General features: G+C 37.9%; 7 protein-coding genes and 1 pseudogene across 36 annotated transcripts; 5 read left to right on the top strand and 3 right to left on the bottom strand.

Moving 5' to 3' along the window:
* The first annotated feature begins 56716 nt into the window (after nucleotides 1-56716).
* FZD6 (frizzled class receptor 6) lies at nucleotides 56717-84581 on the top strand. 2 transcript variants are annotated; one of them, XM_049854031.1, is made up of 7 exons: nucleotides 56717-57287; nucleotides 57986-58288; nucleotides 71219-71415; nucleotides 76221-77238; nucleotides 79815-79963; nucleotides 81612-82043; nucleotides 83195-84581. In XM_049854031.1, exons 2-7 carry the CDS (start codon nucleotides 58115-58117, stop codon nucleotides 83361-83363), a joined length of 2139 nt encoding a protein of 712 aa, XP_049709988.1. In that variant the 5' UTR covers nucleotides 56717-57287; nucleotides 57986-58114; the 3' UTR covers nucleotides 83364-84581. The 2 variants fall into 2 exon arrangements, with proteins under 2 accessions (XP_049709988.1, XP_049709987.1); XM_049854030.1 differs by having other exon boundaries at nucleotides 57961-58288.
* A 24938-nt stretch (nucleotides 84582-109519) lies between these two features.
* CTHRC1 (collagen triple helix repeat containing 1) lies at nucleotides 109520-121529 on the top strand. Its single transcript, XM_049854262.1, has 4 exons — nucleotides 109520-109865; nucleotides 115152-115373; nucleotides 117465-117681; nucleotides 121140-121529. Exons 1-4 carry the CDS (start codon nucleotides 109713-109715, stop codon nucleotides 121280-121282), a joined length of 735 nt encoding a protein of 244 aa, XP_049710219.1. The 5' UTR covers nucleotides 109520-109712; the 3' UTR covers nucleotides 121283-121529.
* A 15371-nt stretch (nucleotides 121530-136900) lies between these two features.
* Nucleotides 136901-161651, bottom strand: SLC25A32 (solute carrier family 25 member 32). The gene is made up of 7 exons (XM_049853838.1): nucleotides 161163-161651; nucleotides 143743-143893; nucleotides 143170-143255; nucleotides 141722-141882; nucleotides 140054-140167; nucleotides 139599-139744; nucleotides 136901-138594 (listed from the first exon to the last, which is right to left on the bottom strand). Exons 1-7 carry the CDS (start codon nucleotides 161314-161316, stop codon nucleotides 138456-138458), a joined length of 951 nt encoding a protein of 316 aa, XP_049709795.1. The 5' UTR covers nucleotides 161317-161651; the 3' UTR covers nucleotides 136901-138455.
* Nucleotides 161652-161696: 45 nt separating this feature from the next.
* On the top strand, nucleotides 161697-191693 carry DCAF13 (DDB1 and CUL4 associated factor 13). Its single transcript, XM_049853837.1, has 11 exons — nucleotides 161697-161915; nucleotides 168786-168985; nucleotides 169568-169675; nucleotides 172419-172508; nucleotides 174253-174408; nucleotides 178527-178604; nucleotides 181090-181172; nucleotides 184982-185146; nucleotides 188667-188802; nucleotides 190032-190195; nucleotides 191290-191693. The coding sequence occupies exons 1-11, from the start codon at nucleotides 161846-161848 to the stop codon at nucleotides 191375-191377; spliced, it is 1338 nt and encodes a 445-aa protein (XP_049709794.1). The 5' UTR covers nucleotides 161697-161845; the 3' UTR covers nucleotides 191378-191693.
* Nucleotides 191694-254616: 62923 nt separating this feature from the next.
* RIMS2 (regulating synaptic membrane exocytosis 2) lies at nucleotides 254617-902106 on the top strand. Of its 29 annotated transcripts, none has more exons than XM_049853932.1 (31): nucleotides 254617-254792; nucleotides 377759-377791; nucleotides 378192-378278; nucleotides 393535-393745; nucleotides 461753-462063; nucleotides 554150-555081; nucleotides 601344-601552; nucleotides 603037-603156; nucleotides 605392-605491; nucleotides 606672-606795; nucleotides 608540-608586; nucleotides 610475-610587; nucleotides 614552-614599; nucleotides 618097-618227; nucleotides 622368-622539; nucleotides 629131-629284; nucleotides 666922-666990; nucleotides 679007-679163; nucleotides 682351-682467; nucleotides 691419-691484; nucleotides 706288-706467; nucleotides 707365-707474; nucleotides 732247-732276; nucleotides 764594-764694; nucleotides 785740-785912; nucleotides 833614-833855; nucleotides 893380-893521; nucleotides 897628-897740; nucleotides 898264-898365; nucleotides 899619-899758; nucleotides 900666-902106. In XM_049853932.1, exons 1-31 carry the CDS (start codon nucleotides 254617-254619, stop codon nucleotides 900882-900884), a joined length of 4929 nt encoding a protein of 1642 aa, XP_049709889.1. In that variant the 3' UTR covers nucleotides 900885-902106. The 29 variants fall into 29 exon arrangements, with proteins under 29 accessions (XP_049709889.1, XP_049709888.1, XP_049709896.1 ...); XM_049853931.1 differs by lacking the exon at nucleotides 732247-732276 and adding an exon at nucleotides 708271-708303; XM_049853939.1 differs by lacking the exon at nucleotides 601344-601552 and adding an exon at nucleotides 601159-601226.
* LOC126058801 (zinc finger CCCH domain-containing protein 15-like) lies at nucleotides 260091-265846 on the bottom strand (annotated as a pseudogene).
* Nucleotides 902107-966603: 64497 nt separating the features above from the next.
* Nucleotides 966604-976640, top strand: DCSTAMP (dendrocyte expressed seven transmembrane protein). The gene is made up of 3 exons (XM_049853894.1): nucleotides 966604-967647; nucleotides 974647-974946; nucleotides 976581-976640. The coding sequence occupies exons 1-3, from the start codon at nucleotides 966604-966606 to the stop codon at nucleotides 976638-976640; spliced, it is 1404 nt and encodes a 467-aa protein (XP_049709851.1).
* Nucleotides 976641-998612: 21972 nt separating this feature from the next.
* DPYS (dihydropyrimidinase) lies at nucleotides 998613-1105887 on the bottom strand. The gene is made up of 10 exons (XM_049853930.1): nucleotides 1105624-1105887; nucleotides 1085437-1085595; nucleotides 1077106-1077285; nucleotides 1075012-1075201; nucleotides 1059524-1059680; nucleotides 1058329-1058470; nucleotides 1054966-1055108; nucleotides 1010935-1011142; nucleotides 1000120-1000251; nucleotides 998613-998799 (listed from the first exon to the last, which is right to left on the bottom strand). The coding sequence occupies exons 1-9, from the start codon at nucleotides 1105885-1105887 to the stop codon at nucleotides 1000135-1000137; spliced, it is 1560 nt and encodes a 519-aa protein (XP_049709887.1). The 3' UTR covers nucleotides 998613-998799; nucleotides 1000120-1000134.
* Between the last annotated feature and the right edge of the window lie 440 nt (nucleotides 1105888-1106327).

Genomic DNA, 1106327 nt, shown 5'->3' with positions numbered 1-1106327 from the left:
CTTCTCAGAGAATCCAGGTCTAATCAAGGAATCCCTGTAAGCCCAAGGTAGGTCTTTGCATTGACTGCCCAACATTATACAGTAATTGCTTTTGTTGTAGGTACTAGCCCTGGTGGTGCAACAGTTAAGCGCTCAGCCGATAATCAACAGGTTGGTGGTTCAAACCAAACTGTCTTAGTTATCTAGTGCTGCTATAACAGAAATACCACAAAGGGATGGCTTTAACAGACAGAAACACTGTCTCACAGTTTGGAAGTCTGAATTCAGAGCGCTGGCTCTAGGGGAAGGCTTTCTCTCTCTGTTGGCTCTGGAGGAAATTCCTTGTGTGCTTCCTGGTTCCTTGGAGATCTCCATGCATCCTGGCATCTATCTTACCCCATCTCTGCTTCCTAGTTTGTTTTATCTCCTTTATATCTCAAAAGAGATTAACTTAAAGACACACCCTACACTAATCCTGTCTCATTAACACAACAAAGACAACCCATTCCCAAATGGGATTATAACCACAGTCATGGAGATTAGGATTTAAAACACATATTTAGAAGGGACATAATTCAACCCATAAAACCCACCCAGCAGCTCCAGGTGAAAAACCTGGCAATCTGCTTCCATAAAGATTACAACCTAGGAAACCCTATGGGGCAGTTCTACCCTGACACATGGAGTTGCTCCACCCACTGCCATCGAGTCGAGGTTGCTACGAGTTGAAAATCGACTCAACGGCACCAAACAACAAATTACTCCAACCATTGCTTAATGTGTGTGTGTTTTGGGAGGGAATGTAGATTGCTTGTCTTTCTAGTCCAGAGGTCATTGGACCCCAAAAGATAAATCTCAGCCTAAAGGTTAGAACAGCACCACACCCAGGGCACCTGTGAGAGCATGTGTGTGAGGGTGTGTGTGCGTGCGTGTGTGTGTGTGCCTATGTGTATGCATGTGTGTCTGGGGATGTGCATGTGTGTATGGTGGTGGGTTTATTAGTGTGAGATTGTAATTTCATTATAGGTGGTGGATTAATTATCACAAGGTTCGTTGAGTTCCTTCATACAGAATGTGAACAAGTTCAATTTTTGGTGAACACATTCTATAATTTAAGAAATCCATACAATTTCCCATAGTAACTGTATTCTATAAATTTAGTGAATAAATGCAGATTTTTGTACCAAAAGTGTTTAAAAAGTTAATGGTCCTCTCAAGTCTGCTGGGTCAAGATTACATTCCTGTTAAACTAAACAAAGCTTTTGGTTCACAGCAGTAGACCATCTTACAAAGCCTTGGTAAATCTTAAAAAGAGAAGTTGTTATTCATGATAACAGGAAACAGAGCATGTGTCAACGTAAATTAAACCTTTGGCCTGCCTGGCTAATCTTCTAACAGTGCTTTTTGATCATTGCACTCCTGTGGTCAGCAGAATATAAATAGTTTCTAACCTTCTTTTTTCTTATCTTCCAAAGGAGGTTAATAACTAGCACCATACTTGGATTCTTTCTTTCCAAGAAAGATTATTCTTAGATATTTCTTTTTCAAAGATTATATCTTTCCAAGACTTCTTACTAAATACTATTGTGGTCTATAGTATTCTTTTATTTTGACCATGGAGGAATTAAATTTTAGGCTTGTAATTTTATTTCTGTTTAGGTTTCCATGAATTTTAAACAAGGTAATACGTGCAAAGTGCTTAGCACAGTGCCCGGCACAATGACTGTTCATTATTATTTTCCCTTCAAACTTGTTTCTATTTCTATATTCATGAACTTGGCATGACTTTCAACCCAGACATAGAATCTAGAAATCATGGAATTATTCCAATTTCATTCCCCTAACCCCAACATATCTAACCCACAGTTCTCCGTCAGCCCCACCTCTGAAATACCTTTCTCGAGATTGCCTTGTCACTGCTCAAGTTCAGGTTTCATTGTCCTCACTTGGATTGTTGTCATAACTGTTAGCACCCCCCCCACCCCACTTCCAGGCCCTCCCCTCCCAATCCATCTATTCTTCTGCAGCTAGAAAAATAAATCTAGTGAAACTAGAATCACTTCTCTCTTCTACTTAAAAACCTTGAGGGCTCTCCTATCACCTGTGGCCATAGCTATCAAGTGTGACTGTGTGCTTAGAATCATGACAATTTTAGTCATATATGATGGAAGTCCAACACAAATCGGCCTAGGCAAAAAGGAGATTTACCAGCTCATGCACTTGCAAGTCAGAGGGTGTCACTGCCTCAAGCACGGACAGGTCAAAGGATTCAGACAACCTCCATCATTACGGCTCTGGCATTCTTCCGCTCTACTCTCTGGGTCTCTGCTCACCTTCATTTTGACCACAGGCTTTCTCTAACATAGCCACCACCATGGCCCCCAGCTCAAAATCTTCTAGTCTAGATAGCCCAGTAGAAAAGAGGGACTTTTCCCTATTAGTATCAGAAGAAAAGTCCTAAGGAATAGGCCTATGGATAGCACCTCTATTCTTGGTTCAGGAAATATGAAGATGAATAAGAAACTATCAGTGGACCTGCAATCTAAGAGGCAGGCAGGACCAGAATGCAGATCCATTTATTAAATGCTCACCAAACATTTATTGAGCTCTGGCTATTTGTCAGACTGCAGTAGGTATTGTGGACACCACAAAGGGTAGAAACTTGCCCCCTCATTCTCAAGGAGTTCCATCTGCTTGGGTTGGTGTTCTAAGTGGAGGAGACAGCGTGACAAAATGCAAGCCACCTGCCAAGATCAGGCTCTATTTGGGGACCTGTAAGTTTTTTTTTTTAAGTTGTCAGGTTTGGTCAATGCACTGACTGTGCAGGGGGAACTAGGACATCTGCTAGAAAGGTAGAAGTCATGTCATGGGACACCTAAAAACCAGCATTAACAGGAATTTCTACTTAATGCTCTTGGGAATATGGAACTATTAAAGACTTTTGACATGATGCATGGATCACTCAAGTTTTTTTTTAACCCAGCAGGGAGTCAAGCTGAGGCACTTACTGACCAAGTGAGATTTGCAATTTTAATTTCTTAGATATGTGTTCTCCAGGCAGAAGTCTTTCCCATTTAAGGGGAAAGGGGTAAATAATATTGCCCTTTGTGATCCAAATAGCCCTTTTCACAATGTTGCCATATACCATGAGATAACTGACAACTTGTTTGCCTTTTAAATTTTATTTCATTATCCAGAAAATATCCCCTTCTTTTTTAACAGATAAATGAGTTGTAGGGTGGCCTGTGAGACAATAAGTGGCATGCAGACAGCACAGAGGAACAGAGGAACACGGGCTTCAGATGGGTGAGAAGTCAATTGCCATCGTGTCGATTCTGACTCATGGCAACCTCGCGTATGTCAGAGTAACAGTGAGCTCCACAGGGCTGTGATCTTTCAGAAGTAGATTGCCAGGGCTTTCATTAGAGGCACCTCGAGTGGATTCAAACCGCCAGCCTTTCAACTAGTAGCTGAGCATATTAAGTATTTGCAGCACCCAGGGACCCTTCAGATGCAGGAAACTAGGGCCCAAATCTTAACCCAGCATCTTACCTCTGTGTGCCCTGGGGCAAATCATGTAGCTTCTCCGAGGCTCACTTCCCTTAAGTGGAAATAATAGCATCTTTTTGAGCATGTGTTGTGAGGATTAAATGAGATAACAAATGAAGAGCAGGTGAATATGGTGTCTCCCATATGATAATAATTATAATCATGTGCCGGGTTGCCAGGCACCATACGAGGTACTTCGCACACACTATCCCTAATCAACACAGCAGTACTACCAGGTGGGCATTATCACCCTGCTTTACAGATGAGGAAACTGAGACTTAAATGCTGACAGCCACAGGGCTACTAAATGGCAGAGCTGGGATTTGAACCCATGCTCTGTCCATTGCACCACGAGTAAGTGCTCAATAAATGTTCATTTCCTTCCTGTCACAATGGATGGCAAGTAACTTCACGGCCCTTTTTACAACATCAGTAGGCTAATGACAAGATCAAATATAGTACCCTAGATGCACATCTGTGAAATTCCACCTTTGTTTCTTTCAACTTTTTTTCCTTAACACCAAAAAAGGCAGTAGCAGTCTTTTGAGTTGTGCCACAATATTAAAATTCCTTTTAAGGTAGTTCTTATCAATTTGAGGAGCCTTTCTAAAACATGTAACAAACTTAAGCATTATGAATCTACCATACCCACTGCTATCGAATTGATTCTGACTCCCAGAGACCCTATAGGACAGAGTAGAACTGCCCCCATAAGGTTTCCAAGGCTGTAATCTTTTGGGAGCAGACTGCCACATCTTTCTCCCTTGAATCTACCATAGTAACCACTTTTTTTTCTTTGCTCGAGAATGAGAAAATCAAGGCTTAAGCTAGCTGGGTCCCCAAGGAGCAAGAACATGCCAGAATACAGAGGTAGCATTGTGCCTTGTACTCAGTGACCACTCAATACATGCTTGTGGAAAAAGTTGTTTTCTATTTTTAAAAAATTAACAGGTGAAAGAATTGTGATTGCTTGGCACAACAGTTCACGATGTGGTTGCACAATGAAATCACCTGAGAATGTTAAGAAAATATTGGTGTCTGAGTCTCACCCGCAGAGATTCTGATTTGGTCTGGGGTGCAGCCTGGACACCAGGATTTCTTACCACTTCAGAGTGCTCTGATGTGCAGCCAGGGTTGAAAGCCACTGTCGCAACAGATCACAGACAGACCTAGTGTCTCAGTCTCCAGGAAGGCGTTCTTAAATCAGACTCCCTGTATATGAATCCTAGCTTCACCACTTAATAGCTTTGTGACCTTGGGCAAGTCATTTAACCCCTTCCAGCTTCTGTTTGCCTATTTATGAAATGAGACTGTCTCATAGTAACACGAGGATTTGGTAAGGACACATGTGCAAAGCCCTTACTTACACAGTCCCTAGCACATGAAGATAAACACACAGTTGTTTATTAGTGTTGAACTGTGATCCAGCCCTAAGATTTCCAGGGCAAGGACAAGGGCTGACATAAAATTCAGCTCTTGTGGGTAAACACACAAGTCCCTAAGTCAAGCACTTTGTTTCTTCTCATGCACCACAAAATGTACTTTTTTACATTTGAGCACTTTTTATCCACTACAAAATGTACTTTGGGCATCTCTGGGATGAAGAAAATAAACAGCTTCAAGAAGTCCTCATAAGGTTCGTGCACTCAGCACTGACTCAGGATAATGCAGAGGAAGAAAACACTTGGTCAGTTAGTTTTGGGCAGTAAAGGCATTGTGTTGTCGTTTTCAACTTGACACAACTTTTTTTTGCAGGCTCTCTGGAGGGTTGTTGTTGTTAGTTGCGGAGTCGATTCTGACTCGTGGTAACTACAGGTGTGCAGCGCAGAACTGCTCCACAGGGCTTTCAAGGTTGTAGTTTTTCCCAAGCTGGTTACTGACAAGGGAGACACGATTTTGGGTATAAAGGAGTTCCATCTGAGGAGCTATATGGCAATGGATTTGGACTTTTTCTTTTGTACTGATAAGTTGTCCAGTACCTGGGATCAAATATGCAAAGTTGTTCTCTGTTGTTGTATGCTGTTGAGTCAATTCTGACTCATAGCAATCCTACAGGACACAGTAGTTTCCCAGGCTGTATCTTTACAGAAGCAGACTGCCACATCTTTCTCCCTCAGAGCGGCTAGTAGGTTTGAACAGTTGACCTTTCCATTAGCAGCTGAGCGCTTAACAAATGCACCACCAGGGCTCCTCTGCTGGTTCCTTTACTGTTCTCTAAACAAACAAACCATTGCTATGGAGTCAATTTCAACTCATACTGACCCTGCAGGACAGAGTAGAACTGTCCCATAGGGTTTCCAAGGAGTAGCTGGTGGATTTGAACAGCCAACCTTTTGGTTAGCAGCTGAGCTCTTAACCACTGTGCCACCAGGGCTCCTCTGCTGTTCTCTAAGAAGGGAAAACACTTGTCCTGATATGTGTGACAAGGCGGTTGACACCCATGCAGACCCAGGGCAGGCGCCTCTTTGTCCTGTCTAAGACATCTGATTTTCTCCCTGGCCCTCAGAACAAGGAAAGAACCAAGTAAATATGTATATTTAAATATATCACTTGGAGTGGGCACAGAAAATTAAAGCCCAGAAGGGAAACCTGGTGGCACAGTGGATTAAGAGGTCAGCTGCTAACCTTAAAGGTTGGCAGCTCAAACCCACCAGCCGTTCCACAGGAGAAAGACATGGCAGTCTGCTCCCGTAAAGATTACAGCTTTGAAAACCCTAGGGGGCAGTTCTACTCTGTCCTGTAGAGTCACTATGAGTTGGAATTGACCCTATGGCAATGGGTTTGGTTTGGTTAAAGAAGAAAGCCTTCTAAAATAGCTTTTCTCAAGATCCCTGAAAGAGGAAGAATTGTGACAATTTACCTACTAATTCTTGAGCAAAAATCAAGGCTTATTTTTGAGACACAGGAAGTTTTTAGACAAAGAAGAAAGAACAGATGGGACTCCAGTAACCCTATACTTCCTATCGATGCACCGATCACACTTTCCAGCCTCAGGCCAAGGGTCTGAGATTTGGACAGACCCAGGTTCAGCTCCAATCCGGGCTACTTGTTATGTGTAAGCAGCATATTTGGGCAGCACAGCTCGTAAGACGTACTCATAATATGACTTTATTTTTGTCTCAAACTGTCCTTTTAAGCTGTTTTCTACAAGGGAAGGGTTTTCCTGCTGCCTCCCAAAACCCCAGGACATTCATATTTAAAAAAAAAAAACAAACCGTTGCCGTCGAGTCAATTCATAGATAACAGAAAGTCCTACAGTTATTTAAAGTCACAAATATGGCCTCAATTTAGAAATTAGAATGGCCAAGTCCAAGATATTAATCAACACCTCAGTCTTCACTGAAGATAAGATTTCCCCTCTCACCCCTTGTTAGGGCCTGGAGCCTGCCCTAGGGAAGGGGTTGTGATCAGCTCCTAGGCCTTCTTTGCTTACCTCCTCTCTCTTTCTCCCATTCTAGAGTTTGCTGAATGATGAGGAAAAAGGAAGTAAAGAGTTCAAAGCTTGCTTCCAGTTCTCGGGCTCCTCTGATAGTTCAACTTTTTATTTGGTTGGTTGGCTTTGGCCTGGGTATTTTTCTGTGTCCTCATAAACTCACTTGCGGGGTCTTCAAGTGTGATGTGGGTGATGTGGCTGCTACTGTCCTCTCAGACCCTCGTTTCCAGTGGTCCACTCCATCCAGACTCCCTCTGTCGGAACTAGGGACAGATTACTCAGTAAGCAAGGTAACACGTAGGCTTTTATGTTTACTTATTAATCTGTAGTACACAATTTCACCTGGTTTTCACCACACCTTGCTGACCTTGCTTGCTGTAAACTAGTGTGTACCATGCTTACTGGTTAATCCGCCCGTGTTTGGAGCCCATTACCCTCTCAAGCTGTCCTCCTGGCTCCAGGCCAGGGGGAACAATCAAGTACTGGGCAGACCCATCCCAGAGCAACTGTTTCTCTTTTGCTCTCCCCATCTGTGAGTTTCTTTGCCTATTACATTTCTCAGGCCCTAGCGCACTATCTTCCTCCCCACCACCATGCTAAGGGAATGCATCTCAAGTTCTCCAGATGGGCCTATGGAAGCCCCTCTCACTAGACTTGAGAGGAAGTGTCTCATTCCACAACTTCCTCACCCCATCTGTTCCCCTAAGGATGGAGGTAGGACTTAACAGAAGGGCTCTTTCCTCTCTCAGTCTCTACTTGCTCAATATTTTTGCACCCTCACTGTGGTTTTAGAGTTGTCTAACTGGTTTTTGTTTGCCAATTTTGTGGAACTGTCAGTGATAAAACCATGAAAATCCCAGGAAAACTAGAATGAGTCAGTCACCCTATACCGAGACCAATCATTTTCTCCCATTTTCTTCTTTGGTGACAGCAGCTGAGACAGGAGTGATTGCAGCCAGTGACTTTGTTTATTCTTGTCTCCAGAGGAAGATTGTTTTCATTCTATCCAAATTTTTTCTCTCCATGTCAGTGAAACCTTAAGTGCATTTTGAAGGAGATTTAGCCTTTCCCAAGAGGAAATTACAGAGTGGTAATTACCACGTTTTTCTGTTCCTCCTGGAATAATCAGAGCAGGAAAGGAAATCTTCCAAGCGGCACCATGTGCTTAACCCTTGAGACAATGTTGAAATTTAAACTGGAAGGAGAAGGGCAAGAAGAATGAAGTGCCCCAGAGTTCAGCATTTCCCCCAACTCAGCTACTCCTCCTGACCAGCTACTCCTCTTGACTCTTCTATTTATATTGCTGTTCCATCCCTTCTCTTCCATCCTTTTGCCTGCATCTATCCCTCTCTAAGAATCAACTCAACGGCACTGGGTTTGATCCCTCTCTAATACTACTCCAACTTCCTAGCTCATAAATTTGTCCTGATCAATGTGCCTTGCATCTGACAATGAATGGCTGCACCCTTCAACAAAACGCTCATAACAGAAACCTGGAGACACCCTTGACTCTTGACTGCTGTCTCTCCCTCTGTTATTGAATCTTGTCTTGTATACTGTCTAAATGTGTCTCACAGCTCCCTTTTCCTCTCCTTTCTCACAACCACTATCTTAGCCGAGGCCACTTAAATCTCCTGGATTTCTCTAGTAGCTTTCCTGACACACGGTCTCTCTGCCTCCTGCTTTGCCCTGTAATCCAGGCTCCACACTGCTGACAAGATTATCCTTCTAAGTGTCACTTGCTGCCCTTAAGATTTAGACTCTAAAAAGATTGACTTACTAAGTGATTCAAAATCTGGCTCCTGCCATCTCATTTCTGTTGTTGTTGTTGTTGGGTGCCGTGGAGTCAATTCTGGTTCATAACTACCCCAGTAACAGAGCAGAACTGTTGAGTAGGGTTTTCTTGGCTATAATCTTTACAGAAGCAGATGGCCAGGTCTTTCTCCGGAGGAGCTGCTGGGTGGGTTCGAACAGGCAACCTTTAGGTTAGTAGCAGAGCACTTAACCATTAGTCGCTTCTTTTTGGATCTTCTCACTGGGAAAATGAAAGATCACCTTATGTTTGGGATTGCTGTATTTCTGGCAATGATTAGTGAATGAAGTAAAGGAAATATCCCTCATTTCCTTCCAGCTGGCATTGCCAACTTCAGTCTCTTCCCGTCTTATGCAGCCTACCATGCTTCATAATGAACCTTCCCAAGGAGCGGCTGCAGTGTGGTAGGAAGAGTATTGATCTTAGAGTCAAGACCCTTTGGTAGAATTTCAGCTCTGCCATTTTCAATCCCTGTGATCTTGGTCAAGTCATTTAACCTGCTGGAGTCTCATTTGCCTAATCTGTAAAATGGAGGTGCTCAGTAAACATTAATTAAACCTGAACCTTCCTTGCTATAAAATTCAGTGTCTCTCATTGCTTAGCTTAAGCATCAGTTTCTCAGTTTGGCTGGTATCCAAAGCCCTCCCTGTCTCGATAGTGCTACCCAACTTGCTCATATTTTATGCTACAAACTAGGTTACTTGCAGCCCTCTGGACACCCGCCACACTTTCTGCCTTTGACTCCAGTCTCTGCTGGAGCATTCCTCTCTTCCCTGCTGTTAGAATCTTATTCATCTCCTACGGTTCAGTTCCACTGCTACCTCATTCCTCAATGAAGCTTTTCTTAATTCTCTGAAACAAGTGGAATCTCTCCCTGCACTGAAAGACCCAGCTCTGTGTTTATAGCTTATGGCACCAAACTGCCCATGTTAAAGATGTTCCGGTACTTGTCTATTAAGTGATTAGGGTACTTACTTTATTATAAGGATCTTAGACCCACAGTATACACTATGTTGAATATAGTATGTGCTCAACGAATCTTTATTCAGTCGAAAGTAATCATGGGACATAAGGCATTATCAGGGTTCATGATCTAAGCACTTGTTGTTGTGTGACATCAAGTAGATTCTGACTCATATTGACCCTATATGTCAGAGTAGAACTACCCTGTAGGGTTTCCTAAGCTGTGATCTTTACAGGAGCAGATTGCCAGGCCTTTTCTCCTGTGGAGCTGCTAGATGAGTTTGAATCGCCGACCTTCGATTAGCAGCTGAGTGCTTAACCACTGAACCACCAGGGCTCCTGAATACTTAATTAGGAATCCATTAATTCATTTGTTCATCTATCAAGCATTTACTAAATACGTTTTAGGTCCTAGGGAAAAATAATTTTAGACAGAGTTCCAATCCTGAATAATTGCATAGCATAATCAGACAGTTAAAATATAATGTGATAAATACCCAGTCCCAGTGCTGTCGAGTCAATTCCGACTCATAGCGACCCTATAAGACAGAGTAGAACCGCCTCATAGAGTTTCCACAGGTAAATGAACAGGAGCACAAATACTTTGATTACTGACTACAGTGATTCCATTAAAAGTGATTCCATTACAGTGATTGCCTTAAAAGATTCCATTTCAGTTTAGTCCTTGTAAAATCCCATAATTTAGATATATAAGCCCACTCATATTCTTTTGGGAAAAAGGAACCATATGGGACAGTTCCACTCTATCCCATAAGCCAACATGAGTCAGAATCAACTCGGCGGCAACGGGTTTGGTTATTGCTTATTAGATGGCAAGCAATGTACACACGTTACTTCCTTATCACAACTATTGTGGGATATTCTTATCCCCATTTTATAGATGCAGAAATAGGTTAAGAGTAGCTGCATAACTTGTGTAAGGTCCTACAATTAGACGTTCTGAGCCAGTTTTTAAACCCAGGACTCTCTAACATCAACTGGCCTGTGATATAACTTGCCAGTCAACAATCAGGCGGCCACCTGAGGGCCTGTGCATGGCCTGTCCCTGGTGCAGATGTCTGTTCTAGGAACTTGAGTTATTGATCTCGAGGGATAGAAACTGGCTCCTCTGCTGGAAGACTTAGATATTAAACAAACTAGAGATACTTGGCTTGGAGAATCCAAGACTTAGAAAAATCACTCAGCCAGGAAATGTGGTAAGATAATTCAAATGACACCTTTCACCAAAAGAAATTTAAATAACTCTGGAAAGAATGGCCTTTTTGAAGCATGAACTCAAAGTGTCCTCCCTAAAGTCCTGTCTTTAGAAGCTCCGCCTCTTTTGAGGTACCACCCAGGGGCCTGAGAAAGGAATCAAGGGCTGTTCCTGGTCCAAGTTTCTAACCACTAACCTCAGCTTCCACCCAGGTATTTCATTGGCACAGTGGAATGCAGGGAAACTCTAAGCAAAAGCTGATGAAGTCTGGAATACTGTCAAGAGAACACTATGCAGTATTTGTTAAAGAATTTAGAAAGATAAAAAGAAGCTTGGAGTTTTCAAGATGTTGTGGAAAGATTATGAAGATAGCTTTTTTTGGAAAGAAAATGTAATAATTCATAAAACAGATTTTTTTTTTTAACCATAAAATAGAAACAAACTATATGATGTGAAAATGCTTTCAAATTTTTGTACAAGAAAGTTAGGTGGTAAAGAGCAGGCTTTGTATTTTTCTATCTTTACCCAAAGACATTTAAACTCCATTGAAAGTATGTTTTCCATTGGGTGGAAGGATAGAGCAGGGACAGGGCTTATTCTGAGATCTCATAGGAAAATGGTGAGGACTGTGTTTGTTATTGCAGCTGGTACTACCATCAATCCACAACTCAGGCATTTGAGAAATGTAGGTTTTTTTTTTTTTTTTTTTTAGTTCTATAATTTAGTTTCTACTATAGTCTTCATTCTTGTAGGTAAAAGAAACATAATCTCAGTGTATTCAGGGCTCCCACCCTTCCTAAGAGTTATTATCTGCATATCAGGAATGCCAAACGCTGGGGATAGGTGTGTGTGTGAGTGACAGAACATTTGGACATCTGCCATTGCCTGTTCATGTTGACAATGACTGAGGTGTTCATCACGTTGTCAGCAAGGTCCCTTCCTGACCAATGGTGCTTTTGCACTTTCTTGTGTGCACAGGAAACATTTTGTGGCTTCCAATCCATGCTGGGCACAGGAAAGCAACTCTGTGCTGGTAAGACTCAGTCTATGCCTGCACCGTTTGGGGACCCACGTGGTTACTCCGCTGCTCTGTACTGTGCTGCAGTTGGCTCTGTGAGGCTGCCAAAGGCCCTTCAGCCTGGACAGACCACACTGCCGCTTCTCACTGTCTTCCTTCCCTTCCGAGTGCTCACTTGGAAAAGAATCTCTAGTCCCCTAACCTGTTCACCCCAATCGTACAAATCTATGATGGGTTTCTCTTAACCCCTGGGAATGCACCTTTAAAATTCCACAGCCAACAAGACACTACCTGACTCAAAGAAAGGAAGAGGTCAAGAGGCAGCAGAAAATACTGGAAAAAAAGACCAATAAATCTTTCAAAAATATTACCCCACTACATTGGCTTTATTAAATATTTTGTGCATAGAAAAGCTGTCAGTGCTTTCACGTTTTTACATGATTTTTTAATATATAAAATATTTTTTAGAATTTATTAAAGTAATAGACATAACCAGAAAAGCAAAATGAGCTAAACGGTATAAGAAAAGTAGTTATCTCTTGTCTTACCCTTTTTCAGTCCTAGTCCTATTCCCCAGAGTCAACCAATTTGACTTCTTTTAGTTGTTTCTTCTGATAATTAGGAGCCTTGGTGGCGCAGTGGTAAAGTGCTCAGCTGCGAAATGAAAGGTTGGCAGTTTGAACCCACCACCCAATCTGCAAGAGAAAGATGTGGCAGTCTGCTTCAACGAAGATTACAGCCTTGGAAACCCTGCGGGGCAGTTCTGCTCTGTCTTATAGGGTTGCTTGAGTCGGAATTACCTGACTGCAATGGGCTTTTTTTGTTTGTTTGTTTGTTTTCCGGTTTTGATAATTACTTCTGTATTTCTAAATAATATGCTTAAACTGCCATTTCTTGATTTATCAGCTTTATACATGATCTATTAACTCCATGTTTTAGCAGATAGGATTTAGCTCTCTTACACAACCACCACGCTGACTACCATTCTACCTATCCTCCTAATATATTTATAATTAAAAAAATTAATAATCAGTGTTTACATTATTACAACTATATATTATTCACTACAGAGTCACGTGGTCTACCATGATTACATATCCTTCTTCTGTACAACTTTTTGGTTTTCTTGGAGTTAATACTTGCCTCTTTTTTCCATCTCCTTAGATTTCTGTACATCTAGCCTTATTTTTGTTTTTTTGGCATCAGGTTTATCAACTATTGCTTCAACGTTTTGAATAATCTGATGATCACTTCATTACTTTCCTGTGCTGAATCCTCTGTTTCTAGAGTCCATTGTATTTCACTTTGTTGGTTCTTTTGTAGAACTTGTTACCTCTTTCTTCTATCTTGCTAAATTTTATTTAAAAGCTGGGCATACTTTAGCTTCTATGAAGTCTTTCAGAAATACGAGTGTTGAAACGAAGTGCTGAAAATATTTTCTACTTTTCATTGGGAGGAGCCCTGGTGGCACAGTGGTTAAGAGCTATGGTGAGCTATGGCTGCTAACCGAAAGGTTAGCAGTTCAAATCCACCAGCCACTCCTTGGAAATCCTATGGGACAGTTCTACTCTGTCCTATAGGGTTGCTATGAGTCAGAATTGCCTCACCAGAAACATATTTGGGGTTTTTTGTTGTCATTGTTTCCTTGGGGAGCAATTTCTGACTTGCCTCAGTTTTAAGATGCATTAGGTGGTGGTGCTTTGGAATTAAGCTGCTATACCACACTCCGCTCTGGTCAGAAGAAGCAGCAGGGCTCCAGGGGTCACACAAAAGGCTGAAAATTCTCTTAGTTGCCTGCCAAGTTCTCCACTTATTAAGGAGGCAACCTGGAGACAATAGTTCAAGTCTTTTTGCTCGGTTTCCTATTCTGGATTCAAATAGGAGAAAATAATGCTGATTATATTTCTAGCACCAGGAATTGAAATTGCAAGCAAAGCTCTTTTGTTACAATAAGTGTCAAGATAATTTATTATCATAATTAATGTGGTGGACATTCGTTAGTCATGCATAAATATTTAATCTATAATAATTTGTTCATTCTTCAACCTTGACTTTTTTTATTGTACTTTAGATGAAGGTTTACAGAACAAACTAGCTTCTCATTAAACAATCAGTACCCATATTATTTTGTGACATTGCTTACCAACACCAAGACATGTCAACAGTCTCCCTTCTCAACCTAAGGTTCCCTGTTACTACTTTTCCTTTTCCCTCCTGTCTTCTCATCCTTGACCCTGGGCTGGTGTGCCCCTTTAGTCTTGTTTTGTTTTATGATCCTATCTAATCTTTGGATAAAAGATGAATCTCAGGAGTGACTTCATTACTGAGCTAAAAGGGTGTTCAGGGGCCATACTCTCGGGGTTTCTCCAGTCTCTGTCCGACCAGTAAGTCTGGTCTTTTTTTTTTTTTTTTTTTTTGAGTTAGAATTTTATTCTACGTTTTTCTCCAGCTCTGTCCGAGACCCTCTATTGTGATCCCTGTCAGAGCAGTCTGTGGTCGTAGCCAGGCACCCTCTAGTTATACTGGACTCAGTCTGGTGGAAGCTGTGGTAGTTGTGGTCCATTAGTCCTTTGGACTAATCTTTACCTTGTGTCTTTGGTTTTCTTCGTTCTGCCTTGCTCCCAATGGGGTGAGACCAGTGGGGTATCTTAGGTAGCCATTCTCAAGCTTTTAAGACCCCAGACACTACTCACCAAAGTAGAATGTAGAACATTTTTTTGTTTGTGCTTCAAGTGAAAGTTTATAAATCAAGTCAATCTCTCATACAAAAACTTATATACACCTTGCTACGTACTCATAGTTGCTTTCCCCCTAATGAGACAGCACACTCCTAGCCTCCACCCTGTATTCCCCGTGTCCATTCAGCCAGCTCCTGTCCCCCTCTGCCTTCTCAGCTCATCTCTAACAGGGGTTGCCCACATAGTCTCATGTGTCTACTTGAGCCAATAAGCTCACTCCTCACCAGCATCATTTTCTGTCCTATAGTCCAATCGAATCCCTGTCTGAAGAGTTGGCTTTGGAAATGGTTCCAGTCTTGGACTAACAGAAGGATGTACAACATTTTCTTTATTAACTATGTTATTCCAATTGAGGTAAATGCTTCCCGAGACCATGGTCCCTAAAGCTGTCAGCCCAGTAATTCGGTACCTCAGGGAGTTTGGATGTTTCTATACAGCTTACATGACCTTCCCTTGGACAAGTTGTGCTGACTTCCCCAGTATTGTGTACTATCTGATCCTTCACCAAAGTTACCACTAATCTACTGTCTATTTAGTGTTTTTTCCTCCCCACCCCTCCCCTCCCTCGTAAACATCAAAGATTATTTCTTTTTGTGTGTAAACCTTTTTGTGAATTTTTATAGTACTGGTCTTATATAATACTTGTCCTTCTGTGATTGATTTATTTCACTTATCATAATGCCTTCCAGATTCATCCATTTTGTGAGATGTTTTGCAGATTCATCATAGTTCTTCATCATTGCATAGTACTCCACCGTGTGTGTATATACCATAGTTTGTTTATCCATTCATCTGTTGGTGGGCATCTAGTTGTTTCCATCTTTTTGCTATTGTGAACAATGCTGCAATGAACATGGGGGTGCATATGCCTATTCGTGTTATAGCTCTCATTTGTCCAGGATATATTCCTAGGAGTGGGATTATTGAATCATACGGTATTTCTATTTCTAGCTTTCTAAGGAAGTGCCATATCGTTTTCCAAAATGGTTGTACCACTGCATTCCCAACAGCAGTGCATTAGAGTTCCAATCTCCCTGCAGCCTCTCCAACATTTGTTATTTTCTGTTTTTTGTGCCAGTAATGCCAAGGTGAGATGGTATCTCATTGTGGTTTTGATTTGCATTTCTCTAATGGCTAGTGATCGTGAGCATTTCCTCATGTGTCTGTTAGCCACTCGGCTGTCTTCTTTGGTGAAGCATCTGTTCATTTCCTTTGCCCATTTTTTAATTGAATTATTTGTCTTTTTGTTGTAGAGGTGTTGGATTTTCCTGTAGATTTTAGAGTTTAGACCTTTGTCGGATTAGTAATAGCCAAAAATTTTTTCCAAGTCTGTAGGTTCTCTTTTTATTCTTTTTGTGAAGTCTTTTGATGAGCATAAGTGTTTAACTTTTAGAAGATCCCAGTTATCTAGCTTATTTCTGGAGTTTGTGTGTTGTTCGCTGTAGTTTACATCCGGTTAATGCCATGTTTTAGGGCCTCTAGAGTTGATCATATTTTTTCTTCTATGATCTTTATTGTTTTTGGCTTTATATTTAAGTCTTTGATCCATTTTGAATTAGTTTTTGTGTATGGTGTGAGGTATGGGTCCTATTTCATTTTTTTGCAGATGGCTATCCAGTTTTGCCAGCACTATTTTTTTTAAAAAAACAGTCTTTTCCTCATTTGATGGACTTTGAGCCCTTGTGAAAGATCAGGTGACCATAGGTGGATGGATTTATATCTGGGTTCTCAACTATGTTCCATTGGTTAATGTATCTGTCATTGTACCAGTACCAGGCTGTTTTGACTACTGTAGCTGTATAGTAGGTTCTGAGGTCAGGTAGTACAAGTCCTCCTACTTTATTCTTCTTTTTCGATACGGCTTTACTTATCTGGGGCCTCTTCCCTTTCCATTGAAAGTTAATGATTAGTTTTTCCATCTCTTTAAAGAATGCTGTCCAACCTTGACATTTAATGTTAAACTTAGTATAGAGCAGAGATTTTCAACTCTGGCTGCACATTATAATAATCTGGAGAACTTTAAGAAAAATACTTAAACAAGGCCCAATCTCAGAGGTTTTGACTTAACTAGCTTGGGATGGAGACCAAAGTGATTGTAATCAGAAATCTGGACTGAGAGTCACTGTATGGAGAAGGAAGAACACAGGCTTTGAAAGTGGACAGACTCCTGTTCAAATCCTGACTTACTGACTGTATGGCTTTGGATGAATTACTTAGATTATTTTAAGTCTCAACTTTCTCCTTTGTCATCAAAAGGAAGATGGGCTTTTATTTTATGGGTTGGTATTAAAGATTAAATGAGGTAACTAACACACTTAAAATATCAAATTGCCTGGCACAGAATACCAGTAAAAACCAGCTGCCGTTGAATTGACTCCAACTCGTAGCGACTGATGTGTGTCAGAGTAGAACTGTGCTACATAGGGTTTTCAGTGGCTGATTTTTCAGAAGTTGATCACAAGGCCTTTTTTCCAAGGCACCTCTGGGTGGACTCAAACCACCAACTTTTCAGTTAGCAGCTGAGCACATTAACTGTCTATACCACCCACAGAATAGATATGCTATAAATATTAGTGCTCTCCCTCCTTCTTACATTTGATAGTTTATAACAGACTCAAATGATAATCCTTTAGAGAAAATGGGCAAACCCTATAGACCTTCTGTTTAGATTGGAAATGAAGGCAGATTTCTTGATCAGGGTAAATTGTAAGGAGGATGAGGTCAAATCACAATTTGCTCTGAGATGGATAATCATATAAGGGTTGCAAATCTCTGCTCCATAATCACAACTCTCAGAACATCCTGACATAGTATTTTTTTTTTTAAATCAAACCCTGTGACACCATCCTATAAAATCTATATTTTAAATTAAATATCTAACAACCTTTTTCTGACGTGTTTTTAGATGTCATAAATTAATTGGACATTCTGCTTCATGTCCTTTTTTATTTGCTTGTTCACAAGTGGTGGCTATCTGTGGGAAATTTACAACTTTAAAGAACAAAACAGGATATGAGAATAACCAACTTGGCCAGTAGAACGAAGTAAGAACTTTAGTTCTTTCATTTTGGCAAAAGATAATTTATCTAAGATACACCACCTAAACCTCCTAAACTCCTGTTTTGTACACCTAGCTAGAAATAGATTGGGATTTACTTTGGTGAGTGGTATCCGGGGTCTTAAAAGCCAGTGAGTGGCCATCTAAGATACATCAATTGGTCCTAACCTACCTGGAGCAAAGGAGAATAAAGAACATCAAAGACACAAGGAAAATATTAGCCCAAGAGACAAAAGGGCCACATAAACCAGGGGTTCCATCAGCCTGAGACCAGAAGAACTTGATGATGCCCAGCTACCACCAATGACCGCCCTAACAGGGAATACAACAGAGAGTCCCTGATAGAGCAGGAGAAAAGTGGGGTGTGGAACTCAAACTCACGTAAAAAGACCAGACTTAATGGTCTGACGTGAGACTAGAGGAACCCTTGAAGACACGGTGTCCCGATTGTCTGTTAACCCGGAACTAAAACCATTCCTGAAGCCAACTCTTCAGACAAAGATTAGACTGGGCTATAAAACATAAAATAGTACTCATGAAGAGTACGCTTCTTAATTCAAGTACACAAGACTAAGTGGGCAGCTCCTGTCTGGAGGAAGGATAAGAAGGCTGAAAGGGACAGGAGCTGGTTGAATGGACCTGGGAAACCCGGGGTGGAAAGGGGAAGTGTCCTGTCACATTATAGGAATTGCAACTAGTGTTACATAACAATACGAGTATAAATTTTTGTATGAGAAATTAACTTGAGCTGTAAACTTTCACCTAAAGCAAAATAAAAAAAAGAAAGAAAGAAAAAGCATAGCCTGGGATTGCTCTGTAAATGTCTTGAAATGAAAACTGTGAAGGAAGATGATACCTCCCAAAGCATCTCTCCTTCTCATTGCGGTCGGGCCGATTCTGACTCATAGCGACCCTACGTGACAGGGTAGAACTGCCCCAGAGAGTTTCCAAGGAGCACCTGGTGGATTCGAACTGCTGAACTTTCGGTCAGCAGCCATAGCTCTTAACTACTATGCCACCAGGGTTTCCTCCCAGGGCATCAGTAAACAACAGAAGCCCAAGCACAAGAACACAATCCATGTTCCGTGTTACATCTTTGAGGGCTAAATGTAACTTTCTCGGGTTACAAGCTCTAGATGACAGGAAAATTCTGAACAGGCTGAGGGCAGTAGGAACATGGAGTTCGAAGGGCAAAGGAGTGAGGAAGAGTGGGTCAGGAGAAGTGGAAAGAGAGAAAGCGTTCAAATGCTTAGGATACAGCAGGTCGTGTGGAACATGGCTCAGCCCATTGCTTTTGTAATAATCTTGCTGAAACTTTGTTGGAATCTGCTGAGCCAAGCCAAGCAGTTGGGTGATTCTGGGTCAGATCTTTTTCCTCTTGCACTAGAGAGTGGGGAGCTGGCCTAGCACAGCTGGCCTAGACTGACTCATAGTTGTATTGCTTTCCATCCTCTCTTTTTAAGGATATAGAGATTAGGTACTGCAATGAAAAAAAACAAAAACACGTGGGGAACTTGGATCATTTAGTCCAGCCTTTATGTCTTGGCAGAAAAAAACAAAAACCAAACCCGTTGCCATGGAGTTGATTCTGACTCATAGCAACCCTGTAGGACAGAGTAGAACTGCCCCCTAGGGTTTCCAAGGAGCACCTAGTGGATCTGAACTGCCAACCTTTTGATTAGTAGCAGTATCTCTTAACCAGTACACCACCAGGATTTCCAAGAGCAATGATAAATTTATAAGAAATAAATCTTCAATTCTTTTTTTAATGAGTTAAATATTCTTATAAAAGATATATATCTGTAAGTATATATTTTACGACATACGACTCATATTGACCCTACAGAACAAAGTAGAACCACCCCATACAGTTTCCAAGGAGCACCTAGTGGATTTGAACTGCCAACCTTTTGGTTAGCAACCAAACCTTAATCACTACACCACCAGGGTTTTTGTTGTTGTTGTTTGGTTGTTGCCTTAGTCATCTAGTGCAGCTATAACAAAAATACCAAAAGTGGATGGCTTTAACAAAGAGAAATTTATTTTCTCAAAGTCTAGTACGTTACAAGTCCAAATTCAGGGTGTCATCTCCAAAGGATGGTTTTCTCCTTCTCTTGGCTCTGGGGGAAGATTCCTTGTCATCAATCTTCCCCTGGTCAAGGAGCTTCTCAGGCGCAGGGACCCCATGTCCAAAGGATGCTCTCTGCTCCAGGTGCTGCTTTCTTGGTGGTGTGAGGTCCTCCACTCTCTGCTTGCTTCCCTTTCCTTTTATCTCTTGTAAGATAAAAGGTGGTGCAGGCCACAGCCCAGGGAAATTCCCTTTACATTGGATCAGTGATGTGACCTTAGTAAGGGTGTTACAATCCTACCCTAATCCTCTTTAACATAAAATTACAATCACAAAGTAGAGGACAACGACACAATACTGGAAATCATGGCCCAGCCAAAATGATACACACATTTTTGGGGGGACATAATTCAGTCCATGACGGTGGTATATGTGACCAGTAGGTGCCATAGACAAGATGGGGACCCGAATCTGCCCAACATCAACACACATGACCTTAACCACTAATGCGATTGCATTGCCCTCTCATCATTGTATTTCCATCAGTTTACCATGGCTCAGGTGCCTGGGTGGCACAAGTGGTTTGCTCTCAGCTACTAACCTAAAGGCTGGTGGTTCAAACCCACCCAGTGGTGCCACAGAAGAAAGGTCTGGCAATCTGCTGCTGTAGAGATTAGAGCTAGGAAAACCCTGTGGAGCAGTTCTACTCTGTAATACGTGGGGTTGCCATGAGACGAAATCCACTTGACGGCATCAGCTTTGTTTGTTTGTTTTTACCATGGCTCATTCTTCACAAACTATGTGTCACAGAACTCGAGATTGTTAATAGGTAAGCCTCAGAAGAAAAGCTTCTGTGATAAAATAAACTCTAGAAACACTGCACTGTGTGTCCCCTTTTTGGGCAGCCACAATGCACACCAACACATCAAAGTTTCCAAGAAATCCCATAGCAGCAGAACCTACTTGACTTTGATTAACTCAGCATGTTCCAAACTTACTTGAGCATGGAACACGTTTTCTTTTAAATGACCCTCCTATTGATACCCTTGAGAACATCACTCCCTAGTATACCAATTTTAGGAGTCACCACTGAATTTCAGTTGTTTTATTTCCTCGACTTTGGTATAAAGTAAAGGAAAAGGGAGTCAGAGTTAACTCTAAATATTAGTGAAGATTTTATCCACTATGGAACTCAGGGTCCCCTATTAAGTTTCAAATGATACATTTCTCTTAAAATTTTGCCAGAACAAAATATGTACCTCCTTAGTTTTTTTTTTAGGAAGTTGTCTGCTTCCTTTTTTTTTTTTTCATAATAATGAGAATTATGTGACTTACTGGACCTTTCCTTCTGATTTGGCATTGAGGAAGCTCAGAGACAAATGGAAAACAATTGTTGGCCCTGGTTCCCGGGCTTTACATAGCTATGTTTTCTTTTACCTGGTCTTGATTTTCCTCTTTATTGTCCATGGTCCTGGTTCTGGATTTGAGTTGTATTTTGTGTTATTGTGTGTGTTTTTGTGAGTGATGCTACATTCTTTGTGGAATGTGGTGAACTATAAACAAATTAATTAAACGAAAATTAAGACTGTCCTCCTTGTCAACATGGTCAAGTGCCCGACCAAAAAATCAACTTCGTTTTTTAAAGTTGATAATATAAAACTAGAAATTATGGCTTTTGAATATATAATGAAAGGAGAGGAGTAGGTTTTTAAAGGGGTGAACTGTATGCTTGCAGATAAAACCCCTTTATCAAACTTTTATTGGAATTGATTCTACTTCTGTAGATTGCCAAATGAAATCAGTGTTTATACCACCAAATCAGGTAATGAAATTAATCCCAATCTTGCAGAAAAATAAAATTAAGGGGGAAATAAAGACATTCCTGTGATAATATACCTATTTCAGGAAATTCAATTTAGTTAATCATGGTTAAGTAACTCTTACTTTCTTAAGAAAGAATAGAATTTGCTATAGTTGTAAGCAAAGAGGAGCAATAATGAGTCATGAAGTTGGTGCCTTGTGCCATTCATTGAAGGAGCAACCTGACGAGCCCCAGAGCAATAAGCAAGTGTTAATTAAGGAGATTCAATAGGAGATGTTAAAAAATATAAGATACAGATGCTGGCTCCTGTAACTGTTGAGGGGAAAACGCTCATGTGTCAAATAGGAGCTGGAAGAGGCAGTTCAGAATGCATTATCTACAACTTATGTTTTAAAACAAACTCCTCTAGAGCTGCCTTCGGACATCATTGAATTTATCTATAACTTTTCGTTTCTCTGTATGGCTTCTCTTAGATATTTAAAGACCTAAATTCCAGGTATAACCCGAGGCATGGTGACTGCTTGGATAAATATTGTGTGTGAGGATATAAGATTTTGAAATATAACATTTGCTTCTTTCTCTCTGTCCTCTCAGGCAGCAAGATGTCCTCCTCATGGCTTTCAGTAAAGGGTTGTAACAATATAAATGCAAAAAAAAGAAAGGAGTTAGATTTTGGTTTTTGAGTTTCAAACTCATGACAGAGAAAATAGCTTGACAGAAAATGGTTTTCTAGAACAAAAGCCAAAGACCTTGTTCTAGTTAATTAAGCTGAATGTAACTAACACAAAGCTGAAAATAAAAAAAGGCTTGAACAATATAGAAATTTATTTCTCTTTCTTGTAAAAGAAGTATAGTAGATAGTCTAGAGCTGTTATGGTCATCAGAGGCCCAGGCTCCCCATCTATATTTCAGTTCCCTCCTAGTACTGGCTTGTATCCTCATGGTACAAAATGGTTGTTAGAGCTCCAACCATTGAATCCACAGCTGAGGCAATAGGAGCCAGGGAAAGACAAAGAGTATCCCTTCCCACTAACTCAGGTCACTTACACATCCATGTCACAACACTTCTGTTTAGTTCTCGTTTACTGGGCTTTAGTTACATGGCTATGCCTAGTTGCAAGGTTAGCCTGAAAAATATAATCTTTTAATACAGCGCACTGCTGACCTAAATACAACTAGCACTCTGTTACTAAAGTAGAAAAGGAGAATTAATACAGGGTTGTAAAATGGCAGCCTCTGCCACATCCCTGAAGCACCCAAGGCATAAAGTTTATACTATAAATGTAATTGAGACTAATTTGTGATTACGCAAGAGCAAGTTTTCTCACCCCAGATGAAATAAGCATCCTTTGGACTGAGGGGTGAGGGGAAGAACAGAAAAAAAGTTAGGAGCAAATAGGTGTTATAGGTTCCTGAGCAGGTCCTTGTGCCCTAAGATTCATCACTGGACCCTCATGAGGGCTATGAGAAACTTCAGATAGATTTGGGGATCCAAAAGTAGAGACGTTCTGTACTTGTCCATTGATTGAGATTTAAGAGGTAACAAGCACCATGGCATTTCCGGGACCTGCGTGGTGTGATATCCATAATAGAAATGGCAGCCTGGCATGTCTGAGACTCCCTATGATCCTATGGTAGTGTGTGGGTGACCACCCAAAATGTATGTCCCCAAGCCCTCCCTACTCCATTAAGAGGGGCTTGGAAGTAGCTGAGTGTTTTTATTACCTCTTCGCCCCATTGAAAAGGGAAGGATTCCTGTCCTGGGGTTACGGGGATGACCAAACACGCAACACCTGACACTGGACGGATGAGTCAACAGTAGCTTATTAGTCACATACACTCACAGCCTGGGGGAGGACACTGCACACCATGCAGGGGCACATGGACACCACACTCTTGAAAAGAATGAACAACTAAGGGCTGTGCAAGGCAGGCTTTGTAGTATTAAGAGGGTGGGGTGCCCCCAGTTCCCTCATAAGGATCAAATTGGCTTGTTTGAAAAATTCCATGGAGTGCCAAGGAATTGAAACCCACTACTCAGGGATAAGCAGGAACTACATTTTATTCACTTGAAAAGGAGATTGTTTGGCTAGGGGACCTTATCTGCACAGCAGAGTGGGGAGGAGGACTTGGGGTTACGCCATTCGAAGCCCTCCTGTTTCAGATGTCAAGGCAGCACATAATATTCATTTTAGGCCTTAAACCACGCTGAGAGAAGCCAGCAACCTGAATAAGCTTTGAGATTGAGATGAGAGGGATATAGGGTGGCCTTCCTGGACCAACCACCAGAGACCAGGCGGAGAATCCAGGCATCCTAGAAATTTCCTATGGGGAAGATGTACATCTCCATAGATGTCAGCAGGGACAGACACCTCCTCCTCCAACAATGTGGCTCTGTGAAAGCTCCCCAGAATTTAGACATAATCCAGGGAATTAAGGGTGGTGAAAACCTGAATTGGCTGAAAAAAAATTCTGATTTGGTGAGAAAACTCTGATTTGACAGGTTTCTTTAAAATGGGTTAGATTAAGTTAAGCTTGGGCAGAATGGGGGTTTATGACTAAAATTAAGTTTAGTTCTAGAAAAGAACATTTTTGCACAACCGAGTGTATGACTTATGAAACTTCATCTGTAACACATGTGTTGTCAGTTTGTCATATCCCACCTTTTAAAGTCATTCAGCTCATAGCATTTGGGCACCTCCTTCTTCAATGTGGTATAAAAAATTGCAACAAATGAGCATTTTGCTGTTACAGCTAAAGTTATCTGAAGTGAGCATAGCTTCATGACCACAGTGCTTCAGTGATATTGTGCTTCATACTTATGATCACAAACATCATCACTCTCCCTCCCCACTGTCAACAAGTGCCTACACAGGTGGCCTAAGACTGTATTTTCCAACTCAACTGCATCTAAGGTGACCAATTTGCCCTGGCTTACCTGAGACATTCCAGGTTTAAGCTATAAACGTCCGGTGTCCTAGGAAGCCTTTCAGTCCGGGCAAACCAGATAGTTGGTCACACACACTGCATCAGAATCACATAGAGGACTTGTTAAAACACAGAATCCTGGGCCCCACCCCCAGATCTTCTAATTCAATAGGTCTAGGGTGGGGGCCCAAGGTTTTGCATTTATAACAAGCTGAGGGGATGCCATGATGCTAATCTATGGACCACATTTCACTGCCTAGAGACAGGTCACCATTTTATCCCAACATCAACGTAATAAAGCAATTCTGTTGAGCCATGTATTTAGTCAATAACGAATTTGTGGCAATAACTTTGACAAAGATCTTAATTTTTTGTCTTTCTTTTATAGCAGTTCCCTGGACAGGGGCTGTGCTAGAGGTTATCCTAGCACTTATCTTAGGCTAGAACCTGCCCCTCCAGCACTTCCAAAATTTTTATAAGTCCCTAACTTTCATATTAAATCCCTTTCTGCTAAAACCAGCAAAAGACTGTTCTGTTGTCTGCAACTGAATCCTGACCGATACATAACGGGACACTGGGCTACAGGTTTGAGAAACAGTAGAGGAAAGGGGATGGGAGTTTGTGCACATTTCAGTTGCTAAAGCAGAAGGAAAAGCAGAGATTTCCTACGAGCTCAAAGGCCTGTCTAGGCAAAGATGCCTCTTCACACCTCTGCCGTTTATAAGGGAAATGCTTATAACCCCAACTGTAGAAAATTATACCAATACATTCCTTAACAGTTACTAGACTCAGCAGAGAAATGACATCATCCCTCCTCCCAATCAGAACAGTAAGGCTGGTTCTAACTCTGTAAACAACAAAATCAGTATTCATTTCTCTAACATGTGGAAAGGAACAGGCTTAGAAGCTGAAGGTGGTCCTTCTGTGGTCTAACAAACCCATTGCTGTCGAGTCAATTCTGACTCATAGCAATGAGTAGTCTAACTAACCTCCCCCAATCCAAATTATCTTATCCTAGAAAATTACAAATGTGAATGCAACTAGATACAGTAAGACCACCTAAGCCAAGTAAAAGACTGCTAAAAGGAAAAACCAAGGTCCCAGCTTACTTAAAGAGTTTAAAGTACAGTCTAAAAAAAGGAGTCCCCAGATGCTCACACGTCTCCAAAGAAATCAGCTTCAAAGTCATTTCTCTTGAATGTTTAAAACAAACACACCATGTAAGGTAGAGAGGAAAAAGAGATGGTAGACACGCTCTCAACTAAACCCTAAAATCAAACCCATTCCTGTCGAGCCCATTCCAACTCGTAGCAATCCTACAGCAACCCTCTAGGGCAGAGTAGAACTGCCCAATAGGGTTTCCAGGGAGCAGTTGGTAGACCTGAATTGCCTACCTTTTGGTTAGCAGCTGAGCTCTTAACAACTACACTACCGGGGCTCCTGCTCTCAGTGACAAGTTTGCTAATTTGCTAAATAAAGCATGGAGAGGGAAAATATGAAACACGAAATCTCCATGAAGACAGTCCTTGATATTATCTCGAACATGCCAATTAAATTCTCGAAATTGGATTGTGTATGCTTGAGAAAACCAATGTTGGTTATTAAAGTTAACATTTCTCCGAGGAAGGAGTCCTTCTGCTAGGACTTGGCGAAGTGGTTAGTACACACCAACAGCAGTGATATCATTACACTCAGGGAAGTTGGGCCTCTTGCCTTAGCCTGATTCCCTTATGCCATTGTAGACGTCTTACACCACCCCCAACTCATTTTAAGAAATTATTTTCTAACTTACAAATTATTGCAGCCAAGTTTCTCAGTATAAAATTCATTCCTATTCTGCGAGGTTCCATTCTCACAGAGCCAAGGAATCCACATAATTGTTATTTTTTTTTAACTTGACTTCTTATCCCAAAAGAAACTTATCACCCAGATGACTATATCGTAAAAAACCAAACTCATTGTCATTGAGTCAATTCTGACTCTTGGTAACCCCATGTGTTACAGAGTAGAACTGCCCCACAGGGTTTTCTTGGCTGTAATCTTTATGGAAGCAGATTGCCAGGCCTTTCTTTCATGGTGCCACTGGGTGGGTAGAACTACAGACAGTCCCTGGATTCCTAACGATTCCTAAGTCTGCCTTTAAATTGAAGTTTTATGCAAATTATGCAAATTAGGTGCCTTTCCTATCTAACGTCAATTAGTCAAATGTTTGTCTTAGTATATGGTATATAGAGTACCTTTCTATGCATAAAAAAAATTTAAAGAAACACTTCCAGGTATACTAAAACATCTCTAACATAATAATACAGTAATAGTAATAATAACGTTTTGATGTGCATCGAAAGGTAGCTTCCGTTTGTTATTATGAACCATCATATGTACCTCAAATTTTTTATATAATAGGCTTTACGGGGTTGGTTCGTAACTACAGGTTGTACCTATAGGTCGGACTTTTGTAACCCTGGGACTGCCTATACCAACTTTTCAGATAGTAGCTGAGCACAAACTGTTTGCACCACCCAGAACCTTATATGACTCTATGTTGTTGTTGGGTGCTGAGTTGATTTCGACTCAGAGAGGCCCCTGTGACAGGGTACAACTGCCCCACAAGGTTTTCTAGGCTGTAATCTGTACAGGAACAGATCGCCAGGTCTTTTCTCCTGAAGAGTTTCTGGGTGGGTTGGAACCACCAACCTCTTGGTTAACAGTCAGGCACTTAATCATTGCACCACTGGGGCTTCTTTTTTTTAAATAATTTTTATTGTGCTTTAAGTGAAAGTTTACAAATCAAGTCAGTCTCTTACACAAAAACCCATATACACCTTGCTACACATTCCCAGTTACTCTCTCCCTAATGAGGCAGCCCGCTCTCTCCCTCCACTCTCTTTTCATGTCCATTTCACCAGCTTCTAACCCCCTCTATCCCTTCATCTCCCCTCCAGGCAGGAGATGCCAACATAGTCTCAAGTGTCCACCTGATCCAAGAAGCTCACTCCTCACCAGCATCCCTCTCCAACCCATTGTCCGGTCCAATCCATGTCTGAAGAGTTGGCTTCGGGAATGGTTCCTGTCCTGGGCCAAAAGAAGGTCTGGGGGCCATGACCACCAGGGTCCTTCCAGTCTCAGTCAGACCATTTAGTCTGGTCTTATGAGAATTTGGGGTCTTCATCCTACTGCTCTCCTGCTCCTTCAGGGGTTCTCTGTTGTGTTCCCTGTCAGGGCAGTCATCAGTTGTAGCCGGGCACCACCACCAGGACTTCTTATATGACTATATTCCACTGCGGAAACCCACTGCCATCAAGTCGATTCTGACTCATAGTGACCCTGTGGGAAAGAATAGAGCTGCCTCATAGGGTTTCCAAGGCTGTAAATCTTTATGGAAGCAGATTGCCACATCTTCCTCTGGTGGAGCAACTGGTGGGTTCAAGCCACCAACCTTTCAGTTAGCAGCTGAGCCCTTTAACTACTGCACCACCAGGGCTCCTCATCTGATAAACAAGGTAAAAAGTCATATTATGTTGCAGTTTCCACATTTTTACTTCTGTTTTTATCTCCTGCTGCATGTGCAATGAACTTACTGTGATAATTTCACCCATTTATTGTAAGGCACTTTATATACAAAAACCCTGCAAGTTAGGACAATAAGGGCAAAAGGACAGTTGAGAATATAATGAGTTGTTTCTAGTCTTGCGTATCTCCAATCTTTCCTCAACGTAACAGCAGGCTCTTTGTAAGACTGAAAACTGGTTTTATCTCTCCCTGCTTATAATTCCCCAATAGTTTCCCCTTGCACCCAGAATAAAGCAAGCAAACAAAAAACTCCTTAGTGTGACCTACAATAACAGCCTCTTATCTAGAGTTTTATGTGAGTTAATAAATGTAAAACTCTTAGAACTGTGCCTGGCAGATAGCAAGTTCTCAATAACTTTCAGCTCTCCTTTCCCTTGCCCCCACCAGCTTCCTCCTTCTCATTTTTATATGACAAGGCTTTACATGATTTGAAAGGCCCCTGGGTGGCACAAACATTTTGTACTCAACTACTAACCTAAAGGTTGGTGGTAAGAACCCACCTAGTGGCATACAGAAGAAAGGACCAGTGACCTGCTTCCATAAAGATTACAGCCAAGAAAACCCTGTGGAGCAGTTTTGCTCTGTAGCCCGTGGGGTCTCCATGGGTTGGAACTGACTCAAGGGTAATGGGTTTTGGTTACATGATCTGGCCTTTGCCTGGCCTTTGCTTCGCTCTTTGCCTTCAGCCGCTTCTCCCTCCTTCATGCTGAAACCACACTGGTCATACCTCAGCTACTTGAGCACATCTAGCTTGTCTTACTTTCTTAGTGCTGCTATAACAAAAATGCAACTGGATGACTTCAATGAACAGAATCCCCCCCCCCCCCACAACACACACACAGGAGGAAACTCTGGCGAAAGATCCTTGTCTCAGCTTCTCCAGCCTTCTCAGTGCTCCTTGGAGATGTCCACATGGCATCTATCTGTCCCCCATTCCTGCTCGCTTTCTTCTGTGCCTATATCTCAAAAGCGATTGGCTTAGGACACATCTACATGGATATGGCCTTATTAACATAACGAAGAAAACTTTATTCCCAGACGGGATTACATTCACAGGCATAGGGGTTAGGATTCCAACACATATCTTGGGGGAGCCCCATTCAATCCATAACACAGCTCTTCCTCGTTTCAAAATCTCCCACCAAGCTATTCCTCTTTCAGTGTTCTGATTACAGTTTGTAATTGATACTTACCAGTTACCAGTGCCCATGGAGTGGTTCGTGGTTGCCAGGGGCTTGAGGAGAACGATGAATGGGCAGTGACAGTTAATGGGCATGAGGTATCTTTTTGAGACGATGAAAATATTCTGGAATTAGACAGTGGTGATGGTTGCACAACTCTGTAAATATACTAAAATCCTCTGAATTGTACACTTTTAAAAGGGTGAATTTTATGGTATGTGAATTAAATCTCAATTAATAAAAATTATATAGGATTAAACAAACAAAAAACCCAAACCCGTGTTGTTAGTCGATTCTGACCCATAGTGACCCTATACGACAGAGTAGAACTGCCCCACAGGGTTTCCAAGGAGCACCTGGTGGATTCAAACTGCCAACACTTCGGTTAACAACAGAACTCTTTTTTTGTTAAGCAGCAGAACTCTTAACCACTACAGGCCACTAGGGCCTGTTAGAAATTATGTGCCTTAACTCATAATTTTATTTTTACTGAAGAAGTATCTAGAAATGCACTGTATATTCTCCAAGCTGCCTGAAGTCCCGCCATTACCAATTCATTCCTTATATTAGATGTCGCCCTGTCCCTGAGTCATCTTCTAAAGGATATATCAATGGCTTTAAGGGTAGTTGGCACATGCTGTCTCCAACTCCTTCACATGAGTGAATTTTCAGTCCCCAGAGAATGGTAAAGAATGACAGAATGACCAAATTTCTTGGCTCATGATTCTGTTTAGTTGAGAGGGAAGGAAAAAGAGAGATATTTCTGTCTGGGGTCTTATTTTCAGATAACTTTGTGCCCTTAAAAATGAGTTTTAAACTCTCTGAGTATTTCCTTGTAATTTGCTAAGTGAAACTAATGTTAATTACCATTCATGCTTCACTGGGGTTTTGATTTATGACATATTAAGCCTGAGTCAACCAAGCTGGGGAGAGCAGTGACGGGCCAGGAGGAGGGACGAGGAATGAGAACGAAGGAGAGTAGGGGAACCATGTTCTTTTCATCCACAAGATAATACTTGTCTGGCCCATGTTACAGGATTGTTGTGAGGATCAAAGGGTGCTGTGTTAGTGCATCACACAAATGAGAGAAATCTTTACTGTTTGAAAGGCAGAACAGCCCCTCACTAAATTATTAGCGCTCTGAGTTCCTGTTCAGTTCTCACGTGTAGGATCATGATCAAATTTTGCATAGAGAAATTTAGTCTTGGAAAGACTGGTGTATTTCAAATATAAAATAATAGCACTATCATTAACTGACGTAGAGTATCCTGTTACTGTGACTAAAGGACGTGCCAACAAAAATCTAAAGTAGGTAATAAACTTTCTTGATGTGCAGACATTTGAGATTTCTCACCAACCAAGTGAGACAAGGATATGAGAGCACCTTGTTAACTGGAAAATACCACCTAAATGCCAGGTATTGTTATTAACTGAACCAAGTACGTTTCATTAATTAAAAAAAAAAAAAAAGTTTAATGTTCATGTAGAAAAATAGTAAATTATTTCTAATTCAGTCCCTCCCATGACAGTATTTATTGGTGCCATCTGCTGGAAGTTCCTGAAAAATTAATGAGGTGAAGCTGAACAGAACGATAAATAGCACAGCACATTGTAATTTAAGTGCATGTATCCCTCACATATGAAAATATTCTAGGTAAAGTTCTTGGCTTGCATTTCTCCTGTGAAAAGTTGCTATGTGAAACATTTTGATACTAAGTGAATGTGTCCCAGGAATTTTAGTGTTCATTCATTCAACCAACATGTTTTCACCTCTTGCTATTCACCAGGCCCTGTGCTTGGAACCAATGGTACAAGGAAGTATAAGTCACTGCCCCTGCTCACAAGGGGTTCTCCATTTACTGAGTGTCTTAGTTATTTAGTGCTGCTATAACAGAAATACCACCAATGGATGGCTTTAACAAACAGAAATTTATTCTCTCACAGTTTAGGAGGCTAGAAGTCTGAATTCAGGGCCTCAGCTCTAGGCGAAGTCTTTCTCTCTCTGATAGCTCTGGGGGGAAGATCGTTACCTACTTTCAACATCTGTGGGCTCGCCATTCCTTGGAGAGCTCCATGTGTCTTGATATCAATCTTCCCTCTCAGTCTAGGAAGCTCTTAGCGCAGGGACCATGGTGATAGTGAGGGCCCTCCTCTCTCTGCTTGCTTCTCTCTCATTTTATCTCTTGTAAGAGAAAAGGTATGACTCAAGCCAGTGTGGCTTGAGTAAGGATGTGACATGAGTCATACTCTTTTCTAAGGCTGTGACTCAAGATATACCCTACACTGATCCTGCTTCATTCCATAGAGAGGTTAGGATTTACAGCACATTGTAAAATGGAGGATAATTATACCAAATCAGAAAATGGAGGACAATGATACATTACTGGGAATTATGGCCTCACCAAGTTGACACGTATTTTTGGCAAACACAGTTCAATCCATGACAGTGGGGGAGATAAACAGATCCACAAACAAGTAAATGTATTGCATTGGTGTAAGCAAAGACTCCATGTGGAATTCAAGGAGGGACCTCCCAAAACCAGGAGATGGTAGTCTTTTCCATAAAATATTGCAATCTGCCATCTTTGTAGAACTGGGGAAGACAGGGGAGCTATGTTGCTGTTGTTGTGTTGTTGTCAAGTCAATTCCGATTCACAGTGACCTTATGTGTTACATAGTAGAACTGCTCCATACGGTTTTTTTGGGCTGTAATCCTTACTGAAGCATATCACTAGGCCTTTCTTTCATGGTGCCACTGGGTGGGCATGAACTGCCAACCTTTCAGGTAGTTGTTGTTAGGTGCCGTTGAGTCAGTTCCAACTCATAGCAACCCTACATACAACAGAAAGAAACACCGCCCAGTCCTGCACCATCCTCACAATTGTTGTTATGCTCGAGCCTGTTGTTGCAGCCATTATGTCAATCCATCTCGTTGAGGGTCTTCCTCTTTTTCTCTGACCCTCTGCTTTACCAAACATGATGTCATTCTCCAGGAACTTGTCCTTCCTGATAAAGTGCCCAAAGTATGTGAGATCAAGTCTCGCCATCCTCGCTTCTAAGGAGCATTCTGGCTATACTTCTTCCAAGACAGATTTGTTCATTCTTCTGACAGTCTATGGTATATTCAGTATTCTTTGCCAACACCATAATTCAAAGGTGTCATTTCTTCTTCAGTCTTCCTTATTCATTGTCCAGTTCTCACATGCACATGAGGCAATTGAAAACAACGATGTCTTGGGTCAGGAGAACCTTAGTCCTTAAAATGACATCTTTGCTTTTTAACACTTTAAAAAGATCTTTTGCAGTAGATTTGCCCAATGCAATACACCATTTGATTTCTCGACTGCTGCTTCCACGGGCATTGATTGTGGATCCAAGTAAAATGAAATTCTTCACAACTTCAATCTTTTCTCCGTTTATCATGATGTTACTCATTGGTACAGTTATGAGGATTTTTCTTTTCTTTATGTTGAGGTGCAATCCATACCGAAGGCTGTAGTCTTTGATCTTCATCAGTAAGTGCTTCAAGTCCTCTTCGCTTTAAACAAGCAAGGTTGTGTCACCTGCGTATTGCAGATTAATTAGTCTTCCTCATACGATGCGGTATTTGTCTTCATATTGTCCCGTTTATTGAATTATTTGCTCAGCATACAGATTGAATCAGTATGGTGAAAGAATACAACCCAACACACACCTTTCCTCTTGGTCTATGCACAGGTTCTGCACAATTAAGTGTTCTGAAATTCCCATTCTTCGCAAAGTTATCCGTAATTTGTTATGATCCACACATAGTTGAATGCCTTTGCATAGTTAATAAAATACAGGTAAACATCTTTCTGATGTTCTCTGCTTTCAGGGATGATCCATCTGACATGAGCAATGCTATCCCTGGTTCCACGTCCCTTTCTGAATCTGGCTTGACTTTCCAGCAGTTCCCTAACAATGTACTGGTGCAACTGTTTTTGAATTACGTTCAGCAAAATTTTACTGGCATGTGATATTAATGATATTGTTCGATAATTTCTGCATTCTGTTGGATCACCTTTCTTTGGAATGGGCACAAGTACGGATCTCTTCCAATCAATTGGTCAGGTAGCTGTCTTCCAAATTTCTTGGCATAGATGAGTGAGCACCTTCAGCACTGCATCCATTTCTTGAAACATCTCAACTGGTATTCCTTTGATTCCTGGAGCCTTATCTTTTGCTAATGCCTTCAGTTCATCTTGGATTTCTTCTTTCAGTACCATCGGTTCTTGATCATATGCTACCTCCTGAAATGGTTGAATGTCCACCAATTCATTTTAGTACAGTGACTCTGGTGAGTCGGGTCAGACAATAGGCTGCCGGCCCATGCATGAGGCTGTGGAAGCCATCGAATCTCAGAATTGGCAGGTCAGACAGTAGGCCTCTGACTCAAGTTCCAAGAACCGGAGCTCAATTGACCAAGAACTGGACATGGGATCCAGGTGCAGAGAAAGAGAGCCCCACCGGGTCATCTACACATACATCTTAGATGCAGACTACACCCCAGGGAAGAACGTAACTTGAGTAAGATGGGACTTGAGCCATGCCCTCCTACGAGGCTGTGACCCAAGACACATCTTACACCAATCCTGCCTCATCAACATGTAGAGGTCAGGATACACAGCACATAAAATGGAGGACAACCATGCAATACTGGGAATCATGGCTTAACCAAGTTGAACCCCAACTATCACAATTTCCATATACCTTATTTGCATAGTCCCATTTAATCGTTGTGTGTGAGTCACAAAGACCATGGCCAGAAGGGCCATATTAACTAAATCCTTACATCACATGTACAAATAGTATCCTATCAGTGACAGCGTTGTACTTCAGGATATATCTTGAAGTGTTCTTTTTGATGATGAATGCAATTCCATTCCTCTTCAGTTTGTCATTCCTGGCATACTCTGATAAAAAATGTCCAATATCAGTCCATTTCAGCTCATTAATGCCTAGGATATCAATATTTATGCGTTCGATTTCATTTTTGACTACTTCCAATTTTCCTAGATTCACACTTTGTACATTCCATGTTCCGATTACTTTTGGATGTTTGCAGCTGTTTCTTCTCATTTTGAGTCATGCCACTGCTAGTTTTAGTTAAATTCTAACTCTATTCATTTTCTTTCCAGCACAGTTGACTAGTTAAGAACTTGGGTTCAGAGTCATAGTCTAGTCAGAAGCCCAGTAAGTACTTCAAACAGGGGATTAAAATAGAGGGAACTGTTACAAAAGTCCTGGAAGGGCTAAAGTATTATAAAGGGGACATTGAGATAACTAAGAGATTAGTAGTACAGGAATCTGCCACCATTTTCTAGGGCTAGAGGAAAAAAGGGCTGGGGGTGGGGGTGAAAGGGAGAAAGTGATGTTACCGGGTCCATCAGGCATTCATCACAGTCACTGTTGAAGTTTTCTGCTACTGCCAGAACCACTGACATCACTGGGGCCTGCAGATGCTACAGCTGCTACCCACTGCCCGCCAGCAGCTGTGGCCCACTGCCACTGCTGCTGAAACTGCCAAAGGACACAGGAGTCTGTAGCCATCAGAGGTTGTTAGAAGAACAACAATGACTTCACCCCTCTGCGTACTTCCCATCAGGGCCTCCCACTGGCACTGGAAGTTCAGTGAAAGGAAATATAATGTGTAGGGTCTAGAATTCAGCACTGTCCAGTGGAACTTCCTGCAATGATAGAAATGTTCTATAATCTGTGCTGTCCAATATGATAGCCACTAACCACATGGAGGCTACTGAGCACATGACATGTGGCTAGTGTGACTGAGGAACTGAAGTTTTAATTTTATTTATAATGAATAGCCCACGTGGCTAGTGATTGCCATACTGGACAATGTAGATTTCACACCCTGCAATACAAAGCAGGTCATGGAAGGGCTAGATTGGAGCTAAAAGCAAACAGGCAAATGACCAGTAGAGAATCTATGTCAGACAGACTTGGATTTCCACCTCAGTCTGTCACTCACTAACTGTGCCATCTTGGACAAGTTACTCAATCTTTGGAAGCCATCTGCAAAATGGCAGTGCTAATAATAATACCTACCTCTTTTTTTTTTAGGATTATAGGGCTGTTGGGAGAACTAAACAAGATGATGCAAGCATTCAGCAAATGCCTGACTGATGGTAAGTGTCTAATAAATGTTCATTATAATTATCATCTGAAATAAATGTTTACAAAGCTTTTGATGATGGTGGCGGGGGGTGCATTCAGTGCAGGAAGTCTGTGGAGAGAAGGTCATCCCATCTGTCTCCCAATGTCTGTTTTAGCTAAAACTCTGTGAATATATTTGCTGAACATTGTCTTTCTCCCTCCTTTCTACATTACTCTTTGTCACTTTGTCTAGCAAATGATATCAATGTCTCTTTATTCTTCTTATGGTAAAGATGGTTTTTTTAGTTTGAATTACTCACCATACTATTATGGCCATATTATTATGGAAGATTTACTAAATTATCACATGTGATGGCAATTCACGAGTATGTCAAAATAATGTCTCCTGGACCTGACACGGTGATACAAATTTTCTTGGTATTTACTATTTTGTTCCCAAAAGTGGTTTTGCTAACACCACTGTGACACACTAAGAGGCTTTAGCCATAACACATTTCACTGTATGTTTATGTTTGACTTTTGCTTGTCATATTCTTGAAGATAAGAAAGACTTACAGAGGTTTACAAATGTTGTATAATAATTTTGATATACTGCAGAGACAACTTATTGTAAAACATGTTTTGTGTCCAAATCTCTTCTGCTCTTTGGGTAGTTTAGAAGAACAGATTAGCATCTTAAGAATAATTGTTACACAAAAGATACCGAAACAGAATATATATTGTCAGCTACTTAGACAACAACATTCCAATTGAAAATGACAGGAATTTCACGCAACATAACCATCCTTGCAGCTGTGTTGGAGGAGCAGCTTATCTTGGTTCAAGTCAGAAACAGGGCTAATGAGATGCACCGGGAGCAAAATGATCCCTTCATGGGGTAAAAAAAAACAAAAACAAAATATTTTCATTGCTCAACTACGTTGATTGACCGGCACATTTCTTCCTTTTTTTTTTTTTAATTGTACTTCAGATGAAGGTTTACAGAGCAAACTAGCTTCTCCTTAAACAATTAATACACATATTGTTTTGTGACTTGGTTGCTACTCTCCCCTTCTCGACCTTGGGTTCGCTATTAGCAGCTTTCCTGTCCCCTCCTGCCTTCTCGTCCTTGCCCCGGGGCTGGTGTGCCCATTTAGTCTCATTTTGTTTTATAGGCCTGTCTAATCTTTGCCTGAAGGATAAACCTCAGGAATGACTTCACTACTGAGTTAAATGGGTGTCCGGGGGCCATACTCTTAGTGTTTCTCCAGTCTCTGTCAGACCAGTAGGTTTGGTCTTTTTTTGTGAGGTAGAATTTTGTTCTACATTTTTCTCCAGCCCTGTCTGGGACTCCCTGTTGTGATCCCTGTCAGAGCAGTCGGTGGTGCTAGCTGGACACCATCTAGTTGTGCTGGATGCACCCTGGTGGAGGCTGTGGTAGTTGTGGTCGATTAGTCCTTTGGACCAATCTTTCCCTTGTGTCTTTGATTGTCTTCATTCTCCCTTGTTCCCGAAAGGGTGAGACCGGTGATATATCTTAGATGGCCACTTACAAGCTTTTAAGACGCTACTCGCCAAAGTAGGATGTAGAATATTTTCTTTGTAAACTATGTTATGCCAAGTGAGCTAGATGTCCCCCAAAACATGGTCCCCAGCTCTCAGCCCAGTAATTCGGTACTTCAGGAAGTTTGGAGGTGTCTGTGAAGATTCCATGACCTTGCCTTGGTCAAATTGGACGTGGCACGTTTCTTAGATAACTTACAAGGAAGCCTTTTGAGGGAAGAATGAATATAAAGGAATGTTGTGTCCTAAATAGAACCTAATCCAACAATAACAAGATTGGTTGTGGGTGCCTACAGTGGGCTGCTATTAGTAATACGTGATGACATGTCTACGGGCATATTAGGCCTTTCACCAAAGCCAGGCAAGGTTGAGTACTGCTCTGGATTTTTCCTCTGGATACACTATTAACATCAGCGAGAGCTCTTAACCAAAAAAACAAAGAAAAAACAAACTCATTGCTGTGGAGTCAATCCTGACTCACAGCGACTATAATCCAATGGAATTTCCCCATAGGGTTTCCAAGGCTGTAATCTTTACGGAAGCAGGCTACCACATCTTTCTCCCAAGGAGTGGCCAGTGGGTTCCAACCACCAACCTGTTGGTTGGCAGCCGAGCGCTTTAACCACTGTACCACCAGGGCTCCTCGTGAAAGCTCTTACACAAAGTGAAACAAATCACAAGACCCACAGTTGTCCTGCAATCCTCTCATTCTTATATTAAATCTAGTCCTCATGACTAGGAGATTATCTTTAAGGAAATCATTTGGCAAAACTTCGATCAATTTTTTTTTTTTTTTGGTAAAGCATTCCAAGACACTAGAACGTGGAAGCTCTTTTCTACCTGTGAACGATATTTTTAAAAGTCAACGGAAATTAACACCTGGTCATTAGTTAGTGCTGTCTTTCAACTTTAAGCTATTTATTTTAATATGTAAGGGAGGGTAACTTTAAGAAGATCACAAGAAAGCACGTTAAAAAGATCCAGATGAAGAGGTAGTCAACCAGTTATTTTCCCACACTTCAGAGGACATTGAAAGGGAAATGTAAAAAAAAGCAATAAAGCTTGTTAAGCGTTTGCTTGTAACACTTGGCAGTGTTATCACTGCTTTCCAAAACAGACTGTATCTAGTTGCCTCTCCTTTCAGTTACAGCTGCTATGAAGCTCCATAGTCTATTTAACACCACATGAAACCTCTGGCAGGATGCCTGAACAAAGAGGACAACTTTCCTCTAACATTGGCTTTCTGGAGCATCATATTTGATCACCAAGGAGAGGGTGGCCTGGCACACTCTTAGAGACTTGAGACTCTCATGGGATTATTTGGTCTTGGAAACGCTTTGGAATTTCCATTTTCTTTCACTCTTTACAGTCACCACAATACTCTGCATAATTCTATTCCTGGTAAAAGGAGTAGAAGAACAATTAGGAGAAAGCAAACCACGGGCTATTGGAGCTATATGCTACCCTGATGATCGGAGAGTCCATCCCCTTCCTTACAGACTGAAGTTAAGACTCTGAGAGCTGGAGCAACTTGACCAAGTGTTTGTTGCCATTATAGGATAGAGTAGGCACTAAAACCCAAGTTTTCTTCTAGTTCTTTCCGTGACGCCATGCTATACACAATGAAAATGCATTGAATAAAATTCACAGATTCCATTTTGTGGGGAGTGGCAATGAAGGGACTCACCAAGTGTCAGATCATGTTAAGAGTTTTGAGTGCATTCTCTCATATAATCCTCACATTTTGCAGATTTATAAACTAAGACTTGGAGAATTTAAATCATGGAGTAGTAAATGGCTGAGTCATAATTCAAACCCAGGCATGTCTGACTAGAAAGGCCATGCATTCAAACCACTCCACTACACTATATTGTCTATGTAGAATATTACTTATCCTAAGAAAGAAGGGACAGTATGACCTTACTCATAGAAAGGACACCGGAGATCATATGATAGAATTTTGCAAGATCAATGACTCATTCATTGCAAATACCTTTTTCAAAAACATAAATGACAAATATACACGTGGACCTCACCACATGGAATACACAGAAGCCAAATTGACTACATTTGTGGAAAGAGACAATGGAGAAGCTCAATACACACAGTCAGAAGAAGACCGAGGGCTGACTGCGGAACAAACCATCAATCTCTCAAGTGCAAATTCAAACTGAAGCTGAATAAAATTAAAACAATTCCCTGAAAGCCAAAGTACCATCTTGAGTACTGTAAGTCTACAGCGATAACATGTGCTTTCTGTTTGTCTGCCAACTGCACCATCCCCCCTCCAGGTATTTTCATAAGTGCAGCTATGCCAATTTTTTTATATGTTGCTGTAAAAAAATTAGCATAGCACACTTATGAAAATACCCCATGGTGGAGAGGGCACTGTTGGCAAACAAACAGAAGATACACTTATTTGTGTAAAAATGCAGTACATCCCACCTGAATTTAGAGACCATCTCAAGAATAGATTTGACACATTTAAAACTAATGATTGAATACCAGAGGGCTGTGGGAAGACATCAGGGACATCAGATGTGAAGAAAGCAAAAGGACATTAAAAAGACAGGAAAGAAAGAAAAGACCAAAATAGATATCAGAAGAGGCTCTGAAACTTGTTCTTGAACGTCGAGTAGCTAAAGCGAATGGAAGAAATGTAAAGTAAAAGAGCTGAACAGAAGATTCCAAAGTGCAGCTGGAAAAGACAAGGTATTATAATAAAATGTGCAAAGACCTGGAGTTAGAAAACCAAAAGGGAAGAATACGCTCAGCAACTCTCAAGCTGAAAGAACTGAAGAAAAACTTCAAGACTCAAGTTGCAATACTTAGGGATTCTACGGGCAAAATATTGAACAACGCAGGAAGCATCAAAAGAAGATTGAAGGAATATAGAAAGTCAGTGTATCAGAGAGAAATGGTTGAAGTTCAACCATTTCAGGAGGTAACATATGATCAAGAACTAATGACACTGAAGGAAGAAGTCCAAGCTGCACTGAAGGCATCGGCAAAAAACAAGGCACCAGAAATTGATGGAATACCAATGGATGCAACACTGGAAGCACTCACTCGTCTATGCCAAGACATTTGGAAGACAGTTACCTGGCCAGTCGACTGGAAGAGGTCCATATTCGTGCCCATTCCAAAGAAGGGCAATCCAACAGAATGTGGAAATTATTCAGCAATATCATTAATACTACCCACAAGATAATTCAAAAAATGGCTGCAGCAGTACATCAGCAGGGAACTGCCAGAAATTCAAGCCAGATTCAGAAGAGGGCATGGAATAAGGGATATCATTACTGATGTCAGATGGATCTTGGCTAAAAGCAGAGAATATCAGGAAGATGTTTACCTGTGTTTTATTGACTGTGCAAAGGCATTCAACTGTGTGTGGATCATAACAAATTATGGATAATATTGTGAAGAATGAGAATTCTAGAACACATAATTGTGCTCATGAGGAACCTATGCATAGACCAAGAGGCAGTTGTTCAAACAAAACAAGGAGATACTGTGTGGTTTAAAATCAGAAAGGCTATGCACTAGGGTTGTATCTTTTTGCCATACTTATTCAATCTGTATGCTGAGCAGATAATCTGAGAAGCTGGACTATATGAAGAGGAAAGAGACATCAGGATTGGAGGAAGACTCGTTAACAACTTGCAATATGCAGATGACACTTCCTTGCTTGCTGAAAGTGAAGAAGGCTTGAAGCACTTACTGATGAAGATCAAAGACTACAGCTCTCAGTATGGATCACACCTCAATATAAAGAAAACAAAAATTCTCACAACTGTACCAATAAGCAATATCATGATAAATGGAGAAAGTACTGGCGTGTCAAAGATTTCCGCTTACTTGGATCCACAATCAAAACCCATGGAAGCAGCAGTCAAGAAATCAAACAATGTATTGCATTGGGCAAATTTGCTGCAAAAGATCTTTTTAAGGTATTAAAAAGCAAAGATGTCACTTTGAGACTAGGGTGTACCATGGTATTTTTAATTGCCTCATATGCATGTGAAAGCTGGACAATGAATAAGGAAGACCAAAGAAGTGACACCTTTGAATTATGGTGTTGGCAAAGAGTATTGAGTATACCATAGACTTCCAGAGAATGAACAAATCTGTCTTGGAAGAAGTACAGCCAGAATGTTCCTTAGAAGCAAGGACGGCGAGACTTCATCTCATGTACTTTTGGCATGTTATCAGGAGGTGTCAGTTCCTGGAGAAGGACAACATGCTTGGTAAAGTAGAGGGTCAGCAAAAAAGAGGAAAATCCTCAACGAGATGGATTGGCATGGTGGCTGTAACAATGGGCTCAAGCATAACAACCATTGTGAGGATGGTACTAGACCAGGCAGTGTTTTGTTTTGTCATATGTAGGGTTGCTATGAGTCAGAGCTGACTGGACAGCACTTAACAACAACAACACAGAAGAAAGTGCTGCCAAGACATTGACAGTAATTTCAGACCCCAGGAAATAGTGAGATCACAGGAAATATATCCTGGTGAGGAATCATCTCTTAATAATATTAATAAACATGCTAATAATGATGATGATAAACAAACAAACAAAAAAAACAAGCCCATTACCATCAAGTCGGTTCCAACTCATAACCACTCTTTAGGATAGAGTAGAACTGCCCCATAGGGTTTCCAAGGATCAGCTGGTGGATTCAAACTGCTGACCTTTTGGTTAACACCTGAATGCTTAACCATTGCACCACCAGGGAGCCACCATGATAGTTACGATTAACTGCCTATATAGGCACTGTAATTATCGTAATCACCCTATGAAGTAGGTATAATTATACATATTTTCAGATAAGGAAATTGAAAATGAGAGAAGTTAAATAACTTTCCTAGTAATACAGTCAATAAGTGGTAAAATGAGAGATTTGGAGTCAAGTTTAAGTGATTTGAAACTCCATGCTGTCTCTCATCTTAGCATCCAGTGCCTGGCCTGCAGAAATTGCTTAAGAGATATTTGTTGAATGCATGAATAAAGGAACAAGTGAATGGATGCTGGAATGGAGTATGTACCTGTTACGTCATGTCCAAATAGGCCGGGATTAGATGCTTCTAAAAACAATGAGTAATAAATACATAATGCTTTGTTTTGCTCCAAAAGGTACAACTGGGACAAATCAATGGAAATTGCAAACTTCCTGTGGCTTCCTATACATGAAAGTAACTTCAAAAAGCTCATTGCCTGGACCACCTTCAGTTCTATAACTCAAAGTTTCTGTGAGAGTCTGTTTCTATGGATGAATAAAAGAAAAGAACACTCCACAGTGAAAACTGCCTGGTAAAACAGTGAGCTGCCCACCTTTGAAGGTGTTCTGGGTACAAAACCACCTGCTGGAAATGCTCAAGAAGAAATTATTAAATTGGGTAGTGTGGAAGACTGTTTACAAAAGTGGCTGCAGTTATTCCCTTCCCTTTATCCATTCTACTTTGCAAGATGACTTTGCGTTGTCTCCGATTGAGAGGTGGCATCTATTTCCCCAGTATTTGAATCTGGGCTGGCCTTATAATGTGTTTTGCTTCCACAAAATTAGGAAAAGCAATAGTATGCCAGTTCTGAGTCTACTTTTCAAGAGACCCTGCATAGTTTCACTCTCCTAGAAACCTGAGACTATTGTGTGCACGAACTCTAGCTAAGTTGATGGAGGACGAGAGACTATGTGGAGAATGGAAGTGCCAGCCAATACCCAGGCAACCTCCAGAAGGAGAGCCACCTAGCTGACTGTGCTGACCACAGGTGCATAAGCGCCACTGAGACAAGAAGAACCACCCAGTTGATGGGTAAATTCATGGCAATAATAAAAGGTTGTGTGATTCTCAAAGGCACCTCTTGGGATGAAGGGAAGAGGTAGAGAATGCCTGATGTCCCTCCCAATCGGAAGAGTTTGTGCCACCATCATCTGCCTGTTTTCCAGAAGGTCTCCAGGGACTTTTCTCAATGGACTTAATAATAGCCCACAGTAATTGAACACCTTACTCCTTGCCAGGCAATGGTCTTAATGCTTTACATGCATTAATTCCTTAAATCTTGTAACAACCAGTAGAAAATGCATTCTTATTTTGGATCAATTTCATTAACTAAGGTATGGCAGGTACAGCACGCACCCTGGGCGCCATTTGAGGAGAGGCACTAATGAGCAGTTTCTATTGGCCATCGCAGTTTCCATCACCAGCTGTGAGAGATATTACAGCAATTTAAAACTAATTGCCATAGGCACTATTTTCCATAGGCAGACCCCTGCCAATTTTACAAACATGGAAACTATGCAGAGACAGCTTAAGGAACTTACCCGAGGTACATAGTAAATGTCCAGCCCTGGATTTAAACTCAGGAAGTCTAAAGCTACAGCCCTTGCCTCTTGCTACTTGACCTAAAGGGAAGGAGAATCTGCAGAGGCTATATATATATTCACAAAACTTGGGAGTTATAAGTATTCCTCCGATGCTGTTCACTAAGCTGTCTTTACAGAACCTAAAGTATTACCAAATACCTCATTCACATTTTTCAGACTTCTCCCACCTCAAAGTCGTTTTTCGTACTGCCTGTTTCTGAGGAATCTCACTATTGGAGCTTAGAACTTATGATTAGGAGAAATGTTTTAAAAGATTATTATCAACAGCCTGACAGCAAGTAGAACAAACACTCTTTTTCCAGAAGAGAATCAATTCCTCAGTGGGGAAGTTGTCATCCTACCCAGAATTGGAAATGTGTATATATTAGGCTTAGAAAAAAGTATGAGGTGGGCTTATGCAAAAGGCTTAAGCAGGGAACCAAATACTAAATAACATTCTAAAAGCTGACGTAATAATCATGCCTTATGTCCAAGATGTATATTTTTTCCTCCCTGATATAGTTCCCATATAGCTCAAAAAATAGCTCAAGATAGTCTCAAATCACTGTTTTTCTTGTTAAATACAATGGGCTGCCAACACTTCAGCCATAGTTAAGCCAGCCCAGCTGGAAAAAAGCCAAGGAATATGTCGATCCCAACATTTTCTGCACAGTCTGGTAGCCTTTTTTATGAGAGCTCTTAAATAAAAACTTCCTTTGCCAAACCAGATGAAATGTGATAAAGGCATAACCCATTTTTCTGAAAACTTCCTGTCTTGTCTAATTTCTCCATTAGAGTAGGCAGTACCACTAATTTCCCTACCATTGTGGGGTTTTCTTTCCCCTTTTTGCCATTTGTTCTTGTATATATACTACACTGTGAGATTTTCCAATTTTCCTTCAGTGTATGCTCAATATGGGGGGGAAGAAAAGTAAGAATCCTCTTTGTACCTCAGCCTCTGCCTTATACTCATCTGATTGCAGTCAACCACAGGGGACCCAATGTAAACAGTTTCTTATACTTCCTTGGAATGTCTAGTTTATCTCTCACCTCCATATCTACCCTTCTCACCATATTCTGGTCCCACTCAAGACTAAACCTGCCAATTGCATTTTTGGTTTGAACCAATCAAAATTTATTTAGGAAAACATCCCATTATTGAAATATTCCATTGATTTTTTGTTTTTAATTTTATTGTGCTTTAGGTGGAAGTCTATGACACAAATTAGTTTCTCATCCAAAAATATATACACAAATTGTTTTGCGACATTTGTTGCAATCCTCACAATGTGTAGGCACTCTTCACCTTTCCCTTTACACCCTGGGTTCCTTGTGTCTGTTCATCCAGTTTTCCTGTCACTTCCTGTCTCCTCCTCTTTGCTTTTGGGCAGGTGTTGCCCATTTGGTCTGGTATACTTAAATGAACTAAGAAGCACGTTCCTAACGTGTTATTGTTTGTTTCATAGGCTTGTCTAATTTTTGGCTGAATGGTAGACTTTGGGGGTAGCTTCAATTCTGAGTTAGCAGGGTTTTCGGGGCCATAGCCTTGGGAGTCTCCAGTCTCTGTCAGACCAGTAAGTCTGGTCTTTTTTGTGTGTGTTTGAATTTTGTTCTACATTTTTCTCCCGTTCTGTCTGGGAGCCTCTACTGTGATCCCTGTCAGAGTGGTCAGTGGCGCCAGCCAGGCAATATATAGTTCTTCCGGGCTCAGGATGGTGAAAGCTGTGGTTCATGTGGTCCGTTAGTCCTTTGGACTAATATTTTTCTTGTGTCTTTGGTTTTCTTCATAATCCTTTGCTTCGGACAAGATGGGACCAATAGATCTACTTTAGATGGCTTCTCGAAAGCTTTTAAAACCCCAGACGCTACTCACCAAAGTAGAATATAGAACATTTTCATTATGGACTATGTTACGCCACTTGACCTAGATGTCCCCCAAGACTATGGTCCCCAGCCCTCAGCCCTAGTACCTTGGTCCCTAAAGGTGTTTCCATGTATCTAGGAAGCTTCTATGACTTTGCCTTGGTCAAGTTGTGCTGACTTCCTCTATATTACATGCTGTATTTCCCTTCACTGAAGTTACTGCTTGTCTACTATCTAATTAGTGATTTCCCCTCTTCACTCCTCCCCTCCTTCAAAACCATCAAAGATTTTTTTTTTCTGTGTGTATACCTTTTCTTGGGTTTTTATAATAGTGGTCTCATACAATATTTGTCCTTTCATAATTGACTTATTTCACTCAGCATAATGCCCTCCAGACTCATCCATGATGTGATATTCATCGTTATCGTTCTGTAATATTTCATCGTGTGTATGCACCATAATTTGCTTATCCGTTCATCTGTTGATGGGCACTTAGGTTGTTTCCATGTTTTTGCTATTGTGAATAATCCTGCAATGAACATGGGTGTGCATAAGTCTATTTGTGTGATGGCTTTTATTTCTCTAGGATATACTCCTAGGAGTGGAATTGCTGGATCATATGGTATTTCTAGCTTTTTATGGAGGCACCATATTGTTTTCCATAATGGTTATATCATTTTACATTCCCACCAGCAGTGCATAAGAGTTCTAATCTCCCCACAGCCTCTCCAACTTTTGTTATTTTCTGGGGTTTTTTTGATTCGTGCTAGTAATGTTGGGGTGAGATGGTCTCTCATTTTACTTTTGATTTACATTTCTCTAATGGCTAATGATCGCAAGCTTTTCCTCATATGTCTTTTAGCTGCCTGAATGTCTTCTTTGGTGAAGTGTCTGTCCATAGCCTTTGCCCATTTTTTAATTGGATTGTTTATCTTTTTGTTGTGGTGGTGTTGAAGTATTCCATAGATTTTAGAGACTAGACCCTTGTCAGATATGTCATAACCAATTTTTTTTTCCCAGTCCTCTTTCACTCTTTTGGTGAAGTATTTTGATGAGCATAAGTGTTTAATTTTTAGGAGCTCCCGTTACCTAGTTTAACTTCTGGTGTTTGTGCGTTGTTAGAGCTTGTATTGAATTTATGCCATGTATTAGGGCCCCTAGCATTGTCCCTATTTTTTCTTTCATGATCTTTATCATTTTAAGTTTTATATTTAAGTCTTTGATCCATTTTGAATTAGTTTTTGTGTATGGTGTGAGGTGTGGGTCCTCTTTCACTTTCTTACAGATGGACATCCAGTTTTGCCAGCACCATTTGTTAAAAAGACTGTCTTCCCCATTTAATAGACTTTGGTCCCTTGTCAAAAATCAGTTGGCCTTAGGCGGATGGATTTACGTCTGAGTTCTCAATTCTGTCCTTTTGGTCTATGAGTCTATCATTGTACCAGTACCAGGTTGCTTTGACTATCATGGCCTTATAGTAGTTTCTGAGATTAGATAGTATAAGGCCTCCTACTTTGTTCTTTTGCTTCAATAATGCTTTGTTTACCTAAGGCCTCTTTCCTTTCCATATAAAGTTGCTGATTAGTTTTTTAATCTCTTTAAAAAATGCCATTGGTATTCAGATTGGGATTGCTTAATATCTGTAGATCACTCTGGGTAGAATTTTCATTTTCACAATGTTGAGTCTTCCTATCCATGAGCATGGTATGTTTTTCCATTTATGTAGGTCTCTTTTGATTTCTTGAAATAGTATTTTGTAATTTTCTTTGTATAGGTCTTTTACATCCTGGTTAGATTTATTCCTAAGTATTCCATCTACTGGTTTCCTGATTTCTTTTTCAATGTTCACTTTGTTGGTTTATAGGAATTCAAAAGATTTTTTTTGTGTATTGCTCTTGTATCTTGCTATTCTGATGAATCTATTAGTTTCCAGTAGTTTTCTTGTAGAATCTTTGGGGTTCTGTATTTATAGAATCATATCATCTGCGAATAGGGACGCTTTTATATTTGTTCATTACTATAGAATACATACAAAATGGCTTTTACAATCTCAGATGTCTCTAGTTGTTGAATTGCCCATGTAATTTTATTACTGTTGTTTATGCTATAATGGATTCAGTAATCAAATTAAAATATAAGATTTATTCTGTCTGGAGTTTATACTAAAATGGAAATAATTTATTTATGAGATTCTTTTTTAAATCATCTCTGTCCCTTTTTTTGTAAAATACCATCCTTAAGATTATAATTTATTCAATCTGAACAAATGTATAGTCCTGTAAGTAAGAGCCATTTTTTAAATTAAAAATGAAAGTTTTTAAAATTAAAATGAAATCCAAAATTACATTTAAAGAGAAACAAAATAATTGATTTGTTATGGTTTTGGTTGTTCCTTAGTAGATTTATTTGAAGATTGAATCTACCTTGAGTAATCCAGCCCATGGAAAAGAAAATGAAGAAATTCTTCATCTTTAATGGAGAGGGTAATAGGTTAGACCAAGCCCCTAATAAGTGGTGATCTCCCAGGGATCCATTAGTACTTTCTGGGTGGGGTTGGAGACGAATTCCCTCTTCCCATGAACCGTCCCATGGCAGCAAGTGTATCTAGATTGAAGGAAGAGATGGAGGGACATAGACTAGTAGGGTTTACCATGGTTTGAAGATCACCACAACAAAGAACTTGTATGTCCCTGTTACTACCAGGGGCTCCATTTCCAAGGCAGGGAGGGAGGGAGGAAGGAAGTTAGTGTTATGGATTGACCTGTGTCTACCCCAAATATGTGTTGTAAATTCTAACCTCCATGACTATGGCTATAATCCCATTTGGGGGTGGGTTGTCTTTGTTATGTCAATGAGTTAGGATTAGTGTTAGGTGTGTTTTGAATCAACCTCTTTTGAGATATCAAAGAGATTAAACAAGCAAGATAGGAGGAGAGATGGGGTAAGATAGATGCCAAGATACACAGAGATCTCCAAGGAACCAGGAAACAGAAACTGAAGAGAGAAGGACCTTCCTCCAGAGCCGATACAGAATGCCTGCCCTTAGAGCTGGCACCCCGAATTCAGACTTCCAGCCTCCTAAACTGTGAAACAGTGCATTTCTGTTTGTAAAAGCCATCCACTTGTGGTATTTTTGTCATAGCATCACTAGGTAACTAAGACAGTTAGTTTGAAGTTTTGTGAAAGTTATATGTACAAGAGATAGCTAGTTCTACAAGGTTTATAAATAAAAACAGTGGTCAGCAGCCTCCTGCTCAGCCATTTCCCTTTTCCTACAGAAAATCAATTCAACTCTTAAATGTTACTCAGTGACTGAAAGCCCATCTGAGTTACCCTATTTCCCTGGCCTCCACGATTTTATTTTCCTTCTTTCAAGAGGATTAAATTTTGTTTATGAGGGTCTGGATGTTTACACAATTTAGTGGACCTTTTTTAAGAAAAAAAAAGGTAACATTTCAAATATAAAATTAGATAGAGACTTGGAAAAGGCCTTGAAGCTTTAGCTTTTAGCTTCATGGTGAATCTGGCTCTGTCCTTTAAGAGAAAATCCACAAGATCCATTGTATTAAATTACCCCATCGCCACCTATGGACTGTTTCCAAATCCACATACCGTGTCTGGAACACCAAGATCTCTCAATTTTTTTTTTTCAAGTACCTCCCAAGATCCCACCTCTTCTATAATTTTTTTCCTTTAGACTGCAAAAACAGTAATATTTCTCTAGTTGCACTTTCTCTAAAAATTTAATTCTGTGTTTTCCTTCATTTATCACTATAATACATACTTATCCCATTTGTTTTTAAGGCAATTAAAAAAAAAATCACATGTAGTCATTAGAAGCCCGTGAAGCACATGGTGGGGATGAAGCTGGTTTTTTCATGTTAAAGGAAATTAATTATTGGCTAAATCACTAAATTTGAAGGAAGAAGGCATTTTCTAGATGCTAAAAGCTTCAGGGAAAAATACCACTTCTAATATTTGACTTAATATGCCTCCTTTGCTAGAAAACAGAATGACAAGATATGAAATATTAAAGATGACCAGATGGTTGACGTTAAAGCCACTGAAAACAAAACCAAGTAGGATAAACTCACAGACACAAAATGTAACTCAAAGTGATGGTAGAGCTAAAGCTGTTTTTATTTAGCATTCTGAATCTATTTGCAAATGACAATACCAGAGCTCCAAAAAGGCAATCTTATACATCAAACTGTCATCTAAAAATGTGACTCTTTCCTGCAGTGTCATGTTACTACTGCACTGAAATTTTCATTTTCCTAGTAATACTGGAGGTGGTAACTACAGGATGTATCATTTCTAGCCAGCCATAATGGATATAACCATAGCATATTAAAAGGTTAATTGCTGTGCTACAAACACTGCAGCAATTAGCTTTTAGAGCAAGGAGTAATGTACTTCAAGTGAGAGTTAGTTTTTAAATGAAGGCTATCCTTTGTACTATGTTCATAAAAAAAAGGCTACCCTAAATTAAGTCATTGCATGATGAACTTCATGAATGTCACTTCGAGGGACTGGAGTCCTGGGTAGGGCTTCCAAGGGCTAGGTGAAGAATTTAAGAAAGGAGTTCAGGAGGAAGAAGGCCCATGCAGCTGTTGTAACTGCTTTCCTCACAAGTTGCTCCTTTTCATCTGTTCTCTTCTATGCCTCAGCTTAGCCTAGCCTCCTCTAGCTGGGGCCACCCTACTGCTCTTTGCTCCTCAAATCCCTGATGCCTTACCATCAGGCCAGCTGTTACAAGCAGGCCTGCCCTCAGTATGTGTGCAAGACCCAGGCAAGAGCAAAAATGAAAGGACTATTGTTGTTGTTGTTGTTGATGTGTGCCACTGAGTTGATTTTGACTCATAGTGACCCTATAGGACAGAGTAGAACTGTCCCATAGGGCTTTCTAGACTATAATCTTTACAAGAGCAGATCACCAGGTCTTTTCTCCTGAGAAGCCGCTGGTGGGTTTGAATCATCAACCTTTTGATTAGCAGCTGAGCGCTTAACCACTGTGTCCCCAGGGCTCCTTGGAAAGCACTATATGTCTAAATAGCTAAAAGTCCTAAATTAAGCTAACAAACTGTTAAATAAAATATGTTCTCTTTTCCCATCTTGAAAGCCAGACTTATTTTTTATTGAACTTTAAATGAAGGTTTACAGAACAAACCAGTTTCTCATCAAACAACTAGCACACACATTGTTGTATGACATTGGTTAACAACCCCACGACATGTCAACACTCTCCCTTCTCAACCTTGGGTTCCCTATTACCAGCTTTCCTGTTCTCTCCTACTTTCCAGTCCCTGCTCCAGGGCTGGTGTGCCCCTTTAGTCTTGTTTTGTTCCATTGGCCTGTTCAATCTTTGGCTGAAGGGTGAACCTCAGGAGTGGCCTCATTACTGAGCTGAAAGGGTATCCAGGAGCCATACTCTCAGGGTTTCTTCTGTCTCTGACAGGCCAGCAAGTCTGGTCTTTCTTTTTGAGTTAGAATTTTGTTCTACATTTTTCTCCAGTTCTGTCTGGTACCCTCTATTGTGATCTCTGTCAGAGCAGTCTTGTTGCACTGGACTCAATCTGGTGGAGGCCATGGTAGATGTGGTCCATTAGTCCTTTGAACTAATCCTTCCACTGTGTCTTTAGTTTTCTTCATTCTTCCTTGCTCCCGAAGGGGTGAGACCAGTGGGGTGCCCTAGATGGCCGCTCACGGGCTCTTAAGACCCCAGACACTACTCAAGAAAGTAGAATGTAGAACATTTGCTTTATAAACTCTGTTATGCCAATTGAGCTAGATGTTCCCTGAGACCATGGTCCCCACAGCCCTCAGCCCAGCAATTCGGTCCCTCAGGGAGTTTGGGTGTGTCTATGGAGCTATCATGGTACTGCCTTGTACAGCCTGTGCTGAAAGCCAGACTTTTATAAAGACAAAAAAAAAAAAAAAAGTTTTTAATGTATAAAGCTATATTTTAATGAGAGTAGGCAAAATTTCAAAGATGAATAAATTTACTTACTATTACACGTCTGCAGAGTCTGATGATGGGCTGGAGATGTTTGTCTAAGTAATAAAATAAAAATTTAAAGATTCACAAATAATACATTTATTCAAAATATATTTTTCTTCCCTTCATCTCAGCTAAATCAATTATGTTATTATAATTAAGATTTTAATATAATCAATGTTCTATTAGCAATAGCACCAAATTACATAACTCAACAAACTACAAATAGAAGGGAACTTCTTTAGTCTGATAAAAAGTATATATGAAAAGCCCACAGCTAAAATCATACGTAATGGTGAAAGACTGAAAGCCTTTAGCCTAAGATAGAACAAGACAAGGATGCTGCCTCTTGTCACTTCTTTTCAACATTGTATTGGAAGTTCCAGTCAGGTAAATAAAGCAAGGAAATGAAATAAAATTAATCTAGATGAAAAAAGACAAAGTAAAATGATCTCTATTTACAAATGACAAGATCTTGTATATAGAAAGTCTCACACACACACACACACACACACACACACAACTGTTAGAGCTAATAAGCAAGTTTAGCAAGGTTACAGGAAAGAAGATCAATACATAAAAACTGGTTATAGTTCTACACACCAGCAAAAAACAAGCCAAAAGTTAAATTAAGAAAACAATTCCATTTATAATACCATCAAAAATAAATAAATAAATAAAGTGCTTAGAAACAAGTTTAACAAAAATAGTCCAGGAAAACTGCAAACATTGTTGAAAGAAATTAAGAAGAACTAAGCAAATGGGAAGACATCTGTGTTTGTGGTTTGGGATACTTAATAAGGTGAAGATGGCAACACTCTTCCAATTATTCTGAGGATCCCTGGTGGCTCAGTGGTTAAGAGCTTGATTGTTAACCAAGAGGTCGGCAGTTTTAATCCATCAGCTGCTCCTTGGAGACCCCATGAGGCAGTTCTATTCTGTCCTATAGGGTCTCTGTGAGTTGGAATCACCTCCACCACAATGGGTTCGTTTGTTCATTTTTTTGGTTTAATACTGTGAAGATGGCAATACTCCCCCCAATTATTCTACATATTCAACACAATCCCTATTAAAACTCCAACTCTCTTTTCTCAGAAACTGACAATGCAATTCTAAAATTCACATGGGAATTCAAGGGACCCAGAAGAGCCAAAACAATTAGGGGGGAAAAAAAGTTACACTTCCAAAACTTACTACAAAGCTACAGTAATCAAGAGAGTGTGGCACTGGCATAAGGACGTACATATAGATCAGTAGAATACAATTGAAAGTCCAGAAATAAACCCATACATTAATGGTCAATTGATTTTGACAAGGGTGCCTTTAAACAAATGGTGCTAAAACATCTGCTTATCCATTTGCAAAAGAAGAAAGTTGGCCCCCTATACATACCACATACAAAAAATCAACTCAAAATGGATGAAATTCCTAAATATGAGGACTAAAACTATATACTCCTTAGAAGAAAACATAGGTGTAAATCTTCATGACCTTGGATTACACAATGGTTTCTTAGATATACGCAAGCAACCTATATATGTAATTTTTTATACACACACACACATATATATACACATATATGTATATGAGGAGCCCTGGTGAAGCAGTGGCTAAGAGCTCAGCTGCTAACCAGGAGGTCAGCAGCTTAAATCTACCAAGCCACTCCTTGGAAACGCTATTGGGGCAGTTCTGCTGTGTCCTATAGAGTCACTATGAGTTGGAATTGGCTCAATGGCAACTTATTTTTTAATATATGGAACTTCATCAGAATTAAAAACTTTGGGTGTAAAGAAGAAATAACACTAGTCCTTCCAGAAATCAGAAGAGGGAGGAACACTCCCCAGGTTAGTTTATGAGGTCAGCATTACCTTGATATCGAAACCAGAGAAAGACAGTATAAAAGAAAAAACAACCCTACAGGTCAATATCCCCCATGAACATAGACCCAATCCTCAACAAGATATTAGCAAATCAAATCCAGCAAAATATTGAAAGAGTAATACATCATGACTAAATGTCCTTTAGTGAGTGAATGGGTTGATGAAAGTCTTTTATATTTTCATTGTAGTGGTGGTTGCAAAAATCTTTACGTGTATTATAATTCACAGAACTGTACACATACAAACACACATCGATGTTAATTAAAAAAAATAAAGTTTAAGAAAAGAAAAAAACATAATGCAATAGATTGAATGCAGAAAGTTATGAGAACTCAGATGTCTGCTATTAAGCCAGACCTTAAAGCTGTTTGCGAAAATATCTAACAGTGCATGCTTCTCATTATTAATTTTTGTTTGTTTTGAAAATATAGTTGTTTTACATAAAAATATGATATCTATATTTCAAAAAATTGAATGTCAAAAAGCTCTATCAAAAGGTATAAAGGCAACCCACAGAATGAGAGAAAATTCAGCATATATAAAGAACTCTTACAACTGTATAATGAAAAGATAACCCAATTTAAAAATGAACAAGGGATTTGAATAAATACTACTCCAAGGATGATAGACAAATGGCCATTAAGACATGAAAGTGTGTCTTTAATCATTAGAGAAATGTTAATCAAAACCACAATGAGATACTCCTTCATACCCACTAGGATGGCTCTGATTAAAAAAAGAAAACAAAAACAGAAACTAACAAGTGTTGGTGAGAATGCGGAGAAGCTGGAACTCTCATACAATGCTGGTGGAAGTGTAAAATGGTGCAGTCACACTGGAAAAGTTTGGCAGTTCCTCAAAAAGTTAAATATAAAGTCACCATGTGACCTAGCAATTCCACCTCTACATATATACTCAGTGGAGCCCTGGTGGCACAATGGTTAAGAGCTAAGCTAAGGCTGCTAACCAGAAGGTCGGTAGTGGGAATCCACCAGCTGCTATTAGAAGCCCTATAGGGCAGTTCTACTGTGGGTCGCTATGAATTGGAAACAACTTGACAGCAATAGTTACAGGTTTTTCTTATATATGTTACTGTCGTTGTTAGGTGCCTTCGAGTTGGTTCCAACTCATAGCAACCCCATGCACAACAAATCAAAACACCACCCAGCCCTGTACCATCCTCACAATCATTGTTATGCTCGAGCCCATTGTTGCAGCCATGTGTCAATCCATCTCCTTGAGGGTCTTCCTCTTTTTCACTGACCCTCTACTTTACCAACCATGATGTCCTTCTCCATGGACCGATCCCTCCTGACAACAAGTTCAAAGTATGTGAGACATAGTCTCACCATTCTTGCTTCTAAGGAGCATTCAGGTTGTATTTCTTCCAAGACAGATTTGCTTGTTCTTTTGGCAGTCAATGGTATGTACATTCAATATCTTTGCCAACACCATAATTCAAAGGTGTCAATTCTTCTTTGGTCTTTCTTATTAATTGTTCAGCTTTTGCATGCATATGAGGGGATTGAAAACACGGCTTGGGTCACGTGCACCTTAGTCTTCAAGGTGACATCTTTGCTTTTCAACACTTTAAAGAGGTCATTTGCAGCAGATTTGCCCAAAGTGTGTATAGTCACCATTTATGTTGTTAAAAAAAAGGTATTTGCAATGAAGAAGTCGTTGGTCTTGCAAAATTCTAGCATGCAATCTCCGGCATTGTTTCTATCACCAAGGCCATATTTTCCAACTTTTGTTCCTTCTTCTTTGTTTCTAACTTTCACATTCCAATCACCAGTAATTATCAATGCATCTTGATTGCATTGATTCAAAATGGCCAATACCAGTCCATTTCAGCTCACTAATGCCTAGGATATTGATGTTTGTGCATTCTATGTCATTTTTGATGACTTCCATTTTTCGTAGGCTGATGCTTTCCACATTCCAATTATTAATGAATTTTCAACTGTTTCTTCTCATTTTGAGTTGTGCTACATCAGCAAACGAAGGTCTCAAAAGCTTTACTCCATCCATGTCATTAAGGTTGACTCTACTTTGAAGAGGCAGCACTTTCCCAGTCATATTTTCAGTCCTTCCAACCTGAGGGGTTCATCTTCCCGCACTATATCAGACAATGTTCCGCTGCTATTCATAAGGTTTTCACTGGCCAATTTTTTCAGAGGTAGACTGCCAGGTCCTTTTTCCTAGTCTGTCTTTAGTCTGGAAGCTCTGCTGAATCCTGTCCACCAACGGTGGCCCTGCTGGTATTTGAAATACTGGTGGCAAAGCTTCCAGTATCACAGCAACACACAAGCCACCACAATACCACAAACTGACAGACACGTGGTGGTTTATATATACTCAAGAGAATTGGAAAGTTACGTTCCACAAAAACTTGTACATGACTATTCACAGCAGCATTGTCCATAATAGTCAAAAAGTGGAAACAATCCAAATGTTCAACAACTGATGACTGGAAAAACAAATAGCCATGTGACAGAATATGATTCAGGCATAAAAAGGAATGCTGTGATGTGGATGAACCTTGAAAGCGTGCTAAATGAAAGAAGTCTGACACGAAAGGTTAGATAGTGTATGATTCCATTTAAACATGCTTTATTGCAGGAGTCTTCCAAGCATGAGCTCACTGCATCTACTATCCTTTCTCTTTAACTGTCCTCTTTTCTCCCTCTCCTTCCCCTGGCATCTCCCTCACTTGTAATCTCTTAGTATTCAAGTCAAGTATTGCCTCTTCTTGGTAAGCCCTATGTTGAATCTTCCCCCGGGGCCCCGACACACCCCCATCCAGCAACAAACTAAATTATATGCCACATCCCTGCCTCCCCACCCTCACCCGCGTTTTCACAGCATTTTCGGAAAGGTTGCCGGTTGGAACCCACCAGCCGCTCTGCGGGAGAATGATGTGGCACTCTGCTTCCGTAGATTCCAAAAACCCAAAACAAACCCACTGCCATGGAGCGAATTCCGACTCCTAATGACCCTATAGGGCAGAGTAGAACTCCCCATGGGGTTTCCAAGGCTGTAATCCTCACAGAAGCAGACTGGCACATCTTTCTCCCGCTGACCGGCTTGTGGGTTCGAACCACCCACCTTTCGGTTAGCAGCCGAGCGCTTAAGCATTGTGACACGAGGGCTGCTGTAAGTTAGTGATCAGATCCCCCAAGTTAATAAAAGGGCTTTTGAGGACAGTTATCCAGGAAGATAAGCCTACCTCCACTTTCCAACTCAGATTACTTGGGCAAGTGGACTAAATAGAGCAAATCTGCCCTGTTTAAGAACTCCCAGCTCCTGAAAACCGAAATGAAGTGGGCTCTTTTATAGGAGGCTTTATTATTATTATTATTTTTTTTTTTTTGAGGCTCACCAAGAACTTATAAAATTCTTACTAGGCTAAACCCCTCCGGACTCAAAGGGCGAGACAGGATACAACCCTGTGCTTCAAGAGCCGTAACAAACGGCAAGGTGGAGGGGACATCCCGGTCCCACAGTCTGAGCCCGGCACCCCCGACACCATCCACCCTGCTCCCGCGGCGCAGCGGAGGCGGGGCCTGGGTGCAGGGTAAGTCCCGCCGCCGCCGCGAGCCAGGACCTGCCCGGCCGTGCTGGCGGCGCAGTCTCGCGGGATCGCTCAGCTCTCCCGCCCCGTGTGGCTCCGGCGGCGGCTTGGGTCCCGGACACTCCCCGGAGCCGTCTGAGGCCGCCGGGGGACGGTGGGCTGGACGGGGACGGGGACGGGGAGGGAGAACGGCCTTCGACCGCCGCCCGAAGTGAGGCTCCTCCGGCCCCTACCGGACGGGCGGCGGCAGCCGGGCGGGCCTGGGGCGGCCCGGGCCCCTAGTGGTGCGGGGTGAGCTGGGGCCGCGACCAGGGTAGGGAGGGCGGCCCGAGCCGGTGGGCTGCGAGCCGGTGGGGGCCGCGTCAGAGCTGGGGTGGCCGCGCGCTAGGAGCCGCAGGTGCCAGAGAGGCGGCGGCGGGACAGTCGGCACTCGCCGAAGTTTCCTTCGAAGTTGGAGCCAGCTCCTGAAAGGCGATGCTGGATCCCTGACTGCGGCGGGGACGCAGCTTTGGGCCCCGGGCAGGTGCCCAGGTGTGGGGCGGCCTACCCTCCCCAAGGCTGGAAGACTGGGACCAGGTGCGTGCGTGCGTGTGTGTCCGTGCGTTGCGGGGAGAGGGGGCGTATTCGTAATTCGGGCCCACACCGCAGAGGACCCCCGTCACCCTCCCGGGACAGATTGGCTCGTTTTCCCTTTCGGCGGGATCACTACACTGGAGCTCATGAAAACTACCATGTCGCTCCTCTGCAGAAGGAATCCTGAAAGTCTCCCTCTAATTGTCCTTTTGAAAAACAGGAAAAGTATATCCCCAGAAGACTGCCACCAAAACTGGCTTTTTAGAGCCTTTAAGAAGCTAAGAATTACTCAGGGCTTCAGGCATTTCCCTGGGCCTCAATTTTCTCGTGCTTAATATGATTTCCAGTAGAGGCCCCTAGATTTTATGATTCTTTTCATCCTTTTTCACTTAGTCCTAATCCCCAGTATTCCTTTTTCTTCCTTTCACTCATCTGATGCCCCCTTTTTACACTGTCCTCCCCACGGCAGAGAACAAACCTCCCTAGAGACAGGACTTCCTCAGCAAATGCCGCATTCTTTGCCAAAGCAGGTGGAAAAGTAGCTAGGTAGGATGGAATTTTCCATCGTTTTTCCAGTGCTAGTTACCTAGGGTGAAAATCTTAACTCAGCTCTTTGATGTCCATATTTGAGTTTTTGACAGATGTTACTGATATACCCTCTTGGTTGTTTTTACAGTAATTGACCCAGAACTAATTTTCAGGAAAACAGCTTCTTTCAAAATGGTAAAATAATGAGATGAGGAATCTGAACATTTCGTATTTGGATGGCAATCTTCTGAGAATGAGAAGATTAATACAAGCCATGTGGTAAAATCAGGAATTTGAAGAAAATGGAGATGTTTACATTTTTGCTATGTATTTTTCTACCCCTCATAAGAGGGCATAGTCTCTTCACCTGTGAACCAATTACTGTTCCCAGGTGTGTGAAAATGGCCTACAATATGACATTTTTCCCTAATCTGATGGGTCATTATGACCAGGGTACTGCTGCTAAGGTAATGGAGGTGAGTAGTTCTTCAGACCTTCATACAAAAATAGTTTATGTTCTGTTCTGGAAAAACTATAGATATGGCTTTTTTTAACATAATAAACTTCTTTAAGTTGTGTATAAGTCATATTTTGAATAAACCCTTTTGAAAATGAAATTCTCTACTAACTTACATTTTGTGTACAATTGGGACCCCATTTAGTTAAGGTTCATTTTATAAAGAAGTGTAATTACGAATGATTTTTAAAATATCTTGCTCCCGGCAAATATTTTTGTTTTCTGGAATCTATTATGGTTGTTCCTCCAAAAGTGCAATTCTGATATTTGCCTAATTGACTGAACATATAATTTATGTTGCTTTGATTAAAAGTGAAAAAATTTACATATTTTTCTCATAAGTGATTGTAATGTTCACTTGGCTTTTCTGAAGCAAATTACTGGGAGATTTTGGGGCTGTACAGAGTCTCTTATGGGGCTTTGAACCGGTTCATTCCAGTTCAAACCCTGCTGAGAATTTGCATTTCCTTCCCAGATATACTGAATCAGAATCTACATTTAGCAAGATCCCTGGTGATTCTTATGTAAAATAAATTTTGAGAACCACAGCTCTACTAGTGGTTCTCAGAACGGGTTCCTAACCAGCAGCATTAGCATCACCTGGGGACTTGTTAATGTAAAGTTGCAGCAGAGGTTCGAACCAGAATTCAAAGCCCTGTCTCTTGCTAAAAGTGACTGTTTTTTAAGCATACAACTTAAGTATTCTTTGTCAGATACTTGTTAAACTATGTGTCAGGGGAGGAGCAAGCAACACGAAAGATTGCCTTAGGTGCCTCAGTTACCTGCTCTGGTTTAGAGATATGCAGATGTTAGGGAAGTGTGGGAAGAAAGAGCTACGTGTACAGACAGGATCCTGCCCTCCCATACAGGTCTGTAAGGCTGAGAAGTCCAGTGAAAGGAAGGAGATAAACGTGTTGTTTTGTAGTTTTCTTCAGAAAAACTGTCCAAGGGTGGTAAAGGCTTTTTCCTCAGGTGGTTTATAATAGATGAAATGCCTAAAATTTTAATAAAAATATTACTTTAAAACCTGACTAGATTTGGTTTTGTAGCTTTCAAAGTCTTTCATTGTTGTTCATTTGAATAGTTGTCTGACTACTACTTTGTGGGCTAATGTCTAGAATAGGAGGGCTTTTAAAGACTAGGGCTTTTAAAGGATATTAGAAATTAATGTCATTGTAATCTTTTGGTGTAAGGAACCCTGATGGTGCAGTGGTTAAGTACTTGGCTGCTAATCAAAATGTCGGGGTTCGAACCCATCAGCGAGCTCCCGTAAAGATTACAGCCTAGGAAACCCTATAGGGTAGTTCTGCTCTGTCCTATAGGGTCATTTGACGTCAGAGTCGACAGCACACAACAACAGATCTTTTGGTGACTTTTCAAACTAGTGCAGGATGTCATTTTGAACAGTGCACATACATGGTGAGACTTTATTGATTAGTCCGAACCATGTTGATGTTTGAGTCTGATTAAAGTATTTAGTGGGAATACCTTCAAGGAATAACTGTCCATTCACATTTTGTCATGTGAATATGTGAGTACTAGTTCTATAATTCATGTCTTATAGTATTCTTTAAAATGTGTTTTTTTTTAAATCTGGTTTTCTTTTTGTGTGGTAGCCACATACGGTTTCAATTTGAACGTTAACACTGACCTTATAAATTGAAATCATTTAGACTGAGTTCCTTATCATAGAGTACCATTATAAAGGTAGGAGAGAGAGGCATCTCTGCTGTTAAATGCCTATAATTGTAGGATGGTTAGAACTAGTTTTTGTTTCATACATCTTTTAACACCAATTGTTTCTGACTAAAAAAAAAAAAATGCTATATATATGTACATGTGTATGTATATGTATGTATGTTTAAGATACACATACCAAAAAACCCAGAAAACCCACTGCCATCGATTCCAACTCATAGTACCCTATAGGACAGAGTAGAACTGCCCCTACAGGGTTTCCAAGGAGCGGCTAGTAGATTTGAACTGGCGACCTTTTGGTTAGCAGCTGAGCTTTTAACCACTGTGCCACCAGGGCTCCAGATACACACACATATATATTTATATATTTTTAAGATACATACACACACACTTAAGTCACTTAGCTTCTTTCCCAGGTGGTTTTATGTCTGGAAATTATCAAGAAGCATTTTTGTTCTTACCTCCTTTATTTGACTGCTAACATTACCATTCTCTCTGTATAAGCTTCCTCGTATACTAAGCATTCTTTTAGCCCTTACTACTTAAAAAGTTTTTTCCATAAATCATACTTCAGTAGGGTTAGGGATGCAAAAGTAGAGAGCCATCAAGCAATTGTTTAATACCAGCATTAACCTAACTATACAAAAGGAGGAAAATGGAAAGGCAAAATAATACCAACTTGGGCCAGATTTTAATCCCTATATATATATGATTTTTTGGACTTCAAGTATTGTACTCTCCCTGTTGCTACATCTCTGTTTGTCGTTAGCCAGAGACTTTTTTTTCTTTTTTTTTTAGGGCCTGTATTGAATGTCTAAAATCCTGTAATTCGAAATCGAAGTAACCCTAAAGATCATGCAGGGCTTCTTAACCTCTTTTGTGCCATTGACTTGTTCTCAAAATAATGTTTTTTAAATTTAATGTTTAAAATTAAATAAATAAAATGCATGGAATTACAAAGGATTTATGTAGGATTATATAAAAAAGCATAAGATTATAATTGGTTGATTATATTGAAAATACTTCTGTTTATGGCTCAGATTAAGAACCCCTGAATGTCTCACTTATATAGATGAAGAAACTGAGTCCCAGGGAAGTTATGATTTGCCCAAGGTCTGAGCGCTATAATCTGAACACGGTCTTCTCTCCCTACGTGTACCATAAGATTATCTTTAACTTTTTTTTTTTGACCCTTGACTCTATTGGATAAGCAGGGAAATGTTTCCTAAGACTCAGAATGTGTTCATTTCAGTCTTTACTACTTCTATGCAAACTTCATTTAGATAAAAATTGAAGTGGGTGACTTTCCCCCCTCTATTAAGCTCTTGTACTTTTTTCCACTCTAATCTGCCTTGAATACAAAGTCTGGTCAGAATTTCTAGACTGAAAATAAAATCTTTACCAGTATCCATATCTTTAGTCTCGCCCTCAACTGGTGCCAAAATGATTTTATTATAATGTAAACCTTCACAGTCTACTTTGGGGTTAGAATTCTTCACCAGTTTCCTAAAGCTTAAAATATAAAGACTGTAGCGCAGCACCCAGGGTTCTTCTTGTGGAATCTTGCCTGCCCATCCAGCCTTCCGTGTTGCCCCTTCCTACATCGCATACTCTGCTTCAACCGTACTGATCTGCTTACCGAATACAAATCCATATTACTCTCTATCACCTCCATACCTTTGTGCAATTAATTATACCCTCTACCTGGTGTGCCTTCTAACTACCCTTCTTCATTTGGTCAGTTCCTTCAGTTCTCAGATAAAGCAGTCTTGGTGCTTCATGAAGCTTCTTTCACCTTTCTCTCAAGCATATTTAATCAACTCACTCCTGTGTACTCTTATATATACATTTCTGTTAAGTAAATTCTGACCATGGTGACCCCATGTGTTACAGAGTAGAACTGCCCCCTAGGGTTTTCTTGGCAGTAATCTTTACAGAAGCAGATTGCCAGACCTTTCTCTTGCACTGCCACTGGGTGGATTCAAACTGCCAACCTTTTGGTTAATAGTCACATTTTGTGCCACCCAGGGACCCGTATACTTTTATAGTACTTAGTATATATGACTGTTCTTATACTTATCAGGCTGTATTGCAGTTATTTACATGTCTCACTAGTTTGTGAACTTGGTAAAGGCAGGAATGGTGTTCAGTTGTCTCTAACTCTAATGCCTAGTATAGTTTGAGGACAGTAGATGTTCAATAAAGACTGAATAAAGAAAAAAGGTGGTAGTTCCTGTCCTAACAAATCAGCAAAGAAAATTTGCCCCCCAAATCTTCACCTTCTGTCTGTATCTTCTCTGGTGTCCATGTGAAAGTCATATATTCTAATATTTTTAGGTAGTTTATATATATTCAATCTGGTCAGGGTGCTTCTAATGAGAGAGATTGACATCCTTTATCCTCGTTCCCATATTAGCTCTATGCATGTGTGTCAGAATTTATTTAAAGAATTGGTTTTTAAGCATTTATATTTAAATGGAATTATTATATGGAAATTTGGACCATATGGGATAATAAACTATATACGTCAGATTTTTTTTTCAAACGTTGTACTTTAGTACTTATAGTCCATATAATTTGACTTTTACTAAAAATGTGTTTTGTAGCTTCTCTAAAGAACAGATTGGGCTTTATACTTCCAAACCAACTGCATTTGGATCCTGCTGGACCCAAATTGAATTTCCACTGTTCACTGTGAATTGGTATTAGGATGAGGGGCTGAAGAATTACCTAACAATAACAGCAACCAGTTGTCCTTTTAGGAATTCAGTATAAGTCAAGAGATCTGTCTTACTCCTCTTTTATGCCTCAGTGTTCATTTTGTGTGAAGGCTAGTCTGTTCTGTAGAATTTAGGCATTTGTGGTCACTGTTTATCTGTGATTATATGAAATGGTTTAGAGCAGTGGTTCTCAGTTTAGTTCATAGACCAGCAGCTAATAAGCTTATTAGAAGTGCAAGTTCATGGACCCTACCCCAACCCACTACAGCTCCTTTCTGGAGAGAAGACCCAGGAAACTATGGTTTTATAAGCTATCCAGCTGTTCCTTATGGACATTACAGTTGGCGACCCACTGGTTTAGAGCAGGGGTTGGCAGACTTTTTTTGTAAAGGACCAAGCATTAAATATTTTCTGCTTTGCAGGCCGTTGAGTCCCTGTCACAGCTATTCAGCCCTACAGTTGCAGCAGGAAAGTAGCCATAGACAATATGGAAATAAACGAACATAGTTGTATTTCAGTACAACTTTATGTACAAAAACAGGCACTAGGCCGGATTTATCCCATGGACTGTAGTTTGCCAACCATTGCTTTGAAGTCTTTGAAAGTATTCTTAAGAATAATATAGCATCTAATAAATAATAAACATTATTGTGTATTCTCATTAATATGTTACCTAAGTTATACGTCATTTATTTTCCACATAATTTTTTTTTATTGTACCTTAGATGGTTTACAGAACAAACCAGCTTCTCGTTAAACAGTACCCATATTGTTTTGTGACGATTGCTTACCAACCCCAAGACATGTCAGCACTCTCCCTTCTCCACCTTAGGTTCCCTATTACCAGCTTTCCTGTCCCTTCCTATCTCCTGGTTCTTGCCCCTGGGCTGGTGTGTCCCTTTAGTCTCATTTTGTTTTAGAGGCCTATCTCATCTTTGGTTGAAGGGTGAACCTCAGGAGTGACTTCATTACTGAGCTAAAAGGGTGTCCAGGGACCATACTCTAAGGGTTTCTCCAGTTTCTGTCAGGCCAGTAGGTCTGGTCTTTTTTTGTGAATTAGAATTTTGTTCTACATTTTTCTCCAGCTCTGTCTGGGACACTCTATTGTGATCGCTGTCAGAGCAGTCGGTGGTGGTAGCTGGGCACCATCTAGCTGTGCTGGACTCAGTCTGGTGGAGACTGGGGTTGTGGTCCATTAGTCCTTTGGACTAACCTTCCCCCTGTGTCTTTGGTTTTCTTTACCCTCCCTTGCTTTCAATGGCGTGAGACTAGTGGAGTATCTTAGATGGCCACTACAAGCTTTTAATCCACATAAAATTTTTTTAAGTCAGGTTTCTTTATCACAAACCAAAAGATCTGGCTGATATATCCTGGTTCTTTAGTTGAACTGAAATTTCGTTGCAGGCATTGCTTGAAATATGGAACTGCGGTTTTTTGCCTTGTATTTTTGAAGAAGTTATTTGTATTACAAAGAGTTAATTTACGATTCTGAATAGCAACTTGGCTTTGTAATGAAAAGGATATTGTACAGTCTAACTCTCCCAAGTGGAAAAACAAATGGCTGCTGGTTTCCATTGTGTTCCTTTTTGTTCCATATCTAGAGCATTGTTTCTCAAATTGTGAGGTTGACCTCCCTTGAGAGTCTGATCTAGGGAAAAAGGAAACAGGAATATTGTATTTTTCTTTTTGAATTGTCTTCATTGAGGCCTAGGCAAAAGCAAAGTCATGTATTGTTAGGAACGGCATGTGGTCTTCTACTTTTAAACAGACTAAAGGGAAGGGAGCCAAAAAAAACCCTTTCCATTCCACCTGTTAGTATGGACTACTAAAATGGCTCTGGTCATTTAAAAATAAAGGGATGAAGAAAAACTGGATAAACAAACTTTTAAGAGAAAATCTGTTTTCCCTTGGGCAGTGAGTATTTTTTAAAACTGTCATTTTTCAGCTTTTAGAAGAGTCCAGTGGACCCCTTCCTACTACCACCTTTCCTCCTTTCTAGATAAGGAAAGAAAATGTTTAGTGTGATTAACCTCTTTTCTTTCAGGGAAGAATATCAGAAATAGCTGTAGCTATTCTTGAAGGAAGCTATTGAGTCGCAAAATGAAATAGATAATGAAAGATGTTCCAAGTTAGGTATGGTAGCTACTGTTGTGTTTTAAATATAGAAACCACATGCTTGCCTGCCTTGCCATGTTTTTTTGAAGTGGCAGGGAAAGCATCTTTGATTACTTCTGGTCTGCACAATAAGGGTAGTCAGCAGAGAGGACAATATTTCTCCTGGAAGACTGCCGGTAGGTGCTTGGTTCCTACCAGCCCATTCTTTGGTATTACATGGTCTGAAGAATTTCACTTACGCCCTTGGGAGATTCTGTCTACAAAGGGACATGGCTCTTTCAGAGCATGGGAATACTGATGTGCTGTGGTTATTTCCTTTCCTTGAGACTGTAGTGTGCAGATAGTGAAGTTTCATTACTCTAGTTTATACATTTGTCGTATCTTCAGTGATGTTGCTTGAATGTGTACCGAATGTGTAGCTTTCCTGGAGTTATAGTTTTTTAAGTTTACATGTTTTAAATTAAGAATTGATACTTCGCTAGACAGAATCTTTTGTAGCAGCAACCAGATAATACGTATATTTGTCTAATTCCCAAAGGAAAGCTCTATTAGAGAAATAATTAAAAATTCCTAATGTGCTCTGCCAAGAAATATTTCAACAGCCACAAGTTTCCCATAAGGGAAATGTACAGATTCCTGCTTTTTCTTCTTTGCTTGTGTTCCAGCTTCTGCTTTGCTTTTTTAAAGAAACTGACTTACCTGAGATTGGTCATGCTTATGAAAATAAGTGGCAAAGTTTGCACCTTTTTCTTATACAGTAGTCCACTGACATTCTCAAAGGATTTACTCAAGACCCTTTGTAACCACTTCGACAGTATTTGCTCTGGCAAGTGTAATTGAAAACATTAAAAATCCCTTTAGATTCTTAATGAGTCAGCTGTCTAGCTAAGGTCAGTCATTTTTTTGTCCCATCACTCTTTAGACTTCTTCACTGTCTCTAAATTTTCCTCACTATCACTAGAATTTGGCTTTCTTTTTGGTGTCATTTTAAAACAAGAAATAAAGCTTTTATTACTCCATCACTCTGTGCGTTGCCATGAGTAGAAAGCAGAAATCCTGAGCAGAGAATCCGATGCTTTGCAGTCACTTGGACTTGTTCACTGCTTCCATATACCGGTGGGATTCTGATGTATGCTTCAGACACATGACAAATGTTTATATGTCTCAATCTATAATGAGAGTTTGATCCCAGCATGTCCAAGCAGGGTCAAGTCAAAATCAAATCTGGAAAAAAGGCTTATACGCTAGTTATAAACTGTTAATTTATATTGACTGCTGAGGGTGCTTGATTAAGGAGGAAAGAACACAGTTTTAGATGGAGCTAAGATATACTGATGTGGGTATATTTTTTAGAGGTTATAGATCCAAACTTGTAGCTTCAGAAAGTGAGAGTATGGGCTTTTGACAAACTCCACTCACTGTAATTTCCTGAGCTCATGAATGTATACTTCAGATAGCTGTGTTTAGCAATAGCACAATTCACACCACCATTTATGGTTTCCTGGATAAATGCTATTATGGTAAACTGGTTGCCACTGAGGCAGTACCAGCTCATGGCGACCCATGTGTACAGAGTAGGACTGCTGTTTAGGGTTTTCTTGGCTGTAGTCTTTATGGAAGCAGATCACCAGGCTTTTGTTTTGCAGTGCCACTGGGTAGGTTCTGAGGACCAGCCTTTAGGTTAGCAGTCGAGCACAAACCATCGGCACTACCCAAACAAAACAAAAAAACAAACCCAATGCCGTCGAGTCAATTCCGACTCAGCGACTCTATAGGACAGAGTAGAACTGCCCCATAGAGTTTCCAAGGAGTGCCTGGTGGATTCGAACTGCCAACCCTTTGGTTAGCAGCTGTAGCACTTAACCACTGTGCTACCAGGCACTACCCAGGGATGTTATAATTCCTATAGTTGTTTTGAAATTTATCTCCAGCTCAGCTACTCAAGTCTTTATTACCCTCTTCATAAACTTTAAAGCTAGAAACGTCCTTAGAGATCATCCAGCAGTTCATTGTTCTTGTTTTACTGATGGATACTTGGAGACTCAAAGATGGAAAATTATCTCCCAAAGGTGGTGCAGGTGGTTAATGGCAGAGCTAGGACCAGAATTAAAATGCTGGCATTATTTCCAGCACAGGATTATATAAAATACTCCAGGTATTTTCTTCTCATTATCCATTTTTTTTTTATACTGTTTGGCTCTGACTAATTTTCAGAATGGAGGTATGAATTGCCTTCTTAATTGTCATCTTCTTTCTCATCCCTGCCAGTACTATTAGTAACTACCACTGAATTACTGCCAGGGACTGACCATTTCCTTAAGGAAGCTCACCTTTTATTTCTCTGAGCACTAAAACTGTAATCAAAGTAGAACTATTTTAGTTACTGTTGAATGGTAGAATTTCAAAAGCATTACTGACACTTTATGTTGTGGTTAGTTACTGCATGAGTTTCTGAGCCATCTCTGGGAAAGAAAGTTGAAAAGGGGAAATTCATGAGCAAGATCATGAAGGCACTGGGTTACTGAGAAAACTGGAGATCTGTCACTAAGGAAGAAGGAAGGGAACAGACTGAAGAGACCAGGGAGTTTGAATCTTTGCTTAATTCACAGTTTATGTAGCACTTACCATGCTAAATACTAGTTTAATGATATGAAATTCAGAGTATAAAATTAGGAGCATAAGAAATGTCACAATGATTGGAATAATGAGTTCAATAATTGCCTGACTACCCACTATTTAAAGTATTATTATTTGGTCTAAAATTATTTGTTCCAAAACTACCTGCTTCAAGAGGTACCTACATCATCTGGAATGTGATAAGCATAGCTTGAGTGATCTTATAGCCATTGGTTGTCATGTGCCTTGTGAACACTTAGTATTTCGGACTGGAGGATTTCTTCCATGTAGAAGATTCCCAGTCCTTTTTTGCTCTTTCCTTCCCATGTCTGTGTTAGCATTTTTGCCTGTGATGGTGCTTTGGGGAAGGGTAGTTTTTAGGGAGAGTTGGTGGCAGCATAGTGTAGGGTTAAAGAGGGCACACCCTGGAGTGATACAGACCCAGGTTCATGTTCTGATTCCACCACTTACTATGTGACTCTGCACAAAAAGTTTCATCTCTCAGATCATCAGTTTCCTTGTCTGCAAGGTAGAGATAAGAGCATCTATGTCACAGGGTTGTTGTAAAGATACATGAAAAGGCAATGTGCCTAAAACTTATATAAAAAATGGCTAAATAAAGCAGAACTCTGATTTATTGTTAGTAGCTATAGTTTTTTTTTTTTTTTTAGCTATAGTGCTGGTAAAAGTAGCATTGACTCAGGAATGAGGACATCAGGATTCTAATTCAGGCTAGATTTCTGAATTTCAGTAAGAAATTTAATGTCTGAACTTTGGCTTTCTCACTTGTAATCTGAGGGTTTGGTGGGTGATTTTCACACTGTGACCTGTGGCAGCACTCTGAGGTCAGGATAGGAGAGAGGAGGAGTGAGAGGTGCTCCACCGGGAGGGCTTCCTGTTTAACCAGAGCACCTGGGCTTTTATTTATTTCACGTGTTGGGCTTCTCTGTAACCTGTTACTTAAAGAAAATGTTCATTGGCAAAATTCACACACAGGCTTTGAAAATAATTGACTTAAAAGCTCTCTCAGATCCCTTCCAAATCTAAAATTCTTTAAGTCTATTGATAGACTCTGCAACAGAACTTGAAAATTGGTGACCTGAACACGTGTTTGTCCTGTGCATACAGTATTTTAAATATTTACATTAAACGGACAAAATTTAAAAATTGGGAGATTGTGATCACGTAAAAGTCCAGATTGTTTTCTTTTGAAAAATTGAAATACCTGACAATTCTGTGCCCGCATTCCCAAATGACTGTCTGTTGGATTTGAGTTGCAACTGCTACCAAACTACCCCCTATTTTCTTACACCTTTTTAAATTTACCTGTGTGGCCTGTGAAGGCATTTGACTTATATTCTGCAAATTGCATGAATGTCAACAATATTGGATTAGCCAATGTTGGTATCTTAGAAGAATTAAAGAAAGGAAGTGACTTGCCATGTTTACCCTTTAAAAGCATTTTTTCACTATAGCAAAGGTACGTGTGTTATTTTTATTTTGCCTGCCATTGAATGGGACAGTAATAGTTCTTAAGTGCTGTCATGGCTATTACAGAGTGGCTTCTGAGTTAGAAGAAGCCACAGTCTGTTTTAATTTTCTCCACCACATAGTCTAATTACCACTCAAAAAAATTAGAAACTGGGCTTATTTGGGACAGTAAGCAAAAAAGTTGTTCTTGTGTCCGTTGAGTCAATTCGGTCTTATACTGACCCTATGTGACAGAGTAGAACTGCCCCTTAGAGTTTCTTAGGCTGTAATCTTCACGGGAGCAGATCGCAGGTCTTTTCTCCCGTGAAACCACCGGTAGGTAGGTTTGAACCACCGACCTTTATGTTAGCAGTGGAGTCCTTAACCATCGCGCCACTGCCCATGCTTCCCTTTTCCCACATCAGGCCCAGAGGAGGCCACCTTCCCTGTGGGAGACAGGAAATGAGGAAAAGTGCTGTGCTGTTTGCTTTCTGACAAGTTCCTGTGAGGGGGCAGAGGGTCAGGTCTCAGAGCATCATTCGTGTGAGAGATACAGCGCACCAACTGCGCAGCCCTGTCTCTCCTCAGTCACCTTGTCTTCCCATCAGGACAGGGTGGACGCTCCACTGGCCCAGTATCCTCCAAAGTGCAGTCCTCTAATAGTTGGGTGTGGGGTTCTGTATGTGCCCTTCAAATCAGATTTGCTAATTATAGCGTTCTAATCAAATCTCCTGTTTACTTACTAATTTTTTGTCTGCTTTTAACCTCTAATTTACTAAGAAGATATGTCGAAACTTCTCATTAGGATCATGTAATTGCCCATTTCTCCTTGTCATTTTTTGCATTAAAGCTATTTTATTAGGTGTATACAGTACTCAGCACTGCATTTTAAAGTATATTTGTTATAATTTATGAAGAATCTGAATGTTTTGTGGCAGGAGACCATTTTTTAATATTGAGTTACCACATTGCTAAAAACAGAAATCCTCATCCCTTCTTTTTATCTTTCAGAAATTTCTCAGTTTATAGTTCATCAATGATACCTTCCTCCCTACCCTTTTTTTTTTTTTTGGTGTGTGCGTATGTATAGCTATGGATTTCATTTTTTATTTTTAAACCTTTTCGTTTGTTTCAATGGCATTTAGAAAGGAAAGATGTTAATATGTAGGTTCAGTGCATTCCCCTTGAATCAGAATCTCATTTTCTCTTATTCTACATGTTCTCCTTAGGTAATTCCATTCAGTTATTTCAGTTACCGTTTTTATACTGGTGACTTCCCAATCCATATCCTTAGCCTAATGTAGTCTCTCCTGTTCACTTTATCCTGATGGATTAATACCTTGTTTTTTTTTCTTTATTATCAAAGCAAGGGGAGGGGAAGGAGATAAACATATGTGGTCAATCTACCATGTTTACCTAGAATTTATCAGAACTCTCTGAGGTACAATCATCACAATAACTAACATTTATCTAGAGCTTACTATATGCCAGACATGGTTCTAAGTGCTTTACATTTATTAACTCAGTCTTCACAATAATCTTATGAGGCAGATACTGTTATTATTCCCATTTTACAGATGAAGAAGCTAAGGCACAGAGAAGTTAAATAACTAGACCCAAAGTTACACAGCTAGTGTGAGCCAGGATACAAACTCAAGTTGTCAGACTCTGAAGTCACTTCCTGCTTAAAGCTGTCTCCAATAGTATCCCATTCCTTTACAATAAAGTACAAGTGATTTAGCATATCATCTGTACTCTTTATGATCATGTCCACCTCACCTTTCCAGTCTCATCTCTGCATTCTGTCCGTAACTCCATCTCTTTGACCTCTGAGATTCTTGCCCTGAATGTACCATATTCTCACAGTCCTTGTGCCTTTTTCATGCTATTTACTCTGTCTCACACACTCCTTTGTCTTCCAGAATACTAATACAGTGTTAAGGTATTGCAGCATATACTTGTAAATTGAATATTTGAATAATGTATTTCACCTAGCAAGAAAATCATGCTTTTGATTTGTTTTGATTTAGCATGCATTCTTGAAAACTGTATAATCGATAAAATAATAGTACTCCATTATGTATGATGGGTTCATAAGTCTAACAGACTAAACAAAATTATCTCCTTAAAATTTGGTTGTATGGAGAGGGAAATGTAAAGATTCTTTTGGAAATATATCAGGAAAGTATACATTAAACAGTAAATGTATTAATTTCATCCCTTCATTAGTAAAATGTTTTCTAACCTTATCTTGCCGTTTTACTTTATAGCATTTTCTTCCTCTCGCAAATCTGGAATGTTCACCAAATGTTGAAACTTTCCTTTGTAAAGCGTTTGTACCAAGCTGCACAGAACAAATTCATGTGGTTCCACCTTGCCGTAAATTTTGTGAGAAAGTATATTCTGATTGCAAAAAAATAATAGACACTTTTGACATCCAATGGCCTGAGGAACTTGAATGTGACAGGTAAATTTTGTTTTTGACTAAAAGCTATTGATGGTACTTTAATATTGGTTAGATCTCCAAAATGCTAGTGACAGGCTTACTTCAACAGATGTTTATTGTATACCTGATACATGCCAGATACCCTGGTGATAAATGTTGGGGACATATTGGTAAGCCAAAACAGACATGATTCTTTCTCTCAGGGAATTTACAGTGTGGTGAGAGAGACAGATGATAAATAAATAATTATACAAATAAATGCGGAATTACAACTGTGGTAGATACAACATGATTCTATGAGAACATGTAATGGTACGTTTGACCTCAACTGGGAGAAAGGGAAGGTTTCCTTGAAGAGATGACTATTGAGCTACAGTGAGAAGGTAAGACAGAAGTAACTAGGCAGTGAGAGGAGAAAAGAACATTTTAGGCAGAGGGAGTAGCTTGTTCAGAGTCCCTATGGCAGACGAGAGCTTGGCATATTCAGGGAATTAAAAGACTAGCGTGACTGGAGTGATGTGGGTAAGACTGTGAACAAGATAAAGAAGGAGAGAGAGGCAGCAGTCAGGCCACTCAGGGCCTCTATAGTGTATGCTTTCATGCTAAAGGCTTGAAAAGCTCTTGAAGTATTTGAAGATAGAGATTGGGGGACAGGCTGGAGATGATCGTGCTGGCTTCTGTGTGTAGAGCATGGGTTTCATGTCACAGCCTGGTGAGGGCTGGGCAAGCTCTCTTTGGCAGTTCACCTTAGGAATCTAGGCTGCTTCCATCTTGCACCTCTGGCAGCCATGTGGACAGGAGAACAAGAATGTAGAGAACTGGCACCTTTTCCTAAATGCATCACATCTCTCCCCTTTGCATTCCTGTTGGCAAGATGTCAGTCTCACGATTACAACTGAACTACTAGGGAGAATGGGAAATATGTGTCCAGAAGGGAAAAAGATATTCAAAACAGAGATAGTGTCAAGTACTGCTGGTTAGTAAGAACATTGTTGTTAGGTGCCACAGAGTCCATTCCGACTCATAGCGACCCTCTATGACAGAGCAGAACTTCCCCATAGGGTTTCCTAGGCTGAAATTTTTACAGGAGCAGATCACCAGGTCGTTTCTTCAGTGGAGCCACTGCTGCCGACCTTTTGGAAAGCAGCCAAGTGCTTAACCATTGTACCACCAGAGTCCGACTCATAGCAACCTTATAGGACAGAGTAGAAGAAGTAGGAACATTAAAAAAAATAAAATTGCTTGTACTATTTCACTAGTGTGGTGAGGGCAGAGGGCAAATTGCAATGGGTGAAGGGTTAAGTGGGAAGTGAAACAAGATATACAGATAATTGGCAGAAAATTTGACAAAAAGAGAGAGGAAGAGAGGTGTGGTAACCAGAAGGAGGAAGTCTGGGAGTTTTTTTGTTTTTTTTTTAATGGGGAAGAGCTGACTACTTTTACCAACTACTAGGAGATTACAAGGAAGAGGCAGATGAAGGATTGCCCATGGATTGCCTTCATTGTAGCAGGAGGGAACGAGGATAGGATGGTTACAGATGTAGGTCAGGCTTATATATTTGGTAAGAATTGCTGTGAGAATTCCTATCTGATGGTTTCCATTTTCATTGTGAAGCAGTAAGGGTCTGGGGAGAAAGAAGGCAAGTTTGAAGGCAGTGGAGAGAATGGGAGAGTAAGTAGACCAGAGAGACTTGGTAACATTTTAGGTAAATCAGGTGATCCTGAATTTCTAATGGATCTCATTTGACCTGTTGAGACCCTGTCCAGCAGTGCTAGGATTCTTGGGGGCAAGTACAGAGAAAGCAGATAGTTGGTTCATCTCTGGTTGGGGTTTTCCCAGTTGGATTCAGTGAAAAGTCAAAGGAGTGGTGAGAAAGTTAAGGACAACCGAGAAGGGTGTTACTAAAATGATAGACATTGAACATGTAAGTGGATGAGGAGTGAAAGGCAGGAAGGAAAGGACTGATGTTTTGAGACAAGGTAGTGGAGATCCCAATGACGTTAAAAAAAAAAGTCATAGTGGGAGTTTTTTAATAAACCAGCTGCAAGGATAGGAACTTGTGGTCAAAAGGCAGGATTCTTGAGTTAACGATTTTAGGAGGTAGTGTGCAGTTACAGGTTGTGGCAGGGTTCATTGTCTGACCATGATTTATAGGTGGCCAGAGTGGGATAGGGATGGTCGTTGAAGATGAGGAGGTTAAGAAGCTGAGAAGCCAGAACGTTGAAAGGTTGTCCATGTGGATGGTCAAGTCACCAAGGATGGTGACGGCAAAAGGAAAGGAGAGAAAACTGGTGATTCTGTCAACAAATATTTATCGTGCTTTTACTATGTTTCAGGACTGTTCTGGGCCCTAAGGATACAGCAGATGAAAATTCCTGCCCTTGTGGAGCTTACATTCTAGTGGAGGGAGGGAGAAGGTGAAATAAATAAATTATATTGGAAGGTGATAAGGCATGTGGAGAAAAAGAATACATAACCATTGTTTAGTTTGTTTTTTTTTTAATTGTGCTTTAAGTGAAAGTTTACAATTCAGGTCAGTGTCTCATTCAAAAACTTACACATGCATTACTATATGACCCTAGTTGCTCTCCCTACAATGTGACAGCACACTCCTTCTCTCCACATTGTATTTCCTATATCCATTCAACCCACTCCTGTCCCTTTCTGCCTTCTCATCTCACCTTCAGACAGGAGCTGCCCACATAGTCTCATGTGTCTACTTGGGTTAAGACGCACACTCCTCACCAGTATCATTTTATGTCTTACAGTCCAGTCTAATCTTTGAAGAGTTGGCTTCAGGAATGGTTTTAGTTTTGGGCTAATAAAGAGTCTGGAGGCCGTGACCTCTGGGGTCACTCCAGTCTCAGTCAGACCATTCAGTCTGGTCTTTTTACTAGAATTTGAGGTCTGCATCCCACTTTTCTCCTGCACCATCAGGGACTCTCTGTTGTGTTCCCTGTCAGGGCAGTGATTGGTGGTAGCCTGGCACCATCTAGTTCTTCTAGTCTCAGGCTGATAGAGTCTCTGGTTTATGTGGCCCTTTATCTTGGGCTCATATTTTCCTTGTGTCTTTGGTGTTCTTCATTCTCCTTTGCTCCAGGTGAGTTGAGACCAATTGATGCGTCTTAGATGGCTGTCTGCTACCTTTTAAGACCCCAGACGCCACTCTCCAAAGCGGGATGCAGAATGTTTTCTTAATACACTTTGTTATGCCAGTTGACCTAGATGTCCGCTGAAACCATGGTCCCCAAACTCCCGCCCCTGCTACTCTGCCCGTCGAAGTGTTTGGTTATATTCAGGAAACTTCTTAGCTTTTGGATTAGTCTAGTTGTGCTGATTTCCCCTGTATTGTGTGTTGTCCTTCCCTTTTGTTTAGTTATTTTTGTGAGTCCAAATCTTGTTATTGTTTCACAATGTTTATTTTATCCTAAATGACACTTCAATTTACCGAATACTTATTCTTTCTTTATAGGATTGCCTACTCAGTTTTAAAGCAGGGGAGGTTGTAAAACTTGCAGAACTTTGCTCTGGCACTTAATTTGTAATTCCCCACCCTTTTGGAGTTTTGATCTTTGTAGTTTGATCTTTTGAGAAATGGATACCTTTTTCTTATAAGTAAGCCAAATCAAATTTATTTCACGTTTGAGAATGTTTGATACATTAAATCAGCATGTTCTTGCTGCTGTTAGGTGCTGTCGAGCCGGTTCCGACTTGGAGTAACCCCATGTACTACAGGATGAAACACTGCCTAGCTCTGCGCCATCCTCACAATCGTTATGTTTGAGCCCATTGTTGGAGCCACTGTGTCAATCCATCTAGTAGAGGGTCTTGCTCTTTTTCGTTGACCCTCTACTTTACCAAGTATGATGTCTTTCGCCAGGGACTGGTCTCTCTTATAATTGGGATGTTGAGTCCATTTTTTAAAATTATATGTGTATTCAAACTGTATCCCACTAATGTTAAGTAAAAATCACAAGCACCCCTTTAGTAAAATGTTAAGTGGGTCAATTACATATAAGAATAATTCTGGTATTATTATACCAGAGAAGTTTTATTTTCTTCATTTCTATAAATAAGACTTCTAGGCCTTTACAGTATCTTCTTTATTTTGGAAAAACAAAAAAAGAAAGAAGCTTCTGATTGAAACTCTTAATTTTGAGCTATTTAAAGGTTTTAGCATAATAAAATGTTTAACATATTTAGCTATATAGTAAGAACGTATAAGCATTCTTATTATTTGAGAAACCATTTCTGAGGTTATGGCATACATGGAGCTCTTGGCTACCCACAAGAATGCCTTTGCATTCCACTGCCTTTGCCTGGGAAGTAAGGTAAAAGGTTCATGAATTCTTAGAGGCCTCAAGGATCCTCAGCTTGTCAGAGCACCCTTTTGTACGTGAGGAGTTTTGTGGCAAACGGGCTTTCTTCTTGCTATGGGTCAAGCTGTCCTCTGATAGCTTGTCAAGAGATTAATCCCTCTCATTGTGACCTATTGCCCTTCTCTTTTCTCACCCTTTTCCTGCAGCAATGCATTGAAGGGCTATGGAATCTTACCAGTTTCTGTTATTCTGTTTTCTTTCACTTTTTTTTTTTTCTGTCTTTACTATGATAGTCAAACTTTTCCTTCAAAAGATCTATCTGCCTTGCCTTCATGAAAATGTACTCTTCTGAGCCAACTCTAACCTGTAATCTGCCTAGGTTTCTCTGTCTTCCCATCAATTATGAACGTACAAGGTAGTACTTTACAGTTGAAGAGCATAGCATTAAAATAGTCAATCAATAAAAAATGTTGATATCATGTATTTAATTTTTATAATCTTTACAGATTACAATACTGTGATGAGACAGTTCCTACAACTTCTGATCCACCCACAAAATTTCTTGACCCTCAGAAGAAAACAGAAGAAGTCCAAAGAGACATTGGATTTTGGTGTCCAAGACATCTCAAGACCTCTGGAGGACAAGGCTATAAGTTTCTGGGCCTTGACCAGTGTGCGCCTCCTTGTCCCAACATGTATTTTAAAAGTGATGAGCTAGAGTTTGCAAAAAGTTTTATCGGAATAGTTTCCATATTCTGTCTTTGTGCAACTTTGTTCACATTTCTGACTTTTTTAATTGATGTTAAAAGATTTAGATACCCAGAGAGACCAATTATATATTACTCTGTCTGTTACAGCATTGTATCGCTTATGTACTTTATTGGCTTTTTGCTCGGCAATAGTACAGCCTGTAATAAGGCAGATGAAAAGCTAGAGCTTGGTGACACAGTTATTCTAGGCTCTCAGAATAAGGCTTGCACTGTTTTATTTATGTTTTTGTATTTTTTCACAATGGCTGGCACTGTGTGGTGGGTGATTCTTACCATTACTTGGTTCTTAGCTGCAGGAAGAAAATGGAGTTGTGAAGCCATTGAACAAAAAGCAGTGTGGTTCCATGCCGTCGCGTGGGGAATACCAGGTTTTCTAACTGTTATGCTTCTTGCTATGAACAAAGTTGAAGGAGATAATATCAGTGGAGTTTGCTTTGTTGGCCTTTATGACCTGGATGCTTCTCGTTACTTTGTACTCTTGCCACTGTGCCTTTGTGTGTTTGTTGGCCTTTCTCTTCTTTTAGCTGGAATTATTTCTTTAAATCATGTTCGACAAGTTATACAACATGATGGTCGAAACCAAGAGAAACTAAAAAAATTTATGATTCGGATTGGAGTTTTCAGTGGCCTGTATCTTGTACCATTAGTGACACTTCTTGGATGTTATGTCTATGAGCAAGTGAATAGAATTACCTGGGAGATAACTTGGGTCTCTGATCATTGTCGTCAGTACCATATCCCATGCCCTTATCAGGTAAAGGCTGTCATTTGGATTATTTTACCATTTAATTTTAACTTAGAAAATGTTCCCTGGAAATATACCTTTATTAGTCATGAACATAAAATTAGATTTCGGGTAAGAAATCCAACAGACATAGTCTGTGCATCCGCTGAAGCTAAGAAAAATGTCTCAAGTACTCTCTCCCCAAGATTTAGCTTCAGTTAAAATTGTAGAATGCCTCATTTAGCTATTCTTTTAAAAATTGAGTTGCAGAGACAGATTCATGGTAGTAATGAAGAACAGAGTCACAGGACATGTTATAAGGACTGTCAGGGAAAAAGAGAAGCTATTTCTGCTGAATTGGGGATTTTTTTATTTAAGTCTTGTGTGATTCTTGTTTTTATTTCTTTAAAATAAGAAAAAATCTTATTTGGATATATTTATTATCTTATTTTTCTATAGCTTATGCATTGTTTATTGCATTGTTATAAAAACAGAACTTGATTTTTGCCTAAACCTATCGTTTCTTAACTAAACAAAAAAAAAAAAACTGAAGCAAAATATTTCATGTTGATGTTTATCATTAGTACTAAAGTAGTGTTTTTAAGATTGAAATAAAGTCCATTCCTAAAAATATGAAAATTCTTAAAAGCATTTTAATTGTGGTTTTATCTATAGAAAGTTTGTTTTTTTAATAACTTCATCATTTTCTTAAATATGTATGATATTCATTATACTAATGAGTAATTCTATCATCACAGTTTATCAAATCAAGCAATGTGTGAGCTAAATTGTTTTACGTAAATTTGTGTTCTAGAAAGTGGAACCTATTTTTTATACTGATTTGGGGATAATAGTTTTACTTGCCTTACAGGCTATCCACAGTCTGTTTTTACTGTATACTTAATAAGGGAACCATGTCCTAAGGTAATCCCGCTATATTAAAATGTCTCCCAGACAAACTGGAAGAATAAATGAACACATACTGTTAAAACCTTTAAGATCTACAGTTTGTAAAAATTATATTTTATTGAAAAAACTATAAAGTATTAGGATAAAATGAGAAAATAATTTTATAAACGTAAAATGGAGGACTTTATAAGTATGATATAAAATTCAGAAACTATAAAATGAAAGCTTGCTAAACTTGACTAAGTAAAAAACTAAACATTTAAAAAACACCATAATAAAAAAAAATCAGCTAGGGAAATTTATTTGCAATTCACTTTATAGTTGAAGGGCTAATGTCTTTAATTTATAAAAGTTCACACAGATCAATAAGAAGAAAAGCAACAATCTGATATAAAAACAGAAAAAAAATTTGAGGAGGGTTCACAAAAAGAGCAAATCAAAAGACGTTTCTTAAACGTGAAAAAATGTTGTAATAAAAGAAATTAAAATTATAATAAAATTAAATTTTGTGAGATGAAAAATAAAGGTTTCATAACCATTGTGTTGGTGAAAGTGTGGCAAAATAGGCCTTTTCAGACTTGGCTATTGAGAGTTTCAATTAGTACAGCTTTCTATGGAGAACAATTTGACAATATGTTAGATTTAAAATGCACATACCCTTTATTCTGCCACTTTGGAAATTTATCAACAGATCTACTCATAAATGTGTGAGGAATGACATATGTGCAAAGATAGTCTCTCCAATATTATTTGCAATGGCAATAGATTTGAAGTAACTTAAATATATTAATAACCAACCAACTCATTGCCATTGAGTTGATTCCAACTTATAGCAGAACTGTTCCATAGGGTTTCCAAGGAGCGGCTGATGGATTTGAACTGCTGACTTTTTTGTTAGCCAACGAGCTCTTAACCACTCCTCCACCAGGACTCTGTAAATATTAATAGAGATAGTTAGGTAAATTATTAATAGGGATAGTTAGATAAACTATGGTTCATCTGTACAATGAAATACTAGGCAGCCTTTAAAAAGAATGAAGAGTGCTATTTGTTCTGATATAGAATGGCCTCCAAGAAATATTAAGTGCCAAAAGCAAGATACAGTATATAATACATAGTATTTTGACATTTGTGCAACATTTAAAAAATAATATATGAAAGTTTATACTTGGATAAAAAGTATAATTTAATTTTTATGAAATTTACACATTCTAATCTTTTGGGAGCACTGGCATTTATTTTATTCTAGCCAGCTAAAGTTTTTTTGTTGTTTTTTTTTAACATAAAGTGTTGTTATAATGAGTCTAAATGTACTTATTTTTTGTTATTATTTTTTGTGGTAGGTTATTGTGAAGGAAAACTGATAAAAATCTAGAGGCAGATATTTTAGCAATTTGAAGGTACAGATTTACCTATAGGAGGAAAATGCCAGGAAATCAGTATTTCAGTATCTTTCCCTTTCTAGCTCTGTATTTTGATATACAGATAAGGTTCTTTGCCAGTTGTTCAGAACTTCAGTAAAGAATGTATTGCACTAAAAGCACTATTTATTATGTTATTTCAAACCTCATACAATAAAATAGACTTTGAAGATTTGTACTTTCTGTTTGACTTTCACATTCACTATATAGGCTTTTCTACTTTAAATCTGCCACTGAAATTTTTATTATTCATGTTTTGTTTTGGTTTTTTTGCAGGCAAAAACAACAGCTCGACCAGAATTAGCTTTATTTATGATAAAATATCTGATGACATTAATTGTTGGCATCTCTGCTGTCTTCTGGGTCGGAAGCAAAAAGACGTGCACAGAATGGGCTGGTTTTTTTAAACGAAATCGCAAGAGAGAGTAAGAACCTATTAAATTTTCTGATATTATTTTAAAATACACAGATCAAATACCAAGGAACTATTCAAATCATCGTTGTACTGGAATTTCATTGCATCAACTATTGCTTGAATTTGATGAGCTTCCTAATGTTTGCAAATCTTTTTCATGGGAGATATGCTTTATTTTGGCATTTGTTGTAACAGTGTTTGACATATACTGTCCTATTTATTATTATTCTCATTTATTCTTTTGAGTGTGACATTTTTAATAGTTTTCTCATTTTATCAATAATATGAGGATTAAAGAAATGAAATATATAAGCATATATAAAGTACAATTCACTGTAAGTGATGTGTTATGATCATTGTTTACTACTACCTTAAATTCTGATACTTGTTGTTCTCATTATACTCATCCTTACTCATTATTTGCCTTGTTAAAGTGGTAAAAACTCAAATTCACAGAATATTCTGAAACAATATACTAGATGTACATTTAGGAGTAAAGAATTCATTTTAGGTTTTTTTATATACATGGTGTACAATATACTATCAAAAAATTACTGTAGACTTTGAAAAACTGTTCCACATTGGTCTGATTAATGAACTTTTTTGTGGTATGAATTTCAGAACTGTAGACCTTTTCACAATTTTTGAGGTCAGAAAAAGCGTGCTTTAATTTATTTTGCACATTCTATTATTACATGTCTAGCGCATATTGATATGCCCACACTAACTTCAGTGTCGGTTTTTTACTTTAATGTTAGAAAGCAGTTACATTTAAATAAAGATAATTATATTCTATGGAAACCCCGGTGGCGTAGTGGTTAAGAGCTATGGCTGCTAACCAAAAGGTCAGCAGTTCACATCTACCAGGTGCTCCTTGGAAACTGAATGGGCCAGTTCTACTCTGTCCTATAGGGCTGCTATGAGTTGAAATCAACGCGATGGCAACAGGCTTGGTTTTTGGGGTTTTCTCTTCTGTTTGCCTTTCCGAGGAGTCTGATTGCCATTAATTTACTTTTATGTTTTAGCAACCCTATAGGACAGAGTAGAACTGCCCCACAGGGTTTCCAAGGAGCGCCTGGTGGATTCGAACTGCTGACCTATTGATTAGCAGCCATAGCTCTTAACCACTATGCCACCAGGGTTTCCTACATACAGATGAGTCCCCCCTCTTTATGCTGCTTTGTGTTTACTTGCCCTCGTCATTTGATTTTGCTTATTAATTTCTCATTGGTCTAACACTTGTCTTGACAAAAGCCAAAAATAGTGCATGTACAAAATATTTCACTTTAAGGCAGTCTACTTATATCTCATAGTATTTATAATCTCAGGTTTTATAAATAATATAAACTATATAGAATTTCTAACTTCTATGCATAATGATTTTTGGCCAGAGATATGTGCTTTGTGGAGTGTCTGGTGGTACAAATGGTTAAGTGCACAACTACTAACTGAATGGTTGGCAGTTCAAACCCACCCAGAGGCACCTCAGAAGAAAAGCCTGGCAATCTACTTTACCTACTCCATTCTACTTTGCCTGTATGGGGTCACCAGGGGTTGGAATCCACTCCATGGCAACTTGTTTAGTTTTTGTTTTTTATGGCTTCTACTATAACACTTAGTATTTATCAAGTAAATCTTTCCCTCGGATTTTCTTACAGTCCAATCAGTGAAAGTCGAAGAGTACTACAGGAGTCATGTGAGTTTTTCTTAAAGCACAATTCTAAAGTGAAACACAAAAAGAAGCACTACAAACCAAGTTCACATAAGCTGAAAGTCATTTCCAAATCCATGGGAACCAGCACAGGAGCTACAGCAAATCATGGCACTTCTGCTGTAGCAATCACTAACCATGATTATTTAGGACAAGAAACTCTTACAGAAATCCAGACCTCACCAGAAACGTCAATGAGAGACATGGGAGCGGATGGGGCAAGCACTCCCAAATTAAGAGAACAGGACTGTGGTGACCCTTCCTCCCCAGCAGCATCCAGTTCCAAACTCTCTGGGGAGCAGGCCAACAGAAAAGGAAGGAAGGCAGCGAATGTGAACGATAAGAGCAGCGTGTCTGAAAGTGTGTGGAGTGAAGGAAGGTAAGATTTAATTTTCTTATCTAAAACCATCACTATTTGGAATATTGCATTGTACATTTTTTATGAAAGCATAACACATCTGGGAAGAAAGCATTTTATGAGCAGAAGATGTCATTTCTATACATTTACTCCAAATTTTCTACGAAGTTTGGGTCCTACCTATAAATGTGCTTTGTAGTAGTTTAATTCTTAGCTTTGAGAAGAGCCTTAATGGACATTGTTTAAGTAGGGAAGTAATATTCATTTCTATGGTAATTAAGAGTTGTTTGCACATTTAGGTAAACGTTTAAGATTCATCTGAAATACAAGCCATTAAGTTTTCATTTTCTCGTTGCCTTCAAGTTGATTCCGACTGCTAGTGACCTTATAGGACATAGAACTGGGCCATAAGGTTTCCAAGGAGCACCTGGTGGATTTGAACTGCTGACCTTTTGGTTAGCAGCCAAGCTCTTAACCACTGTGCCATCAGGGCTCCAAGTTTTCATTAGTACTACATTATTACACTGTCTAAAAGATACTTGCATTTTATACAAAGATAATTATAAAATATTTTTATTTTCTAAACCTCAAAGGATATTGACATAATCTTTAATGAGTTTGCACAAATGGTCATAAGGTGATCAGAGCAGAGGCAAACACCTAACAGAATGCTGATAGCTGACAACTTTAAGGTCTCAGGGTTAAAGGATATGGCACCTACCCCTCCCAAACTAGGCTAAATGCACTGTCTCTATGTCCCCATGACACCTTCCACATAACTGGATTGTAACTACATACAGGCTTTCTTCTCTACTTGATTTGTGCACTCTTCAAACGTATAGTTGTAGTCTTATCTTTGAATGGGTGTCTGACCCATGGTGGGAAATCCATAAAACATTTGCTAAACTGAGGGCAGGAATCCTGTTTTACTAATGGTATTCCTCACGAGACACCATGCTTATTAGCCCATGCTTGGTGGTGCTTGATAAAGTTTCTGAAGTCAGTAAAAATTGTATTTGATAATAAGTTATTTGCATTTTGAAGTTTTTGACTGTACATAAAGAGTTTTCATTAATGATCCTTTGATAAAGGTGGATAGCAGTTATAAAGACATCTGGCATCATAGGTATGCTTGTGTATGTATATATGTCAACTTTCTTTCTTTTATCTAGGGTAAATCCAAAAAATGATTTTACTGAAACTGTCCCAGTGCAGAGCAACAACTTGCAGATGCCCAGTTCGTCACAGCCTAGCAGCCTCAAAGGTTCCACGTCACTGCTTGTTCACTCGGTTTCGGGAGTTAGAAAAGAGCAGGATGCGGGCAGTCACTCAGATGCTTGAAACACGGTTTATCCCCCTACTTAGAAGGGATTCATGTTACACTGGAAGTGACCAAAGCACTGTCTTATAAACTGTTACATTCTTATTTTGCACTTAAAGCTACTTACTACATTCCTACTGTTACACTGGAAACAAAAAAAAGATTTCAAGGATAACATGATTCATTTCACAAAAAAGTTCATGACGGCAGTGCACCTGAAAAATAGAAATGTGCAGGTTAATAATATTTTTTAACTCATGCAGGAGGAGAGAGTTAGAAGGAATCTTTTTCTATTTATGAAGATTCTCCTCTTGTTAAAAGTATTTTAAGATGTACTATGCTATTTCACTTTAATGATAAAAAATCGAGATTTTTCTTTTCTGAAATATTTACAACTTGGTCTTTGTTTTTTTATATATCTGGAAATAAGTTTATATGTATTTGAACCTTTTTTTGGAAATACTGGCAAATATTATGTTATCATTCTCATATCTTATTTTAGCACTACTTTGGTAGCTTTTACACTGAATTTCCAAGAAAATTGAAAAATATCACTCTTTTGTAGTATAAAAAATAGTTGACACACCAGAAGGTGTTATAATGGGAATTCAACTTAAAAAAAAACCACTTATTCTACCTTTAAGTCTTAAATGTGGGAATTTTATGTTTCATCATTTTAGAAATCTCAAACTTCTATCATTATGCAGCTGAAATAAGGTGCTTACTTGAGTGTCCAATGTTGATTATATCATGCTGCTCACTGACCCTTCTACTTTTTTTCATATAATGCCCTGAAGGATTAGTAGTTGAAATGTTAGTCTTTCATAAATTAAAGCTTAGTGCAGTTGATTTCTTCTTTTTTCATGGTTCATGGGCACCCAAGATTGTATTATGACCATGGACACTTCGCATATACTTTTGTTTTAACTTCTGTTTTTAACATTAAGACTCGTATAAATACTTTGTATTTGTACAGCATCTTTCCCAGACATTATATGGAATTCATTTCTCCAGCGAAGTAGGATTTTGATGACCATTTAAAACTATGATAGTAATATTAATGTGCCAGTCAAATAGGGCAAAGAATGTAGTCCTGATAAAATAAAAGTATTTTATACAACATAGTAAAATTTTTAAATAATTTTCTTACCCAGTAAATATTATTCTGTGAATTTCATTCCTTGAGTATTACTTTCCAATGCTTTTGGTTTTCTCTTTCTTTACCATTCTATTAAAGCATAAAAAAGTATCATGTACTGTATGGAAAATGTTGTAAATACTAACTTTTCCACATTTTTAAACAGATAAGTTTGTATACAAAAACTTTGTTTTGTGTGATCTTTTCAGTAATAAAATGTTCTTTGTACAAGAGATTGTGAAATATTATTCTCAGGTTAGGTGTAGTGGTCCTGGCCCAAGACATGCTATAATTTCTCAGATCAGTGACTCCATTGCTAAGCAGCCGGAAGCTGCTTTTGAACAGGTAAGTATAGATAGTCAAGACTCTTTTTTGTTTGTCACAACTGCTTTCCAAAAATATAAATTATACAGCCATATCATAATTTTCTTTAAATTTTTAATATGGTAAAATAGATACAACCATAAGTTTGCCATTTTAACCACTTTTAAATGTAGAATTTGGTGAGATGAATTATTTTCATCATTTTACCATCACCACTATTTCCAAAAGTTTATATCACTCCAAATGGAAACTCAGTACCAACTTGGCAATAATTCCTATTCTTTCCTCCCCACAGACCCTGGTAATAAGCATTTGTCTCTGCATTTGCCTGTTCTAGATTTCATATTACTGTGATCATAAAACATTTGTCCTTTTTTATCTGACTTCCTTCACTCAGCACGACATTTGGGAGGTTCGTCCATGTCATAGCATGTGTCAGAATTTCCTTGCTCTGTATGGCAGAATATTCCATTGTACATATGTACCACATTTTATCTGTTCATATGATGGACACTTGAGTTTTTCCACCTTTTGGCTTTTGTAAATAATGCTGCAGTGAACATGGCTGTACACATATCTGTTTGAGTCCTGGCTTTCAGTTCATTCGGGTATATACCTAGGAGTGAAATTCCTGGATCATATGGTAATTCTATGTTTAATTTTTTGAAGAACCACCAAAATGTTCTCCATAGGGGCTGCACCATTTTCAATTCTCACCAGCAATGCATGGGGATTCCAATTTCTCCATATCCTCACTAACACTTCATATTTATCATAATTTTTTTACACCAATGAGAGAACTAGGGGGTTGGGAAGCAAAGGAAACCCAGGACCTTGCTTTAGCTTCTGATAATGGATTAGGTAATTTTTATAAACCTCCCCCCAAAGTCTAAAAAATACAGATGAAATAAAACAATATATTACCCAAAGCATTAAACAATGAATAAGATAGTGAGGAACCGCCAGGCTAAGACCTGAGTGAAGGCAGAAATTCACAGAAATAAACCCAGTGTCTGGAGCTAATTTTGCCCAGGGAACATTTGCTGATTTGTAAAAGGTGGCTGAGAGGTAAAAAAAAAAAAAAGAGGTAGAGCGGTATTATTAACAGCCTCAAAGGGCTGGAGGACAAGAGGAAGGACACTTAGAATTGTGACCTCAAAGGGATGTATCCTAGGAGTAAGTGTGAACTGTAAGTAAAACAACTCCACTTCAAGTTCCCTGCGTGGATTAGAAAAATCTCAAACCCTGAAATTACATTCTGGATTGTCCCTGGGTGGCACAAGCGGTTTGAAATCAACTACTAACCTAAAGGTTGGCAGTTTAAACTCTTCTGAAGAAAGGCCTGCAGATCCTCTGTTAAGATTGTTGTTGTGAGTTACTGTTGAGTCAATTCCAACTCATGGCGACCTTGTGTGCAGAAAGGAACTGTTCCATAAGGTTTTCAAACAGACTGAGCTTATCTTCTAAGGCACCTCTGGGTGGATTTGAACCACCAACCTTTTGGCTAGTAGTTGAGTGCTTAACCATTTGCAACATCCAGGGACTACCAGTTAAGATTACAGCCAAGAAAAGTCATTGGAGCAGTTCCACTCTAGTACATGGGGTCGCCATGACATGGGAAGCAACAGTCATGGGTTTAATTCTGGATTAGTAGTGCAATGAAAACGAAATGATTGGTAGTGCAAATGAAAACCCTTTCTGGAGGAAGAAAATATTTCACAAATACTTTTTCAAATACAGTATTCAGCATACAATCAAACATAATTAAGCAGGCAAAAAGACAATATAACATCAACAAGAATCGATACAAACATCAAACAAGAACAAGATTCACAAGTACTCCCAGAATTACCAGCATAGATTTTTTAAACTCATGTAACTTAAAAATAACCAACAAGGAAAACAGTGAGATATTACGGCATACCTATTAAATGGCTATAAGGTTGCTATGAGTTGGAATCAACTTGACGGCAATGGGGTTTTTTTTTGGGGGGGGTGGTTATTAAGCTGGCTAAAGTCCAAAAAACCTGGCAATACCAATTTTTGCTAAGAATGCGGAGCAACAGGAAGTCTCATTCATTGCTGGTGGGAATGTAAAATAGTACGGCCACTTTGGAATACAATTTAGCAGTTATTATATATATAATACAGCAATCATATTCTTAGATATGTACCCAACTGATTTGAAAACTTGTGCCTACATAAAAGCCTGCATTCAAATGTTTATAGCAGCTATATTAAACTGAAAACAACCAAGATGTCCTTCAGTAGGTGAATAGATAAATTGTAGTACATCTATAAAATGGAATATTATTCAGCAATAAAAAGAAATGTGCTATAATGCCACAAAAAGGCACGGATGAATCTTAAATGCATACGGCTAAGTGAAAGAAGCCAATATGAAAAGGATACATACTGTATGATTCCAATTATATGACATTCTGGAAGAATCACAACTATAGTGATTTTGCCAAGGGCTTGAGGGAAGGAGTGAGAGCAGTGAATAAGTGAAGTATGTGAGTTTTAGGGCAGTGAAACTAGTATGTATGATACTGTGTGGATACGTTGCGTTATGCATTTGTCAAAACTCATTGAACTTTACAGCACAAAGAGTGAACCTTAATGAATGCAAATTAAAAAAAAAAAAACATTTAGTAGGTGGGGGAATCCAAGGATGGAATATAGAATGTGACCAATCTAACTGCATTACAAATGTGTGAGATAACCTCATGAAGGGAATTATGGAAAAGGTTGCTGACCTTTGTTCACCTGGAGCAACAGAGGAAGAAGGAGAGTCAGGAATAGGAGGAGGATATGGAATGTTTGGCTAATTGCCTCCATGAATTACTGCCTCCTTTGCCATGAGACCAGAAGAACTGGATGGTGTCTGGCTACCGTTACTGAACATTTTGTCAAGGATTCCATAGAAGAATCCTGATCAAAAGGGGGAAAATGTAGAACAGAATTTCAAATTCTCATGAACTCTAGGCTTTCTGGAGCCATGGAGGCTAGATGAACCCCTGAAACTATTGCCCTGAGATAATCTTTAAGCCTTAAACCAAAAGTATCCCCTGAAGTCATCTTAAAACAGAACAATAGTTTAGCTTAACTAGTAATAAATGTTTGCCTTAAGCATTATGCTCTTTTAAAAGCTATCTGAATGGAATCAAATTGACAACAGCAACTCGGAAGATTAGATAAACAGTGGGTTTATGTTAATGGGGGAATAACTCAGAAATGGAGGTTGAGAACAGTTGCACAACTCAAAGAATGTAATCAGTGTCGCTAAATTGTACATGCAGAAACAGTTGATTTCATGTGTATTCTGAACAACGAAATAAATAAATAAAATTTGAAAGAAAAATTTGCTGACCTAAGTAACTTGGAAATGAGTGGAGTCTGTAAAACTAAAGGCAAAAAGAACTATATATAAGCATTATACTCTAGTTGATAAAGTTGTATCCCATGGAAGTATAGGTTACCAATTCTGATACTGTTCTACATGTATATTGGAATTGAACAAGTAAATGGATGGTAGATGTTGGAACCAAGTTTCCCACTGTTAGTGTGGGAATTTATAGATAAGCAAGGGAAGGAGAATAGAATGATCCATGTGGTAATGAATTAGAATTGGAGACATTAAAATAAATTCATGTTTCATTTAACATAGGTCCAAATGATTAGGTATCAAAATATTTAACTAATAACATATATACACAGGTTAGTAAACACATATACACTTCCTTGCTCTGTCGGCTGAAAGGTCCTAGAAGCAACAACATCTCAGTAGCAACAAGCACACATAGCACCCAGATCTTGGTTTCTAAACCATTCTCCAATAAAAGGAACCAGGGCTCCTTGGAGAAATGACTGACTAGGACTGGGGCAGAAAATATACAAGATGAGCCCAAAGCATTTTGCAGTGCCAGAAAGTAAGGAAGTGCTCAAACAAAAACTATTTTGATGGGGGTAGTGTGTTAAAGAGACACAGGAGCCAAGTGAAAGAGTTCCCAATGGCCAAAGCTAGAGCAATTTGAGCAACTAAATAAAGCAGTATTGGATTATAACCCAAAGTATAAAATAAATTACCAAGAGCCCGTTTTGATATAAATAAATGATTAAATAAACACAAATGAAGGAGAAGAGACAAATCTCCTGTGCAGAATTCTAAATAATTTTTGTAGATACTCTGGTCCTCAAAGTGGAGCATTACCCCACAATCCTCAAGTGTTGGCAGTGCCTAGTGGCTTCCTTCCAAAAAGTACGCTGTGTGTGTGGGGGGTGGGGGTCGGGGGGATAACTTCACAGTGGAAAACCTGACAAACATCACTTCAGCTAGCTGATCAAGGTCAACATCAACAGCAGTCACAAATCCATACCCAACTGAAGGGAGGCTGAGAAATGTAGTCTAGGTGTGTGTCTAGGAGGGAGAAGAATAGGTTTAGCGAGCAATTGGCCAGCAATGTTTCAGTCTACTAATATGATATATTAAATAGATTTCCTAATATAATGCCATACTTGATCATGATATATTATTTAATATACTGCTATATTTGATTTGTTATTTTTTGAGGGGGATAAACATTTGTATCTATTTCCAACTATATTCTAAATGATTTATCAACCATGGGCATGAGTATTTGTAATCAGTAAACTTGAATTTTAAAAAAAAGTATTCATTTTTAACAGCAAGCCCCCAAAACTAGGTAATTCAAAAGCAAACAGTAGTTTTTGTTGTTATGGGACCAGACACTGATGCAACAAAAGCTTACTATTTTAGAAAGTGTGACTTAAACTTTTATAAGAATTCCATAGCATATTTTAATCAAGGAGGTTGACTTAAACTATATATTTACATTTACAGTAACACGACTTTGAAGCTAAACCTATAGCGGTATGGATGCGATAGATCAGCATTCCACTTGAAAGGCTGCTACAGACCCTCAGCAGAACTTTACGGAATGCCATCTTTCAAAAAGACCCAGTACCTCCGTTGGAATACATCACTGCTAAACTATTCATGGCTCTCAAGGAATCTTTAGACTTTCCCAGAAAATCGAGGCCAAAAACAGCTTGTAACTGCCACCCATCATCAAAATCATACTTTTAATGCTTCCTCGCTCTCACCTCTCAGAAATGTCCTACTAGCGGGTGTTTCCAGCTATTACTATTGGAAAGTTTTAACATTGCCAAGACAGGCACTTGTACTCTCAAGAAATGAAAGATATAATTTTAATAACCACAAAAAATTCTGCCATTGCTTTTCTGCATGGAAAACATAATCTTTAATACCTTACTGCCCACGACACAAGTCAAAGACTTAAATTCCAGGTGCTAAAGGTTTTAGCAGTGGCCACTGTGATCTGTCATGTGCAGAAGAGTCAAACTTCCATTAACTCACAATGGCAATGTGTCAACAAAGACAGCAGGAAAGCAAAATGATCAAAAGACATTGGGACCCAATGCTAGAATGTAATGAAAAGTGGCATAGTAAAGTTTGTAAACATCACTGGAGAAGGCGAACCAAAAGGGAGTAATACGAAAAGAAGTGTGATAAAAGGAAAAGAAGGAAAGAATGCAAGTGGTTAATACTAACCAGAGATTAAAATGATTGCTAATATGAATAAATTTTAGCAGCCAAATCTGAAGCACAGGGTTTTTTGTTTGTTATTTTCCATACCTAGACAGCAAAGGGTTTGTTTTTTTCATACCTAGAAGGAATGAACGCAATCCTTGGATGACACAAACGGTTAAGGTTGGCAGTTCAAACCCACCCAGAGAGACCTTGGAAGTAAGGCCTGGCAATCGGTTTCCAAAAGGTCACACAGCCTTGAAAACCCTATGGAGCAGTTCTACTCTGCACACATGGGATCGAAATGAGTTGGATCAATTCAACTTTATGGCAACTAACAACAGTAACACAGAGAAAGAAGGGAAAACCAGGAAAGATTTTGAAGAATAAGTTTTCTAATTTTCCCCCACAGAAGGAGGAGGTGAGGAAAGGCGAATCTATGTAAGTCTTCATAGAAACATCTTAGAGAAAGTATTTTCAGTAAATTATTTTCCAAGTACATGCTATAGTTAATCTTCACTTACACTGAACACCCTTTAAATATTTCCTATTTACTTGGTTTCAGTTCTACTCAGTTTTAACATGGCTAGTGCAAAGTCTATCAAACCTTACGTAGTTAACTATGTTCAGAAATATACTATCACATTTACAATATCTCGAGAAGCACAGTCAATAGAAATTAAGAGAAAGTTCTTCCTAAAACCAAAAGAAAATAAAGTTATCTCAGTAAATTCATCTTAATTTCCAAAGTGCTAGTTAAAATGAAACTGTCTAGTGTGTGGGTTTATTGCCTTTGGGACCTATACCAGGATATAATTAGCTTCACCAAATGTACCAATCTGAATATACAGACTCCAGACTTTAACTAGAAAAATTCACCAGCAAAATGACAGTTCTTCTAGTGATTTTAGGTCCTTCCTAACAGTCAGTTCAGTGACACCTAAGAAAACTTTCATGAAACAGAAACCTCTAGAGCCTGGAAACAAAGTTGACCACTGGTAAACCCTTGCTGGCATTTCCAGCCTCTTAACTGCCACGTCCATTAGCACGGGCTCCAGGTGAGGAAGAATGGCATGCTATGTTTCTAAAGCTGGCCTTGTTGGCAGGCTGCAAGCACTGAAAAGTCCGGTAAAACAAAACAAGAGGACTGTGTTTCCTCAACTGACAGTCATCACTGCCTCTTTGTCACTGGTCCTGAGTCCAGGCTTACCCTGCAAACACTGAGAGTTCTAACTGCTTTCTATATGAAACCAAAGACCGTGACGGTGGCATATAATACATCCAAAGCTGGGAAGAAAGTGCCTCAGAGGCTTTGGAGGCAGGGCAGAGTCTGGCTACACCCCACACTCTGAAGAGACCAAAACTAATATAAAAATATGTTCTCCCCCATTCAAAAAGTGTACAGAGTGATGAAAGTGACTGAATCCACTTGTGCAAGAAATAGGACCATCTAGAGAATTAGCAGTTAAAAGGAATGAAATCTAAATGCATCCCCATGGAAGCCTTCTGAAACATTACCTGTGGAAAAGGAAGTTGCAAAATTATACATATAGAAAGATACCATGTGTGTAAACAACCCCCATACCACAGAACAACACTACGTGTTTACTATGTTACATTAAAAAAAAAAAATTGCCATCAAGTCAATTCCAACTCATGGTGACCCCATGTGTTACAGAGTAGAACTGCTCCATAAGGTTGTCTTGGCTGTAATCTTTATGGAGTAGATCACCAGGAAGCAGATTGCCGGGCCATTCTTCTGTGGCACCACTGGGTGGGTTAGAACTGCCAACCTTTAGGTTAGCAGTCAAGTGCAAACTATTTGTGCTACATAAAGATGTACGTAAATGTACAGAAGACTTGGGAAAATGTGGCAACATTGGTTATCTTTGTGGAGGTGATCAGCGTTGTAGGTGTTAATCAAAGCAGACTTTTGTAATGTTTAAATTTTTATAAGGAGAATGTATTAATATATCACAAGACATAATTAAAAATTAATTTAAAAAAAGAGAAAATGGGGGGGACCCCATACCACCAAGAAAGCAGCATCGGGAGCAGAGTGCGTCCTTTGGACCTGAGGTTCCAGTGCTGAGATGCTCCCAGACCAAGGGAAGATGGATGACAAGGACCTTCCTACAGAGCCAACAGAGAGAAAAAGCATTCCTCTGGAGCCGATGCCCTGAATTTGGACTTGTAACCTACCAGACTGTGAGAGAATAAATTTCTCTTTGTTAAAGCCATCCACTTGTGGTATTTCTGTTATAGCAGCACTAGATGACTAAGACAGAATTTGGCACCGAGAGAGTGGGGTACTGCTCTAACAGATACCTAAAACTTGGAAGTGGTTTTGAAACTGTGAATGGATAGAAGGCTCAGAAGGAAGTGAGGAGAACTGTTAATACCAGAGAAGGCGCAGATGGTGAGAAATAGCAGCAGAGGACCGGCAGCAGCAGAACCAAGAGACCAGTGCTCTGACCCATGGAGCGAGAGAGCTGAGTGCCCGTGCACAGGAGGCTTCCTCTGGGCACTTATTGGTGAAGCTAGGTTTGCCGACCCACAGAGCGAGAGTGCCTTCCAGCCAAAGTTTATTGGTGTAGTGGGGTGCCTCCAGGCACTTATTGGTGGAGCTACACAGCTTTGGAAAACTTGCCCCAGCAGGACAGATGCAGGTGTGAGGCCCAAGGAGCCTAGAGGCCAAGAAAACGGGAAGCAGAGGCTGAGGAGACAAGAAAAACAGGAAGTTTAGCTGCCCTAGTCTCAAAAGGTATGGCCTCGAATTCTGGGGTTTCAAAGAGTGGAGCCAAAGCTTCTGGTGTTTCTAAGTGTAGCCGCCATTCAGATGGACTAGGAGAATGGTGTGCCTAAAGCCAAGGGAGCAGAGTTGCTGTCCCACTGGGGATGGAAGGTGGAGCTGAAGCCCAGGGTGGAAGTTTCTACACTCAGAATCCGGAGAGTGTGGCCAATACCTAGAGTCTGAAGGGCAGGGCTATTGTGTAAATGCTCTCAGAGAACAAAGGATTATTTTCAAGCCTTGAGGGCTAATATAATGTGTTCTGCTGACTTGCTTGGTGCCTGTTATCTCTTCTTTCCCTCCAATTTCTCTCCTTTGTAATGGAATTATCTAGCTCGTGCCTGTTCTGCCATGGTACTTTGGAAGCAGATAACCTATATGCTAGATTTCACAAATGAAGAGGAATTTTTGGATTTTGGACTTGGAATTGAAGTAAGACTTTTCCTATGATATGATGGGGTGAATATGTATTACATGTGGCAAGTACACGAATTTTGGGGGGCCAAAGGGTAGAACATCATGGATTGAATTGTGTCCCCCAAAATATGTGTCAACTTGGTTAGGCCACGTGTGGTTGTCCTCTATTTTGTGATTATCCTATGTGTTATAAATCATAATCTCTGCCCGTAGTTAAAAAGGATTAGGCTAGGATGTAACACCCTTGCTCAGGTCACATCCCTGATCCAGCCAGTGTAAAGGGAATTTCCCTGGAGTGTGGCCAGTACCATCTTTTATCTCACAAGAGATAGAAGGAAAGGGGAGCAAGTAGACAGTTGGGGACCTCACACCACCAAGAACGCAGCGCTGGGAGCAGAGCAAGTCCTTTGGACCTGAGGTTCCTGCACTAAGGCGCTCCCAGACCAAAAGAAGACTGATGACAAGGACCTTCTTCCAGAGCTGACTGAGAAAGACTTCCTCTGGAGCTGACGCCCTGAATTTGGGTTTGTAACCTACTAGACTGAGAGAATAAATTTCTCTTTGTTAAAGCAAAAAACAAAAAGAGAAAATGTACTAACCATATATCTAGCTGATGGTGACACAGGGGGTCCAACCACATTGGCCTGAGAGGGTACTGGCCTGGATGCAGGAATTGCTCAACTGGATGCCAGGAAGGGACAGTCCACACCATTGAAAATGGAAAAACCTCGTTCATCCAGTTCAAACTCCCTTGAGTTCCTTGCTTCTTTGCTTCTCTTCTTTCTCTAAAACTATATTCTCTTTTTTTGGCAATATCACCACGTTTACTGAGCACCTTTGTGCCCACTTCTTTCTCTTCAACCCTTTCCCCAGATACCACTCCCCTCCCCACAAATAAAGCCTAGAACAGCTGACCGAATTTCAGCCCTGGGAAATCAGAAGAGATCAGAGGGCCAGCCTCCCAGGGTGTGATATGGGGGGGAACGGAGGGAAGGAAGGGAGGCAGCAGTTGGCTGAATTCAGCAGAGCACCTGTGGTGGTAAAGGCTCTCTATCCATTAACCACCCTTCCACACACAAACACAACCACTATCACCACCTCAGATACCCCCCCAAAAAACCAGTTGCTGTTGAGTCATTTCCAATTCATAGCGACCCCATGTGTGTCAAAAGCAGAACTGCACTCCTTAAAGTGATCACGGCTGTGATTTTTTGGAAGCGCATCAACAGGCCTTCCTTCTGAGGAGCTTCTGGGTGGATTTGAACAGCCAACCTTTCGGTTAGTAGCTAAGCGCTTAACCACTTGCATTACCCAGGGACTCCAAGTGCCCCCTGGAACCAAAAACCAACCCACTCCCGTCAAATCAATTCCAACTCATAGCGACCCTGTAGGACAGCATAGAACTGCCCCATAGGGTTTCCAAGGAGCATCTAGTGGATTTGAACTGCTGACCTTTTTTTTGCAGCCGTAGCTCTTAACCACTACTCCACCAGAGTTTCCAAGTACCCGCAGTAGCGAGTAATTCATCACTACAATTTACTTCTCTATTCCTCAACCTTAGGTTTAAAAACTGGCCAAAAATGTAAGAGTCTGGGCTCTAAAGGTCAGGGAGGGTCTAAGGCATTAACGAGCTTCTACAGAAGGCAGACCTCCATGCTTCTTTAGAAGCTCTACCAATGTACTCAACCACACTCCTTAGAGCCAGGGATGTTGGCCGAGGCCCTTGAGGTCTGTACAGAAGCATAGAAGCCCACTGAGCTGAGAAGAAAGCTGGCTGTTTACACTTGGCTCTGTCCTAGTAGCCACGTCTGGGTGTTCTTGGGGCTGACCAGTTTTGGTGAACAGTTCCCAGCTTCTTGGGTGGTTCCAAATTTAGGCTGAACTGTGAAGGGAATACGCTTCTTGTCAGTGCTTGCCTACTGCTTCAGCTACTAAGAGATTAGCTCTTGATTTTAGAGTCTGACCTATTCCTTTCCCTCTAAGGCCAGGTAAGTCAATTTTTCCTCTTTACATGTTTGTCAAAAGCAAAAATAACATTCCTAGCCACCTGACACTTAAAACAAAGATTCATTCTTTTTAACCAAGGAGACAAAATGTTACAATAGGAATAATAGCCACCCCCCCACCCCCCCCATATATCAGACAACGGTAAGGTCCAGCTGTGGCCTAGTTAGACCATCAGAGTCCCCTGGAGCAATTCTCTCACTTCTGGCTTTGCCACTCAATTTCCAGAATATAACCAAGAAAGAAAATCCATATGATATCTTTTGGTAAGATATCATACAAACTATGAATACTATGAACTCAGTGAATCCTAATAACTATTCCGTTTGCTTGTTTGAGGTCAGTTTTATGGTTTCTGTAAAACTAAAAGCTGATGTCCAAATTGTACTCTCTTCCTCCTCACAGCCAAGGTAGGTGCTGCAGCCCTTCCCCCTCATTTTCTGGGGTAGGTGAGAGGGGTTGAAGGAGGAGATAAAATCTGCTATTATCTGTACTTCAGGCTGGGGGATGAAACTTGAGGTATACCAAGGAGTTGAAATACTATGTATCACACAAAGAACAGGGAGTCCATAGGAACCCTTATTTTTTTCATATAACCTTATTTTAAAGATATTTTTTATACTAAAATTTTTTTTTTTATTTTACTAAGATGCCTATTCCATATCACTTTGCTTTGGAAACAGTACTCCGTGATGATAAAGGCCTATTTACTAAGGCAACCTGAAGGCTGTACTTGCCTTTCTAGGTTTTTAAATTGATAAATAGCAAGCCTGTGTATGTGTAGGCGCTCTGGTGGCGTGGTGGTTAAGCATGCGGCTACTAAGTGAAAGGTTGGTATTTGGAATCCACCAACCGCTCTGTGGGTGAAAGATATGGCAGTCTGCTTCTGTAAGCATCACAGCTTTGGAAACCCTGTGCAGCAGTTCTACTCTGTCCTATAGCATCACTATGAGTCAGAAGCGACTCATCGGCAGCGGGTTTTTGTGTATGTGTGTATGGGGGGTGCAGAGGGCAAAGAACGTAAGCTTTTGAAACAACACTTAGGAACTACAAAGAACACCCCACATCAAGTCTCCATCACACACCTCAGGTCAATGAGCCTGTTCTGCAGCCCTTGGGATGTTCGGTTTGGTGGGATGTTCTAAGGCCTAAACTCAGGAGGGTTAGGGAGCAGCGAGCATAAACAAACCCGTTTGGCTCTCACAATAAGCCATATTCTCCAGTAGCAGTTTCAACATTAACAAAAGTAAGATTTTTATCTTCATCTGACTTCTATGTCAACCTCTCAATTGTTTCCAAATATGGGTGTCGTTAGGGACCCTCAAACACAAACATTTAGCCTGCAGTCTCAAAAATCATGGGCCATGTAGCTAAATGAGGAATCACTCAGACAAGTCAGAGGGATCAATCTATTGGTAAACCAAACAGAAAAGAGAGGTACTATTTTTTTGCTTGGAGCCCTGGTGGTGCAGTGGTTAAGAGCTCAGCTACTAACAAAAAGGTTGGCAGTTAAATCCACTAGCTGCTCCTTGGAAACCCTATGGGGCAGATCTACTCTGTCCCATAGGGTCACTATGAGTCCCCTGACTCCACGGCAAAGTTGCTTTTTTTTTTTTTTTTAACTCAGCCTTGTGTTGGTAATCATACGCAGTATTTCGGGTGCCAAGGATACAATCCGGAGTAAGAGACAAGGTCCCTGTTTTCATGGAATTTGTATTCCAGGGAGTGTCAGACAATAAATAACTAAATAAACAAGCAAGATAAATTCAGATAGGGATTAGCATCATACAAGAATATTACTCAATGCTATTAACTGAAGCATCATTTATAATAGAAACCTGAGTGTCTCCAGATACGGGACTGGTTGTATAATTTATTCCACTGAATGGAATACTGTGGAAACATTGTAAAGGACAAGGAGTTTATAGAGAAAGATATTCAGGATGTATTGTTAGGGAAAAAATGAGAAGCACGTTATAACATAATACGTATAGGGTGATTTTCTTTAGTTTATATTCAAGTAGTGTTGTGTGTGTGTGTAATAACTAGAAACATATATATCAAACTGTTATGAACTGAATTGTGTCCCCCCAAAATTATGTGTTGTAAGTCCTCACCCTTATACTCGTGCCTGTAATCCCATTTGGGAGAAGGGTTTCTTGTTATGTTATGAGGGCACGTCACTGTAGGTTATGTCTTAAACCCATCACCTTTTGAGATATAAAAGGACAGATCGGGCACAGAAGAAAGCAGGCACAGATGGAGGAAGATAGATGGGACGCCACGTGAACATCACCAAGGAACTGAGGACAGAAGCTGAAAGAGGCAAGGACCTTCCCCCAGAGCCGACAGAGAGAGAAATCCTTCCTCTACAGCTGGTACCCGGAATTTGGACAGCAAGCCTCCTACACTGTGAGAAATAAATTTCTGTTCATTAAAGCCACCCACTTGTGGTATTTCTCTTATAACAGCACTAGATAACTAAGACACAAACTATGGACAACCGTTATTTCAGAAGAGTGATATTATGTTGTTGTTCGGTGCCGTCGAGTAGATTTTTGACTCATAGGAGAAAACTCCCACTCTCTGCTTTATACACTGAGTTTTTCAAATTGAGCATACGCTATTCCCCACCCCAGCCCAAAATGGGGGAGTGGGGAACATAGAGCCTCAAAATGGTAAGAAAGAACAGCACGTTTTGCAACTTGTTTAATTAATTTGACATTTCAGGTAAATGAACACATATTGCAGTTCAAGATATATACATCAATACGAAAATAAGCAGCTTTATGAATTTAATTATCTTCTATATATTCTGGAATTTTCTAATTATTGCCTACCAGATAAACATTTCCTTTTTTCAATTATGTAAAAGACACAATATATATGCTCCTGGAACATGACATATAAAATTTTATTAATTATATACATATATATATAAACGTCAAAACACATAGCTTGTTTTACCTCCTACTGTAACTTTGTCTAGAACTTAACTTTGATGAGTTCTCTGTGTCTCTGGAGAGGGATCTTAGAAATACATCACATTTTTAGTCTATACTGAATTCTAAGTTAAATATTCCAAGGCGGCTTTGGTCAGCCAAGCCCGACGGCTGGTATGCAGACATGAACGAATCACTAAAAATAACAATTAAAACCCTTACTCTGGATAGGCAGCTTGGAAGCCAGCGTATCTGCTGAACATATTAACAATGAGTCATAACCACATGAGTTAAACATACTGAGAAATTAAATGTTTAGCTCATGACTCTGGATATGCTGAGGTCTGGGATTATTGTAATTCAAACAGAAAATTGGGATTGAATTAGACATTTTGGACTGGTTGCCTTCTGCCTTCTCTTTTCCAGAACTCTGTCAGGCAAGAGGGAAAAGTATCTTCACAGGAGGCAGTGGTGTGACTTTGCTGATACAGAATCCAAGTGTCTCAGAACAAAAGGAGAACTTAGTGACAAAATTAATTCAATTTGTTTCGGACTCTGATTTACCCAGTGGAAGCAGCGGGGGAGGAGGGGAGTATGGTGGGTTGCTCACTGGCACACTATCCTCTTTTCTCAGAACATTTCCGGCCTTCTGGGTCATCCTTCTGTAGTGGGAGCACTTGATAGCTCTTGTCCCCTCTGGCTTTCTCTGCTCTCTTCCTACCAAAGCCAGCTCTCTGGAAAGGAACTGATATACTCACTCTCCCTAGACTTTAAATGGCTGATGGCCTGTAATCCTGTCAGGTGAATGGATAAGCAAGCTAAAAGACAACCGTATGTCTTCATCTCCCAGGGCTGCCATAACAAAGTACCACAAAGTGGGTGGCTTTCAAGAACAGAAATTTATTTTCTCACAGTTCTGGAGGCTAAAGAAGTCCAAATCAGGGTCTCAGCCATAGATTCTTTCTGGAGTCTTTGCGACAGGAGCTCTTCCATGCCTCTCTCCTAGCTTCTGGTGGCTGCTGACAATCCTTGCATTCCTTTGCTTGGTATAGATGCATCTCCCTCTGCTGTCACATGGCATCTGTCTTCCCCTTGTGTGTGTCTCCCTTTCTATAAAAAATCACTCAGAAAAGATTAGGACCCGCCCTGCTCCAGTATGATGTTGTTAACTGATAACATCTGCAAAGAAAAACCCTGTTTCCCCAAACAAGGTCACAATCACTGTTGCAGGGGTTAGGACTTCAACACATCTTTCTGGGGGACACAGTTCAATCTGTGACACCATAAAATGCATATCGCTGAGTAACAAAAAGAAAGAAAGAAAAAAACTACTGATACACGGAATAATAGATGAATCTCAAAAACAGTATACTGAACAAAGGAAGCCAGACACAAACAAGTACACAAAGAGTACATAGTCTGGAGGTGAGTGATGAGGCTAGACCTGCTAAGGGGTGAAAGCAATGTATGTCTAGCTTCTCTCTGTAGAATGTGCAGGTACACATCACCTAGTTTGGCTTTATCAAAGTTTTAAGAGGGAATAGGAGCAGTCATCTTTAACATCCTGTTATGCATATGTTGTCTCAACTAGACTCTGTTGGTTACCAATTCAACATTCATTCTCATCCTTCTTCATTGTCATTGTTGCTAGGTGCTGTCGAGTCGGTTCCAACTCATAGTGACCCTATGCACAACAGAACGAAACACTGTCCAGTCCTGCACCATCCTTAAAATCATTGTTATGCTTGAGTTCATTGTTGCAGCCACTGTGTCAGTCCACATCGTTGAGGGTCTTCTTTTCCACTGACCCTGTACTTTGTCAAGTATGATGTCCTTCTCCAGGGACTGATCCCTCCTGACAACATGTCCAAAGCAGTCTCACCATTCTTGCTTCTAAGGAGCATTCTGGTTGTACTTCTTCCAAGACAGATTTGTTCGTTCTTTTGGCAGTCCATAGTATATTCAATATTCTTCGCCAACACCACAATTCAAAGGCATATCAATTATTCTTCGGTCTTCCTTATTCATTGTCCAGCTTTCACATGCATATGATGTGATTGAAAATACCATGGCTTGGGTCAGGCACACCTTAGTCTTCAAGGTGACATCTTTCATTACAGAACCCCAATTTACTCAAGGGGCAACCTTTCTTCTACATGAGGAAACTAGCTCCAAGAGTTTCTTCTTGATTTGTCTAAGTCAGTTGTGGTTATCTCATTACTCTGGCTAGGGCTTATTTTAAGGTTGGGCATGTGGCCCCACTTTGGCCAATGAGATGAGAAGAGGGTGTGGGGGGCTTCTGGGAAAGATTGTGTTCCTCTTATAAAGAAGACACTACTAGAGATGATCCTCATCTTCCCCTAGACATTACTACATCCAGCAGAGACACCTGAATCCACTGTGTCCCCAGGGGAGATGACGGCTGGGACAAAGCCAAACCCCTGAGAGTGGCAGAGCATAAAAATGGAAACCAGCCAGACAGAATCCTTGATTAAGTGATGAGTCACTGAAGTAACTAACACTGGAGCAGCCCTCCCTCTGAACTTCTTGTTAAGAAAGAAAATACATTTCCTTATTATTTAAGCCACATTGAGTTGGATTTTAAGTTATTTGCTGCTGAAAGCATCTTAACTGATATGACAGCTCCTTGGGGGGTGATACATATCCTGTAATGCAGTGTCTATCATGTAAAAGGCACTCAATAAATGCTTATTGCAATATTATAAGAATGCATATATCAGGCCCCCTCGTGACCTCAGCTAGAGGTGGATCATTCCACCCAAATAAGCCCAAATTTGATCTCATTTATATTGCAAAATGAGTAGTAAAATAAGAGGACATGGTAGGACTCATATGGAGTGAGTACATCTGGGAATCACTGATGGTCAAGAGTCAGCAACAGTTAACAATCTGTCTGGAGAAATGTGATTTATGCCTGTAGGAACTTCAACCCTCATTGTGAAATCCCTCTGTAAATATGGGAGAACGATGGTGGAACAGGATAAGAAAACTTTTCCCAATCTGAGGTCTGCTGAAAACTAATCAGATAGATACTGAGCCTCTACAACAAAAGCTCTGAAGCTAAAGTTTGGTTGTACCTTGAGTTCCTGTACTCTTTTGTACTTAAGAGAAAGGACACGCCTGATGGATCTGGTTTATACATTGTCACAGCCAGTGATTTCTGCGATGGAAGCAATGGCAATTCCAGGAAGACTTTGCTCAAAGATGAGCCAGAGCCAGGATTTTGTGAAGTCTTTAGTTAACACTATAGGGTCGCTTTGAGTCAAAATCGACTCGACGGCAGTGGGTTTGGTTTTTGGTTGGTTTTAGTCAACACTGCACCATTCCACCCATTCATACTGCATTTTGGTAACAGATTTCAAAAGAGATTGACCCTCTTTCCAACCTGATTCTATCTACCTGTTCTAGATGCTCTGAAACTTACATGACAATAAGGCTAGCATTTCAGTTCCATGCAATACCTATTATTTAACATCTGTTAGGTGCCCAGCACATCGTTTTTAACACATCTAACAATAGAACGTGTATATTTTATGTGATAGTGTTTCCTTCTTTCTTAAAAGCTCATAAGACCATTAAAAAAAATTTTTTTTTTTTAATTTTATGGGTCTTAAAAATCCTATAATCAACAATTTCTTATTAAAAGGCTCAACAGTTTTAATAGTTTATTCTTTTTTTTTTAACTTAGAGCATAATGAATATACTTATTTACCTACATCAAAAAAAACCCAGTGCCATCAAGTCGATTCCGACTCACAGCATACCTGGGAGTTAAACACCCTTATCTGAACCAAAGCACTTCTACCATGCTGTGGCACCATTTGATAATCACAAGATTAAAAAAAACACCAAAAACCAAAAATAAGTCTGTAGTATATTAAAATTGCACACTTAAATATATAACATGGTGGAAAGCATCTTACTGTTTTGAAAATGTAAATTTCACCCTTGGTGTCTCCTCCTCTGGATGAGCTTAATGAGTGAATCATGTTTAATAAAAACAGGATGAAACCAAACAACTGATGACCCTTTGGTGCCTATGTCAATCATTACGTGGCTAATTTACACCTCCCGTTACAGCTACCACCACCACTATCACCCCCACTAATCTCTCCGCTCTGATCTTTTTTTTTATTTCTGGAAACTGCTGCTAAGCAGATCCTTCCCCCCAAGCTATGGTGCAGGCACTTGAGTGTTGTATCAGCTCTCTTCCAGCTTTGGGTCATCTAGAAATAGAAAACCATGATTTCTACAGAATTCACAGATAAATCAGGGGTAGAGAGTGTCATAAAAATAGGAATAACTAATTTAGCAAAGAGTTAGAATGAAAAAGTGGTAAGAGGACATTTCTGATAATACTGATAATTCTGATAATAACATCAAATTACCTGATAATATTGCCAAAGGGTTATTTTTAAATCATGGCAAGGGAGTTTGCCTGGACTTATCCATAATTTTATACACAGTGATGAGCAAGTCTTACAGTAGGTAACTTCTATGCATGATTCCAAAAATAGCAATGAAATATTTGGTTAATGCTTATTCTACCCCCCGCCCCCCACACCTTTGGATAGTTATCCATTTCTTGTTTTGTATCTATCCAAACCTCTTAATCTCTTTCTCCTTCCTATCTCCAGTCAATTCCCTTGTCATCACTTTTTATCATTCTTTATTGGAGATTCTGGGGAGAGATGAAACCGAATTCAGCTTGCTTTGTCATTTGCCAAAAGCACTGGTCAAAAAAAAAAAAAAAAAAAGAACAAAAAATCATAGCAACCCTATAGGACAGAGTAGAACTGTCCCATAGCGTTTCCAAGGAGCGCCTGGTGGATTTGAACTGCCGAACCTTTAGGTTAGCAGCTGCAGCACTTAACCAGTATGCCACCAGCGTTTCTAAAAGCACTAGTAGGTGAGGGAAAAGATTAATATTACTCCCTAGTCTTGATTTCCATTGCAATAACCTGATTTTATATCAACAAACAAATCATGTGTGTAGGAGTCAGGAGGAGTTGGGGAGAGAATAACAAGAAACCAGGTTTAGCTGATGGGGCTGGAGATTTCTGGAAGGAGACTGGGGAACTGGATGTATTTAGTAAACCTAAATGTTTTAACATGTAATTCAAAAATCCTGCTTACTTTGGCTTCCTTTTTTCACAAAACAGACTGTTCTTTGTGCCTTAAAGGAGACACATAGGCTGTGGAGAGTCATCTGGACTGCCTAGAAATATCTTTAAATCTTGACCATTTTCAAACAGATTTCCATGGTGAACAATTTTCTGAGAAATTCTTATAATGCAGAGTCTGTTCAGAGGATGCTGATTTAAAAACCTGTGTACACAGAACATAATGAAGGGGGGAAGAAAATGAACAGCTTCCTGTAACTTAATAAAAAGGAAGAAAATTGAACAGGAAATGAAAGACTACCCAGGCTGAAAGCATGTAGCATGCTATGATTCAGAATAAGTGAAATGTAACTCTTCCAGGTCTAATGCAGACCAATGCAAACACTGTAAAAGATGTCAGCTTCCAATAAAAGAGGATGCATGTAGTACATACTTACCACAATCACAGGCAACAGACTTTCGTATCTTTTTCCTACCATTTAGGTTCTACAATTTTCCAACAACTTTTATTCTCTTACTCATTGCTATCGAGCTGATTCTGACTCATAGTGACCCTATATGACAGAGTAGTACTGCCCCATAGAGTTTCCAAGGAGTGGTTGGTGGATTCGAACTGCTGACCTTTTTGTTAGCAGCCAAGCTCTTAACCACTGTGCCACCAGGGCTCTTAGACTATAAAAATTCCTATTACTCATGAGCTGTTTGTGCTCATGAGAAATCTGTACACAGATCAAGAGGCAGTCATTCAGACAGAACAAGGGTACTGGGTGGTTTAAAGTCAGGAAAAGTGTGTGTCAGGGTTGTACCCTTTCACCATACCTATTCAATCTGTATGCTGAGCAAATAATCTGAGAGGCTGGACTATATGAAGAACAGGATATCAGGACTGGAGGAAGACTCATTAACAATCTGGGTTATGCAGATGACACAACCTTGCTTGCTGAAAGTGAAGAGGACTTGAAGCACTGAGGAAGATCAAAGACCACAGCCTTCAGTATGGATTACACCTCAACGTAAAGAAAACAAAAATCCTCACAAATGCACCAATAAGCAACATCATGATAAACGGAGAAAAGATTGAAGTTGTCGAGGATTTTATTTTAATTGGATCCACAATCAACAGCCATGGAAGCAGCAGTCCAGAAATCAAAAGACACATTGCATTGGTCAAATCTGCAAAAGACCTCTTTAAAGTGTTGAAAAACAAAGATGTCACCTTGAAGTCTACGGTGTGCCTCCCTAAGCCATGGTGTTTTCAATTGCCTCATACCCATGCAAAAGCTGGACGATGAATAAGGAAGACTGAAGAAGAACTGATGCCTTTGAATTGCAGTGTTGGCGAAGAATATTGAATATACCACAGACTGCCAAAAGAACGAACAAATCTGTCTTGGAAGAAGGACAGCCAGAATGCTCCTTAGAAGCAAAGATGGCAAGACTACATCTTACATACTTCGGAAGTGTTATCAGGAGGGATTAGTCCCTGCAGAAGGACAATATGCTTGGTAAAGAAGAAGGCCATAGAAAAGAAGACGACCTTCAAGGAGATGGACTGACACAGTGGCTGCCACAATGGGCTCAGGCATAACCATAATTGTAAGAATGGCACATAGGGTTCTGTCGTACATAGGGTCACTGTGAGTCAGAGCTGACTTGACAGCACCTAACAACAACAACAACATGAGCTGGTAAGTGTGGTATATAGTTAATGTCTATCAATACTAACAGAGGAGCCCTGGTTGCTCAGTGGTTAAGCACTCAACTGCTAACGGAAAATTTGGTGATTTGAACTCACTGGCTGTTCCTCGGGAGTAAGATGTGGCAGTTTGCTTTCATAAAGATTACAGACTTGGAAACTCTATGGGGCAATTCTACCCTGTCCTATAGGGTTGCTGTGAGTCAAATCGGCTTGGCGGCAACTTCATTGTCTCTATGTTTACTTCTTACCTCCATGGGTTTGCAAGTCACCTATCCTACTACCTCTGGAATTTTAATTAACGTGGTCCAGCAGAGTTTTTTTTGGCCTAAAACTTAGTCCCGTTCTACCATTATAGATGTTAGTTCCAGTTAGGGATTACAAATAGTTTCTGGTTGTTGTTGTTGTTAGCTGCTGTTGAGTCAGCCCCCGACTGATGGTGACCCCGTGTGTTACAGAGTAGAGCTGCTTCATAGGGTTTTCTTGGTTGTAAGCTTTACAGAAGCAGTTCACCAGGCCTTTCTTCCGTGGAGACACTGGGTAGGTTCAAATCACCAATCTTTAAGTTAGCAACTGATCAAAAACGACTCGTGCCACCTAAGCTCCTAGTTTATGGTACTGGGCACTATTTCCAGAATGATCCAACCCAAGCCATAGATACACAAACTGAGCCTATCTTAAGGAATTCCAACACATGCCTTTCAGATGGGAATTAGTATTGTAACCCAACACAACAATGTCTCCTGAACATATTTTAGGATGTATTCTTACCTTCCCCACCCCCCCTTTTTATGAACTGCTTTTACAATCTTTAATCATCAGATTAGAGTTGGTTAGCTTGCCAATAAACTCATGCTTTGGGTTCATATATGCAGTGTAATGGTTTGGAAATCAGCATGGAGGAGAACAAACAGTATGCTATTTAAAGTAAAATGGCCCAAGTGTGAGGTTCAGAACTGCTGCTCACTAACAGTGTGACCTTGTGAAAGTCACTTTACCTCTCTGAGCTAACGGTTTAGTTATCTGCTAGCTAGTGCCAATATCACAGATAGAAGCTGATCCAGATTTGGGGGTCCTCTTTATGAAAAAGAATACGAAATTATGTATAAAAGAGACTATTTCAAATTAGGAAAGAAATCACAAGTTATATATATATTTTAAAAGCTGACAAACCATAAACATTACAAAATCCAGAAAAATGTCATGATATTTTTAATTAACCACCTAACCCACCTCTATAATACTTTTGTTCCTATATTTTTTGGCTGCTTAACCTCTGATTGACTTTGATATGATAATGATTTTATAAGGTCAGGTCATCTTCTATAGCGAGACTAGAAAGACAATTCAGTCTTTCCTGTAAAATAGTTGATGGAAACTTTTTCATTATTAATGGTTGGGATGGAAAAAACATGTGACTTTACACACTGATAAGCTCACTATTGGTTGTACTATTACAGATTTGTGTCCTAAAAGCACAGAAATTCTGACTGTATTTTGTGTGATTCCCAAGAAAAAAGATAAGATATATATGGTGCTTATTATTGTATTCACTGCATTACTGAGTATATTCCTTATAGGACAGGACTTCCATTTTGACTAGATGTTGATGAGAATTCTCTGCTTATATACCTAATGACTGGAAAATTTTTCCACAGACTAGCTTTTGGCTCCACCTATGAGAAACCTTGTTTCTCCTCTGCTACCCACATACTTCTGAGCCAGGCACCTTAGGATACGATCGTATCATAACGCAACTTCTAGCCTTGCACCTTCATGTTAAAAAAGACAGGTGAATTGGCCCAGTAGACAGTAGCAACACTCCTAGAAGCCGTCCCTACACCTGGACAACTAGCAGTAACAAATCTGGAATGTTTGCAGCAATTCCAGTGCCACCTGAGAGGCGGTGAAATAGAGAAGTGGAAAGAGAGAGCAGTCTTAACAAATTGTGGCTACAATTTTTACTTTTGCAAATTTTATAAAGCAACTGGTAAGCACATGGTAGGACCTCCTTCCAGGGCCTTGGAAAGATACCGAGGAAGTAAGGGGACCTGAAGGTTAAGCTGCATCCAAAAACAAACAAAAAAAATCTGCTATTGAGTCAATTCCGATTTATGGTGACCCCATATGAGTCAATTTCAACACATGGTGGCCCTGTGTGTAGAACTGCATGCCATAACATTTTCAAGGCTGTGACCTTTTGGAAGCAGATCCCCAGGCCTCTCTTCTGCGGTGCCTCTGGGTGGGTTCAAATGGCTAAGCCTTACTGTTAGTAGCTGAGCACTTAACCGTTTGCACCACCCAGAGACTCAGCCCCCAGTAAATCTGCCTCAGTGTGCCAGGCTAGCTGAGGGAGACAGGGTATGTGAAAGTCCCCTGCATACTGTAAAGTACTTATATTTCATTATATGTTATCTTTGAGATGTAGCTGATATTTGTTATCTTACAATGTAATTTGATTCATTACGTGAATCTGCAGTTTTAAAATGCTTGGATGTTAAGGTAGGATTAGCTCCTTGCTGAAACCCCTTCTGGACCCCAGATTTACCGAGGAAGTGACCACCGAAGTCACTGGATGACTGTAGCAGCAGCCACAGCAGCAGGAATTGGGTCAAGGCCAGATTCCTGGGTGGTGGTGCCCTCCTCTCCAGCCTGTGAGACTGCTGCCACCACAGTGGTTTGGCTGCAGAAAGGTACCAGCTGGGAAATCTTCATGGGTGTGCAACCTGTGCAGTCACACAGGGCTCCACACTTAGAAGGGTCCCAAGCTTGATTTAATGCTCTGGTTTGGTTTAATTATTAAATTCTTTATAATTTTGGGCAAGGGCCTTGGAATTTTCATTTTGCACTAGGCCCTGTAAATTATAGAACTCATTTGGGTTTGTGCTTCTCACACTCTCAGCAGACTCTGACCTAGAGAAAGGCATGCAACATATGCAGACTTTTTAAAAGACGTAATGGTTTTTGAAATTTACCTGCAGTTAGGTGCTGGCCCAGGAGTGAACATTCCTAGAACTGACCTGTCTTTGATATCCATCGACTGGATCTCACTATAATTTCCGGGAACCTGGCTGGGTCTCCAAAGAGAGCCTGCTGAGTCGAGTTTGACCTCGGCAGCATTGCCCTTCTGTCAGCAGCCTCAGTGTTGTTACAGGTGTGGCAAGACTTCTATTCCACCTGGCTCCACACAATGATGTATAAAGGAGCTGGGGACTCCTCTTGACCCTTCGGTTGGGTGGCCTGGCTGCTGGAAGACACTTTCTTCCAGAATGAACGAAGTAAAAGAGGTGACTTCCCTGTCTGAAAGGGAGCAGGTTCCAGTGTTGACATAACAGGAAAGCCTCTTACACCAGATTGTGACAGAGTCTCTTAGTTCTCTCCAGTTTTGTTAGTCCAAGGAAAAGAGACTGCCCGTTCAACTCTCAAGAGGTACTTCTCACCGCAGGCACTGTCCCATGTCTTTGTATTTAAAACTTCCATAGCAAGCGGAAGACAAGCTTAGAAAAAGAAGATATCCGTTACAGGTCAAGACTGAGTACTCAAAAGTAGACTTCTACTACTGAATGTTGATTAACCTCCATGAGTCTCAGTTTCCTCATGCGTTAGTGGGGCTGCAAAGGAGCTATCTACCCCTATGGGATCGCTGTGAGGACAGGGTACACGTAAAAGGCTGCATGGTTCCCCGAGCTTAGTGTGTGTTAGCACTTATTATTAAGAATGCTGTTCTTAACCATTTGGGCCAGTGGCCCTGTGGAGGACATGATGATATCTATGTCCCAACCCCCAAAACGTCCGCCTCCCCGCCCCTGCCCAAAAGGCTTGCCCACAGTTCCAGGGATTGAGGACCCCAGAAGCCGGTTCCTGGGCACAGGTTAAGACACGTGTCTCTAAAAGATTCATTTAGGCGGTGCCCGCTCCACTTTAGTCGCGCCTCCACATGTGGCTCCCCGACGACGGCCACGCGGCTCGGCCCCTCGGGCAGGTCCTCCGCCCAGTCCGCACGGTCCCCGGAGGGTCCTGGAGGGCCGCGCGGCAGCAGCCGCAGGGGCGGGCCCAGCTTTCGGCCCGCCCCGCGCCGGGCTTGGGGTGGGGGCTCCGGCCTATGATAGCACGGAAACTCCGGTGTCCAGGAGAGAGGGAGAGAGGGAGGGAGAGCGGGAAGCGCGGGTGAAAGGCGTATTGATGCAGCGGGCGGCGGGCTCGGAGGTTGGCGGGACCAGACGCTGACCACGTCCCGGCTCCCTCGACCTTCTCCTCCGCCTCCTCCTCCCGGTTCTCCTGCTCCCGCTCCGCGCCCCGCGCCCGCCGGCCCAGCTCTGCGCTTCCCGGGCGCCGCGCGCCATGCGCTCCCAGCGCCCCGCCGCCACCTCCCCGGAGCGGCTCCTCGGCCTCCTGCTGCTCCTGCTGCTGCAGCTGCCGGCGCCGTCGAGCGGCTCCGAGCCCCCCAAGGGGAAGCAAAAGGCGCTGCTCCGGCAGAGGGAGGTGGTGGACCTGGTGAGTGCGGGGAGGACGCCACGCTGCGCTGGTGGAGGCTACAGAGCGGCGGACGACGCGGGGTGGGCGTCTGTCTGTACGCTGGAGGGATATCTGTAGGGTTGTGTGTGTGTGTGTATCGTGCGTGCGCCTGGGTGTCCTGCTTTTTCTGTGTGTACGTGTAAGAAAGGACCCTGGCAATACGTGTAGTGGAGTCCGGAACTCGGACGGGAAACCAAAATGACAGGGCCCTTGGGAGCAGAGATGGGATATGGATCCGGTGGGACGCCCCAAATTACAGAGTCGCTTAATAGCTTCTGGTCTCAGAGGAACCTCCTTGGAGGGCAGAGAGAGTTAGGGCGAGAATGAGAGTAGGCTAGGGGAGCTTCGGTAGGTTAGAACCTAGGCCTGGGAGTTGCTTGGGAGACCCTCGACTCCTTTGATCCTCTGAGCCAAGGCCATGCTACGTGTCCTTTGTCGGGGGCGGTGGCTACATCTGACTGCAGAGCCCTCACAAAGCGTCTGTCCAACTCTGTAACTTGAAGACTATGAGTCACGTTGGGTCATCTTCCTAGGGAGCATGGGCTGCAATTTACTTAGCTGGACGACCACAGCTGGGGCCAGGAGTGGTTCAGAGGGTTTAAGACCGGAAGGGGAAATGAAGGGTCGGTCCCACTCTAAGTCTCCCAGGACCCGTTTCATTTTTCTATTTAGTCCAGATAGTTGGTCCTTCCAAACAGTGACCTGTGGCCACAAGGAAGGAACATCAAAGCCGAGTTAAGGGAGAAGACAGCTTCCAGAAGAAGGGATAGCCCAAGTGCCTTCTGAGGGGCAAATCTATGAGGTCTGTTTGCTTAAAGCTCTTACCTTCTCAAAGTCAACAAAACCAATGGAGGGCAGAGAGCCAGGAAGAACTCCTTTCACAACTACGTATTCCTAGGCACAAAATAAATCTCAATCCTTAGACCAATCTTACCTGCAAATAAATACGGTTTACAGGCATTGCAACAATAAGAAGGAGCGGCATTTTTGATTAAAAAAAAATTGAATTTGTTCAGCTGCCATTATAAACTGAGCTAGTTAGTTCTATGCTGGATTCAAAAATACTGGAAAGAATTTCTGCCGTTTCACTCAGCATTTTTTGGTGATGTGCTGTGTAATTTTGTTCTGCAAAAGTAGACTGTGTTTTCAGGGCTGCAGTTCTATTTTAAGTGTCTAAACTGTTTTAAAAAACCATACTAAATGAGTGTGGTTCATGTGCAGTTTGCATTTTATGAATTTGTAGTTATGGTACACAAAATATCCCTTTTCCCCATAAAGCTAGCATTTTTTTTTCTTTTCCTCCAAGGATTTCCAATACCGTAGTTTCCCACAGCTCTAGCCCCACTTGGAAAAGCTTAGTGTGCAGGCAGACTCAGGTACATCCTGTAGATTGGATTTGGTTTTGCTGAAAGAAAAAGTCCACGTAGACATTACTAAGCTTTCAACAGATCCTCTCAAGCTTCTTTGTACAGGATCTTTCAAAGCGTTCCTTTTACGCTTTCAGCAAGCTCTGCCCCCTGGTGGCCAGGGAAAAGAACAGTTCTGCAGGGGTATAGAAGAATCTGGGCTTCCTTTTTTTTGTTGTTGTTTTTGGTTCCACAGATATTGATTGAATCCCACTGGGTACTAGGCATGTTCTGGGTTAGCATTTTAGCGTGAAAGAAGACAGATGGAACACCTGTGGAACCGGATCCAATAAAGTTACATAGTGTTTGGAATACACCATTTGGGTGAAAAAAAAAAAAACAAACCCAAACCCGTTGCCTTTGAGTCGATTCCCATTCACAGTGGCCCTATAGGACAGAGTAGGACTGCCCCATAGTGTTTTCAAGGGGCGCTCGGTGGATTCGAACTGCCGACCTTTTGGTTAGAAGATGTAGCTTTTAACCACTACACTACTAGGGTTTCCTTTAGATGAAAAGCTGAATAAAAATTTCAGTTTCTAAACCTTAGCATTATCGATGTTTGGGGCCAGATAATTCTTTGTTGTGGAGGCCCATCCTGTGTGTGTAGGATGCTTATCACTATCCCTGGCTTCTGCCTACTAGATGCCAACAGCAGTCCTGCCTGTCCCCTCCCAGTTGTGACAATCAAAATGTCTCTAGACATTGCCGAATGTCCCCTCTGGGGCAAAATTGCCTCTGGTTGAAAACCACTGTTAAATAGGAAAATAAAACATAGTCTGTATAGTGTCTTACTCCAGGGGAATAATAATGGAAAAAAAAAATCAAAAAATGCCAGAAGAAACCTTTTTTCTTCTCCCTTTCCACTTTATATGTCCATACATTTCCTGTCTCTAGTGAAAGTGCTTGAAAATACTAACATGAAAATTAAGTCTAAAATAAAACTAATCTGTTTTTAAACATTTTTTTCCTTTGGCATGTCCTCATATACTTTTGCAAATATTGAATACTTTTATTATTTATCTTCATATTATTTACAGTAAATAAATAGTGTCTTTTTCCCTTACAATCAGAAAAAATGGCAATGGTCAAAGTCATAAAAATTATTTATCAAAACAAAGATCAAACTAGTAATGTTAGAAGCCAATTGGCTGGCAAGCATTAGTCTAGATACATAAAGATCCTTTCTGGGCAGCGTCATTATTGGATTTTATAACCTGACTATTTTCAAACTCGAAACTGAAGTTAAAAGATAAGCTTGAAGATTATTTTAATATATAAGGAACGTTGCTTTGTTCTCACTGAATATTATATTTATACAGAATGATGGTATTGAACAATTTACACAAACCGGAAAATGGTTAAATAAAAAAATTAAGTGGATTGTGTTGGGGTTTAAAGGGTCTAATAACTGGCATGCCTGTTCCCACCTGAACTTATTTGGGGGTGGACACGGGAATTGGACAGATGGAGATTAAAATACCACCTTTATCACTGATACAACTATGTTGATGTGTGTGGCTTATGTGTGCAGGTAACAGGCCTTGCTCTCTTTCCCAGGTCTTGTTGCATGCCGTCAATTCCAACTTACAGTGACCCTATATGACAGGGTAGAACTGGCCCATAGGGTTTTTGAGGCTGTAATCTTTATGGGAGCAGATGTTTTCTCCCACAGAACCACTGGGTGGGTTTGAACTACTGATTTTTCTGTTAGCAGCCCAGAGCTTAAGGTCTAGACCCTGGGAAAGCTCACTCAAGGGAGTGGACATACTTACCCAGGATTACTGCCTCCCACTGGTCCTGAAGGAGTAAGAATAATAATGGTTGCCATATGCTGTGTTTACTGTGTGTCAGGCACTGTTCTATGCACATTTTATTTATTACCACATTAAAATCACATAATAAGCCTAAAGGTGAGAATCTTTATTATTATTCCCATTTTACAGATAAGGAAACTGAGGCACTGAAAGGCGAGTAACTTGCCTTATCTCAGATAGCTAATAAATGTCAGAGCCAGGATTTAAATCCAGAGAATCTAGCTCCAGAATCCATGAACACCACCCAAAAAAACAAAACAAAAAACAATCGTAGTTAGTACCTAAGTCTTTTTTTTGCACTTACAGACTTTGATAAATTATTGCCACCTTACTGAGGACCAGTGGTCACCCACAACCAGATCACTTACCTCCTCAGGGAGGAGAGGTGGAGTTGGCAATCGGGAGTGCTACCTTAGTGACATGTCCTCCATATAAAAATAGGGAGGGTAAACGGGATACGCGTATCCACAAGAGCCCTGCTGGTGCAGCTGAAAGGCTGGTGGTTTGAACCCAACCAGTGACTCTGAGGGAGACTGACCTGGTGATCTTCCTCTGTAAAGATTACAGTCTAGGACACCCTATGGGACAGTTCTACTCTGTCACATGCAGTCACTGAGTTAAAATCAACTCAATGGCACTTAACAACAACAACTGTATATCCAGCTTACATATATTGCCAGCGTAAGATAATTATTGACTGTTAAAATTTTATAATTATATTCCTAGAAATTTATCTTAGAAAAATAATTCAAAAAAAGAAGAAAAAAGCTATATGCATAAAGATTTTATTACAATAACATTAATGATAGAAAAACAGGAAATAACCTAAGTATCTGTCTTAGGCTGGGTTCTCTAGAGAAGCAAAATTAGTGAACATGTATATACATATATACAGAGAGAGATTTATATCAAGGAAATGGCTCTTGCAGTTGTAGAAACTGGGAAGTCCCAAGTCTGTGGGTCAGGCTGGAGTTTTCTCCCGACTCATATAGCTGCAGGGGCTAGCAAACCCAAGATCCAGACTGCAGATGCTGATGCATCCCAAGACTCACAGGCAAGCTGCTAGCTCAAGTCCCAAGAACCAGAGGTCAGATGAACAGGGGCCAGCTGCAGGATCCAGAGCCAGCCAAAGCCCATGAGCCCTGCCAGAAAGTTCACCTATATTGGATGCAGGCCACACCCTCAAGGAAGCTCCCTTTGAACTGATTAGCTACTCTCAGCAGATCCCATTGTAGAGGTGATCACATTATATCAGATCTCATTCTGGAGATGATTACATTATTACAGGACTTCCAAACTAGAAAGAATCGTGGCCCAGCCAAGTTGACACACAACCTTAACGATCACAGTGTCCAAAAATAGTTCAATGTTTGCATAAAACTATAAAAGTGTAATTATGAAATCCAAGTCCTTTTATAAGATATAGGGTTAGATGTAAAAAGCAGAACATCAAATTATATCCACCTTAGGAATATAACAACAAAAACAATAACAGGAATATAGCTATTTAAAAATTACATATGCTTGCAATAGAAAGGAGCAAGGCAAATGAAAACATTTTGTCCCCGTGATTGTGTGTGTGTAGGAGCCCTGGTGGTGCAGTGGTTAAAGTGCTCAGCTTCTAACAGAAAGATCGGTGGTTCAAACCCACCAGCTGCTCCGTGGGAGAAAGATGTGGCAATCTGCTTCCGTAAAGATTACAGCCTTGGAAATCCTATGGGAGAGTTCTACTCTGTCCTATAGGATTGTTATGAGCTGGAATCAACTGATGGCAATAGGTTTGGTTTGGTTTTTGTTGTGTGTGTGTATTCTGCAATTAAAAAAAAATGTAGCAAAGAAATCTCAATGTTTTAGTAATCATTTAAAAATGAATTATCTAAAGAAAAAATGAATTATCTATAATAAATCATGTAGAATACCATGGACAAGTGAGATGAAGGGATGCTTGGCTCCAAGGGCTCAAAATAATGCAATTCTAATCAGATTGAGTCTTTGGATCTTACATAAGCGGTGAGAGTTTATCCCCCTTTCCTTTCTCCCTGTAGTATAATGGAATGTGCTTACAAGGGCCTGCAGGGGTGCCTGGTCGAGATGGGAGCCCTGGGGCCAATGGCATTCCTGGCACGCCTGGGATCCCAGGTCGGGACGGATTCAAAGGAGAAAAGGGGGAATGCCTGAGGGAAAGCTTTGAAGAGTCCTGGACACCTAACTACAAGCAGTGTTCATGGAGTTCACTCAATTATGGCATAGATCTTGGAAAAATTGCAGTAAGTAAAGCCTGGTTTTTTTTTTTAAGTTGAATCAAAACTTGGGTTTTCATATTTGACTGTTAACTTTTAGGTGGGATTTCATTGTTTTTTACTGAAAGACTTAAAAAAATAAAATATAGGCTAGGTACAATGTGACTATTAACTTAAAAGTAATTTTAAAAATTGATAACATCTCAGAGTTTCATAAGGGTATTTCTAAGACACATAAATCACCATATCATTTTAACCATGATGCCTATAATAACTTACTCTTTTTTTAAAAACATACAAACAAAAAAGAGAGCATAGGTGTCTGTGTTGAACGGTAAACAACTTTCCTATCTTGTCCTAAAGTGAATGTAAATTTTAATTAGTCTAAGAAACTTGAATTGTGGTCCCAGACGTAAAGATGGGAATAAATTTCCACATGATTGGGATTGTCTGGAAGTGGGAAGCCAATTGGTATTTGCTCTTACTTTAGGTAGCCAAGCTAAAAACAAACCCATTGCATAGGGTTTGTTTTGCAAATCCATAGGCTTCCAACGAGCAGCTGGTGGATTCGAACTGCCGACCTTTTGGTTAGCAACGGAGCTCTTAACCACTTCACCACTAGGGGTCTGTTTAGGTAGCAGGCCTAGCCTAAAAATGCTGAGTTCGAGAGAAATGAAATGGACCAGATGGGATGCATTACAATGGCCATTCTAGATTATTCTCAACATTCAGGGGAAAAAATTACTTAGCTTGCCTGGCAGTGCATTTTGATTAATGATTCAATCACTTTGACCTTAGCGTTTGCTTCAAATGTAACTGGCAAGTCCACTGGGAAAGGATAGAGTTGAGGTTGGTGGTATTTTTAAGCCTCTTTCTTTTTCTGTGGACTTTACATGCTTCCATATCTACCACATGTTACTTCACTGTTTCAGCTGCCATGATCCCCAGGCAAAATAGAAGAGATTTTACTTTTATAAAATTTGAAGGTTTGAGATACGGTTTGTGGATTATATCTATTCTTCTCAGCTCCTTAAAGCATTTAGGCCTCTGCTCTATACTCTCTATAAAAGAGCTTGAAACTTTCTTGATTTGATTTTTGTACGATAGAATTTCCACAGTTTTGGGAACTGTGACCTTTTTTATGTTCATGTGTGATTTCTAAGAAAGCATCTTATTAAAATGTTGCCTAGCTATTTAAACAGCTGACGTTGATAGACTGGTAACTTATTTATAGTCTGTCAAAAGTTCCTGAGTTCTTTGTAAAAACTATCCTTATATAGACTCTAAATTGTTCATGTGTTTTCAAGTTCATTTTAGCAGTGGTCAGAATGGGTATGGTAGCCTTCAGCAAGTAAAAGATAAGTAGGACTGTGAGCTAATAGGCAGGGAAATTTTGCAAGGACCAGTTAGAGAAAAAAACCTGGGCCTTATGATTGTGTCATGTACGTAAAGACTAAGAACCAGGTGGGTTAAGAACTCCTGACCCCCACCTATACTTTACCTCCTGATAGTGCTCACTGTTGCTGAAAAAGAAACGCCAACCTATTGTGTCAAGTCAATTTCAACTCATGGCGACCCCATGTGTGTCAGAGCAGAGCTGTGCTCCATAGGGTTTTCAGTGGCTGATTTTATTAGGAAGTAGATGGCCAAGCTTTTCTTTAGAGGCGACTGTGGGTAAACTTGAACCTTTTGGTTTAGCAGCCAAATGCAATGAATCATTTGTACCACTCAGGAACGCCTCAGAAAGAAACAGGTCAAAAGTAAACCTGCATCTGCAGTGTCTAGTACATAGTTGGGGCTCAGTAAATATTTTCTGAATGAAAAAAATGTATAGATTGGTTGGTCTAAGATACTGAAGACTAATTGTTTTGGTAAAACTGAAAGATGCATTCAATGGGTCAAATAATTCTAAGAAAGCTGTAATCTGATTTTCTTAGAGTTCCCATATGAAATTCTGTTACCTATCTTGCACAGAACCTCTCTCTGTAAAAGTTAAGCTTTTTAAATGTGGAGTGGAGAAAAGGATAGTAAATAAAATTCACAATACAATTTGAAAGCATATTTTAATCAAATAAAATGGAAAATGCTAATTAAAACCTATTTCTGTGTTTGTGATAGGAGTGTACATTTACAAAGATGCGTTCCAACAGTGCTCTAAGAGTTTTGTTTAGTGGCTCACTTCGGCTAAAATGCAGAAGTGCATGCTGCCAGCGCTGGTATTTCACCTTCAATGGAGCTGAATGTTCAGGACCTCTTCCCATTGAAGCTATCATTTATTTGGACCAAGGAAGCCCTGAGATGAATTCAACAATTAATATTCACCGCACTTCTTCTGGTATGTAGCAAAATGACACTGCCTCAGATTTTCGGAGACTCAGGATTAGTTTTTAATTCCACTATCATATTTGCTCACTAGCCTGCTCCAAGGGGAGGTTATTGCAAGTTTTCAGTACATGATTCTCCACCATGGTTTCACTTTAGAATTACTTGTGGATTCTTTAAAAAATATACCATATTTTTACACAATTCCAACTCATGGCAACCCCATCTGTGTCAGACAGTCCAGAACTGTGCTCCATAGGGTTTTCAGTGGCTGATTTTTTTAGGAAGTAGAGGACCAAGCCTTTCTTTCCAGACAACACTGGGTAGACTTGAACCTTTCAGTTAGCTGCCAGATGTGTTAGTCGTTTGCACCAACCAGGGATGCCTCAAAAAGAAACAGGTTAAAAGTAAATATGTATGAGCACCACTGGTCTAGAATGTAAGTTCTAGACCACATTATTAGGCATGTTACGTGTTTTTTTTTTTTTTTTCCGCCAACCTCACAACACTCTCCTTACTTTTGCGTTACATGTGAGGGTGCATTATTTGTGAAAAAATACAGTATATGTATGCCTGGGTCTCATCCCTGACCAACTGAATCAGAATCTCTGGGGTCAAGACCCCGACATCTGTATTTTTTTAAATATTCCCTAGTGATTCTGAGGTGTCCTCAGGGTTGAAAAATCACTGAGTTAGATGAGATGGCAAAATAGTCAATAACGCCGCAGAGCAGTGGTTCTCAGTCTTGGCTGCACATTGGGCTCACCTGAGGAACTTTAAAAATTACTGATGCCTGGTACCACCCCGCAAGGAGCCTGATGCCATTGGTCTGGGTACAAACTAGGCAAGGGGACTTTCGTAATATCTCCAGATTATTCTAATGTTCAGCCAAGGTTGAAAACCACTAGCTTAGACTGGTAAAGTGATGGATTTCTCTGCCTTTTCCTTAAAAGGGTGGAAACGTTCTGCTGAATTTATAAAAGACAAAATTCCTGTATCATTCCTGCATTGTATTTTTTTCCTACCCAGTATAAGAGAAAAGACATTCAATTAAACCACCTATTTTAAGATTCATTAAAGAAAGTTTAGAAAATACCAAAAAGTAGAAGGGAAAAAAATTCACCCTATAAGAAAGTATGTCTAATGTATGTATTTATATCTATAGCACATTTATCCCTAGGAAATCAAAGGGCATCCCTTTCACATTTTTTCTGAAATCCTCACAACATCCTAGAGAATATAGGGAAAATATTTTAACTCTGTTTACACATAGAGATAATAGAGCCCAGGGAAATTAAGGGTCTTACCCAGGAGAGAAGGTGCCCTGGTGGTACAGTGGTTAAAGCGCTCAGCTGCTAACCAAAAGGTAGGTGGTTCCAACCCACCAGCCGCCCTGCTGGAGAAAGACGTGGCAGTCTGCTTCCATAAAGATTTACAGCCTAGGAAACTGAATGGGGCAGTTCTACTCTGTCACATGGGGCCACTAGAAGTCAGAATCCATGGAACAGCACACAACAACAACAGCAGGAGAGTAGAATCAGTGTTCAAGAAAGCAGAACCCTACTCTTTTGTCTCCCAAGTCCTCTTTTAATCAGATTTAGAAGCCTTTTCACTACCTCCTTAGGTATATGTACTGAAAAGGAAGACATGCTTTCCATCTGAGAAACAGTCTCTGAAATAAAGGAAGCCTAGATATAAAATATAACATTTGATTAGGAAGTGATACATGTTTAAATAGTAGTTGATATAAGCAACCTATTTTCTGTTATATGATCTTTAAGGTGTATGTTAGTATCTTGCTGTAACGTAAGCCCTTAGGGCCAGGAACTGCATCCCGTACATACATATACTTAATAAATTATTCAACGTAGCATTTTTAAGCCATGGTGTGGAAATTCATTTGATGTGATCAGTTGGGTGGAGTGTATGTAATTTCTTAATAGCAGTTTTTGTATTAAGGTGGATTACAGGTTACCCCTATAATACAATCAGTTTCTCTTGCACACTAATACTCTTTTTTGAGGGAAAGAAAAGGGGGTGTATTTATAGTTAGCACATCAGAGGTTGACTTAAAACCTTGGATATGCCCGTGGGAGTTTGATGAATATTTGAATGCCATCTGTTACACAGGTCTAGGAGGAAAGCAGGTTGGGAACCCCTAAGCCAACATATCTTAGGTGCTTGATAAGATGCAGTACTACATTGTCCGAGTAAATACTACGTTATGTAATGCAATACATTATTCATTCAACAAACATAATTTCATTTGTCAAAGACCATGAAGTGACCATTCATCTCTCCCATGTAAACCTGATGCTAGACCCAAGCTTGTCTGACTTCTTGAGTCAAAAGGCTGTAGGGTGATGAAGCAGGTTTCTGGGTCACAGATGTTAAGACTTTGGGGACACATGTTTATTTCTGGGCACTGTCATTTGACATGGTATGAGAATGCCAGATTAAATGGGATAATGGGCCCACTGTTTAGCTATCCAAACTTTGGAAAGGGCTTGAACCACAGCCAGGTTGCTGGAATCTGAGGGACCGCCCTACAGCCACTGATGTAATATGATAGCTGATGGAAGCAGATTGCTTCAGCCCTACATCCCTGGGGTTCAACTGGAATGCAGTAACCTCTACCACACAAGAAATCTCACCAGTCACATGAGGTCATCCAGTGTACTCCTCATATGTCAGGATTCATTTTCTTAAAGAGTCTACCAATCTGCACAGTTCCTTTCCTCCTTACAAAGGCGTCAAAGGTGCCATATCTTTTTGCCTGTTAAAATGACCACTGGGGAAAATTTGTTTTTTAACATAGGAGAATCACCTTGGTAACGTGGAATGCAAGTTGTATGTTACTATGTTAAAGTCCAGAAGACATGTGAAGAAGGCATGTACTTATAAAGCATAGAACACAGAAGGGCAGTCTGTGTTTCATTTTGTTTTATTGTGAGGAAATTCTGTGTAAAATTTGATTCCCAGATTGAAGGTCTGGTAAAATGATTATGCTAGAACTTCTTTGATTGTTAAAAAAGCCTTTTCTTTTAGGAAAGCATCAAGTGTACAAGTGAGTGCTGGAAAGGGCTTTATTTAAAAAGACTTGCATATCAAACCAAAGTCTTGTCTTTTAAAAGAACAACCATCCTTTGGTTTGGTTTAGTCAAATGATTTTTTTTTTTTTAATTTTAGGCTCTCTCTGTAATTCAATAAATTCTGTTTTTATGACTGAAACCTGTAAGCAAACTGCTTAAGTTTATATCATAGAATGGAGAATATATACATATTATATTCATTTAAAATATTTATGTACCAACTAAGAAAAAGAGAATTTACCTTTATTAAACCCTTATAAGCTATTATAATTTTTAATTAGTTATACATTAAACAGATTTATAATCTAGCTTGCTAAAGTACTACAAGTTTTTGCTTTCTCTTCTAAAGAAAGATGTAACTTTGATCTTTGTTTTGCAGTGGAAGGACTTTGTGAAGGAATTGGTGCGGGATTAGTGGATATTGCTATTTGGGTTGGTACTTGTTCAGATTACCCAAAAGGAGATGCCTCTACTGGATGGAATTCAGTGTCTCGCATCATTATTGAAGAACTTCCAAAATAAATTCTTGAAGTTTCACTCCCTACCTCTTTTTTATTATACTATTGAATGGTTTTTCTTAAAAATGACATTCTATATCATGTTTATGTATGTATCTGAATGAAAATCGAAGCTAAATGTGTTTACAGACAAAAGTGTGATTTCATACTGTTTTTAAATCTAGTATTATTCATTTCACTTCAATCAAAAATAGGTTCAGGATTTTGTAGTTGATTAGAATACTTTCTTCATGTTCTCATTCCTTGGACCTATAATTTGAATTGTCATTGTGGCCTTGAGTTTTACCTATTCTTTTAGTATAGCATTTTAAAAATATTGAAGCTACCAGTCTTTGTACAAGTTGTAAATGTTTAAAATTGTTTTATATCTGTTAAATAAAATGTATTTCAAACAACTTAAACTAATTGGCATTAAAATTAGAATTTATACTACTTTATATCCAAAAAGCTTAATATAAACCTAATTTTCTATTTCTTCATTTAGCCAACATATATTAATTTTTAGTACATGTATAGTACTGTTCCATATTTTGGAAGATACAAAAAGAAAGGGTGCTTACATGTCAGGAAATATATTGGCACTTTAGGAATTTTATCTTTATTTAACAAAGAGTAAAAATACACAAAGTCTGCCCTCAGATTGCTTACCATTTAGTAAGAATATCACATATATAAAAAAGTCAGTAAATCAGAGATTAGTGTGTTGATAGGAGCCTGGGTGGTACCAGCAGTTTGCAATCAGCTGCTAACCTAAAGGTTGGTGGTTCAAACCCACCCAGTGGCACCATGGAAGAAAAGCCTGGTGAACTGCTTCCATAAAGATTACCATCAAGAAAACCCTACTGAGCAGTTCTACTGTGTAACACATGGGGTTGCCATGAATTGGGGGCTGACCCAACGGCAACTAACAACAGCGACGTGCCGATTGCCATAAAATTGTTGAGGGAGTGGTTTAGTTCAGAGGAAAGGAGAGATCAATACTTCTGGCTGAGGTGGTCAAAAATAATTCAGGAAGGAAGTACAAGTGTAAGACTGATGAAGTCGAATAAATCAGTGTAGTCCTGGACTTGAATTAGAAGTATCAGTATGAGCTCATATTTTATTTTAAACAACTGCAAGACAACAACAACAAAATTTCCTAACTTTGTTTAGTGAAAAGGTCTAGAAACAATGACCAATTCAGTAAAGCCCAAATTATGATCTTTATGTATCATTTCTCACTGAAAGGAATTAGGGCTCTTTGGACAAATGGATGATTTCACCTCTGGGGCAGGAAATGTACAGTATGAGCCTGGAACATCTTGTTATACTGGAAAACAAGGCAACTGAAAAACAACTCAAAAGAATTCAACAGCCAACTTGAACAAGTTCCCATTGGCAAAAATGACACACAATGATTTGAAGCCCATGAAATATGTTTAAATGCATACTGAAAAAATTGGTAAATAGAAAAACAATCATTTATTCAGCTTTCCGTATATGAACTACATGAACTGAATCTCTAGGTAAACAAATCATTAAGGAAGGGAAATTTCTCTTCATAGAGGGAAATGTAATAGCAGAGTAATAGAGTATTATGTTTTTATAGTAATTGGCATATTGATATAGGTAACAAATAGAACGACAGAATTAAAGTATCACCCTTTTGCAACCCCTAATGAATTAAAAAGGAGCCCTGGTAGAACAGTAGTTAAGCACTTAGCTGCTAACTGAAAGGTCAACAGTTTGAACCCATCAACTGCTCCACTTGACAAAGATGTGGCAGTCAGCGTCTATAAAAATTACAGCATTGGAAATCCTATGGGGCAGTTCTACTCTGTCCTATAGGATCTCTGTAAGTCAAAATCCACTCAATGGCAATTTTTTTTTTTTTTTTAATGGGAATGAATGAAAGGATCTGGCAATGATCATCACCAACTGGTAACATTCCAAACAGACCAGAGAACGTGCCTCCTGGTGAAAGTATAGCCAAGAAACAATCAAACTTGGATAGCATTAAGCTTCCAGCTCTATTAATTATTAGGAAATACAGGTGATAAAGGAACATGGATGTCACAAAGATATGATCAGCAAAATCCAGACTGGGGAAATTCTAAAGACAACTTGGTGTTTTCAACAGATAAATTGCAAGAAAAGAGAGGGAAAAAAAAAAAAAAAAGCTTATGAATTGAAAGAGACTTAAGATCATAACAAATTGCAATGTTTAGACTTTATTTGGATGCCAATGTAAGCAAATTAAACACAAAACAAAAACAAAATCTCTTTGAGATAGTTGAGGACATTGGAACACTGAATGCATAATGATACTAAAGAATTATTTTTTAGGTGTGATAATAGTATTGTGGCTTTTTAAGATAGTTCTTATCTTTAGAGATACTGAAATGTTTAAGATAAAATAATATCATGTCTGGAATTTGCTTCAAAATAACCTGGAAAGGGGAAGGGAGTCTAGATGAAATAATAATGGCTGTGGGTAGAAGTTAATCAAAATTGATCAAAGTTTTTGCCAGGTACCTTAAAGATGGCCCCTGCACCATTATTGCAAGTACATACCTGTGGTATGCAGAACGACAGCCCACCAAAGATGTCTATAACCCAATCCCTGAAACCTTGTGAACATGTTAAGTTATATGATAAAGGAGAATTTAAGCTTCAGATGGAATTAAGGTTGCTAATCAGTAGACCTTAAAATAGGGAGATAATCTTGGATTATCCAGGTGAGACAATGTAATCATAAAGTTCCTTAAATGTGGAAGCAGGATTCTGTTTGACAGGACGTAGTATATGCTTTGAATCAGAGACAATGAAATAGCATTGTTCTTCCCACAGCCAGAATACAAGGAATGGAATTGAGAGTGGCTTCTGTCATTATTACACCTAATTACCCACTTGTAGAATTTTTACTTCCTCTATCCTGGCAACTTTGAGGTGTGCTGGTTTGGAGATCTTGGTTCCCAAGAGAGGAATGCGTCCACCAGAGGACACAGAAGTGGTTTCACTGAACTGGAAGGTGAAATTGTGTATTAGTTTTCTATTGCTGCCTAACAAATTATGACAAATTTAGTGGCTTAAAACAAAACAAATTTTTTTTCACAGTTCCTGTGAGTCAGGAGTCTAGGCACAGGTTAGCTGAGTTCTCTGCTCAGAGTCTTAGCAGGTTGAAATCAAAGCGTCGACCAGAGCTGTGATCTCATCTGAGACTAGGGATCCCCTTCCCAGCTCACATGGTTGTTGGCAGAATTTAGTTCCTTGCAGTTGGTGTGATTGAGGGCCTGTTTCCTTGCTAGCTGTCAGCTGGGGATAGCTCTCAGTTTTTACAGGTTGCCCTCAGGTCCTTGCACTACCATGGCCCCTCCTCTCAAAATATGGCTGTTTTCCTTCCAGACCAGCGGGAGAACCCTTCTGCTTTTAAAAGACTCACCTGATTAGGTCAGACCTACCCAGGATAATCTTCCTTTGATTAATTTACAGTCAGCTGATTAAGGATCTTAACTGAATCTACAAAAGTCCTTTTGCCATATAATGTAACATAATTATGTGGGTGATAGCAAATTATATTCACAGGTCCCAACTACACTCAAAGGGAAGAACTTATATAGGATGTATACACCAGGGGGCAGGAATCTTGGGGTTCATCTTAGAATTCTGCCTACCACAGACTGCCAGCCGGCCATTTGGCATTGCTTATACCACTGAACCAACAGGTTAGGAAAAGGGGGATAATCTACCAGCTGCAGTAACTGACCCTAATTACCAAGGGAAATTGGGTTGCTGCTACACAGTGGAAACAGGGAGGACTATGTCTGGAACCCAGGAGATTTTCTGAGGTGCCTCTTAGTACCTCCATGTCCAGCATAAAGGTTAATGGAAAACTATACCAACTATAAAAAGGCAGGACCCTTCAAGAATGAAGGTTTGTATCATTCTACCTGTTAAAGAACCCAGAGATTCTGGCTGTGGGCAAGGGAAATACGGAATGGATAGCTGAAGATGAAAGCCGTAGATATCAATTATGACCTCATGGCCCGTTACAGAAACAAGATTGGTAGTAGCACTTCATATGTTATTTTTTGCTTGTTTGTGTTTACATATCTAACCATTTTCTTCTTTCCCCTCCCTCCCCTTTTTATTTTATCTACAGTTGTTGGTTGTTAACTTTACAATTTAGTTTTTAGTTAACAGAATATTCGGTGGAACCATGACTGAATTTGAGGAGTAATTAACCTAGCCAGCAATGAATTCAATGACTGTTGGGACTTCGTGTGTCTTCTCATTTTAAGGAAGAGTGAGAACTTTACTGATAAGAACGTATGAGTTGCTTGTTGTTGTACAGCAGTTCACATGTGTGTAGAAGGATGCACCTGGAAACTAAGTAGCCAAAGGCGTGGATAGAGGCAGTTATCAGTTTATTTCTTCTCAGCTCCAAATTTATCCTTCAGTCCTTGCCTGGAGATAGTGGACTGGACTCTTCAAGCATTTCTCCTTTAGGGTAAGCATGATGTTAAGCTTTGTCAGTAAAGGATGCTGGAGGGACATTGCTGAGGAAGGAAGCTTCTCTTGCTAGTTTAAGTGTGGTGAATTTCGTCTTTTCTTGTCCCTGCTCCGTGATCTGTCAGTGGTATGTGTGGACATCTGGTAATGCTCTTCCCAGTCTCACACCCAGAACAAACAGTCCCTTGACTACCTCGCAGCCCTGGCCCAGGCCTGGTGACCACCTTGTTGCAGCCCTCTTGACACGTACACCACGTGTTCCTGGCCTTGTGCTTGTAGCACTGCCCTATCTTCCTCTGTATACCCAACCAGCAGTCTTGGCTTGCCTGCCTCCTGGAAAGTTGTTCCCAACGCCAGGGGTCCTCTCAACGTGGAGAAAGCCTGCTCTAGGTTTTGTATTTGCAGGAAGGCCTTATTTCCCTCTGCACATCTGCCCACCAGCCTTGGATTGACTGTGCCCCAGAGGATTGCTTCCTGTTTCTGACAAGATTGTTAACCAGCTCTGGCCTGGGCAACCCAGCCAATTTCACCATCTAGTGGTTAGTGGTCTGCAGCCACATCTTCTCCAGTGAAGTCTGGACACCGGGCATAAGGAGGGGGACTCTCTTCCAAGTTTGTCCTCCCTGGATACTTTCCCTCAGCCTAGGGTACCATTTAGAGTTCTCTTAACATATTTACTTTTTTATGTAGAGTGGCACAGAGGTTAAGTGTTTGGTTGCTAACCAAAAGGTTGGCAATTCAAATCCACCAGCCACTCCTTGGAAACCCTGTGGGGCAGTTCTACTCTGTTCTATAGTCGCTATGCGTCAAAATTGACTCAACAGCAACAGCATTTTTTACCTCCTGATAATACTCTCCTTAACAATTCTTTAAACTTCTGTTTAAATTAATATGTGGTTTCTGTCTCCTGATCGGACCCAGACTGATACAGCGTGATTACTTGATTGATGAATTTAGGGTAAGCAAGCAGGAGTAACATTTTCTCTTCCCCTCCTCTCTATTGGAAACAACTTGTTCACAGAGAATACACATTCTGCCCTATTCCTCCTTGCCATAAATTTTTATAGGAGCAGGCTGTTAAATAGTCTTGGTCCAATGTTGTCTGTTTATGGACAGGTATGTCTGTATGATTCTGGGGCTTGGCATTAGGGAGCCCACTTTTATACAGATACAAGCCACATTCTCCAATTTCAGCTGTATCAGTAACGAAGGAAATATCTCAGGCTTCATTTACCTCTTGTCTATTTCTGAATTAGTTTCAACCTGGGTGGGCAAGAGGTTAATGTGAATCACTTCACAAGAAAAGTCTGTTGCTGTTCCCTTTGACATGCTGAGTGTGAATTGGTTTTATCTTTTTCTAGCTTTGAACAGAACAAGCATAATGTCACAATTAATACATACTGAAATTTAATACTAGACAAAGTTCTGTAATATTTGATCTCAGAAAATACACTAGGGAGAACTTTCAAATCATCCAACTTTTACTGGGCCTTCTATTATAAGCAGATTTTTGGTTTGTTGTTCTAAGTCCTCCTGAAAATCTTCTTCCTTTTTGTTTTTCATCTTCAGTTGAATAATCACTTTAATTTTTATAGATATTAAATAACTCATTTTCTGTACTACTAAAGACATTTTGAAGAAACTATGTGACCACAGCATACACAAGGGTTCTGAAGTGCTTTTCACAAAAGTGACATCAATTTCCATAGAAACATCATGGCAGCTGATGGGAAAGTGACATGCAGACTTGAGGATCTGTATCATAGATTCTCTGTCACTTAAGAAGCTTTCCATTGTAGCAAGCAGTAGAAAAGCCACACTAAGACTTGCTTTAAAAATAAAGAAAATTTATTAGTTCACGTTCATGTGATTAAAAATTCTAGAGGTAGATGTTGCTGCTGCTGAGGACTGATCCAGAATCTCATATAATGTGACTTAGGACCCAGTTTCTTTGCTTCAATTTTTGTCACTTGTTTCGTGTTGACTCCATTTTGGACAAACTCCTTCAAGACCCTAAATTGGTTTCAAGTAGCTCTGAGAATTATATGAATCCTCATTCATGAAACAGCTCAAGAGAGAATCTGTGTCAGTATTCTCAGAAAATTGTCTTTAAGAGTCACTCTGATTGGATGAGCTTACATAATTTTGTCCGTTCTAAACCATTCACTAAGAACATGGATGGCATATGCAGACTGGCTCTGCAATGCAGGGCCCATCCCTTATACCGGTGAGTTTCGTTCTATCTAAACTGAAAATCTGAGAATAGAAGGAGGGGCAGTAGGTTCCTAGAAGAAATTCAAGCTACTATTCCAAGAAGCCACCATGTATCACTCAGCTTGTTGTACTTTGATGGCTTGCATGTTGCTGTGATACTGGAAGCTATGCCACTAATATTTCAAATAACAGCAGGGTCACCCATGGTGGACAGGTTTCAGTGGAGCTTCCAGACTAAGCAGACTAGGAAGGCAGTCTACTTCTGAAAAAATTGCTAGTGAAAACCTTATGAATAGCAGTGGAATACTGCCTGATATACTGCCAGAAGATGAGCCCCTCAGGTTGGAAGGCACTCAAAAGACAACTAGGGAAGAGCTGCCTCATTGTAAAGCCTTAATGATGTGGATGGAGTCAAGCTCTCAGGACCTTCCTTTGCTGATGTGGCACAACTCAAAATGAGAACAAACAGCTACAAATATCCATTAATTATTTGAACATGGAAGGTACAAAGTATGAACCTAGGAAAATTGGAAGTAGTCAAGAATGAAATGGAATGCATAAAGGCTGATATCCTAAGCATTAGTGAGCTGAAATGGAATGGTATTGGTCATTCTGAATCAGACAATCATATGGTCTACTATGCCTGGAATGACAAGTTGAAGGGAAATGGCGTCACATTCATTGTCAAAAAGAACATCTCAAGATCTATTCTGAAATACATGCTGTCAGTGACAGGATAATATCCATATGCCTAGAAGGAAGACTATTATTCAAATTTATGCACCAACCACTAATGCCAAAGATGAGGAAATTGAAGATTTCCACCAACTTCCGCAGTCTGAAATTGATCAAACATGCAATCAAAATGCATTGATAATTACTGGTCATTGGAAAACAAAAGCAAGAAACAAAGAAGAAGGATCAGTGGTAGGAAAATATGACCTTGGTGATAGAAGTGATGCCAGACATCAAGTGACAGAATTTTGCAAGACCAACGATTTATTCATTGCAAATACTGTTCTTCAACAACATAATGGTGACTATACACATGGGCTTCACCAGGAGAAAACACAGGAATCAAGTTGAGTGCATTCATGGAAACAGACAATGGAAAAGCTCAATATTATCAGTCAGAACAAGGCCAGGGGCCGACTGTGAAACAGACCATCAACTGCTCGCATGCAAGTTCAAGTTGAAGAAAATTAAAACAAATCCATGAGGACCAAAATACCTCCTTGAGTATATCACACATGAATTTAGAGACCATCTCAAGAATAGATTTGACACATTGAACACTAATGACTGAAGACCAGATGTTTTGTGGGATATCAAGGACATCATATATGAAGAAACCAAAAGGTCATTAAAAAGACAGGAAAGAGGTGCCCAAGATGGTGGGATAGCCAAGTGCTTCTGGCAATCCCTCTTATAACAAAGGCCCCAAAAAACAAGTGAAACGATTATATTTATGACAAGCTAGGAGCCCTGATCATCAAAGGCAAAGTTATAAAACGGACTGAGTGGCAGGGGGACAGAGAAACAGTTCAGAAGCGGAGAGGAGCTGCCAGACCTGAATCACTGGGGTCCTTCGGGCACCATACCTGGGAGTGACTGCAGCAGGATGGTAGTAGCATTCGGCCGCAGTTTCCTCAGGGAGAAGCAGCCAGCCGCATAGCCTACTCACACCTCTGGAATCAGAGAATAGCAGAGCTCCCAGCAAAAGCTAAGTACTTGCATATATTTACTACGCCCCCTGAACCCAAGATGGCTTCAGTGGCTGTTGAATTCCCTGGGCCTGAGATACGTCCTCTTGAGTGCCTTGAGCCATTCTCCCGGCCTTGGAGAAGGATTAAATTCACAACTGGGGGAAAAGATAATTTGCCAGCTCCACTAACCTGGGGAGCTCAGGACAGAAGCAGCTCCTGTCCAGGCATAAACAGTCTGTGGACTTTCAATACTTTCCCCCCGTGCATGGACCTGTGTCGGCCCATTTCAGGAGAACAGGCCCTTGCTGGCAAACTGCAACTGTTTCAGCTGTGTGGTGGAGATGTGGGTCTTTATGATTTGACACTGCTTTGCCTATTAAACAGGGTCCTTACCTACCCACATCAGGGACCTAAGGACTGGTGGCTCCACTTAGGTCACCCAGCCACCTGTGACAGGGGTCCAAAGATAACTGGTACCTCCCAGTCCTTACAACCAAAAGCATTGGGTGCCCATGGTCCATCTGCATGACCCACCCACCTGTACGCTCCAGGGAACAGGGATGTGCTTTCCTCAGAGACACTTGGGAGATGGTTCTCAGCCCCCTTCCTTGTTCAGAGGGTGGCCCCCTGCTGCAACCAGATACCAGTACCTACACCAATCACCCCTGCCCCTCTAAGACTGTAGGACAGAGCCTGTACCACACACTTGATGACCAAATACCTGGGCACCTCAGCTGAATCCATACAAGAAAAGTGAATGGACCCCTATACTGATATACCTGATAACAGCTCTAGCTATCTGGTGACAGGATGTCAGAGCTCCAAAGGAAAAAATAATCAAGCTAGCTAACTCAAGCTCACCCATCTGGGCATATCAAAACAAAACAAAAAGCAAGAAGCTATGATGCAGTAAGCAAAAATAAAATAAACTAATACAATAACTTATAGATGGCTCAGAGACAACACTCAATATCAAATCACATAAAAAAACAGACCATGATCACTTCAACAAGATCTCAAAACACAACATCAAGGGATCTTCTGGATGAAGGTGTCTTTCTGGAATTACCAGATGCAGAATACAAAAGATTACTATACAGAACCCTTCAAGACATCATGAATGAGATTAGGAGAAAAGGCAATATGCAGAACAAGCCACTGAACACACAGATAAAGCAGCTTAGGAAATTAAAAAGGTTGTACTCAAGAACATAATGAAAAAATAAGCTGCAAAAATCCATACAGAGACAGCAATTAGAAATTCAGAAGGCTGACAATAAAATTACAGAATCAGACAACTCAATAGAAAGTCAGAGGAGCAGAGCTGAGCAAGCAGAAGGCAGTACTGGTGAGCTTGAAGATAAAGCACTTGGCACCAATATATTTGAAGAAAAATCAGATAAAAAAATTTAACAAAGAAACCTTAAGAATCATGTGGGACTCTACCAAGAGAAATAACCTTCGAGTGATTGCAATGCCAGAACAGGGAGGGATAACAGAAAATACAGAGAGAATTGTTGAAGATTTGTTGGCAGAAAACTTCCCTGATATCGTGAAAGATGAGAAGATATCTATCCAAGATGCTCATCAAACTCCACATAAGGTAGATTTTAAAAGAAAGTCACCAAGATATATTATAATCAAACTTGCCAAAACCAAAGATAAAGAGAATTTTAAGAGCAGCCAGGGACAGATGAAAAGTCAAAGGAGAGTCAATAAGAATAAGCTCGGACTACTCGGCAGAAACCATGCAGGAAAGAAGGCAATGGGAAGACTTATATAAAGCATTGAAGGAAGAAAAATTTCCAGCCAAGAATCATATATCCAGCAAAACTGTGTCTCAAATATGAAGGTGAAATTAGGACATTTCCAGAAAAACAGGAGTTTAGGGAATTCATAAAAACCAGACCAAAATGACAAGAAATACTAAAGGGAATTCTTTGGTTAGAAAATCAATAATATCAGGTATCGACCCGAGACTAGAACACTGGACAGAGCAATCAGATGTCAACCCAGACAGGGAAATCACAAAAATAAATCAAGATTAAAAAAAAAAAGCTCAAAACAGGGAGACAGTGATGTTACTATGTAAAAAGACAACATTAAAACAATAAAGATGGACTAAGAAATGGAGAGGAAGATAAAGCGATATAAAGAAATGAAAACTAGGTTTAAACTTAGAAAAATAGGGGTAAAAATCTATTAAGGTAACCACAAAGGAAACTAACTATCCTACTTATCGAAATAAAAGAAAATAAAGAGACTAAGCAGAAACAAAATCAACAATGAAGAAGAGGAAAAGACAATACATAAAGATAAACAAATCAACAGAAAAAATTAAGTGGGAAAAAGAAACTACCAACAACACACAAAAAAAGACACTGAACTCATACCTATCCATAATTACACTAAATGTAAATGGACTAAATGCACCAATAAAGAGACAAAGAGTGGCAGAATGGATTAAAAAAAAAAAAAAAGATCCGTCTATATGCTGCCTACAAGAGACATACCTTAGACTTAGAGACACAGATAAACTAAAACTCAAAGGATGGAAATAATATATCAAGAAAACAACAATCACAAAAGAGCAGGAGTGGCAATATTAATTTCTGACAAAATAGACTTTAAAGTTAAATCCATCATAAATGATAAGAAGGACAGTATCTAATGATTAAAGGGACAATATACCAGGAGGATATAGCCATATTAAATATTTATGCACCCAATGACAGAGCTGCAAGATACATAAAACAAACTCTAACAGCATTGAAAAGTGAGATAGACAGCTCCAAAATTATAGTAGGAGACTTCAACACACCACTTTCGGTGAAGGACAGAGCATTCAGAGAGAAGCTCAATAAAGGCATGGAAGTTCTAAATGCCATAATCAACTAACAAGACCTCATAGACATATACAGAACACTCCGCCCAACAGCAGCCAAGTATACTTTCTTTTCCAATGCACATGGAACGTTCTCTAGAATAGCCCACATATTAGGTCATAAAGTAAGACTTACCAGAATCCAAAACACTGGAATATTACAAAGCATCTTCTCTGACCCTAAGGCCGTAACAGTGGAAATCAATAACAGAAAAAGCAGGGAAAAGAAATCAAACACTTGGAAACTGAATAATATCCTGCTCAAAAAAGACTGGGTTATAGAGGACACTAAGGATGGAATAAATTCATAGAATTCAATGTGAATGGGAACACTTCCTATCAGAACCTTTGGGACACAGCAAAAGCAGTGCTCAGAGGTCAATTTATATCAATAAATGCACACAAACAAAAGGATGAAAGGGCCAAAATCAAAGAATTATCCCTACAACTTGAACAAATAGGAAGATAGCAACAAAAGAAATCCTTAAGCACCAGAAGAAAGCAAGTAATAAAAATTAGAGCAGAATTAAATGAAATAGAAAACAGAAAAACAGTTGGAAGAATTAACAAGGCCAAAAGCTGATTTTTTGAAAAAATCAACAAAATTGATAAACCATTGGCAAAACTGACAAAAGAAAAACAGGAGAGGAAGCAAATAACCCAAATAAGAAATGAGATGGGTGATATTACAACAGACCCAACTGAAATTAAAAGTATCATATCAGATTACTATGAAAAATTGTACTCTTAACAAATGTGAAAACCTAGAAGAAATGGATGAATTCCTAGAAACACACTACCTAAACTGACACAAACAGAGGTAGAACAACTAAATAGACCCATAAAAAAAAAAGGAGATTGAAAAGGTAATCAAAACACTCCCAACAACAACAAAAAAAGCCCTGGCCCAGACGGCTTCACTACAGAGTTCTAAGAAACTTTCACAGAAGAGTTAACACCACCACTACTAAAGGTATTTCAGAGAATAGAAAAGGACAGAATACTTCCAAACTCATTCCATGAAGCCGGCATATCCCTGATACCAAAACCAGGTAAAGACACCACAAAAAAAGAAAATTACAGACCAATATTCCTCATGCAAAAATCCTCAACAAAATTCTAGCCAACAGAATTCAACAACATGTCAAAAAAATCATTCACTATGACCAAGTGGAATTCATTTTTTTTTTTTTATGCAGAGATGGTTCAACATTAGAAAAACAATTAAGGTAATCCATCACATAAATAAAACAAAAGGATCACATGATTTTATCAATTGATGCAGAAAAGGCATTTGACAAAGTTCAACACCCATTCATGATAAAAACTCTCAGCAAAATAGAAAGAGAAGGAAAATTCCTCAACATAAGAAAGGGCATTTATAAAGTCAACAGCCAACATCATCCTAAATGGAGAGTCTAAAAGCATTCCCCTTGAGATCGGGAACCAGACAAGGGATGCCCTTTATCACGACTCTTATTCAACATTGTGCTGGAGTTCCTAACCAGAGCAATTAGGCTAGATAAAGAAATAAAAGGCATCCAGATTGTTAACGAAGAAGTAAAAGTATCTCCATTTGCAGATGACATGATCTTATACACAGAAAATCCTAAAAGAATCCTCAAGAAAACTACTGAAACTAATAGAAGAGTTCAGCAGAGTCTCAGGATACAAGGTAAACATACAAAAATCAGTTGGATTCCTCTACACTAACAAAAAGAACATCAAAGAGGAAATCACCAAATCAATACGATTTACAGTAGCCCCCAGGAAGATAAAATACATAGGAATAAATCTTACTGGAGGTGTAAAAGACCTACACAAAGAAAACTATACAACACTACTGCAAGAAACCAGAGGAGACCTATATAAGTGAAAAAAACATACCTTGCTCATAGAAAGGAAGACTTAACATTGTAAAAATGTCTACTCTACCAAAAGCCATCTATAGATAAACAATGCAATTCCTATCCAAATTCCAATATTTTATACTCAGATGGAGAAATAAATCACCAACTTCATATGGAGGAGAAAGAGGCCCCAGATAAGTAAACCATTACTGAAAAAGAAGAACAAAGTGGGAGGCCCCACTCTACCTGATTTTAGGACCTCTTATACTGCCACGGTAGTCAAAACAGCCTGGTATTGGTACAAGAACAGATATATAGACCAATGGAACAGAATTGAGAACCCAGACATAAATCCATCCACATATGAGCAGCTAATATTTGACAAAGGCCCAAAGTCAGTTAAATGGGGAAAAGATAGTCTTTTTAACAAATGGTGCTGGCATAAACTGGATATCCATCTGCAAAAAAATAAACCAAGACCCATACCTCACACCATGCACAAAAACTAACTCAAAATGGATCAAAGGCCTAAATATAAAATCGAAAACAATAAAGATCATGGAAGAAAAAATAAGGACAATGCTAGGACCCATAATACATGGCATAAACAGTATACAAAACATTACTAACAATGCAGAAGAAAAACTAGATAACTGGGAGCTCCTAAAAATCAAACACCTATGCTCATCCAAAGACTTCACCAGGAGAGTAAAAAGATTACCTACAGACTGGGAAAAATTTTTAGCTATGACATTTCCGATCAGCGCCTGATCTCTAAAATCTACATGATATTGCAAAAACACAACTGCAAAAAGACAACCCAATTAAAAAATGGGCAAAAGATATGAACAGGCACGCCACTGAAGAAGACATTCAGGTAGCTAACAGATACATGAGGAAATGCTCACAATCATTAGCCATTAGAGAAATGCAAATCAAAACTACAATGAGATTCTATCTCACTCCAACAAGGCTGGCATTAATCCAAAAAACACAAAATAATAAATGTTGGAGAGGTTGTGGAGAGACTGGAACACTTATACACTGCTGGTGGGAATGTAAAATGGTACACCACTTTGGAAATCGATTTGGCGCTTCCTTAAAAAGCCAGAAATAGAACTACCACAGAAATAGCAATCTAACTCCTTGGAATACATCCTAGAGAAACAAGAGCTTTTACACGAACTGATATATGCACACCCATGTTCACTGCAACATTGTTTACAATAGCAACCAAGGTGCCCATCAACAGATGAATGGATAATAAATTATGGTATAGTCACACAATGGAATACCACACATTAAAAAAGAACACTGATGAACCCGTGAAACATTTCATGACATGGAGGAATCTGGGAGGCATTATGCTGAGTGAAATTAGTCAGTTGCAAAAGGAGCAATATTGTATATGACCACTATTATAAAAACTCTAGAAATAGATTGAACAGAGAAGAAAATATTCTTTGATGGTTACGAGAGAGGGGAGGGAGGGAGAGACAGAAGGGGGTTTCACTAATTAGTAGATAAGAACTACTTTAGGTGATGGGAAAGACAACACATAACACAGGAGAGGTCAGCACAACTGGAGAAAAGCAAAAGCAGTTTCCTGAATAAAGCAAACGTTTTAAGGGCCAGCATAGCAGGGGCAGGGGTTTGGGGACCATGGTTTCAGGGGACATCTAGGTGAATTGGCATAATAAAATCTATTATGAAAACATTCTGCATCCCACTTTGGAGGGTTGGCGTCTGGGGTCTTAAACGTTAGCACGCAGCCATCTAAGATGCATCAATTGGTCTTAACCCACCTGGAACAAAGGAGAATGAAGAATACCAAAGACACAAGGTAATAATGAGGCCAAGAGACAGAAAGGGCCACATAAACCAGAGACTACATTAGCCTGAGACCAGAAGAACTAGATGGTGCCCGGCTACAACCTATGACTGCCCTGACAGGGAACACAGCAGGAAACCCCTGAGGGAACAGGAAAGCAGTGGGATGCAGACCCAAAATTCTCGTAAAAAGACCAGACTTAATGGTCTGACTAAGACTGGAAGCACCCCGGTAGTCATGGTCCTCAGGCCTTCTGTTAGTCCAAGACAGGAACCATTCCCAAAGCCAACTCTTCACACAGGGATTGGACTGGACAATGGGATGGAAAATGATACTGGTGATGAATGAGTTTCTTGCATCAAGTAGACACATGAAACTGTTGGCGCCTCCTGTCTGGAGAGGAGATGAGAGGGCGGGGGCAGGGTCAGAAGCTGGGCGAATAGATACGAAAAGACAGAGTGGAGAGAAGGAGTGTGCTGTCTCATTAGGGGAAGAGCAATTAGGAGTAGATACCAAGGTGTATATAAATTTTTGTATGAGAGACTGGCTTGATTTGTTAAGTTTCACTTAAAGCACAATAAAAAAAAAGGACAGGAAAGAAAAAAAAAAGGATGTCAAGAGAGGCTCTGAAAGTTGCTCTTGAAAGCAGAGTAGCTAAAGTAAACGAAAGAAAAGATGAAGTGAAAGAGTTGAACAGGGCATTTCAAAGGGCAGCTTGAGAAGGCAAAGTAAAGTATTATAATGAAATGTGCAAAGACTTGGAGTTAGAAAACCAAAAGGGAATAACATGCTTGACATTTCTCCAGCCGAAAGAAGCAAAGAAAAAATTCAAGCTTTCAGTTGAAGGATTCTATGGGCAAAATATTGAATGATGCAGGAATCATCAAAAGAAGATAGAACGAATACACAGAGTCACTGTACCAAAAAGAGTTGGTGGACGTTCACGCATTTCAGGCGGTAGCATATGCCCCTATGCATAAGAGATTTTAGAAAAAACAGCTAGGTATTTATCATTTCATCTTTATTTTAAAAACAGTATCATTTTCAAAATATAAAAAATAGACCTATTTTCAAAGAACCATTGAAATATGGCTTTGAAAGCCACAATATTTTATTTACAACAAATAGTAGTGCAACAACATTCACGTTTATGATAAATAAAAATATAATTATTTTTCTGGCATTCTGGCAGGCCTTTATATTTTAGATATCTACAAAGACTCATAGAAGTTAAATCAATAATGGCCATTAATATAATCTGTATCTAAACCTGAATTTGAGTAACCAACACAGATTTACCATTTATTTGGGATCAGGACCCATATATCTTAAAGAGAGTATTTTTAAAAAGGAATATAGCCTCATTTCCATAGTTTGTCAACAAACATATCCCAAACATTCCGGCAGCTGTATAACAGGATCTATTAGCAACTCCAATCAGTGATTTATAGCCATACATGCTAAGGAAGGGCCAATAAAGCTGGATCCAAGGAGTTCAGATCTTAGATACTTAAAATACACTAAGTGCCTATGTCAAAACACATGAACTAGACCCAGGAATACATTTCAAATTATGCGAGACCCTCTGAAAACAAAAAAATTAGCGATGGAATGACAACAGATGTCAGATATTTTTTAAATTAAGAAATACTATAATTTGCCACATTTCGCTAGTTAGTACACTCAAATGAAATTAAAGCTAAAGCCCATTTCTTACCAAAATTTCCTGATTGTAAAAATGTCTGGATTTGGGCAACAACTTTCCCCCTAATTGTTAAAGCTTAATTTACCCTTGACACAGTTATCTTCTTACTATTGCACAGAGGTCAATTTTAAAGCCAATTCAGGCAAATGAGTTTAGAAAAAGAGGCAAATTCATCTAACCCATTTACTAAATGTTGCAAATCAACTTCTACTTGAACAATGAAATGGACGAATTTATGAAACTCTACGCCTGATGTCAGTTTTAACGTTGTGTTGATGGCACCAATTTTAGGAGGAGGTAGCCAAGCCCCATACACGCAGGAAGACAAAAAGCAGAAGACACTGTGAAAACTTAGCAGTTCTTCGACTTCTTCTACCAATTACAGACAACTTTCAATTTTGAACCATGTTGCTGTGCAGTATTCTTCTGAATTTTACATCTCAAACACAAAGGAAGATGTTACTGCCTTGGGCAGATATACTGGAATTATCCTCTTTTAGCTTACTTTGTTTTCTTTGAGGTCAAGTAAAAAATGTAAGACATTTTCATATACCACAAAGGTAATACAGCAGGCTGGAGTCACTCTAATCAAATTGGGGGCAATTCCCTTGTAAAATCCACCAATGCCTTCTTTCCTTTAGAGGGAAAAAGAGATAGATACATGCTTAGTTTCCTACATGGTTAGCCTGAAAATACAAATGTTTAACTGACACAGGGCATGGAGCAGTCAAACCTCACTATGATTTAAGACCATGTTTTCAAGATTGTGAAATAATGTAGTTTATGACCATTTGGAAGGGCTTACATTCTTTTTGTGCACTGATTGAGAAAGAGAAAGGACACCTCAAATCTGAACTTAGAAGTGCTTTAATGATAACTGTCATTCAAATGCCTTTAACACATTAAAAATCTCATACTAATGCATTAAAAATCCCATTACTATGAGATTTTTAATGCATGTAAATGCTCAACAACACTAAGTACAGCACACACAAAAAAAATACAATCTTATTTTTCCTTAATGCCTAGAATAAAGGATATGGCCTAAGAACCTGTCATTTGGGTTCTCAATAAATATTTTCTGAATTGAACTAAATTTAAACATTTTAAATACTCTGCTCTAGGCTTTTTACAATGAAAGGGAAATACGGGGATGTTTACTTCTAACATTAGAAACCCTGGTAGCGTAGTAGTTAAGTGCTATGGCTGCTAATCAAAAGGCTGGCAGTTTGAATCCACGAGGTGCTCCTTGGAAACTCTATGGGGCAGTTCTACCCTGTCCTATAGGGTCGCTGTGAGTCAGAATCAATTGAACGGCAATGATTTTTTTTTTCCTTTTTACTTATAACGGTCTAACTATCCCCATGTTAGATGCTGAAGAACAAACATCTCTTCCACACATGGAAACAAGTGTTCGCAAAAGTTATGATACCAGTAGCAAGTGTGGGCTCTTCTGAAATTTCTTAAACTGGTTTTTTTTTTTTTTAATTTTAAGGTCTAGTAAATGGGAAACCAGGGACCACCAATCATCTTTTCATCATAGCCCACCGGTCTTTGCTATAAAACAAGTACCAACTAGACAGTGTACAACATGTGAAGTCCCTTCTAAGACCAATCTGGATATACCCCATGCTCTCACCTCCACGTCCTTGTGATTACATCTAATACACCCTTGTAAAAAACGTGTTGATCCTGAAGACGAGCTCTCACGACTTGATATGGGTATGTTGCTGCTACGGCAAATATCTTGGACAATGCTGCAACAGATATATATTCTACTGTGCTCTAAAACGACAACACATGACGTTTCTGTTTTTCTTTAGAAATATAAAAGTCAAAATTATATAGGAAAACATTTAAGTGGATCTTTAAGTGAAAAATACTGTTCCCCTCCCCTTAACAATTAAGGGGTTCTATTTTTTATTTTTAACATTTGTGTATCATTAACCTGTAATATATTAAATTGTAAATTCAATTAGTAGCAGAGTCAGTACTTATAATCATAGCAATACTACCAAAATCATGCATGACAAAATCCCTACCTATAAAATGCCCATAAAAGTTAATGATACCGTTTTTCAAGAATCATCTTACCAACTGGGCTTCTGGTAGTCTATTGATATGCTGATTATACTTCAACTTCAATAATTCATATGCCATAAACTGAAGGGCACCATGTGATGTTCCAAATAGTCCAGGAACAAATCCCTAGAAGGGAACCATTTTTTAAAAAAACAAAAGCTAAACCATGTACTTCCAAAGAAATATTTTCTCTCCCTTCTTAGTGTAATACTTTAAGCAAATTCATTTATTGTTTAACTTTTGCATAAATCATTTCTGTATATGGAATTTTAAAAATGTATTCTTTTCTACTTTAAGGCTTGAATTTTCATGTCTTAGCCTTTCTTTAAACAGAATACATTAAAAAAAAAAAAAAAAAAACCCACACTAAAAGGTCAGGGAGCCCTGGTGGTACAGTGCTCAAAACCAAAAGGTCAGCAGTTCGAATCCACCAGCTGCTCCTTGGAAACCCTATGCAGCAGTTCTACTCTGTCCTATAGGGTTCTCTATGAGTCAAAATTGACTCAACGGCAACAAGTAAAAGTTCAGAAAAACTGAAATTTCTAACCTGAACCAGCTCTGGAATAGAAACCATGACTGAGTGTTTTAGATCTGTATTTGCTAACACTATAACAACTTTGAAAAAATTTTCAAGTATCTTCCATCTTTGGTTCCATTATCTAAAAAGTCAAAATGTTGGATTGGATGACCCATTCTAGGAAACCCACCTAGTATACTGAAAAGAAATGAGAACTCTGACTCAAGTGGTTCTCTTGTGCTCATTAATGTTTAAAACATCTTTCTACACTATCAAGAACTGGCACGTAGGTAGGAGATTAACTTCTGGAAAGTCAAGAAAGTAAAGGTAATGGTAATTCAATGGACCAATTATCAGTATTCTAAAAGAATGAGGCAAAAAATGATGAATGATATACTGAATGATGTGTTTCCAAAAGTTCTGCTCATAGGTCAGTAATCCCTAACACTAATCTTATAACACTAATGATTTCAAAAGCTATTACAAAATTTTTGAAAAACAAACTAAAATTTAATGTAACTAATTTTTATTTTAAACTACGTATGGGGGTAAACAGGAGGTAGGGATAGGAGTTGGAGAAGGGGGAAACAGGGAAAGAAAAAGAGTTATCAAATCAGAAAACAGATCTTACTGCTACTAGGAAGAAATTTCAAAAACACTCTGATAAGCAAGGGGATATTTTTGCTGTTTTTCTTTAATTCATGTAAGACCTGGTCAAAGGTATTCCATTCAGACAGATTAGAATTGTTAATTATACATTTGGTACACTGACCATGCGGTCAATAAAATCTCCTACGTTCCTGTTAGACCCACTCATCTCCTCTCCCCATTAAGTTATCCTAAGTTCCCAAGAGACCACAGCTTCCAGGGAGTCTCGAGAGTAGAGACTGAATGACCTGGTTGTGTGACCTAGTGAAAACGTCCTGAACATAGTTTTTCTCACACCCACCATTGTCATGATCATATACATATCTTATAGTAACGAGGATAACAACTTAAAGTACAATGTCAACATTGTAAACTAGATTTCAGTTTTTATTGTTTCTTACTTAGAATTTGACTTCTTTTTAGGACTGATTATAGGTCATTCATATCTCAGACAATAAAACCAATGGAAGTTACATTTTTCAGTCATTCAAAATATATCGATAATAAGTTATTACCTTATACAATCCACGCACACCTTCATACTTATGTATTTTCACAAGTGTATCAAACAATCCTTTATACTGTCGCTGTGGAGCGTTAGCCTCACTCTCATACTGTAACATAAGGCGAGTTTTTGCTACCCATAATGGGTTTGTAATGCAGAGGGTCATGGCTCCTAAAACCAGATTTAAATAAGATTACTCAGTGTACAGGCTCTTTCTCATTTCTGATCATCCAAATTAAGAAGAGTCCATTTATATAAAGAATGGGGTCACACAGGGGCTGTACCTGGAACACTGAGATATGGTCTCCAAGCCACGGTCTTAGATTTGCTGCTGCTATGGTTAGTTGCTGTTGAGGCAATTCCGATTTGTGGCGACCCCACAGGTGCAGAGTAGAACTGCTCCACAGGTTTCCAAAACTATGACTTTTTGGAAGCAGTTCGCCAGGCCTGTCTCCCAAGGCACCTCTGAGCAGATTTGAAATTACCAACCCTTCAGTTAGTAGTTCAGTGCTTAACTGTTTGTACTGCCCAGAGACTCCTCAGTCTTAAGGTAGACATAGTTTTTTTGTGATTGTAACAAGTTTCTCAAGTGATTGGTGGGAGGCAAATTAAGAGAGAGATGGAAATGTGGAATACTTTCCCTTTGAGGTGTGAGGATAGGTGTGTGTCCTAAACAATGTTAAACTGTTCTGAGAAGCAGGCTCTAAGGAGTCTTAGGAGTAGGAGATGCGTATAAACCAAAGGGATTTAAGATTTCGAGAAGACCAGGAATTCAGCATCTGCATACATACATTCATCACAATCTTCTTTAAATCCGTTCAAAGTAGCTATTACTCCTCAAAAATAAAGTAACTGTGTAATGTAATAAATAAGATTTTATATTCTCTATTATTTTTTTTATTATAGAAAGTTACAATTTTTTTTTAAATTGGCTAAATTTCTTGTTTTCTGAGTGTCCTAGAGGTGTAGTCATTTATTCAACAAATATTGATTGAGTCCTGTTGTGGACTCTGCAAGCAGTTTGGTATTCAAAAGGGAGTATAAAACCCAGGGAAGCAAGGTATCAAATTAGGAGTTCTAAAGACTTACGTGTCTTTGTGCTTTTCCCTCTGGATATTATACATGCATGAGGCAATCAAACAGGATACTAACTCATATAATTTTAAAACTGAAATTACACTTTAATTAAACACTCTTTTCAAATCATCTTAAACTATTAATGAGTTCATAACTTTGCTCAATTTTACCACCTTTTGTGATAAGTAAAACTCTTGAAATCTATCCAGAGTAATAAAGGGAAATATCTGCTTTCTAGGGAATTTCACATGGTAACTGAGTAGTACAGTTAGATGAGCATATTTAAACTCTGGTGTTCAAAGGAAAAAGGGAAAATAAAACCAAAGATGAAATAAAAATCAAGTCAAAAATTGACATTTTTTATTTCATACTTTGCCTTACCAGCTTCAGCAGCTGAAACAAGGTATTCTGTTGCCTCTAAGCGTTCAGCTTTTCCTTCTGTCTTGTATGATTTGATGGCATTATAACTAAAAATTTAAACACAGAAGTTTGATAAATATTTGAATAGGTTTCATAAAATGCTAAAGTCTGTTTGAAAGCACGTTAACAACAGTACCTGAAAATTAATACATAGTGCAACCACAAACAGAGACCTTTTTCAAGAATGGATTTCCTAAAAATGGTTTACTATAAGATTATAATATATCAATATTAAGCTTACAAAAGTAACCAGTTAAGCATTTCACCTTCCTGAATTCACTTCACTGAAGTGGCTTCTGTAAGGGGTATTTCTCCATCTCATCCGCTTTCTTCCTATTAAGAACTTTCATCCAGAACAAATGCCTGTGGTACCAGCTAATAGAGAATGAAACTAATAAACTATCTTGCTCTTTCTGACACTTCCAATTTCAGACAAATTAAATGAGTCATCTTGCTTTATCAACATGTAAAAATCACTAGAAAAAAAATTCACTTTTTCTTATTATTGTTAAAATTTTTTCCAAGATTACTCACAAGAAAAAGTAGAGTCCCCAAGATAAGCCTGCACCCCACACATTTGGGGTTACTCCTTGATAAAGTCCACGTAGTCCATCAAGTTTCCAAATAGTAGTCAAACAATGAAAAATTCCTTTATATTTTGGTCTCAATTCCAATCCATCACTCACTGCATTAAAGGACAAAGTTAGATGAGAACAAATTTCTAGCTCCAAGTCACATATAAACATAGATATCGTACAGTTACATAAAAAAGATAAATTCAGAAAAAAAAATTTTAGGTAGAAAAAATTATTATCTACGATTACTTAATATTTTTAAATTAATATTATTCATGTATTTTACATAAGTATTTGGAGACCGGGTGGTGCAGTGGTTAAGAGCTATGGCCGCAACCCAAAAGGTCAGCAGTTCAAATCCTCCAGCCACTCCTCGGAAACCCTACAGAGCAGTTTTACTCAGTCTGTCAGGGTCACTATGAGTGGGAATCGACCCGATGGCAATGGGTAACAGAAGAAATGTAAGTGTTTACTGAGGGCGTACAAAGCACTCAAATAATATTGAAGAAAGTGTTGGGGTCCCTTTTTTTTTTTTTTTTTGTATTTTATCATATGTTTGGTGAAAGCAGACACAACAAAACAGGGTCCCACTCAACAATTTCTATATACACCATTCAGTGACATTGATTATACTCATTTCATTGTATCAACGTTCTCATTATTTTCGTTGTAGTTGTTCCGTTCCCATTAACCTAGTCTCACTGCCCCCTAACCTTCTCATCTATCCTTTAGAGTAACTGTTGACCAACGGTGTATTCTTTATGGCCTAACCTGCTATTTTGCTAAAAGATGACTTGAAGGGAGTTTACAGTCAAGGTTTAAAGAGTTATCTGAGGGCAACAGACTCAAGGATTCCTCTAGACTCAATGGGTCTAGTAATTGCAGATTTGTTGAGAATTTGAAGTTCTGTTTCATATTTTTCTCTCTATCAGGATCCATCTGTTGTGGCCCTGATCAAAACGTCTGGTAGTGGTAGCAGTAGCCGGGCACCATCTAATTCCTCTGGTTCATATAGACAATTAGTCCTGTAGACTGATTCCGTCACTGAATCTTGGGTTTTCTTCTCTCTCTTTTGCTCCAGAGAATAACAGCAGTATCTTAAATGACCTCTCACAAGCTTTTAAGACTCCAGATTTACTCACCAAACTAGCATGTAGAACATAAACTCTATTAACTATATCATGCCAATTTACTGAGTTGTCCCACAAGACTATGACCTTAAGTCTTCAAACCAAGAAGACTAATGCTGTGAGGTGACTGGATATGTTTAAGAAGTATCAGTTTCTGTGACCCCTATTTGTTCTATACACACTATACGTACATATATATATATGTTGCTGCAAGATTATATGTAACATAGCATTTACCTAAACATCCTTTTTCTTGTGTACAACTTGGTGGCATCAGTTACCCTGGTCAAGCTGTGAATATGTCACCCACACGGATTCCCTCTTAAATAATCAAAAAGATTCTTAGGTAAATAGGTCTCATCACTTACTTTTCTTTTTTTTGTTATAGTTACCCAAAATTTCTGATTAAAACGCTCAAAAACATTATTAAAAAATAAACTAGAGGAGGCAGAGCCAAGATGTCAGAATAGCCAGATGCTTCCGGCAATCCCTCTTACAACAAAGGCCCGAAAAATCAAGTGAAATGATTATAACAAGCTAGAAGCCCTGAACATCAAAGACAAAGTCAGAAAACGGACTGAACGGCAGAAGCAGAGAGAGACGGTTCAGAAGTGAAGAAGAGTTGCCGGACCTGAGTCACTGGGAACCCTCAGGCACCATTCCCGGGAGCAGCTGTGGTGGGCTGGTAGTAACGTTCAGCCACAGTTTCCTTAGGGTGAAGCAGCCAGTCGCACCGCCTACTCACACCTCCAGAACTAGAGAAGAATGGGCGTTCTCAGCAAAAGCTAAGTACTTGCATGTATTTTACCATGCCCCTCGCCCCCAACCTGGCTTCAGAGGCTGTTGATTTCCCTGGGCCTGAGATAAGCCCTGTTGAGTGCCCTGTGCCAGCTCCCGGACTTGGAGAAGGAATAAATTCACAACGGGGGGAACAGATAATTTGCCAGCTCCATTACCCAGGGGAGCTCAGGACAGAAGTGGCTCCTGTCCAGGAATAAACGGTCCATCGACTTTGAATACCTTTCCCCCCTGCATGGACCTGTGTGGCCTATTTCAGGAGAACAGGCCCCTGCTGGCAGACTGCAACTGTTTCAGCTGTGCGGTGGAGAGGTGGGTGTCTGATATCTGACACTGCTTTGCCTATTAAACAAGGTCCTCAACTACCCACATCAGGGGCCTAAGGACTGGTGGCTCTACCCAGGCCACCCAGCCACCCGTGACAGTGGTCCAAGGATAACTAGTACCTCCCAGTCCTTACAACCAAAAGCACTGGGTGCCCATGGTCCCTCTGCAGAACCCACCCACCTGTATGGTCTAGGGAACAGGGATGCACTTTAATGAGAGACTTGGGGGATGGTTCTTAGCCCTCTGCCTTGATCAGAGTATGACCCCCTGCTGCAACCAGATGGTACCTACACCAAACACCCCTGCCCCTCTAAGACTGTAGGACAAAGCTTGTACCACACACTTGATGACCAGCTACCTGGACACCTGATGTGAATCCACACAAGAAAACTGAATGGATTCATAAACTCATATACCTGATAACAGTTCTAGCCATCTGGTGAAAGGATGTCAGAGTTCCAAAGACGAAAATAACCAGGCTAGCTCACTCAAGCAACCCATTTGGGTATATCAAAACAAAACAAAGCAAGAAACTAGGATACAGTAGGCAAACAAAATAAACTAATACAATAACGTATAGATGGCTCAGAGACAACAGTCACTATCAAATCACATAAAGAAACAGACCATGACTGCTACAACAAGCTCTCAAAACAGAGAATCAAAGGATCTTCTGAATGAAGGTGTATTCCTGGAATTACTGGATGCAGAATTCAAAAGATTAATATACAGAGCTCTTCAAGACATCAAGAAGGAGATAAGGCAATATGCAGAACGAGCCAAGGAACACACAGATAAAACAGTTGAAAAAATTAAAAAGATTATCCAAGAACATAATGAAAAATTTAATAAGCTGCAAGAATCCATAGAGAGACAGCAGTTAGAAATTCAGAATATTAACAATAAAATTACAGAATTAGACAACTCAATAGAAAGTCAGAGGAGCAGAGTTGAGCAAGTGGAAGGCAAGTAATGGTGAGCTTGCAGATAAAGCACTTGGCACCAATATATTTGAAGAAAAATCAGATAAAAAAATTTAACAAAGAAACCTTAAGAATCATGTGGGACTCTACCAAGAGAAATAACCTACGAGTGATTGCAGTGCCAGAACAGGGAGGGATAACAGAAAATACAGAGAGAATTGTTGAAGATTTGTTGGCAGAAAACTTCCCTGATATCGTGAAAGATGAGAAGATATCCATCCAAGATGCTCATCAAGCTCCACATAAGGTAGATTTTAAAAGAAAGTCACCAAGACTTATTATAACCAAACTTGCCAAAATCAAAGATAAAGAGAGAATTTTAAGAGTAGCCAGGGACAGACGAAAAGTCACCTACCAAGGAGAGTCAATAAGAATAAGCTCAGACTACTCAGCAGAAACCATGTAGGAAAGAAGGCAATGGGATGCCTTATATAAAGCACTGAAGGAAAAAACTTGCCAACCAAGAATCATATATCCAGCATAACTGTGTCTCGAATACGAAGGTGAAATTAGGACATTTCCAGAAAAACAGGAGTTTAGGGAATTTATAAAAACCAGACCAAAATGACAAGGAATACTAAAGGGAGTTCTTCGGTTAGAAAATCAATATCAGGTATCAACCCGAGACTAGAACACTGGACAGAGCAATCAGATGTCAACCCAGACAGGGAAATCACAAAAATAAATCAAGAGTAAAAAAAAAGCTCAAAACGGAAACAGTGATGTTACTATGTAAAAGAAGACAACATTAAAACCATAAAGAGGGATTCACAAATGTAGTCACAGACCTTTCACATGGAGAGGAAGACAAGGCAATATGAAGAAATGAAAGCTAGGTTTAAACTTAGAAAAATAGGGGTAAATATTAAGGAAACCACAAAGGAGACTAACTATCCTACTCATCAAAATAAAACACAAGTAAAAAATAGACTCAGCAGAAACAAAATCAACAACAAAGAAGAGGAAAAGACAATATATAAACTACTCAACATAAAAAATTAAGTAGGAAAAAGAAAACTGTCAACAACACAAAAAAGGACAACAAAACAACAGCACTAAACTCATACCTATTCATAATTACGTTGAATGTAAACGGACTAAATGCACCCATAAAGAGACAGAGAGTGGCAGAACGGATAAAAAAACACGATCCATCTATATACTGTCTACAAGAGACACACCTTAGACTTAGAGACACAAACAAACAAAAACTCAAAGAATGGAAGTAATATATCAAGCAAACAACAATAAAAAAAAGAGCAGGCGTGGCAATATTAATTTCTGGCAAAACAGACTTTAAAGATAAATCCACCACAAAGGATGAGAAAGGACACTATATCATGATTAAAGGGACAATATACCAGGAGGCTGTAGCCATATTAAATATTTATGCACCCAATGACAGGGCTACAAGATACACAAAACAAATTCTAACAGCATTGAAAAGCGAGAAGGCAGCTCCACAATTATAATAGGAGACTTCAAAACACCACTTTCGGTGAAGGACAGAACATCCAGAAAGGAGCTCAACAGAGACGTGGGAGATCTAAATGCCATAATCGACCAACTTGACCTCAGAGACATATACAGAATATTCCACCCAACAGCAGCCAAGTATACTTTCTTTTCCAAAGCACATGGAACATTTTCTAAAATAGCCTACATACCAAAATCAAACCAAACCCACTGCTGTTGTGTCGATTCCAATGCATAGCGACCCTATAGGACAGAGTAGAACTGCCCCATAGAGTTTCCAAGGAGCGCCTGGCAGATCTGAATTGCTCACCTCTTGGATGGCTGCCGTAGTACTTAACCACTACGCCACCAGGGTTTCCACAGCCGACATATAAGGTCATAAAGCAAGTCTCATCAGAATCCAAAACATCGAAATATTACAAAGCATCTTCTCTGACCATAAGGCCAAAAAGTAGAAATCAATAACAGAAAAAGCAGGGAAAAGAAATCAAACACTTGGAAACTGAACAATACCCTGTTCAGAAAAGACCGGGTTATAGAAGACATTAAGGATGGAATAAAAAAAATCATAGAATCCAATGAGAATGAATACACTTCCTATCAGAACCTTTGGGACACAGTAAAAGCAGTGCTCAGAGGTCAATTTATATCAATAAATGCACACATCCAAAAACATGAAAGGGCCAAAATCTAACAATTATCCCTACAACTTGAACAAACAGAAAGAGAGGAACAAAAGAAACCCTCAAGCATCAGAAGAAAGCAAATAATAAAAATTAGAGCAGAATTAAATGAAACAGAAAACAAAAACAATTGGAAGAATTAACAAGACCAAAAGCTGATTCCTTGAAAAAATTAACGAAATTGATAAATCATTGGCCAAACAAAATAAAAACAGGAGAGGAAGCAAATAAACCAAATAAGAAATGAGACGGGGAACATTACAACAAACCCAACTGAAATTAAAAGAATCATATCAGATTATTATGAAAAATTGTACTCTAACAAATTTGAAAACCTAGACTAAATGGATGAATTTCTGGAAACACACTACCTACCTAAACTAACACAAACAGAAGTACAACAACTAAATAGACCCATAACAAAAGAAGAGATTGAAAAGGTAATCAAAAAACTCCCAACAATAACAACAAAAAACCCTGGCCCAGATGGCTTCACTGCAGAGTTCTACCAAACTTTCAGAGAAGAGTTAATACCACTACTACTAAAGGTATTTCAGAGCACAGAAAAGGATGGAATACTCCCAAACTCATTCTATGAAGCCAGCATATCCCTGATACCAAAACCAGGTAAAGACACCACAAAAAAGGAAAATTACAGACCTATATCCCTCATGAACTTAGATGCAAAAATCCTCAACAAAATTCTAGCCAATAGAATTCAACAACATATCAAAAAAATCATTCACTATGACCAAGTGGGATTGATACTAAGTATACAGGGATGGTTCAACATTAGAAAAACAATTAAGGTAATCCATTGCATAAATAAAACAAAAGACAAGAATCACATGATTTTATCAATTGATGCAGAAAAGGCATTTGACAAAGTAAATACCCATCCATGATAAAAACTCTCAGCAAAATAGGAAGAGAAGGAAAATTCCTCAACATAATAAAGGCCATGTATACAAAGCCAACAGCCAACATCATCCTAAATGGAGAGAGTAAAAAAGCATTCCTCTTGAGACTGGGAACCAGAAAAGGATGCCCTTAATCACCACTCTTATTCAACATTGTGCTGGAGTTCCTAGCCAGGGCAATTAGGCTAGATAAAGAAATAAAGGGCATCCAGATTGGTAAAGAAGAAGTAAAAGTATCTCTATTTGCAGATAACATGATCTTATACACAGAAAATCCTAAAAGAATCCTCAAGAAAACTACTGAAACTAAAAAAAGAGTTCAGCAGAGTCTCAGGATACAAGACAAACATACAAAAATCAGTTGCATTCCTCTACACTAACAAAAAGAACATTGAAGAGGAAGTCACCGAATCAAAACGATTTACAGTAGCCCCCAGGAAGATAAAATACTTAAGAATAAATCTTACTGGAGATGTAAAAGACCTACACAAAGAAAACCACAAGACACTACTGCAAGAAACCAGAGGAGACCTAAATAAGTGGGAAAACATACATTGCTCATGGATAGGAAGACTAAACACTGTAAAAATGTCTATTCTACCAAAATCCATCTATAGAAACAATGCAATTCCGATCCAAATTCCAACGACATTTTTGAATGAGATGGAGAAACAAATCACTAACTTCGTATGGAAGGGAAAGAGGCCCCGGATAAGTAAAGCATTACTGCTAAAGAAGAACAAAGCGGGGGCCTCATTCTACCTGATTTTAGAACCTTTTATACCGCCACGGTAGTCAAAACAGCCTGGTATTGGTAGAAGAACAGATACACAGACCAATGGAACAGAATTGAGAATCCAGATATAAATCCACCCACATATGAGCAGCTGATATTTGACAAAGGCCCAAAGTCAGTTAAATGGGTAAAAGATAGTCTTTTTAACAAATGGTGCTGGTATAACTGGATATCTAACAACAAAAAAATGAAACATGACCCATACCTCACACCATGCACAAAAACTAACTCAAAATGGATCAAAGACCTAAATATAAAATCTAAAACCATAAAGATCATGGAAGAAAAAATAGGGAGAATGCTAGAAGCTGTAATATGTGGCACAAACGGTATGCAAAACATTACTAATAATGCAGAAGAGAAACCAGATAACTGGGAGCTCCTAAAAATCAAACACCTTTGCTCATCCAAAGACTTCACCAGAAATCAAAAGATTACCTACAGATTGGGAAAAAGTTTTTAGCTATGAGATTTCCAATCAGCATCTGATCTCTAAAATCTACATGATACTGCAAAAACTCAACTGCAAAAGGACAACCCAATTAAAAAATGGGCAAAGGATATGAACAGACGCTTCACTAAAGAAGACATTCAGGTAGCTAACAGATACATGGGGAAATGCTCAGGATCATTAGCCATTAGAGAAATGCAAATCAAAACTACAATGAGACTCTATCTCACTCCAACAAGGCTGGCATTAATCCAAAAAACACACAATAATAAATGTTGGAGAGGTTGCGGAGAGGTTGGAACACTTATAAGCTGCTGGTGGGAATGTAAAATGGTACAACCACTTTAGAAATTGATTTGGCACTTCCTTAAAAAGCTAGAAATAGAACTACCACACGATCCAGTAAACCCACTCCTTGGAATATATCCTAGAGAAATAGGAGCCTTTACACAAACAGATATATGCACACCCATGTTCACTGCTGTACTGTTTACAATAGCAAAAAGACAGAAGCAACCAAGGTGCCCATCAATGGATGAATGGATAAATTATGGTATATTCACACAATGGAATACTACACATCGATAAAGAACAGTGAGGAATCCGTGAAACGTTTCATAACATGGAAGAATCTGGGAGGCATTATCCTGAGTGAAATGAGTCAGTTGCAAAAGGACAAATATTGTATACGACCACTGTTATAAAAACTCGAGAAATAGTTTAAACAGAGAAGAAAATACTTTTTGATGGTTACGAGAGGGGGGACAGAGGGAGGGTGCGAGAGGGGTGTTCACTAATTAGATAGTAGATAAGAACTACTTTAGGTGATGGGAAAGACAACGCACAATACAGGTGAGGTTAGCACAACTGGACTAAACTAAAAGCAAAGAAGTTCCCTGAATAAACTGAATGCTTCGAAGGCCAGTGTACCAGGGGCAGGGTTCTGGGACCACGGTATCAGGGGACATCTAAGTCAATTGGCATAATAAAATCTATTAAGAAAACATTCTGCATCCCACTTTGGATAGTGGCGTCTGGGGTCTTAAACACTAGCAAGTGGCCATCTAAGATGCATCAATTGGTCTCAACCCATCTGGAGCAAAGGAGAATGAAGAATACCAAAGACACAAGGTAATTATGAGCCCAAGAGGCTCATAAGAGCCACATAAAGCAGAAACTACATTAGCCTGGGACCAGAAGAACTAGAAGGTGCCTGGCTACACCCAATGACTGTCCTGAGAGGGAACACAACAGAGAACCCTTGAGGGAGCAGGACAGCAGTGGGATGCAGATCCCAAATTCTCATAAAAAGACCAGACTTAATGGTCTGACTGAGACTAGAATGACCCTGAAGATCATGGTCCCCAGACCTTCTGTTAGCCTAAGACAGGAACCATACCCAAAGGCAACTCTTCAGACAGGGATTGGAGTGGACTATGGGATAGACAATGATACCGGTAAAGAATGAGCTTCTTGGATCAAGAAGACACATGAGACTATATTGGCATCTCTTGTCTAAAGGGGAGATGAGAGTGTAGAGGGGGTCAGAAGTTGGCCAAATGGACATGAAAAGAGACAGTGGAGGGAAGGAGCGTGCTGTCTTATTACAGGGAGAGTAATTAGGAGTACATAGCAAAGTGTTTATAAATTTTTGTATGAAAGTCTGACTTGATTTATAAACTTTCATTTAAAGCACAATAAGAATTAAAAAAATAGTAAGTAAATAAACTAGCTAGAAGCCTCAATTATAACAATAATGCTATCAAGTCCTGAGTAGTGCAGCAGGAAAGAAACAATGTGGATACAGTAAACTTGTTTTGGGCAAAATTCTCCACACACACCAAAATCAGAATTCATATACCTTTTTCTTATTCTCAAGAGCTCTAAATTAATAAAATATGATAGATTAAAACAAAAACAAATTTATATGACTTATAGTTTGTAGTTCTTAAATAATGGGAATTGAAATTTGTTTTCAAAGTTCGAAAAATATCACTTATTTAACTAAATAATTTTAAACTTCTATTTGGCAAAAGACCACAGACAAATAAGAAATTGCAAAAAAATATTATATATATATATATATACCAAATGGTTAACATATCTACTACAAGAAGCACCCACAAATCAATGAGAAAAAGACAAACAGGCCCAAAGAAAAATGGGCAAAGATATGAAGTCAATTCACAGAAAATACAAATAGCCAAGAGGCATTGAAAAGGTGCTCAGCCTCACAGATAAAATAATTGCAAAGTAAAAGAAGACAGCTCCCCCTGCCCTCAACCTTTTTTTTTTTTGCCTTCCAGATTGAAAACAATTGTAATGTTTGTCAACATCAATTGCTGGTGAGGGTGTATGGAAATACGTACTCTCTTGACCTTTTGGAGAACTATTTATAGCGGTTATCTATTTAAAACTTAAATGCGATTATCATTTGACTTACCAGTTCCATTTCTAAGAATATATTCTATAGAAATACTAGCCTAATTATACAAAGATGTGTATGGAAGGATGTTTACTGTAGTATTTTCTGTATACCAAAAGTAAAAGTAGTCTCAATATTCATCAATAGGGAAATGTTTAAATAAATCATGATACGCTGTAGTATGAACCACCGAATATATTTAAAAAGATTGAGGTTGGTAGAAAGATGTCTGACTATATTAAGAATAACATGGATATGACGAACTTACGTATTACAGTCAAGAGGCAAACAATCTGAAATTTCAAAGCAACGAATTTTATTTAAGGAATAGAGCTAACAGTTTGAACTGGGACAATGCAAAACAAAAGTAAATTTGCACGGGCTTCCAGGGTGGCAAGTTCAGCAGGGAGTTTATATAGTAAAATATCGGTCAAAAGGCAAGCAAATTTCCTATTGGTCCACATTAAAAAACATCCCAGGTAAAATCACATTTTAAAATAACTTGCTGCTACATTCTGATTGGTTGACATTTAAGTAATTACTGTGCAGGTAATTTCAACAATACGGTTTCTTGGAACATTTAGATTACATGATTTCAGAGAATAGTTTGAAATGAACAGTAAACAACAAGATGGAGTTTGGTCTACTCTCTGAGCCAGGAGCCTTCTAGAAGCAAAAGCTTGGAATTCTGGTATATTTGAGATACCCTTCCACATTAACAGTAGCTAACTGTAGGGAATGAGATTGGGAGGTAGGGGTTATAGGGAGAGAATAATAAAAAAAAATTCAACAATACAAAATAGAGGAAGTAAAAACCAAACAAAGATGACTTATTTTATATAAAAACAAAAGGAAATTAAAAAAAAAAATTTTATTTATTTCTGTTCTCTCATCCCAGAAATTTCCAGATCCTTTGTATCTCCAACTGACGCTGAAATGGAGCAACAGGATAAAAACCCAAACCAGACCCAGTGCCAGCGAGTTGATTCCGACTCATAGCGACCCTATAGGACAGAGAACTGCCCCATAGAGTTTCCAAGGAGTGCCTGGCGGATTCGAACTGCCGACCCTTTGGTTGGCAGCCGTAGCACTTAACCACTATGCCACCAGGGTTTCCGGAGTAACAGGATACCACTTAAAAAACCTTTTCATGTCATAAATACTGAACTAGCATACAATCATTAAAAATAGCTTTTTAATAAAAGCTATATATGTGTACTGTAGAAAATTTATAGAAAGGAATAAAGAAGAAAATAAAATCACTGACAACGCCACACTCAGAAATGACTGCCCTTACTTTGGTTTATTTCCTTTCTTTTATGACGGTAGATATACATCCAGTTCTTTATCTCTAGAGCTTTTTGCTGATTTTCGGATCCATACAGATATATATATATTTTTTTACTATGCAACTATCAAAATTGCAGCAGGATATTCCAATTACACATATCCAAAACTGAAGTAGTTGTTTTCCCCATCCTTGCTGAGGCTGCTCTTGCTCCAGTATCTCGTACAGCTCAATAAATCACACTACTATCTACACATGCTCAAGCCAGAAACCTGGGTACTACTCATGAATCCAGCTCTCTTCCCGCCCCCTTTTTATCAATTAATAAGTCTGTCTGATTCTGTTAGGACCCCTGATGGTACCGTGGTTAAAAGCTTGGCTGCTAACCAATAGGTTGGTGATTTGAACCCATCAGCGGCTCCTCAGGAGAAAGATGTGGCAGTCTGCTTCTGTAAAGATTATAGTCTTGGAAACCCCACTGGACCACTTCTACTCTGTCCTATAGGGTCTCTATGCATTGGAATTGACTTGATAGCAAAAGGTTTGGCTTTTGGTTTTGATTTTATACCATGAATCTCTCTTGGGCCTCTCCATGTCTCTCACTCTCCACTGTCATTACTTCAGGACAGTACCATTCCTCACCCAGCAACAGCATTGAAACTGGCCTTCTTGTCTCCAGTTTTGTGCTAAGCTCCTGGCCTTTCCACTCCACTCATTTATTACACTGCAGGTTGAGTAATCTAAAACACACATTTCAATAGGCCACTTTCCTTAAAACTATTCTACAGCCCATATGATAAAGAACACGTTCCATAATATGATATATATGACCATCCATCACTCACTCCTGCCAAGAACCCCAGTCTCTTCTCTATACTCTCCTGGCATTCAATGAGGCTGAGACAGAGCTTCAAACAGCTATGCATTAAGAATCCTGTTTTCTCCGCTTGGCTTCCCCCCCAAGAGTGATGCACTAAAAATCCTGTTTCTATTGCTGGGCTTCCTCTCCCTTAACTTTGCATTAAAATCCTGCTTTTGCTTTAAAGCTATATGTAAACTCCATTGCACCTATGACTGATTAAGTATGATTACGAATGTTGCTGACATAACATGCATGAACTTCCTACTTGTAAACCCCTAGGGGAGCAGTCTGGGGGACGGCAGCTCCCACTGACTCCTTTTCCTTGTGCAATGAAATAAAGGTGCCTTTCCTGTTCTTACACTTGTCTCTTGTTTATTGGCCAATACGAGTCATGCCAAGGAAAAACCTGGGGTTTCCACTCAGTAACAAGGCTGCCACATTGAATTTACTACACAGTGGCTGGCTCATTAAAGTTTACACTTTTAAACAATTGATAAAAATTGCTGGAATGTTCAACAACTTTCAGTTCTTATACTATGTCTGACCTTAAAGCTTTTGCACAGGTCATTCTGCCTGTCAAGAGCATTCTGTCTTCTCACACACACCTGCTTGTCCACACAGCCACACAGCTAACTTTGATTCCTCTTTCAGGTCTCGATTTAATAATCATTTTCTTTGAGGGTCCTTTTCTTAATCCCTAGATGAGGTCAAACTTCTCTGATTCCATCACATCCCATATCTTCCCTACTATAATAACCTACTCTTTATTGCAATTATTTGTGGGATTTTTGTTTGTTACATTATTCTGGCTTCCCCGTAGGGGGCTGCTCTGCTGTGAGGACAGAGACTAACACTCCTTCATTGCAATATTTCTAATCCATAGTGCCAGGATACTACATTATTCCTTGGGGTTTTCCTACAACTTGCTCATGCCTTTGTAAATATTCGTTTTATTAACCACCATCATGCCCGCCCCATACACCTCTTGTTGATTCTGACTCATAGTGACCCTACAGGACACAGCACAGGGTGTCCAAAGCTGTAGTCTTTATGAAAGGAGACTGCCGCCTCTTTCTCCTGTGGAATGGCTGACGGATTCAAACTGCTGACTGTTTGGTTAGCAGCCAGCGCTTAAACACTGAACCACCAGGGCTCCTTTCTCATGCCCCATAACTATCCTATTTTGAATGTGCTTTCTGTTTCTTACAGGGACCATGGAATTAAAAAAGATGCCAATGTATAGTCTAGGTTATATTTTTAAAAATTGGTACTTTGCTACACATAATTTTGTATACTCCTTTTTTTCCATAAGAATATATTGTGAGCATTCACCTCATAATTAAACAGACTCAAAATATGTTCTGTACAACTATTCTTATTAATCCTTATTAATAAGATTCTTATTAATAATAATTCTTGTTATGTCCTTGAATTAGCTATTAGCAGGGGAATTAATAAGGGTATAAATTTAAGGTTACAAATGCATACTGAAACTGAGCTCCAGATACAGTCCCATTAGCCACATGTAAGCATACTCAGTTGTCAGGGACTGAATTATGTCCCCCCAAAAATGTGTGTATCAACTTGCTTAGGCCATGATTCCCAGCATTCTGTGGTTGTCCTCCATTTTGTGATTATAATTTTATGTTAAAAAGGACTAGGGTGGGATTTTAACACCATCCTTACCCAGCTCACACCCCTGATCCAATGTAAAGGGAGTTTCCCTGGGGTGTGGCCTGCATCACCTTTTATCTCTCAAGAGATAAAAAGGGAAGCAAGCAGAGAGTTGGGGACCTCATACAACCAAGAAGGCAGCACCAGGAGCAAAGCGCGTCCTTTGGACCTGGGGTCCCTGTGCCTGAGAAGCTCCTCGACCAGGGGCAGATTGAGGACAAGGGCATTCTTCCAGAGCAACAGGGAGAGAAAGCCTCCCCTGGAGCTCAGGCCTTGAATTTGGACTTTCAGCCTACTTTACTGTGAGAAAATAAATTTGTTTGTTAAAGCCATCCACTTGTAGTATTTCTGTTATGGCAGCACTAGATGACTAAGACATCAGTTCACTGTCCTTACTTTCACTGCCAATACTTTACTGCATATAATGGAGCATGGGAGAGAAAAACCACTGACTGGCAAAGGGGAAGAAGTCAATTTCTTTAATCATTGACCTGACAGTGTTATACCATCAAATGAGATTAAAGTACACTAGGGTTTGATATCTAACTTCGCTAATTAGCTATATGGTCTAAACCCTTCTGAGCTTCAGCATCCTCATTTATAAAACGGGGATTAATATCTCACAGTAAAAGCAGGTAGGTATACACTTGTTTCTCTGTCCACTGTTCATCAAAAGTCATACACATCTTTAACAAGCAGAATATTAAGCTTTTGGGTTATTTTAGCAAATAATCATTTTTATTCCCCCTTTTTTGGGCTCTCTCATCACTCCTGATGATTTAAAATTACATTTTAAAGTCAGAAAGGGTCTCGGCAGTCATCTAATTCAACTTTCCCACCCAACAGAAGGGTATCTTCTAACTTCTGTCACCCAGTCTCTGTCTGAAGCACTTCCTGTCATCACAAAGCAGCTGTTTCAGTTCTGAGCACCACAACTTTGCCAGGCCAAAATCTGCTTCCCTGGAATTTCCACCTAACCTAAGACTGCCTTTTGGATCCACTCACAATGAGGCAGCTCCCTGTCCCACATGGCAGTTCTCTGAATATCTTAAGGTTTTTGTTTTTCCCCTTTAAGTTAAACTAGTGTCTCCGATCATTTTCTCCCATGAAATGAGCTCTAATCTTTCTAATGCCATGGATGCCTTCTTCTGAATGAGTTCCAATTTGCACCTGAACTCAATGAAAAACTCCAGGTTTAGCTTAGTGGTACATTCAGGACTAACAACTCCGGTCACTAGGTATTACAATTTTATCAAAAGGGCTTAATTATATGAAAGCATAAAAACTACAGTAGGTCATTTCAATATTGATGCTGATAACCAATCAACTATTTTGATCTCAGTTACTCATCTTCCTGTATTTTCCTTTTTTCTATCACCATTCATAGTCACACTGTGGGCTTTATTACTACAAAGCTCTGCTTTGACTCCTACTACAAAGCTCTGCTTCGATTCTTTAATTTAGTCCTCTCGTTCAGTCTCAATCTCTTACCTGTCACCTAAGCCCTACTCATTTCCTAATGCTCTCCCCATTTCATCAAGATTACCAGTCTTCTCAGGCACCAAGAATTCTTTCTTCAGGTATGGTCTGCTTCTTAGCACTACCTTAAACTCACAGGGTTAACCATCCTATTCCTCAATGATCATCTCAACTGTCACCTCCTCTGCTCCTAGGATATAAAACACTGCTGGAGAGAGACACGTACTCATACATGCCTGCACCTGCAGCCAAGTCTAAAATTCTTTTCTTCATGTTCAGTGGTATACCAGGGGTTCCTAGAGGTAGTATGGTCAGTGATTAAGTGCCAGAGAATTCTACAGTTAGATTGTCTCCTGGGTTAAAATCTCAGATTCATCTTTTACAAACTTGTGACTCAGGTAAGTTAGCTAACTTCTGTTATCCTCATCTGTACAATGGGGATAATGAATTCACAAGATTATTGAGAGCAGTAAATGAGATAATACAGGTAAAGCTCTTAGTTCGTTCTCTAGCTCCTAATAACGTTCAACGAATGTTCCCAAAACCACTGCCAATTCCAACTCATAGCAACCCTGTAGGATGGAGCAGAACTGCCCCATAGGGTTTCCGAGGCCTGTAAATCTTTATGGAAGCCTACTGCCACATTTTTCTCCTGTGAAGCAGATGGTAGGTTTGAACTGCTGAACTTTTGGTTAGCAGCCTAGTGCTTAACCACTGCGCCACCAGAATGTTACTCATCATAATTATTATCTGGGCATGCACTATAAACTCCATGGAAGTATATGACTTTGGGGAGGATTTTTTCTAGGAAGACACTAATTTTAGCTGATTTTCCTTTATAGAAAGCTTCTTGCCTCCTCTCCAGCTACCAAAATGCTAGTCCTTTTAATGGGGGAACTTCAAGATCTAATCTTCTATAGAATGCTTACAGATAAATATGACCATCAACAATCTATAATTTTCTTGATAGTCTACTATCCTAGTATTTTGATATTTGGATTTATTCCACTCTGCCCTTGATTTCATTTTACCTAGCATTATCTGTTTTATGTGACCAACTTTCAAGCCTGCGATTAGACTATAAGCTCCTTAAGAGCAAGAACTTCATTAGGTATTTGTGTGTCCCATACAGCAGTCCACAAATACTAACAGTACTTATCCGGTAAATTGAATTATGTAACTCTTCATGATGAACCACTGCTGCAGGTCTAATTCTCAAGGCAGAACTTAATTTGTATTAAGAATACTAGAAATTAGTTTCCAAACAAAGTTATAAAGATCATCCATGAAACTATCTTTTCCAGAATTTATGGTTGGGTTTTTTTAACTTCTAAAATGCTGTTAACTTCAATATACTTACCTCAATTAACTCAATAAGTTAAAAAAAAAAAAAGGAAACCCACAGTATTTGGATCCCGGCTACCAATTCCATCACAGCAACTTGTACCATATTATAAACGCTAAAAAAAAACCAATCAACCTTCAAGAAAATTCCATCCTAAACCTACTCCCAACAACCCGCTGAGAGTTATGCTCCACCCCTAAGTGTCTGCATTTTCCTTTCAGCAGAGCTGCCGAACACGTGTTTCAAAGTACCTCCACGGTGTGGGGTGGTGGCTAAGCCCTTAAATGTGACAATCCTTTCTTTACATCAAGCTTTGAGTCTCACATTCTACACAATGAGGATTCTTCTCAGAGTTTTCTACTCACACTTCATATCTTGGGGGGGGGTGGTGGTGGAAGAGACAGCAGCCACACACCTTTACCTCCTCCTCAAATCTAGTTCTAGGTGAGAGAGAGCAAAAGCATCTTCTCCAACGCTCTCCTCCTCACAGTACGGAAAATGCAGAACAGACCAAGGCATTCTTTTGAGTGTTTACCAATTGGTTCAGATGATGGTGCAGTCAGAGACCTCTCCCACTTCCCCAATCCCCGCCTTGTCCGCCGTCCAGCAAGGACAACGCAGTCAGGGACTCCGAGTCCGAAAGATGAGAAGAAATGAATCGCTGGAGCTAAGAGTCGGGGGCAATCCAGGAATGGGGGATGACAGCGAGGGGAAGGAGCCCGGGGTCTAAGCAGGTTCTTACCTGCGAAACGTATTTTCACGAGGTCTAGGGGATGCAGCGCGAGATTGGACAGCACCCCACCGCTCACGCCCGCCACCAGGTTCTCGTATCGGACATGGCGGAATATCGTGCTCCACGCCGAGGACCCAGTCGCCGACTGGCCCTGGCCCGTCATAGGCTCTGGACCCGCTGACACCAGGGCGCCCGGGGCCGCGGACGTGGGACGATACGCAGTGGCTGCCACCGTGGCGACGGTAGCTGCCAGGAGCAGAAACCGAGGGGTGCGAGCCCAGTTCCGTGACTGGCACGTGGTCTCCGACGCCGGGACGCGAGAGTAAAGCCCCGAGACCCGGATGCAGATGGGGCATTAGGAGACGCAGCTGCACGTGACGCTGGCGGAGAACGCAAGGGAGGCGGGACGCCTGCCTCCGCCTAGACCCCGTCCCACCTCACCGCCGGAGGCTGCAAGCCCCGGGTAAAGATCGTGGGTGAGAGCAAACAGCTGAAGGACCGCCCACTGCTAACCTTTGCCCGCGAAACTACGGAGCGCCTCAGGACCCAGCTGAGCCGCGCGCTTAGGCTCCTTGAAGTCATGTGACAGGAAGTAGTTTTGGAGAAGCGGAAGTCGAATGTGCCGGAGGAGGCGGTGGTAACAGGAACCGGGAGGCGAAGGCTCGTGGATTTGGGGAGAACGAGCCGTCAATATGAAGGTGAAGATGCTTAGCCGGAACCCGGACAACTATGTCCGCGAAACTAAGTTGGACATACAGAGAGGTGAGTCCAGTTGGTAGAGAGAAAGCTTACCGCCAGTCCCCGGGGTGTAGCCTCTGTTTTCTCAGGGTAAAGCCAGGGGGGAGGCTGGTGCTCCATTCTCATTTCTTTGTTCATCTGTGGGACTGACTAGCAGATAACTTCCCCTCAAGCCCTTTTTTAGAATTTTCTGTAGTGGTAACTGGGAAAGAGTTAACTGTGGAACGCTTTTACGTATATATGGGGGGACTCTTCCAGCTGTTGGTCTCTAATTGTTCTCGGGCTCTTATTTCTGTTGAGAAGCGGAACTTGAATGAGCCACACTCGTGGATTGAAGGGTTTAAGCGTTAAACAGGCTTCACTAAACCTCCCTACTGCTCTGATTTCTGGCCGCTTTATTACTTAAAATTAGTTATTACTGGATGTGGAATGTAAACCCTGGCGGTGTAGGGGTTAAATGCTATGACTGGAATGTAAACCCTGGCGGTGTAGTGGTTAAATGCTATGGCTGCTAACCAAAGGGTCGGCAGTTCGAATCCGCCAGGCGCTCCTTGGAAACTCTATGAGGCAGTTCTCCTCTGTCCTATAGGATCGCTATGAGTCGGAATCGACTTGACGGCCCTGGGTTTGGTTTTGGTTTTGAGTGGATGTGGAAAGAGACAAAGATGAAACCTAAAGCCACCGGTTTTCTCTTAGTAGCAACTGTTTTGAAGAAGTGTAATGAGGGAATGGTCAAAATGACATTAATTTTATTTTTCCATTCTGTCCTGTTTCCCATTAACATGCTTGTGAGACCCAAATGCCAAGGAACAAACTATGTATGAATAGAAAATTCCAAGTGAAGGGAATAACAAGTGCAGAGGCCTTAAGGGCAATGTGATCGGAGTTTAATCAGGGATAAGTGATAGAACATGAGGCTGGAACAATATGTCAATATTTTGATTGAGTAGTAGAGATTAGCAACATATATGAGCATTGCTATATAAATGTAGCCTCTGCGCACAAGATGTTGACAGATTAAGTAATCAGACAGTAATGTTTCTAAAATGAAAATTAGGCTGTCACCTTCCTGCTTAAAATTCTCTAAGGGCTTGGCAGCATCCCTCCTTGAACTGCTGGTCCCATCTTCTTCAGTTTCACCAGTCACTACTTTTCCACAAGTAGCTTTCTTTTGGAATTCCTGGGTGGCACAAATGATTAAGCCTGGGCTACTAGTAATTGAAAGGTTGGAGGCTTGAACCCACACAAAGGTGTCTTGGAAGATAGGCCTGTCACTGTGCTTCCCTAAAGTCACAGCCTTGAAAACTCTGGAGTGCAGTTCTCCTCTCACACGTGAGGTTGCCATGAGTCAGAATTGACTGGATGGCAGCTAACAACAGCTGACTTTAATTCCTGTCTATCCGAATGCTTTCCTGGTGTTCTCTTTCAGACTTCTGGCACTCACCCTTATTTACCTCAGCCCCTTCCTCTGAGAAGCTTTCTCTAAACAATCTTTCTATGTTTATCTCCTGCCACTTGTTACACTCCTCTTCTGCCATCCCTTCACATATGTATATGGGCAGTCTCCTGGTTAGGAACGTCCGACTTACAGACAATTCATACTTAAGAATGGACTGCCATAAAGCCTATTGTATTAAAAATTTGAGTTAAGTGCAGTGGTTTGTGATAACAAATGCATGCACTGCTTTGTGGCACTCAGGAAAACATTGCATGGTTTGGAAGTGTTTCTTCAGTGCTTTATATGCATAAAAAGGTAAAACATATACTGTATAGTAAGACGAACGTTTCACTAACTGACATTAAATAAAAATCGTCTGTACTTGTTCTGACTTACTTACAAATTCAACTTAAAGGCAGACTTAGGAATGGATCTCATTTGTAACCCGGGGACAGCCTCTACTTCTATCAGTATTTATCACATTGTCTGATAATTATTTTGATTATCAGTCTCTCCCATTAGACTGTGCTTGCAGAGAGAAGAAGAATCATGCCTATTTCTACCACTGTGTTTAAAAATGTACATTTGGCACATAATAGTTGTTTTATGTGCACTTGGCACATAATAGTTGCCTTATGAATGTCTGAATGAAGGCATAAATGAGTGAGTGACAGGCTGAAGAGGTAGATTGAGCCCAGATTGTAGAAGACTAGAAGGAGCTTGAAACTCATTGCATAGGTCAAACGATAGCAGGCAGGCTATTCATTGAGGTGTGTGGGGGGGGGGGAATAATTAGTACTTCAGTTCATATTCTTCATCTTAAAAAAGAAATTTGTATGATATTTGGATTGGCACTGACATCCTCATTTGGGCCATGTGGTAAATGTTATTAGTTTCAGTCAAGTAGATTCCAACTCACGGCAAACCCACGTGTGCAGAGTGTAATTGCTTCATAGGTTTTTCAAGGCCGTGACTTTCAGAAGCAGATTGCCAGGTCTGTCTTCTGAGGTGCCTCTGGGTTAAATAGTCACATATTATATATGGTACTAATGGTATCCCAAGCAGAGTGGAAAGGTTGACAAAGGCTTATATCTTTAGGATATTGTAACATACTACGTTATCAGGGATTTGCTTTATCTTAAAGTAACAGAACCTTTGTCAGTAATTTGTAAAGCGATAGAACCAAACCCAGTGCCGTCGAGTCGATTCCGACAGAGCAGAACTGCCCCATAGAGTTTCCAAGGAGCGCCTGGCGGATTCGAACTGCTGATGCTTTGGTTAGTAGCCGTAGCACTTAACCACCACACCACCAGGGTTTCCAAGTGATAGAAAGGACCATGGAAATCTTTTTTCACGCAGAAGTTCCTCAGTTATATCACGGTAAAGTTGAAGAGTTGTTAGAACAGTTGGGGAAGGGCATGATGAATAACGCATTTTTTAAAATTTGCTGAACTTTTCTGTGGCTATGAATATGAAGTAAGAGTTTTTTGCTTTTTATTTTCTTAGAAAAGAATAAATATCTGCCCCTTCAAGGCCCATTACTTAAAAAAAAAAAAAAAAAAAAACTTGTGCTATGAGATCATTGTGAAAACATATGTTTGATGATGCTTCTATCATTTAAAAAATTTTATACTGAAAATGATGTTAGTACCCTAGCCTATAAAATTCCTTTTTCCTACATGAAAATAATTGGAAACAGAATTGTCTGTCTTGTTGGGTTTTTTCCTTGTTGTTTTGAAAAACCATTTGTTAAAGTTATTAAATTGCCATTTAGTTGTAAGAACAGCTGTTGACATCAGAGTAGATGAAAATTTTCTAGACACACTAAGAAATAATATTTTCAGTACTGGTGGATGGGATTGAAAATTAAACGTAATAAATAAATGCAACCAACTCTGCAAACCTTCTCTTTGAATCTGCTGGTCTTTGTGAAGTGCACGCAGCCTTCACTTTGCACAGTACCATATTAACCGATTCTACACTTTGACAGGGTCACAGTGACTGAGCTTAAGTGTGTTACCATGGAACCATGCAAAGCGAGAAATTGGTTCCAGTATGCTTGCTGTCCTATCAACATGGTATTGTGCAAACAAATATTACCTGTATCTTTCTTACCAGTGGCAGCCATTAAAACCAAAGATTGAAATAAATTGAAATTAGAACCTTTGAATTGCCCTATTACAGTGTTAAATGAGATTTTAAAAAACAAGCATCTTTAATCACAGGTTGTTAAGTAAATATACAGGTATACCTCGTTTTATTATGCTTCACTTTATTGCACTTCACAGGCACTGCGTTTTTTTACAAATTGAGGGTTTGTGGGAACCCTGCACCAAGCAAGTTTATTGGCGCATTTTTCCGATAGCATGTGCCCACTTCTTGTCTCTATGTCACATCTTGGTAATTCTCACAATATTTCAGACTTTTTTATTATTATATCTGCTGTGGTGATCAGTGATCTTTGATGTTACTGTTGTAATTGTTTTGGGGAGCAATGAACTGCACCCGTTTAAGACGGTAAACTTAATCGATAAATATCGTATGTGTTCTGTCTGCCCCACTAACCGGCCGTTCTCACTGCTCTCTGCCTAGCCTCGGGCCTCCCTGTTCCCTGAGACAGTACTGAAATTAGGCCAGTTAAGAACCCTACAATGGCCTGTAAGTGTTCAAGTGAAAGGAGAGTAGTACATTTCTCCCTTTAAATCAAAAGCTAGAAATGATTAAGCTTAGTGAGGAAGACATGTTGAAAGCCGAGGTGTGCCGAATGCTAGGCATCTGGCACCAACCAGTTAGCCAAGTTGTGAACGCAAAAGAACAGTTCTTGAAGGAAATTAAAAGTGCCGCTTCAGTGAACACACGAAGGATAGGAAAGCAAAACAGCCTTATTGCTTACGGAGAAAGCTTTAGGGGTCTGGAAAGAAGATCAAACCAGCCACAGCATTCCCGTATGCCAAAGCCTAATCCAGAGCAAGGCCCTCACTCTCTTCAGTTCTGTGAAGGCTGAGAGAGGTGAGGAAGCTGCAGGAGAAAAGCTGGGAGCTGGCAGAGGTTGGTCCATGAGATTTAAGAAGAGAAACCACCTCCATGACGTACGAGTGCCGGGTGAAGCAGCAAGCGCTGAGGTAGAAGCTGCAGCAGGCTCTCCAGAAGCTCCCGCTGAGGTCACTGGCGAAGGGGCTGCACTCGACAGCGGATGGTCAGTGTAGATGGAGCAGCCTGGGACTGGGAAAAGGTGCCGTCTGGGGCCTTCACGGCTGGACGTAGAAATCGATGCCTGGCTTGTGAAGGGGGCTGCACTCGACAGCGGATGGTCAGTGTAGATGAAGCAGCCTCGGACTGGGAAAAGGTGCCGTCTGGGGCCTTTACGGCTGGACGTAGAAGTCGATGCCTGGCTTCTGAAGGGGGCTGCACTCGACAGCGGATGGTCAGTGTAGATGAAGCAGCCTCGGACTGGGAAAAGGTGCCATCTGGGACCTTCACGGCTGGACGTAGAAGTCGATGCCTGGCTTGTGAAGGGGGCTGCACTCGACAGCGGATGGTCAGTGTAGATGGAGCAGCCTCGGACTGGGAAAAGGTGCCGTCTGGGGCCTTCACGGCTGGACGTAGAAATCGATGCCTGGCTTGTGAAGGGGGCTGCACTCGACAGCGGATGGTCAGTGTAGATGAAGCAGCCTCGGACTGGGAAAAGGTGCTATCTGGGACCTTCACGGCTGGACGTAGAAGTCGATGCCTGGCTTCTTAAGGACAGGCTGACTCTCTTGTTAGGGGCTAATGTAGCTGGTGACCTTAAATGGAAGCTGGTGCTCATTTACCTTTTTGAAAATCCTAGGACCCTTAAGAGTTACGTTAAATCTACTCTGCCTGTGCTCTATAAATGGAAGAACAAAGGCAGGATGACAGCACATCTGTTTACAACATGGTTTACCGGATATTTTAAGCCCACTGTTGAGACCTGCTGAGAAAAAAAGATTCCTTTCAAAATATGATGCTCATTGACAGTGTATCTGGTCATCCAAGGGCTCTGACGGAGATGGACAAGGAGACTAATTTTTTTACATGCCTGCCAACACAGCATCCATTCTGCAGCCCACAGGTCAAGGAGTGATTTCGACTTTCAAGTGTTATTGTTTAAGAAATTCATTCCATAAGGCTATAGCTGCCGTGGTAGCATAGTGGTTTGGTGCTACAGCTGCTAACCAAGAGGTTGGCAGTTTGAATCTGCCAGGCACTGCTTGGAAACTCTATCAGGCAGTTCTACTCTGTCCTATAGGGTTGCTATGAGTTGCTATGAGTCAGAATCGACTCAACAGCAGTGGGTTTGGTTTTTGGTTTGGGATATAGCTGCCGTAGATAGTGATTCTGCTGATGGATGGGTAAAGTAAATTGAAAACTTTCTGGAAAGGACTCACCATTCTAGATGCCATCAAGAACATTTGTAATCATGGGAGGAGGTCAAAATATCAATATTCACAGGAGTTTGGAAGAAGTTGATTCCAGCCTTCATGGATGACTTTGAAGGGTTCAAGAATTCAGTGGAAGAAGTAACTGCAGGTATGGTAGAAATCACAGCAGAACCAGGATTAGAAGTAGACCCTGAAGATGTGACTGAATTGCTGTGTTCTCATAATAAAACTTTAACGGATGAGGAGTTGCTTCTTAGGAATGCGCAAGGAAGATGAGGTAAGTCTCTTGAGATTGACTCTATCCTGGTGAAGATGTTTGGTAACACAGCACGATAGTGAGAACGTGGATTCTGGAGCCAGACTGGGTTTGAATCCTAGCCCAGCCACTTAATAGGCAAGTTACTTGGCCTCTCTGCCTCAGTTTCCTCATCTGTAAAGTGGGAGATAGTAATAACATTTACCCCGTAGGGTGCTGAGGGGATGAAATGAATTAATATAAGGTCTTTACAGTGGTGCCTGCCACATGGTAAATTCTATGTATGTATGTTTTAAGTAGCTAAACAGGGAAATGCTCAATAAATGGTAGCTGTATAATATAGTCATAATTACCACATCGTGTGCCTGTCAGTATAGTGTTGAGCACCAAAGATTGATGGTGTTCCCTGCCCTACAAGGAGCTTAGAGTTTAGTTGAGCAAACATCTATCGTGCACTTGTTTCATGCTAGGCACAAAGAGTACAAATGAAGAATGGACAGGCATCTCTGTCCCCGAAAGCTTATAACCCAGTTGAAGAGTGTGATCAGGATATATAAAAGAAAAAATATATATGTAGGTTCTAATTATTTTGCAAATGCAGCGTTCCGTGATTTCCCAGTAATTTTGAAAAGAGTTCTGGGGGACAAGTCTTTCACTTTTGTATTCTTTATGAAGTGCTGGGCATAGAACAGGGTCCCTAATAAAGGCTTATTGCAGAATAAACTGATTAGCTGAGGAAGACCACAGGAAGTACTAAGTATGAATTATTTTATTTAGTGAAGTCATTCTTATTTCAGTTCCAAGAAACTACGATCCCACCTTACATCCTTTTGAGGTTCCACGAGAATATGTAAGAGCTTTAAATGCTACCAAACTGGAACGAGTATTTGCAAAACCATTCCTTGCCTCCCTGGATGGTCACCGAGATGGAGTCAATTGCTTGGCAAAGCATCCGAAGAGCCTGGCTACTGTTCTTTCTGGGGCCTGTGATGGAGAGGCAAGTGTCACTCTAAACATTGATATTTTAAAGTAAAAATAGTTATGTTACAGATGTTTTTCCTTTAGTTTTTAGTAACTGGGTTTGACATTGATTTCATTCTTTCTGTATCCTTTTTTCTTTTAATCCTCAAGACGAAATTCTTTTTGAAATAGTAATTCAGTAGTTTAGGTCTTGACTAAACCTAAGAAATTATAAATGCAGTAGACTCGAGACTCAGTTTAACAGTAAATAAAATAATAAATTATGTTTATAATAGAGGTATTTAAGTGTGAGTTTTTTTTCACAGAGGGTGTTATTAATGATTCATCACAATAATTTCCCACTCTGTTGATTTTGAAAAAAGAGCTTTGAAAGCTAGACTCAACAGAGTGTTTGACGGATTGAATTTTCTGCTTGTTGATAATACTTATCCATACGTATTACATTATTTTAATCCAAAGGATTTTGTTTATAGCTGTCTAAAAGAGTGATTCATAGCCTTTTCAATGTTGAATTTATTTTTCTTGGAATGTAGTACTTCTGTGCCTGAACATTTTATATTTATAATTCCCTGAAATTTCCTGTTATGCTTTATCATAGGTTAAAATTTGGAACTTGACTAACAGAAAATGCATTCGTACAATACAAGCACATGAAGGTTTTGTACGAGGCATATGTACTCGCTTTTGTGGGACTTCTTTTTTTACTGTAAGTATAATGCTATTAAGTCATTAAAACTTTGCAACCTATATAAGACTGATTTTCTTCTGAGTTCATTTATTTGTTCCAAGGCCCTTTTGGAGCTTGACAATGCAAAGTAACTTATTAAAACCTTGAAAAGTCATAGTTTTCTTTATGTAATCCAGCCCTATAATTCCATTTTGAGTTACTTGACATATTATTGAACTGATGATCTTCTATAGAACACTGAGAAATGATTAATGGGAGGTGAGGCAAGAAAGATAGTTGGGCTTATTCTGGAGGGTTCTCAGTGCTGGGATGAGGAATTTATACTTCGTTTGGCAGAGAGTAGGGAATCCCTGAAGGTTTTCGAACGGGAATGACAATCTGAGCTTTGCTTTGAGGTGATTGATTTGATAGCAGCGAACGATCAGTTTGGGGGCTGTTCAAATAGTTTGGGTAGGCAGTAGTAACGTGCTGTGCTTGGGAGTGGAAACAGAAAGAAGTGGTTCGGTTTAGAAACATTTATTTTGGGGATTTGGCAAGTTTGATAACTAAGTGAGAGGTGCTGGGGAAGATAGTGGTTCCTGTTACAGAAATAGGGAAAACAGGAGTTTCAGCAACTTTAGAGGAGAGTGGGAGTGGCAAGGGTAGGTTGTGATGAGTTGGACAGTCATTGGGCTCTTAGAGTGAGGCTGTCTATCAGACCTTTAGAGATACAGGCCTGGAGCTTAGGAGGGAAGTCAGAGCTAAATGTGACATCGTCAGTACAGAAGTGCTTTTGATTGAAGCCATGATATGCTGTCATTGGGAGGAGGTAGGAAGGGAAAATGTAGAAATACAAAGATGTCAGGGAAATAGATATGGGGAATGCCTGCCTTTAAACCCAAAAACCCACTGCTGTCGATTTAGGAAGTGGAAAAACTGGGAGAAGCCTATGAATGAGCATGGTGTCCCAGGAGGACGGGATAATCGGTTGTGTGAACTACTCCAAAGGATGTTTAGGATGGAGATTGAGGAAAACATTTTAGAAATGTAGACATGTAAAACATAGAACGTTGAAGATAATGTAATTCTACTCTTTCCGTTCTAGCGCTGTTCGCAGTTTGTTGTATATCTTTTTAAAATGCAGCAGTTCTTACACTTTTTGTTCTCAGGGCCCTTCTACACTATTCGAAATTACTAAGGACCCCAGAAGGCTTTAGTTTATGTGGATTGTATCTATTGATACTTACCATATTAGAAATTTAACTGAGAAAATTTAAAATATTTATTTATTAAATTCAGTTTAAAAAGAAATCTATTACGTAGTAACATAAGTATTTTTGTGAAATAACTAAATTTTTAAAAACAAAAAAATAGCACAACGAATGGGAATTCTATACATTTTTGCTGATCCTTTTCATGTCTGGCTTAATAGAAGACAGTTGGATTCTCATATCTGCTTATCCATTCAGTCTGCTGCAGTATGTGGTTTGGTTGAAGTGTATGAAGAGAATCTGACCTCACATAGATAGGTAGTTAAAAAAGGGAAAGGTGTTCGCATAGCATTTTCAGAAAATTGTGAATATTCTTTTTTTATACTACCAAAACTTGACAAGGTTTACCTTTTAAAGGTTGCAACTAACATAAATTTAAAACTCTATCAATAAACTTTACATAGTTACATTAAAATCCTTTGAACTATCTCACACTTTGAATATATCTTTTATCCTTGAATAATTTTGTAATGTCATACATTGATCATGTGGAAAGTACTGGTTCACTGAAATACACAGATATTCTAAATATTAACACTTTATTGTACAGTATTTAGAAAAAGAAAATCACATGTTACTATCACCACTGACCTTAGCAGGAGTCTTTAAGTGTTAGGAAGCTGTCAAGTTCATGACAATGGATATAGGTTTCCTAAATTTTTTATTTTTTGCTTGAAGGCTTAAATTTTCTCATTGGCAACAAGTCCTGTCAGTTGTTTTCCTTGAAGTGACAGGATCACTTCTTCATTTTTGAGAAAATCTCTGCCACGTAAGCGAGGCTGAATTACCATAGTTTGTTGCCACTGCCTTTATGTGTGCTAAGGTGCCAACACTTGTACTTTTTTGCTGTCTGTGCAAACGTCAACACGACAAAAAGGCAAATAGTGTCTTTAGTAACATGAAAATAGTTTTGGTCTTGTAGATGATTAAGATCTCCAGGTCCTCCAGGGGTCTGCAGACCACAGTTTGAAAACCACTGAGTTAATCATTTCTAGAGTTTTGAGTCAAGCATGAAAGGGCTTTATCCATTCCCAGATTATGAAATGTCTTCTATCTAGTATTTTTAGGTTTTTTTATGTCATTTTTTGCATATAAAATTCTCTGAAATTTTATTTTCATGTAAGACATCACATGGGACTCAAACATTTTAAATGACTAACCTAGTATGACAATGCCATTTCATTGTAATCCACTTTCTTTTCTTCCTAATTTAAAATGCTGCTCTTATCATAATAATGCATTTTTTGGGCCATATTTATGACCCAACTTTGTTCTCTCTCTCGTTTTTCTTTTACTCTATTCATACTATTTTTAACTTTATGTATTTGTGACATATCTTTACTATAACACGGTGGAGTATAAATGCATTGGTAAATGTGATACTAAAAGCATATGTTATGTGTTATTTCTGTAACTGGGATTGCTTATAATTTAATGTATGTGTTGGCAAGTGTATAGTTGATACCTATTGTTTATCATCATCGTAATCATAACGAAACAATTATTTCTAGACTGGTGACGACAAAACTGTGAAACAGTGGAAGATGGATGGACCAGGCTATGGTGAAGAAGAAGAGCCATTGCATACAATATTAGGAAAGGTACAAAATGATTGACCCATTACCTACTAAAAGTCTTCTCTTTTACTTAAAATTGTTTTATAATTATAATTTTCCCCCAAAAAATGCAAATAAGAAATGAGAGAGAAATTAACCTTAGGCTGCAATAATTGGCTTATTTTATGCAGTATTTAATGCAACTAAGGTCCTTTGCAGCTAAAGCTCTTTGGTGTTCATTGTAGTAGGATTTGATACCTGTTTTTAGCTAGAGGATGCAATGAAACATTTCCTATAGCAAAACCATGGGGGAAATTTATAAGGTCAGGAAAAAAGTGCCTCAGCTTCTGTCTAATCTATATCATCACAGTTCTTACACAAAGCTAAGAATTTCTTTCTAGAAAGAACCCATTAGGCACTGAAGAAATGTAATGATGTGATGTGTTTACATTTCTTACAAATTATTCTATGAATCAGATAATATGGTTTAGTCATAGCTTAAGTATAATTCATACTATTTAGTGTAACAAGTAGAATTCATAATGTTTTATAGTGGTTACGTTTTGATATTAAGCAAACAAAATACTAAAATTAAACTTCAAACTAAATATATGCATTTTTAAAATCACTTTGTCATTTCAATATATGGTTAGAATATACTAAACTTGTGCTTTTGATACTTCCAGAAGTTTTAAGTATTCTAAACAGGACATGGGGGTGTGGAATATGGGTATGTGATGGAGTTAAATTCAGATGGTAACAAATTGCTTAGTAATTCCTAAAACAAAATTGGATTCATTCTTGTAAAATGCCTTTTCTCAGGGAGTTCCAATAGTATTTTGAAGTATTTAGTCTTATCCATGTCTCTGTAGTATTGAGGAGTAATTTTTATCATAGAATAGTTTGTAGGAGTTGCCTTCGTGAATAGAAAGTCATTAGAAATCTGCAGATGTTGCCAACAGTTCTTAAAAGCTTGAAGTGTCAGCTAAATATTTCCCTTTAATTTGCTTTGCAAACTTTTTTTTTTTAATAGTACAAAGGTAAACTTTAATCTGCTTCTGAGCAGATGAATCACACATTTCAAGTGAATAATATCAAACTTGGAGATTTTTTTACTTTTAATAATATCAGCATCCATTTCCCCAGTCTTTCTTCGCTCAAATTCTAACTCAGTTGTCGGTGTCTATGTTTCCATCCTGGGAACGATACTTTATGTTTTAAACGTAGAATTAAGTTTTTAAGAATTCTTTTGCATTTCATTAGTTGGTTCCAAAATTCAGTAGTCAGTATTTAAATCACTTCAGTAAAAGTGATCTAAAGGATTTGAAGGAGTCTTGGTGGCGCAAGGGTTAAGCACTCAGCTGCTAATCGAAAGGTCAGCAGTTTGAACCCACCAGCCCCTGGGAGAGAGAAAGATGTGGCAGTCAGCTTCCATAAAGATTTATAGCCTTGGAAACGCTGTGGGGCAGTTCTCCTCTGTCCTACAGGGTCAGTATGAGTGGGATGGCAGTGGGGTTTGGTTTTTGTTTTTTTTCTGTGAAATGTATTGAAACTTAAATATGTGCCATGTTAACGTTTTTTTAATTCTCAGAATATGTGATAAGAAATATCACTCCTTATAGTACTATTTTCCCCTTTAAGTAAAGGCTTCAAAGAAGTTATTTTGTGAACAGAGTTTTTCTCAAAAAAGAAAAAAAAAGATTGTTTATAAATATATTGAAAATATTTTCCTGCAGATTTGCAGTAGTAATGAACAGACTCATCTATAACAACCTCTTTGCTTTCAAAGACAGTGTATACTGGAATTGATCACCACTGGAAAGAAGCTATTTTTGCTACATGTGGACAACAGGTGGACATTTGGGATGAACAAAGAACCAGTCCTATATGTTCAATGACCTGGGGATTTGACAGTATAAGTAGTGTTAAATTTAACCCAATTGAGGTACTGTTCCTTTTTAAAATATATTTTGCTTATGGTTTCCTTATTATTTGTTAATAATATCACCTCTGTTTAGGAAACGTGAGTGCTTGATGCCAGAGTCTTTGGAATTTTATTGATGTTCCGGTATTTGGTTAGTTTCCAGATTATAGCTAGCTTATGATACCTTTGGTCAGATCTCAACATGTTTGTCCACCATTTAGTCCCTGATATCCATATTAAGCATCATCAGAGGAGGGGTGTATGTATACATGTGCCCATGGGAGCAGAATCTAAGCAAGTACTGTATTGTTTACGTTTAGTTTTACTCGTGCCTTCAACACTCAAGCTCCACAGATTATACTTCTTCACCCTGTTGGAGGTCAGAATAGGGAGCACTGAACATTGTTTTTTCTAATTATTTGTAAGTGATCAAACCACCAATGCTGCATGATAATATGCATGATAATTTTGTACTTCATGATAATTAGATGTGGTTATTTTTTTTTGCCCTGAAGTCTGAATTGTGATTCCTGGTTCCACTAGGCCTAAGGCAAGAGTTGGAGATTGACCACTACTTACTGTCTATTCAGTTCTGAATTTAGAAGAGGACACTGGCCTGAAGGCTAAGCTAGCCTTTGAACTCCAGACCTTTTCCTGAACTTTTCCTTAATACACAACAATAGGTGAACTCACTGACCAGCAAGCTCAGTAGTGACACCTTTTCCTGCCTGTGTAAAATCAGCTTATACAGGCAATGATGTTTCCATCCTGGAAACGGTACTTTAGGTGTTAAATGTGAAACTAAGTTTTTTAGAAATAGCTTATATAAGCTGCTTTTAGGATTTATTAGAAGACTATCATTTTAGGTGGTACTTCCCTGTGATAGGAGGGTATAAAGAAAAAGTCCTGATGTGTAAGTTTTGCACTCTCAGAAGCGAAAGAGAGGTTAAGTCAAAGTAGCAGGGTATAAAGAATTGTTTGTATGATGTATTGGAACATAAGTTGCTTCAGTGGGATGTGAGCTTGGATTGGAGGTGCTGCTCAGAAGTCAGAAGACATCCCCCTACTCCCAGAACACACCTACGTACACTCCATGGAGAGGCTACATGTCTAGAGCAGAGGCTGGCAAACTGGGGTTTATGAGCCAAATCTGGCTTGTTACCTCTTGTTTACTGGAACGCAGCCATGCCTGTTTGTTTATGTCTGTAGCTGTTTTTGCATTACAGGGGCAGAGTTAAGTTATGGAGATAGAGACCATATGGCCCACAAAACCTAAAATACACTTACTGTTTAGCCCTTTACAGAAGTTGTTTACCGATCCCTGATCTAGAGTATACATTTTTATTATGTCTTCTCACTGCATCTCCCCTGTGTTTCTCCTGGTTGTAGGAGTGAGGTATTGCAGGGAGGAGCAAGTCAGCTTTGCAGAGCAGGACCAAGAGGATACTAAGCAGTGGCAGGCTACGGACACAGGCGATTTGTAGGAGCAGTCTAGGTCCTACATGGTGTGGAGCAAAGCTAAAACTGTATTTCCTGACATCATGCCTTTGCACTGACCTTGTATAAGTCACAATTTCTCTCTGTATTTGCTGCTTCATTTTTAAAATGAGGTTAATTATACCTCCCAGTGTACTTCATGGGTTTGTTGTTGGTGTAAAATGTGATAATATATGTGAACATTTTTTAAAAGTGTGACCCCAATTCAAGGTGATGGTGTTATTACTATAAAAAAAAAAAACCCAGAAGGAACAGACAAGTATTGATTCCTACTTTTCCAAGGGACAAGGGAGCCCTGGTGATGGAGTGGTTAAAGCACTTGGCTGCTAACCAGAAGATTGGTAGTTTGAGCCCAACAGCCACTCCACGGGAGAAAGATGTGGCAATCTGCTTTTGTAGTGATTTACAGCTAGGAAACCCTGTGGGGCAGTTCTGCTCTGTCCTATAGGGTTGCTGTGAGTTGGAAACAACTTGACGGTAGGGATTTTGGCTCTCTGAGGAACAAAAAAGATCTTTTGCTTCTCTGTTTTGGTGAGTACTTGTGTCAGAAGAGCTGATGTCCAATTCTAAAATCATAATTTATCAGTGATTACCTGGTGACCATGTTGTTCAGACTTGGCAGTTTAACAGCCTATTTGTACAGCTGTTTTTTTTAATTAACCCTGTGAACTGACTTAATGGTGAAAACATGGTGTGCATGTCTCTAGCCTGTATTAAACAAAATGGAAAGGGCATGTTCCTGTGAACAAACAGCATATTTGTGTCCTCTAATCATTAATAATTAATTTTCTGTTAAAATATTGAAGCCTAGAATTCTGGTAAAGCTGAAAGTTAATGCTGAGCATTGCCACATTTTAGTGTGAAAATCAGCTTTTAGTCTAGGTAGAATTTTTTGCTTTGCTCAGATCAAAGCCTTTGTTTTTAGAAATGGAACCTGGTCAGACTATGAGGTGACATAATGTGAAGCCAAGAGGAGCCACCAACTAGAGGAGAGTCCCAGGCTGTGACTAAAAAAGGCAGGTTTGAGAAAGGACTGAGGGGAGGTCATGATGTCACATTAGCTTTGCGATGCTTTATTTAAACTGTGTACAAACATTTACTGTAGTAGCAGTTAGCTGCACATACCACTGTCTAGTAAATAACTCTCTCTGTTCTCCCTACGCTTGTAGTAGGAAGCAATAGTAGGCAGAAACCAGACGTTGTGTGTCAGGAGCCATGAGTGAGGAGGAATGGTGCTTCAGAGGGTGGGGTTCAGGGCTTCCCTGGTAGGTAGAGGGTTTTTTTTACATAATACTCGCCAAGGGTTGTCTGAGTATCTTGTACATTTATAAATGACATACAAATAAATATTTGAAACATCTTGGAATGATTGGACAAAGGGCAGGTCTAATTTATTACAGAGAGTTAACAAACAGAAACTGACTATTAGAAATCAAAGCAATAAATTTATGTAATTAGGAAATATTGTCATAAACTTCAAATGAGACTACCCAACGCTGCCCAGGTTGCAGTAAAATTGGCATATTCCCACATGGTGGTGTGTACACTGGTACAACTGTTAAAGCAATTAGCCGTAAGCACTGGGCACTGGGTATCAGAAACCATAAAAATGTTCATGTCTTTTGATTCAACAATGCCACTCCTGAAATTTTATCCTAAGTAAATAATTCAAATGAAGAAGAGCTAAATGTATGAAAATGTTCACTGAAGTGTTTTTTATACTAGTGAAAAACAGAAAACATGAGTAAATATGTTCTATTATAAATTTGTTGTCGTTAGGTGCCGTCAAGTTGGTTCTGACAGCAACCCTGTGCGCAACGAAACAAAACACTACCAGGTCCTGTGCCATCCTCACAATTGTGGCTATGCTTGACCCTATTGTTGTAGCCACCGTGTCATTCCATCTCATTGAGGGTCTTACTCTTTTTCGCTGACCCTCTACTTTACCAAGCATGATGTCCTTCTCCAGGGACTGATCCCTCCTGATAGTATGTCCAAAGTATGTGAGATGTAGTCTCGCCATCCTTGCTTCTAAGGAACATTCTGGTTGTACTTCCTTCAAAACAGATTTGTTTGTTCCTTTGGAAGTCCACAGTATGTTCAGTGCTCTTCATTAACACCACAATTCAGAGGTGTCAGTTCTTCTTTGTCTCCTTATTCATTGTCCAGCTTTCACATGCATATGAGGTGATTGAAAACACCATGGTTTGGATCAGGCCACCTTAGTCTTCAAGGTGGCATCTTTGCTTTTCAATACTTTAAAGAGGTCTTTTGTACCAGATTTGCCCAATGCAGTGCATCTTTTGATTTCTTGACTGCTGCTTTCATGGGTGTTGATTGTGGGTCCAAGTAAAGTGAAATCCTTGACAACCTCAATCTTTTATTATGTTACAAATTGTGACATAGTATTATCTGAACACTATCCTTACAGGTTTCTAAAATACAAGAATGGGATTTAATGACGAAAATACTTAGGGTGCTGAGATTGTGGATGATTTATTACCCCTCCTTAAAATGGACTTTAATATTATAACTTTATATTTTAACTTGAAGAGTGATTAAATTCTTAAATTCTTCATTGAATGGGAAAGGTTTGTTGTTAAGCTTGGCTTTTAACTGGTGATTGTTACACTTATTTTTAGACATTTCTCTTGGGAAGTTGTGCTTCTGACAGGAATATAGTGTTATACGATATGAGGCAAGCTACTCCTCTGAAGAAGGTAAGTTTCAGTTTTGCCTTCTGCTTCATACAGTTTTTAATGCATTCATCTGTAAATCAGAGTGATTGAAAATGTGGAGCAAATGTTTTTTCAGAATTAAATTTGTTTTTCAGAGATGGTCTTGAGAACCTAAAGTGATGACAGTGACATTCTCTCAACTCCCATTGCTTTTTAAAGACTCTTAAATTTCCACTAGATACTGTATCCTCATCATCTTTGTGTCTTCCATAGTAAATTTTAGTCATCTAGTTAGTACTTATTGAATTGAAAGTTTTTAGATTAAAAGTATTGCTGCACGTTACCTTGTTTAGACGAGTGCTATCCTGTTCAAGGTGACAGACTTCCCAATAGTTGTTAGGTTGTGGCAGGAGTTAGGTCTATCAAAGCTAACACAACTTGAAGCTGACTCTCAAGAGGGAGGGAAATACTGTCGGTAAAGAGAGGAGTGCCGTTGTAAGTAAACGTGCACGGAGTCCTGATTGCAGGTACTAGAATTGTGAGGGCACAGGGAGGGCTAGATGCCATTTGTGTGCCATGAGCCCGTTGTCATAGTCCTCATGTAAAAGAAGGGCTTTTAATACTTGTTTTTCTTGTTCCTAAATAATTTTTATAAAATGTATTATTTCAGAAACTTTAGAAATGGGCTATGTTCATTGATATTTGAGACTCACAAATTGATTAAGAGCTCAGGGGCTGCTAACCAAAAGCTTGGCAGTTTAAATCCACCAGCAGCTCCTTAGAAACCTATGGGGTGGTTCTACCGTGTCCTGCAGAGTCGCTATGAGTCAAAAACTCAATGGCAATGAATTTTTTTTTTTTTCTCTCCTTTAATCATTTCATTCATTCATGTGATATAGTAGGAACATCCTGCTTGAACTTTGGTGTTAGGCTGTGAGCAGGTAATGTAATCCATGTTTCTCCTGTGAAATGGTGATGTTAATAATTATCTCACAGCACATTGGTGAGAATAAAACATGATGTAGTCTATCTTCGTTATGGATTTCATATTTGTGAATTTGTCTAGTCACTAAAGTTTGTATATAACCACCAAGTCAGTATTCGTTTTCACAGTTGTTTGTGGACGTATATAGAACAGTGAAAAATTTTAATCACCCAACACACATTTCCAGCTAAGGTAGAACACGGTGATTTCTGCCTTCTTGTGTCAGCTTTCATACTGTAAACAAGTGTCCTTTTCATAGTGTAGTGCCATGTTTTTCACATTTTTATACTTTTAGGAGGGTGATTTTGCTGTTTAAAATAGTCCCCAGGTGTGCTGAAACGCTGTCTTAGCGTTCCTAAGCTTAAGAAGGCTGTGATGTGCTTTATGGAGAAGATACATGTATTAGATAAGCTTCATTCACGGTGTCTTTAAACGGAAACACATGAAACAAACTCATGTATTAATGGGTTGATGAAAATGTTGTGACCAGAGGCTTGCAGGAACCTAACCTTTTATTCCCTCTAAGAGCAGTGGGTCAGTATTTGCTAATTCAGTTTCGTGGCAACTTTGTAAAACATAACTACTGCAAGTAATAAGCATCGACTGTATTTAAAGCATTTAGCAGAGAGCTGACAAAAAGTACTAGTTTAAAAAATTATAGTTTCTTCCTGTCCCTCCCTGTTTTCAGTTTTTAGTGGTGTTCCATTACTTTTAGGTTGAAGAAAAGAACTATACTCTTAACTTGCAAGACCCTCCAAAATGTGGCCCCAGTTTGTAATCCATTTATTTATTTGTTTGAGTCAGTAAGGCAACATTTAATTAGGTTTTGTTACATACTGTCCACCTTGATAGATGCAGAGATCATTAGATATTGCTATTTTCTGTTGTTTCCCTGCTCTATTTACTATACTATCAGTGTTTCTTTTATCTTTCTCCTATTAAATGCTGTAGCTTAGAAGAAGCTAGACATTTAGAAATGGGAGAGGGGAATTTTGGAGGCTGCTGCTGACATTTCATGTGCACGTATCTGAGAGACTAACCATCCTAGAGTGGACAGTTGCACAAAAACAAAAGATTGTCTTACCAAAAATGCCAATAGTGCTGCTGTTGAGAAACACATTAATATACTGGTCTTTCACAGATCAGCTCAAATCGTACTTGCCTTTTGAAACCTTCTCCGCTATATCACTGAGCTCACATCATTAATTTTGTCTCTAATCTGATAGTCAGTTATTGGTTTATTGTTTGTGTTTTAATTTTTCTAAGGTATGTCACATTTTTCTGACTAAACTATAAGTATTTGAGGTCAAGGGACTATGTGTTAAGCATTTTTATATTTTTTGTTGTTTACCACTCTATGTGTTCAGGAAATGATTGATTGATTTTTTTTTTTTTTCTTTACCCAGTGGAGTACTGTGCACATAATAGGTGTTTACTAAATATTTGTATAAATCAGTGAAAAAGGAAATAAAGGGGGAAATTTGTCCATTTTAGAGGCAATTAGTTTCATGGTAATGGGTTAGTACATATTTCCTTTTTCAGGTTATTTTAGATATGAGAACAAATACAATCTGTTGGAACCCTATGGAAGCTTTCATTTTTACTGCAGCCAATGAAGATTACAAGTAAGTTTCCCCTCTCTTAAAATTTTATTTATGTGAGGAATGGTTCACTTGTGTATGTCTTACTAATGAAATCTGTTTCACTGGGTAGCATGCCTTCATCTGAATGTTAAAAATTCATTTGATTTGTTAAAACTATTATTTCCCAAATTGGAGAAGAGCTTCTTAGACAAGTACTCTCAGCTTTCAGAGTACCAAATTTGGTCTGTTGCCTGTTTTTGTAGATAAAGTTTTATTGTAACATAGTCACACCTGTTTATGTATTGACCACGATTGCCTTTGTGCTACAGCGGCAAACTTGAGTAGTTGCAACAGCGACCATAAAAAACCCATTGCTGTGGAGTCAATTCCAACTCATAGTTACCCTGAAGGAGAGATTAGAGCTGCCCCATAGGGTTTCCAAGGAGTGGCTGGTGGATTCGAACTGCCAACCTTTTAGTTAGCAGCCAGGCTCTTAATCACTGTGCCACCAGGTCTCTAACAGCAACCATATGACCCTCAAAGCCAAAAATGTTTACTGTCTGTAGTCCATCAAGTGTATGATACTCATGTAGTTATGTTATCAGCTGTTGCTATTACTTCAGTAAGACAGAAGGAAAATTATAGTTTAAATTTTTAGTTTAATATTTACAGATATGTTACAGTGTTACCATGTAAAGTCGACTTAACAGCCTTATGTTCTTGACCTAAATGGAGTTTTATATTTCCTTGTATATAACTTGCTGAAGCGGTTCACATAAGTCTTTCTAGTATCCTCGTAAGTTGGGTAGGACAAGTATGTTATCTTTTTAAAGTTTAGGGTATTGAAGCAGGGAGGGTAATCTCGAAGTGAGGGAAGAAGTATCTTATTCATCTTTCTTTAAGCAAAACATTTATTGTAGTGCTATTTATATGGTAGATTCTTAATGCATGTTTTTTTGAGAAGGTAAAAGTTTGTTGGTGGATTGAACTTTAGATCTTCTGTTTTTATGTTTTTTCTATCATATGGACCTGAAAGAATACATAATAGTAGTTTTTGCTCATAAAGGGAATTTGTTATGTGATGTCTCAGCGGTACCAGTTAGAAGCATCTGTTATGGCTATGGTTATGTACTAAAAAGAAGTTGAGTTGAACGCTACATTGAACCAAATAAATGGAAGTTGTTTTAGGCTTTATTGACACTTTTGAGATTAAAGGACATTGTTCCAGTTAAAGGCAATAAAAGAATGTCCTACCAGCCAATCTTATTAAAGTTTTTAAAGTATGTTCTCAGGAGCCCTTGTGATGCAGTGGTTAAGTGCTTGGCTGCTAACTGAAAGGTCGACTATTTGAACCCACTGGCCACTTCGTGGGAAAAAAAGTTTTTTTAAAGTATGTTCTAGTTAGCTACTTTAGCGAGATGTCTTTTTTACGGAGTATCCCTGGAATTTCTTGTTTCCTGCCTTGTTAAGAACTACACATGGCACCTGAAATAAAGAGTGTATTCTTTGTAAGAAGTAACTGTTAGAGTACCGTATTTGCTCTACTTGAAAGAGACTTGCTGCGGTATCCTTTTTTGTATTTATACATATTTTCTTCTTTTATTTGCCCTTTAAATATGTTATTCTGAACTAGAAACTCAAGTTCAAGTCTAGACCCAACAGTAACTACTGTAGAAAGTTTGACAAATCGTTTAAACTCTCTGTGTCATAGTTTCAATGTTGAAGATAAGAGCTTTGGAATGAATGATTACTAAAGAATTCTGTAACTCAAAACTTTATTTAAAAAATTACCCCCCAAATGGGTAGACTTATTTGGAATTTTAATTATTTTCCTTTTTCCTGTGTAGAAATAAAGCAGAATTTACTAAAAAAAACAAAAGTTGCTTTTTAAAAAAACCCTGGCTGAAACCACTCCTCTACACAGGGAATATAAAGCAGTTGTCAACTCAGAAATTAACTTCAGAAATCAGTGTGACCTTGGATGACAATTCTGTGGTGTGTTGGAAGATTAAGCAGGAAAATAATGATTTGTGTATTGAGAATTCCATGGCAATTGGGGTATTTTATCATTAACATCAATGACTTTTTGTACTAATGGTATTAAAAAATGTTCTTGAAGTGTTGGTTTTTTTAAACATTTTATTTTGAAATAATTTTAGGTTTACTGAAAAGTTGCAAAAATAGTACCTGCAGTATTACTTCCCCTAATGTTAACACTTTACATGACCATAGTGCGATTAGCAAAACCAAGAAATTGGTACAATACTGTTAACTAAACTACAAATTTTATTCCATCACCAGCTTTCCACTAATGTTCTTTTTTGTTCTAGAATCCCACGCAGGAGCCCATATTGCATTTGTCATATCTTCTTAGTCTGCTCAGTCTATGACTGCTTTTCATTTTTTCTTTGCCTTTCATAACTTTGGTACTTTTGAAGAGGACTTATCAGTTATCTTGTAGATTGCCCTTAATTTGAGTTTAACTGATGGTTCCACATGATTATATTGAGGTTATGCATTTTTGGCAAGAATACCACAAAGGAGTGTTCCCTTCTCAGTGCATCATATCAGGGGGGATACATTATGTTAATATGTCTTAATACTAGTGATATTAACCTTGAACATTGGTTAATGTGGTGTCTGTCAGATTTCTCTACTATAAATTTACTATTTTTTCCCTTTATAATACATATCTTTGGGAAGATACTTTGAAACTATGTAGATACCCTGTTTCTCCTCAGACTTGCACTCACTAATGTTACATCTTCAAGTCTTTTGATATTAGGAACTTAGTCACAATAATCCTGTATAACGGTTGGCCTTTGTCCATGTTAACTTATCTGGGGCCCTAGTCTTTTGGCTGGTGATTAAGAATTTTTAAATCTTGAAAGTCCACAAGTCGTTATTTTTACCAATTGTATACAAGCGTAGTTTTCTAATATGGGCACACCTTTTGAACATCCTTGGAAACCCTGGTAGCATAGTGGTTAAGTGCTACGGCTGCCAACCAAAGAGTCGGTAGTTCGAGTCCACCAGGTGCTCCTCAGAAACTCTGTGGGGCAGTTCTACTCTGTCCTATAGGGTCACTTTGAGTCGGAATCGACTCAATGGCACTGGGTTTGGTTTTGAAAATCCTTGCTCACTCTTGTATGTCACTGATAGGAGTGTAAATTAGTGCAGCTTTGTTGGGTAGTGACTTGGCAGCTCGAATCAAGCCCTAAATATGCTTATGCCTTTGAACCTAATCCTACAGATATCCCTTGTGAGAATCTGCCCAGGTTTAATTGAATCTGTCCTATTCAGTTAAAGATTAAATGTCAAAAATTTAAATGTTGGGGTTTCATTTAAGCATTATTCGTAATAGTTAATAATAAATAAACAGGTGGAAACTATATCAAAAATAGGGAAATAAGTTACTTTAATACATAAATAAATGTGAAGCCATTAAAATCTTTTCAGAGATTATTCAGTGATATGGATAAATGTTCAATAGCATGGTGAAAAAGGTTAGAAATAATTACACTACACTAAGTTTCTCTGTGGTGGAATTAAAGGTAATTTTTGTATTCTTTGCACTTGTAAAATTTCTGTGTTTTCTATAATGAGAATTATGTTTATAAGGAAGAAAGTGTGTGTGTGTGTATAAATAACCTTAAAGAATAATAAAACTGTTGATATTTTTCCCTGTTCTTCATCTGCCCTTGTAAAGAATTGAGCTGTTTACATAAAAAAAAAAAAAACATAGATATACAGTATTTAGCTGATGGGTGTTATTTTCACTAGCGTCTCTTAGTACTGCATGGATCTTTTTCCTAGAAATTTGTATCAAATATTTAAAAACTATTTTACAGCTTGTATACTTTTGATATGCGTGCCCTTGACACCCCCGTGATGGTACATATGGATCATGTGTCTGCCGTGCTTGATGTGGATTTCTCTCCCACTGGGAAAGAGTTTGTGTCTGCTAGTTTCGATAAATCTATTCGAATCTTTCCTGTGGCCAGAAGTCGAAGCAGGTGCGTGACTACCGATAAACCCTTTATTTTGCTTTCATTTTTCTGTTTCTTAATCATCATTGGAGCCTGGTGGCACAGTGGTTAAAGTGCTCTGCTGCTAACCAGAAGGTCAGTGGTTCAAACCTGCTAGTGGCTCTGCTGGAGAAAAATGTAGCAGTTTGCTTCTTATACAGATTTACAGCCTCAGAAACCCTATGGGGCAGTTCTGCCATGTCCTATAGGGTCGATATGAGTTGGAATCAGCTTGACAGTAGTGTATTTGCTCATCATTTATATTTTCTGAGAAATCACCTGGCTTTGTGTATATGATGCACTCACACCCAGGTATGATTACTTGGAGTACTGATTCCACGGGATCATCAGTGGGCAAGTGTCAGCCAACCATGCAGTTTCTTTCATTGAACAGGATATGATGTAATTTGCCTCCTTAAAATTCACACTGGTGGCACCTCACTTGGCTCACCCTAGTTCCATCCCTGTGTTCTAGTACCAAAAGATCTTTCAAACAGTGCCTTCTCTTGAGAGTCAAGCAGCTCTTCATATGTTTTTGGTAATAACCAATCTTCTTATCTCACTCCTTGGTGTTTTTCCACTCTAATTTGAGGAAGCCATACTGATTCCTAAACCTTGCACCATCACTGATTGCCAGAAAATGGTCGTCATCATCACTTTTTCTCTCATTACAGAGGTGTTTGCCTTTGCTTAAAAGTATCCTGACTAGAGTGCTCTGATGACTTTGGTCTTCATTCCATCATCTCTAATATAGAACTCCTGGTGCTGGATAGCTTTGGTTCCGGTGGCTTTTGTTTCCTTTGCAACTAGATATTCTCCAAGCTGTCATGAATGGTTTGTTTGGACAATTCATTAAGACCCAAGGCAAGACCAGTATGTTCGATTTATCTTACATCTATGGAAAATTTTGAAAATCAAGAGAATATGGCCTTCCATCATTTTTTTCTCACCAAAAACCTCCCAAGGTGGTAGGACAGTACTTTTCTGCATGGTGTCATAAACAGACACAAAGAATGGGAAAAGAACAAAGAAAGAGAAATGGGAATGTATAGGTATCTATGAGTAGTCCTGGTGGTGCAGTGGGTAAGTGCTCGGCTGCTAACCGAAAGGTTGGTGGTTTGAACCCACGAGCCGCCCCATAGGAAAAGGATGTGGCAGTCTGCTTCCATAAAGATTTCAGCCTTGGAAACCCTATGGGGCAGTTCTACTCTGTCCTGTAGAGTAGGTGTGAGTTGAAATCGACTCAGTGGCAGTGGGTTTGGTTTGGTTTTTGGTATAGATACCTACGATCTCAAGGGCCTGGCAGCTGAATTCAGACTATTCACAGTTCAGTTATTCCACAGTCAACTTAGGCAGCTAAATGCAAGTGTAGGTAGCAAGCTCAAGTTATTCTAAAATTGTATAAAGTAAGGAGTTCTTATACCCCAATACCAGCAAATTGTCTCTTGGTGTTATTTGGAGGTTTTATCATCACAATTGTGTTACATCCTGTTAGGTTTGGATATGAATAGCATTCCCTCTGGCCTTTGCCTTCATCTACTTGAAACTCAGTTCTAGTTCGTTTCTGTGGTCTGCTGTAGTTTCCTAGCATGGCAAGTATCAATTTTTTTTTTAGGCAGTACTTCAAATAATCAGTATTTTAAAAATACTTGCCTTTGAGAGACCTTAAAAAGGTTAAAAAGTTTATTTTTAAAGTGAATTTTGAGTAGATTTTTAGAAATACTATAACTAAATCAATATTTGAAAGTAGTCTTGTATTTGAAGTTCACTCTGTTTACTAAGCAAACAAGTAAATCAATAATATTTGTGTGGAATAATTTGTTTTGATTATGTATATAAAAGTTCTAAGTTTTTTAAATGGTATATCTTCTAAAAATAACTGTTGGTGAGCTTTATAGACCTAGCATATGTGCAAGCATAAACATATCTAGAGGTTAAAACTCTATGGGGCAGTTCTGCTCCGTCCTATAGGGTCGCTATGAGTCGGAATCGACTCGAGGGCACTGGGTGGTTTAGGGGTTAAAAACGATGCCTGGTTTACCATTAAGGAGGATTCTAAGTTGCCTAAGTGGTTAACCACTGGATTAGACTGGCCTATTGCTCGTGAACAGGTTATTTGTAATGATTATCGAAGCCTGATTGAATTTCCTAATATTTAAACTCATTGCTTGGGATAAATGGGCCTCTTAAACAGATAGAGACAGGAAGACATGAGTCTTGTAAAAGCAGAACATTGAGGAGAAGAAAAAGCAGTCTGTCTCATCTAGTTCTCATTTTAATAGGATGTTTTTTCTAACCACTCTCCCTTTTTAAAAGTAAATTTCACATGGTTTATTTACATATTTATGTATTCATGAGGTCAAAATATATAGAAACAGTGTAAAAGACTAGCTTTGCAAGTGTACTTTTAGTGATATTATTTATAAATTTGAGTGTTTTAATTTGGTCATTGTGTGTGGGTTTTCTTTTTACTGTGCATAGTTTGTTGAGCTTGTTTCTTTTTTCTTGTGCATCTGCATTTTGAATCATTTAATCTCCAGATATGGAAATTTTATTTCTCCAGACTTCTCATCTTTTTACTTTTTCTGACCTTGTCACTTACTTGTTTTTTAATGCTCTTCTTAACACTTCCCAATATAGTATCTTCTGTGAATTCACTTAGCGTGTTTCACAGCCTTTCCAAATAGGTGTGCTATTTGACATCTCCATCTATTAAGTGATGCTTAACTCACTAGACACTTCTGCAGCCCTCCCCTGCTTTTCACCCATGTAAATCATCACCTTTCACGTCAATTAATTAAGCTTTTTAAACAATTTGACCAAAACAGAAATCATACGTCATTATCAACACATCAGGATGTGGTCTTTAAAGGCCATTGAATTTATTTTCTATTAAAATGGAAATGAACGTGTGATTGCAAACCTGAATTGATTTGGGGGGAGCTTAATAGGAACAAGCCGTTTCTTATTGCAGAGTTACTCCAGTTTTCTTGTTGTTGGGTGCCATTGAATCAATTTTTAACTCATAGTGACCCCATGTGACAGAGTAGAACTGCCACATAGGGTTTTCTAGGCTGTAATCTTTATGGAAACAATCACTAGGTTTTTCTCCTTCAGAGCCACAGGCTGGGTTCGAACTGGCAGCCTTTCAGGTAGCAGCCAAGTTCTTAACCACTGCACCACCATTGCTCTCATTATATTTTACTTGCCTTATATGTCTTCAGTTATTTTGTGAATGTTTTTCCATCTGATTTTGCTTAGTTCGTTGATATTTGTTTATCTCATAGAATTTTAAGTTCTTGGAGGGAGGGATTTTTGTTGTTGTTGTGGTTCCCCAGCACTTAGTATATTGTTAGTTGGGCTTAATAAAGATACATTACAATGAATGTGAATTTCCCTTTTATACCCTCAGAACTCAAAAGTGGTATCCTGATCATTGACAAGCAGTGGTTAGTTGTATAAAATCAGTACCAAAATTAAGGATTTTAACTTAATGCCTCTTCACTAGGGAAGTATATCACACAAAGCGAATGCAGCATGTTATCTGTGTAAAATGGACTTCTGACAGCAAGTACATTATGTGTGGATCTGATGAAATGAACATTCGTCTGTGGAAAGCTAATGCTTCTGAAAAATTGGGTGTGGTAAGAGACCTCATCTTCTTTCATTGTTGTAAAGCTGCTTTTCAGTTTTATTGGTTATCGTTACTTTGTGAAGAGAATTTATTTGAAGTACTTTAGGTATTTTGATCAAATTGGTATAGCTGTGACAAATAAGTTAGCAACAAAACAGACAAGACTGTGTTGAGGTGTCCCCCCCGCCCCCACCATGTCAAAGGCACTTACAGAGTACCTTTGTTAATTCAGATGTTTGATAATATTTGAGCTTTCTTGATTCTTTGTGCTTTTCTTGAGGTAGGGAGAGAAGATGCAGGGACTAGAAGCTTAGAACTTAGGAGAGCACATATTTCTTCTGTTAGATGAATAGTAATCAAATAGATCAAAGACTGCAAGTCCCTGTGAAGTCTTTTAATATCAGACACAGTGAAACATTTAACAAAAAATTCAGAAAGCTTCAGACTTTTAAAAAATTCAGTGAAAATATAAAAAGTATTATCAGTGGTTAGCCACCCCTGGTTATGGGCTTACGGCTTATTTTGTTTTGTTCTTGATGTTTTTCTAAATGTCTCATGTTTTCTAGAAGAAACATACAGAGCTTTTATATGAGAAGCAAATAATTATATTTAAGAAGGAAAAGGTTAAGTGTGAGTTATTTCCTACTTGGCCCCAGTAGGAAAATCAAGATATAATAAACCATAATTAGAGACAATTCTGTTTTAGTTAAATGATTGGTAGATACTGCACTAAGCCTAGGTTTGAATTCATTGTTAAACATTCCTCTAAATCATATCTTCCTTAATATTTGGCAAAGAAAGGCCAGTTATAGAAGCAGTCTCTCTCTCTCTCTCTTTTTTTTTTTTCCCTCTTATTTTCTGTTTGGATCATTATTTTTATAGAAAAAAAAAAAAAAAACCTCCAGGAGTCAGTGATTTAGGTGCTTTACCTGTTATTTATGCCTAAGGAGAGTCTAACTCAGTGACCACATAGTTCTTTCCCTCGGCACTGCCATTTTTCACTAGTGGCATCTATTTGCATTGTTGGCTTGGTATCTAAGAAGAAATTGAGCACTTGCAGACCTGTCATTGCTAACATAAACTTGTTAAGGCAGAATTGCGTTGGCAATTAGAGTTGCATGTTACAAAGGTTTAGGTTTTTTTTTTCCCCCTTTGCAAAAGGATGCTCCCTTGCTATGTTACACTAAAGCAAAACAAAGAACACATCACTCATTAAAATACCAAAATGCATTCTTTCAGCTTACATCACGAGAAAAAGCAGCCAGGGATTACAATCAGAAATTGAAGGAGAAATTTAAGCATCATCCTCAGATAAAACGTATAGCTCGTCACCGACATCTACCAAAATCTATCTACAGCCAGATCCAGGAGCAGCGCATCATGAAAGAAGCTCGTCGACGAAAGTATGTTTTGGGGGCATTTGACTCTGTTTCATTTGTTGTTGTTGTTGTTGTTGTTGATTGCCATGGAGCCGGCTACAACTCCTAGTAACCCCATATATGTAGAACTGTTCTATAGGGTTTTCAAGGCTCTGATCTTTTGGAAGCAGATTGCCGGGACTGTCTTCCTAGGCATCTCTGGGTGGGTTTGAATTGCCAACCTTTTGGCTTAGTAGTTGAGCTCTTAACAATTTGCACCACCCAGGGTCTCCTTTCTATGTTAACACCCTTTTCTCACTTCTCATCTCACCAAAAACAAACAAAAAATTGCCTTTTAAGGGAGTAGTTTCTGTGTAATAGTACATTAGAGATGTTTCTGAAGACATCGCTAGGCTTTTCCTTTTCCTGCTAAAGAGGAAAGCATTGATCATCTATCTGAGTGTGAAAATTTACATCACCCGTTTTTGAGAATATGTTTAGAGGATAAACAATGAAAATGAATTATATCAAAATAAGAACGTGCTTCTTTACCAAAACACTAATTGTAGATAGATAATGTTTAAAATGTATTTCTGATATAGCTGGAATTAAGAGGTGTATTTTCCAAGTTAAAGAATGCAACGAACCCTTATATAGAATTCTTAAATAAGAATTTTTCTGACACGCTTTATCATAACGTTTGAGATTTAACATCTTGTATCTAAAGCAGAGCTTCGTCCACACCCCACTGTTTCCCCTGTGGAGTATTCTCTTTGAAACCTTTGAATTTATACAAAGTATATAGAAATTCTAAGAGAGCTTTTTTTTTTAATTAGACTATACAAGTGACTTATTTTGTTGGCTTTGAGGTAGATGTTGGGTTTGAGTCATTTTAAAATATCTTAATAACTGGCAAGTTTTAAAACTTAGTAAAATGTACTGATATATAATGGGATAGAAACAATTATAATAATAGTTAATTTCTACCTACTTCTTATCTGTTCTCATTATGAAGTCTTTTTCAATAAGTGATTTTATGGAGAAGGAATACGCTTTATTATTTTTCTGAGAAAGTTCTCTTTGGTTAAGATGATTTCTTGTAAACTTGCTTATATTTTGTGTAATTTGTTTCTTTGTAGGGAAGTGAATCGTCGTAAGCATAGCAAGCCTGGATCTGTGCCAGTTGTATCAGAAAAGGAGAAACACGTAGTGGCAGTTGTGAAATAATATTTGGTACTCCTACCAATCTTGATATATTGATTTGTGAACTCTACAGATAAAAGTACTCCTTCCAGTTTAATAATGAACATTTCATTTATTTGTGTAGAGCTTTGTTAGTGCTCATTTTGGCTGCCTTGGAAAATTATCCTTAAAGGTGACCTGGTTGCTAAGACTACCTAGCATTTTATCCTTCATCTGCTTTCTTATTGAAGAATACAGTATTTGCAAGCTAACTTAATTTTTGCTGTTAAAAATTGCAATTATCCTTTCTCTGATCTGTTAGGGTCAATGCTATGTATTTGGATTTACATTTAAGATCAGACACTCTTTGTTATCCTTAATATTAGTCTGGATAATGATTGCAATGATTCTTTCTTTGATTCCACACAACATGTAGATCTAAGTACTTTTTCAACAGAATTTATTTTCTGTGCTTTATTTATATTTGGGCTTTTTGAGACTTTAAAGGTGATAGGATTAGCCTACATTTATGTAACTTTTGTAAAAAATTTTAATTGTAATTCATGGTCAAGTCAAGATAATAAAACATCCTTTTTCTTAGTATTGAAACTTTGATCCATTTCTGATAAACAGTTTCTCTTTAGTCTCGCTAAATCCTCAATAGTTCTATGTGACATAGGTTGATTTCTTGCTTGTGTTACAAGGTTAGGAGTCTCTGGGTGGCACAGATGGTTAAGTACCCAACTATTAGCCGAAAGGTAGGTGGTTTGAACCCACTCGGGTGCCTCGGGAGAAAGGCTTCCCAATCTACTTCCAAAAGGTCACAGCCTCGAAGACCCTATGGAGTGTGGTTCTTCTCTGATAAACATTGGGTCACCATAAATCAGAATTGACTTGACGGCAACTAACAACATTATACGGTTCGCAAAACTTTATTATAAGATACTCGTTGCTGTCAGCTTGATTGCAACTCATAGTGACCCTATAGGACAGGGTAGAACTACCCCTAGGGTTTCCAAGGAGCACCTGGTGGATTTGAACTGCTGACCGTTTGGTTAGCAGCTGTAGCTCTTAACCACTATGCCACCAGGGTTTCCTATTATAAAGTACGTAAACCCAAATTGTAGGAAATTTTAAGTAAAGAAGTGATTAAAAGAAATCCTAAGAAAAACCATATGCTATTTAGGAATACATATATTTGTTGTAAAAATGTAAAAAAAAACGTGCACAGAAAGGACAAAGACCAAAATCTGGAGAGTGGGAGGAGGATACAGTCAGGGTGGGGTGCACAGGGGACTTCAGCTGCATCAGTAAGGTTTCATTTCTGAAGCTGTGTGTCCATTATCTTTTTATACTTTCTTGGATGTCTTGAATATTTTACTGTATTTCTCTTAAAACAGTGAGATCATAGGAATGTTGTAAGATAGCAGCTATCTATCTTTTAAGCCTAATGATCTACTATAGGCCTCAAATTGCTTGATTTTCAAGGTGAACCAGGTTCTCTTGTGTACCTGTATTTCAGTTAATTTGGGTGTGGTCTCAAAGAAAACATGCAAATATTAATCCATAAATATGAGTTACCAGGTCAGTTTGGGTCCTTCACAAAGCAGATGCCTAGATAGGATTAGACTTGCAGGAAGTTTATTGGAGGGAATCACCTGTGAAAGTTCAAGGGGAGGGAGCAGGAATAGACAGAGCTTCAGATCATACTGCAGGCATGACATCTGTAACAAAAGAGAAGGAAGGAAGGAGGATTGGGTCCGAAGAATATAAGACTGTGTTGCAGTTCCAAGAAAGTGTCAGCCAAGCCCGTGGGGAGTCCTTAAGCCAAAATGGCCTGTTAGAGAAGTCCTGCATCCTACAGTGATGGCCAGCACTAGTTCCTTCTCTGTGCTCAGTTGTTGGCTGGGAGCAGCCCCAAAAAGTAGCCTTGGTGGGACCATGGTGGTGGATCCAGACGGGCAGGTGGGGCACTCAGTCAACTATGCTCCCCACTGCTGGTTCTCTTGAAGGTGATGGGAGCAGCATGTTTCTATGGCTGCCACACTACCCACTTTCATACCCATTATCACTTGGGCTTTAATATCAATATTTCTGAAGAGGATGTCTCAGATGGCTTAATAGGTACACAGGAATTTTTTAATTATCCTGAACTTAATGTAAATGAAAGTGTATTTCATTTGTGAAGTGCTATTCAGATATTGGTCATAATGATATTGAATTGGAAGTGAAGATGAGAGATAAAGGAGCCAAACTCAGCACTTAGCACGTAGTAGATGCTCAATAAATGTCTGTTGACATGAAATAAAACCCAGACTTACGTTCCTGGTAGAATGTTTACTGATTATTTTAGTTGTATATTTTCATGACTTAGCCCTTTCCCCTAATTCCTTTCTCTCCCTTCAGCCTGGGTAATGCAAAATGTCCCTATTTAAGAAAAGTACCTTTTTAAAGTATGTTTTTTCCTGAAATATTAAATAATATTTTGTCCGATGTACATGAGTAAAAACTTGACTCAGTTTTTTGATGGGTGGCATAAACGGCTAAGTGCTGGACTACTAACCAAAAGGTTGGCGGTTCAGACCCAACCAGAGGTGCCTCAGAAGACAAGCCTGGCAGTCTGCCTCAGAAAGGTCACAGCCTTGAAAACCCTGTGGAGCAATTCTACTCTGCACACATGGGGTTGCCATGAGTCAGAATTGACTTGACGGCAACTAACAACAACAACAAATATAAAACAGTTCATTTGATGAAAATGAAAATTTGAGTAAATTTCTGCTTCTGTCTTCTCTCTTGCCATTGAACGCTATCATAACTGGTTAAATTCACCTTTATGGAAATATTCAGGCTATTTTCTGTCATCCACACCATACCTCAATTAGTTGAAAAAAATTGATTCAAATAATTGAAAATGTCACCATACATAAAAATTCGATCATTTAAAGGTAGACCATATGGATTTTTTTTTTTGGATGTTACAAAATACTTTTCTGATTTATTATTTTGTTGAAGAGTAATCACTGTAACTGAAACAGGGCCCAACTGTTTGATTCTCAAGAGACGAAGAGTATGAAAATCAAATTGGGTAGTTAAAAAATAAAGCCTCAGTTTTTCTTTTGCTTGATTACGTTTTAACAATGATATGTTTTTTGTTTAATTTCACAAAACAGATCTTGTGCTTATTGAAGGGGTTTTTAAGTGGTGGAGAAACATTAATATAGGGTTCTGGCCTATTCACAGAACATCTGACCACTTTTGAAAGTTTAGATATTTTGCCATCACTCTTGTTCATTTTACTTGAGGGAGGTGCAGAACGGAATGTTGGGAGGGTAAGTGGTCACGGAGCTTACTGTCATGCATGATGACTGAGTTCTCAAATCTAAAAAGTATATATCAGTATGATGAATGGACAGAATAAACATTTTAAAAACAAAACATTGAAAAACAAAACAAAAAATACTTGGCACATATGTAGCAAATATCCGAGAAGGGAGATCACTTCTGATACGAGTCTTACTCTGGCATTGAAGCTTAGGCGTTCAGTAAAGAACTTACTGTTTTCCTTAAAAGTGTTTATGAAGAGTCTGGATTCACAGCTCCCAATTACCTGGGAGCAGGGCTTTTTACCCAGAGTCCAGTGGTTCTCAACTGGGGGCAGTTTTGTCCCCCAGGGGACATTTGACAATATTTGGAAACATTTTTGATTGTCACACCTTGGGGGCAGGGGAGAGGGAATTTCCTACTGGCATCTAGAAGGTGGAGGCCAGGGGTGCTGCTAAATATCCAGCAACAGTCAAGACAGTCCCTCAACAAAGAATTATCTGGCCCAAAATACCAGTAGTGCCATTGTTGAGAAACCTTGCTTTAGTCAAATTTAGCCAAGTCACCACAAAAATAACAGATCCTTTTTTTTTTTTTAAATCAAAATTCAAAACTGCAAATTTTAAGCAGTTTATAACTCAAGGGAAAAAAAGTCCAGGTAAGAAAACTTTTTTATTATCTAGCAGTGTCTTACCCTTACAGGCAGCAAGAATGAGCCTAACATAGGAAAAAGCATCTTTCTCTTACAGCGCCCCCCTCAGTAATCAATTCCATTTACTGAGGGTAATTTTCAAGTGTTTTACAACATTGAGTGGAATGAAAGTTTACTTAACTTTTTTTTCTGTTCCCTTTTACCACTTGACTCTGATCCTTCTCTTTTTATGTTTTTCCTGCTCTGTTCTGATGATCTAAAATCTGGTTGCCCCATAGCCTCGTGAAACTTTGATCTATGTACCACCTAAAAAATGAAACAACCATAGTATGGTGTTTGCCTGACAACTCGTCAGAGCATTGTGCAGTACTCACTTGAAGGGAAGTACCACCTGCTGAGTCGTTGGCACTACCTCCTGCTACAACCTGTGGTTTCCATAGTGATGTCTCTGATTTGCACACAACAGAACCTGACTGGTTAAAGACATGAGCAATTTCCTGCAATATGAACCTTTTACTAATGTAGAAATGGGAGCATGATTTTGACCATTTTGAAATACAGCTTTACCAGTCAAAATCTTTTGGAATAAAATGCACAAATGTGTCTTTAAGAAATGAAATTGTTAGGATAGAACCCTGAGGAAGGAAATAAGGATGGTGGTGATGCTGAAAGGGCTACTCCAGAGGATAGAGAAATGGCAAAGACAAAGATTTGAGCCCTGGTGGCACAATGGTTAAAGGCTATGGCTGCTAACCAAAAGGTGGGCAGTTCAAATCCACTAGCTGCTCCTTGGAAACCCCATGGGGCAGGTCTACTCTGTCCTGTAGGGTTGCTATGACTCAGAATTGACTGGATGGCGTGGGTTGTTTTTTTTTTTTTCCAGGAAATAAAAGTTTCATCAGATGTTATTAAGTCTTGCTACTTGGTCATTACTACAGCCTTTACCTTTGATGGAACCAGAGGAAGCAGCATGCTATGCAACCTATTCTTTTATAATCCCCACTCATCTTATTTTAAAAAAAGAAGGGAAAAGAACAATCAGTTTCCCTCTCTGCTATCCATTTGGTGATGTGGACATAGAACCGTCTTTTTATCTCTCTCCCTCCCTCTCTTCTTGCCTGCCTGCCTCCCTTCCTTCCTCCCTTCCTTCCTCCTTCCCTCTGCTGTTGTTCCTCTTTGCCTCCTGTGTTTTTACAATTACAGAATAGAGTAGGGAGTTTTTTGTTGCCCGTGGATTTTTACTGTACTTTAGATGAAGGTTTCCAGAACAAACTAGCTTCTTACTAAATAGTACACATGTTGTTTTGTGACATTGGTTACCAACCCCACAACATGTCAGCACTCTCCCTTCTCGACTTTGGGTTCCCTATTACCAGCTTTCCTGTTCCCTCCTGCCTTTTAGTCCTTGCCTCTGGGCTGGTATGCCCCTTTAGTCTCATTCTGTTTTCTGGGCCTGTCTAATCTTTGGCTGAAGGGCGAACCTCAGGAGTGACTTCATTATTACTGAGCTAAAGGGTGTCAGGGGGCCATACTCTCGGGGTTTCTCCAGTCTCTGTCAGACCAGTAAGTCTGATCTTTTTTTGTGAGTTAGAATTTTGTTGTACATTTTTCTCCAGCTCTGTCCTGGACCCTCTATTGTGATCTCAGTCAAAGCAGTCGGTAGTGGTAGCTGGGCACCATCTAGTTGTGCTGGACTTAGTCTGGTGAAGGCTGTGGTAGTTGTGGTTCATTAGTCCTTTGGACTAATCTTTCCCTTGTATCTTTGGTTTTCTTCATTCTCCCTTGCTCCTGACAGGGTGAGACCAGTGGAGTATCCTAGACGGCCACTCACAAACTTTTAAGACCCCAGACACTACTCACCAAAGTAGAATGTAGAATATTTTCTTTATAAATTATGTTATGCCAGTTGAGCTAGGTGTTCCCCAAGACCATGGTCCCTACGGCCCTCAGCCCAATAATTCAGTCCCTCAGGGAGTTTGGATGTGTCTAGGGAGCTTCCATGACCTTGCCTTGTACAAGTTGTGCTGGCTTCCCCAATATTGTGTACTGTCTTACCCGTCATCAAAGTTACCACTTATCTATTGTCTATTCAGTGTTTTTCCATCCCCACCCCTCTCCTCCCTTGTAACCACCAAAGAGTGTTTCTTTTTGTGTGTAAACCTTTGCATGTGTTTTTATAGTAGTGGTCTCATAAAAATATTTGTCCTTTTGTGATTGACTTATTTCATTCAGCATAATGCCCTCCAAATTCATCCATATTGTGAGATACTTTGCAGATTCATCATTGTTCTCTATCATTGCATAGTATTCCATTGTGTATAGGTACCGTAGTTTGTTTAACCATTCATTTCTTGATAGGCACTTAGGTTGTTTCCATCTTTTTGCTATTGTAAATAATGCTGCAATGAACAAAAGCATGCATATGTCTATTCATGTGACGGCTCTTATTCTTCTAATATTCCTAGGAGTGGAATTGCAGGATCATATGGTATTTCTGGCTTTCTAAGGAAGTGCCATATTATTTTCCAAAATGCTTATACCATTTCATATTCCCACCAGCAGTGCATAAGAGTTCCACTCTCCCCCCAGCCTCACCAGCATTTATTATTTTCTGTTTGTTTGTTTTTTTTTATTTGTGCCCGTAATGCTGGGGTGAGATGGTGTCTCATTGTGGTTTTGATTTGCATTTCTCTAATGGCTGGTGATCTTGAGCATTTTCTCATGTGTCTGTTAGCTGCTTGAATGTCGTCTTTGGTGAAGTGTCTGTTCATTTCCTTTGCCCATTTTTAAAATGGATTGTCTTTTTATTAGGTTTTTTTTTTTTTAATATAACATCTCTATACCAAGGACACTTAAGGGCTGTGTCATGGACAAGAAGGGGATGATCTGGAAAGCAGACATCTCTGGTCTTCAGGGAACATTCATGGTCAGCTTGCTTGTTTGATCAACAAATCCAAAATTGGCTATGACCCTGTTTATATCCATGATTTAAATGGGCCTTAAACCCCCACATTCTGCTGTTGGTAAAAGGGATTTTAGGACATAATGGGTCAGTGTTTTCCAGTTTTTTGATATGACGACACTACTACAAGTGCTAATGGTTCCATACATTTTAAAGCAAAATTAAGTTTGTTTTGAGCCCTTTCTTTAAAGTTTTTGACTACCTAAAAAAAAAAAAAGCTAGGGTTAAATCAGGGTCAAGAAGTTTTTTACTGAATGAATGAATAACTAACTTGTTGAATTAGCATTCTTTCATTTAGTCAACATTAATTGAGCCACAGCTATGTGTGTGTGTGTTTTAAGTCAACAGCAGTACTGGCTTCATGTCGACATCTCTTCACAAGCACTGAAACCAATGTCCAGGAAGAAAATTCAAGGTTTTTCTTCATCCCCAAAATTTCATCTTCTGCATTCCCTCTCTGAATGGCATACTGCCCACAAAAACATGCAAGACAGAAACCTGAGTGTAAGGACACAAATTTTATTAACAATAATAATAATAGCTAACGGTTATTGAATAGCCACAATACTGCAAACGCATTACATGCACGTAATTTAATTTACTTTTAATTCTCGTAAGAACCCTTCCCTAAAGAAGTGCCCTATTATTATCCATACTTAGACTTTATACTCTAAAGTCTGCATGCAATCTATAAAAGATTCTAAAAGTGTAGCTTGTCAGGAGAAACATGAAAACAAGTAATTGCAGTACATTACGATGCCTTAGCAAAATAGCTATAGCAGCAGCCGGGAGGAAAAGCCTAACTTCCTGCTAGGGAAGGAGAGCCCCTCCAGAAGTTAACCATGTTTATCAAATGTTAGCTGGTTCTGGCATGTTGCATGGGTCAAAATAAGTCGGGGATCCCTCATTCCGATATGTCAATGATTATTCCGTTATTAATGAAAGGAACTGTTCCAGCAATGCTATGTTATCAGAAACTTATTACCCTAGGTCGAATAACATAGAAGATTTGGGCTAATAATCTCAGAATGGATAAGGGAATTATGGGATACAAGTTTCATTAGGTTCTAAAGGATAATGGAATCAGAAAGCAAAAAATAGATAGCCAGCGGTCTTAGGGCAGAGGACAGGAAGGGTGAGTGTTAGGTGAAGACGAAGGTGGGTGTGAGCGTGGAGGCTCTGAGCCAGAGCAGAGTGTGCTGCAGTTCCTGGTGGACAAGCGCACAAGATCAGTCAGCAGCAACAGGAAACGGGCTTCCAGCAGGTGTACGCAGACCGTCCTGCACACACACAATGGAGCGAAGAGGAGGCTGGCAGAAAAAAATACATCTGTGATCATTACCCCATAATTCACCCAACCAAAGGAGGAAATCACTTTTAGGGCCACCTTTAAAAACATGCCAGAGTGATTTCATGATTCCAGCCCCTCTCCTGCCCGCATCCTAGAGAAATATCTCTTTACTGCAACTAAAGACAAAAGATTAAAAACACAAGGCTGGCTGAGTTAATACATTGATTTAAATATGCTGTAGTTGCAAAGGATGATACCTTCCTCAAGGCAGTTCAAGACATTTGTGGACAGGGGTGTCACAGAAACCCAAGGACAGAACAGCTTAGCCAGATGCCCAGGGCCAGGGCCAGACACCACTGGATAGCCACAAGGAATCGAGGCGGCTTCTGCAGCTGCTCTGTGCTTACTCTATCAACTGGCTGCTTCTCCTTGCTCATAATTTCTACTCTTCCATAACTTCAGCTCTTTATGTCCTGTAAACAGCTGTCCCGGTCTGACCTGAAGTGGATTTTTACTTTCTATGCCCCATTTACTGACCATTAATTTAGATTATGTGCATGTAAAGCATTTGCACAGTTGTGACTGTTCAATAACCATTAACTACTAATGCTATTATTACCTCTATGCTTTTCAATTTAAATTCCTTAAAGAGGAAAGAAACTAATTAGCTTGGATCATCTGCTTGGGGGGCTGAGTCCTTTGTGGCAGTCATGTCAGAGGCCCTGGTTAGCAGCTTGTCAGATGTCCATCCTTGGCCATGTGGCCTACCCTGTGCTGTAGGTGGAGTGTCTCCAGGATAAACTGTGGGTAAGCAAGCCCCCTAAAATACCTAGTACCCTTCAGTTAATCATCAACATACAAAACAAGTTCCTATCAGTATTTTTACTCTGTCCTATAGGGTCGCTGTGAGTCGGAATCGACCCGATGGCAATGGGTTTGGTTTTTTTGGAGAAGGAGATGAAGAAAACAAGAGGACTTGGGAGGGGACAGGTTACTCCCAAGTTGACTAAAAGGCACAGAAAGCGGAGGCTGATGTCAACCTTAGCCCATTTTGACTGTCTGTTTATCTAGTTCTCAGTCCTAGGTCTCCTGATGGGTCGCTCCAAAACACCCTTGTAGGCTCAGTCTTTGTTGCTCTAGCTGAGGTGGTGGGGTTTGGAATCATTTAGTTTCCCCAGACCCTCAGTGTCTCCTCAGGTCTGGATGTAGGTCCCAATTGCTGTACTTTCTCCATGTGGCTCTGCTTTGAGCCCCACTGGTGAGTAGTGCCACAGAGCCCTGACTAAACTGGCTGCCATCGAGTTGACTGACTCATGGGGACCTCGTGTGTCAAAGTTGGACTGTAGTCCATAGGATTTTCAATGGCTAATTTTTTGTAAATAGATTGAGAGGTCTTACTTTTGAGGTGCCTCTGGGTGGACTCCAGCCCTGCTTGCTGGCACAATGGGCACTTTGGTATGTGCCGTGTTTGGCTCCTAAACGGAACAACCTCTCAGACAACTTTGATTCATGCTTTGACCTACCACTGATGAGCCCTTGAATCCTACCTGAGTTTGCTAAGCCTTTGGCACTGCTGAAACCACCGCACCCCCTATTCTGCCAGGCCAGAGCTCCTCCCAGCATGCCTTGCACCTGAGAGGAAGACAAACTTTGCAGACTTCATAAATACCTCAAAGGGAATTTTATCTTAAAAAAAAATTTTATCTTCACTTTAGCAGGGACAAAATAGAAGCTCTGTACAGAGCTGTTGTTTTCTTGCTAACATTCAGGAAGCCTTGTTTTTCATGATTTATAAAGATTTTGTTGGCTTTAACACCTTGAACTTCTTTATGAAGAAATTTATTTCCCTAAGGATTCCTTAATCAAATATCACAACATTAGATACTGTTGTGAAAATTTTCCCTTAAACAATTTAAATTGAGAAGGAATATAAGCCCAAATACTGAGTTTGGGAAAACGATGATATCATGCATCCCTCAAAGCTATTGTTCTCAATATTTTTAACTTTTATTTTAAAATTCATTTGGATTTATATATGTGATTACAGTATGCAAAATCCCAAATATAAAAGTTTCAAGCTCAAATATAACAAGTAACTAGAACAAATATATGTGAGTCTAGTTTCAATTCTAAAAGGAAATAGGTCAGGAAATTAATTTGTAAAAAGCAATCTTGTTAATTAGATTCTTTCCAGGTGAAATGTGAAGCTTTGAATAGCATTATCCATTCTGACTTATAATGAATGAATTCAATTTCTATTGTAATGAACACATTTCCTATTCATCTATCTGGGACTTTCAAATCACTGTCATTAACTTTATGAAGAAAAAATATTTCCTAGAGGAAGTAATATTTTGAAGTAATTTTACTAGTCATGTTTTGCTTAAAGTAAATAACGTAGAAGAAATTAATTACTTCAAATCTGTTTATAGTCCATAATAACCATTTATGCTTCTAGTATGTGAGTATAGGCAAAACACTTACCCTCTCTGGGACTCAGTTAACTGACATGTAAAATGAGCATATTAACGTGCCTACACCTTCACAGAATGAGGGATTCTAATGAGATAATGTAAACATCTTGGGCCAACAGCAGTCTTGTCAAAGATGTTTACTTCAAGATCTAAAAATCAAAGTTAAGGGTAGGCCTGAATGGTGTTTACAGCCCTGGCGGCGCAATGGTTAATGTTCAACTGCTAACCGAAAGGTCAGCAGTTCAAACCCACCAGTTGCTCTGTGGAAGAAAAGACCTGGTGATCTGCTTCCTTAAAGATTACAGCCTAGGAAAGCCTACAGGTCAGTTCTAGTCTGTCCTACAGGGTCGCTATGAGTCAGAATCAACTCCACAGCATGCCACAACAACAGATGATGATTGCTATTTGAGTGGGCCAGTAGAGGTAAATCTTGGGCAGAGTTTCTTTGCTGCCCTTACAAATATTTCTGAAATCCTTGACTGAAATTCTACCCTTACATTAAAGTAAATTTAATAAATTATCATAAACAGTGTGCAGTGGTCGTTTAGTCCTTTTCCTGGCTGCCTAGCATCTGTTTTGATGGAATCCCCACTGTGTGATTCTTGAAAGTGGTGGAGTCAGACACCTCCCTCCCTATTGTCTTATGGGCAAAGTCAATTGGATACTCCTGCTGAAGGCTTTGAAGCTGGAGTTAGCGAAGCATTATGCTGGGGCGGTTTGGAATTGGTACATGGGAAGTGCATAGCTCGGCAGTGGCAGTGAAGTCCATTGAGGCATCTCAAACAGACCATTCCTGCAGTGGGCCTTTGGCCTGGCTCCTGCTCCCTAAGCTTCCCTGGCTTCTATCAAATTTCCAGCATTGGAGTCCAGTCTTCTTATTCAATCTGCAAGCTAACCTATGCCTTTCCAACAAATTCTTTTTCTGCTGAAGTTAGCAAGTGTCAGTTTCTTCTGTTGCTGTAACCAAGAACAACCATATAGCCCTTGGCCAATTTAATTCATTAGGAAATTACTTCTTGGTAATTACATTGGAAAAGATTCTAATTTATTAGCTTTTCTTAAGTAAATTTCCTTCCCGAAAATTAGTTTGCTTTAAAAAAAATAATTGGGCATCCTGCAAAGGATGGTGAGCTCTTTACAATCTGTTGATCTGGTATCTTGCATATAAACTGCCTCCCCTTCTGGTTTAGATGGTGTCATGATTACTTTTATGTGTCAGCTTGGCTAGGCCGTGTTGTTGCTATTCACTGTTGAGTTGATTCTGACTCATAGCGACCCTATAGGACAGAGTAGAACTGCCCATATGGTTTCCAAAGCTGTACTCCTTATGGAAGCAGACTGCCACATCTTTCTCCTGCGGAGCAGCTGGTGGGTTCGATTAGCAGCCAGATACTCAACCACTGCACCACCAGGACTCCTTAGCTAGACTATACCAAAAACCAGTACCCCGTTACTGAATCAGACACTAATCCAGGTGGTGCTGTGAAAGTGTTTTGTAGATATGGTTAACTTGACTTTAAGTAAAGGAGATTACCCTCGGCAATGTGGGTGGAGCCTCATATAATCAACTGAAGGCTGTAAGAGCAAAAACTAAGGTTTCCAAGAGAAGAAGAAATTCTGCATCAAGACTGCAGCATTAACTCCAGCCTAGGTTTCCAGCCTTCTGGACTGCCTTACATATTCCAGACTCAAGGCTGCAACATCAACTCCTGCATGAGTTTTCAGCCTGCTGGCTTGCCCTACAGATTTCAGACTTGCCAGCTCCCACAATCATATGTGAGCCAGTTCCTTAAAATAAATCTCAATCTCTGTAATATATATGGAGTCCTGGTGGCACAGTGGTTAAGAGCTACAGCTGCTAACCAAAAGGTTGGCAGTTTGAATCCACCAGCTACTCCTTGGAAACCCTGTGGGGCAGTTCCTCTGTGTCTTATAGGGCTGCTATGAATTGGAATTGACTCAGCAGCAACAGATTTTTAATATACATGTTTCCTATTGGTTCTGTTTTTCTGGAGGAGGACCATGACTGATACAGGTGGAAATATTATTCTATTTTAATGGGGCTGTACATTTCCCTCTTTCTTTTTCTTGGTAACCCTGTCTTGCTCTTCTCCAGATCATTTTTCCTCTTCTCTCAACCCCTGTGTACCCCACATTCCTGCCATTGATTCACTGATTAGCCCCAGTTGGCCAAAGCATGGGGATTCTGTAGGGAAAAGTAGCACAAGGGAAGGGAAAACTGTGGCCAGCATCTGAGAAGGAGCAGGAAGGAAAGCCTATCATATTTCTACTTTGGTAAACTTCACTCTTCTACATTCCCTGGCAACTTTCTGCTTTCCATTCTCGGGTTGAGAAATGAGAAATGTGGGAACATTTGAAGAGAAAAGAAAACCACATTGTTGTCACATCTTCCTACTTCCACCTCTTATTTCCAACTAGACTATGAGGGACTTCATGTTTATTGCTGATCATTAGCACACGAAGTACTACTACCAGTTGCCGAGGAGTTAATTCCAACTCTTGGCACCCCCATGTGTGTCAGAGTAGAATTGTGCTCCATACAGTTTTCAATGGCTGATTTTTTTAAAAGTAGATCACCAGGCCTTTCTTCAGAGGTGCCCCTGGGTAGACTCAAACCTCCAATCTTCTGGTTAGCAGCCAAGTGTGTTAACCATTTGCAGCACCCAGGGACCCTAGAACATTAACAATATCTAGCATATGTTGTTCTTGTTAGTCACCGTTGAGTTGATTCTGACTCATGGTGACCCCATGTATATCAGAGTAGAACCACACTCCATAGGGTTTTCAAGGCTGTAATCTTTTGGAAGCAGATCTCCAGGCCTGTCTTCCAAGGTGCCTCTGGTTGGGTTCCAGCCATCAACCTTTCAGCTAGTAGTTGAGCACTTAACCATTTAAACCTAGAGGAGTAGATGTCATTTCTTTCATCCTTTTCTCAGTTTTTTTTTTTTTCTCAGTTTAAACTCTCTCATAGAGAAATATATCCAATATTTAGCATCCTACTGGTCTGGGAGTCAATGAAACAGGTGTCTAATCAAACCGTTTCAATAAAAAAAATTTTGAGAGACAGAACAGTATTCTAGTTAAAACCATGGTCCCTCAAGTAGGCTGTTTGGGTTCAAATCCTGACTTTGCCAATCACAAGGAAGGAATATAATCTTGGGTAAGTTAGTCAACCTCTAGCTCTGATTGAATTTCCTCATCTGTAAAGTGAACGGTAGTACTACTTACTTCACAGAGCTGTTGGGAGGATTAAATAAATTAATATATGTCAAATACTTAGAACAGTGTTTGGTATATACTATATGCTATGTGAGTATTTGCTATTATCATTTCTTGAACACAGACTCTGCAACATAGACTAGCAACGTTAACTGTATGAGGGCAGGGATTATGTGGTTCTTGGTATTTTGGTTTGCCCAAGGACTAGCCCAGTGCCTAGCACTAAGTAGTTGTACATTAAGTATTTGTAGAATGAGGACAAGGATGACTGAGTGAATGATTATCATTCATTAGACAACATGATAGTAGAGAATGTCAGAGAAGGAACATAATCTTTACTGAGCAATTTTCATAAACCTCCTATCCTTATCTGAACTTGGGGTAGTAATATCTTCTTTACAGCACTCTTGTGAGATTTCAGTGGCAATAACATGTGTAAAATTCTTATCCAGTGCCCAGCACACTGAGCTCACTAATTGTGGGCTGTAGTTACTCTCTGAGTTTGGAATCTGGTGGGTCTATTCTTTCTTTTCTCTGGATTCCTGTATTAGGTTCTCAGTTCTGCCTCCTTGGCTGTCCCCCTTTGTTATGATGTTTGCAACAAGATGATCTTTTGTCTTTTTGGCCTCCTGTCTTGTTATAAAATCTCTATGAAAGGCCAACAGACTCCTCTGCCTTCAATAATAGTCGAACAATTTCCCTGTCCTGAGGTTACTCCATCCTTACGGATATTGAGAAGATAAACGGAAATGATTAGAATGTACTTCCCAGACTTAAAACACTGTGCTATAGAAATTTGCCAAAGGGGATTAATATAACCAGATATCTGTAGAGAACTTTATGAATACCTTGGATATCTCTCAACTTTAATAACTAAGATTGTAGATATGATGGAAATCTGTAATACCATGTAAAAGCAAGTTTATTAAAGTCTAGGACAACAGCATTACCCAGCTGTACACAGTGCTTTCTTTCTTCAGATGGTTTGATGAATGAAAAAATAAAAATAAAAAAAGGTTGCCATGGAGATAGCTAAACTATGTCCTTTAGCTAGCAGATTAGAAGTCCATTTAAAGTTAGGCAAAGAGAATTTGTTTTGCCTTAAGTGGTATTTACAGATTGTTTCTATCACAGTTGTAACCCAAACTATTAAAGCTCAAATGTTAAACCTATAAACATTGCACTTTATGAAGACTTTTGTTGTTCTTTTGGTAAAACTTACTTTAGCATTTACAAGCAAATCTTAAAAATGACCATCTTTTTGAAAACATTGTGCATCCCACTTGGGAGAGTGGCATCTGGGGTCTTAAACGCTAACAAGCAGCCATCTAAGACGCATCAACTGGTCTCAACCCACCTGGAGCAAGGAAGAATGAAGAACACCAAAGACACAAGGTAATTATGAGCCTAAGAAACAAAAAGGACCACATAAACCAGAGACTACATCAGCCTGAGACCAGAAGAACTAGACGGTGCCTGGCCACAATCGATGACTGTCCCGACAGGGAACACAACAAAGAACCCCTGAGGGAGCAGGAGAGCAGTGGGATGCAGACCCTAAATTCTCATAAAAAGACCAGACTTAATGGTCAGACTGGGACTAGAAGGACTCCGGAGTCCATGGTCCCCAGACCTTCTGTTAGCCTAAGACAGGAACCATCCCCAAAGCCAACTCTTCAGACAGGGATTGGACTGGAATATGGGATGGAAAATGATACTGCTGAAGAACGAGCTTCTTGGATCAAGCAGACACATGAGACTATGTAGGCATCTCCTGTCTGGAGGGGAGATGAGAGCGCAGAGGGGGCCAGAAGCTGCCCGAATGGACATGAGGAGAGAGAGTGGAGGGAAGGACTGTGCTATCTCATTAGGGGGAGAGCAGTTAGGAGTGTATGGCAAGGTGTATGTAAATTTTTGTATGAGAGACTGACCTGATTTGTAAACTTTCACTTAAAGCACAATAAAAATTAACTAAAAAAAAAAGACCATCTTTTTGCCTTGGAAAATACATTTTTAAAGTCCTTCTTCCTAATAAATATATTAACAAAAATCTATTCTATCACATTGTTGGCTTCATTTTCTTTGTAGCTTGTATTTTATTTTTTGAATCATTTGCCAAAGGCAATATGTAGTATTGCAAAGGATGTACTAGGACAGGAAGTGGTTATAAAACATGGAAAACCTATTTAATAACTCACAATAATCAGTTAACGGAAAGATTCGTGGATGGTAATATTCAGACTCTTTGCAGTCATTTAATCTGTTCTTCAAAATTCAGAAAGTAATTACAAATCCACAGCCAGGAAAATCTGCCAGTTGTTGCAAGCAATTTCTGCAGGGAGAAAATTTGTCAAGGTTAAGCTTATTTTGAATGGTTGGGTAAGATAGGTTCTGTGGATAACAAAGAGGAAGCTGAATATTTTTGTAAATCAAATGATTTTTTGTCATCGTAAATCTGACCACTGTTCCCTGAAATATTGCTGCATAAATCCATTTTTTTCAGGTGTGATAAAAGAGATTTCTATTCCCTAGAATTGAATCTGCCAGGCGCTCCTTGGAAACTCTATGGGGCAGTTCTACTCTGTCCTATAGGGTCGCTATGAGTCAGAATTGACTCGACGGCAATGGGTGGTTTTTTATTCCCTAGGCAAAAAATAATTTCTCTCTCTCTCTCTTTTTTTTTTTTTTTCTGGCATTGGAGATTCAGTCGCGACCTTTCTTTGCCCAGGCCAAGGTTTAGATATTTGCTTCCTTCCCCTATATTGGTGGTGATTATTTATATCATGGTGTATGTGTATGTGTATGTGTGTTTAATTGGGTATTTAAAGGGAGGAAGAATACTAGCACCTTGCCAAGTATCCTGAACTACAGACCAGGACGTCTTAAAATTGTAAATTTGGGTGAGTAAATTATTATATAGTTCATTTTTCACCTGAATAATTGTCATGTAGTTCATTTTCCTTCTTTTGCCAACCTCCAATTCCCAATGTCTTTCGCTTAAATGTGGTAAAACCAAATGAGTCAATATGCATGAAGATCCTTCAGTACCTGCAAAGAAAACCCACAAATCATTTGAAGTAGAACATTAATTTCTTTTTCTTGAGATGAAGTAGAAACTTAAACAACTGCATACTTTCTAGGTTAAGAGAGTTGAAATAGGAGTTCTACTTTGTTGATGTTCTTGTTTATTAGGTATAAAATCAGCTGTTTTATTTCATCATGTAAAAATCTCTTTAATGTTTGTACAAGGAAAAATACGACAGACAGTTAAGGCTGACTAGCTTAAAATTATTCCAAACCCTGTTCTTCATTCCTAATCCTCCACTATAACCAAAAAACCCTCCCCAAACCTGTTGCCATCGAGTCAATTCTGACTCACAGTGACCCTATAGGACACAATAGAACTGCACCATAGGGTTCCCAAGGAATGCCTGGTGGATTCAAACTCTTGGTTAGCAGCTGACCTCTTAACCACTGTGCCACTAGGGCTCCACCCTCCACTATAGAGGCCGGAGATGTTAAATTTTTTTTTTCTGCCTCCCTTGCAGCTAAGATGGCCATGTGAACATTTTCTGGCCAATACGGCAAAAGCAGAAACATACTGCAAGGTTTCTGGGAAAGCTTTTCTTTCCTAATCAAGGAACAGATATAATTGGTGTCACTCCTTGCTCCCTGGTACTCTAGTGGCCGCTTTGTCACCATCAGTCCAAAACCATGAGGCTAAGGGTGGTGGAATGGAAATATAGAAAAGGCCAGGGTCTCTGAGGGCAGCTTTCAATAGGAGCTCTAACCACCTGTCCCCTGTCTTCTAACTACTGTATATGAGACAAATAAATCCCTATTGGTTTAAGCAACTGTTAGTAGAATTTTCTGATACTTATGGTCACTTACCCTGCATACTACAAAGGGTTAAGTGCTTGACTACTAGTGAAAGGTTGGAGATTCAAATCCATCCAGAGATGTCTCAGAAGACAGGCCCAGTGATCTGCTTCTGAAACATCATAGCCTTGAAAACCCTATGGAGCAGTTCTACTCTGTATACATGAGGTTGCCATGCATTGGAATTGACTCAAAAGCAACTAACAACAGTCAATTAAACTTTCTAACAGATACAATAAAATTTGGCTTGATTCTGAAAAAGAAACCCCAAAAGCTTAGGTGAATACTTTCCATTTTCTTATCTCTTTTAGGTGAAATCTGTAGTAATCATTATGAGCTTTTTAAAATTCGGCAAGTAAAAAAAACTGAACCTTTCCAAAAGGTGGAAGAGAAGCGATAGTTTGGTCTTATGCAAACATTAGCATGTTACCAAGATAGGCATATAACACAGTCCAAGAATAATCCTTAGGATGATAATAACTTTTAATCAATTTGGTGGTTGTTGTTAGGTGCCCTCAAGTTGGTTCTGACTCAGTGGCCCCATGCAAAACAGAATGAAGTGCTACATCATCCTTACAATCATTCCTATGTTTGAGCCCATTGTTGCAGCCACCGTGTCAATCCATCTCATTGAGGGTCTTCCTCCTTTTCATTGAAGCTCTGTTTTACCAAGCATGATGTCCCAGGAACTGGTCCCTCTTGATAACATGTACAAAGTACATGAGACGAAGTCTTGCCATCCTGTCTTCTTGGGAGCATTCCTGTACTTGTACTCCTTTCAGGACACACTTCTTCTTTCTTCTAGCAGTCCATGGTATATTCAGTATTCTTCACCAACACTGTAATCAAATGACAACAAATAACGGAAGACCGAAGATTCTTCTTTGGTCTTCCCTTATTTGTTGTCCAGATTTTGTATGCATATGAGCTGATGGAAAATACCATGATGCACCTTAGTCCTCAAGTTGACATCTTTGCTTTTTAACACTTAAAAGAGGTCTTTTGCAGCAGATTTGCCTAGTGCAATATATCATTTCATTTCTTGACTGCTGCTTTCATGGGTGTTGATTGTGGATCCAAGTAAAATGAAATTCTTGACAACTTTGATTTTTTCTCCATTTATCATGATGTTGCTCATTGGTCCAGTTGTAAGGATTTTTGTTTTCTTTATGTTGAGGTGCAATCCATACAGAAGGCTGTAGTGTTTGATCTTCATCAGCAAGTGCTTCAAGTCCTCTTCACTTTCAGCAAGCAAGGTTGTGTCATGTGCATATTGCAGGTTGTTAATGAGTCCTCCTCCAATCCTGATGCCGTGTTCTTCTTCATATAGTCCATCTTCTTGGATTATTTGCTAAGCATATAGATTAAATTACTGCAAGAATACAACCCTGACAGCATACATTTCCTGATTTTAAACCACTCAGTAGCCTCTCATTCTGTTCAAGTGACCTCCTCTTGGTCAATGTACAGGTTCTGCATGAGCACAATTAAGTGTTCTGGAATTTCTATTCTTTGCAAAGTTATCCCTAATTTGTTATGATCCACAGAGTTGAATGCCTTTGCATAGTCAATAAAACAAGGGGAAACTTCTTTCTGGTATTTTCTGCTTTCAGCCAAGATCCATCTGACATCAGAAATGCTATCCCTGGTTCCACATCCTCTTCTGAAACCAGCTTGAATTTCTAGCAGTTCCCTGTTGATGTACTGCTGCAGCTGTTTTTGAATTATCTTTAGCATAATTTTACTTGTGGGTGATATTAATAATATTGTTCAATAATTTCCGCATTCTGTTGGATCATGTTTCTCTGGAATGGGCACGAATAAGATCTCTTCCAGTCGAGTGGCCAGGTAGCTATCTTCCAAATTTCTTGGCATAGATGAGTGAGCACTTCTACCATTCCATCTTTTTGTTGAAACACCTCAGTTGATATTCTATTTCTGGAGCCTTGTTTTTCACCAATGTCTTCAGTACAGCTTGGACTTCCTCCTTCAGTGTCACCAATTCTTAATCATATGGTATCTCCTGAAATGATTGAACATCAACCAATTTTTTTTGGTACAGTGACTGTGTGTATACCTTCCATTTTCTTTTGATGTTTCCAGCATTGCTCCATTTTTTGCCCATAGAATCCTCAAGTATTGCAACTTGAGGCTTGAATTTTTTCTTCAGTTCTTTCAGCTTGGGAAATGCAGAGCGTGTTCTTCCCTTTTGGTTTTCTAACTCCAGGTCTTTGCACATTTCATTATAATACTTTACTTTGTCTTCTCTACCCACCCTTTGAAATCTTCTGTTAAGCTCTTTTACTTCATTGTTTCTTCTGTTTGCTTTAGCTATTCTACATTCAAGAGCATGTTTCAGAGTCTAGTCTGACATCCATTTTGGGCTTTTTTTCTTTCCTGTCTTTTTCATGACCTTTTCCTTTCTTCATATATGATGTCCTTGACGTCATCTCACAGCTCGTCTGGTCTTCGGTCATTAGTGTTCATTGTGTCAAATCTATTCTTGAGATGATCTCTAAATTCAGGTGGGATAAACTCAAGTTCATACTTTGGCTCTTGCGGACTTGTCTTAATTTTCTTCAGCTTCAAGTTGAACTTACATATGAGCAATTGATGCTCTGTTCCACAGCTGGCCCTTGGCTTTGTTCTGACTGATGATATTGAGTTTTTCCATTGTCTCTTTCCACAGATGTAGTTGATTTGATTCCTGTGTGTTCCATTTGTCGAAGTCTCTGTATACAACCGCAATTTATGTTATTGAAAAAAGGTATTTGTAATGAAGAAGTTGTTGGTCTTGCAAAATTATATCATGTGATCTCCTGCCTCTGTCACCAAGGTCATATTTTCCAACTACCCATCCTTACTCATTTCCAATTTTCACATTCCAATCACCAGTAATTATCAATACATCTTGATTGCATGTTTGATTAACTTCAAGCTGTATAGAAGTTGGTAAAAATCTTCAGTTTCTTCATCTTTGGCTTTAGTGGTTGGTGCATAAATTTGAATATAGTCATATTAACTGCTCTTCCTTGTAGCCGTATAGATATTATCCTATCACTGACAGCATTGTATTTCATGATAGATGTTAAAATACTCTTTTTGACAGTAAATGTGGCGCCATTCCTCTTCAATTTGTCATTTCTGGCATAATAGAGCATAGTCTTATTCAAAATAGTCAGTTCCAGTCCATTTTAGGTCATTAATGCCTAGGATATCGATCTTGAAGCATTTCATTTCATGGAACAGAACTGAGTTTGGAAGTGAGGCCAATTACAGACTACAAAGAAGCAAATTTAAAGTTAATCCCTTTTTATCAGTGGTTCACATGGCTCATATCCATTTAACATTCCCAGGCATTTCTATGGAAGTTAATGAAACTGACTTCCGTAAAGTGAAAAGCACACCCTTCCTCTAAGGACTGAGTTCTACTACCCCAATTCTGTATCTCTGGTAACAGAACTTGTTTTCTTGGCAGACTCATTGGTTTTTAGTAGAATGATCTACAATTCTTCCAAAGCACTTCTCTTGTGGACTCCCCCTGGTCCTAATTAGTATTCAACAGAATGATAGATGTACTTCTATGGTTTCTAAGCTGTCAGCTGCAATGCCATGTACCTATCAGCTACCTCATCTGACACTATCAAATTCCCCATGATTTCTCTCATTTCAGACAGCCAGCCATGTTCAAGTTCATGTTATCTATTCTAAACACATCTTCTATCAGTTAAGGTGAAACAAAGCTATATAATTAATTATTGCTATTCAACAGATTCAACTAAACATAAAGCACACACACACAAAGGATTCTTCTGAAAGGATAGTCTGTTATGATTATCTGGAAAACTATTTTAACTCAATGGGCTATATACATCACCAATAGTCATGGAGATAAAAATGCTTCATGCTGTTGATTCTGGCTTCAAATTTTCATGTCACATCACTCAATAATAATCATCAACTGATTTTTTAAAAAATTAAAGCTAAATTCACCAATTTCATATGGAAGGAAAACAGGCCCTGGATAAATAAGGCATTACTGAAAAAGAAGAACAAAGTGGGAGGCCTTACTTTACCTGATTTTAGAACCTATTATATAGCCACAGTAGTCAAAACAGCCTGGTACTGGTACAACAACTTATACATGGACCAGTGGAATAGAATTGAGAATCCAGACATAAATCCATCCACATATGAGCTGCTGATATTTGACAAAGGCCCCAAATCAATTAAATAGGGAAAAGACAGTCTTTTTAACAAATGATGCTGGCAGAACTGGATATCCATCTGTAAAAAAATGAAACAAGACACATACCTCACTCCATGTACAAAAACTAACTCAAAATGGATCAAAGACCTAAATATAAAATCTAAAACAATGAAGATCACGGATGAAAAAATAGGGACAACGTTAGGAGCCCTAATACAAGACATAAACAGAATACAAAACATTACCAAAAATGACGAAGAGAAACCAGGTAACTGGGAGCTCCTAAAAATCAAACACCTGTGCTCAACTAAAGACTTCACCAAAAGAGTAAAAAGACCACCTACAGATTGGGAAAGAATTTTCAGCTATGACATCTCCGACCAGTGCCTGATCTCTAAAATCTATACGATTCTGTTAAAACTCAACCACAAAAAGACAACCCAATCAAAAAGTGGGCAAAGGATATGAACACGCACTTCACTAAAGAAGATATTCAGGCAGCTAACAGATACATGAGAAAATGCTCTCGATCATTAGCCATTAGAGAAATGCAAATCAAAAGTACAATGAGATTCCATCTCACTCCAACAAGGCTGGCATTAATCCAAAAAACACAAAATAATAAATGTTGGAGAGGCTGCGGAGAGATTGGAACTCTTATACACTGCTGGTGGAAATGTAAAATGGTACAACCACTTTGGAAATCTATCTGGTGTTTTCTTAAAAAGTTAGAAATAGAACTACCATACAACCCAGAAATCCCACTCCTCGAAATATACCCTAGAGAAATAAGAGCCTTTACACAAACAGATATATGCACACCCATGTTTATTGCAGCTCTGTTTACAATAGCAAAAAGCTGGAAGCAACCAAGGTGTCCATCAATGGATGAATGGTTAAATAAATTGTGGTATATTCACACAATGGAATACTATGCATCGCTAAAGAACAGTGACGAATCTGTGAAACATTTCATAACATGGAGGAACCTGGAAGGCATTATGCTGAGTGAAATTAGTCAGAGGCAAAAGGACAAATATTGTATAAGACCACTATTATAAGATCTTGAGAAATAGTATAAATTGAGAAGAACACATACTTTTGTGGTTACGAGGTGGGGAGGGAGGGAGGGTGGGAGAGGGTTATTTACTGATTAGTTAGTAGATAAGAACTACTTTAGGTGAAGGGAAGGACAATACTCAATACACGGAAGGTCAGCTCAACTGGACTGGACCAAAAGCAAAGAAGTTTCCGGGATAAACTGAATGCTTCGAAGGTCAGCGGAGCAAGGGCGGGGGTTTGGGGACTATGGCTTAAGGGGACTTCTAAGTCAATTGGCAAAATAACTCTATTATGAAAACATTCTGCATCCCACTTTGAAATGTGGCGTCTGGGGTCTTAAATGCTAACAAGCGGCCATCTAAGATGCATCAATTGGTCTCAACCCACCTGGATCAAAGGAGAATGAAGAACACCAAGGTCGCACGATAACTATGAGCCCAAGAGACAGAAAGGGCCACATGAACCAGAGACTTATATCATCCTGAGACCAGAAGAACTAGATGGTGCCCGCCACAACCGATGACTGCCCTGACAGTGAGCACAACAGAGAACCCTTGAGGGAGCAGGAGATCAGTGGGATGCAGACCTCAAATTCTCATAAAAAGACCAGACTTAATGGTCTGACTGAGACTAGAGGAATCCCGGCGGTCATGGTCCCCAAACCTTCTGTTGGCCCAGGACAAGAACCATTCCTGAAGACAACTCATCAGACATGGAAGGGACTGGACAATGGGTAGGAAAGAGATGCTGATGAGGAGTGAGCTACTTGTATCAGGTGGACACTTGAGACTGTGTTGGCATCTCCTGTCTGGAGGGGAGATAGGAGGGTAGAGAGGGTTAGAAACTGGCAAAATTGTCACAAAAGGAGAGGCTGGAAGGAGGGAGCGGGCTGACTCATTAGGGGGAGAGTAAGTGGGAGTATGGAGTAAGGGGTATATAAGCTTATATGTGACAGACTGACTTGATTTGTAAACTTTCACTTAAAGCACAATAAAAATTATTAATATATATATTATGGATACTAGACACTTAAAATATATATAATTTGCAAATATTTTCTCCCATTCTATAGGTCGTCTTTCACTTTCTTCATAATGTCCTTGGATGCATAAATTTTTTAATTTTGATGAATCCCTATTTATTTTGTTGTTGTTGCTTATGCTTTTGGTGTTATATCTAGGAATCCATTGCCAAATCCAAGGTTATGAAGATTTACCCCTCTATTTTTTTCTAAGAGTTTTATACCATCAGCGCTTTTGTAAAATTAGCCCAAGATAAGTAATTAATAAAAAAAAATTAAAGGACTAAAGTTTGTGTATTAATCTGCTCCACAAGAAAGCTTACCTAATGCCAAAGACTTTTTGTTTTCAGTACTACACAATTAGAAGCTGGTCCTGGATTTTGCTACCTAGGTGTCACATTGTCCTCCTAGTATCTAATTAACAGAGATTGTTAACTGATGAGCTAAGTGAGAAAAAGACAATTTAAGGTCAGCATAGCCCTTGGAAGATAGGTGAAGTTTTGGTGATAAGGTGCCAAGCTTCTTACCAAATGAAGGCTTCCAGAACAGACCAATCTTTTCTATGGTTGAATAAACTAGAGTTTATACCCACTATATAAATTCATTTCCTTTTTTAAACATTAATGAAGCCTTTCACTGAATATCAAGGCAGAGCCTCTGCAAGTATGATGTGAGGCACAGCTTTGAAATGAGTAGTAGGACTCCCTCATACTGCTACCCAACAAGCAGGGCTGGCCTTTTGAAAACTGGGCTAGAGATTAAATTCATATTTAGAAACCTGTTGTACCTACCAAGGTTTCAGAGAAAGACAGCCCTCTGGCCAAGCTAGGTCCCACATACGAGTGGTTTTCTTGGTAACGTCTCCATAGATTTTTAACTTTGCATGTTGAGAAACCATTTTTTTATTTCATGCAAAATTGTTCAAGTTTAAGGAGGACCAATTCAGCTAACAAATCAGAAGAGATTGCTTTATAAGTTAGGATGCTAATTTTAGAATTTACAGAATTTATATTCTCCCCATGTGGCATATATGCTAACATTGGCTTTTTTTTTCTCCCTCTTATGGGAAGTCTGCTTGGGAGAACACATTGTTGGTGCTACATTTTGGTTGAAATTCAGTAAAAGTGTGCGTGTTTTTAGGCGGGAGAGGGTTCAGGTAGTATGGATCTTCACCTGTCCCTCCACGCTGTCAGTACTGCACAGAGGGTACTTGCATAAATACCAGTTGATTTTCTCCAAAGATATTCTGTCTTTCAACAGGTACACTGTTCGTTTCCATACACAGCCTTTCTCTTTGGTAAGTTGTAGCCTGGATAAAAACATATTTGAAGGATCCAGGAGCATCTTGCTATCAGTTCTGTAGTTCTTTCCACACCAGGGGAGATCTGATTCTTCCGTTAATCAAAGCCCTCTTGCCAATGGCTATACTTCAAGTAATCCAATAGATTCAATAACTTACAATGAGCCTCTGAACTACCCAAGTATTGGAAGGTAATGGTGCTTTATTTTCTCCTGTTTTTTCTTCTCCAAAAGCAAGAAGGAACGTGAAGAAAAAGTGAGTTGTAAGCACATTTAGCATTTCCTTTCTTAAATCCAAATCACAACTGTAGACAAACAATATACATTTCAGGGTTTCAGAAGAGATCTGTATATCACTGGTATGAGATGATTTCAGCTGGCATACAGATGAAGAGCTTTTATTTTTAAGGCTATGCATATATGTTAATGTGTTAGAAAAAGATCTAAGTAGCATATCAAACTCGTGGTGTCAGAGCGACTATGTCGTAGCATGAAGTTAAAAGGTGTACACTGTTTAAAAATTAATTGCTTTAAACAAATCAGAGTATAGGCGGAATGAGGATATGGCAAAGTTGGGTGAAGGTAGTGCCCAAAGGACTTAAGTTTGGAAAACACTGAATTTATTTCTTACACCTAAGTTACAAAATTTTTAAAGCAGCATTTATGTGACATATCTTCATAGCTAATTTGATACATTGAACTAATCACACTCTTATTTCCTGTCTGCCACTTCATTTCACTGGTTTATAAATGCTTACCCTTCAATTAATTGACATTAAAAAGTATAAACTTCATTTGGAAAAATGCTTACGAGAGCAACCTCTACATGGGACGTCTTCTCCCAATTTTCCTCTTCACTCAAGCATTTGGATTCCGCATTTCTCTATAAATGCACTCCCTTGTGATTATGCCTCATCCTAACTTTCTCTTAGCAGTAGGTCAGCCTTGCCTTTTCCTAGCCTTCCTTTCTGTTCACCCACTCCTGAGCTGCATCTCTCTTGAAACTTCTATTTAGCAATTTATTATCCTGTCTGGCACTGAATGTACATTATTTCCTCATTCACGAGATTCCTATCCACTCCTCTTCCCAGTTCCTTCTGCCTACTGCAATACTTTGTGAAAATAATTACAACAAAAATAGTTAGATATACTTACTGGCTATTTTTATAAAAGTAAGTGTCACTTGCCCCTGCTCTGTTCTGGGCGTATTCTAATTTAATAATTGACATTGGTCCTCTGAAGTCAAAGTGTCCTTCTATGTGGGAAGGCTGGACAAAGGTTGTATCAGCTTGCTCTCTTGTCTTCCTTTTCTCAGATCTGAGGCAGACTTCTAACCCTCCTTCTGTTATGACAGCACAACAATAATCTGAGGCATTCAACAATACCACTGAGTAAGTTACAGTTTTTTGGGAAAACCAATGACTTTCTTAATTGAGCTAATAGAAAATGGCCCCATTTGGGGCATGTTTATAAACTGCTTAAAATGGGTCATTTCTACAGGCTAATAATCTTATCAGTATTAGTTTCAGTATCAGAAGCTGATTGCTTCTTGATCTCATCCCGAAATTTTGGAGCTATATCCTGTTGGAGCCTTAATGAACTACACTCTTCCATGCAATTTCTCAGCATCCCTACATCTAGGCCCTAGTCTTGTCCTATAATAGGGCCTTTCTATCTCAGTGAGCTGTGCAGTTGTAAAGTGATCACGCTAGTGAGGTCTTGGTTCATTAAGCTTGTAATTAAAAAACAAAAAACAAAAAGTGTGGATTTTAGGGTATAGTACTTCTGTCCTATATGGTGGCAAGAGTAATTGAGTAATTGAAATAGTCTTTATGTTGTACCAAGAAGGATAGGAGGATAGAATGGAAAACTCCGAGTATTGGAGGAAAAGATCAGAGAGAAAAAGATGGACAAAATGAAATGTAAAAGTTATTTAGACACTTGGGAGAAAGTTTAAGAAGCATAAGAAAATATAGGAGGGTTAGGAGGTTGTATGGATGCTGGGATAAGTCCAGTGGGAAGTACATTAGCTTTAAACAGAAAAGTTATCTAGAAAAGTCTTGGAAAGAGGAAGCAGCTGCTTAAATTACTTCATTTAAACAGATAAAAGGAATCTTGAGATGAGAAATTTGAAAGAGATGTAGGGTGAAAACTAAATAGAACTGCGTAAGCCATGTCTGGAGGTGGCAAAGAGAAAGCTTTTTTCAGCTGGGGGAGTATCTGGTGGCTAGGACTGGGTTAAATTACCAGCCGACCTAGCAGTAAGTTTGAATAACAATCCGTGAAAATGGATTTAATGAGTTCCGAAGCATCCAGCTGGTTTAAGTAGCCAGACTGTCCCCCTGTCACTCTTGATGATCTGTATCCTGAATTTTCCTCACTGCACAATAAAGTCATGTTGAAACCTAAGTGACTGACCGACTGTACCGAAATAACAAGATGCAGGAAGGAGGGGTAACAAGTGACAAACAAAAATAATAAAAGGAAAAGGCTACAGTACCTATGGCAGAAAAACTTACCATTCACGGAATTCTAGAGAATTCTTTCTGTCAGTTATGTTTTGGGACAAAAAGTTATCACAGTAACCCAGAGAGAGAATTTTCTAGAATTCCATGACTGATAAGTTTTTTCTGCCATAGTGATGGATAATTATTTTGGGATGTAGGATCTTTCTAGAGCCTTTTAAATCATACTATGTCTAGTCCTGAGAATGGATCAAAATGTACTTTTTTCAATACATGCTGAAATCCAATGTATAATAGAAACTTAAGTGTAATACTTAATATACATTTTCCTTCAAACCAAATTTTCCCTGTATTAGAAATTAAGCCAAAGAAACACATGGCCAAATTCTTCATTCTCTATTTTCCTACCACGAAGGCTCCATCATGAAGAAAGCAAAGGTCATTAAAAAGGCAGGAAAGAAAGAAAAGACCAAAATGGATGTCAAAAGAGACTCTGAAACTTGCTCTTGAATGTCAACTACCTAAACCAAATGAAAGAGATGATGAAGAAAAACAGCTGAACAGAAGAACAAGTCTCCAGGAATTGACAGAATACCAATTGAGACGTTACAGCAAACGGATGCAGTGCTGGAAGTGCTCACTCATCTATGCAAGAAATTTCAAAGACAGCTACCTGGCCAACTGACTGGAAAAGATTCATATTTATGCCCATTCCAAAAAAAGGTGATCTGACCAAATGCAAAAATTATTGAACAACATCATTAGTATTACATGCAAGTATAATTTTGCTGAAGATCATTCAAAAGAGGCTGCAGCAGTACGTTGATAGGGAACTGCCAGAAATTCAAACTGGATTCAGAAGAGGACATGGAACAAGGGATGTCATTGCTGATGTCAGATGGATCCTGGTTGAAAGCAGAGAAAGATGTTTACTTGTGTTTCATTGACTATGTAAAGGGATTCAACTGTGTGAATTATAACAAATTATGGAAAACACTGGGAAGAACACTTAACTGTGCTCGTGAGGAACATAGACCAAGAGGCAGTTGTTCAGACAGAACAAGGGTATACTACATGGTTTAAAATCAGGACAGATGACTTTCAGGGTTGTATGCTTTCACTATACTTATTCAATTTATATGCTGAGCAAATAATCAGAGAAGCTGGACTATACGAAAAAGAATATGGCATCAGGACTGGTGGAAGACTCATTAATAATCTGTGTTAGGTATATAAGACAACAATGCTTGCTGAAAGTGAAGAGGACTTGAAGCACTTACTGATGAAGATCAAAGATTACAGCCTTCAGAATAGATTGCACCTCAACATAAAGAAAACAAAAATCCTCACAACTGGACCAATAAGCAACATTAGGAAAAACAGAGAAAATATTGAAGTTATTAAGGATTTCATTTTACTTGGATCCACAATCAACACCCATGGAAGCAGGAGTCAAGATATTAAATGACATATTGCATTGGGCAAATCTGATCCAAAAGACCTCTTTAAAGTGTTCAAAAGCAAAGATGTCACTTTGAGGACTAAAGTGCGTGTCTTAGTTATCTAGTGCTGCTATAACAGAAATACCGCAAGTGGATGGTTTTAACAAACAGAAGTTTATCTTTTCACAGTTTTGTAGGCAAGAAGTTTGAATTCAGAGTGCCAGCTCTAGGGGAAATCTTTCTCTCTGTGTTGGTTCTGGGGAAGGTCCTTGTCATCAATCTTCACTTTTTCTAGGATCTTCTCAGTGCAGGGACCCCAGATCCAAAGGACGAGCTCCCCTCCTGGTTCTTCATTCTTGCTGGCATGAGGTCCCTCTCCTCTCTGCTTGATTCTCTTTTATATCTTGAAAGAGATTGACTCAAAATACAGTCTGATCCTGTAGATTGAGTCCTGCCTTATTAACATAACTTTCTCTAATCCTGCCTCATTAACATCTTTAAAAAAAAAAACCAATCCCATTGCCCTTGAGTTGACTGTAACTCACAGCAACCCTATAGGACTGCGGAACTGCCCCATAAGATTTCCAAGGAGCGGCTGGTGGATTTGAACTGCCAACCTTTTGGTTAGCAGCTAAGCTCTTAACCACTGCACCACCAGGGTTCCATTAACATCATACAGGTTAGGATTTACAACACATAGAATAATCACATCAGATTGCAAAATGGAGGACAACCGCACAATACTGGGAATCACGGCCTAGACAAGTTGATACACTTTTTGGGGGGACACAATTCAATCTATAACAGTGTGCCTGACCCAAGCCATGATATTTTCAATCACCTCACATGCACACAAAAGCTGGACAGTGAATAAAAAAGATCGAAGAAGAATTGATGCCTTTGAATTATGGTGTTGGCGAAGAATATTGAATATACTATGGACTGCCAGAAGAAAGAACAAGTCTGCCTTGGAAGAAGTACAGTCAGAGTGCTCCTTGGAAACGACGGCAAAACTTCATCTCGTGCTTTGGAAATGTCATCAGCAGGGACCAGTCCCTGGAGAAAGACATCATGCTTGGTAAAGTAGAGGGTCGGCGAAAAAGAGGAAGACCCTTGACAAAATGATTGACACAGTGGCTGCAAGGATGGGGTAAACTATGACAATAATTGTGAGGAAGGCGCAGAACTGAGCAGTGTTTCGATCTGTTGTGCATAGGGTGGGCTGTGAGTCAGAGGAGCCCTGGTGGTACAATCGTCAAGCATTTGTCTTCTAACCAAAAGGTTGGCAGTACGAACCCACCAGCCGCTCTGTGGCACTCTATATCTGTAAAGATTACAGCCTCGGAAACCCTGTGTGGGCAGTTCTACTCTGTCCTGTAGGGTCACTTTGAGTTGGAGTCGACTTGATTACAGAGGCAGGCTGTCCCATCTTTTTCCTGCAGAGCATCTTGTGGGTTCGAACTGCTGACCTTTTGGTTAGCAGCCCAGCACTTAACCACTGTGCCATCAGGGCTCCTTATGGATAACCTAGGCAGCAGAAAATTTTGATTTTGAAATTTGGGAAAGGTTGGGAAGTTTATTAAAATGAAGTGTCTTCACTTGTAGAACCAGACCCTTAAGAGAACGAGGAAAACTGGCATGTGATACTGTCCTATCTCAGAAATGAGAGACCTGTATCAAGTGTCAGTAATCTTGGGCATCTGGCTCAGGGACACCCATCAACCAGATAAGGGAAATCCAGGGATACCCTCAGGGCTCTTGTTCAGTGCCCTGCCCCCAGGCACTGTGATGGGGTAAAAACTCAGGAGGGCAGTTGGATACAGGATGAGAATTTCATAAAATATCCTTGGCTCCACAAATGTAGGCAGGATTAAACATATGCATATGCAAGCCTGGGGGAGAAGATGCGAGTGGATGGAGGTGATAGATAAGGCTCTTTTTTGAGAGGGGGGAAAAAACCGGTTGCCATGGAGTCAATTTTGACTTATAGGCCTATAGGGTTTCCAAGGATTGTCTGTGGATTCGAACTGCTGACCATTTGGTTAGCAGCCGAGCTCTTAACCGTTGCACCACCAGGGCTCCTTGAGTGGGGAATAATCACATAATAAAGCTGTCACCCTTTATCTTCCCACTGTACTGTTTCTCAATGTTGCTTCCTCTATGTCTTCCCATCATGGTATTACAACTGCCATGTCTTCAGTTAGAAAATTATTGAAAAGAAGCCCCACGTATGGTCGATATCTAAAACCCTTAGTCTCCAAGGCAAATTAAGTGAGAATTCATGTCTCCTTCATGCCTCCTCTACCTCCCTTCCCAAACACATGCATATATATGCCTCGAGTATTCAGGCTGTATATTATCCTCTTGTGACTTTTTTCCCCCACCAAAGTGTCACTGGTGTTCTTCTGTGTTTCCTGCCCCTGTGGGCTGGCCCTGTTCATATACCATATACTCTCCAATACAGCTCAAAAAAACCGGGTTTCTGGATGCTTAAAGAGCAATGGCATCACTAGAGGGGTGCAGGGGGTGAGGACCACACCAGGGACACTATCAGAGAGGGTGACACCAAAATGACTGTCTATAAAATTTTAGTGCAGTGTTTCAGCAGAAATTTATTACTTCTTATAAAAAGATCCCTGTCGTTAGTTATAACAACCAAAAAAGTTTTTCATAAGCCCAGCTTACATGTATCAATATACCTACAAGGCTAACACTCTAGGCTAGTTTACCTTTTGAATGCTCTAATGCGCTCTGGTCAGAGCTCTCGTTATTACCCAATTACAATGACGCCTTGAATCATGTGGTTTCTTCCGCGTGTGCTACAAGCACATGCTGTTGTTTTCCTTGCTGCTGGTGTTTTTATAGTCACTAATTTTGTCAAATTTTCTGGTGTTTTAGCTACAATACTGTGGTAATTACCATTGTTGAGGGGAGGGGGTGACACCAACCCTAGTGATCCAACTCTTAAGGAGGATCAGACACTTTGTCCAGAGTTATGAAGAGGTCTGAGGCCTCGAAACTTCAGCTCATTTCTCCATAACAGCCCATCTTAAACATGCACATGTAGTCTCTTCTAGGATTTGTATACGCAAGAATCAAAGGAAATCTTTCTAGAAAGAATTAATAAGGCCAAGCTCTCAGGGTGAGTTTAATCTAGGCAGGATCTAAGCTGTGCTTAGGTTTTGTTGTTGCCGTGGTCACCTTAAGTGCACCACAAGTTTTAGTGCACTGGTTGTATAGTGGTGTAGTGGTTAAGAGCTAGGGCTGCTAACCAAAAGGTCAGCAGTTCAAGTCCACCAGGCGTTCCTTGGAAATTCTGTGGGGCAGTTCTACTCTGTCCTGTAGGGTCGCTATGAGTCGGAATCAACTCGACGGCAACGGGTTTGGGTTTTGGTTTTAATGCTACCTTAAGGAGCCTTAGTGGTGCAGTGGTTAAAGTGCTCAGCTGCTAACCAAAAGGTTGGCAGTTTGAACCCACCATTTGCTCCATGGAAGAAAGATGTGGCAGTCTGCTTCCGTAAAGATTGCAGCCTTGGAAACCCTATGGGGCAGTTATACTCCTTGAAATCTACTTGCGGACGGTGGTTAGTGTTATTTAAGGAGTCCCGGAGGCACAATGGTAAACAAAAGGCCAGTGGTTCAAATTTACCAGCAACTCCATGGAAGAAAGACCTGGCCATCTGCTCCTGTGAAGATGACAGCCTAGGAAACCCTAAGAAATCAACCTGACGGCACACAACAACAGCAACAGTGCTACCTTGGATTTGAGGTGAGTCCTGGTGCCAGAGTTTTCTCAATGTTTGTGCCCCACCCTCAGCTTTAGGCCTTTCTCTTGTGTCTGTGCCACAGAGTGGATCTTTCTCCATGCTCTTGTTTCTTCCCCGGGGGTAGACTGCTGTTGTTCATAACCTGGCACTTGCTAGACTAACCCAGCCTTAGTCTTGGCAGGCCTTATATTCCTGGGTCCGTGGTGGAGCTTTCTTAGTGATCGTGTCCCCCCTCCCCATGGCTATCAGTTGCTTTATATTTTTGACTAGGCTTGTGTGAGATAAGAGCTTCCTATTCCACTCCCAGCAGTAAGAAATATAAAATTAGATTAGTACAGGACCCTGTCTTTTCCAAAGGGTAGAAGTTTTTTTCTTTTACCCTTTTCCAGCCAAAACGGGTATTCATATGTGTCGGGGGTGGGGCTGTGTGTGACAGGATTTGATCCACTTCCCCCAGCAGTTTAAAGCTTTTATTCCATAGGGAAGGAGGGTGTGGGCAAAGCTTCATGCCTTTCCTATGGTAAGCTCTCTCTGGTCTCCTGCCTTGCCCCAAATTTTCTCATAAGCACAGAATGGAAGTTTGTAGAGAAGAACTTGAGAGGGGGTACAAACTCCCCTTGCGCCTGCAGCTTCCAGAGGTTCTAAACTCTCACTAGCCCACACAGCCTTTAGCAACTCATTAAAAAAAAAAAAAGCTGTATTCTTACCTTCAGTGATATGATCATTAGCTGCCTATAGGGCACCTGGCATTCCTGCCCTTGCTCTGCCACAAGTGAACAAATGCTCTCAACCTATCTATCCTTGGAAGTTTGTCTTTCCTTGGATTTCAGTATATTTGGTTGCCCTGTGACATTACCTTTTTGATACGTTCAAGAAAAGTTATAATATGTCAATTATCTCGCTTTTTGTTTCTGTTAAGACGGGAAAAAACTCTTTCCAGCCTTCTACATCCTAAGTGAGGTGCGGTTATGTTCACTTTTAAATATATTTGGTTTGGGCCGACGGAAGGGTAAGCAAGTAGATATTTCTAAGTAGTTAGAAATGTGAAACTAATACTGGTACAAAACATGAAAATTCAGGTATCTCTGAAGATGCGATTGTTAATGCTAATAGAATAGATGACATTTTAGTGAAAGAATTAAGTGGAAAAAAAAAGAGCTGATGTTTAGAGACTCAGAATTAAATTATTGAAAATTTTTTTCAATTATTGAACTTACTGTAAAAAGAGTAATGTTTGTGTGTTTGATGGGAAGTGGATGGTTGGACAAAATACTAATTATACTTTCCTTATAGTCTGTTGTAGTTCCAGTTTTACATCTGATTTCCTTGCTACCTGGGCCTTTTAGTTAAGCAGAACTGTTCCTAGAAAATTATCTGAAATATTTTTCCTCTCTTCTTCCTTAGCTAGTTAATATCGACACATTCTGGCTTTATCGGCAAAGAAAGAAATCACTATTTCTTTTATCTTTTTTTCCTTCAAATTCCTTTAATCATTTAAAATGGTGCTGCTCCAAATAGCTAAAGACTAATAAAAAAACAAGAAACAAATGGTGATTCATTCATTTCTTCCTCCAGAGCCACACTGCAGCCTAAGGGCTCAGGATGGCAGCAGCATGAGGTTAATTCTGGAATCACAGGCTGCTTGCTCAAGAAGTGTTAGCTTCACTGCTCATCTCTTCTGGGTATGGAGCTCCCACTGATCACAGATACACAATGACAGATGAGAATTAGGCTATTTGGGAGTAAGGTACTTCAAGCAAAATTAAGGATAGGGTAGGCAGGGTGGATTAGATTGAAATGAACCCCATTTTGACAAAATCCTTAAAATACACACATATGCACACATAGTTGATAACACAGCCAGTACCCAGTCTCAAGAACAAGGTAAATTACCAAACACCTGCAGTGGCCTACTAATTTCTCGGCAAGAGCAGCATTATATGATAATTAAGGTAATTATGGCTATGGAATCTGAGTTTAAACCCTGGCCATGCGACCCACTAGCTGTGTAACGGTGAAAAATTATTTGATCTCCCCACACTTCAGTTTCCTCTAACGTTATGAAGACATGCAATGCACAGAGTAATCATTCGCTCATTTATTTTTTAATTTAACCAATCAGAAGGTGGGTTAGAAGAATATATTCAGATGTAAGCACTAAAAAGGATGGAAAACAGAAAAAAGAGCAAAAGGTAAATGGGACACAGAGAATAGGTTTAACACACATGCCGTTGGAGTCCCAGAAGGAGATGAGAGAGAATGGGGGGAGGAGTATTATTTGCTAGGTACTGCTCTAAGCACTTTACAGATATAACTTATTTAACACCCATAACAACTCTATGAGGTAGGCGCTGTTCTTGCCACACCTATTTTACAGAGGAGGAAACCAAGGCACTGATAAATTAGGTACTTGCCTAGGGCCACACTGGTAACAAATGAAGGAGATGGGATGTAAACTTAAGCAGTTTGGCTTCAGAGTCTGCATTCTAAACCAGCCCAATTCTAAGGACTTTACATGTATTAATTCATTACATGCTCAAAAAAAACCCTATGAGATAGGTACTATCATTATCTCCCTTTTGTAGTTGAGAAAGGTTTGATAATTTATCCGAGGTTATTACTGTCTTAGTTATCTAGTGCTGCTATTACAGAAATAGCACAAATGGGTGGCTTTAAAAAACAGAAATTTATTTTCTCACAGTTCAGGAGGCTAGAAGTCTGAATTAAGGGTGCTGGCTCTAGGGGAAGGCTTTTTCCCTCTGTTGGCTCTGGAGGAAGGTCCTTGTCTCTTTTCAGCTTCTGTTTCCTGGTTCCTTGGAGATCTTATGTGGCGTGGCATCTATCTTCCCCAATCTCTGCTTACTTGCTTCACTGCTTGCTCAGTCTGCTCTTTTTATATTTCAAAAGAGATTGACTTAAAACACAGCGTACACTAATTCTGCCTTATTAAAAATACAAAGAAACCCCATTCCCAAATGGGATTATAACCCCAGGCATACCTGTCCCATTCATAGGACAGAGTAGAACTGCCCCATAGGGTTTCCAAGGAGCACCTAGTGGATTTGAACTGCCGACATTTTGGTTAGCAATCATAGCTCTTAACCACTACACCACCAGGGTTTCCACAACAGGCACAGTGGTTAGGATTTACAATACGTATTTTAGGGGGACATAATTCAACATTTTTTTAATTCAACCCATAATAGTTACCCAGCTGGCTAATGATAGAGCCATGATAAAAACTGAGGCAAATCTAGCTCTAACACCCATAGTCATAATCATTATGCTATATCACCTTTCAGTAACTGCACCTACATCAGAGTTCTTGTGAGAATTAAATAGGATATGGTATTTAAAGCCCTTAGCTTAGTCCCTGGCATGTACTCAGATAATGTTTTATCATTATAACTATTACTGATTATCCTCTGATGCTTGTGGCTTACTAAGAGTATGGGTAGCAATTGCAGTGAGGTGGGAGAAGCAGGAATGTGTAGATTGCTGCCTGAAGTGTGATACCTCCATCATCACACCTCCACTCTGACACCAGCCATTCTTCCCATGGCACTTTCTACTTCTCTGCTGAGTTTGATAATTCATGGCACTGGCCACATAGAACTCACAGACCATACTAATGATTATGGGTTTTTTAGGGAAATAATAGGCTCTAACAATCAGGATCAACTTGGAAATAACAGGAATAACTCAGGAGCCAGGACACAGTTCATCAATCACGACAGCTTCCAAGCAAGATAGCTCTCAGCTTCTTCTTGTTTGTGCCCAGAGGCAGGCCCTTTGCTTGGGCCTTCTGCCGCTGGGTCTCACCAGGCCTGGCCTCTGCCGCTGGGTTCCACTCCAGCAAGTGCTTTGTCTCTGCTGTTAAGTGCCAGAGGCACCCCAGTCTACCAGCAAGCCTCCTGCCTGAAGGCGCTGAGCTCTCTTGCTCCATGGGCCAGGAAGCCTACTGTAGTTGTGTCACGTTGGCTTCCTGGTTCGCCACTGCTTGTACTGCTACCACCACCTCATGCCATCTTGTGCTGTCTGGTGCTGTCTTGCACTGTCTTGTCATCTCCAGTGTTACAGCTCTCTCTTTTGACTGGGTCTAGGAGGTTCTCAGCACAGGGACTCTGGGTCCAGGGGACATACTCCACTCCAGGTTCTTCTTCCTGATGGTAGTGAGGCCCCCCTCCAACTTCCCTGGGATTAACCCTTAGAAACCTAGCAAGACAGCAAAACTGACCAATCCCCTTGGTAGGCCACAGTTACCTTATTTGCATAGTAAACTGTCCAGTACATACAAGGGTTTTACACACCTTATTTACATAACAAGCTGTCTAATCCCTTTGCAAGATTGTGGCCTAGGAAATCATCTTGGCAGAACTACAAACCCAGGGCCAGAAAGGCCATATATAAAGAGAAACCCATAGCACTGTGCCATTGCTCTGAGGAAAGTCCAAAGAAGAGGAATCTGGCTAGAAAATCCTTGAATCCCTGTTTATCTGCCCCCACCCCCTCCCTGCCTCTGATTAGGTGTTGTTATAAGTAGTTGTCTAACTCAAATATTGCAGGTGACTGGTTACCAGAAAAACTGTAGGGAAAGGGAAAAGGCCATAAATCCCTTGGAGGGGGTTTAAAATTTGATAGACTTCTAATTTATTTTAATCGAGGGTAAGAAACCCCCTTGGAGGGGGTTTAAAATTTGATAGAATTCTCATTTATTTTAATGGAGGGTAAGATACCACAGGGTACCACATTACTCTTACAACCCTTACTCTGTGGCAAGTACTTTTCTTAATGCATATATATTAATTTAGGTATTCCTCAGAATAGCTCTATTTTACAGATAAGGAAATTTAGGTATAGTGCCCAAGGTCACAAAGCCTGGTTCTCCCCATTTTATAGATGGGGAAACTGAGACACAGTGCCCAAGGCCATACAGTCTGGCTCTAGAATCAAAACTCACCCTTCCTCTCACCTAGATACTAACTTTAATATTCCTCCCATATTACTGATGGCTCATATGTCTCATGAAGGAAACAAAAGATGAAATATATAATTTGAAAGAACGAGGCAGAGTTTTCTATGGGGTCCTCCAAAATTAGGGATGCTTCCCATCTCTCTTTGATTCTGCACTTAGATTCTTTTGTCTACAATGTTTTATGTTACTAAAGGTGACATTATTGATACTACAAAAGTTCTAGATCCAGAATCTGGCAGGGCTTGCTTGGGAGAGGTGGAAAGAGGTATTTTCCTGATACCCACAGCCAAGCCTTGTGGGGATGAATCAGCTAGTGAGAGGTGATGGGTGATATCCCCTCTGCCTTTTATAGCTTTCCTAAGGCAACCATTGTTGGCCCATATTGGGAACTGCTGCGAACCTAAGAGATGACTTTCTTCTCAATTTATTTATGAAGAAATATATATATCAAAAGGGCAAGCAAGCAGGATTTGTAGAAGAAAATTTAGGAAACTTCGTAGGACTTACTTGTCCTCCTTCCTCAGTGCAATAAGCAGCTTACTCTTTTTTTAGAAGGGGCACAGAAAAATTTAATGTACCTTGCTAAATAGCAGTAGACAATAGTCACAGTCTGCTAATCCCATCTGCTTCTCATGAGAAGAAAAAGGGTCTATGAGACATTGTCAGGGGAGATTTTGACCTGTTGTAGATTTTCCTGAGAGTTTTTACATAACCAAGTGTTTTGCTTGTTTACTACTTCGTGATACTGGATTGAACAGCCTATGTTGATATGTAATACATTCATTAATCCATTTTCCAAAATCATTGCCAACTTGGATTTTTTTAAGATTATATTTAATAAAGTAATCTATAAATAGAGTTTATGATATTTTAATAATTTTTTGAAGATATTAAGTAGGATTTTAAAAAATATGAGATGGGAAGTATAATGCTAAAACTTCCGTTTGGATAGTTATTATTACAAATGTGAATTTATCAATTTTTTATTCTTATGCTGGAAACACTGGTGGCCTAGTGGTTAAGAGCTACAGCTGCTAACCAAAAGGTTGGCAGTTCAAATCCACCAGGTGCTCCCTGGAAAATCTATGGGGCAGTTCTACCCTGTCCTGTACGGTCACTATGAGTCAAACTCGACTCAGTGGCAATGGGTTTGGTTTATTTTTACTGTTATGCTAATAGTGAATTCTTTGAAGACAAGGCTTTTGTCTTGTAGCCCACAGTAGGTCTAACAGTACCTTGAACACAGTAGATACATTATTAATATTTCTTAACCAATGAATGGTTAAATGAATGTATTTAATACCATCACTATGTAAGTTCTCAATAAATTCTAAAGCATAAATACTAAGTAACACCATTAGAATAGTTTCAGTAGGGAATTGAAATATTTTTAATTGAGTTTGGTTTATGGAGTAAGTATAATTGTGAATTTACTGGGAAAAAAAATATTAGTAACAAGAATTGAAAAAGAGGAAGACCCTCATAGAGATGGATTGACACAGTGGCTGTACAATGGGGTCAAATGTAGCGATGATTGTGAGGATGGCACAAGACCAGGCAACGCTTAGTTCTGTTGTGCACTGGGTTGCTATGAGTTTGAACTGACTCAACAGCACCTAAAAACAACAACATGGATAGATGCAGTGGAGGAAAGAGTCATTTTTTCTACCTTAGAAGCCTGGAACAATGGATAAAAATGCGAAGACATTGTTAATTGCTTAACTGAAGCTAATGAGAATCATATTTTTTCACCCTTTATGTTCCTCCTAGGTATTGCTTTCAATTACCTTCCTATACAGGTATACTTTATCTGCATTAGGATTTTCCTCCAAACATTTCTTCTGTCACTTTTTTGAATTATATTTGTAAAGACCCAACCTAAAATTCCCCCCATCTCAATGCTACTTTTCTTTTTAACTCTTTTAAGCTTTCCTTTAACTGAATTTTTATAGCTTCTTCTTTTTATATCTCCCAATATTATTTCAACTCTTTTAAATCTCATACTTTCAATTATTAATAAATACTGGAAACCATTAGGGAGTTATCTTTGTAGCAACCAACCATAGCACCCTGTGGAGTAAAAGTTAATCATCGGGCACCATGTTGTTTTTGTTAGGTGCTGTCAAGTTGGCTCCGACTCATAGCGACCCTAACTACAACTGAATGAAACACTGCCCAGTCCTGCACCATCCTCACAATCGTTGCTTTGCTTGAGCCCATTGTTGCAGCCACAGTGCCAATCCATCTTGTTGAGGCTCTTCCTCTTTTTCACGGTTCCTCTACTTCACCAAGCATAATGTCCTCCTTCTGGGACTGGTTCCTTCTGATAACGTCTCCAAAGTATGTGAGACAAAGTCTTGCCATCCTCGCTTCTCAGGAGAAGTGTGGTTGTACTTCTTCTAAGACAGATTCGTTCATTCTCCTGGCAGTCCATAGTGTATTCAATACTCCTTGTTAACACCATAATTCAAAGGCATCAATTCTTCGGTCTTCCTTATTCCTTGTCCAGTTTTTGCGTGCACATGAAATGAGGGGATTGAAAATACCATGGCTTGGTGGTCAAGCGCACCTTAGTCCTCAAAGTGACATCTTTGCTTTTTAACATTTTAAGGAGGTCTTTTGTAGCAGATTTGCCCAATGAAATGTGTCATTTGATTTCTTGACTGCTGCTTCCATGGCTGTTGATTGTGGTTCCAAGTAAAATGAAATCCTTGACAACTTCAATCTTTTCTCCATTTATCATGATGTTACTTATTGGTGCATTTGTGAGGATTTTTGTTTTCTTTATATTGAGGTGTAATTCATACTGAAGGCTGTAATCTTTCATCATCATCAGTAAGTGCTTCAAGTCTCCTTCACTTTCAGCAAGCAAGGTTGTGTCATCTGTATATTGCAGGTTGTTGGTAAGTCTTCCTCCAATCCTGATGCCCCGTTCTTCTTCATACAGTCCAGCTTCTCAGATTATTTGCTAAGCATACAGATCGAATAAGTATGATGAAAGAATATGACCCTGACACACATCTTTCCTGATTTTAAACTACCTAGTATCCCCTTGTTCTGTTTGAAAGACTGCCTCTTGGTCTATGTATAGGTCCTGCATGAGCACAATTAAGTGTTCTGGATTTCCCATTCTTCACAGTGTTATCCATTATTTGTTATGATCCACACAGTTGAATGCCTTTGCATAGTTAATAAAACACAGGTAAACATACTTCTGGTATTCTCTGTTTTCAGTCAAGAACCATCTGACATCAGCAATGATATTCTTCGTTCCATGTCCTCTTCTGAATCCAGCTTAAATTTCTGACAGTTCCCTGTTGATGTACTGCTGCAACCATTTTTGAATTATTTTCAACAAAATTTTACTTGCGTGTGATATTAATGATCTCATTTGGTAATTTTGATTCTCTTGGATAACCTTTCTTAGGAATCTTTCAAGTATAAAAGATATGAATTTTTGATCATGAGATAATTATAACCATTCGCCAACCCTAAAGGGTTAGTTCAATTTTGCAAGCATGGTCTCCTTCCATTTCATCTCTCTGCCTCCACATAACAGGGCATCTCATTTACCATCACAAAAGAGTGGTTTTCTTCACATGCTTAATCATTCTTGGATCAAGGCTTAAATGCCTTAGATTAACTAGAGTCTTCTCACACTGCTCAGATTTCTACCCTCAGTACATACCTTAGCCTTAGTGGGTTATTAGATTTATGATAATTGACACAAGGAGTTATCCAAGCCTTTCTTGTTTAGGTTAACAGATCTGCCAACTACTCAAGCATTCTGTGAGGAAATAATCTAAAGGATTTTTTTAAAAATAATTTTTATTATGCTTGAAGTGAAAGTTTACAAATCAAGTCAGTCTCTCACACAAAAACCCATAGACACCTTGCTATGCACTCCCAATTACTCCCCCTAATAGCCCACTCTCTCCCTCCACTCTCTCTTTTCGTGTCCATTTCGCCAGCTTCTAACCCCCTCCACCCTCTCATCTCCCCTCCAGGCAGGAGATGCCAACATAGTCTCAAGTGTCCACCTGATCCATAATCTGAAGGATTTTTATCATCATCATCATCACAAAATGACTTTAACCATATTACAACCGTAACACATGTACAGAAACAACAGACTAATCCTCTCATAGAAACACGTAGGGAATGAAGAAGAAAAAAATATTAGTAATCCTGGGGTATGAAATTATGACCTCCTACACTCTTAGAAAAGAGTTCAATCATTTTTCATTTTTAAAATAAAACCAGAGAGTTAAATTAAAATGTTCTTTTGAAGGTAAGCTAGAATTTAGAATTGTGAAGTGATGTTCCTCAATTCCCCTAATCAGATATATTTAAGATTTTTGCAATACTTATGTTAATAATAAAAGCCCAAAGCAAAAGCAAAAAAAAAAAAAAAAAACCTCAACCTTTTAAATGAAGAAAATCATATTTTTATACTTATTTTTCTGTCGAGTGTTGAGATTTTAGAGTCAAAACATATTGCCTGCCAATTGACGGCTTATGTAGCAGTGCTTATTGCTTATTGATTTTAAATTAAATTTAATTAATATTCACTGGGGTAGAAAGTACTATGCTAGGGAATAGGTGGATATAAAGAAGAATAAGGCATGTCATATACTTTTAAAGAGTTCATAATCCAGTGGGGGAAGACAGGAAAATTATTAGAACTAGTACCTAGGAATGCATTTTTTAAGATTTGAGAAAAAGGAACTGCAGTAGTTATTTGCATATTTATTGTTGATTAAATCTTTTTAGAAATGAAGTTTTTTTTTTCCTTAATATGTTATTAATTCTTACCTTTATACTTTGCTATGTTGCTCTGGTGAATTTAACTTTATAAAGAGGTTTCATTTCATTTAGCCTCATTAGTAATATATTCAATGGAGAGAAAAAGGTATTAGGTGAGTGCTAATGATCTCAGTTTATAAATAAAAGATTGCATCATAATTAGACAGCTGTTGTTGCTTTCTTTTTAAGCAAGGAAAGAAATCTTTTTCTTATTATTTTAGAAAAGTCATATTTGAACTAAAAATGTGAACTAAAAAATGAAAATGCCAACCAGCTGCAAATCTACAAGCAACAGTTGCACTGTGAAGCCTTTATTACTAGAGACACATCAGATACCCAGATTTCAAGTCATAACATTTTACTAAAACATATAATGTGTGGCTTCCATTAATAAAATATTTTGTTATAGAAATAGTAAAATATTTTTATACAAAGTAATGGTTTCTGTCATCACTTCCATTTGCACAGGATGAAGACTGTCAATAATAAGTTCTGTTTGCAAGTGCTTTTAGGCTCTAATAGTTAGGGAAGCAATAAAGGGGTCAAGGGAGCAATTATGAAAGAAATGAGTGTTTTTCCAGGTGCCACTTGCGGGAAAACACTTCGGAAAATCCAAATGAAATCAGAAACTGAAATTGAGATCATTAAAGCTAAGAGAGCAACTCGTGGAGGCATAAATATAATCAGCAAATACAGCTATTAGAAAATCCCATTGGCCTCAGACTCATTCTGAAGCAGAAATGGGATTCTGTGGGCTCCTTTTTCAGGGAGTAAAATTGCCTGAGTGATGTTACCCAGGGATTCATGGCTTAACTTGCTACTTTCTCCCTAGGACAGTTCTAAGGGCTGTGCTATTCTCTTCCACCTACCTCATGTCTTTCAAACACCTAGGCCCACTTCCCAAATATAAGGCACTGAAGCCACGGTAAAAACTATTTTTTCCTTCATTGAGTGCTCTCTTCGTGAAGCTCGGTGCTGAGTAGGAATATAACGGTCCTGATTTCGAGGAATTTATAATCTATATAGAGAAAGAAGACCAAAAACTATTGCTCTTGAGTCTAACTCATGGCGACCCCATGTGTTTCAAAGTAGAACTGCTCCACAGGGATTTCTTGGCTCTCATATTTATGGAAGCAGATGGCCAAGCCTTTCTCCAGAGGTCCTATTTGGGGTTTTGAACCACCAACCTTTAGGTTAGCAGCTGATCACAAACCCCTTGCACCACCCAGGGACCTAAAGATTCAAGACATATATACATAAAAGGCACAGGTATAGGGCAAGTGATGGAGCCCTAGTGGCAGAGTGGTTAAGTGCTTGGCTGCTAACTGAAAGGCTGGCTGCTAACCAAAATGTTGGCAGTTGGAACATACCAGCTGCTCTGCAGAAGAAAGATGTGGCAGTCTGCTTCCATAAAGATCACAGCCTTGGAAACCCTATGGGGGCAGTTTTACTAAAAAAATTTTTTTTTTTAAAGGGTCACTATAAGTCGGAATTGAAGGGTTTGGTTTTTGGTTATAAGGTACAGGGGCGGATTATCCAATAGGCAAGGTAAGCACAGTGCTTGCTTTGCTTACCAGATCATCTGTAGTGAACAATTTCACATTTTTTCACTGTATCAAAGGTTCTGCTTCTAGGTATGGCTGGCATCTCTCTCTTTCCCAGCCACACAGCACCTTTGTACAGAATCAAAGCCTCTTTTCAAATCTATAATCCCTGACAAGGGCGGATGACCCAGTAAGCAAGATAAGCATGGGTTTACTTGTGCATACTTACAGATTAGTAAGTAAATTGCACATTAGAATTGCTCACTACAGATGATCTGGTAAGCACCATGCTTACCTTGCCTATTGGATAATCTGCCCCTGATAAGGCAAGTTAAGGCAGTGTTTATAGAAACTGACATTGTCAAAGAGATGGTCTTTATTTGGACTTTAGAGATGACAGAGTGGGCATCATTGGCTCCATAGTCAACATTCATTCACTGCTTTCCCATTACTGACAGTATCCAGGCTAACTTGGATAGAAGCCCTGGTAGTGCAAATGGCTAAGTACTTGGCTGCTAACTGACAGATTGGCAGTTTGAACCCATCCAGGGGCTCTTCAGGAGAAAGACCTGGCGATCTAGTTCCTTAAAGATTACAGCCAAGAAAATCCTATGGGACAGTTCTACTCTGTCACATGGGGTTGCTATGAGTCAGAATGACTTGACAGTGGCATCTAACAACAGGGACAGCATCCTTTACCATAAGCTTAAGTATTTTGGGGAAAGCTGACCCCCCCATCAAGCTCCAGGTGGAGCTCTGGTTAATTTAATCCAACCACTGGCATATTCCATCTCCCCTGCGCACATCATTGTTTAGTTGGGACAGTGGGGTGGGAAACTGGAAGAGGAGGCTATCACCCAATCTATTCAATCAGAGTAAATCTCAGGATTCTTGTTTGGAACAGTGGGATAGAATCTTTCTCTTCCCCTAACACCATATGAAGCCTGGAACCACTAGAGCCATTTTGCCACCATGATGTAAGTAAGCCTGAGGGTCAAGGAAATATACAGAGGAGGGTACTGGCAAGAGAACTGAAAAGAAATAGAGGAAGACCTATTGGATCAAACAGATCCGAAGCCTGTCTTACCATTGGACTAATACATTTCCTTATTGTTTAACCCAGTTTAAGGTGTTTTTGTTTGTTTGTTTGTTTGTTTCATGTCGCTGAAAGCCTTCTGATTCAGATGGGTACATTCCAAATTAGGAAAGGGCTGAGGTGTTTTAGGCACTTATGCCTAAAAAGTGATATTGAAGAGATGCAAATAAGTCAGGATCCTCTGGAAGATAAAGAATAGACCAATATATTTGGGTGGAGGGTGTATAGAAGGTAAAAATAAAGGTAAGTGTTAAAAAAAAAAAAAAAAAGGGGTCCATAGGCAGATGTGGAGAAACTTAAAATTCTGGCTATGGATTTTGGACTTGTTTTGTAGACAGGGTCAATTAATGGGTTTGAGTGGGGGAATGTTAAGAATAATAATAAACATTTATTGAGCACTTACTGTATTGCTGAGGAGGGAAACAGTGGATGGTTCTGTTTTGGCATATTAAGTTTGAGGTGGCAGCAGAACCCTCAGGTCTTAGTCTTATATAGATAGCTGAGAATGAAGGACTGAAACTGGAGGTACAGTTTTAGATATTTGTTTCATTGATATGATAGCTGAAACCATAATTTTATCACTAATCTTAAGTGAGAGTAAAGTAAAGCAAGTGCATTATATTTTTTAATCTCCTGCATTCATCCGAGGTATTTTCACTTACTTGAAAAAGCTTTGTTCTTGATGTTAGGTGCCCTCAAGTCTGTTCTGGCTCATAGCAACCCTAAGTACAACTGAACGAAACACCGCCCAGTCCTGCGCCATCCTCACAATCGTTGCTGTGCTTGATCCCATCGTTGCAGCCACTGTGCCAATCCATCTTGTTGAGGCTCTTCCTCTTTTTCATTGTTCCTCTATTTCACCAAACATGATGTCCCCTTCCAAGGACTGGTTCCTCCTGATAACGTGTCCAAGTATGTGAGACAAAGTCTTGCCATCCTTGCTTCTCAGGAACAGTGTGGTTGTACTTCTTCCAAGAGAAATTTGTTTGTTCTTCTGGCAGTCCATAGTGTATTCAATATTCTTTGTCAACACCATAATTCAAAGGCATCAATTCTTCTTTGGTCTTCCTTATTCATTGTCTAACTTTTGCATACATATATGAGGTGACTGAAAATACCATGGCTTGGGTCAGGCGCACCTGAATCCTCAAAGTGACATCTTTCCTTTTTAACACTTTAAGAAGTCTTCTGCAGAAGATTTGCATAGTGCAATGTGTCTTTTGATTTCCTGATTGCTGCTTCCATGGGTGTTGGTTGTGGATCCAAGTAAAATGAAATCCTTGAAATTTCAACCTTTTCTCCATTTATCATGATGTTGCTTATTGGTCCAGTTGTGAGGATTTTTGTTTTCTTTGTGCTGAGGTATAATCCATACAGAAGGCTGTGGTCTTTGATCTTTTTAGTAAGTGCTTAAAGTCTTTTTTCCTTTCAGCAAGCAAGATTGTGTCATCTACATAGCACAGATTGTTAATGAGTCTTCCTCCAATCCTGATGCCCTGTTCTTCATAGAGCCCAGCTTCTTGAATTATTTGCTCAGCATACAGATTGAATAGGTAGGGTGAAAGGATACAACCCTGACCCACACCTTTCCTGACTTTAAACCACACAGTATCCCTTTGTTCTGTTTAAACAGCTGCCTCTAGGTCTAAGTACAGGTTTCTCATGAGCACAATTAAGTTTTCTGGAATTCCCATTCTTTGCAATGTTATTAATAATTTGTTATGATCCACAGCCAAATGCCTTTGCATAGTCAATAAAACACAGGTGAACATCTTTCTAGTATTCTCTGCTTTCAGTCAGGACCCATCTGACAATGATATCTCTGGTTCCACATCCTCTTCTGAATCCAGCTTGAATTTCTGGCAGTTCTCTGTTGATATACTGCTGCAGCCACTTTTGAATGATCTTCAGCAAAATTTTACTTGCGTGAGATACTAATGATATTGTTTGATAATTTCTGCATTTGGTTGGATCGCGTTTCTTGGGAATAGGCATAAATATGGACCTCTTCTAGTTGGTTGGCCAGGTAATTCTCTTCCAAATTTCTTGGCATAGACGAGTGAGTATTTCCAGTGCTGCATTCGTTTGTTGAAACATCTCAGCTGATATTCCATCAATTACTGGAGCCTTACTTTTTGCCAATGCCTTCAGAGCAGCTTGGACTTCTTCTTCAGTACCATCATTCCCTGATCACATGCTACCTCCTGAAATGGTGGAACGTTCCTTATGCTCTTTCTAACGTGATTTTTTTCTGTGAGTCTGAAACGAACAACATTTACTCACTTTTACATTTCACAGTATATTTTCTTATCATGAAAGAAATAACTTAGAATGTAAAAATTTCAAAAATAAGTTGACACAAATGAAGATTAAGGAAAAGTCAATATTGTTTTTCTGCTTGTTGTTGTTGTTGTTAGGTGCCATCGAGTCGGTTCTGACGCATAGCGACCCTATGCACAGCAGAACGAAACACTGCCTGGTCCTGCGCCATCCTTAAAATCGTTGTTATGCTTGAGCTCATTGTTGTAGCCACTGTGTCAAACCACCTCATTGAGGGTCTTCCTCTTTTCCGCTGACCCTGTACTCTGCCAAGCATGATGTCCTTCTCCAGGGACTGATCCCTCCTGACAACATGTCCAAAGTATGTAAAACACAGTCTCGCCATCCTTGCTTCTAAGGAGCATTCTGGTTGTAATTCTTCTAAGACCGATTTGTTCGTTCTTCTGGCAGTCCATGGTACATTCAATATTCTTCGCCAACACCACAGTTCAAAGGCGTCAACTCTTCTTCGGTCTTCCTTCTTCATTGTCCAGCTTTCACATGCATATGATGCAATTGAAAATACCATGGCTTGGGTCAGGCACACCTTAGTCTTCAGGGTGACATCTTTGCTCTTCAATACTTTGAAGAGGTCCTTTGCAGCAGATTTGCCCAATGCAATGTGTCTTTTGATTTCTTGACTGCCTCTTCCATGGATGTTGATTGTGGATCCAAGTAGAATGAAATCCTTTACAACTTCAATCTTTTCTCTGTTTATCATGATGTTGCTCATTGGTCCAGTTGTGAGGATTTTTGTTTTCTTTATGTTAAAATTTTTTTTTTTTTTATGTTGAGGTGTAATCCATACTGAAGGCTGTGGTCTTTGATTTTCATTAGTAAGTGCTTCAAGTCCTCTTCACTTTCAGCAAGCAAGGTTGTGTCATCTGCATAATGCAGGTAGTTAATGAGTCTTCCTCCAATCTTGATACCCCATTCTTCTTCATATAGTCCAGCTTCTCGTATTATTTGTTCAGCATACAGATTAAATAGGTATGGTGAAAGAATACAACCCTGACGCACACCTTTCCCGACTTTAAACCAATCAGTATCCCCTTGTTCTGTCCGAACAACTGCCTCTTGATCTATGTAAAGGTTCCTCATGAGCACAATTAAGTGTTTTGGAATTCCCATTCTTTGCAGTGTTATCCATAGTTTGTTATGATCCACGCAGCCAAATGCCTTTGCATAATCAATAAAACACAGGTAAACATCCTTCTGGTATTCTCTGCTTTCAGCCAGGATCCATCTGACATCAGCAATGATATCCCTGGTTCCATGTACTCTTCTAAATTTGGCTTGAATTTCTTCCAGTTCCCTGTTGATCTACTGCTGCAGCCGTTTTTGAATGATCTTTAGCAGAATTTTGCTTGCTTGTGATATGAATGATATTGTTCTATAATTTCCACATTTGGTTGGATCACATTTCTTGGGAATAGGCATAAATGTGGATCTCTTCCAATCAGTTGGCCAGGAAGCTGTCTTCCGTATCTCTTTGCATAGACGAGTGAGCACCTCCAGCGCTGCATCTCTTTGTTGAAACATCTCAATTGATATTCCATCAATTCCTGGAGCCTTGTTTTTCGCCAATGCCTTCAGAGCACCTTGGACTTGTTCCTTCAGTACCATCAGTTCGTGATCATATGCCACCTCTTGAAACGGTTGAATATCGACTAATTCTTTTTGGTATAATGACTCTGTGTATTCTTTCCATCTTCTTTTGATGCTTCCTGCGTCATTTAATATTTTCCCCATGGAATCCTTCACTATCGCAACTCGAGGCTTGAATTTTTTCTTCAGTTCTTTCAGCTTGAGAAACGCCAAGCGTGTTCTTCCGTTTTGGTTTTCCATCTCCAGCTCTTTGCACATGTCATTATAATACTTTATTTTGTCTTCTCAAGAGGCCCTTTGAAATCTTCTGTTCAGTTCTTTTACTTCAGCAATTCTTCCTTTTGCTTTAGCTGCTTGACGCTCAAGAGCAAGTTTCAGAGTCTCCTCTGACATCCACCTTGGTCTTTTCTTTCTTTCCTGTCTTTTCAGTGACCTCTTGCTTTCTTCATGGATGATGTCCTTGATGTCATTCCACAACTCGTCTGGTCTTCGGTCACTAGTGTTCAATGTGTCAAATCTAGAGATGGTCTCTAAATTCAGATGGGATATACTCAGGGTCATATTTTGGCTCTCATGGACTTGCTCTGACTTTCTTCAGTTTCAGCTTGAACTTTCATATGAGTAATTGATGGTCCGTTCCACAGTTGGCCCCTGGCCTTGTTCTGACTGATGATATTGAGCTTTTCCATTGTCTCTTTCCACAGATGTAGTCAATTTGATTTCTGTGTGTTCCATCTGGCGAGGTCCATGTGTATAGTCGCTGTTTATGTTGGTGAAAGAAGGTATTTGCAATGAAGAAGTCGTTGGTCTTGCAAAATTCTATCATTCAATCTCCGGCATTGTTTCTATCACCAAGGCCCATATTTTCCAACTACCGATCCTTCTTCTCTGTTTCCAACTTTCACGTTCCAATCACTAGTAATTATCAATGCATCTTGATTGCATGTTCGATCAATTTCAGACTGCAGCTGCTGATAAAAATCTTCTATTTCTTCATCTTTGGCCCTAGTGGTTGGTGCGTAAATTTGAATAATAGTCGTATTAAGTGGTCTTCCTTGTAGGTGTATGGATATTATCCTATCACTGACAGCGTTGTACTTCAGGATAGATCTTGAAACATTCTTTTTGACGATGAATGCAACACGATTGCTCTTCGAGTTGTCATTCCCAGCATAGTAGACTATATGATTGTTGGATTAAAAATGGCCAATACCAGAAGATTTCAGCTCACTAATGCCTAAAAAAAAAAAAAAAAAAAAATGCCTAGGATATCGATATTTATGCGTTTCATTTCATTTTTGACGTTTTTGACTTTTTCTGCTAACAGAGTAAATATTATGCTTATCTCCCCAACATCTATTTTCCCTTCCATTATTATGTAACAATCATGTGATTTTAGTGGGCCAAGCCCATCAGGCTCCATTGCTACAGTGCTGGGGTCAGCCTAGTCAGACCTAAGTCATCAGAGGATGGCCTATCCTGGCCATGGGATGAGTGAGAGGCGCTCCAGGCAGAAGTGCACAGTTTAGGACTCCTGTTGAATGGACTTAGGAATAGACTGGCTCTGAATATAGAAAAGCCCTATTTTTTTTTTTATAATTTTTATTGTGCTTTAAGTGAAAGTTTACAAATCAAGTCAGACTCTCACACAAAAACCCATATACACCTTGCTACACATTCCCAGTTACTCTCCCCCTAATGAGACAGCCCGCTCTCTCCCTCCACTCTCTCTTTTCGTGTCCATTTCGCCAGCTTCTAACCCCCTCCACCCTCTCATCTCCCCTCCAGGCAGCCCTAACTGTTTTTGTCAGCCATATTATGCTAGTGAAAGGGTCATTGTTAAAATAAATCAGTAAAGCACAGATCCAGAATGAAACCTAGTCCTTGATAAAACTTAACTTGGCTGCTGTATCAACCAATTCTGAAATCTTCACTGCGTCTGGATTTTCCAGTTATGTGAATCAATAAATTTCCTTATTGTTTAAACCAGTCCGTGCTGAATTTTCCTTTACATATCACTGAAACCTTGTTAATATGTAAAGCATTCTTTCCCTATTGTCACAGGAGAAGTCTTAGAATAGACTTTATTTTTAAACCTCTGTACTCTGTTCTTCTCTCAACTAAACTACTCACTGAAATTGCACAAGCCTTTAAAATTGAGCTTATTTATCCATTGTTTAACTATAGGTGGTGCGTCTGTTATTCTCACAGACTTATTTACAAATGAGCTCATTTCCTCAGGGGTGTTATGATCTTGAGATGTCTTCTGGGATTTCCAAACCTTGGTGTTGTTTCTCAAAGGAAGATTATGTTATTGAGCTTGCCAAGATCTCCTCACTATATTGAAAATATATTGAAACAATATAATTTTCAAATTTTCTCATTAATTGTCATATTAAAAAAACAAAATCTTAAGATATGTTACCAGAAGAATCTATTTTAAAAGAAATAAAGAATCAAGACAATGACTTTCCTAAAAACAATCTTATATCACATAACTTTCTTACTTAGAATAAACTTCTCACTCAAAATGTGGTAGCCTTGGTGGTACACTGGTTAAAGTGATCAACTGCTAACCAAAAGTTCAGTGGTTTGAAACCACCAGCAGCTCCATGGGAGACAGATGTGGCAGTCTGCTTCTACAGAGATGTATAGCCTTGGAAACCCTATGTGGTTACTATGAGTCAGACTCGACGGCAGTGGGTTTTGGACTACTGGTACTGGCATCACTTGGAGCACATTAGAAAGCAGAATCTCATGCCCCACTCAAACAAAATGAATCAGAATCTGCATTTTAATGCGATCTACAAAGGTGATTTTTATGCACATTCCAGTTTGAGAAACACTGTTCCAGAATACGTTACAAACTCAGCATCCCATAGAGTTTCTTCATGATCTGGTCCAGCTCAGTTTCCAGCTTCATCTCCAGCTACTGCCCTTTCCCAACCTCTTAAAACCTATACTCCAAGTCATGCGAAAAAATTATTTGCAATTTTGTGTATCAATCTTTGTTCCTCTGCTTAAATAACCTTATATCCTGTTTCCTAACACCCAACTGAAACTTTTCTTTCTATGGTTCTTTACCAGAGTTAAGTATATCCTCTTTGTGCTCTCACGCAATGTTACAGATACCTCTCTTACAGCATGTACCACAAGGGATTATAATTATTTGTGTATCTCTCATAGTAGACTGTGAACTTTTTGAGGGTACACACTGTTTCTTATACAGCTATGTTTTTCTCAATAGTTCTCAATACATGCTTGCTGGACAAACGGAGTTTCAGAATTGACTATAAGATAATGATAGTATTTCATAGAGTCATTACACTTGAAATGTATAAAAAATCTTACTGATCACCTTGTCGGGGACTTTTATTTTACAAGGGAAAAACTAAAGCCCTCAAAGTTGAATGACTTTTCCAAAATTATTGCCATGGTAACATTTTCTTTGTGTGTACTAGTCACTCTATAACATATCCAGCCAACAAACACAATAAACTTATTTTTCTTTTGTTGATATTGGGATGAATTAAAATTTCCTTGAGGAGGAAAATAAACACTAATAAATTTGTGTTATTTTTGATTCCTTCTGCTAATCCTTTCTTCACCTTTCCCGTGTGGGAAATGACGGGGCTCTTTTCTATCTCCCTTTCAGTTTAGTGTTATGCTACACTAATCAGAAAGATAGTGAAGTAATTAGGTAGGGATGCACTACCATCAACACACAGCTGATAGTAAAGCTTTGCATCTCCTTTCATCAGATCTAGGATGCAGTTTCCTGAATTTCACAGTGTCTGGCAGAGTAAGGGACACAGATGAAAGCAGTTGGATCAGACACCATCTAGATAAGACTAAAGCAATCCTCATAGGCAGGCGAGACATTTGAGGTACAGAGCAGCCAGTCGCATTGTGGAAAATAAACCCATCCTCTGCCTCAGAAAGCCACAATTTTGTGGGAAATCTTGGATTTCAGGCTACTCCTGAGCACTTAGATCTTGACTAAGACTTCTACAATGATTTCATACATGCTCTCAAATAAAAGACTGTTATCTTTTCTGACAGTTGGAAACTTGCTAATGTTTTAGGAGGATTACTCTTTATCTTCTTGTACTGCATTTCAGGTCTATGTTGATGGCTTTTATGTCAATTATTGTGCTTGTCTTACAAATCCTCAGGCAATTGGATTAATTTTTTGCCACAAATCTTCATTAGAATATGGGCTTGGTATTCTTGTGATTTCTATTAGTTATTTCTGGATTCCAACTGGGGTAAAAATCTTGTCCTAGGGGAGAATATGATCTAATCAGAGTGATTTACTCTTTTCTAAAAAGGATTTCAGAGCTTTAAATAATTTCAATCAACATTTTTTGAATGTATAGCAAATGTATAACATAGTAGTATGATAATGACAAAGATGGGTATGATATAGATCTTTACTCTAAGAACACACTTTTGAATTTTACAGATTTTCTATACCCAATACATATATTGTGCATCTGACCCTAATTTACTTTATACTAAGTATAAAAACCAAAAACCAAACCCAGTGCCATCGTTATACTGACCCAATAGGACAGAGTAGAACTGCCCCATAGAGTTTCCAAGTTTGAACTGCCAGCCCTTTGGTTAGCAGCCATAGCACTTAACCACTACACCACCAGGGTTTCCTGTATACTAAGTATAGCATGACCATACAATTTGATGTGCAAACTCAGATATTTTTGGGAGTGAAAGGTGTTGTAATTAATAATTACATGTGATCAACGCATTAAATTTTACGTATGACAGTTATTTGGGAGTGTCTTAGTTACCAAGCGTTGCCGTAACAAAAATACCACAAAGTGGGTGACTTCAAAGAACAGTAATTTATTTTCTCAAAGTCTAACCCAGTAACCAGTGCCGTCAAGTCGATTCCTAGAAGTCCAAATTCAGGGTGTCGGTTCTAGGGGAGGTCCTTCTTTGTCTCTTTCAGCATCTAGTAACTGCTTTGTGTTCCCAGGCTTGTAGAAGTAGTGTAGTGTAGTCCTTTGTGTTCCCGGGCTCGTGGAAGTAGTGTAGTGTAGTCCTTTGTGTTCCCAGGCTTGTAGAAGTAGTGTAGCGCAGTCCTTTGTGTCCCCAGGCTTGTGGAAGTAGTGTAGTGTAGTCCTTTGTGTCCCCAGGCTTGTAGAAGTAGTGTAGTATAGTCCTTTGTGTTCCCGGGCTTGTAGAAGTAGTGTAGTGTAGTCCTTTGTGTTCTGGGGCTTGTAGAAGCATCTGCCTGCCTTGTCACATGGCATGTCTTTTCCCTTTTTGTGTTGCTCTCCATGTCTGTCTTTTCCATTTTTATAAGACACCATTCAGAAAGGATTAGATTTAGGACCCACCCTACTCTGATATGACCCCATTAACATAATGAAAGAAAAACCTTATTTCCAAACAGAGTCACATTTCACAGGTACAGGTGTTAGGATTCCAATATATTTTGTGGGAGGATGCAATTCAGTCCATAACGGGGGTCACTGTTGGGTTAAATATGACTACTTTACGATGCCTATTATATGTCAGACATTACATTAAAAGTGGCTGTCATCATTAGGGAAGTTAGATTTTAGTCCGGGAAACAGAATATATACATACAACCATACTAAACAATTGTGTGTAGTGGAGTGAATATTGGACAGGGAGCTACGAGACCTAGATGTGAAAATTGGCCCTGAAATTCAATCACTTTCTTCGGTTGAATCACGTAATTTCTCTGAGCCTGTTTTCTTATCTGTAAAATGGAACAATACTAACTCTTCTTAGGATGGTGTGAGAAGGTGGTAAAAAATGCTTAAGCATCTAACATAGTACCTGTCAAACAATGAGTGCTTGATAAAGAGTTATCTGAGTTTGTCGATTTCCTAGCTTAATGACAGACAGCTAGAGTGGAACTTAGTGACTAGTATTCAATTGCTCTCATTCTCTTTTAAAACATTTTTATTATGAAGAATTGTAAACATATATGAAAATAGAGGAAACCCATGTACTCATCATCCAGCCCCAGTCACTATCACCCACGGCCAATCCTGTCCGATTAACATCCCCATCCATATTGTTTTAAAGCAAATTCCTGATAGCACATCATTTCATCCACAGATATTTCATATGCATCACCAAGAATTTTTTTAACATAACCACACAATCATTATTAACCTAAAAAGAACAATTCCTTATTATCATCAAATATCCAGTCACTATCCAAATTTTTATTTGTCTTATAAAAATTTTTTCCAGTCTCTTTTTTGTTTTTAAATCAGGGTCCAGCTGAGGTCTACAAATTGCACCTGATTGACGTCTTTTAAGTCTCATTTAAACTTATTTTTCCCCTTGCAATATATATCCAGAAAAAACTGGGCCTCTAAAATGTTCTGTAGTGTTCCATATGATTGCAGGCCCAAAGTGGAGTTTAATATGTTCCACTCTCCTCTGTATTTCCTGCGAATTGGTTAGTAAAGAAGCTGTTCCAATTTGAGTTTTATTTTATTTTGGGTAGGACATTTTCATAGGTGGTCTTATGTTCTTCCATCAGAAAGCATGTAATGTCTTCTTGACTACATTTTATGATGTTAACAGCTGATGATATTTAATTGATTTTTAATGCCTAGATTCATTTGTTTATTAGGGGATTTTTGTTTCTGATCTCATACAATTAACCTTTTTTTTTTTTAAGTTTCTGTAAGTGGTCAGAATTGTAACTACTGTGAAGTTATAATTAAGGAAACAGTAACATTAAAAAAAAGTTAAGCCCAAATGTCCCAACCTCTAACATTGTCCTATTTCATTTTACAGATGTGGTTGTTGATTGCTGGGAGAGAACAAAAATAGAAATAACTTTTATAATGCTGTAAATGAAGGATGATTAGTGTATGATTTCTCAGGTCCTTTTAATATAAATGGCTCTGTGGATTTTATGACATATTAAGAAATAACTGCTTATATTGCTAAGTACACAAAAAGTAATTAATAAAGCGTATCTACACTAGCATCCACTACATTTTTCATTACTTCTTGGCCTGGAATCCTGATAAGTCAACTGTACTAATCTCTAGCTTCTTTTCCAGGAACAAACAATGTATTCTTTCTCTGATGCTGTGATCTTTGGTTACCTCTAATATAATACTGCTATTTTAATTTAATAAAATGACACTATGGTCCCGTAACTAACAGCCATGCACTTTGAGTTGCTTCTCCAATAATGGTGATTAACTTTTGATGAACCAGTCATATTCTTCTACCTAGTTCCTGGTCAAGAAATAATATATTGTCATGTGACAACTGGCAAAGATTAATAGTCAGCTGTGTACTGACTGATTCACTCAGGGATTTAAACCATGACCTTGGCCTCATTATCATGCTGTTATAATCTACTGTTGCAGAATAGCCACAAAAATAAACTCTGAAAACAGTGAGTAAAAAGTTCTATTTGTGTCTCGAAGCGTAAACCACTGTGCACCTGTATCCTTTCAGGAATTGTGTGAGCATATGTTTTTGAACATGGATGAGGAAATGAAGGCAGGATATCTTCTTGGAAATCAAAGCTGATCACGTTCACTTTCTGGCTAAAAGACCTCCAGTGCCTGTCTGATGACTATAAATTGAAATTATTCAGCATAGCATATAATGTTGTAGCATAATCTTGCTACAATCTATTTTTCCAGCTTTTTCTTTTGTTACAACTCTCTGCCTTCCTCCTTTTATACTCCAATACCAGTCTTCCCTTTATACTCCAATAACAGTGACTTTTCTCATTATTTTGTGTCTGCTCATTTAATTGTTCAGAAAATATTTATTGAGCTGCTATCATGTCTGAGCCACTCTGCTAGGTCCTGGGGAAACTGGAGTGAAAGGCACATTGCTTGCTGCTAAAGAATCCATATTCCTGTTGGGAAAACAGACAAGGAAATAAATGAATCTAACACAGAATGGCAAGTGCTATCTATGAGTAAGGTTTGCTGAGAGAGCCTGGGCAATACAGGCGGAAGGAGTAGAAAGGAAGGGATGTGCATATGGTGCAGAAGACAAAGATGCTAATCAGACTGAGGAGAAGGTTATAGAAGAGGGAGTAGAAAAAAAGATCCAAGCTGAAGGAAAAGAAAGTCACAGAAATGAGAAGCTTTATATTCAGTAAATTGCAAGTAGACTATTATGGCAGAAGAGAGGGGTGTACATGCAGGTAGTGTTGGAGATGATGCTAGAGAGATAGGCAGGAGCTGAATCCTAAAGGAACTGTATACCTTGACTTCTTTGTGTCCATTTTTCTCTTTCGAGGACACCATTTCCCTTTCCCCTGCTCAGCTTAAGCTAACAATGACAAAGCTGCTAACCAGAATTTCATTCAACAAAAATTTATTGGAACACCACACACTGTTCTAGCTGCCTGGGATACATTAGTAAAATTCCTGCTCTGTCCTGTGCTTATATTTTAGTTAAGGGAAGTTGATGATTAATGATCAACTTGGAGTGAAAATACAGTCGTCAGAGAGAGTAAGTGTTATGAAAAAAAGAAAAAGTAGGGTAAAGTAAATGAAATTGGAGTGATCAGGGAAGGGGATGGCAGGTTGGAGTATTAAATAGAATGGACAACTGAACAAAGATTTGAAGATGAGGGAGTTAACCAAGTGAATTTCTTGGTGAAGTGCGTTCCAGGCAGACAGAACAGCTAGAGGAAAGCCTAAAAGGAAGTAGTAGGAGAGGAGTCAGAGAGATCATGTGGGACCTGTAAGCTACTTTAGGAGTTTAGTGCTTATTCTGAGTAAAATGGGGAACCACTGCAGGGTTTTGACCAGTGGAGTGATATAATGTAACGTTTATGAAGATTACTCTTTTTGCTGTGTTGAGAAAAGACTCAGAGCCACAAGGGTAGAAGCAGGGAAACCTGTTAGAAACTGTAGAAATGCCAACCATCCAAGTATGTGTAGTACGAGAGTTGCCACAATTCCAAGCACTGACAGCCAGATTTCTTAGCAGAGTACTGAATGAGTCTTCAGTAAATTCTAGTGATAATTGTAGTTTATTACTTTAGTTTAGGCATATCTCCTAGTAACTTATTTAGTAGATTACAAGTAAATAGCCCTTATTCATATGTAAAAATGAACATATAGACCCACAGGCTTCATTGGCCTAGAAGAAGTCAGAAAGGACTTGCATTTTGGGATTAGTTTGTGACCTTTAAAGAGAACTCAGTGACCAAGATGGTAAGTTACTTCTAAAATTAAGCAAGAATATTACAGTTTTAGCTGAACTTCAGATGTGTTCATACACTTGAGGGACGTGCCCGCGTGAAATATAATGCCATACAGACTACAGTGATATGTGACAAACATGTTAAAACAGTAAACCAGAACAAAGAAAATACCTCTAAGAGTCATGTCATAGATAGACGTCTTTTGAAGGTATTTTATTTTCTTTAGTTTTCAGCATAGGAATCTTATGCTAAATTGGGTGGCTGCTTTGAAAAATAGCCCTCTTAAAAATTCTGTGTGATACATAAGGAGCCCTGGTGGCACAGTAGTAAAGTGCTCAGCTGCTAATCAAAAGGTTGGCGGTTCAAACCCACCAGCTGCTCCAAGGGAAAGAGATGTGGTGGTCTGTTTCCATAAAGATCACAACTTTGGAAACCCTATGAGTTGGTTCTAATCTGTCCTATAGGGTCACTCTATGAGTTGGAATAGACTCAATAGTAATGGGCTATGTGATATAGATTTCATCTATATGATATATAAATACTGTGACAAATTTTTACTTCGAAAAGGTGTGGATCAAGGTGGATGATTTTAAGACACTTTAACTTCTAAGGTTTTACTTCGAAAAAGTGTGGATCAAGGTGGATGATGATTTTAAGACACTTTAACTTCTAAGGATTCCCTTCAATAGGAAAAACACATCTAGTTGCAGAAAGGCTGTTAAGAAGAAACACAGTAAGCCCATTCACTTCTGCTGCTGTCTGTAAGAGGTCTGCTGTCCCAATGATTCCAGCTCATGCGTATTGTATTTCATATGCTGGCACTGTGTCCAGGCAGGTGAGAGGCAGTGGGGATGCAGGGAGACACAACTGCAAGCACCCAGCATGCTATGTCACTGGCAGAAAAATGGTGCAGGGCCCAGGAGGTGACCCACTACTGTAAAGGAAGCCCAAATCATCCAATACGGACAATTACTTTTTTTTTTTTTAATAATTTTTATTGTGCTTTAAGTGAAAGTTTACAAATCAAGTCAGTCTGTCACATATAAGCTTATATACACCTTACTTCATACTCCCACTTACTCACCCCCTAATGAGTCCGCCCGCTCCCTCCTTCCAGTCTCTCCTTTCATGACAATTTTGCCAGTTTCTAACCCTCTCTACCCTCCTATCTCCCCTCCAGACAGGAGATGCCAACACAGTCTTGGACAATCACTTTTAAGTTCACATTTTATGTACTCAAAATAACTAAGCTATTATAACAGTTTGATATGTGTGTATTCCGGATTCTGGCTCTGCTTGGGTTGATAGTTGGCTGAGGGTGGGGGGTGGTGTTACTTTTTCAAATCTGGCCCAGAAATAGTTGAATGAGGTAGAGTGTTCCACCCATCCTTTTGATTATTTCTAGCTCTGTTCTCTCTTCTAAAGGAGCACTTAGCGTATTTTAGTGACACTTAGGGTTTCCAAGGATAAAGTCATAGATATGTGTATTTGCTGGTACCTCTCATTCCATGTGAGAGAAAATTGTGGATAGCATTGGATAATACATTTCAATTTTGGTAGAAAAATTTACTTCTCTCTAAAAGTGTTCTTTTTGTTTGTTTTCCTCTTCTCAGTTGTGATTTTTCTCAACTTCTGTGTGTGGCAATGCACAGTGCAGTTCTTAACCTTTGCTATACATTTGTCACTTGTGGAGCTTTCAAAATATACCTACTGGCAGGGTCCGAACCCCAGAGATTTATTCATTTGATCCAGGGTTGGTCCCAGATGGTATTTTAAAAAATACCCATGTAATTTTAATGTGTAGCCAGGGTTGAAAACCACCATGGTTTCAACTTGGAGTAAAAGTATCCAGGTTCTAGTTCCTAGCTTTGCCATTTACTACTGGCTGATCTTGGTCCTCAATTTCCCACAGCATGACAAGGTTGTATAAGAGATTTATAAAAATTCTCTAACTCTAAAACAAAATTAAATAAATTGGAATTTGTATGACCTCATCTGGTTTGCTCAGCTCCAAAGAGATGAAAACCGAGCTATTTGGAGTATGAGAATTTGGTTTGAAGCAGGTGACTAATAAAAATAAATACTAAAAATTGCACTTAAGTAAACTTTCCCCTCCTTCCTCTTCCCAATTACAAGGTGTAGGAGAAAACGAAAATAGAAATTTAAGCTTAGAAATGACAAGAGACTTCTACAGCTGCTTTGTCTGTCCCCCAGCTCTCTTAAATTGAGAGCTAGTCAGATAGTACCTTGGGACAGAAGGAGGAGAGAAAGAGCTTACTACACACCAAGAAAGTAAATACGATACAAACCCCAGAGGTTTTATACTACTCTTCATACCATAATCTGGCCTGGCACTGAACACTGTGCATGTGGGAGGTGGGGTAGCGGTGTGTATACACATATGTACATACGCACAAGTACACACATACACACACACACACCCGACATGCCGCTATTCCCAGGGCTGGCAGCAAGCGCCCAGAAGAGGGGGTGGTCCCTGGTGACTTACCCCTACCTCGCCTGGCCTCATCTCACCGCTGCCCCGCCACCACAGGGAGGGTTGTCAGGGTGGCGCTCAGCCCTGCGGAGAGCAGAGGCGGTGGCGGTCACAGCAGTTCCAGGGCTGGTTTTTCATCTATGCTCGGAGCCCTTGTGGCGCAGTGGTTAAGCGATCGGCTGCTAACCAAAAACGTCAGCAGTTCGAATCCACCAGCTGCTCCTTGGAAACCCTATGGGGCAGTTCTAATTTGTCCGACAGGGTTGCTACGAGTCGGAATCGGCTCAATAGCAACGTTTTTTTTCTTTTTCCGTCCCCTTTTCACCCAGCCCATCTCCGTGCTTCAAAAAATCAGACTCCGACTCTAACCTGATCTCCCTGCTTCTCTACTTCTTCTTTAGACTAGGTTGAGTGCCCTTGGCCCAAGCGCTGGCTCACCCTCGCCCGGGTGGTCCTTAGCCCTTTTTCCTTCATAGCCCACCCCCACCCACCGTGGCGTCCTCATCCTCACACTCCTGCTAGACAGACCTTGACACCTCCAATCTCACCTCCCCACTTCTCCACGCTCTCCTACAACCTCTCCGCGTATTCTGATCCCTCTAGCCCTGTTTTCCAGAACTTCCTCACCCATCATCCGCCCACCCTGCCCGGAGCCGCAACAGCACCTCTGCTAACCACTTGTTCACACACTCCCTCCCCTCAGGTTACCCCCTCACGCTCTTCCCAGTTCCTGGCGCTCCCATCCCTGACACCCCGGGCGCCCCCATCTAACTCGATCAGGCCCTCCCTCCTTCCAGGACCCCAGCCCCAAAACCTTGGGCGCCCCACGTCTTCACACTCTCCCCTCACCCTCCGACACCTCGGGTGCCTCCCCGTCCCCAGCTCACACTCTTTCACCTCCGAACCTGACACCCCAGGAGTACCTGCCTTCTCCCCCACACTCTTCCCTCCCACTCACGACTCCTCGTGCGCCCTCCACACGTTCACATTCTCCACATCCCGGGCTCCGAACTCGGGAGCCCACTCAGACTCTTCCCCTCCGCCTCTCTCCGCCCAGCACCAGCCCACAGGTCGCGTTCGGGAGGGGGTGGCCGCCGCCCGCCGTGCCCGGGCCTGGGGAGGTGACGCGGCCCGCGCGGGAGGAGCCCCGGAGGCGAAGGGGCGGAGGAGGCGCGGGCGGCGGCACCGAGCGGCGGCGGCGGCGCAGGGTGCTGGCCTTCCGCGCCGACTCCAAGGACCCAAGGGGCGGCGGCGGCGGCGGCTGAGACCCCCGGCGGGCGCGTGATGAGGAGGGGTCGGCACCTGGCCCTGCTACGCGTCGGAGCTCGCTCGGATCCGGGCGGGCGCCGCAGCCAAGCGGCCCTGACTCTCGGACTCTCCGCCTATAGCCCCTATCATTCCTCCTCCTCCGCTTTCGCTTCCCCTCTCTAGCCCGGGGGTCTCCGCCCGCAGTCTCCGGCCCCGCGGCCTTCTCCCCTTCGCTTCTCAAGGGGTCGGGTCTCCGCGACGCCGGGGAGCCCTGTGACGCGCCAACCGGCGGGACGCCGGAGCAGCTTCTCCGGGAAATTCATCCCTGCCTCCTCACTCCCCCCGGGCTCCCGCCTCGGCGCCCCTCGGGCCCGTGGGACGCAGCCTTCGGCGTCCGGAGCCGGTTCCTGGGACTCCCCTCGGGGGCTGGTTCGCCGTCACCCCTCCCCCCAGGCGGCGGGTGCGCCCCCCCGCAGCGGCAGGACACACTCTGGCCCGACCGGCGCGCCGCCCTCCCACCGCTCCCTCCAGTCACCCCACCCTCAGCCGTTCCCACCACCTTACTCCACCGCCCTCCCCCGCCGCCTCGCGCACTTCGCGTCCGGGCCCGGCCTCCTGCTCCTCGATTCCGTGCAGCTCACTTGCCAGCCCTTCGCCCGCGGGAAGAAGAAACATTTCCCGGAGCGCACGCCCCAGCCCCCTCCCCCCGCAGGCGTCTTCCCCTCCCCCTGCTCTTTCTGTCTTGACGGAGGGGGGCTGTCGCCTCAGATTGAAGGCCATTGATTTGTATGTATTTGTCCCGGCGCCGGAGGCTGCCCCAGCCGCCCGCTCCGGTGCTGCCGCCGCTCCAGCCAGTGGAGTTGCCTCCCTGTTTCCCTAGGGTGGTTCGGCTCCACCAAACATGTCGGCTCCTGCCGGGCTCCGGGGCCGCCCGGCTCCTACCCCGGCGGCCTCTCAGCCGCCTCTGCAGCCGGAGATGCCCGACCTCAGCCACCTCACGGAGGAGGAGAGGAAAATCATCCTGGCCGTCATGGATCGGCAGAAGAAAGAAGAGGAGAAGGAGCAGTCCGTGCTCAAGTAAGGACCCGGCTCCATCTTCCCGCCTTGCCCCTTGCCCTCCACCCCTCGGCCGCTGCCCCGCGGCCGCCGGCGCGCCCCGGATCGCCGCCCTCCCCACCCGCCGGCGGCGCTGGGGCCAAGAGGGCTGAGGCCGGCGCCGGGGCTGCTTTCTGGGTGTCGAGCGCGGGGGTGCGTGTCGGGGAGGGAGGGCGCCGAGGCCGGCTGAGGTGAGGGTGGCGAATGTTCCCCGGCGCCCTTCCGGCTCTCCCCGCGGGCGGGTTCGGCTCCGAGGCCCCGGCGGGGCTGGGGCTGAGCCCAGGCTCCGCGCGTCCCTTCTCCCTTACTCGCCGCCCCCGCGCGGAGGCAGGGGCTGGGGCAAGGAATCCAATATGGCGGTGCACAGGTGCTCCCAGGCCGGACCCGGCGAAGGTGCGCCAGCCGGGGGGTGCGGGCGCCGCCGGGGCCGCTCGTCCCGCGCCGCCTCACAGTGGTTCTGCCCCCAACGCGGAGAATAGCAGAGACGCCCCCCTTCGCGGCGGGCGAGGGGCTTAAGCCCAGTCGCGTCTCGGGTGGGTGTGCGGCCGTCGCCATCTTCCAGCCCCTCCCCCTCGGCGGGTTCTGACACCCTGCACTCTGCTGCTCTTCCTGTTTGCAACTAGTAAATCTGTTTAATCCTGAAGAGACTCCAGTTCCTACCATTGCTGCAGTTTGGGATGCTTCCTACCTTGTGAAGTTTTACTGTTCGTGCTCACAGTCTAGCCGGCCGGGATTTGGCGGAGGCTGAGAGGACTGAAAGTAGCTCGCAGGCTTGGGTTTCGCGGCTGTGTAACTTCAGCACCAGGAACTGTCCAGACAGGGTTGCCTGTGGCTTTTGAGATTGCTTTCCTTGTTAGTGTAGTGAGATTTGTTTCTACGAGTTTGCTTTAAATATTTTATGCCTATTTGATTTCTCAGTTACTACGTGAAAGAGATTGTGTAGGAGATATGTTCCTCTTTGTGTTTTATTCAACTCAATTTTTAAAAATTTAAATGAATTATCCCAAGAGATTAATTTATACAGTTTACATTCCAAAGCTGGGACAGTTTTTTTTTTTTTTTTTTTTTTGCAAAGCTGAGACAGTGTTTTGAAATATACGTTTCCCATATTCTTCACAGAAACACACAATTGAAAGCGAAGGGTCTTTATATGAAGGAACTAACACACTGACCTCTAATCACTTAAATTTTAAGAACGGGTTCTTGCATTCAGTATTCTTTAATACACTTACAGAGAAGCAGTTCTTTCTTCTTATATGTATATTCTCTCTTCTGAATATATATTTCATATTTTAATGAAAATTACTACTCAAAATAATTTATGACAATAAACATACCAAATATATATAGATCTTAGAGAAAAATAGTATTTCTGACAAAAACTTGAAGGGCTAAGAAAGCAAATGTATTCCTGGCCGATTAACTGAAGTTAAGAAAACTTAGTTCTTTAAGATAATTTCTGGAATTGAATGCCTGTTTGGGATATGAAAAAAATTAAGGAATTTAAGTAGTTCATTGGAAGTAAGAGAAGAATAAATCATTATTTCTGAAAGCTTTTTGAGCACACTCCTAACTTTGCTTAACTTTGTTATGTATGCCAAGCTTTTGATATGAAACTTACAGCTTGATGTTTAGATATTTGGATTTACATTTTTACTATAATTGCTACAAATCAGTGTTGCCAAAATGATGCTCTAAAAAATATAGTTGTGTTTCTTTGATCCACATATTTAAATGTAAGATGTGCTGTTATTTCTTTATAGTATGCAAAATCATAGTATTTATTGGCTACTTTAATTCTAAATCTATTTATTGTTCTACTTTCCAAAGTACCCCACATTTTATTGGCAATAGATATTTTTCCTCAACTGTTCTAGTATATGGATATTTAAATGAACTTTTGAGTATTGAATTATGAATTACTCAAAATGCACAGTATATTTTAGTAGGAAAATGTGGAAGAGTTTTTCAGCTAGCTACATGTATATATGTTGTATTTGTATGTAAACCTGCATACTGTGCAGATACACATCATGATGTTTATACATTCATATTTACATAGTTTAGGTAGAAACAAACATTTCCTAAACATACATTCTTACAATCTATGACATTACATTGATGACAAACCTTTTCAGATTTATTTTAAGTGAATATTTGCCTTTCTGCCTAACTTAGTTTTGGCAGGGGTCTTATGTCAAATTGGACAACACAATTTCAGAATTATTTTTTATTAATTTTAACAAGAAGTTAAAATATATATATTTCATATTCCAATTTTAAACATTCTCTGAAATTCATTTGACTTTTGTAGGAAAATAAGAGTAGGCAAGGGAAACAAGGAAAGGAATACAGATTTTATAATAGATTACAATACGGACATAGTTTTGAAGAATTTGAAAGTTTACTAACAGCAAATAATATGTTATTAATATTGGGTATTAAATAATGTGTTGCATGTTAACATTGATTCTTAGAGAAGGTCATGGGCAGAGAAAAATAAACTGAGATTCAAATTCATGTCTACTGCCTCTTAACTGTGTTAAAAAAATACGTTTAATGTTTGAAGAGATTGAAACTATTGAATAAAAAGTATTTTTGCATGATCTGTGAGTTTTCAGTATTCATATCCAGTATTCATGCAAAGTGGAGTATGCAAACTCAAGGGCATCACAAGATGATATATTGGAGTCAGAAAGAAAATATTAGAATTTATATTTGCATTTTAACTTTTATTGGAAAAAAGAAAGAAACTAGGCTTTAATATTATTTAATGTATGGATTCACAGTATTCACATGCATATAATTTACACGTAAATATGCATATATTAAGAGTTTCATGCCAGAAACTTTTTTTTTATTGTGGTAATGAAACATTTTTAATGTGAGATGTGAGAGATCAAACAGATTGAGACCACTACAGTAATCTCTCCCCTTTGGAGCTTGAATAATTAAGAACTGTTTATACTTAATTATCGGAAACACTGGTGGCGTAGTGGTTATGAGCTACAGTTGCTAACCAATAGGTCGGCGGTTCGAATCCACCAGGCGCTCCTTGGAAACCCTATGGGGTAGTTCTACTCTGTCCTATAGGGTCGCTATGAGTTGGAATCCACTCAGTGGTAGTGGGTTTTTTGTTTTTTTTTATACTTAATTATTAGCAGTTTTTTCAAAGCCCAGCTGAATATCCACATACTTTAGAAAGTCTGCTATCACCATCAAATAATTCTGTCTTACATAGAATGAAATATTGTAATTTTGGAAGCATTTTTACATCTCAGTAGATCTCTGTTCAATAATTCCTTTTTTTCTTGCATGAATTCCTGTAGCACTTTTAGTTTGAATAACTCAATATCAATGAAATCTGTAATGTCCTTTTACTTATTAATGTTTTTTTTTAATTAACTTTTATTAAGCTTCAAGTGAACATTTACAAATCCAATCAGTCTGTCACATGTAAGTTTACATACATCTTACTCCCTTCTCCCACTTGCTCTCCCCCTATTGAGTCAGCCCTTTCAGTCTCTCGTTTCGTGCCAATTTTGCCATCTTCCCTCTCTCTCTATCTTCGCATCCCCCCTCCAGTCAAGAGTTGCCAACACACTCTCCAGTGTCCACCTGATTTAATTAGCTCACTCTTCATCAGCATCTCTCTCCCCGCCGCTGACCAGTCCCTTTCATGTCTGATGAGTTGTCTTCGGGGATGGTTCCTGTCCTGTGCCAACAGAAGGTCTGGGGAGCATTGCCGCCGGGATTCCTCTAGTCGCAGTCAGACCATTAAGTATGGTCTTTTTATGAGAATTTGGGGTCTGCCTCCCACTGATCTCCTGCTCCCTCAGGAGTTCTCTGTTGTGCTCCCTGACAGGGCAGTCATCGATTGTGGCCGGGCACCAACTAGTTCTTCTGGTCTCAGGATGATGTAGGACTCTGGTTCATGTGGCCCTTTTTGTCTCTTGGGTTCTTAGTTGTTGTGTGACCTTGGTGTTCTTCATTTTCCTTTGCTCCAGGTGGGTTGAGACCAATTGATGTATTTTAGATGGTATTAATGTTTTTATGCTTTGTTTTTCAAGACTGTAAACTTCTTGAGAGTGAGAATCAAATTTTACTCTTCTTTGGTATTTCATTGTTTTGTAGCATCCTTAATGTGTACAGACATAGTAGGTATGTAATAATGTTGATTTGACTTGTAATGTTAGTGAGATATTTTACCAATTTTGTTGGGAAATATAAAGAATAAATTTTTTGGAAAAAAGCATAGGTCATTTTCAGGTGTGTGTGTGTTATATCGTGAAAAAAATTTATAAGGAAAGTAAACCTGCAGAAATCTGTAGAAAAATATTCGTTTGATAAATATTCATTGGGTCTTTACTGTGTGAATGTTATAGTCTTTCAGATAAGGAGTTTTCGTAACCAACGTTGGAAAGAAATTGTGTTTCCTCACCTGTATGTTACCCATTCATTCTCAATTTAGATTTTCTGTTAATGTCAAAAGGGTAATTTGCTTTCCAAATAAAGGAAGACATAATCTTCCTAAATCATTCCATGAGGCTAGCGTTACTTTGCATATCACGATAGATTAATATAATAATTTAGCTTACATTTAAAACTTGGGTGGGAAATTCTAAATGGGTTTTTTTAATAACTCAATTTTTTTTTTGGATTTTAATGTATGATGATCTTTATTTACATGTTTCCTGGCAAAAAGGAAGAGAGGCAAGTGAAAACAGTTTAAAACAGGGTATCATAGCTGATCCTGTCAGATGAAAGAAGTTCCATGTCAAATGCCCATCTAATTGTCCAAAGATATATAACACTGAATCTGCATATGCAATTTTCTTTTTCAATGTTCATATTTTAGGCAGTCTTTTTAGTATATAAATACAAAGGAAATAAATCACTCATTAAAACTGTGTTAAATGAAGGGTATTTTATATTTAAATTTATGTTGTTTCTGGTAATAACATATGCCCAGTGAAAATCAAAAGCTGGAAAAGCAGTTACACTTCCTACCTGAGAGGACAGTTACAACAATTGACCATTTTCTGAAATAACCATTATATTTCGATTTGTCATGAACTACTCTGAACTTACAATGAGATGTAGTCAAAGTAAGAAGAGAAGACGTAGGGAGAACATTCCTTTTCTGGAGAGGGTAAGCCCTCCAGAGTCAGCATGGTAAATAAACATATCCTGTTGAAGAATTCTAGATGGAAAAAAATTAATGTAGTCAATTTCAACCCATGCTGAGCTGACTTAATTTTTTCATTAACTTGTTTGGTGTCATTCTGCTAAATCAAGTGTGTTTAATTCTTCTAGTTCATCCAAATCTTCCCCAGTGAAAAGGTTTTCATCAACAGGAGCAGCATCGATGCTTTCCCCATTTTCAGCCCTACCTCCGGAAGCTTCACTTAATTTGTTTTCATCTTTTTCTGAAGCGTATGTGCTGAGCCTTTCACGACTGGCTATGGTAATACCTGTCTCATCTACATCTCTTGGAATGTACAGGCTTAAATCTATGTCATTTATGCTCACAGAATCCTCAGCCTCATCACCACTTGTTCCCTGGGTGTAATGGTATCGTCTGCTTCCTCATCATCATCATCGATCAGTTCAGGACGAAATTCAAATACCTCACAACCACTGATCACTGGTGCTTTCCCCGCTTTGAAGCCTGCTTTCCTTCTTTCCATATCTTGCTCAAGTTTATCAATCTTTTCTTGTCTTTTCCTTTTTTTCCATGCAAGAAAAGATTCTAGAGTGATTTTGGTAACATTTGGACCTAGGGCAAAACGCTCTCTTTCAGTGAGATCTTCTAATGAAATTTCATCTTCTTTCTTTTTATCTTTTTTCAACACAAATCCAGGTGGACAAGCATGACGGTACATGCACATATCACCCCTTCCAGGGTATACCCAAAACCAGCCATACTTGTTGTTTTCAATAGCTTCAAGGAAATGCTTGAGTTTTTGGTTTTTTTTTTTCTGCCTCACCGTGCTTCTTGTTCACTGCTTCTTCCAGTACTTTTTATTCCAATTATCCACAGTATCTTTTTCAAGTTCTTCATCTCTTGCATCAGTGTAAACACTCGCTTTTCACATTTTCTCTCCGGAGTCAAGCCATGAGAGAACTTAACACTTAAACCTCTTTTGGTACACTGTCCTTGCTTGAAGAATGCACATACCATGGACTTGGGATCTGCACCTTTACTTATGTTTTGAACAGCAGCTACAGGTTCGAATAGTTCATTTAGCTCCTGCAATTCGTTCTTCTTCTCATCTTTCTTCAATTTCTTTTCAGCTTCACTTTGTGCTACCTGACATGGATTTTGTTGACCAAATTTAACTTGATGAGTGACAGCCTTGATAAACTTCTGTGGCTTTGCTCTTTTCCTTTTCTTTAGATCTATTCTTTCCTATTCTTTGATGATGATCTCCTTCTTCTTCTGCTCTGCCTTTTTGCTGCCCCTGGCCTGAGCCTGTTTCTTGAGGGGCGTTGTAGATACAGGTGGCACATGCCACACTTTAGTGCAGCTGGACACTGTTAGGGGCTCTGGCCCAGCGGCAGCTATAACTCAATTTTAAAAGTACTTTCCAAAGTTAATTTATAACATTCTTTATTTTCTTTATTTAATAGGCAAAGGATAGTATGATATAAAATTTCTTAGCTATTTATTTCCCCTTCACAGAGGCAACTACTATTACCAGTTTATGGTGTACTCTTTCAGAGATATTCTAGGCATGTAAGAGTAGATGTGTGTGTATATCAAATGTTGTATGTCTGTGTGTGTGTGAGGCATGTAAGAGTAGATATGTGTGTATATCAAATGTATGTGTGTGTGTGTATGGATGTATGTATGTAAACATAGATGACAAATAGTATGATGCTGTACATCGTGTTCTGCAGTTTGCTTTTTAGGAGATCAGTTTCACGTCAGTTTGTATAAAGCTGCCTCATTCATGTTTATTGTTGTTAATTGCTGTTGTGTCAGTTTCGATTCATGGCCATAGCAACCTTATGTATAAGAGAACAAAACATTCCTAGTCCTGTACCATCTCCATGATCGTTGCTGTGTTTGAGCCTATTGCTTTGGCTATTGTGTCAGCCCATCTCAGTGAGGGTTTGCCTCCTTTTCACTGACTCATTACTTTATCAACCAGGATGTCCTTTTCTAGTGATTAGTCTCCTGATGATGTGTCCAAAGTAAGTGAGCTGAAGTATTGCCATCCTCTTCTAAGAAGCATTCTGGTGGTATTTCTTCTAAAACTGACTTTTTTCATTGTTGTTCTTCTGGCAGTCTGTGGTATATTCAATTTTGCCACTGGATATATAGATAAATATCATGGTACATGTATCATTTCCCACATGTATGGTGACTGAATTTCTGGCATAAATTCCTGGAAACGGAGTTCTTGGGTCAAGGGGTCGGTATATTTTAAATTTTAATAAATATTGCCAAATTTACCTCCATAGAGGTCGTATGTATAAGTGACATGTGTCTTTTCTCATACCCTTGCCAACTCACTGTGTGATTATCTTTGCCAATATTTTGGTGAAAAAAATAGGTCATTGTAGATTTAATTTGTATTTTTCTTATTATCATTGAGGTTGAGAACTGTTTTACATTTGTTTAGAGCCATTCGTATTTCCTTTTCTGTTGGTCATTCTTAGTGGTTTGTAGAAGCTCTTTACATGTTAATGACATTATGATTTTGTGATGAGTTGTAATTTGTCATTTGATTTATGACCTTGTGTGTTTGTGTGTGTGTGTTTAAACTGGTCAGAATTTTTTCAGTTTTAATGTATTCTAGTTAATGATTTTGTTTTATAGCTTTTAGAATTGGGATATACTTAGAATGACCTTCCCCATTCTAATATAAAAAAAAACTTCCATGTTTTCTTCTATGGCTAAAATAAAATTTTAAAACTTTCATGTCATGGCAGATAAATGAGTGGCTATAATCATGAAGACTTTTAAGTAAAAATAGTTATTATACATGCAGGTAACCATTTCCACTGCCAAATATTGAAAATCTGTATTTTTTCAGGATTCAAAGTTCATTCTAAAAATTTGACTGGCATTTTATGAGAAAGTAACTAATACATTTTTAATACTTATTACATTTTAATGTAAGTAAGGGAAATTAAGTAATATCTTCCTGTTGACCATCCATTTTAATAAAGAACTGATTATACTGTATGATGAAGAGACAGGTAGTGGAAGGAAGTGTGATCAGGCTAGATGGATTTTGATTTGAAACATTGCTCTGCTAATTAATAACTGTGAGGTCTTGCTTATGTTAATAAACTCTCTGAGCCCATGTTGCCTCGTCTGTTCCATGTGAATAATGACATCTGCCTTGAAGGACTACCGTATTATAGACTATGCAAATCAAATGCCCTGGCACAAGTAGGTGTGCAGTAAATAGTGGTTATTGTTAACCGGTTACAGACAGTAGTCTTTAAACTTTAATATTATCTTAGCGTTCCTGGGTGAAATCTTCTTTGTTTTTTTTTAAATTGCAGAGTGCTTTTCCTCATCTGCAGAGAGGCCAAAGAATGCCTGAGAGACTTTTAAGTGACTTCATCATTTGTCTAGAAGGCCAGGGAAAAGGAGGCTACTTGAAGTGGTTTCCTCACCAAAAACCACTCTTTTTTTTTTTTCTGTTTTGTTTTATTTTAAAGTAAACTAGATTTTGGGAGTGTCTTTTGTTTTTTCTTGGTATCTAAATTTCAGCATCCCCCATTCACCCATTTAAAAATCTCATAAACTGCATACTTAGGGACACTCCCATCTAAACCCATTGATTTTGACAGCATCCCATGTAATTTTACACTAAACAGTGCACACCTGTTTCTTTCACGTGTAGACATACTGATGAACACATACAGTGTTGGAAAGAAAGTTATGTAGGAAGGCCAATTACATGTTTCTTCTCACTATACCACCTTCATGATTGCATTCACAGGAAAAACTTCAGCAAAATAAAACTGAATAGCAATATTTTCATTGCTTAGTATTTTTTACAGTTGAATTATTTTAATCGGGTTGCAGTGAGGTGGCTTCAGATGTTTGTTCAAATAAGTATTCAATAGACAGAAACTTTGCCTTCTAGACTCTTACATTGGCTTTTTTTTTTGCCTTCCTTAGCCTGTTTGACCAGCTCAAACCTGGGACCCATGAGGCCCAAGGTGCAGGCCTCCTCCCATAAGGAGCAGGAGACCTGCTTTGTTCTGTGGACAGATCACATGGAACACTCTGGACAGTTGTCTTGCATCTGTCAATGGGCATCTATCCCCACAGGACAAATCTGAATATCCATCACCACTGCTGGAAAAACACTTCAAAGTGTGTGCCTTCCTATGGATGGGCTGGCTAAATCATCTTGGCATACAAGAAAGCATGTTGTTACTGATTTGGAAAGTTATTGCTTCTAACAAGGTGGTGCTTGGTAAAAACCACTCTTTTTTGAGATAACTTTCCTCAGCAAAAACCCACCCTTTTTGGGATAACTGAGGTGTAGCAGTGACTATAATACTGACACCAATACATTGGTTTTTGGCAAGATACTGATTGTCCTAGGTGAATTCGAGAGGACTGATTTGTGAAAAGTACTCTGTGATTTGTTCTTAGATCTCCCTAGGATCAACATTTAAATATTATTTAACCAAAATACATATTTACCTACTTGTCTTGTTCATATTATATCTGAGAATTCAGAGAACCTTAGAGAAACAAACAAACAAAAATACCAGTTGCTGTCTAGTCAGTTCCTACTCACGGTGACCCCATGTAGTTCAGAGTAGAACTGAGCTCCATAGGGTTTTCAGTGGCTGATTTTTCAGAAGCAGATCACCAGGTCTTTCTTCTGAGGGTGGTCTTGAATCTCCAACCTTTCTGTTAGCAGCTGAGTGCGTTAACCTTTTGCACCACCTGGGGACTCCCCAGGTTAATCTAACTTTGAAGCATGGATTTTAGAGTTTACAATGGTCACTTTCTTTCCTCTACTCCTCACATACACACAATCTTAGCTTGACTGCCTCTTTCTCATCCTTCTGGCATCAGCTTCAAACTTGCCTCTGTAGAGAGGTCTTTCCTGACCATGCTTTTAAAGTATGTTTCCCTCTTTATTCTTTATCACAACACCTTTAATATTTCTTCCATAATACTTGTCAAAATTATTCATTTACTTGTTTATGATTTGTTTACCCTCGTAGATTATAAGCCCCCAGAGAGCAGACACCACATCTGTGTTCTTCATTATTGTGGACTCAACTTCTAATCTAACACAATGCCTTACACATAGTAGTACTCAAAAATATTAGTTGGATGAATGAATGAGACATTGGAAATGAAATACTATGCTCATTAGGTAGTTCATGCCTTTAAGGTGAAACCCAGAAATCCAAAAGCAAAAGGTTTGCTTGTGTAGTATTGTCCTTATTTTTAAAATCAAATGTCATCTTTAAACACATACCCAATTTTGCTTAGTTTATCTGGAAGTAAAATGAATAGTGCTTAGGAGTATATAATTGCAGCTCATCTTTCTTTTGGACTAGGATCGTATTTGGTTTGACTAGACACCAGAAGAACATTGTGGCATTGTATCATTTTTTAATTTAAGGAATATTATACTTTAAAAAGTTCCACTTTGCTTTCAAAGCATTTAATAATTTTCATTGTGCTAAGCAGAGCTGAGTGAGGAGGAGAGTGCAGAATGCTTTGGTTAGAAACGATTCATGTCCTCCAGGCGCTGACAGTCTAAGGCCAACCATAATCGTTTGAACACAGAACAATGCATAAAGTGTCATGAAAAAGTACCGTTACAGTGTTTTAGTATATTATAATCATAATGAAAATATGTCCAGCTAATCTTATGAGTAATTTGTTGTTTCTGTGTTATTGTTTGAGGGGTGCCAGGCAGTTTATCCTGTAAAAATCTGTAGATATTTCACTTACAGGTTTTAAAGGCTTCCGATATTCTCTTGTCACCTACTGAAATGCAGATATCTCTGGGTGTGGAGATACTTTTAACCATTATCAGCTAACCCTGAGGGAGCTCACTGTGAGAAACACGATTAACCATAGTTAAAATATTGCATGATAGGCCTAGGATACCACTACGAACAGTGTATCATGGGTGTGTTCATTCAAGGGCCTGATGTGTCTAATGTAATCTTGGGGAGATGAAATCTAGGCTGACACTCAAAGGATGAGTAGGTGTTAGCTGGGCTTAAGAAGATATTCCAAGCAAAAGAACTAATATTTACCACAGTTACCCCACCAAAACCAAAACAAAACAAAACAGTTTCCAGAAGTGGTTCAGAAAGTGTAGATCATAGAGTTTAAATGGAAGTGTGTCAGTAGAGGAGACTCAAGAGGCAGGCAAAGGTTAGAGCTTAAAGACTTTATATACTATGCCTTGGATTTAGATTTGGATGATAATAGGGAGTTATGGGGGAATTTTAAGCACTGGCATAATATTATCCCCCACGTGTCTGTCAGATTGTTGTACTGTGGGGGCTTGCGTGTTGCTGTGATGCTGGAAGCTATGCCACTGGTATTCAGATACTAGCAGGGTCACACATGGAGGACAGGTTTCAGCTGAGCTTCCAGACTAAGACAGACCAGGAAGAAGGACCTGGCAGTCTACTTCTGAAAAGGATTAGCCCGTGAAACCTTTATGAATAGCAGCAGAACATTGTCTGATATAGTGCTGGAAGATGAGCCCCCCAGGTTGGAAGGCACTCAAAAGATGACTGGGGAAGAGCTGCCTCCTCAGAGTAGAGTCGACCTTAATGATGTGGATGGAGTAAAGCTTTTGGGACCTTCACTTGTTGATGTGGCACGACTCCAAATGAGAAGAAACAGCTGCAAACATCCATTAATAACCAGAACCTGTAATGTATGAAGTATGAATCTAGGAAAATTGGAAATCGTCAAAAATGAAATGGAATGCATAAACATAAATATCCTAGGCATTAGTGAGCTGAAATGGACTGGTATTGGCCATTTTGAATCTGACAATCATATAGTCTACTATGTTGGGAATGACAACTCGAAGAGGAATGGTGTTGCATTCATCGTCAAAAAGAATGTTTCAAGATCTATCCTGAAGTACAACGCTGTCAGTGATAGGATAATATCCATATGCCTACAAGGAAGACCAGTTAATATGACTATTATTTAAATTTATGCACCAAACCACTAGGGCCAAAGATGAAGAAGTAGAAGATTTTTATCAGCTGCTGCAGTCTGAAATCGATCAAACATGCATTCAAGATGCATTGATAATTACTGGCGATTGGAATGCGAAAGTTGGAAACAGAAGAAGGATTGGTAGTTGGAAAATATGGCCCTGGTGATAGAAATGATGCCGGTGATCAAATGACAGAATTTTGCGAGACCAACGACTTCTTCACTGTAAATACCTCCTTTCACCAACGTAAACGGTGACTATACACATGGACCTCGCAAGATAGAACACACAGAAATCAAATTGACTACATCTGTGGAAAGAGACAATGGAAAAGCTCAATCTCATCAGTCAGAACAAGGCCAGGGGCCGACTGTGGAACAGACCATCAATTACTCATATGCAAGTTGAAGCTGAAACTGAAGAAAATCAGAGCAAGTCCACGAGAGCCAAAATATGACCTTGAATATATCCCACCTGAATTGAGAGACCATCTGAAGAATAGATTTGATGCAGTGAACACTAGTGATGGAAGAACAGGCGAGTTGTGGAATGACATCAAGGACATCATCCATGAAGAAAGCAAGAGGTCACTGAAAAGACAGGAAAGAAAGAAAAGACCAAGATGGATGTCAGAGGAGACTCTGAAACTTGCTCTTGAGCGTTGAGCAGCTAAAGTAAAAGGAAGAATTGCTGAAGTAAAAGAACTGAACAGAAGATTTCAAAGGGCCTCTTGAGAAGACAAAGTAAAGTATTATAATGACATGTGCAAAGAGCTGGAGATGGAAAACCAAAAGGCAAGAACACGCTCGGTGTTTCTCAAGCTGAAAGAACTGAAGAAAAAATTCAAGCCTCAAGTTGCAATAGTGAAGGATTCCATGGGAAAAATATTAAATGACGCAGGAAGCATTAAAAGAAGATGGAAGGAATACACAGAGTCATTATACCAAAAAGAATTAGTTGATGTTCAATCATTTCAAGCGGTGACATATGATCAGGAACTGATGGTACCAAAGGAAGAAGTCCAAGCTGCTCTGAAAGCATTGCCGAAAAACAAGGCTCCAGGAATTGATAGAATATCAGTTGAGATGTTTCAACAAACAGATGCAGTGCTGGAGGTGTTCACTCATCTATGCGAAGAAATATGGAAAACAGCTTCCTGGCTAACAGACTAGAAGAGATCCATATTTATGCCTATTCCCAAGAAAGGTGATCCAACCAAATGTGGAAATTATAGAACAATATCATTAATATCACACGCAAGCAAAATTTTGCTGAAGATCATTCAACAACAGCTGCAGCAGTATATCGACAGGGAACTGCCAGAAATTCAGGCCAGTTTCAGAAGAGGATGTGGAACCAGGGATATCATTGCTGATGTCAGATGGAACGTGGCTGAAAGCAGAGAACACCAGAATGATGTTTACCTGTGTTTTATTGACTATGCAAAGGCATTCGACTGTGTGGATCATAACAAATTATGGATAACATTGGGAAGAATGAGAATTCCAAAACACTTAATTGTGCTCATGAGGAATCTTTACATAGATCAAGAGGCAGTTTTTCGGACAGAACAAGTGGATACTGCATGGTTCAAAGTCAGGAAAGGTGTGCGTCAGGGTTGTACTCTTTCATCATACCTATTTAATCTGTATGCTGAGCAAATAATCCCAGAAGCTGGACTATATGAAGAAGAATGGGGCATCAGGATTGGAGGAAGACTCATTAACAACCTGTGTTATACAGATGACACAACCTTGCTTGCTGAAAGTGAGGAGGACTTGAAGCACTTACTAATGAAGATCAAAGACCACAGCCTTCAGTGTGAATTGTATCTCAACATAAAGAAAACAAAAATCTGGACCCATGAGCGACATCATGATAAACAGAGAAAAGATTGAAGTTGTGAAGGATTTCATTTTATTCGGATTCACAATCAACAGCCATGGAAGCAGCAGCCAAGAAATCAGAAGACACATTGCATTGGGCAAATCTGCTGCAAAGGACCTCCTTAAAGTGTTGAAGAGCAAAGATGTCACCCTGAAGACTAAGGTGCACCTGACCCAAGCCATAGTATTTTCAATTGCATCATATACATGTGAAAGCTGGACAATGAATAAAGAAGACTGAAGAAGAGTTGATGCCTTTGAATTGTGGTGTTGGTGAAGAATATTGAATATACCATGGACTGCCAAAAGAACGAACAAATTTGTCCTGGAAGAAGTGCAGCCAGCATCCTCCTTAGAGGCAAGTATGGCGAGACTGCATCTTACATACTTTGGACATGTTGCCAGGAGGGATCATTCCCTGGAAAAGGACATCATGCTTGGCAGAGTACAGGGTCAGCAGAAAAGAGGAAGACCCTCAACGAAGTGGATTTACACAGTGGCTGCAGCAATGAGCTCCAGCATAACAAGGATTGTAAGGACTGGGGCAGGACTGGGCAGTGTTTCGTTCTGTTGTGCATAGGGTTGCTATGAGTCGGAACCGACTTGACAGCACCTAACAACAACAACAACATAGTATTATCAGACTTTTGTTAAAACACGCACACACAGAAACAAAACCTACTACTCTTTTTTAATCACATTTGTCGTGGTAGATGTATATGTAACAAAACATCTGACATTTCAGCAGTTTCACGTGTACAGTTCAGTGACATTACTTATGTTCATTTGTTTGTTCAACTATCAACCTTTTTATCCATTCCCAAATTACACTATTACAGAAGCTCTGAGTCCCCTAAGTATTATGTCCTCCCTTCTGTCTCCCTCTGTCTGCCCCTGCTAACCACCAATAAACTTTGTTCTCAGTATACTTGTCTCTTCCAAATATATGTGCGATCCTCCAATATTTGTCCTTTTGTGACTGATTTATTTCACTCAGCATAATGTTTTCAAGGTTCATGTATGTAGTAGCGTGTATCAGGCCATCATTTGTCTTTATGTCTGACTAATATTTTTTTGTATGTATGTACCACGTTTTGTTTATCCATTCATCTCTTTATGAACATATGGCTGTTGTGAATAGTGCTGCAGTGAGCCTTGATGTACAAGGATCTGTTTGTGTTTCAGCTTTCATTTCTTTTGAGTATATATCTAGGAGTGGAGCTGCGGGATCATATGGTAAGTCTAACTTTTTGAGGACCGGCCAAAATGTTTTCCACAGTGGCTGTACCATTTTACAGTACCACCAGCAAAGGACGAGGGTTCCAATTTAATTTCTCCATATCCTTATCAACACCTGTTGTTTTCTTTTTTTAAAGCATAGCCTTGCTAGTGGGTATGATGTGTTATCTCATTGTGGTTTTGATTTGCATTTCTGATCCCAGAAGGTCACAGCCTTGAAAACCCTATGGAGCAGTTCTACTCTGCACACATGGAATTGCCATGAGTCAAAATTGACTGGATGGCAACTAACAACGACAACATGACTAATGACTTTGAGCATCTTTTCATGTGCTTATTGGCCATTTATACATCCTCTTTGGTGAAATGTCTGTTTAAATCCTTTGTTCATTTTTGGATTGGGTTGTTTGTCTTTTTGTTGTTAAATTGTAAGAATTTTTTTTATATATTCTGGATATTAAACCCTTGTCCAATATATGATTTCCAAAAAATTTCTCCCAATCTGTATGTTCTCTCTTTACTTTCCTGATAAAGTCCTTTGATGAGCAGAAGTTTTTAATTTTGATGAGGTTCCCTTTATCTGTTTTGTCTTTTGCTGCTCCTCCTTTCAGTGTCATAGCTAAGACTAGATCCTGAGGTGGTCCCGTGCCCTATCTTTTCTTCTGAGAGTTTTATGGTTTCAGTTCTTATATCTAGGTGTTTGATTCATTTTGAGTTAGTTTTCATAAATGGTATGAAACATGGGTTTAGGTCCATTCTTTTGTTTGTGGAAATCCAGTTATCGAAGCACCATTTATTAAAGAGACTATACTTTCCCTATTGGATGTACTTAGCACCCTTGTGGAAAATAAGTTCTTTGGACTAATATTTTCCTTCTGTCTTTGTTTTTATTCATTCCCCTTTGCTCTGAAAACGATGGGACCAGTAGATGCATTTTAGATGGCTGATCGAAAGCATTTAAGACCCCAGACCCTACTCATCAAAGTAGGATGTAGCACTTTTTCTTTATGAATTGTTATGCCAGTTGACCTAGATGTCCACTGAGACCATGGTCCCCAGCCCTCAGCCCCAGCCCCAGTAACTCCCTTTAACAAGCTTTTTGATTTGGTTTGCTAATATTTTGTTAAGGATTTTTGCATATTTTTTTATAAGTGATATTAGTCTGTAGTTTTCTTGTGATGTCTTTGGCTTTGATATCAAGGTAATGCTTTGTTGTTGTTAGGTGTTGTTTGGTCTGCTCCGACTCATAGCGGCCTTATGTATAACAAAATGAAATGTTGCCCAGACCTGCAACATCCGCACAATCATTGATATGTTTAAGCCCATCGTTAGAACAAAGGGGATACTGCCTGGCTTAAAACTGGAAAAGATTTATGGCAGGGTTGTATCCTTTCACTTTACTTACTCAACCTGTATGCTGAGCAGATAATCAGAGAAACTGGACTACGTGAAGAAGAACATGGCATCAGGATTGGAGGAAGGCTCATTAAAAAATAAATAAATAATATGCAGAGTAATGCTAGCCTCATAGAATGAGTTAGGAAGTGTTCCCTCCTCTTCTGTTTTTTGGAAAAGTTTTAGAATAATTGGGGTCAATGTAAATGTTTAGTCAGATTCAAAACCTACCACTCTTGCAGTGTAATGCATTGATGAGAGGGTATAATACTAGAGACAAGAGCACCTGTTAGGAGACTTTTACAGTAATCTAGGTGATAAATGATGAAGAGCTGATACAAGGGTGTAGTAGAAGCAGGCCAGATTTTGAAAAATTTAAGAGCCAAAATTGCCAGCATTTGACAACTGTGTGTAAGAGTGAAGTAAGCTTTATGTTGCCTGACTTGCTTAACTGACTGCCATACATAATATATGTCTTCGTCTGCTCATCTGATTGATTGTCAGCTCTCTGAGCCCCTGTGGTCTCAACACCAGTGGTCTCTTGAGAGAGAAGTATGTGATACTGTTTTAGTTATTCTAAGGAATTTATAACATGAATATGAATAATCAAAGTGACTCCAATTTGGGATATAGTAGGATGGGAAATAATAAAGGAATAGTAAAAAGGGCAAGATGAGGTAGGAGAAAGACGAAAAGAGAGGGCAAAGAAAAAAGAGGAGAGAAAGAGAAAATCAGGGGTCTTTGAATACATTCCTAAATGGAAGGAACTCTACTTAATATCATAGGTTATAAAATCTTTTTTTCTACTGGATATACTTACACTGTGTAACGTTATTAAAATGCCTGGTCTGTCTGTCTTTTATTGAATTTTCCTTACTTCCATTGACAACTTGGTCTTAGTTAATTTCTCAGCCTTATAGTTTCATTTCATTCTTTGGGTCTTTTTCACTCTCACATGATCTTTGTTTTGTATGTTAGGCTTAACTAGGACAAATTACCTTTCATGTACATAATTCTACATCACTTCTAAGGGAATTTTGGAAATGTGAATGTATTTTAGGAAAATATAGAGGTGGAGGGATTAGCCATGGAGATGACTTGTTGCAGTTGGTAAAGACTTTGTTCCTTTTTTTAAAAAATCAGTTTACTAAATTATTACAGGATTTTAGAAATTGTTTGGATTATGAAAGGATAATAAATTTTGTTGGGTTTTGTGGTAGGAAGTTCCAGAAATAGGGTTGGAGATTAGATCATAGAAAAGGGAAAGGTTTTGACCTAAGAGTATTATATTATTATTTCATCCACTTTTCCCCTAAGACTGCCATATAAAAAGTTGGAAGCAACTGAAAAGTATAAATTACTTAATTGACCAAATAATAACAACCTTTATACAGTTTATATATTATAAGGATTTATTATGTCTGTATTATATACATATATCAAAAGCTCTAACTTTTATTTTTTACACAATGTGGTCCTAGCTAAGTGCTTTTTTAGGCATTTAGAATTCACAACTTTTATACATTGTAAACATTTTATATTTTTATGTAATACGTTGTTTGGTTGATGCTGTCTGCCAAATAGAGATGGTGGATAAATGCTTCTGTTAGGCACGGGAGGAAGCTGGAGTTCTCTATGCCCTGTAGCATTTTTCTTCCAGTCAAGCTTATGTTCAGCTGGAAGAGAAAAATAGTTTGACAGTTTCAGACATCCTGTAACTAGGCTTCTGGGGTGCTAAAACTGGGGAAAAGGGTATACTAAACAATACAGTTTTAGCTGCTCCACATTCAAGAGCAAGTTTCAGAGTCTCTTCTGACATCCATTTTGGTCTTTTCTTTCTTTCCTGTTTTTTTAATGACCTCTTGCTTTCTTCATGTATGATGTCCTTGATGTCATTGCACAATTTGTCTGGTCTTTGGACATCAGCGTTCAACACATCAAATCTGTTCTTGAAATGGTCTTTAAATTCAGGTGGGATATACTCAGGGTTGTACTTTGGCTGTCGTGGACTTGTTCTAATTTTCTTCAGTTTCGACTTAAACTTGCTTAGGAGCAATTGATGGTCTGTTCTACAGTCAGCCCCTGGCCTTGTTCTGACTGATGATATTGAGCTTTTTCATTGTCTCTTTCCACAGATGTAGTCAGTTTGATTGTTGGCGAGGCCCACGTGTATAGTTGCTGTTTCTGTTGGTGAAAAAAGGTATTTGCAATGAAGAAGTCGTTGGTCTTGCAAAATTCTATCATGCGATCTCTGGCATCGTTTCTACCACCAAGGCCATATTTTCCAACTACCAATCCTTCTTCTTTGTTTCCAACTTTTGAATTTCAATCTCTAATAATTATCAGTGTATCCTGATTGCATGTTCGATCAATTTCAGACCGCAGAAGCTGGTAAAAATCATCGGTCTTCAACTTTTGCTTAGCACCTGGTGCGTAAATTTGGATAACAGTCGTATTAACTGGTCGTTCTTGTAGGTGTATGGATATCATCCTATCACTGACAGCGTTGTACTTCAGGATAGATCTTGAAACATTCTTTTTGACGATGAATGCAACTCCATTCCTCTTCAAGTTGTCATTTCCAGCATAGTAGACCATATGATTGTCCAATTCACAATGGCCAATACCATTCCATTTCAGCTCACTAATGCCTAGGATATCGATGTTTAAGCATTCCATTTCATTTTTGATGACTTCCAATTTTCCTAGATTCATAGTTCGTACATTCCAGGTTCTGATTATTAATGGATGCTTGCAGCCGTTTCTTCTCATTTGGAGTTGTGCCACATCAGCGGATGAAGGTCCTGAAAGCTTGACTCCATCCATGCCGTTAAGGTCGACTCTACTTTGAGGAGGCAGCTCTTCCCCAGTCGTCTTCTGAATGCCTTCCAATCTGGGGGGCTCATCTTCCAGCACTATATCAGACAATGTTCCTCTGCTATTCATAAGGTTTTCACTGGCTAATTCTTTTCAGGAGTAGACTGCCAGGTCCTTCTTCCTGGTCTGTCTTAGTCTGGAAGCTCAGCTAAAACCTGTCCTCCATGGGTAACCCTGCTGGTATCTGAATACCGGTGACATAGCTTCCAGCATCACAGCAACACAGAAGCCCCCACAGTATGACAAACTGACAGACACGTGGGGATAAAAATCCTCACAACTGGGCCAATAAGCAACATCATGATAAACAGAGAAAAGGTTGAAGTTGTCAAGGATTCCATTTTACTTGAATCTACAATCAACACCCACAGAAACAGTAGTCAAGAAATCAAAAGACACACTGCATTGGGCAGATCTGCTGCAAAAGACCTCTTTAAAGTGTTGAAAAGCAAAGATTTCACCTTGAAAACTAAGGTATGCCTGACCCAAGCCATGGTACTTTCAGTTGCATCATACACATGCAAAAGCTGGACAATGAATAAGAAGAACTGACGCCTTTGAATTGTGGTGTTGCTGAAGAATATTGAATATACCATGGACTGCCAAAAGAACGGAGAAATCTGTCTCGGAAGGAGTACAACCAGAATGCTCCTCAGAAGTAAGGATGGTGAGACTGTGTCTTACATACCTTGAACATGTTGTTCAAGAGGGATCATTCCCTGGAGAAGGACATCATGTATGGTAAAGTACAAGGTCACCGGAAAAGAGGACAACCCTCAATGAGAAGGATTGACACAGTGGCAGCAACAATGGGCTGAAACATAACAACGATTGTGAGCATGGTGCAGGACTGGGCAGTGTTTATAGGGTTGCTATGATTCGGAACCAGCTGGATGGCACGTAACAACAACAAGAAACAATGTAGCTAGTTAGCAGCATAACCACAATGGTGTTTGGTGCTTTGGTGGCGTTCAGTTGACAGATGGAAATACGCTCACATCTGTCTTGTTTTTTTGGCTTATAAGGTGTCTTGTTTTTGTAGTTGGCCACTGTGAGTTGGAATCAACTCGACAGCAATGGGTTTTTATTATTATTTTTGTTAATAGTTTTCTTCCCAGGCACATAGATGAAAAATGTGTTTCATCACACAGAATTCCTTTTAACCAAAAGCTGTATATGTCTGCAAGAATTATTGCTTTTATTAGCACAAAAAGTTTTTTATTTTTTTCTCCCCAAAATGTGGTGAAGATGGCTAGGTGTTTCTCAAAGATGTGTATTCCCTTGTTGTGCAGCAGCTGCTTATCCTAAACTACCTTTCCCAGCCTCTCTTTCATCTCTTGTTGTTGTGTGCCTTCAAGTCGATTCTGACTCATAGCGACCCTATAGGACAGAGTAGAACTGCCTCAAGGGTTTCCAAGGAGTGGCTGGTGGATTTGAACTGCCGGCTTTTTGATTAGCAGTTGAGTTCTTAACCACTTTGCCACCAGGGCTCCCTGTCAGAAGTTTAGCAGGTTGAATTCTAATGGTTAATTTCCATCTTCTAACTAAAGTTGAGAAAATGTTTACAGAAATTGAGGTGAATTTTACAAGACCAGGGGAGATGTAGTTAAATGTTGTTGAACTTTATCACTTCATGTTGAATATTTTTCCATCTTTCCCTCCAGATCTACTCTGTACTTTTTTTCCACTCTGCCATGTACTATGGGAGGCTGACCTTTATTGATTGCATGAGCAGGCTCACTTGTTTTCTGGCTTCCAGTGAAGTTCTATTAATGTGAGACACTGGCAGTAGGTTGGAGGGAGGGAGGACAGTGAGGTCAGATTATTTGTTCCATAGGCTTTCAAAATGCCACACCTTTGCAGTTGACTGTGTCCTCCTACTGAAAACCATAGTTCCATTAAGTGGCCCTCTTCATATAGTTACTTTCTGCTGGTTCTGATAATTGTTTTCCACTGTTGCTAGCCCCAGGTACTGCACCATCCTTGTTGGTTTCCTTAAACTTTGCCCACACCTTTGTAAATAGTCTCTTATTAACTCTCCTCAGTTACTCAGCTTGAATATGCCATCTGTTTCCTGCCAGCACCTGGACTAATACACCTGGTTCAGTAAAAATTTATTGAGATTATGAATGTGAATAGACCATGATCTTAGATATTCACTATCCACTCTGCCTCGTATACCCTTCAATAAGCAACATCATGATAAAGGGAGAAAATATTGAAGTTGTCAAAGATTTCATTTACTTAGATCCATAATCACTGCCCATGGAAGCAGCAGTGAAGAAAGCAAATGACATATTGCTTTGGGAAAGTCTGCTGCAAAAGACCTCTTTAAAGTATTAAAAGACAGAGATATCGCTTTGAGGACAAAGATGTGGCTAACCCAAAGCTTGGTGTTTTTATCGTTCATATGCATGTAAAAGCTGGACAATGAATAAGGGAGACCAAAGAAGAAATGATGTCGTTGAATTGTGGTGTTGGCAAAGAATATTGAATATACCAACCATGTACTGCCCAAAGAATCTGTCTTGGAAGAAGTAAAGCAGGACGCTCCTTAGAAGCAAGGATGGCGAGAAAGGGTATCATGCTTGGTAAAGTCGAGGATCAGCAAGAGAGGAAGACCTTCAATGAGATGGATTGATACAGTGACTGCAACGATGAGTTCAAGCATAGCATAGGTTGTGAGGATGGCGCAGAACCAGGCAGTGTCTCGTTCTGTTGTACATGGGGTCAGTATGAGTCGGAATTGACTCGACAGCACCTAACAACAATAATCTCCTTATTAAGGAGCCTTGGTAGCGCTCAGCTGCTAACCAAAAGGTCATCATTTGGAACTCACCAGCTGCACTGTGGGAGAAAGATGTGACAGTCTGCTTTTGTAAAAGATTACAGTCTTGGAAACCCTGTGGGGAAATTCTGTCCTGTCCTATAGGGTCGCTGCAAGTTGGAATTGGCTTGACAGCAGTGGGTTTTTTGGTTAATCCCCCTATTAGTCCCTGTATAAGGCACTGGGTTTGGGTTATAAGTAAACTTCTTTAGGATCCCTGGTGGCACAGTGGTTAAGAACTTGTCTACTAATCAAAAGGTCAGCAGTTCAAATCTACCAGCTGCTTCCTGGAAGCCCTATGAGGCAGATCTTCTCTGTCCTATGGGATTGCAATGTATATGTCCTTGCCCTTTACCTATGAATTGTTTTGTCTCTGGTTCCTTTGAAGTCATAGACCAAGTTTTAATCATCTTTTAAAAAAAAAAAAAATTTTTTTTTTTTTTTATGCCAGGCACATAGTTGTCAATTAATAAACATTTGTTAAATAAAACCTGGTGGTAGTAGGGGTCCTCCTAGTTTCCATCCTCTCCCTTAGCCTTCAAATACAGTCAATTACCAAATCTTATCAGTTGTATTTCCCAAATGTCTTTGGAATCGTTGTCCTCCATCTTCATTGTCACTGACTTGTTTTGTGCCTTTATTATATTTTCCTTAATTTTTCTGTTAATTTCTAAACAGCTCTCTCCACTTTCAGGTTTACCTCCGCTGATACAGCCTCCATAATGCTAAACTCTAAGACACAAATGTGTCTTAAAATCCTTAATGCCTTTCCATAGCCTTTTATGTAAAGTCCAGACATCTAGGTATGTCATACAGGACTCTTTGTTGTGTTTCATCAGTCTTTGTCTCCTAGTACTCTTTCATGGGCACTATTGGTTTTGGTTTTATGAATCTGTTTGAAGTTAGTTGCTGTGTGTTTGTGTGCGTGCACATGTGTGTATATACATACACATACATACACATATATGTATGTATGTGTGTATATAAATATGTGTGTACACACACACACACATATATAAATGAGCCATGGTGGTGCAGTGGTTAAAGTGCACAGCTGCTAATCAAAAAGTCAGCAGTTGGAACCACCAGCTGCTCTGTGCGAGAAAGATATGGCAGTCTGCTTCTATAAAGATTTACAGCCTTGGAAATCTTATAGGGCAATTCTACTCTGTTCTGTAGAGTTGCTATGAGTCAGAATCGACGCGACAGCAGTGGGTTTTATATGTACATATCCTTTTGTCGCTATGAGTTGGAATCGGCTTGATGGCAGCGAGTATTTTTCAATGAGTAGTTCAGCAGGAAGTACTGTTGGCATAGTGGTTAAATACTGTTGGCATAGTGGTTAAGAGCTACTGCTGTTAACCAAAAGGTAGGCAGTTCAAATCCACCAGGCGCTCCTTGGAAACTCTAGGGGTAGTTCTACTCTGTCCTATAGGGAGTCTATGAGTCAGAATCTACTCGACTGCAGTGTGTTTGGTTTTTGGTTTTGGTAGCTCAGCACGTTCTGTTCCCTTTGCCTAGAAAGTTCTGTGCCCACTTTTTTCTGACTAACTCCTGCTAGTTCTTAAAAGATTTATCTCAGGCTTTGAAAACTGGGTTAGGTGACTCTCCTTTGCGCTGCTATAACTCTTATTTCATAAGTCTATGATAGCTCTTATTACATTAATACTTAATAGCTAACATTTATTGATCCATTGGGTTTTCATTGGCTAATTTTCAGAAGTAGATCACCAGGCCTTTCTTCCTACTCTTAGTCTGGAAGCTCTGTTAAAACCCTTCCACCATAGGCGACCCTGCTGGTATGTTGTGTTGCTTCCAGGATCATAGCAACTCACAGTCCACCACAGTATGAGAAACTGACAGATTGGCACTCAAACAGTGTCTGCAGCAGTGGATTCGAGCATACCAATGATTGTGAAGATGATGTAGGACCAGGTAACATTTTGTTATGTTGTACATAAAGTTGCCATGACTCTGAGCTGACTCGATGGCAACTAACAACATTTATTTAATGCAGGGGCTGAATCAGATAATGCATGTAAAATGTAGCACATTAAGAGTATAGTAACCCAGACCCAAACCCAGTACTACATTTTACATGCATTTTCTGATTCAGCCCCTGCAACCTTCTTTAAAATTTATGTATTTTATTGTGCTTTAGATGAAAGTTTACAGAACAAATTAGTTTCTCATTAAACAATTAATGCACATATTGTTTAGTGACATTGGCTGCCAACCCAGCAACATGAAAACACTCTACCCTTCTTGATTGTGGGTTCCCTTTTAACCATCTTTCCTGTTCACTCCTGCCTTCTTGTCCTTGCCCCTGAGCTGGTATGTGCATTTAGTCTCGTTTTGTTTTATGGGCCTGTCTAATCATTGGCTGAAGGGTGAACTTCAGGAGTGACTTCAGTACTGAGTTAAAAGGGTATCCAGGGGCCATACTCTTAGGTTTTCTCCAGTCTCTGTCAGGCCAGTAAATCTAGTCTGTTTTCTTGAGTTAGAATTTTGTTCTACATTTCTATCCTGCTCTGTCCGGGACCCTCTATTGTGATGCCTGTCAGAGCAGTCAGTGGTGGTAGCTGGCACCATCTACTAGTGCTGGACCCAGTCTGGTAGAAGCTGAGGTAGTTGTGGCCCATTAGACCTTGGACTAATCTTTCCTTTGTGTCTTTAGTTTTCTTCATTCTCCCTTGCTCCAGATGAGGTGGAACCAATGGAGTATCTTAGATGGCTGCTCACAAGCTTTTAAGACCCCCGACTCTACTAACCAAAATAGGACATAGAACGTTTTCTTTTTAAACTGTGTTATGCCAATTGAGCTAGATATCCCCCTAGACCGTGGTTTCCAGACCTCAGCCCAGTAGTTTGGCCCCTTTGGGAGTTTGCATGTATCTATGGCGCATCCATGACCTTGTCTTGGTCAAGTTGTGCTGGGTTCTCCAGTATTGTGTAGTGTCTTACCCTTCACCAAAGTTTCCACTTATCTGTTGACTAGGTAGTGTTTTCCCCTTCCCACCCATCACCCTAGTAAACATCAAAGATTGATGCTTTCTGTCTTTAAACCTTTTCATGAGTTTTTATAATAGTGGTCTTATATAGTATTTGTCCTTTTGTGATTGACTTATTTCACTCAGCACCTACAGTAACCTTTTGAGAGTTATTATTTTTCCTAGTTTTACAGATGAAAAAATGAAGGCTTAAGGTATGTGCTCAAGGGTCACACAACTTGTCAGCAGGAAGCCAGAATTTAAACCCAGAAAGTCAAATTCCAGAGCCTGCATTCCAGAGCCTGCGTTCTTAATAACTATACTTTGTTATATTATAGTGGTTGACTTCTTTCTCATTTCTACTACATTGTGGAGAAAGGATAGTGTTCCCATTGGGTGGTTCATTGTGAGTGGATAATAAGTGTTATTTGAATCAATGATTAAGTATGGCACTGCTTACCTAACAGAGTGAATAGCTGATAATACCTCAGGAAATGATTACCTTTGGAATTTGATGGGCACACTTGCAAGAAGTGTTACTGTCGTTCCTCTTGGATGTGAGAACCATTGGTTATGGTGCCTGGTTTTAATTAAACTAACAGGCAGTGGGCAACAAATCAAATTAGTGACAACAAAATACATCTAATAAATGTTATTTTTCATTAAAAACTTTCCATTTAATAAATGTTCAAGGATGTGGGAGATTAATCTGGCTCTTGCTGGTGGTAGGTACTCTGTTTTTTGTTTTTTTGCTGTTGCGTGGATTATTTTTCTATTTGATATAGTAGTTGTTAGCATTTTAGAAACCAACAAAAGCAAAAAATTCCCTGAGCAATAGTAATGGTGGTATTGCCACAGTAGAAAGCTAAATGAATCTTCAGAGAGAATATGTGGAATTGGGTCATCTTGTATGTATGCTTCAAAAAAGAAACAGAAATTTAAATAGGGGAACTCAAGAGTATAGACATTTAAATGGTTAACAACCCAAAACCAAACCCACTGCCGTGGAGTTGATTCCGACTCATAGTGACCCTATAGGACAGAGTAGAACTGCCCCTTAGGGTTTCCAAGGAGTGCCTGGCAGATTCGAACTGCCAACCTTTTGGTTAGTAGCTATAGCACTTAACCACCAGGCCACCAGGGTTTCCATTTAAATGGTTAACTGGTGCTAATAACTTGAACAAGGAAATTTTAATATGAAGGATTATTAACCTGTACCATGAGCTTAACTTCTAAGAGGGATAGAGAGAACTCTAAAAAATAAAAGAATATAAGATATATGGAGCAGCCACCTCTTGTAGGGCTGAGGCTGAATATCCAAGGAAAGAACAAACTTGGAAGGGACCTCTTCCCCCACTACAAAGGCTGAGATTCAGACCTTGTTGAAGGGTAACGGGCTTTGGCACTCTGAGGTGCCCCAAACAGGAGTAGGCCAGCAGAAAGGGAGGGAATCACCAGGGGTGTGTGTGTGTGTGTTTCTCTGTGTGTGTGTGTATGTGTGTGTTAGTGAGACTTGATGAGAATCTGTCTGGGGTGCTTTCAAAACTCACTGGGAAAGCATATATTGGGTAAGACTTTTTGAGAATATGCCTGCTGGGGAGTTGGTAAATGTACTTGAAAGATGCTGTCTGCGGTGCTAGTAAAACTAGCTGGGAGGGTTAGTGCCATTGGGAGTCCCTTAAACTCCTGGCAGCCACAAACCCAGGAAAAACAAAGTACCCAGAACCAGGAAGAGAAGCCCCTTCTTTCTTTAATGTTGCTCCAGCTCCCTCTACTGACAAAGCTTAACATTGTGCCAGCTGGCAAAGGAGAAAATAGAGTCCAGATCCAGTATCACACAGCAGGGCAAATACGGGTGGATTTGGAGCTAAGAAGCATTGACTTTGTAGTAGGTTATGCTGTCCCCCACCCCCCCAAAAAAAAAATTAAATATGAGTAGCTTAAAACAATGTAAATTTGTTTCTTTTCCACGCTACATGTTATCCCTGAATCACCTGGGGTCTCTGCTCCATCCTTACTTGAAACACAGGCCGATGGAGCAGCTGCTATCTGGAACATTGCTAGCAGAGGAAAAGAGAGACTGTGGTGAATTGCAAGTTGTTTGTTAAAATTTCCACTCAGAATTGTCCATACATTTTATTGGCCAAAGGATGTTCTATGATCACGCCTAATTCAGAGTAGAGAAGCATAATCCTTCCACGTGTGAAAGGAGAACCAGAAATGTTTGTTGAAAAATGTAACTACCAAAAGTGGGTAGGATTGGCATTAGAAGATTTAGCAGTCCCTGAAATAATTTTTTATAATTTCCCCCTTAAAAATTTTGTTTGCTTTTGCAGTTTTTATGAATTTTAGTGAAAAATAGCATCAACATAAAAACTGATGGTGTTCTTAACTTCTGGGTCAATGAATTCAAACTAGATAGTCATTGTTTGAAACAATGAAACTGAGAACAAAGTTAAACAGAGGAAATATATATTTTTTGAAGATTAGATGCAAGTAGATTTGTTGTTTTATTTTCCATTAAAAAAATTTTTGCATTAACTTAACCTTACCTGATGTTACATGAAATACGAAATGTTGCTGTGCTGAAAAAGGCATTTTTATTTATGGTCAGTCTGGGATAGGGGATAGAAAATAAGATTTAGAGATCTGGGTTAGAGTTCTGGCTCCATCATTTATTAATAAACCTAGCTATGTGTCTTAATGGAAACCCTGGTGGCATAGTGGTTAAGTGCTATGGCTGCTAACCAAAGCGTCGGCAGTTCAAATCTACCAGACGCTCCTTGGAAACTCTGTGGGGCAGCTCTACTCTGTCCTATCGGGTCGCTATGAGTTGAAATTGGCTCGACGGCACTGGGCTGGGTTATGTGTCTTAAGTTATGTAGTGCTGCTATAACAGAAATACCGGAAGTGGGTGGCTTTAACAAAGAGAAATTTATTCCATCACAGTCTAGGGGGCTAGAAGTCAGGTTGCCAGCTCCAGGAGAAGGCTTTCTTACTCTCTTGGCTCTGGGAGAAGGTCCTTGTCACCCTTCCTTGGTGGAGGAGCTTCTCGGCACAGGAACACCAGGTCCAAAGAATGTGCTCTGCTCCTGGCACTACTTTCTTGGTAGTATGAGGTCCCCATGTCTCTCTGCTGTCTTCTTTCTTTTATATCTCAAAAGACAGTGGTGTAAGACAAAACCTAATATTGTAGAGTGAGTCCCACCTCATTAACATAACTTGCTGCTAATCCTACCTCATTGACATTATAGAGGTAGAATTTACAACACATAGGAAAATCACATCAGGTGACAAAATGGTGGACAGTTACACAATACTGGGAATCCTGAATTAGCCAAGTTGACACAAATTTTTTGGGGGGATGCAGTTCAATCTATAACACTATGTTATCTTGAAGAGGGCACTTACAACTTCCCAAGCTGTGTAAATGGAGATAAAAAACACAGGTCCACAATCTCTTAACTAAAACTCATGGTGCCAGGTGTATTTTAGAATTAAGAAATTTTGGACTTTAGAAATGTAACTCTTGGTGAGGTCAGGACAATAGCGCCTTATCAAACACATAAATACTTCTTCAGTGAAATGTGGATATTTACACTAAGTGGGTTAAATAAAGATTATACATAGCCTCATGCCAATTCAAGTCAGCAATTTTGGCCCAGACTTACAAAAATGTTCTGTTTTCAGAGCTTTTGGATTTTTGGAATTGTGGGTAATAATTTTGGAATCATGGAATTATGGACCTGTGGCATCCTTATCATAGGGTTGATGTGACAATGTATAGGTGAAAGTGCCTGTGAGCTGTAAATTGCTATAGTATTTTAATTATCATGTTCATAATGGTGATTGATTTTATCATTAGCGTGAGTCATTTAAAATAATATTTAAAGGAAAGAATTAAAAATTAAATTTGGCTTCCTTAGGCTCAGGAGCCCTGGCGGTACAGTGGTTAAGCACTCAGCTGCTAATCAAAAGGTTGGCGGTTTGAACCCACCAGCCGCTCCACTGGAGAGAGATGTGACAGTCTGCTTCTGTAAAAATTTATAGCATTGGAAACCCTTTGGGGCAGTTCTGTTCTGTCTTATAGAGTTGGTATGAGTCAGAATCAACTCGCAGGCAATGGGTTTGGTTTAGCCTTAGGCTCACTTAGGTGAATTTTAGCGTACTTATTCATCCCAGATATCGTGAATTGAATTGTGTCCCCCCAAAATATGTATATCAATTTGGCTAGGTGATGATTCCCAGTATTGTGTGATTGTCCACCAATTTGTTATCTGATGTGATTTTCCTGTGTGTTGTAAATCATATCTCTTTGATGTTGATGAGATGGGATTAGTGGCAGTTATGTTAATGAGGCAGGACTCAATTTACAAGATTGGATTGTGTCTTGAGCCAATCGCTTTTGAAATGTAAAAGAAAGAAGCAAGCAGAGAGACAAGGGGACCTCATACCACCAAGAAAGTAGTGCCAGGAGCAGAGAGCATCCTTTGGACCTGAGGTTCCTGTGTAGAGAAGCTCCTAGACCAAGGGAAGATTGATAACAAGGACCTTCTTCCAGAACCAACACAGAGAGAGAGCGAGCCTCCTCCTAGAGCTGGCACTCTGAATTTGGACTCCTAGCCTCCCAAACTGTGCCAGAATAAATTTTTCTTTGTTAAAGCCATCTACTTGTGGTATTTCTGTTGTAGCAGCACTAGATAACTAAGACACCAGATCATTTGAATTTTGATTTAAAACAATTATACTAATGCTAGAGAGAGCTTTGTACGTAAAAAATCTGATCATATATCTCTTTTGCTTTAAGGTGTCAGTGCCTATCCATTGACAGATGGATGCAACGTTTAACTGAGTTCTTCTTCTGAACTGTAGAACCCAGAAAATATTATGAACAATGATTTTCTCACTTCTCCCAGGGATGAGTACATAACTCATACCAATCTAGATACATAAAAAAAAAAGATACATAAGACATAATTTATTATATACATTGGATACTTTTGGAGCAAACCAAAACCCATTGCCATTGAGTTGATTCCAACTCACAGCAACTCTATGGTTGACAAAGGCTGGAAAAAGTATCAGATTCTTAACATGGCAAATGAGATCTTTCATAATCTGTCTCCTATTTATTTACCAATGTTAGATATATCTTCTCCCCTTTTATGGTATATTTTAGCGAAGTGGTACACTCCTTTAATTTATTACTTCTAGTCTTTTCCAAGGAAACCCTGGTAGCATAGTGGTTAAGTGCTACAGCTGCTAACCAAGAGGTCAGCAGTTCAAATTTGCCAGGCGCCCCTTGGAAACTCTATGGGGCAGTTCTACTCTGTCCTATAGGGTCGCTATGAGTTAGAATCGACTCGACAGCAGTGGGTTTGGGTTTTTTTTTTAGTCTTTTCCATATCATCCCACACACAGAAAATGAGAATAGGATGTGTCTGTCATGTTGTGGTAAACTAGAAAGGATTTGGGGACATCTACAGCTCCCACAGAGCCCTGGTGGTGCAGTGGTTAAGAGCTCAGGCTACTAACCAAAAGGTCAGCAGTTTGAATCTACCAGCTGCTCCTTGGAAACACTACGGAGCAGTTCTACTCTGTCCTGTAGGGTCACTATGAGTCGGAATTGACTCAACGGCAACGGATTTATAACCCCCACAGTAGGACCATCTGACAGAGCCGTGGGGTCTGTAAAGGTTACAGCCTTGTAATCCCTCTGGGGTAGTTCTGTTGTGTCCTATGGTGTCACTATATGTCAGAATCGACTCAGTGGTAATGAGTTTGGTTTGGTTTTTGGTACAGAGGCCCCTGGGTGGTGTAAACAATTTGGTCTTAGCTACTATCCTAAAGGTTGGCGGTTTGAACCCATCCAGTGGCTCTGTAGAAGAAAGGTCTAGTGATTTGTTTCCTTAAAGATTGTTGTGTGCCATTGAGTTGACTCCAGCCATAGCAACCCTATAGCAGCCCTATAGGGTTTCCTAGGCTGTATCCTGGTGGTCTAGTGGTTAACAGTTCTGCTGCTAATGAAAAAGTTGGCAGTTCAAAACCACCAGCCGCTCCTTGGAAACTGTGGGTATTTCTATAAGGTCATTATGAGTCAGAATTGACTCGATGGCAATGGGTTAATCTTTACGGGAGCCGATCTCCAAGTCTTTTCTGCCACAGAGCTGCTGGTGGGTTGGATATGCCGACCTTTCGGTTAGCAGCCAGTGCTTGACCATTGTGCCGCCATTGTGGGATCCTTAAAGATTAGAATCAAGAAAACCATAGGGTGCAGTTCTACTTTGTAACACATGGTGTTGCCATGAGCAAGAGTAGACCGAACGGCAACGGGTTTGGTTTTTGGTTTTATATGGGACTTGGTGAAAAAAATTGATTACATTTTCTATGTAAGAAAAACAAAATGCAAGGTGTTATGGAAATATTAAGTGTTGAATTTTTAAAACTTTTAAATATTTTCAACATCTAAAATGAAAAACAGCTGGCTTCTGTGAGCATACCTTTTTTATATCAGACTTTTTTTTTAAATTCGTGCACAAAATTCCTGATCTAGACTGTTTAATGATGATCTGTTCAAATTATTGTTGGTCACTATCAATAGGAAACTTTGGACAAGTAGTTGGTAGCAATTTGCAGGAAAGAACTTACTACTTTTTTCTGATTGATAGAAATTCCTCTTCTGCCATTAACTAGAATTTTGAAAAATTCTTTAGCTGCTCTTCCTTTTCTTTCACTGACATATGTAACCTTGAAAATGTCTTGTGATGAAAACCAAAAAACCAAACCTGTTGCTGTCGAGTCGATTCCAATTGAACTTTTTCAAAAACATCAAGTACTTAAAAATAATATTGATACTTTCTCAAATATATATAATATTCTATTTTCTTAATAATTTTTCTTTAGGACTCAGGTTATACCATCAGCGATCTCTGATGAATCATTTTAATCTCATTTTTCTGGAGCTGAATTTTTGCTTTAAGTCTGTAAACTTTTTCATACTTCTTAATGTATTTTCACATGGTTTATGGAAATTTTTGATTAAATTCACTGAGGTGTTTAAAACTGTCAGCTAAATAAGCCATTTTTTGAAACCAGTGACTACCTTTCAGCAAATCTGTAAGCTAATAATACTTCACAATTTCAATGCCTCTTTTTAACTCATAACTTTGAAGGTTTTTCCTTTGAGTAGACAACACATTGAGCTGTGGAGCAGCAGAGAGTAGTTTTCTGACACCATTTTTTTGTATAAAGCCAAAAATAGATGGGATTATAGCAGCTTTCAATCTTCCCAGGAAACCCGGTGCCGTCGAGTCGATTCCGACTCATAGCGCCACCAGGGTTTCCTTCAGTCATTAGATTCTTCATTTTGATAACATAATTTAATGTGGAATTTATGTCTACAGACAAACTTTTATGTACTTCTGTGGGAATAAAACACTGTGTTACTGGAATTTCAGGCTTTCCAGAATGTACTGTGGTTGCAGAGCTTTTGTACTTTCTTGTCACTGCAAATTCATATGGTATTTTTATATTTTGTTTCAAAATATTAATTTGCCAATTTGAAAATTTCATGTGTTTTTGTTACTTTATAGGACAAATAATCTTTTTTTTTTAAAAGTCGTTTCTCCTCAGGGGCTCTAATATCAGTTTTTAACTAATTACTGTTACTTACAGATTCTGCAGTGGTGGCTTCAGAAAATTGATTTCAAAAATATACTTTATAGTTCACCTGCCTTGTTAGTAATGTTTTAAAGCAAATGACACTGAAAAATTTGAGTATGAAATATAACAATAAGCAAAATTAGACATATGGAAACATAAACATTCATTTACTTCAGTAATTAAAAATTTGAAAAATTCATCATTACACTGGAGCTTGATTAAAAATATTTTCAAAAAAGCCTGCGGTTCCCTTTACTGAATTAATTTAATTAAATTATGTTAAATTAATTTTCATTTCTAAAATTAAAATAACTTATTATGAAATTGAGAAACCCTGGTGGTGTAGTGTCTAAGTGCTTTGGCTGCTAACCAAAAGGTCAGCAGTCTGAATCTACCAGGTACTCCTTGGAAACTCTATGGGGCAGTTCTACTCTGCCCTATAGTCTCGCTATGAGTTGGAATCGACCTAACAGCAACAGGTTTGGGTTTTTTTTTTTTTTTGGTGTTACGAAATTCTGTCATAAATCAATGTGTTGTTAATTGTTAACATCAAAAGCAAATAAGAAAGGAAAAATGAAAGGAAGAAAGTGGTGAGGGAAGAAGAAAAGGAGGAGGGAGGAAGGAAGAAAAGAATGACAGTCAAGGAAACTGAAAAAAAAAAAAGAATTTGTGTTCTATTTAGAAATATCTAGTGCTAGACAGGAAATCCTGGTGGCATAGTGGTTAAGTGCTAAGGCTGCTAACCAAAAGGTCAGCAGTTCGAATCCACTAGGTAATCCTTGGAAACTCTATGGGGCAGTTTTACTCTGTCCTATAGGATCGCTATGAGTTAGAATTGACTCAATGGCACTGGATACCGGGCAGTACTAGATAATAACGATGCTTTCACTGATGCTTATGAGGATAATGATTTATATGAGAAAAATTAAAAAATAAGATCAAATTTTAATGAAGAATAAATATTTTACATTCGTAGATAAAGCAAGGAACTTCACAATTATGACAAACGTAATGATCAGACTAGCTGAGATGATTCAGTGGGAAGGACAGGGAGAGATGTGCGACATGGCGCAGCTTCTGTGAAGCCATGTATACTCGGTACTCCCTAAAAGAATTTGAAAAAATAGGTATCTCCTTAAACACGTTTAGGTTTACATCTGAAATTTTCCAGTATAGCATACACTACAGAAAATCAAAGACATTGTGTTTGAATTTATTGTTGTTAGGTGCCATCAAACTGGTTCCAGCTCATAGTGACCCTATGTATTAGGTATTTATTTATTTTTCTTTAAACAAATGTGTTTTGAGTGTCTGCTGTATACTAGCCACTGTACTAACAGGAAACAGAGAGGAATAGAACCTAGTCTCTGCCCTGAGGGGCTCACAATCTAGTGAAGAAGAGTTATGTAAATAATTAAAACACATTAGAAACGTTTTAAAAGAGTTATGTACCAAGTGTTGAGCTGACAGAGGGAAAAGGGTGAGTGTATGAACATGGAGGATTTAGGGAAGGCCTTATAACCAAAGATAACATTTCAACTAAACTTTGCAGGAAAATAGTAATTCAGTTTGCGGAGAAGGAGAAGGGCATTCTAGACATATGCAAAGGCATGGATGGTGAAAGTCTTAATGTCTTTGGAGAATGGCTCATATTCATTCCTGTGTTGCTAGTTGCAGGGAAGATGGAAAATAAGGAAGGAGTGGTAGAAGAAACAGCTAGAAATACTGGTGAGAGTCAGTTATAAAGGGACTTGTATGCAGGGCTGATATTCATCTGATATGGTGCAAACAGTTAATATGCTTAGCTGCTAACCATAAGGTTGGAGGTTTGAGTCCACCCAAAGGCACCTCAGAAGAAAGGCCTGACAATCTCCTTCTGATAATCTGCCATTGAAAACTCTATGGAGCACGGTTCTATTGTGACACACATGGGGTCACCATGAGTCACGTTAATGCAACAGCAACTGATTTATGCAGGGATGATACTAAACTGATAAGCACCAATACATAATAGAAACTGTTAAAATTTTGAATTACTTCCATTAAGACTGCAAAATCTTACTGAGACAATAAAGGACCTAATGATGCCCAGTGTAGCCTGTAGAGGTGAGTTATGAGAGCTAGTATCCTTGCTGATGTGAATGAAGATGGTCCGGGATAGACACCTGGTAGCTGCGGTGTCACTGCCTGCTTGATGCTGCAGAGTGTCCTGGTGTCGGTGGAGACAACAGAACAGGCTGCAGTGCAGGTGGTGTTTGTGGCACCTTTTTTTTTTTTTTTAAGGTCCTCAACATTTTTTTTTTGAATATTTTTTTGTGTTTTTGGTGAAAGTTTACATAGCAAGATAGGTTCTTGTTTGACAATTTCCACGCAAATTGTTCAGTGACATTACTTACATTTTTCACAATGTGTCAGCATTCTCTTTGATCATGCTGTGGTTGTTCCATTTCTAGTATCTTAGCTTCCCTGCCCCCTTATCTTCTTATCTTTGCTTTAGAGTAAATGGTGACTTTCTGGTCTCATACAAATGGCTTTTTAGTAGAGCGCCTTTTTTTTTTTTTTAAGGGTAATCTCTTTTATTTTGTGTGTGACATCACTTTGGGGGAATATCTCAAGGCATCCTTCTGGGAAACCCTATCATCCAGATGCTTATTTGACCATTACGTGCGGGCAAAATGCCCAGCTGCCTTACAGCTGCTACAGAGTGCTGGGTACCAGGGCCTAATGGCTGTCATTTTAAATAGGGAAGATGTTGGGAAAAGTTTGGTATGCTTCTAAATATCAAATTATGGTTTCATTACATAAGAAATTAAACAATACTTTCTAAAACTCAACAAATGGTTTGGAAATTACTAGTATAACTAGAGGAAACAATTTATGCTACAACTATTATTACCTGGTAAGCAGATATCTATATTCTATATCTGTAATTTGGAAAATAAAAATAAATTAATTTTATTGTTAACATCTATTGATATATATATTAATTCTTGTATTATTGTATCAATTGTTAAATATTTGGCATCACCTATGCTTGTATGCCATGCTAAGAAATTTGAATTTACCTCACTGGCACTTTTGATTTGCAGTGAGAAGCTCTGAAATAAGGAAGCGATAGGGCCTGTTTTAATATGTCAACAAATCCTATTGATTTAATCTCAGAAATTCTCATTAGTATGAGAATTCTCAGCAGTGTGTTTCCATCCAAGCTGTCAAAGATTTGTAATCTGGGCTCTCATGTCTCCATCCTGGGTTTATCCACGATATTGCTGCAGTTATCTTCTTAAAAATCAAATTAATTTCCTGGCTGAAAGATCTCTTTAGGCTTCCCATTGCTTTGGATAAAATCCAAACTCCTAGTTTTCCAGGTTCTTCACAGTCTTTCCCCAACCTATCTTTCCAGCTTTATCTTCCACCCCTCCTTTTCATAGGTCCCTCCCTTCAGCTGTAGTAAAATTTTCACTGTTTCTGTAGCATTGAAGGAGGAAAAGGGACCCTCTCATAAGAGGGACGTGTATAAAATAAGCAATGCAGTGAATTTACCGTATACAGTTACCCCTCGAGATCTGCGGGAGATTGGTTCCAGGACCCCCGCAGATACCAAAATCTGTGGATGCTCAAGACCCTTACATAAAATGGCTGTAGTATTCGCGTATAACCTATGCACATCCTCCTGTATACTTTAAATCATCTCTAGATTACTTATAATAATATAATAAAAAAGATTACTTATAATACAATGTAAATGCTATGTAAATAGTTGTAAAGTGTTATGTAAATAGCACTTTATGCTCTGTCTTAGCCTTTGAGGGATTGCTTTGACCATTTAATTGCTTTTTAGGAGCCATTTTTTCCACAGAAACAAAGGGTGCACACAACACAAGCTAAACAAAGGAGATGTGAGGCAAACAGTACTCAGACAAGGAGTGCTGGAGACAGACTGAGGATCTATGAAATGGCAGGAGGCTACAGCAGAGGGTGCCTACCCATCACTTCATTGGTGTGGATTCAGTATAGTGCTTGGCATACAGCAAATTCAAGTTTTGCTTTTTGGAAACTTTTTTCTGACTATTTTTGATCTGCGGTTGGTTGAATCCATGGATGCAGAACCCATGAATACGGAGGGCCGACTGTAGACTGTGTACTATATATCCTGAAATATTTGAGCCCAACACAGTAGTGCTTTCATTTAAAAAAAGTTATGTTAGCTGACTTGATGGCAACTAACAGTAACAACACTGTGTGTTAGCCACTTGGCCCAGGGTGGCCAGTCAATCTGGATAACTCATTTTGCGTCAAAAACAGTGTGACTGTTGACTGTGGACCAGTGTCATGAATGAGTTTCCCGCTGGAGGCAATGTAGTGACGTAGGAAAGATACTTGTATTCAGCCAGGTTTGAATCACCGTACTGACACTCTCCATCCGCCTCCATCACCTGAGCCAGCTTATTTAGACTTTCTGAGACTGTTTCCTCATTTATAGGGTAGTTAGTATCTTTCCCAAAAAATTGTGTCAAAAATAAAATAAAACAAACTGTTTAAAAAAAAAGTTATGTTAAAATCACGTTTTGAAGAAACTCAGGTAACCGTAAAGGACATAAAACTCTCGTTACTTGTTTTCTTCAGCTTCAATAGGAAATCTTATGGAATCATTTTGGAACACATGCTTCCAATCTGCCACCAGATTTTGTAGCAGGAATTTATATAACCATGCCATAGCTCAAACTGTCTCACAATTTACCATATGTTTCAGTATTTACAATGTTTTCAAACACTCTCCTCTCTTTCCCACCCCTTCTATTTCACATTTTTCAGCTTTGTCCCAGCTCCTACCCCAGACTTCATTTCTCTGATTCATTGGTAAATCCTGTTACAGCCTTCCAGTGTAGAATCAGTTCTATACTGGTTCTCTTCCCTGGATTCTTTTCTAGACTATTAACACAAGTGATGATTAGTCCTCAGTTTAGAATGTTTGATTCTTGGTTCTAAATATGAAATTATGGTCCCGCTAAACAAGATATTGAGTCAACACATTCTAAAACTTAAATAGATGAACAACCTGGTCTAGGTTCTGCACTCTAATCTTGGTACATATTTTTAGGGCTTGACTACTCGTCTTTTATCTCCATTTAAACTTACCAGAGCCAGAAAGCGTTATGGCTTAGAGTCAGGCTGCCTATTGTAACAGTATAAGATAGCAGTCATGGTCAACATTGTCCTCTTTATGAATCCTGTTTTCATCTAGTTAGCTTTATATAAGTAGGTGGTTCTTTATGACTGTAAATGTTGCATTTCTGCTTATTTTCCTCCTAATTCTATTTTCCCTTAGATGGTTTCAAGGAGAAGCTAAGGCAGCATAGCTTGTATAAGCAGCATAATAGGAAGGCTATGGCATTAGTCAGCTCTGGGTCCTATCCCAGTTTGCCAGTTACTAGTTGTGTGACCTTGAGCCAGTGACCGAGATTATCTATACATTGAGGATTATAATGCCTACTTCATAGGGTTGTGGTTAGATGCAAATGTAATTCACCTGGTACACAGAAGATGTGCAATGGCTGATAATAGGAAGAAAATAGGTGCTAAGCATTTTAGGTTACTTTCTCTGCTACTATTCTTGTGCTCTCCATCTCTGTCAGAAGTTAGATTCTTGTGTTTATATGAAGGCCAGTTTGGGGATTAGAAGACGAGAATAGAGGAAGTAAGAGGAACACAGGTGAAAGTCATCTGAGTATTTGTCCTTGGACACTTTCTTCACTAAAGAGTTTTTGATATTGCTGATAACAGCAAATTGCATGCTGAAAACAATTAATTGGAAACTCACTTTTACTGTATTCTTGTCATTAGTAACCTGATAATCTTACTTTCAAGTCTTTTTGTAAGTATTTAATAATAAAACCAGTTGCTGTTGAGTTGATTCTGACTCATGGTGACCCCATGTGTGTCAGAGTAGAACTGTGCTTCATAGGGTTTTAATGGCTGGTTTTTCAGAACTAGATCGCCAGGCCTTTCTTTTGAGACACTTCTGGGTAAACTTGAACCTCTCAACCTTTTAATTAGCAGTCAAGCACATTAACCATTTTGTACCACCCAGGGATTCCTCTATCTAATTATAGTAGTAATTAAAAAATTGTTTCATATAAAAATTCTCCAAATGCTTTATTAAAACCAAGCCCTGCTATGGCCTTGTTATGTTGTTTGACAAGTGTATAGTTCAAGGCTATTCATGTAACTTTTTAAAAGTTTTGATCCAAATAGTAGTACTATTAAATTTATATTAATCCTCTTCTAGGTATTGAAATCACCTTTGTTCAAATACTTTTACCTAGAGCCCTGATTATACTAGTAGATATAGAAAATTCAAAGACTAACAACAGCAAGAACAAAAACAGACATTTTTACAAAGAAAAAATTCTATATAATCTCACCACCCTACATAACTGTTTTAATTTTTGTATATTCTTTTGAAGTTCTTATCTATGTACATCATATGCAATTATAGTATATGCATAGTTTCATATTTTTAGTAATTTATTATGAATGTTTTTTACTTATTAGGATATCACATTTTTTTTTCCATGAATATATATATTTTCAACCATCTACCTTGGTGCCTGGTACATAGTACATATACAATTAGATGGGCTCCCCTCCATTCACGTTTTTAACATTCCATTGCAATTAAGAAGTTCAACATTGCACTATTCAGTTTTGCTGTATGTTTTGCAATTATCTCTGCTTGATGTCAGCCCAAATGTGGGACATAGCCCTCTTTTCTGGATTCTGAAATTCTACTAATATCAGGCAGCTGTGTTAGTAGCATTTCTCTGGAGATTTGAGGGTAGTGATGATGAGGTTACTATGCTGAATAATTCAAAATTGAGTTAGATTTTCCCCTTCTTAAAAACGTCTTTTGGAGCATTTCTGTCCTCTGGGGTTCTGTGTTGTTAACTCCCCTTTCTTTTTCCCGCCATTCGTTCTCCACTCTGTGATTTCTATTTGTGTACTTACCAGTTTAGCTATATTTTTGTTTTTTTAATTTCAATTTATTCCCTTGGAATTTCCCTTCCACTCTGAAGTAGCGTATTAAGATGTTTTCCTAAATGAGCATAGTTTCTTCCAAAAAATAATCTCCAGTATCACTTGATAAAATAATTTCTCTCCATTGTGCAGCATTTGATTGTTCTTAAATTGTTGTTCAGTTGCGTTTGGTTCTGCTTTAGACCATAAGATCACTTGGACATGAATAATATTAAGATTTGGGTAAGTGTTTTACTGTGTCTACTCAGGAGAAAAGGCTAAGAGCCATTAGGTTAACATTGTAATTACATTTCAGAAATTTTTTCTCTAGGTTCTTATGGAGTAGAGTGATGCCTTGATTAGTAAGTCCTCTGAGAATAAAGCTCCTTTATAATAACCTCAGTAAAATAGAAAAAAAATCATTAGTCACGTGAAACAGGGCTTTTATGATTCTTGTGGCCCAGACACATTGCTCCCAATGCCAGTAAAGGAGAATGGATTAAGGTAAAATAGTGGATTTGAGGAAACTTACCTTATGTTCTTTCTAGTTTTACCATTTGATACCTTTTTCCCCATTTGTGAATGACTTCTCCCTTTGGGAATCTATTGCTCTTCTACTTTTTAATCCTGTTTCCTTAATACCTAGTGCATTAGAAAATGAAAAACCAGTCATTTATGTTTTCCCAGATGGCAAATAATAGGGCTATAGTCTTAAAATTTCCGAACGACTAATAATAAAGCTAGAACCTTAAGCAGAGTTTTATTTACAAGCCAAGTCAGTTATCGATAACTTAGGTTTATGTGGAGACTGTCAGGGCAGGAATTGTGTGTAATGCATTTCTCTATTCCTCCCTGATGTTAGCTCGGTGCCTGATACATAGTAGGTGCTCAGTAATGAATTAATGAATTCTTTGGAGATTTGAGGATAATGATGAGGTTTCTACACAATGAATAATTCAAAACTGAATTATTCTTGTTTGAAAATTTAAAGGTATTAATTGAGGATATGAATGGGTACAGTGACAGGGAATTTTTACAGTTGTATTAAAGATACTTTAAAAGCTTACACTGAAGGTAAACCTGAATTAATCTTTTTGGTGTGCCCAGAAGTGAGATGGGTTGTGTGTGTACATGTGTGTGTGTAAAAAGTTGAAGATGGGCTAATAAGTAGGGGCCAGATCAGGCAGGGCAAGGAGTGTGGTTTTATTCTAAATATAATGACAATTTAAAGGGGCAGGGTTCAGTGGTTTGATGCAAGAGACTGTAGTCAAGAGTTTTTTAGAGTGCGGATAAGAGATGCAGCAGGTTTATGGCTGAAACAAGTGTTCAGTTTTGAACAAATGCGATCCCAAGTGAATAGATGAAGTTGTGTCATTTAAACTTATTTTTAATGTTTTCACAACTTCTCAAATGAGTCAATTTTGGCATTGTCTTGTTGCTGTCTTCTAAAACATTTAGTAGACTTCTCATATTACTTATGGGATAGTGATGATATATTTGAAATGATATATGAAATATAACCTAAAGCTATGAATTATAATTTCTACTTTAATTAAAATTATTACTTGCCTTTAGTCTTTCGGGCTAAGATGATTTTGCCACTCAAGTGTTGAATTGTGGTAGTGTTTACAGCAGGTATTTTCTGGGTATTGACAATAGCAATTGTAATTATAAGAAAAAAATGCATTTTATTGCTTTTACACTTGAATTACTGATTATTTAAATCCCAAATGGCCCCAGCTCTTTTATCCTGTGTGAAATTATGATAAATGATGACCTAAGTACCATTGGTATGCTTAAGAAATGGGTCAAGAGGAAACAAGCCAAAAAAAGGAATTCAAGAGAGAGGGTAGAGAAATGGAGTTGGTAAATGAGAAAGAGGAGGAGTGGACAAAACAAACAAAAAATGGAGAAATTAAAAAAAAAAAAAAAAGAGGTCCATGCCATTGAAATTCGTGTAATTAGAAAAATGAAAACCACACTAAGTATTTCAAAGAAAGGGAATTTAATGTAGGGAATTGATTACCAAAAGTATTAGTAGGGCTGGAGAAGCAAAAAGTGGAAGATTAATTACCAAAGATCTACAACTGCTAGAAGCTACTATTACCCTTTGGGCTAGGAGAGAAAAAAGGAAAATGGTGTTTAAAAGACTCCCTAAGTACTATGATGCTAAGGTTGTGGAGTACCACACTGTCCTTGGAGCTGCTGCTGCTTTGCAGGAAGCCCAGGAGCCTTGCACTCCTGTTGATGCAAAAAGCCTGTCATCCTGTTGATGATGCTGGACTCATCTCAGAGGATGCTGGAGGCTGCAGTCATCCACTGCTACCCTGGCCAGAACTGCACTGCAGTTGCAGTAGCCAGTTTTTGCATGATAGTTGTCTGATGCTGCTACTGTTGCTAGGGCCATAGCCCACAAGCAAGTTTCTGCCGAGGCTCTGGAATTCTGCTGCTGGCCCTGCAGGAGCCAGAAATATAAGGAAGAAATAAAGTGGTTTATCTTCCCCTGCCATTTTATTCTCACTAGAGCTTCCCAGTGGTAGAACTTAACTGGAAACCAGCTGCCGAGGGAGTCTGAAGAATGTAGGCTTCTAGCCCTGTGAAATATAGAGGAGAACATGGAAGGGCGGGAATGGAGCTGAGAGTCAACAAAGAATGAGCACAGGGAGAAGTTATAAAATACTGATTTCTTAAGCATAATAGGAGAGAAAAAGCATTTTTGCAACTTTCTGGAGTATTGTAAAGATCCTTTCTTCATTTTTTTTGGTTCTGGTTGGAAGAAATGATTACCTTATAAGATCAGGTAGAGAAACTTTGAAAGTTAATAGTTCTCCATTGGGGTATCAATTAGGGTATTTTAGTTTCAAGCAACAAAAATGGACCCTGATTAACTTAAGTGGAATGTAAATTTATTAGAAGGGTATTAGATATCTCTCAGAAAAGTTGAATAACTAGTCACTGGAAAAAGACAGAAATTGGGATAGCTCTGGACATCTAGTTTGGCGAAACTGATGGATAGCCTCCTCAAGGTACTACTTGCTGTTTTTATGGATCTACTTTGCCCTTTTCTGCTTAAAATTCATATTACCAGGAGAGAGACAGTCCGGTCTAGCTTGGGTTAGTTGCTCACCCTTTAGTCGGAGGAGGGCATGGCACCTTGAATGACAACTACATCAAGACTGTATTTAATAATCGAGGATTTGTTTCTCAAAGGAATTTTGTGGTGTTAGAGGAGAATGGATAATTAATAGGCAAAACTGCAGTATTTCTATTAATTGAGGCTTGTTTTGGATTAGTAATAGGTAGCTCAAAATTGCCCAGAATTCTTGAGCACTTAGTATGTGGTAGGCACTCTGATCTCCCTTAATAATATCTTTGAGGAAGTTGTTATTGTTATCCTCATTTTACAGATGAGAAAAATTGAGAGGTATACTTCTGGTGATGGTGGATTAGGCAATTTGGACTAACCTTCCCACTGAGAACAACTAGAAAACCTGGATCAAATATAAAAACCATCTGTTTGAAGGTATCAGAGCCAACACATCAGTGAAGACTATGGGGGCAAGATCCCGGAGAAGAAGGAAACCCAAAGAGGTGAGCTGGGCATTTGAGGTTTCTTTGCCCCCAGGCAAATCTGCTGTTGGTAGAAGAGGTGGCAGAGAGGCTGAGAAACTGAGAAGAGCTTTTGATACATTCAGGGTGTGGGGCTAAGGGAACAAAAATTTGAGTTCAGGGTTAACCAAGGAGGCTAGTCGCTTGTTACATTCCCGAGGCTTTGGGTGGAGACCTTGAAGGGCTACAATTTAGGAATAAGAGTGAGTCAGACAGAGAATGCTCTTCTTATAGAACAAAACCCATTTTAGAAGTCCTGTTCTTCTTATTGTGTGCCATTGAGTTGATTCCAACTCATAGTGACCCTATATGTCAGAGTGGAACTGCCATATAGAGTTTCCTAGGCTGTCTTTATAGGAGCAGATGGCCAGGTCTTTTCTCTTGCAGTTTATAAAGTACTATATACTAAATATACTAGGTGGCTTAAAACAACAGAAATTTAGTCTTTCACAGTTCTGGTGGCTGGAAGTCTTAACTTAAGGTGTTGGCAAGGTTGGAGGCTCTGAGAAAGAATTGTCCCACACCTCTTTTCTAGCAACTGATGATTGCCTGTGTATCTTGGTGTTGCCTGGCTTGTAGATGCATTACCCTAATCTCTGCCTCTGCCATCATGTGGTGTTCTTCGTGTGTCTGTGTGTCTTTTCCTCTTCTTGTAAGGACACCATTCATATTGGATTAAGGGGCCACTCTGTTCCACTATGAATATGAACTCAGCTTACCTAATTACATCTGCAATGACCCTGTTTCCAAATAAAATCATATCCAGAGGTCTTGGGAAGGACATGAATTTTGGAAGAGTACTATTCAACCTAGTACAGTGGTGAAAAGAGTAAATGTGCAAATAAATCTAAATTAATATTGACTGTAAAATAATTAAAATGATGGATTATGGGGTTTGAAATACATACAGAGAATTAAAAACACAAATAATAGCATTTGAGTTGGTATAGGATAAAAAAGGCTAAATGGTTTTGAATTACATTGCCAGGAAGAGTAAACCTGTAATTTCTATTAGAGTTTTATGAGTCAAAGATGCATGCTGTACTCATTACTGGTTATTATAAAAAGATAGTAAAATCATGTACAGCTTCTAAACTAATAGAGAGGAAAAACAGAATAATAAAAGTATTCAATCAATTAAAGAGACAAGGAAGGAGTGAAAAATAAACACAGAACAAGTGGAACAAATAGACAGCAAATAGTAAAATGGTAGCTTTGTCTGCAAATATATTAATAATTAAAGTCAATTAAATGTAAATGGACTGTTACAATAAAAAGACAAATATTGACAGATTGAATGAAAAACTGAATTCAACTATATGCTGTCTAAAGAATATGCATATCAAAATATTGAAAATAAAATTATGTTAAAAATAAACTATGCAAGCACTAACAAAAGAAATCTGGTGAAGCCATATTAATGTCAGAGAAAGTAGAATTTAAGGTAAGAACATCACTAGAGATAAAGAAGGATATTTCATTATGATAAAAGTTTCAATTCATTAGAATTTATAATAGTTTTAATTTGTATGCACAATAACATAACCTAATATATATGTATGTGTGTGTATATAAAAAAGTGTGTGTATATATATAGCAAAATTTTACAGAATTGTTAAACAAACAAACAAACAAAAACCAGAAAACAGATTTATGTTGTTAGAATTCAAGATGGTATGGACTGGGGAATAATAATATTCTGTTTCTTGCTTTAAGCATTGGTTATGTGGATGAGTTAAATGTGAAAATTCATAGATCTGTACTTTTATGGTTTATGTACTTTTCTGTCTCTATGTTGCATTTCAATAAAAAATTTACTGAAAGATAAACACAATTATAGTGAGAGACTTTAACACACGGACAAAATTATAAATAGACTGAGCAGGCAAAAAGCTAGTAAGAATATAGAAGATGGGAACAACACAATTAGTGAACTGGATCTTACCAACATATACAGAGCACTGCATCCAAGAACTACAGAATATACATTCTTTTCAAGTGCACATGGAATAATTGACCATATGTGGTATCATAAAGCAGTTTTTTTTTTTTTTAAATATTCTTTAGGTGAAAGCTTACAGCTCAAGTTAGTTTCTTATACAAAAATTTATACACATATTGTTATGTGACACTAGTTCCAATCTCTATAATGTGACAGTACACTCCCCCTTTCCACCCCAGGTTTCCCGTGTGCGTCCAACCAGCTCATGTCCCTGCCTTCTCATCCTGCTTCCGGACAGGAGTCGCCCATTTGGTCTCGTGTATCTGCTTGAACTAAGAAGCACACTCTTCATGAGTATCATTTTATGTCTTATGGTCCAGTCCAATCTTTGTCTGAAGAGTGAGCTTCAGGAATGGTTTTAGTTCTAGGTTAACACAGCGTCTGGGGGCCATGGCTTTGAGGGTTCCTCCAGTCTTAGTCAGACCATTAAGTCTGGTCTTTTTATTAGAATTTGAGTTCTGCCCCATGCTTTTCTCCTGCTCCATCAGGGACTCTTGGTTGTATTCCCTGTAAGCGTGGTCATTGGTGGTAGTCGGGTGCCATCTAGTTCTCCTAGTCTCAGGCTGATGAAGTCTCTGGTTTATGTGGCCTTTTTGTTTCTTGGGCTAATATTTTCTTTGTGTCTTTAGTGTTCTCCTTTGCTCCAAGTGGTTTGGGACCAATTGATGTGTCTTAGATGTCCACTAGCAAGCTTTTAAGACACCAGATACCACTCACTAAGGTGGGATGTAGAACATTTTCTTAATAACCTTTATTATGCCGGTTAACCTAGATGTCCCCTGAAAGCATGGTCTCCAGACCTCAGCCCCTGCTACTCTGTCCCTCGAAGTGTTTGGTTGTGTTCAGCAAGCTTCTTAGCTTTTGGTTTAGTCCAGTTGTGCTGATTTCACCTGTACTGTGTGTTGTCCTTCTCTTTTCCTAAGATGATTCTTATCTACTATCTAGTTAGTTTTCTTCAGTGTTTAAACCTTTTCTTGAGTTGTTTTAATAGTGGTCACATACGATATTTGTCCTTTTTCGGCTAATTTCACTCAGCATAATGCCTTCCAGATTCATCCGTGCTATGAAGTGTTTCGCAGATTCATCATTGTTCTTTATCATTGCTTAGTATTCCATTGCGTGTGTGTACTATAATTTGTTTATCCATTCGTTTGTTGATGGGCACCTAGGTTGTTTCCATCTTTTTGCTATTGTGAACAGGGCTCCAGTGAGCATGGGTGTGCATATATCTATTTGTGTGATGCCTCTTATTTCTCTAGAATATATTCCAAGGAGCGGGATTGCTGGATTGTCTGGTACTTCTAGCTTTTTAAGGAAGTGCCAAATCGATTTCCAAAGTGGTCGTACCATTTACATTCTCACCAGCAGTATATAAGTGTTCCAGTCTCTCCACAACTTCTCCAACATTTATTATTTTGTGTTTTTTGGATTAATGCTAGCCTTGTTGGGGTGAAATGTTATCTCATTGTAGTTTTGATTTGCATTTCCATTTCCTCATGTATCTGTTAGCCGCCTGAATGTCTTCTTTGGTGAAGTGTCTGTTCAAATCCTCTGCCCATTTTCAGAAAGCAATTCCTAACAAATATCAGAAGATGTAAGTGTACAGAGTATGTTCTCTGACCACAGTGCTGGAAATCAATAAGTGAAATTTTTAATTTAATTTCTATATATTAAAAAAAAGGAAATTTTTACCTGAATGATAATGAAAACACAATTTGTCAAAATTTGTGTGATACAGCTAAGTAGTCTTTAGAAGGTAAATTATAGTGTTAAGGGCATATATGAGAAAAGAAGAATGGGTGAAAATTAGTGATGTATGCATTTATCTCAAGAAAATAAGAAAAAAAAAAAACCCTCAGTAAATTAAACCCAAGGAAAGTAGAAGGAAGTTAATAATAAAGCTAAGAGAGAATCTAATTAAAGGAAAAGCAAACACAAAATAGAGAGGACCAACAAAGAAAAGAGTAATAAAATTAGTAAACACCTAGAATCACTGATGAAGAAAAAAAGAGAGAAGGCACAATTAATCAAAGTCAGAAATTAAAACGAGGATGTCACTACAGATCCTATAGGCATTAAGAAGTAATAAAGAGATATTATGGTCCGTCTTATGCCAAGCTGTTTATTCATTGATATGGACAAATTCCTAGAAGAATACAATTTACCAAAATTGCGACAAGAAAAAATAGGAAACTTGAAGAGTCCTGTAATTATTAATGAAGTTGAATCTATCATTTGAAAACCTTCCCACAAAGCAAACTTCAAGACCAGATGGCTTATGAAACATGTAAGAAAGAAATAATGCCTGTCTTAAACTAAAACCATAAAACCAAACCCATTGCAGTCGAGTCCATTCTGACTCATAGGACAAATTTTACTTGGGAAGATAGAAGCAAAAACCCTAAAAAGAAACCAGCAGAAATCTATCAAGAAATAAAAAAGATAATTCAACATGATTAAATTGTGTATATTCTAGGAATTTAAGATTGGTTTATCATTTGATAATCAATCAGTGTAATTCACAACATTAACGGAAGAAAAGAGAAAAGAATTATGTGATACTGTCATTAGATGAAGAAAAAGTATGTGATAAAATACATTACCCATTTATGATAAAAAGTCTTATTGAATTAGGAATTGATAGGTCATCTGGGCTCTAGTCCCACCTATCCCTTCTATCAGTTAGTTCTGTGATCTTTGTTAAGTTTGATAACTTCACTTGTAAAATTAAAAGGCTAGGCTTGATTATTTCTACAGCTCTTTCCCACTTTTAATGTGCTATTGTTCTGTTATTAAAAGAACATTGAATTTTTACCCACTTGTTGCATATGAAACAAGTGATTTGTACTTTAGATTTTACATAATTGTTAAAATATAAAACTTTTAAACAAACCCAGTGCCGTCGAGTCAATTCCGACTCATAGCGACCCTATAGGACAGAGCAGAACTGCCCCATAGAGTTTCCAAGGAGCGCCTGGGGGATTTGAACTGCCGACCCTTTGGTTGGCTACTTTTAGGAAGTGTTTATACAGTACGAGTTCAATTTCTGCTAATTATTGTAACATCCTCTGTTTTATGGTAATATGACTTTTAAATTGTATCTTCTATAGAAGATACATCTAGAATAATATTTAATGTAATTTAAAATTAAAAATTCTGGGAGAAAAAAATCAGTCACATTTTGGACAAGAGAATATTTACTACAGTGTTGGTTTTCTTTATTGGATTCAGGTAAATAGCATAGATTTTGGAAGCAGACAAAGCTGGTTTGGAGTATTTGTTTTGCCTTCATTAGTGTGATTTTTAATACATTATTTGTGCTAAGTGACTGTAATAATATCTACCTTGTAGGGTTGTATTAAGTGAGAAAACATATGTAAAGTACCAGATACAGTACATACTTAGTATTTGCAGTTACTAATTATTTATTTTTCCTCCTCCTCTGCCATTGTCTCTTCAGCTGTACCTCAGGGAGAGGAAGGGGAAAAAATAAATAATTGGTATTTGCAAACACTGTGGCTGTACACCGTATTGCAACTAAAGCAGGTTTCTGAGTAGCTTACTTGTTAGAGTGATTGTGGCCTACCAAAGGGATTGGTCAGTTTTGCCTAAAAACAGAGTCAATTCAAGAGCAGAGAGGAGGAGCCCACCACCACCAAGGAAGGAGAGACCAACAGGAGAGACCCAGCAGCAGAGACCTGGCAACAGGAAACAGCATGGTGGGCTTGGGCCCATGGAGAGAGAAAGCTGAGTGCCTTTGGGCAGAGGCCGAGGGCCAAGGAGAGGCATGCTGGCGAGCACAGCTGGGGAGGGCTGTTGTGATGGAAGAACTGTATCCTGAGTGTTCCTGAGCCTGAATTGTAACTGTTACTTTATCATATAGTCCTGCCCAGTCTCCTGGGTGGGAGTTACAACACCATGGCTAGAAAGGCCACACACAAAAGTAATTAAAAGTAATTAATTGCATTGCAGCTGACCCCTTATTTAGACCAATAAACAAATACCAGAAGAGACTAATCTGAAATCTGTACATTGTGTTAGTTTTCTTCTTCGAATAATCAAGAGGAAATTGTTTCTCTTCAGCTTAAAATATTTAGTTTACCATTGCCTCATTTTTAAAATATAATTTGAATATAAATTGTTATTTACAACTTCAAAATGTAATTAGATATGGTTGACCTTAACATTATTATTTTGGGGACATTTGCTCTGAGCTAGGCATGGTGAGGAGCCCTTGTGGCGCGGTGGTTAAGAGCTTAGCTGCTAACCAAAAGGTCAGCTGTTCGAATCCTTGGAAACCCTGCGGGGCAGCTCTGCTGTGTCCTGTAGGGCCACTATGAGTCAGAATCGACTTGATGGCAATGAGTTTTTTTTTTTTTTTTCAGCATTATCACATTATTTTTTGCAGCATTTGCAAAATGACTACCCAGAAACAACTGTAAACTCTGGACAGAATTAGAACAACAACCTTCATCATTGGTTTTCTATTGTTGAAATTTTATCCTAGTAGTATGAGAGTAGTACAATGGCAGTGGGTTTTTTTTTAGTATGAGAGTTAGCTCTAGTAGAGATGAGGCTAGCAGGAGTAGAGGAGGTTTGGAGTGATAGTATAAATGCGTCTTCCTCCCTTGCTCTGCAACCTATCAATTTGCCCTTATTACTTATACAGAATTTAGTAATAAGCTCTAATGCTAGAATAGCGTTTTCTACACCCATATTCTAAAATTTGACTTTGGTATTAGAAACTACCAGAAGCCTTGTCCATAAATATAATTATTTATGCCATAAGTGGCAAGTCAGGTTTACATATATCTCCAGGATTTTTATATTATAATGTTTAAACCATCATCAAGGGGATCATAGCCAAGAGCTTTGCCAGAGTCCAACGTTAGCTTTTGGCTAGGCCCCAGAAGCCAGTGGTGAACCTTGGCCATCTGTTCTTCCGCACCTGCAGTTCTTGCCAAATAGTGAAGCAACAATTTGGTACATTTTGATTAACGATAGGTTTGGCAATTGGTGATGGGTTAGGCTTTCAGGTAGCTGAATGTGACAAGACGAGCAGAGCTGAACTTCCACAAGCTTCTGTAATACTATAAGCTTAGAGTGAAGAAGATAATGTGAAATGTCATAAGGTAGAAAGTTTGGGAAGGGACTAAAATTTATAGAGCAGGAGGCACTGTGCTTGGTGCTTTAGCAAAAAATCTGACAGGAAGGTACTACCATGATCATTTTATATGGTAGTAAGCAGTAGATTAACAGCTGAGGCCCTCTGTCTTCAGTATTTGTATTCTTATGGTACAGTTGACACAAGGACAAAAGGCAAATAATAAAACAGCAGTTCGTGACACCTCTGACTTTAGCCTTGTCATGCTGTTTTATTGGGGAGCCCAGTTGTGTTCGGTCCAAACGCTCTTTTTCTGGGAATAGTGCTGCAGAGATATCTTGATTTCTGTTTTGTTTGCTAAGCTCTAAGAAGAAGCTCTCTTGACTTTGCCTTGGGAGAAACACACAAGGGCAATGTCTGTGGAGTGCAACAGTAAGAGAGATTTTACAAAAGAAAAATTTTAAAGTTTATTTAAATATTTTCGTAAATACACTTTATGGTAAAGAATGTTTTAAGGGTTTATATAGACCTAAGAAAAAGCAATAAGAGAGAATAAGTATATTACAGTGTGTAGAAATTGTCAATCTCAGGATATACACTAGTCTGACTGGAATAATGTCTATTTTTGGATGTAAAGCTTAAAAATAATAAGAAATGTACCAAAGGAAAACCTCAGAAGTTGTCAACTGGCTATAAAACAAAAAATGAGCTAATACTAATTTCATTAATTCACTCATCTATTCATCAAACTTTTAATCCACCAGGTGACACTATCTTTGCTAGGCACTGGCGATACAAAAGGAAACTCTGGTGGCATAGTGGTTAAGTGCTACAGCTGCTAACCAAAGGGTCGGCAGTTCGAATCTGCCAGGCACTTCTTGGAAACTCTATGGGGCAGTTCTACTCTGTCCTATAGGGTCACTATGAGTCGGAATCGACTCGACGGCACTGGGTTTGGGGGATACAAAGATGGACAAGACATGGTTTTGGTATTTATCTCTCTAAGTTTCAGTTTTCTCATCCATAAAATCAGTTTATAAAGCTTATTTATCTCAAAGAATTTTTGTGTGTTATATGTATATATAAAAAAAATGTAACACACAAAAATATGTAAGAGAGTATGTTTAATTTCTTATTGAAGTGCTTGGCCACATGTCAAAAAAACCTGTTCTCTACATGTCAGTTCTGACTCAGAGTGACCCTGTCGGTCAGAGTAGAACTGCCCCATAGGGTTTCCAAGGAGCGCCTGGTAGATTCGAACTGCTCTCCTTTTGGTCAGCAGCTGTAGCTCTTAACCACTACACCAGTGGGGTTGCCTTGGCCACATGGTAGGGCTTAATTAATGCCTTAGTCTAGTAGACGGAGAAGTAAACAATGACTATATTGTAATAGAGGTATGTACAAATGCTTTGGGGATAACTCCTGAGAGGAAATGACATTGAATCCTTGAGGAAGGGTGTCTTAGTTATCTAGTGCTACTATAGAAGAAATACCACAAGTGGATGGTTTTAACAAACAGAAGTTTATTCTCTCACAGTTTAGGAGGCTGGAAGTCCAAATTCAGGGCACTAGCTCCTGGCGAAGGCTTTCTGTCTCGGTTCTGGGGGAAGGCTGTTGTCATCAGTCTTCCCCTGGTCTAGGAAGTTCTCAGCACAGGGTCCTCAGGTCCAAAGAATGCACTCTGCTCTCAGCGCTTCTTTCCTAGTGGCATGAGGTCCCTATCTCTTTGCTTGCTTCTCTCTCCTTTTATCTCCTGTAAGATAAAAGGGGATTCAGGCCACACCCCAGGGAACTCACCTTACATCAGATCTGGACTGTGACTTGAGTAAGAGTGTTTCATTCCACCCTCGTCCTCTTTAAGGTAACCTAATCTTGCCTCATTAACCACAGGCAGAGATTAGGATTTACAATGCATAGGAAAATATATCAGATCACAAAATGGAAGACAACCACATAATACTGGGCATCATGGCCTAGCCAAGTTGACACGTATTTTTGGGGGATGCAATTCAATCCATAACAGAGGGTGAAGAGAATTAGTTAAATTTGTATTTTGGAAGTGAAAACTCAGGATGGTTCAAGAGATATCTTGGCAAGTTTCTACTTTTTCCAGAGATATTCTTGAGAATATGAGAGTTTTGGTAAGCTCTAATATTTTTGTCAAGAGTAGTTCTCCTAGGTCTCTGCTTCACTAATGTAGTGATTCAAGACCCTCCGGTTTGGATTCTAAATCTGTATTTTAAGCATTTGACCTTGAATGAATTACTTAATTTCCTTTGCCTCAGCATCCTCCTATAAAACGGGAATAATAGTACTTGTCTCATAGATATGCCCATGGAAGCAGCAGTCAAGAACTTATATGACATACTGCATCGGGCAAATCTGCTACAAAAGACCTCTTTAAAGTATTAAAAACAAAGACGTCACTTTAAGGACTAAGGTGCGCCTGATCCAAGCCATAGTGTTTTCAAGTGCCTCATATGCTTGTGAAAGCTGGACAATGAATAAAGAAGACTGAAAAAGAATTGATGCCTTTGAATTATGGTGTTGGCGAAGAATACTGAATAAACTATGGACTGCCAAACAAACAAACAAAAAACCCATTGCCGTTGAGTCTATTCTGACTTATAGTGACCCTATAGGACAGAGTAGAACGGCCCTATAGAGTTTTCAAGGAGTGCCTGGTAGATTTAAACTGCCAGCCTTTTGGTTAGCAGCTGTAGCACTTAACCAGCACACCGCCAGGGCACAAACAAATCTGTCTTGGAAGAGGTACAGCCAGAATGCATCTTAGAAGGAAGGATGGCGAGACATCGTCTCACATACTTTGGACATGTTATCAGGAGGGATCAGTCCCTGAGGAAGGATGTCAAGCTTGGTAAAGTAGAGGGTCAGCGTGAAAGAGGAAGACTCTCAACAAGATGAATTGACACAGTGGTTGCAACAGTGGGCTCAAGCATAACAATTGTGAGGATGGTGAAGGACCAGGCAGTGTTTCATTCTGTTGTACATAGGGTTGCAATGAGTCAGAACTGACTCGATGGCACCCAACAACAAGGACGTCTCATAGGGTAATACTTACCATGCCTGATATGGTAAGCAGTCAGCAAAGGGAAATTATAATGACTATTTTAATAACGGTAGTAGTATTTAGTAGCATAGTAGTCCCCAGTTGCTGCTGGACTATAGTCTTTGCTGTAGTCTTTTTCTTTCTTTAACCTTTCAACACAAAAGTTAGTCTTTGTGGCGTTTTTTTTTTTTTCTATCAGATGGTGGGAATGGGAGATATTTAACAACACACAAGCAACCTGAGTTATACTCTGCTACTCTGGATGGCTATTCTATGTATTATGGTTACTTGTTAAATTTTCAGCATGCAAAAAGAAGGATAACTTCATAGAAGATTATGGCCAAAATGGTCAATTTCTACTTTATAGAGAACATGTGGAATTAGGTTTATTATAGATTTAGGGTAGACACTAGGAAGAATTCTTGATGTAATCCTAAAATTAATGTGAATTTTCTTCCAAGGTCTTTAAAATGTGTTTATCTGTATGGCATGTTTAGGTTTAGGTCCACCTCCTAGGGATCAGCTAAGACCTCTGAGTATTGCTACTGAACATAGGAAATGTGATACATATATTCTTCACTGGATCTTATTATGTTAGCCATGACAGTTTACTGGCCCTTTCCCCTTGGACTTGTTATCTCAAAGTCAGTGTTTAAAACTGAAGTATAATTCACCTTCTTCTAAAACATGCTCTTTCCCACTTTGAATTTTCTATCAGTTGCTCACTAGTCTACAGTTCATCAGGGCTTTAAGCCTAGTCTCACTTGTAACTCATTCCTCTTCTTTCTACCTTATATCTACATAATTAGTTACAAAGTCCTGTGGCTTCTTCCTTTGTAATATTGCTTTCCTTTCTGTTCCCCCTGTTAACCATTTGCTGTCGAGTTGATTCTGACTCATGGTGACCCCATAAATTTCAGAGTAGAACTATGCTCCACAGGGATTTCAATGGTTGGTTTTTGGGAAGTAGATCAGCAGGCCTTTCTTCCCAGGTGCCCTGAGTGGACTTGAATCTCAAACGTTTTTTAAAAATTTTATTGCACTTTAGGTGAAAGTTTACAGTGCAAATTACTTTTTCATTTAAAAATTCATACACAAATTGTTCTGTAACATTGGTTGCAATCCCCACAATGTGTTAGCACTCTCCCCTTTTCCCTTTAAATCTCAGGTTCCCCGTGTCCATTCGTCCAGTTTTCCTGTCCCTTCCTGCCTTCTCATTTTTTTTCTTTTTAGGCAGGTGTTGCCCATTTGGTTTCGTTACTTGGTTGAACTGAGATGCTTGTTCCTTGTGTTTGCAGTTATTTTATAGGCCTGTTTAATCTTTGGCTGAAAGGTGGACTTCAGGAGTGGCTTCAGTTTTGAGGGCCATAGGCTTGGGGGTACCCCCAGTCTCTGTCAGACCAGTAAGTCTGATCTTTTTTTGTGAATTTGGATTTTGTTCTACATTTTTTTCCATTCTGTCTAGGATCCTCTGTTGTGATCCCTGTCAGAGCAGTTGGTGCTGGTAGCCAGGTACCATCTAGTTCTTCTGGGCTGAGGATGGTAGAGACTGTGGTTCATGTGGTCCATTAGTTGTTTGGACTAATATTTTCCTTGTGTCTTTGGTTTTCTTCATTCTCCTTTGCTCCAAATGTGATGGGACCAATAAATGTATTTTAGATGGCTGCTTGCAAGCTTTTAAGACCCCAGATGCTACTCATCAAAGGATGTAGAACATTTTCTTTCTTTTTTTGGACAACTTCAATGTTTTCTGTTTATCAAGATTTTGCTTATTATTTTTTATTGTGCTTTAGATGAAGGTTTAGAGAGCAATAAATATGCATATTGTTCTGTGACATCGGTTGCCAACCCCATGGCCTGTCGACGCTCTCCCTTTCTCAACCTTGGGTTCCCCATTTTCATTTGTCCAGCTGCCTGTTCCTCCTTACCTTCCTGTCCTTGCGCAAGGTTGGTGTGCCCATTTAGTCTCGTTTTGTTTTATAGGCCTGTCTAATCTTTGACTGAAGGGTGAATCTCAGGAGTGACTTCACTACTGAGTTAAAAGGGTGTCTGAGGGCCATACTTTGGGGTTTCTTAGCTCTGCCAGACCAGTAAGTCTGGTCTTTTTTTGTGAGTTAGAATTTTGTTGTACATTTTTCTCCAGCTCTGTCCAGGACCCGCTATTGTGATGCCTGTCAGAGCAGTTGGTGGTGGTAGCCGGGGAACATCTAGTTGTGCTGGACTCAGTCTGGTGGAAGCTGTGGTGGTTGTGGTCCGTTAGTCCTTTGGACTAATCTTTCACTTGTGTGCTTGGTTTTCTTCACTCTCCCTTGCTCTGGACGGGGTGCGACCAGTGGAGTATCTTAGATGGCCGCTCATAAGCTTTTAAGACCCCAGATGCTACTCACCAAAGTAGGATGTAGAACGTTTTCTTTATAAACAATGTTATGGCAGTGAGCTAGATATCCCCTGAGACCATGGTCCCCAGCCCTAAGCCCAGTAATTCGATCCATCAGGGAGTTTGGATGTGTCTATGAAGTTTCTATGACCTTGCCTTGGTCAGATTGTGCTGGCTTCCCCAGTATTGTGTACTGTCTTACCCTTCACCAAAGTTACCACTTATCTATTTAGTGTTTTTCCTTTCCCACCCTTCCCCTCTCTCATAACCATTAAAGATTGTTTTTTTTTCTGTGTAAACCTTTTCCTGAGTTTTTATAATAGTGGTTTCATACAATATTTGTCCTTTTGTGATTGACTTATTTCACTCAGCATAATGCCCTCCATTTATTCATCTGTGTTGTAAGCTGTTTCTCGGATTCATCATTGTTCTTTATAGTTGCATACCATTCCAACCTTTTATTTAGCAGCCCAGTGCATTAACCGCACCATCGCGCAACTCCTCTCTCTCATACTGTTTTAATCAATACCTTATTGTCTGGTATTCTTGCCATTTATCTTGTAGACAATTTACTTGTATTCCATTTCCAATTTTTGTGCATTGTATCTGAATTAATTTTCCTTAAATATGTGCAGTTTGTTATTTAAATGACATTAAATCCTACTGAAAAGTTTTAAACGGCTCCTCATTCATCAAGAAAAAAGGTGTAGGCATTTAAATTCCTTCAAAATCTGACTCATTGTAGCAATTCAGTTGTAATTTAACTTCACTTTCTCATGCCATATACAGTTTACTAAGTACTTTCACAAATATCTCATTTTATCCTCGGAATAATCTCATAAAGCAGGGAAAGTAATATTATTCTTATTTTACAGATGAGGAAACAGACTTAAAGAAGGTCAGTGACCTCCAAAGACATGCTGGGAGAGCCAAGGCTTGATCTAGGTCTTTTGAGTTTATACTTGCCTCATCTTCCTGGGAAATTTATGTAGTAGCTAGGCTAGCATATGGTGTATATTTGAATCAAGTTATCCACCGAGCTCAGAAAATAAAAATATTACGCACCCTATCATATTTCCTTTATATTATTGACAGACAAGTCACTACCAGGGAGCTGATTGATATTTCTGTTTCTGTCATGTAACAGTTACATAGTTCTACAGGAAAAAAAAAATTATTGATACAGGTTTTGTTCTCAGGGCGAACCAAAAAAAAAAAAAAAAAACTAAAAAACCAAACAACAACAACAAGAAAAATCCAACAAAACTTGCCTAACAAACTGTGATGTTTTTTAGCAGGATTTCCTACTCTTTCATCTATTGCAACATTATAGTATTTCAGCTATATTTTTAGCTTTTGTGGGTTGACCTTGGAACCTAAAGGTGGACCTATGGAAATACGCATTCTTGTTTAGGAAAGATAATTTTGGAATATAGCTTATTTGAAAGTTGGAGACAATCTACACAAACGTAGATTTAGATCAGTGGTATAGGAAATACAAATCAAGATAGAAATCATCTATAGAATGGGAAAAATATTACAGGTTCATGAATATTAGATAACATAATGTATATAAAGTACCTAGCATAATACTTACCTCAAGAATTGCTAGTAGACTCTCAAAAACTGATAGCACCTTGTCTTTCTTCCTTTCACCTGTATCACTGATCCTCAGTGATTACTGACACTACTTACTGTAATCCCCATTCTGTCCCTTGACTAGGACAAAACTACCTTATCTTAACCTACACTGCTAACCAGCGTGTTGTCAAAAGCCTTTTTGAGGCTCTTCTCAACTGCATGTGACAAATGGTCCATTCACTTTGAGTTGGCTCTAAACTCCTAAGGGTTTTAAAACTTTATTTGACTTTCTTGGCATTCTTCGTGTATATTCCTTCTGATTTTCTTATATTCTTTCCACCTTCAGGCTAAACAAAAAGAGTAAACATAGCTTTATACATTGGTGTTAGATATTGTGATATTTTAAGACAATATGATTTATATTAAAAATATTTATTTATATTTTTGAATGTTTACTTACTACTTACTGTGTTTTGGGTACTGTCCTAAGACTTTGGGACACAGCAGTGAATGAAAGCACTAAATAAAGAAGTGATTAAATAATTTCTGTCCTCATGGAGTTTATGTTCTATATCAGCGCCATTTCACTAAACAATGTCTGTAACAATTGTCAGACTTACGTAAGTTCTTTGCCTTTTTTCAACACTTTCAGTTATAATTCAGCACAACAAGCCACAGTTTTGAAAGTGTAGATAAATCAAGTATAACAGAATAGTTTCTGTTATAGTAGGAAAAGTATTGAAGGCAAGTACTGTGGGTTCTAGTTCTCCTCTAACTCAGTGTATAACCTTGGGCAGATTCCATAAACTCCCTCATCCATGAGTAAATTAAGATTTAAGATTGGATTGTCTCCAAGGTTCCTTCAGCTCTAAAAATTTCTGAGATTCTAAAGTTTTAAAAAAGATACATAAAGTGGCTTCTCTATAGAATGTATTGTTTTTCTAATAACACTGTCAACTCATTGAGGGTCCAGAATCAAAGTCTTATTCTAAGTTAAAACTGCAGCATCTAGCATTGTGCTAAGCACACAGAAAGTATTCAACAAATATTTATTGAATTATTATACTCATTTGCTAGATTGTCAAGAATGTGAAGGGTCTGGTACTTTACTTCCAACTAGCAAGTTAGCCTCTCACAGTGTCATGGATGCTGGTAGAAGACATGAGACTTTGGGCCTGAAACAAAGGACAATTGATTATTTACAGCTATAGTTTTTGGTTTTTATAGCAGTAGGCAGAGTATCATCATTTGTGCCAATTCCTTGAGCCCCTGCAAGCACACCTGCCCCCGGCTTTGGAATGAGACCTCATCTTCTAACTCTGTTTATGGTACAAAGATCCTTGAGAAGATAACCTGTTGCCTTTGAGTCAATTTTGACTCATAGTGACGCATAGGACAGAGTAGAACTGCCCTGTAGAGTTTCCAAGGAGTGGGGTGGATTCAAACTGCTGACCTTTTTGGTTAGCAGCTGAGCTCTTAACCACTGTGCCACCAGGGCTGTTTGAGAAGATAGTCCAAGACAATGAGAAGCTGGTGTTTTTGCTTACAAGACATGAGAGAGGCATGGACAGTTGTCTCCTAACATAGTTCCTTTATCAGAATTATTGTTTGTTAAAGGATGAAAAGGCAAGTTTAGATATCTATCTCTATCAAGTGGGATTGGAACTAAAAATATTAGAAACTGATGAACATGCATCCTTTATATAAAAGTCTGTAGAATGCTATACACTCAAAGCAACACTAAAGCGAATTCTTGAATGTTGCTGTTTATAGGGATCAAATATTTGATTAGATTTACTCATTGAATGAAGTGAGATGGAAAGGTAGTTCATATAATAACTATATTATAAGCATAAGTATTTATGCTTATTAGCAGTTGGAAAATATGGCCTTGGTGATAGAAAAATGCTGGAGACCGAATGATAGAATTTTGCAAGACCAACGACTTCTTCATTGCAAATACCTTCTTTCACCAACATAAACAGTGACTATACACATGGTCCTTGCCAGATGGAACACACAGAAATCAAATTGACTACATCTGTGGAAAAAGACAATGGAAAAGTTCAATATCATCAGTCAGAACAAGGCCAGGGGCTGACTGTGGAAGAGACCATCAATTGCTCATATGCTAGTTCAAGCTGAAACTGAAGAAAATCAGAGCAAGTCCACGAAAGCCAAAATATGACCTTGAGTATATCCTGCCTGAATTTAGAGACCATCTCAAGAATAGATCTGACGCATTGAACACTAGTGACCGAAGACCAGACGAGTTGTGGAATGACATCAAGGACATCATCCATAAAGAAAGTAAGAGGTCATTGAAAAGACAGGAAAGAAAGAAAAGACCAAGATGGATGTCAGAGGAGACTCTGAAACTTGCTCTTGAGCATCGAGCAGCTAAAGCAAAAGGAAGAATTGATGAAGTAAAAGAACTGAACAGAAGATTTCAAAGGGCATCGCGAGCAGACAAAGTAAAGTATTATAATGACATGTGCAAAGAGCTGAAGATTGAAAACCAAAAGGAAAGAACATGCTCGGCATTTCTCAATCTGAAAGAATTGAAGAAAAAATTCAAGCCTTGAGTTGCAATAGTGAAGGATTCCATGGGGAAAATATTAAAAGACGCAGGAAGCATCAAGAGAAGGTGGAAGGAATACACAGAGTCATTATACCAAAAAGAATTAGTCGATATTCAGCCATTTCAGGAGGTGGCATATGATCACGAACTGATGGTACTGAAGGAAGAAGTCCAAGCTGCTCTGAAGGCATTGGCGTAAAACAAGGCTCCAGGAATTGATGGAATATCAATTGAGATGTTTCAACAAAGAGATGCAGCGCTGGAGGTGCTCACTTGTCTATGCGAAGAAATATGGAAAACAGCTTCCTGGCTAACAGACTAGAAGAGATCCATATTTATGCCTATTCCCAAGAAAGGTGATCCAACCAAATGTGGAAATTATAGAACAATATCATTAATATCACACACAAGCAAAATTCTGCTGAAGATCATTCAAAAACGGCTGCAGCAGTGTATTGACAGGGAACTGCCAGAAATTCAGGCTGGTTTCAGAAGAGGATGTGGAACCAGGGATATCATTGCTGACGTCAGATGGATCCTGGCTGAAAGCAGAGAATACCAGAAGGATGCTTACTTGTGTTTTATTGATTATGCATAGGCATTTGACTGTGTGGATCATAACAAACTATGGATAACACTGCGAAGAATGGGAATTCCAGAATACTTAATTGTACTTGTGAGGAACCTTTACATAGATCAAGAGGCAGTTGTTTGGACAGAAGGGGATACTGATTGGTGTCAAGTCAGGAAAGGTGTGCGTCAGGGTTGTATTCTTTCACCATACCTATTTAATCTGTATGCTGAACAAATAATATGAGAAGCTGGACTATATGAAGAAGAACAGGGCATCAGGATTGGAGGAAGACTTAGTAACAACCTGTGGTATGCAGATGACACAACCTTGCTTGCTGAAAGTGAAGAGGACTTGAAGCACTTACTAATGAAGATCAAAGGCCACAGCCTTCAGTATGGATTACACCTCAACATAAAAAAAAAAAAAATTTTTTTAAACATAAAACAAAAATCCTCACAACTAGACCAATGAGCAACATCGTGATAAACAGAGAAAAGATTGAAGTTGTGAAGGATTTCATTCTACTTGGATCCATAATCAACATCCATGGAAGCGGCAGTCAAGAAATCATAAGACGCACTGCATTGGGCAAATCTGCTGCAAAGGACCTCTTCAAAGTATTGAAGAGCAAAGATGTCACCCTGAAGACTAAGGTGTGCCTGACCCAAGCCATGGTATTTTCAATTGCATCATATGCATGTGAAAGCTGGACAATGAATAAAGAAGACTGAAGAAGAACTGATGCCTCTGAATTGTGGTGTTGTCGAAGAATATTGAATATACCATGGACTGCCAAAAGAACGAACAAATCTGTCTTGGGAGAAGTACAACCAGAATGCTCCTTAGAGGCAAGGATGGTGAGACTGTATCTTACATACTTTGGACATGTTGTCAGGAGGGATGAGTCCCTGGAGAAGGACATCATGCTTGGCAGAGTACAGGGTCAGCGGAAAAGGGGAAGACCCTGAACGAGGTATATTGACAGTGGCTGCAACCATGAGCTCAGGCATAACAACAATTGTAAGGATGGCTCAGGACCGGGCAGTGTTTTGTTCTGTTGTGCATAGGGTCACTATGAGGCAGAACCGACTTGACGGCACCTAACAACCACAACGACAACATTTTTTGTATAAAGGAATTAGACTGCACGTCAGTATCTGGGGGTCTGGAGATTGTTCAAAAACTCAAAGTAAGTATATTATTGTACAATTATTTGAAATTTAAGATGTATTTTTAAAATTTAAGAATGAATTTATTTCAAGGCTTTCATTCATTTCGGATTCCTTGATGAAAAGTGTAACCCTGGTGCCATATTTCTGTTCTTAAGAGGTTCTGTTAATATTGATATACTCTTTCTGTTGACCAGGAATTAGTTAGCAAGTTGACTAGTATTGTAAGGAAACAAAAACAAAAACAACCCACAAACTAAAAATCAGTGAAAACAAACCAACAACAAAAAATTACTATCTGTATCTTTAAATTCTCATGTGTTTTAGAATTTGTTTGACAAAGTTAGGTTGGTTTTAAAATTTAGCTTGGTGACTCAGTTGCAGCTGTTCCAAATAATTGTCCATGAGCTTTTTATACTATCTGGCTTAATCTAAGAGAGTACAGAGCTTCCTGTGTTTTCTTCTGCTCTGTGATCAACAATCTGAAAACACGTATCTTAGGGAATTATTTCAATTGTTCATATTTAAGTAAGACAACCTAGTTAAATAGAGATTTTACAAAGAGGAATCTTCATACACGTTTTACTTTAGATACCTTTGATATGGATAGATAAAAATAATAGGAATTCCAATTGACTATGTATTTTTAAAATAAGAAACACTTGCCCATTGCATCAATTTAGAAAATTCAGGCATATAAAGGAAGAAAACGAAAATCACCTGTACTCCTTTCCCTTAGAGATAGCTACTTTAACGTTTTGGTATACAGGCTAATCACTTGACTTCTGATTTATTGCTTTCTGCTATAAGTATGTTGGAAGTGAGGAGATATATAAACAACATTGAGGGAGCCCTAGCCATGCAGTGATTAAGAGCTTGGGTGCTAACCAAAAGGTCGGCGATTCAAATCTACCAGGCGCTCCTTGGAAACCCTATGGGGTGGTTCTACTTTGTCCTGTAGGGTCGCTATGAGTCAGAATTGACTTGATGGCAATGGTTTTGGTTTGATTTTGCATCTACTGGGAGACATATTCTTTTTTTTCCCTAAAAATACATCCTTTCTTACATTATCAACAAGAAACAATGGCAGCAAAATAAAAAGGAATGCTCCTGTTATATCTTGAGTTGATAAATATTGGTTCCTTGACAACCATGAAACTGAGTTAGTGCCTACCTGACTGGGCTACTCGAGATCTTCATATAGTTAAGTGTTTTCTTCTGGCCTCTGTTTTTATGGCCTCAAATCACTGTCATTACTGTTTGTTGCACTGCGATGTCTAAGTCTGTTGCATACTCCTAGTCCAAATTATCCTGTATTGGGAAGGAATGTAACTTTTGTAACACATACACTCAAGTCAAATAATCTGCTGTCGGTTCTCACCTCAAGTGTGTTTATTGAAATATGATTAGAGGGAAAAATTAACTGATTTTAAATAAATACATTAGATCTGATGGATGTTGTCATCTTAGTAGTCACCTTAGGAGGCTGAGTTTATTCCAACTATCCTGTTATTGCTGTTAAATTTTTTTTGGAATTAGGCATACTTATCTTTTTATAATAAAAAAAGGGTTAGGGAGAGACTGTTATGTGACATAGCTCCCTCTTCAGATTTTCAGCCACACCTGTACGTCCATGAATCTATATTTTTATTCATTTCAAAGTAAGATGCAAGTATCAGTACACTTCCTCCTCAAATACTTCAGCATATTTGTTATTAACTAAAGTTCAATACTTGCTTTTTTTTTTTTGAGGTAAGCTTTTTCATGTAATAAAATGCATAAAGTATACCATTTGATGAGTTCTTACAAATGTGTACATCTGTGTCGCCCAAGCCTTAGTCATGATATGGAACATGATCCTCTGTTTGCCCCTTCTCTTGTCCTCCCACCCCTGGAAGGATGTTTTTTCCACCATGAATTAGTTTTGCCTGTGCTGAAATGTCACATGAGTGGTATCATATAGAATGTATTGTTCTGTATAAAACCGAAAGGTTGGAGTTAGGAGTGCACCCAGAAACACCTTGGAAGAAAGGCCTGGTATTCTACTTCTGAAAAATCAGCCATTGAAAGCCCTATGGAGCACAGTTATACGCTGATACACATGGGGTCACCATGAATTAGAGTCACCTCAATGGCAGCTGGTACTGGTATGTCACTTAGGATAATATTTTTTTAAGTTCATCCATGTTGTTGCGCGTATCAGATGGAGCCCTAGGATGTTTCCAAGTTTTTGCCGTTACAGATAAAGCTGCTGTGAATGTTCTTGCTGAAGTCTTTTTTGTGGACATATGTTTTCATTTCTTTTGGATAAATACGTAGGAATGAAATTGTTGTTTAGTGGGTTTATGGAGGCTTATGTTTATTTTCGTAAGAAATTGTCAGACCTTTTCTGGAAGTGGTTGTTTTATTTTATACTCACACCTAAAAGGTATAAGTTTGCTCCCTATCTTTGCTCCCTACCTTTGCCAGCATTTTGTGTCTGTCTTATTTTTGCCATTCTGATGGCTATGTAGTGGTATCTCCATGTGGTTTTAATTTGCATTTCCCTGATAACTAATGATATTAAGCACTTTTTCATGTGCTTACTGGCCATTCATATATATTTCTTTGTGAGTTTATCTGTTTAAATCTTTTCTCTATTTTTATGTTATTTTGTTATTTTTTAGGATTGAGATTTAAGAGTTCTATTTATATATTCTGGATATGAATTTATTATTAGATATATGTTTTGCAAGTATTTTTTTTTCTAGTCTGTAGCTTGTCTCTTCATTTTCTTATTAATACCTTTTGGCGAAAGAAAGCTTAAAATTTTGATGAGACTGAACTTACCACTTCTAAAATTTATGTTTATTGTTTCCATATCCTGTCTAAGAAACACTGTCTATTTCCAAATTCAAAGATATTCTACGTTTTCTAAAGTCCTATTTGGTTAACTTATATAATCCATCTTAAATTAATTATTGTGCAGTTTGTAGAGGGGGGAGTTGAGGTTCACTCTTTTTTAAATTATGAATATCCAGTTCACCGGTATTACTTGCTGAAAAAACATTCCTTCCCTTATTGGAGTACTTTGGCACTTTTGTAGAAAATCAAATTATTGGATAAAAAAAATTGGATAAGTATGGTTTATTTTTGGGCTCTACATTCTGTTCTACTGATCTGTTTGTCGATCCTTATGTAAGCACCACACTGTCTTGATTACTGTGGATTTACAGTAAATATTGAAGACAAGTAATGTAATCCCTTTAGCTTTTTTCTTTTTTCCCTCTCTCAAGATTGCTTTGGATATGCTCTGTCCTGTATATCTCCATATAAAGAATGAGATAATGTCTACAAAAAAAAAAAAAAAAAACTTGGTGGATTATGATTGGGATTACATTGAATCTGTAGATCAATTTGGAAAGAATTGACATTTAGCAATACTGTGCTTTCTGATTCAAGAATTATATATGTATATATATATATATTTATTTCCATTTATTTAGATCTTGTAGAATTTTAGAAAATTTAACCAATTTAATGTTGCCCCTTGGAGCAGGCAATGTTATCACTAAACTGAACTCAAGGGAAAATATTTTGAGGAAGTATTTTAGGTTAGAAACCATTATTTTACATTATAATGTTTTCATATTTCCGTGTCTGTTCATGTATATCTTTCTCCCTCCAAATGTCCCTACCTGTAAAATTTATCACAACAAAAGTTGTCCTATGATAAGAGATAAGAACATGATCATGATCCTACAGGGAGTAGGATCCTATAAAAACTATGTTTTTTTTTCCTATTTCAGAGATGTTTATTACTGACAGTCCTATTCACTAGGCTCATTTTCATCTTTTAAGCTCTTTGCGTTTTGTAATGTAGACTACCCATTCAGATGCACTGAAAAATCATTCAGGCAAATGCTATTATTCATGGCATCTTGCCATTTAATATCACCTAGATCTAAATGTATTTTCCCCTAATTTCCAAAAACAGCAGATAAGGCAAACACCCAAAAGTATACAAATCTTATATATGAAGTAGAGAAGTGGGACCCACTGGGGATCCCTGACATCATTTAAGGGCGTATGTGAAATCAAAACTAGTTTCATAATAATACTAAGATGTTATTTGCCTTTTTTCAATGCTAATACATGCGTGTGATAGCAGAAGAAATGGTAGGTAAAACTCAACAATCGAGGCATTGGAACCAAGCTTTACTAGTTGTCATTTTAATTGTTACCACCAGGAACTTGTAGAAAAAAAAAGGTCAAGTTCATTTGAGGTCCTTGATGAAGCAGTAGAAATTTGACTTTTGAATACACATTATTTTAATATTCTGTGTGAAGAAATGGGAAGTACACTTAAAAGAGTTCTGCATGCTGAAGAATGAGGGTTATCTAAAGGAAAAGCACTTGTGCAATTGTTTTTGAGTTGCGAGCTGAACTAGCTGCTTTTTCCATTTGAAAGAATGACAAAACAAACAAACTAGTTATTCAGATTGGGGGTTTTGGTAGAAACTTTCTTGAAAATGAGCCAACTGACCTATCACAAAAACAGCTGATGGTATTTGTTGCCAGTGATAAAATTTGAGTATTCAAGCAAAAATTAGAATTTTGTAAAACTTGCATTCACCCCTGAGAGCATGGCAGTTTCCCAATTTTTGAATACTTTTCTGATGAAATAAATGATATTAATGATGTGATTTTTTTTTTACATTATATGATGCAATATGTAATTTAAACATTTGGAAGATTTGAACTCCTTCCAAATGACCTATGTATGATGTTACAAATTGTGAGTAAAAGAGCCACTCAAGATGCAAGATGGACCAACAAATTTTAATGTAAAAAAGTGCAGAAAGTTCATTGATATGGTTTCAGTTTTCACTTTGCAATTCGCCTTTATGACAAAACTACCTGCCAGTTTTTGGTGTAGGATCAAAAAAGAATATCTACGGTTACCTGAAAAGGTTATTAAAATACTCTTTACTGAGGCAGGGCCAAGACGGCAGAGTAGTCAGATGCTTCCTGTGGTCCCTCTTACAACAAAGACCCTAATAAAACAAGTGAATCAATTATATATGACAGTCTAGGAGCCCTGAACATCAAAGGCAAAGTAGAGGAATCGGACTGAGTGGGAGGGGGAAGGAGAGGTGGTTCAGAAGCAGTGAGGAGTTGCCAGACCTGATCCGGTGGTAACTGGCACCCTGCAGACTAGATTGGCTGGTGTGCATGGTGAGGCAAGCAGTGGGGCTCAGAGTGCGTTTCCCACATTGGAGAGACCGAGCAGCAGAGAGTCTACTCAAGCCTCTAGAATCAGTGAAAAGCAGTGCTCAATTGGCAAAAGATAAGTACATGCATCTAACCTACTGTGCAGATCACAAAACACCCCATTTGGGAAGGACCTCTCTTTCATTTACCTGCCCCCTCCCTGCTCTGCACTAGGTCCCAGGCTGGCTTCAGGGATTGCTGTACCCCCTGAGCTGAGGTAGGACTCGTTGCACGCCCTGAGCCATTCTCCTGGCTTTGGAGAGGGAACAAATTAACAAACAGGAAAAAATGATCTGCCAGCTCCCCTAAGCCAAGACCTCAGGGAAGGCACAGACCCTTAGCCTAGGCACAGGCATAAGGGGTCCATGGACTTTGGATGCCTTTCACCCTGCATAGACCTGTGTGGGCCCATTTCAATAGCATAGGCCCTCATTAGCACAGTATAACAGGGTATATACCTGAAGCCCATTTTCAGCTGTTATCAGCTATAAGGTGGAGTGGCAGATTTATGATATTTGACACTGCTCTGCCCATTAAGCAGAGTCTTCACCTACCTACATCAGGGACCTGAGGACTGGTGGCTTCACCTATGTCACCTAGCCACCCATGTCAGGGGTCTAAGAATAAGTAGTGCCTCCCAGTCCTTACAGCCAACAGCATTGGGTGCCCATAGCCCGGCTGCAAAACCCACTCACCTACGTGCTCTAGGGAACAGGGACACACTTACCTCACAGACACTCAGGGGCAGCAGTCAGCCCCCTGCCTTGCTCAGAGCATGACCTCCTACTGCAGCCAGATACCTGTGCATATTCCAATCACCCCTGCCCATCTAGGACTGTAGGTGAGAGCCTGCACCACACACTTAGTGACCAACTACCTGGACAACTGAGCTGAATCCATACAAGAGCAGTAAATGGCCTTCTGGGCTTACATACCTGGTAATACCTCTAACCACCTGGTGACAGGACGTGAGAGCTTCAAAGGCTCCAATAATCAAACTAGCTTGCATGACCAGCCTATTTGGGCATATCAAAACAAAATGAAACAAGGAGCTAGGACACAGTAAGCAAACATAAAATAAATATAATAATGTATTGATGGCTCAGAAACAACAGTCAGTATCAAATCACATAAAGAGGCAGACCATGATGGTTTCAGCATGTGCCCAAAACAAAGAATTAAGAAACCTTCTGGAGGAAGAGAATTACTTGGAATTACCGGAGGTAGAATTCAAAACATTAATATACAGAGCTCTTTAAGAGATCATGAAGGAGATCAGGCAAAATATAGAACAAGCCAGGGAACACACAAACAAAGCAATAAAGGAATGTAAGAAGATTATACAAGAGCATAATGACAAATTTAACAGGCTGCAAGTATCTATAGAGAGACAGCAAACAGAAATCCGAAAGATTAACAATATTAGACAACTTAATAAGTCATAGGAGCAGAATTGAGGCAATGGAAGTCAGAATTAGTGAGATTGAAGAATAAAACACCTGGCACCAACTTATTTGAGGAAGAAAAAAGAATTAAAAAAAATGAAGAAACCTCAAGAATTATGTGGGACTCTATCAAGAGGAGTAACTATGAGTGATTGGAGTACCAGAACAGGGAGGGATAACAGAAATTATGGAGAGAATTGTTAAAGATTTGTTGGCAGAAAACTTCCCTGATATCGTGAAAGATGAGGAGATATCTATCCAAGAAGCTTATTGAGTCCCACACAAGGAAGATCCCAAAAGTTACCAAGACATATTATAATCAAACTTGCCAAAATCAAAGATAAAGATAGAATTTTAAGAGTGGCAAGGGATAAACGAAAAGTCATCTACAAAGGACGGTCAATAAAACTGAGCTTGGACTACTCAGCAGAAACCATGCAGGCAAGGAGGCAATGGGCTGACTTATTAAAGTCTTGAAGGAAAAAAATTGCCAGCCAAGAATTATATATCCAGCAAAACTGTCTCTCAGATTTAATGGTGAAATTAGGGCATTTCCAGATAAATAGAAGTTTAGGGAATTTGTAAAAACCAAATCAAAATTTCAAGAAGTACTAAAAGGAGTCCTCCGATTAGAAAATCAATAACATCAGATAACAACCCAAGTCTAGAACACAGGACAGAACAACCATGTATCAACTGAGATAGGGAAGTCATAAAAATAAATCAAAGCTAGAATGCTGAAAATACAAAAACAGATGTCAATATGTAAAAGATGATAACATTAAAACAAAAAAAAAGGGACTAAATAATGTAGTCATAGATCTTTCATATGGAGAGGAAGTCAAGGTGATATAAAGAAATAAAAGATTGGTTTAAACTTAGAAAAATAGAGGTGAATATTAAGGTAACAAAGGAAACTAACAATTCTATACATCAAAATAAAATGCAAGAAAAACCTAAAGACTCAGCAAACACAAAATCAACAGTAATGAAAAGGATGAAAATACATAAAGAAAAATGACTCAGCACAGAAAATTAAGTGGAACAAAGAAACTGTCAACCACATACACACAAAAATACATCAAAATGGCAGCACTGACCTCATATCTGTCAATAATAAAGCTGAATGTAAATGGACTAAATGCACCAATAAAGACACAGAGTGTGGCAGAAAAGTATGACCCATCTATATGCTGCCTACAGGAGACATGCCTTAGACTTAAAGACACAAACTGAAACTCAAAGGATGGAAAAAAAAGTATATCAAGCAAACAACAATCAAAAAAGAGCAGGAGTGGCAATATTAATCTCTGACAAAATAGACTTTGAAGTAAAGTCCACCACAAAGGGTAAGGAAAGACACTATATAATGAATGATTAAAGGGCAGTGGGTTTACACCAGAAGGACATAACCATAATAGATATTTATGCACCCAAAGATGGGTCCAAAATACATAAAGCAAACTCTAACAGCACTGAAAACAGAAATAGATGGGTCCACAATAATAGTAGGAGATTTTAACACACCACTTTCAGTGAAGGTCAGAGCATCCAGAAAGAAGCTCAGTAAAGACACTGAGGATTTAAATGCCACAATCAACTAAGTTGATCTCATAGACATATACAGAACAGTCCACCCAACAGCAGCCAAGTATAACTTCTTTTCCAGTGCACATGGAACATTCTCCAGAATAGACCACATATTAGGCCATAAAAAGCAAGCCTTAATAGAATTCAAAACATTGAAATATTGCAAAGCATCTTTTTTTGACCATAAAGCCATAAAAGTAGAAATTAGTAACAGAAAAAGCAAGGAAAAAAGTCAAATACATGGAAACTGAACAGCTCATTACTCAAAAACTACTGGGTTATAGAAGGAACTAAGGAGGGAACAAAAAACTTCATAAAATCAAGTAAGAATGAAAACACATCCTACCAGAACCCTTGGGACACAGTAAAAGCAGTGCTCAGAGGTCAATTTATAGCAATAAATGCACACATCCAAAAAGAAAGGACCAAAATCAAAACATTAACCCCACAACTTGAACAAATAGAAAGAGAGCAGCAAAAGAAGCCCTCAGGTCCCAGAAGACAGCAAATATTGAAAACTAGAGCAGAATTAAATGAAATAGAGGATAGAAAACAACTGAAAGAGTTAACAGTACCAAAAACTGGTTCTTTGAAAAGATCAACAAAATCGATAAACCATTGGCCAAACTGACAAAAGAAAAACAGGAGAGGAAGCAAATAACCCAAATAAGAAATGAGATGGGCTATATCACAATAGACCCAACTGAAATTAAAGGGATCATAACAGAATATTATGAAAAATTGTACTCTAACAAATTTGAAAACCTAGAGGAAATGGACAAATTTATAGAAACATACCACCTACTTAAACGAACATAAACAGAGGTAGAACAATTAAACCTATAACAAAAGAGGAGATTGAAAAGGTAATTTAAAAATCTCCCCCCAAAAGCCCTGGCCCTGAAAACTTCACTGGAGAACTCTACCAGGTATTCAAAGAGTTAACACCATTACTACTAAAGATATTTCAGAGCACAGAAAAGGATGGCATACTCCCAGACTCATTCCATGAAGCCAGCATAACCCTGATACTAAAACAGGTAAAGACACCACAAAAAAAGAAAATTACAGACCAATAACCCTCATGAACATAGATGCAAAAATCCTCAACAAAATTTTAGCTAATAGAATTCAACAACATATCAAAGAAATAATTCACCGTGACCAAGTGGGATTCATACCGAGTATGCAGGGATGGTTCAACATTAGAAAAACAATCAATGTAATGTATCACATAAATAAAACAAAAGAACCACATGATCTTATCAATTGATGCAGAAAAGGCATTTGACAAAGTCCAACACCCATTCATGATAAAAACTCTCAGCAAAATAGGAATAGAAGGGAAATTCCTGGGCATAATAAAGGACATTTATACAAAGCCAACAGCCAAGATCATCCTAAATGGAGACAGTCTGAAAGCTTCCCCTTGAGAATGGGAACCCTTTATCACCACTCTTATTCAACATTGTGCTGGAGGTCCTAGCCAGTGCAATAAGGCTAGAAAAAGAAATAAAGGGCATCCAGATTGGTAAGAAAGAAGTAGAAGTATCCCTATTTGCACATTATATGATCTTATATACAGAATACCCCAAAGAATCCACAAGAAAACTACTGGAACTAATAGAAGAGTTCAGCAGAATATCAGGATACAAGGTAAACATACAAAAATCAGTTGGATTCCTCTACACCAACAAAGAGAACTTCGAAGAGGAAATCACCAAATCAATACCATTTACAATTGCCCCTAAGAAGATAAAATAATAAAAAAAAAATACACAGGAATAAATCTTATCAGAAACTTAAAAGACTCATACAAAGAAAACTACAAGACACTACTGCCAGAAACCAAAAGAGACCTACATAAGTGGAAAAACATACCTTGCTCAAGTATAGGAAGACTGAAACGTTGTGAAAATGTCAGTTCTACCCAAAGCAATCTACAGTTACAGTGCAATCCCAATCCAAATTCCAATGGCATTTTTTAATGAGATGGAGAAATAAGTCATCTATTTCATATGGAAAGGGAAGAGGCCTTGGATAAGTAAAGCTTCACTGAAGAAGAATGAAGTGGGAGGCTTCACACTACCTGATTTTAGAACCTATTATACCACCACAGTAGTCAAAACAGCCTGGTACTGGTACAACAGATGCATAGACTAATGGAACAGAATTGAGAATTTAGACAAATTCATTCACCTATGAGCAGCTGATATTTGACAAAGGCCTAAAGTCCGTTAAATGGGGAAAAGACAGTTTCTTTAACAAATGGTGCTGACATAACTGGATATCCATCTGCAAAAAAATGGAACAAGACCCATAACCTCACCCAGAAAACTCAGTGCTGTTGAGTCGATTTTGACTCATAGCGACCCTATACGATAGAGTAGAACTGCCCCATAGAGTTGCCAAGGAGCACCTGGCGGATTTGAACTGCTGCCCTTTGGTTAGCAGCTGTAGCACTTAACCACTACGCCACATACCTCACGGCATGTACAAAAACTAACTCAAAATGGATCAAAGGCCTAAATGTAAAATCTAAAACGATAAAGATCATGGAAGAAAAAATAGAGACAATGCCAGGAGCCCTATTATGGCATTATCAGAATGCAAAACATTACCAACAATGCATAAACACCAGAAGAGAAACTAGATAACTGGGAGCTCCTGAAAAATCAAACACTTGAACTCATCAGAACACATCACCAAAAGAGTAAAAAGACAATCTATAGACTGGGCAAAACTTTTTCACTATGACATATCCATTCAGGGTCTAATCTCTAAAATCTACAAATCTACAACAACAAAAAGTCAAATAACCCAATTAAAAAATGGGGAAAGGATATGAACAGGCACTTCACCAGAGAAGGCAGCTAATGGATACATGAGGAAATGCTCGCAATCATTAGCCATTAGAGAAATGCAAATCAAAACTACAATAAAATACCATCTCACCCCAACAAGGCCAGCATTAATCCAAAAAACACAAAATAATAAATGTTAGAGAGATTGTGGAGACGGGAACACTTAGACACTACTGATGGGAGTGTAAATGGTACAACTATGTTGGAAATCGATTTGGCCTTTCCTTAAAAAGCTAGAAATAGAAGTACCAGTTGATCCAGCAATCCCAGTCCTTGGAATACATCCTAGAGGAATAAGAGCCATCACATGAATAGATATATGCACACCCATGTTCATTGGAGCACTGTTCACAATAGCAAAGAGATGGAAACAACCTAGGTGCCTGTCAACAGACAAATGGATAAACATTATGGTATATTCACAGTGGAATACTATGCAACGATAAAGAACAATGATGAATCTGTGAAACATCTCACAACATGGATGAATCTGGAAGGCATTATGCTGAGTGAAATTAGTTGAAAAAGGACAAATACTGTATGAGACCACTATTATAAGAACTCAAGAAAAGGTTTAAACACAGAAGAAAACTTTTTTTTTATGGTTATGAGGGTGCCAACGGAGGGAGAGGGGTATTCACTAACTAGATACTAGACAAGAATTACCTTAGGTGAAGGGAAGGACAACACATAATACAGGAGAAGTCAGCACAACTGGACTAAACCAAAAGCTAAGAAGTTTCCTGAATACAATCAAACACTTCAAGGGACAGAGTACCAGGGGCAGGGATCTGAGGACCATGGATTCAGGGGACATCTGGGTCAATTGGCATGATACAGTTTACCAAGAAAATGTTCTGCATCCCACTTTGGTGAGTGGCATCTAGGGTGTTAAAAGCTTGCATGTGGCAATCTAAGATGCATCGATTGGTCCCAACCCACCTAGAGCATAGAAGAATGAAGAATAACAAAAACACAAGGAAAATATAAGTCCGAGAGACAAAAAGGGCCACATAAACCTGAGACTCCATTAGCCTGAGGCCAGAAGAACTACATGGTGCCCGGCTACCACCAGTGACCACCCTGACAGGGAACACAACCGAGAATCCCTGACAGAACAGGAGGAAAGTGTGGAGGAAAACTCAAATTTAGGTAAAAAGACCAGACTTAATAGTCTGACTGAGACTGGAGGAATCCTGGAAGACAAGGCCTCTGGACTCTCTGTTAATGGAAGACTAAAACCATTCCTGAAGCCACTCTTCAGACAAAGATTAGACTGGACTATAAGACATAAAGCGATACTCCCGAAGGGTGCGTTTTTCACTTCAAGTGGGTACGTGAGACTAAATGGGCAGCTCCTGTCTGGAGGCGAGATACGAAGCCAGAAAGGAACAGGAGCTGGTTAAATGGACATGGGAAATCCGGGGTGAATAGGAGGAGTGTGCTGTCACATTAAAGAGAGAGCAACTAGGGTGAAATAAAAATGTGTGTGTAAATTTTTGTATGAGAAACTAATTTGAGGTATAAACATTCACTTAAAGCACAAATAAATAAAATATAGAAAAAAATATGACACACACACAAATGCTCTTTATTTTTCCAGCTAGATATCTGTGTGAACCCAGGTTTTCTTCATTTACCTCAACCAAGACAATATATTATTACAGATTGAATACAGAAGCAGATTTGAGAATCCAGCTGCCTTCTTTAAAACATTAAAGAGTTCTCCCAAAGTGTAAAACAACATCTCACTGCAGCTTTTGGAACATACAGCTACTTGTCATAAAAATTTTTTATTTATGTTAACATATGATGAGTTTATTGTTATTAATAATTGTTGTTGTTATTGTTAGGTGCCGTCGAGTCTGTTCTGACTCATAGCGACCTTATGAACAACAGAACGAAACACTGCCTGGTCCTGAGCCATCCTTACAATCATTGTTACGCTTGAGCCCATCGTTGCAGCCACTGTGTAAATCCACCTTGTTGAGGGTCTTCCTGTTTTCCACCAACCCTGTACTCTGCCAAGCATGATGTCCTTCTCCAGGGACTAATCCCTCCTGACAACATGTCCAAAGTATGTAAAACGCAGTCTCGCCATACTTCTAAGGAGCATTTTGGTTGTACTTCTTCTAAGAAAGATTTGTTCGTTCTTTTGGCATTCCGTGGTCTATTCAATATTCTTCGCCAACACCACAATTCAGAGCCGTCAATTCTTCTTCAGTCTTCCTTATTCATTGTTCAGCTTTGACATGCATATGATGCAATTGAAAATACCATGGCTTAAGTCAGGAACACCTTAGTCTTCAAGGTGACATCTTTGCTCTTCAACATTTTAAAGAGGTCCCTTGCAGCAGATTTACCCAATGCAATGCGTCTTTTGATTTCTTGACTGCTGCTTCCAGGGCTGTTGATTGCGGATCCAAGTAAAATGAAATCCTTTACAACTTCAACCTTTTCTCCGTTTATCACGATGTTGCTCATTGGTCCAGTTGTGAGGATTTTTGTTTTATGTTGAGGTGCAATCCAATACTGAAGGCTGTGGTCTTTGATGTTCATTTCAGCAAGCAAGGTTGTGTCATCTGCATAACACAGGTTGTTAATGAACCTTCCTCCAATCCTGATGCCCCGTTCTTCTTCATATAGTCCAGCTTCTTGTATTATTTGCTCAGCATACAGATTGAATAGGTATAGTGAAAGAATACAACCCTGACACATACCTGTCCTGACTTTAAGCCAATCAGCATCCCTTTGTTCTGCCTGAACAACTAACTGCCCCTTGATCTATGTAAAGGTTCCTCATGAGCACAATTAAGTGTTCTGGAATTCCCATTCTTTGCAATGTTGTCCATAATTTGTTATGATCCACACAGTCGAATGCCTTTGCATAGTCAATAAAACACAGGTAAACATCCTTCTGGTATTCTCTGCTTTCAGCCAGGATCCAACTGACATCAGCAATGATATCCCTGGTTCCATGTCCTCTTCTGAAACCGGCCTGAATTTCTGGCAGTTCCCTGTCACTATACTTCTGCAGCTGTTGTTGAATGATCTTCAGCAAAATTTTGCTTGTGCCTGATATTAATGATATTGTTCCATAATTTCCACATTTGGTTGGATCACCTTTCTTGGGAATAGGCATAAATATGGAGGATCTCTTCCAGTCATTTGTCCAGGAAGCTGTCTTCCATATTTCTTGGCATAGAAGAGTGAGCATCTCCAGCGCTGCATCTGTTTTTTGAAACATCTCAATTGATATTCCATCAATTCCTGGAGCCTTGTTTTTCGTCAATGCCTTCAGAGCAGCTTGGACTTCTTCCTTCAGTGCCATCACTTCCTGATCATATGCTACCTCTTGAAATGGTTGAATATCGACTAATTCCTTTTGCTAAAATGACTCTTTGTATTCCTTCCATCTTCTTTTGATGCTTCCTGTGTCGTTTAATATTTCCCCCATAGAATCCTTTACTATTGAAACTCGAAGCTTGAATTTTTTCTTCAGTTCTTTTAGCTTGAGAAACGCTGAGAGTGTTCTTCCCCTTTGGTTTTCCATCTCCAGCTCTTTGCACATGTCATTATAATACTTACTTTGTCTTCTCGAGATGCCCTTTGAATCTTCTGTTCAGTTCTTTTACTTCATCAATTCTTCCTTTTGCGTTAGCGGCTTGACATTTGAGAGCAAGTTTCAGAGTCTCCATCTTGGTCTTTTCTTTCTTTCCTGTCTTTTCAATGACCTCTTGCTTTCTTCATGTATGATGTCCTTGATGTTATTCCACAACTCATTTGGTCTTCAGTCACTAGGTTTCAATGTGTCAAATCTGTTCTTCAGATGGTCTCTAAATTCAGGTGGGATGTACTCAAGGTCATATTTTGGCTCTCATGGACTTGCCCTGATTTTATTCAGTTTCAGCTTGAACTTGCATATGAGCAATTGATGGTCTGTTCCACAGTCGGCCCCTGGCCTTTTTCTGACTGATGATATTGAGCTTTTCCATTGTCTCTTTCCACGGATGTAGTCAATTTGATTTCTGTGTGTTCCATCTGGCGAGGCCCATGTGTATAGTTGCTCTTTATGTTGGTGAAAGAAGGTATTTGCAGTGAAGAAGTCATTGGTCTTGCAAAATTCTATCATTCGATCTCCGGCATTTTTTCTATCACCCAACTACTGATCCTTCTTCTTTGTTACCAACTTTCGCATTAAAATCACCAGTAATCATCAATGCATCTTGATTGCATGTTTGATGGATTTCAGACTGCAGCTGCTGATAAAAATCTTCTATTTCTTCATCTTTGGCCCTAGTGGTTTGGTGCATAAGTTTGAATAATAATCGTATCCACTGGTCTTCCTTGTAGGCGTATGGATATTATCCCATCACTGACGGCGTTGTACCTCAGGATGGATCTTGAAACGTTCTTTTCTACGATGAATGCAACACCATTCCTCTTCAAGTTGTCATTCCCAGCATAGTAGACTGTATGATTGTCGGATTCAAAATGGCCAATACCAGTCTATTTCAGCTCACTAATGCCTAGGATATCGATGTTTATGTGCTCCATTTCATTTTTTTTTTTTTTTATAATAACTTTTATTAAGCTTCAAGTGAACGTTTACAAATCCAATCAGTCTGTCACATATAAGTTTACATACATCTCACTCCCTACTCCCACTTACTCTCCCCGTCTTGAGTCAGCCCTTTCAGTCTCTCCTTTCTTGACAATTTTGCCGGCTTCCCTCTCTCTCTATCCTCCCATCCCCCCTCCAGACAAGAGTTGCCAACACAATCTCAAGTGTACACCTGCTATAATTAGCTCACTCTTCATCAGCGTCTCTCTCCCACCCGCTGACCAGTCCGTTTCATGTCTGATGAGTTTTCTTCAGGGATGGTTCCTGTCCTGTGTCAACAGAAGGTCTGGAGAGCATGACCGCCGGGATTCCTCCAGTCTCCGTCAGACCATTAAGTTTGGTCTTCTTATGAGAATTTGGGGTCTGCATCCCACTGCTCTCCTGCTCCCTCAGGGGTCCTCTGCTGAGCTCCCTGTCAGGGCAGTCATCGATTGTGGCCGGGCACCAACTAGTTCTTCTGGTCTCAGGATGATGTAGGTCTCTGGTTCATGTGGCCCTTTCTGTCTCTTGGGCTCTTAGTTGTCATGTGGGCTTGGTGTTCTTCATTTTCCTTTGCTCCAGGTGGGTTGAGACCAATTGCTGCATCTTAGATGGCTGCTTGTTAGCATTTAAGACCCCAGACGCCACATTTCAAAGTGGGATGCAGAATGATTTCATAGTAGAATTATTTTGCCAATTGACTTAGAAGTCCCCGCAAACCATGTTCCCCAGACCCCCGCGCTTGCTCCGCTGAGCTTTGAAGCATTCATTTTATCCCGGAAACTTCTTTGCTTTTGGTCCAGTCCAATTGAGCTGACCTTCCATGTATTGAGTGTTGTCTTTCCCTTCACCTAAAGCAGTTCTTATCTACTGATTAATCAATAAAAAACCCTCTCCCACCCTCCCTCCCTCCCCCCGTCGTAACCACAAAAGTATGTGTTCTTCTCAGGTTTACTATTTCTCAAGATCTTATAATAGTGGTCTTATACAATATTTGTCCTTTTGCCTCTGACTCATTTCGCTCAGCATAATGCCTTCCAGGTTCCTCCATGTTATGAAATGTTTCAGAGATTCGTCACTGTTCTTTATCGATGCGTAGTATTCCATTGTGTGAATATACCACAATTTATTTACCCATTCATCCGTTGATGGACACCTTGGTTGCTTCCAACTTTTTGCTATTGTAAACAGAGCTGCAATAAACATGGGTGTGCATATATCTGTTTGTATGAAGGCTCTTGTATCTCTAGGGTATATTCCGAGGAGTGGGATTTCTGGGTTGTATGGTAGTTCTATTTCTAACTGTTTAAGATAACGCCAGATAGATTTCCAAAGTGGTTGTACCATTTTACATTCCCACCAGCAGTGTATGAGAGTTCCAATCTCTCCGCAGCCTCTCCAACATTTATTATTTTGTGTTTTTTGGATTAATGCCAGCCTTGCTGGTGTGAGATGGAATCTCATCGTAGTTTTAATTTGCATTTCTCTAATGGCTAATGATCGAGAGCATTTTCTCATGTATCTGTTGGCTGCCTGAATATCTTCTTTAGAGAAATGTGTGTTCATATCCTTTGCCCACTTCTTGATTGGGTTGTTTGTCTTTTTGTGGTTGAGTTTTGACAGAATCATGTTGATTTTAGAGATCAGGCGCTGGTCGGAGATGTCATAGCTGAAAATTCTTTCCCAATCTGTAGGTGGTCTTTTTACTCTTTTGGTGAAGTCTTTAGATGAGCATAGGTGTTTGATTTTTAGGAGCTCCCAGTTATCTGGTTTCTCTTCATCATTTTTGGTAATGTTTTGTATTCTGTTTATACCTTGTATTAGGGCTCCTAGGGTTGTCCCAATTTTTTCTTCCATGATCTTTATCGTTTTAGTCTTTATGTTTAGGTCTTTGATCCACTTGGAGTTAGTTTTTGTGCATGGTGTGAGGTATGGGTCCTGTTTCATTTTTTTGCAAATGGATATCCAGTTATGCCAGCACCATTTGTTAAAAAGGCTATCTTTTCCCCAGTTAATTGACACTGGTCCTTTGTCAAATATCAGCTGCTCATACGTGGATGGATCTATGTCTGGGTTCTCAATTCTGTTCCATTTGTCTATGTGTCTGTTGTTGTACCAATACCAGGCTGTTTTGACTACTGTGGCTGTATAATAGGTTCTGAAGTCAGGTAAGGTGAGGCCTCCCACTTTCTTCTTCTTTTTCAGTAGTGCTTTGCTTATCCGGGGCTTCTTTCCCTTCCATATGAAATTGGTGATTTGTTTCTCTATCCCCTTAAAATATGACATTGGAATTTGGATCGGAAGTGCGTTAAATGTATAGATGGCTTTTGGTAGAATAGACATTTTTACTATGTTAAGTCTTCCTATCCATGAGCAAGGTATGTTTTTCCACTTAAGTATGTCCTTTTGAATTTCTTGTAGTAGAGCTTTGTAGTTTTCTTTGTATAGGTCTTTTACATCCTTGGTAAGATTTATTCCTAAGTATCTTATCTTCTTGGGGGCTACTGTGAATGGTATTGATTTGGTTATTTCCTCTTCGGTGTTCTTTTTGTTGATGTAGAGGAATCCAAGTGATTTTTGTATGTTTATTTTATAACCTGAGACTCTGCCAAACTCTTCTATTAGTTTCAGTAGTTTTCTGGAGGATTCCTTAGGGTTTTCTGTGTATATAATCATGTCATCTGCAAATAGTGATAACTTTACTTCTTCCTTGCCAATCTGGATACCTTTTATTTCTTTGTCTAGCCTGATTGCCCTGGCTAAGACTTCCAACACGATGTTGAATAAGAGCGGTGATAAAGGGCATCCTTGTCTGGTTCCCGTTCTCAAGGGAAATGCTTTCAGGTTCTCTCCATTTAGAGTGATATTGGCTGTTGGCTTTGCATAGATGGCCTTTATTATGTTGAGGAATTTTCCTTCAATTCCTATTTTGGTAAGAGTTTTTATCATGAATGGGTGTTGGACTTTGTCAAATGCCTTTTCTGCATCAATTGATAAGATCATGTGGTTTTTGTCTTTTGTTTTATTTATGTGATGGATTACATTAATGGTTTTTCTGATATTAAACCAGCCTTGCATACCTGGTATAAATCCCACTTGATCAGGGTGAATTATTTTTTTGATGTGTCGTTGGATTCTATTGGCTAGAATTTTGTTGAGGATTTTTGCATCAATGTTCATGAGGGATATAGGTCTATAATTTTCTTTTTTTGTAATGTCTTTACCTGGTTTTGGTATCAGGGAGATGGTGGCTTCATAGAATGAGTTGGGTAGTATTCCGTCATTTTCTATGCTTTGGAATACCTTTAGTAGTAGTGGTGTTAACTCTTCTCTGAAAATTTGGTAGAACTCTGCAGTGAAGCCGTCCGGGCCAGGACTTTTTTTTGTTGGGAGTTTTTTGATTACCGTTTCAATCTCTTTTTTTGTTATGGGTCTATTTAGTTGTTCTACTTCTGAATGTGTTAGTTTAGGTAGGTAGTGTTTTTCCAGGAATTCATCCATTTCTTCTAGGTTTTCAAATTTGTTAGAGTGCAATTTTTCATAATAATCTGAAATGATTCTTTTAATTTCATTTGGTTCTGTTGTAATGTGGTCCTTCTCATTTCGTATTCGGGTTATTTGTTTCCTTTCCTGTATTTCTTTAGTCAGTCTAGCCAATGGTTTATCAATTTTGTTAATTTTTTCAAAGAACCAGCTTTTGGCTTTGTTAATTCTTTCGATTGTTTTTCTGTTCTCTAATTCATTTAGTTCAGCTCTAATTTTTATTATTTGTTTTCTTCTGGTGCCTGATGGATTCTTTTGTTGCTCACTTTCTATTTGTTCAAGTTGTAGGGACAGTTCTCTGATTTTGGCTCTTTCTTCTTTTTGTATGTGTGCATTTATTGATATAATTTGACCTCTGAGCACTGCTTTTGCTGTGTCCCAGAGGTTTTGATAGGAAGTATTTTCATTCTCGTTGCTTTCTATGAATTTCCTTATTCCCTCCTTGATGTCTTCTATAACCCAGTCTTTTTTCAGGAGGGTATTGTTCATTTTCCAAGTATTTGATTTCTTTTCCCTCGTTTTTCTGTTATTGATCTCTAGTTTTATTGCCTTGTGGTCTGAGAAGAGGCTTTGTAATATTTCGATGTTTTGGACTCTGCAAAGGTTTGTTTTATGACCTAATATGTGGTCTATTCTAGAGAATGTTCCATGTGCGCTAGAAAAAAAAGTATATTTTGCAGCAGTTGGGTGGAGAGTTCTGTATAAGTCAATGAGGTCAAGTTGGTTGATTGTTGTAATTAGATCTTCCGTGTCTCTGTTGAGCTTCTTACTGGATGTCCTGTCCTTCTCCGAAAGTGGTGTGTTGAAGTCTCCTACTATAATTGTGGAGGTATCTATCCCACTTTTCAGTTCTGTTAAAATTTGATTTATATATCTTGCAGCCCTGTCATTGGGTGCATAAATATTTAATATGGTTATGTCTTCCTGATCAATTGTCCCTTTTATCATTATATAGTGTCCTTCTTTATCCTTTGTGGTGGATTTAAGTCTAAAGTCGATTTTGTCAGAAATTAATATTGCTACTCCTCTTCTTTTTTGCTTATTGTTTGCTTGATATACTTTTTTCCATCCTTTGAGTTTTAGTTTGTTTGTGTCTCTAAGTCTAAGGTGTGTCTCTTGTAGGCAGCATATAGATGGATCGTGTTTCTTTATCCAGTCTGTGACTCTCTGTCTCTTTATTGGTGCATTTAGTCCATTTACATTCAGGGTAATTATAGATAAATAAGTTTTTAGTGCTGTCATTTTGATGCCTTTTTATGTGTGTTGTTGACAATTTCATTTTTCCACATACTTTTTTGTGCTGAGGCGTTTTTCTTAGTAAATTGTGAGATCCTCACTTTCATAGTGTTTGACTTTATGTTAGTTGAGTCGTTACGTTTTTCTTGGTTTTTGTCTTGAGTTATAGAGTTGTTATACCTTTTTGTGGTTACCTCATTATATACCCCTATTTTTCTAAGTAAAAACCTAACTTGTATTGTTCTATATCGCCTTGTATCACTCTCCATATGGCAGTTCAATGCCTCCTGTATTTAGTCCCTCTTTTTGATTATTGTGATCTTTTACCTATTGACTTCCATGATTCCCTGTTATGTGTATTTTTTTTTTAATTAATCTTAATTTGTTTGTTTTTGTGATTTCCCTATTTGAGTTGATATCAGGACGTTCTGTTTTGTGACCTTGTGTTGTGCTGATATCTGATATTATTGGTTCTCTGACCAAACAATATCCTTTAGTATTTCTTGTAGCTTTGGTTTGGTTTTTGCAAATTCTCTAAACTTGTGTTTGTCTGTAAATATCTTAATTTCGCCTTCATATTTCAGAGAGAGTTTTGCTGGATATATGATACTTGGTTGGCAGTTTTTCTCCTTCAGTGTTCTGTATATGTCGTCCCATTCCCTTCTTGCCTGCATGGTTTCTGCTGAGTAGTCAGAACATATTCTTACTGATTCTCCCTTGAAGGAAACCTTTCTTTTCTCCCTGGCTGCTTTTAAAATTTTCTGTTTATCTTTGGTTTTGGTGAGTTTGATGATAATATGTCTTGGTGTTTTTCTTTTTGTATCAATCTTAAATGGGGTTCGATGAGCATCTTGGATAGATATCCTTTCGTCTTTCATGATGTCAGGGAAGTTTTCTGTCAGAAGTTCTTCAACTATTTTCTCTGTGTTTTCTGTCCCCCCTCCCTGTTCTGGGACTCCTATCACCCGCAGGTTATCCTTCTTGATAGAGTCCCACATAATTCTTAGGTTTTCTTCATTTTTTTTAATTCTTTTATCTGATTTTTTTCCAGCTATGTTGGTGTTGATTCCCTGGTCCTCCAGATGTCCCAGTCTGCATTCTAATTGCTCGAGTCTGCTCCTCTGACTTCCTAGTGTGTTGTCTAATTCTGTTATTTTATTGTTAATCTTTTGGATTTCTACATGTTGTCTCTCTATGGATTCTTGCAACTTATTAATTTTTCCAGTATGTTCTTGAATAATCTTTTTGAGTTCTTCAACAGTTTTATCAGTGTGTTCCTTGGCTTTTTCTGCAGATATCCTAATTTCATTTGTGATATCATTAAGCATTCTGTAAATTAGTTTTTTATATTCTGTATCTGATAATTCCAAAATTGTATCTTCATTTGGGAAAGATTTTGATTCTTTTGTTTGGGGGGTTGGAGAAGCTGTCACGGTCTGCTTCTTTAAGTGGTTTGATATGGATTGTTGTCTCCGAGCCATCGCTGGGAAACTAGTTTTTCCAGAAAATCCGCTAAAAAAAAACAGCAGTCAGATCCCTATCAGAGTTCTCCCTCTGGCTCAGGCTATTCAGATGTTAATGAAGCCGCCTGGGGAGGGTGGGGGAGGGAACAGAGAGATAGGAGAGTAGCACCTCAGAATATAGCCAAAGTTGCTTGTCTTGCTTGGAATGACTATTATATCTGAGATTCCCGCGGGCGCGTCGCCTATGTGTGCTGGCTGTGTGGAGATTGCCCCCAGGGAGTCTGGCCCGCTGGAGTCACGGTCAGATCCTCCGCTTCCAGCCCCACGCCCAGCGTCAAGGCTTCCCTACTGGGACGGTGCACTCTCGACTCCAAAATCAGTCGCTGCCTCCCGGGGACTTCTCGTCCCTCCAGCCGCGTGGCCGTGCCGCCCCCGTGAACCAGGTGGGCCCCCTCCCGGGGTTAGTTCAGATGGGTGGAGTAGCTCCCCGTGCTTGTGCTGCGACCGAGTGTCCCGGCTGGAACGCTGTTCTCCCCGCTCCAATACCAGTCGCTGCCTCCCGGGGACTTCTCCTACCGGCTGCGTCCCACGCCGCCCGCGCGACCCGGCTGGTCACCTTCCCGGGGTTAGTTCAGGGGGTGGAGCAACTCTCCGTGTTTATGGCGTACCTGCGTGCAGTCCAAATCTCTGCGGGATGGTTCCCCGGCTCGGATGCTGCTCTTTCTGCTCCAAGATCAGTCACTGCCTCCCGGGGACTTCTCCTAACGGCTGCGTCCCACGCCACCCGTGGAACCGGCTGGTCCCCCTCCCGGGGTTAGTTCAGGGGGGTGGAGCAGGTCTCTGTGCTTGTGCCGTACCTGACTGGTACGCTAGCTCCAGGCTCTGGAAACAATCGCTGCTTCCCCGTATTAGTTCGTTCTCCGTCTCTAAATCTGTGTTTGTTGTTCAGGGTTCGTAGATTGTTATGTATGTGATTGATTCACTTGTTTTTCCGTGTCTTTGTTGTAAGAGGGATCCGAGGTAGCGTCTGCCTAGTCCGCCATCTTGGCTCCGCCTCAGTGCTCCATTTCATTTTTGATGATTGCCAATTTTCCTAGATTCATACTTCGTACATTCTAGGTTCCGATTATTAATGGATGTTTGCAGCTGTTTCTTCTCATTTTGAGCCATAGCACATCAGTGAATGAAGGTCCCGAAAGCTTTTCTCCATCCATGTCATTAAAGTCGACTCCACTTTGAGGAGGCAGCTCTTCCCCAGTCATCTTTTGAGTGCCTTCCAACCTGGGGGGTTCATCTTCCAGCACTATATCAGACAATGTTCCGTTGCTATTCATAAGGTTTTCACTGGGTAGTGCTTTTCAGAAGTAGACTGCTGTGTCCTTCTTTCTAGTCTGTCTTAGTCTGGAAGCTCAGCTGAAACCTGTCCTCCATGGGTGACCCTGCTGGTATCTGAATACCGGTGGCATAGCATCCAGCATCACAGCAACTCGCAAGCCCCCACAGTACGACAAACTGACAGACACGTGGGGGTATTAATAATTATAACAAATGAATATTTTAAAATTTGGTTTCAATTTCTAATATGGTAAATAGCATTACACTTAGCCCATGACACGAAAGCTTATTGGGTTCTTCAATAATTTTTAATAGTGTAATTTTAAATGATGTCTGAGACAAAGAAGTTTGGGAACTGATGACAGAGGAAAGGTGCAAGGAATCTTCGATATACTTATTTTCTCAGATAAAAGGGATTGCAAGTTGTAACTGGCTGGTGTGTTCACTGATAGAGAAATGCAGGATGTTAGTAAATGATAAAAGTTTCTAACCTCGAGAACAAAGAGAAAGAAAATACAGACAAAAGTAGTTTGGAGGTATTTCTTGACTTCAAATCTCTAACATTTCATATGGGTTTCTGAGTTGCCTAACCTTCCTATAAAACTTACCTTAGCACTTTTTACCTGCTGTCACATCTGGAAGACCTGAGCTAAAGTCCAGGAAACAGGGACAGATCAGTGAAATTTGAACACAAAACAGGTCATCATTATTCATTGTGAGACAAGTTACTACTGTTAATGATCATCCGTACTCTTTTTATTTCTCTTTTAAGTTGTGGTAAGATTGTGTTTTATGAGCAGATTACCGTGCCATGTAAATAATAAATGAAGATAGCATATGCTTCCATAGAATTTAGTGTTGTAATAAATAAAATCATGAAATTTTAATGTTCATGTATAATCCATAGTGTGGAAGCGGCTCATACACCTGACTCCAGTAATTTTTATTCTTTTTAGACCATCATACAGTGTTTTACTCTTGCTCTCTTCTCTTTTCTTTGTTCTTTAGTATCTAGCTGAAGTGCCAGTGTCAGCAGATGACTGATCGTACATTTAATACGCATCACATAGGCACATGCTCAAGTGTGTGTGTATTTCCTGACACATATATTGAAAGATAAAATTTCTGCGTCCGATTTACTACGCTCACATTGTGATTTCCAGAAATACAATTCCTTGTACCTCGCCCTCAAGTTCAGGAGTTGGAAGAAGGTATAGTAATAATGGCTCTGCAGCCTTGATATCTGACTCTTAACAGAGGGAAGTAAGGAGAAAGTTTAGAATTTAGAAAAGGCTAGACTTTTGCTCTATCAGGGAAGGGAAGGGTTGAAGATAGGGAAAGGTTCCAAGGTAGAGAGCCATATAGTCATTTGGATTTATGCATAAGCATGGTAAACTTCAAATTTAAAAACTGCAATTAGAAGATGTGATTTTCTGTAGCTAGTAGGTCAGTTCATTCTTCCTTTGGGAGCAGTGGAGCATCTCAATGGAGGAATAGACTGAAGATGGTCCTGCTAACCTAATTGCCTTCCTTGATCCCTCAAATACTATCACATTTAATTCTAGTATAATTTCCGGAACAGTGAGGACTTCTCTCCTCTCCTGCCCGAAAATCTCTTTTACCTTTCTTTTCCACAATTGCATGAGTAAACAATGGGAGGTGGTTTTAAAAAAATTTTTTTTTTTGTAATCCATTCTCCTACTGACAGGTTATTTTCAGTATTACTCTCTGAAAACAGTGCTGCAGTAAACATTTTTACACATTCTTGAATTGTAGGGTATTTGCACCTTTAACTCCTTTAGGTTTTTTCAAATTGCTCTTTTGAAATTTATCATTTAGCTGAATTTATTTTCGTATTTTTTTTTTTTTTTTTACAAAAACACTCTTCTGTCCCTTTAAATAATTCGTCAATAAAATAGGGACAATTTCAAAATTGTTCATGGTATTATTAATGGTATATACATTTTATTTTATGAAATAATTATCTAAATTGGTATTTGTTTGCATGTTGTCAGCTTGCTTGTTACTGAAATTTAACTGTGAATAATACTTTGCCAATTAATTTAGATATTCGTCAATTAAGATGACAGTAAATTCCATACAGACCTTTTTGTTTTGTGGTACGTTTGTTTGGTGAAGTGGTGAATTAACTCTGCTCATAAAAGCAAATGTCTCACTAATTCTGATGAATTTAAATTTGATCTCACCTTAAATTAAACTTTCCTTTGATTTGGTACACAAGTACTTGCTTTAATTACCTAGTGCTGCCATAACAGAAATCCTATAAGTGGGTGGCTTTAAAGAACAGATATTTATTTTCTCACAGTTCTAGATGCTAAAACTTCAAATCAAGGTCATGGCTGGATGGATTCTGTGAACCTCTCTCTTAGTTTTTGGTGTCTGCCACCAATCCTTGGCGTTCCTTAGCCTCTATGTGTGTCTCTGTATCTATTCTGGTCTTTTTGTAACTCGGAAGTGACTAGGTTTAGGATTCACCCTACACATGTATGACCTAACTAACGTAAGAAAAGAAAAATTCTGTTTCCAAATAGGATTACATCCACAGGTACAGGAGCTAGGATTTACGCTGACTCCTGTTTTGGGGGGACACAATTCAATCTACAACAGTACTGACTCTTGTTCTTAAAAAAAGAAAAATGAAAGTAAGCAAGGAAAACAAACAAAAAAAACAAAACTGTCCAATCATTCCCAAAGATGCAGCTTGCACATTTTGCCAAATGGTACTTAATAGTACCTGTATTACTAAATTATTGATATCTTTTGGAAATAGTTCTTTTATTAGTAAAGAATGAGAAGAAAATAAATGAAAAGATTACTTCCATGTATTATGAATCCAATACATTTATTCACTAAAATAACAGCATTATTTCTATAGCATAGTTGTGTGCCTAAAGTATTAAAGAAACCAGGAAATCATTTGGAGCTGTGAACAGTTATAAAACAATATGGCAGAAATTAAATTTGATTCTAATTTCCGATAGTGGAAAATTATTGAATAGCTAACATGTTTATTTACTTAGTTTAACCTTTTAATAAAAATAGGTAAAAGTTATTGGTAGGAAAGAAGTGTTAATAGAGCATAATAAAAAAAGACTACATTTTCTTCAACTTCAGTGAGTTTCAGTTGCATGTGAAGTTTCAGTTCTCTGATTCCCTGAGAGAACACACATAGCAGCACAGTTCCATGCCTTGCTCTTCTTGTGCACGATGCAGCCAAGTGCCATCAACCTTTTTTCCTTTCTGTCATGGCATATTATTTTCTGTTGGCCTTGTTTCCTCTTGAGCGCCTGTTTTTGCTTCCCCATCTGGCTCTGGTTCCACTTAGCCTCCTGCTTCAGCTTCTGCATGTTTTCCTGGGTCTGGCTGTGTTTATGTTCCAATCTCTGCTTCCTTTGCCTGCCCAGTAGGTCCCTCACCTCCTGCCTCTCTGCCTACTTAATGTTCATTTCCTTTTTTCTGTTCAACACTTATGCTTCCCTCTGACCCTAGTAAACCTCCCTATTCTGACTTACTTTCCTTTGCATTCCTTTACACATAGAATTAATTGATTTGAAACCTATAGGGGGGCCCAGCAGCAAATCTGTGTGTATAGCAGGTAACTGTAATAAAGGCAAAGGAGCCCTGAGGACACAGTGGTTAAGCCTCAACTACTAACCAAAAGGTTGGCAGTTCGAACCCAGTTCTACTTTGTCCTACAGGGTCACTATGAATCAGAATCGACTCAATGGTACACAACAACTACGTAATTAAGGCACCTTATATTATTTGTCTATTTCTAAGTCTTAACCTGCTGTCCTAAAATTTGGGCACATTCTGAAATTCCTCAGCATCTTTCAGAAGATGTGAATTTGAACTGTGGTTGTTATAAGTTATAATCTATCTGTAGCTACTGTAGAGTAGTGTTTTTCAAACTGCAGGTCATGAAATCAGTTTAGTGGGAGCACAACTAGAGATTAAGAATAAAACTGTATAATTGAAAAAATAGTCAATATCATTGTGCATTGATGTTAATAAAAGTAAGTATTGTCTAATGGAATTTTATTTTAGTTATTTGCATTCATATAAATGTATATGCTGCATGTAAATGCATTTAAAAAAAGTTTGAATGTCATTGTGTGGAGGATGTACTTTCAACCTAGGCTGCTGTCAGAGGATACATATCCAGAGACCATTCCATAGGTTGTGATCAACTTTAGAAACATACAAAGATTTTGAAAGTATGTATATGAGCTAAATCACATTTACTGTAGAAGCCTTTGAATTCTATCACAACCTTTGCATGAACTCTCTCTGAGGTGCCTGGCTCAGAACTATAGAACTTAGCTTGGTGAAGTCACTGTGGAAACTGAGATTCCAAAGCCATTCAGTAGCATATGGTCATTTGAAGTTCTCTCACAGCACCTTTGGTCCTATACTACATTAAAACCAAAAAAAAAACCAAAGGAAGTAATTAAGGTAAGAAGACTTGCCTGTCTGCTTGTTGTACTGTGGTGGCTTGTGTGTTCCTGTGATGCTGAAAGCCACACCACCAGTATTTCAAATGTGCTGAGCAAATAATCCAAGAAGTTGGACTATATGAAGAAGAATGTGACATCAAGATTGGAAGAAAGACTCATTAATAACCTGTGATATGCAGATGACACAACCTCACTTGCTGAAAGCGAAGAGGACTTAAAGAACTTACTGATGAACATCAAAGACTACAGCCTTCAGTATGGATTACACCTTAAAAAAAAAAAAGAAAAGAAAAAAATCCCACAACTGGATGAATAAGCAACATCGTGATAAATGGAGAAAATATTTAAGTAGTCAAGGATTTCATTTTATTTGTATCCACAGTCAACACCCATGAAAGCAGCAGTCAAGAAATCAAATGGTGCATTGCTTGCATTGGACAAATCTGCAAAAGACCTCTTTAAAGTGTTAAAAAGCAAAGATGTCACCTTAAGGACTAAGGTGTGCCTGACCTAAGCCACGGTGTTTTCAGTGGCCTCGCATATGAAAGCTGGACAGTGAATGAGGAAGAGTGAAGAACTGACGCCTTTGAATTATGGTTTTGGCGAAGAATATTGGACTGCCAGAAGAATGAACAAATCTGTCTTGGAAGAAGTACAGCCAGGATGCTCTTTAGAATGGAGAACAGCAAGACTTTGCCTCACTTACTCTGAACATGTTATCAGGAGGGACCAGCCCCTGGAGAAGGACATCATGCTTGGTAAAGTAGAACTAAGCCAAAACCAAACCTGTTGTCGGCTAGTCTATTCCGACTCATAGCAACCCTAAAGGATAGAGTAGAACTGCCCCACAGGGTTTCCAAGGAGTGGGTGGATATGAACTGCCGACCTTTGGGTTGCAGCTATAGGTCTTATCCACTATGCTACCAGGGTTTCCAGGGCCAGTGAAAAACAGGAAGACCCTCAATAAGATGGATTGACACAATGGTCTATGTACAGGTTCCTCATGAGCACAATTAAATGTTCTGACCCCAGACGATACTCACTAAAGTAGAATGTAGAACATTTTCTTTATAAGCTGTATTATGACGTGGTCCCTAGCCCTCAGTCCAGTAAATGGTACCTCAGGGAGTTTGGATGTGTCTGTGAAGCTTCCGTGACCTTGCCTTGGTCAAGTTGTGCCGACTTCCCCAGAATTGTGTACTGTCTTATCCTTCACCAAAGTTACCACTTACCTGTTGTCTAGTTAGTGTTTTTCCCTCCCCACCCCTCCCTTCCTTAGTAATATTCAAAGATTGTTTCTTTTTGTGTATAAACCTTTTCATAAGTTTTTATAATAGTGGTCTCATATAATATTTGCCTTTTCGTAATTGACTTATTTTACTCAGCATAACGCCCTCCAGGTTCATCCATGTTGTGAGATATTTCACAGCTTCGTCATTGTTCTTTATTGTGTGTATGTACCATCATTTGTTTATCCATTCATTTGTTGATGGGCGCTTAGGTTGTTTCCATCTTTTTGCTATTGTGAATAATGCTGCAATGAACATGAATGTGCATATGTCTGTTCGTATGATGGCTCTTATTTCTCTAGGATATATTCTTAGGAGTAGGGTTGCTGGATTGCATGGTATATCTATTTCTAGCTTTTTAAGGAAGTGCCATATTGTTTTCCAAAATGCTTGTACCAGTCTACATTCCCATCAGCAGTGCATAAGAGTTCCAATCTCCCTGTAGCCTCTCCAGCATTTGTTATTTTCTGTTTTTTTGATTCCTACCAGTCATGTTGGGATGAGACGGTATCTCATTGTAGTTTTAATTTGCATTTCTCTAATGGCTGGTGATGAAAAACCTGGTGGCATAGTGGTTAAGTGCTATGGCTGCTAACCAAAGGGTTGGCAGTTTGAATCTGCCAGGCACTCCTTGGAAACTATGGCGCAGTTCTACTCTGTCCGATAGGGTTGCTATGAGTCGGAATTGACTCAACACACTGGGTTTGGTTTGGGTTTTGGTATGGCTGTGATCCTGAGCATTTCATCATGTGCCTGTTAGCTGCCTGGGTGTCTTCTTTGATGAAGTGTCTGTTCATATCTTTTGCGCATTTTTCAATTGGATTATTTGTCTTTTTGTTGTAGAAGTGTTGGATTTTCCTACAGATTTTAAAAGGTTAGACTTTTTTCAAATTTGTCATAGCCCAAAATTTTTTTTCCTAGTCCATGCGTTCTCTTTTTACTCTTTTAGTGAAGTCTTTTGATGAGCATAAATGTTTGATTTTTAGAAGATCCTAGTTTTCTAGCTTATCTACTGGTGTTTGTGCGTTAGTTATGGTTTGTATGCTATTTATGCTGTGTATTATGGGCTGTAGTGTTGACCTTATTTTTTCTTTTATGATCTTTATAGTTTTTGGTTTTATATTTAGGACTTTGATCCATTTCAAATTAGTTTTTGTGTATGGTGTGAGGCATGGTCCTGTTTCATTTTTTTGCAGATGCACAGTTTTGCCAGCACCATTTGTTAAAAAGACTGTCTTTTCCCCATTTAATGGACTTTGGCCTTTGTCGAATATCAGGTGACTGTAGGTGGATGGATTTACATCTGGGTTCTCGATTCTGTTCCATTAGTCAATGTATCTGTCATTGTACCAGTACCAGGCTGTTTTGACTGCCATAGGTCTACAGTAGGTTCTCAGGTCAGGTAATGTGAGTCTTCCTACTTTATTCTTTTTCTTCAATAGTGCTTTACTTATCTAGGGCCTCTTTTCTTTCCATATAAAGTTAATGATTAGTATTTCATCTTGTTAATGAATGCTGTTGGTATTTGGATTGGCATTGCCTTATATTCGTAGATTGCTTTGGGTAGAACTGACATTTTCGCAATGTTAAATCTACCTATCCATGAACATGGTATGTTTTCCATTTATGTAAGTCTCATTTGGTTTCTTGCAGTTGTGTTTTGTAGTTTTCTTTGTATAGGTCTTTTACTTCCCTGGTTAGATTTATTCCTAAGTATTTTATTTTTTTAGGGCTATTATAAATGATGTTGCTTTCCTGATTTCATCTTTGTGGTTTTCTTTATTAGTGTATAGGAATTCAACTGATATTTGTATGTTTATCTTGTATCATGCTGCCTTGCTGAATCTTTCTGTTGGTTCAAGTAGTTTTCTTGTGGAGTCTTTTGAGTTCTCTATGTATAGTATCATATCATCCTCAAATAGGGATAGTTTTACTTCTTCCTTATCAATTTGGATGCCCTTTATTTCTTTTTCTTGCCTTACTGCTCTAGCTAGGACTTCCAGCACAATTTTAAATAGGAGTGGGGATAAAGGGCATGCTTGTTTTGTTCTTGTTTTCAGGAGGAATGTTTTCAGCCTCTCTCCATTAAAAATAATGTTGGCTGTTGGTTTTGTACAAAAAAATCCTGTTGCCGTCAAGTTGATTCCAACTCATAGCAACCATGTAGGACAGAGAAGAACTGCCCCACAGGGTTTCCAAGGATTGGCTGGCAAATTCAGATTGCCAACCTTTTGGTTAGCAGCTGAACGTTTAACCACATAGATGCCCTTTGTTATGTTGCGAAGTTTCTCTTCTGTACCTATTTTATTAAGAGTTTTTATCAGGAATGGGTGTTGGACTTTATTGGATGCCTTTTCTGTGTTGTTTGAGATGATCATATGATTGTTTTGTTTTATTTATGTGGTGGATTATGTTGATTGACTTTCTATGTTGAGCCATCCTTGCATACCTGGTATAAATCCCACTTGGTCATGATGTATTATTATTATTTTTTATATGATGCTGAATTCTATTGGCCAGAATTTTGTTGAGAATTTTTGCGTCTATATTCATGAGAGATACTGGTCTATAATTTTCTTTGTTTGTGGTGTCTTTGCCTAGTTTTGTTATTAGGGTTATGCTGGCTGCATAGAATGAATTCAGAAGTATCCCTTCCTTTTCTATGTTCTGATATAGTTTGAGTAGCACTGGTGCAAGCTCTTCTCTAAATGTTTGGTAGAATTCTGCAATGAAGCCTTCTGGGCCAGGGCTATTTTTTTTTTTTTTTTTAAATTACCTTTGCAACCTCTTCTCTTGTTATGAGCCTGCCTCAGATTTTTGACCTCAGTTTGTGTTAGTTTTGGTAGGTAGCGTGTTTCTATAAATTTGTCCATTTCCTCTAGGTTTTCAAATTTGTTGGAGTATAATTTTTCATAGTACTCTGTTATGATCCTTTTTATTTCAGCTCGGTCTGTTGTAATGTCCCCCATTTCTTTTCTTATTTGGGTTATTTGCATCCTCTCTTGTTTTTCTGTTGTCGATTTGGCCATTAAGTTATTGATTTTGTTGATATTTTCAAAGAACCAACTTTTGGTTTTGTTGATTCTATTGTTTTTCTATTCTCTATTTCATTTATTTCTGCTCTGATCTTTATTATTTTCTTTCTTCAGATGGCTTTGGGCTTCTTTTGCTGTTTTTTTCTATTCGTTAGAGCTATATAGTTAACGTTTTGACTTTTTCCCTTTCTTCTTTTGATGTGTGTGTCTGTCGCTATAAATTGACTTCTGAGGACTGCCTTTGTTCTGTCCCATAGGTTTTTGTTTTCATTCTCTTTTGATTCCAAATTGATTTCCTCTATTACCCAGTGGTTTTTAGCCAAGGTGTTACTCAGTTTCCATGTATTTGATTTTTTTTGTTGCTCTTCCTGTTATTAATTTCTGCTTTTATGGTGTTGTGATCAGAGAAGATGCTTTGTATTATCTTGTTGTTTTGGATTTTGTTGATGGTTGCTTTGTGGCCTAAGATGTGGTCTGTTCTGGAGAATGTTCCATGTGTGTTGGAAAACAGTGTGTACCTTGCTACTGTTGGGTGGAGTGTTCAGTATATATCTATGAGGTCAAGTTGGTTGATTGTGGTCTTTGAATCTTTTGTATCTTTGTTGAGTTTCTTTCTAGATGTTCTGTCCTTTACCGAGAGTGGGGTGTTGAAGTTTTCTACTATTACTGTGGACCCGTTTATTTCTTTTTTCAATGCTGTTAGAGTTTGTTTTATGTATTTTGAAACCCTGTCATTGGGTGCATAAATATTTATTATGGTTGTGCCTTCCTGGGGTATTGATCCTTTAATCATTATATAGTGTCTTTCATTATCCTTTGTGGTGGATTTTACTTTAAAGTCTATTTTGTCAGAGATTAATATTGCCACTCTTACTCTGTTTTGGTTGCTGTTTGCTTAATATATTTTTTTCCATCCTTTGATTTTTAATATAATTATGTCTTTGTTTCTGAGTTGTGTCCCTTGTAGACAGCATATTGATGGGTCCTGTTTTTTTATCCATTCTGTCACTCTTTATACGTTCAATGTGATTATTGGTAGGTGTGAGTTTATTGCTGTCATTTTGTAGTGTTTTTTTTGTTTGTTTGTTTTTTGTGGTATCGAGGTTTTTTTTGTTCCTCTTACTCTTCTGTGCTGAATTCCTTTTGTTTGTGGATTTTTTTTTGTTGTTGTTTGTTTCTTTTGTTTTTGTAGATTTTGTGTTTAGTGAGACTTTATGTGTTTCTTCTTTATTTTGATGAGTAGGTTTGTTAACTTTCTTTGTTAAGTTTAAGTTTAAACTTAACTAGTTTAAACTAGTCTTTTACTACTTGATAACACCTTGACTTCCTCCATTTGAAAGTTCTATACCTACACTGTTTAATCCCTCTTTTATTGTTCTGACATTGCTGTTGTTTATAGATTGACCTTTTTGGTTCCCTGTTGTAAATTTTTTAGTTTTCTTTTATCCTTGAGTGTTCATTATCTAGGTTGGTATCTGGCTGGTGCTGTCATATGTGCTAGATTCAGGTTGTTGTCTGATGTTGGTTCTCTAACCGAAGGACTCTGTTTAATAATTCTTGTAAGTGTGGTTTGGTTTTTATATATTCCCTTAATTTCTCTTTATCTGGAAATGTCCTAATTTCACCATCTTATTTGAGTGAGAGTTTTGCAGGATATATTATTCTTGGTTGGCAGTTTTTTGTTTTTTTTTTTTTAAGCATTTTATATATGTCATCCCTTTGCCTTCTTGCCTGCGTGGTTTCTACCATAAAATCAGAGCTTAGTCTTATTGTTTCCCCTCTGTATGTGACTTTTTGTTTTTCTCAAGCAGCTCTCAAGATTCTTTCTTTGTCTTTGGTTTTAGTGATTATGATATATCTTGGTGTTGTCTTTTGGAATCTATCCTATATGGGAGTTTGTTGAACTTCTTGGATGTTTGGCTTTTCATCTTTCATATTAGGGAAGTTTTCTGTCAGCAAATCCTCATTGATCGTCTCTGTGTTTTCCATTTTCTCCCCCTCTTCTGGAACTCTGATCATACACAAATTTTTGCTTTTGATTATATCCCACATTGTTCTTAGGATTTCTTCATTTTTCTTCATTCTTTTCTCTGATTTTTCCTCAAAGGCTTTGTCTTCAATTTTGCTTATCCTGTCTTCCATTGTTTCAAATTTGCTCCTAAAACCTTCTATTGCACCATTTCTGAAATCTTGTTGTTTAGCTTTTGGATTTCTAATTGCTGTTTTTGTATGATTTCTAGTTGTTTATTTTGATATTTTGCTCCTGCATTATATTCCTGAATTCTTCCATTGTTTTGTCCGTCTTTTTCATGATTTTGTCTATTTTCTCCTTATTTTTGTCAGCATTTTCCTTTATCTGTTTGGAGAACTCTGAATATTAGAGTTTCGAGTTCCCTCTCAGGTAGTTTCAGTGCCTTTCTTCTAGCAGAAGGTCGTCTGGTGCTTTATTTTGGTTGCTTTCTGGAGCCATCCTGTCCTGTTTTTTTTTAATTTTTTTTTATGTTTTGATATGTTTGCTGTCTCTAGGGCATTCAGGAATTATTTTCTTCATTTATTGGTTGTAAATTTGATTGTTTAATCTTGCTTTTTTGTTTTATTTGGCTATGTCTGGGCAGGTGGGTTGGGTGTGCTTTGTTTCTTGCTCTCCTGTGGGCATGATACTCCTTACCACCTTCTTTAGGTGGGTATGGCCAGTCACTCAGCTGTGATGCAGCAGGGTAGGTCCAGTGGGTGTGGAGGGGTGTGGATGGGTAGTTTACGGCACAAATTGTGGCCAGCAGTGTGAGGCTGGGGAGCAATGCAGGGCATGGTCCAGGGTACTGCGTCGGTACTGCTTGGGGGCATGGCAGTCTGTGCACAGTGCTGACAGGCAGCAGGGAAAGGAGAGGATGTGATGTGCAGAGCTAAGTGGGTGGGTAAAAGAAGAAAAAGGAGAGAAACAAAAGCAAAAAGGAAAAAAAATAAATTGACGTTAAAAAAATAGAAAGAAAAAAAGTAAGTAAAATGGGTGGGGGTGGGGCAGGCCCAGTGAACCCATGTGTTGGTGGCTCTCTGGCCATGTAGTTTGGCTCAGCCTGTCAAGAAGGAGCATGGTGGCACATGGGGCTAGGTGGATGGAAGAAAAGAAAGAGGGAAAAGAGGGAGAAGAAACCAACAAACACTTAAAAAAATAAAAGAATAATAAAAAAATGAAAACAGCAACAATAAAAAAAAGAAATAAAAATACAGTAGAGGGAGAGTTGGGCATTGAGGGTGAGGCAGAATTGAGGTGGCAGCGAGCTGATGTCTGTCTTGCTAGGTAGCACAGCATGGCCCATCAGAAAGGGGTGGAAGCAGCGTAAAACCTAGGTGGGAGGGAGAAGGAAAAGGAGAAAGGGAAATATAAAGAAAAGTAAAAAATATGGTGCTGAGGGAGCTGGCCTTTGGGAGTGGCACAGACCCAGGGAGGCTATCTGCCTAGGCTCTCCAGCTAAGCAGTACAGCACAGCTGACCAAGAAGTTGGGGCCGGCACACAGGGCTGAGTGAATGGGACAGAGGAAAGCAAGGAAGGGAGAGAAAGAATAAACAATAACAACTACAAAACCAAAAAACCAAACAAACAATATATAAATAAAATGGTGCTGAGGGTGCTGGTTGGTAACAGTGGTGCATACTTGGGGAGGCCGTGCATAGTGACTTGCCATCGAGCTGTGCAGCAAGTCCTGTCCAGAAGGGGCAGGAGCAGTTCAGAAGCCTGGGTGGGCAGGTGAAAGGAAAGGAGAGAAAAACAGAAAAAAGAGAATATAGCAAACAAACCAAAAAAATCACAGCACATCAAGAAGGGGAGGGGATGGCACATGGGGCTAGCTTGGTGAGAGAAAGGAAAGGAAGGAAGGGAGAGAGAAGCAACAAAAAACACCAAAAAACAATATAAAAAAACAAACAAAAATACAAACTGAAACAAACAAAAATGGCACTGAAGGGGCCAGCTGGTAGAGGTGGAGTAGACCCCGATGGCAAGCAGTTGGTGTCTCTCCAGCCGAGCAACCATGGCCCTTTGGAAAGTGGCGAAGGCCTTGTACAGGGAAGAAAGGTGGGGGTGGGAAAGCATGTATGTGGTTACTGGGTGCTCTGTCTCCTGCTGGGAGCTCCATGAAGTTGTCTTCCAGTACTCCCTGCCTACATTCTTCGGTGGCTATAGTGCAAGATGGTGAATCTGGTCATATACTTGGTACGGGACCTCCATTCTGTAGCTTTCCTTGCTGTTTGTTCTCTGTCAGTTTTTTAGTCCATTTGGTGCTTGATCGAGTTGTTTATTCTTTCTTTCATTTGGTGCTTAGGTTTCCAGGATTGGCGTTTGTATCTGTTTTTCTTAGTTTTTTAGGTCTTTGCTGCAGAGGCATGGCAAGGTGCGTCCTTCCTGGATTGTTTGCCTTTTTGTTGTTGATGTATTGAAGTTTTCTATGAATTTCAGAGATTAGACCCTTGTTGGATATGTCATAGCCCCAAATTTTTTCCCAGTCTGTACATTCTCTTTTTACTCTTTTTGAGTAGTCTTTTGATGAGCATACGTGTTTAATTTTTAGGAGGCCTTGTTTACCTAGTTCATCTTATGCCGTTTGTACATTTTGGTTATATTTGGTATTCTATTTGTGCCACATATTTGGACTCCTAGTGTTGTCTCTCTTTTTTCCTTTTTATTTATTTATTTTTTAATTTTTATTTTGTCTTTTCCGGTTTTCCTTGATTTCTTTCTTGATCTCTTGAAGAGCCCTGTATATTAGTCTTTTAAATTCCCTATCAGGTAGTTCCATTGCCTTTTCTTCCTCCAGAATGTTTTTTGGTTCTTTATTTTGGTCACTTGCTGGAGCCGTGTTGTCCTGCATCTTTATGTGATTCGATATTGTGTATTGTCTCCAAGGCGTCAGGAAGTTGTTATATTTATTTACTTATTGTGTATTTGTTTGTTTTGTCTTGAATATTTGTTTTTGTTTTGTTGTGTCCGAGTAGACTGGGTACGTGTTCTACTTTGGTCACTATCCTGGCCCCATTGAAGCTCTCATCTTCTGCCTCAGGGTGGGTGGGACAGTGACTGACTTTGTGAGTGTAGGTCTGTGTTTGCTGGTCTTTTGGGGCTGCTGAGGATGCAGCTGGCATTTCTGGTGTGGTAATGTGTACTGTCCAGCTGGTCACCTGGCCATGTGTGCAGGGAGCATTTTCCCTGGTTGCTGGTTTGGGTGTTGTGTGTCTGCTCTGCAGATTGCTGAGTGGTCCCCGTGAGGGCACAACAAACAAATAAAAAGGTAAAAAGGCACTGAAGGGGCCAGCGGTGGGGGTGGGTGGACCCTGGTGGGAAGGAGCTGGCATCTCTTCAGCTGAGCAACTGTGGCCCCTTGGAAGGTGGCAGAGGTCTTGTACAGGGAACAAGGGTGGGGGCAGGTAAGTGTGTATCCGGGTCATCAGTCACAGGGTGGGTTGTATGGAAACTGTCATTGATGTCTTGGGTGGGCAGGCCTGTGCAAGGGTGTGTGGAGCAGGCATAAGTCTCTGGGTGAACAGAGGGTGTGATGTGGGGGGAGAGATGGGGTGGATGTTGCCTATCCGTGGTTACCCAGTTGTAGGGGATGCCCCTGTTTGATAGAGTGCATCATGGGGGAGGTTGTGCAGTTGGTCCTTGGGGGCCCCTCACACCTGTGGCTGTAGGGAGTACAAGGCAACCTTGGCCCTCGGGTCACTGGTGCAGGTGGCTGGAGGCAGTAGGAGGCACTGCTAGTCCTCTGGCCCATGGCATAAGTGGCTGGAGGGAGCGGGAGGCACACCACCAGCTGAGGCCCCCAGGATGGGTGGCTGAATAAAGTGGGAGGCACCACTGGCCATCAGGTCCCTGGTATGAGCAGCCGGAAGGAATAGGAGACACCACTGGCCTTCAGGCTCCTGACGCTGGAGGGAGTAGTAGGCTCCGTTGGCCCTCAGACCTCTGGCACGGGAGACCAGAGGGAGTAGGAGGCTCTGCTGGTCCTCAGACCTCCGGCACGGGAGACCAGAGGGAGTAGGAGGCTCTGCCGGCCTTTGGGCCCCTGGCTGAAGTGGCTGGATGGAGTTGGAGGCAATGTAGATATGTGGGCTCCTGGCATGGGTCGCTAAGCAAAGGGAATAGTGCCTCCAGTGCATGGGCTTCCAGCTTAAGGGGCAGAGTTTTGTTGTTGTTGTCTTGTGCTGTTGAGTTTATTCTGACTTATAGTGACCTACGTGTTGCAGAGTACAATTGCAGTATAGAATTTTTTTTTTTTTTTCCAGTGTAATCTTTACAGAAGCAGATCGCTAAGCATTTTCTCCCGCGGAGCCACTCAGTGGGTTTGAAGTTTTCGTTTACCAGCTGAACACTAACCACTTACCTCACCCAGGGACTTTTGAGTAACACTAAGTCCTTGTAATGAGAGGGAGAAGGAAGAAAGTTGTGAAATGATTGCCTTACTGAATTATTGGAACTTTATTTTCAACACAGATGATGCTAGTTGCAAATTGCTTTTCTTGGGGACTTTGAAAATGAAATTTACACCTATATGTTTTACATTGATTAATTTTTAAACTGCCTGAAAACATAGAGTATACTGGATAGTTTCTTCTTTTTTAAATTAGATCGGATTTAAAAAATATATATTTTTATATTGGTTTATTTAAGAGAAAAATATAATTACATTAAAGAAAACTTGGATAATAGTGACAGGAAGGATAAAATTGCCCACAAGCTTATCATTCTAATAGAAACACTAATAACATGTTAATGTATTTCTAGTTTATCTCTCTCTCTTTTTTTTTTTCTTTCTCTTGTTGTTGTTGTTAGGTGCCATCGAGTCGGTTCCGACTCATAGTGACCCTATGCACAACAGAACGAAGCACTGCCCGGTCCTGAGCCATCCTTACAATCATTATGCTTGAGCTCATTGTTGCAGCCACTGTGTGAATCCACCTTGTTGAGGGTCTTCCTCTTTTCCACTGACCCTGTACTCTGCCAAGCATGATGTCCTTCTCCAGGGACTCATCCCTCCTGACAACATGTCCAAAGTATGTAAGATGCAGTCTCGCCATCCTTGCTTCTAAGGAGCATTCTGGCCGCACTTCTTCCAAGACAGATTTGTTCGTTCTTTTGGCAGTCCATGGTATATTCAATATTCTTCGCCAACACCACAATTCAGAGGCATCAGTTCTTCTTCGGTCTTCCTTCTTCATTGTCCAGCTTTCACATGCATATGATGTGATTGAAAATACCATGGCTTGGGTCAGGCGCACCTTAGTCTTCAGGGTGACATCTTTGCTCTTCGACACTTTGAAGAGGTCCTTTGCAGCAGATTTGCCCAATGCAATGCGTCTTATGATTTCTTGAGTGCTGCTTCCATGGCTGTGGATTGTGGATCCAAGTAAAACGAAATCCTTGACAACTTCAACATTTTCTCCATTTATCATGATGTTGCTCATGGGTCCAGTTGTGAGGCTTTTTGTTTTCTTTATGTGGAGGTGCAATCCATACTGAAGGCTGTGGTCTTTGATCTTCATTAGTAAGTGCTTCAAGTCCTCTTCACTTTCAGCAAGCAAGGTTGTGTCATCTGCACAACTCAGGTTGTTAATGAGTCTTCCTCCAATCCTGATGCCCCATTTTTCTTCATGTAGTGCACCTTCTTGTATTATTTGCTCAGCATACAGATTGAATAGGTATGGTGAAAGAATACAACCCTAACACACACCTTTCCTGACTTTAAACCAATCAGTATCCTCTTGTTCTGTCCAAACAACTGCCTGTTGATCTATGTCAAGGTTCCTCATGAGCACAATTAAGTGTTCTGGAATTCCCATTCTTTGCAATGTTATCCATAATTTGTTATGATCCACATAGTCGAATGCCTTTGCATAGTCAATAAAATACAGGTTAACATCCTTCTGGTATTCTCTGCTTTCAGCCAGGATCCATCTGACATCAGCAATGATATCTCTGGTTCCACATCCTCTTCTTAAACCAGCCTGAATTTCTGGCAGTTCCCTATCAATATACTGCTGCAGCTGTTGTTGAATGATCTTCAGCAAAATTTTGCTTGCGTGTGATATTAATGATACTGTTTTATAATTTCCACATTCAGATGGATCACCTTTTTTGGAAATAGGCATAAATATGGATCTCTTCCAGTCAGTTGTCCAGGAAGCTCTCTTCCACATTTCTTGGCATAGACGAGTGAGCACCACTGTCTGTCTTTCTCTTAAATGCATTTAAAAACAAAGTTAATGCTAATCTTCCAGATAATGTCTTAACATCTCTTCTGGATGTAAGGTTATGTGATTTATAGTGATGATCTCAAGTAATTTTGAAGTATTTGTATGTATTTATTTAATCAGTATAGATGCTTTTGTAATAACTTATTGCTCTGTCCGCTTTGAGTTAAGTAATTCTGCAATCTACTACGGGAAAAATAGTTTTTCTTTCTTTATGCTTTACTTGTTGGTTTTCTCAGCTATAACAAATAATGACCCTATTCTTTGTGAAAGGAGCCCTGGTGGCACAATGGTTAATCACCCGGCTGCTAACTGAAAGGTTGGCTGTTCGAACCTACCCAGCGACTCTGCTGGAAAAAGATCTGGCGATCTGCTTCCATAAAGTTTATAGCCTAGTAAGCCCTATGGGGCAGTTCTACTCTGTCACATGTGGTCGCCATTAGTTGAAAAATTGACTTGAAGGCACCTAACAACAACATTCTTTGTGAGCAGTATTAAACTTCTGAGAAATTAATTTTTCTCTGTAAATCTCTAGAAATTAATGATAGCTTGTAGTTTTTTTTTTTTGATGTTTGTTGTTATGGCACATCACTGTATTTTTTAGATTGTCCCTCTGTACATAAACTTTAATTAAACAGTTTTAGATCAGTTGTTTTTAGTTGTTATGACAGCACAGTTTATTAAGTTGCTGTACTCATTCTATTATGTAATTTAAATAGCTAAAAACTCTTCAGAGAGTAATTATCAGTCTTATTTTTCCTACCACGTAAATATGACCAAGACATATATAGAGGTCTCAACGATGCATCTATCCGTCTGAATGGTTTTGACTATTTACTATGTGCCAAACACTGTTCAAAATTCCTGGTTTTCAAAGATGAGTAAGACATAATTTCTGCTTTCAAGGGGCTCATGTTCATGTAAAATTATTAGGACTTCACATATTACATTTGATTAATTGATTAATATTTATGGATTTATTGTTTTATATTTTATTTATATTTCATCCATTTATTTTCAAATATATAATAACATTCACATAGTTCAAAAGTTTACAAGAAGTATGTGGTGAAGTTTCATTTCCACACCTTTCCCCATCCACTCATTCCCATTGCCTGAGGCCATGAGTTGCATTTAATTTTATTCAATCAATGAGGTATCTTCTGAGTGCCTACTCTGTACTTCTCACTGTGTTAGATACTGTGTAGGGATTAAAAATAGATAAGACAGGTGTCATGGATTGAATCGTGTTCCCCCAAAATATGTGTATCAATTTGGTGAGGTCATGATTCCCAGTATTGTGTGATTGTCCATCATTGTGTTGTCTGATATGATTTCCCTATGTGACATATATCCTATCTCTATGATGTTGATGAGATGGATTAGCAGCAGCAACAGATTTGGTTTGGTTTTTTGGATATTGATGAGATCTACAAGGTTAGATAGTGCCTTAAGCCAGTCTCTTTCGAGATATAAAAGAGAGAAGCTAGCAGAGAGACATGGAGGATCTCATGTCCAGGAAAGCGGCACTGGGAGCAGAGCGCATCCTTTGGACCCGGGATCCCCGCACCTGAGAAGCTCCTCAACCAGGGGAAGATTGATGACAAGGACCTTTCCCTAGAGCCAACAGAGAGAGAAGGCCTTCCACTGTCCTGACTTTGGACTTTCATTCTCCTAGACTATGAGAGAATCAATTTCTCTTTATTAAAGCCGTCCACTTGTGGTATTTCTGTTATTGCAGCAGTAGATGACTAAGAGAGACAGGTTTCTACTTTAGTAATGTTTTCTCCCAATGTTATCACCTTTCATTAACAAAACAAAACAAAGCAAAAACTTAGTGCGATTCCCAAAGAACATGTACTTACTGGAGCACTTTTTATTTTTTTCAGCAACACATTGTTTAGCATTGTATACGTATTCTCAGAAAGGAAATGTAAATATTTTAAAGGCAGGGATAATTTGTCTAATTTAGTTTTGAAAAGGGAGTTTAGTTTTGAAATGGGTACTTCAATTTATTGACTAATCACTCTGTGCTGGACACTTTCTACACATTTTATTTAATCCTGTCAATATCTTTAGAGATAGTATTATCATTTTATTAATTACGGAGACTCAATGAAATAAAGTAAGTTGCCTATGATCACACAATAATAAGTAGTATAACCAGGAAAAGAAACTAGATCTGTCTAAATTCACTTGAGCCTATTCTCTTTTTAATCAGTTGTGACACAAGATTAATGCTTTGAAATTTCAGTTGAGTTTACCCTGAAATATTTTTTTCCCCTCAGAAAATAGGAAACAGATTTCCACCCCAAAACTAATAATGATAAACTTGAGTAACCAGTGAAAGAAATTTGGGAAAAGACATATTGAGAAAAGTTTATAGTTTTTAAATGATTCAGCCACTGTTTAGTTGCTCATGTTAATAAAAAAAAAAAAAAAGAAGAGTTAAAAATCATTTTGTCTTAAATTTACATTCCCTTATGGATTTATTGACATATATATGTTTTATTCAGAAAAAATTTAAGTTTGTATTGCCTGAGAAAATACCATCTGGAAGTACAGGGACATCTTTGGTGTCAGGGGAAAACAACTTGGCATTATAGAGTTGCTACATATGTAATCCACATTGATTATGTCATATTTATCAACTATTTTCTAATATGGAAAGAATGCCAGCATTCATTGACAACTTTATTCACTAACAAGCTGACACATGTTCCTTTCCACTATTCATGAGTGGTTCATTCTCATAGGCAAAGGTGGTGACAGCCAGAAATGAGGAGTCATAGTTTCTAAAACATTAATCTATTTACTGCGGGTAAAATGAAAAACTCATTTAATTTGTAAATGTACCAATGTTAAAATATTTGGTATTATATAGGAAGTTGTGTGTGTGTGTGTTTTAATGGAAACTTGCGTATTTTTCCCCTGATATTTTTGAATTTACTCAGTCAGGTGCTTCCTTAAGATTGCTGTTGGTAACTTACTAACAAATAAATTTTCTCTACCATCAAGAGTTAATACTATTTTCATCAAGGTGGTTAAAAATCATTACAAGGGAAGAGAGAGTACTTTTCTCTTGTCATATACCAAGAGAAATATAATAAAATAGCAGCATAAATTACTGATTTTTTTTTAAAATCGAATTTCTTTACATAAAAAGAATTCAAGTTAATTAGGAGTGGAGGATGGTTGAGTGAAGAACTTTCTAGATGTGTACATAGACTTTGTGGCAGAAAGATGTATGTCTCTTTTTAGGAACTGAAAGAAGGGCAGAGTGGCGTAATGACGGATTAAAGAGGGATCCTGAATAGATGTAAGCACGCAGTAGTAGTAGCCTCTACTACTGATGGTAGTGGTAGTGAGAAGGTGTTTGATTTCTGTTCTGTCTTATTATTTCATTTTTGTTTGAGAGCAGAAGTCCTTCACTATGTGTGCTGATTTCGTTGCCTTTCCTCCCCTTCTTGTAGTTCTGACATTACACATTGGAATTTTTGTTCTGGGGGTTACTCTTAAATTAGTATCTTTACATAATACCACTCTTGTATTGAATTGTGTCTCCCCAAAATGTCTGCCAGCTTGGCTAGGTCATGATTCCCAGTATCGTGAAATTGTCTACTATTTTGTCACCTGATGTGATTTCCCTATGTATTGTAAATCCTACCACTATGATGTAATAAGATGGATTAGTGGCAGTTATATTGATGAGATCTACAAGATTAGATAGTGTCTTGGGCCAGTCTCTTTTGATATATAAAAGAGAGAAGTGAGCAGAGAGACGGGGGGTCTCATACTGCCGGGAAAGCAGTGCCAGGAGTGGAGAGTGTCCTTTGAGCCTGCAGTTCCCGCACAGAGAGGCTGCTAGTCCAGGGGAATATCAATGACAAGGACCTTCCTCTAGGGCTTCCTCTAGAGAAAGCCTTCTCCTGGAGCTGACGTCCTGAATTTGGACTTCCAGCCACCTAGACTGTGAGAGAATAAATTTCTCTTTGTTAAAGCCATCTACTTGTGGCATTTCTGTTATAGCAGCACTGGATTAACTAAGACATACCCTTAGGCTCCTAGATCAACAATAACATAGTCTGTGATTGGGCTGGGACGTTTCCATGTGGAGCACAGGGTAACAGTTTCTTTACTTCCTTTCTATTGTGCTAATTAGAGTCCCCAGAGAATAATCTTAAAAACTTCATGCTAGAGTTTATATACCTGGCTGCCAGTGTTTTGGGGGCACATTGGGGAAGAAAGCTGGGGTCTTAACATTCATCATATAAACTGTCATTTAATCTTTCTGTGCTCATTATTTTCCCCCTGCTGTCATCTCTTTTTTTTTTTAGTCATCTCTGCCTGGTGTTCTCTAGTGTAATCATCCCGTTTTACTCTCTCTGGAGAAGAAGCATTCAAGCTGCCACTTAATTGGGGAGAGGCATGGAGTAAGTGAGGATATCTGATCCTAAACTGTTTCTTAAAGAGATTTTCAACCTATTTTTAGTCCCATTTTCACTCTATACCTCCTCTGAGGTACCTGGTGCTACCAGTCCTTGAGTTTTCTAGGATTCATTCAGCTTTTTAACGTCTCCTAAAGTCAGTTACCACTTGCCCATCTGCTTTGACACTCACAAAATTTTGCTACCATTGATGTCTTATCCTTCTCTGGTTCATTGGTAAGGTTTAGATATTACCCCCTCATCCATCTATCTATCCATCTGTCTTTATCATTGTTTCTTTGGGGACATTTTGGGAGAGAAAGAAACTAAATGCTTGTTTTCATGTCTCTACTTTTGGTTAATCTAATACCTTGAGCATAATGTCTCTGGTTTATTAATTGTATTTAGTCTATATGTCTGTCTGTCTATCTAATCTATTTTCATCATTCTACCCATCTGTCTGTCCAGCCATCCATTTATCTCTCCTACCATCCCTCCCTCTGTCCATGCCTTTATCCCTGTATCTTTCTTTATATCACCTGTCTATTTTTTCTTCTTGTTTAAGCAGTTTCTGAGATGTATTTACATTTTTAGTTCCTAGGACTGACTTTTCTATTTATTCCTGTAGGTTTGTCTATTTTTTAATATACTTCGGGTGCATGTATGTGTATGATAGCTATATCTTCTTTGTTTCTTTATAGGTAAACGATTCTTTGTCTCTCTAACTATTTGGCCAGCTAATCAGTTCAGCCAGGAGACAGAAAATACATGATAATTTGAATATGGAAGGTTTCATATAAAAAATTATTTACAGAGAATTAACTGCTTAGAAGGGATAAAAGAGAATACCCTAGAATGGAAGGAGTACTCTAGGAAGGAACAAACTGGGAAGACAGGGGCCCCTCCTCAAGTCTGGAGTTCAGACCTTATTGGAGAGGGTGTGGTTGTAGCCCACTGAATAATGGAAAGAAGCTTTCTAGGTTGCCCTGGGCCAGAGCTGATCCACAGTCGGCAGAGTGAGAATATGTGGAAGGGAACTATAGTCTGTGGCTGGCAAGCTGGAGGCTTTCCACTGAGATGCCAGCAGGCTGAGGCTGGTGGGCAGGTAATATAGGACCAGCGCTGACAGGCAGGAAACTCTCACTGAAAACTAGTGGGTAGGAAACTTCCTGCTGGGATGTTGATGAAATTCACCAGGAATATGCTTGTGGGGCATGCCGCTGAACTTGCTATGAAGCTGGCTGGCAAGTTACCTGTGGGAGTGCTGTTGAATTCTATGGGAAGCCAGGTGGGACATCCTCAGAAGTCGCTGTTAATCTGCTCACAGGATTACTGTCGAACTTGCCATTGGGAAGCCAGCTGGGGGACCTGTGGTTCTCACTGTGGAGCTGCCCACAGAAGTGTTGCTGAACTCTCCACTGAGAGACCAAGTGTGATGTACACAGAATCCGATGCAAAACTGCCTGTGGAGTTGTCTTAGACTGGGTTCTCTAGAGAATCAAAACCAGTAAAATGTACAAATATATATATATATAGAAAGAGATTTGTATCAAGGAAATGGCTCATGCGATTGTAGTGGCTGGAATGTCCCAACTGTGTGAATCAGGATAGAGGTATCTCTCGATTCACGTAGCCACAGGGGCTGGCGGACCCAAGATCGGCAGGTCGGAGAGCAGGGCTCCTGCTTGAATCCCAACATCTGCAGATAAGCTGATAGCTTAAGCCCCAAGAGCCAGAGGTCAGACAATAAGAGGCAGCCACAGGATCCAGAGAGCAAAAAGCCAGAACATCGGCTTATATTTGGATGCAGGCCACACCCCCAAGGAAACTCCCTTACAACTGATTGGCTACTCACAGCAGTTTCCATCATGGGAGTGATCACATATAAACACAGTTTCATGGCCCAGCCAAGCTGACACACAATATTAACCATCACAGGGAGTGTTACTGAAATTTGCTAGGGATGAGTTCCACTGGTATTCTGCATACCAGGCAAGCCGCCTCCCCATGCCGTACTAATCTTGGATGGATAAAATAATTTTTTCTGCTGCTTAAAAGTTATGTATTCTAATTTTGTTCTTACAGTATTAGCCATTAACCCAAGATCATATTCTTGCTTACTTACCTCCCTTGATTTTTTAAATGTATCAGTGTCTACATAATCTCTCTAATAACTACTTTAACACATTCGTGTTCCTTTGGTGCTGTCCCTTTTGTCCACCATTTACAGTGTTCGTATTGCCTAGAATTTTAGTTTTTTGAAATATATTTTTGCTTCTTAAAAAGACAGTTTTTTAAGTGGACAATAATAAATTTTACTGAGATGTTTGTTCACCCTTACTCCCATATTTCTTTTTTTAATTAGTTAATTATGTATTTTTTATTGTACTTTACATGAAGATTTACAGAGCCAACTAATTTCTCATTAAACAATTAATACACATACTGTTTTGTGACATTGGTTGCTAACCCCACGACATGTCAATACTCTCCCCTTCTCAACGTTGCATTCCCCATTACCAGCTTTCCTGTTCCCTCCAGACTTCTCATCCTTGTCCCTGGGCTGGTATGCCACTTTAGTCTTGTTTTGTTTCATGGGCCTGTCTAATCTTTGGCTGAAGCGTGATTAGTACTGATTTAAAAGGGTGTCCAGGGGCCATACTGTTAGGGTTTCCCCAGTCTCTGTCAGACCAGTAGGTTTGGTGTTTTTTTTTTTTTTGTGAGTTACAATTTTGTTCTACATTTTTCTCCAGCTCTGTCAGGGACCCTCTATGGTTAGCCCATTCAGAACAGTCAGTGCTGGTAGCTGGGCACTATCTAGTTGTGCTGAACTCAGTCTGGTAGAGGTTATGGTAGTTGTGGTCCAGTAGTTCTTTGGACTAATCTTTTCCTTGTGTCTTTGGTTTTTTTCATTCTCTCAAAAAAAAAAAAAAAAAAAAAAAAATTTTTTTTTTTTTTTCTTGCTCCAGACGACTCCCATGTTTCTTGCCTTATCTCCTGGTTGGCTTGCGTGTTATTTGAAAGTGCTCTCCAAGTGCTACTCTTCTCGATATGGGCCTTCATGTATAGGTTTTCTCGTGAACATAAGTTTTCAGTTTATTTGAGGATATACCTAGAAGGTAGATTGCTAGGTTGTATGGTAAGTTATAAGAAACTGCCAAACTTTTTTCCAAAGTGCCTATGCTGTTTTGCATATTCACCAGAAATTAATAAGTGTTCTTTTGCTCAACATCCTCTCCAGATCATATCATAGTTAATGGTGCGAAGACTGAATGCTTTTCTCTTAAGAATGGGAGCAAGGCAAGGACATCCTCCCTCATTCATATTCATATTCATATATCCATATATTCATATTCAACATTATACTGAAAGTCCAAGCCAGTGGAATAAGACAGGAGAAAAGAAATAAAAAGCATACAGATAAAAAGCAGAAATAAAACTTCTTCTATTCACAGACTTGATTGTTTATGTTGAAAAGTTCCCCAAATCTACAAAATTCCTAGAGCTATAAGTGAGTTTCGCAAGGTTGCAAGATACTATATGAATATATGAAAGTCAGTTGTATTCTTGTATATCAGTAATGAATTATTGGAACTTGCAATTAAGAAAAGCAATACCGTTTACAACAGCATCTAAAAATGAGCCAGTTAAGTATAAATCTAAATAAATATGCAGAATTTATATGCTGAAAACTAGAAAAAACTGATTAAGGAAATCAAAGGTCTAAATAAATGTTGAAGTATACTGTGTCTATACTGTATATATACTGTGTTTATTGTTGAAAGACAATATTGTTAAGATGTCAGTTCTCCCCAGTTTGATGGAAAGATTCAACACAATCCCAGTCAAAATATCAGCAAGTTTTTTTTGTAGATAATGACAAGCTGATTATAAAATTAGTATGAAAAGGCAAAGGAGCTATAATAGCCAAAACAGTTCTGAAAAAGAAGAGTAATATGGGAAGATTTTTTAGAAATTATGAGTTCAATGTCTTTCATTGATATAGGGCTAATTTTTTTTTTTTCTTGGTAATTTGTACTAAAGGATTTTTTCTATTTCATCTAAATTGTTAAATTTATGGATACAGATGTTGTTCATAATATTTCCTTTGCCTATAGAATCTTTAATGGTGTCCCTTTTTTCATTCCTGATATTGATAATTTTTATATTCTATGTTTTTTTTTTTGCTCAATCTTGCTAGAGGTTTATAATTTTTAAAACCTTTAAGAATATCCAGTTAATTCTATTTCTTTTTCCTCTTTTCTGTTTCATTGATTCTTGATCTTATTTTCTTTTTTCTACTTAATTAATGTTTAATTTGCCTTTTTCCTTCTAGCTTTTTAATATGGAAGCATAGAGATCATTGATTTTAGACCTTTCTTTCATAAATTTTTAAACATATGAATACCCCTTAAGCACTGCTTTAGCTGTTTTCCACAGGGTTTTTTTTTTTTTTTTTGTATTTTCCTTTTTATTCTTTCTAAATATTATCAAAAATTTTTGGGTGATTTTTTTTCCTGCCCTAAGACATTTAAAATGACGGCATTGGTTTTTTTTTTTAGTATATATTTATTCATAGTTGTTCATGGCCCAGTATATGGTTCTGCTTGATAAACGTTTCATGTGTACTTGAAAAGAATATGTATTATGTTTTTTGAGGGTGGAGTAGTATGAAAATGTTTTTAATTAGATCAAGTTAGTAGTGTTAATCAAATCTTCCATATCTTTAGAGATTTTATGTCGCTTTTTTTCCCGTCACTTTTTAAATCAGTAAATGAAACATGGTGTTAAACCATCTTTTCATAACTGTAGATATTTCTATTCTCAATTTTTTTTTTTTTTTTACATATGTTTGCTTCATTTATTTTGAAGTTCTGTTATTGGTGAATACAGACTTAGAAAAGTTATCATTTATCATGATGAAATATCTCTTTTTATTCCTGGTAATATTTCTTGTCCTGAAGGGCACTTTGATATCGACATTCCATATTTTCTATGATTAGAAAGATCTTTGATGATCTTCATATATCTTTTTTTATCCTTTTACTTTTAACCTATATGCACCTTTATGTTTAAATTGAATTTCTTGTGGGCAGCATATAGTTAATTCTTGCATTTCTTAAATCCATTCTGACAATCTGTGCTGTTCAATTGTCTACCTTCAAACTGTCTGCCATAGTCTACCTTTAAGTACTGCCATGCCACTTCATTCGTAATGTAAGAAGCTTACAGCATTATTTTTCCATTTACTCCATTTCATCCTTTGTTATCATTTATTCTACTTCTACATATATTATAAGCCACACAGTAAAAAGAAAAAAAAAAAAGCCAAAGCCAGTGCTGTCGAGTTGATTCCGACTCATAGCGACCCTATAGACAGAGTAGAACCCATAGAGTTTCCAAGGAGCACCTGGAGGATTTGAACTGCTGATCCTTTAGGTTAGCAGCCATAGCACTTAACCACTACACCACCAGGGTTTCCGACAAAGTAGTATAGCTTTTTCCTCTTTTGTTCTCTTTTCTATTTCATCAGTTCCTGCTCTTATTGTTTTTGCTTAGAAAATTTAACTAACATTTGAGTAATTTAAAAATAAAACAGTATCTTTTTTTGTACTCACATATTATAATTTCTGGAGCTCTTCATTCCTTTGTGGAGATCTTCTATAATTTCAATAAACCAGTAAAACCTCCTTTAATATTTTTGTACTTTAGGTTTACTGGTGATTAATTATGTCAGCTTTTGTTCATTTGAAAAAGTTTTTACTTCTTCATTTTCAAAGATTATTTTCCTGGATATAGAATTATAGCTTGTTGGTTTTTTTTTTTCTTCCATTGCTTCAAAGATATTGTTCTATTGCCTTCTGGCTTGCATTTTTCCTGATATGAAGTCTTTGGTAATATTAATTTTTTTTTTAATTAACTTTTATTAAGCTTCAAGTGAACATTTACAATTCCAGTCAGTCTGTGACATGTAAGTTTACATACATCTTACTCCCTTCTCCCACTTGCTCTCCCCCTATTGAGTCAGCCCTTTCAGTCTCTTGTTTCGTACCAATTTTGCCATCTTCCCTCTCTCTCTATCTTCCCATCCCCCCTCCAGTCAAGAGTTGCCAACACACTCTCCAGTGTCCACCTGATTTAATTAGCTCACTCTTCATCAGCATCTCTCTCCCCGCCACTGACCAGTCCCTTTTATGTCTGATGAGTTGTCTTCGGGGATGGTTCCTGTCCTGTGCCAACAGAAGGTCTGGGGAGCATTGCCGCTGGGATTCCTCTAGTCGCAGTCAGACCATTAAGTATGGTCTTTTTATGAGAATTTGGGGTCTGCCTCCCACTGATCTCCTGCTCCCTCAGGAGTTCTCTGTTGTGCTCCCTGACAGGGCAGTCATCGATTGTGGCCGGGCACCAACTAGTTCTTCTGGTCTCAGGATGATGTAGGTCTCTGGTTCATGTGGCCCTTTCTGTCTCTTGGGTTCTTAGTTGTTGTGTGACCTTGGTGTTCTTCATTTTCCTTTGCTCCAGGTGGGTTGAGACCAATTGATGTATCTTAGATGGCCGCTTGTTAGCATTTAGGACCCCAGACGCCACATTTCAAAGTGGGATGCAGAATGTTTTCATAATAGAATTATTTTGCCAATTGACTTAGAAGTCCCCTCAAACCATGTTCCCCAGACCCCAGCCCTTGCTCCGCTGACCTTTGAAGCGTTCATTTTATCCTGGAAACCACTTTGCTTTTAGTCCAGTCCAATTGGGCTGACCTTCCTTGTATTGAGTGTTGTCTTTCCCTTCGCCCAAAGCAGTTCTTATCTGCTGATTGATCAATAAAAAACCCTCTCCCTCCCTCCCGCCCTCCCTCCCTCCCTCCCCCCTTCGTAACCACAAAAGTATGTGTTCTTCTCAGTTTTTTCTATTTCTCAAGATCTTATAATAGTGGTCTTACACAATATTTGTCCTTTTGCCTCTGACTCATTTCGCTCAGCATAATGCCTTCCAGATTCCTCCATGTTATGAAATGTTTCAGAGATTCGTCACTGTTCTTTATCGATGCGTAGTATTCCATTGTGTGAATATACCACTATTTATTTACCCATTCATCCGTTGATGGACACCTTGGTTGCTTCCAGCTTTTTGCTATTGTAAACAGAGCTGCAGTAAACATGGGTGTGCATATATCTGTTTGTGTGAAGGCTCTTGTGTCCCTAGGGTATATTCCGAGGAGTGGGATTTCTGGGTTGTATGGTAGTTCTATTTCTAACTGTTTAAGATAACGCCAGATGGATTTCCAAAGTGGTTGTACCATTTTACATTCCCACCAGCAGTGTATGAGAGTTCCAATCTCTCCACAGCCTCTCCAACATTTATTATTTTGTGTTTTTTGGATTAATGCCAGTCTAGTTGGTGTGAGATGGAATCTCATCGTAGTTTTAATTTGCATTTCTCTAATGGCTAATGATCGGGAGCATTTTCTCATGTATCTGTTGGCTGCCTGAATATCTTCTTTAGTGAAATGTGTGTTCATATCCTTTGCCCACTTCTTGATTGGGTTGTTTGTCTTTTTGTGGTTGATTTTTGACAGAATCATGTAGATTTTAGAGATCAGGCGCTGGTCAGAGATGCCATAGCTGAATATTCTTTCCCAGTCTGTAGGTGGTCTTTTTACTCTTTTGGTGAAGTCTTTAGATGAGCATAGGTGTTTGATTTTTAGGAGCTCCCAGTTATCTGGTTTCTCTTCATCATTTTTGGTAAGGTTTTGTATTCTGTTTATGCCCTGTATTAGGGCTCCTAGGGTTGTCCCTATTTTTTCTTCCATGATCTTTATCGTTTTAGTCTTTATGTTTAGGTCTTTGATCCACTTGGAGTTAGTTTTTGTGCATAGTGTGAGGTATGGGTCCTGTTTCATTCTTTTGCAAATGGATATCCAGTTATGCCAGCACCATTTGTTAAAAAGACTATCTTTTCCCCAATTAACTGACACTGGTCCTTTGTCAAATATCAGCTGCTCATACATGGATGGATTTATATCTGGGTTCTCAATTCTGTTCCATTGGTCTATGTGCCTGTTGTTGTACCAGTACCAGGCTGTTTTGACTACTGTAGCTGTATAATAGGTTCTGAAATCAGGTAGAGTGAGGCCTCCCACTTTCTTCTTCTTCTTCAGTAATGCTTTGCTTATCCGGGGGTTCTTTCCCTTCCATATGAAATTGGTGATTTGTTTCTCTATCCCCTTAAAATATGACATTGGAATTTGGATCGGAAGTGCGTTATATGTATAGATGGCTTTTGGTAGAATAGACATTTTTACTATGTTAAGTCTTCCTATCCATGAGCAGGGTATGTTTTTCCACTTAAGTATGTCCTTTTGAATTTCTTGTAGTAGAGCTTTGTAGTTTTCTTTGTATAGGTCTTTTACATCCTTGGTAAGATTTATTCCTAAGTATTTTATCTTCTTGGGGGCTACTGTGAATGGTATTGATTTGGTTATTTCCTCTTTGGTGTTCTTTTTGTTGATGTAGAGGAATCCAAGTGATTTTTGTATGTTTATTTTATAACCTGAGACTCTGCCAAACTCTTCTATTAGTTTCAGTAGTTTTCTGAAGGATTCCTTAGGGTTTTCCGTGTATAGGATCATGTCATCTGCAAATAGTGATAGCTTTACTTCCTCCTTGCCAATCCGGATACCCTTTATTTCTTTGTCTAGCCTAATTGCCCTGGCTAGGACTTCAAGTACGATGTTGAATAAGAGCGGTGATAAAGGGCATCCTTGTCTGGTTCCCGTTCTCAAGGGAAATGCTTTCAGGTTCTCTCCATTTAGAGTGATATTGGCTGTTGGCTTTGCATAGATGCCCTTTATTATGTTGAGGAATTTTCCTTCAATTCCTATTTTGGTAAGAGTTTTTATCATAAATGGGTGTTGAACTTTGACAAATGCCTTTTCTGCATCTATTGATAAGATCATGTGGTTTTTATCTTTTGTTTTATTTATGTGATGGATTACACTAATGGTTTTTCTGATATTAAACCAGCCTTGCATACCTGGTATAAATCCCACTTGATCAGGGTGAATTATTTTTTTGATGTGTTGTTGGATTCTATTGGCTAGAATTTTGTTGAGGATTTTTGCATCTATGTTCATGAGGGATATAGGTCTGTAATTTTCTTTTTTTGTAATGTCTTTACCTGGTTTTGGTATCAGGGAGATGGTAGCTTCATAGAATGAGTTGGGTAGTATTCCATCTTTTTCTATGCTTTGAAGTACCTTCAGTAGTAGTGGTGTTAAGTCTTCTCTGAAGGTTTGGTAGAACTCTGCAGTGAAGCCGTCCGGGCCAGGACTTTTTTTTGTTGGAAGTTTTTTGATTACCGTTTCAATCTCTTTTTTTGTTATGGGTCTATTTAGTTGTTCTACTTCTGAGTGTGTTAGTTTAGGTAGGTAGTGTTTTTCCAAGAATTTATCCATTTCTTCTAGGTTTTCAAATTTGTTAGAGTACAATTTTTCATAGTAATCTGAAATGATTCTTTTAATTTCATTTGGCTCTGTTGTGATGTGGTCCTTCTCGTTTCTTATTCGGGTTATTTGTTTCCTTTTCTGTTTTTCTTTAGTCAGTCTGGCCAATGGTTTATCAATTTTGTTAATTTTTTCAAAGAACCAGCTTTTGGCTTCGTTAATTCTTTCAATTGTTTTTCTGTTCTCTAATTCATTTAGTTCAGCTCTAATTTTTATTATTTGTTTTCTTCTGGTGCCTGATGGGTTCTTTTGTTGCTCACTTTCTATTTGTTCAAGTTGTAGGGACAGTTCTCTGATTTTGGCTCTTTCTTCTTTTTGTATGTGTGCATTTATCGATATAAATTGGCCTCTGAGCACTGCTTTTGCTGTGTCCCAGAGGTTTTGATAGGAAGTATTTTCATTCTCGTTGCTTTCTAAGAATTTCCTTATTCCCTCCTTGATGTCTTCTATAACCCAGTCTTTTTTCAGGAGGGTATTGTTCATTTTCCAAGTATTTGATTTCTTTTCCCTAGTGTTTCTGTTATTGATTTCTAGTTTCATTGCCTTGTGGTCTGAGAAGATGCTTTGTAATATTTCGATGTTTTGGACTCTGCAAAGATTTGTTTTATGACCTAATATGTGGTCTATTCTAGAGAATGTTCCATGTGCGCTAGAAAAAAAAGTATACTTTGCAGCAGTTGGGTGGAGAGTTCTGTATAAATCAATGAGGTCAAGTTGGTTGATTGTTGTAAGTAGGTCTTCCATGTCTCTATTGAGCTTCTTACTGGGTGTCCTGTCCTTCTCCAAAAGTGGTATGTTGAAGTCTCCTACTATAAATGTGGAGGTGTCTATCTCACTTTTCAATTCTGTTAAAATTTGATTTATGTATCTTGCAGCCTTGTCATTGGGTGCATAAATATTTAATATCGTTATGTCTTCCTGATCAATTGTCCGTTTTATGATTATATAGTGTCCTTCTTTATCCTTTGTGGCGGATTTAAGTCTAAAGTCTATTTTGTCAGAAATTAATATTGCTACTCCTCTTCTTTTTTGCTTATTGTTTGCTTGATATATTTTTTTCCATCCTTTGAGTTTTAGTTTGTGTCTCTAAGTCTACGGTGTGTCTCTTGTAGGCAGCATATAGATGGATCGTGTTTCTTTATCCAGTCCGAGACTCTCTGTCTCTTTATTGGTGCATTTAGTCCATTTACATTCAGTGTAATTATAGATAAATAAGTTTTTAGTGCTGTCATTTTGATGCCTTTTCATGTGTGTTGTTGGCCAATTCATTTTTCCACATATTTTCTTGTGCTGAGACCTTTTTGTTAGTAGATTGTGAGATCCTTATTTTCAGAATGTTTAACTTTATGTTAGTTGAGTCGTTACGTTTTTCTTGGCTTTTTTCTTGAGTTATGGAGTTGATATTCCTTTTTGTGGTTACCTTATTATTTACCCCTATTTTTCTAAGTAAAAACCTAACTTGTATTGTTCTATATCACCTTGTATCACTCTCCATCTGGCAGTTCGATGCCTCCTATATTTAATCCCTCTTTTTGATTATTGTGATCTTTTACCTATTGATTTCCATGATTCCCTGTTATGTGTATTATTTTGTTTATTTATTTATTTTTTAGAATTAATCTTAATTTGTTTGTTTTTGTGCTTTCCCTATTTGAGTTGATATCAGGACGTTCTGTTTTGTGACCTTGTATTGTGCTGGTACCTGATATTATTGGTCATCTGACCAAACAATCTCCTTTAGTGTTTCTTGTAGCCTTGGTTTGGTTTTTGCAAATTCTCTAAACTTGTGTTTATCTGTAAATATCTTAATTTCTCCTTCATATTTCAGAGAGAGTTTTGCTGGGTATATGATCCTTGGTTGGCAGTTTTTCTCCTTCAGTGCTCTGTATATGTCATCCCATTCCCTTCCTGCCTGCATGGTTTCTGCTGAGTAGTCTGAACTTATTCTTATTGATTCTCCCTTGAAGGAAACCTTTCTTTTTTCCCTGGCTGCTTTTAAAATTTTCTGTTTATCTTTGGTTTTGGCAAGTTTGATGATAATATGTGTTGGTGTTTTTCTTTTTGGATCAATCTTAAATGGGGTTCGATGAGCATCTTGGATAGATATCCTTTCGTCTTTCATGATGTCAGGGAAGTTTTGTGTCAGGAGTTCTTCAACTATTTTCTCTGTGTTTTCTGTCCCCCCTCCCTGTTCTGGGACTCCACTCACTCGCAAGTTATCCTTCTTGATAGAGTCCCACATGATTCTTAGGGTTTCTTCATTTTTTTAAATTCTTTTATCTGATTTTTTTTCAGCTATGTTGGTGTTGATTCCCTGGTCCTCCAGATGTCCCAGTCTACATTCTAATGGCTTGAGTCTGCTCCTCTGACTTCCTATTGCGTTGTCTAATTCTGTAATTTTATTGTTAATCTTTTGGATTTCTACATGCTGTCTCTCTATGGATTCTTGCAACTTATTAATTTTTCCACTATGTTCTTGAATAATCTTTTTGAGTTCTTCAACTGTTTTATCAGTGTGTTCCTTGGCTTTTTCTGCAGATTGCCTTATTTCATTTCTGAGGTCATCCCTGATGTCTTGAAGCATTGTGTAAATTAGTTTTTTATATTCTGTATCTGATAATTCCAGGATTGTATCTTCATTTGGGAAAGATTTTGATTCTTTTGTTTGGGGGGTTGGAGAAGCTGTCATGGTCTGCTTCTTTATGTGGTTTGATATGGACTGCTGTCTCCGAGCCATCACTGGGAAACTAGTTTTTCTAGAAAATCTGCTGGTACGCTGGCTCCTGGCTCTGAAACAATCGCTGTCTCCCCGTATTTGTTCGTTCTCCGTCTCTAAATCTGTGTTTGTTGTTCAGAGTTCGTAGATTGTTATGTATGTGATCTATTCACTTGTTTTCCGAGTCTTTCTTGCAAGAGGGATCCGCGGTAGCGTCCACCTAGTCCTCCATCTTGGCCCCGCCTCGGTAATATTAATTTTTGTTCCTCTGTGTCTTTTTTTCTATGACTGATCTTAAGATTTTTCTTCTTATCACTGGTTTTTCAGCAAGATTATTATGATGTACTACTATTCCCATTGAATGAATTAAAATTTTTTTTCTTGTATTTTTCCATCTCTAGACATTCCATTTAGTTCTTCCTTATATTGTCTATTTCTCTTCTTACATATTTATATTTTTCTTTATATTTGGAGCATACTTGCAATAGTTTTTAAAAAGCTTTTGCCTGCTAATTGCATTATTTCTGCCTGTAAAAATGGTGTGAGATTGGAGTCTGACATCTTCTCTCTTCGTAAGGGGGAAGGAGAATCAAGATGAACAGCCAAGACTGATTCCTATGAGGCGGAGGTCAGACATGCCTCGTCTCTCCCCCATCTTTACCAATTCTGACATCAACCATCTCTCCCATGGCACTCTCTGCCTCTCTGCTGGGTTTGAATTCATTGCGATGGCCACACAGAACTCGCTATACTCACTATTATGGGGTTTATTAGGAAAGCAACAGATGAGAGTTCAGGTTCGCAAACACTCTGGATACAGTTCCATCAGGACAACCTTTTACCAGCTGTGCTCACAGACAGGCTTCTGCCTGGTCCTGGGCCTCTGCCCTGCTCAGGGGCAAATGTCACAAAGCTGCTTTAGCTCTGGCGATAAGTACCCAGAGACACCCTGCTCTGCCAGTAAGCCTCGGCCCAAAGGCGCTTAGCTCTAGCTCTGTGGGTTGGCAAACTTAGCTTCACCAAGTGCGTGGAAGCCCTCTCCAGCAAGCCTCCTGCCCAAAGGCACTCAGCTTTCTTGTTCCGTGGGCCGGGAAACCCACTGCACTGTCTCTGCTGCTGTTTTTTCCTGCCAGTTTGTCCTGCTGCTGTTTGTCTGCATCGTGTTTCTCTGTCTTCAGTGTAACAGCTGTCTCTGTCTCCTGGGCCCAGGAGCTTCTCAGCACAGGGATCTTGTGTCCAAAGGATGCGCTTTCCACTTCCTTGGTAGTGGTGGGATCCTCTTCCTGCTCTGAAATTGGTTCTCTTTTGTGTCTAAAAAAAAAGAAAAAAAAATTTTTTTTTTTCTTTAAGTATGTCTAGGTGGATGGCAAAACTGACCAATCCCCTTGGTGGGCCACAATTACCTTATTTGCAGAGTCTCACCCAATCACTTGTTCGGGAGTTAGAAGACCGTGGCGAGAAAGGCCACATAAAAGCGATCCATCACATCACACTGTCATTTCTGTGTCCGTTTATCTTGACTAATTTCCCCCCGTTTTATAGGTCACATATTTTACCTTATCACATTTTTTTATGCTTTATTAGGTCAGATTTAGTATATGCCTTACTACTGTGTTAGTTTAATCTTATTCCTAAAGTATGACCCATTTGGGATCTCTAATAAGTGTCCCCAGTGTTGAATGAAGACACTCTACTCTGTCTAGTTTGAACGCCTCTCAGTATTGTGTGAGTTCAGGTTATAGCTCTGAGTTCCTTTGAGTCTCTGCTCGGCCTTGTGCTGTGTCACAGTATGCACATGTGGCTTAATGTTCAAGATCAGACTCAGGAGTTTGTTGCAGAGTTTGGTGCTCTTTCTGCATAGATGTCTCCTGCTTAGTACTTTGCCCTTCAAATTCCATTCTCTATTGTGCTCTGCTTAGTATTCCCTTCCCTGTATTGTTGCCAGGAGATTAATTGCTTCCACGCAGAGATTCAGGATGATCATAGGGCTCACCTAGTTTGTCTCCTTTATCTCAAGACTCACGGTCAGTCAAATTTGTGCAAACAATTGTGTCATATATTTTGGCCAATTTTCTTGTTTTTTATGGTAGGTAGGTAAGTCTAGTTCCAGTTTCATTGTGACTGGTAGTAGAAGTTCTTTATGAATATTCTTGTACATGTCTTTTTGTAGTCTATTTATTGAGTCCTTTTGGGGGCATGTGTAAGAGTGTAATTGCTGGGTCATATTGTAGGTTTTAGTTGTTGTAGCTTTATAGTATGCTTTCATACATGTTTGGGTAAGACTGTTCTTGGAATTATTTCTTTTCAGAATTATTTTGGATGTTCTCTTTGAGGTGAAATTTACAGTCAATTTATCATTTTCCTATCCCTGCCCCCAATTTCCTTTTCCCCCTAATTTTTCTGGAATTGTATTAAGATCTAGAATAACTTGGAGGAACGGAAATATTTAAAGTGTTGAATATTTCCATCAGGAACTAATGTTATACCTTTGCATTTATGCTGATCTAAGAAGTCAGCATAGACCGTAATTACCAGGAGCACAAGATCTGTAATCAGATTGCCTGGATTTCAGTCCTTGCTCTTATTTTTTAATTTATACTTGAGTGTGTACTTAACATCTCTAAATTTTAGTTTTAGTACATGTAACCAAACCAAAAACTCATTGCTGTCGAGTCAATTTTGACTCATAGCAACCCTGTAGGACAGAGTAGAACAGTGCTGTAGGGTTTCCAAGGTTGTAATAGTTGCTCTACACTGGCCCAGGCTCCCCTTAACTTCCTGAAAATTGTGAAAGCAAAACAATATACACTAATAGGTATTAGTAGTTAATAATAGTTATTGTAGTTAATAATACTAATTATTAATAATACTAATGCTAATCTAGAAGGTGACCCAGTAAGGGTGACACATGAGTTGGGAGGTTTTTTTAGTTAGAGATAGTTAATTGTTCCCATCCTATCCACTGTGGATTGACTGCTTGCTTCTCCATCAATTTCTGACCATGGATTTATAGATTTTGGTAATATAAAAATTAATTTCTTCTCAGATTATTGAGAGAAAGATTTTTTACCGTACACTGTTTTTGACAAGGTGCTATTGAACTCTACAGAACCGAAAGTGGAACACTGAGTTGATTATAGTTTAAATGCATTTTTGGTCCATTTTATTTGTATGAATAATTTACTTTAAATTACAAATGTTTTAATTTAGTGTAATTTAACAATTTAGTAGTTAATTTAATAGTTATTTTTAGATTATTAGATGCATAATCCCCACAATTTCTTTTTCTTTCCATTTAAGCACTAAATAAATTCAATTATAAGGCTTTTATAATACATTTATAAAAACCTGTGTTTTATTTAAAATATTTATGCCTTTATTTCAATTTATATTATGGAAGAAATAAATAAAAAAGGAAAATACTTAACTTCAGTAAGCTAAATGTGACTGTACTTAATATGATACTTTAACAGTTACTTTAAAAGCTTTAGTGTCAATGAAAATATGCAGAAAACTTGAGGACTATTAAATCATGGCTTTAAACAGCAATACAATTTTAATATCAGTCGTCTTTGTTAAGGATAAATGATTCAACTTCTCTTTTTTTGTTTCAAATTAATTGAAAAGTGTAATTCCAATATATAATGAAACACTAAGTTTTTCTATGTAACAAACCTCATTTTTCATGTCTGCTTCATATGACCACAAATCTGTAGATAGAAATTTCTTCCCAGTATATTGCACTCAGTCGTGCAAACTTATCTTTTTAGGGTCAAAGAAGAGCACAAACCACAACCGACACAGTAAGTAAATGTATTAAGAGTGCAGTAGGCTTGACTTCTCTGTACCTTTGCCACATTCTGCTTTCTGCACCTTTGATGGTATTAGCTTACACTAATACTGAACAAGCTGCAGCTAGTGTGTCTTCTGCTTTCTGACTCTCTGGCTTGTAAGAGAGCTGCCTGCAGCTTCTTACTTCATCCCTATAGTGACTGGATGTAGTTTTTTGCTGCCTGCTTGTGGACTGGTTAAGTGTTAAATCTTAATTTCCCTACATTTTTACTGCCTGGATAAATGGAGCTCACATTTCCATTGGCTGTAGCTTTTGTGCCTGTGTATTATTATTATTATGGATAAGAAAACATTTGACCTACATTGTTATTCATTTGATTATTCAGTCACATTATTTGCTTATTTAAACAGGTGGTTTCCCTTTAGTGGGATCACTGAACTGGTAAATAACGTTCTTCAGCCCCAGCAAAAACAACAAAATGAAAAGGAGCCCCAGACGTAAGTAAGCTGATCTATAAAGACTAAATATTATCTCTGATAGTATGACATACTGGAGAGTATGTATTAAAATCCTGCCCTTACAATACTATGCCCTCAAAAAGGAAAATTGTTAGGCTTGAGTTTGGTACTTTCATCTTTAATTATCCCATGGAAATCTAAAAAGGAAGCATGAATAATTTCTGGGGAAGTAAAAAAAGAGTTAATTCTCCCCTAAATTTTAGTAAATATAATGTAAACCATATTTACCCAGTAAAATATCTTTGTCCAGTACTGCAATATGTTCCACAGTGTGTTTCTTTGAAAAATAATTCCGGAAGACATGAAGTGGTGTTAATCACCCAAACTCAGTCTTTGCACAAATACTTTTGGAAAGGTTAAAAACTGCTAAGCAGCTTTCTGTATTGTAACATGCTCCAAGAGTATGAGAGCATACACTGTTTACTAAACTTATATGACTACCAAATCGTGTTTTCCCTGAGCATTTCATTGGGTTATAAAACATGATTTGGGAAATGCAGTAGTTTATTCATACATTGTCCTGAAGCATTAAAAATAATGTGTAGATTCCATTTGTTTTGGTTGTTAGCAGATTTAAAAAATTCTTTAAAAAGTAAGTTGCTCACATTTGTATACTTATAAGTTTGTGCAAGTAATTTGTTTTACATTGTTGAGGTAGAAGTAATGCTGAGGATGTGAAATAGTCAGTGAGTATTTAAATCCCAGTTTCCTTATGATGAATAACACCGTATCAGAAATGCTCTTACCATGTAGCCTCTTCTAAGTAGTAATATCTGTGGAGAAGATGATTTGATTGTCGGAATTGGTGATTGAGAAGTGACGTGAACTTTAGGAGAGAATGAGAATGAATACTAGGAGCTCTAAAATGAAATACTCAGAAAAACATTAACATATTGTCTATAATGCGAACTAAAAGAAATATCTTTTTGTTTTGTGCTATTGATGAGGGTAATTACCTCATCCATTTTATGTTACTTCATATGCATTTTATTTCATATTTTGTTAATGTTTCAGTTCCAACTGAAGCAAAACTATGTTGTTATATACTATTCTTAATATTTGATATGTAGTTCTGAAATTGGAACTTGTACTATTTTTAAACTAGTTGAACTCAGGGTCTGTGTTCCTCTTGTCTAATGTTTTTTCTCTGGCATCCAGCAAAATGGCTGATACATAGTGAGAACTCAATAAATATTCCTTCACAACAGATTTTACTTGGGTTATCCTTTTTTAGTATAAGAAAAAATACTTTGACATAGGAATAAAATTATATTTAATTAACCCTTTTCTAACCAGCAATCTTTGTGTTAAAATAGCACCCAGTGTCATTATTTTGTTGATTTTTCTTTAAGGCAGTAAAGCCTAACATAGAATAAAATGATAAAATCAATAGCAAAACATAATTATATGTAGCATTGCCTCAATTTTAAATGACTTCAGTTGTGTATCTTGTGAATGAGTTTTAGAAAAATAATCAAGATTACATCACATCATGTAGTAGATTGCAACGGTCATTAAATAAAATGACAAATATTTTGTGAGTAGCTTTAAAAAGTGAGCTTTAAATTGTTGAAATAAAGTGACAGTTGGTTGACATAAACAAAGATCAAGAAATAGCTTGACTTCGATAATAAATGTAATTCAATCTGCTTTGAATTTTGGATGTTTTAAAAATTAATTCTTGATTAATGGCTATTTTTTCCATTAAAGCTTCTATGATAATGAATTCATTCTTGTATGATGTATGCAGTTTTAAAAATTTAGAAATTAATAGAGAATATTTGTCTTCTTCATCTCGCATTCTAGTTACACAGAAGATTTCTGGTCTATCATTTTCCGGGAATGTTCCTTTCTCTTTCTGAACCACAGACTGGAGTAGTTTCTGAAATCCCCTTTTCTAATTCATCTCCTTCAGAGTTATAAGACTTCTTCTTTCTGGTCATCTGATTTGCTTTTCTTCTTGACTATAGTTTGAGGGGGATAATGTCTTATCTGCCTTCTATTCATTTGTTCATAAAACTATTTCTGAAAGCTAAATTCCAGGTATTTATTTTAAGTTATAAATGTTAAAAAGCATGACTTGTGTTTCTTTATATTCTTTAAACATTTTCATGTCAGAATAAGTAAGTGAATATTTTATTATATAGCTAATATTAAAAATATATTGTTTCTTCAACAGTAATTCCATTTAAATCAATTTACCTAGCTTCCATTTTGTGGTTGTCCTAAACTATAATAATGTAAGCTGATTTAGGTCTGTATTTTTGGAGTTTGTTTATTTCACATAGTTCATTAGCATATTGACTTTGGTAACTCTGTGAAGTCTGTATTAAAATCCCAGCTTGACAGATGTGGTAGACACTGGTACTCAGGCTAAATAACTTGCCAACAGTTTCATATAGCTAATAGGTAACAAAGCCAATGCTAGAACCATGTCTAAAGACAAATCTCCTCCCCACCCTCCCAATCATAGATTGCCTTGAAATACCGAGTTGTTCTTGCTCATTTAAAATACCTCAACTCAATTTTAAATAAGGCACACATTAACTGATTACCTAGTGTTATGGATTGAATTGCGTCCCCCCAAAATATATGTACACTTGGCTAGGCCATGATCCCCAGTATTGTGTGGTTGTCCACCGTTTTGTGATCTGGTGTGATTATACTATGTGTTGTAAATCCTAACCTCTGTGATGTTAATGAGGCAGGATTACAGGCAGTTATGTTTATGAGGCAGGACTCAATCTACAGGATTAGGTTGTATTTTGAGTCAATCTTTTTTAAGATATAAAAGAGAGAATTGAGCAGAGAGGAGAGGAACATCATGCCACCAAAAAGAAGTGCCAGGAGCGGAGCATGTCCTTTGAACCCAGGGTCACTGTGCTGAGAAGCTCCTAGATCAGGGGAAGATTAATGACAAGCCCCTTTCCCCAGAACCAACAGAGTGAGAAAGACTTCTCCTAGAACTGGCGCCCTGAATTGGGACTTCTAGTCTTCTAAACTGTGGGAGAATAAATTTCTGTTTGTTAAAGTCACCCACTTGTAGTATTTCTGTTATAGCAGCACTAGATAACTGAGATGCCTAGTATGTGTCAGACACTGTTCTAGGAAAAAGATAAATGGTCCCAGGCAGATAATGTACATAAAAATAATTACAATAGAACATATTATTCAGAAGTACCACATTAAGAGTGAATTTTAGCTCTGCCCATTGGGGATCAGTGTTATTGAAGTTGAAACAAGGTCTTACATACTAAAAAAGAGTATATAATTGAAAAAAAAAAAAAGGTAATTTGCTTTCCAATTGATGGAACAACATATTCAAAGGTTTGAAAGAGCATGATGTGCTTGGAGACCTGCAGGAGAGCATTGTGGTACTAGTGTAAATGCTAGAGGAGGAGCGGCTGTGAATTAAAGGATAATGCTGTAAAGAGAAAACCAAAAACAAACCAAAAAACCCATTGCCATGGAGTTGATTCTGACTCATGGTGACCCCATGGGACAGAGTAGAACTGCCCCATAGGGTTTCCAAGGGAACAGCTGGTGGAATCCAACTGCTAGCCTTTTGATTGGCAGTTGTAGAGCAAACCAAGGTTCAAATCATGAAGAATTTTGTATACTAGTAGTTTTCAGAATCACCTAGGAGCTTCTCAAAAATTCAGATACTTGGGTCCCTGCTTAGAGGTTTAAATTCATTAGGTTTGGGGTGAATTCAGAGTCTCTGTATTATTAAAAAGAAATAAATACGTAAAGCCTTCTAGGTGATTGTGATGATTAGCCAGGTTCAGGAATTAGAGCAAGATGTCCTGCAATTGAAAGTTATAATTTATATGCAACTTTTTAAAGTACATTCTTTTGGGTGTTTACATTTATTAGATGTTACTAATTATTATGATATCTTAGTAGTTAGTAAGATTAATAACAGTTGTGTTGCTACATCAAGCAATAGTTCAAGGCTTATAGAAACTACACCAATTTGAGATTTAGTGCAATTAAGTTCACCCAAACTTAAAATGTAGATAATGTTGTGATCAGAGTTTTCCTTTTATTATTTTTTTCGATGAAGAGCCTGTGGTCTTTTACCCAGGCAGGAGTGGATAAAAGTGTTTTACGTCCTATGTCTTTTTCAAAGAGGCACTTTATTTTGGCAGAAGCAGTTGGTGAAATATTTATAGTGGTCTTAAAGTGCTTCTTCTATTTACTACCTTTTTTTCAGAATTGAATTTGTTAAATACCTTTTTTCAAGAACGAAATTTCAGAAAAGCAATGAAACACATTTTCCCCTCAGAGTCAGAGAGAGGAAACATTCCCGAGTGTCAGTAACAAACTACAAGTGTACTTTTTAACTGTTTTTAATCTTAGCCTTTAATACCAAGATTATTTTGTTGTTTGAATGGAATAATCATTTCAGTCCCAGAGATTCTATATCTAGTGATTATATAAAAGTTTAAAAATTTTTTTAAGAAATTGCGCTTCTGAGTTTAATTGCCTTTCAGGTATTGGTTATGGTGACGTAAAGTAGAGGTGCAAAATTATATTAAAGATACATATTAAAGCTAAAGGATTAATATTAAGTAAAGAACTTATGTGACTTTTTCAGTTATGTTTCTGTGTGTGTATGTGTGTGTGTATGCAACAGTAACAAATTGTTTTGGAGAAATATTGTTGGCCTAAAAACAGTGAATCAAATATCTAATTTATTTGAAATAGTTTACAATATTTCTCGACATTGTCTTGCTGATTTCTGTAACTTGTGATGTCATAAACTAAGTTGGGTAGGAGATAATAGTGGAAAATAATTCTTAGTATGGAATTCAAGGCATTCTCCCCCAAGTTGCCTTTCCAGCTTTTTCTGTTACATTTCCCTTCCTCCTCTTTCCTCTATGCATACCTTATGCCAAATGAAAATACTTTCAGTATCTTGAACTCTCTGCTTTCCTGCTTTGCACGTGAAATATATTAGGCTGAAATTCACTCTTCATTTTCTGCCTATTATAATTTTGCATATCTTTCAAGGCTAAGATGTACATGATGTTTAAAAACTAAAAAATGTGCCTCTTCTATGAAGTCATTCTGACACCATTCACAATTACTCTTCCTTGTGCACCAGTAGCAGTTTTTCTTATGTATTTATTTAGCATATGTTTCATTTTACTTCGTTAGTTTACATGCCAGTCTTAAGTCTATACATGTCTCTCTCTCTATGTATATATCTTCTCTTACTAATGACAAGGACTGGGTCACATTCAGCTTTATGTTATATTTTTGTTCCATCACCTATCAAATAGTACATGTGCAATGCATGTTTATTTATTCATCATTAATTCAAATGTTCAGTAAGTATTTATTGAGAACATGCCACGGGCCATGCATTATTCTGCCCACTGGGGATAAAAAAGAGAGCAGAAACAGAAAAAACAATCCTCAAGGGTTATGTATTCTAATTAGAGAGGTAGTCATTAATCGAGTAATTTTATAAGTGAATATAAATCTGCAACTGTAGTAAGTCCAATATACTATGGTGCTTTGAAAATATTTAATGGAATGATTTTGACCTAGTCAGGGATAAGGAGTATCTTTCTAGGGAAGTAGTATTGAGTACAATGAGAATAATGAGTTATGAAGGCAAAGAGCAGAAAGTGTCATGGTTATATTAGCTTCATGAAATTGTTGGAGAGCTGGGTTTTACTTTTTTCTGAAAAAAACATATAGAACCTGGGAATATTAAAAACTTCTGTCTTTAATCTGTGTTTTGAATGGACCTTTGACAGTCTGTGGAAGCCTATAGACTGTTTCTCAAAATAATGTTTTTAAATGCATATAGTATAATATAAACAAGGGAAGTCAATTAAATTAAAATACAGACCTATCCATGCACCTGTTGGGGGTGAATGGTGAGTTAAGGTTTAAAATTTGAGTTAAAAAAATTACATGTAAAGCCATCTCGGTCTGTTACTGTTTTTTTTTGGTGGATCTGCAGTAAGTGAAGAGACTCGCCATGTTTATAAGTGAGACGACTCAACATTGTAAAGATATCAATTCTCCGACAAGTGTATTGTAATTCCAATAAAAATCCCACCAGGATTTTCAAGGAAACTGGATAAAAGGATTAGAATATTTATATGGAAGGGAGAAGTTTTATAACTAGTAAAACAGTTTTCAACAAGCAGAGCCAAAGAAGGACTCAATTACCAGACATCAAAACAAATTATAAAGCCAGAGTACTAAATATTCTGGAATATACGAATAGTTGTTTTTCTTTAAACTGAAATTATTCCTCTAATAAAAGGAAGTTAATCTAATTTTATGGAGTCCTTTTGAAATCTTCCTTACTATGAGAAGTCACCCTCAGTTTCTTTATTTTGAACTACAAAGTATTGCTTGGAGAAGACACAGTAGCCTGAAATGACCTCAAGTAATTCTAGTTTGGATACCTATAGCAATTATCTGATGGAATTTATGAACAGGGAGATATAGAAATTTAACATCAATATAGAAATTTCTAGGGCTGTGACCTTAAAATGACAAGTTTTGAAAGTTGCAGTAAGCAAACCTTTGAAAAATTACTTTAAAAATAGTAATGGAAGCAGTTAGGTTGCAGAGATCATGAAAATATACCCATAAGATCCATGGAAAAACACCAATAATAACAACAACAAACTATGACTGGGGGTAAATTTCCAGGAACAGCTGTAAACATGGACTGAAAAGTTCAGTTATCTGAAAGAATTCAGAAGTGGAGAATATTTGCTGTGGAGAACATTTGCTGTGGAGAACACTGAGTTCAATGAGTTACTTTAGTAATGATGAAGACAATGATATAGAAGATATGAAAATTTTGGGTAAAATAGCTTTATGAAATAAGTGGGAAAAAGCAATATTTGTAAAGTGATGTATTATATATGTCTTTTAAATATTTATAGTAAGGGTTTTAAATTATTATGAATATATCTTTGACTCGTTCATCTACATCAGGCATCTACAGACTGTGGCCTGTGGGCCAAATCCAGCTCGCTGCCTGTTTTAAGAAGTTTCATTGGAAATCAAACAAAACAAACAAACAAAAAAAAAACCTGTTGCTGTCGAGTTAATTCCGATGCCAGCAAAACAGTGGAGCTCAATTATTTACTTATTGTCTATGACCACTCTTGTGTACCAACGGCACATTTGAGTAGTTGTGACAGAGATCCTATGGCCCACAAGGCCTAAGATATTTTCTGCCTTGTCCTTAACAGAAAAAGTTTGCTGAACTTTGATCTACATTGTCAGAAGGTTATATATTCAAATTTATATATTTAAGATCTTTTGGACCTTTTATTGTATTTGAACTTTGGTTATGACAGTGTTGTTCTGGAGTAGGAACAAACACAAAAACTAATGAAACAGAATGAAGAGTCCATGAATAGACCCATGTGCATACGGGAGCTTATTATATGAGAGAATGACTTCATCAATCAGTGGGGGAAGGGTGGGTTATTTCATAAATAATTTTTGGGAACATGGAGTCTTTTTATGGAGAGGAAAGCTCTGGTAGCCCAGTGATTAAGCGTTGGGCTGCTACTGGAAAGGTCAGCGGTTTGAACCTGATGGCCGCTGTGCAGGAGAAAGACGATGCAGGTGGCTTTCGTTAAGATTTACAGCCTTGGAAACCCTATGGGGCAGTTCTGTCCTGTTCTGTAGGGTCGCTGTGAGTTGAGATCTACTCAATGGCAGTGGGTTTGGTTTTTGGGGTTTTATATGGAGAAGAACGAAAGTAAATCCTTGAATCACATCACATACAAAAATAAACTTCAGGTTGACTGAAAGCCTAATATGAGAGGTGAAATTATAAAGCTATTAGAAGAAAATGTAGAATATTTTCGTGACCGATTTAGGGGTTAAGTAAACGTTTTTTTTTTTTTAGCTACCAAAACCAGAAACCATAAGGGGCAAAATTGGTGCATTTGACTACATCAAAATTAAAGATTTCTGTTGAGCAAAGGACAGATGTCATGTACAAAATTAACAGTCACTTGACATACTGGGAGAAGATATTTGCTATGCTTAATTTATAAAGGATTATTGTATAGATTATATAGGGTACCCTGCAAATTAGCAAGAAAAATACAGGAAATCCAATAGCAATATGTTGGGTAAAGAATATGCATAGACGATTCATAAGAGAGGCAGTTTAATTGGATAAACTTCATTAGAAGTCAGAAAAATGTAGGACATCTGTTTGCATCTATCAAAGCTGCAAAAATTAAAAAAGTTGAGTAATATCACATATTGATGAGAATGAGAGGAAACTGCAATCTCCATAGCCTGCTTGGAGGTGTGCTAACTGTTTTAAGCCATTTGGGAGAGCAGTTTAAAAGTATTTAGTGAAATTGAGTATACGCACTATACTCCTGCATATATACCCCAGAGACAACCTTATGTGGGTTTACAAAATGTCATTACAGAAATATTGTAATAAAGAATTATAAAGGGCCACCTTTTCTTAAACAAAGAAATGGATGAATAAAATATGGTTTATGCAATCAGGGAATATTTTGTTGTTGTCGTTGTTTGCTGCCATCTAGACTTATGGCAACCCAGGCACAACTGAATGAAACACTGCCTGGTCCTGCATCATCCCCATGATTGGTTAAGGATCGAACCACTGTGATCCACAGGGTTTTCATTGGCTGATTTTTGGAAGTAAATTGACAGACTTTTCTTCCTAGTCTGTCTTAGTCTGGAAGCTCTGCTGAAACCTGTTTAGCATCATAACAACATGCAAGCTTGCACTGACAGATGGGTGGTGGCTGTGCGTGTGGTGACTTTTGAAATATATACCTGTGTGAGTTTTGACATACACATTTCTATGTCTACCATCACATTGTCTGGGAGTCAAACCTGGGTCTCCTGCATGGAAAGTGAGAATTCTACCACTGAACCACCAATGCCTCATTAAAATACATAAACTGGATGCAAAAACCAGAGCGTTTAAGAGCATGGACTTTGGAGCAACACTGAATTTGAATCTGGCTTCTACCACCTACCAGCTGTGTGACCACGAGTAAGATAAGCTTTCTATAAAATAGAAATAATAATAATCAAAATGATAATAATAGGAATAATAATAACACCCATCTACCTGATGCATAGCAAGCACCATATGTATTAGCTATTTAGATTTTAATATAAAAAATATATGATTGTGATGGAAGTCAAATCTAATTGGAAAAGAGAAAATTATTAATTAAAATAGGAGTCAAGCATGGATCAGTGCTACCAAGTTTATGATCGATCCTATTCTGGATACCTAAGATTTAAAACTCAAGCATAACAATTGTGAGCATGGCGCAGGACCGGGCAGTGTTTCATTCTGTTGTACGCAGTGTTGTATGAGTTGGAACCGACTTGGCAGCGCCTCATAACACCAAGGTTTCACAAAAGAAAAGGGGGTTAAAAAGAAAAAAAAAAAAGCATGCAGAGCATTTCATTGTAGGCAAAGGGAAGAGCATGTATAAAATACAAAGACCCTATAATGAGACACATTACACTTAAACCTGGTGGGACATCATCAGAGAAGAGCAGTATGTTATTGAGGTTACTGAAAAAGTTAGTCAAACTGACATAGCTATTTGGAATTCATTGACACCAAGTGTGAAAAAGGAAGTGTGCTTTTGTGATTAAGTGAATACGAGGACTTCTGGAGTTCTGTTTTATGTACCTACTGACTGTAGACTGGCACTTTAAAAAATTGGTACTTTTTTTTTAATCTTAAAATTCATGTGTTTGTGTATGTATATATATATATAACCTCTTTTAAAAGTCAGGTTTTGTGAGGTATAACTTTTTTACAGTACAGTTTACCCTTTCGAAATATATACCTGGATGAGCTTTGGCAAACATACACAGTAATATATCCACCATCACTATCAAGATATAGGATATTTCCTTTATACCAAAAAGTTGCTATGCCCATTTGTAGTCAAATCCGTCTCTCTACTCTAGTCCCTGGTAACCATTGATCTGATCTCTGTCCCTATAATTTTACCTTTTCCAAAAGGTCATGTAAATGAAATCATATTGTATAGGTGCAGGCAAACTACACCTGTGGCCAAACTGGCCCCCCATCTGTTTTTTATAACTGATGAGTTAAGAATGGTTTTTACATTTTAAAATAGTTGCACAAAATTTAAAAAACGGTAGTATTTTGTGGCTGTAAAATAATACAAAATTTAAATTTCAGTGTCCATATGTAGTTTTATTGGAATACAGCCATGCTCATTCATTGATATACAGGTTGTTGCTGACTTATGACAGGGTTCCGTTCCGACTACTCCGTTGTAAATCATTTCTGACGTAAGTCAAATACCTCTTTTTTTTTTTTAAGTTTTCATTATTTTCTTTTATTATCAGTGTCTTAGTCATCCAGTACTGCTATAACAGAAATACCACAAGTGGATGGCTTTAACAAAGAGAAATGTATTTTCTGACAGTCTGGTAAGCTAGAAGTCCAAATTCAGGGTGTTAGCTCCAGGGGAAGTCTTTCTGTCTGTTGGCTCTGGAGGGGGGTCCTTGTCATCAATCTTCCCCTAGACTAAGAGCTTCTCCGGGCAGGAACCCTGGGTCCAAAGGACGTGTCCTGCTCCCAGTGCTGGTTTCTTGGTGGTAGGAGGTTCCCAACTCTCTGCTTGCCTCCTTTTCCTTTTTTTTCTTATAAAATAAAAGGTGCTGCAGGCCACACCCCAGGGAAACTCCCTTTACATTGGATCAGGGATGTGATCTGAGCAAGGGTGTTACATCCCACCCTAATCCCCTTTAACCACAGGCAGAGATTATGATTTATAACACATAGGAAAATTACAATCATAAAATGGAGGACAACCATATAGTACCGGGAGTCATGGCCTGATAGAGCTGACACATATTTTGGGGGGACACAATTCAATTCATGGCAATCAGTATCTTTATAAATTCGGTCTTTGTCTTTGGGCATTGGAAACATTACCTATAAATTTACAGTTATGATATCAGCAAATTACACACTGCAACGTTGTATGTAGTGATGTTACTAATGATCAAATGTACCAAAGAAAAAAAAAAGTACATCCGTAAGCGCAGTTTTTGTAGCTCACACATGTTGTAAGTCAGGGACCACTTGTATTTTGCTGGTCCCTGACTCCTTCTGGTTCATGGCTTTTTATGTCCTTTTAAAGGCATCTTTGCCTGACTTATCTAAGAAGTCTTTATCTGACCCAGGGTCACAAAGTTTTTCTGAAATGTTTTCTTCTAGAAGTTGTACGGGTTTAGTCATTGTGTTTAGGTCTAATCCATTTGAGTTATTTTTTGTATAAGGTGTGAGATTTGAGTTGAGGTTTATTGTTTTTTTTTTTCACACACGGATTTCCAATCACTCTATTTTTTTTAAAATGTGAATTTTCTATCGCTTAAAAGAATATTTCTCCACTGAATTATCTTAGCACCTGTGTAAAAAATTGATGACCATATAAATACTGGACTATTTCTGGACTCTCCGGTCTATTCCATTGACAGATTGTTTATCCTTTGCCAATACTATATTGACTTGATTACTGTGGCTTTTAGAGTAAGTCTTGAAATCAGGTAGCGTGAGTCCTTCAGCTTTCTTCTTTTTCAAAATGTTTTGAGTATTTTAGGCCTTTTACTTTTCTGTATAAATTATAGAGTCAGCTTGTCACTGTCTACAAAAAATTATGCCGGGATTTGATTGGGAGGGTGTTGAATCAATAGATCAATTTGGAAACAGTTGACATATTAACAATATTGATTTTTCTCATCAATAAATATGGTATATTTCTCCTATTATTAGGTCTCCTTTGATTCTTCATTGGTGTTTTATAGTTTTCATCATAGAAAGTCTGCACATATTTTGTTAGATTTATTCCTGAGTTTTTCCTTTCCTTTACTTTTCCCCTCTCTTCCCTCACCTCCCCTCCTCTCCCCTCACTCTCCTTCATTCTCCTCTCCTTTCTTTTTTCCTGCTGTTACAGACTGTAAATTTTTGATTTCAAGTTGTTCATTGCTAGTATATAAAAATATAATTGAGTTTTATATGTTGATCATGTAGCCTGTAATCTTGTTAAACTTACTTGTTATAGGAGCTTTTTTTGTAATTTCTTTGAGATTTTATTCATAGACAATTACCATCTGCACAGAGAAGACAGTTTTATATCTTCCTGTCTAATCTGTATGCCTTTTCTTTCTTTTTTCTTGCCTTAATGCACTGGCTAAGATTTCCAGTTTGATGTTAACTGTTAAATAAGAGAGGACACCTTGCCTTGTTCCTGATCTTGAGGAGAAAACATTCAGTCTTTCACCATCCAGTATAATATTAGCCGTAGGTTTTTTTTAGATGCCCTTATCAGGTTGAGAAAGTTTCTGTCTGTTTCTGGTTTGCTGAGCTGTTTTGTCAAGTGCTTTCTCAACTTATTTTGAGCTAATCGTGCGATCCCCCCCGACTTTAGTCTGTTAATATGGTGAATTACATTGCTTGATACTAGAATACAGAAGGAGCCTTGCATTCCCAGGGTAAGCAGCGTCTGCTTGTGATGTCTTACCCTTTAATATATTTCTGGTTTTTATGTGCTAATAGTGTGCTGAGGATTTTTGCATTTGTTCGTGAGGAATACTGGTTTATCATTTTCTTGTCATATCTTTGTATATGTACAATGGTTTTGGTATCAGAGTAGTGCTGGCCTTATGATATTAGTCGGGAAATGTTCCTTTTTTATTTCCTGGAAGAGGTTGTGTAGAATTGATATTTTTTTCTTCCTTAAATGTTTGGTAGAATTCACTGAGGAAACCACCCAGCACTGGAGTTTTTATTTTTGGAAGATTTTTAACCTAATAATTAAATTTCTTTAATAGATACAGGATTCATGCTATTTATTCTTGATATAGTAGATTCTGTCTTTGAAGGAAATGGTCCATTTCTCATGTATGCTGTAGAATTATTCCCAGTATTTCCTTATAATGTTTATGTTTGTGGGCTCTTTAATGATGTCCCCTTTCTCATTCTTGCTACTGGTAATTTGTGTCTTCTCTCTTTTCTCCTAGTCATTTTGGCTAAAGGTTTATCAATTTTATTAATTTTTTCAAATTACCTGCTTTTTGTTTCCTTGATTTCTGCTTTAATCTTTATTATTTCCCTCCTGCTTTGAGTTTAATTTTCTCCTTTTGCTAGTTTCCTATGAAAACATATTGCTGACTTGAGACCCTTTTCTTTTTAATGTAAGTATTTATTTATATGTGTAGGTCTGGTTTTCCATACAGTATTTTCAAGGAGCATCATTCCCCTGCCTGAAGAACTTCTTTTAAATTCTTTGTAGTACAAGTCTACCAGTGAGGAATTTGCCTGAAAAAGTCTTTATTTTACCTTCATTTTTTGAAACATAATTTGGGTATGGAATCCTGGGTTGACAGTTTTTTTCCGCTAGTACTTTATAGATGTCACTAATTTTTCCTAAACTTATCAGACAACTGAAGTTATGAGGCAATGAAGTAATCTGAATTCCAAGGAGTAACATGCCCCACCAAGGAGAAATGGGACACACTGTTTCTCCTTTGGCAGAGCACAGGAGAAAGTGGTGGCAGGAGTTTCTGCCCCGCCCTTAATGGTAAAAGACCTCTGATTTTTATTAGAGCACGTTTCTGGGCCCAAGAGAGTTTCCTTCTTCCTCTTTCTTGGGTAGAGGTTTTTGTCCTTCCACATTTCCCCTAGCTGAAACAAATCTTTGCCTGTGCCCTGGGGATAACAGAGTTCACTTTCTTTCCTAATGGCTTAAAGTTTTTGCTTGTTTAGGAGAGAAGGGCCTGGGGCAATGTGTGGGTCACCCAGCAGCTGCTAGTCACCTCTTTTATGCCTACATATGTGTCCCCCACAAAAAAGGGTAGGTCTTCTTTGTCTACCTGCCAGGGTTTCTCACGAGCACTAGTGGCAGCCTGTGGAAAAGTACTTAAGTGGTTGGAGTGGGTGCGAACTTCCCTTGAGTCTGGGGCCCCTAGCTATGTCGAAACTGTCATGCTAGCCCACACTTGGCCATTAACGGTTTGTTAAAATTTTAGCTGATTTCTTCTTCCTGCTTGTATGGTGGCCACCACTTTCTTCTGTGCTTTGCCAAAGGTGAAACAGTTAGTGGGTCCTTTTCTCCTTGGTGGGACTTGCCACTCTTTGGACTTCGGATTACTTGGTTGCCTTATAACTTCAAATGTCTGATGGGTTCAGGATAAGTTAACGGTTTTATAGATTATTTAGCATTTTGTCATTGTTAAGATGACAGCTTTCTACTTTCTAAGCGGGACTAATTGTAGTTTTAAGACATTTTCAATTTTCTTTATAAAGATGGTGTAAGTAAAAGGTTTTATCACAATTTTTTTAATTAGGGTAAATAATACCTGTTTTAGGCACTTTTTAAAAAATCTTTTTGTTTTATTTTAAAATGAAGGTTGGATTTACTTTTATTTGCACAGCCTCCCTTAAACCAAACCTGTTGCCATTGTGTCGATTCCGACTCATAGTGACCCTCTAGGACAGAACAGAACTGCCACATAGGGTTTCTAAGGAGTGCCTGGTGGATTCAAACTGCCGACCTTTTGGTTAGCAGCTGTAGCTCTTAACCACTATACCACCAGGGTTTCTACAGCCTCACTTGGTCTGCCCCTAATATTTCACAGGCTTTTTATAGCCGACTAGTGTCCAGACTGTTGAACAGATTTAAACAGTTAGTGAGCGCACTCATCCAGTGTTTTTCCCTCTGTTTGGATTCTGCAGATGACTGTAATTGAGGCTCAGTCTCGATTATTTGAAATTCATAAGTTTTGGCATGACTACCCAGTGCTGCTGGTGTAAGTCAAATTAGCTCCCTCTATTTCAGAAGCTAAACTGTTGAAAAATAATGTTGTAAATATCGTAGAGCATATGACTGAACGTATGTTACAAATGGTAGATAGAAATTCTGGAATTCCACTCAAAGAAATATCTTCCTAAACATAGTAATTGGTTCTTAAATAAACATTCAAGTCAGAAGACAGAACTAGTTGTAACGCTTTTATGATGTGATATACTACACAAGATGCTATTCTGTAATTAGAAAATTAACTTTTTATTATTTTATTCTCACCTTATGAATTGTTTTGGTTATGAAATTGTGTCTGCAGATTGTGGGTAATGACTATTTTTTGAGACCATCAGGAAGCTAATTAAAATTTTTTTTCTCTGCAGAAAACTGCATCAGCAGTTCGAAATGTATAAGGAGCAGGTAAAGAAGATGGGAGAAGAATCACAGCAGCAGCAAGAGCAGAAGGGTGACGCCCCGACCTGTGGCATCTGCCACAAAACAAAGTTTGCCGATGGCTGTGGCCATCACTGCTCGTACTGCCAGACGAGGTTCTGTGCTCGTTGTGGAGGCCGGGTGTCACTACGCTCAAACAAGGTACAGAAATGATTCAGGTTACACCTAACAATTCTCTGATATTTAAGCATGTTGTTAGTAAATTAGCTGCAGTTATTATTCATATAAATCAAAGAACAAAAGCCTTTTTTTATGTCTTCATTTCAGGTAAAATAAGCTTTTTTACCTTTTAACTGAATTAAGAAGATAATTGTTTCAGTGTTTCATTTCATTTGGTTTATGCTTTTATTTAGAATTGTAGGATTTTAGACTTTCAAAGAGTATGAAAGAAATGCAATTGGTCTAATTTCTTTATTTACAGGTGCAGAAAACTCAGATCAGACAGACTGAAGACCTTTCTCAAAGTCCTTTCTCAAAGTCCCACAAATGATTAATGTCACAGTTGTGACATAGCTTTCTCCATTACTACACATAATTTTTAAAAACCATAGATGTAATTTTTCTTTGGACCCTGTTGCCTGTTTTTCGAAAGAGGCCATTTCCAGTGTTGAGATTCTGTGTTTTATAATTTCTTCTTCTATTGTTTTAACATTAATAAAATAAACATTGGGCTATGGAATTTAAGAAAGAAATGCTAAGGAGGTGTTTCGCACTTATTACTAGGATTTTGTAGTTTATCCATCCACTTTAGGGAATATGTTAATGATACCCAAAGAATAATTTGTTGAAATTAGCAAAAACAGTATTTTAAAGTGTTTGCCTCGGTAAGGTCTTTAGAACTTGCATTTATCTCCTTACTAGTATCTTATCTTCCAGTTCTTCGGTGGTTTTTAAATAGGAAGCTCATATCTTTAAATACATTAACCAGATGGTGTCCAGGTGATTTTGACTCCTGGCAACCCCAAGTGTGTCAAAGTAGAACTGTGCTCCATAGGATTTTCAAAGGCTGGTTTTTCAGGAAATCACCAGGCATTTCTTCTGAGGTGTCTGAATTTCTAGCCTTTTGATTAGCAGCCAATACCTTACCTATTTGCACCACCCAGGGACTCCTTTAAGTACAGTACTTAGTGGGAATTTGTTAGCCCTGTGTGATTTCATTCCCCCCTCCCCGCCACCATTCCCCCTGTTCTTGTTGTTTTGTTTTGCCTAGAGCTAATAACTTTTCTTTTTTCCTCCTAATCTTTCTCCCTGGTTTACTTGATTATGTTTTTTTTTTTTTTTTTTTCCCCCTTGCCTGATTGCATTGGCTAAAAACTGCAGTACAATTTTGAATAGGTGGTGGAACAGACATCCTTGTCTTGTTCCTAATCTTAGGGGTAAAGCACTTAGTCTTTCACTGTTACATATGGTGTTAACTGTAAGCTTTTTGTAGATGCCATTTTAGTTTGCTGAGACTTCTTTTTTTTAACAAGGAATGGCTGTTAGATTTTGACAAATGCTTTTTCTGTGTCTATTGAGATAATCATGTGTGTTTTTTCTGTTTGTTCGTTAGTATAGTGAACTGCATTGATTGATTTAAAAAGTTTTTATTTTATTATTATAAAATACATATAAAATAAAATTTGCCATTTTAATAATTTTTAAGTACAATTCAATGACATTAATTCCTTCTACAATGTTGCATAACCATCACCACTATCCATTTCCAAAAGTTTTTCATCACCTCAAACAGAGGTGTACCCATTAGGCAAAAACTCTTTTTCTCCCTTATCCCTGGCACCTGGTAATCACTAATCTACTTTCTGTCTCTATGAATTTTCCTATTTTAGATATTTCATGTAAGTGAAATCATACAATATTTGTCTTCTCATGTCTGACTTATTTCTCTTAGCATAATGTTTCTAAAGTTCATCCATGTTGTAGCATGTATTAGAATTTCATTCCTTTTTATGGCTAAGTGACATTCGAGTGTATGTATATACCACATTTCTTTATTTATTTGTTGATGGACGCTTGGGTTGCTTGCATCTTTTGTCTATTATGAATAGTGCTGCAATGAATATTGGTGTTCAAGTATCTGTTTCAGTCCTTGATTTCAAATCTTTTGGGTATATACCTAGTAGTAGACTTGCTAGGTTATATGGTAGTTCTATGTTTAATTTTTTGAGGCACCACCAAAGCATTTTCCAAAGTGGATGCACAATTTTACATTTCTACCAGCAATACAAAGGTTCTAATTTCTACACATTTTCACCCAAACTTGTTATTTTCAATTTTTTCTACATGTACAATTTAGTGACATTGATTACATCCTTTGAGTTGTGCAACCATTCTCACCCATCTTTTCTGAGCTGTTCCTCCCTCGTTAACATAAACTCACTGCCCCCTAAGGTTCCTAGCTAATCTTTCAAGTTGGCTGTTGTCAATTTGATCCCATATAAATAGTTCTTAAAAGAGCATAATGCTCAAGGCAGATGTTTTTTACTAGTTAAGTTAAACTACTGTTTAGTTTTAAGATGACTTCAGGGGATATTTTTGGTTTAAGATTTAAAGATTATCTCAGCAATAGTTTCAGGAGTCCATCCACCATCCATGTCTCCATAAAGTCCTGATTCCATGAGAATTTGAACTTCTGTTGTACATTTCCTCCTTTTTGATTAGGATTATTCTATGGAATTTTTGATCAAAATGTTCAGTAATGGTAGCAAGGCACCATCCAGTTCATCTGGTCTCATGTCAAAGTAGGCAGTTGTCCATGGAGGTAATTAGTCACACATTCCATACCCTCCTGCTATTACTGACCCTCCTTTTACCTCTGTTGCTCCAGGTGACTAGAGACCAATTGTTGTGCCTTCAGTGGCCGCTTGCAAGCTTTTAAGACTCTGGGCACTAAGCAATGAACCAGGAGGTAGAACAGAAGCACTAAACATGTAATTAGGCCAGTTAACTGGAATGTTCCATGAAACTAAGACCCTAAACCTCCAAACCAAGGAACCAAATCCCGTGAGGTGTTCGGTTGTACATTAAGCAGCCTCAGCAGCTACTCTTTTTTAGGTCGTTGTTGTAAATTTATCTTCCCACGACTTTTGCCAGTTCAACTTTTTATAAGTGTACTATTTTCAGTTTTTTGATAATAGCCATCCTATTGGTAGTGAAGTGGTATTTCATTGTGGTTTTGGTTTGCATCTAATCATGTCGATCATCTTTTCATGTGCTCATTGGCTATTTGAATAGCTCCACTAGAGAAATGTCAATTCAAATCCTTTGTCCATCGCATTAATTTTCTAGGGCTGCCTTAACAGAGTATCACAAATTGGGTGACTTACAAGAACAGAAATTTGTGGTCTCATTATTCTGGAGGATAGCGGTATGAATTTAGTGTGTTGGGAGGGCAATGTTCTCTCTGAAGGCTTTAGGGGAAGATCCTTTCTTGTCTGTCCTGGCTTCTGGTATCTCCAGGTGTTCCTTAGCTTGCAGCTGCAGCATAACCTATGGCAATCTTTCCTCTGTCTATATCTATGTCTGTTCTCCTCATTTAAAGTCTCTGGATGGCACAGATGGTTTGTGCTTGACTACTAAAAGTTGGTGGTTTGAACCCACCCAGCAGCACTGTGGACGAAAGGCCCGAAAATCTGCTTCTGTAAAAGCTACTGCCTAGAAAACCCTATGGAGAGCAGCTCTACTCTGTAACACATAGGGTTGCTATGAGTTGCAATCAACGTGATGGCAATGGGCTTGGTTTTTCTTTTTTTTTTTTCTGATTTTCCTCGTTTACAAGGATGTAACAGATTGGATTAGGACCCAGCCTATTCTGATATGATTTCATGTTAACTGATAACATCTTTGAAGAGCCCACTTCCAAACAGGGTTATGTTCACAGGTACTTGGGTTATAGCTTCAGCGTATCTTTTTGGAGGACACAGTTTAATCCATAACAGTCCACTCTCTGGCCCTCCCGAAATTCGTGTCCTTTCCGTGTGCAAAATACATTCACCCCATCCCAGCATCACCAGAAGTCTTAACTGATTCCAGCATTAAATCTAAGTCTAAAATCTTATGTTCTAAATAACCTAGTCAGGCATGGGTGAGACACTGGGTATGTTCTGTCCTGGGGCAAAATCCCTCTCTGTTTGTAGATCTGTGAAACCTAGAATATGAGACATTTGCTTTCAAAATACAGTGTTGGCATAGGCGTAGGGCAGACATTCCCATTCTAAAAGGGAGAAATTGGAGGGAAAGAAGGGGTCATGAGTCCAAAGTAAGTGTGAAGCCCAGCAGGGCAAATGCCATTAGATTTCAGGGCTTGAAAATAATCACATGCCTGTGGGCCCACCTGGGCACCCTGGGCACACTGGGGCCTTTGCCCTGTCTTCCAGGCCCACCCGGGATGTGGCCGCATTCTCTTGAACCACCTTTTCCCTGGTTAACTGGCCCAGTCCTTAGGACTAAGAAGGTGGTAACTCCAGCCCTGAAACCAAGGAGGTGGAGGCTACACCCCCTGGCCCTGGGTCTACAGCTCTGCTGGCCTTTGAACTGCTCTGAGTATCATCCTTTCCTTTTCCTGAAGGACAACAAATGTTAGCAGCCTAGCAGCTTCATTAGCCTGATTCCCGCTTGTAGGATCCCAGTAGCCCAATAGCTTTACTTCATTTTGTCCCATCTCTGACCTTTTCATTCTAAGCTGGAAGTGTTTCTGCTGAAATGAGTGATTGGTTCTATAAATCTCATGTCTGATATTTTTAGCAAACAGTTGTCCAGTCACACCCTTGATGTTTTCTCCAGAGCATGCTTTCTCAGTTTTTACATTATGCATAAGCTGAGAATTTTCCAAATAGTCATGTTTTACTTACCACAAAGCATTTGAACTGTGTATGAGCAGGATAAGATTTGGACTCTGTTTGAAATTAAAACAAAGAAGAGGTTTATTAAGGTTTGAACGATTTGATTGGGGTCGAACCAGGGGGCAGCCTGGGCCCACCGAAATGACACCAAGCAGTCTGGCGCGGTTCAGTTACAGAAACATTTTTATGAGTTTAAAAGAGGAACTAAGCTGTATGCTAAGCATTTACAGGAAAATCAGTGAATACTGTAAAGATCACACTCTGATTGGATATATGTCACACAGTTACAGTAAAGCCTGTGAAAATACTAAAACATGTTAAATAGCTTGCGAGAAGAAACCACAGTGATTTTGCTTTCTACTTTTAATTGGTTGATACCATATAAGAAACCACAAGCCAATTTCTCATTGGCTGATACCGTTACAGACTACCACAAGTTTTGCTAAGAATTTCCTTGGAACAAAGTATAAAACGTATTTTCTGGGAACACTAAAGAAGATCTAGGTTCCGGACAATTCTCAAGGCTCAAGATGGATTCTGGCCTGCACTTTAGACAGTCATGTCAAGTATCTTAACAGCAAGCATTGAAGTAGCTTAACAAGCAGTAAAATGGATTTCATATTAAAGCTCAAGATGGGGTCAGTGTTCCAGCTGTAAGTTGCAGCTTTTCTACAAACCAAGTGCCTAAAATTTTAATCTGTTACACAGAACATAATTCAGCCAAGTTCTTGGCCACTTTGTAACGATGGTCGCCTTTCCTTCGGTATTCAAAGACCTGTCCATCACTTCCTCTTACAGGCCTCATCAGAAGCACATTTAACGTCCACATTTTTAGCAAGATTCTCTTTGTGATGATAGAAGCTTTCTCTACATTTCTTTCCGAGCCCTCACCAGAATCTCTTTTAATGTCTCTAACTCTACCAACATTCTGTATAAGGCAATCTAGGCTTTTACTATCAAGTGCCTCAGAGCTCTTCCAGCCTCTGCCCATTACCCAGTTCTGAAGACACTTCCACATTTTTAGGTATTTGTTACAGCAGCACCCCACCTCCCATTACCAAAATCTGTATTTGTCAGAGTTCTCCAGAGACACAGAATCAATTAGGTGTACCTCCCTATGCCAGGTGACAGGCTGGAAATTCTGGAAACTCTGGCAGTTTTTTGTCTGAAATCTGTAGGTCAGGCAACAGGCTGGAAACCCCCGCAGGTTGTCTATTGTCTATGTTACAGCTTTAAGGCATAATCCTTCTTCCTTGGAACACCTCCGTTTTTACTCTAAAGGCCTTTAACTGATTGATGAGGCCCACACATATTATGGAGGGTAACCTGCTTCACACTAGTTCAACTGATTTAAATGTTAATCACAATACCTTCACAGCAAGATCAGGCTAGTATTTGACCAGACAACTTGGCAGTGTACCCTAGCCAAGCTGACACATAAAATTAATCGTCACATCCATTTTTCAACTGGGTTTAACTTTTTGTTATTGAGTTGTAGGAGTTTTTTTTTTTTTGTATTTTGGGTATTAAACAAAAAAAATTCTGAAGGTTATCTTTTCACTTTCTTGATAATGTCCCTTGATGCATAAAAGTTTTTAATTTTGATGAAGTCCAGCTTATCTATTTTTTTCTTTTGTTATTCTTACTTTTGTCGTCATATATAAGGGTTGACTGCCAAATACAAGGTTGTTTACAAAGAACGAGATTAACACCGGTGATGCAAACTACACTCAGGAATTAATTTTTTTTTACCTATGCCAGAGTTAAAGAGCCCTGGTGGCAGAATGATTGAGCACTTGGCTGCTAACAGAAAGGTTGGCGGTTTGAACCCACCATCACTCCGCAGGAGAAAAATGTGGCAGTCTGCTTCCATAAAGATTTACAGCCTTGGAAGTCCTGTGGGGCAGTTGTACTCTGTCTTATGAGGTCACTATGAGACGGAATCGGCTTGACGGCTGTGGGTTATAAATCTTATTGAACTTTGCTCTGGGATGCAGTTGCATGGAAACAGTTTGATCCTTTTGTATCTTGCTTTTATGATTTGTTAGGCAGATCTGGAACAGTGCTCAGTTTTGCAGCAATTATGCCCTTTTACTGAGGCAAGACCTTCATGAGTACTTTTCCTAATGGACTGTGAATCATGAATTTTTCCAGTCAGGCTGCTTGGGAGCAGCCACTGTTCTCTCTAATCTTTTTAGAAAGTTCTCTTCCTGCACTTGGGTATTCCACAAGCATGTAATAATTGTTGCTCAGCTGAATACTTGAGGAGAACATTTGAAAATCTCTGAGGTTCTCTTTCTGTGCAGCTTTCTCCTCCTTGGTAACCTGTTCTTTGAAGTCTAGCTGTGCTGGCCTCCTCACTCACAATTCGGGAGTTTTGCCAGGGTCTATAGCAGTTTCCCCTTACTGTGCTGCTGCCTGGAAGGTCTCTCAAAACAGTAGGCTGGGACAGTTGTAGAGTTTGTTTGTTTCCAGTCTTTTAGCTATCACTGCTCCTTATTGCCTGATGTGCTATGTCTTGAAAACCACTCTTTAACATATTTTGTCTTTTTTTTGTTTGTTTGTCTGTTTCAGGCCGGAGAAATCTGGTCCCTTTTATGCTATTTTGGCCAGAAACAAAAGTCCTCAATGACATCTGGTTATAGTTTAATTTCTAGAGAGTATATTTCCCAGTTTCTAACGTATTGTCCTTTTATACTGAGCAATTTATCCAATAAATTAAATATAGTGAAAAATTGGAATGTCCCTTGAAAATCTACTGTATTGTGATCAATGTAAATCTCTTTGTATGCTATGAATTAGTCTAAGAGATATGGATTATGTAAGAAGGAAGGAGCTAGAGGCAGTAGTCCCTGCTTCTCTCTCTTTTCTTTTTAGATTTGACAAAGAATTGTCAGGGGAATAAAAGTGAATAAAAAATAACATAGATTTTAACTCAAAGAAGATGGCCCTGGATTTCTTTTGTTAGTTTTTCTACATTTTGATTCAGGTAAGAGACATGTCATAAAAAGGTCTTAATTTACACAGGAAAGCATTCCTTTGAATGGTATGTGTAAAGGTTGTCTGTATTCCAAATGAAAAGAATATTGGGTTCAATTTCTCTTTTCAAATTAAATCATCATACCTGTGCTCAGTGGCCTTGTATAAAGAGAAGAAAGCTTTTGCTATCTTCTAGAGGCTAAATATATTTCTCTGATTTATCATAGCCTCAAAGGAGTAATGTCAGTGAAATTTAGTCAGACTATTCTTAGATAAGTATAATAATTTTAAAACTTAAGATTTTAAAAAGTATTTTGGTAATCTCCTGAGAGATCAAGATAAAATAAACTTTTGTTTTAATTTTGAAACTCATTCATGGGGAGCCACCCTTAAAAATTAACCAATTATTAACCACAAAGAGGTATAACAACTCCATAACTCAAAATAAAAAGCAAGAAAAAAATAACGACTCAGCAAACATAAAGTCAAATACTATGAAAATGAGGAACACACAATTCACAAAGAAAAACATCTCAGCACGAAAAAGTAAGTGGAAAAATGAAATTGTCAACAACACACACAAAAAGGCATCAAAATGACAGCACTAAACACATATTTATCCATAATTACGCTGAATGTAAATGGACTAAACGCACCAATAAGGAGACAGAGAGTCTCAGACTGGATAAAGAAACACGATCCGTCTATATGCTGCCTGCAAAAGACACACCTTAGATTTTGAGACACAAACAAACTAAAACTCAAAGGATGGAAAAAAATATATCAAGCAAACAATAAGCAAAAAAGAGCAGGAGCAGCAGTATTAATTTCTGACAAAATAGACTTTAAAGTTAAATCCACCACAAAGGATAAAGAAGGACACTACATAATGAGTAAAGGGACAATTGACCAGGAAGATATAACCATATTAAATATTTATGCACCCAATGACAGGGCTGCAAGATACATAAAACAAACTTTAACAGAACTGAAAAGTGAGATAGACACCTCCACAATTACAGTAGGAGACTTCAACACACCACTTTCAGAGAAGGACACGACATCCAGTAAGAAGCTCATTAGAGACATGGAAGACCTAATTGCTACAATCAACCAACTTGACCTCATTGACTTATACAGAACTCTCCACCCAACTGCTGCAAAGTATACTTTTTTTTCTAGTGCACATGGAACATTCTCTAGAATAGACCACATATTAGGTCGTAAAACAAACCTTTGCAGAATCCAAAACATCGAAATATGACAAAGCATCTTCTCAGACCACAAGGCCATAAAAGTGGAAATCAATAACAGAAAAATTAGGGAAAAGAAATCAAATACTTGGAAACTGAATAATACCCTCCTGAAAAAAGACTGGGTTATAGAAGACATTAAGGAGGGAATAAGGAAATTCATAGAATGCAATGAGAATGAAAATACTTCCTATCAAAACCTCTTGGACGCAGCAAAAGCAGTGCTCAGAGGTCAATTTATATTGATAAATGCACACATACAAAAAGAAGAAAGAGCCAAAATCAGAGAACTGTCCCTACAACTTGAACAAATAGAAAGTGAGCAACATAAGAATCCATCAGGCACCAGAAGAAAACAAATAATAAAAACTAGAGCTGAATTAAGTGAATTAGAGAACAGAAAAACAATTGAAAGAATTAACAAAGCCAAAAGCTGGTTCTTTGAAAAAATTAACAAAATTGATAAACCATTGGCCAGACTGACTAAAGAAATACAGGAAAGGAAACAAATAACCCGAATAAGAAACGAGATGGGCCACATCACAAGAGACCCAACTGAAATTAAAAGAATCATATCAGATTATTATGAAAAATTGTACTCTAACAAATTTGCAAACCTAGAAAAAATGGATGAATTCCTAGAAAAACACTACCTACCTAAACTAACACACTCAGAAGTAGAACAACTAAATAGACCCATAACAAAAAAAGAGATTGAAATGGTAATCAAAAAACTCCCAACAAAAAAAAAGCCCTCGCCCGGATGGCTTTACTGCAGAGTTCTACCAAACGTTCGGAGAAGAGTTAACACCACTACTACTAAAGGTATTTCAAAGCATAGAAAATGACGGAATTCTGCCTAGCTCATTCTATGAAGCCACCATATCCCTGATACCAAAACCAGGTAAAGACATTACAAAAAAAGAAAATTTCAGACCTATATCCCTCATGAACATAGATGTAAAAATCCTCAACAAAATTCTAGCCAATAGAATCCAACAACATATCAAAAAAAAAAAATCCACCACGACCAAGTGGGATTTATACCAGGTATGTATGCAAGGCTGGTTTAATATTAGAAAAACCATTAATGTAATCCACCATATAAATAAAACAAAAGACAAAAACCACATGATCTTATCAATTGATGCAGAAAAGGCATTTGACAAAGTCCAACACCCATTCATGATAAAAACTCTCAGCTAAATAGGAATTGAAGGAAAATTCCTCAACAAAATAAAGGGCATCTATACAAAGCCAACAGCCAATATCACTCTAAATGGAGAGAGCCTGAAAGCATTTCCCTTGAGAATGGGAACCAGACAAGGATGCCCTTTATCACCGCTCTTATTCAACATTGTGCTAGAGGTCCTAGCCAGGGCAATTAGGCTAGACAAAGAAATAAAGGGCATCCGGATTGGCAAAGAGGAAGTAAAGTTATCTCTATTTGCAGGTGACATGACCTCATACACAGAAAACCCTAAGGAATCTCAAGAAAACTACTGAAACTAATAGAAGAGTTTGGCAGAGTCTCAGGTTATAAGATAAACATACAAAAATCACTTGGATTCCTCTACATCAACAAAAAGAACATCGAAGAGGAAATAACCAAATCAATACCATTCACAGTAGCCCACAAGAAGGTAAAACACTTAGGAATAAATCTTACCAAAGATGTAAAAGACCTATATAAAGAAAACTACAAAGTACTACTGCAAGAAACTAAAAAGGACCTACTTAAGTGGAAAAACATACCTTGCTCATGGATAGGAAGACTTAACATAGTAAAAATGTCTATTCTACCAAAAGCCATCTATACATACAATGCACTTCCGATCCAAATTCCAATGACATTTTTAATGTGATGGAGAAACAAATCACCAACTTCATATGGAAGGGAAAGAAGCCTTGAATAAGTAAAGCATCACTGAAAAAGAAGAAGAAAAGTGGGAGGCCTCACTCTACCTGATTTTAGATCCTGTTATACAGCCACAGTAGTCAAAACAGCCTGGTACTGGTACAACAACAGGCACATAGACCAATGGAACAGAACTGAGAACCCAGATATAAACCCATCCACATATGAGCAGCTAATATTTGACAAAGGCCCAGTGTCAGTTAATTGGGGAAAAGATAGTCTTTTTAACAAGTGGTGCTGGCATAACTGGATATTCATTTGCAAAAAAATGAAACAGGACCCATACCTCACACCGTGCACAAAAACTAACTCCAACTGGATCAGTGACCTAAACATAAAGACTAAAACGATAAAGATCATGGAAGAAAAAATAGGGAGAACGTTAGGAGCCCTAATACAAGGCATAAACAGAATACAAAACATTACCAAAAATGACGAAGAGAAACCAGATAACTGGGAGCTCCTAAAAATCAAACACCTATGCTCATCTAAAGACTTCACCAAAAGAGTAAAAAGACCACCTACAGACTGGGAAAGAATTTTCAGCTATGACATCTCTGACCAGCGCCTGATCTCTAAAATCTATACGATTCTGTTAAAACTCAACCACAAAAAGACAAACAACCCAATCAAGAAGTGGGCAAAGGATATGAACACGCATTTCACTAAAGAAGATAGATATTCAGGCAGCTAACGGATACATGAGAAAATGTTTTCGATCATTAGCCATTAGAGAAATGCAAATTAAAACTACGATGAGATTCCAATCTCGCTCCAACAAGGCTGGCATTAATCCAAAAAACACAAAATAATAAATGTTGGAGAGGCTGCGGAGAGATTGGAACTCTTATACACTGCTGGTGGGAATGTAAAATGGTACAACCACTTTGGAAGTCTATCTGGCGTTTTCTTAAAAAATTAGAAATAGAACTACCATACAACCCAGAAATCCCACTCCTCGGAATATACCCTAGAGAAATAAGAGCCTTCACACGAACAGATGTATGCACACCCATGTTTATTGCAGCTCTGTTTACAATAGCAAAAAGCTGGAAGCAACCAAGGTGTCCATCAACGGATGAATTGGTAAATAAACTGTGGTATATTCACACAATGGAATACTACGCATCAATAAAGAACAGTGACGAATCTGTGAAACATTTCATAACATGGAGGAACCTGGAAAGCATTATGTTGATTGAAATTAGTCAGAGGCAAAAGGACAAATATTGTATAAGACCACTACTATTATAAGATCTAGAGAAATAGTATAAACTGAGAAGAACACATACTTTTGGTGTTATGAGGGGGGGAGGGAGGGAGGGTGGGAGAGGGTTATTTACTGATTAGTTAGTAGATAAGAACTAGTTTAGGTGAAGGGAAGGACAATACTCAATACACGGAAGGTCAGCTCAACTGGACTGGACCAAAAGCAAAGAAGTTTCCGAGATAAACTGAATGCTTCAAAGGTCAGTGGAGCAAGGGCGGGGGTTTGGAGACTATGGCTTAAGGGGACTTCTAAGTCAATTGGCAAAATAATTCTATTATGAAAACATTCTGCATCTCACTTTGAAATATGGTGTCTGGGGTCTTAAATGCTAACAAGCGGCCATCTAAGATGCATCAATTGGCCTCAACCCACCTGGATATCAGGAGAATGAAGAACACCGAGGTCAAATGATAACTATGAGCCCAAGAGACAGAAAGGGCCACATGAACCAGAGACTTACATCATCTTGAGACCAGAAGAACTAGATGGAACCCAGCCACAACCGATGACTGCCCTGACAGGGAGCACAATAGAGAACCCCTGAGGGAGCAGCAGATCAGTGGAATGCAGACCCCAAATTCTCATAAAAAGACCAGACTTAATGGTCTGACTGAGACTAGAGGAATCCCGGCGGTCATGGCCCCCAAACCTTCTGTTGGCCCAGGACAGGAACCATTCCGAAGACAACTCATCAGACATGGAAGGGACTGCACAATGGGTAGGAGAGAGATGCTGATGAAGAGTGAGCTACTTGTATCAGGTGGACAATTGAGACTGTGTTGGCATCTTCTTTCTGGAGAGGAGATAGGAGGGTAGAGAGGGTTAGAAACTGGCAAAATTGTCACGAAAGGAGAGAGTGGAAAGGCTGACTCATTAGGGGGAGAGTAAGTGGGAGTATGGAGTAAGGTGTATATAAGCTTATATGTGACAGACTGACTTTATTTGTAAACGTTCACTTAAAGCTCAATAAAAATTACTAAAAAAAAAAAAAAGTTAACCAATTATTTTGAAGTAGACCTAAGATATAGAAAGAATAAATTGAGGCTCATGACATATGGAAGCACCAGTACCACAAGATTTTATGAAATATTGTGCCCGTTAATTTCCTTTTAAGATGATACCCTTTCATAAATATAAGTTATATATTTAGTTAAATGAAGAAGTAATGACTTTATAAAGAGGAAATTTTTTTGTAATCATAGAATGCTGATGTTAGTAGAAAAGGCATTAAAGGTAATTTATAATGAGAATTATTTTAAGCTTCAAAGTTTGGGAAATTTTGTTTTTTATTTCTTTTACTTTTTGTGGGAAAATAGATTGTCATCTGCTTAACAGTCTAATTGTAAAAAAATTATGAGTATACAATTTCAAATTTGTATTGCTTAACTTATGAATATAACAGAAATGAACTTTTCACTTTGTAAATTATCAAATTTGAAGCAGAAGGAATTATAAGTTTATAATAGGTATAAAAGAGGGTAATTCTTAAGCAAGTTCTTTAAAATCTATTGGTAAAAGTGTACGCAGTATATCAAATAGTAAGAAGGGAATGATAATAGTGATGTTCTATTGTATAATCCAGTCCTTAAATATCATTTGGATGTCTGGTGTTAGTGATTGTTACCTGTATTGTATGCTGAGGATAAAATAGCAATTAGGGTATTTTTGTAATCCTCTAGGCAGTTTTTTTTCTTTAAATTTCAAGCCACTGGGTTAACCTGCCAGTATGTAGAACTTCTTTGTAGTGTAATATCAGTATAATATGTAATCAGTCCCCATGTACCCAAAGCAAGCAGCATCACATATGAATTTTCTTTTAGATTTCATAGAATTACTACATACCAGTATATTAGAAAGAATTTCACTTCTCCAGGGAGAAGGTGACATAAGGTGAGAAAAATCAGGAGAACCATGTTCTGTTCGTGCCCTGGTGTTGTGTGACTTGTTTGACAAGTCGTTTTATCTCTTAGTGCTTCTGTTTTAAAAACCTGTGAAATGAAGGCATAAATCTAAATTATTTCTAAGGTCTCTTCTGCGATTAAAATGTTAGGATTTTTTTTAATATTAATGCAAGATTACTCATGCAATTCTTGAAACACCTGAAAATTGTGTATTCATATAGCCAAATTTTTCTACCCACATGATTTTTAAAAAATAATTGAGAAGTGTCATTAATTCTTTTAGTTTACTCTATGTAGTATATTGTGAGTTAAGCTTTGTTTTCTTTTTCCCTTTCCACATTTATCTAACATGGCGGTGTTGAAGGTACCACTATTTTAGAAAAGTATGTTTAAAGGAATTTGAGGAATGGGTAAAACAGACAAGCTGATCAAAATTTTATAACTACAGGACCACCAGTAAGGAATTGGTTGTACTAGATCCTCAATTTTAAGCCATTAGGCTGAATAACCTAGAGTATCTGAGAATATTATAGAAAATAGTTGTAGAATTTAAAAAGAAGAAAAGGAGAATTTTTTCCCTTCACTGATGTCAACCTCCTTAACAGTGCAGGATAATGTAGCAGCTACAAAAAAGCAGCCTAACTTGCAGAATCTTTTATTTTTATTTATCTCCTAATGAATATCAGCATCATGGAAGTTGGCAAAATAATTTTTTCAAACCCAGCATACAGGAAAACATTTTCACCGAAATTTACATGATGATGCAAACTGTTCATGCCCTTGACTGGTAACTGGAAGGTTGGAGCTTTGAGTCTACCCAGAGACACCTCAGAAGAAAAGCCTGGTGATCTACCTCTAAAAAATCAGCCATTAAAAACCTGTGGAGCACAGTTCAGCTCTGGCAAACACAGGGTCGCCATGAGTTGGCCTGGACCTGAGGTCAACTGGTTTATATGAGCTAAGTCCCTGTTTGTATTGTAACATCTATCATATAGTTTTCACTTGCTTCAGCCCCCAACTTTCATCACCTGTGTATCATAAGAAACTGTGTGTACTATGACCTAGAAGAGCAAGTAATTTTATAAATGCAGTCATGGTTATCTGTTTGGGGTCGCTTTTCTTCAGGAATCTGCACGTGATTTCAGGCATTCTTTATGCTCTGAGGTATATGGCTGTGGTCTAGAAAGTAAGGTACTGTACTTCTGCTGTGGAACAAGGGCTTTCTTCACATTAGGTGGGTGTGAATAACCTGAAGAGGAAATATTTCTGTATGTTTTCTTTTTTAAAGGTGATCTACCTTAGAATACTCTGTATTTTGTGAATTTTTCTTTTCCAGCTCACTTTTACAATTGCCTTTTTACCACTGGGGCACCAAACAAAGGGACAATTCCAGAATGCACTGTCTTGAGGGAGAGTTCCATGAGGGCAAAGCAAAAAGAGGTTTTGTAAGAAATATAGAAGGGGCAACACATACTTCATTAAGGCAACAGGCTTTTGGCAAGACTCAGTGCCTTATCTATGTTTTTTAGAATTAGAATTTGGATGTGAGATGATTGTCATGGTGATCCATAATGGTACATTTATTTGAATTTAAAAATGAAGTTGATCTCTTTGTGATTGAAAGTCAGATTTGTATGATACTGTGGCATGGTTTTGGCAATTAGGTTATATATCAGACATTTTCTATAAATTGAATGAGCTAAACCAAGATTTGATGATGATTTAATTTAAGCATATTTACAGTACATGATATATCTGGAAATAGATCTTTTCCAACTATTTAAACTTAAACTTTAAATGTTTACTTAAAAATGTATGAGGGGTACATGGTTTTAGAAATTTATTTTAAGAAAGAGAAAAAATATTTGTAGACCACTGGAATTATAGCTACGCAGGGTACTCTTGGTTATTGGTGTATCTGCATTAGCAATCTGCCTTTAGCATCTACTTGCCCTTAACCTCTTGGTGGCGTGGACACTGCCCAGCCTAATATCCTTATCAATTGATAAGGTAAGCACCTTATTAGTAGGTAAGGTGAACACCAGGTTGAATAGATTCTATTTAGTATATTTGAGGAAGATTAGTGTCTGAAATGAATTTTAATCATAATAAAAGACTACACAATAGTGCAATACATAAAGTGATTCAGGATATCACCAAAATTGCAGGATAGAAAAACAACACTAGATAAGGGAGTGCAAAGGAAGCAGAATGCAGGCCAGACATGTGAGTCATTAATTCTTTTACCTTTTGAAAATAGAATACACAATAAATCTCATCCAATTCCTTTTTAAGAATTTCTAAGAAGACTCTTTAGCCTCAAACATAAAAAAAAAAAAGTGGACTCCTAGTTGAAACAATTTTTTAAGTTAAAAATAATTCTGACTCATGAAAAGAATAGGACATTGGATTCTTCTCTTGAAGCCTTGTCTAACTCCCCTTTCAATATATATATTAGAATACCACTGAATCAATCTCACTTAAGCCAGAACAGACTTATGTGTTGTCGTTAGGTGCCATCGAGTTGGCTCCAACTCATAGTGACCCTATGTACAACAGAATGAAACGCTGCCCAGCCCTTCGACATTCTCACGATCGTTGTTAGGCTTGTACCTACTGCTGCAGCTACTGTGTCAACCCATCTCGTTGACAGTCTTCCTCTTTTTCACTGACCCTGTACTTTACCAAGCATGATGTCCTTCTCCAGGGACTGGTCCCTCCTGATAACATGTCCAAAGCATGTGAGACGGAATCTCGCCGTCCTTGCTTCTAAGGAGCGTTCTGGCTGTACTTCTTCCAAGACAGACTTGTTCATTCTCCTGGCAGTCCATGGTATATTCAGTATTCTTAATTCAAAGGCATCCATTCTTCTTCAGGCTTCCTTATTCATCATCCAACTTTTGCGTGCACATGAGGCAATTAAAAACACCATGGCTTGGGTCAGGTTTACTTCAGTCCTTAAAGCGACATCTTTGCTTTTTAACACTTAAAGAGATCTTCTGCAGCAGATTTGCTCAATGCAATGTGTCGTTTGATTTCTTGATTGCTGCTTCCATGGGTGTTGATTGTAGATCCAAATAAAATGAAATCTTTGACGACTTCAGTCTTTCTCCGTTTATGATGATGTTGCTTCTTGGTCCAGCTGTGAGAATTTTTGTTTTAAGTTGAGGTGTAATCCGTACTGAAGGCCATGGTCTTTGATCTTCATCAGTAAATGCTTCAAGTCCTGTTCACTTTCCGCAAGCAAGGTTGTGTCATCTGCATATTGCAGGTTGTTAATGAGCCTTACTCCAATCTGGATGCTGTGTTTTTCTTCATATGGTCGAGCTTCTTGGATTATTTGCTGAGCATACACATTGAATAAGTATGGTGAAAAGATACAGCCTAGAACCAATGGTACTGAAGGAAGAAGTCCAAGCTGAATTGAAGGTATTGGTGAAAAACAAGGCTCCAGGAATTGACAGAACACCAACTGAGATGTTTCAACAAACGGATGCAGTGCTGGAAGCGCTCACTCATGTTTGCCTAGAGATTTGGAAGACAGCTACCTGGCCAATAGACTGGAAGAGATTTGTACTTGTACACATTCCAAGGAAAGGTTATCCAAGAGAATGTGGAAATTATCAAATAATACAATTAATATAACACATATGTAAAATTTGCCGAAGATCATTCAGAACTGGCTGCAGCAGTACATCAACAGGAAACCGTCAGAAACTCAAGCCAGATTCAGAACAGGACATGGAGCAAGGGATATTGTTGCTGATGTCAGATGGATCATGGCTGAAAGCAGAGAATATGAGAAAGATGTTTACCTGTGTTTTTTGACTATACAAAGGCATTCGACTGTGTGGATCATAACAAACTATGGATAGCATTGTGATGAATGTGAATTCCAGAACATTTAATTGTGCTCATGAGGAACCTGTAGTTAGACTAAGAGGCAATTGTTCAAACAGACTTATGTAGAAAGACTTACATGTACTACAATAGAAAACATGTATAATTTATATGTACTACAATGGAAAATCCCCCATGTGTCTGTCAGTTTGTCGTACTATGGGGGCTTGCATGTTGCTGTAATGCTGGAAGGTATGCCACCGGTATTCAGATACCAGCAGGGTCACCCATGGAGGACAGGTTTCAGCTGAGCTTCCAGACTAAGACAGACTAGGAAGAAGGACCCAGCAGTCTACTTCTGAAAAGCATTAGCCAGTGAAAACCTTATGAATAGCAGCGGAACATTGTCTGATATAGTGCTGGAAGATGAGCCCCACCAGGTTGGAAGGCACTCAAAAGATGACTGGGGAAGAGCTGCCTCCTCAAAGTAGAGTCGACCTTAATGATGTGGATGGAGTAAAGCTTTCGAGACCTTCATTTGCTGATGTGGCAGGACTCAAAATGAGAAGAAACAGCTGCAAACATCCATTAATAGTTGGAACCTGGAATGTACAAAGTATGAATCTAGGAAAATTGGAAATCGTCAAAAATGAGATAGAATGCATAAACATCGATATCCTAGGCATTAGTGAGCTGAAATGGACTGGTATTCGCATTTTGAATCTGACAATCATATAGTCTACTATGCTGGGAATGACAATTCAAAGAGGAATGGTGTTGCATTCATTGTCAAAAAGAATGTTTCAAGATCTATCCTGAAGTACAACGCTGTCAGTGACAGGATAATATCCATACGCCTACAAGGAAGACCAGTTAATACAACTATTATTCAGATTTACACACCAACTGCTAGGGCCAAAGATGAAGAAATAGAAGATTTTTATCAGCTGCTGCAGTCTGAAATTGATCAAACATGCAGTCAAGATGCATTGATAATTACTGGCGATGGGAATGAGAAAGTTGGAAACAAAGAAGGATCAGTAGTTGGAAAATATGGCCCTGGTGATAGAAACAATGCCGGAGATTGAATGATAGAATTTTGCAAGACCAATGACTTCTTCATTGCAAATACCTTCTTTCACCAACGTAAACAGTGACTATACACATGGACCTCACCAGATGGAACACACAGAAATCAAATTGACTACATCTGTGGAAAAAGACGATGGAAAAGCTCAATATCATCAGTCAGAAGAAGGCCAGGGGCCGACTGTGAAACAGACCATCAATTGCTCATATGCGAGTTCAAGCTGAAACTGAAGAAAATCAGAGCAAGTCCACGAGAGCCAAAATATGACGTTGAGTATATCCCACCTGAATTGAGAGACCATCTGAAGAATAGATGTGATGCATTGAACACTAGTGATGGAAGAACAGGCGAGTTGTGGAATGACATCAAGGACATCATCCATGAAGAAAGCAAGAGGTCACTGAAAAGACAGGAAAGAAAGAAAAGACCAAGATGGATGTCAGAGGAGACTCTGAAACTTGCTCTTGAGCGTCGAGCAGCTAAAGCAAAAGGAAGAATTGCTGAAGTAAAAGAACTGAACAGAAGATTTCAAAGGGCATCTCGAGAAGACAAAGTAAAGTATTATAATGACATGTGCAAAGAGGGAAGAACACGCTCGGCGTTTCTCAAGCTGAAAGAGCTGAAGAAAAAATTCAAGCCTCTAGTTGCAATAGTGAAGGATTCCATGGGAAAAATATTAAATGACGCGGGAAGCATTAAAAGAAGATGGAAGGAATACACAGAGTCATTATACCAAAAAGAATTAGTCGATGTTCAGCCATTTCAAGTGGTGACATATGATCAGGAACCGATGCTACTGAAGGAAGAAGTCCAAGCTGCTCTGAAGGCACTGGTGAAAAACAAGGCTCCAGGAATTAATGGAATATCAATTGAGATGTTTCAACGAACAGATGCATTGCTGGAGGTGCTCACTCGTCTATGGGAAGAAATATGGAAGACAGCTTCTTGGCCAACTGACTGGAAGAGATCCATATTTATGCCTATTCCCAAGAAAGGTGATCCAACTGAATGCAAAAATTGTAGAACAATATTATTAATATCACATGTAAGCAAAATTTTGCTGAAGATCATTCAGAAACGCCTGCAGCAGTATAACGACGGGGAACTGCCAGAAATTCAGGCTGGTTTCAGAAGAGGACACGGAACCAGGGATATCATTGCTGATGTCAGATGCATCCTGGCTGAAAGCAGAGAATACCAGAAGGATGTTTACCTGTGTTTTATTGACTATGCAAAGGCATTCGACTGTGTGGATCATAACAAACTATGGATAACATTGTGAAGAATGGGAATTCCAGAATACTTAATTGTACTCACGAGGAACCTTTACATAGACCAAGAGGCAGTTGTTCTGACAGAACAAGGAGATACTGATTGGTTTAAAGTCAGGAAAGGTGCGGGTCAGGGTTGTATTCTTTCAAGATACCTATTTAATCTGTATGCTGAGCAAATAATCCAAGAAGCTGGACTATATGAAGAAGAATGGGGCATCAGGATTGGAGGAAGATTCATTAACAACCTGTGGTATGCAGATGACACAACCTTGCTCGCTGAAAGTAAAGAGGACTTAAAGCACTTACTAATGAAGATCAAAGACTACACCTTCAGTATAGATTACTCCTCAACATAAAACAGAAATCGTCACAAATGGACCAATAAGCAACATCATGATAAACGGAGAAAAGGTTGAAGTTGTCAAGTATTTCATTTTACTTAGGTGCACAATCAACACCCATGGAAGCAGTAGTCAAGAAATCAAAAGATGGATTGCATTGGGCAAATCTGCTGCAAAAGACCTCTTTGAAGTGTTGAAAAGCAAAGATGTCACCTTGAAGACTAAGGTGCACCTGGCCCAGTCCATGGTGTTTTCAATCGCCTCATAGGAATGTAAAAGCTGTACAATGAATAACGAAGACCGAAGAAGAATTGATGCCTTTGAATTGTGGTGTTGGTGAAGAATATTGAATATACCATGGACTGCCAAAAGAACGAACAAATCTGTCTTGGACTAAGTGCAGCCAGAATGCTCTTTAGAGGCAAGGATGGCGAGACTGCATCTTACATACTTTGGACATGTTGTCAGGAGGGATGAGTCCCTGTAGAAGGACATCATGCTTGGCAGAGTACAGGGTCAGCTGAAAAGAGAAAGACCCTCAACGAGGTGGATTGACACAGTGGCTGCAACAATGAGCTCAAGCATAACAATGATTGTTAGGATGGCTCAGGACCGGGCAGTGTTTCGTTCTGTTGTGCATAGGATCACTTGGAGTCTCCGACTCAACGGAACATAAAAACAACAACGACAATAGAAAATAAGAATTTTCTATTGTCATCATAGCTCCCAGATCTACTTCTGTAGTTTTCAATTTCTTAAATGGCACCAGTAGCCACCCCATCACCCAAACTGGAAAATCAAGAATCCTCTTACGTTTCTTCCTTTCACCAATCTTTCCCCACAATTTTTTAATTTTATATTTTCCTCTTCATATAAACTATTGGCTGCTGTCTTATTTAAGCTTTTATCTTCCGTCACCTGGACTGATGCCAGTCTCTTAACTGATCTCTCTGCTCCAGTTTTGGCCCTTCTAAACCATCCTTAACCACATTGCTATTCCTGTTGCTGTCGAATTGATTCTGACTCATAGCTACCTTTAGGACAGGGTGGAATTGTCCCATAGGGCTTCCAAGGTTGAAATCTTTACGGAAATGGACTGCCACATCTTTCTTCCATGGAGTCCTGGTGGGTTTGAATCGCAGACCCTTTTGGTTAGCAGCTGAGCGCTTAACCACCAGGGCTCCTTATACTTCTATAGTGATCTTCGTGAAATGCAAATCTGATTATTTAGACTTCTGCTGAAAAGCTATACAGTGACTCCTCATCTCCTTATGGCATAAAGAGTCCTCCATGATTTATTCCCTAAGTCAAGGGATGGGCTTCACTGTATTCCATATGTCCCAACCAAGCTAAACTATTTGCACTTCTCGTAAATTATCACTACCTTTTATCTGCTACACTTTCGCTCATCCTGCTACTTTAAACCTGAAATACACCTCTGATTCCCCCAACCTCTGCCCCTACTGGTGAACACTTACACATTTTTTGAACTGAAGCATTATCTTCTCCATGATGATTTTTTTAGATGCCCTTTGTGAAATAACCATGTTTTTGTGCCACACTGGATTGTATAGATTTTTAAACTAGTACTCTTAACATTTTATTATTCTTAATTTATTGTGTCTCTCTGGTTCCCCTTGTTTACTGTAGGTTTCTATGTATTTGGCGTGTAATTGGTCTGTGTGAAAATTTGTTGAGTGAGTGAATGGAAGAAAGAAGTGTGGCGTACTTAAACATTGGCATGTTTTCTGGCATAGGCATTGTCTTTTGATCCAGCTCCTTACTGCAGCTCAGTACTGTGATAATGTTTTCTTGAATACAGCAGTCCAAACTTGTGGATGAACAAAAAAGACTATGAGGCAGTATTTCATTGTTGGGATTCTTGAAAAAAGAGATCAAATTTAGGACAAAAGATTGAGTAACACTATAGAGGTGGTTTTGATTAACTATAGAAGGCAAGCAAGAAGAGAGAGGCAACAGTGGGGTTTAATTGGAGAATATAGAGCATTGATACAGAGGGGAGGGATCTATCCTTTTGGCAATACAGAGAAGGAAGCAATAGGAAAAGACTGAGCATCTAGAGGAGGAGTCTGAGAGGGGGCCTGCCATTAGTTTCCTGGGAGGTCAGGGGACTAATAATGGAAAAATTGCACAGAAAGTTGTTGGGAGATGAAATCGCCATGCGTGATCTGAAATGGTGCCATAACTATCAAGAGGAAATACCAGAAAGGAAAGATAACAATACGATCAGTGATATAAGTGAGAATGAGAAAGTAGATTTGGGATTAACACTTAATCTTAGGGGGTCTCATGGTGATTGGTTATCAGCAGAAGTGGTAGGATAGTAAGGATGGCCATAGGGATAGTTGATTATGAGGAAAAAAATGCTGAGTATAAAATTATTTTATAAAATGAAATACTGTAAAATTTTAATAAGTAAATATATACCTTAAATGAATATTTTTGGGCTATACTGTTAAATTTGATAAATATTTTGCAATATACTCAGTCATTATTAAAGTTTTCAGGTCTAGTTATTGTGACCTAAAATAATAAATCGATCAATTAAATTATAAAAAAGATACATAAAGCCAGCATAAGTCACTGATATTATATAAAGGCAGCATTATCTGCTAAAGCAGAAGCTTTGAAGTGAGACTAAGCTTAAATTCTAGCTTTAGCACTTACTAGCGATGGCCTTGTGCTAGATGCTTAATCTTACTATGTCTCAGTTTCTTCATCTGTAAGTAGAGATCATGATAATGCCTACCTCCCAAGGCTATGGTAATATAAGATGAGGTAATATTATGAAACACTTAGACACGTACTTGGCACATACACAGTGAGTACTATAGAGGTGTTTTGCAATTATTATGCTATTTGATTTCTTCTTACCTATTACGTTGATCAGGCACTGTGCTAGTGCTTTCACATATGTTGTTATTTAATTAGATAATCATATGGGTATATTGGATCAGTGTATATTCCTTTATTGCATACATAAACTGAGACTGCCGTAAATAAATAGGTATAAGAAATATACAAAGCTAATTTAATCTTTGAATGGAACCATTTACTGGTAGTCACTTTTTTTCTTCCATGCTATAAATGAAAAGCTGAGGTAAATATCCACATGATTCAGGATGAAAATTCACCTTAAAGAACATTTTAAAATCCAAATTACCCATGTGTTTAAAATAAAAACATTCCTCCACAATGGGTTATTTTTTATATTTCACATGAGACTTTAATCAATCTTTGTCTTAATGTGCATGATATTTTATAATTTACCTTTGATTTTCAAGCATGTCAATTCCAATCTGATTATCAATGAGATTAACACTTTTAACAATTATGGCAAGACTTCTGCCTCAATTGTATTATTAAAATCCGATTAGAAGATGTAGTGAGACCTTTTGTTTTGAGTTTTTTCAGAAGACTTGCCAGTTCAAAAAGAAGTACAATTTTGGTTAAGGATCATCTTCATTCTTTCTTTTTCCTTTAGCAGTTTTCTTGGAAAATTATATTCACTCCCATAGCTTCAGATCCTATATATATACTGATGATTTACAGACTTGATTTCACCAGCAGTATTATTCTGAAATCCAAATGTACCTATATAGATGCCTATTGGAAAACCTCTGCTTAACTGTATCATCAAAAAAACAAACAACAAAAAAAGAAAAAGAAAAAAAAAACCATTGCCAATTCCGACTCATAACGACCCTATAGGGCAGAGTAGAACTGCCCCATAGGGTTTCCAAGGAGTGGCTGGTGGATTTGAACTGTTGATCTTTTTGTTAGCAGCCAAGCTTTTATCCATTGCACCACCAGGCGTCCTGTATTATAGACACTTCAAATTCCCTTTGCTATACCTGAAATTCAGAGCCCTGGTGGTGCAGTGGTTAAAAGCTCAGCTGTTAACTAAAAAGGTCGGCAGTTCAAATCCACCAGCTGCTCCCTGGAAACCCTGTTGGGCAGTTCTGCTCTGTCCTACAGGGTCACTGAGTCAGAATTGACTCGATAATAATGAGCTTTTTTTTTTTTTTTTAAATTCCTGACATCATTATTTTCCCCAAACTTGCTTCTCTTTTTGTGTTTTTTCTGTCAAGCAATTGTGCTCATATCTTCCCAGTTGCCGAAGCCAGACTTCTAGTAGTCCTTCGTTTTCTTCCTCAGTCAAGTCTTATGGGTGCTAACTTCTCAGAATCTCCTAAATCAATCCACTTCTATTGCTCCTGCTGCTGCTATAGTTCATACCACTCTCACTTGAGTTTCTTACCCAAAACACTGAACAACTTCTTACTGTTCTCCTTGCTTCTGAACTTGCTTCCTTCCAGTTCAGCCTGCACATTGTAGCAGGGTAAACACTCAATAAATGGTAGCTAATAATATGATAATATATCTTATTTATAAAGCATATGGTAGATTTTGTGTTTATTGTTTCTTTATATTTAAAAATAATAATCAAAGATACAATGGTGGTAATATTTCATGTATATATTATAGCTAAGCATTTCATGCATATAACTAAAAAAACAAAAAAACATTGCTGTCGAGTCAATTCTGACTCATAGAGTTCCTAAAGGGACAGAGCAGAACTGCCCCATAGGGTTTCCAGGGAGAGCCCTGATGGGTTCCAACTGCCAACCTTTTGGTTAGCAGCCATAGCTCTCACCCACTACGCTGCCAGAGTTTCCTTCACGCATAGGTTGTTGTTGTAGTTAGGTGCTGTCGAGTTGGTTCCGACTCATAGCGACCCTATGCACAACAGAATGAAGCACTGCCCGGTCCTGCGCCATCCTTACAATCGTTGGCTATGCTCGAGCTCATTGTTGCAGCCACTGTGTAAATCCACCTCGTTGAGGGTCTTTCTCTTTTCCGCTGACCGTGTACTCTGCCAAGCATGATGTCCTTCTCCAGGGACTCATCCCTCCTGACAACATCATATCATATCATCATATGGTACAGTTAAAACTGAACTTGTTATGTCTGTTAAGAGGTGTAAACTATTAGTAAATTAATAGTTATGATCTTAATTTTCTTTCTGTTTTAGAGAATAATCATTTTTTAGGTTACATAAGACTATCTGCAATTTTCAGTTATCTTGTGAAAATGTTATGCTTCTTAGTTTTTGACAGGTATTAATAAAGAGCCCTGGTGGCACAGCGGTTAAGAGCTACGGCTGCTAACCAAAAAGCTGGCAGTGAGTATCTACCAGCTGCTTCTTGGAAGCCCTGTGGGGCAGTTCTACTGTGTCTTACAGGGTTGCTATGAGTAGGAATCTACTCGACGGCAACAGTATGGATAATATAGTTAGCCATGGACAGCTTAGTTTAAATGTATCAGTTATAATCTAGCTATTCCAAAAACCCAAACCCGTTGCCGTTGAGTAAATTCCGACTCATAGTGACCCTATAGGACAGAGTAGAACTGCCTCATAGGGTTTCCAAGGAGTGCCTCTTGGATTCGAATTGCTGACCTTTTGGTTAGCAGCTGTAGTGCTTAACCACCATGCCACCGGGTTTTCCAAGCCATTCCAAGCTATTTATAGTGCCAAATTTGTTCATGATTTGTGCTTTTTTTTTTTTTTATATATGCTGTGTTCTTTCCATGAAATGTTTTCCCTGTCTCTTCCTGAGATTCTTTTCATTATTAAAGCTATGCTGAAATCTCATCTACTTTGTGAAGCCTCTTACTTTTTCTTTCTCCAGGTCCTATTATTTTCTCTATCATTTGTGCTTCCATAATGCTTTTTATTCCCTTGCTCTCAGAACATCTCTGTGTTGTGCAATGATTTGTTTATTTCTCTTAAACTACACTGAATTCCTTGGGGGCAGAAACTGTCATACTCATTTTTGCGTCTCAGAAATCTAGTATAGTGCTGCATATGTATATAATGAGTGCTCAGAAGACGATTTTTGTTGAACTGACTGGTTGGTAATAGATGTCCTTGATTACGTACAAAAAAAAAAGATTTTTTTTATTTTGTACGTAATTAAGGACATCTATTACAGTGACTTTTTATGTGATCTTTAGCCTTTAACGTTTGTGGCGAAATGAAGCAGTGAAGAACGCAGCAATGTAAAAGGATGTAATCCTATCCCTTTTATACAATAGCCTATGTTTCGATAGGCTAGGCTATCAGATATAGAACTATGTGCCAGGCACTGTACATGTTATTTTATTCAATCCTCAAAAAGCCCTATAAAGTAAATATTAATTCCCTATTTTGCAGCTGAGGAAGTAAAAGCTTAGTGAGCTTAAGGAAATTGTACAAGATATACAGAGGTATTGTTTAAAAGAAGTGGGACTTAAAAATAGACCTGATTCCAAAGTCTTTCCTTTTAATCACAAATGTTATGCCGCCACTGTATTTAATTTTCATTGTATCTGTCTTGGTGATCTAGTGCTGCTATAACAGAAATACCACAAGTGGATGGCTTTAACAAACAAGTTTATTCTCTCATAGCTTAGAAGGCTAGAAGTCTGAATCCAGGAACCCAGCTCTTCTGGGGATGGCTTTGTCTCTTTGTAGCTCTGGGGAAACATCCTTGCCATCAATCTTCTTCTGGTCTAGGAGCTTCTCAGCATAATGGCCCCAGATCCAAAGGGCATGCTATTCTCCTAGCTCTTGTTTCTTGGTGGTATGAGGTCACGTGTCTCTCTGCTCGCTTTTCTCTTTTATATCTCAAAAGAGATTGACTTAAAATACAACCCAATCTTGTAGATTGAGTCCTACCTCATTAACATAATTGCCATTAAGCCCACCTCATTAACATCATAGAGGTAGGATTATGACACATAGGAAAATCACATCAGATGACAAATTGGTGGGCAATCACACAATAGTGAGAACTGTGGACTAGCCAAGTTAACACACATTTTTTTGGGGGGGACACAATTCAATCCATAACAATATCTAAATATGTTCTTTTGACCAAATCATGTACCGTATTTTATTTTCTGCATTTATAATTTATAAATCTATGACGCAAAATAACCAATTGTAATTAATTGTATTTTATCTTCAGTGACTATTTCTAATTAAATTTTTCCTTTTTAGTTATAAAGTCTAGAACACTTTTAAATTAGTTGGACAGAAAAAAGTTTTAGAAGCCATGTGAATTATACGTAGTTCATGTAACATTATATTTTGTCTATTTTTAATAGCATATGATGAAATTAAAGCTAAGTAGTGATGCTGTTTTTATTGTCTTTATACATAAAGGCTTTTTTCTTAAACAATTTTCAGTTTCTTCCTTTGAGTTAATTGAGTGTTCAATTAGGATTTTATTTGTGGAAAGAGCACTTCTTTTTCTGATGTTTGAGAATTTAGTTGCTTTTATGGAAATTATTCTCTTTATATATCTTACATATCTAGTATGTAGTATGCTTTTGCTTAAATTGAATGAAATGTGCAGAGAATTTTTTCATCTTCAATTGCTTAGAATTCTATCCAAATGTTACTTAGACTTTTTCAAAGCTTTTATTTCACTAACAAAGCCTTAAAAACTTTTGTTATTAAGAATGGAATTAATTATTTCTTTTTTTGTTTTGTCTTTTCTATCCTTTCTAACTTGCTTTCGTGGATATTCACACCAGGAGGACAAAGTGGTTAGAGTCTTTTTTCTGCCTAACTTTTTTTTTCTTTATTGTTATTGTTGCTAGCTTTAATTTTATAACTTTATTTAATTTATGTATTTCTAAATGTTTTGTTATAGATGTAGTGCATGATAATTGCTAAAAATTGACATGTTTCAAGCATGCTGTCTAATTTTACTGAAAAACACTTACATTTTATTATATATGAAAAAGTTGATTATTTGATTTCTGGAGAGGCTTTGCCTTTTTAAAATTTTATATTATTTTCAAGGAGATTGAGTAGTATTCCTCATTGTGATAAGAATTCCTTTATTCATATGATGTTTCCCTGAACTTATTATTGTACTGATCAGATTTTTAAGAAGATGCTTTAGAGTTGGTACAAAGATCCAATTTTTGTAATAATGAGTCACAGTAACACTGAGTATGGATTTTCTGAAGTATGTACTTTTTAGTTGATTATGAATATTAAGTATATTTTGAGTTTTCTTAATAATATGTCTTAAAGATTGGTAAAATGATATCCGCACATTGAATATTGGTTAGAATTATAATTTAAAAGCACTGAGGTGTATAGGACTAGACTATGGGATAGGTCTTTATAAACTGCTTGTCTCTGCCCTTAGGAGGTCTGATTTGGATCTGTGTTTACTTTAGAGACTGGTTCTATTCTAATTCTTTTTGATGAGTCAGACTAAAACTTGAGGTCATTTCAAGTTTTCCAGTTTCAAGTTGGCATAAAACCTAAGTAGAACATTTAGCTGAGATTGTCTAAACATTGGCTTTTTTTAAAATTTTCAAAGTTTTTTTTATCAAGGGGATGCTTTTTCTTCCCTCTATATAGTCGCTATGAGTAGAAATTGAATTGATGGCAATGGGTTTGGTTTTTTGGTTAAAGTCCTTCAGTTACTGGGTTGGTATGATGTAGGTGGTGGGAAAGTATTGTATGACTTAGAAGCAAAAATGAGGGTTTAGAATGAAATCTCTGAGCACAAGAAAGGATAATGTGATTACCATTTTTTTTTTTTTTTTTTTTTTTACTTTTAAGAATACTACCAAACTTTTAAGGGAGTTTTGAAGATACATGGTTCAGTTGCTGTAGGCATGTCCCAGACTATGCATTATCCTTGATCCAAGGGAGATTCTTTGGAGAACCTACCAGCTTTCTACCAGCCCACCTTACCTTATTAGCTGACTGACAAGTGGTGTAATTCAGGCAACGTAAAACCTTTAGAATTTTTAGTGCTATACTTGTGTCCAGAGTTAACACAGGATGCATAACGGCCTGACTCTTATCTGTGGTTTTCATAATGAGTTCATAACAGTCTATGATTGACTAACAGATTAAAATACACTACTCTTAGGTGAGTTTGGAACACTGTAAATAAAATACAGCAGGTCTTTTTGTGAAATTCTTTATGCAACACTATCCAATAGAACTTTCGGCAATGATGAAAATGTTTTCTATCTTCACTGTCCAGTACACTAAGCTTTAGTCACTTATGATTACTGAGCACTTCAAATGTGGCTAGTATGACTGAGGAATTTTTAATTTTATTTAACCTTTAATTTTTAAATAGCCGTATGTGGCTAGTGGCCAGAGAAGCCACAAGCCTAGATAGCAAACATTTTATGACTGTTCAGCTCCTAAGGGGCAGTATGCAAACCCCCGTAATCACTCTAGCAGTATGGTGTGCATACTATCTGAGGATGTAAAAGTTGTACAGACCCAGAGAAAGGTATACTTGCCAATGCCAGACAATCTCATAAATACTCAAGGAGGATAATAGACAAGTAACATCTTCCCAAAGGGCAGAACCAGGGGATATGAATGACAGTGGTCAAGGGAAAACTACCTAGAAAGCAAAATGAGGGGCTGCCAGATTCGATAACCAAGGGAATTAAGCCTTCATTCATGTAGGGATTGCTGAGTGCTATGGAGACCACTTTGTATTTCCCATTTTTTTCTTTTTCTGAATGAGAGTTTTTATTACAGTTACTCTGTTCTTTCTCCACATCATTGTGTATTGGATGTGTTGGGAACATTTAATTTGTCTTTTAGTGAACAGGAGTGAATTGTGAATTATTGGGCTTCCTTTCCTCAGATCAACCCTTCGTTTAACCTGTAGGATGAACTGAATGTAAACTGAATTCTAAAGGTGATAGAGTAGAATATGGGGCACTTTAATGGCTTTGAATATCTCTGTCTATTGATGTCTTCTAAATGTATATTCTAGTTCTGACCTGCACTTTAGAGTCTTATATCCAACTCTCTACTTGATATCTCTTCTTAAATATATAACAGGCATCTGAAACTTAATATATGTGCCCCTCCTCACCCTCAAGCCAAAATCTAGGCATAATTCTTTATTCCTCTTTTTTTTCCTTACTTAACAATCTGAATTTATCACCAGGTTCTGTTGGCTTCTCCCCCTAAAACACGTCTTTCCATTGCTATTGTTATCATCCTACTCTAAGCCACTAATATCTCTCACTTGGGCTCCTGCAATAGTTTACTAATTCTTCTCTCGGCTTCCTTTTTCCAACCCTGTCTCTATAAATCTGCTAGGGTAAAATTTTAAAAATGCAGTCAGATTATGTCATTCATCTGCTTAAATCTTTTAAGTGCTTCCCCATACAATTTTTTACTGGGGCTTATAAAACCAAAACCCCTTGCCGTTGAGTTGGTTCCGACTCATAACAACTCTATACTACTCCATAGGGTTTCCAAGAAGTGGTTGGTAGATTCAAACTGCCGACCTTTTGGTTAGCAGCCAAATGCTTAACCACTGCACCACAAGCCTTATAAGAAAGACACTATATAATCTGGCTTTTGACTGTGTCTTTAACATTATCTCATACATTTCTCCCCTCACAGCTTTTTTTTCCCCCAGGCATTTCTGTTCCTGAAGCCACCAAGCCCTTTCCTACCTGTATATATTTACATACGTTGTTTCCCCTACCTGGAATGTATGTCACCAGCTTTTCACATGGTCAACGCATTCTCATGTTTGGTATCAGCTTTCCTGTCATCACTTCAGAGTGACTACCCTCTATAGAGTGTCACTCCCATTTCAATACCACTTTCCCTCTGTCATATCATTCTATTAATTTTCTTCAAGGCACAGATGTGTAATTATCTTGTTTGTATATCTGATTACTTATCTATTGTGTATGTCCCCAACTAGAAGTGTAAGTGCCATGAAAACAAGAACTTGTCTGTCTTCTTTATCACTGTATCTCCAATAAGTAGCATAGGGCTTGGCACAAAGTAGTAGGTGCTCAATAACTATTTATGAATGAAGGAATAGTTAAGTGACTGAATGAAATAGATATTTCCTGATATCACTGCATTTTTCCCTGTTATCAACCCCAAACGAGTAAGTGGAATAATATTTAAAAAAAAAAACAAAAACCAAACCCACTGCCATCGAGTTGATTTCAACTCATAGTGACCATATAGGACAGAGTAGAACTGCCCCATAGGGTTTCCAAGGCTGTAAATCTTTACAGAAGCAGACTGCCACTCTTTCTCCTGTGGAGCGGCTGGTGGAATATTATAAAGACGTAAAATGAAACAATTGTCTTATTAGTCCTAAGCAGTAACAGAATCATGAAACCAAAACTGAAGTGGAAAGATTTCGAATTTCAGTAACCTTGATTTAAACTCCAGTATTATTTAAAATGTTTAAAATTTTGTCAGGCATACTGAATGACCCTAACTATCACTGGCTGCATCAGGCCTTGCCATTCTTCCACTATTTTAATGTCAGCTTTCCAACATTGGGTGTTAATAGAACTCAGAAAATAAAAATGAACAGTTCAATTAGAAATATTGTGGGAATTGTCTGTTTATCATATATCCCCACTTGTCATTATACATTCCTAGGGATTTCCTTTTCTGTGCACTTAGAGACCAGTAGTCTCCAGGAACAAAATATAGTGCTTTCCTTAAGTCTAACAGAGTGCTCAGAATCTATTTCTTTGTATCACAGACTAGGTCTTTAAGTACATTCATCATACATCTTGGGGTCTGTTCTACTTTTGAGCGTTGGTCTTATTATATTGGATGGTAGAACCAGATAAAAATGGGCTTAGTGCCTGTCAGCCACCACGTGTCTGTCAGTTTGTCATACTGGGAGGGCTTGTGTGTTGCTGGGATGCTGGAAGTTATGCCATCAACATTCAAATACCAGCAGGATCACCCATGGCAGACAAGTTTCGGCTGAGCTTCCAGACTAAGACAGAGTAGGAAGAACCCAGCAGTCTACTTCTGAAAAGAGTTAGCCAGTGAAAACCCTATGAATAGCAGTGGGGCACTGTTTGACATAGTGCCAGAAGATGAGCCCCTCAGGTTGGAAGGCACTCAAAAGATGACTGGGGAAGAACTGCCTCCTCAAAGTAGAGTCGACCTTAATGACGTGGAGGGAGTCAAGCTTTCTGGACCTTCATTTGCCAATGTGGCATGACTCAAAATGAGAAGAAACAGCTGCAAACATCCATTAATAACCAGAAAGTGGAATGTAAAAAGTATGAATCTAGGAAAATTGGAAATCATCAAAAATGAAATGGAACACATAAACATTGGTATCCTAGGTGTTAGTGAACTGAAATGGACTGGTATTGGCCATTTTGAATCAGACAGTCGTATGGTGTTATTATGCCAGGAACAACAGCTTGAAGAGCTATGGCATTGTATTCATTGTCAAAAAGAACATTTCAAGATCTATCCTGAAGAACAACACTGTCAGTGATAGGATAATATCCATATGACCACAAGGAAGACCAGTTAATATGACTATTATTCAAATTTACACACCAACCACTAAGGCCAAAGATGAAGAAACTGAAGATTTTTACCAAATTCTGCAGTCTGAAATTGATCGAACATGCAATTAGGATGCATTGATAATTATTGGGGATTGGAATGTGAAAGTTGGAAACAAAGAAGGCTTGGTAGTTGGAAAACGTGGCCCTAGTGATAGAAATTTTGGTAGAATTTTGCAAGACCAATGACTTCTTCTTTGCACATACCTTTTTTCACCAACATAAACAGCTACTACACACGAGGACCTTGCCGGATGGAACACACAGTAATCAAATCTGCTATAAAAGCTACTGGAAAAGCTCAATATCAGCAGTCAGAACAAGGCCAGGGTCCTATCGTGGAGCAGACCATCAGTTGCTCATATGAAAGTTCAAGTTGAAACTGAAGAAAATTAGAACAAGTTGACGAGAGCCAAAGTACAACCTTGAGTATATCCCACATGAATTTAGAGACCATCTGAAGAATAGATTTGATATGTTGAACACTAATGACCGAAGACCAGACAGGTTGTAGAATGACATCAAGGACATCATACATGAAGAAAGCAAGAAGTCATTAAAAAGACAGGAAAGAAAGAAAAGACCAAAATGGATGTCAGAAGAGAGTCTGAAACTTGCTCTTGAATGCCGAGTAGCTAGAGCGAAAGGAAGAAATGATGAAGTAAAAGAGTTGAACAGAAGATTTCAAAGGGAGTCTAGAGAAGACAAAATAAAGTATTATAATGACACGTGCAAAGACCTGGAGATGGAAAATCAAAAGGGTAGAACACACTCTGCATTTCTCAAGCTGAAAGAACTGAAGAAAAAATTCAAGCCTCGAGTTGCAATATTGAAGGATTCTCTGGGGAAAATACTAAATGACGCACGAACTGTCAAAAGAAGATGGAAGGATACACAGAGTCACTATACCAAAAAGAATTGGTAGACGTTTGACCATTTCAGGAGGTACCATGTGATCAGGGGCCAATGGTACTGAAGGAAGAGGTCCAAGCTGCACTGAGGGCATTGGCGAAAAACAAGGCTCCAGGAATTGACGGAATACCGATTGAGATATTTCAGCAGACGGATGCAGTGCTGAGAGTACTCACTGGTCTATGCTAAGAAATTTGGAAGACAGCTACCTGGCCAACTGACTGGAAGAGATCCATATTTATGCTTATTTCCAAGAAAGGTGACCCAACCAAACGCGGAAACTAGCAATATTACAAACATCACACACAAGTAAAATTTTGCTGAAGATCATTCAAAAGCTGCTGCAGCAGTATACTGACAGGGAACTGCCAGAAATTCAAGCTGGATTCAGAAGAGGATGCAGAACTAGGGATATCATTGCTGACGTCAGATGGATCCTGGCTGAAAGCAGAGAATACCAGAAAGATGTTTACCTGTGTTTTATTGACTGCGCAAAGGCATTCGACTGTGTGGATCATAACAAATTATGGATAACATTACGAATAGTGGGAATTCCAGAACACTTAATTGTGTTTCATGAGGATCCTGTACATAGATCAAGAGGCAGTCATCCTAACGGAACAAGGGGATCCTGGATGGTTTAAAGTCAGGAAAGATGTGCGTCAGGGTTGTACCCTTTCACCTTGCCTATTCAATCTGTATGCTGAGCAAATAATCTGAGAAGCTGGACTATATGAAGAACAGGGCATCAGGATTGGAGGAAGACTCATTAACAACCTGCGTTATGCAGATGACACAACTTTGCTTACTGAAAATGAAGAGGACTTGAAACACTTACTGATGAAGATCGAAGGCCAGAGCCTTCAGTATGGATTACACCTCAACATAAAAAAAACAAAAATCCTCACAACTGGACCAATAAGCAACATCATGATAAATGGAGAAAATATTGAAGTTGTCAAGGATTTCATTTTGCTTGGATCTACAATCAACACCCATGGGAGCAGCAGTCAAGAAATCAAAAGATGCATTGAATTGGGCAGATCTGCTGCAAAAGACCTCTTGTACGTGTTGAAAAACAAAGATGTCATCTTGAAGACTAAGGTGTACTTGACCCAAGCCATGGTGTTTTTAGTAGCCTCCTATGTATGTGAAAGCTGGGTGATGAATAAGGAAGACCAAAGACAAATTGAAGCCTTTGAATTATGGTGTTAGAGAAGAATATGGAATATACCATGGACTGCCAAAAGAATGAAGAAGTCTGCCTTGGAAGTACAACCAGAATGCTCCTTAGGTGCAAGGATGGCGAGACTATGTCTCACATACTTTTACATGTTCTCAGGAGGGATCAGTCCCTGGAGAAGGACATCATGCTTGATAAAGTAGAGGTTCAGTGAAAAAGAGGAAGACCATCAATGAGATGGACTGACACAGTGGCTGCAACAATGAACTTAAGCATAACAATGATTGTAAGGATGGCGTAGGACTGAGCAGTGTTCCCGTGTGTTGTACATAGGGTCTCTATGAGTTGGAACTGACTCGATGGCACCTCACAACAACAACAACAGCCTAGAGAGGTGTGCTGTAATCTGGAGGTAAATATAACTTGTAGTGGAAATTCAGGTTCAGTGCTTCATTACAGACTATCTAGATGCAAACTGTCTGGGAGCCCACCAGAGTGTCATCAACCTGGGAGCTGACCAAATTGGATCTCTAAGAATAGCTCTGCATTAACTCTAGCCATCCACAGGGTAACTGACCTGGGCTTTCAGTGATAGGTAGTGATTCCTCAAGGATTTGTGTCTGCTAGGCAGGATGTGCATTGATAACTGATTTAACTTATTGTCCAGAATTTTAAAAAAGTATTTATCATAATCGAAACTGCTGAGTTTTGCATACCTTTTTAAAATGCCAGCACTTTGTGCTTCTTGAAAGTCAGGGTTAGTTTATTTAGCTGAAGATGGCATCAAGTAAGGTTGATGTGCTAACACCTAGCAACATAGTGTTATAATTCATTGTGATGTTGAAAAAAGCAGAGAAATGGCCAATTAAAAGTAAGATAACATTCACTAGGGATACATTGAAAGTAGCCTATGCAAGAAATATGAAAATATAAGATCCGTTGGCTTGATTAAATATACTGGGCTTGGGAGTAAAGAGGGTAAAGAGAAAGGTAATATTTGCTCTTGAAATTTAGCTACCCTGGCATATAAACCCAGTCATGATTGGGATTTTACCAAATCCTCTACCTCACTTTCTGCCGCTCCTCCTTTCATATTTTAAAATTCAGCACTTCTCAACTGCATCTTTTTCAAGGAAACACCATTCAGTTTAATGTTCCCATGCTATTTCATATAGTTTCCTCTGGAATCCCCTTCTCTATTTTGTCCATTTAAGAAATTCATACTGATTCTTCTAAATTCATCCTAGATATTCCTTCCTTCAGAAGTGTAGTAGGCTTTATCAACTCTTCCTCAATATTTTTTGTATGTGGTTCTTTTGTACTTACAGATCTCATTGTGGTTTATTCATTTACTTATATGTCTCACCTGTTGGTCTTTTGATGGCAGAGTCTATTAATTTCTATATCATAAATATACAACGCTTAGTAAAATATAATAGATATTTACCTGCTTGATATTTAGATTAATAATCAGCAGAGCCTGAACATCAACCATTTAGAAAGTATAACTGACTTATCAGACTAGACATTGCCTATTATCCTATACTTTTGTGTCCTGAGTAGATATTAGTCCTGGGTGTTTAGCCAAAGCCTGTAGAATGAATAAATCATAAGTAGGCAAGGGTTCTTTCTTTCTTTCTTTTTTAAAATCGTGATTATATATGATTGTTGGTCTCACTGCATGGATAGAAGGTATTGTCATTCTTCCCTAATACTGTTTTAAAATTAATAGAAAGGAATAAGCTGAGACAGCTCCTTTTTTTCACTTCTATGGGAAATGTTTTAGTTTTCAATTTCTTGTTTTTCTATTATTTTTCATAAATGTAAGGGAAAGAAATATGTTACCATTCTTATTTTGACTGAACAATGATAAAAAGCCATATTATATAATTAAAAACTAGAAAGAATATATCACCACCTCATCATGCCATATATATGTCCAGCTTTGGGAGTGAAAGCGTGACCCTATTTAGGCTGGAGTCCTTTCTAAGATGTAGGAAATGTTAGGTGAGAAGGCCAACGTGAGGAAAAAAAAAAAAAAAAAGGTAAGTTATTTTGTGGTTCATCCATAAACTTGGCGGATTGTCTCTGAATTAAATATCATTACAAAAACTCATTTCAAATGGATATAGTATGTATTTTTATGCTAATATATTCTTGCATACTTGAGGTGATTTAGAATTGTTAACATAAAAAATAGAAGTTTGTATTTATTATTTTTAAAAAATAGTATTGATGCCAAAATATATATTACCACAAGTGCCTCTGGAAAAATAAAAATGGATATATTCCTGAAAAACTATCTTCAAAGTAGAATTGACTATATCAAGTTATTTTCCAATGGTTTTTATTAAAAACGGAAGATTTATTTCCATCCTTAGGCTTCCTAAATGTTGTGCTGTTGTAATCCATACCACCACAGCCTTTGTGCTTCTATTAACATGTACACTGTGGCTGCTCCTGTGCCAGTCGATTAGCGTTGGCAGATAAGGGCATCTGAGAAAATTAAATTTTTCTAATTGAGAACTTTATGCGATGTATTTAAGATATACCCTGTGAATTTAAATTCCCAAGCAATATGGAAAGATTCCTTAATAGAAGCACTAAACATGTTTAATTTACTTATATTTAGGGATATCTAAATATATATATGTATATATATATATATATATATATATATATTTTTTTTTAATATATAATTGGCAACCCTGGTAGATATCAACAACTGTGCCCAGAGATTACAGAGATGAATAAAACACAGTATTTAACTTTTCAAAGAGCATAATTATCTTCATTTTATATATAGTAAACAGAGCTTCGAACAGATTAAATAGTTTGCCCATAGTTCCAAAACTAATAAGTGTCAGATCTGGGATAATTTATCTCAGGAATTTCTGAATTGGTTGTATTGGTTGTATCAGAGTTATTTGAGGGAGCTTTTAAAAAAAATTGCACATGTTCATGTGTACTGGTCTAGCTGAATCAGAGTATCTGAGGATGGTGCCCAGGAATTTTCATTTTTATATAGTTACCAAGATGTGTAGTTAGATTTGGAAACCACTGATTTCTCTGACCCTAAAGATTGTTAACGAAAAACCCGTTGCTAGAAAAGGATATCATAGTTGGTAAAGTAGAAAGTCAGCAAAAACGAGGCAGATCCTCAATGAGAGGGAATGACACAATAGCTGAGACAATGAATTCAGACATACCCCTGAACATAAAGATGTCACAGGACTAGGCAAAGTTTTGTTCTGTTGTGTATAAGGTGGCCATGACTCAAGGACAACTACCAACAGCAAGGATCATTCCTTTTTGAACCTGAAGCACTGCCTTTCTCTCAGTGTTGACATGCTAAAAAATCAGGATGTCATGAATCCCAGATTCCCAAAGATAGAATATGTGTGAAGAGTAAAATTATGTACAGAGAGGCTGTGGCTTAAACCTTTGACCAAGAAATAATTCATAAATGTGAACCTTGTCCCTGACGGAGAGAGCATAGCTACCCATTTTACCTTAATTCAGAATGGATTGGAAATGATTGATTTACATAGGTACTGTTTATGTAAACATAGGAAGTGAACATGCTGTTAGTGTTCAGGAATATATAGCTTTTCATCTTTTGTCAGAATAGTAAGATTGTGAAGCAGTGAAAGGAACGGAGGGGGAAAATGTGTATTTTTAACATACCCATTTGTAACTCAGAATGTATTTTCCCACTGAAAAAAATTTATTTTATAAGTGCTGATTAAATAGAATTTTAGTGGACATTACTGCATAAATCATGCTTACTTAACCTAGATGCCTGCTGGTTTCTTAGCACTCAGATGGTTGGAAGGGAAGAAATGTGTCAGTAGGCAAGGCCTGGCTTACTGGGCTGGCTCTAGCAGGTGGTGATGAATAGTCTACATGACACTGTCAGAAAAGATTCTATGCTTTAGCTCAGTATAAGATGGCTATGGGATTGGAGAACCTTGTCTAGTCTGGCAGGAGTAGATGAGGGAGGCTGCATATTATAAGCAGTAGCTGAGATGGCAGCTCAGATGTTGATTTTGAAATTAATATGTTAATACACATCCTTTGATAATCTTAATGTAATTTCTTAGTGCGATTTTAATGTGATTTCCCAGTGAGACAAAATCTATGTATGCGTGGATCCCATTCACTCACCCATCACTTGAAAAAAACATTTTTTTTTTATACTTAATAATAGGTGCAATTTTAATGGGTACATCCATTAATCAAGTTAATCAAGTTAAAATGGTTACCTGCAGAATAAGACTGCTAGGGACATTGTTCGCTTGCAGTTTCCATTTAGTGGAGATGATGCTAGGGTCTGATTTGAAAATATTATCTAAAATTGGTAACTCTAGATTATTGAGATGAAAAATCCACATTATTGTTTATTTACAACTTGTCAGCTTTCAGGATCGTTAACAAAATGATATAACTCATTTCTATCATCGCCTATAAACAGTCAGCATCTGTATTGGTTATTTATCTTATGGTTTTGTAGATGTCTCATATTCTTCTGTTTACTCTTATCTTGCAGACATATACCACTTTATGCTCTAAGGAAGTATTTGAGAAAGTGCAGTTTTATTTGGTCAGGTATTATGCACATTTAAAGGGAATGGAAATAAAACATCCATTATAAAAATAACCTTTGCAGAGAGTTTTTGATATATGTAACCTTTACCAGACTAAGGAAATGCCCTTTTACTCCCAGTTCTATTACCACATTAAAAAATACACTTCTATTCCTACTTTTCTTAGAGTTACTAATTAAGGTAATCTTAGGATTTTTCTTCTTTAACTTGTTAAATTACATCATTAGACTTTCTGATGTTACACCATTCTAATATTCCCTGGGATTAAAACCATGGTTGCCTGTGATGTTTTTTAGTTGTGTTGGATTTTATTTACTTTTTAACTTTTGTGTCTGGATTCCTTCACTTCGCATAGTGTTTCCAAGGTTCATCCATATTGTAACATGAATTAGTAGTTCATTCCTTTTTTATGCCTGAATAATATTCCATTGTATGGCTAGATCATATTTTGTTTATCCATTCACTGGCTGAAGGACATTTGGGGTATTTCCACTTTTTGGCTATTACTAATAATGCTGCTATAAACATTCATTTACAAGTTGTGCAGACATGTATTTTCAATTGTCTTGGGTATATATACCTAGCAGTGGAATTGCTGGATCATATGATAATTCCATTTAATGTTTTGAGAAATTGCCAAACTGTTTTTCATAGCAACTGCACCATTTTACATTTTCACCAGTAACACACTAGGGTTCCAGTTTCTCCACATCTTCCCCAACACTTGTTAGTTTCTGTTTTTCTGGAAATAGCCATCCTAGTGGGCGTGAGGAGGTATCTCATTGTGGTTTTTATTTGTATTTTCCTAATGAACCCTACAGGGTCGCTATGAGTCAGAATCGACTGAACGGCAGTGGGTTTGTTTATTTTTTTAAATGACCTTAAGCATCTTTTCATGTGCTTATTGGCCATTTGTGTATCTTCTTTGGACAAATGTCTGTTAATGTCCTTTGCTCCTAATTTTTTAAAAATTATTTTATTTATTTAGTTTTTGGTGAAAATATACATAGCAAAACATACATCAAGCCAACAATTTCTACATGTACAATTCAGTGACACTGATTACGTTTTTCAAGTTGTAGAACCATGCTTGCTACCCTTTTCCAAATTATTTTATCACCATTAACATAAACTCACTGCCCCCTACTTCTCATTTAACCTTTTGAGTTCCTCTTGCCAATTTGATCATATATAGATACTTCTTTAGAAGAGCACAATGCTCAAGGCCGACTTTCCTTCTTAATTAAGCTAAACCGTTTAGTTTAAAAATGACTTCAGGGGATCATTTCAGTTTAAGGTTCAAGGCCTAACAGTGAGCTCAGGGCAGTAGTTTTTTGGGGGGTCATCTAGCATCAATGGCTTCAGAAAGTTTGAATTCCATACCCCTTCTTTTGATGAAGATTATTTTATAGAATCTTTGATCAAAATTTTAAGTAATGGTAGTTGTCTTTGCCCCAGTTTTTAATTGGCTTGTTTGTCTTTTTGTTGTTGAGTTGTAAGAGTTCTTTATGTATTCTCGATATGGACCCTTACCAGGTATATGATTTGCAGCTATTTTATCCAATTCTGTGGGATGCCTTTTCACTTTCTTTACAGAGTCCTTTGATGCACAAATGTTTTTTAATTTTGATGAAGTCAAATTTATCTATTTTTCCTTTGGTTGCTTGTGCTTTTGGTGTCCTATCTAAAAAATGGGTTCCTAATCCAAGGGCACAAAGATTTACTTCTGTGTTTTATTCCAGAAGTTTTATAACTTTACCACATACATTAGGTCTTTGATCTGTTTTGAGTTAATTTTTGTACTTGGTGCGAGTGAGGGGTTCAAATTCATTCTTTGCATATTGATATCCAGTTTTCAAGCAACATTTGTTGAAAAGACTATTCGTTTGCCATTGAATGGTCTTGGCAGCCTTGTCGAAAATGAAATGGCTGTAAATATATGCATTTATTTCTGGATTCTTAATTCTGTTCTATTGATCTACATGGCTATCTTATGCCAGCATCACACTGTCTTGATTATTGTAACTTTACAGTAAGTTTTGAAATTTGGAAGTGTGTGTTGAAGAAAAGGTCTTTGATTTCCATGTATCTTTCTTTAGTACTTATTCATCCATAAAAAAAAAAAAAAAATACACCCAAAAAATACTTCATCAAGGAAGACATTCAGGTGGCTAACAGACACATGAGGAAGTGCTCAAGATCATTAGCCATTAGAGAAATGTAAATCAAAAGTACAATGAGATACCACCTTGCCCCAACATTACTGAAACTAAGCAAAAAAAGCAGAAAATAACAAATGTTGGAGAGGTTGTGGAAAGATTGGAACTCTTACACATTGCTGGTGGGAATGTAAAATGGCATAACCATTATGAAAAATGATATGGCACCTCCTTAAAAAGCTAGAAATAGAAGTATATGATTCAGCAATCCCACTCCTAGGAAAATATTTTTGGGAAATAAGAGTTGTCACATGTGTATAGTAAGTATGTTAATTAATTCATTAGTTGAACATGCCTTGGTGTTTTCTGGTCACTTAGGGTATAGTAGTGAGGTAAAAGAGGCCAACATCTTTTAGCTTTACGGAAAATATATTCTAGACGACAAATGAAATGAGCAAGTATTAGATGGTGTAAATGCCCTGGAGAAAGTTAAAATTAAGATACTTAATTTTGGTGGTAATGCAAGTTTAATTTGGGTAGGCTTAAAAAGTGATAGTTGAGCAACAACTTGAAAGAGATTAGGGAGCTTCCTCTTCAAGTATTTAGAGAGAATAGCGAGTATAAAGGTTCTGAGGTAGGAGCATGCTTGATATTTTGGAAGAAGAACAAGAAAATTAGTGTGACCTGAGCAGAGCAAGTAGGTGAGAATGTAAGCAGAGAGGTTAGAGAGTGAGATTGCAGAGGACCTTGTGCATCTTTGTAAGGACTTGGACTTTTTATTCTGAGCAAAATGGAGAGTATTAAATGTTTTGACCAGAAAAGTGACATGATGTGACTTTTATTTTTAGGCATTTTAAAACAATTATTTTGACTACTTTGTTGAGATAGATTCATGGAGGAATGAGAAAAGAATGGAAGCCAGGAGACCATTTATGAGGCTATTGTAACAGCTTAGGTGAGAGATGATGGTGAATTAGAACCAGGTAGCTGTGGTAGAGGTGGTGAGATGTCCTATCTGTAGTTATATTGTAAAAGTAGAGCCAAAAATTTTTTCAGGTGGACTGTATGTTTAATATGAAAGAAAAAGGATATTCCAAGATTTTTGGTTCCAGCCAGACTGGCAGGTCGGAGAGTTGCCATTAACTGCTATGAAAATGACTGTGGACAGAGCAGTTTTGGGGTAGACGTCTGGGATTCAGTTTTGGATTTGGTAAGTTTGAGATGAATTGAAACACAGTTGCACTAAAGCTTTGATATAAGGCTCCCCTTTTAAGTTTGTATCATGATAATATTGTGACACAGTTTATCTTTCTAATAATAGTAAAATTCCTTTGGGTGAGCCAAGTTGGACTTCCTTACACCGAACTTTGCTTTGAAGTAGGTCCGACAGCTGTATGTGATTAGTGAGGTTACTGCCTTTTAGCAGTTATGTGAGCAAGAAGCACAATATTCAAAATTCGTGTAGGGTTTCATGGCTTCTGGAAACTTACTTGCAAGAAATCATGAAAGATCCCGAATAATTTTGTCATTAAAGATTTGCCATTAACCTTAAAATTTTAAAGAATTACTAGTGGAAATCTGGGAAACAAGTAAAATTAAGCTTTATATCTTGAATTTTTTTCTGTTTTAAAACTTCTTCCTTAAAATTTTTTCCTTCTCAAGAGTGTTTTAGAGATTTCCGTATCACCATATTTTGGTAATATTTCACCATGATTACCTGTAGTTTTACATCTCCATATCTCTTCAGTTTGGATAAAGCGTCATCTTCTTTACCACCTGTTAACCTTTTTACAATTATGCTCTAGTCCCTTCCCTTTTATAAGACGTCCCCTTCAGAAATTGTTATGTTCGAGTCCCCATTTTAAATGAAATTTTCTAGGTTTCATTTAATATGCTTTCCACTTGTTTTCCCTCATTTTAAAACCTCAATTTTGCTTTAATATTATCAAAATGATTTTATATCTCTATACATCATAACTTTTCAGTTCTTCCAAGTGATAGAAATAAAGACTGTGAACAGATAGTATGTTGTATTTACTGTGTTGAATCTTTGAATCAGTTAATATATGGAAAATAATTATTCTAATTAATATCATTACATTTTGTAATGTAGAATGCTGATATTCCTTTAACTCATTTTACTGGATACTTTTTATCTTATTGAAGTTACCATGCTTTTTTTTACTGTAATTTTTTTATTTTTAGGGAAAAAGGTTCACAATATAGTAATAATACACAGTGAATACATTTGGGCCAGTTTGAACCAAGTGCAGACTAGTGGGAAATAGCACAGACTAATGGGGAAACTGAAGAACTGCAGAAATGTTTAATTTATCTTGTAGGAATTACCTACCATTTTAAGATTCATCTTTCCCTTAAAAATTACTTAGAGAAATTTAAGTTTAATACACAATTCTGATTTTTTCTTGATAAGATTAAAAATCCATATGTTTATTATGAATGCAGCAATTGACTATTCTAATAGTAATGAATATACAATTAAATGCTTCTCAATGACAAATTTACTTTGGAAACCACGTCCCTAGATTTTTAATAAAATTTCATTTAGAACAGAAAGTTTATAAAAAGAAATGCTTACTTTGATGAAAAGAAAAATAAAAACAACAGTATAAAAATATATGCAGCTAATTGGTTACCTTTAATATAATTGCCTGACCCTCTTACTTCCACTTCTGTCCTCAGAAACTCCAGAAAGTCAGCTGTGTTGTATTTTTTAAATTGTATGTGTATGAAAATTCAGTGATTAGTTTTAACTAATTTATAATTTTGTTAATACACACCTACCTTCTGCATGTTTTGTAAGTGTCAATAAATATTTTCATCAATCCGATCAACCTTAATTGGGTATTAGTGTGACCTTCCTAATTATACATACCTATCTCCTTCCACTGTTTTCCCTCTTTTTTATTGTGAAATATTTCAAACATTTAGAAACGTTTAGAGAATGATACCAACCAGTTACACAAATCTTAACATTTTGTCATATTTGTTTTGTATTTTTTGCTTTTTAGAGAAACAGCAACTATCTTGAATGCTTATCATTCCATGCATCTTTTTATTTTTGTATGTACTGCTAAACCATATATACGATTGTTTTGCAGGATCTTTAAGTTTTTATCATAGTATCATACTGTAAATATTTTTCTGCAACTTGCTTTCTTTGCTTAACACAGTATTTTGAGAGTGATTGCAAAATTTAGATTCATTTAAATCTATTTCAGCCCTCATGTGTCTGTCAGTTTGTCCTACTGTGGGGGCTTATGTGTTGCTGTGATGCTGGACGCTATGCCACTGGTATTCAAATATCAAAAGTGTCACCCAGGCTGACAGGTCTCAGCTGAGCTTCCAGACTAAGACTAGGAAGAAAGACCTGGCAGTGTACTTCTGAAAAAGATTTAGCCAGTGAAAACCTTATGAATAGCAGTGGAACATTGTTTGATATAGTGCCAGGAGATGAGCACCTCAGGTTGGAAGGCACTCAAAAGACGACTTACTGATGTGGATGGAGTTAAGCTTTCTGGACCTTCATTTGCTAATGTGGCACGACTCAAAATGAGAAGAAACAGCTGCAAACATCCACTAATAATTGGAACCTGGATTGTACGAAGTATGAATCTAGGAAAAATTGGAAGTTGTCAGAAATGAAATACAATGTATAAACAGTGATATTCTAGCCATTAAGTGAGCTGAAATGGCCTGGTATTGGCCATTTTGAATCGGACAATCATATGGCCTCCTATGCCGGGAATGACAGCTTGAAGAGGAATCGTGTTGCATTCATTGTCAAAAAGAACATTTCAAGATCTATCCTGAAGTACAATGCTGTCAGCGATAGGATAATATCCTTACGCCTACAAGAAAAAAAAAAAAAAAAAAGACCAGTTAATACGACTGTTATTCAGATTTATGCACCAACCACTAATGCCAAAGATGAAGAAACTGAAGATTTTTACCAACTTCTGCAGTCTGAAATTGATCGAACATGCAGTCAGGATGCATTAATAATTACTGGAGATTGGAATACAAAAGTTGGAAACGAAGAAGGATCGATAGTTGGAAAATATAGCTTTGGTGATAGAAATGATGGCAGAGACAGCATGATAGAATTTTGCAAGACCAACGACTTCTTCATTGCAAATACCTTTTTTCACCAACATAAACAGTGACTATACACATGGACCTCACCAGATGGAATATACAGGAATCGAATCACTACATTTGTGAAAAAGCTCAGTATCATCAGTCAGAACAAGTCCAGACCATCAGTTGCTCAAATGCAAGTTCAGGTTGAAACTGAAAATTAGAACAAGTAGATAAGCGTATATCCCACCTGAATTTAGAGACCCTGTCAAGAACAGATATTACGGGTTGAACACTAATGACCAAAGACCAGATGAGTTGTGGAATGACAGCAAGGACATCATACATGAAGAAAGCAAGAGGTAATTAAAAAGACAGGAGAAAGAAAATACCAAAATGGATGTCGGAAGAGACTCTGAAACTTGCTCCTTAACACCGAGTAGCTAAAGTGACAGGAAGAAATAATGAAGTACAAGAACTGAACAGAAGATTTCAAAGGGCAGCTCGAGAAGACAAAGTAAAGTAGTATAATGACACGTGCAAAGACCTGGCCAACTGACTGAAACAGATCCATGTTTATACCTATTCCCAAGAAAGGTGATCCAGTCAAACGCGGAAATTATTGAACAATATTATTAACATCACATGCAAGTAAAATTTTGCTGAAGATCATTCAAAAGTCGCTGCAGCAGTATATCGACAGAGAACTGCCAGAAATTCAAGCTGGATTCAGAAGAGGATGTGGAACCAGGGATATCATTGCTGATGTCAGATGGATCCTGGTTGAAAGCAGAGAACACCAGAAGGATGTTTACCTGTGTTTTATTGACTATGCAAAGACATTCAAACATGTGGATCATAACAAATTATGGATAACGTTTCGAAGAATGGGAATTACAGAACCCTTAATTGCACTCATGAGGAACTCAAGAGGCAGTCATTCGAACAGAACAAGGGGATAGTGCGTGGTTGAAAGTCAAGAATGGTGCTCTTTAGGGTTGTATCCTTTCACCGTACCTAATCAGTCTGTATGCTGAGCAAATAATCTCAGAAGTTGGACTGTATGAAGAAGAACAGGGCATCAGAATTGGAGGAAGACTCATTAACAACCTGCGTTATGCAGATGACACAACCTTGCTTGCTGAAAGTGAAGAGGACTTGAAGCACTTACTAATGAAGATCAAAGACCACAGCTTTCAGTATGGATTACACCTCAGCATAAAGAAAACAAAAATCCTTAACAACTGGACCAGTAAGCAACATTATGATAAACAGGGAAAAGATTGATGTTGTCAAGAATTTCATTTTACTTGGCTCTACAATCAACACCCATGGAATCAGCATCAGTAAATCAAAAGATGCATTGCATTGGGCAAATCTGCTGCAAAAGACCTCTTTAAAGTGTTGAAAAACAAAGATGTCACCTTGAAGACTAAGGTACGCCTGATCCCAGCCATGGTGTTTTCGATCGCGTCCTATGGATGTGAAAGTTGGATGGTGAATAAAGAAGACTGAAGAAGAATTGACACCTTTGAATTGTGGTGTTGGTGAAAAATACCATGGCCTGCCAAAAGAAAGAACAAACCTGTCCTGGAAGAAGTACAACGAGAATGCTCCTTATAAGCAAGGATGACAAAACTACGTCTCACATACTTTGGACATGTTGTGAGGAGGGATCAGTTCCTGGAGAAGGACATCATGCTTGATAAAGTAGAGGTTCAGTGAAAAAGAGGAAGACCCTAATGAGAAGGATTGACATAGTGGCTGCAACAATGGGCTTAAGCATAACGATCGTGAGGATGGCACAGGACCAGACAGTGTTTCCTTCTGTTGTACATAGGGACGCTGTGAGTTAGAACCGGCTCGATGGCACCTAACAACAACAAATCTATTTCAGAGCCCTGGTGGCACAACGTTAAGTATTTGGCTGCTAACCAAATGGTTGAAGTTCAAATCCACCAGACTCTCCTTGGAAACCTTATGAGACGGTTCTACTTTGTCTGGTAGGGTTGCTATGAGTCAGAACTAACTCATTGGCACATAGCAACAACAACAACAAATCTATTTCATTCGTTTTGTCTGCTGAATATAATTCTGCTGTATGAATATGCCAAAGTTTATCCATTGTCATGTTGATTTAGTTTGTCCAATTATTTTTTCTATTAGAAAGAGTGCTCAATGAACATCCATGTTCATGTCCCTTCGTGCCTGCTTGAAAATTTCTCTAGGGTAGAAGTGAGATTGCTGGGCTATTTTCAGTTTCATTCTGTATTGCATAATGGCTCTCCAAACTGGTTGCAGTGATTTACAATCTTAATGGGAATGTTTGCGAATAACAGTTTTTCTACTTCTCCTTCAATGCTTGGTATTGTCAGACTTTAAATGTTGCCAAACCACGGGAGTTCTTCGTGTATTCTGAATGCATATTATATAGTTATATAATAGTTATATAATAAACTCCTCTCAGATTGTAGTTTGTCATTTCACTTTATTTTATTGTTTTACTATCTAAAAGTGTTTAAAAATTTTTTATTGTGCTTTAGGTGAATGTTTACAGAACAAATTAGTTTCCCATTCAGTAGTTTATACACAGATTGTTCCATGACATTTGTTCCACTCCCTGCAATGTGTCAGCACCCTCCACATTACCACCTTTAGTTCTGTATTTCTGTTCATTTGGTTTTCCTGCCCCTTTCTGCCTTATCGTCTTTCCTTTTGGATATATGTTGTCCTTTTGGTCTTATAGATGAGGTTCTAAGGAGCACTTTCCTAACACGTGTTATTGTTTATTTATAGGTCTGTCTATTGTCTGGCTGAAAGTTGATCTCCAGGAATGGCTTCAGTTTGAAATTAGAAGGGTGTCTACGGGCTGTAGTCTTGGCGATTCTTCCAGTCTTGCTCAGACCAGTAAATCTGGTCTTTTTTATGAATTTGAAATTTGTACTACAATTTTTTTACACTCTGACCGGGACCTTCTATTATGATCCTGGTCAGAGTGGTTGGTAATGGTAGCTGGGCACCTTCTAATTCTTCTGGTCTCAGGCAGGTAGGAGGCTGTGGTTCTTGTGGTCCATTAGGCCTTTGTACTAATCGTTTCCTTGAGTCTTTGGTTTTCTTTACTCTCCTTTTGTCTGGATGGAAAGAGACCAATAGTTGTATCTTAGATGACCATTCTAAAATTTTTTATTATAGTAGAATTTATTATTTTTTTCTCTTACAGTTTGTGCTTTTTGTATCTGGGTTAAGAAGTCTTTTGTTTTCCTGATTTCGTAAAAATTTCTTGACCTTTTTTTCTAAATGTTTTGAAGTATTTGCCTTTCGTATTTTGGTACTTAATCCATCTGGAATGGATTTTTGTATATGGTGTGAGGTGGGAATCTACTTTTTTTCAACCCTGTATGGACAGGCAGTTGTCCCAGTGACATTAATTGAACAGTGTGTCCTTTCTCCGCTGATTTGTAATCTCAGCACTGACATATGTAAGAGTCTGTTTTTGAAGCCTTTAGTATGCTCCACAGGAGGCCTGGCGGTGCAGCGGTTAAGGCACCTGCCTGCTAACCGAAAGGTGGTTTGAACCCACTAGCCGCTCTGTGGGAGAAAGATGTTGCAGTCTGCTTCCATGAAGATTTATAGCCCTGGAAAACCTATAGGGCAGTTCTGCTCTGTCCTGTGTGTCACTATGAGTTAAAATTGACTTGATGGCAATAGTTTCTTTTTTTTTTTATGCTCCGTGTTGTGTTTACCTTTACTCAACTAATGCTACACTGTCATAATTCCTATCACTTTGTAATAAGTAGAGAAAGTTCCCTGCAAGTTGTTCTTTCTTTTCACGATTATCTTGATTCTTCTCGTCTTTGGCTTTTCCAGATTCCTTTTAGAATCAGCTTGATAATTACCAAGAGTTTTAACACTGTACTGAACTTAAGATTTAATTTGGGCAGACTGACATCCGTGTGGTGTTTGGTCTTCTCATCCCAACACAGTATCTCTCTCCACTTCTGTAAATCTTCTTTTAGGTATTTCAATAAAGTTTTACAATTTTTAGTGAGAAAGTCTTATGTATATTTTGTTAGATTCATTTGCAGGAATCTTGTACATTATTTTGCTTTGTAATAGGTATCTCTATATTTTTTTATTTAATGTTTGTAATTTGTTATTAGTAGTGAATAGGAATGCTATTTATTTTGGCTTGTTCATTTTTGACCTAGAAAACTCACTGAGATCTCTTATTACCTTTAATATTTTTGTCTGTAGATTTTTTTTTGAGTTTCTGTTATAATGAAAAGGTGTCCACAATCGCATAGTGCTCAAATAAGGACAGTTTTATTTCATTCTTCCTTTTGTCTCCGTGTGTGTTTAATTTACTAGGCTAATGCCTCCAGAACAGCATTAAGTAGAAGTAATGATATTGGGCATCCTGACTTTAAAGGGAATGCTCTTATCTTTCATCCTTAAGTACAAATGTGCTATGGATTTTTTGTAGATACCCTTTATCAAGTTAAGCGTTGCTCTTCTATTTCTTGTTTGCTAGATTTTATTTTATTTTCACATGAATGAGTCTTCAATTTTATGAGTGATGAATGATTTTTCTGTATCGATATAGTCATAATGTTGCCTATTTTAATCTTTTCATCTGGTGAATGGCATGAATATATTTTCTAATATTGCACTATTCTTGCATTCCTGGTGTAATCTCCCCTTTGTCATGATAGGTTCTTTTTTGTTTTTCATGTACATTTGCTATATGAAATTTACGGTTTGTTTTGTTAAGATTTTATTTAAGATTTAGGTATCCATTTCTATTTGTGCTACTGGCCTATATTTTTACTTTTATTCTGTCTGGGGTAACTGTAAAATGGCCCCCCAAAAGATATCCACATCCTAACCCTTGGAACCTGTGAATATTACCTTATGTGAAAAAAAAAGTCTTTGCAAATGTGAATAAGTAAGGATCTTGAAATGGGCGATTATCCTGTATTATTCAACTGGGCCCTAAATGCAGTCACATGTACTCTTATAAGAGGGAGGAAAAGGGAGATAATACGTACACAGAGGAGAAGGTGATGTAAAGACAGAGCAGAGAGAGATTTGAAGATTGTGACATTGAAAATAAAGATCATGTGGCCCACAAAACAAGGAATGCTGTCAGTTACCAGAAGCTAAAAGAGGCAAGGAATGGATTCTTCCCTAGAGCCTCTGGAGAGAGTGTGGTCTTACTGACACCCTTAATTTTGGGCCAGTGATAGCTGATTTCAGGCTTCTGGCCTCCAGAACTGTGAGAATAAATTGCTCTTGTGTTAAGTCAACCAGTTTGTTGTAATGTGTTACAACAGTCATAGGAAACTTTCTTGTCATTGTTGGATGCTGTCAAGTCATTTCTGACTCATAGAGACCCCATGTACAACAGAACGAAACCATGCCTTGTCGTGTGCCATCCTCACGATCTTTGTTATGCTTGAGCCCATTGTTGCAGGCACTGTGTCATCCCATCTCTCGTTGAGGGTTTTCCTCTCTTTTGCTGGCCCTCTACTTTACCAATCTTAAAACAGACAAACAAATAAAATCTTAACAAATACAAAATTTCATAAAGCAGATGTATGTAAAAAACACATGAACAAATAAGAACCTATCATGATAGAGGGGAGATTACACCGGGAATGCAGGGATAGTTTAATATTAGAAAATATATTCATGTAATTTGCCGAATGAATAGATTAAAATAGAAAACAATATTTACCATATGAAACTAATATACTGTATTTCTGATTTTGTCATCAAAATTTTCAAGTCTCATAAAATGAGTTGGGGAACTTTCACCACCACCCCCCCAATAATATTTGGAATAAATTTGGGATTATTTGTTCCTTCAGTGTTTGGTAGCAGTCAAGGATATGAACGGTACTAAAAAAAAAAAAAACAAACCAAATCCAGTGCTTCCGAGTCGATTCTGACTCAGAGCGACCCTGTAGGATAGAGTAGAACTGCCCCATAGAGTTTCCAAGGAGCGCCTGGCGGATTCAAACTGCCCACCCTTTGGTTAGCAGCCGTAGCACTTAACCACTACGCCACCAGGGTTTCCTTGAGTGGTACAGCTCATTATAATTTTTAATTCTCTATGGTGTCTCTGAGGCTTTAAGTATAAGTTAATTTTTTTTTTAATTCTGTATTTTGTTCTGATAAATAGTGCAGATGTCTAACATTTTTAATACTACCAGCTACATATCCATACAAGAAATGGTTGTATTTTTGACTTAATTGTCTTTTGATTATCATTTCCCATCTTTCAATTAATATTTGGCTTCTCACTTGGCTAAAACATGGGAGATGAACACATTATATTATGTGTTTTATAAAGCCACTGAAATTGCTACTCAACTATCTGATCATCTCAGTTTTCTAATTTAGTTGGTTATTTGTTGTAAGGTCATGGAAATTAATACTCAGTGATCTAACACCACGAAACCCAAACCAAACCTGTTGCTGTTGAGTCAATTCCAACTTATAGTGACCCTATGGGACAGAGTAGAACTGCCCCATAGGATTTCCAAGGAGCGGCTGAGGGTTTTGAACTGCTGACCTTTTGGATGGCAGCCTAGCTTTTAACCACTTCACCACCAGGGCCCCTAACCACCTCAGTTCTCTAATTGGTCGAAACCAGTTTTAGTTTCACTTGATTACTCTCTCTCTTTTTAGAGCATACTCATAAAATAAATGAATTGCTCAATAATTACGATACTGCTGTCCATTTCAATGGGACTAGCTTGGTAATAACACACTATTATTGCTATTAGGTGCTGTCGAGTTGGTTCTGACTCCTAGCGATCCTGTGTGCAACAGAACGAAACGCTGCTTGGTCTTGCACCATATCCACAGTCGTTGTTATGCTGGAGCCCATTGTTGCAGCCACTGTGTCAATCCATCTCACTGAGGGTCTTCCTTTTTTTTTTTGACCCTGTACTTTACCAAGCTGATGCCCTTCTCCAGGGACTGATCTTTCCTGACAACGTGTCCAAAGTATGTAAGACGTAGTCTCGCTATCCTTGCTTCTAAGGAGCATTCTGGTGATACTTCTTCCAAGACAGATTTGTTCATTCTTTTGACAGTCCACAGTATGTTCAATATTCTTCTTCAATTCTTCTTCTGTCTTCCTTATTCCTTGTCCAACTTTCATATGCATATGATGCAATTGAAAATACTGTGGCTTGGGTCAGGCACACCTTAGTCTTCAAGGTAACATCTTTGCTTTTTAACCACTTCAAAGAGGTCTTTTGCAGCAGATTTGCCCAATGCAATCCATCTTTTGATTTACTGACCGCTGCTTCTGTGGGCGTTGATTGCGGATCCAAGTAAAATGAAATCCTTGACAACTTCAATCTTTTCTCCATTTATCATGATGTTGCTTATTGGTCCAGTTGTGAGACTTTTTGTTTTCTTTATATTGCAACGTAATCCATACTGAAGGTTCTGGTCTTCGATCTTCATCAGTGAGGTCTTCAAGTCCTCTTCACTTTCAGCAAGCAAGGTTGTGTAATCTGCATCACGCAGGTTGTTAATGAGCCTTCCACCAATCCTGATGCCCCATTCTTCTTCATATAGTCCAGCTTCTTGTATTGTTTGCTCAGCATACAAATTGAATAGGTAGGGTGAAAAGATACAACCCTAATGCACACCTTTCCTGACTTTAAACCACACAGTATACTCTTGTTCTGTCAGAACAACTGCCTCTTGATCTCTGTACAGGTTCCTCATGAGCACGATTAAGGGATCTGGAATTCCTATTCTTCCCAATATTATCCATAATTAGTGATGATCCACACAGTCGAATGCCTTTGCATAGTCAGTAAAACACAGGTAAACATATTTCTGGTATTCTTTGCTTTCAGCCAAGATCCATCTGATGTAAGCAATGATATCCTTGGTTCCACGTCCTCTTCTGAATCTGGTCTGAATTTCTGGCAGTTCCCTGTGGATATACTGCTGCAGCTGCTTTTGAATGCTCTTCACCAAAATTTTACTTGCACGTGATATTAATGATATTGTTTGATATCTTCCGCATTTGGTTGGTTCACCTTTCTTGGGAATAGGTATAAGTATAGATCTCTTTCAGTCGGTTGGCCAGGTAGCTGTCTTCCAACTTTCTTGGCATAGACAAGTGAGCACTTCTAGTGCTACATGCATTTGTTGAAACATCTCAATTGATATTTGGTCAATTCTTGGAGCCTTGTTTTTCACCAGTGCCTTCAGTGCAGCTTGGACTTCTTCCTTCAGTACCATCAGTTCCTGTTCATATGCTACCTCTTGAAATGGTTGAACATCGACTAATTCCAAAATCAGGTAGAGTGAGGCCTCCCACGTTGTTCTTCGTCTTCAGTAATGCCTTACTTATCCGGGGCTTCTTTCCCTTCCATATGAAATTGGTGATTTGTTTCTCCATCACATTAAAAAATGTCCTTGGAATTTGGATCGGAAGTGCATTGTATGTATAGATGGCTTTTGGTAGAATAGACATTTTTACTATGTTAAGTCTTCCTGTCCATGAGCAAGGTATGTTTTTCCACTTACGTAGGTCCCTTGTAGTTTCTTGCAGTAGTACTTTGTAGTTTTCTTTGTATAGGTCTTTTACATCCTTGGTAAGATTTATTCCTAAGTATTTTATCTTCTTGGGGGCTACTGTGAATGGTATTGATTTAGTGATTTCCTCTTTTTGATGTTCTTTTTGTTGATGTAGAGGAATCCAACTGATTTTTGTATGTTTATCTTGTAACCTGAAACTCTGCCAAACTCTTCTATTAGTTTCAGTAGTTTTCTTGAGATTCCTTAGGGTTTTCTGTGTATGAGGTCATGTCATCTGCAAATAGAGATAATTTTACTTCTTCCTTGCCAATCCGGATGCCCTTTATTTCTTTGTCTAGTCTAATTGCTCTGGCTAGGACCTCCAGTACAATGTTGAATAAGAGCGGTGATAAAGGGCGTCCTTGTCTGGTTCCCGTTCTCAAGGGAAATGCTTTCAGGCTCTCTCCATTTAGGATGATGTTGGCTGTTGGCTTTATATAAATGGCCTTTATTATGTTGAGGAATTTTCCTTCTATTCCTATTTCGCTGAGAGTTTTTATCATGAATGGTTGTTGGACTTTGTCAAATGCCTTTTCTGCATCAATTGACAGGATCATGCTTCCACCTTCTTTTGATGCTTCTTGTAGTGTTGTGCAGTGGTGTGGTGGGTGTTTATTGTTTTATATTTTTCCAACAGAATCTTTCACTATTGCAACTTGAGGATTGAATTTTTTCTTCAGTTCTTTCAGCTTGAGAGATGCTGAGTGAGTTCTTCCCTTCCAGTTTTCTATGTCCAACTCTTTGCACGCGTCATTGTAATACTTTGTCTTCTTGAGCTACCCTTTGAAATCTTCTGTTCAGTTCTTGTACTTCATCATTTCTTCCTTTTGCTTTAGCTACTCGGCGTTCAAAAACAAGTTTCGTAGTCTCTTCAGACACCCATTTTGGTCTTTTCTTTCTTTCCGGTCTTTTCAGTGACCTTGCTTTCTTCGTGTATGACGTCCTTGCTGTCATTTGTGTTTAACGCGTCATTAGTGTTTTGGTCATTAGTGTTTAACGCATCACATCTGTTCTCAAGATGGTCTCTAAATTCAGGTGGAATATACTCAAGGTTATACTTTGGCTGTCATTGACTTGTTCTGATTTTCTTCAGTTTCAACTTGAACTTGCATATGAGCGATGGACAGTCTGTTCCACAGTCGGCCCTGGCCTTATTCTGACTGATGATATTGAGCTTTTTCTTTGTCTCTTTCCACAGATGTAGTCAATTTGATTCTTCTTTATTTTATCTGGCAAGATCCACGCGTATAGTCACTGTTTATGTTGGCGAAAAAAGGTATTTGCAACGAAGAAGTTGTTGGTCTTGCACAATTCTATTGTGCGATTTCTGGCATCTCTTTTTATCACCAAGGCCATACTTTCCAACTACTGATCCTTCTTATTTGTTTCCAACTTTCATATTCCAGTCTCCAGTAATTATCAATTCATCCTGATTGCATGTTCGATCAATGTCAGACTGCAGAAGCTGATAAAAGTCTTCAGTTTCATCATCTTTGGCCTTAGTGTATTAACTGGCCTATCTTGTAGGCGTAAGGGTATTATTCTATCACGGACAGCATTGTACTTCAGGATAGATCTTGAAATGTTCTTTTTGACGATGAATGCAACCCCATTCCTCTTCAAGTTGTCATTTCCTGGCATAGTAGACCATATGACTGTCCGATTCAAAATGGCCAATACCACCCCATTTCAGCTCACTAATGGCTAAGATATCAATGTTTATGCATTCTATTTCATTTTTGACAGCTTCCAATTTTCCTAGGTTTATACTTAATACATTTCACGTTCCGATTATTAATGAATATTTGCAGCTGTTTCCTCATATTTTGAGTCGTGCCACATCAACAAATGAGGGTTCAGAAAGCTTGATTCCATCCACATCATTAAGGTCAACTTTACTTTGGGGGAGACAGCTCTTCCCCAGTCATCTTTTGAGTGCCTTCCAACCTGAGGGGCTCATATTTGGGCACTATATCAGACAATGCTCCACTGCTATTCATAAGGTTTTCACTGGCTAACTCTTTTCAGAAGTAGACTGCTGGGTCCTTCTTCCTAGTCTGTCTTAGTCTGGAAGCTCAGCTGAAACCTGTCTGCCATGGGTGATCTTGGAGGCATGTGAATACCGGTAACATAGTTTCTAGCATCACAGCAATACGGTGACAGTTCCTTGTTTTCAGCAATTACACATGCTGTTTCTTTTGACTCTCCAAACTAGGTCTGTTCTTTAGTTTCTGATATTCGTCTCAGGCCTTCCTACCTTTGATTTTTGTGCTATTTCTTTTAGATTACTGATTTCAGTTAATTTTTGCTATATTAAAAACACAGCACTTTTAAAATTCCTTCTTTAAGTAAGAACAGGTCCAGATGGCATAGGCTGTTACATTTTCTGTAAAAGTTTACCTTGACTCGCCTAGATTTCTCTCCAGTCTTCCTTCCTTCCGTTCCTCATCTCCTGCCCAGATCAGGAAATCAGTCATTTTACCAGAGGCACCTTGGAAGACAGGCCAGGTAATCTGCTTCTGAAAGGTCACAGCCTTGAAAACCCCATGGAGCAGCTCTACTCTGCACACATGGGGCCACCATGAGTCAGAATCGACTTGACGGCAATTAACAGCAACAACCAGGAACCTGAAGATCCCAGGACTTCTATCTGGGATCAGTGAGTATGGATCTGGTTCATACTTTGTATTTAGGCAAATATGAATCTCTACACATAGGGGGCAATATTCAAATCACAGTGTAATAGGTGTATTATATTCGAAGTGCCTCTTGAAGCTCATTACTTTATGCCTGAGTGTACCTGGGGAAAGTCTTAGGTATATAGAAAAGGTAAGTTAAAAAGAAAAAAAGCCTACCTACCCCTTGTATTCTTGTAGATTGTGGGGGAGAAGAATGAAGACAGAAGTAAGGCAAGTAGATGGTCAGAGGTGTGTTCCAATCTCGTCTTTCCAGGCTTTGAGTCAGGAGGAGGATGTGTGTTGGTTAAATTGAAGATAATTCTGAGGATAAGCAGCTTTTACCCTTCTTAATAATTGAGGTTTTTGGAAGAGATCACCTTTCAGATGTTGTAGTACACACCTGGGCCATAGGCACTTTGGAGTGAACTCAGCAGTGCCTCATGGTTTGGCCAAGGAAGGGCCAGCATTAGCTTTCCAGAACTGTTCTTAGTTCCACTGTGGCATGAAGGACACAAAGGTTGCTTCATGTCCCTGTCTTGATATTCCCTACTGTGAAAGATGAGTTGATGTTTCAGAAGAGGCTGTAGAACACATGGCTTAAGCCATGACTGAATGGAGGATTATTCAGAGACTAAACGGAGTAAACAGTGCCTGTGGTTACTGAAGTAAGAGCAAGTCAACAGTGGAGCATGATTTTGTCCAAGTTTTGAAGGACCAGACTATGAATTAGATGAGTTGCAGATTTCAGCAACAGATGCCCATAGAACACCTAGGCATTTTCTTGGAGAGGAGCAGAGAAGGGGATAGAAATATCAGAAATAGAGAACCAAGGAGCCATTTATCAGTAAAATCTAGTGGGTAGCTTAAAAAAATCTGGCTTTTGTGTACTCTTGAGGAAAATGAGATTAGAGATAGAGAAATAAATAATTTACATTCTTTTGTATCCCCCACGTGTCTGTCAGTTTGTTGTACTTGGGGGGCTTGTGTGTTGCTGTGATGCTGGAAGCTATGTCAGCAGTATTCAGATACCAGCAGGGTCACCCATGGCAGACAGGTTTCAGCTGAACTGCCAGACTAAGACAGACTAGGAAGAAGGACCTGGTAGTCTACTTCTGAAAAGAGTTAGCCAGTGAAAACCTTATGTATAGCAGAGAACATTGTCTGATATAGTGCCCGAAGATGAGCCCCCCCACGTTGGAAGGCATCAAAAGTTGACTGGGGAAGAGCTGCCTCCTCAAAGTAGAGTCAACCTTAATGACGTGGATGGAGTAAAGCTTTCGGGACCTCCGTTTGCTGATGTGGCACTACTCAAAATGGGAAGAAACAGCTGCAAATATCCATTAATAATCGGAACATGGAATGTAAAAAGTATGAATTTAGGAATATTGGAAGTTGTCAAAAATGAAATGGAACACATGAACATCGATATCCTAGGCATTAGTGAGCTGAAATGGACTGGTGTTGGCCATTTTGAATCAGACAATCATATAGTCTACTGTGCTGGGAATGACAGCTCAAAGAGGAATGGTGTTGCATTCATTGTCAAAAAGCACATTTCAAGATCTTTCCTGAAGTACAACACTGTCAGTAATAGGATAATATCCTTAGGGCTACAAGGAAGACCAGTTAATACGACTGTTATTCAAATTTATGCACCAACCACTGGGACCAAAGATGAAGAAATTGAAAAATTTTATCAGCTTCTGCAGTCTGAAATTGATCAAACATGCAGCCAGGATGCATTGATAATTACTGGTGGTTGGAATGCAGAAGTTGGAAACAAAGAAATATCGGTAGTTGGAAAATATGGCCTTGGTGATAAAAAGCAATGTCGGAGATCAAATGATAGAATTTTGCAAGACCCACAAATTCTTCACTGCAAATACCTTTTTCACTGAAATAAACAGTGACTATACACATGGAAACCCTGGTGGCGTAGTGGTTAAGCACTACAGCTGCTAACCAAAGGGTTGGCAGTTCGAATCTGCCAGGTGCTCCTTGGAAACTCTATGTGGCAGTTCTACTCTGTCCTATAGGGTCACTATGAGTCGGAATCGACTCAAGGGCACTGGGTTTTTTTAATACACATGGACCTCACCAGATGGAATACACAGGAATCAAATCGACTACATCTGTGGGAAGAGATGGTGGAAAAGTTCAATATCATCAGTCAGAACAAGGCCGGGGGCTGACTGGAACAGACTATCAATTGCTCCCGTGCAAGTTCAGGTCAAAACTGAAGAAAGTCAGAGCAAGTCCATGAGAGCCAAAATACGAACTTGAGTATATCCCACCTGAATTTAGAGACCATCTCAAGAATAGATTTGATGCATTGAATACTAATGCTTGAAGACCAGACGAGTTGTGGAATGACGTCAAGGACATCATCCATGACGAAAGCAAGAGGTCATTGAAAACACAGGAAAGAAAGAAAAGACCAAGATGGATCTCAGAGTAGACTTTAAAACTTGCTCTCAAACATCAAGTAGCTAAAGCAAAAGGAAGAAGTGATGAAGTAAGAGAACTAAACAGAAAATTTCGAAGTGTGGCTTGAGAAGACAAAGTAAAGTATTACGACATGTGCAAAGAGCTAGAGATAGAAAACCAAGAGGGAAGAACATGCTTGGCATTTCTCAAGCTGAAAGAACTGAAAGAAAAGATTCAAGCCTCAAGTTGCAATAGTGAAGGATTCTATAGGGAAAATATTAAACGACGCAGGAAGCATTAAAAGAAGATGGAAGGAATACACAGAGTCATTATACCAAAAAGATTAGTCGATGTTTAGCCATTTCAGGAGGTAGCATATGATCAGGAACCAATGGTACTGAAGGAAGAAGTCCAAGATGCATCAAAGGCATTGGTGAAAAACAAGGCTCCCAGAATTGACGGAATATAAATTGAGATGTTTAAACAAACAGATGCAACACTGGAAGTGCTCACTCATCTATGCCAAGAAGTATGGAAGACAGATTCCTGGCCAACTGATTGGAAGAGATCCATATTTATGCCTATTCCCAAGAAAGGTGATCCAACTGAATGCCCAAGTTATGGAACAATATAATTAATATCACACAAACACAAAATTTTGCTGAAGATCATTCAATAACGGCTGCAGCAGTATATCCACAGAGAACTGCCAGAAGTTGAGGCCGGATTCAGAAGAGGACCTGGAAGCAGGGATATCATTGCTGATGTCAGATGGATCTTGGCTTAAAGCAGAGAATACCAGAAGGATGTTTACCTGTGTTTTATTGACTATGCAAAGGCACTTGACTGTGTGGATCATAACAAATTATGGATAACACTGCGAAGAATGGAAATTCCAGAACCCTTAATTGTGCTCATGAGGAACCTGTGCATAGATTAAGAGGCAGTTGTTCGGACAGAGCAACGGGATACTGCGTGGTTTAAAGTCAGGAAAGGTGTGCATCAGTGTTGTATCCTTTCACTATACCTATTCAGTCTGTATGCTGAGCAAATAACCTGAGAAGCTGGACTATATGAAGAAGAACGGGGCATCAGGATTGGAGGAAGACTCATTAACAATCTGCGTTATACAGATGACACAACCTTGCTTGCTGAAAGTGAAGAGGACTTGAGGCACTTATTAATGAAGATCAAAGACCAGAACCTTCAGTATGGATTACTCCTCAACAACATAAAGAAAAAAATTCTCACAATTGGACCAGTAAGCCACAGCATGATAAATGGAGAAAAGATTGAAGTTGTCAAGGACTTCATTTTACTTGGATCCACAGTCAACACCCATGGAAGCAGCAGTCAGTAAATCAAAAGACATATTGCATTGGGCGTATCTGCTGCAAAGGACCTCTTTAAAGTGTTGAAAAGACAGGATGTCAGCTTGAAGACTAAGGTGCGCTGGACTCAAGCTGTGGTATTTTCAATGGCATCATATGCATGTGAAAGCTGGACAATAAATAAGGAAGACTGAAGAAGAATTGACACCTTTAGATTGTGGTTTTGGCAAAGAATATTGAATATACCATGGATTGCCAAAGAACGAACAAATCTGTCTTGGAGGAAGTATAACCAGAGTGCTCCTTAGAAGCAAGGATGGCGAGAATGCGTCTTACTTACTTTGGACATGTTGTCAGGAGGGATCGGTCCCTGTAGAAGGACATCATGCTTGGTAAAGTACAGGGTTAGTGGAAAAGAGGAAGACCCTGAGCAAGATGGATTGACACAGGGGCTGCAACAATTGGCTGAAGCATAGCAATGTTTGTAAGGATGGCTCAGGATAGGGCAGAGTTTCGTTCTGTGGTACATAGGGTTGCTATGAGTTGGAACCAACTTGATGGCACTTAACAACAACAACAACATTCTTTTGTATATCGGTATAGTGTAAATTTTCAAAGCCACTACAGTAGCCAACAGAGAAGAGTTTTTGACAACTAAGACTTGGAAATATTCAAAGTTAAAATTCCTTCTGTGTTGTGGCTACCTCCTGAGAAATTATGGAAGACACATTGGACTTTTTTCACTTAGCCTATAAATATGGTTGTAACTAGAGATGCTGAGCTAACAGTTCATGGAGAATCTGGGAAAGTGTTATTATGTCAGGAATATCAGATTATGCAAAATTTTGGTATGTTTTTGCATTGTAATCCACACACCTATTATATAGAGATTAGAATGATCTCTTAATAGCTTAAGAAACATTTGAAAACGCTAAGCCTCTGGGATGTGGGCGAGAGTCTCATCTTTCCAAATTCACCACGGTAGCCCTGGGGGAGGGCTTGTTGGTTAGCAGCACCAAGTGTCACTGAATTCTGCCTTTTGGGAGACAGTGACACACCATGGACCTGATGATGGGAAGACTTTAGGAGAATGCTGTGGGTTAGTCTCTTGGATTTCCAAGCCTTTTGTAAACCAGGAGGAATCGAAATAGAACCATTATCATAGCAGTTTTCTTCCGAACACACCCTGGGCCAGGGGAGAGGAAGGCATCAACAGAGCTGTGATGTGAGTGCATTTTTTTTCTTTAGCATTTATTATAATTATAATATAAACATTATTTGTTTGCTTTTTTCCGTCTCCACTAGACTTTAAACTGCACAGCAAAACCTCTGTTGAGCAGTATTCGGTAGCTCTTTTTTTTTTTAGCATAGTGTCTAACATGTACAAGGCACTTAGTGAAATATTGTGTGCATAGTTGAATAACAAATCAGTGTTAATAGTTATTTGTCTATATATAAATCAATTAGATTTTTATAATGCTATCAACCGTAAAAGATAGACGCAACAAATATCTACAGCTCAACATATTAGAAGTGTATTTCTCCCGCAAGTGAACTCCGTGCTGGTGTGCCTGATCAACAGACAGTTCTTTTCCAAGTGTTTTTTCAGGGTCTTAGACTCCTTTTCTTGTGGCTCCTTTATCACATAGGGCCTTGAGTGAAAAGTTTAAGAGTAGCATGTGAGAATTTTTAATTATCGTGGAAGTCGGAAACACCACTTTCACTTATAGTCCATTGGCCAGCACATAGTTATGTGGTCATGTTGTTGTTGTTAGTTGCCATCGAGTAGGCTCTGACTAATGACGACCCTATGTATAAAAAAATGTTGCCTGGTCTTATGACATCTTCATGATTGTTGGTATGCTCAAGTCCATTTTTGTGGCCACTGTGTATTTTGAGTGCCTTCAAACCTAGGGGGCTCATCTTCTAGCAGTATATTAGACAGTATTCTGTTGTGGTCCATAGAGTTTTCACTGGCTAATTTTAAAGGTCATCAGACCTTTCTTCCTAATCTGTCTTAGTCTCGAGATCCATTTCTGCATGGTGGAAGTGTCCACTGTGGGTGACCCTATTCATATTTGAAATACCAGTGGCATAGCTTCCAGCATCATAGTAACATGCAAGCCACTATAGGAAAAAAAAACTGACAGACCAGTGGTAGCATATGGCCATGGCCACTTCTAACTTCAGGAAAACCAAAACCAAACCCTTTGCAATGGAGTTGATTCTGACGCATAGTGACTCTATGGGACAGGCTAGAACTGTCCCATAGGGTTTCCAAGGAGCAGCTGGTGGATTCAAATTGCCAACCTTTTGGTTAGCAGCTGAGCTCTTAACCACTGTGCCACCAGGGCCCCCTGACTTCAAGGGAGGTTGGGAAATGTAGTGTCCTACGAGGAAAAGGAAGTAAGTTTGCTGACTAGCTAATCAGCATATTCCACCATTGCCTAGTCACGTGGTAGAGTTACATTGAACAATTTACACTTGTTTGCCTCATTTCTTCTCTGAGAAATGTTCGCATTTATGAGCAGTCTGCAATGATTAGAGGCAGAGTAGTAAATTCTTTTTTTCTGAATTTTAGCTGGATCATTTGAGCTTGGACTATGATCTCGTTAGCACCAATCTCTAACCAATAATTCTTTCCTTCTCTGAATTAGTCTATTATTTATTATCCCTGTTTAGATGAAAACCACAGAATTTGAAGACCTTTACATTCCTTTGAATTACTATTGTGGTCACTTAACCATAGTTGTTTTTTTTTTTTTTCACTATTCAGTTTAGATATTAAACTTACCATTTTTGTGGTTCTAAAAAGATATTTGTATTATTCTTAGTTTTTTGTTCCTTTCACCCTCACCAAGGATGTTTGTGGAATGGAACATCTGGTAATAACTGACAAATTTGGGGCATCAGGGAGTTATCTTTTTAATGTTGCAGTATTTATTTTTTAAAAATTGGCATAATTAGGACTGAAGGTTATAATACCTTATAATTTTGAATCCTATATGTCTTGTATTTTGAGGGGCTACATGTTTTTGAAAATTATGAAGATTAGCAAACCTATTAGGCCCTAATTATGGAGACTTAAAGACATATATTTATTTTATTTATTTTGTTGTACTTTACATGAAGGTTTACAGAACAAACTAGTTTCTCATTAAACAGTTAGTACACATATAGTATTATGACGTTGGTTAACAACCCCATGACATGTCAACACTCTCCCCTCTTGACCTTAGGTTCCCTATTACCAGCTTTCCTGTCCCCCCTGCCTTCTAGTCCTTGTACCTGGGCTAGTGTGCCCATTTAGTTTTGTTTTGTTTTTTGGGCCTGTCTAATCTTTGGCTGAAGGATGAACCTCAGGAGTGACTTTATTACTGAGCTAAAAGGGTTTCCAGAGGCCATACTCTCAGGGTTTCTCCAATCTCTGTCAGGCCAGTAACAGACATACATTTATAAGATTTGTAATGCCATTCATTATCAGATAGAATTGATGGTTATGATTAAAGGGTTCCATTAGGAAAAGTCCTGCAATTTTTTTTCCAAATTAAATTTTCTTCCATGGATACAAACATAGCAATGATTGCGAGGGTGGCGCAGAACTGGGCAGTGTTTCATTCTGTTGTATATAGGGTTGCTGTGAGTCAGAACCAACTTGATGGTACCTAACAACAACAACATCAAAGTGATATTATTCATTTTGTAGCCACCAAGTGAAAAATCATGTCATAGCATATAGATGTGTATGTGTTTGTGAGAGGTAGTTTACTATCATCAACTTATAAGTAAGGTGCTATGTGTGTAAAGGTCTTCAACTCAAAGTGTCTTTTCTTTCGTACTACTTTGAAGTAAATGGATTTAGGCTTCCTGAGCTTTAAAGATTAATAAGCTCCTAGTTCAAGAGTGGGAAGAGATGTTAAAAGAAGAAAAGAAAGGTGAGTTGGGTGCTAGAATATGAGGACATTAATAGCTGGCAGTTTGGGGGCGGGGGGCATAGGTATAACTGGAAAAAGAGCAATCACTATAGCCCGGGGAGTGTGGAAAGGGTCTTAAACAGGTAGAGAGTCTTCAATAAGAAGCAAACACTGTCTTTCATACCTGAAACTCATATCAGCTGGGTGTTAACAGAGAAGGGAAATGAAGCCCATCATGCTTCCCAGCCTTTTTCTTACTTTGGGCTACACAGAAAATGTTTGCACAACAAATAGTTAACACTGAGGTAAATTGAGAAGATGGCTACATGGCCTCCAGAGGCCTTACCTAGCCACTCTGAGGAGTCCATTCCTCATGTATTGGGTTAGGAGTCTCTGCCCTAGATCAATGGTTCTCAAATTTAGCTTGTATCAGAATCACCTGGAGGACTTGGGTGGGGGGAGGGGAATCTCGTATTGCTGGGTCCCATCCCTGAATCTCTGATTCAGTAGATCTGGGACGTATCCTGAGTATTTGTACCTTCTGAAAAATCAGCCTGTGGAGCACGGTTCTACTCTGAAACACATACGGTCTCCCTGAGTGGGAATCGACTCAACACCAACTGGTTATATTTAAAGTATATTTTGTTTTAAAAGAGATCTGTTAATACCTACATTTGTCACAAGATGGCACCAAAAGGCCAAACATTTTGGTTGATATTTGACTTCTGAGACTTGGTAGGTTTTTTTTTAGGTTTAGATATACAGTGAAATCTGTGAGAGCCAGGACTTGACGGGGCTGCCTTGTTTTCTGTGTCTCACAAGTTTTCTGCCTTTGGCAGGGTGCAGTCTTACCGCTTTTTTATCACTTGCTTTTGTAGAAAATATTTGAGTTTTCCTTCTCTGACAGGCTTCTGCCTTACACAGGTTTTGGCTTTCATAGGTTTTACCGGGTATATTTAGTTTCTATCCAGACTAGTCATAGCAAAATAAATTTGAATTATGAGGTGTTATTTTTTAATTTGAGGAGTATACTGGTACTTTTATGTCAAAAATAATATCTTATTAACTTATAAAAAATAAGATAGGCACGTATATTGATGTTATTGATGACTAATTACTTGGAATTAAATGAAACATAAATCTTCGTGTAATAATACTAATTATTTTATTATTGTATTTCCCCAGGAGGGTTTCAAATGAATTCAAATTAGCAAGCATTTATAATGTCTTACTGTTTGCAAATGGTTAATTGCTCAACTGCTAGCCACAAGGTTGTTGGTTCAAACCACCCAGAGTTGCCTCAGAAGACAGGCCTGGTGATCTGCTTCTGTAAGGTCACAGCCTTGAAAACCTTATGGAGCAGTTCTACTCTGCACACACGGGGTCGCCATGAGTTGAAATCACAAAAACAATAAATTCTGTGGTGTATAAGGTCTTATTAAACAAATATACTAGTATAATAAGGTATAGTCCTTGGCCTTGATGAGCTTTGAAATTAGTTGGCAAAAAAAGAAAAGTATATACAATTCATTGAGGCAAGAAAATAATAAAAAATTATCACATACGGTAAATATGTGATACAGAGTTTCCGAACAATATGAACTGGAATAATAGCAGTTAATAAAATATTTCAAAGGATATTTTATGAGAACATGCTTGTATCAGTTGAAAATACCACATAAATCCTTTTTACTGTGATATATTTTGGTGTTATAGTTTAATTACTGTGTTTCATTAAATGTTTAATATATAATAAAATATAAGTATAATTTATCTAAACTGTGCAAAAATGTTTAGCAACCCGGAGAGCCAAGTTTCAATATTTGACATAAACAAAACATCAGAAAACCCCCACTTGAAATATGAACTCATCTTTCATTTCGTGATTGTACAATTTAATTTTTTCTGATTCCTGTGAAAGCAGTGTTTTTTCAGAAGAGGGTGCAGAGTTTTCTGGTCACACAGATATTAGTTATGGTTGGCGGTGGGTTATGCTTATTCTTGGAGTCTGAAAAACATGTATTAAAAAGTCAAGTGTCTCACTGCTTATTATGAGCAATTAATAGATTTTTATTGAGAATCAACAATGTTCCTAGCATTATTTTAGCCATTAACCTTGAAACCAAACTTGTTCCTGTCGAGTTGATTCCGACTCATAGTGACTCTATCGGACAGAGTAGAACTGCCCCATAGAGTTTCCAAAGTGCACCTGCTAGATTCAAACTGCCGACCTTTTGGTTAGCAGCTGTAGCACTTAACCACTACGCCACCAGGGTTTCCATTTTAGCCATTAGGAGCTAGGTGGAAGAAATGAAAGCCCCTTCAAAAAAAAGAAGCTTACAAATGTAATTGGAGATAGAACATTAACCTGGTATTAATAGCTAACTTAACTGGAAGTGTAGCGTATACCAGCCTTTCTGCTAAACATTTTCTATGTCCCTAATTCTCAAAATAATACAGCAAAATAAGATCAACCTCATTTCCCTATTTTATCATTAAAAAATCTAAGCATTACAGGATGGAGGTTCAATATCTTGTTGAAGGTTGCAAATTCTGTAGTCTTCAAGTTGGTATTTAATCCCAAGTCTCTGGCTTCGATATCTGTTTTCTGTTTCCTATACATGTCTCGGAAACCCTGGTAGCGTAGTGGTTAAATGCTATGGCTGCTAACCAAAAGATCAGCAGTTCAGATCCACCAGATCCTCCTTGGAAACTCTGTGGGGCAGTTCTACTCTGTCCTATAGGGTTGCTATGAGTTGGAATTGACTCAATGGGAATGGGTTTGGTCATACATGTCTCTCACTTAAAAAAAAAGAATACAAGACAATTAGTATTTTGGCACTCAAGTTTGGTGTTTCTACTGTCAGTAATGTTTGTCTGTTTCACTATAATTATTATGAGAAGTTTAAAAGAAAGAATAAATTATTACATTAATGATAACAGTCAATCATGATAACAATTAATGGTAGCAGTTAATCTGAATTAACATTCTAACTTAAGAAAAGACTTGAAATGTTGTCTCTCTTTTTGTTTGTTTTTAACTTTTGGGAACTTCATTTATTTTTCCTGTGTGTTTGTGTACAGGTTATGTGGGTATGTAATTTGTGCCGAAAACAACAAGAAATCCTCACTAAATCAGGAGCGTGGTTTTATAATAGTGGAACTAATACACCACAGCAGCCTGATCAAAAGGTTCTCAGAGGTCTGCGAAATGAAGAGGCACCTCAGGAGAAAAAAGCAAAACTGCATGAGCAGGCCCAGTTCCAAGGACCCTCAGGTGACTTAGCTGTACCTGCAGTGGAGAAAAGTCGATCTCACGGGCTCACAAGACAGAATTCTATCAAGAATGGGTCAGGAATGAAGCACCAAATTGGCAGTGACATAGCTTCAGACAGGTAAACATTTTGTTTAATCTTCAGGTAAATGTATTACTTTTAATCTTCATTCTAAACAGAATTAAAAATAATTGAAAAATAAATGATAAGTTTAGGCAACAATAAACAAACACAATAAGTTGCCTAAATGCAATGTAAATGCCTGTGTGATTTATGTAAATGCTGAATGTGATATTCAGGACTTGAGGTATCATGGGTTTGAACTGTCTTTGGTTTGATATGGGAGTGTTAAGTTATCAGATATATTTTCCAGAATAAAGAAATAAGATGAGGAACTTGGATAGGAGGTTATTGTTATAGGAAGAATACATTAAATGCTTAAACTTTTAGGAGCAATGGGAATGAAGAAGAGGTGATTTTAAAGTCTTTTATAAAAGTTGGATTGATGGGATTCGCTGAATGTGGGAGTTAAGGGAATTGGGAGGTTGATGATGTCTCTAAGGGTTCTGTCTTGGGCTGGAGGGTGATCCAGTTTCCCAAGCAGGTTTGCAGTGAAGGCTTTCGTAAGTTTGATGTATCCATGGACTAATAACTCTGTTCTTACTGTTTTGGTTCGGTTTCTTAGCAGTCCTTCTTCATGTTCAAACTGTTAGACTTTTAAAAAAGTGTTCCTGTTCCTTGTATTCCTACCTTTGGAAGGGGGAGAATGAAAAAAATTAGTGGGAAAATTTTATTTCTATACCCTGTTCATCTGTTTGAATTTACAATTAAAAATAAATTTGGTGTCTACGGTTTCTATTGTCCAGAAATACAGATATATTTCTTTGTGAACAAGTACAAAGTCATATATTTGTGGAAAAACAAGTCTAAATTGTACTTACAGGATGGTGAGCTCTGAGCTATCGGTTATAACAGGTAAGATAACTGGTAGCCATTTTAGATTGGTGCCTGAAGCCATTACCCCAACATGTTGCTGTGTCTTGGGAGATAATAAAATGATAGCCTCACCAATTTTTTTGGAGAATTTTATGGAGTACTTCAAGAAAGTTAGTAAAACATGGAATTAGTCCTATCTTTGTGGAAAACAATGGCTGGAATACTACGTGTATATCTCAGTGCGAAATCTTAGGAACTTATGAATTTGAAGTTTAAAAGACTATCTTAGGTTGAGTTCCAACTTAAGTAGACAAAGATTTGAGTGCATATAGGTTATTTGGAAGGCAATCCCAGGCACCACACATAGGGGACTGGGAAATAATACAGATAAGAGAAAGAACACAATACTGGGTCCGTTCAGGAACAGGTTATTTATTTGGCAATTATGTCTCAGTTTTACGGGGACTTCTGGGAAACAGGGTAGAATTACCTCAGAATTATCCCACGTAAGGGGTAAGGAAGCTGGAGTATTTGTCTATCAGTTCTCCTGTTTCGTTACTATGGGGCTGTTCCTAGAACTCAGTGGTGAGGCATGTTCCCATGGCTAGAGAAAGCACTCAGGCAGAGAGTTACAAATGCTTAAAGTAAGAAGACATTGCTATGTAGGGAACAGTGAATGATGAAGCAATCTGGGTGGGGCACTGGCAGTATCTGCTACATAAGGACTTCAGAGATCAAGAATGTTCATAAAGTGGCAACTATAATGGTCAAGAGATATGAGCTTGAAAGAAAAAACATTAGGATTTATGATCTAGAAATAGGATAACCTATGGAGGTAGGATTTTAAATGAATAAATAAATAAATAATAATAAAAAATGGGTACTAGAAATATAGACCCATTGTTCAAAAACTAGATAGCTGTATGAGATAGTCCCTTTTGGAGTTTAGAAATGTAGGTTTAGGAAGAATAAAGGAAACACTAAAGCACTAGGTCACATAATAATTAAGTTTTGGAATGCATTTCATCAGGAAGTTGTGTACATTAAAAATAAGTACAGTAAATTTATGAGTAATTATTTCATCATTTTAGGGAAGCTAGAAGCATGTATCTAACCTTTGAAGAAGATGGTAATGAGAGCAAATATTCCTCTTTCAATATATCTTTTGATGCTTCTTGTATTGACAAAGTATTAGCCTGGATAAATAGTAGGATCTGACCTATTGTGGGAGGCAATATGTAGTAGTTCCTTTTTTTCTCTTCTCTTTTGTATGGTGCCTTTGCTAACAAATACATACTTTAACAACTCAAAGAATTATATTCTTCCTTTCTGAACTTCACAAATATAAATCCAATAGCTCCTTTTGTTTATAAGAATTACTTTTAGTCAGGGAAGAAGTTAGATTTTGGTAACAGATTTGGTTGTTATGCTTTGAAGCTGGAATTGGTTATAATTTGTATAAACTTGTATTTGGAAAATACTTTGAGAATAATTACATTCCCCGTATCATAGGCAAAAAAGAGCATTTGTTTTATTTTTTAAATGCAGATTCAGAAGTAATTTATTAGGCATGCATCTGTGACCAAAAATGGAGCCTTTGAATTCTTTCTCATTGAGCAGAAGGTCAGCAAACTATATATATATATAAAAAAAAAACAACTGGCTTGCTACGTGTTTTTCTACATGAATTTTTATTGGAACATAGCCACACTTAATCATATACTTATTGTCTTGACTGCTTTCATGCTACAGCTTCAGAGTTGGTTACTTAGAATGGAGACCATATGACCCTTAAAACCTAAAATATTTATCATGTACCCTTTACAGAGAAGTTTGCTGACCTCTGCTCTAGAGAGGAAATTTCTCCTTTCTTTGCCCATTTCCTTTGTTACCCATTTAAATTATTTCGGTTAAGACTGTTTTCTTGTTCCTGTCTTTCCCATCGCCTTTTCACTTTTTGTCTTTCTCTCTCCCTTTTCTTACCAGAACGAGTCTTCTAGCAATATTTGAGTTTAAAGTATTATCAGTAATTTGTTTCTTCAATATAATTCAGAACCACTGGTCTCAAAATGAAAAGCAACACTTCAATTACATTTAAATCTCTATGGACCTAGAGCTGTGTTTGAGAAATACATGTGTGTTACATGTTTCTTTCTTTTAGGGACTTACAGCTTAATTTTCTATAACTACATGCTGTAGTAGTTTTGACTTGTTTTATGGCTTTTTGCTTCTCTCACAGGTCTTAGTACAGCACCTTACAGATAAAAAAAAAAAAGATAGACCCTTAGTATTTATTGAATGAATGCTTACTAAGTTGGCTCTAGACTTCAAGTTTCAGTAAATGAGTATTTACTTAATCCACCTATTCATAAAAATTGCACAACTTTATTATATACTTAGATGTAAAATATTGTTCGAGGTTTTTTTATTTTAAAATAAATTTTGAAATAATTATTTGTTAAAATGGTATTTTTTGGATTAAGTAAATAAAATTACAGAGAAAATAAAGTAAAACTATTTTAAAACATTTAGGTGATGTTTCTTACATTTGATAATTTTTAAAATGTTGAATACTTAATAATTTTTAGAGTTGAAACTACAATTTTAGAGTTTTTTTTTTAATGTAAAATTTTACTGTTTATTTATTTAGTTCTCCCTAAGACATTTGGAAATGTTAAAAAGTAAGAAATACTATGACTAATTTGTATGGTGGAAGAGAAAGAAAAAACTGGAAGTCAGAAGACCTGGTCCTCTTCTCTACCCTTCCCCTAATGTATCATTTCTGGATGGGTATTTTTTCTCTGGCTCAATTTTCTCATCTCTGAAATTGGAAAGGCAGTCTAATAATCTTGAAAAGACTTCCGTTCTTAAATTCTTTGTTATGTTTGGTTTTAAGACTCTCTGCCATGGAATAAACTTAAAGGCACTCTCTTTTCCTCTCCTAAAACTGGAAGTATTGTGTTCAATTAATACAAGAGTTATTACAATATGAATGAAAATAATACACTCTACAAAACAGTTAAGTAACTTTGAATTTAAATACTTTGCTAAAACTCATGCTGCAAACTTTCTTGCTTTCAACAACTAATAGTCCAGATTACTTAACTGACGGAAATGGGCTTGTTGAAACCAGATACATGCTCTGGACTAGGAAAAGAACAGAATATCTGTAAATACATACTCTAACATATAATAATCTAATATGTGATAAATATGGTCTCTCAAATCAGTGAGAACAAAGATTGATCATTCGATAAACAGTTAATGGGAGAAAGGGATAGGTAGCCACGTGTAAAAAAAGTACGGTTGAATCTTTACCCCACATCTAACTCTAATAAATTTCAGATGTTTTACAATGTAAAGAGTAAAATAATAACAATATCAGAAGATATCATGGAAATTTTTTCAAATCTTAGTGAGGAGAAAGCCTTTTAAAAATAAAGCCTACAAAAAAATTTGAATGGAAAAAATAAAAAATTTGAATAGACATTTTTCCAAATATGATACAGTGAAACCCATGAGAGCCAGAACTCAAGGATACTGCCTTGTTTTCCCGAGTCTCATTATTGAATAAAATAGCAACATAGATATTACAAATTACCATATAGCTCAATAATTTCATCATGATTTATATTTAAAACAGAATATATTAAAAAAATTTTTTTTGAATATATTTAGCATAGGTTAAATCTTAAATAAGGATGTTTTGACTCTGCTCTTTTAATTACATTATTTTGTAATATTTTTATGTTTTCCCCCCGCTGCCTTATTCTATTGTAAAACCAAAATTAATAAGTGATAGAAAAAGTAGCAGAGTTACCTGAGTTTAATGAACTATGAAGCATTTTAAGAAGCATAGCTTCAGAGAAATAATATTTTATGGACATAGTTGATTCATGAATATTTGCGTCTATGTTTTTCTACTTAGATGATGACATTTATTAAAAGTACTGAGAGACTTCATTATGATTTTGTCTGCAATTTTAATTAGGCAAGATTGGAAAGCTGAGAAGAGTCATGACTCAGTTACATCTCAGTGTATTTATTCAGATGATGAAAAGCGCTACCATGTATTAGTGAGGACAAGAAAGTAATTACCTTGGACCTAAATGTAAAGTTTTATGGTGGGTTAAGTGTCATGAATACTTAGCAGTTTGATAATTGCCATTGTTTCCTTATTTTCTGATACTTCAGACCTTCCAAGTAACCTTGCAACATTTGATTTTTTTTTTTAAAGTAGCAATGAAAATATGGGCCTAAGACTTCTGCTTCCAGTCCGGATGGTGTCATGGGGCCTGGATTTACCTTTCTGCCTGGAACATCTGAGAAAACAGCTTAAAGTATTCAAAACAATAGTTTTTAAGATACTGGGCATCAAGCAACAAAGGACTGTAGTACTTGAGAGATGGGAAACAATTAAGAAGAGCCCTATGATTTCACCCTGGTTGTAGCACAGGGAATGGAATGTAGATGGAGCCTGGCAGTGGAGGAGACAGTTGTGGAGTTTGGGGAGAGACAAAATAAATGTGTGGTAGAAGAAATCATGACACTGTTTATCCTGAGGGAAGTTTCTAGGGTGATGGAAATGTTCTGTATCTTGAGAAGTATGTAGATTACATGGTTATATGCATTTGCCAATAGCTATTTTAGGGTTACACTTAGGATCTGTGTGCATTCCTCTGAAAATAAGTTATACCTCAATAAACAATCAAATGGGAAAATATGAGCATAATTCTTTGCTACATTTTTAAAATGCTGGTTTCATTAGAAATGTTTCAGATTTATTGTGAGATTGGATCAAAAATAAGAAACTTTCTTCAGCCTTTTCAACAATGGCTCTTTTCAGTACATTTAGAGATCTTCATATTTATATAGGGGTGGCACAAATGGTTAAGTGTTTGGTTGCTAACTGAAAGGTTGGCAGTTCCAAAGGTGCCCAGGAAGAAAGGCCTGGTGATCTACTTCCCCCCAAAATCAGCCATCGAAAACTCTGTGGAACACAGTTAGACTGAGATACATGGGGTTGCCATGAGGCGGAATCGACTTGATGGCAACTCGTTTGATTTATATTTATAAGATGCCAGTTGGGTACCTAGAACCAAACCAGTTGTGTTTAGAGTTTACTAAGTGTTGATTACACATGGTTTAAGGACGAAGTAGCCTGTTTCTATGAGATGTCCTGTGAGACTGTGAATAATTCTCGTGAATCTTATTCAAAGTGGTCATCTAATATATGTAGTGAGAAAAAAATTACATGAAGATGAAAGAAAGAAGATAAAAAGATGTAAAGGGAAATAATTTTTAAAAGAGAATTGAATTATAGTTAAGAAAGAGATTAAACTACAAAGAGCTAAGAAACTTGAAAAGATAAAACTCTTATGATTATTTTAAGAGAAAAACAATCCTAATAAATTGGAAGTAGATAGCCTCTTAACCTTTATTCCTAAGTCTTTTTGCTTATACTGTTTAGATTATCATATAAAAAAAGAAGAAAGACAGCTGTATATTTGGTACCACTTTCAGTGACTTAATGCACGTTCAAGAAATGCTTGATGCAAATGATGAATGAGTGAAAATTGCAGTACTCATGTTTTTAGTATGACTGATGTCCTTTCTGCAGCATCTTTGTCTTTTATTGGCAAAATGGTCAATCAATAGGCTTGAAAACGTACAATGACGTGTTCTCATATAGCCAGTGCCTAAGAGACTTCTTCATTTTTAAGAATACGAAATAAGCTCTGAAAGACAAAGTACCTCTTTTTTAAAAGAATGTTTAAAATATTATGATAATGATTGTGCACAAGTCAGGTAGTCTGTTCTCTTGGAATTAATAAGTTTAGAGTTGTACCGATTTATACTTCAACCAGCAATTATGAGAGTTCTTGTTTTCTAACTGTCTAGCCAACACAATGTTATAAAGCTTTAGGTCTCAACCAGTCTGATTGGTGAAAAATTTTACCACATTATAATTTTAATTTTCCTTTCTTGTATCAAAATTGAGTCAAGCTGAACATTCCAGCATATGTTTAAGAAACACTGTGTTTCTTTTCATTTTGTTTTTGAACTCTTCATTTCTTTTGCTCACTTTTATATTGGGTTGATGGTTTTTATTTAAATGTATTTGTACCATCTCCATTTATATTATGGAAATTAACCGTCTGTGTATTACTTTTCTATTGCTGTGTAACAAATTACGACAAACTTAGTGGCCTAAAACAGCACAAATTTATTATCTCAAAGTATCTGTAGATCAAGAGTCTGGGGACATGTCCTGCTCAGGGTCCTATCTTGCCCAGCTGAAATCAAGGTGTTGGCCGGGCTGCCAATGCTTAATCTCTTCTTCCAAGCTCACTGATTGTTGCTGAAATTTGATGCCTTGCTGTTTTAGGTTTCAGGCCTTCAGCTCTTAGAGGCCACCTACTGTTCCCTGCTGTGTGGCCCTTTCTACAGCATGGTGGCCTGTTTCTTCAAGGCCAGCAGAAGTGTGTTTATGCTGCTTTGAGTCTCTCTGACTTCTGTCTTTAAACTCTCTTTAAAGGGATCACCTGATTGATCAGGCTCACCTTGGATAATCTCTTTTTTGATTAACTTAAAGTCAACTGCTTAGAGACCTTAATTACACCTGCAAAATCACTTCACTTTTGCCATATAATGCAGCTTAATCATAGGCATGATATCCTACCATGTTTACAAGTCCCACCCACACTCAAAGACAGTGGACGATATAAAATATGTAAACCAGGTGGCAAGAATTGTGGGGGCCATTTTAGGATTCTGCTTACCTTAGATTACAAATTCTTTTTCCCAGTTTGTTATTTTTTGTCTTTGGTTATATTGTTCTTTTTCCAATGCATAAATGCGTAATGGCTTCTGTATTTAAAAATACTTATATATAATACACATTATATATATTTAAAGAGAAAATTTATCTCTTTAAAGATAAATTCAGTGGTTTTTAGTATATTCACAGGGTTGTGCAGTAATCATCACTACCTAATTCTAGATCATTTTCATCACCCTAAAAAAGAAACCCTGTACCCATTACCAGTGGCTTCTCATTACCTCTCCTCCCGACCCCTGGAAGCAAGGAATCTAATTTTTATATCTATAGATTTGCCTGTTCTGGATATTTCATAAAAATGGAATCATACAATATGTGGCCTTTTGTGCCTGACTTTTTATGCTTAGCAAAATATTTCCAAGATTCATCCATATTGTTGCATGAATTAGTACTTCATTTTTATGGCTAAATAATATTTCTTCGCATGGATGTAACACATTTTTTTATTCATTCAATCAGTTGACGAACATTTAAGTTGTTTACAATTTTGGAGTATTATGAATAAGGCTGCTGTGAACATTCACGTACAAGTTTTTGTGTAGACATATATTTTTCAGTTGTCCTGGGTATATGCCTAGGAGTGGAATTGCTGGGTCATATTCCGTAACTCTCTGTTTACATTTTTGAGAAACTGCCAAAGTGTTTTGGAAAGCTACTGTCCCATATTCTATTCCCACCAGCAAAGTAAAAGGGTTTCAACTTCTCAATATCCTCACCAACACTTGTTATTGGCTTTATTTTTGATTATAGCTACCCTAGTTAAAAAAAAAAAAAAAATGTAGGAAGTGGTATATTGTTGTAGTTTTGGTTTGAATTTCCTTAATGACTAGCGAGGTGCTTTGGTGACGTGGTGGTTAGAGCTCGGCTGATAACCAAAAGGTCTGCAGTTCAAATCCAACAGCCACTCCTCGGAAACCCTATGGGGCAGTTCTGCTCTGTCCCATAGGGCCAATATGAGTAGGAATCGACTCGATGGCAACGGGTTTAAGGACTAATGATGTTGAGCATCTTTTCATATACATATTGGCCATTTATACACAGCAAAACCTGTGAAAGCCAAAACCTGTATAAGGTGGAAACTGTCAGAAAAGGAAAATTAATATATTTTCCACTAAAACAAGTGACAGAAATGTGGTAAGACTGCACGCTGTAAAAGGCAGAAAACTTGTGAGACCCGGGAAAACAAGGCAGTATCCTTGAGTCCTGGCTCTCGTGGGTTTCACTGTATCATATTTGGAAAAATGTCTATTCAAATTTATTTTTTCCATTCAAATTTTTTTGTAGGCATTATTTTTAAAAGGCTTTCTCCTCACTAAGATTTGAAAAAATTCCCATGATATCTTCTAATATTGTTATTATTTTACTCTTTACATTGTAAAACATCTGAAATTTACTAGAGTAAAATGTGGGGTAAAAATTCAACCGTACTTTTTTACACGTGGCTACCTATCCCTTTCTCCCATAACTGTTTATCAAATGATCAATCTTTGTTCCCACTGATTTGAGAGACCATATTTATCACATATTAGATTATTATATGTTAGAGTATGTATTTACAGATATTCTGTTCTTTTCCTAGTCCAGAGCATGTATCTGGTTTCAACAAGCCCATTTCCATCAGTTAAGTAATCTGGACTATTAGTTGTTGAAAGCAAGAAAGTTTGCAGCATAAGTTTTAGCAATGTATTTAAATTCAAAGTTACTTAACTGTTTTGTAGAGTGTATTGGATTATCCAGTGAGTGAATTATAAAGAAGGTCATGAGCGATTGGGAAGGTTATGTTTTTACTAATAATACAGTACTTCCTCAAGTTATATGGTTTTGGGTGTATTAGTAAAAAGAGTTAAAAAGTAAGAAGAGAAAGAGCAATTATGACGGAGTTAAAGAATAAAAGAGACTTTCCCTGTAATATATTGCTGGAAATGGCATTGATAGGCAGAATGACAAATAAAGGATCACTTTAGGGGTCCTTGGAAACCTTGGTGGCATAGTGGTTAAGTACTATGCTGCTAACGAAGAGGTCAGCAGTTCAAATCTGCCAGGCCCTCCTTGGAAACCTATGGGGCAATTCTGCTCTGTCCTATAGGGTCACTATGAGTCAGTACCAACTTGATGGCAGTGGGTTTGTTTTGTTTTGGTTTTTAGGAGTCCTGGTGGCACAGTTGTTAAGATTTCAGCTGCTAATCAAAAGGTCGGCAGTTCAAATCCATCAGCTGCTCCGTGGAAACCCTGTGGAGCCATTCTACTCTGTCCTATAGGGTCGCTACTGGTCGGAATCCACTCGATGGCAATGGGTTTGATTTTAGTTTCTGAATGATTGAGTAAACCTGCATTTATCATTTTTGCCACCAGATGGCGAAGCTGCATCTCTAAATCAAAACTATAATTCTGTGATTGATTCCATGTGAACTAGTTTCAGAGATGGTTATAAACTAAGCGGATTAAGATGGCATTTGAGACTGTGGACAACAGGACCTCTTGTGTATCATTGCCTTTCATATTCAAAGATGTTATTTATTCCCAAATGTTTATCTCTAGTTCTGAGATCTGTGTGTACCAGGCTTATATTTAAAACTGCAGGCTGTAAAATCCTACCTTTGTTCCACAAACACTTCAAAGTGTTCAAAATTTAAGCATGCATTCCTTCTCGAAGGAACTTTTTCTTTGTCATTCCCTAGCCCATCTGGCTACAGCGTAAGGTCCTGCTGCCCAAGTTAAGACACTTGAAAAAAATCATTTTTTCATTCTTTTCCCCTTGACTCTTAAACTTAATACATATTTATTTACTTTTCTGTCAACCCCATCTTTGTAATATCTCTTGCAGTGGAGCCTTGGTGGTGCAGTGGATAAGCTCTTGGCTGCTAACCAAAAGGTTTCTCCATGGGAGAAAGATATGACAGTCTGCTTCTGTAAAGATTGGAGCCTTGGAAACCTTACGGGATAGTTCTACTCTTTCCTTTAGGATTGTTATGAGTCGAAATTGACTTGATGGCACATGGCAACAACAACAGTATCTCTTTCGTTCAACCCTTCTTTTCCAATAGGGATATTGTCCCTACCTTTGTTGAGGTATTTACTATTTCTTGCTTCATTTCTGTCCTCCTGCTTTTCAGCTTATGTCCGTATTCTGCTTCATTTCCAGAATTATGATTTTAAGTACAGATATGAAGTCATTCCTTTGCCTACTTTTGATGCCTCCTGGTTTTGTACTGAGAATTTAAATCCTTAGCTTTCTAAGGAAAAAAACTAACATTTATTGAGTACCTGCAATATTCTTATTTCTGTGAGAAGTTTAAGGCATTTAATTTTAATCTTCTTACTGATGTTGAAATAGTTTTTTCAACATCCCGAAGTTAGAGTTGTAATTTCATTTGAAACACAGGTTTTTCTGACTCACAAACCTGTCATACCACTTTTTGAAGCTCTCTAATAGAGTTGCTATGAGTCAGAATCGACTCGAGGGCAACGGGTTTATCCCCTTTCTAAACTCATCTCCCATCACCTTTTTGTCTTTTCCCAACCCAGCTTACAATTAACCACAGAAGATAACTAATGAATTAAAAAAATCTTTCATTCCTAAAAGTTCAAGTGTTTGCTTATGCTGTTCCTCTCATCCGGAATTCTATTCCCGAGATGTGTACATTCATTAAAAAAAAAATTTATTATGTGTGTCTGTGTGCCAGCCAGTGTTCTAGATGCTGAGGGATAAAAGAAAAAACAGAAAAAAATCCTCATGGAGATTACTTTTTAGTTGGGGAAGACAGACAAAGAAATTAGAGAAAGCTAGTATTTTTTAGTATATTAGATAACAGTGTAACTTCAGCCTTTGCATTCTGCTGTACGGGCTGTGGAAACCCTGGTGGCATACTGGTTAAGTGGTATCTGTGGCTGCTAACCAAAAGGTTGGCAGTTCGACTCCACCAGGTGCTTCTTGGAAACTCTATGGGGCAGTTCTACTCTGTCCTCTAGGGTCACTGTGAGTCAGAATAGACTCAGTGGCAGTGGGTTTTGGTACAGGCTGTGCAGAGTAAATTCCAGGGGGTACCATTCACTTACCTGTGAGTGGCACAATCTGGAATTCTGCTACTCCAAGGTCCTGGTGACAAGTGCTATGGAGGACAATAATATAGAAGACAGTGGAGAAGGGATAGGGATTTTGGGGGGAAGTTTAACAACTTTAAATAAGGGCTTAGGGAAGACCTTGCATAACATTGAATTATGACCTGAAGGGCATGAAGAAGTAAGTTATGTGGATATCTGGGGGAAGAACACTGCAGGCAGAGAAATAACAAGTGCTAAGACATGTTAAGTGTGGCTGTGCCTTGGTGTGTCTGCCTAAATCTTACTTATTCTTCAAAGCTGCTTTGTGTATGTATGTGTTTTAAATTACATAATTGGTATGGTGTTTTAGATCTTTCGTTTTAAAAGATTTATTTATGTAGGAATATTAGTTCACTGCTCCAGACCACTGCATCATACTCTGTGGCAGGCAGAATGCTGCCCCCCACAAGATATCCAGGTCCTAATCCCTCGAAGTATAATCTAGGAAAATTGAAAATCGTCGAAAATGAAATGGAACGCCAAAATACTGATATCCTAGGTGTTAGTGAGCTGAAATGGAATGGTATTGGCCATTTTGATTTGGACAATCATGTGGTCTACTATGTTGGGAATGACAACTTGAAGAGGAATGGCATTGCATTCGTTGTCAAAAGAACATTTCAAGATCTATCCTGAAGTACAACACTGTCAGTGATAGGATAATATCCATACACCTACAAGGAAGATCAGTTAATACAACTATTGTTCAAATTTACAAACCAACCACTAAGGCCAAAGATGAAGAAACTGATGATTTTTACCAGGTTCTGCAGCCTGAAATTGATCGAACACGCAATTAAGATGCATTGATAATTGCTGGAGAGTGGAATACAAAAGCTGGAAATGAAGAAGGATTGGTAGTTAGGAAATATGGCCTTCATGACAAAAATGATGCAGGATATTGCATGACAGAATTTTGCAAGATCAACTTCTTCATTGCAGATACCTTTTTTCACCAACATAAATGGTGACTATATGCGTGGACCTCACCAGATGGAATACACAGGAATCAAATCAACTACTTCTGTGAAAAGAGAGGATGGAAGAAGAGCTCAATATCATCAGTCAGAACAAGGCTAGGGGCCGACTATAGAGCAGACCATCAATTGCTCATATGCAAGATCACTTTGAAACTGAAGAAAATTAGAACAAGTTCACGAGAACCAAAGTATAACCTTGAGTATATCGCACCTGCGTTTAGAACCATCTCAAGAATAGATTTGATGCATTGAACACTGATGACCAAAGACCGGATGAGTTGTGGAATGACATCAAGGACATCATCCATGAATAAAGCAAGAGATCATTAAAAAGACGAGAAAGAAAGAAAAGACCAGAATGGATGTCAGAAGAGACTCTGGAACTTGCTCTTGAAGGTTGAGTGGCTAAAGCAAAAGGAAGAAATGATGAAGTACAAGAACTGAACAGAAGATTTCAAAGGGCGACTTGAGAAGACAAAGTAAAGTATTATAATGACATGTGTAAAGAGCTGGAGATAGAAAACCAAAAGAGCAGAACACTCTCGGCATATCTCAAGCTGAAAGAACTGAAGAAAGAATTCAAGCCTTAAGTTGCAATAGTGAAGGATTCCATGGGGGAAATATTAAATGACACAGGAGGCATCAAAACAAGATGGAAGGAATACACAGAGTCACTATACTAAAAAGAATTGGTCAGTGTTCAACCATTTCAGGAGGTACTATATAAGCAGGAACCACTGGTACTGAAGGAAGAAGTCTAAGCTGCACGGAAGGCATTGGCGAAAAACAAGGGTCCAGGAATTGACGGCATATCAATTGAGATGTTTCAACAAATGGATACAGCGCTGGAGGTGCTCACTTTTCTATGCCAAGAAAGTTGGAAGACAGCTCCCTGGCCAACTGACTGGAACAGATCCATATTTACACCTATTCCCAAGAAAGGTGATCCAACCGAATATGGAAATTATTGAACAATATCATTAATATCACGTGCAAGTAAAATTTTGCTGAAGATCATTCAAAAGTGACTGCAGCAGTATATCGACAGGGAACTGCCAGAAATTCAAGCTGGATTCAGAAGAGATGCGGAACCAGGGATATCATTGCTGACGTCAGATGGATCCTGGCTGAAAACAGAGAATACCAGAAAGATGTTTACCTGTGTTTTACTGACTATGCAAAGGCATTCGACTGTGTGAATCATAACAAATTATGGATAACATTGCAAAGAATGGGAATTCCAAAACACTTAATTGTACTCATGAGGAACCTGTACATAGATCAAGAGGCAATTGTTCCAACAGAACAGGGGGATACTGCATGGTGTAAAGCCAGGAACAGTGTGTGTCATGGTTGTATCCTTTCACCATACATATTAATCTGTACGCTGAGCAAATTTGAGAAGCTGGACTGTATGAAGAAGAATGGGGTTTCAGGATTAGAGGAAGACTCATTAACAACATGTGTTATGCAAACAGCACAACCTTGCTTGCTAAAAGCGAAGAGGACTTGAAGCACTTATTGATGAAGATCAAAGACCAGAGCGTTCAGTATGGATTACACCTCAACATAAAGAAAGCAGAAATCCTCACATCTGGACCAATAAGCAATATCATGATAAACAGAGAAAAGATTAAAGTTGTCAACGATTTCTTTTTACTTAGATCCACAATCAACACCCACGGAAGCAGTAGTCAAGAAATCAAAAGATGGATTGCATTGGGCAAATCTGCTGCAAAAGACCTCTTTAATGTGTTGAAAAGCAAAGATGTCACCTTGAAGACTAAGGTGCATCTGGCCCAATCCATGGTGTTTTTAATTGCCTCATAGGAATGTAAAAGCTGTACAGTGAATAAGGAAGAGTGAAGAAGAATTGATGCCTTTGAATTGTGGTGTTGGAGAAGAAAATTGAATATACCATGGACTGCCAAAAGAACAAACAAATCCATCTTGGAAGAAGTACAGCCAGAATGCTCTTTAGAAGTAAGGATGGTGAGACTACGTCTTACATTCTTTGAACGTGTTATCAGGAGGAATTAGTCCCTGGAGAAGGACATGATGCTTGGAAAAAAAGCACAGGGCCAGCAATGAAGAGGAAAACCCTCAATGAGATGGGTTGACACAATGGCTGCAACAGTGGGCTGAAGCATAACAAAGATTGTGAGTATGGCACAGGACCAGGCAGTATTTTGTTCTGTAGTACATAGGGCTGCTATGAGTCAGAACTGACTCGATGGCACCTAACAACATCTCTGGAACCCTTGATTATGTTGCCTTACATGGCAAAAGGGACTTTGCAGATGTAATTAAGGTTTCAACCTTAAGATGGAGAGATAATGCTGGATTATTTAGGTGGGACCAATCTAATCACATGAATCCTTAAAAGCTGACAACCTATCCTGACTAGGCCAGAGAGATGAGGCAGAAGAAGAAGGAGGAGAAATTCAGAGCACAAGAAGGACTTGTCTGGCTGTTGTTGAGTTTGAATATGGAAGAAGGGGGCCACAAGTCAAAGAACATGGGGACTTCTAGAAGTTGAGAACCATCCGTGGTTTATAGCCAACAAGAAAATGGGCGCCTCTTGAATTCTGCCAACAACCTGAATGACCAGGTAATGGATTCTCCCCTAGAGTCTTCCAAGGAACTCAGCCAGTACGTTGATTTTAGTCTGATGAGATTTTTACCAGAGTTCTGACCTGCAGAACTCTAACTCTGAATTTGTGATAATTTGTTATGACAACAATAGAAAACTAATACATACTCCCTAGTGTGTACCTACCACATTTTATTTCACATTCCTCAGTTGTTATTAGGTGCCGCCAAGCCTATTCTGACTCATAGCGCCCCCATATACAACAGAATGAAACACTTCCTGGTCCTGCACCATCCTCACGACCGTTGCTATGCTTGCGCCCATTGTTGTAGCTGCCGTGTCAGTCCATCTCATTGAGGGTCTTTGTCACCATTCTCCCTTTAAGGAGCATTCTGGCTGTATTTCTTCTAAGACAGACTTGTTCTTTCTTCCGCAGTCCATGGTATATTCAGTATTCTTTGCCAACGCTGTAATTCAAAGGCATCAGTTCTTCTTTGGTCTTCCTTATTCATTGTTCAGATTTTGGATGCCCATGAGGCAATTGAAAACACCATGGCTTGGGTCAGGTGCACATTAGTCCTCAAAGTGACATCTTTGCTTTTTACACTTTAAAGAGGTCTTTTGCAGCAGATTTGCCCGATGCAATGCATAGTTTGATTTCTTGACTGCTGCTTCCGTAGGTGTTGATTGTGAATCCAAGTAAAATGAAACCCTTGACAACTTCAATCTTTTTTCCATTTATCATGATATATTCCTTATTGGTCCAGTTGTGAGGATTTTTGTTTTCCCTATGTTGAGGTGTAATCCATACTGAAGGCTGTAGTTTTTGATCTTCATTAATAAGTGCTTCAAGTCCTCCTTGCTTTCAGCAGGCAAAGTTGTATTATCTGCATATCTCAGGTTAATGAATCTTCCTTCAGTCCTGATTCTATGTTCTTCTTGATATTGTCCAAAGTCTTGGATTATTTGCTCACCATACAGATTGAATAAATATGGTGAAAATACAATCCTGACGCACACCTTTCCTGATTTTAAACCATGCGGTATCCCCTTGTTCTGTTCGAACAACTGCCTCTTGTTCTATGTACACCTTCCTCATGAGCACAATTATGTGTTCTGGAATTCTCATTCTTCACAATGTTGTCCATAATTTGTTATGATTCACATAGTCAAATGCCTTTGCATAGTCAATAAAATACAGGTAAACATCTTTCTTTTTTTTAAACATCTTTCTGGTACTCTGTTTTCAGCCGAGATCCATCTGTCTTTAACAATGACATTCCTTGTTCCATGTCCTCTTCTGAATGTGACTTGAGTTTCTGGCAGTTCCCTGTCCAGTACTGCTGCAAACGCTTTTGAATTATCTTCAGTGAAATTTTTACTTGTGTGTGATATTAATGATATAGTTCGCTACTTTCCACATTCTGTTGGATTGCTTTTCTTTGGATCCATATTTGGGCACAAATATGGATCTCTTCCAGTGGGTTGGCCAGGTAGCTGTCTTCCAAATTTCTAGGCATAGATAAGTGAGTGCTTCCAGCACTGCATCTGATTGCTGAAACATCTCAACTGGTATTCCATCAATTCCTGGAGCCTTGTTTTTCGCCAATACCTTCAGTGCAGCTTGGACTTCTTCCTTCAGAACAGTTGGTTCTTGATCATATACTACCTTCTGAAATGGTTGAATGTTGACCAATTCTTTTTGTACAGTAATTCTGTGTATTTCTTCCATCTTTTTTTGATACTTCCTGTGTTGTCCAATATTTTCCCCCATAAAATCCTTCAAGGTTGCAACTTGAGGTTTGAATTTTTTGTTCATTTCTTTCAGCTTGAGAAATGCTGAGCATGTTCTTCCCTTTTGGTTTTCTAGCTCCAGGTCTTTGCATACCTCATTATAATACTTTACTGCATCCAGACTCCTTATTACTGCAAACAGTACATGTAGTACATATGTACATCCTTGTACATATAGCCTTATGGACCTATTCAAGACTTCCCCTGCAGTCTGAATATCTAGGTGTGGAATTACTGTGGCATAGGGTGTGTGTTCTTTATCTCACTAGTTCTGCTGCCCAGAATGGCTCTCTGAGCTTTCTGTCCATACTCCATTGAACTTGCTGAACTCATGTATTAGCTCTAGTGGCATTTTTTTTTTTAAGATTCCTTGGAATTTTCTGATGTTGATTAAGTAAAAGACATACAATGTTACATAAAAGTGGTAAGAGTGACATCTTTGCCTTGTTCCCAGTCTTAGGATGAATGCTTTGACTCTTTCATAATTAAATGTGGTAGCTGTAGATTTTTCATGGATACCCTTTATCAGGTTGAGGAAATTCTCTTCTAGTGCTAGTTTGCTGAGGATTTTTATCATGAATGGCTGTGGAATTTTGTCAGTTGTTTTTTTCTGCATCTAGTGAGATGATAATATGGATTTCCTTCGTTAGTCTGTATATATGGTGAAGTACATTAGCTTTTTTCAAATGTTCTACCAATCTTGCATTCCTGGGATATCCCTCTTAGTCATGATAGTATTATTCTATTAATTGTTAGATTTGATTTACTGATATTTTGTTAAAGAGTTTAAAATTTATGTTTATGAGGGATGGCGGCACGTAGTTTTCTTTCCTTGTAACACTGTTATTTTGGTATTAGGGAAATGCCACCCTTTTAAGATGAGTTAGAAGTGATCTTTTATCTTAATTTTTCTGTAAGAGTTTGTGTAAAACACTTATCATTTCTTCTTTAAATATTTGGTAGAATTTACTTCAGATGCCATTTGGGCCTGTAGTTTTCTTTATGACTAGGTTTTTTTTTTTTTTTTTAAACTATACATTCAATTTCTTTAATAGATACAGGGCTGTTCAGATTACCTATTTATTCTTTAAGCATATGGATATTCTTATAGTCTGTTTTTATAAACCATGGTAACTGTATTTATTCTGGGGATGTCTGACTAGTTATTTGAAAATTATTTTTCCTTTTAAAATGCTGGAGACAGAATAAGACATTTTGACAGAATACTCCTCTCCAACGTAACCTTATCCAGTTTCTTAATTTCAGTAGTCATTTCTGTATGTCTCTGGCTGGAGTTTGTGAATTTTTACTTTTCATCCAGCCTCATTTAATCATTTAATCATAGTTGTTAAAAACCAAAACCGCTTGCCGTTAAGTTGATTCCAACTCATGGCGACTCTATAGAATAGGACTTGATTAAATTTTTTCACTTATTAGTAATTGCTTTTGAGAACTGCTAGATTAGAGATTAAATTTTTAGAAGCCTCCACTACCAATAAAGCATTTAATTATATATGGACAGGATTGTATAAAGTAACCTAAACTAAATTGAACTCTCAACTTCCTTGTCTATTTTTCACTTGATTTCTGGCTGTTGCCTTGAGTTGCTTATGTGGTTTATTCCTTTGCTTCTTATAGTGCAAAAGATCCCTGATGATTCTAGTTTCTGGGAGTAATATGTAGGAATATGTCCAATATGTAGGCGTTGTGACAGGATTTTTTTGTAATGATCCTGGCATCTTTTGACTGTAGCCTTTATCTGCAAAGATACTGTAGTCATTGAGAAATTTGGTTTAAGGCATTGAAAGAAAAACTTTTTTCATTTATAAGACATTAATAGAAATTGTCCAATTCATTATTTTAGATCATGTGTATCCATTTTGTGTTTGTGTATGTATATGCATGCATGACTTAATAATGATACTAGTAGATTTTTTCTTAAATGTTTTTGTGTTAACTTTGTGTGATCTTTTTAATGTCTAGGAATCCTGAAGGATGAATTAGTATCATTCATCTCAATATAGCTCAATCCATGATAAATTGCTATTTCTTTAAGATTTGGGATGCAGTTTGTTGTTAAGAACACTAATATACATCACGTGGATTTCTTCTTTAGTAATCTTTGGTAACTATTTTTTTTCAAACAACTAAGATAACAAAGCTACGTCGTTTAGAAAAGTAGTTACCGATAATCAATTATTTTTCATTTCTGTAATACACCCTTGAGAGTTGCTTGTATATATTATTTGACACAGTTGGAAGTTTTGAGGAATGATTTGGAACCCTTTGTATGGGAAGAAGTTCTGTCAAGGTTGGTTTGAAGGATCAGTTCTCATAGTGCTCACCACATTACACAGCGCTTGAACTGGAAAATTAAACTTCAGAGTGATCCGCCTCCCATACTGATGCAATCCCTTCCATTTTTCCCTTTCATTTCTTCTTTCTTTTACTGTATTTTCAACTGACCATTTTTTGGTTTGTCTGTTTTCCAGATGTTAGTTTTCAACTTATTTTTCCTCAGTAATATTTTAAAATTCTTATTGATCTTTACATTTATCCAATCTCTTTAACCACTTTAGTATTCCTTCTCACTGTATAAGACTTAACTAACATTGGTAGAGCTGGATTGGTAAATTTTAAAGTTACATCTCTCAGAAAAAGTTTCAAATGTCATTCATATAACCAAGACTGTAAGACTACAGAGTGTAAGGAATCCAAATTGTTGTAAAGTAAAATAACTATTTCTGATTTGTATCATGAGTCAGAATCGACTCGAGGGCACTGGTTTTTTTTTTTTTTAATGATATGTATGCGAAATTTGCTTTTGTAACTTATTTCATGTAATTGAAAGTTTTGAGGTATTATTTAAGATCACTGTTCAGAAGGTGATGAGAATCCCATTTCTCCTGGCCACCTTTGCCTAATAAGTGTTAAATCAAACATATTTTGATCCAGTGTGTTAGTGCATCTTCCTGTTTTATTTTCTCAAAAAATAAGAGATGTGATGCAATGTATTACTGTCCAAGGCTTAAGTCTTTCTTATTATTTGTATTCTTACAGTATTCTTTCTTCTTAAAATTCTGGTGGTACTTATAAACTATAAAATTATTTTTCATTTTAAATCAGAGCATGCCTAGGAAGTTGCTGCATGACAGATATGGTAAAAACAAACAAACAAAAAACCAAACCTGTTGCCTTTGAGTCTATTCCAATGCAGCGACAAACATGGTAGTACTATGTAAAGAGCACTGTACTGTAAGTTAGGAGATAGAAGTGCTGGCTCAAACTTTGTGGCCAACTGGTTGGACAAAAGAAAAAAAAGCTTTGGAGAAAACAATGCATCTGATTTCTTTTCTGTAAATTGAGATTTTTTGGTTCTATTCCCAAATGTGATAGGATGCCATTAGATGGTTTAGCATGGGAGGAACATGATATGATTTGTTTTTGTATGGTCATTCTGTCATGTAGAGAATGGGTTGTAGGGGACAAGAATTGATACAGAGAGTAGTTAGGAGACAACTGAAGTGTATTCCAGGAGAGAGATGTTGGTAGCTTGAACCAGAATTGTAGTAGTGAGAAGAAAAATGCTGGTGGAATTCCACCCCACTTTGAAGGTAGTGTTGGCATAACCTACTGATAGAATAGATGTGTGTGGTGGGGTGTGAAAGAGAGAAAACAAGTACAACTCGTAGATAAATCATGGTATTGTTCTAAGATGGGAAAAAGTGAAGGAACAGGTGTGGGCGAAGAAATCTAGAATGCTGTTTGGCCATATTATGTTTGCAATGCCCTTTGACTTCTATTTGGGGATGCCAAGTTGACAGACATTTATTTGAGTCTGGGATCCTATGGGGAGAGCAGGGTAAAGGCATAACATATAGAGGATATTTAAAGCCAGGTGACTGAGTTGTCAGTGGAGAGTGTATAGATTAATGAACAGAAGAGGTTCACAACATAGGCTTGGGAATTCCCAACATTTAGAGATCTAAGAGAGGAAGAAGAGGCAGCAAAGGACACTGAGAAAGAACTGCCACTGAGCAAGGGGAAAAGCCAGAGAATATGTCTCAGGAACGAAGAGAAGAAATGATTTAAGAGTCATGGATAATATAACATCAATATCAAATGCTACAGAGAAGTCGTGTTAAAATAATAATAGAGAATTGTCTATTGAATTTGTTGTTGTTATTAGGTGGCATTGAGTCAATTCCAACTGATAGTGACCCCATGTCCAACAGAATGAAACACTGCCTGGTCCTGTGCCATCCTCACAATTGTTGTGGTGTTTGAGCCCGTTGAATTTGGCAACATGGAAGTCGTTGGAGACATTGATAAGAGTAATTTCTATGGAGTATTAGGGATAGAAACTTGAGTGGCATACATTTAGAAGAGAATGTGAAATGAGGAAGTGGACATAGCAACTATAGACAAGTTCTTCCAGAAATTTGACTGTCAAGAAGAGCAGAAAAATGGAGCAGTACCCGGAAGGGAATGTGGGGTCAAGGGAGGTACTTTTAAGATAGGAGGTAATATAGTAATAAAATCACTGGTGACTTGATTCACACATAAAATAAATGTTATTCATTTATCATTACAACTATCATTAGAACCAAAGGGCTTCTAAATAAACTAAATAATTTAGAAAAGAGCAAAATATATATAAAATTTATAAAATAAGACTTGTTTGTGTTATGCTTTCCTTTCCTTTATTTTCTGCTTTCAAGTTTTGTTCTTAAACACTTTCAGCCATAAGTAGCTGGGATCTCTTATTAATCATGAGCTCTGTCTGTTTCTAAGGGCCAGCCATGTATAGTTGTATTTTTTAAATTTGTAGGATTGATTGAAATACATATAGATTTACATGAGATTATTTGCATGAGGTCTTCTGTTTTGGCTGAACAAAGACTAAAGATTTTGTTTGCTTACCTTTTACCAAGAGAAGAAAGGAGCATGATGAAGGGAACTTAGAAGATGCCTGTCCCCGGATCACCTTCATAGTTGAGATGTGTGCCCTATGGTGTAAGTGATTTCAGGCTGGAACAGCTATTTTCAGAATTGTTTTGAAACATAGGGTCACTGTCTTTTGGCTTCTAGTCTACCACATGCTCCTACCTTTATGACTGCTCCTCCTCTGTCTCCCTTGCTGGCTTCTTTACTTGGCACTTAATATGGAACTTAGTTCTCTGATGCTCTGACTTAGACTTTTTTTTTTCCCCTCCACTTTGAACTTTTTCTGTGGGTATTTCATCCACTCCTTTGTTAAAATCATTACTATCATGCTGATCTTCCTAAATTTATGTCTTCAGCTGAGAACTCTCTTCTGAACTACAGAGTGACATATCCAATTGCTTTCTTGATCTGTCTTTTTAGCTATCTTCCATACACTCAAATTCAACAACTCTTCATCTTCGCCTTCCTCCTCCTTCATCTTTCTCCTCCTTTAGCATTCTCTGTCTCAGCAAATTTAAGACCGTCTGCTTGGTTACTTAAGAGAGAAACCTGAGCATCATTTTTAACTCCTCTCTTGACCTTCATATACCACCTCCCGCCCCCACGGCCAATCAGTCACTAACTCCTGTTGATTCAATATCTACCTTTTTACATTGTTCCTTTTGTCCCACCTTACTCTGTTCTCTCTAGTCTAAGCCACTAATATCATGCTCAGACTACTGTATTAGCTTTCTAATTGATCTTACATCCATACTCAGTGAGATATTATGATGTATTTCCTTCTCTGTGTTTCTTGTTAATCCCTGAAACTTCTCCATTCTGACAGCTAGGACTTGATATATCTATTGACTCAAAAGATGGTTGTTAAAGAAAAACAAAGTTATTCATGGATTTTAAGGATTAGATATCAAAATATGCAAGTTTTCAATGCCCTGTAGGGGTAGCTCCCCTACTTGATTTCTTCCTAAATTGTCCCGCTGGTTCTTTGATTATGTCATATAAGTGTCACCTCTTGCCTTTTGTATACACTGTTCCTCATATCTAGAATACTCTTTTGTTCCACTCTTTGCTTGACTAATTCCCACCATTCCATGGTTCTCACCTGAATGGTACTTCCTCCAGGAGACTCTTCCTTGAACTTTTGAACTCCAAGCTAGTTCAGGGCAGCCTGTTACAAGTTTCCCTCACAATTCTAATCATAGTCCTCAATAACACATACAACTAGTCACTACTTACTTTCCTCACTAGACAGTAGTCAGAAACCCATGTGAAGACTGGGATGATGTATTTCCTTCCTTCCTTCCTTCTTTCCTTCCTTCCTTCCTTCCTTCCTTCCTTCCTTCCTTCCTTCCTTCCTTCCTTCCTTCCTTCCTTCCTTCCTTCCTTCCTTCCTTCCTTCCTTCCTTCCTTCCTTCCTTCCTTCCTTCCTCCCTCCCTCCCTCCCTCCCTCCCTCCCTCCCTCCCTCCCTCCCTCCCTCCCTCCCTCCCTCCCTCCCTCCCTCCCTCCCTCCATCCCTCCATCCCTCCATCCCTCCCTCTTTCTCCCCCTTCATTTCTTCCTTCCTTCATTCCTTTCTTTTTATCTCCCTACCCATCTCCTAGGTCTGTAATAGCCCAGGAGACTCACTGTTGAACTACTATAATTGCCTTTAAACAGACTCAGCTTAGAGGTACCATTAATGATGATTCCATTGGGCTTTTTTTGTTATCTCAATACATGTAGAAGTCTTTGGAAAGCTGCTGAAGAGTGAACTTGTTAGGATTAAACCTGCAAAGGAGGCTCCAGCAAATGCCGTAGTCCTAGCTTGCTGTCCTTGAAAGTATTCGAGCAGAAGACATTAAGGATTTTTTTTTTAAAGGAATACCAAATTAAGTGACAGAGAGGCTTAGTTGACTTTAATAGTTCCTTCAAAATTTTAGGCTGAATTTCAAATATCTTCAGCCCCCATCAGCTATGGTTACAAAAGGGATTGCATCAAGAATGATAACTCTGCCCCTGGACACCCTTATAACTCAGTAATGAAGTCACTCCTGAGGTTCACCCATCAGCCAAAGATTAGACAGGCCCATAAAACAAAATGAGACAAAATGGGCATACCCACTCAGGGGCAAGCACGAGAAGGCAGGAGGGGACAGGAAAGCCGGTAATGAGGAACCCAAGGTCAAGAACGGGAGTGTTGACATGTGGGGTTGGCAACCAATGTTACAAAACAGTATGTGTATTAATTGTTCAATGAGAAACTAATTTGCTCTGTAAACCTTCATCTAAAGTATAATAAAAAAATAAGAAACAAAAAGAAACAAAAAAACTCTGAGACAAATATTAAAAAAAAAAAGAATCATAATTCAAACCCTGATGCCAAAGCCTGGCAAAGGCAGTACACACACACAAAAAGAAAATTACAGAACAATATATCTCATGAATATAAATGCAAAAATTCTCAACAAATTCTAGCCAATAGAATTTAGATCATATATTAAAAAAAAAAAACACCATGACCAAATGGGCTTCATGCCAGGTATGCAAGGATGGTTCAACATTAGAAAATCAATCAGTGCAATCCACCACATAAATAGAACAAAAGCAAATAAACACACGATCATCTTAATCGATGCAGAAAAGGCACTGATAAAGTCCAACATCCATTCCTATAAAAACTCTCAGTAAAATAGGAACAGAAGGGAAGTTCCTCAATGTAGTAAACAGTATGCATACGAAATCAACAGCCAACATCATTCTCAATGGAGAGAGGCTGAAAGCATTCCCCCTCTGAACGAGAAAAGACAAGGATGCCCTTTATCACCACTCCTATTTAACATTGTGCTGGAAGTCCTAGCTAGAGCAGTAAGGTAAGAAAGACAAATAAAGGGCATCCAGATTGGAAAGGAAGAAGTAAAACTATTCCTCTTTGCAGATGATACGATTCTTTACATAGACAGCCCCAAAGATTCCACAAGAAAACTATTGAAATTGATAGAAAGATTCAGCAGAATAGCAGGATATAAGATCAACATACAAAAATCAGTTGGATTCCTATAGACCAACAAAGAGAACTTTGAAAAGGAAATGAGGTATACAATACCATTTGTGATAGGCCTTAGAGAGGTAAAATACTTAAGAATAAATCTAACCAGGGATATAAAAGACCTATACCAAGAAAACCAAAAATCACTATTGCAAGAAACTATTGCAAGAAACCAAAAGAGACCTACATAAATGGAAAAACATACCATGCTCATGAATAAAAAAAAGGAGGACTCAATATTGTGGAAATGTTAATTCTACCCAAAGCAATCTACAGATATAATGCAAACTCGATACAGATAACAACAGCATTTTTTAATGAGATCGAAAAAGTAATCATCAGTTTTATATGGAAAGGAACGAGGCCCCGGATAAGCAAAGCTTTATTGAAGAAAAAGAACAAAGTAGGAGGCCTCACATTACCTGATCTCGGAACCATATAGCCATGGTAGTCAAAATAGCCCGGTACTGGTACAATGACAGACACATAGACTAATGGAACCGCATTAAGAACTGAGACATATATCCAAGCACCTGTGGTCAGCTGATCTTTCACAAAGGACCAGAGTCCATTAAATAGGGGAAAAGACAGTCTTTTTAACAAATAGTGCTAGCAAAACTGAATGCCCATCTGTAAAAAAAATGAAACAGGACCCATACATCACACCATACACAAAAAATAACTCAAAATGGATCGAAGACCTAAATATAAAACCTAAAATGATAAAGATCTTGGAAGAAAAAACAGGGACAACTCTATGGGCCCTAATACATGGCATAAATTCAATACAAACCCAACTAACAGTACACAAACACCAGAAGATAAATTAGGTAACAGGGAGCTCCTAAATATTAAACAGTTATGCTTGTCAAAAGACTTCACTAAAGGGGTAAGAAGAGAACCTATAGACTGAGAAAAAATTTCTGGCTATGACATATCTGACAAGGGTATAATCTCTAATACCTGTACAATGCTTCAATACCTCAATAACAAAAAGACAAAAAATCCAATTAAAAAATGGGCAAAGGATAAATAACAGACATTTTACCAAAGAACACATTCAGGCAGCTAACAGACACATGAGGAAATGCTCGTGACCATTAACCGTTGTTGTTGTGTGCCACTGAGTCCATTCAGACTCACAGCAGCCCTGTAGGACAGCGTAGAACTGTCCCATAGGGCTTCCAAGGAGTGGCTGGTAGATTTGAACTGTTGACCTTTTGGTTAGCAGCTGAGCTCATTAGCCATTAGAGAAATGCAAGTCAAAACTACAATTAGATACCATCTCACACTGATACTACTGGAATGAATCAAAAAAATAGAAAATAACAAATGTTGGAGGGGTTGCAGGGAAATTGGAAGTCTTACGTACTGCTGGTGGGAATGTAAAATGGTACAACTACTATGGGAAACAATATGGCACCTCCTTAAATAGCTAGAAATAGAGATACCATATGATTCAGCAATCCCATTCCTAGGAGTATATCCTAGAAAAGAAAGAATCACTACACGAATAGGCATATGCACACCCATGTTCATTGCAGCATTTTTTACAATAGCAAAAAGATGGAAACAACCTAAGTGCCCATCAACAGATGAACTGATAAACAAATTATGATACATTCATACAGTGGAATACTACACAACGAAAAGGATCAATGATGTATCTGTGAAACATCTCACAACATGGATAATCTGGAGGACCTTATGCTGAGTGAAGTAAGTCAATCACGAAAGGACAAATATTGTATAAGACCATTGTTATAAAAACCCAGAAAGAGTTTACACACGGAAAAAAAAAATCCTTGATGGTTACGAGGGAGGGGAGGGGTAAAAAACAAACAAAAACAAACCCATTGCGGGTCAAGTCGATTCCGACACGTAGTGACCCTATACGACAGAGTAGAACTGCCCCATAGAGTTTCCAAGGAGCACCTGGTGGCTTCAGACTGCCGACATTTTGGTTAGCAGCCATAACTCCTAAATCACTAACTAGATAATACACAAGTGTTAACTTTGATGAAAGGAATATAGGGGAAGCCAGCACAGCTTGACCAAGGCGAAGTCATAGAAGCTTCCTAGACACATCCAAACACCTTGAGGGATCGAGTTACTGGAGCTGAGGGCTGGGGTGTTCTTGGGGGACATCCAGGTCAATTGGCATAACATACCTCATAAAGGAAATGTTCTACATCCAACTTTGGTGAGTAGTGTCTGGGGTCTTAAAAGCTTGCAAGTGGCCATCTAAGATACATCTATCGATCCTGTCACATTCATTGCAAAGGAAATGAAGAAAACCAAAGCCACAAGGAAAATATCAATTCATAGGATTAATGGAGCACATGAACCACAGCTTCCACCAGCCTGAGGCCAGAAGAACTGGATGATGCCTGGCTACCACCACTGACCTCTCTGATCCGGATCACAATAGAGGGTTCCAGACAGAGTGAGAGAAAAATGTAGAACAAAATTCAAATTCACACAAAAAAGATGAGACTTACTGGTCTGACAGAGACTGGAGGTTCCCCTGAGACTATGGTCCCCTGACACCCTGCTAACTCAGATCTGAAGCTACTCCCAAAGTGTATCTTTCAGCTAAAGATTAGACAGGCCTGTAAAACAAACAATAACATACCTGAGGAATGTGCTTCTTGGTTCAATCAAGGATACGAGACAAAATGGGCAACACCTGCCTGAAAGCAAAGCCAAGAAGACAGGGAAGGGACAGGAAACATGGGGGGATAGACATGGGGAACCCATGGTGAAAAGGGAAAGGGAGAGAATGCTGACGCATTGTGAGGATTGCAACCAATGTCACAAAACAATTTGCGTATAAATTTTTGAATGAGAAACTAATTTGCACTGTAAACTTTCACCTAAAACACAATAAAATTAAAAAAAAAAAAAAAGAATAATGACTGAAATTTCCCTAGATGTTTGCCCCCGTTTGTATCTTTTACGACTTCAGTTTCCTGTCAAATCACCTCCTGAATCTTTGGAAGTACACTCACGTATCATATATGTTTCCACAGTCCTTTAATTCTTTCACTCCCATATTCTCTTCAGTGGCGTCTGCTGATTACAAAGTCACTTGAGGATGAAACCTCATCACTGCTGGGCCCTTCAGTTCCCAGTCAAAGGTGGTGAATCCCAAGGCTGCAACAACAATTCAAGGTGCTGTGTTTTATGCAGGTATGGGGAGAACGACTCTCTCCTCAAATTGCATTCATTCGTTCAATAAGTATTTATTAAGTACTGACTATAGTTTTGTTTTGTAGGCACTTCTCTAAGTACTAATAGAGCCCACAGGAAGGAAAGAAAGAAAAAAAGAGGCAGAGACAGAAAGACAAAAGGAAGGGAGGGAGGGAAGGAGGCAGGCAGGCAGGGAGGAAGAAGGAAGGCAAAGAAGGGAGAAAGTAGGCTAATGGAAAAGATCAAATAATTACGTTCTGAATCACTGCTCTTTACATTTAGCCTTTATCAGGCAGCGGGTTACTACTTACTGCATATTAGTTGAACCTGTTACATATTCTGGGAACTACATATATAGAATATATTTTAGTTTATGGAGAGTGTTGTATAATGTGCAAGTTATGGTGAAAAGAAAGTACTTTAAACTTTATTGTTATACCTTTATGTGGATCATTTTTTCTTTATCATTGAACCTGACTGATGTTCTTAAGGCTTCTAAGGAACCTTGGTTGACAGCCCATGTTAAAGCTGAAGCAGGTATTTGTGTTTATGGACTAGGTAGCCTGGTAGCCTTTGGGAGAAAGGACCCTCCCTTTTTTTTCTCCAAAGTAAAGTGGAATTGCATGAAAAGAAATAAATTATGGCTGGTAACTCTTGGAAGCCAATTTATTACATAGTAGTTCATTTGTTTCCATGTTTCTCTGAAGCACCTTAATAGTTGTGCCAATGGTTGTTATGTCTCATATCCTCATATAATAGCAATGTAGCCTGTATTTCTTTTCTGACGAATCTACTTGCACTTGGAAATTACTTGGTAGCAAAAGTGACTTGTAGAGGCAGTTTGAATGCTTAGGTGTGAGTCCCTGGAGTCCCAAGTCTATAAACATTTCTTATACTGTGGCTCCTGGTGATTGTAGCTGTTAGAGGTGGAGTTGGATCTCATTGATGTTGATGTAGCTCCCTGAAATTGTAGCGTTGTTTCCAGTGATTCTCTTGATAGTTCTCAAGGGAATATGTACTCAGAGCTGGCAGCCCAAATGCTGGAGGGACTTGCCAAATTGTTTTTTCCAGAGACTCAGTTCCCTTTCCTCTACAAGTAGAATCTAGGTGTCACAATAGACAGTTTCTTTGGACAGTCTCACTCTGGAGCTTAAATCTAGGATTGGTATTCTTTTGCTGCCAGCTTTTAGGTGTGAGAACTACTCTGGCAAAAACAGCTCTAGCACTGGACTACTGAGGCAATCCTGTAATTCTGCTCAGAATAAGCTGGAGCCAAAGCACAATAGAAGTAGTCCTCATGTTCCTGGCCTAGAAATAGGATTCAGAGAGGGAATAATGGTGGTGGGACTTTGTACACTTGCGGGGGCTTTCACTGTGTTCCCTTTTTTCTGTCTGAATTAGATGGTAGAAACTGTGTTTAAATTATGTTCTGCAGCAGTGGGGAGAACTAGGGACAGACAGTGTTCAAGCCCTGGGAAATACTGGTACTACAAAAAATTTTTGTGCATCAGAAAACATATGGGAATCAAGACATAATTTAAAAAACTTATTATAAAAACTGCTGTAGATAATGTAGAACAAAACTGTGTTCTGATTCTTATCTGAGTTTTTGAGAGTACAAATATACTACTCATGTTTAGATTTGTAGTGTACATATTTAGATCTGGGCTATTCTTCCTCTCTTACATCCTTGAATAGTATTTTATGAGCCACCCTAAGTTGAAACATAAGCTGAGTTACCTTTTTAGAGTACCTTATCTTTACTTCTTTTGTTAGAAATTCTATTATCTGCTTTTTGCTTATTTGCAATCCCTTGGTGACTATTTCTGTGATCCTTGCTTCAGGAAAAGATGTACAACCAAAAAAACCAGTTGCCATTGAGTCGATTCCAACTCATGGTGACCCTTGTGTGTCAGAATAGAACTGTGCTTCATAGGGTTTCCAAGGGCTAATTTTTCAGAAGTAAATCACCAGGCCTTTTTTCTGAGGCACCTCTGAAAACTTAATTATTTTCTTTACAGCAAAACTACTACTAATCCCTGTGAGGATATCTCTTCTTTCACACTTGGTGACTCAGCATTTGCTAAAAAACCATAATCTGTCCGCTAGCTTGGTTGGCATAGTTACCAGCATAACTATGTGGCTAACTAACACTGGAAGAATTCCCCAAAACCCTAGAGCAGCTCACCGTAGTGTGAAACGTGCTTCTCATTGTTTATTTGATATGTATTCTTGGGGTGGTCTGAAATGTTCTCACTCAGAGATAATCAGTATTAACATTTTGGTGTGTATTCTTCCAGTGTTTGCTCAGAAATTTTGAATATTTTAAAAAGATTTTGGTACATATTACCGAATTTTTCTTGAAAAGGTTGTATCACTATATACTCCTACCAATAAATGTGGTACGAAAGTACCCATTTTCTGTCCTCTCTGGTTAATACTTTGTGAATTTAATAGGCAAAACTCCATTATGTCATTGTTCTTAATTTGAATTCTTTTGATTATTTTCGATAGAACTCTTTCATGTGTTTATTGGGTTTTTAAATATCTTTTTAATGAAATTGCTTTACTCTTAAAATTTTCCTAATACCTCACTTTTGAGAACTTTTGTAAAGCATTGTCATTTCCAATGAGCTGCTAAGAATTCTACCAGGATAGCCACAGGGAAACCAATTGCCACTATGTGAGAATGCCACATCTGTGAGAGTTAGTGTCTCTCTGCTGTACTTAATGTAAACGTGGAGCTATTACCTGGAGGACATTCTGAATTAATCTAATTTTCTAGGAAAAGGGTAGGAATAAACATAGTATCCCCTTAGCACCCAACAGATAGAGGTTGCAAAAGAAACTATAAGTATTCGTTGCATAAATAAATGTGGTAAATAAGAGATACCTAAACATAAGTTTTAGAATTCTGATCTAGGTAATTTGATCCCTTAAGTAGTTCATAAATATTATGTACTTTAGACTTTATAAAATGCATTTACATGCATACGTGTTTTAATATTTACAGTAAAACCCTATGAGGTAAGCGACGCAGCTTGTTTTACATTTGAAGAAACCATAGCTCAGATATATAAAGTGAATATCTTGAAGCTTTATAGTTGACCCTGGGTACCATGTTATTTCTGTTCTCGTATAAGCCTCCCATATTAATGTTACTTGTGAGTCTAGACTCTACAGAAATTTCAAAAGAAATTTTAGCCATAGACATTATTTGTAATACTCAGGAGATTCACAACAAATCACAGGGTCCATCCAAAACACAATGTTTTTGAATGCAAATATTGCTGGCTCTTGTAATTATAAGCCTTATAAAATGACCTGTAGGCTAAATAAAAACAAAACAAAAAAACCCCACAACAACAACATAGAAGTGAAGTACCAAATGAAATCCTGTGGTGCTTTCCTATCCTATTTATGGAATGTGACTAAAAACAGTTAACTTCTCAATAAAATTTAGGTATCTGTTCATTTGATAAATATTTATTGAGTACCTGTTCTGTACTAGACTCTGTGCTAGATGAATAAGACAAAATGAAGGCTTTAACCTTATGGAACAGAGGGTGAAAGACATTAAAATTTTTTTTTTTAAATAACATTTATGGTTTTGCTTCTCTTGAGTGCTGTAAAGAGCAAGTACAGGGTGGAATGAGAGTTGATAACTAGGCATCTAATCTAGATCTGAGAAAGCCTTCCTGAGAAATTGATGTTTGAGGCCTTGAGGGTGAATAAGAGCAGGTGAAAGGTGGTAGTATGGTAGGGAGGTATACTAAATTACTTCTGGGTTATTGAGAGAATGGAAAGAAAGCTGGCCAGTAGTGTGAGTGCTGTCTGGTGAGAGGTGGGAAAATAAGGTTATGAGGAAGGCAATGGCTATATTGTTGACGCCTTCAAAGGAGTCATTTTAAGTCTCATCCCATTGCTGTTGCCATTGCATAGAACATTTTTGAAACTCCTTGTATGACATTGCCTTCAGCTCCAATTTTGAAACACGTGGGAAAAGAAACATTTTTTTTTAAACAAAAACATTTTGCAGTGTAATCACTTTCTTTTTTAGTCGACTTGGCTCAAAGGGCTTTTGATTACTTATAAGAATTAAATCTATCCACAGGGGAAAATAATATTTTTTCCATCACCCTGTAAGCTGTGAAATTTACTTAAAAATAACCAAAACCCCTTAGAAAAACAAAGCCATTGCTGTCAAGTTGATTTCGACTCATACGTACCCTATAGGACAGAGTAGAACTGCCCAATAGGGTTTCCAAGGAGTGGCTGGTAGATTCGAACTGCTGGTCTTTTGGTTAGCAGCTGAGCTCTTAACCACTGCACCACCAGGCCTCCTACATGAATATAAGAATTTTTAAAATGCATATATTTAAACTTGTAGAAATTGACCTTTTTTATAGGTATGGAAAAGCAGAGCCATTGTAATTGAAAGCACAGCAGGTTGCTTCTGTTTGAGTTAAATGGAAGAAACTTATCTGAAGCTACTGAGAGTTAAAAATTTGGAGACATTTTCTCTAACTGAAATATCATTGATTATGCCACCATCAGATAGTTTTCCTATAGAGCCTGGCCTGTTTACAAATAGGTGTGTATATTCGTGTGTCTAAAAAAGAGCATAGGAAATGGAGTCCAAAGACCTCCATTCAAATATTCTTCCTACCTCTTACAAGTTGTGTGCTCTGTAATCCCTTAAGGCCTCAATGTATTTTCATCTGTAAAATGATACAGCATTAACACCTACATACAACATTTTCTGGATGATGAAAAAAAAAGCAGAAGTAATTTATAAACTAAAAATTACGTTAATATTATTATGTATATATACATGTATATTTGACAAATAGGTGTGCACCTATAAAAATTTAAAATAATAAATAATAGTCAAAATAGGAGTACTCTTAGTTGAAGACAAACCTATAATTGAGTATCTCAGTTTATAAAAGAAATAAATTGGTTGTTTAAAAATTTATATTATTACATGTTTACTTATACCACAAAAGAATTAGCCAGTTTTTTAAAACCTCTTAGTGTATTTAAATGCTTATGTATTGACAGTGCTATGTGTGTGGAAGGAGATAAAGGGGATTAGGGCTAAGAGTTGAGGTAAGAAAAGGGCTAAAAGGATAGACCCATTAAAGAAGGAGCAATTAAAGATCAGTAAAAAGTACTAAGCATCTCTAAAAATGAGTTGATTTTTAAAATATGGTTTACACATGACCTTTAGAGCATCTTTTATAGAAAGATGAATATACTGGGATAGAGAAAAACCAAATTTTACCCAAAAGAGAATCATACATTGAGAATGGGCAATGATCTTGGGTACCCAAAGACTACTGAAGCCTTTAGTAAATTGCTCTTTTATTCTGTTTCTTCTGAAAAATGTTATGACCACCACTATTAAGATAAATTAATAATAGTTGATAAAGTCTCCTTGGCCTTAGTTGTGATTTTTGGGTTTGTGTGAAAATTCATATTCAATGTGTACTGTTCAAGTTAATTATAATTGATAGGTTATACGTCTTTTAAAAATTATATACACTGTCATGTAGTCACCATGTATGGCCTTTAGAAAGGAACCAGATTGAATGATATTCACTTTTCTTTAAAAATAAATAAATGAAGACATTTTCAAATTAAATAAAAAATTAAGATGACTAATTCGATGTTTTCCAAATATGTCTTTAGAGGCATGACATTTTAAATGCAGGCGAGAAAAAGCATTTTATCTGTCTTATTTTTATTGCTTCAGGATTTCAGAAGAAGGATATACCACTTTTTTGTTTTTTACAGTGTTCTTCTGGTCCTCTGCAGCAGCCTGCACACTGAAGAGACCTATATGCTCCGTTGCTGGAGTTATTCATTTTTCAGGGAAACAGAATAAAGCATTGGGGAGATGTATAATTTCTCCTCCTCTTAGCCAGTAGTAACATTGAGAAGATACTTTGTCCCCATTTTTATGACTTCTGAGATTTTATTGCTGGCAGCCAGATGTGCTGAAACTCCTGACGACAGCATCTATTCATTGCATGTTTTTAATAGGCTTAGAGAAATATGAGTAGAGTACATGAAAGCAGCTCAGCTTCACACTTCATCTGGGAATGCCCAAAAAGCTTACTGCTGTTCAGAATTCTTGCTACAGTCAGGAGAAAGCCGAAAGCTGCACGGGTACTGAATCTTCTACGACTGAATTAGAAGAATAATGACTGTACAATTAACTATCAACCTCTGCTCATTTAAGCACAGTTTTTACAGAGATCAGGAGAAATATGGAACTTGATTGGCATGTTTTTATTTGATGGTGACTGCAAATAGGTGACTTTAAAGACAGGTGGTAAGGAAAAATTAGAGAAGGAAAAAAAGAAAATGCAATTTGAGACATTGCGCCAGGTCTGCAATTCTGTTTTATCTCATTTTCATGGGGTTTTTTCATCCCCCCCAAATATTTTACAAAATGAGCTTTTTGGACAAACGCTGAACAATGCAAGGTGAGTAGTGCTAAACCATAATTTATATCAGTATTAATATAGTCAGAATAATAATCTTTTATGACTGCAGACATTTTTGTGTTGAAATGTTAGTATTATTAAGGTTTTTAAAATCATATATATAACATTTTATGTAGTATCTCAATTTGGTTTTAAGAAGTTAAAGAAGCTTACTTCAAAGCATAAAAAACATCTTAAATATAACTAATTTGACCTCTGAAAGATAATACAGATATTAGGCTGTTTCGTTTTTTCATTTTCTAATAAATTAGCTTAAAATGTCTGATGTTTTCTTTGTAGTCATGGCAGTGATTAAATTGCATATGTAAGGATGGGACTATATAATCATGTGTGATTTGTTAGAAAATGAATTAGCAATCATGCATGCTGTTTGTAAAACATGCGGGAGATGTTTTCTAGGTCTAAGACATTTCTATATGCAGTGGAGATCAATACTCTTTTTAAACAAGCTATTTTATGGAACTGAGAATAATGCTTTGTATTAGGTTGGCTAGCTGGGAAGGATTCTTTGTTATAAATTCTTATTGCTTGTTCAGTCTGATCTTTTGTGGTGGAGGTTGTTAAATTGTGAGCATATGTTTTTGGTTTCTCTGGCTTGCACTAAAAGAGGAATTCCATTAAAGAATGCCTTTAAAATGCAGTTTTAACACCTCGTCCTTCCTCATTTAAGTTGTTTGCCTTTTGAGAATTTCTAATGTTAGATACCTAGTATGGAACATACCCCATCTTTAGTAAATATATGTGGAGGAAGAGTGAGAAAGAAATTCAGTGAACATGATAACGCACTGAAACCTTCTGGAAATTAAGGGGGACTAACAGTGCATAGAACATTGAAAGGCTTTGCTGGTCTTCCTTTTAGGATCTCTGAACAATGTGAGCCAGCCTGTTTTTTTTTTTAGAGATTTAAAAGAAAATACCCAGTAAAAAATGCCTGTCTTTATTTACTAAAGGAAAAGGAGGCTTTTAAAATTTGTTGGCATTTAAAATGTTTACTGATGAGAAATATATGTATGACTTTTGAATATGGAATAACATATCTATTTTTTATACAATCTCACTTATTTCTCTCAGTGTAGTTCTGTTCACTTAACTAATTTGATTTTGTCATATTTTATTTTTGGACTAATTTAAAATATATGGCAGTATATGAAATGTTAGGCATTCTATAATAGGCTATCTGCATTTTAAGATGTTATTTTCTTTTTACTTAATAATACTTTGCTTGAGTGTCAGTATTTTATGATATAAAGCATTCTGTATTATATGCTATATTTAAATAAAAGAGGCAATATGGTTTTTAAAAATTTCCATGACCTGAAGCTACCAGAGTTTCAGCATTTGTATTCATTCTTTATAAATCTTTTCCTAGTTTTATTTCCATATTTTCTCTTAATGCCACAATTTATGTGTTTAAAAATACCACTGTTAGGGCTAGATGTATGTTTACTTGCTGTTAACAGTAGTTGGTTATGAATTTTAAAATATGAAACTAGATATTTTTTAAAGGAATTGTGTGCATTCCTGTCACTATGCCTTTGCTCTGACTTCAAGTTTCTCCTATTGTTGGCATGCTTATAATTGTAGTGCTATTAAAACTCTGGAATTTTATGCTGCCACAATTAAACATTAAATTGAAAAGTTCCCCATGCTTTCATAAGACCAATCCTGTCTTATTTTGATTCTCTTATCCAAAATTATCTAAAACTGTTAGTTAATCAATAATTTATTCTGCTTTAGGAAGATAAAAGCCTTGCCTTTATATGTTCTTAAGTAATTAGTATTTAAAAAACATATTATTTCACAAATCACCAAAACACCACTATTTCACAAATAGATCTACTGATTTCTATAAATAATCAATTACTTGACTTACTTCTAAAATTAGTCAAATCAGTGATACAACTAGCTGTTATATTAAAAGTATACAAAGTAAAAAATAAGTATATATGAACTTGGAATTAATGCTTTCATGTATTCTATAATATGCTTGTACATATTAATATTTTGGTTATTTCTTGTGTCCAGGTCAAATATAATGCTCTTTAAAAATTTTTATTCTGCTTAATTTTTTAAAATAATGGCATATGCTTCAGCGTTTTCCTTAAAATTGAACTAGAAAGTAAGATGAAGAGTAAAAAATCATTCTTGAAAAAATACCATTAAAAAAAATCTGAGTATGTCATCAGAAGATGTGGTCCTACAACAACTTTAAAATTCTTTCTAAACAACGGATCCTTCGACTTCATGGATTCGACTTTTATGATTTTGAACATTTTAAGCAGCAATTATATAGCCATCACCTCTGGGCTGATTAAAATATCATATTATTGTTTGTATTTGACATTAACTATCTCTTTTTTCTAAATTGGTAGAAAAAAGCATCATAGATATGGACAGTAAGATTATATCTTATTCTCAACTGCTTTTCAGGAGAAGTTACTAGGAGAATAGTACTATACATTGATTGTAGACCATAGATTAATAGAAGGGGACCCTTTCAGGGAGTTTTTAAACAGAGCTGTTTCCTTAGGTAACTAATCTTATCCATAAATCTGCAACTCAGCTTTCCTCAGTGGTTTATATGGTACAGCAGGTTACTTCCATGACATGTTAGCAATAAAATGTCGAAAGATAAAAATCTCTTGTAATAATTGCTACAAAAAATTTACAGAGTTTAACTTGTCAAAAGAATAAAGATTTTAAATAAAACCAATAATATTTTATGTATCATAAGTTACCAAACTGGAGAATAATGTGGGTTGGTAAACTATTTTCTTACCTAATAAATAATTGAAATTTATAAGTGAAAATAATTAGAATACTTTAGGCTAACTTTTCATTGGAAACCATATAGCACAATGCTCTTATGTTTCATACTGAATGTTCTTACCTTTGTCTTTTATCATTGGGGTTCTTGAGGACCATTTTAGTGCATTAAGAAGGTGACAGGATGTCTTCTGTTCTTTCACAGCTAAAATGAAACCACTGCATAGCCAGCAAGAAAAGAATATTAGTGTCTGCCCCCACCTGTAAACCTACTTGATAGATTTTGATGAAATGCCACTTTCATTTAAATTCTTGTTATCAAATCTTCTTACTGTAAACTCATTCTTCTTAAATTAAATTATTTAATCAGGACACGAAGATAATGGCTTTTGTCACAGTAAAAAGTCCTCGAGTACTGAATTCTTTATGAAATCTAACGTTTGTGATCTTGTCTTTGGAAGCCAACATAAGTACTGGGTTGCTAGAAGGTATATTTTTAGCAGAGTTTTCTTCGCTGCATTGAGTAATCAATTGCTTTGGGCAGTATACAAATGAACATGATAATAAAGACTATATTTTATAATAAGATTTATGAAAAATGGGCTTAATATCCTCTAAGTTTTTTCATTTGCTACTTTTAATAGCCTTTCTTTTGCCATGCAGAGATCTGTATTTTCCTCTAAGTGTATCTATTTCTTTGTCACTAAATGTGTGACAGTGAATTTGCTGTGTCTGCTGGCCACAGAGGGGCATAATGTAACTGGAATTTGTGCGGAATAGACATTAAAGACAGTCTTTCCCCCCATTCCATATATATAATGAACTATGAAGGCTTTCAAATTTTAAGGAATAAAAAAACAAAAACAAAACTTAGTAGACCAAAGGATATTTGGATTTGTTGATTTTTTTTTTTAATTACAAAAAAGAAATCATATAATCTGGTTTGCTTGGTAGAGTCCCAGTTTACATCTTCTGTCCTCCAGTAATTATTATCAACACCACTTTTTCTCTCTCAAAGCTTTCTGGTTTGCTCATTCTAATTTTTAAGATGATATGTAAAACTTAAATTTTCCTAGTGTTAGTGTAATGGATTCTTTCCCACTGAATCATTCCCCAAGTCCTAAAACATTAATATTTTTAATAAAAGCTATGTTTTCAAAATAAATGTTTAATTATTTAGTCTGGTAGTATTTTTGGTCAGAAGTGTTTTTAATCCTTTACACAACATTTACTATTGCTTTGGTTTATAATGAAGCCATCAATTTGTATTCAGGATTATTGGCACAGACACTTGTTATTCATCTTGACACATTAATGAATACTTTGAAAGAACAGCATGCTTACTTTTCATAGTTCTGGGAGTGCAGTCTGCACAGTGTGTGTTGTTTCGACTTGGCATGATCACAGCACGATTGAGTTTTCATGTTCGGAATATAGTTCATTAATAGCCTCTTCTGAGTTATACAGTCTGATGCATGATACACACATAAATCTTATTAAATATATAATTGTTATAAAACTATAATTATATATTATGCATATAAAACTTATTTTAATAATTTTTCGTTTATATTTCTAATAAAATTGACTTTTGATTCAGAGATGTGTGTCATTAAGATTTTTATCAGATATTTACTGTGGACCTTAGCTCTATATCCCAATTATTGGTATAAATGCTTAATCTGATACAGTTTAATATCTTCTTTAAATATTTTCTTTATTGAAAGAGCTTTTCCTGTCCCCACCTGCCTTCTTGTCCCTGCTCCTGAGCTGGAGTGCCTGTTTAGTCTCGATTTGTTTTATAGGCCTGTCTAATCTTTGGCTGGAAATCCTGGTGGCTTAGTGGTTAGGAGCTATGACTGCTAACCAAAAGGTCGACAGTTCGAATCTACCATGCGCTCCTTGGAAACTCTATGGGGCAGTCCTACTCTGTCCTGTAAGATCTCTATAAGCCAGAATCGACTTGACAGCAAAGGGTTTTATGGATTTTAACCTTTGGCTGAGGGGTGGACTTCAGGAGTGATGTCAGTTCCGAGTTAAAAGGGTGTCCAGGGGCCATGCTCTCGGGGTTTTGCCAGTCTTTGTCAGACCAGTAAATCTGGTCTTTTTTTGTGAGTTAGAATTTAGTTCTACATTTTTCTCCAGCTCTGTCCTGGACACTATATTGTGAACATGCTCCTTTTGGTCCTCATCGTCTTTATTTGTGGAACAGAAACAACCTTGTTACTGTGCAGCGTTAAATGAGCTAGGCTAGAGAAAGTTGCCACAATAATGTCTGGCTCATACCAGGTTCTCTGTATATCTCTTCGTTTATTTTGGTCTTCTTTAGTTCGTCTAAGTAATGTTTTATAGTTTTCAGAGTAAAGGTCTTGCACAGTTTTTCTTAATTTTTTCTAACTATTTTATGTTTTTGGTCCTACTGTAAATAGAATTGTTTTTTAAATTTCAGTTTCTAGAAGAAAAAAAATTTTTTAGTTGTTTGCTGCTAGTATATAAAAATCTATTTTATTTTTAATATTAACCTTGTATTTTTTGACTTTGCCAAATTCATTTTAGTTCTAATAGTTGTTTTGTAGATCTGTTATAGTATTTTAAGTAAACATTGTTATATCTGCAGAGACCATTTTATTCATTCGTTTCTAATTTTTTTCCTTGTCATAATGTTTAGGACCAACTATGCCATGTTTTGCCGTGTTAAATAGAAATTGTGAGAGGCCCCTAGCTTAGTAAGAGTTTTTGTTTTAAATCATGAATGGTTTTGTATTTTGTGAAATACTTTTTCTTCAGTTATTGAAATCATATCATTCTTTATTGTGTTAATACTGTTAATTATATTGAGTTTTGACAATTAAACCAATTTTCCATTTCTGGGTTAAATCTTACTTGATCATGAGTTATTATCTATTTTGTATATTTCTAGTTTAGATTTTCTATTTTGTTGAGGGTTATTTGTGTCTGTGTTCACAGGAGATGTTGTATAGTTTTCTTTTATCTAAAAGTCATTGACCGATTTTGCAGTTAGAGTTAACCTCATACACTGAGTGGGTTTTTAACTCTTCTGCTTTCTGAAACAGTTGATGTAAGACTGAGATTGATGTTATTTCCCCCCTAAATATTTGATAGAATTTACCAGCAAAACAATCTGGGTATGGAATTTTCTTTGTGTGAAAGTTTTTATAAGATAATTCCATTTATTTCAGATGAATAGAGCTATTTAGATTTTCTGTTTAATTTTTGTCAGTTGTGGTAAGTTGTATTTTTCAAGAATTTTGCCATTTTATTTAAGTTGACTAATTTGTTGCTATAAAATTGTTCATAGTATTCCTTTATTATCTTTTTAATACCTGTACAGCCTATAGTGATAGCCCTTCTTTTATTTCTGATATTGGTATTTCATAATTCATAATCTTTATTTTGTTTGCTTGATCAGCCTAGCTAGGAGATTATCATTTTTTCATTTGGCTTTGTTAATTTTCTCTATTGTTTGTCCTCTGTTTTACTGATTCTTGACCCTATCTTAATTATTCTCTTCTATTTACTGTGGGTTTACTTTCCTTTTCTTTTTGTAGCGTCTTAAGGTGGAGTCTTATGATTTCTTCCAATTGGTGGAGTTTCTTTTTTTAATTCCCAGACATTTGATTTAAAAAAAAATTCTTGCTGTTGCTGTTAGTTTCTGATTTAATTTCAAATTTACTAAGACTTATTTTATTGCCCACTATAAGGTCTGTCTTAGTTAACATACAATGTGCACTCAACAGGAATGTGTATTCTGTACTTACTGGGTGTTGTGGTCTATAAATATCAATTAGGGCATGGTGTTTAATAATGTTACTCAGTCTTCTATGTCTTTAATGATTTTTTTTTTTAAGTAAAACAGGCTAAGTTTTACTCTTCCAATGCAGACACACTTTGGATATTAAACGTGTAGCAAAAACATTCACACATAAAATATGCCCAGCCACTGCTAGCCTAGGTGCAGGCTTTGAGCAAATACGGAAATGATGCCCCTTCTGGGCTGATGCAGCCCTGTGCCAGGGTAGGGCTTGCCAAGTGGAGGGTGGACTGTGTATCAGCCTCAATCTGTAACTTTTGTGCAGGGCACAAATTGCACAACCATTGTTTAGTGATCTTTTAATCCCTTTTTTCTCAATTGCTGAGAGAAGGATATTAAAATTTCTAACTATGATTATAGAATTTATAATATTTTTTGAAAGGTTAATTTTTGCCTTATGTACCTTAAAGCTCTGTTACTAGACACACACATTTATAACTCATGTTCTTCTGATGAATTAACGTTTCGATCTTTGGGATTTGCTCCACTTTCCTTGGTAATATATTTTTTCTCTACAAGTCTTTTTTTTGTGTAGTAATTTCTTATTTATTCTCTGTTTACAACATTCATCCTCTCTCTTAGCTATCTAGTGCTGCTGTAACAGAAATACCACAAGTGGATGACTTCAATGAAGAGAAATTTATTTTCCCATAGTTGAGGAAGCTAGAAGTCTGAATTCAGGGCACCAGCTCTAGGGGAAGACTTTCCCTCCACTCTGGGGAAAGGTCCTTGTCTCTTTTCAGCTTGTATTCCTAGATTCCTTGGTGATCATGTGGGGTGTATCTTCCCCCCGGGCTTACTTTCTTGCTTGCTTAATTTGCTCTTTTATATCTCAAAAGATATTGACTTAAGATACACCCTACACTAATGCTGACTCATTAACATAAAACCCATTCCCAAATGGGGTTATAATCACAGGTATTGGGGTTAAGATTTACAACACATGTTTTTGAGGGATACAATTCAATCCATAACACTCTCCATACTTCTAAAACAGAAATAGTCAATAATGCAAAAATAAACAAAAAAAGAGATACAAGTAGTTGTCAAAGTAAAGAGAAAGAATACAAGAAGCTTCATCTTTGCCCTGAAAGAGGGCTCTTCTTTTCCTGCTGCATGGCTAATAATGTACTGGGTCAGGGGACACTCATGGAGAAAAGTCACAAGCGCAAGGTGATCAAGAGGCCAGTACTTTATATAGTCAGGTGCCACATAATGTAAGTTTAGGCAATGTCCGACTGCATATAAGTCCATGGTCCCATAAGATTATATAATAGAGTTCAGAAACTCCAATCGGAGAAATGGATATAGCAGAATGTAACAGCACGGGTATCTCATGTCACTTGTATACAAAGTGATTGTGCTGCCAGCTGTATAATGATCCAGTACATATATAACTTATAACATATATGTCTTGATGGTCACAATAATTGCATATGTGACTTGCTTATGTATGTACTGTGCTGTACTTTCTATTGTTATTTTAATTTGAATTTTCCCTACTTACAAATAAAAAGTTTACCATATAATAGTGTATGCTTCGACTCATAGCAGCAGCATCCAACCTTGTGTATTGCGCATCTCTTGAGTGTTTTAGCATTGTCTCTCTGTTTAGTTTTCTTTTGAAAATACTACTGATTTGAAAATACATCATGGCTCCCAAACGCAGCAAAACTAGTGCTAGTGATAGCAGCAGCAAGAGGCAAAGGAGAATTATCAGTTTGGAAGTGAAACAAAAGATGTCCCAGATAACTTTGCTAAGTATACATAATATGGTGTTTGCACAACATCCAAACCGTGTTAACATCCTATTTCACAGAATATAAGCGATGCGTGACTGTAGTTGGGTAACTCCGGACAGTCTAAGCCAAGCACCAATCTTCATCGAGCATTGAACTCACACACTGGCCTGCCCTGAACACAGAGGGGCCCCCAGAAGAGTCCCCTTTCTTAACATTTGGTACCATTTATTGGACATCTGCTCTGTGCCTTGTCCTTTAAATTTATTGTCATTGTTCCTCTTTCAACTCTGCAAGAAGTATCATGAGTTCCATTTTAAAGAAAGTGAGGCTCAGGGAGCACATTAACCAGGAATCTTTCCTTTGGAGAAATAGAAAACCCAGCTCGAAAGAGCTTAAGCAAAGGGGTATTTTTTGGCACACATAGTCAAAAGAAACTAATAATAGTAACAGATTAAAACAAAACAAAAACCCAAAACCCGTCACCGTCAAGTTGATTCTGGCCCTTACTGACCCTGTAGGACAGAATAGAACTGCCCCATAGAGTTTCCGTGGAGCGCTGGTGAATTCAAACTGCTGACCTTTTGGTTAGCAGCTGTAGCTCTTAACTGCTAATGCCACCAGGGCTTCCATACCAGATATATAGGCATAGCTAAATCTACGTGCTCACAAGAGCTACATGCACACGGTTTTGTCAGGTCTGCACCTCTTGTTGGAGGTGATGGAGAATATTGCTAGGATAGCTTAACACCCTATATCTGCTCCTTTTCCTCTCTCTTCACATCACTTCTGTTTCATTGTTTCTACCTATCCCTGACAAGTCTGTTTTATCTGATATTAGTATAGCCACTTACAGATATTGTTTTCATGGTATGTGTTTCTTTATCCATTTATTTTTAATGTAGCTATGGCTTTTTTCTCTGGTTGATTTCAAAATTTTCTCCTAATCTTTTGTTTTTAGCAGTTTGACTACTGTACTTACATATGATTATCCTCATATTTATCTCGCATGAATTTGCTGAACTTCTTAAGTCTGTAAATTTATGTCTTTCACCTAATTTGGTCATTTTTTGGCCATTGTCCTAAGATTTTTTTTTCTATCCCATTTTCTCTCTCTTTCTTTTTTTGAGTTTTCCAGGTATTTGTATTTTATATCTTGAACGATTATCCCAAGAAGCCCTGGTGGTGCAGTGGTTAATGCTTCGCTGCTAACAAAAGGTCAGTGGTTCAAACCCACCAACCGCTCTGCAGGAGAGAAATGTGGCAGTTTGCTTCCGTAAAGGTTATGGCCTTGGAAACCCTATGGGGCAGTTCTACTCTGTCTTGTAGGGTCGCTGTGAATCAGAATCAACTCAATGACAATGGGTTTGGTTTCGGTTTTTATGATTATCCTATGGATTCCTGTCACTTTTCCCAATTTTTTCTCTTTGTTCTTCAAATTGAGTTATTTTTCAAGTTTATTGATTCTTTCATCATCTCCTATCAAATGAAAAGCTCATCTAGTGAATTTTTTAATTTCAGATTTTTTTTATTCTAAAATTTCCATTTAATTCTTTTTTTGTAGTCATTATTTGTTGAGATTTTCTGCATTTTCTTTGATTATGAGCATATTACGTTATTTCCTTGAACACAGGGATTATAAAAAGTGGCTTTCAAATTCCTTTCTGTTAATTTTAACATTAAGGTTATCTCTGGATCAGTCTTCATTGATTTGTTTTTTCTCTTGGGTGTGGGTCATGTTTTCCTATTTCTTTATATATAAAAAGGTAGTTTGGATTATATCTTGGGTACAATGCATTTATAGCTCTTTGCCTGAAGAGTGCTGCTTTTTTAAAAAAGCAGACAGTTGACTTGGCTGAGCTTTGACTACAAACTCTTTACCCTGAGGTTGCAGCAGCTGAAATCTTAGTTTAATTATTTTAATTTTAGCTGAGACACTTGGAGCTGCCCTGTTCATGTCTACAATTTGTACAGTGTTTGTTAAACACAGAATTTTATTTTTCCTTTCTGTAAATTTCTTCTTTTTGGCATTTTCGCCTCATTTTCTACCATAGATTACCTCTAGGCAATGATTGTTATTGTTGTTAGATGCCGCCGAGTGGATTCTGACTGGTAATGATCTTGTGTACAACAGAACAAAACACTACCTGGTCCTGTGCGTCCTCACAGTTGCTGCTATGTTTGAGCCCATTGTTGCAGCCAATCTTGTCGAGAGTCTTCCTCTCTTTCGCTGATCCTTTAGTTTACCAAGCATGAAGTCTTTCTCCAGGGACTGGTTCCTCCTGATAACGTGTCCAAAGTACGTGAGATGAAGTCTCTCCATTTTCCTTTCCAAGGAGCATTCTGGCTGTACTTGTTCATTCTTCTGGCAGTCAATGGTGTATTCAATATTCATTGCCAACACCATAATTCAAAGTCATCAATTCTTCTTTTGTCTTCCTTATTCATTGTCCAGCTTTTGCATGCATATGTGGTGATTGAAAATACCAGGGCTTAGGTTAGGTGCACCTTTGTCCTCAAAGTGACATCTTTGCCTTTTAATGCTTTAAAGAGGTCTTTTGCAGCAGATTTGCCCGGTGCAATATGTTGCTTGATTTCTTGACTGCTGCTTCCATGGGCATTGATTGTGGATCCAACTAAAATGAAATCCCTGACAACTTCAATATCACTTATTGGTCCATTTATGAGGATTTTTGTTTTCTTTATGTTGAGGTATAATCCATACTGAAGACTGTAGTCTTTGATCTTTGTTGGTAGGTTCTTTAAGTCCTCTTCGCTTTCAGCATATCACAGGTTGTTAATGAATCTTCCTCCAGTCTTGATTCCATGTTCTTTTTCATATAGCCCAATATCTCAGATTATTTGTTCATCATACAGATTGAATAAGTATGGTGAAAGGATGTTGCTAAAAGCCATAAAAAATGGGAAATTTACCCAGTGTCATTCTTCTAAGTGTCAGCTGTACCTGAGTGTCCTTCTTTCTTTTTCTCACTCTCTAGGGCCTTCAGATAGTTGTCTGTTCACATTTTGTCCTGAGTTTATGCTTTTTATTTGTGGGAGAGTTAGTCTAATAGTTGCTGCTTGGCTATTACCAAAAGAAGAACCTGTTCTTTTATATTTTAAATTGTATTTATTAACCACTGTCTTGGCAGGAATTCAATCTGTAATTGTTTTTGGTAAGCCTCAACTGCACTCTCAGTAATTATCATGCTTTTCCAAATACCATTGGAGAGCCGGTCACTTGTCCAGTGGCTGATTGGGAACTTTATGTCCTAATTAAATTATTAGTGTATAAGTCAGAATATGTAGCTAATATATAACTTTTAAATGTGTTTTCTTTACTACTGTACTTCATCCATATCCTAATGACTATTGCTGGTAATAAAATGTGACCAAGATGTGCAGAGGCTTTCTTCACAGAAATTACAAGATTGATATGACTGATCTAATTATAGAGAAAATGTCTGATCAGATACAATAAAGAGACAAAAGCCATTGTATTTCATCTTCACTTTCTCATTGGCTGAGAATTCTTTTCACAGATGATTTCCACAGGGGATTTTAAAGGAAATTTGACAGTGTTTGTGATGGGATTGACTAGGCTAAAGATGAAATTCCATTTTGTTGGGAGTGGTCACCAGCTGATTCTTGAGCTGGTGTCAGTCACAGTATAAGAAATGAAAAGTATGTACTCTAAAATTTATGGTAATTGTTTGTAATAATGACCAGTCTTTTAAATTAACAATTTTATTCCTAAGGCCACAATGTATTTTTGCAGTAAATTTCTGAACATGACTTATTTTGGGCCTGCTGAGTTATATAACAATTTTGAATCAAAACATGGTGATCATAAAATAGAGAAATTGAACAGCTTGTTATAAAAATTATTTGCACAGAATGTAAATCTGATGGAGAAAATACATTTAGAGCAATGTGTACTTCAAAGAAGAATACTCTTATTTCCAAGGAAGCACATGTAGCTAAGGACAAGCTCATCATATCCTTTACTATTTGAATTGCAACAAATATATAGTTGAGCAGCTTCAGTGACAACTGGTACCCCCATTTGATAATATGGTCCAAAGATGATATGGGATTCTTTACCTGTATGAATATTTTAATTCACAAACAAATCAGTCTTAAAAGAAATAGAATTGGAATGCCCCTTAGAAGCAAGGATGGTGAGACTTCATATTACTTACTTTGTACAGGTCATCAGGAAAGATCAATCACTAGAAAAGACCCTATTTCCAAACAAATCACATTCATAGGTGTCTAGGGTAAGAACTTCAACATGTCTTTCAGGGGGACAATTCAATACAGAAAAGATACTAACCAAAAACAAAAAAGCCAAACCCGTTGTCATCGGATCGATTCCAATTCATAGCAACCCTATAGGGCATAGTACTGCTGCCCCCTTAGAATTTCCAGGATGCAGGTTGGTGGATTTGAACTGCCGACCTGGTGGTTGGCAGCCTGAACTCTTAACCGCTGTGCCACCAGGACTCCATAAAAGATACTAGTAATAACTAAATAGTAAAAACTTGATTAAGTATGATTAGTTGGTAAAATAACTATGTTGCATTCTGTTTAGAAAAATCTCATTTTTTGAAAGAATTCGGTTTTATCTCAAGTTGTGGAATTTTTGGCACAAAGTTGTTTTTTTTTTAAAATAATATTTCCTTCTTACTTAAAGTATGCCAGATCTATAGAGACATTTTTCATTCTTGATATTATTAATTTGCATTTCTCTTGTTTCTTGATCATTATTAATAGTTTATAATTTTGCTGATTTTTTTTTCAAAGAGTCAAATTTTAGTTTACTTTCTCTGTTGTATGCCTGTTTTCTATTTCATTGATGTCTGTCGCTTTTATTTCACTTCTTTTACTTTCTGTGGATTTAATTTGTACTTACTTTCCTAGCTTGTGTTGGCAGGTTATATCATTGAATTTAATCCTTTCTTTGTTTTCTGATATACTTATTTAAAGCTGTTAAGTTTTCTTCTTAGTATTGTTCGATCTACATGGCACAATTTTTGATATATTGTGTTTTTGTTATTATTTTTATTGTACTTTAAATGAAGGTTTAGAGAACAAACTTGTTTCTCATTAAACAATTGGTATACATACTGTTTTATGACATTGGTTAACCACTCCACAACTTTATTAAAATTTTTAGTTTGTAACACCTTGTATTTCTAATTTTCATTTTTATTTGACCTATGGGTAATTAAAAAATATATTGTTTAATTTACAAGTATTTGGGCTTTTATTTTTCTTATTGATTAATGTTTAATTCCGTTATAGCCAGAGAACAAACTGTGTGTGATTTTAATCTCTTAAAATTTTTTGAGACTTATTTTTCTTGCCTAGTATATGGTCTATTTTGGTGAATTTTTTTCATATGTACTTGGGTAGAATGTTTATAGTTGTTTGGCATATTATTGTAATATATAATTTAAGTCAAGTTGACTAATGCTTTTACACAAATATTCTATATTCTTAGAGGTTTTTGTTTGTTTTTCCATCATTTTTTGAGAGAAGAGTTGGAAAACCTCCAACTATGATTGTGTATTTGCCTGTTCCCCCATTTGATCTTGTGCCGTATCTACCTTTTCCCCTAAAGTATTTTACATATTCATTATAAAACCCCGTTTGCCGTTCAGTTGATTCTGACTCATAGCGACCCGATAGAATAGAGTAGAACTGCCCCATAGAACAGCTGGTGGATTCGAACTGCTGACTTTTTGGTTTGCAGCCGAGCTCTTAATCACTATGCTACCAGGCCTCTACATATTCGTTATAGTTATTTGAAAATTATTATCTGCCAGCGGCAACATTTTGGTTATCTGTAAGTAGGACTGCTTTTTTTAGAATTTTCGTTCTCTTTATTATGGATCCTGTTTTCTTGCTTTTCTGCATGTCTTCAGTGTTTCATTGTACACTGAACATTGTGAATGAGGCACTGTACAATTCTACACTATCTTCCCCTAAAGGATGATGACCTTTATTCTTTCAGGCAGCTAAATTAAGGAGGATCACCTTACTTGAAGTCTTGGTTTTAGGCTTTGTTAGAACAACACTCTTTCCTTTTTACCCTTTTCCCATATCTCATTTCTACAGTGTGGTTTCTTACTCTTAAGTATGAACTTTCTGGAGTCTGAAGTGAATGCCCTGGGATTTTCACAAATATATTTCCAGACTGGCTTGATCAGAAAGATTTACAGTGCTGTTTGACTTCTGAAATTTCTCTTCGACTCTTAGCTCTCAGCAGGTGCAGTTTGCCAAGCTCCACAGAGCCTGTACTTGCACAGCTTAGGATTTGAGCAAGGACTACCTGAGTTAGACCTCTGTGCCTATTTCTGGAGTTTATTCTCTGTAACACTCTTCTCATAAATTGCCTCACAAATTCCAGCTACTATAAAAAAAAGGCTGAATTCTAATCTCTCTCTTTTTATTTAACACCAGACTGTGGTGTTTCTACTGCTCAGTACGACCAGAACTCTCTGCTTAGCCTCCAGTTCCTCATGCTCTAGATGGGACATTTTCTCCAGGCAGAAAGCTGGTATGAATATAAAGCTCACCTTGTATGCTTCCCCTTTTCTCAAGAATCTCGGCTTGTGTTGTGTCTTCTACAATGCCTGAAAATGGTTGTTTCATATATTCTGCCCAGTTTTACAGTTGTTTATGGCAAGGAGGCAAATGTTATGCTAGCTCCTTAGAAACTCTCTAGTTATTTTGTAATAATATAATAAGCATCTGGGACCCTACCATTCCCAACAAGATCTAGAATTCTCAACATATTTTGCATCCAGCCATTTGTTTACCTAATCCTACCTCGACTCCTCCAATTTGTGGCAGCCATCATCCTGAGCCCTAAGTTCATCATTCATTTGCTTTCCTTTTTGTATGTTTCTATATATGTATTCCTAAATAACATTAGTTTTACTTTTATAAAGAGGTCCTGTTCTGTTTTTTTCAACTTAATTTTATATTATCAAAATGCATCCATAGTTTTATGGGTTCTCATATACCCTTGGAAACCCTAGTGGTGTAGTGCTTAAGTGCTATGGCTGCTAACCAGAAGGTCGGCAGTTCGAATCCACCAGGCGCTCCTTGGAAGCTCTGTGGGGCAGTTCTACTCTGTCCTATAGGATTGCTATGAGTTGGAATCGACATGATGGCAATGGGTTTGGTTTTGGATATTTTTTTCTTATACCCCTTCTCTCCTCCCCCCGCACCGTATTTCTCCTATTATTAACATTTTCCATTTATGTGGTACATTTGTTACAATTTATGATTCTTATGTTCTTATTAACTAAAGTCCACACTTTATATTAGTGTTCACTCTGTGTTGCACAGCTCTATGGGTTTTGGCAAATGCATAGTGCCATGTATCTACCATTACAGTATCATGCAGAATAATTTCACTGCCCTATTTTTTTTTTTTTTTTTTAAGAATGTCTGTGTTCTACCTATTCATTCCTCCCTCGCAATCCTTGAACCCCTGGCAACCGCTGATCCAGAATGTCATAGAGTTGGAGTCAGACAGTATTTAGCCTTTTCAAACTGGCTTTTTTCACTAAGAAATATGCATTTAAGGTTCCTCCATGTCTTCTTGTGGCTTGATAACTCATTTCTTTTTTATCACAGAATAATAATTGTGTGGATGTACCACAGTGTGTTTATCCATTCATGTATTAGAGGGCATCTTAGTGACTTCCAGTTTTTAGCAGTTATGAATATAGCTGCTATAAACATTAATGTGCAGGTTTTCTAGACATACATTTTTAACTCATTTGGGTAAAATACCCAGAAGCACGATTGCTGGATAGTATGGTAAGACTATATAGGGTCGCTATGAGTCAAAATCGACTCGATGGCACACAACAACAACTACATGGTAAGGCTATGTTTAGCTTTGTAAGAAGCTGCCGGACTGTCTTCTAAAGTGGCCATACCATTTTGCATTCCCATCAGAAGTGAGAGATCCGTTGTTCTACATCCTTGACAGCATTTGCTGTTGTCGCTGTTCTGAATTTTAGCCATTCTAATAGGTGTGTGGAGACCTGGCAGAGCAATGGTTAAACACTCAGCTGCTAACCAAAAGGATGGTGGTTCGAAGCCATCTAGTGGCTCTGTGGGAGAAAGATCTGGTTATCTGCTTCCATAAAGACTGCAGCCAAGAAAACCCGAAGAGGCAATTCTACTCTGTTACATAAGGTCGCTATGAGTCAGAATTGATTCCACAGCACCTAACAACACCAACAGTAGGTACGTAGTGGCATCTCATTGTTGTTTTAACCTGTTCAGTGGTGGTGGTTTCTGTTCCCCTTAAGTGGTAATTCCCTGTATCAGCCTGTCTCTCTCTCCAGTTTTTAGGGCATCAGTTTTCCCCACGATCTCAATTCTCTGATGAATCAGAGAACAGTTGTTGATTTTCAGTTTTTCAGCTTTTTTCTTGTGAAGATGGCAGTGATGACTTCCGGGCTCTTATATGCCAGACTGGAAACTGGAAGTATACATCCACTTTCCCACTGATGGGCTTTGGATTATTTCTGAGTTTTGGTATTGTCACAGTGCTCATTTTCCAGTAAGATTTTAGGCAAAGACAGTTTGTTGCTTCATTCCACTCAGTGTGAATTAAACATTTCAAGAGCAAAACCTTAATAAAAAATAAGTGGACAATTTTAACCATTGCTTCTGCTTGGAGGCGTACTTGTTCATTTGGCAAAAACATAGTCATAGAGTAAATGTATTTTAAGTGAATGAATGCCATACCATATATCAGCAGTTTTCTTTCTTTCTCTCACTCTTTTTTAATAGCAAAGCAAGTGAAGGAAGAAGAAAGCAAGTGAGGGAAGAAGACTTGAAATATACAGGAGTAGCAAGTACAGTGTTTACATCAGGCCTCAAAGAATACAGGGTTAAGCATTTCCATGGAGTATGTCTTTGGATTGCTGAGTATTGCCATAGAAAAATTGTGTGGTCTCTAGCGCTAACAAATTAGGCTGCCTGGGCTCATCTAAGTTCTTAATGCTTCTTGGGGATTCTTTTATTTATTGATTCCCAATTAATTAGTTGTCACAATCCCATGTCCTCTCTCCCTCCCCCCATACCTCTGTCAGGAGATGAATTCCTTCTATGTCCAGAAACAATAAATGATAAATTTCTATAGTTTGTTTCCACATCTTAAATTGTGCATTTTTTTCTTACTAGCACAGAAGAGTAAATGTCCACCCTTGTTTTTCTTTTGTGATTTGATGTTACTTTATGTACTGTCTCTTTTTTTTTTGGATCTTTATTGTTAAACACTTAAAAAAAAAAAAGACTGGACTCCACAATCTCATGGTGTAAATCTCCATTATTAGCAACATGATGCAAGCAAGTGAATCCTAGCAAGATTTTTAATCTTCACAGCCCGGTGATGCTTTATCTAATCTAGTGCTAGCTACAGAAATGTAGGTGAGCCTTGTTAACCCAGTCAGCTGGACATCTTTCTCCATAAAATCTTACAGATGGTTCTGATGTTTCAGAATTCTCTCAGCATCTGTTTAAGATTCACAAGCTGCTTCCACAAAATTTGTTTGAATTCTTTTTGTGGTTACACTTGATTATACATCTGTAGACATTTGAGGATTGGCATTAAGAAATAGCTTTCTGTCTTATCTGGTATGAACATCACCATCTACGCAACCATAATTGAAAAATAAACAAAAACAAAGCCACAAAATTTATGAAATTAGGATATTCAGAGAAGTAGAGCATAACCTCATTTTATGTGAATTTGTGGAAACTTTCACGTAGAACAAAATTCTAGTTTTCTTTTGACTTCCATTATACTTTTAGTGATTGAATATAGAATAATGCTTTTTGACTTCTTCCACCCATGTCAAGTGAAAAAGGAACATAGAGATGTGTTTGTTTTGCTAACTTGCTTTCCCAAAAGGTTAATCCAATTACATTCCCATCAGGAATACATAAAATTGCTTTTCATCATTGGCATTGGCTACTATCATATGGTTCTATTTTTAATGTCAGTGGTTTTTATGTAAGTTTCTTTTTACATTTATGAAAAATTTATTTATCTAATTGTCAGTCAAGAGTAAATCAGTACATTTTATTCTTTTTATTAGAATTTAGTGCTTTTGTTTCTGTGCCTGCTTTTGATAATTCTTAAAAATCACAGTTTCACTGTTTTTAATTTCTTAAATGTTAATCATGTTTTAGTGGTCCAGTGAATATTTTTAGTGCCTTTTAAAGGAAAGATATGTGGGCGACGTTTTCTAAAAGTGTGTATATTTGAGAATTTTTCCCCTTATTTTTCGCATGTGGCTAGGCATACAATTTTTTAATCATAGTGGTTCCCCTCAAAGTTATGTAGGGGCCTAAGTGATTGTTTTCCTTTGAAGGTAAACTACAGTTGTTACTGTTGTTAGTTGCCATCCAGTTGATTCTGACTTGTGGCAACCCTAAGTAGGCAGAGTAGTCTGCACTCCATAGGGCTTTTAAAGCCGTGACCTTTCAGAAGCAGATTGCCACGCCTGTCTTCTGAGACATCTCTGGTTGGCTATAAACTGCCAACCTTTTGGTTAGTAGTGTAGTGGTTAACCATTTGTGCCATGCAAGGGTAATATATATTGACTCTCTGTAACACTTTACTATGACTACAGTCAAACTTACCTTCTTATTTCTCATATAGCAATCATTTTTACCATATGATACTGTAGCATCTTTATTAATAAAATCTTACATGAAAATTCAGGATTATTGTGATTAAAATCCTGATAGTGGTGTGGTTTGGGTTTTCATCCCCTTTAAGACACTTTCTTTGTGTGCCCCTGGTTACAAATTTTTATAAAGTAATGTCTACAAATACTGGGCAGTGTTTTGTCCTGTTGTACAAAGGGTCGCTATGAGTTGGAACCAACTCAACAGCACCTAACAATGACAACAACAACAAATACAATGTATATTTAGTATGCCTGCTGTTGTTAGGTGACCATCAAGTCAGTTCCTATAGGATAGAGTAGAACTGCCCCATGGGGTTTCCAAGGAGCAGCTGGTGGATTCAAACTGCCCACCTTTTGGTTAGCAGCCATAGCTCTTAACCACTGTGCCACCAGGGCGCCTTAGTATGCTTAATAACCTCTTAAAAAAAAAAATTGCCTTTGAGTCAATTCAGATTCATAGTGACCTTATAGGACAGAATAGAACTACTCCGTAGGGTGCCCAAGGCTGTAATCTTTATGGAAGCAGACTGCCACATCCTTCTCCCACTGAGCGGCTCCTGCATTCAAACCTCAACCTTTCAGTTGGCAGCCGAGCATTTAACCACTGTACCACCAGGGCTCCGTAGCACTCTCTATTACCTAACATTTTGCAAAGGTGATGAAAATATTTTTGTCAATTTATTTCCTTTCCGTTTTATATTTCATTACAGGTTTTAAGAGATTTACATCAGCTGTCCTAAAATTGAACTGTCAATCCCAGATATTGTTCATCACTCATAAAACTTGATTTTCATTCTCTTCTTGGGCTGCAATATAATTTTCAAATTTCTTTCTTTCTTTTTTATTAAATCTTTCTGTGGAAAACTTACCTCAAGCTCATTCCTCTACTTTTAACAATGTCCTTAGCTCTTAAAGCCATCTAATTGAAAATAAACCACTTTGTTAGTAATTTTTTTGTAAATTTGTGTTTTTGTCCCTCAACAATAGTAAACCTGCCAATACCTTCATTTTTTGTTTTCATTGGACATTTTAGTGTTTCTTGATTTAAAAAAAAAAAGAATTCTTATTCTCCAGCCTCTTTTTGTCCTTTCGCGGACTAAAATTATCTACCTTATTATTTTGGGTTATTTCTGCTGCTGCTTATCTTTTTTCTTTTATGTTAGATATTCTTTCTGTTAGCCAGTGACTCAGCATAAATACTCTGCTTCTTAAGGAGAATTTTGCTTCAGTTATTCACTTGGTTGCTTTTTTAAAATCCCTTTCAACATATTCCAGTATTCTTTATCTCTTAGAAAAACAAACTTCTGGTTTCATGATCACCCTTCTTTTACTCTTTTGTTTGCATATTTCTTTGTTTGCTTGTTGAGGGACACATTTTTTTAGTTTCTATATTTCTTTGTCAAATCCCTGTGTTTTGATGAAATCAGTTTTCTCATTTTTACTGTATTCCCCCAAATATAATACAATATATATATTTTATTGCTGAGAAAGTTAAGCCTACATGCTCGCTTTAATTTTTTGCAAATTTTAGTTTTGAAGAGAATAGTCAAAAAATTATTTTTCAAAACATTTTTACATATCTGTATATTACTTTCATTTATAAATCTTTTATTCATGTATTACTGTTTTAGATCATGTAGTATCATTCTCCATTGCTCACGGATATACTTGATTTCCATCATGAGTGGTGGTAAGTAAAGTTATAAGAAAGAGTCAAGAGACCTCAACTCTAATCATGTTATTAGAAAACTGCTACCACCGATTACTACTACAGTGACTGACCATTATTACTGGAAATTATTTAAAAACAATACAAGGGAATGATTATTAATATTTTTGGTGCCTTAGAATTAATTCTTTCACTTTTTTTTAATGTCTTTATTATGACTTTCTAAATCATTTAGTATTAATATCGTTGCCTCATTTTAGAGAATTTGGAAATGACTTTCAGATAAGTAACATGCCCATGCTTTTGCAACTGGCAGAAATAGGACCGAAACCCAGGTCCTCTGAATTGTATAATTGAATTGTGTAACGTTTTTAAGGTTGGATTATTTCTGCACTCCAGGTACCATAATTTTTGGTGGATAAAGAAAAATGTGGATACAGTCCCTTCCCTCTGAGAACCTAGCATTTAGGGTGTGGAAATTGGGAGAGGCACAACCTAAAACAACATATCTCCATTTTTTGATGGTAGTTGAGGTGGCGTATTGGTTAAGAGTTCAGCTGTTAACCAGAAGGTCGGCAGTTTAAATCCATTAGGCACTCCTTGGAAACTCTGTGGGGCAGTTCTGCTCTGTCCTGTAGGGTCATTATGAATCGGACTTGACTCACTGGTAATGGATTTGAGTAGGAGAGGAGGATCACAGGGTCCACAGCTGTCAATACTGAATGATATTCAGGATTCCAATTTATACCTTGGCTATGCATGGTCACATCCTCTCAAAGAACAGAGGAAGGAAATTTAGATTTGTTGAGCATCTTTGACTTGCCATGAATTTTAAAAAATTTTTATTGTATTTTAGGTGAAAGTTTACAGCACAAACTAGTTTTTTTTTTTAATTTATTTATTGTGCTTTAGGTGAAAGTTTACAAATCAAGCCAGTCTCTCATACAAAAAGCCATACACACCCCACTGTGCAGTCTCAGCTGCTCTTCCCTTAATGAGACAGCACACTCCTCCTCTCCAGCCTGTATTCCATGTGTCCATTCAACCAACTCCTGTCCCCTTCGTCCTCCTCGCCTTGCCACCAGACAGGAGTCACCCACATAGTCTCATGTGTCCACTTGAGCCATGAAGTTCACTCCTGACCAGTATCATTGTCTATCTTAAAGTCCAGGCCAATCCCTATGTGTAGAATTGGCTTCAGGAATGGTTCCAATCTTGGGCCATCAAAGGGTCTGGGGACCATGACCGTCAGGGTCCCTTCAGTCTTAGTCCGACCATTGAACCCGGTCTTTTTATGAGAATTTAAGATCTGTATCCCATTGTCCTCCTGCTCCATCAGGGATTCTTTGTTGTGTTCTCTGTCAGGGCAGTAATCGGTGGTAGCCAGGCACCATCTAGTTCTTCCAGTCTCAGGCTGATGGAGTCTCTGGTTTATGTGGCCCTTTCTGTCTCTTGGGTTCATATTTACCTTGTGTCTTTGGTGTTCTTCGTTCTCCTTTGCTCCAGGTGGGTTGAGCCCATTTTATGCATCTTAGATGGCTACTTGCTAGCATTTAAGACCCCGGATGCCTCTCACCAAAGTGGAATGCAGAACGTTTTCTTAATATATTTTATATCAGTTGACCTAGATGTCCCCTGAAACCATGGTCCCCAAACCCCCATCCCTGCCACTCTGGCCTTTGAAACTTTTGGTCGTATTCAGAAAACTGCTTTTCGTTTAGTCCGGTTGTACTGACTATCCCTGTGTTATGTGTTGCCCTTTCCCTTCACCTAAAAAAAAAAAATTCTTGTCTCCTTGGAAACTCTGTGGGGCAGTTCTACTCTGTCCTATAGGGTCGCTATGAGTCGGAATCAACTCGACGGCACTGGGATCTAGTTAGTGAATACCCCTCTCCCTCTCTCCCCATGCTTGTAACCATCAAAGAATATTTTCTTTTGTGTTTAAACTTTATCTAGATTTTTTATAATAGTGGTTTTGTATAATATTTGTCCTTTTGCAACTGACTAATTTGATTCAGCATAATGCTTTCCAGATTCCTCTATGTTATGAAATTGTTGCATAGTATTCCATTGTGTGAATGTACCATAATTTATTTATTCTTCCTTTGATGGGCACGTTGGTTGCTTCCATCTTTTTGCTATTGTAAACTGTGCTGCAATGAATATAGGTGTGCATATATCTGTTTGTGTGAAGGCTCTTATTTCTTTAGGGTATAGACCAAGGAGCGGAATTGCTGGGTCGTATGGCAGTTCTATTTCTAGCTTTTTAAGGAAACACCAAAGTGGCTGTACCATTTCACATTCCCACCAGCAGTGTATTTGTTCCAGTCTTTCCACATCCTCTCCAACATTGATTATTTTGAGTTTTTTGGATTAATGCCAGCCTTGTTGGGTGAGATGGAATCTCACTGTAGTTTTGATTTGCATTTCTCTAATAGCTAATGATTGTGAGCATTTCCTCGTGTGTCTGTTAGCAACCTGAATATCTTCTTTGGTGAAGTGCGTGTTCATATCCTTTGCCCATCTTTTAATTGGGTTATATGTCTTTTTGTTGTTGATTTTTTGCAGTATCATGAAGATTTTAGAAATTAGATGCTAATTGGAAATGTCATAGCTAAAAACTTTTTCCCAACGTGTAGGTAATCTTTTTACTTTTTTGGTGAAGTGTTTGGATGAGCATAAGTGTTGGACTTTTAGGACCTCCCAGTTATTTAGTTTCTCTTCTGGTGTTTGTCCATTTTTAGTAATGTTTTAAATACTGTTTATGCCATATAATAGGCCTCTTAATATTGTCCCTGTTTTTTCTTCCATGATCTTTATCGTTTTAGATTTTATATTTAGGTCTTTGATCCATTTTGAGTTCGTTTTTGTGCATGGTGTGAGGTATGGGTCTTGTTTCATCTTTTTGCAGATGGATATCCAGTTATGCCAGCACCATTTGTTAGAGACTGTCTTTTCCACATTTAACAGACTTTGGGTCTTTGTCAAATATGAGCTGCTCATATGTGGATGGATTTATATCTGGATTCTCAATTCTGTTCCATTGGTCTATGTATCTGTTGTTGTACCAGTACCAGGCTGTTTTGACTACTGTGGCGGTATAATATGTTCTAAAACCAGGTAGTGTGAGGCCTCCCGCTTTGTTCTTCTTTTTCAGTAATGCTTTACTTATCCAGGGCCTCTTTCCCTTCTATATGAAGTTGGTGATTTGTTTCTCCATCTCATTAAAAAATGTCACCGGTGTTAGAATCAGTTTTGCCTTGTATCTATAGATTGCTTTGGGCAGAATAAACATTTTTACAATGTTGAGCTTCCTATCCATGGTAAGGTATGGCAAACTAGTTTTTTCATGAAAAAATTTATACACAAATTGTTTTGAGACATTGGTTGCAATCCTCTCAGTGTGTCAGCACCCTCCCCCTTTCCCTTTCCACCCTGGATTCTCTGTGTACATTCATCTAGTTTTCCTGTCCCTTCCTGCCTTCTTGTCTTTGCTTTTGAGCAAGTATTGCCCATTTTGTCTCATATACTTGATTGAACTAACAAGCACGTTCCTCCCATGTATTGTGGTTTGTTTCATAGGCCTGTCTAATCTTTGGCTGAAAGGTTGACTTCAGGAGTGGCTTTATTTCTGAGTTAGCAAGGTGTCCAAGGGCCATAGTCTCGGGGGTACCTCCAGTCTCTGTCAGACCAGTAAGCCTGGTCTTTTTTTGTGAATTTGAATTTTATTCCACATTTTTCTCCTGCTCTGTCCGGGGCCCTCTATTGTGACCCCTGTTGGAGTGGTTGGTGGTGGTAGCCTGGCACTATCTAGTTGTTCTGGGCTCAAGCTAGTGGAGGTTGTGGTTCATGTGGTCCATTAGTCCTTTGGACTAATATTTTCCTTGGAACTTTGGTTTTTCTTCATCCCCATTTGCTCTGGATGGGATGGGATCAATAGGTATCTTAGATGGCCGCTCTCAAGCTTTTAAGATCCCAGATGCTACTCACCAAAGTAGGATGTAGAACATTCTCTTTATGAACTATTTTATGCCAGCTTATCTAGATGTCCCCAAGAACATGGTCCCCATCCGTCAGCCCCAGTAACTCGGCCCCTCAACGTGTTTGAATATGTCTAGGAAGCTTCTGTGACATTGCCTTGTTCAAGTTGTGCTGAATCCTCCTATATTGCGTTTCGTCTTTCCTTCACCAAAGTTAACACATGTCTACTATCTAGTTAGTGATTTTCCCTCTCACTGCTCCCATCCCTCGTAAGCATCAAAAAAATTTTTTTGATTGTGTGTGTGTGTGTAAACCCTTTCCTTGGTGTTTGTAATAGTGGTCTCATACAATATTTGCCCTTTTGTGACTGACTTATTTCACTAAATGTAATGCCCTCCAGATTCACCTATTTTGTGAGATGTCTCACAAATTTATCATTGTTCCTTATCGTTGCATAGTATTCCATTGTGTATATGTTCCATAATTTGTTTATCATCATCTGTTGATGGGCACTTAGGTTGTCTCCATGTTTTTGCTAGAGTGAATAGTGCTGCCATGAACATGGGTGTGCACGTCTATTTGTGTATTGGCTCTTATTTCTCTAGGATATATTCCTCAGAGTCAGATTGTTGGATCATATGGTATTTCTGGAAACCCTGGTGGCATAGTGGTTAAGTGCTAACCAAAATGTCAGCAGTTCAAATCCACCAGCCGCTCTTTGGAAACTCTATGGGGCAGTTGTACTCTGTCGTATAGGGTCACTATGAGTTGGAATCAACTCTATGGCAATGGGTCAGTGGATCGTGGTATTTCTATTTCTAGCTTTTTGAGGAGATGCCATGTCGTTTTCCATAATGGTTGTACCATTTTACATTCCCACCAGAAGTGCATAAGAGTTCCAGTCTCCCCTCAACCTTTCCAAAATTTATTATTTTCTTTTTTTTTAATTAGTGCCAGTAATGTTGGCGTGAGATGGTATCTCATTGTGGTTTTTTTTAATTACAATTTTTTTAATTGTGCTTTAAGTGAAAGTTAACAGAGCAAATTAGTTTGTCATTAAATTAATACACAAATTGTTTTGTGACATTCGCTACCAACCCAGCGATGTGTCAACACTCTCTTCTTCTCCACCCCAGGTTCCCTGTGTCCATTAGTGCAGTTTTGCTGTCCCTTCCTGCCTTCTTGCCTTTGCTTTTGGGTGGTGTGCCCATTTATTCTTGTATGCATGATCGAACCATGAAGCACGTTCCTCACGTGTGTTTTTGTTTGACCTATAGACCTGTAAAATCTTTGGGTGAAGGGCAGCCTCAAGAGTGACTTCAGTACTGATTTAGAAAGGTGTGCATGGACCATACTCTTGGGGTTTCTCCAGTATCTGTCAGACCAGCAAGTCTTATCTCTTTTTTGTGAATATGAATTTTGTTCTACATTTTTCTCCTGATCTGTCCAGGACCCTCTATTGTGATCCCTGTCAGAGCAGTTGGTGGTGGTAGCCTGGTACCAACTAATTATTCTGGGCTCAGTCTGGTGGGGTTTGTGGTAGTTGTGGTCCATTAATCCTTTGGACTAATCTTTCCCTTGTGTCTTTGGTTTTCTTCATTCTCCTTTCTCCAATTGGGATGGGACCAGTAGATGTATCATAGATGGTTGCTTTTTAAGACCCCAGACACTACTCACCACAGTCAGATGCAGAATGTTTTCTTTATAAACTATGTTATGCCGGTTGAGCTAGATGTCTCCCGAGACATGGTCCCCAGCCCTCAGCCCAGTAGCTTGGTCCCTCAGGTAGTTTGGTTGTGTCTGTGAAGCTTCTATGACTTTACCTTGGTCAAGTTGTGCTGATCTCCCCAATATTGTGTACTGTATTACCCTTCACCAAGGGGTACTTATCTACTGTCTAGTCAGGAGCCCTTGTGGCACAGTGGTTAAAGCAATTGACTGCTAACCAAAAGATTAGCAGTTCAAAACCACTAGCAGCTCCATGGGAGAAAGATGTGGCAGTCTGCTTTCATGGAGAGCTACAGTCTTGGAAACCCTGTGGTATCGTTAGGAATCTGAATCAACTCCATGGCAGTGAGTTTGTTTTTTGATTACTATCTAGTTAGTGATTTCCCTTCCCCACCACTCCCCTCCCTTGTAACCATCAAAGATTGTTTCTTTCTGTGTGTAAACCTTTTCTTGAGTTTTTAAAAGAGTGATCTCATCAGTATTTGTCCTTTTGTGATTGACTTATTTCACTCAGCGTAATGTTCTCCAGATTCATCCATGTTGTGAGATGTTCCACAGATTCATCGTTGTTCTTTATCTTTGAACAGTATTCCATTGTGTATATATGTGTGTGTGTTTATCAGTTCATCCATTGATGGGCACTTAGGTTGTTTCCATCTTTTTACTATTGTGACTAATGCTGCAATGAACATAAAAAAAATGAACATAGGTGTGCATCTATCTATTTGTGTGATGGCTCTTACTTCTCTAAGATATATTCCTAGGAGTGAGATTGCTGGATCTTATGGTATTTTTATTTCCAGCTTTTTAAGTAAGTACCATATCGTTTTCCGAAATGGTTTTTTTTTTTTTTACCATTTTGCATTCCCTCCAACAGTGCATAAGAATTCCAGTCTTCCTGAAACCTTTCCATCATTTGTTATTTTCTGTTTTTTTTATTGACGCCAGTAATGTTCGGCTGAGATGGTATCTCACTGTAGTTTTGAGTTGCATTTCTCTAATGACTAGTGATTGTGAGCATTTCCTCTTGTGTCTGTTACCCACCTGAATGTCTTCTTTGGTGAAGTGTCTGTTCATATCCTTTGCCCTTTTTTAAATTGGATTATTAGTTTTTTTGTTGTAGAGTTGTTGGATTTTCCTATACTTTTCAGAGATTTGGCCCTTGTGGAATATGCCGTACCACAAAATTTCTTCCTGCTCTGTAGGTTTTCTGTTTACTCTTTTGCTGAAGTTTTTTAATGGGAATAAGTGTTTAATTTTTAGGAGCCCCATTTATCTATTCTATCCTCTGGTGTTTGTGCATTGTTAGTTATGGTTTGTATTGAATTTATGCCATGTATTAGGGCCTCTAGCATTGTCCCTGTTTTTTCTTCCGTGATCTTTATAGTTTTAGGTTTTATATTTAGGTCTTTGAAACATTTTGAGTTACTTTTTGTGTATGGTCTGAGGTTTGGGTCCCATTTCATTTTTTTTTACACATGGATATCCAGTTTAGCCAGCGCCATTTGTTAAAAAGACTCTTTTTCCAATTTATGGAGCCCTGATGGTGCAGTGGTTGAGAACTCAGCTGCTAACCAAAAGGTCAGCAGTTTGAATCTACCAGCCACTACTTGGAAACCCTATGGGCAGTTCTACTCTGTCATATAGGGTCGCTATGAGTTGGAATTGGCGTGACAGCAACAGATTTGGTTTGGTTTTCCCCATTTAATGAACATTGGGCCTTTGTCTAAGCTCAGCTGATCATAGGTAGATGGATTTATGCCTGGGTTCTTGATTCTGTTCATTGGTCTATGTGTTGTCATTGTACCAGTGCCAGGCTATTTTGACTACCATGCCTATATAGTACATTCTGAGATCAGGTAGTGTGAGACCCCCCACTTTGTTCTTTTTATTCAATAGTGCTTTGCTTCTCCGGGGCCTCTTTCCATTCTGTATAAAATTGGTGATTAGTTTTTCCATCTCATTAAAGAATGCTGTTGGTGTTTGGGTTGTGATTGCATTATATCTGTAGATTGCTTTGGGTAGAACTGACATTTACACAATATTGAGTGTTCCTATCCATGAGCATAGTGTGTTTTTCCATTTAGGTAGGTTTCTTGCAGTAGAGTTTTGTAGTTTTCTTTGTATAGGTCATTTACATCCCTGGCTAGATTTATTCTTAAGTATTTTATGTTTTTAGGACCTGTTATACTTGGGATTGTTTTCCAAACTTCCTTATTGAAGTTCTCTTTGTTTTTGTTTAGGAATCCACCTGATTTTTATACGTTGATCTTGTATCCTGCTACTCTGCTGAATCTATTATTTTCAGAAGTGTTCTTGTGGTATCTTTGGAGTTCTCTATGTATAGTATCATATCTGTGAATAGGGATAGTTTTACCTCTTCCTTTCCAATTCAGATGCCCTTTATGTCTTTTTTTTATCGCTCTAGTTAGGACTTTCCAGCACAATGTTAAATAGGAGTGATGATAAAGGACATCCTTGTCTTGTTTTCAGGAGGAATGCTTTCAGTCTTTCTCTGTCAAGAATGATGTTGGCTGTTGGTTTTGTGTAGATGCCCTTTATCATGTTGAGGAATTTCCCTTCTATTCTTATTTTATTGAGAATTTTTTTTCAGGAATGGGTGTTGGACTTTATCAAATGCCTTTTCTGCATCAACAGAGATGATATGTGATTCTTTTCTTTTGTTCTATTTATGTGGTGGATTGCACTGATTGATTTTTCTAATATTGAACCATCCTTGCATACTTAGTATATGAATCCCACTTGGTCAGGGTGTATTATTGTCTTCGATATGAAGCTGAATTCTAGTGGCTAGAATTCTGTTGAGAATTTTTGCATTTAAATTCATGAGGAGATACTGGTCTGTAATTTTTTTTTTTTTTTTTGGTGTCTTTGCCTGGTTTTGATATCAGGGTTATGCTGACCTCATAGAATGAATTAGGGAGTAGTCCTCCATTTTCTGTGCTCTAAAATAGTTTGAGTAATACTGGTGTTAGCTCTTCTCTGAATGTTTGATAACATTCTCCAGTGAAGCCATCAAGACCAGGACTTTTTTTTGTTGGGTGTTTTTTTTCATTACCTCTTCAGTCTCTTCTCTTGTTATGGGTCTGTTCAGATTTTCTATCTCAGCTTGTGTTATTTTAGGTAGTGTGTTTCTAGAAATTCTTCCATTTTCTCTAAGTTCTCAGATTGGTTGGAGTACAGTTTTTCATAGTATTCTGTTATGATCCATTTTATTCCAGTTGGGTCTGTTGTAATATCCCCCATCTTGTTTCTTATTTGGGTTATTTGCTACCTCTCCTGTTTTTCTTTTGTCAATTTGGCCAGTGGTTTGTCAATTTTGTTGTTCCTTTGAAAGAACCAACTTTGGTCTTGTTAATTCTTTCTGTTGTTTTTCTGTTCTCTATTTCATTTATTTCTGCTCTGATCTTTATTATTTCCTTTCTTCTGGTAGCTGTGGGCTTCTTTTGCTGCTCTCTATTTGTCCCAGTTGTAGGGTTAATGTTTTGATTATGGCCCATTTTGTTTCTTTGATGCATGTACTTGTTGCTATAAATTGGCCTCTGAGCACTGCCTTTGTTGTGTACAATGTGTTTTCATTCTCACTTGATTCTAGGAATCTTTTTTGATTCCCTCATTGATTCTTCTTTTACCCAGTAGTTTTTAAGCAAGGTCTTATTCAGTTTCTATGTATTTAACTTTTTTTCCCTTGCTTTTCCTGCTATTGATTTCTACTTTGATGGCACTGTGATCAGAGAGAATGCTTTGTATTATTTCAATGTTTTGGATTTTATTGAGGGTTGCTTTTATGGCCTAAAATGTGGTCTTCGCTGGAGAATGTTCCCTGTACATTGGAGACTAATGTATTCTTTTCTGCTGTTGAGCGGAGTGTTCTATATATGTCTGTGAGGTCAAGTTGGTTGATTTTGGTCTTTAGATCTTCTGTATCTTTGTTGAGTATCTTTCTAGATGTTCTGTCCTTTAGTAAAAGTAGTGTATTGAAGTCTCCCACTATTATTGTGAAACTATTTCTCTTTTCAATGCTGTTAGTGTTTATTTTATGCATTTTGTAGCCCTGTTGTTTGGTGTGTAGCTATTTATTAAGGTTATGTATTCTTGGTGAATTGTCCCTTTAATCATTATATATTATCCTTCCTTGTATTCTGTGATTGATTTTGCCTAAAATATATTTTATCTGCAATTAGCATTCTCGCTTCTGCCCTTTTTTGATTACTGTTTTTTGATATTTTTTCCATCCTTGGATTTTTAATATATTTATGTCTTTGTTTCTAAGGTGTGTCTCTTGTAGACATCATATTGGTAGGTCCTGTTTTTTTTTATTTGTCCTATCACTCTGTTCCACAAGTGGTGGCATGGCAGACCTGGTGTGGCAGTGGGCTCTTGGCTTTCTAACCATGTGGAAGGCGTTGGCAGGAAGGGATGGACGTGGAAATCAAATGACGTATTGCATTGGGTAAATCTGCTGCAGAAGACCTCTTTAAAGTATTGAAAAGCAAAGATGTCACTTTTTGGACTTAGGTGCGCCTGACCCCAGGGATGATATTTTCAGTCATCTTACATGCATGCAAAAGCTAGACCATGAATAAAGAAGACCAAAGAAGAACTGATGCCTTTGAATTATAGTGTTGATGAACAGTATTGAACATACCATGGACTGCCAGAAGAACAAACAAATCTGTATTGGAAGAAGTACAGCGAGAATGCTCCTTAGAAGGGAGGATGGCAAAACTTCGAATCATGTATTTTGGACCTATTATTTGGAAGGACTGTTCCCTGGAGAAGGACGTCATGGTTGGTAAAATAGAGAGGGTCATTGAAAAAGAGGAATACCCTCAGTGAGCTTGACTGACACAGTGACTACAACAATGAACTCAAGCATGACAAAAATTGTGAGGATTGTGCAGATTGGGCAGTGTTTCGTTCTATTGTAATAGGGTGGCTATGAGTCGGAGCTGACTTGATGGCACCTAACAACAACATGTTATGTGTTATCCTGTGTAGGTAAAGTAGGCATTCTGTGAGAGTTTGGATCATGGTGCTTGCTGAGGCACTTTGGGCAGGATAGCAAACCCATACCTGGGATATTCCTGTTTGAATGAATCACTGGCCTTTACAGGTTTGAAGGTGTCCAATGCAGCCAACTTATCACCAAATTTCCAGTTAGATTTCTCGAAGAATAGAAGCATGTTGAGGATTAAAGATCTTCCAATATTACGTTTTTTTTCTGGCTCCCGATCAAATAACTAAGCTATTCTTCATTACTCATGAGTCCATATTTATTCTTATTGTTGTTTATACACATTTATTATACATAACGATAAATATTTATTTATTTATTTGTTCTTATTGTCATTTTTGCTATGAGTCGGTTCCAACTCATAGTGACCCTATGTACAACAGAACAAAACACTGCCCAATCCTGCACCAATCTCACAGTCATTGTTATACTTGAGCCCATTGTTGCAACCATGTGTCAATCCATCTTGTTGAGGGTCTTCCTCTTTTTCACTGACCCTCTACTTTACCAAGCATGATATCCTTACCCAGGGACTGATCCCTCCTGATAACGTGTCCAAAGTATGTGAGAGGCAGTCTCACAATCCTTGCTTCTAAGGAGCATTCTGGTTGTACTTCTTCCAAGACAGATTTGTTCATTCTATTCAATATTCTTCTCCATCACCACAATTCAAAAACACCATTTCTTCTTTGGTCTTCCTTGTTTGTTGTCCAGCTTTTGCATGCATATGAGTCGATTGAAAACACCATGGCTTTGGTCAGGCACACCTTAGTCTTCAAGGTGACATCTTTGCTTTCCAACACTTTAAAGAGGTCTTTTGCAGCAGATTTGCGCAATGCAGTGGGTGTTTTGATTTCTTGGCTGCTGCTTCCGTGGGTGTTGATTGTTGATCCAAGTAAAATGAAATCCTTGGCAACCTCAGTCTTTTTCTATTTATTATGATGTTGCTTATTGGTCCAATTGTGAGAATTTTTGCTTTCTTTATCTTGAGGTATAATCCATACTGAAGCCTGTGGTCTTTGATCTTCATCAGTAAGTTTTTTAAGTCCTCTTCACTTTCAGCAAGTAAGGTCGTGTCATCAGGGTAACTCAGGTTGTTAATGAGTCTTCCTCCAATATCGATGCCCCATTTTTCTTCAAGCTGCACTGAAGGCATTGGCAAAAACAAAGGAATTGACAGAATATCAATTAAGATGTTTTGACAAAAGGATGCAGCGCTGGAAATGCTCACTCATTTTTGCCAAGAATTTGGAAGGTAGCTTCCTGGCCAACAGACTGGAAGAGATCCATATTTTTATCTATTCCAAAGAAAAGTGATCCAACTGAATACAGAAAATATCGAACAAGGAGGCAGTCGTTCGAACAGAACAAGGGGATACAGTGTGGTTTAAAGTAAGGAAAGGTGTGCGTCAGGGTTGTATCCTTTTACCATACCTATTCAATCTGTGTTTATTTTTATGTTGGGCCTTTTTTCTTTTCACACAAAATGGATAATGAGGCTCACTCCTTGTAACTGCTATTAGGAGGATTCTGCCTCATCATTGCCTTTGAGGGCTACCCCTGAATGGGGCTGTGGTTCAGCAACACTCCACTTTCAGTTCATGCTCACGTACTGAACTGGTCTTTCTTTCTTCATCAACTAGCTGTAAGTGGGTTTGAGCTTTAGACAAGACACTGATGCAATAGTGGTAAGTGCCTTGATAGTCTGGACCTCCTGTTTGGGCAGCTTACTTGTGTCCTCTGTATTTGCTCAACCAAATCCCAGGTCGACTAGTTCAATTATGATAGAATGCTGCTGAACCCATCAGATCTTATGATTTGTTGTGTCTTATGATGGGCAGTTCTGACTGCATGATCCTTTGTGTTTGTGTGTCAAGTGTGGGTGTGTTTGAGGGTTGGCTCTTGAGTATATGCCTTCTGGCAATGTTTTCTCCTCTAGGCAAGAGTGGCAATGTAGATTGTGGTATCCCCATATATGTAGTTCATTGGCTCTGGGTCATCCCTGGGCAGGGAATGGCAGTGTTACTTTCCAGTGGAGTTACTTGTGTCAATTGAGGATGGCAGTTTGCTGGACAGGGAAGATGTATACCTGCCATTATAGCAGCTGACACATCAGCTGGGTGATAGATGCATCAGTCTGGTGAAAGGGATCCAGGAAGGACACTAATAGTGTCTACCCCAAGGAGAAACAAAAAATGTGTGTATCTTCTAGCTAATATTTTTTTTGGAATAAAGAGACTTAGGAACTATCTATAGATTTCATTGTTTTATCATAAAAAGTAGCTCTTTTTCCTAGACAGGGAGCAAGGAATGTATTTTGTAGAGCAGTTGGTGAGAAAAAATGTTAATAAGAAAAATAATCTCAGTATGTTTACATTAATTTTGCTAAAGAAGATAGATGTAGACAAAGACAGTTATTGAGTAGATTTCTTGGGAAGATAATATTTTAATATTGGGAAGTTTTCCGATAAGGTTTTAACATATTTTTCCTTTTACTCACTTTTCCAGAAATTATTTTTTATACTTGAAGGTAACTGTACTAATGGGTGCTCATTCTTTAAACATAGTTATTCAACCACTGTATACTATACAAATAGAAAATTTTCTGAGGTTTGTATCTGTAATTTCTATTTGTAGAGCAAAAGAATGGAATGCTATCCCGTTTTGAGAAAACAATATTTTTAACATTATATATACTTGGTATTGACAACTGAATGTGAAACAAAATTCTCACTCTAACATTCAGGGTCCCTAAGTCTTTGACAGCTCAGTAGATTTCCTCTGCTGTGTGTGCCATTTGGAGTCCTGTTACAGAGGCTGCTAAGTACACTATCTTGGAGGGAGGATCATCTTCCAGTGTAGCTCTCTGGCGCCTGTTTAGTTCTCCAATGAATGCCAAAGACCAGATGCTCTGGTTTTTGGTTGATGGTGAAGAGACTGAGGGCACCCTCGTTCTGGTCTTCTTATCTCTTGGGGCCACCTATTCTTTTTGCATAACTATGACTTTCTACTTTTATCTTGCACTTACATTTCCTCTTATCAGCTGTAAGAAAGCAGAGCTAAGAAAGTAGACTTGGGTTTTAGTAGGTAAGTCATATATTTTTAATGTGAATGATTGAAATGTACTGGATCGGCCCTTTTGCATATGATCTTCTTTATCTGAAAGTATATTTAGAATCTTATAATTTTTCTTATCCAGTATCAACTACTAAATAAGACAACTAATCCTTGAGTACAAGTTGCATTAAAGATATATTTTTCTATATTAAATCTACTATGCCTTTGAGTAGGGCAAGCTTTTGGTAACGTTTAAATTAGAAATTTTAAAGAACTTCCTAGTTTTTTATTCATTTTGTCAGAGTTTTGGAAAATTAACTTTAAAACGCTTATTATAATTTTTATAGTTTTACATTATAAATTGTTTATTGTCACACCTAAATGTGAATTCCTTCATTCAGGCATGAAGGAAACATTAAAGAACAACTTTTAATATTAATCTAGGATTTTATTCTTTATAAAATAATACAGAAGTTCAAAAGGGAAATGAAAAGTGTATCATCACACTTTAATAGTTATAAACCATTTAAAAATATTTTTTAGAGCCAGGGAAAATTGGTTTTATAATAGTTGTGAATTTTCTATTGATACATGTGTAATATATTCACAATAAGGATTATAGGCTGTTTGTTTTTGTTTTGGTAGTTATTTATAAATTTGCTGTACTATTTTAATAATTAAAAACCATTTGTACTGTCCATAAAATATAAAAAGAATCTGACAATGTTGGAATGATCCCTTGAAATGAGTGGAAAAAATAATCTAGGAAAATATATAATAAAAGTTGTATTTTACATAGTTAGACCAATGAGCTTTCAAATATGTGACTAAGAGTAGAGTGTATTTTCTTAGTTTTCTTTATGTTCAGAAAATTGTTTGATTTCAATATTCTTACTGTTGATACTGCAGACCAATCATATATGTGTATATGCTTGCATGTGTACTCAGAGGAAAGTTAACAAGTCTTCATCACTAGATTAATTTTCATTTGTAGCTGATTAATATGCTAGGAACAAGTTTGCATGGCGATTTGAAAAGAAGGGATAAAAGATGATACAACAAAGAGGAAAGTTGGAAACCTTTTATAGTTTATCAGGATATGTCTAAAATCATTCATTTTTTTAAACAACCAAAGCACTGATTCTGCTTATTATAAATAAGGCATATATCTAATATTCATGGAAGAAAGATGTGACAGCCTGCTTCCATAACGATTATACCCTTGGAAACCCTATGAGATATTTATACTCTGTCCTATAGAATTGCTAATGAGTTAGAATCTACCTGACAACTATGTTTGGTCTTTGGGATAGTAATAGATACTAAGGTTTCTTTAAAAAGCTTTCCAAAAGAGTTTGAGTTTGTCTTTTCCTCTGAATGTTCATATGATGGGTAGAGACAGTATAATCACATTAAACTTTGAGGGTTTTTTTCCCTCTGAATCTGTAGTCTGTCTTCTTAGAAGTTTGTTAGAAAGTAAAAGTGCTTTATATTGTTGTATAAAATTTTATTCAGGGAAATTCATGAGTATTGATTCTGTTGCTCAAATTGATAGATCAGAGATCAGGTGAGGGGTTGCTTATTAGCCTGTAAGTCTAAGCTTACAAATATATGCTGCATTTAATGAAGACTCATGGCTAGTGTCTCAGAATCTTTCTTTGAGCCATCTTCTTATTTCAGAATGTACAGGTAGGGTACTGAGATTTGTTAAGATGCTTCTCCAAATCAGTTATTTACAACCATGCTTTCTTCTTTGTCATTAATCTTAAGCAACTTTCTGTTCATATGCATCATGATAAAATTGTTTCTCAATATTTAACTCTGTATTTAATATTATACTTATCTTTAAGATCTTAGATTTTTAATTTTCTGAGCTATGAAGCTTACATTTTGCTTTGGGGTATTTTGGGTTATTTTAATATGTGTATTTTTATGAAGTTACATATATTCTGGTCTTTAGTTTCCTCTGACACTATTCTCCACCTAGATGTCTTAATATTTAGTATTTTTAATTTTACTATAAGATTATTATTACTGTCTATTCATTTGATGATTTTTAGAATTACCCTTAATTGGAAAAACAAGATAATAGTCACCGAATCACAAGGTGTGCAAGATACTGTATGTGGTCTCCTTCCTGTCCACTATAACTCTCTTCTCACTTATTCTCCTCTATAGAAGCTATAAAACTACACTTATCTTTCTCTTGTAGCTTCAGGTGGCCGTGTGACTTGATTCTGACAAAGAGAACATAGTCTTCTGTTGCCACCTCTCTGGCTTAATCCCTTTTTCCTTCCTGGCACATCCAAGCCTGAGCTGTAATAGCCCAAGTCCAGGATCATAGAACAGTAAGACAGAGAGACTCTGGCACCTTGTATAGTTTGCTGATGAACCAGCCGGGACTGATTCTTGATGTACAAGCAAATAGAGACTTCTCTTGTTTAAAACGCTGTTTGATGGATTTTCTGAATCTTGCAGTCTTAACTGATACATTAGATTTGCTTTTAAAGATGAACTTCAGAAACTTTTGCACATTATTGCTAAAACAGGCATGAGGCCTTGTCCTGGCGAGGCCTATATAACCTTCTCAGGTATATTTTCAGAAAACATTAACAGACACAGTGAAAACTATTTTAATATTTTTTCTCTGTCATGTCTAGCACATTGCTTTATAGATAGTAGGTTATGAATTGAGATATGTAAGAAGGAATAAAAAATTAAGTGAAACAGATCATATGAATTATTGGATACAGCTTAATAAATTTTATTAATTTATGCTTTTTGTCTTTAATTTTTAACACCAAGAGTATATTTTGCCTATATAATATTTACTCAGATTAGATTCTATACTAATTTTTTGAATGAAATTACTGTATACATTAAAAAATATTATTTAAAAGTAACTTTATAGGCTTGCTAATTAAGTTACTAAAACACTCCTACCTTAAGGTAGCCAGTGCATTTTATTACATTGCTATTTTATCAGAAAAAATTTAGAATTTAAAAGTTTAAATGCTTGTTGATGATTTGTATTAAGAAAAACAAGGTCCTGGTTAATGATCAGCTGTCTGTTACTATCACAAAATCTACCAATTTCTAGTATTTCACTCAGGTTTCAAGAGATATAGCCAAAGCATGAAAACTGAGAAGGAAAAACTGTGAAGGTTGATTAGGAGGGATTAAACTTAACTTCTTCTTTTTTTTTGTAAAGATCAAAAAGGTTGATATTTAGTTGGACGATATTTAATCTTAAAAAAAACTAAACCTGTTGCTGTGAAGTTGATTCTGACTCATATCAACCCTATGGGACAGAGCAGAACTGCGCCGTGGAGTTTCCAAGGAGCAGCTGGTGGATTCGAACTGCCAACCTTTTGGTTAGCGGCCAAGCTCTTAACTGCTGTGCCACCAGGGCTCCATTTAATTATTAGTTCTATTGAAATCCTTTTGGCATAGATTTATATTAGGAAATAGGTAAAAATTGTACCATCTATATATTTGCATATAAAATATTATTAATAAACAATTTAAAAATCTGGAAGAGTAATTTAGTAAAATCCCAATAATGTAATTACTCATTATTGATTAAGTACATTTTGTGCTCAGGAGACCAAAAAATCCAAGACCTATTTCAACACAGCCAGAGAATGTTAGTTTATAAAATTGCTAACTCCCTACCTGATTATGGGAAGTTCAAAAACCCTTGAATAAATGAAAATTGATGCTTATATTATTACAATTATTAGTTAATGTTAATTAACTAATAGGCTTTCTTTGGTTTGTATTATGTATTTATTAAATTTGATATTCCTTTTGGTAGTAATCATGGACCTTTTATCAATCATAAAGGAAAATGCTTCTTTGAAATTTAAATATTAAAGTTAAAAAAATTAACTTTCTAATTTGTTTTAATGTCAGTTTACAGAAAAGCATTGAGTTATGTAAAATTAGGAAAGTTAAGGAGATCCATAGCATAGAGATTAGTTGGGCTTACCTTAACTCATAACCTAGTTACCTTAAGTTATATGATTTATTTTGCCTAGGTAGGTACTACAGGAAAAACTCTATAACAATGCATGTAATATTATGGGATCATGATATATAACAATATAGTATACAGGATTACAGGCTAGTATTATTGTATTATAGGATGGTAGGGTAGAAGTAGAGGAGATCTTTATTTTCTAGTCTGAATCATGCATTTTACGGAGAGGGGGAAATAGAAGCCCTTTACAAGGATATTTTTGTCATGCATACATTTGTATGAATTGGTTCTATCTGAGTGTTTCTTTATAACATACAGTTTAAATAGATCATTGTGGCTTGAAGAAATTTTCAGCATCAGTAAGCTTAAAGTGTTAAAAATGATAGCTTGGGATAACATGAGACACTAAGTAATTGTAATAAGATATGGTGTGGGTCTTTTCCCTGTTCCTTCAGAATCAGAGACTAAAACCTAATTAGAACAAAAAAGCATTAAGTACCTCATCCTTAACCAAAATACCCGCCAATAATTGGGATCCAACGTTTCTCCCAGGTTTTTCTACAAGTTGATAAACTGGCTGCTACTATCTGCCATCACTCTATTGGAGTCCTCACTTGCCACAATATAAAAAAGGACTGAGGGAAGGGAAGAGGAAAGAGCAAACTGAATAAAGAGTCTTGGGTTTTCTACTCTCCTACTTTGAATCGGGATGATAAGCCAAGTGAAGGGAGGCTCCAAGAAAATTATTTGTAGTGACTAGAGGTGCTAACAGGAAGGGGATGATAGCACTCTATTTCCTGCTTAGCCGTCTACTTCGGCAGTAGAGTTACTGATCTATCTCTGTGCATTTTTCAACAGAAGAAAAGACAATTGGAAAGAGAGATTGGGGTAGATGGATGGGCAGATGAAGAGCAGCCTGTATTTTCACATGTGGTATAGAAAGGAATCTGTAAGTGTTTTATTCAGAATTAGAAAGGTTTTGTAACAGTACAAACAACTCTGAAATTTCAGTGCTTACAAAAAAGATTGTTTATTGGTTATTTATTGCTCTTATATAGTCCACTGTGTGCAAGGACGACTCTTAATGGTGATTGCCTCCCGTGCGGTTCAACAATCAGGCTTCATCACCTGTACAGTAGAACATATATTTTCCTACAAACCTGCTCCTTTCCTGTTTTTTAAATCTTATTCATTTATCTAGTCCCTCAAGAACAGAAATCATAGTCAACATTTGTTTCTTTGTTTTCCTTTATCTTCTACATCTAATCTGTCAAAAAGCACAGATTTAACCTAAATATATTTTTGTTTTATTCTCTTTTCCTCTCTCTTAGTTCAGGACCTCGTAACTTCTTAGCTGCATCATTCGAATAATCCAGTTGATCATCCAGCTACCAGAGTTGCTCCCGTCCCTTGAGTTAACCAGACTATTGCATGAGTGAACCTGCCAACACAAAACATCTGATGGCCTCCTCTTTGCCTATAGGATAAAAATCCAAAATACTTAGCATGGTATATAAATCCTTTTCAGTCTTCACCCAACTTTTATTTCTGGCCTCTTCTATTACTTCTCATTTTAATCCCAGTTCTCTGATCTTATTTCCTTAACTGTTTTATGTATTTTGTTTTTTATGCCATTTCAAATCCTTTGTGCAAAGAAGTGGAGTATACATAATTCCAATTAATTTAAAAGGGATTTCACTTTGATAAAAATTTCAATAATGAAAACATGAGTATAGTTCTTTACTGTGGATACCTCAAGGTGTAGATTCTATTATATAATTCAGGGATAACTACTCTTAGTTTGTTCTGTATAACCCAGCAGGGAACTTTAAATGCAGTTTGCAGGCATCTCTCCTTGCCTGCAGTCATCACACATTGGATTTTTGGAAATCATGTTCACCAAGGTGGTTTAAGCTTTAAATGTTCTGATGTTATAAATACACTTAACTCGGCAACAATATGCAACTCCAGCGAAAGTGTATCTAGGACAGGAGATGGAATGCTATATTCAAAGAATGGCAGAGATTTTCAGATGTCATTAAATAAAAACCTGAATATATCTTCCTACATTTAATTCTTTGGGTGGGGGGAACAAAAACACTTCATAGTTATTAATGAGTAAGAAAGAGTTTTTTTTTTTACTTCCCCCTCATTTCCTTTCCCACATAGTGACTTACCTCCTGCTAAATACCAGGCTTTGTATTAGGCATTCTTTGTGCCAATGAAATTAAGGTTTCCAGATGAATAGTGATAGCAGCTTGGCTGTTTGTACTTTTTTTTCTAGGCTTTTGTTTAGCTGGGAAGTGGGATATAGCCATTAGTGTGCTGATAAATATTTAACAACCACCTCTCCAAAGAAAAAAGACCTAATTTGTAGCATTTGCTAATTTCTGTGGTGTAAATATTCCCAGCGTGGCTGATTTTAAGCCACCAGTATGTCATCACTGAACTCAGAATTGGGAGGAGATGCTCACAATAATAGTGTCTGCTTCAGCACACCAGTGGATTAGGAATTATCTATATTGTTCTGCCTCTTTCATTTGAACTCATTCTCATCTTGAATTATATGTTATTAGACAACCTGCACAGCTTTTCTAATAACCTTGGACCCCTTTCACCTATGATAGCCTTTTATTTACTTGTTTATCTTTTACTCATATAAGCAGCCAGGTTACTAATAGCCCCAAATGTCTTAGAATGCTCACTAGAGACAAGTCTCTTTCTGGACTCAGCGTTTTGTGTTATCTGTGTGTAACAGAAATATCATAACTACAATACTTAAATAAAGAAGGAATTTATTTTTTCTCATGTGAAAAGAAGCCCGATGGTAGGCAGTTCAACTGCTCAAGGAAGTCAGTAGACATCCAGGCTCCTCTCATTTAGTGCTTTGCCATTTACAATGTGTGGCTCTCAAACTCATGGTTAAAAGAGGGCTGTTCAGTTATAGACAGCAGGACCACACTCCAGTCAAGATGGGGGAAAGGCAAAGTATTAAAGATGTACGCCAGCTGGGTCGGTCTCTTTTCATTTGGAATAAATAGCTTTTGTAGAAGCTGCACCTAGTAAATATTTATCTAAATCTTATTGGCTTGAAATCTGTCACATGACCAGTCCTAGCTGCATGAGAGCCAAGAAAATAAAAATTTTAAAATAGGCACACTGTTGTCCTGAATAAAATTAGGATTCCATTAGTAAGAAAAAGAGAGAATAGATGTGTTACCGCAAATTGCGAGTTTGAGCCGCCTGCCGCAAAACCAATACTGAGACAGGAGGAGGTAAGCAGTAAGAAAGCTTTATTGAATACCAGTATTCAAGAGATAGAGGGGGTTAAATTTCTCCCAAATTCTGTCTGCCCTAAAGGGTTGATGGGAGGGTTTTATTCGGGAAAGATCACGGTTACCTAATGTTTTGAGCACATAGTCCACAGATGGTCTTATACATCACAAAACAACTGCAAAAACTCTTTATTGAACTATTAAACTTTATTAAACTCTTTATTACATGTCAGGCACCTTGGGCTCTAATCAGTATATTTATAACAGGCTGAAAAACTCTCATAACAATCTCTTGGCTAGTGGGGCTGTTTTGCCAAGTCCACTGTGGCTGAGATAGGAGCAAGAAAGAAAACCTTCTTGTCGGTTTGCAGGCTGAAGGCCATTTCTCAAGGGAACAAAGAAAGGAGAGTAGAGACCAAGGCCACAGGAGCTGAGATAGCTCCACACCTCTTTGGAAGAGACTGGTGCAGCTGGTGTAATTAAAAAATATTTAGAGATTACTTAGAGCATCATTATGGCATTAGTCATGTCAAGCTCTCAGTCGCCTATTTCGAATAGCGGAAAATATGTTGTAAGGTATTGGGCTGTTTGTTACGTTTAAGAGCGGAACAGGCTGCTCAGCTATATTTTGAGCAGAGCCTGCACCATTTTCCAAGGACTAGAGGTTAGTCACAGCTTATACAGCTATATTAAAACAAATGAGAAAACATATTCTCCCTGATATTAAAATATTAAAACACTAAAGAAAAAGCATTTTCACTATTTCAGATGTTCTGTAGGCACCCAGCTGTGTCTGCCACACTCTTGCCTTTGTTCCTGGTTCTACCCCATGCATTCTATAAAGCTATAATTCCCCACTGCTATCTCATTAACTTTCAGTTTCAGCAACGTTTTGTTTTAAACCCTAAATCCTAAAGTCCTGTGGTGTGCTAGAGCTGCTTTAATTTAATTAACACAATTCTAGACTTAAATGTTCTAGGGTTTGGTAAGTGGGGTACCCTCAGTCCTCACTCCTGTGTTTGCTCCCATGTGGAGAAAGCTGCACTAGCGTAACATTCTTGGCTCTTCTCCTCCTTTTCCTGCAGCCTCTCTTTGGGATAAGGAAGTGAGCATAAGCAGCACTTTCTCTTTCCCTTCTCTTTCAGTTGGGAACAGGCTGCTCACAGAGAACATGCGTTCTCTCCTGTTCCTGTCATCCGTTTTATGGGAGCAGGACTGTTTAAAATAAACAGTCTTGGACTGGTGTTGTCCGTGCCTGGTTGTGTATGATTCTGAGGCTTGGTATTTGGAAGCCCACTTTTACATAGATATATAGGACACACTCTCCAATTTTATCAGTAATAGAGATAATATTTCATGTGACGTTTACTTCTTTTTTCTATTTCTTCATTAGTTTAAAAGTTGAGTGGAGAATAGTTTAATGTGAATTATTTTTAAAAAGCAGCTTTTTGCTGTTGCTTTATACATGTGGGGTGTGATTTGTTTTTATCTCTTTCTAGCCTTATAATTATCATATGAAATTGAATACTAAAAATGCAATCTTGTGGGTTTTTTGATCCCAGAAAATACACCAGCGAAAACTTCCAAATTATCCAATTTTGTACAGTTAGGGCCTCCCCCTAAGCAGATCTTTGGTTGTTTTGTAAAGCATACGGGACAATTATTCTTCCATTTCTGTTCATGTTGAATCAAATAATCTATTTTTTATAAATATTAAATGACTATTGTTTTTACTGTAAAACTGAAACTAGTGAATCATTTGACCAGAGCGTACATAAGGGTCCCAAAGTACTTACGTTCCACAAAGATGAAATCAATTTCCATAGAAATAGGGTTCATAAAATCATGGCAGCTGATGAGAAAGTAGTATACTGATTTTAGCATGTGTATCACAGATTCATTGTCAGCCAAGAAGATTCTAGATATAAGTAAAAGAAAACCCAACTGACACTGGCTTAAAGAATAAAAGGATTTTATTGGTTCATCTAACCAAAAACTCCAGAGGTGCATGTTGCTTCAGGTGAGGATTGATAGTGAGTCCCACATAGTGTGACTTACGACCTCATTTCCTTCTTCCAGTTTTTTAATTGGGTATTGACTCCATTTTGAAGAGAATCCCCTACCTCGTGATCCTAAATTAGCTTCCAGTAGTTCTGAGAGTTACATGAATTCTCATTCATGAAACAGGAAACCTGTGTTTCAGTACTGTCAGACAGATGTCCTTAAGAGTAACTGAGTTTGGACCAGTTTACATCACTGTGCCAATTCCAAACCAGTCACTATGAACAGGGATGGCACCTACAGATTGGCTTTGCTAATCAGAGCCCAGCCCTGGAGCAGTGAGGCCAATCCCATTTAAACCAAAAAGCTGGCAATGGAGGAGACATTCCTTCTCATTTAAGAAAGAAGAGAACTGGAAGGCGGAGAGCCAACAAAAGGTATTTACAATAATTGCTTCCAGAGTATTTTTCTTATTTTCTTCCTTCAGACGATGTTAAATAACCCCCCCCAACAAAAAAAGTTTTTTTAGCTTGTTACCTAACTTATTTTTAGGAAATAGGCATAAATTAAAGGTTAAATAATTTCACAATGTGATATTATTTCTACTTTTAAAATTGTTAAACTTTGCTGTAAAAGTGGCAAAAACACATAACTTATCTGGAGAAATTTATATTAAAAAACACATCTACATTCAAAAGAAAATCCTAACTCTGGCGTCTGATCTGGTGACCTGAGGCATCATCCTCACGGTCTCAAATGTGCTTCTTAATTGATGCCCCTCTTTTAATGTGATATTTTAAAAAAAGAGCAATGTGTTTTAAATACAATCAGACCACACTAAAACACTTCTTGAAATTTAACAGACTTCTTCTTGGGAAGCTCAGCTCCGTCAGTGGCTGATCACATTCTGCCGCATCTTATTTGGGGCTTAGCTCCAGCTACTACTACTACTTCCAGTTGTTGTCAAGTTGATTCCAACTGTTGGCAACCCCATGTGTGTCAGAATAGAACTGTGTTCCTTAGGGTTTTCGGTGGCTGATTTTTTTTGAAAAGAGATCGCCAGGCCTTTTTTCTGAAATGCCTCTGGGTAGACTCAAGCCTTCAACGTTTTGGTTAGTAGCCAAGTGTGTTAACCGTTTCTACCACCCAGAGACTTCTAGCTCCAGCAAGCATCCTCCTTTTTTTCTTTTTTGCTGGCTTCTCACTGTCAGAGGAAATTTGTACAGGAGTAAGAGGGAAGAAGCTGCTAAGAGACTGAGAGGTTTTATTGGAGGGCGAATTACTTCAAAGAAAGAACAGAATTGTTAAAAGAGAATGTTTTACAGACGTTTTGCTATGTGGGGTGCAGTGCTGTCTTCTTTATCTCCTCTGAAAGTCTTCCTTAAAACTCCCATCATCTTTCAGTGCTTTTTGTAGTGTAGAGATGTGGGTTTTTGAGGAACTTTCTGAGACAAAATGGAGTGAAAACTATTGCATTCCAAGATATATCGCAAATTACTTCCAGCCACTTTTGAGGACAATCTGCTGCGTCCACTTTATAGTATTTTGCTGGTCCTAAAGAATTACTGGTTTTGAAGACTATCTTTCGTCCAGAGGGTACATTGCATATGTAACAGTAAGACCGAAGCCTCTTTTGGAGCGATGCAAGATTGATATAGATGGCTAAGAAACAGCCCACAAACCATGCTGGCATGCAGACGTTAAATGCTGTTTTCTCTGTTTGAGAAAGAACATTCTGGTAACTGAAAGATAAATTGGGTTTCTTTAATTGTTCCTACTGGTAACTGAGTCAGATCTGAATGTGCGTCTCATGTAGAAATAATTTGCCAGTTCCTTCAGCTTTGTATCAAGATATATAACATGCTATGTGTGTGCTTATTTTTATTTGCACATAATCATGCAGGTGTGACACCGGAAAATTTCTACTGCCACCAATACTGGTATGACGAGATACATATAGCTCCAAACAGTACTCTATTGGTGTGGTTATTATTCAATCTCTTACAAGAACAATCTTGTTGAGCAAGTGCCTTCTTTCTACCTGTCATTCTCTAAAATAATTTGAGTTGTATTATCATGCAAATTAGTGATGGGCTAATTGACAGAGCTGTAGCTTTATATTTCAGTCTTTTCTGTTGTACTATCGAAAAATAGCTTTTCTTTAACTCCTTAACTCTCCCTATCTGAAGCACACTGTCTTCTCCACATTCTGGAAAAACTCACTTAAATTTTCAAGTTACTCTTAAACAACAACAAAATAACACAATAAGATTCAGTAGCTGGGAGAGTTTAGAGATTGATATTCATGACACTTACGCATTGAAGACACATCCTTTGCTGCTTCACTTGAGAGTAGTATTTTGGGTAATTTTTGAGTGTATTTTTCAAGTTAAAATAAAAATAAGGAAAGTAAGTAGCATGAGTTTTGGCATATACTACTAATTTTATGTTGTAGGTAAGCTAACTGGGACAAATGAAATTTACTTTTAACAGAGTTGTAAAAACATGCTTTGCTTATGTAGACTTATTTATTTATTCAGCAAATATTTATTGAGTACCTCCTATATGCCAGGCATTTGGGATAAAGTGACCAAAATAATTATCTTTGCCTGTAGAACTTGATTTTAGCATGAGGAAACAGTAAACATGATAAATAAAAAAGTATAAGGTGACAAGTGTTATGAAAAATAGCAGGTTAAGAGGATTGGGATAGGGAGTGGAGGTGGAGACTGGAGTATTAAATAGAATGGTCAGCATAGGCCTCCTAGAGAAAGTGAGATTTGAGGGAAGACTTGAAGAAAGTGAATAGTTATTTCTACAGATACCTGGAGTGGCAGCATTCCAGGCAGAGGGAGCTGCAAGAGAGCCAATGCGAGCATGCAGGGAAGTCAGTGTGGCTGGATCTGAGTGAGCAAGGCGTGAGCAAAAGGAGAGGAGGCCAGACAGGTAATGGGTATCAGATCCTGTAGGTCATGTAAGGAATTTGATCCTCATCCTAAGTAAAATGGTAAGTTACTGCAGGGTGAGCACGTTAGTGACATGATCTGACTTAGATTCTTTCTGGCAGTTATGTTGAGAATGGACTGTAGGGGGGTAGGAAAGAAGCAGGGAGACCATTCAAGACGATTTTGCAGTAATTCACATGAGAAATGATGAGGGCTTGGAGGTGATGAGAAGTGTTTGGATTCTAGGTATATTCTGAATGTAGATCCAACAGGGTTTCCTGATCAATTGGATCAGCAACTGAAAGGAAAGAATTGCTATTAACTGAGATGGAGAATGCTGCATCTACTTAACTCCACTTACCTGCGTTTCCCATACTGTAAAATATCGTGTGGTTCTTTTTTCCAATAAGGAAATAAATAGTTAAGATGGAAATTAGTTATACACTTTTTTCAGGGATGGATTAACTAGTAAGCAAGGTACTTGTAGGCTTATGTTTACTTACTAATCTATAGTGCATAATTTCACATGGGTTTTACCACATCTTTGATGTTGTGAAATTGTGCACTACAAATTAGTAAGTAAGTGCAAATAAGCCCATGTGAACCTTGCATATTGGGCAATCTGTCCCTTATATATACCTTTTTTGTATCTGTAAGTCTTTTTGGCTTCCAGATAAGCAGCACCTATTTTTCTTTGATGTATACGTCTAAACGTGCTTGTTTTGTTTTATAGGAAGAGATTTCTCCTAACAACCAAAAATCTGTAAGTTAACACTTTGAAGCAAATTTAAAAAAAGAGGAAAGAATGGAATAAGTATATTAAACCAGTAGTTGGAGTTCAATAACGGAACCATCAGAGTAAAAGAATATAAAGATTGTAAGTGAGAATAGAATAAATAACTTTCTGGAGGTACTTTCACTGATGATCGTGGAAGATGGCTGTTGGCTAAACTTATCTATATTTCTTTTTTCCTTTTCCATTTATCCTATCTTGCTCATTTTACTTGGTATTGTTTTCATTGAATCTTTATTATAAGATTTTTTTCTAAGGCTGCCACAGACTCAGGTAGAGCACCTTAAAAAGGGGGGGACTAAAATCGTTGCAGGTTTCAGTTATCTTGCTGTACAGTCAGGTTGCCAGCCTTCGTGTCTATTATTGGGGTGCCAATTTTGGGAGAGATGCTGTGGGGTGGGGAGTGGCACACTGGGCCACTGTATGGGACCAATCCATTTGTGCACCATTTTCTAGATATTTGAGTACACGAAATCTTCATCTTTCAAATGTAACTTGATAATATTGTCATGAATAAAATAAAAATTGATATTTGATTCATAGAATCTTTTTGTTATTGTGTACCTCCACAATCAATGAATTCTAAAATTCACGAAAACCTTTTAAACCCAGAATCAGGTCTCGTTAATTTGAATGCATGGGAACTATTTGTCCAGGGAATGAAAAACATGTAAAAGTAAAAAAGTTAAAAATGGGGGAAACAGTCCTGAAAGAGGACTAAAAATGTTGGAGGATGAGAGAGCAGGAACTTGGAGACCTAGAAATCTCGATAGAAAGTAAAGAGAAAGCAGTAGCGGTATTAGAAAATGATGCAGATGAAAGTCTGGGTAGACAAATAAGAGAAGCTAGAAACAAGTTTAATGGTACAGGAGAGGACTGGCAACAGAGTGTTCATTACAGATGGAGGAATATGGCCAAGGGAACTCACTGAGGCGGTGAGAGTGAATGGAAGGAAAACTAAGCAAGAGGAAGGTTTGGTCTTTACATCAGCTGTAGTGTTTTCTAAAATTTTCCGGACTTTTCAGCTTGGAAGAATCAAAATATACTGTGGAAAAAATTTTCGGTTTAATATAAACTGTTTGTCTAAATGGTTGAATTTTATTATAAGTTAATTTTCTTATGAAAATGGATTATCTTGAATTTATATTGCATTTTTCTTTGAAGAAATAACAAGTCTTTATTAGGAATCTCAGAAGGTAAAAGTCAGTTTCTCTGCCCTTACCCACAATTTCTCCAAGTCCTACAGTTAATTCTAGGAGCAAATTTTATAGATGAGTACTGTACAAATGGTTAAAAGGTACAATTATATATCCCTAGACCCTCGTTTAAACTTGAAATTTGAGAGACAAAAACATAACAGTGCTTTTGCGTCTCTACAAGTCTTTAACACTTGCCTTTTCTCAGTTTTGTATACATTTATTTGGAATCACTTAAATATAGTTCTCAGAGGTATTATATTACTATCTAGGTAATTGGCTTTTGGCAGAATGGACTCTGTGGTGTTATTTTCTTCTTCTTCTTTTTTTTTTTTTTTGAATGACTAAGTGGAGACATTTTGAGGTAAAATGATACATTAAAGTGAACAAAGCTGGATTTCAACTCAGTGTTAGTTCATGGAGCACATTATTTCTTATTAAATTTCTACAGACACCACTGCTGTTTGTCCCATTGCACTTTTGAGGAAGCATCCTTTTTTAAATAAAAAATTAAGAAATTTGTAGTGAATAATTGAAAAGAAGTTACCGAATCGGCCCTTTGAACTACCACCTATATCATTGCCATACATTTTATGGTGAAAGCTGAGTGGTAGATTTACCTATAATGAGCACAGTGAATTGTGTAATTTTAGGAATACTGCAATGAATACAGAAGAACATGATTTATAAATTTCTGAATCTGTCAGTTTTAAGTATACTGCCCAGAACTGCCTTGGATGTAGGTTGCATTTGGTGTTTTTTACTGAGAGGCATTAATCAGCTAAGTACCATAATCCTCCTTACAGGGTACATTCTTACTTGACCTCGAGCTATATACAGCCACATAGTAACAGCATTAAAGAACACCCTTTCTGTTAACAGGCCCGTCACTAGAGGGTTTTATGACTCCATCCTTGAATGAGTGTTGTTTTATGAGTAACTTTTTAGAAACTGAGTTTTGAAATAAAATGATTGTGAGCAAGTAGAGACTTTCAAATCATCTGATTAAGGATGGCTCCTATGATTTTGCTAGAGCTAGAAGGATTAAATGACAGCACCGCCTGGCACAGTGTTAATGTATTTTCATCAACATGCTGCTTCATGCTCGACAGATGTGCATTGCTTGAGCTAAAGGTAAAACAGTAAAAATGTGTAAGATACTAATTGTGATATGTGAAAAGAGCTTTGTATATTTTACTGTTTTTGATGTGTATATGTTTTTGGTTTTTAAAAGCATTTTGTGGAATTGTAGGAATGGGACCTATATATTTCATTTTTTACTCGATCAAATACTTCTGTTAAATCCTTGATTTAATGTATTTTTAGCAGCTTCAGATTTTATAATTTAATTGCTTGTTGTGTTTCAATTATATGTTAGGCATTGTATAATCGTATTAATGAAATATTTTAGTATTTAGCAATATCTGTGATTTATATAGTTTATATTGTTTATACTTTATTATTTATAAAATGACAACTTTTTAACAAACTGTATTAAAAAAGATTCTAAGATTTTCATATAAAAAATAGATAGTGTTTAATAGTAATAATATAAAATTTTAACTTTTAGAAATTAGTAATCCTCAAATCCTTCACTTTACTATCAACATCATTAGTATTCTTAAAAATTACTTAGGTCTTCAGTTAAGAGTTAAAGATATGAATATTAAAACTTAAGTTTTCATTTAATCATTCACTGTCTTTACAATGTTTTCAAATGTTTACCAGATTATATTTTTAGAGATTTGCTGATTATTTTATAGTATGTATGGTCAGTATTGTAGGTGGTGTAACACAAACCACATAAGATGGTGAAAATTGCAAATAGTAAAATGGAAACTGTGATAAAAACATGATGAATTAATATACAGTATATAAGTTGAGAAAAGTACCTTTATTTGGGAAGGCAGCTTTTTATTTATCAGTCACTGTGATTTTTTGACATGGAATTTCAAAGAGATTAGTTCATAGAGTTTCTTGCCCCAACCGTGGTGCCTGGTCAGAATAACATTTGCAGTATAGTACAGGTGTGACTAGTGCAGCTAGAATACTTAAAAATATGTTGAATTGTTTGTCCATATGACAAAAAAATTAAAAGTAGTGAATAGAAATGCACTGATTAAAGAAAAATTTTTTTTCCTTTAGGTCAGTTAAATTATGATTTTCAATAAAGTGATTCCAGTTAAGACCACCATAATGTGATGAAAGAAGAAAATAATTGCGACAATTTAGGTCCAACTATGAGTTGGAATCAACTCAATGGCAACGGATTTTGGGTTTTAAAGAAAAGTAACATAAGTAGATATTAGGTAAAGTGAATATAAATATACATTTATTGTTATATCAGAAATATAGATGGGTAGAATACATAAGAGTGAAAAGCAAGGTGGTATAAATGTCACGAATACATTTTATTCTGAAGGAAGAAATAATTTGGGATTCTGTTTCTTAATTTCTTGGGGTGTTTGAAGGAGTAAATAAAATATAACATCCTAGATGAATTCTTCATTCTTCTGAATTATGACTTATGGGTTAAAAACTTTGTGATGCTTCAAAGAAGTGTGTGGATTATCATTATACGCTTTTACCTGTTAAGTGTTTTCGACCAGATTATAATAAATGCCAAGGCTTGCTTATAATGGCCAGTGATGAAGATAGTGATTAGAGATACAGTAATTTAATTTGCATGAATTTTCTTCAGTTCCTGAAAAGAATATACTGCCTAAGAAATATACCACTATTAATTTAAAGGAGCTCATGTATGAGATAAGGAGCCCTGGTGGCGCAGTGGTTAAAATGCTTAGCTGCTGACCGAAAGGTTGGCAGTTTGAACCCACCAGCCGCTCCACGGGAGAAAGATATAGCAGTCTGCTTTTGGAAAGATTGACAGCCTTGGAAACTCTATGGGGCAGTTTTACTCTGTACCATTGGGTCACTATAAGTAAGAGTTGACTTGACAGCAGTGGGATTTTTGGTTTCATGTATAACTCAAGACATAGTTGATAAAAGTTATTTTGACAAAGTATTTTAACATTGTGGAAAAATTGCCAGCAGATTCTTCATTGTTTAATAAGAGTGCATTATTATTCTTAGAATATCGTCTTGCCTTGCTTCTAACATAGCTTTAATATATGATAAGATACTATAGTTTAAAGTACATTAAAAAAAAAGCCTATGTCAGAGTAACAGTGACAATAGTCATTGCATTTCAGAAATCATGGTCGTTGTTCTATTTTTACTTAAATCCTGTACAAATCAGTGTCTACATTATGACTCACATGCTTTGGTAAATTTTATAATCTCTAGAACAAAGTCATTGCTGGATTTATCACTAAATTCAATTTTCCTAAGTTATGATTTTAAAAAGCATTTAGATAGCTTGCTTGGTTGTTGTTAGGTGCCGTCAAGTCAAGTCTGTCCCAACTCATAGTAACCCTGTTTACAACAGAACGAAATGCTATCCAGTCCTGCACCATCCTTACAATCGTTGCTATATTTGAGCCCATTGTAGCCACTGTGTCAGTCATCTCATTGAAGAACTTCCTCTCCTTCCCTGATCCTCTACTTCACCAAGCCTGATGTCCTTCTCCAGGGTCTGGTTCCTCCTGATAACATGTCCAGAGTACCTGAAATAAAGTTTCACCATCCTTGCTTCTAAGGAGCATTCTGGTTGTACTTCTTCGAAGACAGATTTGTTTGTTCTTCTGGTATTCCATGGTATAGTCAATATTCTTCGCCAACACCATAATTCAAAGGCGTCAGTTCTTCTTCGGTCTTCCTTATTCATTGTCCAGCTTGTGAGGTGATAACTTGCTAGAAATTAAGTATTAATGGTTCTAGAGATTTTTTACAGACATCAGATAACCCATATTATAGTTTTTTAGCTATTTTATAGCCTTTGCTGAAACTGATTACACCTCAACAAAAAGAAAACAAATCCTCACAAGTGTACCAATAAGCAACATCATGATAAACGGAGAAAAGATTGACGTTTTCAAGGATTTCATTTTACTTGGATTCATAATCAACACCCATGGAATCAGCAGTTAGGAAGTCAAACAATGCATTGCGTTGGGCAAATCTGCTGCAAAAGACCTCTTTAAAGTGTAAAAAGCAAAGATGTCACTTTAAGGATTAAGGTGCGCCTGACCCAGGCCATGGTGTTTTCAGTTGCCTCATATGCATGTGAAAACTGGACAATGAATAAGGAAGATGGAAAAAGAGTTGACACCTTTGAGTTATGGTGTTGGTAAAGAATGTTGAATATACCATGAACTGCCAGAAGAACAAACAAATCTGTCTTGGTAGAAATACAACCAGAATGCTCCTTAGAAGCGAGGATGGCGAGACTTCGTCTCACATACTTTGGACATGTTATCAGGAGGGACCAGTCCTTGGAGAAGGACATCATGCTTGGTAAAGTAGAGGGTCAACGAAAAAGGAAGACCCACAGTGAGTTGAATTGATACAGTGACTACAACAGTGGGCTGAAGCATAACAATGATCATGAGGATGGCACAGGACCAGGCAGTGTTTCATTATGTGTTGTACACTGCATCACTGTAAGTCAGAACTGATTCAACAGCACCTAACAACAACAACAACAGAACACTGATACTGAATTCTATAATCCTGTCACCTGCCAGTGGATTCCGACTCATAGTGACCATATTGAACAGAATAGAACCTCCCCATAGGCTTCTAAGGTTGTAAACTTTAAGAAAGCAGATGGTGACATATTTCTCCTGTGGAGTAGCGGGTGGGTTCCAACTGCCAACAGTTAACAGCCAAGCATATAACCACTGCGCTACCAGGGTTCCTTGAATTCTATAATAAGAAGTATATATTCTTATTTATTGGTAAAATAGAATACAATTCCTGTATTATAAATATTCACTACATTTATGTTACTTATACCCTGTTTACTTAAAAAAAATCATATTAATTTCTACAGGTAGGAATGAAGTGTTCCTTTTTGTTTGCTTTTAAACTTATGACCTACCCAATGGGATGTTAACTGTATTACTGGAAGACTTTAAGTAACAAAGAATGTTTGTTCCAAAAGTTTAGTTGTAAAGTGATTGATGCTCAAAATACATTTTCCTGAAGGAGTCATTTTATAAACGGTAGTTGGATTCTGAAGTCCAACTACAAAAGCCAAATTAACCTATAAAGTACACTACTAATAAAAGTAGATCCTTCCTTCCACTTAATGTGCTGTTAATACCATGAGAGTAGTAAGGGGAAAAAGAAAAGAAAAGAAATTGACTATTTCAGCAGATCAGTGGGTTTAAATATAGAAGAAAAAAGCAAACCATGAAAAATAGAAATAATCTAAGGAATAATCAGTCCACTCATTCAGCAGACGTTTACTGAGCACTTATTAAATATCATCCTCTTTAGATCTGGGTTCCTGTCCTCATGAAACAGAACCTTTTAAAGGATTATATAAATATTCCTGGTTAGAAATGGATTACGATCATCTAGGGAAGGAGTGCAGTGGGCAAGAGGGCCACTATTAAGTGAATTGACTCCAGGATACCCTATTCCCCCTCATTTTACTTTCTTGTATGGCCTTAAGTTCCACATTTTAGAGATTAATTTCTATTAACAAACATCCTCTTAAGGCATGCAAGTATTTTTGAGAGTGTTATTAAACCAGTACCCATTTACTCTGATTTAATCTGCTTGTTTTTCTTTTGACTCCCAACTGACATCAAATATAATGGGGAATTGGAATTTTCATTAGGATAGAAGGAAGATAGTTTGGGAGCATGAAATCTTTTGAAAGGGAAGGTTTTGTGAAACAGTCTTGGTGAGCTGCTTTTAGATGAATTCTCAAGGTGAATTATCTTGGAAAATCCTTGATTTAGTAAAACAACAGTTAAGAAGTTAGTAGATTTATATTTTATAAAACCAATTTGGAGTAATAAAAAGTAATGAAAATATTAGCAGTTTAATGAGGATACTATTTTTGTTTCCAGTGTTGTATATTTTATGTCATTTAGAGTGCACTCAATGCAAATGTATTATTTAGGTCTTAGTTCAAATGTACCTTTTCAAAATTACCTTTTTTATTAGCTTTCATGTAGAACTTGATGAAGTTGTGGTATCTGTATTGTAAGATCATAGTCTCTATGAATCATTTGGCTTCTTAAGATCAAGGATCATGTTTTTTCATTCCTGTTTTCCTAATCTGTGTTATATCAGAGCCCTGGTGGCCAAGTGGTTAAGAGCTCAGGCTGCTAACCAAAAGGTTGGCAGTTCAAATCCACCAGCCACTCTTTGGAAAGCCTATGGGGTAGTTCTACTCTGTCCTATAGGGCTACTGTGAGTTGGAATCAACTCGACGGTAGAGACACACACACACACATCTATGTTATAATGTGTGGCATGTAATTCTTACCTAATAAATGTTTTTTAAAATCATGTATGAGTTAATGTATATAATCTATGCCTCTCACTTTAAAGCACAGACTCCCAAAGAGTAAGTTAACTTTGTAGGTTCAAATAACTAATTATAGCAAAAGTTGAACTAAAAAACCAGATCCCTTAATTCTGGTGTCTTTATGTGATACTGCTACCATGCTGGAATATTTTTTTAGTCATATGTCTAAAAGTAATGACAAAAGTATATATATGTCATATATATATATATAGGGTATCATGTAGATTAATAGTATATTTCTTTTGAGTGCCCTGCTTTGTACATTTCCAACTATAGGAGTAAATGGTTTTATGTAATAATTGTAATGGTTTATATTGTCATAAATTTTTCTGTAGGTTTAAATGTAAAAAAAAATAGTTACATCTGCTTGTTCAATCATAAAACATTTAGGAGAACAGATCAGTTTCTTTATTTACTACAATACTCTTCCCTTTCTGGTTCCAGCTTAGAGTCTACCAGATGCCTTGTGTAAGATTTGGAAGGTGGAAGAGAAAGAGAAGCCATTATTGTCAAGCAGTAATTGTAAACAGGCTGATGAGCAGATGTGAAAGTCCTAGTGCTCCTGGGAAAGCTTCTGTTAATTGATCACCCCAATGCTGTAGGCAGCTGAGATAATTGGTGGCAACTTCTCTATGACTTTTGAGATTCAAGCATTTTTTAAATGAACATTTCGAGTATCCCTGCCTTTGCTTCTGCAGGCTGAGATCAGCAGCATTAATTTTCTTGGCCTTCATTCTGCTAGCCATTTCAACAGTTGTGTAGCTTCTCATTCCTGTATTAAAACCCTTCCTATCTGGAAAACCTCGAGAGACTTCTGTTTTCATTAATGAACCCTGATCGATACATTGGCAGACTGTAGTCCAGGTATGGGGGAAAAGGGATTCGATGACACAGAGGAGACTTTAAAAGGGAGTGATGATGTTGTTGGGTTGGGTTATTTCATCATGTTCCTTCTCTACATCTGCTCTTGGGCCAAAAAAAATATTATCTAAGAAGTTCACAACTGAGCTGTCTAATCTTGATCATCTTAAACACTTCAACAGACCCCACTTTCTCATTTATCTCCTGTTCATGTCCTGGCGAAATTCCCATAGCAGTTGTTCTAATTCTTTTCTGTAATCTACAGCATTCCAGTCCCATTACTTCTTATGGCTAGTAGTTGATATTATCCCAGTTCATGCCAGAGAAGAGGACAGTGTGAATATTTTGTTGACAAAGAGTATTATGTGTGATTGCAAAGTCTAGTTACAGGTTGTACCAGTGTTAGTAAGACATGTTGAGAATTTAAGACGCCGTCTCTTCTTCTGAGGCTGGAGGGAAATCTGAGGGGTCAGATGTTGAGACTGAGTAGAGATGTGTCACCAGGATGGCCTTAATCTTAATGAAGATGGAACAAAAATATCAGTCTTTTCTGACTTCTAAGGTAGTGGTGATGAACAAATTGCTTTGTAATCTGGAAAATGCAAATGGTGTTTATTTAAATTGTTCATATCAAATTACAGCAGTAAAGAAGGGTTGGAGACATGATAAAATGAAGGTTGGGGTGAACCAAAGCTGGGAGTGATGTAGGTAGATGCTGAATGAAAAATGATTAATTTTTAGGAGCCAATATTTAGTTTCAGTTAGAAAGTATTAAATTCTTGAACCAAGTAAGTTTGGCTTCATTACCTTTTCAAGCAACTTTCTTAGCCAGGTTTCTGGAAGAGAGAAAATGGAAGGAAGAATATTTCTAAGCTACTGATTAACAGTTGGGGGATAGCCGAAGTGTAGCAAGCCCCACAAGGAAGTTGGAATGAAGGCTGTTTTGCAGCAGTTGAAGGTGATATTGATTATCTGCTTTCAGAGTATAAGTATGTTTTATATGTAGTGTGTCAAGTGTTTAATAATGACTGCGAAAGTACCTTTTAAGTTAAATATTTGAACTGAGTAAAATGAATACTAGTAAAACTTTTGTTGTGACATGTCTTTAAAACGAAATGAGAAAAAAATGAAACAATGGAAGTATGTGAATTTATCCAACATCCTACCAGTGAATCAATAAAATATAAAATTGTTTAAATGTTGCCCTTCTCACCTTTCTTTTCCTTTGGTTACTTAGGAAAAGAAGTCCATCAGTGTCCAGAGATCAGAATAGAAGATACGACCAAAGGGAAGAAAGAGAGGAATATTCACAACAGTATGCGCCTTCAGATAGCGCAATGCCTAGATCTCCATCAGATTATGCTGATAGGCAGTCTCAACATGAATCTCAGTTTTATGAAGAATCTGATGATGTGAGTTATAGGGACTCCAACAGGAGAAGTCATAGGCGTTCCAAAGAGTATATTGTAGATGAGGAGGAGGATGTGGAGAGCAGAGATGAATATGAAAGACAAAGAAGAGAGGAGGAGTACCAGGCACGCTACCGAAGCGATCCAAATTTGGCCCGTTATCCAGTAAAGCCCCAGCCCTATGAAGAACAAATGCGTATCCATGCCGAAGTGTCCCGAGCTCGGCATGAGAGAAGACATAGTGATGTTTCTCTGGCAAATGCTGAACTGGAAGATTCCAGGATTTCTACGCTAAGGATGGAACGACCATCAAGGCAAAGATCTATATCTGAACGGAGAGCCGCCATGGAAAATCAGCGATCTTACTCAATGGAAAGAACTCGAGAGGCTCAGGAACCAGGTTCTTATCCACAAAGGACCACAAACCGTAGTCCTCCTACCCCTCGGAGGAGTCCAATACCCATTGATAGACCAGACATGAGGCGTACTGACTCATTAAGGAAACAACACCACTTAGATCCCAGCTCTGCTGTAAGGAAAACGAAACGGGAAAAAATGGAAACGATGTTAAGGAATGACTCTCTCAGTTCAGACCAGTCAGAGTCAGTAAGACCCCCACCACCAAAGCCTCATAAATCAAAGAAAGGAGGTAAACTGCGCCAAGTTTCATTGAGCAGTTCAGAGGAGGAATTAGCTTCCACGCCTGAATATACAAGCTGTGATGATGTTGAGATTGAAAGTGAGAGTGTAAGTGAAAAAGGTAAGCGCTCTAACCAAATATTTCTGCTGTAATTTATTAGATAAGGATTTTACTTCTGAGTAAACATTTAATAATTAGCTATTACTACCTTTGTTTTCCAAGTCGTTTAATAATTTTGCTCATGTGAAAAATATTTCAAGTTAAAAAAAAATAAATATCTTTTGTTGTTCATGTATAAGAAAAGTCTACTGATTTTTTTAAATTGTGGGTTTTTTTTTTTTTTGGTGTCATATTTATGAATTTTTTGTTGCATCACTTGATGGCATATTTTAAAAATATTTATTAACTGTAGCTTTAAAAACAGCATTTATTTTTGTGTCTTATAAAAGTAATAATATGTTGACTACAGAACATTGGAAACATTCCAAGTGTAAAAAAGGCAATGCAAGTTATCTATGATCCTTTCCCCCAGATATAACCATTGTTAACATTTTTTATATTTTCTTCCTTTTTTCTATGCATGTGTATTTTACATATTTATAAAATTGGTATCATACTATATATAATTCTGTATCTTCATTTTTCCAATTAATATCATAAGCTTTTTTTCATGCCATTCAATGTTCTTTAGAAATATGTTTTTAAATGGCTGCACTAATACTCTATCGTAAGGATGTACCACAAACTGTTTAGCTATTCCATTGTTTGGAGACCTTACAGTTGCTTCCAACTGCTAGTATAAATAATATTGTAATGGTTATCTTTATGCATAATTTTTGCCTACACCTCTGGTTATTTCACAAAAGTATATTCATACTTTGGACTCTTTTAAGCTTTTAATGCAGATTACTAAATTGTTTTCCAGAGAAGTTGTAACACTTTATATTCCTGCCGGATGTGCTTGAGCTCTCAGTCTCAATGCACCAAATCTTTGCCAGTTGAATAAGCCACAAAAAATGCTCTCTCTTTGTCATTTGAATTTGATTGTGAAGTTGAATGTTGTATATGTTTATTGGCCATTTAATATCTTCTGTGAATTATCTCTTCATTCATTTTATTCCCCTTGCCCATGTTCCTATCGGATATTAGTGCTTCCTTTATTGATTAATAAGAGCTTTTTATTATAGTCAGAATTTTACCCTATTTAACTGTCATTTGTTCCAAATATATTTCCCATTCTGATGTTTAGTTACTACTTTTTTTTGGTCATTCAGAACTGTTTTGAATTTAATATAGCCAAATCTTTGTGTCTTTGGTGAGCTTCTGCCATAGCTATCATCCTTACTAACTCTTTATTCATCCCCAAATAGTTAAATATTCAACTATATTTTATTCATGTTTTTTTATTTTTTTAACCTTTAACTCTTTAATCAATTTGGAATTTATTTTGGTGTGAGTCCCTCCTCCTACACAATAATTTTCTAATATCATTTGGTAAATAATCCATTTCCTGTTTATAAGAATCACCAAGAATCAGTAAGAGAAGTCAAGATCAGCTAGATATGAAATTAATATAGAATCACTTTATACTATACCAAAAATAGCTAGTTAGAAAATATAAATGAAAAGTAACTCCCATTCTGAAATAAAAGCAGAAAGTGTAATTTAAGAATATCAAGAAATGTGGGGGCCTGCAGGAAGAAAGCTACAAAACTTCACCAAATAGCATAAAAAGAACCTGGGAGCAGAGGTTCATTTCATGATCCTAATTGGGAAGTCTAAATACTTTAAAGATGCACGTTCTTTCTAAATAATTTCTTAGGATTAATAACTTTCTAGTCAAATTCCAATTGAACGATTGGAGTATTTTATTTCTGAAGCTAATCTAGAAGGAAAAAACCTCGACTATTATTAATAAATATCCTTAATAAAATGACAATAACTGAAAGTGTAATACTGTCAGAAAATTTGACGTACAGACCAATGAAATTATAACATAGCATATTAAAGCATTCTTGGTAAAATAGAGGGTCACCAAAAAAGAAGAAGACCCTCAACGAGATGGATTAAGACAGTGGCTGCAACAATGGCCTCAAACATAGCAACGATTGTGAGTATGGTGCAGGACCAGGCAGTGCTTCCCTCTGTTGTACATAAGGTCGCTATGAGTCAGAACCGACTCGACGGCAGCTAACAACAACATATTAAAACTAATAAGTGATTTTTAAAAAACACCACAAACCAAGGAGAAAGAGATAATTACTCAACAAATGGGCTTCATAAAAATGCATATATTGTTGAAAAAATCAAGTTAGAGTCTCACTTCATACTACTTGCAGTTAAATGATAAATTCTCAGGAAATCATGTTCATTAAAATGCAGTTATCTATAAACTGTAGGTTTTAATCAATTTTATCATAGAGTATATAGAAATTTTATTTTCTAGAATCTGTACTATTCCTTAAATATATTTATTAATCTTTAGTTTGGTCATTTTTCATATTTGCTCTAGGGTATCATAGTACTAAATGATAAGGAAAAGTTGGTTTTGTATCTTTAGTGGTTTAGTTTAGAATCCATCTAGGAGGTAGTTCTGTTACCCTTTGTTAATGTCTTCATTTTTACCACATAAATATGTAAAAAGAAAACAAATAACAAAATCAAAATGCATCAATGCAATGTTTGAAAGCTTTTTATATTTTGTATCCTTCTAAGGGCTTATACTTTGTTTCAGGATTTTGAAGTATTGACTTGTAAAAACTGACACAATTAAAAAGCTATGTGTAAATTAAATTAGAATCACATTTCCATATCTAAGTAATACTATTTATCGAATATAGAAATATACTACATGTCATTCATATAGGTATTCTTCTCTGATTTGAACTCCTAGTAGAGACTTTCTCACCTATCAATTTATTTCAGAGTATGGTTTCGGCTAATGTGTGTTTCGTGTGGACACACACACTTTAATTCAGCTTTGGAGGAATAAATCTAAAGACAATAATCCTTTCCTGTTTTATAGTAGTTCTTAAAGTGGAATTCATTAAGGAGAAGTTGTAGCTGTTGAGAGACTGGAGTAGTATGGGAAAAGATTGAGTCATGTCATAATAATTTCATTATTAGAGTAGCATTTTTGATTATTTGTGGAAAAAGTGCCTGTCTGATTAGAGAATCAGCTACTTTTAAAAGTATCTGACATTGTGATTCACAGCTATCTTTGGTAGTTAACCTTTAACATTTTCCCCTAATAACTAAAGAAGTTTTATTAGTGACATTTAAACGTATCTTCCCTGTGTATTTATATGTGGATACATCATTCTGTTTTGGGCCAACCGACTTTTAAAAGCTAGTCATCCCTTTGCTTTATTATCTCTAGGCTAAAAAACTTCAAAAGATATATTTTAAAACTCAGGATTTCTTACTTTTCTGGCTCTTTTCATTGTTGTGTACAACCTTTCAAAAATGTGCAAAGCAAATTTAGGTCAAGTAATCTCACTTAAAGAGTTAGTGTATAGATAGTACCAGGCAACATTATCATTGTAGAAGGATTATTTCCAGACCTTCGTATGTAATAGTATAGCTTTTACATATTGGCATCTTTTTTGTTTTTTAAATAATAGAATTCCATTGGTCATCCACATAGTTCACTCTACCATTTTCTGTTTGTCTCTCTGATGTCTTTTTGGCTGGGCACTTTATTCATATCTTTAGCCTTATTGGCATTTTGATGTCTTTTGCGCTTATTCATTTGCCACCTTGGATCTATTTCATTATTTTAAATATGTATGTAGAATTTCATTCAAATTTGTAATAGATGCCATTTTACTTACTCTGTTCTGATAAGTGATGCAAATATTTACAATTCAGGAGTAACTAGCCATTATTTGTGTAACACCACGAGGGAGGTTTAAAACATAAGTTTTGGAGCCAAAGAGGAGGATAAATCCTGGCTGTGTCTCTCACTAACTGCGTGACCTTTTCCTACCTGTTCAACTACTCTAGGTCTGTTTCCTGATCTGTAAATCAGAAAAACAGTGTTTTTACTGCTTGTTTATCAACCACAGCATTGTTAGTATCTATAAGATGTTTAAAAGAATCCCTGGCTTCTACCCTTAGATGCCAGTAGCATCTCTCCCCACACCCCTTCTGGAATCCAAATATCTCCAGACGTTGCCAAATTTCCCTTGTAGAGCAGTATTTCCCACCCCCAATCTCTTATCCTCTACTCCTTCACCTGTTCTCCCTCCACCTTTCAGGAACAATTGAGAGAGAGGGTGTTGTTGTTGCCGTGTGCCCTGGAGTTGATTCTGACTCACAGGGACCCTGTAGGTTGGAGTAGTACTGTCCTATAGGGTTTCCTAGGCTGTAATCTTTATGGGAGCAGATTGCCTGGTCTTTTCTTCAGCAGAGCCACTTGCTGTTGTTGTTGGGTGCTGTCAAGTCAGTTCCGACTCACAGAGACCCTATGTACAACAGAACAAAACACTGCCCAGTCCCTTGCCATCCTCACAATCGTTATGCTTGAGCCCTTTGTTGCAGCCGCGGCGCCAGTCCAAAGTTTGTGAGATGCTGTCTTCTGCTGCTGGGTCTCTACTGCTGGCCTCTCGTTCTGTGGTGGTGGGTTCCTCCCCTCTGCTCTGGAATTGGCTCTCTTTTAAGGCAAAACTGACCAATTCCCTATCATGAAGTTCTGCCCAGTCACCTGGATGGGAGTTATACAAATCCATGGCTAGAAAGGCCACACAAAAGTAATAAATCACACCATGCTATCCATAGTGAAATTTATCCCCTTGCATAATATCTAATTTCTTGTGATATTTACGTAATGAATTTACTGTATGTTTGTGAAGAACATAGTCTATTGAAATGATAATGTACATTAACAATTGGAGGAAAATGTTAATTTATAGTATTCAAGATAAATAAAATGCATTAGGAATTCTGGAACCAAGTGGACTCAAATTTTTAGAATAAATTGTAATAATAAGAATATTTAAAATTTTTTCTTAGCTATTTTATTACAACATTCTTGAATAAATTTTTTAAAAGTCAGAGACTGAATAATTTCTTATGTATTCACTCCATTATTGGTAAAATATTTTTATCGTAGATTATTACCCCAATTGTAACATCAGTTTTTGAGCCTCACTCTTGAATAATACAAAGAACTCATACTGAAGTTACATGGATATAATTAGTTAATATGTTACTATATTAGGCAACATTATAAAACTATTTTATCATGTCTTCTAAAAATAGAATACTTTTAATGGGAAATCAAGTTCAGAATACCTATTATGCAGCTGATTTAGGACTTGAAATTACATAACATAAATGTAACTAGATTAAGAAGCTAAGCTAGCTCAAAGTTAATTTGTAAAGTATATAACCAGAAGGTAGATTTGCAAATAGGAATAAAGGAGAATATTTCATTTCCTGATAAATTGCAGCTTTAAAAAAAAATTTAAGATTGATAGTTCCATCTCTTGGCAAAAATATTTCCTTAACTAATTTTGGATTAAATACCATGCTAAGCATTTGCCTATAGAAAAAGGATTGCTTTTAATGGAAATTTAGCACCCAGGTAAGTACCAAGAAAAAATATTTTACAGATTTCAGTTTGTGGATATTTCAGACAGTGCTTAGCTATTTGAATGGAAAATTAAAAAGCAAAATTAAATTATATACTTGTTGAAGTTAGTTCGGAATATGATAAAATGTTAATTTTTCACTTAAAGTCTATGAATTATATTAGAATCAAGTAGATCATGCCTAGGTTCTGATATTTAGTAAAGCTTTAAAAATTTGGTGATGAAATTGTTAAAAGGTTAGAAAAAATATGCCTTTGTGAAGAACATTATAATGTTATACAGGCCAATTACATTTGAGTTGAAAAAGCATTGAAATAACAGGTAACTTAGGTTTAAACCAATTGAATATTCAAAAAGTATGCAGTAGATTCACCCATCCATTCATTCTTTATTTCATTCAGTTAAAATGCATCAAATGTCAATCATCTTTAGTAGTTGAGTGCAAAACATTCAATATAAAAGCATTTTTATCACCCTAGAATTCCAGTTTTGAAGAGCCAAAAGAAGAAATTGGGTTATAAATTTGGCAGCATTTATGCTGGCTGATTCATCCAAGAAAATTGCATAAAGGGTAGACTTTGATTTTTGTTAGCCTGTGCTAGAAGCATTAAGCAAGTATAAGGTTTCTAGAGCTGATTTCGCAGCAGCAGAGCCTGACTCCTTATCTCGGCCTCACATTTGGGATATACAGTGTAGCTTTACTGCATGTGGGTAAGTACCCATTTAATAGGAAGTTCCAATTGCAAGGATGATCAGATAATACACAGTTTAGAGAAGAGGCTGGCAGTGTGGCTTGTGAGGCCAAGCTAGCCTACAACCTGTTTGTGCATGACTTGTGTTTTCAGCAAAGAATGGTTTTTATATTTTTAAATGATTAAAAAAAAAAGAGAAACTTAGTTAAAAAAAGAATAATACTTGGTGACATGAAAAATTTTATAAAATTTAATTTTAGTGTCTATAAAGTTTTGTTTAGACACAGCCACAGTCATTTGTTTATGTATTTTCTATGATTGCTGTTGCACTATAAGGGCAGCGAGGAGTAGTTGCGACAGACCACATGTGCTCTCATCAGTTTGCACTGCTGTTCAGCAGACTACAAATCACAGTGATGCATTTATAACTCAGCAGTGTTTTGAGTGCTATGTGTTTCGCCATACTGCGGCGTTTTTTTTTTTTTTTTTTTTACCAGTACATGCCCATCACGTTGTAATAAGAAAGGAAGAGAAAGTGAATTTTGAATGTCACACTTTTAACGCACATTGGAGTGTGGGTCATTTTGTTATAGAATTAGATGGAAAAGTTTTGTGTTTATTATACAGTGATCCTATGTTGTTGTTAGGTGCCAGCAAGTTGCTTCCCACTCATAGCGACCCTGTGTACAACAGAGCAAAACACTGCTCAGTTCTGTGCCATCCTCACAATTGTTGCCATGTTTGAGGCCGTTGTTGCAGCTGTTGTATTTATCCATCTCTTTGAGGGTCTTCCTCTTTTTTTTGCTGACCCTCTACTTTACCAAGCATGGTGTCCTTTTCCAGGTACTGGTTCCTTCTGATAACATGTCCAAAGCACATAAGATGAAATCTTGCCATCCTTGCTTCTAATGAACATTCTGGGTGTACTTCTTTCAAGACAGATTTGTTCGTTCTCCTGACAGTCCATGGTGTATTCAATATTCTTTGCCAACACCACAATCCAGAAGAATCAGTCCTTCTTCTGCCTTCCTTATCCATTATCCAGCTTTTGCATGCCTGTGAGGCAATTGAAAAACCATGGCTTGGGTAAGGTGGCACCTTAGCCCTCAAGTTGACATCTTTGCTTTTTAGCACTTTAAAGAGGTCTTTGCAGCATATTTGCCCAGTGCAGTACATCGTTCGATTCCTTGACTGCTGCTTCCGTGGGTGCTGATTGTGGATCCAAGTAAAATGAAATCCTTAACAACTTCACTGCTTTCTCCATTTATCATGATGTTGCTTATCAGCCTAGTTGTGAGGATTTTTGAGACACTATAGCTGTGCTGAAAGGATATGACATACATTGACATCACCAGATTTATCACCTATCGCAGTAGTGCCATTCATAGGGAAGCAAAAGTCAGAAAATTCTGAAAATTTAAAACAGAGTATGTCATTATAGCAAAATTTCCTCACAAAAATAAAATATGAAAATGAAGCTGTAATCAGAGTAAATTTCCACATACTTCATTTGTTAACCAATCCAAGAAAGATTTGTACCAGTGGTAAATTAATTAAATTTTTGAATGCAGCAGTCAAAGTAATGTGTCCAGAAAAAATAAAACTTGTTTAAGGTTACTAGCCTCTTGGCAAAATCAGTTGCTTGAAAATTTGACAACATTGGTCAATTAAAAAACAAGGCTAACTATTTTAAGTAGTTTTTCTTGGTTCTTGATAATGTTGACAGATGTTATCAATACTGTCTAGTTGCTTATCTGAGGAGTCAATGCACAGTTTAAAGTGATTGAGTAACTAGACTGTATGAATAGTCTGCGTGGAACAACCAGAGGTGAGATTATTTTCAAAGCAGCCGAGAAAACACTAATTTAGTACACTCCAGAATGCAATCTGCTGAATTGTGCTACAACTAAAATATGAGTGGAACAGAAGAAGGCTTGAAAAAGGACAAATGTATAAAGCTTGTGAAAATGTAAGGTGTTAAAAGCCTATGGTTATTCATTGTGTTATTCATCAGCTGGTACTTAACAGGAAAATATTTGAACCTATCATGTGTTATTGAACCATTAGCATCAGTGGTGAACTTCATTTGCTCTTGGGGACTTAGCCATTGTCAGTTTCATGAATTTTTGTCAGAAATACAAGCTGAATATCCTGCCTTTCCCTACTGCAGAGCAGTTTGATGGCTTAGAAGTAGTAAAAGTTTTTAGCATTTTTTTTTAAGCTCAGAGTCAGTACTGAAATTTTTCTAAATGAGAACTGTCCTCAGGCACTATTATTGAGCAGTGAATGGCTTTTGAAATTAGATTTTGTTGTAGATCTGATGATATTTTTCAATGAATTACTGTTTTGCTTCATAACTTTAGGTTAATCTAAAATTATGAGGCAAAACAATGATTATAAGAGAAACTTATACTGCAGTGAAGTCATTTTGATAACTAATGTTATTTGAATACATTTCTCATGATGTCAGAAGTTAAAACAAAAAAAGCAAGATCTTCATTTTCACATAAATTTGCAGTGGAAATACTCTCAGAACTCCAATTACAGTTCCATCAGTGTTTATCAGACCTCAATGCAAATGTAAAGAAAATTTTCATATTTCAAAATCCATTTAACTGTGCAGTTGAGGAACTTCCATCTAACTTTCAATTAGAAGTGATTAATCTGCAATGTAATGTCCTACTAAAAGGCAAAATATCAAGAGAAGAATTTAATAAAAGTCTGTAAATATCTTCCAAGTAATGAATATGTTCCGTTAGCATCATATACTTGTGAATTGATACCAGTGTTTGATAGTACCTGTCTGTATGGAATGACAGTTTTGGAAGATGAAATACATTTTATTAGAGATCAGCACTAACAGATGAATATTTGCAGTCCGTTTTGATGATAGGACACTTTAACTCTGAACCCTAATTAAGTGAAATGTCATCCCCCAAATTATACTCAATTACCATTATTACTCAAATTTAAAATATAGTAATAATCCAAACCAAAACCCAAACCCATTGCTGTCGAGTAGATTCCAACTCATAGTAACCCTAAATTTGTCTTTGTTCCTGTTACGTAAGTGCCTACATAATAGTCTAGATTCTCCTTTTTGCCCACAAAGCTGAAAATATTTACTATCTGCCCCTTACAGAAAAAGCTTGTTGACCCCTGATTTACAGTACTCGTTGTTCATTTTAGATAGTTATCTTGAGGTCAATTAATGATATTTTCTAAAAACCAGTAAATATTTTTTTAACTTTTAAAAATATTTAGATGTTATAATTCATTTTCCAGCTGGACATATATTTTCTTTAGAATTTAAGTTACATTGCTTCACTTGTTAAAACAAATTTTATTGTGGTAAAATATATATATATATTATTATTGAAATAAATGAATGTTCTGTGTGAGTAGGGAGTTTGCTTTTTGTTGCTTGTTTTCACTGATATGTTTCTAGCACCTAGAACAGTTTCTGGCATATAGTAGCTCAGTAAATATTTGTTGAGTGAACAAATTAATCATTTAAAGAAATATTTGTTGGATTTTTCCCTGGAATCTAAGGCATTAAGATTTTCTTACTACTGGGGTTGAGGGGTGAGGCAGATTACCCTCTACCCTATTAATAGACCTAAGATTTTATGACATATAGTTACCATTATTTCTTTGTGCTGTTAATAGTCTTTTTAATCCTGTACACACACACACACACACACACACACACACAATGACCATTTATTGTTTTAGAGCTGGATACAAAACTTACTATCATTATTTATCTGTCTCAGGGTTGGCTACCATTAGGCATTTAGGTTACTTCTGGTTCCATGTGACGGGAGAAACCTTTCTTCGATATATTTTTATTTGAAGAAAAGAAATTATCAGTAGTTCACTATTCTGGAGCAGTTAATCTAGTGACCTGATATCCTGGGATTAAACTGTCTGTTCTTTGAGATTATAAGTGTCACTTTTCTTTGCTCAATAATGCTCAGTTCATCCTGGATAAGATGTGAAATTGTGTTTGAGAGATGGCAGTTTTGTGGTTAGGGTTGATATTGGCAGTTGTGCCAATTATACTGTTTTTCAACTCCAAACTTGCCTTTCTGTACTGCACTTTGACATGCTGGGGGCCTGGAACTCTGCAGACCACATTTTTGCTTTGCCAGCTTCTCTTTGCTAGATTATGACAGTAAGGGGCGTCAGAGGAAGATTATAAAGCTGGAGGAAGAAACAGGTGGTAATTACTTCGTATTTGTTTTACAAGATCTTCTTGTTCACTTTTTGTCTATTTCCTGTTCCTGTGAGTGGCATGCTCCTAACACCCTGGCGGCAGCAGTTCCTCTCTGCATGAACCCTTGAATTCAGTTTGCGGTTTTCCCAACGTTTGCAGAACCAGCCTCATTGCATTCTTGCTCAGGGACACCAGTTATCAGCTGAGTAGTGCCCCATATCAGACGGAGCCTCACAGGGTCTATCCTATGAGTACAGAAACACCAATACCAGCTAAATATGACCACTACTTCCTCAGAGGTCTGAATTTTAGCTCCTTAGGGACACTTCTCCTAGCTCCTGTTTTCAATCATTTCAACCATTTTCCTTTGTTCTCTGAGCCCTAGGGGCGATAGCTACTTCGTACAATTGTTATGTTTATGATAGTTCTTTTTATCTTTTCATTTATCTAGTTAACATGCCTAATGACAATTCTTTGTATTAACTTTTCTCTGTTCAATAACTGGTGTTGTTTCTGTCTCCTGACTGGGCCCTGACTGATATAAAAATCAGCACCAGAAGAGATTCCAGGAATAGACCCTCAAAGATGGGATTTGGAGATGGGTTTGGTCATATTTTGGGGCTTTGTACTTTGTTTTGGAAAATATATTAGCCCCTGCCTCTTTTCTCTTATTTGTATCTTCCCTGGATTTCTATAGCTAGATTGACTAGAATTGGTCCAGATATAGAATGAGTTCTATACGTGATAGAATGAGAATATGCTTAGCCCCACTGTCTGACCTGATTGAGAATTAAATCATGCTGCGCTTATCTTAATTTTGATAATGATTTGATGTTACCCAGAAAGAATTTAATTTTCAGGTATTACTTTTTACCATAAGTGATAGAAGTGGTGATAAAGTGTTAGACTTACGGAGGAAGATGTCAGGTATGACTCCTAGATTACTGGAGTAGTTTAGTGGATGGTGTTATCTTTTACTGAGATGAGTGATTTGGGGAGAGGGTAAGATTCGAGTGGAAAATCAGCAGTTATGTTTCAGCCATAGTACTAGCCAAGACTCTTTGAATTGCAAGTGAGGCAAACCCAACTCACACTGACTTGAGCAAAGAAGGGAATATAGTCCATCACAAAACAGAAAGGCCCAAGAACTTTTCATTAGGAACAGCCAGATCCAGTGCACAAATTATTTTTTAGAAATCTGCTTCTATCACTCAGTTCTGCTTTCTTCTTTGTTGGCCTCATTCTTAGGCATAAATAGTCTTAACAGTTTAGACTCTAATGGAAAAAGAGCTTCTCCTGCTCCTTCTAATACTTCTAACAAAAGTCTTGGCTTTATTCTGGACTTTTAAAAGTACTGGGCTGATATGATTCATTTGTACATCCTTGAGTTAAATGTGGCAAGGGGGACAACTTAAGTGGATTGTCTCGGAACTAGTCGTGTGCCTGTTCCTGAATCAGAGGGAGGGGGGTGGATAGAATCAGCGTCATTTGAACCAAATGGAGTGAGAGAGTGTAGGAAGGGAATGATTTCCCAACGGATAGTTCAGAGTATGCTGCTACCACAAGGAGGATGAATGGATACGAGGCAGGAAAAAACAACAGATGTCTACTGCTGAAATATGAACTTTGAAATGCTGAGTTATAAAAGTGGAGATGTCAAGTAGTAGTTAGATATACGGTTTAAAGTAGTACTCTTTGGTGATATAAATTTTGGAGTCATAAAACCATGGGATTTAATTAAATTATTTAGAAGGAGAATGGAGAGAGAATAAGAGAGCATTGGGACTGAGTCGTAAGGAACTTCAACAAGTAATGGAGAAGAAGGAGCCTACCAAGGAACTTGAAAATGTAGCCAGTGAGGTAGAAGGAAAATTGGATACAGAGAAAACTGGGAAAGAGTGGTATTGTTGCAACTGAAAGGAGAGTGTTTTATTAAGGGAGAATGATAAAGTATGATTAATGCAGAAATACAGAAGTCGTTCTGCAGGTGAAAGATGTGGCAGTCTGCTTCAGTAAAGATGGCAGCTTTGGAAATCCTATGGGTTGCTATGAGTCGGAATCACCTTGACTGCATACAACAACAAAACATCTATTGGATTTGGCAATATGGTGATGACCTTGACAGAGGCTGTTTCAGTGTGGTGATAAGCATGGCTTACAGACTGGATGGAATTGAAAAGTGAATGAGAAGTAAGGAAGTGAAGATGGCACATTTACACTGCACAGGAGTGACCCTATATGATCCACAACAAAAGGCATCCATAGTATGGGGAGGCTTGGTTAATATTACTGGGGGGTGGAAAGAGGAGGCATGTTTCAGAGCACAAAGGCAGCTCAACTTATTGCCATACATCACAAACCCATTGTCCCTGGAGATGCTTATGTATCTCTTGTTGTAAGACGTAGCTCGGTTAAGAAATCTCTCAGGAGCAGATAAAGTAAGCCTAGTGTATTAAAGTTCAAGCATGGACTCCTACAGTACAAAGAACTCAATGAAATACAAGAAAAGGTTTAATTTCATTGGAATTTATGATACTCCTGATACTTCTTGAATTCAAATCTTGAGGTATATGATTATATTACTTAAATAGTGGAATGGACTATTGAATAAAAGCAGGATCTATGGAAATTTTTAACTTCAGTGAATGAACAAGAGGGTAAGAACAAGTTAGACTTTCTGTATGATGAAGGACATCAGGAAAGAAAGAAACTAAAAGAGAATAAAAGAAGGATAAGAATTTTATAAAATAAATGGGTAAAAATGGAATGCTTTGCAGTTTCTTCAAACCAAATGAATTTTAGCTATGATTACCTTTTTACAAAACAGTATCTGTATTCATATATGTGTGCGTGTATGTAGGAGTAACATTGAAAGAGTCAGAAGATAAAATTCCATATTTTGGTCTGGCAAATGATTGGACAAACCACTTTATTTGAGTACATGCTATTCTGTATATGTTCAGAATTTTTTTAAAAGAAAATCTTTGGAACCTCTTATTCCCATGGGATTACTGCCCTTTCTGTAATTAAGGATACCTAAGGTTTGATTAACTTAGAATTTGGGTCTCATATCCTAGTCTTGAGATAAAATAAGGGGCAACTTTCCAAATATTACTGAGGAAACAGGAGGTATGGTTCTTAATTTCAAACTTTAGATGTATTTGCCCAAAGAAATAATAATATAAATGTTAATAAAGTATACTTTTAATTCATTTTAATCTGCAGATTTAAGAAGTACTTGGAATCCGGTGGTGTAAAAGACATGTCGATTTTGTTTTTAATCTGGGAAATTTAAAAAATTTCACTTTCATTTTTGAAGGACAATTTTTCTGGATATAAAATTTTTTGCTTGGCGGTCCATCCCCTTCCCCTTTTAGCACTTTAAATGTCATTCCATTTCCTCTGGCCTCCACTTTTCTGCTGAGAAGTAAGCTGCTAAATATATTTTGTCCCCCTTACTTGGCTGCTAACCAAAATGCCAGCAGTTCGAATCTACCATCTGCTGTTTGGAAACCATATGGGGCAGTTCTACTCTGTCCTTTATGGTCACTATGAGTTGGAATCAACTTAATGGCAATGGTCTTTTTTTTAAAAAAAATACATGATGAGTCTTGTTTCTTGCTGTTTTGTCTCTGTCTTTGGATTCCCACAGTTTAATTATGATGTGTCTAGGGTGAGTCTTTTGTGTATATCCTACTTAGGGATCACTGGGCTTCTCTGATCTGTAGTTTAATGTTTTTCCTTAAGTTTGAGAATTTTTCAGCACTTGTTTCTTCAAGCATTTTTTCCTGCCCTTTTCTTTTTCCAGGAGTCCTGTTGCATGTATATTCATATGTTTGATATTTCCCCACAGATATCTGAGGTTCTTTTAACTTTTTTCAGTATTTTTTTCATTCTGTTTATTAAAGTGGGAACTTTATATTGATCTGTGTTAAAATTCACTGATTCTTTTCATCTCCCGTCTCAAATCTCCTGTTGAGCCTGTATAATGAATATTTCATTTCAGCTATTATATTTTTCAACTCTAGAGTTTTCATTTGTTTCTTTTTTACAGTTTCTGTTTTATTACTGAGGGTCTCTACTTACTGAGTCGTTGTCATATTTTTCTCTAATTCTTTGGCATGCTTTTCCTCCATTTTTAAAAGTGTATTTGTAATAGCTGCTTTGAAATCTTTGTCTGCCAAATTCAACATCTGAGCTCACCCACAGTCAGTTTCTTTGACTGCGTTTTTTTCCTGGTTATGGATCCATTTTCCTGTTTCTTTACATGCCACATAATTTTTGGTCAAAAACTGGGTATATTAGATAATATTTTATAATAGCTCTGGATTCTTACTTATTTTCCTGGGGATTGTTGTATCTTTTCCTTCTTTCTTTTTTAGAAACTTACCTGGACTTAAGGTATAGAGTCTGTCTCCTCTGTGGTATATATCCACTGATATCTCCACTCACTTTTTTTTTTTTATTCTCACATGTATTTTTAGTCCAGTTTCCTAGGAGTCACTTCTGTTTCTGCATAGCTTCATTGTCAGCCAAAGATTTCGGCAGATGTTCAAATCTCTTAAGCCTGTAAGGCTTCCAGCCTCTGCCAGTCAATCTGTGAATGGTGTGGGGGCACATTCAGAATTCAGCTGGTTCTCAAGTCACCCTTGGGTTTTACTTCTGCTGGGCTGTCTTGAATCTCCCCTGCACATGTAGTTCCCCAGTCAGCCTGAAGTTTTTAGAGAGCTTATCTAACTTTTCTGTGAGTCTCTCATTTCTAAGATCTCCCTGTTAAATTTCTCACTGTGTGCCATTCGCTCCATGTGGGACTGTAATATATGGCAAGAAAAACTGCAGGTTTTCCTTGTTTACTACCTAATGAGTTTGCTTATTTTAGCTGACAAAGACATGGGTTTTTACCACCATCCTAAATCAAATTTGTCTTTCTGGCAGCAAAGCTGCTGAGTTGCCCAGATAGTCCCACCCTTATAAAATTATTGAGCTTGCTTATAGACCTCGGGGTTTATGGGAGCAGACCTGGGGAAGAAGATAAGAAATTCCTGTTTTTATTATCTGCAGTTCTTACAGTTTTTTTGAGAAAACTCTTCAGTTTATTGTCTGCTTTGTTTGATTTTCAGAGCTAGTTATTGTCTTTGACAGGTTTGTCCAGGCTTATACTTGGTTTTCCTGGAGAGAATTAGTTGACACTTCATGCCATTATAACCTGAAGTCCTGCCATTCTCATAATTTTGTGAGTCTGGAGTTTAGGCAGGGTTCAGCTGAGTAATATTACCTCTTCATATGGTGTTGATTGAGGTTAACTGGTCAAATTTAGCTGGTAGAATGGGTGATCTGAAGAGTTTAAGATACTGTCTCTTGCATATCTGGCACGTTGGCAGGGATGATTAGGAGACTTTTCAAATGGAATTTTTAACTGGAGTGCCTACATTTGGCCTCTCCATTGTAGCATTTTCTAGTTGGTAGGACACAATGGTTAAGAGCTCAGGTTGCTAACCGAAAGGTTGGCAGTTCGAATCTACCAGCTGCTCCTTGGAAAACCTATGGGGCAATTCTTCTCTGTCCTATAGGGTCATTATTAGTTGGAATCTACTCGACAGCAGCAGGTTTTTTTTTTTTTTTTTTAAGAACTTTTTTGTATGGTGGCTCGGGGCTCACAGAGTTCCAAGAGACCACTTACTCTGATGTAGCTTCGAAGTCACAGAAAATCATTTCTGCCGTATTCTCTTTGTTATAAACAAGTCATAGTACATAAATGGAGAAGGTTATACAGAAGGGCATGTATAGTGGGAGACATCATTCACTGAGGGACCATCCATGGAATCCAGCTACCACACGGGTTTTAACATGTTACCAAGGTCTTCTTTTTTTTGGCACATTTCCATGGATTTATTCACATACCTCTGCTCCAGACATCCTTTTCTCCAATCTTTCCTTTTTTTTTTTTTCCTTCTAGGCCCCTGACCAATTAGCCAAGCTATTTGTCCTTAAAAAAAAAAAAAAAAAAAAAAATTTTTTTTTTTTTTTTTTATATGTACATATATATTCTTACCACATGGCATTTCCTTTCTACACAAATTGGTGACCAAGTACAACACCTAAAACTTTGCCCTTTGAGAAGATTTTCCTTACTACTGTCTTTCAGAGCAGCCCCTGAATGGGACTGGGGTTCAGCAGCAGTCCACTTTTGGCTTGTATGCACGTACTGAGCTTACCCATATCTGAACCAGGCATAACCTTTTTCCTCGTTTGCCAGTTAGTCATAAGGGAACTGTTGTGTGGCCATAGATGTAAGCTGAAGAAAAGATGCTGGTGCAAAACTAACGGATGATGAAGTCTGTGCTACCTGCACATGCAGTTTCCTCTTTTATCTGATGATATTTGGCCTCCTTTACCTTTTGATTTGCTGAACTTAGCAGACCCCAGCTTATGATGAGCACTTCTGGCCTTATGGTCACTTGATGACTCTTGGTGAGTTCTCTGTCTCTACCAGGGCTAGGAACACAACCAAGAACATTTTTTCAAGTAGTATATAGTTACCTGCTTCAGATTGCATCTTTGATTCAGAAACCTAGGAGTGTATATTTTGATTGCCTTGTTGGGGCATGGAAACCCTGGAGGTGTAGTGGTTAAGTGCTACGGCTGCTAACTAAAGGGGCAGCAGTTCGAATCCACCAGGCGGTCCTTGGAAACTCTATGGGGCAGTTCTACTCTGTCCCATAGGGTCGCTATGAGTTGGAATCGACTCAACGGCACTGGGGTTTGGGGTGTTGGGGCATCTTTTCCCACCGCAGATGCTTCTAATACCAAATGGTTTGTTGTATACTACAGCCCCAGTGGCAAGGCTTGCTTGCACTATAGCCTAGATTTGATCTATAACTTCTTCTTGCTCTGGACACCATTCATTTTAAGCTGGGTGCTTTCTATAATTCTTGGTAAATGAGTCAGAGTAGTATTCCCAAGTTTAGAATGTGCTACCTTAGAATCTGAAGAGGCTTACGAGGCATTGTGCTTCCTTCTTATTGATGGTAGGTGTAAGATGTAATGATTTGTTTTTTGCCTGTGAGGGGATAATCTGGCATACCCATGATCACTGAGTCCGTAAAAACTTCTCTGATGTCATGGGTCCCTGAACATTTATAGGATTAGTCTTCTACCATCTGAAGGACATGTGCTTAAACAAAGCCTTCAATGTAATTGCCACTTCTCTTTCATTGAGAGTATACATGTGATGTTCTGTGGAATCACTGTGGGTATTCCTAGAGTCTTGGTCTTTTTGGACTGTACTATGATAGAGGGAAGGAGAGTTAACATAGCCCTGGGGCAAACTCTGCATATGTACTCTTGTCCACCCAGGTGAATGTGAATGATTCTGGTCCTTCTTGATAGGAATAAAAAATAATACACTTTTCAGTTCTGTTGCTGCATAGCATATACTTGAGATCATATTGATTGTCTCTTAGAAGGATACCACATCTGGCATAGCAGTTTCAAGTGGGGCTACTACTTGGTTGGGATTATGATAGTCTTCTGCCATTTTCCAGGATGTTTAAGTTTTTGCAGGGGCTAGACTGATGAATTAGAAGGGGATATGATATGGGCCATCACCTTTGCATTCTTAGTTTTTTTATTTAATCTTTGCTGATTAGAGAAGGGCATTTTCAGAGGCTTCTTCTGGACTTTTCCCACTATGATAGCTGTTAAATCCACAGGCCAAGGAACCATGTAGGGGTTCTTCCAACTACCAACTATTTCCATTTGAAGACCAAGGCATTGACCACTGGATGGAATCAGTGGAATCAGTGGGCCCACTGTTAGCCAGACCTGGGCCAGAATTCAATCTATTACCTGGTCTCTATACACCCCCAGTCTAAAATGGGGGCCATGCTGATATGGGGTTCTTAGATATCAGTGTCAGTCAATGAGGATCATTATGTCCAACAGTCCTTGAAATGTCTGGATATCTCCTTTCTTATGTTTATTGTTACCTGAGAAAATAGCAGTAATCACTTGCTGTGATGTTGTAGAGTCCTTCCTCCTGGCAACCCAGCCCTCTGAAAATTGGTTTAGATCCAGAAACTGGACAGGGAATCCTGCTTTTTTATTGTGATGGTCTCTTTCATCACCTATCATCCATCTTCTTTTATAGATTGAGCATAACCTCAGTGACTCCTCTTCTGTCTTTCCACTAGGGATGCTATGTTCTGTGATCTTCCCCATAGCTCTGTGGATCAGTTCCCTGTGGCTACACTCCAGACTTAACATCCAATATGATAATGGCATGCATCATGCTTCCAGTAGTTCATAGCTTTCACCTGGCTTCTGTTTCAGGATCCTGCTCATCCCGTTGCTATTTGGAGCCAGATATGTAAGATCATCTCCTACTGTCAGAGGATATCCACCACTGATGACCTCGATAATATTGGTGTCCCTCTCAACAGTGTATTTCTTATTGCTTTAGTAAAGGGAAGGTCCCCTGGGTCCTTTCTTAGCATCCCTTGACTGACTGGTGGGTTTTCTGGCCTGCTTCTCTAAGCGTTGTCCTTTCTTTTACTATTTGCCATTTCTGGTATTTCCGTTTTCACTTGGTTTGGGCCACCACTTTTTCCAAGCTTCCAAAAGCTATCCTGATAGTATTTTAACATTTTCCGGAATCCTTGTCAGGATGTTAAATATTCTGTCATGAGCACATATTCCAAAATCTATAAACTGCCCCTCATCAAACTTTATGTTCTACCCTTCTTCCTAATCCAGAACTGTCAGGATCCATTCCTGAGCATAATCTCCTTGGTTCTCCTGGTATAAGTTGGCTAGATCCTATGCTTTTTTTTGAAGTATAGTCCTTTTCTTTCCAGTATTTCCTTGGTTGGGTTATATTATGACTCAACCGTAGTTATTGGTCTGGTGGCCAGGAAAGGAGAATAGATGCTGAGAAGATCATGTATTGTTTTGCAAGGCAGTAGCTTTTGTATCTTCATCAAACAAGTGGGAGCTCTGGCCTTCAACAGGAAGGAATGATCCCTCTAAAGTCTCAGAGTGCCCTGCAGCTTCTTCCCTGAAATTCAGAGGTTTAGAGGATCTAATTTCAGGAATTTTGAGTGCACGGAATCCAGATGTTCCCATCCTACACCTTAGGTTCCAGCTCCTTCCTAATCAAAGCCCTGTGCTTGCTGAGATTGAAAATTTAACCTTCTCAAGAGCATTGCTACCCTTTTAATTAATACTTGGGCCTGATCCTTAGTTTTTTCTGGAGCCCTGGTGACAAAGTGGTTAAGGACTCTGCTGCTAACGAAAAGGTCTGTAGTTCGAATCTACCAGTTGGTCCTTGGAAACCCTATGAGGCAGTTCTATTCTGTCCTGTAGGGTTGCTATGAGTTGGAATTGACTCGATGACAGTGATTTTTTTTTTTTTTTTAACCTGCAAGAGATGAGACTATACATTTATGAGGAAGTATTTTGGCTCTGACTTTTCAGCTTAAATTGATGATTTACTACCTTTATATTTGCATTGTTTCACAAATGTGTAACTGCCAGTAACAACCATGATATTCATAGAAATTATAAAGTCATTAAAAAGCCTGAGGTTTTGGCTCAATAGTTTCCCTTTCTTTTCTCCCAGTATTCCATTCCAGTTTATCACCAGTGAAGACTTTCACAATTGCACCACTATCACATGGCAAGAGCTATCTGTGCTCCACTTACCATTAATAAGAGTCCTCATTGCAGGCTAGCCAGTCAATGATCCAACTCTGAAATCCCATTTTAGAGTCTTTTTCCTAGGACTACTCTTAGCTCCACTGACATAAGTTGGCTTCCACAGGCAACAGACACTGAGACAGAGTTTAGTGTGCAGGTAGTTTATACAGAAGTGCTCTTGGTAATAGCACCTGTGAGAGAATAAAGGAAGGAGGATTTGGCAGAGGGAAAAGTTAAATTGCCATTTGGTTGCAACAGAGGCTTCAACTAAACACACAGAAGCTTGAAGCTGGGGCAGATCTTCAGAGATGACTCAAATTGAGGCAAGGGAGTCAGGTGGACTACTTTGGGCAAAGCAATTCTCGTTTCATGAGGGTAGTTCTTGGGGAGGGACTTAGCTATGAGCAGTCAGTGACCAACACCTGGTGCAGCTTGGGGGATGAATACTGTTCTGAAGTGGCCATAAGGATGATACAACAATATCCACTATAGCGATTATTTTTGGAATTGTCTCCTTACATTTACAAGATGGCTGTAACTATTCTAAGCATCCCTCACTCATATCCTCTTTTGAAACTGAGGGAAATTTTTTTGGGAGCCTCCTCAGTGGACTTTTTCATTTGTCTTTCTTGGTCATGATTACTACTCATGCCAATTCCTAACTAGTTACTGGGAAAGAAGTTGGAATTATCAAGATTGGCTTACTGTTCACAATTCTAAGAAAATAGAAAATGACTGTTGCATAGGCAACCCATTATGACTGCCAAAGAAATTGCAATGATTATAATTGTGCAAAATTGTAAACAACACAGATTGTTAGGGGCAGTGGTGTGCTAGAGCTGGCTTCCACCAGTTTATGAGAGTCAACTGTGTTCATCTCTTCCCGTCTTCACATTCAAGGGAATCATGTTCGTAGCTCAAAATTGGCCTAAGTGGAAGTATTTGCACCACAGGAATAGGCAAATGCTACAAAACAGGGTCTGTTTTCCTCCTGGAGAAGTGGTTGCTAAACATTTACCATCGTGGCACTGTGAAGACTATGATAACAAGAAAAGTTGTTCAGGATATAGTGTGAATGAAAAGCTGAATGAAAAGTTGTATCTGCTATGATTAAAACTATGTTGAAATTACATGTGCAGGGGAGTTCTACCCTGTCCTATAGGGTCACTATGAGTCAGAATTGACTCAATGGCAGTGGATTTGGTTTTATGGTAAGAGCAGGGAAGAAATAAGGATAAATTAGAAGTTTGATTTGTTTGCAATAGTTTGTAGGAGAGAACTGTAATTTAGAATTTCATTAATTTTTTTTTTTTTAGTGTTTATGTAATGGAAATAAAAACAAACATTGTGTCAATTAAATTATTGTCTTACTAAATTCTGTTTTCAGTTAAGCATTCTTTCCTACCCCCGGTCATACTCAATATTATTGATATAATCTTTTTTTTTTTGCCATTATCATCTTAAGCATTGGGCAAGTCATGCATATTGCCTAAAAAAATGTGTAAAAACCCTTATTTACTTTATCGCCATATAACAATATTCATTTTCCCATGATATTTTCATCACAACCCCATTAAATTTCCAGGGTATTGAATTTTTATGGCTTATGCTTCATCGCCTTTGCATTAAAAGTCAGATAAAATTAAACTAATAGTTTATTATCTTTTTTTTTATATTAACTTTTATTGAGCTTCAAGTGAACGTTTACAATTCAAGTCAGTCTGTCACATATAAGTTTACATACATCTTACTCCGTACTCCCACTTGCTCTCCCCCTAATGAGTCAGCCCTTCCAGTCTCTCCTTTCGTGACAATTTTGCCAGCTTCCCACTCTCTCTATCCTCCCATCCCCCCTCCAGACAGGAGATGCCAACACAGTCTCAAGTGTCCACCTGATATAATTAGCTCACTCTTCATCAGCATCTCTCTTCCACCCACTGTCCAGTCCCTTTCATGTCTGATGAATTGTCTTCGGGGATGGTTCCCGTCCTGTGCCAACAGAAGGTTTGGGGACCATGGCCGCCGGGATTCTTCTAGTCTCAGTCAGACCATTAAGTATGGTCTTTTTATGGGAATTTGGGGTCTGCATCCCACTGATCTCCTGCTCCCTCAGGGGTTCTCTATTGTGCTCCCTGTCAGGGCAGTCATCGATTGTGGCCGGGCACCAACTAGTTCTTCTGGTCTCAGGATGATGTAGGTCTCTGTTTCATGTGGCCCTTTCTGTCTCTTGGGCTCTTAGTTGTCGTGTGACCTTGGTGTTCTTCATTCTCCTTTGCTCCAGGTGGGTTGAGACCAACTGATGCATCTTAGATGGCCGCTTGTTAGCATTTAAGACCCCAGACGCCACATTTCAAAGTGGGATGCAGAATGTTTTCATAATAGAATTATTTTGCCAATTGACTTAGAAGTCCCCTTAAACCATGGTCCCCAAACCCCCACCCTTGCTCCGCTGACCTTCGAAGCATTCATTTTATCCCGGAAACTTCTTTGCTTTTGATCCAGTCCAATTGAGCTGACCTTCCATGTATTGAGTGTTGTCCTTCCCTTCACCTAAAGCAGTTCTTATCTACTAATTAATCAATATAAAAAAAACCCTCTCCCTCCCTCCCTCCCTCCCCCCCTCGAAACTACAAAAGTATGTGTTCTTCTCAGTTTTTACTGTTTCTCAAGATCTTATAATAGTGGTCTTATACAATATTTGTCCTTTTGCCTCTGACTAATTTCACTCAGCATAATGCCTTCCAGGTTCCTCCATGTTATGAAATGTTTCACAGATTCGTCACTGTTCTTTATCAATGCGTAGTATTCCATTGTGTGAATATACCACAGTTTATTTACCAATTCATCCGTTGATGGACACCTTGGTTGCTTCCAGCTTTTTCCTATTGTAAACAGAGCTGCAATAAACATGGGTGTGCATATATCTGTTTGTGTGAAGGCTCTTGTTTCTCTAGGGTATATTCCAAGGAGTGGGATTTCTGGGTTGTATGGTAGTTCTATTTCTAACTGTTTAAGATAACGCCAGATAGATTTCCAAAGTGGTTGTACCATTTTACATTTCCACCAGCAGTGTATAAGAGTTCCAATTGCTCCGCAGCCTCTCCAACATTTATTATTTTGTGTTTTTTGGATTAATGCCAGCCTTGTTGGAGTGAGATGGAATCTCATCGTAGTTTTAATTTGCATTTCTCTAATGGCTAATGATCGAGAGCATTTTCTCATGTATCTGTTAGCTGCCTGAATATCTTCTTTAGTGAAGTGTGTGTTCATATCCTTTGCCCACTTCTTGATTGGGTTGTTTGTCTTTTTGTGGTTGAGTTTTGACAGAATCATGTCGATTTTAGAGATCAGGCACTGGTCGGAGATATCATAGCTGAAAATTCTTTCCCAGTCTGTAGGTGGTCTTTTTACTCTTTTGGTGAAGTCTTTAGATGAGCATAGGTGTTTGATTTTTAGGAGCTCCCAGTTATCTGGTTTCTCTTTGTCATTTTTGGTAATGTTTTGTATTCTGTTTATGCCTTGTATTAGGGCTCCTAAGGTTGTCCCTATTTTTCTTCCATGATCTTTATTGTTTTAATCTTTATGTTTAGGTCTTTGATCCACTTGGAGTTAGTTTTTGTGCGTGGTGTGAGGTATGGGTCCTGTTTCATTTTTTTTGCAAATGGATATCCAGTTATGCCAGCACCATTTGTTAAAAAGACTATCTTTTCCCCAGTTAACTGACACTGGGCCTTTGTCAAATATCAGCTGCTCATACGTGGATGGATTTATATCTGGGTTCTCAATTCTGTTCCATTGGTCTATGTGCCTGTTGTTGTACCAGTACCAGGCTGTTTTGACTACTGTGGCTGTATAATAGCTTCTGAAATCAGGTAGAGTGAGGCCTCCCACTTTCTTCTTCTTTTTCAGTAATGCTTTGCTTATCCGAGGCTTCTTTCCCTTCCATATGAAATTGGTGATTTGTTTCTCTATCACCTTAAAAAATGACATTGGAATTTGGATCGGAAGCGCGTTATATGTAGAGATGGCTTTTGGTAGAATAGACATTTTTACTATGTTAAGTCTTCCTATCCATGAGCAAGGTATGTTTTTCCACTTAAGTATGTCCTTTTGAATTTCTTGTAGTAGAGCTTTGTAGTTTTCTTTGTATAGGTCTTTTACATCCTTGGTAAGATTTATTCCTAAGTATCTTATCTTCTTGGGGGCTACTGTGAATGGTATTGATTTGGTTATTTCCTCTTCGGTGTTCTTTTTGTTGATGTAGAGGAATCCAAGTGATTTTTGTATGTTTATTTTATAACCTGAGACTCTTCCAAAATCTTCTATTAGTTTCAGTAATTTTCTGGAGGATTCCTTAGGGTTTTCTGTGTATAAGATCATGTCATCCGCAAATAGAGATAATTTTACTTCCTCCTTGCCAATCCGGATGCCTTTTATTTCTTTGTCTAGCCTAATTGCCCTGGCTAGGACTTCTAGCACGATGTTGAATAAGAGCGGTGATAAAGGGCATCCTTGTCTGGTTCCTGTTCTCAAGGGAAATGCTTTCAGGTTCTCTCCATTTAGAGTGATATTGGTTGTTGGCTTTGTATAGATGCCCTTTATTATGTTGAGGAATTTTCCTTCAATTCCTATTTTGGTGAGAGTTTTTATCATAAATGGGTGTTGGACTTTGTCAAATGCCTTTTCTGCATCAATTGATTAGATCATGTGGTTTTTGTCTTTTGTTTTATTTATGTGATGGATTACATTAATGGTTTTTCTGATATTAAACCAGCCTTGCATACCTGGTATAAATCCCACTTGATCGTGGTGAATTATTTTTTTGATATGTTGTTGAATTCTATTGGCTAGAATTTTGTTGAGGATTTTTGCATCTATGTTCATGAGGGATATAGGTCTGTAATTTTCTTTTTTTGTAATGTCTTTACCTGATTTTGGTATCAGGGAGATGGTAGCTTCATAGAATGAGTTGGGTAGTATTCCGTCATTTTCCATGCTTTGAAATACCTTCAGTAGTAGTGGTGTTAACTCTTCTCTGAAAGTTTGGTAGAACTCTGCAGTGAAGCCATCTGGGCCAGTGCTTTTTTTTGTTGGGAGTTTTTTGATTACCGTTTCAATCTCTTTTTTTGTTATGGGTCTATTTAGTTGTTCTACTTCTGAGTGTGTTAGTTTAGGTAGGTAGTGTTTTTCCAGGAATTCATCCATTTCTTCTAGGTTTTCAAATTTGTTAAGAGTACAATTTTTTGTAATAATCTGATATGATTCTTTTAATTTCAGTTGGTTCTGTTGTGATGTGGTCCTTCTCGTTTCTTATTCGGGTTATTTGTTTCCTTTCCTGTATTTCTTTAATCAGTCTAGCCAATGGTTTATCAATTTTGTTAATTTTTGTTAATTCTTTCAATTGTTTTTTTGTTCTCTAATTCATTTAGTTCAGCTCTAATTTTTATTATTTGTTTTCTTCTGGTTCCTGATGGATTCTTTTGTTGCTCACTTTCTATTTGTTCAAGTTGTAGGGACAGTTCTCTGCTTTTGGTTCTTTCTTCTTTTTGTATGTGTGCATTTATCAATATAAATTGGCCTCTGAGCACTGCTTTTGCTGTGTCCTAGAGGTTTTGATAGGAAGTATTTTCATTCTCGTTGCATTCTATGAATTTCCTTATTCCCTCCTTGATGTCTTCTATAACCCAGTCTTTTTTCAGGAGGGTATTGTTCAGTTTCCATGTATTTGATTTCTTTTCCCTAGTTTTTCTGTTACTGATGTCTAGTTTTATTGCCTTGTGGTCTGAGAAGATGCTTTGTCATATTTCGATGTTTTGGACTCTGCAAAGGTTTGTTTTATGACCTAATATGTGGTCTATTCTAGAGAATGTTCCATGTGCGCTAGAAAAAAAAGTATACTTTGCAGCAGTTGGGTGGAGAGTTCTGTATAAGTCAATGAGGTCAAGTTGGTTGATTGTTGTAATTAGGTCTTCCGTGTCTCTATTGAGCTTCTTACTGGATGTCCTGTCCTTCTCTGAAAGTGGTGTGTTGAAGTCTCCTACGGTAATTGTGGAGGTGTCTATCTCACTTTTCAATTCTGTTAAAATTTGATTTATGTATCTTGCAGCCCTGTCATTGGGTGCATAAATATTTAATATGGTTATGTCTTCCTGATCAATTGTCCCTTTTATCATTATATAGTGTCCTTCTTTATCCTTTGTGGCAGATATAAGTCTAAAGTCTATTTTGTCAGAAATTAATATTGCTACTCCTCTTCTTTTTTGCTTATTGTTTGCTTGATAAATTTTTTTCCATCCTTTGAGTTTTAGTTTGTTTGTGTCTCTAAGTCTAAGGTGTGTCTCTTGTAGGCAGCATATAGACGGATCGTGTTTCTTTATGCACTCCGAGACTCTCTGTCTCTTTATTGGTGCATTTAGTCCATTTACATTCAGCGTAATTATAGATAAATAAGTGTTTAGTGTTGTCATTTTGATGCCTTTTTATGTGTGTTGTTGACAATTTCATTTTTCCAGTTACTTTTTTGTGCTGAGACGTTTTTCATAGTAAATTGTGAGATCCTCATTTTTGTAGTGTTTGACTTTATGTTTGTTGAGTCATTACGTTTTTCTTGGCTTTTATCTTGAATTATGGAGTTGTTATATCTCTTTGTGGTTACCTTATTATTTGCCCCTATTTTTCTAAGTAAAAACCTAACTTGTATTGTTCTATATTGCCTTGTATCACTCTCCGTATGGCAGTTCAATGCCTCCTGTGTTTAGTCCCTCTTTTTGATTATTGTGATCTTTTACATATTGACTTCCGTGATTCCCTGTTATGAGTATTTTTTTTTTAATTAATCTTAATTTGTTTTTGTGATTTCCCTATTTGAGTTGGTATCAGGATGTTCTGTTTTGTGAACTTGTGTTGTGCTGGTATCTGATATTATTGGTTTTCTGACCAAACAATATCCTTTAGTATTTCTTGTAGCTTTGGTTTGGTTTTTGCAAATTCTCTAAACTTGTGTTTATCTGTAAATATCTTAATTCAGCCTTCATATTTCAGAGAGAGTTTTGCTGGATATATGATCCTTGGCTGGCAGTTCTTCTCCTTCAGTGCTCTGTATATGTCGTCCCATTCCCTTCTTGCCTGCATGGTTTCTGCTGAGTAGTCTGAACTTATTCTTATTGATTCTCCCTTGAAGGAAACCTTTCTTTTCTCCCTGGCTGCTTTTAAAATTTTCTGTTTGTCTTTGGTTTTGGCAAGTTTGATGATAATATGTCTTGGTGTTTTTCTTTTTGGATCAATCTTAAATGGGGTTCGACGAGCATCTTGGATAGATATCCTTTCGTCTTTCATGATGTCAGGGAAGTTTTGTGTCAGGAGTTCTTCAACTATTTTCTCTGTGTTTTCTGTCCCCCCTCCCTGTTCTGGGACTCCACTCACACGCAAGTTATCCTTCTTGATAGAGTCCCACATGATTCTTAGGGTTTTTTCATTTTTTAAAATTCTTTTATCTGATTTTTTTTCAGCTATGTTGGTGTTAATTCCCTGGTCCTCCAGAAGTCCCAGTCTACATTCTAATTGCTCGAGTCTGCTCCTCTGACTTCCTATTGCGTTGTCTAATCCTGTAATTTTATTGTTAATCTTTTGGATTTCTACATGCTGTCTCTCTATGGATTCTTGCAACTTATCAATTTTTCCACTATATTCTTGAATAATCTTTTTGAGTTCTTCAACAGTTTTATCAGTGTGTTCCTTGGCTTTTTCTGCAGTTTGCCTTATTTCGTTTGTGGTGTCTTGAAGCATTCTGTAAATTAGTTTTTTACGTTCTGTATCTGATAATTCCAGGATTGTATCTTCATTTGGGAAAGATTTTGATTCTTTTGTTTGGGGGGTTGTAGAAGCTGTCGTGGTCTGCTTCTTTATGTGGTTTGATATGGAGTGCTGTCTCCGAGCCGTCACTGGGAAACTAGTTTTTCCAGAAAATCTGCTAAAAAAAAATGCAGTCAGATCCCTATCAGAATTGCCTTTCGATTATAACCGCCACCTTGTTCCCTGTAAGGATGAAAGTCTGAGATTTGGATCATATATGCTTGGCTGTAGCTGGTTCTGTGTTTTTAGTCCAATTAGGGGTGGATTTTTGGTCCCTGGGTTTTTTGTTTTTTTTTCCCTTCTCTCAGGCCGAAAGAGTGGGTTAGGAAAGGACCAAAAGCAGAAAAAAAAAGGGAGGGGAAGCAAAGCCGCTGCGGAGCCGGAGCCATTCTCCCTCTGGCTCAGGCAATTCCAATGTTAATGAAGCCGCCCTGGGAGGGTGGGGGAGGGATCAGCGAGAGAGGAGAGTAGCACCTCAGAATATAGCCAGAGTTGCTTGTCTTCCTTGGAATGACTATTATATCTGAGATTCCCGCGGGGCGTGTCGCCTATGTGTGCTGGCTGTGTGGAGATTGCCCCTGGGGGTCTGGCCCTCTGTAGCCACCCGCTGCCAGTCCAACTCCTAGCGTCAAGGTTCCCCTGCTGGGACGCTTTACTCCTGGCTTCAAAATCAGTTGCTGTCTCCCGAGGACTTCTCGTCCTTCCAGCCGCTTCGCTGCGCCGCCACCGCAAACCGGCTGGGCCCCCTCCCGGGTTTAGTTCAGGGGAGTGGAGCAGCTCTGCGTGCTTGTGCCGTGCCAGCGCCCAGGCAAAATCCCGGCGGCACGATTCCCCAGCTGGGACGCTGCTCTCCCAGCTCCAAGACCAGTCACTGCCTCCCGGGGACTTCTCCCACTGGCTGCGTCGCCACGCCGCCCGCGTGAACAGGCTGGGCCCCCTCCCGGGGTGAGTTCAGGGGGGTAGGGCTGGGCCCCTTGTTTGCGCCGTCAGCTTCCGTGGGCTCTGCCCTAAATCGGGTGCCAAAGGTTAACTGACTGGAACGCTGGCTCCAGGCTCTGAAAACAATTGCTGCTTCCCCGTGTTTGTTCGTTTTCCGTCTCTAAACCTGTGTTTGTTGTTCAGGGTTCGTAGATTGTTATGTACATGATCGATTCACTTGTTTTTCCGAGTCTTTGTTGCAAGAGGGATCCGAGGTAGCGTCTACCTAGTCTGCCATCTTGGCCCCGCCTATTATCTTCTTTTGATGTGCATGACTTACCCAGACCCATATACCTTTCCAGGTCTTTTACAAGTTGGGAATGACCATTTAACACATGCAGGGGTCTTTTCTATGAGTCAGAATGGACTCAATGGCATAAAACAACAGAAGTCTTTTCAGGAAATTCCAAGAGCAACATTGATATGAAACCCAAAGGATGTTATTTCATTCCTTGAGAAAGTGTTCTGCAGGCTGCTTTCTATGTGCAGTAGGTGCAGAGCATTTTTTTAATGTTAACATCAATGTACAGCAAGCAGTCATAGCTGATTTTCTGTCACATGCAAAACTGTTCTACACAAAACAGATATTTTATTACAGTATGAAATGGCCATTAACACAAAATAAATTCTTCAAAGCACAACTTTCCATCTTGAAAAGGTAAACCACAAGGATGAATTAAGAACTTTGATTTAAATATTGGCTTGCAAATATTATATAAAATAATAAATGCTTTTGTTGGTATGCTGAATAAAAGTTTCACCTTTATAGTTATTTAATAAAAGTTCAAATGAATGCACTTTTTAATGCTGATGTTAACAAACTACACTAATGGAATACATTTATTTTTGTGAGAAAGTGTACTATCTTTAGGTAATATGGCCTAAATTTCGAATTACAGACCAGCCAAATATATTCAAACATAAATAGTATGTTCTGACTATTATTGAATTTCACTCAATGTTGACATCCTCTTTGACACAATAATCCAAATAGTAAACAAAAATAAATACAGACAAAATAGTGTTCGCCTTCTTTTGAGACAACTAGAATTATTTCTGTGCCTATACAAGCATGAGTAGTGTATGTTTGCAAGTAATGATTCAATTAAACTTAGCTGTCAAATTATGGAATTTTTTTTTGTCATTGAACTTTGCTTCAGTAATGTAGTTTTCCGTTTTCCTCCATTCTACTTTGTCGCTTTCCCTCCCTACTGTGTCTCCTTTTCTTTGTATCTCTCTGCCTCCCATTAAAACCCTCCTGCTCTCCTTCTCCTTTCCCCTTTTCCCTTCTATTGCTTATCCCCGCTTAATGCCATTGACGTTTTTTTTATGGTGCCTTTGTCAAGATTTACGATACATGTATCCTTTTATTTACCCTTCATTTGAAATCTAAACCCATTTTGTATAACCCACAGATTGAGGAACAGGTCCTGTTAGCACATGAAGTGCTAGATAATTAGAAGAGCTAGTATAGATATTTTCTGTTTAATATTAGACTACCTTGAAAACTGTAGAGAAACAGAATAATATACAACCAACCCCCCCCACCCCAGAAAATTCACTTTTGGTAGACTCTATATGAAATGGAGATTATATTTAAATTTTAAATTGAAATTGAAATGTAAATTTCTGCATGATGCAAGGCATTGACACATCAGGTTGATTTATCCACATCATTTTAATTATATTAAGTAATTGGAAGTATATAATGTCACCTTTCTATCTGAATTTACAGAAGTTATTTCTTAATAGGAGCCTTGACTGTATGAACTACTAAAAAGCTTTTATTTGTTCTTAAACAAATTGTAACCTACCCATCTAATTCTGTGAATTAGTAGCTGTTAGAGCCCATTGAGATTCACCGTTACCTTGGTCTGAGGATGAATTGATTAAGGAAATCATACTTAATACTTCAGTAATATTTTTTCTTATGCAAAGTTATTGACTTTTATTCTGTTTTATAATGATTTTCAGTGATTAAAAATTGTATAAATATGATTTAAAAAATTTTAAAGTGAGCATCCAAACCAAATGATTAATATTAGAGTTGTAAATGTCAGGTAAAGATTAGCTAGCAAAAGAGAAAGGAACATTAGAATTAATCAATAATGCAAGAAGTCATTAAAGAGAAATAACTATTAGGTTTCAGATATGATAAGATTTCGATAAGAATCTAGCTTAACTGATAGAACATGCAATATTGTTAAAGGAAATGAGTTCCTGCTTACCCTTCAGTGAACTGGAGCATTGTAGCACCAGTACTGTCTTAAACTCGACTTTCAAATTCTGCTTAATACAGTTTAATTCAGTTCAGGAAGGCAAAAATGTATTGCGAGCCTGTTGTGTGCCTGATGTTGAGCTAAGTAGAACTTCCCCAGAGGATTTCAAAGGCTGTAATCTTTATGGGAAGAGACCACCAGTTCTTTCTCTTGGGGAGCCCCTGGTGGATTCAAATCACTGACCTTTTGTTTAGCAACAGAGTGCTTTAACCATTACACTACCAGTAAACCACTTCAATGGGGGACTTATTTTTCAGACACTACCTGGCACTGAGGAGACGAGTGGAGAGTGTATACAAAGATGAAAAAGACGTATTTCCTTTTCTTAAGAAATTTATAAGGTGTTGAGGAGCTAGTGTGATTGATAGATCATCTGCCCACCCTTTTTTTAGAGAAGAGGCAGTGTGATTTATTAGAAACAGCACTGGACTGAAAATATATATATCAGGCTGTGCTCTAGGCTCTGCCAGTGACTCCCAGTGTAATCTCAGAAATGGCATTTAATTTTCTTGGCTTCAATTTCCTCTCAAAAATGAGGAAAATAGGCTAATTCAATATTTTTTAAACTGTGTTCAATAGAGCAGCAGATTTTGGGAACCTCTGAATATAGTAAGTGGGCATATCCAGATGGTTAGGTATCTGGATCTTCCACTTTGTTTTAACCAGACTTTATTCTTAACCAGTTTTATATTTGGGGGTTCTGGTTGAGAGCTACAGTTGCTAACCAAAAGGTCAGCAGTTTGAATCCACCAAGTGCTCCTGGAAACTGCATGGGGCAGTTCTACTCTGTCCTATAGGGTTGCTATGAGTCGGAATCGACTCAATGGCAATGGGTTTGGCTTTTTTTGTTGTTGTTGTTAGGAAAGAGACTTCCATTGCAGAAAGAAGTGTGAAAATGCCTAGACTTGATACTTGAATTGATTTGTGAATATATTTGTATTCTAGGCTACAGCTGGGTACTGGGTTTTTAGGCTACAGCAGTAAAAAAACATAAACGAAACAAGCAAACAAAAGACTCAACAACAATAAAAACAGACAGATTCCCTGAGGTCACAGAAGTAGTAGCAGGAGGCCAGATCATGTAGGAACTTTGATTTTCACTATAAATGAGATGAGAAGCAAGGTTTTGAATAAAAACCTGTCTTGATCTGACTTATGGTTTTTTTTTTAAATTTTTATTGTGATTTAAGTGAAAGTTTACAAATCAAGTCAGTCTCTCATACAAAAATTTATACACACCTTAGTTGCTCTCCCCCTAGTGAGTCACCACACTCCTCTCCACCCTCTCTTACCGTGTCCATTCAGCCAGGTTCTGTCCCCCTCTGCTTTCTCATCTCCCCTCTACACAGGAGCTGCCCACGTAGTCTCAGGTGTCTACTTGATCCAAGAAGCTCACTCCTCACCAGTTTCGTTTTCTATCTTATAGTCCAGTCCAATTCCTGTCTGAAGAGTTGGCTTTGGGAATGGCTCCTGTCTTGGGCTAACAGAAGGTCTGGAGACCATGATCTCTGAGGTCCTTTTAGTTTCAATGTCTTGATCTGACTTACATTTTAAGGATGACTCTTATGCTGCTTTGAATATACAATTGAAAGAAGCAAATATGGATTCTGGGGAACCAGTTACAATACCTAATGAGCGATAATGGTGGTTTGTACCAGTTTGGTAGTAGGGGAGGTGATAAGAGGTGGTCAGATTTTGAATATATTTTGAAGGTACAGCCAACAGGATTTTCTGATGGTTTAGTGGTGGGGTGTGAGACAAAAAGAGGAGCTAAGGATGACTCCAAAGATTTTAGCCTTATCAAGTGGAAGGAAGGAGTTGCCATTAATTAATGAGGAAATTATGGCAGAATTTCCGCAGAGGTTTTTTTTTGGAGGGGAGGAGGTGTAGGTAATCAGGGGCTTATATTTGTACAGAATAAGTTTGAATTTCTTACTAGATACCTAAATGGAGAGGTTGTGTAATTATTGGTTTTACAAACCTAGAGCTCACTGGCATTGTTCAATTTGTACATATAAATTCGGAAGTCATCAACATGTGTATGATGTTTAAAACCGTGAAACTGGAAGAGACTACTAAGGGAGTGTGTTTCTGGAAAAAATAACTCGGAAGCCATGAGGTACTCCCACAATTAGAGGTCAAGGAGATAAGGAGAAACCAGTAAAACAAATTAAGAATAAGTGGCCAGTGAAGTAGAAGGAAAACTAGAAGGAACGTGATATTCCAGGAATCCAACTGAAGAAAACATTTCAAGAAGTGTTTATGCCACTTGCTGCTGAGGGGTCAGATAAGATGAAGATTGATAACCACCGAATTGAACAATGCAGGAGCAAGGTGTTGGTGATAGTGATGGGACAAAGCACACTTTCAGTGGAGTGGTAGAGTTGAAAGTTTATGGTGGGTTCAAGAAAAAAAGGATGAGATAGGAGGAATTGGAAATAGTGAATATAGACAACTCTTTTGGGAGCTTTACTTTGTAGAGGAACAGAAAAAATGGAGTGATTGCTGAGGATGAGGAATTTTTCTTTTTTTAAGATAGGAGATAATACAGCATAGCTGGGTGCTTATGGGAATAATCCAGTAGAGAAGGAAAATTTGATGATGCAAGAGAGAGACAAGACAATTGCTCTGTCATTACTTATCCTCAAGTAATGAAAGAAAATGGGATTCAGTATTCTAGTGAGTGAGATGATCTTTGATTAGAGCAGGGACACCTTGTTCATAATAACAGGAAAGAAGGCAGAATTTGTGAATACAGATGCATGTAGGTTAGTAAATATGGTTGATTCTGGGAATGTGGAACATCTTTTCTGACTATTTCTGTTTTCTAGAAGTAGAAAAGGAAGCAGGACAATTATGTAACAATCAGGATGGAGGAGGAGATAGAGGCCTATGGATATAGAAAATGTGCAATTCTTGTATAGGAGAATGGGAGAGATAATGAATTAATGAAGTAAGATTGCCTGGAAGCACTAAGAGCTAGCTTAGAGTTAGTGGTTGTAAAAAAAATGGATATTAGCGGGGTTTTTGTTTCTCTCTAGGTGTGTTCAGCTACCTGGATCAAAGTGTGGAGTACATGCAAATTGAATTTAATCAATATTTTGGTTTTTGTTAAAGGAGAAAATCTTACTGCATCTTTGTAAAAACAAAAAACCCACTACCATCAAGTGGATTCCAACTCATCACGACCCCATAGGGTTTCCAAGGCTGTAAGCTCTATGGAGTCAGGCTGCCACATATTTCTCCCACGGAGCTGCTGGTGGTTTCCAACCACCAAACTTTCAGTTAGCATTCGATTGCTTTAACCACTGAGCTGCCGGGGCCCAGGTACAGTTAAATATCACCTCTGTTTTGAAGAGTTTTCTAAGTATTAATCTCTCCCCTTTCTGAACAATCAACAATTTTTTGCACGAAATAGCATAATTTTTTAATTCTGTGAAGCACATTTTTTTACACCACAACATTTTTGAAATAGGAGTACTTCTCACCACCAAATGCTTGTCATTGTTTAATGGCAGCACTTTTTTAAAATAAAATAATAGTACATGTTTTTATTTATACCATCTTGTTGTTGTTGTTAGGTGCCTTCGAGTTTGTTCTGACTCATAGTGATACCATGTACAACAGAACGAAACCCTGCCTGATCCCATACCACCTTCCCAATCATTGCTATGCTTGAGCCCAGTGTTGCAGCCACTGTGTCAATCCATCTCCTTGAAGGTCTTCCTCTTTTTCTCTGACCCTCTAATTTACCAAGCCTGATGTCCTTCTCCAGGGACTGATCCCTCCTGATAACATGTCCAAAGTATGTGAGACGTAGCCTCGCCATCCTTGCTTCTGAGGAGCATTCTGGTTGTACTTCTTCCAAGACAGATTTATTCATTCTTTTTCCAGTCTATGGTATATTCGATGTTCTTCACCAACACCACAATTCAAAGGCATCAGTTCTTCTTTGGTCCTCCTCATTCATTGTTCAGCTTTCACATGCGTATGAGGCGATTGAAAACACCATGGATTGGATCAGGTGCACCTTAGTCTTCACGGTGACATCATTGCTTTTCAACGCTTTAAAGAGGCCTTTTGCAGCAGATTTGCCCAATGCAATGTGTCTTTTGATTTCTTGACTGCTGCTTCCCTGGGTGTTGATAGTGGATCCAAGTAAAATGAAATCTTTGACAACTTCTGTCTTTTCCCTGTTTATCATAATGTTGCTTATTGGTGCAGTTGTGAGAATTTTTGTTTTCTTTATGTTGAACTGTAATCCATACTGAAGGCTGTGGTCTTTGATCATCATCAGTAAGTGCTTCAAGTCCTCTTTTCTTTCAGCACGCAAGGTCGTGTCATCTGCGTAATGCAGGTAGTTAATGCATCTTCCTCGAATCTCGATGCCCCACTTTTCCTCATAGAGTCCAACTTCTTGGATTATTTGCCCAGCATACAAATTGAATAGGTATGGTGAAAAGATACAACCCTGATGCACACCTTTCCTGACTTTAAACCATGCAGTATTCCCTTGTTCTGTTTAAACGACTGCCTCTTGATCCATGTACAGGTTCCTCATGAGCACAATTAAGTGTTCTGGAATTCTCATTCTTCGCAATGTTATCCATAATTTGTTAAGATCCACACAGTTGAATGCTTTTGCATAGTAAGTAAAACACAGGTAAACATCTTTCTGGTATTCTCTGCTTCCAGCCAAGATCCATCTGACATCAGCAATGATATCCCTGGCACCACATCCTCTTCTGAATCTGGCTCGAATTTCTGGCAGTTCCCTCTTGATATACTGCTACAGCCAGTTTTGAATGATCTTCAGCAAAATTTTACTTGGATGTAATATCAGTGATATTGTTCAGTAATTTCCACATTTGGTGAGATCACTTTTCTTGGGAATAGGAATAAATATGGATCTCTTCCAGTCGGCTGGCCAGGTAACTGTCTTCCAAATTTCTTGGTATAGATGAGTAAGCACTTTCAGCACTGCATCCGTTTGTTGAAACATCTCAGTTGATATTCCATCAATTCCTGGAGTCTTGTTTTTCGCCAGTGCCCCCAGTGCAGCTTGGACTTCTTTCAGTACCATCGTTTCCTGATCATATGCTACCTCCTGAAATGGTTAAACATCAACCAGTTCTTTTTGGTATAACCACGATGTATTCCTTCCATCTTCTTTTGATGCTTCCTGCATGGTTTATTATTTTCCCTGTAGAATCCTTCACTGTTGCAACTCTAGGCTTGAATTTTTTCTTCAGTTCTTTTAGCTTGGGAAATACTGAGGATGTTCTTCCCTTTTGGTTTTCTATCTCCAGCTCTTTGCACTTGTCACTATAATACTTTACTTTGTCTTCTCAAGTCGTCCTTTGAAATCTTGTGTTCAGCTCTTTTAGTTCATCATTTCTTCCTTTTGCCCTAGCTACCCAACATTCAAGAATCTCTTCTCACATCCCTTTAGGTCTTTTTTTAATTTTTAACGACCTCTTCCTTTCTTCATATTTGACATCCTTCCACAACTTGTGTGGCCTTCCATCATTAGTGTTCACCATGCCAAATCTGTTCTTGGGGTAGTCTCTAAATTCAGGTGAGATATACTCAAGTTCGTACTTTGCCTCTTGTGAAGTTGTTCTGATTTTCTTCAGCTTCAGCTTGCACTTGCATAGGAACAATCGATGATGTGTTCAGCAATCGGCCCCTGACCTTGTTCTAACTGATGACATTGAGGTTTTCCGTTGCCTCTTTCCACAGATGTAGTCGATTTGATTCCTGTGTATTCCATTTGGTGAGGTTCATGTGTATAGCTGCCTTTTATGTTGGTGAAAAAAGGTATTTGCAATGAAAAAGTCATTGGTCTTGCAAAACTCTATCATGCGATCACTGGCATCTTTTCTATCACCAAGGCCGTATTTTCCAACTACTGACCCTTCTTCTTTGTTTCCAACTTTTGCATTCCAATCACCAGTAATTTTCAATGCATCATGATTTCATGTTCGATCAATTTCAGACTGCAGAAATTGGTAAAAATCTTCAATTTCCTCATCTTTAGCCCTAGTGGTTGGTGCATATTTGAATAACAGTCATATTAACTGGTCTTCCTTGTGGGCATATGGGTATTATCCTGTCACTGACAGCATTGTACTTCAGGATAGATCTTGAAATGTTCTTTTTGATGATGGATGCAACTCTATTCCTCTTCAAGTCGTCATTCCCAGCATAGTGAACCATATGATTGTCTGATTCAATCCATTTCAGCTCAGTAATGCCTAGGATATCAATCTTTATGTGTTCCATTTCATTTTTGACAATTTTCAATTTTCCTAGAATACTTCATACATTACATGTTCCAGTTATTAATGGATGTTTACAGCTGTTTCTTCTCATTTTGAATGATGCCACTTCAGCAAATGAAGGTCCCAAAAGCTCGAATCCATCTATGTCATTAAGGTTGACTTTACTTTGAGGAGGCAACTTTTCTCCAGTTGTCTTTTGAGTGCCTTCCAACCTGGGAGGCTCATCTTCCAGCAGTATATCCGACAGTGTGCCACTGCTATTCATAAGGTTTTCACTGGGTATTTCTTTTCAGAAGTAGACTGCCAGGTCTTTCCTCCTAGCCTGTCTTAGTCTGGAAGCCCAGCTGAAACTTGTCAGTGATGGGTGACCCTGCTGGCATTTGAATACTGGTGGCATAACTTTCAGGATCACAACAACACACAAGCCCCCACAGTATGACAAACTGACAGACATGTGGGGGTATAATATGTTAGATGTAATGAAATAGGATATTATACTAAGTTATGTTATATGTTGTGTTGTGCTGTGCTGTTTTACCTGCTTACCTTTCCAGAATGTAAGTTACTTAAGGTCTTTTTTGTACCCAGAGAACCCTAGAACAGTTTCCTACTGTTTACTTATTAAAGTGAATTCTAATGTATGTAATATTATAATAATTTAGTCAACCACATATTATTAAAGAAGAAATATATTAGTAATTTCAAAGAAGGAAGATTTTTAGAAGGCGTACACTAATGATGGATAATTTTTTATCTTCCTACGTCATATGCTCTTGTATTTTCGTTAGCCGTGGTTTTATATTGGAACTGGAGACTCAGTCTGAGCGTATCTGGCCCTTTAGATCTACTGACTTTTACTGTGTCCTAGCCACTATTTTTGAAAATCTGCAGCTTTCAGAGCTATCAGTACGTTACAAGCAACATGTAATGGCAAGATTGCTAATATAGGAGTTAACCGAATCTTAACTGGCTAATACATACCATCGGGTAAGTCCTTAAAATCAGCTTCAGCAACAAAATGAATTTATCCAGAAAAACCTATATGAACTGCATGTTATCTTTTTTCTATTTGAATCTATTATTCTATATTCTATATGTTCAGATTTCCTTTAGTGAAAATAAACTACGTGGTTTTTGTATGGCCAGCGAGCTAAGAATGGATCTTACTTGTTTAAAAGGTTGTAAAGAGAAACAAAGAAGGATATTCAACCGAAGCTGTATGTGGCCTGCAAAGCCTAAACATGTACTATCTTAGAATTTTCAGCAAACCTGTGTTGATTAGATTAGATGACACACTAAAATGATATTAAACTAATACTAATGCCATGGTGGAAACCCTCTTGGCCTAGTGGTTAAGTGCTGTGTATGCTAACCAAAAAGTTGGCAGTTCGAATCCACCAGGTGCCCCTTGGAAACGCTACAGCACAGTTCTTCTCTGTCTATAGGGTTGCTATGAGTGGGCATCGACTTGACAGCATTGGGTTTGGTATTTTTTGTTTGTTTTTAATTCCACTGTATGTATCACTCTGTGCTCCTTATAATGTATCTATACACTACAGTGCTCTGGTGACTATACATTGGAGTCATTTGGGCAGTTTTTATAGCCTACCAGTACGTGGGCCCCATCCAAGGCCAGTTAAGTGGTAATCTCTGAGTATAGGGCCTAGGCTTATACTATAGTATAGTATAGCAATGCTTCTCAACCCTGCAAGTATACTGCAGTGTACTGTATATTATACTACATATGCTACTCTACTACAGTGGTTCTCAAATTTTTTTTATCACAGGGTCTCTTTATATGCTTAAAAATTATTGTGGATTCCAAAGATCTTTTGTTTATGTGGAATATACCTACCAATACTTATTAAAAATGAATTCAGAACTTCTGGAAACATTTATTAATTCATTTAAAATAACAGTGAAAAGCCATTACATGTTAACATGAATGATTTTTTTATGAAAATAAACTACAGTAGATCTTCATTATTTGTGGATTCCATGTTTGTGATTTGCATACTTCCTAAAATTTATTTGTAACCCCTCAAAATTGCAGTCATTTACATGCACAGAGTTGCAAAAAATTTGAGATCCAGGATGTGCATGTTCCCAGCTGAGGTCAAATAAGGTGACTCTTGCCTAGATTAACTGACAACTCCATCACACAGGTGCTCCTCCTTGAGATGGTGCTTTATACGTACTTACCATATTGCCACACAGAATACTAAAAAGATGTTTTATTAAGAGTTAATAAAATTATAACTTGCTTCATCAAGGACTTTCTTAAGTGAAACTTGCTCTTTTATCTTCTTTTTTTCTACTGAGTGTGTGGAAGTGAAGGAAACAGTGACTCCTAGTTTAGTTTCATGTCAGTAATTTTACTCACCACTGTTTTAGTGTTCCCCGTGTAAATGTCAGAACAATGAAAAGGCAAATCATGTGTTGCCATTGTTAGCTGCTGTCGAATCAGTTCCCGTTCATGGTGACCTGGTGTACCACAGAATGAAATGTTGCCCTGTCCTGAATCATCCTCATGATTGCCAGCATGTTCGAGTTCGTGGTTGTGGCTACTCTGCTAGTCTAGCTCACGGAGTGTTTCCCGTGCCCTCATTCGCCCACTACTTCATCAAACATGTTGTCCTCCTCTAGTGATTGATGCCTCCTGATGATCCAAAAGATTTATATTTATATATTCACAAAAGATCTTGATTTGTAGCTTTTTTAATGTTGTTTGCTTTTTTTTTTTTTTTCCACTTTCATTGTTTGGTTCCTGTCGTATTGGCCTTGTAAAATGAGTTGGAAAGTATCACCTTCTTTTCTAGTTTTTGAAGATTTTGTGGAATTGGTTTTAATTCTCATTTAAATGTTTGGTAGAATTCTGTAGTGAAACCATCTGGGCCTGGAGTTTTTAAATTATGAATTTGATTTCCTTAATAGTTACACCAAAAAAACAAAAAAACAACCAAACCCGTTGCCGTCGAGTCAGTTGCAACTCATAGGGACCCTATAGGAGAGAGTAGAATTGCCATTTAGAGTTTCCAAGGAGTGCCTGGTGGATTCGAACTGGCAACCTTTTGGTTAGCAGCTGTAGCACTTAATCACTACACCACCAGGGTTTCCAAACCCATTGCCTTCGAGTCAATTCTAACTTGTAATGACCCTATAGAACAGAGTAGAACTGCCCCATAGGGTTTCCAAGGAGCAGCTGGTGGATTCGAACTGCTGACCTTTTGGCTAGCAGATGAGCTCTTAACCACTGCACCACCCGGGCTCAGGGCTATTTAAATGATTTATGTCATATTGGGTGACTTGCCGTAGTTTGCATTATTTTGAGAATTGATCCATTTTGTCTAAGTCGAAAACTGATATATAGAGAGTTGTTCATAGTGTTCCCTTAATATCCTTTTGATAACTGAAGGGTCTGTGTCCACTCTTTAATTCCTGATTTTAATTTGTGTCTTTTCTTGTTTTTTGTTTGTCCATTTTGCAAGAGGTTTTATGTGTTAGTTTTATTTTATCTTTTCAAAGAACTATTTTTTTTTCAATGATATCTCTCTTTTCTTAATTTTATTGATTTCTGCTTTTTATCTTTTTAAATCCCTCCGTTTTGGTTGTTTTGAGTGTATTTTGCTCTTCTTTTTCTAGGTTCTTAAGGTGAGAAATAAGATTATTGATCTGAGACTTTTCCTTGTTTCTAATGTAATCATTTAGTAGTATACATCTTCCTTTCAGCATTTCATAGCTGTGTCTCACAATTTTGATATGTTGTATGTTCGTTAACATTTATTTTGATTTTTTTTTACCTTGAGACTTCTTATTTGACCAGTAAATGATTTAGAAGTTTTTTTTTTTTTTTTTTAATTTTTGAAGGTTTTTATGTTATTGAGTTCTAGTTTGGTTCCATTTTGTTCAGAGAACATACTCTGTGTGATTTCAGTTCTTTTAAATTTGTTGTTTCTGTTTTGCTAATAGTCATTTCTTTTAATTGTTATTAATATAGCCACTTCTGCTTTTATAATTAATGTTTGCATCTTTTCCTAGCCTTTTATTTTCAACCTATCTATATTGTTATATTTGAAGTTGGTTTCTTGTGGACAGCATATTTTGTTATCCATCCTGCTAACCTGTCTTTTAATTGTCGTATTTAGACTACATTTCATGTGATTACTTATAATGTTAAGTATTCAGTCTGCCATTTTCTTTTTTGTTTTCTATTTGCTCCTTCTTTTCCTCTGTGGTTTCGTTTCTCTGGTTTCTTTTTCTTGCTTTCCTATGGCTCGCTGAGCATCTATTAGAATGCCTATTGATGTATCTATAGTGTTTTTGAGTGGATCTTTTTGCATAGGTTTTTTAATGATTATTTCATGTAATATATTCCATATGGATAACTATCACATTCTACTGATGTTGTCATTTTACTAGTTCCTTTACCTTCTCTATTTATAATGTAATTGTCTTAAATATTTCTTCTATATATGTTGAAAATCACATCAGACAATGGTATACTCATTGTTTCAAACATCAAACATAAATTTAGAAAACTTGAGAGAAGGGAAATCTATTGTATTTACAAGTATTTTTACTTACCATGCTCTTTATTCCTTCTTGATATTCCCAGGTTTCTTTTTGTTTGTTTGTTTCCTTTCTATTTCAAGAGCTTCCTTTAGTTATCCTTTTAGGGTAGGTCTTGTGGTGACAAATTCTCTTAGTTTTCTCTCATATGAAAATGTCTTTTATTTCTCATTCATCCTTGAAAGATAATTTCACCATATTTAGAATTCAGAGCTAACATTTCTTTTATGTTAGCCCTTGAAAAATAATTGTGTCACTTTCTTCAGGCTTCCATGGTTTCTGATGAAAATTGTTATTCTAGTTGTTTTCACCCTACAGGTATTGTTTCTTTCTTGTCGCTGTCAAGATATTTTCCTTATATTCAGTTTTTAGTTTGATTATGATGTGTCTTGGGACAAATTTCTTTGAGTTCATCCTGCTTGGGGTTTATTTAGCATCTTGAATCTATAAGGCTAATGTCCTTTGCCAAATTTGAGAAAAATTCAGCCACTATTTCTTGGAGGGGTTTTCAGCCCCATCTTCTTTCACCTCTCCTTCTGAGATCCAGTGATATGAACGTTAGGTCTTTTAGGCTAGTCCCTCAAGTCCCTGAGCCTCTCTTCATTTTTTTTTTTTTTAAGTCTATTTTCTCTCTTTCAGATCGAATAGTGTCTATTGTTTTATCTTCAAGTTCATTGAGCTGTTGTGCTGTCCTCTCTATTCAGCGGCTGAGCCCATCTATTCAGTTTTTATTTCAGTTATTGTATTTGCTAGTTCTCAAATTTCCTTGTGGTTCTTCTCTGTGTCTTCTATTTCTTTCCCTGGAACTGGAAGGCCCGGCAACATGTTTTTGTATTGCTACTAAAGGATGGATTTAGCTTATTATCTTACTTCTGCCCTATGGAGATATATTGAATAAAAATATTAAATAATAAGTATTATCTAAATACTACTAGTTCAAGCAGCTTAGAATTATTTTCTGTGATTTATGTTAATTTATTTAATTCTTGTAGTGACACTGACTTTTACTTATTCGGCAAATGTTTTTTGAGTGTCTACCATATACCATGTGTTCTTAGTCAATCAGACATTTTAATTTTAGCTTTAAATGGGCAAATAGCTTATTTTCTTTATTTATAGAGAACAGAACTACATTCCTGCTTTTCGTAGGTGCAAGCATAGGGGGAGAAGAGAGACTGTGAGCTGAATTTTCATGCTTTCATATGCATCAGCCAAGAATTTAAATTTACAGGCTCAAACTGTGTGTTCTTTAATTCAGAGATTTGTCAATGGTGTGCTGTGGAACAATAGTATATTTAAAATGGATTGCAGGTTTTCTGAGCTACAGATACCCTTAACCCTGTGTGCTGCCATCTATGCATGGAAATAAGTATCCCATAGGCTGGTCATCTTCATGTATCCCAGTGTGTTATACTAGTATTATAACTATCTGTGCCATGAAAAAGAGTGTGAAGCAGCCTTCTAGTTCACAGGTTAAAGATTGGGTTTCGTTCTACAAATAGCATTTTGCTATTTTGTTAGCATAGCTTCATTCTCTTTCACAAATTAGCTTCTTAAAAGAATTGTCTCCAATGCTCCTCCAACATTAATGTGATCATAATCACCTGGAGGGCTTATTTAAAATGCTGATTGCTAGGCCTCAACAACAGTTTCTGATTGAGTAGGTCTGTGGTGGAGCACAAGAATTTGCATTTTTAGCAAGCTCTCAGTTGATGCAGGTGATGGTATTCTGAGGATTTCACTTTTAAAACAATTGGTCTGTACACAATTTTTTTATTTCCTCACCTCCCTTTGACTCTTCAATTACTTCTGTCTGATTTTAGTTCTCATCAGTTTTTCCAAACGGCTTTTTCTAACATCCTTTTAGATTTCTTGTTGCCAAATAAAAAAAGCACACTTTTTAGCTCCCCATCTTGCTTGTTGTGTAGAAATCATTCAATACAGTTGATTTTTCCTCCTTTTTAGGAAACTCTTCTATTTGGTTCAGAGACCCCTGTCTCTCCCTCTTTCTCCTTCCTTCTTTTCTTTTTTTCCCCCTTAACTCAAACTCTGAATGCTGGAATCCTTTCTGGATTCTCTTCATATCTTACTTTATCCCTTCTTCCTAAACGATATGACTTACTCCCATCTGTATGCTGATAATTTCCAAGTTAATGTCGCTAGCTCAGACATTTTTTTCTAAGCTTTATTATAATTTGGTCATTTGATTTCTTATATATTCACCTGAATAACTTATAGGCATTTCAGATAACACATTGAAAGTTAATCACTGTATACAATCAATTCTAAGATGCTTTTATCTGTGAAACTTAATGTGTATTACATTACATTACTCTTTGAAAGAGAGTAATTCCCTCCTACCTCTTCCCTCTCCTTTAAGTCTTTTCAACTCAAGAGGAGCCTTTTCTTTCATTCAGTGAATTCTAGAAACCTAGGAGTTATCCTTGACTCTTCAGTCTTTCTTACTGCTCTCTTATTTCTACTTCCAAAACATCTCTCAATTCCCTCTTTTTCTGGTATGTGTACTGCCATCACCTTTGTACAAGCCATAATCACCTCTCTCATGGATTATTTCCAGGGCCTTTTAACTCTTGGGATCTTCGAACCCTGTCTCTATATAGTTCTTAGATTTATCTTTTAAAAATGTAAATCGATCATGCCACCATATTGGTTAAAATTGTTGAATGAGTAAAATTCAACATCTTTAACATGGCATAAAAAGGCCCCTCTACGTTGGTTTGGGCTGCGTCACCAGTCTCATTTAGCACTATATGCTCCCTCATTCTTTTTGGCTCAGACACACTGACTGCTCTTCTTTCATTTCTTTTACAGTACCATGCTGTTACTTTGTGGAGTGCTCTTCCTTCCACTTTTCACCAGGCTTTATCCTTATTTGTTCTTAAGTTTTCATCCTAAACATCACTTTTTTGGAGGTGTTATTATACTCTCTAATAGTGTTGTGTACACTCTGGTATAACACTAAGCGTCAAGTGCGGTTATATATTTTGTGTGATGATTTTTTTATTTTGTTTATCTTCTATTCTGTTGTAAGCATGTCTCATTGTTTTACCCCTTACACTAGGGCTTAGCATAATGCATAGCAAATGGAAGATGTGTAATAAATATTTTTAAATACATGAAAGTATGAGATGAGTAGTTTTAAAAGATGCATGTGCATTGCTCTGTAAACCTTCACGATGAAAAATTAAATAAAAGACGTGTATATATAGATTAAAAATGATTTTTTTTTTTTCCAAATTTGAGGGAAAGAAGGAAGATACAAGTTTGGGAAATAGATATTATTCTTAGTTGTAAGTTATATAAGCTGGCATAACATTATTTTAAAAGAAAAATTCACTTTTTACAAAAATTCAATTTCTGGAAAAGTTATTGTTTCGAAGTGATGTTAAGTACTTTATGATACTTACATACATTTTATTTTATTTTCATTAGTGGAAACTGAATGAATCTGGTTTGTCGTTTTCATATAAAATTTTCCTTTTGTATAACCAGTTTTTTTTTTTTTTCTTAACCACCCAAACCTTTCAGGGGATTTCAGCATTATAAAGAATATCATACTATACTGCAAGAACAAAATTTAATTACTTGGCTTTTTGTTATAGTGGTTATTGGCAAACCACTGTTTCTCTTAAGAAATGTTCCTAATCTTTGGAGCAGAACAAACTTATTTCTATAGGCCAACATGGAAAAAATAACAGACATAGTTGATAGTGTATTTCTTTTTCCCACAATATATAATTTCTTTGAATCCTATTCTGTTTATTAGTAGCCTTTTCTCTTCTTGCAGGACTTTCATTTTGTAGGATTTGCATAGAGTGCTTAAACTTTATATTCTGCAGTCTATAAATTTTACTCATTGGGAATCTTAGCTTTCTCTTGGTATGTATAGTGAGTGCTACAGACAGAGTTCTTAAAACTAGACAGGATCACACAATTTAAAATGTTTATAATGTCTTTGTCCTTTCTTTTCGCCGTCTCCTTTACTGCACTCTTTTGTCTGTCTGACTCTCACAGGAGACATGGATTACAACTGGTTGGACCATACGTCTTGGCATAGCAGTGAGGCATCCCCAATGTCTTTGGTGAGACATGTGGAGCCTTACTATTTAATTTTTGTTATCATTTCACTTTTCCTTTTTTATTTACACCTTTGCATGTTTTCTTTTTGTATCCCTTTTTTTTTTATCCCACACCTATAGGGGACAGTCAAAAGGGAAAAAGAAAAACTAGTGAGCAGGCAGTTTTGTCGGACTCTTACACCAGGTCTGAGAGACAAAAGAAAATGATGTACTTTGGTGGCCACTCTTTGGAAGAGGATTTGGAATGGTCTGAGCCTCAGATTAAGGACTCTGGGGTAGATACGTGTAGTAGCACAACTCTTAACGAGGAGCATAGCCATAGTGATAAGGTACTGAGATTGTGGAGCCTGCCTTTTAACCTGCTCATTTGGTCTTCGTTTGCTCTCTGTCACTCATTAAAACAGAATATAATAAAAAGACAGGGCATTTCAAAGGTCAATGTAGCATTTCCTAAGGTGCAGAAAAGAAAAACAAAACAAAACAAAAAACCCTCTTGCTTGCTTTGCTGTTTTTATTGTTTGATGACATACCAAAAAATAAATAAGTAAATCAAAATAAAAATTAGGAACAAAGGAATGTTTTGTCTTATGGTCGCATGAAAGAACTTTGTGATGTTATTATAAACCACAAATAATAAAGAATTTTTTGGATTGGCTTATTTGATTGCTTGCATCTATTTTCCTTGGAATGAAAATTAAATTATTAATAGTTTAAATCCCAGGCAAAAGGGAGATAATTGGGTTTGTTTGCACAGAAAATGTTGTTTTTCTTTTTTCCCTTTCACTGTCATTTTGCTCTTTTGTTTTATTGTCATAGCATTAATATAGTATTAATTAGTATTAGAACCATTGCCATCTGCTTTGGCATTTATTATTTTTGCTTTTAGTGTAGTGGAACTTTTGAAAATCTTTTTATCGTATCAATGTGATTTACTGGAACTTGTCTTTTGCCTGCTGAATTTTGCATGAAGATGTGCATGTTACTTCCAGATAAAACTACTGTGATTACACAAATCATCTATTTTGTTGTTTAACGTATAGTTCATAATGGCACGGTGTCTTTATTTATAAAGGACTTGGTTCTGCCCTGAGAAAGAAATAAGCTACTAATATTTTCAAGGTTATTTAACAATGGATACCACTGAGCTATCTAGTAGAGGTAATTTACAAAATATATCAAACACTTGAAAGAACCAATAAACCTCTAAAAAGTGGGAAATGAAATCTATCCTTACCTTTAAATTAGGCCTTATTTCTCCCATGCACATTCAATTGGAAACTTATGAGGCTCGTGTATTTTTTCTAATTTTAATCTAGAAACCTATTTTAGGAAAGCCTTCATCATGGATTCCAATTTCATATTTTAATATGATTTGACCTTTTAATTTTTTACTCTAGTAAAATCTTTCCAAATCTTCCAAAAGTGTTTGAAGATGAAATTCTTATTTTTAAATGAGTTCAACTGCATAGAATTTCAATATCTTTTCTGCTTTTGAATTTTTGATCTTCAGAATATAAGTTATTAAATTAGAATATGTATTTTTAAGATGTTTCAGTTTCATAGAACTGTATAACTTTGGTGTTATGTGAGAGTACTGTAAGAATTTGAAATAAATGTATGTTGAAAAAAATTAAAACTATAAAATTGAGGTTATATGCTTAATGTACTGTCCTTTTGATCAGTATTTTGGAATGCAAACTGGTTTGTGTAATCATAACACTTTGGAATTCTGAAATTTAGAAAGATTGTACAATGAGAGGTGATTTGTCATAAAAGAACATTAATTTTTCTGTTTGTTGATGCAATTTGTCAGCATCCTGTGACCTGGCAGCCATCTAAAGATGGAGATTGTTTAATTGGCCGCATTTTATTAAATAAACGTCTAAAAGATGGAAGTGTACCTCGAGACTCAGGAGCGATGCTTGGCTTAAAGGTATGTAATGAAATTTTAGCTTTATATTCTATCACATATTTATCAGAAAAGTAAAAGATATAATAACTGTTTCTACCTATGCCAATTTAGTCCTTTTTTCTCATTTTTAAAAGTTCTCAAATATTTATATTCATTATCCTAAATTTTTTCATTCTCCAGATATTAAAAAGTTGCCATTATGCTATATTGATACTAGTATCTATACTTTTGGAAATCAGTGAAAGTAACTGAAGTTATGATAAATTTGAATTCTAAATATAATGCTCTAAGTTACTTTGAAAATACAGTTTGTCCTTTAAGTGTATATCTACATTTATACCCTATTACAATAACAGTTCTATTTAATTACTAAATATGCAAACCTGGGAATTGTAATATATGTATAACATGAATATAATTTTTGTATTAATGTAGAAAATGATTGTGTGAAAGAGAATACAATTTGAAGTCTGGAAACTCAAGTAATTATGTCATGAGATTATAAATATTGATTTGTGTTCTATTTTAAAATATTAGACACTTATTTGATAAATATACAAGTAGAATTCTGTTGCTTTTTTGTGTATCTGGTATGACCAATTAAAAACTGAAAAGAAAAAAAAAAGTAAATATTTTAGAGTGAAAGCCCTTGCCACAGAAGTTGTCCTGTCGAGTACAGTAAGTGGGGGAGATCAGAGAACTTTGGGCATCACTTTAACTGGGAAATTACAGTTTACTGTATCGCTGCCATGTGACTGGTACTCACCTCAGCATTTCACATCTATTATTTTAAAAAATATTAGAAATGGGCTTAAAGAGGTTACGTAACTTGTCCGTGGTCACACAGGTGGTGACAAAGGTGGGATTTAAATACAGATTGGCACAGCATAGTGTGTAAACAGTGCTATCTAAGTAACTAGAATTCACGGTCCCTACTTAAACTCTCGTTACTGAAATTACTAACCATATGGCATTAGGCAACTAAACTTCTCTTAGCCTCAGTTTCCTCATCTGTGAAATGGGGATAGTAATAGTTGTTAAATTATTATAATAAGATTAAATAAAGCAATATACAAACATTTAGTACAGTGACTAACACTCTATAAGCTTTCAGTAATAATATTTATCAAGCCAGAAAATTTTATTTAATATTTACATAAAGATGTCAACCCATAAGATCTATACATTTAATTTTCAAAATCAAGCATAGGAATATTTAATTAATATTAACTCTTTTGCAACTGAGTGCAATTCACTGCAATTATAGAATAAATCAGTGATTTTCAAATTCAGAATATCTTTTGCTCAATGTAGAAGAGAAAAACATTTTAGTTAAGTCAATGAAGTTAGTTATTGTTTGCTTTACTTGCTATAAAGCTTATATATTGATTGAGTGGCACTTGATCAGAGTCAAAGTGCTGATTTCGTTAAGAGGTCCATATCTAACAGGTACAGATATGACTCCACAGCATTATTGCTAGCATTTGTTTTTGCTGTTCTAAAAGAACTTTTAGATGTTTTGATGTTGTCATTATTGTTGTTACCCATGTGTGCAAAGTAGAACTGTTCCATAGGGTTTTCAAGTCTGTAACCTTTTGGAAGCAGGCCTGTCTTTCATAGTGCCTCTCGGTGGGATTCAACTGCCAGCCTTTCAGCTAGTTATCAAGTGCTTAATCATTGGTGACACCCATGGTTGGGATGCAAGTATCTAAACTTTAACAGAGTTCTGATGAGATTAAGTAAATTTTGTAGTTTTCTCAGTAAGCGTCCACCATCACTGTGCACATTTATTAATGTGCCACAAGGTTACCAATGAAGAAATTTTGGTAGTATATCATAATTACAGTCATTGTAACAAATGTTTATATTGTGATGATATTTGACATATATCTGCAAATGTCTATATATTTATATAGTATTATAATACTGTGGATTTTTTTTTTTTTTTAGAAATGACAAAATAATTCTTTAATAAGGAAAAAATTACAAATTGGGTAGTTTTTTCTAAGGTATACAACATTTTCGACAAGCAACAGATTAAATTGGAAAACATTTAGAATATGTAAAAAAAAGCACACTTAGAAGATGTATTTCATTCATAATAATAACACTATATAATTTAAAAAAGGGTTATCAGTACGTTAGCTTAAATTAAACATTTAAAAGCTGTAAATTGCCTAGGTATTTTTTACTTGAATCTTCAACTGTATTCATTTTGACAATAAGCCTATTTTAATACTTTCCTCTTTTAAACAGGTTGTAGGAGGAAAGATGACTGAATCAGGTCGGCTTTGTGCATTTATTACCAAAGTAAAAAAAGGAAGTTTAGCTGATACTGTAGGTCATCTTAGACCAGGTACGCTACCTTTGATTTTCTACATTTTAAACTGTTAAACTTGAAGAGTTCTGAAAAAGTAATCCTCATTTGGCAGTGATTTGGCCAGTTACAGAGAGCTCATTTAAGTTAGATGTAAGTCTTTAGGAAACCCTGGTGGCGTAGTGGTTAAGTACGATAGCTGCTAACCAAAAGGTCAGCAGTTTGAATCCACCAGGCGCTCCTTGGAAACTCTATGGGGCAGTTCTACTCTGTCCTGTAGGGTCGCTATGAGTCGGAATCGACTCAGCGGCAGTGGGTACTGTACTGTAAGTCTTTATTCATAGTGGAAAACTGTAACTGTTATTTTTTAGTCACATTATATTAAATAGTTTTTTATATTTACTGATCTTTTTCTTTTGTTGATGAATATTCCTAATCTGTATCTAGTATTAACCTGTTTTGTTTCTTGTACACCTTCAGTTATCTTTTGGCAAAATTGCAACATTGTTTAGGAAACAAACTTAATAGATAAATGCACATTTCCTAAAATGAGTCAACCCTGTCTCTTTGGTAATGGGTACTATTGGAGGAATCCTTGAGTGCCTTGGAGAGGATTCTATAAGATGCTAATTATTAAGCTTTTTACAACAGAATTTAGACCACAGATAACCTTTAAAGATAATAAGATGCTCAGCTGCATACGTATTGAAAAACCTAGAGTACACAGTCATGAAATCTTCAAAGAGGCAACTAATCTTGGCCATTGCCAAAATTAAAATTTCTATTAATAAGTCACATAAAGATAACTTTTACCTATTTTTTTTTTTTTCTCTGACCCTTACTTCTGACATTTTTCCCTTTGGGTAAAGCATAATGGTCATCCTACTTATCAAATGGAAACCCTGGTGGCAAAGTGGTTAAGAGCTACAGCTGCTAACCGAAAGGTTGCCATTTCGAATCCACCAGGCGCTTCTTGGAAACCCTGTGGGGCAGCTCTACTCTGTCCTATAGGGTCACTATGAGTTGGAATTGATTTGATGGCAACGAGTTTTGGGGGTTATCAAATCTTATGCCACTTGAGCTGTTCTTATTATGTTTCTTATTCCATAATGTTGATTATTCTATGAAGTTCATTGAAGCTTAAAATTGCTTCTATTTTAAGTGCTTTTATGAGATTAGCTTTTCTTTCTAAGATTGTCATTACTGACATACACTATAGGTGATGAAGTGTTAGAATGGAACGGAAGGCTGTTGCAAGGAGCCACATTTGAAGAAGTATACAACATCATTCTGGAATCCAAACCTGAACCACAAGTGGAGCTTGTTGTTTCAAGACCTATTGGGTCAGTTGATTTCAATAGTTTGTCAGTGTATAAAGTTGAGTATTAGTAAGTAATTTGTAATGTGTAATCCAAAAATGTTTTATTGCTTTATGAAAACAAATATTTTTGTAGGCAACTCTGTTTCTCCTTCCTTACCAAAAACACCTCACCAAAAATCATGATGCCTATTTATCTGATCACACTAGAATGTATAGTTAATAACAAAATAAGATATATTTAGATGGTTATTACTTTTATAATTTTAGCAGCTTAGATGGCTGAAGGCAATAGTAGGTGCTATACTTATGTGCTTAAGAAAAAATGTGCTTAGTATAGCAATAATTACTTCTAAAATAAGTTTAATGAACTATGGCCCTCTATTTTGTAAAAATTAGGACGAGCTGTATTTTAGGAATTTCACTTTTTTTTTTTTTTTCAAAATGAAGATTTCAGCATAGGAAAGACAAAAAAGGATATATTATTCCCAGGTATAGTTAACAGTTTAAAGAAAAAAACATAACATTTTTAAGGATGATAGTTAACAGTTTAAAGAAAAAACGTAACATTTTTAAGGATGACGAGTTCATAGACAGAAAATAAACCAACACCAGGGTACTCTTTGCTTTTGTATTTGTTACCTATAAGTTAGACGGTTTTAAAATTTGGCACTATGTATAATCCTTTGTGCCTGTAGGAGAGTTAACTCATTAAATATCACAGCAGGACTTCCTTTAGAGAAGCTTACATTCTAAGCCAAAGTAAAAGATACACCTATAACTGAATAAAAGCAATAGAAAAAGCACTGACAGTGAATTATTAAATTCATATTTGGGATAAGAGCATTCTAGGGTGGAGACAACCAAAATTATTCTCTGTAGTAAAATACTAACGCCCAGTGTTTGCTCATTTAGGAGCTGATTACTTTGATCTCTTTTTTTTGCTGGAGTATATGACTGAAGTTGGTAACTTAGTTTTATTGAAATGTTCCTTTCAAAGTAATGAATCTGGCACATGAAATTATATCTGTTCTTTATTTGTCTTACTTTTCAAAGTAAGCCTTACTTACAAAGTCCTGTAATGTGTTAAACTGTAGTGTTTCAGTTTAATATGGTAGTCAATATGTTTCCTGGTATTAAAGAATCCTTTAATCATATTTAATATTTAAAATAATTCACAGACTTTTATATAATTTGCTGAATGATCTTAACCATTGATAGCTAATTCTCTTGACAAGTATCAAACTAAACTGTACACTTACTTTGAGTATACATACAGGTAAAATATAATTTTGAAAGTTCCAAGAAGAAACATGTAACACTTTTCTAAATAGAATTATTACATTTAAAAAGCTTCAGTCACAATCTGTGAATATTTAAATTTTTGTTTTTATTTTGCATTTGCATTTCAGTGTTACTGATTTAGAACTACAGCAGGTAAAAAAGTAGAATATAATTAAATTATATCTGTAAAACTTGTTGAATATAGACATTTTTTGAGAATGAATAATAAAATAAAGTATATGTTTTTCTAAATATGCAGCAAATTCCTAAGAATTTTAATGAATTTTAAATAATTGGGGTTGGCTTAAATACTTTCATTAGCTCAAACTTAATGCTTATTTGTTTCTTATTTATGTAATGTTGCTACCATATACAGTTTTTATCATTCTTACACTGTCTTGCTATAATATAGGTTGATAACAATCAAAATAGCAATTGTATTGATTGTTGAAACAATTTCTTGTTTTCTTTTTCTATCATTTCAGAGATATACCTAGAATACCTGACAGCACACATGCACAACTGGAATCTAGTAAGTTTCATTTACACTAGAAAAGTATGTTGTTAATGTCAGTCATCAGAGGTCAAATGAATTATCTATTAGTACAAAGTAAGAAATATAATAATCCTGTTATCAAGTATATATTCATGTAAAGATGGCGAATTCAGTTTTATTTCATGTAACCATGGGAAAAAGTATAAAATTATGGAATATTTTAAGACAGTTTTTTTTTTTTTTTAAATCACGTAGCCTTAATTGCTATGGATTTTTAAACAGCTTTATTAAGGTAAAATAAAATAAACTGCACATAGTAAAAATGCACAGTTTTTGTACATTTTGACATATGTGTGTACTTGTGCAACCATCACCAAATCAAAAGTAATAAATATATTCATCAATGCTAAAATGTTTACCCCCAAGAATTTCCCCCAATTTTAGATTTTACTACATTGTAACCTAACATGTGTGGGAGCCCTGTTGGCACAGTGGTTAAGAGCTCGGCTGCTAACCAAAAGGTCAGCAGTTCAGATCCACCTGCCACACCTTAGAAACCCTGTGGGGCAGTTCTACTGAGTCCTATAGGGTCACTATGAATCAGAATCGACTCGATGTGTACCTAACAACAACAACAACCTAACATGTAAGGAGGCCTGGCGGTGCAGTGGTTAACCACTCAGCTGCTTACCAAAAAGTCAGCTGTTTGAACTCACCAGCTCCACAGGAGAAAGATGTGGCAGTCTGCTTCCCTAAAGATTATAGCTTTGGAAACCCTATGGGGCAGTCCTACTCCGGCCTGTAGGGTCACTATGAGTTGGAACTGACTCAACAGCAATGGGTTTAACCTAACATGTGGGAGGGAAATGCTTTCAATAAATTAGTGAATGATTATATTTATTCTGATTTATGTTTTTGGAAAGTGAGGTGAGAGGTCTGATTTAACCTCAGAGTATCAATGAAACAATTAGGATGTTATTTAAGTTCAAACAGTGTCAGATACATGAAGGTTTTTAATCATGTTTTTGAGTATTATTTCAGATGTTAAACAAATGTATTCTTTCTAGTAAGCTAAGATTTTAGATTCATAGAGATTAGGATTATCAAGAGAGAGGAGGAGAAGAGGGTTATATTTTGATATCGATTGGTCAGTGTTGACCACATTGAGAAGGAAGGATTAGAGCAAAGAATTGAAAGAATAGTATCTGAGAGAAAAGCTTTCCAGGTAGAAGAACTGACTGCTGTGATGGCTCTAAGGCAGGAGAACCTGAGATAGACCTAAAGCAAAGCAGGGAGACCAGTGTGGTTGTAAAAGTGTGAACAAGGGTGAGATAGGAGCGGAGGAGTCATGGGTGACCAAACTGCATAGGCTTTACAAGCCCCTGTAGAGACTTTGTTTTCACTCTGAGGGAAACTGGGAACTATATGAGATGGTTTTTAGGAGATATGTATGTTTTAAAATCTGACTACTACATTGACAATAGATTTAATGGGGTCAAAAGTGAAAGCAGGAAGATCAATGAGAGAGAGTATTGTCTTAATAATCTAGTTAGGAGGAAATAATGATTTAGACCATGTTAGTAGCAATGAAAGTGGTAAGAAGTGATTGGATTCTCTACATACATAATAATTGAGAATGTACTATGAAAATAGATTTTTTCAATTTTTAAATTTACAATTGTAAGTATTTATAAAGTTTCTTTAAAAACTTTACCAGGAAGGTGAAGTTCTTTTGCAATGACATAGCTTTGTACTTTAAAATATGGTCTCATATTTGAAAGTGTGGCTAAGAAAATGGTCTGTATAATGACACTTTGTCAATCTTTAAAAAAATATTAATAAAATAATTAAAAAAATTTTGAAGATTATTAAATTATAATGAAGAATCACTGTTATATTTCTTTATGTACAATTGTCATTTCAGGTTCTAGCTCATTTGAATCTCAAAAAATGGACCGTCCTTCTATTTCCGTTACCTCTCCCATGAGTCCTGGCATGTTGAGGGATGTTCCACAGTTCTTATCTGGACAACTTTCAGTATGTAATCACTAAATTAATTTATCTTTTTGGAATATCAAATAGCATCTTTAACATTTGTTGCTACCTTTTTTTTTTTGTAAACCAACTTCTTCCTAAAACATAATTGTGCTTTAACCATCAACTTTCTCATTTTTAGTTATTTTAATTAATTGAAATTTTATTTTGATTGTTCAGCATGATGCATTCTTTATTAGTGGTAGGTTTTCTGGGATTTAGTGAGTTAGATTTTGTGAAGATACCTAAACCATTTCTTTAAATCTCATTAATATTATTCCAAAATTCAAGGACATGGTTTTAGCTCTATACCTTAAAATGCATGTAATCTATCATATTTTGAAGAGACATAAAAATGCTGTGTTATACAAAGATGGAATTTAAGATAAATGTAAATATTTTTATTATCTTCCCTACTTTTCAACCTTAAGGAAATATGCGATGTGAATACTGCTCTGAAATATAATGATATTAGAGATGATTGCCTCAACAGACAAAACCAAGTAAATGGTGAAATATTTCATAGATTTCTGAGTACACCAGACAGTTTCACAGTACATGATGTTTCATTTGAAAATTTAATAAAGTTAAAAATTCATGTCCAAATTAGAAAAGCTTTCTAAATTTTAGCCTTCACATTTTAACAAAGCACATTTAACAAAAACTGATTATAGTATTTGTTCAGTTGTCATCCCCTTATTAAATTAAAATATTCATATATTTAAATGTATTCAGTTATATTTTGGAAATACATGGCTTAATATTGCTAGTAATATTGATGAGTTGCTATACTTGAAATTTTATGAATATTAACTATTTAGGTTCTCTAAATCCAGACACTGAATTTTGGATGAAAAATATTATAGTTAAAAACTAAACTCTTCTTGTACTGATATTTTAAAAGCAATGGAAAAAAAGCTTTTGTTAAAGAAGCTATGAAATTTCTTATTTTATTGTTTTGGTGGATAGAGAGGTATGTGATTTTTACTGAAGTATTTAATTTTAAAGGAGTTGTAGAAAGCATAAGAAAAATTAAATATTAAAAGTTATTGAAAAAGTTATTAAACATCTTTGCACTGGTAATATTTTGATCACAAAGATGATAGTAAAGTTATTCAGGAAAGAAGATGAGATTTTATTAGATTTTAAATGTTATACTGAAAGGAATTTCTTCTCCTTACTATTTTATTTTCCTTTCTCTTCCATAAACAGAGTGGACTTTTGGATTTGAGGACAGTGGTCTTTTTTCTATGCCCTACAATAGGCAGCATCTTTCTACTTACTGTATTATATATATTGACAGCATAGATGTTGTCATTTACAGAGTTACAAGTGTAGTATGTATTTGCCTCTACCAGTTTAGAAAGTGCTAATAAATGCCAGCTGTTAATTTTTATTTATGACCTCATCAAATAGTCTATCTTTAAGTAATTCTCCAGGTAGCTGGATCATGTTAGTAAATAAATAAATTCATTTGTGTGTGTGTTTGTGTGTGCATTCAGTTGGATTGAGTTGATGGAGGAGGGAGGGGAAGTTAAATTTCCTTAATAAGTAAGTACAACTTTATTTATTTGAAATCCCAAGGACCTATGAGAAATTGAACTAGGAGGAGAAGTTTAGGGGAATAATGCAGGGGTTTAGACATTTGAAATTCAGCTATTTTTCTTCATGGTTTAATACTGATATGGTAGAAAGACTGTTAAATATTCAGGGAAAATTAAATTTAAAAAGTTTCACTTCTAAATGTATATATAACTGTGTAAAATTATAGCCTTTATATTTAAAACTAATGTTGGTTTAAGATCCATGTAATTATAATTTAAAAGGGCTCTCATTTTATCATTTTCTTATGACTTGGAAGGAATATATTCTAGTATAACATTGGTAGTAAAATTTTAGCTTTTATGATATTGGTAGTAAAAGTTTTAGCTTCGTATGTATAATTTTGAAATTATAGGGTCGCTATGAGTCGGAGCTGACGCGATGGCACCTAACAACAACAACAACATATCTATATATACATATATCTATATATACATAATGGCACTTTCTGAATAAATAATATGATACATATATATTGTGGGAAACTTGGAAAGTACAGAAAAATAAAAATAAAACTTACCTATAATCCTGCCATGAAGATATTATCACTCATACGCACAGAAATTTTTTAACAAAATTGGAATAATTCTGTACATAATATTTCAGAGCCTGCTTTTTCACTTAGTAGTGTAGTATGGACTTTCTCTCTCTTTAAAAGTTCCTCTTAAAATGATTTTAATAGATGTTTAATACTCCATTTTAACTCACTTCTCTATTATGGATATCTTGCTTGTTTCTAATTTTATATTATAATAAATGAAGATGCTATGGAAATCCTTGAATATAAATCTTTAATATTTTTGTTAGGACAAAAATCTTTTGTCAGGATAACTTTCTAAGAATAAGATTACAATATAAAAGGGAAAAGAAAAATTTTAAGATATTTTAAAATCTATTGCCAAATTTTCCTCCAAAAAATGTTTTTACCAGTTGAACTGCAGTCATTAGGAAATATGCATTAAGTTCTGATCCCAGGTCAGGCACAGTTAATCACTGAGAATACAACAGTGAGCAAGAGATGCGTGATCTTTACTCCCATGAAACTTGTGGCTTTTGTCTTATCCTTTGCACAAATCTAAAACACAAAGGCCTTCTTTCTTTTGGGTTTTAGATTTGTGTCTTAAGCAGTGACTATCTGATGATAGTTGAATTGGACAGTAGTCCTCTTAATACCCATTATGTGTTTCCATATAGTAGTGGTAAAGTGGGAAGCCTTTAACTATTTATCACTTTTTGAATTAGACAGGAGGGACTGTCTATGAGAAATGTGAGTTATGAAATGGAATCTAGGTGAGAGAAGCAGAAATCAATGCCTTGAAATCCGTTTTGTTCGTGATTTAACTGTTGGAATGCTTTAATAAAGACACATCATATTCCAATTACAGTTTTTTTTTTTTTTCTTTTGGAAGGTGTTTAAAAGTGAAAACAAAAAACTGAAGTCAGCAAAGAAAGGAAACTTGATTTTATTCTGAGAATTTGAAATGGATTGATGTGCTCTAGACAACTCTTTTCTGCCCTTACATTGTCTTGCTTTTTGTATCACTATTTTTTTTTTTTTTTTATGGGCAGGTTTATCGAGCCTTTTTTAAAAAAGTCTCCGTTTCCTTACCTAAAAATTGAGGATAATAGCAATTACCTCCAAGGATTATTAGGAATATCATGAGACAATAAACTTGAAAGATGTGAAAAAATATAAAGAATTAAGTAAGAAATGAGATATTATTTGTCTTTAATAGGTGTGATTAGCAGTAAACAGTGTTTCCTTGAATGGTATATAATAAATGTGTGAAGACGGCGTTTAAATACTAGAACAATCAATTCAGTGCACTATACTACACTTCTATCTTACTGTGTTTGTTCTTTTAAGAAATCCTAATGTTAAGCTGGCTAATATTTTTTGGACTTTTGTTAGACTTAATTATTTTGGAAAAGTAACACAATTACTTCCACAGATGGCTTTTTACTAATACCTGTATAATACATAGCCAAATTTTGGGACTATGGTTTTTTTCTATGTGATGCATTTAAGGGTAAAACCTGAAATTTCTTGTTTCTTGGGTATGTTTACAATCATTCTTTCAGAATGTATAAGCGCACACGTCGTTTTATAGTCTTAATTCCTTTATTTTGATCATATTTTAAAAATCTGATTAAACATTTTCTAATATTTTATATACTTTTATGTAGTTTAGCATTTTAAGAAAATGTATTACATTGAAGTGCTTAATTTAGATAAATATTATCATGGAAAAATTGTATATAAAGGGATAGTTGTATGTGTTTGTTTTTACTTTTGGTCTTTAGTTCTAGCGTCTTGTCCTTTTGGTTTTGTTTTATTGCTTTTTTCTTTAATTTTGCTTACCAGAGCCAAAGCCTTAGTAGAAGAACAACGCCTTTTGTTCCTAGGGTTCAGGTAAAGGCCTTGTCTGCCTGATAGAAACTACAGTTGTGTTTTAACCCTTATTTGTATGTTTTTGGAAAATGCGTAGTAGGAAAACATTTTTTTGGTATGTGCTCCAAACCATATTATTGACTTTCAAATCATTATATGAGCCAGCTCATAAAATTCTGCATGAGGATTAAAATACTGAAAAAAATTTAAAGAGACAAACTTTGTTAGTGATTTTATATGATGAACCAAATAAAACTCATAGGTTTCAGAGTGGCATTTAATGTAGATAGTATGTAGATACCACTTATATATGTCCTATTTACTCAAATAGCTAATTCTATGCTGCTGATATTTTTCTTTATTATACTAAGGTTGCTGTCTCTTTAAATCATTCATTATATCACTTATCATCTACATTCTCTTGCATTTTCCAAGCAATAAGTCCTTGAGGAGATTGGCAAATATATTTGTACCTTATCTAAAAAGTGAATTTTATACATGTTATCTATGTTTCAACTTTTGTAAAGTGTATTACTTTAAAAGAATAAAATGACAATCCAAATAAAATGTATTGGGTTTATTTTGTTTACATTTTGTCATTATATTTCCATTTAACTTTACTGTAATACTTGGGTACAAGTTGTTTGCCTCTTTTCATTAGGAAAACATTATATGGTAAAGTAATATAAATATAGCTTTTTTAAAAAAAGTAGTATTATGCTTTCCTTGCTTTGCTGCATGTTTTTTTATTTTGTTGGTTTTGAATAATGCTAATTTTATTTAAATTTTAAAAATTAAACTTCTTCTAGTTAATATTATACAATGTAAAATATTTACCTCTGTTGCTTATATTCTGCTTAAGAAAATTGAAAATGGTTACATGGTAAAGTTGAAATGATAATTATATTAAAATAATTAAAATGATATCAACATGTTTATTAATGAAATTCAGGTACAACAGAAAGTATGTCAGGTCTAGAATTGTGAAGATACATTTATTATATTTTGGGGAATCAACAGCTATATTTTAGCAATTCATTTATAAAGCACAGATAAGAAATTTAGGAATGTGATAAAATAATCTAGCAAATAATAAAATTCAATTTTGATGATGTGAACTGGATATCTATTAAAAACTTCAATGCAAGTCCTCTATTATGGAATAAAAATTAGAGCTATTGATCAAATACCTAACATAAGACCGTTCATTTTAAAAAGTATAATTTTGATCATATAACCAGGAAAATAAAAATGTACCTGTTTCCTCTCTAAGATATTTAGATACCCACATATTTGTAAGCATAATTTAATGCACTATTAAGTGTAAAGGCCATAAGCCTAATATCTGTTGTTATGAAAAATAAATAATATTCATATATTTTTGGTTTCCATGGCATAAGAAAATCTGAAAAGAATACTTGGAACATATATCCCAATTGTTTAGCTCTAAAAGGGGAACAAGCAAAAAGTGTTGCCCGTGGAGATCATAAGTACTTAGTCTCAACTCCTCAAAAATCTTTAACAGAAATAATTTCCTATAATAATTATGAATTTATTCTGGTAATAATAGGAAATTAAGTGTAAAGTTTATTGGAAAAGTGTTTTTAGCCTTTTAGAATATTTTTCTATTTGAGGTACTTAATGTTCATATTATGATTCTCAAATAAGGATTTTTAATATCATGGAAAAATGAAAGTCCTAAACTCCTTTATTATTATAAAGATAGCGAATATCATAACAATCTCATTTTGTTCATGCATATTAGAGAAACCATAGAGCTCTCCAGCAATGTCTGTATTTGATCTCATATGCAATGAGATACCCTAGTATTTCTTTCTTTGTTCTCTCCTCATGCTTTTTGCCAGAAAAATAGTTTAGTCTTTTATTTTTTCTCTTATACTAATGTGTATCTGCATTCTAATATGTTAGATGACAAATATTTGAACTTCTTTTTTAATAGCAAGAAATTTTTTTTTCAGGTTTTTAACCCCTTAGTCTAAGGCAGTGAGTGGTTCTCCAACTTTAATGCATGTGAGAATCACCTGGAAGACTTACTAAAATGCAAAATCCTAGACCCCAATCTGATTCAGTAGGTCAAAAATGGACCCCAAGAATTTGTAATTTTTTATTAAGTTAGCCAGATAATACTGATGGAGGACTTTGTGAACCACAGTTTGAGAAACATCTGTCTAGGGTCTCTTTGTACTTAGCAGCTCCATTAGGATTTTTTTGTTGTTGTTACATAACAATACTTATGATGAGCATAAGAACTTAAGGCAACACAAAAATTAGTAATTATAATTTTTTAAAGTTTGAATATTTTTTCAGTATTATTCCTATAAGAGGGCTAATTCCATTTGTCAAGAAAACAAAAACAAAAGCCTATATATGAATAATTTTATGTACTCTTCTTGGCCATCAGCCCTCCTCTTCTGATTCAAAAATCTTGCTTAGTTCCTTATTTTCTAGAATATAAAGTGAGGGACTTAACAAAGCCATGTTGGAATTGGAAGTGAACTACCAGTGTTAAACATATACCTAAAATTGTTTTTACCTGTCATTCTTAAATTCCTCATTTCCAGTTCAATTTCAGTTTCAGGATAGTGGTCACAAGTGTACTGAGTTCTGAACCAAGATGTGGGGCAGAGCCAAGTTATCATAGATCCTGAAATAATAGAATTAACTGGTTAGGTATGAGGGCATGAGATATGAGTGTGGGGGGAGGGGCAACTGTGAAATCAAATGAATTCAACATCTGGGTGTGAAGTTCCAGTCCCTAACTATAAAAAACTATGGCATAGGGAAATTATTTACTTTTTCTCATATTGAATTATAAAATGTACCCTATTGTTGCCAGGATTTGATACAGTTGCTTCACAAAAGAAAGAGACTTTATGCCTGTGTAAGAATAAAAAAAAAAAAAATTTTTTTTTTAAGAAAAATTTATACAAGATGAATTTATTCGTTTTAAGTACAGAGTGAAGGAGTCTATTGACTAAGCCTATGAGTAATTATTCCTTGTTTAAAATCTTTGAAACGTCTTTTGCTGTGGAATAACATAAAACATTTGCTTAAAAATTCCCTATGTGTGCTATGTAAACTTGCATCTACTCATTCATTTTGAGCACATATTCTGAACTCAGTAATCATAGGGGAACCAAAATGAGCAACAACCTTTCTTGCATAAAGAAAATATAGAGCAATCATTGCATAAAAAGCCCTTTGGTTATGATATTTTTATGTGCATTCATTATTATGTGCATGTTAACAAGCAATCAAATTAGGATAAATGAAAGCCCAAGGGACTGATCAATCAAATCAAAATATCTGAATTGATTCTTGTATTCATTGAAGTTATTATAGCATATCCTTTCATTTTAACTAACCGCAATTTACTAAGTGAAATTTATATTCTGTGCTAATATTAGTCTAAGAGATTGGGGCAGAGGTTGGGAGTATAAGCATTATCTTATGGTCATAAATATTTGTGTTCATAAATTAATATTTTTGCTTTTCAGATAAAACTGTGGTTTGACAAGGTTGGTCACCAATTAATAGTTACAATTTTGGGAGCAAAGGATCTCCTTTCCAGGGAAGATGGGAGGCCAAGGAATCCTTACGTTAAAATTTACTTTCTTCCAGACAGAAGGTAAGAATATGAAACAAAATAAACGCTCTTGGAAATATGTGGGAAAATGTTAATAGCAGTGGATATTTCAATTCTGTATTATTTATATTTCAATTGCATGACAATAAGACACCTTTGAAGTTTAATATAAGCATAATGCCTTTTAAGAATCAAAATAATATGTGACAGTAAATAATGAGATTGTTTTAAAATGCATATCAAATGTTTATTGTATATATTATTTTGTATTTATTTTAGGCTTATGTGGATTATTACTTAGGTAATGTATGTTTTTATTTATCAAAGTAATTTAAAATTATGTCCCTTCGAATCAAATGCATTTTTAATAAAAACTACAGAAGCAAAAAGCTGGAAATAGTACCAAAAGGGACTCATCATATTCCACTGCAATTCTGCCGCCTCCTCTTACCAAGATATTATTTCCCTATGTTCTGTAAAATTAACATATGGTTTTGTTTTGTATCACTCTGTATCACCTTTATCCCTGAGTTTAGAATCAACTTTTAAAGCATCATTTGTTTTGTATATATTCTAATGCACATAAATGACATTGTTCTTCCCTGATTTAAATAGAGAAATAGGATTGAGAAATAGTATAACACAAATTCTTTAATCACTCTGAATTTCTAGCACATAAAAAATAAGAGACTATTCCTAGGTGTCATGAAAAAAGAAGGAAGTAATGGCACCAATTACACTTTCCACAGCTCTTCTTTATCTCTTACTTCGAGGGCAGAGTGTTACCAAGGTCTGGCCATTTTTTTCCAAAATTGTAGGTGGCTGACCACAGATGTGATCTTAAATCATATTTTTGACTACTATTGGACCCTTGTTTTCAGTTGCTTAGTTCAAGTAAAATGTCATCAGGGTTGGGTTGGGTGCCAAAGTTTTGTCTGAGCAGCAGTTGTAGCAAAAGAAAAGGACAAAAGAAAGGAGACAATTAACAAAAATCTTACATTTTATTTGATACATATTTTGGAGTGAAAAGTTATAAAATAAAATTTTCAGAATGTGTCAGTGTATCATAATATCTAGTCATTAGAAACTGTTGTTATAAAATTTTATCTTAAGCAAAAACTTTGCTTGAAGAAAGTTGTTCTCTAACAACTTAAGTTGTCTTTTGAGAGGAACACACTTGGAACTGTAAGAGAGGAAGCAGAGGCCCCGTATAACTGTTGGCGTTGTTAGTTGCCATCGAGTTGATTCTGTTAAGTCTAGCCTAAACTTCAGCTGAGTGACATGCCACAGCCAAGTTACCCTGCCATCTAAGTCAGCCAAGTCACTTGTCTTCTTAGAGCACATATGGTTTACTAGTCTTAGCATCCTTGGAAAGCCATGGTAGAAACCTGCAGAAAATGCTGCGTTCCCAGTTATGCTTTTATGTATACATGTAACTTAAGTTTATACTCAAACCTTTGAAGAGAAATACTTATTTTAAAATGATAAAAGTTTCCCAAATTGCTGAATTTCTTTCTGAACTGTTATTGTGTAATTTTGTTTTATTTTACATGATCTTTTCCCTGCTTTCTGAGCAGATAGTACAGAACTAAAATGAAAGGGAGGCTCCAATTAACTACTCCTTTATATTCCCGGTGTAGTGTTTCTGTCTTTTTTCGACACGAAGTATGTGAGAATTATTTGCATATTTTCTTCTTAGTTTATTTCTCAACTGAGTTTCCTTGTTAATTATCAGGAATTTGAAGAATATTTAGGCATATTATATAGCTTACTTTGCTGATTGGATTGTGTCAGGGTTTTGTCTTTAATAGAAAAAAGTATTCTTTGGATAACTCAGAAACTGTCATCTCAAATATATATCTATGTGTGTGTGTGTGTGTGTGTGTGTGTGTGTATACAAAAATATATATTTACTGTTGACACAAGTTTTTGCACAAGAATAGAGGATTATTTGTGTTTTTGGTATGAGTTATTCCATTTTATTTAATTTTTCTTGACAATTTTTCTGGAAGAAAAATGACTTGAACAGGTGAACATAAGAAAACAATTGATAACTTTAATTGATGAGAATTCCTAGAGGGAAAAGTGAGGCTACATAGAAGAAATCTAATTTAGAATATCAGTTAAGTCATTTGAAAAATTATTTACTATATAAGAGCTCGGCTGCTAACCAAACGGTCTGCAGTTTGAATCCACCAGCCACTCCTTGGAAGTCCAATGGAGCAGTTGTTCTCTGTCCTATAAGGTCACTATGAGTAGGAATCAACTCGACAGCAACAGATTTTTAGTTTTTTTATAGACGGCAATAGGTTTGGTTTTGGTTTTTTTAAATAATGTACTGTAATGTACTTTGTGCTCTAAAAAATAACTGGGCATGCTGTACATTTTTTTATCTTGAAGAAAATTTGGTTGCTAGTTAAAACATTTCTTTTTTTCAATTTTAATTAAAATTAATGCTGTTCCCTCGTTGCTGCAAAAGATGTCTTTAAAGTGTTAAAAAACACTTTAAGCACTGAGGTGCGCCTGACCAAACCGTGGTATTTTCTATTGCCTCATATGCATGCCAAAGCTGGACAATGAATAAGGAAGACCAAAGAAGAATCGATGCCTTTGAATTATGGTGTTGGTGAAGAATATTGAATATACCAATGACTGCCAGAAGAACAAACAAATCTGTTTTTGAAGAAGTACAGACAGGATGCTCATTGGAAACAAGGATGTCAAGACTTTGTCTCACATACTTTGGACTTGTTGTCAGGAAGGACCAGTCCCTAGGGAAGGACATCATGCCTGGTAAAGTATAGGGTCAGGGAAAAAGAGGAAGACCCTCAACAAGATGGATTGATGCAGTGGCTGCAACAATGGGCTCAAGCATAACAACGATTATGAGAATAGTGCAGGACTGGACAGTGTTTTGTTCTTTTGTACATGCAGTCACTACGAGTCAGAACCGAATCGATGCCACCTAACAACGATAACAGCAGCCAGAAGTCTCCAGTGATATCCAGTAGGCTGTATCAATCTAGTTTTATCCTTCAGGGGTTGATAGGTTAAATTTTGCTTCCTAGATGATTACATTTATTCCATCTAGCCATCAATCCTCTCTAATAAGTTAGAGTAGTGATCTCCAAAATAGGATGGATGGAGCCTAGACGATGTTTGGGGAAATCTGTAGGGGTTCAGGGAGAAGTGTTTGAATTTTTATTTATCTTATTATTTTTAATTTCTCTTTTTGTATATTTTCCAATGTGTATGACATATTAGAACACAGTATAGTAATAAATATATATAATTAAAAAAAACCCAAAAAACCAAACCTGTTGCCATTGAGTTACTACTGCCTCATAGAGAGATCCTATAGTCTCTATAGGACAGAGTAGATCTGCCCCATCGGGTTTCCAAGGAGCAGCTGGTGGATTTGAATTGCTGACCTTTTAATTAGCATCCAACTTCTTAACCACTGTGTCACCAGGGCTCCGTAATTCACAAATATGTGTATATAATGCATAGTCAAGAACACTCACTGATAAACATGTGTGATTTTAAAAAGTACAGAAACCAGCCTGATGTCTTATCTGTCAGTATGGCTACTTCGCATTTACAACCCACATTATAGTGACTACCTCACACAGGAGTAATTTTACAGTGTTTTTAAGGATATGATATATGTTAAATAAACAAGTTTTTTATTTCTTGTATGTAATAAAGTAACTTGATAAAGTATGGATTATAATTGCTTGTTAGCTAAGTTGTATTAAGTTGTAAACATCACAATTTACTGGACATTTTGTAGAATAAGACTTCTGTAATTTAAGTGAATACTATATGTAATATTATTGATTAATCACCATCTGGAAGATTTCCAGTAGAGTGATAATGCTAAAAAATTTCAGAGTTAATATTCTCCAGTCAGGCCCTATTTAGATGTTGAGAAAGATTTAAGTTTTCAATTATTTATGATGGAATAATTTCAGACTTACTCATATATTGCTATTATGAAGACACACATAAATTATGATATAATAATATACCTTATAAATTTTAAAGATTATAATACCTGTAATTTTGTGGTAAATTTGTAAAACTTCACTTGACTTCATTCCTGTGATATTTAAAATTAATAAAATTAGTATAAAACTTAAAGATTAATATAACTTCCTACTTTTAAATTATTTTTCATAGTGATAAAAACAAGAGAAGAACTAAAACAGTAAAGAAAACATTGGAACCCAAATGGAACCAAACATTCATTTATTCTCCAGTCCACCGAAGAGAATTTCGAGAACGAATGCTTGAGATTACCCTTTGGGATCAAGCTCGAGTTCGAGAGGAAGAAAGTGAATTTTTAGGAGAGGTATCTGGAATTATTTTAAAGTTTTGATTACTCATGGCATCCTGAATACTTTTGTTTGTATGACTAGCAATAAAATTTTATATTTCAAATATCTAAAAAAGTAAGCATACTTATTTTACCGGAAAAAATTTAGCCACTGCTCTTAAAGCAAAATCTATTGATGCCACAAAAAAAAAAAAAAAAAGTCATTATAAATACCCTGACAATTTTTACATGCTTATCCCTATTATGGAAATCTCAGTGTTGAATGGTAAAAGATTGTATTTGACAAATAGACTGCTTTGCTTATATTGTTGTATACATCATGTTAGTTTATTGAACCAAAAGTGTACCGCTATTAGCTCAATCATTTATTCATGGATTATTATTTTAATTTATTTTTTGTTGTTGTTGAGAATATTCACAGCAGAACATACACCAATTCAACAATTTCTGCATGTACAATTCAATGACATTCATTACATTCTTCAAGCCTTGCAACCATTCTCACCCTCCTTTTCCTAATTGTTTCTTCTCCATTAACATAAACTCATTGCCCCCTAAGGTTCTTAGCTCATCTTTCAAGATGCTGTTCTCAATTTGATCCTGTGTAGATAGTTCTTAAAAGAGCACAATGTTCAAGGCAGACATTCTTTACTAATTAAGCTAAACTATTGTTTGGTTTTAAGAAGACTTCAGGGAATATTTTTGGTTTAAGGTTTAAAGATTATCTCAGGAAAATAATTTTGGGGTTCAGCCAGCCTCAATGGCTCCAGAAAGTCTGGATCCTATGAGAATTTGAAATTCTGTCCTGCATTTTCCCACTATTGATCAGGATTCTTCAATAATATCTTTGATCAAAACATCAGTAATGGTAGCCGGGTACCATCCAGTTCATTCAAAGATTATACGTTTAAACCCTATAGTGTGCCAAGCACTGTGCTAGGGACTGAGACTTCAAAGGTGAATGAAGCACACTACTTCCTTCAAGGAATTTACAATCTACTGGAGGTTTGGACAAGTGGATAGGTGATTATAATATACCACGGCAAATGCTATAATGGTAAAAATGCAAGAGGAATGCATTCTGTGCATGCAGGGGAGAGGAGGAGGTCCGGGGAAGGCCCCACAGAGAAAGTGGAACTTAGCAAAGTAACCAGTAACCAGTTGCCATCGAGTCTATTCTGACTCACAGCTACCCCATAGGATAGAATAGAACTGCCCCGTAGGGTTTACAAGGAGCAGCTGGTGGATTCAAACTGCCAACCTTTTGATTAGCAGCCAAACGCTTAACCACCAGGGCCCCTAGCAAAGTAAAGGGGAATGAAATTCCTGCAGAGGGAATAACTACACACCCAAAGAGAGGGGATCTTGGGAAACTGAATTAAAATTAGGAGTGAAAGTGATAAGAAATGAGATATGAACTGTGTCCTGATTGTCTCTTAATGTGTCATATTGAGAAGTTTGGATTTTATCCTGTGGGTAATGGAAACCAATAACGTATTTTTAAAAAAGAAGACTTGATTGCATTTGTACTTGATAAAAATATTTCCAGCAGTAACGTGGAGAATGAGTTGGAGAGAAGCAACATGGGAGGCAGTTTTTCAACTATTAAGACAATAAGTTATCTGCTTTCAGCCTTTTTCGGTGTGGTTGGTTTTCCTGAATAAATTAAATGGTAATCTCAAGGGAAAAACAAAAAGTCATACGAATGTTGAACTGAATGTTTAAGGAATTCAAGAGTGAGAAATCTGTAGAAACCTATAACCAGTAAAAAAAAAAAAAACCAGTAGAGAAGAAGAATAACATAGTTGTTAGGAGCAGTGATTATAGAATTGGCTGCATCGGTCTATATTCCTAATATTAACACCTTCTAACCTCGTGTCCTTTTTCTTCATTTTTTTTTTTATTGTGCTTTAGGTGAAAGTTTACAGTTCAAGTTAGTTTCTCATAAAAAAACGTATACACACATTGTTATGTGACCCTTGTTGCTATCCTTTCCACCCCGTATTTCCTGTGTCCATTCAACCAGCTCCTATCCCTTTCTGCCTTCTCATCTCGCTTCCTGACAGGAGCTGCCAATTTAGGCTCATGTATCTACTTGAACTAAGAAGCTTGTGTATCTACCTGAACTAAGAAGCACACTATTCAGGAAAATCATTTTATGTCTTATAGTCCAGTCTAATCTTTCTCTGACGAGTTGGCTTCAGGAATGTTTTTAGTTCTGGGTTAATAGAGAGTCTCTATGTCTTCTGGAGTTCATCGAGTCTCAGTCAGACCATGAAGTCCCGTCTTTTTATTTGAATTTGAGTTCTGTACCACACTTTTCTCCTGCTCCGTTAGGGACTCTCTGTTGTGTTCCCTGGCAGGGCAGTCATTGGTTGTAGCTGGGCACCATCTAGTTCTTCTGGTCTCAGGCTGCCTTTGGTGTTCTTCATTCGCCTTTGCTCCAGGTGGGTTAGGACCAATTGATGCATCTTAGATGGCTGCTCATTAGCTTTAAGACACCAGACACCACTTGCCAAAGTGGGATGCAGAACATTTTCTTAATAAACTTTGTTATGCCACTTGACCTAGGTGTCTCCTGAAACCATGGTCCCCAGACCCCCATCCCTGCTACACTATCCCTCGAAGTGTTTGGTTGTGTTCAGGAATCTTTTTAGCTTTTGGTTTAATCCAGTTGTGCTGACTTCACCTGTATTGTATGTTGTCCTTCCCTTCACCTAAGATAATTCTTGCCTACTATAGTGAATTCCCTGCTCCCTCCCTTCCCACCTTTGTAACCATCAAAGTATGTTTTCTTCTGTGTTTAAATCTTTTACTGAGTTCTTGTAACAGTAGTCTCATATAGTATTGTCCCTTTTCGACTAATTTCACTCAGCATAATGCCTTCCAGATTCATCCATGTTATGAGATGTTTCACGGATTCATCGTTGTTCTTTATTGTTGTGTGATATTCCATTTTGTGAATATACCATAATTTATCCATTTGTCTGTTCATGGGCACCTAGGTTATTTCCATCTTTTTGCTATTGTGAACAGTGCTGTAGTGAACATGAGCGTGCATGTATCTATTCATGTGATGGCTCTTATTTCTCTAGGATATATTCCAAGCCCCAAATCAATTTCCAAAGTGATTGTACCATTTTACATTCCCACCAGCGGTGTATAAGTGTTCCCAACTCTCCACAACCTCTCCAACATTTATTATTTTGTGTTTTGGATTAATGTTAGCCTTGTTGGAGTGAGATGGTATCTCATTGTAGTTTTGATTTGCATTTCTGTAATTGCTGATGATCGTGAGCATTTCCTCTGTATCTGTTAGCTGCCTGAATGTCTTCTTTGGTAAAGTGCCTGTTCATGTCCATTGTTGTCCATTTTTTACTTGGGCTATTTGTCTTTTTGTTGTTGAAGTTTTGCAGTATCTTATAGATTTTAGAGATTAGACCCAGATTGGATATGTCGTAGCCCAAAATTTTTTCCCAGTCTGTAGGTTGTCTTTTTAGTCTTTTGATGAGCCAAAGTGTTTGATTTTTAGGAGCTCCCAGTTATCTACTTTCACTTCTGGTGTTTGTGCATTGTTAGCTACGTTTTGTATTCTGTTTATGCCATGTATTAAGGCTCCTAGCATTGTCCCTATTTTTTCTTCCATGATCTTTATCATTTCAGATTTTATATTTAGGTCTTTAATCCATTTTGAGCAGTTTTTGTGCCTAGTGTTAGGTATGGGTCTTGTTTCAATTTTTTGCAAAAGGGTATTCAGTTATGTAAGTACCATTTGTTAAAGAGACTGGCTTTTCCCCATTTAATGGACTTTGGGCCTTTGTCAAATATCAGCTGCTCATAGGTGGATGAATTTATGTCTGGATTCTCAATTCTGTTCCGTTGGTCTGTGTATCTGTTATTGTACCAGTACCAGGCTGGTTTTGACTACGTGGCAGTATAAAAGGTTCTAAAATCAGGTAGTGTGAGGCCACCCACTTTGTCCTTCTTCTTCAGTAATGCTTTACTTATCAGGGGCCTCTTCCTTTTCTATATGAAGTTGGTGATTTGTTTCTCCATTGCATTAAAAAATGTTATTGGAATTTGGATTGGAATTGCATTGTATATGTAGTCTGCTTTGGGTAGAATTGACGTTTTCACAATGTTGAGTCTTCCTATCCATGAGCAAGGTATATTTTTCCACTTATGTAGGTGCTTTTGGTTTCTTACAGTAGTGTCTTGTGTATAAGCCTTTTACGTCTCTGGTTAGATTTATTCCTAAGTATTTTATCTTCTTCGAAACTACGGTAAATGGTATAGATTTGGTGATTTCTTCTTCAAAGTTCTCTTTGTTGGTATAGAGGAATCCAACTGATTTTTGTATGTTTATCTTGTATCCTGATACTTTGCTGAAATATTCTATTAGTTCCAGTAGTTTTCTTGTGTATTCTTTGGGGTTTTCTGTGTATAAGATCATATCATCTGCAAATAGGGATACTTTAACTTTTTCCTTGTGAATTTGGATGCCCTTTTTTTATTTTTCTTGCCTAATTGCTCTGGCTAGGACCTCAAGCACAATGTTGAATAAGAGTGGTGATAAAGGCCATCCTTGACTGGTTCCCATTCTCAATGGGAATGCTTTCATACTCTCTCCATTTAGACTGATGTTGGCTGTTGGCTTGGTATAAATGCCTCTTATTATGTTGAGGAATTTCCCTTCTATTGCTATTTTGCTGAGAGTTTTTATGAGGAATGGGTGTTGAACTTTGTCAAATGCCTTTTCTGCATCAATTGATAAGATCATGTGGCTCTTGTCTTTTGTTTTATTTATATGATGGATTGCATTGATTGTTTTTCTAGTGTTGAAACATCCCTGCTAATCTTGTGTCCTTGATTCAGTTATTTAACCTGGCTGTGGTTCAGCTTCCTCCTCAACCAAGTGGGAATGATAGTAGTATAGAACTCAGAACTCAGGATTAATATAAGGTTTAATTAAGTGTGTGTGTATGTATGTAAAAATATTTGGAAACAGTGCTTATAATTTGGAGAATGATAGGGAAAATTCAGGAGGAATGAAAGAATAGCTTAGCTGTTTAGCTTCTTTACCACCCATAGGCAATTAGTAATTTATAGCATTTCTCATATACACAAGCACTAACACTGTCATAGTTGTACTTGAGCCCAAAAGATAATAATAAGAGTCACTTAAAGCAATCTTGAAAAAGAAGAACAAAGTAGGAGGACTTACATTTCCTGATTACTCTCCATACTACTAAATCTACAGTAATCAAAAGTCTGGTGCTGGTATAATGATACATATACCAGGAGAATAGACTTGAGGTAACAGAGAAAAATCCATACATCAATGGTCACTTGATTTTCGATAAGGAAGTGAAGCCCATTCACTGGGGGGAAGAATAGTCTCTTTAATAATAAAGTGTTGGGACCACTGGATTTCCACATGAAGAATCAAGCTGAATCCATACCTCATACCATATATAAAAATTAGCTCAAAATGGACCAAGGACCTAAACATAAGAACTAAAACCATAAAACTCTTAGAACAAAACATAGGGGTAATACTTTGGGATCAAGTTTTTGACAATGGGACAAGATATGACACCAAAAGCATGAGGAACAGAGGACAAAATAGATACATTGGACTCCATCAAAATTAAAAATTCTTGTGCATCAAAGTACCTTATCAACAAAGTAGAGAGACAGCCTTCAGATTCAGAAAAAATTTCTGAGAACCATATATCGGGTAAGGGTTGAATATCCAGAATATATAAATAACTCCTACTATTCAACAACAAAAAGCCAAACAACCCAATCATAAAATGGGCGAAGGGCTTGAATAGATATTTCAATTATATCAAGAAGATACAGAAATTGTCAACAAACATATGACAAGATGTCCAACATTATTAGTCACTAGGTAACAACAAATCAAAACCACAGCGATATACCACTTCCCCCCACCAGAGTGCCCATGTTAAAAAAAAAAGAAAAGAAAAAGAAAAACAAGTGTTGGTAAGGACATGGAAAAATTGGATCCCTCATCCATTGCTGGTGGGAATGTAAAATGGCATAGCCACAGTGGGAAACAGCCTGGTGGTTCACCATATGACCTAGCAATTCTACTCCTAAGTTTACACTTTAAACAAGCTGAAAGCAGGAGCATAAACAGATACTTGAATGCCAATGTTCATTGCAGCACTATTCACAATAGCCAAATGTGGGGAACAACCTTTTGTGTCTGGCTTAGAAAATGCTTTTTAAATTATAAAATGATACACAAGTATCATTAGGAACCTTTTAAAGTATTAATTATTATTTCTGTAATTGTAAATTTAACAGCCTGTAGCAGTTGGATGGTCAAGGGTTTATAAAATTAATGTCCTAGATATTTAAAAGAGTAAAATAAGCAAGAAGCTATAAATATTTCTGTTTTATTTAGCTATTGTCTAAATGTATTGACAATTCTGCAACATCTAAATTCATCAATTTTGATCTAACAGCAGTACTATTATGTCATCCTATTATATTATCATTATTTTGAGTGATGAGACCAATTAAGAGAATTTCTATATTGTTGGTATAACAGCCCTTTGTCTCTTGGGTTTGTAGATTTTAATTGAATTAGAAACAGCATTATTAGATGATGAGCCACATTGGTACAAACTTCAGACCCATGATGTCTCTTCATTGCCACTTCCCCACCCTTCTCCTTACATGCCACGAAGACAACTTCATGGAGAGAGCCCAACACGAAGGTTGCAAAGTAAGTTTTCAGTAATATTTAATCATATCTGTAGTGAATTTTTCTAATTCTGAATGATGAATATGACACAGAATTTGAATAAGCCATTATATTATGGGTATCAATAGTCATCTGTTAGTGTTTTCATAGCTATTATTGAAGCTTTTGAATTGTTTAGTGCACTAAAATGATGTTACACTTATAGCATTCATTCCTTCTCACAATATCAAAGTGTTTTATGGTTATATTTGATAGAACAACCTCTAATGAAGGAGTTATATTTTAATCTTACTTCTTAATATCTGAAATGTAAAAATGAGGTAGCTAATATAGTAGAGTTTGATCATAGATACCTGAGATTATGATTTATACCTTTATTATCCCAAGTGTTTTATGAATAAGTAGGATAGCAAGTATAGCATAGTGGTTGAAACCATGAGCTTTGATCTCAGACCAACCTGAATTTTAATTTTGATTCTCTCACTTAAGAGCTGTGTGACTTGAGGCATATCATCTCCTTATGTCTCACTTTCCTAATTTCTAAAATGACGATAATAATCCCTATAATACAGGATGGTTATAAACTATTTCATGAATATTAATATTATAGTTGTTATTATCAGCTTTTACTATAAAATAGAATTACATCAATCTAGAGAGTCTTAAAGAAACTCTGAGAAATATTTTCCAGATTAAAAAGTGGCATTGTTAGCTCTTTGCCCCTACAATCCAGGTCTTTTTTTTTTTCTTTCCTCCTGAGGAATCTATTATTTGGAAGGAGAAGTGGGCACTTACTGCTTTGGATGGTATTCATGGCATAATTTTATCTTCATGAGGTCAGCATGTTCTAGATTCAACAACATTTTTGACAACTATTGGAGGACTGATAAAATTTCAGCAGTATAAATTTATAAGCATGAATTCTCCAGGTTGTTTATTAACCATGGGAAATGTACCTGGCAAATAACTATTGTTTATATATGAATCACATCTTTTCTGCTGAATAGGGGACTAAGTTATTTATCAGAAGATTGTTTGACAGTATAAAATTAGAGCAGAGGATTTTTCCCAAGGGATACTTAGTTATTCACAGAAAAGCCTAGAGAATATCTTCACTCTTTTATAAAATAATCTGTCTAATGACTGGAATTTATTTCCTCTAGATATAGTCTTTGCACTTGGATGGTATTAATTGAACACTTGTTCTATAGCATTCACTTTTTTCAACCTTACCACAGAGTAAACACTCAGCCACTCCTATTTGCAAATATCATTACAGCATTCTTTGTTATAGTAATTGCCTCATTATAGTGAATTTTATGCTGGCAAGTTTTAAATTGTCTACTCTTTCTCGCTACCATACATTATCTTTAAATTGCAATTTAGGATGATAGCTGCATGAAGGCTGATAATATAATTCATTATGTACTAATTCTTATAGTTTCAGATTTATATGCTTCTAATTCTAGCCAACTGGAGATCTGGTTGGAAACCCTGGTGGTGTAGCGGTTAAGTACTTGGCTGCTAACCAAAAGGTTGGCGGTTCGTATCCATCAGGTGCTCCATGGGAGAAAGATGTAGCAGTCTGCTCCCATGAAGATTTACAGCTGTGGAAACCCTATGGGGCAGTTCTGTTCTGTCCTACAGAGTTGCTATAAGTTCAAATTTGACTCGACGGCAATAGGTTCATGCTAGCCAGCATGACCCTTTCTTACAGGACTGGACTTCTCTTCATTTACTCTAGTTGTTATTGAACTAAGGAGCAGATGTGAGGATCTTCGATCCCCTGAACTCCTGAATCTGCCTACAGTTTTCATTATGTTTTACTCCCTAGCTAATTAATGATAGCCCAAACGAGGAACTATGAGAGTAGAGCAGTTTCTAGTGAGCTGTGTGTGTCATGGATTTTCAAGCAATGAATTTAATCAGTTTTGTAGCTGTTAATATTTTTCATCCCAAAATTGGCTCTTCTGCTACTTAGTCATTAATAGTACTAAATTCTCCCATGGGCAATAAAATGGGTTCATGCTGTATCATGTCATTAACTACCAACTGACCCCTCATCAAATTAATTTTCAGTATTTGAACATGTGCCTAAAATTAGCATTTTACACATAAAATGTTATCATAATTTATTAGCAATATGTAGATCTTAAGATAAATAAAAATGAGCATATATGCATAACAGAAAGAAACAAAGACTAGAAAATAACACTTCAGAATAGAAAGTCAGAGATTGTTGGCTAAGGATATATTGCTTATCCGTGACAGGTTTAAGTCCAGATGTGAACAAATGAATATGTTAATTAGTTATTTTAAAAAATCATCAATGACAAGAACCTCCTTTAAGATTTTTCTCCATGGAGAGGATAAATATTGTACTCATTTATTAGTATGTTTCATATTGTCAAAGATCATGATTATTAACATATTTGGTAGATTCCATGCATGAATGGTTACCATCAAAAGTTTATAATAACCTCTCATTTATTACCTATATCTACATAACATCAAGTTTAGTAATTCATTCCCTGAGGCTATGAGTATCACACTGAGGCTATATGAGCTTATGGAATGTAATGGATATAGATATTTAAAATGAATCTATGATAATATTGTCGTTCTTTTCCCTATTTCCTATTTTAAATTTGTAGATTCAAATGATTCAAAGAAGCACTTCATGTACATAGACATTAATAATTTGATTCTTATTAAAATTTAAGGAAATAGTTTTAAATCATTCTAAAAATGATTGTTTCCTCTATCTTGTTATTAACTTAAATATTAAAAAAATATTTTGAGATGGGAGTCTTTAATGATGAGCTTTATTGAATAGTTCTCCTAAATAAAGGGTTTGGTAAAAGTAAGTATTTAAAATAGATGCCTTCTTATACCACTATTTCTGCATGAGACACAATAAGAATGTTCTATGTATTACAACATCTATAAAAATGGCCACAGGTTCATTGCTCCAAAGCTTGAGAGAAATTAGGGTGTCAGAGATTTAAATTTTAGTGGAAAGTAACATTTCTTAAAACTGTTGTTTTGCTTCAGGCTACTCATGTCCGCTTCCACTTTAAGTGTTTCTATTTGGACATTACCGAACAATGACAAGAGCAGTGAATATTTCAAAGAGTGCTTGATTAAGCGTTTTTGAAAATGTACTAGCAAGACTGGAGTTATGTGTTCACATAACTAAAATACATTAATAGAGAAGTGCAGTTGCTTTTTCAGATGGCAAAAAGTTCACATATTCACACTATTTTATTTTTATTTCATTAATGAGGAAGAAATAGTATTTATTACTTTCCTGGAACGTAAAGAGACTGCTTTGGAAAGTCATTTTGATGTTTAAGCTTTTGTTATGTATTCTTTATTGTTATTCAGTTAAAATTATGAAGTATCTTAAAGGAAAATCTCTCTTTATCATTACAGAAGTTTATTACTTGAATTCATATTAACCACTCTTATCACAATTTGAAGTATAAAGATCCAATTATAGTTTTCTTTAAATTGATGCATCATTCTTTTATCTTGTATCAACCATATCCATCTCTTTGACTTCACAAATGTTAATTCTTCACTTAGTCAAATTTAATGTTACTACTCTTTTAAAAGGAAACCCTGGTGGCATAGTGGTTAAGTGCTATGGCTGCTAACCAGACGGTTGGCAGTTCAAATCTGCCAGGCGCTCCATGGAAACCCTATGGGGCAGTTCTACTCTGTCCTATAGGGTCGCTATGAGTCGGAATCGATTTGACGGCACTGGGTTTGGTTTTTTGGTTTACTCTTTTAAAAATGCTGCACTTTTCTAAATAAAGAACATTGTATCTACTATATTTTCACCCAGCCCAATGACCAAAAATCTTCAAAGAAAAGTGAATGAGAAGAAATCATTACTCATGACAAAACTGAAGTAGTGCTATCAAGAGATATGTTGTGATTAGTTGCCGTCGAGTTGGTTCCGACTCAGTGACCGTATGTACACCAGAATGAAACACTGTCTGGTCCTGCACCAGCCTCACAATCGTTGTTATGCTTGAGCCCATTGTTGTAGCCACTATGCCATTCCATCTCATTGAGGGTGTTCCTCTTTTTCCCTGATCCTGTACTTTACTAAGCATGATGTCCTTCTCCAGGGACTGATGTCTCCTTATAACATGTCCAAAATATGTGAGACGAGGTCTTGCCGTCCTTGCTTCTAGGGGAGCATTCTGCTGTACTTCTTCCAAGACAGATTTGTTTGTCCTTTTGGCATAACTCAAAGGCATTAGTTCTTCGTAGGTCTTCCTTATTCATTATTCAGCTTTCACACACGTGTAAGGCAATTGAAAACAGCTTGGCTTGAGTCAGGTGCACCTTAATCTTCAAGGTGACATCTTTGCTATAGAATACTTTAAAGAAGTCTTTTGCAGCGGATTTGCCCAATGCAATGCATTGTTTAATTTCTTGACTACTTCCATGGGTGTTGATTGTGAATCCAGCTAGAATGAAATCCTTGACAACTTCAGTCTTTTCTCCATTTACATGAAACATGATTTCATAATTAAGGTTTTTTGGAATTTCAACTCTTTGGGGGATTTCAACTATTTGACTATTTCTTTCGATTCTCTACCCTATTCTTTCACGCATACAAGTAACTGCAGTTACATGTATGAAAACCTCTTGATACTGTTTCATAGATGTTGAGTCTTTATTTTTTAAATCCTTTTTTCTTCTGTGTGCTTCAGTTTTGATTATTTTTATTCACTTATTCAAATTCACTGATATTTTCTTCTACAATATCATTTTCCATGAAAAGGCAATACCATGAATTGTCTTACTAAAGGTATTATAATTTTCATCCTAAGATTTGCATTTTGTTTTCTTAGAAGCATATATATATATAGATACACACACACACACTAAATAGTATATACTAAAAGGAGAGGACCTTCATATATACACACACGTATATATGTATACACATACATACACATATATATATATCTTATTGTATAAATTCTTTAATGTATTTGTAATATTTAAAGTTCTAATTCCAACATCTCAAGTTTTCTGTGGTTCTACTTCTATTTCTGCTTTTTCTCATAGGTATGGATCACATTCTGCCTTTTTTATAAATCTAGTAATTTTTTATTATATACTGGGTATTGTGTTTAATACATTTTAAAGACTCTGGATTTTGAAGAATGTTGCAGTATCTCTTAGAAGATGGCGAAATTACTGAAGGATTGCCTCTATCATATGGAAGATATGTTAGCGGCTATATTTTAGTTCTTTCCTTAGTCCTAAGGCATAATCCTTAGTCTGGTTTGTGGTTCTTGTTTCTAGGGTGTAGCTTTTCTAGGGAAAGCCCAAGGTGTTGTCCAGGCTCCTACAACATACCAAAAAACCAAACCCTTTGTTGTCAATTCCAACTCATAGCGACCCTATAGAAAGAATAGAACTGCCCCCATAGTGTTTCCAAGGCTGTAAATCTTTATGGAAGCAGACTGCCACATCTTTCCTTTGGAGTGCCTGGGGTTCCAACCACCGACCTTTAGGTTGGCAGCTGAGTGCTTTATCCACTGCACCACCAGGGCTCCTCTCCTATAACATAACCAAAAAAAACAAGCCTCTTGTCGTTGATTTGATTCCGACTTATAGCAACCCTATAGGACAGAGTAGAACTGTCCCATAGGGTTTCCAAGGGGCAGGTGGTAGGGATTGCAATGCCAAGCTCTTGTTAGCCTTCCAGCTGTGGATTTCTGGTGGGTTTATTCTTGTCTTTCTCTCTGAAGTTTATAATTCAGGCAAGACTTTTAGAGGCTTTGTGTACAAGTTTGGGGTCTCCCCCTTCTCTGGTTCCTTCGTTTTCAGGATTTTCCCCTCAATTCTAGCTGCTCTGATAGCCCTGAATTCTCTCCCCTTGACTCCTCATTCTTGTAAGATGGAGGCTTCTGCTTTTGCCTTGACATCTCTTTAGGGAGCCAAATAGGGAATGCCCTCAAGGGAAAAGCTGAGTAAGAAGGTGCTTCCTTTATTTCAGTCATCATATTATCAATTCCCGCCTGTATTTGTTTACTCTCCCATGCCTGTAAACAGTTAAATTTTTTTTTTTTTTGGGGTCTATGTTGTTGTTAGCTGACTTCAAGTCAGCCCCCTACTCTTGGCAACCCCATATATAACAGGGTCACATTGTTGTGATCCATAGGTTTCTCCCCTTCCCACATTGGCTGTTTATTTTTATGTTTTTTTGGAAGTAGATCACCAGTGCATTCTCCTTAGTCTTAGTCTGGAAGCTCTGCTGAAACCTGTTCAGCATCGTAGTAACAAGCCGACAGGTGGTGGCTGAGCTCGAGATGCATTGGCCAGGAATTGACCTGGGTGTCCTACAGAGAAGGGGAGATTTTTACCACTGAACCACGACTGCCGTAATTTTGTCCATAGTTTATAACTGGCAAGAGTGTTAGTCCAATAAAAGCTACTCCACTATTCTTATAAAAACTCTACATTTTTTATATCAAGTTTTTACCAAAGTATAGCATACATACAAAAATGCATATAAACCAATACTATACACCCGGATGACTTTTCACAAAATAACCACCCTATGTAACTAGCACCCAGGTCAAGAAATAAAACATTGCCAGCACCCCACTAGTTGTCTCTTGCCTTCCTCCAGTAATTACTCATACATTTGTCAAAGTAACAATTATCCTGATTTCTAATACCATAGACTAGTTTTGCTTTTTTTGAACTTCACACACATTTATGAATTTTGTAGAAATGGCATTATACATTATGTATTCTTTCACATATAGTTCTTTTTTTTGCCAGTATATTTGTGAGATTCAATATTCTTGCATACAATTGTAGCTAATTTATTTTCACTTCTACATAGTATCCCTTTCTACAAATACACAGCAATTTGTACATTCTATTGTTGATTAATAATTATGTTGCTTTCAGATGTCTGCTATTACTAAGAGTGCTCTCATAAACATTCTTGTACGTGCTTTTTGATAACCATATGTATTCATTCTTGCTAGGAATATAACTAGGAGTAGAATAGATATATGTATAGGCTATGCATATATTCATATACAGTACATATTGTTCAATACTTTTCCAAAGTTGTACCAGTTTACACTTCCTGAAGCAGTAAATGAGGGTTTTAGTATCTCCATATCCTTAACTATACTTAATATTTTCGGTGTTTTTTATGGTAGCCATTCAGGTGGATGTGTACTGTTGTTACCTCATTATGGCTTTAATTTGAATTTCTCTAATAACCTTTTCATAGGTTTATTAGCAGTTTGGATATTCTCTTTTTAAAGTGCTTGGTCAAATCTCTAGTCCATTTTTCTTTTTAGTTGTCTATCTTTTATAAGTGATTTATAAGTGTGTCTTCTTAAATCATAGATTTATTTGTTAGATATATGTACTGCAAATGTATTCTACTCTATGGCTTGCCCTTTCACTCTTTAATGGCATCCTTTGATCAAGAGAAGTTTTTAATGTTAATGTATTTCAGTTTTCAATTTCTTAATTTAGGGGTATGGCTTTTTTTGTGTGTGTTCTGCTTAAAAAAAACTTTGCTTTCTTTAAGGTCTTAATGTATTCCTATGTCTTTGTCTAGAATATTATTTTACTCACCTCATTAAATCTACAATCCATTTGGAACTGATGTTTGTATAAGATGTGAGGTAAAGATCAAGATGCATTCTTAAACCTGTGGTCATTCGCTTGATCTAGCACATTTATTGTTAAGGCCACATTCATGTAGTTAAGTTTCTGAACTTTATTGTATTCAATTGTACTACTTTTCTATTCTTGTGCCAGTACCAAATTGTCTTAATTATTGTAGGTGTCTAAAAATTTTGATACCTGGTAGTGTAATTCACCCAGACCATTGTTACTATTCTTAATATTTTGCATTTATAAATAGAATATCGAATTGCCAATTTCCATAAATATCCTTCTGGTATTTTGATTCAAATTGCATTGATCAATTTGGGAGAAGCTGGAATCTTTCCATGGAATGGTGTGTCTCAAAATGATATTTTAATAGCTTTGATGTAGAGGTTTTATATTTTTATTAATTCTATCACTAAGAATTTGATTTATATTGATACTGGTATATAGAAATAATTTTTTGGTAATTTAATCTCTAATCTAAAAGCTATTAATTGTAATAATTTTTCCATACATTGTTTTAAACTTGGATATATGCTGTTTAGTCGCCTGTGAATAATGACATTTTATTTCCTCTGTTTCGAATTGTGATATCTTGTTTTACTTCTCCTTACTTAAACTGCGTTGGCTAGGACCTATAATAAAATGCTGATTAGAAGTGATATTGTTGCGTAGGAGATTGCATTCATGTTTTATTCTCCATTCCCTGGGAAAAGCTTTATATTTCCCCATTGTATTCAATTTTCGATGTAACAGTTTTGTGATACTCTATATCAAGTTTTTACCAAAGTATAGCATACATACAGAAATGTATATAAACCAAAGGAAGGTCTCTTTATTCCTACTTTGGTGGGAGTTTTTAATTCATAAATGCATGTTAAAGTTTATCAAATGATTTTTTTCTGTGTGTATGGGTAATTATATGATGTTTCTCTTTTATTTTATTAATGTGGTGAATTACATTGATTTTCCAATGTTATTCCTGGAATAAACTCAGATAGCTCATGATGCATTATCATTTCATCTATATCTAATATGGTAAAGAATTTTTACATCTGTGTTCATGAGTGATAGATACTCTTTGGAAGTATTTTCCTCATTTTCTAATGTATGGAATAATTTGTACATTCTTGGTATTATTCCTTATTTAAATGTTTAGAAGTATTCACCATTAAAGTCACTGGGGGTTGGGTGGTGATTGTGTGTAGATATTAAATTACAATTTCAGTTTCTCTGCTAGATTTAGAACTACTTAGAATTTTATGTCTCTTCATGTCAGTTTTGTTAACTGGGGTTTTTATTGAAATTTGAACATTTCTCCTAATATTTTAAGTTTATTTGCATAATAATATTCATAATAACATCTTGTTATCTATTTGCCTGTTGAATGTGTAGTGGTGTCCTTTTTTCACTGATATTGGTAATCTGCCCTTTCTCTCTTCCCTCCTCCCCTTTCTTAATAATCTATCAATTCTATTAGTCTTTTTAAGCAATTAACATTTTATTTTGTTTACTTTCTAGTTTGTGTTTTGTTTTCTTTTTCATTAATTTCTTTTCTTATTCTTATTCCCTCTACTCTGCTTTCTTTAGGTTTAATTTGTCCTTTTTCATTTCACTGTTTCAGAAGAATACGTAGATAGTTTTTAATGTGGTGATCCATTCACGTGTAAATTATATAGGAGTGTAATGTTAAATTTCCAAACTCTTGGAATTTTCTAGTTAATTCATTGATGTTGATTTCTGGCTTAATTCCTGTCTTGTCAGAAGGTATGTTCTGAATTATCTTAGAATGTTTAAAATTAAGTAATGTTTGCTTCATGGTCCTACATGTGATCAATTTTGGTAAATGTTTTTGAAAAGAATGTTGGTACATTTCTACTAAGTCCAGTAGGTCAGGTTCATTAATTTTATTTTTCAAATTGTGTCTCTTTGCTGATTTTTTTTGTCTGATTATTTCATTAGTTAATGAGAAAAGTATGTTGAAGTCTCTATTTATGATTGTGAATCTCTCTTTTCTCCTTTAAGTATTGTCAGTGTTTGCTTTATATATTTTGAAACTATGTTATTAGCTGCATACAAATTTAAATATCTTTTTCCTAGTAAATTGACTATTTTATCGTTACATAATGTCCTCATTATCTTTAGGAAGGCTTTTTGTTTTATGGTCTACTTTGTCTGATGTTACTATTGCTGCAGCTGCTTTATTTTGGTTAATATTTGCATGATATGTATTTCTTAATGTTTTACTTTTCACCTCTCTGTGTTCTTATATCTATGGTTTGTCTCTTACAAGCAGCATGCAGTTGGTTGGCTTAAATCCATTGCTGCCTAGCTGCATCATGGAGTTACTATCCTAGCATTCTAAAACCTCTTTGGACTCTTGAGAGATTCTAGTGCCTGGGTCACAGTTTTCACAAGAATTTCTAACCACTGTCTCCTTGCTAATTCTGGGGAATCTTGCCCTTTAGCAGATTTTGCCTCCTCTTTCTGCTCCTGCCACACTTACCTCTTCAATCCCTTCTAGCATAATCTCATTAAAAGTCTAGAGTTTGAAAAGGAAAGTGTTTACGTCTCACTTTGCTGTCAACTCTGAAACATAATTCTCCCAAATTCAAAAAAACGCAAAAGTCTTGCTACCTCTTTGAACTAGGGAAGGAAAAAATACAGGGGTAAATAAAACATAATATATAGCTAAGTACAGGATCGGGCCATATTTATTCTTTGATGTTGTATAATTTTTTTTTTATCATATTGTAAGAAGGAGCACGTGTATAAATAAAAGCCATAACTTATGTGGAATGCCATAGGAATTTAGAAGTATGAGAGAACAATTTTAGCTAGGCCTGAAAAGAATAAGTAAGATTTCAACAAATGGAAATAAGAAAAATAAATAGTAAGTTAGCTTGGGAGGATAAAGACATAAAATATAAATACTATGATGAAATCAATTATAGAAAACATTGAGTGCCAGGCCAAGGATTAGGAGATTTATCATTTTTAAATAAGATATAAGGGTAAACATCCGAAAAAAAGAGCAAATAACATTTTAACATTATCTCTCCCTGGTGTGCTGCAAGGTGTAAAAATGTGCAATATTTTTGGGATACCCTTTATTACACCATGTAAACAGCTATCCATCTTGCTTATAGATGATGCCTCATATGCTTTAGGTTTACAATTATGTTCAGTGTTTTTTCATAGGGAAATTGTTACGTAATGATTCATTGATATCACAATTTAAAATTATATAGCTAGTAAATCTATTTTAAATGGAAATGTTTTAGGATAAGTTTGAAACCTGATAATCATAGTGATAGTAAGTGTTGGTCAAACCTGGTAATTAGAGTAATAGTAAGTATAGATATTGTTGTTCTTTTTTTTTTAATTCTATTCAATGAGATTCAGTTTGTCTTTAATTTACAAAAACTAGTCCTGGATAGGAAACCTTGGTGGCATAGTGCTTAAGTGCTACAGTGCGAACCAAAGTTTTGGCAGTTTGAATCCACCAGGCGCTCCTTGGAAACTCTATGGGGCAGTTCTACTCTGTCCTATAGGGTTGCTATGAGTTGGAATCGACTCGATGGTGCTGGGTTTGGTTTGGTTTTTTTAGTCCTAGATAAAATGTTACAATATTTGCAAAGTTATTTAACTTCGCTATTTTTTTCTATACTATTTTCTGTAATTTTATGCTTATATCCTTAAGGAATTTCTATAACGTGACCAGAATATAGTCCTTTTTTTTCCCCCGTCTAAATACTCTATATAATTCCACCACTGTGTAGATTACCATTGGGACATATCAGTCATCTGAAGAAATGCCAAACATACTACTTTGCCATTTCCTGAATGTTGTTCAGGATCATGTAATTCAGATTTTAAATCTTTTAATATAGCATTAGAAACTGAGCTTTTATAATAACCTTTGAGCCTATAATTTTATTTTCTTGTGATTTATTATCTTTTGGCTAACAACTTAGATGTGTTAGGATAAACATTTAGGTTTTTCTAGGTATTAGAACATCTTTTCACTATTCTGTTATTTTTGTAGCTTTATAGTTCACACAATCCTTTAAATCTCTACTGCATAGCCCAATAATAATTTACTCCTCTTTCAATATGAAAAAAATTAATATTTTGCTAATTTTTAAAACTTTGTTAATATTTATACAGAGTAAATTCTCACTAATTTTTATCCAACTAACTTACTGTGAAAATTTGCTTCCTGTACATATGTTTTTTAACAAGTGAGAATATCAAATTAACTTGGTCCCCTGTAAATTTTCAAAGTTTACCTCTTCTTAAAGCAATTAATTTTAAAATATAGTTTTTCCAGAAATATGAAATTCTAAAATTAATTGTTTTTCTAAGAGCTCTTCAAGTTAGGTTTACCAGCTGTGTTTTGAATGCTAAATTTCTGTGTCTAGCAATTATCTCTTGCATTTCGTGATGTATTATATAACCAAGTATTATAAAGTAGAATTAATAACCATTAATTTATAGAGCAGGTATATTATTAATTTTTGTTTTATGTACTTACTCATTTCTCCTCCTTTCTTAGCTTATAATAATTGGATTTAATAAAAGTTTTAACATAATTTATAATTTGAAGTTCTTAATAATTCAGAGATTATCTTCCTTTTATATTTTATTCTGAATTAGTATGGCTCTCTATAAAATAAAAATACTAAACCATAATCTCCATCATGAAACGTGAATTAGATTTTTAACCTCCCTGTTAGATGTAAAGATTTTTAAATGTATTTTTGACATTACCTTAACATTTTTTTTCCAGATAAAGGCTTATGTTCATATAATCCAGGTAAATTTTAGCATGTGTAAGGCTTAATGCATGTATTCATATGCACAGTTTAATTGGTTTTGTTGTTTTGTGCTTTGTCTGGCTATTGTGCATATGTTAAATTCCTAAACAAATTGTCAGTAGCTTCCTTTTTCTGCCTATACAACTTTTCCAGTATCTCCATTTTTACATCTTTCTTATTTTGGTATTAAAAACCATTTTTTGCAATATAGTGATTTATTATCTTGATGTATCTAATATTGTCTCTTTGGTACTATTTTGTCAGTGAAGTGTGTTTTGGTATATATTGTGTTATATTCACTGTTTTGGAAAATTTGAATTTACATGGATATAATTTACAATGTTATTGCATTATTGAGGGTTAGTGTTAAACATCGTAAACATGTTAAATTAAGACATAATTAAAACTACAGTGTTTGCTGTAGTTTCCATTATTTTTAGCTATTGTCATATTACCCAAGGAAAACTGAATAGATTTAGTTTTATTACTCTAATGTAGTATGACTTTTAAATTCACACATGCACAGGAGTATATGTTAAGTTATTCTAAATTTATGTTAAAATTTTTTTTACTGGTCACTAGCACTTTAATATGAAAACCTTTTAAAATATGCTTAACCTAATTATTTTTTATATTTTATATAATTTGCCATCTTAATGAAATTTGGAAGTAATTTTGAAAAGCCTCAGAAGTGGCACACTAAAGTTTAAAATCCACTGAGGTAGGATACTAATTCTGACCAAGATGGAATAAAAGAGACTAGACTTATCTTCCTACCTCAAGCAACAATAAAAAACTGGACAAAATATATGAACAAATTGTTTGCAAGATACTGGACATCAAGAGTCCAAGACAGTAATTCCTAAAAGAAGGGAAACAAATGAGTTTAGCCTTAAAATTGCCCTAGCCTAGTGCCTTAGAAGGGTTTCCTGACTGCAGAACACAGGGAGAACCCAAATGAAACTCAATGGATTCTCTGAATTGGAGAGATGAAACTGAGAGTTTGGAGAGACCAAAGAGGCTAGAGTTCACAGAACAGAGTACTGGAGAGAAGAGAGTTGCACAGAGAGAGAACTCTAAAGTATCTGGAGAAGGTCCCTCTGGTTTCAGCTAAGTGCTGATCAGTGCATTCATGTGAAGGTGCTACCCAAGGGTGGGGGAAGAATCATTCAAAAGGATTAGAGGTAATAGTGCCTGAAATATTGCCTGTTCTCTTCAGTGAAACTGGAAAATCTCAAGATTCAGGGAGCATTGGGTTGAGTACACAGAAATGTCTAGCCTCAGTAGTGAGGAATAATAAGCTCTAAACTGAGAACCGTAGCACATAAAAAATATAAATATATACATATTAAAAGCTAGAATTGAAATGATGAAAATGTTTCTAAGTAACATAACTACAAGCAGAACAAAGCTCAAAACTACTTTTAGGAATACAAAAATGTCTAACACACAGCAATGTAAAAATCACAATGGCCAGCATCTAATAAAAAATTACCAGACATGCGAAGAAGCAAAAAAAAAAAAAAAGACCCATAAAAAGGGGATAAATCAATCAAAACCATACTGTAAATGGCACAGATGTTATAATTAAGTAGACAAGGATATTATAGCAGTTATTATAAGTGTATCCTGTGTGTTCAAAATGTTAAGTAAAGACATGGAAGATATAAGTAAAGACCCAAATTGAACACCTGGAGATGAAAACTACAATATCTGAAATGAAAATGATATCAAATGGGATTAATGATAGAGTAAACATTGCAGATAAAAAGATTAATGAACTTGAAGACATAATAATAGAAATTTTCCAAAATGAGGCACAGACAGAAAGGAGAATATTTTAAAAAATGAAAGAGCATTTGTAAGCTGTGAGACAACTTCAAGCAGACTAATAAACAAGTAATTGCAGTTCTGGCAGGAGAGGAGAGGGGAGGAGACAATATTATTTGAATAAATAATGGCCTAAAATTGTCCAAACTTGATGAAAATCCACAGATCGAGAAAGATCAATGAACCCCAATCACAAGAAACATGAATAAGATTTTACAAAGTTACTTCATAATTAAGTTCCATAAAAACAATATAGAAAATTTTGAAAGCATCCAGAGTAAATGAACACAATGTATATTGCAGAAGAAAGGTAAGGATAACTACAAATTTTTCATTGGAAATAACGCAAGTACTCAAGGAAAAAGATAGTTTATCTAAAATTCTATACCCGGTCTTTCAGAAATGAAAAGGAAATACAGACAGATTTTTTCAGAGATACAACTCCTGAAAGAACTCATCACCAGGAAACCTACACCACAACAAATGTTCACAGGAGTTCTCCAGGCTAACAGGATAATAGCATTAGATAGAAAAAAGGAATAAAGAGTGTTGAAAGTGGTAACTACATGGGTAAATGTACATAATGTTGTATGTTTGTTTAAGTACCTTTAAATGTAATTGTTTAAGCAAAAATAATAGGAATATAGTGTAGGGTTTGGAGCCCTGGTGTGATGCAGTGTTTAAGAGCTATGGCTGCTAAACAAAAGGTTGGCTGTTTGAATCCACCAGCCACTCTTTGGAAACACTGTGGGGCAGTTCTACTCTGTCCTGTAGGGTCGATATGAGTTGGAATCGACTTAAGGGCAGCAGGTTAGTATAGGGTTAGCAACACATGTAAAAGTAAAATATATGACAACAAGCACAAAAGTTAAGAAGGGAGAAATGGAAGTATATAATTGTAATGTTCTTGAACTATGTGATATGAAGAATGATATCACTTGAAAGGATATTGTAGTAAGTTAAACATGTATACGTTAAGCTTCCAAACAACCACTACTAAAATAACAAACAGATATGGCTAAGAAGCCAACACAAAAGATGAAATAGAATCATAAAATATATGTATTTTATCCAAGAGAGAAAAAGAGGAAAATTGGAATGAAAAACAGATGAGACATTAGGCAACAAACAGCAATTTGATCACATAAAATGTAAATAGCCTGAATACCTCCGTTAAAAAGCAGAGATTGTCAGATTGGATAAATAAAAGCAGAGGCATGGAAGATATAAAAGGACCCAAATCTACCTCCAGCAAACCTACTTCAAATATAAAAACATAAATAGGTTTAAAGTAAAAGGATGAAAAATATATATCATACTAACACTAATCAAAAGAAAGCTGGAAAGGTTATATTAATATAAACAAGGTAGTGTTCAGAGCAAGGAATATTACTAGGGATAAAGGAGGCCATTTCATACTATCAAAGGGGTAAATTGATCAGGAGCACAAAACACTCCTAAACATTTAAAACCAAAACTAAACCCGTTGCCATCAAATTGATTCCGACTCATGGTGACCCCATGGGCTACACAGTACAACTGCTCCATAGGGCTTTCTTGGCTATAATCTTTACAGAAGCAGATTACCAAACCAAAACCAAACCCAGTGCCGTCGAGTCGATTCCGACTCATAGCAACCCTATAAGACAGAGTAAAACTGCCCCATAGAGTTTCCAAGGAGCGCCTGGCAGATTTGAACTGCTGGCCCTTTGGTTAGTAGCCGTAGTAATTAAGCACTATGCCAGTAGGGTTTCCAGAAGCAAATTACAAACCTTAAAATATATGAAACAAAAACTGACAGAATTGAAGGAAGAAATAGATGTTTCAACAATAATGCTTGGATCCCTTAGTAACTCGCTTTTACCAGCTCCTGGGTGGTTCGAACTGCCAACCTGTAGGTTAGTAGTCAAGCTCAAACCATTTGCACTACCTGAGGACTTCCTAAATATTTAGGCACATAATGAGCTTCAAATTACATGGACGAAAAATTATAGAGAGGTTGTCAGATTGGATTTAAAAAAAAAAAAAGATCCAGTTCTGTGCAGTTTATAAGAGATACACTTTAGAAACAAAGACACAAATAGTTTGGAAGTAAAAAGATGGGGAAAAAAATATACCAAAGAGTATACCAAACTTTTACCTTTGCAAAGAGTAACCAAAGAGATCTGTATAGGAGCTCTACTAATATTAGCAAAAATATTCTTTAAGACAAATATGTTAATTTTGAGAAAAGGAATATTTTATGGTAATGAATGCTTAATTCTTTAAGAAGATATATCAATTATAAACATAAACATGCTTAACAACCAAGCCCCAAAATACATGAAGCAAAAACTGACAGAATTGAAGGGAGAAATATACATTTCAACAATACTAGTTAGATACCTTAGTAACTCACTTTCACTACTAATTGCTCTTAACTACACAAAAATCAGCAAGGATATAGAAGACTTGAAAAACACTGTCGACTTAGCTGACTTAGCTGATAGCTATTGATAGTCCACCCAACAACAGGAAAATCACATTCTTTTCAAGAGTACATGGGAACAAGAAAATTAAAAAAAAAAAAAAAAAGTTATGTGAGTTACTCTCCAAGATAAGACCATATGCTAGGCCATAAAAACAGTCAAAGTAAATTTAAAAGAGTCGTATGAGATGTTCTCTGATCACAGTGGAATTGAATTAGAAATCAACAATTGAACAAATATTTGGAAACTAAACAACCTTCCAAATACTCCACGGGTAAAAGAAAACATATGGAAATAAAAGAAAATATTTTTAACTGAATAAAAACAGGGCACACCAAAATTTAAATTGTGCAATTAAAGTAGAGCTTAGAAGGAAATTTAAAAATTTATTTTTAAAATAATAAAGATCTCAAATAACAACCGAAGCTCCCACCTTTTTGTCGTGAGGTGCCATCAGGTCAGCTCCGACACATAGCACACGTACATGTAACAGAAGCAAACGTTGGTGTCCAGCACATCCTCACCATCATTGCTGTGTTTGAGCCCATTGTTGCAGCTGGTGTGTCGGTCCATTTCAGTGCGGGTCTCTCTGTTTTGTCCTCACCCTCTGCTTTACCAAACTTGATGTCTTTCTCCAGTGACACCTGTAAAATGACTGTAACTAATGGTGCTGGAATGATTAAATATCCACATGGAAAAAGATTAATTTAGACTCTACCTCACAGTATCCACAAAAATAAACTTAAAAGGAATTAAAGACCTAAATGTAAGAGCTAAAATTATAAAATTCTTGGAAACATATCAGAAAATTCTTATCATCTTGGATTAGTCAGAAGTTTCTTCAATACAATACCAAAAGCATGGTTAATAAAAGAGCTATATGATATTTTTTTTTTTTATGATAAATTAGACCTCATCAAAAATGTCTGTGTTTCAGAGACACCTTTCAGAAGGTAAAAAGATAAGCCACAGACTGGGAGGAAATATCTGCAAATCATATATTTGATAAAGCACTTGCATCCAAAATATATAACCAAAACCACCCGTTGCCGTTGAGTTAATTCTGACTCATAGGGACCCTATAGGACAGAGTAGAACTGCCCCATAGGGTTTCCAAGGAGTGCCTGGTGGATTTGAACTGCTGACCTTTTGGTTAGCAGCTATAGTTCTCAACCACTATGCCACCAGGTTTTCCAGAATACATAAAGAACCCTTAAAGCTCAATAAGAAGAAAAGTTTTATAGCAATATACATATAACAAAACATATACCATTTATTCAAATTCTACATGTACTCTTCAGTGTCATTAATTACAGTCTTAAACTTGTGCAACCATTCTCACTGTCTTTTTCCAAATTATTCCATGTCCATTAACATACATTCAATGCAGTCTATGCAAAACCCTTACTTTCCGCCTCACTTCTGCCCCTGGTAACCACTAATTACTTATGGTCTCTATGCATTTAAGTGATATCATACCTATTTATCCTTTAATGTCTGAGTTATTTCACTCAGCATAACGTCCTCTAGATTCATCCATGCTGTGGCATGCGTCAGGTCTTCATTCCTCTTTATGGCTGAGTAATATTCCATTGTATGCATATAGTACATTTTACTTATCCATTTATCAGTTGATGGATGTTTCAGGTGTTTTCAACTTTTGGGTATTTTTAATAGTGCTGCAACCTGTTTTGGTAGTTTCTTAAACAGTCAAAAATAAATTTACCATATGACCAAACAATTCAACTCCTATGGATATACCCAAGATAAATGAAAACAAGTGTCCTCTCAAATGCTTGAACATTTATAGTAGCATATTCATAATGGACAAAAAGTAGAAATAACCCAAATGAATAAATAAAATGTGGCGTATGCATAGAAGGGATTACTATCAATAAAAAGGAACCAACTATTTTTAAAAGCCACGGTGTGGCTGAACCTCAAAAATATTATGTTAAATAAAGATACCAGATGCAGAAGACCATGTATTGTTTGATTCCATTTGTATAGCATGTCTAGAAAAGGCAGCTCTGTAGATCTTTAATGTCAGCTTGTGGGTAGAAATGGAGAGTGAGTGAAAACGAGTGTAAGAGATTGTTGAGGGGTGATGGTAATGTTCTAAAATTGGATTGTGGTGATGTTTGCACAACTCTGAAACTTTACTAAAAATTATTAAATTCTATACTTAAAACCAATTAAATTTATGTAATATAAATTATGCTTCAATTTTTTAAATTAGTAATAAAACTACAGAAGAAATAGACAAAACTTAATTATAGCAGAAGTTTTAATACTATTAATAATACATAGAACAAGTAAAGAGAAAATCAGTAAGATATAGAAGACTTAAACACTATCAACCTATTTGACCTACTCGACATTTATGGAATACTCTTCCAAGAACACCAGAATACTTTTATATGCACTCAGAACATTTATCAAAATGGGCCATATGATGACCTAAAACAAAAAATCTTAATAAATTTAAAAGTATTTAGGTTACACCAAATATATTATTGACCATGATAGAATTAAATTAGAAATCAATAAGAGAGAGGTTTCTGTAAAATTTGCATATATTTGGAAACTACATAATATACTTTTAAATAACCATGAGTCAAAGGAGAAGTTAAAAAGAAAGAACTTATTTTGAACTGAGAGAAATGCAAACACAGCATATCAAAATTCATGGGATGCTACTAACACAGAATATAAGGGGAAATTTATAGCACTGGACACATATGTTAGAAGAAAAAGAAGTATCTCGAATCAATGACCTATTTTCACCTTAAGAAGCTAAAAACAGGAGGCGGGGCCAAGATGGCGGACTAGGTGGACGCTACCGCGGATCCCTCTTGCAACAAAGACTCGGAAAAACAAGTGAATCGATCACATACATAACAATCTACGAACTCTGAACAACAAGCACAGACTTAGAGATGGAAAACGAACAAATACGGGCAGACAGCGACCGTTTTCAGAACTAGGAGCCAGCGTACCAGGCAGGTGACCTTCGGAGCCCGATCTGGGGCAGAAGCCCAGGGGGGCAGATGGCACAGACAAGGGGCCCAGCCCTACCCCCCCGAACCCATCCCGGGAGGGAGTCTAGCTGGTTGGCATGGGCGGCGTAGCGGCGCAACCAGAGGGAGAAGCACCCGGGAGGTAGTGACTGATCTTGGAGAGGGGAGAGCAGTGTCCTAGCCGGGGAGCCGTCCGCCGGGAGTTTGGCGGGAAGCGGGCAGGGCGCGAGGGTGGGGGTCAGCAATATTTCCCTAAAGCGACCCCGGGGCAGGGCCCACACGTTCGTGCGGGGGGACGCTTACCCATTTCGCGCGTGTGGAGCGGCACACCGGAGGGAGAACTCCCCAGGAGGAAGTGACTGGTCTTGGAGCGGGGAGAGCAGCGTCCCAGCCGGGGAGCCGTCCCGCTGGGATTTTGGCGAAAGCAGGCGGGGCATGAGCGCGGGGTCCAATTATATTCCCCTGAATTGACCCGGGGGCCGGCCCACCTGGTCGTGCGGGTGATGCCCACCCAGTTCGCGCGAGCGGTGCGGCACACCGGAGGGAGAAGTCCCCCGGAGGAAGTGACTGGTCTCGGAGCGGGGAAAGCAGCGTCCCAGCCGGGGAGCCGTCCCGCTGGGATTTTGGCGAAAGCGGGCAGAGCGTGAGCGCGGGGTCCAATAATATTCTCCTGAATAGACCGTGGGGGCGGGCCCACCCATTCGTGCGGGAGACGGCCACCCAGTTCGCACGAGCGGTGCCGTGCACCGGACGGAGAAGTCCCCGGGAGGAAGTGACTGGTCTCGGAGCGGGGAGAGTAGTGTCCCAGCCGGGGAGCCGTCCCGCCGAGATTTTGGCGGACGGGAGCGGAGCGTGAACGCGGGGATCAGCTCTATATTCTGTGGTGCAACACTCCTAGCTCTCTGATCCCTCCCCCACCCTCCCCAGGCAGCTCCATTAACATCCGAATACCCGGAGCCAGAGGGAGAATTCAGATAGGGATCTGACTGCATTTTTTTTTAGCTGATTACCTGGAAAATCTAGTTTCCCAGTGATGGCTCGGAGACAGCAGTCCATATCAAACCACATAAAGAAACAGACCATGACAGCTTCTCCAACCCCCCAAACAAAAGAATCAAAATCTTTCCCAAATGAAGATACAATCCTGGAATTATCAGATACAGAATATAAAAAACTAATTTACAGAATGCTTAAAGATATCACAAATGAAATTAGGATAAATGCAGAAAAAGCCAAGGAACACACTGATAAAACTGTTGAAGAACTCAAAAAGATTATTCAAGAACATAGTGGAAAAATTAATAAGTTGCAAGAATCCATAGAGAGACAGCATGTAGAAATCCAAAAGATTAACAATAAAATTACAGAATTAGACAACGCAATAGGAAGTCAGAGGAGCAGACTCGAGCAATTAGAATGTAGACTGGGACTTCTGGAGGACCAGGGAATCAACACCAACATAGCTGAAAAAAAATCAGATAAAAGAATTTAAAAAAATGAAGAAACCCTAAGAATCATGTGGGACTCTATCAAGAAGGATAACCTGCGGGTGATTGGAGTCCCAGAACAGGGAGGGGGGGACAGAAAACACAGAGAATGTAGTTGAAGAACTCCTGACACAAAACTTCCCTGACATCATGAAAGACGAAAGGATATCTATCCAAGATGCTCATCGAACCCCATTTAAGATTGATCCAAAAAGAAAAACACCAAGACATATTATCATCAAACTTGCCCAAACCAAAGACAAACAGAAAATTTTAAAAGCAGCCAGGGAGAAAAGAAAGGTTTCCTTCAAGGGAGAATCAATAAGAATAAGTTCAGACTACTCAGCAGAAACCATGCAGGCAAGAAGGGAATGGGACGACGTATACAGAGCACTGAAGGAGAAAAACTGCCAACCAAGGATCCTATATCCAGCAAAACTCTCTCTGAAATATGAAGGAGAAATTAAGATATTTACAGATAAACACAAGTTTAGAGAATTTGCAAAAACTAAACCAAGACTGCAAGAAATGCTAAAGGAGATTGTTTGGCCTGATGACCAATAATATCAGGTACCAGCACAATACAAGGTCACAAAACAGAACATCCTGATATCAACGCAACTCAAATAGGGAAAGCACAAAAACAAACAAATTAAGATTAATTCTAAAAAATAAATAAATAAACAAAATAATACACTTAACAGGAAATCATGGAAATCCATAGATAAACGATCACAATAATCAAAAAGAGGGACTAAATATAGGAGGCATTGAACTGCCAGATGGAGAGGATACAAGGTGATATAGAAGGATACAAGTTAGGTTTTTACTTAGAAAAATAGGGGTAAATAATAAGGTAACCACAAAAAGCAATATCAATTCCATAACTCAAGAAAAAAGCCAAGAAAAACGTAACGATTCAACAAACACAAAGTTAAACATTATGAAAATGAGGATCTCACAAGCTACTAAGAAAAACGTCTCAGCACAAAAAAGCATGTGGAAAAATGAAATGGCCAACAACACACATGAAAAGGCATCAAAATGACAGCACTAAAAACTTATTTATCTATAATTACGCTGAATGTAAATGGACTAAATGCACCAATAAAGAGACAGAGAGTCATGGACTGGATAAAGAAACACGATCCATCTATATGCTGCCTACAAGAGACACACCGTAGACTTAGAGACACAAACTAAAACTCAAAGGATGGAAAAAAATATATCAAGCAAACAATAAGCAAAAAAGAAGAGGAGTAGCAATATTAATTTCTGACAAAATAGACTTTAGACTTAAATCCGCCACAAAGGATAAAGAAGGACACTATATAATGATAAAAGAGACAATTGATCAGGAAGACATAACCATATTAAATATTTACACACCCAGTGACAGGGCTGCAAGACACATAAATCAAATTTTAACAGAATTGAAAAGTGAGATAGACACTTCCACATTTATAGTAGGAGACTTCAACACACCACTTTCGGAGAAGGACAGGACATCCAGTAAGAAGCTCAATAGAGACACGGAAGACCTACTTACAACAATCAACCAACTTGACCTCATTGACTTATACAGAACTCTCCACCCAACTGCTGCAAAATATACTTTCTTTTCTAGTGCACATGGAACATTCTCTAGAATAGACCACATATTAGGTCATAAAACAAATCTTTGCAGAATCCAAAACATGGAAATATGACAAAGCATCTTCTCAGACCACAAGGCAATGAAGCTAGAAATCAATAACAGAAAAATTAGGGAAAAGAAATCAAATACTTGGAAAATGAACAATACCCTCCTGAAAAAAGACTGGGTTATAGAAGACATCAAGGAGGGAATAAGGAAATTCTTAGAAAGCAACAAGAATGAAAATACTTCCTATCAAAACCTCTGGGACACAGCAAAAGCAGTGCTCAGAGGCCAATTTATATGGATAAATGCACACATACAAAAAAGAAGAAAGAGCCAAAATCAGAGAACTGTCCCTACAACTTGAACAAATAGAAACTGAGCAACAAAAGAATCCATCAGGCACCAGAAGAAAACAAATAATAAAAATTAGAGCTGAACTAAATGAATTAGAGAACAGAAAAACAATTGAAAGAATTAACAAAGCCAAAAGCTGGTTCTTTGAAAAAATTAACAAAATTGATAAACCACTGGCCAGACTGACTAAAGAAAAACAGGAAAGGAAACAAATAACCCGAATGAGAAACGAGAAGGACCACATCACAACAGAGCCAAATGAAATTAAAAGAATCATTTCAGATTACTACGTAAAATTGTACTCTAACAAATTTGAAAACCTAGAAGAAATGGATAAATTCTTGGAACAATACTACCTACCTAAACTAACACATTCAGAAGTAGAACAACTAAAAATAGACCCATAACAAAAAAAGAGATTGAAACGGTAATCAAAAAACTTCCAACAAAAAAAAGTCCTGGCCCAGACGGCTTCACTGCAGAGTTCTACCAAACCTTCAGAGAAGACTTAACACCATTACTATTGAAGGTATTTCAAAGCATAGAAAATGACGGAATACTACCCAACTCATTCTATGAAGCTACCATCTCCCTGATACCAAAACCAGGTAAAGACATTACAAAAAAAGAAAATTATCGACCTATATCCCTCATGAACATAGATGCAAAAATCCTCAACAAAATTCTAGCCAATAGAATCCAACAACACATCAAAAAAATAATTCACCCTGATCAAGTGGGATTTATACCAGGTATGCAACGCTGGTTTAATATCAGAAAAACCATTAATGTAATCCATCACATAAATAAAACAAAAGATAAAAACCACATGATCTTATCAATAGATGCAGAAAAGGCATTTGACAAAGTCCAACACACATTTATGATAAAAACTCTTACCAAAATAGGAATTGAAGGAAAATTTCTCAACATAATAAAGGGCATCTATGCAAAGCCAACAGCCAATATCACTCTAAATGGAGAGAACCTGAAAGCATTTCCCTTGAGAACGGGAACCAGACAAGGATGCCCTTTATCACCGCTCTTATTCAACACTGTACTTGAAGTCCTAGCCAGGGCAATTAGGCTAGACAAAGAAATAAAGTGTATCCAGATTGGTAAGGAGGAAGTAAAGCTATCACTATTTGCAGATGACATGATCGTATACATGGAAAACCCTAAGGAGTTCTCCAGAAAACTACTGAAACTAATAGAAGAGTTTGGAAGAGTCTCAGGTTATAAAATAAACATACAAAAATCACTTGGATTCCTCTACATCAACAAAAAGAACACCGAAGAGGAAATAACCAAATCAATACCATTCACAGTAGCCCCCAAGAAGATAAAATACTTAGGAATAAATCTTACCAAGGATGTAAAAGACCTATACAAAGAAAACTATAAAACTCTGCTACAAGAAATTCAAAAGGACATACTTAAGTGGAAAAACATACCCTGCTCATGGATAGGAAGACTTAACATAGTAAAAATGTCTATTCTACCAAAAGCCATCTATACATATAACGCACTTCCAATCCAAATACCAATGTCATATTTTAAGGGGATAGAGAAACAAATCACTAATTTCACATGGAAGGGAAAGAAGCCCCGGATAAGCAAAGCATTACTGAAAAAGAAGAAGAAAGTGGGAGGCCTCACTCTACCTGATTTCAGAACCTATTATACAGCTACAGTAGTCAAAACAGCCTGGTACTGGTACAACAACAGGCACATAGACCAATGGAACAGAATTGAGAACCCAGATATAAATCCATCCACGTATGAGCAGCTGATATTTGACAAAGGACCAGTGTCAGTCAATTGGGGAAATGATAGTCTTTTTAACAAATGGTGCTGGCATAACTGGATATCCATTTGCAAAAGAATGAAACAGGACCCATACCTCACACCATGCACAAAAACTAACTCCAAGTGGATCAAAGACCTAAACATAAAGACTAAAACGATAAAGATCATGGAAGAAAAAATAGGATCAACCCTAGGAGCCCTAATACAGGGCATAAACAGAATACAAAACCTTACCAAAAATGATGAAGAGAAACCAGATAACTGGGAGCTCCTAAAAATCAAACACCTATGCTCATCTAAAGACTTCAGCAAAAGAGTAAAAAGACCACCTACAGACTGGGAAAGAATATTCAGCTATGACATCTCAGACCAGCGCCTGATCTCTAAAATCTACATGATTCTGTCAAAACTCAACCACAAAAAGACAAACAACCCAATCAAGAAGTGGGCAAAGGATATGAACACACATTTCACTAAAGAAGATATTCAGGCAGCCAACAGATACATGAGAAAATGCTCCCGATCATTAGCCATTAGAGAAATGCAAATTAAAACTACGATGAGATTCCATCTCACACCAACTAGACTGGCATTAATCCAAAAAACACAAAATAATAAATGTTGGAGAGGCTGTGGAGAGATTGGAACTCTCATACACTGCTGGTGGGAATGTAAAATGGTACAACCACTTTGGAAATCCATCTGGCGTTATCTTAAACAGTTAGAAATAGAACTACCATACAACCCAGAAATCCCACTCCTCGGAATATACCCTAGAGAAAGAAACAAGAGCCTTCACACAAACAGATATATGCACACCCATGTTTATTGCAGCTCTGTTTACAATAGCAAAAAGCTGGAAGCAACCAAGATGTCCGTCAACGGATGAATGGGTAAATAAATTGTGGTATATTCACACAATGGAATACTACGCATCGATAAAGAAGAGTGACCAATCTCTGAAACATTTCATAACATGGAGGTATCTGGAAGGCATAACAGTGACGAATCTCTGAAACATTTCTTAACATGGAGGTATCTGGAAGGCATTATGCTGAGCGAAATGAGTCAGTTGCAAAAGGACAAATATTGTATAAGACCACTATTATAAGATTTTGAGAAATAGAAAAAACGGAGAAGAACACATACTTTTGTGGTTACAAAGGGGGGAGGGAGGGAGGGAGGGAGAGGGCTTTTTATTGATCAATCAGTAGATAAGAACTGCTTTGGGTGGCGCCTGGGGTCCTAAATGCCAACAAGCGGCCATCTAAGATACATCAATTGGTCTCAGCCCACCTGGAGCAAAGGCAAAGGAAGAACACCAAGGTCACACGACAACTAAGAACCCAAGAGACAGAAAGGGCCACATGAACCGGAGACCTACATTATCCTGAGACCAGAAGAACTAGTTGGTGCCCGGCAACAATCGATGTCTGCCCTGTCAGGGAGCACAAGAGACAACTCCTGAGGGAGCAGGAGACCAATGGGATACAGACCCCAAATTCTCATAAAAAGACCATACCTAATGGTATGACTGCGACTAGAGGAATCCCAGAGACAATGCTCCCCAGAACTTCTGATGGCACAGGACAGGAACCATCCCCGAAGACAAATCATCAGTCATGAAAAGGACTGGTCAGTGAGGGGGAGAGAGATGCTGATGAAGAGTGAGCTAATTAAATCAGGTGGACACTGGAGAGTGTGTTGGCAACTCTTGACTGGAGGGGGGATGGGAAGATAGAGAGAGAGGGAAGATGGCAAAATTGGCACGAAACGAGAGACTGAAAGGGTTGACTCAATAGGGGGAGAGCAAGTGGGAGAAGGGAGTAAGGTGTATGTAAACCTACATGTGACAGACTGATTGGAATGGTAAATGTTCACTTGAAGCTTAATAAAAATTAATTAAAAAAAAAAAGAAGCTAAAAACAAAAGAGTAAATTAACACAAATTAATTAGAAGAAAGCTAATAATAAAAATCAGTGTGGAAACTAATGGGAAAAAAAATTCAACAAAATCAGTAAAACTGAAGATCAGGTGTAAGAGAATGATCTGGGGAAAAATAGAAGACTGAAATTATCCATATCAGGAAAAAGACAGGTGACATCACTACAGTCTACAAATATTAAAAGGATAGTAAGAATTAACAACTTTATGCTTATATAATTGACAATTAGATGAAATAAAATTTCCTGGAAAGACACAAATGATTAAGGCTCATTTAAGAAGAAAGCATAACTTAAATATCTTTATACTATGTAAATTGAATTTTTGGTTACAGAATTTCCCACAATGAAACTTCCAGGCTAAAGTGCCTTTTAAATTCAAACTAGGTTCAGAAGAGAATGTGGAACCAGGGATATCATTGCTGATGTCACATGTCCGGGCTAAAAGCAGAGAATGACAGAAAGATCCCTACCTGTGTTTTATTGACTATGCAAAGGCATTTCACTGTGTGGATCATAGTGAATTATAGATAATATTACAAAGAATGGGAATTCCAGAATACTTAATCGTGCTCATGAGGAAGCCTTATATGGATCAAGAGGCAGTCGTTCCAAAAGGCCAAGGGGATACTGCGTGGTTTAAAGTCAGGAAGGGTGTGTGTCATGGTTGTATCCTTTCACCGTACTTATTCATTCTGTATGATGAGCAAATAATCTGAGAAGGTGGATTATATGAAGAAGGTACATCAGGATTGAAAGAAGACTCATTAACAACCTACGTTATGCAGATGACACAAACTTGCTTGCTGAAAGTGGAGGAGACTTGAAGGACTTACTGAGGAATATCAAAGACCACAGCCTTCAGTATGGATTATAGCCCAACTTAAAGAAAACAAAAACCCTCACAACTGGACCAATAAGCAACATCATGATAAATGGAGAAAAGTTTGAAGTTATCAAGGATTTCATTTTACTTGGATCCACAATCAATGCCCATGGAAGCAGTAGTCAAGAAACCAAAAGATGGACCAGTGCATTTGGCAAATCTGCTGCAAAGGACCCCTTTAGAGTGTTGAAAAGCAAAGATGTCACCTTGAAGACTAAGGTGCGCCTGACCCAAGCCATGCTATTTTCAATCGCATCATATGCGTGTGAAAGCTGGACAGTGTATAAGGAAGACTGAAGAAGAATTTGACACCTTTGAATTGTGGTGTTGGTGAAGAATGTTGAATACACCATGGACTGCCAAAAGGATGAACAAATCTGTCTTGGAAGTAGTACAACTAAAATGCTCCTCACAAGCAAGGATGGCAATACTGCGTCTTACATACTTTGGACAGGTTTTCAGGAGGGATCTGTCCCTGAAGAAGGACATCATGCTTGATAAAGTACAGGGTCAGCAGAAAAGAGGAAGACCCTCAACGAGAACTGACACAGTGACTGCAACAATGGGCTCAAGCATAACAATGATTTTAAGGATGACGCAGGACCGGGCAGCATTTCGTTCTGTTGTGCACGAGGTTGCTATGAGTCGGAACTGACTTGACAGCACCTAACAATGAGAACAGAACTGAAAGAAGTAGATGAGAATATTCAAAGTGATGATAAGGAGTTTTATTATCTGTAACTTCTACACATCATGTTATTTTTGCACATACTTCAAATATTGGATAAAATTTTACTGGCTTGTTGTTGTTAGGTGCTGTTGAATCGGTTCTGACTCCTAGTGACCCTATGCACAACAGAATGAAACACTGCCCAGTCCTGAGCCATCCTTACAATTGTTGTTATGATTGAGCTCATTGTTGCAGCCACTGTGTCAATCCACCTCGTTGAGGGTCTTCCTCTTTTTCGCTGACTCTGTACTCTGCCAAGCATGATGTCCTTCTCCAGAGACTGATCCCTCCTGACAACATGTCCAAAGCAGTCTCGCCATTCTTGCTTCTAAGGAGCATTCTGGTTGTACTTCTTCTAAGACAGATGTCCAAAGTATGTAAGTCGCAGTTTCGCCATCCTTGCCTCCAAGGAGCGTTCTGGCTGTACTTCTTCTAAGACAGATTTGTTCGTTCTTTTGGCAGTCTATGGTGTATTCAATATTCTTCGCCAGCACCACAATTTAAAGGCATCAATTCTTTGTCAGTCTTCCTTATTCATTGTCCAGCTTTCACATGCATATGATGCGATTGAAAATAGCATGGCTTGGGTCAGGCGCACTTTAGTCTTCAGGGTGGCATCTTTGTTCTTCAACACTTTAAAGAGGTCCTTTGCAGCAGATTTACCCAATGCAATGTGTCTTTTGATTTCTTGACTGCTGCTTCCATGGCTGTTGATTGTGGATTCAAGTAAAATGAAATCCTTGACAACTTCAGTCTTTTCTCCATTTATCACGATGTTGCTCATTGGTCCAGTTGTGAGGATTTTTGTTTTCTTTATGTTGAGGTGCAATCCATACTGAAGGCTGTGGTCTTTGATCTTCATTAGTAAGTGCTTCGAGTCCTCTTCACTTGCAGCAAGCAAGGTTGTGTCATCTGCATAACGCAGGTTGTTAATGAGTCTTCCTCCAATCCTGATGCCTCGATCTTCTTCATATAGTTCAGCTTCTCGGATTATTTGCTCAGCATACAGATTGAATAGGTATGGTGAAAGAATACAACCCTGGTGCACACCTTTCCTGACTTTAAACCAATCAGTACCCCCTTGTTCTGTCCGAACAACTGCCTCTTGATCTATGTAAAGGTTCCTCATGAACAAAATTAAGTGCTCTGGAATTCCCGTTCTTCATAATGTTATCCATAGTTTGTTATGATCCACACAGTCAAATGCCTTTGCATAGTCAATAAAACACAGGTAAACTTTACTGGCTTATTTTTCCATAATATTTACCATCTTATTGATTGTACTGCAATTGTATTCATTTGTGTATACACAGAAGCTCTTTCTTGAGCAATTGTAAGTTAGTGTGTTAAGGGCTGAACATATAAATATCATTAATTATAAGGTTTGTGGAAACTCAAAGACCACATACAGTTTTCTGTCAATTGCCAGGAAACTTATAGTCAACCTAATTCATTCATTGAGCTGTTGCATTTTCTTCATGCTTCATGCTTAAGCACGTCCCTTTATTGATTTGCACTAAAAATTTTTTCTCTCTCTCTGTCCTCTCTCCCTCTCTCTCTCTATATAATAGAATTACTGAAGTTTGAGAGTGGGAGAAAATACAAGTGATTTATTTGATAAGAAAGCAGATTATTTTATTGGTAAGACGTCATCACCAGTCCTATTAAAAGTTAGCTCCCTCACCACAGGGCAGTGTGCTTACTGAAATACTTTGAGGGAGGAGGGCATGTTTGGCAAATAAATGTAGAAGGCACGCACTATTTGCATAAAAATATGGTGATCCGTGGTGTCTTCAGCATAGTTTCCAATCTTCCACCATCTTCCTGACTATTTCTTCCCTTGTCCCATCTTGCCTCTTCATCTCCTCTCTCCCAGAGAATACTACCTAAGATTATAGAGATTAGTGTGGACTTCTTGGAGGAGTTGATACTGATCTGTGTCTTTACCTGCAATGTCAATATCATTAATCCCATTTTGTAGATGAGAAAAGTGAACTGAGGAGAAGCCAAGTTTACACTGTTCATAAAGGGTGATATCAGAATATCAATCTATGCCTAACTGAAAAATGGGTACTTTCGTTACCGTGCTATTAATATTGAAAATCTGTTTAATCTTCTTAATTTTCTTTGCTAATAAGCCCTGAAGACCTACTTTAAAGTCATAGTTTTAATTTATATGTGTTGATAACATCTCTAAATTAATTTTAATTAATAGCTAGGTGATGGGTTTTTTTTTTTTTTGGTTTATTTTTTTAAATCAATTTTATTGAAGTGTGATTTACATACAATAAAATGCCCCGTTTTAAGCACAGAGTTCAATGAGTTTTAATAAATGTATATGCCCATATGACTACCACAAACTATGTGGTTGTTGTTGGTAGGTGCCATTGAGTCAGTTCCGACTCATTGTGACCCTACGTACAACAGAATGAAACACTGCCCGGTCCTACACCGTCCTCACAATCATTCTTATGCTTGAGCCCACTGTTGGAGCAGCTGTGTCAATCCATCTTGTCAAAGGTCTTCCTCTTTTTTCTTTGACCCTCTATCTTACCAAGCATGATGTCCTCTAGGGACTAGAGTATGTCCAAAAGCATGTGAGACACAGTGTCGCCATCTTTGCTTCTAAGAAGCATAATGGCAGTAATTCTTCCAAGACGGGTTTGTTTGTTCTTTTGGCAGTCCATGACATATTCAGTATTCTTCACCTACACCACAATTCAAAGTCATTAATTCTTTGATTTTATTTGTTGTCCAGCTTTCACACACGTTTGAGGCAATTGTAAACACCGTGGCTTCGGTCAGATGCACCTTTGTATTCAAGGTGATATCTTTGCTTTTTAACACTTTAAAGAAGTCTTTTGCAGCAGATTTGTCCAACGAGATGCATTGTTTGGTTTCTTGACTGCTGCTTCCATGGGTGTTGACTATGTATCCAAGTAAAATGAAATTCTTGGCAACTTCAAACTTCTCTTCATTTATGATGATGTTATTTATTGGTCCACTGGTGAGGATTTCTGTTTTCTTTATGTTGAGGTGCAATCCATAGTGAAGGCTGTGATCTTTGATTTTCATCAATAAGTGCCTCATGTCCTCTTCACTTGCAGGAAACAAGGCTGTGTCACCTGCATGACGGAGGTTGTTAATGAGTTTTCTTCCAATTCTGATGCCCAGTTCTTGTTCATATAGTCCTGCTTCTTGGATTATTTGCTTTGCATACAGATTGAATAGTGTGGTGAAAGGATACAACCCTGACACACACCTTTCCTGATTTTAGACCATGCAGTATCCCCTTGTTCTATTTGAATGACTGCCTCTTGATCTATGTACAGTTTCCTCATAAACACAATTAACTGTTCTGAAATCCCCATTTTGATAAACTGACAAACGTGAGCACAAACTACACGTTTATTTCCACAAAAGTTCCTTTAGCTCCTTCCCATTCAACCTCCAGCCCCACCTGTGGTCCCAGGCAATCACTGATCCACCATCTATTTACTGTAGATTGACTTTTTCTAGAATTTTACATAAAACTAAATGGAATTATACAGTATGTACTCATTTGTGTCTGTCATCTTTTGCTCAGCATAATGATTTTGAGATTCATCCTTTTTCTTAGATGTATCAGCAGTTTATTCCTTTTTTTTTTCGCTGAGTTGTATTCCATTATGTGGATAAATAGCTATTTGTTCATCTAATCTCTGATTAATAGACACCCAGACTATTTCTGATTTTTGGCTAACATGAACAAGGTTGCTCTGAATATTCTTGTACAAATCTTTTTATGAATGTATAGTCTCATATCTGGTGTGTAAATACCTATATGTGCTATTGTTAGGTATTTGTCTTTTTCTTGATAAGTGCAGCTTGATGTTTATCAATTTTATAGATCTTTTTAAGGAAAAAGCTTTTAGTTTCATAGATTTTCTCTATTGTTTTACTGTTTCTAATGTTTTGATTTCTGCTTTTTTATCTTCCCTATTTCCTTCTTCTACTTACTTTGGAATAAATTTACCATATTTTTATAGATTTTTAAGCTTTGATTATTGATATTTGTCAGAAATCATCACTTAAAAGTGTAAACATGTCTCTAAGGAAGAATGTCAGCAGTTGCAACTTTGAGAGTTTCTGCAATCCAAAAATTATTAATAGTAGAGTAATCCTAAAAGAAAGAAAAAACTGGCATGGAAGTAAATTAATCAATGGAATAAGGTAAAGAGCAGACTATTTTATATAAGTATCTGAGATAACGTGTCAGATCAAGGGGTGGAACAGGAGAACAAACTATTCAGTAAATGATCTGGATAAAAAGTGTTATCCACAAGGAAAAAATAGTGCAAAAAATCTTGTACAAAATGATAAACTTCAGATGAATTAAAGGACTTAAACATAAGTTAAATTCAGTCAAGGAGGTCTAGTTACTATGAGTGTTATGGAATAAGGGATTTATTATAAGGGTTAAACTTTACGTAATTGTGGGAGACTCTAAGACATATAGAAGTTTGTAAGAAAATGATTGGAAAATCACTTTCCAGGGACTGCAAAGAGAGCTAGTGAAACAGTTTGTGGAAGACTGTAGACTTTGCACTTTGTAGTTGGTCCTTAAAGTAACTAGGTGAAGTACAGGTTGGGTAGCAAAAATGTATGTAAAATGGGAAAATCAAGGAAAACTGGAATCTCTGAGGATACACTGGAACCTGTGAGAACAAATGAGATGCATCTGTCTCTCATCACCTCTAATCTGGATTTTATGGGTGACCTACAGAAGAAACTAGTGCTCTTTGTTGTGTAGCTGCAGATGTGTTTTGGAAGAAGCTGCAGGAGAAGATTTTATTGTATGTAAATCACCTGCGGTTGTTTTGGGGAAGACCTTCATCAAGAGCCGGAACCAAAAAACCAAAAGCATAGATTTGATTTACTAAAACTGACTTACTATTTGAAAAAGCAGTAAGAATTGAAAGGAGAATTGGAAAACCTCAGTCTCCGTGACAGCCTCTCAGGAACTTGAACTGTGCAGCTGATCAACAGGGACTGATAGAACATTGTCCCACCAAATAGAGAATATACATTCTTTTCATCTACAAATGAAATGTTTGGAAATTTTTGAATCAAGTAATATATTCAGATGGTTTAAACTCAAAAGTGCATACAGTGCACCTCTTTCCCTCAAGCATCTTCAAATGAACCATGGTTACCAGTTTCTGTATTTTTGCAGAGATATTCTATGTACACATAAACAAATGTATGTAGATAATTTTTCTTTATTTCCTAACATAAAGAGTAACATATTGTCATTATTTTACACACTCAGATTTTTATTTTTAATTTCTGTTCTTTTAATAGTTTCTATTGAAATTTTAACATGCATACTTGACAAAGTCTAACTTTAATTAACATCTCTACCTTCTTTCTAAACTTCATGAAAATATTAAAATCTGATTGCCCCCACTCTTGCCATCTAGCATGTTACTACCAGAGTTTAACCTTTACCTGTAATTATATTATTATAGCTATTATCATTTTTATGTATCAGTGCTTGGTTGAGTTTAACTAATTTTTTACCACTTTCTTTGCTTGCTTATTTATTTATTTATTTATTTATTTATTTATTTATTTATTTGCATTTAATCCCTTTCTTCTGGGATAAATTTAAAAAAATTTTTTTTTAGAAGTGTCTTCAGTGAAGAACTGGGAATGGTAGACTGAGTTTTTCTCAATATATATTTATTTCTCTTTCATTACTGATAGAAAGTTTAGCTATGAATGACTGCCCTTCTCTCTCAGCTCTCTGACAATGTTATTCCAATATTTCTTGCTTCCAACTTTGCAGGAAAAGTCTTCCATTTTTATAGATCTTCTTTAATTTCTCTTAGTATTGTTTTGTTGTTTTTGGCATCAGTATTTTGCATATTTTTGTTAAATTTTTCCTGAATTATTTTTTGTATTATTGTAAATGATATTGGTTTTGAAATTAATTTGTCATTGTTATTATATAAGAAATAGAATTCATTTTGTATATTGACTGTGTATCCTGCAATCTTGCCAAATTCACTTATTCTTAATACCTTTTTATAGCTTCCTTAAGATTTTTTATTTACATAATCATGTTACTTCTTGTTTTCTAATCTGTGTGCCTTTCATTTTTTTCCTTGCCTTATTGCACTGTTTAGGACGTGTAGTACAATGCTGAATAGAAGGGGCTGGAGTGAACATCCTTGACTTGTCCTTGGTCTTGGGGGAGAACATTCAGTGTTTTATAATTAAGTATGATGTAAGCCGTAGATTTTTTTAGATGCCCTTTATCAATTTGAGGACATTTCCTTCTGTTACTTGTTTGCTAAGGCATTTTATCATGAATGGGCTTTGAACTTTGTCAAATTATTTTTTTGAGTCTGTCGTAATAATTTTAAACTTACATACATATAATGAAATAGCTCTAGTATATTTAGAGGAAAACCGGGGAGAAAAATTAATAAATTGAAGGGGATTTCAAAATAATTTTCTCTCAGTCATTGATTACATAGCAAATAAAAATTTAGTGAGGATACAGAAGAATCATCAACATAATTAAGAAGTTCAATCTCATGGACAAATAAAGAACTCTGCACCTAAGAATGAATTTACATTCTTGTTATAGCCATAAAACATTTTTTTTAACTTTTTTTTTTGCTTTGAGTTTACAGATCAAGTCAGTCTCTCATACAAAAACTTACATATACCTTGCTATCTACTCCTAGTTGCTCTTCCCCTAATGAGACAGCACACTCCTTCTCCACCCTGTATTCCCCATGTCCATTCAGCCAGCCCCTGCCCCCTCTGCCTTCTCATCTCACTCCAGATGGGAGCTGCCCACATAGTCTTATGTATCTACTCGAGCCAAGAAACTCACTCCTTACCAGTCATTTTCTGTCTCATAGTCCAGTCCAATCCCTGTGTAAAGAGCTGGCTTTGGGAATGGTTCCGGTCTTAGGCTAACAGAAGGTCTGGGGACCATGACCTCCGGGGTCCCTCCAGTCTCAGACCATTAAGTCTGGCCTTTTTATGAGAATTTGAAGTCTGCAACCCACTGTTCTCCTGCTCCATCAGAGATTCTCTGTTGTGTTCCCTGTCAGGGCAGTTGAAACACTTTTAAGAATTATTAATATGCTATTCCATAATTTATTTTTTTGACAAATTTCAAAGAATTGGCATATTAGAGACTACCGTCTCCAACCTAAGTGTTTTTAGGTCAATTAAAGCAAAGATAAATTATACCCATACATATGAAAATGAAAAAGAATGTATACTTCTATTGTAATATACATTTTTTTCAAACTCTATCATCTCTGTAATTTTGATGCATCACTCAGTCAGTGGTATCCTAAATTTGATGAAATATGGTAAAAGTATCTTATAGACCAACAAAGAAAATATCTAGAACTGAACTATAATGAACATACACATGAAACCAATCTTTCCCTGTCTTTGAGGATTGGTAGAACCGTATTATAAGCTGGGTAGCAATTCTCCTTAAGTCTCACCTCACTGGCCCAATCTGCATGACCTTTTCTCTATCCCAAGTCCATTTAAAATGTATGTCCTAATTCTATAAATCATTTTGTACCTAATCTTAGGAATGTTGTCAGATAATTCTAGTTTAAATATTAGGGCAATAGAAGAGCCTCAGATTTGATTGGATCTAAGGCATTATTACAAGGATTTGGAAGGAAAATAGTAGTAATAGTTTATTCAGTGGGACCACATGATAAACAACAAATAGCTGTCTTCTTTTTAATCATTAATAGGGAAAACAAGAATTGCAGTTAGGGCAGGGATTCAAACAAAAGAAAAAAATTTATAGAGTATCTCTAAGAGGAGGTTGGAAATATCATAGAGCATTCCTGGAATATTTTAATAATACCTACTTCAGATGCAACATGAGCTCTCATGGTTTACAGGAAAGTATGTATTTTCTGATACCTGAGTTCAGTCTAATGAATAACTTGTCATGTAAGAAGACACACAAATATATCATTTTTTGTAAGCAACATTGTGCTCATTCATCATTAAAAGTTTTATGATACCAAGAAAGGGAAAGCTGTGTCCATTCTTGAAACTCATGTCAGAGAAAAAATACATTAAAAAACAAATGATAATATGTTTATTTATATATGGCGTATGTTTCATAAGTAAGTGTGAAATCAGTATCTGCTTTAGCCCTCAAAGCTCTTGTTTTTTCAATTCAATGCTATATTTGCCATAGTAAAATTAACATTTAAAAATTTTGTTATAGGTTTGTAAGGGAAAACACAAACATGGCCCTCTTGAATTATAATTATTACTGTTCCGTCTTAGGCTACTTTTTAGAAAATATAACACAATTTACAGTTTAGATGTAGTAGTCAGTTTCATGAATAATTTATTTTTCATTGTCTTCTCAAATCAATAGAGAAACAGCTCAACTAAATAGAAAAAAAGAAAGTTTAAGATGTCTTCAGTGAGTTTACTTTTCTGAACTGTGCTTTTGTCTGTAAGGTTGAAAAATAAAATATTGGATATACTCAATTTAATAGTCACACATATAAAAAAAATGCATGTTTTTGAAAATAACGCATTTCTTATGTTTTGAAATTTACCTAGACTCAACAGCCTTTGTCCAAAAGTATCTAAAATTGACTTGACTTAGATATTTTCCAATAGATTTTATCAGTCAACTTCAGATCATTTACATATATTCTTTAGTACTTAGTATTATTTCAAGTTTAAAACCATTTATAAACTTCATCATATACCTTTCAAGAATAACTCTTGTATAGCTAACTCATTTCCCACATTAGCACATCATGAAATTTGTGTGAAAATAAGTGTTGATGACTTTTCTTGTAGATACACTTTTTTTATTTTCAAATGTTTCATTCAGAATCTTTTCATTTGTCTTTCAGGTTGGTGTGTTTTTTTTTTGTTTTTCTTACATAAACAGCAATTTTAATTATTGTTATCGTTTGCTTCATAGGGTCAAAAAGAATAAGTGATAGTGAAGTCTCTGACTATGACTGTGATGATGGAATTGGTGTGGTATCAGGTAAGAATTTCCCATTTTATAATATTAAGAAGGGAGCTACTATTATTTCAAAAAACAAATGAGAAAGAAATAACTTGTTTTCACTCCCAGAAATAATTTTATGGTGAGCTTTTGGCAATTTAAACAAACTCTGAATAATTCCAGTTGCGCTAACACCTGTACCAGTTCTTACATTGTAAATTCATATTGAAAGATGCTGGAGAAGTAAATATTTATAAATTTTCTATTTGTTAGATTACCAAATAATGATTTTACTGTAAATTTGAGGAGTTATTTCATAATCGAAACTCTTTTATGCCACACTAACATTTAAAAAAAAAAAAGAAGAAGACGCAATCTTTTCAACATGAGTAACATACCTAATATGTCAAATATTCGAATGGGCATTTTTGAATTTTTTTTATCATTGTTACATTGATTAACTATCATGATGTTATTTTCCTGTTTAGGTACATTTTAAAAATGCAGTAATGTAGTTTAAAATATTGCCTAATCTTATTTATGGTTAGAAATGTATCCAAAGATTTAATATTTCAGGTAACTGCTTTTTCTATAAATCCAGAAAAAATGTTCTTATTTATTTGTGTGTATATGTATTACCCTTAATATTATAAAATGTTTTGCTTCTATTCTTCTTAAGGGTTAATTAACTGAAAGTTCTTGTAATTATAACTAATTTTACTCTTAACAAAATGTTCTATTGTATATGAAACATGCTGCAATTGTATCAATGACAGCATTTTTTGTTGACGAATTTTTTTATAGTATAAGTCAATAGAATGCTGTTGGTGTACCACTTTTTTAAAAACCTAACGAGTATTTTTCTGCATTTTTTTTCACAAAGGGTGAACAATATGTTAATTTACTAAGTCTGCAAAATATTTTCTATATTATATGGTTCTTAAATTAAATAAATTGTACCTCAATAAAGCGGTTTTAAAAAATATTCCCCATGATCTCTTGCTCTGAGATAGTTGCAGTCTTTTTCTATTTGTGTTCAATTCTTTTGTTAATTGACTATTCCACTTATAGTTTTTAAGTATCTAGTCACATCAGATTTTTTTCATCCAGAATATTTCCTTTCAAACCACTAAACTCTTTCATCTTGCTGTCCTATTTAGTATATCTCAATTCTTTCATTTTCTGCTTTCAGAATGGAAAAATTTACTTAATATGATCTTTTTGTTACTTTTAATCCTGTCAAAGGAATTGTATCTTTTGGGAAAAACTTTATAGGATCTTTCATTATTTGGGTTAATGCTCTTTGGAATTTTTTTTTGTGTGTGTAATTACGGAATCCAAAAACCAAAAAAAACCAAGCTCAGTGCCGTCGAGTCGATTACGACTCATAGCGACCCTATAAGACAGAGTAGAACTGCCCCATAGAGTTTCCAAGGAGCGCCTGGCGTATTCAAACTGCCAAACCTTTGGTTAGCAGCCATAGCACTTAACCACCACGCCACCAGGGTTTTCAATTACAGAATAGTATTTAGAAAACCTACACAGTTGAAACATATACTAAAAAATTGTTTCCTATGCTCACATTTTTTTTCTGCCTATGCAGATATATCTAGTAAAAAATATTATTTAATAATCCATTGAGGAGAGATGACTGCTATACAATAGCCTGTTTTTTGCTATTTTGAAATCCAGTGTGGTTTTGAAATGTAATTCTTTCATGATATACTACACCTTAATAATACATTAAGTGCTCCTTGAGTTCTGTCATTATTAGGAATTCCTAAGTCATCTCCATATGAACACCAAAATCAAGGTTATTGTATTGTAGTTTCTGGAATGTTAACTTTTCATAGACTCATCACTTGAATGGTGTAGCAATTAAATTTGCATGAGTATCATGATAACTAAAACAAATACATTTATTCTGTTAAATATGTATCTTACGTTTCCTTTTCTTTATAGCCTTTTAGTTTTAAGATCTGCAATTAAAACTAGTTTTAAGAGAGAATAAATGCTTCAGTCAATAGTTTTTCAAGTAATTTAAGGACTATTAGGTCAATAAAAATAATCTGATATTCTCTGCAAAATTGTTCTTAAGGCATCTCAAACGTAAATTACATATATACGTATATATAGTGTACCCCTTGCGTGATTAAAGGATGAAAATGCTTAGTTTTTAACTAACATTTTAAATACTTATAACTACATAGTATAAGCTCCTACACCGTCACATCTGTTTATACTTTGTAGTCCATACACAAATATTTGTTTTTATCTACAGATTGAGTATCTGTCAAATTCAGGGTATCAGTTACAGCCTTTCATAACCCTTTTTAACCTGACCTTTTAACCTTTTCTCAAGAAGGAACAGTTTTGCTGCTTTATTCAATTCAAATTTTATTGAAAAATTAATTGTTTTTCTAAGTTTGCAAGGCAGATATCTTGAAAATTACCCATGCTTGAAGTACAATTTTTCATGTATTCTTTATTTTGATTATTCTGATTAACTCAAGTCAGAGGTAATTTTGAAGTACAATTTTTCATATATTCTTTATTTTGATTGTTCTGATTAACTCAAGTCAGGGGTAATTTTGACATTTGCATTGGCAACATTATTGTACAGAGTAAGTTGAAACTTTGATTTGTCACTGAGGAAAAATTCTGAGACTCAAAGTAAAATGAAAGAGATCTTTTGAAAGCTAAATGCATTCTGATGGAGAAACATGGGCTCCACTGAAATGAAACCAATGACTCCAAGGTGTGGTCGGCACACACGCCTAGTTACAGGGCTTGTACAAGGAGCTACAGCAAGAATTGATTGGTTCAGAGGAAAATTATAAAAATTAAGAAAGTTGAGGTGGGACTACTCAAAGTGAGGGCTCTAACATTGTTGGTTCAAAAGGCATAGGTGGGATTAGCTGATTGATTATGAGGGATAACTGGAAGTACATGCTTACAGGGAGGTTACAAAGTTGTCACAAGATAATGACAGAACACAGCCAGTTCTGTAAAAGGACTACAAGGAAAATAGCAAGGTACTGATTAACTATCTTTGGACATAGATTTCCTGAGATTACAGTGTGTAAGCATTCCTTAAGTGCAGTTATGTACAAATTCACAATAGTTTTGTTAACTAGGCAATATATCTTACAGAACTTGCTTGTGGCAAACATCATCGGGAAACAACCTGCATGGGTAGTTTTGATAAGACCCCCTTGCATCAAAACTCTCGTCTGGAGCCATTCTTTCCATATCCCTAACATAACAACAAAGAAAAACATTACCTTAAATACGCTTAGCAACCAGCTAAAAGATTCAGGCCAAGAGTCAATGCCTGCATTAAAGAAAACTCAGAATGGATTCCTTGTCCTGATTCTTCAGCAGCCATGTTACTTTGGTCCAGTGCCTCTGTTTGGTGAAACTTTTAATCATTCCTTCCTTTTGATCAAGGATTTCCATGAACATTCTTTGATCACTCTTTGAATGAATGTTTCTTCTGCATGGACTGCAATGGCTGTATCCTCTTTTGAGTGGCTGCTCATATTGGTGAGCCTTTAAGACCCCAGACAGTTGCTTGTCTTAACAAGCTTTTAAGACCCCAGATGCTACCCTTTCGTTACTGGGCACTACCTGGTTCCTCTAGTAGCTGGGCATCACTGGACCTCATCACCATGCCATGACTTGACATTCAGCTTCAATGATTGTGTTTGCTCTCTGTGTATGAGAAGGGTGGCAAAGGAGTGGGCCACATTGGGGGAACAACCTGACCATTTCAAACAGCTTATCCAGAGTGTGGGGACCTCCCATTTCATTGCAGACATAGGCAGCATCTATATACATGAGTTGCATGAGCATTTGATTGGTGGTTTGTGTGGCTGCTTTGGTCATACATCTTAAAAATCAGTCCAACTATAACAAGTATTACTATGAGTATAATTAACCCACAATTCCATCCCTGAAGGTAGCCAGCTGAAAATATCTAAATAGAGGAGTTTGTTATGGAGAATACTTGAAGCCAAGTGGCCTTTTTGTTGGACCTGTGTTGATATCTTGTTCTACTTATGCTGAAGCATTTGTCCAAGTGCAGCAGGAGGTATTGGCAACTGCACAGACTCCTCCTTGTTGGGCTAGAGAAGAAAGTTAAGGGAAATTACATTATCCAGTACAACTTTAACCAAAGAAGTTAGGGACTTCAGTTGGACTTCTGTGCTACCTGTAAGCTTTTCAGTTATTTGGAGCACAGTGGCAGGTAAATTGTGAATAGAGTTTTCAAGTTCAGGAATGCTTACAAGGAGTAGGAGGCCTCAAAGAAATATCCATCCATCTTTAGGTCTATTATAGGGCTTTTGTTAGGTCCTATAACAAATGTGATGAGTGAAAATGTTCACATCATTGGTTTAATGTATGCTTTTATTATAGGAATGGATATTTAGAGAGACTTTTAAAAGACCTAACATACATTGGCCTGTTATATTCCAACCATCCAAACAGGATAAAGCCCAGGTATGGGACTTGTCATTTGGATTTGGATTGGCAATGGTTGGGTGTCTTGATCCTTCACATAAAAAGTATATATACATAGAGGGCACATATTATGCTAGTTCCATTGTGTTTATTTGGGAGAGGGATGGCTTAGTTTATTTGGTCAAGCGAATTTTCTGTCAAGGAGTTGTTACAGGTAAGCAATCATCCTAATCTTAGTCAAGTCCACATTTGAAAACAAAAAGTCTTCTTTTTCTGTAAGCATGCTGTTAAATTTCCTGTGAAGGCTGCTTTTGAAATTCTGGAAGGTGCACTATATGAAACTAAGGGCTTATTTTTATAGTCTGAAGGGTTTTAAACTGCTTCAGAACAATCCTTGACTCTAATCTGGGTTGGATTGAAACACGGGACCTGGGGTTGACCTAATAACCTGGGGGAATGCTACAGGCTTACACATATGGCTCACCTAATGGTGATATTAAAATTGACAGTAGCAAAGAGGGTGAAACTATAATTCTGTATGGGAAAACTAACGGATATGAATTTGTGAGGACAGGTTTTGGAATTTGATGGCAAATCCAGCAGTCAGACAGGTTACCGGTACTACCTTCTGACTGGTTATTTTAACAAAGGCATCTTTATGCCAAGCATCAACAGGAATTATGAGCAGGAGAAAAATAAATATTCAGGGGAGCTTTATAATGGAGAAAAATTGCCCAAAAGTAGTATATTAGGGCAAAAAGTGTACAGATTATAGGTATCACAAAATAAACAACTTTGGGTGTTGGCATAAATGAGGATATCAAAATAAAAGAAATAGCAAAATAACCATTGCAATACTAAAAGTAAAGTGCTGTATCAAAACTTCTGAGTTCACCACACATCCACCTTAAGAGCTAGTGTTAAAAACAAGACGTTTAGGGGTACAGGGGAAGAATAAAATATTAAGGCAAGGGATAATACCAACAGTTTCCAAAATAACGAACGTTATGATTATCAGAAAATAAATTCTAAAGATTTTGACGGCTTGCATGAATAAGGAATGAGTAGTTAAACAATGTTTCTAACTGTTAACAAGCAGGACACATACATTGCCATTTTCTGAGTCCTAGTTGATAAAACAAAGCAACTTCAAAAGCTATGAGTATCAAGTAGAAGGCGGTGAGTCTTTGGGTCTCTACATAAAGTAGTTTACTGTGTGAGGAGACCCCTATTTGATGCAATACAATGGAAGTTATCAGAAAAGCAAAAATTATTATAAAACACAGTCTAACAGTCTTGGCTGTTTGCATGAGTCTAATGTTCTGAAATGGATAGAACCATGGTCCAGAGGTCTTGGGAGCAACAGTCTACATCAGATGTCCTTTGCTTCTGCTGGTGGGAATGGCTGAATTTAAGGTTCAGTCCCTTCGTTAGTTGGACAGTCCAGGCCAGAGTTATGATTTTCTTCATTTGGAGAGATGGGTCTAAGCTTTAACGCTCTGTGACTTAGCAGCACAGGGGTTGGTAAGAAGAATCAGGTAGGAGCCTTTCAGCAGGGTTCAAGAGAGTTTTTAATTTGGTGCCTTCTCCAATAAGTATAATTTCCTGGCTATATCTTTGAGGCTGGAAGGTCGACTGGCTTTTTATGATTAAAGGCTTCCTTTACTAAGGAAGTATAATTTTTAACATAATGATTTAAAGCTTGGCAATAGTCTGAATTATATTTGGATCTGTTCAAGCGGAATATGGAAGAGCTAGCAGTTTCCCAGTAATAATTATTCTGTGGGGGGTTAATTTGTGAGGACCAAAGGAAGTAGACCTCAGGTTCAACAAAACACGGGGAAGTACCTGAGTCCATGGCAACTGCAAGGAGGCAGACAGTGTAGCTAACTGGGCTTTTATAATGCCATTGGTTCTTTCAACAGGCCTATAGGATTGTGGGTGGTATGGGCAATGCAATTTCTGGATTATAGGGAAGAATTTACATATTTCCCTTATGACTTGACTGATAAAATTAGTACCTCTATTACTGTAGAGGATTTTAGGTACACCATAAATAGGGATGATGTTTTCCAAAAGCATTTTTGCAATGATGCTGGTGATAGCCTTGTGACTAGGAAACATTTTTTTTAATCCAATGAGAGAATCCACAAATTATAACTAGGACATATTTGGAGCCACTGAAAGGAGAAAGTTGTATACAATCAATCTGTCATTCGACTGTAGGTCCTGTTGGTAGGTGATGCCTTCTAAGTGGGATTGTACGTGGTCAGCCAGAATTAAATTTAGAGCAAACAGAACAATGTTTGGTCGCATTGTCAGCAGCTTTCCACAAATGTCCCCAATAATGTTTGGTTAACATTTCAGTCAGCTTGTCCCATCCTAAATGATTGTGTGAATGTATATGCAGGGACCTGGGGATGACAGGTTTCTGATTGTTTGTCTGACATGCCTTTTTTAGCCAAGCTGTCTTTTCCTCCTTGGGAGTCATAATTTAGTGGCTAAAATAGGGTATGCTAGATACTTTTATTTGGGGTTTGTTGTTCTATTAATAATGTCTGCATTCTTATTATTAATGCAAAAATTATAGAACAATATCATTAATATCACGTGTAGGTTAAATTTTGTTGAAGATAATGCGAAAATTATTGCAGGAGTACATAGACAGGGAACTGCCAGAAATTCAAGCCAGGTTGAGAAGAGGACATGGAATGAGGGATGTCGTTGCTGATTTCAGATGCATCTTGGTTGAAAGCAGAGAGTCCCAGAGAGATGTTTACCTGTGTTTTATTGACTGTGTGAAGGCATTTGGCTCTATGGAGCATAACAAATTATGGATAACATTGTGAAGAATGGGAATTTCAGAACACTTAATTGTGCTCATGCAGAACCTATACATACACCAAAAGGCAATTGTTCAAACAGTACAAGGGATACTGCATGGTTTAAAATCTGGAAAGGTGTGCATCAGGGTTGTATCCTTTCACCATACTTATTCAATCTATATGCTGAGAAAATAATCCGAGAAGCTGGACTATATGAAGAAGAACACATTATCAGGATTGGTGGAAGACTCATTAACAACCTGTGACATGCAGATGACACAACCTTGCTTGCTGAAAGTGAAGAAGCCTCGAGTTACTTACTGTTGAAGATCAAAGACAACAACCTTCGTTACGGATTACACTTCAGCATAAAGAAAACAAAATTTATTACAACTGGACCAATAAGCAACATCATGATAAATGGAGAAAAGATTGATGTTCTCAAAGATTCCATTTTACTTAGATCCAGAATCAACACCTATGGAAGCAGCGGTCAAGAAATCAAATAATGTATTGCACTGGGCAAATCTGTTGCAAAAGACCTCTTTTAAGTGTTGAAAAGTAAGGATGTGACTTTGAGGACTAAGGTGCGCCTGACCTAAGCCATGGTGTTTTTGATCACTTCATATGTGTGTGAAAGCTGGACAATAAATAGGGAAGACTGAAGAAGAATTAATGCCTTTGAATTGTGGTGTTGACAAGAATACTGAATATACCATGGACTGCCCAGAAGAATGAACAAATCTGTCTTGGAAGAAGTACAGCCAGAATGTTCATTAGAAGCAAGGATGGTGAGCCTTCAGCTCATGTACTTTGGACATGTTATTAGGAGGGACCAGTCCTTGGAGAAAAACATCATGCTTGGTAAGGTAGAGGTTCAGTGAAAAAGAGGAAGACATTCAACAAGATGGATTGACACAGTGGCTGCAACGATGGGCTCAAGCCTAACAAAAATTGTGAGGATGGTGCAGGACTGGGCAGTGTTTTGTTCTGTTGTACATAGGGTTGCTATGAGTCGGAACAAACTCAACGGCACCTAACATCAACAACAGCTTTTATTAATAAGCTATCGGACATCCCTGGGTCACAAGTGTGATAGCTGTTGCAGATGTGACAGGAGAGATGATTTGGGTTTGGGAGGGTACTTCTTTGTCTGTAGCAGGAGCCATAAGGGCTAAAGGGGACACGGTAGTTGAGTTGCCCAGACAAAATATAGCCATGTGGTGGGCTGCTTCAATGTAGCTTCCCCACCAATGTTTTTCTAAATGTACAATTAGATTTTCTAATCCTAAATGGTCATTTAAATATTGGTATCTGATTACAAGGGGGTGTAATGATTGAAGCAGAACAACTTTATTTTCTGGCATGAGCCATGAATTGCTGATTGGATCTAGTATACAGTCTGAGTCTTTCCAAATCTGTACTTCTGATTCAGAGACCAAGCTTGGATAAATATGTAAAAATTTTAAGATATCTTCCTCCTTGTCTTTCATCTGAATTTGAGACAAATGAGTAAGGGGCATTTGGGAGGCTGCCCATCTGGCATGTGATTAGCCAAATCATTGCGTTTGATCTCTTCAGTCTCCGGAATTCCGTGAGGCTGATGGGCCTGTGCTTTGATTACAGTAATCTCAGAAGGGAGCAGAAACGCTCCCTGGAAGGCCTGCCCCTAATGGGCCATTTTTGATTTTCCTTCCAGAGGAGATTAAAAATCCTGTTTCCAAAGATACTAAAATCATGTGTAACCCCCAAAACATACCTCAGATCTAAAAAATTCTTACCAACAGTCCATCAGCCAATATGCAAGCCCAGTTGAGGTTGTATTGCTGAGGTAACCTACGGGAGCGGACTGGTTTACAAAATATCCTCCCTGGTAATGGGAATTAGTAGGGTGTGGTTTAAGATAAGACCCACCAACAAAGAAGACTAGGTTAGGAAGTGGGGCCTCCAGTAAATTAGGCCTGGTAGCTAAAAGTTGCATGGTGAAATCTAGACAATTATGAGGCGGTTCATTCTCATGAGGCAAAGACAACGCCATGGATGGATTCAAACGGTATACAATATGCAGGCAAATATTAGAGGCTGCCAACATAAGTCATTCTGCTAGTGGACAGAAATTGAGTTAAAGTTGAATTCAAAGTGGCTAACACTGCATGAGGGACGTAAACATCTAGGAAATTTCCCAAAACAATATCTGATGTAGTTTCCACCAGCCTGGCAGTGGCAGCAACCACACTGCAGCTAGGAGAGTGACCTCTTGTAATGGGGTCCAGTTGGTTATAGTAATACCCAGTGGGTCTCTGCTGTCCTCCATGTTTCTGGGAAGGACTCCTTAAGCATTTCCTGAAATGTCATGAACAAAACATGAAAAATCTAACTTATAATTTGGAAACCTGAAGGCAAGTGTGTAAAATCTCTTTTAGTGGTGTGATGGCTATTTGTTCTCTGTTGGTAACTCCCACAATTCAGGATGTCTTTTCACTTCAGGCTAGAAGCTTTTGTACACACATGGGATTTATAGCAGGAAGCATCATATGATTGTCGATTAAGACTTTGAAAGGTTCTTCATTAACAAAAACAGTTGTTTCACCTTGAGGATTTAGAGGTACCACAGGAAAAGCCTCTGTTTTGTCCCTGGAGCCCCTTCATGCCAATGAAGATGGAAGTGGAAGCCCTGGTAGAAGTCCATATTTTTTTTTTTTACTTAAGCCACTCACTTTTAAAAAGTCTTGGCTTACTGCAGTAAAAGAAAACATCAGTTACTGCCTCTGTATTAACCTTAGGACTTCTTTTCTGTAAGGGACCCCTTTCTCTCGGCTGGGTCTGCAGTTGCTGCAGCTGCAAGGCCATTTTTTTTTTTTAGCATTTTCTTTAATCTCAAGAGTTTGGGCTAATACATGAGCCAATCCAGTAAGTTCTGATATAGGGATAAATTTCCAGGCCAGTTGTGTCTTTGTAGTAGAGCTGAGAGCTCTGGGTTAAGGGCTGAAATAAATGCTGCATCAAAGGCCCTCATAGCCCCAGGAGTCTCCAAGTCTAATACCGAATGTTTAACAAACTTCTGGTATAGTCTATTCTGGTAATCACAAACAGCCTCATCCTTCTGTTGACCACAAGAATGAATTTTAGTCTAATCTACTACAGGAGGAAAAGCCTTCTCAAGGGCATCGTGTTTAAGACCAAAATGAGGCAAGAGGAAAAATAAAGGATGAATAGACATCGTATACAATTCTGCATTTCTCTGGTTTGCTTCATCTAGCTGTGTTACTGTACTTTGTATTCAGCTGCTATTATTTGGTAGTTGTAGTGGACACTGTTGGTGCCTAACACAAATTTCCTTTATTAGCTGGTTTGCCCATCTCCAGCTGCCACCTTCTCCAGAGAATTGCCCTTAGGCAAATGGAAACTACTTCACCCAGGAAGTTAAACGCCTCCCTCACTTCTCATTGGCAGTCTCCAGTTAGGGACTAACTAACATAGAAGCACAAAAGTCCAGTCCATTTGCCTCGCAGTCATAGATAGCACCCATGGTACAAATCGTGCTCCAAAGCCTCCAGTGGGATCAGGCTGAGACCACATCCTTGCTGAATTCCTTCCCTTCTCATGTTCTTTTCTTCTAACTCTTTCTCCTGAGAGCTCCTCCTTCAATTATTCAAGCGCACCCAAATCCCTGTCTTTTGCTCTATTTCTAGGGAACCTGACCTAAGATAATACTGTAAAGCATTAACATGCTGGGAAAAAAAAAAAAAAACACATAGAAAGTAGTACTTTTTCTGAGTTATTTCTGAAACAAGTGTTGTAGCAGAAGACTTTGTAAAGTGTCTGGCAGAGTCCCTAGCACATAAAAAATGCCAATCAATAGTAGCCACAATGAACATGATGAAGATAACGGTGATGGTAGTACCACTTCCTGCTCAGAAATTTCCAATTCTTTCCATTACATACTTCATGATATTTTAGAGATACACAACTTGGGTTAAACTTACCTTTTTTACTTACATTCTTACTGCTGCCCCAGATTAAATTGTTTTTGAAGTTAAAATTAAAATGTTGGTAGATTGTTTTTCTACCAACTTAGAATTGCTTTTAATTTGCCCCCATCTGTCCAAATTCTAACTGTTTTCTAGGACTCATTGTATCTCTTCTAATACACATTCTCTAAGTATGTCAACACAATGGGCTCCTTTATAAAAGTAAGATTTGTCATACTTTTATTATCAGAGTTATATTGTGTCTCAACTCTGTTAAATACTTGAAAGAGCAGTTTACACATGTATTTCAAGTAATAGTGTGTTTGAATATTGTTTATCTCTTATAGAAGTAACTATAAACTTTTGGGAATTTTTCATGAAATTAATTTGAATATTTATAATTGTTGAGAAGTATTTGAAGTATTTCTAGGCCATTGAACAGATGAAAATATGTTTTTAGAATAAACTTGACTTTATTGAACATAACAGTATATAAAACTTTTACTCTATATGTAAGTGTATATAAAATATTTAGTCTGTATGTTAGTGTATACAAGTCTTACTCTACCCAGCATAGTACCTTGGATATAGTAGCCATGCAAATATTTGTCATTCTTTTTTAATTTATGTGTTTGCAACATATTATTTTGTCTTAGTATTATGTAATACTTATAATTAGCATTTTTTATATTAAAAGCCTTTCAACTTTACCAACCTTTTTTTTTTTTAAGTAAAGTACAAAATATGCAAAGGGTTTAGTGTAGATAACTTTAATTTTAATCTTTCCCCTTTTAGATTATCGACACAATGGTCGAGATCTTCAGAGCTCAACATTATCAGTGCCAGAACAAGTAATGTCATCAAACCATTGTTCACCATCAGGGTCTCCCCACCGAGTAGATGTAATAGGAAGGACTAGATCATGGTCACCCAGTGTCCCTCCTCCACAAAGGTAGGATATCATATAATTTTAAGTGTAGAATGGTACTATATGTTTATTTATTGTAAACTATCATTAATGGTCTCTAAAGATAATAAATTATTGTCAGGAAAATTTATTTAGGGAAAAATAAGTACCCTGTTCAATAACCTGGGTAATGAGAATAATACCAACAATGAATTGCTTTGTAATTTTGGATGCTGTACATATTATTTTATTTTAATAGTTTAAAATCATTAAGAGGAACCAGGCTTTAATCATGTATCAGTATTGAGCGTATCTAGTTAGAACCAGCTAATTAAAATCATTGGCAATATAGATATTGATCATTTAAGAAATAGAAAAAAATATACACCTAATGGGTCTTTAAGATTTGGGATAATCATCAGAAGAATAAAAAGATTCATAGGCAGTGAGAAAAATGACTCGGAAAGCCTTTAGCTCCAGGTCTTATGCTGGTGGAAATTTTTGATCAACATATTTGCAGAGAGGCTTAGTGGAGTAAAAACCATGGAAATAATACATTGGAGCTCACAAGAAATATGTGCATAATTCACATTTTATGTACAGGCAGTCCTCGGGTTACGAATATCTGACTTATTGACAATTTGTACTTGCTGTTTAGTGTAAATTGCCCTCACTTTGAGATGATTGAATGAACCCCTACTTGCAACAAATTTTTCATCACAATCACCTTCACTTGCTGCAAGTGTAGCTTTTAAATCATTGAAAAGGCTTTGAACCTTTTATTGCACCAAAGTAAGGCTAAATAAGAACTATATGAACCTGTTCCAACTTACCTACAAATTCGACTTAATGGCACAGTTGGAAGCGGATCTCATCAGTAAGTTGTGGACTGCCTGTACTTGTGGCGTTTAAGAAAATTTAGACTGTTTTGAGTGACAATCTTATAATTCCTGCTTTAATTGAATAATTTATTTTGTTTTAGACTTAGAAATTTTAATTGTAAGCTTACTAACTTCATACATGGCTAAGAGAACTTTAGACTTACATATGTATATTTGATTTATATGAATTATTAAGCACTTGGGGGAAAAAAAAACCCATTGCTGTTGAGTCAGTTTTGACTCAGAATTTACTTAATTCAGAAAATTGGAGAAATTAAGAAGAAAATCTGTTATAAAGTTTATAAACATAGCTTAAAACATTTGACGATATTAAATTAACTAAGTTTGTAAATGTGGCCAGAATTATTCAGTCTTCTGAGGAGTGATTGCTAAAATGTTATAGTTTAAGAAAGAACTAGGTTTTGAATTTGTAATTTTAGTAAATTAGACCCTTTCCCATTAAAAAATAATAAAATAATGCATAACTTATAAATCAAGGAAAGAAAATTTGAACACTTCTATAGAAGATAGGCATAGGTTTTAGATTAGATTCAAGTGCATATAATTGCCATATATAACAGGAGCTGAAATATAAAATATTTATTCTGTCATGAAAATTAAGTGTGGAAGTGGGCAATCCAGGGCAGAATGGTAGCTCAAAGAATTTGATCAATTGTAGACACTTCTGTTTGGACCTTAAAAAGCAATTAACAATCATCATCCCCAAAACAAGATCCACAATTATATTGTCTAAAAACAACATGCTTAAAAGCAAAAAAACAGAGCAAGTATAAGACCAGAGGCATGAAAAAAATGTAATAGGCATATATAAACCGTAAGAAAAATGGGATCGTAATTTCAATTGGTAAATAAAATTTGAATTCAGTGTCAAAAATGTCATAAAGAGCAAAGAAAGATTTTATTCTGGAAGAAAATGAACACAAATTTAAAAAGTAAATCAGTATTACCACTTTGAATTATACAGTTTATGCTTTGCCCAAAGGAATTTGGACAAGGTGATATGAATATCTACATAGACAATACAACATAATATATTATTAGAATTAATATGGACGTTTTGCAGAATTATTGGCCATAAGGTCAACTTTTAAAATGAATAATAATCAGAAAATTTCACAAGACCCAAAGCACTATTCTCAAAAGCAACACAAAGTATAAAATATGTAGCAATTGATCTTATTAAAAATTCACATGATCTTTGTAGAGTAAATGTAAAACTTCATGTAAGGAATAAATGAGAGATATGCCATACTTGTGGGTAGAATTACTTCATTTAATAAAGATATCAATTCTGTACAAATTAATCTATAAGTTTAATGCTATATCAATCAAAATTCTATCTGAGATTTTCATAAACTTGAAAATATTATTCTAGAATTTATATGGGGATGTAAAGGTACATGAATAATTCATTCATTTTGAAAAAGAGGAGGTAAATTTACCACCAAGACATAGTAATTAAAAACAGAATGGAACTTGAACGGTAGCAACAAGATAGACCTACTGAACAGACTAGAGAGCATAATATAAATATGTTTATAGTTATATGAACTTGATGTACAGTAACTGTGGCATCACAAAGTAATGTGGAAAGGATGGATTGGAAAGGATAGGAAAATTAGCTCATTATATGGAGTAAAATTAAAAACTGGATTCCTACTTTACATCTTATAACATGCCATGCCATAATCTTTCTTATGTTTTAAAGGGCTGCAGTTTGTGGTGGTATATGGTAGTAAACTTTGAAGCAAGAGACTACTTAGGCAGCTGTTGCTACGGTATAGGCAGGAGGATGGTAGTTCAGACGAGGGTGCCATCAGGGGAGATGGTGAGAAGTGACAGACTTTGAGTTATCCTCCTGAGCTCTGAATTCATGTCCAGCCACCTATGAGGCATCTCTTCCTCTGTCCCTATAAGCCATGTAAACAAACATGTCCAGCACTGAACTCACTTTCTCCACGGAAATCTAGTCTTCCATATGTCATTGAATATCACTACCAATCACTACCATCTGCCCAAGCTAGAGACCTGGGAAGCATCCATTAGCACATTTGATATTCCATATCTCTTCCCCCATCGACATTAGATTACTTTGGACTCTCTGTATGTCTTGTCTCTGTTATAGAAGCTTAACACTATCCCAGCTTCACTCTGAGCCTCCAGTTGAAATTTATACCTAGTTACCAGGGGTGAAGTTAGTAAAAACTCACACTGAGCATTACGTTGACTTTATATCTTTCTAGTGTCTTTATTATATTAATAAACCTCATTTCTTAGTATACTATATGATTTTGGTTCACTAAGATATTTAATAAATCCTGCTATTACAGTCGGAATGTGGAACAGGGACTTCGAGGGACACGCTCTTCTACTGGACATTATAATACAATTAGCCGAATGGATAGACATCGTGTCATGGATGACCATTATTCTCCAGACAGAGACAGGTAAATATGATTAAATACTATTAGACCCTATTATAATCACTGCCTTCAGAAGGTGTTACCATAAAATGTTTTCATCCCCAACTTGGGCATTCCTTGATCTGAGTTTCTGAAACCACATTTTTCCTTTACAGTGACCACATTCATTCTTAAGACCATCACATCATTAAAAAAAAAAAAAGCAATTTGTTTCCTTCAGTAAGAAAAAAACAAAGTCATCGTGCTTGCAGTTTTGGTCCTTTGTTAAATAAAACCAGTTAAGTTAGTGAACTTGCACATGGGGTTATAATAATAATTATAACAAAAACAAGATGTTTCATTTTTCTTACCTTATCATAACCAATTGTTACACACACATTCACACATACACATATAAATAAATTTAAAGGTCTTTTGTGTTTATCAGGGAATCAGTGTGACTATATACTGTATATATATTGAGACAAGAGTATAGTTTGTTTAAGAAGTAGTTTGTCATGATTCATGAAGAGGTTTTTCCTCGTGGCTTTTCAGTAAACTTTTTATCCTGTATTTAGAAGAATTATCTGAATTTGTTCTATTAAATGTGACAAGCTAGGAAATAAAAGTGTATGCCACAATGCTTCCATTAATTACTACTAATATTTTAAAATTAGGCAAATTGATCAACCCTTCTAATTTATGCTTGGCCATATGTAAAATGAATACTATTATATTTTTCCAAACTATCAAGTGAGTTTAATATAAGGATTAGGAAAGAAAATTTAATTTACTATTTAGAAAATATTATAATAAAATAATGAGGGAACTCAGAAGTCATTTTGTATGCTTCCTAAATCAATTTTAGGAAAGCAATTACAGGTTTTTAAATCAACTGATAAAGAAGTCACTTTTAATATTTATAAATTTAATTGTTCTGTCTAAATCTAGGGTTGTTTTCAATTCATTGTGTTTTAGTACATTTCTCCAAAAGAAGTCTAAGAAATTAGTCTTCAGTGGTGTCAAACAAGTATTAGCTTTTTGTGCCTGACATCTAAGAAAAAAATTAGAAGATACTAAATTAATATCAATATTAGTGTAAAGTGAAAGTTAATGTATTTTGTTTCTTTTCAGTTTGTTTCATTATCTCATAGTGATCTGTGTCTTCAGAGTTAATCATAGACATGCTACCTATAGAAATTGATGCTTACCAAGTACAATAATAGAGAAAGGATAGCTATGTTGGCATGATTAGGAGTTGGGAAGGAGTCACATTAGGGTAGATGAACGGATATTTTAGTTATTACTATGATTCTAATGAGCTTGATCATTTCTGGAAATTATTTATACAGCAAGCTGTAAACTCTTTTCATTGAAAGTCTGATATTAAAAATGGTGAGAGAGAAAACTCTGAAATGACTTAAGTCCTTCAAGCTTATGTAAAGTTTTTCTCTTAATAGAAAATGGACTTTGATATTTTCTCTGAAAACAAGGTAATATGGTCTAATGCCTGAAAGGATAAAATAAAATTAATCGTCCTTCTTAAAATTTTACACTTTAAACTTGGACTTACAAGCAAAAATATTCACTGTAATAGCAAGCACATAATCTTTTATCAGTATTTTAAGGCAAAAAGCCCAGGGATTAGTGGCAGCAAAATTTGCTATTAAATCTTTGATGACTAATCCTTGGTATTAGCTGATGCAGTCCGTAATTGAAATATGTCATTATATTTTCTTGTTTACTTTATAGTGCCATGAATCTTTTAGCTTAGCAAAATGCTCAAGCAATTATATTTTGAAGTTTTGGGAACTGTTGAGCCACATGATTTCATTGCTTTCATAGAGTGATATAGATTTCCAGATCATAGATAATTACTCTTAATTGCGGCCTGCCTTAATTTTTTTTTAAATAAGTAAAATAGAATCACATTTAAATAGTAATATAAATCCATTTCTTATATATTAGTTTGGGGGGCCCTAGTGGCACTGTGGTTAAGAGCTACAGCGAGCTATAGTTGCGAATCAAAAAGCTGACAGTTTGAATCCACCAGCTGCTCCTTGGAAACCCTTTGGGGCAGCTCTACTCTGTGCTATAGGGTCACCATGAGTCGGAATTGACTCGACGGCAAATGGTTGGGTTTATACATTATTTTTAAATTATCTCTTATAATTATTTATTAACATAAGGAATACAAAATTTAAAAGTACAGTATGAAACATTGAGGTGGTCTATCACATTATTAAAAATGAATCCTTGATTTTTGTTTTACACTAATATTCTAAAAGGTTTTCTCTAATAGAATGCATCTAAAGGCATTGTAAAATTTATATTCTATTTAGAAGGTAAGGATCTCTAAAACTCTTACAGTGAGAATTTTATTGAATAGCATTTTATAGAGTCCATTGATACTGTTGATTACAAAATCTAAGAGAATTTCCTTTGATATGTAAGCATAATTTAGGCGTTTTGAAAGGTATATGAACCTTTCTTGTCAGTAACAAGTGGATGCACTGGACTGGAATATTATTTTATTGAATGTGCTCTTCTTCAGTAGCATAGGCATCAGAGCCAAATGGCCTGTGGTTAGAATCTGGATTTTACCATTTTCTAGCTGTTTATCTTTGGGAAAATTAGCCCCTCTGACATTTGATTTCCTTATCTATAAAGCTAGAAAAGTAATGCCAACTTTATGAGGTTATTTTGTGGATTAAATGACACTGCCTTCAGTTGCATAGTATGTACTCAAAAAATATGCCTTACCCTTGACATTTTAAAAGGATCTTTTGGTTTGCAAATAATTCACATATTAATGTGCTTACCAATTGTCTTCGTCATCCAGTACTGCTATAACAGAAATAGCGCAAGTGGATGGTTTATTCTTTTACAGTCCAGTAGGGTAGAAGTCTGAATTCAGGGCACTGGCTCCAGGGAAGGTTTTTTCTCTCTGTCAGCTCTGGAGGAAGGTCCTTGTGATTCATCAGTCTTCCCTTGGTCTAGGAGCAACTCAGAGCAGGCACCTCAGATCCAAAGGACGTACTCTGCTTCCAGGACTGCTTTCTTAGTGGTATGAGGAGCCCTGCCTCTGCTCATTTCTCTCTTTTATATCTCAAAAGAGATTGGTTTAAGACACTATCTAATCTTGTAGACCTCATCAATATAATTGCTGCTAATCCATCTTATAACATCATAGTGATGGGATTTGCAACATATTGGAAAATCACATAAAATGGTGGACAATCACATAAAATGGTGGACAATCACACAATGCTGAGAATCATGGCCCAGCTAAGTTGACAGATATTTTCGGGGAACAGAGTTCAATCCATGACACCAGTTAAGCAGAAAAACAGAGAAACCAGGTAATTCAGGTAACTTTGTAGAATGTAGCACATGAGTTGGGCCTTGAAAAATGGACATGTTTGTTCAGGCAAGAACAAGAGCAGAGATACAGAGACAGAACACTCGTACACATCAGAAAGGCCCAGTACAAAGAATGAAGGATTTGGGGACATTTTGGAAAGTTGTGCATGAAAACAGTAGCTTTTACTTTGGCTATATTTGGTGAGAAATGATGCTATCTGATATTAAATTTTGGTACCTGATTAAATTTAAGTGGTGTAAGGAGAAAATATACTGTTTATGTCCTTTTCTTACAGGTAATTTAAAAAGAACTATATATCAAAATTTAATTGGATCCTTGTTTCTTTACACATCTCACTTTGTTATCCATTAATCTAAATCCAGTTTTGCTTTGAAAAGAAAATAGCTTCATTAAAAGTAATTTGGAAATCTAGATGTAGAGATATTAGCCAGTATAATGAATTCCAATGGATATCTTTCTTTTCCTCTCCACTCCTTCTACTTTTTGTACCAATATTTGTCTGGTAAATCCTGGTAACTGCTACAACAAGAAGCATACTCTTCCTTGTCCAGACTATGTTGCTTTAGTGTTAGAAATCATCCCAACAAGTTTTTCTTTACATAATTTAATATTAGAATAGTATTTCCATCACATGTCAAAGATATCCTGCAGCATGCATTTTTATCTCTTTATCCCAGAGGCCAAAATATATTGGGTCCAATTAATTTTGTGAAGTATACTTTTAGAATATTAAGAAAAAAATATAATTAACGCTGGAAGGAGATATTTATTTTATAAACTCTTTTCTTCTGTACATTCAGTTGATATATTCTAAGAGCAAAAGGTTCCATTATCTGGCCTTCAGTGATAGTTTACACACATATGCCCTTTTTCTACTGTTCATCAGGCAACCAGCTATCAAAAAGTGTAAAACATACCCAAAAATATTTCATAAAAAGGATTCATCTCTTGGACCCATTCAGCTATCAACTCTGAGGAAACTCATCTTTGAAATGTTAAAATTATAGAGAAAGTAAATTTTGAAAGAGGGTATATGTTACAAAACAGTATGTGTTATTAATTTCAGTGACATATTTTAAAACAGTTAAATCAATCTGAGTATTTTTGAGGAACTATTTAGTCAACGTAACATTAACAATATTAAAGATACAGAACAGAAAGATTTGCATTAATTTGGGGTTGGAAGCTTAGCTTTTGGAAACTACAGGTTTGCTTATGGATGGGAGGTTTCACCTTTGGAATTTCCTAAAAGGAACATTCAGGCTAATTTAATATAATGGAAAGATAATTCATTATGTTGTCTTTAAAGGTTATATTATCTAATAAGAATTAAAGTGTATCTAGAAAGTAGATTGGTAATCTCGTTCAGTTTTTTAATAATAATATTTTATCATTCTTAGAATCTGGAGTTTATTTTTTTAACATTTAATTTTAATTTTTTAAATTTTAATATATTAGTTTTCTGTTTTTTACAGTGAACTGCTGAATTTTTTAAATATTTCAGACAGACTGAATTAAATAAAATTTTAAAATATAACTTACTTTATTTGTTTAACTCAGCATAATCCATTGCTCAGACTTTACAATGTTTGTTAATTTTAGAAGAAAAGTAAACATGGTTTAATGGAGAAGTGTGTAATATTTTTAAGTTGTACAAGTGGATGTAGCAAAGGACCTTGGATGCATCTGTGGACTTTGGTTGGATTTCAGAGGTCTGTGCCTTGCTGAAATACTATGGTTAATTTTGTGTAATCTTCATATATATACATATATATATATGTATATATTTATATATATATATAGTTACCAACAGACTCTAAGGGGAATCATAAACAAATAAGGTTAAGAACCATAACATGAGTGTAGAGATTGACAAGGGAAATGAAACAATGAAACTGATAATTGATGAAGACGATTCTTCCTTAATATTTCATTGGCTTTATAGGGACAAAGATAATTATAAGGCTCTTCCATGAAAAATTAGAAATTAGATGATGATACATTCTGTGAATTTTTAAGTTTTCACAAGCTTTGAAATTTGCCCATTTTCTGTTACTCTTAAGTAGTTTTCAGAGGGATATGTTTCTTTTTTTAAGCAATAAATTCCAACATCACAGCTGTTTGGTATTATTTCTACTCTTTGTAAAGCTACAAATGCCATTCCTGGTACTCTGTTTCCCTACTTGCTTATATACTACATAGGCTTATAATCTGTGATTTACATATCTAGAATACCTCTATGATTATGTGAACCACTGCTCTCTTTGGAGAGTAGATTCATCATGAAATTGGTGTGATTCTGTTTTTTTCTTTTTAGTCCAGTTAAAAATATATTTATTGAGTGTGTCAGCCATTGTGCACAAAGATTTTGAAAATGGCATTAGTCTGGTCTAGATATACAGATGATCATATACCAACTAATTATAAAACACAGAAGTGCAGAAGCTTAATATTATTTGAAAAGATTGGAGAGAAATTTATTTTCATGGGTGTGTTCAAGGCTCCAAAGAGAAGTTAAACTTTAAAGGTTGAGTAGGATTTTGAGAGGCAAGGATATGAAGAAAGAGGGTAATGGATGTTCCTGGAAGAGTTAGGAGCTTAAAAAAAGTTTTGAAATCAGGAAAGTATGTCGTGCATTTAGAGAATCTTACTTATTCTCACGTGCTTTGATAGAAGGCTGTGATATGGGAGATGGGAAGTGATAGGAGATGAAGATTGACATTAGATTGGAACCTAATTTAAATACCATTGTAAAGGATTTGTTCCTGTGTTATTTAAAACAGGGAGCTATTGAAGGTTTTGAGCAAGGTACCTACATGACCAGAAGCATAATTTGCAAATATACCTCTATAGAGAGGGTGCAGAATGGATTCGGCCAGGAGAGGACTAGGATCTGAAGGTAGGGAAACCTAACACAAGGTTATTTCAATTCAATAGACGTGGTAAAACATGATGATGGCCTGATATAAGGTAGTGGCAGAAGAAAAGGAAAAGAAGGAACAAATTAGAGTTATTTAGGAATTAGAACCAGCAAAGATCATAAATCAATTGAACATAGAAAATAGGATAAATGGAGGAGTTAGTAAAAAACTCTGAGCTTCTTAAGCTTGGTTTATTAAATAAACATTTAAATCATTAGTTGAAACTGGGATTTCAAGAAGAGGAGTAGTTGACATTCCAAAAGGGGTTAAATAATTTGTAACTAGAAGGGACATTAAAAAACCCATTGCCATCAAGTCGATTCTGACTCCTAGCAACCCTATAGGACAAGGTAGAACTGCCCCATAGGGTTTCCAAGGCCATAATCTTTATGGAAGCAGACTGCCACATCTTTCTCCCACAGAGTGGCCGGAAGGTTCAAACTGTTAACCTTTCTGTTAGTAGCTGAACACTTAATCACTGTACTGCCTGGGTTCCTGAAGGGACATTAAACCAAAAAAAAAAAAAAAAAATGTTGCTGTTGAGTCAGTTTCGACTCATTAGAGACCATAAAGTCCTAGGATTCTGAAGAGGTACTTAAGGGGCTGCTATGGTAGGTAAGGATGAGCCTTCTCACTCCCTCTGTAGCTGGAGTCATTCTGATTTTACTGGGTTCCTCTGTATTAGTTCTACATGAAATTTACTTGAGTAAAGAAAGTCATCTTATGCTAAAGAAATTTTTTTTGAAAATCACTGCCCTAGCTCCTTCATTTCACAAATGCTGCATCAGAGGTCCAAATAGGCAGTGTCTCTTGAAGACTTCATAGTTAGCATGTGTTGTTCTAAAGTGTCTGCATGACAGTCAGTCAGCCATGTGGAGAGCCCAGTAAACAGCTGGAGAGGTGCTGTGCAATGAAGAGAACAATTAATGCTAAAGCAAAGTGATAATTTACACTATAAAAACAGATAATATTATTCTGAAAAATGTGTTGGAATATAATGAAGGTTGATGAAAGACGTTTGGGAAACAATTGCCTCTAAGGTATACAGAGAAAGGAGATCTAGTAAATGAAAAGATAAACAGTAAGAGACCAGGCCATATGTATAAATGGTTAAAAGCCTAGGCTTTGGATTAGGAAACCCTCAAGTTTGAAACCTATTATTGTACTTACTAGATGACTGTGGGAAAGCACTCACAGCCTCAGTTTCTCTGTCTGTAGGAATGTGGAAATACAGAAGTTGTTATGAGAAATAAATGAGATAATGTACACAAAGCCTTTAAAGGAGTACTTGGCACATATCAAGTGTTAAATAAATGCAATTTTTAAAAGCCAGAGAGAAAGTTTTTCAGAAACAAAGAGAGGAGAGACTTTAGGAAATAGAGGTTGAAATCAACAATCAATGCCTGATACCACAGATAAGTATAGTGTGGTAAAGATAAGGAAAAGACTAACGGAATTTGTAGAATTTAACAGAAAACAATCACAAGATAGATTCGAGAAAATGATAGCGCAAGAAGTCAAATTACAGTCAGCTTCAAGCATGAATGGGAAGTGAGAAAGTGGTGGCAAGAATTGTAGATATGTGTTTTAAGATGTTTTGTGATGAAAGGAAAGTGAGAGAGATGATGTCCTGATTGAAAAAGCAAGCTTAGCAAAGGTTTTGTTTTTAAAAGTACAGTTGAGGAAGGGAAAGCAAGACAGAATAATGAATGAAGCAAGGTTACGTGGGAAGCAGGATTACAATTAGAGACACTTCTTTCTTTGATGGGGAGGAAAAGAACAAGTGAAGACTGAAGTATATATTTACTCAGTATTTAGAGGTAGAAGTGTAAAAGTAATAGAGTTCCAGGTTGGTTTTCATTTTTTAATGAAACAGTGATTATCTGCCAAAATTAAGTGTTTTGTCATTAAAGGTTCTAAAAAGTAGAAAATGTTCAATTAGTTAAGGTAAATACTGTGTAATATGAATACAAATTAGTGCTATGGAAAGAAGAGAATCAAGTATACGTGGGTAAAGGTCTGTGTGCTCCATGATGGATTCTGGTAGTCATGAGACATGAAATGGAGCAGAGCCAGCAGTATGTAGTGTAATAAACATAGTGAATGAAAAAATGTATTACATCTGATAGAATTAAGAATAAAATTAATAACCAATTAAAAAACAATTTGAATCAATTTGTTCTTCAGTCAATTGAAGTTTTAAAGTCCCTTGCAGTGATTTTTCATTGTTAATGATTGAAAGAGAAAGATTTACCTCATAACATTTTATAATTATTCTAAGCACTGGAGTTTACCTCTTTTGTTATTTCTTTCTTAAACTTTTTGATTAATTTATTATTTTTCTCCTCTCACCTTTCCTCCTAATAATGGGGAAAAATCTCTACCGTATAACATTTTCTAGATGATGCTGAAGATGTTTGAGTGATAATTGAAAAGATTTTATTTTGAAATATGATTTTGAAAAATCTCAATTGGTTGTATTTTATTTTAGAATTTGTTAACCCTTAGCACTGCCGTATTGTAATGGTCACTAGGATGAGGAGGCAAGCTGAAATTTTCAGTAACAATTTTCATTTGCTTTGCTTACTATCTGCTTATCTATTTTGAATCTCACCTTTTAAAATTAAGCTATACCTATTTCATTTCTTTCCTGATTCTTATTTATATTCTTGTTTCTGCCACGCTTGCAGTCATTTTCTTACTCTACCTCGCTCCAGATACAGGCAGACCATTGAGCATCATCACAGGGATGGCAGGTATATTTTTCTGCAATTGAGTGTGTTCATAGAGTTGCATGTTCCTGTCTACTGATGTGATATACTCTGCTTATATTTCTGTTATGTATATATATATGTGTGTGTATATATGTACATATATATATCAATAAAATATAGAAATATTACCTTTATAAAGAGTAGGAAGTAAAGCATAAACACTTTAATTGTAATAAAATGTTAAATATATAGCTTTTCTTTGATGAGCTCGTGCTATCCAAGAGAATTAGTTCACCAGTATTTGGATTAACTCCTGATTATCTAGAAGGATAGAGTAATATTAAAATTAGCTGTGGTTAACTTCCCACCATCCTCTGCCGAGTTCATAATCAGATAATTAGACAGCAGTGATTGATTTATACTTCCGCTTACCGCCCCCTTCCATCTCCCCGCCAGGAGAGGAGTCAGTCAACGAAGTGCTCTTGGTCATAGTAGATGACCCTGGATTTGTGGAGAATCCTGGGTCTATGGAAAGATTCTTGTTCATTTCTATCCTACCACCACTCCTCTTTTCAAAGTAAGGATTTGCACTGAATCATAGTACCGTTCTAATACTCTGAGGAAATATAATTTATATTGGAGGGAAATATCAGTTACCTAGTGTTTAACAGAAGGGGGGTTGACTAGAAAGAGAAGAGCAAGAAAATCTCTAAACTCCATAATGTTCTCAAGGCTATAATGTAGCTTAAGATTTTAAACCAGATAAGTGACAAAATTTTGTAGCTTTTTGGGCAGAGAAGAAAATGGCAGTGATACTGTGGTGGGGGGCTCAGCTAGTGTAGAAAAGAAATGTACGTGCCCAACTGCTTTTGTTTCCTAGTGGTTTAGAGTTATCTGTGACCTCCTTTATCCCTATTAATTTAGTTAATGAAGAGTTGATAATAAGAGTTCAGAAAAAAATAATTGAAAACTAATGGTTAAATTCTAAGGATTGAATACATGTGGATAAATGTGGGAGCAAGCCTAAGAGATAACATCAACAATAAGTTCATAATAATCCATGTTTTTTTATGTCTTTCAGTGAATGTAATTGAAATTTAGTGTCTTTCAGTTTATTTGGTAGTGATTTTTGCTACATTTAATTTTCTTTTGCATTTTTCAGTCTCGTCATTTTTGCTTCAATTCTAAGTAATTGTTTTTTGTTTTGTCTTTTATTTTTATCGTTGCTGTGTAGTATATTCAGATTCTGTGTATATTTGGTCTGAATGATGACACATTCAGCTCCCAAAAATATGAAAAAGTAGCTAGATAACTATATCCTGATAATGGGCTATGGCTTTTCTCAGGATGGGTACCATGAATGAGACATTACTGATTATAGGCTTATTCTCGTTACTCTTGTATCTCTTCAGTTCAATGTAAGTTAAAAGCATATACCCGTTACCACTGGGGGGAGGTGGGCATAAGGACTCTGTGTTATCTTAGTACATTCAAGGCTCAGTTATCAATCAATAGTCTGCTTCACTTTATTTATTCTTTCAATTCACCAACATAGATAAAATCAGTTCTTCGTCAGCTCTAAGTTGGTTATCAATTTTATATGCTTACCAAATTTTCAACCTTAGCCTAAATGGCCAGTTTTGAAGGAGACATTTCTGAATTATCTTTCTGTGACAGCTTTTGGGTTGTGGTGAGTAAACACATGATCATTAATGTTTACATTAAAACATGGGAAAATCAGTTTCAGAAAACAAGTTATCAGGTATCTTATTGTAAGATTTGCTATCACTTGAATGATTTCAATTTGTGTATCTAGTGTTCACCTCCCCCTAGGCAATTTGGGTAGATTTTATAAGAATAAAGCTCTTTAATTATTTTTAAAATATATTATTTTTAATTGTTATGGCTTTAATGCATACAAAAGAATTGTGTAAGTTACAGTGTAATAATAAAGTGAACATCCATGCATCTACTACCTAAATCAAGAATCAGAACACCTGGTTATAAACCTTGCATCTACTTGTATACTCCTTGCCTATTGCATCCTGTGCCTCTTCCACAGAAGTAGTGAATACTAGACTGAATTTTAACGTTTCCATCCCTTGCTTTTTGAAAAATGATTTGACCATTTGTTTTTTTACTCTTAGGTTGTACTGATTGGACTGTAGTTACCTTGTCAAAGATGGCTAAGATCTACTCCTTGGTCATAGTAGATAACCCTGAATTTGTGGAGAATATCACATTTCCATTTCACTTAGTCTTTGACCCCCACTCAAATCACGAGATTCTGGGACTGATTTTTTTTTTTTTTTTAACATTTATTGAAGATATAAAGGTTTATTTGGTCATCTGTCCGTTCTCCTCTATTTCCATAAAGTTCCATGCATTCTCTCCTTAATTTAACTCCTATTCCTTTGTATCTAATGCCACTTTTTTTTTTTCCCTTTGTATCTAATGCCACTAAGTAAAATTACCTGTTACCCTTCCATGTTACTGTCATCTGTTGACCTTTTGGTTGTTTACTCACTTATATATTCACTGAATACTTTAATACCTGGCTTACTCTTCCTCCTCATTCCAATTTCTGCTATCAGCCCAAGTAATATCAGTATCTGCCTGAACGATCTATTGAGCACTCACTTACTTTCTTAACTGTCTCATATCTCGTGAGCCTTACTCCCAATTCTACTTCAGTCATTCACTCTCATGGCCATACTCTGAAGCTTATCATCACTTGAAATTGTTCCACTGGTGAAATCTTATTTCAGACAGCGTACTTTTGAACCGGAACGCCACATGTTTCTTTCTTACTGTTGCGCTGAGTTAATTTTACCTCATTAATTCTTTTTTTTCTCTTGAGAACTCCACTCTCTTACGCTGTCTGCTTACTCCCTATTAGTGTCCACTTTTCTTTACCTTCTTACATATCCAGAAGTTGAATCCATTCTCAGAAACATCCTTAGTTCTGTTGCTGAATTGTTCTTCTCTTACCTATTTGTCAAAATTCAACTCTACACCAATCTCTTTCTCTGGCAAAAAAAATTTTTTTGAGCTCAGTTATCTAAATTCTCCCTAATTTTCATATTTGATTCAAAATAATTAAAGGAGAAGTGACCTCTTTATTGAAGGTTGTGAAACAAGAAGAAAGTAGCATCAACTTTTTAGGTTTTCAGTTTCCCAACCCACCTTTCAAGATAGCATATACTCTCGTGGTCTGGGAATTCTCCTTCTGGGGATAAATATGTGTTAATAGCTCAAAGTGGGCCATTATATGGCTGTGTGATCTCTGAGAATTTTATGGCTGTAATGATAGTAGTAAACTCAACATGGCATCCCCAGTCTATGACCAGTCTATTAGAAGAATTTAGATCTACACTGATCTCTCTATCTGAAGACTGTAAAATGAAAAATTATGACTGCAATCTCTTTGGAACAGAATAACAGAGGCTTAAATAATGTGTACCAAGCTTTTTAAATGTTACTTCAGGAAACGTTAGCTAACATTAGGAATCAAAACTTTGTTTTTAGCTATATGGAGTTAGTTTGTACTGAACAATACAAACATCTCTCATTGTGCATTTTAAAACACATTCAACATTGAAACAAACATTTAGAATGAATATGTGTTGCCCTTTATTAATATTTCATAGTAATTTTTCCATATACAACTAACATCTGATCTTCTTTATTTGCCAAGTTAAGAGAACTGCAAAGCAAATTTCAGGAATTCTTTATACCTGTCTTTTCTTACCTGCACATAAGCTATTGAAACAACAAAAAAGCCTAGGTATGAAAATTAGTACCTCTATCAAGGGTTGGTTTAATTTAGTTTTCCAAATGTCAAGAAAATAAGCTAAATGAGATTATTGACACATTAGTATTACTTGACGTCGGTAAGAATTGACCTCTTTCATCAGGATAGGTATAGGCTTTAAAGGTCTGGGATAATGGTCATTGCACTCCAGAAGGAATTTATAATGATTCCCCTTAATGTGAATTCAAAGTAATAGATTATTTCAACTGTAAAGCATCAAATTTTTGGTGATAAATAATTATTTAATAAATACCTATTTATACAAGTGTCCTTGAGGCTGAGGTACCCACATAGAGCTTATATTCTTATATGGAACAATGAACAAATCAACAAATAAATAATTGCAAATAGAAATAAATACTACAGAAAAAAGCAGGATAAGAGGTGGCAAGTGGGAAGTCCTTGAGGTGGTAACAAGCTTGGCAAGTTTCAGGAAATAACTACAAGGACAGTGGGCTCAAGCAGATCGAGCGAAGGGGAACATTGTAGGAAATGTTATTGCAATGGTGGGCATGGAACATATGTTGTAGGCCACAGACAGCCTTTGGATTTCATCCTCAGTGTTACTTAAAGCTATTGGAGAATCATCAAGCTAGTAATGTGACCTCATTTAGATTTCTAAAAAATTACTTGGCTGCCATGTGTCGAATAGTTACTGAACTTCTACCATATGCTAGTCATAGTGTAGATTTTTAGAGATAAATAAGTTATAGTCAGTAAATAACTCCTAAGTTTATTAAGATTTCAAACAAATAACCAAACAGTATGGTATGTAATATGCAATATCAGAGCTTTACAAAAATATATTAAGGAATCACTGACATTGAGCCTGGGTAGTTGGGGGTGAATCTTTATGTAAAGGTTTCGTGGCGGACATAACAACTAGGCTGTACCTTTAAGGATGAGTAGGAATTACTTAGAGTTGTATGAAGGTGCGGTAGGATGCAGGTGGAATTTTAGAAAAATGTGTAAGCAAAATCACTGAAGTAATAAACACTGCATTTTAGTGCTGTTGGAGCGTTATCTACAAGGCAGGGCATAGTAAGAAATGAATCTGGAATGATAAAGTAGGTTCCAATCATGAAGAACCTTGTAGGTTCTGTTAAGGAACTTATATATATATATATATATATATATATATATATAGGAATATGGATGCTCACCTACCTCCCCTAAGGCCTTTATAATAAACCTGAAGGGTTTTAATTAAGAGATGGTTATAATAAGATTTTCATTTAGAATAATCTTCAATTTAGACTATGTGGATGGTAGATTTGAGGAGAAAAAGGTGTGGAAAAGAAACCCATGTAGTCAGGCATTTGCCTTGGTCTAGGGCAGCAGACTGGGTAACGTTTTATTCTATTATACATAATGTCGCCATGTTTTGGAGCCAACTTCATGGCTTCTGACAACAACAGGGCAGCAGAAGCTCATGAGGGCCTGAACTAAGGTAATGAATGTCGCAATAGAGAAAAAGGTGAGACATTTAATCAAGTAAAATCAATAATACTTTGTAAATGATTAGATTAGGATGCTGAGGGAGAGAAGAAAATGTCTAGTTTTATAGAAAGGGTAATTGGGTTCACTGATACCACACCAAGGTGGGGCAGTTGTTAGAGGAGAATCAATTTATGTGTGAGACTACTTCAGTTTTGAATTACTGAGATTGAGGTGTCTTTGAGAGTAGCAAGGAGAAACCTCTAGCAAGGAACAAGACAAATAATTTTATGGCTTAAAGAACTCTAGGCTACAGAAAGCAATTTGGGAGTAGATTTACAATTAGTGGGAAGTAAGTACAAAAATGGAAGTGATATCAACCAGAAAACCAGCCTATGAAATGAAAGCTAAGGAATTTTTGTCAGATTTGGAAATACAGTGAAACCTGTAAGAGCTGGAACTTGACGAAACTGCCTTATTTTTCTGGGTTTCGCAAGTTTTTTCACCTTTGGCTGGGTGCAGTCTTACCACTTTTCTGTCACTCTTTTTAGTGGAAAATATTTGTGTTTTCTTTCTCTGACAGGTTTCCACCTTATGCAGGTTCCATCTTTTGCAGGTTTTAGTGGACTAACGTTTAAGTGCAAACAGAGGAAGAAGAGCATCTGAAGGACACAGAGAAGGAAGTAAGAGAAAAGCAGGATCAGTAGAGATAAAAGAAGAGAGGTTCAAGAAGAAAGAAATAGTATCAAAGTGGAAAGAATAAATGAAAAATGCTTTTTAGATTTGTCGAGTACGGGGTCATTGATGCCTTTAGCAAAGACAATTTCAGAAGGGTATTCAGGAATAAAAGCCAGTTGCAGTAGTCTGAGGCCTGACTAGGAGATGAGTAAACGAATATACATACCAAGAGAGTATGGAGGAGAGACATTCAATAAAGGTATATGATATCAAAGAAGGGTTCTTTTAGTATAGAAAATATTTCCATGTGTTTATAGAGTGAAGGAAAGGACCCTTTAGGGAAAAAAAATAAGTTGAAAATATAGGAAAAAGGGAGGATGAGTGAAAGGTCCTAGGGGATGTAGGAGCAGATTGGGCTAAACACATAGACAGAATTTGTGAATCAAAAGAAGCTCATACTTACCACTGAGACAGGAAGAAAATAGATGACAGAGGTGGATACAAGTCAGTTTTTAAATAAAACGATGTTAAATTGAAGGTGATTAGTATGCTTGATTATCTCAATTTTGTTGTTGCTGCGATAATGGTTGTGGTAGTGGTTGTTGAAACACATTCCCCAGGATGGAGGCCTGGAAGTTGAATAACGTAGGAAGGTTTAAATAGTCCTTGGATAGAAAGTGATGGAAACTGATTAAGTATAAGAAAAAAAAATTATTACTGAGAGCCCTGGTTAATAAATACGATAAAGCCCATGCTTCCTGAACCATCAACTTTTTATCTCTATTTCTCTGCATTGTTACCAATTTTCTCCTTCCCTCTTACAAATGTTTTTCTTCTCTAGCAAAATTAATCTTCTATTTGTGTTTCTGACTTGAATCTTTCTTAATTAATTTCTTAATATCCGCCTGTTTGTTATTTCTTGTTTCCCTAATATTTCAATTTCTCTTTCTTTACTGAAATATTTTTTCCTCAAATTACTGTTTAAGTTTTCTTAATAACACCTGATTTCTACTCTGCTACCCCTTCAAGCTACCTTGAGTGTGGTCCATTTTCTCTTTCTTTTATTTTTAACCTATACCAATATTCTTGAGTATGTATTTTTACACATGCTGTCTCCACTCCTTCATCATCTTTTTAAACCTTAATCCTCTACAGTTTGACCTCTGTTTCCAGCACTTTATTTAAATGGTAATTATTCCCCTATCTTTCATTCACATTTATCCTTGTTGCCTCTTTGCTTCTGACATTATTAAACACCTCTTAGCTTCTCTAATGCAGTACTATGCTGGTTCTCATTTTACCTCTTGACTCCTCTTGACTTCTTCACTTCTTTCCTCTTTCTCAGGTTCTCATCTTTTTGACTGTACATTGTCCTTTATCTTATGAATTCTTGTGGCTTCAACCAAAACTTCTAATACCTCATACAGTGCCAGGCACATAACATGAGCTCAATAAATATGTATCAAAAGAATGAATGAACTGATGAATCCGTGAAACACACCTGCTTTTCACATGGTTAGGTTCCAAAGATCAGGTCATTATATGAAAACCAACGTTATGCAAAAATGCAGGATGGCCACATCAGATCACAAAATGGAGGATGACTGCATCATTACATAACTGCCAAACCACTGAAAATCATGGCCCAGTGAAGTAGACATATAACCTTAACCATCACAGCCACATCACATCACTCTCTCCTGGCACCTGGGCATTTGTTATAGCCAGACATATGTTGTTAATGTGCAAAATAATCAGTAGATTTTTTACTATTGTTGTAAGTGTGAGATAACAAGGTAGTCAGTAAATGAGGAGTAGGTGTACTAACACTGTACAGTGAATTACCAAATTATATCTCTTCTTTAAAGGTCAGATATCGATTAGCATCTGTTATAAGAATATTCTTCCAATACCTCACAAATTTGAGTTCAAACCTGATTTCACTATTTTTCTTCCCAATAATCCTTTTGTTTCTGTTTATAGGTCATAATTTTATTTCTGAAGCTGGGAGTTTTAAATTTTTCTCTCTGGTTCATCCATTTCAACATTTATTTCATAAAGCGCTGTATCAAATATTATTTAAAAAAAACTATTTCTGTCATCAAAGAGTTCAAAGTTCAGTGGAGTTAATGGTCTTTGGTAACAAAAAACCTCAGTTCCAGTTCCAGCTCAGGAAATATCAAATAGTATGACTTTGTCTATGTTTTTGTGAGCCTTACTTTGCTCATCTCTAAACTGAGAGAGATTGGATTACATGACTTCTAAGATTCTTTGTAACCCTTACATTCTCTTTGTATATTTCTGTGTTCTATGTTTGTCATTCACACTTTCTTCTCTATTTCTCTTACGATTACATGCAGGCAAAGTCTCTTCCTACTCTAATTCTACATACTGTCGTTCAGTTAATCTTCATAATGCATTACTTGAAAATTATTTTTGTTCAGAAACTTTTGATAATTCTCATTTACAATTAAGCCCTGTCTGAACTCCTTAATTTGACATTTGAGATCTCTATAAGCTGATTCTAAGCTAGCTTTCCAATTAACATTTTGTCATATTTTATTTTCCATTATTTCTAGCATTTCCATTTGATTCTTTCTTTTAGTCTTCGTCTGATGAAATTCCTCCGTTTGTGGATGCTTCCCATATTTTTCAGTAGAGTCTTTAACGTATCAGTCACACTTATCTCAAATTCACTGATAGTGACAACATCTGTGTCATCTCAGAGTCTGGTTCTGTTGATTGCTTTGTTTCTTGAAAATGGGCTCCCCCCCCCCACTTACTCTGTTGCTTTTTCTTGTTTCTACTAATTTTTGATTGAATGTCAGACATTATATATAGGACAGTAGAGACTGAGGCAAATAGTACTTATGCCTGGAAATTAGCACAACCCTTTTTCTGTTAGGCTGTGTGTGTGTGTGCATGTGTTGGGGGAGGATTAATCAATCCAATAAGGGATTGAGCTGGAGTTGGGATTTATTGTTGCTATGGTTTTTTGTTTTTTTTTTATGGTTACCGTCAGTGCACCATTGGCTCCAAATTACTCCAGTGTTGTTATCTTCATATAATCTTTCTTTAGCATTCTCTAAAGCTACTTCTAACTGCAATTTGGGCTACCATTACGAGGTGGCAGCTAATGGCGGCAGGCAGCAGTCCCTATGAGGGACTTGCTCTATACCTATTTCACTATCCGTGTAAAATTCGCCAAATAAAAGAAAATCTGATGAATCACTTAAAGCTTGTCAGGGAAACTGTTGAACACAGAACTCTGACATACTAATATGAAGATCATGCCTCATCACAGCGGCTCATATGATATAAAAAAAAAAAAAAAAGAATAACAATATATAATCCAGTCCTTTAGAGATATATCTTTAAAATATATATTATCTGATGGAATTTTTTGAGGGTTCAAAAGGGGGGTAATGTAAGGACAATACCATGGTGCAATAACTTGAATTTATTACAGCTGACTTCATTAAACTTTAACAGCCACCGAAAATGGGAACAGGAATTTTATAGATAAAAGATGATAATTATATCATCTATCAGGATTTTTATAATTTATATTTTAAAGATATTAATTTATTACATGTTAATTTCTGCAGGAGAAATAATCTTGCCTATTTGTGTTTTTGTTTCTATTATTTATGAAGTCATAATTAAATAACAGTGAAAATTAAGTCAATAAAATGCTCAAAATATCTTGAAGACATTTATCTCTTATATGTTTGTATGTGCACATATTTAATAATATATCTTAATTGCTTAGTGTTGTATTTGTTCCTAATTTTCTCATGGAAATTGGGATATTTAATCTTTTCTCCTTTTTATTTCCAATAATTACCATTTAAACAATACTTTCCTTGTCCTTTTGATGATAAAATATGCTTGTGGGTAACAGTAATGTCTTTTGACATTAATGGTGTCTTACATTCTCTCATTGGTATGTGTATTGTTACCATTTTCACATTTTAGATTGTTACTAACTTGGCTGACTCTGGATATTGTTATTTTTGAATGGCCTCAATTATGGTTAAACAACATAGAGGATTTACATTTAACTCAACAGAAATGTTCCATAGAGAAACACCATCATGCCTAATAGCTTTGCTTTTAAAAGGTTTTCAAGAAAACTTTAAAAATTTACTCATGGAATCTTTACAATACAAACATGAAATAAGTCTGTCTGATTTAATACAGACAATAAGCTATGAGTTACATTGTAGAACAGTTTTCATTGGTTTCTAATATTACTTTAGAGTACTATATTGTACAGGTGGCTTTTTTTTTTTAGTATTATTTTTTATCTTACCTAAAGAGCTACTCTACATTGAGTTTACACTGAACTGGAGTTGATGAAAAAAATGCCTGCTGACCTATTCTTCCCTGGTGACTTGCATAAATAACATGTACCTTGATTAAGAATGTTGTTCTTATTAGGTGCCGTTGAGTCACTTTGACTCATAGCAATCCCTTGTGACAGAATAGAACTGCCCCATAGGGTTTTCTAGGCTTAAATCTTTATAGCAGCAGATCGCCACATCTTTTTCCTGTGGAGTCCATGGGTGGGTTTGAACCGCTAACCTTTCAGTTAGCTGCTGAGTACTTAACTGTTGTGCCACCAGGACTCTTACTGAGAATAGGGACCCTAAAGTGGCAAAGGTGATGAAATAAGTAGAAGGTTCTGTCAGATACTTGGAAATTTTAAAAACCTATTAAGAGCAGCTAATGAGATGGAAATGATTCAAAGATGTCAACATCACTAAATGATTATAAGATTATTTTTCCACTTGGAAGTGACTGAAAAGCACTAAAACAGAATACTTTCAGTTTAAATTTTTCTTATGAGTAAACACTGCCGTTCAGTTCAGAGACCATTTAAATGGCTTTCTTTGTTATTGTGGCCTGGTGTCAACCTGCCTTCCTCTCATAACCTGCATGTGCTATTATTATATGCTTTTAAAGTTAGATTGGTATTATTACCCTGCCTATTCTTAAAGTTGTACATAGGGTCACTGTGAGTTGGAACCAACTCGATGGCACCTAACAAGAACAACATTGTTAAAATACTGTTAGTTGATATGAATTAGCTCTGTTTTTACAGGATGTATTAAACAGTGTCCTCTGCAGATGCTTGCAGTTTGGAATAGCTGCCACTAGATAAAGCCGAGCAGCAGTCAAGATCTAACCAGATTATAGACACATACAAAAAATCTGAGCTAGTTAAAACTTATATTAAAACGTTTACTTTGTTTATTCAAAGATACAGAACTATTGCAAATATTAAATCACTTTGTAAAAGACAACCAAATTCATTACCTAAGAAACGTGCATTTGCAAGTGAGAGTTTTCTAAACTTTTAAGTGCTTAGTTCTTTGACATTCTGGTTGAAACAAAACAAGCTATGACCACACTTTTCAGAATTAAATTTTTAAATGCATAAGGCAAAATAATGTAAATAAGTAGAGTTGCAAAGGGAACTACAGTTGTCCCTCAGTATCCACGGGAGATTGGTTCCAGGATCTCTGAGGACACCAAAATCCGAGGATACTCAAGTCCCTTATATAATGGCATACCCAGTAACCAACCCAGTGCCGTAACCTATGCATATCCTCCTGTATACTTTAAATCATCTCTAGATTACTTGTAATACCTAATACAGTGTAAATACTATGTAAATAGTTGTTTCATCACAATCAAAGGCTTGCTCTGGAAGGTAGCCTTTCCCTTCTGTGAGTTTCTTGAGCTCTCCTGGGAACCCTGATGCTGCCTGGACATCAGCCAATGCCAGTTCTCCTGTGATCTTGAAATTCTTGAGGCTGTAGTGCTTTACAGAGCTACCCAGCCATCCTTTACTAGCCTGACACTCCTTCTTTTCACTCTCTTCAACTCTCTCACACTTAGCTTTTGAGGGATTGCTTTGACCACTCAATTGCTTTTTAGGAGCCATTTTTTCACAGAAACAAAGGGTACATACAACACAAGTAGGGAAAGAACAAGACTGGAAGTGAACAATGCTCAAACAAGTGCTGGAATGAGACTGAGGAGCTGTGAAATGGTGGGAGGCCACAGCAGGGGTTGCCTACACATCACTTCATTCGCCTGCATTCAGTGTAGTGCTCGGCATGTGGCAAATTCAAGTTTTGCTTTTTTGGAACTTTTTTCCCCCCCGATATTATTTGATCCACAACTGGTTGAATACTAGGGTGTGGAAACCGCAGATATGGAGGGCCGACCGTGCTTATACGGAAATACAGACCCCCAAGTAGGCGCCAAAATGCTTTAGGTCTTGCGAAGTGTTATGTATTATTTCCTACTTCTCAGTTGCTTCTATTCAAAATGTATTATACATTCTTATCTTAAAATCAGTGTTCACTAAAGCTCTCAAGTATTGTACCTTGATCCCTTAAAGAGCCTGCTATAAGACTGGATGATTTAGGCATTGCTACTTTCAAATTTCTTAGCAAAAACCTTAGATCTTACCTTGTCAGACCTATTCTTACCAATTGTGGACAAGGAGCATATTGTGATCTTTTCTCAAGTGTTTAAAATTTTAAAATGTGGTAGCTTTTCATTTCCCTTAACTGTGGTGGGACGTTTTCAGGAAATTTCTACCTTCTACTGTAATTTTTTTTCATGTTTTGTTTATTAATCTATTTTCATCTCACACTATGAAAATTATCATATAATGCCAATTTTCTGTAGTTATATTTCATATCTTTGTGGAAAGAAAAATGTAAGTAAAATTTAAAAGATAGGCTATAGTAATATTTAAAAGCTATACTACACTCTTCAAACAATTATTTCACTAAAGAAATATTTCTTGTAAGGGATATTTCCTAAGGAATGACTTGTTTTATAAATAATAAATAGCATCCTTTAAAGGACATAGGGCATAGCAACACATTTGAAATAATTGTCTCAGTTTCATTCACAATCACATATTTTAATTTTAAATCGAGCCAAAGAAGTAAAACTGTATATGCTGGCATTTCACTTTCCGCTTGGATAAATTGATTGATGGAATCAGAATAAATCAAATTATGCATAAATAAATGAAACACTAGCCTAACCTTATGTTTGGGTAATCAAAGATATTCCACAAATTATTGTTGCTATGTATTACGTATTATATAATGAGATATGTTTATTATTAAGATAATAAGAAACCTTAAACATAGAGGATGATTCTATTCAAAAATGGATTTGGGGGAATTTGAGAGTTATTTATATATCCCTTTAATTCTGATTATCTATCATGATGAAGATATACAAAGATATGTATATAAAAACATATAATGAACTAGTGAGCATATTTATTTCCAAAGGAAAATGTTTTTTCTAAAATAGTTTTTCATAAACAAAAATAGAATTATGAGCTTTTACAGTACAAGGTTGCCTTTTTCGTTTTTCTCTTTGACTGGTAATTGAATGTGTACATATTTACATTCAACCTTATTTTTTTTAAACCTGTTCTAGAACTCTTATAGTAAAAATACTACAGCTATCTCAGGAAATCGATCTTATTATTGGACACGGACTTTAAATATTTAAAGATGATTTGAGTTATTACCCTAGGAACCTAAAATGTCAGGTCAACACAAGATACAATGTAGAATAAATTCAATGTTTACTCCCTAACATCATTAATCTCTACTGGTCCAAAAATGTATGCCACATAATTCATGAAATTTGGGAAGTCATGTTTTTTCTTCTCATTTTTAAATTGTCTATGTTTGTCATTATGAAAAATACAATTGGGAGAATTTATAGGCCAAGTGAAAGTCCTTGATACATTAGTCTTAAGGGAGACTAATGCTTGTTTTGCTATCCATAATATATTTCTTTCCATTACTGTGGTTACAACCGTTATGTGCCATCGAGGAGTTTCCTACTCATAGGTATCCTACAGGACAAGTAGAATGGCCCCATCAGGTTTCCTAGGTGGTAATCTTTATGGGAACTTGGTGGGGTATAATAATAGTTCGATTTGATGTATTCTTTGGAGTTTGTATTACTTTTGAGTTCTTGCATCCAAGCTAGTGTTTTACGAGTTGTCTGAAAGATGTGGGGCTATTGTTAGAAAAAGCATTTATTGATCACATGTTATATGTAAAGCATTATGCTGGACTCCAGGGATATAAAAATCAATAATGACAGGTTACTGAAAATTAGGTATATTTCTTTCAACAAGGATTAAGTTTTGGTATTGGATTTATTTGTGGTCATACAGATCACATTATTTCAGAAGAATTATTCCAATCAATTAAGACCCATTCTGAATTGTATTATTTGGCATAGCTGGAGTGCACTGAGATAGAGTGTGGCTTGGCTGATAACCAGTGTTCTACACGGTGATTTTTTTTTGTGGGCCATGTTTAATAAGGCTATCAACTTCAAAGTTGCACTGTTTTCTTATAACCTCATTTTGATTTTTCTGTTTGAATTTTCAGGTGTCATTTATCCTACTATGATTATATAAAACCCCTTTTATATATAGGTGGTACACTGAACCTTCAGGCCTTAAAAATTAATGGTTATGTGGTTTTCTTCACTCCTTTGAAAATGTTAGGGAATTAAATTGAATAAAATTCTTTAAATTAATGCTTCACACATTTCACTTGTTCCAGTTAGGGAATTTATTTTGGAAAATGGGCAGTTTTGTTTTGTCACTGATTATATTGAGCAACTCCTTTTATCTTCATTGGAAATTGCTATAAAAGGCAGATTTTGATTCCTTAGAAATTCTTGAAAAGTTTAGTGAGAATTGCTCAGAATATGTTGGGGTAAAGAATATTCTTTACATACTCAATAATTTGAAGTTACCTTTTTCAAAATCAGTTTGATGCATCATAACCAAATAGCAGAAGGGCACTAAAGATCAACTGAGCTGCTTTTTGACTAACGTTTCAGGGATTGTGAAGCAGCAGATAGACAGCCATATCACAGATCCAGACCAACAGAACAACGGCCTCTCCTAGAGCGGACCACCACCCGCTCCAGATCCACTGACCGTCCTGATACAAACCTCATGAGGTCGATGCCGTCATTAATGACCGGAAGATCTGCCCCTCCTTCACCTGCCTTATCGAGGTGAAAGATAAATCAATCAGACTAATTTCCCCTTTGCCCCACCAGCACACCATTTTATTTTCCCAGCAGCTACTGGTCTCTTCTATCATCCTTGGCTGATCACTGATAACAATCAATACTAACCCTCTAAATGTAAGCACACTATTTATATTCAGTGGATATAATAGTGTGTGGCTATCATTGTAATTTGTTTATTAACCGTTCTGACTGCATTTGTTTTGTGATTTCTCATTTCTCAGGAGTCCTGGGTAAATCCCCACATACTACACCTCATAACTATCATGTTCTTCTCCTACAGAATGAGAAATTGTTTGTGTCCATTAGACATCACTTTTGGAATATTCATCCTAATGACAATAAATGATACTAGAGTTTTAGTTTCTCCTATCAATGTTAATATCATGTAGTAGCATCTTCTTTAGTTGAATTTTGAAATGTGGAGGGTTTTATTTGTAGTTACATGAGATATTTTCCAATACAAGGATACTTAATATGAGCCTGAGTAAAAATCTCTGTGGATCGGGGGAGGAAAGTTTGGAATTTTGCTAGCTGGTAGAAAGAAATATAAAATGTTACCTTTTATTTTTTGAGCTGCGGAATTCTCCTCTTGCTTTCATATGAATTGAATGTTAATTTACATTAACAATTCCATGGATTTGACTGTAGGTTTTTGTGTGCATGTTTGTGTGAATGTATGCATATTACACAAAAATATAAACATCTTTTGCTATTTAGATAATCATTCAAATATCCTGATTTTGTCCTACTTTCTTAACCTTTTAATCAGCAGCTAACGCACTTTTAAAATTGCACTTACACAGCTATCATGTGAGCCAAATGTATTAAAAGTATTTAACTCATTCTACTGAAAATGAATATTAATGGCATATCTTGTAGGTCTCATCCTCGTACTGGGTCTGTCCAAACAAGCCCATCAAGTACTCCAGTGGCAGGACGAAGGGGCCGACAGCTTCCACAGCTTCCACCAAAGGGAACGTTGGAGAGAAGTAAGTTTTATTTCGAATTATGTCATATAGGAAATACACACGGAGGCTGAGGTGAATCGACATTTTTTTTTTTTTTACTACTTTTGTGTTATTTTTCTCTCTATATTTTATCTCTATTTGATTGTAGTTATATTTATAAATATATATTTTGCATTTAACATTTGTAATATTTGCTATATAAGCTATCTTCTGTTGCTATTTAACATTATTCAAATTTGAATAAATTCTTTTTAAAAAATAAGCAATGCTCTTAAATAAGCAGTTGGGTGATATTTTGTTGCTACAACTAAGTTTATGTAATTGTTGATAGTTACATAAAGTTTATTAGTAACTAGCCAAATCAATTTTCACACACTGCAAAGGACTGGTTAGCTGATGCACAACAATGGTGATCCTTCTCAAAACTGGAGTACCAGAAAAAGGTAATAATGAATATACCAAAAAAAAAGATGCATGTTGTACTGATATTTTTAATACTTTCAAATTTTGGCATAAGAAGTACTATTTTCATACACACATATGAACATACTCCCCCAAATTTAAATTATTGTATAAAGGACCTCTAATAGCATGGATAACAATTGAGTATAATATTTTTCAACATCATTTTTTAAATAGTCCCTTTAGTAACTGGATGTGCTTTGCAAAAAAAAGAAAGAAAAGAAAAAATATTTTTAAGTTACCATTTACTTTTTTTTAATAGACGATACAGTCTGTGCATTTGAAAATTTCTGTTGTTTTTAACCCCTGTGCTTTGGTTCCCTTTTTTGTTTTGTTTTTATTTTGTTTTTCCTAGACAATGGAGTCAAGGAGATAGAATCTTATGAAGGTCTGTACATAAAGGAGGGTTTGTTTTGTGCTGACAGCCTTTTTGGGGGGCTATGTAAGCAAAAATAAACCCAACTGCAATTGATGTCCCTTCATTGTATGGACTTTTATATACAGTAATATTATTTTATGATTTTTGGTATTCAACTTTTGTTTTCCTTGGAAATTATACCAAGCAGTTAAATTTCTTTGATTCAGTCAAATAAGAATGCAAAAAGTTTAACTTCTTATAAACATAAAATTTGCTTTTTAAAAATATAATTTGCCTTTTACACAGAACTCTAGGTTTAGATTAAGACTTTAATCGAAGATATCAATTGCAGTCTGTGTTTATGTCACTGAAGTTGTACCCTTAGTCTAGTTATATTTATCATCATATATTTCATTTTGTATTTATGATGATCTTTTCATTATTAAGTTTGGCTTTTTAGAAAAGAAAGTTATTGAATTAGACAGTGTGGTTTGTATTTCTATATCATTTTTCTTGTTGTAGAAAGATTGCTTATAGTGTATCAAAGTAAAATGTGATATGGTTTTATCATCAAATACTACATTATGACTCAAGAGAAAATACTGAGTTATGAGATATGGGGTGTGATACATTTACTAGGACAAAATAGTTCTCTGCTATTTATAGAATTCTGGAATTTATTTTGCTGCTTTAAAGAATTTTTAACTGGTTTTTGTTACTGATGAATCTCCAGCACATAGAATAACGCCCAGCATATACTAGGCCATCAATAAATATTTGTTGAATGAACGCATGAAAACTATAAAGATACTTCAAGTAGCTTGTAAAGTGCCATCAAAAATAATTTCGTCAACCTATATATTTTTTTATATATGTTTATGCTAAATTTTATATTTTTATACCCTATTTTTAACAAATTTGTAGTATATTGCATTTGAGCAACAATACGTTTATTGCTTTATATCACTTACTGGAATAAGTTATGTTCTGATTAGTTGTAGTTGAATGATTATAAACTTCTTTTTTGTGCCTTTTTCTACTTACCGTGTACTGTGATTTTGAATAACCCAGTGTGACTAGTGATCTATTATGCTGCTCCTTAAAAAGATTTCAGCAGCATTTTTAAGATACTCAATTATTTCCATAAGGATGAGGATGTATAATTTTAAAGCTACTTTTCGTAAGGAAAGTCCTGTGGTATGTATGTATTTTTTATCCTCATAAATGTTTAAAGGTAGTGTTTCAGTATCATTTATTGGAATTATTGATAGTCAGAAACATAGTAATATCACAATTAAAATTTTTTAAATTTTAGTATCTTTTATGGCTGTAGTCTATTGAGATATGAGTAGCTCCATTCTTTATAATCATAAATATACCAGAAAACTGAACACCTAGCTGACACTGAAAGTCAGGATGATGAAGTTTCTCATGGGCTTGTGAAAAAACATTCTGTTTACTGTATTTTTTAGATTTTTTCTTATAGAATCAATTAAAACCACTATTCCTTTAGGATCCTCAATTGTAATTTTTACGTTTTTTACTTCGTAAGATAGAGGGAAACCAGAAGCTTCCTTATCCTTTACAAGTATTAAATAAAAGCATTTTTGTCTGTTTGTCTAAAAGTAAGAATCCTTTTTAACATTGTTTTCATAAATGTTGATGTGGTGTCCTCAGGGTATAAATAGTCCTGTAATTTTCTTTAGATTTAAAAGGCAATATATAATATCTTTTTTTTAGAACTCTTTAACTTCTAGCTGAGGTTAAAAATACAGTAACCCTAATAGACTTTCAGTTGACTAAGTCAAATTATCTTTGACTTACCTCTTAAAAAGTTAATTGTCACAGGTTGTAATGTAATGGCATTGTTTTATAATCACAGTATTGAAATGTCTATTTTCTGATCTTCGTCAACAGCTAAAAATGAGCAAGTCTTAATTTAACGTCTTATGATTTGGGTTAATTATATTTTAGTTTGTATGATTAATTAAAAACCTTACATATATTGGTCCTGACTGTGGTACATAGTCATCTTCTCTTTGTCTAAGAGCCAAAGAGTAGTATAATGAAAATACAGTACACAAAATAAGGCAATATTATTTTATTTTCATCTAAATTTGATCTACTTTTATAGAAGTAAAACAAGGCCTTTAAAATCTTTTTTTTGTTCCTCTAGTAGAAAAGTCATATTAACATATGTTTTCTAAGAACATACCGAGTCTATTAAAGTATTTTGCCTACTTTACACAGTTATCCGCATGTCTCAAATATTTCAGGGGTCACAATTTCTCTTTTACAAGTCAAGTCATTATAAGTGTAAACAGTGTGAGAATTTATTAACAGTATGATTATTTTCAGTATAATACAAGTCAGAAATCCATTAAAAATCATGTATTAACCCCATTGCCATCGTGTCGGTTCTGACTCATAGCGACCCTATTAAAAAAAAAAACAAACTATAGTCTTCTTGTAATGGTGCATTACATTATTGTGAATAATTTGAAAGTTTTTTTGTTTGTTTCAGTTAATAGTAACAAGTAAATATAGGTATACGGTCATATTTTTTTCTTTATTTTTACTCTTGCAAATAAAGAGTTTAATGAAGAAACTGGGCATGTGGAAGAGCAGGGGAAAGAAAAACAGGGCGAAGAGGTCAAGGCAGGTCTGTCTGTGTGTGTAACATAAATAAGTGAATGTTTTAGAAGTATGAATTTTCGATTTCAAATAAGACTTTGGACTCCAAGTTTATAAATATGCAATGAAGAACAGAATTTTTTCAGTACTAATTTTAAAATGAAGTGTCTACTTTTGTTAATGAAGAGAGATTACATAAACTGTCCAGAAAATTTAATTGTCAGAATATTTAATTTACTCAACTTGTTGAACATTATCCTTAATACTTAAACTAAAATTATAGATTATGCCTCCGATCAAGAGTTATACCTATCATTTATGCCAGCTTTACATTCAGTCCATTTACTTATTCATTCAAAAATATTTATTGAATACCTATTTCAAAAAAAAACTACATTTTATCATGTGTTACACTGAATAAAGGTTTGTTGAAGCCTTAGTCCCTTCTGTCAAGGATTTTGAATCTAAAAGAGGCAAATTACAAGTAAATATAAAGCAGAATGCTTTTTAAATATTTTTTATACTTATAAATATAGAGCAAAATCATAATTTTTCCCATTAAATATTTTTCCTAAAGTAAGAGCAGTTAACTATACATCCCTTTTCTTCAAGTTCAGTATTGCTCTTACACTTTAGACAGCCGTCATTTCTCCCCAAAGAGTCCTTCTCCTACATGGTATGGAGAGCCTTCATTTTTTGATGTTTTTAAAATTTCTATTACGTTTGTATATCATAACTTTTGCAGATTTCTTTGTCAGAATGTCCTTGAAAGTATTTTAAAACTAAAAATATTATCACATATTTGCTATTTTTATTTGAAACTCAGAATTGAACCCTAATCTTATTAAACTATCAGCTTTTAACTTTCTTTGAGTAATGCAGAATAACTTTAAATCTAATTTTATCAAAGGCTTAACTGATGATTATTTTTTATTCATGAACACTAGAATGCACTTTTTGTGCCTTTTGTTCTGTTTATCTCTGTCACCATTGTATGAGTTCAATAGTATTATGTACATTGTACATGAGATGTATTTTCATGGATGCATTCTTTCATTGGTGTTTGTAGTTTGAGACTGAAGGTATCTTAAAATGTAGTTGCTAATTATCAGCAATTATTTTTAATGTCATAAAGAAAAGAAAATCATAAGAATATACCTGTTAGTGGAAACAAAGGCAAGTTTAGTTGCATATTTATAGAAATGTTTAACTACCTCTTTTCTGGATATCTAGTATTCTGACTACTAAAATGCCACACATCTTCTCTTTTCATGGAATGTTATAGGAATGAATTATATTTTGATGGAAATTAGAATAAATTTCATTTAATTAAGCTGTGCAGTTAATGTTTTCCTATTTACCCATTCCTATACATCTCAACGGCACCTAACAACAGCAGCAACATACATCTCATACTATTTCAGATAAATCCTGAGAGGCTTCTATACTGCTTATGAATTGGCCTCCACAGTAAAGAAATCTTTTTAAAGATATCATTAATTTGAAGAATTCAGCAATAGTTATCACTTTATTTTTATTTCACTAGGATAAAAAGCCCATTTGTTGAACCAGTTTGTGACTTACGTTTCATTCTTAAGATAGGCTTAATTAATAAATTATATCCATTCTTGAATTATCATGAAAGCACGACTATAATCTTCTTGATTTATTATAAAATAACTATTCCTCATTTTATGTTTGCTCTTAATACCTTTTAATGTTTTTTTTTTGTTGTTGTTCTTAACACTTTTTAATGTCGTACTCTTCTGTCCGTTACTCTAAGGTGTTATGTTTAGTGCATGGATTTCTTTCCCTAGCACGTGGTGTTGTCTTTTGTGGTGTTGTGTTAAGTTTTTATTTGAGTTGTTAATGACCTTAATTATTAATCACTATTGTCTGTTTTTAATGTTATAAAGACAATGAGGGAGAAACACCAAGCCCACCTCTTAATGGGAAAAAAGGCAAGTCTCAAATGTAGTTAATAGTATCTTTCTATATTGCGGACACTCCATATCAGTATTTGTAATACAGATATGCTTTGTCAAGTTAAATAAGCATAAGTACTAGTCCCAATTTAAGCTATCAAATATTTACAACTTCTATTCTGTTTTTGTATATTTCTGAATATGAAATTTTAAGTAAAAATATGAATTTATACATACCTTATTACTGAATCCTAGTACAAACCTATTTTGTTGAAATATATAGCATTTAGATTGGAAATTTTGCTTTATCGATTGTGTTAACGGAAAGTATTCTGAGGAAAATAGTAATTGTCATTTTGAAAAATGCAACATAGATTTTTCAGTCCCAGAAACTGAACTTTTTTTAGTATGTTCTAATTTGGAATTTTAAAGTAGAAAATGAAAAAAACTTAATTCAGTCCAACAATCATATTAAATGAATATTTATTGTATTTGTGGATTTTTCACATTTCTATACACGTAAATTAGTATAATGCCATGGGGAGTAAATGAACTGATTGGTTTTAATACATAAGTTTTGTTTTCCCATAACTATTGGTGACTTAATTCTGTAACCCACCAAAACTAAATTCTGGCAAAGATAATAGGATCGCGTATGTTTTGCAGTGATTGCTAATCAAATACAACCACACATTTTTAGAACACCAACATTTTTAAATGATCGCATCAATAAAGTTAACATTCTGAAAACAGCTATCATAGCAACTGGCCCTTCATTTCAAATGAAGAAATGAATAGTTTTGTGCCTCAGTAATTCAATTGAAATGTCCTTTGGTCTTGCGTATAGTCTTCCCTCTCCTCATCGTTTACGAATGTCTACAATACTACATGTAAGATCTAATTGACGCTAAAGTAATTCTATATTTTCTCTTTCTAAGGAGTGTTAGTTATTCGTCAGTAACCCTCTCCAAGTATAAAATTCTTAAAATATGACAGGATATTATAAAAAGCAAAAAATTCATGAAATATAAAAATTAAATCAAGTATTATAAAATAGGAATATTTTCCATGAAACAAAAAATTTAAATGAGCTATGTGTATTTACATATTTGTTATTTTTATTTATTTTTTGACCTCTCTGAATTTTGTTGAATACACCTAAGAAAGGTATTTCAATATGTATTTAAATATATTTCAGTGGTCTGATAGAGTAAATATATTCTTCAATTATCCAGTCAATTATCAGACTGAAAAAGTTTTAACAAAAGTTAATACCATTTTGTATTTAAGTGAATTGACTTGTGTCACAATAGATACCTTTCACATGAGTTCACTAGGTTAATTTTAGAACTGAGAACATCCTTACCACAGTTTTTTTTATTTTCCTTGATCTCTGATTGGCCCCGAATATGGTTAAACCTTTCACCTCCAGACTGTTCTGCTTTTTTGTTTTTTTCCTTTGATTTTCCATATAACTGATACTGATTACTGGGACCTCAGTTTCCCTCATTTTAATCTTATTTTTTATTGTTTATATAAAAAATCCTTTTACTGCAAAAACGTCACTATTAATTGTGTGGAGCAATTCTATGTATGCTATAGTTGAACCTAGAAGAATTCTATGAGTAGAATTTTGAAGGATGAAAATTTTGTGTATGTTTTACAAATGCTCTTTTTTTATTTAATCTTCCAGTAGTCTATCTAATTTTCCTTTTGTTGTCTCCTTTTGGGAGAATAGCTTTCTATTTATCTTGAATCTAAAATTCAAGGTAGGATGTTGTTTTTGAATCAGTAAAGTATGCTTTGTGGATCAGAGAAAACTCTAGCTGTGAAAGGGACATTGGAAGCACCATGTTCTTTCTCCTATTATGTATTCAGAGCAAGAAACAGATAGCTGTGGATTCCAGCCATAATCAGGTGCTAGAGATGCCCAAGCACTGAACAGAGTGGTGGACTTACCAACAGCCTCTAAAATGCCAAAGGGAGGAGATAATGAAGATAGCTTTTATCAACACCTTGCTGCAAATTAACCATATTTTTGAAATGGGCATAGTATCTGTTGTCCTTCAGTTAGTAAGATATGTACTCAATGAGCCAGTGCTATTCCATTAACCCTGTATAATATCAAATTATTTGGTACATGGAATTGGTTGCTGAGCTCTCACGTGACCATCTCTCTCAGCCCATCCCTTTTGGTGCTGCGGATCTTCACACCTCCAGTGAGCTAAAACAAGACTGTACCTATTCCATACAGCAAACACTGTAAATTAAAACTCAGAGAACAGCATACTTGGTGAGTTTCTAGCTACCCATATTTTTTTCATTCATTTATTTATTCTTTCTGCAAATGATTGTTTTAGGTGCTGGAGATATAACAGTGTGAGCATGTCAAACAAAGCCCCTGTCTTCAAGGTTTTTCCCTTACATTATTGGGGGAGACAATAATAAATAAAAGAATAATTAATAAAATTTCAGATATGGACAAGAAGAAAAATAAATTAGGATAATGGGAGAGATAATTGTTCAGGAGAATAGGAGTTAACTATCTTAAATAAAGTATTTAAATGGTAAATAATATATATACTATGTCCGTTCAGGTAAATATTCTCCTTGAGTGGATTTCAACCATTTACTTATATAGTAACTAAACGTTTAGTTCAATTCAACCTATACCTACTAAGTGTGGTGTATTAGGTAGTCATTGAGAATGCAAAGATGAGTGAGACTTATTCCCTGCCTTAGGGGAGCTCCCAAGAATAAAGAATAAGAATATAATGATAAAAAAAATATAACTGGTAAAAATATTTTACAGCCAGGCATTTACATAAAGTGTCTTAGATTGCTATACATATTCAAGGTCAGCTTTATAAAGAGGGGATTAAGTTTTGAGGGATGCCATGTAGGTGTTTAGCCCAAAATACTTCTCCCGCTTCCTGTCATAGTACTTTATATTCTGCTATTCTCTAATGGCTTAATTATTTTAATAATTTAAAGCTTTTAGACTTTCCAGAACATCAAAATGGAAATATTCCTGGGGGATTTTCTTTGGAACCATTGTCACATACAAATCTTCATGTGAAGTAAATTAGGCCTGTGAGTCGAGAAAATCAAGTATGGGGACGGAGATGCTGAAAGATGTGAAAGAGTTCTAGGTACCTTGGAACGGTGATAATGGAGTACTCTGCCTTGAACTAGGCCCATGTCCTTTCAAAATAATAGTACTTGCCATATTGGTATGCTATAAATTTGCTTTCTTAAATTATTTGGTATACTTAAATCGCTTAGAACAGTAATTGGCACCACTATTATTTCTATCATTTCTTAGTAATGTAATATTCTATATTTTGTACACATAATATGAAAAAAAGTTATAGTCTATTTTCAGCACACAGTTTGAAAATCGTAGTTAAATTAAAGTCAAATTAAACCTTATCATGATCATCACCCTGAAACAATTATCAAATAAATACAGTTTAATAATTTTTAGGTAATTAGTGATCTTTAGTATTATTCTTGATGAAATAATTTGCAGGAGAAACAATACCAGGGTGTAAATACACAGGATTGAATTTCTCCATAAATTTTTTTGTAATGTGCTTTTAAAAAAAAGTGAAACATATGTACATGTTTTGATCTATGTATAAAAATAAATCTACAAATGTTTAGAATGTTTTTCTCAAGGTTAGAGAACTCGTTAAAACCACTGGAAATTCTCAGGTTTCAAAGTGTTAAGAGTATTCCACTGGGAGCATCTTCAGTCTTAAGCTCAGTTCTGCTCCTAAACAGATTTGGCAAAGCTTTAAGTTTCTCTGGCCTTAGTTTTCTCTTCTGTAAAATAAAGTGCCCTGCAAATATTTTAACAGAAAAAAATGTGAATCTTTGGAAATGTGGCTGATTAAGTCTAAAGTCTCAACAAGTTTTTTTTTCTTTTTTTTCAGTTTACTGTTTCTGTTGATATTGTTTTTGCTCATTTTTGTTTGTTTTTGGAAACTTAAGAGATATAGCCACCTCATTGCCTGCTGCTAACAAGTCGTTCACTGTCATGATTATAGACTAAACTCTACCATACTGCCTGTTAGAAAAGTCAGGTTTCAAAAGGTATATAATGAAATGGAAGAAGTATTTTGTTCTTTGAAGCCTTAGTCTATAGTCACCTCCATTATTACAAAAAGTTACCAAGAAAAAAGAAAGAAGGAAGGGGAAAAAATACAAGTTACAAAGGAATCAAAGAAGTAATTTTGGTATTTTTGGTAATCGATGCTTGCTTCTGTAGGCATTCTAGAAATTGGATACCAATCAGGGTGACAGGGTGTCTTAATTTCCAAATTTTATTAATTTCTAGACGGAATGGATTTTGTAGTGGTGTTGGTGGATATTTCCTAAATATATCATTCCCTCCCAACTTAGATGAATGAGCATGTGTCCAAAATTAGCCCAGGGACACTTAGGAACAGGAAATGATATATCTTTTTTTTTTTTTTTTTTAAGAAGGATGAGCATTTGTATTAAAGAAAAGTAACTCTAGTGAGAATGAGCAGGATGGCCTTGAAAGAGAAAAGACTGAGGGCACGTGACCACTTTTCAGTAGCCAAATACATGATGGTATAAACTAGATCGGGGACTGGAATATAGACAATGAATGCATTTAAGATTTCCTCTCCCCATTCAAATTTACAAGCTTCAGTGAATTGGTCGTGGAAGTTAAGTATTAGTAAACTGATATTTTCTAGTTTCCTTTACTAGTCTCTTCTTTCTTTTCTGGAGGCCTTTCCTCTTATTTTGTTTTTCTTCTCCTCTTCTCTTTCTCTTTTTTCTCTCTCTCTCTCTTTTTTTTTTTTTTAATACTTTTTAAAGTTTCTAGGGACTTAGTCAGATTTGGGAAAAATCCTCCTCCACCCCAAGTGTTTCTGCAAATTTCAACTATTTTTAAGGCCATATCACCACTGACTTATTAAATAAAATACTAAAGCTATCCTTTTCTCTTTGTTTTTGAAAATGACTTAATCTTAAAGGGGTCATATGGTACAGGAGAAAAAGTACACAATTTGGAACCTGGGATCAAGGCTTGCCTTTACTATGTACCAATAGTGTGACTTTAGGCAAAGGATGAAACTATCCTTAACCCAAGTTACTTCATCTGTGAAAGGAAATCATTTCATATTTCCCTCATTCTCAATATGCTGCTTTGATAATCAAATGATTTAATGAATGTGAAATTATTTATCAGCTCTCTGTTTTTTTTTCACCTGCAGAAACCACCATATAGAATATGCCTTCTTTTATAGGGTAAATATGATGCTACCTTTGAAAATATATTGAAAAATATATAAATATTTTGCTAATATAGGAACTTGTGCACTCTAAATTATAGTATCAGTATAAAATTAGCTACATGGTATGGTGAAGACTAGATGATAGATAAATGTATATTTACACCTCTTGGTAAAGTCTGTTTTGGCTGTAAGATCGAATTTCCCTGGCAAATTACAAAACAATAGATACTTCTTATTGCCATATGGGAAACCCTGGCAGAGTAGTGGTTATGAGCTATGGCTGCTAACCAAAGTGTCGGCAGTTTGAATGCACCAGGCACTCCTTGGAAACCTATGGGGCAGTTCTGCCCTGTCTTATAGGGTTGCTATGAGTTGGAATCTACTCGACTGCAACAAGTTTGGCTTTTTCCTTGTCATATGAACTCAATTTTAATTCATTAAAATAAATCCCACGAGTTTTAAAGTGGCTCAGTATAGAACCATTTAAAAAATTGACTCTTATTTCATATTCAGCCAATCAGTTGTATCAATAATCTTAAATCTGTTCCTTTCATCCTTGCAGGTACCACCACTCTGGTATCCTTCTAACTATATTTCCTGTCTGGTATCCTCCTAACTGCTGCTCCTCTCTCCTTGCTATGCATCCTGCTTACCACTCTCTTATCAATATTTCTGAATTTTTTTTTTTTTTAACTAGGTTATTCCTTGCTTAAAAAAAATTTAAGAGTGATCTACAGAGTACTGAATATGGGCCTATTCTTCCTTAAATACATTAAGATCCTCCACTCTACTCTTCCAACTGCATTTATTTATTTATCCTTCTAATATTTGAGAGCCTACCATGTCCTGAATATTATTCCATCTGGCAGGGATAAAGATGGTGAATTGACTCAAAGTCTTTTGAGAAGATATTATAAGGGAATTATAACTCACAGAACAACTTAAATTCCAACTCCTTCACAAAATCTAATTTAACTAATCAACTCAGAGTCACAAGAAGTAAGAGTAACTATAAATTTAGAGATGGAAATAACCTTAAAGATCTTCAAGACCAGCTTTCTCACTTCAAATATAACAAATCTGAAGGCCAAAAGGCAATGAAACTTACCTAAAGTTATATACCTAGTTATTGGAAGAAAAGTTCCTCAAAGCCAACTTTCTTGGCTCCGTTCAGTAATATATCTATTAACCCTTCTATCAGTCATTGATAGCCTTGATCATTGTCATAAAAAACAAAAAACAAACCCATTGCCATTGAGTCAATTCTAACTCATGGTGACCCTATAGGACAGAGTAGAACTGCTCCATAGGGTTTCCAAGGTGGATTCGAACTGCTGACCTTTTCCTTTGCAGCTGTAGCACTTAACCGTTGTGCCACCAGAGCTCCGATCATTGTCATAGTGAATGTTATTTACAAATTCATGGCTAATATCTTGGATACCAATTTACATGATAAGCTCCTTAAGGGTGGGAACTTTTCCATTACCACCATATAATAGTCAATAAATATTTCTAGTTTCACACTGTCAACACACGACTCTATAAACAATTTACTTTGACTGAATTGTCAACTAAAGAAGGCATTTAAAAATTGAATCTGTTATATTTCAAAGGTATTTTTCCTCTATACTTCAGAAGATGATGTCTGCCAATTTGCAAATAGCCTGAACCATTTTCAAATTGATCCACTTCTACACACTCACTCTTGCTTTAAAAGGTAGCATGTCTTCTACTTTTGGAACATCACAAGCTTTATGGAATGCTGAAAGGTTGAAATAACATTTTAAAATGACAGGCATATGATTTTAGAAAATCTGACTTTAGGATGTGGTGCTTGAAAAATCTCTCATATTGCTTATTGGTAGATTTAAAAAAAGCACAGGTCATTCAAAATCAACAAATATGTTATTATTAATGAACTTACTAGTTTGCCCAACATGGGTAAATTAGTTTATTGCTTTTTGTGTTACTACATATTAACTTTGATCAAGAAGTAGATGATTCCTTCATTTTTATAACTAAAGAGAGTGTACTTGAATATTGGAATTTATCAATTTTTATATTCTTTAAAGTTTTAAGCTTTCTGCTTCCACTAGCAGTTGATTGAAGTATAGCATCTTTATCCAGATTGTTTACTATTTGGTAATCCTATATTGCATCTTTATCTAGATATTTACTATTTACTAATCCTCTATAGCATCTTCATCATATTATTTAGCAATTGGAAAACCAGGATGTAAACTACTCGTTCAATACAACTTTAATACTTCTGGAATAAGCAGTTTGTTTCATTGTAGTAGCAGATTTATCTTGGAGAGGGAGATCGTATACTATTATTAATAGCATTTATTTCAAGTCTAGGAATAAAAAACTTGTGCACTTAATGTAGTCATTTCTAATAGATTTAAAAAAAAAAAAAAAACACAAACCATTGCTGTCGAGTTCCAACACATGGTGGCCTTACAGACAGAGTAGAAGTGCCCCATAGGGCTTCCAAGGAGTGGCTGGTGAAATTCGGATTGCCGACCTTTTTTTTGGCAGCTAAGCTCTTTTTTTTTTTTTTTTTTTTTAAGCTTTTAACTACTGTACCACCAGGGGTCCAGTAGTAAAAGTAATTGAAAATAGTAGTCTATCAGAAATCACCATATTTAATTATTACAACCAATTTTAATCTGATATATTTGCAAGTACATTGCTACAATTTTTTTTTTAATTTGATGTTGCAATATAACATTTTTCCTTTTTTTCTTTTTTAACAGTAGCTTCATCTTCCTAGTTATGTTTTGCTTGGCTTAATACTATAAAATACATTAGTATTCCACCATTTATGGCCAAAGTTGGATAAGATACCAGAGCATCATGGGGAAACTTTATGGGGATTAAAATGCGTGCAGATAATGTCTACCTGACATAGATAAATACTACTTAACTTATGAAATCCCTGGGTGGTGCAAATGGTTAAGCACTTGGACTACTAACCAAAAGACTGGTGGTTCAAACCCACCCAGAGGTTCCTCAGAAGATAGGTCTGGTGATCTGCTTCTGAAAGGTGACAGCCTTGAAACTATGGAACAGTTCTACTCTGTACACATGGGATTACCATGAGTCAGAATGGACTCAACAACAACACTAGTATAGCTTTAGAAAAGATGTAAATTTTAAAAAATGGCATGAGATAAGATGTATTTGCTTATGTGAATTAAAAGAAGACAAGTGATAAGATATATAATTGTTTATGAATGCTATATGAGAACAAGATTAAATGGGTGAGTTTTATTAAATGATGTCTGTTAATGCCAGACCTACAAGGCCCTACATGATCTGTATTTCCCCCATCTCCCATCCCCGTTACCGCTTTTACCTGTTCTACAAGTTCCTCCCTTGTACATGCTGGTCCAGCCACAGTAAGCTCTTTGTTTTTTTAGAACACATGAAACCTACTCTCATCTAGAACATTTGTGCATGCTGGGCCTGTTCCTGGAATGCTGTCTCCCAAAATAACCATGTGGCTAGCTCCTGTACTCCCTTAAGTTCTTTACTCAAAAGTTACCTTTTTACAGCTTCCCTTGCTACTCTATCCAAAATTTCAACACTTCATGGACATTTCATTTCCTTTTTACCTACTTCTTATTCATCTTCTTAGCACTTATCGATATCTAAGTTACAATATATTTTACTTATTTATCCTGTTTGTAATTTATCTCTCCTACTAAAATATAAACTTTACGAGAGCACGAGAGCATGGATTTTTGTCTATTTCTTTTGCTGTTATATTCCTAGTCCCTAAAAATACCCAAATGATAGTAGGTGCTGAATATGTATTTGCTGAATAAATGTGTGTTATATCCCACTACCTATAATTCTAAATACTCTTAGATAAACCAGGGCAATTCATAGTCAATGATACGAAGCTGCTTATTACTAAATATTTTTGTCCTTTTTATCAAGATATTTAATGAAATAATATCTCATAGCCTATAAATTTTTCTGCCATTTAATGGAACTGCTAAATATGATAGTAAATAAATAACCATTTTACCTTATATATTGAAATTTATGGATTTCCTTGGCATGTATAAAAATCTGTGTGTTTTAATTCCATGTAAACATTTTATGTCAACACAATAGAGCTTAGTGTTAGTGAAATGTTTCTTTTCAAAGTAAATTAATATTATTTAACCTCGACTAAGTAGTATTTTGGTTTGGGTTTTTTTTTTTTTGGTTAAGTAGTATTTTAATTATTTTCTTTGTATCTGGGACCCATTTATTTTATTGGGAATAAAATTTGGAATTGACTGGAAGCAATTTTAGTGCTTTGGATTTTGAAATCTATTTAAAAAAACCTTTTAAATAATTTCACTTGCCTGTATTAAAAATGTTTTACATATCACAGAAAGTTTGTGAGAGTTTAGAAAAACATCTAAAAAAATTAGTTCCCTGAAGTATTATTAGGTTTTTTTTTATTATGCACGTTATCTGATGTTTCTGACAAGCTCTGAATTTTTGTTTTTTGATTTATGCTAGAAGTTACATGGGAAGACCAGGAGAAAAAGGTGAATAGTACAATAACTGATGACAAACCATTGCCGCAAAAGAAACACCAATCTGAGCCAGGTTTGTCAGGGTTTGGAAACCACATGAAAGCATGAGACGATAAGCGTTGCATTTCATGCTTTTTAAATGAACGCATGCTTGGTGTACCTCATTTTTCTCATTTTGATGTGAACTTTATAGTGCGTAGAGTCCATTTAGATTAGAGAGGTAAATATTTTATTTCAAGGTTTGTTTAGGAAACTAGTTTTACATAATTTGGAAAATGGAGCATTGTTATTTTATTCTTAAATTTAGTTCTTTTGGAAAAATAATTGAATAATTCAAGCGCAAATGATCATCTGCTTCATATATATTTCGTTATCTTGACCCAAATTAAACTGTCTTAATAGAGGAGCGCTTGCACCCCTAAAAAATATCATAGAAATCTCAATATATTATTTAACATTTGTCTTTGTAGGCCGTAGGCCGTCCTTTTTTTTAACTGCAAATGTTATTGGGATGTTTATACCATACAATGGTAACAATTTACTGTTTCAGGAGTTTAAAAACATTACTAACAATAACAAGGAAGAGGGATAGCATAGCAAGTTAATTCAACAGGGAGTCTCAATAGGAGAGTGCCGACACATTGCAAAGATTGCAGCCAGTGTCACAGAATATTTTGTGTATAAATTATTGAATGGGAACCTAATTTGCTCTCACCTAAAGCACAATTTAAAAATTTTTAAAAATAGGGAATCTCTTCAAATCATTAATTCTGCCAGTCAATTGAAAGGTAGTGTTTTTTTTATATTACTTTCTATTTTCTTTTTTTTTGGAGTGTTCTGATTAACTAAATAGAAGACAAAAATTTCAACCATGGATAAAAGAAAGAGAGGCACAGTCAGAGAAAACCAATCAACTGAATAGTCAGTACTACTTTTAATCAGTAATTGAATGAGAGTACACTGAAAAATTTCATTGAAATTTTTAGAATTTAAATGGAGCTTTTGGTAATGATATCATCATTGAAAACGCCTGTGTCTACAGTAATGCTGATAATGTGTCTTTATGTGATGGCAACTTAATATTAGAGCTCTAAAACCTGTATTTTAAAATATGTCAATGTATAAATTAAACTTATTAACAAATATTCATTGCTATACTAGTGAATTGCAGTTGGCACTGAGCTATATGGGTGCACAAGACAGACACAGCCGTTGCCCTCATAAAGTTTACATTCTGGAAAAAATACATAGCTTACAAATAATGATATGAATAATTAAGTTATAATTGTGGTAAGTGCTATTAAGAAGAATAGGGTGCCTTGAGAATAAGTATCACCATAAATAAGCCTGAAGAACAAGGTATAATGGAATAGAACAAATGACTTAAGCTATGTATTCTCTTTTAGTAAAACAGTAAATACTTAAAATGTAATAAAATATAATTCACATTGGTAATTTAAATATATGCATAAATGCGTGAGAAAAATACCTTGTTTTTTTCAAATCTTCAATTAAGAATCACTTAGTTTATTTGGATTGGCTTAATGTGATTTAAGATTTGCTATTTTTTTAGTGAAAAGTATGCCACTTAGTTTACAGTGATTGGCTTAATGTGTTTAAGAATGTGTTTTAAAGTAAATAAAAATAAATGTAAAATTTAATGTTTTATATTATGATTTATATAACAATATTTATTGCTGTAAAAATCTTTCCTTGCTACATTGTGTGGTATTGGTTATCCTTAATCATAACTATTATTTGTTTGTCTTGTTTGGCCTTACATGTGATTACATAAATATGTTTGTGACCATATGTTTATGTAAATAAGGTATATCATATATCAAAATCATGAAATGATACAATGTTTGGCTACAAAAAATTTTAAGAACTCACATTTTAAAGATCTCCTTTAAATATTATTAATTAGTTTGTTCCCACTTATACTGTATGTTCCCACTTATGCTGTATGTGTTTTTTATTATTCAAGCCTTCTAATTGAGGGCTTAAATAATAGCTTATAATAAAATAGCTTTTTAATGAAGTAACTCATAATATAAATAACATAAAATAAACTAAGTATGCAATAGAGAAAAATTAATTAGAGTACTCTGTATGGTTTAAAAGGTTTGTAAATTTTTCTAGTTTAGCAATAGTGCATTTTCTTCTATACTAAAAAAATTGGTTGTGGAAAATCAAACCCCAGAAGTTATAAGTATGGAATATGCTAAGGCAGTAAAAGCAATGTTAAATTTTAGTGTTCCAGAAAGATTTTTGTTGTTGCTTCTAAAAGAAAGGTAGAATATGTAAAAAAAAAAAAAAAATCATATATGTATGTATTCTTAATTATTGATACTTTGGAATGATAAAATTGGAGGAAAGATGTGGGATCTCAGGGAGAGCTAATTACATTTCACTACATGTTTATGAGCCTGGACTTTACAGAAGACACATTTGGGGTCATTCTTTATTTTGTTTTAAAATACATATATGATATTAATATTTTATTAATTATAATCAGTGCTGAATACATAATTTTAGACATTAAAATATATGAGATCATCTTCCATGAATTGTTAAAGATTCTTCCTCAGAGGATTAGTGTGGTAGACTTGTGGCACTATAAAAAGTTTATAAGGACTTGAACCCAAACCAGAAATGGAAAGTCAGCTATGTATTACTAGCATATATTGTTACCTTTTTCAAAAGCTTTTTATGAATGTCGATCCAAGAAAACCTTATAATACCTGGTAATTTTGCCATTCCTAAAATGTATACTAGCAACAAAAGCTGCTTACAATTTTAAGTATGAGATTATACAATTGGAGGTCTGAATGGCATGACATAGACTGAAAAATGAATTAACAAATATTTAGATGGACTTTAAAACTAGTATCTGCAATTTTTAAAGAAAAATCTTGACATCTCTGACAGCCTGAATCGGCTATCCTGAGAGGATCATCAACAAAAAGGATGATTTCCTTTCAATATCCCCAACTTAGTTGACAGCAGTGTAAATGAGAGTCACTGGGTGTGTATAATGGGAAGTATAATCATGGTTATCATATGAATCTCTTTGGTGGGAATATAAAATATGAGGATCCTACATGTGATTTTAAACCACAGGTTTTATGAGTAATGTCTAGAGTAGATCACTTAATGTCTTCCTAGTGTGGAATGTGGGTTAGATGTTGTTAGGCCATAAAGTTAACAAAAATTCTTGATGTTAACCAACGACGAATGAGCATGAATAATCAATTTTTTCAATCAGCAATCTGATTACTGACAAGAATGTTATGGTCGATAAAGATGCTGTGTTATTAAACATTTTAAATAAACTTTAAACAATCGATTTTATAGTTCTACCCTGTGAATTCCTATGGTAATTAGAAATATACCTGAGGAAAGGGCACATTTTTAGAAAAATTATCTCATATTTTACTTACATAGCACAAAAATCTGGCGTGAAAGCTAACTTAACTTAGAAGTTCTTCAGGCTGAATGGATGTTTTGGAACCGATACAGAGAAACTCACTCGTAGAAAGACTAATCTTGGAACTGAAAATAGTTGTGAAGCAACTTGAAGATACTTAATTCATGTAATTTTAAATTATTTTGTTTGATGACTAATTTATGCTATCCAAAAAGGGATTATCAGTCTTGATTTGCTGTTTTTTTAGTGAAAAGTATGCCAAATATAGGAAATTTTTTAATTGGCTTAGGTACTTTTGTTGTAATTATCCTGAAATCAGAACAATGCTACTTACCTTACTATATCGTATCCAGAAGACAAATCTGTGTTTTTCCATAAAGGAAGGGCAATGAAACTCTCAGCTGGGGTACTGTCTGATAACATGGTATATTGGAAATTGAAAATATTCAAAGTAACTATTTGTTTCACTACTTATCTGAACATCTTAATGTGTACATAAGTCCCTAGTTTTAGCATTATGTGATTCAATTAATGTATTAATCTTTAAATTTTTTTCAACATGGACATCGTTATTATTCTGTATGAGAATAGTAACTATGGTGAAGATAGGATTTTTTTTTTTTAAACCTAGTTTTACCTTTGGAATTATCTTTTTAAAAATTTATCTTATGGAAAAGTAAATATTCAGAGAAGTAATTTGGCAGTGAATTTGTGCTGTTTAAATTTTTATTCTTGAATACCTTTACTTTTTTACTTTTGTTTCCTTATATTCTGAGTATTTTCACATTTCTTAAAAGCAAAAGCAATTTATTTTAGTCTAAGTTAGTATTCTAATTGGATGCTAGCCTAATGGACCTCATCTGGAAAAAGAAGTTAGAGATGTGCTCTTGATCAATATTAGCAGTTTCAGAATTTCTGGGTTCTTGTAAAATGAGGGCATTTTATTCTTGATGGAAAAAAAGTGATGTAGACAAATAAAAAAAATGATGTAAGTAAATATTTTATACAACGCAAACCAACTGATGCAATTTTGGAATCAAATACTATTAACATAAGTAAATATAACATTCTTTGATAACAAGCAGATTTTCCTTTAAAGTGAAACTTCAAGAATTATCAGTTTAGTTACGCAATTAAGGTGGTTCTCCCTGAACATACAGATAAGTTCATAAGATCAACGTGGTACTTCAGTGACTATCCCTCTTTTGATTTTAAAAAAAAAAAGTGTGCTGTAGCTTGGAAATAATCGGAATCAATGGTCTTAAACTCCCTCAGTACCTACTTTGAGTATTTTTTGTCTGCATTTAAAATTACATTATGTGTCGGATTTCAAGGATAGAATCAGAAAAATAGCACAGCAAGGAAGAGGAAAGAAGATACTTGAAGATAAACAGGTTTTTTTGCAATTTTAGTGAACTCTTAAAAATACCCAAATATTTTAAAAGATTGTACCTTATTTTAATAGGTAGAAATTATTGTAAATGTTATGATTGTTGATAAAATCATAAGAAATTATAAATGGTTTAAATGAATTAGTTCAAGTCATTTGGAATGAGGAATTTTTCAAAAAGATTTTTGTCACAGTGTTCTTGTTAGGTACGGTCGAGTTGGTTCTGGCTCATAGTGACCCCATGCACAACGGAATGAAACACTGCCCGGTCCTGCGCCATCCTTACAATCGTTACGCTCGAGCTCCTTGTTGCAGCTACTGTGTCAGTCCACCTTGTTGAGGGTCTTCCTCTTTTCCTCTGACCGTGTACTTTGCCAAGCATGGTGCCCTTCTCTAGGGACTGATCCCTCCTGACAATGTGTCCAAAGTATGTAAGATGCAGTCTTGCCATCCTTGCTTCCAAGGAACATTCTGACTGTACTTCTTCCAAGACAGATTTGTTTTTTCTTTTGGCAGTCCCCGGTATATTTAATATTGTTCGCCAACACCACAATTCAAAGGCATCAGTTCTTCTTCGGTCTTCCTTATTCATTGTCCAGCTTTCACATGTATATGATGTGATTGAAAATACCTTGATTTGGGTCAGGCGCACCTTAGTCTTCCAGGTGGCGTCTTTGCTCTTCAACACTTTAAAGAGGTCCTTTGCAGCAGATTTACCCAATACAATGCATCGTTTGATTACTTGACTGCTGCTTCCAGGGGTGTTGATTGCGGATCCAAGTCATAGTGCAGACGTTTAGTTTGTTACCTGTTAACCTGGTAAATATTTTGTGTTTATATTCGTGACCTATCTTCATCTTTGTATCATTGAAGCTGCCTTATATTATGTAGATTACATATTTTGGCTTTTTTTTTCTAAGGGTAGCCCTCCTCCCACTCCTTTCAAAGGGCAGAAAAGTTCAATGACCTTTAAAGGCCCTCATAATATGTTTTGCTTTTAATTATGTGCAAGTTCTAATGTACATTTAAAACCATGAGGCCTCTTTGTTTCATTGTGTCAGGAACCTCCTTAATATAATGCTTACTCCTATAAGACATATATTAACTGAAGTAGAATTAAATCTGGTAACACGACCAAAAGTATAACTTCTACAAATGGTGATAAGTGAGACAATTAACCTGTGCAAGATTTCTAATAGATATCATACAGCTTTTGTGAAAACTTTATTTTTGGTAAATAAGCCCCATGTATTTGACTTTTATAATAAAGCTGATTACAGTTTATCATTTCTGTTTGAATTTGAGATATGTGTTCAGTTGAAATATAATAATAGTTAATATGCTGTGTTGGCAAGGGATGGAGTATTGGTTTGCATAAAATTTACATAATTTATAAAATTTTACATAAAAACTAACATTCTCATGAACTTATTTCCTTTTTCCAAATACGCTTAGTATTTTTTTTAAGGACCAAAATGCAGTCAAATTTATTATATATGTTGTGTTACTTTCTTTGATTAAAAACCCAACATTAATTTTTATAATTAGCACATTGATGGTAACTTGATTTTTAAAATATTGTTTCAAAAATAGCTTACCATAGATGATGAAAAAGTGTTTGTGAGTTATTCATTACATTTTGTAAATCTCTTCTATTCAGGGTAATTGGGAAAATATTTCATTTCTCTTTCATTAATTTATATAATCAAATGAACCAAAAATGATATGTAAATTTTCTTTATAATGTAAATCTAAAGCAAAGATCCAGCTATACTGGTGGCAGTAATGCACAGCAGTGGACACCTAACACAGAGTATACCTTCACTATTCTTTATCACTCTGAACTGGTTATTGGTTAGATGAAGAGCTGGAATGAGTTCATGTTAGAACTACCATTAATGGCAATGAAAAGTAGAATGTTTGACTGTGGCAAGGTACTGATCAAAGGAAACGCAGGGAGCTGGAAGAATGGAGGGGTACTCTTAACTTCTTTCAAGGATCACTGAAGTCTGCAGTTCATTACAATAATATATGCAAAATAAGCATTTATAGCTTATTTTTTTTTTACCATTTAAATAAGACGTGGCTTTTTTTTATGTGAATAAGATAATTGGCTCTAAGGTTCTCTAAGATGAGGATTAACAAATAGTACATAATAAACCTGTAACCACAAGGAAGGCAAAAAAAGAAAACTAAAAAGTTTTAGGTACATTTGATAAATATACTTTGAGATTTTATGATTTGCATGAATATTCTGTCTGCTGAATTAGTTATGTGATTTTTATATCAATTTAATTATGACCTGTTTTTAATTTATTGTATTCTCATAAAAACAATGGGAAAATGATTTAATGGAAGCTTTTCAGTTAGTTGTGAGACTATTGTCAAAAATCTTTTATTTTAATCCACCTATAAGACTTTTATAAGCCATATGTGGAGTTCCTGGGTGGCACAAATGATGAGTAATAGATTTTGCATTATTTTCTTTAAAAATTTTTTAGAAAAAATTATTTGTACTAAGATAAGCATTATCATATTTTCTTACATGAATAAAAGTATTGGCAAACTACTTTCACAGTTGTAGAATGTACCTCTTTTTTAAACTGTTTCTAATAAACACTATGTGTGAAAGTATCCAGTTTAGGTGTCACCATTTGAGAGTTCTTTTGTTTCATCCTTGTTTTGACTCTTTATTTCACATGTTTTTATTGGTCACATAGCATCTAGTAGAAAGAAATTTAACCAGGTAATCAGGAGACCTCGATTCTATTTCTGGTTCTATCACTGAACTTGTTTTATGATCTTGGGTAAGTCAGTTGAACTCTAATGTGCCTCAGTTATTCACGGTAAGAAATTGATGAATGGGTTGAGAAGAATTGTGAATGTTTTAAATCTATATAATATTAAAAACTTTGCATCAGTGTCTTTATAAAATAATCCAGACTAACAGGAAAATACTAGGTGGAACAAGAAACTTCATTTATTTATGTGGTTTTTATGTTTTCTGCAAAAAATAGTGTGTTTTTTGAGATGGAATATAATTAAACAATTATTTCATCCAGTACACACTGATTTCATTTTAACATGTTTAGAAACTCTTTTAATTGTATGGGAAATATGATTATAGGGAAATTTTGTGTGCAAAAAAAAAACAATGACAAGATATGATACAATTCAGCATTAACCAAAGATTGATATATCTCTGATTTTTCTACCTTGTCTTCTTTGAGAAATGGGTGGACTGGGGATGAAAAGAACATATGGTATATATCATTTTAATGTGTATGAGTACACTTCAGGAGGTGAGCACTTTTCCTAGTGGTCAATCCGATCAGCCACCTCTGCTTTGTAATATAATTGTGATGAGATTTAGGGTCAGATTTTGAATAGGTTAAAAATGTGCTTATAATAGTGCAATAAAAATAGCACCGCTGAATTTCAAAATGTCTCATTCCTTTTCCAGTCCTCTGTAACTCATACTAAGATTTCTTTCTTTTTTCCTAAGGGGGAAAAAATTTGGACGATCTTAATACTTTGTTCTAATAGGAAGTATTCATTTTCTCACTATTCAGATAAAGACATAATTTTGTTATAGAAAATATTCTTCTCAAGAGCTATAATTTCAATATATTGAATATAGCAAGTATATTTTGATACAGTTTATTTTTGTATGAATCATTATGGAACCATGATACATCTATAGCAGAACTGAATATGGTGTTTTAATGTAAGAATTTGTGGTACTTACTTCAAAGCTGAAGATACTTAAAGAGGAGGTTTTGGTATTATTCTGTATTATTCATCTGTGCTAATCATACTAGTGCTTACTCACTAATGTCTTTGGGAAAAAATTTTTCTTAGAATGCTGAATTTAGTAGACCTGTTCTTGCCTTCAAACTTTATATGTTCTGAAATTTTCCACGAGCAAAGGGAGAAAGAAGTGTTTTCAAAAAGTGTGCCATATCTATTGTAATAGATGGTGAGTTGAGATGGTTAAGTGTTAATGAAACTTCAATAACATATAATGTGTTTATAAGAGTTTTCTGAATAAATAAGCATTGTAAGGCAATATGATGAAAGAAAATTTGTCTAAATTGAAGGTTAGCTTTAATTTTTTTATTTTGAAATAAAGCCATATATTTTGGCAACTCTTCTAATAGAGTTATACTTTTTATACTCCATAATATTTTTATGGTAATTTTTTGCTGTATTGAAGTAATTCACTGAAATATTGGTCTCATGGCCCTACTTTATTTTCATGTGTTCACTGATTAACTCAGGAAACTTAAAAAGGTATTAGAAATCTGTTGGAACATTTTTTCTTGCTCTTTTTGATGATGACTGAAATTAATTTCTTTAGATGATAATTAAAAATTCCAAAAATCATTTTCACAGATTTAACTTGACTCAGTAATGTCTTGAATGGTGTGATCATATGAGTGACGTTATTTTTTACTAATGATATCTTTCTTTAGCACCAGTACTCAGGATTGGCTGTACCCAAGTAACTATAAACTTTTGAATCCACTTTATTTCTACACTAACTTTATTTTTCTTATTCTGCTGACCTATAGTAGCTTAACCAGTTCACCATCAGTTCTTGCTTATTCTTTTCTTTTATGGTATGCATTTGATTATATCTTCCCTACAACTGTATACAGGATTCTTTCTCAAAATGATTTTGGGCCTGCTCCTTCAGTGTCATTTTATACCTTTTGAGTATATCCACTCACACCCATCTCCTTTGTCTATGTCTGTCCATTACATGATGTGATCACAGAAGAAGTGGACTCCCCAAGAAGATATTCAGGTCTGTCTCTTCTACTGCTTTTCTTTATTATCTTTTCATTTACCTAACTAGTCCTAGAAATTTTTTACCATTTTTTATTCATTTCATAATTTTCATTCCCCTCTAATATAGGAAATTATTAAGTTCTACGTACATTTTTATTGTAGATATTTGTATATTTAACTTTTAACTGCTCCGATGGATTATAATAAAATGATTATATGTGTGTGTATGTGCATGCACACACAAATTCCTCCATTTATTTTAGGACTAAAACCTGTCTTTGGCTTTTTTATATACTTCTAAAAGTATTTTAGTTCTATCATGAGTTCAGCAGTGTGCTAGACTGGGGAGAATACCAAAAACCTATTGGTCATGGTACATGCCCTAAAGAAACTGTCATTATCCCTGAAGCATTAAGATATGTATGAAACCTGTTTACTGCCAGTATGGATGCTTTTGATGATACAAGCTGTGGAATCAAATAAAGTCTTTTTCAGCTAGATGTCCTCAAAATGCTCAATGGAAGAGATAAAACTTGAGCTGAAATTTGAACATTCATTCAACACACATTTATTAAAATGCCTGCTGTGTGGTACTATTCTAGGTGCTGGAAATAAGAGGACATTCAAAATAACTTCCTACCGTCCAGGTGCTTTATCTGAGTCTGACAAGTAAATGCAATAACATCACAGGTGCTATGAGAAGGTTATATATATATATATATATATATATATATATATATATATATATTATATTCTGTGAGAAAAGGGGTACAATGAAAGAGCTGAAATTTGTGTAATATTGAAGGCATAGTGGAAGCAAATGGATGCAGAGTTGGAAAAATAGGTTATTATTAGATATTGATTTAAGGATATTTAGATTTTCAAATGTTAGATAATTCCAAATAATGTAAGATATAAGGTTTGGGCCTGAGAGTGGGTTTCTGAGATATGGAGCATGGATTAAGTTTTGGGGAAGCAAGGAAAGCAGTAAGCTTTGATACTAGACATTTTATATGGATACTGAAGCTCCTGAAGGTGACGGCATAAGGTTGGCAGAAAATACGTGAAGAGAATTAGGGAAGTAGATGATAGTAGTAAGGAGGTGTAATGGTATGACCATAAAAGGAATAGATTTGTATGTGAGATTAAAAGCAGAAGCATCGATGCACACCTAGATGAATGCTGACACCACTTCCAGGCTTCACACCTAGATGAATGCTGACACCACTTCCAGGCTTCACACCTAGATGAGTGAGGACACCACTTCCAGGCTTCACACCTAGATGAATGCTGACACCACTTCCAGGCTTCACACCTAGATGAATGCTGACACCACTTCCAGGCTTCACACCTAGATGAATGCTGACACCACTTCCAGGCTTCACACCTAGATGAATGCTGACACCACTTCCAGGCTTCACACTTAGATGAATGCTGACACCACTTCCAGGCTTCACACCTAGATGAATGCTGACACCACTTCCAGGCTTCTGTAGCGCATGAAGCATAGGCTATTGAACAACTCCTCAAAATGTTTCTAGGGATGATAATATTCTTGTAAAAGGGTCAACTTTCCATTAAGGTTAAAAGTTGAAGGGAGCATTCTGTAATGAGATTGAGGACATATAGCACTTAAGTCAAAGGAATAAGGATTTCAGGGTCCATAAAGGAAAAGATGAAGCCCTAGTGGTGTAGTGGTGTAGTGGTTAGGATCTCAGCTGCTAATCAAAAGGTCAACAGTTCAAATCCACCAGCCACTCTTTGGAAACCCTATGGGGCGGTTCTACTCTGTTTCATAGGGTCACTGTGTGTTGGAACCACCTCAACAGCACCTAACAACAACAATGGAAAAGATTAAGATGAGCCTGAGCAGTTTGAGGAAGAAATAGGGGAAGAAGCCCAGGACAGGTAGGTTTGACAGTACAGATTGGAAAATGTTAAGAAAAGAATAGATATTGAGGAAAGGGAAGCATGGACTATTTTTTAATTTAGTAGTCAGGAGAATAAGGAGTTTAAGCCAGGCTTAGAGAAGGGAGCAAATTCAACGTTTTAAACAAAGTAATCTTCATGCTATGCATAAAGACAGAGGGAAAGGATTTGGCTGAGAGGTAAGTTTGAAGATTCTGAAGAGAAGAGGATTAGTAATGGAAGCAAACTTTCTTAAGATAGAAAAGAAGTGGTATCTAGGACAAAGGTGGAATGGCTAAATTTAGAGAGGGAAGAGAAGATACTAATTTCTTCAAATATTTAGATTTTAAATTACTTTTCATCTTTAGCTAAGCGTAAAATAACATATACTTCTAAAACTGCTCTTGTAGTTATAAATAACATATACTTCTAAAACTGCTCTTGTAGTTATAAATCTATAGGTACTTCCCTCCTTTTGTGGGGTGGGGGTGGGGGTGGGGGGGAGCTGAAGCCTGAGCTTTCTGACCTCGGCAAAGTTTCAGTTCTAGGTCCTTAATACAATAACTGGGATCTTGGTCTATAATAACAGGCCCTAAGTTCAGTATTCCACAAACTCACCTAAACCTAGAAATAAATGAAAACTAGTGCATTCTGTTCCAAAGAAATTTAGAGTAAAGAGAAAGTAATAGAGATGCTAATAAGAAGAGGGAGAGAGAAAAGGAAAACAAGTGTAGAAGAGAAAGCAGGGAAATTTGTGACAAACAATTTAGAATAATAAAAGTAAGATGAAGTTAGACTTTTCTAAAAATGACTGGAGTATATGACCAGTAAAACCTAATAGCTCGATTAACCTATCACTAACATCTCTAATGAATATGTAAGTTAGTGCCTTTATTGTGAACACCACCTATTTATAATTCAATCCAAAATGTGAAGGGAAAATCATTTCATAAGTCATAATCATTTCTCTCACATTTTGGGTTGAAGTGTATGTTTTATGTGTTAAGCCCTACAATTATAAAACCTTCATTTCTGTGAATAGAACCAAGTGTAGTCACTGCAACATAGTCCTACACAATAAAGGAATAGAATTGGTCATACATTTTGAAGCAGCAAAAAAAAAAAGTCATTTTTAGCCCTTAGAAATCATAATCAAGTTTCTTTTTAATGAAGAGTAGCGAGTTTATTTGGGTTTGTACATTTTATTATTATTATGAAATTTCACTTGACAATTTCATTTTGTTAAATAATTAGAAAACAAATCTAGAGACCATTTGAAATGGAGATTTTAAAAAATATTATTGTGGTAAATTACATAAAATTAGTATTTGCCTGTGTATTTAAATTCAAATTCCAATTACAGACTTTTTAAAATAATTACAGACCTGATCTAGAGCTTCTGACAGTCTGTAGTGCTTTTATATCAGTTATGTTCGTAAGGATATTTAAAAATCAGAAGGTGATTTACCAGCCATATTTCTTACTGATTTTTTAGACAAATTATTAACTAGTAGGTTATATGCTACCTCAAGAATTTTAGAGAATGTGTTAAGATTATTACTATGTCAAACTTGTTTACTGGACTTCAGGGTACTAGTGTCAATTTGAAAAGCTTAACAATTCAAGTTTAATAGATTTCAAGATTTTTATAAAAATGTTGAAAATTAGTAACGTATTTTGTGCTGTAATTATAATTGCTAATAAGATTATTCAGTTTCCTACTAGGGTTAAAGGAAATTTTTTCAAAATTAATACAATTACAATATTCTTTCTAGCTGGAAAAGAGTTCCTCTTTTTTTGTGATTTCTCTGATTATTCTGAATGTTGTCTGCTGATATGTATCATTTCAAACTTGCACTTCAATTGCCATGTTTTGAATCATATATCCTTCCATTTGACATTTTGCTCTACTCATGTTACGTCCTAATCGGTAAAGAGAAGTGACGTTTAGAACAGGGGGGAATTTAACATATGTGTATGAATGTACATACATAAATGCACATTTATCCGGAAATTTTCCAAAATCTTTTAGTCATCTACTTATTAATAAGCTTCTATTCAATCTTAGTGTACCCATTTTACAGATGTTCTCTGTGCATTGATTACATCCTATATTTTATGAACTCAGTATTAATGATGAAGCTCTAAGACACAGATACTCAAAATTTTTTCTCATGAAAACCGTAACCCTAGTGTACTGAAATCTTACTGGGAACTGCAAATCCATCAGTGCGTAAGGAAGCATAAGGTGCCAACTCTATGTTCAGCCCTATGTTAGATGCCTTAGATTTATTTAACCAAAAAAAATATATATGTACCTATATAAATACATCACACCATAGATGATAGCACCTGTTCATAAAGTATAATAATTAGCTCTGTTTTCTAAAGCTTATAAATACATACTCAAATACAAGAAAAAAAAAAGGGGGAGTTAAGAAAGTTCTTGAAACTTGAAATAGTGGGAATAAATAACTATGGTCTTGAGAATTTTATCCTTGTTTGGGGGGTTTGGAGGAAACTGGAAAGATTGGATTAGGGGGCAAGAGACCTAGTTTTAGCCCTAGTCCTACTCCTGAGCTCTGTGACCCCAGACACATAATTTAACATCTTTAGGCTGCAGCTGTCTTCTATTTAAAATGGGGGTTTGGAATGCATTGTTTTTAACTTTATGAATGTAAAATTCCACATACACTGAAAATCCATCCTGAATTTGACGTGTTATTGCTAAATTTTCAAAATATTTCTCATGAATTCCAAATATTATAACATTCCATTTTAGTTAGGCCCACCATCCACTTTAATTCTCTTTCCTAAAAATTTCAATTATTAGGCAAAATATTTTCTCCTGTAAGAAATATTAGCCTGAAAACTAATAGAACAGCACTGACTCTGGAACTAGACTGCCTGATCTGTGCCCCCACTTATTTGCTGTGTGATCTTGAGCAAGTTCCTCTCTGTGCCCCAGGTATCTCACCTGCAAAATGAAGATAATAACCTCAGAGGGTTATTGTGAGAATTAAATTAGTTAATATGTAATATGTAAAACATGTAGAAACAGTTTTTGGTCTATACTAAACACTATGTGTGATGCTATTATTTCATTTTTATGAAACAAGTTTAAAAACATTTTGTATTTTGAATCAGCTGTGTTGAAGCCCACCCATTTTAATCTGCAGGCTTTATTTTTATGGTCTAGGTGTTAATTGTTTTGGCTATATGCAATACAAATATACTAGTTTGTAGTGACTAGTTTGGGGAAATAACTTATACAAACCCATGTAGTAGAACTACTGCACATGTACTGCTGAGAGTTATCCTTTCTGAGGCAACAGAGTTGGGTAGATAGAGCAAGAGCGCTGAAGTCAGATAGGTCTGAATTCTAATCCATGTGCTGCCACTCAGGAGAGATGTGACTTTGGGCTGGCTGCTTACCCTTCCAAACAAAATGAACTTGAGCTAGATTAATGGGTTCACTATTTTAATGAAAGCATAAAAGAGCTTTCTTCTGAAAAGAGAAAGTCTTTCTAAGAATAAAATTAAAAAAAAAATTTTTTTAAAGGACAGGGACTTGACTACAAGGCAATTGTAAATTTCAGCATATCAGAAACATCATAAACAAATTAAAAGAAAAACAATAAACTGTGGTAACTAGGGCAGAGTATTAAGAGCCTTTATACCTAAATCACTTTTACAAATAAATGATATATTCTGTAAACCTCTATAGAAAAAATGGGCAAAGGACATGTACAGACATTGCACTAAACAAAAAATGCAATGGTCAGTAAATAGATAAGAAAGCATTTATTTCAGTCATAACCAATAAAGGAATGTATTCTTTTAAAAATGAGATATGATGTTTCACCTACTTAAAAAATAGCATCATTTTCATGCTGATGAGAGCATGGAAAGAAAGTGAAAGTATAGTTCATCATTATCTTTCTAAAAGGCGGCGATTATGCAGTATAAAAATCAAGAGCCTTAAAAATGGTCACATGGTTTTGACCTGCTATAAATAATGAGACAAAACCAAAAGTTATGTACAAAAGATTTGCTAAAGCAGTATTTGTAAATGTAAAGGCTGTTACCATGAATATTAAATAATGGGGTAATGATTAAATAATGACACATATGCCACCATTTAAGTGAAGAATTTTATTGACATAGGAATTAGAAATACTTGTTTCTATTTCTTTTATAATTTGACAAGTATTGAAAATAATATCTGTAAAGAACTTGTCACAGAGTCTTGTCCATAGTACATAATCGAAAAATGGTAACTGTTACTCATTGTTTCTATTTAAATCAAAAATTTTTCAGACATTTATTTAGCTCTTTACTCATGATTTATTTTCATTGTTAGCAAAGTCATGTTTTTCTATAGAGTTTTGAGTCTAAGTTTAATATATCAATAAACTATAACCAATGAACTGGTAAGGAAGTCGGGGATTATACCCATTTCTAGGATTAATTAAAAATAGAAATTTTTTTAATACTAGATGTGGGGCTTTGGACTATATTTTTCCTGGCACTTTAGTTCTTCGTCTGCAGCACCATAAGCAAGACAAACTAATTCCAGAGATTTTTTTTTTTTAAATGAATAATTCTTCCTTAAAAAATAGTGAAACAAGTTACGTTTCAATTCTTTGTTGCCCTATGAAGAGGCAAATTGTGTAACAGGTAAGTGTGAGATTTGAAGACCTGTGTGATCTTAGACAAGTTACTCAATCTTTCAAGTCCCAGTTTCCTTATTGGTGAAGAGGATTGATTGTGTGTGCGTGTGTGTATGTCTGTGCATGTCTTTGCAGTCAACAGAATAATAAAAAAAAAAGACCAGCAAAATGAAAACTTTTCATTTCAAGAGTAAACAACAAAATGCAAAAACGGAAAGAAAACAAAGGAAGAACCTGTGAGCTACCATTTTTCTTATACAAGTAGTCCCCCACTTACCACGTATTCAAGCTATGACAAATTGTACTTAAAACTGTCAAGTTTTTTTGTTTTTTGTACATCTTTATCATTAGTATTTTGTTGTAGCATGCAATTTGCTGATGTTACCATTCTCAGATGTTCACTCACAGATACTCAGTTTTATGATTTGCTATCCAAAACGCTGCCAGATTTATAAGGATACTGATAATAAAAGGCAATAACAATGAAAACTGAAAAAAAAAAGAAAGAGGTGTTCGACTTATATCAGAACTGACTTAAAGTGGAGTCGTCGGAACAGAACCCTGTTTTAAGTCGGGAACTACCTGTATAGCAGTGACAGTTTTTTTTAAAGATTAAAGTTTCCATGAAGTGTCTAGCAGGTAGCTGAAAGGATACCATTAATGCATGTCATAAGCATTCAAATTATTCAAAACCCTTCTCTAATGTTTTTCTAAAGCTAAAATATACACGTTGGGCTCAGGATTACAGTCAATTCTAGGTTTAATGTGTAAATAATGAAAATACAGTTCTTTATTAAGATAGAAATGAAAATCCAAGGCAGAAACTATTAAAAAACGCTCTTGTGAAATAGTCAAATAACCAACAAGTTTGACTATGCTAGACTCAAATAATCATTCCCTGGTTATTATAATGGCAGGTATTAAACTCTGATACAACATGACTGGCCTACGTGAAGAAGAGGCTATTTCTGAAATTCTTAATCCAGTGCTATAAAGATATTTTACATCCTAAAAATTAATTTGTTTAATCAATGTCTGCTAAACATTTATTGGAGCCCTGGTGACATAGTGATTAGGAACTCAGCTGCTGACCACAAAGTTGGCAGTTCAAATCCACCAGCTGCTCCTTGGAAACCCTGTGGGGCAGTTCTACTCTATTCTCTAGGGTTGGTATGAGTTGGAATCGACTCACAGCAATGGGTTTTTTTTTTTTTTGAAACACATACTATGTGCTAGTAGGCCTCATTCTAGGTGCTGTGAACACAACAGTGAGAGAGACAGACAAGATCTCACCTCTCATGGATTTTGTCTTCAGGGGAGAGGAAATAGTCACTTAACAAGATACGCTTAGTTATTAGTGTTATGATTTAATTTCCTTATATGACTTAGTGCGACTGGGGTAGGAAGGAGTTATTTTAGTTTTTGTATGTTTAAATATATATAAATAAAATTTATGGTTTATAAAAATTATGCCTAATTATTGCAGAAATTTCAGACTCTGGTATATACAAGAGTCTGGAGAGGAAAGTAAATGCCATCCCTTCATTACTCCACTTCTAGCAATGACATGGTTTACAGCTGTTTAAATTCTTGATTTTTCTAGTTGTTGTAGTTACTGTTTTATTTGGTGTAGACCTCCCAGATTTTCCCCATTATCTCTATTTATTTTTGCTAATCCAAGAGGCAAAATATGGCATGATGATTTTGACATGATTTGCATTTTTTGTAATATTGATAAGGCTGAACATCTTTTTGTAAGCTTATTGATCATTTGTTTTGTTTTAATATTTTATTGTGTTTTAGGTGAATGTTTACACAGCAAATTAGTTTCCCATTCAACAATTAAAACACAAATTGTTCCATAACATTGGCTGCTATTTCCACAATATGCCAGCGTTCTCCCATTTCCACCCTGCCTTCCCCAATTCCATCCTTCCAGTTTCTCTGCCCCTCTTTGCCTTCTTGTCCATCTTTGCTGTTGGGCAACGGTTGCACTTTGGTCTTGTGGAGTTGATTGTTCTAAGAAGCACATTTCTCACAGGTGTTATTGTTTACTTTATAAACCAATCTACTATTTGGCTGAACGGTGACCTCCTGGAGTGGCTTCAGTTCCAGGTTAAAAGGATGTCTTAGGGCAATAGTCATGGGGGTTCCTCCAATCTCTACAAGTCCAGTAATTCTGGTCTTTTTAATTAATTTGAGGATTTTTTTCAACATTTTTCTCCCATTCTAACTGGGATTTTCTATTGTGTTCGTGGTCAGGGTGGTGGGTAGTGGTAGCCAGGCACCATCTAGTTCTTCTGGTCTTAGGCTAGAGGAGGGTGTGATTCATGTGGGCCATTGGTTCTATGGACTAATTGCTTCCTTGGGTCTTTGATTTCCTTCACTCTCCTTTTTTCTAGAAAAATAGATGTATCTTACCTGGCCACTCACAAGCTTTTAAGACCAAACTAGGATATAGAACATTATTTTTATGAACTACGTTATGCCAGTTGACCTACATGTCCCCAGAGACTGTGGTCCTTAGCCTTCAAACCCAGAAACTCAGTCCCTCGAGGTGTTTGGATGTGCCTAAGAACTGTGCTCCGGGTGTGCTCTTATTATATGCAGCACATACAAATATGTGTGTACAGAAGCCCACAGCTATACCTATATATGCACACACATGTACTCCATTTTCCCTCTCTCACATACGTATCTACTGATATAGCCACTCACAAATTTTGGTTTGTTATTATTGTTATTTCGAAATTATATATGTTATAGCATTTGCCATAGTTGCCCTTTTATTTTTGCATACCTTTCATTGTCTTCACTTACCTTGGTCACGTTGTGCTGATTTCCCCCGCATTGTGTATTGCCTTTCCCTTTTTACTATGAATGAGGAAACACTGGTGGCGTAGTGGTTAAGTGCTATGGCTGCTAACCAAAGGACTGGCAGTTCGAATCCACCAGGCGCTCTTTGGAAACTCTATGGGACAGTTCTACTCTGTCCTATAGGCTCGCTATGAGTCGGAATTGACTTGGCGGCACTGGGTTTGGTTTTTGGTTTTTACTATGAGTGAGTGATTCTCTCTCCCTCCCCCTCCCATTCCTGGTATCCATTAAAAAAACATTGCTTTCTGTATGTTAACCTATCCTTGACTTTTATGAAAGTGGTATCGTACAATATTTGTCCTTTTGTGAATGACTTATTTTATTCAGCATAATGTCCTCCAGAGTCATCCATGTTATAAGATGTTTCACAGACTCATCATTATTCCTTAGCGTTGCACAGTATTCCATTACATGTATGTACCACATTTTGTTTATCCATCCATCCATTGATGGACACTTAGGTTATTTCCATCTTTTTGCTATTGTGAATAACGCTGCAGTGAACATGGCTGTGCATATGTCTATTCGGGTCACTGCTATTATTTCTCTAGGACATATACCTAAGAGTTGGATTGTTGGATCATATAGTATTTCTAGCTTTTTGAGGAAGCACCGTACCATTTTTCGTAGTGGTTGTACCATCTTACAGTTCCATCAGCAGTGTGTAAGAGTTCAATCTCCCCACAACCTCACCAGGATTTATTGTTTTCTGTTTTTTTTTTTTTTTTTTTTTTGATCAGTGCCATTTTTGCAGGGCTGAGATGTTGTCTCATTGTAGTTTTGATTTGCTAATGATCGGGAGCATCTCTTCATGTGTTTGTTAGCCGCCTGAATGTCTTCTTTAGTGAAGTGTCTGTTCATGTCTCTTGCCATTTTTTGATTGAATTGTTTGTCTTTTTGTTGTTGAGATGTTGAAATTTTCTATATATTTTAGAGATTAGACCCTTGTCAGATATGTCATTGTCAAAATTTTTTCCCCAATATGTAGGTTCTGTCTTTACTATTTTGGTGGAGTCTTTTGATGAGCATACATATTTAATATTTAGGAGTTCAGTTATCTGGTTTGTCTTCTGTTGTTTGTGCATTTTTATTATGTTTGATAGAGTATTTATGCCGTAAATTAGGATGCCTAGACTTGTCCCTATGTTATATTCCAGGAGCTTTGTAGTTTTAGGTTTAACATTTAGGTTTTTGATCCATTTTGAGTTAGTTTTGTGTATGGTGTAAAATATGGATCCTATTTCATTTTTCTGCAAATGGGTATCCAGTTTTGCCAGGACCATTTGTTTGAGAGACTATCCTTCCCAATGGAATGCACTTTGACCCTTTGTTGAAGATCAGCTCTCCATAGCTGATGGATTTGCTTCTCGGTTCTCAATTTTGTTCCACTGGTCTATGTGTCTGTTGTTTTACCAGTACCAGAGTATTTTGAATATGGTGGCTGTATAGTAAGTTCTGAGATCAGGAAGTGTGAGGCTTATTACTTTGTTGTTCTTCTTCAATAATGTTTTAGCTGTTTGGGGCCTCTTTCCTTTCCATATAAAGTTGGAGATTAGTTTTTCAATTTTGTTAAAGATGTTGATGGAATTTGAATTTGGGATTGCATTGTATCTATAGATCACTTTGTGTAGTGACATTTTCACAATGTTAAGGCTTGCAGTCCATAAACATGGTATGTATTTCCATTTATGTAGGTCTCTTTTGGTTTCTTGCAGTAGTGTTTTGTAGTTTTCCTTGTATAAGTCTTTTATATCCTTGGTTAGATTTATTCCTAGGTACTTTATCCTTTTGGGGGCTATTATAAATGGTAGTCCTTTTTTTTTTTTTCATTTCCTTTTCAGAGTTCCCCTTATTAGTGTAGAGGAATCTAACAGATTTTTGTGTGTTGATCTTGTACTCTGCCAAATTTTTCTATTAGTTCCAGTAACTTTCTTGTGAAATCTCTGGAGTTTCTGTGTATCAGATCATGTCACCTGCAAATAAGGAAAGTTTTACTTCTTCCTTAGCAATTTGGATGCCCTTTATTTCCCTTTCCTGCATTATTGCTCTGGCTAGGGCTTCCAGTACAAAATTGAATAAGAGCGCTGATAATAGGCAACCTTGCCTCATTCCCATTCTCAAGGGAAATGCTTTCAATTTCTCTCAATTAAGAATAATGTTCACTGTTGGTTTTGTATATATGCCCTTAATTGTGTTGAAGAATTTGTTCTCTATTCCTATTTTGATGCGATTTTTATCAGGAAAGAGTACTGGATTTTATCAAATGCCTATTCTACATTGATTGAGATGGTCATGTGATTCTTTTCCTTTGTTTTGTTTATGTGGTGAATTATGCTGATTGATTTTCTTATGTTGAACCACCCTTGCATTCCTGGTATGAACCCAACCTGATCGTGATTTATATATACATATATATATACTGTTGTATTCTTTTGGATAGAATTTTATTGAGAATTTTTGTGTCTACATTCATGAGGGATGTTGGTCTGTAATTTTTTTTGTTGTTCTTGTGGTATCTTTGCTTGGCTTTGCTATCAGGGTTATGCTGGCTTCATAGAATGAATTAGGGAGTATTCCTTCTTTTTCTGCATTCTGGAATAGTTTGAGTAGAATTGGTATCAACTCTTCTCTGAAAGTTTGGTAGAACTCTCCACTGATACCCTCTGGGCTAGGGCTTTTGTTGTTGTTGGGAGGTTTTCAATTTCTTCTTTTGTTATTAGTCTATTTAGGTTTTCTACCTCTGTTTGTGTTAGTTTAGGTAGACATTGTGTTTCTAGAAATTTGTCCATTTCTTCTAAGTTTTAAAATTTGGTAGAGTACAATTTTTCATAAGAGGATCATAATGATCCCCTTTATTTCTGTTGGTTCTTTTGTAACATTGGTAATTTCATTTCTTATTTTGGTTATTTGTGTCTTCTTATTTTTTTCCTTTGTCAGTTTGGGTAGTGCTTTGTCAGTTTTATTGATCCTCTCAAAGAACCAACTTCTAGTTTTGTTGACTTTTTCTATTGTTTTCCTATTTCATTTATTTCTGTTCTGATCTTTTTCCTTTCTTCTGGTTACTGTGGAATTCTTTTGCTGTTCCTATTGAATTTATTAAAGTTGTCAGATTAAGTTATTGATTTTGGATCTTCTTTTTTGGATAGAGAACTAACAACATCAGGTGGCAACCTGAGATAAAGACACACAACAACATCACCCAGATAAAGACTTCACAAAAGCAAAAAAAAAACAAAAAACCTGACTACAAGGAAACCACGGAGTTAAGCCGTAAATGACAACAGCTTCAAAATAAAAAGTGGGATTTTACTGTGCATTTATTGCTATAAGTTTTCATCTGAGCAGTACTTTTGCTGTGTCTCAGAGGTTTTGGTGTGTTGTGTCTTCATTCGCATTTGATTCTGAGAATTTTTTAATTTCCTCTATGACCCAGTAGTTTTTAAGTATGGTATTATTTGGTGTCTGTGTATTTAATTGTTTTTCCTTGCTCTTTCTGTTACTGATTTGTAGCTTCATGGCATTATGACCAGAAAAGATGCTTTGTATTATGTCGATGTTTTTGAATTTATTGAGGCTTGCTTTGTAGCCTCAAATATGGTCTATTCTGGAGAATGATCCATGTGTGTTGGAGAAGAATGTGTACTGTGCTGCTGTTAGGTGGTGTGTTCTGTATACATATCTATGAGGTCAAGTTGGTTGATTGTGGTATTTAGACCTTCTGTATCTTTATCGGAAACCCTGGTGGCGTAGTGGTTAAGTGCTACGGCTGCTAACCAAAGGGTTGGCAGTTCAAGTCCACCAGGTGCTCCTTGGAAACTCTATGGGGCAGTTCTACTCTGTCCTATAGGGTCGCTATGAGTCGGAATCGACTCGACGGCACTGGGTTTGGTTTTTTGGGTTTTTTTTTTTTTTGTATCTTTATTGTGTGTCTTTCTAGTTGTTCTGTCCTGTTGAAAGTGATGTGTTTAAAATCTTCTGCTATCATTATGGAACTGTCTATTTCTCTTTTCAATTCTGTTAGAGTTTGTTTTATGTATTTTGGAGCTCTATCATTGGTGCATAAATATTTGTTATTGTTATTTCTTCTTGATGGATTGACCCTTTAATCATTATGTAATGCCATTCTTTGTCTCTTACAATGGACTTTGCCTTACACCCTATTTTATCTGGAATTTTTATTGCTACTCCTGCTCTCTTTTTGATACTTTGACTTTTAACTTTTTTATGCCTTTGTATCTAATGTGTGCCACTTGTAGGTAATATATTGATCATTTTTTTTATCCATTCCGCCACTCTCTGTCTTTGGTTCTTTTCATCCATTTACAGTCAGTGTGATTAGCGGTAGGTATGGATTCACTGCTGTCATTTTCATATACTTTTTAGGGGGTGGTAATGGTTTATTTGTTCCTCTTTATTTTCTGTGCTGAATTCTTTTTGTATATGGTGGTGGTTTTCATGTTAACTAAGCCTTTTAGATTTTCTTCTTTATTTTGCTGAGTACGTTTACTGCTTTTCTTTGTGGATACCCAGAAGTTTACCTTAATCTTCTTACAATTTAAACTGTTTGTTATATCTTGTAATTGCCTTGGCTTCCTCCCCATATAGAAATTCTATAACTACATCTTTTATTCCCTGTTTATATTTTGAAGCTGTTGTCATTTACAGCTTAACTCCAATGGTTCCTTGTAGTCTGGTTTTTTTTTTGTTGTTGTTAATTTTGCTTTTGTGAAGTCTTTATCTGGGTTAGTATCTGGGTGATGTTGTTGTATGTCTTTATCTCAGGTTGTTGTCTGATGTTGTTGGTTCTCTATTCAAAGGACTCCCTTTAATATTGCTCATAAGGCTGGCTGGTTTTTACAGATTCCCTTAGTTTCTGCTTATCTTGGAATGTCTTAGTTTCACCATTGTTTTTGAAAGACAGTTCTGCTGGATGTATGATTCTTGGTTGGCAGTTCTTTTCCTTCAGGATTTTATATGTGTCATTCCATTCCATTGCATGGTTTTTTACAAGAAATCAGTGTTTAGTCTTATTGGTGCCCTTTTGTAAGTGATATCTCATTTTTCATGAACTGCTTTCAGAATTCTTTCTTTATCTTTGGTTTTGGGAAGTTTGATTATGATATGTCTTGGTGAATTTTGGGGGGGGAGTCTATTGTGTATGGGTTTGTTGAGATTCTTGGATGGTAACTTACTAATCTTTCATGATATTTGTGATGTTTTCAGCCAGTATATCTTCAAAAATTCTGTACTTTTTCCTCTCCTAGAATTCCTTTTGTTGTTGTTAGTGACTCCGTGTACAACAGAAAGAACGCTGCCCAGTCCTGTGCCTTCCTCTCAGTAGTTGCCATGTTTGAGCACATTGTTACAGCCACTGTGTCAATCCATCATATCAAGAGTCTTCTTCTTTTTCACTCACCCCGTACCTTGCAAAGCATGATGTCCTTCACCAGGGACTGGTCCCTCCTGATAACATGTCCAAAGTACGTGAGGTGAATTCTTGCCATCCTTGCTTCTAAAAAGCATTCTGGCTGTACTTCTTCCAAGACAGATTTTCTCATTCTTCTGGTAGTCCGTGGTATATTCAAGATTCTTCACCAATACCATAATTCACATGCATCAGTTCTTGTTTGATCTTCCTTTATTCATTGTCCAGCTTTTGCATGTGTATGTATATGAGGCAACTGAAAATACCATAGCTTGGGTCAGGCACACCTTAGTCCTCAAAGTGTAGTCTTTGCTTTTTAAAACTTTAAAGGGATCTTTTGCAGCAGATTTTCCCAATGCAACACATCATTTTATTTCTCGACTGCTGCTTTCATGGGGGTTGATTGTGGATCCAAATAAAATGAAATTCATAGAACTTCAATATTTTCTCCATTTATCATTATGTTTCTTATTGGTCCGGTTATGAGGATTTTTGTTTTCTTGATGTTGAGGTGTAATGCATATTGAAGGCTGTAGTCTTTGATCTTCATCAGGAAGTGCTTCAAGTCCTTTTCACTTTCTGCAAGCAAGGTTGTGTCATCTGTATATCGCAGGTTGTTAATGAGTCTTCTTCCAATTTTGATGTCACATTTTTTTTCATATAGTCCAGCTTCTCAGATTATTTGCTGAGCATACAGATTGAATGAGAATGGTGAAAAGATATAACCCTGACTCACACCTTTCCTGATTTTATACCATGCAGTATCCCCTTGTTCTGTTCGAACGACTGGCTCTTGGTCATGTACAGGCTCCACAGGAGCACGATGAAGTGCCCTGGAATTCTCCTTTTTCACAATGTTATTCGTAATTTGTTATGATCCACGCAGTCGAATGCCTTTGCACAGTCAGTAAAACACAGGTAAGCACCTCTCAGGTATTCTCTGCATACATGTAAATTATTCCTCTCAGTGGTGTCCTACATAACTCTTAGGCTTTTTTTTCATTCTTTTTTTTGATTGGTCCTTAAACAAATTGACCAAAAGGGATTTATCCTCTATTTTGCTGATTTTTTCTTGTATTGATTCATTTCTACTTCTCTGTCCTTCCATTGAGGTATCGCCTATGCTTTATCGTTAACCTTCTGAATCTCTAGTTTTTTATGGTTTCTAATTGCGTGTTGAGTCCGTCGTTTTGTTCTTGTATTTTCCTGTGTTCTTTTAGGGTTTTTTCTTTGTTTTCCTTGATCTCTTTGAGGATCCTAAGTATAATTTTTTGAATTTCTTCTCAGGTAATCCTATTATTATTTCTTTCTCTGGAAGGCTTTCATTCCCTTTATTTTGCTCACTTGTTTGAGCCATTTTATCCTTTTTAAATTTTTTTTCCATGTGATTTGTTATTGTCTGTTGTTTCTAAGGCCTTAAGGTATTATTTATTGATTGATTGATTGTACGTTTGTTTTGTCTTGATTTTGTTTTGTTTTGATATATCAGGGTGGGCATGAACTGCTAATTGCTGGTCTGGAGCACAGGAGTGCTCACCACCTATCACCTGGTGGGTAGAGCTGCAGAGGGCAGGGTGAGCATCATCACTGTTAAGCAGGCGTGCTGGGCAACTGGGAGCCAGGTGGGCAGGTGCAGTCCACTGCCTGTCATCAGTCCAGTGGTGCAGGAACATGAAATTATTCTTGCTGTGTGGGTGGTGTAGTGGGCTAGGGGGGTGTAATGGGTGACTAGGGTCATAAGAAGGCTTTCTACCACTTGTCAAGTGGCCAGGGCAGTGGGTGGGGGTGCGACAGGCAACCAGGGTGAAGGAGCACTCTCTGTCACCCATTTCATGGGCAGGGTGATGTGGCAGGTGACCGGGGTGAGGGAGCACTCTCTGTCACTTGCTGGGTGGGTGGTGTGGTGGGCAACAGGTGGATGTGGCAGGGGTCCTCTCTGTCACTTGCTGGATGGGCGGAAGGCAGGCACCTAGGGACATGGGACCTCTCCATTGCTTACTAGATGGGTGGGGCAGTAGACAGGGGTGTGTGGCGGGTGTCTGGGGACATGGGAGCTCTCTACCACTTGCCAGGTGGGCAGGTGGGGGTGTGTGGCATGTATCTGGATGCATAGCTGCTCTCTCTGCCACTCTTTGGTTTGGCACAGCAGTGGGCATGCTGGTGTGGCAGATGACCAGGGGCACAGGAACTCTCTGCTACTCACCAGGTGGGTGAGGCAGCAGCAAGTGGCTGTGGCAGGTGACAAGGGGCTTGGGAGCACTCTCTGCCACTTGCTGGGTGAGTAGGGTGGTGGGTGGGTGCAGACAGGGCTGAGTGGATGGGCAGGGAGGGCTCATACTGTGGCAAGTTTGTGGGGCGGGGATTGTGCTGCTAATCACAGGAGAGTAGGGAAAGGTCCCCCTTTCCAGTCTCCTCTAGTCACCAGTGTGGATGCCTACACACTACCCATTGGCTGAAGCCAGCCATTGGGACCAAACCCCACCAAGTACAAGGAGGCGGGGGGTGGGTGGCTGGAATCCAGCTGGGTGAGAGACCTCCTGCTGACACAACATGGATCCATCACTCCCTGTGCACCACCTACCCTAATAGTCAGGGACAGGCACTGGTGAGTAGTTCTGTCTCTGGATCCATGCTCCCTCCCTACTCTGTGGAAGCCAGCATCCCTGGAGATCTTGCCCTCCTTCCTGTACTTTCCCTCCTTAGATCTGGTTCTTGTCCTGCTCACCTTGTTTCACTCTGGGTATGTCTGCACAGTTTCTTTCTCTCCTATTGGGCATTTTGTGAAGTTGCCTTCCTGTGCTCCTCACCTGGGATCGCAGCTGGCTTTGTTTCAAGATGGCCACACTGTGCCTGTTTGGCTGGCAGGGTACCTCCACTCTGTATATCTCTGTGTTCACTATTTTCATTCCATTTCTTCTTCCAGTCAGTGTTTCATCTAATTCTTTATACTCCCATTTGCTGCTCAGAGCTCAGAGTTCCAAGATTGTCATCTGTATCTGTTTCACTTGGTTTCTTGAGTCTTTGCTGTAGAGGGCTGCATGGTATATCTGACTAAGCTGCCACCTGGGGCTGTCTCTGGGAGGAGTTATTTTAGATGGAGTAATCCAGGGAGACTTATCTAAGGAGGTGATAGTTGAACTAAACCAGAAGAATGAAAAGAAATCAACTATGCCAAGGATCCAGGAGATACATATATAATTAAGAACAATAAACAGAAGATAGAGTAAGAGTAATTGAAGTTCAGAAGAACAGAATTAATTTTTGCTGTAATTTTTTTTAGAAGATAAATAAGTGTCGGTGAAGGATGAGAGAGTTTTAAATATTTAATTTTTTGCAGGGAGAGTGAACAAAGTGTAGCTCTGAATGGTAACTAAGATATGATTAAAGCATATTTGTTAAGTCATTTGAGTTGACAGGAAAAAGTATATATTTAATAAGTTGTTAGTAATCAATTATTAAATAAACATTAACGTGTACACAACTCTTACTAGGTGCTCATTGGAACGTGGTAAAATTAGGTGATGATTGTTTTCAGATCACTTTCTTGTTCTTTGCTCATTTGAGGCTGTATGCTTTCATATCTAATGAAAATGTTATAAAAAGGATGGCATGGAAGGTTTCATATGAAAAAGGGTAAGTTGGCATGATTAATACTGTATTGGAGATGATTTCTGAAGGAATTTAGATTAGGTTATAATGTAACTGAAGAGAAGGCTGTTACCTGACAATTACAGAGAGCTTTTTTTAAAAAAATCATCCTGTGGGAAAGCTTGAAGGGATGGTGTGAGAGTGATGATGACGAAGGGAACTAAGAAGGAAAGGGAAAATTTAATGGAAAGCAAGATAATAATGAATGAAAATAACTGGATTAATCAATTATGTGACATAACTGATGGGGAGAACATAGTTATAGATTATAAGGTCACACAAAATAGGAAGGAAGATGATAAGTCACTTCAGAGTAAAGAACTGAGAATCAGAGGGAATCTCTGAAAAAGAAGATTAAAGAATGACTATAGTCTAAGGTTGGACTCACAGGGAAACAAGTTGAAAAATTACACATTAAGAAAAAAAATGAGAAGAAGCTGAAAGGAAAACATTAAAAGGAAGGATGTTGGAAAAAGAATGAAATAAAGTTGAATATGTGTGGGTGGGGGAGTATAAGAAGAGAGACATTTCATAATTAAACGTTTAAGATCGTAAGATTTGAACAAGAACTGACCAGTACCTGCCTCCTACTAGGTACCTGACCTTGTGCCAATGTTCTAATAAGTGAGTTTGAGAAAATCGTAAGTCCCGTCACATGTAGTTATGCTGATTAAGTCATGTAATATATATAAAGCTGTTAACACAATTTCATCCATATACAAACTTTTATTACTGTTAAGAACTTAATTGTGTAGAGAACATTAGTTTTATGTTCTAGAATACAAGATTTAATTTGTGTTTTCTAAAGCTTTATTATATGTCATGTTCTATGCCTCAATCAAGTAAAATTTTTGTCTAAAAACATGGAAGGAAAAGAAAAAGATTTGGTGACAGAAATCATAGAAGTGGCTACATGGAGTTGTGGGGGGAAGTGAATGACAACAAAGCATCATGAGAGCACTTTTTAGGGTGATAGGAGTACTCTACATCTGAGTGTGGTGAGGCTACATGACTATACATTTGTCAAATATTAGAACTGTGCACCTAAGTAATGTGAATTTTATTCAATGTAAGTTATACTTTAATAAATCTGACAAAAATTATTGAAAATACAACAAATTAAAATTGATTTTTCACTTATTGCCCAAATAGTATTAAACATATTCTAATGGAAAAAAAAAATTAACTTAACCTAATCAAATCCCAGGCAATTAAGACCCATGGGTCTTAATTGGGTCCCAGGGAGCATGGCAATGGGTGGGGTTGCCCTACAGCTTCATAGTACAGACCAAAAGAAAAGAGATGGCTACAGTGGTTGAGTTGGGAATCAATGAAAGGAATAAAGCTTTGAGTCTTGCAAGAAACCAGGAAAGATCAAGAAAGGCAGTTAGGTTTAACAGACAGTTCCCAAAATAGAAGGGACAGTTAACAAAGATAGAGATCCTGGATATTCATTGCTAATAATAAGTATAGGAAGAACAGATATGAGAAGTAATTTTAACTTATTTTGAACACGCAGAGTTTTAGGTGCTGATGGGGCATCCATTTAGGTTTTTTTGTTTTTGTTTTTTGGTTAGGAGACAACTTCTATAGGGTCACTATGAGTCAGAATTGACTCGACAGCAATGGGTTCGATTTTAGTTTTTAGGAGACAACAGGAAATGCAAGTCTTAGAGCTTTCAGGAAAGGTACGAACTAAAGTAGATTTGTTAGCCATCAATATTAAAGTGACAGTTGAAGCTATGGATTTAAAGTCACCCAGGGATAGAATAAAAAGAGATTTAAAAATGTGTACATTTGAAAGACAGGCTGAGAAAGAAAGATAAGCCGGCAAAATAGTCTGATAAGGAGATGAAGAAAAGTGCAAGGACAAACAGTTGGAGAGAAGTTATCACTGGGTTTGGCAAATACGATATTGCCAATGACCTTTAAGAGAGAAGTTTCACAATGTCAGACTCAGCTACAGCACTAAATGATGAGGTTTTTCTTTGTGAAAATTTGCCATGAGATAAGAGCTAGAGCTCCAAGCAACTTTTAGAAAATGAACTAGCATTAACCAAACAATATGTTGCATTTGACTCAATATTGGAGATGCAGTAAGAGGAGTTCTGTATTTGGGTATTACTTCTTAGCTTAAATGTATAAGGCTCACTTGTACAAACATAGATCCTCAAGCCATGTAAAAACTCATTTTTTTTACTTGATACAGTGGATTCCACTTAACAATACTTCCAATGGCAATGAATAATTAAAAGCTAGAATTGCTAATTCCATGTATTATAGATTTTACTCTTGGGAGACTCAGTATAAGAACTACCTTTACAAAGGGGCTGAAGGATTTTAGTTTACAGTAGTTAAAAAACTAGGATCAAAAGCAGTTTTTATTCTGCATTTCCTCAGAGATTTATTTGGGTTTACAAACTCCTCTTTCAAAATGCAGTCAGCATTTTGGATAATCAAGCCACCTTGATATAAATTATTTTAGTCTGTAATTGAATTTAGTGCCCTACATAGGTACTATTTTTATTTTACAGATTTAAAAATTGAAATTCAGATCATTTAAAGCTGGAATTCAAATTGAAGCTATCTGGCTTCACATTCTTAACCTTAAGAAATGGGGTTTTACTTATGACAGGATGACAGGTGTGGAAATGTTAGAGCCAAGAAAGCCCAAGCCAAGAAAGGGGACGTGCAGAGAACGATATAAGAGCATCGTATGTCCTGGAGGGCTGAGAAGGCTGAGCAGAAAGGGAGAAATTCAGAAAGGGAGATTTAATGTTAGACCAATTAGTCAACTTTACAGTTCCATTTAGGATCCTCAGTGTAACTGATTTTCCCTCGCAGGGTCCATTCTGATGTATCTTTACCTAGTCCCCATGCTTTTCTCTGAGAGTGCTCTCATCTAATTTTTATTCCTTTTTATTCTCAGAATTGAACAGAACAGTTTCATGGGATTTCTCTATTTGGGAAACATTTAGGGTTCTTCTCTTTGAATTCAGAGAGTTGTTACACACTACATGACATTGGTTACTCTGTATTAGTTATTCTTGTACACTCGAGCAGTAACAATCATCAGCATCTTTAGAGAAAGAAATATAGTTTGATGTCCAAGCATGAGTACTACTTAATATCAATACATCTAAACATTTCCTTTTCTCATTTTAAATGGTGATCCCAATGTAAAGAAAAAGTTTAATGTCACTTCTTAAAGTTTTTACTTAACCAACATAGATAAAATTATAAATTTAATGTGCTTCTTTTCTTTTCATCATAAGATTGTTTATGTCTTGGGTCACTAATTTCATTCCAATTCATAACCCAAATACATAATCATTTTCTAGGATGATCAATCATGGATTTATGGAGGACATTACTGTTACAAATTCTCTGTTTTTTCTTGCATCAGAATTCCGTGTCATATTTGTAATTTGTAATCATAATTTATTTTAGTGTTTTAAATTTCAGTATCAAAATTTTATTTTTCACTCCATATTTTCTCAATTTAATTTTCCAGGCACAGTATTACCATCTTATTTGACATCCCCATTGTTGCAACATGACATTACCTACAAAGGCAATTTAAAGACTACAACTTTTATGCATGCCATCATTGAAAATATGAAGTGAAATATCTAACAACTGATTTCTTTATTGTCTACTTGCTAATTTTGCCCTACTTATTTTAGTGTTCTCTCATGACTCTGCTATTCTTGGAAGAGGAACAAAGCTAGGTTCATTTTGCCACACATTCATTATGGTTTGGGGGACATGATCACATGGGTTTGGATCCTTTTCAGAATATAAATAATATAACAGAGTTCTACTGTGATTGATTTTTTATTCCTTGTCTGCCTCAGTTGGAAGGAACAATGTATCTCTAATACTCTCAAAAATATTTTATATTGCGGTTTTACAGGCCCATAAAACAAAACGAGACTAAAGGGGCACACCTGCCCAGGGGTAAAGACGAGAAGGCAGGAGAGGACAGGACAGCTGGTAACAGGGAACCCAAAGTCGAGAAGGGGAGAGTGTTGACATGTCATGGGGTTGGCAACCAGTGTCACAAAACAATATGTGTACTAATTGTTGATTGAAAAACTAGTTTGTTCTGTAAACCTTCATCTAAATAAAATAAAAAGTACAATTAAAAAAAGGGAAGAAAATAAATAGAATGTTCACAGTTGTACGAAATCATTTCCAGCTTACTGATACTAAGAAAGTGGCTGTCTTGCCATGCTCCATTGTGAATGTTAAATATATGTTATTTGCCTCAGAATTTTAACTTTGAAATGTATTTCCTATGTGGCCACTAAAAAAAAGTTTCTATTAGCATTTTAATGTCATAGCTACTATGACTTAAATTTAGCAAATACGATCTCACAGATTCTTAGAAATACCAAAATAAAAAAGAAGAATAAATCAGTATAAACAATAGCAAATATTATAAGAATTGTTTTGGGGAGTTATATTGTTTGGGCTTTCATTTTTATTAGTTATATAACTTAGGTCAAACATTTATAATCTTCATTATTATCATTATATTTTCTATCTGAGGCTATTCTTTGTGAGGTGGTTATAATTTTTCATGTAGAAAAAAATCTGTAGATTTTAAATAGTTTCACAAATAAACTATTCTAATTAAAAATTTTAAAATCTTTACATGTGTTTTGGAATCATACTATGACAATTTTTAAATAAGAAGTTAAAGTGTCAATATTAAAGCCAAATAAAATTTGGAATGCAGGAATCTCAATTTTATTGTCATGTGGGAACTGTTTAATTTTAGTATGAGTGTACTCTTATAAAATAATGAGTGTACTCTTATGAGTTTCTAATATATGTAAGAAAAATTATATAAGTCTGTTCCCTAGCATAGGTCTTACCTCAGTTTTTATATGATGGATGTTTTTGTTTGATGTTAAAATTAGCATCAACAATTCTAAGAACACTTAAATTTCTAAATGAACATAAATGTAAAGATGCATTTAAATTTATTTATTGCATTCCTTTCTAATCTTTCACCCAATCTTATGATATGTGTATATGGAGATGTAAATCTACTAAATTTTACTAGATTACAATTTTTATGGCTAAGGTGGTTAAGCCCCAAATGTAGAACAGAATGGTCTTTGATTATTTTTATCATGCCAAAACATAGTAAGATGAGAACAAGAAATGTTATATATACAAAGGGTAGTAATGTATGTTACTGTATGAATTTTTCCCTCTTAATGTAGATATTAAAGTGTCAGGAAAAAGGTAGAATATTCCAGAGTACAGAACAGATGAGGAATTGTTAGCCCAGTGAATCTGGCTCATGTTTATATCTTTTATCAACAGTTATGCATTTCCCTGCACCTTCTTAGAAGTAATTTTTAAAAAATAACCATTGTGTTCCCTCTCTGAAGGACTTTTCATTTTAAAATTTAGCTTACCCTCTAAAATGTATCTTGTGTTTTAGGAATTGTAACTAACAAGTTAAAAAAAAAAAGGTATTAGAAAACATTTTCTTTTAAACACTATACAGCAGAAAATATGTATGTAGGGAAACCGATAGCAGGTTAGCTCGTCTAAAAGTTCCTTCTAGATTAGATCATCCTTAAGACTTTTTTTCCTGAGCAAAGTTTCTAGTTTAATGAATTTTTCAACACAGTCATTTTCCCTTATGCTTCTGTCTCAGATTTCCTCCCTCTTTCTTTCTCTTCCTTCCTTCTTCACTTCATCACCCCCTCATTACACACATACGTATGCATACACGCATATCCCATACAGGGAATTTTAATGCAACACCAGCGCAAAAAGATTAAAAATATTTAGAACACTTTACCTTGTATTAATAAAATAGTAAGATTAATGAGATAGGTATGATAATATAAAACAACAAACACTTAAACATCATTTAACTTCAAAATCAAACAAATCAGAGAATTAGAGAGTGCAAGGAATCATAAAGATTATCTGATGGAAAACCTAAATATCTAAAATAGATTGTTAAGGTTTAGAATATAATTCAAAAAACTGTATCTCATGACTATGAGCCTCAGTAGGTAGGACAAACATTTTCTATGTTCTGACACTTGTTTTTTATGTAATGGCATGTTTCATTTAGGCAGACATTAAGTTCAGGTTTCCTACATACCTAGGAGAAAAGGAGATTATTTTATAAGTAAACATGTTAAAAACAAGATGAAATCTATTTTTTTTCATTCCAAATTTGCCAGTACCAAGTGACAGTAGGAAAATCCTCAACATTGATTTAGAAATAAATATTCCTCAGAACATTTGTATCTTAATTGTACAAGTAAGATTAAATTTCTTGTTAATCTTTTAAAAATTATTTCTGCTGGCCCCAGCCTTAATCTGAAATATTTGATATGTAATTCATAATTTTTATGAATACATTTTTCCATACTTTTTCTAAATTTAATTTGTTCCACTTTTATTTCTTGTATTACATATATTTTTAGCAAATATTTTAGGTAGCAAAAATTGTACTTTTTTAAGAAGTCCTAGTATGGAATATATAAAGTTCTAGTATAAAAATATCAGAAATGCCTTATAGGCAAATGATTATGAAGAAATGATTTTGAAGTACCCTTTAAAAGTTTTGCTGCATAGTGTTTTAAGTCCACATTTGAAAAAAATCAATATGGAAACTTTTTTTAATGCCAAATCACTTCTTATATTAATATTCACAAAAATTGGAAAGATTTGCAATAGATTACATTTGGAAGTATTATTATGCACTGTTTTCAATCAATACATTTAAGTGCTTTTATTTAACAAATAAATATATGTTCTTAGATAATTCAGTAGTGGATTGTACATGTGCATTTTTAGAATTATTTAGAATTTATTTCCAAAGCTTTTTACCAAAGCATGGCAAAAGTATATATTTTTCAAACTTGATTATTTGACTCTTCTTCACATAAACATTATATTTGGAGTGATTTTTTTAAATAACATCTTTCTTTTTATAAAAGCAATTAGTTATTGTAGAAATTTTATAAACTACGTATTAGCAAAAATAAGACAACAAGTATCGTTTGTACTTACTTCCATTATCCATTGTGATAACAACTGCTAACATTCTGGTGTATAAGTCTTGAAATCTACCTGGTTTACTACATGGTCTCTTTGTTTTTAATATAGGTTATATACATGTGTTTCTGTGAATATGTGGAAACCCTGGTCGCATAATGGTTAAGTACTACCACTGTTAACCAAAAGGCCAGCAGTTCGAACCCACCAGGCGCTCCTAGGGAACCCTGTGGGGCAGTTCTACTTTGCCCTATAGGGTTGTTATGAGTCAGAATCGACTTGATGGCAATGGGTTCAGTTTTTTTTTTTTTTCCTTGTAGCTTTTAAACTATAGTTTATAAACTATAATGATATAGTACTATATCTACTATTTTAATCTGTTTTTATAATTATGAATTGAAATATCTTTATTTTGCATATATTTCACTAATCTCATTTTTTATGGCTGCATAATTTTCTATAGCTATACCATAATGCAGTTAACGAATCCTCAGTTTTGACACAGGGTTTTCCTCCAGGCCTTCAGAATTATTAAACAATTGTGCAGTGAATATTCTTGTACCTATGTATTTTCACACTAACTTCTTCTTTAGAAAAGATCCTGGGAGGTAGAATTTCAGGTATAAAAATATTGCCATTTTAAAGGCTTAAAAACTCAACGTTGGAAAAATATGTTTTTTCAGGTATTAGCTATTGACAGAACAGTTAAAATTTAATAAAATTAAGGACAATATTTTGTTTTTTTAAAATAAAACTATAACATGCTATAAAATATTCCGTATTGTTCCTTATTTCTTGAGTCATTTTAACAGTTTCTGTACTTAATCCTCTGACTATTGGAAGACATCAGTAAGTCTTTTTTTTTTTTTTTTTCTTATAGTCTAACCCAGTCTATCTAGAAAACAAGTTTAAATAGCTGTGCTTTCTGGTCTGCAGTTGTCACCTCAAAATGGGAAAACAGCTGCAAATACTGATAACTTCTTTATTTCCCTTCACTTGATACATGCCAAAATGATTGATTTAGCATTTAGAGATTACACTAATTTGGCCTTTAGCTTTCTTCATCTGAAATATTTTATTTCTCTCACTCTCATCATTATTGTCTATATCCTTTTTTTTTTTTTTTTTACCTTTTCCACATTACTTTTTCTTAGAATAAAAGATTGTAAACTGGGATTTAGTAGAATAGTTACCAAAAGTATTTTTTTCCTTTCCTCAATGGTTTGGTAAATATAGTTGGTTTAAAAAATGTCTTCTGTATAAGTAATATACTTTTTTAGCTTGAAAGAGAAAAAACTCTTGGATAACATTTTATGTTTAGATCACATTTTTTCCATATATCTCTATATATTTTGAAGATCAATTAGATTTGTTAAATCTATACTGTAAGTCTATATTGTTATCAATTATTCAGGTAGTTTTAACAGAAAACAATTTGGGGTTGGGAACCTTCCACTTATTAATTATAACTTGGTATTGGCACAGATACCTTTAAATTGTAAATATAACTAGAAAACAAATTTAATATGTACCTTTAAAAAGATACAGTTTGGAATAAGTAGTTGTAAAATGCTCACGTTTAATGATCATTCTACAACTTCTTGATATATTATTTTACTAAAAGTATGAACAGTATAAATGTTTTCTAACCTCAAATTATTTCAAGGCAGATCTTAGTTTTGTGACTACATATATTAATTAAAGAAAAAAGAATTCAAGATGTGCTTATTTTCATCACAAACCCTCATGAAACAGAACACCACTTAGTGACATTTTTATCTCAATTAAAGACTTTAAGCCTGGGTAATCAGGCTTTTTTTTTTAATCAGGCGGAACATTTCTATGGAATCCCCTGGGTGGTGCTAATCGTTAAGCATTAGCTACTAACCATAAAGGTTGGTACTTCAGGCACACCCAGAGATGCCCTGGAAGAAAGATGTGGCCATCTACTTCTGAAAAATCAAACGTTGAAAACCGTACAGAGCTTAGTTCTACTCTGACACACATGGAGCCCCCATGAGTTAGAATCAGCTGTATTGCAGCTGGTTTTTTACTGGTTTGAAATATTTATATAGACACAGAAGAAAGAGAGGGGAATGTTTTAAAATCACTAAATTAGCCTCAAGAATTTGGGACACGAACCAATGCAGTTTCTGGATTTATAATCTTAGAGTTCCATTATGTCTGTAATTGCAAATTCTCTAATTTTCTTCTGAGTTTAGGGGTTCTTTCTTTGATCTTGGACTTAAGAGTTTTCCCTTTTAAGATTCTCAGATTTGAGCATTTTGTTTAGGGTCTCATGATGGATCACTGAGTCAGCAGCCGTTCCTTTCTGATCACTGTTATGCTTCCTTGTGAATTACCTCAGTGCCAAACCTGTATCACTGCTTCCAAAAAATGTGGGTTATGAAGCTTCCCTGGGAAGCCGAGTGTGAGTGTGTGTGTGTGTGTGTGTGTGTGTGTGTGTGTGTTAGGAAGAACAAACTTAAAACTATTACTGTTTGAAATGCACTACAGTATAGTGTAGTACCACTTAAGAAAACACTGACTTGCTGCCAGCTCATTGGGTGATTTCTAACTACATCTTTGGATGAAAATATCCACCTATAACTTCACTCTTTTGTTAACCTGAATGCCATAGCAACATTGTGAATATGACTTTAACTTGTTGGACACATTAAAAAAAAAAAAATGCCATAGCAACATTGTGAATATGACTTTAACTTGTTGGACACATTAAGCAGCCTTTTTTAAGTTGAAAATAACCAGAAAATTAGTTTATCGATTTAAGGACAAGAAAATGTCATAAATGACTTGTATCAAAATAAATAGCTTATAGAATATGTGGTACGAATTTAGGAAACACATTAAATCAGGATCCACAAAACATTGAATTTTTTAATGCAATGATCAAGAATGGACCAGGAGCTTTCAACTTGAGAAAGACAAACATTTGAAGATCCTTATGAATTTTAGCACATCCACATTTGACTTTTCTTTTTATTCTCTGCCTTGAAAATTTTAGAATGAAAAAAGGCCCTGTATAATTTTAAATGCAATATTAGGAAAATGAATGAGATAAGCTTTGATAAAAATGTCATTTATTAACTAGAAATGCTAAAACTGATGGAATTCAGGAGGACTTGAATATAGGGCTGTTTCCAGCATAATTTAAATCAACTCTATTACGTATGATGAAACAAGAAATCACATTTTTTTCTGAATTGACTTAGTTAATGATTTACCTTATACCAAAAAGAATTTGAGGCAACCTGAATTTTACAGTTGAATACATTAACAGATCATCATTTAAATGAATCGACACAGCATGTGCAAACTTCTGCTGTTAATGTGTTCATTCAGGAAATCTGATAGTCTCATTGACCTTTCAGTCAAAATTCATTACAGTTTGAAAATTATTTGATATCTGATATTTGATTTGATTTTGAACATATCATGACTGTTATTTCTTTAGCATGCTCAGATTACAAAATCATACCACTAAGATATCTTCTGTAATAAGCAGTGTTATCACATATAAGGATATGAATTTTAGAGATTCCTAGACAAATTTACCGCCTAAAACTGTAAAATACCATTTCCCAAAATGTGTTTTCTGAGACTATTTTAGCAATATATTAATAGATAAAAGGCAGAGAAAAAAAAGGTAAGCATTCGATTGTCAAAAGATAGTTCTTTTTTTTTGTGTGCAGGATTTCAAGGCTTTTATATGCGAATCTGTACGTGAATCTGAGAGAAAAAGGAAGAGAGGAGACAACAAAAACCTCTCTTTATCATTTTCATTTAATAGCATACAGCAAAGGACATCAGAGTTGAAAGAAAACTTAGAAACTATGTAGTCCATTCCCCAACCCGTGAAAAGCTCTTCTACTTGCCTTGATTTCTCTAAATTGTTTTTCATTCCAAGAAAAAAAAAAAAAAGATAAAGTTTGGTTGAAACCAAAATATGTCATTGAAAATATTATTTCTCTTATTTCTGGGTTACTTTTCTTAGAGCAAAGAACCAACAATGAAATATTAACTTGCTGGTGAAGAATCTCCTATGATGGATCTCTTTATCAGTAAGAGACTTTCCTCTCTAAGGATATTATTGTTACTGGAGTCTTTCCTTTGTGGGAAGAGGTTGATAAAAATGGAGAAAAGGAATGGAATGTTTTATATGGGCCAAATAATTTTGGAGGGAGGCCTATCTGCTTACTGTTTATCCCAAAGAAAACTCTCTTCCAATGATAGTTAATGCTGTATTTACCCACGTCTGTTGACCATATCCACTGAGGTGGTCTCTTTTCTGTTTAAGGACCAGTTATAAATGATGACTGGGTCTGGAGATGAGAGCTATGTCTGAGATTGTAATTTAATTGGTAACATATTTAAATGGTATCACTTTCTGTACCTTTGTTTGCTTTGACAGCAAATAGAGATCGTTATTCGTCTTAGGCCTCCCAGTGGCCTGTTAAGTATAAATGATGCTACGTAAACTTGATTCTACCCAAGTTTTAAAAGATTTCTAAGGAGAAAAGCTCTTTTACAAGCAATATTAAATCAATACGCTTTAATATAGGAGTCAGAAAACTATGGCCCACAGGCCAAATCCAGCCCACTGTCTGTCTTGTAAATAAAGTTATATTAAAAAACAGCAACATTCATTTGTGTTTGCATTGTCTGTAGCTATTTTCATGCTATAATGACAGAGTTCCAACAGAGACTGCATAGACTGCAAAGCCCAAGACATTTACTATCTGGTCCTTCACAGAAAAAGAAAAAACTTGTTAACCCCTGCCAGTGTATCACATTACTGTCTAGTAATCAAAAATAATTTAATGTAGGTTCCATAATAGGAGGTTGATATCTAGAAAATAGCCTAAATATTAGAAAATGTATATATAAGTGTGTGTGTATGTATCTGTATCTGTTCCTATATCTCTATCTTACATTTTTAAACTTCTTTGTGTAATGGTGCTATTCAGTTGAGGTACAAAAAAATTCCAAAATTGTATTTTAATAGACTATTAGACATTTGTACCTGACTACATTTCACATTTGTATCATAGAGGCACTCACCTGTTTTTATATCAACATGATATTTATATTACTTACTTTCAAATTTGTCACAAAGCCAATTAATCAACTCATTATTAAAATGTCACTATTAAAAGGAACAAATTACCTTACTTTATTTAATAGTTGATTTAAATTTGCTGATATATTTAGAGGTTATATAATGTAAGCTTTTTATACATTCTTTTAGTATTTTCTTATTCCTTTTTGAAACTTTTTCCTTCCTTTTTCATTTTATCTTAATTAATTGATTTTTATTTAAAATTTGCTACTAACAGAAGTTATCTATTACACAATAAGACTTTTGCAGAGCAGAGAGTAATAATTAAAAATTAAAACAGGAGAGAATACTGTAACCTTTGTTTATACTGGTCCATTTTTCACTCCTCTTTTCCTTTTTGCTATTTTAAAATCAGGTGAATATTAAAATACCTATTTTTTAACAGGCACACTTTATTCTAGATATCTTTATTGTACTTATAAAGTTCTGATCTTAAGCAAGAGGTATGAATATATATGTTCACATTCCTGCCTACACACACAGTTCTTGTGAATTTACATGACAGCATTTTATAATAGATACCCACTTAATTCTACTGAGCTGGGATTATTTTTCCCAATTTGTAGTATACAATTAAAGATTTTGTTTTTCCATTCTACATATGTATGAGAAATAGAATTTTCATATAAAAATCTCTTTAACAAAAATCATAAAATATTCTTTCAAATCATGTTTTCATATTTGCTAAGACTTGTTAACTGAATTTAGTTCTTGTTCTAACCAAAGTTTTTAAAGGCACTCTTGATATCTATAAGTGATGTGTTTTGAGGTAGTACAGGTTATAGAGGGCATTAATCTTATTTTTTATAGGCTTACCATCTCACTTTCTCAGTTTCTTTTTTTGAATTCTTTTTTTATTGTACTTTAAGTGAAAGTTTACAGCTCAAGTTAATTTCTCATACAAAACTTTATACATACATTGTTATGTGACCCTAGTTGCAAACTCTCTCAGCTTCTTGCATACTCACTTTCTTGGTCTGTTTTCTGACTTGGCTTTCAGTAATACTTTGTGCCTTTACTGAAATGGTATTTTTTCAGGAGTATCATTCCAAGCACCTCTCTCTTGATACTAGTTATAGAAAATTAAAGTTTGAAAGTGCCTATGATAACTGTATCCACATATATGCTAGGGCAACTGGCTTTAATACAAAGGCTAAATTTATGATAATCTTTTTTCAAGTGCTGTCCTAAAATTGTATTTGAAACCAGTTACACTTACAACTTTATTTCCCATAATTAAATCACACTTCAATGAATTAAAAGCCAAGGTTTTTAATAATACAATGTTATTGTCAAATTTATGTGCTATCAGATATATCCTATTCTCCAGGACATACATGTACCAGCAAGTGTTTTCTATCTATTGAAGATTTATTGTCCTCCCTGGAAGTTTGTTTGCATTTCTGTTCATTTTAAAATCATTGTACATATTGAATAATAATGGTTTTATTCACCAAATTGCACATTTTAAATAAATCTAGAAAAATAATAAGACATTTCATTTGTATATACTTCTTGGAGTGAAAATAAATATCAGCCTAGTATTTCTTCTTTTATACTCCTGTAAGTAGGGCTAATAAGGACTCAACATTAATTTTATGGATTTTTTTCTACTCGATAGGTGCTATGGATATAGAGGAGAGAAATCGCCAAATGAAAATTAACAAATACAAACAGGTAGCCGGATCAGATCCCAGACTGGAACAAGATTACCATTTGAAGGCAAGACATTTTTCTTTTTAAAAGTTGTGTAATAATCACTTAATCATGGGAAGCCGTTAGAGTCTCTTAAACTGCTGAATGCAGATTAGTCACCCACGAACATACAATGATAATGGCTCCGTGATATGAAGCACTAAACTGTATAATGTGTTTATATACCAACCTTAAGGAGAAAATTTGCCTTAATATATAGATAATATAGGTGGTTACATAAATGAAAGTTCTAAATTATCTGAAGAAAAAATCATCTGAAGAAAAAGAACAAACATTCTCAAAAACAGTTTAGGAAGAACTTGCATTATCTTTCTTATGATTTTCTTACATTTAGATTTTGTTATAGTATTTTAATTGAATCTGGCTTGTGACTGATCTATTAAAACAAAATACCTACTCATGAGGTATTGTTAGGAGTTCAAAAGGTTTTTAATGAGACCCTTTTTGAACTATTTTTTTGGGTATAAGTTGAGGTATGAGGTCTGTCAAGGAAGGATAAAAGAGTATTATTTCATTGCTCTTGCCCCTCATTGCCTGTGTTTTCCAAACTTAGGTTCATGATCTAATTCATGGCCAAAGTTATGAAAAAACTTGACTCTGATGTGCTTGTTTAAGATTTAATTTTAAAAATGAGAATAGTGAAACTTATAACATTTAGCTATTTATGCTCTATGATTTAGTAATTTAATTATTGCAGGCATCTAATATTTGTGGTTTGTAGTTTGAATTTTTATATACCAAAAACAAAATGAAACAAACCCACTGCCATCGAGTGAGTTCTGACTCATAGCCACCCCATGGGGCTTCCAAGGCTGTAAATCTCTACGAAAGCAGACTACTACATCTTTCTCCCTCACAGCCACTGGTGGTTTCAAACCACCAACCTTTTGGTTAGCAGTCAATTGCTTTAACCACTGCGCCACCAGGGCTCCTCGGATTTTTATATACTTAGGTCTGTTTTATCCTTACCTAGTTAGCCTTCGGTTTCTCTCCATCACATGCCATTCCTTGGTAATGTCAAGATTTATTAAGTAAAGCAACTGAGTATGTTGGGATTTCATGTGTAGTAGGTTTTTTTAGATAGCAGCAGTTTCTAGAACTCTGCTAATACAACCCAGGGTAAGCAGAAATGCTTGCAACAGTATCTGCTCGCAAACTACCAATCTCTTCCCCAAATTACAAGAATACTGAGAAGGTGAATACAGGATTGCTCATCACAGAATTCTGGCGTATTGGAAATACTACAGACCCAAAGCCAGAGAAGTAATTTTAAAACAAACAGAAATAGCCTTGGCTTTACTCAGCAGGTTCTAAATTTCTAGAATTTTTTCTCTAAAATGAGAATATGAATAGTTTCAAAAAAGTTCAATGAAATTCAGAGAGAATAATAATTTCAGGTACATCCATAACCTTTTGAGCTTGACATCAGAAATGATATTTATGCCTTTCCCACATATTTTTTGGTATTTCTTCCTAATGCTATGTAGATACGCCTGACCTTTGTGGCATCTGTAATGCCCTAATCTCTCATCTATTCATTTTATGTAATCCAAATACCAAGGCATAAAGTCCTAACTAAATAAGATATTAAAATTTCTGTAAAATTTATGTTTAGACAGCACAAATTTATTTGTGCGTTTGTTTGTTTATATCCCACTGTGCTCCTGGAAGGAATATAGATGATTTAGAAAAATACGTATAATATCCTCAATACTTTTGTCAATGAAGAAATGAGTATCAAGAGAAAATAAGGTTAGGACAAAACAGGACAACACCAGAAATAAACAAGTTTACGAACAAAAAAATGCGTAGTGTGAGATCTTATACACCTGATATAGTTGGGACATGCCTTTTGACCATGAGCTTCCTAGCAAGCAACAAAGGCAGGAAAGGAAACTTGATCAGTTGTATGATTTGCAATGCTTACATAATAAAAGCAAATCAGTTCCTTATAAGCAATACCAAATATTCCTGTTATAGGTACCTGACATAAATTTATTACAGGGTATTGACAAAAGGAAAACTACAGGCAAATCTAGCCTTTTTTTTTTTTAAATAAGTTTTGGGTGTACTCCAATTCATGTTAAATGAATGCTTAAGGCTTCAGAGTTTTATGGCATTGACATAAATCGTTTCAGAATGGAAAAAACTTAAGTCTTGGTAAAAGGCTAATAGTAAGCAATATCATTTCCTAAGTATTCCCTAAGGCAGTGATTTCAAAGCACAGTTTTCAGAACAGCATCAGCATTACCTGGAAGCTTTTAGAAATGCAATGTATTGGGGTCCCTCCAGACCTACTGAATCAAAAACTCTGGGGTTGGGGCCTGGCAATCTGGGTTTTAACAAGCCCACCAGGTAATTCTGACATAGACTAAAGTTTGAGAACCACGGCTCTAAAGCAAACTGCTTGTGAAATGTATTCCTAAGTAACTGAATGATGACTTTCTATATTAGGGCCAATAGTGGATAATGTCATCCAAAGGGGTCATTTTTTTGAGAATAGTTACTGAATATTGAATACTTATTCTGTGCTCTGTTGCTGGTGTTATCATCCAGCTTACCCAAAACTGCAACCAAGTCATTAAGGTACAAATTTTTTTAAAGAAAGCAGAACACAACCTATTTTATCCCACTGAGATTATCTTTGCCAAGTCGTCTATCACTTTATCCTCCCTAGGCTGATCTTCCTCTCTTTAGGGTCAAAGGGAAAATTACAGAAGATTCATCTTCGGTCAAGGATATATGTATGTATATATATATTCAGTTATTAATAATTTCCATCCTAACAGTTCCTTAGATTAAAATTTTGAACAGCGGCCTTCTGTTCCTAATGAGGGAAATCTAGCTTATATTTCCATTGTTTACTTCATTATTTTGGTAACAGCTAAGAATTACAGAGCCAGCTATTGAACTGTGTGCTTTAAAACATTAGATTTAATTCTTGAAAAAAATCACTTAACAGATAAGGGAACTGAGATAGGTTAAGTGAACCTGCCACTATAGAAAGTATTAATTGTAGCTAATCTGGTTTTCAGATTTGAAACAAGTAAGATTAAATCCAAAACCTCAAACATATGGAGCATATGCTACATTTCTGAGCCACATTCCTGAAATTCTGGTGAAGCTTGTTTTGCAGCTTCACTCACTTCTCTGTGTGGAATCTAACTGACCATTAGCCTAGTTTTTTTTAAACTATACCTTCCACATTCTAAATGACATTGCCTTCCTAAATTTCTCAAGCCTTCTACATTTTTGTTGTTGTTATATCCCGTCAAGTCAGCTCTGACTCATAGCAACCCTATAGGACAGAAGAGTAGAACTGCCCCGTAGAGTTTCCAAGGAGCGACTGGTGGATTTGAACTGCTGACCTTTTGGTTAGCAGCCAAGCTCTTAACCACTGCACCACCAGGGCTCCTTCTATGTTTATAAAAAATATATATATAGTTGTAAATAATTCTTACTAAACTTATTTTAATTTTCTTGGTAACTCACTTTGAATGCATCTATAGAACAATGTCTCTATTTAGTTACTTTCTTTCTAAGGATATTTTAACTGTATTAGGAAAATTGAAAGCAGAGCATCTGTTTTTAATTGGAGCAGCAAAAATTCATGTGCAGTCATGGTTCCTATTTAATAAGTGGTTGACTTCTAAGCATTTTCCCATCAAAATAGAATTTAACTACATAGTCAGTGCACCCTTTCATGCCAAATGCACTGTCTTTATCTCAATTTGAGTACGATCCATCTATTCTACTCTTAGTAGTAATCTAAGGATCAACTTTTATTTTTTTCTATAAAACCAATATTCTCTACTCTTCATTGGTTCAGAAAAATTAGATTTGTTTACTAAATCTAAAGTGCAAATGATAGTTTACCATAGTTCAACTACTCTTTTGTGTTTTATATCATGATTAATATAATTAGCAATAATTGAAGATCAAACAAAATATTTATATCTTAAAATTAGTATGAATCATTTGACTATGTTTATTTAAATACATGATGTTTATCTTTTAAATTAGCCATATTTAATATTTTTAAATGATCCCAAAAGCAACGTTAAATTATACATGTACTTTTTTAAAGGGTGGACCATATTTGAACAGGTCGTACCATAAGGTTTGTTGACACAGTATTTATTTGGAACTAAAAGCTTATTTTCACATAGGAAAATGTTCTTTTTAGAATGTGGTAATATACCCACAAAGGCATTATGAAAGCATCTTACCCCTAATATAGCATATATCATGTATTATAATTTTCCATTTTCTTATTTGTCTCCCTAGAATTAGTGAGTGAGGTAACCCATAAATTCCCAGAGCTTTTCAGGCCATCATAATCCACTTAATCCATAATTTAATAGATTGAGTTAGTGTTCTGAGAGCAGCAGATAATGTAATAACAAAAAAGGAAAAGAGTTTTTCACCATTCATTGTACATGCCTGATCCAGGCATCACTCTCCTACTTCTTGTCTGTCACCTTTTCTCCCACATTTCTAGTCCTTTAAGTACCCATTACTGATCTAAAAGACATATTAGGAGGAAAGCAATCAGATTGAACTAATTTACATTAAAATAACTTTTTTTTTAAAGTTCCTATAAATACAAATACAACTCAAAGTTGCTGGAATTACAGGCAGTATCAATATAAAATATGTCAGACAAAATATTTTTGGGAAGTAGATTGCCACTGTTAACTAAGCTGTCCCATTTTATTAGAGTTTATTCTCTTTCTCAATACTGAGCAAATGCATTCAATGCAAGCATTAAGTATTTTACATTGGTTCTCAAGACACAGGATACGGGGACTTCAGAAGAGGGGGTGCAGGTTAGGGCTAATTAGGAATGGCCATATATGGGCTGTTGATGTTTTTAAGCCAGGAATATAATAAGGCTCAAGCATCAAAACGTGGCAACAATGCATATGTATTAGTGCAGCGCATGAAAGCATAGCCTGGAGTCAAGAAGACTCCCAGCAGCACAACCTGGGTGACTTCAGGTAACTTTAACTCTTCTCAGTTTATCTATTAAACAGGACTGTTATATCTATTTCATAGGGTGGTAATGAGGATGAAATGAGTGCTGTATGTAAATTGTATAGCATTCTAGTAAAATTCCCAATAAATGATGCAGATAATATTATTGTTATTATAGTAGCTCCAGCAAATATAAGCATAGGCACTGGAAGTGACTAGGAGGTTGAAAAGAAAGGGTAAAGAAATAACTGAGCTAATGAAAAGGATTTTGGGGTAGCTCAAATATCTTTTATTCTCAAATTTGAGGTAGCCTGTTATTCAAGCAGCAGAGATCTAAAAAGAAAAATCAAATTTAGGGGGAAAGAATTTATGAATCTGGAAGTGATATGTAGCTATACAAATAATAAGAGACTGGAACATAATGTGTAATGAAAAATTACAAACCAAATTATTGAAATTAAGAAATTATTCTAATAAGGTGGACATAAAATGTGACTGGCCCTGCCTGGATGGAAGGATTAACAGGTGTGCATTTGGGTATGGACTCAAAGACTTACGTTTATAAATAGCAAATTTTAAAATGTCAATTAGATGGCCTTACACAAATTTCTTAGAACATAAATAAAAATACATCAATTTTGGTAGTATGTAGAAGTGAACAAATGAGAAATATGTTTTAATTTTAAAGCAGTAACTAAAATACTAGTGAAAAAAATAGAAAGGTTTTCTTAAACAGAGAAGTTGAGTTGCCGGTAGCATATAACAACACAGTTACATCATAAGGCTGGACCAGGGCTTGAACATGCTGGCGGAAGAGCTGCTGCAGCATCAGTTCTCAAGTACCAAAGAGAACCTGGTATTCATATAAAACAGACATCATTGAGCCAGTGTTAGATAAAATCATCTAATGAACAGAACAGGAGAATTCTAATAGGAGTCATATCAATAACCCAGTCTCTATTCTGCAGTATCCTCAAGGAGTAGGATAGGATGTCATATAGAAAGTACTGAAGCATTCTTCCTTGGAATAAGCAGTCTACTGTTTCATTAACAGAGGTAGGATTCAGGTCTCCAAAATGTCCCTGCTAGACTTGGTCAACCATTACGCTGACAAGATATCCAGCAAGAGGGTTTTATGTTTTTTTAAATCAGAATTGAGATTGTCTACTCATGGTTTTCATCCCAAGCCTGGTGAAGGAATCTTACCACCTATTGACAAAGATGGCAAAGAGAATGCAAGTAGCTACACGTGGATTTCTGCAGGGAAATATACCATTTCTCTAAACTTCTACTCTGTATTTCAAAATTATCTGTTCATTTGCACATAACCCTGCAATCACATAGCTTCATGTTCTGTAGCAAAATCCCAAGAGAATCTTCTAGAAATCAGTGAAATAGCTGATATGAGAGCATAGAGGGGAAAAAAGAACTACAACTTACATTACTTAGAAGCCTTCTTACTACCAAACTTAGCTTACAAGGCTCCGAGCAAGTGTGCTGAGCCCTGGATGCTACTGTCACTTCTTACATCCTCCAGCTCTTCACCAGCTAAAGATACATTTTAGCCAAGTATTACACACTTTAGATTGCTTCCTGGCCTCAAACTAGGCCATACCGTTCTAAATTGGCTGCTAATCAAGCCAGCCTCCAAGATTTTATTAGTCACCTGCTGTGCACTTTTTTACATCCCTTTTTGGTTGTTCCTGTATCAAACAAGTATAGTTATGAAGAGAAATAAATCTCAGTTTAAATATAGATTATTAAATTAGCAAGAGCAGCAATATACAATATGGCCCTGGAAGTAGAAGAGATATTAGTGGTAATCTTATCAAGATCTGATAAAAAAAAATCTTCAGTCCTACCTACAAAATTAACAAATGGCTAATTTTAAAAGTCTCTAAGTTCCATTTTCTGTATTTTATAATTTCTTTTTACTAGTGTTTATAAGGGTAGATTTCTAATTTCTACTATTTTAAACATCCAACTAAATTACAATGAAAGTATTCTATTTGTTATCAAAGTACTCAGTAATACTTTTAACTATTTGAATGTATACCCACTCCTCACTTATTGACATGGTTAGGTTCCAAAGACCAGGTTGTTATGCAAAAATCAGTGTTATACAAAAATGGATGATGACCACATCAGATCACAAAGTGGAAGATGACTACATCATTGCATAACGGCCAAGTTACATCATTACATAACTGCCAAACCACTGAGAATCATGGCCCAGCCAAGCTGACACATAACCTTAACCATCACAGCCAGCGTTACTCTCGGCTTGCACCTCAGCATTTGTTACTGCCAGACGTACGTCATTAATATGCAATAAGTTGGATAGTAGATTTTTTACTATTGTTTAAATGCAAAATGTCAGATAACAACATAGTTGATAAGTGAGGAGTAGGTGTAACTGAAAAGTTTCTGTATGCATTTATATAATTTCTTTATCTTTGATATAAATAAAGGAAGGGGTCACCAATAGATCTTCAAGGGAGGAGAAGCTTTTAGACGTATAATTTCCAGCTATTGGTGTGCATTAATTGTCAGTAACTACATTCACAGTAGAACTTCTAAAGTCATGATTACAGTAATAGAGATATGTGGGCCATTTTGTTAATCATGCCTCAATTTATTTTTAGTGATCATGATTAGATATAGATTATAGAGTAATAATGAAAGTGTGAACTCTAAAACCAAACTGCTTCTCAAATTTTTACCTCTATTGCTAACTATCTGTGTGACCTTGGGCAAGTTACTCAACATTCCTGTGTCTTGATTTCTTATTCTGTATGATGGTGCTAATAATAGTACCTGGTTCATAGGATTGTTATCAGAATTAAGTCTATTTATATGCTCTTAGAACAAAGTTTGGCACATAATAAGGCAATCAATAAATGTTAACTGTGATATGATGATGATGATGATGATGATGGTGACAGGGAAGAAGGAGAAAAAGAAGAATCACTGTTTCTAACAGATAGCTTGTTCCTACCAAAGCCCTTGGAGGTTCATGCGTATATCTGTTGGCTTCAACAATCTACTAGAGATAGATAAGTGTATCTTAAAGGTAATACTAAAACAGTTCAGGGGGAAAGATGGAAAAATTACGATATTTCTCAAAGCTTAAACATTGATTCAAGTTCTCCTATTTTTAGCAAAACCAAACCAAACCCACTGCTGTCAACTTGATTCTGACTCATAGCCGCCCTGTAGGACAAAGTAGAACTGCCCCATAGAGTTTGCAAGGTTTTAAATCTTTATGGAAGCAGACGGCCACATCTTTCTCCGCGAGAGCAACTGGTGGGTTTGAACTGCTCACCTTAGCATCTGAGCACATTAACCACTGCTCCACCAGGGCTCCTATTTTTACCAGTCTAGTCAAATATTTTTCTATGCAAAATTATTTTTATCACTTTTACTCCCTAGCAAGCTGGATGTACTTCAACTTTAATTCAGAAATGTATGTAATCATCCTCAAGCTCTGAGCCAGAGGAGAATTTCCTGTATGTTTTAGCAGATGGAGGCAACAAGTATTCATTTCTTCCTTGTCTCATAGGTACAGCTATACCTTTATGTATAAGATCTACATCGTTTTATGTAAAGATGTACAATTAAAAACTTAATGGTAAATGATTTTAATGAAGTTTTAGAGATTTAAAATATTTATCTGTGATGAATCTTTAATTTCTAAAAGTTTCTAACTCTGGGTACCCCTTTTCCTTAACAACTCTGTAAAGCAGTTAATGTTCTTCTAAATTAACACTTTAATGCAGTTCGAATGCACATATGATTATAATATGTATTAATAGGGATTCTTAGGCAACTAACTAGTTACTCTATTTTGAACTTCTTGATTTCCTTTTGTTTCTTCCCATTTTCGCCAGCTACCTTCTTACATTCTAGAAGATAAAATAATTTTGTGTGCATGTTTGCAAGTTCATTTTTAAGATTGTTTCTTTAGCCATAAGATCAATTTAAATGCGTAATCTTATGCTAACATTCAAGCATGGGTCTTTTTTCTTTACATGTTTGTGAATTGCTAATTCCTATTTTTTTTTCTTTTTTTGACTGTATAACCACATTTCAGGCCAAGAAATACAAAAATAGTTTTTTTTTTTTTAATTTTATTATAAGGAAGTCGTTTGAGAGAATTAAGACAGCAACTTATATGTTACAGAATAGTATAAAATTAAGAGGAAATTGTAATTTCTTCCTTCATAGTAAATATAACATTGCTAAAAGCTGACAAAAGAAAGAACTTTGAATAAATTGCATCCAGCTGCCTGCTGCTAAAAGGGTCAGTCTATGGACAATAGCTGCCATTGCCAAGAGCATAATTTCTCCCTGTATATTGCCTACAAATACACAGGGGAAACAGCTTTCCTTTTAGCTCCAGAAAAAAAAGAAGTTCATATATTTGTCATTGTTTTCATCAAGTCTCCAGGGTAGCAACTATTGCTAACAGCTAGAATACCCTGCTGGGGATGAATGACCTAGACCACAGAAAGGAGAGAAGTCTTTCTTTATAGAATCAGGATAGATATGGGAAATAAGAAAGGAAGAAAATATAATGAAATGTGTAAGCATTTCTTTACAATTCAAGTTACATATGATCCAACAGGATTAAGTGTGGACATATAAAAATACAAATATAAAAATATTAAAAACAACACATACGTGAAAACATATTTACCTTCTCAACCAACCATGGCATTTTTAACCTCATAAAATACATATATTTTGTCTCATTCATCTACTTATTTCTTATACTTTAAATGATACACTTCTTGAGAATGAGGACTATGTTGAAATCATCCTTACGTACTCTCTAGTGACAGGCACTGTGCTTTGTCCGTAATAAGCAATCAGTGGATTTTTTTTTTAATGAGTGGACATACACGCTGAGAGGAAGCTATAATGGCAGGGTGAGATATGTTTGGAAAAGGATCCTAGGGAAGGTGAATATTAAGTATTTTGTGCCAGTATAACAATGAGAAAATATAATCTTCAAGAAAAAATGTTTCTTCAGGAGGAGGTTGTTTCATAGACTCTAAAGCAACTTTTCTAATGGACACATGATTATTGATTTCTGTGAGAAGTTAATTACAACAGGAAGAATACTGAGAAAGTAGAAGATTCAGGTTCTAATTTTGATTCTACCACTTACATGAATAACGTTTTGGATAAATTGCCCAATAATTCTCCACAATCCAACTTTTTTTTTTTTTTCTATCTACAAATTGAGGGAAGTTTGTAATCTATAAAGTTGCTACACAAATGTATGCTATTTTGGAGGCCCCATTTAAAAGATCACTAATGGAGCCCTGGTGGAGCTATGGTTAAGCATTCAGCTGCTAACCAAAAGGTTAGCAGCTAAGGTCCACCACTGCTCCTTGGAAAGCCTGTGCGGCAGTTCTCCTCTGTCCTGTAGGGTCCCCATATGAGTTGGAATTGACTAGACAGTAGTGGGGATGCTGTTAATGCCTGGCTTTTAGGCAGTTTTTTTTTTTTTATCATTAAGAAAATCATTTAATCTTATATCCTAATTTGTAAAATTAGATTCAAACTAGATTTTTCTATTTCACTTCCTTCAATTCTAATGTTATTTCATTTATTGATTCCAGAAAGTCTAATTAATGTCAGACCATCTACTAGATGTATTTTCACAAATGAATGAACGTACTTATATTTTTTATTAACTTATGGCATAATCATTATGATTTAGAGAATAAATTCATATGTATTACACCAATAATTACTTTATGCAAAATAACTGATAGCAAAGTTGGAAAAGACAAGTCAAAACCTTTAGTCAGTCAATTATTAGGGCAATATGGAATCACCTTTGTCTATAATTTCAGTTTAACTTTGGCTATTTATACCTTGAACATACCTGTAATTTTATTGTATAATAGTTTTGTTCATGAGCACCAAAATTAGTTACAATTTTTCTTCAACTGGAAAAAAAAAGGATAACATTATTTATTAGGAAAATAAATCTACTAATGTTTTACCAAACATTGAAATTTTTAGTATTTCTGTTTCAGCAGTTTTAAAGTTTGTTAAATAACATGATATACCAGTCTAGAAATAATGTAGCTAATTTTGAAATATATTTCATGTGAGAGAAGGAATTTTTGACTGGTGATAACGTCAGGAGGTGGAAATTATGTAAAAGGGTATAGCACTCTGCCTTGCACATGGGAGTGGCCAATAATGGTAGTTATTTTTATTATTTATTATAACACATGACATAGGGTATTTCCAAAAAAAAAAAAAAACTTACAGTTGAACTCCATTTTGATGGGTGAAACAAAACGCACTATAAATTGCCAAAGATTACATGACTACTAGGTGGTGCAAACGGTTTGTTCTCAACTGCTAAACTTAAGGTTGGTGGTTCAAAGCCACCCAGCTGTATCACAGAAGAAAAGGCCTGGTGATCTTCTTCCATTACGATTTTAGCCAAAAAACAAAACCACATGGAGCAGTTCTACTCTGTAACATGTGGCGTTTCCTTGAGTTGAAATGGACAGCAACTAAGAACAGTAGGAAAGCAGTTACATACCCAGATTTTTCAACTCTAATTCCCTTGGATTTCGATGATACACTGCCTCTATCATCAAATTTAGATGATTGCATTATGATTTTCATCATAGTAATATGCCTTTATACCATTAGGTCAGAAAATATCTATTTCTGACACCGAACAGGAAGAGTAGTCAGATTTACATTCAGCTGTCCATAACAAAAACCTGACAAGATCGTAAATAAGGGATTTTTTTTCCCCTACACAACTCCAAACAGCAGCCCCGGGTTGGTATTACTGCTTAAGCAGCCAAGCACCCTCTGACTCTCTCCTCCCCTATCTGACAAAAAGACTGATTTGTGATAGCCATTTTCACAGAATAGCTACTGCACCACAAGCTCATGTTTAAACTCCAGACAAAAAGGGAAGAGGAAAGGCAAATAGCTGTACCAGCTTTGTCAACCCCTTGTTATTAGGAAAGTAACACTGAGTTGGCTATGACTCATAGCGACCCCATGTACAACAGAATGAAACACTGCCCAGTCCTGCATCATCCTCACGATGGTTGCTGTTTGAGCCTATTGTTGCAGCCACTGTGTCAATCCATCTTGCCAAAGGTCTTCCTCTTTTTCCCTGACCCTCTACCTTACCAAGCATGCTATCCTTTCCATGGACTGGTTCCTGCTGATAACATGTCCAAAGTATGTGAGATGAAGTCTCACCGTCCTCGCTTCCAAGGAGCACTCTGGCTATACTTCCAAGACAGGCTTGTTCATTCTTCTGGCAGTCCATGATGTATTCAGTATTCTTCACCAAATGCATATGAGGCAATTGAAAATATTATGGCTTTGGTCAGGCACACGTTAGTACTCGAAGTGACATCTCTGCTTTTCAATGCTTTAAAGAGGTCTTTTGCAGCAGAATTGTCCAATATAGTGCATTGTTTGATTTTTTGACTGCCGCTTCCATGGGCATTGATTGTGGAGGCAGCTCTTCCCCAGTTGTATTTTGAGGGTCTTTCAACCTGATGGGGCTCACCTTCCAGCACTATATCAGACGTAGGGTTTTTACTGGCCAATTTTTTTCAGAAGTAGATTGCCAGGCCTTTCTTCCTAGTCTGTCTTAGTCTGAAAGCTCTGCCAAAACCTGTCCACCACAGGTGACCCTGCTGACGTTTGAAATACCAGTGGCACAGCTTCCAATATCACAGCAGCACACAAGCTACCACAGTACGCCAAACTGACAGAAGCATGGTGGCAGGAAAGTAGTAGCATTCCCAAAACCCCACCCGGTAGATTCCTGCTTACATCTCAGAAGCCAAACTCAAGTCACATGATCATCCTAGATACAGAGGGGCCTGAAAAATAAAGTCGTTTCATTTCTTAAAAAACAGTTGCTGTCAATTCCAACTCATGGCAACCCCACGTGTGTCAGAGTAAAACTGTGCTCCTTAGGGTTTTCAATGGCTAATATTTCAAACCTTTCTTCCCAGGCACCTCTGGGTGGGCTCAAACCTCCAACCTTTCAGTTAGCAGCAGAGCACGTTAGCTTTTTGCACCACCCAGAGATTCTATTTAAACCCCCCAAATAAATCTGGATTCTTTTAGTTAAAAACAAAAGGAAAGAAGGAATATTGGGTAGGCATTCAGCAGCAACTGCCACAAAGGAATAGGTGAAAAATGTTATAATTACCAAAAGACAAAGGGCCCATTCATAAGCCCTAAACAGCTAAATAGCAATGTAACATTTGGTTCCATAAAGTAAGTACAAGTAATATTTCTTAACTGATTACATATGCAATATAGCGGATGAAGAGTCAAAGATAACACAAAGTTTTTTAGATTTCATGCTTATTTGAATATTGAGCCTATTAAATAGGCAAATGATATAGGAGATAAAAGAATAACTGGTCCAGGGTAAAAAAGAATAAACTAAGTTTTGGCCATGTTGAATTTGATGTGCCTGCAAGACTGCATATGAAAGATGCCCTGGTCACACCTAATGCAGCACTGAAGCTTGGGAGGAGGGCTCGAGCAGCAGGTAAAGATTTCTTACTTATTCAGTAGAGTTAAAGGCAGAGAAATTGATTAGCTCACCCTGGAAGAATATGTGTAGTGGGAAAAAAAGGGCTAAAGTTTGAAACTTTGAGAAAATATAATTTAAAATCAAGTTAGAGAAAGAGAAACCATCAAAGGAGATTAAGAAGGAAAAGTCAGAGGGTAGGGGAGAAGCCATTGTGGAAAAGTTTCGAGAGAGAATTTCAACAATATCAGATGTAATCAATCATAAAATCAAGAAAGAAAGACACCACTGACTAGTAAGTTAGAATGTTATTGGTGATTTTTTTAGAACAGTTTCAGTAAACAGCAGATGAGAATGGGTGAAGAGTTATAGACTTTGAGAAAGTGATAAATGCATTTGGTGAGGGCAAAAGCGTAAGCTCTGCAACTACCGAAGATCTCTAAATCTGGGCTTTCATTACAAAACTGGCATTTTCATCTCTGAAAATGATGAGGAATCAGTGGAAGTAAATAAAGGATGGTGTTTCTTAAGGAACAGCTGATTTACTAATGGAATTCGCACAGAGCCAAGTCTTTGGGAAAGTCGTAACTAACCACCAGCAGGAATTCTTCCTCTACAAATTCTCCAGGGGAAATTATTTATAAATTTCCTTCAGACCGAGAGACGGCTCTTTAGTAAGTCTTAGCTAAAGCTAAGGGCTACACTGTCTTTGTGGCTTTTTGCCTCAAGCTATTCTTTCTGTTCCATGTTTAAGAACATTTCCCCTGTGAGTTGCTTACAGATATATACTACTGTCCCTTACTCAGTGCTTCCCAAAGAGTCCTAGCGAGTCCTACAAACAATGCAGGGATTTCTAAACCACATGCACAGCGATGTACCCAGCTCTGCACTCAGTGACCACTTGGTAACTTGAAATCAGCTGTGGGAGCAGTGTTTATTCCATGGAAGCCAGTAAATGCTGCAAATTAGCGCATTTTTTCTCAGAGAGTAGTTAACATTTGCCAGCATATCACTGCCTATGCTCACCATAGAGGCTAAAGTGAGTAGGTGACTGAATTCTGGTTAGCTACTATTACAGTATATACAGCTCCAGTTAGATAATTAATACAGGTACTACTCCAGTATATAGCCCAGGTAAAACTCAAACAGTCCATTCATTTTGATTCATTAGACATTCATTGAGTTCCTACTACATGCCCAGCACTGATTTAGATAGTAAAAATATTAGGGTGAGTAAGTGTCATTATCCTTAGGGAGTTTATAATCTAGCAGGGTAAATAGATACGTAGACAGATACCACGTGATACCATATGATAAAACTATAAGACCAGACTAAAGTAGGTTAGGAACAGCCAGAAGGCAGTGATTAATTCTTCTGGAAGGCATTAAGGAAAACTTGACAGAGGAGGTGGCATCTAAACTGTACCTTGGGGCATGACTAGACTTTTATGGAAAGGATATTGAACCATGGCTCACCCCACCTGGCAGCCCTTCCCTCTAACTCTGTCACAAAGGCCAACTCCTAAGGTCTCAGATTCACATACATTGTTTAGAATAGTCCCTGTCACAGAGTGGTCAAATAATAAATCTCTCCCAAGTTTTATTACTATACCAAACTGTAAATGCCATCAGGCCAAAAGAACACTCAATGCCTCACACTCCAGGGAAAATTTTAGCTTCTTGACTCCTTTCCAGATGGACAGTGATATTCATTAGGCTTCTACTTTACTCCAGAATGCTTGTCCTTCAGCTCTGTATCTTCTAGAAATCTGTCAAACTGGGTTTCCACTTGCAGAATATTGTTTCAATGACTAAATCTTAAATAAGCCCTCAAGTTTCTGTGGCCTTTTCTCACCATCTTGTTCCCACATTTAGATCATTATCATATAGTACCCTCTTTAGGAGCCCTATCTAAACAAACTTATCTCTGGCAAACACATTTTTGAACAGTGCAGTATTCAAATCAGGCACTGATAAAAGCCTTTTTTTTAGGACAGAAGAGAAAATCATCTGGAAGTAACTCCTCAAAAAGAGTGCTTGCAATTGTACTATTAAAGGGCAAACACTACTCTGAATTTCAATCTGAAATAAAAAAAAATAGTTTGTGGAAAATGAGAGCACTTTCTTGCTCCCATGATTATTGACTGACTGCATTGCCAGGGTGCTCTCTGTTAAGCTCTAGTCCCCTCCACCATACCCCCAAACTGATGTCAAGAACCCTGCCCTGAACTTCACCTCCCCTTTCTCTTCCAAGATTATGTTTGCCCTAATTTTTTCCTTTCTTGCGATCTTTGAGTTTCCTTTCTAAAAAGGCATAAATATTCCTCCAAGCATTTCTTGATGGCAAAAAGCTTGCTTTTATTCTTTTTGTTCTTCGAAACTGGGCTTTCTTACTACCTAGTATTTTGCGACAGCCAATTACCAGAACTAGAGTTCTATGCCACAAATTGCAGTTTTCTACTGAGATTTATTAAACTGAAGACAAGCAATGTTTAAAGGAACTCTCTTAATTCTACCCCCATCTTTTGTCTGAGAAGTTCACGTACAAAGTTCAAACAACCAAAGTTACTGAGATGCTGTAGAGAAATCAAAGCCAGGAAGTTACCTAACCTAAGAACTTGAAATGAGGATTATTCAGAAAAACGAAAATTTTATTTAGGAAATTTGAATCTTTTTTTTCTCAAGCATGTTGTCCTAGAGTTTTAATAATAACCTTCGCAGTAGAGCTTTGCAGTCACATTGTTACTTTCCACCAGTGCAAGATGCATAGAGAGAACATTAACATTAACTTTTAGAGGCCACTTAGGAAGTCTTTAGAGTCTTGAACATCCTGAAGAATAATCATTTCCTGTAAATTTTTCTGGCTTATGATCCACTTAGTAGTAGTGTACAAAACATCAAAATGTTTTCGGGAAAAGCATCTTCACTGTCTTCCAAGATATAATGAGCCCCAGTTAAAACCAAAAGAACAACCCTGTTGCCATCAAGTCGGTTCCAATGCATAGTGACCTTGTCATGACAGAGTAGAACTGCCCTTGTAGGGTTTCCAAGGAGTGGCTGGTGGATTCAAACTGCGGACCTTTTGGTTATGAGCCAAGCTCTTAACCGCTATGCCACCGGGGCTCCTAGAGTGTGTTTCTCACCTGAGATCATGTAATCCTGTGCAATGGATCGTCTTTGCTTTTGTTCCATTAAAGAGAATGATGTGCATATAACTTACTGTTCATCTGTCTGTAATTATTTAAAACATTGTCTATTGTAAAGTGACCATTTTTGAAGTAAATGAATTTATTTACATTCAGAGCTCTTTACCTTGGTATAATATTAATTTAGCTGCTTCTTTCTCAGTTAAAACATATTGTGGTACCTTAAAAGCAAAAACCTGTTGCCGTCAAGTCAATTCTGACTCATGGTGACCGTACAGGACAGAGTAGAACTGCCCCATAAGGTTTCCAAGGCTGTAATCTTTACACAAGGAGCCTACTATGTCTTTCTCCTGCAAACTGCTGACCTTTCAGTTAGCAGTTGAGCACTTAAGCGCTGCACCACTAGGCCTCCTGTTTTACCTTAGGCAAAGCAAAAATACATTTAGCCATCTTAAACATAAAACATAGTATTAGGTCATTTATTACTTAGATTTCTGTTTTCCGTGAATTATACATGTAAATATGTTATATTCTAAATAAATTGAAAATACATTCTTCTGACGTTTTAATTATAAAAATATTTTTCTCACTTTCCGAATTTCTCCCTTTCTTTATTGTGTGTCTGTTTGTAATGGAAGCCTGAGCTATATCCCAAAGGCAAAGGTCAGCAGAGAAAAGCATTTGGTGCAAGCCTTGAGTGGATAGCAGCAGCAGCATCAAACTAGAACTTAGAACTAATTTCTAATCCTTCATTGTATAAACTAGTCTTACAGTGTTTTTAATGAGCTTCTGCTTTGGGCCCTGGGATTGAACAGCAACTATATGTTCTTTGGGATTTGGGGGTATTTTGCATATAGTATTTCCCTAATCTTGAAAAGGGGAATTATAATTTTTTTACTGGTGAGAAGTCTAAACCTCAGAGTAATTAAGGCTTTTAGGTACTAAAAGATACACAAAATGAGGAAGATGTTGTCCTGACCCTCAGTAGTTTATATTCCAATGGAGGTTTTGAGATTACACACAAGTACACATGCACACCACATGTAACAAGAGATAGCATGTGAGAATTACATAAAAGGTATAAAGCTATAGTATGGGGAAACTTATCTTTCCTTAAACGTTGCTTTTCTGAAGTTTCATCTCAGCAGAGGAGATCACCTGGAAGATCTCAGCCAAAGACACCTGCAGGGCCTACCACGGCTGTACGTGCTTGAAAAATCAAAGAAAATGTTAAGCCTTAGGCTATCCTGTATGTACATATAAATCATAGCAAAAGGTTCAAAAATCATGACAGCTAAAAGACAAAGACTAGAGCAGACAAGCCAGAATCCTAATTAAGTAAGGATTCAAGTAAGTAGTTAGGATCCAGAGATGAAGGCAAAGCAAATGGGACAAAAACCATATGCAGAGGCATGGGATACACATGTACCAGGCAGATATGGATATCAGGATAAGGTACCAGAGTCAGTTAAAAATGAGGCATATTCAGCCTCAGCCAAGAAGTGTCATGTATATTTCCTGCTGAGCTAAAGCTATTCGTTAAACTGCAGTCGGGAAATCAGTAGTTCTGCAAGCGGGTGGGATGTGGGTGAACCTGGTCAAATGGGGAAGGTGAGGCCTGAGGATGTACTCAAAGTCAGTAGTAAAATTTGGTCTAGTATTTTAAGTTTACTTTGTAAACATGTTTTTTGAAACAAATCTCTTGGATACATTTGGAAAAAGTTGTGTTTTTATTGTAGTTTAGTACAGTCTTAAAATATTTATTTCTGGTATTTCTACCTGATATTTTTTTAGGTAAAGATATTACCAGAATTGATAGTAAGCCAGTATTCAGCTACTACATCATCATCATCATTGTCATCATCTGTCATTTATTAAACACTTGTTATGTGTCAAATATTGTGCCTAGTGCTTTACGTGCATTATCGTGTTTAATCCTCGCAGCAAACCTAGGAGAAGGGTACCATTGTTATCCACAGTTTAGCAGATGAATAACCAGGATTTAGAGAAACTTTAACTAGCTCAAGATCACAAACCTAATAATCTGTGTAGCCAGGATTCAGACCCGTTATGCAGCCTCACTCCAGAGCGTCTGCTCACAATTATTACCTCTGCTGCCCCCTAGGATTAAAGCTTTTGGTTTTTCATTTGAATTTAGATGATATAATAGTCCCATGAACAAAAGGAAAGAAAAAAATATAATACTTAAACTTTTTCTATTCAATTATTAATTATTTTAAATGATAAAATAGCAGAGTGCTTCTTTTTTAATTACAAAGATGATAACAATAAAATCTCCCAAATGTAGTACAGTATCTACTGAAATAATTTTATAGCTTCTAAAACTTTGATTTTTTTCATATAAATTAAATCTCCAAACAATATATAGAGAAAAGACTTTCATATATGTCTTAACTTGATATCAAATTCACTTTTAATAAATTTAGTGAAAACATATATAATACATTATATATATATGCATAGATAATTAACATATATAATGTTGGATACACCCATTGAAATGCTGTTCTAGGCAAAGGCTGAAGATATTCTTGTTTAAAGTAAATTACTTTTGGTATTTTAAAACAAAATTAGTTCAGAAAAAGAATGAAATGAGCTGAATTTTCTTCCAAATAAAATTACTATAAGTAAGTAATCTTCCTTTTAAAATCAAACACAACAGCACTGTTTACACAGATATTATCTGGGAAAAGGCAGCAATTTTTTGAAGAATTAATTTGTATTCATTTTGATAATTGAAATTTTATCCAATAATATGGAAATTTAAAGAGGACTACAAAAGCCAATTTCTCACCTAATATGAGTGTATATTTCTAGGCTAATAAGTTTGACTATTAAAACTTTAGGGAACCTTAGAAATAATCCTTTTATTTTACATTGGAAGAAAAGGATCAGTTATTAACTGACTCAAAAATATGTGGCCAGATACTGGAAGACCCGGGGAAAAAAGCATTATTTAAGTCTAATCTAAAGTTTATACTATACCCTGTTGCCATTCATTCAATTTATCATGGCCAAAATGTTTATATCTAATATTTGCAGTGAATTGTTATTTATAGGAGATTTTTAATTAGATAATGAATCTTGAAATTACAGTAAATTATTTATATAAGATAATCATTTTTCTAAGGCTTTGTGAAATTTGCCAGTATGTATGATTAGTTTTTTTTTTATGATTAGAAAAGTCTCCACTGCAAATTTGATCAGATTAGGGTGTTTCAGCACTGTGTTTGAAATGTACAGAAAGAAAATATCTAACAGATATTCTCTTAACCTAATAATAACCATATTTGATATTAGTAAGAATACTGTTATACCACTGGACATAATAATGGTTACATTTACATTGTGCCAGATACAATATTGTGCACTTAACATGTATTATTTCTAATTTTCAAAACAATCCTGCAAGGAAGATATTATTGTTATTATCTTTTAAACAGGCTCTCGAAGGTTAAATAATTTGCTCAGGTTTACACAGCTGGTAAGGATTTTGCTTAAACCTAGGTTTTCCAGATTCCAAAGTCTGTACTTTTTACATCCCAACATGCTGACTCCTAGTTACCTTTTGTTCTCAAAAATAAAAGAAAATTTTGTCCATTAGTTTTTACATTAAATGTATTTTATGAGAATAGGTTATTAACATAAAGTATTTATGATGGTTTTCGATTTACCAGAATATTTGAATACCCAGAACATCCTACACCCTGGCTGTGCCAGATAACTATCTAATTATTTTAATTCCAGGAAGTTTCAACTATTGTAAATAATAATGACTTTTTCTAGTATTTCTAGGACTCATCAAAATTCCAGCAATCATTTAAAATTAAACTTCTGTCTTTTCTCTTGACATTTCTAAAAGAGTTAGTGTTTTAATAATTAGATTTTTTTTTTATTATCTCCAGGTTTTCAGTGAAGCATAATGGATGAAAGAAAAACTTTGATGGCTACTAGAATTGGTTGTTATAAGTTACAACTTTTTAATACTCTTTTTTTCCAATTTTATTCAGATATAAAAATTTTTACTTCCTAATATCAAGCCAAATGTTTATTTCCCAGATTTTACCTAAATGCTCTTTCCTGAGGCCATTGCTGTTCTGAAACTATTTTAATGGTCCTCATTGGGGTGTGGTGACAATGTTCTAATTGCCTTTGCTAAAAACAAGGGATTCATATAAATTGAACTTTTCTTTTAGGATAATTGCCATTCACTTTTGTTTTCTATGCAACTGAGTGGGGTTTTGCAGTATCCTCTGTGGACAATTAAAGTGCTGAAATTGGAGAAAGCTAATAACTGCTTTGCGTGGTAATACTGACACCTTGTGCATATTTGTCAATCTGTGTTAACAGTATCGATCAGGATGGGATCCTCATAGAGGGGCAGATAATATTTCCACTAAATCTTCGGACAGTGATGTAAGTGATATATCTGCGGTTTCAAGAACTAGTAGTGCTTCTCGTTTCAGCAGCGCAAGCTACATGTCTGTCCAATCAGAACGACCAAGAGGAAACAAGAAAATCAGGTGAGTAAGGGGACGTTAGCAAAAATGTCTTCTAAATAGATTTTAGAAAGTCTTTATTTTTCCTTTGTACAACCACAAATCCTTTTTTCCTAAAAGGTTAATATATCATTGAGGCAGTAAGAACTCTGTATACATTACTTTTCATTGTATTCTGGGGGTATATTTTAAATTTCTTGCACAGAAAAAAATTTATGGAACTGATAACAGTTCTACTTACTAGATTATTTGAAATATATCAGTTTTTTTATGTTCGAATTAAAAATAATGTTGTTATTAATATATTTTTACTGAGCTTAAAATTAAAGTGGTGCTTAAGTGAAGACAAATAGAAAAGTAATATTTTGGGAGGTTTTTTTTTTTTTGCTGAATATAATTTAAAAGATTCCGAAAACATGAGGCTATTACCTTTTTAATAGGATACTCTCCCATCCTCCTAAAGTTTTTATAAATGCATGGAAGAAGTCTCAGCTTTTCAAGGAAATTTATAAATGAAATATATGTTAGTATAACTTGAATTTCTCACCTAACCTATATGTTTATGGGCACCTGAGCTAATTAACTTTTTTACTCCTATTGGGTTAAACATATCTAGAATGGAGAGGACACAGTCTTTCCCGTTGTTTCTGTGAAAGGTCATAAAGGAAAAATATTATTTAAAAACAATTTTGACACAGTGCTACTCTGATGTACACTGAAAAAAATTTTCAATTTTTAAAAGATGTACCTTTTAGTTAAGTTTTAATAGTTTTTCCTTACTTTCTGTTCAATTTCTTACTCATTCCTTTCTTGATTTTATTTCCTTTTTTTCTTTTTGTGTTTATTTGCATGCCTTCGGTTTGTGTTGCTTTCAAAAGACCAAAGGGAATAGAAGAGGGAGGGGAAGAAGGGGATAAGCATGAAGAGATAGTTCATAAGGAGGAAGAGGTAAAGGAAGAAAGAATTCATGAGAATGGGAAAGGGAAGGAGATTACAAAAACCTGTAATAAGGAGAAAAACAAAGAATCAGGAGACGAGGAAAAAACACAAGACATACCTGAGCAAGGGAAAGAAAAAGAACAGTGGAATAAAGAGGATTTGCAAAGGCGATTCTCACAAGATGATACCAGGTAAAATATTGCTTATTTATGTAGACATTTCCCATTAGTAAATAGTCCTTTTCCTACTCTTAAAAATGACTTTGCCATTTATATTTGGTTTATTTTTCTTGTGTTTCATCTACTTAGCTTCTAATACAACCTATTAATGTATTGGTAAATTATTATCAAGCATATTGATTTATTAAACAGTAGTCATTAATCTGTATCCACTAGCTCTGAGAGTCTGATTTATTTGGTTTACGAGTTCTTAATGATTAGTGAGTCAAATTTAAATTTCACTTTAACATGAATGACTGTATATCTTCCCCATTTGTAGAGGAATATGGTCTAAATATCTGAATGAAAAGACAAACTTGCAAATTTTTACCAGTAGTAAACACTGCTTCAGAGGGAAAGAGGACAAAACCTTTAAAATGAGGTTCTGAGGAGTCAGAAAAAATTGAGCCTAGTTAATAAGAAATATTATATGCTGGGAATGAGCTTCAAAAATGAGTGACAAAATAGGTAGCAAAAAGTAAGCATTATTCAGTCTCTGCTTCTTTTCCTTTTCATAGTTTTCTGGTGGATTATGGTGCAGTTACAGACCTGAGGAAGATTACAAAGCAGAAATAGTGTTCTTTGGTTCTCTGAAAAGATAGACGCCCCAGGGCTTATTAGAAAGCAAATGTGTTGGATTAGGATCCTCTTAGAAATTCATTCCAGCTAGAGAGGTGCCAGAGAAGCAACTTGGAACAGGAGATAAAAAAAGGAGATAAAGGCAGGCCAAAAAACCCAACCACCGAGGCATAAAAACAGCTACATGCTTTTATTTTCATAGCATAAGGCATAAAGTAAGAATAAAGCTAGTTTTACAGTGTTATACTAAAAGTCAAATCAACACAAGTATGTAATCCTTTTGCTTCAAAGGGTGTGTTGGTTTAATTACATCTATCTAAGACTGAGAATTGCAAATCATCTACATTTTGGAGGAATTGAGTTTTCTAGCAGTCTAGAATTTGACATTGTGTTAGTACAAAATCTGCTTGATAAGCAACACCATATTGTGAGCCAAGTTTTACTTTGTTATATCAAAACCCAATCTCAATTTGTGCTTTAATCATAATTAATGAGAAAGATAATTGGGGCTGACGTTTATTCCTTGGATACAGTTAGTTTAGTCAATAACAAAATAGTTTAGTCTATGACAATTCAGTTTTCCTCCTCGGATTGGTATATTTAACTATGTCTGTGACCTGTGAAAGTTGCTGTATAATGGTTAGGCACTAAACTAAGAATGAATCTTCAGTTAGGCCTACTTTGTGATTTGAGTATAAACCAGTAATTTTAAGTCTGTCTTCATTATTTATCTAATTTTTTAATAATTACATTGGCTTATTAAAAAGATGACCATTTTTCTGATTTCGGGGGCCTAGGATCATTCCATCATTAATTCACGGAGAAAAGCTTTCTGATATTTCCTTGGAAAGAGACAGTTTTCTTTCTTCCCAAAGCAGGGGAAAATGTGTATCTCTAGTGTGTTTTCTTCTCTATATACTGTATAGATAAGAACACCTGAGCCCACTGGTGTTTGCCTGGAGCGAAAAACCCATACTGGCCTATCTGGCTTGGAGGGCAGTGGTTTGGAAAAGATATAACCTTAAGCTCCTTGTATTTGAATATTACTTTCTTCATCATTTTCTTCAATAAATGAGCACTTTATTTTATAGGCGGAAGGGAAAGGTGGTATATCCCTAGCAATCTGATTTGTCAAAGCACGTACTCAACTTAAATAATTATATAATATTTCTGGAATTATAAATTGAAGGAAGCCATGCTGCTGTCTCTAGAGAACACATACTCCATAAGATGACATGAAGTATCAAGTGCAGTTGTTTGTAACACAATGTTGGTGTTATTCATCAGTTATCACAATGTATGATCTTGGATTTGCTTTTATTTCCTTGAATAAATCCAAAGAACTAATTCTGAGGGAACTATGTCTGACTGTTCCCAGCAAGATTTTGTTCTGGTAGTTGATAAACACAATCATAGGTTGCTTAACAGCTAAAAACAACATACGTGCTAATACAACATTACTGGAAATAATCTTATTCTAAAATGCACCGTTGACATTTTATGCCTTTCACTAGTAATCAAGTTTTGCACAGGAAGAAATTCTATTCTGACTTTAGAGTATAAGCAGTTATAGAAATGCTAATACTTAAATATTTTGTACCTATTGAGCTCCACATAATAAAACTACAATGAACAAAAGCCTTGTAATTACTACTTCCAGTGTAGTAATTAGATCTCATTGCATAATGCAGAATTATGCTGTTTGTGTTATAATAAGTCACATTAAACTAAGTCTGCTAAATGCACAAGTAAATTCAAAAATGTTTGTAAAATATTTGAATATAATGTTTTTCCTGATTCTAACAAATAATGCATTCATTATTCATGTATTATTTATATATAATAATCATTTAGATATTTATGTTCACAAACTCATATGTAAAAAAAGTCCATATATCATTAATCATTACATTTGCTAAACTTTTAAAAATACAAATATATATTTGTTGCTATAGTTGCTATTTAGATTGTTATTTTTTCTCACTCCGTGTATGTATGTTTCAAAATTTGTATCTGTTTACGTTAGTTGGTAAGCTAATATATCTGGTAAGCTGGTGTAAAAAAATGCTGATAAGTAAGGATAAATCATTCAACCAGTATTTATTCAGATAACTTCTCAGGCACTGTACTAAGAACTGGGTTCTAAACTTAAGTAAATCAGTACTTAAGTAAATCAGTAATGGAAGATATAACCAACAAGCATAGTACACCTGCTCCTTATATGTTGACTATCTCATTATCCAATACTTTGCATTTATGACAATAATAAAAAATGTACTATTTTGTGCATTAACAAAGTATGTCTGGCAGTAACTCTTTCGTGATCAATGGGACATATAGCACCCACCTACATTTTCCACCTTTTGGATCCAGAGAGACTTAAGTGTCCCACGTAATATTTTGTGATCTGATGTGGTTATCCCCCATTGTTGTATAATGACAGTTTTCACATAACAACCTGGTCTTTGGAACCTAACCATGTCAATAAGTTAGGAGTGGATGTATTGTCAAAACCAACCATGTTGGTAGCATTGTGTTGGTAATTCCTCATCCATTCTTCCTCCTATTCTGGGCACATAATACAAAACAAACAAAAAAAAGAAACCCTTTTTTTCTAAACTCTTAGTTCTCAGTCATGTTTCTAAATGTTATGAAATTACATTTCTGTTTTTTTTTTAATGATCAATAGAATAATTTTCAGTGACTCTTCTTGATATAGGAAATTTTCGTGAAAGGAAAAGATAATATCAGTGCAAATTTTCATGAATAGTTTGAGATTTAAGCCATCTAAATCATCTAGGAAAGATTTCTTGTAATTTTCAGAAGAGCAAGCGGGAATTATGTTAAATATTTAATAGCATTGCAGTTGATATATTCATTAGTCTTTAGATCAGAGTTAAAATGTGAAAACAAATTTACATGACCATGCAATATAATTTGATTCATATAGCCTGTTTATGCCTGTGCCTATGCTATGCCTATGTATGTAGTACATATTCCCCTTTGAAGGGGAAGCAGTGCGTGTCATGAAAATAATTTTGAATTAGGAATCTAAGATACTAGATTCTCATGCTGACTCTGCCATGTGTTCCTGCCCACTCTATCTGTCTGGGCTTTTTAGTTTGTCAAATAGAAGAATGGATGATTCACACTCCCCTTCAATACCTTAGATGAAGTTAGTACACAGGAAACAGAAAAGTAAGCATCGTCTGTTATACTGATAATTTGGCTTTATTATCATTAACTCAAGAGATGATTGATTCTGTACTAACCGCTGTAAAACAAACAGCTCAATGTAAGTTTCTGTCATTTAGCAGGTATTTCCAAGATCTCTGTGGTCAGTATTCAATACTGCGTTGGTCTAGTTGACAGTTTTTGGTTTTCTAAAAGTTTGTTTCAGTGCTAACTCATCTCCGAGGGCATACTGATGGACTTTGCTCTTCTGTGGATTTATTACCGGTGGCCTATATTTTCTTTTTTGTTTGTTTGCTTGTTTTTTAATTTCTCAATAAGACCATCTTCTAGTTAATACAGGTATTCCCTGACTTACAACGGGGTTCCACTCCAATAACTCTTTTCTAAGTTGGTTATGACCTAAGTTAAATACCCTTTTTTTAAATTTCCATTATTATTGCATTTTATCATCACTATCTTTTTTTTTTATCTTTATAAATTCTGGTCTTTGAACATCTGTGAGTGAACATCTGAGAATAACATCAGCCAATTATGAACTGCAACATTGTATGTAGTACATATTACTAATGATAAGATGTCCAAAAATAAAACAGATGGTCGTAAGTGTAATTTGTCATAATCCGAATATATTCTAAGTCAGGGACGACCTCTACTACTGAAAATCTTGCAAGCTCAAATAATTTCTACTCTGTTTTATGATGGTGCATAAAAATCCACTAAGAACTTTTTTTTTTTAATGCTGTTGCTTAAAAATCAATCCTAGAATTATGATTCTGTAAGTTTAAGGTGAAGCCCGGAAATTTGCATTTTTTAAATAAGAGCCGCAAGTGATTCTGATATTGGCGGTGTATGGATGCTATCCATTCTCTCTTTTAGATAGTTTAATTCTTTATGCCTAAACGAGGCTATTGGAAGCCTTCAACATTACAGTGTTTTAACTCGGACCCCAAGAGAATTGCCTTATTTGAAGTAGACTTACATAATGCCATCTCCTTTCATAGAGGGTTTTTTTTAAAAAATTGAGATATAATTCACATACATTAAAATTTACTCTTGTAAAATGTACAGTTCAAAGTTGTGCAAAATGTACAAAGTTGTGCAAGTACTATTGGTGTTACGTGCCGTCCAGTCGGTCCTGACTCATAGCAACCCCATCTACAACAGAACGAAACACTGCCGGGTCCTGCGACATCCTCACAGTCGTTGCTGTATTTGAGCCCATGTTGCAGGCACTGTGTCAATCTGTCTCGTCAAAGGTCTTCCTCCTTTTTGCTGACCCTCTACTTTACCAAGCATGATGTCCTTCTCCAGGGACTGGCCCCTCCTGATAACATGTCCAAAGTATGTGAGACGAAGTCTTGCCATCCTCGCTTCCAAGGAGCACTCTGGCTGTGTTTCTTCCAAGACGAACTGATTTGTTCCTCTGGCACTCTATGGTATATTCATTATTCTTTGCCAGCACTGAAATTCAAAGGCATCAGTTCTTCTTCAGTCTTCCTTATTCATTGTCCAGCTTTCACATGCATATGAAGCAACTAAAAATACAGTTTGGGTCAGGCACACCTTAGTCCTCAAAGTGACATCTTTGCTTTTCAGCACTTTACAGAGGTATTTTGCAGCAGATTTGCCCAGTGCAATGTGTCATTTGATTTCTTGACTGCTGCTTCTTCCATGGGCATTGATTGTTGATCTAAGTAAAATGAAATCCTTGACAACTTCAATATTTTCTCCATTTATCACGATGTTGCTTAGTGGTCCAATTGTGAGGATTTTTATTTTCTTTATGTTGAGGAGCAATCCATACTGAAGGCTGTAATTTTTGATCTTCATCAGTAAGTGCTTCAAGTCCTCTTCACTTTCAGCAAGCAAGGTTGTGTCATCTCCATATGACAGGTTGTAAATGAATTGTCTGCAAATCCTGATGCCGCTTTCTTTAGTCCAGCTTCTCCAACTTTTTGCTCAGAATACAGATTGAATAAGAACAGTGAAAGTTCATAACCCTGATGCACACGTTTCCTGATTTAAAGCCATACAGTATCCCTTGTTTCTCTTCCAACTACTGCCTCTTAATCTATGTACAGTTTCTACATGAGCCCAATTAAGTGTTCTGGAATTCCCATTCTTTGCAATGTGATCCATAATTTGTTATGATCCGCACGGTCAAGTGCCTTTGTGTAGTCAATAAACACAGATAGACATCTTTCTGGTGTTCTCTGCCTTCAGCCAAGACTCATCTGACATCAGCAGTGATATCCCTTGTTCCACATCCTCTTCTGAATCCAGCTTGAATTTCTGACACTATTTGCATGTCATATTAATGATATTGTTCAATAATTTCTGCATTCTGTTGGATCACCATTCTTTGGAATGGGCACAAATATGGATCTCTTCCAGTTGGTTGACCAGGTCTTCCAAACTTCGAGGCATAGATGAGTGAGCATCTCCACAGCTGCATCCATTTGTTGAAACATCTCAACTGATATTCCATCAATTACTGGGGCCTTGTTTTTCGCCAATGCCTTCAGTGCAACTTGGACTTCTTCCTTCAGGACTATAGGTTCTTGATCATATATGCCACCTCCTGAAATGGTTGAACATCAACCTGTTCGTTTAGGTACAATGACTCTGTGCATTCCTTCCATCTTCTTTTGATGCTTCTTGTGTTGTTCAGTATTTTCCAGTAGAATGCTTCAATATTGCAACTCGAGGCTTGAATTTTTTCCTCAGTTCTTTCAGCTTGAGAAATGACGAGCGTGTTCTTCCCTTTTGGTTTTATAACACCAGGTATTTGCACATTTCATTATAATACTTTACTTTTTTTTCTTGAGCTGCCCTTTGAAATCTTCTGTTAAACTCTTTTACTTCCATCATTTCTTCCATTCACTTTATCTAGTCTATGTTCAAGAGCAAGTTTCAGAGTCTCTTCTGACATTTATTTTGGTCTTTTCTTTCTTTCCCATCTTTTTAATGACCTTTTGCTTTCTTCATGTATGATATCCTTGATATCATCCCACAAACGCATCTAGTCTTTGGTCATTACGTTCAATGCGTCAAATCTATTCTTGAGATGGTCTCCAAATTCAGGATATGCTCAAGGTCGTACTGTGGTTCTCATGGACTTGTTTTCATTTTCTTCATCTTCAGTTTGAACTTGCATATGAGCAGTTGATGGTCTGTTTCTCAGTTGGCCCCTGGCCTTGTTCTGACTGATGATATTGAGCTTTTCCATTGTCTCTTTCCACAGATGTAGTCAATTTGATTCCTGTGTTTTCCACCTGGTGAGATCCACGTGTATAATCACCGTTTGTTGTTGAAAAAAAGTATTTGCAATGAAGAAGTTGTTGGTCTTACAAAATTCTGTCAAGCTATCTCCAGGGTCATTTCTATCACCAAGGCCATAGTTTCCAACTGCCGACCATTCTTTGTTTCCAAGTTTCTCATTCCAGTCACCAGTAATTATCAATGCATCTTGACTGCATGTTTGATCAATTTCAGACTGAAGAAGTTGGTAAAAATGTCCAGTTGCCTATCTTTGGCATTAGTGGTTGGTGCATAAATTTGAATAACAATCGTATTAACTGGTCTTCCTTGTAGGCATATGGATGTTATCCTATGGCTGACAGAATTGTACTTCAGGATAGATCTTGACATGTTCTTTTTGACAATAAATGCAACACAATTCCTCTTCAATTTGTCATTCCCAGCATAGTAGGCTATATGATTGTCTGATTCAAAATGGCAAATACCAGTCTATTTCAGTTTATTAATGCCTAGGGTATCAATCTTTATGTGTTCTTTTCCATTTTTGACGACCTCCAGTTTTCCTAGATTCATGCTTCATACATTGCATGTTCCCATCATTAACAGATGTTTTTAGCTGTTTCTTCTCCTTTGGAGTCATGCCACATCAGCAAATGAAGGTCCTGAAAGTTCCACTCCATCCACGTCATTAAGGTCAATTCTACTTTGAGGAGGCAGCTCTTCCAACTCCTATTTTGAGTGTCTTCCAACCTAAGGGGTTCATCTTCCAGCACTATATCAGACAGTGTTCCACTGCCATTCATAAGGTTTTCACTGGCCAGTTTTTCAGAAGTAGGCCACCAGGTTCTTCTTCCTAATCTGTCTTAGTCTGGAAGCTCCTCTGAAACCTTTCTACCACTGGTGACTCTGCTGGTATTTGAAATACTGGTGATATAACTTCCAGCATCACGGCAACACACAAGCCACCGCAGTATGATAAACAGACAGATGGGTTGGGGTGCAAGTATTACCATTATCTAGTTCCAGAACATTTTTATCATACCAGAATACTCCCTGTACCCATTAGCAGTTGCTCTCCTTTCTCCCCACTCCCCAGTTCCTGGTGATCACTAATCTGCTTTTTGTCTAAATGGATTTTGTCTATCCTGGACATGTCATAAAAATGGAATCATACAGGAAGTAGAAGGTTTTTATGTCTGGCTTCATTCACATGGACTAATGTTTTTAAGGTTCATCCATGTTGGAACATGTATTAATAACTTCATTTCTCTTTATGGCTGAGTAATGTCCATTGCATGGGTGTAGCACATTTTGTTTATTTATTCAATTGATGGACTTTTTTGATTATTTCCAGTTTTTGCTATTATGAATAATGCTGCCGTGAACATTTTTGTACAAGTTTTGTTGGACATGTTTTCAGTTACCTTGGGAATATGCCTAAGAGTGGAATTGCTGAGTCATGTAATAACTCTGTTTAACTTTTTAAAGAACTGCCAACTGTTTTCCAAAGTAGATACATTTCACACTCCCACCAGCAATGTAGGGATCCAGTGAGGCTTCCAGTTGCTCCATATCCTTGCCAACAGTTGTTATTGTCCATCTTTTTTGTTATACCCACCCTGCCAGTACAAAGTGGTATCTCATTGTGGTTTTGATTTGCATTTCCCCTATAACCAATAATGTTGAGAATTTTTCATGTACCCATTGACCATTTGTATATCTGTGGAGACATGCTTGTTCACATTTTTTTGTCAGTTTTTAATTGGGTTCTTTTTATTGCTCAGAGTTCTTTATATACTCTAGATACTAGTCCTTATCAGAAATATGATTTGCAAATATATTCTCCCATTCTGTGGGTTGTTGCTTCACTTTCTTTATAGTGTCCTTTGAATTACAAAGTTTTTAACTTTGATCAGGTCCGATTTATCCATTTTTTCTTTGGATACTTGAGCTTTTGATGTTGTATCTGAGAATCCATTGCCTAATCCAAGGTAACAAAGGTTTACACCTATGTTTTCTTCTAAGATTTATAAGTTTAGCTCTTATATTTAGGTCTTTTTACCATTTTGATTTAATTTTTATGTATGGTATGAGGTAGGATTCCAACTTCATTTTTTTAAACGTGAATATCCAGTTGTCGGAAACCCTGGTGGCATAGTGGTTAAGTGCTACGGCTGAAAACCAAAAGGTTGGCAGTTCGAATCCACCAGGTGTTCCTTGGAAACTCTATGGGGCAGTTCTACTCTGTTCTATAGGGTCGCTATGAGTTGGAATCGACTCGACGGCAGTGGGTTTGGTTTTTTTTTTTTTTTTGGTTTATCCAGTTGTCCAAGAACAATTTTTTTTAAAAGACTATTCATTTCCCTGTTGAATTTTCTTGGCATCTTTGTTAAAAATCAATTGACCATAAGTGTAAGGGTTTATTCATGGGTTCTCAGTTCTGTTTCATTGAGCTATATGTCTACGCTTATACCAGTACCATACTGTCTTGATTACTGTAGTGTTGTATTAAATATTGAAATTGGGAAATGTGAGTCTCCCAACTTTGTTATTTTTTGAGATGCTTTGGCTCTTACTGCCTCACTTGTATTTCCATATGAATTTTAATATCAGCTTGTCAATTTCTGCAGGAAAAAAAAAGGCAACTGGGCTTTTGGTAGAAATTGTGTTGATTCTGTAGATCAGTTTGGAGATCAGTGACATATTAAAAATATGAAATCTTCTAATCCATGAACACAGAATGTCTTTCTATTTATATATGTTTATTTTATTTCAATAATGCTTTATAGTTTCTAGTGCACAGTCTTGCACTTCTTTTGTTAAATTTTTTCTTAAGTATTTATTCTTGTTGATACTATTTTAAATGGAATTGTTTACTTAATTTCATTTCCGAACTGCTTATTGCTGATGTGTAGAAATACAGTTGATTATTGTATGTTGATCTTCTATCTTATAATCTTGCTGTACTCATTTATTAGCTTTAATTGTTTCTTTGTTTTTTGATTCCTTAGTATAGTCTACATCGGAGATCATGTCATCTGCATATAAAGATAGTTTTACTTCTTCCTTTCCAATCTGAATGTCTTTTATTTCTTTCTTTCTTTTTTTTTTTTTTTGCCTGATTGCCCTGGCTAGAATCTCTAGTACAATGTTGAATAGATGTAGTTGATGGAAAGTTCTTAAAAGAAACGGTTATATAAGATTACTTTTGCATTAACTGGAAAGCATTTTTGAGAATATTCTCTTATGCCACTAATCTATTTTAGAATAAAAAAAATTCTTTTATTTTAGAATAGCCTGTGTAATAACTGTTATTTGAGATTTTATAAGAGTATTTCTGTTAAATAATTGATATATCCACCTTGCTGATAAAAAACAATCTAACCCTTTGTGTTTTTTATCTAGCCTATCAGGAAGTTCAAGTTCATAGCCAAAGACATACTAATTCCATTCAATTTTTTAGAATTAATATAATTAATAGATATATGTTAATATCATTCTATGAGATCAAATAATTGGCATTTTCCCTTTTGCCTTCTTTTGGGGCTTTGTTCTACTATATTATGACAATTTTGAATCAGATAACTTTTTGTTAAAACTGCCTCAAATTATATATGCTGCTAAATTTAGTTAATAGTTACCATATTTTATCACACAAACTTTATTTAGAATTTGGCCCTATTGACCATTCTCTTCTTGGAACACTTTTTTTCTGGGCTCTGTGATTGTATACTCCCCTAGTTCTCCATCTATTTCTCTGGCCACCTGTGTCTTCCCTGTGAGCTTTTTATATGCCCTTCCATGCCAGAATTCTCTCCTTGGCCCTCTTTTCTTCACTTTCTACACATTCTGTCTTGGTGTTGCATTCTGTTCCATTGCTTCAAGTAGCATCTCTATGTTGATGACTTCCAAATCTGTGTTTCCCACCCAGCTTTCCATCCTAATCATCTGTCAACTATATCCAATTAAGTTCTGACCATGTCTTCTTGTCTGTCCCAAGGACATAACAAATTTAGCATGTCAAATTAAATCCATCATATTCTCACCAAACAACCAAATAAATAAATAAATAGCCCACCTCTCCTTCTGTGCGCTATCTCAGTGCATGGCACCAGTATGCTCACTCCTGCCCAAGCCAGAAACTTAGGCATCACTCTTCACTACTCCTTCTCCATCGAGAACAGTTTCCTCCCTCCACTCACCAAGTCTTTTTGATTCTAATGCTTTATTATCTCTGAAATATATCCATTTTTCTAACCCTGTTTCTACTTTCATAATTTAAGCTATTATCTCTCACCAAAATTAGTTTAATAGGAAATTTTTATCTTTTAAAAACAATATTGTCCAAATAATATCCCATAAATACTAGTTTCCAAAGTAGTTCACTTGTGAAAACTTCAGATCAAAAGGATCTCTGCACTGAGGAATGGATTTTTTAAAGTATGGTATATCCATACAATGGAATATTATTCAGCCATAACGAGGAATGAAGTACTGATTCATACTATAACACAGATGAAGCTTCAAAAAATTATGTTAAGTTAAAGCAGCCAGACACAAAAGGGCACATACTGTATGACCACATTTATATAAAATATCCAGAATATGCAAATCCATACAGACAGAAAGTGGATTAGTGATTGCCAGGGACTGGAGAAAGGATAGAATGAGGAATTATTGCTGATGGGACAAGGTTTCTTACTGGTGTGAAGAAAATAGATAGTGGTGATGATTTTACAACTTTGTGATTATATTTTAAAAAACACTGAATTTTCCACTTTAAAAAGATGAATTTGTGGTATGTGAATTATATCTTTTTTAAATGCTCAATAAAAGGTGTCTGCAAAAAAAAAAAAAGGAAATCCATAATCTATGTTGCTTCTTCAGTAAATATTACAAATATATCAGTAACCACTTGCTGTCGAGTTGACTCTGCTGATTCAGCTGTGTCAGAGTAGAACTGGCCTCCACAGGGTTTTCAATGGCAGATTTTTCTTTTTTTTCTTCTTAAGTAGATCACCAGGCAGTCAAGTCCAGATTGGAAGTGATATTATCTTAGTTGTCTAGTGCTCCTATACCAAAAATACCACAAGCGCATGGTTTTAACAAAGAGAAATTTATTCTCTCAAAATATAGGAGGCTAGAAGTCCAAATTCAGGGTGTCAGCTCCAGGGGAAGGCTCTGTCAGCTCTGAGGGAAAGTCCTTGTCATCAACCATCCCCTGGTATAGGAGCTTCTCTGCGCACAGAACCCGAGTCCAAAGGACATACACTCCTGGCTCTTTTTACTTGGTGGTTATGAGGTCCCCTATCTCTCTGCTCACTTCTCTCTTTTATATCTCAAAAGGAATTGACTCAAGATACATACTAATCTTGTAGATTGAGTCCTGCCTCATTAACATAACTGCCTGTAATCCTGCCTCATTAACATCATAGAGATAGGATTTACAACACAGAAAATTCACATCAAATGAGAAAATGGTGAACAATCACACAATACTGGGACTCATGGCCTAGCCAGGTTGACACACATTTTTGGGGGACACAATTCAATCCATAACAGATAGAAATCAAACCCATTGCCATCGAGTCGATTCCAGTTCATAGCGACCCCACGGGACAGAGTAAAACTGCCCCCATAGAGTTTCCAAGTCTGTAATCTTTTACAGAAGCAAAAACTGCCACATCTTTCTCCTGCGGAACAGCTGGTGGGTTCTAACTGCCCATGTTATCCATGTGTTAATCATCAGTGTAATTGCTGTGCTGAATGACACAGTAAACTTCGACATTCTTGCAATGTCTTAATTGTTCAATTTTTTTCTTTTAGTCATTTAAAATATTCATTTACATAAATTTGTAAGAATAATATTTAAGCTCTAATAACTTTTTAAGCTTGTATAGAAGAAATGCAAATTTTTTAACTCTGATAACTTTGAGAACACCTGCAAGTCAGTATTTCTTTATGAAATGAAAATAACTAAATGCATTGTCGCAGAGTATTACTACATTAAAGTTTATAATAATTATATTCTGCAGTAACACAATGTAATAATACAGCTCTGAAGCTAAGACTATGAATGTATTTAAATTTGCAATTTATTGTAAACCCTAAAATATAACTTTAATGGTGATTATAATTCTTAAACTTTTAGCAAAATAAATTGTACTTGAATAATATCTGCCTTTCATTTCTTTTAATTTTGGAAAATTAAAAGAAATAAAATTAAAAAAAGGAAATTAAAATTAAAAATTGTTTATTTAAGGTCTTTTGTTCATTAAGCCAAAGGTTAAGTTTCTTTGGTATTAAATTGATAATAGCATACCTAATGTCTTTACTGAGTCATTAAATAATTCTGGTTCCATTATTTGCGTATTTATAATCACACAGAAAAAAGAATATCTTAATGATCTTTTTGATGGTTCAGTTATAAGGAGGTTAGAATTTTTAAGGTTATTAAAACAAAATCTTTAATTGTTCCTCTTAACAATATAGAAACAATTCCTCAGTGAATCTGGTAGCTACCAACTAACAAAAATTCTTATTTAACAATATTTTGCCCCCATGTTTTAACATGTGGCCATAGACACTATCTACACCAAGATAATTGAGATGTCTTCTAAGGCAACTTTCACAAAATTTTCTACACATTATATGAATTTTAATTTCTTGTGCCTCCTATAGTTACAGTATAATAACAGTAGTCCAGAGATTTTAAATTCAAAGTCCTAAAGGGGCCAAGCAGGTAATAGAAGTGATTGAAGTAAGTCAGATTTAAGTAAAGGTAGTATGGGAGGAGGAAGGTCACTGGGTGGAAAAAAGGGTTTGTGCTTGACTACTAACCTAAGGCCGACTCTACTTTGAGGAAGCAGCTCTTCCCCAATTGTATTTTGAGTGCCTTCCAACCTAAGGGGACCATCTTCCAGCACTACAACAGACAGTGTTCCACTGCTATCCATAGGTTTTCACTGGCTAGTTTTTCTTTTTTGGAAGTAGATCACCAAGTTCTTCTTCCTAGTCTGTCTTAGTCTGAAGTTCCACTGAAACCTGTCCACCACAAGTGACCTTGCTGGTATTTGAAATACCGGTGGCATAGCTTCCATCATCACAGCAACACACAAGCCAGCATAGTACAGCCAACTGACACAATTCAAAATGAGAAGAAATAGCTGTAAACATCCATTAGTAGTTGAAATGTGGAGTGTATGAACTATGAGTCAAGGAAAATTGAAAGTCATCGAAAATGAAATGGAATGCTTGAAGATCAATATCATAGGCTTTAGTGAGTTGAAAGGGACTAGTATTGGCCATTTTGAATCAGACAATCATATGGTCTATTATGCTGGGAACAACAAATTGAAGAGAAATGGCATTGCATTCATTGTTAAAAGGACATTTCAAGATGTATCCCGCAGTACATGGCTGTCAGTGATAGGATAATATCCATATGCCTGTGAGGAAGACCAGTTAATACTATTATTCAAATTCACAGAAGCCACTAATGCAAAGGTGAAGAAATTGAAGACTTTTACTAGCATCTTCAGTCTGAAATTGATCAAACATGCAGTGAAGATGTATTGATAATTACTGGTGATTGGATGTGAAACAAAGAAGGACTAGTAGTTGGAAAATATGGCCTAGGTGATAGAAATGAAGCTGGAGGTTGCGTGATAGAATTCTGCAAGACCAATGACTTATTCATTCAAAATACCTTTTTCAACAACATAAACGAAGACTATACACATGTACCTTACAAAATGGAATACACAGGAATCAAATCTACCACATCTGTGGAGAAAGATGATAGAAAAGCTCAGTATCATCAGGCAGAACAAGGCCAGGGACTGACTGTGGAACAGGCCAGCAATTGCTCATATGCAAGTTCAAGTTGAAGCTGAAGAAAATTAAATCCATAAGAGGCAAAGTACAACTTTGAATATGTCCCGCCTGAATTTAAAGACCATCTCAAGTAATAGTTTTTTCACAATGAACACTAATGAATGGACACCAGGAGAGTTGTGGGATGACATCAAGGACATCATAGATGAAGAAAGCCAAAGGTCATTTAAAAGAGAGGAAAGAAAGAAGAGACCAAAATGAATTTCAGAAAAGGCTCTGAAACTTGCTCTAGAATGTAGAGTAGCTAAAGCAAATTGAAGAAATGATGAAGTAAAAGAACTGAACAGTTCAAAGAGCTGCCTGAGAAGACAAAGTGTAATGAAATGTGCAAGGACCTGGAGTTAGAAAACTAATTTGGGAAGAACATGCTCAGCATTTCACAAGCTGAAAGAACTGAAGAAAAATTCAGGCCCCTAGCTGCAATATTGAAGGATTCTGTGGGCAAAAAATTGAATGAAATAACATCAAAAGAAGATGAAAGGAATGCAGAGTCACTGTACCAAAAAGAATTGGGGCATTCAACTATTTCAAGAGGTGGCATATGATCAGGAACTGATCATATCAAAGGAAGAAGTCCAAGCTGCTTTGAAGGCATTGGTGAAAAACAAGGTTGCAGGAATTGATGGAATACCAATTGAGATGTTTCAACAAACAAATGCAGCGCTGGAGGTGCCCATTCATCTATACCAAGAAATTTGGAAGACCGGCTACCTGACCAACCAGCTGGAAGGGATCCATATCAAAGAAATTCCAAAGAAAGATGATCTAACAGAATTTTGGAAACTATAAAACAATATCATTAATATCACATGTAAGCAAAATTTTGCTGAAGATAATTCAAAAATGACCGCAGCCGTACATCAACAGAGAACCACCAGAAATTCAAGCCCGATTCAGAAGAGGACATGGAATGAGTGCTGTTGTTGCTAATGTCAGATGGATCTTGACTGAAGGCAGAGAATACAAGAAAGATGTTTACCTGTGTTTTATTGACTACACAAAGGCATTTGACTTGTGTGGATCATAACAAATTATGGCTAGTATTGCAAAGAATGGAAATGGGAACACATTGTGCTCATGCAAAACCTGTATATAGACCAAGAGACAGTCATTCAGACAGAACAAGGGCATACTGCATGGTTTAAAATCAGAAAAGATATGCACCAGGGTTGGATCGTTTCACTGTACTTCTTAAATCTATGTATATGCTGAGAAAGTAATCTGAGAAGTTGGACTATATGAAGAAGAATATGGTATCAGGATTGGAGGAAGACTCATTAACAATCTGAGATATGCAGATGACACAACCTTACTTACCAAAAGTGAAGAGGACTTAAGGCACTTACTGATGAAGATCAAAGACTACAGCCTTCAGTAGGAATTATACCTTAACACAAAGAAAATGAAAATCCTTAGAACTAGACCCATAAGCAGCATCATGACAAATGGAGAAAACATTGCAGTTGTCAAGGGTTTCATTTTACTTGGATACACAATCATTGCTTGTGGAAGCAGCAGTCACGAAATCAAATAATATATTACATTGGGCAAATCTGCTGCAAAAGACCTCTTTAAAATCTTAAAAAGCAAAGATATCACTTTGGTGACTACGGTGTTCCTGACCCAAGCTATGATCTTTTCAGTCACCTCATATGCTTGCAAAAGCTGGGCAATGAAAAAGGAAGACCAAAGAATAATTGACACATTCGAATTGATGCCTTTGAATTATGGTGTTGGTGAAGAATATTGGCTTTATCATTGACTGCCAAAAGAATAAACAAATCTGTCTTGGAAGAAGTACAGCCAGAATGCTCCTTAGAAGGGAGATGGCAAGACTTTGTCTCACTTTGGACATGGTACGAGGTGAGCCCAATCCCTGGAGAAGGATATCACACCTGATAGAGAGTCAGCAAAAAAGAGAAAAGCCCTGCATGAAATGAATTTACACAGCGGCTGTGACAATGGGCTCAAACACACCTACTATTTTGAGGATGGCACAGAACCGAGCAACATTTGTTATACACAGGGTCACTCTGAGTCAGAATTGACTCTACGGCACCTAACAACAGCTGACCTAATGGTTGGTGGCTGGAGCCCACCCACTGGTGCCACAGAAGAAATGGCAATCTGTTTCCATAAAGATTATAGCCAAGAAAACTCTATAGAGCAGTTCTATTCTGTAACACCTGGGGTTGCCGTGAGTTGGAATCCACTGGATGGCAACAGGTTTGGTTTGGTTTTTTTGGTTGGGGGCCGTGGCCCACCGTAGAGCACATGTTCCGTTTAAAGTGTAGATCTGCTGCTCAGCTTCAATTAGTTGTTGCCATGTAAGAATGCAGCCAATACTGCCAGATTTTCTGATTTCTCAGGGAACCAGAAACCCTAATTCTTATGTTAACATTGTAAACAACTGTTCCTGCCATAGAAAGTGTATCTATGGGCCAGATCCAATGGGCGGGCCACCAGCGTGCAGCTGAAGTAGTAATTTCTATATTGTTAGAGTAATAACCCTGAGCCACCAAAAAGTTCCAAACTATCCAAAAATAGGTAAATCTCATTCTTCATATAGTTCTAAGTCAGAAAACTGCTCATATGTTTCAGAACAATCTTTAATAATGTGAGTACAAACAGATTAAGATACTGCATTTCTAAAGTATTCCTGTTAATGAAGACTAACAATTTTGTTGTGCTGATATGTGTTAGAAGCAAATTGAACTTTGGCTGCACCTCATTTTTCTCCGAGAACAGGCAAAGTAATTGAATAGTATATGAATTGTTTTGCAGAATACTATAAAGCTCCTAGCAGATATGAAAAAAAGTGCTGTACTGAATTTCAGTACCCTGGAGTGGAGCTGATTATAAAAATACCACATAAGTATAAATAATCATATTGCCCATGTGGAAAAAACTACTTTCTATTTTTTGTAATGTGATTATCTAGATTAAGAGGAGATTAAATTAAGCTTTTGGAGATTGCTAGAATATAGAAAACAATTGTTTTCAAAAGCAGTTATTCAAAAAGCAAAATTAAATCATGTTCTTGATTGGTTTGGGGTTCCTATGGTATACAGTGAGTTGGACTGAATTTTATACTTTTAGATTGTAGTTTTGGAATTTTGGATACACTATTTAATTTTCCATGAAAGGATGATTTCAGTTTTGTTTTTAACCCTGATCAAGTGTTGTGTCAAGAACCATAAGAGTATAGCATCATCATCATCATTGTTATTAACAGTGAATAATAACTCATTAAAAAAAGACACTTTCTTTAATCTAGTCAACTAGCAAGTGTTAATAGTGGTAATAACACAGTCCTCAGATTTATTTTGTGAGAATGTAGAGCTTTTCCAGTATCACTCCAAGTGGATCTGGAGCCATTCTATATGCTGAATACGTCAATATCTGTGACTTATAAGTTTGCTGGTGGCATTGTCTTTTTTCCTAATCTTATAAGTCATAAATTTCTTTGTATGAAATTAATTCAGCTTTGTCCAAAATCCATCATACTACACATATTAGTGTTCTACATTATATGAATGATATATCTGAACCTACAGTGTGTATTTCAGTCTGTATTTTTATATTTCATGGATCTTATAAGCTAACGTATTCACACACAGTTATAGTATGAGGTAATGGGACATTAAAATTGTGTAAGTGTTCAGTAATATATGCCTTTAGAAGTAAATTTATCTTTAGGAATATCCAGAGGATATAATCATCAGCAAAACAATCTTTATATTTTCAAATAATTGGTCGTGTGGAGTATTATCTATTATTTTATTATATTGACAAAACCTAGTATCTTAAAATGTGTATTTGGGAAATTTTATCTTCTCTCTTCTACTACTGATTTTTTTAAATAATATTTTATTGTGTTTTCCATGAAAGTTTACACAGCAAATTAAGTTCACGGTGACCCTACATGTGTAGAGTGGAGCGGCTCTGTAGAATTTTCAAATCTGTGACCTTTCAGAAGCTGATTGCCAGGCCTGTCTTCAGAGGCACCTCTGGGTGGGCTTGAACCACCAACCCTTTAGGTAGTAGTTAAGCGCTTAACCTTTTGCATCACCCAGATACTCCTTCATTTCTTACTGTTGTGTGCCATCCAGTTGATTCTGACTCATAAAATAGTGACCCTAAAAGACAGAGTAGAGCTGCCCTTCAGGGTTTCCTAGGCTGTAATCTTTACGGGAGCAGATCACCAGGTCTCTTGTCCCTCGAAGCGGCCAGTGGATTCCACTGGTGGGTTCAAACTGCTTAACCATCGTGCCACCACAGCTCGTTCAATTTCCTACTAGTGATATGTGTGTTACAATTACAGAGATTGTTTACAGTCGTATCAAGAACACAATAAATAGAACTTGCACAGCAGTTCTGGACAGAATATGCTATAAGCTTTCATTGGCATTGGCTATTGAAAATCCCAGTAGAGGAAATAAATTATGAGAAGGAAGTAAAAACACTTCCAGTAACCAAGAAAGCCATCTTAATGATAGAGTTGTTTCCTTTTTTTTTTTTTAAGCCCCTTTTACCTGCTTAAGGAGCCCTGGCGGTGTAATAGTTAAAGCATTTGCCTGCTAACCAAAAGGTCGGCAGTTTGAACACACCAGTCACTCAGCAGGAGAAAGATGTGGTGGTCAGCTTCCATAAAAATTACAACCTTGGAAACCCTGTGGAGCAGCTCTACTCTAAATCGACTTGATGGCAGTGGGTTTGGTTTGGTTTTGGTTTACCTGTATAGATAAGAAAATTTTAGAAACTTTTATATCTAGCATTAGAGAGATTCCTATTACTATAAAGGAAGAACTGGATAGGAAAGAACTTGATGAGAAACATTCTCAACTTCCAGTTTAAAGTTTTTATGTTTGGTGTATGTAATGAGTACTCTTTTAAATTATTATATTGTATCAGAAAATTTATATGTGATGATAGTACTGTAGTCACGCTGTAAATCTAGATTTATTTTTATTCAGATAGATAGCAGTTAATGAAAAATGCATAGCAAACTACACTTTACCCATAAGCTTGATGAATAAATTTTTTTCAAATAAGCTCAAATATCCCAGTGTTTACTTATTCCTTAGAGAAGAGTAAGATTATCTAAATGTTAAGAAGATTATTTTAAGTTAAAAAATTATGGTATGTTACTCATTTTTGTTTACTTCCAAATTTGTTTTCTCAGTGTTCTCTCTGAAACAAAAATTCACAGTGCAAATACAGCAGGTCTGCTCTGGCAAGCTGTCAACTTCTACATGATTGGTGCCCATGAATTAAGTACTCCTAGGTTGAAGGTGAATAAAAGCAACTTAGTCATTGTTGCTTGTCATATTGCCACAATATCACTCAAAATAAAACCCAGAATGACTAAAAAATCATACTGTTCTAGAGTTTCCAAAAGTGGCACACCCTTATCTGTGCTTGAACAGCAAAAGCAAATGCCCATATGGACAAAAATGTTTATTAAGATTTATTCTGACATGTTGAATAAAATTACTTAGCAGGAGTGCGCAGAATTGTAGGACCTTGTAGACGGTAATATGGAAGCATAGAGGAGTGATTTGCACAAAGCAATTGATCCTCAGGAATTTTCGCTTGACCTGAATGTAGGAAGCAAAAGGAAAGGAAGAGTTCAAGATCCCCTCAGTGTTCCTATTTTTGGTAATTATAACTATTGACAGAAGAATTGGGAAGTTGAAAAGGTTAGGAGATTTGAACAGAAAATGAAAAATAAAAGATTTTAGAAATTTGACTTTAAAGTAAGGCATGAAGTTTGCATGAACGTAATTGGAGAGTGGATCTGGATATTTCTATTTACATTTATGTTTGATCTGTTAAAAGGAAATAAGGACAAGCTATGTTTTTGTTGGAAACCTTGGCTGCGTAGTGGTTAGATATTAACTTCATGTTTAACTTCAGCTTTTTAAACTGTGGCAGTAAAATTAAGGCATTATTTATGCCACCTTTAGATTAATTCTTTTAAACTGTTTCCTGTTACCCTGTGTACTTTCTAAGCAGAGTATTTAATAATCTTCAAATTTCTCTTTCCTATCCTGAGCCCCAGGAAACGTGATAAAGAAAGAGCTGTTATACTGCTGAATAACTCAAGAAAAGAGTACATGACTTACCAAATGACACTATATTTTGGCTTCTTAATTTTCTACTTGCCAAATTGCCATATTCTTTTGTATTTTAAAATATTCAATAAACTAAAGTAGAATATTTTAAACAAAGTTAAAAAATTTGCATTTGAATGTGAGTGCCTAAATTTTTGCCCCTGAAAAAGATAGTTTTATAAAATATGTTTATTTTAAAAATCTAGCTTTCATTCAATTTGCTTATTTCTTGATATTTAACACAGAATTATAGGAAAGGAAGGGGCTTTAAAATACTTGAACAATTCTAAAAGGTTTTTATTCTAATTATAATAGCCCATAATTCTGGAAAGATTAGGTCACAGAAAAATCATCTGTACCCATCATTTTCATATGGGACGCACCAGATTATTTTACTTAGGCAACAGTTTCTCCAATTTAAAAAATAAAAATCTCTGGGAGTGAAATTTTACAGTAATTATAAAATAGAGTTTAAGAATGGATGACTATTGGAAGGAACTGGACAATGGGTTGGAGAGAGATGCTGACGAAGAGTGAGCTACTTGTATCAGGTGGACACTTGAGACTGTGTTGGCATCTCCTTTCTATAGGGGAGATGGGAGGGTAGAGACGGTTAGAAACTGGCAAAACGATCATGAGAGGGGAGAGTGGAAGAAGGGAGCAGGCTGACTCATTACGGGGAGAGTAAGTGGGAGTATGGAGTAAGGTGTATATAAGCTTATATGTGACACACTGACTTGATTTGTGAACTTTCACTTAAAGCACAATAAAAATTATTAAAAAAAACAAAAACGTGAAGAATGGATGACTATGAAAGGTATTTACATTAAGTTTTTGATTTTGTACATCAAGGGGACAGGCTGAGATATAACTGTAGGTGCTTTTTAAAAATTAACATATTTGATATGCAAAGCAGATATTTCTTTAATGTTTTCCTATTAGGAATAGGACGTAGTTCGAATGTAAAAGATTGGTGGATTATCTTTAAAAAAAGAAACTCAAAATGATAGTTAACTCATATTGTTTTTTTGTTTTTTTTTCTTTAATAATTTTAATATGGAGAACCCAAGGATGCACCATAGTAATTTAAAATTATTTTTAAAGCTCAAAATGCAAATGGACAAATATTTTAAATCTTCTGTAGTCAAAAATCATTTCATATCTTACGGGAAAGTAAGAGAATATTAAAGTCAAAAATAAAGTACAGAATAAAGTAAAATTAGTTAATTTCAAAATAAAATTCCCATGCATACTGTTTGGATCAATCAGTGGCAATCTGTTCCCCTTCTATGCAGTTCTGCATAATGAACAGAACACCAACTGCTTATGCAGTATTTCTTCCTCTGACCCTAACCACTGGAGCCAGATCAGATCTGAAGGTAAAGGGTACAGTCCTCCAGACTGCCAAGTCTGCCCAAGATTTAACACAATGCCTGGGATGTGATAAATGCTCAGTACATATTAGACAAAATTAGGAGCTATTGTCTTTAAAGCGGAGCCCTGGTGGCACAGTGGTTAAGAGCTTGGCTGCTAACCAAAAGGTCGGCAGTTCGAATCCATCAGCTGCTCCTTGGAAACCCTGTAGAGCGGTTCTACTCTGTCCTATAGGTCGCTATGAGTCGGAATCGACTCAGTGGCAATGAGTTTATGGGCCTTTAAAGTATTGTGATCAAGATACTATGGAAGAAACTGAAAACCTAAAGCACATTGTGAAAATTATGGCTTTTTCCAAAAAGGTAAGAAACATACTTCAATAAAGCTGCTTTAGCCTTTGATTTCCTGAGTAATTTTCAAAATAGAAGACTCTTTCCACTTCCTAGGATGTCAAGTCTCAAGAGATAAGGGCTCAAAGAGGAAGTGCAAGTTTTCAAGAAAAAAACATCAGGGCCATTCTGAGCCTAGTGCCCATTCAGCCATAAGTTCCAAATTACTTGAAACTCAGCACAATAAATGGTAGTTATAATTATTATCCAAGTCATCAAGTAAAAGTTAAATTGTTTCAGTGGCTTTTGTAAAAAGCAGGAAAATATATATAATACATATATATTTTTAATATGTGTCAATTCTCTAAAAGATTTACTTATTGAAGTTAAATTTTTTCCATAAGCATGTGTCTGCTCTTTACCAGTCTGAAATATTGCTTCTTAAGGTTGTACTCGGGCAGTGTTTTGTTCTGTTGTACATAGGGCCGCTATGAGTAAGAACCAACTCTACAGCACCTGATAACAGCAAGGTTGTACTTGTCTTAATTTAAGTTATACTTCCTTCAGAAATGACCTAAAGATTTACAAAAATGGAATAAAGTTGAAGCAAAACCATTAATTCAGCAAGCATTTACTGAGTGTCTTATTCACCTGTGCCCAGTGCCAGTGTCCAGCCCAGAGCTGGTACATAGTAATAGGTGCTCACTAAAGTTTAGACGAGTGGATGACTGAGTAGACGAATGAATGAATAATGTGTTTAGAATACAGGATTGTGTTTAAAATTGCAGGCTTTGGAGCCAGACAGTTGACTTTAAATCCTAGCTCTGCAATTTACTATCTGTGTGACTTAAGCAAGTTAGTTAGCCTTTCTGTGCCATTTTCTCATCTATAAAACTGGGATGGTCATAATAGTTACCTCATTGGGTTGTTGTGAGGATTAAGTAAATTAGAAGTAACAAAGCCCATACGACAGTTGCATATAGTTTTAAAAAGATTAGAAAGTATAGCTTTTGCCCTCTAAGGCAACACTTATATGTGAAATGCCAGCACTTACGAAGTACTACTAAATTAAAATTACTAGGAAAAAAGATTGGTTTATTCACCGGAGACAAACTGATGCTGACTTTGCCAGAAAGCAACATCTCATTTCCCACATGCAGGCCTTTGTCTCACTGGGTTGGTGACTTGGAGAGAGATGAGGTGCAGTGGCATCACTAGAGGGGTGTGGAGGGTGCAGACCACACCAGGTGACACTGTCAGAGGAGGTGATACCAAAATGACTGTCTATAACTTTTTTGTGCAGCGTTTCAGCAGAAATATATATATATATATACACATATATATATTTTTTAATATCCATGTAGTTAGCTATAACAACAAAAACATTTTTCGTAAGCCCAGCTTATGTGCATCAATATACCTACAAGGCTAAAACTCTATGCTAACTTACTCTTTGAACCTTGTAATGCACTCTGGTCAGAGCTGTCATTATTACCCAATTATAATTATTCTTGAAATCACGGGGTTTCTTCTGCATGTGCTATTGTTTTCGTTGCTGCTTTTGTCTTTATAGTCACTAGTTTTGTCAAATTTTCTGGTGTTTTAGCTACAATATTGTGATTAGTATTTGTGACCCTATATCAATAACTTTTTTGAAAATGAAGTAATAATTAAAGGAAAAGAAGGAGGAAAATCAAAAAAGACTTCCGCTCAGTTACTAATAATGTTGTATTTCAATGTAGAAAGATTTTACAAAACAATTTTGTTATTAGCATCTGTGTAATCTAAGAAATATTATATTTAAGCAGCTTACAACTGTATTTATAATGTATTATTATATGATTAAAATTCATAATAAAATTGCTAAGAATTCTGCATGGTCTGGTATGGGAGGAAGTGCATGGGGGGGTGACACCATGAGCTACTGCACTGAGTGACACCAACCCTAGTGACACCACTGGTGAGATGTTCGTATGAGTCCAATTAAATGATAGTTCATTGGTTATACGTAGGAGATCTGTGAATCTGCAGTTTGAGTGGAAATGATCTAGCATTAACTTGATACTCTTCCCAGTTACCATCTGATCAGCAGAGTTATATGGCTAAGGTGGGCAAGAAAATGAATAATTTTGGGTGGGGTAAGGGTATTTAGAAATTATTCTGTGCAGAAATGGAATGGAATGGCTGAGTTGAATATTTGAGTATCAAACAATTTCCAAGTGCGTTTCCAAGAGTTGGGACTTTTGAAAGTGTTACCAAAAGACTAAATTTTAAGTACTAAAATAATAAGTAGTTTTGTCTTCTAACCTTTGAGGAATTAAGATATGAAAATAATTTCTTACATAACAATAAGTGGTACCATTTGTTTAACTCTCAGCTGAGTCCTATTTCCTTAAATTTTTGGTTTCTTTGATGTGCTAACTAAATTTAGATAAATATGTTTTTGTCTGTTTTAAATAGAGTAGCTAAATATTTTTTTTTAATTTATAAAAGAAAAATATTTATTGTTTATAGAATCTTGGACTAGGTAGGGTAAAATGCATCTGGTCTAGAACCTCCTGAGTATTAATCTAGTAGGTATTCTAGCAAATCTAATTTTTTCCTTAAATTTACATTCTACTTTTAAAAGCAGCTGAACAGCAAAGTATTACATTCTAGACTAGATTGCTTTTATGAGGGACAGAAATCAACAAAAACATTTGCTGACAACCTACCTTATGCTTCAACTGTACTACTCATTGTTCAGGATACAATTACAGTATAATGTGTGGTTCCTGGAAGATGACAGAATTAGCTTAAGTGGACAAAAACAGGAAGTTGCTCTGGGTTAGTACAGTGCTCTCTGTATCAGCACAGAAGCCAGGGCAGGTGTGGCATCAGGCAACATCACGGCCTGCGTGGAACTGAGGACTGCTGTGAGAGGTACAGATGGACATAGGAGGTTGGGGTCATTCTGAACTTCTTTATTATTTGATGTCTTTACCACTTATTTGGGGCTTCCTATGTTTCGCCTTGGATTTATATTTTGTCTTTATGTTTCATCTGACCAACTAGATTATAGGCAGTTTTAGAACAGAAGCTGTCTCTTGTATTTCTCGTTACTTGGCATAATGCTAACCCAGATGCCTCGTACATGATAGATGTATAAACCAATATTTTTAATTGATTTACATCTATATGTTTATAAGACATGTAAATAGGAATTTTTGTTTTATCATCAGCAAATATTTATTGACTATCCAAATTATTTATCAAACTTTCCTAGATGCAGCTTAAACATTAGTATTTAATTACCCCTATAGAATCTTTTATTCGAAGAGTTTTTCAACAATCTTCCTTTAGAACTGTTAAGAGCCAAGTATTATGTGATAGGCTGCTGAAGTAATTGACAAAATGAACTCTCCAAGCTCCGTGTTGTTGTTAGTTGCCATCAAGTTGATTCTGACTCATGGCAACCACGTGTGTTACTGAGTAGAACTGCTATATAGGGTTTTCTTGGAGCCCTGGTAGCTCAATGGTTAAACACCACTGCTAAACAGAAACGTCATGGTTCCAATCCACCAATGGGTCTGTGGGAGAAAAGACCTGACGTCTTGCTTGTGTAAAGATTACAGCCTCAGAAACCCTATCGGACTGTTCTACTCTGGGGTCACTTATATAGGGTCACCTTGAGTAGGAATCGACTTAACGGTACCCAACAACAAAAATCTTTATGGAAGCGGATTGCCAGGCCATTCATCCACAGTACCACTGAGTTAGTTTGAATCGCCAATCTTTAGGTTAGCAGTCGAAGACAAACCATTTGCGCCACCACGGTGCCTTCAACAGTGGGCTCAAACGTAGCAACGATTGTGAGAATGGCACAGGACTGGGCAGTGTTTCACTCTGTTATACATAGGGTCACTATGAGTAGGAACCAACTCAACGGCACCTAACAACAACAACAACAAGGGACCTCTTGGGCTCCAAGAGAAGAGGCCAAATAATTACAATAGAAGAATTTCTATAATGAAGATACAGCAAAAGTCTGCCAAAACATTATAACTAGCACTTGAAATTCATGGTGTAAATATATTTTGCAGGTTCGTGAAATGACCTGGGTGAGCTTATACAGCTGACAAATGGAGTCCTGCTGCATTAATCCCTGACTGTCCAGATTCTAGTTGCAATTTGGCGCTACCGGCAATTCTTTTCCACTATAGTAATAATTCCAAAAATAAAGGTGATTCTGGATCTGGTGGCTGCCTAATGCTTTCAGTATAGTGACAGAGAAACTAGGCATTTCCTGGCTTCCCAGCCCATGCCAGAGGATGGAAGGAGTCTACCTTTTGCCACTCTGCTTCTCAAAATGGGCTTATGAGGTCTCCCATTCCCAGCACATCATCCTTCCAGAAGATAAAAGGTTTACTCACCTCTCTTTGCCAACAGGTGCTAGACAGAGATGGAAGTAAACTGACAATTTTTTTATATTTAATTTCAGGTTATCATGGAGCATGTTATCACAAAATTTTACTGTATATACAGCTGGCGTAAGAAAAAAACCCAAAAAACCAAAATCCACTGCCATTGAGTCGGTCCCGACTCATAGCGACCCTGTAGAACAGAGTAGAACTGCCCCATAGGGTTTCCAAGCAGCGCCTGGTGGATTTGAACTGCCAACCTTATGGTTAGCAGCAGTAGCTCTTAACCATTACACCACCGGGATTTCTGGCTTAAGAAGAGGCACATCAAATTTTTCAGGGTGGAGGGGAGGAGAGTTTAGGGAAGACTTTACAGAGTAACTCTTGTTTAAACGGACTTATATAGAAGTCTTGTTTAAACTCTTGTTTAAACGGACTTATATAGTAACTCTTGTTTAAATGGACTTATATAAGAAATATAGCAGTTTACCAGGTGGTCATAGAGAAGAAGAGTATTTTTAAGAGAAAAGAAGAGCAGATTTCAAATCACAGAAAATGGAGAGAATGTGTGTGTTTCAGAGAGCTCCACGTAGTTCTGTATTTCCAGAGCATAAGTTTTTGAGAGGGAAATAAAGTTGGAATGTTAGGCATGGGTCAGAGCATTACTCATCTTGTGGGTCATGCGACAGAGCTTCTGTTTTATTCTATAGTTTTGTTGTATAAAAGGAGCCATTAAAGAATTTCGTGCAGGAGTCGCATTTGTAAAAGCTCACCATAGTAGTAGTAGGAAACCTGTTTTCTCATCTGTAAAAGAGGGGTAATTTACCAGCTTCATAGGCTTCTGTGGGTTAAAGAGAATATATGCATTTTGTATAGTCTGGCGCAGACTAAGTATTAGTAGCTGGTTGTTATTAGTATTATTACGTTATAGCTATAATAATGATTGGATGGGACAAGACTAGAGGCAAAGAGACTAATAAGGAAACTATCCCATAGCTCAACTGAACCTTCTGATTGGATTCTAATTTGAGCAGTTGGATGGATGATGATGTCCTTCATCAGGAAATTAAAGAGGAAGAATATGTGAATGTACACATATGGTAATTAACTGTTTAAAGTAAATATATTGCATCTGATGATACACAGAAAATCTGGAGTAGTCAAGATATCATTTCATGCATGAGATTGAGTTGGGGTTCTTCATCATGCGAAAAGATGGTAAGTGGTCAGAAGCAATCATGGAAATATTGCTGCAGGAGGTTCATAATAAAGCTCAGCCTAAAGAAAAAATATTTTTAATTGGTGGAGAAAAGAAAATTTAATCTTTCAGAAAAGGAAAGCACTGTTTGAAGGGAAAGGCAAGAGAGAAGAACATATGCACAGTGAACAGAAATAAATTTGACTGAGGCAGAGACTGAAAACTAGAGTTTGAGAAATGTTTCCAGCAGATACCTTATGTGAATCTGATTGGCTTAAAAGACAAAGAAAATAATTTATATTGGTCAGTAGAAGTACTGTGGGATATTGAAAGGAAGTAATAATGGGATCCAACTGGCATTTATATTTTATTGTTGAGATTATAGAAAGTAGAATGAATAGATGGAAGAGAAGGGAAGATGAAGTAAAGATTCGCATCTCTACCTGCAGCTAGTAATTCTCTAAATTCATAAATATATGTATTTATGTTTCTGTGGCAATCAAAAAAGATATATATATATATATATCTGTGGCATCAGCTTCACTTGGGAACTTATTAAACATACAGGTTTTTAGGCCCCACCCCAGACCTGCCGAATGAAAAACTCTGGGATGGGGCCAGGTAATCTGTTTTAACAAGCCCTCCAGGTGATTCTGATGCAGGCTAAAGTTTCAGAGCCCCTGCTTCTAAGCTAAGGGGAATTTGTGTTAATTTTCTTGGACTCATGGTACAGTGTGGTGGCTAAGAGAATGAGGTCTGGAGTTGGACTGTTGGGTTCAGATATGAGCTTCACAGCTTATGAGCAATGAGATCTTGGGCAAACTTCACAAACTTTCTGCCCCTGACTTTCTTCATCTGTACTTATAATAGTTCCTACTTCATAAGGCTATTTTGAGGAATATTTCAAAGAGGGTATGTGAAGACCCTGAGGTGGAAAAGAGCTTAACATCTTTGAGGAATTTAAAAGAGGTCCCTGTGGCTGCAGTTTACAAAGAAAAAAATGGCTTGAAATGAGGTTGAAGAGGCAGCAGGGGCCAGATCATGGGAAGTCCTATAGATCCTTTTATGGATTTTTTATTTTTCCCAAGTACAGTGAGACATCATTGAAGAATTTTAGCAAAAGAGTGACATAACCCAATTCACATTTTGGAAAAATCACTCTGGCTGCTGTGTGGAGAATGGGTTAGAGTTGCAGCATGAGCTCTTGCAGTAGTATAGACGGTAATAGCCTGTATGGAGTGATGAAAGTCAGTTTGGAGAGAAATGGAAGGAGGTGAAATATATTTTAGAGGTAGCATCTGTAAAACTTAGTGATAGATTAGGTGTGCGGGATTAAGGATGTCTCTTGGGTTTCCCATCTTAAGCAACTAGGCGAATAGTTTCACTCTTTAGTGAAGTGGAAAACTGAAGGGGCAATATGTTTGAGAGAAAAGATTTAAGTTCAGGTTGGGACGTACCAAGTGTGGGATAATCTATGTGACATCTTAATGTATATTACAAATAGATAATTGGGTAGACAGTTCTGGAGTTCAAAAAAGAAGCTTAGTCTGCTAATCTAAATTTAGAGGTAATTGGCATATATATAGTATTTTTTAGACAAGGGAGGGTATAATGTGAGAAGATGAATTAAGACTGAAGCCCTAAGGAATGCCAATGTTTAGGGGTCTGTTTAAACATGAGCAAAAAAAAAAAAAAAACTGAAAAAAGTAATCCAAAAAAGTAAGATGAATGCCATTCATTCATCCAGCAATAGGCGGAACATGGTGTCATGGAGGCCAAAAAAAAGGAACTGTTTCAAAAAAGAGGATGTGCTCAGTTGGATTAAATCATGACTGCAAAGTCAAATAATGTAACTAAATAGTATTTACTGGTTTTCACAGCGTGGAGGTCATTGGCAACCTTAGAATGAGTTGTTGGGATGAACTAACAGGACTGCAAGCCAAAATAAAAGAGCTTGAAAAGTCATGGGAAGAGCGAAGTGGAGAAAGCATAAACAAGTATTTTGAGAAGCTTAGCTGAGTAGAGGAAAGGGATAAGATAATACTTAGAGAGACTTTGGATTTGTGTGTGTGTGTGTGTGTGTGTGTGTGTGTGTGTGTTTTAATGGGTCATACCAGTAATGTTGGGAAGGATGCAGTAGAGAGAGATGGAAGTTCAGAAGAAAAAAGGAGTAACTAGGACCTTGGAGAAAAAGGTTGGGATCCTGAGTTAGAAAATAAGGAAATTTCTTCTGATAGCTTCCATTTTCTGTATGAAACATAAAGAAAAAATATGTGCTAAGAGGAAGGCAAAAGATGGAAAGGTTTGAGTTGCATGAAGAAGGAATGCAGTGGTTGTTATGTAGAATAGGTAGAGGATGTGTGGAGTGCATTTTTAAGGATGATGATAGTGAATTGTAGTGCTAGCAATGTGTCCTATGTTCAGATGTAGGCAGGGAAGAAGCACATGATAGGGTTCATCAAGAGGTTTTTCCAGTTGGATGTTTATAAGGAAGGATACTCGAAAAGTTTAGGATATTTGCAAGGTGGTTAAGTGGAACTGAAGATGGTAATTAGAGAAAAGGTGGAGGGGATCAAAGTGCTCATAATATTGAAGAGTAAGGATACCTGATTAAGTGAATTATAAAGAAAGGAAATAGAAAGCCTTGTACCCCAGAGGTCATGGTTCCCAGGCCTTCTGTTAGCCCAAGACTGGAACCATTCCCAAAGCCAACTCTTCAGACAGTGATTGAACTGGCCTTTTTTTTTTTTTTTTTTTTTTATAAGATAGAAAAAGATACTGGTGAGGAGTGAGCTTCTTGCATCAAGTAGACACATGAGACTATGTGGGCAGCTCCTGTCTGGAGGGGAGATGAGAAGGCAGAGGGGGACAGAAGCTGATTGAATGGACATGGGGAATACAGGGTGGAGAGGAGTGTGCTGTCTCATTACGGGGAGAGCAGCTAGGAGTACATAGCAAGGCGTATATTAATTTTTGTATGAGAGACTGACTTAATTTTTAAACTTTCACTTAAACACAATAATAATAATAAAATAAAAGTCTTTGCCTTCAAAAAAAAATTTTTTTTTTTAGAGGAAACCCTGGTGGCTTGGTAGTTAAGTGCTATGGCTGCTAACCAAAAGGTCAGCAGTTCATATCCACCAGGCACTCCTTGGAAACTCTTTGGGACAGTTCTGTTCTGTTCCGTCCTTCAGGGTCACTATGCATTGGAATCGACTCAACAGCAATGGATTTGATTGGGGTTTTTTTTGGTTTACGTTTAAAACGCAGAATGGTTGAAAATGCAGAGGAGGCAGAGGAAACAGAAAAGTAATAAAATTATTATCTAATTAGCTTCTCTTTCTTATAAATATAATTTTCTGTATTTATTTTTAAGTCATATATTTGTCTGGACCATTTAAAATATGCCTGTGTGTTGCAGTAATAAGGAGATGAAAACCATTAATAAAAAATTGCTCTTTGAAACACAATTTACAAAAGTCTATCAGAGGATGAAACCAACCATGATAAAAAGGAAATAGTCAATAGCAAAAAAAAAAAGAAAGAAAGCCTTGTAGTCACTTTATGGATAAAGTTGAGGTATTATTATTTCTATTTTATTGATAGGCAATTGAGGCACCAAGACTACTCTGATTACTCAGAGTTACAGCATGAATATTGTAGCTATGTCTGGAATGTGAGTCTCCTAATCAAATTCAATTGGCATGCCAATGAATAATTATTCTTCTCATTAGATATGCCAACCATAGATGTTCTTTATTCAAAATAATGGATCATTGCCCTTGGCAGAGTGGAAATAACATATACACAAGTCTTAAAATAGGAGTAATATGTTCATTTTAGAGCATGTGTCTACCATGTCTTTGTAATATTTGTTTGCAAGATAGTCTTTTACTGCTTTACATTTTCACTTTCGGTGTACTTATTTTATGCTGTATTTTGAGTATAGATTGTATATAATTGTTATTTTTAATATTAAGTTTAGTATTTTATCAATGATATTTGATTCCTTTTAAAAGGTGTTCTGCATTAGTCCATCTTATTGACAGAACATTGCTAATTTTATAATTAATATCAATAGGAAATGATATTTACATAAGAAAATGCATTTCATATCAAATATTTTACTGGAATTTATCTATGCCATATTAAACTAATTATCTGGAATAGCATTGGTCAATAGAAATAACATGAACCCCATATGTAAGTTTAAATTTTTTAGTAGCCATATGAAAAAGGAATAGTAACAGGTGAAATTAGTATATATTCTATTTAGCCCAATATATCTAAAATATTATTTCAACTTGCAATCAATATTAAAATATCATGATATACTTTATTCAGATTTTTAGAGTTTGGTCTTCTTTTTATTTGTTTTGTTTTAGTGCTAAGATTTCTGAACCAATATGTACTCTGCACCTAACAGTACACCTCACTTCAGACCAGGCATATTTCAAGTTGCTCATTTGCCACGTGTTGCTAGTGGCTATGGCACCGGGCGACACAGATCTAGAGCCTTCATAGGGTGTATTCAACAAAGTAAACATTCAAACAAAGTCAAGTCCTTGTCTCTTTCTCCTTAGAGAGGCAGGGTTTAATAAAAGTTAGGAAAGATATATATTTGTTGGAAAGAAAAGAAAGTATGGCAGTTTTTAAAAGTAAATATTTTGGTCTTGTTTTAGTACAGCCCTTTGACTGATATACCTATCTTTTAAATTACTATATTTTTCACTAAACTTTTACATGTGAAGTACATGCAAATCTGTATCAATGGTATAATTGTGTTTTTATAAATATGAATTGCTAATGATAAATCTTGAACTATTTAATAATTTCTTGTGTGGTAATCTTTAACATAAGCATTCAAAAAGTACTCAGGATTTATTATTTCCATTTTTGAAATAGAAGAATTTTAGAACATAGGATTTAATCATGTAAACCTTAATGGAAAATGTTACATTTTAAATTTACAGTTATAAATTAAAAAGTTAAAATCTTCACTTAATGTTAATTAGCAACATATTGGTTTCAACATTTTAAATCAAAATTCTTTTATAAATATTAAGTGCACTATAAAAACATAGTATCTACACATGTGTGCTTGTTATCGTTATAATTTACTACTATAAGAAATTTTAAAGTAAAGAAAAATACCTTGTATTTGCATTTTTACATACTTTTTACTTTTTGGAAGACACTTTATTTTCCTGGCATCCATTCAGGGATGGCAAAGAATTCATTATTCACTCATTCAAACACAAGTTCGAGAGAAGTAGCAGGTTATATATATCCCATTAAAGAAAAGAACCTAAATAAATATCCATAAAAGCAAAAATGTTCTGTAAATATACTATGAGGGAAATATGTTTGAGACATGAAATTTACAATTTGTTTAAATTCTAATTTAGATTCATTATATTCTAACCTTTAAAATTAATTTGAAAATGAAAGTGAGTTAGTTTCGTAAAGTGACTAACAAAGGTATACTGCCACCACCACCCGTTGCTGTCGAGTTGGTTCCAACTCATAGCGACCTATACCAAAACCAAAACGAAACCCAGTGCCGTCGAGTCGATTCCGACTCGTAGCGACCCTATAGGACAGAGTAGAGCTGCCCCAAAGAGTTTCCAAGGAGTGCCTGGCGGATTTGAACTGCCGACCCTTTGTTTAGCAGCAGTAGCACTTAACCACTACGCCACCAGGGCGACCTATAGGACAGAGTAAACTGCCCCATAGGGTTTCCAAGGAGTCGCTGGTGGATTCGAACTGCCGACCTTTTGGTTAGCAGCTGTAGCCCTTAACTACTCTACCACTAGGGCTCCCACGAAGGTATAATGTCCTTCAATTAATTTTTAGCTCTTAGTTTTCAATACAAACTCAGGGAACTAATACTTTAATGTTTCATGAGAACACTTCACCATAGTTGTACCCAGGTTACAGTGGTGACTCTTTTGATGGCCTATCCATTGATTATCATTATGTCTCTAATCTCACTGAGTATTTCGTTAAAAGCAATAATACAGCACATATACTGGCATTCTTTTCTGACAAAAGGAGGCTATGGGAGAGACAGGATTTTGGAGTTAAAGCATTTTTAGGGGGATCCTGTACAGATAAAGAGAATTTCCAATTTTAATTATTTTTACCAACCAAAGCGTAGAATAAGTTTATTTGCATTTATTGTATGTACCATTTCATTTAGTACCAAAAGTGTGTAACATTTCATTCAGTGTCAGTCACAGTTTCTGACATTTTATAGATAATAAATGTCTATTAAATTGAATTCATGTGCATAAAAAAAAAAATTGTGCATATGCAATATCAATTATAATCATCTGAGTAACAAGAACATTTTATAAGCATTTTCACTGGATCACCTTTTCAAGTTTGACCAAAGGTTTGGGAAGTATTTTCCTTAATGAAGTCTGAAGGGCCCTTTTTTTGAATCCACAAATTTTCAATGGTTATACAAGATAGGTGATGCTTCAATAAATACAGCTAGTTTAAGTAAAGCCTCAATGCCCCCATATTTTGTAAGCATATGTAATAATTATAGCTAACATGTCTTAAGCATATTGTGGACATTGTGCTAAATGTTGTATGTACATTATTTAATTCTCATCACAACTTTGTGAGAACGTTGTTATGTTTAAGGATATTAATTTATTCAACAAATATTTACTGAACACCTACCATAAGAGAGCATTATTTTAAAACCTAGGATTTAGCAGTGAACATAGGAAGGGAAGTCCTTGCCCCATAGATTAGACGTTCAAGTGCAAAGATATATAATAAATAGAAGAGGAAACTAAAGCTCAGGTTAATAAACTATTAAGTGATAGAAATAGGATAGAAATGCAGGTCTCTCTGACTTTGAGCCAAGACTTAGGTATCACCTCTTGATAAAATTACAAGATTTCATGGCCTTGCATAAATCATGTAGTATTGTTAAACTAAATATCTACCTAAGAATTGAGAGACCATACCTTAAGTTTAGAGAATCTGAAAAGAGGAAGAGACATTTCTGACCCATTAACACAAATGAAGAATTAGGCTTATTTTAAATATAATCTATTTTTCTTTGTAGTATGTTGAGGAGTAATTCTCTTAAAACGCACTTTTTTTTTTGCGAAGACATTCTAAAAAGAAACCTATAAAATCATTTTGTTGATTTCTTTTTCTTTTTTGCTTCATGTCCCTTCTAACTTATTTTGCTTTTCCAAGTCTATGAACTAGGACTGTAAACCATTGTCCTTGACAAGAAATACAATTGTTGATATGCATATATCTATATGGGGTAGTTCTACTCTGTCCTGTAAGGTCATTATGAGTTGGAATTGACTGGATGGCAACCAGTTTGGTTTTGGGGCTTTATAGTCTTTAGTCATCAGTTTTTTTAATGCCCAATGAAACTTGAATTAAGAAATATAAAATATCTTCGCTTAGAGCTGTGTTGTTTATATACTTTTAAATATCTATGTTCATTAGCCTATCAGTGTATGCTATTGACTGAAAGGCCTCTCCTTGATTTCTCTTTCCTGAATTCAGAGCCCCCATTTGCTCCCAAGCAAACAAGGAATCTGGGAACAACACTGTCTCAGAAAGCGCAATGTGCCTCCTTCTTCACTAACATTTCCAAATTCTATAGCCCAGTCTTTGGAGCTCTGCTGTCAGTTAAAGAAGATAAATGACTACCATTTCTGTTAAGAATATCTTTACAAGAGCAAAAATACAAAGCTCACTAAGAAGAATAATGTGACATATGGGACATAATGCCATAAATTTCAGGAACCTGAGAGAACAGAGTGATTTCTGGTGCCCTACAAATCATTTTACCTGACTGTAACAGGAGTCCTGACTCTAAGAAAGATAGAAGGTCAAGAAACCACTTGTCTTTCCTGTTATTGTCAGGCAAATAAAAGGAAAACATAGACAACTTCCACAAAAACATCTTTGTTTCTAGATATAAAGAACTAATCTATTGGTAGTATATGGATCCTTTGGGGGAAAAATTCTAGAGAGAGCTTAGTTTTGGGTTTTCATTTTTTTTTTTTTTAAATCCTATGGGACTCCAGAAATTCTGGTAGATTCCTCTATGTTAGTTTAGAAAATGGATTTAAATTAGAAATGGGAGTTATATAGATAATAAGTAATTGGCTTTCATCCAAGATATGTAACTTTACATTATGTTCTTGGCTCAGAAATGATCCAATATAATTATACAGAGTAGCGATTTGAAAATATATATATGAATTTGATTTGTAATAAAGTTTTCAAGGAAAATTAGGGTATACAGTATTTTTCAAAATCCAGGACTAATGCACTTTGTACTTTATAAAAACCAATAGTCCATAGTATTTAACAGCCTTAATTATATAATCATTTACACATTTTTTAACGCAACATGTAGTGACTTTTGTGGGTAAAAGTTACAGTCCAAGAATCTGCTATAGTTTCATATTATGATGTACCTTTCAATATTATTTTTGTAGGCAATGTGAATTTTTATTTTGCATAATCATTTTCAAAAGTATAGAATATTTGTCATTTGCTAAATAATCTACAAACTTGATATGCTGATTATAGAGTTAGATGATTAAACCAAAAAAAAACCGAACCCAATACTGTCTAGTCGATTCCGACTCATAGCGACCCTGTAGGACACAGCACTTAACCACTACACCACCAGGGGTTGGATGATTAGCAAGAGTAAACCAAAGCTCTCAGTTTCTTTTTTATTTTTACAAAATCTTAACTATTAGTATTCCTTTGATATTAGTAAAGATGGCAAATAATGTAAATTAATGCTTCAAGTTATACCTAGTGAGCACACCCTCCGATAATTTGCCCTGGACCTTTTTCTGTTGTTGTAAATACTCTATACTCTTGTGTTAAATTCAGAAAAAGCTGAAATGAAAGTAAGTTAGAAGGAGGTCTATTACTGCCTAAAATATTTACCTACAAAAATAATCAGGCTTAGCTGAAAACTACAAATATAAACAATAGGAAAATGTAAACCATTACTGGGTATTTCTGGGTTAGAATTATGTAGTTTATTCTGGAAACCTGTGAAGGCAAAGAAGATATGCTATTACTTAAAATCATATATCAAGGAAAGTAGTGGGGGATGGTAGACAAACCTAGAGTAAGAATAAAGAGAGAAAGAACCATGGAAATTTAAGAGGAATTATTTAAAAAAAAAAAAAATAGATCAACAGAGGAATTATAATCATAAAAAGTTACAAGTTGAAGGTACTTTAGCAATCTCTAACATCCTCATTTGCTAGGTTAAGACAATGAAGCCCAATGATTAAAAGAAACTTTTTTTTATACCTTTAGATGGCACATTTTTTTTTAGCAGAGTGTAGTTTTGGATCTAGGAGTTGTGACGATGAGACTCTTATTAAACAAATACGTAGTTGAGTTCTTTCTATCCCCCTTTAATAAAACCCATCACAACATAAAGCTTTAGTGTTCTAAATCAAGGGTTAACAAACTAGCCCACTGCCTGTTTTTGCCTGGCCCATGGGCTAAGAATGTTTTTTGTATTTTTTAATGATTGAAAACAATGAAAAGTAGAAAAATATTTCATGGCATGTGAAATTTGTATAAAATTCAAATTTCAGTATACATAAATAAAGTTTTATTGAAACACAGCAACTCTCATCTGTTTCCACAGTTTGTGGCTGCTTTTACATTACAACGGGAGAGCTCAGTAGTTGAACAGAGACCATATGGCTCACAAAGCCTAAAATATTTAATATTTGTCCTTTTATAGAAAAATTTCCCAAACCTTGTTTTAAACAAATAAGTTAGTTAATCAAATTCATCAAGATTAAATGAGTTAATTTATGGAAATTGCTTAGAATGATATCTGACACAAGGTAAGTATATTTTTAAAAATTATTATTACTGTCATCACTCCAAAATGAAATAATTTGGTATATCTAATAAACAAATGTATTTTATTTATTAATTTTTTAAAAGGTAGTAACTCAGGAATATAACTTTTACCTAAAGCAAGAATATTTGAAATTCTTCCCCAGAGACATCAGGAACAATATATATCAATCCTAGTATAAGAAATATTTGGCTATTTCAGAAAGTACATGAATCACTTAGAGTATATGTCCTTCAGAGTTAAATACTAATGAAAGATTAGTAGTTAAATAATGACAATAAAATCTCTTTAAAACAACTATAGTACGATACCATGTGTGGCCTAAAGAGGGTGAAGAGAAAAATACCAGCATAATGTGATATTTGGGAAAACAGGGTTTTTTTTATTTGTTTGTTTTTGGTTTTTTTGTAATAGGACCCTAGTTTTACAAGGAAAAAAAAAGCCAGTAAAACACTGTATTTTGAATTGTTCGTCTATCCCAAGAATACAGCTATTGAAAATTAGAAAATCACATCATTTCCTAGACTAGCTCTTAATATCATCTGTTCATCTATTTCTCTCTTGAAGGAATTTTTTGCATCAACTTTTTAACCCTCTTCTTAATCCTTCGTTATTCTCTGGGTCTTTTCGATTTTGCCTAAATATAAATTGTTGTTGTGAGGTGCCATCAAGTTGGTTCTGATTCATAGTGACTTTATGTACAACAGAATGAAACACTGCCCGGTCCTGTGCATCCTCTTGATCGTTGTTATGCTTAAGCCCATTGTTGCAGCCACCGTGTCAATCCATCTCGTTGAGGGTCTTCCTCTTTTTCGCTGACCTTCTGCATTACCAAGCATGATATCCTTCTCCAGGGACCAATCCCTTCTGATAACATGTCCAAAGTACATGAGACGAAGTTTCACCATCCTTACTTCTAAGGACTATTCTGGCTATACTTCTTCCAAGACAGATTTGTTCGTTCTTTTTGCCGTCCATGGTATATTCAGTATTCCTTGCCAACATCACAATTCAAAGGTGTCAATTCTCCCGTCTTCCTTATTCATTGTCTGTGTTTCACGTGCATATGATGCAATTGAAAATACCATGGCTTGGGTCAGGCACACCTTAGTCTTCAAGGTGACATCTTTGTTTTTCAACACTTTAAAGAGGTCTTTTGCAGCAGATTTGCCCAACGCAATGCGTCTCTTGCTTTCTTGACTGCTGCTTCCATGGGTGTTAATTGTGGATCCAAGCAAAATGAAATCCTTGGCAACTTCAGTCTTTTCTGTGTTTATAATTCAAAGGCATCAGTTCTTCATCGGTCTTCCTTATTCGCTGTCCAGCTTTCACACGCACATGAGGCAATTGAAAATACTATGCACCTTAGTCCTTAAAATGACATCTTTGCTTTTTAACTTTAAAGAGGTCTTTTGCAGCAGATTTACCCAATTCAATTTCTAATATGCCAGAATCCTGATTTTAGTAACTATTCTCTTCGTTTTCATACCCCCGTGAACTTAACATTTCTTTTTTTGCCTTCAAAATCAAACCTCTTCAAAAAGTTATCCACCTTCATAGTTTCCACTTTTTTACCATCGAATTCCTTGGTTAACACTTTGGAAAATGACATATCTCTACTTCAGTGGCTGCTTTTTTAAAACATCCATTGTACCGTCTAAATCTCCAAATCTGTAGCCCTTAAATAAATCTATAACCCATTGCTGCCAAGTGAATTCTGACTCATAGTAACCCTGTAGGACAGAGTAGAATTGTCTCATCAGGTTTCCAAGGAGTGGCCGGTGGATTTGAACTGTCAACCTTTTGGTCGGCTGCCGTAGCTCTTAAACACTGTGCTATCAGGGCTCCAGCCCTTAAATGCTCATGCTAATTAACCTATCTACACTTTTTGAACACCCCAGCTTCCTTGAATCTCCTTGTCTTCTATGTAGTTTAACCCTATTCTTTTTGTTGTTGTTGTTAATTTTTAAAAACATGCCTCTCTTCCCTTTAGTCACTCTTGTTCTTCTCGTTAATCTTTAAATATAGATTAGATATTCCTCAAGATATTCTCTCAACATTTTTCATGTCTCACTGTTTACACTTTTGGCTTTCCTACTTAACTATCCTCCTAATTTAACCTATCCTCTCTTGTTCAACAAATAATTACTGCCCTCATCATTTTACCCAACAAACCAAAACCCACTGCCGTCGAGTCAATTCTGACTCATAGCGACCCTATCGTGACTATACTCCTGAGACTAAAATGATGAGGTCAATAAATACTTGTTGAACAAGAGAGGATAGATGAAATAAGGAGGGTAGCTCATTTTGGTCTTGACTATACTCCTGAGGAAACCCTGGTGGCTTAGTGGTTAAGTGCTACAGCTGCTAACCAAAGGGTCGGCAGTTCGAATCTGCCAGGCACTCCTTGGAAAATCTATGGGGCAGTTCTACTCTGTCCTATAGGGTCACTAGAGCCAGAATCGACTTGACGGCACTGGGTTTGGTTTTTTATACTTCTGACAAGGAGCCCTGGTGATACAGTGGTTAAGAGCTCAGCTGCTAACCGAAATGTCAGTGATTCAAACTCACCAGCTGCTCTGCAGGAGAAAGATGTGACAGTCTGCTTCTATAAAAAATTGTTGTAAGGATTTGTATAAAGCACTTAGAGCAGTTATGTGGCACATGAGAAATACTAATTTCAACTCTCATATTTTATTCCAGGAATCAGTCAGATATTAAGCTTTATAAATAGTTCCTTCCAGATAACTTTTACATTCATTTTTGCTTTCTATTGGCAATAGCAGTACGCTAACCTAGGCTCCTGTTTTCTTCCCTGGGATTATTTCTGTACACCCCTAATTGATTTCTCTATCTTACCGGTCTCTTTTATTCCACTCCATCTTTGTTAGTCAGGATAGACTAAGTTACGTTGCTGTGAATTCTTAGTGGGAAACCCACCAAGTTTATTTCTGGCTCGTGCAGCATGAATAGTGCAGGTTGGCAAGGGTGCTCTGCTCATTAGTAGCCACTCAGGGGCTGTCTGATGGAAGCTCTGTCTTAACACATGGTTTCACAGTCACAATAGCAGAGGAAGGGGACGTTGGAGTCAAATACCACCAATTAAATTCTTACATTCAGAAGTGACATGAGTCATCTCCACTGAAGTTTCGTTAGCCAGACCAAAAAAAAAAAAAAACCAGTACCATCGAGTCTGACTCATAGTGACCCTATAGGACAGAGTAGAACTGCCCCCTAGAGTTTCCAAGGAGCACCTGGTGGATTCGAACTGCTGACCCTTTGGTTGGCAGCTGTAGCACTTAACCACTATGGCACCAGGGTTTCCTCGTTAGCCAGAACGAGTCAAAAGGCCACTCAACTTCACAGGTGTGAGAATGTATAATCCTACCACGCGTCTGCAAGGAGAAAAACAATATTGTGAAAACTCTAATGACTACCCACCATTTTTCACAATCCACATTATGTATAATTTTTATGCTATTCCCCAGCTGCATTCACTTTGTAATAACTCCTTTACCTACAAACCTTCACATCTTATTGTGAGCCTAATCTACTTTTTTGACTTCTGTGTACTACTCAGCCTACAACACCTTACAGTGTAGACAAGCAGCACTATTCATCTTAAAACAACCTATGCTTTCTTATCTCAACATTATTCTTTATAGTATTGTCTTCCTTTAGTATTTTTCTTTCTCTCTACATGTGATAATTTATACCTATCACTCAAGACCCGGGTTTGTAAAGGTTCCCTGTTTTATTTTAGCACTGTCTTTGTGTCCTTTTTCTGTGATACTTACAACATTGGGGGTTTTTTGCTTTGTTTTGTTTTACCAATTTGTAGAAACGCTTTCTACTCGTATTTGCATTCTTAAAATAAATATATCCTTTTTGAATATGATGACTGTATCTCATTCACTGTTTTTCTTCACCACAAGGTCAAAGCTACCACTAGCCTATATGGAACTTTAATTACAAGAAGGTGCCCTTCTAGCTAGATTATTAGAAACAGGCATACAATCTGAACAGATCAAATAGAAAAAGTTTCCCCTTTGTATAAAAAAAAGATTATATCTTTTGTTTCAGTCATTTTTCAGCTTCATGATGCAGGACTATAGAGCTTGACCCTCTTCTCAGCCCCCCATTGTCTTTCTTGGAACCTAACACCAAGTAGGTGCTCAGTAGATGTTTGCTAAAGTATTCAATTAATTAGTGGCAAAATGTTTACTATAGTTTAAATTGGCTGAGTCCAGAAATGTTTTCAAGTCTATAAAAATCGGGGTGGGGGGGAATACAAATTAGGTCATGTCACTGAGGATGATTATAAGAAGTAGCTAAAATCAGAGAAGAGACACAGCTTTTATAAGATACATGTTATAATGAAACATTTCAAAACCATAGTTCTTGTATAAATTTTTATCTCTTAAGTCAACAGTGAAAATAAGTGACGCTTTTTATGATTGAAATATGTAAAATTTAAATATAGTTTTTGTTTTTAATTTTTTAAGGAAGACAGAACACAGAGGGAGTCCAAGGAAATCCAAATAACGTAATAAAAGACATGAAAAATTATAAGGATTGACAAAATAAATGATGAGAAACCATGAACACTGAGTCATAAACAGAGAAAGATACGTAAAGCAATAAGTTTAAAGTTTTTCTTTAAGTAACTTTTTTCATACTTTCATGAGGGAGGGGTCTATTACTCAATGATTGGTAGAGAACTTACAGACTCAAAAAATAATAAAGGATTAATATATAGATTCAAGAAGAGTTTAAATAAATGAATGGATATGCGATTAAGAGAAGAATGCTCCTAATTCCTTTAATGATCTTGTCTTTATAAATTTGTCACTTTTTAAGGAAAATAGCCATGTTCTCCTCAAAATGCCATTTTCTCTCTAAAATGCCCTTTGATGTTACCTTTAGAGATAAATTACTGGGCTGGGTCCCAGGTCTGTTGGTGCAATCACTCATGAAATGTATATTCTCACAGTCTTACGGCAGCTGTGATGTAATAGCTGAATAGGCAGTTAAATAAAGGTCATTCATGTAGGACATACTTTTAGTCCAATGCAGCCAGGACTTACCCTGTCTCTGACATCATCTTATACTAGTTTCCTCACCTTCACTTCATTCTATTTACATTAGTTTTATAAATTTTCTCTAATACCAAACTTGTTCTTGCCCCAGGGTATTTGTACTTGCTCTTCGTGCAGCTTAGAACACTCTTCTTCCACATGGCTCAGCTCATTGTCTTCTCTTCAGAGAGGACTGCTTTGATCACGCTATTTAATGTTGTCCCTCTCTCAAACTTCCCAGTCCCTCTTTATCATATTATCCCATCGTATTTTCTTCAAATCACATATCAGTATCTGAAATTATTTGTTTGTTGTCATTTCCCACCACTAGAATGAAAACAAGGACTTTCTGTGTCCTGCTCTCTATTGTACCTCTGACTGAGAACAGTGCCTGCTAGATAGTGGGTATAAAGTGAATATATTTTAAATGAATGACTAAATCCCAGGGTAGTGGCATGTAAAAAGGGAGCAAACTACCAAAGAAAGAAAGAAACCTTTTTTTTTTTTTAAAAGAAATAGAACTCTAACATAGTGGAATTTTAGGCATTAAACTGTTAGAAGAGGAATTTTTGGATATTATAGACTCCCTGTTGCTCCTTAAATCACCCTAAGTAGCAGTGACCTACTCTGTACCACAGAGGCACTGCTTCCTGCCGTGAGATGTGAGACTTCAAAACCATAAACATAGCTTCGTTATTAAAGCTGTCATCAAGGCACATGTTTTTGACTAAACATACTTTGTTTATAATTTGAGTATTCCTCCCTAACTATGGGTGTTAACTTTGTGGCATGCAAACATATACACACATACATACACACACATTCTAATACATTGAGATACTATACTAATACATAACAGTAATGTAATGCATTTATATATAGAACCTACAGTAATGTTGAAAATACTAAATTTTAAATTTTCGTCATCTCCAGAAATCAGACACTTAGTATCAGAAAATTAGTTTTTACGTACTATTCAGAGAAAGATGTTTTATCAAAACTTTACCTTAATTAGGTTTTCTTGACATTAGAATTGGTAATTGAAATTTGAACTAGAACCAACACTAAGTTCTTATGCAGCCACATTTACATTTTACGTGCTGTTATTTGCCAGTAAGTTTATCAAAAGGGACTATATCTCATCATTTTTGCATCCTCATGTTTGTGATACTAGGTGCCCAATAAATATTTTTTGAATAAGTGACCACTATTTGATCGGCCTAAAATTTTAGACAATTTTTTGTTAAAGTGAAATAAAGCTTATTAAATGGTAACTTTAGGATAATAATAATTTCAAGTTCCATATTTTAGGAGAGGAATAATATTTAATATAGAAAAATTGTTAAATGAGCGCTTTAGAGGAGCAAGGGTCCTTTTTTTTCCCTGCAGAGAATATGCCAAAATTCAAGGAATGGCACTTTCCGATCCAGACGTGTGCACAACGGTGCAGTTGCACTGGTGCAGTCGAGTATGAGCTGTGATGGTAACAGGGTATTTGGTTAGCTCTCGGTACCTGAGGCTTATGGTAGGTAACTCTTCTATAGTAATTTAGGCAAACAATGACAAGGTAGAAATTCAAGCCCATTTCTTCGTATACAAAGCACTCTCTGTTTTATCCTAATTGTTGCTTATCAAAAAAGAACAAAAACAGACAAGCTGGAAAATGCCAGCCTGGGATATTATAGAAGTGTGTAGACTATCCTTTTTCCCCCTTTGGCCTATTTGTGCCTCACTTCTTAAGACTGTGAGGGATACACTCCACTGCGTTTTCTTTTGTTTAATTTCACACTGGCATTTATTTCCCTCTCTTAAATACTTGGAAAAAATGTACGTAGATTAAGAAAATTAACGTGTAGTCCTAGGCTTTCAGCAGAGTTTACTTTAGGATAGGAAAAATTTTTCAAGGTGAAGAAGAAATTGAATTAGAGATAAGAGCTCACCTCAGTAGGGTAGTTTTCTAATTCTTATTCTTTAAACGATATACAAGGATATGTCTAATGTTTCTTTATTTTTATTATTTTCTTTTGTTACTCTAGTGTCATATACTCATATTATCAGACCCAAATTAAAGCATGAATTATGACTTTTAAATACTGAGTCAAAAGTTGATGAGATATAAATAATTCTTCCCATCCCTGCAAAGCAAACTGTTTCACATTCTCCCAGGGTTATGGGGACCAGCTGGGTAGCCTGTTCCAGAACCTTCACCCACTACCCCACCTCCTACCACACACCAGTAATCATGAAAAAACCCAGTGTCTTTTCTATAATTACTCCCATTTGCAGTATTAGTCTTACAGTAGATTGTTCACCAGCTTTCCTGCTTCAGTGACTCATAGATTGCTTTCTGAGCATATTGCCTAGAAAACTGATAATGATTTTTCTTTCTTTCAAATGAATGCAAGAAAATCTTTCCTTTATTTTTGGAATACAGGTTTATATCAGGGTCCCTGGGTGGCACAAACAATTAGGCACTTGACTTCTAGCTGAGAGGTGGGTGGTTCAAACCCACTCACCCTGGAAGACAGGCCTGGCGATCTGCTTCCGTAAGGCCACAGCCTTGACAACCCTGTGGAACACAGTTCTACTCTGACACACATAAGGCCACCATGAGTCAGAATTGACCTGATGGCAACTAACAAGATTTATATCAAAAATATGAAATTGATTTTAATTCAGTGCTAATGAGAATACGAATCTCCATTTGAAAATTTAACCATTATTAGAAAAATCTTATTAGATTTTTCATCAAATGAGACAATTTATTTTAAAGGGCCACTTTTAACAATAGATGTTGTAATTTTTGCCATTTTTGTAAAAATTCCCACTTGTCTAATTTCTAATTTCTTTTTGAAGGCAGAGTAGAGCAAATTAGAGATGAATGCTTTTGGAAATGTCTTCCTTATGTTGTGTGGCTGCCTTAAAGCATATTTTCATTGCAAGACAGCATATTCTTTTAAATGAGCCCACTAGTTTTTCTTACATGTTTTTCTTTGCTATCACCATGCAAACTCATGTCTTCTTTGACAGCTAAGTCTGATCTTACATAGTTGCATTAAAGCTGGCCCTGAATAGTAAAGCATATTCAGGACCATGGAGGTTGAAAATTTTTCAGTCCTAAAATTATGTCCCATAAATGGTATAATTTAATTATACCCCAGATGTTTCACCTAAAATTCCTTTTCTGTCTTTTCCTTTTTACTCTGCCCTCACTTTTTCTCGATCCGTCGGCTGACAGTGTCTTTACATCCAAAATGCAAAGCAGACAAATGGGCATCTCAGGGAAGAACATGACTAAAAGCACCAGCATCAGTGGAGACATGTGCTCACTAGAGAAGAATGACGGCAGCCAGTCGGACACTGCAGTGGGCGCCTTGGGCAGCGGCGGCAAAAAGCGGCGCTCTAGCATTGGGGCCAAAATGGTAGCTATTGTTGGTCTCTCACGGAAAAGTCGCAGCGCTTCTCAGCTCAGCCAAACGGGTAGGAATTTTTATGCTACTTTTGATTTCATGTTTGTGTTGTCATTAATATACACATTCTTTTCTCTTATTTTATTGCAGTAATGTGTGGTGGATGATAACATGTTCCAGAGGGAAAGGGGCGTTTTAAACAAGTGAATCTTCCCGAAACATAAAAAGGGCTTTATTTTCCAGTGACGAATGCACCTGCTTCAAAGTGAACCTTGGCCGCTATTTTTGTTTGAAATGTGTGTGTCTTTTCTCCTCAGGGAGGAAGGAGTTAAGCTGTGGTGCCTAGGGATTCTCAGTTGCTGGTACTTTGTAAAGACACTCTGATCTGTGGGATGTTTGCTTTTCTTTAGGTAATATTCTTTGTAAATTGCAGTTATTTTCCTCAAGTTGGAACCAGACAAATTAATTTTTATTCTCAGCAAGTGACCGTGATGAAGATGGCACCTCATGTTTTGTGCGAATAGTAACAGCTCTTTTATTGCTGACAACCTAACTTCCTTTTCAGTTTGTAAGCAACATTCACCAGTGATATGAGTTTTCTCACAGCAGTGTTTATTTCCCTGTTAAAACTTCAAGGAGCAATATTCTCCAGCAGTAAGGATGGAGGAAGTTTCTGCTGACAGTGAAGATATTCAGAGCTTTCCTACTTTAGAAGTCAGTTTCTAAATCACATCTGCAAAAATAAATTACATACAACACTCCTACTCAGAAAAGCCGCTGTTAGCAATTAAGAAATTTGTGAGTCAAAGCAATGTCTTTTTTCAAATGGGTGTTGATAATTAAACATTAAATTCCTGGAATCTTGGAAATAATAGCATATCTTCTACTTTGCAAACAAGCAAAAGCATATAATGTGTTTCTTTCACAGCAAATAAATTGTAGGCAACTGGGTTAAATCTAATTTATGCTTGAATACTAGGGTTCTTGTACACAGAAGTCAAGACATAAATCTACAACCCAAAAGAATTCAGGAGTACACTAATTCTTGGACCCGGCCAATTGATTTTTCAAACTGTTAACAGTGATTTTGGAATTTGAGTCTTATAAAATAATATTATATTCTTGATGATATTCTTTATATCCTGGTTGTAACTCATTATATTTAATGTGATTATTGTTATAGGAATTTTTCATTTGGTGTTTTAAAATGCTATTTTGCATGTTTAATGTAGAAACTAGATTTAATTTTTGGCCATAGCAATCATATTTAAATTATGGTATTTAAACTTGCTGAAATTTATACATAGTTAACTGTGTTATGCCAATATGATAGATATTGGCCTTTTGAAATAGAATTTTATGTTTCTCTTAACTGTTAGAACTGTATTTATTGCATTTTCTATTTAACATTTTCAAGCATTAAGAACCTAAAAACAGACATTAATAAGGCTGTAAGCTAGAGAACATGTGCTGTTAAGCTAAATAATCAATTCCATCTGTTCAGTTTTGTTTAATAACTATTGCACATACTGTGTGACAGACACATGGAGAACATAGATGAGTAGGACATAATTTAGAACTCTGAGTTGCTTGCTGTCTAGTAGGAGACAAATATATAAACAGAACACTTCAAGGTCATAAGTCAGGGGTAAAGCTAGAATTACACAGGATTCGGGCTGCTCAAAATAAGGCCACTTGGCCAACTCTAGGGCTTATTTCCTGGGAATAATACTTGATCTGAGGCCTTAAAGGAGATTAACTGCTAACCAGGTAAAGGGTGATTGAAAACCTGATCCAAATAGAAACCATCGTGAACAAAGGCATGGAAGCATGGCAAGTACAGAAATGATAAGCAGTTAAGTGTAATTTTAACATAAAATGTTGAAGAGAATGTGGCTGAAGATAAGTAAAGATCGGATCATGGAGAGTCACTTAGATCATATTCTGGTGGGGCTGTAGTAAGGAAGTAAACGTAGCTGGTTAGGAGCGTTTTAAGGCTTATTAGCAAAATACTGTAATAGTCCAGACAGGAGATAAGATCCTATACAAAGTCATTTGTAATAAAGATAGAGAGGGGTGATAGAGATTCAGGAAATTTCTAAAGAGCAAAATTAGGAGAACATAGTAACTGGTTAGGGTTCCTGGGTGGCACCAAGAGTTTGTGATCGATTGCTAACCTAAAGGTTGGTGGTTCAAATCCACCCAGCAGCACCATGGAAAAAAGGCCTGATAATCTGCTTCCCTAAAGATTACAGCCAAGAAAGCCCTGTGGAGAAGCTCTGCTCTGTAACACATGGGGTTGCCATGAGCTGGAATCTGCATCGGGTTTGATTTTTTGGTTGTAGTGACTGATTGTATGTGGGTTAGTGAAGGAGAAAGGATTCTAAGATTTACTCCCATATTTCTGAATTGCAACACTTAGCTGATAGTTGTGTCACTAATGCAGGTATAAGAGAAGCAGTAGGTTGGTGGAAGAGGGAGAGGGTGATTCCTTCAATTTGAGACATTTTACATTTGAGATGTTTGTGAAATATCCAAGTGGAAAATGTCCAGAACATATTTAAATAAACATTTCTGAAGATAGTGCCAGACCAAGGACATAAATCGAGGAGGTATAAATTTTAGGTGATGCTGAAAACCATGAGCATGGCTGAGGTTGCCCAAGAACACTACAGGTAGAAGAGCATTAGGCTAATACAGTACCCTGTGGAAGATTCACATTTAGATTTAGGCAGAGGAAGAGGAGCCCATGAAGGAATGATCATGAAGAAAGGACAAAAACTATTAGAGAATAGTGTCACAGAAGAGTATAAAAGGTTTGAAGAAGGGAATGGTCAATATTTCTCAATGATTGCTTTCATGCCTATAGTTTTAGTATAAATATCCCATATATCTTTTTTTTTAATATTTTTATTAAAAAATTATAGATCTGTTGATGATACACTGAGACCCTAACAACGCTGATTTGGCTTTTGTGTATGAGTAGTTATAAGTTTTTCTTTTCAAAAGCATGATATTGGCTGATTTAAGAACTGTAGCCTTGTTCCTTGCTGTATAACCCCTTCCTGTGTATAGCATGAGCCCTGGTAGGACAGTAGTTAAGAGCTCGGCTATTAACCAAAAGATCAGTAGTTCGAACCTACTAGCCACTCCTTGGAAACCATGTAGGGCGGTTCTACTCTGTCTTATAGGGTTGCTATGAGTCAGAATTGACTCAACAGCAACGGGTTTATATATATCACACAGAAAAAAAAGCATTGCTCTTTGTTTTGTTCATTAGTAGTGACATTATAATGATTAAGATATTAATCATTTTTAAAATATGCATTTTACCCACCTAATACCTTTGACTTGTTGAAAATGGAATTCAGAATATCTGTCATTTTAAAGCCTGATTTTAACTATAGGATCATTTTACAATTACTAGATTCTAAATTTTTAATGAGTTTCTAAATTCTGTATTTTTGTGTGTATGTGTGTATATTTCAAGTATGATTTTTATGTTTTCTTAAGAAAAAATGCAATCACAGGCTCCCCCAGTATTTAAAACTGAAATCTTCAAATTTAATAACCTAAACTATTTGACCATATGATAACCTTATCTAAAGTAATGAAGTAGTTTTATGATGTCAGATCTTACACTAGCTCCTTTGTTTAGACATAAATATATAGGATATATTGAGGACCTGACCTAAAACCAAGAAATATCATGTACATTCTCAACTGGTATGTTTGTATTTTCAAACATTCATTTAGTGTTCTCTTGATTTTCTGGGCTTCTGTATGGAGATCTATGTGTAATTAAGTTACACAGTTATCACTTAATGAATGATACACCATAATGTTTTCAATTTAGTAAGATGGTATTTATCATTGTAAAAATAAATATCATTGTACACTATGAATTTCAAGATCAGACAAGACTACTTCCCTGCTTTGTGAAGAATAGAAAACTCAGTAAAATGGGATCTTCCTAAAGAATAATGAAATGATTCTGAATGATACCACAGGGATCATATGTAAACAATAATTGGCAAAGGGGAAATCAGTTATAAAGGTATGTTGACCAGTATGCATGGCAACTAAGTAATAGCTCTATTCCTCTGCCCCACTGTTTTGTCTGTTCCTTTGTCTGTTAATTGGAAACTCACCTTTAAAGTCACCATTTCAAAAGAATAAAATCTGACTTGATAGGCATGATAACCTAGTAGAAAGCATATAGAAGGGGTAAGGAGATTTGTATTATATTTCTTACCCTAGGTCATATAGGATACTAAATATGGCTTGTTTTAAAACCTACCTAACGTATCTAAATCATAGCATGTTCATCTGACAATCAAATTAACATCTACTCTCCTAATAGGGTTTTTTTTAAAGGTAATACTTAAAAAAATAATGTAAGAAAGTACTTTGAAAACCTAGTCACTTTGTAGATATAAGTTATCAATAGCCAATTCAGACTCATGGGGTAATCAAGAGTTCTCTCTTAGACATGTTGTCTTAGTTATCTAGTGCTGCTATAACAGAAATACCACAAGTGGATGACTTCAACAAACGGAAGTTTATTCTCTCACAGTCTAGTAGGCTAGAAGCCCAAATTCAGGGTGTCAGCTGCAGGGGAAGCCTTCCTCTGTCGGCTCTGGAGGAAAGTCCTTGTCATCAGCCTTGTGCGGGAACCCCAGGTCCAAAGGATTCGCTCTGCTCCCGGCACTTCTTTCTTTGTGGTATGAGGTCCCAAACTCTGTGCTCACTTCCCTTTCCTTTCATCTCTTGTAAGATAAAAAGGTAGTGCAGGCCATACTCCAGGAAAATTCCCTTTTAATTGGATCAGGGATATCACCTGAGGAAGGGTGTTATATCACACCCTAATCCTCTTCAACATAATCCAATCTTGCCAAAATTAACCACAGGCAGAGATTAGGATTTACAACACATAGGAAAATTATATCACAAAATGGAGGACAACCACAAAATACTGAGAATCATGTCCTAACCAAGTTGACACATTTTTTGAGGGGACACAGTTCAATCCATGACACATGTTGATTATAAGATGCCCTTTAGACATATAAATGAAGTTGTTACACGGTCAGTTAAACATATGAATCTTGAGCTCAGAGGGTCAAGGCTAAGGATGTGATTTGAGAATAAGCAGCAGGTCGTGTTTAAAGCCATGGAATTGGATGAGATTACTTAGGGTGAACTGAATAAGTTGAATCAAGAAGAGAGCTAAGACTAGCCTGGAACACTACAACATTTAGAGGGCAGGAAGAAGAAGAGAATCCATTAAAGGAGACTTAAGAAAATGGTATATTGGAACCAATGGAAGAAAGTATTTTAAGAATGAGGACATGGTCAACTATGTCAAGTGCTTCTGAGAAGTCAAGAAAGGTGAAGACTGAGAATTTATAATTGGATTTAGCAAGATGGAGGAATTTGGTAAACCTTGACAAACCTAACAGTAGTAGACAGAGCCTGACTGAAACAGATTAAAGAAAATGGGAGGTGAAGTAGAGTCAGGGAGAATAAGTACAAGAATTAAAAAGAAAGCCAAAACCATTGCCATCAAGTCAATTCCGACTCATGGCAATCCCCTGTGTTAAATAGTAGAACTGCTCCATAGGGTTTTCTTGGCTGTAATCTCTACAGAAGCAGATCACCAGGCCTTTCTTCCATGGTATCGCTGGGTGGGTTTGAACTGCCAACCTTTTGGTTAGCAGCCAGGCCACAAACTGTTTGTGCCACCTAAGGGTCTTAAGAAGAAGAATAGGAACACCTAATACTTACTGAGCACTAACTATATTCTAAGTATTATTTTAAGCACTTTACATGTAAATCATTTAGACCTTACAACACCATTATGTAACAGGGATTAATTGCCATTATTCCCATTTTACAGGTGAGGAAACCTAAGTATACAGAGGTGGAATAGCTTTCCCAAGTTTACTCAGTTAGTAAGGGTAGAAGTTGGGATTTGATTCCAGGCAGTCTAGATCTGGAGCCTTCACTCTCAACTGTTCCGTTATGGTTTAGACCAGCAACTTTCTGTGATGATGGCATGTTCTACAGTTGTGCTATCCAGTATAGTAGCCACTAGCCACATGTGGCTCTTGAGCACTTGAAATGTGGCTAGTGCAACTAAAGAGCAGAATTGTAAATTTTATTTAATTTGTTACTAAATTAATTTAAATTTAAATATAGCCACACAGGATTAATGGCTACTCTGTTGTACAGTACAGATTAAAAAAAAAAGAATCAACTCTTCCTAAGATTTTTGACCAAAAAAAAGAAAGGAAGAAAGAAATAGCACCATAGCTCAGAGGAGACAGAGTCAAGGGAGAGTGTATTTGTTTTGTTTTGTTTTTGTTGGAAGATAAAGCATGAGAAAGGGGGACAATTTTGGGATGAAATGAGTAGGTAAGAGAGCATTGGATCCACAGCGTAATTGGAGATTAGTTCTTAAAACCCGTGATCATTCAGGGATCTAGGTTCTTTTTATCTTGTGATAGTTTCTAAGTTCACATGGTACTTTACATTTATTCGTATTGTAATACTTAGTAACTGTAATCGCTTATTTATTTGTCTATCTCCTGGCTGAAGTCTCTGGGTGTTGCAAACGATGCACCTGGCTGCTAACCTTAAGGTTGGAAGTTCAAGTCCACTCGCAGATGCCTCAGAAGACGCTTCCAGCCTCCTTCTGAAAAATCAGCCATTGAAAACACTATGAAACACAGTTCTAACTCTGACACATGTGGGGTCACCATGAGTCACAATCAACCTAATGGCAACCAATTTTTTAACTCCTGGCTAGACTTTTTTTGTCTTATTCTAGGTATCTTTCTCAGTGTATGGGATAGTCTCAAATATACTGATCGTCGGGGCGGGGTGCATGTATTCTTTGAGGTGCATGTTTCAGTCCCCTGGTGAATGGAAAGAAAACAGAATTTTTTTTTTAATTTAAAAGAAAAGATTTTATGCTTCATTAATATTCAATATATGGTTTCACCCTGGCATTCTGAGTTGGTCTGTGTGTTAGTTTTCACAATTTACATTATCTGCCCAAAGACACATTTATTGTTGTTGTCAATTGCCCCTGAGTCGGCTTCGACTCATGGTGACCTTATGTATAACAACAAAATGTTGCTTGGTCCTGAGCCATCTTCATGATCTTTGACATGTTTGAGTCCATTGTTGCAGCCACTGTGTTAATACATCTCATTGAGGGTTTTCCTCTTTTTCACTGACCTTCTACCTTACCAAACATGATGTCCTTTTCTAGGGGTTGGTCATTACTGATGACATGTCAAGAGTAAGCAGGATGGAGTTTCACCGTCTTCACTTCCTAAGGAGCATTCTGGTTTCATTTCTTCTAGAATGGATTTGTTTGTTCTTCTAGCCATCCATGGTGTAATCAATATTCTTTGCCAATAGCACAGGTTAAATACATCAGTTCTTTTTTGGTCTTCTTTTTACATTATCTCACTTTTACATTCAACTGTGTAGATCATAACACATGATGAATACATTTACAGAGAATGAGAATTCCAGAACACTTAATTGTGCTCATGTGGAATCTGTACATGAATCAAGAGGCGGTAGTTCCCAACAAAACAAGGAGATACTGCCTGGTTCAAAATTGGAAAAGGTGTGTGGCAGAGTTGTGTCCTTTTACCATCCTTATTTAATCTGTATGCTGAACAAATAACCTGAGAAACTGGACTGTATCAAGAAGAACATAGCGTCAAGATTGGAGGGAGACTAAAAGCCTGTAACAATGACACAACCTTGCTTGCCATAAATGAAGACAACTTGAGACACTGATGAAGGTGAAAGACTACAGCCTTCGGTATGGATAATACCTGAATATAAAATGAAAGTTCTCACAACTGGATCAATATTCAACATCATGATAAATAGAGAGAAAACTGAAGTTGTCAAGGATTTCATTTCACTTGGATCAACATTCAATGTTCATTCAAGCAGCAGTCGAGAAATCTAATGACATATTGCTCTGAGCAAATATGCTGCAAAAGGCCTCTTTTAAAGTTCTAAAAAGCAAAGATGTCACTTTGAAAACTAAGGTGAGCGTGACCTAAGCTGCTGGTTTTTCTGTTGCTTCCTATACGTGTAAAAACTGGGCATGAAAAAGCACATACCAATTCTTTAAAAGATTCAAGCTTTTTTCCTAATATAAAAGTCACAAAAGAATTTATCACAGTCACTGGGAAACAATTAGCAATAACATGAATTTGTTCACTTCAATTTTCACAACTTGAGGTATGTTCATTATCACTCACATTTTATCCAAGAGAAAAATTGAGACTCAGAAAGTTTCATGGTATACAAACACAACTCCAAAGCCGGTACTCTTTTATGTGACCCGACTATTGCCAGAAGTATGTCATTATAATTACTTCTTTTCAAATCATTAGGGGGAAAAAAACTTCAAATTAAAAACTCCTCAGAGGAAGTACTTTTAATTTAATATAGATTTTATTTAATTTAATTTGACATAATTTTAACACGTAAATAGCCAAGAGGCATTGTACATGCTAGTAATTAGTAAAGGCCTAGTAACAGTAAATAAACTGTAAAAAATTTAACTCCAAAGAAAGAAATATGTAACTAAAGAGCAGTCCTTTAATTTCATTAAAATTAAATGTGTTAAAGGATTGAGCATCATAGTGTAAATGGAAAAACAATTTTTAAGGTAAAGCCCACTTTTAATGAAATTTCCATGTACTCTGATTAAGTTTATGGAGCTATTAGATGTCCTTTGTTCACTTGAGATCTGTTCTGTTACCCACTAGGAAGACCTCCAAAGAGGCAGTTGCAATTTTTTGCTGGAAATTTAATAAAGCCCTGGCTAAGCAGCGTAAAATTCTACTAGAAATAAGGATAGCTCACTCTTCTGATGTATGGAAAAAAGATGGGACTATTGGCTCATTGTCGCCTTGGGCATTGAAAGCTATTTTGTATTGCAGACCTTGTAGAATGAGAAACACTAAGGCAGTTTGTGTCTTCCATGCAGCTCTAAGTGGGCAAATCTTTCTAACTTTTATTCCAAGGTGAAATTTGTTTGTTTGTTTTTAAACTTATACCCTCTTATTACTGTAACAGTCCTTTTATTTTCCATGAGATTGTGAGTTACTGGAGGGTCAAACCAGTTGCCGTTGTGCCAGTTCCAACTCCTGGTGACCCTATGTATGTCAGAGTAAAACTGTGCTCCATAGGGTTTCCGATGACTGATTTTCAGAAGTAGATCACGAGGCCTTTCTTCCAAGGGGCCCCTGGGTGAACTCAAAGTTCCAACCTTTTGGTTAGTAGCTGAACACATTAACCATTTGCACTGCACAAGGACTTCTACTAGAGGGCAGAACTAATTTGAACAAATATTTATGGAACTTCTACTTTGTGATGGACATTGTGGTATGTGCTAAAGATACCACCTGGGATTCTTCTCATTTGCTATGTGTGTTCCAGTGGAAGAGATGGCTTAACAAATAAGTAATAATTGGTCAAAATCACAAAGCTTGCTTTGAAAGATAAGTTCTCATTGGTATGAGAGTGTGTAACAAGGGATACTAACCTAGTCCGATGGCTGAAATTCATCTTTCTGTCTACTAGACTCTTAGGAGATACTTTGCACATAATAGGGTTTCAGCAAAATGTTCCGTGTTGTGTACACTGCCCTCTGTTTTTGTGTTTGGTTTGTCTGGCAATGTATGCCATAGACTGCTTCTATGAATATGAGTCATGAATCTCCTTGTAGAGTCAGTATTTTGGTTTAAAAACAATTAAAATCCAAATGACTTTTGAAAGATGATTTAACTTCAACTGTATAGGATTTGGATTTGTATACTACATATAGTAGGTGGGGAGAAGCAATAGATTCTAGTCTAATCCAGAAATATTCTTAAGATTGAAATATTCTGAAAGTGGAATTAGTAAGCTACTGGGCATTAAAGTTTGGCACTGACATAAGAATGCAATTTCTTTTAGTCCATAAAGTGCTGGGGGCTTGTGTTTGTTTTTGGTGGGTGAGGAATTCATTGCCTTTTACTTGAAGTATCATGACTCAGGCTTAGGGTAAGATTGGGGCAAGAGCTAACAGAGAAGGTTGAGGTAAGGTGGGGAAATTGATGCTGAGGTGGTATATAATGAAGAAGTTTTAGAAAGATGTGGAGATAGGAAAATACTGTCAGCAAATCACAGAGAGCCTCCAGGGGGTGTGCTCATAACTGAGACACTTCAACTTCAACAGCTTCCAACCAGGGAAAGTACAGTGGCCAAAGGTAGAGGAACAGTGTCCACCAGCCTCCTATCATATCCTTTTCAGTCCCATTGGCCTTTGAAGTATCTCAATTTCTTGTCCCCTTTCATCTTCCTCCTCTCTCTGCCAGCATTTTATCCTGAAATTACAGCTATCTGTGTGAGAGGAAACAAGACATGGCCAAAGGTTTCTGACTTGCTGTCAACCAGACTGATTTCTTCTTCATTTAGCCAGTCAGTTGTGAAATTGTCATACCGGAAGCCACAATTTGATAAAGTTCTGCTTTAGTATGTTAAAATAGATTTCTAATGAAAAAATACAAAGTCTGTTTAAAAGCCTTGTTCATTTGACTTATTTAATTTGGAAAACTTTTCCCAAAAATAAGAACAATAAAAATGCCTGTGTTTTAAAAACAAAACAGTAAATGTGATGAACAGTGAAATGACATACCACATAACTGACAGATACATTTACAGTGTTTGAAACTTCCCTTCTTATGTCTAACTGAAATGGAAGTCTGGCATTCTTTTCCTTCCTCAAGGAAGTTTAATATTTTCTCTTTCAAATCGTACAACACAGTGGCCCATTTTAAAGTTATGCAGTGTCCTCTCTTTAAATCACTTTCTAGAATTTAATCCCACTTATAGTCAAATCTTTTATGTTTAATATTTTATAGTGATGAAGACTAAGTGGTTCACACCCTTTGTACATTTGAATAGAATAATCTTTCATATATTTAGGTATGAATTAGCCTTCTTATTTCTGAGTTAGGGAGCAGTGGTTGTTATGTGGTAGAATTCTCTCCTTCCATATGTGAAACCAGGATTTGATTACCGGCCAATGCTCCTCAAGTACAGCCACCATCTGTCCATCAGTGGAGGCTTATATGTTGGTATGAAGCCAGACAGGTTTTCACAGAGCTAACAGACTAGGAAGCAAGGCCTGGTGATCTGCTTTGAAAAAATCAGCCAATGGAAACCCTATGGATCACAACCATCCAGTCCCCATGTGTGTGGGGTCACCATGAGTCAGGGGCTGACTTGATGGCAGCTAACAAAAACAACAACATTTCTGAGTTACATAGTCTCAGCTTGAATAAAATTTCCTCACAGATTTCGTGTACTGGATTATTTCTCTTTTTAATCCTTTTCTGGATCTGTATTTGTTTTGAATTTATCTTATGTGTAGAAACTTAAACTGGGAAAAATTATAAAGATATCATATAAAGATACTTATTTTTTCTGGCCTTTTATTAAATATTCATGTGTGTCAGTAAAACCTTATCTTTTTATGTCTTTCTGCTTCATTTTGAATAAGAGAATTATACACAGTCATTTAGCTTTAATTGGCTTTGTTTTCTTAGTCATATGGTTGCTTAGTCAGTCTTTATGTGTTGTTGGTATAATTTGCTTTTTGTTCTTAAATAGCCCACATTAAATTTAATTCTGTTTTCAATGAAACATTTTAATGTGCCAAGGTCAGTTTAACATTTCATTACACTCAAATATTGCTTAAGATTTTAAATAGACCATCAAGATTATTAAAAACACTAAGCACTTTTGTTTTTAAAATGTATTTTAAGTTAAAAATACTCATTCAGTGTGATTCATTATGTTTCTAATAAGGAAAAGGTGTTGTGCAAGGGACTGTGAATGATGAAAAAATTATACAAATCATAGATCTACCCTCAAAAAGCATAAAATCTATTAAGGAAGATACACTAGAAAATAAATATATCAGTGGCACAAAATACTGTAAGATTTCCAAAAGATCACTTCTGCCTGGAGTGGGATTTTGTACAGCTTTTTAGAAGGTTTGCAATTTGAGCCAGACTTTGAAGAATAAATAGCATCTCAGTGACATGAGCTAGGAGTTCATGTCAAGCCTAGGGAACTCACTAGTAGAGGGAGAGGGCAAGAAAACATAGAGCATGTTTCGGAGAAAGATCTGTTTTCTAGTTTGACTAAAGTATTGGTTTTCACACTTTTTTCTAAGCATTTCGAACTCTTTTTAACCTTTGGAAGAGTAGGAAGGTGTTCAGAGAGGAGAGAGAAAATCTGGCATGCCCCAGGAACTATACCACGTTCAGCATTCCTGAAGCATAGTGACAAGAGATAAGGTTGAGATACAAGGCTGGAGAGTTGGGCAGATCATGGAATATCTAAAAGTCATGGTCAGGAAGCTGGACTTCATCCTAAAACTATTGACAGTTGTACCAAAGAGGGAAAGACTGGAGGCAGGAAGAAGCTGCTGGAGACTTTTGCAGTGATTCTTCAGGAGATCGTAGTGGCCTGGACTACCAGCTAGTGTTGGGGAGGGACAGATGTGGGTGGATTTGATAGAGAAAATCAGTAGATTAGAGGTGAAGAAAAAGGAGGAAATAGAACTGATTGCTGAGATTCTGGGCCGAGCAACTGTGTACACAAGTGTTTTTGCTGTTTATTGAAATAGGGAAACCAGAGGACGAACAATGAGAACTATGGGGTTGCTTTGATGAATACGAATAGATATTAGTACTTTTTATGTGCCAGACTCTGTGCTAAATGTTCCATATGATTATCTTCAATACATTATCTAATTTGATTGTCAGTAAATATTAGCTTTTAAGATGTGAAGAGATTTAGATCATCAGGGCTTAAGGAGGAAATAAGTGGTAGAAATTGGAGGTAGCAGTTATAGAGAGGCAATGGGGAGAGCTCTAGTTCAGGGGCTGGCAAACTATGAACCTTTTTGGGGGGGGCGGGGTAAATAAAGTTTTATCAGAACACAGCCAAGTTCGTTCATTTATGTTTTGCCTGTGGGTACTTTCATGCAGCAGTGTCATAGCTGAGTAGATGCCACCAAGACCATATGATTTTCAAAGCCTAAAATATTTATCATTTGTACCTTTACAGGCAAAGTTTGTCAGTCTCTGCTCTAGTTTGATGCAGGTGGGGATCCAAATACAGTTTTCCTCTTTAAGATAAGAGAACTGTTTTTGTTCAGACATAGAGGGAAGAGAGTAATTGAAGATATAGGTGAGGAAAAGATTAAGTGTGGGAATGGATTCCCAAACATTTTATTGGATAATTTTAAAATTTTAATACATAAGAAAGGACTTAAATGTCACTTAGTCCTGCCACCTTCCACCAATGTTTAAGTTCTTTCCTAACTTTAAAAAGAGTTCTCTACTCTAGCTAAGCTGATAACATCAAGATCATTCAGTAACGCTTTGCTCTACTGTTGGGGGAAGAGTAGGGTTTTCCATCAAAACATCCCTGAAATCTTAATAGTGTCCATACATTTGCTGTTGAGCTCATTTATTTAGCTCATTTAGTACATATAATGACAGCATTCCTGTTTACCACTTCTACTTTTGGTTCATTGAACAATGCTTCATTTGTGGTCTTCTTTTAGTTTTTGATTAATATAGCGTAAGTATTTAAGATTGTAAAACAGGTACGGGCAGTCCCCGGGTTACCTGCGAACGTCTGACTTACATACAACCTGTAGTTATGAACCAACCCCCGTAAAAATTCAAGGTACATGCAGTGGTTCATAATGACAAATGGATGCTACTTTGCAGTGTGCATCAAAACACTATTATTACTGTGGTATTATTTTTTTTTTTATGTTAAAGACGTTTTAGTGTATCTGGAAGTGTTTCTTTAATTTTTTTTATGTGTATAAAGGTACACTACATACTAAGACAAACATTTGACTAACTGAACGTTAAATATGAACCGTACCTAACATACAAATTCAACTTAAAGACAGATTTAGGAACAGAACTCATTTGTAATCCAGGGACTGCCTTTGTAGCAAATGTAATAATTGTACGTTAAAAAAAAAAAATTCCTCGGAATGAGTGTTCGTTATCATTTCTCCACTTTATCCAGAATGCTATTGGAAGACCCTAGTTTCTTAGCCTATACCTAGAATTACTCTTTCTGGGTTTTGGCATTCTTCAAGGAAGATGATACGAGCGTAACAATTGGCAGTGCTTCCTGATATGTTCGGTTTGTGAACTACTGCTTTTGTAGGTAATTGTAGGTTAACCTTGACTGCTTTTATTTATTTTAATGAATGTCAGATTGTTAGTGAAATAATATTCAGTATTTTTGCTATAATTTGGTCATGAGAGTTGATATAATGGTATGAGACAGACTTTCATATAGAAGAAAAAGGTGCAAGCTATTATTTAAAATCTTTTCTGCCCTTTGATTCTTTAAAAGTTGAATCTAATTCTTAAAACTTAGAGTCTCATGGTCTAGGGATAATGGGTAACATTAAAGGAAAATTTTAGCTATTATTAAAGAAGTTTGGGAAAAGGTAATAGAAGAAGCGAAACTTAAACTAGGCCCTTGGGAAGTTTCCTGAAATCTTTTGTGGGGATGGAGGTTAAACGGCAGGTAGAAAGATTCTGGGCTTAAAACGGCATGTCGGACTAAAAAACACTCAGAAGCGATGCTAATATATGATCTTCTTGATATCTGTTTATTACTGTCATATTCCTTGGGGAAAAAATGCTTTTGTTCTTAAGCCAAATGAAACAGAGACAGGAGAAATAATGGACATTTATTGGTGCTTCAGCTATGTTATGGGTACTTTGTGAAGAGTTTTTCTGATTCACTAACTCTTTTAATCCTCATATTCTGTCTTTGAAGTAGAGATTTTTATGCCTGCTTTATATTCTTTATATGAGAAAAAAAAGAGTAGAAGGAAGCATAGTAGTAAGATTGGGGGCAGGACGGAAAACAGTAAATGCTTTACAGCAAATCCTGCTAAAAATTGTGAAGCAAGTGAATTTTCTCTATTAGTCTTCGCTTCCTGTTCTTTTCAAATGGGGCTCCTTTCCTTTTTATAGCTGATCTCCCTTCAGTGTTATCAGAATCTTTCTCCTTTTTTTTCTCTGGGGAAATAATTGATTGCCTCATTCCCATTAAGATACGAACTAGTTGGAAATGCTTAAGAAGTATTTGCATTTTCAGAATTCAAAGTCTTAAGCCAAAATAGTGAAGCTGTAATGGCATTAATGGAAAAAGCAGTTTGGGAAGGCAGAGGGTTTCCTGCATTTCGTAATTGTCCTATGAAAATTGTATAATCCCTTTTCCATACTTCAAGTACACCTTGAAAAGGCTGCCATTTTTGTGAAACCATAGGATGTGTTACCTGCTAAAATCTAATTGTTTTAGCGTGATGACTTTTTAAAAACTGTGAAGTTGCAGTAAACACAGGAACTTCTCTGCTGTCATTATCAGAATTTACATTCCCTAAGCAAAAAAAAAAAAAAATTTTTTTTTTTTTGGTTTAAGCTTATTATTCATATAGGTGGAATTTGAAGAACAGAGATGCAAGGAGAAAGAACAAATATAGAAAAGTGCATCATTATTAGTCACGTAAAGCTTTCACACCTTGGAGGAGCTGCTTCTCTAAAGACTGAAAAAAAACAACATTTTAAGCATCACTAAGTAGGCCCAGTAATCTCTATAGATCCAGGCTGAGACACAGTTTCTAGAAGGGCCAGTCACTGTTCTCTTCTTTCACCCTTCTTTCCCCTAAATAGCCAAAGAACTGAGCCAAGCTGCATACTCCTTTTTGCCCTACAAGAAGCACGAAGACCATGGCTGTATTCCAAAACCGTACATCTGTCCCTGTCTTACACTGACCCCTGGCAATATGTGCTCCCTTACTTCTGGCTTCTTGGCTGGTTACTGTTTCATGGCCTTACCTATAGCTCCAGTTCCCCAGTTCTGGCTTCTTTTCCCCTCTTCAGGTCTAACCCCATTCAAAGGACTAAGATAATGAGCACATTCTCTAAGCATTTCTCTTCCGGTTGTGATAACATGCTAGACCAGGAATAACCTAGAAACATTTTCTGATTAGATTACAACCTTGATCACCTACCACTACCATTACTTTCACTACCACCATCACCGTACTCCCTAGTCTATTCCTGCACACTGGTATGAGCCTGGCTTCAAATCATGGTAGGCCTGATTTCATTCTCTCAAGCTTTAATCCTGATACTTTAAGCTATTGGGTTATTTATTCTCCTTCCTGTGAAATTGTAATAACTGTTTCCATAGTAATAATATGCCCATAGCTATGAAAAGGCAAAGTAAGCCTTTCCATAATGAAGAAAATATACATAAACACTATAACATAATTTTCTTCGTAAAGAAAAACTGAAACAAATTATAATTTAGTGACAACCATGTTACTTCCATCATGTTTTATCAATTATCTCTGTACTAGATGAAAGTTATATATACTTTTGAACTTATATCTGAAGGGCAGAAAGAGCACATAGTTTTATGTTTTCCTATTTTATTAGAGGAGCCCTGGTGGCTCAGTGGTTACGTGCTTGGCTGCTAACCAAAAGGTCAGCGTTTCAAACCTACCAGCTACTCCAAGGGAGAAAGATGTGATAGTCTGCTTCGGTTAAGAAAATCCTGTGGGGCGATTCTGTCCTGTCCTGTAGGGTCACTGTGTGTCAGAATGGACTCGACAACAGTGGGTTTGGTTTGGGGATTTTATTAACAATCTTAACAAATTTTAACTTAATGCAAGCAGTAGGGTTATTTGACATATGTGAGAAATGTAACAAATTAACAGGTGAATTTGGTATCAAAATATATTAGGCCAGTAGGTATATGTGTATAGATCAGTTCTATAACATAAATTAGTCAACTCTAATATGTTTAAATGTAATTTACCATTATTATGATGCATAATAAAATATATTTTATCTTCATCTAAAAATAAACCATGCTTTTTAAAACTTGAATTATTTTTCTCACTTAGCAGAATAAGACAGTTGGTAAGATCATTTCATATATGTGAAACTGAAGCAAAAAGTGTTAAATGACTTTCTCAAGGTCTCACAGTTGTATAGTTAACGAAGCAATGATAAAGGCAAATTCACTGTTAAGTAATCTGGTCTTACTGCCTTTGTGCTAGGGAAGTTCCCTTTCACACTCAGCCGAAGGTCTGCGAGGGTCGGTCAAAACGTATTGCTACTGAGGTTCTACATGCACAGGTTTATTCCAAACAAAACGTGTCTCGACATGCCTTTGTGGTCAGTGGATGGCTACAGACAAGTTCTCCCAGTGATACACTTGGTCTCGTTAGAGTGCCTTCAAAAAAAAAAAGAATACTTTTTGTGCTGTGAAAAAAAAAGCTTTTGAGGTCAGGGCTAATATCAAATTTTTAACAAAACTCATGTGGACATCTTCCCAAATCACTGAAGCTTGCAACAAATTTATGGGAATGCTGTCCCACATAAAACAACAGTTTTTGGGTGGATAAAGCTTTTTAAGGAAGGTCAGGAAGGCATCAAAGATGAGCCAAGAAGGGGAACACTGCTTAGAAGGTTTTGGTAACTGATTTTTGGCATTCCAAAGGGGTAATCTTGACATATTTTCTTGAAAGACACAGGACAATCATGGGGTCTTATTGTGAAGATGTTCTAACAAAATCGAAAACTGCATTTGTGACAAAAGGCTGAGAAAGTTGCGCCGCGAAATTTTTTTCCATCACAGCAATGTACCTGCTCATTCTTTGAGGGTAACAAGGGCAGTCCTACAAGAATTTCATTGGGAAACCTTAATGCATCCCCCCTACAGTCCTGATCTTGCCCCTTCAGACTTTTTTTGTTCCCAGATCTCAAAGAACATTTAAAAAGAACTCGATTTGAGTCCCTTGAGGGTGCCAAAATTGCTGTTTTGATGTGGTGTAAATTGAAGAGCACAAAATTCTTTGGGGAAGGGTTAGAGAGACGGAAGCGCCGCCTTCAGAAGGGTATAGACCTAGATGGAGGATATGTCATGAAACAATAGCTTCACATTTTGATATTTTTGTTTAATAAAGGTTTCTTTGATTTTGTAGCAATACTTTTTTGACTTACCCTCGTATATAGTAGCTACTTTCATGGTGAGTACATTGTTGTTGTTACATGCCGTCTAGTCAATTCCAACTCATGGTGACCCTATAGGACAGAAAAGAACTGTACCATAGTGTTTCCAAGGAGCAGCTGGTGGATTCGGACTGCTGACGTTTTGCTTAGCAGCTGAGCTCTTAACCAGAGCACCAGCGTACATTAGGATGGCAAATTTATATACTTTTATAATGCCTTTACTTTTTTCAAACTAAGCTGGCTCCTCCTTGTTTAACAAGACCTCACAAGTTTATGCTCAATTTCTAGCTTTTACATGCCAATTGAGATGAAGTGATACTGAAAAATCCCCTAAGATAAAGTAAAATTAATGTAAGCTAAGGGGAGAACGATCACCCATTGGATGCCTAGATATAAGGTAGCCTGCTATTTTCAAATTATCATATAAGAAAAAAAGAAAAAACAAGTACACAGATTGTTATATTCTACAAACTCTACACATATAGAATGTAAGTAACAGGACTGTTGTCGGCTGTATAACGTTGGGCTATAACTTCCCTGAGGGCAGGGATCACCTTTATCATTTTACTATAACATGCTAGTGTCTGTCACTAAATCAATATTTACTAATTGTACAACTGTATCAGACAGATGAAAAATGATATTTGGTAATAGTGTCTCCATAATACATTTCTCTTTGGGCTTGCTTTCTTGGTTCTAGACTTGACAGAAGATGTCAAAGCTAAAGATTGGAGACTCTAATGAGTCTACCATGTGAAAACTAAATGAGCTAGGGTCTGAGAGAGCAGTTTTCTATTGCTGCCATAACAAATTATAGCATACTTAGAGGCTTAAAACAACGCAAATTTATTATCTCACGCTTTCTGTAGGTCAGAATTCCAACCACAGTGTAAATTAGCTGGTTCTCTGCTTAGAGTCTCACAAGGCCAAAATCAAGGGGTAACAGTCAGGGCACATTCCTTTCTGGAGGCCCTGGGGAAGAATCCGCTTCCAAGCTCAATTCGGGTTCTTGGAAGAATTCCATTCTACAGTTGTGGGACTAAGGTCCCTATTTCTTGCTCATTGTCAGGTGGGAGTCACCCTCAGCTTCTATAGGCCACCTGCTTGCCTTGGCTCGTGGCCACCCTTCTCCATTTTCAAAGTGAGCGATTGTGGTGTCCAGTCCTTTTCGTGCTTCAGTCTCTGTGGTTCTGCCTCATCTCTCCTCAGCTTCCGTCTTCCAATGCATCTCTCCAACTGATGTTTCTGCCTTCCTCTTCTGTTTTTAAGGACCCAGGTATTACATGGGGCCCATCTGGGTATTCTAGGATAGTGTATTTTAAGGCCAGTACCTAGAATAGTGTTTGACTGAATAACCCAAGGATGAGAATCTTAGGAGGATATCATTAAAATTTTAACTACACAGAGCCCTAGAGAGAGTAAACCAAGTTTTATAAACCAGATTATCTAGTTTCGTATTAAAATCCAGATTTTTTTTATTGATTGTTGTTGATATTACAAGACTTGGTGAAGCCACATTTAACTGTTCCAGTCATCTCTCTACTATGCTTCAGGGAGTTAAGAAAAAGGTTGTACAGCCAAACCACATACTGTATACTTAAAACATAGAGTAAGAATGTGGTGGCAACAGCATTTAACAAAAAATCACAAAGAAAATCTTCGATAATAAGAGAAACTGTATACTCAAGATGTATCTCTTTATGTGGAAATTCTTACACCATTGAAATTTGGGAAAACCTGGGTTTTATTTTATTGAGGAGAGTGAAAGTACCTTTGCAGTTGCTAAAGAAAACCAAGGTAATAGTAATTCTTAGACATTTAGCCGAACCACTTGGCTTGATGGTTAAACTATAGCCCAGGTCTGAGGAGAACTAATGGCCTTTAGTTTTCGGAGCTATGTCATTGGACACAGAGGACCTGGGCATAACAATAAAAATAACTTAGGTTAATTGATAGAAACCCAAAACAGACATCTAATACTAATTAAGAATAAGAATTTTCTGGTTATGTTTTTATTTCAAGGAAAACAAATGGGCATTTTTATAGTTTGATAATAGTGAGTGGGTATGAAATAGTGCAATGAGATAATTATTTCTATAGCTATAAACTCAGTTCTTCATGCTCGTGTTTATTATTTTATTGAAGTAGATTCTAAGAAAATATTTTATGGATTTGTACTAAAAAATATGATTTATCCTTTCCTCTGACTAGCCTCTACTAATACTGCACAGAAGCATCAATTTTCACTTTGTAAAAGAAGACATGGGATTTTACACAGTTTTTTTTTTTTAATGTAACCACTAATTACTTATTATACAAAACTATCTCTTTTGGAATTTGTATCATATCTATTTTGTTGCTAAGTAACCTAGCCACTAAAATTAAGTGTCTTGGTAAGGAAAATATAGTAAGATAATGACTAATTTGTTATTATTAGTTTCAAATTGTTAACCTCTGATGCATGTATACCTGTTATTTAAATATAATCATTGCCTTGTCTTTCCAGTGAAACATGCATTAAGAAGTATTTCCTTTTTTATTTTTCGGTTTATAAAAAATAAATTCCTTTTTTAAAGAAATCAATTTTTTATTTTTAAAAAATCACAATAATGCAAACACGTTTAATGGAAAATAAAATTTGCTTAATCCCTTACACGCTTGCTACCCTTTGATCTCATCTTCCAGAGTTAACCACTGTTAACATGTTGCATAGTTTTCTAGGCTTTGTGCATATTCCAATATGCCCGGTCTCTGTGTTGCATTGCATATTTCTTTATATTTCCTCTCAAAATGTATTTTAGAATCTTTATATGTCAGTGTATGTAAATTTATTTCATTTTGCAAGGTAACCTATTGAATACCTTTCTGTTGCATCGATTTAACTTAATGCCCTATTAAAAGACTTTTAGGCTTTTTCTATACAATGCTGTATAATGAGCATCCTTATACTGATTCTAGTGTATGTATGATGTATCTTTAGGATAATTTCTGGAAGTAAAATAAAAAAAAAAAAGTGGAGTCAAAAAGGTATGCTCATTTCAAATTTTGGTAAATGTTGCAAATTGCCCTTTAAAAGCATTGTATCATTTGCGTTCCTGCCAGGAGAATATGAAAATGTTCATTTTTTCCTACTCTTGCCCATGCTAGCCAAATGGTACAAATTTTCATGCTCATTTTATTTAACACTCATCAAAGACTTATTTAATATATTCCTTAATTATTGGTGAGGTTATTCTCATGTGTTTATTGATTTGTTAACCATGTCTTAACTTATTTTTTCTTATTTAATTACTCATTCATAGTCTTTGCCCAATTTCCTGGTTCTGTGTCAGGTTTAGTAAAGCCTTTTCTACTCCAGTGCTAAATATTATATATAAGTTATTAAATATATATTAATACATATCATATATATTTTGCTTTCAATCTTGTATGAGGTTTTTATGAGTTTAGATTTTTTAATGCATCTGGGATTTATTTTGTAGATTCTCAAAAGTAGCGAATCTCAGTTTATTTTTTCTTGAACGAATAGTTAGTTGCACGTTGAATAACCCAAACTTTATCTATTGATCTGGATTTTGATCCTTAGTATATATTAAATTGCCCTTATTTTTGCTGTTCCTGAATTTTTTATTCTGTTTCAGTAATTTTAGGAATCAAAACATTATCCCACTGTTGTAACAACTACTCTAGTTTTATAATTCATTTTAAAATACTTCCTTTAACTAGTAGGGTAAGACTACCTTATCCTTTTTCAAAATTCCCTTGACTATTCTATCATCTTTTCTTTGTAAACTGTAAAATTAAAGTTGCATTTAATTTTAGATTAATTTGGGGAGAATTGGCATCTTTATAATATTGAGTGTTTGCTCCAAAATCATGGTATGTTTCTCCATTGATTCAGGCCTTCTTTTATGCTCTCCAGTAACATTTTATAATTTTCATCACATATCTTCTGGTTACAACTTGGTAACTTTATTCCTAGGTATTCTGGTATCTAGAAACTGTTGATTTTAATATTTTTTAAATCTTCCATCAGGCAGCCTTACTGAATTCTGATTAAAATTTTAATGCTTTTTTCTCATTAACAACTAGTTTTCCCTTTGGATGTTCTAATAAAGCATGAGATCTTTTGAATGTAATAATTTCCTCTCTTCTCCCAAAAAGTACTTTTAAGGTGCATCTGCTCAGATCCTTCACAGATTAATTGGAGCAGTGACCTGGGATGTGTTCAGAAATGGTACTGCATTCATGTCATGCTACTCTAAAAAATGGATTAAGTCAATTCTTTGCTTTTTAAAAAATAGAGGAAGAAAAGTAGTGTTTTTTCCCTCCCAGCCCCAAATCTGTATTACATAAGTTGTGTTGTCAAATAAGAAAGTAAAATTCTCATTTGCACTGTATCCTCTGTAGTTCTTTGAAGCCTAAACTTTACTCTATGACTCATTGCTCCTGAGGTCATTGCAGTATTTCATGTATTGATATGACATTGGGTCTTTTGCCAATCTAAGATCTCTTTCCCGCTATCAATATTTTTCAAAGACATAAGAAAATATTTTTTTTAATATAATAATAAAGTGACAGGCACATGGGCAAACATAATCAGAAATAATATTTAAGAGCTTTTATGCCTGTAGCATTCTAAATTTTCTCATTTAAATATGTTACTGATTAAAAATAGACAATATCAGGCATGATAAAAATGAAAAACTTTTTCACCAAAAGCAGCATTTCCCAAAGTGTATTGCACAAAAGAATTAGGTTACTGGATGCCAATAGGTTTTAAGCAGAAAAATAGAGTTTCATGGCCAAATTTAAGTATAGAAAATATTAGTTAAACATTTTTAAGCTGTGTGTTCTTGTTTGCTTGTTTTTTTAATTGCAGGACTTTATAAAGTCTTTTGTTATATTTATATCCTTTGTGACTCTCTAAAAGAATATGTAGCTTTTCCCTGACTCACTTTGACTACATAACCCTTTGCCTGTGAAGCATATCATAGAATTAATATTCCTTTGAATACTTTGGCAAACACCTAAACATCTTCAAATTTAAATTGAAGCATATGTGTTTAAGGTAAGATAGAATTAGAAGAAGACAAAAATATTGCCCTGATTAATCCAGACACTCTAAGATACTACCTGTTATCATTTGCACGTCATAGAAATAATTAGACTTTTCACAATTAAGAATGTGACCCAAAAACACTTAAGCAGGTAGCGCTAGAAGGCCATTAGTCCAAACTGTCAGCCCTTTCTGTTCTTTCAAATTACATATTCCAAGCTTAACATAACTCTACTTCTGAGTCCTTTAAAGATACTATCATTAAGGTAAAGTTTGGGGGGCAAGTTATGTCCAAAACAACAGAAAAATTCCAAAAATGTTATTGTAATTCCCACAAGCAATTTTTCTCTTAAAACCAATTTGATTTTAAAGAGTTTCATTATTATTGTTTTTGAACTCTAAGGGGAAAAAGGTATGACCCAGGATTTTATTAAAATAACAGCACATTATTACTAAATGTATGAAATTACAATTGAAAAAATATTTTTATTTTTTACATTACTCTTCAGGCAACATTTGTCTGATACAATTATTTTCTGTATTTCAGTATTTATAAGCATTTTTTTTCCTGAAGGAATGTTGGTTGGTCGGTCAGTGGGTCGGTCGGTCGGTTTGGTTGGTTGGTTTTACACAGCATTTTATTTCCCACTTAAAGGTTTATGCTACATTTTACTCAGCTTAAAACTGATGCTCATCTACCTCAGGGTGACTGTGCAATATATTGTGAAGGTGGTAAAATATCATTTTCTTAAATCTGAGCTTAACTATCAGGCTTTTGCTTTTATGCTAGACCCATTTAGGGTTTTTGTACCCCCCCCCCCCAGAAATATTCTACATGATTTGAAGAATGTTGTGTGGAAAAGTATATTTTTTTAATCTCAGGGGAAAAATATTTCAGTATAGCATCATTGCAGAAACTTTTAATCCTACAAACTACTGTTAATATTTAGCGATATCTTCTAATCTATTCCGTATGTTCTTATATATGGTGCTATTCTGTATATATTCCCCATAATATTATAACACAAATACAAAATTATAACACAAAGAAAATAAATATTCTTATGTTATCTTAAACATTTTGACTGCAAAAAGTTCTATCATATAACCAGCTATTCTATAATTTAAATAACATAGTGGTTTAAAAAAATGTTGCATTTAGGATAATATACTCTTACATACTCATTTTGCCAAAGCTTACCAATTTAAGAGTAATCAATTTAGCATTTCTTATTTAAAATCAGGGTTTTAATTCACTGACATGATTCTTCATATTAAATGTTCAAAGTTATCAGTGTTAAGAATTTCTTAAGTAGTATAAGACTATTTTTTGGCTAAAGAACCTGATAGCACATGAAAACTAATTGTTATGTTTTTACTGTATTAAATTAAGTTTGTCATCTGTTCTACATCAACAGTAAGTTAGCAAACTTAAAGGAATTATTTGACTTTAAATCAGTTTTTTTTTTTTTACTTCCACGTTAACGTATCCTGTCAGGCCCCGCCCTGTATCTCTAACCTTACCTTTAAAAAACACAAACTAATGAAAGAAAAGTTACTGGACCATTTAGGATAAATCTAGCCTGTGTCTTAAAGAGATAATTAAAAGATAGTAAGTGAGAAAGCCCTGGCGGCGCAGTGGTTACGTGCTACGGCTGCTAACCAAGACGTCGGCAGTTCGAATCCACCAGGCGCTCCTTGGAAACTATTGGGCAGTGCTACTTTGTCTCACAGGGTCACTATGAGTCGGAATGGACGGCAGTGGGTTTGGTTTTTGGTTTTTAAGTGAGGTGAATATAATTTTTGTCCATTATATTTCCATTATAGGTACCAAATGCCCCAAATATGTTACACAAACGGAACTATTAAGGCAGAAGTATTGTTCCTCACAATTATGTTTATTTATTTGGAATGGAGAGGCTGGGGAGAGCTCTTAAGCATTCCAAAATATATATATATACAGCCGTCTCTTTTTGCATCTCATTACAAAACCAGAAAACCAAACCCATTGCCGTCGAGTCGATTCCGACTCATAGCGACCCTATAGGACAGAGTAGAACTGCCGCATAGAGCTTCCAAGGGGTGCCTGTATTCGAACTGCCGACGTTTTGCTTAGCAGCCATAGCTCTTAACCACTACGCCACCAGAGTTTCCTTTACATCTCATAAAAAAAAAAAAAAAAATTTTTTTTTTTTTTTTTTTGGTATATTGATACAGCATTTTATATATTGCCATATTTGGATGTTAGATTTCTGTTAATTATTTGAAGGTAAAGGTTTGCTGCATTATTAAATGAGATCATGTCTTGGGAATTTAATGCAATGCTCCTTACAAGTTATTTACCAGGAATATGTATATACAAAGAAGACAAAATTCTTAATGGTTTCAAGTTGTGTTTTTCACTGAATGGATTGACTAAGGGACTTTAAGGTGGACTTCTTAGCTGTTTTATGTATTTCTGCTCTATTCAGGGCTAGCTTGAGGGTAACAGTGATGTGTGAGGTGGTAGAGAAAAGGAGTACAGGGGCAGTGATCTAGCCACATATGACCTGGTCTAATCTAAAGTAGCACCTATGGCATTAATGGACATGCAGATTTGAAATCTATTGTGATGATAAAGTGTAGTACAAATACTATGATGATTTCCAGATGTCCCTAATATTGCTTTTTTGGAATTGCGGGTAAGATTCAGACCACAAATGATGAAAGCTGCAACTACTAAGGCCAGTGGGTCAGGAAATTTTACAAAAATGATCATTGATTTATAAAGTAAAGTTATTGGTCTGCATGCTAAGGAAAAAGATATTGGGAAAGGGTGAAATGGCCAGAAGACACTAAATAGTCCTAAGTTTTGCAGATAAAAATGTCTTTTAAACTCGGGACTACTTTAGAACTGTGAAAACAATGTATTTTTTGTAAAACTTCTTATGACAATAGCAGCCCAACTAAATTATGGGAATCTAAAAAAGAAAACTATTGTTTCTTTAACTGGTACTGAAATATCTCATTTTGGGGTATAGGCATGATTTATAAAGATTATGAAAGCATAGAAAGTGTCCAAAGTGTGCTATCTATGTCGTAACTTGCACTGTACCTCAGTTATGTAGAAAACGTGTATAATTTGATTTCTTAAAATCTGCGTGACCAGAGACAAACGGTAGAATAGTGCTATGATACAGAATTTAGTCATAGGGTATTTCTTAGGCTCTGTTTTCTCAAAATCATCATGTTTAAACTCAGATTGCTTATACTGAATCAGGTTCTATGTTTCTGAAGACCAAGACTTTATCTTCTTTATATTCTATTAGTCTTAAAGCTCCTACACTCAACTTCATGTGTTATTTGTGTTACTTATCACCCGACTACACTAAAAACAACTAGATATAAAACATGATATTTTGTAACTCTTTTACATATCTCATAGTATCTAAAATAGTGGTTTTATTGTATAGCACAAAAGATTCTTGTCACCTGATTGCTTTAAATACTCTTTCAATAGTACCAAGGTGAAAGCTCTCACTGACTGTTGGCCTAAGTCTCGGTGATTTATCTTTTAATATCAATGTTTGAAACTGTTTCCAAACAGATCAAAGATGCTTTCAGTGGTTATTAACTGTTGCTATTGAATGACTTATTTTGTTTTGTTTTATTTCATTTCATTTTATTTTGGTCAATCCTACTATATGCAGTAAAAAATTAAGATAATGTAATATGCTAGAAATTCATAGTAAATCAATGATTTATGAAAGAAATAAGTCAATAGAGACCTGCTTCCTTTGAAAAGCACTGTGTTTAGGAAATCTTTTGGTATCTATGGACGTATGTATCATGGTAAGAAGTCAGATTCTAACAAAAGTTTATAATAGAGAAGGAAAAATAGAAAATTCATGGTCTGTGGAACCCTTTTTTGCTATATTTCTATTGCTTTGAGTGCACCTGTAGTACTAGCTAGCATCTGTCTGACTGGAGGGTTATAAAATATTTTCAGTGTTAATCCTGGTTTTGTGTGAAGCATAATTGTCTTGGTAATATCTTCTATGCATATGAATAAATGAAAATGTGTTTAAATTTCTACAGTTACATTTAAATTTCACACCAGGAATATAATTTCAACTCAGTAACCCCTGAGAATAAAGCATAAAATCTTGCTTAAGCCAGTAATTAATTACATTTTGTAATAAACAAAAATGATTTATTACAATTTTATGTTTTCTCTTCCTGGGAATAGTGGGTTGTATAAAAATTTTTAACCCAGATTTCTAACCTTTCAAAGCTATCATTTTAAGTCTTCATTTTTTTTCTGATTACAATCAAGAGCTGTTCAGCCAAAGGCTGTTCTTCCTTTCTGCATTTGTCTGTATCAGCTGTAGCTGTAGCCCAAAATCCTGACAAAATACACTAATGCTTTAGTAAACACTGTACTTGAAGAGGGCCTTTGGCTGTGGAGATATAATTAAAAATTAAAGATAAAAAAAAACTCCAAATGTTACAATCAACATCTAAAGTTCAATATAAATTGGTTGTTTTCTCCTCACGAAACGTCTCCTTAGTTGTAATTATTTCTACCACTTTTTACTCTCAGAAGTCTTTATCTCTAGTATTGCTGGGGTGGAGAAGAAGGGGTACAGAGGAAGTTGGAGAAAATTAGTAACTTCTTTTAGGGATGACTACCTCGTACATCTTTCAGAACTCCATATGGCTCTTGTGGAACTCTGTGTTATATTCAAGCCCATGACCTTCTGCATTAATGCCTTCTACCAGTTTTTTTTTTTTTTTTTACCAGCTCGTTCACTGAAGAGCTAGCTGGTGAATATTAGCAATAAATAAAACAATAAAATGGTAAATAGAACAATCAGCTTTGTTGGGCCTCACTTACTCATAGATAGACATCTAGTTTGCAGTCCAGAAGGGCTGTCCTCATATGAGGCCAGATTTTTTTTCTTTATCTGTATTAGAGAATATTTGATAGTCCATCTCCTTTAAGCCTTTTACCAATTTCAGGACCAAGTCAGGATTCAAAGTAACCCTTGTAGCCTGAAAAAGCCATACTTCCTAGCATGATTCTAGCAATTTGCTGAATTTCCCAAAGTGCTAGAAAGGGTATTATTCAAAGGAAAACACATTTTGAAGAAAAATTGACAAAAAAGCCTATTTCTACAAATAGATGTAGGGAAAAGATAGGAAGAAATAATATTGGCAGACTGAGAAATGGAACAAAGCGATACTATTAGTCTGCAGTCACAGAGTATGTGATTTTGATATGTGTTCTCTTAAAAAACTTAGAGGAAGTCAAGTGGTTGCCTTTGGGGAAAGGGCCATTTACACTTTGCATGGGTCTTATCTTTTCTTTATAGATTTCATGAGGCAAACTCTTTGCAGAAATATAAATGTGGAAATTATATGTCCTTATAATTTCCAAAATAATTCAATATAGACATAGTCCTTTGCTTTGTTGTTTGGATTAGTTCCTCTTCACTGGGAGAATTTCAATTCAGTGCTTATTATATGAACAACATAATGATGATAATCTGTAGTGTGTTTGACTGAGAATAAATCTCAAGGAATACAGTGATGTGACAGGCAAAGAGTTTCCTGCTGCTAGTGAAGTATCAATGCCTAGCTAAAATAGCCTTAGAAAATAAATCTGTAGATGAAAACTGAAACATTTCAAAGCTGGAATCTTTTATTTTATCAGTGTGTTCAGATCTTTTTTTTTCAGATCTAGCATAGAATTGCAACTCTATTTTTATTTAGATCTCTATTTACTTGAAAATTAAATTTCTTTCAACATTAAAAGCAATATATTGTGTATTTTTTAAAGTTGTATTTAGAGACATGAAGCCCATTTTGTTGGGCTGAAGGTTTCTCTCCTATCTTAGTTTTTTGTTGAATTAGTTTAAATACCTTTATGAGTAATTAAGGGAGTAAAATGTCATTATATTTTGAGGTATATTGTTTATTATTTAGGAATCATGAGATTCTGAAGATGACCCAGACTCTTTTAAGACTTCACTTTGCTAATATTTTCCAGGCTTGGATTAAAGAATGCATCTTTTTCAACATCACATATACTTACCTGTCAGAAGTCCTCATTACTAGGGATTTAAATTATTCAGAAGTTGTTGTTGTTTAACTTTTTAAATTGTAAAATAATTATTGACTCCCAGGAACTTCCAAAAATAGTACAAAGAGTGTCTTGCGCCCTTCCCCCAGCTTCCTCCAGTGGTAACATTTTACACAATTATAGTTTGATAACAAAACCAGGAAATCAAAACTGGTACAATATTGCTGACTAGACTACAAACCTTCAATGTGGTGAGTGAATGTGAGGCAAAGTCTAGAATTCTCCGTATTTGAAGTTTATATGACAGATTTAATGGTGGAAGCATTCATCAAAAAAAGAAAGAATCCAGGGAGATGAGCAATGAGGAATGAAATGCCTTTTCCATCTTGGGCATGATGATGATTTTTGAAATTTCTGTGGTGGTACCTAGGAGGTAGCTGATATGCCCGTCTAGATATCAGGGGGTCATGCTGGGCTTACGATATAATATAGGAGATCTAGCAGTCACCACAAATGATAGTGTTTATGGGATAGGAATGCATGTAGCTGAACACATCTGCTGAATAGGATGGTATTTAATGGTTGATACGAAAGTTACCGGAAGATCGGCTTGGTATGACATGTGTCTAGGAAAGTTTTATGAAAGAAGTGGAACTTTGTGGGACAACAAATTGTTTTTTTAGGTAGAGGGGGTGTATGTGTCTCTGTATGCATAAAATCACCTAAGTATAGAGTTGATCTACGTTTCTATCTAGAGCTCTCCTGGTGGCGTAGTGGTTAAGTGCTGTGGCTGCTAACCAAAGGGTTGGGAGTCCAAATCCCCCAGACGCTCCTTGGAAACTCTATGGGGCAGTTCTACTCTGTCTTATAGGGTCGCTATGAGTCAGAATCGACTCGATGACACTGGGTTTGGGTTTTTTTTTTTTTTTATTCAGAGCTAAAAACTGCTCTAGATTCCTAGAATCCAATTCAGTATTTTTCTTTCAATCAGTAAGAAGAACAATTTAGGAACAAACTCTTGTCCCTTCTGGCCCTCCTTAAGAAATGACTGCACATCTTTGCTTGATTCTGTTTATTACCACCTCTCGCCACTATGTCCTGGAAAACAAATTCATTTTCCAAGAGCAGTTATCCTAGAAAATTATTTATTCCCAGAAGAATTAAGCCCCATTTTAATTTTGCACTATGAAATTTTTCACTAGAATATATGTAAGCCAAAAAGAATTGTGGTTTTACTATAAAAGAGAAGCTAGAGCACTGATATAGTAAAGATACCTGTTTTGACAAATTAAGTCACTGGCGAGGGTGCTTTCAATTCTAGACAGTAGTAAATGGGCATTTAGGAGCTGTGGTAGGACAATCACATGAAAAGCACATGTCAACAGTACCTGGGCTAAAAAAACAGGGTAATTTTTTTCAGGACAATATATCTCTTTGGTGCTATGTTATTTAGTGCTAAGTGAAGCACTCTGAAAATGCGTGCTTTGTGAAATTTGTAGGTAGAGTGCCTATCTTTTATTTCCAAAATAAATACACTTAATCCCAAAATACTCAGAATCATTTTGAAGTGTTACTGGACAAACTCTGAAAAAGAACTCACTGATGGCATTGTAATTAAGAAGTTTCATTACAAGAAGCATAAAAATCCTATTTTTATAGTAATTATAATATGTGTACTTTAAATTTTATAAGAGAGAAACATTTCTTGCTATTTAAACAATAGCGTCTATTTCTGTGATATAAAAATCTTTATTTTCTTCAGTTTGAATGCATTAGTTCTTACAAAAGTGGTTCAGCTGGGGCCACATATGAGTATCATTGAAAACACAGCTTCTACTCTATTTACTTCACTTCGATGAAACGTAAGAACTTACCTTTCTTAAGATGAAATGAAACCGGACTTTAATGCTGAGAAGATCCATGTGAAATTTTTTTCAAGATCCTAAGTTCAGTTTTTGTTTTTTTGTTTGTTTTTAGCGTGGGCCAGCCTACTGTATAATTGCGCATTCATTCATTCATTCAACAAATATTCCTTGAGTACCTAGTGTGTGCGAGCATTGTACCAGGTGCTGAGGTGCAGCAGTGAACAAGATAGACACATGGCCCCCAGTCTCATGTGGCTTATAACCTAGCTGAAGAGACATTTAACATGTAGCCACACTGTGGGGTGGTTTTCTGATGCTGTGAAAGGGGGCAGCACAATGCAACACTTAGAGAAACAAAGTGAAGAGCGGTTCACACAGGGCTACGCACTGGGAAGATCTCTCCCTCTCTGTTGACTCTCCTTATACCCCTATTCTCCTCCTCCGTTACAGTGGTTATTCTTATATGTTAATGTGTTCCTTTAGTGTGTATGTGTTCTTGCAATATGTGCCATATAGTTTTATATATACATATATGTATTTATGTATGCATTTTTAATTTATTTTCTTTTTCTTCCATTCCTCATTGAGCACTAAGGTTTTCAGAACATCTGTGTATATACATTTAGTCCCGTATTTCTGATTGCTGCATAGTCCTCCATGGTATGCATTTACCACGATTTTCCTCTCTGTTCTTCCAATGCTGGACATTCAGGTATACTCCAACTCCTGCCACCACAAATAGCACTGAGATGAATATCCTCATATATCTCTCCTTATGAGCCTGGGTGAGAATTTCTTTTTCTTTCCTTTCATTCCTTTTATATATCTACATATACTCAGAAATAGATTTATTGAGTTGTTCATGTGTGTTTAATTAATTTGCCCAAGTACTGCCATCTTCTTCAGCAGATTGCACACTCCAGTATACTTCCCCACCACCTATACTTACGGTCCCTATATCTCAACATCCTTGCCAACAATTGGTATTACTTCCTCATTTTTAACAAACTAAGATCAGTAAAGGGATATATCATTGCTATTTTAATTTGTGTTTCCCTAATAACTCATGAGTTTGAAAATCTTTTCATACCTGTTTTAACATGCTCTTCTCTTTTGCTGTTGTGTAACTTGCCTGTTCCTTACCTTTGCTAATTTTTTGTTGGGATTTCTGTGGCTTTCAGGAGTTTCTGATATTATTCCCTTCTTTGGTTTTTGGTTTTAGATATTGCAAATATCTTCTCCATATCTGTCATCTGGAACATTTTTTTGTTTTGTTTTGTTTTAATTAAGAATTGGTGAAGTAAAAACTGTAGGGACCTAGAAGCGCCCAAAGTAAGATAGTGGTTAAGAGCTTGGCTGCTAACCAAAAGGCCAGCAGTTTGAGTCCACCAGCTGCCTCTTGCAAACACTACAGGCATGTCCTGTAGGGTTGCTATGAGTTGGAATCGACTCGACAGCAACAGGTTTGGTTTTTTTGTTTTGTTTTGTCTTTTTAGGAAGTGCAGGTATACTGCCTAAAGGTTGTAAATATTTTTAAATGGCCTTTCTGGCCATTTAAAGATATTTTTACTGTCATAGTGGGAGCACAACAGAGAACCCCTGAGGGAGCAGGAGATCAGTAGGATGCAGACCCCAAATTCTCATAAAAAGACCAGACTTAATGGTCTCACTGAGACTAGAGGAATCCCGGCGGTCATGGTCCCCAAAACTTCTGTTGGCCCAGGACAGGAACCACACCCGAAGACAACTCATCAGACATGGAGGGGACTGGACAATGGGTTGGAGAGAGATGCTGATGAAGAGTGAGCTACTTGTATCAGGTGGACACTTGAGACTGTGTTGGCATCTCCTGTCTGGAGGGGAGATAGGAGGGTAGAGAGGGTTGGAAGCTGGCAAAATTGTCACGAAAGGAGAGACTGGAAGGGCAGACTCATTAGGGGGAGAGTAAGTGGGAGTATGGAGTAAGCTTATATGTGACAGACTGAATTGATTTGTAAACGTTCACTTAAAGTTCAATAAAAATTATTAAAATAAAATAAAGATATTTTCACTGTCATAGTAAGTTCCCAAAGCAAATATCAATATTATGAATTTGCTTTTTTTTTCCAAGTTACCAAAATGCTCCTATATTCTTTTTGTACTTGAAACTTTGTTACATATGACTCCTCTGTAAACTTCAGGCGTTGCAGCTCTGAAATTCATGTTTTGAGGCAAACTTCCAGCAAACCGTTGACCAAAGGTTATGAGCAGTTAACATACAAATATTACTGGGCATTATTTACATTGTGCAATAATATAACATCAAAATCTTCATGGCGATTTTTGATCAGTGATATTTTTTCTTAGAAGCACTTTTAAATCAAAACCAAATGTAAAAGTCAGTCAAACAAAAGAAAATTTGTGCTATTATTACATAAAAAAATACTGTTAGACATGGGATAGGGACATGAAGGTGAAGAAAAATAAATTCAAATAAAATTAAACACATTAATAATTAATATTCCTCAAAAGATGAATTGGATATATTTACTTATTCAGTAGCAGAAATCATTTATTGAACATCTAGTATACAGTACAGAAAGTATCTGAGACATGGTATGTGTTCAATAAATGCTTGAAAAATCAAAGAATGAACATAATTATAACATAGTTTTTATTACTCTGTGGTAGAGACAGACTCTAGGTGCTATGGAATCTCAGAAAAAGGGGACTTACTCCAACCTGAGGAGATTAAGTACTGTTCCCTGGAAGATACCTTAACGCATGAGTAGGAAATGTTCAGGTACAGAGAAAAGGAAGACGGAGGGAATTCAGGCACCCCACCTTTGCAAAGGTATGGGGGTAAGAAGTAGCCTGGAATGTGCAGGGCAACACACATAATTCAGTATTGCTGGAGCCTCGGGTGAGGAACAGAAAGAAGCAAGAAAAAATGGGTAGGTAGGCACACCTGTTAGGTCAAGGGAAGGAGTTTGTGCTTTGATGGAAAGCCACTGAAAGGTTTTTAAGCAAAGCACTAACATGGACTGAATTGCTTTTTTTAAGTAGATCATTCTGGCTTGGTGAAGGATGGATTTGAGAATCCTTAGGTTGAGGATAGGATGACCAATTAGGAATATTTTGCAATAATAAAAATGAGAGATAGTGAGGTCCTGAACTAGGGATGGAGAAGAAAGGATCAATTTGATAGATATTTTTTAAAAACCAAACTTATTGCTGTTAAGTCGATTCTAACTCATAGCGATCGTATAGGACAGAGTAGAACTAACTACCCCATAGAGTTTCCAAGGAGCGACTGGTGGATTCAAACTGCCGACCTTTAACTGCACCACCAGGGCCTAAATTAGAACTAAGGAGCCCTGATGGCACAACAGTTAAGCACTCTGCTGCTAACCAAAAGGACGACGATTCAAACCCACCTAGCAGCTCCACTGGAGAGAGACCTGACTATCTGTTCCCATAAAGATTACAACCTAGGAAGCCTTACGGGGCAGTTCTGCTATGTCACATGGGGTTGCCATGAGTCACTCTAAGTCACAAATCAACTTAAAGGCACCCAACAACAGCAACAACAAATTAGAACTTGGTGATTGAGTATTAAGGAGAAGGGAGAGGAGGAAGAGGGAGAAGTTGAGAATGACTCCCAGTTTCTACCTTGAGTGATTGTGTGAATGAATGGTGCTATCACCTACTAAAATAGAGAATACAGAATTAGAAGTACATGCATCCTGTCTAGTTGTCCGTCAAAGCTCAGCTCATATTCTATCTACCTTATTAAGTCTTCCGAAGCTATATGAGTTCCTGGAGGTAGAGGAAAAAGTACATGGGCTTGAAGTTAGACCTGAATGTGAAACATTGGCTCCATCTTTTCTTATTTTGTGATCTAGCAAGATATTCAATTTCTATGAGCTTTAGTTTTCTCATTTGCATGTGAGATGTACATAATAATAGCTATTGGAGGGAGGGATGTTGTGAACATTTAGAGTAGTGTATATAAAGTACATAACCTAGTGCCTACTAGCATGGAATACCCAAACCAAACACGTTGCCATCGAGTGGATTTGGACCCAAAGCAACCTGATGATCTGCTCCCATAAAGATCCTAAAAAAAAAAAAAAAAAAAACCATTGCCCCCAAGTCAATCTGACTCATAGTGACCTGATAGGACAGAGTAGAACTGCCCCATAGGGTTTCCAAGGGGCAGCTAACCTTCTTGTTAAGAGCCAGGCTCTTAACCACTGTGCCAAGTAGCCAGGCTTAATTAAAGTTGTAGGTGTTTGAGAAGTGGGAAATGGAATCAGAGAGGCCTTTTGGTTGGAAGCCCCGCATTTCAAGATCAATAGATTAGACCTTGTCATACCCACTCACTGAGAGTTTATTTGTTATTTTCTGTCAGAAAGAGATTTGGTAAAAAAAAAAAAAAAAAAAAAAAAAACTAGGAAAATGAACCTGGCAGCAACATCCAGGGTAGATTGAAAGGGAGAGACTGGAAGCAGCAATGCCAGAGAATAGGCTGTGACAGAGTCCAGACACAAGGTAATGAGGGCCGGGACCAGGGCGCAAGGACTGGAAATTGAAAAGAAGGAATACTTACCATATGTATTTTTAAATCTGAGTTGTTGCCAGGGTCAGTAGTCATTTTTATCTTAAAACTAGGCCAATGTGTACTGAAACAAAGTTTTAATCCAAGCATAAAATTTGTATTTTTTGAATAATTTTAAGAACATAATTAGATATATTTGCTCTTTTTTTTTTATATCTGACATGAGTTTAAAATCATAAATACATTCTTAGACTTGTGGGAATTTTAAATTTCTGAGCAGATGAGTGCTTCCCAGCACTAATTTAGCAGCAACCCTCAGGGCTTCTTTGTTTTTTCAGAACTATCATAAAATCTCAAAATATTCTCATAATAAACCTTAACTCATTTTGATTTAATATATGTCATCAGTGGAGAAAGAGATGGTCGTGAAAGCAAATGAAGAGTTGAGGGATGTAAAGAATTAAACATCACAGGCTTAGAGGCTGATGATACTAAATTGAAGCATTTTAGAAATACAAGATTTTGTGTTTCTGTTGTTTTTAATTAAGTGGCTAGAAAATGACACAGTTAATTTTTAATGTATTCAGTGCTTTAAAAATGAACTGGTCTTCTAGTACTGAATACTTCAGATGATGAAAGTGAGAAACATGTTCAGTTTTGATTGGCTTCCTAAATGAGTAGAAGTATAAAAGATGTGTTCAGGGCGTCCACTTACTTTGGTGAATTGGATGATTATAATTGCATTTTGTAGAGCTTTTTAAATATCAGAAAATAGGATTTTGAAGTAATGATTTAGAATGCTAATGAAGAAAAATCCATTCCAAAAGCTACAATCCACAGTGATAGTTATCAAATGATTCCTTCGGATCACATAAAAGCTAGTATTTTGAAATCTTTTTCTTTAAAAGAATGATGAAATAAGAGTTGGGGTATGCTCATTGATAACAAACAACTCCTTTATCAGAATTTAAGTAGCCCTGGTGGCACAGTGATTAAAGCACTCGGCTGCTAACTGAAAGGTTGGCTATTCAAAACCCACCAGCTGCTCAGTGGGAGAGAAGACCTGGCTATCTGCTGTGGTAAAGATTAAAAAAAAAAGGAAACCCTATGGGGCTGTTCTGCTCTGTCCTATATGGTCTCTATGAGTCACAATTGACTCAATGGCACACAACAACAACAACAATATTTGCAGTAAATCATGGACTCAGACTTGCAGATCCTCCCCAAACATCTTTTCACAGTTTATTGTCCACTGTGAGAAATGAGGTTGGAAACTGAAACACTATTCTATTAGGAGGTTGAGTTGCAGTACTAGTCGTCAAGCAGAAGAAGCCAAGTTATAAAGCAGTAGCCAAAGAAAAGCATTTCAGAGTATTCCCTTATTTACAACACATATTGATTTGTCTCTCTTTATGATTGTTTTTATTAGAGGCTTTCCATCTTACACCACAGATTTACTTCTTACTGAAACTATTTTCCCTGGGGAATAGTCCTCTGTCTTCTCAGACCCAAGCTTCTCACCTTATTGTGGGAGTATAAATGAAACAGATTAGATGGAACCATTTTGAATTGGATTTTAGGAGGGAAATGTTTTTAATCAGTATAGTTGTTTACTCGTTAAGTCTCATATCAACAAGACAAACTGTTAGAGAAAGACATTTTTAACACAGTCTTAAATAAGAGTCAGCTGATGATGAGTTGCTTAGTTTTATTCTTAAATTGGCCACGTTGCACAGTCTTAACTGTTTACCCAATGTAGTGAGCTACGTATAGAACTTAGAGCAGCCGTTCGCTTATGCACAATCCGAGTGATTTTGACCTGAATCTATGTAACATGAATGTTTTTCACGTTTTTGTTGTGTTTTTATTTCTTTTAATAGACTAATTAAAAATCCTGCCATTTTTAGTGCTTTGACAGGATATTGCCTTTGGTCTTTAGCAACTTTAGATGAGTTCGTTCTTGTACTTGTACCTTCATATATAATGAAAAATAATTAAGATCTCTACAAGTGGAAAAGTTCATCAGACAGTTAAGTTGACACATCTCTGAAAAGTGTTAAATATTCTATTTTTGTGTCAGCGTGGTATCTGGTAGTATAAGCAACTTAAAACCAGTTATATTACTTAATTAAACAAAATGTTAATCAGAAGAAGTCTTTACTACCATGTATGTTGAAGTGAACACATGAAAAACAATAAAACAAAAAGAAGGAACAGGAGCAAGTAGGAATTAGACTTAATTGTGATTAAGGGAGTTCCTATATTCCCCATGTATACGTAATACTATTCTAGTCACAGCATGGTGTAAGGAGTAAATGGACAGTGAGTGAGTAAATGAATAATGAATGAATAATATGGCAAATTTTTAATGCACACACTTCTTACAAAAATTGCATAAAATCATTGGCATTGGTATCTTAAATTTATGTAAAATTTTTAGATCATGTTGTGTATTATGCAGAATGGTTACACCTACAAAATCTCAAGGTGCTATTTATTTCATAATAATATGAGAAATTGCAGGTGATCATCTAGAATTCCAAGGGAATCGTAATAGTCAAAAGAAATGTGTCTTTTTTTTTTTCTCAAATGTTTCGAGAATGTTCTAACATTACTTTGAAGGTCTTGCATAAATCTATCACAAAGCTATGGCGTTGGTTGGAATAGAAGAACAGAATAGTGGAGCAGGGAGTTTCTCCATCTTGGAAACCATCCTTAGGACTACTACTTGCCTAGAGAGAGTGGGGAAAAAAGCCTTCCTCATAGGAAGCCCCATACCATCCCCATTTCCAGAGATCCAGTATAGGAGTATATAGTCATTATGATCAAAGTACTTTTCAATTTTCTTCACCCGTATTTTCTGCCTACCAAACTCATCCTTCATGATGCAGCTCAAACATCTCTTCTTCTGGGAAGCCTTCTTTGGCCCATGTAAATAGAGTTAGTCACTCCCTGTTCTGTCACCAGAGTGCCTAAAACCAGTCAGTAATTACTACTTATTCCATTATGTTGCAGTTATTTGTTTTTCTTATCCGTCATTCTCCCTGTCCTCCCCTGCCCCCACCAGACTCTGAGCAACTTGAGAGCCAAACCCATGTTTAGTGTATATTTTACCTGCAGATATTAAAAAAGTCTGGTATATGGTTCTCAGTAAATATCCCAATGAATGAATGAGGAAATGAAGGAAAGTGTGAAGACCATCATACATTAGAAAGGGAACTATCTGAATGACTGAATAAGAGTGGCATTCTATGCACTTCTCTTTTTCCTGGTCTTAAATAGGTTTCTCTAAATACATTCTTTCTAGTCTATCTGTAGACTTTACCATTGAATCATCCTTAATTTTATCAGTGAAAGTGTTTCCTTTTTTATATAAATCCTTTTGTTTTTTCCTTGAAAATGACACTTCACGTGAATATTTTAAAACTTGTATAGATGCTGTATAGAAGGGATGAACACCCTTTTTCTAAATTTTGGAATTATTTATCTAAAATGTTTGACTAATGATTGACTCCATCTCATTTTTTGAAATATATAATCAGAGGTGACCAAATACCAATGAACTGCAAATTTCATGAGTATGTATTTCCTATATCCTCTGGAGGCTGAGTTGTTCATGTGATCCTGCCTGAAGTCACACCCGTACACTGACTCCTAAAACTTCTTGAGGACATTCAGATAAGAGTTTTGGATTCCTGGCTATAGCTAAATGAGAATTTACATAAACTGATCATGTTGTAAAATAGAACTACCACGCTGAAAGTTCCTCAGACATGGAAACACAATTCGGTTGACAGTCCCATTGCCTAATTGTTGATGTCAGTGGGTTCTTTTAAGTAGTGTCACTTAGCACTTAAGAGTATAGATTCTGGAGTTAAAAAGGCTGGATGTAAAATGACATTGGACAAATTACTTTATCACACTGTGCCCCAAACTTCCTGGATTTAAATCCTGGTTCCATTTCTTAATAACCTGTGTGACCTTAGGACAGAGACTTACCTTCACTATGCCTCAGTTTCTTCATCTATACAATGAGTATAATAATAGTGTCTCCTCATTAGATTGTGTGATTATTAAATAAGTTGATTTAGTGGCATGTAAAGTTGTTTAGAAAAAGGCCTGTCATACAGTTAGTGGAATGTAAGTGTTAGCTGTTGGGTAAAGTAGAGGGTCAGTGAAAAAAAGGAAGGCGCTCAACGAGATGCATTGACACGGTGGCTGCATCAGTGGGCTCAAACAGAGCAATAGTTGTGAGGATGGTGCAAGACTGGGCAGCATTTTGTTCTGTTGTATATATGGTCTCTGTGAGTCAGAACCAACTCGATGGCACCTCGCAATAAGAAGTGTTAGCTATTATTCCCTAGTGTGTAAGCACCATGAAGGCGGGGATTATTGTCCATTTTATTCACTTTTTTATTATATCCCCGGTACATAAAATAATGCTTGGCATGTGGTAGGCACTTGACAAGTATTTGTTGAATGAATATGTATCAATTTCTTTGTCTGCAAAATGGGAGTAATGAGAGTAACTACCTCATAGAGTTTATGAAGATTAAATGAGGTAATGCATATAAAGAACAATGTTATTTAGCTTTCATCATCATCATTATTATTACACATGAAGGGCCAGAATTAATATTAGAGTCCAAATATTTATTCTTCCCTGTATTGTTTAGCTATTCTGCTTTTATGGCTTATGACTTTGGCCTTCAGGATTTGTTCTGTTTTGTTTTTCTTCATTTCTCAAATCTTATCACCACTGTTTAATCAATAAATTAATTTTCATACTTCCATGGACATTTTCAGTTATGAGGGAAAGGCAAATTTTATTGTTGGTCTCGTTGCAAAAATAATGAAAATGCTGACCACTTAATCTTTCTTTTTTGTCTTCTGATACTCTAAGTATCTTTTGACTTCATCAGCTTTTGTGAAAGTTTTGGGTTGACCAACTGCTAAAGTGTAACACCAGCTATTTGCTTTATAAATTTGCTGAGTAAAAACTAAAAATACTTTTGAAAACTAAAATCACAAAAGCTTAATATTTACCTGTATCATATAGCATGAAGCTGGGGTTGGGAGAAAATTTTGTTATTTTGGATTTCCCATTCAGATGAAATTGGGTAACTTCCCATGCCTTTAAGCAATTTGAAGTCAGTATAAAAACGTTGACTTTATGGGTTTTAGCTCTCTTGACTTAAATTCAAAGATATTTTATATAACAAAAAGTGATTTTAGGATTTAAAGAATTGGTTTTGAATATACTATGTATACATATGTAACTATATATAGTACATTCATTCAAAACTATTACCTAAATTAATATTTCTGGTTTATATGTTTTTAACACGTTGATTTATTCCTTATTCTATTCAGTTATGAGTTCTGCCACCACTTCCCCAAAGGAGTTTATATATTATTTTAAAATGCTGATAAAAACATAATTATTTTTATGACTCACTATTTGACCATAGTTTCAAAAAAATTAGATGAGTTTCAGTAAAGCCCTTTTAGTTTCCAAAATTCTGTGATTCTCTTTATTGTCTTAATGAAAAATCTCATTTAATAAAAAATTTTCTATTCTCTGGATAAAAGTGATTTGGTATGAAAAAGTGCTCATAATGTTTCCTGGTTTTATCAATGTTCTACTGGAATATATGAAGGAGTAACTTCCTCAATTTATTCAAATCTTCCTTCCAGTGTCACCTTGTCAGTGAGGCCCACACTGACAATGCTGTTTTAAATTGCAGACTATCTCCATACCCCCCCCTTTTTTAAATTTGCATTTATCTCTTTTTTTTTTAACACTGTGTAATTTACTGATTGATTGTGTCTCTCTTCTTCCACTAGAATGTAAGCTCCATGACAGCAGGGCTTTTTAGCTGTTTTGATCACCAGTATATCCTAAGTGTCTACAAAGGTACCTGACATACACTAGGAGCTCAATGTTAAATGAATGTTTTAATCTCCCAGTACATCTAGCAAAGAACTTGCACTACCATAATATTCAGGAAATATTTATTGAATGAAAAAACTATTTGAGATTGTATAATTTATATTTTACAAAACACTTCTAAATTCACCCTGGCGGCACAGAGGTTAGGCTGCTAACTAGGTCGGCGGTTAGAATCCACCAGCAACTCCTTGGAAACCCTATGGGGTCGCTATGAGTCAGAATCGACTGGACAGCAACTTCTTTTTTTTTTTTAAATACATACTCACTAATGCTGTGGGCCTGGCTACGGCTGGAATAATTGTACCCTACCCTTCCACCTGGAAACTCTATGGGGCAGTTCTACTCTGTCCTATAGGGTCACTATGAGTCGGAATTGACTCGATGGCACTGGGTTTTTTTACCCTTCCACCGCCACCGCCTTGCAATTTTTTTTTTTTAATTTTAATAGAGAAACAGAGATTGAGAGGCTTGTCTAAGGTTACAAAAAATGTGGCACTTTTCTGACTCAGAATATTTAATTTGGAGAAAAAGCATTAAAAACATTGAAATTAAAGCAAAATCGATAGACATAGTTTTCGTTTAGTGTTCTTCAGGCCGTTGATGTTTTTTAACCTCTTTTTCTGTCGAGTCTTGACCTTTTTAACAAAGTAAAAGAGAAAGCTTTAATTCTAGATTTTCGTGGAATTTGTTAAAAATTGGGGTTCCTTTGTATTATGATTTGAAGAAAATGTCAGTATTTCCTCCCCTCCAGTGCAACAAATTGCAAGTGAAGCTGACGAAAGGGAAAGGCGCCGCCGAAAATTTGCGTGTTCCGTTACCCAATTTTATTATGCGAAATTGATTGCCTGTAATTAGTCACCGTTCCCTGGCCTTAACCAGAGCCGGGAAGAGGAGGAAATGAGAAGGGCCCGCAGTCCAGGTCCTGGTCGCCCAGAGCCCGAGACCCGCGCTCGGGGCTGCTCGCCTGGCCGAGCTGCCGCCGCCGCCTCCCCCGCCGGCCGCTGATTGGCGGGAACCCCAGCAGCAGCGGCGGCGTCTCCCTGCGAGGGGCGGGAGGCGAGACTCAGCAGCTCCGGCTTCCAGGAGCCTAACTCCCTCCTGGGCGCGACCCCGGGCTGACACCGCGAGCAGCTGCCGGCTCTCGCCCGCCACCTTCCCGGCCCCTCCTCAGTAAGTGGGGCCCTGGCAGCCAGCAGAGCCACGTCTCCGGCGGACCGGGTCAGGGAGGCGGGGGCCAGAGCCCCAAGGCCCCGCGGCACCGTCCCGGCCCCTGCCCCACCGGCCCCCGAAGCGCTGCGGTCGCCGCGCCCCAGCCGCCAAGACGCCTCGTATCTTGTACCGCGGGAAGAGCGGGTACTCGTCCAAGATGGGCCGGCAGGGCTTAGGGGGCGCCAGCGCCGCGGGCCGCTCCATACAGCGCTCTCAGAGCCGGAGCAGCCTCTCCGCCTCCTTCGAGGCGCTAGCGGGCTACTTTCCTTGCATGAACTCCCTGGAGGAGGAAGAAGGAGGTGAGGCAACCAGCCCCCGTAGCTGTTGTCTGCTTGTAGCTCGCGAAGTTGGTGTCTGGCAGGAGGGAAGGGGGAGAACTGTAGCCGCAGTGTTGCAGCCCCTCCGCTCCCTGGGACCGTGGGGAGGGCGAGGCAACCCTGGCGCGCCCCCGCGAAGCTGGGGGAGAAGTTAGGTTCACTGGTTCTTTGGAGAGCTCCTAGTAAAGTTGAATGATGAAGCGCTTGTAAATTGAATGGGGATATAGACTTGAGGGAGGCAAGGCGGGCCTGTTGGGTGCACTCTACCCTGTTTGTTTTGTTTAGTCTTGCAGTCTTGATATTAGCATTTGGCCTCAAGAACAGAAATACTTGAAGACTGAAGGGAAAAGCAGTAGCAAGACTCGGAAACGGGAATCTCAGCCTGTGAAAACTCGAAATCTGGATAAGGGGAGGTGGTTATACAATGGATAGGTCGAAGGTTGATGGTACTAAAGGCGAATTGTGTTACAGACACTTGTAACTTTGTTTGCAAGCATAATACTATGAATGCCACCATTGGTTGTCTGTCTCTGGTGTTTGAACGATGCCACTATAATTAAGTTAATGAGAAAAACGGAGAGGGAGCCGCACTGTTTTCAACTTTTCACCAAGTGGTTTCAAGCCCTTCATAAAGTTTCAAATAGCAGAACATGTGTTTTCTACACAAAGAACTTTCCTCTAAGATTGAGCAACTAACACTGAAAATATAGGTTGTAAATCAGTCTACAATTAAATAATAGCACTCTGACATATGAAAACCTGTTTATAAATTTATGCATATGTTAGTTGTAAACAATGTGTTCTTCTTTAGAAAGGTGTGTATCCAGAGTGTGGTAGTTACTATCATCATGTTAACTTGTTATTGTATATGGTAGAGTTTGCTTTGCTTTTATTCTGTGACAGTTACCTCTTAGTAAGACATTTGTAATAAGCTCTGATTTAAAAGAAACGAACTTTCTCAGAACAAGTAGAAATAGATTTTTCTCCTAGTTTCCCTGGGGGTGGAGGAAGAGGAAGGAGAAATGAGAGGTTAACAATATGTCTGGAAAGTCATCTTCTCAATTATTCATTAGCTAGAATCATCCCAGTTTCTTCTAGGGTTATTGTTGCAATAAGTTTGCTACCCTACAGTATCAGTAGCGTATTGATAAGAGTAGGGTACTTCCTTATAGAAACATGACTCTAAATTTTTGTTGTTCTTGTTTGTACATTTATATTTCACTTGTTTTGTATAATTAAGAAATATTTAAAATTCCAGAAAATTTAAACAAGTCAAGAAATTGGAGAATCAAGTTGGATAAATGAATGACCATAATTGTAGCTAAAAGTTCCAATGTTTATTATAAGCCAAGCACTGTTGTAAAAACTTAGGAAGTATTTACTCTTTTGGGCCCACAACTTTTAGGAAGTATTTTTATTATCCCCATTTTATAGATGAGGAAACTGAGGTGGGGAGCAGTTCAAAAACTTGCCCAGGGTCACCCAGACAGTGGTTAATAAATGTAGCATTTGAACCTAGGCAGTCAGCAATACAAACTATGCATCTAACTCCAAACTAGACTAAATTATTATTTGTGTATACTTGGCCATAGTCACATACCTAGTAAGTGGTAAATCTAGGACTCAAGCCCAGGTATGCCAGAAAATACATATTTAAACAAGACATACATTATCATGGATTCACTTCTTAACTTTTGATTTTCATACCAAGTCTTCAGTGTTGAGTTTGCTTCAAGTAAGCTATCATCATTCTTCCTTAAATTGCAACTAGGATTATGTTTATAAAGTACTCATCCTTTTGGAGATAGCAAGAAAAACTTATATAAATGTGAAAATTTTTCAAAATTTGGAGTACATTCCTTTAACTTTGGCTCATACAGACTAATCCCAAAGGAAATTGCTACATCTATACATGGGAAACTGGAACACATTTCTGTCCCATAATATGGCTCCTTGAGTTGCCAAGACAAAATATTCCATAAAGAATACAGCATTTTTAAAGTGAAATGTACAGTTCCTCTACTAGTAACTAGAGAGGAGGAACTCCCCGTAAGTGAGAGGTCTTTCCACTGGGTTACAGTCATTTTACAGCCAAGAGAAGAAATCTTAACTTGCTTTAATTTTGAAACACTTCTAGCACCCTTGAAAGTCCTAAGATTTTTGAACATGTTTCAAAATACCCTGCAGAGTTGTAAAAGTTAGAAATCACAGCCTGGAGCAGTGCTTCTCAACAGTTTTGTTCTGCTGAGACTACCACACAGGACACATGAACGTTATGTGGATATCTCACGCTCAGGAGCTTACTCAGCAATATGTTATTATAGTAATAACTACGAAACACATTCTAATTTATGAAGAAAAGTATATCCATTACAACATGATTTTCATGCTGGTTGAGAGAAACTTTTCAAAAGAGAGTACCAAAAAAAAAAAAAAAACCTGTTGCCATCGAGTTGATTCCAACTCATTGCGACCCTATAGGACAGAGTAGAACTGCCCCGTAGGGTTTCCAAGGAGCACCTGGTGGAGTCAATTCCAACTCGTTGCGACCCTATAGGACAGAGTAGAACTGCCCCGTAGGGTTTCCAAGGAGCACCTGGTGGATTCGAACTGCCGACCTTTTGGTTAGCAGCTGTACCTCTTAACCACTATGCCACCAGGGTTTTACTAAAAGAGAGTAAAAAAAGAGTGTAGTGGTCTACTAATGCGTGTACTTTGACTAAATTAACCAATCAGTTCAGTAAGCTGGCTTTTATTTTAAAGCTAGTCTTTTTTTTTTTTTTTTTGGTCTTGCCAGAAATAATGCAATAGCTAAAGAAACTCAAATGTAATCTGTCTTCCAGTTCATACCCTCATTTCATTCTTATAATAGGATATGCAGACATTACTATTGTACGCAAGAAATGCCAAGAAGTCTATAAAACCTAAATCCAATCTGTTGCTGTTGAGTCGACTCCAACACATAGTGACCCTATAGGACACAGCAGAACTGTCCTATAGGATTTCCAAGGAGCAGCTGATGAATTCAAACTGCTGAACTTTTGGTCAACAGCCGAAGCTCTTAACCACTTCACCACCAGGGCTCCAAGAAGTCTATAGAGACATTATAATCTTTTCATTCAGTCACTCATTCAAAAAGAATATTTATTGAGGCTATTTGATATGTTAGTAACTATGGTTTTTTTTTTTTTTATGGTAGTCTGTGAACTGGGTGAATATGCTCCCTACTGTCTTATAGCTTACAGTGTAATGGAGATACATAGACATTACCAGAAGTAATTATATGATTATAGCTGTGACAGGTGTTGGGAAGGTGAAGGACAGAGTGCAATGAGACATTATAATAAGAAGACCTAATTTAGGAGTTAGAAAAGGGTTACTGAGAAAGTGAGGGTTAAACAGATTCAGGTGTCAATGATAGCTCTCAGTTTCACAGGAGCTTTTAGGAGTAGGCTCCCCACCCCATAGAAAGGAATTTGCCCAGAGTCCATAGCTAGTTTAAGTGGTGAAGCTAGGATATGAACCCATAACCTGTCTCTGGAGCCTGTGAATCCTAACTACACTCTATATTGTTTCTTTGTTAGTATACTGCATTTCCTTGTAATATCCTATGGTCTTGAAAAACAAGTACTATAAGTAATAAAAAAAAAAAAAAAGTAATAGCTGCTATTTATTAAGTACTGTCTATGTGCCACATTCCTTTAATTTCATAATAATTCTTCAAGGTGGTTATTATTATTCTCAATTCACACATATGAAAACTGAGAGGTAGAGAAGTTAAGCAACTTGCTAGCAGATCGTAAGTCTCGTAAGTTATGGGGCCGACTGCAGTGAGGATGAAAGGGGCATCCCTATAAGCAAAATATGTGACGTGAAATTTGTTGACTTGTCTTTATGGCATCATTTTTGGATGCTTAGAAGTGGTTTTTGTTTTGTTTGCACCCTTGTTCCTCAGATAGTCCAGATCTTTCTTGAATCTCTGTGTTTAAAAAAATACAAAATTGATAATAGTACCTTACATGTTATTTAACTATGTCTAAATTTTTTTTTAAATTATGTTTATTTTATCTTTTAATTCTATGAGATAAATATTATCATCACTATATGAACCACTTGGCCCCAACATTGAGTCTTCCTCTTTAATGTACACTATTATCCTACTTTACGCAAAAACGGGCACCCTCACAAGCACTGACATGCTACTCCTCTTCCAAATGTTGCTTTTTTTAAAAAAAATTAGCATATCATGTTTATGGAAAATACCTGCAATGGGTGGGGGGGGCATGGGCAAACAAACGCAGAAGGCATGCATTCTTTATGTAAAAATACGATACTCTGTGTAGAATTTTTTAAACGTTGTGAGTAATTATAAGAAAGAGGAAGTATATCAAGGAATTGTTGTCATTCTTAATAGGAGAGACGATCATACAGCTTCTCATCCATTAAAAAAAAAAAATTGCCATCCAGTCCATTCCAATTCATAGTGACCCTATAGGACAGGGTAGAACTGCCCCATAGAGTTTCCAAGGAACACCTGGAGGATTCAAACTGCCAACCTTTATGGTTAGCGATACACAGAATGTAGGAAAAAGGCACAATCTCTAATACTTGGCAGATCTTGTTTCTCAGAGGCTATCTTAAGGTTACCCATGGCTCTGAGCTAATGATTCTTGTTCAGTTATCTCCATTTTAAGTGATGAATTTGACCTTTTTTGGTTCAAATACGGCTTGACAGTCATATAGAAGAGATTCTGTCGACTTTATACTTTATACTATACCTCATTCTATTTCTTTTACATGCGGCTAACTTGAAAATTTAATTATAGCAAAGCCATCTAAAAGCAAGAATTGTTTACAAATCACCAAAAAAAACCCTGAGGAATAGTTCTATTCATATGATAATGAAGCTATGCGTAATTAATATAAAGGTGAACTAAAAAAAAAAAAAAAATAGACCTATTTAATTCCTGGAGCCCTGGTTGCACAGTGCTTAAGAGTTCAGCTGCTAACCAAAAGGTCAGCAGTTCAAATCCACCAGCCACTCCTTGGAAACCCTATGGGGGCAGTTCTACTCTGTCCTATAAAGTTACTATGAGTCGGCTTCGGTTTTTTGGTTTCTACTCCTTAAGAGACAACCCATCCATAAAGAAGACTATAAAAGATACTATCTTTTTCTAATCCTTGTGCATGGTAAATAATACATTTAATAATTCTTACCACTAGTCCCATCTGATTAAAATAAAGATTTTGTAATAAAAAATTCTCCATACTCTTAAATGTAACCCTTCTAAGTACAGGCATCATACTGAGCACAGGAGGTATTCAATAAGTATCTATTAATAATAGTAGTGTATAGTTCTGAATATCAGTATAACTGACTGTCATCCATTATATTTATGCTACTTTTTAAGTAAACATGTGACCTGGAATTTTTAAAAAGCAGTCATGATAGTTTTTTGCACATCTTCATAATACTAATACGAGGCACTCAGTTTTGGCTACTCTACTTTTAGGGAGTATTATTTTTATTAGATTATGATCAATTGTATTTAATAAGTAATTTTTAAATGAGCTCATGCCATTTTCAACAGTTGCATAATATTTATATTAGGTTTACATTCTAGGAAGATAAAGTGAAGCAAAAGATTTTGAAATTAAAAAGATAAAGCAACAGTGCTTATCAAATATTACCTTTTTAATCTAAGATTCAGACTCTTTCGCTGCCAAGTGTCCAAGCAGTACCCTTAAAGTAATTTAAAACTTTAATATTAAAGTCAAGTTTAACCCTAGTTTGCTCTCATCCTTCAGTAGGCTCACTACATTTAAAAACAGTAATGGGGATGAACTTCCCTCCAGAACAGTCTTGTATATAATAACTTAGAAAAGAAAACCACTTGGAAGTTGTTAATGGCAGCATTCCATTGCTGCTATGGACTATGTTTTAATGTAAATGCTTTCTGCAGTTATTAAGTAGAACTTTATTATTGATCAGACAAGATCATTCTGTAAATTAGTTCTATCTCATATTGTAATGGCTTCTAACTGAAAGGTGGTAGATTAGCCTAATGCTATTTGTGTATAATATTATTTGGACAATTGAAGAGAAAGCTGACATTAAAATGATAGTACCAATTCTGGTTTTGAAGTATTAATTATGAAAATATAGATTTTGTTTAATAAGAATAAAATGAAAGGACCATTTATTTTAGCCATTTCAATCATCAGTTGTTCCCTTATCATTCTTACAAATTAGGGGCCAGAGAGGTGGCATACATCAGTGAAATAGGCCAGATATAAGACAAAAAGGAGAGGCAAGGACACCCAAAAACTAGAGAAAGTTTACCCATCCAAAAAGGAGTGGTGAATACTCGGTTCTTTCTAGCTAATTGATGCCAAATTGAATATGGGCCCAGAGTTGGGAAATTTACTCTTTTTTATTCCCAAGAGAAGCTATAAATCTGTGTGTTTACTTAAAATCTCTCAATTTGAAAATGTTGGGAACTAGATCAAAAATTTTAAGCATGTTTTGGGCCAAACAGTACATATCTGTTGACCTGCTGTGGCCCAAGCACCACCAGTTGGCATCTTCTGCTGCAAATGCTTCCTAACTCTTCTCGGTTCTCTTTCTTCCTTTCCATTCTTACTGTCACCTTGATAGTTCAGGACCACATTAGCTGAACTTTGAAATCATTTGATAGCCTTCTAACCTGCTGAACCTCACTGAATCTCCCCACTCCAATCTAACATCTGTGTCCCTATATCAGTCCTCTCAAATAGCATCTTAATCTTGAACCTACTTTTCCTCCAAAATTTTCAGCTGATTTCCATCTCCTGAGAAATGAAGCCTTTAACCTCAACATTCAAAGTCTTTAAAAATTTGGTCCTTAACATACAGGTTAGCTTCGCCAGCCTCCCAAGACCCTGTCAAACCAAACCAAACTCATTACTGTTGAGTCGATTCTAACTCCTGGTGACTCCATGTGTTTCAGGGTAGAACTGTACTCCATTCTGGGATCTCTGAGTAATGCGTAGTCCTCTCTCTCATATCCAGATGTGACTTTTCATGTTATGGTGACCTATAAGTCAAAAGACAAGTTATCTGCCTTCAATCCAGTTTGAATGGTAGTAGCAATAGGATAACAAAACTAAAATTCCCATTCCCATTTAAAGAAAGAATAGGAACTCTCACAAGGGCATCAGTTATCCATAGGAATTATCAAATCACATTGGACAGCATTGGCAAAATTGGCAGTGGAGTATGTTCCTTGGTTTACTTCTCTGGCAACCCTGGTTCTGTTCTGTAGGAAATATTTCTTTGTCCTTTATCTTCATGGCCACAAAGCTTTGCATTGAAGAGTAATCTTTTATTGGAGGCTGCAAAGCTTTCATAGCCTGCTTCTTGTTAGTGCATGTTTGGGAACCCAGTGATTACCTTAGAAGTTGAACATATTTTTGTGATATGGGCTAGTTTTTACTTTTGCTGTACCAAAACCAAACCAAACCAAACCCACTGCTGTCAAGTCAATTCTGACTCATAGTGACCCTATAAGACAGAGTAGATCTTCCCAATAGGGTTTCCAAGGCTGTAATCGTTAAGGAAGCAGACTGCCACATGTTTCTCCCATGGAGTGGCTGGTGAGTTCAAACCGCCACTAAACCACTGTGCCATCAGAACTCCTTCTTTTGCTAGACAAGTCCTTTAAAGTTTTGGTAGACTTGCAGTCTGTTTTCTTCCATCTGGTTTCAAATACAGATAACTACAAACAAACACTTCATTTGACGAAGGTTTTAAGGCTGAAGATTCTGGTCTTTTACTTTCAAACATCTGTGCTGTACCCACTTGCTTTGTTCTCAACTTAATGGCAGCTACTTGAGATCATCTGAAAAATAATGGGTACAGCAGGAAGGCAACCCCTTAATCCAGTTTGGCCAACAGGCTCCTTACCTTTGTATGGCAGGGCCAAAGTTATTTATGCATAGCTTCCTTCCTACAAGATTAAGATAATTGCACATATTATTCCAGTCATTTTTCAAATAAGGATTTCCATAGCATTTCACAGTTTTCAGAACTCTTTGAAATAGATTATAATGCCTGATCCTTATTCATCATTATTCATTAAACGCCACTACATAATCACATTCTTTACAGTGTAGACTAGGTATGATCCCAGGTTTGCACCAAAGAGCTCTGAGATTCAGAAAGATAAGTTACCCGCTCAAAGTTTACAAATAATCAACTAGAAACTTGAACTCATATCTGATTCCAAAACATCATACTCTTCCCACCATAAAATATCAAACTTGAGGACTAAGAAGCGGCTGGTGGCATCTCACATCCATTCTTGGTAGAGAAGCAGGCATAGGTATCAGTGGGCTAATGCATGACCGAAGACAGATATGTCAGTTTTTTTTTAAAAGCCAAGAAGTGGGGACAATTTTCTAAATAACCCTAGTTTGGATCTAAGTAGTTTGGACTTTATTATTTTCTAATGGGCTTTGATTTGATCCCCTTTGGTGTCGTAATAGCAACATCAAACAGAACAGGAGAGTATCATAAAAATAACTAATGTCAAAAGAATAACAATGAGCTATAATTTCTTATGTTTAAATGTGTTGAGACTACCAAGATTATAAGCCTTTCTTTTATGGGAAAAAATGATTTAACTTGATTGCAGAGGAGTCATAATGTTGGTTTTGTTTCTCATTAAACATCAAGATTAATAATTATAGGAACTCATAATGGCAACCACTGTTCTGGCCTCTGGGGCAGCCCCTTTGCTTTGTGGATGAGAATCAAAACACAAAGAGGTCAAGGTCCTTTGCAGCTCCACATGGTGGCTAATCCACAGCTTTCCACGGTGTGTTTACTACTACCTGACTGCTATGGCATCATTTGATGAAATCTGTACTTTTTGGTGTGGGTAGGTCTGAAGTGGCATGCTGAGATAGAAATGTATAAGTACATTATAGGGAACAGCTATTCCTAGTACATTGCTTTCAATTTTACCATAAATACATGTTACCATCATGTTCGCAAAGTTAGAATTTAGTGATGAAACTGACATTTCTCCATTTTGCATGAGAGACCTTGAGAGCAAAAATGGTCTGAATCGCAACTCTGTCCATAAAATGATTTATTTTAAGATTATTTGGAGACACAGGAAGAGTGGGCAATGAGGTTTCAAGTCCCTGATTACTCTGGAATTACTGTCCAAAAGTCCTAATTGAAGACAGAAGTCAGCTTGCTGGGCTAAACAAATGTAGGCTTTAACATTGCCAGGATTTGGGTTCAAAACTCACTTCTGTCACTTGCCACCTGTGTAACTTGGGCTATTCCTTATATGCAAAATGATAGTAATAATAAGCATGATGCAAAGTAGAGATAGGTGGATTCTATATCGAGAGTATCTTGCACATAATAGTAACTCAAGACACAGTAGCTCTTTCGTTCCTTCCCTTGATTTCAATTTATTAATCAAGTTTTTCCCAGCTTTTTATTTTGAAACACTTTAAACATACAAAAAAGGAATTTTTTACATAGGTTGACCAATTCAATTTACTCCCTCTCTATCTTTCCATATATACACACATACGCATTGCCATCTAGTCAATTCCAACTCATAGCCACCCTATAGGACAGAGTAGAACTCCCCCATAAGACCTCCAAGGCTGTAATCTTTACAGAAACAGACTGCCACATCTTTCTCCTCCAGAGTGGCTGGTGGTTTCAAACTGCCAGCCTTTCCGTTAGCAGCTGAGTGCCTAACCACTGTGCTGTGGTATATATACGTATATAAGGAGCCCTGGTGGTGTAGTGGTTGAGAGCTTGGCTGGTAACCAAAAGGTTGGCAGTTTGAAATCACCAGCTGCTCTTTGGAAACCGTATGGGGCAGTTCTACTCTGCCCTATACGGTTGCTATGAGTCAGAATCTACTTGATGGCAATGGGTTTGGTTTATATATATATATATTTTTTATATATTTACGTGTGTGTATTTTCATACATTCAACATTTTTTACTTTATATAACATACTTTCTATTTTTCTATAGGCAAGTGTTTTCAACTTATATATTGCTTTTTTAAAAAATTAATGATTGTATTAATGGATATATAAATGCTCTGAGAAATTATAGTGCATATTAATGTCACATACAGAGGACAGACTAAAAGGAGTTCAAGATATATAGGAATATCAGGAATTAAAGGCATTAACATTTCTTTCCCAGAGAGTCCTTAGGAGACATGACAACTAAACGCATAATGTGGGATCCTGGATCCGAAAAGGGGCTTTACTAACAACTAGGGAAATCTGAATAACATATGGACTTTAGATAAAATAATGCATTAATATCAGTTTATTAATTGTGCCGAATGTAAGATGTTAAAATGGGGGAAATAGGTGTTGGGTATATTAGAACACTCTGTACTGTCTTCATAATTTTTCTGTAAATCTACAGCTATTCTAAAAAGTTCATTTAAAAAGTTTAATATGCATTCAAATTTAAAATATGCATTCAATGTTTAACAACGATTAAAATAGCTTTTAACATATTTGTAGAATAAAGGCCATGAAAGCAATTATAAAATAGGATAACAGAGTTTCAAGTTGAGTTTTTGTTGATACAGCTGTATTCAAAGTGGTTTTTTTTAATGATGTTGGAAAAAGGAAAAATTTAGAAAAATTCAAAACCCCTTATAAGAAAATGAAATACTGTTTTATGGCTATTGTAAATGTATCTGTCATATTAGGCTAGGTTATATTGTAATATCAAACAACTCAAAAATTTCAGTGGCTTAACACAAAAGAATTCACGTTGCGCTCCTGCTCCATGTCCGCTGTGAGTCCTAAGTACAGCTGTACTCGGGGCCCCAGGCTGATGGAGGCACCTGTTGCTACGTGCTTCCACAATCACTAGGGTAGAGGAAAGGGAGGGAACATGGTGTGTCACATGTTAAAGCTTTCTGCCTGTTGTTTTGTTTTGTTTTTTTAGATTTTTGGAGAGTTGAATTGTACTTATTGTAGTAAACCCTGACAAACATAAAATATAAGAGCACAAACTTTTGTATGCAGTTACAGTAATCTGCTCATGACGGTATCCCCCATATACAAGTCTCGCAAATAGGGAAAGCAGTCTCTTTCACATCTTGATATAAAAATTAGTTAATGGGAAGTTACAACCACAGTGGCGACCATAGAGGGGAAGGGAGGGAAGGATTGTACTGGAGGCTGTTCTTACGCAGGTAGTACCCAACTTACGAAGTATTCGAGTTACAATGAACTGCACTTAACCACTGCACTTCTTTTTTTGTACATCATTAGTAATATGTTCTACATACAGTGTTGCAGTGTATAATTTGCTATGTTATCACTCTCATGCCAACCCCCAAAGACAAATAAAAATTGGATATATAGAGATACTGATAATAAAAGGCAATAATAATGAAAATTTTCAAAAAAAGAGGTATTTGACTCACGTCAGAACCAACTTACTACGGTGTCATCAAAACAAAACCCCGTCGTAAGTCGGGGATTACCTGTACTTAAAAGTTGGAGGGGTTAGAGCAACAAGGTGGAAGAGACTTAAATTTTGAATTTGCAATTATTAATGGTTTTTAAACGTATAAGTCTTCTACTACAGAGGAACTAACCACTCAGGACTTCAACATTCTCATTCATACAAGTAAGTGGAATAACTACAAGGGTACACCGGATCCCTAAGATTGCTTCTAAAATACTGAGAGTCAATAATTTTAGGAATTTTAATTTTAAAATTAATTAATACATACTTAAAGTTATGTTTAAAATTATGTAAATTTAATGCAAATGGATTCTCTAAATTATATTCACTCTAGACATTGGTCATTTTGTATAAAATGGGAAAATGGTACCTCATTACCTTAAAGCATATAAATTTTGGTTTTCAGCATCTGCCAATCTGTCTTCAACTTCTTTGATTCCATAATTTATTTTTCATATTCAGGAAAATCCTGAATCCAAAGTAAGTCTGTCTGCAATAGAAGATGAGACTTTCCAGGTGAGAGCAGGCAGGAATGGGTTCTGAGGGTCCAGGATTTAGAAAGAAGTCACCATGACATTGGTGTTTCAGAGTGAGCCTCATTTTGGGCTGGGCTTAGAGTTTCCAAAGTCAGTAGCAGGAAAGACCATTTGATATTTGTTGTCAGGTCCCTCCAAAGAGTTTCCTGGTTTTCAGATACTGTTATGAGAAACTAACCCCTTGGTCTTTCATTTAATCAGGTAGCTTTCTTTGAATACTGAGTGTCAAGTAAATGCGTCATTAGATAAGCAGAACAGAACAAGGGCATCTCCTGTGTCCTGCTTTGTTCCTGTGATGCTTTGCAATTCAAGAACTTGATTTTACCTGCAGGGGTAGTCTCCAAATGCACTTTCCCTTAAAATGTCTACCACCAGAGTGACTGGGTTAAGGGTTCAAACAAAATCTGGGCCTTAGTTCTAAGGTTTGTTACCTGAGTATTTTTAAACATCTCAATACACACACACAGAGACATATATGCATATTTGTGTTTGTGTGTGTATATGTGTGGTATGTATACTTTTTTTAAAATGATAGCTATTAAATTTTTAAGAACAATTTGGGTTGGTCCACCTACAGAGGACTCAGAACTCACTGTATTAATTTTCTCTTGCCACCTAACAATTATCACAAACTTAGCAGTTTAAGACAACATCCATTTATTAGTTCACAGTTCTGTAGGTCACAAGTCTAGCACGATATGGTGCCTTTACTCTGAATCCTCACCTTTTTTTTACAAAAAAAATTTTATCCCTTTTTTTATGTTTGAGTGTTTCTTTTCTTTTTTTTGCTACACCATTTCAAATAAATTGTAGACATTATAACACTTCAGTCAAAATACTTCAGCATACATTTCCTAATGATTAGGAAAATCTCATTTATAATATATATGATATATAATATTATATTATCCACCAGAGAAAATTAAGTGATTTCCTAATCTCATCTAGTATCCAATCCACATTCACATTTTCCCCATTTACCCTAAAATTGCTTGTACAGGTGGTCCCCAGGTTACAAACATCTGACTTACGTACAACCTGTAGTTATGAACCAAACCCCAGAAAGCCTATTATTATGTTAAAAAGTCTAGGTACATATGATGGTTCATAATAACAAATGGGCACTACTTTAGGATACACACATCAAATATTGTTATTATTACTGTCTTATTATGTCAAAGGGAGCCCTGGTGGTGCAGTGGTTAAGAGCTAATGGCTGCTAAATGAAAGGTTGACAGTTCAAATCCACCACATACTCCTTGGAAACCTTATGGGGCAGTTCTACTCTGTCCTTAGGGTCACTATGAGTTAGAATCAACTCGATGTCAACTGGTTTGGTTTGGTTTTTTTGGTTTAGTATGTTAAAGATGTTTTAGTGTATCTAAGTGTTCCTTTAAATTTTTAATGCATAAAAAGGTACACTATATACTACATACTAAGGCACTGGGTAAGACAAACATTTGACTAACTGACATTAGATACAAACCATACCTAACTGTTCCAACTCACATATAAATTCAACTTAAATACAGACTTAAGAACAGAGGTCATTCGTAATTCGGGGACTGCCTATATAGTGTTTTGCTTTAGGAGTTTTGTTTCTTTTCTTTTCCAAACTGGAAGCCAATCAAATTATACCCATAGCATTTGATGGTTACATCTCTTTGATGTCTTTTAATCTAGAACAACCCCTCTGTTTTGTTAATTTACTTGTTTTCGTAATGTTGACTTTTTTAAAGAGACTAGGCAAAGCATCTTGAACTATATCCCATGGTTTTGGGTTTATCTGATTGTTTCCTCATTGTATCATTTATGTTGTTATTCTCTCCCCTGTGTTTTTCTAATCTGGCAGTTGGTTCCAAAAACCTGATTAGATTCAAGTTGTATATTTTTGTCTAGGACAGCTTGATAGATGACAGTATGTATCTCATATCAGTAGGTACATATGATTGCCTAACTCCTAATAATAGTAAATTTGATCATGTAGTTAAGATGGTGGTAGCCAGCTTTCCCAGTGTTAAAGTATATTTTTTCTCCTAAACAGCTACAGCTAATTTGTGGAATGTTTATTTGGCTCATATCCTTTTCCCAAACATCCATTTAATGGTGTTAGCATCCATTGATGAGCCTTTTTTAAATTATTTATTCCATTCAACATTGCATATTGGAAATTTTTTAATTTTATCATTCCTTTCCGTATTTTAAGTGACATTCCTCTGTAAGGAAAAGCTTTCCCTCGTCAATGGAGGATGCTTTATAACCTGCTGCGGTTCATATCAGTACAACATGTTTATTGTCAATTAACCAAGATATCAGCCTTATATTATGGAACTGAATTACAGATCAGTCATAACTTATTTTGTATACAGTTTTTAAAGCATTTTGACGTACATTAAAGTTAGCAGCGAATGATAGATCAGGGCTTCAAACTGGTTCACACCGGTTCAGTCATGGCCAACGAACCAAATCGGAACAGGCCTGAATTTTTTTAATTTGGGCAAAGCGGAACTGGAAAAATTACACTCGAAGCTCTGGAATGGGAGACTCGGAAGAGGTGCAGTGAGCCCTTTGAGGACTCTGATGCAGGAGACTGGATTATTACCAGGACTGTGGAGAGTGACACACATTCAACACATTCAAAGCAGCGGCGTCAGCGGCCATCTTTGAGTGGGGCGCTAATGTTTCCAACTCCGCGGTCAAGAGGTTTGGCTGATACGCAACGTGCGTGCCGCCGTTGTTTTCAAATAGGGAAATTAAGTTTCTAGCAGGGCTTCATGCTGTAATTTTTCTCACACTGCTTATCATTCTATTTCACCCACATTTTAAAAATTTGGGCCCATCCGGGTTTTGCTTTGTCGGCCATGACTGAAGAGACAGAGCCGGTTTGAAGCGTGTAATAGATAAAATTTAAAGCAGTGTTTCAAAGTGGTAACCAAATTCAGTAAGTCACTGGCAATATCAGCAAATATTTATTCATCTAAAAAGAACATATTAATACCAGGCACTAAAAGAGCTTACCATGTGGATGTATCTCAAAGAGCTATTATATGCAGGGTCAGTGTCAATAGTATTTAGGTGCAACAAAAAATAAATAAATACAGATAGTTTCAACTGTACCCTCTTGCTGCAGCAGTCTCTCAAACTCCACATTCCAACATTCAAGGCCCTTAATAATCTCAGTTCAGTTTCTTATCTAACCCATTATCCCATTATTCCTGTATATGGTTGGGTTGTTGCACCATCCTTTCAAATGCACATGGTTGTCCTTATCTTTGCACCTTTGTTCATGCTGTTTCCCTTACCCAGGACACTCTCTCTTTGCTTCTCCTCTGGTCCCAATCTACCAGTTTTTCAAGGCCAGCTCAAATTCTATTCCTTCTTGAAGCTCCTTCCACACTAACCTCCCCAGAGAGCACTTCTTACCTCTATTGTGGTACTTGATTTAATTTCCTGTTTGGTCTTCTAAAGAGTTCCTAGGGGACACAAATGTTTAAGCACTTGACTACTAGCTGAAAGATTAGAGGTTAGAACCTATCCAGAGGTGCCTTGGAAGTCAGGCCTGGTGATATGCTTCCAAAAGGTCACAGCCTTGAAAACCTTATGGAGCAGTTCTACTCTGCACATGTGGGATCGCCATGAGACGGAATTAACTTGATGGTAACTAACAACAGCAACAACATTGGTCTTCTAATTGGCTTCTGTAAATAAACCTCATTTCCAAACTATTGAAGATCCTTGAGGACAGTGACTATCCATAACCAAATATTTCAAAGCTCTTTTCACATAGCTTTGAGAAGCTTCTAAAATTTTCTAGAAGTTACCCACAGCTGTAAAGCTGTTATCAAACACGGTTATCTCCTTTGCGTGGCTTTCTTTGCTTTCTAATACCTATCGCCTTACAGAGATAGATTTTATTGTGAAAGTAAAAAACAGAATTTGAGGATTACTCACCACCTGTTCTTTGTAAATAGCATGAAGGCCTATTTCCTTTACTGTAACAAAAAAAAGAAAAGGGAAAAGATGGGCATAAGGAAATCTGGCATTCAAATATTACAATGAAAACAAAGCTTATTTTATTTCACTTAGGTTGAACCTTTGTGTTTCTTCTGTTACCAATTTGAACACTGTTTTAAGTGGAAATGAAACAATGATATTTTGTGCTTCTTGAAGATTTTTTAGAAAAATTTCATCCCACTCAACAAGACATTGTTTTAAACACCTTTCTCTCTGTCTTAATAAGAGCACTTTGTATTTATGCAGCTTTTCTCATCTGAGGATCTCAAAGCTTTGGCTGATTTTTTTGTTGTTGTTACCAGCTAGTATGACAAAACTGTTACCTCTTTTGTTTTCTGTCTCTGCAGAAGCAGGAGGTAAAAAGCTACGGAGCACTGTCCAGAGAAGTACAGAGACAGGTCTAGCAGTGGAAATGAGGAACTGGATGACTCGACAGGCGAGCCGAGAGTCTACCGATGGCAGCATGAACAGCTATAGCTCAGAAGGAAAGTGAGTGAGGCTGGCTTGAATGTGTGTCTCTTCCAGGCCTAGGCAGAAACCATCTTCCCTGTTCCACTGTCTGTGCCATCACAAAGCTAACTCACGGGCTCTGCAGCGCCATCTTAATTTTCACTGGCTGATTTCCTGTGAAGAGCACTTTTGCTCACATGCCTCTGAACCGTGTGACATCTCTGGCTTTTTATATCAAGGGAAATAGGTTTGGGGATAAAGCGTTTTGCTTTAATGGCAAGATGTTAAAATGTGATTCTCACAATATATGCAAATAAAGGATCAGGTCCTTGCTTGAAATAATTTATAAAAGCACAAAAAGATTAAGCATTCATGTCACACTACCCAAACAATGCTAATTTTTTCATCTTTGTTCTACGAGTTATTATTACAAAAAAAAATGGAATGCTGAGATCTTCTTATTTTCATGCAACAATAAACAGTTTAGTAACAGTTTAGATAGTAGCCAAAAAAAATGCATCAAGAAAGTTGGTGACCTTTTTTTTAAGTAGCTTTCCTTTGAATCAGCTGTCTCTGAAATATTTTTTTAAAGCATTTGTAAAGATTGTATAGCCCTGTTGCCAGCAAATTAGCAGTAATCAGCTGGTCCACAGATGGGTGTGTAAAGACATTGATAGAGAAAAGTGGGGTTTACTGACCTCACCCTGTCATCACCATGGAAGCATCAGATGTTGAAATAACTTGTGTGTGGTTAGTCCGTAGATGTGAGGCCTTAGGAGCTGCTAGCATAGTATTGATGATATGCCCTAAGGGTCATTTGTCTTAGCAAAATCATATAAATACAAAAGATATATACAGTTCCCATACATTTATAGATAAGGCTATATGGAATATTTATGGAGACATTAAAATGTGTGAATTAACTGGCTATTTGGGGGTGGGGTAAGAAATAGATTTGATGTAAATCTTAAAAGAGATGGAGAGTCAAGTAAAAAATAAATGTGCACTGACTGCTTGTAAAGCACTGTGTTAGATACTGCTAGACATATAAAAATATTTAAACTATAGGCCCTGTACTCCAGATGTTTATAGTCTTATTGGAGAAATGAGATGAACACTCATGAATTCATTCAACAAATCTTCGCCATACTCTGTGTTCCAGGCACTGTGCCATAAGTTGGGAATTCTGAATCACATAAGAGAGGCAATACCAGCTGGTGGTTAAGACCATGGACTTTGGAATCAAATAGGCCAAGGTTCTCATGTGTTTCTTCGGGGTTTTTTGTTTGTTTTGGTTTTTGGTACATAACCTTGGGCAAGTTATATTTTAATTGATGAATCAATTGAGTTTCACAGTATTTATTGAGTACTTACAGTGATCCAGGTATGGTTTTGGGTACTGGAGATACAACAGTGAACAAAACAGACAAAAAACCCCACCCTCCTGGAACTTACATTCTAATGGAGAAGATAGACAATAAACGAGATAAATTATTAAAGTTTATATATACAAAGAAAATTAGTAAAATATATAGTACAAGAGAAAAATAAAGCAAGACAAGAGATATTAGAGGGTGGGTTTATGATTTTGTGTAAGGTAGACAGGAAAAGGAGCCCTCCGATGGTAAACAGTTAAGCCACTTGGCTGCTAACCAAAAGACTTGAGCTTTGAGTCCATTCAGAGACACCTTCAAAGAAAGAGCTGGTGATCTACTTCCAAAACATCAGCCATCAAGAACCCTATGGAATATAGTTCTACCGTGACTCGCAGGGGTCGCCATGAGAAAGAATTGGCCAAACTGCACTTTTGAGTAAAGATCTGAAAGAAATGAGTGAGTCATATGGGTATTTAAGAACATTCCAAGCTGAGGCAATGATGAAGCCCTGAAGTAAGACCTTGGCTGACATCAGAAGTGAGTAGGGTAGCACTACAGAGTAAGAGCAAGAGTAGTAGCAGATTTGAAAGTATTGGGGGAGGTAGTGTACAGCTTATATAGGCTTTACATACCATCGTAAGAGCTTTGGTTTTTACCCTGAGTAGGATGTGAAGTCATTGGAGGGTTTTGAGCAGAGCACTGACATGGTAAGAGTGGCAACCAAGAGACCAATCAGAGGTGGTTGAAGTAATTCAGAAGATCGATAATGGTGGCTTGGACCAGGGTGGTAGCATTAGTGAGGTCAGATTATGGTTATATTTTGACAGTAGAGCCAATAAGGTTTATCGATGTATTTGATGCAGGTAATGAGAGAAATGTCCCTGAGTGGCGCAAACAGTTTGCACTCAACTGCCAACATAAAGGTTGGTGCTTTGAGCCCACCCAGTAGTACCACGGAAGAGAAGGTTTGGCAATCTGCTTCTGTTAAGATTATAGCCAAGAAAGCCCTATGGAGCAGTTCTCCTCTGTAACACAAGAGATTGCCATGGGTCAGAATCAACTCAGTGGCAACTAACAACAACCATAATGAGAGAAGGAAAGGAAATACGAAAGATAACTCCAAGGTTGAACAGTTGAAAAATGAAGTTCCCATTTTTCAAGATGCGGAACCTCTGAGGAGAACAGAGTTGGATTTCTTTAGGGGAGAGCAATGCTAAGGGCTTACTTTGGGACAAGTTAAGTTTCAGGTGCTTGTTAGACATCCTGACAGGTATATAGACTAAACAATTGGAGTACAGGTCTGTGGTCCAAGGAAGAGTTCAAGCTGGAGATATCAGTGTAGGCATTTAAAACCAGGGGACTGGATGAGATCACCCAGGGAATACAGACATATAGAGAAGATAAGAGGTCAAAGAACTGAGCTCCCAAGATTTAGTGGCAGAAATAGCAGAGAAGACTGAGGCAGAGTGGCAAAAGAGGACACCAGGAGACTAGGGGGTACAGGAAGCAAATTAGAGAAAGTGTTTCAAGGAAGAGGAGGGATCGGTTGTGTCAACTGCTATTATTATGCTAAGTTAGCTGAGTACTGACAGGTGGATTTAGCACTGTGGTCATTAGATGACCTTGATGAGAGAAATTTTGGTAGAGTAGTGCCATGGATTGAATTACGTCCCCCCAAAATGTGTGTATCAACTTGGTTAGGTCGTGTGTGGTTGTTCTCCATTTTGTGATTGTAATTTTATGTTGAGAGGATTAGGGTGGGATTGTAACACCGCCCTTACTTAGGTCACCTCCCTGGTCCACGGTAAAGGGAGTTTCTTTGGGGTGTGGCCTGCACCACCTTTTATCTCTCAAGAGATGAAAGGAAAGGGAAACAAGCAGAGAGTTGGGGACCTCAAACCACTAAGAAAGCAGCACCAGGAGTAGGGCGTGTCCTTCAGACACAGGGTCCATGCGCCCGAGAAGCTGCGTGACCAGGGGAAGTTTAAGGACAAGGAGTCTTCCTCCAGAACTGACAGAGAGAAGGCCGTCCTCCAGAGCCAATGCCCTGAATTTGGACTTGTAACCTACTAGACTGTGAGAAAATAAATTTCTCTTTGTTAAAGCCATCCACTTGTGGTATTTCTGTTATGGCAGCACTAGATGACTAAGACAAGTAGTGAAAATGAAAAGCTGATTTAAGTTTCAAGAGAGAATAAGAGGAAAGAAATTGAAGACGGCACACAGAGACAACTTTTTCAAGGAATTTTGCTATAAAGGAAGGGAGACAAAACAAGGTACCAGCTAGAGAGGGAGATGGAGCAAGAAAGAGATTTTTTTTTAAGGTGGAAGAAAATTTGTATACCTATGGGAATGACCCAGAAGAGGTTCTTCATCTCTAAGAGGGTTTCATAATAGAATCTTATCTCAGAGTGCAACTTAGAGGATTACATATGATAATACCTGGTGTGTAGTGAGTGCTCAATATGTATTGACTGACTGTTACTGACATAATTCGCAGTCCCTGCCCTCCAAACCAAGAAAAAGAAAGACACATAGACAGATGCCTCTGATACAGTGTAAAGTGCTTCTCGTTGTATACATGGTTAGCCAGAGAATACAGAGGGAGAGCCATGGAAGGTAGAGTGGGGCTTGAGAGCCAATAAATACAACTAATAAAATAATGGTACTGACTGCTCTTGCCAGGGAAGGAGGCTAGAGGGAAACTTGAACTTGCCTAAAGTAAACAGGGGTTGAAAGTTTAAATCCTATTTGTTATTTTACTTCTAGTCTGATTTTCCCTGGCGTCCGCTTGGCCTCTGATAGCCAATTCAGTGATTTTTTGGATGGCCTTGGCCCTGCCCAGCTAGTGGGGCGCCAGACTCTGGCTACACCTGCAATGGGTAAGAATTTCTATCACATGATCCCATTACTTTTCTTTTGGTTTATTGAAAATTACGTTGTCTGTATTTCATAGAGGATGCCCCGGTGGCTTGGCTGCTAACCGAAAGGTCAGCAATTCAAACCTGTCATCCCCTCCATGGGAGGAAGATGTGGCAGTCTGCTTCTGTAAAGACTTACAGCGTTGGAAACCCTGTGGGGCAGTTCTACTGTATCCTGCAGGGTCACTATGAGTCAGAATTGACTTGATGGCAAGGAGTTTATTTCATAGTCTTTAATATCATCAGCAAGAATGAAGTATCTTAGAGCTTAACAATAAGAAGTCTTCAACTAAATTTTTTCTATCTTAATTCATAATGTTTTTTAAAGTAAGACATTATTGACCTAAAACTTTAAACATGTTTGAATATTTTAAAATGTGTGGGAAATGATGAAGGAGTATTAAACCAAGATTTTTAGCATAAATGTTTTTCCCACTTTGTTTAAATGCTAAGGCAAGTTTGTTTCTTCCCCGCATACTGTTAGGTGACATTCAAGTAGGAATGATGGACAAAAAAGGACAGCTGGAGGTGGAAATCATTCGGGCCCGCGGCCTTGTTGTCAAACCAGGTTCTAAGACACTGCCAGGTAAAAACGGGAGAGGTTCTTCGGTTAGGGTTCATAATCCATGCCTTTCATTTAGACACTTTGTTTTTTATTAGATGCTAAAAACCTTATTTTAAGTTAATCAAGGCTAACGGATGAGTCAATTATATGGCTGGTTTGGGACAATAATATTTTATGTGTTTATCCTGAGCGTTTAATGAGGGTGATCTACTGGAGATAATATAAGTTGTTAAATAAAGGCACATGTAGTAGACTCTACTGCAAAATAAAAATCACCACACTTTATCCAGAGCTTCAAAATTCTCCTTGAGATTCCTTAGAGCTCTGGAATTAGAATGAAAATAGACGCAGATCTCCAAAGTAGCGTAAGTCTGTGGGACATTTTAAGACATACTAAGACTTTTACTTTCTGTAGTGTAGAAGGAAAAGGAAGCACTATTATAATTTTTTATCATGATGCTATATATTTAGTAGTGAAATGTCATTATAATCTAAGATGCTGGAAGTCATGGAAAATGATGTATAGAATAATAATTGACAATTCTGAAACTTGGCTTCTAACCTCACCACTTGCGCTGCCTCACTTATAATGTTGAATCTCTTAACTTCTCTGTCCCTGCAGAAATTTCAAATTATAATACATGTCACCTACTGAACACCCTTGCAGTGGTTATTAAGACAGCTGTGTTTACAGACCTCTTGGAGCTAGTCAACCCATTCTGCTGTAAAGAATATCATGATTTATACATGCATAAAAATGATTTTTATGAACTGTCTCTCAGATAAATTCCAAGCCACAAAATTCATGATTAGTTGCCTCTTCTCAGCTAATTTGAACGTATTACATCAAACCCTATCCCTGTCTTGTACTGCCATCACCTCCAGCAAACACACTCTTTTGCATGATAAATAAGGAATTTGTGGAGGTGGGTGAGTAAAGCAATATAGAGTTAAGCATGTTAAGTTAGATTTCAGAATTGATAAACACAGAGTACAATATCTCTCTTAAATATTGTTAGAGGCTGGAAGTATTTCACCTGTTTTAATCCACTGTTGTCATCTATAAAACCAGTTGATGGGAAAATAGGAATCACTTCAGAGACTATGTCAGCACCACTTAAAACTACATGAATGGATGATAATCATCTGTTGTTTATCTAAGGATTTTGACATAACGTGGAAGCCCGTTCAGCATAAGATGTCACACCTGTGAGTGGGCAGGGTCCACTTCATAGCCGAAGCTCCTCACTTCTCCTCTGTGTTTCTTTCCCAAGCACCATATGTAAAGGTGTATCTACTGGATAATGGAGTCTGCATAGCCAAAAAGAAAACAAAAGTAGCAAGGAAAACGCTGGAACCCCTTTACCAGCAGCTATTATCATTTGAAGAAAGCCCTCAAGGAAAGGTTTTACAGGTATTTATTGAATTTTTATTCCTTACCTACCTGAGAAAGTATTTTCTTGGAGTCAGACTTCGTACCCAATGTCTATGTCACGTTCCTTTCAGTTCCCCACAGCTGGGAATCCTTGGAACATCAAAGCAGTAGCCAGTGCTTTAGAAGTCTGCATACTGCTGTTTCCTTTAAAGTGAATCATAGATTTGCAAACTCCCTGTCACACCTAGGCCCCAGTCTCCCTAAAGTGCTTATGATCTTAACCCTCCAGTAGAGTTTTTCTAATGGACCTTTGGATTCCAGTAGTTAGAGATAACTAATTGCTGTAGCTATATTTAACTACAGGTAATTAAATACAGCTATTTAAAAAAAAAAAAAATTTTTTTTTTTTTTTTTTATTTAACATGATGGACACCCTTGTGGCGTAGTGGTTAAGAGCTACGGCTGCTAACCAAAAGGTCAGCAGTTCCAATCCACCAGGTGCTCCTTGGAAACCCTGTGGGGCAATTCTGTTCTGTCAATTAGGGTTGCTATGAGTCAAAATCAACTTGATGGCAACAGTTTGGTTTGGTTTTGCTTTATTTAACATGATAGGAGTACTTGGATGGTGCAAACGGCAAGTGCTTGAGTACTAACCTAAAGGTTGGTGAATCAAACCCACCCACTGGTGCTTCAGAAGAAAAGCCTAGCAGTCTGCTTCTGAAAAGTCACAACCTTGAAAACTCTATGGCGTGCAGTTCTACTCTGTACACGTGGGGTCACCATGAGTCAGAATCAATTGACAGCAACTTTTTTTTTTTTAATTTAACATGATGTTTAATGTCAGATCATTAACTGAATCAAATCTATTTTAGTTTGGAAGTTTTTTTTTGTTGTTTTTATGTCCACAATTATACTGATGTTGCTCTCCTTTTTATTTTGCCAACAGATCATTGTCTGGGGAGATTATGGCCGCATGGATCACAAGTCCTTTATGGGAGTGGCCCAGATACTTTTAGATGAACTGGAGCTATCCAATATGGTGATTGGATGGTTCAAACTTTTTCCCCCTTCTTCCCTAGTAGATCCAACCTTGGCGCCTCTGACAAGAAGAGCTTCCCAATCGTCTCTGGAAAGCTCAACCGGACCTTCTTATTCTCGTTCATAGCAGCTGTAAAACTGTTGTCATAGCAACCAGCGTTACAAAAAAAGAAAAAAAACACCCACAGGTCGCAAACCCTGGTAACACTGCATGCTTAATGTTGTGTCTCCTGAGCCTGTTTCTAGGGATACAAAGCGATCCTGTGTTCTCAGAGGAAGTTGCACACATTGTGCCCTAACGAAGGCCCTCAGGTGAAAGAGCAAAGCAATGAAGAATTATCGGGTTTGGAGTTCAGTGACACTCGAGTTGTGGTCCAATCTGAAGCCATGGATTAATTAAAGAATCAGCTAGTTTCATGCAACAATTGCCCTTTTCAACGGGACCTTTATATTTTTATTGTTCCTTTTTTTTCATTTCTCTGACCCCAAAGCCCTGTTATGCCACAGAAATGGAGCTATACAGCCATTAAGCCATGTTACAAGTCAAGGAGTGAAGTTCTAGAAGCATCAGGTGAAAAGCAAGAGACCAAAGAAGTGGTCCAGAACAAAACACCAGACCCCCTCTGGACAGTGACCAGGAGCAGTCCGGCGCAAACAGCAGTGACTCTGTAGCTCCAGGAGGCACATCACTTACAGTGCCAAGATGTGTAAAAGGACTCTGAAAAACAAGATTCTGTGGCTACACTGTACGGAATGAAATTAAAGAGACTTTTTTTTGCATGGACACAGATTAGCTGAATACTTAAATTATTTTCTTGGGGCTGCAACTTGCAAAAAATAAAATAAAAATCAGCCATTTTCAACAATTTATATTATTTTTAAAAATAAATTTCACTAGTGCATGGTTTTAAAATGGGGAGAGAATGCAACAGGGTGATACAAAGATACACCATGTTTATTCTTTAATCACAGTCTGTGTTTTGGCAGACATTACAAATGAAAATCCTTTCTAGAAGATACTTAAATTTCTCTTTATGTGACAAATACATATAATGTACTCGATTTATTTCCATGTTAAATATACAAATCTTATGAAGTTCAATATTATGTGCAAATTGTTCACACCTCTCTTCCTCTTCTCTGTCTCGCCATTCCTCTTCGCCCTCTTTTAATCTTTCATTTTACTTCTCCCCAGCAGAGTGAACTAAAAAATTGCAAAGTTTTGACCTGGTATTCTCTTATATCCCATGTTTGATTCAGGGCTGTTGATGCTTCTGAATTTCCGAATTTCTCACGGGGGAAAAAAAAAAGTAAGAGCTTTCTTTATTTCAAGCATGTTGAAAAGGATTTTGCAACATGACTTGGGAGTATGTTAAAGTAAGTCAGCATGTATTTGATAAAGAAGATATTTGAACTTTTGCAATTTATTGTACAATGCATGGTAATTTTTTTTTCACCTTCAAAATTCAGTTCTACAGGAAAATTCTAAAATCATGTGGCCATTGTAATGCCTGATAAATTTATTTTCAGCACCAGCATTATTCATACAGGGGTTCAAGTATTATTTCTAGAAGGTCTTAGGTTTTTTTTTTTTTTTTAATTAATTAAAGCAATTCCTTTAGCCAATTTCCATTTACTATTTTTTTTTTTTATGTGAATAGAAACTGCTAAAAATTTGGAACCCTGAAACATGGGGTTGTTTATTAATTCATTTTTCTGTAGTAAAATTCAATTTTTCACAAATTATATTTCTAAAGAAATACAGTAAACAGAAATTTGCAACAACAATTTTAAAGCTCCAATTTTTAGGTGACTAAAAGAAAGTCAGTATGCCTATTAATGGTCCCTTGATGCCATCACCAACAGTCTCCAAGCAACTCCCCTAATGTCAGAAACCCCTGCCTTTGGTTTTACAGACAGTTGTTACCATTGGGTGGTGCTGCAAGGTCAAATTTCTCTTACATTCCCCTACTTAGAAGAAAAGTTGTCACTGGTTGATGTAACGGACCGTCCATACTTTCTGGATGTTTATGTATACTTTAATAACACTGTCTTATTGATTGATTTTAATTTTTTGCAATAACTTTGGAAATCCACACACCTTCTGCTTAACTTTAAATTAAGGCCATGCATAAAAATTGTTTTCTTTGATTTTTTGGGAAATTCAGTGCTGACCAGTATAAACTATCATGCTTGATATGGTACAAAAGTTAAAATGTGTATCACTAAAAATGCCTTCTTTTTATGTGGTGCAACATGAAATACACCGAGACTATGTCTTGACGTTCTGAGATCTACGTTGGACCCAGGTAAAGTTGTTAAAAGAACGAAAAAAAACTTTATTGAAATAATTTAGACACCTGTGTACCAGCAACAATTGATTTAATAGACTTATAATGTCTATACTATCCCTCAGAATAAACGTTTACCATTTTCCTGATACTAAGATGCAGTCACATAATCTTTTGTGCATATTCCTATATAAATTATTTCTAATTTTAATAAGGAGGACATGACCGTATGGAATATTTGTACATACTTGTCATTAAAAAAAAAAATTATGCAGTATTTATTTAAAAGTTGGTGTATTTTTTTTTTTTTTTAATTTTCACATGTCTGCACCTCAGCTTGTGGTTTAGTCCTGTAAATAGCACTGTTCCAGTGACCATTGCTGCCCTGTACATAATATGTTTTCAAAGTAAAGGGAATTCCAGTTGGAAAAAAAAGGGCAGATTAGTCCTGTAATGAACACCAACAAATGTAAATCAAATTCATTCTGGTGATGGTATTTAACACTTTAAATAAAACATTTTCTTTACAGACGTTGTATGCAGTGTTTTCTCTGACTTCTCTTTTCCACATGCGTCCCCAGGCTCATTCCAGGAAGTCACATTATCAGGTTAAAGACAAGAAAATCATCTTTTTCTATTTCTCAAGAATAGAAACAGTCTGCTGGCATTAGCAAACAGCCCTCAGCCAAGCATTTCTTTAAAGTGCTGAAGGATTTTTGCTCACACCATTTAGAAGTCGCTGCTTTTTAAAAAAAAGGTGGTGGTTCTGGATCAAGGTGATTTCTGGTTGAATGGCTCAGCAACTCACAGGATTTATGAGTGAAAGGAGTGAGATTTCTGATGACCTCCTGGCCTTCACTGGTAGCAGAGTCACAAAGAGCCACTGCACAGGGCTCTGCTAGTCCCTAGAAGAAGATGACGAGAGTGACAGTTGGCCTCGTGCTGATGTGCTTTGGCTGATGGGTCAGTTCAGCTTTTGTGCGAGAGTGCCTTTTCAAATGGGGAGATGTGTGGTAACCTGACATACAACAATCCATTTAGAGACTGGCTCCTATTTTGTGAGAATGAAGTGGTGAGAGGGCATCTCCATATCTTTCTAGGGCAGTTTCTCAAAGGGGAGGGGGGCAGCAGAGTTCCGTGGGAGTACTCTTTAGGCTCTAAATTTAAGAGCTACTTTGGATTCACATGTAATTAGGACTCCAGCTGAAATCCAAGCCCAGCTCTCTCTCCATTTGAATCAGCCATTTTCCTCATTCCCAAGGGCTCGATTCTAGTCCAGTCTTCCCATACTATCTATATTATTTTTCATTATTCAGTATACAACATCTACTCTCTTTCTTTGCTGTTCATTTGCTCCTACTGTGAAAATCTCCTTGCCTTCCCTATATGCCCTGAAAAGCCCTTCTACTTCCTCAAAAATGATCCATGTGAGTCCCTTCTTGCAGCTCCCTGTTTAGGACTGAGCTCTTCATTAGCAGTTCCCAACTAAACTGTAACAACATGGCTACCATGGAGGCCAACATCTTCTCTCCAAGGGACCCTGGATGCCAAAGTCCCACTGCAGCTCATGATGCCCTTAACACCCTGCTGGCGTTCATGGACAGTAAAAAGAAGTTCATTTGCGAACCTTTGTTTTGTGAATTGTTTATTGAGAAGCAGCTTGCAAGAGGAAATTAAAACAAAAAAGTAAAGCAAAAAAAAAGCTAGGCCACTCAAATTCTCCACATGACTCGATTCAAACACTTTATCTCTTTGGGCATTGTTTTTCTTCCTGTGAAATAAGCATTTTGAACCAGATACTCGTCTATCAATAGATCAGCACTACGACTAGCATGTACGCTCTCCTTCAGGACAGAAACCATGTCTGTTTTTTTGTCTGTTTTTTTCTTTTTTGCATCCTCGGTGCTAGAACGATGCTTGACACATTGATGCTCTATAAACATCTGTTGAATGAACAAATATTTATTCTCTATTATTTTTGAGGCACTACTCTAGGCACAGAGTCCTTGGGTGGCACAAACGGTTAAGCACTTTACTACAAACTAAAAGGTTGGTGGTTCGAACCCACCCAGAAGTGCTTCAGGAGACAGAAAAGTCGCAGCCATGAAAACCCTATGAAGTAGTTGTACTCGGCACACATGGGGTCGCCATGAGTCAGGTTATTTCCAAACCAAAGAGACTTTAAGAAGCTAGTTTTAATTTAAACTTGATATAAAATCTATTCATAAATGAGATAATTGATAAGGGCTAATTATCTATAAAATTATATTTAAAATGGTTCCCAAAATGCTCCAGTTCCACTGCAACTCATGGAGACCCCATGTGTGTCAGAGTAGAACAGTAATTCATAGGGTTTTCAATGACTGATTTTTCAGAAGTAGCTCATCAGGCCTTTCTTCCAAGGAGGTGCATCTGGGTAGACTCAAACCTCGAACAATTTGGCTAGCAGACAAGCATGTTAACTATTTGCACCATCCAGGGACTCCCCCAAAATGCTACTCAGTCATTAATCCCAGTAGATTTTTAAATCTTGGAGCATAAAAACTATGGCTTGTAGGTCTTTGGCACCCAGCACAGCACCAAGCTGAGCACTAAGCACATTATAAGTGCCAAATAGTTGGCTAGTCTTAACAGCGACTCTCCTTTTCAAATATTTTCGGAAAGACTACTGTCATCAACATAGTTTGCATATGATTGAGTCAAAAAAAAAAAAAAAACTTTAAACCTGTTGTCTTAGTCATCTAGTGATGCTATAACAGAAGTATCACAAGTGGATGGCTTTAACAAAGAGAAATTTATTTTCCCACAGTCCAGTAGGCTGAAAGTCCAAATTCAGGGTGTCAGCTCCAAGAGAAGACTTTGTCTGTCAGCTCTGGAGGAAGGCCCTTGTCATCAATCTTCCCCAGAATCAGGAGCTTCTCTGTGCAGGAACCCCAGGTTCAAAGGACGTGCTCTACTCCCAGCACTGCTTTTTTGGTGGTATGAGGTCCCCACTCTCTGCTTGCTTCTCTTTTATCTCTTATAAGATAAAAGGTGGTACAGGCCACACTCCAGAGAAATTCCCTTTGCATTGTATTAGGGATGTGACCTTAGTAAGGGTGTTACTATCCCACCCTAATCATCTTTAACATAAAATTACAATTACAAAATGGAGGACAACCACACAATATGGGGAATCACGGCCTAACCAAGCTGACACGTGTTTTGAGGGGGACACAATTCAATTCAAGACACCTGTGGTATCCTTAATGTTTTTGAGTACCAGCTTCTTGTCATTTTGCTTTGCGGCTTGGGGCCCCTATTGTTTAGTATGCTTCATCCTTCTGATCCATCCATATTGTTCCCATGGGATCTGCCTCTTCTAATTAATTCCACCCTGTGACCCCGGTTGTTGGTGGTATGGGGGTGCTGGCTCTTAAACTGGGTCAATTTGTACTCTTGCCTGTGAAAACTTTGTTTTGTTTTGTTTTGCCTTGATACCAAAGATACATCTTCTGTGGTAGAAAACTATTAGATGGGAAAAAGGTCAGAAGTGGCCAGTGGCTATGTTTTCTGATACATGATATAAGTCAGTTGAAGGTAAGAGAGAAGGGAGCCAACATAGCAAAGAGGAGGCAGAAATTGAAGAGAGTCCTGCAGGTTTTACATCGTAGGTTCCTTTATGACCAAAGATGAGCCACATGCTTGCTCTTCCAAGAGATCCCACACATTCTAACTGTAGTTTGTTGAGTTCCTGCTACTTACAATTGTGAGTCCTAATTAACACAATTTGGCCAAGGGCAAGTCTAATAGAATTGTAAAATCTTGACAATGAAGGGCAATCTCATAGCAACAAGGGAAACCTTAAGAGGTGGCCATACAACTTCTGCTTGGCAAGTGGCTAGAGAAAATAAAATCTCCAGTGCAAGCCCATCCATTGTCTGTAATTGTTAGACTTATCTTCCGAACATTCAGGCTAATTCTCCCTCTTACTTTCCATTTGCTGGGACTAGTACTACCCTCTAGAACTACACAGCACATAATTGTCCTTCAAAAATTTTAAGTTAGCTGTCTTATTTTGCTCAACTCCTAGAAAGCAGGATAGCATGTTGTCCAAAAGCATCTGTTCTGGATAAGAATGCCTGGATTCCAATAAACGCTCCATCACTCACTAGTTATATAACCTTGAATAAGCCATTTATCCTCTCCAAGTCTCAGTTTTCTCACTTATAAAGTGTGGGTAATAATATTACCTACCCCATGAGGTTGTTGAAAGGATTAAATGAAGTAACAACTAAAGAACTTGGCACAAAGAAGAACTCCATAAGTATTAGCTATTGTGTGGTGACTGTAATTATTACTACCACCATTGATTCTTCTGTTTTCTAGGCACTTTTAGTCCATTCAGCCGATTACTAGAAACCTCATCAAATGGCTTGCCCTCTCTGTACACTCTCCAGAATGAAGCAAAGGACTCCAGATGAGCACTGGTCCAAGAAGAATACTGTGGACTCTCCTATTACAAACACAGCCTAAGATTGTGTTACTGTTTCTGCAGCCACATCACATAGCTCTTTCAGACCGGACTGGTGAGCAACCAAATCTCCCAGATCCTACTTCATGTGAACTGCTTCCTCATTGTCTTTGGGCAGTTTTGGTTTTAGCCACACACAAACATGAACGTTCATTCTTGCTAAATTAGTTCCTTATTGGTTTTGTCCGTTATTCCAACCTGCCAAAATCATTTTGACTGCCCTAGCCCTGGCATTTATCTTGAATTATGCTGAAGGTCTAAGACTCACCAAACATATCAGCTTTTACTGCCAACTTGGTGTCACCTGCAAATCTGATAGCGGTGTTTCTTCTGTCTTCATCCATGTCTTTGGTAGACTGTTGACATACTTGGGACATGTTGTCAGAAGGGATCAGGCCCTGGAGAAGGACATCATGCTTGGCAAAGTACAGGGTCAGCAGAAAAGAGGAAGACCTACAATGAGGTGAACTAACGCAGTGGCTGCAACAATAGGCTCAAGCATAACAACAATTGTAAGGATGGCACAGGACCAGGCAGTGTTTTGTTCTGTTGTGCATAGGGTCGCTATGAGTTGGAACTGACTCGACGGCACCTAACAACAACAATAATAGGGCCAAGATCAAAGCTTTGTAACTCTTTATTGGTAATATTAATTGATATCAATAATTTGCCCAATAAATTTAATATACACGATTTAAATTAATCTTATGAGATAAATAGTACTATTATCATCTTTGGAGCCCTGGTGGTCAAGTCAACTCGACAGCAATGGGTTTGGTTTTTTTGGTTTTTATTATCCTTTTTATTTGTCTGATAAGAAACCTGTAATTCATAGGGTTTAAATAAGGTGACCGAGGTCCCACATGTGATAAATGGCATATTCAGATGCAAACCTGGGTCCTCTAACAACAAATCTGATTGTTCAATCAATTGTGGAGCCACTTAACCTTACCACTGTCCACCAAACATTTTACCACTTTGTCTACAGGGAATTCACTAGACACTTTCTTAAGTGATTTGCTGTATTTTTGCTATGTTTTTCTTCTAGAGCAATCAAATATGTCCAAGTAAAGAAGAAAGAGATTAGTATTTTTCTAGCCTCACTGAATTCTAACATTCAGCCTTCAGTCATCCTATTTACACGTATATGCCCTGTTTCTGTTTGTCCTTATTTGGGGAGCCCTGCCGCCTCCTTTCCTATTTATTTGTTAACATCTGAGTTTATCAGTGGAATCTCTTTGTAACTACACTGTCTCTTGTTGCTGTTGTTCATTTGTATGTGTCAGACCAAAAACCAAACCCACTGCTCTCAAATGGATACTGACTCATAGCGACGCTATAGGACAGAGTAGAACTGCCCCATATGGTTTCCAAGGAACAGCTGGTGGATTTGAACTGTCAACTTTTGGTTAGCAGCCTGAGCTCTTAACCAGTGTACCCCCAGGGCTATATCAAATCGATTCTGACTCACAGCAACCCTGTAGGATGGAGTCAAACTGCCCCATACGATTTCCAATGTTATAAATCTTTATGGAAGCAGACTGCCACATCTTTCTCCTGTGGAAGGGCTGGTGATTTCCAACCGTTGAACTTTCAGTTAGTAACTGAGCACTTTTAACCACTGTGCCACCAGGGCTCCTTTTACGTGTGTGTGTATATCTTGCTTTTTTCCTTTTCTTCTCATTGGGATCTTAGACACTAATTTCATTTTTCTCCTAGACTCTTAAATGCCTCTTTGGCCATTACTATTCCTGCCAGGGGATCATCCCTGTCTCCTCTGAATTTTTAACATGTCATTAAAAGTCTAGGAGCTTTGTCTGAAATGACCACCATCCCCTTTCCTCATTGTAACGATTATTAAAAAACATGTGATGTACTCCCAAATTCTGACTAGAAGTGTGTGACTAACTTCTACATCACAACTAGCTTTTTTGTTTGTTTGTTTTTAATTATACCCGGTTGGCTGGTTCCATGACTGCCATTTACTCACTATTCAGCCTTGATGATGTCACATTCTCTGAGCCTCTCTGTCCACATCTACAAAATGTGAAGAGTAAAATTCCCCAATTCACTGGGCTGTTATGGGGATAAAATGATGTAATGTACACACTTACATACACTGTGAGTGGCATGTAGTAAGTACTCACAAATGCCAGCTATCAAGAGCATAAGGATGTCTTGGCAACCATTTTGCTCTTCCCTGGTGTCTCATTGGAGGCACAGTTCCCCCAAAGGAGATATTTCCCTGCAGACTGGGGGGATCAGCAGCTGAATCTGGAGGTAGTTCTGCTGATGCCCCTAAAAGCAGGTTTGTCTAATCTTTCTCAGAGAAGGATGTACCCCACAATGGGTTCAGCCGTCCACAGCCCTCGGCTGCATAAAAGAAAGATCCCAGTGAGGAATCCCAAGCAGCAAGGAGCTCAGAGCCTTCTCAGAAAGGAGCAGCTGGGCATGGCAGGGCCTGGCAGTCATCCAAAAAACAGAATCTTAAAAATACCCTGGGAGAGTTTGGTTCCTTATGGGCTGGTTCTGTGTATCCCGGAGAGTCCAGGGCTGGGAGAGGAAGTCCTAGCCCCTGGAAGATAACGTTAGATGGGAGCAGGGTGACCTCCGAGTCCTCTTAGACAGGCCCTTTCCATTTCTTACATTGCAGCTTCTCTGGTTATTTCCTCAGCAAGAAATAGATCGTGCTCTGCTCTGGTTTTGCACCTCCGTAGTCTGGGCTTTCCTTTGTCATACGTCTGGCTGGTGGGCTCCCGGGGACAACAGGCTTCTTGGGTTGCTTCACAGTCACCCAAGCATTGCAGAGTCCCCACAGACTACCACTGGGCCCTGGCCATGTGCTGGGATACTCACTCATACCCTGAACCACTGATGACCCTGGAAAGGAATGAACTGTTGTAATAGCAAGAAACTGTGTCCATTAGACAATCCTAAGCCATTCTTAGCAAATCTCAAGCTCTTGCAGGAGAAAGAGATTGTGGGAAAGGATGTGTATTGCCTAGTTTGGCTTGATTTGTTGTAGCCAAGGACTTTGCATACTAACCCCCATGAGGCTTATATAAGTTATTTGTAACATAGGAAAAAAATCAACAAAAACAACAAAGATCAAAATAAAAAGCCTCAATGTTTTTGTGGGGGGAAGCCATGGGTGGTGCATCCTGATACAGCCCATTGTTCTGAGGAGCACTGAGCACTCAAGGTTGAAAATCCAGTCACCTTTTAGGTGCAAATCTCATACCTAAAGACTCTTAGAGAAATAATTCCATACTCACAAAACCAGAAATCTAGTTCTTCAGGACTTTTTCAGAAAAGAGAGGTAATGGGGCGCAACAAATAGAGCTTCGAACCTTGGAATCATCTAAGAGGTAGGCTCATAAAAATATCCAGGAATCGTTTTACTTCTTAATGTGCTGGGCTTTCAGTGCCTATCTCGGGATACTAATAGGACAGGCTTTCTGTCTTGTATCTTTTCCTCTGTCATGCTAGATCGTATTGTGGCCCTCAGGTGTAAATACTGTGGGTTCTTCATTCAAAGCTGAATCTCAAACCCTGTCACTCTTTTTCCAAGGCATGAAAGAGGATTGGGTATAGAGAAAGAGAAGAAGAGTATGGGAAAGAGGAAACCAGGAGAAAAAAGGCTTTAGAACAACCTAACCCTTAACTAGAATTTGTCTGGTTTACCCTGACTGAAATTGGGCTCCTGTTTCCTCACTCCTAGCTCATTGTTAGGCAGGGTGAGTAGACGGATGTGCATGACAAAGCAGAAACAAGATGGAAGCAAGAACAAACACTTGAAAGCTTCTTTGAATTATGTAATCATATTGAGGATCTTCCTGAAGTACAGTGTGTGCCTTGAATGTCACAGAGAGGGATCACAGCTTTTAAGAGGACACTTAAAGAGAGAAGGTCCCTGGTAATGCAAACAGTTTGCACTTGACTACTAACCAAAAGGTTGGCAGTTCAAGCCCACCCAGTGACACAGCAGAAAGAAAGTCCTGGTGACCTGCTTTCATAAAAGATAACAGCCAAGAAAACCTTACGAAGCTCAGTTCTACTCTGTCACACAGGGTTGCCATGAGTTGGAATTGACTCCACAGCAATTGGTGAAAGAAAAGGAAGCCACTCCCGTGGGCAGAGTAAGCTTGGGGTGAACCACCCCGGCTGGCGGCAGGGCCACGGGCGCTCTGGGCTAGAAAGGTCTTCCTTCCAGAACCCAGTAACTGGCAATGGGAATACTTCGCAATCGCTTGTTTTTTTTTTTTTTCCTTGCTTGTGTCATTTCATTATCTTCTGGTTTCCATTATTTCTGAGCAGAAGTCAGCCAGCATTCATATCCTTGTTCTCTTTTTTAGTAACTTTTAAAAATTATATGAATGATTTTAAGATTTTCCTTTCATCTTTGTTTTTTTAATCAGTTTGACTACATTGTACCTAGGTGTGCTTTGTATTTAAATTACATTCAATTACTGGCAAGTGCCTTTAGTCCTGTCAGACTTGTTTCATTCTTTGTTAGGGCAGGTACTTCAGTTTTGAACATAGCCTTAATGCATGGCCTTCATTCTAAGGCAAGGTCTTTCTGGAGTCACAACTGAGTGTTGGAAGTACTCAGTGAGTGCTCTCCTCTCTGGATTGGAATTGCAGTGTCTGTGGTCATCACCTCTCAGCTTGCATCCTCGTCATGGGTGATCTCTGCTAGTTAAACTTCATGCCATCTAGTCCTTTCATACACAGTTCAGCCCTTAGCCAAGAAATTGAGGTGAACCCTCGTGTTGATTTCTGGGGCCACCCCTCTGTATGATGTTGTTGTTAGGTGCTGGTGAGTCAGTTCCAACTCATAGCTACCCTATGCACAACAGAACGAAACACTGCCTGGTCCTGCACCATCCTTAAAATCGTTGTTATGCTTGAGCCCATTGTTGCAGCCACTGGGTCAATCAACCTCATTGAGGGTCTTCCTCTTTTCCACTGACCTTGTACTTTGCCAAGCATTATGTCCTTCTCCAGAGACTGATCCCTCCTGACAACATGCCCAAAGTGTGTAAGACACAGTCTTGCCATCCTTGCCTCTAAGGAGCATTCTGGTTGTACTTCTTCCAAGACAGATTTGTTCGTTCTTTTGGCAGTTCATGGTATATTCAATATTCTTCACCAACACCACAATTCGAAGGCATCAATTCTTCTTCGGTCTTCCTTATTCATTGTCCAGCTTTCACATGCATATGATGCAATTGAAAATACCATGTCTTGGGTCAGGTGCACCTTAGTCTTCAAGGTGATATCTTTGCTCTTCAATACTTTAAAGAAGTCCTTTGCAGCAGATTTACCCAATGCAATGTGTCTTTTGATTTCTTGACTGCTGCTTCCATGCTGTTGATTGTGGATCCAAGTAAAATGAAATCCTTGACAACTTCAATCTTTTCTCCATTTATCATGATGTTGCTTATTGGTCCAGTTGTGAGGATTTTTGTTTTCTTTATGTTGAGGTGCAATCCATACTGAAGGCTATGGTTTTGATCTTCATTAGTAAGTGCTTCAAGTCCTCTTCACTTTCAGCAAGCAAAGTTGTGTCATCTGCGTAATGCAGATTGTTAATGAGTCTTCCTCCAATCCTGATGCCCCGTTCTTCTTCATATAGTCCAGCTTCTCGTATTATTTGCTCCACATACAGATTGAATTGGTATGGTGAAAGAATACAACCCTGACGCACACCTTTCCTGATTTTAAACCAATCAGTACCCCCTCGTTCTGTCCAAACAACTGCCTCTGTATAGCCCCCCTCTTCTCTGGTTCTCTGGTCCACAAAGTCCAGTTGCTTCAGTACGTAGAACTCTTCTCACTGAGTCCGTAGCTCAGCAAGACCACAATTCTGCTTGGGTTGCCAGGGAAATGTCCCCAGACAGCAAGCCAGAGTGCCCAGGGGCTCAACTCCTGCGTTTCCATCTCTCAAGATCACAGTCCTGCACCGTGTGTTGTTTGGCACCTGAAAACAGTTGTAGTATATATTCTGTTCATTTTTATAGCTGATTTTGGCAGGAAAATAAGTCTAGTATTTACTTTTACGGCTAGAAGCAGAAATCTACTGCCAGGATTTTTTTTTTTTTTTTTTTGGTAACACTAGTAATAGTGACATAGTAACATTAACTATTTTGTTTTATAAAGATAAAAAAATATTTCCATTTTAAAATTTAAAAACATATAAAGAATTATATTACCAGATTGACAGTTTCTCTAACTCCTCCTGGTACCCTCAGAGGCAACCGCTGTCTTGTTTTTATGTTCATCATTTTTATGTATGTCTTTATGCTTTTCCTATTATTCATAGATACATCCTCAAACAGGAGAAAGGGTAGGTAACTAGAATACTTGAACATTGGAATAGAGAAATGTTTTGGAGAGAGTGCAGAAGTGGTATTAGAAAGAGAGATTCTAGAGTCAAGAAGGCAAATCCACAGTTCACATGAATGTTGGTGAGGCAGAGGTAGGGACAAGAGGAATAGGCAGGGCAACTGAAAGGCCACATTACAGGCAAGGAATAATATATTAACTGGACTTAGAGCTTGAATTTTAAGTTTATTTATTTAAATATTGACAGGTTTGCCAAATAAAAATTTTTTCCATAATCTGTACTGTTAAACATTTAATGAGTGACTACTATGTGCCAAGTACTGTGCTAGGCTCTCTGGATATAATGTTGAGAAACAAACAAGCAAACAAACATAGTTTCCAGCTACATGGATCTTTTTGCTCTGTCTTCAGCTGCTCCTGAAGGGGCAAGCCTACAGCCATTTTTTCCTTTTGATAGTCAGCAAGCATGCATTGGAATGGTTGGCCGACAGTGTACAGTCAGCATTCATTCTAATTGGTTGAGACCCTATTCTAATTACTTCACCATTCTGATTGGTTGATATCTGTCCTATACCGCTTGTTAAATACTTGACTGTCACCACAACTGGCCAATAATGTAGTACTCAAAAGATATGCTGCGTCTGTTATACTGTATTTTTAGGCAAATAACTTGTGCCTTCTATGTTTGTTTGCCCACCGCGGTCTCCCCCCTCGAGGTATTTTCGTAAGCGTGTTATACTCTTCTTCTTCTTTTTTTTTTTTTACAGCAACACATTAAAAAAAAAAAAAAAAGAAAGAAATTGGCATAGCAGAGCTTCTGAAAATACCTGGGGAGGGAGGGAAGGGTGCGGTTGGCGAACAAATGTGGAAGGCATGTTGTATTTGTGTAGAAATACGGTACTCTTTCTCAAGAGAAGAACACTGAGAGAATTGGCCCTGCAAGCTAAAATTATGGGGGTTCAGAAACAGGATTACACAGAGAAGATCACTGATAGCAGGAGCAACAACAACAAAAAAGCAAACATAGAAGACTATAATTGCATCACAATCATGATGTAATATTGAAGCTCTGCCAAAGCGCTTAGGTCCATTTTGAATTCAGAACCATCTTCGGCTGCCCTTTAAGTGAGACCCAGCCCTATTTTAGATTCTCCTAATCGCTTGTTGTGTTTCCTCACTGGATTACCCCGTCCACCCCCCGCCCCCCACGCTTAAGCTAGCTTCAGTCGTCTCTGCTTGTTTAACCGAAAGACACACGCTTAACCATACCATAATCTATAATTCAGAATATTTATCAAACATGACCCAAGTATTTCATCAACAGGAAGAGGTCTAATCTATGAAAAGCAGATGAGCAAACTGAGGCCCAGAGATTTTCTCTGCCCATGTCAGGTCATAGAATTTAGTTCTCTTGACCTCAGGTCTTAAGAGATAATAGAGAGCAGTGGTTCTCAAACTTGGGAGTGCATCAGAATCACCAGGAAGGCCTTGCTCAAATATCTGGGAGAGCGCGTTAGTGGTTACTGGGGGCAGAAAGGAGGGGAAAGGGGAAGTCATCCTTAGGAAACATTGCATTTCCTAAACTGTTTATGGCGATGGAAATTTGGCCACGGATATTTGTGATGGTTTCATAGCATGATTATTGTAATTTGTAATTGATGTCACTAAACCGTAGACATGAAAAAATATTAAATTGAAAAATGTGTTGTATATATTTTTTATAACAGTGTGTGTGTGTGTGTGTGGTGTGTGTGTGTGTATAAAGAGAGAGAGAGAAGCCACTGGTGGCACAGTGGTTAAAGTGCTTGGCTGCTAACAGAAAGCTCAGCTATATGTATATATCTGTATCTATATCTTACCTATATCTATATATCTCTCTATACATAGGGTCACTACCAAGCGGAATCAACTAGATGGCAATTGTTTTGTTCAGGTTTTATATATATATATCCAGGCCCTATTGCCAGAGTCCACAGATAGAAACTGGTAAAGCTAAGATATAAATCCATAATCTGGCTCTGGAACCTGTAATCCTAACTACACTGTATATTGTTTCTTCACTTAAAAAGAAAACACTGCCATTGAGCCAATTATGACTCAAAGTGACCCTATAGGACAGAGTAGAATTGCCCCATAGGGTTTCCAAGGAGCAGCTGGTGGATTTGAACTGCTGACCTTTTGGTTAGCAGCCAAGTGCTTAACCACTGTACCACCAGGGCTCCGTTTCTTCATTAGCGTACTACATTTCCTTGTAATATGCTATGGTCTTGAAAAACAAGTACTATAGTAATAAAAAAATAGTAATAGCTACCATTTATTGAGTACCATCTATTTGCCACATTACTTTAGTTTCATGATAATTCTTCAAGGTGGTTATTCTTTTTATATGAAAACTGAGATTTAGAGAGCTTAAGCAGCTTGCTGACAGACTATAAATGTCATAAGTTATGGGGCTGTCTTCAAGGAGGATGAAAAGGGCATTCCTATAAGCAAAACATACGACATGAATTTTGTTGACTGGCCTTTGCAGCACCTTTTCTGTATGCTTAGGGCCCAAGAATTCGCATTTCCACCAGGAGCTCACGTGATGCTGATGCTGAGGGTATGGGGACCTCAGTTTAAGAACTGTTGGTGTAGAGAGTTCTCAGAGCAAGTTCAGTGTCTGTGTTTATGAGATAACAGTTCCATGGTAACTCATTTCTTTTCAACATTGTCTTCCATATTTCCAGGGTTAGATGAGTGGGGTTAGAAGCTGATGCCTAAAAACAAGGAAGAAGTCTTAAAGAAACCATTACATTAATCATGGTGGCTTTTTCCTGGAACAAATGACAGCATGGAGACTTGAGAGTTTTTAGTTGCTTCTTACTGTGCTGTGAGTAAACAGCCATAAGTATACAACTGGGGTCAGGTGGTATTTGTTTAATATACTATACTGGGAAAAGCTAATGATGGTGAACTACAGATGTTTCTAATATTTGGGTGGTTATTATCATGTCTCTAATTCACATAAAATGAAATTTCACAACCCAAGGGTGGCCCATTTTTTATTAGTTGCAACACTAAAAAAACAACAATAACACTAATTATTACCTAGGCTTGATATAGCCCTCTGTTTATTAAACCATGAAAATCCCTCATGGATTCTCTTCACTTACTCAAAGAACTTTACTGTGAATTGAGGCCAAGTGCAGATGCTTCTTCCCTCAACTAATGTTTATGGAAAAACAACAAAGGTAATGCGCTGAGCTCTGTGGGGAAGGCAAAGATGCTCAGTATCTTGGTCAGGGTTCTCTAGAGAAACAGAACCAATGAGGTACCATATTTTTAGGCAAATAATGCACGCCTTCTACATTGTTTGCGAGTATTTTAGTAAGCACACTATGCTATTTTTTTTTACAGCAACATGTAAAATGCTTATGTATATCAAGGAATTGACTCATGAGATTACGAGGGCTGTCAAGTCTCAAATCTGTAGGTCAGGCCACATGCTGGAAACTCCTGCAGGCTTGTGTCTCAAAGGAGCCCTGGTGACACAGTGATTAAGAACTGTGTTGAGCTATGGCTACTAACCAAAAGGTTGGCAGTTTGAATCCATCAAATGTTCCTTGGAAACCCTATAGGGCAGTTCTACTCTGTCCTGTAAGGTCGCTATGAGTTAGAATCAACTCGACTGCAACGGGTTTTTTTGTTTGTTTGTTTGGTTTTGTATCTCAGAATTCTTAGGTCAGGTGACAGGAAGAGTGAAGACAGAGGGAGTTCCGGCGAAATGTCTATTTGTTGTCTGGAAGCAGAATACACCCTAGGGAAAATTGTCTTTTTGCTCTTAAGGCCTTCAACTGATTGGATGAGACCCACTCACGTTATGGACAGTAATCTGCTTTACTTAAGGCTGACTATTTAGTCATATGTAACTCCATTATAATAGCATCTAGACTAGCATTTGACCAAACAACTGGGCACCATAAACTTGCCAAGTAGACACATAAAATTAACCACCACAGTCAGGATATGGTAACTTTGCATAGAAAAGCTTCCTGTCAGTAGGGGAGGTGAGACTTTGGACCATGGGGGAAAAAAAGGAAGGGGAATAAGATGGTTGCTTCCGTTAGCAATGAAATCAAAGCTTCTTTGTTCAGTAAATCCTGACAGTTTTTCATTTGTTCACTCAGTAAGTATTTATTGAGCATTTACTCTTGCCAAACACTGTTTTAGGAGCTGGGGAGAAAGCAAGCAAGATACATATTCTGTTCCCATGGAGCTTATCTTCTGTGGGGGCAGACATACAATAAACAAACGAGCAAAGAAATTAATAAGTGAAAAAGATAGTTTCCAATTATATTTAGCTCTGATAAAAATAAAGTAGGCTGATGTGAAAGGGAGGGACAGGGTGGTGAGGAGTCGGGGTCAGGCTATCCTAGACTGGGCCAGAGGAGCCTCTCAGGAAGAGGATATTCTTGAAGGACAAGAAGGATCCAGCCCCGCAAAGATTTGAGGTTAGGTTATCCAATGGTAGGCAAGATCTCTGATGGCAAGATCAAGTTCTCGGAGAAAATAGAAGCAAGAAGAAAATAATAGAAAATGATCGGGCATTCATGTGTGTATGTGTGTGTGTATCTGCAGTAAATGAGGCTCTAGAAGGCTTTTAGGTCAATAGTGCAATGGTTAAGCTCTCAGCTGTTAACCAAAAGCTTGGCGGTTTGAACCTACCCAGCACCTTCACTGTAGAAAGTCCTGGAGATCTGCTCCCATAAAGATTACAGCCAAGAAAACCTTACGTGGCAGTTCTACTCTGTCACATGAGGTCACTATGACTCAAAATCTACTCAGTGGCACCTGGAAACAATAGAAGGCATTTACTTCTAAATACACAGCAGTCATTAGTTCAGAAGTACACACCTTCTTCTTTAAGTAGCCCTGTGATGGGATCGCTTTCAGTTGTCTGGGAATGATTGCTGCAGGGCAGAGAAATCTGGTAAGACAGAATCTTCTCTCAAAATTCCAAATAATTATCTTTTAAGGTTTTTGAACTCTGCCTTACTGGCTTAGGAAACCCTAGTGATGTAGTGGTTAAGAGTTACTGCTGCTAACCAAAAGGCCGGCGGTTCGAATCCACCAGGCTCTCATTGGAAACTGTATGGGGCAATTCTACCCTGTCTGACGGGGTCACTATGAGTCAGAATCGACTCAACGGCAATGGGTTGGTTACTGGCTTAACATACGATACCTTTTATACTTGCATTCTCCTTGCTTCCGATTTGCAGAATTTGTTCATTTGTGTAAAGTTAATCCTTCTCACAGGTTAATTAATGTGGGAGTGGAGCCCACTTTTCTATCCATATGCATTTTTAAGAGAGAAACTTAAGTAAATCTCTGCAGAATTTTGTGACCAGCCCCTGTGCCTGGGAGACTAGAGCAAATCATTGCATCCATATTCTTAGGTAGAAGGCATCTGAATTAAATTTCCACTAAGAAAAATTATATGTATTTTAAACCTGGGGTATGCCTATGTGGTAGGATAACTTGCTAAGAGATTAATTTGTGTCAACTTACTTATATTTATCCATAGTATTTATCGCTCATTGTCCCTGCCGCCATACCTGCTATAACATAAGCTTCATGAGGGTGGCTGTATTTGTCTATTTTGTTGGCTGACGCATCCCCAGTGCCTTGAATGGCGCCTGGCATGGAGGAGGTGCTGAGCATATACTGATTGAATTATTGCTCCTCTTCTTATTGAGGGATCCTAGAAAGAAAGGAAAGCATTCTCTCTGGCCAGTTCTGAGAAGGTAGCCAAGCTTCCTGTTTAAGTTGTGTGTACTGGTCTCAGGGTTTGGTAAGGACTTTATCCCATCACCCTTAGAAGCCCTAGCCCTGATCCCGAAAAAATATGTGGTCTCAGAGAAGTAGCCGTGAGTGGCCATGGAGAAGAGAGACGAGGGGGAGAACCCTTTTCCCAATCTTTTGAACACTAAAGATACTGAGGAGTCTCTTGTAGGATCCCAAAGAGAGAGAGGAGCCCCCTAATACACCCCAACCTGAGAGGGTTGGAATGAATTCTTCTGAGTTACGTAAATAAAAAATTTTATTAAAAAAAAAAGTATTAAGGCCAAAATGTGACGAAAAGGTCAAGAATGTGGCCACAGATACCATGCACTTATTATGCACATGCTGTGCGTGGGGCAAACGGTTAACGCACTCGGCTGCTAACCAAAATGTTAGAGCTTCGAGTCCACCCAGAGTTGCCTTTGCAGAAAGGCCTGGTGATCTACTTCCAAAAATCCAGCCATTGAAAACCCTATGGAACACAGTTCTATTCTGACACACATGGGTCATCATGAGTTGGAGTCAGCTCGATGACAACTGGTTTGGGATTTTTCGGTTTTATGTGTCCGGCAGAGTGGTCAGTGCCTCACAGCCATTATGTCATCAAAGTCTGCAAAACACCCTGGGAGACAGGTGTGAGTGAGTAATACCTCGTTTTCCAGAGGGGGTGACTGTGTCTTAGAGAACGGGTTTAACCTCCAGCTGGTGGGTGGCTGATGTGGCCTGTAGAGGTAAGACTGGAGCCTCAGCAGGCCAGGAACCATGAACAATCAGGAGCAGGATCTTGACGAATCATCACCAGAAGCAGAAAGTCACGCCGGCAATGCTCGTCAGGACGGCAGAGTGTGTGACTTAAAGGAGGGGGCAGGTGGACTTGCCATCAGCCGTGAATCCCCAGCCTGGTATTGCACATGGCAGCTTTGTTTTAATATGTCAGCAAGTTGGGGGAAACTTGGGCCAAGAAGGGCTAGGAAGGCAAATTCTGATGCTTTCAGTACATGTGTCCAAGGAGTGAAATTCATCCCAAGCAGAACTCAGTAGGAGGGCAGAAAAATACCCACCAGGAAACCCCAGGCCTGTGCACAGCCTCAACCTAGTTCGCGCTCACTTTTCAAACCCAGATTTCAATACACAAGAGATAAAGGGAAACAGAGCAGGGAAACAATTTACCAAAAGTCCCTCTGCTAATATTGACTAAAAACCGAAAGTTAAATCATTTTGGAAGCGAGAGGGTCCCACTCTCTACAGGGCTGGACGTGGTTAAGACTACCCTTTTTTTTTTTTTTTTTTTTAAATAATTCAATTTATTTTATTGTTATTGGAAATACACACAACAAAACATACAACAATTTCTACAGGTACAATTCAGTGACATTGACTACATTCTTTGAGTTGTGCAACCATTCTCACCCTCCTTTTCCAAATTATTCTCCCACTGTTTACATAAACTCACTGCCCTCTAAGCTCCCTATCTAACCTTTCTAGTTGCTGTTATCAATTTTATCGCATATAGATAGCCCTTTAAAAGAGCACAGTGCTCAAGGCTTTTAAAGTGAAGAAATCTCTTTCTAACAACTTCCATCAAACATCCTCTCTCCCATGAGAGGCAAGGAGACCTAAGCATGTGCTGCCTTTCTGGTCTCCAACAGGATGAGCATTCTTGTTTTCCTCACTAGAGAAGAATGTAGGGGAGCCTGGCCTGCAGGGATCCAAATTCTCCTTGCCAAACCCACAGCCATGCTCTTCCTTATTCCAGTGTCCCTATGGCCTGGGAAATGCACCAGGTAAACTCTGGGGGCTCTGACTCAGGATGTGGGCCTTGATCCATTCCTGTCCTCCACATCTTCTCTTTGTCCCTCTCTGTGCTGGCTTGGGACTGTGTCACTCTGGGGCTGCACAGAAAGCATGGTGCTATTTTTGCGACATGAGAACTGGCTCTGATTTGAGAGGTCAGCCCGGCTTTGTGCTGGATGAACGAGGCTTGTTTTGACTCTTTGGGACTGAAGCACGGTGTGCACTCGCAGAGGTAATGCCCTGTGACAGATGGTCTCGAGGCTCTCCTCACGCACGGCTGCTTGCTCCTGCAGAGAGAGGAGTCAGCAGGGGAGATGCTCCCAGATAATTTATTTGCACAGGCTTGAAAAGCTACAAGGCTCTGGGAAAGCTTGCAAGTGAGACTGATGATTGAGGGAGATCAACACCATGTTTGCAGCTTTTCAATTCCTTCCCAGACAACCTGAACTAATAGGTGAGAAGAGAGAAAATTGGGTCCAAAGGAGCCAAATACTTGGAGAAAGACGAGCCAGGCAGATGCCCCCTTTTCTTTGCCATTTCTCCAAAACCTTTCACTACCAGTTGTTGTGGAGTTGATTCCAACTCATGGAGACCCCTTGTGTGTCATAGAGTTTCCAGTGGCTGGTTTTTTGGAAATAAATCACAAGATCTTTCTTCCAAGGACATTCTGGGTGGACTTAAACTTCCTACCTTTTGGTTAGCAGCTGAGCATGTTAACTGATTGCACCATCCAGAGACCCCAGACATACATGGGGTCATCATGAGTCAGAATTGACTTGATGACAACTGGTCCTTCAAATCCTTAGGGCCAGCACAATCCCACTTCTAGAAAAGATCCTCTGACCTTTATACACCACAGGGGTTTCTCTCTTCTTTGAATCCCAATGCTACCTATTGTTCCAATTTCATTCAAGGAACATTTGCCGTTTCCCAAATTTGTTCCAGAGAATGAAGAATGAGCTTGACACCACCCTACTCCCTGAGTGACTTAGAGGAAGTCAAGCTCTCGTTGGAGCAGTCGTGCGTTAATATATACTGTCTTAGAGGTTTAGTCACCTGATCTGCACATGAATGTATTTATGTAATGATTTTACTTTTTTTCATAAGACTAAAGCACTTTGACTCTAGGGGCTGTATCTCGTGTGATATTTTGCAGGGTGCAGAATATACAAAATATGTATAATAATTCCTCTTGAAACTGAGAGGAAATGAATCTGGGAATGTAGAGTGTTGTGGTCAGAGCATCTTCTGGCAGAAAAACATCAAATTGTTCATGTGTTTGTGGCTGGTTTCACTTGTACACTTGAAAGTAGCCCCGTATCTTAGGCAGCTAGAACAAAATAGGATCTACTGATGACCTTAAGAATATATTGTGGGCTGATACTTTCCAGGTATATCTTTTCAAGAAAGCCAAATAGGCCATTGAGAAGCAACGAAGGATATTCTCAAGGGAAGAAAAAATAAAGTTGGATCCCTGTCTCACACCATAACACCAAATAAATTCCAGAGGGATTAAAGATCAAGTTGTTAAAACACACACACAAAAAAAACAGATAAGTAGTCAAAGAAATAGTCATTATCTGTTTATAATCTTGAGGTAAGAAAGGCCTTCCTAAGAAAGAAAGAAAAAGATCAACACATTTGAGGATATAAAATTAAAAACTTTTCTAGGAAAAAAAGGCATTTTTTTAAAAAGCCACCAAAGAGGAGAATATTATCCATACTATACAGAGATCAAAAAGAATGATGACTTTTTTTAAAGGTTAACCTAAAAGAAAAATAGGGTAAATAAAGTTACACAGAAATTTTTCAGAAGAATACAAATGGCCAATAAATACATGCAAAGATATTAATCCTCATAAATGTTGATGGTAAATGTTACCATCAATAGGTTTGACAGATTTTAAAATGATAGATAATGTTTCCTGACAGTGAGGTTGTGAAGATTTTCACACATACTGTTGGAGAAAGTGTAAATCGACGTCCCCTTTTGGGACGATGATACTGCAGCATCTAACAAAATAGTAAATGCACTTACCCTTTGATCTACTTCTTGGAATTTACCCTCACTTGTAGATGTGTAGATGGGATCAAAGAACACCATAAGCCATTAGAAAAAGTGAACTACATATCAACATGTTGTTGTTAGTAGCTGCCAATGAATCACCCTCGACTCATACAACCTTATGTACAGCAAATGAAAGGCTACCTGGTCCTGCACCATCTCCACCATCAGTTGCTGATCGCACCCTTGTGCTCCACAGTTCTTGTTCGCCATAGTCTGTCTTAATCTGGAAGCTCTGCTGAAACCTGTTCATCATTATAGCAACACTCAAGCCTCCACTGACAGGCGGGTGGTGTCTGTGTGTGAGGTGCTTTGGCCAGGAACCGAACCAGTGTCTCCTGCATAGAAGGCAAAAATTCTACCACTGAACCACGTATCAACATAGATTTCGAAAACTTGTTGAGGGTAAGTGGCACAATATGTGCAATAGATACTATTTATGTAAATGAACAAAACAAAAGAATATGCTTGTTATTCATGGGTGTATGTATATGCTGTGAAAGTAAAAAAATAGAATGGAAGGGTAGATATCAAATGCAGGGAAACAGTTGCTCCAGGAAAGGGAAGAACAATGGCACCAAATGGGCATAACTTTCTATTTCTATTTTTCTTTTATTTAAAAAATGTGGGGTAAATATGATAAAGTTTTAATGAATATTTTGGGTATACAGGACTGTTTATTATATGAGTCTCTGTACTTTCAGCATGTTTATTTTTTCCACATTGACATGAATGTAATAAAAATGATGCTAAACAACGATGTTTACTGCAGTTTAAAAAATTTTTTTTTTTTGAGAGTAAAAGAATGACGATAACCTAAATGTTTATTCATAGGAGAACAACAAATGATCTATTTATAACTGCATGGCTATACAGTGGCTTAAAAGGACAAAAAGTGACACAGAAAGTTTTAAGATATATTGTGAAATGAGGAAAGCAAGACACAGAACAATAGCCTCATTCCTATTTTTTTAAAAAAATCACATCACATTGATTCTAAAATACATTTTATTTTGTACTTTGAATACCTAAAATCTAGACGCATCTTACAATCAACGGCGTTATAGGTTAATTGGCAGCATTTTTTCTTTGTTATTAGTACATATTATCATGTTGTCTCTTACAGACAAACCTGATCGCCTTGGAGTCGATTCCAACTTATAGTGCCCTATAGGACTGAGCAGATCTGCCCCACAGGGTTTCACTGTGAGTCCAAATCGACATGATGGCAATGGATTTGGTTTGGTTTGGGGAATCTTTATGAAAACTGACTGCCACATCCTTCTCCCTATGGTTACTGGTGGATTCATATGCCAACCTTTGGTTAGCAGGCCAGTGTTCAACCACTGTGCCACCAGGGCTCCTTTCACAAACAAAAGGATCATATAATCCAAGCATTCAGCATATGTACATAAATGCATACATGTAAAGGAGCTTTTTCAAAGTCAGGAAGGACACCACCACAAGGTCAATAGGGCATGCTCTGTGGGAAGGAGTTTGATTAGAGGAGGTACAGTAGTTAGTAGGCACAGTAATGTTTTTTACTCTATATGTATCTGCATTGTTTGAATTTTCACAATATATACATGTATATGCAATAGGATATTTGTATCTGCAATAGGATCCAATTTGTACATTTAAATACATACGTGCCCAGGAAAAAAGTCCAGTGGAATGTAACCCCAAATATTATTAGTAGTTTTTCCTGAATAGAAAGATTATAATTGATATTTATTAGTTTTTGCTTGTTTATATTTCCTGATTTTTTCCCCCTACAACTAATATAAACCACTTGCAATTAAAAGAAAAAAGCTAGTATGCAATTCCAGGTGATAGCTCTGCTGACATTAACTCCATCACTGGCCACCAGATATGCAGGATAGACTAAATCTACTGCACCATCAATACATGCCCACGTTCACATCCTCACATAGCTACACGTGTAGAAAGCTTGTTTTGTTGTTATTATGTGCAGTCAAGTAGATTCCTACTCATAGAGATGCCATTTGACAGAGCTGAACTGCTCCATAGGGTTTTTTCTTTTTTGTTTTTGGCTATAATCTTTACAAAAGCAGATCACCAGGTCTTTCTCAGGCAGACCTGCTGGGTGGTTTCAAACCACCAACCTTTTGGTTAGCAGCTGAGCCCTTCACCTTGTGCCACCAGACTCATTAGATAGCTTGTTAATCATGGTCAGAGAAATGGGGTTGTGCCTGGTGAAAGAAGTCAAGTCAAAAGTTTCTTTTATTTTTTTCCCTCTCGGATGGGAGAAACACAGTCTCTGCCCTGGTGGTGTGGTGGTAAAAAGATCGGCTGCTAACCAAAATGTTGGCAGTTCCAATCCACCATCCGCTCCTAGGAAACCCTATGGAGCAATTCTACTTGTCCTATAGGTTTGCTATGAGTCAGAATCGACTCCACAGCAACGGATTCTTTTTTGTTTTTGATGGTAGGAAGGGGGAAGTTTTCCATGCAAAAAAGGAGAGAAATGAACTAAGTCCTGGAGTAATTAAGAGATTGAACACGAGTGGAGGAATTGACTTTAGATAGCAACATGAAGAGTTCATCCATGGGAACAGGGGCAAAGCAGAGATTGCAGATGCTTGTAGGAAGGTAGATGTGGTGGAGGAGGTCAAGGAAGTCCTCTGATGCATCTAGTTTCTCAGTCAAGTAGAAAACAAGGCCATCAGCAGAGACGATGAGGGAGATAGTACAAGAGGTATGGGGGAGGAGAAGTTGTGGAATTCTTCTCCAGGAGAATAGGAGGGTGTATGGATTCTGGAAGTAAAATAGGATTGCCCAGGGGTATCAAAGGCCCATTTGATATTTCTGGTGATGAACTTAACATGAGACCAGTCAGCATGTTGTGTATTTTTCTCCAGCCATATTCAGTTACATGGAAGTGGGTGTAGATTTTAATTTAACCATGATTGCTTTTTTGTCAAGAAATTAAGACAAATGGAGAGAGGGATAGGCAGTTGAAGATGTATTAAGGGAGTGATTATAATAATTAACAGTGGAATCCAAGCAAGAAAAGGCAAGGAAAGAGGTTATCAAGTGGGTGAGGAATGGTGAAAAGTGGTAGGATCAATAAATTTAAGGTTCTGGTGGGCTCTAAGGATTGCTGGGGTTGAAGTATTGGAAGGACTGAATGGGAAAAATAATGGGAAGTGGTGAGAACGGGATACGTAAAAATGTGATTATGAGGAGTTGCATTTATTGGTAGAATAGAAGGAGGAGCCCTGGTGGCACAATGGTTAAGCACTCAGCTGCTAACCAAAAGGTCAGCGATTTGAACCCACACAGAGACTTCACAGGAGAGACCTGGCAATTTGTGCCAAGAAAGATTACAGCCTAGGAAATTCTATGAAATAGTTCTACTCTGTCCTATAGAGTTGCTATGAGTGGGAATCAACTCGACAGTATACAACAACAAGAACGGAAGAAGGCCTTTGGAAGAGAGAAGTTCAAGGAACTGAGGGTAATGGAACAATCTTCTCTATGTATATCTACATGAGTTAGTTGGGGTATATGTTGTACAGAATGACAATGAACTGGGAATTAAAATCGTCAAGTAATGAGGAGGCCTCCTATCCCACCTCTAGGTCAAGTGGTACAAGGGCTGTTGGGGAAAAACATTCACCATTCTAGAGGGCTGTGGAGGAAGCAGTAACCTAAGTGAAAAGTGCAGAAATTCTTTATTTTAAAACATGTCAAGTCATTCTTTAAAATGAGATTGCCTATATCCTGAAATTGTTGTTGTTGTTGGGTGCCATCGAGTTGATTTTCGACTCACAGTGACCCCATATGACAGAGTAGAACTGCCCCATAGGGTTTTCTTGGCTGTCATCGCAGTAGTTGAGCATTTGGCTGAAAACCAAAAAGTCGGCAGTTTGAATCCACCAGCCGCTCCTTGGAAACCCAAGTCCTTATAAATTTAACTGATTCATTCTTGAGATCTGCTCGAAAGAGATACTTATTTTCTCAATTGCCAATCATTATTCATTCAACAAATATTTATCAGTGTGTACTCAGCAAATACTTGTTTTAGGTGTTTAACATACATCAGAGGGAACAAAACAAAGATCCTTGTCCATATAATGCTTATTTTCTCAAGTCTATTTATTTTCACTTCAATTTCGTGCAGAAATTGGGAGTGTGGGTCACCTCGCTTTTATGGTAAGCTTTCGTTGTGTGTGGGCTCATGATGAGTCATCTCAACAGTAGCTAACAAAAACAACAGCTTGCTCCAAGTACACTGAACAAGGTGGGGTCAGTTAAAAAGAAAATAAAGACTTAGCCACCAAAGACTGTGCATTGAGTGCAAAACTTAACTGCCAAGCAGGGAACCCAATCTACCACAGGTAGGTTTCTGGACAGAAGGCTCAAGGGAGGAGAAGTAGGGAGATCTTTTAGAGTCCAAAGATCAGGAACCATTCCTACCCCAAATTAGAAAGCAAAATCTTTGAGTGTTGTTGATGGGCTGGTGAGGTCTGGGTTTGCCAGTTAGGTGGGTACCAGTTAGCTGGAGGTAGTCTGCTGCAAACATGGGTGCCCGTCTTCGGATCATGGTTTCAGCTGCCCCTATGGCATGTGTGACCTGCCCAAGTGGAGTTTGGCCAGGTGTACGGCCAGCTGCTGGTCAGATCAAGGATGATCAGATCCAAGGTCCCAGACATAATCTCAGTCCTAAGTGATAGTTCTCAGCTCTAGACCTTGGTCCTGGCTCTAACTGCTACTGCATCTTTCCTTTCCACCTTCCATCATGTCATACCTGTAAAGCCACGGTGCCCGTGGTCCACACTCCTGCTCAGCTTACAGCTCCTCCCCATCTTATTTGGCAGTGCTCCTGAGCATAGTCTGCGGGCTTCACTTCCTCTTCCCCTCTGCGGGATCATCCTGGACTCGATTCCCCTAAAATCAGTGTGTAAAGTCCATGTAGTATTTTTCTTCTTCAGTTTAAGTAGTGTTATGGGTTGATTCGTGTCCACAAAAAGGTCTTTTCAAGTCCTAACCCCCAGTAACTGTGAATGTGACCTTATTTGGAAAATAGCATCTTTGCGGATATAACTGATTAACCTGAGGTAAAACTGGAGTAGGGTGGGCTCCTTATAAGAATAGGAGAAGTGACACAGAGACAGACACAGAAGGAAGAGAGCTACGTGAAGATGAAGACAGAGATTGGAATCATGCTGCCACAGACCAAGGAACACGTGGGGCTACCTGCCCTGGAAGAAGATCTTCCACTAGAGCCTTCAGAGAGAAAGCATGGCCCTGCCAATGCCCTACATTTCTAGTCTCCAGAGCTGTGAGGGGATAAATTTCTGTTGTTTTAAGCCATCTACTTTGTGGTACTTTGCTATGGCAGCCCTAGGAAACGAATACAGATTTGTAGGCATAGAAGGCCACAGAGACTTTGTTATGGTTCCAACAGTTGTCTAGCATGGCCTTTAATGCCCACAGCACATGGTGAGGAGTTTAGGAACAGAGAGAGGAATGGATTCCAGCAGCTGATTTGAGACTATGCCTGGGTGCAGAGAATGGGGAAGAGCTTAACTGAAAAGCTCATTTCAGACTTGAAATCGTTTTTTTCCGTGGGCTCTGGAGTGCGGAAAGGAGGAAGTCACCTGCCTACCCCTCCTCTACTATCCACATTATCCCTTGGCCTTCCTTTGATTTCTCTCCTTGAATTTCTCCTGGATACAGACAGCTTCCTTTCTTTGGTGGCTGTCCACACGATCCTCAATCCCATGGTACTGTCCTTTCTCTTCTGGGTCTCCACTTGTTTCATGGCCTTTCCTACACAACAGGAATTAAAGCTGGGTGTTGAGCACCTCATTGTTCTGGGTTCTGTGGACAAGCTATGAACTATTCAAGGAATGTACATTCTTGTGCTCTGGAGACAAAAGCTAAACAAGCAAGAAAACTATCAGAGAGCAACGTTCCTAGAATTAAAATAAGGTGGTGAGTTTGCAACTGATCTGGGTGACTGCTTTAGATTGAGTGGCTTTGGGTACATCTCTTGGAGGGTGGAGCACTTAACTTTCTTCTCAGGGCACTTGACAATTTATGATCTACAACACTATTAATTTGGTTGTGTAAGTATCAGATGTACCATGGTGTTCTGCCATTTTGGCTCTAAATTGAAAAAAGTAAATCATTTGCTTATCTACACCAGGACAGAGACTGTAACCAGGCCTGGATAGAAGATGAATGAAAAATGCTCCAGGTCCCATTTCCTTTGTTTATTTAGAGAGGGTTTCTAGCCATCACAAAGCTTTCTTATCAGGCTTTTGATAAGGAAATGAATGTGATTAAAGGCTGTTACTTAAGAAAACAAAAACCTGGAGATAAATATTTAAATTAAGGAGCCGTCATGGTGCAATGGTTAAGTACATGGCTGCTAACCGAAAGGTCGGTGGTACAAACCCACTATTCATTCTATGGGAGAAAGATTTGGCAGCTTGCTTCCGTAAAGGTTCCAAAAACCAAACCCACTGCCATCGAGTCGATTCCGAAGGTTACACCCTTGAAAACACTATGGGGCAGTTCTACTCTGTCCTATAGGGTTGCTATGAATTGGAATCAAGTTGACGGCAATGGGGTTTTTGGGGATTTAAATATTTAACCTACCCTGGTAACTTTAGGATTCCCTGGGTCCTGAAAACAGTTAACAAGCTTAGCTGCTAACCAAAAAGTTGGAGGTTCAAGTCTACTCAGAGATACCGTGGAAGAAAGGCTTGTTGATCTACTTTCAAAAAATCAGCCATTGAAAACCCTATGGAGTACAGTTCTACTCTGACACACGTGGGGTCACTATGAGTCGAAATCAACTATATGGCAACTGGTGTGTGTGTATAAATAACCTTCTATAAGTCCCAGACATCCAGGGATATTTGAAAGTGACTTGTGATACCAAAGCAGGTACTGTTCCTTGGGCCCCAGCACTAGCTCCAGAGGAGTTCTTTCAGGTAGGGCCCACCTTTCTGGAAGCTGTCCCTTACCCAGGGCCAAGGAGTTGAGGGCCAGAAAGAGTCAGTACCCCGGTCTGTGGAGGAGTGTCCCCGTGTGGCACTCTGTGGCAGCCCTTTTTGGGAGGGGGTGTGGGGAGCATAATTGGAGTCAGGAGCAGCTGGAGCCTCAAAACATGCCCTCCTTCCCCCGGAAACAGCAGGAGAGAAGTTTTGGCTCTGATTACTGATGTTTATTCCAAGGTCAAAATGCTGACCTTAGGCTCAGGAAGTGACTCTATTGGTCTATTGCCACTAGTGAGGGGCCTGCCAGGATATGAAATGAAGCAGTAGTTCTTATAAGGTCCAGCCATAAATCTAAATCTTTTTTTTCCTTTTTTTACCCAAGCAAAATAGTGAGATAACTTGACATTTTGCATGCTTAAATTTAGCACAGATTACAGAAATTGAATACCCACGTCATAAACTGCTTCATTTAAGCACAACAGACATACCCAAACTCAGTTTCATGTGACTTGTATCTTGAAAGTGCCTCCTCTTTTGCCAAAACTTAAAAATCTTAAGGTGGCTCATGAATACCTGCCTGAGAATGAGGCCGCTTGACCTTCAGCCCTGGCACTGGCTTGGCCCAGAAAGGCCACCCCTCTGGGCTTCAGTGACCCCTCTGGAAGATAAGATTCCATGGTGTGGTGTGCAATGCCTGGTTCTTGTGCCTAAAGGACAGCATCCCAGCAGACCACGGACAGTGGTCAGAACACCTCTCAGTGTCTGGGATCATGGGTGTAGGGGGATCTGTGAGACTTCTTGGATTCTCTGCTTAGGTTGTTTTTGTTAGTTGTTATTGAGTTGGTTCTGACTCATGGCAACCCTACACGTGCAGAGTAGAGCTGCTCCATAGGGTTTCCAAAGCCGTGACCTTTCAGAAGCAGATTGCCAGGCCTATCTTCTGAGGTAGCTCTGGAGGTTGGGTTTGAACCGCCAACCTTTCTGTTAATAGTCCAGCACTTAGCCATTTGCACAACCTAGGGGTTCCTTCTATACCTATAAAATCCATTGCCATCAAGTCAAATCTGACTCATAGTGACCCTATAGGACATAGCAGAACTACCCTACAGGGTTTCCAAGTCTATAATCTTTATGGAAGTGGACTGCCACATCTTTCTCCCTCGGTGGGGTTCAAACCGCTGGCCTTTTGGTTAGCAGCTGAGATTATTAATTATAGATGCCACTCACCAAGTACTTACGAGGGGCTGGGCACAATTACCATGGCAACTGGCATATATGAAATCATACACTTTAAAGAGGAACTTTGTTAAAGTTAACTGAGGAGCCTCTTCACTTCTGCTCGTCTCTTCTCTTCCTGCCCAAGTATGTGCCTGCCTGTTATTCCACAAACGCAAGAGTGGGAAGTGGGTTGTGGACAAATTATTTCATGTTCTTACAACACACCTGGAGAGCCACTGCAGCACTGGACAAAGCCAACCAGGCCAAAGTGAGATGTTTCATCGAAGCCGGAGGGTCTAGTCTTTTCCAACGCTTTCCTCTACCGGAAGTTGTTAGAATGAATTCACCACGCTTTTTGTGATGTTGTGTATGCGCATGTGTGGGTATTAGCTTTACTGACTGCACTGGTACACACATGCGTTAGTAGTTTCACCCCATGGTTTTCATCTAATTTAAGTCCAATTGATAAACATGGACATGGTGGGTGCCTTGGAGATGAGCGAGAGAGAAGGGTTTGTGTACCACAGAGACTCAGGAGAGACCCTGAACTCTGAAGGTTTGTGTTCAAATTAAGTAACCATTTAATTATTTACATAATCCAAACCAGTTGCTCTCCAGTTAATTCTGACTCATGGCGACCCCCTGTGTATCAGAGTAGAATTGCGTTCCATAGGGTTTCCAGGGCTGATTTTTTGGAAAGTAGATCAGCAGGCCTTTCTTTTGAGGCACCTCTGGGTGAACTTAAACCTCCAATCTTTCAGGTAACTGTTAAGTGCTCAGCCATTTGCACCACCCAGAGATGCCAATGTTTAAATAGATAAATTTTAAGTAAAAAACATGAGTAAAGTACAAGAGGGTCGTTGTTGGAGCCAGACTATTAAATAAGACTATCTAGAGGCTATTAGAAGCCCCGATGGTGCAGTGGTTAAGCGTTTGGCTGCTAACCAAAAGGTCAGCGGTTCAAACCAACTGGCCACTCCTTGGGAAAAATGTGGCAGTTAGCTTCCCTAAAGATTGCAGTCTTGGAAACCTTATGAGGAAGTTCTACCCTGTCCTGTAAGGTTGCTGCGAGTCAGAATCCACTCCACAACAATGGGCTTGGGGTTTTTTGTCTGTTTTTTAAGAGAATATTAGTATTAATCACAATAATAAAATAAGCAACACTATTTATTGAGCATCTTTTATGTGTCTGGCAACAAGCATGTTGTGTGAGAAGTATTATCCCCATTTTTATGATGGAAAAACAGACCCCATGGGGTGCGGAGGTCACCGAGCTAGTAGGGGCAAAGTCACAGTTCTGAGTCCCAGTTCTGAGTCCCTATTCTGAGCTCCCAGGCATGAGGCTATGCTGCCCTCTGATGAGGAAGCCCAGGTGTGGACTGGCGATGTGACTTACTCATGCGTGACTACAAAACTTGCTAATGAATAAAATAAAATGACACAGTAAGAAGAGCTGAGCCTGAGGACAAGGGGTTGAGCCCTGTCTGCAATTTCCTACTTGTGGCTTTCGGAAATTTGTATGATAACTCTTTGCACCTCAGTTTCCTCATTTCTCTAATTTTCATACCCAGCAGCCACTCATCGTGTTAAGTGGGAAAGTGTATGTGGAAGGTCTCTGTGAACTACAGTAATTCCCGAGTTACGAACTTCCGACTTAAGGACAACTCATACTTGCCCTTTAATGTTATGTAAATTTGCCCTCACTTTGAAATGACTGAACCAACCTCTACTTGCAACAAATTCTTCATTGCAATCACCCTCACTTGCTGCACCTGCAACTTTTAAATCATCGAAAAGGCTTGAAGTCTTTTCTTGCACTACTGTATGGCTACATAAGAACTGTCTGCACCTTTTCCAACTTACCTACAAATTCAACTTAAAGAGACAGGAACGATCTCCTTCATAACCTATAACCTGGGGACTGCCTGTGTGCATAGCTTGTGTGAGTACCACACAAGCTGACTGATGTCTATGTTAACTACTGGCGAGTTGAGAAAGACTGCTACGTGGAGGTAGGTAGCATAAAACAGCATCCGCTTTAACCTTTGCATCCTGAAAACAAAATCCGTATCTTGTTCCCTGGCCTGGTGGCCCCTCTGGTCCTTGGATGTCCTGTTCCAGCCAGATGCCCAGAGAGAGCCTATGAACCCCTGGAGGAAATGCCAGCCCCAGGAATGGAATGACTACTTCCGGTAAGATAAAGCTAAGATGTGTCTCCCCACGTTGTTTTCTCCCTTAAATCACAGCGAAACACCCGTGAGATTTACCTGACTCACAGAACTGAGTTTCTCTGTGTGGGGGGGAAGAAATTCACACAGCAATTGTAAGACATCTTGCTGGCTGGCCGCCCCACCACAATCACTCAGGAAGGGCTGTAATGTGAACTGCTGGTGCTTTGGACAAGCGCAGCCCCTGGTGACCGTAGACAGCCTCAGACTTGCTACCGAGCCAGCAAGGGCCCTCAAGGGCAGGGCTGGAGTGACAGCCTGTGTCCTTTCCTCTCTGGTTAACTGACCCACAACTGTGGCACGCCTCAGGGCTTGTGATGTTGTCGAGTTCCATACAGCAGGCGCCCTGTCAAAGAATTCCAAAGAAGTCTCCAAGCTGTCTTTCAAGACAGACACTAAACACCTCTGTGCCTCAAGCCATGCCGGTCCTAGCCTGGCGGCCCTGATTAGTGTTGCAGTAGGTAGAGCAGCTACTCCTCTCCTGCGCCCAGCGCCATGCTTAGTGCTTCCCCAATGCTCGCTTCCAGCCTCCTAGGCAACCAAAAGGGAATGCTTCTATCCTCATTGTATAGGTGAGGAGCCTAGGTGGCACCAACAGTTAAGCACGTGACTGCTACCCAAAAGCTTGGCAGTTTGAATCCACCCGGTAAAGCCTTGGAAGTCAGGCCTGGTGATTGGCTTCCAAAAGATCACAGCCTTGAAAACCGTACGGAGCACAGTTCTACTCTGCACGTGTGGGGTCGCCATGAGTTGGAATCAACTTGATAGCAGCTATCTGATTCAGGATCAAAGAGTAAAGGGTAACCCAATTGCACAAATCTGGGAATGAACGCCGGCAGGCCTGTGTGGCACAGAAGCCCACTCTTTCCGGTGAATTGGATTTCCGCTCAGCAAGGTTAAGACTGGGATTGATTAGTGTTACTATCAACAGCTCCCCTGCATCAGGCTCTTGCTATATGCTTGACCCTTTACAGGCACTATTGCATTGCTTATCATAACAACCCAGTTATATTGGTACCAACACTACTATCATTTTAGGTAGCAAGGATTCTGAGAACTTAAGAAACCCACAGTCCATAGCTGTAAGCGACAGAGCCAGGATTCAAACACAGGCCTGTCTGATGGTGAGGCCCTTTTTTTGGACCACTGTGCTCTATTACCCCCATTAAATGGTCCCTGAATTTCATCTTAGGGGCTCATTGAGCCTGGGCTGCTCCATATGTCTGGCAGGAGTGCTTGAAGATAGGAACTAAGTGGCAAGGGGTATGAAGAAAGCCAACATTGTTCTGAGCTCTGCTGTCTGTCCCTGTTTGATTCAGATCCAGCTGTTATAGCATGTGCCAGGCATTGGGAAGGTACTTTCACACGAGTTAAATAATTTAACTCAAGAAAAATCTTGTGAAATACGTTCTATTACCTGTATTTTACAATTGAGGTCACATAGGTTAAAGTAACCCTTCCAAGGTCACATAGCTAATAGAGATGGCAGAGCCTGGGTAGGAATTCTGGCTCTAGGCAGTGTTCGAGGAATAGTTCCTCTGGCAAACAGTACTTGTTGATTGACCCAGCAGATAGTCTCTCTCCCTTCTCCTTGGCATCGCCGTTACAAAAGCCAAGTGCTCCCTTTTTCAGGCCCTGATATGGCCACATGACACAGTTCTGGCCAATGAAATGTCAGGAGAAGGCCACTAGGAGCTTCTGGGAAAGTCGTTGCATTTCCAGATGGAAGGGGTGAATGCTGTTGACACCACCTTTTCGCCCCTTCTTCTGGTCTTAAGCCTGGAGCAGCATCAGCTATCTTGCAAACTTAAAGGAAAAGTCAAGAGACGTTGGCTCTGACATCACCAAGCTCTTGGAGCAACACTATCAGCTGCCTAGTCAAAGACCTCTTGGTATGTGTAACAAATAAACCCCTTTCTGCTTAAACCCCTGTAAGTCTGGTCTTCTGTCACTTGTAGCCAAGCATACTCTTGACTGATCCAAGTACTTATAGGTCAGAATGAAGCAGTAGCATCTCTTGTTAGGCCTAGGTCATCTCGCATCAATATTTGGTAAGCTCCAAGAAATGAATTCATTCATTCACCGGGAGTGGAGCTCTGTGATATGATAATGAACTTTTGGAATGACTAAAACAAACAAACAAAAAAACAAACCCATTGTTGTCGAGTCGATTCCAACCCATAGCAACCCTATAGGACAGAGTAGAACTGCCCCATGCAGTTTCCAAGGAGTGGCTGGTGAGTTTTAACTGCTGACCTTTTGATTAGCAGCCAAACACTTAACAACTGTGCCACTGGGACATTTGTAAAAATGATATTTCACTTGGCCAAACTAAAATGTTTTACAGGAAGTTTGATGGGCAGCCGTAGAACCTGAATTGAAACTGATAAAATTTCAGGGAATAAATATGTCAAAGGCTGTGGTTCCTCTGTGTGACCCCTCTAAAGCCCATCAAACCCTGAGGAAAAATGGGGAAAGGAGAATAGTTGAAGAGGGCAGAAGTCAAAGTTGGAGACCCCAGTAAAAATGTCCCAGGAGTGCCAAGGAGTATGGGGATACTGGTGATTACACGTGACAGCCTCCTTCCTCATTCCCCCTTTCTCTTCACTCTGTGGGTATATAATTGGCAATTTAATGTAGGGGCTAAGAGTGTAGGCTTTAGATTATCTGGGTTCAAACCTCAGTTTGAATAAAATTCCAGTTTTGGAACTTACTGTCTATATGACACTGGACAAGTTACTACAACTTGCTAAGCCTGTGTTTCTTCATCTATGAAATGCAGAAAACAATAACACCTAACTCATAGAGCTGTCCTAAGAATTAAATTAGACAAGTCACATCATGTGTCAGTGCCTGGCATGTTGTATGTCATTGATAACATTTGTTGTTCTTAGGTCTTCAAGAGAGAGCATGTAGCTATTTGTCCATGGTATTTTTGATTTTTTTTTAAATAATATTTTACTGTGTTTTCGGTAAAGGTTTATAGAGCAGTTTAGGCTCTGTCACGGATTGAATTGTGTCCTCCACCTACCATCAAGAAAGAAGAGCCGGGAGTGGAGCATGTCCTTTGGACCCAGGGTTCCTGTGTTGAGAAGCTCCTAGGACCATGGGAAGGTTGATGACAAAAACCTTCCTCCAGAGCTAACAAAGGGAGAAAGTCTTCCCCTGGAGCTGGTGCCATGAATTCAGACTTCTAGCCTCGTTGATTGTGAGAGAATAAACTTCTGTTTGTTAAAGCCATTCGCTTGTGGTATTTCTGTTATAGCAGTACTAGGTAACTAAGACCGGTTCTCATTCAACGATTTCTACATGAGTTGTTCAGTGACATTGCTTACGTTCTTCACAATGCATGAACATTCTCATTATTTCTGCTCTGTTGTTCCATTTCCATTAATCTAGTTTCCCTACTCCCTTACATCTTATCTTTGTTTTAAAAGTAATTGCTGACCGTTTGGTCTCATGTAGGTGATTTTTTTTTTTAAGAAGCAGGGTGCTTAAGGGTGATGTTCATTATTAGCCACAAGGTGACCTCAGGGATTAGTTTCAGCTCCAGTTTGAAGAATATCTTAGGACAGTAGTCTAGGGGAGACTTTCAGTCTCAACCAGTCCAGTAGGTATGGTTTCTGTTTTTTTTTTTTTTTTAAGGAATTTGAGGTTCTGGTCCACATTTTTTTCATGGTGGTTTTCTTGACCTTATGCCACACTGGGAAGGCCATCTGGCCTCCAACTCTCCTGCTCTCTGTAGGGGCCCTGCTGTGTCAGCTATTAGGCACCTGTACTATTAACTCCCCTTGAGGTCAGAGAAGCAGGTGGCTGGAGATGGAATGTAGTCAGAACTTTGGCCAACATGCCAGCTGAAGGCATGACTTTGCCAGTGATATCTTTTTTATACCCAACAAGGTAAACTACCATGGACTAAGTCAAAACAAGAGTAAGATGCAAGGAGAGAGCCAGCCCTTGAGATCAGAACGGGGCGGCGGGGGGCGGGGGGGAGCACATATTCTCTAGGGACACCTTTCAACCTTATGACTTGATATTGGGATAAAATCAAATGCAATAAATTTAACTCTAAGTGAGACAACATGTGATTTTTTCCCCCATCTAAGTCAGGGCAGTCTTCCTATTAGTCAAATGAACAAGCCATAAATCTCCCTGTGGACGCGAGTGCTGGGCACACAATACTCTCTGCTGTCTCCCTGTTTCCAGAAAGGGTTGATGGATCCTTCCTCTCACATTTATTTCAGCCATTAACGTGGCACAGTAGAATTTCAACAAGACAGAAATAGAAGATAGAAAGGATGGTCCTGTCAAAAGCTCTTAATATAATTATGAGTCCCACCTCCGCATGCACCCCCACCCCACCCCACCCCAGGAATAATTAGGCTGCAAGATGCTGGCAACTAAAATGAGGAGGGGGAGGGAAGAGAGCGGGCAGGCTGAGGACACAGCGATCAGGGCAAACGGCTGCTGCTGCTCTGCAGGAGGAGGACGCCGAGATGCCGAAACCCTCACTCTCCCAGGGAATTCTGCATGTTCACAAAAGCCCCAGTTAGACCCTGGATCATCGGGGCAGCAATTAGAGGCTCTAATGGTTTCAGCTGGTGTTTTATCCCTGCCCTGAGCACTCCTTGTGCACAGAATCTTTGCCAAAGGTTAGTTATATAGAAATATGCCCTTATCACCCAGTGTCTGCAGAAGGTGGCTGGGGACATCTAGGCCAGGCCACCAGGCTTTCAGAACTGATGGGGTCCGTAGAAGCAGGCCCCTCCCTGAACGTGCAGGCTACCAGCAGGAAAGCCAAATCCTGCTCCATTTGAACATTTGCTTTATGTTTGGTGTTTAATTTTCTCTTTGAAAGGCAATCTACGGAATGAAAAAAAGCAGTCCCCAAAGTCCATTCCTAGCTGTCTCTTCCCCAACCTAATTTCCATTCTAATATTTATGCAGCTCCCACATTTGGCAGTTATTCTAATTCTGTGGCTGTTCTCCTCAGGGTTTGCTGTTTTGTCAGGGGCCGGTCGGTGTTGTACCATGTCAGGTATGGGAGCAGAATTGCAGAGTTCAGAAGTCAATGGTGGGGCTCTGGGAAGGGCCCACACCCTGGGAATGAGCTCCCAGTGGCTTCATTCCTGCCTGCCCAGAGGTGGACTGCCCTCTAGCTTGCCGCCTGCCACCCAGACTCCACAGTACCCGTTCCACACTGGTGGCCAAGTGACAGAGCCTCTGCTCTGAACACAGACCAGACATGGTCTCCCAAACCCTGCTACTTCGTGATTCTGTGCCTGGCCTGTGGTGACAGCGGTGATGGTATATTTAAGAGGCATGTCCATGTAGCCTTTAAAATCCCTCTCTAATCAAGCCGGATTGCCTTAGAATTGAGCTTCGGAACTGCCATTTACCTGCTGTGTGACCTCAGGCAAGGTCTTTAACCTCTCTGTGCCTCAGTTTCATCATCTGTAAAATGGGGTACCAACAGTACTGATCTCACAGGATTGTTGTTAGCATTCAGTGATTTACTAAGAATAATTGCCTGGGAGAGAGCCGGGCACACAGCATCAGTGTCAGCTGAAGCAGAGGATGGAGCTGCAGTCCCAGGCATGCCCAGCAGGGTGCGCCCTGCATCTCAGCAGCACTGAGTGTAGAGGGAGTGGCCGGGTGGACAACTGCCTGGTACCCACATGTTTGGATTCAGTGAACCAAGGGGTGCTTCCATCCTTTTACAGGCTCATCCTTATCCTTCCAACCCACCTGGTCTGGTGAATCCTAGAACGTGACCTTTTTGTGAGGAAGGGAGGAGGAGGGCAGAAGGGCAAACAGGCAGGGAGGAAATCACAGAAATTCTGATTCTCATCAGAATCAGAGGGGTTCAGTCACTGGCCGAGGTCACACGACTAGCAAGTGGTGTTACAGAGATTCACGCCCCCGTCTGAGTGACTCACAAGTGCACGATTTGCCCAGCACCGTAGGGGCGCCTGGGGGGCCTGTCCTTTGCTAGGTGCTGCTCTGGGCCATTCCAGGTTTTGAAAAGGTGGGTAGCGAGGATGATTCCACAAACAATACTCTGGAAACAGAAGTGAGGCTGTTTCATAATCTCCAAAGGCTGGGGATGGTCCAGGCAGGAAAGAGAGTAGCTGCCCTACTTTGAAGGGCTTCAGAGAAGGAGATTCCCAGTCCTCTCCAGACACAGGATGAGGGGCCACCTTAAGGCCAAGCATGGATGACAAGGCCTCTTCCTAAAATACTTGGCCACCAGCTCGACCCTGTGGGGCTCAACATCTCACAAATCTGTGTCCCTGTCCCCTAGCAAGGGCTCCCATGATCAAACTGGAGCCTGGGACCTGCTGACTGCCATGGTGGCCTCACTTCCAGGCCCACAAAATTAGGCTCCCAGGCAAGAGGACACTTGGTCGCCTCTGTCAGTCATTAAAAACAAAAAACTATTGCTGTTGAGTCAATTCCAACTGATGATGACCCCATGTGTTTCAAAGTAGAACTGTACTCCATAGGGTTTTCAATGGCAATGATCTTTCAGGAGATTGCCAGGCCTTTTTTCTGAGGCACCTCTGGGTGAACTCAAACTTCCAACTTTTTGGTTAATAGCTGAATGCTTAACTGTGCCATCCAGGGACTCTTTTTTTTTTTTTAATTTTTATTGTGCTTTAAGTTAAAGTTTACAAATCAAGCCAGTCTGTCATACAAAAATTTATATACACCTTGCTATATACTCCTAATTGCTCTCCCTGTAATGAGACAGCCTACTCCTTCCCTCCACTCTCTCTTTTCTTATCCATTCTGCCAGCTTCTGACCCCTCTGCCCTCTCATCTCTCCTCCAGATAGGAGGTGCCAACATAGTCTCAAGTGTCTACTTGACCCAGGAAGCTCATTCTTCACCAGCATCTTTTTCTATCCCATTGTCCAGTCCAATCCCTGTCTGAAGAGTTGGTTTTGGGAATGGTTCCTGTCATGGGCTAACAGAAAGTCTGGGGTTCCATGACCACCGGGGCCCTTCTAGTCTCATTCAGACCATTAAGTCTGATCTTTTTACGAGAATTTGGGATCTGCATCCCACTGCTCTCCTGCTCCCTCAGGGGTTCTCTGTTGTGTTCCCTGTCAGGCCAGTCATCGGTTGTGGCCAGGCACCGTCTAGTTCTTCTGATCTCAGGCTGATGTAGTCTCTGGTTTATGTGGCCATTGCTGTCTCTTGGGCTCATAATTACGTTGTGTCCTTGGTGTTCTTCATTCTTCTTTGCTCCAGGTGGATTGAGACCAATTAATGCATCTTAGATGGCTGCTTGCTATCGTTTAAGACCCCAGATGCCACTCTCCAAAGTGGGATGCAAAATGTTTTAATAGATTGTATTATGCCAGTTGACTTAGATGTCCCCTAAAGTTGTGGTCCCCAAACCTCCGCCCCTTCTACGCTAGCCTTTGAAGAGTTCAGTTTATTCAGGAAACTTCTTTGCTTTTGGTTTGGTCCAGTTGTGCTGACCTCTCCTGCATTGTGTGTTGTCTTTCCTTTCACCTAAAATAGTTATTATCTACTATCTAATTAGTGAGTACCCTTCTCCCTCCCTGCCTCCTTCCCCTCTCTCGTAACCATCAAAGAATATTTTCCTCTCTGTTTAAACTATTTCTCGAGTTCTTATAATAGTGGTCTTATTATATACATCCAGGGACTCTTAACTGCATTTTCTAACTTGCTTTAGGGCCATTTGTCAGCTGCCAGCTCCAGTGTGGAAACATTGATTGGCCGTGTACTTGGTCTCCATCAAGCTGGCAGGGTCTGGAGAACACCAGGAGTCTGGGCCTGCTGAAGGCTGGGCTTGGACCATGGAGGCAGGCAGAACTCTATGCCTGCAATCTGCAACCCAATCCTCCTAGGACCTTTCCTGACCTGAACTCTCCATCAAAGAGGCCCAGGCCCTCTGGTTCCTTGCGACTCTCCCCCTGTATAGGTTCTAGTTATGTTGTCTTGAGAATGACTGCTTTGGGTGGAATTTCTCTGATGTTAGCGCACACCAACATTGTTCCTGGCAGATAAGGCAGCCTGAGGCTGAATGAAGAAGCCAACAGAGTTTGTCTTTGGTGTCAGGCACTTCCCAGCCACAATCTCCTCAGTTCCCAGCTGTTCTGCAGTCCCTGCCTGCCAATCTCAGCATATATCAAGGATGCATCCATTTGGGGTGACCTGGGCACCTATGTCATTCCCCTGCCCTGTTAGAGATCCGTTTTCCAGAGGCTCCTACAGAAGGGTGCTGCCCCAAGGATGGGGAGGTGTCGGCACCAGATCTGGGCTCCAGAACTGGGGTGCTATGTGACCTTGTGCAAAGGATAACTCTACTCCTCATGAAGCAAACCTACAAAACAAGGAGAGCAATACCCCTTTAAGTGTTTTATGTGAAGAATGGCAATGGCTGGAACCCTTTAGCACATGCTCAGTGCTCATTAACCACTTGCTAAACTATTACTATTAAGCCCATGACCCCCAGGCTGCTTGATAGGCATGGCAGTTGGCTGGGTGTGAGGCTCTGCTGAAAGGAGGCTGGATTTGTTTGAAGCTGGAGAAGAGAGAAGGAAGTTGCCTTGAGCCCAGGTACTGCCTGAAAAAGACAGCAGTGAAATGCAGAACTCCTCAGAGAAGAGGGAAGCATTGAAGGACATTTAGGGAAGGTGAAGATGGCAAGGACGGCAAAATCAACATGCTTGCTTTGCCATTTTACCCAAAGATGGACCACCCTCAAGCAAATGCAAGTTTCCTGCCCACCATTGTCCCCAGCCCTTGTCTTCCACCCTGCAGCCCACACATGTCCCATCACCTCACAGCCTTGCTCTGATCCCTGAGAATGCAAACACAGACCTTTCTGTGTATTGGGGTGGATGGCTGGGCAGAAAGATGTGGTTTGTTGAAGGCACTCTGGACAATCTAAGTGTTGAAAAGCCCATGGGACAATGTGCAGAACTTTCCACCAACAGACTCCTGGGCAACTTGGAATTGCACCAGGGGCCTCTCCACTGGTGCAGTTGACATCCAGAAGTTAGGAAGACGCTGGACAGAGATGCATGTACCGAAATCTCAGGCTCTTGGATGCACAGTGCCTCCCCGTTGGATCTTGGAAGGTCTGCTGGTTGGAAGAGTGGTTAGTCCCACAGAAAAGCCTACTCCACCAAGTGTCAGTTGGGCTGTGGGGCCTATTCTGCCTCCTTCAGGGCTGCCTACAGACAGGAAGGCCCAGGAACAAGATGCATGACCTGGGCAGGGCTGCCATGGAGGCTGAGGCAACCACATGTCCGGGTTCCTTGCTGTCTTGGAGCAGCCTTGCAAGGAACCAACAGCACTTACCCCAATTCTGCCCCATGAGATCATCACAAATAAAATCAAAGAAGAGATGTGCTGGTACATCTTCAATGCTGCAGACATAAATAAGGCAATTTCGCTGTGACCTGATCACCCCCACATGCCATTTAATTATTCATAACCACCCTCAATAACTACTGCTTTTCAAGACAATGAATGAAGCTGTGGTGTTTCTGCTGAAGGAAGTGAATGGGCCTGCACTGCCCCAGCCAGAGACCGACCGGAGCTGTCAGGCGCCACTTCCTCCATTAGCGCTCCAAGCCCGATTCCCTCCCATCAGTCATTTCGGGCCTTATCTTATCGATCCCTGTAATAGCAGGCAGTAACAATTTATTAGCAATTTTCTGGAGTCTCTGCATCCCAGCTAGATATTTTTCCATCTAGAGATCTGAAGTGATATTTCTTCTAAATCTGGCTCTCTTCAAGGTGCTCAGGGAGGCCCGTGTGATTGATGCTGTGATGCCTACAAAGAAGGACCAATTAAATTAGTACATTAATATTATTTCCTTTTTTTTTTCTATTTATTTAAGTTGTAAAAAATATTTTTTTTTCCTGCCTTTGGTATCACTTAACCTGCTTGCTTGCTTGCTTGCTTGCTTGCTTGCTTGCTTGCTTGCTTGCTTGCTTGCTTGCTTGCTTGCTTGCTTGCTTGCTTGCTTGCTTGCTTGCTTGCTTGCTTGCTTGCTTGCTTGCTTGCTTGCTTGCTTGCTTGCTTGCTTGCTTGCTTGCTTGCTTGCTTTCTCTCTCTCTCTTTCTTTTAATTGTGCTTTAGGTGAAAAGTTTGCAGCTCAAGTTAATTTCTCATACAAAAATTTACGCACATATTGTTATGTGTCAGTAGTTGCAATCCCTATAATGTGACAGCACACTCCCCTTTTCCACCCCGGGTTTCCGGTGTCCATCCAACCAGCGCCTGTCCCTTTCTGCCTTCTCACCTTGCCTCCAGACAGGGGCCGTCCATTTGGTCTCGCGTATCTGCTTGAACTAAGAAGTACACTTTTCATGAGTATTATTTTATGTTTTATAGTTCAGTCTAATCTGGGTCTGAAGAGTGGGCTTCGGGAATGGTTTTAGTTCCGGGTTAACAGAGCGTCCAGCAGCCACGGCTTTGGGGGTTCCTCCAGTCTTAGTCAGACCATTAAGTTTGGTCTCTTTATGTGAATTTGAGTTCTGCTCCACATTTTTCTCCCGATCAGTCAGGGACTGTCTGTTGTGTTCCCTATCAGGGCGGTCACTGGGTACCATCTAGTTTTTTTGGTCTCAGGTTGATGGAGTCTCTGTTTTATGTGGCTCTTAGGTCTCTTGGGCTAATATTTTCCTTGTGTCTTTGGTGTTCTTCATTCTCCTTTGCTCCAGCTGCATTGGGAGCAATTGACGCATCGCAAGCTTTTGAAACCCCAGATGCCACTCATCAAAGTGGGATGCAGAACATTTTCTTAATAAACTTTGTTATGCTGATTGACCTATGTATCCCTCGAAACCATGGTCTCCAGACCCCAGTCCCAGCTACTCAGTTCCTTGAAGTGTTTGGTTGTGTTCAGGAAACTTCTTAACTTTTGGCTTAGTCCAGTCGTGCTTACTTCCCCTGTATCGTGTGTTGTCACAGAAGAAAACGTTTTTGACGATTATGAGGGTTGGGAGGGAGAGGAGAATTCACTAACTCAATAGTAGACAAGAATCATCTTAGGTAAAGGGAAGGACAACACATAAAAAAAAATTTTTATGGGTCAAGTCAAGTGAACAACTGTGGGGGTGGTAAGGACCTACAGAGACCAGATGAAAGACAAATAATTTTTTATTTAAAAATATTCGCCTTATAGTATTTCCTTTTTAAAAGCACAGTGATCCTCTGGTTTCCAGCTTCCAGTGTGGGGTGTCAGTGTTGGAGTTGAACGGCAGCCTAGCCTCTTTGCCTTGCTCTAACCAGGAGGAGACCATATGACCCAGCAATTCCATTCCTACACATGTACCCCAAAGACTTGAAAGCAGGAACTCAAACATATATTAGTATACCAGTGCTTATTGTAGCATTATTCACAATAGCCCAAAAGCGGAAACAACTGAGGTGTCCATCAGCAGATGAACAGATAAATACACTATGCCATATACATACAGTGGGATATTACTCAACCATAAAGAGAAATGAACTCCAATACATGTTATGACATGGGTGAACCTTAGAAACATTATGCTGAGTGAAACAGATCACACACAAAAGGACAAATATTGTATGATCCCACTTCTATGAATTATCTAGACTAGGCAAACTCATAGACACCAAGGTTGACTAGTGTTTACCAGGGGCGGAAGGGAGGAGGAAATGGGAGTTATTGCTGATACTGAATTTCTGTTTGAGGTGGTATAAAACTTTCGGAAATTGATAGTGGTGATGGGAGCACAACATGGTTAAAGTGATCAATGCCACTTAAAAAAGGTTAAAATGGCAAATGTTTTGTGTATATATATATATATAGCCACATTTCTAAAACCTAAATTGCTTAGAGAAACACCAAAAATCAGTATAACAGGATATATTTATTATGAGTAGATATGATTCAAATTGTGCAGAAGAGGTGCTCAGAAGAGGAAGCAGTGAAAGAGGGTTGGCAGGTCACTGTTACGTTAATTTCTCAGAGGATAACAGGACAGATTACAGAAACAGTCAACAAGGACATGCCATACATCCTGAAACAGCCTCTAGTCAGACCCTGGAATTCCTGCTTCTCAAAGCTAACTGCGCATAGATAATTTTCCAAAAGAACCCAATGCCTACGCAAAATGCCTACACTCCTCAGCTGCTTACTAAGCTACCACCCAAAGGGAAGGTGACACCAGGATACCAGTTGCTACAAGGTTCAAAAAAACACCTGAGGGCAGATGGCCTGTGTGGGTCACCCCAATTCCATGAACCCAGAAATCTGGATTCCAGAGAATCAAAATGATTTTATCACACAATAAAATTAAAGCAAAACTAAACAAAAACTAGGGGAAGAATAAGCCACTTCCCTATTTGATGAATCACAATTTGATTCATGACCCATTTTCATTCCTGAAAATGAAGAACTGGAAAATGATGGCAAGATGACAGCTCATTACATGACCATGACAGCCACCCTGATTTGTGGGAATATGAGAAATTCTGACTCTGAAATGGGCCTAAGGAGTTCTTCTAGATTCTCAACTCCTGGCTGAGCCAGGGAGCCATTAAGGACTCTGGCAGGCATCTGCACTGCAGAATTTCTATTTGTTTATTCTATTAACAAGTGGCTTAAAGGTTAAGTGCTTGGTTGTTAACCAAAAGGTGTGCAGTTCAAACACACCCAGTAGCTCTGTGGGAGGAAAGACCTGGTGATGGGCTTCCATAAAGATTGAAAAAAAAAAAAAGATTACAGCCTAGAAAATCCCATGGGGCAGCTCTGCTCCATCACACGGAACCACTATGAGTTGAAAATCAGTTCTACAGCACCTAGCAACAACAACATCCTGTTAACAGAGGCTGAGATAAGGCCAGGGGCTAAGATATTCCAGAGTGTACCAGGGACGCTTCACTTGCCCCAGGAAGGCCCTGCCCTGTTACCCTTTTTTGACTGCTGCTTCCATGGATGTTGATTGTGGATCCAAGTAAAATGAAATCCTTGACAACTTCAGTTTTTTCCCCATTTATCATGATGTTGCTCACTGGTCCAGTTATGAGGATTTTTATTTTCTTTACATTGAGGTGTAATCCGTACTATACAGCAATGCTAGAAGTTATTTTGCTCAGAGTAAAACAGGCTCAGAAAGGATAAGTGATTTGTCCAAGACTTCACAGCAAATAAAAAAAAAAAAATTTTTTTTTAATAATAACTGGCTTCAAATGCCAGTCTACCTGCTTTATTATTTTTATAATATTTGTATTATATGAAATTATTAATTTTATATTTTATTATATTATGAATTTATACAGTTATATAATTAATATATAATTATAACCCATTAATATAATTATTTGGAGCAGTGGTGGTTCAGTGGTAAAATTCTTGTCTTCTATGTGGGAGACCTGGGTTCAATTCCCGCCAAGACACCTCATGCTCAGCCAGCAACTGTCTGCCAGTGGAGGGTTGCATATTGCTATGATGCTGAACAGGTTTCAGGGGAGCTTCCAGACTAAGATGGACTAGGAAGAAAGGCCTGGCAATTTGCTTCTGAAAATTAGCCAATGAAAAACCTATGGATAACTACAGTCTTACCTACAACTGATCATGAGGATGAAGCAAGACCCAGCAGTGTCTTGTTCAGTTGTGCATGGGTTTGCCATGAGTTGAGAGCTGACTTCACAGCAGCTGACAATGACAACAATATTATATATAATGTATATGGCATGTTTATTTATAATATAATATTAATTATAATTATTTATAATACAACAAATTATAATTTTATAGTTATTTTATTATTGTTGTCTCTGAGTCAGAATCGACTTAATGGCACCCAATAACGATGACATATATTTATTATATATTATTATTATTTTTTTTAACTAGACAATAGTTCAGGTGATTCGAAATTCAAAATATACAAAAGGAGCACAATGAGAAGTCCCCCTCCTCAACCTCGTGTTTCTGCCACCCCGTTCTCTCCTCAAAAGCAACCACAGTTAGTTTTTTTGTGTATTTTTCAGAGACGAGGGTATATATAAAAATAATATGCCCATATTCATTTTTTACTCCTTTTATACAAATGGTAAGGGGCCCTGGTGGTACAGTGGTTAAGTGCTCAGCTGCTAACCAAAAGGTTTATGGTTCAAACCCATGAGCGACTCTGTGGGACAAAAGACCTGGCAATCTGTTCCCATAAAGATTACGGCCTAGAAAACCTAATGGGTCAATTCTACTCTGTCACGTGGGATCGATGTAAGTCAGAATTGACTCAACGTCACCCAACAACCTACAAATGGTGCTCATTCTGCTCCTCGTTTGCACCCCTTACTATTTCTTGGAGATCATTTCATTTCACTGTATAAAGAGCTGCCTCGTTTGTATGTATGTCCGTGGTATGAGGATACCATATTAAAACCATTGTTCAATCTCAAGAGATAAATACTTCCCCACTCCCTTGTTTTATACATTTTTAAAAAGAGTTTTATCTTCTGTCTAACTGAACTTTCTGATTTGAACTCAGATCTTCTGGTTTTGGAGCGAATGGCACAGTGGTCAAAACACTCAGTTGCTAACCAAAAAGTCGGCTGCTGAACCCAACAGCTGCTCCACGATAGAAGGATGTGGCAGTTTGCTTCCGTACAGATTACAGCCTTGGAAACCCTACGGGGCAGTTCTACTCTGTCCTATAAGGTCGCTATGTGTCAGAATTGACTCGACAGCACTGGGTTTGATTTTTTTTTGGTTTTGGGGCAATAATCTGGCTTTTGCTGGAGAATAACCAAGGAAGGGGTGGTGGACCCTAGGGCTGACCCTACATGGCCAGCTGTTTGGCAGGGTCCCTGCCCAGTCTCTCGGGCCTGCTCTACAAACAGGAGTCCCAACCTTCTGGAGCGATGGCTCCTCTGCCACATACCATGGGATTGGGTCCTCGTTGCCCTCCATCTGTGACTAAGAAGCATTTGTGGGGTTAGCCCACCATCTTCACAGCCATGTCTTCAGGGGTCTAATGAAGTGTTGTATCACATGTCTTATGGATTTACGGAGAGGAAGTTGGGAAACCTTATAACTCTTGATGTCACTCAGTGAAGCACGTTTGATGATTTTACAGTATTAGGGATCACAGTATAATAGAATTTTAAAGGTAGACATGATTAGAGGTCGTCTAGTCTTCTCCTGAGACACTGCAAATGAAAAACAGAGACACAGAGAAATTAAGTGACTTGCTTGAGAACACACAGCTTGACAGTCAGTGGCAGAGGTGGCTGTGACGACTAGAAAATGATTATGGCATTTCCTCCCCTGGCTGCTGGACATATTATGCCACCAGGCAGCTATGTGCCTGAGGAAGGAAATACCAGACAGTTTCTCAATGTGAGCTCAGGGTATCTCCAGTACTTTTACAAATGACCACTGTAAGACATTATTATTCCAGACCATCAAACGCTGGTAAGGATACTCTGCCATTTGAACAGATTCTACTATTTGATAAAATGAATAACAGTGCCTTTTAATGAATGCTGATGAAAACATCAAGAGAGATAAACGACTCTGGTGGGTGAGCTAAAGCATGCCTCTATCATGACGGTGATCTCTCTGTACTAAAATCCTTATTTTATGTATTTGTGTTCCAAAACTGTTTTTATTTCCTATGGCTGTCATAAAAAAAAATATCACAAAGTGGGTGGCTTTCAATCACAGAAATATATTGCCTCATAATCCTGGAGGCTAGTAGTCCAAAGCAACATGTAGCTGGGCCAAGCTCCCTCTGAAGTCTCTAGGACAAGATGCTTTCTTGCCTCTCTCTTCTTCTGTAGCCTCAGATGTTCTTTGGCTTGTCGATGCATCTTCACATGGCCATCCTTCCTCTGTCTGTCTCTCCTCTTTTATAAGCACACCACTCAGATTGGATCAGGACCCACCGTACTCCAGTATGATCCCATACTAATTTAACTGATAACATTTTCAAAGACCCTATTTCCAAACAGGGTCATGTTTACAGGTACCAGGGGTTTGGATTTCAACATATATTTGGGAGCCACAAGTTAATCCACAGCACTCCCAGAGGGGGGTATACCTCACAGTCAGGGATGGCGGCATGCTCTTTCTCTAGCCCTAGTGACTAGCTTGGCCATCTGGTGCATCGTTTGTTCTCAACAGATGTTTGTTGAGCTGAAACTGGGAAGGACCAAAACCTAGCTCATTTTCGAGCACCACAGAGAGTGAGGTGGTATTCTATTGCGGCACATCTTATATATGTGACTTCACTTTGCTGTCTCTTTAGAAGGTGGTTCTCTTACACACTGTCATGTGCAGGTTAGATAGGGCACCCCACCACTAAACTCTCAACCATGGCTGGAGTAATGAAATGGTGGTAACAATAAAGATCTATCATCATAAAAGATATAACCTTGATGATGTCAGAAAAACGGACTTGGGGACCCACCCAAACCAAACCCACTGCCGCTGAATTGATTCTGACTTAGTGACCCTATAGGACAGAGTAGGAAAAAAAAAAAAAAAAAACAAACTACCTCATAAAGTTTCCAAGGCTGTAATCTTTACAGAAGCAGACTGCCCATCTTTCTCCCGCAGAGCAGCTAGTGGGTTCGAACCGCCAACATTTTGGTTAGCAGTCAAGTGCTTAAGCGCTGTGCCACCAGGGCTGCTTGACTTGGAGAAAACACCCTGCAATTAAAAGGAGAGAGTTTTAGGGCAGAGTAGGCACAACTGAACTCCCAGGACAGAATTCTTCTCATTGTTTATTCAAATATGAAACTTATCACCTCTAGTAGGTGTTCAGGAAAGATTACAACAATTGGTAAGGAGTCAAAAGCTATTAAATGGACAAAGTGACAACCCTTGTCTGTGTCAGGCCATGTGACCTCACAAAATGCCTTCTCCCTATCTCAGCACTCAAGAGGGATTCCTGAGCTAGATGAATCACGGGTCTGAAATGAACCTAGTACTGTCTATGTTGCTAGGACACACCAAATCTAAAATCACCTCTGTGGGACAGAGATTCTTTGGTGGCAGTGGAAAGAAAGAAAGATGCTCCTGTGCCTAGGATCATACACTAATTTCAGTAGTGACTGCTCCTTGCCTGCACCTCAGGAAGAATTCTGCAGATGTTCTGGGTGTTCAGGCCCGACCTCAGCTGGCTGGTGGCGGCAGGGGTGGATTATCCAATAGGCAAGGTAAGCATGGTGCTTATACTGCTTAACAGATAATCCGCAGTGAACAATTTCACATTTTTTCACCACATCAAAGACTCAACTTCTAGGTATGGCTGGCATCTGTCTCTCTCCCAACCCCACGGCAACTCCCTACAGAATCAAAGCCTCTTTTCAAATTTACAGTCCCTGACAGAGATGAATTACTCATTGAGGAAGGTAAGCATGGGTTTACGTGTGATGTCCTGTAATGGTTAAGAGCTCAGCTGTTAACCAAAAGATCGGCAGTTCAAATCTACCAGCCTCTCCTTGGAAACCCTATGGGGCTACTCTACTAAATCGTATAGGGTCACTATGAGTCAGAAGCCACTCGACGGCAATGGATTTGCTCCTGGGTGGCAGCCAGACCTTGGCGGTAGAGCCAGCATGGTTCCTGCCTATCGGGCCTTCTTGATCATTTCTGTTCTGAGGCTATTTATCTGAAGAATACAGATACTCTCAGAGTCCAGCTCACTAATTGCAGACTTCTAAAGTCATTAAGGAGCATTTGAGCTGAATCAGTTTAAAATTCCCAGCTGAGCACAGCTTTTCCATTCTCTATGTTCACTTGAAGCCCAGGAAAGAAATCTTACAGCAACAGCTGAATTTTATCTTCCTGTGTCCACAGCCCCTTAACCTTATATTATATCAACTTCACCCGTCTCTAAGGCTTCAATTCAACTAGCCGTTTTCTTCCACTCCAAAGTTCTGCCATTGCTGGGAGGCTCTCATAATTGTCCTCACTTCTGGTCCCTGGGGGCCATTGTTTTTCTCATCCTGGTGCTTTCTTCTAGTAATTGTTCCCAGATTCGCTCTCCCTGAGCCAGCTATCTCTGAAGGCTCCATCTCCTCCTTCCTCAAGAGGTCTGTGGCCATCCTGAGCTTTCCTCCTTCTCTCTTCCAAGAGACCAACATCTCTCTCATTCTCCTTTGCAAGGCTGATATGCTAAATGTTCTCTCTTCTTCCAAAAACCAAAACTGTTGCTTCTCTACCGCCTTCTTCCTCTCCATTTCCATCCCTAGCCCCATACAAACTAACACAGTTGGCTCTCTCCTCCTCCTTCTTCTCCTTCTTGCCTTCAGTTCACTCTCGGGGTCTCAGAACAGCAGCTCCTGTCCCCACTCCTCTATTGAAATGGTTCTTGCCGAGAGCACCAGTGACCTAATCACCAAATCCTAACCACTGAAATCCAGGACTGTTTCCTGGGGCTTGTTCTTCCCACTTTCAAGATCTCCAGTCAGCCTCCTCTTCTCCCTTCCCTTGACCACTCCCTTTCCTGGGGCCGCCAATTTTGCTTCTGGATGACCCAATCGGACACCCACACCGTGGTCTGGATCTTCTTTTACAAACAAAAACACCTTGCTGCAGTGGCTCGCTTCACCTTCAGAGCTAAGTCTGCCCTCTTACAGGCAGGACCTTCAAGGATGTGGCCCCACTAGGCTTGTCTGCATCGTTTGTTGCCCCTTACCCCTAACACCTTATAGCTCAGTCATATCCAGTATTTGCAACACGCTTATTGGTCTCCAAGTATTTGCCTTCCTCTGTCTGGAATGCCTGCCATTTCTCCCTTCCCTTCTAGGGTTTAAAACTTGCCTTTCTGACTCACTGGAGGCACCCATGCTTCCGAACTTTCTCTGAATGTATTCTATGAGCCCGATGACTTCATAGCAGCCCAACCCTTTGAGTGCACAGAAGGTACTCTGCAGCCCAGTACACAGTAAACCAAGATCCTCATTTGTTATGGATCGAATTGTGTCCCCTCAAGGGATACACTGAAATCCTAACCCCTGTACTTATAAACATGACCTTGTTTGGATATAGGGGTTTTCTTTGAAGATGTGATCAGTTTACGTTAATGAGGTCACACCAGAGTAGGATGGGTCCTAATCCCTCCTGAATGGTGTCTTATAAAAGGGGAAAACAACCACAGAGACAGGGTCACATAGGAGGAGACACCATGTGAAGATACATCTATAAGCAAAGGAACACCAAGAAATGCCTGGGGTTGCCAGAAGCTGGAAGAGACAAGGAAGGATCTTCCCCTAAAGAGGACTGTCGGCATCACCCTGCTAATGACCTGGATTCAGACTCCTAGCCTCCAGAACTGTGAGATGATAAATTCTGTCTTATCAGTTTGCAGCATTTTGTTATGGCAGCCCTGGGAAATTAAACATAATTTTTCTTCTCTTCTGTCTCCGCACTATCTACCTCAGAAAATCCATTTGGTCCCATAGTTTCAACTTGCAACTCAACTCAACTCAACAAAAATGTTCTGTACGCCTATTTAGCAGTCACTCATTTGGCTAATTCTCAGCTCCCTGCCTTTATGCCTTACTTTGTTACCTAAACCCAGGCCCATGTCCTTTTCTGGTCCCAGGATAGATAGTTGTATCTGGATATCTAGCCAGGATTCTACCTCCCCAGCCCCATTCCCCAGCAACTAGGGCCTCCATGCTCTGCAGGGTGCAGGCTAAAATCTCCAGGTCATCTCTGTTCCCTTTCTTTTTTGTCCCCAGCTACCAAATCTCTCTTCACAGCGTAAACAAACAAACAAAATAAGTCTTATGTTTTGACCTTCTTTTCCACTACCTCGAATCTGGTCCTACCTCCAACTCAGCTCCCACTCCCCTCCAACCCACTCGTCACGATACTCACAGGTTTTTTATAAGCTAATTAGCTCCCAACATTCATTGGTTACCAGTGCCTACTGAGAGCAGTGTCTCCCAAGCGTCATGTATTTTTTGTCTTTACCATGATGCTCAATATGATTTTTCAGTGTCCCAATGTCTTAGTCATCTAGTGCTGCTATAACAGAAATACCACAAGTGGATGGCTTTAACAAAGAGAGATTTATTTCCCCATGGTAAAGCAGGCCAAAACTCCAAATTCAGGGCATCAGCTCCAGGGGAAGACTTTCTCTGTTGGCTCTGGAGGAAGGTCCTTGTCAACAATCTCTCCCTGGTCAAGGAGCTTCTCTGCGCAGGAACCCTGGATCCAAAGGACATGCTCTGCTCCTGGCACTGCTTTCTTGCTGGTGTGAGGCCCCCACTCTGCTTGCTTCTCTTTCATCTCTTGTAAGATAAAAGGTGGTACAGGCCACACTCTAGGGAAGCTCCTTTTGTATTTCATCAGGGATGTGACCTTAGTAAGGGTGTTACAATCACACCCTAATCCTCTTTTACATAAAATTACAACGACAAAATGGAGGATAACCACACAATACTGGGAATCATGGCCTAACCAAGCTGACACATATTTTGGGGAGACACAATTCAATCCATGACACCCACCTAAACAATTATTTACTTAACATTTTTTATTTATATCAACCCTTTCTTAAACTTAAAATTATTGTAATAAAATTACAGCCATTGTTGTTAGGTGTCATAGAGTTGGTCCCAACCCAGGGCAACCCCAGGTGACAAAGTAGAACTGTTCCATAGGGTTTTATTAGCTGTAGTCTTTATAGGAGCAGATCCAGCTCTTTATTACACAGAGCCTCTGGGTGGGTTTAAACAGCCAACCTTTCGGTTAGCAGCCGAGTGTTTAACTGCACCATCAGGGCTGTTATTAATATAAATAAAAAACCAGTAGCACTTGTCATAAAGAGAAAAGTACCTGAAAAAGTAATTCTAATACTTTTTTTTAAACCTAAAGTCCCAGGGTGGCACAAATGGCTCGTGCTTGACTGCTAAACAAATGGTTGGTGGTTCGAATCCACCCAGCACTACCATGGAAAAAAAGCCCTGGCGATCTGCTTCCATTAAGATTATAGCCAAGAAAGCCCTACAGAGCAGTTCTACTCTGTAACACACGGGGTTGCCATGAGTTGGAATCGACTCAAAGGCAACTAACAACAACATGTACCAACTAAAATCAATGTGCACACCGATTTACTCTTTGGGAACAGCAGGCCAAATGATCAAGGCCAAGCACTTTTGATGGAGGAGAACATTCTAGGCCCTCTTGACCCTCCCACCTGAAGGCCCAGCTGACCCTGCACCTCCCCGAATACAGTGTGCTACTTCCTGCTTCTGGACTTGTAGTTCTGTCCCTTCTGCTTGAAATTCTCTCCTAAAGTGTCATTCTGTTTACGTCGTGCTCATTCCTTAAGGCCTGGTTTAAGCACTACCAACTCTATAAAGCGTTCCCTGAAACTACTATTTGAAAGGTTTCTTCCCTGTCCAGCATTTCTACACTAGTTCCCTTTGTACATATAGTGTATTTACCTGTCTCAGCTCTAATTGTGAGTGCCTTAAAAATCAGGAATTGGATTTTTATAAAGTTTTGCATCCTTCAGTGCCTAAAATAATTGCTGTAGATTCTCAATAAACATCTGTTAGTTAGGATATAATTGAATGAATTGAATGATTCATTCTAAACTCCAGAGGAGAAGGGCAAACATGCTTTCCTACATGTTTGAATCTGTTTACATCATTAAAAGTACTGGGTTTTATATCTGCAAAATAGATGAAAACATTTGGGGGAGGAAGAGAATCAAGCTCTTACAAAAAACTCATTGTAAAATATCACTATGTAATGTCTCACTATGTATCTGTGTAATATCTCAAAGTATTGGTTTTTTTTATTTTTTTTGAAAATTTGTCAAAATTGCAAATTTATAGGAGTAATAGCTTTAATAGCTTTAAAAATATTACTTGTTTAATAGCTTTAAAAATATTACTTGATATCTTTTGACATTTCCATTAGTCTTCATTCAATCATTAAAGCAAAATTGTTGTCAGTAATGTTTAAAATGATCTGTCTTAGTTATCTAGTGCTGCTATAACAGAAATACCACAAGCGGATGGCATTAACAAAAAGAAATTTATTCTCTCACAGTCTAGTAGGCTACAAGTCCAAATTCAGGGTATCAGCTCCAGGGGAAGGCTTTCTCTGTCGGCTCTGGAGAAGGTCCGTGTCATTAACCTTCCCTTGGTCTGGGAGCATTTCAACGCAGGAACCTCAGGTCCAAAGAACACACTCTGCTTCCAGCGCTGCTTTCTTGGTGGTATGAAGTTCCCATGTCTCTCTGCTCCCTTCTCTCTTTTATATCTCAAAAGAGATTGGCTTAAAATGCTATCTAATCTTGTAGGCCTCATCTATGTAACTGCTGCTAATCCGTTCTATTCCATCATCCCCCTCATTGCCATCGAGTTGATTCTGACTCATAGCAACCCTATAGGGCAGAGTAGAACTTCCCCATAGAGTTTCCAAGGAGCTCCTTGGTGGATTTGAACTGCTGACCTTTTGGTTAGCAGCCATAACACTTAGCCACTATGCCACCCGGGTTTCCATTCCATCATAGCAATAGGATTTACAGTGCGTAGGGAAATCACATCAGGTAACAAAAAGGTAGACAATCATACAAGGAAATCATGACCTAGCCAAGTTGACAGATATTTTTGGGGAACGCAATTCAATCCATGACAATACCCTTCCCAGGAATATTTGCATTTCTGCAGTAATCCATGAATTGAAAGATAAGAGCTCTTGCTTTTATATTCTGAGTCTCACCCAAACAGTAAAGAACAATTCTATAGAAGGGTTTTTGTGGTTTTCAGTTCCCTGAAACCATACCAGCTCATCCTCCTCACTTGGAAAATTCCATGCAAGGTTGAAGGCAATGTTACAGAATATTAGACCTATCTTGGTCATCAGGCAGAGGTGATTGTAATCTGCCTATTCAACTGTGAATGAGTGGTGGGTGTAGTTCCATTTCCCCATTGCTGGAGGTGGGGGTGGAGAGTATGAGACTGAGGGAAAAAGAGGAAAGGCAGAGATAGACTGTCCCTCTCTAGTTACCTAGTGCTGTTGTAACATAAATACTACTAGTGGATGACTTTAAAAATCAGAAATTTATTTTCTCACAGTTCTGGAGGCTAAAAATCCAAATCAGGGTCTTGGCCATGTCCATTCCTTCCTTGTTGGTAGCCCCAGGATTTCCTTAGATCCTTGGCATTCCTTGGCTTGTAGACAATCCTCACATGGCACCTGTCTTCCCCCATGTGTGTCTGTGTGTCTATTCTGTTCTTTTTATAACTCAATAGTGATTAGGTCGCTAGCAACGGTTGTCAGGATGGCAGGACCAGGCAGTGTTCCATTCCGTTGTACATAGGGTTGCTGTGGGTGAGCACCGACTTGATGGCACTTAACAACAACAACAACAGTGATTAAGTCTAGGTCTCAGCTACACTGGTATGATCTTGTTGACATAACAAGAGAATATCCTCTTTTCCAACAGGATCACATCCACAGGTACAAGGGCCAGAAATTCAATACATATTTTTGGGGAACATAGTTCAATCCATAACAGAGACCATCCACATTTTCATAACTCATTCCCTTCTGTTTGAAATTATCTTATTTCTTTATTTTCAAGAATTGATTTCTGGAATTTATTCTGAGGAAAACGCTACAAAAAATTCTGTAGCTCCTTTGCATGAATTATATACCCTTTGTCAGTATTAAACGGCTTCGTCACTTCTGGAGGAAATAAAAGATTGACTTATGGTGATGTGACCCTCTTGTCACTTGTGCTTCCTTTTTCCCTGTTCTACATCAAGACTCACAGCCCTGGGAAGGGCATTCTTGTATCCAAAGAAGAACCTGAGAGAAGACCTGTAAGTAAACTTTCAAAATACTCTTGTTTCTGAAATTGTTTTTTAAAAAGTCAGGTATTAGTAAATTGGAATAGGTGATTAAGACCAGAACACCCTCCCCTTTACTCTCAATAGTCTCTCTTTTCATAAAAATACCAGAAAAGAAGCACAATTTAATATCAGCCTGAGGTATGTGAATACTGTCACCTCAGGGAAGACAGGTGCATAATTAACAGAGCAGCTTGTGTAAACTTGCGTATTCCCCAACTTTTGAAGAATTAATCCCTGCAGCCAGGCCTCCTGGCAGTGGTGAGGCGGGGGCTCGCTCAGCCACCTGAAGAAGGGTGACCAAGCCTCACTAAGAGTGTGGCTCCAGGTGCTCCACGGCACGCAGTAATTGTTCCGTAAATGCTATTCTGTTTAGCAGTAGCTTTTATTAATCTTTCATTTCTTGTGTGAAGGTTGCTTTCACAGAGTAAGGCATTTGCTGGCTTTCCCAAGGCAAAAGCGATTAGAACAAAGTTATGAGAAATCATTCCACCTCAGGCGGAGGCCTCTGCTCCTACTTGAGCTATTTTGGCAGTCTGAGAGAACAGGATGTACCAACCAAATTATGAGTTTGCTAGTTTTCAAAAAAAAAAAGGAAAAGAAAAAACGAAACGAAAAGAAAACCCTCTGTTCTTCTTTTGTCCCACTTTACAGGTGCAGGGCTTTTGATATTCTGACTCAGAAAATCCAACACCGAGAGCCAGCTTTCCTGCTCTTCTTCACCTTTTGTTTTAGAGATGATTGGGCTAGAGGGGCCTTAGAACCCTCAAGCTCAAGGGAGCTGAGGTCCTGAGAGGTGAACTAACCTAAGTTATGCAGCCCATCTGGGGGAGAGGCAGGCTAAACCACAGGTGTCCCCTCTCCCTACCCAGTGCTCTTTTCCTAATCCATTCTGCCCTTATTTGAATTTCTTTTGAAATGAGATTCGAATCAAGCCGTGATGAAAGTGAGAGAAGCTGATGGGCTCAGACTAGGCTCCCACAGGAGATTTGCAGAGCTGGTTGGAGAACAGAGAATAGAGGGAGCAGGGATGGATTACTCAATAAGCAAGGTACACAGGGGCTTAATTGTGCTTACTCACTAATCTGTAGTGCACAATTTCCCAAGGGTTTCACCACATAATGTGAAAAACCCCTGCATACCTAGCTTACTATAAAGCAGGGCATAGAATGCTTACTGGTTAATCCACCCCTGAGAGGGAGTGTGGGTTTGGGTTTATGTTTCCCTGGGTGTCTATAGACTGTAGATGAGCCTGTTGAGCTCAAGACATTGGATTCTGCAGGCAGAGCAGGGTCAGAATGATCTGGTCTCACTTACTGGAATTGCAGAATGTCAGACAAGGTGAGAGTCAGACAGGGCAAAGAAGGAAGCCACAGAAAGGAGGTCATCCTCTCCAGGTACTTCCCCCAAGGAGGGGGGATTGCCCTCACAGTGGCCCCATATATGAGTAAAACTGCTCCATAGGGTTTTCTTGGCTGTAATGTTAATGGGAACAGATCGTCACGACTTTCTTCCATGGCTCCACTGTTGGGTTTGAAACTTTAGGTTAGTAGACGGTGCAAACTGTTTGTGCCACCCAGGCACCTTGAAGAAAATAAGACACAAATACTTCTTGGGGGAATGTGGACTTGAGACCACGGGCAGTGGGCCTCTGGTGGGCTGGAGAAGCCGCGCCCCAGGCTGAGTTGCAGAAGCAGCTGAATGTCTTCATTGCAGAATACATACAGGCCCAGTATTGCCAGGTTTTCTGATTTTTTTTGAGAGAAGCTAGAAATCTAGATTTTGGGGTGACAACTGATTTTAAAAAATGTTGGCTCACAAAACACTTTGGCTGGCTGATTTGGGCTACAGATGTCAGCTTGTGACCCTTGGTCTTGGTTGATCCTCACATCATCCTTCCTCTTCCCTCCATTCTGCCTCCCTTCTCACTTTATCCTTCCTTTTCTCCATGTCTCAAAATTATCATTCCCTCTTTTATTCTCTGGCATATTTTAAAATCATGCAGTAAGCCAGTTCCCAGTCTCATGCACAGGGTTTTTCTCTATGCCTTGGGAATGTTTATTTTTGCCCAAAGAGCTCTAACTGGATTGAGCCCTTCCTCCCTTTTTCCGTTGTTTCTCCCAGCAGCCTGTAAAAGGCTAACCTGATCCCTTTAGCCTGCAATTTCTCTTTATTTTGCCTCCATTACCAATAATGTTTATTGCCTGACTCACCATCCTTGTCTCCCCAGGACAGAGTGCCTGCTTCTTGCTTTTACCAACAGCAATATCCCAAGAGTAATGACCATTTTCCCATCTCTGTCTTTAAAGAAGACTTAGCTGGTGACATCCACAGAAGAGCGTCACTGAGGGCCCATCTTGCCTTCACTTTTGTGTGGCTGTGTGAGAGGTAGAAGGAAAAGATTGGGTGGTGATGAGGAGCTCCTGGTTGATGAGAGCCAAGCTGAACCAAGCAGTCTGTGTATCCAGCCTGAGCCCACACTTATCTGCTTCCACGCAGAGCTGAGCTGTTGCCATGGGAAACAGAAGTGGCCAGACTTCTCCATCAACCCTGTACATGCTAGCAAACACTGGCTCTGAGGTGCAAACACAGTGGCCACCATCGTCTTCCCTTGGGTGGGTATTAAATGTCAGCAACAGCAGCAAGAACCCTGGCACAGAAGGCATGGGCCCCCAGTCCTCACTCGCCCACTCCCAGATCCCTGTTGGGTCAGCTGTTTGGAGAGTCAAGGAGACCAACATGCTTAGGCATTGTCCTCAGGACAGATCATCTCCCAAGGTGCAGAGGAACATGCCCTTGCTTCAGATACAAGGCTCAGTCACCAGCCAGAACAACTGGACCATGAAATAATAATTGTTGTTGTTAGGTACTGTCGAGTCAATTCTGACTCATAGCAACTACATGTGACAGAGTAGAACTTCCCCATAGGGTTTTCTTGGCTGTAATCTTTACTGGAGCAGATCACCAGGTCTTTCTCCCATGGAGTTGCTGGATGGATTCAAACTGCCAACGTTTCAGTTGGGGGCCGAGCACTTAACTGTTGCACCACCAGGGCTCCTTGAAGTAATGATTAGAGTTTCCAAAAAAGAAAAAAGCCTACTATAAGATCTTTGAGGATTGGAAGATACTGAAGATGCATATCACCAATGCTCATCTAAATATATAGATATAATAGTGCAAGTTTGCTGTAAGGATTAGTAATAACATATTTAAGGTGTTGTAATAGTAGCCAGGCCCTTGGTAACAACTTGGTAATTAACATCTATTATTATTACTACTACTATTTCCTTAAGTCTTAGGCTGAGGCACAGGCTATGGTGGCCCCACTTCTGTAATTATGTATTTAGTGGCGCCTGAAGGCAAACTGAGTATGTGAAAAATTTTGACTCCATTACCCAGGGATCCTGGTGAGGATTTTAAAAGGGGGTTGGTGAAAAGTCAGAGGTGAGATGTTGAATTGATGGGAAATACGTCCCTGAGTGTTGGAAAACCGTGGTCTCACTCTTAGCTTTGCCTCCAATACCCAGGCTGACATCAGTGAGTCCGTTAGCCTCTTAGGACTTCAGTTTCATCATCTATAAAATTAGCCAGGTAGGCATGAATCACCTGGAGCCGTGTTGTCCAGTGCATAGCTACCAGCCACAAAATAAAAAATTCTAATTCCTCTGTATCACTAGCCCTATTTCAAGTGCTTAATAGTCACATGTGGCTAGTGGCTACTGTGTTGGGCAGTGCAGATATAGAACATTTCCAGCATCACAGAAAGTTCTACCAACAGCATACAATTCCAGAACTTACTACCCAATGCCTGGTCCTCAGATCAGCAGCATCATTGCCACATGGAAACTTGATAGGAATACAAAATCTCAGGTGCCACCCTAGCCCTTCTGAATCAAAACCTGCATTTTAACAAGATTCCCCCAGTGATTACATAGTAAAGTTTAAGAAGCTTCCATCTGTAAAATTCCTTCCAGCTTTAAAAATAAAACAGAAAAGTCTGGGTGTCTGCTTGGCAAAGTCTTTGAGAAAGAAACAAGTAACAAGCTTGGCTAAATCCTGATTCACTCATTTGCCTATAAGAAAAGAATTGAGGGTATCTGAAGAAAGGACATCAGAATGGCTGAACCTCCACAGAAGCGCTAGAAGGAGATCAGCCAATGTCTAAAGGAGAAGCATATAGCATCAGAGTACTGGGAAGGTGTTACATTCCAGCTATCTCTAAGCCTCGCATCAACTTGGGACATTCCATCTTTGCCTAAAACTCTTTAGAGAAGAAGGTCCTCAGTTTTCTGTGACAGCACAGAAACAACAAGAAGAAATAGACTGTCTTTATTGTAAATCTATTTTCAAGGAGTCTTAAGGTGCTTACTAAATTCCCTTCATTAAATCTCAGCAGGAAAGAGCTCAGGCAGGTCTTATATTCAAAAAGGGAAAATGAACAAGGAATGGGAAAGAAATCAAGACCACACTCAGCAATGATAGAAAGAGCAGATTGAACACTAGCCTCTGGGCTTGTGGTCCAAATTCAAAGCTCTGCTCTGTGGCTTAAGCAATAAAATAGAAGAGAATGAGTTCTGTCCTCTCTGTGCAGAAATTTTGGTGTCCTTTGGTGACATACTGTTTTTAGCACAAAAACAAGAAGGGTGACGTTAGAGCTGTTGCTGGGTGAGAAAACACGTGCCTGTTACAGGACAAAATTGCAGTCATGTATCTTATTTAATTGATATTAGATTTTATTGCATAATGTTAAAATTTTAATGTGTACATAAATCTGTTTCATACTTTCAGGGAAATGTCTGTATTAAGAACACACTGTACAAGGATAAAGGCAAGAGAAGGGAAAAATGAATCCAGAATGTACATTATTAATTTTTCAGAAAGCAAGCAGAATGGCGCCTCATAAGGGAAATTAGAAAAAAATGAAATAGCTGGGATTTTTGGTTTAGAAAAAAACCTACTGATTTGGGACATATCCTTAAAGGGTCAACTATTTTGCTGCAGGGAAAAAAATCAATAAAAATGGGGTTTTGATATATAAAAAAGAAACCCAAATCAAACCCACTGCAGGCCAGTCGATTCTGACTCGTAGCAACCCTATAGTAGAACTACCCCGTAGGGTTTCCAAGGAGCAGCTGGTGGATTCGGACTGCCATTTTCGTTAGCTGCTGAATGCTTAACCACTGTACCACCAAGGCTCCTGTGATATGCAGGTCACCTCTTAAATGGTCACTGGAGGGAAGTGTGATGTGTTTCCAGGAGAGGCAAACATAGTAGGCTAGAAGTCTGTCACATAACCCAGAGTCATGGAAGTGGGCAGAGTGCAGGGGAGAGAGAGCTGGACCAGGGGTTGGGGGTCAGTTCTGAATCTCGGCTGTGCCACCTTCTGTCTGTATTAATCTCCAACAAATTTCAGGAAATGCTTTAAGCCTCAGTTGCTCCGTGTGCAAAATGTAAAGAGAATTAGTCTCTGCAGGTTTCAGGGAAGATGCAGAGAGATGCTTTATGTAAAGTGGCTGGAATATAAGAGGCAATTAATACCTATTGTTCTTAGTTGCCCTTGAGTGGATTCCAACACATGGCATGGAGACCTCATGTGTTGCAGAGTAGAACTGCTTCATAGGGTTTTCAAGGCCGTGACCTTTCAGAAGCAGATCACCAGTCTTGCCTTCTGAGTAGTTTAAGCACTTCACCATTTGCCTCACCCAGGGATTCCATAATACCTATTACCATATCAGTTAGTCAAATAATGGTTTGGTAATCAAATCCAAAGCAACACTATGTCCCCACTAGTGGGAACATGGCTGAGAGTAGAGGTGGTCCCTGCTGACCTGCTCGGTGCAGGCCTTGCCCACTGCCCACACGCACACTATCAACCCCTCAAACTCTCCTGCTGGTGCAAGGAACTGGGTCTTACTTGGGTTGGCAATGCCAGGGAAGGTCCCTGAGCCTAGGGACCCATTGACAGTGGTTGCCTCTATCTTCCCTGGGGTCAGAGTGAAGTGAAGGTGCAGTCCGTGCCCATGAGCACACCCAACATCCACATCAATCGCTGACTCTGAACGGGAGCCAGCTTGCAGGAAAAGAAATTCACACCCTTTTGTTGGTCTCCAAACTCAGCAAAAAAGAGGAAGACCCTCAATGAGATGGATTGACACAGTGGCTGCAGCAATGGGCTCAAACATAGCAATGATTGTGAGGTTGGCATGGGACCAGGCAGTGTCTCCTTCTATTGTACATAGGGTCACTATGCGTCAGAACGACTCATCGGCATCTAACAACAGCAAACTCCAATGGGGCTAAATGGGCCATTCTAATTCCCTTTCTTTGGATAGAGTAAGAACACCCTCTTCTATGGGATCTTGAATCTCTGCAGGGAAGGTCCTACATGGTAACAACCCTTCTTTGGACTCAGGCCCTCCCCATTTCTCTTTTCTGCTCTGAGCATTTCCACTCAGATGACTGTGGCAGGAGCTGTAAAATCTTGATACTATTCCTGGAGAAGCTTACATATATTTACTCCTAACCTGCCTTTTTCCCCATCTCATTTCTGCCCTTCATTAGCCTCGTTCAGCCTGAACACAGAAAGAGAATAATTCCTCACCTCTGGTTGCTCATTTCATGCCCTCCAGCCAAGGCCAGACCACCAGTGTGATTCACTGGTTCTAACGGTATGAATATAACTCATCGCTGCCAAGTCAATTCCAACTCCCAGCAACCCTGCATAGCCCCACAGGGTTTTTAGGGAAACAGACTGCCACAAGTTTAACCTTTCAGTTAGCAGCCGAGGGCTTACCCACTGCGCCACCAGAGCTCCATATGAATATAGGACCATTATATTTGATGTGAGAAGGGATTTACTTGACAGTTTTTAAAAATTGATCAATGCCTTTATTAAAATTCCATACATATGGTATAATTCTCATTAGGTATTTTCATGTCAATCAAGACAGAAAAATCTCAAATTTATTTTATAGCACTCCAAAGGACCCCAAGACTCTCTGAGCCCGTTACGGACCTAAACCTATGACTGACAGGGCATGCAGACAGCAGCCCCATTCCACCTTCGTCTTAATTATTCTACATTTGGGGAAAAAGAAAAGACGACAAACTCAGTGACAAAAATATTCTTATTTTCCTTGCAAGGTTCTCAGGAGGGAAAGGCACCTGGAGGACAGGGGTAGGGAAATGAAGAAGCAATGGTTACACAAAGTTTATTAGTGGTTACCAGGGGCAGGAGGGAGATGGAAAGGGGGAGTCATTGTTTGGGAAGCATTGAGCATCTGTTTATGGTGATAGGAAACGTGGCAAATGACACTGGTAATGATTGCACAAAATGATTAATGTAACTAGTGTTACTGAAACGTACATGTGAAAAATGTTGAACTGGCAAATGTTGTGTTATATATATATTTTTAGAACAATCAGAAGAAAAAAAGAAGAAGCAATGATTACAGAGCAGAGATAAAATGGCCTCAGTCCAATTCCATACTTAGGTTTGGATGCCCTTGATATGTTTCTGGTCTATAAAATTAGAACACAAGGAAATAGATGGCTATCAAAGTGCGATCTTACATAATGCTGTTTATTGAAATTTCAGCCTGACCATCAGTCTAGGGTGCATTTCAACTATTAAGAACCATGATGTTGTATCATTGCCTTTGTCAATTAACGATTAATGCCTGATAAACCACCACTAAATTTTGGTGGCTTAAAACAGTAAGCATTTATGACTATTCCTGTATCTGTGATCAGCTTGGTGGGTTGGCTGGGGGCTGGCTGGTCTAGGATGGCCTCTCTCGCATGTCTGGCAGTTGGCTGCCTGTTGGCTGAGTTAATAGAGTTGACTGGTCATGTGCCTGTCATCGTCCAACAGTTTTAACTCTGTGTGGTAGGTGGAATAATAGCCCTCCAAAGATGCCTGTATCCTAATTCTTGGAACCTGTGAATATGTTAATTTACGTGGTAAAAGGGACTTTACAGATATGATTTAAATTATGGATATTGAGATGGGGACATTATCCTGGATTATTGAGTAGCCCCTATGTAATCACGAGGGCCCTTATAAGAGGGAGGCTGGAGGATTAGACTTGTGGAGAGATGTAAGGATGAAAGTAGAGGTCAGGTAGGAGAGAAGATGCTAAGTTGTTGGCTTTGGAGATGGAAGGGGGTCATGAGCCAAGGAATGTATGCAGCCTCTAGAAGCTGGAAAAGGCAAGGAAGTGGGTTCTGTCCCAGAGCCTCCAAAAGGAATGCAGCCCTGCAGATCTATTTTAAGACTTCTGACCCTCAAAACTGTAAGAGAATAACATAGGTGTTTCTTTGAGCCACTAAATTAGTGGTGATTTGTTGCAGCAGTCCTTGGAAACTAATACATCTGGACTTGTTAGCATGGTGGTAGGGTTCCAAGAGAGCAAGCAGAAGAGAGTCATAAGCTCAGGATTGGCATGCTATCACTTCTACCACATTCTGTTGACTAAAGACATCACAAGACCAGCCCACATTCAAGAGGTGGAGAAATAAACCTCACCTCTTGATGGAGTCTATTTCTCCCTCCTCTTGATGGAAGAAGCTGTAAAGTCATGTTGCAAGAAGTGTGGGTACAGGGATAGGTAAAGAATTGTGGACACTTGTTTGCAATTTGACTACCACAGTGCCATTAACAACAATGGTAGAGGACTTTCAAAAACAACTTCTGACCTTGGTTTCTTTTTAATTTCCAGGGACACAGGGAGCATGGGTGTCTGGACATTAGGCACCAATATCTTCCTAAGTCTATGGGAGATCTACTTGTCTCCAAGGAGCCCTGGATGGATGAACCTCATTCAGCACTTGGGAGTTTGCTGTTTTGTTGCTTTCATTTCAGCGATCTTCCTCTCTGTGGCCTTCTACTGGCTTTTGTCTTCGTTCATGGTGTTCTCCACCTCCTGGATTACCATGTGTGTCCTGCTCTGTTGCTCCAAGCATGCACGATGCTTCATTCTTCTCTTCTTTCTCTCTTGTGGCCTGCGTGAAGGCAGGAATGCTTTAATTGCAGCCGGCACAGGGATAGTGATATTTGGGCATGTGGAAAATATTTTTCACAACTTTAAAGGTCTCCTAGACAGTATGACTTGCAACCTAAGGGCAAAGAGCTTTTCCATACATTACCCACTTTTGAAAAGATATGTTGAAGCAATTCGGTGGATTTATGGCCTTACCCCTTCATTAAACCTGTTTGAAAACATTGTTTCTTGGAAGCACACTCTGGTGGTCTTGCTTTCCAGTCCCAGTGAAGCGGTGAAGGCGCAGCTAAATGACTCCAGAGGCGAAGTCCTGAGTGTGATGCATCATATGGTGACCACAGCAGAGGTGCTGTCTTCCCTCGGTCAGAGGTTGTTTGCCATCGCGGGGCTCGTGTTGGTCATACTAGGCACTGGCCTCTTCATGAAGCGGTTCTTGGGCCCTCATGGTTCGAAGTTTGAGAACATCTACATCACCAGACGATTTGTTCGGTTTGACGAAAGGGAGAGGCTCCAACAGAGGCCCTGTGTCCTCCCTCTGAGTAAGAAGGAACAGAAGACGTATGTTGTCATCCCATCCTTCTGTCTGACTTCTAAGGAAAGGAAAGACCTAGGGCTGTTTTTCCTCCCCATACTTACCCATCTTTACATCTGGCTGCTGTTTGCAGCCGTCGATTATCTGCTGTATCGGCTCATTTTCTCCTTGAGCAAACACTTCCAAAGCCTGCCGGAACTTAAGGTTCACTTGAAACTGCACACAGAGGTAGGCGCCCCCGGGGCACTTCTTGCAGTGTATCGTGGCTACTTGCTTGTCTGTTTTTCAAAAGATCACGAATTTTCCAAGCCGGTTATTGTTGGGTGCTGTCAGATTGATTCCAATTCATAGCAACCCATGTGACGTAGTAGAACTGCCCCATGAGGTTTTCTTGGCTGTGATCTTTATAGAAGCAGATCACTGCATCTTTCTCCTGCAGAGCCACTGAGTGGGTTCAAACCACCAGGCGTTTCAGTTAGCAGCGAAGTGCTTAATCATTTACGCTACCAGTGGTCCTTTCCCAAGATAGCGGTAGTGCCTTATTCACCTTTGAATCCCCAGTGTCTGGCATGGTCCCTGGCACACAGAAGAAGCCCTAGAAGTGTAGATCAAATGGAGCTGAAGCTCTGTGGTTAGAGTATGATGCGGTTCTGAAAACCTCTAGTCACTGTATTAGCTTGCTGTGGCTGTTGTGACAAACTATCACAAACTGGGTGGCTTCTGATAACAACAATTTATTTTCTTACAGTTCTGGAGGCCAGAAGTCCAAAATTAGTATCACTGGGCTGAATCAAGTTGTTGGCAGAGCCATCTTTCCTTTGGAGGCTCTAGGAGAGAATCCATTCCTTGCTTCTTTCAGCTTCTTATGGCTGTGGGCTTCCCTTGGCTTGTGGCTGCATCACTCCTATCTCTGTCTTCATATCACCTTCTTCTCTATGTATATAAAAATGTCCCTGTGCCTCCCTCTTATAAGGATACATGTGATTACATTTGGGGCCCACCTGGATAATCTAGGCTAATCTCCCCATCTGAGGATCCTTCACTTAATCATATGTGCAAAGACCCTTTTACCATATAAGGTGACATTTATAGGTTCCAGGGATTAGGACTTGATATCTTTGGGGCTATTTTTCTGCCTACTACAATCACCATACACTGAAATGTGGGAGGAGGTGTCTCTGATGTTGAACATGCAGTTGATTCTCAAGTAGAAGGATCGGCATGAACCTGTTGTTATTGTTGGGTCCCGTTGAGCCAATTCTGACCCATAGCAACCCACTATGACAGAGAAGAACTACTCCATGGGGTTTTCTTGGCTGTAATCTTTATGGAAGCAGATAGCCAGGCCTTTTTCCTGAAGAGCTGCTGGTGGGTTCAAATAGCCAACTGTTAGGTTAGCAGCTGAGTGCTTAAACACTGTACCACCGGGGTTACTGGCATGAACCTTGACCTCATTGCCATCAAGTCTATCCTGACTCACAGCGACCCTGGAAAGCCAGTGTTTCGAGCCTGACTTCCTCTCAACTTCAGACTTGTTGTGTAAGTAGGCTTTGAGTCAGGCACCTCTCCGAATGAGAACTTCTGTTCTACCCATCCTGAGTCTTTATCAAACACGTCAGCATAGAGTGTAGGAGGATGATTGCTGAAAAGGGCTCTTAAGTAACTAAATATTATATCTGGTAATAGTACCAGGTAACACCCATTGGGGGAAAAAATGTGTGTGTGTGTGTGTTAAACATAGGGATGAAGTGTTCCAGTCACGTGTCTCTCTTTCCATTTTAAAATGAGAGCTTCTACTTCTGCTAAACTGGTACCCAGCTATACTTTAGGTTGCTTTGGATAGCTTAAGTCAGTGATTCTTAGCCCTTAGAGTTCATTAAGACTCACAGTACCAGGTAACACCCACTGGGGGGAAAAATATGTGGGTGTGTAGGTTGAACATAGGGCTGAAGTGTTCCAGTCACACGTCTCTCTTTCAGCTTTAAAATGAGAGGATCTACCTCTGCTAAAATGGTACCCAGCTATACTTTGGGTTGCTTTGGATAGCTTAAGTCAGTGATTCTTAGCCTTTAGTGTGCATTAAGACTCTCCTGGAATAGATGCAGAGCCTCAGGCCTCAACTGACAGAGATTTTGTTTTAATCTGGGAGCATTTTTAAGAAGCACTCCGTGTGATTTCAAAGTAGATGGTCTGTGGACCACACTTGGAGAAACCCTGGCTAGGGGCTAGAAAGCAAGACCCTTCTTCCCCAGTGGTCTGCAGCGTTGAGTGCAGGGTCATCACTGGGCAACTGAACATGCAAATCAGCAAGAAACAAACCCGGTGCTTCCTTCTGGCCTTCTAGAGTTTCTCATTTAATTGGACTAGGGTGAGGCCTGGGCATGGGCGTTTGAAAAAAAATTCCCCAAGTAATTCTAATGAGCAGCTAAGAGTGAGAACCAGTGTTCTATTCCCACCACCCAAAGAATGGAGCCAGGAGTTTAACCTTTAAATGCCATCAGAAGGGATCTGTGAAATCTTAATTAGCCAAGACAGTCTCTTTCTCTGAGCTGATACCTCCTGTGTCTTGAGGAACCTGGCTTTCTCTTCTTTCTTCTTCTTTTCTCCTTTCTGTGCCAACAGAGAAGCCTGTGGTTTTGTGATCCCATCTTTTATCTTCTCAATTTTTCTCTCTCCTTCTGTGGACATTTCAGAGGATCTGGATATTTTCAGATACTTGTCTTATTTATTTATTTATTTATGTTTAACCTAGAGAATGTACAGCTGAACCAGGAGGAGTGTGTGTGTGTGTCTGTGTCTGTGTTTTTGGTGTCACAGGCATACTGGGGTGGTGTGCACCAGAGCAGGCTCATGAAAGCACAACAGCCATTTCCATGTTTCTGATTGTTCTTCTTTACCAGCTGCAATAGATTGTGCCGGGGGCTGGGGAAACCTTAGAGGGAAAGTGGCAGAAATGTGGCTTGTAAACCCTCCTTTGAAACCCCAGCTTCCATTTCTGTCTTTGTCTTGAAGGGCCTGATCCTTCCGCTGCATCCACACATTCCCTCTCCCTTTCTTCTGGCTCAGCAGGTACAGTCCCCTGGCTGCTGCCCCTTCCGAGGCTGGACTTCCTCTCCATGTTGATTACTCAGAACATTGCTTCCCCTGAAGAATTCAGTTAACTACAAGACATTCTAGATATTTGGAGCAGGTTGGATAATGGAAGTGGTGCTCAAATTAAAGCCAAACAAGGATTTCAAATATGTGGGATCTTGAGGGGCGGCTAGTATAAGTGCTCATGCCCCTCACCCCTTCCCCCATTCTTCTGTATTCTTTCTTGTTGCACCTTTTCATCTCTTCCGTCTTCTCTTTTTGCTTCCCTCTCATTTATTTAAGGAGCCTGGTGGTGCAAGGGAGACCTGGTGGTGCAGTGGCTAAGAGCTACAGCTGCTAACCAAAAGGTCAGTGGTTCAAATCCATCACCCGCTCCTTGGAAATCCTATGGGGCAGTTCTACTCTGCCCTAGAGGGTTGCTATGAGTTGGAATTGACAGGAACAGGTTCAGTTCTTCAGTTCAGTGGTGCAATGGTTAAGCACTTGGCTGCTAACCGAAAGGTTGATGGTTTGAACCCACCCAGCAGCTCTATGGGAGAAAGGCCTGGTGATCGGCTTCTGTAAAGATTACAGCCAAGAAAACCCTATGGGGCAGTTCTACTTTGTCACATGGGGTTTCTGTGAGTCGAAATAAACTCAATGGCACCTACCAACTCATCTATTTATCTGTCAGCCAATACTCATGCCTGCTTTGTGGATTTATTCTGTTTTTGGAGGACAGAGAGAGAGAGAGAGGAGAAAAAAAAAGCACAAATTCTGTCTTCTATAAAAAGCTTTCCAAAGACAGTGTCCTAACAAATTCATTTCGGGACATTTTTGGGTGTCAGGGATGCAAAGATGGCTAGGCTGTGACTGTTGCCAGGGAGGGGCTCACATCCTGGAGCCGGAGACCACCTGTCCACACAGATGACACCAGGGGGGTGGAAGCTGGAGCAGATGTGACGGTGAGACTGCCTAGGGAGCGCCTCTCAAGCTTACTTCTGAGGGAGCCAGGAGATGCACGTCCGCAGCCAGCCCCATGTGACTGTGACTGGCAATGCCCTGTCCTTATCCCAGGATGCCCTTGAAGGCTCCTGGTCTTTTCCCTAGCTACAGTTTTGCAAAGGAGAAGTCAGGCAGGAAGAGAAATATCAGTTTTACCAATATTTCACTCCCATTTTCGTGATTTAAAATAAATATTTTAAAGAAGAAGGATGGGAAATAAACTGAGTTTGGCTAGCTGGATGAGTGAGCACTGTAGGGAATCACAGCCACAGCTACTACTTATTGAGCACCTAGTATGTGCATGGTGTTTGGCTACATTAACTCTTCAGGCATCCACAAGGAGGCAGGAGAGCATGCGGGTCAGAGGGCAGGCTGAGGAGTCTGACTGTGTGCTTCTTATCCAGGTTCCAGAAATTACTAGCAGTGTGACTGTGGTGAGTTATTTATCCTCTGAGAGGCTCAGATTACTTATGTGGAAAATAATAATGATAAGTATGCCTACATCAGGAGAAAGAATTGGCAACCTGCTCCCCTAGGGTTCCCAAGGCCATAATCTTTACGGGAGCGGACTGCCACGTGTTTCTCCTGCAGAGTGACTGGCGGGTTTGAACCGCCAACTTTTCACTTAGCAGCTGATCACTTAACCTGCGCCACCAGGGTTCCTTTTTCCTGTAAAGATTACAGCCTAGAAAACCGAATGGGGCACTTCAACTCTGTTGCGTGGGGTCACTATGAGTCAAAATCGACTGACAGCACCTAGTGACAACAACAATATGCCTACATAACATGCTACTATGAGGATTAAATAAAATACTTCACATAGAATGTTGTAGTTCAAAGAGGTTACATAAACTGTCCAAGGTCATCCAGCTAAAAGAGATGGAGCTCAACCCCAGAACTGTCTGACGTAAGAGTGTATCCTCCATCCTTAACTCAATGCTGTCTTTACAAATTGTTAACTTAAAGGTGGTGAACACATTTTAAGGCGTCCAAAAAACCTAACCTGTTGCTGTAGAGTCAATTCCACCTCATGGCTACCCTATAGGACAGAGTAGAATTGCCTCATAGAGTTTCCAAGGCCGTAATCTTTACAGAAGCAGACTGCCACATTTTTCTCCCATGGAGCGGCTGGTGGGTTTGAACTGACAACGTTCCAGTTAGAGCAGAGTGCTTAACCACTCAACCACCAGGGCTCTTTTTAAGACATCAAGGTACCATTTAGAATATTTATTGCTCATCATTTTGAAAGGGAATTTTGTCTTCCACCTTACCCTCAACCAACCCCGTACAAAACTGTTGACTTTCAACTGCAAAATCCCCGGTTAGATTCCTAAACTAAATAACTTCTCAGGCTGAACACCCGGTGCTTTCTTATTGCTGGATTTCTCATCACTGACTCAATCGATATGTTTGCTTGAGTAGTATTAAAAAGAGCACATGCTTTTGCTCTGGGGACCTAAATCTCTCTATTTAATTGCAGGCAGACTGTCTTTTTAATAAGAGAAAAGGAGCAGCAACACAATACTTTTCATCGCTTAGGTACGGTGCTGGGAAAATAACAGATTTGCCTTGACATCTGTATAGAGGTCCTAGGTTTGGGTTTCCAGATTCTTCACAGGCACTGGGTCGACCCAAGGTGCACAGTGTTCCCTGGGTGTGGTTGAGTTCTTTTCGAGAAGTTACTACCTCTTCCTGGCCCCAGGGCTCTGCAGCACCAGGGTGATAATAACTTGCTAAGTATTCCAGCTTTGTAAGGTTAATGCTCCATCCCCAAAGTGCTTAATTTACACTGGGAGTAGTTTATTCATGGGCGGGATCTGGTCCATTAATTCCTGTTTTACCAAATTAGAAAACAAATCCACCGAGAGATTAAATGACTTTCCCAGGTCAGGGGAAAGAAAGAGCTGAATCAACACACACTTCTGTTGCTCGTGGCTTGGCTGGGTAGCTCGATGTCATCTTCTGCCCTCTGTGTCAGTCCTAGTGAGGGCAGCTGCCTCGTTTTCTTACCTTTAAACAGGAGAGAATGCACCCCTCTTGAGCAACAAAGAGCCAAGAGAAAATGTCCTATTTTGAAGACCTCCCCTCCAAAACTTTTTTTTTTTTTTTCTGGGTTTTTTCCCCTCCAAAACAGGATTTTAGAGTCTCCTTCAGTAAAGTATGTTCTAGGGTCAACATGTCAACCTAGAAACGGGTAAAATAGAAATAATATCCCTGTAGTGGTTAAGAGCCATGACTGCTAACCAAAAGGGCAACAGTTCAAATCTGCCAGCTATTCCTTGGAAATGCTATGGGGCAGTTCTACTCTGTCCTATAGGGTCACTATGAGTCAGAACTGACTGAATGGCGATGGGTGTAAGCGTTAGAAAAGGAGCCCTGGTGGGGCAAACAGTTAAGTAACTGAAATGTTGGTGGTTTGAACCCAACCAGTGACTCTGCAGGAGAAAAGACCTGGTGATATGCTCTCATAAAAATTACGGCCAAGAAAACCCTATGGGGCTGTTCTACTTTATGGAATAGTGTTGCTATGAGTTGGAATCAATTCAACGGCACACAATAACCAAAACAACAAGTCCTAGAAGGTTGGCTTACAACACATTTTAGTGCCTCAACATCTTTGTAACCTGCTGAATGGGTGCCTGTCCAGACTAAAGGATATCATTGGATCTTAAGGGGCTATGTTCCAAGACAATCTTCTCCCCAAGTTGAGCTAAGATGATGTTTCATTAGCCCCATGTGCCTTAAAGTGTAGAAATAAATGTAGAAAATGGGCTATGTTATCAAGTTTGTTAGGAAAATCTCTGGCTAAAATTAAACAGATTTCTCTGCTGCAGGACTTCTCAGAGCCTTCTTCAATAGTCTAATAGGCATCATGACTCCACAGGAAGGCTAAAGTAGAGTAGATAAACTTATTTGATACTCTTCTCTTAAGGGAATTTATGGTTCTACAAACTCATTTTGGAAAACTCTACAGTAGTTACAAATAAGACTCATCCCTTCTCCTTTGCTCTAGTCATAATACACGAAATAAGCTGGTCTAGCTCTTTAGCCGTAGCTCCCTGCATATTTCAGGATAAATGTTATCAATTACAGGACAGTACTGAGAAAGACAGGGATTGAGTTTTAAATGGCATGGATCTTGATTTCTTTATTCTTTTGTTTTAGGAGCAAAGGGTTATCAATGATTCTTCCTTTCACGTATCTCTGTTTGAATCCAGTTGCATCCCTAAACCAAAGCTCCTTCTGTCTAAGACCTGGGTTCCTCTCATCATTATTCTTGTGATACTGGTTGTGCTGGGACTGTTGTCTTCCACCCTGATGCAAATTAAAATCCTGGTGTCAACATCCTTCTACCCAAGTGTGGAGAAGGAGCGCATCCAATACCTACATGCAAAGTTACTGAAGAAAAGATCAGAGCAGCTACCAGGAGAAGTCAAAATGAAGCTGAGTCTGTATCTAACAAAGGTAAGGCTAAGGCAGGAGTATAACTTCTAATTAAGGCAATCTTGAGTTTGAAGGACAAATGGAAAGGGGATTTCAAAGCACTCTCTGGCCTGACATCAGGGTTTATATCCCCACCAATAGATGGAACACTGGGAGGAAAAATGAACAGATCAAATGTCTAAGCTTTGTGCATTGAAGACTTATCCAGAGGATCCTACAAGATATTCTTCAAAATATTGGTTTCAAGCAAGCGTGTTCAGTCACATTGTAGAGAGGTTACTAGGAAGGCCCTCTGTATTGACTATTAAAGAGAAACAGCCAATAATATTGCTTTCCCAGGTCAAGGGTAAAGAAATAACAGAGAGGAAGACAACTGTAACAGCTTGGCAAACTCCAAATAATTTGTTCATTCTCCAGTGTTAAAATAAATATATGTGTGTATATACACATACACATTATGTAATATATTATACATATACATATTTAAAAGGTAATATTTTTTTTATCATGACTAATACAAACACGTCAAATATTTTATATAGCATTAATTAATGAGATAACAGTAGTAAATTACAATAAAGAATTCAAAAGACACACAATCAGGAATGTTAAAATGAATTTGCTGAAAAGATGCAAAACTGGCCTCCCCCACAGGGGCAGATGGGGATTTAGTCCATCACATTCTACAGGGCAAAATTCATTTGCATGTCCATGGATGAGAATCGTTTGCATTGTTGCTATCAGTTATCTACAATTTACAGAATTGCAAAAACAGCTCAAAGACAATGAAAGACCCAGGAAGACCAGAAGAATAAGCTAGACAGGTCACCCAGTAAATTTTGGGCCCATTTAAAAGTCTTTTGAAAATCTTCCTGCCACCAGTAACCCCACAATGAAAGGTTTCTGTCAGAGGGGATCACAATAAAGGGTCCCAGACAGAACTCTGGAAAAATGTAGAACAAAATTCTAACTCAAAAAGAAAGACTAGACTTGCTGACAGAGTCTGAAGAAACCCTGAGAGTATGGCTCCCGGACACCCTTTCAGCTCAGTAATGAAGTCACTCCTGACGTTCACCCTTCAGCCGAAGAGTGGACAGGCCCATAAAACAAAATGAGACTAAAGGGGCACACCAGCCCTGGGGCAAGGACTAGAAGGCAGAAGGGGACAGGAAAGCTGGTAATAGGGAGCCCAAGGTTGAGAAGAGAGAGTATTGACATGTCGTGGGGTTGTTAACCAATGTCATAAATCAGTATGTGTCCATTAAAAAACCCATTGCAGTCGAGTCAATTCCGACTCATAGTGACCCTATAGGACAGAGTAGAATTGCCACATAGGGATTCCAAGGAGCGCCTGGTGGATTCGAACTGCTGACCTTTTGGTTAGCAACTGTAGCTCTTAACCACTATGCAACCAGAGTTTCCTATCAATAGGCATACTAACTGTTTGAGAAACTAGTTTGTTCTGTAAACCTTCATCCAAAGTACAATAAAAGAAAGAAAACAAACTCTTGGATTAAATGCAATTATAATAAATTGTCAGCTTTCAGAATTATAAATAAACAAAATTTATTGAAACAGTAAAAAAAAAAAAAGTTTATGTCAGAGGCATTTGAAGTGACTCTAAAGCTCCTTCATTCACTTTTTTGTCTCTTCAGATTCACTTCTGGCTTCCAGTCCTGAAAATGATGAAGAAGAAACAAATGAACATCCCCTGAGAGACCCCAAGTAGTTCCTCAGCCACAGTACACCAGCAATTCTCCTCAGGTTTATTGATAGTGGTCACTATTCATGTCGAACAATAGAGAATGATGTTACATGTCTGCATCAGGGGTGGGAGTTTGCAATACCATCTTGCATCACTTGGCTATGCCTCTCCATGAGGCCAAGGGGCTTCCAGGTAACGGTTATGTAGTTTGTCATCCAAACAAGATATATCATCTGGACCATATCACAGAGCAACAAGACAAGAACTGGACCCCTTGGTAACGAGTCTCAGCACAGAATAACATTTAAAGAAGAAAAAAGTTGAAAACCATTCAAATCTCTACTGCAGTCTTACACGCAAATGCAGAGGGGGCACATAAATGTGTAATGCCAGCAAAAAACCCATTGCTGTTGAGTTGATTCTGACTCATAGTGACCCTATAACAAATCTTTAAACTCTTCAGGCCCTGCTCTGCTGTCAGTTTTAAAAATGAAGAAATGAACCTGCTTGACCAGTGGTTCCAAACCTGCACACAAGTCATAATTCCCTGGGGAGTTCTAAAGATTCCTAGTGCCTGGTCTTACCCTCAGAGACTCTGACTTAGCTGTTCTGAGGTGGGACATGGGCATTGGCATTGTTCAAAGCTCCCTGGGGGATTGTAAAGAGCAGCTAGGATTGAGAACCACTATTTCAGAGACTTACAGAATTGCAGGTCTCTCAGTTCAGGTGTCCAACGGTGAAATTTCTCTAACAGAAGGAACCTATATTAGAAATGGGTCTGAATCAGCATTTCCCAAAGTGTGTTCCTCAGACCACTAGTCCCTTTCGATATTCCATAGAGAGTTACGTGGTGAACATCGGGTAGTAAATTCTCACCAGCAGCCTTCCAACCTTGAAGATTCACAAAGCACCTTGGCATAATTCAAAAGCTAGGAGAATTCCTGTAATAAAGAAACCTCTTTAAACCGAGTTTCACCCAGAATTTTCCAAAATTCTTAAAACCACAGAACAAGTCTACCTGTAATAACTACCAACAGTATGTAGGACTGGTTCTACAGCTTGTACTCTGGTAAATGCTTATATAATTGGCATGAATTTCAACCAGAAAAGGATTTGAGAAGGTGACGAAGTATTTGTAATTTTGGCTTATTTAAATATTCTGATGACCTTATACTGTGTTCTTTTTTCTAAACAAATGTATTTGTTAATAAACTGACATAATATGTGAATTTTTTTAGTCATTTCGCATTTATTTCTCTTACAGAGAAGAGATTTCCCCCACATTAAGAAAGGCAAAGAATCAACTGCTCAATTTTCAGAGGAAACTGGATGCTTTTGATCTTTTACATTTCATTAATTAATTTATCTGTCTAACTGACAGCAACACCAACATCCACAGCAAACTGAACAGGGTCATATAGAAGGTGCTGGTGATGCCCAGGCAGTCACTTTGGTCGCCACCTTGGGACGCCTCCAATCTCGTCAAAGAGATAACAGATGCTTAGACAAAAACACTATATGACATCCGTAGCAGTTGCCATCAAGTCGGCTCTAGCTCATAGCAAGTGCATGTGTGTCAGAGTAGAACTGTGCTCCACAGGGTTTTCTATGGCTGATTTTTCAGAAGTAGATAGTCAGACCTTTCTTCCAAGGCACCTCTGGGTGGGTGGGAACCTCCACCTTTTTGTTAGTAGTCGAGCACTTAACCATTTACATTACCCAGGACTCTGAGAGGTTAGTGAAGGGGTCTTGATTTTCTTGAAATAAAAACTACCATTCTGACGCAGAATAATCTTTGTTGTTTCCAATTACTTTTAACACTTCACAGAACTTCTGGAAAGTGTCTTGCTGTCTTTATCTCCTCGGCATGTTTGCCCTTAGTTTGAAATGTTCTTTCCTGTTGGAAGAACAGACTGGCCAGGCCATGCTGCCACGAAAGGCAATTTTGATCTTGATAACTGGATGAAGACTTGCTCATTAAGGCTAGCCTTACTTGGGCCGTAAAACACTTATTTAATTTTTTTTTTTTTTAATCCACTTTAGATTTAAACAAAGGGTTAGTTAAAGTTCTTGAGACATCTATTGTGAAAGGTACGCTGTTAATCTTGTATAGGCAGAAAGATACTGCCTAAAGTAATTTAATAGAGCTTCTTTTCTCATCTCTAATTTTAATGGCTCATAAAAGTGTATTGTATTATAATCTAAGTCATTATTTCCCATCTCACAAATCCTAACCTGGTGGCTCTATTTTGTTAGTGTCATTCTGATGTCCTCGTTGACTCTGTATTTGTCCATCAGTTTAGTTTCTCTTTGACAGGGAGGCATAGTAAATCTAAACACCTTCGTAGTAATGGTTTTATTGTTCTACTTGGGATGTTAAACATTGTCTTTCCTTTTCATAGATTATATACACTTCCATATATACTACCTTCTCTGTGAGGACCTAGTCAACTACAATTATAATATGGGTATGTTGGCATCTTCACACGTTATATATTTTTGTCTTAATTCAGCCAAGAAAAATGTGAAAAATTTCCTACCTAATGGAACAAGAACCAACTTTCTCACCCACAGTCAATAACAGTGGTTCCCAAAAAGTAACAAGGACTATAGAGGTCAATTATCTTATTTAAATTATACTACGAAGAGAGAGAAAATGTTTTAAAAAATGAATGTGGGTCAAATGTGGTTATTTACCTATAATTAAAAGTTTATTTATTATATAACCTATACACAGTGGGGAGGAAAGATTTAAATGAATGGGGTGGCTGAGATCCCCAAAATTACAAGAGTGCAAAAACTGTTTTATTCCATAGTGGCTGCAGTAACATTTTTAAAAAGTGGAGTCCCCAGATGGCACAAATTGTTAAGCCCTCAACTACCAGCCAAAGAGTTGGTGGTTTGAAGCCACTAAGGAATGCCTCAGAAGACAGTCCTGGCGATCTGCTTCTGAAAGGTCACAACCTTGAAAACCCTATGGAACAGTTCTACTCCACACACATGGGGTCGCATGAGTTGGAATGGACCTGACAGCGACTAACAACACCAGCAGAAAGGCCTGGTGACCTGCTTCCGCGAATCAGTCAATGAAAACCTTATTGGATCACAGCATTCCACAACATGGGATGGTACAAGACCAAGTAGCATTTTGTTCCATTGTACATGGGATCATCATGAGTTGGGGGCAACCTGATGGCAGTTAACAATAACAAAAGTCAGAAAAAAAAACGCTTTCAAAATCCATCCCTGCCACCAACTGGCTGAATGACTTTGCAAATCACTTCACCTGTTTCCGTAAAGATAAAGGAGTTGGGTTAAAGACACTCTCAGGAAGCTGCCATCTCTAAAGGGCTACATTTCTGCGGGATGCTGCAGTGTCTCAGAGAGTTATCAGTGAACTGTGCCCCAAGCTTCAGTATTTGATTTGTTTGTTCTTTCACGGTTGATCAATGAATTATAAAGAACAACAGAAGCTCTCTGGTCATAAGTATGATTTATTTAATGAAAAAAAGAAAAGATAACATTTGGTCAAAATAAATATTTTCTTCACAGACACAAAGAAGCAATCAGAACAGTTATGAAATTCGAAATGTCATATGTAATTTCCTATGGTTTAAAGTCAGGCTGCGATGTCAGTGACGTAAGACCTGGAAATGGAAAGTCTTGCTTCTTTGAAGAAGTGCATTCGGTCTAAATGTGATAAATTAATTAGGGTGTGAAAGAAATCAATCAAAATTGCTTTTCAAAAAGGAAAACATTGTTGAAGAATTTTTTTTAGAATTTATTTTTTTGTTATTGTTGAGAATATACACAGAAGTACATACACCAATTCAACAATTTTACATGTACTAATCAGTGACATTGATTACATTCTTTGAGTTGTCCAACCATTCTCACCTTCCTTTTCCTGAGTTGTTCCTCTGGTATTAACATAAACTGACTGCTCCTTAAGTTTTCTATCTAATCTTTTGAATTGCTGTTGTCAATTTGATCTCATATAGCTAGATCTTTAAAGAGCATAATGCTCAAGGCAGACATGCTTTACTAGTTAAGCTACACTATTGTTTGGTTTTAAGAAGACTTCAGGGGATGTTTTTGGTTTAAGGTTTAAAGATTATCTCAGGGCAATAGTTTCAGGTATTCATCCAGGCACCACGGATCCATAAAGTCTGGATTCCATAAGAATTAGAAATTCTGTTCTACATTTCCCCCCTTTTGATCAGAACTCTTTTATAGAATCCTTGATAAAAAAAAAAAAATTTTTTTTTTTTTTTTGATAAAACCGTTCAGTAGTGGTAGTGGGCACCATCCAGCTCTTCTGGTCTCATGGCAAAGTTGTTCATGGAGGCAATGGAAGTATGCTTTTACTGGAACAATAAGGGTGCTGTGTCTTACAAGTATAAATGCTAATACAAAAAAGAACATAAATAATGCATTGTTTTAAAACACATGATGCAATGAAAGAAAAAGAGTGTTAGAAATTGGAAGAACTGGATTCTAATTCTCACTCTACTACCAAGTAGCTTAACCAAGACACTTCTCTCTCTTGACTCAGTTCAGTCCTTCAGAGAAAAACATCATGATAGCTCTTATTTATTGAGCCTTTACTAGGTACCAGACACTATTTCTTTTAGTATTATTTCATTTAATTCTAACCAATACCTCATGAAGGAGCTTCTGATGCTATTGCTGTTTTCATAGGTAAGGAAACCAAGGCACAAAAAGGTTAAGACACTTGTCTACAGTACGTTCCCAAAGCTACTATATTCAATGTTGCCTCTTAAAACTTGCGGCTCTCATGGGTCATTCCCCAGTTCAGGGATCTGGATCCATACATCCTAGTGAGTTAATATCCCCCCACCAACAATTGCAGCTCACTTCTAATCTGACCCCAGCCCATTTAGCCACATTATGCTCTACTCTTCCCTTGCCTGAACGGTAATTAGTCAAAAGCCTCTTCCCACCTGACCCCCTGAAGAGTCACTTGCATTCCCCTTTGCTCTTCTAAATCTCCGCATCTGCAAAGCACCCCCCATTCTCTCTCCCCATTCAGTCCCTCTCCTCTCATTCTTCAATGTCCTGCCTAAGTCCTACTTCCTCAGGAAGTATGTGCAGTAAGAAAACACGGGGTGGAAGTTATGTGGGTGGGGTCTTCTCCTGGTGCTGTCAAACTTGAAAATGTGAAAACTTGGAAACTTCATTTAATCTCTCTGAGCCTCAGTTTCTTCAGCTGAAAATCAATAGTGTGGACTCAAATGAAAATGAAAAATTTTCAAACTTTTTATTATTCTTTTTCTATGCAGGGAACCACATTCTCTAATTCTTTGAAACACCCATTCACAAACCAGCAGAGGTAGGGTTGCCCTGCTTGAGGTAAAAGTAGATGACTGGAGCCATCCTTCCCTACCACCTCCACCATGGTAGCTCCTGAGGCCTCCCAGGGATCTGCAAAGCAAAGCAAAGCAAGAAGACGACAGACTAGAATATCTTAGGTTTATTTCCATCTCTAAAAGCAAATGAACTAAAACTTCCCAGATTACAACCACAGCTCACTCCTCTGAATTCATAGCTTTTCATGTTATGTGGCTCTTACAACACGTTGCATATGGATAGTTAATTATCTTGGCTTCCCAACTAGATTTTAAACTTTTCCTTAGCAAGAATTGGGTATTTTACTTCTTTTTAATCCACCACAGCAGGTCCTTGATAAATGCACAGCATAACATCTTCAATAAATATTAAAACAAAAACATATCATTGCCGTCAAGTCGATTCCGACTCATAGAGGCCCTACAGGACAGAGCAGAACTGCCCCATAGGGTTTCTAATGAGTACCTGGTGTATTCAAACTGCTGACCTTTTTGGTTAGCAGCCACAGCTCTTACCCACTATGCCACCAGGGTTTCCTCAATAAATATACATCATAAAACCCTTAATAAATACATTGTGAGTGAGTAAGTGAATGAAGGGCCCAGGTGAGAACATTTTTCTCAGTCTAATACATGCAGAGCACCAAGAGAATAAGACCCTGAAGTGGTCACCCCTCCATCTGCTAGGCCCTGATTGTGGGCAGCTGCTGCTGGGTGGTGGTAATTCCCTGGCATTTAAAAAAAAAAAAAAAAAATTTTTTTTTTTTTATAGGGTTGCTATGAGTCAGAATCAACTCTACGGCAATGGGTTTTTCAACATGGCCAAGCCAAAGTGGCTTTCCTTGGTTATGAAAAAAGCCCTCAGGCTGTGGCACATGAGGTGATAAGACCCAGGGATCTTGGTGGCCCACAGTACCTGTGACACCTACACTTCCCCATTAGTGAAATGAGAAGAGGCCGTATTCCATGATTTCTGAGGTCTCTTCTGACTCTAAAGTCCTGCCATTCTCATGACATGTTGTTAAGTGTTGTCAAGTCATAGCAATGCCATGCGATAGACTAGAACTGCTCCATAGGGTTTTCTAGGATGTAATCTTTACAGAAGCAGATCACCAGGATCTTTCTCCCAAGGAGCAGCTGAATGGGTTTGAACTGCCAACCTTTCAGATAGTAAGTGAAAGCTTAACTGTTGCACCATTAGGTCTTGCCTATAAAGCATTGAGAATTTCTTTGCTATCATTCTTGATTCCTCTTCTCCAGTGCAGGGATGGCCAGTGTGGTTGGAACCAGGACACAGGATGTGGAAACCATGACCCATATTTAAACAACTAGAAAATTGTTTTACTGAAAAATCAGTATACTTTTCCTTACAATCAATGCTGAAAAAATACTCCTTACTACATTTTGAAGTGCAAAAAAAAAAAAAAAAAAAATCACAGCATCATTAATTCCATTTAAACAAATGCTTTCTCTGGGCATGTATGTCTGCATCATTCAACCAGTGAAATCCTAGACAACTTCAAGAAAGCTGTGGCCCAGAACACCCTGATCCCACTCAGAACACTATTTATAGCGATGCTCTGTGTGCAGTAGTCTTTACAGTTGTTTTTGTGGGGCTTTTTTTCTCAAATGTTCTTTATCCTGTGTAGGTGCCGTTAATGCAATTCAGAGAAAGGAGACTCAATGGGATTAGTCAGCAGCAAAACATCTGAGGCAGCTTCTGTGATCCAGTTAAAAATAGGAAAGGGGATGTTTTGCATAAGTCATCACCTTTGTGTGGTATCAGAGAATCAACTACTTTTTTTTTTTAATTCCCACATCCTGTTACTTTATCTAAAAATAGAGGAAAACTCTGTCCCTGAATTTTTGGACAAACTCTTTGCTTCTGTGACCTAGGCTCTCTGGGTTTTCTTGTCTTTGGATGCCTTTGCTCAGTTCCCTTCACCCCCTGCCATTTACAATCACTACCTGTCAACCTTGGAGTCAGAGATTCTGTTTTTCTTCCCCACTCCCGGAGGTTGCAAACTCCAGGGCCTATAGCGGCCAGGCAGATAACACAAATTAGTGGAGCCAACCAGGAGGATGTGGGGAAATCGGATTGTGCATGCCCCATCTATGCAGAGGGCAGCTTTCACTCAGCTTTTGACAGATCAACTGAAACTTTTTCATGAGTGGCCAGAAATCCAGATTTTTATGGAAACCCTCTAATCTTTAAATGTCAGAAATTAGTTCAAATATTAATTAAAAAAAAAAGGAGGCCTAACTGTGAGCTTGTGGTTTGTGGCTCTGCTCCATACACTCTCCTTTGGGGAACATGTGTATTATCATGGCTCTAAGTGAGAATCTCTTGGTGGCATGAATGGTTAGGCACTCAACTAGTAACCAAAAAGTTGGTGGTTTGAATCCAACCAGAGGTGCCTTAGAAGAAGTGCCTGGTGATTTGTTTCTAAAAGGGCACAGCCTTGAAAAACATATGCAGCACAGTTCTACTCTCCAACACATGGGGTCACCATGACTTGGTGTCAACTCCATGGCAACTGCCCCCCCTTCAGTTTAAGTAGGATTCTACAAAATCTAGATCCTTAGGTCTAAACCCTCCCCTGCCTTTTATTTCTAGTTCTTGATTTTTAATTTGGAAAGAGTACAGGATTTTTACAGAAGTTCTGAATTCTGATTCTGGCTCTGCCATTTGCCAGCCATGGAAATGTGGGTGAGTATCTTCACCCTGATGGGCCTCAGCTTCCTCATCTGTAAAATGCAGCAGTTAGAGGCAATGACCTCAAGAGCTCTGCCAAGTTCTAGTAGCCTGTGAATTTGACAGATGTTCACCCTCTTCTCTCCTTGTCTCCTAGCTCAAAGATCGATTCCCTATCACAGTTAGTGTTCCAAATATTTTCCTGATTTTTTTCAGCTTAAGAGTCAGCTTTGATTTCTAACTCTGTTTCTATCCAACATCCAACCAATTCTAATGATGCCAAAAAAACAAAAAAACAACTATTTTGCCATTGAGTTGATTCTTACCTATAGCAACCTTATAGGACAGGACAGAATTGCTCCACAGGATTTCCAAGGCTGAAATCTTTACAGAAACAAACTGCCACGTCTTTCTCTCACAGAATGACTAGTGGGTTCGAGCTGAAGATCTTTCGGTTAGCAGCTGAGCAACTTGGTTCCTTCTGTTGCTATACCCAGTGCCGTCAAGTCAATTCCGACTCATATATAAAAGCATCCCTTAAATCTCCTCTTTTTCAGTGTCAGCTGCCATGATCATTTCCTTGTCAAACCATTTCATTTGCTTCCGTCCCTACTCTAGCTTCCCTATCACCACTTGGCTCTAGAACCCTGTTTTAGGCTGGGCTCTCTAAAGAAGCAAAACTAGTAAAGAGTATAATTAATACATATAGAGAGAGATTTATATCAAGGAAATGGCTCACGCAATTGTAGAGGCTGGAATATCTCAAGTCCATGGAGCAGAATAGAGGCTTCACCTGATTCACATAGCCACAGGGGCTGGTGGACCCAAAACCAGCAGGTCGGAGAGCAGGGCTCTTGCTCACAGGCTGTGAAGATCAACGAATCCCAAGACTGGCAGGCAAGCTGACAGCTCAAGTTCCAAGAAATGGGGGTCAGATGAACAGGAAGCGGCTGCAGGATCCAGAGCGAGCAAAAAGCCAGAACGTCTGCTTATGTTTGGATGGAGACCACACTCCCAAGGAAACTCCCTTTCAACTGATTGGCTACTCACAGCAGAACCCACCATGGGAGTGATGACATATAAACACTGAGAATCATGGCCCAGCCGAGTTGACACACAATCTTAACCATCACAAATCCTTTCTCCAAAACCAAAACAAAGCAAAACAAATAACAATTTTAAAAGCATTTTGTTCATAGATCTTTTTCCTGGAAAAAAATTTACAGTGGTTTCCCTGTACTTACCACACCCAGCCACCAAATTGCCTGCTGCCCTTGTAGATTACTCAGTCATTAGCTAGGTACATCAAAAGGCTTGGTGTGGCTCTCCAGTAGCTCCTTGGAAGGGTATTGGATATTTATACCCCAAGGAGCTGCAAATTTTTAGGCGGTATTTCAAATTTCAACTCGACAGCAATGGGTTTGGGTTTTTTTTTTTTTATCACAAATATGTAATAAGTTATGTTACCAAATGTCAGGCCAAGAAGAAATCTCTAACTTTTTTTCCTCTCATATCCAAAAGTACAGAAAGTGCACTTATCCAAGAAACAAATTGGGAAAATTCCCATTTATCTTCTGGGGGAGTTTAACCTTGGAAGGAAGACAGAATTCCCAAGAGTCAAAACTCTCACCTTTATCTAGTTTTCTGGTTGGTGAACAACAAGCAAAGACCTTCCCTTACAAGAATTATCCCACGTGCATTAGGCAGAACCAACTCTTTAGAAAATATCTTTTACAAGTCATTGATAGCAGAAGTGTCCAATTCAAATGAACCTTACATAGCTTCTGGTGCAGTTCAGCTTTAAATGCAGGCATGAAAAGGGTAGAAGAAATCAAAAGTGGATTTTTTCGCATAAATACAGAATGTTCCATATACTCCCTCTCCTCCACTTACATTATTTCTCTTACTACCAATGTCTTGCATTAGTGTGGTACATTGGTTACAATTGATGAACCAATATTGATACATGATTATTAACTAAAGTCCATAGTTTATATTAGGGTTCACTCTTTGTGTTGTACAGTTCTACAGGTTTTGACAAAGGCATAATCTCATGTACCCACCATTATAGTATCATACATAATAGTCTCACTGTCTTAAAAATGTCTTGTCCCTTCCCTATTCCTTGGATTTTTGATGCACAGTCAAAGGAAAGTTGTTGTTCCAGGGAATTTAGAATTACACCTTAGCCATGATAAATTGTCTACTACTTAAAGGCTCACTGGGTATTGAGGAAAGGATCAAGATCTAATGGCATTGGGCTGAGCCATTAGAGGCCTTATAAGTGAGATGTCAAATGTGGAAATCAATATGGTGCTTTACGGGAAGGCCAGGAATTGTTTTTTAAAGGCCCCGTGTAAGGAGCAGAACCACCTGCAAGACCAAGAACAACCCTACACCACACTGGCTGCTAGTGGGAAATGCACATCAAACAGCTCTGCCAGCAGGCTTGGAAACCAACCGTGAAAAGAAAAAATGAGGTGATCATCAACCAGCACTGGTGGGTTCTATCTGAGCATTTCTTAAAAGTCTTATGATTTTACGGCTAAGAAAGAAACCGTTGTCAAGAACACACTCTATGAATGCTAAGAATGGGTCAGAGAACTTCCTCAATAAAGTAATTAAAACCATGTCAAGGAACAGAATGGGTCAGTCTAACAAAATGAGGAAAATAAAAGTAAATGTACGTTGTGACTCTGTTCCTACCTTTGCCTGTGATGATGTTCAGGTCTTCTTCAGAACCAAAACTGAGACTCTTAGTGGTCTGATCATGACAGTGACCAGGGGTCAAGTGCACAGGTGGGAGTATATGGCATAGAGCCAGAACATTTTTTTTTGGAGCCAAATGCTTCTGGAGAATTTTTTCCAGGCTGACTTACAATATGTGTGGAGAAAACAGTTCTGAAAAGTCAATGGAAACAGCTGACAAGGAAAGTTGTTTCTTGGCAAGGAAAATGTGGAGTTTTTTTTTTTTTTTTTTTAATTTCTAGTTTTAAAAAGAGTCATGTCATAGAGAATTTAAATACATTGTTAAAGTTAATTTCTGAGAAGACAGTGTTCCCTTAATTTGAGACATTCTGAATCAGGACAGGATGTAAACACACTGGAAACTGCATGGTACAGCCATGCCTGGCAACCAGAGGCAGGTTGAGAACACCGTAATGTCGAAGCAAGTTACCACGGAAACAAACCACTAGGTGGAACATGACCTCCCTGAAAGCATATTCCATATAAAGAGAAGGGAGGAGAGAAGAGATCTGCTAGACAGCCGGGAGTTCTCAGGAGGAAAAAAAAGAGTGGTCTTCACATTAGCGGGAGCCCCTGGGTGGTACAAACAGTTAACGGAAAGGTTGGAGGTTTGAGTTCACCCAGAGGCATCTCGTAAGAAAGGTTTGGTGATCTACTTCTGACAAACATCCACTGAAAGCCCTGTGAATCACAGGTCCACTCTGACACACATGAGTGCACCAGGAGTAGATTAAAGATGACTGTAAATTCTTTTTCTCCTCTCCCATCAAGAGGTGGAGCATAGTTCTACTCTGAAACACATGGGGTAGCCATGAGTCAGAATTGACTTGACGGCAACTGGTTTCATTCACACTAGCTATCGGGTACTAGAAAGAAAGCCAAAGGCTATTCAAACCCACCAAAAAAATGGAATATAACTCAAAGTTTGTTGGGTATTTTGAATTTGGCCTTATCTATTCATCATTCATCTCTTGGCTCATTCCAGCAAACACTGATTGAGTGTCTCTGTGCGCTGGACACTGTGTTAAGCACTAAGGCTACAGGGAGAAATGAGACATGGTTCCACTGTCCTGAGCTGATCTCTAGAGGAGCAGTTCCAGAACAGTCCTAGTGTCTCACTCCTTAGAATCAAGCCTCCCTCTGCCTTCTCTGGTTGAGTTCCAGAGTGCCTGCCAGGTTTCCTTCCTGGCAGAGTGGCATGCTGGCCACCTTGCTCCATTCCACTTCCTTCAGGAACAGTCTCCTTGGCCTCCATCCGTATCCCTGTGGCAGGTACTTACACCTGCTGCTGGCTTTTTTTGCCCAGACATCCATGTGCTCACTCTGACCTCCATTTTTGGCTTATTGCTGGGGCTTTTTCAGAACTTGCCTGGAGTGTCCAACTCATCTCAAAGTCCTGGTCCTTCTTAGCTTAGCAAATCTTTATAGGTCCACATGCTCAGTTTTAGCCTTGATCTCAGCATACCTGTTCCTGGCTCTAGCTTTTGCATGTGACTCTCAATATGGATGGTACAATTATTCACAGAAAACATGATAAGCTGCTAACCTAACTCCATTACTCTGCACATCAATGAACAAAACCTCCAGCTTCCAGTGGGATACGGCATCCCCTCTTCTCCATCACCGCTGCTAAACTTCTTATTCGGGTCCCAGTCATTGTCTCCATTTCTTGACATTCTCATCTCATAAATCTCTACTTATTACTATGGCGACCACACCAATTGAATATTAAATTTCCCATAGCCTTTACCATCTGTCATTCTGCATCCTTTTTCACTATAAGCCAGCTTTCCAGAGTGTCTTAGTCATCTAGTGCTGCTATAACAGAAATATCACAAGTGGATGGCTTTAACAAAGAGAAATTTATTTCCTCACAGTAAAGTAGGCTAAAAGTCCGCATTCAGGGTTTCAGCTCCAGTGGAAGTCTTTTTCTCTCTGTTGGCTGTGGAGGAAGGTTCTTGTCCTCAAACTTCCCCGGACTAGGAACTTCTCCAAGCAGGAACCCTGGGTCCAAAGGATGCTCTCTGCTCCCAGCACTACTTTCTTGGTGGTATGAGGTCCCCCTGTCTCTCTGCTCACTTCTCTCTTTTATTGCCCAAAAGAAATTGGTTCAAGTCAAAATCTAGTCTTGTAGGTTGAGTCCTGCCTCATTAATATACCTGCTGCCTATTCCCCCTCATTAACATCGTAAATGCAGGATTTATAACACATAGGAAAATCACATCAGATGACAAAGTGGTGGACAACCACACAATACTGGGAATCAAGGCCTAGCCAAATTGATACACGTATTTTTGGGGAACACGATTCAATCCATGACACAGAGTAATCAACTTTTCTAACATTATACTCATATTGCTTTGTTGTTCACAAACTTGATCTCATTGGGTTCTATGAACAATGCAATAAAGTAACCAGGGAAGTACTATCATCTCCATTTCTTGGATCAAGAGACTGAGATTCAGAGAAGTCAAGTGACTTTCACCAGACGGCATTCTGAAAAGTGATGAAATCCCAGTCTTCTCGCTTTAAGCCACTCTTGTCCATGTCATGTGTCCTTTGGTACGTGAGGCACTGCCTTTTGTGGCTTTGAGTCTTCGCCCACACCACCTCCCACTCTTAGTCAGTGTTAAGCCAGCATCCCCCAAAGAATTACAAAAACAGAAATACCAACTTATGCCTTCGTTTTCTCACTTCCCATTAGAACCAGCGGCATAAGCGTACATTCTAGAATCTTACAACTAAGAAACAAAAGCTCTATTTTTTCCTTCGTTGTCTACTAAAATCAAACCAAAATCAAACCACCACCACCACCACAAGAAAACCCTCTAAGGCTTCTCTTCTTTCAGGAACTCCTTTGAACTCCCATGCCTAGCATCTATGCCTGCCTCTTCCACGGAGGCTAGTAATTTTTAGACTCCTCTTCTTGTACCGTTTTCATTATAAGTTCCCGGAGGTCCGTGTCTACATCTGCTTAATGTGCTGTAAACCACTCTCACTCTTAGCAGACCTGGGCAGAGTCAGTAAATATTGATTGGTGGGGGTGCGCGTGTTCCTTTAGAAAGGGGAAAGTAAGCTGTCTTGTTGCTAGAATCCCCAAGACAAGAGAATTAGTTACAGTGAGATTGGCTAGAAGGTGTAAAGCAACTCAGTGTATTGTAAACTACTTAAAAAAAGAAAATAGAACTTGGAGAGGTGAGTGGGGGGAGGAGGGGTGACAGTGGAAGATAAATAACTCCCAAGATGTCTGGCTGCAGAGCTGAGAGAGAAATCTAGAAAGCTCCTGGCACTGGAACAAGAGAAGCAGGCTGAATGCTGCTGTATGCAACGCCTACCACCTGGGACAGTCATTCACCCCAATCAGAGGGGCCTGCCAGCTCTGCAGGGGCTGCACCCTGGAAGGATGAATTGGCGACAGGCCAGGTCAGAATCTCGATGGGTAATGAACAGGGTAGGAATGAACACGGGGTGTGTGGGAAGCTGCACCGACTGACTTTCTTTCCTGCAGTCCCATTCCCAGGCCTGCAGTGACTCAGGGAAACGGCCGCTGTCTGCAAAACTTGCAGGCACCATCATTTACTGACTGCTCACTCCCTTCTAGCTCTGGGCTGGCTGCTTCCTGAGCACTGCCTCATTTAATTCTCACACCAAACCTATGACAACTCCACTACTGCCCCCATATTCCAGTGAGAACCTGAGGCTCTGAGTGGTTAAGTCTCTTGTCCGAGGTCTCCCAGCTGATGCACCCTCGTTGTTTGACTTTTGAATTCAAACCTGTGCTCTTAAGCATTGTAAAAATGGCACTCCCTCACCTGTATCTAGCAACCGTTAGGTGTTATGGATTGAATAGGAGTGCTAGTGGCACAGTGATTAAGGACTGGGTAGCTAACTGATAGGTCAGTGGTTTGAACCCCCCCAGCTGCTCCGCAGGAGAAAGATGTGGTAGTGTGCTTCAGTAAAGTTAAAAAAAAAAAAAAAAAGCCCATTGCAATCAAGTCTGTTCCGACTCATAGTGACCCTATAGGACAGAGTAGAACTGCCCCATAGGGTTTCCAAGAAATGGCTGGTGGATTCGAACCTGACCTTTTGGTTTGCAGCTGAGCTCTTTGGGGCAGCTCTACTCTGTCCTATAGGGACTCTGTGAGTTGGAATCGACTAGATGGCAATGGGTTTTGGTATGGGTTGAATTTTGTCTCCCAAAAAATATATATTGTAAATCCTAAACCCCCATACCTGTGGATACAAACCCATTTGGGAATGCGCTTCACTTTTCAACTCCCGTCTCCATCTTTCCCTCAAATTTTCCAACCACCTAAACTCCCACATTCCTCACTTACATAAATTATTTTAAAATGGTAATGTGTGCCTAGCATCAAGTTAGGTACCGGGGATGCAAAGATGACTAAGACATGGTTCCTGCCTGCAGGAATCCAGAGCCCAGTTGAGGACCCAGTTGGGCACATGGTAGGGGAAATAGAAGGAATGGGTAGCTGGTGACTTTGCTAAAACCAAACCCATTCCAAGGCCCTGTCAGGCAAGCACTCTAATGTGAACAATGGTCTGTGATATTAGAATTCTAGACTCACACAGAATATTTATGGCTGATGGTTGTCAGAATTATATACTGTGCCCCATAGATGCTCAGAGAACAGACTGTGAAAGTCAAGCTTCACGAGGAAGTGAATTGGCTTTGGGGTTTGGAATAGACAAAAAAACAGGATAGTTTGAGCAAGAGAGAAGAAAGGTAACACCATTGATTGACTGTCACTCCCCTGCTCCCCTTAACACCCACCCCCCGCCACACACACATAGCATCTTTCCATCTTAGCACATCACAGAAGAGTTGAGTCTATTTTCAAGTGGTCTCAAAATATTCTGTTAATTACACCAATTCTGTTTCATTAACATTCGCTGTTAACATGTATTAATTCAACAAGCATTTATTGACTTCCTACTGCATGCCAGCTACTGTTAGACAATTGGGAACAGAGATAAATTTACTCATTATGGTGCTGGTTGGAATGACGGATAAAAAGAAATCAAAAGACATGGCTTTTGGCAATGAGGAGATTCTTTTGTGAGGACCCCAGCATGTACACAATAATCATTGTGACAAATCCAAGGGTTCCTTATGAGCGTGGAGCTGCCTGTTAACTGAAATGAAACACAAGAGTTGCAGGAGTTGGTGGAGGCTTCGGGAGGGAGGGACAGAGGAAGAGAGGTGAGTAAGAAGATTGAGAAGGAGTTGTTGGAGATGTAGAGAAATGTTCGATTGATATCTTCCCTGTTTGCCCCAAAGCACCCTCCCACTGCCACAGAACTTACTGTACAGCACTGGGACTGTTGATTTGCTTGCCTGTCTAGTCCTAGAGACCTTTAACTAACTCTTCATTATATTCCAAGCACCTAGCTCAGCTCCTGGTGCAGGGCACAAAAAGAAATGCTTACAAGCTTGCAAGCAGCCTTCTAAGGCACAACAATTGGTCTCTATTCACCTGGAGCAACAGAAAAAGTAGGATAGTCCGGAATAGGAGGAAGAAATGGAATGTGTGGCTAATTGCCTCCATGAATAACTGCTTCCTTTGCCATGAGATCAGAAGAACTGGATGGTGCTGGGCTACCATTACTGAACATTTTGATCAAAGACTCCAAAGAGGAACTTTAATCAAAAAGGGGAAAATGCAGAACAGAACTTCAAATTCTCATGGTATCCATGGAGGCTGAATGAACCCCTGAATCTTAACTAGTAAAGAATATCTGCCTTGAGCATTGTCCTCTTTTAAGATCTAGCTATACGAGATCAAACTGACAACAGCAACTCAAAAGATTAGATAGAAAACTTAGAGGGCAGTGAGTATATGTTAAAACATACACCCATAAAAGTTTCTACATGTACAATTCAGTGACATTGACTACATTCTTCAAGTCATGTGACCATTCTCGCCCTTCTTTTCCAAATTGTTCCTCCCCCGTTAACATACACTCTGAGTTTTAAGGCATAAACACACTGTTTAAGTTTGGTTTCTGTGAAACTAAAATTTTAAAACATTTGTGACTTGGGAAAAATTAGTTGCAGGAATGTTTTAACTCCAATAATTGTTGACATCTCATTCCCCAGTTATTAATTCAAATAATGTTTTACGAGATTGAGAGACTTCCCCCTTTAGTTGGCTCATGAGAACACTGGAAAACAGCAAAGTCTATTTCTCAAGTAGTGGCTTTATAAGTTACTAGAAAAGGGAATGTGCTTCTGTGCATCTCATTCGTTAATATCTATAAACATTTTTGTAAATTAGGGAACCAACAAAAGTAAATAGGAAGGCAATAGTCAACCAATCACTAAGGGAACCCTTTTGTGAAGGGTTTGTTTTGCTTTTCAGTTTTAGTTTTATACTATTGAGCAACAATGATCATAAAATGTGACTTTGAAGAGACTGAAAATTTCTAAATTGGCGTAAGTGGCTTCATCCTGCCTCCAGGAAAAATGAAGCAGCCAATCTCAAAGAAATAATAGCTGACATTGATTATGAGCTGACTTTGTGCTCAGTGCTATGCTAAGTGCTTATCCCTTACCTCATTTAATTCACCCCCAAATCCTAGGATGTAAGTATTATTATTCCCCCATTCTATAGATGAGACATGTGAAGCTGAGGGTTTCTTAAAAATAATTTTTCTTGTTGTTGAGAATATACATAAGCAGTACACACCAGCTCAACAATTTCTACATGTACAATTCAGTGACATTGATTACATTCTTCCAATTGTGAATTCCATGAGAATTTGAAATTCTGCTCTGCATTTTCCCCCTTTTGATCAGGATTCTTCTGTAGAATCTTTGATCAAAAATGTTCAGTAATGGTGATGCTGAAGGAGTTTAAGTAACTTGCCTAAGTTATTCTGGACACATCATCAAAAAAGACCAATTGCTGGAAAAGGATATCATTGCTGATAAAGTTGAGGGTTAGCAAAGATGAGGAAAGCCCTAGGTGATATGAAATGACAGTGGCTGAAACAATGAACTGAAATGCAACAACGATAATGAAGATAGTACAGAGCTTGGCAATGATTAGTTGTTATACATTAGGTTGCTATGAGTCGGAGCCAACCGGTCGACAACTAACAACAACAGCAACATAGCTAGTAAGTGACAGAGGAATGTTTTGAAGCCAGTCAATTCCAAACTGTATGCTCTTGCGTGCTTTGCTACACAGCCAGCCATACTTCCTCCCACTAAATGATGATGACATGGAGCTTAGGGCTGAGCAATTACTGAGTGAAAGGTGCAGAACCAATAAAATAAAATGAAAACTTGTTGTCATTAAGCTGATTCCAACTCACAGAGACCCTGACCCTATAGGATAGAGTAGAACTGCAACATAGGGTTTCCAAGGAGTGGCTGGTAGATTTGAATTACCAACATTTTGGTTAGCAGCCGATAGAGCTCTTAGCCACTGCACCACCAGAGCTCCAAAAGTTGCAGAACTAGGGCCAATTCAGGGTTGCTAGACTTGGAGCCTAGCCCACTTTGCATCACGGGAGCTGCCCCGTGACAAGAGGCCCTGACTGGCCTAGAGGGCCTGGAAAAACAGTTAACCATTGACACTGCTTCAACTTTAGCTCCTCATGGCTGAAGGTCAGCCACGACCAGGCTCCCACTGACCCTCAGCACTTGCTCAGCAGCAGAGCTACCCCTCTTACCAGGAGAAGTAACCCTGAGAGGCCTTGAGCACTGCAAGTCACTCCCACTCACCCCTTACCGCCTATGTGCCCACCTGTGTTCTTCACTTTAGGTTCAAGGGGAATCCAACAAATATGGATTCAATTCTCTTAAAAAAATGCGTAAAAGAAAGGGAACCCAGACTTCACATTCCTCCAAAGGAAACTTCCTTATCAGAATGCTGGGTTTCTTAGGACAAATCGAATCTAATTTGCTGAGAACTGCCACTGACTGCAGAAAGCCATTAGGCTCCTCCTTATGCTTTACTAAATGGGGAAGTGTCAGCAAGACTGTAGAGATAATACACTTAATACACTTTCTCTGGTGTTATTTTTAATGGTTCTGGAACCCTATTTACTGAAAAACTTTAATACGCCTTGGAAACCTCCTTCCAGGTCATCCTGTGACAATATCTTGATATAAGAAGCTACAATTAATGTAACTCTCTGCACCTCAGTTTCATGATGTATCAGATGGGGATAATCACAGTCCCCACCTCAAGATGTTGGAAAGATCATGTGAACTAATACTTGCAATGTACGCAGGGCCTCAGTGTTTAAGCTCTTAACGATTGTTTGTTGCTGGTCTATTTTTCTGAGCTTGAATGATGTTGGCAGCTGTCCATCATTAGGAGTGGATTCTTTTAAGTCTTAACTAAGGAATACACTTAAGTGGTCAAGTGCAGTCAAACAGATCAGGGTTTATATCCGAGGTCACCCAATGACCAGCCAAGAGCCTTTAGGCAATTATTTAACCTCTCTCAGTCTTTCTCATCTGTTCAAAGAGAAAAATAATAGTATCCATATCATAGGGCTACAGAAAGAATGAAACAATAGTGTACGCACTTAGCTTAGCATTGGGGCTGGCACTTAATACCTGTTACTGTCAAACCGATGCCAACTCAAAGCCACCCTATAGGACAGAGTAGAACTGCCCCATACAGTTTCCAAGGAGCACCTGGTGGATTTGAACTGCCAACCTTTTGGTTAGCAGATGTAGCTCTTAACCACTACACCACCAGGGTTTCCACTTAATAAAGGCCTAATAAGGCACTTAATAAGGGCCTAGTAAATGTTATCATTGAGAATCTATTGAGAACATTTAGAGGTTTCATTAAAGAAAAAGCCAACGGTCTTGTATTGTTGTGGAGGCTACATCCTATCAGAAGGCAAACGCGATGCTTGAAAAGGCCCTGTTAACGTTTCTTTACTCCCATAGATTATTATGTAACCCCTCCCTGTCCCCCAGCCCACAGAGCCTCCTTGGCCAGTCCCCGGGGCCTCCAGGGTAATGGCCCAGCCACGCTGACCTGTGTGCTAGCACTGTTTGTGACCTGCTTGTGCTTGACACTCTGTTTTTTGCTATACTGTTCTTCTTCTTAAAATGTACTTCTCCCTTTCCTGTGCCAGGCATGAGGGTCTTCATAAAACAGGATTTTAACTCCTTTTCCTTTAGTGAGCCTTTCCAAGTTCTGATATTTTCTGCTAAAGCTCCTCAAATACTGAACGTGTACACTCCATTTAAAGCACTCAGATTACAACAATCCACAAAGTGAATCCCTATTTAGTTGAGAGTTCTCAGTAACTTTAGCTGTATCGATTTAGGAATTGAGGAGGAACTCCTCCACTTCTGCCTTTATTTAAAAATTCACGGTTATCCACTGAGTGCATTCAGGACAGGACCTCAAGGAGCCTGTAGTTTCCTGGAGCAGACAGATGAGCGGGTAATTATAATGCAATGAGATATGGTGATGTGACGAGGTATATGACGAGCCCTAGGGGCATAAATGAGGGATCTAACCTTATGTAAATGGTTAAGGGTGGTGCGAATGGTTAATGCAGCCTCTTAGCTGTTAAAAGAAAGGTTGGAGGTTTGAGTCCACCCACAAGAGCCAAGGAAGAAAGGCCTGGTGATCTACTTCCAAAAAACCCTATGGAGCACAACTCTACTCTGCTGGGTATGGGGTCATCACGGTTTGGAGTCAACTCTACGGCAACTGGTTACCCCTGTCTTGCTGGGGGGGGGTGATATTTAACTAAATACTGAAGGATGAGCAGGAATTAGCTTCTAGATGAGAACGTGAGTTAATTATTCCTCTTCAGAAGATTTCAGTAGTTCTATCATGAAGTAGTTCTATTGTCATTCAAAGGATAGAAGACAAATAATGAAATATTTTAAAGTATCTCTTACCTGAGAAAAAAGCTATAGTTTGACTGAAATAGGAGGTCCATTCTTCAGGTGCCATTCACCATCCTTTCTGCTGTGTGCTCGAGGCAAGTTATAATCGGGCCAACTGGAGTCTTACTACACTTTACCAAATGTACGAATGTCCACTTAATTTTAGTGAATACCTGCATATGTGTCTGTAACGACAGTATAATTTTCCTGATTTTACCCCATGTTTTAAAATCTCTATTGACCTAGTTATGTAGGAGAAAGAAATATAAGCTCAGCTTCTCTGCTAGCTCTCTGCACACAAAAAGGATCATAGCACAGACCGGGAAGCAAAGAGGAGGGAAGAGATCAATGCATCTTTTAGCCCTGCTGATAGTATGTAATTCCTTCAAATCCTGCATTCATCAATGCTATTGGATAATTTGCCTGGAGTTATTCTATGGCTCAGTGTCCAATTTATTACATGAGGTTTGCTGAGGATTTCCAGGAGTTGCTGAGGCAGGTGCCACAAAGAAAATCATGCATTCAAATCAAAACCAACTTCCCAACAGTTAGAAGGTATAGTGGATTGAATGGTGGCTCCCCCCAAAAAGATATGTCTTGACCCCCAGAACCTGTGAACGTGACTTTAGCTGGAAAAGGGGTCTTTGCAGATGTAATAAAGGATCTTGGATTACCTGGGTGGACCTTAAATCCAATGACAAATGTCCTTATAAGAAGAGGAGAAGACACAGACACAGAGGAGAAGGCCATGTGAAGACACGGAGAAAGACACAGAAAGAAGAACGCCATGTGAAGACTGAGGCAGAGGTTGGAGTTATGCAGCAAGAGCCAACAGAAGCTGGAAGGGGCAAGGAAGGATCTTCCCCTAGAGCCTTTGGAGGGAGCCCAGCCCTGCTGATCCCTTATTTTAGACTTCTGGCCTCCAGAACTATGAAGGAATACATTTCTGTTGTCTTCAGCCACCAAATGTGTGGCGATTTGTTATGGCAGCCACAGGGACCTCTTACAGAAGGAGACACACATAACTCCGATAATATGATGTAGGATAGAGACCTGAATGTTTATTAACTACAATAAAATGTAAGATCACAGCGTTAGCTAATTTTTTTTAAAACAAATGTAGCCATTTTTAACAACACTTTAAACAAGAAAGGGCTTTTCAAAAATTCAAAGTCAGAAATCTAGCACAAGCAAAGGTGACATTTTAAGGTATCATCAGTGAACTGTTACTCAGACTTTCCATCACAATACTGTTCATTTATGTCTTCAATTTTACACAGCAACAAAGTCACAGGGAAAAAGACAGCGACTGCTTCTGAAAGAAAATGAAAGTGGCCTAGAGCGATTGTTTTTTTTTTTTTTCAAAAGGAACTTGGGGAGTTGAAATCAGGCCTGCTTCTCGGTGGGCTGACAAGACTTGACTGTGATGGAAAAACAGCAGCATCCTTTCCTCTGATTTTACCTTTGAACAGAATAAAAGGAACTCAGTGTAACGTTCTCCCTCACAAAGAAATGCAGACCTCAAGCCTCACCCCAAGAAATGCTATAATCAAAGTAAACACAATCTTGTACCTACACATGCTGTTAAAAGCATTTACCGCATTTCTCTCTCTTGCTAATCTTCCTCAGAATTTTTAGCACAGCCTTCCTGGATTGGAAGAATAATTCTAGTTCTCTGGAAATGACAAGCAGGTTGCAACTATATAACGTTGTTAAAGACTTACACATTCAGTAATGAAAGAGATCAAAGCACACAGCACAGAGGGCTGCCTTCATCCAAGAATTCATTATCCAGACCCCTGCAGCCACCAGATTTACTCACACAAGCGTAGGTTGTCAGAATGTGAAAATGTGAATGCCTCCCTGAGCATTTGTGAACTAGTCCTTTGTCAAACAGTCCCCTAACGAATACAGACTTCTATCCCATCCGTCATGTCAATCTCTTGTGTAAGTCTTTTGCAGACTACTACATGCTGAAACACCTGAAAATATACCACCGGTTTGAAAACACTCAGAGTCTAGCGGATCTGCAAAACTGGCAAAACAGGTAGGCTTTCATGAAGTCAGTGGAGGTGATGTTAGAGAGATCAGCAAAACCACTCACAAATAGGGATCTGCCTGAGCTGGACTCGAAAGCAACTGAAGAAAAGAAATTGAAAAGGATGATGACAATAGGTGCGTCCAAAAATGAAGATAAAAATGTCAAAGGACTAAGAGAGAATTGATGAAGTACTCAAATATTTTTGCAAAAACGACCATCTCTATAATATTATTCCAATTTGAAGTGTGAAATACAGTATATCAAATATTATCAAATAATTTTCCTGAAAACATGTGAGTCATTTCTCATTCATCCAAAGTTCTAGAACATAATTGCAATGACAAAACAAAGATTCATTGTTTTCAGATAAAGTCCTAATCAAATAGTTTATAAATTGTCTGACCTGAAACTGTACTCCCTGTTTTAAGTAATGCCAATTCTCCTCAATAACAAGTCCCTCTGTATGGTGCCAGCCTACTGCCTCTTGCTCATGCTTGATTCTCTGTTAATGTTTTGCTTATATCTCAGAGAATGAATTGTTAGACTCTTCTGAATCTGGGAGGCTCATCTAAACTTTCTGTGTCATGAGGTCTTTTATCAGTGTTCCCTTGACTCAAATGTCCTTCAGCCTATCTCACTTTGAAGCTTTTAGCCTTGGACTATTCAAATGCGTATGAAGAAAGAAATGCTAACTCATACGCTATCAAGCAGGAACGCTTTTTTTCCGTCCTCGTCCCTTACCTGACAGTACTCAGCTCAGGCGTGAGCCTGTTTCCTGGTCCCATCTGTGGATTCTTCTTTTGTCCCTTTGGATTTCAGGGTGATGACTTCTCCCTCATAGGGTGCGCGCTCCACAGGGGTAGGTGTGCAAGTCTGAAACAGAACATTTCGTTTCTCTCTTGTGGTTTATTGGCTTCTTACATTTAAAGCTAAATGTGGCTCCCTTTATGAATTGAGAGCAAAAAGGGATCGTGCTAGGCCTTGTCCTAAATGCTTTACATATATTTAATTCTCTCAACATTTAATCTCCATAACAGTATCTATATATGTATACACACACATACACACAAAGACAAATAATAAATAATTTTGGGTCTTATTTTGACAACCAAAACTAATATATTGTAGTGATTAACAACGTGGCCTTTGGAGTCCTGTATTTTTATGGAAATAACACATACCTTCTACATTTGTTAGGAAACCCTGGTGGCACAGTGGTTAAGAGTTCATCTACTAACCAAAAGGTTGGCAGTTCAAATCCACCAGGAGCTCCTTGGAAACCCCATGGGGCAGTTCCACTCTGTCCTACAGGGTTGCTGTGAGTCAGAATTGACTCCATGGCAATGAGTTCTACATTTATTTGCCAAACTCGCCCTCCTCCGAGAGGTATTTTCTGTAAACGCGGTATGTTAATTTTTTTTACAAGTTGCTATAAAAAATTAGCATAGTGCTTATGAAAATACCTAATGGAGCAGGAAGAGGAGGAGGAGGGTAAAGTTGGCAAACAAAGGTGCATTATTTGCATAAAAATACCATAAGACACATCTGGGTTTGAATTCTGCTATTTACTAGTTGTAGGAAACTGGCAAGTTAATTAATACCCTCAAGCCTACTTCCTTATCTATGAAATGGGAGGAATAAAGCCCATCTCCTAGATACATGAGATTTTGCAGACCAAAGCATTTCCTCCATTGATTTAACAGATATTTGTTGGACACACATGGCCTCAGGTGTTTGCCATGCCAGCTGAGGACAAACCATTGAACAAGATGACACAGTCCCCACAGCCGTGGACACATTTGAAGCATAGAGTCTGGCACACACTAGGCACCAATAAATGAGAGGGCCTCTGCCCTCTTGTCACTAGTCCAAGCCTCTGTCCACTTTCCGTGTCTGGTTAGATGCTCTCATGGACTTCACCTTGACTCACTATCTACACAGTCCTTTTCTTCACCCTAGGTCTTCTCACCATGCTGCTGAGGAACACTGACACTGGGAAATGAAGTGCCAGCCTTCCATTTCTGCTACTCTGCCCCTGGACATTGATGTTACCTGGAGCCATTCTACATCTGAAACCTTAAACTCACTTAGTGTCCCATCCCCTGGCCACATCTTCCCATCCTTCTGGTCTCACCCCTGAGCACATCAGCACTTCAGATGTTTGGTCCCTGTGTTTTTTCCTCTCCTGGTTTTATTTTCTAAGTCAGTCTGCACGATTAAGAACAAACAAACAAAACCTAAAAGCCAAACCCTATGCCACTGCCATGTAGTCGATTCTGACTCACAGTGACATCGTATTTCACAGAATAGAACTGCTTCATAGAGTTTTCTTGGCTGTAATCTTTATGGAAACAGATAGCCAGGCCTTTCTTCTGCAATGCCACTGGGTGGGTTTGAACCACCAACCTTTCAGATAGTAGTCCAGCACAAACCATTTGTGCCATCCAGGAACTGCATGATATATCACTTAAACCTGGACTGACTCAATTTCCCTCATACTCCTTGCAGAGCTTCCCCATTTATTTGTTCTCCGGGTTGCATTTTCTCTTTGGCTAGCTGTCTCCTGTGGCTGGTCTCAGGTCACCTGGCTGTCTAAGAGCCCCTCTGGCTGCTCAGTCACTGCACCAGCAATGCTACTGGGCAGCTTTTACCCTCTCTGGTCACTCTGGTCACATTGACCATCATATGTCTCTGACCTGACCATCTAGGTCTCATCTGCACACCTTCTAACTCTAGCCTCCTCCTAGGCTCTGGGTGGGCAGAGACTGGTGTCCTGCCAGAATAGCCATGAAAAGGTAACCACTCCTGCCCACACTGCCACCTCAGAAATGAACCAATCTTCCGTCAGGAGTCTCTGCCTCATATGTCAAAATCTCCTTTGACAGATAAGTTGGCAGGACTCGAAGACAATTTAAGTTCTAGTCTCAAGCCTCCCAGCACTTTTAACCTTTTAATATTTTCTTATCCTTTAATGGCTAGACTCATGTCTTGTTCATCTTTGTACTCTCCATCACTCCTGGCACTGTACTCTATGTACACTTTAGAGCCTCCACAGGTCTTCACTGTGACAAATGGAAAGGTGATGATAGCTCTTACGGCAGAATCTTAAACCGTCCCTGCTGTCGTTCAGAAGTTCCATTACATATTTGTCTTCTAAGTAGAACTAACTTACCACTCTTAGGAAAACTAGCCTTGTTCCTTCTCTCTAGAGACAGTGGCAAATCTCCATCTGACATGTGAAGCACCCAGCCCTGACATGGGCTCCAGCATCTGGTGGGACCAGTGCTTGGTGCTGGGAGGCTATCCTTGTTGGGCCTGAAACAAAGCGTGCTTCTTTCCCTGGTACCCTAGATGAGTGTAGTGATAACACGGACTCCATCCTGGTTCTCCTATCTAAACTCCAAAGGATATTTATGCAGCTTAAAACACAGAAAGATCGGGATGAAGGATCACAGGGTTCTGGGTTGAACAAAGTAAGCAGATTTCTTCTCTTGGCTCCCAGGACTCCACGTTCTCTTGGTTTTTCCTCCTACCTCAGTGCTCAGGCTTCTCAGGTACTTTGCTGATTTCTCTTCTCCTCAGCCTCTGGATATTGGAGGCTCCTGAGCTCTATCTCCATTGCTCTTTCTTTCCTATCTACCCAGTCTCTTTGGTGGCTGTTTTAGTCATCTAGTGCTGCTACAACAGAAATAACACAAGCGGATGGCTTTACCAAAGAGAAGTTTTATTGTCTCACAGTCCAGTAAGCTAGAAGTTCAAATTCAGGGCATTGGCCCCAGAGGAAGGCTTTCTCTCTCTGTCGACTTTGGAGGAAGATCCTTGTCATCAATCTTCCCCTGGACTAGGAGCTTCTCCTCACAGGAACCTCAGGTCCAAAGGATGCACTCTGTTCCCGGCACTGCTTTCTTGGTGGTACGAGGTTCCCATGTCTCTCTGCTTGCTTCTCTTTTATATCTCAAAAGAGATTGGCTTAAACCACTATCTAATCTTATAGATCTCATTTAATGTAACTTGCACTAATCCATCTCATTACATCACAGTGATAGGATTTACAACATATAGGGAAATCACATCAAATGACAAGATGGTAAACAATCACACAATACTGGGAATCATGACCTAGCCAAGTTGACAGATATTTTGGGGGGACATAATTCAATCCACAACAGTGGCCTCAGCCTCATGGTTTTAAATACAATCATGGCCATGACTGCCAAACTCTAATCTTTAACTCTTATCTCTGCCCAGGTCTCCTGACTCCTTTATCCAACTGGCTCCTTGACCTCTTCATAAGGAAGTGTAATAAGCATCCTAAACAGAGCTAGAACTTAAGTGCTACAAGCTGCGGTTGAAACGGAAGCAGAATTTAAGCTCTTCGAGAACAGAGACTTCTGCCTTATTTACTCCTGTATCCCAGCACCTAGGATAGTGCCTGGTGTTCAACACATGCTTGTTAAATGAAGGAAGATTTCTTTACTGTAAGACTTCTCAGACTCTGCAATGTGATGCTGTGTGATATCATCACCTGAAGGTAACATTATCCAAAATTATTTGATGGCTTTCTCAAGGAGCACCTGAAGAGACTAGTGTCCTGAGAAACACACCTTCAAAAAGGTTGATCTGGGTTGTAGCGTGCTTTTTTCTAGTACAGGCTGGACAAAACTGAATGAGCAACCAGTGGTTCCTTCCATTTAGATGGTATCACAATCAAACAGAATAACCTGAGAGTAAACTGTGTGAGAAAAACTGTCCTAGCTAATTGTCTTAGTCATCTAGTGCTGCTATAACAGAAATAACACAAGTGGATGGCTTTAACAAAGAGAAATTTATTTCTTCACAGTAAAATAGGCTAAAAGTCTAAATTCAGGTTGTCAGCTCCAGGGGAAAGCTTTCTGTCTCTGATGGCCTTCTCATCAATCTTCCCCCAGACTAGGAGTTTGCTCTTGCAGGGACCCCTGGTCCAAAAGACACACTCTGCTCCCAGCACCGCTTTCTTGGTGGTATGAGGTTCCCCTGTCTCTCTGCTTGCTTCCTTCTTTTATATCTCAAGAGACTGCCTCAAGACACAATCTTGTAATTTGAGTCCTGCCTCACTAACCCAACTGCAGCCCATCCTCCCTCCTTAGCATCAAAGAGGCAGGATTTGCAACATATAGGGAAATCACACAATACTGGGAATCATGGCACAGTCCAATTGATACACACATTTCTGGGGGGACATAATTCAATCCGTGACACCAATATAAAAACCAAAAAACCTAACCCAGTGCCGTCGAGTCGATTCTGACTCAGAACGACCCTATAGGACAGAGTAGAACTGCCCCACAGAGTTTCCAAGGAGCACCTGGAGAATTTGAACTGCTGACCCTCTGGTTAGCAGCCGTAGCACTTAACCACTACGCCACCAGGGTTTCCTGACACTAATATAGGAGACATAAATGGCCTCTCGCCTATCAAGACACTGGTGGTTTACTTTGGTAGGTAAGAGTTGAATTTGAGTTCATAGTGATTGTCATGGTGATGAGTTAATGGAAAGAAAAAATGAGAATTATATCACAAATATGCAGTACTGGGAATAAACATTAATTGCAGTCACCATTACACCCAGATAATTGCAGAAATGCTTTTTGGTTAACTGAACAGGGGGAAGAGGAAGTCGTAAGGTGACAGAAAATTTGACAATGTTGTCTGCAGAAAGTGGAGTGGTCAGAAGCCAGATTTTCTGAGACTAGCAAGACCAATAGAGAAGAATCCCGGGACCCTAAAAGAGTTACTGATATGATGGCGCCCATGAGGCTAAGATACTAGTATCAACGGTTAAGATAGCGTACCTGGCCCAACACCAAAGAATCCAAATGAATATGACAGCAAGTCCCTGGGCATGAAATTCATGCCTGGCCCGGTGAACTTAGAGGAAACTGGATATACACTGAACTGCACTGTTCAGAGGACTGCCAGCCACCAGAACAGGAGTAAAGCCCTAGGCTTAATATTGGTGATCTATTTTATAACAGTAAGAATTTGGTAAACGTTTTACAATTCATCTAGTGTTTCCATTTAAGCCTCAAAATACCCTATTTCGCAAGCTATTTCTCAAGGACATGGCATTAAAGCTGGGCCCTCTCATTTCGGGGCTGGTTCCTCTGGTAAACATACCAGTCTGGGGGTAGCTGAACCCTATGTGCAGGAGGGGAGAGTGGGGGCGTGATACTCCTGAGCATGGGGGTGGGTGGCTATGTGTTTGAATAAGGACTAAACTGTATGATTATTATATTGCAGTGGTGGAATTTCAAGGGATTGGCTTTGGAGGTAGACAAACCAGGTTTGAGTTCTAACTCTGCCACTCAGTAGCTACGTGACCTCCCTGGGCCTCAATTTCCTAAGAGAGATATACCACTATTTAGTTCAGAAGGTTGTTGTAAGGATTAAACTGTACATGGCACATAACTAGTGTTCACTAAATATACATTGAATGATTAGGGAATGCACGAAAAGGGAGTATTTGGAAAGTGCTCTGTAGACAGAGGTGCACTGGTAAAGGTAACAAGCGGTCCCACCCACCTTCTTCCTTCCAACCACCAAAGCCCTGATTTGTAGCACTTGCCTATTTCTGTGGTGCAAATACTTCCACCATGGCTGATTTCAAGCTACCAAAGTGACATCACTGAATGCAGAGTTGGAAAGTGACTTCCACAGGCCAGTATGAGCCAGTTTCAGCATATGTATTACATTTTATTATTACTAGCAATGAATCTGTGAAAACTAGGATTATATGACAGTTGATGACATGTCTTAAATTATTTTCTCTGAGCTACCACATTGGGAAAGACATTGACAAACTGTTACTTCAGAAATGGACAACATGCATTTCAAGGACCATATCAGCCATCCACTCAATTTTACCTTATCTGGACGGCAAATTATGCTTACAGTTGCAAGATATAGACCAGTCTAAAGCTCTGGCAGTAGTATCCTGAAAGCGTACGTTGCGCCATGAAGCTACTCCTGTTTCTCTATAAAATTCAACGTGACCTGCGTTTTCCAGAATAGGTTGGGGTTGCTTATTGTTAAAAGAAGAGAAAAAGAGATGACTTGAAGAGTATCTGCACTTCCAAATTTTGGTAGAAATTATAACACTGTAAACACACACACAAATTCTAAAAATGTTAATCCATTTGTATTTAAAGAGCTATATTTTTGGTAAAGAATTTAGTATATAAGTTGATTTTGTTCTTTTAGGACTTTCTTGACCATATAAGCTGCTATAACCACCCCCCCCATCTCTTTCCCATGTCTCCCAACACTCTCTCTTAAGTGATTTTTATATAAAATTGAAATCTATGTTTTATCATGTTCTATTTCTGGTTCCGGTTTACTTATTAAATAAAATTTTCTATCTCATCTTGTGATTAAATTTTTTCCCTTAGGGATCAATTCTTTAAATTTTAAGATTAACTAATTAACAATTCCCCAAAGCTGTGAAACTGAATAAAAATGTTTTTTCTTGCTTTTGAAATGCCTCACAACATTGGATACAGTGATAGCTGCATAGCCTCAGGCTGATAAATTTTATTAAGTAATAAAATCATGGACAAGAATCAAACTCACAGATAATCTCACTATTTGGGATGCATGTGGCAGGAGGCAAACTTCTAGGTATATTTATTTAAATTCCCTCCTATGTACCTCTGAAAATATAGCCTTTGCTCCTTTCTTTTGCAGCTTATGCATTTAACGAACGCCTACTATGTACCAAGTGCTGGACATAAAAAGTATAAGACCCTGCCCTTAAGGAATTAACACTCTAGCCAGAAGACCAAAAATTCTGAAGCTGACGAACACTGACATGTCTGTATTATCTGTGCTTTGGGAGTCCTGAATGGGAAGTGATTAATTTTCTTGGTGAGGATAATAGGCGAGCAGAAGAAATAGGACATTCCTGCCTGCCCTTAAACCCTTGTCCCCACTCACAAGGAAATATGACTATTGTAAGTGCAAACCAAAAGCAAGACCTCTAAAAACTCTTAATGACTTTAAAATTTAGAGTTCCTAATAACACTTTTACTGAGCTTTAGTGTGATATTTTTATTTTAGAAGTTACCTTTGTCTCTGGACAATCCCCAAACCTTATTTCCCCCATTTTATCTGATACATTTTCCACATCAAATATTTTTTAACAATAAACTTTACTTAGATTTCAAAAAAATATATTTTTTAATAATGTATTTCTCTATGATTTGAGTTTCAGAATCATTTCCTTCTCTTTTCTACCTCTACAGAGATCACATGGTATAGTAGAAATCAGAAAGGCCTTAATCACAAATCCTGGCTCTCATCTCTTATGTTTACTTACTACTTAGCTCAAGGAAAGTTACTTAATCTTGCTGAGACTCAGCTTTCTACTCTATAAAACAGGGAAAATATCTAGTAATATCTAATAGCGAATATCTAACGATATGCAGATTAAGTGAAATGATGACTATAAATCACCTATTACGGTGCCTGGCAGATAGTAAGTATTCAGGATTATTATTATAAAAAAAATAATGCACTAGAATGCCTAAAAAGTTGATGTTGTTGTTGTTAGGTGCTGTCGAGTGGATTTTGACTCAAAGCAACCCTATATGCAAAGTAGAACTGCCGCATAGGGTTTCCTAGGCTGTAATCTTTATGGAAGCATCATCAGGTCCTTCTCTCAAGAAACCACTGCATGGGTTTGAACTGCCAACCTTTCGGTTAGCAGCTGAGCTCTTAACCATTGTGCCATCAGGGCTCCTTATACCAGAAGAAAATACTAAAAAACTAAAATAATTCATAGAATTGATACTCAACTCATAAAAAATAAAACTTACATTAATTCTGCCAACAGAAAAAGAAAACCAAAACAATTTAAAAAGGAAAACTGATACAGCCAATCATTTGATGATCTCTGCTGCCCAAAACATTTTCCCCACAAGAGGAAGACTCAGGCAAGTCATTTCAATACAACTGATCAGGTGTTCCCTGTTAGTCTAGCATCCCTGCTGGTGGTAACTGGAACTGATTGCCAGGAACAGCCCCATCTTGTATTCACTTTGAGTGTCACATAATCTACCACCCAGTTCTGTTGATTCTACCTCCTTCCCAAAACCAAAAAACCAAACCGGTTGCCGTTCAGTCGATTCTGACTCATAGCAACCCTATAGGACTGCCCCATAGGGTTGGAGTCGGAATCTACTCGATGGTGATGAGTTGGGTTTTTGGTATTACTTTCCAAACGTAGTGCTGTGCAATTTATCACTAATGACGTCGTTTAACTCAGTCTGTACAACTTGCAGTATATTTAATTGCTTAAGTAGACACTTTTTGGAGTCAGATAACCAGGATTAAATTCTGGTCCTGCCATATACTAGCTGTGTGACTTGGGTATATTTCTTAATTTTTTGAAGCCTCAGTTTCCTGATCTTTAAAGTGGGGAAAAAATATCTCCCTCTCTCAAAGGGTCGTTGCAGTGAGAGAGCTGTTAGCACCATGCCTTACATTCAGTAAGCCCTCAGTAAACGTTAGTATTGCTGTACTTGGCTACATAAATGTTCAGAAACACATACAATTCTTATCACTATCTGCCTGTCACTTTTCAGTGTCAACAGCTACAAATTAAAATGAACTGTAACCTAAACATCTATTCTGACTGAAATACAGTATATAAAGAATTGTAGCATTTCTGAGAATGTAAAATGTTCTACAGCACTTATTCACTTAATCAAAGCTTTAGAAAGTATCTAAAAATGGACGAATCTTGTGTAACAGACTCTGAGAATCCACAAGTAAAAAATTTTCACAAAACATCAGAGAAGAAATCAAAGAGACTATAAGGCTCAAGTAAAATGAATTTAAAAAAAAAAAAAAAGCTAGGGAACTTTGAAAAAAGAGAGGTATGTTTGAAAATGAAAAGAAGACAAGAGCCTTAGAACTAATCCAAGGGTTAAAAGCTCTAATGCCTACAAGGCCAGACAAGTAACATAAATGAGTGAAGCCTGCCGGGTGAAAACCAGAGAGTGGACCCTCTGTAGGGGCTCTGGCTGGCATATTCTTGCCATGTGGGACTGAGGGCGATGGGTTTCGTCCCCCTCCTGTTGTTTTTTGTTGTTGCATGCCGTTTAAGTCAATTCCAGCTCATGACAACCCTATAAAAACCCACTGCCGTCGAGTGAATTTTGACTCACAGCAACCTTATGCTGCTCAAGATTCCAGAAATCTAGATTTTTAATCTGAAACCTTTTGTTACTTTAGCTTACGAAATGATTTTTTGAAACTGCTTAAAACACTGTGTGAGCTAAACAAAATGTGTGTGAGAGCCCCAAATATATAAGAATAAACAACATTTATAATAACACAGATATTATAAATAAAGAATGGGGCCTTTGGAATAGATTCGGTCATCGAAAGGGGAAAGCAAAGAGACGGAACATAATGACTTCCTACTGTGTATCTTAAACATTTTCAAGTCTCATTTGAGTCACACAAGAATTTGTTGCAAAGGAAACATTGCCCTAATTTTCTAGAGGAAACAGCCCAAGGATGATAGAGAAACTTGCTCATGGTCACACAGCTAGGAAATAAGAAGACAGAGGAGACTTTATAATTAGATCCATCTGACCCCCAAACTCTACCACTGCTGTGGAGGCCTTGAGAAAGTGCCTTCCAAAACTCCAACTGCAGGGAGTGTAATTTTCCAAGGGCCCAACTGTGCTCTGAACTCCATTACTGTGTTTGCACTGAGACCATGCCTCCCATTGCTGCTTCCAACCAAGAACTGAGCTTGTAGCCATACCACCTTCATCACCACCACCACGAGCTGCTACTCTGAGTAATGGCGACCCCATGTGTATCAGAGTGGAACTGCACTCCACAGGGTTTTCAATGGCTGATTTTTTAGAAGTACATCACCAGGCCTTTCTTCCAAGGTGCTTCTGGGTGGATTTGATCCTCCAACCTTTTGGTTAGCAGCGAAGGGGGAGTAACCATTTGCACCACCCCACCCAGGGACTTCTAAGAGGGGCCTATTTCAGAGAGAAAGGAGACTTGCCTCACGAACTCTACAGAGAACATCTAGGAAGCTTCCATCCAACATTTTTGCCCTCTCTCCCTCTCACCTTCTGACTTGCATTGAAGTCTGAGGGCTCTCCAAGCCTTCCCAGCTCCCTCTCCAGTTTTTCTCACAGATGTTTCCTGTAATAAAAACCTTGCCCCTTTATCCTTCCATCTGGATGTCTACTTCTTGGATGACCCCGGCTTTTGCCAAACGGCTCCCTAAGGCTGTGAACTTGCCTGGGAAACCCTGACTTGGTCCATCAGGAAACTGTGAGTAGACACCAGTCTGCACAGAAAAATGCATCTATCCAGTGATTCTTTCTTCAAAAACTAGTATTTGTCTATAATATCCCGTATCAGTCCTGACATCCAGAATAAGTTAGAGTGTGACAAAACAACAATGACAACAGAAACAAACCAGGCAATAACGATCCAGTGACGGCCCAGTCCAGCCCCAAGTAACAGTGCCCTGCACACACTCACCTGGTCTCTCTGCTTGATTCGTTTGTAAATATATTCAGCAAATGGTTTGCGAGGAATAAACTTCCCATCTCCTGCTGTGACATTGAAAACTCCAGCTTCATACACCACTTTGCCTCTTGAGATAGTCACAAGAGGCACCCCATGGCAAACCATGCCCTCAAAGATGTTGAAGTTCACAGCCTGATGATGGGTTTTTGCAGAGATGGTCCTGTGTTTGTAAAAAAACAAAAATTCTCCAGATCATCACCAGCTCATTTGATGAACATAAAATATTAAAAGGAGAATGACTTAGAAGAAAATTTAGCAACTCTATTAAACCATAGCTTTATCACTGTAACAAGTGACTTGAAGAATAGAAATTGGCATTAACATTTCATTACAAAGTAACTACATTTTCTGAGACAAAGAACCAAGAAACAACTCTTTAAGGTGATTAATGAGGATGGGGTAGAAGAGCATTCTCTCTTGTTTAAATTTTTAAACTATTTTATTTATGTTATTAAAGAACAAAATATTATTTTTCAATTTGTAACTACAAGACATTTCAAATACAGGTGAGTTGGATGAACACACACTGAAACCCAATATCCAACTCTATAGCATTCTAACTTTTCACAGATTCAGTTGAGGCTTCCACTATGCCCCTCCCCAAATCCTATTCCCATCATTCCCTTCCAGAGGTTATCACTATCCTGAATTGGGTAGTCATCAAGGAAAAATATATCTTGAGTTTTTTTTTTTCCATTGTCTGGAAATTTGAGGATAATAGAAATAACCAAATAGGTTAGAATAGAATCTCTTAGTATATTCAGTGTCATGCTTGTGCATATTCATCATCACTCTCAGCAGTTCATTAACACTTTTTGATCTTAACACAATATGATCGGTGACTTCCAGATAGATGGCTGGGTATTTGGAAATGCTGGGTACCTGCTTTCCTTAAACCTCATAAAATGGAAAAGAAAAGATAAAAAAAAGCAACAGATCACAGCAAATAATATCAGCACAATCTGGATTCTGGTGGAAGTTTCTATTATCTCCCTCGGAATTAGATTAAAGAGAAATACTCAGCTAAAAACCTCGAGGATGGGTCAAAGGAAGTGCAGCTGAAGGGTCCCTCAATCCTAGTCTGGAAGGGCCACTGCTGGGAGACTCAAAACGCCACCTGCTGTCCTGGAGGTCCTGCAGTTGTAGGCTCCAGACTCCTCCATCCAACTGCCAACTGCCTACTTGACTTCAGTCTTAACACGCCCAAACAGAATTCTTGATTGTCAATGCCTACCACAACCCACCCACTCAGATTTGCTCCTTCTCTGAGTTCTCATCTCAGGAAATGACACTACCGTCTATCTAAGTAGCTCAAGTCCACAGTCTGGCAATCGACTTGGATTTTTTTCCTTTCCCTACCCTCTCCAGCAATCATCAAGCCTTGTTGGCTCTACCTTCAAAGAAATAAATCCAAACCTGCCTACTTCTCTTGTCTCTGCTGCTCTCACCAGTTACCACTCCACCATTGTCTATCACTTGCACTACCCCAATACCTCTTCACTGGTCTCTGTTTCCACTCTTAACGTGCCTACCATCTATTCTCCTCAAAGATATCCAAATGAGCTTTTCAAAATGCAAATCAGATCACATCACTTTCTTGTTTAAAACCTTCAGTGGCTCCAGTTTGTTTCCCAAGAGTTAGCCAAATCACTTTAAAAAAAGCACGGGAAATAATAAAAAACAGAAGTTGCCCCCAATGAGAAATATTCACTATGGACAAGAAAGGAGCCTCCTGTATGTTGATACTTTCTAACATCATATTTCATCTTTATTACACCTCGTCAAGGTAGACAGTATTTTTCACATTTTACAGGCAAATAAACTAGGATTTAGAGAGGTTAAGGAACTTGTCAAAGGACATAAAACTAGTTTGACGTAACTGGATTTTTTATTACTTTTTAAATCAACATATAATTAAAATGATCGTTTCCTCACATGCGGTTTTATGAATTTTGGCACATGTGTACAGTCCTGTTACCATCACCACAATGAGACGTAGAACAGTTTGATCACCCCCCAAAACGCTTTCATACTATCTCTTTGTAGTCGCTCCCTTCCTCACCTCAACTCCTAGCAACCACTGATCTGTTCTCCGTCACTATAGTTTTGCCTTTTCAAGAATGTTATATAAATGGAATCATACAGTATGTAATATTTTAAGACTGGTTTCTTTTATTCAGCATGATGTCTTTGAGATTCATCCAAGTTGTATCAATAGTTCATTCCTTTTTATTGCTCAGTAGTATTCCATGGTACAAATATACCACTGTGTGTTTACCCATTTACCCGTTGAAACACATTGGGGTTGTTCCCAGGTTTTAATAAGTATGAATAAGCTGTATAAACGTTTGTGTACATACTTTTGTGAGAACATTTCCCTAGTGTAAATACCCAGGAGTGGAATTCCTGGGTCATATTTTTTTATGGTAAGTGTATGCTGCAACAAAAAAAGCTTTCTATGGCCACAGGAACCATCTCACTGATGCAAAGTTTAAAACATCACTAATGAATCAGAGACCGGTAGAACCCCAATTTTAAACGCTTGAGAAAGGAAGGGTATTGATCAAATAGTAAGTAATATCAATAAAGAAGAAAAATGAAGAAACATTTTGAAAGGACACGAAGTATAGAATTAGTTATGAGTTGGTAATGAAAGACACAAATCCAAAGAATATAAATCTAGGGATCAGTACAGAGGGGTTTCAGACTTTCAGGCTAAAGTAACTTTTACGGCTATCACAATCTCTCTGCCATATTTCCATAGTCTGGGCTGCTGCTTTTCTACACATTACAGTTACATGAACGGCATTATGGTTAAACCTTTGGGTTTGTATGTCTGGATTGGTGCACTAGTAAGGCTGTTACATGAAGAAGGTTCAGATTAGGATAGAGAAAAGGGAAAACTCTAAATCAGAAGGCTCTACGTCAGAAAATTATCTAAGAACTAAGCTCTATACACAATGACTGTCATTGCATTATTGCCAAAATTATTGAACACTTGAAGCATGAGCATCTTCCAGTGACTACTCAATGAGATACTAGTCATCTATGAAAGATAAGAATTAAGAATATTCTGGAGAAGGAAAAAAATGATAATGATGTACATTAAATGGAAAAAGCAGGCTATACGAAGTGTGTACACTATGTCTACAAGCAAAATACATATGCATTCGGACAAAGACGAAAGGCAATATACAAAGCAAAGATTTTGTGGTTAGAGAGAAATGAATATGGAGAATTACCTTCAGACTTCTTTTTAGACAGCTTTTATGATGTACATTGTGGTTTTAAAATGTGGTTGACACAGTAAAATACCAAATTATATTTCTCTGCCTTGTGCCAAATAAAAGTTGTTACTTTGACCTTCGGAGCTTTGGGTTGAGCAAGAGAAAGGTGACAATTAGGCAACATCTAAGTGATTCTTTATAATAAGGCATTATGTAAACGAGGTCAAATTAACACAAAATGTAAATCGCAGGCATTATCACCAACAGCAAAAGGAATGTGCTTCCAGTTTCACATCTGAAGGTGTCTGACAGGGTGTCATCCCTCACCCAGCTTTTTCCTTCCAGCCAGAGGTGTAATTCTCCAATTCCTCAGGAGCTTTCACACGTCTGAACAGCACAGGCAGCTCTCTTTAACCCAGAATGCCCTCCTCACTTCGGTTCCTCTCCCTTCTCCAGTCCTCATCCCTGGGAGCAGGCCCTGACGACTCAGGGCAGAACTAAGCATGTTTCTTCTCTGGTTTATCATTGTCTCAGTAGACTGTAATGCTCTTGTAACAAATCCCTCTTCCCTACCCGGTGCACCATATAAGATGAAGATCACTCTGTTTTATCTGAGACATACAGTAGGTGCATGCTAAATGTTTATGAAATAAACAAGTAAAAGAACTGCACAATTCTCCTGTTGGTTTTATTTTCTGACTCCACTGTCCTTTGGGACATGACTGTGTTTTGGAAAGAGATACTGAAGTAAATGGGGTGTAAGTATTCAGTTTCAAGGTTCTGTTTGGTACTTAACATTTCTAGTAAGCTGCACAAGTTAATTAGAAATAAATTTATTAAACCAAAGAAACAAATAAAGTAAAACTGTTACAATTATTATTCCTAGTTGCATCCTATCACGTTACAAGAAATACTTGTTCTTCAATACCTATCAGTACTTAACGATACCCAGACTTATCAACCCTATTAAGTATGCAGATAAGTATTACTGCCCTGCTTTACATAACAACGCCAAACTAGAGTTGTGTAGGTGTTCACCCAAGGTTCACATACTTAATTACCGAATGAACCTCTGAGAGGCCAGAATCTATTTTTTGAGAATCTCACTATATTTGCTACCCTGCCATAAGGTTACAAAAATTGTGGTAGTCTTCAATGTTTTTGTAAACCAACACTTTTAAACATAAAGATAGAAGGCAATACCACTGCACAATTTATAAAATAATTACATTTTTTAACCTATTAATTCATAGCGTAACATGGGAGAGGTGGTTCATTAATGAAATGCAAATTGAAAGTTATACAATTAGCCTTTAAAATGGGCACTGTTGTTTCTTTGGAAGCTCTGGTGGCACAGTGGTTAAGCATTGGGCTACTAACCAAAAGCTTGGCACTCCTTGGAAACCTTATGGGACAGTTCTACTCTGTCCAATAGGGTCGCTATGAGTTGGAATCCACTCAACGATGGCCAACAGGTTTTTTGTTGTTGGTTTGTTGTTTCTTGGAACATTCTCCCTCCAGGGAACTCTCCCCATGGCAAAAGTCAAAAACATGCTTTCTCAGCCTCCTTTGGAGCTGGGGCCCAGGCACATGCCCTCGGCTCTTCCAAATTAGTGCCCCAGCACCAGACTCGACATGGTAAGATAATGACTGAGGAGACAGGTACCCTAGGAATCTATTTTGAGAGGGAGGAGACAGACAAATCCCACTTCCAGGCCCAACTGTGACAGAAGGTCTACCAGTGGTCCCAGCCACAACAATATGACTGTGATACCTGTGCCCAGTGGCAGCATCAGACTGTCCACTGGAGTTGCTCTGTTCGATACTTGCGGTTAGTCCTGGCTGTGTAGCCTCTCAGCCTGGTCCTCTGGCTGTCCTGGGGACTCTATGAGTTACCAGTATCCTTTAACATATTCCTTTTTGTTTAACTACCTGGAGTGGGTTTCTCTTGGTTGTAGCTGAGAACCCTACCTCATACATCATTTCCTTTGAAACCTCGCTGTGTATTTCTGGGACTTTGAGAAAAACTTGCTTTTGTGATAATCTCAGAAGCATAAATCTGAAGCCCTTCTTGAGTGTGAAGCCTGAGCCCAACTACCCTGCAGACCCTGTCCCTGTGATAGGCCCTAGACAGAGGGGGCATTAGGCAGTCTACAGCCTTTGTCACTGTGCGTACAGCATCTCATAGGAGCGAAACAGCCTTTGCAGACCTTCAAGGAAAAACTCTCCCTGTGCCTTTATTTCACTATAATGAACCCCCCGCCCCCCCATCCTTCTAAGTTGCCCAAAGGGGCTCTCTCTGATGCAACACAGGTCTGGGTGTGAATGCCAAAGTCAGACTCAGATAACAGTAACCTCCCTGCAGAGCTGGTGGGCCTCATGTTTTCTGGTGAGTGAGGAGTGCTTTGAACACTAGGAGACCTTCTCGGAAGAAGGCAAGAATGCACATGCCAAGGCTCTGCCTAAAAGAAAGATTCAATCAAGGCAGTAAGACAGCGTAAGGTTCAGTGACACTGTGAGATAAATTGGTCCAGGTATCATAGATCTTTGCAGTGTATTTCAGCTCTTAAGTGATCTACACACATGATCCCATCCTGAGAGAGGCAAAGTAGCAAGCACTGTAGTTTTCCCCTTTGCCACCATTCTCGCTTCTTCTGGTGTCAGTGCTCAATTTTTTCTTTAAGAAACATCTGTCCCCATTGGAGATAACCTGGCAAGACTGTTAGACATAGCATCCTCCTCTTCTCCAACCAGGAGATGAGCAATTGCATTCTCTTTCCCAGAAATTTGAGTCTTTGGATGAATGACAAAGAAACTAAAGGGACTGGAGAGTGGCTCCCCGAATGCAGGCCACCATCTCCTGCTACAGCCTGCCCAGGGTTCCCTTGGTCCCTGCCCTTTCAAAGCCTGGTGCGCCAGATGTTCCTTCCAACTGTGAGTTCTGCAATGGCCTTCCCATTAAGTGTTTTTTGCTCCAGTGAGCTCGAGTTGGTTACTATGTTTTGCAGCCAAAGACCAAATTTAACAATATGCAAATCAGCTCAGAAGAGTAACGTTTATGAGAAATACCATATCTCTCACTACTGACTGGATGGCTAGGGTGTTGGCCTGCGCTGGTAGTGACAGCAAGTAATGGGATGGATTAAAGCCTTCCCACTCAGTGAGTCAGGTTGGAGGTCCTGGGCCACTGACTTTTCATTAACAGATTCACAGGGTGTTCCCCATGGCCATGCTGCCCCCCAGGGGAAAGCTGCTCTTTGTCAAGCTGTGAGCCTGTATCATCAAACAGGCTCATCTCTCTGCAGAAGGGTGTCAAGGTTGTCTTGCTGAGTCCCAATTATACACACCTCCAGGCTGAAGCAGACAGGGAGGCAGAAGCCCTGAAGATAACTTAAGCTATTTTCCAACTTAGCCAATAACTTTGATACCACTTACATCATAGCTACAGGAAAACATTCTGTCCCTGTGCAAATAGCTTTCCATCAAAGAGGTGCGCGCTCTTACAGATGAGAAAATCACTGAAGCAAAGCCTGCAGGAGACTGCAACACTGCCCCGAGTGTGTTCAGAGAGAACACTTTGGAGAGGAAGAGAATTTCTTAGAGTACTGTGTGTCTTCCTGACCCCGGAGAAATGACTTTGTAGGTATTTTGCTAGGTTTTCTCCAACTCAGTCATTGTGTCCATGGCACAAATCAATTCTTACCAGATTGTCATGAGAACTGCAAAAAGTTATCAGAATCATGTTTTTGCTATTAGTGGCATCTTTAAAAATATATCTTGTCTCTCTATGTCGTGTTATATGACACCTTGCATATTCAGCATAAGAATTCTATTGGTTCTCAATGGATGACAAAGCATTTAATGCAGGTTCATAAACATGCTGGCCAAACATGGACTCAAGAAAATAAACTCATGGCCGTGAGTCAGAACGGAGTTGACAGCAACTAACAACAATCCTGTGCTTTCCTTTGAGCTATGTAATGCAGCTCATGGATGTTGGTGTAGATCATGGTTAGATAAACTGGATTTAGACATAAAATAAAACAAAAACATAAGGATTCATTAAATCTTCTCAACAAGCCTATGAGGTAGGCACTATTATTATCCCTTTAAGAGATGAGAAAGATGGGGTACAAAAAAGTTAATAGCTCATCCCATGCTGCACAGCTCGTAAGTTCATGTAGCTGAGGTCAGATATGAACCTGGGCCCTGAGACTTCAGAGCTGGGTTCCTAACCATTAGGCAATACTGCCTGTTGAGAGCTCTTTGGGAAGCTACCTTGAAAACTTTCGACTGATGAAAACATTCTTCATTCACCAAAAACAAATGGCAAACAGCTCATTCCATACTTCCTCATTTTTCATAGTCTATTTAGCTGCAAGGGCTTTAGGTTGCTATTAAAAATTCCTTAAGCCAAAACTGACTGGTCATTCTCAATGTGATCATGAGAGAAGATATTTTTTTGACGGGTGTGTTCCCACTGTCTGTTTCTGACTACCTCTTTTGTCAATTTCTTGGACATGACAAGTTATGTAAATGCGGAGCAGAGCAGCCACATCTCTGGAAATGATAAACTGCATTACTTCAAGTACATTGCCATTATTGAGCAAAGTTGCTGCTCACTGCACCCATCAATCTTCCACTCTCTATTCAGATGTCTATAATCACCTCTGACAGAAAATGGGAATTGCTTCAGCCACGTTATTAAGTCTAAATTAGACCATCGCTTGGAATTCTACTGGTGTTCAATGAATGACAAAACAAACATTTAATGCAGGTTCATAAACATGCTGCCCAAACACTGACTTAAAAGAATAAACTGATGAGGTAATCCTGCTCTCCTGTCCTTGGGTCTGCGTCACACAGGTCATTGATGGTGGTGTAGATCATGGTTAGATAAATTGGATTTAGACACTAGAAAGATAACCTTGGAAGTAGGTACCATGTCCTTTACCTCCTATGCCTCACACAGTAGTGAGAAAATAGAAGGCATTTAATATACATGTTTGTTTATCTGAAAATAAGTTATAAGTAAATTTCTGGATTACTACTTAACATAAATATTGCATGTTCTGTATACTAGTTTTTGGAAATTGGGGAACTAAAAATAATTCAGTGTCTCGAAGGAACAGGAAGTGAATGTAATCAGCAGAAGGTAGCATGATATCAGGATGTATGTCCTATGAATATTAAACAGATAAGTGTTTATAGGTGAGGTATGATTATTAGCTTTTGGAAGGTTAGGCTATTGGCTTGACATATTGGTAAGAGTCAGAAATAACATTTCCGGTGGTATGTGGACTTGGTCTTATTATTTTTTTGTCACCCTTGCTGGGAGCTGCTTTGCCCTTGGCAAGATGACATTGCTTGACAGACTTTCTACCTATGGGTGCAACTTGGGCAAAAAAAGTAGTTTTTTTAATATAGGTATACACTGGGTAAAATCCACATAATATCCTTCCTGAAAGTTCAGAATAGGCCAGGTGTTTATTATTGTGTTCAGTTTTAACTCGATATTTTAGGAAGAAAAAGGAATGACTGGAATATGAAAAGAAAACAGTAGAGCTCTCAACTAAAGGGATGGGAAAGAGAAAATAGATAAGAGAAATATCGGGGGACTTTTAAATTTTACTCTTTTTTTGAAAGGAAGATGACCTATTTTCCCTCCATCACTACTGAGGGGAAAAAAAAGAGCTAGTAAGCATAAATTCTGGCAGATGAAATGCAGTTTGACATGGGAAAATAACTTCTTGACAACCAGGCAACTAGGTATGTTAGGGGGAGAGAAGAAAAGTCTGTGGCCAGGTTAGACCACCATGAAACCCAGAACCCTAGAGAAATGTGTGAAATCCACAGATATGGGCTGCAGGCACCCTTCGAAAGTTAGAGAGAGCATCTAGCTCTCCAATCCTAAGAATTCAGGCCTAGTCTCCAACATTCCTGAGAAGGTGGCAAGGCAAATATAACACTGCAGAATTCTGTTGCCAAGTCACAACTTAAAAGGATTCTCAGAAATCCCAAACTCATTGAAAACATTTTCTTAAAGTAACCATAAAAAATACTTGTGGACTGCTTGGCCTGTGCTGTCTTGAACATAGGTCTGTGAGGTCAAAAGCCTTCTCTTTAATGATGAGAAGCAGCTTGTTTTAATCACAGTGCAGGATCTGCTCACTCTTTTGGAAGCGGCCTGAGACAACCAGTCAGTAACTATGCATGGTGCACAGTACCAGCACTAAGCGTATACATTTCTGCCATGGCTAGGAAGTTTTACCTAATGTTGACTGCTCAAAATCCATCAGACAGTTCTGAATTGATGGAACCATTTACATGGTTGCTTTAGAATCTTCTAAACTTGTATGGCATTCAGTTGTGACAAAACTTTTCCCATCACTACTTGATCCAGTGTCTACACACTGAGCTGTGGAAAAATACAGACCAAGATTCAAGGTGCCAAAGCTCCCCCAGTAGCTTGGTTTGAACTTGTCATTCAGGATATCCCTAAGAGGAGCTGATATCAGATGTTCAATGCAGAGTCTTTAATCTCCAAAACTCTAAATCAAGCATTGGCAAACTACATCCTGCAGGCCAAATCTGGCCCACAGCTTGCTTTAGTAAATAAAGTTTTATCAGCACATGGCCACACTAGTTTATTTACATATTTGTTACATATTGTCTATGGCTGCTTTTGCACCACAGTGGCAGAGTTGAATAGTAGCAACACTGTGGTTCACAAAGCCTAAAGTATTTACCATCAGGTTCTTTACGAAAAGTTTGCTGACCCCTGCTCTAACTGCCTCCTGAAGGGAAAACACAAAGCTTTTGAGGGAGTGACTGAAAGACCTAAAAACTTGGCAGGAGGGGAAGCTACCAAAAGACAAAATGGTAGGGAAAGAGAGAAAGTGAGAGAGAGAAGCGGAGGGATAAAGAAAAGCAAAGGAATTATAAAAGGCACACAAAGGTAGACAAGGAAGGTAACCTAACTTTAAGGGGCAGAGAGTCTACATTAATTGAGGTGAAAAAATATGGGCAGAGATGGTGAAGTATGTAAACTTTGTCATTGAACTGTACATGTAAAAACTGTTGAATGGAAAAATAAGTAAATGAATGAATGAATGAATCAATAAATGGAAAGGTGACCAAAGAGTTAGGAGGGGCAGGGGACACCAATGGCTGTTTCAACAAGTTCCAGAGGTGGCCACTGTTCTTTAAACATCAGCTGTATTTCAGGTACTTTCATCTACACTGTCTCATTTAGTCTCTCAACAACCAATATTATTATTATCTCCATTTAACAGATGAGGAAATGGAGGCTGAGTAACTTGCCCCGGGCCACCCAGTAAGGAAGTGGCAGAGTCAGAACTCAAACACAGGCAGGCTGGCCCCATCCATCCTCCTCCCCACCACACCGCAGCCATCGGTGGCCTTTGCTCTGCTCAGAGGATGAAAGCAGTATAACCCAAACCAAACCAAACCCAGTGCCGTCGAGTTGGATTCCGACTCATAGCAACCCTACAGGACAGAGTAGAACTGCCCCATAGAGTTTCCAATGAGCACCTGGCGGATTCAAACTGCCGTCCCTTTGGTTAGCAGCTACTGTAGCACTTAACCACTATGCCACTAGGGTTTCCAAAAGCACTATAAATGTTCCTTACTTAATACAAAGATTACCAGAACTCTTGGAATTTTAATGTAATTATCTGCTTTCCACCTGGATGAAAACCCAGTGACAGCTAATCATCTACTTCAGCCATGGTGCAGTCTAGCATTTCATCGATCCTCCTAAAATAGAGCATTTGGGAGACTCTGTCAGAGTTAGGAACACAGCTCCAGAGTCCCAATTAGCAATGACATTGTAGAGTTGGAGCCTGATCCTACCCACTTCTAGGAAGCACAATCACCTTGTCGGGCCACAAGGCACTGAGGCTATTAATGTAGTTACTGCAATCTCACCTCCACTTCAAGCCAGGCAGAAGGCAGAATCCAAGGTGGTGATGCAGAGAACCTGCAGAAATGCAGCCGGCAAAGGACTCAGCTTCTCCACCCAGCATGCCTAAGGGCAAAGTCATCCATAATGGAGGCGGTGAAAAGGGCATGACAGACGATTCTGCCTCAGCCAGACACTCAAACTGCTGACTCGAGCAAACTAGGCTAATATCAGCCAACACTCATGGGATGCTTAAAGTGCTGGGTGCTGTTGCAAAGAATTCACGTATATAAACTTACTGACTCTACACATGAGCCTTTGATATAGGTATTACAATTATCCCCATTTGACAGATGAGGAAATTGAGGCAAAGAAAGTCTAAGTAACTCATCCCAGGTGACATTCTGAGTTAACGGAGGGGCAGGATTATAAACCCAGGGAGTCTGGCTCCAGAGAACAAGTCTTAACCACTGTGCTGCTGGCATCCCTGATTTCTCTGCCTTTTTGGGAGGCTGAATGCTTTGCAGTGTTTAACAGATTAGACACTGGAGTCATCCAGGCCTGCTCTGAATCCCGGCTCAGCCTATTCCAGCTGTGTGATTTGGGCCAGGTGACTTAACCCCTCCGAACCTCAGTATCTTCATCCTTAAAATGGATAAGAACATTGATAATGGTATGATTTTTTCCTACCCCATCTTCTTCCTGAAATACTAAGGAGCTTTAAAAGGAAAACTTAATACAAAATAGGGTAATTAAGGATAAGAGTAGAAAGAAAAACTTTAGAAACAAAGATGGTATCAGGCACCTGTGGTTGAATTTGGATCTAAGCAGGAAGATTACGCTCAGTAGCATAAACTTCTATCCAAAACTACAGTTCCCTCTAAAACAAGCAACCAAAGAAGGAATCGATTTTAAGGCACATTGTCAAGTTTTCTCTTAGACCTCCCATACAGCTTATTTTCATAGATGGCAGAAAACAATAAATGACTAGTCTGTTTGTTATATATTTAGGTAGTAGAAGCAACAACTTGTATCCTTTATCATACTGCTGAAAGCCATGTCCACATCATTAAACTCTTCTTGTCTCTGGTGTCTCAGCTAAATAAATGAGGTAAGGTTACTAAATAGGCTTACAATTGTACCATAAGAAAAAGTTAGGTTCTAAGAAATAAGGCTCAGGAGTACAGAGTTCTAAGACTGTGATTCCACAGCTCTGGCCTACCAGCTGTATACAACACTATTCACTCCTAATGAAGCCAAAAAGAAAATGAAATGTAGATGTCACCTTGGTGGAACAACATAGGAAATCCCTATTTATCTATAGGTTTATCATACACCTCTTCATTTAAAATATATTTACTCCACACCAAGCACTGTTCTAGGTACTAGGGACGTAGCAACAAACAAAAGGGACAAAATTCCTACCTTCTTGAAGCACATACTCTATAGTCATTCCCATTACTGAATTGGCAAGGGCCACCTTGCTATAAAGTCAATTCTAATGTTATCTTAATAAACAAAGACAATTTTTCATTAATAATAGCATACCTGTAGTGCTTTATAGTTTATGTAAGATATTTTCATACAACTACAGCATTTATTTCTCAAAAAAACCCTGCGGAGTTTGCAAGGAATATGACAAACCATTTAAATAAAGATACAAATAATATTGTTGTTAAAAGAAAAATGAACAAAAAGCAAAAAAAAAAAAAAAGCCAATGGCCAATGGCTAATGAACATGAAAAAGCGTCCAACCTCCTTAGTGCTCAAAGGAAATTTACACTTGTAAAGTAATAATTCTTACCTGCAAAAGTAGGAAAAAAATCAAAGAAGGAAAAAAAAAAGATTGTACCTAAACCACGCGAGGGAATCCTGAGGTGGTAAACAGCTCTCTGTCATGTATACAGACTGCCTTTAAATCCACATAACTGTTGATACAGTAATCCTGCTTTTAGGAATTCATCCAATGACAATAATCAGATATTTGGATTTAAAATAGTGTGATCCTTAAGACCGTATGTCAACTTGGCTAGGCCATGATTCTTAGTGGTTTGGCAGTTATGATGTAGTTTGGCAGTTGTACAATGATGTAATCACCTCCCTAATGAGATCTAATACGATATGATCACCTCCATGATGGGATCTGGTGTGAGTAGCCAATTAGCTGAAAGGGAGTTTCCTTAGGGGTGTGGCCTGCATCCAATATAGGTGGACTTTCTAGTAAGGCTTGTGGGCTTTTGTGCACTCTGGATCCTGCAGTTGGCTCCTGTTCATCTGACCACTGGTTTTTGGAACTTGAGCTAGCATATTATCTGCCAGTCTCAGAATTAGTCAGCCTCCACTACCTGTGAGCCAGAGGCCTGTCATCTGACCTGCTGATCTTGAGTTCACCTGAAGCTATATGATGCAGAAGAAGCCTCTATCTAGCCTGACATATGGACAACCGTGTGAGCCATTTCCTTGACATGCATCTCTCTTTCTCTCTCTATATATAGACACTTGGCTGGTTTTGTTTCTCTAGAGACCCAGCCTAAGACCTATGGCAAAAAAGTTAAACACTTCAAAAGTTACCCCATGAATGGACCACACGAACACAGCCTCTGCTAGCCTGAGACCAGAAGAACCAGGCGGTGCCCAGCCACCACTACTGACTGCTTTGATTGGGATCACAATAAAAGGTCCTGGACAGAGTGGGAGAAAAATGTAGAAAAAAAATTCAAATTCATAAAAAGACCAGAAATATTGGTCTGATAAAGCCTGGTGGGACCCCTAAAACTATGTCCCTTAGACTCTCTTCAAACCTGGAACTGAAGGAGATCACCTTTTAGCCAAACAATAGACATGCCTTTAAAGTGAATAACAACAACCGGGAGGTACGTGCTCCTCAGAATCATCAACCATACTAGACCAAAAGGGCAGAATTTGCCCAAAAATAAGTTCAGAAGGCAGGAAGGGGCAGGAAGGATGGGCGAATGGAAATGGGGAACCCAGGGAGAAATTGGGTAGACAGCTGTCACATTGAGGGGTTTGCAATTTATGTCACAAAATAAAATATGTATAAATTGTTGAATGAGAAACGAATTTGCTTTGTAAACGTTCACCCAAACCACAATGAAATGTTAAAAAAAAAAAAAGTTACACGATAACTATAAAAGCTAGGTGAGGGACCTAATACAAAGAAATTATATAGAAATGCTAAGACCACACTGCATTGCCGTCAGACAGAGCACATGAGAATAAAAGGTTCTAAAAGATATTGGGATCTTCCAAAAATGATTAACGGCTTGTGCAAGGTAATATCTGAGGGGTGATCTCCTGAAATGGCAGTTCCAATGTGCCTCACTGACACGCCAACTATAAGCCAAGTGTGCAGAAGAGGGTACTCAGAAACAGGGTGAAACTATGATTGGCAAAACCAAATAGAATGCTGGGACTATTGTTGATTTATCTAAACTTTGTTCTCTAGGGTCCTATATTATAAAATATAAGCCTATATTATATAAACTAAGGAGTCCTCACGGTACAGTGGTTAAAGCGCTCAGCTCCTAACTTAAAGGTTGGCGGTTAGAACCCACCAGCTGCTCCTTGGGAGAAAGATGTGGCAGTCTGCTTCCTTAAAGATTTACTGACCTGGAAACCCTATGGGGCACTTCTACTCTGTAAAAGTCTACTCTCTAAAGAGTCGCTATGAATCAGAATCAACTTGATGCTAATGGTTTTTTTTTTTGTAATTATATAAAATATAACTTTGCTACCTCTCTGCTAGTTTGTAAATCTCTAATGTCTTATCATTTTATACATGATAATCATAATTACCATATTTATTAACATCTCTTAAGTTCTTTATATGTCATGTACCATGTTGAGGGTATTATCTCCTCAGAGCTTGTTACTATTATTATTATATCTACATTTTACTGCCACCACTTGTCTGTCAGTTTGTCATACTGCGGTGACATGTGTGTTGCTGGGATGCTAGAAGCTATGCCACCAGTATTTCAAATACCAGTCAGGTCACCCATAGTGGACAGGTTTCAGCTGAGCTTCCAGACTAAGACAGACTAGGAAGAAGGACCTGGCAGTCTACTTCTGGAAAAATTGGCCACTAAAAACCTTATGAATAGCAGCAGGACATTATCTAATATAGTGTTGGAAGATGAGCCCCTCAGATCTGAAAACCCAAAAAAACCCACTGCTGTCGAGTCGGCTCTGACTCACAGCGACCCTATAGGGCAGGGTAGGACTGCCCCATAGAGTTTCCAAGGAGCGGCTGGTGGATTCGAACTGCTGACCTTTTGGTTAGCAGCCATAGCTTTTAACCACTACACCACCAGGGTTTCCCTCAGATCAGAAGGCACTCAAAATTTTACTGGGAAACAGCTGCCTCCTCAAAGCAGAGTCAAGTTTAATGATGTGGATGTAGTCAAGCTTTCAGGACCTTCATTTGCTGGGGTGGCAGGACTCAAAATGAGAATAAACAACTACAAACATCCATTAATAATTGGATAGTAATTGAAAGTTGTCAAAAATGAAATCGAACACATAAAGATAGATGTCCTAGGCACAAGTGAGCTGAAATGAACAGGTATTGGCTATTTTGAATTGAACAATTGTATGGTCTATCATGGGGGGGAATGACAAATTGAAGAGGAATGGTGTCACATTCATAGTCAAAAGGAACATTTCAAGATCAATCCTGAAGTGCAATGCTGTTAGCAATAGGATAATATCCATATGCCTACAAGGGAAGACCAGTTAATATGTCTATTATTCAAATTTACGTACCAACGACTAAAGCCAAAAATGAAGAAATTGAAGATTTTTACCCACTTCCGCAGCCCTAAATTGATCAAACATGCAATCAAGATGCATTGATAATTACTGGCCGTTGGAATGTAAAAGCTGGAAACAAAGAAGGATCAGTAGTTGGAAAATATGGCCTTGGTGACAGAAATGACACAGGTGATCGCATTATAGAATTTTGCAAGACCAGCGATTTATTCATTGTAAATACCTTTTTTCAACAACATAAACGGTGACTATACATGTGGACATCACCAGGTGGAATACAAGAGAATCAAATCGACTACATCTGTGGAAAGAGACAATGGAAAAGCTCAATATCATCAGTCAGAACAAGGCCAGGGGCCAACTGTGGAACAGACCATCAATTGCTCATATGCAAGTTCGAGTTGAAGCTGAACACAATTAAAACAAGTCCATGAGTGCCAAAGTTCGACCCTGAGTATTTAGAGACCATCTCAAGAACAGATGTGATGCACTGAACACTAATGACCGAAGACCAGACAAGTTGTGGAATGACATCAAGGACATCATTCATGGAGAAAGCAAGAGGTCGTTAAAAAGACAGGAAAGAAAGAAAAGATCAAAATTGATGTCAGAAAAAATTCTGAAACTTGCTCTTGAATGGAGAGTAGCTAAAACAAATAGAAAAAATTATAAAGTAAAAGAGCTGAACAGAAGATTTCAAAGGGCATCCTGAGAAGACATAGTATTATAATGAAATGTGCAAAGAACTGGAGTTAGAAAACCAAAAAGGAAGAAAATGCTTGGCTTTCTCAAGCTGAAAGAATTGAAGAAAAAATTCAAGCCTCAAGTTGCAATTTTGAAGGATTCTATGGGAAAAATATTGAACAACACAAGAAGCATCAAAAGCAGATGGAAGGAATACACAGAGTCACTGTACCAAAAAGAATTAGCCGAAGTCCAACCATTTCAGGAAGCAGCATGTGATCAAGAACTGATGGTATTGAAGGAAGAGGTCCAAGCTGCACTGAAGGCACTGGTGAAAAACAAGGCTCCAGGAATTGATGGGATACCAACTTAGATGTTTCAACAAACAGATGCAATGCTGGAGGCACTCACTTCTCTACGCCAAGAAATCTGGAAGACAGCTACCTGGCCAACCAACTGGAAGAGATCCATATTTGTGCCCATTCCAAAGAAAGTTGATCCAACAGAATGTGGAAATTATCAAGCGATATCGTTAATATCATGTGCAAGTAAAATTTTGCTGAAGATCATTCAAAGGTGGTTACAGTTGTACATTAAGGGGGAACTGCCAAAAATTTAAGCTGGATTCAGAAGAGGACTTAGAATGAAGGATATCATTGCTGATGTCAGATGGATCTCAACTGAAAGCAGAGAATACCACAGAGATGTTTACCTGTGTTTTATGGACTATGCAAAGGCATTCGACTATGTGGATCATAACAAACTATGGATAACATTGCGAAGAATGGGAATTCCAGAACACTTAATTGTGCTCATGAGGGAACTGTACGTAGACCATGAAGCAGTCATTTGAACAGAACAAGGGGATACCGTGTGGTTTAAAATGAGGAAAGGTGTGCATCAGTGCCGGGGGCCAGCCTCAGCAATGAACAGGGTTACCAGAGGAGGGGTAGAGTTCGGCGAAAAAGAATGAGAGGTAGTATGTCTTATATTTTCATTTTGCAGAAAAAGAAAGCCTCTCTTTATTTTTTACATGGTCTTTTATATCATAAGCTTACAAAAGCATAACATCGCATGATCAATAAAGGGGCAGTACAAGATATAATCATAAACATCATTTCCCAGAGACATAATTTTCCAAGTGACACATAGTACAGTTCCGCATACACACACAAGTACAATGAGTTTTTGTTTAATTGAAGAGAATATTTTGTTGATATGTTTTTACACAAAGTAACAATTGACTTCATACTGCTTTACACTTTATGCTTAATCTTGCAATTCCTTCCACAGTTTTTATAATAATTAATCTTTTTGCAAAAACTGTTGCCACATAGGCTTTGTCCATTTTGTCCAGGGTGGCCAAATTCTTGTAGTCCAGCCACTTTGGGTTACGTCATATTGTCCACGATTATGCCAAGGACAATTAGCCCAATCTCTATACCCAAAGACCAGTCAAGCGCAGCAGTGAGCGGGGTAGACGAGAAGGTTGACCTGTAATTGGCTGAGAAATTGGCTGAGAGAACTCACTGCCTTTTGTTTTTCCACTTTTATGGGATCATGTGTGGGTGGTGGTTTAAAAACAAAAGGGCCTCGGTAAATACCAGGATTCCACCATCCTGTTTTTGTTTTCCATAGTCGAGCTATTTGTTTTTCCCCTAAGACAACTTCATGTTGACCCGCAAGTAATACACGGGCTGTCCCTACCCGGGATTTCACCAGGGGATTATGAGTAGGACGCCCCCCGTCCAAAGGTCCCTAAATCTATAATGGAATTTTATGCTTATACATTCTGCTATACACAGGCTGAAAATGAAATAGAAACATAACACAGATGACAGAGATATTCCTGACTTTTCAGGAATTCTTCGATGTTTATGCTAGGGGCAGTGGGTGCAGAGAGGCTGCCCTTGCAGCCTGGCTCCTCCTGACTTTTCAGGAATTCTTCAATGTTTATGCTGGGGGCAGTGGGTGCAGAGAGGCTGCCCTTGCAGCCTGGCTCCTCCTGACTTTTCAGGGATTCTTTGATGTTTATGCTGGGGGCAGTGGGTGCAGAGGGGCCGCCCTTGCAGCCTGGCTCCCAGCACATCAGAGTTGTATCCTTTCACCATACTTATCCAATCTGAATGCTAAGCAAATAATTAAGAAGCTGGACTATATGAAGAAGAACGTGGCATCAACATTGGAGAAAGACTCATTAACAACCTGTGATATGCAGATGACTCAACCTTGCTCGCTGAAAGCAGAGAGAACTTGAAGCACTTACTGATGAAGATCAAAGACTACAGCCTTCAATATGGACTACACCTCAACATAAAAAAAAAAAAAATCCTCACAACTGGACCGATAAGCAACATCATGATAAATGGATAGAATATTCAAATGGTCATGTGTTTCATTTTACTTGGATCCACAATCAACACCCATGGAAGCAGCAATCAAGAAATCAAACAAGGTATTGTGTTGGGCAAATCTGCTGCAAAAGACCTCTTTGAAGTGTTGAAAAACAAAGACATTATTATCATGAGGACCAAGGTGCACCTGACCCAAGCCACGGTATTTTCAATCGCCTTTATGCATGCAAAAGCTGGACAATGAATAAGTAAGATGGAAGAAGAATTGATGTCTTTGAATTATGGCGAAGAATACTGAATATACCCTGAACTGTCAAAAATACTAACAAATATGTCTTGGAAGAAGTAAAGCCAGAGTGCTCCCTAGAAGCAAGGGTGGCAAGACTTTGTCTCATGTACTTTGGGCATGTTATCAGGAGGGACCAGCTCCTGGAGAAGGACATCATGCTTAGTAACGTAGAGGGTCAGTGAAAAAGAGGAAGACCCTCAATGAGACGGACTGACATGGTGGCTGCAACAATGGGCTCAAACATAGCAATAGTTGTGAGGATGGCAGAGGACCAGGCAGTGTTTCGTCAGAAGCAACTCGATGACACCTAACAACAACATATTTTACTGAGGAGGAAACTGAGCCTCACATAGGTGAGTAACTTGTTCCGGGTCATGCAACTAGGATTGGCACAGTTGGAATTTATTTATAGATACCCAATTCTGCTCTAAACTAACACCGCTTAACCCCTGGGCCACACAATCTAACATTTTAGTTTATATTACAGTTATTTTCCATGTTTCTTATCTGTCCAGTTAGATCCTAAGTTCTTTTAGGGTACAAAATTTTTACACAACTTTTAGTGCAGTGTTAGCAAAACAACAGTCAAACAATGCCAAGTTGTTAGAGTTAAATCCTGGGATTTTCCTCCCAGGAAAAATCTCTTAAATCAATCCTTTTTTCCCCATTTTCAATTCCATCACCCTGTCTGAGTCCTTATCCCCTCTATCCAGATGCCTCCTGACCTTTCTTTCTGACTCCAAACCATCCTACACACTCATCACCCTAAATTTTATTTAATCAGCTTCCCAACTGATGACCCCAGATGCCAAGATTGAAGTTCTCAGATCCCAGGGTGACCAGAGTTCCCAGATTTTGGCCAGAAGCATCCTTCTATCGTGACAAGCAGTCCTGCTTCAAACTTAGACTGAGGAGGTTTCCAGCACATGGGACCTTCAGTGCTAAAACTGGGAAGGTTCTGGGAAAACCTGGATGAGTTGGCTGCCCTATATTCTCTACCCAGTTTCCAAATTCCTTTCTCTTTGTCATCATGTACTCTACAAATAATGCTATTTTCTACATGTGCATGTAAAGGTTGGGAAGCAGAGATTCAGATCAACGTAATCCCTCACTCAAAGACTTTTAATACCTCGTGCTGCCTAACAGAAGATCCTCTATACTTAATCTAACATTCAAAGCCCTTGGCGTATCTTCAACTGCTCACCATCCCAACCACTCCATTCCAGGTTCCCCAGTCTCTTCATTATCCCTTGCATGGATCTCTCCTATTTTCTATCACCTTCTCTGATATGGAAGGGTTTACTACCCCATCCACTTATCCAGAGCCCATGCATCCTTCAGAATTAGGTTAGCTCAAAGTCAACTATCTTTCCCAAACTCAACCCAGTCTTTAGATGACCCCAACTCAGGACATTTATTTGAACCACTCGTTTGTCAAGGAGTCAAGCACATGAGGCCGTCTCCACCTCTTGCACTGATGGGCTGAACTGTTATTTTTCTCTTAGAGTTAGTTATCCTTTCCCACATGTATATCTTGTCTGTCCAACCAGAAACAAGCCCTTGGATGGCAAGTAGCATATCTTATATTAATGGCATCCAGCAATTTCTTATACATTGTGAACACTCAATTAATATTTGCTTATAGATGATTGATTTTTTCCTTCACCTTAGAAAGAATTCCGTTACCGTATTTTTATGAAAATAATACACACGTGTTATATGTTTTTTTCCAACTGTGCTATCCTTCCTATGCATTCTTTCCCTACGAGTGCTATGCATGTTGTATGTGTGGGCATGCTATTTACGTGGGCATGTTAATTACAAAAAAAATACGATACTCTCCCCCACAGATAAATGTTTGTTTGTTTGTTTTTCCTTGTGGGTAAACTGCCTACTCATTATCCTGCCTCCAGAATTTTAGTTTTCCTTAAATGACTGGTAGGAGAATAGAGTTAAGGGCAAAGTATGAACATTTTCCTCTCTGGTGATAAAGAGAGGACAGAATCACAGTGGGGGAAAAAAAGACATGAAGAAATTATTATAACAGAAATTTAAAGAACACCTTTAAGACATTTTTGAAGAAGCAGAGAACATTCCGAAAATAGAAAAAGACACAGAGGCAAGGAGGGAGAAAAGTGTTTCACAGGAAAGAGAAAAGATAAAATGAAGCTATCTATATTAGCATATGGCCAGAGGAAAAACGTACAAAAAGCCCCAGTACAAATGCCAAGTTCTGCCCTGAGGGCAGCCAGTTTGACCCACTTGAGAATGACGCTCTCAGCGGCTCCACGTTCACAGCCGGACTCACAAGTATGTCTGGGGAGGCCCTTCATCGCCCAGAGAGCACGCAGGCCCAATTACAGGACTGAAGGCAAGCTCAGAGAATGGATGGAAAATTTTCTTCAGGCAACATAATCTCAGTGTAAAAAAACAATATTGATCCATTTGCCTCCCAGTCAAAGAGAAATCAAGTTAGACAAAGGGAATTAGGCAATAGGCTTAATGTGACTCCAGCTGCTGCTGCAAAATAAGCCTAATATTCCCTGACTCTCCTTCACAAGCTCTCTCTCTGGTTTTCACAGGCCACTCTTCTGGGGAGGGCACCGAGTGGGTGTTCTCTGCAGGTAGGTGAAACCTTTTAGACTGAAAAACCAGCTGCCCTCTGGTGTCTCGTCTGACGGCCAGCAGGTTACGCTGAGAACTGATGTCCAGGAGCTCTGGCAGCTTTGCTGGTACCTGGCCTGCACACCAGCCGAATGCACTCCTATAACTGAGGATGGAAAGTGTAAGCTGTTGCCCTGGGTCACAGTGAGGAAGCACTGACCTTGGACTAACGGGCAGGCAGTGTGCTCAGCCCACTCAGCTCACCGCTCCACAGGAAACCACTGCTCGCCCCAAGGCTCGACTTCTGGCCTTCCTCAAAGCTAACAGGCTAAGGGGCCAAAACTGGTCCTTTCTTTTTGCCCAAGGTAATAGAGAACATACTTAAAGGACAGTGAAAACCATGTAGTTTCGCGGCTTTTGAAACACTGTCAGTATTAGTAAAAAGTAACTATAAAAAAGAATTCTGATACAAGGGAAAAATACAGACTCAGCAGAAACAAAATCGACAACAACAAATATGAGGAAAGGACAATATATAAAGAAAAATCTACTCAGCACATAAAATCAAGTGGGAAAAAGAAACTGTCAACACACAAAAAAAGACATCAGAATGATAGCACTAAATTCATACCTATCCATAATCACCCTGAATGTACATGGACTAAGTGCACCAATAAAGAGACAGAGAGCAGCAGAACGGATTAAAAATTAAGATCCATCTAAATGCTGCCTACAAGAGACACACCTTAGACTTAGAGACACAAACAAACTAAAACTCAAAGGATGGAAAAAAATATATGAAGCAAACAACAATCAAAAAAAGCAGGGGTGGCGATATTAAATTCTAACAAAATAGACTTTAAAGTTAAATCCATCAGAAAGGATAAGTAAGGACACTATATAATGATTAAAGGGACAATATACCAAGAGGATATAACCATATTAAATATTTATGCACCCAATGACAGGGCTGCAAGATACATAAAACAAACTCTATCAGCATTGAAAAGTGAGACAGACAGCTCCACAATAATAGCAGGAGACTTCAACACACCACTTTCGGTGAAGGACAGGACATCCAGAAAGAAGCTGAATAAAGACATGGAAGATCTAAACGCCACAACCAACTTGACCTCGTAGACAGATACAGAACACTCCACCCAACAGCAACCAACTATACTTTCTTTTCTAGTGCACATGGAACATTCTCTAGAATAGACCACATATTAGGTCATAAAGCAAGCCTTAGCAGAATCCAAAACACTGAAATATTACAAAGCATCTTCTCTGACCATAAGGCCATAAAAGTGGAAATCAAAAACAGGAAAAGAAATCAAACACTTGGAAAATGAACAACACCCTGCTCAAAAAAGACTGGATTATAGAAGACATTAATGATGGAATAAGGAAATTCAGAGAATCCAATGAGAATGAAAACACCTCCTATCAGAACCTTTGGGACACAGCAAAAGCAGTGCGCAGAGGCCAATTGATATCAATAAATGCACACATTCAAAAAGAAGAAAGGGCCCAAATCAAAGAATTATCCCTACAACTTTAACAAATAGAAAGACAGCAACAAAAGAAATCCTCAGGCACCAGAAGAAAACAAATAATAAAAATTAGAGTTGAACTAAATGAAATAGACAACAGAAAAACAACTGAAAGAATTAACAAGACCAAAAGCTGGTTTTTTGAAAAAATCAACAAAAGTGATAAACCACTGGCCAAACTGACAAAAGAAAAACAGGAGAGGAACCAAATAACCCGAATAGGAAATGAGATGGGCAATATTACAACAGACACAACTGAAATTAAAAGAATCATATCAGATTACTATGAAAAACTATACTCAAACAAATTTGAAAACGTAGAAGAAATAGATGAATTCCTAGAAACACACTACCTACATAAACTAACACAAACAGAGGTAGAACAACTAAATAGACCCATAACAAAAGAAGAGATTGAAAAGGTAATCAAAAAACTCCCAACAAAAAAAAGCCCTGGTCCAGACGGCTTCACTGCAGAGTTCTACCAAACTTTCAGAGAAGAGTTAACACCACTACTACTAAAGGTATTTCAGAGCGTAGAAAAGGACGGAATACTACCAAACTCATTCTATGAAGCCACCATATCCCTGATACCAAAACCAGATAAAGACACCACAAGAAAAGAAAATTATAGACCTATATCCCTCATGAATGTAGATGCAAAAATCCTCAACAAAATTCTAGCTAATAGAATTCAACAACATATCAAAAAACTAATTCACCATGACCAAGTGGGATTCATACCAGGTATGCAAGGATGGTTCAACATTAAGAAGAACAATTAATGTAATCCACCACATAAATAAAACAAAAGCCAAGAATCACATGATTTTATCAATTGATGCAGAAAAGGCATTTGATAAGGTTCAACACTCATTCATGATAAAAACTCCCAGCAAAATAGGAATAGAAGGAAAATTCCTCAACATAATAAAGGGCATCTATACAAAGCCAACAGCCAACATCACTCTAAATGGAGAGAGCCTGAAAGCATTTCCCTTGAAAACGGGAACCAGGCAAGGATGCCCTTTATCACCGATCTTATTCAACATTGTGCTAGAGGTCCTATCCAGAGCAGTTAGGCTAGACAAAGAAATAAAGGGCATCCGGATTGGCAAGGAAGAAGTAAAATTATCTCTATTTGCAGATGACATGATCTTATACACAGAAAACCCTAAGGAATCCTCCAGAAAACTACTGAAACTAATAGAAGAGTTTGGCAGAGTCTCAGGTTATAAGATAAACATACAAAAATCACTTGGATTCCCCTACATCAACAAAAAGAACATTGAAGAGGAAATCACCAAATCAATACCATTCACAGTAGCCCCCAAGAAGATAAAATACTTAGGAATAAATCTTACCAAAGATGTAAAAGACTTATACAAAGAAAACTACAAAGTACTAGTGCAAGAAACTGAAAAGGACCTACATAAGTGGAAAAACCTACCTTGCTCATGGATAGGAAGACTTAGCATAGTAAAAATGTCTATTCTACCAAAAGCCATCTAAACATACAATGCACTTCTGATCCAAATTCCAATGACATTTTTTAATGTGATGGAGAAACAAACCACCAACTTCATACGGAAGGGAAAGAAGCCCTGGATAAGTAAAGCATTACTGAAAAAGAAGAACAAAGTGGGAGGCCTCACTCTACCTGATTTTAGAACATATTATACAGCCATAGTAGTCAAAACAGCCTGGTACTCGTATAATAACAGGCACATAGACCAATGGAACAGAATTGAGAACCCAGATATAAATCCATATGAGCAGCTGATATTTGACAAAGGCCCAACGTCAGTTAATTGGAGAAAAGATAGTCTTTTTAACAAACGGTGCTGGCATAACTGGATATCCATTTGCAAAAAAATGAAACAGAACCCATACCTCACACCATGCACAAAAACTAACTCCAAGTGGATCAAAGACCTAAACATAAAGACTAAAACGATAAAGATCATGGAAGAAAAAATAGGGACAACGTTAAGAGCCCTAATACAAGGCATAAACAGAATACAAAACATTACCAAAAATGACGAAGAGAAACCAGATAACTGGGAGCTCCTAAAAATCAAACACCTATGCTCATCTAAAGACTTCACCAAAAGAGTAAAAAGACCACCTACAGACTGGGAAAGAATTTTCAGCTATGACATCTCCGACCAGTACCTGATCTCTGAAATCTATATGATTCTGTTAAAACTCAACCACAAAAAGACAAACAACCCAATCAAGAAGTGGGCAAAGGATATGAACACACATTTCACTAAAGAAGATATTCAGGCAGCTAACAGATACATGAGAAAATGCTCTCGATCATTAGCCATTAAAAAAAAAAAAGCCATTAAAGAAATGCAAATTAAAACTACAATGAGATTCCATCTTACTCCAACAAGGCTGGCATTAATCCAAAAAACACAAAATAATAAATGTTGGAGAGGCCACGGAGAGATTGGAACTCTTATACACTGCTGGTGGGAATGTAAAATGGTACAACCACTTCGGAAATCTATCTGGCGTTTTCTTAAAAAGTTAGAACTACCATACAATCCAGAAATCCCACTCCTCGGGATATACCCTAGAGAATAAGAGCCTTTACATAAACAGATATATGCACACCCATGTTTATTGCAGCTCTGTTTATAATAGCAAAAAGCTGGAAGCAACCAAGGTGTCCATCAACGGATGAATGGGTAAATAAATTGTGGTATATTCACACAATGGAATACTACGCATCAATAAAGAACAGTGACGAATCTGTGAAACATTTCATAACATGGAGGAACCTGGAAGGCATTACGCTGAGTGAAATTAGTCAGTTGCAAAAGGACAAATATTCTATAAGATCTTGAGAAATAGTATAAGCTGAGAAGAACACATACTTTTGCGGTTACCGAGGAGGGGAGGGAGGGAGGGTGGGAGAGGGTTATTTACTGATTAGTTAGTAGATAAGATCTACTTTAGGTGAAGGCAAGGACAATACTCAATACATGGAAGGTCAGCTCAACTGGACTGGACCAAAAGCAAAGAAGTTTCCGGAATAAACTGAATGTTTCGAAGGTCAGCAGAGCAAGGGCGGGGGTTTGGGGACTATGGCTTAAGGGGACATCTAAGTCAATTGGCATAATAAAATCTATTAAGAAAACATTCTGCATCCCACTTTGAAGAGCGGCGTCTGGGGTCTTAAACGCTAGCAAGCAGCCATCTAAGATGCATCAATTGGTCTCAACCCACCTGGATCAAAGGAGAATGAAGAACACCAAGGTCACACGATAACTATGAGCCCAAGAGACAGAAAGAGCCACATGAACCAGAGACTTACATCATCCTGAGACCAGAAGAACTAGATGGTGTCCGGGTACAACTGATGACTGCCCTGACAGGGAACACAACAGAGAACCCCTGAGGGAGCAGGAGAGCAGCAGGATGCAGACCCCAAATTCTCATAAGATTAGACTTAATGGTCTGACTGAGACTAGAGGGACCCTGGTGGTCATGGCCCCCAGACCTTCTGTTGGTCCAGGACAGGAACGATTCCCAAAGCCAACTCTTCAGACATGGAAGGGACTGGACAATGGGTTGGATAGAGATGCTGATGAAGAGTGAGCTACTTGTATCAGGTGGACACTTGAGACTGCTTTGGCATCTCCTGTCTGGAGGGGAGATGGGATGGTAGAGAGGGTTAGAAACTGGCAAAACCGTCATGAAAGGATAGGCTGGAGGAGGGAGCGGGCTGACTCATTAGGGGGAAAGTAAGTGGGAGTGCGCAGCAAGGTGTATATGGGTTTTTGTGTGAGAGACTAACTTGATTTGTAAACTTTCACTTGAAGCACAATAAAAATTATTTAAAAAAAAAAAATTCTGAAAGATAATCACATAATGAGTGACTAATAAGGGTTCTGACTGAACACAAAAACTTGGTGTAGAATATCACTTATGCTTCGGAAGCGCAAATTTATTTTCCCTGCCATAAAATCTAAAGAGGAAGTGTTTCTGGGTTCTACAAATCATATACATATGTGTGTATACATATATTACATACACATATAGTATATGTATACGTATATATAGTACATATGTAAATTATTTTCTTTAATCTCTGCTTAATATGGAAATCAAGAGCCAATGCATATGTTTGCACAAAATATATGTGGAAATATATATATATATATACATAGGGAACAGTTACATGTCTCTGCATATGCATTGGGTGAGTAGATGGGTACGTGCCAAAATTCTATATTTCAAGGACTGGGTGTGCAGTGGGAACAACAAATCAGTACAGACTCAAGTCTAACTGTGAGCATTTGGCTGCATCACCTGAGGGGAAGAGAGAGTCTGAATGTGAGCTAAGTCCACTTCCTCCCCCACCAACATCCCAGCTCCAAGCGTACCCATGCTGTGGTGGCTGGGCCAGTAGGCTTTGTTTCTCTGGCTCTGTTTTGGCCTGTGTGGCCAGATACTCTTAGGAGTGGTGGCCTCACTCTGTAACTGAAAGCTAATACATGGACTGTCAAAATCACAACACAAAATACAACGGCTGGAGCCATAAGCAAAAACCACCACACCTCAATAGGCCCTGCCCATGCCAGCCTGGGCCAACACTGGGGTTATGCCTCATTCGCTTTTGTCTTCAGCAGCAATTTACCACGGTTTCTGTACATGGCAGAGGTCCAGTATATGGTTTTCAATTAGTGAATAAATCAATGTGGGACAAGATAAAAGGTAACAGAGACCCCCCCCCAAAAAAATACCCTGCAGTTCATTAAAAAATCAAGCAATTTTTCTACAACAGAAAGACAAATAATCCAATTTGAAAAATGGGCAAAGGAACGAAGGACACTTCACCAAAGAAGACATTTAAGCAGGCAACAGACACGTGAGGAAATGCTCACGATCACTGGCCATTAGAGAAATGGATACCCAAACCACAATGAGAGACCATCTCACCCCGGCATTACTGGCACGAATCAAAAAAACAGGAAATAACAAATGTCGGGAGATCAGAACACTTACACTCTGCTGCTGGGATTGCAACATGGTACAACTATTTTGGAAAACAATATGGCGCTTCCCTAGAAAGCTAGAAATAGAAATACCATTTGATCCAGCAATCCCACTCCTAGGAATATATCCTAGAAAAATAAGAGTTGTCACATGAATAGACATATGCGTACCCATGTTCACTGCAGCATTGTTCACACCAGCAAAAAGATGGAAACAACCTACATGTCCATCAACAGATGAATGGATAAACAAACTGTGGTACATACACACAACGGAGTATCACACAAGGATAAAGAACAATGATAATCTGTGAAGCATCTCATAACATGGATGAATCTGGAAGGAATTATGCTGAGTGAAATAAGTCAATCACAAAAGGACAGATATTGTATGAGACCACTACTGTACTGAAAAGGTTTGCATACAAAAAGAAACAATCCTTGGTGGTTATGAGGGAGGAGAGGGGTGGGGATGGAAAAACACTAAATAGGCAATAGATAAGTGGTAACTTTGGTGAAGGGTAAGACAGGGTAAGACTAGGGAAGCCAGCACAACCTGTACAAGGCAAGGTCATGGAAGCTCCACAGACATACCCAAACTTCCTGAGGGACCGAATTGCTGGGCTGAAGGCTGTGGGGACTATGGTCTCAGGGAACATCTAGCTCAACTGGCATAACAGAGTTTATAAAGAACATGCTCTACATCCTACTGTGGTGAGTAGTATCTGGAGTCTTAAAAGCCTGTGAGCGGCCATCTAGGATACTCCACTGGTCTCACCCCTTCGAGAGCAAAGAAGAATGAAGAAAACTAAAGATACAAGCAGATGATTAGTCCAAAGGACTAATGGACCACATCTACCATAGCCTCTACCAGACTGAGTCCAGTACAACTAAATGGTACCCGGCTACCACCGATGACTGCTCTGACAGGGACCAAAATACACGGTCCTGAACAGAGCTCGAGAAAAATGTAAAACAAAATTCTAACTCAAAAAGAAAGACCAGACTTGCTAGCCTGATAAGAGACTGGAGAAATCCTGAGAGTATGGCCACTGGACACCCTTTCAGCTTAGTAATGAAGTCACTTCTGAGGTTCACCCTTCAGCCAAAGATTGGACATGCCCATAAAACAAAATGAGACTAAACTGGCCTACCAGCCCTGGGGCAAGGACTAGAAGGCAAGAGGGGGCAGGAAAGCTGACAATAGTGAACCCAAGGTTGAGAAGGGAGAGTGTTGATATGTCGTGGGGTTGTTAACCGATGTCATAAAACGATATGTGTACTAACTGTTTAATGAGAAACTAGTTTGTTCTGTAAACCTTCATCTAAAGTACAATTAAATAGAATATACACAGAAGTGAAAATGAACGAAACAAGCCTACATATTTCAACATGGATAAGTCCCACAGACATAATATTGAGAAAGTTGTACAATAATATGTGTAGTACAATTGACATAAAGCTAAAAATAAATAAAAATGCTATATGGATAGCTTAAGCATGTGTTTGTATATAGTACGAATACAAACAAATGCATGAGAATAATAAACACTGAATCCGGGGTAGTTGGTGGGGGCCGGGAAGGTTAGAACTCGAGTATTAACTGCATTATTCTTTATACCTTTTGTTTATATTAAGTATTGTATTTTTTTAAATTATGGATATGGATATTGTGAAAAACTATCCGCTCAAGGGGACTTAAAAGTGTGATGTAGAAAAACAACCATTTACTATAATCTTTGTTATCTTTACATAAACACCAAAGAAGACAGGATCCAATATGTGTTTTTAAATTACTGACTGAATAAATGTGATAAAGAGCTAGAACCTCATCCAAAACATTTCACTGTTTTTGGTGATTTCATAAGGTGCATCCTAATAAAATACAACAGAGAGAAGCAAAGTTCTACATTCAGCTAGAAAACACATCAGCCTCACATGTTCCTGCACTGATGGTCTCACAGATGGAGTCGTGTCCAATTTGGGGATTCATTTGTTATTAGGGCATGAACAAGTGTTGCCAAGAGAAGGGAGAGGAAGAGGTGGTTGCGGCATCGGGAATTGGCTAATCATGGTCCAGAGGACTGGCTGAGGGATCTGGGAACGCATACCCTGGTGATGGGAAGCTGTCTGGAGACAATATCTTTATTCGAAATGTTTCCGAGTTAAAGAATGAATGAAAGGACTGTGATATGAGAGAGGGATTATACTTTGCATCATCCTAGGGGCTGAATATGTTAAGATCTGAAAGGAGATGATTTTTAATTCAACCAAAGGAAGAACGTCCTAATAATTACAGCAATCCCAGAATGGACTGAATTGTTTGGTTTAGTAAGTTCCCTAACACTAGTGGGAATCAAGAAGAAGTATGGAGGGGGACCCTGTTTGGGGGAGTTAGTTGGACTTTATGACCTCCAAAGTCTCAACCAACTCTATGACCCTAAACAAGTGCTTTTCAAACTTGAGCATCCAGCAGAATCATCTGGAGAGAGGGTTAAAACACAGACTGCTGGACCCCAACCCCAGGGTATGTGATGCAGCAAGTCTGGGGCAGGGCCTGGGAATCTTCATTTCTAACAAATTCCCAGACGATGTTAATGCTGCTGATCCAGGTATCATACTTTGAGAACCTCTGCTCTAAATACAAGGTAAATCAGCTTAAATTAAGTTTCTTGCCATTTTGTTTGGGGCAAGAAATCCCCTGAATTGTTCACTGCCTCCAGATACGCTTCCAGTGTGACACTCTTTTAAAGGAAAAGACTGCATTTTTATGGACACTTTCTCCATAGGCCTTTGTAAGAAGCCATGGCTCTTTGTTGGGCATTAAGAATGTAAGCACCCTGAAATTCTTTTCAGGTACTGACATTAACGTTTCTTTGATTCATTTTCACTCTGTTCTCTGCTCCCTTCATAACCGAGGGCCCATGTTTTTAAGATCACTGTCCAGAAATAAGGATGAGTTTGGGACCACAAAGCAGAGTTGTTTGACCCATGAAGGAATCCAACACATTGACGGCCAGGTCTGCGGATGTTAACTGGCCACTGACCATGGAATGCATCTTTTTCAAGCACTGTTTTAGGGAAAGAGAAGGGAGAAGAGCCAGAGAATTTTTTTTTTAACTCAAAGGGAAAAATGGTAAAACTTAGATCTTAAACCAGTTCCAGAAACAGATAAGCAAAGCCCAAGCAAAATGTTTACATCACATGTTTGTTCACTAGCCCATGACCATTAGGATTTGGATTATTCATTCAACAAATAATGACTGAGCTCCTATCTGTGCTTGACACTGTTCCGAAACCTAGGGATACAGCTGTGGGTAAGATGGCAAATGCTACCTCCCCCCAAATACATATGTCAGGTAGGAAGAAAAACAGCCAGTGCTGAGTTAGAAAAGCTTGTCACAGAACCACCTCTTCTTGGTGCTTGTCTTTTGCACAAATTCTGATGCTTAAAATACACTGTGCTTACTTTTGGCACAGGTAAACGATCAATGATAGAATGGGTTGCTGTGGTCTGTTCCTAAGCTGCTTTTCTTTTATAATTTGAAAAAAAAAAAAAAAATGCAGCTGTTAGTAGTGAAGTCCCTGGAAATCTAGTTGGCTTGAAAGGTTCAGTTGCATAAGAATGTGATTACATAAACAACCTGGAATAAACAGTGGTTGAAATTTTACCTATTTGTCATCAGCAAAGATAGCTTTCTCATGCATAGTCCAAACTTGTTTTTTAAAAGCAAATGTCTTCTGAAAGCTACAAAATGAATCTGAAAGCTACAAAATGAATCTTAGGTGGTTTGTCTGAACAGTTTCACCGCAAATAACTTTTAAAAGATGTCAGCAATGGCACACTTAAGAATTCTGATTTATGCAGGTTACCTTAGCCAAAAGAAATCCAAGTTTCTCAATTTTAGTTATTCTTGTTGAAAAGTGGAGGTGTTCAAGAAACATGGTAGATGGAATTTTTGGACGAAAACAGAATTCTAGAACCTGTTGGTCCCATCTGAAAATGTCTTTAATGTAAGGACTTCTGAATCTCAACTACAGCCAATAATAGCTCCCACTCATTGGACCAATGGACGACCAACTGCTACTGACCACCTACTTCTACTACCTGCCCACACTGAATACTAATTACATACCATGTATTCTATGTACATTATCTTAAATACAACAAGGCTACGAAATAAATATTACCATCCCTACTTTACAAATAAAGAATTTGAAATTCAGAGAAATTAGTAACAGTCCCAAAGTCACACTCAGCTAGTAAGTGGCAGAGTAGGAATTTAACTCAGAGGCCTTTCTCTTTACATATGGTACTGCTCCCACCACCAGCAGTAGCTGGTTGGATTTTGTGTGGATTAGCTAGACACATTTATTCCTCAAGACACTTCACTATCATTTGCCAGAAACTTGTAATTACAAGTCTATGGTAACTACCATGTGAAGGGCAGTCCTGTAGCAGTGTAAGGGAGAAGCCTGTACAACTTTATGCCAGGTTGCCTCTGTGAACGTAGACAACACAGTGAAAAATCATGGCATAAACCATCTTCTTTTCCATCCCAGCACTGGGACAACACCTGTTTCCCACCACTTCCTCCCACACAATGTGCACTGGATGGTTTTGAGTCTGGGGAATGGAGGAGTTAGTTGTAAGCACTCTTAAAAACAGGCATTAAAAGCAGAGTCTTCAGGTTGAGCAACTTTTATAAGCAAAATTGAGGGTTGCTGTGTGTGTGTGTGTGTGTGTGTGTCTGTGTGCATGCATGTGCTTGAGAGTGTTATGCATGTGCGTCTTTTGAGAAGAACTGTAGTGTAGTGTATGGATAGAGCACTGATGGTGCACTGGTTAAGCACTCAGCTGCTAATTGACAGGTTAGCAGTTCGAACCCACCAGCAGCTCCACGGGAAAAAGATGTGGTAGTCTGCTTCCATAAAGATTACAGTCTTGGAAACCCTATGGGGCAGTTCTACTGTGTCCTATAAGGTCCCTATGAGTCAGAATCGACTTAATGGCAATGGGGACAGGTAGTGTACAGAGAGGTCAGGTGATACACAATGTGCAACTTCCAGGGAGAATGCCTTAGCAGCTTCATGAATCAAAGACCACGGCTAAATTATAACAATAATAATAAGCCAGAATCATCATTATTTGCCAAAGCGCATCTTACTCGTTAGTTCTTATCTTTCCTCACTCCCCAGAATTCCCCCTACCCAAGGATAAACCAGTCATTCTCCCCTTGCTTTATTTCATATGCCAGGTCCCCTCCAGAATCCAGAGGTCTACATTCATAAGCTTCAAGTCATTACTCTTCAATGAATTATAAAGTTAAATCCATCTATCTCTATCTGAAATGAAAAACAAAGGAAATTAAGCAAGAAAGAAGGCATAATGGCTTCAAGAATATTGTATTCAAGGTCAAAGCCTGAAATAATTGAGCTAAAAAATAATCAACTAAAATAACTGTGAGCAAAATATACCTGCTCTGCAGAATACATTCCAGCTAGAAGTCTTCATTTAATGTTACAGTGCACACAATGTGTTAGCTGTGTGTTTGTGTGCTTGCAATTCTATGAGATGTCCTGCGGTTCATAAATACTGAAAAGGGACAGTTACCATAGTAACTAAGTGCTATTTAATGAATACTGAAGAACTAAAGCTCATAAGATAGTCTGAAATTGCCAGAACATAAGTTACTGCTACTGCTATGCGCTTGCAAGTAACACACATGCCATTCTCGCTAATAAAATTTTCAACGACTTGGCAGATTTGACCCGTCTCTGCCTTGACAACAGGCTTCTTGGCTCTGTCCATGAAAGGACCCTTGAATGCCACATGAAAATCACACTCCTGATTTCTTCGCCTGACTCAAAGTACCAAGGTACTATATTAAAATGGATCAGACATTTAGATAGGGAATGTGTCCTTAAATTTAAAGCTTTGACCCCAGTAGCGAAGCATTAGGACATGGTCCTCTGTCATAAGCAACAGACACTAGCTCAATGATCTATCACACTGAACACAGCAGACTCTTTTTACTTCCAAAAAAGGTGAATGCTTCATATATACCAAATGCAGTTTGTTTTTATTGTGCAATGACACAGAAGAGTTACTGCAGTTGATTTTTGCAGAGACTTTTTACAGGCTAATAAGGTCTTAGGTAATCTTTCATCATGGTGTCCAAACCTTCCCTACAGACTCCCACTCCCAGTTCTCGCTCACCATCCATCACCACGTGTCGAATTCCTCACCTGGAACCACCCGGCTTTTTACCGGTTTAAAAGGAGGAAGAAAGCATGGTGGCACTGCTTCTCTTTGCCCTGATTCCCCTCGGCAACTTTAATGCAGTCCATTATTAAGGTAAGAGATGGTGGTGCCAGCATGCTTACTTCTATGGGCCATTAATAAGCAACAAGAATAAAAATGAAATGAAAGCATCTATGTAACCTGAAGCCGAAAATCATTAGCAGATGCATCCCTTCCCCAGGGCTTGCATAACCAGCAGCTCAAAGGCCCTGGTTGGAGCCCCCGAGCTCAGTGCAGGTCGTGGGCGCCCCCTTCAGGGTCTGGGGTGAAATGCGTGTTGTTCTCCTTTGCAATCGCTTCTGCTAAAACTGTTTAATGAAACTTCTTAGGGAACTTTTGGCCAACCTCTAACGGTGTGGTCAGACAGGAAGGCTGCACACCACCAGCCTTCAGTTAACATTAAAATCAGATAGGAAAAATAAAAGGGGATTTTTTTTTTCCGGAAGGAAAAAACACTGTAGCTACATCCATTTGTTCTCTTGATTAAATAATGCTTCTCCATTAGGTGAGGTCCCTTTAAAATTGGCTCCCTCTGTAAGAAAAAGAAAACTCGAAAGAGGCAGCCCACTTCCTCCTCACCTTCCCACTCCCTCCCTCAATCGAACCTGCTGTCTCTCTCCTGTAACCATCTTAACTGTCTCCCCCTCCCACCCCCTACCCCACCCCTGCCCTTCCATCAGTGCTTCGGTTTTAGTCTTGACTCTCAGGGCCAGACGTTTCATTTATTCTCCTCTCTGATGCGGTCTTACACCAGTGACTACTCTAAGGCAAGAATGATCCTTCTTCTTTGAACTTCTATGGTGTCTTGTTTCTTCCTCTCATGTGATAGTCTTAACGCATTTCCACTTAGACTGCAAATATTTTACTTTATATCTTGTGTCCTCTCCCTAGGATGGTCAGCTTCCTAAAGGCAAGGCCTGGCTCTTGTACAGCCTTGGACAATCTAGGGCCTGATTCACAGAGGTGCTCCCACGCTGAGTGAATACATGAGTAAAGGAGCACACGATGGCAAGTCTCTTTTAGGAGTTCATTTCTCCTAAGGTTTCTGTTGAACAAACTTATTGCTCCCCAAACTCAACAATGAAGGGGTACTTAAAGGCAATGAGACCTTCCACAGCTCTTCCTCCTCTCCTTAGAAAATCCTTTCTACTTAACTCCATCTTCATTCATTCTTTCGACAATCATTTATCGATCACTTACAATAAATTAAAAGCATGAAGTGAGGGAATGCTATTCTTCTGACTTTTCCTCTCACCACAACTGTGGTTGAATAAAATTGTTCTAATTTTCCTCTATACCATTTCTTAATTGCATCCATCTTCCATGCAGTGTGGGAAGCTATATGCTTCACGCTCACCCATTCAACAGTGCTTACTCTACTCCTACTATGTGTTGAACTGGGCCAGGCCCAGGGATATAGGATCAGTTTAAACATGGAGCTAGAGCATAGCCCCACACTTCTGAAGTGTGGGCTGCACATACTGACTTCCTTCTAAAAATGCTGGAGTCGGGGGGAACTACTCAGTGGAGAAACCTGACAAACACTACTTCTGCCAGGTGATCAAGGTCAACATCAACAGGGAAAAGTCAGGTTGACAGTATGTACCCTTGATAAACTGTCATGAGAATGGCCCTTTAGCTCTATGGTCTTCCTCCCATCATTGTTGTTGTTAGCTGCCATCAAGTCAGCACCCAGCTCATGTAGACCCCATGCACAACCAACAAAACACTGCTCAGTGCTGTGTCATCCCCATGAATGACTGCATATCGAACCACTGTGATCCACAGGGCTTTCACTGGCTGATTTTCAGAACTAGATCACCAGGCCTTTCTTCCTAGTCTGTCTAGAAGCTCTGCTGAAACCTGTTCAGTATCATAGCAACACACAAGCCTCCACTGACAGGTGGGTGGTGGCTACACGTGAGGTGCACTGGCCGGGAATTGAACCTAGGTATCCCGTGTGGAACGCAAAAAATTCTACCACTGAATCACCAATGCTTCAAAAATCCATTATCCCAGGCTAATCATGAGAAGGACATCAGACAAACCCAAACTGTCTGATTCTACAAAATATCTGACCAGTACTCATTAAATCATCAAGGTCATCAAAAACAAGGAATATGTAAGAAATCGTCACACCCAAAGGAAGCCTAAGGAGCTATGACTTTTACATATAATGTGATATTTATTCTAGATGGGGTCCTGGAACAGAAAAAAAGACACTAGGTAAAATTAAGTAAAAGCTAAGCAAAATGAGACCACTCTTATACACACTATTTCCACACAGAAAGAAACAATTTTTGATGGTTACGACGGAGGGGAGGGGTAGGGAGGGAAAAACAACTAGATAGTAGATAGGTGGTAACTTTGGTGAGGGGCAGTAGGCAGTACTGGGGAAGTCAGCACAACTTGACGAGGGCAAAGTCATAGAAGCTGCGCAGACACATCCAAACGCCCCGAAGGACCAAGCCACTGGGCTGAGGGCTGGGGGCCACGGTGTCAGGGGACATCTAGCTCAAATGGCATAGTCTATGAAGAAAATGGTCTATATCCAACTGTGGTGAGTAGAGTCTGGGGGTCTTAAAAGCCTGCAAGTAGCCACCTAAGATGCATCTACTGGTTTCATTTTGGCTGCAGCAAAGGAGAATGAAGAAAACCAAAGACGCGAAGAAAAGATTAGTCCAAAGGACTCTCTGTACTATCTTCACAAGTTTTCTGTAAATCCAAAACTGTTCTATAATAAAAGGTTTCTATAAGAAAACTGGAACTAGGCTTCAAGGATGTCAGTGAGGGAGAAAGACAAGTGACTAAAGATGGTGGTACTTACTATAAGTTGGGTGCACAGGATTCAATAGGAGTCAGACTGCAGGCTGAGAAGAGGCAGGCATCACACTGGTAGGGGTGGTGCCTAAGAATAGTGGAAAGTTGTGGACAATGTGTGGACAGTTAGAGAAGGCTAAAAACATTGCCGCACATCAGAAAGGTCCTAGTTGAGGTCATCAGCATAAATTTTGACCAGGAACAGCCACGCTGGATGAGCAACTTTCTCATAGCAACCAGGCCAAGAATAGAGAAAGCTGGTGCCATGATTGACCCAGATAAGGAATCAACACACAGTTTCTGGAACAATCTCTCTATTTTAATATAAACCATGATAAATGCACTTCCTCTTTGTTCAAATAATCCTCAAGACTCATTAGTCTATGAACCCTCCTCTTGTCTCCTGGTTCCCACATTCTGCAATTTTCACTTTGAAAAAGATTAATAATGAAATTCATAAAATCCTGATGTTCGGCTGAGGGAAAATTCTTTTTTTTTTTTAATAATTTTTATTGTGCTTTAAGTGAAAGTTTACAAATCAAGTCAGTCTGTCACATATAAGCTTATATACACCTTACTCCATACTCCCACTTACTCTCCCCCTAATGAGTTAGCCCGCTCCCTCCTTCCAGTCTCTCCTTTCATGACGATTTTGCCAGTTTCTAACCCTCTCTACCCTCCCATCTCCCCTCCAGACAGGAGATGCCAACACAGTCTCAAGTGTCCACCTGATACAAGTAGCTCACTCTTCATCAGCATCTCTCTGCAACCCATTGCCCAGTCCCCTCCATGTCTGATGAGTTATCTTCGGGAATGGTTCCTGTCCCCCAACAGAAGGTTTGGGGACCATGACCGCCGGGATTCCTCTAGTCTCAGTCAGACCATTAAGTCTGGTCTTTTTATGAGAATTTGGGGTCTGCATCCCACTGTTCTCCTGCTCCCTCAGGTGTTCTCTGTTGTGTTCCCTGTCAGGGCAGTCATCGGTTGTGGCTGGGCACCATCTAGTTCTTCTGGTCTCAGGATGATGTAAATCTCTGGTTCATGTGGCCCTTTCTGTCTCTTGGGCTCATAGTTATCGTGTGACCTTGGTGTTCTTCATTCTCCTTTGATCCAGGTGGGTTGAGACCAATTGATGCATCTTAGATGGCTGCTTGTCAGCATTTAAGAACCCAGACGCCACACTTCAAAGTGGGATGCAGAATGTTTTCATAATAGAATTATTTTGCCAATTGACTTAGAAGTCCCCTTAAGCCATAGTCCCCAAACCCCCGCCCTTGCTCCGCTGGCCTTCGAAGCATTCAGTTTATCCCGGAAACTTCTTTGCTTTTGGTCCAGTCCAGTTGAGCTGACCTTCCGTGTACTGAGTATTGTCCTTCCCTTCACCTAAACTAGTTCTTATCTACTAACTAATCAGTAAATAACCCTCTCCCACCCTCCCTCCCTCCCCTCCTCGTAACCGCAAAAGTATGTGTTCTTCTCAGCTTATATACTATTTCTCAAGATCTTATAATAGTGGTCTTATAGAATATTTGTCCTTTTGCAACTGACTAATTTCACTCAGCGTAATGCCTTCCAGGTTCCTCCATGTTATGAAATGTTTCACAGATTCGTCACTGTTCTTTATTGATGCGTAGTATTCCACTGTGTGAATATACCACAATTTATTTACCCATTCATCCGTTGATGGACACCTTGGTTGCTTCCAGCTTTTTGCTATTGTAAACAGAGCTGCAATAAACATGGGTGTGCATATATCTGTTTGTGTAAAGGCTTTTATTCTCTAGGGTATATTCCGAGGAGTGGGATTTCTGGGTTGTATGGTAGTTCTAACTTTTTAAGAAAACGCCAGATAGATTTCCGAAGTGGTTGTACCATTTTACATTCCCACCAGCAGTGTATAAGAGTTCCAATCTCTCCGCGGCCTCTCCAACATTTATTATTTTGTGTTTTTTGGATTAATGCCAGCCTTGTTGGAGTGAGATGGAATCTCATCGTAGTTTTAATTTGCGTTTCTCTAATGGCCTTTTATTTTTTTAATGGCTAATGATCGAGAGCATTTTCTCATGTATCTGTTAGCTGCCTGAATATCTTCTTTAGTGAAATGTGTGTTCATATCCTTCGCCCACTTTTTGATTGGGTTGTTTGTCTTTTTGTGGTTGAGTTTTAACAGAATCATATAGATTTTAGAGATCAGGCACTGGTCAGAGATGTCATAGCTGAAAATTCTTTCCCAGTCTGTAGGTGGTCTTTTTACTCTTTTGGTGAAGTCTTTAGATGAGCATAGGTGTTTGATTTTTAGGAGCTCCCAGTTATCTGGTTTCTCTTCGTCATTTTTGGTAATGTTTTGTATTCTGTTTATGCCTTGTATTAGGGCTCTTAACGTTGTCCCTATTTTTTCTTCCATGATCTTTATCGTTTTAGTCTTTATGTTTAGGTCTTTGATCCACTTGGAGTTAGTTTTTGTGCATGGTGTGAGGTATGGGTTCTGTTTCATTTTTTTGCAAATGGATATCCAGTTATGCCAGCACTGAGGGAAAATTCTTAAATAAAAGGACTGGAGAAGCAAGATATAAATAAGTCAAAGAAATCCAAAAGTGGTAGGTTATTTCAGTATATCCTGCCATGTAAAGATAACATTTCTCCATTTTTCAAGAAGACATTTAAGAAATTGTCTCCAGTTTTTATAAGGACGTGGGGGTCAGAGGAATAGAAACCTAGGGTTCATCTGCCTCTGTTGTCATCACAGGCAAAATAGCTGAGAATACCTAAAAGTGCGAAAGAAAGGGAAAAAAAAAACAAAAACCCATTTGCTGTCCAGTCAATTCTGACTCATGGCAACTCCGTGTGTTTCCAAGCAGAACTGTGGCCCATGGGGTTTTCAGTGGCTGTGATCTTTTGGAAGGTGATAAGCAGGACTTTCTTCCGAGGCACCTCTGGGTGGACCATCAGCCTTTCGATTAGCAGTTGAGTGCTTAACCATTTGCACCAGCCAGGGACTCCTTAAAAATTAGAATATACTGCAAATAATGGCACCAGGCAAACTGGATGAACACAAAATAATAATACATATCTTAGGTAGTACTTTCTTAATTTACAAGGCATTTATTTTCCCATGTGTTATTTCATACAATTCTAACAAAAACCCTGTGAGGTAGGCAGAACAATTATTAATAATCTCATTTTATATATGAGATAGTGGCTATCAGAGACCTTAAACGGCCTGCCGGGGTCTCCAGCTCAGCAGCAGTGGAGCTGGGACCAGAACCTGCACTTTCAAGCTCTTGGACCTGCACTTGTTTTCAGTATGCACAGTGTCTAATGTAAGCGGTCAGCAGACGTAGATAAAGACAACTTAGTGCTAATGATTAAATGCCAAATATTTATCTCTATCCCAGAAGGCATATATATGAAAGTTTACCTATTCAATTTTCTGTTATCACCACTGTGTAAAGTGAAGGATGGTTATTATGTTAGAAATACTAAAGTATTCATGAGAGAAAGAGAGAGAAAGAAACTTAAAAGTATATGAGCTTTTTAGTTTGACCTTAAGTTAGTAATTCTTAGACTAGAAATGAGGGAAGTTAAGCAGGCAATATATAGATCTTTAAAAAAAAAAACAAACCCAAACTACACATCTGGATCATTCTATTCTGTTCTGAAACAGCTAAAGAGCAAAGGAAGTACAAAACAATGTTACAGAAATCGGGAGCTGAAACTTGTGAGAATGGGGTAGTCTAAATTTGTATCACCTAAAAGGGGACTCAAAGAGACATAATCACAGCCTAAAAATATCCTCCAAGCAGCAACACGTGGCAAATAAAGTAAGTGAATTATTCACAACCTCAGGTTCAGGTCATTTCTCTTTGTCCAGTTGTCCAAGCAAAACAATGCTACAGACCTACGCGGATACCATGCTCAGAAATTAAAACAGCCAAGGTTACTCTTCAAGCTGAAGAGTACAGAAGAACCACAGGGAATGGTCTCCTTGGACTCTGCATGTCATTTGGAATCTGACTGCACAGTCACATCACCCACACAGTATTTTCATTTCTCCTTCATCTCTGATAAGGAATAATAGAGAGCAGCCTCAAAGCCAAAAAATAAAAAATAAAGTTTAGTTACTGGCCTACCTGATGGCAAGAACAAACAAATGCTGAAGTGGACCGTGAACGATCAAGTATAAATAAAGGTGTTCTGCTTTGATTATTATAACCCAGGAGGCATAGTGGTTAAGAGTTCAGCTGCTAACCAAAAGGTCGGCAGTTCAAATCCACCAGGTACTCCTTGGGAACCCTAGGGGGCAATTCTACTCTGCCCTATAGGGTCGCTACGTGTCAGAATCGACTTGACGGCAAGGGGTTTGGTTTGGTTTTTGCTTTGATTATCAGGAGATATCCTGGTACTGAATCTCATGAAAGCCATACAAGATTACAGTGGGGATATCTGTACCAGATCTGTTACTCAAACTGTTGTGTTTTAGCTTCCTCATTGTCTTAAAATGAAGATATTTGTCTTACCTTGTAGATCACATTTTAGATGCCAAAGCATTTTTAAATACCCCTGACAGTGTGCAGCCCTGGTGGCGCAGTGGTTAAGAGCTAGGCTGCTAACCAAAGGGCCAGCAGTTTCAATCTACCAGTGGCTCCGTGGAAACCCTGTGGGGCAGTTCTACTCTGTCCTGTAGGGTCGCTATGAGTTGGCATCAACTCATTGGTAATGGGTTTGGCTTTTGGTTTGAGAGCTGTGCAAAATGCAATTATTATCATTATTATGATCTTCCCAGATTACATGCTTCAAAGAAGTCATTTTTCACAAATATTTTTCCATATGATAGTTTTCTGCCTTTTAAACATTTTTAGGTTTTCTAAGACAATCTCATTATCTCCATATAAATTACAAGTCATTTCAAAAGCCAGTCTGGTCCTATTACTTAAAGCAGCCTAAGCTGTTTGAGTATCAGCAGAGATGACCCTGGGCGGGCCTCTGCTGGCCACACAACGGCCCTCTGCAGAGTGCTATTGAAAATATCAGGAGCTCTGCAAATATGGCCTGTTCAATTCATCCACTGACACACCCAAGCCCAAGCAATTTTTTCCACTGTCTTCCCAAGCACCCTTTTTTCTAACCAAGCAGACAAGTTGCCCACATTTAGTTTCACTCGGCTTCATCTCTCACGCAGAGAGGGGTAAACAAGGAAGAGGAGAAGCAACATAGACCACCTGACAAGCAGGTATTTAGTCCCTCAGTGGGCAACAGTTACTTGTTAACACATTAACAGAGACCCTGAATTGTGTCTAGTTGGTATCTTAGGATGTTTATATGAATCGGATGGTCAGACCATGATTTACTGCATTGCACGGATTGTAAACTGGCAATGAAGTGATACGCTGAAGTGTCTGCTAAAGGCTATCATGATCGCAGCCCATCTGCTGTGGGAACTGATTCCTAGGTTGCAACAATGAGCGCCCAGAGGAGAGTGTCAACCACAAAAAGACAGCTGTGTTCTGTGAGAGTATCTGGGGCTTGTTGTTAGGATCACACTGATGGTAGTCTAGTGCTTCTTGAGTGGTCTTCTTTTCCTTGCGGGGAGCCCAGAAGTACTACAATAGAAATGGGGTCTTTGTAACAGTATCACCCCCAAGGTATACTACAGTGAAATGCCTAGGAGACTTGATAAATGTCTTACAATAAAGGCAGAAGGTCACATAGTATTCCTGTTTACACACACACATAAATGTTAAAGTAAATGGAATTTTATCCATCACAATTGCAGTTTATAGAAAACACACATCAGGATGCAGGTCTTGCCTATGCTAACATCCTATGAGGAGAAATTAGCACAGCTTCAACCTCTACTGAATGCCTTCCTGAGTTGGTGGAATTTGCCAGACCTGCAATATTAACAGAATTATGGAAATTGGAAACAAAAAGCTGGAGTCTACCGGGAATGAGAGGCTCAAGATGAACTCAGCTGGAAAATTTGGCTAACTTAAAGTGACATCCTTGGTGCCGGAATTTTTCTCTCTGAAAGCTTTAAAAAAAAAAGGCTGTCATTATTTCGGGTTTTCAATTCAGCCTTTTTCAAGCTAAGCCCTTTATCTTCTTCATTGCTCTGTACCTTTCTTCCACGTGAATCCGGGCATCGGCCAAGCACTGAAGTGATAAATTCATATTGGTTTTATACACCTAACAATTTCCAGGGAATGGTAAACAACACAACTTTTGCATCCTCTGTGCCAAGAAAAACAAAGAAATATTTGTACATCCAAACCTTTTTCTTGTGCACAGGCTCAAAATGCCTGAGCAGTGCTAAGTAAATCCTCTAAGAAGGAATGGCTGATTAAGACTAACGCATAAACCCTCTGCAAGGTAGTGCTTTTTCTCCACGTTGAAGCCAAGGAATACAAGACCTCAGACTTACCTTGTGGCTTTTGGATCCCAAATCACAATGTCAGCATCTGATCCTACAGCTATTCTTCCTTTTCTTGGATAGAGATTAAAGATTTTAGCTGCATTTGTGCTGGTAACTGCCACAAATCGGTTTTCATCCATTTTACCACTATGCTGTAAGACAATTTGTTTTAGTTATCTAGTGCTGCTATAACAGAAATACCACAAGTGTGTAACTGACAGGGTTCAACTGGTCCCCCTCCTCCCATCACAACCAGGTTCTGTGAGTTCCTGACAGGCATTCTGTATAACAGCTCAAGGCCGTCTTACTGCTTCTCTGCGCAAGGCCACTTCACTAACTGCCTCCCCTCCCCCATTTAGACATGAGCAATAAGCTACAAAGCTGTCCTTAGATAAATTCCATGCGTCATACCTCCCGAAACACACACGCCCCCTAGCTGCCATATTACACCCCCACTGCACCCCCATACATGTTAATTAGTTCCTGGAATTGCCCACCTATTCCCAGAAGCCTCATAAATTATGCATAAGTTCCCTATCCCGAACCCTATAACTACCCAAGCATCCCCAACCTCAGGGAGCTTGACCTGAGACTTAGTCTCCAAGCTCCTTGCTTGACCAGCTTGCAATAAAGTCTACTTTCTCTTTTTCAAAGGCCTGATGTCTCTCAATTGACTCGAGGGGTTGCACCAGGCAGGACCCACCCTCACTGGTCTACAAATGGATGGCTTTAACAAACAGAAGTATATTCTCTCACAGTTTAAGAGGCTAGAAGTCCAAATTCAGGGCACTGGCTCTAGAGGAAAGCTTTCTCTCTGTTGGCTCTGGGGAAAGTCCTTATTCCCTGGCTCTTTGGTGATCCTCATGTGGTACGGCATCTATCTTCCCACATCTCTGCTTCTAGCTTGCTTGTTTAATCTCTTTATATCTCAAAAGAGAAAGACTCAAGATACATCCTACGCTAATCCTGCTCATTAACTTAAGAAACAACCCATTTCCAAATGGAATTACAACCACAGGCATCCAAACCATAGAGTAGACTCTAACTCATAGCCACCGTACAGAGGTTAGAACTTACAACACGTATTGGGGGGGGGGCACAATTCAATCCATAACACAATTCAAGGAAGAAAATGCATTTGTTCTAATGATCAAACACTTAAAAAAAAAATCTCCTATTAATAAAAGTATAAGACTCACATCTCTTAGAACCAAACAGATCTATACCTACTCTTATACCACTGAGGCAAACGGATCTGTGGATGCTGACAAGTCTTAAACGATCGTAACGATGACAATGACGTTGATGATGTGGTAACACACGGAAGCCTGATGATGACTTCAAAATCCTATCAGCTTGAAAAGGCACTCCCACTAATTTCTGCCATCCTTCCCAGAATCACGCGAGATTGCAATGGGTGACACTGAATGATGGCAACTGTGTTTTCAATTCTTATTTAAATTTTACCACTACCACCTACTACATGTATGACCTGGCTTATTAATTGCAGACCTAAGATTTATGAAATAATTACATAGACATTAAACAGAATATTAGAGTTAAAATTAGATTGACCTTTAAGTCAGGTGACAACACTTTTAGAAAGACGAAAAAACAACTCGAGAAGTTCGATTTTGTGCACCTGAAATTTACATGAATCAACAATCATGGACGGTCTATTGCAAGAGGTTTTAATATGGATAGACTTTGAGAGGATGTGACCCCTCTAAAATGATAAAAGGTTGAAAGTTTACACCTATGTAAATCTATCTGGTAAGAGCATCCTTAAGGTTTATTCAATTTTCAAAGGTCTCCTGTCTCAAAAATGATTACGAACCACGGCCTGAAAGGAATACTCCCATAAGTAAATTGTCTGAATGTTTCAGAAAGTAACACAGTTCCCTGTATGCTATTAAGAAATATTCAATCACTTTGAAGCAGTTTATATACCGGGGAACTGTAATAGATTATGATCTACAGTAATGAAGATACTCACTGTAACAACCCAAGTTCAAAGAGAAAGGCTGAACTGTTACCAAGAAATCTAAGCAAAGAGAAGAGAAGTGGTCTGGGACAGTTAGAGTTAGGATGGAGGAGGAGGAGGGGTGAAGAGGATGTTAGCAGAAGACAGGGCTAGAAAGATGTTTTGAAAATTCTTATATGTAAATGAATTATTCAAATATTATCCTGTAAGTAATGAAGAAAATTAAAAGGTTTTAGAGAAGAAAGTTGCATGAACAGAACATCGTACATAAAAGGCCACTCTGGTACTGGAGGATAGAGTAGATTGCAGCAATGAGGGACTGGAGGCAGGGACCAGTTATGAGACTACTGCAACAGTTAAACAAAATATGGGCCTCAACTAGAGTGGTTGCCATGAAGATGGAAATAAGGAGGCATTCTGGAAATGAAATTAACTAAATTTAGGGCAGGTGGTATGTGTAGAGGAAAAGTAATCAAAGAGGATTCCGAGGTCTGAGACACGATTATGTGCCATCCAAGAGCGAATTTGGGGAAATCAGTGAGAAAGGCCTGTCAACTGGCTGGACAGGAGAACACATGGACATTTAGCCATTGGATTTTTCTCCATCCTCAGGGAGAAAAGTTTAAATCATAGGAATTTAAAAAATTTCTCTTTCTAGATGTTAAATTATTATTTATGTGACCTCATACAGCAGTTTTTTTAAATATGATATCCAAGGTTCTTAAAAGGGACACCTATAAAGAGTCCATGAAAAGGGGTCTGAACATAACAAAAATTCTTCAAGTATTTCCTATGATTTCAACTATTTGCCCCAGTGACACATGAGACTTTGGGATTCAAGGACACGACAAATCAAGCAGAAGCACTATAAAATTTAAGCCTTGAAGAAGAACCCTTTTTGGGTCCAATCTAAATTCGTCCCCTAATGTCTCTGCAAAATGTTGCAAAGCATCATCTAAACTAAACGAAGAAGAAAATTATTTCTTTGCTGATATTATCCTGGGGGAGAAGGGAAGACAGTGTTCAATTCCCAGCCTCCACCCTAGTAAAAACTATCAAAAAGCTTCTCTATAAAGGATTGAGGGTCCCTTGGTGGTCCAAATGATTTACCTTCAACTACTAACCTAATGGTTGGTGGTTTAAATCCACGCAGTGGAGCTGCAGAAAAAAAGACCTGGCAATCTGCTTCCGTAAAGATTACAGTCAAGAAAACCTATGGAGGAGTTCTACTCTGTAACACATGGAGTCACTGTGAGTTGGAATCAACTAGATAGCAATGAGTTTTCTTTGTTTTGTTTTGTATAAAGGTTTATGTCACTCTGGTGACAAAATAGGTCAGATCCTGGCTGAAAAATTAGGCAAGATGGGCTGGATTCTATGAAACTTACCACGCCTTTTTCCCATATTACTGACATCCGGTCCTCAACACCATTCACCCCATTGGGGATCTTAGTAAAATCATCCTTCCCAAGAGCTTTCTGGCAGGTGTTGAAGGTACAGTGGTCAGTCCCGGTGGTGGTTAGGTCATCGCTGTAAAGAGGAGGACACACGAGTGTGATGGGGATGGGCGGGAACTTCAATACACTTCCCCAATCTCCTGACTGCCCTTCTCAGTTGAAAGTCAGAAAAAGATGATGTAGAGCAAGTAGCTTTTTGAAATACATATTTCACCCCATTCTCATTTTTATTGTGGGATTTGTTTTCTTTCTCTGCTTAAGAAGTACTGTTAGACATAATTAGAAGAACCTGGGTTCTAGGCCCAATTCCATCACTTACCAGTTCTGTGTTCATGTTCAGTTTCTCATCTATTAATTGACGATTATACTTACTTGATGACCCTTATCAGGATCACTAGCAATAATATACATGAAAGTTTCGTGTGAGTGGAGTACTGTACAAAGGTAGCACCATGGTGATCCAGGTGAAGAGAGACCAGTTCACCAGGGCAACCCTCTGGCCAAATGGCAATGCTGTGATGACCAGAGATGTGTGATTGGCAGACAGTGTTGATGTCTCCAGGGATAGTAATCCTTGTGAATAGTCTTGGAGAGGCAGAAGTGTGAAGGAGGAAGGAGGCTGAAAGGAGGGGCAAGTTAACGCTTGTACAGTCTGTAGTGAAAAGCCCTTTGTAAACCTGAATCTGAGTACCTGTAAAAGAGTGTCAGGATACCCATGAATGGTAGAATTCTCAAGAAAAACTGTCACAGTCTCCCAGATAATAACACAGTTTCCTATACAATAGGCACATCTGGGTCCAGGTTACATTAGCATAGAAAAAAAAAATTAAGAGTATTTTGATAAAAATAGGCATAATGAAGAGCCCAGGTTCTGGGCAAGAACAATTAGAAAAAGAGAAAGAAAAAAAACAGAAGAGAGTACATGTGTCCAGTGGAGGTTTTGACAACATAGCATATTAAGCCAATCCATTTTGGTCTCCAGATGAATGACTCTCCAAGTAGAAGGGAATTCTGGGAGGCCAATGAAAGCTCCGGATGATAGGACAAGATCTCCTCACTCAGACCTGAGACTCATAAAGGACCTGACTTTGACAAAATACTTCACAATCATCTGGAAAATAATTACTTAGCCAATAGTTTCATGAGGAAATCAGGCGTTGAGGGGTCTGGCCGCAGGGGTGGACCCATGACATGGTGGGCTGCATGGTGCCATTCTTTATTCCAGTAGTGAGTGCCATCTGTGCCGAGACTTGCTGCTATGGGTTCTCCATAGACCACCTTCCCTGGAAATTCAAAGGAAGCATTCGGCACCTTAATTTGCACTTAAGAGAACCATCTGATAAAGAAGACCTAAACATTAGTTTTTTCTGTCGTACCAGAGGATGATATGAATCCCAAACCATAACGTAGTCTTGTGACCTAGTGTTTGTTGAATGAGCCCTGGTGGCACAACGGTTTAGTGTTCAACTGCTCACTGAAAGGCTGGTGGTTCAAACCCACCCAGCAGCTCTGTGGGGGACAGACCTGGTGATCTGCTTCTGTCTTTACACAAAAAATCTCTTTACAGCCAAAAAAAAACCCTATGGGGTAGTTCTATTCTGTCACATTGGGGTTGGAATTGACTCAACGGCACCCGACAACAACAACAGGGTTTACTGAGCATTTACTATGTTCCAGTCAATGTGAACTGCATGTTATAGAAGATTATACTACCCAACCCATTGATGCTAGGCTTAGCCACTTGACTTACTTTGTCCAATTAAATATGAATGGAAGTGACATTGCAGCTTCCAATCAGAAGCTGTAAAAGCCATCATGGGATTCTGCCATCACCATTTTCCCTGTGTTATGAGACCTGGTGCCCCAGAGAGGGGCTGCTTCTGCAGTTGTGTCCCCGAATGAAGAGGATATAGAGCAGAGTCAGAGTCAACCCAATTGGACATGAACATGAATGAAAAATGAATCTTTATAAAATAAAGAAATCTTTATGAAATAAAACAAAACGAATCTTTATAAAATGCATCTCACATTTTATATGCATTTGTTATTGCAGCATAACCTAGCAAAACTGGCTGATACACGTGTCCTTCGTGTATCCCTACAGTTACATTATATACACTCCACATAAGTAGAGTGGAGGAGACAGGATTTGAACCCAGGCATTTTGACACTAGTGGTCCTAACTCCATCCTATACTACCCTGATGAAAGATAACTATTAATAAAGGTCATATGGAGTTCAACCACTGCACCTCTCTGCTGCAAATAGACTGATGATCTTTCCACATCCTTTAAAAAAAAGCCCTCCTTGAAAAACTTACATTAAATAAAAGAACATTCAGGTAACAGAATTGTAGCCAGAAGTGCATATTTAAAAAATCATGTAAATGAGGCCATTAAAAGTACACAATGTCAGAAAAGTTAATAGTGCATTTGAATTTAAAATCAGAATCCTATCTCTAATTAGCATTTGTCAGAATAATAGATTCACTGGCATCAACCTGATCAGATCCAGCAGTCATGAAGGAGGGTGCGCAGTAAAGAGAGGCCAGCATACCAAATTAGTTCACTTTGGTTAATCAAACGCCAAATTTCAGTTAAAATCCCAATCTGTAACTGAAATTAACTGATTTCCTCAGAGAGTACTGAAAGTGTATGGCCACCAGCTGCCTGAGTCACATTAAAATGGAATGTAGCACCCTGTTATCTCACGGACAATTTTTCCCCCAAACTAGCCATTTTCCTGTAGCTAAACTAGGAATTTGAAAGCCCATGAACTAAGGTTCATTGAAGCCTAGGACACGTGACTTCTGAAGTAACCAAGCTATCCCCCAGGGACTCAGGGCTGCAATTGCTAAGATCCTTCATTGTCATGGCGTGCGCCGTACGCGCACACACACACACACACACACACAAACACACACGAGGTGAATTCCATTTCCCTCCTGTTTCTTATTGTCTTTTTCCCAGAAAAGAGGAAACCATTGGCACCTCTCTGGAGTACAGAATAAGCAGCAATCATTTTTAATGTGACCTAACGGCACTGTAGGAGGCCCTGGGGGGCGCAAATGGTTAAGCGCTTAAGTGCTAACCCAAAGACTGGAGGTTCAAACCCACCCAGAGGTGCCTTGAAAAAAAGGCCTGGTGACGTTTCCTTGAAAACCCGATGGAGCACAGTTCTACTCTGCAACACATGGGGTCGCCATGAGTCGGAATCGACTCTACGGCAACAGGTACTGGTAAGAGGTAATGTACTACCTACCGGGAAGGCAGCTGGATGAACACAATGTTTTATCTGCTGGTACAAAGACATCTTTCCCTTCCAAGAGAGCTCTTTACAGATGCTCAGACGACGAGAGACTCAGAGGCTTGATCTACAATCACTTCACGAGTTGCCAACTCAGGATTTTCCCTGGCACTTCATCGTAGACGAAAGATCCTTATCACATGTTCTATTCAATCACGTCGGCCATCAAGGTGATTCGGCAATACTGTTCCCTAAGTTCTACAATTTTAATAGCTCTCAGGAAAAATTAAAAGTGTCAGCATCTACCAGGAGTCGGCCAAGGCAGTTCTGAAACCAGATGATAGGTAATTTCCTCAGAAAGGCTCAATGCCTTTAAAATGTGACAGGCCACTTTTTTGGTACATACAATGAGGTTTTCATTAACTGTGCTATTTTCAACTTTCTCCTTGATAAGCTTCTGTAAACATCAAGAAATTTAAAAATAAAGTAAAAAATTCCTAACTGCTCTTTCCCTCTGTTTCATGATGATTCCAGGACACTTTCAAAGGACAAAAAAAAAAAAAAAAAAAATGATAGAAGTCCAAAGTGAAAGGGAAACGGGGGCACTAAATAATTCATAAACTGGGTAATCAAACTGGACCACTCGGCATAATTGTGAGTTCTTCTACAGGGAGCTAAAAATGAAGCAATAATAAAAACAGACAACTCTATACTTTGCAAATGGATAACGCACTTAGCTGCTATAACTGAAAGGTTGGAAGCCCAAGTTCGCCCAGAGATACCTTAGAAGAAAGGCCTGGCGATCTACTTCTGAAAAATCAGCCGTTGAAAACCTATGGAGCAAGTTCTACTCTGGCACACATGGGGTGGCCACGAGTTAGAATCAACTCAGTGACAACTGGTACTGGTATAATCTGCAAAGCTCTCACATGGAATCTGATTGGACCTGCACGGCAACTCTTAGGCTGGCTTGACAGATGAAGAAACTGATGCTCAATGAGACTAACTCATCTGCCCAAAACACACGGTCGTATGTGGTAGTCAGAATTAGAACCCTAGTATTCCGATATCATATCATATATACTATGTTGCTAGGAAAATTGTCACTTTTCACTTCCTTGGTAAAGAGCATGCATTTTTAAGTGTTTAAAGCAACCACCAGCTCTGTGTGGGTGGCTGAGCAATTTTCCAATCTCACTTACTGGTTTCATTTACTACACTTTATGAGAAGTGCTTTATCTGTTCTTCATCTGGGACTCTCCTGATTACACTGGCGACCAGATGGTTTCAACAACTCTGGGGAGATGGATACATCATCATTAATCTCCCTCGCTGCCTCAGCAAGCTTCACATTATGTTGTATCCTCTCCACCCATATACTTTCTCTCCCTTCTCTATCCTCTGGCTCACAACCAATGAAGAAAAGACTCCGCGCTTAAGATGCAATCTCCCACTTAAAGGCGCTCTGCCCTCTGGGAGATTCTAACGATTTCCAAACAATGAAGAAGCATGTCAGACCGATCCCACCTCCCCCTTAACCAGACAAGCTGTTTATCAGATGAAGGTGATACAGTGAATGTTAACGCCTCATCTGAATTTGGGAGCAGCACTTAATCGAGTCACAAGATTTGTCAGAGAAGGCTGGAAGACGCAGAGAAGCTGGCGTATGCATCCGGGGTGGAAGCATCGGCTACAAAACAGAAAGCCAAACACACTTAATAAAAATAACTTTTTTCCTACTTAAAAGTATATTCCGTGGAACCTTTCTGAACTATGTTTGGAATCAGAATATTACATTTATAAAGGAAGACAATATTTAGGAAGAAAAATACCTAGAGGCAGCATGGTAAAGTGGATCACAAAGATTAGGATTCAAGTCCTGATTTGCTAATTTAGAGTAGGTATGTTTTTTTTTTTTTTTTATGCTTGAAAAGATGACTCTCACGCTCAGTCTGTTTTCTCATCTGTGAAATGGGATCTCAGTGTCACTCTACTGTGGCAATAGTCAAATACATTAATGTATATGTAAGTACCTAGCATCTTCCTAGAACCCTGGGTCATTGAACAAATGTTGGTTTCCTAATAATACACAATTCTAGTTTTAAAAATCTTTTAAAATAGCCAGTTTTCAACTTCTTTGCAATTGAGCACGTGGTAGGTAAATCACTTTGCTCTAAATTTAAAGGGCGATGGGTGTTCACGTGCAAGGAAGGAAAAAGAAAGACTGAGATTCAAACCCACCCTGGCAGCCCATGCGTTCACCCTTCTACAGCACTGGTTACTAACACCAGTTAATGGCACTTGTGTAAACGAGACATGATTTATTCTTCTCCAGCACCCACAAGCGATGGGCAGCAAGATCACATGGGAAGACAGTGGCCGATGTATGGTCCTTTCTCCCATCTTTTGAAACACAAGAGGGAGATATGGGGAAGAGGGTTTGAATAAAACAGAAAATAGGAAATCCAAATCCTCCATGAGAGAAGTTACATTTTACAATAATAAGCCTGGAAAGTAAGGCTTTTTACTAAAAGGAAAAACTAAAACCAAACCAAGCAAACAAAACACAGACCACAATGGAGCCCAGTTCACTGTGAGCTCCTAGAAAACTAAAATTATCTTAATAACCTTTGCAAATTCAATGCCCTGACCACAGTGCCTAGCATGTACTTGGTGTTCAACAACTTGATTTTTTTTGTGAAAAGTATAAAGTATAAGAAAAAGACTTTATTACTAAGTTCAAATGCGAGTCACATTTATACCCTAAAGACAGGAACATGGCTATAAAATTAAGAGTTGAACTTTATAAACACAAGTTAAATTAGAAGCTAAAAAAGCAAAAATGCATTGAAAATTTCAGTCATAATTATTGTTGGTATATACTGCACTGGTATTTTGGTAATTGGTATGTGTGTGTGTGTATGTATAAATATATACCAAAATATGTTAACACACACACACACATACATAGGGTGGCAGAGTGACTGAGAGCTCAGCTGTTAACCAAAAGGTCGGCAGCTCAAATCCACCAGCTGGTCCTTGGAAACCCTATGGAGCAGTTCTACTCTGTCCTATAGGGTCGCTATGAGTTGGAATTGACTCAACAGCAACAGGCTTGGTTTGGTGTATATATATATATATATATATATATCTGTGTGTATATATATATGTATTTATATGCCAATTGTTGTATTGGTATAATAGATATACAGAAAGTAGATGAAGAAAAAAATGAAGCATCAGGATTGGAGGAAGACTTATTAACAACCTGCAATATGCAAATGACACAACCTTGCATGCAGAAAGCAAAGAGAACTTGAAGCACTTACTGATGAAGATCACAGACTACAGACTTCAGTATGGATTATACCTTAACATGAAGAAAATAAAAATCCTCACAACTGGGCCAATACACAACATCATGATAAATGGAGAAAAGATTAAAGTTGTCAAAGATTTCATTTTACTTGGATCCACAATCAACGCCCATGGAAGCAGCAGTCAAGAAATCAAATGATGTATTGCATTGGGCACATCTGCTGCAAAAGACCTCTTGAAAGTGTTAAAAAGCAAAGACGTCACTTTGAGGACCAAAGTGTACCTGACCCAAGCCATGGTATTTTCAATCACCTCATATGCATGTGAAAACTGGACAATGAATAAGGAAGACCAAAGAAGAACTAATGTCTTTGAATTATGGTATTGGCGGTAAATACTGAATATACCATGGACTGCCAGAGGAACAAACAAATCTGTCTTGGAAGAAGTACAGCCAGAAGGCTCTTTAGAAGCGAGAATGGTGAGATTTCGTCTTATGTACTTTGGACATGTTATCAGGAGGGACCAGTTCCTGGAGAGGAATATCATGCTTGGTAAAGTAGAGGGCCAGTGAAAAAGAGGAAGACCTTCAATGAGATGGACTGACACAGTGGCTGCAACAATGGGCTCAGACATAGCAACGACTGTGAGGATGGTACAGGACGGCTTCGTTCTGTTGTACATAGGGTCATTGTGAGTCAGAACCAACTCAGCGGCACTCAGCAGCATCAAGTAAATAGCTAAGAGAAATCATCACCTTTCTAAGGAAGGCACCAGAAAAACAGTGAATCCAAATTCTATTGGGGGGTGGGGAAAAAGTGAACAATACTTCTTAATTATCATTAATAATTTCATATGCCAATACTGCAGTGGAAAAGAAACACGTATAACCAAAGCTCCTCAAACCTGAAAAGTGTCACTGAAGCCAATTACATATATTGACATCTATGCTCTTTGGATGAAGACTAGACTGCAAGGAATAAAAAAGTTCTATGGCTGCAGATTGGAATATGTTTCTTTTCTCAAGCAATTTTAAAAAGAGCTAATTGGAAAAACAAAAAGCAGTACCAGACAATAATGACCCAAGTACGTAGCAAACTAAAACAAGGTATGATTTTGAGTGTTACTGGAGAGTAAGAAAAGAAAACCCACTTGACCCTGACGCTTGGAAATTGCTTCTCATAGAGTTAATTTGAACAACACTTTCACTCCAAGTTAGTGATACAGCTTTCTTTGAGGCTCTCTTCTCGGTAATTGCTTCTACACAGAATAACAGTTACACAGTCTTAATACTGTAGCTGTGAGGTAGTGGTGATTCAGTGGGAGAGTTGTTGCCTTCCATGCAGGAAACGCAGGTTTGATTCCTGGCCGAGGCACTTCACATAAAACCACCACCTGTCTGTCAGTGGAGGCTGGCACGTTGCCATGATGCTCAACAGATTCAGCGGAGCTTCTAGACTACGACAAATCAGGAATAAAGGCCTGACAATACACTTCCAAAACCAGACAGTGAAAACCCTAGAGATCACAAAGCTCCAATCCCATTGTGTATGGTGACCTCCATCAGTCGGGGGCCAATTTGAGGAAACTGTTGGCGTAGCGCTTAGGTGCTACAGCTGCTAACCAAAAGGTCTGTAGTTCAAATCCACCAGGCACTCCTTGGAAACTCTATGGGGTTTTCTGCTCTGTCCTACAGGATCGCTATGAGTCAGAATCGACTTGATAGGAACAGGTAGGTTTTTTTTTTTTAACAACAAAAATATTGTAACTATTCTAAATTTTAGACTAACCTATAGACAAAGCGTGGAAGACCTAATTATAGTTACAGAGACAAATGCAATGCTGTAAACCCTGTCCGTGTAACCTGGAGTTCAAACTCAAGTCTATCTGATGCCAAAGCCCCAAGTTTTCCCATTACTCTGCACTTTGTTAAAGGAGAAATTGGTTAACAGAGTTGAGGGAACCTGGGTGTCAAGTTTATATTTAAACAGCTTTGTCTCTTGGCCTTACGTTTAAAAAAAAAGCTAGTGATCTTGCAAGGAGCCCTGGTGGCGCAGTGGTTAAGCATGAAGGGGCTAACCAAAAGGTCGGTAGTTTGAACCCACCAGACACTCTGTGGGAGAAAGATGTGGGAGTCTGCTTCTATAAAGATTTACAGCCTTGGAAACCCTGTGGGGCAGTTCTACTCTGTCCTATAGGGTCACTATGAGTCAGAATCAACTCAACAAGGGGTTTAGCATTCTTGTACTTAATTTACCAATTGCTACCCAAGTCTCAGTTTCATCAATCACAAAACAGAGATAAAATTTAGCTTAAAGCAAGGGTATAGCAACTAAAAGGAATAATGTTTATTAGAATAAATTGATGAGATAATATATAGCAAAACCTGAAATAAGATACATTAGAATACTACTATGTGCTGGGCACATAGTAAGGCCTCAGTAAGTACTGTTGGTGGCTGTAATCACTGTCCCTCACATTGCTCTCTTCTGGGTGTATGGTTAGCAATTCAACAGTAAAATCAAATTTAATACCATTGTATTGCAATTTTTTTTTTTTTTAAGAGGCAATCAATAATTGCATATCCTTTGTGCCTTCTGGAGTGGTACCTTTCATATGCATATGAGTTCTAGTTATCAGTGTAGATCCTTCTTCCATGGTTCTGCGATGAGGTCCAAGGTTCTGACTTTTTAATAGGCTCCCAGCTGATGTTGATGCTGCATTCTAGGGGCCACACTTTGAGTGGCAAGGCTCTAGAAGATAGACTGAGCTGCCCAAAGAATTTACCGATGAGAAATGTTCATAGTCTAAATCTGTAAGGCTAAATAGTTTCTTATTTAAACACCCAGCCCCAGAATAAGTCTGTATTCTATATTCGGGAGTTATGGTCGATAATATGTGAGTACAGAAGGGGCAAATGAATTCTCCCTGGAAGCTCAGTGTGGCCACCAGCCCTGGTCATTCTACTTCCCCAGTAATCTGTCTGTGGATTGGCTGATGCAATCACAATGGCAACAGTTTGGCACTGTCTATGTCCACTCCAAGCATCCCTGGTGGTGCAACAGTTATGCACTTGGCTGCTAACCTAAATTTGGCAGTTCAAACCCACTCAGTGGCTCTGCAGGAGAGAGACCTGGTGATCTGCTCCTGTAAAGACTGCAGGCTAGAAATCCCTGTGGGGCCGCTCTACTCTGTTACGTGGGATTGTTACGAGTCGAAATTGTCTTGACAGTACCACCTAACAACATGACATGTCCACTCTGCCTTGTCCCTTTGGGCTCCTGCTTGGTCACAAAGGCAGGGCTGGTTATCTCTCAGGCTCATTTCTTCTGGAGCTCTGCTGCCTCTTTTACAATTGCATATGAGTGTATTTTCACAGGTATTACTACAGTAAATCTGACTCAACTAGGATCCCTGGGCTATTTTAAATATTCCATATTTACAATCCCTTCGGAAAGGAATTTATCCATACCCAGGAAAAAAAAAAAGTATGTATTTACCCTTGGAATCAGCAATCCCATTTCTAGGACTCTACCCTGAAGACCTTTTTCTATGGTAGGCAGAATAAAGGCGTTCCCAGCTGTGATTATGTTACCTTACATGGCGAAAGGGCTTTATGGGTGTGTTTAAGTTAAGGACCTTAAGATGGGGAGATTGTTCTGGATTATTTGGGTGGGTCCAATGTAACTATATGGGTACTTAAAAGTGGAAGAGAGAGGCAAAAGAGGTCAGAGTGACGCCATATAAGAAGGCTTGACCGTCTGTTGCTGCCTCTGAAAATGGAAGAATAGGGTCATAAGCCAAAGAATGTGGGTAGCCTCTAGAAGCTAGAAAAGGCAAGGAAAACAAATTCTCCCCTAAAACAAAAAAAAGAAAAAAAAACCCACTGCCATCAAGTCGCTCATAGCGACTCTATAGGACAGAGTAGAACTGGCCCATAAAATTTCCAAGGAGTGGCTAGTGGATTCGAGCTGCCTGATCTTTTGGTTACCAGACCAGCTCTTAACCACTGAGCACCCAGGGCCTCTCCCCGAGAGCCTCCAAAAAGGAACTCAGTCCTGACTAAACCTTGATTTTAGTCCACTGAGACCCTGTCAGATTTCTAACCCATAGAAGTATAAGAAAATAAACGAGTGTTGTTTTAAGGCACTAAGTTTGTGGTAATTTGTTACAGAAGCAGGAGCCACAAATATGAAATAGCATATGTAAAAGGCGACCACTGCAGTTTTACTTAAAGTAGCTAAAGACTGGAAGGAAACCCTGATGCTGTAGTGGTTAAGTGCTACAGCTGCTAACCAAGAGGCTGGCAGTTCACATCCACCAGGCGCTCCTTGGAAATTCTATGCGGCAGTTCTACTCTGTCCTATAGGGTCGCTATGAGTTGGAATCGACTCGACGGCAGTGAGTTTGGTTTTGGTTTAAGGCTGGAAACAACCCAAATGTCCATCAATAAGGAACTTTGCCCCTGTAAAAAAAGAAAGAGGAAAATCTCTATAATCTAGTATGGGCTGACCTGTAGGGTATATTTTCAAGTGGAAAAAAAAAAAAAGAAAAAGCCATCGTTACATATAATATGCGACCTTTGTATTTTTATTTTGTAAAGAAAAACTGTGTGAGGATAGGCCAAAAATAAATGAATAAAAATGGTTACGTATGAGGTGTGGGATGCAGGAGGTAGAGAAGGAGGTACAACTTCTCTGAGAAGACATTTTTTATATACTATTTTGACATTTGAACCATTTCATGTCTTAAATATATAAAAAATAAAATTAAATTTAAAAGTAATTTAAAACAAAATAAAAATGTCCATAGTTAAGTTTAATAGTTTTCTGCCTATGCCCTATATTCTACAATCTTTCCCAGGTTCTCACTCTGCTCTAGTGCAAAATACTCAATGATGAAGAAACTGCTTCCTGACAGGACTGTCAAAATCTTAGCTTGCTGGTAGGTTAAGATTGACCATTTCTGCTGATTTTACTGTTTTTTAAATCATATTCTGACATTATGGACCTGACTGACAGGCTACAGGAACACAGTGCAGGAGTCCCACAGCAAATAATTAAAGAACCACCAATTCCATAAAGTTGGCAGCAGCACCATCTGGTGGGAAAAATCTAATACTATAATTTTTAAATTACCTTTCTCTTTTATACTGAAAATCTCTTACATGTGGAAGGAAAACCCTCATAAATGTTTGGTAGAAAGACCTTATTAAACTCTGTGTGGAAGTAAAACTACTCTTAACACAAGACATTGATGGACTAAATATCTAAAAGTGTATCCAGCTTGCATAAAATCCTTACTGAACCTTATACAAGAAGCAATTTTGACATTTATTTTAGTGTCAATTATAGACACGCCAAATTTATTTTCATGGTTTTTATAACTCATATTATAAACAATACAGCCAGTTTCAGTTTAAAAAAAAAAAAACAAAACAGGATGTTGAGATGACCGATAGACTGTTTTGATGATCAGGGTTCCTAAAGGTGAGATGATAGAAAGTACTAGCACAATGTGACAGGGTCTAACTAACGTCACTGAATAAAATTCACTCCTTGTTTACCAGTAATGGCAAAAGAATAAAACTATTTCTGTGCCCACTTTTTATCAAAAATAGATTTTTCTCTTTCTTTTAAGATAATGCCTATTTACGTACTAAATTGAACTACAGAACTCAGGCAATTAGTTACTCAGGCAATTTGGGGTAAAATTAACTTTGGTTTAAAGTTTTAAAATAATCATCATAAAAATACTACTTGAAGAGTTGCTTCAATTGTTCCTACACCCAAGTTGCTGTCAGACAAATCAATTCAAAAGAAATTTGTTGACCCCTGTCTTAGTCATCTAGTGCTGCTGTAACAAATACCACAAGTGGATGGCTTTAACATAGAGAAGTTTATTCTCTCACAGCCCAGTAGAGCAGAAGTCTGAATTCAGGGCGCTGGCTCCAGGGGTAAGCTTTCTCTCTCTGTTGGTTCTGCAGGAGGGCCCTTGTCATCAGTGTTTCCTTGGTCTGGAAGTGTATCAGTGCAGGAACCTCAGATCCAGAGGACACGCTCTGCTCCTGGCACCGCTTTCTTGGTGGTCTGGGGTCCCCAAGTGTCTCTGCTTACTTCTCTCTTATTTATCTCAAAAGAGACTGGCTTAAGACTCTATCTATCTTGAAGATCGCATCAATATAACTGCCACTAATCCATCTCCTTACATCACAGTGATTGGATTTACAACACACAGGGAAATCACATCAGATGACAAAATGGTAGACAGTCATACAATACTGGGACTCATGACATAACCAAGTTGACACGTATTTTTGGGGGACACAATTCAATTCATGACAACCCCCTACTGCGTGCATGATCCAGGTACTAGAAGGGATTATGAAGATGCCTAAGAGATAGGGAAGCTTCTTTAAGGTTAAATGGAAAGCTTTGTATTTATCTATCCAATTAAAAAAGCAGATGACTAAGTGTTAAAAGGAGCCCTGGTAGTGCTACAGTTAAGTGCTTGGCTGCTAACTGAAAGGCTGACTGCTCAAATCTATTCAGCCACTCAGTGGGAGAAAAACCTGGTGATCTGCTCCCATAAAGATTGTTGTTTTTAGGTCCCATCGAGTCGGTTCGGACTCATAGCGACCCTGTACACAACAAAACACTGCCTGGTCCTGCTCCATCCTCACAATTGTTGCTATGCTTGGACCCATTGTTGCAGCCACTGTGTCAATCCATCTTTTTGAGGGTCTTCTTCTTTTTTGCTGACCCTCTACTTTATCTAGCATGATGTACTTGTCCAGGGACTGATCCTTACTGATAACATGCCCAAATTATGTGAGTTGTAGTCTCGCCATCCTTGCTTCTAAGGAGCATTCTGGTTGTACTTCTCCCAAGACAGATTTGTTTGTTCTTTTCGCAGTCCATGGTATATTCAATATTCTTCTCCAATACCACAATTCAAAGACTTCAATTCTTCTTCAGTATTCCTGATTCACTGTTCAGCTTTTGTACACGTATGAGGCAATTTAAAACACCACGGCTTGGGTTAGGCACATCTTAGTCCTCAGGGTAACATCTTTGCTTTTCAACACTTTAAAGAGGTCTTTTGCAGCAGATGTGCCCAGTGTAATGTGTCTTTTGATTTCTTGACTACTGCTTCCATGGGTGTTGACTGTGGATCCAAGTAAAATAAAATCCTTGACAGCCTCAATCTTCTCTCCATTTATCACGATGTTTTGTATTGGTCCAGTTGTGAGGATTTTTGTTTTATTTATGTTGAGGTGTAATCCATACTGAAGGTTGTGGTCTTTGATCATCAATAAGTGCTTCAAGTCCTCTTCACTTTCAGCAAGCAAGGTTGTGCATCTGCATAACGCAGGTTGTTAATGAGTCTTCCTGCAATCCTGATGCCCCGTTCTTTTTCATATAGTCCAGTTTATCATATTATTTGCTCAGCATACAGATTGAATAGGTATGGTGGAAGGATACAACCCTGATGTACAGGTTTTCTGACTTTAAACCATGCACTATCCCCTTGTTCTGTTAGAACAACTGCCTCTTGATCCATGTACAGATTCCTCATGAGCACAATTAAGTGTTCTGGAATTCCCATTCTCCACAATCGTATTCATAATTTGGTATGATCCACACAGTCAAATGCCTTAGAACAGCCAATAAAACACAGGTAAACATTTCAGCCAGGATCCATCTGACATCAGCAATGATATCCCTGGTTCCACATCGTCTTCTAAATCCAGCTTGAATTTCTGGCAGTTCCCCGCTGCAACCACTTTTGAACGATCTTCAGCAAATTTTGCTTGCATGTGATATTAATGATATTATTCAAAAATTTCCCCATTTGGTTGGATCACCTTTCTTAGGAATATGGATCTCTTCCAGTCGGTTGGCCAGGTAGCTGTCTTCCAAATTTCTTGGGACAGATGAGTGAGCACTTCCAGCACTGCATCCATTTGTTGAAACATCTCAGTTGGTATTCTGTCAATTCCTGGAACCTTGTTCTTTGCCAGTGCCCTCAGTGCAGCCTGGACTTCCTTCTTCAGAACCATCGATTCCTGATTATATGTTATTTCTTGAAATGCTTGAACGTCGATCAATTCTTTTTGGTATAGTAACTCTGTATTCCTTCCATCTTCTTTTGATGGTTCCTATGTCACTTTTTTTTATGTCATTTAATATCTTCCCTGTAGAATTCTTCAGTGTTGCAACACAAGGCTTGAATTTTTTCTTCAGTTCTTTCAGCTTAAGAAATGCAGAGTGTGTTCTTCCCTTTTGGTTTTCCATTGCCAGGTCTTTGTACATGTCATTATAATACTTTACTTTGTCTTCTCGAGCAGCCCTTTGAAATCTTCTGTTCAACTCTTTTACTTCATCATTTTTCCTTTTGCTTTAGCTACTCGATGTTCAAGAGAAAGTTGTGGAGTCTCTTCTGACAACTAGGTCTTTTCTTTCTCTCCTGTCTATTTAATGATCTCTTGCTTTCTTCATGTATGACGTCCTTGATATCATTCCACAACTCCTCTGATCTTCGGTCATTAGTGTTCAAAGCATCAAATCTACTCTTGAGATGGTTTCTAAATTCACGTGGGATATACTCAAGATCGTACTTTGTCTCTCGTGGACTTGTTCAACCTTCTTCAGTTTCAATTTGAACTTGCATGAATAATTGATGGTCTGATCTGCAGTCGGCTCCCTGCCTTGATGATATTGAGCTTTTTCATTGTCTCTTTCCAGAGATGTAGTTGATTTGATTCCTGTGTATTCCATCTGATGAGGTCCATGTGCATAGTGGCTATTTAAGTTGGTAAAAAAAGGTATTTGCAATAAGAAAAAAATAAGAAGTCTTAAAAACCCAGTGCTGTCGAGTCGACTCCAAAGAAGTCGTTAGTCTTGCAAAATTCTATCATGTGATCTCCAGCATTGTTTCTATCACCTAGGCCATATTTTCCAACTACTGATCCTTCTTCTTTGTTTCCAACTTTTGTATTCCAATCACCAGTAATTATCAGCACATCCTGATTGCATGTTTGATCAGTTTCAGACTGCAGAAGTTGGTAAAAATCTTCAGTTTCTTCATCTTTGGCCTAGTGGTTGGTGCATAAATTTGAATAATAGTCCTGTTAATTGGTCTTCCTTGTAGGCGTGTGGATATTATCCTATCACTGACAGCATTGCATTTCAGGATAGATCTTGAAATGTTCTTTTTGATGATGAACGCAACACCATTCCTCTTCAAGCTGTCATTTCCGGCATAGAAGACATATGATTGTCCAATTTAAAATGACCAATACTGGTCCATTTCAGTTCACTAATGCCTAGGATATCAATGTTTATGCATTCCATTTCATTTTTGACAATTTCTAATTTTCCTAAAGTCACACTTCATACATTCTAGGTTCTGATTATTGATGGATGTTTCTGATTATTAATGGTTTTCTCTGGCTAATTCTTTTCAGAAGTAGACTGCCGGGTCCTTCTTCCTAGTCTGGCATAATCTGGAAACTCAGCTGAAACCTGTCCCCCATGGGTGATCCTGCTGGTATTCGAATAGCTCCCAATATCACAGCAACACAAAAGCCCCCACAATACGACAAACAGACAGAAGCACGGGGGCCTTAAAGACTACAGCTTAGAAAAGCCTATGGAGTAGTTCTAGTCTTATCATGTGGGCAGTTCTACTCTGTCACAAAGGGTCACTATGAGTCGGAATTGACTCAAAGGCACCTAACAACAACCACACAACAGTAGTGTTAAGGGTTGGGAACATACAGCTGAAGGAAGTGGCGTAAGGTTCCGAGGATGGAGAAAAAATAACCTCAAGGAAGTTAGAAGCAGCCAAGTGGATGAACAAAAAGGAAAAGAAAAAATAGACAGGTACAAAGATAAAAGAAAATAAAACTGATACTAATAAAAAGCAAGGAAGAAAAGTGGGAACTCATTTACAACCTTCTCAGAAGCAAAAGCAGAAGTTACACCTATTTTCCCTTACTTTTTAGCTAACACTGAGTTCTAAGTGAGGTTATATTCAGGAAGTTACCATCTCTCCTTGCATCCGCTATCACCTTTGCTGCGGACTTGCTCATCACATGCACGATGTAGAGTGGGCAGTTGACTGCGCTGGCAATGGTGATGGCTCTCAGCGTGGCCTCTGCCTCCACTGCTTCTGGGCGGCACAGCTCATGGCCCTCAGGCCCAGTTATCCCCAATGCCAACATCTTCTTTGCCCCCTACAAAGACACGTGCAAGGTAAGTTTACTAAAGACAAAACCATTATTTTATTTTGTATTAAATACACTGTCCAGGTTTTTAGATCTGTTAGGTATAGGTATGTGTGTAAGTATGTGAATGTGTCTGTGTGTATGCAAATACAGCATCGGTATCCAATAAAAATTACTTTAATACTCTAATGATATATGTTGAGGAGCCCTGGTAGTGCAATGGTTAAGGGCTCAGTTGCTAAGCAGAAGGTTGGCAGGTCAAACCCACCCAGCTAATGGCTCTATGGAAGAAAGGCCGGGCAATCTGCTCCTGTAAAGATTATAGCCTAGAAAACCTATGGGTGAAGTTCTACTCCATCGCCTGGGGTCGCTGTGGGTCAAAATTGACTCCACAGCACCTAAAAACAACAGATGGTATATGTTAATTTCCATATGCATATTTCACAATTAATTATTTTGATTGCACAGCTGAAAAAGATAAGTAGTTCTAACCACATTCTCTGAAAAGCAGTGTGCATATTAAGACTTATTATTGGTTCAGAACCAAATGAAGCCAAGTAATCTAGTTCCCAATATTAGATCCTAGATGAAGCGACCCGTGATACTATGTTAGATAGTTCTACTTTTCACTAAATCATAGTCTTCACCCTCCCCCCAACCGACTAAATGGTATCAAACCAGTTGCTTCACCTCTCCAAAATGTTACTTCTTCCTCACAAAAAAGGCAGGCAGTCAAGCCCAGGGTGGTCACCTGACTGCTCGAATCCACCCACCCTGCCACTCAGCTAGAAAGTGAAGAGTCAAATTTAAACTGGGGTCTGTGTGATTTTATAGCTCCCTGGTCTCTTATTATTCCACGCTGCCTGTTGGCCACAGAGCCTCAATCTCACCGACTTTAATGGGGATTGAGCTTAGGGAGAGGGGGAAAAAAAATCAGCTAATATAAAGGTAAGAGACAGCTCTTTGAATCTAGCGGATGGTGTCCCCTCCAGGCATTAATAATGGAACTAACATGGGAAATAAACATCCTCTAGATTCCTCCAGAGTGCATTTTAATACTTAGCTTCTGAAGAGAGTAGGGCTTTCTACAGCTACCTAACACGTACACTGCTTAAATCCTCAGATTATGCTGATGTTGTCCACGGTTGGTATTCTGAACCAGCAACCTGAGCTACTAAAAACAAAAAGCAGGTGCTATGGGACAGAAAGAAAAGTATTCGTGTTTCTTCTGTAATAAAACATGTTTGAGGTCTAATAGCCAGTTTGAAAAGAGGAAATCCTCATTCCAATTCATATGCCGCCTGAATAGAAGTAGAGCATGTCCCAAAAAAAGGAGATTGTTTCTGAGCCACAGAACATCAGTTTTTGGATTTCTGTTTTATCATTGCATTAAATGAATTTATCTACTTAAAGGCCTGGGTGGCGCAAATGCTTTGCTCTCTGCTACTAACCTAAAGGTTGGCAGCTCGAACCCACCCTGTGGCACCATCAAAGAATGGCCTGATGATCCACTTCTGTAAAGGTTGTTGTTGTTAGGTGCCTCCGAGTCAGTTCTGACTCATAGTGACCCTATGCACAACAGAACGAAACATTGCCCGATCCTGCGCCATCCTTACAATCGTTGTTATGCTTGAGCTTACTGTTGCAGCCACTGTGTCATTCCACCTGGTTGAGGGTCTTCCTCTTTTCTGCCGACCCTGTACTCTGCCAAGCATGATGTCCTTCTCCAGGGATTACACTCAAGAAAACCGTATAGAGTTCTACTCTGTAACACATGGGGTTGCCATAAATTGGAACTGACTCCATGGCAATGGGTTTGGGTTGTTTTTGTTTTTTTACTTAAGGACAATCACCTTCACCTAAAGTTATTGCTGTTTTTTTTTCTATAGAGGGTTTGGGACGCAAATGCTCACCTCTGCAATCAAGTCCCCATTTTCTGCATGGACCTGAGCAATCGCTCCAATTTCCTTGCACCAAGAGAAGGCTGCATAGAGCTCGATGTCTCTCACCATATACAGATCCTTATAGGCCATAAACATCTTGAAAGAGTTAACACCTTTATCTTGGGTAAGAATTTTCATTTCTTCTTTAACCTAAAAAAAGAAAAACAACAACAAAACGTCACTTTAATTTAAACGATAATTTCAACATCCTCCAAAATGTTGCGTTACAAAGTTGCTGTTGTTGTTGTTTTCCGGTGCCACTGAGTTGATTTCCGACTCACAGCGACACCATGTGACAGAGTAAAACTGCCCGATGGTGTTTTATAGGCTGTAGTCTTCATGGCAGAAAATCGCCAGGTCTTTCTCAAAACTAAGTAAGATAAGGACAAGAGTTTAATTCTAGAAAAATGCAATTAGGGCCTTGGTCTTTCTTTCCCCCAAGGTTATACCCCATTTCACCTGATATACTGCTGTTGCTATAATACTTTTAAATCATGAGAGTTCACACTTTTCCCCAAAGTATTTTATTCCTATAATTGGGCGTAAAATTCTCAGCACCTACCTCCAGATTAAAGGAAATCATTCTAGAAAAATGAAGACGAAGCCATTTGGCAGTAACAGATACAATCATGGTTCTGGAAGGAATAAAAACTAATGTGAGGTAAGGGCCTGGGCTCAAATCTGAACCCACAGGTTGAATTAGCAGAAGGCAGAAGTAGCAGACCGAGACGAAGCCAGGCTTGCCTGACAAACCACATGCTCAGTGTTTAGCTGAGGAACCGCGGCAGGCCTATGGCCCACCAGCAACTCTAGGAGGAGAGCTGTCCACTCACAAGGCTGTGGACCAGGTCTGAGGCCTCATGAGCCTAGGTCACCAGTGGGTTAGAAGCCAGGTGGAGATCAAGGCCAGCTCAGTAACTGCCTTTGCAGGTTCTATTCCGGTCTCAGTAAGGACTAAAATTTCAGTGTTGAAATTACTGCAACAAGAATTTAATTTATATCCTGAGGATCTAAGATTATTCTGTAGATTAAGCTATTCTTTCATCTTTACAGAAATTAAAGCATTGAAGGATATAGCTGTTTATATAAAAACGATCATCAATCTATCTTATTAGTATTATTTAATTTTAACAGCTTAATTAAGGTATAATTGACATGAATAAACTGCACATATTTAAAGTGAACAGTTTGATAAGTTTTGACAAATCTACACACCAATGAAGCCATCACCATAATCAAAATAACAAATCTATCTATCACCCAATCTATTTTATTTAGTATTCTTAATAGAGAAAACAATCAAGATGCCATAACATGTATTTTCTCCACACAGTTGCAGGCATGAAAGGAATAACAACAGAACTATTTTCTATCCCTTGGAATTTTGCCATTGTTAGCAACGATATTATAATCTCCTCTATCTACTGTGACTTCTGAATATATTACTGAATTCTGAGGTACAAGAAAAGTTTCATGATGTGTTTACTGAAATCACCCATAGAGCAGGCAAGCAATCAATTCTAATAGCCAAGAGCCTATGTCTCTAACTGCCCACCAGACTGAAATACGCAAGCACTCGGTAAATATTTGTCTGATCTAAGAAACACTTAAGTGCTCAACTACTAGCCAAAAGATTGGCAGTTTGAGCCCATCCAGAGGTGCCTCAGAAATCAGGCCTGGTGATCTGCTTCCAAAAGGTCACAGCCTTGAAAACCCTACAGAGCAGTTCTATTCTCCACACATCGGGTCACCATGAGTTGGAATCAACTCAATGGCAACTAACAAGGACTGCTTAGGGAACTACATAGAGCTGGGATGTTTTCTTATCTGCAGAATTCCTTCAGAAGGTACTGAAATTAAGCCCCCAGATCTACGGTCAACTGATTTTTGACAAGGGTGCTGAGTCCATTTAATGGTAAAAGAAAAATCTCGTCAATAAATGGTCCTGGGAAAACTGGATTTCCACATGCAGAAAAATGAAACAGGATCCATGCCTCATACCACACACAAAAACAAATTCAATATGGATTAAGGACCTAAATTTGCAAACTAAAAGCATAGAATTCTTAGAAGAACAAGCACGGGCAATGCTGTCAGGCCTAGTTTTCAACAGTGGATCATCTAATTTAAAAAAGGACAAACAGCAAAACACAAATAAATTAATGGGACCTCATAAAAAGTCAAAACTTATGTTCATCAAAAAACTTCACCAAAAAGGTGAAAAGACAAGCTATTGGCTGGGAGAACGTCTTTGGAAATCAAATATCAGACAAGAATCTAATAGCCAAAATATACATAAAACTTCAACAACTTAACAACAAAAAGACAAATAACTCAATCATAAAATGGACAAAGGACTGCTTAGGGAACTACATAGAGCTGGGATGTTTTCTTATCTTGAATAGACTTGAATAGACATTTCACCAAAGAGGACATTCAAATGGCCACCAAACACATGAAAAGATGCTCAGCAGCATTAGCCATCAGAGAGATGTGAATCTTTAAACCTTGAACCTTAAACCAAAAATACCCCCTAAAGTCTTTCCTAAAATCAAACAATAGTCTAGCTTAACTAGTAAAGAATGTCTGCCTTGAGCACTGTGCTCTTCTAAGATCTAGCTATATGGGATCAAACTAATGACAGTAACTAGGAAGATGTTATGGATTGAACTGCCCCCCCAAAATGTATCAATTTGGCTGGGCCATGATTTCCAGCATTGTGTGGTTGTCCTCCATTTTGTAATTGTAATTTTATGTTAAAAGGATTAGGGTGGGATTGTAACACCACCCTTACCCAGGTCATAACCCTGATCCAACGCAAAGGGAGTTTCCCTGGGGTGTGGCTTGCACCACCTTTTATCTCTCAAGAGATAAAAAGGAAAGGGAAGCAAGCAGAGACCTGGGGACCTAATACCACCAAGGAAGCAACACCGGGAGCAGAGCACGACATTTGGACCCAGGATCCCTGCTCCTGAGAAGCTCCCAGACCAAGGGAAGACTGATGACAAGGACCTTCCTCCAGAGCTGACAGAAAGAGAAAGGCATCCCCTGGAGCTGACACCCTGAATTTGGACTTATAACCTACTAGACCGTGAGAGAATAAATTTCTCTTTGTTGAAGCCATCCAATTGTGGTATTTCTGTTGTAGCAGCACTAGATGACTAAGACAGAAGATTAGATAGGAAATTTAGGGGCCATTAACATATGAGGGAGGAACAACTCAGAAAAGTAGGGTGAGAATGATTGCATAACTCAAAGAATGTAATCAGTGTCGATGAATTTTACACGTAGAAATTTCTGAATTTGTGTATGTTCTGCTGTGTATATTCTCAACAAAGACCACAAAATGAAAACTAATTAAAAAAAAAAAAAAGACCATGGCTTGGGTCAGGCACACCTTAGTCACTGAAGTGACATTTTTGCTTTTTAAAACTTTAAAGAGGTCTTTTGCAGCAGATTTGCCCAATGCAGTGCAATAATGCCACCACCCACCTGTCAGTTAGTTGTACTGTGCCTGCTTGCATGTCGCTGTGAGTTGGAAGCTATGCCCCTGGTATTTCACATACCAGCAGGACTGCCCACAGTGGACACATTTCAGTGAAGCTTCTAGACTAAGAAAGACTAGGAGGAAAGGCCTGGTGATCTACTTCTGAAAAACAGCCAATGAAAACCTTCTGTTTAACAAATCATTACCCAGCACCTATTATGTGCCACTTTGTTAGACATTAGGGGTGCAGTGATGAACTTTCAGCTGAAGAATGTGAAAGTAAGAGGAAGAACAGCAGGTTTTGAGAAAAGGCTAATGAATTCAGTGCTGGATAGGAGTTTCAGCAGGCAGCTGAGCACCTGCATCTGAAGCTCAGGAGAAGGCTCTGGGCTCTGAGTGTAAATTTGAAATCAGGAGCACAGAGATGGTGTAAATACGAGTGTACATGGGATCACTCAGGGGTAGTGTGTAGAGAAGGGAAGAGGATAGAGCCCCTGAGGAATGCTACACAATTATTAAGGAAAAAACAGCATGCAAAAGAGACTTCAGAGGCATGGTCAAAGACGAAGGAGGAGATGCTGAGAGTATCAAGTCACAGAAGCAAAGAGCGTTCTAAGGTGAAGGGAATATTCGTGATTAACACTACACCAAGATTAAGCTAAAAAAGACCACTGGATTTACCCAGAAGAAGGGCTTGGGTGACATTTGCAAGAGGAGTTTCAGTGAAGTGGTGGCAGAGGGCTAATCTCAGTGGGTTGATAAATGAGTTGCAAGAGACACCGAGAATATAGAAACCTTCTTGAGATTTAACTGTGGTGTGAGACATAAGGCTGAAGAAATGATTTATGCTTAAGATGAAAGAGACTTGAGCTTTTTAAACATCTGATGGAAGGAGCCAGTAAAGAGGGAGAAATGAGGCTGCAGGAGAGAAAGCGGGGAATTGAGAGAGGGTGGTCTTGGGGGAGGTGAGGGGACAAGGTCCCTGAGGAGAAGTGCAAACAGATTAGCCTTGGACGAAGAAGAGACAGCTCTTCCATGAAGCAGGAGGGAAGGAGGGAAGAATGGGCACAGGGTGTCCCATTGGTGACTGACAACTGATCACAGTAATACTGTGGTTTCTATTTCCATCATGGAGGAAGAAGGCAGATCCCCGCTCAGAATGAGGACACATGGCAGCATTGAAGGAGTGAATGATGAGACTTGACCAAAAGGTTACAATAAACTAAGTCAGGATTGTTTATTTCCCCTAGATTAATTCATGGGTTTGATGTCATTTCAATTAAAATTTTAAAAAAATGTTTGAAACTTGTCAAAACTCATTTAGGAAAAAACAAGCAGGCAACAATAAGTTGAAATTTGGGGAAAAATTAAATTATGGAAACCAGCTCTCAAGCTATTAAAACCTGTGGAAAAGTAAAAAAGACAAAAAACAAAAACGGAATTGATATGGTATTGATCCGTACTTTTCAGAATCTTTGGAGGTGGTTCTTTAATCTAGACTCTAAATACGCTTTCAAGTAGTTAGGAGCTATGTTGGCACAGTGGCTAAGTGCTCAGCTGCTACCTGAAAGGTCAGTGGTTCGAACCCACCAGGGGCTCCACATGGGAGAAAGATTTGGCATTCTGCTTCCTAAAGATTTACAGCTTTGGAAACCCTATGGGGCAGTTCTACTCTGTTCTATGTGGTTGCCGTGAATCAGAACTGATTTGACGGCAACGAGTTTCCAAGTAGTTCTGAAGCGACGATGTTTGAAAAGCAGGGAGGAAAGAAGGAAGAAAGGAAAAGACGAAGGGAGGAAGGACTGACTAAAGGCCTAAAAGATGAGACGCATCACTTAGAAAGGTGTTTTTTTTGAGAATAATGAACGTTAGTCATGAACTACGAACCTTGCTATTACGTTTGCTAAACTGTCTGTTAAAGATTACTTATTTTACATTAACTTGGTGTCTAAAGTCCAACTTTTTTGGTGGGGGGTGTGGGGAGCGGGGCAGAGGCTAGCCGGTAATCATCAAATCAAACCACCCTTGTGAACTTTTTCTGGTCAAAAGATTTCTGAATTAACTCCAATATGGAGGGGGAAAAAAATCATGATGTTGATTTACATTACAAGTAAAAGTTTATTCCTAAGTACACTTATAAATTTATGTGGGGGAGAAACTAACATATTTTAACATCTCTCAAAGCTGTCTTTTCTATTTGAATCATGTTATTATTTCTGGCATGGCCTAAGTAATTTGCAGACAGTTGGAGCTTTGTTCTGAAATGGTTAGAGCAGGTGGTAGTATTAGCAGAGCGGTACAGCAAGGGCATCTGCGTCAGCAAATGATGGGAAATGGCCTTGGAAACGTGCCTGGTCTGTTCCTTCCTCTCTCCATTCCAGAAGAGTAAGAGTCAGGAGTGGGAATGGAAACATGTAGTTTTCGAGGCAAACTTTCTCGGTTTTTTTTCCTTCAGAAATTAAACATCTCTAATTGAAGTTCTTAATTGAAGTTCTAATCTGTGGAAAAATAATATTTAAAAGATTCTGGAGATGATAAAGTAGAGAAAAAGACGATTTTCCCCCCTCTGCACTGGACTTTATTCAGAAATCTTTAAAATTGTATTTATAGATTGTCATACAATGCTAAAATTATATTTCCAAAATTCATGAATTGAATATTAGAAAAGGCTATTGGGAATGAGCAAAAAGGATTTATTCTGGCCTCTTTGTATTTTTAATTTTAGTTTTTTAAAATTGATAATTCTTTCACAGGATTCAAAATTCAAAAGGTACAGGAGACTATGCTATGACACGTCTCCCTGAACTACTTGTCCTCCAGGCTCCCAGGAAGCAACCAACATTACCAGTTTCTTGCATTTTGACATTACCAAATTCTTGTGTTTCCTTCCAAAGATATTCTATGTATCTACAAGCAAAGAATGCATTTTCCCCCTGCCTTGAACTTCGTGCCATACCATGGCTTCTTCTGCATTTTGCTTTTTCTGATTTGTGTATCTTGATAGTATTCCACCTCAGTGCGAAAGAGCTCCAGACACAGTATTCCACAGTAAGTCTTCTGTAATTTTGTTGGTCGATTTTTAATGGACATTTAGGTTATGTCCAGTATTATACTCTAACAAATAATGTTGCAATTTAACACCTTTCACACTCGTGTGAGTGTATTTCAAGGATACATCCCTAGAAGTGAAATTCTGTGTCAAACGTATCTATACTGTAACTGTGATGGCTACTGTCAATTACTCTTCATATTGCTAAGATAACATTCTTCACATTTCCAGACCTAGTCATAATGTGTTATCAAACTTTTTGCTTCTTGCCAATCTGATAAGAGAAAAACATTCTTTCAATGTACTTTTAATTTTTTTGTTTACGAGTGAGATTGCACTTGTTTCAGAGCCACTGTCTTTAGAATTTATCTGAGTTTTTGCTGTTATTGAGGATATGCACAACAGAACACACACCAATTCAACAGTTTCTACATGTACAGTTCAGTGACATTGATTACATTCTTCAAGTTGTGCAACCATTCTCACCCTCCTTTTCTGAGTTGTTCCTCCCCATTAACATAAACTCCCTGCCCCTAAGGTTCTTATCTAACCTTTGGAGTTGCTGTTCTCAGTTTGATTCCACATAGCCGGATCTTAAAAGAGCACAATGCTCAAGGCAGACATTCTCTCCTAGTTAAGCTAAGCTATTGTTTGGCGTTAATAAGACTTCAGGGGATATTTTTGGTTTAAGGTTTAAAGGTTATCTCAGAGCAATAGTTTTGGGGATTCATCCAGCAACAGAGGAAGAAGGAAAGTATAAGAAGAGGAGGAAGAAATGGAATGCGTGGCTAATTGCCTCCATGATCAACTGCCTCCTCTGCCGTGAGACCAGGAGAACTAGATGGTGCCCAGCTACCATTACCGAACATTTTGATCAGAGATTCTGCAGAAGAATCCTGATCAAAAGGGGGAAATGCAGAATAGAATTTCAAATTCTCATGGAATTCAGACTTTCAGGGGTATTTTTATTTCTAGGTCTTTGAATGGAATGTTTGTGTCCTTTGCTCATTTTTCTTTTGGATTGTTTGCCTTTCTCTTATTGATTTGTCAGTTTGATTCCACATAGCCAGATGTTAAAAGAGCACAATGCTCAAGGCGGACATTCTTTACTAGTTAAGCTATACTTAGCACATGATCTTTTCATGTATTAAGAAAATCAATCCTTTGTGGAAGAAGCCCTGGTGGCACAACAGTTAAACACTTGCCTGCTAACCAAAAGGTTGTGGTTTGAACCCAACGAGTAGCTCCACGGGAGAAAGACCTGGCGATCTCTTCTTGTAAAGATTATTGTTGTCGTTGCTGTGTGTTGTCCAGTTGATTTCGACTCACAGAGACCCTATAGGGCAGGGTAGAACAGCCCCATAAAGTTTCCTAGGCTGTAATCTTTAGGGAAGTAGATTGCCAAGTCTTTTCTTCCTTAGGGCTGCTGGTGGGATCATAAAGATTACCCCTAGAAAACAACATGGGAGCAGTTCTACTCTGTCATATGGGGTCACTATGAGTTGAAATCAACTTGATGGCACCTAACAACAACAATAATCCTTTGTGATACGAAGTGCAAATATATTTTCTCATTTTGTTGTCTGACCTTAGCACTTAAATCCTAACTGCAAGGAGAAATTAGTGAATTCAGAAGAACTTCTGTTATACTTCCATGCTCAACAACTCAATATAAATTGTAAAGTATGTCAGACCTAATCCTTTGTGTGTCTAGAGCACCGACTATGGGGCCGAAGGAAACTAATTCCCACCCCAGGTAGTTCACCTGGTCACTCCACCACGTCACTGCCACATGAAGGCTGTAGTCGCAGCAGACTTTGGGGTCAGCCCAGTCTCTCCAGGTCTCGAAGGCCTCAACAAGGGAGCCACCTTTCTGAGGAATGGCAAAATCAATGATCATCGTGGTGCCTCCTGCCAGAGCAGCCTGAAATCACAAGAGGGTTTCAACAAGTTAGTTGTCAATTTTCTCGTCAAGTCATTTATCACCTTGAACAATGTACATATGCAAGCACTTCGGCAAGCTTGATGGTCCAGGATACTGCACCAAGACAACTGCTGCCTGTTTAAAGGATCCAAAGGGACAGGCGTACACTTTCCATATAAAGGTTTGAAATATAAAACTGCTGCCAATGCTTCTACAAAAAGAATGACATGTCTCAGGAAATGAAAAAGCCTTTTACCCAAAGAAAACAGAGTGACGACTGTGAAGAAAAACCAAAGTGGACAAGATTCAAAAAATTTTCTTCTCAAGAAACAATATTCATTATTGTAAAGCTCCAGTTAACTAGGATTGTATCTTCAATGGCCCTGTGATCAGTGCAGAACCCTGGGAGATTTATATGATTCCTGCCTCTTCCTCACCCCCCACGACCAACTTAATCTCTCCTTCATTTACATGTTTCCTCTAATCCATCCCCACTGCTGGGGTCTTAGTTCAGGCTTTTCTCATCTTTCACCTTGACTATTCTAAGTCTTGACTGGTCTTTATGTGTCCAGTTCCCTGCCCTCCCCCCCATCCAAAGGCGTTCCTGGGTAGTGCGAACGGTTAAGCAATTGACTGTTAACTGAAAGGCTGGCAGTTCGAACCCACCCAGAAGCACCTCCGAAGAAAGGTCTGGTGATCTGCTTCTGTGAAATCACGGCCTTGAAAACCCTAGGCAGCAGTTGTACTGTGCACATCACGGAACTGACTCGATGACAACTAACAACAACAACGACCCTCCAATCCAAACGCCTCACTGCAACAAGAGGAACAGTTCCAAAGCACATAAGTAACCACTTGACTCCAAAGTTTAAATCTGAATGCTTCTCACTGCCTCCAGAATAAAATCTAATATTCTGGGGGAAAGGGAGACTTATTTCTTAGGGGACACTGAGCTTCTGCTCAAAAACAAAAAACTCAGTGCCATTGAATTCAATCTGACTCATAACGACCCTATAGGACAGAGCAGAACTGCCCCGGAGAGTTTCCAACGAGCGCCTGGCGGATTCAAACTGCCGACCCTTTGGTTAGCAGCCGTAGCACTTAACTACTACGCCATCAGTGTTTCCAAGCTTCTGTTAGGGTGATGGAAAAATCTGGAAAGGGATAGTGGTGACTGTTGAACAACAAGATGAATGTGATTAATGTCACTGAATTGTACATAAGAAATGTGTTGAAACAGCAAATGGTTTGTTACATATATTGTACATCTACCACACAGACACACAAAAACTCATCTTCTTCATATGGTCTACAAGGCCCTGCATGATCTCAACTCTTAATACCCCCCACGGCACATTGTATTACATTATGACTAATTTAAAAGCTAAGTTACTAAATCAAGTGTCTTAGACTAATTATTTAAGTTGATTCCATGTAAACTAAAATCACAAGGTGGTTAACGTGCCTTTAACTGCTGTATTCAAACGACGTAGGTGAAGGAAGCAAACGCAGGCAAAGAGCTGTAATTGCACAGGGATTAAGAGCATGAACCTTGGAGGCTCAGTTGTGAGTTCCAGGGTACAAAGCTTGGACCCAAAGCTTATTAGCTGTGGTACCCTGGGCTGTTCCTTAACATGCTTCCTCGTCTGTAAAGTGAGAAAAACAGCTGTACCTAAACCATAGGGTAGGTAGGAGGGTTAAACTGAGGCCATGTCTATACACTACTTAGAACAATGTTTGATTCACAGCAACTGCTTTACAAGCTCCAGCTGTTATTACCTACTAATATAACGAGTGTTATCATTGTTAGCTGACTTCAACTCATGGCGACCCCATGTGTGCAGAGTAGAATTGTGTTGCATAGGGTTTTCAAGGCTGCGACCTTTCGGAAGCAGACTGCCAAGACTGTCTTCTGAGGCACCTCCGGATGGGTTCGAACAGCCAACCCTTTGGTTAGTTGTCCCGCGCTTAATCGTTTGCACCACCTAGGGACTCCTGTAATGACAATACTAGAAAAAAAAATTCCTCAGGCTCGGAATTTTTACTTGAATACAAATTAATCTTCCCATCTTGTTCCTTCTTAAAATGTCTTTCCAATACTGCAGAGGCATACCTTGAGGATGAAAGGCATTTTTCCAATAGGAAGTACTGGTCATTAAAATGTGTTATACAAATGAATCAAAAAGGTCTCTGTGTATTGCCCCCAAGTTGTTTCATTTCTTCATAGCAAGCTGAGGCTGGTTGGTTCAAAAAAACCTGCCGGCACCAAATTCAAATTTTCTACCTATCAAAAAAAAAAAAAAAGAAAATCCATTGCCATCGGGTCAATACAGGACAGAGCAGAGCTGCCCCATAGGATTTCTTACACTGTAACCTTTACAGAAACAGACTATCACATCTTTCTTTCACTGAGCAGCTGGTGGGTTTGAACCACTGACCTTTCGGTTAGCAGTCAAGTGCTAAACCACTGTGCCACCAAAGCTCCTTGTACATATCCAGTTGATTTGAAAATAACCCAAATAAGCTAATTTTTAGCTACTTAGGGCCTGCCTGTTTTACATACCCTGCAAAACTGTGTCCAACATCTGCTAGCCCTAGATAAGCTAAAACCCTGTAGCTAGTAAGGAACCTACAGTGTTACTAAGGAGCCCTGGTAGTGCAAGGGTTAAGCACTCAGCTGTTAACTTGAAAGGCTGGTAGTTAGAACCCACTAGCTCACTAGCTGCTGGGAGAAAGACCTGGTGATCTGCTTCCAGAAAAATCACAGCCAAGAAAACCCCATGGGCAGTTCTACTCTGTCACGTGGGGTCACTATGAGTTAAAAATCAACTTGACGGCCCCCAACAACAAGGTGCTACTACTCCCTTTGCAGCTCTCTGACTCAGAGACTCCCCGCATTGCTGCAGGCAGGCATCACATAACGTGCAAGTAAGCTCCCTCCTCCCCTTCCCTGGGGCTTTCACGCTTTCTTCCCCTTCTGGTGGCTCCTAGCACCCTTGCCTCTGGAAGACCTTCTGCTGTGTGGGACCACCAATGTGTTGGCCCTAATAAAACCCTGTTGTGCAACACTACTAACTCCGGGTCATATCACTTTTCCTGATTGGTCTCAAATTCCTCAAAAACCAAAAAAAAAAAAAAAAAAAAATCAAACTCATTGCCACTGAGTTGATTCCAACTCATAGCAACCATTGAGGACAGAGTAGAACTGTCCGATGGGGTTTCCAAGACTAAATCTTTACCGAAGCAGACTGCCACATCTTTCTCCTGCACAGCGACTGGTAGGTTCAAACCGCCTACGTTTCGGTTTTAGCAGCCCAGCACTTAACCACTATACGACCAGGGCTCCGTTGAGTTCCTCAAACTCACTACAAAATGTTAAGAAGAATTTTTCTAGTGTCTATTGAATTACAATCTCCAGAGGAAGACTGATGACAAGGACCTTCCTCCAGAGTCGACAGAGAGAGAAAACCTTTCCCTGGAGCTGGCACCCTGAATTCAGACTTCTAGCCTACTAGGCTGTGAGAGAATAAGATGTTCTTTGTTAAAGCCATTCACTCACGGCATTTCTGTTATAGCAGCACTAGATGACTAAGACACCATGTAAGGGAATATTATTCAGCCATGAAAAGGAATGAAATACTGATACATGCTACAATGTGAATGAACCTTCAAAACATTAGGCTAAGTGAAAGATGCCAGTCACAAAAGACCACATCCCATTTATATGAAATACCCAGAATAGGCAAATACATAAAGATGGCAAGTAGATTACTGGTTGCCTAGGGCTGAAGGGCATAGGGTTGATGGGAGGTGCCAGCTAGAGTATGATGATGAAAATGTTCCAAATTTGATTGTGGTGATAGTTGCACAACTCTGTGATTACACTAAAATCCATTAAACTTTACCCTTAAAAAAAATTTTTTTTTTTTTAAAATGGGTAAATTTTGTTGTACATGATTTCTATCTCAATATAGCTGTTACTAAAAAAGTCAACCACATGCAAGCCATTACACGGAGCAAGGGGACTGACTGGGACACAAAAATAAATCAGACAAAGGTTCTGCCCACAAGGTGCTTACAGTCTAGAGATAGAGAAAAAAGACAGATGAACAATTAAAGTATAGAAAGCATACTTCTATAATAAAAGGTAGCATACCAAAAAACCAAACCCGTTTACATGGAGTCAATTCTGACTCATTGTGACCCTATAGGACAGAGAAGAACTGCCCCACAGGGTTTCCAAGGAGCAGCTGGTAGATTCGAACTGCTGACCTTTTGGTTAGCAGCCAATTTCCTAATCACTGTGCCACCAAATTGATAAAGAGAGGTAAAAATTGTTAAACACTCTAGAAAAAAAAAAAAAAAACCAAAAAACGAAGGAGTACAGAAAAAGGACTATTAAGAACTCAAAGGAGGGAAAGATGAATTCTGAGATCGGAGAAAGCCTGGATTTAAATTAGGATTAGGACATACACGTAGAAGTTGCTAGTGATTATAATAATATCTGTTAGTGAGCACTTGATAGGTGTTAGGAGCTACTCTGATGTCCCACATGTTTTAACTGTTTTAATTATCACAGCAGCTCTGTGGTAGGTGCTATTGTTAGCCCAACTTTATAGTTGAAGAAACCGAGAACAGAACCATTAAATAACTTGCGCAAAGTCACAGAGCCAGCAAATAAAAAAGGTAGGATTGGAACCAGGGTGATCAGGCACCAGACCCTGTGCTTCCAGGAAAAGGGACATGGGGGAAGCTCAGACGAGGCAGAGTGTGTGTGTGTGGAGGAAGGCGATGGGGAGTGTGAAGAAGAGTCAGCAGCCCCGCAGAAACTGGTAAGGGCAGGATTATGATGATTGGGGATGATATAAAACGATGGTTCCCAGAGGAGGAAGACAGGGCCAGGGTTGTCTCCAGGAGCGAAGAAAGTAAGAAGTGATTTGGGGTTTTGTCTTGACTGATTGAGAGGATGACACAGACAGGGCCAGGGTTGTCTGCAGGAGCGAAGAAAGTAAGAAATGAGTCAAGGTTTTGTCTTGAGTGATTGAGAGGATGACAAATGAGGGGGTAGTGCAGGAGAGCGGGTCTGACATTGAGATGGGTGCTCAGCGCATGTATCCCCTTTGTGGCACAGGTAGTTCCCCGACTTACCACAGGGTTCCATTCCGATGACTCCCTTGTAAGTCGGTTCTAACATAAGCCAAATCTCTCTTTTTTTTTGAGTTTTAATAATTATTGCCTTTTATTATCAGTATCTTTATAAATCTGACCTTTATTTGCCTTTGAATATCTGCAAATGATAACATCAGCAAATCACGCGGTGCAACATTGTATGCGGTGCACATTACTAACAATAAAATGTACCAAAAAAACAGACAGTCGTAAGTATGGTTTGTCGTAACTAGAATACGTCATAAGTTGAGGACTACCTGTATTTGCAGACAGGAAGAAATGCAGACTGGATGCTCAAGAGCAATCAAGGATAGGAGCAAGGTGTGGCAGTTACCTTGTAAAGGATGCCAGAGGGCTTCTGAGGTGGCTGAAGTGACTCAGGAGAGAGAAGCAAGACATGATAATGTGAACCACAATAACATGCCCCAGAAAATGCCAACACCTAGCAAGAAAATAATACTGAGCCAAGAAAAAATGTTTACAGTGGTTATTTCTGGCATGCTCACAGGTTGTTTTTAATATTCCTTTGGTTCAATTTATTTTTCCAGTTTGATAAGTTTTATATAACGAAAGCATAGCTTTTATAAAAATAAAAAAAAAGATTTTATATATTGGTGATATAAATACATGTACATATTGATTAAGTAGACAGGCTGGTAGCTGTCTTACTAAACTGAAGATGTGATTCTCAAAGGGGTACTTTTCTAAAAATACAGCAGATCAAGATTCCTGGAGCTATAATTTGAAGGCTCCCTAATAAGGATTTATCACAAATGTTTCACCCTCCTAAGTAACTAGGAGCAGGAAAGGGGGAGAAGAACACATGCTTATTTTATTTTTTCGAGTTCTGTTTCTCCTCCCCCCACCCCCAACCCTTGCCACCGCTCTCAAAAATAAATTTAGAGAAACTTATCGTGCTAGCTGCTGATGCAAAGATTGGAGGTTCAAGTCTCCCCAGAGGTGCCTTGGAAGAAAGGCCTCGTGATCTACTTCTGAAAAATTAACCACTAAAACCCCTACTAAGCACAGTTCTACTCTGACACAACAAGAGTCAGAGTGAACTCCATGGCAACTGGTTTACCGGATAGAGAATGGGAGAGGACAGCCTGGGTTAGCGTGGGCAAAATGGATGAAAAACAGAAACCCATCTTTTCCAAACCGCTGAGGCATAAGCCACTTGTCACAGGGGTACTGGCTGCTACTCTGCACCCTGGTGAACAGCTACCAGTCACCATCTGTGCCCCACTCTCTCTTTGGACAGCTTTCTTCCTCCTGCCTCTTCTGGACTCTCTGGTCACCCAGGGTCCGCTGGCTGCCTAAAGTTGTCTCAAGTCCCCAGACATTATTTCAAGCTCTGAGATGTGCCCTTCTTCCTTCCACGGGATCAAGGGAGCCCTACCCCAGAGCTGCAGACCTGTGATTTGGATTAGAATAGGACCCCCCAAGATGTGAGTAAGACCTGCTTCTCCTGGGAAGTATTTGCCTTTAGAAAGAGGAACTTGTTAAAGTGTCCCCAGTCCTAGATGAAGCTTATACACATCAGCTCATTAATCTTTGCTACAGCCTTGTTGGTTCAGTGGTAGAAGTCTCACCTTTCATGTGGAGACCCAGGTTCAATTTCGAGCCAACGTACCTCATGCAAGCCAATACCTATCTGTCGGTTGAGACTTGTGTGTTGCTCTGATGCTAAACAGGTTTCAGCAGAGCTTCCAGACAAAGACAGACTAGGAAGAAAGGCCTGGTGATCAGTTGTGCATGGGGGTCACCATTCAAAGGCAGCTAACAACAACAGTGTTGTGAGGAAGGATTTGTTTTTCTTATTTTACAGTTAAGGACACTGGGGTCAGAGATTAATAAATGACTTTCCAAGGTCACAGAGCCAGTAAATTCTATTGGTAACATGTAAGAGGATACAACTTTGAACAGTAGGTCTCATATTCGTCCTACTCTGGGCCTCAACTCCATGAAGGGGGTTATCTGATCCTCTATTACCACGATCTGATTTCCAGTCAGTTGTCATATAGCTCTTGGCTAATCAGTGAATAATTACTTTGAGAAATGCACAGGTTCTTAAAATGATCCAAGCATTTAGGAAACTAAAATCCATACAAAACAAGCAAACAGAAAAACCTCATAAAATTATGAATTCTAAATCCACAAATAAAATATGATTTTTATTATGCTCATATGATGTACACCATTGTGACAATCGCTATTGAAATTATGCAACCCTGAAAGAGAGTTGGAAATGTTCTACACCCTGCCTTGGTGAGTAGCGACTAGGGTCTTAAAAGCTTGCAAGCAGCCATCTAAGACACAACAATTGGTCTCTTTGCATCCAAAGCCAAGAAGAGTGAAGAAAACCAAAGACTCTAGGAAACAATTAGTCCAAAAAACTAATGGACCACTACCCTGAAGCTGAAAGAACTAGATGGTGCCCAGCTACCACTACTGATTGCTCTGACCGGGACCACAATATTAGGTCATGGGCCGAGTTGGAGAGAAATGTAGGACAAAATTCGACCTCATAAATAAGACCAGACTTACTGGTCTGATAGGGACTGGTTGAACTCCCAAGGCTATGGCTCTTAGACATCCTTCAATCTTGGAACTGAAATCACTCCAGGGCATCACATTATAATTTGAACAGCCAACCTTTTGGTTAGCAGCGGTAGCTCTTAACTACTGGGCCACCATGGCTCCATAAAAAAAAAAAAAACAAAACTTTGGGCCACCATGGCTCCATAGCTATACAATAATAGAGAGGACTATTTAAAATGAACATAACACCAGTGAGGAATGTACACCTTAGAACAATCAGCTATACATAATCTAAAGGGCAGCATTTGCCCAAAAGCAAAGTTCAGAAGGACAGTAGGGGCAGGAAAGGTGGGCAAATGGACACAGGGAACCCGGGGAAAAAGCACGGAGAGTGCTGACACATTCAGGGGTTTGCAGCCAATGTCACATGTATAAATTGAATGGGAAACTAATTTGGTCTGTAAACTTTCACCTAAACAACAATACAATGTTCAAAAACATAAAAAATAAATAAAACAGTTGAGTCTCTGGGTGGCACAAATGATTCATTGCTTGACTACTGACCTACTAACTGAAAGGTTGGTGGTTTAAACTCACCCAGAGGCACCTCAGAAGAAAGGCCTGGTGATCTGCTTCCAAAAGGTCAGAGCCTTGAAAACTCTATGGAGCAGTTCTACTCTGCCCACAGGGGGTCACCATGAATTGGAACTGGCAACTGGGTTTTTGTTCATTTGTTTTTGTTTTTAAAGAGAGTTACAAGGAAGGTTCTTATGCCAGTGCTTCTTTGTTTTCACAAATCTATTATTTATGGGATAGTGTCCTTTCTCCAGAAAACCAACTAGTCAGAACATCCCATCCCTAGCCTAGTTTAGACATTTCCAGTATTCATTTAATTGCTCTTAGCATTAGATGCTTTTAGATTCACTTCACAAATATTCACCAGGTATTACCTAACATTTGAAGAGTGGGGAGGGGTTAGGGGAAGAACTGGTACAGAGTGAAAATTTCTTTCATATTCCTATAAACTTAATTATTTCCTTTGTTTTTTAGTCCTGATTAACTTCTCTACACTTTTATTTGTCAGTTAGCCAAACAAAATGCATTTACCTTTCCTAATCTTGGCTCATAAATCAATTCCTTCAGCTCCTAATTATTTTGGCTGTTCTCCTTGAAAATCTTCCAATTTATCTAAAACATTCTTGGGGGTGGGGAGAGCATGTGCTATCTCAGGTGCAAATGTGATGAAAACAGAAATCAAGATAAACTAGCCAACAGGGAGCCAGAATCTTACATAACATATGATTTTATTTAAGAATGTATTAGGCTGTAAGTCATTATTGAAAGCATCTCAAGCACAGTGTCACCAAATTTTCATTTTTAAGCTGATCTTGGAACAAGTGACTTTGCTTCACTAAAATCCATCACAGGATCTGCTCAACCCAAGTAAAACAAAAAGAAACCCGATAGGGCCTTTGAGCTTTATGGGAAAAAACACCTGGCTGAATTTTCAACCTCCTCATCCTCACACAAACCAAAACCAAATCTGTTGCTGTTGAGTCAATTCTGGCTCAGTGACTCTATTGGACAGAGAAGAACAGCCCCATAGGGTTTCCAAGGAGCACCTGGTGGATTCGAGCTGCCAACCTTTTGGTTAGTAGCTATAGCTCTTAACCACTATGCCACCAGGGTTTCCTTATCATCATTAAGATGTACAAAAACCAAGCTTTGTGATCCCAATTTATGTTTCAACTCCAGAAACACATTCCACATTGTAAAGATGCTCTCCACATTGACCTCTCCACGCTCGTCTTCTTGCCCACCACTCCCCAATTCAAACTACTAATTGTGCCATCATCCATCCAACTGTGCAAACCAGAGACTTGAGTTACCTCCACTTCCTTGTATTCCCAAATTCAATTTATCAGCAAACCCCCTGGTTTGCTCGCCTGGCTACCTCCTATATAACCTACTTCCTGCATCTTCACCTTTACTGACCAGTCCCACCTTCATCTTCTCCCACCTAGTACAGTACAAACAAAAAAAAACAGGAGATGATGGCTCCAGAAGGTGACCAAAATAAAACACCTTCTGGTAGAAGAAAAGTTACTAGAACTACCTGATAAGGAATTCAAAACTCCAATATTCAGGGTCCTCCAACAGATGAAGGAAAATGCAGGAAAAACTAGGCAAAATCATGGGAAATACAGATAAAATCAGGGAAAACACAGACAAAGCAATGGAATATTTCAGGAAAATAATACAGGAACAGAATGTCAAAATAAACAACTAGAAATCATATAAAAACAGCAATTAGAAATCCAAAAGATAAAATCAAGATTTCAGAAATGGACAGTGCAATGAAAGGTTCTAGGAGCAAATTTGAGACAATGGAAAACGGGATCAGTGAAATTGAAGACAAATCCTTGGATAACACTTTGAGGAAAAATCAGAGAAAAGAATGAAGAAAAATGAAAAAACCCTGAGAATGATGTGGGATACAATCAAAAGTAAAAAATTATGTGTGATTGGAGTTCCAGAACAGGGGAAGAAAATGGAAAACACAGAGAGGATCGTTGAAGATTTTGTGACAGAAAGCTTCCCTAATATCATGAAAGACAAAAAGCTAACCATCCGAGAAGCTCAACGAACCCCATCTAGGATAGACCCCAAAAGAAAATTACCAAAACATATCATAATCACACTTGCTAAAACCAAAGACAAGGAAAGAATCCTGAGAGCAGCCTGAGAAAAACAGTCACATACAAAGGGAAACAATAAGACTAAGCTCTGATTGCTTGGCAGAAACCATGCAGGCAAAAAGGAAGTGGGATGACACATAAAATCTTGAAACAAAAAACTGCCAACCAAGAATAATATATCCTGCAAAACTCTCATTCAACTATGATGGCAAAATTAGGACATTTCCAGATAAACAGAAATTAAGGGAATGTGTAAAAACCAAACTAAACTTATAAGAATTATTAAAGGGAGCCCAATATCAGACAACAACCTGAATCTGGAACATAAGACAACATCAGCCAGGTACCAACCTAGATAATGAACTCTCAAGTATAAAACAAAGCTAAAAAACTTACAACAGGTAACCAGAGAGTTCAATCTGTAAATGACAACAACATCAGAGCAATAAAGGAGTGAATAAACAGTGTAGGTATAGAACTTTCAAATGGAGAGGAAGTCAAGGTGATATCAAGTAATAAAAGACTGATTTAAATTTACAAAGATAGGGATAAATTTCAAGGTAACCACAAAGAAAGTTAGCAAACCTACTCATCAAAATAAAGAAGAAAAACGTAAAGTCTGAGTATATACAAAATCTACAAAATGAAAGAAATGGAAAAAAATCCATAAACAAAGGAATTCAGCATGGAAGAGTAAGAGGAACAAAGAAAACATCAGCACCACACAAAAAAAAAGCACTACAAAATGACAGCAATAAACTCATACCTATCAATAATCACATTGAATGTAAATGGCTTAAATGCACCCATAAAGAGACAGAAAGTAACAGAATGGATTTTAAAAAAACAAGATCCACCAATATGCTGTCTAAGACACACCTCAGAAACAAAGACATAAATATATTAAAAATCAAAGGATGGAAAAAATGTATCAAGCAAACAGCAAACAAAAAAGAGCAGGGGTGGCAATACTAATCTCAGATAAAATAGAATTTAAAACAAAATCTACCATGAAAGAAAAGAAGGACATTATGTTAAGTCACTCCTGAGGTTCACCCTTCAGCCAAAGATTAGACAGGACCATAAAACAAAAAGAGACTAAATGGGCACACCAGCCCAGGGGCAAGGAGAAGTCAGGAGGGGACAGAAAAGCTCATCATGGGAAACCCAAGGTTGAGAAGGGAAGAGTGTTGACATGTCGTGGGGTTGGCAACTAATGTCACAAAACAATATGTGTATTAATTATTTAATGAGAAACTAATTTCCTCGGTAACCCTTCATCTAAAGTACAATTTAAAAAAATCACATTCTCCAACAACATTTAAGAACACGGGAAACATTTAACAAAAAAGGCTGACTGTAAACAGTATGCATGATTTGGTAAAAGAAAAAAATGTGTATATGCCAAAAACAGAAAACAGCTCCTGAAAATATAGGCCCCGAAATGTTAACAAAGTTAACAAAAGCTAACAAAGGTTATTTAAATATTTTTTAAAAATACTCTTCTATATTTTCCTTTTTTAAAGACATTTTTTAAAAAAAGGAGTGGCTTTAATGCTCCAGCATTTTGCTAAGGGTTGGATGATGAGTAGATGTTATTTTATAACTGTTAAAAATATATTTTTAATTATAGTTGTTTTTCTAATCAGCCCCTCATTTTACAGGTAAGGAAATGGTGACAATCCTGAAAGAGTATGTGACTTGCCCAAGGTGACACGGTCAACCATAGAGCTAGAATGACAACTGAAGCCCAGCCCATAGCTCCAGCAAGCAACTGAAAATGGAATTTGGTTTACAACCAAGTTCCCTGAAGCGGCTCTTCCCCAAGGTGAGGAAGCTCTATAAATACAACCATAAATATACACTCAATCACAAGTCTTGCATGGCCTTACTGTAAGTAATCACATTCATGGCATCTTACCAAAAAGTTCCAAAAGACAGCATAATTTCCTTTCTCAATAATTTTGAGGACTTTTTGTCGTTTACAAAAAAAAAAAAAAAAAGTGTGGCGTATTTTCCCAATTTTTTTTTTTTTTAAATTGTTCCCTCTGCCAGCTACTGATGCTGCTGGGCTTTTAATACAAGTCCACCCACTCCATATTATGTCTGAATGTTGTTGTTGTTAGGTGCTTCCCAGTCAGCTCCAACTTACAGTGACCCTATGCACAACAGAATGAAACACTGCCTGGTCCTGCGCCATCCTTACAATCATTGTTACGCTTGAGCCCATTGTTGCAGCCACTGTGTCAATCCACCTCATTGAGGGTCTTCCCCTTTTCCGCTGACCCTATACTATGCCAAGCATGATGTCCTTCTCCAGGGACTGATCCCTCCTGACAACATGTCCAAAGTATGTAAGATGCAGTCTCGCCATCCTTGCCTCTAAGGAGCATTCTGGTTGTACTTCTTCCAAGACAGATTTATTCTTTCTTCTGGCAGTCCATGGTATATTCAATATCCTTTGCCAACACCACAGTTCAAAGGCGTCAATTCTTCTTTGATCTTATTTATTCATTGTCCAGCTTTCACATGCATATGATGCAATTGAAGATACCATGGCTTGGGTCAGGCACACCTTAGTCTTCAAGGTGACATCTTTGCTCTTCAACACTTTAAAGAGGTCCTTTGCAGCAGATTTACCTAATGCAATGCGTCTTTTTGATTCTTGACTGCTGTTTCCATGGCTGTTGATTGTGGATCCAAGTAAAACAAAATCCTTGACAACTTCAATCTTTTCTCCATTTATCATGATGTTGCTCACTGGTCCAGTTGTGAGGCTTTTTGTTTTCTTTATGTTGAGGTGCAATCCATACTGAAGGCTGTGGTCTTTGATCTTCATTAATAAGTACTTCAAGTCCTCTTCACTTTCAGCAAGCAAGGTTGTGTCATCTGCATAACACAGGTTGTTAACGAGTCTTCTACCAGTCCTGATGCCCTGTTCTTCATATAGTCCAGCTTCTCGGATTATTTGCTCAGCATACAGGTTGAATAGGTATAGTCAAAGAATACAACCCTGGCGCACACCTTTCCTGACTTTAAACCAATCAGTATCCCCTTGTTCTGCCTGAACAACTGCCTCTTGATCTAGGTACAGGTTCCTCATGAGCACAATTAAGTGTTCTGGAATTCCCATTCTTCACAGTGTTATCCATAATTTGTTATGAGCCACACAGTCGAATGCCTTTGCATAGTCAATAAAGCACAGGTAAACATCCTTCTGGTATTCTCTGCTTTCAGCCAGGATCCATCTGACATCAGCAATGATATCCCCAGTTCCATGTCCTCTTCTGAAACCAGCCTGAATTTCTGGCAGTTCCCTGTCAATATACTGCTGCAGCCGTTTTTGAATGATCTTCAGCAAGATTTTGCTTGTGTGTGATACTAATGATAATGTTCTATAATTTCCACATTTGGTTGGATTGCCTTTCTTGGGAATAGGCATAAATATGGATCTCTTCCAGTCAGCTGGCCAGGAAGCTGTCTTCCATATTTCTTGGCATAGACGAGCGAGCACCTCCAGCACTGCATCTGTTTGTTGAAACATCTCAATTGATATTCCATCAATTCCTGGAGCCTTATTTTTTGCCAAGCTCTTTTTCTGAGCAGCTTGGACTTCTTCCTTCAGTACCATCGGATCCTGATCATATGCCACCTCTTGAAATGGTTGAACATTGACTAATTCTTTTTGATAAAATGACTGTGTATTCCTTCCATCTTCTTTTGATGCTTCCTGCGTCATTTAATATTTTCCCCATAGAAGCCTTCGCTATTGCAACTCGAAGCTTGAATTTTTTCTTCAGTTCTTTCAGCTTGAGAAAACACCGAGCGAGTTCTTCCCCTTTGGTTTTCCACTTCCAGCTCTTTGCACATGTCATTATAATACTTTACTTTGTCTTCTTGAGCCGCCCTGTGAAATCTTCTGTTCAGTTCTTTTACTTTATCTATTCTTCCTTTTGCTTTAGCTGCTTGATGTTCGAGAGCAAGTTTCAGAGTCTCCTCTGACATCCATCTTGGTCTTTTCTTTCTTTCCTGTCTTTTCAATGACCTCTTGCTTTCTTCATGTATGATGTCCTTGATGTCATTCCACAACTTGTCCGGTCTTCGGTCACCAGTGTTCAATGCATGAAATGTATTCTTCAGATGGTCTCTAAATTCAGGTGGGATATACTCAAGGTCATATTTTGGCTCTCGTGGACTTGCTCTGATTTCCTTCAGTTTCAGCTTGAACTTGCATATGAGCAATTGATGGTTTGTTCCACAGTCGGCCCCTGGCCTTGTTCTGACTGATGATATTGAGCTTTTCCATTGTCTCTTTCCACAGATGTAGTCAATTTGATTTCTGTGTGTTCCATCTGGCAAGGTCCATGTGTATAGTCGCCGTTTACGTTGGTGAAAGAAGGTATTTGCAATGAAGAAGTTGTTGGTCTTGCAAAATTCTATCATTTGATCCCCAGCATTGTTTCTATCACCAAGGCCATATTTTCCAACTACCGATCCTTTTTCGTTTCCAACTTTCGCATTAAAATCACCAGTAATTATCAATGCATCTTGATTGCATGTTTGGTCAATTTCAGACTGCAGCAGCTGATAAAAATCTTCTATTTCTTCATTTTGGCCCTAGTGGTTGGTGTGTATATTTGAATAATAGTCATATTACCTGGTCTTCCTTGTAGGCATATGGATATTATCCTATCACTGACAGCGTTGTACTTCAGGATAGATCTTGAAATGTTCTTTTTGATGGTGAATGCAACACCATTCCTCTTCAAGTTGTCATTCCCAGCATAGTAGACTATCTGATTCAAAATGGCCAATACCAGCCGATTTCAGTTCACTAATGCCTAGGATATCAATGTTTATGCATTCCATTTCATTTTTGACGATTTCTAATTTTCCTAGATTCATACTTCGTACATTCCAGGTTCTGATTATTAATGGATGTCTGCAGCTGTTTCTTCTCATTTCAAGTCATGCCACATCAGCAAATGAAGGTCCCGAAAACTTTACTCCATCCACGTCATTAAGGTCGACTCTACTTTGAGGAGGCAGCTCTTCCCCAGTCATCTTTTGAGTGCCTTCCAACCTGGGGGGCTCATCTTCCAGCACTATATCAGACAATGCTCTGCTGCTATTCATAAGGTTTTCACTGGCTAATGCTTTTCAGAAGTAGACTGCCAGGTCCTTCTTCCTGAATGTCTGACTATAACTATATGTATTTGAAAACTGGCCAGGCTCTTGTAATTCACTCTCTTTTATCATAGGAAGTAGTAAAGGCAAAGTCATAATTCCTTCAAGTTTATCTAATTTGCAAAATTCATTGAAATAAAAAATCCTATTGTCCTTCCTCATGGATATTGAGTTATTGGAAGCCTACTGTACACCTAGTATAGATCAACAGGATGAAACAGGATTTCTTTAAAGCAGAACGTTATTGCCATTAGTTACATCAGAGAGAAAAGCTTTTACCTGTAATTAAGTAAATCAATTATAGGCTTTAAACCAACCTCTGACATGAATTAGATTTACAAAATATGTACCCTTTGGATGACCTACATTTCATTGATCACAATCTAGTGATCAGTAAATAGAATACCACAAACAGTATCCCCTTTATTTGCCAGATATTATAAATGATCAGCCTGGTGAATGCAGAAAGCCCACAGCTATTGTTCTAACCTTTCGCGGTCCATCTCCTGAAAGCGTGATGTAGCATTTCTACTTTGTGGCTTCCGTACTTTAGGTATCCATTTCCATGCCCTTAGAGCTGATGTGGCTATAAATGCCCATACGAACGTTTCACAAACCTAATCTTTCTGATGCCTGTTTACTTTGATAACCTTAACTGCCTCCAGTTTGGGGATGGTGAAAGGTCACTGCATTTCTCAAGGACGCTGCTCTTCTATTTTTCGAGAAACGCCATCTCACATTAACGTGCGTCTTAAACAACTTTCTCATCCGTCACTGGCCACCCTGACAAACCTAAACACTAGATGTTTTTTCAATCATTACTTCAGAAAGGGATAGAACCTAGAAGGTAAGAGCTCTAGCAATGGTGGCAGAAGGTTCTGAGTTTGAAGAGTAACTCTGCCACCTCCTAGCTGCACAAACTTAAATGTCAATTTCCTCAACTGTGAAAAGTAGATGATGGTACCTGGGACTGTGGGAAGATAATGCACAGTTCAGCGCAGTGCCTGCTACATAGCAAATGCCTGATAAAATAAATACTGTTGCTGTTAGTTGCTGTTGAGTTAATTTAGACTCATGGACAGCCCGTGTGCAAGGAGTAGAACTGCTCCATAGGGTTTTCAAGACTGTGACCATGTGGAAACAGATCACTTAGGCCTATCTTGCAAGGCACCTCTGCAGGGGTTCGAATAGCCAACCTTTCAGCTAGTAGTCAAGCGCTCACCCATTTGCACTACCCAGGGACCAAAAATAAATGTTACTTGTCATTATTAATAATAAGTAAAATAAATGTTACTTATTGTCTTAGTCATTATCTAGTGCTGCTATAACAGAAATACCACAAGTGGGTGGCTTTAACAAATGGAAATTTATTTCCTCACAGTTAGTGGAGGCTAGAAGTCTGAATTCAGGGTGCCCACTCTAGGGGAAGTTTCTCTGTCAGCTCTGGAGGAAGGTCCTTGTTCCCTGGCAATCTTCATGTGGCTTGGCATCTATCTTCCTCCATCTCTGCCTGTTCTTCTATGCCTAATCTGCTCTTTTATACTTCAAAGGAGATTGACTTAAAACACACCCTACACTAATACTGCCTGTCATAACAAAGAAAACCCACTTCTGAATGGGATTATAACCACAGGCATAGGGGTTAGGATTTATAACACGTATTTTTGGGAAGGACACAACTCAATCCATAACACTTATCATTATTAATAAGAAGGCATTTTTCACGATTAATATATAATACAACTAGCATTTGCAAAAGGCTTCTTAGCTCCAGGCCCCACTCACATTGTCTTGAAAATTACTGTGAAGACTCTAGGGAAGGGGCAAAATAACGCCATAATGTCCTCCCTCCAGAACTTAGGCCAATACTTAAATGTTCATATTTATCTATATTTATACATCTGAGTCTATTTTATGGCACCTCATTTGTTTCTGGGGGTGGGGCGGTTATCCCCTGGGATCTGACCAACCAAGTTTGAAGTTGATTTTTTGAACTCAGCTCCTTTGTGGGTACTGTTTAGTATTCAGCATGAATTTGGTATTTGCTAAGTCTTTGACTTTGGCATCTCTGACCATAACATTGTCTGCTTTAAATCTTAAAATCATGAAGAACAGGCTGTTTTTATTTAATGTTTTGACAGCTTTTAAGCACAATAACAGCTGGAGAATCAGATGGTAGATACATCCTTTCAGATATTGACAACAGACTACAACATGCTATAAGGACCTGACTTCTCAATATAGAGGTATAAATCTCTTCACTCTCTGAATTCCAGAATGCTCAAGGAAGAGAGAAAGAAGCATCTCCCAGGGCCCTGGGGCATGTCCCACCCACAGCTTTCCATCCTCCTGCTCTTCCAGCTCCATCCAGAACCCTGAGGGGAGTGAGAGAAATGAAAGCTACTGCGCAGCTGCAAGAGAGCAAATGATGCTAGTGAGCCAGGCAACTGAAGGTTAGAAATCCCAGGTCCACACCTGGCACATGGGGGTGTCAGTGGAATGCCCTGCCATCATCAAAGCACTTCGTTAACGAGTCTGTGATAACAGAAAGTGCTTGTACTATAACCGAAAACAGGTTACAAAATTATATATATATATATACACCCACACACTCATACACATATGCCTAGTATGATCTCAACTGTGCACAATAAAGCATATTCAAAATATAAATACAACACACCAATCATTGCTTGTCATTGACTGAGAGGTCATGGATAATATTTTCCTTCTTTTGTTTTTCTAGTATTTTTTCCAATTTTCTATAATAATCATGTTATCAAACATTTTAATTAATATTTAAAATATAAAAATACATTAGTTAAAATTTAGTATATTCCATTTTTTAGCAAAGGGAAAAATGAATATTCAAAACAAAGTTTGCCAAATTTCAAATAGATAATGGCCTATGCTACGACGGACTTTGATCATTGACCTGGGTGGCGTAAAGGTCGATAATTAGTAACTAAGAAGAAGCCTTCCAAATACTGATGTCAGCAGCCTTACCAAGACCCTTCTCTCTGGGTCAAATCTGCTTGCTTTTCTTTTTTCCTGTAAACATGCTGGTCAGTCATAAAGGACTGGGGACCAGGGGGTGGTGGGGAGTGTAAAGAGAGTAAAACTGTTAGAAACCAGGATAGTAGATGAAGTAACTATTGCCAAAGCTGCTTTCAAAGACTGCAGAGGCTATACATGAACTCATAGTCTCACAGGTTCCGTACATCAAGGCCTGACCCTTGGGCAAACCTCCGAGACACCCCTGAGCCAAGAGCCTTGACTTCAGTAACATCAACACACCTTTGCCCATTTCTCTCAATGCAGCACAAAATGCAAGACTCAAGGAGCATGTGGCTTTGGCTTTGGCCACGGTGCTGAGAGCGGTGTTTTAATTTTGTGATTTTCCTGTGAAGCTGTCCTGTCTATCTCCTGATACTGTTTTTAGGAGCTTTGGAGGAACGTTTTTGGGTGGGAGGAACGTTAAAGCTTCCTTTCATTGACCACAATTTCTAGGCCTTTGTGCCAAGGGAAAGAGGTCCTGGTGGAGCCATGGTTAAGGGCTGGGCGCTAACCGAAAGCTTGGAGTTGGAACCCACCAGGCTCCCCTGAGGACAAAGATGTGGTAGTCTGCTTCTGTAAAGATTTACAGCCTTGGAAACCCTATGGGGCAGTTCTACTCTGTCCTACAGGGTGGGTTTGGGTTTTTGGAAGCATCTCCCTCATCTGGGGACTCAGCGATCCTCCCACACCATCAAAGTTCCTATCTGAAGTCCCTGGAGGAAGATGTAGGAGGAGAGATGTGCCGAGGCGACCCTGGTGTGGCCGTGAAGGCTAAGATTTTAGGTACTGAGTGAGAGGTCATTTCTGGAACACTTTGCCTTCTAAACCCCAGTCAGGCCTGGAGGTGTGGGGGCAAAGGTTAGGGCCGTTTTGGGCTTTCCAGACCACCCAGTGGGGCCCTGGTGGTGCAGTGGTTAAGTGCTGGGTGGATGGATTTTTCATTTGATTCTGTCTGGGAGCGGAAGATGGGGGAGAAATGGCTGGGAGTACAGACCTAAGAAAAAAGACTCCATAGATCTCATGGAAGAATTGTGAAATTGCCGGGTTTCTCAGAACACCAGAGAAAATGGGAGATTCTTGAGGTACACAGCAGAGAGATGAGAGTAAGGGTGTGGGTTGCCTTAAACTTGTCAAATTCCCTAATCAGTGTAGAGGACATCTAGCTTAGCCAAGACCGGGCTGAAGTCACCAAAGAGGGGCGCCTGGAAGAAGGGGCCTCGGCAAGGAGAATCTAAATCCCAGCTCTACAACCGCTTGGGACTCTACGGCTCGCTTCTGCCCATGCATTCTTCTCGCGCTGCCGAGGTGGCCTTACTCGTGACGCCTTGGGCAGCTAGAGATCACCGGGGGTGGAGCGCGCGGCGCGGGTGGGTACCTTGGTGCCCTGGTGGAAGTCGTCGATGGACCGCGAGCCCATGAAGGGGAACTGCATGTGCGTGTGCGTGTCGATGCCGCCGGGCAGGACCAGCCTGCCGCGGGCGTCGAGGACCCGCAGCCCTGCGGGCGCATCCCCGGGCGGCAACAGGTCTGGGCCGAGCGCCCGCACCACGCCATCCTCCATCAGCACGTCGGCCACCTGCGAGAAGTCGTCGTTGACCACGCGACCCCCGCGGATCAGAAGCCGCGACGGCGCCGCCATGGCGAGGGGCGCGCGGGGTCCTTCCCGACTGCGCGCTGCAGCGGGAGCTGGCCTGAGCCAGCCGGGCCGCACTCCTTAAGTGTCCTTGGGGAATCCCCAATTCCGCGCTGCACTGCAAACGTCACGCACGACCCGAGTCGGGAGCACAGGCCGGGGTTTATGAACCTGCGGCTGTTGGGGTTCCACCCCTGGGTGGGCTGGGCTGGGGCCGAAAGGCCGGGCCGAACAGGACATCTGCGCAGTCAGTTCTTCCAGACAAGCTCGGGCCCCAGAGTTTCCTTTGCTCTGAGTCTAGGTGTTAGGTACCCAGGACCCTAAGTCACTGGAAGGAAAAGATCTTGGAGTTTTAAGTGAGGGACATGTGTTTTCCATCATGAGAAAAGACGCTTGGGGGGAAAGAAATCCACTTTATCCCTTCTGTTGGTGAGTGTGTACCAAAA

The sequence above is a fragment of the Elephas maximus genome, chromosome 15 (assembly GCF_024166365.1).
Source record: "Elephas maximus indicus isolate mEleMax1 chromosome 15, mEleMax1 primary haplotype, whole genome shotgun sequence".
Classification (NCBI taxonomy): Eukaryota; Metazoa; Chordata; class Mammalia; order Proboscidea; family Elephantidae; genus Elephas; species Elephas maximus.
Note: the sequence above shows the minus strand (reverse complement) of the source record. Positions and strands in the feature narration are given on the sequence as shown.

Excerpts from the sequence above, each read along its gene's own strand:
- RIMS2 (XM_049853931.1), top strand. The coding sequence starts at position 254,617 with ATGTCGGCTCCTGCCGGGCTCCGGGGCCGCCCGGCTCCTACCCCGGCG. Across the intron at positions 610,588-614,551 it reads TCTTATCTGGACAACTTTCA|AGCCAAAGCCTTAGTAGAAG; the intron begins GTATGTAATCAC and ends TTTGCTTACCAG. Across the intron at positions 893,522-897,627 it reads AGCTATAGCTCAGAAGGAAA|TCTGATTTTCCCTGGCGTCC; the intron begins GTGAGTGAGGCT and ends TTTTACTTCTAG.
- DCAF13 (XM_049853837.1), top strand. The coding sequence starts at position 161,846 with ATGAAGGTGAAGATGCTTAGCCGGAACCCGGACAACTATGTCCGCGAA. Across the intron at positions 178,605-181,089 it reads AAGCTACTCCTCTGAAGAAG|GTTATTTTAGATATGAGAAC; the intron begins GTAAGTTTCAGT and ends TTCCTTTTTCAG. Across the intron at positions 185,147-188,666 it reads GTGGCCAGAAGTCGAAGCAG|GGAAGTATATCACACAAAGC; the intron begins GTGCGTGACTAC and ends CCTCTTCACTAG.
- DCSTAMP (XM_049853894.1), top strand. The coding sequence starts at position 966,604 with ATGGGTGTCTGGACATTAGGCACCAATATCTTCCTAAGTCTATGGGAG. Across the intron at positions 967,648-974,646 it reads CAGAGGTAGGCGCCCCCGGG|GAGCAAAGGGTTATCAATGA; the intron begins GCACTTCTTGCA and ends CTTTTGTTTTAG. Across the intron at positions 974,947-976,580 it reads TGAGTCTGTATCTAACAAAG|ATTCACTTCTGGCTTCCAGT; the intron begins GTAAGGCTAAGG and ends TTGTCTCTTCAG.
- CTHRC1 (XM_049854262.1), top strand. The coding sequence starts at position 109,713 with ATGCGCTCCCAGCGCCCCGCCGCCACCTCCCCGGAGCGGCTCCTCGGC. Across the intron at positions 109,866-115,151 it reads AGAGGGAGGTGGTGGACCTG|TATAATGGAATGTGCTTACA; the intron begins GTGAGTGCGGGG and ends TTCTCCCTGTAG. Across the intron at positions 117,682-121,139 it reads TATTCACCGCACTTCTTCTG|TGGAAGGACTTTGTGAAGGA; the intron begins GTATGTAGCAAA and ends TTTGTTTTGCAG.
- SLC25A32 (XM_049853838.1), bottom strand. The coding sequence starts at position 161,316 with ATGACGGGCCAGGGCCAGTCGGCGACTGGGTCCTCGGCGTGGAGCACG. Across the intron at positions 143,256-143,742 it reads TGGGGACTCTACTTTTTCTT|TTATAATGCCATCAAATCAT; the intron begins GTGAGTAATCTT and ends TTAAATTTTTAG. Across the intron at positions 140,168-141,721 it reads GTGTGCGTGGATTGTATAAG|GGATTTGTTCCTGGACTATT; the intron begins GTAATAACTTAT and ends GTTCCCTTCTAG.
- FZD6 (XM_049854031.1), top strand. The coding sequence starts at position 58,115 with ATGGAGATGTTTACATTTTTGCTATGTATTTTTCTACCCCTCATAAGA. Across the intron at positions 58,289-71,218 it reads CTGCTGCTAAGGTAATGGAG|CATTTTCTTCCTCTCGCAAA; the intron begins GTGAGTAGTTCT and ends TTTACTTTATAG. Across the intron at positions 82,044-83,194 it reads AGTGTGTGGAGTGAAGGAAG|GGTAAATCCAAAAAATGATT; the intron begins GTAAGATTTAAT and ends TCTTTTATCTAG.
- DPYS (XM_049853930.1), bottom strand. The coding sequence starts at position 1,105,887 with ATGGCGGCGCCGTCGCGGCTTCTGATCCGCGGGGGTCGCGTGGTCAAC. Across the intron at positions 1,085,596-1,105,623 it reads ACTTCCACCAGGGCACCAAG|GCTGCTCTGGCAGGAGGCAC; the intron begins GTACCCACCCGC and ends TTGTGATTTCAG. Across the intron at positions 1,011,143-1,054,965 it reads TGGGATCCAAAAGCCACAAG|GACCATCTCTGCAAAAACCC; the intron begins GTAAGTCTGAGG and ends TTACAAACACAG.